The sequence below is a fragment of the Homo sapiens genome, chromosome 8, assembly GCF_000001405.40.
Source record: "Homo sapiens chromosome 8, GRCh38.p14 Primary Assembly".
Lineage (NCBI taxonomy): Eukaryota > Metazoa > Chordata > Mammalia > Primates > Hominidae > Homo > Homo sapiens.
Genome location: NC_000008.11, coordinates 63,477,836 through 64,571,384, shown reverse-complemented (window position 1 = coordinate 64,571,384; position 1,093,549 = coordinate 63,477,836). Strand labels below are relative to the sequence as shown.

Here is a 1,093,549-nt window from a genome sequence, read left to right as displayed (position 1 = left end):
TCATAATTGGTATTTTTTACAAAGAAGTGTGTGTCCCTTTCTGATGTTCAGGATGTTGAAAATAGGACATGGTGGGTCTTCTGGTGCAAAGTTCCTGATTTCCTGGGTCATTTGGTGGGAGGCGTGATCAACTGTGCAGACTGCATGGGATCCAGAAATCTGTATCTCATCACTGTGACGTGGGCATCGACAGGCGGCTGAGCCGACCTCCCGGCACTGCTGGCGGGGGAACCACGCCGATGGCCAGGGTCAGGGAAGGCAAACCAGAGCGCAGAGAGAAGGTGCCTCCAGCAGCCGAAATCCCACCGCGAAAGTATACCAGAGAAGAAATGGCACGTTTCTTATTTTGAAGATCACGTGGAGATCATAGCAAACAATAAAGGCCAGATGAATGGTTCTGCTATCCCAAGACCAGCCGTAACACAGATTAAAAAAAACCAAAACCGTTAAAATTATTTGCCACCGCTCCTCCCTATCTTATTTTTTGTGGGTGGATACATGCAGAAAAAAAAGTTACTGAACAATTATTTATAACTTTAATTACTGCTGGGAACTGAGATTTGAGGGTCAAGAGTGAGGTTTTTCATAAATTACTGTAAATACTTCCCCAAAGAAGTAGAGGGATTGTGGGCAACAGATATTTACTGTCTGTTTTGTATATATAGTTTTTTTTTTTTTTTTTAACAATTAAAGAAGCTTAAAGTAAAATATTAAATAAGTAAAAGTGTTAATATTTCGCCTGGGTCATTTGCTTCGTGATTCATTCTCTTCTCTATTTAAAAATATTGAAAGCAGTTTTCCTAATTTTAAATACTTGCACTCCGTAATTTTATCCCTCCTCCTCCAAATTCCATTGCCTATAACCATTTCCTTTCATGTTATTTGGGTTAAGAATTTGTTTTAAATTAATCATGACATTTATGAGCAATTTGTTTTGTTTTGACTTAACCACTGATATCAACCTTTCTTTACTAGTCATTTAAGTTTTGAAGAAAATTGATAACATTAAAAGGCAAGGTGATCATATTGCAAAATTAGTAACTTTATTGAATTCCAGTAGAGTAACTCAGTTTTACCTTGTAAATTAAGTCATTTTATGTTAATATTTTAGCATGATCACAGAACTGTTTTTTAAATAGCAGAGAAAATATAGATTTTTGTAGAGCAAGAATTCACACTTTGAGCTTTGAGAAAATGATTTTGGCATTTTATTTTACCCTTTTTATCTCTTTATGTGTGTATGTGTTTTAATTCGCTCAGTCTACGTCCTGGTTCAAAAGTGAAAGAACAATGGTTTTTGCTTTCGAGGTTACTAAAATTCACACTTTAATCTTTCAGGGACTGCTATTTTCCAGTCACACTCAGATGTCTGATTGTCAGCTTTATATCTCAGAAAGCATTCCCCGCAATTCAGGTACAGTAAAGTATCTAGCTCCAGCTAGCCTCTGTGTACTATATAACTTTTATAGTCATTATAAAAAATAATTTATTGAAAAAACTTAAACCTTTTCCAACTCAGGTGACTTTTGATTTAAATGTCTGTGATCTTGGTTATGGTAATCAGTTATGGTGGATTTTTTTTTTCTGAATTAAGTTTGCTGTTTATATTACAAAGTTTAGAAAATATGAAAGTAACAGCAACTCAAAGATAGCTGGTTAGAAAAAATGAAGACTCTGTAGCTCACATTTTACCATTACTTGCTTCAGATTCACATTTAATACAAGGCCTGGAGAAATTTCCTATTCTTTGTGTCATATTTTTCCTCTTCTATATATTTTTACTTTATTTGGACTGCTACATAGTAAAGTCTAAAATATAGTAAGCCTCACTCTGCTATGATTATTTATTAGAAACACTTTGTTAGGTGAAATTATGAGATGCAACTTAAGCTATTAACAGTAACATTAGACATTCAGAATAACAATTAATTATTAAAAGATTTTTAGAGGGTTACTTAAAAGTGATGGCATGGGTAACAAATCTCTGAATGCTTAACTGCTTAACCTCTGAAGACATAAACTCTCGATATATTGTGATCTGAATTTGAAGGAGCTGTGCTGACAATGTTATTTCCTATGCACACGAATGTAGCTGACAAGATCAATGTGTCCCCTGCAACCCTTAGATGCTCCAGCCAGGAATTGCATTTCTTGCTTGCAAGGTGTGTTTCACTACCTATGGGTTGCTTTGTTACCTAGACTTTGGGCATTAAAATGAAATCACTTCTTGCTCAAATGCAAATGCAAATAGCACCAAGCTATTTTTATATTTGCCAACTGAGCTATTCTGACTCGGACTGTGGTCAAAGCAATTAAGTCATCTTTCATCTGTGGGTAGTTTGATGTGCCAAGACCCAGAAATATCATTCGTGTTGATCATGCTACCATTTAAAAAAAAAGCAATTTGCATACTACTTAAGCTCAGAACAACTCTTCATTGTTTTTTGAGTTGTTCTTTGGTTTTTGTATTATCAAACAACCTATATTTTCTAGTTAAAAATGCTGATTCAGCTTTTTTCTTTTAAATGCATGGTCTTACTTTTTAATTTTTGAAAGATATAATGATACAGAATAAACTTGTTGAAAACAATCTCAGACTAAAGTGAAGAGGGAAGCTTTTCTCCCTTGTTTAGTGAATACAGGCACTTTTTGTGGAATCTGATGCTAATTAAGATATGATAACATGATTGTTATATATTGCAGTTTTAAAATCAATCTCTTCTGTCTGCTTCTAAGAATAATAAAAAACAAGAGAGCAAAACCTCTTCAAGGAGACACTGGAAGAGATCTGAAAGTTGCTAACTTGTTTAATAGGATATCTTAGATAACTGTGTGGAAAAAATGAATCCCTCACATTAAAAGAAGCCTCAAAAGAGGAAATGTATCACAGAGGCTAACAGATGACAATGTATCTTAGAAACTATTGATTATTAGTGAGTGTGACTCATAACAGAGGTGACAGTTTTGTACCATGGATAGGTTTGCAAAGGAAAAGAAAAAGCAGAGTGCTCCAGCAAGAATTCCTTCAGTTTATTTTTGAAGCATAACAGTCCTGCAAGGTGAAACTGCTTCAGGCCTCATTGTCAGGAGAAAATGTGATGCATGATTTTTATAAGAGTGAGCGCGAGTTGAAAACTCAGCTGAAGGAGAAGAATCAGGAAAAATCGTGCCCCTATGAAGCATGTCAGAGTAATTTTGTAACCTAAATTAAGGTAGGTAGTGACAAAATCTATTTAAATATTTCTACCATGCATCTATCTGTGCTAACTTGATTCTGTTCAGGGCAGTACAATTCAACTCAATTTGATGAAGAGCGATGCAGTAAATATTCAAGTCATCTATCTACAGGGCTATCTTCCTTTAAACCTTGAGTCTAATATTATTTCATTGGGAAACAGATATCTAATTAATGTTTTATTTGTGAATTCAGTTGTTTTTAAATAACAAAAAAATTTTTTTGAGGGTGATGTATTTATCACTGGAAAGCTCCAGATGCTACGGAGAGGAGCAATTGTGTTAATCCAGCTGAAGCTATTGAAGGTCCATACTACCCTAGGTAGTGCCACTGCCACCTAGTGGTAAATACCTGAATTTGTAGACGTGGTTCTAGCCATAGGCACACTGAGTATGTAGTTAATACCATATGATTTCACTAGCAACAGCCATTATATTAGATATAAAAAAATTTCTGCTAGTGATTGAATGCAGCAACATTTACTTTTTTCCGTACTTAAGGAAAGACACTTCCTTTTATCACAATCTCCCGTTCTTCTTCGCTCTATGTGCATTCCATTGCCCTTATAATTGCATATAGAGTTTACTTTAGAAAAGAGATAGAAAATAATCATAGACTGCTAAGCTTGTACATTTATTTGGAGGTTACAAAGACACTTATTGCAAAATGGGCTATTAAATAGACAAACAGGTATTCTTAAAATCTCATTTTATAATATAAAAATAGATTTTATGGATTTTCCATTTGCTCAAATGCATAACGTAATTTCAACACTTCACATCCTTGTAATTATTTAAGATTTTTATGGTTTTCTGGTGAATGCCTTTATATATCTTAGCTTTCTCTCTTTCACTGATTGTTATCTTTGTTTTTTAACACATCTGTAATCACATTTGAAATTTCATACTCATATTCAGATTTCATTTTATTTTCATTGAGATTTTATTTTAATTTGCGACTGTGAATAATTACACACTTTGTCTTATGCCTTAAAGACAGAAAACATACTTGCAGTCGTGTTCTGTGGACCCTACACAGGAACATGGATTGCTCCATTACTTGCCCATTCACATTCCAGAGCACTAGGTGAAATAAGGGAAACAGAATCAAATGTGATGTTCCTGGGAAAAATAGGAAATCAAGTGCATTGCTGGCTAAGCCTAGCATTTTCTTGCATTCCTATAGGAACTTTAAGAATTCATGGAACCTGCATTCTGGTTTTATTTTTCTCAATTAAATTGCATGAACCTTAGACAAGTCTTTTAACCTCTCTGAGCCTGTTTCTTTTTAATTTTTTAATTTTTATTTTATTTTACTTCAAATTCTGGGATACATGTGCAGAACATGCAGGTTTGTTACATAGGTATACATGTGCCATTGTGGTCTGCAACCTATCAACTCATCATTTAGTTGTTAAGCCCCACATGCGTTGGTTATTTGCCATAATGCTCTGCTTCCCCTTGCACACCCACCACAATTGGCACCAGAGTGTGTTGCTCCCCTCCCTGTGTCCATGTGTTCTCATTGTCCAACTCCCACTTATGAGTGAGAACATGCAGTGTTTGGTTTTCAGTTCCTGTGTTAGTTTGCTGAGAATGATGGTTTCCAGCTTCATCCATGTTCCTGCAAAGGGAATGAACTCATCCTTTTTTATGGCTGCATAGGATTCCATGGTGTATATGTGCCACATTTTTTTATCCGGTCTATCATTGATGGACATTTGGGTTGGTTCCAAGTCTTTGCTATTGTGAATAGTGCTGCAATAAACATATGTGTGCATGTGTCTTTATAGTAGAATAATTTATCTCCTTTGGGTATATACCCAGTAATGGGATTGCTGGGTCAAATGGTATTTCTAGTTCTAGATCCTTGAGGAATCCTCACACTGTCTTCCACAATGGTTGAACTAATTAACACTCCCATCAACAGTGTAAAAGCATGCCTATTTCTCCACATCCTCTCCAGCATCTGTTGTTTCCTGACTTTTTAATGATCACCATTCTAACTGGCATGAGATGGCATCGCATTGTGGTTTTGATTTGCATTTATCTAATGACCAGTGATGATGAGCTTTTTTTCATGTTTGTTGGTCACATAAATGTCTTTTTTGAGAAGTGTCTTTTTATATCCTTCACCCCACTTTTTGATGGGATTGTTTGTTTTTTTCTTGTAAATTTGTTTAAGTTCCTTGTAGATTCTGGATATTAACCCTTTGTCAGATGGATAGATTGCAAAAATTTTCTCCCATTCTGTAGGTTGCCTGTTCACTCTGATGATAGATTCTTTTGCTGTGCAGAAGCTCTTTAGTTTAATTTGATCACATTTGTCTATTTCATCTTTTGTTGCCATTGCTTTTGGTGTTTTAGTCATAGAAGTCTTTGCCCATGCCTATGTCCTGAATGGTATTGCCTAGGTTTTCTTCTAGGGTTTTTATGGTTTTAGGTCTCACATTTAAATCTTTACTCCATCTTGAGTTAATTTTTGTATAATGTGTAAGGAAGGGGTCAAGTTTCAGTTTTCTGCATATGGCTAGCCAGTTTTCCCAACACCATTTATTAAATAGGGAATCCTTTCCCCATTGCTTGTTTTTATAATGTTCATCAAAGATCAGATGGTTGTAGGTGTGTGGCATTATTTCTGAGGCCTCTGTTCTGTTCCATTGGTCTACATATCTATTTTGGTACCAGTACCATGCTGTTTTGGTTACTGTAGCCTTGTCGTATAGTTTGAAGTCAGGCAGTGTGATGCCTCCAGCTTTGTTCTTTTTGCTTAGTATTGTCTTGGAGAATTTCCCCAACCTTGCAAGACAGGTCAACATTCAAATTCAGGAAATACAGAGAACACCCCAAAGATACTCCTCAAGAAGAGCAACCCCAAGACATATAATCATCGGATTCACCAAGGTTGAAATGAAGGAAAAAATGTTGAGGGCAGCCAGAGAGAAAGGTCAGGTTACCCACAAAGGGAAGCCCATCAGACTCACAGTGGATCTCTCTGCAGAAACCCTACAAGCCAGGAGAAAGTGGGGGCCAATATTCAACATGCTTAAAGAAAAGAATTTTCAGCCCAGAATTTCATATCCAGCCAAACTAAGCTTCATAAGTGAAGGAGAAATAAAATCCTTTGCAGACAAGCAAATGCTGAGAGATTTTGTCACCACCAGGCCTGCCTTACAAGAGCTCCTGAAAGAAGCACTAGATATGGAAAGGAAAAATCAGTACCAGCCACTGCCAAAATATACCAAATTGTAAAGACCATAGATGCTATGAAGAAACTGCATCAACTAACGGGCAAAATAACCAGCTAGCATCATAATGACAGGATTAAATTCAAACATAACAATATTAACCTTAAATGTAAATGGGCTAAATGCCTCAATTAAAAGACACAGACTGGCAAATTGGATAAAGACTCAAGACCCATCAATGTGCTGTATTCAGGAGACCTATCTCACGTGCAAAGACACACATAGGCTCAAAATAAAGGGATGGAGGAAGATTTATCAAGCAAGTGGAAAGCAAAAAAAAGCAGGTGTCGCAATCCTAGTCTCTGATAAAACAGACTTTAAGCCAACAAAGATCAAAAGAGACAAAGAAGGGCATTACATAATGGTAAAGGGATCAATGCAACAAGAAGAGCTAACTATCCTAAATATATATGCACCCAATACAGGAGCACTCAGATTCATAAAGCAAGTTCTTAGTGACTTACAAAGAGACTTAGACTCTCACACAACAATAGTGGGAGACTTTAACACCCCACTGTCAATATTAGATCGATAAGACAGAAAATTAACAAAGATATCCAGGACTTGAACTCAGCTATGGACCAAGCAGACCTAATAGACATATACAGAACTCTCCATCCCAAATCTACAGAATATACTTTCTTCTCAGCACCACATCGCACTTATTCTAAAATTGACCACATAATTGGAAGTAAAACACTCATCAGCAAATGCAAAACAATGGAAGTCATAACAAACTGTCTCTCAGACCACAGTGCATTCAAATTAGAACTCAGGATTAAGAAACTCACTCAAAACAACACAACTACATGGAAACTGAAAAACTTGCTCCTGAATGACTACTGGGTAAATAATGAAATGAAGGCACAAATAAAGATGTTCTTTGAAACCAATGAGAACAAAGACACAATGTACCAGAATCTCTGGGGCACATTTAAAGCAGTGCTTAGAGGGAAATTTATAGCACTAAAGGCCCACAAGAGAAAGCAGGAAAGATCTAAAATTGACACTCTAACATCACAATTAAAACAACTAGAGAAGCAATAGCAAACAAATTCAAAAGTTAGCAGAAGACAAGAAATACCTAAAATCAGAGCAGAACTGAAGGAGATAAGAGACACAAAAAACACTTCAAAATATCAATAAATCCAGGAGCTGGTTTTTTGAAAAGACTAACAAAATGGATAGTTCGCTAGCCAGAATAATAAAGAAGACAAGAGAGAAGAATCAAATACACATGATAAAAAAATGATTAAGGGGCTATCACCCCCGATCCCACAGAAATACAAACTAACATCAGAGAATACTATACACATCACTATGCAAATAAACTAGAAAATCTAGAAGAAATGGATAAATTCCTGGATACATACACCCTCCCAACACTAAACCAGAAAGAAGTCGAATCGCTGAATAGACCAATAACAAGTTCTGAAATTGAGGCAATAATTAATAGCCTACCAACAAAAAAAGCCCAGGACCAGGCATATTCACAGCCAAATCCTACTAGAGGTACAAAGAGGAGCTGGTACCATTCCTTCTGAAACTATTCCAAACAATAGGAAAAGAGGGACTCATCCCTAACTCATTTTATGAGGCCAGCATCATCCTGATACCAAAACCTGGCAAAGACATAACAAAAAAAGAAAATTTCAGGCCAATATCCCTGATGAACATCTATGTGAAAATCCTCAATAAAATACTGGCAAACCAAATCCAGCAGCACATCAAAAAGCTTATCCACCATGATCAAGTCAGCTTCATCCCTGGGATTCAAGGCTGGTTCAACCTACACAAATCAATAAATGTAATCCATCACATAAACAGAACCAATGACAAAAACCACATGATTATCTCAACAGATGCAGAAAAGGTCTTCGATAAAATTCAACACCTCTTAATGCTAAAAAAACTGTCAATAAACTAGGTATTAATGGAACATGTCTCAAAATAATAAAAGCTATTTATGTCGAACCCAAATCCAATATCATATGGAATGGGCAAAAGCTGGAAGCATTCCCTTTGAAAGCCGGCACAAGACAAGTATGCCCTCTTTCACCACTCCTACTCAATGTAGTATTGGAAGTTATGGCCAGGGTAATCAGGCAAGAGAAAGGAATAAAGGGTATTCAAATAGAAAGAGAGGAAGTCAAATTGACTCTGCAGATGACATGATTGTATATTTAGAAAACCTCATCCTCTCAGCCGAAAATCTCCTTAAGCTGATAAGCAACTTCAGTAAAGTCTTAGTATACAAAATCAATAAGCAAAAATCACAAACATCCCTATACACCAATAATAGACAAACAGAGAGCCAAGTCATGAGTGACCCATTCACAATTGCCACAAAGAGAATAAAATACCTGGGAATACAACTTACAAGGGATGTGAAGGACCTCTTCAGGCAGAACTATAAATCACTGCTTGAGGAAATAAGAGAGGACACAAACAAATGGAAAAACATTCCATGTTCACGGATAGGAAGAATCAATATCGTGAAAACGGCCATACTGCCCAAAATAATTTATAGATTCAGTGCTGTCCTCATCAAACTACCATTGACTTTCTTCACAGAATTAGAAAAAAACTGCTTTAAATTTCATATGGAACTAAAAAAGAGCTCATATAGCCAAGACAATTCTAAGTAAAAAGAATAAAGATGGAGGCATCACGCTACCTGACTTCTATCTATGCTACAAGGCTACAGTAGTAACCAAAACAGTTTCTTAAACTATAAAATAAGCAGAGTGTTTTCTTACCTGTAAAATTAATATTATCAACCTGAGGGGAATAACAGAATCATTTTGAGTAGTGTTATTAATGGTTGTTATTTCTCCATAGGGTATATCAGAACTTCTGAATGAATGGGTATTGGAGCGTGTGTTTTATGAAAACTCCCCCCAAATATTTCACCTCTCCTCAAACTTCCACCTCCAGCCTAAACAGTGTTTAATATTTTTTTTAACATTCCATATTTCCAATTTTTTCCCCTATGGGCTAACATAATTTTGAATGGAACATGTTTTACTTAGAATAGTTTTCAAACACACGTTTTTGTAGAAGCTAACAAAAGACATTTCTCAGCCCAGCGGGCCCTCTTTGGAACCCATGGAAACATTCGAATACCCAGCTCTCAAATCTAAGAACAAACTCGGTACCAAAACGACTTATGATGTGAAAAGCTATGGGTCCTTTACCAAGAGAAATGATCATATGGAATATGGAAATAATAAGTCTGTGTGAGGTTTTTATCTTTCATAAACAGAATAGCCATTTTGATTCTTTAAGTCTCTAGGTGGGTTAAGGTGATATTGTTTTATGCCTTACAGCAATATTTGACTCTTAAATATCTTTTACTCCCATTGTGATATGATTTTTTCAATATCATTCTTTTTGTTGCTCTTTACTTCAAGATCCAACTCACCAATTTCAGTTTATTTTAGGCCACCTGCTTCTTTGAAAAAGAAAATAATCTTAAAATTATCTATAAATATCAGCTTTTCAGAAACTCCAAGATATCCTCATAATCCTAGGTGAGCTGTTTGCAAAATTGAAAAAAATAGTTTTTAAAAGTTATTTTTTCTTTAAGTGATATGAAACATGACAGTAATATCAGCATTTAAAAATCTTCATTTTGAATACTTTTTGTCTAGGCTGCTGGGAAGGAAAGCACTGGATATAGGACACACAAGATTTAAATACGTAATTAGTTAAAGTATTTATTAGTACCATTCAAACCATAATAAGAGTACATCAGATTAGATGCTTGGGAGAGTGGCGGTTTTTTGTTTTGTTTTTAATACTTCTGGGTTCATGGTACCTAATCATAATTTACTTAAAAAGGATATTTGAGGCAGGGATAGTTTCAAAAGCAGAAATTATTTTTGTTTAAAAATCACAGTATTTTTTTTGTGTGTGGTAACTGCTTTGTGTCCATTACTTGTATCCCGACTTCTCTTGCTGGAATGCCCAGAATGTCTTTCTTAAAGTCCCAAATGACACCACTGCAAAATTAAAAACATCAGAAGCACCAAGTAATGGAAACACGGCTGAAAATCAAATTAGTGATTAAAAGAAAAATTTAAATTCAAAGGAAAAAGGCATAAATGTTACACAGAAAAATTCATACAAGGAGAAAAGATATGGTCTAATATGAAAAATAAATGTGTTTCTGAATTTGAGAATGCAACAAATAAAACAGAGAAATAATTGAAAGATGCCCATTTTTTAAAAACCCAATTTCTTTTTTTTTTTTTAACATGTTAGTGGTAGATCTTCTTTTTTTTTAATTTTATTATTATTATACTTTAAGTTTTAGGGTACATGTGCACAATGTGCAGGTTAGTTACGTATGTATACATGTGCCATGCTGGTGTGCTGCACCCATTAACTCATCATTTAGCATTAGGTATATCTCCTAATGCTATCCCTCCCCCCTCCCCCCACCCCACAACAGTACCCAGAGTGTGATGTCCCCCTTCCTGTGTCCATGTGTTCTCATTGTTCAATTCCCACCTATGAGTGAGAACATGTGGTGTTTGGTTTTTTGTCCTTGCAATAGTTTACTGAGAATGATGATTTCCAATTTCATCCATGTCCCTACAAAGGACATGAACTCATCATTTTTCATGGCTGCATAGTATTCCATGGTGTATATGTGCCACATTTTCTTAATCCAGTCTATCGTTGTTGGACATTTGGGTTGGTTCCAAGTCTTTGCTATTGTGAATAGTGCCACAATAAACATACGTGTGCATGTGTTTTTATAGCAGCATGATTTATAGTCCTTTGGGTATATACCCAGTAATGGGATGGCTGGGTCAAATGGTATTTCAAGTTCTAGATCCCTGAGGAATCGCCACACTGACTTCCACAATGGTTGAACTAGTAAAAACCCAAGTTCTTGAAATAAACACAAAATTGAATCTGTGGAGTGAAAGAACCCACCATGTTCCAGAGACGGTTAATGTAGAGCAAGAAATCACAATTCACGCCTTTTAAGTTATCAAACTTTGCAGATAAAAAAATGAGTCAGGCTTTTAAGTTGAAATGGGATGTCATCTATAAGTTGGAAAATCATGCTGGCTTTCGATTTCTTCATAGCAATGTTCAATGCCCAAAGACAATACCGTAAAATAAGCTTAATACTGAGACCATGTGATCAAAGAATATTACACTCATCCAAACTGTCCATTAAGTGTGAAAGCAGGAGGCCATCATTCCCAAACATGAACAAAATTAGCATTGTTGAGTCCTTCCTGGAAAAACTAGTTCATGCTGACATTCAGCCAGCCATGTAATGAGTTAAAATAGAGAAACCAGGAATGGAGAAAATCTGGTAAAAGCAATTGAGGTATGTGCCACTTCATTTCAACATAAAGCGAAGATTAATTGTCTGTGGGAATTATTGCAATAGGACAGAAAATAAATGTGGTAAATGGTGACAGCCCCCAAATAATAGTTAATTAACACAAAATAAAATGAAAGGCAGAAGAAAGTGTATGATAATTTTCTTATCTTTAGATATTATTATCAGTAGTATTTAAAAGTGAAATACGGTTTTTAAGATGGCCATCATACTAGCAATCACTAAATGTTTTTCTTTGTGATTTTCTTTGTGATCATTTTATCAAAGCAATAAATTAATTTTTGAATAAATGAATAAAATCTAATATTTTAACTTCAGCTCACACCATTCCCTTTTCCTATAAGTTTTGGCTTTGGAGCTTTGTTGATTATAAATTTAAAGTGAAGCATCTTAAATGTTTTGTTATTTGGGGGTAGTGAAAAAGATGGTACTACTTGACATGCTGAGTGCATAATACAAAGATAGTATTCAAATGAAATATTATAGCAGATGTACCCATACTGTACATGTAGTTTGCAAATGTTGCTTGTTGTGCATTATGCATATTATGATTTCCTTTGATACCTAAAACTGTGAACTTTTGTTAGAATATGCTTTATTTTAGTTTCAAACTCTTAACTCTATGTTGTTAAAATTCTCTATGTTAATATCTGATTTTTGAAAGGAAGGCTCTTTGAGCTTCCCAACTGAAGTCTGAAAAGGGGTTAAAATCAATGTAAGTAAAAATCATTTGCAATATGAACATGGAAATGAAATTTTAAAATTAAATATAGGTTTTGAGGAAAAAGTATTTTTGGAATATTGGATAGTGATTAATTGACAATAATACATTGTTTTGACTTTTTGAGTGCACCCAAAAATAATTTAAAAATATTAGGGTCTAGTAGAGAGCAGGAATGTGCTATTCTTGTCCACCCATAGTGGCATAAATTCCATTGTTACCATCATGTTTAAATCACTCAAATTACCCTTGCAATTATTATAACACTTTAAGTAATCTATACTGCCTATTACTTTTCCATCTTAGTTATTTCTTGATTAAGTTTTACTTTAAATTTTTTTATCTTTCATTTGTCTTTCTTTGTAATATTTTAATTTTATCCTGCTGTGAATATTGAAATAGTCATAAAGAAATTAATTTTAATGCTACATTCACTTATTGGGCAGCTTCAATAATTTAAGCACTGCGCTGTGCATAAGTGATACAAAGGTGAACAAGACCTTGTTCCCAGAATGTTGACAATATAAGAAGTAAGATGTGGGAATCATATAGAAATTCTGATTTGTTTGTCTCCAAAATGAATGTTCTTTCATCGACTAAGGCAATGGTAATTTTGAAGTACAATGAGAATATGAGTTTTTAAGTCAGACAGATGTAAGTTTGAATCTTTTTTACTTAATAACTGTCAACTGAACTTCAGTTTACTCAAGTTAAAAAAAATGGAAATGATACCTCATGGAATTGTGATTAGAATAGATGGAGAAAATTTGTAAAACCAGCCCACTATCTGGCATGTTGTATTCCCTTGATAATAATTAGTTTTCTTCTTCTTCACTTAACTAAGAATATCTGCACAATGAGTCTCAAATATATTGCCAGTATCTATGAAAAAGCTATCTATTTTACCCTATGTATTTTATTTACTACATTTCACACATCTGTATTCTATATGAATCTATCTGTAGATCTATATTCTTATAGTTTTATCATTATCTTGTTTTTATATATTTTTAACTCATTTAATTGTATGCACATTATCTCAATATTACTGCCATTTCTTTTCCTTTTTGATTGAAGAATTCTTTCCTATGTTTTCCAAATTCTTTGCAATTCTCATAGTAGGACTCCCACAGTTCACAGCCCCACCTTTTCTGGCCTTGTGTTTGAGGGGAAGAAGTGCCTTTCTGCCTTTAAGGCAAGGCTCTCAACAAATACTTTGTACCAGCCTCTCTCATTTTCTCAGGGAACTCTTCTGCATCTCACATGATACCCATTCTGCTGTAGCTTTTCCACTAGCATTTAAGTATCCACCAGTCACTCCCAATCTTAAAATAAAATATAACAAAACAAGACTGTCCTTCATCCTTACAGCTTCCTCTAGCTACCCTCCTATATCTTTCTTCCCTTTTAATGCCAAGTTTCTTGAAAAAGTATTTTACATTTCATTTCTCTACTTCAGTTCCCTTTCAGTCCTCAATCCACTGCAGTGTGACTTATTCTACCAATACTTAATGAAAATTGCTTTCACTAAAGGAAATTATGACATGCTGGTTCCTAAATTCAAAGCACTGAAAGGAACCTTATCTGACCTTTCTGCTATATTTAAAAATAGACCATTGTCTATCTCTTCACTCCAGACATCCTGACCACCTGATCATATTTTCTCACTTCTCCACTTTACATATTTATTCTTCCAACTAGAACTTTTTCTTTTTCCCCCATCCCTTCATTCTTTTCTTTTCATAGTCTATAATACTTGTTCATTCTCATAACTGCATGTTTAGTTCAAAAATCTGACTTCCAAAATAAAAATATATTACTAGGAATGGTAGGTAATGAACAACCCTGAAATACCAGTGGTTTAGCAAATAAAACTTTATTTATCACTAATGCTTGGTCCAACGTGGATGTTGCTAGCTGGGCAGCTCTCATGGGTTTCTTTGTTCAAGTAGAGGTTCTGGGATTCAGGATCCTTCTTTTTCTTTATGCTATTATCTTCAGCATGTCTGTTCCAGGGTTACTGTGGGAAGGAAAATGATTATAGTAAATGCATAACTGCTAATTATCCACCTGAGTCTGGAAATAGCACACATTATATTTCATCAGCCAGACTAGCCACTGGCCCCTTTTGGATGCAAGGCTTCTGGAAAATGTAGTTCTTGGCTGGACAGGTGCGTCCCTGCAGCAACTTAGACTCTAGGAGGGGAGCACAGATCTTCATTGCTAGCAGCCACAACTTATTGCATTTTTCAACTTTTATATGACTTTAACAATTCTCAGTAATGATGGCATTTACTCTCCCAAAGGGTAATTAAGTGCTCTTTTGTGTCTCAGCAGTGATCGCCATTAACATTCATGTTATTTGAGATGCTGATGCATTTAATGTTTTAATTAGGTGCCAAGAGAATGTAGCAGATTGTCTAAGGAGAAACCTTGTCTATATCTTTTCTCAAGTAGAACAGCTTCCTAGTGTCTCTCTGCCTCATTGACTCACCATCTTTTTTCAAATCTCATCTGAAAATATGCCCTTCTCTTTGGACTATGCCTCTTAATTTATTTATTCCTCTGCTTTCTATTACTTAACTTTGTATTGTTTAAATAAATTAGGTTACATTATTGTGTATGGAAGATGCTAATCAAAGAAAGCTATTACACAATATTTAGAATTTGTATTTTACTTGATGTTTTAAAAGAACTTTACAGTATCAATTAGTAAATTATCACAGCATTCTAGACAGGTAAATTGATTATATCTTTGTTGTTGTTATTTTTGATAAATAGCCCATCTCAGAGAAGGACAAAAGGAGGCATGCTTTGCTTCACAGACACATGTGTGCTAAACTCCTTCCTCTTGGTCCAATACTAATAGAAGTTCATAATGATAGAAATACTAGCAATTATTCCGTGAGGTCCTACAATGACACCATGGTAAACGATTTACACAGGTTAAAACTTCAATCTCTCCAATATTCCAGTTGGGTGCTATGAGGGACTATGCCTTAGATCGCTCACTTTGCAACCTGAGTTGCTTCATTCACATTGTTCAAAGAGAGTCTAGTACAGCACTAGATCAGTAACTTGCAATTCGTTTATTCTTAGTAAGTGATGAATGAATACATGAAGAAGTATTCTTTTTCCTTCTTCTGCCTCTTGCCATCTGTTTTTAATCTTTTCACTACCAGCATGTCAAGTTAGCCAATTTGACCCTGATGAAGCACTTTCACAGGGACATGGCATGGTGGGGGTACTGAGAAAGCATAAGGAGGAGAAGAAAAAATTGTGATTGGAAATTAAACCATTATAAATGTTTAGTCTTTGCTGAGTTCTGGGCCTGTACTATCAACATTTGTTATAACTCATCATTAGTTACCAAAAACTTTCTTGTCAGGATGTTCTGTGGAAAAGACCTCTTTGATACTAACGGTGGCCTCAATAGAATTTAATCCAAACTTCATTTTCTATTTCCAAGAATAATTGAATAGGTTTAAAATTTGGCAAGCTGGCAGTTTAGATTAAAAATGGAATCATAGGATGCTTGCTCTGGGTCTGGAATTAAGGAATTTTTGGTGAGAATCTCTAACTAATGAAGCCAAACCCAAGCAAGATTTTGAAGTGTCTTTTTGATATCAGCTTTTTTTGCATATTATTCTCTTCTATGCTCTTTCCCTGATAATGGCCCCACCCTATTTAGAGAGTTCCCATTCTGATCTTGTTTACTGTTTCTTGTCTTGTTGGCTAGGTAGTGATGGTGTAAGCAACTTCAGGCCAGTACAATGCTTCACAATTGTACCAGTCTCCTCTGAGCTGCCTCAGGAGGCTTGCTACAGTCACAAACCCATTCAAAAAGGATTCTCCCTTGTACCTTTATTTACTTTGTCCCTTGTGACTCTGCCTTTTTAGCTAGTACTAGCTAACTTTAGTACTCCCCATATTAGAGAACCAAAAGACAGTGAATTACTATAGAGGTGACTAAAGATATTATATAGAGGTGTTGGTATAAATGTAAGGACTTCAATAAATATACACACTTTCCTAAACACTAAAGGAAAATAAATAGGAAGGAAAAGAGACCACATAGTATGTGGCAAATGTAACATACAACAATATGATAATACTGAAAGCAAACATATCAATAATATTCATAAAAGTAACAGCTTATCTTGATTACTAAAATAAATTTTCATATTGACCAACAAAGCTAACCCTACACTATGCTGTATTCAAGAGACACAATTGAAATAAGCAAATTCAAAAAGTTAAAATTTAGATACTATTTAGCGCAGGGCCTGGTGGCTAGGCTTTTTCTTTCCTTTTGAGTCAGAGGCCTCTGCCACAAACATGCTCCGCTAGATTCTCAGTCAGGCCAAGAAGCATCTGAGCTTGATCCCCCTCTTTGTATTTATTGGAGCTGGAGGTACTGGAGCAGCACAATTTGTCTTGCATCTGGCATCATTCAATCCAGATGTTAGCTGGGACAGAAAGAACCCAGAGCCCTGGAACAAATGGGGTCCCAATGATCAATACAAATTTTACTCAATGAATGTAGATTACAGCAAACTGAAGAAAGAAGGTCCAGATATTTAAATGAAATATTTCACTATAAAGCTGCTTTAGAATGAAAGTCTTCCAGAAGCCATCTGCACAATTTTCTACGTAACCAGGAAATAGTTCTCCTCTAGATGTATGAAATCATGTTGATGAATGTGTTGGAGATTACACTGATTAATACATAACTGAAACTTGAAACAAATAAAAGGTTAAAATTAAAAGGATGGGTGAATATACAACAGGTAAATGCAAATAAAAATGAAGCAGGAGTTACACTTTTGATATCTGAAAATGTAAAATTCAGGCCAGAAAACATTAACTAAGACAAAGAAGTACACTTCTTGAAGCTAAAGTCTGCAATTCATAACAAATGACACAATAGCAACGGTTACAGAGGAGATACTACAGGAAATGGAAGGGAAAATAGAGACACTCTAATATCAGGAGACTTTACCACATCTTTTTATGAAATAGGTAAATAAGTGGACAAAAAATGATAAAAATATAGAAAACACAAACAAAAAATTAATAAGCAACTGGATAGCAATATATTATTTTCCTCTAAATTAAAGAATATTCCTTGTTCAGTGCACTTGTATATTTATAAAAACTAACTGGACTAGACCACAAGTAAAGCCTCAACAAATTCCAGAAAGTAAAATAATTCAAGTAAGATTTTCCAATCAAAATTTAATAAAACTAGAAATCTGTAAGAAAATACAAATTTTTTAGAAGATAACAACCCTGTAAAAATTTTAAGTTTTCTGGCTGGACGCAGTGGCTCTAGCCTGTAATCCCAGCACTTTGGGAGGCCGAGGTGGGTGGATCACAAGGTCAGGAGATCAAGACCATCCTGGCTAACACGGTGAAAACCAATCTCTACTAAAAATACAAAAAAATTAGCCAGGCGTGGTGGCAGGCACTTGTAGTCCCAGCTACTGGTTAGGCTGAGGCAGAATGGCGTGAACCCGGGAGGCGGAGCTTGCAGTGAGCTGAGATCACGCCACTGCACTCCAGCCTGGGTGACAGAGCGAGACTCCGTCTCAAAAAAAAAAAAAAAAAAAAAAGTTTTTAAACTTTCTGTGAAACAACTCTTGGATCAAAGAGGAAACATAAAACAAAGCTGCAAAATTTATAGGAAGTAATAGCAAACACATAAAGTAAATCTATGGAAAACTGTTAAAGTAGTAAATTTTCTGAGGAAAATTTATATCCTTTAATAACTATATCAAAGATGATAAAATAAATAAATTAAAATTTTAACCCCAAAGCTAAAAGTGCTCAACAAAGTAAACCAAAAGACAAAAGGAAAAATTAACAAAGATAAAATTAGAAGTAAATTAGAAAAGAGAAAAACAATAGAAAGAGAATCAGAGAAATGAATAAATTGATTATTTGAAAAAATAAAACCTAGACAACTAAATTTAGTAAAGGAAAGGCACCAATTAAATAAGCATAATAAAGGAGAAATTATCCAATGAAACAGAGAAAAACTTTTAAAAATCACTATTGTGCAACTATATAATAATACTAAAAACTTAGATAAAATTAAAACTGTTTAGGAACATATAATGACCCAACCTAACCCCAGTGGTAAAGGAAGTCTAAACAAATCAGTTATTGCAGACAAAACAGAATCTTGAGGGTTTTCCTCAATGAAAAGACAGGGACTACTAGATGATTTCATAGGGAATTCTACCAAGCTTTTAAAGTTTAGATACCAACTTTTCTTAAAGTGCTCCAGATAGAAAAAGAAGGGAAACTTCCAGATTTCTAGTTCTATAAACATGATATTCATATCAACCTCTGATAATGATTGTAAAAAAATAAACCAATATATCATACTTACTAATGTTGATCAAAAAATCTCAAAAGCAATAATAAATAGAATCTATCAGCATATTAAAAAAGTACATAATATCCAAGTGTAGTTCACTGAAAAATATAAAGATGGTTAATATAATCATCTCCATGAATATGGTAAATACATTAGACAATATTAAACACCTATTTCTCATTTTAAAAAATTCAATAAAATAAGAATTAATAGTTTATCAGTCCATTCTTGCATTGCTATAAATACCTGAGACTGGATAATTTATAAATAAAATAGGTTTTATTGGCTCACTGTTCTGTAGGCTGTACAGGAAGCATGAAGCTGGCTTGGCTCCTGGGGAGGCTTCAGGAAATACATCATGGAGGAAGCAGGAGAGGGAGCAGGCACTACTTACATGGCAGGAGTAGGCGTAAGAGAGAGAGAGGGAGGAGGAAGGTGTTACACACTTTTAAACAAATCTCATGAGAACTCACTATCATAAGAACAGCACCGAGGGGGTGGTGTTAAACCATTCAGGAAAGATCTACCCCCATGATCCAATCACCTCCCACCAGGCCCCACCTCCAACATTGGGGATTACACTGTCACATGAGATTTGGGCAGGGACACAGATCCAAACCGTATCAAATTGGTTCTTTTAAAATATGAAATATGGCAGTGCATGGTGCTCATGCCTGTAATCCCTGCACTTTGGGAGGCCAAGGTGGGTGGATTGCTTGATGCCAGGAGTTCAAGACCAGCCTGGCCAATATGGCGAAACCCTGTTTCTACTGAAAATACAGAAATGTTAGCTGGGAGTAATGATTTGTGCCTGTAGTCCCAGCTGCTCAGGAGGCTGCTGTGGGACAATCACCTGAGCCCGAGGTGGTCAAGGCCGCAGTGAGCTGTGATCATGCCATCGCTCTCCAGCCTGGATGACAGCAGAGCAAGACCCTGTCTCAAAAAAAAAAAAAAAAGGAAAAGAAAAAAGAAAGAAATATGTATTTCTTAGCACGAAAGACAGTTTCTTACTAAATGAAGCACTAAGTCCTGCTAACATCAGGTATTGTTGTGGCATTAAAGAACAAGAAGGAAACATGGATGAATAGCTTTATAATCTTTAAGTAGAAAAAAAACTGTCTCAAAATTCAGAAGTCATGGAGAAAATATCAATATATAATATGATATGTTAAAAATTCTATGCATGGCAAAAACAAAAGGAAAACAGCACAAGGGAAATACATGTATGCATTTTTTACCAAAAAAAATCTAATATTTAAAAATTCCCAAGATGGAAAAAGAGATCGACAATCCTACAGCAAAATGGGCAAAATATATGAGCAAATATTTCACAGAAGACATGAAAATGACTCTTAAACACACAAAAATGTACTCAAATATACTTAATATAACAGCAATGCAAACTAAAATTCTCCAGGATATGCTTCTTACATTGCAGACTGACAAAATTCAAAGTTCACTGCCTTCTCAATTGATAAGACTGTGAGGAAACAGACACTCTGTTATATATTGTTATTGAGAATGCAAATAAAACAACTTCTATGGAGAGGAATTCGGTAACAGGTAGCAAAATTACATATACATTTATCCTTTACTTAGCAATTTCATTTCTAAGAATCTACCTTAACATACATTTAGGTATAATATGGTAAAAATATGAAATAATTTGTTCACATGAAATGAAATGATTTAAAGTTATTCACTCTGTTATTATTTGTAGTAGCAAAATATAAGAAATTAATGTCTGCCAAGAGAGGACTGGTTGAATAAATTATTATTCATCTGTACAGTTGAACACTATGCAGATGTCAAAGGCAAATTTATAGAGACAGAAAATCGATTAGTGGGACTGGGGATGGCAAAATGGATTAACTGTAAAAGGGAATTAGAGATCTTATTGGGTGATGAAAATGTCCTAAAACTGGATTAAGAATGTGCAACTTAGTAATTTACTAAAAATCATCCAATTGTATATTTAAAGTGGGTCAAGTTTATGGTTTATAAATTGTAACTCAATATAACATCCATAGGCTAAGATAGAATGATCTCTTGCATATATTAAGTGAAAAAAGCAAGAAGAAGAATGGGATGTAGAGCATATAGATTTCCATCGCTTTTAGATATTTTTAATGAACAGGGCAAGGAAATATGTACTTTTGAAAAATGAAAACTATCATGAATTCATATTGACACTTCCAGTGTAAATTTAACATTAAAGAATTTGTACTTTCACTTTACGGTTTTTAAATTAGAGCATGAGATCTACCCTCTTAGCAACTTTTAAAAGTGAACAGTACAGTATCGTTTAGTATAAGCCCATTATTGCACAGCAGATCTCTAGAACTTTTTTGTCTTCCATGAGTGAAACTTTATACTCATTGAACAGCAACTCACCACTTCCCCTTTCCCCCAGCCCCTGGCAACCACCATTCTACTTTCTGCTTCAACGAGTTTTACTACTTCAGATGCCTCATATAAATGTATTCATGTAATATTTGTCCTTCTTTGATCATCTTATTTCACCTTGATGGGCTAAATTTAGCATTTCTTATAAGGTAGGTCTAGTGATGATGACCTCCCTTGCTTTTGCTTTTCTGGGAAAGTCTTCTTCTCCTTCATTTTTGGAGGAAGGTTTTGCCAGATACAGTATTCATGGTTGGCAGCTTTTTTCTTTCAGCACTTTGAATATATCATCTCATTCTCTTCTGGCCTGGAGGTTTCTGCTTAAAAAAAATCCACTGACCATCTTATGAAGTTCCCTTGTATGTGATGAACCCTTTTTTTTTTTTTTTTTTTTTTTTTTTTTTTTTTTTTTTTTTGCTGCTTTCAAAATTCTGTCTTTAGACTTTTGACAATTTGATTATAATGTGTCTCATTGTAGATTTCTTAACATTTAACTCATTTTGTACTTGTTGGGCTTCTTGAATCTGGACGGCTATTTCCTTCCCCAGATTTGTGATGTTTCTGGTCGTTATTTTTTTAAATAAATTTTCTGCCACTTTCTCTGTCTTTTCTTCTAGGCATCCCATCATATGAATATTGATCCTCTTGAGAGTATCCCCTAAGTTCCTCAGGCTTTTTTCACTCTTTTTCAATGTAATATGCTTCCTCTTTAGGGTCAGCTTTTGGAGATTTATTTTGTTCCTTTTATTGGGCCATTTCCTCATTTCTTCATGTTTTTTGTAACTTTGTTTTGGCATCCACACATTTTCAGAGACTCTGTCTCTGAAAAAAAAAAAAAAATTAAAATTAATTTTATTTTATTTAATTAATTTATTTATTTATTTTTACTGGTAATTTGGAGGTTTTACTTATTGGAAAGAGTTCTTTCAAGAGAACTTTTTTTGCAAGACCAAGAAAATTATGTATTTTCCTTTGGTAAATTACAATTTACATTGGCACAATAAACACCTGGTAACTAATCTATTTTATTCTACGACTATTAGGAAAAACGTTTTTTATTCTCACAAATTCAATTGAGCCTTTGTTTTACTTCTAAAACTTTAAGGAAGGTTTAGTCTACCAGTTATAAAAATGAAAACCAGTTAAAATTGTAACATAAACATTATTTATATTAGTTTATAAAAATACATTTGAGTTTAGGAAAAGTTAATGTTGAACAACTAGTAATTTTTACTTCAGTTTATTAGGCATAATGATTCCTTGATTTTTCAAAGCTGACTCTGTCTCCTTGATTAACAATGTCAATTTAGGCCTTACAGGAAGAAATTTAAGGATCATTTCATTGATCTGTTTCCAACTAGGTAAGTTACTTTCTAAAATAAATTAATCTTTATATGTACCATTGATAGCTTTAAAAAGTACCGTTCTAACTTTTTTGAAGATTCTTTTGTGACAATTATATTACTATAGTACATTAATTTGCTCTATATGATATTTTGGTTCCTTTAAGAATTTGTATATTAAAACTGTCATTGGTCTGGAGACATACCTGCAGGTGGATCAGGCCATAACTGAAGTAGCAAATAAAGTTAGTTGATCTGACATATTTGGAACTAACTGATAAACTCATGTAAAAGCTAAAAATCCAACATAATCATCAAAGCCACTAAATGACATATATTAGGAAAATAATTTAAAACCTTTATTTCTAAAAAGGGCATTTTAAAAATAATTATACATATATATTTTGTAAATGGCTTTGGAAACATATGTGTTGCATAATCATAAAATTAACTTAATAAAAAAGCCATGAAAATGGAAATAAATAAACCTAAATTTATATCAGAGAGAGGAGTGTTCTTTCAATTGAGTTTAGAATAAAGTATTTTGATTATACATATTTATTGGAATATATTTCAAAAGAAAAAAATTGCCAAGAAACCCTAAACTCCATTTAGTAGTCTAATTATCAGTAATGATATTGGTATTGTTGTTTGGTTGGTTGTTTGTTTTTGAGACAGAGTCTCACTCTGTCACCCAGGCTGGAGTGCAGTGGTGCAATCTCAGCTCACTGCAACCTCTCCCTCCTGGATTCAAGCAATTCTCCTGCCTCAGCCTCCTGAGTAGCTGGGATTACAGGTGGGTGCGACCATGCCCATCTCTACTACTATTTTTAGTAGAGACGGGGTTTTACTATGTTGGTCAGGCTGGTCTCAAACTCCTGACCTTGTGATCCACCTGCCTTGGCCTCCCAAAGTGCTGGGATTACGGGCATGAGCCACCGCACCAGGCCATTGGTATTGTTTTGAGACTGTTTTTTATACATCATAAAATAATACTAATAAGTAATTATATCTATGATGTTAGGAGTTAGGATTTTTACTCTAAAATAAAAGTATAAAGTGAAATAATTTAAGTAAAAATTTTATAATGTTAACTTTGCTTTGGAAATATCAGTATAAATTTGCTTTTACCCCAAAATATGTATTTTTAGTTATGCTTGCTGAAAAAGCTTAAATGCAATGACAATGTCATAACAATGAGCACACTTCTCCAGTTTGTAGTCTTTAAATATGATTCTCTACTTAAAGAAATCAGGGTACTTTGATAAATGACTAATTACAAGTCTGGAGCAGGAGAAATACAAGATGGAATCTCAGATATTGAAAACTGTTAATAACCAAGAATGTTTGAGAAACTGTCACAGACAAAAGGAATCTAAGAAGACACAACAACTAATGCAATATGGTGTTTTGGATAGAATCTTGCAACATAAAATGGACATTAGGTAAAAACTAAGGAATTATGAATAAAGAAGGGACTTCAGTTAATAACAATCAACATTGGCTCATTGTGACAAACGTACCATACTAATGTAAGATGTTAATAACAGGAGAAAATGGGTGTGGGTTATACATGGGAATTCTGTATTATCTTTGAAACTTTTCTATAAATGTAAAACTATTCTGAAACTAACATTTACTTAAAAACTTATTAATTTTATGTCAAATGACATTGGAGCCAACATGAAAAGTCCAAATTGGCCAAAATGGCACCATTTGAGCATCAAAAAAAAAAAAAAAAGAACAAATGACTCACACATTGAATATATGAAAACCATAGTTTCATAATGCAAAAAATAAAAATAAAGTACAGTCATTGGACACACCTTGAAGTAACTAAGTGCCTCATTCTTACTCTGAAATTTGCCATTAAAAGAGGAAAATTCAGGGCAATCAATAGCTCTAGTTCATGAGAAAACTAAATCAATCCTTTGATCTGTCTTTCCATCATTAAGTGGGACAATCAGATGTTTGATTCAGATATGAGACTATATGGAGCCCACAGTAACACCTATGAGGTGTTCTTGTAAAACACACATGCACACACACGTGCGCGTGCACACGCACTAAACTCAAGTCTAATTTAGCTTCTAGAGCTAACTTCTATTTACGAGAATTATGGGATAGAGGAATAAGTTAAATGAAACCCTAAGGAAGTAGACAGCTACATCTGAAAAATGGAAACATTTTTTAAGGATCATTAATCTGGCCTCTGCCACAATTCAATAGCAAAAAGAAAAATAAAAGAAGAGGACTTTCTTATATTAAAAGAGATCTAAGACACATGAAATCCGAAGTAGTGTGTGGGACTTGCTTAGATACTGATTCAAACCAACAGCTATAAAAAGACACCTTTTAGTCAACTTGGTAAATTTGATTATAGTTGGGATAAATGATACCAAAAATTGTTAATTTTGTTAGCTGTGAAAATGTCATTGTGGATTTGTAAGAATTATTTTTAGAGATGAACCGTGAATGACATAGGGATGGTATAATGTCAGGAATTTGCTTCAAAATACCTCGGTAAAGAAAAACTGTTAAAATAGAAACAGGGATAAATAAAGCGAGAGTTGCCAATGTTTGGTTAAGTCTGGACCTTGGGATCGGTCTATGTGTTATTCTCTTCATTTTCATATATATCTGAAATTTTTCATAAAATATTTTTAAAAGTGAATATAATGAATATTTCTATTATTTATGCCAAGTGGGAAGGACTTTCTGGAAATTACATCAAGTATAGAAACCATAAAGGAAAAGTTTAAAGATATAACTATGTAGAAATTAAACATTTTTATACTGGGAAAAAAATCAATGTTAGCAAAGTTTAAAGGTAACTGTATTTGGAGAACCTATTTGCAATGTATAGGTAGAAAAAAATAATATTCTTGATATAACAAGATTGTTTTAAAATGGTTAACATAACAAATAGGAAAATGGGCAAATTCATTCTCTATTATGTACAAAAAAGAGTTACCAAATAAAGCTAGGAGATATTAATTTTTACCAATAAGAAAGATAATGCTGGAAAGGATTGTTAACATTCTCTGAAGGAAGAGTGTGAAAAATGGCACCTGTATAATGCTGGAGGGAATAAATTGTTACAGCTTTTTAACACCATACTTAAATTTAAATGGGCACACTTTGACTCAGTAATTCTACACCTAGGAATTAATCTTAAAAAACAAATTGGGGATGCATACAAAGATATATTTAGTAGGATGTTTTTGGAATATTTTTAAACAAAAGTAACATCTTGAAACATCCTCAATGTCTGTCAGAATGGCAATGAACACATAAATTATACATTCCCTCAATGCAGTATTATAAAGCCGTTAAAATTGGTTATGTAGGTCTATATTCATTGACAGATAGTTGCAATGGAGGTGAATGAGTCAGTCTGCTCTGTGATTCTCTGATATGTATTATTAAATTGCCATTCATGCCTAGTTCTTTAGGATAATTTCCAGGAGTGAGAGCACTGGGAAAAGGGTAAGAATAATTCTAAGTCTTTTCATTCATATTCCCAACAATTTATATTTCTCAGAGGGACCATTTTTCTGAATACTTGCCAATCTCCAGGATTTTAGCTTCAAAAAAATCTTTAGCCCAATTTGATGGATAAATAAGAGCATCTCATTATTGTTTTAATGTGCATTTCCTTGATTACTAGTGCTTTGTACATTTTTTATATGCTGTGGAGTAGCTGATTTTAGTTTTTGTGAAGTGCTTTTTCATTTCATTGGTAACTTTTTTTGCTAGCTGTTTTGTTTTTCTAATTTGTTTGTGAGAGGATTTTAGTACCTCAATTCTGTTTCTATCATAAGTTGGAAATATTTTTTCCTAAATTTTCCATATTGCTTTATTTTTTTTACAGTGGATCTTTAATATACATAAGTTCTAAATTTTATGTGATCAAGTTTAATAATATCTTTTTTAATGCTTTCTGCTTTTGGCAAAATCTTTACAAAGGCCTTCTACACACATGATTACATAAATCAACACTCCTATTTTCTGTTAATATTTTATGGTTTTATTTTTTATATTTAAATCTGTAATTCATATGAAATTTATTTTGGTGCTGTATAATATATGAACTCCTTTAATTTGTCATACAGATGATTGTAATTTGTTCCAATACCATTTAGTGAATAATGCATCATTTTCTCAGTGACTGGAAATTTCAACTTTATCAGAAAATATTAATTTTTAATGTAGTATTTATACTCAATGGTTAATAACTTGTAAACGTAATTTCTCCTTATCCCCTACCCCTACTTTTAGTCCCATCATTTTTCTTAATATCTAAGCAAATTACTTGAGATTAAAAAAAGAAATATGTATATATTTTTTGGATGTTGTGTCAAGTCTCTGGAGAAATGTGTTCTTAGTATTATTTTGTTACACATATACACACAGAACACTGTGAAAGACACACACCAAAGACATCATTTAACTCCAGGTAAATTAGAGAGTTGCTGAAAAAATTTGGACCCACTTAAACTGAATGCTACCTTGAGTTCTGGTAATGCTTTCCTTTTGGGGGGATGTAGGAGGATTATTTGTATTATATTCCTTTGGAGTAACTTATAGTACTCATGTTTTATCTTCTTTAGTTGTGAGACATGTACAGTTGAGCTCTAACTAGAAATATCTATCCTCGACAAAATAATATATTTGGATAATCTGAAAAAGGCAGATGAATAATATTTGCCAGGCACTAATGGAGCACTTTGAAGATGCCCCCAAGAAGAAATGGTGGATAAAAATTTGGAGGAACACAAAATTATATAACAATATAATTTCTCCCTGGCTTCATAATTTTGCCCATGAAAGAACTATGTCTCATCTTGGGAATTTCTGCTTTTGAGGTCTCAGAGGGCATTTTATTTTTCTGGTCTATGGGAGGCTGGTTTCTATCACCCAACTCTTTCACTTAAGCAAGAAAGTTAGCAAGGATGATTCATGCCATGATGCTGATGCCAGGGTTGGCTCTGGAAGACGCTCTCTCAGCTGAAATTAAATGATACTTTATGTATCTTCCCTAAATAGAGAGATTAGAAAGTTATAAAAAAAAGTGGTAGGAAAGCACATTAAATATGTGATAAAGTAAGTGGTTTTATAACTGATTTTATTACTTAAGTTCAAGCACTTTTTTGTTACTAGTCCTTGTCAACGATAAATTAAGATAGAAGGAGTTGGACAAGGGGCAACTGAAGCAGTGCAGAATGCTTCAGGGATCACGTTTTTAAGGGTTATTAAACACAATTTGTTTATGTCAGATTCCAATTTATCTGTATCTTAGCAAATCCAGGGAATGTGAGTTGTGACATCTTGTACATCCTTATTAATTATTCACGCTTGAGATTCTGTACTTGCTTGACCTTAAGGAATATGTGCTGTTTACCCCAGTGATAATCTGGTAGAATACGCTTCCCATTTGCAGCTGGCCCCTCCTCTTGTTGTCTGGTTTCGGAAACATTAAATCTCTAGTACCCACCTCTTTTTTGCCACTAATTGCTCCTTTGGAAAGAAATTGATAATATTGAGTGGAAGTGGCCTTAGAGAAGTAACAGTACTATACAGGGACTTTTTAAAGATATAAAGATTTTAAAATTCAATGTTACAAACCCCAAAGTGTTTTATTGTCAGAAATAAGCATTCTACACACCTGAGTTCTGCAATGAATGCTTTTTTTAAATCCACACCTATTTCTGAGAGTTCTTCCAATGTGCAATAAATAAATAAATAAATAAATAAAAGTAACTTCCTTTATCATCTATAGCTAGCACAAGAGCTCTCCTCTCTGATGGAGGAGACAGAAGAGAGTGGTCAGCTTCAATTTTCTACAAAAATCTGAGTGGAAAAAACACAAACTGTTTTTCCTCTGTGGTCACACCAAAACAATCAACACAGACTTCTGTGACCTTATATATGTATAGGCATTTCTTCCCATTATCAGGCAGTCAATCAATTCTGCCGTGGACACAGCTGGGTGTTCTCCAATTCAATTCTGACACTATCTACTTGGAAATAGCATCAGATCCCCCAAGTCAAGGGCTCAGCCCCACAGGTTACCCCACTTCTGATTGCAATCATAAACCCCAGATTGTTTTACCTGTGGTTCTGACTGACTCGGTGTAAATCAGTTTTCCCACAATCCCCTTCTTGGGTTTGATTAATTTGCTAGAGTGGCTCACAGAACTCAGGGAAACACTTACTTTTGTAAACTGGTTTATTATGAAGGATATTACAAAAGATACAGATGAAGAGATGCATAGGGTGAAGTATGAGGGACGGAGTGTGGAGCTTCCATGCCCTCCCTGTGCATGCCACCCTCCAGGAGCTCAGCTATCCCAGAAGCTCCTGGTACCCAGTCTTCTTGGGCTTTTATGGGGACTTTATTGGATAGGTGTGATTGACCATCATGTAGAAATGTGATTTGATAAAAAGGGTATGATCTAATACTAATGGAAACCCAGGAAGGCCAAGAAGATTCTGAGCAGACAGAAGACAGGGTACCAAGGTATGGAGCAGAACTTCTAAAATGTAGGTCTTATGACCTACAATAGACAGGGTAGGTCAGAGAATTTCTTTATGGCCAGCTCCACTACAGAAAGGTGGGGGAAGATTAGAGTCTTGTTTTCTGGGAGAAAAAAGTAATAGTTGAAAGGAAGGCAGGAGAAAGAGAGAGAATGAGAGAGAGAGAGAGAGAGAGATCCTGTTTCCTGAAGCTTGCTTCTGAGGCCTAAAGCACCCCAACGTTATAACAAGAGCCTGTCACAAGGGCTATAGGAGTTATGAGCCAGGAGTCGTGGACCAAAACATACATAATGTCACAGGAAATATAGTTCAGATTCCTCCAGTAATTTTTTTGGTAAATATTTAATCAATTCACAGATACACTCCATTAAATGAGTGGTTCTTCTTTCTTAAAAATTTCGTCCCTCCTCCACCCCACCCCGTCTTCCCAAGTTGCTCTCTGTGTGCAGAGAAAGGCACAGGTAACTTTGTTGTGGGATGGGGGCAGGTGGCTCTGGTTTCTGTGGTATTTTCCAAGCAATGGCCAGTGGTTGTTCACTGCTGGTGTTTGCTGAGATGCGGTCCTGTTCTGGTGGATTGAAGGCTATAGTCCCTGCCATAGCTCAGCTCTCAAGAATGGTTATAGTATAGTCCTGTACGATTTGATATGCTTTACTCCAAGGATCTTCTTGTCCCCCGCGTCTCTGAGAATTCTTCACACCACTACACCCACATTCCCTACGTAGCACATGCAGACAGCTCAGAGCCAGGTGCTACGTCTCGCTCTCCACCAATATTGTGCTCTTTCACTGGAGACACATTGCATGTGGAACTGAACTGAATGCTTCTTGGTGAAGCTTTTCACTTACTATGCTGTGCCCAAGGGAATGGGGGTGTTCTTAGGTCTCCCCAAACCCATCTGGTTCACTCCATCTTGAGATTATACCACCTACCCCACCTAGTCTCTTATTCCCTCATTCAGTGGGAGTCAGAATTAAGGACACTGACACCAACTTCGTGCTTTTCTTTCTTTCTTTTTCTTTCTTTCTCTTTCTTTCTTTCTTTTTCTTTCCCTTTCTTTCTTTTTCTTTCTTTCTTTCTTATTTCCTTCTTTTTCTTTACCTTTCTTTTCCTCCCTCCTTCCTTTCTTTCCTTCCTTCCTCCCTCCCTCCCTCTCTCTTTCCCTCCCTTCCGTCCTTCCTCCCTCTCTCCCTTCCTTCCTTCCTTTCTTCCCTCCTCCCTCCCTCCTTCCACTCCTTCCATCTCTCTCTTCCTTTCCTTTTTCCTTTCCTTTCCTTTCCTTTCCTTTCTTTTCCTTTCCTTTCCTTTCCTTTCCTTTCCTTTCCTTCCTTCCTTCCTTTCTCTCTCTCTTTCTCTCTGTCTCTGTCTCTCTTTCTTCGTTTTTTTGAGACAGAGTCTCATGCTCTCGCCCAGGCTGGAGTGCAATGGCGAGCTCTCAGCTCACTGCAACCTCTGTCTCCCGGGTTCAAGCAATTCCTCTGCCTCAGCCTCCCAAGTAGCTGGGATTACAGGCACACACCACCATGCCCAGCTAATTTTTTTTATTTTTTATTTTTAGTAGAGACAGGGTTTCACCATGTTGGCCAGTTTGGTCTCAAACTCCGGACCTCATGTGATCCACCCACCTCAGCCTCCCAAAGTGCTGGGAATACAGGTGTGAGCCACTGCACCCAGCTCCCTCCCTCCCTCCCTCCTTCCCTTCTTTCTTTCTTTCTTTCTTTCTTTCTTTCTTTCTTTCTTTCTTTCTTTCTTTCTTTCTTTCTTTCTTTCTTCCTTCCTTCCTTCCTTCCTTCTTTCCTTCCTTACTTCCTTCCCTCCTTCCATCTTTCTTTCTTTCTTTCCTCCTTCCTTCCTTCCTTCCTTCCTTCCTTCCTTCCTTCCTTACTTCTCTCTCTCTCTGTCTTTCTGTCTTCTTTTCTCTCTTTTAAATGATGGGGGTGCCTCACTTTGTTGCCCGGCTGGAGTACAGTGGTGTGATTATAGCTCACTGCAGCCTTGACCCCCTGGGCTCAAGTGACCCTCCTACCTCAGTCTCCCCACCCACCCCCAGTACCTAGGACTACAGGTGCACACCACCATGCCCAGATAATATTAAGACATTTTCTCTAGAGATGGGGGTCTCACCATCTTGCCCAGGCTGGTCTTGAACTTCTGGGCTCAAGCAATCCTCCCATCTTGACTCCCAGAGTACTGTGATTATAGGCATGAACCACTGTGCCTGGACCCCTGCTTTTCTTTTTATTCTTCCACCTCATTCTTCCAGCACCATTATGGCCTTATAATGATGATGATGATGATGATGATAGCTGTTCATGCTGATATAGATCTTACCATGTATATTAATTACCATGTTCTATTAATTCACTCCTTCAGACATCACAGTAGCCCTGTGAGGCAAGTTCTATTATTAGTTTGTTTTTACAGATTAGAAAAGTATGCATAAAAACTGAATTATTTGCCCTAGCTTACACAGCTAGTAAGTGGTGGAGACAGAATTTGAATCCAAGCAGTCTGGCTCCAGAGGCTATGTTTTTATCATATGATTTTATTTCTCACCACTCCTCCTTCTATCTGGCCAGATCTTGTATTTTGTCTTATCCTTCTTACTAGGATGGACTTTTGGGAATAAAAAGTCAGGAAACAATAGATGATGGAGAGGATGTGAAGAAATAGGAAAGCTTTTGCACTGTTGGTGGGAGTGCAAATTAGTTCAACCATTGTGGAAGACAGTGTGGCCATTCCTCAAGGATCTAGAACCAGAAATACCATTTGACCCAGCAATCCCATTACTGGGTATATACCCAAAGGATTATAAATCATTATACTATAAAGACACATGCACGCGTATGTTTATTGCATCAGTTAAGATCTCCTACAAAGCAGAGCCTGAGGCCAAACTAATGTGCCAATATTGGATTGGGGAAACGCAACGCCAAGAAAACAGGAGAGAGGGAGAGAAAATGTAAGGAAGTATATTATTGAGCTTAATGGCAAGCAAATTCTTTGGCCTTTGGGGATATCTTTAGGGAGAATAAATGAAGAAACTGTATATCCAGCATTCTGTCTAGGGGCAAGGAAGGAAGCAGCATCTGTCCACTCACTTCCATAACCTATAGGTCAAAATTGGATCTATGGAGCTTTCACTATAACATGAGTGCCAAGTAAGTCCTGGTGTCCCCCCAAACCTCAGCACAACAGGAATGTGGGGGGATTTGGCTGCATTGAGCCTCTAGGTCTGTAGCCACAGTGAAGGCAGGAGACAACTGGCTCCATGATCTATGGAAGAGGGTGAGTTCTATTGGGGGCTTCACAGGTCAGAAAGCAAAGCAAGTGCGTAAATCTGGAGTGATGCGTAAACAGAATCTAGTACCTGCTTCTTTCCCTTTCCTTGTAGTAATAAATGTCATAAAAGAAAGAGGGAAGAAAACAATGTCACCAAAAAGGAACCTTATATTAGGAGCTCTTGAAACTATTACATAAGGAAAATACAACACAGAAAAATTGCGCAGGCCAGGACTCACGCCAAGAGGGTACTTTGCCTTCACATGGGCAGTAGCAATTCAGTGTCCTGCCCACCTCCTCCAAATGTTCCAGTTGTCTCCAGACCACAGAGTTCCAGCCCAGCTAGCTCCTGGCCAATTTCCAAGCTCATACTTCTCCATAGAGTCTTTATTTCCTGCCCTAGAATTTATCACTTCCCAGGATTCTTGGCCGTGGAAATGTTCATTCTCTCTGGGGAAACCTCTTTCTTCATTCCAGGGAAAGACTGGCCCTAAAAATCCAGGAAAAAAGTCACATGATCATCTGCCTTTATCGGCTTTCTGAAGTCTGGGTTCTTTGGTCTTCAAAAGAACGTGTGAGCTCAATCCACATCTTATTAAAATGCAAATATGTTAATTGTATTATATAGTCCACTAAGCAGTAGCCACTGGTCAGAGAGGGTTTATTAACTCACTACTATTAGGTAAAGAAAGAGAGGGGCAATATGCAGATGTTCTGTTCTCCTGGTTTTGTTCCTTTGGACATAATGAAAATGATAGCCCTTGTCCCTGTAGTTGCCTGCCTGGGTACTCTTATATCCACAGTTGTCCTTAAAGACTGATTATTTCTCCCAAATGATTAGAAGTCATAAAAACTCTCTGATTTCTGTTTTTCTTGAGATAATTTTTAACCATCTTTAGTCTTGATATTATTTCACTGTTCTTTATGTTTTTGAGACCTCTATCCATTAACAAACTACCTGTTAATGGAGTTAATGACTTTCCCCTAAATAATGTATATAATGTTAAATAAAATAGGAGGGTACAGTAGTTCCAAAATAATTGAAGATGCCCAAAGTACCTAAAAAGCTTGCTAAACATGCCTGTGTTTCCTCATTACCACAATGCAGTGTTTCATTCAATCTAAGACACCACTGATTGCAGACTCTTCCGATATTTACATACCGCTAAAGAAAAATGGCTGCCAATGAAACTATGGCATCATGATTCCGCTCACTTGGAATATTCATTTTATCCCTGTTAAAAGAGTTATCTTAACCTTGATTAAACCCAGAAATATTTTTTCACATGTTACTCCATGTGAATACAAGAAAAGAGAATGGAAACAGAATAAATTGGTAAAGGTATTCCTAAAGCTTCATCACATTATAGAGTCCAGCTATTCTGAAACACTAATTAAGACAAAGTTGTCAAACGGGTGTTAATGATGCAGCAGTTTGAGAAGTCTGCTGTTGTCTCTGGAGGTTTCCTGAAGCCACGGAACCCTGTTATGCAAGTTTTAGGGAATGGAGGAAGTGGCAATCACGTCTTGAGTGCCAACTTGGTTTCAGAGCTCTGTGAGATTTACCTAAGTGCTCCTCTTAAAACCAATATGTCTTTTCAGTTAATTCATATTTTCATATTTCTGTGAGCAACTTAGCCATATTGCATAATGTTTTGAGGGCAGAAGAAAGGAAGAAAAGTGCCCCAAATCTAACAGGGCTGCTGGTATTTTTGTGTGCCTCTCAACATAAATATGAATGTAATTGTTATAAAAGCCCTAGAAGAAAAACCTAGGCAATACCATTCAGGACATAGGCATGGGCAAAGACCTCATGACTAAAACACCAAAAGCAATGGCAACAAAAGCCAAAATTGATAAATAGGATCTAATTAAACTAAAGAGCTTCTGCACAGCAAAAGAAACTATCATCAGAGTGAACAAGCAACCTACAGAATGGGAGAAAATTTTTGCAATCTGTCCATCTGACAAAGGGCTAATATACAGAATCTACAAGGAACTTAAACAAATTTACAAGAAAAAAACAACCCCATCAAAAGTTGTGCAAAGGATATGAAAAGACACTTCTCAAAAGAAGACATTTATGTGACCAACAAACATATGAAAAAAAGCTGATCATCACTGGTCATTAGAGAAATGCAAATCAAAATCACAATGAGATGCCATCTCACGCCAGTTAGAATGGCGATCATTAAAAAGTCAGGAAACAATAGACGATGGAGAGGATGAGAAGAAATAGGAAAGCTTTTCCATTGTTGGTGGGAGTGTAAATTAGTTCAGCCATTGTGGAAGACAGTGTGCTGATTCCTCAAGGATCTAGAACCAGAAATACCATTTGACCCAGCAATCCCATTACTGGGTATATACCTGAAGGATTATAAATCATTATACTATAAAGACACATGCATGCATATGTTTATTGCAGCACTATTCACAATAGCAAAGACTTGGAACCAACCTAAATGTCCATCAATGATAGATTGGATAAAGAAAATGTGGCACATATACACCATGAAATACTATGCAGCCATAAAAAAGGATGAGTTCATGTCCTTTGGAGGGACATGGATGAAGCTGGAAACCATCATTCTCAGCAAACTAACACAGGAACAGAAAACCAAACACCTCATGTTCTTACTCATAAGTGGGAGCCGAACAATGAGAACACATGGACATAGCGAGGGGAATATCACACACTGGGGCCTGTCAGGGGGTGGAGAGCTAGGGGAGGGATAGCATTAGGATAAATACCTAATATAGGTGATGGGTTGATGGGTGCAGCAAACCACCATGGCACATGTATACCTATGTAACAAACCTTCACGTTCTGCACATGTACCCCAGAGCTTAAAGTATAATTAAAAAATAATAATAAAAATAAAAAAACAGCCAAGAAAATGTTTGCATGCCTCGTGCCACCCTGCTCAAAACTCTCCAGAGTCACAGAGTCTCTGCTTCCTGCCTGCAGAATAGATTCCACGAAAAAAAAATGTAATTGTTGATTACATGAAATGTTGTACACTAATTTTCTCATATTTGTAATGTGATATGATAGTAGTTTTATTAGCTTCAGGTTACTATAATATGTTTGTAGCCATCATTTAAGATTTTACTGAAGAGACTGTGAAATGGGACTCATTTTTTTCAACCCCATGTATCTAAAAGTATTGATGCCTTTTCCTCATTCATGGGCTTTGTGTTTCTTCCTTTCCAGTTAAGTTAAGCAGCTTATTGCCACAGGCCCTTCGTTAGAATTATTTACGGAGTTTTTAGTCATTTTTTTCCAGATTGGTTGGAAAATGATCCTCTTTTCTTTTGTCAGCCTTCCTTTCCAAGTCATCTCTGGCATAAATTATTTTTTTAATCCAGTTGTCTCAGTCAGTAATTAAAATCTGAAATCTATTAGCCAGAAATAAAATACAATCAACCCAACTATTTGTCAATGTACAGCTGAAATAACTATTGGAGAGGTTACATGTTTTGATTTTCAATGATCTGTTTCAGTATCACATAGATTGTGCCAGGCAGTAAGTTGGGTGTGTGATAATTCTTTCTGTTATCCGTGAGGCCTCATAGCTGCTTCTTTTGCTGGCATAAAAATGGCTGTGTTGTCTTGCTCTAGTGACTAGGGTTTCAAATCCTGGGCCAATAAAGACATTTGTTAAAATAAAGACTATTTGATGTTTAAAAGATGATTAAACCATTCTGACTTTATTCATTGGAGTAGCAAAACAACATAAACAGGTTCTTTCTAAATATATGATATGAAGCAGTTGGTAACATTCAATTAAGGATTGCTGTGTCAATATGTTCCCTAAAATAGTTTCTTAAAGCTTTCTGTGAGTCTATAGCTGTTCAATATTCAGGCAAAGATGCACTAACTCTTAAGAGTTCAGATTTTTATTTTTATTTTTTAAGAGAATTTCTTATTGTGGCTTAAATAAATAAGACAAGCTGAAATAGCCATATTGTGAAAGATGTTTAGTTACTCAAAAGGCTCATCATTCTAATGGTCAGGGATTTATTTTTTCATGTAGAAATTTCAGGAGTTGTGACTTCCCTCACATCCAGTGAATCCTGTCTAACCCAGGATAATGGAGTCGAAGAGAGGGCTGCTGGTATTGTTCAGCTCCCACTTATGAGTAAGAACATGAGGTGTTTGGTTTTCTGTTCCTGTGTTAGTTTGCTGAGAATGATGCTTTCCAGCTTCATCCATGTCCCTCCAAAGGACATGTATCCAAAATAATACAGTCAAGTTTTTAGGGGCCCCTGCTTGACACTCAAAAAAGAATAGAAACAGACAAAAGATAATAGCAGCAGAAGTAACTTCTGGGAATCTTCATTCCCAAAATGTTGACCAGTGAGAACTAATGAGTTAAAAGGTACATAAACAATAAACAATAAACAAAAACTAAAAAAGTAATGGTGATACTGAGTAAAGTAGCTTAATATCTTGAAAGTATGACTTAATGTCACCTCCATCAATTTCTCCTCTTTCTCCCTCTTTGCTTTCATTGCCTCAGGGAAGAGATGTGGCACTGTCTCAAGCAGACGGCCTGTATCTATCCCTGTTCTTGTTCTGTTCCCTCCTCAATGCCTAGGGCCTTTTCATCAACTGAAAGACAGCAAGAAAATGTTGAAGAGCAGGTGGAGGAGTCAAGGACTCCATCACAATCCTCAACTAGAAAAAGGCACTGGGCTTGGGAAGAAGGGAAGACAAAGGGGAAGCGATAAGAATGTTAATGTTCATGGGTCCTGGTTAGAAGGGCACTGATGCAATAATGTGGGTCAAAAACCTTGAGACTGGGTTTCCCAGGAGCAGATCTTCCATTGAAGACTCCTGGGCATGTGCTTTATGAAGGAAGAGTTTCTGGGAGAGATCAGTGAGGAACTGAGCAAGGTAGGACAGGAACGGGCAGAAAGCCATGCCAGGGTATGATCTCAGGTGAACACCTGCAGAGTCCTGATCCACAGAGGAGGGCTGGAGAATAGGTTAGGCTTCAGAATTGTCCCGACTTGAGCCAGTGAACTGGCCTCTCTTCCCCTCATACCTCTCTGCCTTCGGACAACGGCTTTCCTCCACAGGAGTAAACCTCTGAGGACCCAGAAGCCTCAGTTGCCCAGTACAACTTTCAGAAGGGCCACAGGTGCTGGTTGTTGGAAACATAACACTGTGTTGTGTGGGTGTGAAGGGGTGAGATTTGTGCAAAAATGGTAAAAACAGGATCCAGTTTGTTCTGGATAGTGCACTGACATCATCTGCTACACCCAGGAAATAAGAAATAAAATACCATAGTCATAAATGTGTGATCTGTGTGTATGTAGCAATCTGCTATTTTTCAAGGCTCTTCTTGCTACATTATCTTTTCTGAGCTTCATTATAACCTTAAAAGATACAATGGCACATATTGTGATATCGGTCTCACATATGTGAAAGGTGCAACATTATCAAGCAAGTTACTCAAATGATGAAAGCCCATGTCTTTAACTTTAAACCCAACAGTCTTTCTCTAGCCTGCAGCCACAAACTAGAGAACATTTTCTGTAACCTTCTGATCCAGATCCAGAACCTGGGGATCATTATAGAATAGACCCTAAGCTGTTCTTCCCACCAAGATTCCTTGGCTCCCACATGAGACCCTCTAAATCAGCATCTGTAAGTGTGAAGCCAAGGGTTTCTATTTTTATGAGCTCTTAGGGGATGCCTGCATAACTAAGGAAGTGCTGTTATCCAGTCTGGATTTGAGGAACCACTGGTTCAGAGCACAGTTTTGGGTTTTAGATAGGATAGGGTTTAAGCCCTGGTTCTGCCATTTGCCATCTGTGTGTTTCGGTAAGTCAGTGAAATTCTCTCAGCCCCACTTTTATCATCTGCAAAACTGGGCAATGTTAGTACTTACCTCAAAGGGTTGTGCTGAGAATTCAATGAGATGATACTGGTAAAGTGCTAAGCCCAGGGCCCTGTATGGAGTAAATTCTAATCAGTGTTATATATTATAATTTTACTATTATTAATCCACATGCTTTTCTTCAAATCAATTGCACTCAGGTCATCCTTCCTCTTAAATGCAGTTTCCCCCTCTGTGAAACACTGAATGCCAGTGTGGACCACTTTCCAGGACTTGAAAATGATTCAGTAAAGTGAACCTTTTGGTTAATGTTGTTTACTGGAGTGGAATTTGAGCTGTGGCAATTCACACACGTAGCTGGCAGATGGTGGATGGCCTTGGGAGGCTATACCATTTGCTTAGAATACAGAGTTTGAAGTCTCTCTTCACCAGCTATTACAAAAATGAGTCTCACTTAGAATTTCACTGAAGCATATGAGTTTGTAGTTAAAATCCTGGTGAAATAACCACTAGTTTAGTATTTATTTATAGCCTAGACACCCACCCAGCAGGTACGATCCCAGGTGTACTTAATCTTAAAGCAAACTCTGTAGTTCTCTTAGAGTTCCTGTTTTTGGGGCATCTAGAAATATACACTTGAAAATAAGCTTTTGCCCAGGTCCCAGTACCATGACAAAAATAAAAAATGAAAAAAAAAGAGAGAATTTTTCTCTCTAGTTTGTAAAGCAAACAAGAGAAACACAAAGAGCAGAGGAAGCCAGCTGCTGAAACGGCACCCAAACAGAACCATTTTCGATAGCTGGGAGAGAAGTCACAGCATTAATAGAGCTAGAATAAGAGTATTTTCTGGGATCATTGATCTTTTACCCTATGCATAAGGGGAAGAAGCAGAAGTGATGACTGAGGGGCAGTGGTGACAAGACTGAGATGAAAAATAACAGTTCATCTTTATGCAGACAGAGCAAGAGTAAAGCCCTTTGAGAAGGCTCTTCTGTCAAGAGCTGTGGGGTTGGACTGTAGGAGGAACTCACTGCAGAAACACTAAGGCAGCCACCTTTGCCCAACCAGCAAGGTAAGTGTGCACAAGAAGGCATGTCTGCACATTACCACCAGCCCTGTTCTCAATGTGCCAGCCTGTGTGAAGCTTATCATGAAATATAAGCACCCAGTACAGATAGACAGAGGGAGGATGTAACTAATAAGAATAGATCACACCTTTATTGTGCCTTTCCTACATGCTGGGACCTTTACATACATTAGGTCACCCAATTCTATGAAGGGTATACATCTATTTTCCCATTTTACAGGGGAAGACACTAACTTTCCAAAGCTCTAAGTAGTAAGGATCAAAGTTCACCTTTTATCCTAATAATTGTTTCCAGGGCCTGTCATCTGAACCTCTAGCTATACTCTCTTATGGCAAAGAAACCCAGTTCACTGCAAAAAAATTGAGGCCCCCTAATGTTGTGGGTAGCAAAGAACAAAGGACAGTGTGCAAACTTACATGCTCCTCTGGTAGAAATTGCTTGGTTACTTTGAGGTGACACCACAAGACATTGAGAAGCAGGGACTTACCTTGTATAAACAAATTCAGAGGGTGGACTGCATTTACACTGTGGCAGTGGTAGGGGCAGAAATAGGGCCCCGCTGTTCAGACCTCTTCTGCTTATTGAGCCAAGGAACCCTTGTCGGGTCCCTACTGTGTGCCACATGCCGTGGTCAGAGATGGGAACACCTGAAGTTGAATAAAAAGTGGTTTCTTGTCATGTAAATCACACCATATCAGGAGAAAAGGCAAACAAATGGATAATCACAAAGCAGTATATTAGTGTTAAAATAGTGGTTTAAACCAAGTCCTTAAAGATCACAAAAAACAAATCAAAAAGGGAGCTAGAAAGCTCCTAACTCAGATAGCTGAATGGAGAGAACTTTGTACGTTAAAGACAATGACAGAGGGAAAAAAAACTTTGGACTTTCACTTGACAAATTTCACAGAAATTTAAGAGCTATTTTTTTTTCACAGAAAACTAGAAAAATAGGTAGACATTTGAGAGACATTGTCTAGTATGTATATATATATATATATTCCATATATTTATATATAAAGACTTAGACATAAAGGCTTTGTAAAGAATAATTCAAGATGGGAAAAACATACATAAGGATGTTCTTATAACATTGTTTATAATAGTAAAATATTAGAAGAAACAACTGACATGTCCTACAATAGGGCAATTGTTTAAATGAAATGTTTATGGTGAAATATTATGCATGTTTTAGGAGAGACTTCTCTTTTCATATTATTAAGCATTTATTAAGTGCACTGTGCTAGGGATACAGAACTCAGGCAGTGGTTTCAATCCTTAAACATCTTACTTAAATATGTACCTAACTCTCCTTGTATGATTGTTTAGGTTTTTTTTAAATCAGAAAATGTGTTTTATCAGACATGTTTCTCATGGATTATTTTTAGACCAATAAGTTGTTTTGTTTTTGCAAATACATACACAGTGATAATAATCAGTCTAATTCTGTTATTCCCTTTTGCAATCTCTTCCTCTGAATTCAAGCAACCACTGATCTGATTCCACCTCTTTAGTTTTGCTTTTTCCCAAATATCACATAAATGGAATCATGTGGAAAAAGTAAGTAGGTTTTGGTGTCTTGCTCCTTTCACATAGTATAATGTGTTTTAGATTTATCCACATTGTTCCACGTATTTTTGCTTTGTTCCTCTTTTATTGCAGAATAGTATTCTATATACAGATGTTCCACAATTTTTTAATCTATCCACGAAGCATTGAACATTTGAAGAGTTTGTAAATTATGGATGAAGTTGCCAAAAACATTTGCAGATATGTTTTTGTGTGGACATATATTTTCATTTCTCCATTAAATATCTAGGAGTGCTATTGCTGGCCACATAAATGTATTTAACTTTATAAGAAACTGCCAAGCTGTTGTGTAAAAGAGATGTATGTACAATTTTGCATTCCAACCAATGATATATGAAAGTTCCAGGTGCTTCAAATTCTGGCCAATCTTGGTGTGTCAATCTCTTTCATTTTATCCATTCAAGTTGGTGTGTAGTATTATGTCACTACATTAGCAATCTCTAATATCATCCTCAGGCTCAGTAATTTACTAGAAGGATTTGAAAAAACTATGATATTCATGATTATATTTTTTATAGTAAAGGGATAAAGACTAAAACCAGCAAAGGGAAAAGGCATATGGAATGAAGTCCAAGAACAACCAGATGCAAGCTTCCAAGTGTCCCTTCCCAGTAGAGTCACTTGGGGACATGCTTAATTCTTCCAGTAATGATGTGTGACAACATGTGTGAGGGTTTTCAACAAGGGAAGCTCACTTGAGTCTCTGTGTCGAGAGTTTTACTAGGGGTCAGTAACACAGGGAATGTGACTGGCAGCTCCTCTGACTGGATGCTGCACTTCATCCCTATTGCAGTAAAACCAGGTGTTCATCATAAATCACATTGCTGGAATAAACTTATCTGGTCAAACTGGTATGGAATCTCAGAATATTCTCTGAATATTCAGGAATATTCTGCCTGACCAGAAATAAGAATAAGAAATCATTATATCAAAGGAACAGCCCAAGGGCTAGTCCTGAAGACAGGTCTTTCTTTGGAATATGCAGGGTTTGAGCAACACAGGCCTCCTGAGTTAACCCTTTCCTGCCCATCCATAGTGGTCTTAATTTGCTTTCCTTTACATCTATTAATGTTGACCATCTTTGCATGTGATTATTTGTCATTCATATATTTTCTTTGGTGAGGTGTCCAAACCTTTGGTCAGTTTTAGAGATTTGGCTATTTGTATGCTGAAGAATGAAACTAGATCCATGCCTCTCACCACATATAAAAGTTAACACAAGATGGATTAAAGATCTAAACATAAGATCTGAAACTATAAAAATTCTAGAAGAAAACCTCAGAAAACTCTTCTGGATATTGGCCCAGGCAAATAATTTATGACCAAGTCCTCAAAAGCAAATGCAAAAAAAAGAAAAGAAAAAAGAAAATAGGACTTAAATTAAAAATCTTCTGCACAGCAAAAGTAACAATCAATGAGTAAACAGACAGCCTACAGAATGGGAAAAATATTTTCAAACCATGCATCTGACAAAGCTAATATTCAGAATATACAAGGAACTCAAACAACTCAACAAGAAAGAAAAATAAGTCCATTAAAAAGTGGGTGAAGTACACAGATATTTTTCAAAAGAAGACATACACACAGCCAACAAAAATATGAAAAATCCTCAAAATCACTAATAATCAGAGAAATGCAAATTAAAACCACAATGAGATACCATCTTACACAGAGTGTCTATTATTAAAAAGTCTAAAAACAATAGGTGTTGGTGAGGATGCAGAGAAAAGGGAAGAGTTATATACTGTTAGTGAGAATAGAAACTAGTACAACATTTATGGAAACAGTATGGAGATTTCTCAAAGAAAAATTCCATTAGATCCAGCAATCCCACTACTGGGTATATCCCCAAAGGGAAAGAAATCATTATATAAAAAAGATACACTATAGAACACTACTATAAAGTGTTCCTTATAGCAGTAAAAACGACATGAAGTCATGTCTTTTTCAGTAACGTGGATGGAACTGGAGGCCATTATCCTCAGTAAAATAACTCAGAAACAGAGAATCATATACAGCATATTCTCACTTATAAGTGGGAGCTAAACAATGGGTACCTGTGGACAAACAGAGTAGAATAATAGACATTGAATACTACAAAAGGTTGCAGGGTAAGAGGCGGTAAAGGTTGAAAAATGACCTATTGGGTACAGTGTTCACTGTTTGAGTGATGGGTGCACCAGAAGCCCAGACTTCACCATGGTACCATATATGCATGGATGATATCTGAACTTGTATCTAAATATATAAAAATAAGTTAATAAATACATGCAAAAAAGATTTGGCTATTTTTTAAAAAATTGAGTTGTAAGTTGTTTTTTTTTTTTATATAGATTCTGGATACCAATTATCAGATGTGTATTTTCCAAATAGTTTCTCCTTGTCTGTGATTTGTCTTTTTTTTTTTTAACTTACCAGTGCTTTCAAAGATCAGAAGTTTTTAATTTTGATAAAATCCAATTTATTATTTCTTATGTGTTCTCCTTTTTATGTCTTATCCAAAAAAATCTTTTGTAACCCAGAGTCACAAAGACTTTCTTTTATATGTTTATCTTATTTATCATATGCTTTGCTTTGTATTAGAACAGGATCCTGTGCCCAGATGCATTTTCTCCTCTTTTCACCAAGGCAGATGGTTTTTGCTTTTATTCTTCTCTCGGAAGCAAATTTACATTTGCCATGTGACATCAGCCTGCTAATGAACTTAAGAAAGTTTATGATTTTTTAGATCTGGATTTTTTTTTTCATTTTTAAAGTGGGAGTGACATTCTCTTGCATCTTTCTGTATTCTTCGTTGAAGTGGAACTCTCGAGAGAAATATTTTGAAATCTGGGAAAGGTTTTATGGTTTTATGATTAAGAGCCATTTCCCAAACTGGAAAATACTAAATATACAAAATTATATAAAGTATAATCTCAATATTCATTAACCTCTTAATACATGTTAGGGCTTTTGGTAGGTACTGATAAGCAAGATTTATGTTGTCCCTTCTTTGCAAAGAAATTATAATTAACATCCTTCTGCATCAACATTGAAAACATCTGCATATCAGAAAATAACATAACCAGAATTAAAAATCCAACAATGATCTTGGGAAAACATATTCACTAAGTATGACAAAAGTTAATATTGATAATGTATAAAAACACTTGTAGTATGGCAAATTATAGCAGAATTATAGTGAACACTGTCAGCACTTTACTCACATTTCCTTGGATCCTTTTCCATTTTTGTCACTGGCTTCTGGTGAGATTTCCCTTGTGAACACTACTAGTACCTGCATGTCTTCTTTGGAGACTGCTGTTAGCCAACCTGAACATGCTTTTACTAACACCTATGGAGAGTCAGAGCTGCCTGGGAATTGATGCCTGAACCCAATCTTTCCAACCCAGGAAGAGTCCTTAACCAAGGGCCAAGAGGTAGAGCTCCCTTGTCTTTGGATCAGGACAATTTAGAGATGTGATCTCTATCATCTCCAGACCTTACCTGGGAGTAGTACCAAAGTTATTTTCCATGGGACTTCAGTGGATGCCACAAACCTGTTCAGCCTCCTCCCCTTCCTGTCCAATTTCTCCACTCCCCTATTAGTTTTCCCTAGGAATAATTCTTAATAAATTGCTTTTGTTCAAATTCTTATCTCAGGGTCTTCTTCTAGGAAAACCAATCTCAAACATAAATCAAAACTAAAACATTAAAAGCACAAAGGAAAGAAAAATGAGCTAAGGACATAGACTAGGAATTCATTGAAGAAGAAAATACATCTTTTCCATAGGTTACTTTTATTATTGAGTGTATTTGAAGGAAAAGGAGATTTCTTCTTAATCTGCTCCCTGTTCCTTTCACGTTCGGTAATTTCTCCATAATGCTTCCAACTCCCCATTTCTCCCAACTCTATTTTGAGTGTCCTCCAGCTTTGTCACTACCTCCTGAAACTCTAGACATACTTTCCTCCTTCAATTCGGTGCTTTCGCTACAGTACTGGCCTTGGTAGGTGGCTAACACTGGAAAGACCACTTTTCCATTTCTTTCCCTTTGTATGCATGTAACATGGTATGCTGAATGTTCAGGGATTGAAAAAACTTAAAAGACTAAATATGACTTTCTCAAAAATCGAAGGGAATCACCATTGTTATATGCTTATTAGTCTTGAGGTGCACCCTACTCCAAGAGAGGGTCTGCCCTATAATTTTACTGTGAAATCCTTATCCAACTTTAGAAAAACTCCATTCTCTGCTCTGGGTTTGGTCATCTCGTGGTTCCATCTTCCTTTCCATATCAAGGTAATCCCTGGGATAAAATTTTCCAAAGTATAATTTATCAATCTAACTGTTAATAATAATATTTCATGGTGTATGAAGTTTGGTGGGGTGAGGTTGGAAGATTAAGCAGAATAATTCAGGTGGGAGGTGGTGCTTTCTGCTTGAGCCTTCTTTTTTGGTCCAGCCACAGTGGTGTGAGAGAGCCAATCATACGCATCTCTTCTTAATTCTTGCTTCAGCACTATCTTGTTGGTTGCTTGAAATCAATCATTGTGGTAGTGCTTACACTATGGAAATCAGCAATTGCTACAAATCAGATACTTTTTCTACTCCAGAGAGCCAACTGGGAATCATTTACCCACCTAATACTGCCCTAGGATATCTTTGGGGGATTGCACTTTTTCCATTTCTTAGCCCAGGTGGTTCATTTGGGGCTGATCCTAATCTCTGGTTCCAAGAGTAAGCAGAGTACCACATCTTTCCTGGCCTTGGTGATTGATACTAAAATGGGTATATATTCCAAGATGGACAAACCAAAGCCCTCTCTGGGATTTTTACTAAAATGATTGGGAAAGAAGTATCCTCTCCTTTTGAGATTTTGAACACTAAGTCCTGTGAATGATGGAGGTGGTGAGGGCCATGCAGACTGCTACATAGAGAAAGCCTGCTTGAGAGCAAAGCCAGCACAGAGGAAAATAAAGCCAAAACAAAGAGAGAGAAAATGATAGGAGTCATGATCATCATTTTAATAACTGAATAGAGCCCCTACGTTTCACTTACTTAAGCGAACGATGACTTATTGCTTCAGCTATTTTGAGTTCAGTTTCTGTTCACATGTGACCATGTAAATTTTGATTTATATAATTGTGAAGAGAACACACACACACATACACACACACACACATCTTTCAAAAGCAGACAATGCTTTTCAGAAAATAAGGAAAATGAGATTTTTTTTTTTACAGGCAATGTGGAGCATTATGTTATTATGCAGTGCAATGTTAATTATAATTTTCTCATCCTTCTGCTTCCAGATCATGCCCAGGAACTTATCAAACAACAGGCCCAGAAACCTTTAGTTACTCAAACATGAGGCAGAAATGTGGAAATTAAAGTTTCTCCTCCCTCTCCTCCATGCCCCACTTAGGCCAGATCAAAATGTTAGGCAGTACTCCTCTCTACTGCCTAGATTCTGGTAAGACAGAAACAATGTAGAAGGTGATATTCTCCAAGTCAGAGCCACCTTTTCAAAAGTGGAGGGATGTTGTTATATTCAATGCACAAAAGACTCTTTTACATTGCAAGAAAATGTTCAAAAAAGTAAACAAATTCCAATAATGTCACTCCAATGTACCTCAATCACATTAGCAAGCTTTGACAAAAGTTGGTACCCAAAGATGAAAATGCTTTGGTGAAACAAACACTGTCTCACAGAACCAGATGTAGGGTCAATCGAAACTCAAACCCCTGGGAAAAAATTCTGGAGAGCACTTTATCAATATAGAAGTTCATATAATTCCATTTCCTTTTACTCAGCAGTTCCACCTCTGGGAATATATGCTAAGTAAATAATCAGAAAATCAGATGGAAATGTATACGCAATGATATTCTTTGCAGCCATGCTTATAACACAGAGAGATTGGGGAAAATCCTAAAAATGCCTAACAATTAATGAATGGTTAATAAATTAGGGCCAGGTGTATAATAAAATACCATTTTCAAACATGACATTTTCAAGAATTTTGAAGTCTGATATAATATTTAAGAAAAAAATACACAAAACTGGCAGAGTATGATCTCATATAAAAATGCACATATGCCTCACAGCTCATCTTGATACAGGCTGAGAACATTCCAATACCTTTATGTTTTTGCATCTGTTAAGACTTCACCCACTTACCCACCTGGTGAGTTCTTATTTTTCCTTCAAAATCCAGCTCAAATACTATGCCCTCTGTGGAAACTTTTCTTGGAAAGATGATGACTAAGAAGAGTAAATCATTCCATCTTGAAGAATAGACCACATTTCACCCTAAGAGCTTACAAGTGCCTCCCTCCATCGGTGCATTGCTCTCTGTGGCCTCCCATCCATTGGCATTGGTACCTGAGGTGAGAGCATTGCTGTTCTGCATCTATCCTATCCTAAGAGGCCTCGATGAGACTGGCCAGCAGGGACAATGAGGGTACCCTGGTTCCCTTCAGCAAGGCTGACCATCAGTGTGATGATCTGAGCAGGACTGTCGTAGATGATATCATTTCTAAAAGATCTTTCTATCATAACTGTGAGATGTTGATACATGTTACAAAATATGGACTTATGCCACTTTTAATGTGTCAGCTATTGGGTGGATTCCATGAATAAAATCAGCCAAGCTTTAAAAATATATATTATTGTCTTTAGAAACCATAAGGGAACCATGGAAATAACTCTTCTGTTACTAACACAGACTGCAGTAGGGGCCCTGCTGCCTCAGGCAATATGAAACCACAGCATGGTGTGACAAGCAAAGAGAAGGTGAATTCTTACCCTATTCTTAGTTGTCTACTAAACAAATGAGCAATGCGATCAATCCAGTCCCTGCACTTGCTTTCAACAAGATGCCCTCTCCATCACAGACCTTTTTCTGCTCAAGCTGCCCCATTTTCAGTTACTATGCTGTTATTGTTGTTATTATTATTATCATTGTTTTTTCCATAATTAGTTGCTAAGGGCACCAAAGCTTACTTTCATTGCCATGCCCTTTTCCTAAAAGACTGGTAGCTTTGAAGTAAACCTACCTCTGCCTTTCTGGCTCAGTGTTCTTGGACAGGTTACTTAACATTTCTGAGGGCCAGTTGGGAAACTTTTGAAAAAACATTGGGGGCAATAGTAAGATCTGGTTTTTATTTTACTTAGTTTGGAGATGGGGTTTTGCTCTATCACCCAGACTGGAGTGCTGTGGGCTTATCATAGCTCACTGCAGCTTCAAACTTCTGGGCTCAAGTGATCCTCCCAGCTTAGCCTCTCGAGTGGCTGGGTATAGGTGAGAGCCACTGCATTTGATGAGACTTGATCTTTAATACAGAGTCTGTAAGGCTTATGTGAGAGATCACATGTGAAGTTTTATATACATATCACTTATATAGTAAATGCTTAATATATGCTAGTTATTATTAGTGTTGCTATGGTTATTGTTACTATTAGGTAACTATGATGAGGGAGTAGTTCTTCTCATCCCATAGTCAAAGTAGGTCCTCACTATTGGAAGTAGGAAGACAAGGAAATCTCTTTGGAGTGGCTTTTGTGTGGACAGACTTCTAGGGGTTTGATAAGATGGGGTCTGAGCTGATGGCTGGCAATAAACAGGGGATATGTCTCCACTACAACTCCGGGGAAGTCAATATTGTCTGGATAGCACTGGGATGTTTTGTAGGAGGTTCTGATCTTGGCTAGTAAGAACATTTTCTTAATATGTCTACCTCATAAAGGTGTAAGAATGGTGGTGGTTGGCAAAATGTTTTAGTGACGAGTCATTAGATTAAGTGACAAGATCCTGAAATACCATGAAATAAGCCAAAGGAATACTTTTATGGGTTTCGTATTCTTACAGTCCTTTATTCTTCCTTTCAATATTGCTTATCTGTGTCTTTCTCCTTCATTATTCTAGATGCTCTTGAGGGCAGGGAGAGTCTGTTATTCACTCATTCAGCATATACTTAGTAAGTGATTACAGTGGGACCACCATGTCTATTGACATAATATTTCCAGTTGCTTAGCAGAGTAGTTGGCACATAACTAGTTTTTAACAAATGTTTGAGGAATAAATGGAAAAATGTATGCAGTTTTATGCCATGTACAGAAGAGAATTGCTGTGACCATAGTGTGAGAGCCAAATTTGTAGTGAAGGGAGAGACTTCCTCTAGAATGCAGACAGATAGAAAATAGTTAAAATTGTCATTTAGCAGGTAAATATTGCTTCATTGAGCAAAGACAGTTATGACAACAGAAAAGGGAAAAGATAAGAGGAAGGGAAAGATAGAATATAAATAAACACTAAATTTAAGGTGGATGTAGTCTTTGAGCAAGAGGGAGGACTTGAGTTTTGGGAAGATCACATAGTGAGATTTATTTATATTTATAGCATTTTATTGTTTAAGTTGGGTGGTGGGTCAGTGGATTTTCCTTATATTTTCCTCTATATGTTCACATTTTATTAAAAAAATAAAAGGACCATTACTGATGCTTCATTTTGAAGAGTTTTGATAATATTATAGAAATTTTATAAAATTATAAAATGAGTCACTAAGTTCAGTCAAGTCAACCTCAGTGAAGCCCCTTCCACTTCGACCCCATCTGTCAGGCCTTCGGTCATCTCTTCTCAAGGGCTCAGTGATTGTCCTCTAGCTGCCCTGGTCTCTAGGTTTTGATCTCTCCAAGCCATCCCTCTCTCTGCCCAGAGCTTTTCTAAAACATAGATCATGTAATTTTTCTGCTTTAAAACAGCTTGTGAGAAAAAGTTTAAACTTGCCAATGTGACATTCAAAGAACCAAAAGTTTAGCTTTTTTTTTTTTTTTTTAACCTCGATCTGGTCTTTTTCCCATTGTAGGAATTGTGTTGCTGGGGCAATATCCCCCTTGCACCCTCCCCCTGAACCTACCTAGTTCATCAGAACCTCATCAGACTTTGCCCTAATTCTGTCCATTACGCTTGTACATATGAATGCAAAACCAGAGGACTTGACTTTACTTGTTCAGTTTGGGAAGATGCCTTAGAATTTTCCCAAACTGAAGTTATTGTTATCTGAGAGCCTCAGGTAGATTAAAGACAAAAGTTAAACATAATAAGTAAGCAATAATTCATCAGTAAATAAGTAATAAGTAAGCAAGTGTTGGCTATACTGGTATCCATAGTGCCAAGAATAGTGCTATTTTCTCTTGCAGTCATAGACTTTCAATACAATACTTGTCCAGTGAAAATGAAATGTAAGGCAAATATTTAGATTATAATAAGTGCAGAAAATTTTTAAAAAATCAAACATTGTGCAAAACCTGAGGATTTGATTTATTGTTTTGTTTTTCAACATTTCTTACATATAGATATGTACGATTTCTGTATTTACTTATGAATTATTACTTAGTTATTAATTATTATGTTTAATTTTTGTCTTTAACTTACCTGAGGCTCTCAGATAACAATAACTTTAGTTTGGGGAATATGACAAGTAGGTAGAGTGCCAACATAAAAGACACAACACCTATTTACAAATCTTGATTTTAATTATAATTTTGAAAATAACTTGTTTTTAATTCAGTGCTTAAACTCTCAGAGCTTCAATGAAGTTTTCTGTTGATTGGGAATACTGGACTGGCTTTAACTTCAAAATCTAATCTGCCTTTTGTTTGCAAGGCTTTTGTCCTATATACCTGAAACCAGGTAGGAAATCCCTATCCATTACCGATTGCAGAACAGCTTACCATGAGGGGTGATTTTGCTTCTTGTGTTCTGTGAATCCCTTGTAGTTATATGTGTGCAAGGAAACAGTCTTTGTTACAAAAGGTGTTAATTTAACAGTCATGGATTGAGCAAGTAAGATCACAGCATACTCTATAAGCTAAACTAAACTTATCCTTCACCATGCTGTCTTTAGTAATACCTGCTGCTTTAGTTGAGTCCAAAAGGTGGTAGATGTGTTAAGAGAAGTGACAGTTACCAGCTCTCTTGTTTAGTTTCAGAAAACCCCTAGACAACCCACCGGTTTCTTTTCATTCAACTCCAAACCTGAAGTGTCATTTTTATAATTCTCTCTTTATTTTTAATACTTTTATTAATTCTGTCTATATTAAAATATTTCGCTGGCATTAAAGATCTGAGAAAAAGCCTTTGATCAGAAAGGGGAAATGCAATAAGAAAATCTACAAAATAGGAATGAGAAATATATGTGTTTCTAAGCAATAGAAAAAGACTAACACAATGGAGGTTGGAGCCATTTAAATTTCTGTTTCTCAATTCTACGAAGACAGCACTTACAGATTATTATTTTTACAATAAAATCCATGTGTTGTAAATGAGAAGAAATGATAGATACTACTGGTAGATATTATGGTATATTAGGTTGTCATTCAGCAAATATTTACTTCTTACTTTTCCCACTCTCCCACCTCCACGGTAGAATTATACTTTCCTCACACCATTGATGTTGGGCTTTGCTATGTGATTTGTTTTACTTTTAATAATCAAAATTTATTAATAGTCTGATATTTTACTCTATTTGCAAGCTAACAAATTACTCTGCCACAGTGTCGTGGATACTTGAAGAAGACATGAGACTCCTATGTCAGAAACAAAAAACTTTATTACTCACAGCAATAACAGTAGCTAGAATATCAATATTTTCTTGTGTTGGTTCCCCAAGCTCCAGTTCCTACAGGACAATATGAAGAAGGCCACCTGATTACTGCACTCACAGTGAGTTGCATTACAAGAGAGAAACTCTGCACTTAGGGAGCCCAAATATTCTATAATGGAAACTCAACATGTCTGCCTTTGATTCTGGAAGGAGATCTTATTTCTGTATTCCAAGGCTGTTTGCCATACATCCTTGAAAAGATGGTCTGAAACAAAGACAGTCAGTGCCTCTGCTCTCAATATGTGCAGAGATGTGAGTGACCCATGGAGCTTTATCTCTCAACACAATCCTCTGCAGGAGAAGAACATTTCCTAGATATCTGCTGTCATGTGGAACCAAATCCAATCAAGTTACGGCCTGACATAGAGCCACCACAGCTAAATTGGTCCCTAGTTAGCTGAACAGTAGCCAGCATGAAGATACGTAAATGTGGGAATGAACGTTTATGACCATAAACCACTAAATTTTGGGTGTCTTTTTAATGAAATATTGTTGTAGTAATAACTGAATGATGTAGTATTTGGCTTTGGCTTTGAGACCAGGCAGTGAGTAATGAAATTGTCATAGGTGGTAGAAAAAGTGGTGACATATGTTATCAAATAACAAAATATTTGAAAAAAACTGTTGCCTGCAGTAACTCAGAAGACAGAAAAATCTACCTAATAAGCTTACAACATTTGAGGTGATATTTTAAAATCATGGACAGATATTTATTAATCACAATTAATAAAATGCTACAGGAAAAAGATGAGCTCAGTTTGCAAACAGGATTTATGGAGACTATAGAGAGTCCAGAAATCTCAGGTATGGAAAATAAAATAGTTTCTTATCAAAACAAGGATGGTAATTACAAAGACCAAGTTAATGATGGCTTTAACATTCTTTGTTAAGACATATGAGATATTAATAATTAAAGGAGGGCTTAGCAGATCCTCTCAGGTGGATGAAACGGCTTCTAGAAAAATTAAGGGCAAGGCCCCTCAGAAGACTAATGTACCCAAAGAGCCCATAACTAAGTCTAGATGGAGGCATGCCTTGGAGAGAATTTTGGGTGTGGCTTTTGGCACTTGTATTTAACTAGAATTTAAGTGTATACATAGAAAACAAAACAAGCTTTTGAGAGACATATATCTGCAAAACAGCCATCAGTCTAGGCTATGAGACAACGCAAGATGTTAGAAATGTAACCAAAACCTCTTGCTCTCTATATTGCCAGAAATTGAATTTAAAACTGCTGAGCCACCAAGAAGGGCTTATTTTCAAATGCCCACTTAGATATAGTCAAGGAAGATGAAGGCAGAGGAAATACCTTCAGGAGGGTCAACCCAAGACGTTTGGAGAACAGTAGGGCATAACTCCAAGAGGGCATAACCTGGGTCTTATCAAGAACCATGGCCATTATTCTTGTGTTTGTGGGTTCCATATTAGTGGAGGACAAAACGAATCACCTTGTCTCAACTCACATGATTGTATAGATACAGATTCCCATTGAGTATCCTTGTGCAGAAAGGCTCATTTACTCCTATGAGGAGTGCCCAAGTGGCACTCAGCATTGCTCCTGTTTCTACTAGCTACAATACAGGATAAATCTTATTATGGTCCATCTTTGGGGCAAGAGCAGTTAGCAAGCAGTGATTTCAGTTTCCTATTGTTTGGACACCTGATTTGCTCTGTGAGGCTCCAAAATTGTTATAAACTAGTAACTGTTAGGTGCTTTCCATTCCTCAGACTTTAACTATAGGATTATTAATTGTGGATACCCTACCCAAGTTGCACAATGGTTTATTGGGTGTGTGGGGGCGCCATAAATTGTGTTTAGCTCATAGGTCACTGGACCAAAAGGAGTTGTATCTAGACCAGATGTAGATCATGAGATTCTGGATTTTGAGTTTGATGCTGTGATTTTATGGATGCAATTAGGGTGAGTGTATTTTGCATATGAAAAGATAGAGAATATTTGAGAACAAAAAGGGTGGATTGTAGTACTTTTTAAAATTGTTAATTAAATATTCACTTTAATACTCTACCTCAATGTGAAGAGCGTATATCATTTCTCCTTGACATTGAGCTTGACTCTGTAACTTATGTTGGCCAACAAAATATTAACAAATGTGCTGTATGCAGAGGATTGAAATGTATTTGCTCAGTTGCGATTACTCTCTTGCACTTTGGTCATGGCCATGGGAAGACCTGATAGAGCAGCTGTGGGCACTCCAAACAGGGCTCCAGTGTTAGATGCATGAAGCAGAGCTGGCTCAACCCACAGACTTGCAGCCTAAAGCAGATCTGCCTCGGCCAGCTTGCAGATAGATGCATGAGAAAGTAATACAGTAAATGCTTTTTGTTATGCAAATGAGATTTTGTGATTGATTGCATTGCAGCAAAGCTGATTTATATTTAAAGATTTATGACACAGAAAATGTTTGCCTCAAGAAGACAATAATGGCAATATTATGGGTTTGGGGTGATGGAGCGAGGGCAGGAACTGAATCTCAGGCTAATTTAGAGTTTCACATAGACAATGAGTGTGCAACAAAGTCTGTGGCCTTCTGAAACCGACTGTTTCTCCGTTCTTTAAAGTTAAATGATTTTGGTGAATTTCTATCCTATCACATAAATCTTTGTTTTGGGGTTCTTAAAATTAAATACTAAGTGTTTGTTTGTTTGCAGTATATCCCTAGGAATAGTGAGCAAGAGCAGAATTTGAGCTCACTTGGATTGCATTGACTTAGCAGTTGATCACATTTTGCAGAATTCTATTTGCAAGCTTAGAAAATTACCACACACAGTTCACCATATGGCACAACTGACTTTGCTTAAGGGAACTATTGTATTTGAAAAATCAAAAACACTCACTAACTCCTCAAATCTCTCTTTTATCCCTACTGTCATGGTTTCCATGACTACATTTCACAGCCCTGTGTTACGTTTTAAATGTAAATTATTTCTACAGAAAAACAATATGAAGATTTTCAGACACAAGAAAGAAGGAGATGTTTAATGGGCAAATGGTATGTGCTGATTTCCACAACTCTGTCTGGGATTGGGTACAACACAAGTGAGAAATATATTTTTAAAGCATGATTTCTCAAGCTTTTAAGATGGGTCCTGTGATAAGCTATAGATATTGAAAGTACAAAACTTCAGTTAGAAGATAAGGGTTGGTGACAGCAAACCTGTACCTAGTGAATTAGACTTTCGTACCCCCCAACAGCCCTTAAATATTTTACTTCCTTCCCTGTACTATAAGTCTCCTTTATGTTTTGTTTTAAGGTGTGCTCTGAGCATTATCTTTTTGATCTTCCCAATGCTGATTGTACAACTTATAGACTTCACTGAAAACATGGAAAAATTTCCTTCAAAGGAAGGAAGAAGCCACATATATATTTCTCTCATGAATTTCTTAGGTTTAAAAAAAAGGCAGATAAAAATTTCCTTTTTTTTTTCCTATTAGGAAAAGGAATGTTGAATTTACTTCTGTGCTTACTACTCAAGAATATTCTTTACAGCTGGCCTTTCCTAGTGTACCTTTCATTTTATTAAAGGCAATATGTTGTTTTCAGTTGCATAAATACTGTTTAGTCCACAAAGTTATTATTTTTAAAGTGAATACTACTGAGATTCTGGCAGGTTGCCTTCAGAGCCAAGGATCTTTACTTGTGTGTTTTATAGGCTCCAGTGCAAGGGCCTTATAAAGTTGTTACTAGAAAACTCCAAATGTGCCTAATCTACATAGAAGCTTTCCACTCTTTGTTGTAGAATAACATCATTCTGCTTCAAGAAAAAAAAAAAATTTGGGCCAGGTGTGGTGGCTCACGCCTGTAATCCTAGCACTTTGGGTGGCCAAGGCGGGCGCATCACGAGGTCAGGAGATCGAGACCATCCTGGCTAATATGGTGAAAGCCCATCTCTACTAAAAATACAATAAAATTAGCTGGGTGTGGTGGCGTGTGCCTGTAGTCCCAGCTACTCAGGAGGCTGAGGCAGGAGAATGGTGTGAACCCAGGAGGTGGAGCTTGCAGTGAGCGGAGATCGTGCCACTGCACTCCAGCCTGGGTGACAGAGTGAGACTCCATCTAAAAACAAATGAACAAACAAACAAACAAAATAACATTTGACAGGTAGGTTTGATGCAACTTGTATATTTTAATGTTTAACACCTTTTCTCGTTAGCAATTAGCATAACTAAAATTGGCCCAACATTAGCAATGCAATTTCTACCTGTTCAAAGGAAACTTTTCCAGGTTTTCAGTGAAGTCTGTAAGTTGAGCAGTCAACATTGGGAAGATCAAAAGTTGGGTGACCTGAAAATGCATAGATCACATTAGAAGCTATTCCAGGTGACTTAAAGTCCTAGATCTTTGTCTTCTATTTCTTATCTAAGTGAAAAGGAAGGTGATATGAAGAGAGCCTTATTGCATTTCCAGTTTCTTTTCTCTTCAACTGTTCAAGGCAAAAGTTTCTGATAAAGGTTGAAGGTGGTGTGACCTGAGGGGGTAGGATCATTATTCTTGCAGAAATTGCTGCATCTGTCACACTGTAGCTCCTACTTGTTTCTCTCCTGCATAACTATAAGTAAGCCAGTTGGCATGCATGTAAGGACAGAATTAGTGAATGCTAGAGTTCAGTAGGAATTTTATTGGGTTGGTGACGGGGAGGGGGTGCATTTGTGTGTGTGTCCATGACTATCGGGATTTTGCAAATAATGTGTCTCCTTTTGTAGCTATTTGTACAAATCTGTATATATGCATAGGTATAAATAAAAATTGATTAATAATATTTAGTAATTAAATGAGACCCCAAGGAAAACTCAACATTCCAAACCTGAGCAAAAAGTTTGCTCAAACAGATTAATAAAAAGATTATGTATCAAATTGGAGAATGAAAAGAGGATTCAGTGAAAATGGCAAAGACCTCCAAAAATATTCTCCTTCATAAACACAATGAAAATACTCACAAAAAAGCCAAAATTAACTTTTTCAGCAATTTGAAAATTTTAAAAAGCTTGGAGAAATCTGCAGTTTAGTTAAGACAAATAGGCTAATCTCTGCAGAAACAGTGAAATATGTGACATTTTAACTTGCCCTGTTCCCATTTCCTTGCCCAGATCTGCAGAAGCCTTAAAAAAGAACAGCTTGCAGTCATAGCTCATTTAGTGTGGATAACCTTTTCTCCAGGGGCATTTGTCAAAACAATGAGAGGCAATTGTTTAACATTTTGCCTGCCTAAGGTGGTAGATAACAGCTGGGGGGCAAATAGGCTAACAAAAGAGCTCAAGAGAAAATTCTGGGGAATAAAATGTCTGTAAGGAACTTTGAAAAGCTCTAACATGTTTCTGGAAATCTTGACATTGATGCTGTTAAAAACAAAAACAAAAACAAACAAAAAACAACTTCATCCGAATTAAATTTAAAGGAGTTTAGTTGAGCAATGAATGATTCGTAAATCAGGCAGCCCCCAGAATCACAACAGATTCAGACAGTCTCCAGGGATGCCTCATGGTCAGAACAAATTTGTAGACCAAAAAAAGGGAAGTGACATACTGAAATTGGAGCTGAGGTACAGAAACAATTGGACTGGTTACAGCTCCACCTTTGCCTTATTTGAACACAGCAGTGTATGAGTAGTTGAAGTAGGGCTGCTGAGACTGGCCAAGACTCAGCTGTTGTTACAGGTGCATACTCTTAAGTTAGGTTTTCAATCCTGTCTACCTATTAACTTAGGTTGCAGTTCATCCACACGGTCTTAAATATAGAAGTACGGAGTCCTTCTCAGGCCATATTGAGTTGGCTTTAACAATGCACATGTGTAGGGCTGTGTGCATGTTCAGGACTGTGAGTATGCTCAGGAAAGACCTGAGTTTCAGCTCTGTATAACTTCTAGACCCTGCACAAGCAAGAAGTGAAGGCTAAGGCAGAGTTATAAACTGCCTGGCTGAGTGTTGAAAGCATGCCCAACACACACATAGAGTATCTTGACAAAGCCTCTACTGGTTCCTTTGCAAAGACTTACTGGTTCCAGACATTTAAAAGAATTCTCTATACAATCATTAGCTGACCACTAAGCTAAATGAGCAGAGGCTCCAGGTGTCAAAAGTGAGAAAAAATACAGGCTTTATAGAGTCAGTTCAGAAAAGTCACTAAAAAGACAATTGACAACAAACAGTAATAAAAACAAACCTTGGAGAGGGAGTAGAACCTGACTTTGCATTTCCGTTTTTAAAAAGTATCAGTTTTCGACAAAAATGTGAGACATGTGAATAAACACTAGAAAAAACAGTCAATTAAAACTGTTCCATGAGGAAGCCCAGATGTTGAATTTATTAGACAAAGACTTTAAATCAGTCATTTTAAATATGCTTAAAGAATTAAAGGAAACCACATCTAAAGAACTAATGGAAATTAAGAATGATGTCTCACCAAAAAGAGAATATCAATAGAGAGATAGAAAAGATAAAACTAGAAATGCTATAGATAAAGACAATAGCTGAAATTAAACATTTAGTAGAGGTGATCAACAGCAGGTTTGAGCAGGCTGAAATCAGAAATAGAGAACATGACAGGTCAATTGAGGTTTTCCAGTCTGAGGATCAGAAGAAAAAAAGAATAAGGAAAAATATACAGAACCTCAGAGACTTGTGGAACACCACCAAATGTACCAACATACATATGATGAGAATTCCAGAAGGAGAGGAGAGATAGAAATGGATAGAAATTAATATTTGAAGAAATAATGACTGAAAACTTCCACATTTGATGAGAAACATTAGTCTACAACAATCCATACTCCTGAGCTTGTCTATAAGGAACTTTGTAAAGCTGTAACATATATCTGGAAATCTTGACATTGATGCACATGTGTAGCATTGTGTGCATGTTCAGGACTGTGAGTCTTTGACACATCTGAACTCAACACACTCCAAGTAGAATAAATTCAACAAGATTCACATCTAGAACACATCATAATCAAACTGTTGAAAACCAAAGACAAAAAAGCATGAAAGTAGCAAGAGAGAAACGATTCCTTACGTATAAGAGATCTTCAATATGATTAACAGCTAGTTTCTCATCAGAAATCACTGAAGCCAGGAGGCAATAGGATAACATAATCAGAGTGCTTTCAACAGTGGTTTCTATACTCAGCAAAATTATACTGAAACAATGGAGATATAAAGACATCTGAGCTAAACAAAAAAGGAGAGAATCCATTGCTAGCAAACCTGTCCTACAAGAAATACTAAAGGTAGTCCTTTAGGCCAAAATGAAAGAGTTCTAGACAATAAATCAAACTGGTATTTAGAAATTCAGAGCACTGGTAAAGGTAATATGTAAGTATATATAAAAGACAATATAAGTGCATTTTCTGCTTGTAATAATTTTTTTCCTATTTCTGATTTAACAGATTACTGCATAAAGCAGTAATTATAAATCTATGTTGATGGGCATACAGTGTATCATGCTGTAATTTGTATGACAATAAAACTCAAAAACTAGGGAGGGAGTAGAGCCATATAGAGCAGGCCTTTGTATACTACTGAAATTAAATTAGTGTTGATCTGAATTACACTAGGTTGTTATAAATTAAGATGCTAATTTTAATTCCCAGCACCATCTCTAATAAAATAACAAAAAACATATAGTAAAATTGACAAAAGAATTAAAATAATACATTAAAAATATTGATTAACACAAAAGAAGGCAGTAATGGAGGAAAAGAAAAAGAAAAAGACATGACATGTAGAAAACAAAAAGGTAGAGGTAAATTTTACCTTATCAGTAAGAATATTGAAGAAAGTGTATTAAACTCTCTTAAAAGACAGAAATTGGGCAGGACATGGTGGCTCACGCCTGTAATCCCAGCACTTTGGGAGGCCGAGGCAGGCGGATCACCTGAGGTCAGGAGTTCAAGACCAGCCTGGCCAACATGGTGAAACTGCGTCTCTACTAAAAATATACAAATTAGCCGGGCATGGCGGTGGATGCCTGTAATCCCAGCTACTTAGGAGGCTGAGGCAGGAGAATTGCTTGAACCTGGGAGGTTGAAGTTGCAGTGAGCTGAGATTGTGCCATTGCACTCCAGCCTGGGCAACAGAGCAAGACTCCGTCTCATTAAAAAGAAAAAAAAAAAAGACAGAAATTGTCTGAATGAATTTAAGAAACATGATCTAATTATATGCTGTTATGAGAGACACAAATTGATTCAAATGCACAAATATATTGAAAATAAAAGGATAAAATATGTACCTTGCAAACTGTGACTAAAAGAAAGCTGGAATGGCTACATTAATATCAGACAAAAAAGTCTGTATGTTAATGTTTTATCCTGCAACTTTGCTGAAGTAGTTTACTAGCTCTGATAGTTTTTTGTGGATGCTTTAGAATTTTCTATATTTGTGTCACCTGAAAATAGAGATATGTTTACATCTTGCTTTCCAAACTAGGTACTTTTCATTTCATTTCCTTGCTAATCATGCCAGCTAGACCACCAAAGACAATCTTGAATAGAAGAGGCAGGGGCAAGCATCCTTGTTTTGTTTCTAATCTTCAATAGAAAGCTTTCAGTTTTTCATCGTTGTGATTTTAGCTGTGTGTTTTTCATAGATTTATTTTGTTAGGTTGAGAAAGTTTCCTTCTATTCCTAGTTTATTGAGTGTGTTTATCATGAAAGCATGTTGGATTTTGTCAATATATGTGCTACTGTACTTATTGAGTGAAATATATTGCTTTTGTATTTTCTACTTACTAGGCTACAGGGAAAACATTCAGTATGGCAAAAGTTGCATATGCAGGTGCCAGAGACTAATTGATTTTGCTTCAATAAAGAGATCACATCTTGAAGAGCAGTTGCAATTGAAATCACAATCTTATTAAATTTATAATTCACTGCTGTTCTCCAAGATTTGTCAATTTCCACATACGCCAAATAAGAAGATTAATTGGGCAAATGATAGGACTCAGCAGTTCTGCAGTCTACAAGTCTTTAGTGATGACACTAATAAATGAAATTCAACCATGTGGGATGTGGTATTGATTTTGATTTATAATTTGAAAGAATAGGATATTTAAAAAGATTTATATTAGCTATTTCTGTCACAATAGGCCATATCCATGAGTTAGAAAGCTAATATGTGGATTGTGTCTGTTGCTAGGGATATTTATTCTGGATTTGCATCCAGAATAAGTTTTCCACTTAGAAACTGGAAAAATAATCTCAAAATGGATTTGTATCCCACTGGGCCTACTATGAGATGGATTTAGGTCAAAAATTTATTATCTGACCTCCATTAACCTTCTACTCTGTCCTGGAGACTTCTATCCATGTCATGGGAATTCGTGTAGGGGTTTGATCTTCTAAGCAAAAATAAAATGGTCATATATGTAACTTAGGTTGGTAGAAAATCCTGGAAGGCAACCAAATATGGAATGTAAAAACTCATTCTAGACTATTGTGGTAGATTTAAATGCTAGAGTTTAAAAGTCTGCCCACTGAGAAGAGTTCTTTTCTTAAGTTGTTCTATAATCTTCCAGATTTCTAAGAATGTCTCTTCCTCAGTGTTAATGCAAAGTTCCAAACTGAGGAAAGCAAAATTCCCTGACACTGGAGATACCATTGCAGGATTATTTCTCAAAGTTACTGGTCTTCCCTGTCATTCAAGAAGGAATTGGAAGAAAAGCTATGATTCTGTACTTATGAACTCAATTGAGAACTCTACTAGACTTAAAAGTTTCAACTGCTATTATTGTATAAGATTGAGTAATACTTATGGGAATGACTAGCTTTTTCCATTCCTGGGCCTCCCACAATCAATTAGCCACCATCAGAGATTCATTTTGGCATTCTCATTAAAGGATGGTTATGCTATGTATTGAGTTAAACAGGTCTACCTTATTTCTAATATTAAGTGCTCCTACTTGTCATGTCCCCCTTGAATACTCCAGTTCTCATTAAGCATCCCATCTGCAAGGTATAGCCACATGATTCTGCTGCTCTCTGTATGCTGTATATTTTCATGTGGAAGGAATGTTTTCTTCCATCTTTTTGGGATACAGCTAGGGGTCACATGATAAACCTGAAAATCATTTTTTACAAAATCAACTTATTTGAGGTATAATTATATACAAATCAATTTCACTCATTTTAAGGTCAAGCACTCTTGATGAAACCAGAATACAAAACGTTTCCATCTTCCAAGAAAGTTTCTTTGTTCTCTACTGCAATCAATCTTACCACTCTATTCCCCAACCCCAGGAAACCACTGATTTCATATAAATAGGGGACTCATGCAATATGTACTCTTGTGCATGGCTTTCCTTTCCATCGTGTTTTTAAGATCTAGCTACTTTAGGGATATTAATAATTTGTTTTGTTTTGTTTTACAGAGTAGTAATCCATTATATAAATATACCATTATTCATTTATCTGTTTACCCATTGATGGCATTTGGAATATTTCCAGTTCGGGACTTTAATGAATAAAGTTGCTGTGAGTATTTGCATACATGTATTTTTATGGATATTTGTTTTTTGTGGTTGTCCTGTGGAGGGCTTTATCAACCCTATGTGGATAATTGGTTTGAATATTTGGAGTATGACGCCACATATATCAAGAAGGCATAAAAGTCTTTATTTCTCACACAGTGGGGCTTTCTTGGGAGAGAAAGGCAAGAAACCAAGCTGGTCCAGAATGGTTTGAGCAAAGGAGGGCCTAGGGGCTTTTGTGTGTGTGTGTGTGTGTGTGTGTGTGTGTGTGCGTGTCAGAGAGAGAGAGAGAGAGAGAGAGACTCTTGCTCTGTTGCCTAAGCTGGAGTGCAGCAGTGCAATCTCCGCTTACTGCAGCCTTAACCTCTCTGGCTCAAGCAATCCTTTCACCTCAGCCTCCCAAACAGCTGGGACTACAGACATGCCCACCACCATGCTTGGCTAATTTTTTAATTTTTTTGTAGAGTTGGGATCTCCCTATATTGCACAGGCTGGAGGACTTGGTTTTATTGTAGTTAATGAGTGGAGTCAAGGTGAGTGTTCCCATGAGCTGAGTTTGCATCGTTTGAATCTCTCTCCAGTACCAAAGGAAGGAAGGGATGCCCATGTTTTCTCACTGTCTTGCACAGATATGGGCAAAAGGGGAAGGGGCTGGGCTTTAACATTGTCGGTACTGAACAACAAAAACAGAATCAGACTCTTTATTACTTGTGCTTTCATTTCTTTTGGGTGAATACTTAGGAGTAGAAGTGTTCAGTTATACAGTAAGTATATATCTAGCATTTTAGGAAAAGGATAGAAATCCCAAGTGGCTGCATCATTTATAATTCTACCAGCCATAAATGAGAGATTGAATTTCTTCACACTCTCCCCAAAATGGACTGTCCTTAGCCCTTTTAATTTTAGCTATTCTAGTAGGTGTGAAATGGTGTCTTGTGATTTCTATTTTCATTTTCTTGATGACTAATAAAATTAAGAACTTTCAAGTGCTTACTGGCCATTTATATACCTCTTTGGCGAAGTGTCTGAATCTTTTTTAAAAATTGAGTTGTCTCTTTTATTATTGAGTTTTAAGACTTCTTTATATATCCTGAATACAAATTTTCTGTCATATATATTTTTAAATATTTATCTCTACAGATTGCCTTTCGATTTTCTTTATAATGTCTTTTAAGGAACAAAAGATTTTGGTTTTGACCAAGTTCAATTTCTCATTTTTTTTTCCTTTGAGGTTGGTATTTTCTTTCTTTCTTTCTTTTTTATTTTTTTTGAGATGGAGTTTCACACTTGTTACCCAGGCTGTTGTGCAATGGTGCAATCTCAGGTCACTGCAACCTCTGCCTCCTGGGTTCAAGCAATTCTCTTGCCTCAGCCTCCTGAGTAGCTGGGATTACAGCCACCATGCCCAGCTAAATTTTGTATTTTTAGTAGAGACAGGATTTCACCATGTTGGCCAGGCTGGTCTTGAACTTCTGACCTCAGGTGATCCACCCACCTCAGCCTCCCAAAGTGCTTGGATTACAGGCATGAGCCACCATGCCTGGCCAGTAATTTTTTTTTTTTTTTTTAAGATGGAGTTTTGCCCTGTCACCCAGGCTGGAGTGCAGTGGCACAATTTCGGCTCCCTGCAACTTCCACCTCCTGGGTTCAAGGGATTCTCCTGCTTCAGCCTCCTGAGTTGCTGGGATTACAAGCATGTGCCACCATGCCTGGCTAATTTTTGTATTTTTAGTAGAGACGGGGTTTCACTATGAGAGATGGGGTTTCACTATGTTGGTCAGGCTCGTCTTGAACTCCTGACCTCATTATCCGCCCACCCTGGCCTCCCAAAGTGCTGGGATTATAGGCGTGAGCCACCGCACCCTGCCCGTATTTTTTTAATACTAATGAATATTTGCTCCAAGGTACCAAATGTTTTCTTCCATGTTTTCTCCTAGATGTTTCATAGTTTAAAATTTTACATTTAGCCCTATGATCCATTTTGAATTAATTTTTGTTTTTGACATAAATTAAGCATTAAGGTTCTTTTCTTTCTTTTTTAAAAATAATAAACATGCAGTTGGTCCAATGCCATTTGTTGAAAAAAAAAATCCTTATGCCATTTAATAACATTAGTTAACATTAGTTAGCATTTGTGTTAGGTTGTTCTTGCATTGCTATAAAGAAATACCTGAGGCTGTGTAGTTTGTAAAGAAAAGAGGTTTAATTGGCTCACAATTCTGCAGACTATACAAGCATGGCACCAACATCTGCTCGCTTCTGGTGGGGGGTCTCAGAAAGCTTACAATCATGGCAGAGGGCAAAGTGGGAGCAGGCACATCACATGGCAAGAGTGGCAGCAAGAGGGAGAGAAGGAGGAGGTCCCAGAATTTTAAACAAACAGATCTCCTATGGAATACCTAAGCATAAACTCATTTATCATCAAGGGGATGGTGCTAAACCTTTCATGAGGGGTGTACCCCCATGATCCAATTACCTCCCGGAAGGCCCCACCTCCAACACTAAGAATCACATTTCAACATGAGATCTCGAGAGGACGGACATCCAAGTCATTTCAGCACTTTTGCCAAAAATTAATTGACCATGTATATATGAGTCTATTTTTGGTTTGTTTATTGTGTTTTAGTAATGTGTCTGCCTATCTTTACATCAAAACCATACTACCTTGAGTCATGTAGCTTTAGAGCAAGATTTGAAATTAGGTAGTGAAAATTCTCAAACTTTGTTCTTTTTATATATTTTGTTTTGTCTATTCCAGGTCCTTTACATGTTCATATAAATTTAGAATTGGCTTGTCAAATTCTATTTTTAAGAAGCTGCTATCATGTGCATACACATCACATTAAACTTATAGGTTTATTTGGTTATTATGTGTCTTTGTATAGTTTTCTTCAAGCTCTTTGTGCTTGGAATTTGTTGAGCTTCATAGATCTTCAAGATTATAGTTTTCATCAGATTTGGACAAGTTTTGTCATTTAAAAAAATATTTTTTAGCCTTTTCCCTCTCACTTCTTCAGGGACTCCAATAGCAGTATATTTGGCTGGTTGATGTTATCCTACAGTTTCCTGAGGCTCTGTTCCTTTTTATTTACTCTTTTTTTAGAGTCTTATTTTGCCTAGGATTTGCTTTGTTTTCAAGTTCACTAATTCTTTCGTCCATAATATCTTTAAAAAATATTTTGAAACATAAACACCAAATGTTTTATTTCATCCTACTATACTTGTGATTTTCAAACTTCAAAAAAATTCAATTGACATATAATAATTGTATACATTTATGGGGCACAAAAATATGTGCTGATATATGTATACACTGTAGGAAGATAAAATCAAGCTAATTAACATATCGATACCTTACAAATTTATCTTTTTATTTTGTGGTGTGAACATTAAAAATCTATTAGCAATTTTGAATATACAATACATTATTATTAACTGTGTGGTCACCATGCAGTGCAGTAGATTACTAAAATGTATTCCTCCAATTTAACTTAAATTTTGTACCCTTTGATTATCATCTCTTTCCTCAAACCTCTCCCTCACCCAGCCTCTGGTAATCACTTTTCTAGTCTCTGTTTCTATGAAATCAACTTTTTTAGATTCCACACATAAGACATAAGTGAGATCAAACAGTATTTGTTTTTCTGTGCCAGGCTTATTTGACCTGGTATTATGTCCTCCAGGTCATCCATATTGTCAAAAATGACAGTATTTCCTCCTTTTAAAGGCCGTATAGTATTCCATTGTGTGTATATACCACATTTTCTTTATTCATTCATTGGTTGACAGACACTTAGGTTGCTTTTCGTATCTTCAGTATTGTGAATAATTCTGCAATAAACATGGGAATGCAGCTATCTTTTTGAGATACTGATTTCATTTCTTTTGGATTTATATCCAGAAGTGGGAGTGCTGGGTCATATGGTATTTCTCTGTTTAATTTTTTGAGGAAATTTCATACTGTTTTTCATAATGACCATGCTAATTTACACTCCCATTGACAGTGTACAAGTGTTTCCTGTTTTCTACATCCTTGCCAATATTTGTTATCTTTTGTCTTTTTGATAATAGCCATCCTATCAGGTGCAAGGTGATAGCTATTTCATTGTGGTGCTAATTTATATTTCCCTGATGGTTAGTGATGTTGATCATTCTTCATATACATACTGGCCATTTGCGTGTCTTCTTTTGAGAAATGTCTATTTAAGTCTTTTGTCCATTTTTAATAGGGCTATTTATTTTCTTGCTATTGAGTTTAGTTTCTTATATATTTTTGATATTAACCCTTATTAGAGGTATGGTTTGCAAATATTTTCTCCCATTCTGTAGGTTCTCTCTTTACTTTGTTAAGTAAAGCTTCTGTGTAAGAGCTTCTAAGTTTGATACAATTTTATTTCTCTATTTTTGTTTTTGGTGCTTCAAAAAGGGGTCCTAGCCAAAAAGTCATTGTCCAGACCAACCTTATGGAGATTTTGTTCTATATTTTCTTCTAAGAGTTGTATAGTTTTAGGTCTTACATTTAAATCTTTAATCAATTTTGAGTTGATTTTTTGTTTATGATGTGAGATAAAGGTTCAATTTCATTCTGCTTGTAGATACCCAGTTTTCTCAACACCATTTATTTAAGAGAGTTTCCTTTCCCTATTGTGTGCTCTTGGCACCTTTGTAGAAAATCCGTCATTTTTATTTTATTGACAAATAATGACTGTATATGTTTATGAGGTACAATGTGATACCCCACAATGTGATACATCACAGTGTGATGTTTTGGCATATGTATGCACTGTAGAGTTATTAAATAAGCTAATTAACATATCCATCACCTCACCTACCTATTATTATTTGTGGTGAGAACATTTAAAAATCTACTCTTTTAACAACTTTGAAATATACAATACATTATTACAAAGTATGGTGACCAAACTGGTCTGTATGAAACCTTGCACCCTTTGACCAATATTTCTGCTTTCCCAACTGACCACCTCTCTTTCATAATATTTTATCTGCAATTAATCTCATCCAGTATATTTTTCATCTCAGAAATTTTAATCTTCATCTCCAAAAGTTCAATTTAGGTCTTTGAATTTGGGTCTTTGTTGTATCTGCCATATCTCTACTTAATCTATTTAATATTCTAGTTTTTTGAATATATGGAATTCAGCTATAACTGTTTTAACATCCTTATTTACTACTTCTATTATCTATGTCATATTGGATCAATTTTAATTAGTAGATTTTTGTCTTCATTATGGATTGTGTTTTTGTTCCTTTTGCATGCTTGGCAATTTTTGATTGCATGCAAGACATTGTGAATTTTATCTTGCTAGGTGTTAGTTATTTTGTATTCCTATAATTATTGTTAAGCTTTGTTCTGGTATGTGATTAGATTAGTTGGAAACAGTTTGAAATTTTCAGGTCTTTTATTTAAGATTTGTTGGGTGGTACAAGAACTGTATTTAATCTAAGGTTAATTTTTCCCATTAAGGAATTAAGACCCTTCTTAGTACTCTAACAGATGGGTCCCAAAATGAGGTACTCTATTCTGGCTGTTGAGAATAAGCACTATTCCAAGCTCTATATTTGATCTGAGCACTATTCTTTCTATTTCCTTAGAGCGGTTCTTTCTTGGCCCTTCCTCACATTTATTCTCTGACTTGTACTCAGCTCAAGACTTGAAGGGACCAGATGCAGATCTATAGTTTTTTTCCTTTATAGTACTCTGCCATGTGAACCCTAGTTTCCTTGGCTTCCCCAGTTATACGGTTTGGCTGTGTCCTTACCCAAATCTCATTTTGAATTGCAACTCCTGTAATTCCCATGCATTGTGGGAGGAACCTTGTGGGAGGTGATTGAATTTTGGAGGCGGGTCTTTCCTGTACTGTTCTTGTGATAGTGAAAGAGTCTTATAAGATCTGATGGTCTTAAAATGGGGATTTCCCTGCACGAACTCTCTCTTTGCCTGCTGCCATCCATGTAATACTTGACTTTCTCCTCCTTGCTTTCTGCCATGATTGTAAGGCTTTTTCAGCCACGTTGAACTGTAAATCCCTTAAACCTCTTTCTTTTGTAAATTGCACAGTCTCAGATATATCTTTATCAGCAGCATGAAAACAGACTAATACACCCTGACAGCCAACTTTTTCTCCTCAACTCAGGAAGACTTAGTTTTGCCTGGGCTCCCCGTCTCTGTGTTGCCATGAAGACACTTTCTCCAGTTAGCTGGATAAATAAGTGTTTGCCTCATTTATTTTTGAAGAATCTCTATTTTTGGCTGCCTGATGTCCAATATTTTGAGTGTTATTGTTTCATCTGCTTTGTCTGGTGTTTTATTTGTTTTAAATGGGAAGGTTAAATTCATACCTTGGATACTCCATCTTGAGAAGTGAGGAGACTTTTTAAATGATAGTATTCAAAGTTAATAAGGATCTAGTGAAATGAATACTTATGTATTTCTAGGGTTTTACAAATTGTTAAATTTAATGAAAAGAAGTTTTGCTATATACTTATACCAAATATTTTCTCTATGCTTCAAAATTTTACTTTACAGAATATGTTCTAAGGGAATAATTTGAGATTCAAAGATTTATGAAGTATAAGCTACACATTATAACATTTTCTATAATAGCTAAAAACAAAAACATCTAAATGTTTAATAATATGGTAATACTTAAGTAAACTATGCTTTATTCATTGATGGAATATTATGGAGCCATTAAAAAAAAGAGAATTTGAGAAACATTTGAATCACAGATTCTTACCATATGCTTGAGGTGAGAAAAGCAGTTTGTGAAATTGTAAAACAATAAGATCTTACAAAAGATCTTATTGCATGATCTTGTGGTATAATAAAAAATGTCTAGAGATCATACATATTGACATGAAGTTGCTTATTTTATTCAGCAATTTCTTTTAGATACATATTATTTTCATAGCAATCTTAAAGATTCTCTGGGGAAAAAAGCCAGGTTAAATGTCAGCAACATTCTTGAAGCAAGATGTGGTGCGTTTTGCAGCCTGTGTTTCAGAATTGAACTTTATTTTACTGCTGATCAGTTGGGAATTGGCGAAGGGGTGGGATAAAGAGCTTCCTAATTAAGCCTGGGTGCATCTTATAATTTGTCTTTTTTTTTTTTTCTGTTAGACGAGGTCTCACTCTGTTGCCTAGGCTGGAGTGCAGTGGCACTATCATAGCTCCTTGCAGCCTCGACTTCCTGGTCTAACGTGATCCTCCCACCTCAGCCTCCTGTGTAGCTGGGACTACACACCATCATGTCCTGCTATTTTTAATTTTTTTTGTAAATATGGGGTCCTGCTATGTTGCCCAGGCTAGTCTTGAACTCCTGCCCCAAGTAATCTTCCTGCCACAGCCACCCATAGCTCTGGGATTACAGGCATGAGCCACCATGACCAGCCTGTCTTTAATATTTTTAATATATTAATGTGGATGGTAGAAGATTAAGAATATAGTCAGTAACTTCAAACAACAAGAATTTTGTGTTCCATGTTGCAAAAGTGGGACTTGGAGCAGTCTGTTCCTTTGATCTGGGAAACCTCCCTACAGGGAATTGTTTAACTCTGCAATTGTACAGAATTGCCAGTAGGAAAGTTGTCTGAGATGACTTCTCTAAATGACTAAACTGCTACTCACTCATGATAATCTAACATTTTTCCATTCAATAAGAATTGTATTTCTTCTGCACTTGAGTCCCTTGAGGAAAATGTTTGGTTTCGTTTCTTCTCTAAAGATTTAGGGGAAACTTTTCTTTCCCCCTTGATGAGATTTCTGTTTTGTTGGAGTAGCTGCTGACGGCAGGCCAGGTGCTCAGAGCCAGAAGCTGAAGGTGCTGACTTCCTGAGAGGCTTGGTGAGACACTGTGCAGGACAATGTTCTTCAAGGGCCCCTGGAGTTACTTTGCTAAGGGGTCATTTCTTCAGATCAAGACATGGAACCCTGGGAGAGTCTGACATGGCTGGAAGCAGAAACTGGGCACTCTCAGTGGAGAGCACTTGTTAGAACTGCACAGGATGGATCTGTGTGCCTACAGAAAGTACTGGCAGCAGCTCAGAACACAAGTGGACTTGAGACAACACACACGTGTACGGTCAGAAGGGACCCAGGACTTTTTGAGTGTGGCTAAGCACCTGCACAAGAAGGTGGAGCTTATAATTTTAGCACTAACTGAAATGAGACCTCAATGGGATCCACAGGCTGGTGAAATCTAACCCATGCTAGTTTCTTCCACGTGGCACCACACTGTGAAGTGAGCAAGAGAAATCCTGGTCTGACTTTAAGTTCTGAAAAATAGGAAACAATATGACATCAAAGATAATGCAATGGCTTCATAAGTAGAGCAGTAAGAGCATCTTATGAGAATGACCTGTGCTATCTGGTCCCATTTACTGCAGTGCGATGATCAAATATTTCTCTTTTTGAAGGGGTCACCCTTTACCACATATTCATTGTCTGTTGTTGGCCTGGTTTTCTTTAAAAGAAGAACATTAGAGGTGCTAGTTAGTAATCCATTACTTTATGGCAGGAGCTCTGCATTTCAAAGCAGCAAGACCTCTTGGAATTAGTTGTGTTAAATTTTCTGCATCTACATTTTTTTCGATGCCTCTATTTTAAAATACAAAGATTTGTTATCATGAAGTTTACTACACACAGCAGAGTATTACAGTAAGATTAGTTTCTGTACATCTATTATCTAGTTGGAAAGATGACAAGCGAAGATAATGCTGCCTCTGGTATGGTGACAGTTATACTTTCAATAGTTTATAGTTCTTAAAATTAAGGGTGAGTCAGATCAGTAAATTAAGTCTATAAAAATATAAAGCAATATGAATAAAACATTTTGGAAATGAGTAGCTTTTAAACTATTGTTCCCTTCATTTTTATACTCACTGAATTCCCTTATTAATAAGAATTACGTTTTCACTAGCAATAGAAGAAACCAAAAAGCTATTACTCATCAGTAAACTGTGCTGTTACTGTCATGCATACAGTTTCAAGCATATATACAGGAAGTTCCTCTGAATGCAAGAAAATCAAAGCCAGAAATTGGACTTTTCTAAAAGGTATTTCAATAGCAAATTCAGGCAAACAGCCAAGGGGTTCCTCAAGCCTTTCCTGGCTTGAAGGGAAGTAAAAGAGAAATGAACTTACGTGATGATTTACAATGAATATCTTGAAGAAACTTTGTGTGTTCACTTAGTTTGTTGGCTGAACAAATTATTATTTTAATTTGGCCCAGAAATCTTTTTATCAAAAGGATCATTATATGTTAGAGATGCTTATTGCTTACAGCAGAACATTTTATGACAATCTTCAATATCATGAACAAGGTTTTGCTTGAAATTGTTACATACTGGGAAAACCTAGTAGGATCTGTGACAAAAGAGAAGTTGAGAAACTTCACACAAACAACCTGAAGATAAACGTGTGTCATTATTTCCCACTGTTTTACTTTCAATTTTTTTTGTCATTTATCACTCTTCTTTCTAACTACTTTTGGATATCTTTAGAGTGTCAGAGAATTAAGACTTCGGGTCATTTGGTTTGGGTCTGCCAAAAGCAGATCCTGAAACAAAGACTTGACTGCATAGTTTATTTGAGAGGAGATCACAGACAGCACACTGGGGTAAAAGGGGGAAAAGTGAGACAGGGAAAGGAGAAAAGAGAATAAACCATGTCTTAAAGAGAGCTGGGAGCAACTAGGTCTGGATGGGCCTAGGGGAGTCTGAAAAGCCAGAGGGAATTCTCCTCAGCATTCTCCAATGAAGGGCGGGAAGGCGAGGCATTTATCCTCCTCTCCCATTCCCCTTTGACTGAGAGCTGCCCCCAAGCACATCAATTTCTCTGCCCATCCCTTGATTTTTTTTTTTTTAATTTTTTTTTCTCGCTCTGTCACCTAGGCTGGAGTGCAGTGGCGCGATCTCGGCTTACTGCAAGCTCTGCCTCCCGGGTTCACACCATTCTCCTGCCTCAGCCTCCAGAGTAGCTGGGACTACAGGTGCCCGCCACCACGCCAGGCTAATTTTTTTTTTTTTTTGTATTTTCAGTAGATACATGGTTTCACCGTGTTAGCCACTATGGTCTCGATCTCCTGACATCGTGATCCGCCCACCTTGGCCTCCCAAAGTGCTGGGATTACAGGCGTGAGGGAGACAAGCAAACCCTTATGAGAAGAGAAAGCCCTCAGGTAGAGACAATGAGGGTTGCTGGTCTTGAACAGCCCTAGCACTCTGAGAAGGGTCTGCTGCTACTGCGGGTGAACTCATGTGGAGGCCACAGAGGCAATTCCGATATCACATTTATATTCAGAGGAAGGTTGTGGAATTCTTTATACCCTATCATACTCCTAACTCTGGCATGTTAGTCAATGCAAACTTAATGACATGGTGTTAGCACTTTTGCAAAAAAGAGAGATGATATCTTAACATGCGCTTGGTTTCTGTGACAGAGACTGAGAATGGTAGTAGCTTATTCAAGAAAGATTTTTTTTCCTACTCATGTAAGAAGTTCAGCCTCATTATAAACTGAATAGTTCAAGGTGCCTTGTTGTTGGTTGTTCTGCTATTCCTAGGGCACTATCTTTTTCACATGGACTAAGATGACCTACAACATCTACTCTACGTTCAGGCCCTCAGGAAGTGAGAAAAGGGAAGACAAAGAGAAAGAGAAAGAGAAAGACATATCTTTTCCCTTTAAGGGCACAGCTCAGAAATTGCATACAATCTTTTCCCTGTTAGACCATTGGCCAGGACTTAGTCCTGACTCCCAGAAGGGTTTGCAACAATTATCCCTATTTTGGGCAGGTATTTGCCTAGCCAAAAATTGTTTTACCAGGAGGGAAGGGGAAAATGGATGTTGGAGGCCAAATAGCAACTTCTGCTACAGACCCCATGCTGACTAATGTGCATCTTCCAGGGCAGATGTGCCTGTATTGTCTTAGTTTCAAAATGGAATCTTTGCATTATATACTATTACAATTTAAGACTCATTCATGCCATTGCGAAAGCTTTAAGACATTCTGAATGTGCATGTGTATGTTTCACTGTGTTGGTACTCATAAAGTTGTTGAGTTGTTTTCACTCTGTTAGGATAGTTTATGGTTGTGGCAATGATCTTATGTAATGGTGGCAACTTACACATGCACGTATTTTAGTATTTTATCTAACGTAGCCAGCTGCTTCAATTCTACCTTCTATTCTCTTTCTCAACTCCTTTGTGTCTCTCTCTTTCTTTCTCTCTCTCTCTCTCTCTCTTATATGCACACACACACTTGGATAACTTCTTGTTTAATGATACTTAACTAATTGCCATATATATATTTATATATTTATATATATATTTATATATATTTAAATATATATTTACATATAAATATATAAATATATATTTACATGTATTTATATATTTATGTATATTTATATTATATATATTTATATATTTATATATTTATATATTTATTTATATATTTATGTATTTATATATTTATATATATTTATATTTATTTATATATTTATGTATTTATAGATTTATATATATTTATATATTTATATGTATTGATATATTTATCTATATTTATATATTTATCTATATTTATCTATTTTTATCTATATTTATATATATTTATATATTTATCTATATTTATCTATATTTATCTATATTTTTATATATATATTTATATATATTTATATATTTTATATATGTTTATATATTTGGAGATGGAGTCTCGCTCTGTTGCCCAGGCTAGAGTGCAGTGGCATGATCTTGGCTCACTGCAACCTCTGCCTTCCGGGTTCAAGCAATTATCTGCCTCAGCCTACCAGGTAGCTGGGATTACAGGCTCCTGCCAGCATACCCGGCTAATTTTTGTATTTTTAGTAGAGATAGGGTTTCACCATGTTGACCAGGCTGGTCTTGAACTCCTGACCTTATGATCCACCTACCTTGGCCTCCCAAAGTGCTGGGATTACAGGCATGAGCCACTGTGCCCAGCGTGTTTTTTAAAAAACTGTTTTATTTTTAATTTTTGTGGGTACATATTAAGTATATATATTTATGAGTTACATGAGATATTTTGGTACAGCCATGCAATGCGTAATAATCACATCAATGAAATTGTGTATTCATTTCCCCAAGTATTTATCCCTTGTGTTACAATCCAAGTATACTCTTAATTTTTTAAAAATGCACAATTAAATTATTGATTATAGTCCCCCTGTTGTGCTATCAAATAGTTGGTCTTATTTACTCATCTATTTTTTTTTGTATCCATTAATCATCCCACAAATAAGTGAGAACATGTGAAGTTTGTCTTTCTGTGCCTAGCTTATTTCACTTAACATACTGATTTTCAGTTCCATCCATGTTGTTGCAAATGACAGACTCTCATTCTTTTTTATGGCTGACTAGTATTCCATTGTATATATGTACCACATGTTCTTTATCCATTCATCTGTTGATGGACACTTAGGTTACTTCCAAATCTTGGCTATTTTGATAGTGCTGCAACAAACATGAGAGGGTAGATATCTCTTTAATATACTGATTTCCTCTGTTTCGGGTATAAACCCAGCAGTGAGATTGCTGGATTGTATGGTAGCTCTACTTTTAGTTTTTGGAGGAACCTCCAAACTGTTCTCCATAGTGGTTGTACTAATTTACACTCCCATCAACACGAAGGTTCCCTTCTTTCCACATCCTCACCAGCATTTACTTGACTTTTGGATAAAAGCCTTTTTAACTGAGGTGAGATGACATTTCACACTTTTGATTTGCATTTCTCTGATGATCAATAATGTCAAGCATCTTTCCATATGCCTGTTTGCCTATTGTATGTCTTCTTTTGAAAAATGTCTATTCAAATAGTTTGCTTACTATTAAATTAGATTATTAGATTTTTTCCTATATAGTTGTTTAAAATTCTTATATATTCTGGTTACCAATATCTTGTTAGATGGGTAGTTTGCAAATATTTTCTCCCATCCTGTGGATTGTCTCTTCACTTCATTGTTTCTTTTGCTATGCAGAAGTTTTTTAACTTGATGTGATTCCATTTGTCCATTTTTGCTTTGGTTGTTTGTGCTTACGAGATATTATTCAAGAAATGTTTGCCCAGTCCAATGTCCTGGAGAGTGTCCTCAATGTTTTCTTGTAGTAGTTTCATAGTTTGAGGTCTTAGATTTAAGTCTATAATTCATTTTGACTTGGTTTTTGTATATGATGAGAGATAGGGGTCTTGTTTCATTCTTTTACATATGGATATCTAGTTTTTCCAGCATCACTTATTGAAGAGATTGTCTTTTCTCCAATGTGTGTTGTTGGCACCTTTGTCGAAAATGAGCTCACTATTGGTGTGTGAATTTTTTTCTGGGTTCCCTATTGTGTTCTGTTGGTCTATGGGTTTGTTTTTATGCTGGTACCATGCTATTTCGGTTACTATAACTCTGTAGTATAATTTGAAGTCTGGTAATGTGATTCCTCCCGTTTTGTTCTTTTTGTTTATGATAGCTTTGTCTATTCTGGGTCTTTTGTGATTCCATATAAACTTTAGGAATACCTTTTCTATTTCTGTGAAGAATGTCATTGGTATTTTATTAGATATTGCATTGAATCTGTAGATTGCTTTGGGTAGTATAACCATTTTAACAATATCTTTCCACTTTTTTGTGTGTATCCTCTTCAATTACTTTCATCACTATTTTATAGCTTTCACTGTAGAGACCTTTCACTTTCACTTTGATTAAGCTAATTCCTAGCTATTTTATTTGTGGCTATTGTAAATGGGATTACTCTTTTGATTTCTTTTTCAGATTGTTCACTGTTGGCATATAGAAATGCTACTGATTTTTCTATGTTAATTTTGTATCCTGCAACTTTACTGAATTTATCAGTTCTAATAGTTTTTTGATGAAGTCTTTAGGTTTTTTTCCAAATATGAGATCATATCATCTGCAAACAAAGATAATTTGACTTCTTCCTTTCCAAATTGCATGCTTTTTATTTCTTTCTCTTGCCTGATTGGTCCAGGTAGGACTTCCAGTACTATGTTGCATAACAGTGATGAAAGTGGACATTCTTGTCGTGTTCCAGATCTAAGAGGAAAAGCTTTCAGTTTTTCCCCATTTAATATGATTCTAACTGAGGGTCTGTTATATATGGTGTATTAGTCTGTTCTCATACGGCTAATAAAGACCAGGTAATTTATAAAGGAAAGAGGCTTAATTGACTCATAGTTTCACGTGGCTAAGAAGGCCTCAGGAAACTTACATTCATGGTGGAAGGGGAAGCAAACACGTCCTTCACATGCCAGCAGGAGAGAAAAGTGCCAAGCAAAGGGGGAAAATCCCTTATAAAACCATCAGCTCTCATAAGAACTCACTCCCTGTCATGAGAACAGCATGAGGGTAACCTCCTCCATGATTCAATTGCCTCCCACTGGGTCCCTCCCATGACACATGGGATTATGGGAACAACAATTTAAGGTGAGATTTGGGTGGAGACACAGACAAACCATATCATATGACTTTTATTATGTTGAAGTATGTTTCCTCTATACCCAGTTTTTTTGAGGGTTGTTATCACTAATGAATGTTGAACTTTTTCAAATGCTTTTACAGCATCAATTAAAATGATCATATCATTTTCTTCAATCCTTCATTCTGTTAATATGAAGTATCACATTGATCGAGTTGTGTATGTTAAACCATCTTTTCATCCCTGGGATAAATCCCACTTGGTCATGATGAGTGATCTTTTTAATGTATTGTTGAATTCAGTTTGCTGGTATTTTGTTACAGATTTTTCATCTATATTCATCAGCAATATCAGCCTGTAGTTTTCTTTTTTTGATATATCTTCGTATGGTTTTGGTATCAAGTTAATACTGGCCTCATATAATGATTTTGGAAGTATTCCCTCCTCCTCTATTTTTTGGAACAGTTTGAGTAGGATTGGTATTAGTTATTATAATGTTTGGTAGAATTCAGCAGTGAGGCCATAGGGTCCCAGGCTTTTCTGTACTGGAAGACTTTTTTTATTATGGCTTCAATCTTGTTACTTGTTATTGGTCTGTCCAGGTTTTGGATTTCTTCATAGTTCAATGTTGATAAGTTGTATGTGTCTAGGAATTTAGATTTTCTAATGTATTGGCAAATAGTTGCTTAGCGTAGCCACTAAAGATACCTTGAATTTCTGAAGTATCAGCTATAATGTCTCCTGTTTCACCTTTGATTTTATTTACTTTGGTCTTTTTTTTTTCTTAGTCTGGCTAAAGGTTTGTCAATTTTATCTTTTCAAAAACCACCTTTTTTTTTCATTGATCTTTTGTATTGCTTTCTTCATTTCACATTCACTTATTTCTTTTTTCAGTTCTTTTTTTTTTATTAAACTTTAAGTTCTGGGGTACATGTGCAGAATATGCAGTTTTGTTACATAGGTATACACGTGCCATGGTGGCTTGCTACACCCATCAATCCATCACCTACCTTAGGTGTTTCTCCTAATGCTATCCTTACCCTAGCCTCCCTACTCCCCAACCGGCCTCAGTGTGTGATGTTCCCCTCCTTGTGTCCATGTGTTCTCATTGTTCAACTCCCACTTATGAGTGAGAACATGCAGTGTTTGGTTTTCTGTTCCTGTGTTAGTTTGCTGAGAATGATGGTTTCCAGCTTCATCCATGTCCCTGCAAAGGACATGAACTCATCCTTTTAATGGCTGCATAGTATTCCCTGGTGTACATGTGCCACATTTTCTTTATCCAGTCTATCACTGATGGACATTTGGGTTGGTTCCAAGTCTTTGCTATTGTGAATACTGCCACAATAAACATACACATGTATGTGTCTTCATAGTAGAATGATTTACAATCCTTGGGGTATATACCCAGTAATGGGATTGCTGGGTCAAATGGTATTTCTAGTTCTAGATCCTTGAGGAATTGCCACATAGTCTTCCACATGGTTGAACTAATTTACACTCCCACCAACAGTGTAAAAGTGCGCCTATTTCTCCACATCCTCTCCAGCATCTGTTGTTGCCTGACTTTTTAATGATCGCCATTCTAACTGGTGTGAGATGGTATCTCATTGTAGTTTTGATTTGCATTTCTCTAATGACCAGTGATGATGAGCTTTTTTTCATGTGTTTGTTGGTCGCATAAATGTCTTCTTTTGAGAAGTGTCTGTTTATATACTTTGCCCAATTTTTGATGGGGTTGTTTTTTTCTTGTAAATTTGTTTAAGTTCCTTGTAGATTCTGGATATTAGCCCTCTGTCAGATGGATAGATTGCAAAAATTTTCTCCCATTCTGTAGGTTGCCTGTTCACTCTGATGATAGGTTCATTTGCTGTGCAGAAGCTCTTTAGTTTAATTAGATCCTATTTATCAATTTTGGCTTTTGTTGCCATTGCTTTTGGTGTTTTAGTCATGAAAGTCTTTGCCCGTGCCTATGTCCTGAATTGTATTCCCTGGGTTTTCTTCTTCTTTTATGGTTTTAGGTCTTATGTTTAAGTCTTTAATCCATCTTGAGTTAATTTTTGTATAAGGTGTAAGAAAGGGGTCCAGTTTCAGTTTTCTGCATATGGCTAGCTAGTTTTCCCAACACCACTTATTAAATAGGTAATCCTTTTCCCATTGCTTGTTTGTGTAAGATTTGTCAAAGATCAGATGGTTGTAGATGTGTGGTGTTATTTTTGAGGCCTCTGTTCTGTTCTATTGGTCTATGTATCTGTTTTGGTACCAATACCATGCTGTTTTTGTTACTGTAGCCTTGTAGTATAGTTTGAAGCCAGTTAGTGTGATGCCTCCAGCTTTATTCTTTTAGCTTAGGATTTACTTGGCTATGCAGGCTCTTTTTTGTTTCCATGTGAAGTTTAAAGTAGTTTTTTCCAATTCTGTGAAGAAAGTCAGTGGTAGCTTGATGGAGATAGCATTGAATCTATAAATTACTTTGGGCAACATGGCCATTTTCGTGATATTGATTCTTCCTATTCATAAGCATGGAACGTTTTCCCATTTGTATCCTCTCTTATTTCCTTGAGCAGTGGTTTGTAGTTCTCCTTGAACAGGTTCTTCACATGCCTTATAAGTTGTATTCCTAGGTATTTTATTTTCTTAGTAGCAATTGTAAATAGGAGTTCACTCGTGATTTGGCTCTCTGCTTGTCTGTTATTGGTCTATAGGAATGCTTGTGATTTTTGCACATTGATTTTGTATCCTGAGACTTTGCTGAAGTTGCTTATCAGCTTAAGGAGATTTTGGGCTGAGACAATGGAGTTTTCCAAATATACAATCATGTCATCTGCAAATAGAGACAATTTGACTTTCTCTTTTCCTATTTGAATACCCTTTATTTCTTTCTCTTGCCTGATTGCCCTGGCCAGAACTTCCAATACTATGTTGAATAAAAGTGGTGAGAGAGGGTATCCTTGTCTTGTGCTGGTTTTTATAGGGAGTGCTTCCAGTTTTTGCCCACTCGGTATGATATTGGCTGTGGGTTTGTCATAAATGTCTCATTATTTTGAGACACATTCCATTGCTACCTAGTTTATTGAGAGTTTTTAGCATGAAGGGGTGTTGAATTTTATGGAAGGCCTTTTCTGCATCTATTGAGATAATCATGTGGTTATTGTCATTGATTCTGTTTATATGATGGATTACGTTTATTGAATTGCGTATGTTGAACCAGCCTTGCATCCCAGGTATGAAGCTGACTTGACCGTGTTGGATAAGGTTTTTGATGTGCTGCTGGATTTGGTTTGCCAGTATTTTATTGAGGATTTTCACATTGATGGAAAAGATAGGAAAAGAGGAAGTCAAATTGTCTCCCCAGAGCACGTCAGCCCATGGTGGTAAGGCTTGCAGAGAAACCCAAGTTCTGACCACTGGGATAGGCAATTCCCCTTTCTCTGGGTTTGTTCAAGTGCTCCCTCTGTGCACAGGTACTGGCTGAGCCCCACATGGCTTTATTCTATGCTGTGACAGGGCAGCATTGAGTTCCATGTAAAGTCTCCCTGTCACTGTGCTCTCCTTCCCCAAAGTGGACAGATTCTCTCTCCAGACTGCTTAGCTGTTGCTGGGGGATGGAAAGCGGGTGTTGTTAGAGCTTCAGAACTGTGTCTCCTGACCTCTTTAATGCCTCTGTCAAGGATGACCTAAAACCAGGTGCTCTGATTGCTCCCTGATTTCTATTCTTGTGATGGTGCTTTTCTGTGAGCAGATAGTTGTTAAAGTTTGGTGTACCAGCAGGGGGAATGAATGGTGTAGGTTTCTGTTCCACCATTTTGTTCTGCACTCAAAATAAATAAAGTAGGTTTTGATAGTACTTTTTCCGCCTTTCCCTTAACTTTGACATTGTTTTCTTAAAAGTGTCACAGTTAGACTTTCTCATGTTAACCTCTTGCCTTCTCCTTCAGTTGGTACAACTAATATCAGTCAATTTCTCTTATGCCAGCTTTCCACTTTTCCTGCCTTGCTCATCCCCTGCAAAAAGACGGCATCTTCACTTTATCTCTTAGGAGTGGAATTAACTCCCATAGTATATTGAGGAGCTACATATGCTTCTTTACAAAACTTGAAAAAAATTTTCTCATTTGTAATTTTAAAACTCACACACAGTTAAATGGATCGCTAGGATGGTATTGATGATTGCTGGAAACAGGAGGAGAGTAGAATTGAGGACAAGTGCTGTGTTCCTAAAGGGTAGGAGATGCACTTATCTCTACCTATATCTGTACATGACTTAGGTATATATGTTATAAATTTACTATAATCCTTTATATTGTGATAGTGATTTTACCTGAAATTCTTCATATGCTGGGCAAACCGCTGACTTCTAGTAAGTGGCAGAGCTGAGATTTGAGTCCTGGGCTGCATCCTTAGGCATATGCTGCTGGGTTTAGGATGGTGGTCATCAAGGAAAGCCAGAAATGTGCCTAAAGTGGGTCACAGGCAAAACTTCCAAAAAAAAAAAAAAAGCTTCTGGAGACCCTGGTTTACCTTTCTGCATTGGTAGTGTTTCAAATCAGAATAAAAGGCTATAAATACTCAGACGTTTGGAGGCTTCTCACCCCTTCCCTTTTCTGAAGAAACGATCTGTGGATTTCCATGGAGGCACTGCAGTCTGCAGAGAGGGCCTGAAGCACCAGAGCAGTTGCAGAGACAAAGGGCCCCCTTTGAGGAGTGGGGAGGGAAGCGCCCACCTGCTCCACGTAAGGTGAGAGCTCTGTGCAGTATAGAACTATAAATGCCCTCATACATCTCAGTTGGCTTTGGTAAAGTAGCAGGTAGGCCTGTTGAGAAAGATTATTGTTTATTCCAAGATGGGAGACTTGACCTCATAACAAAACTGTGTGGGAGTCAGAGAATGGAATTTTAGGAAATGAAATTTCAATAGGGCTAAAAGCTTGAGAAGAATTACCCTCACATAAGATCTCTCTTTTATCCTACTAATATCTCTTTTTCTTATTACTTTTTTAGGATTATTATTCTTATTTTATGGATGAGGAAACCAAGAGCCAAGGAGTTTAAATATCTTACCAATCCCATCACTAAGTTTCAGAGGAAGTGCTTGGCTCTTTCCCTGGATGCACTTCATCTTTGAAATTCAGAACTGATGTGCGATGGGAGACTCCCGCGTAGGACAGATTATAATAACAAAAAATTAGAATGACTCAATTATTTACTCCAGCCCCTTTCCTTCTCTCTCTAATTTCTCTTTCTGATTCTTAATCACAAGCCATAACCGTGTTGCTCAGCACCTCATATGGTTTGGATGTTTTGTCCCCCTCCAAATCTCATGTTGAAATGTGATTCCCAATGTTGGAGGTGAGGCTTAGTGGGAAGTGTTAGAGTCATGGGGACAGATCCCTCATAATTGTAATACTATTGTATTGTATTGTACACACTATTGTAATAAGTCTAAAATAACTTAAAGTGTGTAACTGGATTGTTTGTAACTCAAAGGATAAATTATTGAGGGGATGGATACCCCATTCTCCTTGATGTGCTTATTTCACTTTGCATGCTTGTATCGAAACATTTTATGTATTCCATAAATACATACATCTACTATGTACCCATAAAAATGTTTTTTAAAAGTGAGTTCTTGCTGTTAGTTCACTAGAGAGCTGGTAGTTTACAGGAGCCTGACTCCTCCTCCTCTCTCTCTGGCTTCCTTCCTCACCACGTGACACGCTGGCCCCCCTTCACCTTCTGCCATGATTGAAAGCTTCCAGAGATCCTCACCAGAAGCAGGTGCTGGAGCCATGCATCTGTAGCCTGCAGAATTGTGAACCAAATAAACCTCTTTCCTTTATAAATTATCCAGCCCTAGGTATTTGTCTATGGCAATGCAAAAATGGACTAACATAGCACCCTTGAAGCTGAGGACCCAAAATACCTTCAGCAGGGTTCAAAAAGCATCACCCACTGCTTCAGGCTGAACTGGAATTTCATACATCCTCAGTAACTACTGGGGTGCACTTCCTGAGGAGCCCCAAACTCTACAAATCAGTCTACCTCCTCAGCTTCTCTAAGAGTGATGACAGCAGCCCACATCATGAGCCCACACAAGGGTCATGCATTTGGCTAAGCTCTTTTGATATTTCATTGTATTTAAGCCTGAGATTCACTTTAGGATCTTGGTTATATCATTGCCTCTTTTTATAGTTGAGAAACTTAGAGCTTAGAGAAGTCACTTGTCCAAGGTCACAGCATTGATCAGCAGCAGGGCCAGGATGAGGACCCAGAACTACCTGTCCCCAAGACCTCCACTTTTGGTCACGTTGATAGGTGTCAGCTCCACCACTGAGGAGGGCCTTGGGTCACTTGGATGTGCCTTCCACTTCTACCGAATGATCAGCATCAACCTCATATAAAAGAATACCATGAATATACTGGACAGGGGATACCCACACACCTTGTCTCTTACTTCTGCTGCCATTAGCCAAGAAGGGAGATTTCTCCTTCTATGATTGTGCTTTTGCTTATTATTCAGTGTTATTTCTCTACATAGATATTTACATTATCTTAATTTCTCAAGCTTTCCTCCCCACATTCCTAGTCATAATCCATTTTGTCCTTAACTTTTCCCTTGCTTCTGCCAAACCCTAGTTTTTCATTGAAATTCACAGATATAATGTCTCCCAAAGAGGATGGAATTCCTGGCTGATATTAACCCTTGTTGTCTATTTCATAAATTAATTTTTATAATGTCCTTAAGTTAATATAGGATCATGTGGAGATAATGCTCAAAAGAGTTGCAGAGAAGATGCAATTGAAGGCAGAATTGTTCTTCAAACAATTGAATGATAGTTACCAAAATTGTGTGCTAGGCACTAATCAAGATTCTTGATCACAGTGATATGATTACTCTAATTTTCATGATTTCTATTCTCTATTCAGCCTATGTACATTTCTTCTTGTCCGCCACTTATCATATATTAGGTACACAAAGATTACTAAATAATAAAGTCATAAGTGGGTAACGAGAATTTTTTATGAAAACATTTTTCCTCATATATAAAACCCAAACTTGTTGATTAACTGGTAGGGCCAGTGTGTGCATGCATGCGTGTGTGTGTGTGTGTGTGTGTGTGTGTGTGAGAGAGAGAGAGAGAGATAAAATTTATAAATGTGATTTTACATGCAAGCTATATAAAATGTAAAATATTTGAAACTACATATAAATGTATACTTGCATATAAAATGTATGTCAAATCACACATATATGATATATCATATGTAAAATGTCAAAATATATATAAATAGCATATATGATTATATATTTATCTCATATATATGATTTTTACATATATTTTAACATATATATGATTTAAAAATTTTTAACAAATCTGGGATATTCTTCTAGTCTGGAAGTCTTGGGGCCTCTTCTAAGGGCACTGCTCATCTCCAGAGAGATAATCTGTGTAATCTGTGATCTTCTTCCTGACATGCTCTGGGATATTCCTCCCACTGCTAAACCTAAAGTGGATCCAGGAGAGGTTCCATCAGGCTCAGGGTGGTGAGGTCTGAGAACAGCCAACAGGATTTAATAAATGTTCTAATTGGCAAGCCAGGGCCAAGTATAAGTAGTCTGGGATCACTTTTGCTCGGTGAGGGTGGTAATAGTGGTCCTCACTTGTACTGTGGTTCCTGAGCTTGAAAATGCACTCCCAGACCAACTGCATGTGATCTTTACAGGGAGCTGCTCAGGTAGCATCAGAGGCATTACTGGCTTTATTTTACAGAACGCGGAATCCGATTGTCTCCTTAGGTAAATCATAAAGTGACTTGGTCATGATGTAGCGAATAAACGGGAGATACAGAACTAGAGCTTAGTTTTTTTGTTTCCTAGTTTATTGCCTTTCCTATTACATTTTACTCTGCCTCTTCCTCCCTTCAATTGTTTAATGCATCTCCAGGAGAGAGGGGATACATTAAAAGGCAAGCCCATTGATATTGTACTAATTTTTTTAGATAATATGTGTGCTATCTTATTTTTCATACTCTAACTATGGAACACAAATGAATTATTTTTCCCTTAAGCGTCATGGTTTTAAAGTTCTATCCTGGTTGACAACCTGCTTTCAGCCTCATGTCATTTTACACAGTTGATGTATGAGCCCATCTCTCCTTCTTGTCCTCCCCTCTACCTTCAGTAATTGGGTTTATAATAGAAACACTAACTCAACGTTAACTAAAGTGATACTGTCAAGTGATATGATAAGACGCCTGGGTCATGTTTTATGATAATGGATTCTCTTTGGGCTTCCTTTCCAAGATCATGAGATGGTCCCTCACCCCTTAAAGGGCAAAGAGAAAGTGTGGGAGCCACAGCAGAAGGAAATTTGTGGCAAGTTATGTCTCCATTGTAACTTCATCCCCGGCATAGTAAAACAAACAAACACCCAAACAATCTTTTGTTAAAAAAAAAAAAAAAAAAAAAAAAAAACCATGAGCAGGATTTTTTAGAAAAAGAATCTCTAGGTAATGAGATGAGGCCTGTAAAATGAAATGTAATTTTGTTCCACCAATCAATTTACCTTCCTATGGGGTTGCTTATAGTAGTTAGTTGATCACACTCATGTGAACATTTTTATTTTAACTCTTTAGCACTACAGTGTAATAAATCCCTTCCTTGGTTTCTCTTACCTGATTTAGGACAGATAAAATTTTCAAAAGAAAACAAAAAGGAAATCATTGCACAGACAGTAGGAAGAAATACAAAGAGTATCAGAATAGTAAACCTTACAGAGATTTCTGCTCCTGTCTTAGTAACGTCTAGCAAGGGAAGACTGACAAAGTTTGGTAGGACTGATACAGTTTTGCAGGTGCCAAAGATGAAGCTTTGATCTTTCTAAATATGTTCCTTATGCCAGGCACCAACTTAAAACTTGACAGTAGCACTTATTATCTGTGTCACGTGTTGCAAGTTACAAAATCTCAGCTATTTAACCTAAAAAATGGAATCATATGTGCACCTACTCCATTGGATTTTTGGGAGAATCAAATGAGGGTGAAGCATTTAACATATTGCCTGAAATACAGTTACCCTTTGGTATCCATGGGGGATTGGTTCCAGGACACCACATGAATACCAAAATCCTCAGATGCTCCAGTCTCTTATATAAAATGGTATAGGATTTACATATAACCTATGCACATCCTCCTGTATACTTTAAATCATCACTAGATTACTTATAATACCTAGCATGGCTTAGGGAATAATGACAAGAAAAAAGTCTGTACATGTTCAATACAGATGTGACCATCCATTTATTTTCCTAATGTTTTTGATCTGTGGTTGGTTGAATCCATGGATGCACAATCTATGGATATGGAGGGTCAACTGTACTCATTAAACATCATCTATAATTATTACCATATATGTTGACTGACAAAACTGGGATCCTGAGAATATAATCATATCCTTAGAAAATGCCAGAAAAGAGAGGATTCTAGGTTCTCCACCTCCCTCAGGCTAGCACTCTTAGCTTTTGCTTTGGGTCAGAGGGATAAGTTCCTTTCTTAATACTTACTCTCATAATGCAATGATTTCATCCATCAGCTGAAGTCTCTCCCTTTTAGATACAGTGGAATGGGGGTTTGTCTTACACTTTATACATCTGCTGCATAATTCCCTAAGAAACCGAAGGACAAGAGCCTCCACCAGCCCACAAGCATTGTTTCTAACACATAAAGCAACCCTTTTATGTTTAAAATTATGTATTTCCAAATACATAATTGGAAATACATAATTCTATTTTGTATTTTTTTATTGTTTTCTACTAATCACTTAACATTTTTGTGCATGACATACAGAAACATTTAAAATTCTTGGGAAGATTTTAAGAATAATGTAGAAAGTCTATTGGGTTATTAACTGATGAAAGATTTTGAGGAAGAGAATAACTTTCACAAGCTTCACTTCTAAAGTTATATTTCTAGATTTGTTGGATATTTGCTTGAAGAGTCTTGCCTATTTTTACAAGCCCAAATGTTGAAGACCAAAAGACACTGGCCAGAAAATAAAGCTACATGTCTTTATAACTGTGCAGAATTTTAGAAAACCACAAGACTATGACTCACACTGCTGCTATGTAGACATCCAAGCTGTTGGGGTCACTCGCTGTGCTTACGGTGTGTATTTGCTGGATGAGAGTGCTTCAGAATTATTTTTCTGTCTTAAAGTTTTTGGACATATTGCTGGGTGAGAAGCAGGAAGTATTGCAAATTCCCTTGTTTTGGTTATTTTTGTGATGAGTGCAGAATAGATGTCCCTGGAGGAGACAGCTACGTTCTGAGCAGAGTGCCCTGAGATTTGTGTAAATGTACACGTAATGGTTATAGAGCCCTTCTTCCAGGGAGCATTCTGTTTGCTCATACTAAATGTAGGAAGTAAAAGTCAGGGGGCTCTGTTAGAAAGAGCAGGCGGATTTTTCCCAGTGAGCGGATTGCCCAACCTGCAGAAGGCTCACACCTGGTTGCCCCACTGCTGGGCTATCTAGATGCCTCCCAGGTGACCTGGTTACTCCTCCTCCACAGAGATCAGTGTGCATTTGCACACCATCTTTTCAATCTGAAAAAGGACATGGATGCTTCCAGTGGATTCACATCTAATTTGAGGAGAAACCTGATTCTTTAAGTAAAATGCTGTCTATCAGGAGTGTATCTCTTAACACAGTCTAAATGGTCAAGAATTATCTCCAGATTTTCAAAGGAAAATGTGAGCCCTAACCAGACCCATCTTTAAATGGATCACATAGTAGATCTGTTTCCTTCTTTTTTCCCACAGATTCTTTACAAAGTAAAACAATCTCTAAGGGATTTTGCCCACCTCCGGAAAGAAGGAATTCAATTCAGACAGAGGCACTGTGACCAATTCACCTCATGACCCGCTCTGGTCAGAACCTCGCCCCTGGGGCTTGAGTGTGGAATATTCTCTCCTTACTCAGCTGCTCCTGACAGCCTCTCAAAGGAGCAAGTAGTGCAGCAGGAATTAGTGATGGAGAAGGGAAGATGGATTTCAGAATCCAGGTTGTATAGCTTTGCAGTTATATGCCTTTCACCGAAAGCCTGGCAAGGAGATTTAAGGATGGGATACCAAAGTTTGAGGTTTGACTATAACAACTTGTCCCAATATAAAATGAGACTGTGAGACTGGGCATCACTCTATGATCTGTATGGGACTGCAGCTCAATGAGAATGTCATCGTGGGATGGCAACTTGGAGGTGACAGGATGCAACCCTGAATGAGCCACACACATCATAAACCCCTCAGTACTAGAGAAAGGAGTTTGAGGACGGGTGGCCTGGGCACCAGACCCAGGGATTCTGGTGCCCATTTCTGTCTTGATGGCACAGATTAAAAATGTTATTGTGGCTAAGGTTGTCCGGCAAGTAATTGCCAGGATGGAGTGTTAAGCAAGCAGCTGCCGTGTCAGAGAATCTGACCTTGGGAAGATAATGAGACAAGGAGAATTCAGAACAGATGAAAGCCAAGAGCACCTACTTTATCTACTGACAGCCAGAGAACACCTTCATGCTCAATCAGTTCCTGCTAATGAGACAAGATGGGGCAAGATGGTAAAACAGCAGTAACAGGCAAACTTTTTTTTTCAGCTTAATGATCTATAACTTAGGTAGATAAAATTGTCTTTCAGGTCAGGCAGCAACATAAGTCTGAACATTAAATAAATATATCTATCTATATTTATATATATGTGTATATATGTATATATATACACATATATATGCAACACCTGAATCATTTTGGTTTTGTTTACTTTGTAAAGGAAGTGATGAGGCTGAAGGAAATAATGAAGACTGAGGTTGAGGGAAGCCCCTGAATGCTTTGAACACACCATTTCCTGATGGAGTCTACTAGGCAGACAGTATTTTATATTAAAATGCTGTGCCATGACCAGTGAATTCCTTAAATCATTCTCTTTTACAAATCCTGTGACTAGCTGTTTTAACATCCAACAGGAATTTTAACATGCGCCTGACACTTTTAATTAATCAGTGCTTTAGTCTTTCTCTTCTGTGCTGCAAGTTATTACATGCATCCTGGAGATGACACTGCAATTTCAATGAAGATTGGAACACCTATCAACAGGGGAGTTTTTGGATACCTCCTTCTTGTTTTTACAGTTGCAGAAATGGAGTCCAGGTCAGGAGAGAAGGGCCTGTTTCTGGGTGCCACTGCTTTAGGTACTAAACATACAGTCTCGTTTAATTTTCCCTCACACCCTTTGTGGCACTGCTTACTTAGCTTCCTTTATAGATGAGAAATCTGAGAGCTCATAGAAATTACAAAAGTTCTCCAGAGTCCTATCCACTAGTGTGTCATCATTGATCTTTTTATTGCCAAAGTGTCTGGCCTTTTCACTGTATCCTGATAGCTGAGTTTTCAAGATAGTCACATAGGAAGAGGTGAAGGGTATGATTCATAAAAACAAAATCATTGTCTTTAAGATATGAGAAAGCTGTTTCTGAATGAAACTTTTTTTGTTAAAATATACAATGTTTTTTGAAAGAGTGTGATAAAAGTTAAGTGTAATATCATTGGCAAAATTGGTAGTACCCCATCTGGGTCAGAAATGGTTAGTGGGTTCTTGAGCAGCTGAAGATGATGTCTTGTTGATGCTGCTGAGGTCTGCAGGACTGTTTTCTTGCCTTCTGAAGAGGGGAAAGGCTACATCACAGCTTTATTTGCTCTACCTGCATGCACAGACGCACATACATGCACACACATACACACCAGAGGAATCACAATTGAGCAGAAAGCTGCTTTCAGGAGTAACAGATGAAGAAGGAACATCAACAAGTGCCTGGTTCAGCAGCAGGGTGTTGCAGAGGAGGTTATTTAATTCTGCTGCACATCTCCTTGATGGCTTTCACAAGTTTTTATTATGTTGCACTAGTGACATGACATGATACTGGATGGTACAGTGGGTTGTGCCCTGTGGCAGTTGCACTGCTTCACTCAGCCCCTAAAGATTTTGTACGTCCATTGTTTTCCTCTAAACATCTTAACTTATGTTTACCAAGCTGCTCCTTATGTGGCCACTTAGTTAGCCTTGTAAGTTTGGTTGAAGAAAACTTAGAAATTTTTATAATTGGAATGAAATCTGCTTCTTCTAGATTGTTCCTGAAAACGTTATTTCTGGAAACTCTGATGGTTACGTTGATTATCCTACTGCAGTATTCTCTCTAATACCACAGTAATTCAATTTGTATCATAGCTTTTGAGGTGGTGCTTTGTCAATACTTTTCTAATGGCCTTAAAGTGCTGCTCTGTTGGTCTTCTCCCTGCTCATATACTCATTGCCTTTTCTTTGCTCCTATCATCTCCCCAGAAAGATGAAGCTTTTCTAAATCAGCCCTCTCAAGATGTTGCAATGAAGGGCTTGATGGTCTTATCTATGTTAGTTTCCACTAAGTTGTCAAATTTGGAAAAGTCTCGTAGAGTGTTATTTTCTGGGGCTATTCTGAAACTCATAATTCCAGTTTTGCTCCCCTTGTACTTTACAATAGAGGAACTCCACAGGAATAAAGCCACGCAGCAAAACCTTCTTTCTGCTGTGTGAGTCACACACACACACACACACACACACACATGCGCCCTCATCCCACTTGTATAACTGTTTCAATTTTACATTCTGTGCTCCCTCCTCTACTACATCCCTCCAAGCTTTCCAATTTTCATCATCAGACTATAGAGGAAATAAAGCTAAGTATGTTTCCTGCTTCAATTACTAGGGAACACTTTTGCATTTGAAAACTGCTATGTGAATAATCAATGCCCTCATTCATGACAACAGTTTGAAATAACATGATTCCACATGTACCAGCACTGCAGTGTGTTTAAATTTTGTTCTCTGCCCTGGTCGCATTAGTCCTGGAATTGAAAGGGTCTTAGCATTTAGGTGTGGACTACTAATGATGAATTGAGAGAGTATAGAGAAATCTAAGCTTCCTGCAAACAATGCTAAGTCCTTTTTCACTTTGTGTCTCTTAAGAGACATTTTCCACTAATTTTGAAATAGTTAGAAATAGAAAATGTCTCTTAATCCAGCCCAAAGCTCATTTTATCCTCTCATCCTATTACCTGTGGTAGCATTTTTAAATTGTTACAGTTGTGAATCAGATTATATATTGCTGTCATTTCTTTAGACCATGGCTATTTTGAAGGCAAAGGCTGTATTATTCCAAACTCCTGACACATAACAGGCCCTTAATGAGAGTTCATTGAACCAATAATTGAATAATGTTTATCCAGTTGTGTCTGGGGCATGTAGCAGAAAGGACCCTAGGCTGGCAGGCAGTGGATCTAGGCTGAAGACCTGGTGCTGCCAGTAAATAGCCATATATTCCTCAAGAATTTACTCAACTTTTCTTGTCAGTTTCCTCACTGGTGTAACAAAGGAGATGGTGTAGCTGTTCTCTTCTAGATAAATTCTATGGCATGCTTTTCTTAGTGACATTTAAAGTCATCTCCCAATCACCTATGATAAATGGCTCTTTAGCAAAAGAAGAGGGCAGAAAAGAGGAAGCAGGGCTGAGAAGTGCTTCTGACAAATCTAAGGCCGTGGATAAGACTCCAGTCCCTATTCCTTGCTTTTACAATTAAGCGGATGGCTTTTCCTCCTCACCACAATTTCCTTTCCTAAATGATCAGACAAATATTAAAAATATCTTATTTTTTATTCTTTGAGTACCTGTCACTAATGTCAGTGAAAGGTGGCTCAAAGTCATGCTGGATGGCTAGCAGAAGGAAGCTAGGTGAGGATTACAATGTGACTACTACTCAGATATTGATGTCTAAGCTTTGATTTCAGTAAAGTGATTTTGGCCACCTGGATAAGAGCTATTTTTTAAAATCTCTCTTTTTAATTGCACCTTCTTATGGGCATGATGGATGGTCAGGGTGACAGGCAACATCTGCCCCTGACGGCATGTTATGTTGTCATGCAGAGAGGCAGTGCAGCCCAGTGGACCTCTTGGGGCGGGGCGAGTCAGGGAGCACACGTTCTAACCCCAGCTCTGTCCTTCAAACTTGTGGGATGACCTTATAGAAGACACTTAACTAATCTGTAGCTCTGTTTTTTATCATCCATAAACATGGAGGAAATCACAGCTTTTCAGCCTTTAGTAGAGGACTAGCTAATAAATCATTGGAACGTGCTTGGCAATAAAATGCTCTGCAGAAAAGCAGAGAACTAACAGCATGCAAATGGACTAGAAATTGCGTTTGTCCAGGAAAAGTAAATTTTGCTTAAACTCACATTAGAAGAAATGAATATATTCTTAACAGAATACCTTTAAAATGATGAACATAAGTTTTGATCTGATCTTCCCAGCCCCCTGAACAGAAGAGTCTAGTTGGGGTAAGGGGCGGGGCGGGACCTCAGTATAGCTTGAGTTGAGGAATGTGCTCCCTTACATAATACAGGTATCTTATTGGAGTTGTAATTCTGCTGGAAAGAAGGGCGTCTAACTGGGATACCAGTACTAGGAAGTCAATCTCAAGCCAGGTGTCAGGTAGTTTGGTAAGGAGTATGGGAAAGAAGACCTTTAAAGGAGACAGCCTCCAGTTATGGTGACAGTTTTAGTGTCACCATTCCTGTGCTGGTATGTTTATGATTCAATGGACGAAGCCTAGAGTTTCTCAGACTAAAAAGACTGCTATCTCAAAGGTTTAGTTTTTATTTTTAAATCCAGTTAATGATTCCACCTCGAACTTCAGTTTTTAAATTTTTCTGTGCCCCAGTGCTAGCTGGCTCCCTTTTCTGTGCACTTCTCCAATATAAATCCCATCTATCCTTCAAGCCTCCCTCCTCTAGTAGTTTCTCTCAACTGTGGGTCTTTTTACCTGTGATGACTTTGGGCTCCAAAGAGCCTTCATATTTGGTCTCAGCTCATCGTGCCAATCTCATTTATTTATTTATTCATTTATTTAGAGGCACTAATTTATTTATTTAGAGGCACTATTTATTTATTCACTGTGTTGCCCGGGATGGAGTGCTGTGGCTATTTACAGGCATGCAAACTCTTGGGCACAAGCAATCTTCCCACCTTAGCCTCCAAAGTTGTTAGGACCGCAGGGGTGCTTCACTGTACCCAGCTTCATCTTGCCAATCTTGAGTGCAGCTAGCACATACAGCACCTTTGCAGAAATGTCATAAAGGCTCTCCATCCAGGGGAAGAATAAATGACAAAAAGCATTGCCAGCTCTACCCCAGACTCCTTTCTTCCCTTCCATTTCCTCTTTTCATTCCCATTCAGTCCCTGTTTTCATTGCACAAACTGTTTGGTCATATGTAGGGTCTACGTGAAGTATTTCTATCTTTTCTGGTCCTGTCAATGTGTGGCTTTGCAGTGTTCTCTGGGTGAAGGTGCTGAAGGGCATCACTCTACAGATCCAGCTTCCTAAGGTGCCTGGGCCAAGTCTGATGGACTCACTCAAGAGTTCACAGCTGCAGGGCTAAGCTGGCAATCACACATGTTATTGCCATCAGCCCTGTCTGCCTGTGTCTCTAATCTCTGCTGGTCTTTCTAGGCCACATGATTGAACTGTGGTTTGGTTATCCTTAAATTCCTCCTAAACAGTTTTTTTTTTTTCATTACAGAAACAATGCCTGCTCTTGTAGAAATAATTGAAAAAATAAAGAAGGGCATAAAACAGAAAACATAAATCGTGCAGACTCCCAACTCCCAGCCTTACCGGTATTGGCCCATTTTGCATGACTTTCTGGTCTCTTTTTTAGTGTTGTACACCTATGCACAGACATACACACAGGCATACACATTTGTCAAAATTGGGATTATCTAAAATGCTCTTTTTTTTACATGACATTCTCAGTCAAGAATAAATGGTATATTTTATTATGCTTGTTATTAAATATGATTGGAAAAAGTGATTTTAAATAGCTACTTTGCGTTCTTTTTTTTTTTTTTTTTTTTTTTTTTTTTTTTTTTTGAGACGGAGTCTGGCTCTGTCGCCCAGGCTGGAGTGCAGTGGCGTGATCTCGGCTCACTGCAAGCTCCGCCTACCAGGTTCATGCCATTCTCCTGTCTCAGCCTCCGATAGCTGGGATTACAGGCGCCCGCCACCATGTCCGGCTAATTTTTTGTATTTTTAGTAGAGACGGGGTTTCACTGTGTTAGCCAGGATGATCTCAATCTCCTGACCTCGTGATCTGCCCGCCTCAGCCTCCCAAAGTGCTGGGATTACAGGCGTAAGCCACCACGCCCGGCCGGCAACTTTGCATTCTTTTATATAGATATACTAAAATTTATTACGTCAAATCCTTAATGTTGGACATTAACATTGTTTCCAACATTTTCACTCTGGTAGGTGAAATAAACATAAATATATCTCCAGTCTCTTTTCTGCTCTCCATCTCCGTTGCCACATCCTGGCCCAAGTGACTGCTGTCTCTCTACTGCACAACTATAAGACAGCACAGTGGTTCAGCCTGGGCTAGAGTCTGTCTCTTATGAATGTGGCCTAGAGGATGTTACTTGGTTTCTCTTTGCCTCAATTTCCTCATTTGCATAATGGAGTTATCACTGGTAATAGTACCAACTTAAAGAGGTGTTAAGAAAAACAATAATACACTGTATGCATAAAGCACTTACAATATTGACTGGCATGTGAGAAATTCTCAATAAATTCTGCCTTTTCAACAACTTGCTCATCACTCTAGCCTGAATGTGCTCCATTCTCCTTGTGGTAGCTCATGTTCCATCAATGGACTTATCTAGCCAAAGTTTACAAATACATGCATGTACACTGAATAAATGCAGTAGAGCTTCTACATAGTTTTAACAGGGGAGCTCAAGTGTAAATATGGTTGGAAAGGCGCTATTCATCTCTCTATTATTTCAGACAAAAGTAAAAAGTATGATTTGAAGCATTTTCTGACCTTCATGAGGTGTTTAAAATGAGGTAGTACAGACATGTTTTCTGTATTTTCCAGATATTAGGCTATATATTGTCATAATGTATCCCCAGACTCCCTCCTCCATCTCGAACAGAAGTTACTGATAAGGTCATTAAGAATCTGCAGTAATTCACTGTGAACTTTGTGAGAGAAAGCAATGCATAGTTTATTTTGCAAATTCTTCAGAACACTAACTTAACATCATTTTATCTAATATGTGCTCTCTTTGGTGGGGATAATTAGTGCAGATATGAGTGATGCTGAGTTTGAATCATTTAAAACCTCAGCATTCATAAATAATGCTCAGTGGAGCTTATTTCTAAGATTGATGTTTAAGCAGTAATTCAAATAATGAAGTCTTGTTGTGTTTTAAAGAAATTAACAGCCAAAAAACCAGCTTACTTATTACTGGTATGGTATGGAGATGATTCAGTATGGGTATTTTACAAAAATGAGCATTCTCCCACTGAGTTAAATGGAGTCATAACTGAAGCATTTTGTGGTTTATAAAGGTGTGATCCTTTGAAGAAGCATTTGTTTAAGATGGTGGGGTCTTGGGAGAAATTTGAGTCAAATTATAAAATGTGGCAATGATGAGAATTCTGTGAAATGAGTCAAACTCATATATAACTGCTAATATTAATAATTACTGAGAGATTGACCCAAATTTATGCTTTTAACAAAGCCTCTTCCATCAGGAGGGATTTTGTCTAACTTTTCAGCAAGTTTCTTTCAATAACTTTTCTTAATCTCTTGTAGAGTTATGATATCATTCCTTGGGTTTTGAAGAGTTGACAATTTTCTAAAAACAAATCAGACTGTTAAAAAAAGAGGGCAATTATGAAGACTAAACATAGCTTATATTTTACTTTTGTCAGGAGCTGTGTGTGTTTGTATGTGTCTTTGGGTGGGCATGAGGTGTACACTCCAGGAAATGGAGCACAGAGCTATTTGGATGCAGTGCAGATTAGATCATCTTAGAGCATAAGAGATATTTTTTAGATCAGTGGAGCCAAGTCTTTCATTTTACAAGTGGAAAAACAGCAACAGAGAATTTAAGAACCTACTCCAAAACCACACCAATTTGTGACTTTGGATAGATGGCAAAAAAGGGTAGTTTCCCAAAATTTAGGTATCATTAATAAGTTCTTGGGTTTTTTATTTTTAAAAATTTTTCCAAAAAAGAAAGGACCATGGCAAAACTCGTATTCAGATGAGCTGTTTAGACTAGTTTCAGACCCATCAGATTTTATGTTTTCCAAGGCAGCAGTAGCCTCTCTTCAAACCACTGCAGCAGGGACTATGTCTCTAACTTGCCTTGGCAAGGAATCAGAAGAAAAATGGAGAGGAGGTATTATATAAACAGGTAGCTGGATATGAATATTCAAGCTTATTTTCATATGAAAATTTTTTCCTCCTTTCTTTGCTAATTAGAGGGAATTGAAGTTTTAATTCCCCTGCCCTTGAGGAAAAAGAACTAGCATTAGGTCTATTTGGGAGCATTAAAGGGTCATGAAAGCCTACTGGGAAAGAGGAAAGGAGTGGTATGTGTTGGAGAGGAGAGGAATGACAGGAAAAGGGAATTAAGTGCTGTAGGCACACTGCCCTAGGGAAGCACTGAGGAAAGTAAGGTTTTACCTTCACCTCCCAGACTAAAGATAGCATTCCCTGGGCTTGGAAGAAGGGCCCTGTTAGAGATTAGCCTTCAAGTCCATGGTCCTGGGAGTGTCAAGACCTCACCTCTCAGCAGTGCCATTCCAGAGGTAGCAAGTTCCAAGAGTAGGAGGAGCTGCAAGTTACACGTGGGTTGACCAACCCAGAATCTTGACTAATATCCTTCATGACTCAAGAGTGATGCCACTGTGTAGAGGTGTGCAGAACTTTAAACAAAGTTCCCATTGTCTGAACCAAAGACTTTGCTAGTGCTCCCATATATCAGTGTCCAATGAGAAGTTCAGCTCACTGATATCCAGCATCTCACCAGGGGATGTTTTGTTACTGACTATGGACAGGCCCTCAACACTTAGGGAACCCAAACCTAAGGAGAGGTGGGATGCTGGATACCTAGAGAAACTGAGGTGGAACCTGTAGGGTAGGGAAATCTTTTCCTTTGGATTTGGATAGGCTGACCTGAACTAGCTTAGATAACCTAAGTTGGTAGAGTAGTTAGTTAGTGACATCCCACTAAACGCAGAGGAATCCCAACCATGTCTGAGTTTCAAAATGTCTAAGATAGACACTGAATGCCTCCTTAAGTCACCTTGGTATCTCATTTTCACCAACACTCAGCACCTGAAATAGTGGCATTTCTCAAACTATGAATAAAGACGAAAAATCTCAGTATTGTGTTGCAATGAGGCAGGCTTTTCTCCAAAACTCCAGCTATGACTCTGTCCTTGTGCACATCTCCTTTGAGAGTCTACACAAAAGGTGCTGAGCTATGGAATGGAGACACAATATAAACAAAATAGATCTTTGTCTTACTTGTAGCTCTATCTACTCCAGTTCTTACCTTTCTTTTTCCCATCCATCAGCTTGGGAATGCCTAAGGCTTGCCAAGTTGACAGCTTCTAATCCGTAGTCCTCTACAATAGCTATATTTTGGTGAGATAATTTGTAAGCTTTCTAGACATGATACTTCTTTTGTCTGCAGCAGAAACAGGGTGGTGAGGTTATAAAGAAACACCTGCAGAAACACCTGGCTGAATTTCCTGTGGCTATATCAAGTAACCAAAATGACCAGCCTAGGTTAGTGGATGTCCCTGTGAATAATACAAAGGTATAAATACATTGATAAAATACATTCAGAATTTGGAATATTCTTCATATTCTTCAGGGCAGCTGATCTTATCTCCTTAACAAGGGAATGGCATAAAAATGAAAGGGTGGCAGTTGTAAACTTTAAATGACTTAAGAGACATAATAAACAAAGGTTATCTGTGGACCTTTTCTGGAACTGACTCAAACAAACCAACCAGAAATAGTTGTAGAACTATTGGGGGAATTTGAATATGGTTGAGTATGAGATAATATTAAGAAATTATTGTTAGTTTTATTAGTTATAATGATGATATTATGTTTAGATAAGAAAATATTTTTATAGATGCTTATAGAAGTATATGGTGATGTCTGATATTTGCTTTGAACTACTTCACCAGATGTAAATATGGAAAAATATTAATCATTGTTTAGTGTAGATAATAGGTATATGGAGATTCACTCTACTATTCTATATTAGTCCATTTTCATACTGCTATGAAAAAATACTTGAGACAGGGTAGCTTATAAAGAAAAAGAGGTTTAATGGACTCACAGTTCCATAAGGGTGGGGAGGCCTCACAATCATGGCAGAAGGCAAATGAGGAGCAAAGGTACATCTTACATGGCGGCAGGCGAGAGAGCTTGTGGAGGAAAACTGCCCTTTATAAAACCATCAGCTCTCATGAGACTTATTCACTACCATGACAACAGCATGGGAAAACCTGCCCCCATAATTCAGTTACCTCTTACCAAGTTCCTCCCATGACACATGGGGATTATCGGAGCTACAATTCAGGATGAGATTTTGGGAGGACACAGCCAAACCATATCATATTCTCTATATTTTTACTTCTGTTTTGTAATTAATTTTAAAAAATTAATTTTTTAAAATGTGATCTCTTTGGTTGTTCCTGCTAAATGAATTAAATAATATAGAAATGTTATTTTATTGATTCCCTTTAGTGCTACTAGTATTTATCCAAACTTCAAGTAACCATTATTCATTCGTTGATTTATTCGAACAACCCACAGACTTAGTGCCAACTCCACTCAGGAACAGGAAGCACTTTCTTTTCTCCCTTTAGCTCCAGGGTATGATAATACTCTTCCCTCTGTGCTGCTGTCGCCATTTCCTCTCCTAGATTTCCTTTAGTCCAAGCCAGCAACAACATGCAAGTTATTCTCCCAGCATATTCCTTTTGAGTGGGGAAGGAGGTATGGCAAAATAAAAAACATAACGAACTTCAGAGGTAGATCTGAATTCAACTTTGGCTCTAGCAGTTACTTGCTAAGTGACTCTTGGGTTCATGTCTTTTTTTTTTTTTGAGACGGAGTCTCGCTGTCTCCCAGGCTGGAGTGCAGTGGCGCAATCTCGGCTCACTGCAAGCTCCGCCTCCCGGGTTCACGCCATTCTCCTACCTCAGCCTCCGGAGTAGCTGGGACTACAGGCGCCCGCCACCATGCCCGGCTAATTTTTTTTTTTGTATTTTTAGTAGAGACGGGGTTTCACCGTGTTTGCCGGGATGGTCTCCATCTCCTGACCTCATGATCTGCCCGCTCGGCCTCTCAAAGTGCTGGGATTACAGGCGTGAGCCACTGCGCCCGGCCGGGTTCATGTCTTATCCTCTCAGACCCTCATGATGAAATAGAGGCAATGCGTACTTAATGCCTGATGTAGTGGATGCTTCCTTCAGCCTACTTGTATCCCATTTATACTCATGTTTCTGCACATGACACATGCCAACAGCTTCCCACTGCAAATATTTGTGACTGTTCCTTTTCTGGACACACAAAGCAGGCCAGTAGTGCCATGGGCTGTGAGGTTAATACCCTTGGGGCAGCATTCAGCCAGTAGAGAACAGGATTTGGAGAATAAATATCTGACGTCCTTGGCTATAGGGATGGACAAACACTGAAATGTGCTCCATACCATCTCACAGAGGTCCCAGTGGGATCAAAGTCCAGTTTCACAACAGTAGCCTTCCCATTGGTTCCTGTATTGTTTCCCTTTCTTTCTCTGTCTCACTTCCTACTTACTTCCTGTTCACCTGGGATCACCTCCCAAACCAGTCATTTGTGCCCAAATCCTTGTCTTGGGTCTGCTTCTGGGGAACTCACCTAAGACACCTGCTGATATAGTTTAAATGTTTATCCCATCCAAATACCATGTTGAAATGTGATCCCCCATGTAGGAGGTGGGCCTGGAAGTAGGCGTTTGGGTCATGAGGTCATGGGGCAGACTCCTCATGAATGGCTTAGTGCCATCCTCATGGTGATGAGTGAGTTTTCACTCTATCACTTCACGCAAGAGCTGGTTGTTTAGAAGACCCTAACATCTCTCTCTTGCTTCCTCTCTCATCCTGTGACAAGCTTGCTCCCTCCTTGCCAACCACCATGAGTTTGTTTCTTAAGGCCTCACTAGAAGCTGAGCAGATGCTGGTGCCATGCTTGTGCAGCTTGAAGAACTGTGAGCCAATAATACTCTTTTCTTTATAAATCTCAGGCATAAATACCTGAGACTTTTTCTCAGTCTCAGGTATTCCTTAGCAGCAACACAAAATATGCTAACACATGTGCCATATAGCAGTAACTCAATAAGGGGCAGTTATGAGTACTGCCACCGAAGAAAAACACACCAACCTTTAATTTGATAATCTGGTGACTCAGCTGTAAGAAGTAACACTGCATTTCCAGTAACACCACAAGAGTGAAGATGGAGCTGAAGCAGGATTTGGCAGGAGATACACACACACACAAACACACACACACACACACACACACACACACACACACACACACAAACACCTGAAAGGAACAGATACTAAAAGAACAAGAAAATGACTGGCTCTAAAGAAGTAGCCAAGGGGTCAGGTGGAGGCTAAAGATATCGCATATCTATTTTTAAGCCAGACCATAGTCAGGACCTGCACTCTCCATGGGAGGGGATGAATGTGGTGGTGAGAAATCCAGCAGGCAGTTTGTACTCAGGAATTAGATGAGTGGGTGGCCTCTAGGCAGGAAATTTGTCCAAAAACAACAGGACCAGGTTCAAGGCTGCCAGGCTGGAGTATGGGAAAGACTCTCTGTTTAAGGATAATGACTGTTACCTCCTTCCAAATATCTGCAGAATATCAAAATGAATATCTACTTGTATTAGTCTGTTTTCACACTGCTGATAAAGACATACCTGAAACTGGGCAATTTACAAAGGAAGGAGGTTTAATGGACTTAGTTTTACATGGCTGGGGAGGCCTTACAATCATGGTGGAAAACAAGGAGGAGCAAGTCATGCCTTTCATGGATGGCAGCAAGCAAAGAGAGAGAGCTTGTGCTGGGAAACTCCCATTTTTAAAACCATCAGATCTCATGAGATTTATTCACTTATCATGAGAACAGCATGGGAAAGATCCACCCTCATGATTCAATTATCTCCCACTGGGTCCCTCCTACAACACATGAGAATTATAGGAGCTACGAGATGAGATTTAGGTGGGGACACAGAGTCAAACCATATCACTACTGTTTCATTTCCCTTGAACCCATCCCCTCCTTGCCTCTGCCTTTTTCTTCAGGGAAATGCTCCTTTCAACCAGGCAATTTGGGCAGGAACTCAAATCTCTTACAGATTCCTACTCTCTGAATGGGCAAGAATATTTTCCTTCATTTTTTTTCCATTTGAAACTAAGAGAACAATGGTAGTACCTCTTGGGTAGTGAAGATGGGTGAATCCGGAAAAAAATAAGCCTGGAAGGGAATAGTGACTGTGGTCACTGTTGTGTAAAAGAAAGCAGCTCTTTTATAGGAGGAGAGGGGCAGAGGTGACACACAGAAAAGCAGAGGTGTGCATGTGTGTGCACGTGCTTGTATGTAGTAGAGAAGGAGAATCTCCTTGGCACTGGAGTTCCTGTTTCCTGATACCTGAGGTCTGTTAGAGCTGTCTACTCTCTCTGCCAGGTTTATTTTTTCCAGTAAATTCTCCCATTCCAATGATACTTCAAACTGGGTTCCTGTTTCTTGCAATATAAAGAAATCCAAATAACATATTAATTTATCTAGGCATAAATACTTGCTACAGTTCATCTCCTTTAATCCATAACTATCATAAGTAGTACAAAAAGAGGGGTTGAATTTTTAGGAAGAGTAACATATTAAGAATGCAGGAGTGGGGGTCTGGACTAGAGAGGAAGAGCTGTGCTCAGGGAGCAATAGAGGCGCCTCAAGCATGGTGTTGAATTTACAGGAAGAATGTGTCAGGGCAATGCAGGAGGCCAGCAGCATAGGATCAAGCTTCTATCAGACAGGAGGCACAAGCTGCTGAAGCTCTTTTTGTCTCAGTCAAAATAGCTTAGCTTAGCCTGCAGTTTTTGGTGGTGGTGCGTGGGTGGGGAACTTGCGCTGTGAGTAATTAGAAAGCAGAGGAAGGAGAAAGGTAGAGGAGGCCAATGATGTTTTTAGAATTTTATTGCTCATTATGTTTTTAAAAGCCTCAAGAGATAGGCACTATTCTGAATTATTAAAAGACTGGGCTTGTGTTTGTTCTTCCCAAGTGATCATTTATTTTCAAGTTCTGATTCATAGTAGATGCCCAATAAATATTATTTTAGTATTACCTAAAATTCTAAGCAAACTTATTTAACTTCAGATTAACAGATATATTTACGTTACTTCTAGAACTGTAAAGAATTTTGAATACTTTAATTCCAATTTCCACTCCCCCAAATGCTATTTATGTGAAGGATTATAGACACAAGTTGATTTGATATTATCCTCACAATTTAGGTGTTGTTATTTTAAACAGTTCATATTTATTTAGATTTACCACATATTTTCCCTTTTATGCTCTCACTTTACTTTTTGCATCTCAGATATTCGTTTAGGATAGTTTACTTCTTGAAATATCTACTGAAGATGTTGTTTTAGTGAAGTAACATGCTCAGTTTTTATTCTCTGAGAACAACCCTCTTCTTATATTTCCGTGGATAGTTTCACTGGGTATAGAATTCTAGGTTGCTAGTTTCATTTTTTTTCTTGGAGCTTTAAAGAAATTATTCCACTATCTTCTGACCTTAATTCTGTTGTTACTGAAAAGTCATCAGGAAGGCTGATTATTGATCACTGACAAGTATTCTATTTTTTCTCTTAGGCTGCTTTTAAGATCTTCTTTCTTTCTCTTAGGCATTTTGCAGTATGACTACCATGTGTTTTTGTGTGAATTTCATACTATTTACTCTGCTTGAGGTTTGTTTGCTTTCTGAATCAGAGGAGTGGTGCCCTTTTTTAATTCTGGAAAAAATTTCAACCAATGTGTCTCTTTTGCCATATTATTATGATTAATCATAAATTGTACTTTTTCACTCTACCCTACCTGTTTCTCTACCATTATTTCATATTTTCTATATCTGTCTCTTGTTGTTACATGTAAGAGAAAATATTAAATAAATTATTATATATTATGAACATTAAAATGCCATATGATAATTTCAATATTTGCAATTTTTGCCAGTTTGACCCTATAATTTGCTGTTTGTACTAATTTTCACTCATGGGTACTTTCTTCATTCATATGCTTATTGATTTCTCTTTATGATATTATTCCTTGAAAATTTATCTTTGGGATTGTTTTTGAAGACAAAATTTATAATATATTCTTTAAACGAGATTTTTAAAAATTTGCTTTCATCAAGCTTCTGGAGGAAATCTTACAGTGGAACACTTTACATTAACTTTTTAACTTAGTGTTTTGGTGATTAAAAAGTATTTAATTCTTGCTTAAACCTTAGTGTGTAAGATCTGGCAGTTAGAAATTTTCAGGTAAAATTTTTTCCTGTTATGTCTTTCTTTTTTTTTTTTGAGACAGTGTCTCACTCCGTCACCCAGGATGGAGTACAGTGGTGTGATCTCAGCTCACTGCAACCACTGCCTCCTGGGTTCAAGCAATTCTCATGCCTCAGCTTCCTGACTAGCTGGGATTACAGGCATGCACCACCATGCCAGGCTAATTTTTAGTAGAGACGAGGTTTCCCCATGCTGGCCAGGCTTGTCTTGAACTCCTGACCTCAAGAGATCTGCCCACCTTGACCTCCCAAAGTGCTGGGATTATAGGCATGAGCCACCATGTCCACCCGCTGTTAAATATTAAACAAGAAATATGGACACAAATGTGCATTTCCACTGTCTTTCTGGATAGGTTTATTTCCCTAGTTCATGGGAAGGTCTTTAATATAACCATTTAGTTGTTAGGTGTATTAGTCTATTCTCACACTGCTAATAAAGACATACTCGAGACTGGGTAATTTATAAAGAAAAAGAAGTTTAATGGACTCACAGTTCCACATGGCTGGTAAGGCCTCACAATCATTGGCAGAAGGTGAATGAGGAGCAAAGTCACGTTTTACATGGTGGCAGGCAAGATAGCCTGTGCAGGGTAACTCCCCTTTATAAAACCATCAGATCTTGTGAGACTTATTCACTATCACAAGAACAGCATGAGAAAGGCCTTCCCCCATAATTCAATTACCTCCCACTAAGTCCCTCCCATGGCACATAGGGATTATGGGAGCTACTATTCAAGATGAGATTTGGGTGGGGACACAGTCAAACCATATAATTAGGCTTTATCTTCCATTTCCCACATGCTTGGTTAATGAAAAGTCAACCTTCAGCTGCCAGAAATCAGCAAACATCTCCAGAGCAAGCATCAGTTTCAACCTTTACCTATTCCTATGGATTTTGATTTTATCATCTTTTCCAATGTTGAAGCAAATCCCTAATTGTTTTGTATATGCACAATGTTATCCTGCATTTCCAGATGTACTGTACACACATGTAACTCTTCCTACCTAGTCCTTCATATTGCCCAAAATGAAACATAAGTGTCTCTTAAAAATCACAAAATTAGGCTGGCCATGGTGACTCATGCCTGAAATCCCAGAACTTTGGGAGGCCAAGGCAGGAAGATTGCTTGAAGCCAGGAGTTTCAACCAGCCTGGACAAGATAGCGAGACCCCGACTCTACAAAAAGTAAAATAAATTAGCCAGTGTAGTGGCACATGCCTGTAGTCCCAGGCAGTCAGGAAGCTGAGGTGGATCGCTTGAGCCCAAGAATTTTAGGCTGCAGTGATCTATGATTGCACTGCTGCACTCCAGCCTGGGCGACAGAGTCAGACCTTGTCTCTGAAAACACAAAAACAAAAAGCCCCACAAAATTAACAAAATAAAAAATATCCTTGGCCTGGCATATGCTTTGGAAGAAAGAAATGTATCCTTTACCCAGGTTCCCTACCTCCTATAAGAGGTAGTTGTAGGTGGAAAAACTTTTCCTCTTGCAGAGATCCTGGGGGAGGTAGAGGTGAAAAACAGTGAAATAATTTGCTCTGGAATCCTCATCCCTGAATAAATTAGCATGGGCTCATGGAGGGCTTTAATAAAACTATAGTTTCAACACTTGTGCCATTTCTCATTGTTGCAAAAGGTAGTATTCTTAATCCTTGTTGGATATAGACAGTGCTTTGCCTTGGGAAAAGTACAGCCATGAGCCATTTGGCTGTTACAAAGTAAAACAAAATTTTATTTTGAAATTTGGGACAGTTGGCAGATAAGATCCTCTATATAAATAGGATCTTAATTGTGGTGAGGAGAACTTTCATAAGAGATTATTTACTTGAGCTGATTTCTTTTGGCAAATCCTAGACATGGTCGGTCATGTCCTGGGATTCAGAGAAGAGAGGTCAAGAGAAGAGGTCTTACGATACGAGGAGAGGGGTCTCAACTGTATAGCAACTGGCTGAGTTTAAGGGCAGGAAAGGACCTCATCTGAAAGGGCATGAACAATAGACAATGGAGAAATGATATCTGACACTAAGCTTTAGACTTTCCTTTCTTATGTGTCCATTTCCCTTTTGTTGTCTTAAAATACTAACTAAAGTTGTATTAAATATTTAGGATCTGAATGTGTGGTTAAGTGAGAAAGTGAGAAGAAGACATCAGGAAAGAAAATATAGCAACAGTCCAGAGAACAGGGTGATAACTGACAATTAGTATTTGAAATGAGCAATCCTTAGGAATTCTTGGAAGTAGTTCACAGAGGAGTCTGAATTTCGTGCAGTTACATAAAACATAGTTAGGATTACTTTCCTTTGGATTTTGGGGGGTAGTATTATAATAGTATAATAAGTAATTTAGATAATATTTGTAATATAGTATAATATTTGGTGGATACTACTATAATAGGATAATAAGTAATATAGTATAATAATAGTATAAAGATAATAATAGTATTCATTGACAGCACAAGCATTTTTAGGGATATTGATTCAACTGTAGAAGGTGGCTTGTGATCAGAATCAGTGTCCAACAAAGTATGGTGCCTCATGGGTGGGGCAAAGTTATAAGCTTTTTTTTTATTTTTTTGAGATAGAGTCTTGCTCTGTCAGCCAAGCTGGAGTACAGTGGTGCGATCTCAGCTGACTGCAACATCTGCCTCCCAGGTTCAAGTGATTCTCCTGTCTCAGCCTCCCAAGTAGCTGGGATTACAGGCGTTCACCACCACGCCCAGCTAATTTTTGTATTTTTAGTAGAAATGAGGTTTCACCATGTTGGCCAGGATGGTCTCTATTTCTTGACCTTGTGATCCCCCCGCCTTGGGCTCCCAAAGTGCTGGGTTTACTGGCGTGAGCCACCACGCCCAGAGCAGTTATAAGCATTTCTTGGAAGTAGGCACATTCCTAGGGAAAATATTCATATGGCTCTAGGCAGTACATGCCATTTCTTTTCTCGAGTAAGCAATAATATTCTTCATGGTTTAAACTGGAGATAATAATAGTATTCATCTCATAAGGTGATTGTAAAGATTAAATGCATTTATACATGCAAAACAGATATAACAATGCCTGGCACACAGTATGTACAATATAAGTTTTGGCTAGTTACCATTATTATCATCCAGTTTGCTAGGAGAGGGGTGTGGGGAAAGGCTGGAAGTTTCTAAGCGTCAGATTCTAGTCCCAGGGCAGGGACTGATACATTTATCAGGAACAGAGGCAGAAATCCTAGGGGATCCACTAGACAAAGTGGGCAGGTGATATGATTGGGCTGTGTCCACACCCAGATCTCATCTTGAATAGTAGCTCCCATAATTCCCAAGTGTCATGGGAGGGACCCAGTGGGAGGTAATCAAATCATGGGGATGGGTGTTTCCTGTGCTGCTCTTGTGATAGTGAATAAGTCTCACGAAATCTCATGGTTTTATAAAAGCGAGTTTCCCTGCACATTGTCTTGCCTGCCACCATGGCCATGTAAGATGTGACTTTGCTCCTCATTTGCCTTCTGCCATGATTGTGAGGCCTCTCCAGCCACATGGAACTGTGAGCAAATCAAATCTCTTTCCTTTATAAATTACCCAGTCTCAGATATGTCTTTACCAGCAGCATGAGAACAGACTAATACACCAGGGTTGGGAAGAAAATCTGTAACACAGGGACCCTAGGACTTCCCAGCTATATGGCAAATTTTGTGAGAACAGGCACCATATCTTCATACTTCATCCTTAGCACCTACTGAAGAGTCTGGCATATAGTGGATTCTCAGTAACTGTTTGTTGACTGAATGACAGAATGAAATGAACATGTAGTTTATTAGTCCATTCTCACACTGCTATAAAGAAATACTCAAGACTGGGTGATTTATAAAGAAAAGAGGTTTAATTGACTAACAGTTCAGCATGGCTAGGGAGGCCTCAGGGAACTTACAGTCACGGCAGAAGGTAAAGCAGAAGCAAACACCTTCTTCACAAGGCGATAGGAGAGAGAGTGAGTGCCAGCAGGGGAAATGCCAGACACTTGTAAAACCATCAGATCTAGTGAGAACTCACTCACTATCATGAGAACAGAATGGGGGAAACCGCCACCATGATCCAATCACTTCCCACCAGGTGCATCCCACAACATGTGGGGATTATGGGGATTACAATTCAAGATGAGATTTGTGTGAGGATACAGCCAAATCATGTCACATAGGTTCCAAGTGTTTCCTCCATGCACGATGGATCCTATAGTAACATGGAAAAATACTTCCAAACCTCACTCCTAGTATGTCTACCTCAGTCTCTTAAGATTGCTGATGCTACCTTAAGGTTAAAGGCATCACTACCTCCAGGTGACAGGACTTGTGGAAGGTGGTGAAAGCAAGAGCTCCCTCCTTCCTGACTTTCTTACATATCACTGTCTTTTGGATTTTGGGAATCTCTGTTGTGAAGTTTTAATTATTTTATTTATTTATTTATTCATTTATTTGAGACAGGGTCTCACTCTGTCACCCAGGCTGGAGTGCAGGGGCACAGTCATGGTTCACTGCAACCTCCACCTCCCATGCTCAAGTGATCCTACCACCTCAGCCTCCCAAGTAGCTGAAACTACAGGAACGTGCCATTATGCCTGCCTCAATTTTTAAAATTTTCTGTTTTAGAGACAGGGTCTTGCTATGTTGCCTCAGCTGTTCTCAAACTCCTGGGCTCAAGCATTCTCCTGCCTCAGCCTCCCAAATTGCTGGGATTACAGTCATAAGCCACCACACCTGGCTGAATCTTACTTTAGGAATAAATTTTTAATTTCTTTTCTCAGAAATAAAGTAACTCAAACTTTTTTGGATTAGATGCCATACTGAATTGCTCAGAATAATCTTAGTTTGTTTGTTATTGATTTGGCATGGATTCTGGTACATCCCAAAAATCTCTTTACGTACATGGATATATCCCTCTTATTATAAGTCATCTTTTATAGTGAAGAGGGTGCATTCATTTGGACTCCCAAAACTTGACATATTTTATTCTTTTCCCTGCTTGGGCTTCTTCAGCATTCAAGTTCTTGGTCCGACTCTCTCACATCCTTTAAATAGTTCCAGGTTTTGGCTTAAAAGAGAGCTTTGTTTTTGTTCCTTGCAACTGCATAAGATTTGACTAAGGTACACTCTGCAGTGCTAACATTGAGAACACATTTCTTGTTCTTTTTGATGATACCCTGACTTCTTCCTGGCAAGCCTTTGTTAACCTTGATCCTTCTGCAGAAGGATGTAGTACACTTTCCACTCATCTCCTTTCCCATACCGTATCTCTTGCAAGTCGTTTTCTCTTTTTGATCTGGCTTGTTCTCTTTAAGGACATCTTCAATGTGTATATTAACAATCATTTTCCAATGTTTTGGCTTCACCTCTTATGCTGAGGTAATATCAGGATGCTCTGACACTGGTGGCTGTGGCTGCCACCTAAGAAGCCTCCTTGCCAGCTCGTAATTTGTTTCTTCCCTCTACCTCTTCAAGCCTCCCGGCAGACTTCCTTTTTTTGTTTTAATGTGACTCTGCTTCGGGACACTTGCTTCTAGCCATAACTGAGTGGCTATATTGGTCTAATCTTCCCACTGAAAATAATTATAAAGGCCTGAGAAGATAAATAAAGCAAGTATTTGAAGGCATCTGGGAGTAACCAACACAGAAAAGGACGTGGGGCTATGATTCCTGAGAGGAGGGAAGCAACTGAGGTAAGTGCTGCATACACTCCAAGGTTTATTTTTTCCTGAAAGCATTTTCCAGTTTCAGTGGAAAACAGCAGTTCCATTGGGCTGAGCAACAGAGGTCCAAATTTAGAATTTCTAAAGCAAATAGGACTGAAGGGGCAAAATCTTTCAGGGAAGAAAGCCATAGAGAATTGAGCTAAAAAAAAAAAAAAATCATGCTCACAGTTTCCCCCTTACACCGTGGAGGGAGAAATCCCAAGGAATTCAGCAAAAACAGCAACTGAAAACCTAAATTGCTTAGTAGATATTTTGGTAGCCCTGTAATGCTAGAGAGACAGAGATTGAAGTCCAATTCCTGCCATGGCAGGTTGGCTCTGGCAAACATACCAGGCTTTCAGTAGAGATCCCAAAGAGGCCATGCCATAGAAATAAGGACAAAATTGAAATAGACTAGACCCCAATAAAGCCTAAAACAACCCTTGACAGGATCAAGGTGAATTGCTGATACTTGATATACCTGCCAAAGAAAACTCAACCCTCTTTGGAGGAATAGGGCATCATTCTGTGCCCCTATAATCTTCCATATAAGATGAAGGCATTTAATAAAAAACTCTCTGTCGTGTTAATAAAAAAAAAAAGACCAACTGACTGTATATAAAAAGAAAAGACAAATAATAAAAACAATCCTGTGGGTGATTCAGATATTAGAGTTACCACATAGAAACTAAAATAACTATAATTAATATGTCCAAGAAAATAGAGGAGAAGATGGAGAATTAAAATCTATTTTAAAAAGACAGAAGAAACCTGGAACCTATTTTAAAAAGTCAAATGGGAATTCTAAAGTTCAAATATATAATAACTGAAATGAAGAACCCAATAATAAATCTAATTAGGCAATTAGATATAGAAGAACCAAGGATTAAAAAATGGAAAGTTGGGTCATTACTTAGAAAACAAGGATGGAAAATGCAGTAAAAAGCATAAGATACATATGTGATATGGTAAAAAGGTTAATATACATTATTGGATTTCCAGAAGTAATATTCAAAGAAATACAAAGAAAACCACACCTAATTACATCAGGGTCAAACTGCTAAAAACCCAGAGACAGAAAGTCTTAAAAGCAGCCAGAGAAGAGAAAAAATGTATTATTTTCAAAGTAGTAACAATAAACTTAAAGTTGACTTTTCTATAGAAATGGTAAAAATTAGGAGATAATGAAATATCTATACCAAGAAAAAATATCTTTAATAAATAAAACTGAAATAAAGATTTTTAGACAAATAAAAACAGAGAATTAGTTGCCAGCAGACTAATACTAGAAGAAATATTTAAACAAAATTTTCAAGTTGGAGAAATGTAATTACATATAGGAAAAATGAATGTGCACAAAGGAATAAAGAACACTGAAGAAAGTAAATGTGTAGATAAATATAAATGAATATTGGTTGCTTAACACAATAGTAATGTCTTGTGGAGTTCCAGATAGATAGATGATAGATAGATAGATAGATAGATAGATAGATAGATAGATAGATAGATAGACAGACAGACAGATAGATTAGATATTGAGATGTAATGTATGACAAAAATAATGAGAAAAGTGGAAAGATAAACTGTGGTAATGTTCTTGTATTTTTCGAAGGGACTAGTGAAAGTACTAACTGCAGGTAGACTCATAAGTCAGTAAGTCACATTGTAATTTCTAAGATAATGCCTAGAATAATAACATAAATGTCCAACTAATAAACCAATAAAGTTTCTGTTTGGTTGGAAGCACACCCAGTCCACTGCTGAGATTTACTTAAGGTAGAGGCAGTGTCAAGTCTCAATAATGCTCAGTGAGGAAGACATGCTATGATGTGGAGAGTCTATATCATTGGTTCATTCTAAAATCATTAACATTTGGATTCAGAAGTCATATATTTTCTCACACAGAGTTCTGCTCTTTGGGGAACAATTGTAATTTTCAATAACATACAGAACAAATAGCATGGGCCCAAAATGGAAAGAGAGATCAATGGGAAGCTTATTGCAAAAATCCACAGTAAAGATGCTGAGGCTCTTAATTTGAGGAAATTGGGTGCTCTCTGGTGGGGACAGTCTAGTAGCAATTCGGATGTGAGTCTGAAATTCAGGTGAGACCTGCCTTCCCTGATGCTTACCCTGATGCATGGGAAATACTTGGTGCTTTTCCCCTTTAAACTCTGAAGCTCCTCCCTCCTTGTTCTGCCATCAGGGATAGCTCCAGACAGCCTCTAAATGCAGACATTCCAGGTGAAAATCAGACACCTGCCTCCAGGGGATCTATAATATGCTCTCTGAAGCTTCTTTTGAAAGCTGCGTTTCCCGTCTTCCCCTACCCCCCAAATGTACACATGAACACACACTTGGTTTAACGTTGTGAGAAACAATTGCACTGCCATTACCCTTTACAAATAAGTTTACTTTCATCATTCTGCCAGTGAATCTTGGCTTTTCCTAGCCTGGAGGTCGCTGGGGGGCTAAAGGTTGCATAATTGACAAGCTCTGCACAGATGGCTTAGGACCTGTATCTAGATTGAGGAGCAAGTTGAGGCCTTCTCAGCCTCAACTGAAAAAAAAGAGGGAGAGAAATCTCATGCAATATTCTACTCCAGGGCTAGGCGCCGTGGTTCATGCCAGTAATCCCAGCACTTTGGGAGGACGAGGCAGGCGGATCACTTGAGGTCAGGAGTTCGAGAGCAGCCAGGCCAACATGGCGAAACCCCATCTCTACTAAAAATACAAAAAAAAATTAGCCTGGCGTGGTGGTGCGCTCCCGTAATCCCAGCTACTCGGAAGACTGAGGAAGGAGGGTCACTTGAACCTAGGAGTCGAATGTTGCAGTGAGCCAAGATTGCACTGCTGGGCAACAGATCGAGACTCTGTCTGAAAAAAAAAATACACACACACACACACACACATTTTGCTCCAGTGAGGTATTATTACTTAGTTCTCTCTCATTCAGACATGTCTGTGCAGTGTGCCAATAATACAAGCATGCCCCTGGATTTTCCTAATTTGATCATCTGCACTAAGGTGAGAGTGAAAATTAGAAGGCTGCATTATCGTTCTCCATTTGCAAAGTAATTTGAACTTTCTAACGCATTGTTCGTATTTACTAGCCTTTCTGATCTTCGTCATAACCCTATGCGGTAGAAAGAGAAATTATGATTGTTTTCTTTATTTCAGATTTGGTTAGCACATTTCAGAATACTTAAGAAACATGTGCCAGGTCACACAGAGATGGGACTCCCAAGCTAGCCTGCTACCTGTTGGGAGTCCCAGTTAAAGACAAAGTGGGAGAAGTGGCTTAAACAATCAGTCTGGCTGAATATAATGTGGCTTCATCACAAAGGTCCCATGATTTCTGTTTCCTCACTGGTCCTCCAAACCCATATTTATTGGGATTCAGCTGTATTGCCTCTTTTCATGTTTGCATTCAGGACCCCTATGCGTTTGTAGTTTCATATTCTAGTGATCACTTTCTCCTGTCCATCCACTGCCATGTCCCTTTGATAGTGGCTCTTCAATTTTAAAGTTCTGCTGTTTTAAGAAAATATAGTTTTATTGGGTATTTTTCTTCTTTAAAAACAATTGGTGTTCATTATGGCAATTCAACTCATATTGCCACTCCCCGAGATATAACCATTGTTAATATTTTAATGTATGTAGCTTCAGTCTTTTTTCTGCCTATATTACATTATATTTTACATGTATATATTTCTTACAAAATTTAGATCATTTTTGTAACCAAATTTTTGTTAAAAATATATGAACACTTTTCTGTCATTAAATATTCTTATTCAATATTATTTTAGTGTTTATAATGATAAAGAAAATACATCATCTTATCTATTGTTGGATGCTTTTCCCCTAATTTTTGCTAATAAATGATCAAGTAGTGAACGTCTTTCTATACAGATCCTTAAATTCTTAACTAGATGAATAATTATTTCATCAGGATACATTTATACAAATAACTTTCTGAAGACGGAGGCAATTAAAAAAAAAACATTTTCATGCAAGTGGCAAATAAGTCTCCAGAAAGGTAGTACCAATTAATAATCTTATCTGATTTATTTGTTAAGTTCTTGCTCTGATTTTTTTCTCATTGCAAAGCTCTACAGTGACTCTTATTATTTTTTCCATAAGACAATCAGATGAGAAAAGTGAAGCAACATTAAAAGAGCAAATAGGAAAACTTATTTTTCGGTCGCCTGCTTTTGCTTGTCTCTGTGAGACACTCTCCTGGCTTGATACCATAAGCCACCTTTCAAGCTTCTAAGGTCAGTTCTTGATGATTCATTCAGGTATTTTTTTTTAATGTGAAGGCTCATATGAATATGAAGAACGATAAACTCCAAAGATATATTTTTTCTTCATGTGGTTTTTCCACAGAACTCCCACAGGTCAAGAGCTGCAGTTCTCTGCAGTTACCACTGAGTGTCAGGCAGGGAATAGTCTATCGCACATGTTTTGATTTTTTTTCCAGATTTGTAGCCTCTTTTACATGGGAATGTTCAATAAGATAGCACATTAAATTAGCACATGATGAACTTTCTGTTACATTCCTCTTTAGTTCTTGAGCAGAAAACAGCAATCTAGTGCTTTTCTCTCAAAATTAAAAAAAATCTTCCTATTTACAAAAATGTCTTAAGTCTTATTTCTTCTTGTTAGGTTACTTGATATTTTAACTACTTTTCAATGATGTCTTCATTGTAGTATTTATATTTACAAGAAAGATACAACAAAAGATCTCTGGTTGAATGCAAATCAAAGCCCAAACACTACAAATTAGTAAAGTAAATTTTGTGAAAATAAAATGCTAATTCAACTCCAACTATAGATTGAAAGGACTAAACAAAAACGGCCCCTCCGACACACTCAAGGATTTCCTATTAGATCATGACAAAAATATAGCCTTGTCAAGCAGCCCATAAAACACACGATTTAACTTAAACAATTATGGCTCAACATAGCATTGTAGTCAACAATTTCATAAATAACACTTTCTGGGACACGTGAGAACCCCAGAGTTATTTCCTGCTGCTTAGAAACATTTTCTACCTAGATCAACTTCTAATTTCAGTTTGGAGAGGTTCACGATTATGGAAATTTTGGAAAATTTATTCTTTTAGAGACATTCAGAGAAAGTAAAACATTTTGACCAAAGAGCCAACCAGCCTGTAGAATTAAATGCATTCTAAGATTACTATTTGACTGCAACATACACAGATCTATTGTAAGGTTTAGTTTTGTTATTGGTTGAATTGTGTTTACCCAAAGCAGATACATTGAAGTCCTAACCCTCAGTATTTCAGTATGTGACCTTATTTGGAAATAGAATTATTGTTGGTATAATGAATTAAGATGAAGTCATACTTCAGTAGGGTGACCCCCTAATCTGGCATGTCTGTGTCCTTATAAGAAGATGGCTGGGTGAAAACAGACACACACAAGGAGAATACCATGTGAGGATGAAGGCAGAGATAGAACTTATGCAGCTGCAAGCTAAGAAACATCACAGATTGCCAGCAAACCACCAGAAGCTAGGAAGAGGCAAGGAGGGGTTTCCCCTACAGGTTCCAGAGGAAGCATGGCTCTGACGACACTTTGATTCCAGAATTCCAGCCCCTAGACCTGTAAGGCAATAAATCTGTATTGTTCTAAGCCACTTAATTTATGGTACTTTGTTATGGCAGCTCTAGGAAATCAATAAAAGTTTCTTCAGCACCATACAAATTCATTAAATCTGCTTAAAAATATACCCATTTGTGAGTTAGGAAACTAGTTCAAGAGCTTGCTGGGATTAATGACTTGCCATGTATAATTAATACAAATAAACATATATTCTGTATTTCACAAATAGCACTAAATGACATTCTTAATTTGTTTTGTAATGACATAACTTTGTTCTTCCACAGATTGCCATTGTATGGTGGTGGGAACCAACAGCCCTGGAGAATGCCCCAGATGGTGGGGCATCTATTTGGTGCATGTTTAGGTTTGCCTGTCTACATGCTAGCAAATCTCTGAAGACAGCCAAAGCCTTCGGAAGGTCTTGTGAGGCTCTGAGGACTGATATATGTGAGAAGAGCCTAGACTAAATGCAGTTCCAGGATCATGTCACATGCATGATCCAGTGTCTCCAGTGGAGACTTGGACTTAGAAGATGCCCCCTAAATACCTGTTGAATACAATTTAAAAAGATGTTAATTATAAAATATTTCATGGAGGTAGAACATTTTTATTAATTTATTCACTAAATATTTATTGAGTATTATAATTTTTTTGGCAAAAAAAAGCATGATACCATTTTAGAACAAAACAATTGGAGAGAGGGGAGGGATTGTACTCAAATAGCTAAACTTCATAACTCGACACCTGTGTCAGGAAAGGTCACCTTTGCTCAATAAATACTTGATAATTTGCTGTCTAGAATTAGTCATGATGTATAATTTAACAGTGGGATTTCACCATTATTTTAGATGAATAGAAATTACAGATATTATTATATCATTTCATAATGTCATTGTAGTCTATGCATTTTCAAAGTGTCAGTGTTCAAAAAGAATTTCAATCAAACTCCATTTCCTGAACTTTACATTGTAAAATCTTAGCCAGAAAAAATGAGTATATCTTCAACTCTATGTAGTAAAGGTAAAATTAAACTACTAATTTTTCCCCTAGTGGGAAGGCTGTAGGTGTGAAAGATGTGGACTTTTTTTTCAAACAAAGGACCCAGATAAACCCAAATTATTATCTTCATCACAAAAGCAACCATTTATGGAGGACTCACAATGTGCTACAAATGCACAAATGTGCATGATACCATTTTATTTTCACCACAGCCTTCCAAGGCAGTCATAATGTGAACAGCAAACCCTCAGAGCCTAGTAACTCACCAAGGTCTGACAGCTGATGCATGCTATAGCCGGGATTTAAGCAGGCATTTTAACTCTAGAGCCATCAGCATTTATTGTGCACCTACTGTGTGCTGAAAGTACCACCATGAACAAGACAGGACGTGTGGGAGGTTGAAGCTTATATTCTAGCTAGTCTTACCATTGCAGTATAGATTATTTCCTTCTCTTGAGATTTTTTTCTTTCTTTCACTTAGTAAGCTGTCTCTTGTTACCAATGCATCATCAGCAACTTTATAAATTTGGTGGTTTTTGCAGTTAAAATATCAGGTGTTTTGGGAGCATAATTGTTTGTGGGCCTCTGACTGAGGAGTTGATGGCACTAAACCTTGGATCTAATTTGTTCAGACTACATACAGTTCATTCACAAAGCAAGAAGCACCATCTGACTAATGTTTTGCACATATCATTTCACTTCCAAATGTCAAGTACTATTTTTTTAAAACTGTAAAGTAGTTAACAACACACTAAAAATCCTTCAAATGTGTTACAGTTGAGGTATTCACATGCACATAAGTTGTGGCAGCATCTTACTCACTTTTCACATGTTTGACAAACATGGTTTTACTAGCAAGTTACAGCTCACTAAAACTGACCTTAATTTTGAAAGGCTCACATGCACATTCCTTCATAATGGGTCTTTGTCCAATGTACACAGAGTTATATAATTGCTTTTTTCACAATTGGCAGGCAAGAATTCTGCTCTCTTTTAGGCCATTTTTAACCCTGAACTTGCCTTCCTATTTTCAATGCCAGTTCCTTTTTTCCATTACGAGTTCAAATCAAACTGAGCAGGTGGATCTTCAACTCTTAAAAAGCATTTCAAACCATGGCCGGGGGTGGTGGCTCATGCCTGTAGTCCCAGCACTTTGGGAGGCTGAGGTGGGTGGATTGATTGAGCCCAGGAGTTCCAGACCAGCCTGGGCAACATGGCAAAACCCCGTCTCTACAACAAATACCAAAATTAGCTCAGCGTGGTGGCACATGCTTGTAGTCCCAGCTACTTGGGAGGCTTAGGTGAGAGGATTGCTTGAGCCCAGGCGGCAGAGGTTGCAATGAGGTAAGATCATGCCACTGTACTCCAGCCTGGGTGACAGAGCAAGACCCTGTATAAAAAAAAAATTAAAAAAGAAAGCATTTAAAGCCAAATGATGATCACTTTGTTCATGGGAACAGTGTCACTCTCAAAAAAAGGTTTTTGTTCCAGCCAAGACATATCTATATTTTTATTGGAATACCAAATATTGAATTATTGTTGTCCTTGAAACTGGCTCTGGTACACAGTTTGTCTGCCAGACCCTTTCTGGGGCATTTACTTGACTTTGTCCAGTGTCATTTCTTTCCCTTGGTCTACTGTTTTTCCCCTCTCTAGGGTAGCTCTTTCCAGTTGGGGATCTCTGCATTAGTAATGTAATGATTTTTTATAGCCAGTAGGAAGAGACCCAGGTAATTACATTTAAATCTGTAGAAATATGCCAGAAAACTGGGTGAGTTTTCTGGAAAATCCCAGGTGTGAATGATACAATAATCCCTTTCCAGGATCTGTCCTATTCCCATTGGCATTCAAGCCTCCATCATACTTTATGTACCTGCATTTGGACCTAGCAACACCTGATTCTTGAAATTTTCTCCCGTTACAGTACAACTAGAGAAGGGAGTAATTTTTTCACTGAAAATCATAAAAAGGGGGAGGGGTTAGTGAAATCCTTTTGCTCTTAGCATCACTAAATTTAGGACTAAGAACAGCCAATTTTCTAATGATTTAGCACATTTATTTTTTCAAGTCAAAGAGCACATCTGATCTATCTTTAATATAAAGTTTTTAATGTAGGGCCGAGCACGCTCTGGCACTCGCTACCTGTGCCTGCCTGACTGACCACCCTACAGCTGTTTGACTGAAGTTGCCAAGAAGGTTTGGCATATTTGTCCTCAATTAACAGATTGGATAGTTGCTAATTATCTGGATGAGGGATTTGGCTCCCTGAGCTTGCCTTTTCCAGCAAACAGGAAGAAAAGATTCCACCATAGTGTTCTGAATTATTGGAATTTGTCCCCTAAGGCCTACCACGATGTCACACTGACATTTTCTCACAAGTAACTGTCAAGCTAAATTTGGAGTTTACAGAATTAATCTGGTGGATAAAAAAAAAAGGCTTAGTATTGAAGAACCATATATCTGAATGGTTTAATTGTGAAGCAGACTTTAGGAATGCATGCTTTGGTAAATGTTATTTTTAAGGTATTTATAATCTTTCTGGTGAACTACTGACAATCCATTGGTAGACTTTCGACCAGGTGGATTGCCCATGACAGATTATTTGTCTAAACTGGCTTCATTTGCAACCCACTGTACTTCCGGTGCCTCATTATGTGAGGGTCCGCCCTTGTCAGTAATACAAACTAATTTCACATTAATGCAACAAAATTGAAGCACAAAAGGGAAATTTTTAGCCAAAATATAAACTACAATGACCATAAATAAACATTATACAAAAGTTAACTTAAAATCCCATTTATTTAAAATTATTGTTGCTCATTATTTTTTAAAACATTCAATTTATGTTGTTAATAAGTAAAGTATAGTGATGAACACTGTCCTTTGTGACCAAGAATCTGGTTGAATTCCAGAGACTTCAATCTAAACATCAGTTTTCAACATAGCTTACCAAAGTTCTGTTAGAAGATAAATGATTAGACCAAATATGAAAGTTTTTATTACGTAAAACAGGCAAAAAGAAGATAACAAGAATACTGACAAAAACAAAACAAAACAACAAAAATCAGCTAGAATATTAATTATTTAGCTTGAGCATGTTCTACGTCCTCACCATGTGACCAAGGACAATTACACCTTTTATGTCTCAATATCCTTCTCTGTAAAATGGGGATGATGATAATTGTATCAATCTTATAGATTTGCCATGAGGATTAAATAAAGTGCTTAGCGTAGTGTATGCTAACATCAATAAATGTTAGCTGTTATTAATTAGAGATATTTCAATAATTTAATGTACTTATTTACTGAAGTTCTAAACATACATGTGTAGCAAGTTGCCCAATGTAAAGTAACTTTAATTTAAAAAACCTTTTTTAGAAGAGCTACCGTTTGGAAGGTTGCGGTCAATTTCTGTTTCTAGAGGTGAAAGTACTATATCTACTAATAATATTGACTAACATTATTATTATTTGTTAAACTGTCAAAGATGAATCTCTTAAACAAATAAGGCTTTTTGGAGACACCGAGAAGCTGTGCCCTGGTTAATACGTGTTCTTCTTATGGGGTAAATAGTGCACATCATTGTCTGTGGCTTTCAAGGAGGAAGAAAAATGATTGCCCTAAAATTTTTTAAGATTTAGATTGAAATTCTGGTGCCCCACATAAGCTAAAAATCCTAGGTCTGGAAAATGTATTTGGGACAATTATTTTTGCCTTCTTTAAGCTCTGCAGGCTGCCTGCAGCTGGTGGGTGGGGAGGAGTGATGGCTAAGGAGAGGACTGTATCAAGTTTTGGAGCAAATAACTCGGGGAGGTCTGGCCCTGAGGTAGGTGCTAAAGTCTCTCTTGACCTAACACCAGGAGAAATCAGTGCCCAGAACAGTTGTCGTGGCTTTGCATTGACATTTGTTCCAGATTTCTCTGAGTGTTCAGCTTTAAGGTAACAACTGGCAGCAGCAGCAGTGGAGAATGAGATCCTTTGGTGGCCAACTGAACAGGTGACAGCAGAAGTCCAGAGAGATTCAGTGGCTTGCTAAGTTCATCCAGGTAGCCTGTGATAAAGGTAGGATCAAAGCCCTGGTTTCGTGACTTCCCATTAAACGCTCTTTCAATTTCCTTCCAAATAATTTTAGAAATTTAGAAATGTAGAGAGAGCTCTAATGTTGCTTATAACTCCTGAGAATGATTTAGTTAGATGCTGATGTTGCAAACCTTTTCTGTTACTATGTCTCATTCTTCAATGCTGATGTACATGCCTTTGGGTAAAAGCTACCTGGTAGAGAGTAGCTTCAGATAAATAAATCAAGAACCATGCTTGACAACGTGTGGAATATGAAATATGCTTTTGTCCACTCCTACTCTCTAGTGATACCACTTCTATTTCTGCGTATTGACAAAGCAAAGGACACCAGAGAAATTTCCTACACAATAAGCCAGTCACCCGATATACAGAAGGACAGTTTGGAGCCTGTCTCTCTATAATTAGGGGAGGCAAAGGTGTTTCCAACCTTTTCTTTTCTTTTTAGTTATAAAAATGAATATCTTGAGCTTTCCCCTCCAGCAAAGACTGTCTGTTAATACCCGAAGTACTTTCAGATTTATTGTGACAAGTGATACAGTACCATGTTCAAGGAAGAATTTTGGGATGCGTGCCTTGAAAACTTTTTTTTTTGTTGCCCATCTGTTTTGCTTGTCGCAATTCCTGTTTGTTTAAGATGTACGTGTGCCAGAAATGTGGAAAGAATGTGTGTAGCGACAAGTGCTATCGAGCCATTTTCACACTGGACTTATGGGAAGCATGTGCTGCCCATCTGTGAAGTTCTCATTTTATGCAAATTTAGAAAATATATTCTTATGTCATGTTGCCTTAATGCCCAGGGGTAGATTGGAACATACACAAGGAAGAGAGAGACAGGGAGGAAATAACTTCACACCCAGTGATGGGATGGACTTGTTATGACAAAAGGAAGGTCTAAGATGCATGTTATTTGTCAAAAGGTGGAAGAGAATTTTTCTCTCCAAAAGTGTTGCCTACAGTAAAACAGAATGTCTTTCAGATCAATTTTTAATCTATGAATGAGATTGTAAGAGTTCCTATCTCTAGAAGCTTTGAATGGTAGAGAGAGAGTACATCCTTAGCTGTGGGTTGTTCTTATCTTCTGGAACATTCAGTCAATGGCCTCAAATATGCTCTGAGTTCCAAAGGAGAACATTTTTAAGGACATCAGTATGTTGCCAAGCCAGGAATTATTTCTGAGGGGTTATGCTCTGTGGATCTTTAAGACGATACCTAGGGTCCTATTTATCTCCATGTTCTACCTTCTCAACATGCATGTCAGACCAAAACTCACCAGAAGTAAATGGGGAAAGGAAATGCTCTTGGAAGAAAGCCTTGAGGAGGTGATCAGGTTAGAGAAGCTGCCTGCAATTCTGACTGCTTGGTGGGTTGTCCTGAGACTGAATCAGGTGAAGGGTCTGGTATGTTAAGAGGACTTGTTTCGATGGCTCACGCCTGTAATCCCAGCACTTTGGGAGGCCGAGGCGGGCGGATCACGAGGTCAGGAGATCGAGACCATCCCGGCTAAAACGGTGAAAACCCGTCTCTACTAAAAATACAAAAAAAAAAAAAAAAAAATTAGCCGGGCGTAGTGGCGGGCGCCTGTAGTCCCAGCTACTTGGGAGGCTGAGGCAGGAGAATGGCGTGAACCCAGGAGGCGGAGCTTGCAGTGAGCCGAGATCCCGCCACTGCACTCCAGCCTGGGCGACAGAGCGAGACTCCGTCTCAAAAAAAAAAAAAAAAAAAGAGGACTTGTTTCATCAGTGTCCCCACATTCTGGATGTTGGGTGGAAACAGCTCTCCCCATGCCATGTTAGCATGATTATAAGTACTTGAAATTTATCTAAATCTAGTCTCTGTTTTCAAGAAAATAACACAATATAAAGCTGAATATGAATGAAATTTTTATATGGCTGTAAGAATCAGGACCCTAAGAAACAGATGATGAATGGGGTCTCAGAGAAGGAGCTCAAATGATGGGGTAGGGTTGGTAGCGTTCTGGCTGCTTGGAGCTGGTGCCCTAAACTCAGAATTCTAAGCATAGACCAGGGCAGGCATCATGGGTGTGCGACCTGTGCAGTCACACAGCGCCCAAGCTTAGAATGGTCCTGAATTTGACTTAATGTTCTGCTGTCATCTTAAAGTTCTCAATATATTTTAAACAGGGCGCCCAGCATTTTTGTTTCACACTGGGCCCCGAAAATTATGTAGCTGGTCTTATTGATGACAAATACAAGAAAACACTTACAAACTCAAGTAGAGCTTGAGGAGAGTTAAGGCTGAAAGGTCAAACCTGAAGAACAGGGAGGAGGATCAGGTGTAAACAAGGGTCTGCTTCCCCCTGGCTCCCTCAGCAATACTCTGCCTCCTCTAATACATAGTGGAGGCCTGGAGGTTGCAGCCATGACTTTCCTATGCGGGCTTCCTGGGGCCCGTCCTCACAATTACAAACTCCTTCTAGTTGCTCCCTGCTGGACCACTGACCACTGCCTATTTAGCTGCTGGTGATTGCCTGGAGCTCCTCAACACAATACCCTCTGTTAAATGTTGCCTTCTGACATGAGCTGTAGCTGAGAACTCCACTTGTAGAAGACCCCATTTTTCCCTGCCTCCAAGGGATACCCCTTGTCACACTCCTGCTCCTAACTTGTTTCTCCCACTGTTAGGTTCCCAATCTCTACTTCTTTAGATTTGTCTTCAGAATCTCCTCCCAGTCATGGAAAACTCTATCCCCTCTTGTAAGTATTGTTCTCATTCAGGATTTATGCCTCATTCCTATTAGTACATTATTTAAGTCTGAGATGTTTAGTCTAAAGAAACTATCTGTGGGATTTCTGCCGGATCATCAATGATTTTGCCTCAAATGAAAGTAAAGTTGAAAGTCCAGGATGATCTGGGGCCCTCCAAAATCAGTCTGCTTAAGACCTGCTCATTGATTTTAATTTCTGGCCACTGTATTCTTCCAATAGCCCAGTGAGTAGTTGTTTAACCAAATGTATGCACCTATACACCAAGGACAAACACTAGTTCTCAAGACAGTATATTCTAAATTCTTTTGTTGTTGTTGTTGTTTGTTTTTTGTTTTTTTCTTTTTTGAGACAGAGTTTTGCTCTTGTTGCCCAGGCTGGAGTGCAATGGCAGAATCTTGGCTCACCGCAACCTCCACCTCCCAGTTTCAAGTGATTCTCCTGCCTCAGCCTCCCAAGTAGCTGAGATTACAGGCATGCGCCAATACACCCAGCTAATTTTGTATATTTTTTAGTAGAGGCGGGGTTTCTCCTTGTTGGTTAGTCTGGTCTCGAATTCCTGACCTCAGGTGATCTGCCCTCCTCAGCCTCCCAAAGTGCTGGGATTACAGGCGTGAGCCCCTGTGCCTGGCCTCTAAACTCCTAAGAGTTAAATATTCTGACCACTGTTCCATAATTTGCAAGGTGCTTCTCTTAAAATGGAGTTTTTTTTTTTTTTTTGCATTATTGTGTAGTACAAGGTTGCTTTCTTTCACCCATTCAAACGTTTCCTCTTTTAACCATTCAAACCATTCTCTTTCAGGCCTACCAGGAATAAAAAAGACTTAGTCTGTCTGTTACTCAGTCCGCCCACAAACAAATATTTATTTGTTTCTATAGATATTGGAGTTAAAAGTATGAACAAGTCAGACAGAGTCTTGCCCTCTAGAAACTTAAACTTCTGTGCTGGGAAGAGGTAATAAACATATTTACAGATAAATATGAAATAAAATGTGAGGTACATTTAAATATTTCAGAGATTATAAAATATGATAATGCTGTAGCAAGTGATTGGGTTGTGGCTTTAGTTCAGGCAATCTACAATGGCCACCCAGAGAAAGTGGCGTTCAAATTGAGACCTGAAGGCAAAAAGGACGCACCATGTGACAGTAAGGAGCCAAAACATTCTAAGTAGAAGGAATTGCAAGTGCAAAGGCCCTGAACTAGGAATAGGCTTGGCAAGGATGAAAGACAAAAAGGCATGTGTAAAGGCATCCCGGTCCATGAAATGAGGAGTTGAGGGGAAGCTGAAGAGGTCAGCAAGGCATATAGGAGTCACATTATACAGTGGGGAAAAGTTTGGTAGTTATTCCACATGCAATGGGAAATCTTCAGAGGTTTGATGTAAGTAGTTGGCATGATTTTTAAAATGTAACTGCTCTGGCAACACTGTGGAGGATAGATGATGGGGTCGGGAGGGCTAAACAGGAGGTTCAATGACCAGCCAGGAAACTGGAGAGAGATGGTGGGAACTGGAATCATGGTTGTAGCTGTGGAAATGATAAAAGGTGATCAGATTTGGGAATCCAGTGTGTTTTGGAACTAGATCCAACAGAACTTGTTGGTGGGGTCAAGGTGATATGGGAGGGAATGAGAAGAATCAAGGATCATTTCTAGTGCTGTACCTGAGTAACTACTGGTGCTCTTGAACCAGCTGTTGGGGTGACAGATTGTAAGGGTGGGATGGGATGAGGTACGGAAAATTCAAGAGTTTTCTGTTTAGGTTATAAAGCTTGAGGTGCCTATTCCTAAGTTCTTAAAGGTATAAAACAGGCAGTTGGATATAAGTACCTGGAACTCAGAACACATAGAATTTGATGAATACAAGGGTCCCAAAACTGAACTTCTTAATATCCATTTCTTTGCTACACAATCACCCAAATACGGCTTAATGATTACCCCTCATAAGAACTCAATTACATTCTTAGCCAAGGTCCTCTATTACTTGTTTAGGGAGGGAGAAGGAAAGGGTCGCTTTACTCTATCACCTTCACTTATTTCTCTTTTCCATGATAAAGAAGCCTCTAAGTGACAGCAGAAAGCTGAGGGATGGCTTGAGATGGAAGTGAATATGAGGACATAGCCACGCATGGCTGCCTGCCTTTAATTATCATGTCCTGACTCTTCTACCAGCCCACTGGGTTTGGCTGATGATGGAATCGCTGCCTGAGAGTGGGTCAACCAGCTCAGTGCCTGGCACAACTCAAGAACTCAGGAAACAGCTGCTAAATCAATGGTATGCCTTCAAAAACTCCCTCTATACAACTTTTGTTTGTTCTATACAACTATTTATGACCTCAAAATGTCCATTTAAGCCAATGTCCTTGGAATAATCCTTGATTTTTTCACTTTTCAACATTTAGTCCATCAACAAATCTCAGCATTTCTCAAATATGTTCATTGCTCTTTATTTTATTTCTCCTATCCTTTCTCTACACTATCATTATCTTTTGCCTGAACTTTAGAAAAATTCTCCTCTCTGACCTCCTTGCGTTAACTTGTGCCCACCATCTAATCCATTTTCCACACAACAGTCAGAGTGATCATAATAATCTGTGCCTTAGTTTCCTCATCTGTAAATGGGAATACTAATAGTGTCCACCTTGACACTTTCTTGAAAGGATTACCCAGGATGACAAAAGAAAAGCACTTAGAACAGTGCCTGAAATTAACACTTTTGGTTGTCCAGGTTAGCATAATTAAACCCTTAAACAGCCTTTCCTGTTCATCTTGCTATATCTAATTCCCCATTACAAAAAGACAGAAAAACTTTTCTAGAATTGAAATCTGATGCTGTCATTTCATTGTTTTTAAAAAATTATTTATTGAAAAATTTTCTGTAGAGACAGGGTCTCCCTATGTTGCTTAGTCTGGTCTCAAACTCCTGGGCTCAAAGGGATCCTCCCACCTCAGTCTCCCAAGTAGGTGGGATTGCACGTGTGGGCCAGCACACTTGGCTTGATCCTGTCACTTCAAAAAACTTCCTATTATCTTCAGGATAACTCAAACTTCTTAGCCTGACCTACATGGACCCTCATGATCTGCCCCTTGCCTACCTCTTTCACCTCACTTTTTGCCTGAGTTCCTCCCACCTGTCCCCATTCCATGAACACACACACACAGCTGCACCTCTCAAAACTCTAGCCATACCACACTTCAATGCCAGTTCCAAAAAGGCACAGTGTCTTCTCTCAGTCTAGGTCTTTGCAAATGTTTTTTCATTTGCCTTAAATGCCTTTCCTCCCTCTTTCTTCACTCCCCACCTTCCACACATACATCACTGTCCCCCTTCACATGGATAACTTCAACTCAGCATTTAGGACTCCACTTAGTAAGTTCCTGGCCATACCCAGCTTTCCCTGAACCCAGCAAGGCCAAGTTAGGTTTGCCTCTGGTGTGTTTCCATAACATCCTTTGTATGCAACTATGACAGAACTTATAACAGGATGTTAAAATCGAAATCTTAGCTGAGACCAAAGAAAACAGAAGTAGTATCTTAGAGGAGATCTAGAACAGAAACAAAATTTACAAAGAAGTTGTTAAAAAATGGTTACCTAACTTTTCAACTCTCTCACCTATATCAATGATATGAGAGTTAAGAATGAGAGATGAGAGAAGAATTGGGGTTTGTAGAGGGTTATACTGTAAATGCAACCTTTTCCACCTAAAGGAGAAAGGGAGGAGGATGGGAGGAAGAAGGAGAAAAGGAGGATGGAAGGAAGAATTTCCAAGAGAGTAGCCTGCAATGAAGAAGGCATGTGTGTAGATTGTAGAATTTGGATTCCAGCTCTCATCTTATTACTTGCTGTGTAACTTTGAAAAGGTCACTAGGGTTTAAAAGAAAAAAGTTGACTGAGATCATTTTAATGGTCTTTTCAAGCTCTAACATGCACAATTCTATAGTTTAGTAAAGGAGGAGAAACTTATGTCCTTGGTTGCCCTAAACCAGAGGATTAGATGAAACAGGATACATCATTGAGCTTTTGTAATTTGGGAGAGAGCGAGAGAGGGACTTGAGCTTCCTTGAATAGAGAGAGGCTTTGAGAACTGATTCTTCAATTCTGGATATACGATTGCCAGATACAAATGTATACCTTTCATTCCCCTTAGCAAATCTCTATTCCAGTTACCCTACATGGATTTTCTATCATGAGTGCCTTGTCCTCAAGCTGTTTTTTTTTTAACTGGTAGGAACTTCCCTGTAGTGGATTGAATGATGGCCCCAAAATGATATATCCACATCCTAACCTCCAGAAATTGTAAATATAACATTATTTATAGAAAGAGTCTTTGCAGATATAATTAAGGAACTCAAGATGAGATCATCTTGGATTATCCAGGGGGACCCTAAAGTGAGTGACAAGTATCCTCGTAAGAGGAGAAACATAGGGAAGAAGAGGCCACATGAAGACAGACGCAGAGGTTATGAAGCCACAAGCCAAGTGATGCCTGGAGCCACCAGAAGCTGGAAGAAGCAAGGAAGGATGCTCCCCCGGAGCACTTGGAGATAGCACGGCTCTGCCAACACCTTGATTTTGGACTTTTGGCCTCCAGAACTGTGGAAGAATAAATTTCCATGATTAAAGCCTCTAGTGTGGAACTTCTTGACAGCAGCCCTAGATAACTGGTATATTCTCTGTGATATGCTTCTGATCAGAGCTTGCATTCTAACTCATGCTTCACTTTACCTCATTGAAGCTCAGCTCTCTGGGTGATATTCCTTAAGGACTCAGCTATGCCATCTGATAAACCAAGGTTCATCTGCACGTCGTGATAACTGTGGATCACGTCTGCATTTCTCTAGAGACCTTCCTGCATGAAGAAAAATAATATAATATTGTTATAATACTCTGAATCTCAAAAGCATTTTTAAGAAGATTATCTTATTCCTCCAACATGAGCCATTAGGTAAGTTAGGAATATCATTCGCATTCTGCAAATGAGGAAATTGAGCAAAAATAGAATAAGCGATGTACCTCAGGACACCCAAACATAAATGGTCCAGAGAAGACTGAAACCTAAGTGCCTTAGTCTTTTCCAGCTGCTGTAAAAAAATACTATCGATTGAGTGGGCTATAAACAAAGGATATTCTTTTCCTCACAGTACTGGAGGCTGGGAAGTCCAAGATTAAGGCACCAGCAGGTTTGGTTTCTGGTGAGGACTCACTTCCTCCTCTACAGCTATTTCCCCACTCTAATCTCACAGGGTGGAAGAGTCATGGGTCTCTCTCGGGCTCCCTTAATAAGGGCACTAATCACCCTCCTGACCTAACTATCTCCAAAAGGCCACCTCCTAATATCATCTTGGGGGTTAGGATTTCAACAAATGAATTTGGGGGAGACACAAACATTCAGACCACAGTGCCACATCATTGCCTCAGAGGATACTAATCTTCTCTGTGACAAGATCAATGGAGAGATACCTTGAAAACAGTAACATAAGAGTACTTCCTAAATCACAACTAAAAGGTAACTATCTATTCTGGTCATGTGTAAAGCTACTAATTCCTAAATAACTAACCCCCTACCAATATTATGAAGGTAACTCCCATCCAATTTAGAGGGAAAGCCACATTCTTTAAGATGGCCTATGAGATCTGGCCCCACCTCTTATCACACCCTCTCCACTCTCACCTCCACTAATGCCTCCCCCACTCTCTCCCTCACTCTATGCCTACCCCTTCACCCCCACCCGGCCCCATGTGCTGCTGCTTCTGCTGACACCCGCCCGTCCTCTTCCTGTGATATTTGTCCTCCAGTTATCTTTGTTGCCGCTGCCCCACTTCCTTTTGGCTTTCGCTCACATAACACCTTCCCAGTGAGGGTCACCCAAACCACTCTAATTAAAATGGAATCCTGTCTCCCACCCCTTATTCTGTCTTGCTTTCCTGCTTTTTTTCCATACTATTTTGTTATTCTACTAGTCCCTGAAGGATGATGAGACCACGAAAGATAAAATTGAAAATTGGCAGGAAAGGACAATTTTATCTAAGAAAACATTATGAACAAAGGAATAGGGAAACAGAAGTCCAGGGCTGTCCTAGAGCCAACATAAAAGACCGGCTCTGCGCTTTCAAGTTTCTAAGTCACAGGACACGCGCTGTCCAGGGTCTGGGCTTTGTTTCCTGCATATGAGAGGGTCAGGCAGGTGGAGCCCCCTGGGATCTGCTCCGGTCATCTACAAACCATAGCCTCAGTGGCAGCCTGGAAATATCCTAATAGCATTTCTAGATGCAAAGAAAATAATGACTTGAGAAGGATTAATTTAGTTTTTATGTACAAGGGAAGAAAAAAAATGTTGCCAGCAGAGTAGACAATCACAGATTTTAAATGTCAATCTTTTCTTCCCAATGTCTGCTTTTATCAATAGGAACTTGGGCTCTGAAATTATTGATGTGACAGGGACAATTCCCACACCCACTTGTGACAACTCAGTGGAACTCAGGAACTGGTGTTGTGCCTTACCCACTCCACAAGACTCACAGCTTACCCCAAGAGAAGAAAATGGAAAAAAAATGTTAAGGCATAAAGTATAGATATTGTAAGCCAAAGTCAATTCATAGTCAAAGTAGTTATTTTTTTTTAGCACATTTGAATATAACATAAGTATACATATAGATGGGGGGTGGATATATATTATAGGTCTCAGAAATTCTAAATTTTGTTTTCAGGACTTTGACACAAAAGCTTAAGGCTGAAAGTTAAATTGAAGTAAAAATCGATGAGTTTCTGCCATCTCTAGTAAGGATCTGGAAAGACAGCACTAGCTGCTTCTTGATCATGTAATTGGAGAATAATGAATTGAGCTCTTCCTTCTGCCTCATTGCTCCATGTCACCCTGTAAGGAAGAGTACTCAGTCTGGTCCAGCAGAAGGGGTGTAAGGGCACTAGGCAGGAGTCCAGGAAATCAAATGCCTGGCTCAACATCCTGCACTGGAATCTGCAGGACAGGTGAGTTTGGACAAGCCTTTAGCTTCTTCCAGCCTCTGTTTCATTTCAAAATACTACCAACCTCACCCATCTCCAAAACTTACAGTAAGAATCTAATTTTATCATACATATGAAAAAGGCCTAGTATTGTATAACACATATGTCAGACTACCTGTATTCAAATTCCTGTTCCACCTCATGCTAAATGTGCAAACTTCTGGAAGTTTTTAAAAGTCCGTACAACTCAGTGATCTCATCTACAAAGTGAGAATAATAATAGTGCCACTTTCAAAGCATTGTCTTAAAGATTTTTAAAAATCTGCAAAGAGCACCTTAGAACATGAGGGAATAAAACCAACACATGTTATCATTTCTATAACAATATGTATAAATTTTGGTAATTAAATAATTGTTATAATTATTTAGAATGAGCCTTGGAATGCAGAGAGTGCTCAGGAAGTAATAGTGAATGATTTTACAGCTAACAATTTCCAGGCCAAAAAACTTCTTAATGAAGTCTCTACCCACATCAAGGTACAATCTAGACAGTGACAGGTCAGATGCAGCGTGCTGCTCCAGGAATTGTGTTGAGGGATAAATGTATAGGAGAGGCATGGCATTGATAAAGTTTGGCACTTCTAGAAATGAAAGTCCTAGAGAACCATATAAATTTCCTAAAGAATGGGGGCTTTAAAGGGAGTAACACATAACTTCCAATCTATAGGTAGTTATTTTGTTTGATCCTCTCAATAACTCTATAGGTTGGCATTGTTGGCTCCATTTACATATGAGGACACTACCTTAGCCTATAAAAGTCAACTGCTCTGGATTCAAATTCAGGCCTAACTCTAGGACATGTATAGCTAACCACTTAGCAGGATAAAACCATCAGCAAGAACAAAGTCCCTGCCTTTAATGAGATTATCAATGTAGCTGTGGAAGTTGATACATATCTAAATTGTGAAGTTAAGATAAATATGCAAATGTCCAATCTATTAACAGGAGTCTAATTATAAATGGAAGAAGTACCTGCACATATGGATGGGAATCAGAATCGGCTTTATTGAGAGGAAAACCTGTGAGCTGGTCCTAGTGGAGACCTTTAATTTTACTGGGTGGAGCTAAGGGCAGGGGATGGAGACAGAATGCAACACCAGAAGCCAGAGACACCTGCACTTTCCCAGCTCTGCCACTTAGTGGCTTGGTGAATGGTCAAGTTAACTGCCTCTCAGCCCTTCTGTCTCAGAGGCTGTGAAGGTTAAAGACGATGCATCTCCAGTGTCTCAGTAAATGGGGCTGTGATGGTTTCTCTAGGTCATGGAAAGAGTGATAGGCACAGAGAAGAAAAATATGTGCCCTAGTTAAGGACATACACAAGAATAGAAATAAAATAGAAAAAAAAAATTAAAATAGTTGAAACAAGAAAGAAAGTTTGTCCCTACAAATACACATATGTGAACATGGGAACATGAACTCAGACACATAACAAAACCAGAGACATATTTTATCTGTGTCTTGGGGGTGGGCGAGGCTGGAGACGACTTTCACTCTCAGGAATAAAAATGACAATTGCTTTGCTAACTGCCTCCTTGTTCCATATCTGGAGACCTTCCAGGACACAAAAAAGAAGTTCCTTCTTCTGTCTTGAAATTCTTTAGTCAGACACCAGCCAACTCCCATGAAACGTGGGGTCTGGTCAAGGAGGCTGATCCCAGAAATGTGGCATATTTCTCACGACCACAGGGCTAAAAAAAAGCACTCCAAAACAAGCGGCAACCCAAAAAAACAACATATTGGCATCCTGCAAAAAAATCTAAGTGTGCTGAAAAAACAACAACATATGGCTGGGTGGGGTGTGACCAAAAGGAATATAGTTATCACGTTTTGAACATTCCTTTTACAGACTTGAGTGAAAAGAAATTTTCTAGGACAGAACATGGAGTAGTCCCAAAGCCTGCCTTTTTTAAAAGCACAATTGGGGACAGGAAAAGCAAAGAAGGGTTTGTTCCAGGTGAGTTACAGCTGAGAACCAGGAATGGAATCTCACCCTTGACCCAAGAATACGCTGAAAAGCACCAAAGCAGACAAAAGCGTGAGATAAGGCCACGCTCACTGCTTTGTAACCAGAGTGCCGTTGAGATTAAAACAGAGAGAGGAATGGAATGTACTTGAGCACACTCATTATCAACACCAAAGCCACAATATACACTGATAATAGCTCCGGGGTGCCATCATTATGTACCTAGAATCTGGGTTTCCTTTGAACAAAACAGAATCAGCTTCAAGTGCAGTGCTCTGCTGGGGATCTCGGTTATATAACTGTTTCATAACTCAAGGTGAAGTCACACAGCAAGGCTAGAAGAGTGCTGGGAAATAAGTTTTCAAACTTTGGAACTTTTGCTGTTTGTTTAAACCTTGCCTATTTGTCCACTAATTACACCAGCCAAGAATAACCTGCAACTGAGCCCCTCTCTGTTGACTGGTGCCTATGAGGGCTGTTTATTTTTTTTAGTAGGAAATGATGGAGTGTTTCCTCTGTGTCAGGCCTGGAGTTAGAAGGATGCACGAGAAAGATCCCTACCCTCATTCAGCTTCCAGTCTAGGAGGGAAAGAGTTGTATGAACTGCAGATATTCAGAGAATGCCACCCCAGAATACGCTACTCTGGCATAAGGATTATTTTGAGCAAAAGACATTTGAGATTCAGCAAGATTAGAAAGAGGCTTTCTGTAAACTCCCCTTACTGCCTATAAGCAGAGCCTACCAAAAGAACCAAGACTGGCTCTTATCACAGGAGAGGACACCTAACAGACATTGTTACAAGACGGTCATATCTCCCATCTGTTCTCCTCAGGGCCCACATAGTTTTCCAAAAAGTTATTTGTGTTTCCTCAGTGCCTCCTTTCCCCCTCCTTTTCACTTACGAAGTTGTGAACCCCAAATTCTAACCACCCCTTTGAGTTACTCATCACTGAGCACTCCCAAGTGTGTGAGTGATAGACATGTTAATAAACTTCTGTTTGTTTTACTCCTAGTCTGCCTTTTCTCAGTCTAATTTGCAGGGCCTCAACCAATGAACCTAAAAGGGAGAGGAGAAAAGATTTCCCTCCCCTACAGAAGAGATTATTAAAATTTAGTGTTGTAATTGGGTAGCATGATCACAAGTATCCACTACGACTCCAAGGTACAAAGAAAAGAATGTTCTCTATTTTTAAATGGTTCTCATCCTGTTTTTACCTCCCTTCTCCTACCCCACCCTAGTTTCTGCTTTGTGGTGGAATAAGGAAATTAAATTTGTTCACTCAAGATATTTAGCTATCTTTTGGTATATTGGTCTCTTTAAGTTAAATTCAGCTTATGTTGGATAAATACTAATTCAAGAATAAGAGGCAGGGAATCCAGGACTAACTACACTTAATTAATTCAAGAAAATTAAGTGTAGTTAGTCCTGGATTCCCTGCCTCTACCCCACTCCTTCTTTTGCCTTTTCCAGGAGATTAATTATTTTGGAGTGGGGAAGGGACAGGTGTTTGCGAAAGGGTAGAAAGTCAAGTATCATCTTGTTCTATGTGGGGAGGACTATCTTATGCCTACCTGTGATGTTTCTGCAAATGAGTATCCATACAGGTTACCAACTGATCACTCCTTTGAACATCATAGGCACAGCTATGGCTGAAGCCTGTAATTCTTTTTATCTGTGGTTTTCATGTCACAGTTCCAATCTTTCCCTGGCCTGGGTCGCTTAGCATTTTAGCAGGCCCTGTAGGGGTTGTGAGTGCCCTGAGGCCTTACTCAGTAAGTAGATGCCTTCCTCATCATCCCGATCTACCTCCTTCTGCATGACACTGTCTTTCTCTGAACATAGGAACTCCTAAAAGGAATTCCTAATACAGATAAAAACCTTTTTTTTTTTTAATTTTATTATTATACTTTAAGTTTTAGGGTACATGTGCACAACATGCAGGTTAGTTACATATGTATACATGTGACATGCTGGTGCACTGCACCCACTAACTCGTCATCTAGCATTAGGTATATCTCCCAATGCTATCCCTCCCCCCTCCCCCACCCCACAACAGTCCCCAGAGTGTGATGTTCCCCTTCCTGTGTCCATGTGTTCTCATTGTTCAATTCCCACCTATAAGTGAGAATATGCGGTGTTTGGTTTTTTGTTCTTGCGACAGTTTACTGAGAATGATGATTTCCAATTTCATCCATGTCCCTACAAAGGACATGAACTCACATTTTTTATGGCTGCATAGTATTCCATGGTATATATGTGCCACATTTTCTTAATCCAGTCTATCATTGTTGGACATTTGGGTTGGCTCCAAGTCTTTGCTATTGTGAATGGTGTCACAATAAACATATGTGTGCATGTGTCTTTATAGCAGCATATTTTATATTCCTCTTGGTATATACCCAGTAATGGGACAGCTGGGTCAAATGGTATTTCTAGTTCTAGATCCCTGAGGAATCGCCACACTGACTTCCACAATGGTTGAACTAGTTGACAGTCCCACCAACAGTGTAAAAGTGTTCCTGTTTCTCCGCATCCTCTCCAGCACCTGTTGTTTCCTGACTTTTTAATGATTGCCATTCTAACTGGTGTGAGATGATATCTCATTGTGGTTTTGATTTGCATTTCTCTGATGGCCAGTGATGGTGAGCATTTTTTCGTGTATTTTTTGGCTGCATAAATGTCTTCTTTTGAGAAGTGTCTGTTCATGTCCTTTGCCCACTTTTTGATGGGGTTGTTTGTTTTTTTCTTGTAAATTTGTTGGAGTTCATTGCAGATTCTGGATATCAGCCCTTTGTCAGATGAGTAGGTTGCAAAAATTTTCTCCCATTTTGTGGGTTGCCTGTTCACTCTGATGGTAGTTTCTTTTGCTGTGCAGAAGCTCTTTAGTTTAATTAGATCCCATTTGTCAATTTTGGCTTCTGTTGCCATTGCTTTTTGTGTTTTAAACATCAAGTCCTTGCCTGTGCCTATGTCCTGAATGGTAATGCCTAGGTTTTCTTCTAGGGTTTTTATGGTTTTAGGTCTAACGTTTAAGTCTTTAATCCATCTTGAATTGATTTTTGTATAAGGTGTAAGGAAGGGAACCAGTTTCAGCTTTCTACATATGGCTAGCCAGTTTTCCCAGCACCATTTGTTAAATAGGGAATCCTTTCCCCATTGCTTGTTTTTCTCAGGTTTGTCAAAGATCAGATAGTTGTAGATATGTGGCGTTATTTCTGAGGTCTCTGTTCTGTTCCATTGATCTATATCTCTGTTTTGGTACCAGTACCATGCTGTTTTGGTTACTGTAGCTTTGTAGTATAGTTTGAAGTCAGGTAGTGTGATGCCTCCAGCTTTGTTCTTAGATAAAAACGTCTCTGCTCTGGATTTCTCCCAAACCTTCTGGTTCTTTCTCAGTACACACCCCGCAGATTCTGCACCAAGGCTAGGGACTGATTACACCTGACCAAATTCCCACTTCCTCTCTCTAGCTCCTCATTCTCACTGGAAAGGCTTTCACCTTTCCTGCTGGACAGCGACGGCTTCTCTGCTGTGTCCCTACTCAGGTGGCACTTGCACTCCGTTTCCTTTAGGCAACACGATGAGATGGCTACAAAGCGTACATAAAAACAAAAATATTAAGTTTAAAAAGCAGTAAAATAGATCAGGAGGTATTTAAAAAATAAGGTCTCTACAGCAGTGCTATGACAGGTCAACTTTTTGAGGCTGCAAATGTGATCTTTTTCATGCTTGATTTCTGCATCAAGCCAGCATTTGGAGATAGCTGGAACTGAAACCATTTACTATTACTATACAACTTTTTTTCAAGATAATTATAAAGCACACTGTCATCTCTAGAATCCCAATGCTTTCAGTTACATAAGACCTCTGAGAGCTTGAACATTGTGACTTGTAGTATTTAATATGAAAATATTTTTAAAACACAGAGATCGGGAAAGAAAATTTTATTCCAGTTATATTAAATTATAACTGTGCCAACTTGCAATTTTCAAAGATATCCTTTAGCATATACATTCTTCTTTAATGTGCCCTTGCCACTCCTCATGAAGATGTGAAGTCTAATTCCTTCCTTGAATCTGGGCAGGGATATAGTTGTTTCAATCAATAGAGTAAGGCTGAAGAAAAGTGACTTTCCAGGCAAGGTCATAAGAGGCCATGCATCTTGCGCCGTGTCTGTGGGATCACTCATATTTCCTGAGTTACATGTAGGATATCCAACTCTTCTGAGGCTGCTGTGCTGTGATAAAGTCAAATTACCTGCAGACACTAGGTGCAGGTGCTCTGGTCAGCAGTCTTAGTGTGGGAGTCATCCCAGGCCAGGAACCAGGCACTGAGTGCACAAGCTTTCAGATGACTCAAGCCCCCAGACATCAGGTCAACCCAGCCTTTGGGTCTTTCCATGTGAGGTCCAAACTATCTCCACTCTTCCCAATCCTAATTCCTGACCTACAGAATCTGGGAGCTTAAAAAACAGCTGTTCTAAGCAACTAAATGCCTAAACAAGGTTATGCAGCTTTATTGAATTGCAACAATGACTTAATGTGTGTTTGTATATTGCTATGTTTTCTAAATTGTCTCAGTCAAGCCCTTAAGGAATCAGACACTCTTTGTTGAATCCAATAGTCAAAAATGAGAATGAACCACTGATTAAGTGTCACCTCTTAAGCAAAGCAGGAAACACCTTATACTTCCCATAAAATGCAGCACAGACCAGAATTTGGTGCATGAATATTTTGTCAAATTTTGGACAATTTGGTTTTAGGATATCTCAGGTAAAATTATGATAGCTAAAACTAGATGATTCAGGGGAGGGGAGATGATAAATATCATGCAGTTTTTGTCTGAAATAAAAACCAGCAGAAATTAATAGATCTAAATACACATTATGAAACTTATAATGAGGAACACAACATTGTGCAGAACAAAATTTCACTCCATTGTTCTGTGTCTGGAGCAGGCTGAGAAAATTGCTTGAAGGTTTGACTAATGCTTCGGTTAAGTTGAGAAAGCTTACCATGTATTTCTAGGGGATGAGAGAAGAAAGAAGGTCTTTGCCTTGGGCTGGATGGAGCACTTCCTCTGACAAGAGTGTGGAGACTTTGCACTCTGAAACCACTGATGGTGATAGGCTATGTTCCTGTAATGCTTACTGTGTTTCACTGGGCACTTTTATAGACATGAACAGGTCAGGAATACATGCAGTCTTGGGGTTAGGATATAGTACTTGCTCTCTGATAAATACAAGCCCTATAAGATTCCTGGGAAACCAGTACTGAGCTTAACAAAACTGTTGCAAAGATCCAAGCCAGTTCAGTGCTTGATTAACCCCTGCTATATGAGAGACAATGGCCATAGCACTGAGACCCAGCAATGAATAAGAAACGCTGTAGGCAATGTAAATGGATAATTACACTAGAAAGTGATTCCTGTGCATATCTTTATGATAACATTTATTATATTGTGTTGAAATTGTCTACATATGTGTCTGTCTCCTTAACTAGGGAAAACATTCTGTCTAACTCATCTTTCTATCCACAGCATCTAGCATAGATTTTGGCTCAGAGAAGGCATTCAATAGATGCCCTATGAAAATAATTGTACCAGAAGTAAAATAATAGAAATGGATGCATCAAAATGGCATAGAAATTCTGCGCATCAGAAACCTGGGAGTTGTCCTGTGCTCCTTCTTCCTTTTCCTCAACTCTCACATCCCCCTGACCACTAAGCCCTGATGTTTCTTTCTCCTAAATCTCTCTGGAATCTGTGCCTTTCTCTCTTTCCTCACTGCTACTGCCTTAAGTAACATCCTGACCATCTTTCTCCTAGGCTGTTATAGCAGTGTCCTGACTCCTCTGATCTCTCACGCTCTGTCTTGCCTGCCTCCTATTCAGTCACCTACAGCCATGAGAGTGATATTTCTAAAAGGCAAATCTCCTTATGTTACTTCACTGTTTAAAAACCTTCAAGATTCAAGATTTTCCCTTTTGTCTACCGAATCAAGTCCAAACCAGTTTAAATAGCATTCAAGGTGTTCCATGACCTGACACAATTAGCCACTTCAGTTCATTTCCCACACACATTCAAATTCCTCCTTACGCTTGGTCAAAATGATCCCTTTCACCCTCAACAATGCCCTTGTAAATCACACGTCTTTGTACATCCTGTTCTTCAGGTTATCAATCCTCGTCCACCTCAGCCCCATCCTTAATATGGCTGTCAGAGTTCTGTATATCTTCCAGGCCCCACTCAAGTGGAGCTGATCAACATCTTCTTTGTACCATCACTAGACTTTTACTTTCTCTATCATAGCAAGAGCATAGCTTCAAGTGTAAGACTGGCCTCTGATCTTAGGCTAACTAGGTTTTCCTCCTCCCCTGCCACTGATCAGCTAGGTGATCTTGGCCAGCTGCTTGATGTCTTGGTGCCTTAGTTTCTTCATCTGTGAAACAATTCTTCTGGGTCTTGGGAGGCTGACTTTCATGGGCAGGGCCAGTGGCTTACCTTGCCTTTTCGAGGATGTGTCAAGTAGGAGGCTCTGTTGGACATTTGCAAATGTAGGGCTGGAGATTCAGTCCCCTGCTTGCTTCAGGCTTCCTTTCCCAAAGCCACAGCTCTGCAGGAGGCCTTCTGGGGATGTTGCAGTGGTTCTCTCTGGGTTCCATTCCCTTCTGCTGCCTTCCTCAGCCTCCCTATCTTGGGCCCTTTCTCATTCCCTGTTGGTTTCCCTTACACTTTGCCCACACCTTTGTAAATAGCCCCATCATCAGAATATCTTCAACTTTTCCATTGGAGTGGGCCACCTGTTTCTTACCAGGACCCCAACTAATACATCTCCCTAGTGAATTGTGAATCTTTCAAAGCTACAACTCAGACATTCAGCTGTGAATTCCTAGTTTCTAGCATAGTACCTGATACAACAAAAGTTACAACTCAGACATTCAGCTGTGAATTCCTAGTTTCTAGCATAGTACCTGATACAACACAATAGAAGCTAAATTTACATTTCTGAATGAATTAATGAGCAAACAAGTGATTAACACTATAAAGGGAGAGGAGACATTCAGCAATGGCTTCTAAGAGAAGGTGGATTATTATGGGGGGACATTTCTTGCCAAAAACTAGCATGCACAAAAGTCATGACAATGTTTAGGGAACTATAGATAGTAAGTTTTACTGGACCACAAATCACACTGGACTGTTATATAAGCTTTCTTTGATACAAATAATTCTGCTGCTAGTACAAACTTTGAAGCCACTGTTGTAGACAATCTCCTCACTTTATAGATAGGGAAAATGATATCTGGTAAAGAATAGTGTCCATGTTCGTATGTTTATTGTGGCACTATTCACAATAGCAAAGACTTGGAACCAACCCAAATGTCCAACAATGATAGACTCGATTAAGAAAATGTGGCACATATACGCCATGGAACACTATGCAGCCATAAAAAATGATGAGTTCATGTCCTTTGTAGGGACATGGATGAAGCTGGAAACTATCATTCTCAGCAAACTATCACAAGGACAAAAAACCAAACACCGCATGTTCTCACTCGTAGGTGGGAATTGAACAATGAGAACACATGAACACAGGAAGGGGAACATCACACACCGGGACCTGTTGTGGGGTAGGGGGAGGGAGAAGGGATAGCATTAGGAGATATACCTAATGCTAAATGACGAGTTAATGGGTGCAGCACACCAACATGGCACATGTATACATATGTAACAAACCTGCATGTTGTGCACATGTACCCTAAAACTTAAAGTATTAAAAAAAAAAAAAAAAGAATAGTGTCCATGTTTACTGCAAGCCCTTTGGAGCTGTGTGTTCATTTATGACAGGCGTGTTCAGGTCTCTTAACTCCCTCTGCTACCCCGAGTACTCTAAGCCCTGGAAAACCAAAGAATTTGAGGCATGTGGTGTGAAACACTATAGAATGTGAGGCAAGCACATTAATGGGGCCAAGCTTACTGCTTTGTCAGAGACATTGCTTGCCAAATGGAGTTGGCTTTATAGGCAAGGGTCTGGGACACAGCCCTTGGGAGGTTAAGGGCATTGCATTGCAACAAACAGACACAATTAGGCCAAAAATCCTTTCTACATGGTTCCCTTTGCCAGCAAGCAGGCTTTGGAGACCAGATTTTCAGGGGTGAGCCAGACGGCAGGCATGTAAGATGCAGTCACATAGTTTAGTTCTGTAGCTCGATGTTATTGCTGAAGTAGAGCCATAACAACTTTAGAATCCATTGACCAAATGGCCAGAGAGCTCCCTGTAAGAAATCACACACTGACCCTGGCTATTTGCAACTATTTTCCTCCATGGGCATGCAAGTAGTGACTTTAAGAAAAAAAAAAAAAGCAAACTGGATATCACCAGCAATAGGGTACAAGTGACCGTATCTGCCACTTTTACCTTGTATAGGTAGACCCCAGCTAGTGTGTGGACATAGTAGGTGCTGGATGGAAAGGTTCACTGAATAAACAATGGAATGGATGAATGAATAAATAACTATCATGTAGCTTTTCTTTGAGCTATTTGAATAACTGGCTGTAGTTGCATCATTTTTGTTGCTATTGCTGTTGTGAAAGAAATAAGATAACTTCCTGTTGCTAAGAAGGGACATTTAGAATCACTGTAAGACTGAGATTCAAAGAGAAAGTCCCACCGTGCTTATGATGTTCAAATATTGACTTTAACATTCTATAGGCATTACCATCCAGAGGCTCAAGCTATAATTAAAACTTTTTTTTTTTTTTTTTTGAGATGGAGTCTCTCGTTCTGTAGCCCAGGCTAGAGTGCAGTGGTGCGATCTCGGCTCACTGCAAACTCTGCCTCCTGGGTTCAAGTGATTCTCCTGCCTCAGCTTCCAGAGTAGCTGGGACTATGGGCACGTGCCACCATGCCTGGCTATTTTATTTTATTTTATTTTATTTTATTTTATTTATTTTATTTTTTGAGACAGAGTTTCGCTGTTGTTGCCCAGAGCGATGGCGTGATCTTGGCTCACTGCCACCTCCACCTCCCAGGTTCAGGCAATTCTCCTGCCTCAGCCTCCCAAGTAGTGGGGATTACAGGCATGTGCCACCACACTTGGCTAATTTTGTATTTTTAGTAGAGATGGAGTTTCACCACGCTGGTGAAACTGGTCTCGAACTCCTGACTTCAGGTGATCTGCCCACCTTGGGCTCCCAAAGTGCTGGAATTATAGGCATGAGACACTGTGCCTGGCCAATTTTTTCTTTTTTCTTTTTTTTGTATTTTAGTAGAGACGGGGTTTCACCATGTTGGCCAGGATGGTCTCAATCTCCCAACCTCATGATCCGCCCGCCTCGGCCTCCAAAAGTGCTGGGATTATAGGCATGAGCCACCACGCCCAGACTTTGTTGGGTTTTAATACATCCCTGTTTCCCTAACAAACTCTTAATTTTTGCTAAGTATTGCTTAAGACGGCTTCAAGGTGGCTCATATTACTCTCAAACAAATAGTCCCAACCACCACAATGTAGGGCAGATGTTACTTACATCATTTTTCTGCATAAGAGCATTGAGCCTCAGAAAAATTAGGTGACATTACAAAAAAAAAACAGGCAAAATCAAACAAAAACTCTCTATTGATCAGTAATCAAGCTAGTAACACACCAAGCTTTTCTGCATATGAGCTCTTTCTACTACATCATGCTGTCTTTTATAAGAACAAAAAATTTCCAGATGATTGCTGAATGTTTTCTTTGGTGAAGGTTTTGTGGCATGATATTATAAGCTTATAAAGAATGCTTTTAACATAGAACCAGTACACATAGAAGAATGGCACTTAGGAATATTGAAAAGTTTCGTTATGCATTGAACCGAAAAAAAAAAACCAAGATGAGTGGGTTGTAATTCTCAGGGTTTGTATGTGTTGGAGAGGGGTGGGGTGGGGGGTAAAGAGAACAGCAGGGGTGGAGCCCTTTATCAATGTGAACAATATCCTCTGGGTTGGCCATTATCTCAAGGCCATTTCCATAATGAATGGTGACAATATTGCCTATCGCTCCTGGGGTGACCGTAGATCTTCCATAGATGCTGTTGATCTTACCTCCTCTTTGACAGCATAGATATTTCTTTTATTTATTTAAGTCATCTTACACAACATACTACCTAATTCACTCTGTGAGAGCATAACATTTAATGGGCAGGTCACAAACACACACTTCATTACAACAGCTATCTTACAGCCAGAAGAGGTGAACTGCAATGCTAAACATATTCTGACACAGACAGGCTCTGGTTTTCATTATTCTTGGAGAGGGGTAAGGGGTTCATGGTCATCCTTAGGATGAAAACTTTTGTGAAGTGTAAACCCATGTTTAGCAGAAAATGTTTTACTAAAGACTTTGGTTCAAATCTACAGATAGTATCTTATTAAGTGAAGTTTGGTAAGGAAGTGTACTTGTAGTCCAATAGTATATGAGAAATAAGTCTATTTTGCTACAAGGACTCCTGGTCTAGGCAGGATTCAGAGTTCAAACCAGACTTGTCTACAAATCAACTGTGTGACCTTGAGCAAATTACTTACATTACCTAGGACTCTGTTTCCTCATCTGGAAAATGAACAGAATATATTAGATGATTTAAAGAGTGCCTCTTAATTTCCAAGCTTGGAAAATTTAGAGTGTCTGAAGATCTGTAACTATAAAGAATTTAGTAGGGTTAGTAGAAAAAGCAAGAACGTAGACAAAACAAATTATTAAACTCTGGGGATAGGGCAAGTCAGTGAACGTCTCTGAGAATCAATTTTCTCAGACGCAAACTTTTGGCATAATAATTTCAAGATCACAAAGCTACTGTGTGAAGTGAATCAGATAATAAATGTTAAAGTGCTGAAAACTTTAAGAAATTTTACTGTTGACTTATTTTTTAAATGATGCCTCACTTTTGGGATTGCCATCTAGTGGCCACTATAGTAATTACATGATTCTGATTCCTTTACCTGGGCTTCTTAAAGCCATCACAAATACTTAGAAAAAATGCGGTTTAAGAACGTGCTTTTGGCAGGGCGCGGTGGCTCACGCCTGTAATCCCAGCACTTTGGGAGGCCGAGGCGGGCGGATCACGAGGTCAGGAGATCGAGACCATCCTGGCTAACAGGTTGAAACCCCGTTTCTACTAAAAATACAAAAAATTAGTGGGGCGTGGTGGCGGGCGCCTGTAGTCCCAGCTTCTTGGGAGGCTCAGGCAGGAGAATCGCTTGAACCCGGGAGGAGGAGGTTGCAGTGAGCCGAGATCCCGCCACTGCACCCTAGCCTGGACGGCAAAAGAATGCCTTTAACTAGTTCCCCACAGAAGTAAGTGCCAATTATAAGATAAATTATTTTATTTAAATGTGAAGAGGAGAGTATCTTACAGAACATTAGAATTTCTATCTAGCCATCCTTCTTTAATGCTATCAGATTTCCTTTTGGGGAATTACTTTTCCCCGATGGCTGTACACTAGGAGTGCAATCCAAGTTGGAATTTTGATCTTAAACAGAGTCACCATGAGACTGAGAAGGGTGAAATTTTATGGACACGACTGCCAAAATGGCTCCTGCTTCTTCCACCAACAGAGTTGCTGGTTAGTTCTCATGTGTTGAGCCTGACTCCAGTTTTCCCATTAGGTTTTTAAGGGCTCCCACATATTTTAAATAAAATCTCTAATATATATATAGCAGATTTTTTTTTTTTTGCAACCTAAGTGCCCAAACTTGTATATTAAGAGCCAGAGTGTACAAGGCTGCCTTGAGCTGCCCCGACAAGATTGACAGCAAAACAGTGGTTTTAAGAGCTGCCGTTTATCGCTGTGACTACAGGCTATGAACTAGGCTAAATGTGTATCAGTTGCTTTTTATTTAATCATCATAATTATCCTTTGAGTTATTATCATAAGCCCCATTTTACAGATAATAAAGGTAAAGTTGAAAGAAGTAAAGTAACTTGTATAAGGACGTGCAGTTAATAAAAGGCAGAGCCAGGCTAAGCTCCCACCGTGTTTGGTGACCAGCAGGGAGAGTAGCAAGACTATTACTTTTTGTAATTTGTAATTGGGATCTTACATTTTTTTGGATGCAGCCTGAGAATATTAGTAGCTAGATCACATTGTGAGCTGAATTGAACTTGTTAACCCCAAACTCTAAGTTGTCTTTCACTAAAACGGCAATCAAACACTTTCCTGTCCTTTGGCCTTGCGTGTTTCTTTCTCCTTAAAAGAGGACATAGATCACCCATGTGGTAGAGAGTAGGAAGAAGAGCTTTCCCCTCTGTTTCTGATTTCTGGCTTGTCCTTGGAGTCATTCTCCATTCATACTGGCCATGCCAAACCTGGTCCCCAAAAGTGAATGAGACCAAACTTAACACTCTTAATTGAAGCACAACCAAGCCTCCCTTTCTTTAGTTTCTCTTATGGTATGTAAAACAGGGTGAAGTCTTTAAGGAGAATTTGATCATCTGATAGCGAAACCAAACAAAGACAAGAAACCCAGAAGAAGACACATAAGAAATCTAAGAATCAGATTGCTTATAAAATACAGTTTTTGGACTCTTTTATTGCTAACTCCTTTAAAATAGATCCTGTTTTACTCTCCGTCCTGCCTGAGCATCTGTGAAGAATATGATGCTTTTTTCATTTTGAGGCATTTCCCTCTTTTATTTTACCTGAAGCAGAGATCTTGGTCACAAAGATCTTTAGGAGAAAACAGAAAATTCATTCATTCACTTAATAAACATAAATTAAGCCATAATAAATTCCTGAATAATAAATAAAGACCTCAAGTCATTTTTGGAACCAGCTACTGCTGAAACCTGCTTTGCCTCCACAGCCATCCCCCTGCCTTCAGTTTGAGCAGCACCTGATACCCGGAAAAGACTGCCGTGGTGTGATCCTGCGGCAGTGGCTCTGATCATGGAAACATAAAATCAGTGGTGCAGACTTTTCTCCATGCAAAGCCAATTGATTCCTGCAAGTATTAAAACCTGACTCCAGGCTCATTAGCACAGGTCTGTGAGTAACTGAGCCAACTGGGCCTTCCAGCATTCATGCGGCAGTGAGTGAAACAATTCCCTCCTGGTCTGAAAAACCTGACGGTGACCTCCTCAGGGACCCTGTTCACCTGCCAGAGAAGATCTGTGAGCTACTATAGTCATCCAAGAGCTATGGTATTCACGGAGCAGCAAGCAATATTGTCACCATTCATTTAGAGCCAGCAATGAGTGGGTGACATACCTAGAGGCATTACTTTATAGTGACAAAGTCTCCACAACCTAAAACCCATTAGCTGACCCCACTTTGTTCTCAGCAGCAGCATGCACATGTCAGTAATGAACTGAGGGAGGGGCCCAGAGAGTTAGTGCCTCTCCTCTAGGTATCTAACTTGTCACAGAGCCTGATAAGAGGAGGCATGTTTTTCTTCTGTTCAGTTATTAGGACAATAACCATCAAAAAAAGAGACCTAGTAAAGAAGAAAAATACTTTTGCTTGTGACTTAATAATTTTTTTTCTTTCCCAAAGGCTTGCACACTTCAAACAACTTAACCAGCTCTTCCTGGGTACTTTCTACCTAGAGTAGTATAGTGGTTAAGAGCCTCAGCTTCATTCAGATGAATCTGAGTTCTATCCTTTTTTAATTGCATGACATTGAGCAAATAACTTAACTTCCCTGAGGCCAGTTCTCTCATCATTAAATGCAAACACTACCTGTAAGGTTGTTGGAAGTATTTTAGAAAGATTTTATATATATAAAGTGTTTAGCATGGAACTAATGCCTAGTAAATGCTCAATAAATTATTACTATCACTCAATGAACTAATAAGTATACATGTGCCTAGTATTGCTTAGGTGATTAACAAATGTTGGGGTAATATTTGTAAATTATGACGCTCTACTCAAATGTAAAATCCAAACATTATTAGCATTTGCCTTAGAGATGCAGCTCTCAGTTCAGTCATGGTCCAGTAAGAGATGAGTCAGAAGGGAAATCAGGGCACACAGCAGATGGCTTTCCCAAGCATATGACCTATTCACTTGTGAAAATCAACCCAGGCCCTGGTTAACTAAAATCCTTGAGTATTTTCCCCTCGAACTGCCAGCCAGTATTTTCCTCTCATGGTGTCCTTGGTAAAAGGTCTGATCTTTCTTCCTTAAAACATAGACCGCGCCAAGGAAAGCACTGGAAGGATAAAGTTCCACTCTGGCTTTTGACCTTTCCCTTTCTCTAGAGTCTTTCCCATTCCTGCTGCCTGCGTTTCTATCTGGCCCATAGGAATGGGTTAGAATTCAAATCTAAATGTGGCCAAAATCCCTTTTCCTTAGTTTCCCTTTGGACACCCAAAAGAGGCTGAACTATTGTTCAAGGAGAACCTGACTGCAATCCAATGACTCTTGAACCCATTACAATGAAGTTTCTTTACTTCAAAATGTCAAAAGTTCCTCTGTTTTTCCTTCTTGACTGTTTTCATTTGTTGTTTTGGTACCCTCTTGACCGACGCTGTATATGTCAGATAAAAAGCGGAGCTCCTAGCTTAAGGGTCTGGGGTGCAGCAAAGTGGGCCAGGGTTGATAAGGAAGCATTGCTAGGATGAGATAAGGAATTAGGTTGTGTCAGCTCATAATTTTTTGGATACAACTTAATAAACTCTTGAAATTCTTTTCAAAGATGCAAAAATTTATGGGACATCGGTCTTCTACTTGAGAAGTTCCAAAAGCATGGTTTATGGATTTGTGGGGGTTCTTAAGACTCTGGGTTCCCTGAGGCCAAAACAATTGTCATAATAATACCAAGTTGTTATGGGGTCTATTTCACTGGGTTGACATTTGCACTAATGGTGCAAAAGCAGTGGTGGGTAAAAGTACATGAATCAAGAGAGTAGTATCTGACTACTCTCTGATATCTGATACTACTCAAGAGAGTAGTATCTTTTTTGCCATTTTCTTCTTCAGTACCACACACTGGCAATGAAAAAGAAAATGCCAGTTTTACTGAAAGATGCCCTTAACGAAGATGTAAAAAGTATTAGTTTTATTAAATCTAGACCTTTGAGGACATGGGACAGCATTTTTACTTGAAAGAACAACAGACTGACTATGGATATTCAGACTTGGACATTTGGCAGAGAATTTTTTAAAAGCTGAACAAAATAAACCTCTTGCTATAAGGAAAACAACTCATAGTATTTGTTTCCACTGCTAAAATTTGAACTTTCCAATGAAAATTTAAAATTTTGAAAACTAGACTCTACCACTGTGAGCATGACAGCTTCCCACTACTTAGAGACTTTTCTGATGAGATAGGTGGTGATATTAATAAATATGACTTTTTGATGTTGTATAATTAAATCTTTGAACATTTGTAAAATTTACATAACTCAGTGAACCAATACTTTCCAAATGACCGAAGTGTAATGATGAAAAGGGTTTCAGATTTGCCATTGGGACCAACCTTTAAGAAACTACTTTACAATGAGTTTGGTATGGTTTCAAAGAATATTCAAATTACCTTAAAAAGCTATTAAAATATATCTTTCTTTTCTAATTACACATCTGTGTAAGGGTGGACTTTCAGCCACAACAACATATCACAACAGATAGATGTGGAAGCAGATGTGAGATGCCAGCTGACTCCTATTAGGTCAGACATGAAAGACATTTGCCAAAAATATAGAACAATGCCAAAATGGTCACTAAACATAGCTATTTTTTATTAAAAAGTTATTTGTGCTAACATGTAATGTTTTATGATGCATTTTTAATGTATCATCCCTTCAGTTTCTTCTATGTTAGATTTTGACAGATATAATTCACAGAAACAAAAGCTCTATGGAACCCACAATAATTTTTAAGAGGATATAAAGGTGCTGAGACCAAAACATTTGAGAGTTACAGCTCCACTTGTCTATCAAAACCTGAAATCTTAAAGTTATGAAATCCATTCAGCCCTTCTTTTAACATGTACTGAGTTCTTACTATCTTCTAAGTATTTTACTAGCCTAAGAGGAGAAACACATGAAAATAATTAGAAAGGAATAGAGTGAAGAGATGTTGATATGGTTTGGATCTGTGTGCCCACCCAAGACCCATGTTGAAATGTAATCCTCAGTGCTGGAGGTGGGGTCTGGTGGGAAGTGACTGGATCACGGGGGAGATTTCTTATGAATGGCTTAACACCTTTACCCTTGGTTGCTCTAGTGAGTGAGTTCTCGTGAGATCTGGTCATTTAAAAGTGAGTGGCTTTTAAACACTCCTCCCGAACTTTCTTCCTACTCCAGCCATGTGACGTGCTGCTCCCCCTTTGTCTTCTGCCATGACTGTAAATTTTCCTGAGGCCTCCCAGAAGCCAAGCAGATGCCAGCATCTTGCTTTCTGTACAGCCTGCAGAACCATGAGCCAATTATACCTCTTTTCTTTATAAATTACCCAGTCTCAGGTATTTATTTAAAACAGCCCAAGAATGAACTAATACAAATGTGTTCTGGTGCAAGGAAAGCCAAGAGAGAAGGTGTCATGGATAAGAAGACATTCAAACAGGGTTCTTTGTATGAGTATGAGTTCAACAGGAAGATGGAAAAAAATTCTGAAATAGAATCTTTTTTTTTTTTTAGATGGGGTCTCACTTTTTTAGAGGCTGGTTTCAAACTCCCAGGCTCAAAAGATTCTCCCCCCTCGGCCTCCCAAAATTCTAGGATTACAGGCATGAGCTATCATGGCCTTGAAATAGAATCTTTAAAAGCAGAGGTGTGGTGGTGGGGACAGAGCACTTTCAGTTTCAGGTAACTGCAAGTAGTTGTCTAATTGGAGCAAAATACATGTGTACAGGCAATGCGGGAATTGCATTCATTTAGAAAAAGTATATAGCAGAAGCCTCTGGTGTCCCATGGCACATCCCCTTGGGTGCACTTCTAATTTCTGCCACAGCAGCAGTGGGCAGCTCTGCTCAAGCTCAGACTCCTCCAGGGCTGGCAGCCCCCACCTCAAACGCGCGGTACATTTCCCTACTCTCCGCTTTCTGCTTCTAGGCCTTCTTTGGCCCCTAGGAGCCTGCTCTGACGACCCATAAGTTAAGGACCATGGAGTGCAGGAGCAGGTATGCTCCAGTCTCCTGTTGGTCCAATAGACCATTTTAGGAGGCATACCATTGCTCCTCAGAGGTGCTGGAGGGAACAAAGCCCCATCGCCTACAGTGGCAACCTTGATGATGCACTGTTCTACAGGCTTTTCCTCCTAACTTGCCTCTCCCTCACTCTCACTTCCTGGGATCACCGCCTGAATAAACTGCCTACTCCCAAGTCATTGTCTCAGTCTCAGAGACAATCTAAAACTGTAGGTCTCCCATGTGTAGGCACCGTGCAAGTAGCTGAGGATGTAACGGTAAACAAAGCCACGTCATACCCAACAGCGAAATCTCTACCATGTTAGTGATGTGAATCTATTGAGTAATTTTAGGCAGGATAGTCATATAATAAAATTATTTTTTATTTTGCAAAGTATCATCTATTTCAACAAATGTATATACTGTAATTTGTATACACAGAGAAAGTAACACTCATGTATCCTCAACCCACAGAAAGAAACAGGACATGAGCAGGGCCTTAGAAGATGCCTATGTGCCTCTCTGTAGCACGATCAGATTTTAATTGTTAAAAGATCACTGTGGTAGCAGCGTGTCTAATGGATTGGAGAAGGATCCCTGGAGACAATAAACACCCACTCATATTTCAAGCCTCAGCCTTAGCATCACTCTTCTGTAAAGTCTTTCCTGATGTCCGGGTTGAACTCCCTCCTTGCTGTCACCGATGAACTCTACTTTTTACCATGGCAATTCAAATCCTTTACAGCACTCATCTGGCTTTGCCTTTTTTGAAAAAACAGCTTTATTGAGATGTAATTCATACACCACACAAGTCATACTTTTAAAGTGTAAGATTCAGTGGTTTCTAGTATATTCACAGATAGGTGCAAACTTTACCAGTCAATTTTAGAACATTTTTGAGAGGGTGTAGGAATCCTGAGACCAAAAATTTCATCACCTCCAAAAAACCCCCATATCCTTTAGCTATCACCACTTTCTAACTCCCTCTTCACCTATACTCTCAGCCCTGGTAACCCCTAATGGACTTTCTGTCTCTGTTGATTTCCCTATTCTGGACCTTCATAGGAATGGAATTGTATAATATGTGAATTTTAATTGCTGGCTTCTTTCACTTAGTATAATATTTTCAAAGTTTATCCAAGTTGTAGCATGTATTAGTACTTCAGTCCTTTTAATGGCTGAATAATATTCCATTGGATAAATATGCTACATTTGTTTGGCCATTCATCCATTGATGGATATTCGGATTATTTCCACTTTTGGCTGTTATAAATACTCCTGTCATAAACATTTATATACAAGTTTTTGTGTGGACATGTGTGTTTAAGTCTCATGTGTATATACCTGGGAGAGAAATTATTGGGTCATATGGTAACTCTGTATTTAATTATGTGGGGAATTACTAGGCTGCTTTCCAAGGTGGTGATGCCATTTTACATTCCCACTAGCTGTGTATGAGGCTTCTATATTTCTCCACATCTTTACCAACACTTGTATATCCGACTTTTTGAGCCTAGACATCCCAGTGCATGTGAAGACTGCCCTTTTCAGATATGATGTAAACTCCAGGAAAATTGGAATCAAATTTTACTCAACTTCACATTTCCAGTGGTGAACATTGTGCTTTGGGTGTGGTAGGCACTCCATGTGTTTAGTGATTCAGTGAGAACTGCACAGAGGACAGAAGTTGGAGAGAAATATGATGGCAATTGTAAGGGAGAAGCGGAGAAGGATCCTGGGGAAAGCAAGAAGCAGTTGGCTTTGGCAACTGGCAATGTTAGGGGTTAGAGTGAATATGGATTCCAGTTTGCTCCCACTCTCTTCATTGCTGTGACTGGGTGAGACTCTTCTACATTACTCCAGCACAGATGTGTGGTTCTAACAGGGCATGAAGACTCCCCTCTAATCTGGGGGTGTAAGGCAATGTAAGGCACTCACTTCTTTGCCTTAGTTCACTCACCTGCACTATTACTTTCATACAGTTGTGGAAGACATGCAGGACATTTGTCATACATTGTTCTGTTTTGATTTTGACACTTACGTAGTCATGAGACATGAGGATATTTATCCCCATTTTAGAAAAAAAGAAACAGAAACTCAAAAAGCTCACACTTAAGTAGTGGTAGGGCTAAAGCTCCACCTGAAGTTTCTGACCTTGAGTAATGTTTCCTCTCATTAACAAGAGGATGCTCCTGGATGGCCTCTAAAGAGGGTTTTTTCTAACTGTATGTAAACTCAGAGACTTGCCATAGGAATTGGCTAAAAAATATTGCTATAAAGCTAAGGAAAGCCCCTCTTAAATTAAGTGTCGACCTCAAATTAAGTAGCATATTTTCATACCTATAGTTTTGGCCTTTCTTAAAGAAAAGGCTTCAATCCGTAATTGTATAATTAAGGAGGAGGTCTGTTGGTTGGTTAAGTATGTGGCTTTGCAGCAAGGAAGACACAAGATGTATCTTGATGATTTTCTCAATTGTAGATTCTATATTTTTGAGAGATATACATATTTTGGAGATCTTCCAGACAAAGGTCATCAGAATAGCAAGGCATGTGTAAATAACTTTGCATGACAAAAACGTAGGGGAACTGATAATTGTTACTATGGGGAATAAAACAGAAACATAACTTGTGAAATAATAGAAAAAGCCATCTTATAAAGGAGAGTGTTCTGTTATTCTCTACATAAGATGAAAATGAACAAGTGAGAAATGACAAGAACTAGGATTTAGTTAATTATAATAAAACCGTTTATAATAAATAGGATACTAAAATGGAATAATTGACTTGGTAGTATACAGAGCTCTTCATCCATGGACATATCATGTCACTATTAGGGATGCCATACCATGGGTTTCCCATGTATGTAATAGAGCTTCGTTACTCAGAGATCTCTCCAAGATCTCAGATTTGCTGACTTTAAGTACAACTTGCTCTTTTGATAATGTCAACTGGGTTTGTATTTTATGTTTTTCAGTCCAGTATTTCTCTTACAAGCTAGCTCTCTCTCCTACCTTTCATCTATTTGTTAATTTTTCACATATCCAGTCACCCAGGCTTAAAAAGTGAGTTGCCTTTAACTCCTTCGCCATCTTTTTCTTCTTTCCCCAAATCAAATTGGTTACTACATTCTATCAATTCCATCTCTGCCGTATCTGTTTGTTCCTCTTTTCCAATCCTAGTTCAGTCTTGAAGGAATACAATCTCCCTACTGGTCACCCCACTTCGAGGCTCTCTTGTTTGTTCTTCATCTTATTTGCCACATGGATATATGTCAGCCCTCTGCTAACTTTCCTAAAACACTACTCTAATAAATTCACCTTCTTATTTACAAATTTTCATTCAACCCATTGACTACCAAATAAAGTATTAGTACTTCCACCCTTCAAACAACTTTTTCAGCCCAATATCTCATGGTACCAACACTTACTCATGTTTCACATAACTGGTTACTTATCAGTCTACCATATTTACAATTTCATGATAAAATTGCACTTACCTGTCACTTCTCTTCACTGAAACATTATTTATTTTTCAATGCCTAGGTTACATGGCAGTGCTTTAAAATGTTTTTATACCTTTCCTGAGCTCCTAACTTGCTGGGATTCATTTTGCTTCTAAAATCTTAGAATTCTTATAAATATTTCTAGTACTTAGACTTCTATTGATAAATGTTGTTCTGTCACTAGGAAATGTCTTTCTCTCACTCACAGTTCCTTGAGAATGAAAACTATGACTTCCTCATCTTGTGCTTAATGGTCTCTGTTCAATAATTGTTTGATAGATGTTTAAGCAACTAATCACTGACTAAATAGGTGAACAAATACACAAGTGACTTTAACTACTAATGCCCTTTATAAAAAACAATGTAGGGGGGATGCAGTGTGATGGGGACTCCTTACTTTTCTTGGATGGCTCTGGTCATCATTTAATTGGACGTTTGGGAAATCCATGGCACATAAGAGGAACAGGACAAAAATGTTGATGATTGAGGACAAACTCCTCACTATACCCAGAGAAACAGTTCCATATTTTGTTTTACTGAAAACTTGTCCAGAGTATAATATTCTCATTTTAGAGGAAGGTCATCAAAACTTGACAGGGTTCTTTATTGGACTATGTTAATATACATCCTAATCACTCTCCTAACAATAACAACAGCAACAACATCAAAAACCAATCTAGTGCCTTAAAAATGAAGCATCAAGAACCTTGAGTTCCCTTGTAATGGGCTAGAGGTTAGTAAGCATCTTAAGCTGAGAGCCCTCAGCAGAAGCTAAACCCTCTAATGAAGCCTGAGGGTCTCCCAGAACCATTTTAAACTATCGCATTTGTTTCCTTGCAGAAACTTAAAGACGGTTTAAATTGAAACCGTTTTTATTTTACCTTCATTTTTTTGTAGCACTTACGGCTAACCAAGCAGACTGTGCTGATTTGGGGTCAACACTAATACAAGGTAGCAAACTATGGATGAAAAAACTTCTGCAGATAAATGTTTACGTAAATATAGACTTGTGTTTTCATTCTAAAGACTAGGAGGGGAAATGTCTCTGAAGAAGAAAGTCATGGGTTTTCAAATTTGGAAATTTAACCATTCTAGTTCCTGATGATGATGGTGAAATAATTTTGACTTCCAGATAATGCTTGGGTTCCACCTCACCCAACTTGTCAACTTAAAAAATACATTAATATTTTACTTTATATAATTTTCTCAGAGGAATGAGAACTTTTAACAAATTTTCATTATTGTTATGTGTAATCTTTAATATAAAAAGGATGATTCCAGAATTGTTGCTTACTATAAGTTTTATAAATTGTTATTTAATCTCTTTTACCTGTAAGCATATTTTAAAAAAGCGTACTTTTACCTTTAAGTGTGTTTAAAAAACCAGTTTGTCATCTTTAAAATTTCTGCCCTTTTATAACTTTTAAATTATAGCTTAAATATTACAGCTATCTGGTTACTTTTTTTGGGTATCATTCTTTGCAATATTAAATAAAAGACTATCAAATTCTTCTAAGTACATTTTCTGAACCCATCTTTGTTTATCAATTGAACTGGTCACTAGATGGCACCAGCAGCTAAGCTGGTGAACAAAAAAAAATCTTTGTTAAAATCTAAACTGCCAACATTTGGCAAGGGTTGTCATTATCATGACTTGGAAGCGTTTATTTTCATGAAAAGCCAATAAAGTTAGAAAGATAATTTTGCTCTCTGAATTTGTTGCAGTTATAGGCATATATATTTAAGCAAAATGTTGCCCAGTTTTAATATTCATTATATGTACATAGTCTCTATTTCTTTCAGGCAATTAGAAAAATGACTAACAATCTCCAGCTTTAAAAGGCCCAATAGTCATTGAGAAATTAGTAGATACAAATTGTCAAAATAATTCTAGCCAAAAAGCACACTTAATATACTGAATTTGTCAGATAACTCAGTCTTCTCCTTCCTCCTGAAGTGGCTTCTTAATCCTGGAGACTATTTGGATTTTACCTTCTCTCCAGTCCTCTGAGTGATGGTGGGATATGGCAGGCTATGTCGATGTGTACATTTAGACGGAAGTGCAATGTGTATACACTGCAACCCTTCTATTTCCATGCTACCTATGTTTGCTGTGGATGAAAAGGATCTGATTCATTTAAGAAACTAATGCAAGAGCCTTAGGCTGGAATTAATTATTTCTAGAAATCTATATAGGGCCAAACCTTTATGTATTCATAAGTTACTTTCCATTTCCCTGAGAGTTTCTGTAATTGATATCCAAGGTATTCTGCCTTATCTTAGGGAACTATGTCCACAGGTGAGTTTCATCACTTGCCCCATTCATACTCAGAAACTACATCTCACTCAACATTATTTCCCACTAGTGTCCATCTTGAATACTTTAATTCAGTTAGTTAGATATTCTAAAAATGCCATACCCAATCTTTCCTCTTTGCCTTTGCCTGGACTCCTTGTCTCTTCTCTCCACCAACACAAACACAGATATTGCTTTAAGATCCATCTCCTTGAAACCTGTCACATCTCCCTCATCTGGTATTTTATGTTGTCTTCATTTTCAAAGGACTTAGATTTTGTATTAAATTACACAACCTAGCACAATGGTTAAAAATTCAGCATGTATATTACAAGCACCTATTTATTATCTCTAGGTGCTGTGCTGAGTGATGAGGACAGAGCGGTGAACAAGAGAGCATAGTCCCTTCCTCACAGGGCTTAGGGTCTCACAGGAAAACAGATCCTAGAAGGGTAATTTACACAAAGGGTATAATGGGGGAAGTTGAGGCTGTTATGGCTAATCTAGCTGGAAGTTTATAAAATGCCTCTCTGGGAAAGGTATATACTAAGCAGAGATTTAAAGGAAGAGTAAAAGGTAGACAGATGTGAGTTGGGATAGCAAAGGAAAAAAGTTCCAGGAAGAGGAAACAATATGTGGAATGGCTTAGGGAAATACAGACCATGGCATACCAAGTAATTGAAAAGGTATCAGTATGGGTATAGCATATTGGGTTTCTCATGGGGGTTGGTTGGGAACAAAAAGAATAGGGCTAATTTAGAGTTCATCCCAAGCATGGTAGGATGCCTTGGGATTGGCATGGTTGCTGATTTGAAGGAAACCTCTGTCTTGAAGTACAATGAATGAATTGCAGGCAAATAAGTGATAAGAAGACCAATAGGCAGGTTATTGCAGTGGTCCATGCAGAAGGTGATGGTGGTCTGCATTAATACTTGGGCAGTGGAGATGCTAAGGAGTGAGGATACATAGATACACTGAAGAGGGGGAAGAAATAGGGTATGGTGACTGCTTGAGTATGATGGTGAGGGAAAAGGCCTCACAACTGACCTTAAAATTTTTGCTAGTCTAGGACTGGATGAATTGTGTTTTCATTTACTTAAATAGAAACATGGCTAGGGAAGTAGGTTTGAGGGTGAAAGATGATTAGTTTAGTTTTGCTCTTGATAATTTAGAAATGCCTAGGAAACATCCACATAGAGATAACCTAGTAACAAGTTGGATCTACTGAGATGAATCCCAGAGAAGTCTGGAATGAAGGTACATAATTGGGAATTATCAGCATATAAGATATAACACGGAGTATTTTAGGATGTCTATAGCCCCCCTGAAATTGCATGCAAATTGTTACGTGCCTGCGTGTGTCTGTGAATGTTTATTCTTGGAAAATGGTTCCCACTGTTCACTAGAAGCTCAAAAGAGGGAGAGAATCTGAAAGGTGAGGACAGAGCTTTGAGGAATACCAGAATTAAAAGATAAGGCTGGGCATGGTGGCTCACACCTGTAATCCCAGCACTTTGGGAGGCCAATGAGGGCAAATCACCTGAGGTCAGCAATTTGAGACCAGCCTGCCCAATATGGTGAAAATTTAGTTAGTTAGAATATCCAACTAACTAAAAATACAAAAATTAGCCAGGTGTTGTGGTGGGCACCTGTAAGCCCAGCTACTTGGGAGGCTGAGGCAGGAGAATTGCTTGAACCTGGGAGGCAGAGGTTGCAGTGAGCCAAGATTGTACCACTGCCCTCCAGCATGGGCAACAGAACGAGGTTCTGTCAAAAAAAAAAAAAAAAGATTAGTAGAAAAGGCTCATCTAATAGAGAACATTGAGACAGGGCCATCAGGGAGATGGGAAGGAAACACCAAGGTAATCAGGAAGGTGGGGGGCGGGGGGTGGCCCTCAATGGTGTCAAGTGCTGCAGGGAGGTTAGAAAAGAGATTAACACTACAAATTTCCAACAGGGTTTTGCAAATCATTCTCATATTTTGCTTTGGTCAAAGACATTACAGTGGAGCAGTTGTGACATGTGATGAGAGTAATACAGAGAGCAGGGGCAATTCTCTGAAGACATCTAGATGTGGAGGAGAGAAAGGGCAGGAGATGAAAGGAGAGTGGATCAAGATAGGGTTTATTTTATTTTGTTTTGTTTTCAATTTTGAGACAGGGTATATCCCTCTGTCACCCAGGCTGGAGGGCAGTGGTGCAATCATAGCTCACTGTAGCCTCAAACTCCTGGGCTCAAGCAATTCTTTCTCCTCAGCCTCCTTAGTAACTAGGGCTACAGGCACGCAACACCACACCTGGCTAATTTCATTTATTTATTTATTTTTGTAGAAATGGGTTTCTTGCTCTGTTGCCCGGGCTGATTTCAAACTCCTGGCCTCAAGTGATCCTCCCTCTTCGGTTTCCCAAAGCGCTAGGATTACAAGCATGAGCCACCATGCCTGGCCAGGATAAGGCTTTTTAACGAGGAGAGATACTTTATCAAATATAAACACTTGAGAAGAGGCCAAGAGAGAGAGAAAGATTGGGAGACAGAGGGAGAAGGGTAATTATTGATCAAGGGAGGTCCCTGGGGAGATGGCACCCAGAATACAGAAGGAAGATTGCTTTTACTAAAGAGCAAGGATCCCTCTTCCACTAAAAGAGAAAGAAAAAAGGAAGGATAGAAACAGATGAGTAGCTATAGCAGCACGAATTTCCACAGCTGATAATTAGGGAGCCGGGATTTGAATGCAGATAGTCTGGTTCCAGATGCTGCACTTGTAATCACTATCTCATGCACTCTTAGTTCTGAGTGTTGCCTGTCAACTCAGCAAACACTTGTTACCTAGGCCTGGAATGAAAACTACCACCGTTTCTGTAGAGTAAGTGTTTCTTCTACCCAGCAGCCCCTGAATTTAACTGTGAAATTTCACCCCAATTCTCAGACCAATTCACCATTTCATCTCATTCATTCAACAGGTACTCATTGAGAGCCTGCTCTGCTCTTATCTCTAGGGATCAGATGGTCATCCTGAACAAATAAAGCACTGCCTTCTTATCATCATATAATATAGTGAGAGAAGCCAACATCATCATAATAATCTCTCCAATAAATATAAGGGCACAATGTGGTTATTGGTATGAAAGAAAAGCACATTGTGCTCTCAAAGCCTCCAACAGGAGAACTGGATTCAGTTTGAGCTTTGGTAAAGGCTTCCCTGAAAAAGTGACTTTCAGTTGACTAGTCACTGATGGGCTAATCAGTATTAACTGATGAAAGGGAGGAGGAGAGAGAAAGAATCGTTGGCAGAGAGAACAATACTGAGAAGAGGCTATAGACATGGGAGGAAAAGAAAGCCACTGTAGACACATGAGGAAGGGGGTGTGGTCCGCGGTGAGACTGAACAGTGAGGAGGCAGCTAGGACATCCAGGGTTCTGGGAGTGGGATCAAAGAATTGAAAGGTTATAAGCAGGGAGAAGGGAGGGGCTGATGGTGCATCATTAGATGAACATTGGAAAAGATGATCCTGTCTAAAAAGATGATTGGAAGCAAGGCAGAGGCTAGCTAAGAGGCTCCAGCAACAGTCCATGTTAGATAATGCTAACCTGAGCTAAGGAGCTGGAGAGGGAGAGTACGGATTTGACAGATGTTTTAGAGTTAGTGGGAGATATGAAATGACATAAAGAGAAAGGTGTTTTGAACAACGTGAGGAGTTTTGAGGTAATGTTCAGCTTATAACATGTTAGTTTCCAGCTCAAAGCCAAGGAGATTTATATAAACGGTTCCATTCTGATGACAGAAGGCATTCATAGTGGGCATTTTATCCAACAGAGTTTACAGACACATTATAGAATGCTCTTCCATTGGAATAGAGCCATACCCCAGCATTTCCTATGTGGTATAGATTTGTATGATATAAAACAACAGCAATAACTGCAGCATTTTCAGTTAATGGATTCTTTATGGTTGAGGAAGAAAACTCAGTAAAGATCAAGTTATGAGAATATTGTCAATCGATCCAGAACTTTATGCAACTTGTAGGCTAATTTAGATATCAGGAATTGATTGGTCTTGTGTAACTAGAATGCAAAAAAGGACCAATGTGGGGTATAAAAGTGAATGACTTAAGAAGAAGAAAGTCTGACTATGAGGATGCTAGACTCAGTGTGGTCCAATAGAACTGTCTAGAAAGACAGAAATATTCCATATCGTGCTGTCCAACACAATTGGCACCAGCTACATGTCATTATGGAGTAATTTAAAGGTGGCTAGTGTGACCATGAAACTAAATTTAAATTTTTTATTTTAATAAATTTAGATTTAAATGTAAATAGTTTATATGGCTAATAGTGGTTTATTAGAGAACAAACATCTAGACCACAATAAGAAAAGTACACAAGGCTCCCTTGGCCAAAAGTTTCATTGGTAATCCAGTTAATACCAGAACTGCAATCTCATCATTTATTATTTGAAACATATAATTGTGTTTAATTTAACTGTTAATAATTTTACATGACTGCAAACTTTCATAACCCATTGCCATACCTAACACATTATAATTGTTTGGAAAGTGTTGGATGGAATGGATTCTAATAAATGAAAAAATGCTATAAAGCAGTTGGCATTGTGATTGCTAAATACCGAGAGTTCCATAAATATTAGCTATTATTATTATCATTATTTATAATGTCCAAGTAAACTTATAGTCTGTTTTGTGAAGTTGTGAGTTAAGTCATGCTTTAAAAAGAAGAAACGGAACTGGCCAGATCACCTCAATATGTTGTTTGCTGCAGTTCTGTGTCCTTTCCCTTAAAAAGCTCCAGGAAATCCCTCTTTCCCGGAGAGCACAGCCTGATTCCCGCTTAACTGAGAACAGCTTCACTGAGAGAGGTGTCTCCGTGCATGGTCTCTCTTGGTATTCTGTAATTTAAATTGAATGTTGCTCTAAGTGTATAAACAGTACCCTTATAATATTATGTACCAAAGGAAAATAAGAATACTAGCAAGATAAAATTAACTGCCAGCTTCTATCCAACATGTTTAGGATGACAACAGCACAAGGAATATGGTATCTGGCATATGAGGGAGCACCCTGAACAGTGTTCAGGAGGGACTGCCTCATGTAGCTTTTCTTTTCTGCTCTTCTAAGCTTGTTGATTATTTTTCAAGTCATAAAATAAATCCCCAAACTCTTCCCACAGGCTTCCTGTTATGGCAATGGAAAGGATTCTAAGAAAGGATGCCAACAGGCCAGATGTCATCTTTTTTGGTGGGCTGTACACATCAGACTGGACTTGCCTTAAATGAGGTCAGTTGGCAAAGGACTGACAAGAGATCATCATTTCCGGAGCATCTGCCCCTGAGCTGGGAGATGTACTAGGTGCTCAAAGTTTACTACAGCTAGAGAAACTGAAGACTTGCCATTCTGAGTTTGGGGAAGAAACAGGGAAATAGTGAGGAAAAGAGAATTCACCTGAAAAAGATGAGGGAAAGAAGCCAAATTGTCCTCTTCCCTTGGTTTGATTCCGAACTTCGCAAGAATGGCCCTGTTGACATTCTGGACTGGATAATGCTTTGCTGCTGGGGAAGACGGGGTTTGTCCCATGCACTGTAGGATATTTAGCAATATCTCTGGCCTCCATTTATTAAATTCAGAAGTAGTACCCCTCCCCCAATTCATGACAATCAAAAGTGTTTCCAGACATTACCAAATGTCTTCTGGAGGGTAAAATAGCTCCTGGTTCTGAACCACTGGTTTATTGAAGTAGCACTGGGAATGTACATGACTTGTGGGCCATGTGCTGAGTGACACAGACAAATAAAATGGGGACAGTGGTCAAAAGGAAGTTCTTCTTTGTCCTTATTTTTAATAAAAGAAAAAGTCTCAGAGGCATGGTGAGGACTAAGCAGCAAAGCACATCTTAGAGACTGTTTATGTAATTAGGAATTTGTTCTTACATAGAAAGTGGAGAGAGAGTGAGCAGCCTGCTCTTAGACCAAGGGCAGAACTGGAGCCTAAAAGACAAAAGCCTAACCATTGCTGAGCCCCAGGTATGTTTGTTGAGTCTACATAGTAGACTCTCCTTCAAGCTGTGTTCTAGCTAATTCTGTACAGTTTTCACAGAAGCAGTTCTTCCAATTTGTTCTTCTGGGGGCACTGGCGGCTGGCTGTACTACACTCTCCAGACTTGAGGTTATGCAGCAACACTTCCCTTTATTGCCCACCACCAATTCAGCTCACAGCTTCACCTCTACTTTAAAACTTTACCTTAACAAGAAAAATAGATTCCCTAGGGAACTTTTTATTACAGAGTGTCAGTTCCTACATAATATTATATCTCGTAACTGTAATGGATAATCATCCCAAAGATGGGGCTATTTAGCTCAAGATTGGAGAGACCGTAGTCTTTAAATAAAATATGCAATAAAAAGATTTAGAAAATCTTAGAAAGAAATCTGCTATATTTATTTTTAAATGCAGATATATATGTATATATAAAATATTTTATGTGCAGAAAATTTTAACTTAAAAAGTTAACAATAGATAAAATGATTACGCCTTTATTTTCCTTTTCTCCATTATAGATTCAGACAATCCTCTTTGCCAAATGTCCAACAAGAAAGGAGCAGTTATGCAGAACTTGTGGTAGAAGGAGGGAAACTGAGGACCTTAGACATCTCTGTCTGATGAGTAACTGCTACCAGTCACAGCTTGGAGAGCTGGACACTTCACCACTCAGGTATGGAAGGTGAAGGCCATGTTTTTATCCTATTAATTGCTTCTTTTTTAAAAGAATTGCTGTTTTTGGATAAATTGAAATCAAAGTTTCAATCTCAGGTCAACAGATGTCTGAAAATAACAGCAAGAAAGAAATGAAAAAGAATCTCCCACAGAGGTATGTTATATCATTTCCCCGCAAGTCTTTTAACACAGGGTGGATGAACAGCTCTCTAGCATTATGTGAATGGGAGGCTGCCTAAAGGAAGGGAAATGGGTTGGATAATTTGGGGACTCCCTCAGCTAATTTAGAAAATTCTCTGTTTTTTTCAATGGTGTGGGTTCTTGGAAGAAAATGAAGAGCATGGGGAAGAATCCTCAAGAGATTGCAAGCTCTGATCAAGTGTGCTCCTAAAGGGAAACATTGAAGACAGTCTTTAAAACAAACAAACAAAAAACAAATAAAAAGCCTATTCTGAAAGTCCATATTAAATTCTTATTTATAGATACTAATAGATGGTAGCTCATGGAGTTAGGGGCAAATAGAGGTGCTTAGGAAAGGTCTGCTCCTATCAGAAAAGGTATGATTTGAAATATTATAATTTAATTTTAACCTAATGCTCTTTTTGCAAATATCTTCCACCACCTTCTCTAAACTCAGAGCTCCCTAGTATAAACAGTTTTCTGTGCTTGTTATAGTAGAGTTACCTCAGGTCTCCAGGTCTCACTGGCCCAGGGAGGACAACAAAGCCATTGCCAAACAAAGGTACAGTAATGCCCAGAATGCTCATTGTATTAAATTCCTTCCATCTGATTAAGAAGACATTGGGGAGTCTCCTTTGTCCTCCTGAAAACCATGATGCTCTATGCCCATGCTGTATGGAATGTATTATTTTCTCTTTAATTCCTAATACGCTGTTCCCTGATCACTGCATTGGCAGCCTTGAGCTCTAAGTTTTCTTTCCTAGAGCTTTTAAAATGTTTATTTATTTGACTCAAACTTTACTAGAGATTCTAATTCCAGATTAAGGGCCTTGACTTCAGTAACCAGATTCAACAAATAAAATACTGGATCCCCCATTAAATTTGAATTTTAGGTAAACATTGATTTTTTTTTTTTTTGGTATAAGTATGTCCCAAATATTGAATGGGATGTACTTCACTAAAAAAAAAAAAGAAAAATGTTTCTAGTTGATCTGAAATTCAAATGTAACTGGGCAGCCTGCATTTTATATGGCAAGCCTACCCAACACCTCAGCTGGACTTGAAACGGCCTGTTTTTGTCCTGAGTGAATATTTTCAACCTGCCTTTCTGGAGGAGCACACACCCATTAGGTACAATGTTAATGAGTTAGGACATAGCCTTTACACTCAAATGGCCCACAGGATTTTTGTCCCTGGTGTTTAAAAAGCTTTCAGCCCAAGTATACAAGTCATTCTGCATAGAAGCAGAATCCGATATAACTCCCTTCTGTTGCGTTCTTAGATATCTGCATCCACGTTTTAATTTAATGAAACTAATGCTCTAAGTCTGAAATTATTACATTTATTACTATAACTAAATGTAAATTCTAAATAGAGTAGTGATATTTTATTTACAAGTAATAACATCAGAGGACTTAATTCATTATGTCAAAATCCTAAGTAGGAGGGCTTGCCTAATTCATTGCTTGATGTTGTTTTAAAATTCTCCCTTTGATTGTAATAGTGGATTAGCAGCATGTTGAATATAAAATTCCCAAAAATGGTGCCTAGTGAATGACTCTATAGTAAAAAGGTAGCATAGAAATAATGTAAAATATTATGAAAATGTTCTATTGGTGAAATTAACAATTGAAATAAAGGGCATCCTTTATTCCATAAACATTTATATATTTGATTAATTTACACACTAATTCTTCTATTGCATATGTTAAAGTAAGAAATGTCTAATAGTGGGAAGTTTGGGGGTCAAGATAATAGGTTGAGCACATGCATCTAATTCTACTCTCTCTAAACATCTTTAGCAATAAAGTTAGGGGTTTTTTAACACAGGCATAAACCCCCAAGGATGAGGAAAATAGGATAGAGAGCAAAAACAAAATACTGGGAGCTGGAAAACAGAAAGTCAAGTGGTAACTGACTCAGCAGAGCCTAGGAAACGGAGAGTGGAGAAAATTAAACACCAACCTAATTTATATCAGAGAATTCTCAAAAGCCTCAGTGATGGTTAATTGTATGTGTCAATTAGACTGAACTATGGGATGCCCAAATAGCTGGTACAATATTTTTTCTGGGTGTGTCTGGAAGAGATTAGCATTTGAATCGCGGGACTCAGTCAAGAAGATTCCTCTCACAAATGCAGGTGGACATTACCTCCCCTTGAGGTACTCAGGGGGACTCAGTCAAGAAGATTCCTCTTACAAATGCAGGTGGACATTACCTCCCCTTGAGGTACTCAGGGGGACTCAGTCAAGAAGATTCCTCTTACAAATGCAGGTGGACATTACCTCCCCTTGAGGGCCTAGATAGAACAAAAAGGTGGGGGAAAGGTTAATTTGCTCTCTCTTTTGGAGCTGGATATCCCTCTTCTGTCTTCAGACATTCAAGCTGCAGGTTCTCAGGCCTTTGTTCTCTGGGCTTGCACCGGCAGACTTTCCTCCTGGTTCTCAGGTCTTTGGGCTCAGACTGAATTTTATCACCAACTTCCCTGGGACTCCAGTTTGCAGATGGTGGATCATGGGGTTTCTGAGTTTTCATAATCACATGAGCAAAGTCCCATAATAAATTTATTTTTCTATATCTGTATATATCCTATTGGTTCTGTTTCTCTGGAGAACCTTGACTAATACAGTCTCTGATAACTGTCAGTTCTAGGTATCTAGAGATGATGAAAAGAGAGACTTAGGTATCTAGAAACGATGAAAAGAGATGATGAAAAGAAAGTCTTAAATAAGATTGGGTAAAAGAGCAGTTAGTGTCGTGCCTACTCCAAGCCACTGAGAAACTGCATGTGTATATCAGCATAAGTTTGCTAGTTGATTCTATGGAGATAGTAAAGTGTGGGTGTGGTGAGGTCTCTGTATGTGGGACTTTAGAGCTGGGTGCCCTATGAAAAATAAAGAAAATGACTATATGTAAGCTGAATAAAAATACTGAAGACCTCCCATCTCAACCTTTTGCTCTATTCAGTTCCCCAAACACTACCAGCCTTTTATTTATGTGAAATATCGAAAATTTCCTCTCTAGTGACCAGCACAAGGAAACTGTCTAAGGAGCTAACATCAGAAGGTTTTCCAAGAGCAGCCCACACTGATCATACTGTAGTTAATCTCAAAGTTAATATTCCCAGGTGCTCAGATCTTCCAGTCACCTTTTTAATTTCCTACTTTTGATAGTGAGTAGACCAGCAAGGATGTCCAGACATTTCTGGAACACCTCTACATGAAAGAGAACAAGGCATACTCACTGAAGAAAAAGAAAACAAACTAAAAACAGTTTGGAATAAATAAATTATTTTAGGGGAAAAATTAAAATTCTATCATTAACTACATAAATATAAATCTAACCTATACTGACAGAAAGCAAATCAGTCATTGCCTGAGACCAGGATATAGGTGGAGAAGTTGACTGGAAGATGATGGAAATGTTCTATATCTTGATTATGGAGGTGGTTACCCTATGGTATACATTTGTGAAAACTCATTTAATGATATATTTTAAATGGATGCATTTTATTGTTTGTAAATTATACTTCAATAAAGTTTATTTTTTAATCTTTTTGTTAATGACTAACATCCTAAAAAGATAAGAGAAGTTATTGAGTCCATGAAACAAGAATAAGATGCCACATAAAAGGGATGATTCAGAAAACAAAGAATGCTTTGAAATTAAAAAGTCAAAATGCAAAAATAAAAAGTTGATAAAATCTCCCAGAAAGTAAAGCAAGAAATAATGAAACAGAAAAATATAGACAATTAAAGAAACTTTTTAGAAATTCTAGTATCCCAATAACAGAAATTCCAGAAAAAGACAATATAGAAAATAAAGAGAAACAAATCATCAATAAAATAATTCACAAAAACATCCTAGACCTGAAAGACATAAATTGACAGTTTGAAAGTGTCTACCAAGTGCCCAACACAATAAAATTTGAAAACTTTGAATAAAAATTGACCTACAACAAAGGCCATCATTTTGAAATTTCAGAATTGTGAAGAGAAAGCAAGATCCTATAAGTTTCTAGAGAAAGAGAAAAAATATCAAAAACAAAGGATCTGGGGTAAAAACTATTTTGGATTTCTCAACAACAGTGGAAGCAAGAAAACAATGGAATAATACACTCAAAATTTTGTAAAGACGTTATTTCTAATCCAGATTCTATACCCATCTTAACAATCAGTATGAAAGTTGTGGGGTCCGTTCCAAGGTGGCCAAATAGGAACAGCTCCGGTCTGCAGCTCCCAGCGTGATCGATGCAGAAGACAGGTGATTTCTGCATTTCCAATTGAGGTACCTGGTTCCTCTAGTTGGGACTGGTCAGAAAGTGGGTGCAGCCCATGGAGGGTGCCAAAGCATGTTGGGGCATCGCCTCATCCAGGAAGCACAGGGGTCAGGGGATTTCCCTTTCCTAGACAAGGGAAGCCGTGACAGACTGTACTGGGAAAATTGGGTCACTGCCACCCAAATACTGTGCTTTTCCAAAGGTCTTAGCAAATGGCACACCAGGAGATTATATCCCACACCTAGCTCAGTGGGTCCCATGCCCACAGAGCCTTGCTCAGTGCTAGCGTGGCAGTCCAAGATCAAACTGCGAGGCAGCAGCCTGGCTGGGGAGGGGCGTCCTCTGTTGCTGAGGCTTGAGTAGGTAAACAAAGTAGCCAGGAAGCTCAAACTGGGTGGAGCTCATTGCAGGTCAACGAGGCCTGCCTGCCTCTGTAGACTCCACCTCTGGGGGCAGGGCATAGCTGAACAAAAGGCAGCAGAAACTTCTGCAGACTTAAACGTCCCTGTCTGACAGCTCTGAAGAGAGCAGTGGTTCTCCAAGCATGGTGTTTGAGCTCTGAGAACGGACAGACTGCCTCCTCAAGTGGGTCCCTGACCCCCGTTTGGCCTAACTGGGAGACACGTCCAAGTAGGGGCTGACTGACATTTCATACAGCTGGGTGCCCCTCTGAGACAAAGCTTCCAGAGGAAGGATCAGGCAGCAATATTTGCTGTTCTGCAATATTTTCTGTTCTGCAGCCTCTGCTGGTGATACCTAGGCAAACGGAGTCTGGAGTGGACCTCCAGCAAATTCCAACAGACCTGCACCTGAGGGACCTGACTGTTAGAAGGAAAACTAACAAACAGAAAGGAATAGCACCAACATCAACAAAAAAGACATCCACACCAAAACCCCATCTGTAGGTCACCAACATCAAAGACTAAAGGTAGATAAAACCACAAAAATGGGGAGAAACCAAAGCAAAAAAGCTGAAAATTCTAAAAACCAGAGCACCTCTTCTCCTCCAAAGGATCTCAGCTCCTCACCAGCAATGGAACAAAGCTGGATGGAGAATGACGTTGATGAGTTGACAGAAGTAGGCTTCAGAAGTTTGGTAATAACAAACTTCTCCAAGCTAACGGAGGATGTTTGAACCCATTGCAAGGAAGCTAAAAACCTTGAAAAAAATTAGACAAATGAGTAAATAGAATAAACATTGTAGAGAAGACCTTAAATGACCTGATGGAGCTGAAAATCATGGCATGAGAACTACATGATGCATGCGCAAGCCTCAGTGGCTGATTCGATCAAAGTGGAAGAAAGGGTATCAGTGATTGAAGATCAAATTAATGAAATTAGGCGAGAAGAGAAGTTTAGAGAAAAAAAAGAATTGAACAAAGCCTCCAAGAAATATGGGACTATGTGAAAAGACCAAATCTATGTTTGATTGGTGTACCTGAAAGTGACGGGGATAATGGAATCAAGCTGGAAAACACTCTGCAGGATATTATCCAGGAGAACTTCCCCAGCCTAGCAAGGCAGGCCAACATTCAAATTCAGGAAATACAGAGAACACCACAAAGATACTCCTCGAGAAGAGCAACACCAAGACACATAATTGTCAGATTCACCAAGGTTGAAATGAAGGAAAAAATGTTAAGGGCAGCCAGAGAGAAAGGTTGGGTTACCCACAAAGGGAAGCCCATCAGACTAACAGCGAATCCCTCAGCAGAAACTCTACAAGCCAGAAGAGAGTGGGGGCCAATATTCAACATTCTTAAAGAAAAGAATTTTCAATCCAGAATTTCATATCCAGCCAAACTAAGCTTCATAAGTGAAGGAGAAATAAAATACTTTACAGAGAAGCAAATGCTGAGAGATTTTGTCACCACCAGGCCTGCCTTCCAAAAGCTCCTAAAGGAAGCACTAAACATGGAAAGGAACAACTGGTACCAGCCACTGCAAAAACATGCCAAATTGTAAAGACCATCAAGGCTAGGAAGAAACTGCATCAGCTAACGGGCAAAATAACCAGCTAACATCATACTGACAGGATCAAATTCACACATAACAATATTAACCTTAAATGTAAATGGGCTAAATGCTCCAATTAAAAGACACAGACTGGCAAATTGGATAAAGAGTCAAAACCCATCAGTGTGCTGTCTTCAGGAGACCCATCTCATTTGCAGAGACACACATTGGCTCAAAATAAAGGGATGGAGGATGATCTACCAAGAAAATGGAAAGCAAAAAAAAAAAAAAAAAAAAAAAAGCCAGGGTTGCAATCCTAGTCTCTGATAAAACAGACTTTAAACCAACAAAGATCAAAAGAGACAAAGAAGGCCATTACATAATGGAAAAGGGATCAATTCAGTAAGAAGAGCTAACTATCCTAAATATATATGCACCCAATACAGGAGCACCCAGATTCATGAAGCAAGTCCTTAGAGACCTACAAAGAGACTTAGACTCCCACACAATAATAATGGGAGACTTTAACACCCCACTGTCAATATTAGACAGATCAACGAGACAGAAGGTTAACAAGGATATCCAGGACTTGAACTCAGCTCTGCACCAAGCAGACCTAATAGACATCTACAGAACTCTCCACCCCAAATCAAGAGAATGCACATTCTTCTCAGCACTACATCTCACTTACTCCAAAATTAACCACATAGTTGGAAGTAAAGCACTCCTCAGGAAATGTAAAAGGACAGAAGTCACAACAAACTGTCTCTCAGACCACAGTGCAATCAAATTAGAAATCAGGATTAAGAAACTCACTCAAAACTGCACAACTACATGGAAACTGAGCAATCTGCTCTTGAATGACTGCTGAGTAAATAACAAAATGAAGGCAGAAATAAAGTTGTTCTTTGAAACCAATGAGAACAAAGACACAACATACCAGAATCTCTGGGACACATTTAAAGCAGTGTGTAGAGGGAAATTTATAGCACTAAATGCCTACAAGAGAAAGGAGGAAAGATCTAAAATCCACACCCTATCATCACAATGAAAAGAACTAGAGAAGCCACAGCAAACACATTCAAAAGCTAGCGGAAGGCAAGAAATAACTAAGATCAGAGCAGACCTGAAGGAGATAGAGACAGAAAAATCCCTTCAAAAAATCAATGAATCCGGGAGCTGGTTTTTTGAAAAGATCAACAAAATTGATAGATTGCTAGCAAGACAAATAAAGAAGAAACGAGAGAAGAATCAGATAGATGCAAAAAAATGATAAAGGGCATATCACCATCAATCACACAGAAATACAAACTACCATCGGAGAATACTATAAACACCTCTATGCAAATAAACTAGAAAATCTAGAAGAAATGGATAAATTCCTGGACACATACACCCTCCCAAGACTAAACCAGGAAGGAGCTGAATCCCTGAATAGACCAATAACAGGCTCTGAAATTGAGGCAATTATTAATAGCCTACCAAACAAAAAAAGTCCAGGACCAGAAAGATTCATAGCTGAATTCTACCAGAGGTACAAAGAGGAGCTGGTACCATTCCTTCTGAAACTAGTCCAATCAATAGAAAAAGAGGGAATCCTCCCTAACTCATTTTATGAGGCCAGCATCATCCTGATACCAAAGCCTGGCAGAGACACAATAACAACAAAAATGAGAATTTTAGACCAATATCCCTGATGAACATCGATACTAAAATCATCAATAAAATACTGGCAAACCGAATCCAGCAGCACATCAGAAAGCTTATCCAACATGATCAAGTTGGCTTCATCCCTAGGATGCAAGCCTGGTTCAACATACGCAAATTGGTAAATGTAATCCATCACATAAACAGGACCAAAGACAAAAACCACATGATTATCTCAATAGATGCAGAAAAGGTCTTCGACGAAATTCAACAGCCCTTCATGCTAAAAACTCTCAAAAAACTAGGTATTAATGGGACGTATCTCAAAATAATAAGAGCTATTTATGACAAACCCACAGCCAATATCATACTGAATGAGTAAAAACTGGAAGTATTGCCTATGAAAACCGGCAAAAGGCAGGGTTGCCCTCTCTCACCACTCCTATTTAACATAGTGTTGGAAGTTCTGGCCAGGGCAATCAGGCAAGAGAAAGAAATAAAGGGTATTCAGTTAGGAAAAGAGGAAGTCAAATTGTCCCTGTTTGCAGATGACGTGATTATATATTTAGAAAACCCCATCATCTCAGCCCAAAATCTCCTTAAACTGATAAGCAACTTCAGCAAAGTCTCAAGATACAGAATCAATGTACAAAAATCACAAGCATTCCTATATACCAATAACAGACAGAGAGCCAAATCATGAGTGAACTCCCATTCACAATTGCTACAAAGAGAGTAAAATACCTAGGAATCCAAATTACAAGGTATTTAAAGGACCTCTTCAAGGAGAACTACAAACCACTGCTCAACGAAATAAAAGAGGACACGAACAAATGGAAGAACATTCCATGCTCATGGATAGGAAGAATCAATATCGTGAAAATGGCTATACTGCCCAAGGTAATTTACAGATTCAATGCCATCCCCATCAAGCTACCAATGACTTTCTCCACAGAATTGGAAAAAACTACTTTAAAGTTCATATGGAGCCAAAAAAAAAAAAAAAAAAGCCCACCTTGCCAAGACAATCCTAAGCAAAAAGAACAAAGCTGGAGGCATCATGCTACCTGACTTCAAACTATACTACAAGGCTACAGTAACCAAAACAGCATGGTACTGGTACCAAAACAGAGATATAGACGAATGGAACAGAATGGAGGCCTCAGAAATAACACCACACATCTACAACCATCTGATCTTTCACAAACCTGAGAAAAACAAGAAATGGGGAAAGGATTCCCTATGTAATAAATGGTGCTGGGAAAACTGGCTAGCCATATGTAGAAAGCTGAAACTGGATCCCTTCCTTACAATTTATACAAAAATTATTTCACGATGGATTAAAGACTTAAATGTTACACCTAAAACCATAAAAACCCTAGAAGAAAACCTAGGTAATACCATTCAGAACATAGGCATGGGCAAGGACTTCATGACTGAAACATCAAAAGCAATGGCAACAAAAGCCAACATAGGCAAATGGGATGTAATTAAACTAAAGAGCTTCTGCACAGCAAAAGAAACTACCATCAGAGTGAACAGGCAACCTACAGAATGGGAGAAAACTTTTGCAATTTACCCGTCTGACAAAGGGCTAATATCCAGCATCTACAAAGAACTTAAACAAATTTACAAGAAAAAAACAACCCCACCAAAAAGTGGGCAAAGGATATGAACAGACACTTCTCAAAAGAAGACACTTATGCAGCCAGCAGATACATGAAAAAATGCTCATCATCACTGGTCATCAGAGAAATGCAAGTCAAAACCACAATGAGATGCCATGTCACACCTGTTAGAATGGTGATCATTAAAAAGTCAGGAAACAACAGGTGCTGGAGAGGATGTGGAAAAATAGGAACACTTTTACACTGTTGGTGGGAGTGTAAACTAGTTCAACCATTGTGGAAGACAGTGTGGCAATTCCTCAAGGATCTAGAACTAGAAATACCATTTGTCCCAGAGATCCCATTACTGGGTGTATACCCGAAAGATTATAAATCATGCTATTATAAAGACACATGCAGACATATGTTTACTGCAGCACTATTCACAATACCAAAGACTTGGAACCATCTCAAATATCCATCAGTGATAGACAGGATTAAGAAAATGTGGCACATATACACCATGGAATACTATGCAGCCATAAAAAAGGATGAGTTCATGCCCTTTGTAGGGACATGGATGAAGCTGGAAAGTATAATTCTGAGCAAACTATCACAAGGACGGAAAAGCAAACACCACATGTTCTCATTCATAGGTGGGAATTGAACAATTAGAAGAGCACTTGGACACAGGGCAGGGAACATTACACACCAGGGTCTGTGTGTGAAAATGGTCATGGGGTGGGGGTATGGGGGAGGGATAGCATTAGGAGAAATACCTAATGTAAATGACAAGTTAATGGGTGCAGCAAATCAACATGGCACATGTATACATATGTAACAAACCCGCACATTGTGCACATGTAGCCTAGAACTTAAAGTATAATAATAATAAAAAAGAAGGTTGCCTTCGGAGTTTTCAGACATGCAAGATCTGATTAAAAGTTCCTATCAACAATTTCTCTAGAAACTAATGAAGGGTATGTGCCACTAAGAGAGAAACCAAGAAAAAGGAATATAAATGACACGGAAAACAGGATACCCAATACAAAACTTAGTGGAAAAATAATTCCCAGGGCTATGGGGAAGAGAGATCCCAGGATCCCAAGTGTACATGGGACATGGAGGACCAGAAGGGTCCCATATCACCAAGACAAAGCACCTCTGTGTTCTTTCTTCTTAACCTGAGGCAGAATGCCCGGTGAGACTAGCCAAGATTCCTCTATCCTGGGCTTCCTTTGACCGTGTCTTTATGAAGTTTCCACTCTTCCCTCCTTGTCTTGCTGCCCCACCTGCTGGGCATTCACATCACTGCACAGAAATGTGATTTAAACTTGTCCTAAGAGATAGGCCCTGGTGAGCTTAGAAACAGAAAATACAGAGCAGCTTGTTCTCCCCAAACAGATTCCTTCCTGATGTCTCAAACCTGGCCCATACTTGAGCCCTGCCGGATTCCCACTGAGGTGAGCCCTGAGTTTCTAGGATTCATTTGGGACCTTGCTCACTGCTCACTGACTTCCTCAAAATGGTTTTCTGTAAATTGTTGGAGAAACAGAAACCAGACTCACAATCTCAGGACAGTTTCCTTTTGTTCTTGAAGCTTCCTTCTGATATGACAGTGACCATATTATCTTTTTCTTACACAGTTAGATTTGAGCTTGCTACTCACTATTTCAAAAATAAACAGTTTAATGCTTATGGATACATATATAAGTGGTAGGATTATAAAGGAAAATAGGGGAATGATTAACACAAAGTCAGGATGGTGGCTAAGTGTGAAGGGAAGGAAGAACATATCAAGGAGGAATATGCAGGAGGCATTTTGTTACCAGTGATGTTCTATTAGTTAACCTGGATGGGAAGTATGCAGCAGTAGTTTATATATTATTTAAATTGTACTTATACACTCATATGTATGATACATTTCACAATTAACCATGTATCCCATGGCAAATGTGTTATGCTTTAAGAATGGAGATGAAAATATTAAACTCTGCTTCTCATTTTTCTGTATAGCCAGTGGGTTTCTATAGATGTTGAATCCTTGACTAGCAGGATCTCTACAAATCAGGTTTCAGACATTTTGTCCTCAAATATATTGACTTGTGACATTTCAAAGTTGCAAGGAATGTATAACTGATTTAAAATAATAAAAGCTCAAGAATACCTTTGCTTTTTTTCAGAGGCTGTCTGGCATTTTGTGACTATAAAGAAGCTACAGAGTAATTTTATATTAATTGATCAAGCTACATTTTTTTAAAGTTTCAGATGACAAAACCTCAATTTTTAACTCCCAATCACTTTTTTTCCCAAAAAATCTTTATTGGTTGGTTAGATTTAGAAATATATCTAATATTTCACTGTTCCCACTTCCCTACACAGTGGAAATTGAAAGAGAAGAGACTTTGATGTCATTGGAGAACCTCAATTAAACTGATAACAAGTGAAATAGCTGAAACATGTAAGATATTATTAAATGATTAGGTTGAATATTGAATGGTTAATATAGCCTGTAGAAGTGTGAGAAAATGTAGTTCCACATCCCTGATGAGAAAAATAAGGATTTATTTGCCTGGTTACTGGATTCATTCAAGTTCCATTCTTATTCAACTTTAAAAATATATTTATTATAGGATTTTAATAATATTCTAAGGCTAGGGACTATAAATATATTTGCAAATTTATATTTTGATTAAAATGCTTTACCACTCAACCTAAAGAGATAAGCCTTTCATGAAAAGTGTCTAACAACATGTTATCTCTACTTCCCAATCTGAGTTATAGAGAGCTAAAGACCATGTAATATGAGAACATTCTATTCTCATGTAACTGTTCATTGTGGATTTCTTGCTTAAAAATACATTGTTAAGACATTAAATAATATAATTATTTGAAATTTCATCTCAAGTCCTTCATAAAATTTCTATAATTACAACTCATCAGAAAGGTGACAAGTATTTAAATCAATGCTAAAATATAATAGGCCTTAAATTTCTAGCAGAGTGTGAGCTCTTACTCAATGCTGACTTTCACTTAGGAGTACCAACAGCTAAGCTCCTCCTTGCACCTAAATTAGAAAAATGCTTTTCCTATTAACCTGGGGCCAAAGACTTATTTTGAAAAGACAATAAAAACAAAACAAAAAGCAAAGTAAAACTATGGAGCTAATTTTCTTGCCACTGTACACACTGGCATTGAGCAGACCAAAATTAGCTCCAGCTAATTTTCAAGCAGAGGAGGAGTGCTTTTATGCTTCTCTAGACAATTTGGTTTCACACTTCTTTTTGTGAGCTCCTCTCAAATTTTAAGTTATTATGTCAGAACTTCTAGAGTCAAAGAAATGGCTATCTCAATTGCATGCATGTGTCCTACAATTTTTTCACAATACTGTCAAGGACATTTTCTGGACTCAAACGTAAAATTCAGCTTCTGGTTGAAAATATTTGAATGTAAAGGAAAATGGGTTTGTTGCAATATTTATTCTTTTATTTTCTTTTATTGAGTTTTTTTTCCCCTCTATGATATACTATGCCATTATGTTTGCTTTAAAAACTGAGACAGTATCTTTGGTTTCTAGTCTCAATACTGACAACTCTATTGGCAATTGTGTATTTTACTTTTAGAAATGTTTATTTAAAGCCGGGTGCAGCGACTCATGCCTGTAATCCCAGCACTTTGGAAGGCTGAGGTGGGCGGATCACGAGGTCAAGAGATCAAGACCTTCCTGGCCAATATGGTAAAACCCTGTCTCTGCTAAAAATACAAAAGTGAGCTGGGTGTGGTGACGCACGCCTCTGGTCCCAGCTACTCAGGAGACTGAGGCAGGAGAATCATTTGAACCCAGGAGTTGGAGGTTGCAGTGAACCGAGATCACACTACTGCACTCTAGTCTGGCGACAGAGTGAGACTCCACCTCAAAAAAAAAAAAAAAGAAAAGAAAAAAGAAAAAGAAAAAGAAAAGAAAAGAAATGTTTATTTAAAGCATCCGAAAGGATACAAAAATTAATACAATGGACACTGATGTACCTTTCATTTGGCTTAAATAAAAAGCATAATTAATACAGTGTGTTTGTGCTCTTTCTGGTTTATCTCCCTTTTCTCCTCTCCCCAAGACAACCACCCTCCAGAATTGCTTTCTGTCACACCCATGCATTCATTTATACTTTTCCTACATGGGAATGTATTCATAAACAATATAATATAGTTTCACAAGCCTTCAGCATTCATATAAACACTGCCAGTAGTCTTTTGCAACTTGCTTGTTAATGCATTATGTTTTTGAGATTAATGAGTATTGATATGTGTACCTATATTTTATTTATTTTCAATATTGTGTGAGTATTCCATAATTTATTTGCCCATATTCCTGTTGATAGACATTTTGTTTCCTACTTTTTTCTAGCACAATGTCATGTGAACATTCTTGTACATGTTTCCTCAAGCACATGAAAAACAGTTGGGTATACACCCAAATCTTTCCACCAATGTGTACGTCTTAATGAGCATTAGAAATTGACAAAGCATTCTCTATAGTAGTTGTAGCAATTTATATTCCTAAATTGTGAATTGAAAGTTCTTTCTCCATCAACATCCTTGACAACATTTTTATGTAAGTCTTTGTAATGTTCACCAATCTGATGGGTAAGCAATAGTTTCTCACTGTGCATATAGTGATTTTCAGAAGCATGGACTGTGTCGTGCGAGGATCTTCAAGTGATGATAATTTTGGAGTATTTGTAATTCACCACACACATTCTCTAACCTTATCAATATTTCTTTGACACAGCTTAAGATTGGTCCCTAGAGGAACCAAATTGTGTAACATAACATTTCTGTCATCTTTTCAACTCTGTCTCCATGCTCAAGTCCCTAACCCTCAAACTTTTGAAGAGTGGTAGGAGGTGGATGTATGTTCTCTCCAGAACACTGCCAATGATGTCAGACCCCCAGGCGATATATGTCAGGGACACTCTAAGTGTTGCTATTGCTTTCTTTCAACCTACACTACGCAAATCACCTGCCCATTCCTAGCAGGGATTAGAAAGATGCAGACGTGTGCTAGGGCTTCGACTTAGATCTTGTCTTTGAAAGACTGAGACTAGATATAAATAGGGTTTTTTAAAATAATTGCTGCAACTATGGCAACTTTAAATGTGAGTGTAACTTTCATTTTAAATAGGATTAGTCATGTAGAAATATCATCTAGTTAGTGTGATCATACATTCACTCAATAAGCATTTTAGAGCAAAATACATATAAGCTACCGATGGTGTTCCCAACCTCATGGTACAGACAGACACACAAATGAATAATACAATGCCACAGATCTTTACAAAGGAGATAAATAATATGTTTTTTAAAAAATCCCAGATAGACAAAGAAATAGAAAAGCAAAATATTGACTGATACATAACAGGATTTCAACCCATGCTCAAATGGAAGATGAAGAAGAGTCAAGAACAAAATAAAAGCTGAATTTGTTTATGAGTTCTAATATTTTGTATCCAATTACATGTCTGAGTTTAAATTTCAGCCTCACCATTTACTGCATGTGTGACCCTGGGAAAGTTAAGTATACTCTCTAAGCTTCAGTTTCCTAACCAATAAAATAAGAAAAAAATAAGAGTATATGCTTCTTAAGGCTATTGTTATGAATACATACATTAATAGATATAAAGTGCTTAAATAATTCACTTGAAATGCAGTGAATATTAAAAAATATATATTAATAATTCTAGGGTCACTCAGAAACATTAAATGGAGTAGTGTGAAGTTTCCCTTCATCCCTAATGTCAATTTCGTGATTTATTTCTGTATTTCTTAATGTCCCCCAAATAATCTAGAAACAAATGATTATATACAAAATCACGAGTTTCAGTCACTTTTAGATTTCTTGGATTTCTGTGTCTATTTAAGATTTTGACTTCAGCTGCATATCTGAATCAGATCTCAAGCCACATTAAACTTCTAATTTTGTTCCTTTTATAGAATGTCAGAACATTTGTCCACTGTGCATCATAGATGCTTTCATCTCTGCTCTACTTTCTGAGTCTTTTATATCTCATTCTGCCTCTGGGAAGGGTATTTTCTCTCTTTTCCTTTAGATATCATTGTTGAAGCTTTGTGTCTAACTGTTCTAAAAAGTTAATATCTTCACAATGGCTTCATTGCTTTTGAATTCCACTATTAGGAGGATGGAGGAGATAAATATAGATTATTTCTTTTTCATGTAGTAGTCTTGAGAGCCTCAACCTTGTGGCTGTTGCCAGCAGTAGGCTTTTTGCAAAGCATTCTTTGTGCTTTTACGAAACCTGGACCAGGCTGGCATGTGAGCAAAACAGCCACTGGCAGTGCTCCTATGCGAGCTTTCTCTAACCTTTCCTGTCCTCTCCCCTTCCTGGACATACCATACCTGAATGGGACATTGCATGACGGAAGAGAAAGCAAGAATAATCTAAATTGTATAAAAAGAAGAGAAAGCCCAGGAAAGAAGGTGTGAGAGGTAAAGGGAGAAGAAGTGAGAGTGGAACAAGATATCAACATTCTTTTAAAATTTGCTCTTTGCCTGATACTGGGCCAGATGCTTTACATACACAATCTCATTTCATTCTCAAAGACTATTAGAGGAGGTTCTGTTATCCCCAGTTAACAGGTGATGAAATCGAGAATCAGTTATCAAGTAAGCTGTTCAAGCTCATGTAGCTAGCAGGTGATGGGACTAGGAAGTAACCCCAGGTTTTCAATTAAAACATCCTTATTCTTTTACATTCTGCAAAGAGGAAGAGTCCATGGGTGTGTACTATGTGAGATGGGGAGGGGCTAAGTAGTGGCATGAGGACTCCCTTAGCAAGGACTTAGGGAGGTCTCTTTGAAAAGTAAACGGATATTTTCGAGGTGGGGAAAGTAACTTACACATAGATATTCTGTAATAATGTTTCCCTGTTGTTGGCAGAAATATTTTATAAAACTCTTGGGTCCCAAAGTATTTGTTTTCTCTTAGTCAAGCAATAATAACAAATAGTTATTATTACTTCAGATTTAACCACAAGCAAAAGAGACACTGAGAATTACACATGCTCATTAATTCTTTGTGAATCTGAAAGAATTCAATGAGTGTTCATTGAGTGCCTACGATATGCATAGAAGAGTGCTAGGCACTGTTCTAAGTACACAAGCTTACAATATACATAGGTGCCAGAATGCATTTCAGTAGCCTTAAATTATGTAATTTTGAAAATAAGGTTAAATATGTAGTCTTGGAAGTGTAGCATTGAAGAAATAAAATTTAATCAGGGTGTTGATGGAATGGTAGGATATAGATAGGCAGAGAGGTGAGAAGAAAGGCATTCCAGGTAGACAGTGAAAAAAAAAAAAAACAAACAAACAATACCAAAGTCAGTGGTGCAGACCTTCTTCATGCTTTGAGGAGGCTAGCTTGGAATCACATGGGAACGATGGCTATGTGTCATAACTTATGTTTAAAAATGTACCTACTCCCAGACATAGCAACTTTCACTATTTATTCTCTGAGTGTGTATGACTTTGTGATGGTGAATCTAGCAGATGCAATTTTAAAATTTGCTGCTTATGAAAAATGTACTTCTTTGAAGCAAAGGATAGTTAGTCATAGGTCAAGCTGTGAGTTTCCTGCAAGCAAGACTGATCTCTAGATTATCAATTATAAACCAAAGATTGTGACTATTGGAAAACAATGATGGAGGTGTTTATTTTGCTACTGTCTGATGACTGCACAATGAAATTAAATGAAAAGTCCAAGTACTTACTCCCTGCATGTCTGTGAATCTCCCTTTCACTCCATTTCAGTTCTTTTCAGCACTAAACTGATCCACAAAGGAGCAATGGAAAACTATGCCTATGGCTGAAAGACATTCTTATGCTACTCATTAATATTCCTTTGGGATAAATATTCAGAGAAGCTTCTACAATATAATTATGCTCCACGGGAACTCAATTATATTTTTGAGTTCTTATGGAGATTACTTTTCATAAGAAACATAGCATTCAGTACCTGATCAGAAGTAAGGGTGATACCTTGCTTCACAAACACAAAAGCCAAGATGCAAGGACAGTTACGAATATGCTACATGGTTTGTCTCTTGGCAAGAAGAGGTTGTTGTGAAGCCTGAACTCAAGCCAGTGAGAAGCTCTAAGTTGGCATGGGATGGGAAGAGGAAAGAGAAGTGGATTTTGCATTAGAACCATGAGCTCCAGTTCTGACTCTGCCATTGTTCTGTCCCAGAGATTCTGACCACTTCTCTGAGCCACTGTTTCTTACTTTGCATAATGAGAGAGTAATACTTCACAGCACAGTTGCGGGGCTTATAACTCTCATGTGTGGAAAGGCTGTGAAAGCTATGGAGTATGAAGTAAAACTATGAAGTACTAGACACTTGAAGTTTAATGCTATTGCAATTAAAAGGGACTCAAGTGAACTGTGCCTAAATTAACACTTAAGGCAATCCTGCATCTGTAGAATTTCTGGCACCTTTCACCTCTCTCTGATGGACAAATTGTTGAGGGCTGAATATCAAAAACAGCAGGGTTGAAACTGTTCGTGGATTTTACTACGTTATAGAGTTTTAGAACTATGCTTGTTAGAGGACACTGTGTATGGATAATTATATCATTATTAATTGACTTTGAAGTATATTTTATTTACTAGTATGAATTACTTTCAGTCTGAGAATTAATGTTATGCTCACATCTACATTGTTTAGATGTGGGGACTACTCCGAGATAACGGGTCATAAAAGCACCAGTGTGAGTTGTCAGGCAGAAATGCATAAAAATGTGCATTTATCAGCCACATAGAAGCTGGCTTCCTAGTTATTGAATTAATTAGCATGTATCATTGAGTTAAAAATGTAAATGAATTTGAATCACATTTCCCTTCAGTATTCTCATATCTTAATGAAAGTAGGAAGGTAAATAGCAGGAAAGATCATTTTAAGAAACAAAATATTATTTGGGTATGGGTTATTATTGTTGCTATTATATGTGACAGTATCATGACAAATTCACATGTGATAAACCTTAAACAACTTTAACTTTATTTGGAGGAATCCACAGCTTCTTTTCAGTCCAGATATTGCGTGCTGTTTTAACTAACTCTGGAAAATTGCTCAATATTTTAAATGAAATACACCTATTTCAATAAGAAGTCACTGCATACTAGCCCTCTATAACAAAGGCTAATACAATCTTCTCCTGAAGCTAGAACCATATTTTGAAACTTTGTTTCATGTAGAGATTTTACTATGCATTGAATTATATAGCATTTATACCTTGCTTTATAATCAGATGCTAAAGAAGGATATATACCATCTAACAAGATCCAATTAATTTTAAATCTGCTGATTATAGTCTGATTTGTTAAGAACATATTCACACTTCATTAAATAAATGCATTGTTAAAGAATGCCTCCCCAGATAGATCAAAAATCATTTATTAAATTTCATGCACATCTATCTAAATAGGGGCTAATGCATTTGGAGTCAGGGCCGGATTTCCTACACTTTCTCGGCCTTTTGCAGGTGATATGTCTCTTTGTGACCCACCTGAATGTTCATCAGTTTTCCTTACTGTTCTTCAGCATAGCTTGGATGCACTCAAGATAGAACAGTTAGGCTGTCCTGAAGTATTGGCCCAGCAGCAGCCGATAACCAGTATATGTCTCAGGACAATTGGTCAGAGAGAACAGGGAAGAAGAAAGTCAGAGCTTCTGTGTTTGACAGTGTCCTTGCTTGTTCAGGAAGCACTATGAAGTACATGTATGCTATACATTGGAGCTATTATTTATTTACATATTTACAAAAACCGTGTAGCATATATTTAGTATACATTTCTCTATTTACTAAATATAGAGGCATCTATATTTTAGGAATATCTTATTCTTTTCGTTCTTATTATTTTTCTGATGCACATTATTCTTTTTCTAATTAATGTACATTATTAGTTATCAAATTAGCACATGAAGAGTACAGAACTGCATTGCAGAATTGCAGTAATCTGGATCCCTTTTAGTACTTTTTTTCAACGTCCCTTCACCACAGCTAGAGAAAACTGGATCAGTTCAAAACTTTGGAGTTTCTCAGTTCTTAAGTGGAGACTCCCTGACTATGCTAAACTCTCCATATTCTCATGAAACCAGCTTCTTAGTTCAACATATGCAGTCACTATAGAAGGACCAGATATCCCTATAAAGAGTTCTTTCAAGAAGTAGAAACTGAATTGACAGAGAAACCATACACTGGATAATGGTTGTACCTAAAAACATTTAAGACCCTTGCCATCTTTGATGCTCTATTCTCTAATTCGACTGAGATTACTCTGCTGTCTTAGCCTGGGTTTCCCCTTTGGATGACTGACCAAGGCAAGGACTTTTGAAGGGAGGCAATTTATTTTGGGAGTGGTTCCAGGGAAACTGGAGTGAGGGCAGGGATGGGTAGAGAAAATCCAAGGGTGTTTTGTGAATTGGTGATGTTTTAAGCTTGATCCTGCTGGAACTCTGTGAGAAGCTGGGCAGAATGTGTCTCATTATTATCTATTCAAAGGACGAGGATCATGTGCATGTGTCTTAGGCATGCTGGGCATGCTCCCCTAGGCATCCCAAAGAGTCCTTTATTCACAAAATATCATGAATACCTTGAGAGAAATTGATGATCCCCAGAATTCAGTGTTAGAACCAATACTCTCCATGTGGAGTGGAAATGAAGAGCTTTCCTCAGCAGCTTACTCTACATATGCTAGACGATGTTGTATTTCTATTGCTATTAATGTTACTTTTATTATCAGAAATAACTGAATTTTGGAATATATTTTTGGATAGTCAATTCCATCCTTTCATTATTCAAATGAGAAAAGTTGGGCTCAGAAATAAAAGATATATTCTAAAATCACACAGCAATTCAGAGAGTCTATTTTTATTCTAAAAGATTTCTTGACTTTCTGTTTAAGCCCTGTCCTCCATGCTTCACTGCTTTCAAAACAATACAAAAAGCATTGGACCAAGGTTTTATTTTAGCCACATTTGATTTCTGAGTTCCAGGACTCTTAGGGATGATGTAGTCAGCCACTGTATACCAGTGATAGTGTTGGCAAGAAGCCATATTTTGGTAAGCATCACTATTCACCGGTGTCTATTCTCTTTAACTTCTAGATACATGAAGATTCCAATTTTCTGCATAACCGTGTAACTAATTCTAGGGAATAAAATGTGAATGGAAGCTATAGCTATAACTTCTGGGTCAAAAATTTATACTTGAATCTTTAGTCTTCTCTTTCTCTAACATATTATTGGATATTATATAATTATGGCATCTATAACTAGGTGAAGCCTCACTCCGCTGGACTTCTTCAAACACCAAAACAGAGCCTCCCTTCCAATCTGTACAGAGGATGTAGTATGATCAAGATACTGGCTTTGTTGTTTTAAACGAGTGAGATTTGGGGGCTGTTCATAGGATATTATAGGATAATAGCTGTTATCCTATCATATCAGTTGTTCATGTCATAGGATAACAGCCCATTACAACTAATACATTTTGGGAGCAAGGTAATTATTTTATTCTTGAATCACTCTCATCTTTTATTGATTGTTGATCTTGTGAAGATAAAATCTGGATTTTTTATGTGATAGTGTCTAAATATCTGTTAAATTTCCCAGCAACTGATGCTGATATTAAAAATGATTTGCCTCTCTGTGGAAGCTGTGAGAACACACCTCATAGATCTGTAAATAGAAGACATGTAATTAACCAAGGGCCTTAACCCCTGCTCCCTAAAAATCCATCTTTATATTTGTTCAAAGGAAATGTTTCTTATGAACTGCTTCTAACCTGTGACTAACTATGGTAGAGATACTAGAGCAGGAATGTTCTTGGAAGACCTAGGACTCCTCTGACAGCCAACTCAGGCTCAAGAACTTCCTGATGACCTTGACAAACCTTCCTGAGACTGCACCTTCCATGCCTGTCTCTTTCATTAGAGATCAGACTCTGCATTGCAGTCTGACAACTCTCCCAGATTATTCTGCTCCATCCCATCTTTTCTCACATAGGCATTTTTCCTAATAAACTGAATGTATGCTTAACCTTATCTTGGCACTGGCCTCTTTGAGAATATGGACTTACACATTCTGTATGTTATAACTAACACTTCTCCAAAATACCAGTTCTTTATGGGTCTGCCTATGGCAGATTCACTATCTTTGAATTATTAATTTTCTTTACTTTAAAGCCAAAATGTTTAGAGCTAGAAAATGCTTAGAGAGTTGGTCCAAGTTTCTCCAAATGTATATCAGTTGCATCCGAACCAGCTGGGGTGCTTGTTTAAATGTTTTGAGACCTGCTGAAACTGAATTTTCCAGGATAGGACCTGAAAACCTAAATTTATAAACTAGCCCCCTCAGGTGATGCTTAATGCACATTATGGAGAATCACTAATTGATCTCACATAGAACTAAAATCTAGTGAAAGGAATAAAGTAATCCAAATTACTCAGTCAAAGTTCAGTCTATACATCTCCAGCCTCTAATGTTAGTACATTATTTGTATATTACACCAATTACATTGCAAAGCTAGAGAAGTCCTCATCCTCAGAGCTTTTGATAAGTAAAGTAATCAAAACTTACAGGAAAGATATTTAACTTCTTTGTTATACACGACACTTGCCATTGCCTAAAAAAGCCTGACAGAGACATCTAGCCACTTTCAAAGACTTGGCTAAGATGGTGACCAACAGTCATGAGCAATAAATGAGGGCGATATTTAAAACTGTGTTTTTGGTAAAGACAGAAATCTCTAAAACCTTCACAGCTAATGAAATGAATTTAAAAAGTACTTGAAATTATATCTGTGGGCATATTTTGGGATAGGCTTTTGAGTGTTCAGTTGATTTGATGCTTATTTTAAACATTTGAAATAATGAGGTTATGAAGAAGTGAGTCTAGTTATTAGGACCAGTTTAATAACTAAATTAGATTTGTTGTGTACAACTAATCAATCCAATAAAACCAGTTGATGATTTCATTGATCTAAGTTAGTTAAATTTCAGGTCCTATAGAGAAATACAATGGTAAATTGAAAAGAAAATTTCAGGTCCTATAGAAAAATATGATGGTAAGTTGAAAAGAATCTTGATAATTGGAAAAAATCACTCATTAAAATAAAAGAAAGTAAACAAACAGAAAAAAAATCACAGGGACAAAGCTACGGCTTATTAGAATGTATAAATTAAGGATAAGGACCAAATTACAGAGTTTGAATGGGCATTTATGTTGCAAAAATTACATTTGAAATCAAAATCTATGACAAAATAAAAGTAAATATTTATAATCAATAAACACAAAATTCAAGCATGACTAATAAACCACAATTGAGACAGGAGCTAATACTTTACAGTCAACATTACATCAGCATATATTAATATTTTACTCAATTGATCTTTAAATTTGAAAGAGAATAGCAAAAAGCATTCATTGTTTCCAAATAGATAAGGATGTGCATCTGTAAGAAAAATGTAAATATATTGGTCTTGTTTATCCCAGAATAGCAAAATACAAATCTGTTCTTCTCATGAGGAAAACTCTCATTAGTGACATGGAAGCACTTAAAGATAAAAAGACATGAATTATAGAAAGTAAGTTCAGGAGAATAGAAAATTTAACACTGAGAAAGCATAAGCTCCATAAGAATAGAAATCGCATGAATTTCATTCACCTTTGAATATTTAACACAAAGAACAGAGCCTGGCACCTACTAAGCACTCAAACAGTGAATAAATGAATGAATGAATCTATGTTTTTATCTTTGGAAATCTGAGAGAAGTTGTTTACTACGAAAAGAAGTGGAGGTTAAAATAAAAATCAATTCAAGTCCATACACACACACACACACACACACACACACACACAATTCTGTGATATAAGTTTGGGTCCTACATTTAGGAATGATTGATTTGTTCAATGTTATTGGTCTAAATAATCACTTACCTTACTGGGTTTCATTATCAATTAAGATAAAAGCAGAGAGAGAGAGAGGTAGGAAGATAATGTAGAAAAATTATATTCATTGAAAGGGTATTCATGGATTTAGAAAATTTGGAAAGTTATTGCAATAACAACAGCAGGAGTATGGAGAATAGTCTGAATGAACTAGCCATTTTTAATGATTATTTATTAATAATCCTCTTGTACCATGCAATTTTACCAAGTAGATTATCTAATAATAGGAAGATAACTGCAAAAGAGGTAAGTCCAAGCCATAGCTACTGTTGGTTTTATTTTTTTTCACAACCATGTTTTAAATGTTAACTGTGATGTCTAATATAGATATTCCTTTCCATATACATGTATTTATATACACATACACCACACCCCTCATTCTCTCATCCAACTAACACAACTTCCTGATGCTTAGTGGGCATTTATAAGTATCTGTGCTTTCTGAGTTGAAAAGCTAGGTAAAAATAACCCTGTCATTGAATCAAAGCCCCTTTCTTTAAATATACCAGGTTGTAAAATCACATATTGAAGAATGCATCCTTGGAGTTCTTGTAACCAATCTACTTATCTGATATCATCAGGACAATGAAAACAACATAACTACTATACCCGAATTCTGGGAATCGAGAGAGTAGAGTCAGGTCAAGGATGTCCAGGGAAGAGAGAAGTTCCTCTGATTTGGAAAACTGGCACTACATAGCTCTCGGCAAGGGAACACCTTTCTCTATTTAATGTTTTCATAGCAACCCAAACTTTGTAACCTTTAAATTGACCTTGCCTGAGGTACATAGTCCTTATCGTTTTGGCCTGGAACTCCCACTCTTCACAGTTAACACGAGTATAGGGAATTCCTGAGAAGCATTGTGACTGAGTTCAAGTTAAGAATCCTGCCAATGTAAGTACATTGTCACTACTACTTAGAACATTCAAATCAGTAAGAAACACTCTCCTAAACCAAGTTTCTGTTTCATTTGTCACTGTTTTTTGTTCAAACAAATTAACAGAAGAAAGATATTTTGCCCAGCATAAGCTATGTTATATTCATTCTATTATTAAGACAGTAGTCCCCACTTCTCTGCAGAGGATGCATTCCATGAGCCCTAGTGGATGCCTGAAACTGCAGATAACACTGAATCTGATTGTCGTCAATCGGAACACGTTTCTGTTCATGTCTTCCAACAGCAAATTTAGTGCCTTTTGCATTTTAAGTAGCACTTATGCACCGTGGCTGTAACTTTTACAGTTTGAAGTGTGACAACAAAACTAGCCTAAATTTACCTTTCATTCTTTTCAAATTCATTAATAGATGATCCATTCTTACACTAGATCTTAGCAACCTCAGTATGCAATATTTTTTCTTTCCTTATTAATTTGAGAACTTTCGCCTTTTCTCTTAAAGGATGTACCTATGGCTTGTCTTTGGCATATCTGAATTCCCAACATCACTACTTTTGAACTCTGCAGTCATTTTAAGCAAAACAAGTGTTGCTTGAACATAAGTGATGCTGTGTGATATTACTGCAACAGTAGATGTGATCATCAAGATGGTTACTAAGTGACTAAGGGGTAGCTACATATAGCATGGAGATGCTGGACAAAGGATGATTCACATCCTGGGTGGGATGAAGTGGGGTGGTGCAAGATTTTATTATGCTGCTCAAAGCAGCACAAACTTTAAAACTTATGAATAGTCTATTTCTGGAATTTTCCATTTAATATTTTCAGACCACAGTTGACCGCGGGTAACTAAAACCACAGAAAGCGAGCCAAGGCTAAGGGGAGACAATTGTACCATGTATAAAATTATATTTTAAATATTTTCCTTCTTATGATTAAAAAGAACCTGACCAACAAGTAGGAAAGGAAAAACACAATTCTGCATTACAAACCCATAAGAGTTCAATAGTAAATTCACATTTTGCTTATTTGTTTTTCAACTTTTCCCTGTCTTTCTTAATTCAACAAGATCAAAATTGTGACATGACAATGAAGAATTCCTTAAGGTTTCTCTGCATAAACATCTTCTACTGGAATTTTAAAAACAAAATTGAAGTCAAGAGGCTTCTTTGTTCTTTCTACATGTGTCTCAAAGACTTAATTTCTTCCTATTTCACTCTATTTTGCCTTGGTAGTATCCAACATCTGAACTTTTTACTTCGTGGAGATTTGCTCATCAATGTATATATTTTCGCTGCAGTTTGTAACTACTAACCTTCTATCTTAAAGACAATCAACTTTGATTTCTTGACATCCCAATTTTATTCCTTCTTAAAGCATTTTATTTTCAATTCCTACTCAGTCATATTTCCATAGTATATTATTTACTTAACAGCAGCTGATGGAAATCGCAGTGGCAGCTGAGTCTGAATACTACAAAGATACACAGTGTGCTAAAGCCTGTTCTTTCTAATCTGCGGTCCACGATTAGGGCTTTTTTGTGGTCTACAAATATTAAATTCTATATTAATTTTATCTAAGACAGTGCACAATTATTGTTGCGGTTCCTCCTTAAAAGCATCAGTAATTAGTTGTTTGTGTTCTATTAGTGCTTTCCCTAAATATACTGTTTAGATACATATTACTCCTATGGAAGTGAATGTTTCCATAGGCTTTTCACAGCCAGAATAAATTAGGAGGAGTGTTTCAGTTACAATACGTTACCCTGTACAAGTATAAAATAAAGGGAGGTTAAAAACCCTTACATGCAAATTTGAATAACAAATATTAGAGTATGCGTTTTACTTCGGGCAGCATCTATTGGACATCTGGGAAGCTCTTTTAGTTGGTTCTCTTCTGTTTTTCTTTTCTTTTTCTTTTTTTAGAATACATCAAATGGTTTTTAAAATAGAAAAAAGTCATGTTCATGTCTTCCACCCACGAATTTGTTGCATTTTATTTACATTTTAATTTACATTTTATTATATATTTTATTTGCCTAGAAGTTGTTTTTTAACTGATTATAGTAACTATAAGAAGTATAGCAAATTTATGTCACTCTGTTTATTTTCTCCTGGGTAAAATATGCACTTATTTAGGAAGAAATTTAAATTAAGTAAAAGAAAAAAAATATTTTTAATTTTTAAAAGGATACTTAAAATAAAAACATAAAAGTTCTACCATTTTTTCACTTATTATGCCATACATTCGTAAGTGCATTCTTTGGAGAAATAGCTTTCAGAAGACAAATGTACCCATATTTATACGGAACTTGACACAATTGGTCAAATATTTAACCTGATTTAACATTTAATCAATACAAGATTTTTAAATTATAGCAAATTGTAAAATCATACAATTTTTAATTTTATCTTAGTATTCTCAACAATCTTAGAACTTAATATTCTTATAGGCATTTTGATTTAAAAGCTAAGACTAAAATAAGTGATTTTAAACAGCTATTTTGTTCTGACACCATAAAATAAACAGAACTTTATTTTTACAAGATTTATTAACAACCACATAGTTAATAGAAGCATTTTATTACATCAGCACTAATATATGCAACAACAGACTTCATGGCAAAGGTGTGCGTTTCAAAATAGGTGGCCATCTTGAAATTCATAATGTTGAATAACTACAAACGTACATTTATTTTAATCAATATAAACCCTATAACATAAAAATTTGAAAAGGTTTGAACCTTTAAAAAAAATCTCTATTTCATTTGGTAATTGATTTTCCATACTGAAAAACTCATTTTTAATGCAAATAACGTTTCTTATGGCTTTGCCCATGCTGCTACCATATCTCATTACTTCTACTCAGAGTGGGTTATTTTCTAAAGAAGGCTTTGCAAGCTGAGTGTGTGTGTATAAATGTATTGCAAAGGTTTTAAGGGCAAAAATATTGTACATATTAATAAGAAGCAAATTTTTCTTCTTCTTTAAAATAATTCACTTTCTTATTTCAAAACTTCAAGTCTGGTCAAAATTTGGGTTAATCACTGAAACAAAACAACAAAACAATGATTTACATCGAGACTTAATTTCTTTCTTTTTATTATCGTTTTAAACTAACACAACAACATGTGCTCGGTATCTTTATTTTAATTAAGATTTGTTTCTTTATTAGATCTTAGTTATTTGGAGAAACCAGGACGTCTTCTCCACTCACCTGTTTTACACAAAGGTTTTTCACTTAGATTTGCAATTTCGTATTTCCATATAAAATTCGAGAAAGAGTGGAGAAATATAACTACAGAAATAATCTGAAAACTTCAAAACACGGACTTTTCATTATCCTCCAGAATAGAAGATAACATCCAAGGAGTGCTCAAAATCAAAATCAGGTGGCCCTTTCAAAAGTAGAATATGATGAGAGCTTTTAAATTTCACAGATTAAACGTTTCTAAGAGCTTAATGTTTCCTCCGCTTATTGCCACTGTGCCATCTGGCTTTTGTAACTGGTGTCCTGCCTCTTTGAGGCAGCAGAGGGCGCTCTGGCATTGTTGACACCAGATACCTCCCGGTGCACCGCGCTAGCATCTTGTTCCCAGGAAGGAAACATACTATTTCCCTGGAGGGTTGTCCTTGAGTATCTCAACGGGTCAAGCTGTTCCTAAATTATTCCGAGAAGCTTTAATTTCAGACCTAGATGAAAGCTGAGATTGTCAAAGGACTCTCACGGCACGCCGCACCGAAGTTCTCCCATTGCGAAGCCCGGGTTGTTTTATTGCAAAACTGCCGCGCATAGAATTTCTTTCATAGCAGGAAAATTTGTAATGGGCATCAAACTGGATGATTATTTTCCAAAGAAATAGGAAGTACATAGTCTTAAAAATCTAGAAACATCACGGATCAATAGCCACTCGATTTCATCTAGGCAACCGAATTACTAAATTGAGTGTTTCCCTTTTTAAGCAGTATTTTAACCTCTCTCATATCACGTATTTCATTTCTATTTAGAAAGCAATTTTAAACTGATCAAGCTTTCTGAAGGACAAGTTTAGATGATCCTAAACAGGTAGGATTAGGCTGAGGGGATTAGGTTTGCTCCTCTGAGGTAGTATGAATTCTAAAGGAATCAGGCAGGACGATTTTGCAGCCCTGGACCATAGCTGCTTTGTGGATTACGCAAGATGTGGATGCAGGAGATCAGCGCAATTGGATGAATACTGGAAGGAAAAAGCAAGGCCGCCATGATAACGTGTAATGCTTTAAATTCATTTCTGCTTCCAACGACTGCTTTTAATTGGCACAAGAGGAATATTCCCAATCCTTAAATTTTGTAATTCGAGCAGCCCCTATTTTCCAGTGTGCTTTACCCACCCACTCCGAAATTGGATAAAATTAAATATAAACCAAAGTAATCGATGAATGTGAAAGACCCGACTTGCAGAGTTCTAAAATTCGAGGACAGATAAAATCCGCCCTGAGGCAGGGGGTGAGAAGGCAGCTCTCTGAGGATATTGCACCTGGCCGCTTTATTTCATGAATTTTATGATACATCTACATCCCGTGTAAAAAAAATAACTTAATGAACACATGTCTTTTAGGTCATTGTCAATGCATGGCCCATTGTTATACCTGGATCAAAATCGGTGTTGCTGTCTCTATTGTCCAACCTGAATTATTTTGTCTGTTACTAATTTTAACACCCTTTATGTTTGTGAATTTATAGACAAACTCAAGCAAATGCATAGAAATTTCTTTTGAGAAATAGCCAGCCAGGGTGGCTACGAATTGGTTGATTTTCCGTCTCTCTCTCTCTCTCTCTCCCTTGCCATTTTGATTCATTACTTAGGGAATTTAAATTTGTATTGTTTACATTTAATACTTTCAACATCTAAGAACGATGAAATATGCTAAGAAATTTAGATTTTTGAATATATCAATACTGACTCATCCAACCTTCGATTTCTAAGGCGAATTTTCACTGCATAAGATTTAGTAAACCGCCCTGCCTCTTTCCGTCGCGTGAGCTATGAGGATGTGGCTGAGGTCGGTTTTTCCGCAGTGCGGGTTTCAGGCCTCCTGGCCCTCCAGTGCCTCCCGCCGGCTGGGATGCGCCGAGCAGGCTCCTGCGCAGCAGAGCGGTCTGCAGAGCTCAGCCCTCTGTACCCGTCTACTAAGGCTGCCGGGCTGCAAGGCCTGGCCGAAGGTGGCAAGCTGCATGGGCTCCTGCCCTGTTTCACCTGGTGGGTCCCCGACCCACCCCTTCCTAGTTAAGCCTCGAGGCCCACACTTGAGTCCATTGCACGTCCCTTTGGTGACCAAGTAAGCACTAAAATCCGCGGCTGAGGACCTTATGTTTCTGTTTTAAGGAAGATGATTTAAGAAAGAAAAGGATAATAATAAAGCCTTCATTCTCCTCAATTTCCTTCTTGCAATCCTGCGATTTAGGTTTCAGCCTAAATAAAGTGGAAATGGTTTCCCCATACACTTACAATGTATGTATGTGTGCATTCCTACGTGAAGACCAAAAAGTGTCAGGCAAGGGTAGCAACCAGCTTGAGGGAACGATTTCAGTAAAATATTGTTTTGCTGTATGTGACCTTTTTCTCTTTTTAAATGTTATTTTTCAAATTACCTAATATCCTACTCTTCTTTTGAGTAGGGACGGGACGGTCCTATTGCTTTTCCAGTTTGATTACGGAGAGAGAAAAGGGCCACGGTCAGCACCGCGGACAGCGCCAGGCAGGGAGGGCGCGGCTACTTTGGTGCATCCTCTTAGCTCCTCTCCTTTGTTCCCAACCCCTGCAGGCCAAGGCAGAACAAAGACATCAAGGCTCGCTTTTTCGGCCTGGGTTTTTCTTTGGCTCCAAAGTCGTGGTGCGGAACTGCTACCTCAACATAGTCCACCTCACTGGCTTCCAAACAAATTAATTTACCGAGTCCTTCTAAAGTTTCTGACCTGGTCCTTTCACCTTATCCCACTCCTTTGACCGATTTGGACATTGCGACAATGCCAAAACAAGAGAGTTATCTTGGCGTCTTAAAGCCAGGCATGAACGCCTCGAGATTGGGAAGAAAAAGGGAGAAGTCAAGGGGAAATGCGGGCGGCAAGTGTTCTTCAGATCTTTCCAAAGTTTGGACGTTTCATTTGCTGTTTCTTGCGCAGTGTGGTCAGGACGCTATTTAATGTTACACCTCTCTCTGCTGTTTTGTTTTCCCAGCTTGGCCCAGGACTGCAGACAATCACACTACCTGTTCTTGAAAGAACTAGTGCTTTCTAAATGATTTAACTCTCTGGAATATTTGCACAGGCGGGAACTACTGCTCTCCAGACAGCTGTCAATGAAGCTTCCCTAAAATTCTCCTCGGAGATTTGCCTGCGGATTTCCGCGGCTGTAATGGAAAAGTAGGAGCCTTTCCCTTTCGAACACTAGGTTGCTTCCAGAATCAGTCCTGGGTGGGGGTGGGGGGCATTTATGCGGCAAGAGATGGGTTCCTTTTACTACCCCCTAAATTCCCTGCAATTGCTTTTTCCCCTTTCTGACCCTGAGATGCTTTGGTGTCCTTCAAGTGCAGCCGTAGGCTCCGCTCTTGGCATTCACCGCGTGCCTTAATTGTATGACATTAAATCAAGGTCCGCTGTGAACACGGAGAGCAGAGCCTCTAATCTTGATCCGGAAAGTATAAGACCCACTGCGATTACCACTCTTCTCTCCCTGCCCATCCCCCTCTCTCCGCTCTGAGTCTCTACCCCTAGAGTCATAACTCATAAGCCCAGCTCCTGTCTCTGCTCATCTCTGACACATCTGCCAGAGCCGCTGTTAATTAGTCTGTTCCGTGGAAGTGTAGACGGTGCGTGTGCCTGCGTATACATATGCATATATCTCCATGCCATTTACAGCACACGCCTAAAAACATACATAAGCCTATAAATCTAGTTTTCAAATGACGGCGTGGATCCAAGTTAATTACCCCTCTGGTACAGATCTAATTTTGTAATCGTGTTATTTTACTGAATGCAATTAACCCAGTTGGTTCGCCCTGAATCCTTTCTAAGGCACTTGTAAGGAATGGCAGGTTTTTAAGGACCACGCTATTGCATGTTCTCCGTCATAACCATTGCCAATCATTTTCTGCTGTCAGGGATGAAATCTAGCATATAAAAGAGAAAACCATGCGTGTGTGCCTGTAAGATAAACACACAGATATGCCTGGGCTCTGTGTCCTTTGATAACGTTACCGCGGGTTTGGTTGGGAGATTTTGGGAAAAGAGAGTCCAAGGGCGGGCTGGGTCATCTTTCTTTGTAATGCGGAAAAATTAACTCATCCGCACCTGCCTAGTCCCGAGAGAGCTGGGCGGCCCATCTGGTCTGGCTACAAGTTTGCTGCGGAGAGAAAAGCCTGCTCACTAAAGCTTCCCCACTGCCCAGGAGCGCGGACCTCGGGTCTGGGCCCGGAAGAGGGATTAGGCTCAGGGCAGCGCAGCCGACTCGCACTCCTCAGCCAGTGGCCACAGTCTGGGGCTGGAAGCGCCTGGGCCGGGCGGAGGGAGGGCAAGCAGGAGAGAGAAAAGGGTGAGGGAAGTTGACCTCTACGGGCGGAGCCCTCTGCGCAGCGGGCAGGAGGCAGCGGGCGCGACGGCTCTTTTCACGGCGTCCCCTACGGCGTGGTCGACCCGAGGGAAAGGCCCGCTCCCGCTCCAGAGTCCGAGGAAAGGAGAGAGAGCTGAGAGCTGGTCTTGCGCAGAGACCCCAGAATGCGCCCCTGAAAAACAGAATCAAAGCGCAGTGTTAGGGAGGCGGGAGAGAGGAGGGGGAGGGTGGGGAGAGGGACACGAGGCGGGAGGGAGCATGCGAGGGATACAAGGTGACAAGAGGACAGGACCCCAGTCGGCCGGTCGCGACCTCCGTCCCCAGGCTTCAGGGGGACGCGGAGGGGACCCTGAGCCCACGGAGCGCGGGGCCCGCAGCCCGGGGGGAGGGGGTGGCGCGATGACTGTAAGCGCAGGTCTGGGCTGCGGAAGTCCAGAGGAGGGTGCATGCGCTGCGGATACTGCCGCGTCCAGAGAAACGATTTCGGGAGCTGGAGCAGTGAAAACGAGTCCGCAGATGGTCCTTCTGTGCAGTCCCAGCCGTTCCCGCATTCTGCACCCCCTTTCCCAGCCTCACCCCCTCCCTTGGACCACACGCCAGACCCGCACTCTCGAATCTCCACCCCTCTTCGTTTAGGACCCTGCAAACTGCAAGACCGGCAAGAGAATCGAAACGATCGATGAGAGAAAGAATTACATATACCCATAGCCCTAGAAATCCGGAGAGAGACCTGCTAGCCCTGTTCAAACCTGCAGAGGACCAAAACGTTTTCAATCGCTGCTCAGCGCGTTCGCAGAGGAAAGAAGAGGCTGAGAGCCTTCCGTGGTATAAGGTGCTTTAAGGTGGGAGGTGGGGGTAGGGAGGGGGTGGGTCGGAGCGGTCCGGTCTTTCCCCCTCGCTTGCTGATCCAGAATTAGGGATTAATGGCTCGCTCCAGCCAAACAAATAAGGCATCTGCCTTCAGCACAAGAGGATTACACGGGCTGCTGACGTCACCAGTCAGACAGATGTTGGCTCCCAAAGTCCTGAGCAGCTCGCTGTGTCCTTGAAACCAAAGAGCCGCAGAAGGCTCGCAGCCCCCAGTTGCAGAGCCTAGGTACAGCAGAGGGCAAGAGCCCTGCCCTTGCCGACAACCTCTTGGCGTCAACCCAGTGCCCGCAGGCAGCTCCCTAAGACGTCGAGCTTCCAGCCTCTCCAAGCGCTCCCTTCGCCGTCCTGCTGTCAAAACCCAGGCTCTCTCAAAACAAGCCAAAGTCACCGTTCTCAGTTGCCTCTCCCTAACATGGAGACAAACGCCCACAACCCAGTCGACACCTTATCTAGATCCCACATTTAAGCTCTCGGGCTCCTGTTCACTCACACTCGGTTGGCCAAGTAACAGGAAAATAAGCACCTTAGGCCGGACACAGCCCACGCTCCAGCTGAGGGACCGCCTCTTAATTATGTGCGCAAGCAGCAAAAGCAGAGCTAATCTGCATCTCCTCTTCTCAACCCCGCAGCCTGCCTTCCCCCGAGGCCAAGGTTTAGGTTTATGTTTAATCTTATCACGAATGCCATTCCGGACGAATGTGCCTTTCAAAACAATGACGCTTTGCCAACCTAACTCAGCGTCCCAACCAGAGCCCTGGACCACCACTCGGTGAACCACGGGGACCTCACCATGGTCCTGATTAGGACACGGAAAAAATGTCATTGCATATTCTTCTCAAGTACTTTGAATACGTTGTCTAAAACTAAAATATTAAAATAAGTATGTGTGTTCAAAATATATGTAGCATCTAATTCCAGCAACCTGCACATTCAAAGAACTGCAGTTTCATTTTATAGCCAAATCTGATGAATAAAGATCAAAAATTAATTTATTTATAAACTCCAAGGTCCTTTTAAATGATGTAATTTTAACTTAATTTTAATTATGAACTATTTTAATTCTTCTAACCTGCATATTGTTTTTGCTTTATATGATTTTCCAGGCCTTTACAGGTCACACTAAAGTCAGGTTATGAAATAAGCTAAAAGACACATCAAACTGGAAATTTAAATGAGCAATTTTGAATAAGTTATGTAATCCACAAATGAAATGGTTTTAAATGAATTTTAATTCTGTAAAGGAGTAAAGACTATTCAAACAATGTATAAAACAAAATAAGCTGATCTCCAGCACAGACCCACACTGAACCAATCCTGTGTCCCAAATCTAATCAGTATATATGAAAAAATCTGTGACTTTCTTGGAAAAAAAATAAATGCTTGCTCACAACATTGCACTGTCAGTTATAGAGTACAATGCCTACACGGGAGTAGAAGGAATAGCCGGATTATATCTCCATTCATATTATTCCTGTCTATCAAAGTGGCATTTAATTTTCCCAATTTTATGCATTTAGAAATTCATTCACTGATAAAAATCAATTTAATTTTCTGTAGTGTCATTCAGCCAATGCCAGTCTAAAATAGTAAAATTTCTCCATCCCCATTCTGTTTCAAGGCCTTATAAAAAACGTTCTACATCTAAAACTGATAGTTTTAAATTTTATATTTACCAGTACCAAAAGGTGGGCTTTATCTTATTTTAATTGGATAAGTAATATATACTATTTGAGGCAGGGTAAAAACTGAACACATAATCATTGTTTCTTTGAAACTTGGTAGAATAAGTTTGAAATGCCACATTTTACCAGTCTAATTCCTTTTAAAGACCATAAAGATTATTTTTGACTTCTAACATGCTTTGAATGTAAACTTTCACTCAGGTCTCAAAATTTTATTAGAGTCCTTTTTTGCTCAGTGATTTAATATTAGTTCGCTGTCCATGGTCTTGATCCACATGAAAGGACATGCTAGTGTTACCTTTTGAAAAATGAAAGTCACAATGCTTCTGCACAAATTAGACTCCCTAGCATTTAAAATGATAGCAAAAGGGGGAAATGCTATAGGCTTTAGGTTCTCTTCCTCATCCCAGTTGTTCTCATTTTTCTATATTTGCCACCAAATTGAATGTACAGGAAGCAGATAGTTTGCATTTCATTATTTTTGAGCTCACAAAACCACCACTCCATTTAAAGATCCAAATAATTGTAGTAAACAGGAAATAATATCTTTCAACCTGCAATACTTTTTTGGCGGTTTTCAAAAGAGACATAGACATTGTTGTACAGGAATCCTTGTCCACTTTTACATATGGTTTAACAAGTGCAGAAAAATTACAAAAATGACAAATTCAGGGGCAAAAGCTAAACAACCTTTTCAATCATCTCTCTCTCCATATTTACATCACTATATAGAGGCATATAGATAGCACACACACACACACACACACACACGCTAAGAGCATTAAACTAAATCCATCTCTAACACCTTACACTTTTTTTGTAGCAAAGCATATGTTCCAGTGGCTAAGATGCGGAATAATTCTTCTAGCCAAAATAGCATTTCATCTTCAGTTTAAAAAATAAGAGACTGACCCGGCAGAGTAACATTTAACATCTCCTGGGGTTTCCTCGAGCGTGAGAAAGGAGAAAGGGAAAGAAATATTCCCTCTTTCAAAAACGTAATTGTCCTTCGTTTTTTATTTTCTCCTTCACATTGTCAGGAAAAATATGTTTTTTATATATATGTATATATGCATATATAAATAGACACTTATTTTTCCAAACCCCAAGAGCCGCTGTTGATCTTTGGAGGACACCGATCCGCACAAACCGGTCATATCTGTGCTTTGATACAAGTACCCCAACGGTAAGAAAACAGGCCCTTGGTTTTAAACTGAGGTCAGCACCCACGCCAGGCCATGGGGCCGAGCCTCAGCGATTCACACTTTCTTGGGCACGAGAAGGCTACTTTCTCAAGAAGTATTTCGAACTTGGGAAAATCCTAGTACCGGAAGAAAATGGCCTAAACACAATAGGACTCGCCATTTTCTCCTTGTGAAGCACAAAGCGCTTGGCGCTGCCCGCCACACAAAGAAAGCCTGGGCCCGCGGAATTCTTGCACATTTTCAAGAGGCCAAAAAATACCTTCTCAGAACCACAATTTCTCCCTCCTGGGCGCCGTGAGACACACCCTCTCTCCCACCCTCATTCAGTCCTCGTCCCAAGAAGATCCCATATTTGAGATGGAGATAAAAGACGCACCGAAGGCGCGATGCTGGCGTGCGAGCCAACCCCGGCAAGAATAAGTCCTGAAAACCAAGGGGCCCGGCCCGCGGCTGGCCGGGGCTCCATTCTAGGCCCGGGGTGGGGGAACACGGATCCCCTCCCTCCTCTTCAGATCCCTCCTTCCAATTCCATTCTGTCTCCCAAGCGTGTCTGAGAGCCTGGCAAGCTTAGGGATCTCTGTGACCTGATTTCCATCCATTGCCAGGAACCAACCTTACAGCCCGGAGCTGAGCCGGCGGCTCTCAAGCATGCTCGCGACGCGGGAACTCCTCGACTCCGCGCCTCCCGCCGCCCCCCGCCCGCCACCCCAAGTCACCGCATCAAAGTCAACCAGGATCGTGTTCTGCACGCCCACAACCGGCGAAACGCTTCTCCCGCTCACGTGCGAAAAGTGTAAGCTTCGAAGAAGCCCCTGTGAACCAAAACACCAAAACACAAGCAACAACCCGATTCACAAAGCGAACACTCCCAGCCCAGCCGGGGACGCAGAGCCCGGCTACCGCAGGAAAGGATGGTACTTACAGCCGGCGTGCGCTCGGGTAATCCGCGTCGCAGTCCGTGCGGTGGTTAGTTGGCTTTTAAAAAAATCACTACACACCTCTACATCTTTGATTTTACACATCTTCCACCGGTGAGAAGGAACGAAAACAAGAATCTTGTAGCCTAGTAGAATGGGGGAGGGGGATGAAGATTTTCATTGTCTACGCTCGGCACACGCAGCCCAAGGAAAGACGCTCACTGCCTTTGGAGCTCCTTCTACTTTCTGCTTGAAATTCAGAAGCTTTCAACGCAGTAAAGCGGGGGTTTGGTCTCCCTCCCTGCCTCCCTCCCTCTGCGTTCTCTCTCTCCTTTCTCTCTCTCTCTCTGTCATTTCCTTCTCCCTCCTCTCCTCTCCCCTCCCTCTCTCAAGCTCGAAGTCTCTCTCTCTCTTTCTCTCTCTCTCTCTCTCTCGCTTTTTTTCAAAAGAGGGCAGGTCGCTTCCTGCATCCCAATGAGTTAAATCAGTCACTTACTTCTCATGCATCAGCAGCCTCTTTAACAACCCGAGGGCTGCAGGCACAAAAGAGCATTTAGCTGCCTCCAATTTGTGTAGAAGGCCTGTCCTTAATTTGTTTTTGGAGTATAATTAAATCATGTATTTCACGTAATATAAAAATACCGAATTCTCAACTTTAGTGAATGAACTGCTAATGGTAACCTTTGAAAATAAATCCCTCTTGTTGATGTTCTTATCAAGGGCCTAGAACGCCCCAGAATTGCAGAGGCCTAAGGTCTGGGCCCCAAACTACCTGCCCCTCCCCCCTTTCACATGTCAAGGTCACAGTCATATGATTCCCCCATTGCTTTAAAATGGAGCCTTTTATCAACCCGTCGCCCTGGAAAGGAATTAAGTCTCTTTTATGGGGTGGGAAGATCTGAAGGATTAAATAAATAAATAAATAAATAAATACATCCTTAATCTGAAATACACACGTCAGCAGAATCAAGCCTGATCAGACATTGGGATGGTGGCGTGGGGGGACTGACAGGGCATGTGAGAGTGAGTGGTTTTCCTCTCCCCGCTTATCCCCCTGGCGAATTTTGAGGTCGCTGGGTTTTGCTTGGGTTTCTTCCAGCGACTGCGTGGGACTTCTGGGAGGACAGGGCGGCGCCTTTTTAGCTCCCAGAGTATCTGAGGGGTTCTGATCTCCCGGACACCGCCCAGTGGTCAGGGGGATCCTGTGTATGACTCCCCCTCCTCTAAAGGGGCTGGGGTACAAAGAGCAACTCTGCCTTCCTGCAGTTTCTCTTTCAGGAAGAACTCCAGGCCTGGCCATTGTTCCTCCTCAATGAAGGGGGCTGAGGGTGACAACAGAGAGAGACCTTCTCTTCTCTACACTCACCACCCACCTCCTCCCTCACTCCACCCAAGGCCACTGCTAGGGAGAAATTTGGGAATATTTTCTTGTTCCGGAGAGACGCTTGTCTGGAAGATCATGAGATGTAATATCATGAATATCTCGGTTATCTTTGTATTTTCTTCAGTAAGATTCCGTTAAGTCGTCAGTGGGCTCCCTCACCCCCTCCCATTTTCCAGTTCTAACAGAGCTTGTTCAGAAACATTGCACTCCGATGCGAGAGAGGTTAGGACCGCAGATAACCGCATTTAGTTCCATCGAAAGGGAATGTAACAATATAACTCACCACTTCCCGCCTCTGAATATTCGCTCTTCTACCCTAAATCACCCTGGGGTTTTGAGTAAGGCCACATTTCACCTTGAGCATTTATCAAACCGTACTTGGCTGCTGCTGCTACTGCAGGAGGACTCACAGGCCGCCAACACCCACCTGACATCTGCTTGAAATATCCAACAATATCTCCAACCGGGTCGTTTGCAAAAAGCAGCAAACCAAAAATGAAAGAAGAATTTTAAAAAATACAGAAAGAATATAAGTGTGTGTATAATATAATCCCAAGGTGCTGGATTTGGGGGCTCGAATTACCTAAGACAAAACATCTCTGCAGTTGAGACCAGACCAAAGGCCTCACCACAAGGGTGTTTTATTAGCGGCGAGAGACCACGGTTTTTTGGAGGCACTACAAGAAATGCGCATCACCCCGCTGCCCTTTATCTCTCATCCATGATTCTCATTCTATCCGTTTCCAGTTTATTGACCTGGGATGCGGGACTGCTAAAGATCGTCAACGACTTGCTGAGCCTGGGGGAGGCAAAGTCACGCTGTGCGCACTGGGGCCCGCCGCTGGGAAGGTGCGGCTCTCTGCTCTGGTTAGCAGCAGAATCTGCTCTGTGGGGTGACGACTTTAGACCACCCCGGGTGGGCACTTTACCCAGCATCCTCCCCTCTCCCCCGACTCTGGCAATGCTAGCTTTGCCTCATCTTCCAGGGCCTTGGAATTTCAGCCTTGTTGGTGGGGAGGCCTTAGGAAAGAACCCAAGCGGTGGGCGCGTTTCCCACGAATGGGCCGCTCCCTCGCCGGCGGCTTATTCCGAGTGGAGGCCTCAAAGGAAAACGTGAGAGAGATCACAGGCAAGCACCCCACCATTAGTCCAAGACTTTCACCCCACCCCCACCCCATACAGATGGCTGGGCCGGGACACCTGCACGGCAGCCACAGTCTCCGCCTCCGTGCAGCTCTCGGGATGGGGATCACAGAATCGGGTCCAATAAGGTCATCAGCCACCCTGGGCCCAAATCGATCAACTCCACCCCACCTCACCCCATCCCCAGCCTTAAGAACCTTTTTCCGGACACTTTTCGCTTTCGATCCCCGCCTGGCGCCCTATGCCTAGGAAAGTGAGCGGGTGATTCCTTTCTAGCGCCAGGTTTCGGGTTTGCCCTGCTCTCAAACCTCCTCCTGCCCTGCGCACCTCGTCGCTCAGGCCTGGAACTTATGAAAATGTAACCCAACTCGTTGCCAGAAGTTGTTGCTAATTAGTGGATAATAAACTTCTGTAGCCAGGGCACAAAAGTCTTTTAAAAGTGCAAAGGTGTTCTTTGTTGTGGCATCAGAAAAGAGATTAGCATATCAATTGGACTGGGGGGACCGGACAATGAGTCCTCCTCCCCCTGAGCTGCCCTCAGTTCGCCGCCCGCCGCCGCCTCCTCCTCTTTGTGTCCTTCCTCCTCTTCTTCTTCTCGCTGCTCCGAGAGCTGTCAAGGCTTGGTCGGGGAGCTCTGGGCGGCAGGCTGGGACCGGGCAGGCAGGCGCAGTGCACGCTTCACGCCGCCCACCAGGCTCCGCGGCCTGCGTGGCGCCCACGCCCTCGCCCCTCGCCCCTCGCCCCACGCCCCTCGCTGGGGGCTCAGCCTAGCTCCGCGCCCAGGCGTGCACCTGGAGAAGGTGGAGGCGCGTAGGGACGCCTAGCCAAAGCGCAGCGGGTCTGGGAGGCCACAAGGGCGTGGACGAGGCCTGCCGGGGAGGGCGGCCTCGCACGGCCTCACGAGGCGCCCCCTCCCAATACTCGCAGCCCGGGCCCCGCAAGCCCGCGCCCTTCGCCTCCCCCAGGCGCATAAAACACTAACCGACTTTTACTCGTCTGGCCATAGGGCACCGCCAGCTCCCCACCCTCCTCCGGCCTCCACGCCAGACATGCTGGGCTGGCGACCCACGCTTGCATGCGTTGGGGGAAAGCAAAGACCCTTAGGCCCGAGGCAGCTGTTTCCTCAGAAGCTGTGGGTCCGCTCGGGTGGTCCCGGGGCGAGGTCCCTGAAGAGGCGAGGCGGCTGGAGCGGCCCAGGCCCAAGCAGGCCTGGTCGTCTCCCTGCGACCTCGCCTCGCCCCGCTGCCCCCACCGGCACCCCCTGCCCCAAGCCCGTCCTGCGGAAGTCGGCTCCTCTGGCCGAGGCAGAAACTAGAAAGCCTGCCCCGGGCCAGGTGCAGGAAAGCAAAGCAGAAGTAAGTCTCGGGCCGCAGATGCGGCCCTGGCGGGCAGGGCCTCGGCGCCCATTCCCGCCGCGACCTCGCCCGGCTGCGTACGCCAAGGAGCGCAGGATAGAGGCGCTGGTGTCTGCGGGGCCGCCCCGGGCTCGGAGAGCGGAGGAGCAGGGAAAGGCTCGGGGAAGGAATGTTAAAGGGGGACACTGGCAGCGACGGCGCGCTCCGCCCGCCCGCGGACTAGCCGGACCCGCCACTTCCCAGCCGGCCGCGAGGAGCTGCGGGCCGGGCCGGCAGCCCCTCGGCCGCGAAGCCCGCGCCACCCCGGTAACCCCGGCGAGGAAACGCGCTCTTTCCTTTTTCTTCTCCCCTCCCCCCTCCCCTTTCTCCCTAGAGGCAGCTCCCGTCCTCTAAATGCATTACACACACACACACACACACACACACACACACACACACACACACACACGGGAAATCTCTGGGGCTCTCCTTTTTCCACCGGTCTCGCCTCCTCCTAACACTGGTGTTGGTCGAACAAGCGCGAAACTCACAGAAGTTTCCCCGAAAACGAACAGCTTTAAATGCCAGGAGGGAAAATGTCGGGGGAAAAAGTGGAGGTCGGTGTTTCCCTAAATGCAAAACATCAGAGAGGAATCTGAAAAGAGCTTTACTTTCCCTGCGAAATCTCCATTGTTGCTCAGCAAACAATGGGAGCCTGGGCGACTGGAGGGCTGTGCGAATGAATAGGCGATCCGCGGGATGTGTGCGGGTCAGTGCCTGGGGTCCCGGGCCTAAAGCCCCTTTCTCAGCTTGCCACAATAAACCAGCGCAAGGTTTAGTCCTTACTGGGTCACCGGCCATCCTCTATTATTCAACACTTCACAACAAAAAACACTTATTAATCAGCGCTGACCAGAGGCCCCTTTTGAAACAAGAGAAGAGGGGAGAGAGAGAGGGAGTGAGAGAGAGAGGGGTGAAAAGAAGATTGAGAAGCCCTGGACAGATCTTTCTAAAGCCAGAGCAACCATGGGGTACTTTCCTCCAGTGGCCAAAGTTTATTTGACACAACAAAGTTTCTAATCAGGCCACGGAGACCTGGATTTCTCCTCATTTGCCTCACTCCCGGTCTCTTCCTCTGAAGATGCTGGAGACTTTGTTGCAAGAAAGGATGGCTTTAGGTCATGTTGCTGAGGCCTGATCTTAAAGATCTAATTGCTATTGGAAGAGAATCCTGTTTCCCAACTGGGCCTCCCCTCTGGAGATGGAGCAAGGAAGACTGTCCAACTCTGCTCTGGGCACCCTGCTGATGGATGAGGTGTCAGGCCAGTCGTCATGTGAGGACTGGTTTCCAAATGGTATGAGCAGTAGTCAAATGCGGTACTTATTGGTGATACTGAATGCAATCTGTAGATTTTCTACTTCATGTTGTTTCAGGCCAGATATATGAAAAAACTAAACTTGCTTGCTAGAGTGAAGAGAAATTGATTATTCCTATGCTCAGACAAGGATTGAGGGGAAAGGATATGATGAGTTTACTTTGAGAGAAGAAATTGATTAAAAATGTTCCATACCACTAAAGTCAGTGGGTTCTTTGCTCAACTTTGATAATTTTTACAGAGCTTATTTGATGTTTGTAACCTAATTTTGTGTCTTTTATTTATCTGGTTACATGATAATTATGAACACATGCTCAGACATATATGGACCCTACTATACATCAAAGTGAAGTGCTACCTACGTCAGTTTTATGGATGAGTTTAATCCATTTAGAACTCAGCTAGACATTTTTGATGGCAAAATTTTGTTGCTTTTTGATTTGGGGTTGGAAGCCAATATTTCTTGGTTATTCTGTCTGTTTCACATTACTCAGGTTGTAATTTAGCCAAGTGAGCAAAGCTCTTTTGTAATGGCTGATGTTTACAAGTAACGGAGGCAGCAGTTATTGAATCTTGGTTGTCAAAAGATATAAAACAATGATTTTCCTAAAGAAATAGAAATGAATGTCAAAACAGTATTCTTTTAAGTTTAAATTTTCGTTTGTGTACACTTTTGAGTTTCTGAGTAACATAACTAACCATTTTACTTGTTATGATTCAAAGAAGCCTTTAAAACCAGAACAAGTATGGATGGGGGATTCTGAGTTGAGCAAATTAAGCTGTAGAACTAGAGGGCTTGGTAATGAAAGCAAGAATGCAGAATTACTTGGTAGCAAACTACACTGATATTTACCAGAGTTTATGTAGTAAATGCAAAAATGAGTTGCATACTTTGGTCTGATGCCTACTATTTAAGATTGGCCTTTTTTTAATGTGGAAAATATTGTGTTACTCAGATTTTGCAGAGCTCAAGGGTTCTTGCAATGGAGTAATCAAGTGTTATCTGAATTATTTAAAGCCTGGGATTAAAGGCCTTGGAGTTGACTGCTGACAAACTCTCAAATGTAGGCAGGGGAAAGTTTAGTATTCTTGTCTATCTGTTTATACTTTGAAAATAATTTGGCCAATTGTGGTAAATTATTTTTAAAGTTTATGCATAAGAACAATGAATATTTCTTCTATGAATTGTTTCCCAAATGAGCAAGTAAGATTATTCAGAAAACAAGTAGTTATCTGTTTACTACATACCAGTGTGTCACCTAACATGCACTGTTTTCACAAGATTATGCTTTAAAAAACATATTTGCTATGGAGAGCTCTACTGTTTCAGAAAAGCATTTAGAGTGTGGATACACACAATGTATTCATTCAACAAATTCATTTGGGGGACATGACAATTTTATGTCATGTTTTTCCTTTTGCTATTTTGGTTGACTTCCTAATTTGCTTAAAGGAGGCAATATTCCATTTGTATATACATGTTTATTTGTAAACTAAAGGTACCTACTAAATGGGACTTGTCTTTCACAGAATATCTCTGATTAAGTTTTATCAAATAAATAGATAAAAGCTTTAAAATAATATGTAATACATTGAATGTGTACATATATCATTGCACAGCACACCATTTCAGCACACTTAAAGACTCTAAATACTTTCTTTCTTTTTCTTCTTCCTCCTCCTCCTCTTCTGCTTCTCTCTCTCTCTCTTTTTCTTTTGCTAAGAAACTAAGTAAATAGCATTGCAATAACATTTCCTTAAATATTCCAGTGAATTTGTATGGAAATTGGAATACCTTCCACATTATTCAAAGGAGAAAGAATAATACATAAACATTATATTCAGCAAATGTTTAAAATAGAGAAATGTTATTTGTTGATATTATTTACCATGGAAGCAATATTTGTTAAATTTGGTTAAATTTGTTAAATCTTTATGAAATCATTGTTATTCCCAAGTACTTTTTTTCTGGGACAATACATACATACTTGTATTTTTAAAGAAAATATTTACATCTCTAACAGAAACCTAAAAATTTTACGACAGATTTAGCACATCACAAAAATTACTTCATAGGTATGCAAATCATGTATATTCTGGAATTTTTTTTTTACCTTAAAAAAGCCACCTGGACAGATTTATTCTTTTTTCAAAAAAAAGATACATTTTAATAAATCTCCACTACAGAAGGTAACAAATATCTTGCTAAAATTTGTGCATCTTTATCCAAATGAAGTTGAGATTACAAAACATATGATTACAAAATGAAAAGTATATACAGTCTGGGGAATTTATCTGGAAACATTTCAGTTTTTGCATTTATGTTTCTTCCTGGCAGATACATATAATTCAGACCTTTTTTCCCTCTTGACAGAATTTGTCAAATTCAGTTTGAATTTATATGAACACGATCTGACAAAATACAGTAGAAATAGGTTATTATGAAGTTTAAATGTAAACTCTGCTGAATGTTGCCTTAATACATACTACTTTCTGTCTTATCTAAAAGTAAACTAGTGTTGTTTTTCATGATGGAATGAAGGTAAAAAGAAACTGATAGAAATTTGACTTGCCCCCCATGATCTGCCTGTTGCCAGAGAATTCTGGTTACTTGTATAGATCTAAGACTTATGTGGAGCGACTCAGCCTAGCACTTATTTATTTATAAACTTTCAGCTCACTAGAGACTCAAAGTTATATTTAGAAAATTAGAACCTCACATGATATACGTTTATTTGATTCTTTCATTTAAATACTTCATGAGTATACCAAAAGTAATTTTTAATCAAAAATTTTCATTAGGTTTAACATATATTGCATTTAAATGCCCCTAATGTATTTCTATATATACCGTAATAAAACATCTCATTTTTTGGAAACAAAAGAAAATCAAACTTCTGAATGAAACTTTTCCCTTAAAATTATTTCCTGTAGTTCTTAGTTCAATATTTCCTTTAACTAATTGCATTTTGGTACATATGTTGTGAAATCCATTTTGGCTTAGACATCAATTTTTCACCCAGAAAGCCTATCTGCTTATATAACCACTTGTGACAAAGCAGAGTATTCTAGAGAATTTCACAAAAGCTCCAAAGATGAGTGTGTGTGTTAAACTATTTAAATCCCAGAGGTTCATGGATGTTTGTTATATGTTGAAAAGGAAGTATTCAGCACTGCCAGTGTGGTAGTTTTTTTTTTTAAATGAAGGTTAAGTTTTAGAAATGCCTAAAACATAACATATACACAATAAAACACATCTGTATTTGGATTTTTAATCTTGGTAATTAGTGATTGAGTGTTTTAGGTTGACACAAGCTTCTCTTTCACTTAAGGAAGCTGTTTAGAAATACTGCAAGGAACTAGCTGTGTTGAGATTATGGCAAAGAATTAAGGTATTTTTGTTTATTTTTTTCCTGTGTTTTTATGGATTAAAATGTAGCTCAATGTCCTTGAACTCTTCTAGTGCTCCTTATGTGTTTTATTGCTTTTTGGGAAATACCAATGGGAGCAGGGGTTTTGGAGAGGAGGGCGTTAGGCAATAGAGTCTATGGATCAAGTAGGGTTTGGGTGGAAATGCTCATAATATTGAACCAGTCTCCTTGTGCCGGGAAAGGGTTCATTTGCCAAGCTTTTCTTTCTCTATAATTCTTCTGCCTCTCCACTCAAGGTGCCTAAGAGATCCCATGAAAATTAAGCTCTGGTAAAAATCATTTGTTCTGTACCTGATGAAAAAGGTATTAAGAGGCAGGAGAATGACTCCGGTTTCACATCAGGACTGGCACTTTGGAGTTCATGCTAGTCTGCAGCAACATAATGTTATGTTTTATGGATGTGCACGATGTTTTATTTCCCAGTAGTTACACGTACATTGCAGATGCATGAAGACCATATTTAAAATTAAAACCCTAAAAACAGCAACGTTCACTTGAACATATTTTGTAAGAAAAAGACTTTAGAGGGGAAAAGGTCTTAGCTATGGGAAAAGAAAAAAAATACTTAGCCATGAAAATATATAATTACATTGCATTGCAGCTAGCTTTAATCAAATTCCAGTTTTCTGAAGACCACAGTTAACTGAAGTTTAAGTAACTTATTCATAACTATTTATAACTTAAGTTTATGAATATCCTAAGAGTTTTTCTGGATACTCCAGTTTCTTATGAAAGGCAGCTTTTGTAAAACCAACCATCTGAGACCCCATACTATCTCAACTACTTTTTATCCCAAGGTTATTTATTGGTCTTCTGAGACCTAAAGATAAACAGATTTGTTTGTACATGTACATCACCACAGAGCCCAGCCAGGGCAAGTCATTCCAGCGCCACCTGGGAAGAGTTGAGATTTGGGCTGTGGGGCCTGATCAGAAAGGCTGCTAAGCTTGACATGACAGGTTCCTGGGGCCTTTGTGAAAGCCCTTGCCCTTAGAAGCAGAACCACAGTTTCTCCAAAGTGGTAGAGTAATGCCAATTTCATGCTTTGGTGCAATCCTGGGTTTGCTAGCATCAACCCTAATAATTCCAGCTGTGAAGAATATAAGCTTCATGATCAAGCTTTCCCATTCCCTCCTGTACCTCCTCATCGTTCTCTCTTCTTCTTTCTTCTCTTTTTTCCTTCTCTTCTCCTTCTCTTCTCTTCCTTCTCTTCTCAGACTGCAGTGGCAATGAATCAGCCCCATGGGCAGATGCACTTTGCTATTGATTTGCTTGCTTTGTAAGTTATGCTTTAAAACTAGTCAGGTGAGGGCTTGAAGTTTTTTTTTTTTTTTAAGACTAGTGTACTTGTTGAGTATAAGACTCACTTTGTGGAGTTTGGCGATCTGGCCAGAGGCATGGAGAAGACCACATTGTAGGTGTGATTTTCTTCTAGGGTAGGCTTAGAGTAACCTAAGGGTTAGTGATCTGAGACATATCTCTGGGACTGCCCAGGAACAACAATCTCAAAGATTTAGGAAGAGCTCTCCTGATTTTAGAAGTTCTGGGTCTGGAAGATAGACAATGGGGTTGCTCTTTCTGGATAATTCTACGTTAGTTATGTCCTCATCCCCTTCTAGTGTGTGGTGTGTGTGTGTGTGTGTGTGTGTGTGTTTGTGTGTGTGAGTGTGTATGGAGAGAGAGAGAGAAAGGTAGAACAGATGATGGTGAGTATAGTTGTTGATATAACAGAATGGCCCTAATTTAGTGTTGGAGTGCAAACATAACTCTAAAAATGGTTATCAAGGACTTTTCAGAACATTAAAACAAGTCAAACTGATTAGGACAAATAATCATGCAGTTTTACAATGCCTTTTGTTTGAAAATTTACTTCTATGGATGGATCAAGGGTTTAGGGGGAAAAAAAAGTCTGAATTGCCTGGGAGATAGTAGAATTGCTGGGTTGCAAGGAAAGTTGTCTGGTGTGTTCACTGATCTTTAAATAAGACCAAGGGATGACGGGAAGAAAAAAGAACTGGCATTTGGTTGGGTGTACTCTATGTGAAATGCTCTACCAGGCTCTATCACAGACACATTATTTCATATATTCTCACCTCAGCCCTTTAACATAGGTATTAATTTTTCTTTATTTTACAAATGAGAATGCTGAAGCTTTGAAGGGTTATATAACCTGGCCAGGGTCACACAGCTAACACATTTTGGAATTAAGACTAGAATTTAAATAAGTTTTTCTCCAAAATCTGTATTTTTTCTTCAACCAGAAATATCTCACATGATTTATTTTTCTCATAATCACTCATGACAGAAGTAGGTATTTAATCACCACGTATCTTCCCAGACTCATTTTTCTCCATACTCTCCTCTCTACAGTTATTTTCTACTTCTGTCATTGGACAGATGCCTTATGCTTTTTCAAACACTCCTATCCAAAAACTCTCTCTCTTCTTTGGCTCAAACTGTTCAGTTTGCCTGCAGTGCCTTCACCAGGACATTGACTTGGGTTGCCTTTTATTGACATGGGTGTATGAGCTCATGGGCTTGAAGCCAAGCATATATATATACACATGAATTGGAATTTTATGTTACATTAAACTGTGAAACAGGGAAATTGGGCAAAGGCAGTAGCAATTTTACTTTTCAGAGATTTAATTTTGGGATGTAATGATTATTTTTTCTTCTTTTTCCAGTTTTTCAATATTTATTTTAAGAAAGCTTTTTTGCTACCCTATTTCACTTCCGAACACATAATCTAGCCAATTAAATCATGAGTCTGAAACTTCGAGGCCTTGAGCTAGTTCTTTACTGAGGTTAAGCATCATTTAGTAGCATAATTAACTCTTTAAAGCTCTTAACTCACTATATTCTACTTATTGAATGCTTGATACTTAGTGCTAATTCTCAAAGAAAGGAAAAATGAGAGCATGTTAATAACATCTAACATATTCTATGAAGTTTTCTAAATATGGGTATACATCTAGTATATTGAATATAATTATGTTTTAGTTTTCTTATGAGAGTAGTAATCCTCACTTAAAGGAAAATTGTGAAAGTTTATTAATACTGGCAGAACATCTTGAGAATGATAAATAATATAAAGTAGAAAAATCAAAATATAAATGCTAGATTAGAAAACATTTAAATTCAAAATTATATTTACTATTTAGTTCTAAACATTAAATGAATGTTTCTATTTTCCTTCTTATAATTTCCATTGAAATATTTATTTAAGATTCTTATACTAAAATCTTTAAATGACTGTTACTTATATATGTCTATTTCTAGAAAACTAATCACCGTACTGTAGGGAATCTAAATATTCCTTCTATTGAGCTAAAAACTCAGAGGTAATCTAGGGTTAAAAAATTGAAACTTAAAAGTACAGTATGTTGGTGATTAAAATAATTTTGTAAATAATGAAAGAGAATATTAAAATTTAATATAGCAATTTTTGGATGGGAATTAACATTGGAGAGCACACTAAGTATTTATTTCAAAAACACAAATAACCTTGGAACTTATGTTTTTGGGTATAAGTTACTGTTTGTAGCACTGTTCCAAATAAGGCACTGAGGGCTGATTTGGAGCAGTGTGATATAGTGTTAATATGGAGAACAAAAGAAAGGAAACAATAAGGGCATAGACTCATTTTAAATCTTTCAGAAAAGTACTGTAATATTAGTGACCAAAATATGAGACCAATAATCTGAGATTTATTAAAAGCCAAACCTCTGGTGAGCCATTATAGCTCTTCGTCTTTGACTTAGTTTCTTAATCCCAAAATGGAGATAAAATTGCTTACTTGCAAAAGGATAGTGAATACTGATTAATTAATGGGTCTGAGCCTGCTGATGCATTCCGTTTTCTTAATTCATGTTTTAAGGCTACAAACACAGACATGCTTACAATATGGAAGCTGTCTGTTAATACATAATGTATCCCAATGTTTGGGTTGTTCAAATGCATACCTAGCAGACTCAGATGAGTCACAGATACATTTCCTGGAGAGCTTAATAGTGGTTTTAAACTACTCAGCTCAGAATGTAACTTTTGATAGAAAACACTGAATTTTACTGGTTTCATCTCTGAGGCTTAAGATGTGTGTGTGTGTGTGTGTGTGTGTGTGTGTGTGTGTGTGTGAACATGCTTATATACACAGTTTCTTTTGCATTTTAGGTAGAAATGTAGAGAAATATATTTAGCAAAATAAACCTCTTAATCACCATAAATCCAAACTAGTGCTTGTCTTCAGTTTCTAGTTTGTATGCAGTGCCTCAAGGCATGGTAACATCTGCCTAGGCATTAGCGGCATGATCTGCTTAACCTAAATTTAAGGAATTGTTTCAGGTTTTTGGGAATTAATTTGTCATGATAGTGTCATCTGCACAAGAATGTAAGTTAGATCATGTGTGGCCTTCCAGAGCGGATGGGCCTCACATGTATGTGCTATCATGGAAAAGGTGCAGGGCCAGGAGTCAGGAGCCCCTGTTTCTAGGCCTGGCTTCACCTCTGATAAATTGAGTGAGGCAATGAAAAGTGACAGTTTCCTCAACTATAGGAAGAGTGCACTGGATTAACATTTTGTGTCCCTAGTACTATAACCCAAATCTCTAAATTTCCAGGCTCACGCTCTCCCTATTGTTTTACCCTGCCGTTTTCGAATGCTTCTGCAGGAGTCAACTCTGGGCGAACTACATGCCAGGGAGTATTGCCTGCAGAGAGCTGTGCACATATTCAATAAATGTTGCTTGAAATGCTTCATGATTAATTAGCCATCTAGAGAAATCCTGTGATCAATGTGGATGACTGAACCTTAATATTAAAATAGTTAAAATTTATTGAGTACCTCTAATGTGACAGGCACTCTATTTGCAGTTTACATATGATATCTCACTTAAGCAACCATCTAGGAAACACATCTAAATCCCCCTGGAGAGTTTTGACATTGTGGTATTATTGGCCATTCTTCTCAGGAAGTCTTTTCTGCTGGCCTTGTTTGGAGCCTCCCTTATGATGTAACTTGAAGAAACTCAATAAATGCAAATAGGTTTGCATTGGAAGAAAACAGGGTTAACTATCCACCCAAACCTCAAGCTAATGCACTGAATGTACAAATTGTATCTTAAAAAGCTATGGGCAAGATCATGTTCGTGGGAGAATCTTCTTCCTCATCATCCATGGTTCCTCCCCTTATCTGAATATTTAAATGGGCATGAAGTAGTTTTTCTTTTCTTTCTTTTTGTAATTCTGCCATGAAATACCTCAATAATGCATCTTGTCCTCCCTGTCCCTGGCATAATTGTCTTAGTTCAGACATTTATTATCTCTCTTGTGGAATGTTGTAATAGCCTCCTCAGTGGTCTTTCTTTTCATCCTTTTCTAATATTTTCTCTTTTCTTGCTGCCAGAGTGGATTTCCTAACCCTCAAGCTGATTGTGTTTAAAATTCCTCAATAGGTCCCCTTGACATCCTACAGGGAGTATTGCCTCTTTGCTACCTAGTTCCCACACAGAGGGAGCTGCCCCATTCTTTAGGTATCTGTGCACTTTGATATATACCTCTTTTAGCAAATATATTTTATGCATGTCGCTTCTATTGGTTTGTGAGCTTCACATAATATAACACCTTTGAATCATATCAGTGACGCCACATTGTTAAGGATTGCTGAAGGAATAAAGACTTTGGGAAGCCTGAGCTATTTCCTGGTTTCAAGAGAGGAAACATAAAGACTCCTTTTTCTTTCTGTAGTAGCCATCTTGGCCAACAAAAAAAGGCTAGATAGAATTTTTATTTCCAACCTTTCATTTCTTCTGGCCCAAGAATAATTCTCTGTGATGAAGGACCGATCCTATATTGTTAAATAAGTTCTGTAGCTCTGTCTTAGGAGAATTCTATTAGGTTGTTGCAAAAGTAATTGCAGTAATGGAATTCTGGGTAGTGGCATTACTTTTAATGGCAAAAACTGCAATTACTTTTGCACCAACCTAATGGCATCTCAGAGCATTGTGCCTTTGTTAACTTGTAAGCCAGTGCATACCTTTCTCTAGCTGGTATATTGAGAGCAGGATATAGCTAACCAGGTTGATAAAAACAGATTTAGAATTTCCAAGCATAGAGAATAGAGTCAAGAAAATCTAGCTTCTAAAGATGATTCCATTATCTACTAGTTGTGTGAGTTTGAGTGAACATCTTAGCCAGTGTAACCTTAATTTTCTTTTGTATACAATGGGGATAATTCCCAGGTTATAGAGCTGTTCTGAGCATTCAGTATTATGACACGTAAAGCACCTCATGTAGTGCCTGGCATTAAGTACTCTCATAATAGTAGCTATTACCATCATTATTATCATTATTAGTAGCATTTAATGCCCTGCTGCAATGAAGAGCATCACAGTTCATTACAATTGTTTTTCTAATCCATTTTCTTATTTAATTCTCATAAACCCCAACCCTATAATTATAATCTATGAAAAGGGCTTGATTTATTGTCTCAGAATTTCTGATAGGCAACTTACTTGGCTAGGTGACAGCAGGCTAGGACTCAGAGATAACTGTTTCAGGACTACTTCTCAAAGGTCTGATCCTTCTTTCTGATAGGAGGAACTAAAGTCTTAAGACCAAGGTTACCCTGAGAGTCACAGCTAACCCCCTACTCCAGAAAGAAAATGTTTCCAGGGCTGAACCTAAGCCTGGTACAAGAAGGCTGCAGTAAGTAAGGTAGAGAAAACATTCTTAGAATGACCCAGGAGAAGATAAGTGGAGGAGTGGGAAGAGAAGGAACCTCCTTGGAGGTCCTGCAGAACCTTCTCAGAACTGCAGAATAATGGCTTAGCATGAAAAACATCAAAAGATGCACTTGATTGCTTTTTCTCCTCACCCTCTATTCATCCTTCAGCAAACCCTATCAGCTTTACCTTCAAATAATTTCCTAAATCTGATCACCTTTTTCTATTTTCACCACTATTTGTCTTGGATGGAACCACCATCATTTCTCTCTTGATCTATTGCAACAGTCTTTAAATTGGTCTCCTTATTTCTACTCTTGACTCTCCTGCTCCTCCTCTACAGAGCTGACAGAGTGAGCTATTAAAATGTAAATCAAATCACATCACTCCACTGCTCAAAAATGTACAAAGGTTTCTGTCACACTCAGAATAAAATCCAGAGTCCTTGCAATGACACTCGAAGCCTTACATGATCTACCTACCACCTACCCCTTCCAGTTGCTTTCCTTCCTTTTCTTACCCACTCATCCTATTCAGCCACTCTGGCTTTCTTGTTCACAGACTTTGTATATTATGAAACTATTGCAGTTTCCCTTGTTAAATTGGTTTCTAGTAAGTTTAGAGCTAAATTTCTGGTCTATCTCTAGTAAGCTTATAATAATATATATTTTTAAAAATTACCATTGTTACTTCTGGCTCAGCTTTCCTTTTCTGCTATTACTTTCTCTCTCCTACTTTTCTTAATTAAAACTAAAATATAAACCTTATTGTCTTTTTATTGTAAGATCAATATACATGTTTATGACCATAAAATCAGAAAATATAGACAATTGAAAAGTAGAACAATATTCTTATCAAATCCCCCACCCCGCACTAAATCTTCCAGCTATTGTAAAGTTTAAACATCTTAACATGAGTTTAAAAAACTCTGGTTTCTGCTTATCTCTTGCTTAATCTCTTAACACTCCCTGTTTGCATGATTACCTTCTGTTCATTCTTCATATCCTCAGTGGAAACATTAGGAGGACTTCCCAGATATTTCATCTATGAGACCTCTAACCTCATAGCACAAGGTGAGTCCTCTAGTGCAAAGTGATGTTGTTGCCCCTATTGAAGAGCAGGGACATGTCTTTCTTATTCTTTACTATATCCATGTAATTAGTTTAGTATCTGGCCCAGAGAAACCGCTTAATGAATATTGATAAATGAGTGAATAAATGAATGGATGAAAAATTCTTGCTGGGGGAGGGTTTTTGAAAGTCTCTGTTCAAGGTTTATGTTCTATCATAAATGTTTTATGAGAGGTGTGCAGGCAGTAGGTGTAAAATATAAAACACTCTGGGCTAGGCATGGTGGCTCATGCCTGTAATCCCAGCACTTTGGGAGGCCAAGGTGGGCAGATCACCTGAGGTCAGGAGTTTGAGAACAGCCTGGCCAACATGGAAAAAACCTGTCTCTACTAAAAATACAAAAATTAGCTGGGCATGGTGGTGCGTGCCTGTAATCCCAGTTTCTCTGGAGGCTGAGGCAGGAGAATTGCTTGAACCTGGGAGGCGGAGGATGCAGTGAGCTGAGATTGCACCACTGCACTCCAGCCTGGGTAGCAGTGTGAGACTCTGTCTCCAATATATATATCACTTCAAATAGGTGCTCTTTATGGGGTAATATTATGGAAATCCTTTGTCTTGGAGTATACCCAATAAGATTTAAGATTGCCAAAGCCCTTCTTTCAGTAGGGGATCTCTTCAGTCATCTTCCCCTTAGTGCTACTGATGGGAACTATTGAGTGTGAGTTCTTGAACATAGTGGAATCAAACAAAAAGTTAGAGAACCAGAATATGACCTTTTTTCATCATTCTAATTTTATTGATTCACAGTGTTCATTTTATTGATTTATACAATCAATTGTGTTTTCTCTGTGCCCAGAGTTGGGGAGCAAGCACTTTGAGCTTACAGTAGATTTGTAGATATCTTTTCATGCTCAGTCTCTCATCAGGATGGTGGAGATGTGCTGAAATTAATCTATTATCTGAATTAATGAAATGCCTTTTATTTGGCTCTGCAATCTTTATAGAGTAGTTAAATCTTTGCTCTGGGCAGAAGTGATGGCAAGACCGCTATCTGCAGAGACACAGCAATGTGCAGGGATGGGAAAAGCAGATAGTTCCAGAAAATAGTTCATTCTAGACTTCCTAATATTTTATAAAATGTTCCTGCTCATCTCTTTATATGCGGATGGTTTTTATAAAAGCGAATAATAAAGCAGATCACATTTCATCTAATAATATACAAGGTGTTGGATTTAGAAGCCATAATGATGAAAATGACTGTCATTGTCTCTTCAGTTGGATTTGCTATGGCTACTACATACTGAATGAGCCTATCCAAGAGGTAGAGATTTGCTCTCTCTCTCTTTTTTTTTTTTTTTTACCAAAAATAGCTACCATTTATTGAGTGCTTATAATCATATAATCTTGAGCCTATAGAACAACTCAATAGTTGGATGTGTTTGCTCCCACTTTACTGAGGAGTAAATTAAGATGTAGCAATGTTAAATAACCCAAATCATAAAACTGGTGTTCCAGCTGGATTTCTTTGACTCCAAAGTCCCTGCTCCTACCACAAGAAGGCCTTAGGTAGAATGGTGGAAATGTCAATGTAGGATCTAAAGTGTTTTAAAACGTTTTCAAATAGCAGTGAGATATTTTTTCTCTAACATGCAAATTTACATTATAAATGTATGAGTGAGGCTATAATGAAGATAGAAAGTTTGCTTGGAGGTGAGGGAAGGTGCTCCAGTGAGAGGATAAAATGGGATAAAATTGTGAAAATGTTATTGACTCTTAAAGCTGTAAAAGCTTGTAAGATTAATAGAGATAGAAGTTGAAAGGAAAGAAATGAGGGTGTACTGAAGATCCCTTGAGTCCCATGGTTGACTAATAAAATAGGAGAAGACAGTAAACAAAACAGAGCATATTATAGGGGGCAGATCCTAAAACCAAGCTTGGAAACTGACCCTGGTGGAGCAGTCAAGGGAACAAGGAAACAAGACAGAGAGGCAACAAAATACACAGGTTGCTTTGATTGGTAGAGTGTGGCTCAAGTCAGAGAACATATGTCAATCAAGATTCTTAAGGAGATATGAAGGGTGATACTTACAAAGTGGTTATAGATTCTGCTCCATAAGGCATTTTTCTTCAAAGACCCTAGCAGAGAAATGGCAATAAATACTGAAGCTTGATCTAGGACTAGTTAGCGGAAGTCAGGTGCTATTGACAGGTTTTTCAACCTACTGGCAGTGACAACATTTAATCTCCAGGAAGCCTTGCTGGCCAAATAGCAGACTCCAAGACAAATTGGCTGCAATCCCTGTCCTTTTCTCAAAAAGACCACGTTGAGAAGGGAGATAGGGAAGGTAGGGAAAGAGACAGATGTGTAAGCAGATAAATTACAGATAGTATAGTGAATTATATATAATACATACATATACATAGGAGGCACTTTGGAAGTAAAATAGGAATCTTGACTAACTTTGAATAGAAATACACCAAAACCATATATGAAATTGTGTTTTGGTATAACAAGTAATGTGCTATGTAACATTAGCACAGAATAATTAATTCTTTCTGATGGCTTTAAGGAAAACTGCATTGAAGATGGAATATTTGAGAGACCTTGAAGGATGAGCTTTGTTTAAGGCAGAGTATTATTAAGTACCAAGAACAAGAATGAGAATTCTGTACCTTTGTTCCTTTGCAGAAAAGTTCTAGGAATAGAACTGTAATCTGTCCAACCAGGAAGAAGCACTCAAACTGTATACTCAATCATCTCCTTCAATTATCATTAAAATGATCTGATGTAAGCAATTGCCCAGCTCCTGTGACACTTAAGTTTATAACGATGGGTTTCCTTGTTGTAGAAGTGCATTTTGTTATGAGTATCTGTGTCTACAGACAAAGCATAGAGGAAACTCTTGGAGCTCTAACTTTTGCAGTGATTGTTGGAGAGAACTCTGTGTGTCTCTGGTAGATGAGAGGGTCAAATGTGGTGTGTGTGAATGTGTGTGTCTGCATAGGGGGAGGTATAGGAGGTAGACATGGAGCAATTCCAGGATCCTGGGAAGAGGCTGTGACTCCTTCTACCTGTCTTTGGACTTCTTTTATCAGTTTCTGTTCAGGTCTCTGTAGAAAGACTGTGCTGTCCTGGCTTTTAGCAGGGATCTGGCCTTTGCCAGATCCACCTCACCAAGAAAAGACAACATTGTATGGGAAGATAATCTGGGATATATATATATATATATATATATATATATATATATATATGAAATATAAATTTAATGTATATTAAATTTTATATATAATTATATATATCTATATAATTATAATTAGATATCTATATAATTATATATATAATTAAATATATATCTATATAATTATATATATATATAAAATTAAATGAGACAGTTGCTTCCAGAGATAAATCTTTAGCCTTCAAATTCTCTTCTGTGATCTAAGAGATAATACAGAACATTTCTAGGTGGTATACCATTGCTTTTTAACAGCTGCCCTATGGTGAAAAAGCCAGGCACAGTAAGTACCCGAAACTATAGAAATGTCAGCATGTGGTATGCTGATATATTAATTCCAATAGTATTGATTCAGAAACACATATTACATATATGCCATATGGGCCTTAAATATTTATGAAAGCTAAAAGTCATGAAAACAATTCATTAATGAAAAAGTTAAATATATATTACTGTAATTTTTTATGGACTAAATTTTAGGCATTTAATTTTTAACTTACAGATTCTTACTAAAGAGACACTTATGACTTAAAAAAGTCAATTCTTATTAGTTACTTACTCTTCAAAAAAACACTATATTAGACGCTATAAAGGAATGAAAAGGATGTCTGGAATTTGTCAGGTTCTTAACTTGTTCTTCCTAGCTTCTATTTTTACCACCCATTAAGTGGTAATTCATTATAGGATAATAATTGAAGGAAATAATAGGTAAATCTCAAGTCAGTTCACTCTTTGGCCTTTTCCAAGTGAAATGGCTTGTGGGGAAAAGCAGAGCTGGCAGGAGAGAGTAAAGCAATGATTGTAAAGAAGGTGTCTTAGAATTGGGAAAACAACACACATACTGTTTGTTTGTTTGTTTGTTTGTTTTGGCATGCCCTTTAAGCCTGGTGTGGTGCTAGAGTGATACGGCATAATTTAGTCTAAAAGTGCTGGACTAGTAACCCTGAAACCTGGCCTCTAGCTATGGCTCTGAGACTAATTGGTTGTATCTTAGTTTCCTAATTTGTAAATGAGAGACCGATTAGTTTATCCTTAAATGTGATGTTATGAAGATTATCTAGATTTTTACAGATTTCCACAGCAGACTTTATTCTATTGAGAACTGCATATCTGTATACAATCCTTGGTTTCTTCCCATATATTCCTGGCATATATGTTCAATTAATGAAGGAGCAAAATAATATGAAAGGGTTGTAGAAGCTGCCTCTATTGTGCCCTGAGAGCCTGGCACACCTATCTTGTGGATCTGGAAAGTTGTGGAATACCCTGTGCTTGAGTGCCTCTGTCCCTCTCTCCAGGCTTAATCACGATCTGTTTTTTTCCTGACACCATCAAGTTCTCTTTCTAAAAAAGACTACATCTGTTTTCCTTGCATATGTGTTGGAATAGAAAAAGATGCTGCCATGAGACTTGCCTTGTCATACGATTTATATATAAATCACCTTTTCCTATATTTTGAACACCTTCTTATCCATTTCATCATCTTCTTTCTATCCTGCATTATTCATTGACCCAGTTCTATGACACACTTTTGTCCATCTTGATAGTTTCAGCACTTAGCTTGTAGTTTGCCTTTCTTCTTTAACACCTACAAACATACATAAAAATTTTGACTTGATTTTTAGATACTGGATATTTTTTTAACCTCCCCATGTCTTCACCTTCACTTTGCTAATATATAATTATTCCTGTGGAATCTCATCCTTATCTAGAATGGTTTATCTTCTGTATCTTAAGATGTTATAATAACACCACCACCACCACCACCACCATCATCATCATCATCAAGTAGTATTATTTTCAGTGCTTTTTTCCTCATCCATTTTTATACATTGAACCTTTAACATTCTCTCACACCAAATAAACTGGTATTCTAGTTTTAATTTTAAAACTCTTTCTCCCCAGCACTATCTATTTACCTTTGAATTCTTTTGAATTCCTGCCTCCTCTGGGCCCCATGATCAGCAATTAAACTCTGACATTTTGAGAGTGCAATAATCTTGCATCTTCTTGATCTTGCAGTGGATCTGGTGTGCCAGTCCTGGCATCTAATGAAGCCTGATTGTCTGAGTTCCCAGCTCTTGTCCTGCCAGTTGTAGGAGGTCATAAAAGCATACTAATTGAGTCCTATAGAAATATATGCAATCTGTCCTTAGCTAGACCTTTCCCGTTCTCTGTGACTTTACATCACATTTGGATGCAGCAGTTCCAATTCATTTCCCTACTCCTTCTGTCCTCTGCCTTGTTCTTACTTCTTTTACACTTAACAGATAAGCTTTCCTGATTTACTGAGAACATCTGTGGCAATAATCCTGTCAACTTCTTTCTCTTCAATTCAGAAAATCTCTTGTACTTCCACCCATTATCCTCTTCACTGCTATCTCTTTTTTCCATGATTAATTCCAGCAGCTTGTGATTGATCTTATGGCCACCTGATTCCTTCTGGTATCTGTTTGTTTCTTGTGACTTTAAGTTCCCAGACCTACCACTTGTTGGTTGTGTGATTTTTGAGTAGGTTTTTGAACTTTCAGACTCTGTTTTCTCATCTGTAAAACAGGAAAATATTATCCATCTCATTTGATTTCTGAAGGATCAAATGAGATAGTGGATTCTCATATATCTTTCTAACTGCTTATTTGTGGTGACAGGTCTTAGCAATTTGAAGCAGAACTGTATTTTTCTTCCCAAATCATCAACCTTTGCCCTAACTAGGACCAGAATCACACCAAGCATCATATTCTAACTACAAAAGGTGTAAACATATTTATGACTAAAGCAATCAGGGTAGAACAGGAGATATGCTGCCATCCCAGGGAGATTTTTCCCCCAGACAACTGTGGAGCCTCATTTGCTAAGAAAGATGAGAGCAGTAAATTTTGAAAATAAAAGTGACTGGCAACTTGAGTATTAACATGACTTTTAAGAGCTCATCTGTTTGACCTACAAAATAACGGGGTTTGACTGGATGATCTCTTTTGCAGCTTCAGGAATCTGTGATTTTCTGGCCCTGAGTCTGAGCTCCTCTTATAGTACGAAATTCATAGACTGAGCTCCCATATCTCCTGAAATATAAGTGAGCGGCTCAGGGCTGGTACTATTTCATCAGACAAAGAAGAATTTCTTGTTGCAAATGATTGTACTATTAGTTTTGAGAGAAAACTCAATGATCTGCTCAATGTACAAGGAGCGGTATTGAGTGTTTCCTAGCGGATAGATAGCTGGCAGGCTTAAAATGAGTATTGATGTGTTTACGTGGAGATAAGGATACACGTTAGCTTTTCGCAGAATTCCGTTTTCAATTACTCTTGAACTAGTTTGAAAATTCATCATCTTCATGCCAAATACTTTTAGTGTGCCATGTATGCTGAGTAGCAGACCCTGACATCTCAACAGGGCTCACATAAGTATACTCAGGCAAAAATTAAATGAAATTGGGGGAGTGCAGGTCTCTGGTACTGCTCTGGTAGTCAGAATCAATAATTTTTGCCCATTAGGTGATACACCAATGTTTCTCTTTCCACTCATTCTCTTTTCTCCTCACTTTTCACTCCTTTCTGCCTACTTTTCTCTCTTCTTTTTGCCTTTTCTTCTTTCACGTGGAATGCATTGCCTTTTTGAAAAGAATGAGTAATGCCTGTATACGGTTTTCTCTAGGATTAGCTGCTTTTGCTTGTTAAAAATAGAGAATATCACAGAGCCCTAGGAGAGAGGATGGTCAGGGGAGGACGTTCAGGCCATTTCTGTAAGTTTAGGCCACATCATACTCTACGCAGATGACCTTTCTAGATGAGAAAATTCCATCACCTTTTCTGGTCTCTCTTCCAATATTGACCAACGTTCACTGTCACAAATGCTGCAGTATTGAACCTGCTGCTAAATTGTCTCAAAGCTGGCAGCAGTGAATGTGTTGACAAGTAAAGGGGAAAAATAAAGCAAAAGGAGCTATTGAGGCATGCCCCCAGAAAGGTTCAGTGTTTATAAATATGATGCTTTATAGGATAGTTGTACATGTATGCAACCTAGGATCAAATTGATCCTCTCAAAATATAATAAGCCTATAATTCACAGCTACTCCACATCCTGTGCTGGTCCCATATGTGGCCACAGCTGTGAGGTCCTCAGTGTAGTTATTTAAAATCAAAGAGTTAGTCTAAAGATAGACAATTTATTTAATAACGTTAGTAAAATTTTGGGAGACATATTTTTACCAGTTGAAATTATACTTATTTCATAGAATTTTATGGATTGTTAGATTGGAATGGGACCTCACTCCTCTATCAGATGCTTGATTATCCATTAGGATATCCAAGTGACCATCTACCCTCTATCTGGATATCTCTGGGGGATGGAGTGTACTTGTGAAGCCTCTTTCATTTGTAAAGCACTCAAGTTACTAAAAAGTTTGGTCTTGTATGAGGAGATTTAGGCATAATCTAAGTATCTATCTCTTCAGGCCTTCTTCATTCAGGATTTACAGTTTGCTTAAAATAAACCACCTCCCTCTACCCCAATAAAACAAAGCAAAGCAAAAGTCAACCTGAACATAATTTACAAATCTAAATAGATCAATGAGAAACTAATAAATTTATTTAATTATTTAGGTTTTTGTAAAAAGATGATTTGTTTAAGCAGGAACACATACAAAAAAAAGTGTACCTAATTACATTTTTTTTTCTTTGGGAAGTCCAACCTTTTATTGACTGAACTATTGATGAGCTAAGCTGTTACTCTTTTTCTCATAAGGCTTACGGTCAACCCTTAGATTTTTATTTTGTCAAAAACATGGTCTTAAATATGTATTAACTTATTTTCATTTTATAAAAGCATTTTTTTTCTATAAAATTGCCTCAAACCACAGTGCAAAAGTAAAACATTCTATTAGCTAAAAATCAAAAGTATTAGCTGAACTAAAAATGGAATCTATTAAGAATACCATATTTTAATACTATAAAATTATTCCTTTTAGTTTGTTTTTGATATGAATAACAAGCAAGTGGGAAGAAAGAAAGAGACATTCAAATAGATTGTGGAGGATTAGGGTTAAAGCTGTGGGCATGAAGTTGTGGTATGGTGAAATATATGACTTCTGACCCTTGGTTTTTCCACACACAAAAAATGGGTTGATAGTAACATCTAATATAGAGAATTGTTGAAGGGGTTAGAAACCATACATAAGAGTATTTGATAATCAATAAAGAACACTCATTTTTATGACTCATATACCTAATCACCAGGTTCATAATGAATCTATAATTGAGAAGCGTCTCAAGAAAGCTCCCAGAGGTAATGTCTAAATTGCTGCTTCATGAGTTTGGGAGAAAGCTATAGTAGAAAAATCAAAGAATCTGGAGTCTGAAAGGCTTGGTTTTGAATTCTGGGTATGCCTCTTACCAGAAGAGTGACTCTAGGCAAATTATTTATCTCTGTGCGCTTACATTTTCTTATTGTGGGTATCACATAAATAAGGTGTGTGGCAATGACCAGTGCTTAATAAGAATTAATTTTATTTTTTTCCAATAAGAGCAATCTGTTGCAGACACTCCTGCAGAGTTGAGAGTGGTTATAACCAGGAAGTCATTTTCCAGTTACTTTTAGAGACCCTGGATTCCATATTGCGAGGCAAGTTGTGAAGCTTTGGCATTATAATATGCTAACAAGGCCCCTATTGCTTTTCGAATGCATATTATTACTGTTTCATGTGGAAGAAATAAGGTATTTCTACAAACCACTGCTCAAGGAAATAGGAGAGGGCACAAGCAAATGGAAAAACATTCCATGCTCATGGGTAGGAAGAATCAATATCGTGAAAATGGCCATACTGCCCAAGGTAATTTATAGATTCAGTGCCATCTTCCCTTTTTCTTAGGGAGTTGTGGAAATTCCTAAAATATAGAAGCAGGGACCTGGAATCAGAATCTAGGTATGGTTATTAGCTCTCCTACTTAACAAGCTGTACAAATTCGGGCAAGTCACATATCTAATTTTAGTCTCAGTTTTTAAATGTATAAAGTGGGAATAATAATAATAGGTTGATTTCTTCACAGAATTGTTTTGAGATCCAAATGAGACGTTAAAGTTGCTGAAAACTGGTCTGTGCTACATATATGCGAAGTTTATCATCTTATCAAACCTGACTGAGCTGGGGTAACAACACCATTGGCATCTCCTGTTAGATTGGGATAGCCTGAAGCACTGTGCTTCTCAGTACCAGAAGGTCCTCGAGGTGTCAATGCCTGGGGATCATCTTGCTGAAGCTACTACTATGTAGATCTCCCTCTGGGCTATATGGCTTCCCAGGGAGACTGGTCCACACTGTTGATCACACCTCTAACTGTGGCCAGCCATAAGGGAGTCTAGACAATGTAAGTGACTCTGATGAAAACAATACTGTCACCAGATACTCATGGACATAAAGATGGCAGCAGTAGACACTGGAGACTACTAACTAGTGCAGGGAGAGAGAGGCAGGATTAAAAAACTAAGTATTGGATACTAAGCTCATTACCTGCTGATGAGATCATTCGTGCCCCAAATCTCAGCATCACACAATTAACCCATGTAACAAAACTGCAACATGTGCCCCTGAATCTGAAATAAAAGTTGAAATTATTTAACAAACAAAGCAAAACACTGCCACCAGGAAAAGATCTCAAAGTGTATGTTTTTCTTCAGGATCCTCATCATAGATAAGAGGTAATTCATTTATAATATCTAATAATTATAATAACAGCATGCATGTTACAGTGTGCTTTTATATACCACATTGTTTGCTCTGATCTTCATGTAAAACACCACAAGGTCCATAAGTCAACTATTATCTTTATCCCTATTTTATAGATGCTTCAAATTAGACAACTAAATTTCCCAATATCACCTAGCTAATTAGAGGTAAAGGTGGGGCTTAAATTGAGATATTCTGATTCCTGATTTATTTTTCTCCCCCACACTAACTTCTTAAGGTGTTATTGGTAATGAACCTAAGCACTGGGAAAACAAAGCTGCAGTGGGTTCAGATAATTTGAAAGTTAACCTGATATCGCTTTTGTTCAGCTATGCACACAGATAAGCAGCCAGTGACCCATGGAAACCTAGTTCTTTTTCATCGAGGTGGTCAACAGGATCTCACTCCTTTTAAAATGTTCTTTTGATTTTGAATGATTAGAGAAAAGAGAATATAAAAGTCTAAGAGGAAAAATATAAGCAAGTTCAAAAACCACTAAAGTGCTAAGAAGTTGTGAATTCAAAAAAGACATATCTGTCCATGTTTATGCATGGTCTCCTGAATGAGATAATTTAAGAGAATCAGCTATGCTTAAAACTATCTTAGGTGTGAGACGTTGACTTTTAACAGCTGTGGAGAGACACATGTGTCAACCTATTGCCGAAGCACTGGTTGTTTATAAACAGCAACAGGAAATTGTTTGCCTTCCTGTAAACTGACACAGGTTTGGGTGAGGATACAGTAAAATCTCCTTAGCATGGCAAACCTCAGGGCCCCAACATGCCTTTCCAGCCTCTTCTCCAAAGTGGCATCCACTATGAAGCCAACCACACAAAATGCCTACCAGTCCCTAGAGGAGTCAATTTAGGTGCTGGATTGATTTTCCCTTCCCCATCACCACCTTTTAATGTTAGGATATTACTTGTTGTTACCATTATTACTATTGAGATGTCAGGTTAAAGCATTTTATCAACTTTTCCCAAAGGCTAGGTCTTTTAAAAAATATGACACTGAGAGGAAAATTTCCTTTTCTCCTTTTTCTGTTCACCTGAGATCACATTTTTTTTCCTGCTATATGGACATGACATATCCACTCACTTTTTGGAATAATTTGAGACACTTCTGTTTAGAGTAGTATATTTCTGATTTTATTAGCCAAACATTATTCTTTCCCCATCTCTACATTCTTTTTTTCTCTCAAGAAAAGATTTTTCTTTTTCTTTCTTTTTTTTTAATTTTTTTTATTTGAGACAGAATCTCACTCTGTTGCCCGGGCTGGAGTGTAGTGGTGCAATATCAGTTCACTGCAACCTCTGCCTCCTGGGTTCAAGTGATTCTTCTGCCTCAGCCTCCCGAGTAGCTGGGATTACAGGCACGTGCCACCATGGCAGGCTACTTTTTGTATTTTTAGTAGAGATGGGGTTTCACCATATTGGTCAGGCTGGTCTCAAACTCCGGACCTTGTGATCTGCCTGCTTCGGCCTCCCAAATTGCTGGGATTACAAGTGTGAGCCACTGCACCCGGCCAAGAAAAGATTTTTGAAGCATACCAGTCTGATCATTTAAGTAAGATCCAATATCTGGAGTTTACTTTTATTTCTGTATTTGAGTTTGGGGAAGAAATAAACCAGTCTACAGTTTATAAATAAAACACATTGTTGAGCCTAATGTATAATGTCAATGCTACAACCACATTTATATTAGTACATTTATGAATAATCTATGTATCTGACTAATTTATTAGTTGAAGAAACATAAAATGAAGAAGACTACATTTTATCATATGCAGTAAAATATTTCATTGTACTAGACATAGTTTGGGGTTTTAAAACTGACAAATATTAAGGGCTAAATTTAGAAAGGGATATTAATATCGATTTTTTTTTTTCGATTCTTCTATTTGTTTCCAATAGATAGCAGAATCCCTCTGGACTAGACAGATGACTGGAGGGCAGAGGAGGGTAGGAGAAAGGCATGGAGATCTTCTCCTGGCACTCAACCTTCTCCTGCACTCTAGAGCCAGACCATCCCCTTCATTGCTCCCCTCCCATTTCAGGCATTACATGCCTTCCACTTTCCACTCCAATTATTCTGCATTTTTTATAATTATCGTATTTTTCCCTTTAATCTGTTAATACTATGAGCTATATTTACAGATTTTAAAAGATCTAATCATGTTTAGGTTCCTGGGATCTACTCATGGTCAAGGTATATTACCTTTTTATATATACTTTTGGTTTGCTTAAATTTTAGCTGGGATTTTTACATCTGTTCTTACGAATAAATGAGCCTATAATTCTGGAAGTTCTTTTCTGATGCTAGAATCAAGATTTACTTGCTTTGAAGAATGATTTGGGAAGCATTCCCTTTTCCCCTCCATTTTCTGGAAGTGTATATGCATTTGGGATAATTTTTTTTTCTCTGAAGTGTTGGCAAAACTTGCCTATATAATAACTGAGACCTGGAGCAGAGCTTCAAATTTCACAGTCAATCCTGTAGATCATAGTATTTTGTTTAGTTTTGTTTTGTTTCTTTACATTTGTAAAGTAAATGTAGTATCTCTTCTTTGTGGAAAATAAAGAAGGGGATTGAAACCTTAACAATCACCCATAAATTACCTATTTTTTTTTTTTTTTTTTTAAAGAATGACTACCTTTTAAGCTTTTCATTGAAGGGTGGGGGTGGAGGAGTTAGATCTACGGGCCTCCTCAATTGTTAACTTCTCAATAAGACCTACCCTAACCACACATTTATAATCACGACCCCCAAATTCAGTTCCTCCATACCCTGTGTGTGTGTGTGTTGTGTGTGTGTGTGTTTTCTTTTGAGACGGAGTCTTGTTCTGTCGCCCAGATCTCTTTACAGATCTGCAGTGCAGTGGCATGATCTCGGCTCACTGCAACCTCCGCCTCCCAAGTTCAAGCAATTCTCCTGCCTCAGCCTCCTGAGTAGCTGGGTTTACAGGCGCATGCCAGCATGCCTGACTAATTTTTGTATTTTTAGTACAGATGGGGTTTCACCATGTTGGTCAGGCTGGTCTCGAACTCCTGACCTTGTGACCCGCCTGCCTTGGCCTCCCAAAGTGCTGGGATAACAGGTGTGAGCCACCGTGCCCAGCCTGCCTTATTTTCATTTATAGTGTTTATCATATTCTAACATACTATGTAATTTATTTGTTCTGTTTCTTGTTTGCCTTCTCCCAATAGAATGTGAGCCCCTAGAAGTTAAAGATTCTTGTGTAATTTATCTGTTTTGTTCACTGTTACATTCCTAGCACCTAGAATAGTGTCTGGCACAAAGTGGACACTCATATAATATTTGTTTTATAAATAAGCTATTTTTTGGTACAGATTATCTCTTTATTTTTATGTAATGCCTTTTTTGTTTGTTTGGTTGGTTGGTTTAATTCTGTTTTATAAACTTTTTCCTGTTCTCATTAACATTTCTGTCCTAAGAGATTGTGCTCAAAGCACTGTACTCCAATTATATATCTTGAATTATATTTCTTTACACATCCGTATGTGTAAGGAAATATGTGTGTGTATGGCCTGTATCCCGCTTTTAAATATCTGCATAGTATTTCAATCTATGATTGTAATATGAAAAAGTATAACTTAGCTGGACTAAGAGGAGTTTTTGTCTTATGCCCACTACTGAATTTTCTGACTTGCTGAATACCTAAGGAGCCTAGAAACTGTTTTTTAATGATTCCCTTGTTTCAGCACTTTAGTTCTTTAGTAGTGAAGATTCTAAATTCTTAGTCCGTCCTTTACTTCTTGTCATTTGCTTCCTAAGAGATGTACTCCCTTCATGGATATAAGTGCAAAAGTGCTGATGATGATCAGGGAATGGGGCAGATACCACTCTGGCTGCTGCAAAGGCTGGCAGCCATGCAACAGAGATTGCTTGCACCGTTGTCCTGCTTTGTGAGCAGAAGCAGGCAGTGGGTTGTGAGGAAGTCATCCTCCTATGCTCTTTTATAGTGGTCCAGCGTGGTTTGGTGAGCACAGGGGCTTCTAAATATTGTTTTATTTGTTGCTGTGTTAATGGCCAGACCATTGGTCCTAGTTTTCAGGGTTGCTGTAATTTTTTTTTCTTAATAGCGACAGGGTCTTACTCTGCCACCCAGGCTGGAGTGCAGTGGCATGATTATAGCTCACTGCAACCTTGAACTCCTGGGCTCAAGTGATCCTCCCACCTTAGCCTCTCAAGTAGCTGAGACTACAGGCATGCTCCACCATGAGCAGCTGTTTTCTGAAATTTTTGTTAGAGATAGGGTCCTGCTATGTTGTCCAGGCTGGTCTTGAACTCCTGGCCTCAAATGATCCTCCCACCTTCACCTCCCAAAATGATGAGATTACGGACGTGAGGCACAGCGCCTGGCCAGATGTAATTTTTATCTCTTCACTGCATCCAAAGAATTTTTCTAACTGCAAAGCTGGTTATGTTTGTTCTCTGGCTTTAAACATTTTAAAGTCACTCCATTGCTCTTAGGATAAAAAAAAAATGCTATTTCTCCACAAGACCTAAGAAGCCTTGCTTTATTTGGTTCCTCTATGCCTAGCCAGTCTTATTTCCCTTCATGCACCACTGCACATTCTACAGTCCAGCCAGGCTGAACTTTTCCACTTAAAAAGTTACCTCCATTTCTTAGAATACGCTGACTCCTCCTTTTCTTACCACTTTTACTTACTCAATTTTTGATCTTTCCACTTAGATTAGATTGCTTACAGAAAGCCTCCCACACTGGCTTTAATTTGGGTGCCCTTTTGTAGGCCCCAGCATGCTGTTCTACCTGTGTTATGACACTTTATATGTATCTCAGTTGGCTTATATTTCCCCCTAGAATATGAGATTCCTAAAGGTAAAGACCTTATTTATCTTATTTTCCATGGTATGCCCAATGTCTAGTACAGTGCCTTTCATATTACAATCATGGAATAAATATTTGATGACGGACAAAAATGATGTTTATTCTTTTTCTGTGTCAGAAAAAAAAAAACCACACAGAAAAGACACTTGAAGTAAGAGACCGCAAGCATTCATCATTTTAAACCACAAGAAGCCTGCAGAATAGGGAAGGGCATGGTACAGCGGGAAGGAGCATGGACTGTGAGCCTGCAAGCCTGTATTTGAATGCCTGCTCCAACATTTGCCAGTTGTATGATCTTGAGCAAGTTATTTAACCTCTCTGTGCCTCAGTTTCTGCATCTGTTAATTGGAAATAATATTAAAGATAGTACATGCCTCACATGGTTGGCATAAGGATTAAATAAGTTAATCTTTGTAAACATTTAAAACCTGCATGGCACATAGTAAACATACATTGAGTGTTTGCTTAATAAACAAATAAATAAACCCCCCAGTACCCTTCTGAATTGAAAGAGTTGCAAAGGACCTAACGCATATTTTCAACTGATTTTTCAGGACTGTTTACACACCTCAAAGTGTGGCTGCCTACACTAACTTGAACTATTTGTTTTTATACTGTGGTGTTTTATTCCATTGGCAAGAAGAAACAAGACGCTCATAGGACTATTTTTATTCATCATAAGCAACTGTATTATTTATGGAGTATCCTTATGTTCTTCAAAAACTCACTTCTTGAACTAAACACTTTAATATCTGCCAGCCACCATATCATGATAAATTGTGGTTGTAGTTCTTATATTTTCTTAATATTTCTTTAACTGCAACCTATGGCTATTGCCTTAGATTATATTCTGATATAATTCTGGAGGATTCTCAATAGAAAGGAGCCAAGGTGTATTATGTGATGACATCGCAGAATGGTTACTTACAGAGGACTTTGGCAAGAAATTTGCCTATAATGTGAGTTGCAAAAATGGCTTCCTCTACTAGATGTACTCATACCCACTGGTTTCCACTGCAGCATGGACAAAAGCAGAGATCACATGCAATTGGGACCATCGGGATTATAGACATTTCTTACATTCCCAACATCTTTCAATACTGAAGTTTTTCTGTTTTTTTTTTTTTTCTTTTTTTTTTTGAGACAGAGTCTCACTCTGTCACCCAGGCTGGAGTGCAGTGGTCCCATCTCGGCTCACTGCAACCTTCGTCTCCCTGGTTCAAGCGATTCTACTGCCTCAGCCTCCTGAGTAGCTGGGATTGCAGGTGCGCGCCAGCACGACCGGCTAGTTTTTGTACTTTTAGTAGAGACGTGGTTCCACCGTGTCGGTTAGGCTGGTCTCGAACTCCTGACCTCGTGATCTGCCTGCCTCAGCCTCCCAAAGTGCTGGGATTACAGGCGTGAGCCACTGTGCCTGGCCAATACTGAAGTTTTTCTAGAGTATATGAGGCCCTAGCACTACTGTGGAACCATACATTTAAATGAAGATATGACAGGAGACCCAAGAAGAACAGAGAAAAACCTTCCATAGAAATCTGTAGGTTTGGGATAATAAATAAGATAAGTTGCAGAATCATGTTGAATTGTGATTGGAAGTATCTCAAATCTTATTTAAATTGATTAGAAACACTGGGGAAAGATAGCAATTGAACACTGTAAATGCACTTTAAAAACCCATTAAATTCATTCATTAATATTTGGTGAATGATACTACCAGGTTTAACTGTGAAGTGTTCTAGGGCCTTGCAACAAAGTGTCAATAGCATAGAGGAGGATCCTGGGATTTGGGTTGACACACACGTGAAACTGTGGCTTAAATTGGGTTTTGGATAAATCAAAGGCAGAATTTAGCTCTAGTGAGGGAAAATAAGAAATCCAAGACATAGGGGCAAAGGCATTAATAGATTCACATATGATTTAGGACCTCTCTTTACCAAATTAGCTTTTTTTTTTTTTAAATTTTTTTTTATGAAGTAGGAAATGGTGGTTAAGGTGGAGCTCATTCAGGAGCAAGACAGGGAAGATGTCCATATTATGAGACCTGTTCCAAGCTATGTCTAGTGTTCTGTGGGAACACATGGATTTTGGGAGGGAAAAACTTTTTGCCATGATGGATTTTTTGTTTTCCTGTGTTTGTATTAGATACTCAGGAAACCATGTCAAACATGCTCTTACCTTGGGAAGGGTAATACCTTTATAATCTTTCAACAGTAGTTATGTATTGTGGGTTCTGGAATCAGACAGCTTTGCTTCTAATACAGACTTTAAGCCAGTTACTTAACTATAACTGGAAACAAAAATAGTAACTGCCCATTGGGTCCCAGTGAAGATTAAATGAAATTTAGCAGTCTGTTACAGAATAAATCCTCAATAATCATTAATCCTTATCATTTTTATGAAGTATGAGAACAATGTTTCTGAAAATGTTTGGACTTTAGCATGCCCAAATATGACATGAGGTGGCTGCATTTGAATCCTCATGATGCCACTTATTGTCTTACGCAAGTAAAACTACCCAGTGACCTTCACATTTTCGTGTATAAAATGAGGATTAAAATATTCATGTTGTAGGGTTGTTGTGAGGATTAAATGGGATAATGCATGTAAAGAACCTGGTTTATAACAATGTTTTATAATGTTGTTGCTTTTAGTTCAGTTTTCCAAAGACAATAAAACTAACCGTGAGCATCCAGTATAAATACTAAGGACAAATTGCATCTATGTATTTCATCTTCTCTGGGATGAAAACTTACTGTGTGGTGCTGATGAGAATTACTCTGATTTACAGCTTTCTGCTTTGTGGGGCTTACAGCCAATGAGTTACTCTCTGTGAGTAATAAAAGTGGCAGAAGAATTCAAAGTGGGATTGAAGGAAATAGAGCATTTGTACATTTGTTGTTTTTTTAATATCAGTCTGTGGGCAGTAATCTCAGCTCCCAGTCTCTCCTCTAGGATCTGGTAGGCTAGTATACTTGTCTTGGAAAAATACTTAGGTACATTTGGAGTGGGAGACCTTACTTATACTATGACCAATTTCTATGTATATTAAATTTACTAGAGTAGGTAAAAGGCATTATCCTTGATTAGCCTCACTCATTGGTTCTAGAGACCTGAAACAGATTTTAAAGACTGTCACTAGGAGGGGTAAGGTCAAAACTGGATATGGGATTTTTAGTTCTAAGGTACTGGAGAATTTTTTTGGGAGTTATGCGTATTCTCTAGGATATCTTGAGAAATAATTGAAAGTCTCATTTCAATTTAGTTGACTCCTAGTATTTAAAAGCATGACCATCTTCAGGGTTCTCTACCTTTATCCATCTCCTCCTCTGTTTGGCAAGAGAATTTTCAGCCTGATTCCAGGCAGCTTCTAAATTAAGTTAATATATAATGCACAATAAATAATATATAATTTACAGTATGTAGTTAGCCTGACCATCTACTTATGGACTTTTTAAAAGATTCAGTATAGATGACCCTACAATGAAAGCTGAAATATGAAAAAATAAATTTTTGGCCAAAAGAAACTTGATTAAATGTATAGGCATAGCATAAAAAATACATAGCGTTGGAGAGCATGAAAATACAATAAAGGGGAGATGGCAAATGAAACAAGTCTCAAGGAAGGAAAGATAGATAAGGATAGAGGGTACTGGGGTGAAGAATTACCATATATTTCCCTGGTATGGGGGCTTTGGTGGAGTGGATGATGAGCATGTAGAGAACCTTTAATTGGAGAGTCTTCATCTTTTTATAAAGTGAAAATGTCACCAGCCCAGTGTGGTAGTTGTGGTTGGAGGCTTGAGACGATTGAAAAGAGTTTAATGCAGCTGGAATGTAATATGAAATAGGGAGACAAATAACAATTAAAATAATGCCTGTGCAGTGTGGAAGGTTTGGTTGATGTTAGATAGTCTATTAATAATTTGTAGTAGGTCCAATAGCATGGTTCTATGGCTTTTTCTAGTAGCATTAAGTATGTTGGGGTGGAAACAGAAAATGATAAAATTGAAAGCCTTGTCCACTAGAATTTCAATCTTTCAGGTTAGAACAACTTTCCTCCAAACAAAAGGGGCTTTCCTTTTTTTCCTTAATCTCACCTGAGTTTGTCATGTACCAACTCAGCAGCATTCTTTTTTGAGTGGGTACAAACCATGATGAGGTACAACAATTGATCATGTAATCCTTTCGTGCAAGAATTTTTGTTTCTTTTTTTCTTTCTTCTTTGAGATGGAGTCTTGCTCTGTCACCCAGGCTGGAGTGCAGTGGCACAATATCGGCTCAATGCAACCTCTGCCTCCCTGGTTCAAGGGATTCTCCTGTCTCAGCCTCCCTAGTAGCTGGGATTACAGGCGCATGACACCACACCCGGCTAATTTTTGTTTTTTTTTTTCAGTAGAGAGGGGTTTCACCATGTTGGCCAGACTGGTCTCAAACTCCTGACCTCAGATGATCCACCTGCCTCGGCCTCCCAAAATTCTGGGATTACAGGTGTGAGCCACCACACCCAGCCAAGAATTTCTTAATATAAATATTTTTATCAAAATAAATTCACTAATGAATCTTTAAGTGTTAATGGCTGCCTAGATATAGGGGACATTGCCTATTCACTTTTTATATCACTATTGTCTTCCCTGATGGCCTTTTCTTTATATATTGCTATAATGTTGCAATATGTCATTGAAAATTATTTGTCCTTCATAAGACTGTTATTGAACAATAAAGGTCACTTGGACAACATGATGTTATATATTGAGTGCTGCTAGCCAGGTTTTAAAACTTTGGAATCTATCAAATGAATATCTATTTGGTTCTTGGTGTCATGCTTAACTATAGTAGGCAAAACCTCTGTCTGATTCAAACAGTTAGATACTCAGAAATCTTAAATGCAGTCATCAAATTTTCCTTCTTGAATAGGCCAAATATGATATTAATATGTGCTTAGCAGTTTACCCAGCAAGAGTTGGTCCTAGGTATTGACCTTTCCAATATATGGAGCTCTATTGACTTTTCTCCATTACTTTGTAAAAGTTCAACATGTTATCTGCTTGGAAGCAACATCACCAGTCATGATAAGCCAACATCCAGCTAACAGACAGATTGCTCTATTAAGATATGTAGGCTTCAGGAATTTTTAGGAAAGTAAAACTATTCTGCATGATACTGTAATGGTGGATACATGTCATTATACATTTGTCAAAACTCATGAAATATATAACACAGAATGAATCTAATTTAAACTATGAATTTTAGTTAATAATAATGTAACAATATTGGCTTATCAATTGCAACAAATATGCCACACCAGTTAAAGATATTAACAGTGGAATTTTGTGTGTGTGTTACAGGCCAGGGGCTGAGGTGTGAGGGGATAGTGGGAACTCTCTGCACTTTCTGTTCAATCTTATGTAAATCTAAAACTAGTTTAAATATAAAGTTTATTAATTAGATCTGTATGTAGGCTTCCAAAGAGGAGATGAAGGTTTATGGCTTATAAACCTATAAATGTTTTGCTTATATAAATTTGCTTATAACCTATAAATGTTTAAATTAACATGTTATGTTTCTTTCTGTATTGCTTGATTTAGCATTCATCATAATGTCTACTGTTCCTTTAACCTGATATATAATTAACTACTATCTTATCAGAGATCTTCTTGAGCCTATTTATATTTGATACTTCTCCCAATACGTAATAAGTTTCAAATACTTAACACTTGCTGTAATAGCTTTATGACTTTAAACTATCTCCTTAAAATGTTCCCAGGGGTAACCCCTTTTCTGGTGTTCTGCAAAATTACCTTATTCTCACTTTGTTCAAATGCTCCCTAATTAAAAAAATAAAACAAAGTATCTGTATCTTAATTTATATTTTCTCCAGGATCACAGCATTCTAGTTATTTTCTCATCTCTTGAAAGAAAGACCTGATATCACACATAATTCTAGGGAAGAGTATGAAGCTATCTAAATTATGTGAGCTCAGGAATTCCAACAAGGTTTATTTCTCTCTAGCACCTTGCCAATTAACTAACTGCTATCTTAGATTTCACTGTTAAATACTTATTCCTTCAACTTTATTGTTTGACCACTGTTAAATTTGACTCCTCGGGGAGGAGCATACAGAATGAATGGATTGGGTGCAGAGGAAACAAACTTCCTCAAATTTTATATCTGTGCCTAGCTAGAAGAACTATAAATTTATGAAGTGTTTCCTTCAGTAGATGCTAAAGGACAGGAGACCATGATCTATTACTTCCAGACTGCAGAAATGTTGGCCTTAACAGCATGTTATCACAGTGCTCAGCAAATAGGCTACAGTGACTCCAGATACCTTTGTTGTGTTGCACTTGGTTACTTGATGCACTGAGTGACTTTAAAATCTTTCCTTTGAAGTTGGAATATTTCCCCTAAAATAATACCATTCTGAGAGGAAGCCTATTATGATGCAAAGAATATGAACAGGAGAGGAGGTAGATCTGACTTCCGATTTTGGACCTGCCAGTAAGATCTGTGTGACCTTAAGTACATTTCTCATTCTCTCTTGAGCATCAACTTACACATTTGGAAAATGAAAAGAAATAAACTCTTAGGAGATTGCTTTTTTTTTTGTAATGAAGCCATAAAAAAGGTCCAAGATACAAGTTTAGTGTTTGGTAAATTGAAAACACCCAACATATGGTAGGTATTTTTGTGAGCCCAAATAAAGTTTACCTACCACTTTACTGTGCTTTTGAGATCTTACAATTATCCTCAGAGATTAATTGAAGAATAGGAAAAACTGAGTTTCCTTAACTAATTCAGAGGCTTCTGAATATAATCTTTCCTTCAGATCATTTGGAATCATGGAGCAATAAAGTTAGAAAGAACTTGAAGGGAACCTGTCTTCAAAGCTTTATAATGCACACCAAAAAACCTGACACCAAAGAGTTTGATATGCCTAGCTTAAGCACCTACTCTGCACTGCTTCCTTCCACATAGTAAAACCAAGCATTACCTTGCTCTTACTTTAATGCAGAAATAGCATGGTAATGCAGCAAACACAAGGCGCATAGTTTCTTTTAATACCATTCCTGCAAGATGTCAAATTTTCTTTCTAGTTATTGTCCATATGGCAGGTTTTACAGAGTTGTAGCAATAATATAGGTATAGCTCTAAATCCTGCTTTTTACTCTTAATCACATGCCTATCATTTTTCTCCATATTGTTATATAATCTTTTAAAGTATAATTTTAAAGGCTACAGAATATTTAATTGGATAAAAATATTATGTAAAAGCATTTGGCTACAATTGGAAATATTAGTTGTTACTTATACTACAATGAACATAAATGCAAATAGCCTTTTCTTTCTTATTTCATTAGGATACATTCTGAAATTTATAATTCCTAGGTCAAAGAATGAGAGCATTTAATGAATCTTAATATGTACTGCCAAAAAGCAACCTAAAAATACTATGCTAATTTACAGTACCACCAACACTGTGCATCAGATTCACTGTAGCCACACCAGTACTGAGTATTGTTTGTTAAAAATATTGTTTGCCAATTTAATAGGTGTGAAATGGTATCTCATTGTTTTAACTTGCATTTAGTTGATTATTAGCGTAGTTGAACATTTTTCTGTGTTTGTTTACATGTCAGGTTTTTTCTTGTGTGAATTGACTGTTTTTAGCCTTTGTTCATTTATCTATTAAGATCTTAAAATAGTCAGTTTTTAGCAAATGTTTTCTACAATGGTATAAATGCTTTTTATGTTTCTATTTTAAAAGAAAACTTACATTTCTGGTAGGGAATTCACCATTAAGTTCCAAGACTATCATAATCTTCTGTGAATGTTGTCAAGTCAACTGTTACGTAAAAAGAGATGCTACAGAATTCCTTTACATGTCAAAGTATGCATAGGCACTGTATTTAAAGGTCCTCAGTATGCAATATATGAAAAGCCAAGTAAGGCAAAACTACTTTCTATTTGTTATTGGAGTCCTCAGCACCCTATTTACATGTTATAATAAACAACAATATAATAGAAGAAAACATGCTTCACAGATTTTATAAACCATTTAAGAAGTTATTTTTTGACATGGATATTCAAAAATTTGCTCTTCTATATATTTGTGTTATACGTATTTAAGGGATAAGATACTACTTATGCAACAGAATACAGTTAACCTTTTCTAAAATTAAAATCTATCTCTCCCCTCATAGTTGCACTCCAAACTTTTCTAATTTTGTTTTCTGGATAAATTATTTTTATTCTGATGTTGGGGAGTTGAGAGTTAGTAGATTTTAAAAATCAGGCTTGATTTTCTTAGCAGATTCAAATACTAATCAATAACAAGGTTATATTTAGTTGGGTTTCTAAAGTGCCTTTAGGAATGTAAACTTCAAAACAATCCCTGGCTTGAAGGTACTATTATTGACCATCTGGTCCACTTTATCTATTTTTTTCTACCACATCCCCTAAAAGTAGTGTTTTGAGCCTATGTTTGAATATTGCAATGACAAGAATGTAGTCCCTTCAGAAGCAGCCCAATATTTGGGCAATTCTGGATGTCAGAAAATTCTTTGCTGCATTGACCTAAAAGCTGTCTTTTGTATAGTTTAGTCATTAGTCTTGGTTCTACTCTGGAGATTTATGGAACAAGTTTAATCCTTGTTTCTCATGACAGGCTTTCAAATATTTGAAGCCAGCTCATGAACAACAACAAACTGTAATGTAAAGCACAAAAGAAATGCCATAATTGTAGCAAAGAGATAGTGCTTCTTGAGGAGCTTCAGTGGGTTTTCAAATCAGTTTAGGAAATCAAGAGAAAGTGACAATTAAGATAGATTCAGTGAATGGATAAAATTTTATCAGAGAGATTGAGAGAGGGGAGTGTTCCAAGTGATGTGGACTATGAAAGCAAAGACATGAAGGAAAGCATTAAGTCTGTTCTGGAAACAGTTCACTTTTGCTGGTGCATAGGAGAAATGTGAATACTTAGAAAGGAAGACAGAAAACATATTATAAAAACTTTTTTTTGCAATAAAAGATTTGAAGGTTTTAGAATTGGGAGGTGCCATGTTTGGATCAGAGCTTTAGGATAGTTAATTGACAGCAGAACTAATAGGGCTCTTTAAAAATGTAGAATAGTAGGAGGTAAGGAGATCAATTAGTATCCTCTTACAAAAGTTTAGTCAGTGGACAGTGAAGGCCTGAATATGTTACAGAGTTTGGAATGGAGAGGAAGAGATGGATGTAGGATAGCATGCCTATAACTTTGAAACTGATTTAGTGCAGGAGGGAGGGGAGAAAGGAATGGAAAGAAAGAAATAAAAGATGACTCTGAAGGTTTCCCTTTTTATAGCTCTGGGAGAATGGTGGTGAGAGAAACAGAAATAGGAAAAGGAATAACTCATTGTACAAGAAAGACAATTAATTGTTTTTGAACAAATAACAAGGAGTTTGTATGGGCTATTTCCTGTAAGCATTTTAAAATGCATCTATAGGCCTTGGCTTGGCCTTCCAAAAGGATCAGAATCAGATCTCTGGCTATACAGGAGTCCACCAGATACTGCCAATCAAGCAGACAGGTGTAGGAGCACAGAAGGAACCAACTGAGATGGGTGATTAGGAAAGGAGACCATAAGTATCATGCAGATTTATTTAGTGCAGAAGACTTCCGAGAGGTAAGAAACAATCAAACAATCAAACAAAACATCCACATGGTAAGGATTTAATTCCGAGCAGGTCTACAAAATCAGAGAGAAAGGAACAAATTTAGGCAGGCAAAAACAGTCTGGGTTCGTGACTTGTTTTCCTTACCTGTAATAGAAGGATAACTATATGCCTACTTTCATGTGTTGTGACAATCAAAGAAAAAACATATGCAGAAATTTAGCATAGTACTGGAAGATAGTAAGCATTTAATAAATACTTACTAAATATATAATATTATCAGTTGAGAGATAAACTCATTCTTTATACTACATAAACTTTAAAAAATTGTTAATTGTTTATTTATCAAGAGAAACTATTTCTTGGCCCACATATTCATGTTTCATAATTCAGGAACACAGGTCAGTGACAACCTTCTAGGTATTTCAACCTGAATAGATTCTTTATATTCTGAAATCACTTTGCACTCTGAAAGGTACCAGCCTCCTTCACCTCCTCAAAATCTTTCACAGAATCATAATTTCTGTAGAAATCTGTATATTTCTTCTTTCTTGGTTCAGCCACAGCAAACTTATAGAGAGCTGCAACTCTCAGGGATATAATGAATGTTCTAACAATATGAAATCACAGACCCTTGACCAGAAGGCCACACGTCTGAGGTTTTGTCAAAGTATGGGAAGCCATGGTAGTTACTGTTCTTGATAAGTATGTCAACCTCAAAACCAATGTCCTTCGTTAAACATTTTTAAATATTCAAAATATCTTCATCACTTTCATTGTTAAAATTGGAACCTTTTAAAATCATAATTGTATGGTTTTAAACAAAGAACATTTGACCAGAGATGAAGCCCTCAGAGTTCTAGTGTCAGCTGCCTTTAATCAACTTTTTGATCATATTAAAGTTCCTCTTCCCTCTTGGCATTGTCATTTTTCTAATAAGAGGTGGGCCTTCATGATCTCTAGAATACTTTTAAACTGTAAATATAGATTCTATGATATAAGATTTGGAAGACTGAACTTTCTCAAGGCACTCCTTATTTTTGTAACTCAGTGTCTTTCACCATCAATGTCCACAATCTTTTAATTGAGTGAAGTTGGACATAGAATTCCAGTGCTACTATTATGAGATTCTGTGGTTCCTAAAAGTTATGCCATTTTAAGCAAGTCTTCACAGACTGTGGAGACTTCAAGTCACTTAGCAAGAGTATACTACCACCTTAGCTGACCAAAGGCAGCATCCAAATAACTGGATTTTATTTAGTTTATCAAAATCTTTAAAAACTGGAGCATTATTTAGTTCATCAAAACCTTTAAAAATGGAAACAAAAGAGACAAAAAAAGAACTTTGAATTTGATAGATTTGTACTGATCTGTACTTTTATGAAAGACAATAAGGTGCTTAATTGGCTTGAGGACCAACATTTCTTTGAATTGTATGATACAGAAAGGAAATAGTATCAGCATAATGAGATTTTCCCCACACTAACCTACTTACTAACAAACAGGGGGTGACTTAGGAGGTGGAAGAATGTGACCATTTGTGGGTCATCATCATCATTGTCTACTTAAGTTACATTTACTAAGAAACCTCAGATTACAAGGCATCATGCCATTTCTTAGTAATAGACAGACTTCTTCCTCTTAAATTATAAATAAATATAATACTTTCACTTTATATCACCAATGCTCCATGACTGCTAAATATACCTTAAAAGATGAATACCTAAATGTAAGTCAAGTTTAACAAATGTTTTTTAAGGTAAGTAAAAGATAGATTCAATTATTTACAGGAAAATGAATTTAAAAGGGAGGTAATTAACATTTATGAAGGACCTATTATGTGTAAGATACTTTAAAAAATGTGCTAAATTACTTGGTAAAAAATAGATAATACATTTTATAAAATACAAAATTTAGAAGGCAATAAACAATATTCAATGCAAAATAAGCCTCCTTCTTATTTCTCTCTTCATCTCCAAATTTTTTCCTCAGGGGCAACTAATATTACTCATTTCTTGTGTAATAGAAATAATAATAGCTAACGTGTATAAATACCTTACTAATGCTTGTCAAGATTCTTAAGTGTTTTAAAATTTTTATCTCATTTAATGCTCACAACATCCATAGGTAATATTATCATGAATAATTAATAATAATTAATATTATTTTTACTCTTTTACAACTGAGGAAACTAAGGTACAGAGAGGCTAGATGACTTTTCCTATGTAACACGGCTAGGGAGTGGTGGGCTGAGATTTAAACCAAAGTAGTCTGGCTTCACTGTATCATATCACACTGAGAAAAATCTATGAATATACAAGCACAAATTTATATATCTGCAAATATACACATGTACATATAAACACATACACACATTTTTATGCCATTTGCTTTTTTCACTTAATATTTCTTGGAGGCTGTTCTAAATCAGTATATTAAAGAACTGTTGCATTTTTTGAACATTTACATAGTTTCCAATTGCTTGGATATATCACAATTTTTAGCTTAATTCCCAATGATAAGCATTTAGATTGCTGCTTATCTTTTATCATTATAAACATTACCACAATGGAACAAAATGGCCACATGTGTTAGGATTTATATTTGTTATTTAATGATGCTCTGTAGAAATGTGTGAGAATGACATTATTATTTAAAAAAAACTGAGACACAGAGGGATCAAATAATTTGCCCAAGTTTTCAGAGCTAGTAAATGGTAGCGCTAATGTTCAAAATTGGCTATTTCTAGCTGAAATAATTTTTCCATCAGGGTATACACATGGCACTCATCATAACACAATAATGAGAAGGGCAAGAGTTACTAGAGGCATAGAATCAAGAGTTGGCAATGTCTGGAACTCTTATCTTCCAACCTGGTCAAAATGGAAAATGGAGCCACTGTTAACAGAAAATACAGGCAAAAGAGCAGATATGAGATGTCGAATATTGATGAGCTTCAGGTGCTCCAAGACAACCCTTTTCTAGCTGTCACACATCCTCACTTTTATAGGTAGAGTGAACAGGAGTTCCTGAGCTCTCAAGCTCTGGAAGCAATAAGCAGTTAGAGCTTGAGTTCTATATTTATGTCTATAAGATAGCTCCTGCCCTGGCTTCCCAACCTCTATTGTCAAGACCAAATAGAATGTTGGATATATGCTTGGTCCTCTCAAGAGTCTTACCCTGCTGAAAAGCTCTATGACATTGGTCTGGACAGTGATTTCTTGGAGAAGATCCCAAATAAACAGGCAACAAAAGCAAAAATAGACAAATGGGACTGCATCAAACTAAAATCTTCTACACAGCAATGGAAACAAGAGAGTAAAGAGACAACCAAGAGATTGAGAAAACATATTTGCAAATCATATATCAGATAGGCTAATATCCAAAACATATAGGGAACTGGAACTACTCAATAACAAGAAAACAAATAAATCTATGAAAAATGGGCAAAGGACTTGAACAGACATTTCTGAAAAGAAGATATACAAATGGCCAACAGGTAGATGTAAAAATGCTCAGCATCTCTAATCATCAGAGAAATGCAAATTAAAACCATAGTGAGATTTTATCTCATACCTGTTAAATTTGCTATTATCAAAAAGATGAAAGATAAGTGTTGGCAAGGATGTGGAAAATAGGAAACCCTTGTACATTGTTGGTGATAATGTAAATTAGCACAACCACTCTGGAAAACAGTATGGAAGTTCCTCAAAAACTAAAAATATAATTACTATATGATACAGTACACTTCTGGGTATATATCTAAAATAGTTGAAATCAGTATGTGGAAGAGATGTCTGCACTCCCATGTTTATTGTAGCATTATTCACAATAGCCAAGATATGGAAACAACCTAAGTGTCTGTCAATGGACAAATGGGTTAAAAATGTGGTATATATACACAATGAAATACTATTCAGCCTTTAAAAAGCAGGAAATTTGGTCACTTGAGACAGCATAGTTGAACCTAAAGAACATTATGTTATGTGAAATAATCCAGGCACAGAGAGACAAATGCCATATGATCTCACTTATATGTGGAATCTAAAAAAGTTGAACTCACAGAAGTAGAGAGTAGAATCGTGGTTACCAGAGGATGGGGGTGTGGAGATGGTGAGAGTGGAAATGTTAATCAGAGTAAAAAGTTTTGGTTAGACAGGAGGAATAAGTTCTGGTGATCTATTGCACAGCATGATGACTATAGCTAATAATAATAATGTCTTGTACATTTCAAAATAGCTAAAAAAGAGGATTTTTGATGTTCTCACCACGAAGAAATTATAAATATTTGAGGTGATGTGATATGTTACTTAGCCTGATTTGATCTTTCCACAATGTGCACATGTAACAAAACATCACACTGAGCCCCATAACTATATACAATTATTTGTCAATTAAAAATAAAATAAAGCAAAAAATTACACAAGAAATAAACGAGAGTCTTCCCTTGTTGTTTTTCTCCTCTTTTTCCTGCCCCCACCATTCTGGTCCACCAAATTGCACCACCCTGAGAGGATCAGAACAAATTTCACTATGGAATTTAATTCTGCTTAGTCTCTCTAGGACAATCTGGACTCTGAAGTCATCTCTCCTTCCATAGACTCTCAGTTCCCCACGTCTCTCTGCAACCTCTTTTCTGACCTCATCTCTCACCCGCCTCATTTCTGAAACCCTTCCACTGGAACTCATAGTTATTAGGAACCTCTTTCTTTTACCTTCTTGCTTCGACTGAACCTGATTTTCCCTGGGGACATGTTTCTTTATGAACCCTCTCAAGCTTTAGTTATTTTTCTCCCACAACATTTCACCACCAGGGATGGAGGCAGGGAGAGCTTTCTCCTTGCTCCAACAGCCCATTCTCCCTTCCCCTTTCTCAAACTTTCCCAGTTTTGAATCTCGTGCCATCAAACCACCCGCATCTCCTTCTTGCTGCTATCTTCTGCAAACCCTCCAGGCACTCCTCATTCCCTGAAGAGTTTATTGGCTTATAAACTCCTGGCTTATTGTCACTGGTCCCAATTCTACTTCTTGCATAATTCTTGGTGATTTCATTATCCTTGTAATGTTCCTTCTAATGCCCTGGATTTTCAGTTCCTTCTTTTCACCAATGATTTTGTCCTGCTCTCCTTCTGGGCCAATTGTTCACAGGGCTATGCCCTATACCTTCCAATTATCAACATCTAGCACCTCTCCATAATCTCAGTGTCAAGAAGTCTACTCTTCAAGTCTCAGTTCTTATCTTTCTAGCTTACTTCCTCTCATACCCAGCTCCAACAATTTTTTGGTCACTGGGGACCTATAACCCATTGATCCTTCAATCACTTTTCCCCACAGCATCTCCCTCTTCTCAACTCTTCACTTTCTTTCTTGCCCATAGCAACTTCCGATATCAATTACTACAATCACTCCCTTGCAAATTCCCTAAACTCCCTTGCTCCGCTCCCATTTTGTATACTCACCTGACCAAACCCCAACCATGGTTAAAGCCTAATATTCATCTACCTCATGCCTGTATCTCCATAGTTAAATTAGCTGGATAAGAATACACAACCAGGATAATTGGCCTCATTTAAAATTCATGACCACTAGCATCAAATGTGATACTAGTCCTACTGCCTAACAATCCTGATACAATTTCTTTCTGCGTTTCTTAAAGACAATTTTTTCTTCCCTTTATCCCCATACCTCCAAGACATCCTTCATCATTCTCACTCTTAGCAGGAAGCTTTCTAATACACTGAGAAAACAGCAGCAAACCGAAGAGAGTATCCACAACAGAAGAGAGTATCCACAACAGAAGAGAGTGTCCACAAGCTCCCACCACCCATCTTGCCACCTACCTATGAGCTGTGCTCATATACTGAGCTTCTAGTTACTATAAATGAACAATCTGTTCCCACTCTTCCACTTGTATACTAGATTCCATCCCATCTTCTTGACTCAGATTTTTGCTCCAATATTACTTTCTCAGTGAGTCCTTCTTTAACAACCTCTTTAAAATTTCACTTTCCTTGGCATTCTTTATTCTCATCCAATTATTCATTGTTTTCTCCATATTGTTTGTCACCATCTCACAGAGTATGTATTGTGATTATTTATTGTCTGTATTACTTTCCTTTCCCTCTGTAATGGAAGCTCCATGAGCAGAGAATTTTATGTTTTATTCACTAGTGTCTAAAAGAGTTCTTGGAACAGAGTAACTGCTCAATAAATATTATGGAATGGAAGAATAAACAAATGGGTGACTTTGGTTTTGGACAGTGAGTTAGATATAGCCATGGCATAAATGTATGGGACTTTCCAACAGGATATTAGGAGGGGATTTTAGGGCAATTATATATATTTGGAGTTTATGTACAAAATAAAAATAGAAGTCACAAGAATAAATAAGAATGCAAATAAAGTTTAGAGAGAGGAGGCACATTTGGCAGGATGTTTTATGTGGAAGTATAAAAACATCTGTATCTAAAATGATAGTTCCCATTATGAAACTATACTTAACAGGGTATGGTTATTTTTATTAAATGCCATTTGTATGTGAATATGCACATGTATATGTATATGTAAATGGTTTACTAAGCCAAGAAGTATGCTGATTACTTTTGGATGTTGAATAACAGAAAATAAATAAAATTATAAAACAGAGAGGTATGGTCACTTCTGCTGGCAAAGGTAAGAAAAAGTTTATGTCTGGACTCTACAGAGCTAGTTAGCCTCAAATCCTGCAAGGTCATTTTTCGTGATGGTTTTTAAAGCAAAATGGTCATTTGAATCTTGACCTCCTTAATTTTAGAGTATTACTGCATTAAATTCTATAATATACAATACATATTTGATTATCAGACATTATGAAATATATTTGTGTAAGTATATATATGTAAGTGTATATATGTGAGTGTATATATATGTGTGTGTGCATCTTTATATCTACCTAAATATATACTCAGTTGGTAGTACGCCTCTGACATTTTTAGTGACATGCTGAAAAGTTTCCACCAACCAGTGTATTTATTTTGTTGCTTAATATATTACTTATTTTAAAAGGCCACTTGAAAATATACATTTTTACAGCTAACATGCCTATGACTTGACCCCTTGCATGTTGTCTGGGGATTGGTATGGTTATAGTAATGTTATATATCCATGTAAAGAATTCCATAATAACAATTTAGGTGACAATCCCAAGTGAAGCAGTCATGACTGCCCCTAATTCAGATAGTCTTTATCTGCCTATCTCCACATTTGTAAGTCAGGCAAGAATTTAGGGTAAGAAACACCATCATCTAGCTCCTCGGTTCCAGTCCCTTTCAAAATGAACTGTACTTATTTAAAGAACCCTTCATGACACAGCAAGGTTTGGCTGACTGCTCTTGCCTTGACTTGATTCAATTTAAGCCATCATCCCATTTTAGGATCAGAGAGAAAGGCAGCCTCCCATGAACATTCTAGAATATAACCATATTTTAAGGTTCTTAATATTTAGTTTTTGTGGCATAAGCAATAAAGCAAAAAACCCAGTATAGATATTTGCTTGTGTTATAAAGATAGGTCCCAAGTTTAGATTTTTAACTAAAAAACTTACTAATGATAAATGGGATATACTGTAAACTCTTTCTAATTTTGTTTATTATTGTTATATTTTTCCTTAACGAAACAGGAAATAGAAAATTCATAATGTAAAATGGAACAGATTGGAATCTAAAAATATAAGAAGTTTTCAAAACTACAGAAATTGTAGATTGCTGATGACTTAATCCAATAAATAAAGCATGAGTTTATTTGGTCTTAATCAAAACTTGATGTTTTTTGATATTAAGAAATTAAAATATTAGCAGATTAAAATAAAATTGTAACATTTTGTGAAACTTGGTCATATTTGTGTTCTGATAGTTTGAGTTGGTAAGATAATTACAACTTTGAATTTTCTTTTATATAATGTTTTTCTGCTTTAATATACATACGAATTACTTGGGGATCTTGTTAAACTGAAGATTGTGATTCTGTATGTTTGGATTGGGAACTTGAGGTTCTAATAAACTCCCCAGTGATACAGATATATGGACCATACTTTGAGTAGTAAGGATTTAGAGGACAATTAGAGTAATCTTACTTAGGTTATTCATTTTTACAATCATTTTATTAAATCAAGTAATTTTATTATTTAACAACTAATGTTACATTTCTTTGAGAAGAAAAATTCAAATAGTTTCTAGCAATAAAATTACTGTAATATATAATGCTTCATTATTAAGTATAATTTTTCAGTTATAAAACTTGCTTCTTTTTTTTTACATGAGTTGCAACACAAGGCAATAAATAATCTAAAGTTAGATTGTCATCTTTACAAGTTGATTTCATGAATGTTTCAGAGGAAAACAAGTTTAATTTCTTCAGTTGAAAACAAAAGTGGCATTATTTTTTCTGGTTGAGACTGTCAAAACTTTCTATAACACATGAGCAGGTAAATCTATTAAGTTTTCATATGTTAAATCTCTTTCTTGAGCTATCAGTGGGAAATGATTAAGGAAAAATTAAGAGGAGTCAAAATTGAAGATACAGGAACATTAAGTTGTATTTGGGAATGCTGCATGAGCAAAATTATGATTTCTTGACATTATTTGTCTAATGCAAAAATAAGTGTATTTATGAAAAATGTCACAGTATTTTTTTTTATCAGGTTAAGTACAGTCTCTAATCTTGGTGACATGCTTATTAGATTTTGTTTTCCCATGCACAATGCACTGAAGACCCAAATTAGGGTTCTCTTAGGGGATGTACTGATCAAGTATAAATTGCAAACCAGTGATTCAGGTGAACTTCAGAAAGGCCTGATGTTGTAAGCATTTGTGTATGAGAGGGGATAATTTGAGCCTATGCTATAGAAGAGTATATCCTATGAATGTACAGTAAAGCAATATAAATCTGCAAATTTATTAACTTCACATAACTTTTATAATCCCTTGGGATAGATTTTGGCCTGACGGAGATGTACTGTGCTACAAGACATTCACTGTAACTAGAGCAGAAAGCCAAAGAAATGATACTGAAGCAGACAACCCCTGCCAGGAGCAGGATTACAACTTACTGGATGGAATAAGTTTATATGTGGCCAGCAAGGGAAGAGATGTGGACAATGTCAGATTCAAAAGGATAAACACAAACAAGTTGTTTTTCACACACTGGGGAAGAGACCTTAGGATAAATACTAGTAATTACAGTATATTTATTTAGATTAGGTATACATTAAAACTCTAAATACATATGTAACTCCAAATACATATGTTTTTTTACTGCGAACATTCTTAGATCTCACAGTAATTTCTCAGTTATCACAGATGAAGAGATTGTGGGCTGGTTAGTCCTCCAAGACTAATATGAATTAAAGAAACATGGGGAGTGTGTAGTTTCATTTTAATATGGTCTCTACCCTAAAATTTTCTCTCCCAGAGTTTTTAAAAACAACCAGTCTATCATTTTTTCTCCTTTTGTTGTTATGTTTTTTCTCCTGTTTTTCTGACTTCTACTGCATCCCAAACTATTGCATTTGCATTGATTGATACTCTGTCCTGCAAACCTGGTTATCCTTTGAACATGATTTTGTTTACTGCATGCTCCTATTGTTTAGCATGTGGAGGTGGTCTGCTCACAGAGAACATTTTATCTGACTCTGACACTTCTTCCCATTCTGTTAGGTACCTTCAGCCCTTCAAGGTAACATTTATATTTCTCAGGTATATTTGTATTTGATTGGATGTATTGGGCTTAAGTTTAAGAAAAAAATATTTTTACATATTCGTATTATAATTATTTCATTATATGGGGGAAAGAGGAAATGATAATAGGGAGAAGGGCACTAATATTTATTGCCTATTCACATTATTTTTGTAACTCCAAATACATTATATTATTTTTTCCTTATAACAAAGCTTCAGATAATATATTTTTTTAAAGAGTGGGAATTCTTTCCTAGTCAAAGAAAGGGGTGACAGACGGCACCTGGAAAATCGGGTCACTCCCACCCTAATACTGCGCTTTTCCAACAGGCTTAGAAAATGGCACACCAGGAGATTATATCCCGCATATGGCTCAGAGGGTCCTATGCCCATGGAGTCTCACTCATTGCTAGCACAGCAGTCCGAGATCAAACTTTAAGGTGGCAGCGAGGCTGGGGGAGGGGCGCCCGCCGTTGCTGAGTTAGTTGTTTGATTAGGTAAACAAAGCGGCCAGGAAGCTCCAACTGGGTGGAGCCCACCACAGATCAAGGAGGCCTGCCTGCCTCTGTAGGCTCCACCTCTGGGGGCAGGGCACAGACAAACAAAAAGACAGCAGTAACCTCTGCAGACTTAAATGTCCCTGTCTGACAGCTTTGAAGAGAGTAGTGGTTCTCCCAGCACGCAGCTTGAGATCTGAGAATGGGCAGACTGCCTCATCAAATGGGTCCCTGACCCCCGAGTAGCCTAACTGGGAGTCACCCCCCAGTAGGGGCGGACTGCCACCTCACACGGCCAGGTACTCCTCTGAGACAAAACTTCCAGAGGAACCATCAGGCAGCAGCATTTGCGGTTCACCAATATCCACTGTTCTGCAGCCACCACTGCTGATACCCAGGCAAACAGGGTCTGGAGTGGACCTCTAGCAAACTCCAACAGACCTGCAGCTGAGGGTCCTGTCTGTTAGAAGGAAAACTAACAAACAGAAAGGACAGCCACACCAAAAACCCTTCTGTACGTCACCATCATCAAAGAGCAAAGGTAGGTAAAACCACAAAGATGGGAAATAAACAGAGCAGAAAAACTGGAAACTCTAAAAATCCGAGCGCCTTTCCTCCTCCAAAGGAACGCAGCTCCTCACCAGCAATGGAACAAAGCTGGACAGAGAATGACTTTGACGAGTTGAGAGAAGAAGGGTTCAGAAGATCAAACTACTCTGAGCTACAGGAGGAAATTCAAACCAATGGCAAAGAAGTTAAAAGCTTTGAAAAAAAATTAGACGAATGGATAACTAGAATAATCAATGCAGAGAAGTCCTTGAAGGACCTGATGGAGCTGAAAACCAAGGCACGAGAGGACATGACGAATGCAGAAGCCTCAGTAGCCGATGCGATCAACTGGAAGAAAGGGTACCAGTGATGGAAGACGAAATGAATGAACTGAAGTGAGAAGAGAAGTATAGAGAAAAAAGAATAAAAAGAAATGAACAAAGCCTCCAAGAAATATGGGACTATGTGAAAAGACCAAATCTACGTCTGATTGTTGTACCTGAAAGTGACGGGGAGAATGGAGCCAAGTTGGAAAACACTCTGCAGGATATTATCCAGGAGAACTTCCCCAATCTAGCAAGGCAGGCCAACATTCAGATTCAGGAAATACAGAGAACGCCACAAAGATACTCCTCGAGAAGAGCAACTCCAAGACACATAATTGTCAGATTCACCAAAGTTGAAATGAAGGAAAAAAATGTTAAGGGCAGCCAGAGAGAAAGGTCAGGTTACCCACAAAGGGAAGCCCATCAGACTAACAGTGGATCTCTCGGCAGAAACTCTACAAGCCAGAAGAGAGTGGGGACCAATATTCAACAATCTTAAAGAGAAGAATTTTCAACCCAGAATTTCATATGCAGCCAAACTAAGCTTCATAAGTTAAGGAGCAATAAAATCCTTTACAGACAAGCAAATGCTGAGAGATTTTGTCACCACCAGGCCTGCCCTAAAGGAGCTCCTGAAGGAAGCACTAAACATGGAAAGGAACAACTGGTACCAGCCACTGCAAAAATATGCCAAATTGTAAAGACCATCAAGGCTAGGAAGAAACTGCATCAACTAACGAGCAAAATAACCAGCTAACATCATAATGACAACATCAGATTCACACATAACAATATTAACTTTAAATGTAAGTGGGCTAAATGCTCCAATTAAAAGACACAGACTGGCAAATTGGATAAAGAGTCAAGACCCATCAGTGTGCTGTATTCAGGAAACCCATCTCACATGCAGAGACACATATAGGCTCAAAATAAAGGGATGGAGGAAGATCTACCAAGCAAATGGAAAACAAAAGAAGGCAGGGGTTGCAATCCTAGTCTCTGATAAAACAGACTTTAAACCAACAAAGATCAAAAGAGACAAAGAAGGCCATTACATAATGGTAAAGGGATTAATTCAGCAAGAAGAGCTAACTATCCTAAATGTATATGCACCCAATACAGGAGCACCCAGATTCATAAAGCAAGTCCTTAGTGACATACAAAGAGACTTAGACTCCCACACAATAGTAATGGGAGACTTTAACACCCCACTGTCAACATTAGACAGATCAACGAGACAGAAAGTTAACAAGGATACCCAGGAACTGAACTCAGCTCTGCACCAAGCGGACCTAATAGACATCTACAGAACTCTCCACCCCAAATTAACAGAATATACATTCTTTTCAGCACCTCTCCACACCTATCCAAAATTGACCACATAGTTGGAAGTAAAGCACTCCTCAGCAGATGTAAAAGAACAGAAATTACAACAAACTGCCTCTCAGACCACAGTGCAATCAAAATGGAACTCAGGATTAAGAAACTCACTCAAAACCGCTCAACTACATGGAAACTGAACAACCTGCTCCTGAATGACTACTGGGTAAGTAAAGAAATGAAGGCAGAAATAAAGATGTTCTTTGAAACCAACGAGAACAAAGACGCAACATACCAGAATCTCTGGGACACATTCAAAGCAGTATGTAGAGGGAAATTTATAGCACTAAATGCCCACAAGAGAAAGCAGGAAAGATCTAAAATTGACACCCTAACATCACAATTAAAAGAACTAGAAAAGCAAGAGCAAACACATTCAAAAGCTAGCAGAAGGCAAGAAATAACTAAAATCAGAGCAGAACTGAAGGAAATAGAGACACAAAAAACCCTTCAAAAAATTAATGAATCCAGGAGCTGATTTTCTGAAGAGATCAACAAAATCGATAGACCACTAGCAAGACTAATAAAGAAGAAAAGAGAGAAGAATCAAATAGACACAATAAAAAATGATAAAGGGGATATCACCACTGATCCCACAGAAATACAAACTACCATCAGAGAATACTATAAACATCTCTACACAAATAAACTAGAAAATCTAGAAGAAATGGATAAATTCCTCGACACATACATCCTCCCAAGACTAAAGCAGGAAGAAGTTGAATCTCAGAATAGACCAATAACAGGATCTGAAATTGAGGCAATAATCAATAGCTTACCAACCAAAAAAAGTCCAGGACCAGATGGATTCACAGCCGAATTCTACCAGAGGTGAAAGGAGAAGCTGGTACCATTCCTTCTGAAACTATTCCAATCAATAGAAAAAGAGGGAATCCTCCATAACTCATTTTATGAGGCCAGCATCATCCTGATACAAAAGCCTGGCAGAGATACAACCAAAAAAGAGAATTTTAGACCAATATCCTTGATGAACATTGATGCAAAAATCCTCAATAAAATACTGGCAAACCGAATACAGCAGCACATCAAAAAGCTTATCCACCATAATCAAGTGGGCTTCATCCCTGGGATGCAAGGCTGGTTCAACATATGCAAATCAATAAATGTAATCCAGCATATAAACAGAACCAAAGACAAAAACCACATGATTTTCTCAATAGATGCAGAGAAGGCCTTTGACAAAATTGAACAACCTTCATGCTAAAAACTCTCAATAAATTAGGTATTGATGGGATGTATCTCAAAATAATAAGAGCTATCTATGACAAACCCACAGCCAATATCATACTGAATGGGCAAAAACTGGAAGCATTCCCTTTGAAAACTGGCACAAGACAGGGATGCCCTCTCTCACCACTCCTATTCAACATAGTGTTGGAAGTTCTGGCCAGGGCAATCAGGCAGGAGAAGGAAATAAACGGTACTCAATTAGGAAAAGAGGAAGTCAAATTGTCCCTGCTTGCAGATGACATGATTGTATATCTAGAAAACCCCATTGTCTCAGCCCAAAATCTCCTCAAGCTGATAAGCAACTTCAGCAAAGTCTCAGGATACAAAATCAATGTACAAAAATCACAAGCATTCTTATACACCAATAACAAACAAACAGAGAGCCAAATCATGAGTGAACTCCCATTCACAATTGCTACAAAGAGAATAAAATACCTAGGAATCCAACTTACAAGGGATGTGAAGGACCTCTTCAAGGAGAACTATAAACCACTGTTCAGTGAAATAAAAGAGGATACAAAGAAATGGAAGAACATTCCATGCTCATGGGTAGGAAGAATCAATATCGTGAAAATGGCCATACTGCCCAAGGTAATTTATAAATTCAATGCCATCCCCATCAAGCTACCAATGACTTTCTTCAGAGAATTGGAAAAAACTACTTTAAAGTTCATATGGAACCAAAAAAGAACCTGCATTGCCAAGTCAATCCTAAGCCAAAAGAACAAAGCCGGAGGCATCACACTACCTGACTTCAAACTATACTTCAAGGCTACAGTAACCAAAATAGCATGGTACTGGTACCAAAACAGAGATATAGACCAATGGAATGGAACAGAGCCCTCAGAAATAATGCCACATATCTACAACTATCTGATCTTTGACAAACCTGACAAGAACAAGCAATGGGGAAAGGATTCCCTATTTAATAAATGGTGCTGGGAAAACTGCCTAGCCATATGTAGAAAGCTGAAACTGGATCCCTTCCTTACACCCTATACAAAAATTAATTCAAGATGGATTAAAGACTTAAATGTTAGACCTAAAACCATAAAAACGCTAGAAGAAAACCTAGGTAATACCATTCAGGACATAGGCATGGGCAAGGACTTCATGTCTAAAACACCAAAAGCAATGGCAACAAAAGCCAAAATTGACAAATGGGTTCTAATTAAACTAAAGAGCTTCTGCACAGCAAAAGAAACTACCATCAGAGTGAACAGGCAACCTACAGAATGGGAGAAAATTTTTGCAATCTACTCATCTGACAAAGGGCTAATATCCAGAATCTTCAATGAACTCAAACAAATTTAGAAGAAAAAAATCAAACAACCCCATCAAAAAGTGGGCGAAGGACATGAACAGACACTTCTCAAAAGAAGACATTTATGCAGCCAAAAAACACATGAAAAAATGCTCACTATCACTGGCCGTCAGAGAAATGCAAATCAAAAACACAATGAGATACCAGCTCACACCAGTTAGAATGGTGATCATTAAAAAGTCAGGAAACAACAGGTGCTGGAGAGGATGTGGAGAAACAGGAACACTTTTACACTGTTGGTGGGACTATAAACTACTTCAACCATTGTGGAAGTCAGTGAGGCAATCCCTCAGGGATCTAGAACTAGAAATACCATTTGACCCAGCCATCCCAGTACTGGGTATATACCCAAAGGATTATAAATCATGCTGCTGTAAAGACACATGCACACATAGGTTTATAGAAGCACTATTCACAATAGCAATGACTTGGAACCAATGTAAATGTCCAAAAACAATAGACTGAATTAAGAAAATGTGGCTCATATACACCATGGAATACTATGCAGCCATAAAAAATGATGAGTTCATGTCTTTTGTAGGGACATGGATGAATCTGGAAACCACCATTCTCAGCAAACTATCTCAAGGACAAAATACCAAACACTGCATGTTCTCACTCATAGGTAGGAATTGAACAGTGAGAACACATGGACACAGGAAGGGGAACATCACAGAGTGGGGACTGTTGTGGGGTGGGGGAAGGGGGGAGGGATAGCATTAGGAGATATACCCAATGCTAAATGACGAGTTAATGGGTGCAGCACACCAACATGGCACATGTATACATATGTAACAAACCTGCACGTTGTGCACATGTACCCTAAAACTTAAAGTATAATAATAATAAAATAAAAAGAAAAAAAAAGAGTTGGAATTAACAAACTTTCCCCACATTGTCCAGTTCATAGGAGGGTAACCTGAATGAGTCAGGTCTCTCTGGCTCCCAAAGTGGCAAAAACTTTAAATTATTCAGATGGGTGACAATATATCACAATTTAGTCTATCTTTATAACATAATAGCTTTATAATGCAATCAGCAAATTCACAGTGCCTTACAGTATGTCAGGGGAGTTAACCTAATGGTTATAGCGGGAACAGAGTCAATTCAAAACTAAAATGTATTCTGATTGTGTTTATAAACCCAGATGTAACATGTATGTCAATCTAAAGTGTGTGTATGTTCATTTTCAAAGGATTATGCATTTTCATTTGGCTAAACTAATACAAAAGTATCTAAATTTCTTTGGATGGTTATGCATAATAAAAATAGTAATTGAAATTATGTATCAGGTATGGCATTGCTCCTGGCAATAATTTACATGTAACAATTTATATGTTATTAAAACTTTCTTAAAATTATACAGTTTGAAAGTAAGTGGTAGAGCCAAAATTCAAACTCCGGATTTTCTTACTCCAAAATTCATTTGTTAACCATATATAAAAAATGCATACATTTTTACCATGCACAAAATAGAGATAAAAGATTTTATCACCTTCAGTTTGTGCATATTCATAGTAATTTGTGGAAGTTGAAATGCACCCTATTCCTAGTGGCTGGTTCAATTCCAGGTTGATTCTAGGCACTCTAAGTCTAAGAATATGCATGTTTGAGCTGGAAGAAGAGAAGAAAGAATATTAGGTTTGCAATGAACTGAGATATCAGATCTTATTTAAAACCAGGTTCTCAAACTTTCTAGAAGGTCATTTTTGCTTCTGGAGCCATTCTGAATGTTGAGGTTCATTGCCAGGTTTCCCAAAGCTTTACTTAAACCTTTTTATGACCCCACATATTATCCACCACAGTATTCTGTGTCTGATAAGAACTCAACCTATAAAGGTTGTTGATGTTGCAGTTCTTTAGGCTGCCTTCAGATATTCTTTTTTAAAAATAAATTTTATGGTGCATATTTAAGTCTTATGCATGATGTTATAGGATACACATACATAGCAAAATCCCAAATACAATATAATTTTATTAAATTTAGTCCTCATTTTTAACATCATATCTCTAGACCTGTTCTTCCTACATATCTGCTCTTTTGAATCCCATGACCTATATCTCCTCAGTTACTCTCTCCCAAGAAAGACTTTTAAAGTGGTTTTCTTATTTGTGTTAGGAGAAGGGTGGCCTTTCCTTGGCCATTCAGTGCTACAGAATGGGAAAGTAACAGCTGACTATTTCAGTCTTTATTTCTAGGTATCTCTCAATTCATCCAAGGATTCTAAACTAAACAACATAGGTATTTCTTCAGTAAAACCTCTTGTTATACAGAGGCCAAGATGTTCAAGGATGATACAGTTATAAAATGGCATGCAATTTGTGGCGTGCTGATTAAAAATAGTCAAGTGATAAAGCATTATGATTAATCACATCTTCAGTGGAAATTATGCCCCAGGCAGCTGAGAATTTCCTTAGGACTATTTTAGTATGATTTTGTAGCTCATTTTAGATGCAACAAAGCACTATTGTTAATGTTTTAGTAGTTTACTATTGTATTTTAGACTCTATTAACTCCAGTATTTTATAATATATGGCCAAAAACATTGTTCTAGTCTTTAAAAAATAACTCTAATATTTTATGCTTATGATTTTTAAGCATAATGTGAGAATGAACAAAATCAGCATTAAGACCATATCCCTGAGATAGTCACTATTAGTGTTTTTTTGTATTTCCAACTTTTTTCCAATGATAAAAATGCACATTTTAATAGCTTTACTTTTGATAGTAATTTTATTACATACATGGAAATAATTTTTCTCAGAGAAGAAACATCTCAAGAAATCAATGGGAAAATAAAATCTACTTCAATGTTTTTTTCCTGGAAAACAAGTATTATGTTGAAAAAGAAATATATGTCTGTGTGTATATACATATATATTAGTTCTGTGATAACTGAGCTAAGCTGGAGATATATCGATTCTGCCCACTTCTCTCCCTCTCTGCTGATGTTGCTTTAGTCTAAGCCACCATTATCTCTTGTCTGAAATAATTTCCTAACTTCCTTCTTTTCAATCTTCTGTCTTTCAATCTTGTGTCTCAAGAATTCGTTCTTTTCGCAGTAGCCAGTAATCTTTAAACTCTGAAATTAGACTGCACCGCTCTTTAAACTCTCTCAGTGGCTTCTTACACTGAGAATTAAATCCAAACTCCTCATCTTTTTCTATGAAACTCTACATAATCTGATTCTTATTTTCTTCTTGGACTAAATTTTGTACTATTCTCTCCTGTATTCACTACCTCCATCCATTCAGACTTCCTAGATTTTTTTGCCCATTGTATAATCTGTACCTTTCAAGGAATTTTCTCATTTTATCTATATTGTCGAATTAATTAGCATAAAATTATTCATAATGTTCTCTTACTCTTTTAATATTTTTAGAATTTGTAATGATAGATTCACTTTGGTTCCTGATATTGGTAATTTATGTTTTCTCTCCTTTTGGCCAGTTTAATTAGAGGTTTAACAGTTTTATTTATTTATTCATTTTCAAAGATTCAACTTTGATTTTTTGGATTTTCTGTATTGTTTCTGTTGCTTACTTCATTTATTCCCAGTCTTATTTTATTATTTTCTTCTTTCTACACACTATCGGTTTAATTTGCTCTTGCCTTTTAGCTTTCCTAAGTGGAAATTTAAACCTTCCTTCTTTCTTACTTACTGCATACCTTTTTTTTTTTTTTCAGTTACTGAGAGGGAAACATTGGAATCTTTACCTGAAACTGTGGCTATATGTCTCTTCAGTTTTCTCAGTTTTAGCTTTATGCATTTTAATGATTTGTCATTAGCCACATAGACAAACAGTCTTGTTATGTATTTGTGATGAATTGTTCCTTTTATCATTATGAAACATCCTTCTTTATCTATAGTAATATCATTTTTTGAAGTATGATATCAGTCTTTATCTAATAAAGTCATTCCTACTTTGTCACATTTAGAGTTTGCATGGCATATTTTTTTTCCAACCTTTGGCTTTTAGTCCATCTGTCTCTATAAAGTAGCTTTATTTTCATCAGCATATAGTTGCGTCTTGTTTTTTTATAGTCTGACAATCTACCTTTTAATTGGATATTTCCACTATTGAATAATGTAGTTATTGATATGTTAGTTTTAAGACTGCTATCTTGCTATTTATTTTCTATGTGTTTCATCTGTTCTTTCTTCTTTTCTTCTATGCTTTGTAATTAAGTGAATAAATTTTAGTATTCTATCTTATCTCTATTATTGGCTTACTGTATATCCTTTTTTTTTCTCTTTTGAGACTTGCTCTATTACCCAGGCTGGAGTGCAGCGGCACAATCTTGGCTCATTACAGTCTCCACCTCCCGTATTCAAGCGATTCTCCTGCCTCAGCCTCCCAAGTAGCTAAGATTTCAGGCATGTGCCACCACACCTGGCTAATTTTTGTATTTTTAGTAAAGATGGGGTTTCACCATGTTGCCTAGGCTGGTCTTAAACTTCTGGCCTCAAGTGATCTGTCTGTCTTGGCCTCCCTAATTGTTGGGATTACAGGCATGAGCCACCTTGACCGGCTTAATCCTTTATTCTTTCAGTGGTTGTTCTATGGTTTATAGTATGTGTCTTTAATTTGTCATATTCTACATTCATCTCTTATTATACTACATATATAACACAAGAACTTTACAACAAAATACTTCCATTTGCCCCATCTTGATTTTATATATTTTTTCATAAACTTTATCTCTACATATGTTATAAGCCTGAAAATACATTGTTGTGGCTTCAAATAGTCAAGTGTCTTAATTTTTTAAATACACAATACTAAATTTTTGTATATCCATATATTACCCTCCCTTGCACTCTACTCATTTGTGTAGATCCCAATTTCCATTTGTCATTATTTTCCTTCAACTCAGATAATTTTCTTTGTTATTATTTTTAGTGCAGGTTTGCTGGTTTCATTCTCTCAGCATTTTTTTTGGCTTAAAATGCCTTTATTTCTTTTGTGTGTGTGTGTGTGCAAGATGGTTTGGTTGAATATAAAACTATAGTTTTATATTTTTTTCTTTCAGTACATTAAGATTTATCTCCATTGTCTTCTTGCAATTTTTTTTGTTAGCAATTGGCAAGTACTTCATTCTTTTTTATGGCTGAATAGTATTGCATGGTGTGTATGTACTACATTTTCTATAACCAGTTTATTATTGATGGGCATTTACGTTAATTCCATGTCTTTGCTATTGTGATTAGGAACATGGATGGAGCTGGAGGCCATTATCCTTAGCAAACTAACACTGGAACGGAAAACAAAATACCACATGTTTTCACTTGTAAGTGGGAGTTAAATGATGAGAACACGTGGACACATAGAGGGAAAAACACACAGTGGGGCCTATCAGTGGGTGAAAGTTGGTAAGAGGGAGAGGATCAGAAAAAATAACTAATGAATACTAGGCTTAATTCCTGGGTGATGAAATAATCTGTTCAACAAACCCTCATGACACAAGTTTACCTATGTAACAAACATGAACTTGTACCTCTGAACTTAAAGTTTAAAACAGGAAGATGGCAGGTATTCTTATCTTTGTTTTCCTCTATGTAATGTTTGCTCTTTTTCTGCTTGGTTTTAAGATTTTGACTTTATCAGTAGATTTTCATAATTTATGACGCTGCTGCTCCTGGTTTACTCTGTATTTGTTTGGGATTTGGTGAGCTCATTGCATTTGCAGATTTAATTTTTCATCAAATTTGCAAAAATTTTAGCAAATTTCTTGGGATATTATTTCTGGTCCCTTCTTTCTGTGTCCCCAACTGAATGCATTTTAGACACGCTAACACATTAATATTGCCATACAGGTCACTGAGGCTCTTTTTTTTTCTTATTTCTTAGCCTTTTATTTCTGTGTGCTTCAGATTAGAAAATTCCTAAGGTTATGCTTTCAAATTCACTGATCTTTTTCTTCTGAAATGTCTAATCTACCAATCTACTGAATTTTTACTTCATATATTGTGTTTTTCAGCTGTACAAGTTTCATTTGTTTTTTCTTAATAGTTTTTATTCCTCTCTTCATTATACTCACACAGTTCTTGAAGATTTTAAGCATATTTATAATAGCTGTTTTGAAGATCATCATTGCTCAGTTCATCACTTCTGTCATTTATGGACATGGTTCTATTGACTGATATTACTTCTTTTTTAAAATTTTAGATCTGGGGCTACATGTGCAGATTTGTTACATGGATGTATTGTATAATGGTGAGGTTTGAGCTTCTAGTGAACCTGTCATCCAAATAGTGAACATTGTATCCAATAGGTAATTTTTCAACCCTCACTCCCCTTTCAGCCTCCTCTCCTTTTGAAGTTCCCAGTGTCTATTATTTCCATCTTTATGTCCATGTGTACCCATTACTTAGCTCCCAGTTATATGTGAGAACATCTGGTATTTGACTTTCTGTTTCTTAATTATTTCACTTAGAATAATGGCCTCCAGCTTCACGCATGTTACTGTAAAGGATATGGTTTCATTCTTGTTTAAGGCTGCATGTATTCTATGATTTACATATACTATATTTTCCTTATCTAATCATCTGTTGATGGATACTTAGCTTGATACCATAACTTTGCTATTGTAAATTGTGCTGCATAAACATACCAGTATATTTGTCTTCTTGATACAATTTATTTACCTTTGGGTAGATATCCAGTAGTGGGATTGCTGAGTCAAATGGTAGTTCTATGTTTTGTTCTTTGCAAAATCTCCATACTGTTTTCCATAGGGATTCAACAAATTTACATTCCCACCAAGAGTGTGTAAGTGTTTTCCTTTCACTGCATCCTTGCCAACATCTACAATTTTTGGTTTTTTAATAGTAGCCATTCTGCGGTTTCTCATTGTGGCTTTAATCTGCATTTCTCTGATGATTAGTGATGTTGAGCAATTTTTCATGTTTGTTGGCTTCTTTTGAGAAATGTCAGTTCATGTCCTTTGCCCTCTTTTTAATGGAATTTTTTTTTGTAGATTTGTTTGATATCCTTGCAGATTCTGGATATTTGTCTTCTGTGGGATACATAGTTTGCATGTAATTTCTCCCATCTGTAGGTTGCCTGTTTAACCTGTTGATTACTTCTTTTGCTGTGCAGAAACTCTTTAGTTAGTTTAATGAAATCCCATTTGCCTGTTTTTTGGTTTTGTGCTTGTGCTATTGAGGTCTTTTGCATAAATTCTTTGCCTAGGCCAATATCCAGAAGAGGCTTTCCTGTTTTCTTCAAGGATTTTCATAGTTTCAGGTCTCACATTTAAGTGTTTTTTTTTTTTTTTCTTTTTGCGTATGAGTAGCCAGTTGTCTCAGCACCATTTATTGAATAGGGTGTCCTTTCTTCATTGCTTGTTTTTGGGCAAGAGTGTCTGGAGTTTGTTATTTTTCTTTAACAATTATCTTGTATTGGCAGGCAGTTCACTTACTTGCAGAGCAACTTCATCCTTTTGTGGATCTAAAGAGTCTTTACTCTAGAACTAATTTAGCCTTATTTCTAATGTAGAATCCTTCCCTACTGAATAGTTCTGCAGAATGCCCTAGATATTGAACAAACTGTCTCTGCTTGGCTTATGGGAAAACAAATGTCTTCCTGCTCTATGTGAGCTCTGGAAGTTGTTCAGCCCTTGGAGTGTTACTCTTTGTTTGAAATTTTTAAGTTTTACCTTACACATATGCAGTTTTGTATTCAAAGAGGCAAGAGACTCTTATTCAGATCTGGAGCTTTTAAAATATATTTCTCTCTCCTCTCTAGTACTCTTTCATGCCAAGTGAAGCTATCTCAACCCCCTTGTGCTCAGTTCCTATTTCTCCTTCCTCCAAACATGGTCTGTAACTTCCAGAAGAGAGTAGAGGCAATGGAATCATCTCACTTATTTCCCTTCACTTAGGGATCACAGTTTTGCACTGCCTGTTTTCAAGTCTGAAAACAATTTTCTTCCTAGATTTTGACCAGTTTTTAGTTGTTTACCATGGGAAAGCAGGTAGCTTTGCTGAAAGCACAAATCAGGAGCAGACTTTTTCTTTAACTATTCTGGCCTTTGTGTTTTTTGGTTCTTAAAAAAAATCAAGTTGCTCTTTGCCTTAAAGGCTTTGTACTTGTTCTTTCTACTTAGGAGAGTCTTCTTGTGACCCTCTACAAACTGCCTCCTTCTCATTTTTTGTCTTTTTAAAGAGGCCTTTGTTGATTACACTATTTAACTGAACTATCATATTAGTTCTTTCTTCCTTTCTTTCATAGAGTTTATCACAATCTATGATTATCTTTAAAACATTTTTTCCATGTGTAATATTCCCCATTCCCTCAAGCCATGTAAGCTCTACAAGGAAAGGAAACCTGTGGATTGTACTCCTATATTTCTTAGCCTCTAGAGCAGTACCTGGCCTGAAAGAGGGAAGTAACAAACATTTCTTGAATGAAAGCATGAATATAGACAGTATCAAGACATGTGCTCTGAAATCATAACGTAGAGAGACACTAAGCATGGTAGTACCAAAGGCCCATACATTAGAGTAGGTTGTGTTTATGTGTTCCTGTAGAATCTTCTTCAAGCATAGTAAGGAGAATTGAATTCATTATGTTCACAAGAAAAAATGTGACATTAAATTCTAGATATTTAGCTATGTTTGCTATTGCTCTTCACTTCTGTACATGTAGGGTAAATACACTACACTCTTATTGGTGGCATTATATGGTCTGTGGCAGTTCATTTGAAATCAAAATGTTAAATATTTTTTCAAAATTAACCTGGTTTAGTAAAATATATCAGTAATGTGGCGAAAATAATATTTTGTATAATGGCATATATCAACATTATGTAACGGTTTTAAATTTGGTTGACAATAAAGGGACTGGTCTGCTTTAGTATGAAATAACTATGTTAATGTTACCTGATTTCAATTCTGAAGCAGATCAAAAAACAGCTGACCCAAATAGTCATGCTTTACCTTTTAGTTTTACATTATCTTAGGTGCGTGGTTTTTATTAATCATCCACTTCACTGGAATGTAGGTCTGCATTTTCTTAATTTTTTTTAAAAGGATATCTCTGCGCAAGATCTTGGGATTTGGTGTTCTCTTAGTATTAGTGGCCTACATGATGGAGAGCTAATTGTCTCCCCATTTGAGGATTGGCATTTGAGAACATAGAGTATTTAATGACAGCTTTAGGGTCTATACTTACTTATCAGTCCTCTTCTCTTGGAATATGTAGCATAGATTTTTTTAAATTGTCTTTAGAGCTTTGATAGTGGGGTTGTTTATAAGCTGTTCTTTTTTTTGTACATCAAATATTGGTAGCTTTCAGTATTTCATTTAAAATCATGCATGCATTTTGACACAAACCAGGACATTTATTTAATTTTTAAAAATTATACTTTATGACAATAATATCATCTTAACACATAAATATTCTTAAATTTATCTGTGCTATATTGTCATAATTGAGTATAAAAGTACAAACTTAAGCACCACTGTAATTTACACAGTCAGGCGAATCAATGAAATCATATTATAGCGTATACAATTTTTAAATATTTTTCAAAATATCTAGACAGCACGACTTCCCTGCTTAGACAAGAGCAGTTCAGTATAAATATTTAAAGGTTAAAAAAGTCTTTGTGATGTAGTTAGAGGCAGGCATTTATATACTTTGCTTATAATTTTTCAGATGTGAAAGGGAAGAATCCGTTTTATCCCTCACAATTTCCTAAACATTATGACTTTCAGGTTTTTAAATGAATATTGCCAAGGTGATAATGGATATGACTAGTAGCTTTTACATGGGAATAGGGTTGGCTTTCCAGTGCACATACATCAGTGGTCTAAGAATAACTTTTGTCTATGTCTCTAATTTACTTGGCCTCATTTAGCTGTCTTCACCATTGAGAAATTTTGCTCTTAAGCCCATTCTCTCCAGAGTCCTAAAGATCTCTGATGATAAATTAGAAGTCTTATCACCACAAGTAAGTGGGATCTGGAAATAATTTTGTTGCCCTAAGTGTGGTGGTTAGTGTTTCAGATTTTTTGCTTATCAAAGGCATCATGGGTTTCTGTCCATCTTGTCCCCCAGCTTCACTTTCCTAATTAATAGGTTTAATTCTATTGTTGCATTATATTTCCTTTTCATTTGTTTGATCTAGCTGCTTCTTTTTCTGCAAAAATAAATATAAAGAGATAGTACTTAACTTCCTTTTGGGTGAGAAAATAAAATTTGAAATATTACACAGAGAGAATATAATACAATAGGGATATAATACCCTTAAGCTGTTTTCAATGGAATGTTTCCAATCATCCTTTGTGGGTATCTCCTGCCCCTCCGCATAACTGCCTTCCATAAATATTTGTTAAACAAATGAGTGGATTAGTGAATAAATCAACCATATTAAGATATATTTAAAATTCTTATAGTAATAGGATTTTTTTCCCAGATAATCAAACCCCAAAACTCAGAATAATTAGATAGCGGTCTATTATTTCATTAGCATATTTACTAGTAAATATATTTAACAAATAATGGAAACTGCTTTTTATGAATAATGCAGTACATCCAGACTGAACGATCACTGATGGCTTCCTTTTCCATCGAATAGTCATTGTAAAGGGTGTAGGAATGCCTTTGGTGAGAAAGCCTTATGTGTTTATATATCTAAAGCTATATCATTTGTCACTTTGTTCTTTAATTTTTAACTAAAGGTCAACCTGTTTTTAACATATTGCAAATAGCTTATTTTTACAGAACCATTTTTATGTCCAAAAGATTTCAGTAAAAATTTGCTGAAAATAAGGCAATTGTTTATAAGCACCACCATATTGCCTGACCTTTTGCAAGATGTCCTACTTCAGACACCCACTGTCTTGCAAAGTTTCAAATTCTCTATTTGCTTTTTGTACTTTATTACTTTTTTCCCATGAGTTTAAGATGCTTTTCTAAGAGGGAAAAGTGTATCAATAAGTTCTTCAGCATTGCTAAAATTATCAGTGAACATCTTGTCAGACAGTGATGTGTGAATCTGTTTTGTATGCCTCTATCCAAGGCCAGGTTTGTTGATGGAAGAAACACTTTCTCGTTTTTAAACCCGAATTCCACCCTGTGTGGAACACATCAGTATAATGCAGAGACTGTGGGAGAGGGTAGCATATAATTTGTTTTTTGCTTCCTTATTTGTCCACATTTCCTTACACATTCAGTTTAAAACAAAGAACTCTACTATTTGCTCCTAATGTTTGTTGGATGCTTTCAGAGACCCTTTATTTGTTTTAGTTCAGACAGAATTACACCCTAATTCTAAGAATCTCTGAGTTAGGAGTGGAGCTTTCTTTGTTATGTTCCTTAATGTCCCTTTGATCCAGGTCCAGCATGTATTAGCTGCTGCAGCTATCCAAGAATAATTTACTTATCCACTAATGCCAGCTATGTAAGAAAAAATAAACCAGGTTTGTATAAAATGTAAGATTCGAATGTGACCACTAACATTAAGTCACTAATGTGATCCTTTCATTAGCTATTACTTTTAATTAGGAGTTCTCAAACAATTAGCTTTTGAGCTACATAATCTTATTTATAGCATATACATTCCCTGATGAGAGAAGAAATTACTTCTGGGAAAGCTGAGGCTCAAACTTTTAATTTAGCTACTAAATTCAGATACATTACCTCAGTTGGACTTTCTTCTTGTGGAATTACTAAACTCAATTATCTTGATCACGTGATCCTCTAGGCATCAACCGCCTCTTAAAAAGAGAACTGCGGTAATCCACGGGTGCTTAGAGCACACAGGGAGATAAGCACAGCAGAGACCTGCTCTTGCAAAAAGCATTCATATTTTTCAGATTTTTCAAAGCATTCTCAGACTCTCACCTCTTATTAATATTATTTAAGGCCATATATATGTAGATTCCTATTCATTCATATATATATATATATATATATATATATATATGTCAGAAGTTTGTGTTACTGCTTCTTTGGCTTGATATTCTACCATGAAAACTGAGATTGGAATCACTTTAAATGTTATCCCGATAGACTTTTCAAAATCTATGATAACATTTATTGTATCTGTCATCACATAGTACTTTTCAGGGTGCTGTATCAAATTCTTTCCAAATAAGACATGGTCTTTGCCTGCAAAGAGCTTACTATATAAATGTAAAGTTATACAATAAACATTAAATATGTATTCATCAGTTCTTTCAAGAAATTCATAGAGGGTGCCTAATATTTTATAGACCCTGGAGAGTCAGTGTGTAAGAAAAGACAAAGTTCTTCCCTGACAGTTCTTTCATTTTGTTGGGGACTTCATTTTGTTGAATTTCACAAGAAATCCAATAAACAAGATAATTACAGATTATGGTAAGTGCTATGGAGAAAATAAACAAGAGGATGTGATAGATAGGCAGAGAATATGTTAGAGGAGTGAGCAGGGAAGGGTTCTCAGTGGAAGTGACATTTCATCTGAGTTCTGAAGGATGGAAAGGAGCTCACAAGGAAACAGCCACCATGGCAGAGGGAAAAGCAAGCACAATGGCCCAGAGTAGGAACAAGCTTGATCTTGTCATTGTGATTGGTGCTTCGTCAAAGAATGAGAGAGAAGTAGGAGATGAAGTTGGTTTAGGAAGCAAAAGTCAGATCACGGAGGCCAGGTTGGATTTTATTTTAAAGGCAGTAGGAAGTTGTTGAAACTTTTTCAGAAGGGTAATGTGTCTTATTAGACTATAAAGAAGATAGCTCTGTCTGCTGTATGAAGATTAAATTATAAAGGCAGGAGGAGAAACCAGGAAATACATTAGGAGCCTATTTCAGTTATCCACCCAAGAAACGGTGGATGGGACTAAGACTAGCGATGAAGAACAATGAATAGATTTAAGATATATTTTTGAAGTAGAAACAATAGAATTTGATGATTGGCTGTAGAGGATATGAGAAATGGAGAAGTGAGGATGATTACTTGATTTTTGGCTTGAACAACTGGTTATCATTTGCTAAAAAAAGTGAGAAGATTGGAAATATGTAAACCGAAAGATCATAAACAAATGTAGAAAAGGCACACTTGGAACAAGTTGTTGGTTAATAGTGGTTATTTTTTCTTGTTTAAGTGTTTTATGCATGCTCTATTGAGCAAATGTATTAATAATTATGTGAAAATTTCTAAGTGCTGTATGTCAGGCTAGAATAGATAGAATGTCTTGAACCAGCAAGTCAACTGCATTTATTGAATGCTATTGTGTTCTAAGCACTCTACTTAATCTGTATAGTATTAATTTCTGCTCTCAGATAGAAAAATCAATATGCCAAAAACAATTAAAATATGTTATGATGAGTGGTGTAATGGAGGTATACTTAAAAACTGTGGGAACAGAGAGAAAGAGACAGTCATCCTAGAGGACAGAGCAAGGGTGCCTGGAAACAGTGATTATTCTAGTATTCATACATGTGAGGGGCTGAGGGCTTGCAGGCTGGCTGGAGATAGCGGAGGGTCCATGATCTTGAACTGATACTGTGTTTGAGAGGGAAGCTGATTCTACTTGTTGGAGCCTAAGTACTCATGGCATTGCCACTGCTCAAAAACAACATCTATGCTGGGTTTTCAAAGTGAGATGGGAACTTTGCCAAGTAGAAATGGGAAAAATGCTTTCTAGGGAGAAGAGAGAACATGATATTCAGGACAAAAGGGAGAAATGACAAGAAATGAAGTGGACACATAGACTAAAAACAGCTTGTGAAAGCCTTGCATGAAATGAAGTGGACACATAGACTAAAAACAGCTTGTGAAAGCCTTGCATGCTGAACTCAAGAGTTCTGCCCTTGCCCTCAGGGAGCTTCCCATGCGGAAACTTGCACATCAGTGGACATGCCAGGCTTGGATGTAATAGACTGAGAATAGGACACATTCTCAATGAGTACTTGATGATGCAGGGACTTGTGTCTTTGTTGAATTATCATATTTAGGTATTGTAATTTGTGTTTCACATCCTTAAAAAAAAAGGGAATTAGTGGTATCCCTATAGGAGCCACTAAGGAACAATGAGGGGCTTACCTACTGATATGATTTGGCTCTGTGTCCCCACCCAATTGTAATCCCCACATGTCAAAGAAGGCACCTGGTGGGAGTGATTAGATCATGGGGTTGGTTTTCCCCATACTGTTCTCATGATAGTGAGTGAGTTCTCACAAGATCTGATGGCTTAAAAGTGTTTGGCAGTTCACTCCTCTCTCATTCTCTCTCTCTCCTGCCACCATGTAAGACGTGCCTTGCTTTCCCTTCACCTTCTGCCATGATTGTAAGTTTCTTGAGGCTTCCCCAGCCATGCAAAACTGTGAGTCAATTAAACATTATTTTTCTTCATAAATTGCCCAGGCTCGGGTAGTTCTTTGTAGCAGTAGGGAAATGGACTAATAACTCCTGAGAAGTTTCGGGTTACATTTTTATGACTAGCTTTCCTTCTCATGCCCTATTTCTCTTTTCTGTTATAGGCTTCAAGAAGTGAACATACCTTTCTTTCCTCTGTAAAGCTGCTGTTTTCCATTCTGTGTCTTGGGTTTCTTCTAGTTCTGAAATGGATTCCAAGTACATGGCAATTCTGCCAGCTCTCAGCTCTCAGCTTCTAGAACCTAGCCAGGCAGTAAAGGGGTTGAAAGCTTGGACTCTGTGGCCAGTGACCAGATTTGAATTTTGGATCTGTCACATATTAACTGTGTAAACTTGGACATGTTTTTAAAACTCTCTGAGCCTCAATTTTTTTCTTTTTAATCCATGAAATCCAGATAGTATTAATATGTACCCTCTAGGTTTGTTGTAAAGGACATATAAGGTAATGCATATGGACTTAGTACAGTGTCCTAAGGGAATTCAATCAATGTTGGCTGCCATAATCATTAATCCTCATCAGGATTAAAAATATAAGAATAACAAACCTTAAGTAAATTATATAAACTATGGCCATGGCAATATCACCATAGAGGCAAAGACAGTGTCATGCTCAAAGATATTAGTTTCTCTGGATCTACTTTTGTTGACTCTGTGAAGACAGTGTATTTCCCCAATTCCTCCAACTCAGCACCGAGTTAGTTCTTGTGCTTGGAAGAACTGTCCCTCACGGTCACTGCTTTTTGCCTGTACCTCCTCTGAGTTGCTGTGGTGATAGCTCCCCTAGCTTCTTCTCCTGTGACTAATACCATCATTGCTCCTGATATCTTTAGGAGCTTGCTGAAGCCTGCTGCCCTTCCCAGTCTTGGGAGATCTGGGAGAGTCTTGCTCCTGGTTTATTCCATTCTTTCCATTTTGGGCTCAGTCTTGGATTCAAATAAAGAAACAGCCTGTTTTCCACTGATGAGGGCCTTTGTGAAGAGGCTGCTTCATACTTCCGCCTCATGCTCTCAGTGTGTGAAGTGGAGGGCTCACATAATAGCTTTTACCAGTCACTTTCTCTATAGCCAATTCTTCCTAAAATGCAGACATGATTTCTTGGGAACTAGTCTGGAAAGTATTCAGTGTGGAAGATATTGTGATGGTCTTATAAAGCATTCTCCCTGGTCTTTACTCTGTTGCTGAGATAGTTATTGGAAGCTACTCTAGACTTTTGACTTTTACTTTTGTTCTAATAAAAATCCTCTCTGACTTTCCTTAGGAGAAGCATAAGCTGACTGTTTCCCTGGGAAGGTTCTTTTAAATTTGTGTGGCGATCTGCAGTAGCACTGGCTTTGCAGATAACAACACTATAAGAAAAGAGGGCTCTCTAACAATACATGGAAGGAGAAAAAAAAAACTACAGGAAAGCTTCATGTGTACTGATATATTTAAAATACTAATATAAATTGTTTTGTGTATTTCCCCCAATTTAAATTTTCTCAATATATCAGTTAATCTTACTTTGAAGATTAGGAGAAAAATCAGAAGAGAGGAAGGATGCTAAGAGTGATTAAAGCATGATTTTAGGGGATGACTAAGGAAAAGCAAGGAGAGGAATGAAGGAAGATAATAAAGAAAAGATCAGATAAAAGAGCACATACATTTAAAGAAAATGCTGTGATGCTTCGTTTGGAGTATTTCACTAGCTACCTTGCACCTGAAAAAAAGAAGGCATACCCACTGGCTTCTGTTTTGCTTCTATTTAACAATATTTGTTGTTCTCAATGTAAATATTACCATTCTTCATATCAAACTCTAGGCAGTTACAGAATGCAAATAGCCCAGAAGTTTGGCAATCTCATTTTTAATGATTTAAAAGATAACTTCACAATAATATAAAAAGTAGTCTTTTTCAAACTAATGGCTACTAAACACATCATAATTTATTGAATTACAACTGGCAAATAACTATGTTTATCACCTTTCTATTGGCAAATAACTTGGCATCAGATGCTCTTCCCTAAATAAATATTCTAGACTAACATCTCAAAATAATTTTTCCAAAAACATTAATAAAGCATGTAGAAATAAAGTGAAAAGATAGGCAACAAGAATTCCTTATCTCATAAAAAAAGTTAAAAACATCCCAGTTTATTACCAAGTAATGGATTTTGGAAAGGAAATTTTGAGAAAGTGCTGTTTTAGGCTTTCATGGTGTCTCGGGAAGTGTAGGTGGGCCTGTTAGCAAAAATTTGAGAGCATTGGTAGGGCGATATGGTTGATTTATTTACTTTCTTTAATGGTTTAGGATATGAATTAGAAACAAAAATTTCAAAAAGCAGAGGAAAAGCCAGAGGGTAGCACCATGGTGGTCCTCTTAGCTGTGTGGATTCCTTCAATGGATACCTAGAACAAGTGGCCTTGCAAAGCCCACCCAATCCTCCACAGGCTCAGATGGATCTCCCCTTAAGAATAAGGGGGTGGATGGAGGCTGTAAAAGGGAGAAACAGTCTATGTACAAAAAATATATTGAGCTTTATAATAAATATTGCTGTTGCACTAAGTGGAGGCTGTTTCTTCTCCCATCCTCAAACAGGAGGTATGGTAGGTGTTAAATTCACTTACTTTTCCTTTTGCTGTTTTCATTTGTGCATACTCCTGTTAAAACCCATTAGATTTTGAGGATCATGCCATTTGATTATAGCAACCATTTCCTTTCTTTGATTATTGTCATCTCTAATTTTCCTGACTCACTACTTTCTTGACCTTCATGACTGGGTCAGTTGTTGTATGTACAATTACATGTACAATTATAACTGATTATAACACTTTTTACACTTTTTTCTGGAGTCAATAACCTATGCCCATCAGAGCCAGGCAGGCCACATAAATGTCTGAAGCAGCTGGGTATAAGAAAATAAAGATTAAACTGCTTGTATTGAAACAAAGCTAAATCTATGCCCTGGTCTTAGTGCCTTGAACTCTATAAAGATAGGAAGCTTTCCTATTTTGTTTACTGTTGTATCTCCATCAAGAAGCACAAGCCCTAGTGCTTAATAGACAGGCAATAAGACTTGTGAACTGATTGAATATGTAAATTACTGCACTGGATTTTCCTCCCATAGCCCCTGGAAAGTATTCCTTTTGTTGTCAGTGACTCTCAGAATTGCAAAACTCAACACTATATATTCAGACCTTGTTACTTGCCTCCTTTCAAGTGCAAAGAAAAAGTCTTTTGTGTTACTATGTGTTTCATATCAGAAAATTTTCTCCTTTGACTACCTAATGCCATATCCCCAGTTTTCTTCCTGTCTTTCAGGCCACTCCTGTTAGATCTCATTTCTCTACTTGGCCCTGTTATGCTTTTGTACCTAATGATCATGCTTTCCCGCTGCTTCTATTTCTCTTTGGCTGATTTCATAAATTCCCATACTTTTAAGTGCTATTTACCAATTTCTCTTAAATTTGTGCTTTGCCCAGAAGTCTCACCTAAATACTGAAAGGAAAATTCTAAAAAGATAAATTGCCTTATAAACATTTCTACATGGATGCTCCACAGATATCTTATACTCATGTTTACCCCAAAATTCGAATCCTACTGCCAAACTCCTTCTGTATTACTGTCACAACCCACCACTCCATATACTTAGAATGTCCTTATGAATTAATTCATCTTGGATTAAGCACTATAGATAAAAAGTGACCAAAACAGGCACATATTTTGACAGACAGGCATTGAGTATATACTAATCAAAATGATTTTTAAATTTCCACTGTGGTAAGAGCTATGAAGGTAAAGGTGAAGGTATTATGAGAAGATATCATGGGGGTAATCTGTCTGAATCTAGAGGCCAGAGAAAGCCTTCCTGAGTAGGTAACATTTAGGCTGAGAGGATGTGTGTGAAGGGGTGTAGAGAGATTGTTGCAAGAGGAAGGATCAGAAGGTGTGAAGACCCTGGGCTGGGAAAAAAGCAGGTGCTTTGTAAAGAGAGGGACAACACTGATGGGGAGGCTGGGAAAATGGCAGAAGTTTTATGGGGCACGTTCAGGAATTTAGGCTTTAGTCAAATAGCAACGTAAGTCATTAAAGAGTTTTCAGTGGAGGAATGACAAAATTTTGTGCCCCCAAAGATGGCACCATCATTAACTCAGTTATTCAAACCAACAGAATGGGAGTCTTCCTGCCCTTCTCCTTGATTTCTCATATCCATCTCTCATATCTACCTGATCTCTCATATCTCTCATATGAACAAACCTGCATTTTCCAAGTGGTCTGGTCCTTCTTTCCTCCCTGTCTTTGCACATGTGCCCCATCCCAAATGTCCTCGCAATTCTCCATTCGGAGGATTTCAATCTGTTCTTTGTGAGTCTGAACATCACCCAAATCTTCGAAAACTTTCTCTCTTTTTGTCTTCATGCCTGTCTCCAAGTCAGCTGTTGACTTCCCCATGGCAGTCTGTATGTGCCCCAACCCCAGTGCTTATCACACTGTATTGAAATTGTGGATTTGCTTTCCTTTCTGCCCTTCTTGACTGTAAATCTTTCGGAGGTGAAGGATTTCCTTCATTTTTGTATTTCCGGACACTAGCACAGCACAATAGTAACTGCTCGGTAAATAAGTGTTGAATAAAGAGATGTATCAATTAGCAAGACTCCTCTATTATTTTGGGTAGTGCTACACATCTATTTTCTAATAAAGAATATTCATTTATGTCTATTGGATATACATATATATGTATTGGATGTACCTTAGAATTATGTATGGACATGCACAAAACACTTTTGTGGAAAAGGCATAGACTTGATAATCACGGCGATCTGGGTTTCCTCTCTTGCTTCTGTTACTCACCTACCATGCCATTTGTGAGAAGGCAGTTTATTTCTCTAGTCATCAGTTTCCTTAACTACCAAATGGAGATTATAAGTGCTAAGATAGTTTTGTGGATTAAATAAAATATCTGTGAATCAATATAGTGCCTGACCTAAGGTAGGCTTTTAATAAAGGGAAATTCTTTCCCGTCTCTTTTCACTTTTCTTTCTTCTCCTTCATCCATATTCGCACACTCCCTTTATTTCTTCATTCCTGTAGTTAAGTGCTCCTAAAAAAATAAATAAAACAACAACAACTCAGCCTTAGAATTTATGGCTATTGATGAGTTCTTTTGAGAAAGATCATACAAAGTGAGAGAGAACTGTACATCTCTGATATTGGGGACTAAGAGGAAGCCCTAAATCTTTAAGGATAGGAAGTGCAGTCAAGAAGACTAGTATTTAGTCATTGTCTCATCATATCATAATTTACCTTGTTCACCATAAAGACATTTATTTTAAAGCAATTAATGTAATTTACTTTTTCTACTATGTTATTCTATGTTGTTTCCATAGATCAGGATATTTGTGTTTAGTAGAGTTCAACATATTATATTAATGCAAAATTCATTGTTAATTATATTTATTGTAATATATCATAATTATATATAATATAATGCTAATTATATATATATCCATATTACTGAAAGAGAAAACAGCGTGTCAAAGGTGTTAGATTAGTTTTAAGTATGTATACACATAATCACTTTATATGTATACATTCATTGAAATGAAATTGTTTTAAATATAATCTTTTACCATTACAGAATAACTATTTCTCATTTTAGGGCCTTTTCATTATTTTGTATTGATTGCACGTACAAAAAAAACCCACTAAGTAATTAGCACTCTATTATACAAATTATACAGGGAAAACTAAATAAGTTTAGAAATGGAAAAGGTCAAATTTTTGATTAGTTTTTGAATTGTGGACTGCACTCAGCAAACTATCATACCTTGTACTTTATTCTCAAGAACCAAATTGCACTGACATCTCTTAAATTTACTGAAGATATCCTCATTTTAAAAGTTCCGTATGGTATTTTGTTAAAATATGTTATGTAACTCTTGGGGATTGGGTAGTGACTGGTTCCCAAATTACACTTTATACTCATTATAGATCAGAGGGAACAGATACTGAGTTAGGTCTTAGCAGAATAGAAATAGGTATAGGCCTGGGAGAGTATCCATTCTGATGGACAGATCTCAGCATCTTAATATCAAAGGAGGAGGCGAATGATCTCTCAATAAGTGGTCTCGCTGGAAGTTGCATGAAGGGGAGCAGAGAAGCATAATAAGGGGGATATGGTAATGTCAGCAGTCATTTGGCATTAAAGAAGCCTGACTGTAGATGGCTAATGAAAATGGGAACAAGGTTCCAGTGTGAAAGGAAGGTATTGGCAAGAGCAAGTATGGTCCCAGTATGGAGTAGCAAAATGGTCTAAGTATGGAGTAGTAGCCACATGTATTTGTCAAGATAAGGACTCAGCTATGGAGAAACAGAACACACTCTTAGACTAGGCAAATGTATTAGTCAGGATTCTCCTTGGAAAGAGAGGCAATATGACAAACACACAAACACACACACGCGCCCACACACACATTTATTATAAGAAATGGGCTCATGTGAATATGGAGACTAAGTCCCTTCATCCTCAGCTGGTAAACTAGGGAACCAGGAAAGTTGGTGGCATAGGTCCAATCCTAATTCAAAAGCCTGAGACCAGGAGAGTTTATGGGTAAGCCCCAGTCTGAGGACAGTAAAAGATGAATGTCCTAGTTCAATCAGTCACTCAGAGAGAGAGAGAGAGTGAATTCTTCCTTCTTTTGTCTTTTTGTTCTGTTCAAGCCACAACAGATTGGATGAGGCCCACTCACATTAGGACAATCTGCTTTACTTTGTCTATCAATTCAAATGCTCATCTTTTCCAGAAACACCTGCACAGACACTCCCAGGAACAATGTTTAATCAAATATCTAGGCACCCTATGGCTCAGTCAAGCTGAAACATAAAATTAACTATCACAGCAAGGTGTGAGTCAGATAGAGTTCCAGTATCAAACCAGAAACTCAAACATCAGAGGTGGGGCCCAGGTTCTAGGTCAGAGAAGTAACAAAAGTAACTTTCTATTGAAGCTGAAGATCTGATTTGGTCTCACAGGAACAGTCTGAATAATAGAACTTGTCCTAGCTGCTTGGGCAACTGAAGGGCTGCAAGACTTGATAGACCACAGTTAACATAAGGCTCTAAGTAGTTTTGACTTGTCAAAATGGGACTGCAGCAGTAACAGCCCTCCCTGTGACTAGGGGAGGAGCTGAACATAAGTGATATCAGCACTGACTTTCATTATGATTCACACACTCAAAGCAGGGTGTATTGAAAATATTCCTCTGCAAAATTTGCATAGAGGAGATAGTTTCCCTGAGCAGGAATAGTCATGGTATTATTTAGGTTTCAGAATGCTAGTGTTCTGTTCTATGCAGGACTTCTGTGCCAGGCAGCCTGTGTGATAGTGATGATTTTACCTGGACTGGAGCAACCTTGCACTTAAAGTTGGAAGATAATGTGAAGAACAAGGGTAGTCTGAGGAAGGGATTAGAAATGAGTGAGGAGACTAAAGGCAAGAACAGCACAGATGGGTAGAGAAATGCTCATATTGGCTGTGAATATCTGGGAAGTTAGGGAGCAGGAGAAAAGAAGCTGTTGAGTCTGAAAAGCATTTGGGCAGCATTTTGGAAAGAAGAGTTGATTGATTTAAAAAAAGTGGTAGGAAAATATCACTGAGTTGGTATTGGATGACACTGTAATATTAATCTGAAGCTAAGATTCTAAGGAACCCTGAGGCCTTACAAAGAACAGTATTTCCTGAGGATTGGGAATCAAGTAATCAGCCAGCTGACTTGAAAATGAAACCTGGATGAACAGATTTTCAAATGCTTCACTATTATGACAAGCTGCCTCAAGTCAACATGAATGTCTTTGTATCTACTCTTGAATAGCTCTCTGACCTATACTTAAGACAAAAGCATAAGGAAATTTATTACATGAGAGTAAAGTCGTAAATACTGGTTGACTAAAACTTAAGTGGTATTGTTTCAGCAATACATTTTCTAATGTGGCTATTTTCCTAATATAGAAATATAAAATACAAGTTTCTTGTACAGCACATGACAATGTATTTTAGAGTTTTTGTGGTTATATCGAATGCATCTGTGAATCAACGGGATCAAGCACATCTCTCTATTAAGGCATTCCTTCAACAAACTTTTATTTATAATTGCTACTGTACTGGATGCTGGTTATAGATAAATGAGGAACAGACTTTATACACTTTACAGAAGGTTATGTCTATCAGAGGACAAGGCAGGCAAATGGTAAAAACCATTAGAGCTATCATAGAGGAAACAGAATGCCATAGAAGCCTGTAAGGAAGAACATACTCCAGACTGGGAAATACAAAGAAGTCCAGTTCAGTAGCTATCTATTGATGGTAATAACCTCTATGTTGAATTTTGAGGAAGAAAATAGTCTCTCTTAAATATTACTTGAAATAAAGTAACAAGGGCAAAGTCACAAAGATTTACTAGAGCAAGATGCATTTGATAAGTTACAAATAAGTCATTATAGAATATAAGGAATAGGTGTCGGAGAGCTGGGAGAAAAACAGGGAATGCAGAGAAAATTTCATGGGGCATGCAGTAACTAGGTTATTAAAGAGCCCTAGAGGTCACGACAGGGACTTTGATTGGTTTATCCTGAGGTTAAAGATAGTATTCAATCATTGAAGAATGCTAATTTGTAAATAATATTTTCAAATTTGTCTTTTAAAGGCATTATTATGACAGGAGAGTAGAACATGGTAAGAAGGAGATGAGCCTGGGGGCAAAATATATTGCAACTCAATCAGAATGTATGAACTTTTGAACTAAGGTGATAACAGTGGCAATAAAGAAGAAGAAACAGATTCAGAGGATATTAAGGAGATAGACTTGCTAAGAGTTGGTAAACAAATGTAGTGAGTGAGAGGAATGAGGATAAAAAGTGGCTCTCACATTTTCTGGCAGGTAGATTGTATGAAGGGTGGCACAATTAATAAGAAAGTGAATTCAGGATACTTGATGTGGAGGGAATAGATAATAAGGTTTAATTTCAAACATATTGAATAAAGCATAGGTATAATATCCACATGAAAATGTTCAGTAGGGATTTAGACATATTGGTTGGTGCTCAGGAGAAAGATTGGAGTAGATATTTGGATTTGGTACTAGTCAGCAATTGAAATAATGAGAGAGAATGAAGTAGATCAGTGTTAAGGACTTAACTGTGTCCCTGCAAAATCAATATACTCAACTTCTAACCCCAATATGACTATATGGGGAGATAGAACCTTTAAGGAGGTAATTAAGACTAACTGACATTAAAAAAATGTGGAACCCTACCTAATCCAATATGATTGGTGTACTTACAAGAAGAGAAAGACACCAGAGATTCATGTGCACAGTGAGAAGGCCATGTGAGGGCAAAGTAAGAAAGTAGTCATCTTCAAGCCAGGAAGAAAAGCCTCACCAGAAACCCATCCAGCCTGCACCTTGATCTTAGACACCCAGCCTCCAAACCTGCGAGGAAATAAATTTTTGTTATTTAAGCCACCCAGTTTTTGGTGTTCTGATATGGCAGTTCTAGCAGACTAACACAGTCACGAAGAATCTAGGGTTAGAAGAAAAGACAACCAAAGGCGGAAATCTGGAGGATAACATCATACAGAAGAAGAGCTATACTTGAGAAGGAGCAGCCAGCGAAAAGAACCAGGAAAGAGGGAGACACTGAAGATGCAAAGGAAAGAGTTGACTAGAAACTGAGGACACTGATGAATCTGAAAAGAGGATTTATGGGGAGAAAGGGAAGGAATTTGAAAAGTGTTACGACTTGATATAAATTGTAGAATGTAGAGACAAGAAGTTAATGAATTACACATAAAGTTTGAGTAAGGTTGTCATCTGAGAGGCAGTGGGAAGAAGGAGGTAGGGTAGGAAACTTTCTTTCTGATCCTTTTGAAGCTTGATTTTATAGGCAAGACTGTATCAGTCTTTAGTCTAGGGCAAATTTTGCCTCACCACTATACTAACACCCTTTTGAGTACTCTACCTGATTCCCCATTAATTACAAGTGAAGAAAATGTTGAAGATTTAATATAGCTATTGCAGATGTCTACTTCTGATTATGATGGGGTAATAGGGGCTGAATTCACTTTCTTGCTTTAAATAATTAAACACATGGGCAAAATATAATAAATATAATTGTCAGACATTGGACATCAGGTAAGGAAGTTCAGTAATGCCTTCCCTGAGATAGAGGAGGAAGTAAGGTGAGCCCTGTGACGGCTCCAGCTTGCTGTCTGGAGAGTTCCCAGACATAATTCAAATGGGAGAATCTACATGGAGCTTAGCAAAATCCCTGAGTTGAAGAAAGAAAATTAGAACTTTGAGGAAGCCGAAGTAACTAGAGTTTCTAGAGTCCTGGAGGAGGGAGGGAGAGAGGAAGGGAGACAGAGTGAGAGTGAGAGCGAGAGTGAGAGCAAGAGAGAAAGAGAGAGAGAGAGAGGAAGGGAAGGAAAGAGAGATATGAAGTGCTCTGGAGATCTTCAGAATTCCTTCCATTTTTCTGCATACGCATGAGGAAAGTAGCCAAGGCTGGGGAAAGAGCCACTTAAAAGGGGCTAAGGAAACAATCACTGTCACTCACCCAGGACCAGGAAAAGTACTTGTTTCTACTTGCCTTAGTGAGAAACTTGTAATTGATGGGGCATCAGGTAGAGTACCCAAAAGTGTATTAGTATAGTGGTGAGGCAAAATTTGCCCTGGTCTAGAGGCTGATACAGTCTTGCTTATAAAATCAAGCTTCAAAGGGATCAGGTTATTTCCAACTAACTTAACTGTGACTCATAAACAAGTTCAAGATTATTTATAGGAATCCAAAATATCCAGCACCCAAGAATGTCTATAGAATTAAAAAACATCCAGTACTCAACAAGATAAAATTCACATGGCATGTGATAAAAAATTACCAGGTATGCAAAAAGGCAGGAAAATATGACACATCATAAGGGAAAAGTCAATAAATAGAGACAGATCCCAAAATGACAGATAATAGATTCACCAGGTAACATTAAAACACTTATAACTATATTCCATATGTTAAATAAAGTAGAGGAAGGATTGAACATATTAAGTGGTGACATGGACAATGTAAAAAAAATGACTCAAATCAAATCTATAGAAATAAAAAATACATTGTTTGAGATGAGAAACATACTCGATGGTGTTAATAGCTGGATCAAAACTGTTAGAAAAAAAGACTAATGAACTTGAAGATAAAGCCAAATAAACTTTCCAAGGTGGTACCTGGAAAAACAAAATGACTTAAAGTTAAATAATCAATGAACAGTTGAACAATGAAAAGCTGAAATATATATATATATAATTGGAATTTCTGAAAGAAGGGTCAGAAAAATATTTGAAGAAATAATAGCTGAAATTTTTCAAAATTGAGGGAAAATACAAATCTAAGCACAAGATACTTGAGGAAAACTTCATTAAGACATGATAACAAAATTCTTTAAAATCAATGTTAAAGAAAAATATCTTTAAGAACTCATAGCAAAAGTAAATATGTGATACAGAAGAAAAAAGGTAAAAATGACATCAGACTTCTTGGTAGAAACAATGCAAACAAGGGGTCAGGAAAGCTGAAACTTTGAAATACTGAAAGAAAAACTGTTGCTGAAAATATCTTTTAGAATAAAAGTGAAATAAAGTCTTTTTCAGACAAATAAAAGCTGAAAAAAAAATTAATCAGCATACCTGCATGAAAGAAGTGTTAAAAGTCCTCAGTTTGAAGGCAAATGATATCAGATGGAAATCTGGATTTACACAAAGAAATTAAGAGCATTAGAAATGTTAAATATGTGAGTTAATATAAAACACTTTTCTTAACAATCTCTTTAAGAGATAACTGATTATTTAAAATAAAAGTAATGACAAATTAATAAGAGGTTTATAAAATATTTAGAAAAAATATGTGTGAAACAATAACACAGTGGTTGTGAGGGCAAAGTGCAAGTGAAGGTAGACTGTGATTAGTTAAAGATACATACTATAAACCAAAAGCAATTGTCAACGCAGACACACATACACATATACAAATGAGTTACAGCCAATAAGCCAACAAAGGGAACAAAGTGTAATGAGAAAATACTGTATTAGTCCAAAAGAATGCAAAAAAAGAGGAAAAAGTGAACAATAAACAGATGAGATTGATAGAAAACCTATAGCAGGATGATACATTTAAACACAACCATATCAATAATCACATTAAAGATTCAATGCCATCCTCATCAAGCTACCAATGACTTTCTTCAGAGAATTGGAAAAAACTACTTTAAAGTTCATATGGAACCAAAAAAGAGCCCACATTGCCAAGTCAATCCTAAGCCAAAAGAACAAAGTTGGAGGCATCACACTACCTAATTTCAAACTATACTACAAGGCTACAGTAACCAAAACAGCATGGTACTGGTACCAAAACAGAGATATAGACCAACAGAACAGAACAGAGCCCTCAGAAATAATGCCGCATATCTACAACCATCTGATCTTTGACAAACCTGACGAAAACAAGCAATGGGGAGAGGATTCCCTATTTAATAAATGATGCTGGGAAAACTGGCTAGCCATATGTAGAAAGCTGAAACTGGATCCCTTCCTTACACCCTATACAAAAATTAATTCAAGATGGATTAAAGACTTAAATGTTAGACCTAAAACCATAAAAACACTAGAAGAAAACCTAGGCAATACCATTCAGGACATAGGCATGGGCAAGCACTTCATGTCTAAAACACCAAAAGCAATGGCAACAAAAGCCAAAACTGACAAATGGGTTCTAATTAAACTAAAGAGCTTCTGCACAGCAAAAGAAACTACCATCAGAGTGAACAGGCAACCTACAGAATGGGAGAAAATTTTTGCAATCTACTCATCTGACAAAGGGCTAATATCCAGAATCTACAAAGAACTCAAACAAATTTACAAGAAAAAAACAAACAACCCCATCAAAAAGTGGGCGAAGGACATGAACAGACACTTCCCAAAAGAAGACATTTATGCAGCCAAAAAACACATGAAAAAATGTTCATCATCACTGGCCATCAGAGAAATGCAAATCAAAACCGCAAGGAGATACCATCTCACACCAGTTAGAATGGCCATCATTAAAAAGTCAGGAAGCAACAGGTGCTGGAGAGGATGTGGAGAAATAGGAACACTTTTACACTGTTAGTGGACTGTAAACTAATTCAACCATTGTGGAAGATAGTGTGGTGATTCCTCAGGGATCTAGAACTAGAAATACCATTTGACCCAGCCATCCCATTACTGGGTATATACCAAGAGGAATATAAAATATGCTGCTATAAAGACACATACACACGTACATTTATTGCAGCACTACTCACAACAGCAAAGACTTGGAACCAACCCAAATGTCCAACAATGATAGACTGGATTAAGAAAATGTGGCACATATACACCATGGAATACTATGCAGCCATAAAACAGGATAAGTTCATGTCCTTTGTAGGGACATGGATGAATCTGGAAACCATCATTCTCAGCAAACTATTGCAAGGACAAAAAACCAAACACTGCATGTTCTCACTCACAGGTGAGAATTGAACAATGAGAACACCTGGACTCAGGAAGGGGGAACATCACACACTGGGGCCTGTTGTGGGGTGGGGGAGGGGGGAGGGATAGCATTAGGAGATATACCTAATGCTAAATGATGAGTTAATGGGTGCAGCACACCAACATGTCACATGTATACATATGTAACAAACCTGCACATTGTGCACATGTACCCTAGAACTTAAGGCATAATAAAATATATATATATATAAAGAAAAAAAAAAGAAGATTCGCTTTGATTGCATAACAAAAAAATTAAATAGTTTGAACACCCCAACTAAAAGGCAGAGAGTCTCAGACTGGATAAAAAAAACAAAGACCCAACTATGTGCTGCCTACAAGAAACCCACTTTAAATACATAGACACAAATAGGTTAAAAGTAAAAAGATGGAAAGAAATTTACTATGCTAACACTAATCAAAGGAAAGCTGATGAGAATTTTAAATGATACAAGCACTTTGGAAAACATTTTGGCAGTTTCTTAAAAGCTAAATATACAGCTACCATATGATCCAGACATTCCACTACTGGATATTTTTGCAAGAGAATGAAAGCATATGTCTACACAAAGACTTATACATGAATATTCATAGCAGCTAGGTTTCCAATAGCCATAAAAGGATGAAAAAAATCAATCATCTATCAAGAGTTTAATAGATAAATAAATTGTTGGTTATTCACAAAATGCTACTCACCAGTAAAAAGGAATGAGCCATTGATGATAGTACAGCATAACTGAATCTCATAATAATTATGTAAAGTAAAAGAAGCCAGGCATAAGAGTGTACACACTGTATGAGTCTCTTAATATAAAATTTGAAAATGTAAAATAGTGTATAATGACAGATAAGCAGATCAGAATTTGCTTGGGAATGGAGGGAATAACAGGAAAGGAATAACAAGGGGTACAAGGAAACCTTTGGGGGTGCTGGGTATGTCCACTATTCTGATTGTAGTTGATGGTTTCACATATACTTCTACATGGCAAAAGTTATGAAATCATACACTTTAACTGTGTACAGTTCATTGTATGTCAATTGTAGATAATAAAGAATATTGTGACAATTGGTTAGGAAAGCTAATTAAACAGATAGAACTGTTATGAGGAAGTGTTCAGAACTCAACAGGTTGAAAACTATGAGTTTATTTTTGCACCAATTTGTACAACTGCATGATTTTTTCATCAGTGTTAGAAGTTGAGTTATAGGAATAGGGAATATAAGATTTTAAGAGACCAGATTATTTATTTTCAAGAAAGTACAACTGACTGTCAAAATAGTATTATCTACTAATGGGTAACAGAATTCAAATTTCTCTGGATGAAGGCAGTTTTATGAGGTGTATTTACTAATGCACGAGAACTGAAGAAATAACTCACTAAAAGTTACCATAAAAGAGTTAATATACTACATCTAGTATCAAATTTTCTACAATTGTGTAGGCACTTGAGAAAATCTGACTTAATGTATTTTCAACTATCATGATAACATGTTGTATTTAATAAATGTTTTCCAACATAATATTTGCTCTACCAGCTCATTTCATATCTCCCTTTTACTTTTTAATAAACTGGTTATAGATGAGCTTAAAAACACCAAATAACTATGGACAGAGAATTGTATATTTAGTACCTTCCTTGACCTACAACATTGGAACATAAGCTTTCAAATAAAGATTGCAAAAAAACATCCATTTAATTGTTCTTAGTTCTGCCGTTTGCATTGTTCATGTGTACAGCACCTTGCAGTTCTAGTATTTAGTGTTTGACAAGGGTAGATTTTCTATGGGTTCTGCTTCTCCCAGGAATGTTGCGATTGACTATAACTCAAAAATACCAGATGGCTGACTGTAATCAAACAATAATGTAACAGAGAAGGATTAATCCTGATTTTTAAATGTGATGTTAAGCTTTTGCAAACCTATTTTAGGTTAAGCTCAGGTGATTGATTTATGGTATCATAGACATAAAAATAGAATATTGTGATATATGAATTATGGATCTAGATTTGTCAGTATCTACTATTGTAAGACTCTCAGATTATGATTTCAACTCATCTTAGTAATGTGGCCATAACTATGTGCATAACTGAAAATAAGCCTAACTATAAATGAATTTAGAATTGCAGTGAAAATCTTCCTTGATCCCTTTAATGAAGTGGAGTCAGGCAACAAGGTACAATGCATTTGTTCAATAAATGAATAAATAAAATTGGAATTATGGGATCCAGTAAAAATAGCCATCTACAATGTTTTCAGTATTAACTGACATTATTAATGATAGGTTTAATAAATGCCTTTAAAGTGTACATTTGTTTGCATAACAGAGACTAGTTTTTTAGTTCCTTTCAGGTTGAACAGTGTTAAACAGGTGACACTCTTAAAGACCTATGGAAGTGCATTTGATTAACTGGTAACATGGCTAAGGGAAGATTGATAACTTGTTTTCTTTGTTGTCCATTTCCTAAATGAATATAATTAAAATTTACAGTCATAGAGATACCGTTTATTCAGATAATGTGTCCCAAGAGGTAATTGCATTTTTTTCCCTCAAAAATAAATAGCTTCACAATTTTAAATTTGTTTCCAAGTGGGTAGAGTGTATGGCATCAGGAATATCTTGGCACTGGTCCCTCCTACTCTCCTTGAAACCTCTTGAGGGCCAAGTGCTTGTGTATCTTGTCTCACGGACACATCATTGCTTATCACCTTATTTTCTTGGCAAAATCATGATTTTTTTGGCCCTGTTTTCCTTCTATTGCATTCTTAAGGCAAATAATCCCTCCACTCTGAATTAATTTAAGTATCTGCCTTTTTGATACCTACTTCTAAGCTGTTTAATGCTGCTGGAGAAAATGAATTAGGTACAGTAACACACAAATTTGTGGTCTCCACCCTCACCTGCACCTTTGACACTGTGGAGTACTCCCATCTTTCTTAGTCAGTGCTTACTCTCTCCACAAATGTTACTTCATGTCAGCATTCTTTAAAATTTTAACCCCACCAATCCCCATTGTATCCTCTTCTCTGCCATCCCTCACCTTAGCAGATGGTCACTGGTTCCTGTTCCACAGAAAAATTAGAGATCTTTGGGCAGGAATGTCCTCATTCTCTTCCCCCAACCCTCTGCTTTTGTTACTATATAAAGGCTTTTCCCGTTTCTGAGTTCCTCTTATCCCTGTTTTTGTGTTTTTCTTACCTAAGTAGGAGGATCTCTATATTATTAATGATCTCTCTTCTGTCTTCCTTCTCTACTAGCTTCTTCCTACTCTACTAGCTTCTTCCTATTAGCATTGATACAGGTTCAAATCTCTCATATATTAAAAATCTTCACATTCCTTCTAGCTTATGCTTTCCTTATCATAGCTAAGCATCCTTTAAATGTCACATACTCCTGTTATTTTCGCACCTTCATCTTCCTTTCACTCTTCAATATGCTGAATTGTTTTCCAGCCTAACTAACTCTGCCATTGAAACTCTTTCAGAAAAGCCAGTAACACCTCCTTTGTAGAAAAACCCTATGGATACCATTCAGGATTAATGTTATTGAACTCCGAGTGACGTTTGGAATTGTAGATCACTTCTTTATTCTTAAGAAACTTTTTTCTTTGCTCCCTGGACAATTCTCTCTCCTGATTTTCCTCTGACCCCTTTGGATTTTTAAATCAGACTGGTTTGCTAGCTCCTTTTTCTCTGCCTTTCCCTCAAGTGTTTTCCTCAGAGATGAGGCCAAGGCCCTGTCACATGTTCCCTTAATGACCTTATTCACTATTTGGCCTTGAAGCACTATTTACCTGCTTATAACTCTTTGCCTATAATATAATTTATATCCAGATCTATATCTGAATATAAATCTATATCCGGATCTCTCCTCTGAGCTTCCATTTGTATCCAACTGTTTTCTGGAGACCTCCATTTGCATTTCTCACATAAACATCAAATTTGATGTATCTTCAAACAAATGATGATTTTCCCCCACTGTCCAATATGCTTCTTTTCCTGAGATTTCTAGCAGTGAGGCACAGCATATAGTTTCCAGCCTTGTGCATCATTTTGGATGCATCTTTCACCATTCCCATGTACATATTCAGTCAGTCACCCAATGCTATGGATATTGCCTCTAAATATCCCTCAAATCATTCAAATTCTCTCAATGCACATCATTCCTTCCCTCCTTCACTCAGCACTCCCCCTCTCACTTGGATAACTAATTAATCCAACTGAATTATTCACCTCCAGTTTGCCTCCCTCCAATCCTATCTCTACACTCCAGAGTAATATTTCTCGGCCATCTAATAATGTACACTCGCACTTAAAACTTTTTAGTGACTCCACATTGCCTTTAAAATAAAGCTCATGCTCTTTAACACAGCTTATGAGTCCTTCACCACTTATCCCTTGCTTATCACTCCAATTTTATCTCTCACCAGTTTGAGCTCTCTCTCTAGGATCCAGCCCTGTAGCCCTACTTCTGAAGCCTCAATATGCCAGGTTCCTTCTCGTTTCTGGGACTTCACATATGCTGTTTCCTCTGCCTGAAATATTCTTACTAATCCCTTGACTTGAGCTTTTAGTTTTGAGCTTAGACGTCATTTACAAAAAAGTCTTTCCTAATAACTTGAGTCAGATTTAGGTGCTATTCTTATATGCTTCCATAACATCCTGTACTTTCATTTCAGCATCTAGCAGAGCTCATCTATATTTCCCCTATACTGCCAGCTTTTATGGAGTGAGCCATGTTTGTTTTGCAGCTATATTTCTATCTACTGGAATACACCGATGCTTATTGAAAGTGTAGGGGAGAAAAGATTTCTCATCCAGTGCAAGGTTCATGCCTGAGACACCGACAATAAAAGAAAGATTAACAAGAAAAAAACATACACATTTATTTAATATGTTTTACCTGACATTGGAGTCTTCAGAAATGAAGACCCAAAGAAACAGGGAAAACTGTGTACTTTTATGGACAGTCATGCAGAAGTATAATTAGAAGACAAACTGTTCCCAGTGGTAATAAACTGGGGGAGACTTGGCAAGGCCTACTTGTTCAGATGCTTCTGTGTGTCTCTGTTTCTTCAGAGATGAGGATGCTCCTTCCCTCCAGGTACAGGGTGGGCACCTCTGAAACGAAAGTTTTTTGACCAACTCTAGAGGAAGATCAGAGAATCGTGTCCTGCTTTAGGGGAGAAGGGCTTGGAAAAGGGCAGAGAGAACTTTCTGCTTCTGCTATGTTCTTAAATGCCAAGGAGTCACATTTTGGGGCAGTAGGTCCTGAACTTCATCAAAAGTTTACTGAATGAATGAATGTTTGTGTGAATAGTAAATTAAATTCCTCCCTTTCTATTTATATTGACTGACTTTGTTTATTCATTTATTATGAAATCTGTATATCAGCTAGGGTTTCTAATCTTAACATCTATCTAAGATTGACTTAAACCCATATGTGTGTTTTACTAGAAAATTAAAGCTGAGCTGGAATTTCTATTAAATTTCTGGTAGGCTTTTGCTCTCATGAGTACTTTATCCCCAGTTCTTGTGACTTTTAGTTCTTTTCTGCAACAAGTAAGCCCAGATAAGAAAGTCAGATCCTTTAGCAATTTCAAAGAGCCTTATATGTAATAATGGTGAGTGTGGGAAAGTTTACTGAAACAAGGGGTGGGAGGGTTCAGTGGGAGAGATGGAGGGTTTTAGGTTCTAGCAGTTCAAACAGCTTCCAATGGAACCTGCCACCGGCAGGGGTCTCTAGTAGGCCCATGTCAGTGGCAACGATCACTGACTTTTCTACGCTCCTTTCCTCTACTCATTCTTTCTCCGTTTCTCTTGTAAAAGCCAAGTTTCTCCTCATTTTGGGCCATTCTCTAACCTTGTTGCCTTGGCTTTTGCTGTGTAATCCACACATTCAGGTCTCACTTTTACCTTACTTTATTGAGCTATTTTACCAAGGCAGTTCCTTCCTTAAAATAATGTCGTTTTCAGCTTATTGCAATGATCGTACTCATTTCTTTATTCAACAAATATCTGTTAAGGTGTGTGATGGGCTAGGCACTGTGCTAAGTTAAGCTAGGCACTATGCAGAAGTTAAGAGGGTGGGATCTGTATCTTGAAGGGCTCAGTCTGGTGGGGGACACAGCAGATATGTCCCAAAAAGGTGTGCCGATGATGCTAAAAGAGCTCAGGGAGGAGAGTGGCTCCACCAGGCTAAGATTGCAGACGGATACCAGATTGACAGGCGTGAGCAGTGACTGTATTAGAGAAAGAAAGTAGTACCTTTAAAGTTTTTCAAAAACATTGGTTATAAAAGGCTGGAAGTACTTGTGGTGGTAATTGAATGGCAAGAGGACTCTGGATGATAGTGCGTTCATGCTACAGCCAGCTCAGAGATGTGCATAGAAAGCTGGTGGATAAACAAGGACATGGGGACTTAATAAGCTCATCTGTGGGGCTGGCCTCACAGAAACAGTCAGGAGTGTGGTACAATGGAAATTCTGACAGTCTGGATATGCTCATTGTAAATTGAGCTCCCCCACTAACTAGAAAATGACTTTGAACAAGCTGGGTAACTTCTGTGAATATATCTTTGCTTTTTAAATGAGGGGAAAAGCACTTACTCTTTTGCAAGTTATTGTGAAGATTAAGTCAGAGAATGAATGTTTATATTGTTTAAAAGAAATATAAATAAAATACATACATGTAAGCTATTCATCAATATTTACTGAATTTTGGTAGGATAAAAACTTAATGTTCAGAGACTAAAACTTGTAAGGTTTATGAACTCAAAGTTTCAAATCTTAAAAAGATTCCATTAATATGGGCACAGTGATTCACAACTAGATAAATAAATGCAAAATCTTTTATAGCCAATTTAATTTTATTTTATATTTGCATGTACTTGGCAATATTTCTAAATAGATGATGCAACAGAAAAATGAGCCACAGTAAACTTGACTCTGATTTTTTCCAACGTGAGCAGATTGAGGATGACGAGTCCAGGATTCTTAATAGTGATTGTGGTTCCAAGTTTTTGTCCATTCAATATGATGGTGCATTTTGCCTGGAAAGAGTCCCCACTTTGCATGTGTGTTTTAGTAACAAAAGAATGCTTTCAAACTGTGAATCAATTTACAAAACAGCAAACTGTAACATCTCTTAAAGGCCACACACACACAGAAATGCAAACCAAGATCTATAGAAACAATTCTAAGCCATTAGCTGGCTCTGCTCTGAAATTGTTTGAGGAAACATTGCCAAGGTACCTTTAAAACGGAAAAGGGTGTAGGATAAAAAAATTGAAAAAAGTACCATGACTGATGTAGATCAGTATATAATTCTCAAAAGAAACATTATCTAATAATACATTGAGTTTAGATATTATTTGCTAACAAACTTCTCAAATACAGAATGAATTATTTGCAACTTAAACTTTTTTATAATGTAGAAAAGAGCAAAGCTCAAAGAAGAAATCGATTACCTCCCATTCTTTGAAAATTAAATACTTCCCACAATGTTTTATTTTGACGAACAAAATTATAGTGAGTAGAATTTAAACACAACCCTTTCAAAATTAAATGTTTTGTATAGGTCTGTTATATTTACAAACATGATTTGGGAAACAAAGTTACTTAAAACTTTGACTTGTTTAGTATGTTTTGATGTGTTAATTAACATTCATTTACTTCATTTAAACAAAACATTTTAGGACAAAATTAAATGGCTAAATTCATCAATAAACTTGATCCAGTACTTTACTCAGTATTACACTTAAAAGTAGAGTATGAGGTTTACTCTGCTATTTTAATTCTACATTACCAAAGGAGTCCAAATGCAAACTGTTTGCTAGCTTCCATTTGAAAAGCAAACATTTAATAGAATTACAAAATTATTACAAAAATGATGCAGTAAGTAGCACTTAGCCTTATCTGTTCAGGATTTGATAAAGTGTTTGGTTGATTAATTTTATGTAATAATATGATTATTATGTAAAATTTTATTTGATCAAATGAAATTTTAGTTTCTGATTTTATGCAAATAGAAATTGACATGTGAGCTAATGTATTTTGATCATGTTGAACACTAACTAATCATATGTTAGGCCAACTTCATTTTAGTTCAATTCTGAAATTATTATGGTCTGTGAAAGTAACTAAGGTCTCTTGATCTACTATTGACTCAACTAAAAGTACACTGACCTATTTATAGACGTTTCTCTCTCTAAAATAATTTTATTTGAAAAATTGAATATTTCATAATTAAATGTCCTTTAACATTTAGAAAAGAAAGAATACATTCAACTAAAAATTATACAACAACTCTATAACAATAAGTATTCACATATAAACACAGTATTCTCAAGAGGGTATGAAAGGAAAGATGTCTTAAAAATTATGGTGATTTAATTTTATTTTGCCCTAGAATGACATTCTCTTGAGCATTTGTGAAAATGAAGATGAATATGCAGGGATACATTCGGTTGATTTTGTGCCAGATGGCCAGTTGCAGAGGCTGAACTAAGCTGAACTGATTGATTCGTTTTTGCCATATTGCACACCGGCGCTTACCAGAGTTCACATCATTCAATTACTAGCATATTTGGTAGGTTTGTGGGTTTCTTTTTTTTTTTTTTTTTTGTTACCCATCTTTAAAAACTTTCTTGGGATGATCTCTGCTTTGAAATACACTATTCTTGGTGTTGTTATATCAAATGGTCAGTTCTTCCAAAAAGTTTCATAAATTTAGAAAAAGCAATTTATACTTTCGTTATACTATTTCGTGCTCATCAGTTAAATTACTCATATTGAGCGATAATATTTAAAATTCACAAAATACTTACTTCTTCAAATTTTGAGGAGAAATCCATAGAGTATAATAACTATTATTCAAATCAATAAGTACACAATAACTTTCAAGAAAAAGAGAGGCCACAGTGTCTACCTTCAAGGTGCTGCTTACTAGCATGGAGAAGAAGACAAGTAGCATGTCTGTTTTAATATTGGTGTTATAAGTACTTATATACACATACTGGACATAGTTATCTAACAATCCGTACAAAAGCGAAGTGATTGAGTAGTGAAAACATAAGTGACCAGAGTCCAGAATGGACTATTCCATTCTAACAACAATAACTTAATACCTTCTTGGGGTATTTTTGACAAATCCCCATTCATTGTGGTTCTCTGTTTTGTTCATCAACACTCTTCCTAGTTGAAAGGAGATATGAAGAGAAGTGTGACATACACAAGAGCTGAAGTGCAGGAGTTGATAAAATCACAGGTGCACCTATTCTCTTGCCTTTACTTTTCAAGGTTATTTTAAAGGTTACTTTTCAAGGTTACTTTACCTTTCATATAGGTTACTCCCAAGGTCTAGTACTTTCAAGTTTCGAATATAAGCTGTTTTATACTAACTGATAATTTAAGATGGAAACAGTAGAAAAAGGAGTTACCAAAATGCTGAAGAAGAAAAAGAATCGTTAAAGACTAATGGCCTAGAGTGAGTATATTTCATTCATAGCTACATTCACATTAAAATCAAAGGAGTAACTGCATTTAAAAATTTTTAGTGTCTTTAAATTTTTAAATGTACATTATTACATGGATCACTGTGCAATGAGACAAGTATTTAAAGAACTGTAAATTTAGCATAAAGTCCTTTAATTTTTTTCAAGAGTAAGATGTTCTTGGTGCCAAACCCCCAATACCATTAAAAAATGAAAAAAGAAAACCCACAAAATGTCATAACCCTAACAAATCATAATTTTAAATACTTTATAACAAAGGATTTTGATTCCTTTATTGGCAGAAAATTTTTACAATTTCAGGAGAGAAATGTAACCTGAAAAACACTTGCAAAAGAAAAGCCTACCAAATCATTTCTAAGCATGCATGAGATATCAAGCTTTAAATTTTTGGTTATTCATCCTCCACAGAAATTTTAGAGAAAATTGTAGGAAAAAACCCAAAAGGATTATCTCAAGGTGCACAAGGCCAAATTCTAATCTGTTTTAGATCTCATTTATATGTTTATCAAGATTGTGTAATATCTTCTGTGAATAATGGGTGGATGAAAAATTTAATAAGGAAACAGGTTTTATTGTGAAAAAAAGACTAAAAATGGCGTTACCTGGAAATGACATTTGACCTTTATTATTTCAGTTGAAAGAGAAAAAAACTTGTCAAATTGTTCAGAGAAATTAGTTTTTCTCATCTTCTGAAACTTGTGACTGGCTGAATATATAAATTTCTGCTATGCCAAAAATTCCCATGACATCCATGTTACCTATAGTGATTTGGTGAGTCAAGCAGAGCAGTTAACACTGCAGACTATAGGACTGAAAGAGATTAAAGCGGTGAACCCACAGTACTTTATTGACCGAGGTCCCCACATTAACCTGATCTGATCCTGTAATTACTATGAATAGAATAGGGCTTACAGTTCTCCTTAATAACACCGCAGGCTTTTTTATTCTATAAAGAGATTTTCTATTCATGTTCTTTACTCCTTTCCAGATTTACAGATTTGTAGCAAGAAAGAATGTGTGTGGCTTTGCTGACACACCAGGAAAGAAAGATACCTAATGTTCATGGTCAATAAGTGACATGGTTCAAGACATCCAACACAACACAACACATTCTTTTTAACCTAACTTACTTTAAAGTTTTGTCTCATATTTTCAATTTTCCAGTTGCCTCCTGCTCCTTAGGAGTACTAAAAATTGATTTACAAACATTGATTAACTGTGAGGGAAGATTTAGCTTTAAACTTAGGGAATTGTTAAAATACCATAATTTTATAACTTTTTTACTGTAACTCTTAGAGTACATACATTTAAACATATTGAAAACCATTAGCTACTTTAACACAGAATGATAAGTAGTCAGAAAGTTCACATATGTGAGTGAGATACAATGCTATAATTAATAATCAGTATTTTCTTTCAATTTAGAAAAACAGCTGCAGCTAGCAGATAAGGTATATTATAAGAATAAAGTAAAACCTAGCTATTAATAATTATGATTTGGGATAATCCAAAATAGTGATGTAATCATTTCACTTTTAAAAATGGGTTAAAGCCTGTAAGTAGTTAAGAATTAAAAGGTAAATACTGGTTAATGTTAGGAGTTGTAAGTTTAGATTATCACAAAGTCTTTAAAAATATTATAAAGTAAGAATTTGACTTTTATATTAATAGCTTTTAATTTTTATTGCAAGTCTGCAAAAATTAGAAAGCACACCTTTGCCATTCAGAAATGATAAATACGTTTGTGAATGAAGTGAGTGAGTGAGCATGAGAGTAAAACCAAAATGGCTGTTACTCTTGCTAAAAGAAGGAATTCCCATATTAGAGAACTAACTTCACAATACTACAGTCAACATCTCAAGTAAAAATATATTTTGTAAGATTTCTATAATATTATATTTATCAAAAATTTTCTGAAGTGTCAATATGGGTCATTCTTTTCTAAAATAATAAAATAAGACCATTAATATATTTTGTTAGTTAACTGTTTTAAATAAGAATTTTTAAATATTCAAGAAAAAAGCCAAGCTACAAAATAGATTAATACTTTGACAGTTATGGAATAATGGATGGATGACATAACTTCATTTCTTTTTAAAGTTTCTGTTTAGAGCAATTAATACAAGTAGAAGATACCATTAAATATCAGAACCTTGTTTTAAGATCTTTTATCATAATTTTCCCATCTTCCCAAATAGAAGGATTATTATGAGTCAATTTGATTAGCCTGTCAAAAGCCTCTTTCTTTGTGGTATTTTATGAGTGTATGAATAATCTGTATCATGCTTTTAAGAAGTAAGAACTTGAAATTAGGCAGGTTAGTAGTTGGCCAAACAAACTCAGTTTGTTGGTGTTCATTATGAGAGCTATATTGCTTTAGAAATGTCATGTGCATAAATTCCAGTTTAATCATGGAATTCTTTGATGCTATTTTGGTACTTGATGTTTTACTATACTGAGGGAATATTGGTAATGTAACTAATGATACGAATATATTTTAGGTTTAAAATAACTAAGTTAGCAATTAGTTACTTTCAAAAAGTATATGGATGTATTTTATACTTTGCAATAATGTGTACTTGGTAAGAGATTCACAGTGAAACCCCATCTTTTTGGTGGCTATTTTTACCATTAAAATAAAACAGCATTTGGAAACAGTAGGATAGTTTTTATCTGTAGAATTAAAAAGAATCTGAACAGAAAATGGATTCATATCATCTTCTTTTTGGGTACTAAACATAGAAAAATATATAGCAGTTGATTTATTATAAGTGAGGTGAATTTTCTCTCCTGGTGGGCTTTTCAAACCTTTAGTTGCTGTTCTTATCCTTGCTGTGTGAATATCATTTTTATATCACTTTTTGTTAAAAGGAATTTCCATGAAAGCCCCACAAAAGTAGCCTGGAATCTGATTATCTGCTTTTCATGAAAATTTTGATGGGTTTGGGTCAGTATTCCACCTCTGTTCAGATGATTTAATTTGCACCAGGCTCTGTAATGAGGAAATTGTCCACGAATGAGTGTGGGCATTATAGACTTTAGGACCAGAGGGGATTTCTTCTGTAAAACACAAAAGCACAAAAAATGACAATCATAGGAAACCATGCTATTTCAAAAGGCTACAAGTTGGTGAATTTTTATGGTTATAGGAGATGATAATGTAAACATTTTTCCTCTCCATCTTGGAAAAATTAAGTGGAGAAAGAGGTTAGAGGAGAAAAAGTATTTTAAGAAAATTCTTTTATGTACTTACTTTAGGATGTTCAGTTTTTAAAATTTTTTAAATCACATGAATTATCTCTAGTTCAAACCTACTTGTCTTATTAAGAAAGAAGCTAGAATGTGATTAGGGCCTTTGAGTTGGGCATCAGAATAAATAAATGTATTTTAAAATGCAATTATTATTGCATTTTAATGCCATTAATGTAATTTTTAAACAATAAATTTGTATTTTGTATAATCACTCACAGAGTCCATTATAATAATGTTTGGTTGGAATATATACTGTGAGTCATAATAATTTTAACTTAGACTTTAGAGTGATATTGACTATAGGCAAAGATTTTACCATTTGTTTTAGAAAAAAATGGCAGCTTTTAAAGGCTTGCTTCTTCACAGCTATAAATATTTTGTTTTAGTAATCTAATATATAATACTCTGCATTATGCCACAAAATATAGAAACTTTGTTCTGTTGTTAACTTAGTGCTATTTTTAATTGGTTTATGTTTTCCTATCATGAAAAATTATATTAAAATTATTTAATTTATATAATTGCACTCAGTAGGAAGTTTAGCAGATTTGACATTAGAGATAATAAAAGAGGGCTATCAACTAAGCTATTTTCTTTCCAAATATAAACTAAAGTAGTGAGATTCATAAGTTTACAGTCAGAGAACAAAGTCTTATTCTTGCAGTGAATTAGCTTTTGATTTAAAAATTATGTAAAAAGACATAAATTTTTTAATTTTTCTATGTAAGAATACTCTGCATTTTTATTTTATTATAAATTTGTATTTCAGAGTTGGCTGTAGGGGATGTATGGAAATGGCAGTTAAACACTCATGGAGAGGTTCAATTTTATTTCAAAAATTGCTGTAATTTACCCTTCCTTCTTTCATTCCTTCCTTCCTTCCTTCCTTCCCTCCTTCCTTTCTTACTTCCCTTCTTCCTTCCTTCCTCTGAAATATATATTTACTATATAGGCTGCACGAAGTAAGATTTTTTTACTTTTATACTGCTACTATTTTTATTCATTATAACATTGATCTGTTGGAAAAGGAAAACATTTGAAAACATTTAAAAACATTTATTTCCTCTATGGTAAAAAAATCTTATGTCTTCCTTTTAAAAGAAAAATATTAAGCCAGATTAGAAGTAAAAAACTTAATACAACCTGACTATTTTGAATGGTGCAGGTAAAACTAAAAATTGAATTAAAAATGAGGATACACAACAGCGACAACAAAACACATTAACTGAATTCAAGAAGGGTCTTCTTACACATTAGTATTGATTGCTGCTTTGCATTACTTATGCAGAATTAATGGTGGCTTTTGCCATGTTCTAGATAATTCCTCTCTTTGGGTTTGATATGCATGATAAGAGGATAAATTGTACATGTGACCTTGGACAAAATTCAGGGCTGTAGGACATAAGCAGAGCTTCCATTTTCTAGCTTTTCATCCTGTATTTCTTTCATAGGTCATCAAATACAGGCATGTCAGAATTCTGAAAAACAAAGTAAATGTATGTTTTTTTTTTTCTCCCTGAGGTCAGTTGCATTCCTTATATTATTGGAGAACTTTAGTTAAAGCAAATTTTCCTATTGATACACAGTATGTATAATTCTGTGTGTACATATGTGTCTAAATTAGCCATAAGTTTCTAAGGAGGCCCTTTCAGAAAGGTTACAATATATGTATGTTACATACCTATTTGAACAAGTCTGTTATTAGTAGCTTAGTATATGAAATTAGGGCTGTGGTCATGATTTTTGAAAGATTACAAATAGTTGCATCTTACTGAGTACCTTCTCTGTGTTGTGTACTTTTCATACATTTACTCCTAAATTCTAAACATGTACATCTTTATTTTATAAGGGAAATTAAGGCTCAGAGAGGTTAAGTGATTTGCCAAAGGTAATGCAACCAATAAATGTAAGATGGAATTTTTAACCCATGTCCATTTGAATATACTCACCCTTTTTATCCCAGCATTTGGATAAAGATTTAAACTTTACAAAGCATCATGACATAAAAGATTCCAAGCTCATGAGTTGTAATAGAACAAAAAATTTCTAAAATGCTTAAAAAGCAAATGAATTTAATGGCATTTGGGGTAGCTCCACACTAGATGCGTTGACAAGGAATAAATGCATATTATTTTACATTCCATAGAAAGGCTTTAAACAGGATGCAAAATCCACATATTTTATTCAATGTAAGTGGCCTATTGGGCATAAGTGTTTCAAATGTAGTCTTCTATTTACAAATCAGAACCAAGCACTGGATAATGTATGACGAATGGGATTAGAAAGGAAATATTAAGGATCCTCTCTTGATTTTTTGTTCTAAAAAAATGGCAAAACTCCATTTGCACATATAAATTGCCAGGAGGGTTGAGAATACGTAGATTGTGTATGTTTTTGAGACTTTTTGGAGTTTATTTTCTATCAAATACGTATCCCCCTACTTTTTTCAATAATGAAATATATTTATACTAGTTTATTTAATACTATTATTAAATTATAGAATTATTTTTAAATTTTAATGCAAACAATTTTGTTTAGCTTCCACTCTCTGGAATGGACTGGGAGATCTTTTTTAAAAAAAGATAATTTTAATTTTCTGCTTTTTTTTTTTTTTTGCTGGATGTTCCAAAGATGCAATGTTGGTATTATAAATATACTATATATTTAATAATGTTTGGAGAAAAAAATCAGTGTTAGCTTTTGAAGACAAAGGTGCCATGAAGCTCCTTAGTTTTTGTCTGGTCATTCTATCAGCTGTCAGAAGGTGGGTGGGTTGGATGAAGGAAAGTTAATCACAAAGTATTCAGATACCCCAAATTTTCATTATAAGTAACACAAGTGAAATGGCTAAGGGATCCAGGTCCAAAGTCTAATAAACCAAATTATTTTAAATGAATTGTAAGATTTCATATTTTCAGTGACAGTAGCAAATGACTGTGCTTTCCCAGCAATTTATTCAAATTATTAATAGAAAAATGAACACTCCGGGGACAGAGTCTGGGTACAGTTCTTTATCAGAAGGTAATCTTTCATGGCCAGACATTACATTATCTTTTACCTTTGTAGTGCTCTTGACAAATATGTTTCACCTAAATTTAGTTGTTAAGAAAAACAATTGGAAGAAATTTAAATTGTGGGACATTTAAACAACTGACATGGGTTCTTCAAAAATTTCAGTGCATAGAAGACACATGCTGAGGAACTGTTCTAGATGAAAGGTGAATAAAAAGACATACAGCTAAATGCAAAGTGTGGTCCATAACCTTTGACTGAATTCAGATTATCTCCTCTCAAGTAAATTATAAAAGACATTATCAAGAGAACTGGAGAAATTTTACATATGGACTTTATAACAGAGAATGCTATTGCAACCATGTTAAATTTATTGTGAGTGATAATGGTATTGTAGTTTATGTAGAAGAATGCCCTGGCTCTTTGGAGGCACACGCTAAAGTATGTAGGGGTGAAATGTCATGATGTTTGCAGCTTAAGTTCAAATGGTTCAGTGTAAGAAAACGTGTTTTAGGTTAAAACATGATTTTGCCAATATTCATTATTTTGGACAGAGAGAGAAAAAAACAAATGTGGCAAAAATGTTAACAACTGTCAAATTAAGTGAAGGACGCATGAATGTTTGCTATGCTATTTCAAATTTTCTATAGCTTTGAAGTTTTTTGAATAAGTTTGAAAAAAGGTTACATTTATTCCTTACATTAGTGAGCTATAAAAATGATTTAGTTGAAATTGGCATACTGTACTCAATGTACACAGCTAATTCCTATTACCCAAGCCAAATAAAACCTCTTCATTCACAGTCACGGGGTTTAATGCTCAAATTATCCAAATAATTGCTCTATGGATTCACGTAACTTTTACAGAAAATAGCACTTATGGCTTATTCATCAGAAAACCATTTTGAAGTGTAGCTTGTAGTTCCAACTATAGGAGTATCCTTTGGTGTATTAATGGGGACATATTCTTATAGAACTCAAAAACTCTACTGGTTTGGTTAGTTTAGCAATGGCAAATTTAAATACTAATCTTACTTTAAAATTCTGCAGACGAAAATGTTTGTGGTTAAAGTATCTTCATTATACAAATTGAAATGTAGTATTTTCCAGATTAATATAAAATGTATTGAGAAATAATCAATATTTAAGTAATCCAGTAGGATTTTACATTTCATATTACCTAAAAGTCCTGATTTTAAATCCCTGTAAGTAAATTTGCATTTACTTGATTGTGAATTCTCTGCCCTATATTGCAGTGAAATACAAGCTGCAATGAATAGGCCCTAAGTACCAGTCTACAGGATTGCAGAAGATGCCCCTGGTGTATGTATCAGGTTGGGAATTTGTTTTGTGGTGATCACCCTTTCTGATTGGAAGATTGCATGACAAGGAACTATTAAAGTAAAGGGCAAAGAATTCAATTCCTTGATGTCGCTTTTCTTGGACAGGCTTTATAAATAGGTCATTTAATGTTATCTGGATTTGTGTATTACAGCAGCACCTGCTAACGCTGCTATGTTTAAGGGTCTATCAGAGTTTTCGTTTTCAGGGTTTCTAGACAGTATTTTGATACTCTAAACCTAAATATGCTTCCATTCAAATGGTAGCGAACAAGATCTGCAGGAGAATGCATATTTCTTTTATTATACTGCAATTAAAAAATGAATGTTTGCTTTAATATTCGCTAAGAGGTGAAAAACGAAAACATGAGATTAAAAAATCATCCTAACATTGGATAACTTAACATTTGGTTCTTTTAAGAAGGATCTATGAATTGTGCATTAGATATCTACTTAAAGATCCATTAAAATGGTAATTACAAGTTTCTGAAATTTTTGTGTTTTATTTTAATCATGAACATATTAATGTGCTACCTTTTAGCTATTGTTAAATTTCACTTCTTAAATGTGTCTAGCTAAGGCTTTTTAGAATGGGCAATTATGTTTTATTAACATGTGCTATTCTACTAATATAAAGATAATGCCACTAATACTGCGTGTATGCATCTACACATAGAGAGTTTTTATATACTAGGATTTCACTCAAGAAATATTTTGTCTGACATATCTGCACATAAGCCTATTAAGTGATATATCATAAAAATAGTAAGAATCAGTTTTGACGTAAATATTAAAACCAGATAACTGATTTAAACACTAGACACCACCTATGCCTTTCTTAAAATTTTACGAATTTCTGTGTTAACACAGCTGTATTTCAGCAATTTATATAAGTACAGAAATAAATTTGATACATGTTTCATTTTGTGGATTCATAATTATTTTAAAAACTCCAAAAGCTACAAATAAAAAGGTGACCATTCTATATGGTAGAGCAAAACTACTGTAATACCACTAGAATCTGATTAAATATAATAAAACCTGCTTTTTTGCTTGCCTGCTAGTGAGTTTTATATCATGTAAATTAGCAAGTGGTTACAGTGCCCTTAAATAAAGTACTAATTTTTAGTGATAATCTTAGCTTTCTATGAAGAAGTATCCTATCTCCAAATAAGAAACTGGAATATTAGAATAAGAAAAGTAAGTGATTATTATTTTGGGGATGTTAAGCCTATATTTGCAAAAACTGTGGGCACCTAATGCTATATTGCAAGCTATTCCTCAGTTAATAATATTGTATCTGTGCATTAAGAGTTCCTTTTATGTAATAAATTTATCAGATATTGTGATAGCAAGGATTCTTGAAATATTTCGGCTCACCAGGGTTGGAAAAAAATTAGTTTGAAAAAAGTGTCGGCAATAGTTTTCCTACCTCTCTTTGCTTGAGTTTTCTTCTTAAGGACTTTGATATTGGGATCGCATCCTGCAATATTTAAGCTTGATGGGATGAGTTAAGGATAGGGGCTTAAGATGGCTTAACTGTCATTTCTGCTTACATTTTAAAGACTTGGATCGGTGTCATCAGAGCCATCTTTGTAGTCTTGCCTGAAACAACGGAAAATATTAGAAATACAGATGGAACTTTGGGATGAGTCCATACTTTACATGTTAGGTTAATTTATATTTTGGCTAAGTTGCTTGTTTCATACAAAGGTTTCTATGGGCATTGATTTTTTTTCTTTTTATTGACATTAAATGAGAAAGCAAAAAAAAATTTTTCTCGAAAGCCAATGGTTTTCTAGGTAAATGAGTTCAGACTTAATTTTAATGGAAGTGAAACATAGTCAATAGAGGCAAATTAAAACCATATAATTTTGTAATCTTAGTTTAGCTATAATTGCAGCAATAAAACAGTGGAAAGAATAATTGTGGAACATATGTTTGTGAGTGACATTATCTAGGTGACTTCCCCTTTACGGCAATGTGCTGTCCTATTTGTTTCCCCTCTCTATGTATTGGAATGACAAACCTGCAAGCCCGGAGTTAATGCTGATTGCAGCAGCTGCTTACACATGGAGTCTCCATAGCAACTGTGAAGGTTGCCATGCAACCATATTCTTTTAGGGACAGTGAAAATGCCCAAAGGCTTACTAAAAATACACGGGGAAAAAATCTGAAATTTTCTTACTACTTTTAGTGGTTATAAAGAACTATGATACAAGTTGAAAGCACAGGTCAAGCAAATAAAAACCCAGCGCTGACCTTTCAAAAATTGCTTGCTGTTGCCTGAAATCTCAAGCTTTATTCACAGAGATGACTTTTGATCGATTGTAAAATTGGTAGCTTATGCTAGGCAGCCCTCAAAGAAGGGAAGATTCAGTATGGTGCTATTGGTATTCCTCGTGGGGTTAAAGGTCAGTAGAAAGTCATCAATGCAATATTGATTGGTGGGGCTGAAAAATGCCCATGTTTACACCTTCTCACTGCTTAGGGTTGCGTACCAAACCTTAAGAAGACTCATGCAGCCTCTGAGCGTGCTCTGGAACAAACCATTCCATCAGCAAATGTGACATCACTTCAGTCAGCTCAGCTGTTTCTTCAGCTTTCTATAAATAGCTAGATAAAAAATTGAAGACTACTTGCAGAGAATTTGGCCAACCAGTCTGCTTATTCGAATCATTTAAGATAGGCTAGGATTCTGGTTTTTAAACATCTTCAGTTGTTACTGATGTTTTTCAATATAAATTGTTATTTTAATAGCAGAATCCTTTTTAGTATACATATAAAATGTGCTGATGTATATGTAACTTTATTATAGTGCAACCCTTTTAAAAAATTGAACAGGCATTGGCCAGCATCTAATGGGGTAGGCTGTCATAACATCTGATCATACATGTTCACATACATATAGATTTCTTGAGATCATCTAATTTATTACTTTAGCAACACAAATTTAGTGAATAAATAATAATATGTCAGACAAGATGGCTATTATCAAATTATAATACTGTAAGGTTTTAAAAAATCAGCTAACGTAATAACAAAGGTATTAATATTTGAAAAGAATAAACAAAGAATGTACATGAATTTTCTTTAGTCATATTTCACATGTAATCAGTCATATTCTAACATTTACTATGAAATTTTCTCAGATGGTTGTGCATTTATATTTAAAATGAATCTATTCCCCTAAATATACTCTGAAATTGCAGACTCTATTAGACTAATAACAATACAATGTTCTGTTATTGAGGCATTTCTCAATTTTCCATAGATTTTGTGCCAGTAAAGATGATAGCAAGTTACCCAGGTCATTGTAATGAAGAAGTTTAGTACTTCAGATAGTCAAGACAGACTTCTTTGAAAGCTATTATAGGCTGTGTCTACAATTTAACAAAAATATGTGGTTAGCTCACTTAACGTAGTTAAAGGAGTACATGAATGCATTGTTTCCAAGGCTTCAAAAATCCAGACTAACCTAAGATGTGAATATAATATGTATGCCTGGAAAATAGGATAAACCTTCATCAGTTTGAAGCATCCTTAAGAACAGTAAAGAACACCCATCTAGTAGGAAAAGCTCGTGCTACAAACCAGCTAATTTCTTACTGTCATCTCGGGTATTTTTGTTATTGTTGCCAGTAGCTTGTGTTTTTAAAATACTTGCATCCCCTCCATTAGGAAAGATTATGGTGAGCAACCTAAATTTTATCTAAATCTACTCTCTTCTTAAAATCATGAACCAGGTATACTAGAGTATTAACATGCTTTTTCTGTTTAGTATTTCTCCTTAATTGATAATTCATAAAGATGATTGCAAGTGACGTTAAATTAGTGACTGAATTGAAATCTAGATTTGTTTTTAAATAAATATTTACCTTATTATTTCAGCAGACAATACCTAGAACCAGACCTGAAAGTAATCTATAGTACAGTGATCTGAAATGAAAGTTTTTTGAAAAATTATTATAAAATTTAATATGTAAAAAATTAATAACCATTAGATTTGATACCAAGTTGCATGAACACAACTAATACTTTTCAAAATTTAGAAGTACTTAAATTAACATTACTTAAGCAAACTGTAAACATGCAGATATAAACTATACAATAAGCAGTATGAATGATCTCTAGAGCAGAACTCTAGGCTTATATTCCACTATGCTGCTATTTCTTAAACTTCATATCTTATGATATAAATGGAAACATGATTTAGCATGCAAACAAAAAAAAATTAAATTAGTATTGTTACATCACTATCTCCCCCATTCTGGTATTCGGAAAGCATGAGAGAAAACTGTGCTAGTTTTATGATGACTTTCTTTTTCACAGCTGTTTGATATGTATTAAAACTACATATTTATATTTCATTTTAATTTGGCTTGGTTTGAAATTTGAATCTTTGTCAGGGAGCAGTTTTGAATTTGCATTCCATAGCCTGTTAATAAATTTAAGGATATAGGTAGACTATTTTCACTAGATTTGATAGGAGAGCCTCTTTCTGAGTATGTGCAGATTTCTAAAATGTTCTGAGTTTTTAAGATTATGATAATTAAAATTTTTTTGAGGAGCCATCCTAAAATAGTGGGAAGAATTTTGTGCAGATTTTATTTGAAAACTGAATAGAATAAGAGTATATAACTATGGCTATAGCTTTATTTAATTCATCTCAAAATACCCCTACATGTTCATCTTTGCTCAAATGTGATACCACGGCTAAAATTACACTTAATTTTTGAGCATCTGTTCAATGTGCTCTCAAGTTTTAAAAAATAAGCATTTAATAGCTTGGAAAGAGAAATTCCTAATAACAAGATACAATTGTTTATTAAAACATAACAAAATGCATTTTTTAAAAAATTGTGTAATCCTATTTTAGCATAGTATGTCTCAGGGCATTATCAACACTCTAAAAAAGCCAAACTTGAAAAAAATCTTTTTTTAGCTTTTTTTTTTTTCTTTAGGACAGCCAACCATTAAATCTCACGAGTAATGTTGGAAAGATCTGGTTGTGTGCATAGATTGCTCTTTACCCAGGATGCACTTCTGTCTACAAGATTCTGAATAGAGACACACCTGCTAGCTAGCTGATAACACTCTGGGGTCATTTCATTGAAGAAACTGTCAGCCAGGAGGTACTTAAAATAAAGCCACAGACAAAATCATGACCTACACTGTTGAGACTAAAAAGGTGTAAAAGCAGAAAGGAAATGTAGATAAATGCACATTCCTTTGTACCATAACAAAACTTTTACATGTAAATTCAACTGAATAGGAAAGAATGGGGAAGAATGTTTCCCTCTACAGTAGAAACAAATTAGATTGTTCAGCTGCACATTTGGCTCTCCTCCAAAGGAGTCGTGTGCCATGCTTGTTTGCCTACCAGTGCTGCTTAGATTGGCAAATGCCCATGCAGTTTGAAGAGGGCAGGCGGATGACTGGATGCCTGCCAGGAAGTGTGTGGGCCTGATGCCACTGCTGGACTCCATAGCCTGGTAGGAATGAGGAGTACAAAGGCATTCAATAATCTGAATGTCCCTTTGCTTCAAGAGAGTGGTGCCAGGCAGCTTTTAATGAGAGATTGCTTTGTTACAAAGTCCTCAACATCAAGTGGGCTGGTGAGCTCATTAACCTGACTGCAGCAAATAAAAAAGGCACACTCAGAAGACTCCCATGATAGCCTACTCAATGGTGTAAGAGCCCTTTTGCTTCCTTTATGGTGATCCATTAGCAAGCAGCAGTGTAAACACCATAAAGCAAGCCAGGTTTCTGATTGTTCAACTAAAGTCTGTTTCCCCTTGGGGATTATACCACCAGTTGATATAGGATTTTTCCTCTTAAGGTTTCCATCTACTATATAATGACCTTCTTTGCAATGAAGGATTTTGGGGGTTGCTCTTAATGGCATAGCTCCGGTTAAGGAAACATGAACTGTTCAGGTGTCTGAAAGAAGGTAATGATGTAGGACATACAGAGAAACAAACTACAAAGTGGAGTGATCCCAAGGGGAATCTTGCCAGTGCACTTCTGAAGCCCAAAATGGTGAACACATTACATTACTTTTCTATGTTCCCTTTATTTTTAGCTTTCATGGGGCTTTACATTTGTACAGGAGGTAGGCCACCCCTGCAGTCAGGAGATAGTTAGTTCACTGAGCATCTGTCTCTGAGTGCTGCTCTGACTCTCTAGGGATCACATTACTCTGCAAAGGCTCTCCAGCAAAGATTCATTTCTCCTCCATTTGAAACATATTTGATGGTTGATTGTGCAAAAATTCAACTTGCAGCATCTAAACAGGATGCTATAAAATAAGTGTTTTTTTTTTAATTGTCAAACTAGAAAGGCAAAGGAAGACCAAAAAGAAAAGACAAACTATTTCAACATTACGTCTTTAGAAATCTAGAGGCCATCTGTTGCTTTGTTACATGTCCAGTTACTAATCTGGGGATATCAGACTGGGGGAGTGTATGACTTTAGGGACTGGTTTGAAGACCAGAAAGTAAAAAGCCTGTTACTTTCAGGTCACCAGTTCAAATCCAGAACTAGTCACTGATGAGTGCTGGTCATTGTCTTTTGATTGATACTTGATGATCAAAATAAAATGTGTTAATTGTCTTGGATATATATTTAGTTGACATATGACTGTAGTCATCAAAATTACTATCCATACTTGCAATATAATATGGACATGGAAGTCATTGTTTTTGTTTTCTCAATAGTCATTTTGGAAAAAGTATCAAGTTTAGCTGTGATGGAACCATGTGTGAGACTGTTCTGGCACTTTGTTAATGTTTTAAAAAATAGAATATGTCAATTTGACTTATACATATTTCTGAGTGAAAGATGATGCTATGACTAGTGAATTGAATGAACAGGGAAGAAATAATAAAATTGCCATATATTTTAATAACATTGAGTCCATTCATTTGATCATACAAAGCAAAAGCAGCTCTCTACATTACTTTCCCATTTTGTATAAAGAATGAACTGTTTTAAAAAAAGATTATTGTCTTTATTTGTATATGAATGACTTAAAAATTAATTACCTTTTAATTAATTTAGGTCTAATACATATATCTATATGTAGAATGAATATTTATGCATATAGATACACATAAAGATATCTATATCTTTATATGTATATATACAGATAGAAAGGTCAAGTTAAAAATATCCATGACTTTATTTTGAACTGGTTTCCTGTTTAAGTTAAAATGGGAAGTATATAATGAGAAAAGTACCCTTCATTGGGATAAGGGAAATGGATTTTTAAAGGTATGGTTAGGCCACTAGAATGTCAGAAAGGCTTACTAAATATTTTAGAAGTCTTTTTCTGGTTGGGGAGTTTTTGGAGGGGAGCCACCGCAATTTATTTTTGTCTCATTCATCTTTGTTTTCCTCATGGTATTTCTTGTAGTGGTTTACAAAATACATTTAAAAGTTTATTTAATTTATTGTATAGAGATTTCTAAGCAGGAAGATAGAATCACATAGTAGAAAAAGCAAGAATTTTGAAGCAATGCAACCCTGGGTTATAATTCCATCTTCTATTCTCATGAGTTCTGTGTCCTTGGACGGGTTAGTTGATTTCTCTAAGCCTCAGATTCTTCACATATAAAATAGACAGGAATGCTTGCCTCATAGGAGATTAAAGGGCTCAGCATCTGAAAAGTAATGTGAACACTGCTGGTACAGAGTAGGTGGTATTGTTACTGTTATTTCAGTAACATTGCTATTTTGAGCTTTTGTTCATTCCTCCATCCTGTTTTTGTTGAATATCTATCATCCTAGGATCATTTTATTAAGCCATGCCCAGTGATTTCCATGTGATACCTTATATTAGAATTATAAAAAAAAGATGCTCTATTCCCCACAAAAAGTAACCATAGGATTTGATGCAGACAGCTTATTGATCTACCCTCTCTCACCAACAGTAGATAGCTGAAAATCTAAGAAGAAAGTAAATCCCTTTTTAAGCTCCACAGCATGCCCCGTACAGGAACTAGATATCAACATTCTTTTTATTTTAAAAGCAGTTAAAAATTATAACGACTTCTTTTGGTATTGTGCACTATAAAAGTAGGCCAAAGACAAACATTCCACTAGGAGGCAGCACAATGTTGTGAGAAGATCCAGGACTTTGAGGTCAGACAGACGTGGGTTCAAATCAGTCCGGTCATTGTATTTTGCTCCCTGTAAGGCTCCTTTTCTTGCATCCAGGGAGTGGGAACAAGGTTTTCTTTGAAGAATTATGGTTAGGATGCGTGAAATAGCAATGAACAATGCCAGGCACCTGCAAGGCAATTTTATCAGTAGTTGTTCCCTGGCACCTTACTGCTAAAGCTGCAGATGAAGTTGGAGCGTTGAGGACTGGAGAGGACTTGGAGAGCTGCCCAGCAGCTGTGAGAGTGTGTGGTGAAAGGGTAGTAGAGAATGTGACTCGGCAAACGGCTGGGAATATCAGAGGGCAACAGATTGGAATAGCGTGGAGTGGGGAAAGAAAAGCAAGCGCTTCTTCTTGAATGTAAGCTGAGTCAATAAGAGACGGTTCAGGCTTTGCTGTGCAGTGGAACTTCAATATGGCTGATCAGGGATAGAAAAATAAGCATAGAATTATTTATCATGACATGAAACGATCTAGTCCAAGAAACCATCCTTTCTTGGTTAGGCTGCTGCTGTAATGTCTGTGCTGGCCTCACTTAATCTGTTCTTGCGCCTTTTAAATCTCTTTTCCAAACTGAAACTGGATATTTTTCCCAAAAACACATATTCCTAATACTGTTATCTAGACTTCCTTATTCTAATTCTCCTGGCCTGACTCAGAGTTCTTTGGAGGTATCAAGGGGTAGGAGGAACATTCAAAAGGAGAAGTGACCACAATTGCTATAGTCTAAGTCAGTGAACAAAAGCCACCAGGTGAATAAATGCCATTTTCTTTTTGCCTAGACATTGTTCATTTACTGAAAATGAACAAGGTAATGCTCAGCATACAAAAAAAAATTAAAGTTCTCAAGATCCCATGCTTTCTGGATTCCTCTGTATTTATCACTCAAGTCATCCCCCTTTTTGTAATCTCGCTTTTTGTCCTCGCTTTATTTAAATCCTTTATATCACTACCCCCAACTCCTCTCCATGTGAATCTCACAAGACCACACATTACTTTAGCCCTGATTATTAGTTATGCATTTGCATATGTGTTTGCTCATTATAATGTTATTGGCTTGAAGAGCAGATCTTGTAACAGAAGTTATCAGGAGTGACCCTGTGCATTTCCTTTTAGTTGCAGTCTTTTCTCAACTTGGAGCTGTCATTTTTGTCATTGCAAAAAAATCTTCCTTTTTTGGCTCACCTCACTAATGCCTTCATATATTTGTGCACCGAGATACATTCTCCTAAATGCACCAAGTTAGCTTTATAGTTCTGCTAACATTACACAAAAATATTGCCAAGCGTTAAAAAAATGATTGTATCATTACAAACTATCCAAATAGATAAGCTCAATTTGGCGTCCCTATTTGTTATAAGACCCCCCTAACATACTATGATGCTATTTGTCTCCAAATCTTCTTTCCACGAATAACCTATATGCATACTTAAATATAATACAACCATAAACTGTCTAGATATAGCTCTCCATGCTTTGTGTGCTAGCAGAGCCTCTCAGCCAATACGAGCTAGGGTGACAGTTTGTGCTAGACTTACTCTCTCTGCCAATGAATGTCAGTGTACCATCCTGCAAATGCTTTCAATTTCAGTCTCTCTTTTGTCATTATTGTATGTTCCTGCGAATATTTTTTACTTAGGATGGCTGCCAGAAAATGTAATGAATCTGCCCACCCCCAAAAAACACAAACAAGGAATATCTTACCAAGCATAAAAATTAATTTTTGCAAATGGTTGAAGAAACTTAATGAAATGGTAAGAAAAGCCGGGTAAAGATCGCAGACAATTAAGGACTAGGGCTTTGGCATTATAAAGTTCATTAAAAACATCAGCGCAACATGGAAGTAATGACCAATTTTTTTTCATGCCCGGCTAATTTTTTTTTTTGTATTTCCACTGATTTTCTTTATTTTAAAATTTTAAATTAACATATAAACATTCTATATATTTTTGGTGTACAACATGTTTTGATAAATGCACACACTGTAGGATGGCTAAATCAAGTTAATTAACATATGCATGATCACAGATACAATTTTTAGTGGTGAGGATACTTAAAATCTCTCAGTAATTTTCAAGTATATAATATATTATTATTATTATTTTATATATATTTTTATTATACTTTAAGTTCTAGGGTACATGTGCACAATGTGCAGGTTTGTTACATATGTATACATGTGCCATGTTGGTGTGCTGCACCCATTAACTCGTCATTTACATTAGGTATATCTCCTAATGCTATCCGTCACCCAATTTTTTTTCTTTAATCTTCAAAAGGTACGACTGGGAGGATACTTGCACCTATTGAGAAAGCATGTGGTCCTCTCCCTGAGTGATTGCTGATGACATAGAAATGCATTGTAGCCTCTTTTCACTTAAAAATTACATATCAGGTACTGCTTACTCTAGATTAGGTTACAGAGCTGCCATCACTCCACATCATCAGCCCTGGGACCATTAAAGATGAGCAACTATTATACAAAATATAGTTGCAAACACAGAAGGATGTAGGTATGCCATGATTTCAGGGGATTGGAAGAGTATGAAAGAGTGACTTCATCCCTCTTTCCAGATGATGCTGAGAGCATTCATCTCTGTAGGGATGGTTCAGTTATTGCTGATTCAGCCTTCTTGCTTATAAAAATGCATTCTTTATGCTAAATGGAATATGCATGTATCTTTTGTATGCCAAGTTCTTAGACTGGTAGACTTTTTTGATCCAGGAAAAAGTTTCTTTTTTAGATCAATACTACACATCACCTTCAGTGATTCCTCAATCCTCTGATGACAGACTTTAGGCCACGCATAAATTGTTTCCTTTTTACATCTCCAGATTTAGGTCTCAATTTTTATCCTCATATTGTGCTGTTTTGAATGTGCTATTCCATCATGTTCTAGTCCTCTCACCTTTTTGCCTGGTGAAATATAATCCTTTGTATCTCCACTTTAATAACCCCCCTGAAGAAAGCCTCCCTTGAACTCCCAGAGCAGGGTAGGCCCTCATGCCAGGCCCCCATGGATTGTGCCCTCACTCTGTTAATCTCTTCTTCATGGCTTGTCACAAGTTAAATTCTTGTTTATTTATGGCATGTATTATGATATAATTAGATGACAGCAGGAATTATGTGTGCACCTTTACTCATCATATACCACAGCATCTAACACAGTATCCTTGGCACACTGTAGACATCCGAATATTATCTGTTAAAAAACTGAATGGATTCAAACTCACTTTCCAATTTCATCTCTCACCAACCTCCCATTTCCGTATACTCCTTATCCTCCAGTTATCTTAATGACAATGATACTCCCCAAACACATAATGTACTTTTAAATTTATCTGCCTATGTTTGTCATCTTCCTTCAGTATGAAATGCATTTTCTGCTTCTTGAAATTATACTCATAGCTTCAATGGCTCATTCTCTGATATTCATTTCCTAATCTCCCCACTTAAATTAGTTGTTTCTCTCATCTCCTCTCTACAACCTAGTTGTTTTTTTCTCAGCACTTCTACAATATACAACATTAAATTATATATTTCTTTAGTACTTCTCCTTTTTTTTTTTTTTTTTTTTTTTTTTTGCTTTCACCACATTGCATGCTCTCAGTGGGCCAAAACTGTGCAAATGTTCTTTGTTCCTCACCTGACTTTCATAGCACTTAGCCATGGGCCTTGAACACAGATTATACACTTTGTAATTCTTTTAAATTAAATTGAATTGTAGTTAAAAGTTTATTCCCCACATCTTCAGGAGACTGGGCCTTGCTGGAAAGAGTCAGAGTGTGCAACGTGGCTGCACTTTGCAGCGGGTAGTATTGGCGGAGAGACCATGTGTAGGGCTTATGGTGGAAGAAGAGGAGAGGCACAGCAGTGTGGAGGCTACATGGAGAGGGTGTGCGTAGGAGAGACAGAGTGGTTTCTGCACAGTCTATGTGGGGATCCCTGGGGGTTGAGACTGGTGAAGCGCTAAGCATGTTTTGCTCAGCACTGCTCAAAGCTTTCTGTGAACCGTTCTTTTCCCTTCTGGAAAATCTGCAGTAAAGGTCTACATTATTCTTCATGCATCTGGAATTGAATTTGTGGGGTTTGAGGTATGGTTGATGATGGGCAGGTCTAGGCCTCAAGACAGCTTTTTGTAGATTACATATAATGTTAAATGCTGAAAAGAAGAGGTAAAATAGAGGCTAGGAAGGCACATAAATCTACCTTTTTTATAGGCATCACAGACACAAGGAGAAAAATCCTTTTAACCCTTTTTACTAAATGATTCATATTTTCCTCCTGACTTTTTTTGTCATTTCATTTTTCTACAATGGTCTCCAAATTATTCAGTCATTAAAAAATTTATCATAACATTTGATGCAGTCACTGACGCATTAAAGGTCATTTATGGTTTATGGGAAATTACATTGTGTGAAGTGACATATTAAGTCCCAGTGGGCTAAAGAAAAAATATACTGATTTTGGGTTAAGGATGTACTTAGGACAGTGGATGTGATGTGAACACTGACAGCTCATGGAACCTTGTAGACTCTTAAAGAATAGGAATAAAGTTAATTGCCAATGTCAGTTGACTAGGGACATGGAAGCAAAGGAAACCAACTATTTACCTGTATGTTTTAAGCTGTTCATAGCTTAGTCTTGCTGAAATGCAGAATGACAGGATTCTAGGGCTGAAGGCTAGAGGAAATAATTTAACTCTTAGCAGCAAATTTAAACCTGTCAAACTCAGTCCTGTTCACAAAGATCCCGAGGAAAGAAAACATTACAACTTTTCACTGTGACCAGTTTGTAAAATAATCCTTATTAGTAAAAAATTAATTTTACATACAAAAGGGGTTTATCAGTGTTAACTATTTTGACCTTAACCTGAAAAATTAGTTGGCAAAAATTAGGAGACATTTAAAATTTTTTTCTCTCATTGAGTTAGGCCTCGGTGTCTCAGTATGTAGGCAGTTACCTGTTATTTTCCCAAGAAAGTACTTATTGGAGAGGAACAAAACTCTCCTTTCTCTTGACCTCAGAGGTAACCAGCTCCGCTCTATCTCCCAGTTACATTTGGGTAACTGAAAACAGGACAATCACACAATGTCATACTTTTAGCATGTTGTGGCTATATTGTTGTGTACATCTTTTGGTCTCTAAAACAAGTAGTGGTATTATGGATATGATAGTCTAAAAAGTTTGTCTAGTTTTCTCATATACTTTGTGAGAAGTAGTAAGAATAGAAAAAAAAGTCAAACGTGTCCTTCTCTGTTTAATAAATATATGTTAGAACTCAGTTATTAAAGTTATCCAAGGCTTTTCTTCTCCAAACTAAGTACTCTATTACTTCTAAACACTTTTTATAGGTTTTATATTGCAATGACGTTCTCAAATAATAATCAGTCATTCACTATAAGACATTCCATTCTCCCTGCCCCCTGCCAATATATACTATGTGGAAATAGAGCAGTGAACCAACAGCCGGGCTCCCTGCCTCCTGGAGCCTGCTTTACACTGACCTAAGTCACTGGTGAACCTGAAAAATGTATCAGACACAATTCCTCCATTCTAAGAAATTTCACTATAGGGAAGGTAAATATAAAATCAATGTTTATTAAACTTATGTACCAGGTACTATGAAACGTACTTTCACAAAACTAATGCCATTTAATCTTCAAATATCCCTTGAAGCTATGTATTATTTTCTCCATTTTCGTAGCAAAGAAAGCTGAAATTAAGTAAAATTAAGAGACTTCCAAAATATAACATAGGAAGGTGGAGGCAGTACTGGAACTAGGGTGTGTTTTTGGACTCTAACACCTTTTTACTGAAATTATGCACACAAAGTAATGCAAGGCACCATTGCCTCATAGCAGTTGTGCTATAGCAGTGCATTTCAAACTGTAGTGTGCATATAAATCACCTAAGTGCATACATATATACACATGCATATACACATATATACATATATATGTATACATATATACACATATAGGTACATACACATATATACACATATATACACACTTATACACACATATGTGTATATGTATACACACACACATATATATAAAGTATATATGTGTAAGCATATATATATATATATATATATTTTTTTTTTTTTAAATCTAGAATCTGATTCAGTAAATCTGGGGTGGAACCCAAGATCTTGCAATTCTATCAGGCTCCAAGGTGATGTTAACTAATGCTGCTGGTTTGAAAGCCATACTTTGAGCAGCAGGAGGCTATAGGAATATAGAAGTGAGGAAAGAGTTCAGGAGTTGAGAATGCCCTATAAAATAAGTGATATTTGGATAAGTCCTTGATTGACAGGAAGATCTTTCACAAGGCACAAGTGAGGAGGAGAAGGTGGAGCGAGCACTTCAGGTGGCAGAAAAGCTTGAGTAAGGGCTTGCAGGTCAGAGAAATAAATGTAGTGTGTTGTGGAATGGGTAAGAAGTCTATGACAACAAAAGTGTAGGTAATATGTAAGTGCATGATGTGTAATTAGAAACCAGAATGACAGTGTTGAGCAGATTACAGAGCTCCTCAAAGTGAGGCTAGGGATTATGAAATTAATTATAAATGCAGAAGGAATCTATTGGAGGCTTTTGAGTGTTATTTCTTATAGACTTATGATTTAGGTATTGTATTATGAAATATACTGTCAATGCTGTGTAGGAGGTGAGGAAAAATAGTAAATTGGGATATCTTGCGATGATTTCGGTATTTAGTAATGAAAACTTAAATTTCAATGATAACAGGGAAAACACAAAGGAATAGACCAAAGTAATTATTGACAATACTTTGCAAGTGTATTAATGTGATAGGCAAGAATATGAAAAAAGTCAACAATGAATTTGAAATTTACCCTCTATGTTATTAGCAGAATGGTGCTACCATTGACAAACTGAGGACACAGAAGGATTAGTTGGCTAAAGAGAAAATAAGATGCCCACTATATCATTTGTTCCCAGAATTCACTGCCTCCCTCCACTGGGTCCATTCTTACTAAGACTGTCTTTGGTCCCCATTCCTTGAAGGTAGACGTTTGGATTGATACCAGAGTGAGGGTTTGTAGTAGATGTGGCAAAATGACATTTGGTAATGAAGATATTATGATGGAGAGGGATGTCTGTGCTAGACTGGAAAAGACATGAAACTAGAGGTTTTGAGAGAGAGGAAACTGTGATCAAAACAGAGAATACAAGTTTATTTTATGTCTTAGTGAGTTTTGAGCAAGTGAAGTGAAAGTAAGGGACTGACAAAATGTGAAGATATAAGGCTGTGACCAGAGTGCAGGATATCAAAGTAAAATATTTCAGAAGCAAAACAATCCGAGTGATAACAAAGTCTAAATGTACTGTAGAAGTGCATGGCTGAACTGGGGTGGCTGAGGCAGGCCATCTGTATTAAGAGGTTCCCCAAATTTTGATAATAGATTATTGAATGCATGATTTGAAGGAGTAACATCTACTAGGTTAATGTTCAAAGATAGGATATAGAGAATGTGAGCCAGTACCAGATTTGAGGATGTGGCTCTATAATTGGCAGATTATGGGGAGAAAGAAAAGTAGAAAATAGTATAGCAGGATGGAATTAGACTTAAAGAGGAGAGACTTTGAATGGGAGTGTTAAAGTAGAAGCCTGAAAATGGCAACAAGATGTGGTAGATTGTAATACAATTTTCTGTGTCTTGTACATATTTATCTTATTTATTTTTTGGTGAGGGTGGAGGTAGGAGAAATGGCAAAAGAGGGGTTGAATGATTGCCCCATATCAGCAAGGAATTTGAAGACTAAGGGGACTGGGGTGGAGATGGAAAGGAACCCAGATTTCATTGAAGCAAAAAGGTCAAAAGTATGTATTGTAAACAGATATCAGATAAATGGAATCACACCTTTAAGTGAGGGTGCCAAGATAAGGTGGAATAGTAGTGGGAGGAGCCAGAGGAGATATTGTCCTACACACTAGCACCTTGGATCCTACCACAAATTTAAAGCTTTTAAATTACCATGTGACAAAAGTTGTCACTATATTTTATTTTATTGATTCTCACAACAATCTTAGGTGATAGATGCCATATTTCTATCTTGTAAATGAGCAAGAAACATCTCAAGGAAGGTGAGTAAGAATTTTGGAGATAGGTAGGTCATTTTGAGGCTACAGTGTGAAATATATCAGCTCCATCAATGCTGAAGTTGATGAGGATAATGACAAGAATTAGAGCAGAGAGAACCCAACTGGAGATCATTCAGCTAGTGAGTAGCAGAATTTACCACAATGTTAATACTCCTGGGCTCAATAAGACATATCACTTCTGTGATACGTGGAGGAAGAGAAAAATCTATAAATTTGAAGTAAAATAGAAGAGGTTTACTTCAAAGGATAGTAACAACGTGAACAATGAAGTGCCTCTGTAGAAGCCATCTTGTCATTAGAATGATTTGGAAGATTGACCAGTCCAGTTATTCCAAAAGTAATGTTGATGTGCACACATCATCTAGATTGTGGGTAGGCAGAATTTCTAGTCATAAATAAATGGCTTTGCAAGACACTCGGTTAGACACAATTGCTTAACTCTGCTCTTTTGACATGAAAGCAGCTGCAGACAATACCAAAATGAATGAGCATGGCCGCATTCCAATAAAATTTTATTTCTTTACAAAAGCAGGCAGCAAGCTGGATTTTGCCTGTACTATGCAGTTTGCCTATCCTTTATCTAGACCTTGTTCTCTTCTTCTAGAGGATGAACTTTCCAACACCACTTTGGCATGGACAAGGAGCATTAAGAGAACTAACTACTCAATGATTCCTGCCTTCATTATCTGAATCACTCAATTTTAAATTCTCCAATACCATAGATAAAGGTCTGCCAGAATCATTTTACCTACTTACCTTTCCCCATGTCCATCCCTGGTTCTGTGGTACTAGGTTTGCTTTTGAGGTTGACTCTGTTTTCACCCTTCTTCTGTTCCTGACCTCTGCAAGATGTTGAGATCATTTGAAATAATAATACTGTTTCTTAGAGTATTAAACATTATACCCAACTTGATGCCATGAATTTAATGAACATGTATTTTATTATCTGGGTCATTGGCCAGAGAACTGTGAAAATATAGGAAATTTAAACTTTCCTGAAAGGTAATAGAAAAATGTTTATTGATCCAAAAAGATTTATGAAACTCTTACTTAAAGTCTGAGTGAAGAATGGGTGTGGAGATTCCAAATACTTTCATAAAGAGCTCCTCTCCAATAGAATTAATGCATATTTCTTCACAATAAAGGATCGCATTGATGTGACACAACATCACGTATTTAAATGGTGCTATTCTCCAGAGACTGTGTAGCTTAATGGAATGTCTCAGATAAAAACAAAGATTTGTAATTTGAACTTTCTGGGTAATCTCATTATATTCCGTCTTAAGATATGTCACTACAGTAGTGTTAAATGTCAATCTAACATTAAATAAAATAGGCCACTAAGGCATGCTCACCAACTGAGAAATAGAGTTACAACAATTACGAATAACTTTTATCAATTGTTTTCAGTTACTTAAAGTGAGTTTTGAGCCTTTGTGATGCTCATAATTTTTTTGCTTTTTCTTCTGTAAACTAATATATTGCAATGTGTATTCAAATTCCCATTGCTACATAATATTCATTAGGTGTAACATTTCATTTTAATGTTCCTCTACAATTTTGAATTACATAAATCTAAAATTAGAGCTATCATTTATTTTTTCTTTTAGAAAAACTTTTTTTTTTGTTTTTTGAGACGGAGTCTCGTTCTGTCGCCCAGGCGGGAGTGCTGTGGCGCGATCTCCGCTCACTGCAAGCTCCGCCTTCCGGGTTCACGCCATTCTCCTGCCTCAGCCTCCCGAGTAGCTGGGACTACAGGTGCCCGCCACTGCGCCCGGCTAATTTTTTGTATTTTTAGTAGAGACGGGGTTTCACCGTGGTCTCGATCTCCTGACCTCGTGATCCGCCCGCCTCGGCCTCCCAAAGTGCTGGGATTACAGGCGTGAGCCACCGCGCCCGGCCTAGAAAAACTTTTTATTGTATTTTATGTCATAGTTCTGGCATCACCTCTAGTGTTCTTAATGTTATGTTACCACCTTGTTCTTTGTGTATTTCAGAATAAGACCTCATCAAGGTGAGAAAGGAAGGGTGAAAGCAAGTAGATAGGGGAACAGAAAATAATTATTTTTATTAGCAATTACACTAACATCTACCTAAGAGATATAGGCCAGGTCAGACGGAAGTTATGGCTGATGCCAGGGTGGTATAAATAAGTAGGGGTAGAGAATAAACTGCATTTATTTATCTTCTTATTTGTTGCTTCATGATATTTTGAAACCTGAGGTTTGCTAACTGTGAATAGTATATTTAATTTACTTTAGGTTGATTTGAATTATGCATATGTATGATGAAGTTCTTGTTCTTTGAAGCATGTAAAAGTTTAGGGTGAATTTTTAGTTTCTCTGTAGAACTTATTTACTTGGGGAAATAAAGCTACTTAGCTCAGGCTAATGAGATTAAAGTCCTGGGTCCAATATCCCTGCATGAGTCAGATAGCTTTGCTTTGTTCTGCAGACACCAAGTGCATCTGTCATCCGGCCAAATACATTTCAAGGGCCCATCACTAAGTAAATCAGGTGTTGAGATAGAGATGAGGCTGCACAAGTTCATTTCCACCGGAAAAACAGCAGAACATACATGTTTTACAGACAGTGGGTCATTAAATAGGCCTTGTATACAAAATACATGAAAGAGTAATATATAAAGACAAATTATTTGAGATATAGGTAAGTTTTCTATTCATTTTATTTGTGATCCTAACGAAACTATGACGGCAACAAAGAAGATGTTAAATAGGTGTTGAATCAAATCAAGCTTCTGACTAAATATTCCTGAATTAGGCCAAAATTTTCTAGGTAATACGCTGATAAGTGCACATCTGTTACCCACTTACCTTATGGTTATTATTATTCTGGTGATTATTATATTTTTGATTAAAGATAAATTATCTTCCTCATTTTGACCATCTTCACCCTCGGTTTGGCTTCTAGCCCTCATTTCATTGTTCTCCATTCCATTCGCAATGCAACAATACTCACACCATTTCTTCTTCTTATTTTGTTCGGATGTGTTCTCTTTGCTTTCCCAGTAAATTCAAACTTTGTATCTCATATTGTAGACTTGCATTTCTTCTTTCTTTCTGCCTCTCCCAGGTCTTGGAGTGTGCTCAGGAATATATACAGTTAGTCTAGTAAGATTCCATCAAGTGTTTTCTGTGAGACCCTTGTAGTGTGCTATAAAGGTAGAATTACATACATCTAGAATTAGAACTATCATTTATTTTTCTTTTAATAATTTTTCTTGTATTTAACATCATAGTTCTCATATCACCTCTAATGGCCTTGTGTCACTAGAAAGATGTTCCTAAATCGTCATTAGAATATATCCTAGAGATTACAAAAAAAATTCTGCATCATCACTATAACATGTATTAGACTCCTAACACTTATAAGGGGATGATCTAGGCTCCATGACTCAAACTGTTGTGGTGACTTGAAGACTGTATTAAAATGGAGCTTCTAATTTTGCTATAAATTATTTACAAGGACTTTCCCAGTGACTTAACTCTGTAAGTTTTAGTTTTCTCATCCGCAAATTTGGGAAAATGGGCCAAATTAGAGATTTTCATATGTTTTTGTAACAAAATCCAGTTTATAATTGAAGTCTTATTTGGTACTCCGATATGGAAAACAGATGAAAGCAAGGCATCCCCTACTGAAGAGTGAGGAAGCTCACTGGGCATAGCCTCCGTCCAGCCTCCCTGTCATCTCCCTCAAGGCTCTTCAGGTACTGCCTTGGAACACAGCTTGAAACAAAATGAGTAGATGCCTAAAGTCTTCTCTAAATCTGGATTTCTAAACATCAGCTGTGGTCTACCACGGTGGCCCCTATGAACAGGAACAGGAAGTGCTGAATATGTGTTGAATTGAACTAAATGGAATTAACTTGAATTAAGGAGCATCATTGAGATCTCCAGTGCTTTTCCAAACCAGCTTCTTGAACAACAAGAATGTTCTCTACTTGTTATGTTCACCTGGCTTGTAGCAGTTTGTAGGACTGAAAACGTAATTCTTTGTTTGATCTCATTTACATGCCATTAGAGGAGCACATATTTGAGTCCCAGATGATAAATGGTTTAGTGTTTATTTGGCCTTATTTAAACAGATATTATGTAATAAGTCCTTAAGAAAAGCAAACAAATGTAACTAATAATAAAATATAGGGTAAAGATGAACAGATGTAAGAAAAATTGGTCAAGAACTTACTTAGAACTTAAATGAGTATTTTCCGTTAATGAGTATTAATTAATGACATTTCCACAAAAATAAATTGATGTTTTAGGAATTATAAAATATTTCCAGAGATAAAATTAGTGCCTGATAAAATTTTTTTCATAAGCCAAATAGGAATTTAGTAGATTAAAATTTTAGCAGTTTAGAACAACTAAAAACCTTATTTACTAAATATGAATGAAAAATGATAAGTAGAACACTGGATATTGGGGGGAAGCATTTCTCTGGGAAATGCTTTTCCCACTTTATTTTGAAATTATAGGTGTTGGAATGCTACATTTTAAAAAGACACAGATAGCGGTTAAAAACGGTTATTAATTTTTTTGAAGTTTAAATGCAAATATGCCCTTCTCTCCCTCTCGTTCAATAGGAAGAAATGAATAATCAAAAAGAAATACAACAAACTTTTGTTTAGTCTGGGAATTGGGAATAGGAAAAGCACGGGCAATTAAATTTTACAACTAATTACCAAGACTCATTTTAAGGCAAGTAATTTTAACCTCATCCCCAATTGAAATCCAGAGCTGCTAACGAATTGAAAATCTGACTGGGTTTAATTTCATTTCCAATATTTTTCTTGCACACCCTCTGAAGCTGTGCCCAAATAAAAAGAGAATAATAGGAATGTCTCTGAAAAAAAAGTGGATAAGTGGAAGGATGCCTAATGAAGAAATGACTCTGTGGGCCAAAAGGAAGATGGCTGAGATTGATTATAGCCTCCTGCAGTTAATTTGACTGGATTGTCCGTAAATGAATTCTTGTGGATGTATTTCCCTGATCTCCCCAATGTATACAGTCCTTTTTAGGACCTATCTTTCAGAACAAATTGCCATGTATTAGGTCTGCAGTTAAAGTCCTGAAGCTTCCGGACCTTTCTGTTTGTGAAATCCATGTCAAAGCATCTATTTTCCTTGAGGATTGTTTATGACTTTATGTGTCATGGAGGAATTCAGCTGTCATTATAACTATTGGTGACAATAATGATTAGTGATTTTTATAGTGATTAGAACAGACGATATTGTAAGGACATTAGAAAGAGTTCAAATGCTGTACCACTCTCAATATGTAAATATTTATTTTTAATAAAAACATACATTTTAAATTAATGTCACAGTTCTCACATCCACTTGTTTGTTACTTTTACTTAGTCTTCATGGTCTAGCCATGTTAGAGACAAAACAATGGCTGGATTCATTTTACAGCCTTGAGTATGAAGTTGATTCAAATCCAAAAGGTCTTGCATTGGAAAATTTATTTTGTTTTGCTTGGTTTTAATATTAGTACATAATTTATTGCAATGAGGAAGTGTTTAAGACCTTGAACATGAGAAGACAATATTAATTAATCTTTGAAAGTGCCTTCCGAATCTTCCATGGTGCCCCCTATAGCCCCGCAAAAGGCTGACTTCTTAAAAAATTTATTTGAATTTCTACAGTGGCTCATACTGCGACTTCTACCATTTGGAAAGCAATGGGACACCTATGCAAGATGCTCCTCTAAACTCAAGTGCATTTTGGGACCAACAAGCCCAAAAGAACAAGCATACCCAAGTCATGGAATCACATTGGTCGCAGAAGCACTCCACTTTACAGAGTGAGGAGAGATTAATGTGGATGCATATTAGTGTTACTGCATCTCTTTCTTTTTCTACATTTCCTACTTTTCAGTACTGGGATAACTGCTCTTTGCTACCTCCTCTGAATCTATTAAGATAATGACACTGAATGGTAGAAGAATATCTGTTGATTTATCACTTCTTTAATAAAATAGACAATCACAAGTTAGGTACTGGTCAGATTGTAGAAGTTGTGTGAAAATATTTACAAGAGAGGAAATTAGCAAGATTTTGTTACAATTTAGGTGGCTGAAGATTCACGTGTTCAATGACTTCTAGGCTGATATGAGTGAAAGTATTATCCTGCAGTATAAGTAGGTAATGGAAGAATGGTTCCAGAAATATTCAAGCCCTAGGAAAAGAATTAAGTATGTGATGTAAACCCTAAATGTTGATTAAGTCTTCTTTTCCTGTTTTAATAAAAAATGTGTTCTTAACTCACTTTTGTTCCATGTTAAATTCCCAGGTGCTGAAATGTATCTGGCAGATAGTATATGCTTTATACATATTGGCTGAACTCTACTTATTTTATCTGTAGCCCTGTTCCAAGTACAAGTGACAAATTTAAATGTACTGATTTCTGGCATTTGGGTGGGGGCAGACTTTAACCATAAGGCCCTTCAGACCACTTGTTTCTTCGGCAGCAGAGTGAGGGAGGTTGGGCTCTGTGAGGCTTCCACAGACTCCATCACCAGGCTTTCCTGGAGTCTCTAATGCTATCTTTTCTTAGCTGGGTTTTCTGAGGAAACTTGCAAAATTTCAGCTTTACCATAGACTGAAAAAAAAAAAACACCAAAATCATGGTTTCTTCTAAATTAGAGCTTGCCTTACCTTCAATACCTTAAGCTTTGGCCTCAGAGTTGATAATCTATTTCTAGATATGAACAATCACCTATTACCAAGTTCTGTCATGCACTTTTGTTGAAACAATATGATGAAATATAAAATCTAACCATCTTAAACACATCTGAGGAAATCTTCATTCTTATTCACATCTAAAATATAGATAACTGGCACATTTAACTTTGAAATGTTTGAGATCACAGGTTCGTCTAATGAGGTAGAGATCTAACATTGATGTGGGTACCAATTAATTACCTTGGTGAATTCAGTGTACTCAGTGTTGATTCTCTTTAATGAACTTTATATCTGCACCTTAGGATAGTATAGTTACACTCACATCTTCATTTACTCAATAAACATCTGGTGAGTATTCTCTAGAAGGCAGGAAGAATGCTGGAAGCTGGAGTTGCCATGTCTAATGAAACATACTCTCTGCCCTGCCCTGAGAAGATTTCAACAGGAGTGGAGGAAGAACATTACAGTAGATAGACTGCCAGGATAAAATTATGCCCAAAGTGTTGTAGAAACATAGAAAGATTATAAAATACAGCAATGGAGGGACAGCAGGAGGTCTTCTAAAGTGAGTATGGGTTGGTTAGACAAACAACAGGACAAAGAGACAAGTGGAGATTTGAAAAAGTATGTCATCTTTGCAAAAATTTTCAGATTATGAGCTAGAAAAATCAGTGGCAGAGAGTCCATTTCGAATCTAAGGTGATTAGCTAAGGCATTACTATCCTGAGTGATGTTGGAAGCCCCTAATGGGTTTTAAGAAAGGAAGCATCATGATCAGATTTGTAATTCTTAAAAATCACTTTGGAAAATTATATTATTGAAAGAAAGACTATGGGAAGGAGGACATAGATGTCAGCCCGTGATAAAAAAAGAAGAGAACCTTTAGGAGATGAACAACTGAAGCCTGGAATCTGACAATAGAAGTTGGATTATTGGGAAAAGGCAACTGATAATAGAGATACACATTTTTCATTTCTTGGGCTTAAAAGATGTTTCAAATGGAGAGAAGTGGTGAGTTAAAGGGAAGAGCTTATGATAAATCTAAGATTTCTGGAATATAGGAGGGGAGACAACTATGAATTTGATATATTAAATTTAAGATGCCTGTAGGTGGGGCATAAAGATAGAGAGATCCAGTAGATTGTTAGGTTAAATGTCCATACGAGGTATTTAAGAGTGCTAAGTTGGAGATACAGAATTGGGAGTCTTGAATGGTCTTTAAACTAAGAATGTTCAAGTGAGTGAGTACACTGAGTGATAAAGGTAGAAGACTAAGAATGAGTTCCTTGGGAGCAGACACATTTCAGAGAAAAATGGAGAAGATTTTGTGAACGAATATAAAGGAGTAGCTATTGAAGTAGGAGGAAGCCAGGAGAGGCAGTTGGTATAGAAGTCAAGGGAGCAAAGAGTTTTACAAAGAAGGGTATAGTCAATAATGCACAATGCTTCAGAGAAGTCAGGTGTTCAAAAATGGTGTCCATAGGATTTGGTGAAATTGAATAATCACTGGTGACCTTAGAGAAACCATTTCAATAAGTTAGTGGTGCTGAATCAAAATTACAGTGGGTTGTTGGAAGACTGAGAGGGAAATAAGTAACAATTAGTATAAACTTACTGATAGTATGTTATTAGTGCCATTAACTTTTTATCCAGAAAGAGAAAGGAGAGTTCAGGGAAAAGACTAGTAAGCAGAATTAGTAATTAAAAGTTACAAGAAAAGCAAGGATGTTTTCAGAGAGACTACTTGATTTGAGCTTTGAAATAGACTATGATTTTTATAAAAAGGAGAAGTAGATGGTATATTATAAGTGGTAAGAATGACACTAACATGTGTGTGATGCTGAAAACATAATCACAAATGTTGGCATGCATTGAAATCACTTGGTGGGCTTGTTAAAACACATCCAGCATTTCTGAGTCAGAAGGTCTGGATGGGCTTCCAGAAATTTTATTTCTAACAAGTTTCCTAAGTGATGCTAATGTTGTTCTGGAAACCACACTTTGAGAACCACTGACTTAGGGTAGACTTTGAATGGAAATGAGTTATGTATAAAAGAGTATTAGGAGAGGAATCTGGAAAAAAATGTTCTAGTCCAGTGAAAAATATGCGACTAAGATCATATTTGTCCCTTAGAAAATGAAAATAACAATGTTTTTTAATGATATGATTGCAATTTTACTCTCAGATGTCTCATTTGTTAGTTCTAGTAAGGTATTAATGCATACATAAATTTATCATAAATATATTTGTTGAATACCGTGGAAATCATAATCCTAGATAGAGAGAACGTTTAAGAGGTTTATTCCAGTAGTTACTTTCCAGGTCAATGGTGACATTTAGAAATCATGGTAAAGACAATGACATTGAAAAAATAAGGACAGGTTCAAGAGGCATTTCAAAAGAAGAAGGAATGAATCAAATATGTACATAAAGTTTTATAACTGATAGAAGGTTCTACTATTAATAGAAATGTCAACATCAAAAGGACGAACTATCTTCAGGAGAGAATTCATTCTTTGAACTCCTATGTCACATAGAATTTCACTGCAGTCCTGCCAAATTTGAAGTACTTGTGGGGCATTCAGGTTAAAATGTCCCAAGGTAGCAGAACTGAAGGAAGAAATTAAGCCTATTTTATAGTTGAAACCAAAGGAATGGACAGGTTCACCAAGAGCTTGAAGAGCTGGAGGGATTGTGGATCATGTAGTTGTATACCAGAACTTAAGATTTCAGACAAAAGCAGTTCCAGGTGTTGATGTATACCAGGATAAAGCCATGGGAGTGAGTGGCTGAAACAGAGTAAGGCAAAAGACACTGAAATTGAGAAAGTCAAAAATCCAACTTAGGTTTTGGGATAATCTACGTAGACTCTTAAATTGCCCAGAGAGATAGCTGAAAAGAAAGACTGAGCTAATTGTTAAGTCTTCAATGAACTCTGAAAAGTGACTAGGACGACAGCATATGATAGTGATAAGGAGGAATAGAGTGTCATATGCACAGACATGTGATCAGCAAGCAGACTTTTTTTTTTTTTTTAAATGAAGGAGCCAATGTGGTACGGTTTGGCTCTGTGTCCCCACCCAAATCTCACCTCAAAATGTAACAATCCCCACAGTGTCAAGGGCGGGACCAGAGGGAGATAATTAAATCATGGAGGTGGTTTGCCCCATGCTGTTCTCGTGACAGTGAGTGAGTTCTCACGAGATCTGATGATTTTATAAGGGACTTCCCCTTTCGCTGGGCACTCATTCTCTCTCCTGCTGCCCTGTAAGGAGATTCCTTATCAAATGATTGTAAGTTTCCAAAGGCCTCCCCAGCCATGCGGAACTGTGAGTCAATTAAACCTCTTTTCTTTTTATTTATTTATTTATTTATTTCTTATTATTATAATTTAAGTTTTAGGGTAGATGTGCACATTGTGCAGGTTAGTTACATATGTATACATGTGACATGCTGGTGCGCTGCACCCACTAACTCGTCATCTCGCATTAGGTATATCTCCCAATGCTATCCCTTCCCCCTCCCCCCACCCCACAACAGTCCCCAGAGTGTGATATTCCCCTTCCTGTGTCCATGTGATCTCATTGTTCAATTCCCACCTATGAGTGAGAATATGCAGTGTTTGGTTTTTTGTCCTTGCGATAGTTTACTGAGAATGATGATTTCCAATTTCATCCATGTCCCTACAAAGGACATGAACTCATCATTTTTTATGGCTGCATAGTATTCCATGGTGTATATGTGCCACATTTTCTTAATCCAGTCTATCATTGTTGGACATTTGGGTTGGTTCCAAGTCTTTGCTATTGTGAATAATGCCGCAATAAACATACGTGTGCATGTGTCTTTATAGCAGCATGATTTATAGTCCTTTGGGTATATAGCCAGTAATGGGATGGCTGGCTCAAATGGTATTTCTAGTTCTGGATCCCTGAGGAAGCGCCACACTGACTTCCACAGTGGTTGAACTAGTTTACAGTCCCACCAACAGTGTAAAAGTGTTCCTATTTCTCCACATCCTCTCCAGCACCTGTTGTTTCCTGACTTTTTAATGATTGCCATTCTAACTGGTGTGAGATGGTATCTCATTGTGGTTTTGATCTGCATTTCTCTGATGGCCAGTGATGGTGAGCATTTTTTCATGTGTTTTTTGGCTGCATAAATGTCTTCTTTTGAGAAGTGTCTGTTCATGTCCTTCGCCCACTTTTTGATGGGGTTGTTTGTTTTTTTCTTGTAAATTTGTTTGAGTTCATTGTAGATTCTGGATATTAGCCCTTTGTCAGATGAGTAGGTTGCGAAAATTTTCTCCCATTTTGTAGGTTGCCTGTTCACCCTGATGGTAGTTTCTTTTGCTGTGCAGAAGCTCTTTAGTTTAATTAGATCCCATTTGTCAATTTTGTCTTCTGTTGCCATTGCTTTTGGTGTTTTAGACATGAAGTCTTTGCCCATGCCTATGTCCTGAATGGTAATGCCTAGGTTTTCTTCTAGGGTTTTTATGGTGTTAGGTCTAACGTTTAAGTCTTTAATCCATCTTGAATTGATTTTTGTGTAAGGTGTAAGGAAGGGATCCAGTTTCAGCTTTCTACATATGGCTAGCCAGTTTTCCCAGCACCATTTATTAAATAGGGAATCCTTTCCCCATTGCTTGTTTTTCTCAGGTTTGTCAAAGATCACATAGTTGTAGATATGCGGCGTTATTGCTGAGGGCTCTGTTCTGTTCCATTGATCTATATCTCTGTTTTGGTACCAGTACCATGCTGTTTTGGTTACTGTAGCCTTGTAGTATAGTTTGAAGTCAGGTAGCGTGATGCCTCCAGCTTTGTTCTTTTGGCTTAGGATTGACTTGGCGCTGCGGGCTCTTTTTTGGTTCCATATGAACTTTAAAGTAGTTTTTTCCAATTCTGTGAAGAAAGGCATTGGTAGCTTGATGGGAATGGCATTGAATCTGTAAATTACCTTGGGCAGTATGGCCATTTTCACGATATTGATTCTTCCTACCCATGAGCATGGAATGTTCTTCCATTTGTTTGTATCCTCTTTTATTTCCTTGAGCAGTGGTTTGGAGTTCTCCTTGAGGAGGTCCTTCACATCCCTTGTAAGTTGGATTCCTAGGTATTTTATTCTCTCTGAAGCAATTGTGAATGGGAGTTCACTCATGATTTGGCTCTGTGTTTGTCTGTTGTTGGTGTATAAGAATGCTTGTGATTTTTGTACATTGATTTTGTATCCTGAGACTTTGCTGAAGTTGCTTATCAGCTTGAGGAGATTTTGGGCTGAGACAGTGGGATTTTCTAGATATACAATCATGTCATCTGCAAACAGGGACAATTCGACTTCCTCTTTTCCTAATTGAATACCCTTTATTTCCTTCTCCCGCCTAATTGCCCTGGCCAGAACTTCCAAAACTATGTTGAATGGGAGTGGTGAGAGAGGGCATCCCTGTCTTGTGCCAGTTTTCAAAGGGAATGCTTCCAGTTTTTGCCCATTCAGTATGATATTGGCTGTGGGTTTGTCATAGATAGCTCTTATTATTTTGAGATATGTCCCATCAATACCTAATTTCTTGAGAGTTTTTAGCATGAAGGGTTGTTGAATTTTGTCAAAGGCTTCTTCTGCATCTATTGAGATAAGCATGTGGTTTTTATCTTTGGCTCTGTTTATATGCTGGATTACATTTATTGATTTGCGTATATTGAACCAGCCTTGCATCCCAGGGATGAAGCCCACTTGATCATGGTGGATAAGCTTTTTGATGTGCTGCTGGATTCGTTTTGCCAGTATTTTATTGAGGATTTTTGCATCGATGTTCATCAGAGACACTGGTCTAAAATTCTCTTTTTTTGTTATGACTCTGCCAGGCTTTGGTCTCAGGATGATGCTGGCCTCATAAAATGAGTTAGGGAGGATTCCCTCTTTTTCTATTGATTGGAATAGTTTCAGAAGGAATGGTACCAGCTCCTCTTTGTTCCTCTGTTAGAATTCGGCTGTGAATCCTTCTGGTCCTGGACTTTTTTTGGTTGGTAGGCTATTAATTATTGCCTCAATTTCAGGGCCTATTATTGTTCTATTCAGGGATTCAACTTCTTCCTGGTTTAGTCTTGGGAGGGTGTATGTGTCCAGGAATTTATCCATTTCTTCTAGATTTTCTAGTTTATTTGCATAGAGGTGTTTGTAGTATTCTCTGATGGTAGTTTGTATCTCTGTGGGATGGGTGGTGATATCCCCTTTATCATTTTTTATTGCGTCTATTTGATTCCTCTCTCTTTTTTTCTTTATTAGTCTTGCTAGCAGACTATCAAGTTTGTTGATCCTTTCAAAAAACCAGCTCCTGGATTCATTAATTTTTTGAAGGGTTTTTTGTGTCTCTATCTCCTTCAGTTCTGCTCTGATCTTAGTTATTTCTTGCCTTCTGCTAGCTTTTGAATGTGTGCTCTTGCTTCTCTAGTTCTTTTAATTGTGATGTTAAGGTGTCAATTTTAGATCTTTCCTGCTTTCTCTTGTGGGCATTTAGTGCTATAAATTTCCCTCTACACACTGCCTTAAATGTGTCCCAGAGATTCTGGTATGTTGTGCCTTTGTTCTCGTTGGTTTCAAAGAACATCTTTATTTCTGCCTTCATTTTGTTATGTACCCAGTAGTCATTCAGGAGCAGGTTGTTCAGTTTCCATGGAGTTGAGCGGTTTTGAGTGAGTTTCTTAATCCTGAGTTCTAGTTTGATTGCACTGTGGTCTGAGAGACAGTTTGTTATAATTTCTGTTCTTTTACCTTTGCTGAGGAGAGCTTTACTTCCAAGTATGTGGTCAATTTTGGAATAGGTGTGGTGTGGTGCTGAAAAAAATGTATATTCTGTTGACTTGGGGTGGAGAGTTCTGTAGATGTCTATTAGGTCTGCTTGGTGCAGAGCTGAGTTCAATTCCTGGGTATCCTTGTTGACTTTCTGTCTCATTGACCTGTCTAATGTTGACAGTGGGGTGTTAAAGTCTCCCATTATTAATGTGTGGGAGTCTAAGTCTCTTTGTAGGTCACTCTGGACTTGCTTTATGAATCTTGGTGCTCCTGTATTGGGTGCATATATATTTAGGATAGTTAGCTCTTCTTGTTGAATTGATCCCTTTACCATTATGTAATGGCCTTCTTTGTCTCTTTTGATCTTTGTTGGTTTAAAGTCTGTTTTATCAGAGACTAGGATTGCAACCCCTGCCTTCTTTTGTTTTCCATTTGCTTGGTAGATCTTCCTCCATCCTTTTATTTTGAGCCTATATGTGTCTCTGCACGTGAGATGGGTTTCCTGAATACAGCACACTGATGGGTCTTGACTCTTTATCCAATTTGCCAGTCTGTGTCTTTTAACTGGAGCATTTAGTCCATTTACATTTAAAGTTAATATTGTTATGTGTGAATCTGATCCTGTCATTATGATGTTAGCTGGTTATTTTGCTCGTTAGTTGATGCAGTTTCTTCCTAGCGTCGATGGTCTTTACATTTTGGCATGATTTTGCAGCAGCTGGTATCAGTTGTTCCTTTCCATATTTAGTGCTTCCTTCAGGAGCTCTTTTAGGGCAGGCCTGGTGGTGACAAAATCTCTCAGCATTTGCTTGTCTGTAAAGTATTTTATTTCCCCTTTGCTTATGAAGCTTAGTTTGGCTGGATATGAAATTCTGGGTTGAAAATTCTTTTCTTTAAGAATGTTGAATATTGGCCCCCACTCTCTTCTGGCTTGTAGGGTTTCTGATGAGAGATCCGCTGTTAGTCTGATGGGCTTCCCTTTGAGGGTAACCCGACCTTTCTCTCTGGCTGCCCTTAACATTTTTTCCTTCATTTCAACTTTGGTGAATCTAACAATTATGTGTCTTGGAGTTGCTCTTCTCGAGGAGTATCTTTGTGGCGTTCTCTGTATTTCCTGAATCTGAACATTGGCCTGCCTTGCTAGATTGGGGAAGTTCTCCTGGATAATATCCTGCAGAGTGTTTTCCAACTTGGTTCCATTCTCCCCATCACTTTCAGGTACACCAATCAGACGTAGATTTGGTCTTTTCACATAGTCCCATATTTCTTGGAGGCTTTGCTCATTTCTTTTTATTCTTTTTTCTCTAAACTTCCCTTCTCTCTTCATTTCATTCATTTCATCTTCCATTGCTGATACCCTTTCTTCCAGTTGATCGCATCGGCTCCTGAGGCTTCTGCATTCTTCACGTAGTTCTCGAGCCTTGGTTTTCAGCTCCATCAGCTCCTTTAATCACTTCTCTGTATTGGTTATTCTAGTTATACATTCTTCTAAATTTTTTTCAACGTTTTCAACTTCTTTGCCTTTGGTTTGAATGTCCTCCCATAGCTCAGAGTAATTTGATCGTCTGAAGCCTTCTTCTCTCAACTCGTCAAAGTCATTCTCCATCCAGCTTTGTTCCGTTGCTGGTGAGGAACGGCATTCCTTTGGAGGAGGAGAGGCGCTCTGCTTTTTAGAGTTTCCAGCTTTCTGTTCTGTTTTTTCCCGATCTTTGTGGTTTTATCTACTTTTGGTCTTTGATGATGGTGATGTACAGATGGGTTTTTGGTGTGGATGTCCTTTCTGTTTGCTAGTTTTCCTTCTAACAGACAGGACCCTCAGCTGCAGGTCTGTTGGAATACCCTGCCGTGTGAGGTGTCAGTGTGCCCCTGCTGGGGGGTGCCTCCCAGTTAGGTTGCTCAGGGGGTCAGGGGTCAGGGACCCACTTGAGGAGGCAGTCTGCCCGTTCTCAGATCTCAAGCTGCGTGCTGGGAGAACCACTGCTCTCTTCAAAGCTGTCAGACAGGGACATTTAAGTCTGCAGAGGTTACTGCTGTCTTTTTGTTTGTCTGTGCCCTGCCCCCAGAGGTGGAGCCTACAGAGGCAGGCAGGCCTCCTTGAGCTGTGGTGGGCTCCACCCAGTTCGAGCTTCCAGGCTGCTTTGTTTACCTAATCAAGCCTGGGCAGTGGCGGGCGCCCCTCCCCCAGCCTCGCTGCCGCCTTGTAGTTTGATCTCAGACTGCTGTGCTAGCAATCAGCGAGACTCCGTGGGCGTAGGACCCTCCTAGCCAGGTGCGGGATATAATCTTGTGGTGCACCGTGTTTTAAGCCCGTTGGAAAAGCGCAGTATTCGGGTGGGAGTGACCCGATTTTCCGGGTGCCGTCTGTCACCCCTTTCTTTGACTAGGAAAGGTAACTCCCTGACCCCTTGCGCTTCCCGAGTGAGGCAATGCCTCACCCTGCTTTGGCTCGCGCACGGTGCGCGCACCCACTGACCTGTGCCCACTGTCTGGCACTCCCTAGTGAGATGAACCCGGTACCTCAGATGGAAATGCAGAAATCACCCGTCTTCTGCGTCGCTCACGCTGGGAGCTGTAGACCGGAGCTGTTCCTATTCGGCCATCTTGGCTCCTCAGGCAACCTCTTTTCTTTATAAATTACTCAATCTCGGGTATTTCTTCATAGCAGCATGAGAATGGACTAATACAAAGTCCTTTGGCTGGAGGCAACAGGAAAAATTCTGACTATCATTTCCCATGCTACCCCTCACCTTTCAAATCCTTTACAATATGGGGAGCAGGAGAAAGGCAGATCTTACTTGAGAGGACCGTGAGGGGAGCAAGGTCGAGAGTCCACATGGAACCCCAAAAACTAGGAGAGCTAGAACAAGGACATTTGGTAAGAAGCTCGTGGTTGGAGGTGTACGGGAGATTTCTTGGGATGGGACCTCCAGTAAAAGAGTGGGCAACAAGAGCAGCAGGCTTGAATTAGAGACGATAAATATGGCATTTAAATGAATGATTAGTAGACAAGGAATGAGTAAAGGGGCATGCATTTTGAGAGGCGGCCTAATATAACTACTCCTGGTACTTCAGACATGGGAATTTGTTCAAACTGATCTGTCCATATAACTTTTCAGCTAGATCGACTGCAAAATTGGTATTGTGTTTTCCAAATGATACAAGCTTGCACTACTTTTTAAAAAAAGGTATGCATACTTAAATTCTCTTTAAGATTTTGATTTTGTGTAATCCATTCCAGAATCTATGATAGTATAGTGGATTCAGAGTGCTTATTTATAATTCCAGAAATTTAAAAGTAATTTTAGAGACATGAAATTCAACTACAATGCAGAGGTTTACATACTTATTTTTCCGTTACTTCTTAAAAATAAGCAACTAGAAAGGTGCAGTCAGTTGACTGCTGTTCTAAAAAGTTGATAAGAAAATACATAAACAGTCTTCTAAGGTTGTTTTACATAATTCATTGAGATGGTGTACACAGTTTTAATTTTGTTTTCCCTTAGTTTACCATCAATATTTCTTTATCAATCTTACCTTGTTTTTTAGTCCCCTCTCCCATGTCTGTTTTGTAAAATAGTTGGAGCCACAAGATGGGTTTACAAAACTTCACTGGTTTTAAAGGTCAACATGTAAATGAACTAATTAGGTCAATGCAAATTACTATAGCACTTTCAGTTACAAACCTCACACCTTTTAAATTCTTTCTGAATTAAATAATGAGCCATATTGTTAACAGAACTAGCATAACATGAAAAAAGATATTAAATACTTAAGCGTCCTAGATAAACAGAAAACTAATTTGCAGATATTTTACAATGATAAAATAATGCATAAAATTAGAAGTATAAGATTTACACAGTACAATATTTACAAAATGGAAATGTAACCTTAGCACTGAGGAGAACAGGAAATTATAAAATGAAATTGAAAGGAATCAAGGGAATGGAACCAACTCTTCATTTGTCTCAAAAGAAATTTCTCTTTTGGCTTTCTAAAAACCTGTTTATTAAAACAACACATGAACAGACAATAAACTAAACTAAAACAACCCCAAACGAAACAAAGATTTGTATTATCTGAAGTACTTCAATTAATTAGAAATTTTGGGATTTCATTGCATTTATATCTATTTATCTTAAATAGCTAAATAGATCTATATATTAGCCATATCTACATATATGCCAGCATATATCTGTATGTAGATGTACCTGAGCTATATATTAGTTTAAGGATAGCTAATAAAACAACAATTCTTCCTCTTTTGCACCTGCGGTTTGAATGACTGTTATATTGTTATCCTGCTATATCTAGTCAGGAATTCCTTAATTACTTACTTAGATTCTTAAAATATTTCCAGGGACGGATATCAAATGTAACTATTTGCAACTCAATGGGTGGATTAAAAACCATTTTTAACATTTCTTTTTGCAAAACATTTTTATGTTTACAAGGTAAATGGAGTAAATAGAATACTAATGCTAATTTCTATTTCTGGAATTATATATAAGTTATTGAACAAATCCATTCTCAGCCTTGTATCAAAACTTAAAATAGGAAACCCTTTTATTCTCTTTCACTGCTTTGAGCATTTCAAAGACACCAGATGCCTCAGTTCTGAAAATAATAAATACTTAAATTTTTTATTTTGATATGCAAATGAATTGTTCTGTAAAAAATATAATAAAACTGACGTAATTTACTTCATCATATCTAATCATAATATGAGTTCTCTGTAGAAGTTATTTCTTTTAAAATCTTAAGTATTTTTATTTTTAAAATAGTAAAATTTAAAAAAGAATAACAAATGAGAGACTAACTTATAATGTATTAATTCATGCAACAGCAGCTGCCTCTTTTGCTATTAGAGTGTGCTTATGTTCTCAGTTTGGGTGAGAGAGCTCATGTGAGCACACTTCTCTTGTAAAAGAGACAGCTGCTGCTGCATGTATTAATACATATCAAATGGCTCCAGAGTAAACACAATGCTATAAATTACTTGCCCTCTCTGCTGACGTCATAAACCCTGAGACTGCAGGAGAGTTGATGAGATTCTTTTCCTTTGATGTGACATCATTGCAATAGCAGAGATGGGGAGGGAATTTCATCATCTTGTTTTTGCTTATTGGCCTACACAGGTCATCCGTAATACTATTCATTCTTCTTAGTTGATTCACAGAAAGGGTACAGCTGTCTTATTTTAAAAAGTTCAGTTGGTGTATTTTAAGCTTTTCTTCTTTTCCTTTGCTGATAATTTCTCTGGTCCTAGGTAGGTGCTGATACTAACAGAATTTCCAGTGCCCAATCACAGCTGGCTTATCCTCTGAGAAACTGTGATGCAGACGGCAAGACAGATATATTTTTAAAAAGGAAGCAGTAGGTGAAGTAATTGATGACATTGGGTTAATAATTTAGCAAGACCTTCCTATGTAAGTCTAAGGAATGCAGGCAAACATGTCCTGTAGCTATGTTATTAACCATATTAATAACTTACATTTATGTTGTTTACTGTATGAAATATACTGTTTTTGACACCTATACAAAATTATGCAAGTTTATCATAGTATCTATATTCACAGATAATTTAAGAAACATTTAAAGCTCGCAAAAGAATATTTTTCATTTATTAAGAACAAACACGTCAAATCTTAGAATGAAGAAACTTTTTCAGACACTTTGCATTTTCATTCCTCTTTAATAAAAACCTCTTTTTGAAGTTCTTTTATCATAGGAATTTTAATACATATGCTTAACAAAATAAGTAATAATTACTTAATAAAATAAGTCATAAAATTTACTTAACAAAATAAGTAAATTCACCATTCTATAAAAGTGAATACATTTATTAGTTAATTTTTTTATATTATTATACTTTAAGTTCTAGGGTACATGTGCACAATGTGCAGGTTTGTTACATATGTATACATGTGCCATGTTGGTGTGCTGCACCCATGAACTTGTCATTTACATTAGGTATTTCTCCTAATGCTATCCCTCCCCCCTCCTCCCACCCCAAGACAGGCCCCAGTGTGTGATGTTCCCCTTACTGTGTCCAAGTATTCTCATTGTTCAATTCCCACCTATGAGTGAGAACATGCAGTGTTTGTTTTTTTGTCCTTGCAATACTTTGCTGAGAATGATGGTTTCCAGCTTCATCCATGTCCCTACAAAGGACATGAACTCATCCTTTTTTATGGCTGCATAGTATTCCATGGTGTATGTGTGCCACATTTTCTTAATCCAGTCTATCACTGATGGACATTTGGGTTGGTTCCAAGTCTTTGCTATTGTGAATAGTGCTGCAATAAATGTGTGTGTGCACGTGTCTTTATAGCAGCATGATTTATAATCCTTTGGGTATATACCCAGTAATGGGATGGCTGGGTCAAATGGTATTTCTAGTTCTAGATCCCTGAGGAATCACCACACTGACTTCCACAGTGGTTGAACTAGTTTACAGTCCCATCAACAGTGTAAAATGTTCCTATTTCTCCACATCCTCTCTAGCACCTGTTGTTTCCTGACTTTTTAATGATCGCCATTCTAACTGGTGTGAGATGGTATCTCATTGTGGTTTTGATTTGCATTTCTCTGATGGCCAGTGATGATGAACATTTTTTCATGTGTCTGTTGGCTGCATAAATGTCTTCTTTTGAGAAGTGTCTGTTCATATCCTTTGCCCACTTTTTGATGAGGTTGTTTGTTTTTTTCTTGTAAATTTGTTTGAGTTCTTTGTAGATTCTGGATATTAGCCCTTTGTCAGAAGATTGCAAAAATTTTCTCCCATTCTGTAGGTTGCCTGTTTACCCTGATGATAGTTTCTTTTGCTGCACAGAAGCTCTTTAGTTTAATTAGATCCCATTTGTCAATTTTGGCTTATTAGTTAATCTTAAGGTGTTTGTAGAACTAGATAAAGAAGGTTGTTAGTATCTGACTTCTTTCAGTTAATCAGGATTGGGAGTTCTAATTGGCTTAGGAGAAATTTTGTATCCTGGTAACCTCAGGACATCCTAGATACACCAAAGCTTATGGCTCAAGGAGAAACTATTATTAAAGATAAAAAGGATTATCTAATTTGAAATAATTTCTACACCTCTATAGCCTCCAGAAGTTTTTTCTTTCTTCCTTTTCTTCTCTTTTTTCTTTATTTTTTAAAGCAATGAATAAATGAGAAAACATATCTTTGTTCTAACAGCCTAATTCCAAAGACATCCATCCTAATAGAATGTGAAAGGTCCTGTGTAAGACATTGCAATGCAGACCTGTAAATCTATAACTCGCATAGGTGTGAGACTCCACTACTAGAGATGAATGTAGACTCATTTTCTTTCTTTTTTTTTTTTTTTTTGAGACGGAGTCTCACTCTGTCGCCCAGGCTGGAGTGCAGTGGCGCGATCTTGGCTCACTGAAAGCTCCGCCTCCTAGGTTCACGCAATTCTCCCGCCTCAGCCTCCCGATTAGCTGGGACTACAGGCGCTTGCCACCACGCCCAGCTAATTTTTTTGTATTTTTAGTAGAGACGTGTTTTAGTAGAGACTGTGTTAGCCAGGATGGTCTCGATCTCCTGACCTCGTGATCCACCCACCTCGGCCCCCCAAAGTGTTGGGATTACAGGCGTGAGCCACCGCGCCCGGCCCCCGTTTTCTTAATAGCCAGGAGAAACCAGTGAATCCCTCACCCTAATTTCCTCTTGGAAATATTATACAGAAGCTTCCTTAGAGCTACAAACTTACTAATATTTGAACTCACCTAAACTGCCAGTGTCTTTAAGATTTTAGTATATTATTATTCAAGTGTTATGAAACACCATTTCAGACGTTATTTTCATTACATTTAGAGACAAAATTCCTTATTCATATTGAGTCAAGGTCAAATAACAAAAGGAATAATTTCTGATGCTTAGGATGAGACCCATCTCCTAAGAACATCTCCTAATCAGAAATGGACTTTAGAAATTATTTCATTCGACCACCTGTTTCTCATATGAGTAAACTGAGGTCCAGCAGAGTGAAATAATTTGGTAAAAAGGTTGAGCTATTCTTACTGAATATTCTCTCTCATTGTAATTTTTCTTATACTCCCAAGATTATTTATTGATTGTATTTATAATATTTGTTTATTATTCAAAAATTTAAAACTATGATAAGCTTAGCCTAGTCTTGATTAAAGAAAGAACGGCCATCAATCTCTGTGCTGGTTGATTTTGTTTTTGTTTTTTCGTCATTACTATGCAAGACAAGGTTATGTCCCATCTGCACCGAGAGACCCTGCATAAATAAATAAGCAGCCCTAACCCTAAAGGAGAATGCCTTCTATTACAAAGATATATTTAACCGTGCCAATTTATTTTAAAAAGTTCAGTTAGTAAGTCATTCACTAGCAAACCGATAATGAAATATGACTGTAACTCATCAAAAATGAGAATGACTCACAAAATAATGTATTCAAAAAGTTTGTGTTAGAAAATGGAAAAAAATAATTATTTTCAACTGAATCTTCACAAATTGACTCCCTTTTTTAAATTGATTATTGAATTGAAAGTATTTTCCAAGAAAAGTGTCTGATCTCTTTTTAAAAAATAAGAGATCAAATTCTAAATTCCATATTTATCCATCTGGAAATGTTAAGGACAGGTGAAATGGAGAAAGGCACAGTTTGGGAACAACCCACAGGAGGTATAGGAAGGCTATCAGAATTGTCAGGATAGTCCATGGCAATTTGGGTGCACAAACCTCAAAGTGTTTAGGATTTTTTTTTTTTTTTTAAACAGGTGGAAGCAGAATCCCTGGCTCCTGTAGGTATTGATGGTAGGGTAGAAAAGTTCTGTCCCTCCAAAGAGGCAGGTATTGTAAGAGAGGATTAAAAAGATTTCTGAGGAAAGGAAGATGTGGGGGTGGGGAATGTCACCCTGCATGGAAAGAAAAAAAATAAGCAAAAGAGAAAAGAGAGCCTGCCAGCTGTCCCGGTCTGTTTCATGGCCGTAGTCTCCCCAGTTGTTCCCTGGAGGCTCCAGTGAGAATCCCCAAAGAGACTGCTTTGCTCTTTTTCAAGAACTCTGTTCACCAAATGCCTGCTTCCTCTCAAAAGAGATAACATTTGGAATAAGGAAACTTGGGCAAGAAGAAATATTATGTACTTTAAGTGGGATTTAGGTGGATTCACCAAGATGTTTGGGAGATTAAAATAAACTGATAGTTATGTGAATACCCAGTGTCCCTGGAAATCCTGCATGTCTGGAAAATTATCTGCATCTCAATAAATTCCCATTATTGTGCGTAATACTGTTTTACAAGAAATATACTGATACTGTACGAAAAAATTTTATTTGGGAGTGGAACGTTTCCCTTGGCAATCCATTTATCTTGTCACCTAGTAGCAATGTGAATTTGTTAGTAGCTAGTCCCAAGTACAACTAAAATTACTAGATCTAGCAATTTCTAGACAAAAGGAATTGGCGAATATATACGTGAGAAAAACAAGATGGAACAAAAGCTCTCCTCTTCCCATAAAAGGGCTTGGAAGGATAATAAAGTTAATTTACTAAATTTACTTTACTAAATTTAGTTAATTTACTAAAGGTGTATATATATATATACACACAGTATATATATATATATATACACACACAGTATATATATATACACACACAGTATATATATATATACACACAGTATATATATACACACACAGCATATATACTATATATACTATATATATAGTATATATATACTATATATACTATATATACTATATATATACTATATATAGTATATATAATATATATACTATATATATACTATATATACTATATATATACATATATATACTATATATACTGTATATATACTATATATACTGTATATACTGTATATATACTATATATATACTGTATATACTGTATATATAGTATATATACTGTATATACTATATATAGTATATATACAGTATATACTGTATATATAGTATATATACTATATACAGTATATATAGTATATATATACTATATATACTATATAGTATATATATGTATAGATATAGTATATATATACAGTATATATATACACAGTATATATATATATACAGTATATATATACACACACACAGTATATATATATATACAGTATATATATACACACACACAGTATATATATATATACAGTATATATATATATACAGTATATATATACACACACACAGTATATATATATATATATATATATATATATATATATACACTGCTCTATACTAAGGGTAGCTGCATACTGCTCTTCTGGGACTACCTACACATTAGCAGCCCTTTTGTTAGCTCTGAGATTATTTATTATTGATTTGATTTCTACAGAAACCAATATTATAAAGTGCTGTGTCCATCAGGAATTGAATACTACTTACCATTACTCGTTGTACCTATGTTTAAAGTTGCTTCTATTATAGATTTTAAACTTCAAAATTTATATCACTACATGTGATATGAATATTTTCAGAAACAATGATTTTATTGGTCAAAGAGAGATAAGCATATACTCTTGTTGGTTAAAATGTTTACTTTCTTCTTGGTAATTGAACTATATAAAATATGTCTTTATTTAAATTTGGATTATAGGAACAAAGCAGCTTAGTGTAAATGAGAAATTAATTATAACACCCTAAAACAGAAAGTCCTTAACTTTAAGTTAAATTTTAAAATGCTCCTCTTACAAGATATTTAGGTCATATTAATGTGTTTTTTGGTGTCTTATATTTATCTTTACAGTTCTTATAGAAATTCTTGGGATTTCATATGGCAAAGCTTTCTTGTATTACCTAGTGAAGGTTTGAAGGTCCAAAATTTTCATTTGGCAATTCTCATTTCATAGCTGGGAAAACTGCAGTACCCAAAAGTTAAGTGAGTTCATCCAAGACATTCAATTACTGAACTCAGTACAGGAGGCCAAATCTTTAACTCTCAGTCACGTTCCGTAATCTAGCCTTGACAATCCTTGGGGAATTTTTTTCCTTGCTCTAGGAAGAATTAGTTACATACCTTTATTGAAGTTATCCAACTGTAATTTCGAGTTGGCTTCGATTTTGGAGATCTGTGGGTGGGCTTTGAAAGTTACTTTGTGTGTTCCCTTATAAATGGATTTGTTCAAGAGTAGCATGGGATAGCAGAAAGATCATGGGATTTAGATCTTTCTGTAGCTGGATTGGTTAGAATCCTGGTTTTGCATTTTATGAATTGTGTCATTGAGGGAAAGCTACTGAAATCCACCAAGGCTGTTTCCTCAACTGTAAAAACAGAGTAGCCATGCCAAACTCATATCATAGAAGGTATATGATTCACCTGCTATGCTGAATGCTTAATTGTTGTTTCTTTCCTTCTCTATTGAACTTTTCATAGTCAAGTCTTAGGTATCCTCTAGGCTGGGAGTCATCTGGGGGCCACAAGTAAAGGTAGTTAACCCAAATCCCAGGGCATACGCTATACAATGGCTTCATTTTGGACATATCCCAACTAGCTTAGCTGGCCCTATGAACTCTTTTTTTTTTTTTTTTTTCAAATTTAGGATTTTTTTGTTACTGGTTGACTGGATTAACACTGCTTTATCAGGACACACACATATCTGACTATTTGTGCCATTAGTGGTAGTTGATGAACATTGCCTAGATTCCTTAATTCATTAAGGGCTGAAAAGTGAGGATATTCTAATTCTCTTGTTTCTTCTTCATTTTTTAGCCTATTAACTCTTAAATCACCTACTGGTGCATTAAGATTTCATATTTTGTGGTTAAAAACAGTATCCCAAGTTACCTTTCTGCTTGGCCTATTTTAAGTGTATCTGCTTACAGTCTTTGAAATAAAGCCGATCAAAACTCAAACAGTGACTTGAATATCAGTTCTTTGATATGGAAGATAGATGGTGAAAATCACCAGAGAATTATGAAGAGAGTTTTGAATGGGCTACAGCCATAGTAGCCTACTCTGTACAATTAATTGCACATGTTATTATTAATATATTTTTCAAATATATGTAGAAGTGGATGTAATTAATAAAATATAATTTAATAGTGCTACGAAACTTATACAGCATTTTGTCTTTGTTTTATCTCAGCAGATACAAAAAGAAAAATTACTGTCATGTGATGTGTGATCCATGATACCGTCATAGTTTTGTTGTAAGTAGTTTCTTTTGTTGAAAAAGTGTGGGATCCTTGGTGCAACAGAGAGATATTGGGTCTGCGATTTAACAGAGGACGGTTTTGAGTCCTGACCTAGCCACTTATAAGCGATGTGACCTTCATCAACCTTTCTTCTTCCCTTCCTACACATTTTTTCCTTATTAGGGGGCATAGCAAAATAAGTGTTTTATTCTGATTTATATCATTAGTATGTATAGTATATGAGAATATCTCGTTGTTTATAAGTAAATTATCAAAATGGTCTTGCCCAAATACCGAGACAAGCTTTATTTGGGACTGAAAAATTAAACCAAACAAGTTAAATGATTTTGAAAAATTACTTGTGCATTATTTTTTAACATTTAGGAGACTTTTTAATCAAACACCCACAATGAGCTAGGCTGTTAGCATCGAAGGGTAAATTGCTACTTTAAGGAAATTCTAGCATTTTAAACACATAATTACAAAATAATTGTTTCAATTCAAATTAATTTTTCATGCCTGAATCAAACTTTCTCCTATCCTTGCACAGGGGCCCCCTCACTATATTCCATATGAGCATGCCATCCACAGATAGGCCAGACTTTGTCAATGACTTATATCAACATAAATATCACTTGTTTACATTTCTATATTGCAGTAAATATGACTTTCTAATGTCTCTACTTAAAAATCTTCATGGCTGAGTCTAAACATTGTGATCTAATAGTTATTATTTCAAATTTATAGTGCTGGGACAATTGAAGAATTTTGAGAAACTATTACCCCTTTGACATTCAGATACTGAAGCCTTAAACATCTCAAGTGCTCCCAGCACTTTACTTATATTAACTCCATTAGAACTCATGACAACTCCCATGAGGCAGATACTTCTTATTACCTCCATCTTACAGATGAGAACACTTTAGCACAGAATGATTAATAACCTGGCCAAGGACAGACAGCTTCTAGGTGCTTCAGTCAGGGTTTCATTCAGTTTAGTTGCTGAGTCCATACTTTTAACTGCAGTGTTCCTGTATCTTGAACACTTATAATTGGCCAGATCGTAGGGGCTCTAGGTTCATTAGTAATAAAAGACCCCATCCCCAGAATGAACCAGTTGATGAATGGAAAAGCTGAGCATCTAAGCAAATTCTGAATTAAGAAATAACTTGAATTTAGCCCCTCCCCCACCTCCTCTGTGTGTGTATGTGTGTGTGTGTGTGTGTGTGTGTGTGTGTGTGTTTAATCATAGCTTTATTGGATATCATTCACATGCCATAAAATTTACCCTTTGCAAATCTACAATTTGGTGGTTTTCATAATATTCACAGAGTTGCTCAACCCTTACAGTGATCTAACTTTAGAATATTTTCATCACCCCCAAAAGAAACTCAATACCCATTAGAGTCATTCCTGTTTCCCTTTCCATCTTGCCCCTGTAAACCACTGATCTACTTTCTGTTTGTATGGATTTGCCTATTCTGGATGTTTCATATAAATGGAATCATACAATATGTGTTTTTTTCTGTGTGTGTGTGTGTGTTTCTGGATTTATTTACTTTAGTATAATGTATTCAGGGTTCATCTATGTTGTAGCATGTATCAGTACTTCACTTCTTTTTATTGTTGAATAATATTTTATAATATAAATATACTACATTTTGTTTACACATTCATCAATTGATAGACATTTGGGTTGTTTCCACTTTTTAGCTATTCTGAATAATGCTGCTATGAACATTTGTGCACAAATTTTTGTGTGGAAATATGTTTGCATTTATCTTGGGTGTATACCTAGGAGTAGAATTTCTGGGTCATACGATAACTCCATGTTGAACTTTTTGAGGAATTGTCAAAAATTCCACAGCATCTACATTCCCACCAGCAGTTTCTGAGGGTTCCAGTTTCTCTACATTCTTACCAACACTTGTTATTACTCTTATGTTTGATTGGACTCAAACTAGTGATGTGAAGGGGTATTGCATTGTGATTTTTGTTGTGGATTTTTCTGATGACAAATGATGTTGAGGATCCTTTTATGTGCTTATTGGCCATTTGTGTATCTTCTCTCCATTCAAAAGTCCACTTAAATCTTTTACCCATGTTTTAACTGTTTTTTTTCTTTTTTTTTCTGTTGAGTTGTGTTCTTTACTTATTGTGATTTGTAATATTTTCTTCTATTTTATAGTTTATATTTTAATTTCCTTGATGATAGGTCTTCGACATGCAAAAGTTTTTAATTTGATAAGGTCAAACTTATTTTTTTCTTTTTTGGCTTGTGCTTTTGTTGTTTTATCTAAGAAACCATTGTCTTACTCAAGTTCACTAAGATTTGCTTCAATGTTTCCTCCTAAGAGTTTTAGAGTTTTAGCTCTAACATTTAAAATGTGTGGGTTTTTAAAAATAATATTGAGTTTCTAAATTTTTAATAGAAGCACACATCTTTTAGGTCATTTTCATTCTCAATAGTCAAGGACCAGGGTATTTCTAATAACTACTTTGTCCCTTAAGGTTACAGTACTTTTCTAAGTTATTTTAATGTAGTCTTGAATGGAGCTTCAAATTTTTGTGATGTGGTAAGTATTGTTCCATCCATTTTTCTTTTCTAGAAGATAAGAAGGGCACAGCTAATTGGAATAAGTCCCATACTTTTGACTGGCTTATAACCATTTCCCATTGTAAGGTTTTCTGGGTTCTGCATCTTCATTTACTTTTAAACGTTGAGAGAGGTAAACGTTAGCAGATGTTTCTGTGATGCCTGTTGCTTGCAATAGGCATGCCTCGTGATGCTTGACATATCGAACGCCACTGGAGTCTCTGCAGGTACATTGGAATACCTGTCACTATTAGTTGAGGCTGATAGAAAGGTTAACAAATTATAACACTAACCATTTTCTCATGTTTAAATTAAATCCTTTTGAACATATCATTTAGAGTTGTCCTTACCAATAATTAGCTGTATGAAAGTGTGAATGTTTCGAAAGCTGTTTTGTATGGGGTCAAAAAGACCATGCTGACTCAGTTTTGCATTCTCAGCCTTAATTTCTCTTTGTCAGCCTATTTTGGTCATTTGTTCAAACGTTTACTTGTTATGAGAACTGGGGAAATGGCATAGGACCTTATTGTTTACTTTGAAGACTAGTGCTTGGGTGTAACCCTGACTGATTGGTTGTCCTTTGACACTCAGATTTTCCATCTGTAATATGATAATTCCCTTTTCTTTTTTACTCTGATGACATTATATAAAGAATATATAAATTTAGAATGTCATTGTTTCTAATGATATTTCCAAATAACAGTTTCCTTCTTCAAGCAAATACTTATGTTATATATAGTATTATTCCATTTTGTTCCCACGCTAATTGCTTTGGAATTTTTCTAAAATAGAAGGCATTTTATTTATTTTCATAGTTTTAAAATGATGTTAATTTTGATTGTGAGTGTTCTAGTCTGGACCTCTAAAATATAATTCATTTAGGATATAGAAAATAATATCAAATTTTTTTTTAGTATTACCGAATACCTGAAAATATGACAAGAAATGGATGTAACTTTATGTTCTGTCTCCCACAGTATAGCTCAAACATATGTCTTAGCACTGTTCAGTTCTGTTTAAAGCACTTTTTAAGTAATAGTCATTCTCTTAAGTGAGCATTCTGTAGAATAATAGAAGAGAGTGTCAATGAATTATACTTATTAAGCCTGACATAACATTCATAATCTATATTAAAATATACATTATTAGAAAGGATTTTTATAAATTTAAAATATTAGGTCTGAAAGCCAATGATTATTCTTAATTTCTATAATTATTTCAGAATTTCTTAGCAATAATGACTTTCTTCAGTGAAATATAAAAATAATCATATACGCGATATCAAATCAAGAGTAGTTTTCCTCTTCCTCATCATTTCAGAATAAAGATTTCTACATTTTTTTCTTCTAAAGTCAGAAAATTCAAATGAGGTACATACAACTTGGTTGCCTCATAATTTGCAATGGAAAGCAGGATTATCTCAATATATTTTTAACCAGGGTGGTAGCAGACATATGAATTCCAGTCTAGAAACCTGCTGTATGTTCCACTATATTCCGTCCGGGATGTATAAAAGTAAGCCTTTTTTTAGTATCTCCCAACCCCCCACAGGATGGTAATTGCAATGTACATAAAACCTGTCAAAGCTCCAATTTCCAATATTCTAATGAATATCAAAAGAGTCCAATATTTCTGACTTTGACAAATTGCAGATGAGGTTTTATTCATTAAGAGGGGCTGCTAATGTTTATTTAAATGCAATTTACTGTTGCATTATTGATTAGCTACTGCAAAATTATCTTACAAGGAGCACGTGTGGCAAGAAGATTTCAGGTTGAGAGCGGATTTATCTAGGGAAGGCCTGTAGGCTTGATTTAGGCCCCAGGACATGAGAGTTTTAATTTATCTGGAAAGAAAGGCCTGGTGGAAGGTTTGCTTTGTTTGCGTTTAGACAGCAGATGAAAGGGGTTTTGATGTTGAGCTGGGAGAAAATGGCTGCCACTCTTGTTATTCACGCAGAGAATTCAGCAAAAGAAAAAAATCTATTACTCAGGCAAGATAAAACAAGCCTTTTCTTACCCTCAAATCATTTTTTGAATGAAATATGTGGCTCTTGTTATCTTCCAAAGAAGAAATAAAATTTTCAAAATGCTGTTATCTAAAATCTTTAAAAATTTTTTTCATGATGCATTTGTTACTAAATATTCACTTTCGATTGTGGTTCTACATCTTTTGGTGGGGTCATTGTGTCTGAAGTATCTTAAGACGGGAATGTAACTTAATAAAAGAACCAATACGAGACAAATATTTTAGTGAAAAGTGAACAAACAGACCTTTTATATGCTCTTTTTGAAAAGTGGTAACAGAACCAGTATTTAGGTAGAAAGTCTGTTAGACACACTAATAATACATTATTGATTCTGTGAGGTAGACATATTTGCCCTAAAAGGTAAGGCTTTTTCGTGCTGATTTATTTTAGCTTAATCACTATGAATATATTAATGGGTAAGACAAAGCCATTAGGATTGCAGTAGTAATCTTCATGTAACTAATAGCAGCGTATTTCTATGCATATAGACAGAAGGATCACAATCATATCAAAATGTTATTTAAAATGAAGAAAATGAGTACCAAGAAAATTCATGAAGTTTGTAGAGGAAAATACTCATTTTATAGTTTTTGTGTATATTAAGAAAACAACAGAAGTGTCTTATAATTTTTTGCCCAGACAACTGATGGGTTTATTCTAAGTAAGTAAAGAGATTTTGTTTATTCAACTCTCTCTATATCAAGGGTGGAGAACAAGTTTATATAGATAATTTGAGGACTTATGATTTTTTTTATTGTGTGAAACTGAGAAATGCATATGGTGAGAAATGATGTTTAAAAACTCATAACTTCAATATACTGGAGGGCAACTATCAGTTTGGTATTCCTAAGAATCCCACAATAGTTACTTTGAATGTGTGTCAACCAGCCACAGGAATTTGGACAGTGTCTCAATTGATCAGTAACATGTATGAATTGAATTTCAATATGTGATAATGTGATACCTAAATCTGGACTCTGAAATGATATCATTCAGAAGACATTTCAGCTAGTTTATTATTCTGCACAAATAAAATTCATAGGCAGCATTCTGTGTTGAAAAAGAAGCAGAAAAGAACTTTTTCTCTGTGATTTCGGGCCACAAATGAGAGTGACAGCAACAAGAATTACGTTTTCCTTTGGGGTTAATACCACTAGAGACACAGTGATGATGACTGAGTATCAGTTCTGACAATCTGAAGGTTAATTACTTACCTCATATTTTGGATCTGCAAGGATAGGATACTGCTTTGCATTTGTTTACAGAAGTCTGAAGTATTCACTGTTTTTTAAACTTCAACTCATAGTAATGGAACACTATTAACTTCACACGTCTTTTTCTTTTTATCTGCAATTCTTAGTTTTGATTTCCCTTTTAGATAGCTTTCTCCTCTGTTCTTTCTCAAGGAGGCTCTTGCTATTTTCCTCTTCATTCTCAGTTCTTGGCAAACAGCACAGCACTCCAACTCAGAAGAAGAGCAATTAAAAAGTAAAGCTAGATGTTACACAGTCCCCTTCTAGATACATGAATATGTTGTTCTGTTAGAAGCATTTGAAAATTGTGATTTGCTCTTCCAACATGAAACTTGGGGCAGATTTGGCCTACTAAGTAAAACAAGAGGTTTATCTTTGTGATAAAAGGGTTACAGAGGTACCCAGAGGGGTGAAAACATTTGAATTTCTTGAGATGGTATCATTGTGAGTTATTTATTTTTTCAATTGTTGTTTTATATTAATTTATTTAATTAATGTGATCACGATCTAGTTTGTATCATATAGAACAATGAAAAGAAAGTAAAATAAAGATTTCTTGGAGGTAAGGGTTAAAAAGTTACATATGCATACAGTGGTCATTACTTGGATGATAGACTATTGGACTAGAAGCTCAAAACCCACCATTATGCAATACATCCATGTAACAAACTTGCATATATACCACTGAATCTAAAATAAAATAAAATTTAAAAAGAAAAAAATTATTTAAGATAGTATTAATAAAATATGGTATATTGAATTATACTAGCTTTATTTAAAAAGGATAAATGTGGTGGTGGCTGTAACTATGTTATCTGGATTGACATTTCACTTTTTTAAGCTCTCTGAAATTTTATATATGAAAGTGCTTTACGTGGGAAAAAATGGAAAGGAAACACCAAAACAAGAATTAAAGGAGAAAATTTGGCAGCTGTAAGAAGCATTAATTAATGTGCTCATAGCCTAAAATAAATAAAAATATGATAAGTGAGAACTAGCAAGTGAATTTAAGAAATAAAATCTATTTGCTCATTGATTAACTGATATATTGATTCATTTATTTATTTAACATATGTCTACCACTGAGCTCCTACCAAGTGTCAAGACTATTCTACGTGTAGGCATCTGCAATAATAAAACATTTATTCTAGGTGAGGAGATAGATGGTGAGTGAATGTCAAGGACTGGGTTGCAAATAGGTGATTTTTAAAAATTCCTCTCAGTGCAATGCTGAAACATCTATTATTTCCCTTTTGTTTTCTCCTGAGCATATTTTGGCAAAAGCTCAGCCATATTGCCATCTTTTGCCATTTATTTACTTGAATTTCATATATTTAGATTGATTGATGACTTTTATCTGCCTAGAACTTGGAGAAACATTTTGCAGTATTTTTTTTTGTGTGTGATGTAACCCAAAATTTAGGATGAACAGCGGTGATTATTAAACAAATTCACCTTTAAATGCAGTTACCCTTTACTCCCTTTTTAAAAGGCTTCTGAGTCAAAAATCTCTAGTAGGAGGTGGTTACCAGAGGCTTGGTGGTTAGGGAAAAGGGGGAGAGGGGGATGTGTTGGTCAAAGGATACATAATTACAGTTAGGAGGAATAAATTCAAGAGCTCTATTGTACAGCAAGGTGACTATAGTCGATGACTGTATTCTTCAAAAACTGAAAAGAAAGGATAAGTGTTCTCATCACAAAATAATAAATATTTGAGGTAATACATTTGTTAATTAGCTATATTTAACTATTCCATAATGTATATATACATTGAAACATCATGTTGTACATGATAAAAACATACATGGTATATGTCAATTAAAAAAATTAAAAAGTCTGTAGTGGCAAAGTTACTTTTTCCGTAAAGGATAATGGAGATGTTGAACTGAAAGAAATAGTCACCTTTTCTGAATGAAATAGAATTTTTAGAATCCATATGATTTTGAAAATTAAAAATGGGTGAAATGGAGACTGGATATTCTACATTTCTTGGCTTGAGCTAATGACCCATATTTTTACTTCTGAAATTGAATATGAAGAGATTTCAACACAGTATCTAATGCACAATAAAAGCCGTATAGCCAAATTCACAGCACTTATTTTCATGTATATTTTCAGCACTTATTTTCAGCTATGTCTAATTTCTTAATGTTTTTGATAAAAAGGTTTGGAGAGATGCTCAGAGAGGTGAAAACCTTTGGATTTCTTGAGTTTATATCTCTGTGAGTGATTTATACTTTCTATTATTTCTATATTTCTATTTATTCAATTAATGTGATCACTATGTAGTTTGTATCAAACTGAATGATCATAATGAACTTTTTCATAATTCTCCATTGAAGTGTCTCTTTTTAGTTTTCACAATCAGGTCTGTTGCTATCTTTTCAGAGCTTAGGGCAGGAATACAAATGGAGACCTCCATACCATCTAACCTAATATTTGAAATTTGTAAGTCAAGCTAACAAGTCATAAAACTTTCTATCATACTTTCTTGGCAAATATACCTTCATAGAAACTGAAGAGTGGGTTTAAATTTAGAATCTCAGACTCCTTCACCAAAAGCATAGAGAAGTAGGAGGACTGCCACCTGGCCCTTGGTCTCCACAGCCTGCTTCCTTTGTGTTCTCTCAGCATCTCATAGGCACATCCATGTCCACCACAATGTGACCTTCCAAGCTCTGTCTAAATCCACCCTCCTGGCTTTCACCCAAGAGCCACTCCTTGATCATTCCTCAGGTTAGTAAGTAGCATTATTCACCTTGGTTCAGACATAGACAAATACCAGCACAGGCCATGGAAGCAGTCTTGGGATTTTGCAAAATGCCAATTTCCCTGAGCATGATATGAGGGTGGAGCATATTCTCTAGCTTTAACTGCATGGACTTATCACTCTGTAAAGGAAGGTCAGAGTGAGGTCTTTCAAAGCCTTGCCCAGAAGGCTGGCACTACGTAGAATCATTTTCAGACTTCTCATTTTTCTACTGCTCAGTGGCATTATCTTCCCATTTTTAGTTATTTGGTATTATAATTTGGATTACAATGAGCATTCTTGAACATTGTACTGGTGCTCCTGGGCAAGGGTTTATATCTCAAAATAGAATTGCTGAATCTTAAAGTATGAACTTTTTTTTTACTTTAATACAAAATTATTTTCCAAAGTGAATGTACCAATTTACATTCCTACCATTGGCACTCCCATTATGCCATAGCCTTGCAAAAATTTGGTAGGCTTTAATTTTGCCAAATCAGTGGGTGTGAACTAGAATCGTGATATGGTGTTAATGTGCATTTCCCTAGTTACTAATGAGATTAAGCATATTCTCATATGTTCATTTGGCATTTTCCTTTTTGTAAGGTGCCTGCTCATGTCTTTTGCCCATTTTCTATTAGGTTGTTTTTCTTGATTTATAAGAAGTTTACAGGGGCAGCATACACATACTGTGGACATACAGGATTGGTTATATATTACACAAGATGGCACATCTGAAGACACACCATTCATGTTTGATCAATTATATCAATGTGCAGGCAAGGCCTAGTCCTGAAATAGTGAGGGAGAGCCAATTCCTTCAAAATCCCACAGGAGTACACACAGCTACTACAAATAACCATATACACATTTGGGAAAGCAAACACTATGAAAGCATTTACTGAGCTCTGGCTTCACCTGAAGTCATTTCTATTGCTTCTCTCTCCTGCCTCCAATTTTTTTGAGGAAAGGGTGCAGGGAATTTATTTGAAAATGATCTCAGGAAGTACTAGTGATGGAGTGGGGAAATGAAACAGAGAAGGGAGAAATATCAATACATTGTACATTAATGGATGAATTAATACCGTGAACACCTCGGTCTCAATTCCACTGAGGATGATCTCAGAAATCATTTAGAATTTGCCTCAGAATTTTCCCTCAATAGGTAGGGAAGTGGAGTATTTATCCACAGTTTTCTGTCTCTTATTTTGTTGAAGTTTGCCCCGTGGCATTAAATCTTTCACATCTAGGCAGCCCTGAGCATGGACTGCATAAGTTCTTGTAGCACTAGAGGAAGTTCTCAGACAGAGAAGCACAGAGACACGGGCTCTTAAAGTCAGCATGTGTGTGAAATGGGACAGACATCAATAGTGTCTGCAGGTCTTAAAATTTCCACATTCTGCTTTTCTTCCAAAAAAAAAAATATGCAAATCCTGTTCGTACATTTTTTGCCTACAGTTGTGCCTACGGTTGTACTAGGCTCTGTAGGCATTTGTTTAAAACTGTTGTCCACATCTTTACCTCAGGATCAATATGTCTCCTTTGGCTCTAAATTTTTTCACTCAGACACTTAATCATCTGGCTATAAATCACCTTCCCAGCACCCCTATCAACTAGTCTTCTACCCCCTGTACACAACATCATGCTCAACTACTCATAATTTTTCTAATATTCTCAGAACCATGTCTAATATTCTCAGAACCTCTATTTAGGCCTACTTATACTCTATTATAACCAGTTTTCATTATTGTTTAAACAATTTTTAATGGACAAATAAACATTATATATATTTATTGTATACAAAATGATGTTTTGAAAATATGTATTTAGACATTGAGGAATGGCTAAATCAAGCTAACCAGCATATGCATTACCTCTCACCCTTATTTTGTTATGGTGAGAACACATAAAATTGATTCTCAGCAACTTTCAAGTGTACAATACATTATTATTAACTATAGTCAACAAGTTGTACAATAAATTCTTGAGTTTATTTCTTCTGTGTAACTGAAATTTTGTGTCCTTTGACCAACACTTCCTCAGTTCACCCCATTCCACCACACTACATTCTACTCTACTGGTAACCAACATTCTACTCTCTGCTTCTAATTCAACTCTTTTAGATTACACATATAGGTAAGATCAAGCAATATTTGTATTTTTGTGCGTGGCACATTACATTTAACATAACATCCTTCAGGTTTATCCATGTTGTTGTAAATGATAGGAAAGGCTAAATGTAATTATTGTGTATACATACCACATTTTAAAAATCTATCTGTTGATGGACATTTAGGTTGATTCCATATCTTGGTTATTGTGAATAATGCTGCCATGGACAGGGGCATGCAGATATCACTTTGACATACTGATCTAATTTCCCTTGGATATATAAGTAGCGAGATTGCTATATCATATGGTCATTCTATTTTTAATTTTTTGAGAAACCTCCATACTGTTTCCCATAAATCCAGTTTACATTCCTGCCAGCTGTGTGCAAAGGTTCCCGTTTCTTCACATCCTTGCCAGTATTTGTTATTTTTTTTTTACCTTTTTGATAATAGCCAATCTAACAGGTGTGAGGTGATACTTCATTGTGGTTTTAATTTGCATTCCCCTAATGATTAGTAATGTTGGACATTTTTTCATATACCTGTTGGCCCTGTGTATGTCTTCTTTTGAAAAACGTTTATTCAGGTCCTTTGCCATCTTTTAACTGGATTTTTGTTTCACTGTTATTGAATTGTTTGAGTTCCTTATGTATTTTACATATTAACCCTTCATCAGATGTATAGTTGACAAATATTTTATCTCATTTCATAGATCGTCCCTTCACACTGTTGACTGTTTCCTTTGCTGTGCAGAAGTTTTCTGTCTATTTTTGCTTTTGTTGCCTGTTGCCTGTGCTTTTGGGGTCGTAGTCAAAAAAAACCATGGTCTAGATTAATAACATGGAGTTTTTTTTCTTATTTTATTCTAGCAGTTTTACAGTTTTGGATTTTCCAGTTAAGTTTTTAGTCCATTTGAGTTGATTTTTATATGCTGTCTCCAATTTTGGAGGCTTGATTTCTACCTCTACCTAAAATGATGGCCTCATCTGGAGGTCAAAAGAGGGCATGAAGTGTGTGTATTGCTGGTATGTGTGCCCCAGAATCTGGTTGAAGGCAAGTGTGTGTATACATGACAGTATGGGATGTAGGGATGTGAAGCCAGAGATTATGTCTACTGAGGCATTGGAAGGCTTCCCAATTAGAACTGTTCAAGTTCTACAAAATGATACTAACAAAAAAAATTAAGGAATGATGCCTTTCCTAATTTGTCCAAAGGTGCTATATGGGCACCTTTTGTAATCATTGTTAGTGGTTGGCTAAGGTCATTTATGTATTCTCCAAAAGTTGGATACATAAATGACCTTAGCCGGCCACTAGAGCCCATTATAGCACTTTTGGACATCACTTTTTGGAGTACATCACTTTCTTTATGTTGTTTTAAAGACAGAAATTCTTATTTTAAAGGAAGTCATATTAATCAATCATTCCCTTTGTGGCTTGTGTTTTTTTTCCCCTTGTTTAAGAAATTATCCTTTACTGTGATGCCATAAAGTTATTTTCCTATATTGTTTCTATAAGTTTTATTGCCTTGTTTGTTACATTTACATCTTTAATGTACCTGTAATTGAATGTAGCTTGCAGTTTTGTGTGAGATATAAGTTAATAGTCCATTTTAATAAAAACATCAACCAAATATTGGAAATACAATTGAATTTATAAATCAATTTGGAATCTTTTGACTAGTCTTCCAATAAATGAACACAATGGTTATCTCTCTAATTATTTGTCTTCTTTAGTGACCAAAAATATTTTCAAATATTCTCCAAGAATTTATTATGCAAACTTTGTTAAATTTATTTCTTGATATTTTATACTTTTTGATCGTAATTAAAAATTACATTTCCTAGCTGTAAGTTTCTGACATATAGAAATGCAATTGACCTTTTATGTTGATTTTTTTTAATTTAGAAATCTGCTAATCTTTCCCATTAATTCTAAATAGTTATCTAGGCACTCACATCTTCTGTATGTAACAAAAACCAGTTCTTGTTCTTCTAATTCTTACATATTTCATTTATTTTCTTACCTACTGCACTGTTTATGATTGTCAGTATGATGTTGAATAGATGTGGTAGAAGAAGTCATCTTTTACCTGTTTCTTATTTTTACCACTAAACTTTTCCTGCATAGATTTACTATAAAGCTTTACTATACTATAGGTTACTATACTATACCATAAAGCTTACTATATAGGTATAGGTTTTGGGAGCTAGTATTTATCAAGCTAAGGAAGTGTTATTCTATTCCCAATTTTGCAAGTGTTTCCAAGCTTTTTAAATCATGAAATGAATGTTGGATTTTATCAAATGATTTTTCTGCATCTACTAAGATGATCATATGAAATCTCTCTAATAATATATTAATATGATTAATTATATCAATTTATATTTTTAGTATTAAACAACTTTGCATTTCTGGGATAAATCCAGCATAGTAATGGTATATTATCTTTTTATATTGCTTGATTTATGTTTTTTGGTATTTTGTTTTAGACTTTTACATTTATGTTCATGAGTGAGATTTGTCTTTACTTTCCTCTTTCATGCTGATCAGGCTTAGGTACGAAGAATATCCTATTCTTACAGGGAGGAGAAAAGTGTTCTTTCTTTTTCTTATCAGTATAAGCATTCATGTATTTTTTTCTTATGCAGAGATGTTAAACTACTAATCTAGTTTCTTAACTGATTTGGGGCTATTTGTTTTCTATTCTTTCTTGAGCAGGTTTAGTAGGCTAACAATTTGTTCATGTTATCTAAATTTTAAATTAATTAACTTGTTATTTACAATATTCTTTATTTTTAAAATTCAATTTATTAACTTACTTTTAAAGTATGTAATGTAGTCAATTGCTGGATGTCCATTCCCATGATTATTTCCTTTTCATACAGTTCCCAAGTTTTGTAATCATTGCTATTACTTCTTATTATCCTGTAGGCTAGTGCTGATCAATATGTTAAGCCACTAGGGACAAGTGCCAAAGTAGTTCATTAATAATTTTCATATTGACTATATGTTGAAATAGATATACTGGGTTAAAAATATACTATTAAACTTTAGAAAGCTTAAAATTATACATGAAATTTGCATTTGTGGCTCACATACTATTTCTATTTGACTACAGTGCTTTAGACATGTATAAGCAAAAAAAAAAATTTTTTTTACACTAGGTGTTGCCTAGGGTGGTGTGCAGTGGTGCAATCATGGCTCACTGCAGCCTTAAACTTCTAGGAACGAGTAATCTTCCTGCCTGAGCCTCCCAAGTAGCTGGGACTACAGGTGCACATCACCATGTCTAGTTAATTTTTTATTTACTTTTTATGTTTTTGTAGAGACAACGTTTTCTTTGTTGCCTAGGCTGGTCTGAAACCCCTGGGTTCCAGTGACCCTCATGTCTTGGCTTCCCAAAGTGCCCAGGTTACAGGTATAAGCCACTGTTCCCAGCCCAATTTCCTTTTTTATATTAAAATATACCTGATAGATTGTTTCACATATATGCAGAGATATAAATTTATTTATTTTTACAGCTGCATAAATATGTATTGTGTGAATGAACATGCAGGTTGTTTCTAATTTAGTGGTATTGTAAAAATGCTGCCTTTTATGTAAGTTATAAAAATGAACTGCCTTTTATATAAGTTATATTTTATATGTGCAAGTGTATCCAAAGATAGATTCTTAAGAGGGAATTTCTTGGTCACAAGGTATTGATAGATATTGACCCATTGTCTATCATGCGGATTTCATAGACAGTGGCAATGTGAGAGTGCCTGTTGCTCAGTACCTTCACAATTTTCAGCATTTTATCTGAGAGAAAGAAACATGGTTTCTCATTGTACATTTATTATGAATCTCCCATGATGAAGAGAGGTTGTACATATTTTTATATGTTTTACAAAATGTTTTTTCTTCCTCTTTTATTAACTCATTATTATATATATTTGTGGAGTACAGGTGATATTTTGATACATGCATACAATGTGTAATGATCAAATCTGAGTAATTGGGATATACATTACCTCAAACATCTTTGTTTGGGGATGATTCCAAATCTTCTAGGTATTTTGAAATATACAATAAATTAATAATCATTGTTACCCTACTATTCTGTTGAACACTGTAACTTATTCCAGTATTCCTGTTGAATACTGTAACTGTATTTTTGGACCCATTCAGCAATTTCTGTTCCTCTCCCCTTTCCATTACCCTTCTCAGTCTCTAGTAACCACCAATGTGCCTTCTACCTCCATGAGACAAACTGTTTTAGCTCCCACATGTGAAAACATGCGATAAATTTCTTTCTGTGCCTGACTTATTTCACTTAATATAATGTCCTCCATTTCCATCCATGTTGTTGTGACAGGATTTCCTTTTTTATGGCTGAATAATATTCTATTGTTCATTTTACATATATATATATATACCACATTATAAAAATCTGTTCATCTGTTGATGGGCACTCAGGTTGATTCCATATTTTGGCTTTTGTGAATGCAGTGAACATGGGAGCAGATATTTATTTGATATTACTGATTTCCTTTCTTCTGGATACATACCAGCAGTGGGATTGTTGGATCATGTGGTAGTTCTATGTTTAGTTTTTGAGGAAACTTCATACTGTTTTTCATAATGTCTGTACTAATTTACATTTCCACCAACAGTGTATGAGAGTTCTCTTTTCTCTACATCCTCACCGGTATTTATCCTTTGTGTTTTTGATTATAGTCATTTTAACTGGGGTGAAATGATATTTCATTGTGGTTTTGATTTGCATTTTCCTGATTAGTGATGTTGAACATTTTTTTGTATATTTCTTGGCCGAGTTTATGTCTTCTTTTGAGAAATGTATGTTCACATCATTTGCCCACTTTGTAATCAGATTATTTGTTTTCTTGCTGTTGAATTGAATTTGTCATATATCCTGGTTATTAATCCCTTGTTTGACGGAAAGTTTGCAAATATTTCCTCCCATTCTGTGGGTTGTCTCTTCATTCTGTTAATGGTTTATTTTGCTGTTTAGCATCTTTTCAGCTTGATATAATCCAATTTATCTCCATTTATTTTTGTTGCCTGTGTTTTTTGAGATCTTTGCTAAATATCACGTGTTTGCTAAATATCATGTTCTGAAGGGTTTCTCCATGTCCTTTTTTATTGCATCTTTTCTTTGCACATATATTCTGTTGGATCATAGGTCTTTTTCTTAGCAATATTGATAAATTCAATATATCACCAAAATTAACTTTGGTAGGGGCTGAAAACATATTTTCCAGGTTTAATTTTTATTTTTATGTGTTTTATAATTTTTCTTGCTAACAAATATTTTGTTTTTCATGTAGTAGCATCTACCCATATTTTCTTTGATAGATTCTGGATTTTGAATCTTAGTTAAAATGACCTCTTTCACTCTCACTTTATAAAAATTTTTTTCCCATGTTTTGCTGTTTTAAAAAATTATAGAAACTTAATCCATTCAAAATTTATCTTTAGTGTATGATAAGAGGTATGAATCTAACTTAATTGTATCCAGATGACCACTCAACACAATTAATTATGTAATTCGTCTTTTCTTCATAAGTTTGAGATGTCATTTTAATCTTTTTCTAAGTTCCAAAATGCACAGGAGATCTGGATTTCCTTATCTGTTGTTTTGATCTGTCTATTCATAGTTGAGGCCACATAGTTATTAAAATATTATAACTAGTTCTCTCTCATTGTTTTAGGTTTTTCAGATTTAATTTTTATTTTTTAATATGAAGTTTATAATCAGCTTGTCTATTAATAAAACTTGGTATTTTTGAAGGATCATATGAAATTATGAAAATGAGAGCATTGGTCTGTTGAATCTTTGTATCGATAATTTAAATGTTTTTCCATTTTTTCAAGTTTTTGTTTGTGTTTTTTAGTTTGGTTCATTTGTGTCATATACTTTCCTTAAATTCATTCATAGGTATTATATTTATTTTCTTTTATATAGTTTTTATCTCTTCAGAATCTATATTTATTTTTCTTCCTCATTTCCTATTACTATTTGTTTGTACCATTCCCCCCTCATTTGATTAATCTTCCCAGAGTGTTGTCTATCTTATTTTCCCAGATAACTTTGTTGATCTTCTCTATTGCACGCTTGCTTTCCATTTTTTTATTTTTGCACTTATCTTTATTGGTTGCTTTCTTCTGCATTATTTGGTTTGATTTTTTTTTTTTTTTTTTTTTATACGGAGTTTCGTTCTGTCGCCCAGGCTGGAGTGCAGTGGCACAATCTCGGCTCACTGTAAGCTCCGCCTCCCGGGTCCACGCCATTCTCCTGCCTCAGCCTCCTGAGTAGCTGGGACCACAGGTGCCCGCCACCACGCCCGGCTAATTTTTTATATTTTTAGCAGAGATGGGGTTTCACCGTGTTAGCCAGTATGATCTCGATCTGTTGACCTCGTGATCCGCCCGCCTCGGCCTCCCAAAGTGCTGGGATTACAGGTGTGAGCCACAACACCTGGCCTGATTTGGTTTTTCTTTTTCTAGTCTAACAGATATTCTTAGCTTATTAATTTTTAGTTTTTTTCTATAAACACTCATGGCTATAGATAGACCTTAAAGTACCACTTTGGCAGTATTTCATAGGTTCATGATAATTTAATTTAAAATACTTTACATTTATTTATTTGATGTATTCACTACTTATAAGGTGTTTCATAATTTCAAAGCTTGTTTTTATTTTCAACTTTTTCTAATTATCTTTTGCTTATTGATTTCTTACTTATTTGCATTGTGGTCAGAAAATTTGATTTGTATACTAATTTCCTGAAATATATAAAGATTTAGTTTATGGCCCAGCCTGTGAAGAGCTTTCATAAATGTAATATTATGTGCTTAAATCTGTACATTATCTAGTTTTAGAGTAAAACTATATGGTCATTAGATGAAACATACCAATTATTTCATTCAGATATTTTGTTTTCTTTTTACTTTAGCTCCTTGATCTATTAGTTACTTAAAAAGTTGTATTAAAATATTCCAGTGTGATGATGATTTTATCTGTTTCTCCTTAAAATTTTGATCATTTTTACTTTATTATTTTGAGGTTATTTTAGTAGGTACTTATACGTTCAGGATCATATCTTCTTACAAAATAAAACTTTTCTCCTCTTTCTGATTTTTGATCTCTTTATCTTCTTTATTTCTTGGTAATATTTTCTGATTTTCACACTATTTTATTGTTGCTAAAATACCCTTACCAGTTTTCTTTTGATAAACAATTATTTTAGCAACGATTTATTTTTAACCCTTATGTATCTTCATGTTTTAGATATGTGTCTTGAAAATGACATGTGGCTGGATTTTCAATAACAGTCTTAGTGTATTTGTTCATTAGCCATGGTATTTAGTCAATCGTTTTGAATTAATATTATTTGACTTTATTTGTACAATTTTTTGCTTTCTATTTGATCTTTCTCTATATTCCCATTTCTCTTATTTTGCCTTATTTTCCTTTTCTTTTCTTTCTTTCTTTTTTCTTTCTTTTTTTAAGATGGAGTCTTCCTCTGTCACCCAGGCTGGAATGCAGTGATGCAAACTTGGCTCACTACAACCTTTGCCTCTCTGGTTCAAGTGATTCTCCTGCCTCAGCCTCCCGAGTAGCTGGTATTACAGGTGACTGTCACCACACCTGGCTAAGTTTTGTATTTTTGGTAGAGACAGGGGCTCACCATGTTGGCCAGGCTGGTCTTGAACTCCTGACCTCAAGTGATCCGCCCACCTTGGTCTCCTAAAGAGCTAGGATTATAGGCATGAGCCACTACACCTGGCCTATTTTTCTTCTCACTCAAAATTTTCCCTTTAGTAACATTCTAAGTTATTCACTCTATCTTTATGATTTGTGGATGAATTTGGAGATTACTCTAGAAATTTTAGATACATTAAAAAAAATCAAACTATAAAGCTAATACTGGACCCTTTAACAGTTATCACCCCTTTTCTGACATATACTAATGTTATTATATGTTTTAATGTTATCATTTAAAAAATCTATTTAAAAATGTTCTGTAGTTAATGTCAGTTTAAATATATTCACAAATGCATCACTTACTTTTTTTCCATCCCTTTGTGCATCTCACAGCACTGTCTGGGCCCCACTCCATCTACTCAAAGTATATCTTTTATAATTTCTATTAGCAATGATTTTTTCATTGGAAAGTTCTTTTCAGGGATAACTTTTATCGTTTGTTTGTCTATTGTACCCTAAGTTTTGAAATACGCTTTTGATGAGTAGACATTTCTAGGCTTATAATCATTTTTTCATAGCACACTGAAATTATCTGTGTTAGTTTTCTCTCTCTGTGCAACAAATTACCACAAATAGAGAAGTTTAAACAGCTGCCATTTACTAGGTAAAGGTTCTACCTAGTCTGGCATGGTGTAGTTGGTTTCTTTGATAATGGTATATAAAGGCTAAAATCAGAGTGTTGACTAGTTTGAGTTTTATTCTGCATGCTCTGGAAAAAAATCTGCTTTCAAGCTCATTCTTGTTGACAAAATTCAGTTCCTTGAGGTTCTATCTGTTTCCTTGCAAGCTGTCAGTTAGGGGCTGCTCTCGGTGCTTAGAGGCTGCCCACATTGCCTGCTGTGTAATGTCCCTCACATTTAAACCAGCTTCTGCATGTCAAATCTCATGGTTCACGTTTCTGACTTCCTCTGTCTCTGACTTCTAGACCCAGATTTAAAGAGTTTATATGATTAGGTCAGGCATACCTAGTCTTCCTATTTTAAGGCTAACTGATTTGGGGTCTTAATTACATCTGAAAAATCTCTTCACAGCAATGTTGGATTGACTACACACCTAGAATTCTACCTACCACATCATTCAAAAGACTTAGAGCTTTCATTTCCGGTAAATAAGCCAACTTTGAGTCCAATTCTTGTCCCTTCCATTTTTCTTTATTTTCTGACTATTGTTAAGAACTTGTTTTTGCTTTGGCATTCTTTTTCTCTAGATAGAAGTTTCCTTTTATATGTACTGTTTGGAATTTGTTACTTTTCCAGGGTCTGTAACTCAGTGTATTTTTAGCTTTGGAAAATGGTTTGCCATTATCTTGTCAAATATTACCTCTCTCTCATTCTCTTTCCTATCTCTTTCTGAATGTCTGTCTATATGTTTTTAAACCCTGCTCTCTTTACGCTCCCCATCTCTTAACCTCTCTTTTGTATTCTCCATCTCAAATCACAGATGAAAGCCTGAAAATCAAAGTTGAAATTCACCGAATTTTGTAAATTCTTGCTTTTGCCTGGTGTTCATTTCTAATTATTTGTTATTTTCTTTCTATCCATCATTGCATTTAGCAGGTTTTAAAAATATATTTTATTCAGAAAATTTTTGTTGTTTCTATTGGTAGGATTAATAAAAAAAGTAACCTATTTTACTGTCAGAAATAAAAGTTCTTCAAAGGGAGAGAGAGAGAAAGAGAGTGTGAGAGAAGAAGTGTTTACTGGTTAAAAAAGCTGAGAGAATGGAAAAATTTATTAAGTGTTTACTGTGTTCTAAGCACTAGAGATACAATGATTCCTAAGCAAAATATATATGGTTCTTATCCTTACATGCTCACTAACATAAACGTCAATCCAGTGAGAAAACCAGACCAATCAAATAATAAAACAAATAGCCTTCTATTTCCTTTCGCCACTTCCATTGATTAATCGAATGAAGCTTCCCTTACTTTTGTGTTATATTTACTTTTTATTCTCTTGTCATATACATAGTTCTATACGTTTTCAGAACTTGGGACAGATAAAATACAAAGTTCCGCCTACCATGTGTCATCTGCCCTACTTTCTTTTCTAAAAGAGGCCAAAATGAACCTCAGGAGGACTCTGGAAAAGTAAAAGAAATCCAGGAAATAGCTGGCCTTTTGGCTGTGGGAGACTGAGTCAAGGAAATTGAGGTCCTTTTCATCCTAAGAGCTGTGTTCATGGGCTGATTGCAGGACTCATGCACTGCACCTTGGTACTGGTCATTCATTCATAATCGCTCTAATATTTGGAGTGTCTGCTCTGATTGGTAGGTACTTGTGGTGTCCTCGCTGTTCAGAATTTTAAGTATTATTCATCACTGATTGTGTGAGCCAGAAATCCTTTTTAGTGCTGCTTTACACCACACCTGCTACCTACCCCCAAAGCCCATATTAGTAAAAGAGAACCGCTATGGTTTGGATGTGGTTTGTGCCCATCAAAACTCCCATCAAAACTTAATCCCCAAAGTGGCAGTGTTGGGAAGTGCCTAGAGGGTGGGGTTTGGATCATGGGGATGGATTTGTCATGAATAGATTAACACTACTTCTAGGGGGTGAGTGAGTTATTGCTCTCTTGGGAATAGAGTAGTTTCCCAAGAGAGTAGGTTGTTATCAAGGAAGGATACGTGTCTGGCCCTTTGCACTCTCCTGTGACTTTCTGCCATGATATAAGACAGCAGGAAAGCCCTCACCAGAAGCCAGCATCATGCCCTTGAAACTCCCCAGACTGCAGAATGATGAGCCAAATAAACCTCTTTTCTTTCTAAATTACTCAGCCTCAGGTATTCTGTCATAACAACACTAAATGAACTAAGACAAAAAAATACCTACTTTTATCTGTCTGAGAGTGGAGCCTGTAGCATATGTCAGAATTTGAGTTGATCCTACCAACTTTCCTCCCCTTTGGTAAAGAACAGGATTAAACAGGTTATACCCCACAGTCATTTATCTTGCTGCAGGAAACGGGGCAGAAAGCTTTATTTATGGATGTGTGCATATGTAAAGTGAGCTTACTTTTGGGTTTCCGGATCCGACTTAGCCTTCGTGTCAGCTTAGTCCTCCCTGTTTCAATTCTCTTCCTGAGACTGACCCCTGTTTTCTGGGACACACATTTGCAAACCCTTCTGCTTCACTGCTCTTCTGTTCTGGTTCCTCATGGTGACAACCCCTTAACCATCACTTTCTGCATCTCAGAGAGTCAAACTAAATGTTTTTAAGGCCCTCTGCTCTCAGTTTCTGGACTCTCTCTTTTGAACCAAACTGTTTGCCTTGCTCTCCAACTTTGTTTTAAGCTCCATGCTTTTATTCTGGCCTTCCATTTTCACTTTGTTTCAGATTTAACTGCTGTATTTATTTCTCTCCTTGTTTATATACCAAATATTGAAGTGGAAAGATCATGCTAAGTTAAGAGTGTGTCCAGTTAAGAGTTCAAGTGGACAGAATATGTTTTATGAGGAAATTTACCTTTTAGCTTCTAGTCCAATGGACATACAACATTAAAGGAAAGACTCAATTATCTAACCTTTGGGAAGCTTCTAATTATTTAATGAGTGTTATAAACAAGGGGAATATTTTTAAAAATCCTTTTCTAGAAGGCAAAGTCCTGACAAAGTCAAGTTTGCAGGCTTTACATTTATATTTGCTTAATTTTTTAAATTGTTATCAAGCATAAATTAAGTTGCTTGGATAATCAAAAAATCAAATTTGGGCATTGCAGATAAAAGTTTTTCAAAATTATATATTTAACAATGTTCCTGTCTCATAGTTGGGTATGTACCTGCATTTCTATGATATTTCATTGTTAAGTAATTCATGAATACTTTACCCCCCCCTTTTTTGAGATATTGAAGGTCAATTTGTAGAAGGAAAATTAATTTTAGAAGATTTAAAGAACAGTGTATGGAAAACACTTAGAATATGTCCATTTGGGTAGTGAGGAGGGAGATGTAATGCATGGATATTATACAATATTTTAGAAAATGATAGAACTTCAGAGTTGTACCTTCTAATAAAATCTTCTCATATAACCCTATACCTAAACCAGAATTTTCTATCTCCTGCATTTTGGTTGTGTAGCTACTGACCAATACTCGCTTAACTTGTACTTTTATAATGCAGTGAATTTTTAGACTACTCTCTCTTATGTTAAGCAGAATCCACCTCTTTGTAACTAATCTTCTAATTAATTAACTTTCTTATTTCTATTATAAAATTTACTGCATACAAACTGTGTACTAGGTTGTATGTTTAGATGTATGGGTACAAAAATGCATAAAACATAGTCCCTATTCTGGGAAGTCTCACAGGCTAGGTGGGAAGATAGATGTGTAAACAAATAATTACGGTAGAGAAAGAAGTGCTAATAGAGGTACTCACAATAGCATTATGTGAGTAGAGTTCTTTGAGCTATTCATCATATAATGTAGATTCCAGGCCCTTTATCATCATAATAAAAGACTCTTCAAGTAAAGGTTGAAGAGATCTTACAAATTGCCTACTTATGTGAGGTGACTGTTCTGAGGCGTTCAGTTATAGTAAGTATGACAATAATTAGGACTCCTCTACAAGGTGGTTTTAGATAGAAATAAGTAGTGCAAGTTCAATCAATTCTGGATTGTCCATGCACAGACAAGAATATGTATTTGAATGTATAAGTGTAATTTATAAACAGTAATGCAATTCATTAGCTCTCAGAAATAAGTTAGTAATGATGTTTGTCTATTCAACAGAGGAAATTTCCAAATTCTAACCTCTATTAATATTAATACATTACTCATGTTCTGTGTTTTAGGATTTTAAAAATGTTTCCAATTTACATTCCTTTTAATTCTAGTTTTTTCATGCTTTGATGTATGATTTCTAGTTCAGAAGTTTACAGGGATTTATATTGTCTGCTTTATTAAATGGATTGGAATAATAGTACACATTCCATTATTTCTTTCATTTTAAGTAGGTGGCGGTGACAATATTTGGGACCTGAATTCAGTGTGGCTTTTAGAATTTTACTTGATTTATGGATTGGAGTGCTTTATCTTATGAACAAAAGAAACAAAGAAAGGGGTTCCAAATTGTGCAGATGATTCTGTTTTCACAGAGACTTTTGCTTTGTATAATGTCCTTAACATGAGCTTTTTTGAAAGCACTTGTAATTTTATGTGAAATCTTGTGTTTATGTGCATAGGATGTGCATTTTTCTATGAAGAACATTCCAGAGGATTGATCAAACACTGCAGAGAGGCTGGGTTCCTGTAAAAGTTTGTCGATCCCTGCAGTATATCCTTCATGTCAGAAATTCATGCAACTATACCAAATGGCAAGGCTCCCAAAGCCACAAGCATGCTTTATGCTTTATATAATTCATTATGCCATTATATACTTCATTTATGTCATTCTTGACATAAATACTAGTATATATTGTTTTTAAAATGGATTTATAAAGATCATGTTATTAGTTCCTGACTTTATAGTTTCAAAACACTTTCAAATATCATCTAATCCTTAAAACTTATGAAAAAAATTATCCCCATTTTAGAGAAGAACAAACTGAGGTTCAAATATATACAGCTCATAACTCATAGAACATAAACACAAGTCAGCTCTTCAGAGCTAAATATTCTTTTCCACATCAAATAGTTATAATAAAAATTTTCCTTTGATTAATTATGTTTCTTATTTAAAGAAAGGGTGCTGGACTTGCTCTATAATAAGGGAAGCATCAGCACAATAAACTATGAAATGAAGGAAGCCGTGCAACCTCTTGAGGCCTTGGTGTTCTCACATGTAAAATGAGGTAATAAACCTAACCCACACTCAGGTACCTTCCAGCTCCCACATTCCATGTGTCTCTGTCAAAGTTTGGCCCAAAACTTCGTCTCAGGAGAGCAGATCCATTTATTACCTCTGCATGCTACATGAGTTGGCCTGTTCCCCATCCACCACAGTTATTATGCCCAAGGCTGCAAGCTGTGTGTCTATGATCTTTAAAGGGTTTCTTCCTGTTTTAGGGAACCCATCTTGGTTAATCTTACAGAAACAGTTTGCCGTAGCTGACTTTCATTTGTTTTCTCTTCACTCACGTCTTGTCTAGAGAATTATGTTAATCATGGCTTCAGTGCCGTGAGGCCGTTTATGTTCTAAGATATTGTTGTGGTTTTCTTGCATTATCATGTGCTGTAGAGTATGTAAATCTAGTTTGTCCAACCCTCAGCCTGTGGGCCACATGCAGCTCAGGATGGCTTTGAATGCAGCCCAACACAAATTCGTAAACAGTCTTAAAATACTATAAGATTTTTTTGCAGTTTTTTTTTAGTTCATCAGCTATAGTTAGTGTGTTTTATGTGTGGCCCAAGACAATTCTTCATCTTCCAGTGTGACCCACGGAAGCCAAAAGATTGGACACTCCTGATGTAAATCAATGTGAGGAGTGTGGTGCTTGGGGAACTTAAGCTTCAGAGCAAAAAAATATTGTGTAACAAACAATATCAGGAATTAGCTTGATTAAAGTTCCAGGCCTTTAGAAGGCTTGAGTTTGAGTGCTATTATTCCTAGATCTGTTTCAGAAGTTGCATATCTTGGTGGAAGGATGATTGAACTGGGGATCTGCGGACTTGGTTTTCAGTATAGGCTTGTCACTGGACAAGTCACTCAGTATAGTCTTATCTTTGTCACTTATTAACAGGAAGTTGAATTAGGTAATCTCCAAGAGCCATGGCAGTCAGAAATCATCTGCCTTTTGAACAGTTTTATTAATAATCTTTAATATACTATTTTCTTCTTACTCTCCTTATATATTGCAGGATGACTTAGCTTTCTAATGTTGTCCTTTTAACACTTTAATAAGATCTAGACTTTTCTCTGATACATAGTTTGAAATCTGCAATAGGCATTTTCCTCCACTTTGCCCAAACCTAACCTTCCAAAATTTTTCCCTGGAATTGTTTGACTTTTTAATCCTTCTATTCCTTTTATTTTAAATTAGTTGCATAAATGGAAATTAAAGCCACAGTTAAAGCCCGAAATACAGTAGGTCAATATCAGCCCTCTTGACCAAAGGAGGACTGTGTATGCAGGCTGGTAGTTCTCAAGCTCAGGATTAAGTGGTTTCTTCATGGAGATCCCTTCATAGATTATGCTCAGCACTCTGCACCACCTGGTGCAGTATCCACTCCAGAGCTGAAATCACAGCCTGGATTTTTATAATGATGGGATAACTTGCTATTGAAATACGATTTTGCTGTCCTATTTGCAGCCTGCCACCTGATAAAAGCTAGATTATGAGTCAGAATAATAAACACGAAGGTGTTGTGGTAGGCCAAAATGCTTCCCATTGTCTACTGTTACATCTGTCTTTTTAGGCGTATTCTCCAAGGACAACAAAATTTGAATGTTTGCCTGTACACTAACAGTTTCTGGAAATGGCAGCGCCTATCCATTTTCTTTTTAAATAAAGGCTTTCTGTAAACGGCTCACATAACCAGTTATTTGGCTTGAAATGACCTCCTCATGAAAATGCCTGCTTTAATGTCAAGGCAGGGAATAGTGAAGCTTTGCTGGAGTCCCACTGTCTAGCAGATATACTATAAATTTAATTTCATGGCAAAGTGAAGTCTATTACACAAAATCAGAAAGAACTACCTTCTCAGCAAGGCCATCTCTCTTTCTTTATTGAGTCCTTTTTGTGTGGCTTTTCCCAGCTTTGTCTGCACCTGCCAATAAAAAAGGGGCTCTTTGTTTGAGGACAATACTAACAAATTAACCAGCAAACATATTTCCAGTGGTGGGTTGGGGCAGAGGTTCAAGAGAGGGTCATGGCTACTACCTGTTTTATTATACCTGCAACAGAGGATCTCGGTCTTGTTAACAGTTTTGATTCTACTAAATTTGAATAGTCTTGGTTCTCTCGCTGTCTTAATACATTTGTCAGTGAAGCTGGGACATTTTTGTACATTTTGCTGCTGTAAAGGCATAAGCCAAGAAAGGAGGAAGATGAGGTGGATATGAGAACCATGGTGCCTTGAGGGAATCCCAAAGGTTCTCAGAGACAAGTAAAAAAATCTTCCAAGTCATACAGAAAGTATTTCTTAATTGGTGTTTACTGGTTTGTTGCCATGTGATATAACACATTAATTAAAGACCTACTTGATACTTTGAATAAAACAGCTGATGGCTTTGTAAGTGTTTGATTTAGCCAGGAATCATTATTTTCTATAGTCAACATAAAATTTTTCTTGGGCATTTAGAGAAGAACTACACTGACATATACTATGAAAGGGATGAGCTGGAACTGTCATTATTAGAACCCCTGGAACTAAGGTTTTTGAGAGATTTCCTCCAGCTTTCTTTCGAAAATTACCATGGAATACAAGCACTAAGCTTTTCTGGTATATGCAGGAGTGAACTAGACAGTACATTAAATATGAACATAAAGCAACAACTCCATCACCACACTTTTCCTGTAATTAGCTGAATGATTAGGAGTTTCACTAGGTGTTCCTTCATTGACGTCTGGTGGTTCAGTTTTAACCCAGATCAATTTCTTATGAATTTCTTTTTATGAATCAATTCTCTATCAGTACCTATGAGGCTGCTGGTGCTTTTCTGTGTTTTGTGACATACAGAAATAATAAATATGACTCCTATCCTTAAGGAACTAATTAAACATTCAGCAGACCTCCATCAATATTTTTTAAAGCAGTATAAGTAATAATCATAATTGCAAAAAGCAATATTTATTGAATGTTTGTCAAGTGTCAGGCACACACTATGGGATGTGCTTTTCCTTAGGTGTCACATATAATTCTTATAGCTATATTTATGGAAGACTTAATGATGTCCATTTTATGAATACACATCTGGTGCTTGGAATGGTTATGTCACATGCCCTATATTGTATAATTAATATTGGTTCCCAGGTCTTTCTGACTCTAATGTCCATGCAATTAATTACTACTCTCTTCTACTTCCCCAACACTATTTGAATGTAATCAATGTATTTATTGTCAAAATTATATTAGCATGGCTAAGTTTCACATCTACAACTAGAATGTAGAGTTAAAAATATTGATTGGTACCATTTGCCAAACTATTGTGTGGGGAAAGAACCTGGATGACTGAAAGTGTTAGATAGTCCTTTATGAAATAGTTTACTCACTGCTGGAGCCCAATTCATCTATGATTTGCTATCACCTTATTTACAAATATAATGAGAGCTTTAGGAGGCCATTATCCTGGGTAAAATGTGTCTGTGCGTGTGTGTACGTGTATGTTTTGGGAGCAAACATTATGGGCGTCTACTTATCTAAAATCTTCTCTCAAAAACTTTCTCATAGAGCAGAGGTGTATCCATGCACATTGTATTCTACTAACAATGGTATGTGAGAGAACTGCTGACACAGGTAGAAACTGCCTTTAATTGTAGAACTTTGGAGCTAAGAGGGACTTTGATAATCATCTAAATACATTCCATCAGCCATGTTATGGGGATGTTAATAGGTGTTTCCTGAAAAATTGGGGAAAATTATGTGATAAATAAAGTTCGTTCATTTGTTTTTAGCTTCAGGGCTTCTCAGTTTCCTTAATGTTGCTATGGAATAGAAACTTTACGACAGATTATAATAAGTAACATTTCCTAAACTTACATGGCCATGAAGCCAGCTTTCTTTGGGAGCATCTTTAGGAATTAGTGCTCTAAGAAACACTTTGGGAAACCTTAATCTATTCCAATAGTTATATCCTAACAGGCACCATGGTAAAATTATTTATCACACCTTCTATTACTTAGTTTTATATCTATAAGTACTTTAAACACATACAATCTTTGATCTAAAATAGGTATAAATCATTGTTTATCCTGAAATAAAAATGAATGTATTAAATGAATGATTAGATAAAAGAGTGCTTACATATTAGAATTTGACAGTTGGAAATTTGGCTTTAGTGCATAGTTCAATTATTAGCGAGTCTACTCTTGGCTGGTCATTTAACAAAATATCCAAATTTAAAGGGACTTAAACTGTAAGGATGCGTTATTCTCCACATATTAAGAAGTGGGCTGTGGGGTGGCTTAGTTGCTACATGAAGTCAGTGAGGACTGAGGCTCTGCCCATGGTTCAGGTTTGTTATCCTCAATGTGACAGTGATGTTGCCATTCATGGTGGTCCAGGTGGCTGCAGCAACTTCCAGACAGGCATCCTTAAATGCATAGTCATGTCCAAAAGTATGGAGGTAAACCTCTCTCAGAGCTCTGTACTCCAGCCTCCAGCCCCCTTACCTAGTGAACTTCCCTGAAGGTCCATTGGGCCAAAGTGAGTCATATACCCAGGCCCTAGACCCAGGATGCTGAGAAAGTGACTGTCTTGCCTTTCAGCCTCTATCCTGGGTACCAGCTCTGCCAGGAAGGAGAATGGTTGTGTTCTTCATGTGTTTTTAGTATTTATATTTAACTACTATTTTGCTATGGCAATGTGCTAGCTTGCTATTGCCCAAAATGTCTTTGTTAGTAATTTAAAATGAGATTAAATGCTGAAATACTGTAGAGTGACTGTAAATATGGACTTACTGCAGAAAATGACAGTATTATAAAAGAAAAGATTCTCTGGATATGCTTGACTCCTTAATTATGGTTAGAGGTGTTTTTTTTTAATCCACTTGGTTTTAAATCAAAGGTTTCCCATCATGACCATAAACCTTAATTTCAAAGAAAGCTATCGTTTATAGAAAAGAAGTAGGAATCTGTCAAGTACTGGCTTTTAAATGCTCTTTCTTACCTTGCCCAATTCCAGTTTGTGCTCCTCATGTCTTTCGTGTTTTATATTCCTAGTCAGGCTCTTGGATTCTATTTTACTCGTGATATTCCAGAAGGCTATTGCCTTCTTCCATTTTTCCCAATCATGAGAGATAAGTGGAGACAGGGAGCACTGATGATAGGTTCCAACACAGATATAACTGGTTTTGCTGTTGTCGTTTGATTGCTTGTTTTTCTTTAGCTCAGCTTGGAAAATGACATAGATAATTTATAGATGTAAAATTTCGACACTGCAGGATAGAAGACAGCTCCCTGGTTTCCCCTGTTCTCAACTTCATATACTCTTTTTCAGCTACTTGGCAGTTGAGCCAGAATAGAAAAGGCAGTGTAGCAAGAAGAGCAGTTAAGTATAATCTGAATATGATCAGGGTAGTTTGTGAATCTGATAAGAAGTACACACCATGAGTGGGGCATGTGTGAAATTGCCATAGACTGACTGCCAGGGGAACCTAAGCTATTTGAGGTGTCATTTGAAAGAGTGTTGATGATCCCTGAAGGCCTGTGATTCATTTCAAGTATCTTAATGAGGAGATTTGGAAAAGGAGAGGAAGCACATTTGACAGCAAGTGTATGTAGAATAATGTGATACTTTAATGTATGAATGAAATGAAACTTTATTATAAAAAAAACCATTTTTTTCAGGCAACATTTATTGAGTGTATACTTGTGCCAGGCACTGGGCTGCTTAAATTTGAAATAAGTCATAGTCTCTACCCTCTGGATGCACGTGGTCTAGTGGAGGATCAAGTTTGTAAGCACAGAAATTATAATAGCATATGACAAAAGTTATTCATTGAACTACAAGTTATTGAATACCTTCTGTATGTCAGGGTTAGAACTGAATATTGGCCATTAGACGTAGCATCAGGGAGATTACGGTGACCGTGATAATAAGAACTATTTCAGTGGAATGTAGAAAAGTACATGAGAGTCATTTGTTCAAGAGAAACTAGAAGGTGGTGATAGAATTGGTGATTATAAATGACATTTTTAGGACATTTATTGTAAAGAGGAGCAGATACATGGTGTGGCAGCTGGAAGATCAAGGGTGAGGTTTTTGTTATTTGCTTTTAAAAGACTGGGAATATTCATCATCTAATATCCGGAGTCTAGATAAAATAGTATAGGAAGATTCAAGAGTCATTTGGAAGATAGATTTCAGTAAGAATGACCTCTATATGTGGAAATGAATGAAAAAGGAATTGAAAAATGTGTTCATATTTCTAGTTTGGGGAACATATAAATAGTATCAATTTAAAACTTTTTAATTTGAGAGAAGAATTTTTCTGACTTGTCCTAAATTTTAACTTATGACAGAAATCTCTGATGATGAGATTTGATGGGTGTTAAAGATGGTAATAATAACAGGCATTATGGTGATAGTAATGTAGTTAACATTTATTAATTTCAATGTAGCTTCAATCCACTATTCAACAGTAGAGTATGTACTATTCTTAACCCTATTTTAGTGATGAGGAGACTAAAGCCCAGTAAGAAACAGCAGCTTACCAAAGGTATCGGAGTTTGTTGTTAGATCCAAGTGTACTAATAAGAAAGTCCAGTTTATTCAAGAAATCCTATTGACTCCAGTAAACATTTGAAGTAGATAGATTTTTACTGAATGCAGAACCAAGCCTGGAACTTGGGTTTTAACATTCACTCCAGTTTTCTCCTATCATTTTTACATCTTCATCAGACAAATGATAATTGCTTAATCAACTGCAACTGATGTTATCAAAATCCATTCTTTTTCTGGTCCTAGTTTTCTTGTTTCATTTCAGCTCTTACCAGGCCTTAACTAGAGATTCATGGAATACCTTCCAGTCAGTTCAGTCTCTCTCCTGCTAGTGAGGTTATCTATGTTTCTAACAAGAACAGAAAGATAAGGTATTAATTTGAGCCTGCATTCTAAAGTATACTTGAACATGCACACACATGCACTGACACACACACTACTTGAATCCATTACGAAACACTACCAAAAATATCTTCCAGAGTACTTAGACTCCTAATTCTTTCCAACTTCTCTGAGCATTTAGGTTTCCCAGAGTCCCATGTCTCATTTGCCCCCAATTCTCTCACATAATAATCTCATTCCAGAAGGAGGTAAACCCAGGTACCTTGTGGACATTTTTACTACATATTTCCCACCTTGCATGTACCCCTTGGCTCTATTGCTGTCTTCAGGTACTGCACACATAATTCGACAGGCAGATGGCAGAATTGGATAATGAGGTGATTCTTATACTTTTCAAGTGTGTTTTACCTGTGGATTCCTTTCTTTAACTGGGCCTTTTAACATTACGGATATGAGCACAAATAGCTTGTGTAAGAACTGACAGTAGTGGTTAATGCCATGGCTATGGGTTTTAATTTTAACTCTACCACTATAGAGTTATGTGCATGGAGTACATATGTTTATGTGACCTTGCCCAAGTTATTTAACATTTCATGAGGAGTGGCATATACTTGTATTATTATTTTCTTATGCCTGCTGAAATCTTTTGAATTAAAGTTTAAGGATAATATAGTATACTTAATCAATTTGTTATTTTCCCTAATTATTTTTAAGGAGTTAACAATATATAAATACACTATAAACAGATGTGAAAATTTCTACTCATGTTCAGCTGTCATTAAATGATAAGTCATCTGGAATGACATCCTCACTGGCAGGATTTTTTGAAGGAGGGTAACAGATCTCACTGCAGTTCTAGGAGTATTAGTCTCTTCTCCTGCATGCATTTCATGTTTTGTTAAAATTTAACTCTTGAGACTAATTATATTCTTAATGGACATGTGTTTTCCAACTGCATATAAATATTGGTAAAGAAAAAAATGGAAGAAAAGAAGAGAGCCAAGCAGGTAGACACATTTCATATATCAGATCTATCATTCAATTTTGAGGGAATGCAATTTTATGGAAGGCAAATGAGAAGGAAAGTGTCAGGAGATGCTAAAACGTGATGTTCACATATATGTATACTCATACACAGACTTAATTTTCTCGTATATATGAAACAAAATCCCACCCCTGCAACCTCATCCTTTAAGATACATTTTTCTGTTTGCAATTCTGTCTACTACCAAGATTTATCTTGATGTTCATTTTGACAAGGTTCCATTGGTATAAAAAAGTTGAGCCTTTGGGGAAGGGAGAAAAGGAGAAGGGCACAGAGCATGATTTGCTTCGTGTGTTACATACCTCTAAGGATATCTAGGTCCATAGAAAATAATTACCTTTACCTCAGCTGATCCAGTAGTAAAGAGGCCGCATGCCAAAACGTCCAATCTTCTTAGAGGCCACAGTGACATAAAACAATGGTCATGGAGCCGTTTTGGTTTTAATTTTGATCCTTTGCAGCATTCAGCACTGTTCATTATGCTTCCTTTTGATGTTTCTTCCCCTCAGTCATTTCTAGACCACTCCCTCTCTGAGGACCTCTTCTTCCACTTAACTGTGAATTACCAATTTCTCCCAAAGGGCTGTGTTCCACGACCCTCTGACCATTTCATTTATTCTGTTCATTTCATTCGCTCTGCTGCCCAGGCTGGAGTGCCTAGCCTGGAGTGCAGCGGTGCAGTTATAGCTCACTCTAGCCTTGAACTCCTGGGCTCAAGAGATCCTCCCACCTCAGCCACCCAACTAGCTAGGACCAGAAGTGCATGTCACCATGTTGGCTAATTTCTTTCAGTTTTTGTAGATACTGGGGTCTTGCTATGTTTCTCAGGCTGGTCTGAAACTCTTGGCCTCAAATGATCCTCCAGCCTTGACCTCCCAAATTGCTGGGATTACAGGTGTAAGCCACTGCACCTGGCCTCCTTTTCATTCTTTATGCTCTCTCTAAGTGACCTTTTCCAGCCTCTAGGAAGGTAGGCTACCTATATAGTCTGCATCATTCTGTTATGCTGAGTTCTATTTATCTAGTATCCAAATATTAAAATTTATTATTCTGCTCCAGAAACCCACTCTTCCTATATACTTTTTTTTTCAGTGAATGTCCTCCAGCAAACACCCATTCACTCAAGCCTGAAACATAGAAGTCATCTTTGACTCTTCCCTCTTCCTCATACATAACAAGTCATGGCATTCTTCAGATCCACCTTCTCAATATCTGCCTTTTTCTCTTCCATACCCATTGTCGCTGTCTTAGTTTCAGTTCTGTAGTTTATTTCTTACCTAGGTCATGCCAACATCGTTCTCTGATCTCTTCATATTAATACAGAAGTGATCTTCTAATATGCAAAACATGACTGTGTTACTCTACTTAAATCCTTTATTTATTTCCTTGAACATTCAGAAAAGAAATTAAGACTTCTGGCTTAGCATACTAGCTAGTGAATGATCTGTCTCTTGTTCACAGTTCTGATCATATTTCCCTTCACTTACCCATACCCTCTCTTTGTTCTAACCAACCTATTTAGAGGCTGTTCTCTGAATGTATCATGCCACATTGTCTCTGCTAGAAATGCTGACCCTGCATTTTTCTCTCCCTTATTCCAGGTCATTTTTTAAATCTCAGCTTGTGTTATATCCTCCTGAAAGCTCATAATGCGCAAGAGTTTTTCGAGATTAGATAGTAAATCTGGTGAGAAAAGTAAGCTTGAAGCAGGTTACTGGTAATTCAACAGACACGTATTGAACCTCTTATAAAGTTTTAAAATTGAATGATATACGCTTTATGACTTCAATCAATTTATAGGTCAGTGAAGCAGTCAGAGAAGGAAATCAGCAAAAGGCAGTGTAGCCCTATGGGTATGAACACATCTTTGGAGACAGGAATACTTAAGATCAGTAACTGTCTATACCTGTTCTCACTGTGTGTACTTGAGAAAGTCACTTAAACTAAATTCTTTTAATCTGTTTATGTCAAAATAAAAATATCTACCTGAAAGGGCTATTGGGATTATTAAAGTAAATGAGATTGTGCATATGACTCATCATAAGTGCTCACCTTGTGGTGGTGAAAAGGGGGATGTTTATGATGACAATGACAACTGCAGTGCCCTGGGATAAGTACTGGAACAGTACATGCAGTGGGTACTAATGCCAGTGCAAGCACAGATAATGGTAACTCTACTTCAGAGGGTCAAGGAAGGTTTTCACTTACTTAAATTCTTCATTGATTAAAAAAATAATAGAAATAGCATAGAGTTGTGAGGATTGAATGAAACAATGACTGTGAAAGTTCCTTTTAAGAACATGGCACATTTAATAATCTTAATCTTAATTAATATGAATTAACTTGGGTTTACATTGACCTTCTCCCCTCTCTATGTCATTATGTCAGACAACTTGTTGAGATTCTTAATGACAGTCAGCTATTTATTACTCACGATTTAGGTAGTATCCAGAAACCCTTGACTTGTATAAAATCAGAACATTTCTACATTCACAATAATTCAATATATACATATCTTATTCATACCACAACAAAACTTGTAAATTCCACCATGCAGCCAACATTTACTAACAGCTAAGGTGCCCAGCAGAGTGCTAAATATTTGTTGGATGATTCAGGTATCATTATAGAGGCATCATAGAGAAGGATGTCTACCAACGCCTGAAAGAATAACATGTCCATCTTCGAATCTATAACTTAAATGTGTCACTAAGAGGAACCCTGTTTAATGTCTTTACAACAACTTTAACAGAAGTCTCAAGTACTGTTACAGTGATGAAGTATGGATGAGACTTTGAACTAAACGTTACTCTAGAGATTCTGGGAAATACTGCATAGCATCTGTCATTCCACGGTGCACTGAAGAAATATGGCCATTGCAAAGAAAGGACTGATGCTGCCATCTTAAGTACCACGTTAGAGAGGTGTAATAAATGTATGCTGACTTAAGAAAGGAAACCAGTTCTCTTTAGGGCAATCATTGTAGTACCTTCCACATTTCTATTGCACTTAAACATAAGTTCTTGATGTGCTCTACAGCTCTGGATCACAATTTAAACATAATATTTACTCTATCTCAGATACGGCCTCTTTAAAACCACAACTTTTGTTGCATATTATTTAAACCAAACTGTCATTAATTAATGTATTAGCTAAATAGACATGAACCCATGATTATATGCCATGTATTATTTTAGACCCTAGAAATATGCTGATATAAATACTCTCCACTTCATGCACTCAGGTAGCTCATAGACTACTGAAGTAGTCATGCTAATAGACATATAGTAAAATTATGTTGTAATGGCAATAATAAAGGGATAGAAAAGTACTATGGAATCCCAAAGATTGAAGTTACTAATTTTGTCTAGGGAAAATTCTTGGATGCTTTCTCATATTTTTAAGCATAAATTGAAGCATCAATAAAAATATGCCCTGAGAATACATGATAGGGCATTCCAAGCATTGGAAACAAGATATGCCAAACTTTGAAGTCATACAACAGCCTGCTATGCTTGGGGAAATTTAATGGTGGTGGAGAGCAGGCTCTACGCAGGAGGATGGTTAAAGGTGAGTCTAGGCCGGGCGCGGTGGCTCACGCCTGTAATCCCAGCACTTTGGGAGGCCGAGGCGGGCAGATCACGGGGTCAGGAGATCGAGACCATCCTGGCTAACATGGTGAAAACCCGTCTCTACTAAAAAAATACAAAAAAAAAAAAAAAAAATTAGCAGGGCATGGTGGCCGGCGCCTGTAGTCCCAGCTACTCAGGAGGCTGAGGCAAGAGAATGGCGTGAACCCGGGAGGAGGAGTTTGCAGTGAATCCAGATCGCGCCACTGCACTCCAGCCTGGGCGACAGAGTGAGACTCCATCTCAAAAAAAAAGAAGGACTTTGTCTCAAAAAAAAGAAAAAAAAAAGGTGAGTCTAGAGAAGCAAGCATGGGCCAGGTTATGAGCAGCTGTGAATATCATTTGGGGTTTGAATTGTATTCATTTTGTACATGGTAGGAAGAATAAACTAGAAAACGCAGACATCAGTGTTTAAGAGACCTCGTTGTCATGATCTAGACAATATTTGGTAGAGTCTGAACTGGAAAGAATGGAGGTGGTAAGAGATGTATAACCCAGGTATTATCTGGAGGCCTTCTTGCCTTAGAGTTTAACTGAAATGACCTTGCTCCAAAATCCATCTCCATTTTTACCACTGGTGAAGTCAAATTTTGCCCCAAGACTATGGCTAAATTTTTGATGTGGGTGGATGGAAAAGAGTCTTGGACTTTCCTACCTATTTAGTTTCCATAACCAATTTTTTTTATCATACCAAGTGTTCATGAATTTAATGAGCTAAATTCAGGTTTCTTTTAAAGGGCATCATCACTTAGCACCCAGGTCTTAATCACTTTACCCACTCTTCATACCTCTCTGTTCTTCCCGTTACTGCTGTTTAGTCCTTCCATTGCCCAATAGGTGATGCAAAAAGTTATCACTCTCTTATGCAGAGGAAATCAACGCCCTCAACTTATGCAAAATCCTTTCATTAAATGTTTATCAGATGGCTCTCAGTGCCATGCCTTGTGACTTGTGGGGCCAAGAATGTTTAGTAAAAACAAACTCCAACTCTTCCAATCTGTGAATATGAGATTTTGATCAAATAATCATATATGTGAATTACTATAAATGCAAATAACTGCCAAGAAAAGAGGCAATGTGATATAAGAAGGGTCAGAGAAGTTCTCCTGGGGACATGTGAGCTGAAATCTGTGGTGGGATGAGGGGTTAAGTAGGGAATTGTGTAAAGGGTGGGAGACATAGGGCAGAAGGGCTTTCCTAGCAAATGGAATAGCATGCACACAGCCCTGTGGTGAGAGGTGCTTGCTGAAATTAAACAAGTGAAGACCGAACTAGAATCCACTTGCAAATTGCTAAACCCCAAATCAAGTTGTTTAGTAAAAAAGGGCTTTGGTATGCTCAATTTGCAGCTCTTATTAAAAGAGAATCAGTCTCATTTTCAAAAAGGTCCTAGGCATCTTTAAAGAAATGGCTTATTCTTTACCTAAGGAAGGGCCAACAGGGATAAGATATATCAAGTTAAAAAAATTAACAACAAATATTTACTAAGCTCCCATTATGTGGTTAGTAATGTTTACTAAGATACCATTCCAGGTGCTTAGGATATAAGGGTGAAAAAAAAAAAACAGGGAAAAATCTCTGCCTTCATGAAACTTACTTTTTCTAGGAAAGAAAAAAGAAGTAAACAAGACAAATAAATAAAATGTACAGTTTGCTAGATAATAAGTTGTAAGGAAAACAATACAGGGAAAATTATATGAAGTTTCATGATCAGGGATTAAATATTACATAGGGTAGCCAGAAGAGGCTAACTCTTTTGCAAAGCTACCTTTTGAATAAGGACTTGAAAGAAATGTTGGAGCAAGCTAGTCACATCACAATCTGAGGAGAAAGCATTAGAGGCAGAGAAAAGGGAGCAGGGGCACAGGCCTGGAGGCAGGAAGGTACCTGGACTATTGGGGAAGAGAAAAGAGCAGAGAGAACTGAGAGTGGTTGTGGACACAGGTGAGGCACTGGCAGCTGCCCATCCACTGTGCCTCCTTGGTTGTAGGAAGAAAGTGGCTGTCCTCTGAGAGATGGAGAGCTGCTGGAAGGTTCTGAGTTGAGGGGGGACCTAAACTGAGTCACATTTCAAAAGGATCCCTTTTTCTATCTCTTTCTCAAGGGCCACAGTTATATAGTGTATAATTAGAAGGGGTTTCTTAAAGTATGCTCTAATGAGATTTTTGTCTCCATCCAAACTGAGAACAACTAGATGCCCTTTTACTAAATATGAAGAAAACAAATTCTGGAGAGAAGTTGGCTAAATCATACATTTAGCAACAGTAAGAAAGCCTTTCAGAACTTCTAGTGGCAGGAGGTGCTGGGGAGTGAAAAAGGGAATTTTTTTTTATAGTAAACTCCTTTCTTGGAGATTAATTTCACTGACACTCAAAAAAGCAGCTGGTGAATAATGAATGAAGACAAAAGAATGAATGAGGGGAAGCATGTGCATTGAGCAGGTGTGTTCAAAGCTAAATGATTTGCCCAAACCTGTAGTGAGGAAGGTGAACCCCAAGAAATGAAGTTCTGGTTCTCTCTCAATGATCGGTCATTCCACATTTTTGGTTTTTGGACCTGGGGGCATCTTTTGGTCTGGGTACAATTGCGTGATTGTGCTCCAGCAGTGAACAGTAGACGCTGATTCCAGAATCATTAACAAAATTTACCACTTAACCACCATTTTCACTTAAAATAACTTTCTTTGCTCCTAAAATGGTGAATGGGGGAGTTACTTTCTGATGAGATATTTATATGAAAAATGAGCAGAAGGCAGTTTAATAGAAGGAAAGGTCTGGTTCAGAGATCAGTGTCCCTCTGAAGTGCTATTCTGGAAGGCTAGAGGACAGTATGCTATGGATTCTTTGTGGGGCCAAAGTAAAAGACAACCTTGCAATTGTATCGGGTGATCTTAAACCATTTTAGCAAAACCCAATGCAGGAGGCTTCCCTATGGTACTTTGACTCTGACAAGTATAAAGACTCCAAATATTTTGTCTTGGTTTTATTATGTATTTTAAAAATAAATCTTAATATGTATATTCGAGGTTCACAACATGATGCTACGGCATACATATAGATAGTAAAATGGTTCATATACTGAAGCAAATTAACATATCTTTTTCAGTTATGATTTTGTGATGAGAGCAGCTAAAATCTGTTCATTTAACAAAAATCATTAATACAATTTTAGTAACTATAGTCCTCATGTTATTCATTAGATCTCTGGACTTGTTCATCACACATATCTGCTACTTTGTATTTGCTGGCCTACATCTCCCCATTTCTTGTCTCTCACCCTGACCTTGCTAATCACTTAACCACTGTTTTATCCTCTGTTTCTGTGTATTTGACCTTTCTTTCTTTATATCTTTCTCTTTTTTTTTTTAGGTTCCACATATAAGTGGGATCATGCAATAGTTTTCTTTTTGGGTCTGGCTTATTTAACTTTGTATAATGTCCTCCAGGTCCATCCATGTTGTGGTAAATAGCAGAATCTCCTTCTTTAAGGCTGAATAATATTTCATTGTGTATATATAAAACACATTTTTAAATCAATTTGTCCAATAGGCTCTTAGATTGTTTCCATGTCTTGACTATTGTGAACAATACTGCAATTAATATGGTACTTCAGATATATTTGTGAGGTAATGATTTAATTTCCATACCCAGAAGAGAGATTCCTAGGTCGTATTGTAGTTCTATTTTTAATTTATTTAGGAACCTCCATACTGTTTTCTATAATGGCTCTACCAATCTACATTCCTACCAACAGTGTACAAGGGTTCCCTTTTCTCTATACCCTCACCAACGTTTGTTATCTCTTGTCTTTTTGGTAATAGCAATCCTAATGGGTGTGAGGTGATATAGTGGTTTTAATTTGCATTTCCCTCATGATTAGTGACATTGAACACCTTTGCATGTACCTGTTGAACATTTTTCTGTCTTCTTTGAAAAAATATCTGTTCAGATCTTTTGCCAATTTTTTAATTGGGTTATTTGTTTTTCTGCTATAGAGTTGTAAAGAATTATTTATAAATTTTAGGTATTAATCTCTTATCAAATATATAATTTGCAAATATTTTTCCCAATTAAATGTTGCCTTTTCATTTTGTTGAATGTTTCCTTTGCTGTGCAGAAACTTTTTAGTTTGATGTAATTAGAGCTGTTTATTTCTGTTTTTATGGCCTGAGCTTTTGGTGTGATTTACAAAAAATCATTGCAAGATCCATGTCCAGGAAATTTTCCCTTGTTCTTTTCTAGGAATGTTATGATTTCAGGTCTTACATTTTGGTATTTTATCCATTTTAAGTTGATTTTTGTGTATGGTATAGATAAAGGTTCAATTTTATTCCTTTGCATGTAAAAATCCAGTTTTCCCAGTACCATTTACGGAAGAGACTATCCTTTCCTCACTGTGTCCCCTTGGTGATCTTGTTGAATACAGTTGACTATATATGTTTGACCTTTTTTCTGGGCTCACTATTTTATTCTATTGGCCTATGTTTCTTTTTTTGTGCAAGTACCATGCTGTTTCAATTACTATAGCCTAGTAACATAATCTTAAATCAGGAAATGTGATGCCTTTAAATTTTCTTTCAGTGTTGCTTTGTCTATTCAGTTTTTTTATGTTCCTTGCAAATTTTAGGATTTTTTTTTCTATTTCTGTGAAGAATGCCATTGGAAATTAGATAAGGATTGCATCTAATAGGGATTAAATTTTATGTGACATAGTCGCTATCATCTGAGAGGGATTGTGTATTACTTTGACCAATATAGACATTTTAATAATATTAATTCTTTTGATCCATGAGCATGGGACAGCTTTCCATTTATTTGTCTTCAATTTTTTCATCATTGTTTTATTATTTTCAGTATACAAGTCTCACCTTCTTGGTTAAATTTATTCCTAATATTTTATTTTTTTGATGCTATTGTAAATAAATTATTTTCTTAATTTCTTTTTTAGGTAGACTGTAATGTGTATGTTGAAATAATGCTGATTTTGTATGTTGATTATGTATTCTGCAACTTTGTTGAATTCATTTATTAATTCTAATAAGTTTTATTTTTACTTATAAAATCATTGGGTTTTCTCTATATAGGATTATGTCATCTGCAAATAGATGTAATTTTATGTCTTTCTTTCCATTTTGGATGCTTCCTTCTTCCTTCCTTCCTTCCTTCCTTCCTTCCTTCCTTCCTTCCTTCTTTCCTTCCTTCCTTCCTTTCTCTTTTCTCTCTCCCTCCTTCCCCTCCCTCCCTCCCTTCCTTCTTTTTCCTTTGTCTGATTTCTCTTGCTAGTACTTCCAGTACTATGTTAAATAGAAGTGTTAAGAGTCGACATCCCTGCCTTGTACCTGATCTTAATTGAAAAGCTTTCAGTTGTTACTAATTCATTATGATGTTAGATATGGGCTGTTCATAAATAAACTTTATTATGTCAAATAACTTTTCTTCTATACCTTAACTGTTAAGAGTTTTTATCAAGAAAAGTTGCCGAACTTTGTTAAATGTTTTTTCTGCATTGAGATGATTGTGTGGTTTTTCACATTCTATTAATGTATTATATCACATTGATTGTCTTGCATGCCAGAAATAAATCCCAGTTGGTAGTGATGTATAATTTTTTGTTTGCAAATATTTTATTGATAATTTTTTGCATCTATGTTCATTAGAGATATTGGCCCATAGCTTTCTTTCCTTGTGGTGTCATTGTCTGGCTTAGGTTTCAAGACAATACTTGCTTTGTAAAACTTGTTTGAAAGTATTCTCTCTAGCTGTATTTTTCTGAAGAATTTAAGAAGCATTAGTAATAATTCCTTTTCGAATGTTTGGTAGGACTAATCTGTGAAGCCATTTGGGCCCTGGCTTTTCTCTGTTGGAAAGTTTTTGGTCTGTTTGAGCTTTCTATTTTTCCTGATTCAACCTTGATAGTTTACATTTTTCTAGAAATCAATCATAGAAAATTTATCCTACAAATTTTTCTCTTTGTGGGGGAATAGCTTTACTAGGATATAATTCAAATACCAAACAATTCTCACATTTAAAATGCACAATTTGATAATTTTTAGTATATTCACAGACTTGTGCAACTATCACCACAATCAATTTTAGAACATTTTCATTATCTCAAAAAAGAAATTATACCACTTAGGTATCACCCATCAATTTCCGCATCTCCTCCAACCCTCAGCAACCACTAATCCACTTTTTGTCTCTGTAGATTTGTCTATATTGGGCATTTGATATAAAAAGAATCATATAATATTAGGTCTTTTGTGATTGGCTTCTTTCATTTATTAGTATAATGTTAATAATGTTAATAAAACATTAACAGCATAATGTTTTTGGGTTCATCCATGTTTGTAGCATGTATAAGTACTGAATTCCTTTTTATGGCTGAATAATATTCAATGGTATGGGCTATCATATTTTGTTTAATCATTTATCAGCTGATGGACTTTTGGATTGTTTACCCCTTTTATGTTTATGTTGCCATACATATTTGTATGCCAGTTTTTGGGTGAACATATGTTTTTATTTTTCTTGGGTACATACCTAGGAGTGGAATTGCCAGATTAAGTGGTAACCAATGTTTAACTTTTTGAGACACTTCACACTGTTTTCCAAAATGGCTGTACCATTTTACTTTCTTACTATCAATATGTGACAATTCCAGTTTCTCCAAATCTTAACACCTGTCATTTTCTCATTTAAAAAAAATATATAGCCATCTTAGTGTGTGTGAAGTAGTATCTCATTGTGGTTTTGCATCACATTTCCAGATGACTAATATCATATCTATAAATCTTAAAAAAATATTTTTTCACCTATGGTGTTGTTGCAGTCACTCTGGGATTATATAATACTCAATTTTTACCCCTTGAGTTTTTTGGTTTTCTTTTTCTTTTATTTATTTTTTTAACTTCTATATTAAGTTCCAGCGTACGTATGCAGGTTTGTTATATAGGTAAACTTGTGTCAGGGGGGTTTCTTGTACAGACAATTTTGTCACCCAGGTATTAATCCTAGTATCCATTAGTTCTTTTTCCTGATCCTCTCCTTCCTCCTATCTCTCACAACCAGGTAGTCCCCAGTGTCTGTTGTTCCCTTCTATGTGTCCATGTGTTCTCATCATTTAGCTCCCACTTACAAGTGGGAACATGTGGTATTTGGTTTTCTGTTCCTGCATTAATTCACTAAAGATAATGGCCTCCAGCTCCATCCATGCTCCTACAAATGACATGATCTCATTCCTTTTTATGGCTGCATAGTATTCCATAGTGTATTTGTACCACATTTCTTTATCCATTCTACCATTGGTGGGCATTTAGGTTGATTCCATGTCTTTGCATTTGTGAATAGTGTTGCAATGAATATGCACATGTGTCTTTATGACAGAATGGTTTATATTCTTTTGAGTATATACCCAGTATTGGTAGTTCTGTTTTTAGGCCTTTGAGGAATCACCACACTGCTTTTCTCAATGGTTGAACTAGTTTACACTCCCACCAACAGTGTATAGGCATTCCCTTTTCTCTGCAATCTCACCAGCAACTGTTATTTTCTGACTTTTTAGTAATATCCATTCTGACTGGTGAGAGAAGGTATCTCATTGTGGTTTTAATTTGCATTTTTTAATAATCAGTGATGTTGAGCTTTTTTATTATATGCATGTTGGCCACATGTATGTTCTCTTTTGAAAAGTGTCTATTCCTGTCATTTGCCCACTTTTTAATGGGATTATTTTTCTTGTAGATTTGTTTAAGATCCTTATAGATGCTGGATGCATCTTGTCAGATGCATAGTTTGCAAAAACTTTTTCCCATTTTGTAGACTGTATGTTTATTCTTTTTATACTATCTTTTGCTGTGCAGAAGCTCTTTAGTTTAATTAGACGCCATTTGTCAATTTTTGCTTTTGTTGCAATTGCTTTTGGCATCTTTGTCATGAAATTTTTGCCTGTTCTTATGTCCAGAATGTTATTGCCTAGGTTGTCTTCCAGAGTTTTCATAGTTTTGGATTTTATAGTTAAGTCTTAAATCTACCTTGAGTTGATTTTTGTATATTGCATAAGGAAAAGCTCCAGTTTCAATCTTCTGCATATGGCTAACCAGTTATCCCAGCAACATTTATTGAGCAGGAAATCTTTTCCCTCTTGCTTGTTTTTGTCAGCTTTGTCAAAGATCAGATGGTTGTAAGTGAACGGCCTTATTTCTGTACTCTCTAGTTTGTTCCATTGGTCTATGTGACCGTTTTGTACCAGTACCATGCTGTTTTGGTTATTGTAGCCCTGTAGTATAGTTTGAAGTCAGGTAGCATGATGCCTCCAGGTTTATTCTTTTTGCTTAGGATTGCCTTGGCTATTCAGGCTTTTTGTTTTTTGGTTTTATATGAATTTTAAAGCTTTTTCTAGTTCTGTGAAGAATTTCATTTGTAGTTTGATGGGAACAAGTGTTGAATCTATAAATTTCTTTGGGCAGTATGTACATTTTAAATATATTCATTCTTCCTATCCGTGAACATGGAATGTTTTTCCATTTGTTTGTGTCACCTCTGATTTCTTTGAAGAGCATTTTGTAGTTCTTATTGTAGAGATCTTTCACCTCCCTGGTTAGTTGTATTCCTAGGTATTTTATTCTTTTTGTGGCAATTGTGAATGGAATCGTGTTCCTGATTTGGCTCTCAGCTTGACTGTTGTTGGTGTGTAGAAATACTGGTGACTTTTGCACATGGAATTTGTATCGTGAGACTTCACTGAAGTTGTTTAGCAACTTGAGAAACTTTTGGGCCAAGACTTTGGGGTTTTCTCGATATAGAATTATATTATCTGGAAACAGAGATAGTTTGACTCCCTCTCTTCCTATTTGGATGCCCTTTATTTCTTTCTCTTGCCTGATTGCTCTGGCCAGGACTTCCAATACTATATTGAACAGGAGTGGTGAGACAGGGCATCCTTGTCGTATGCTGATTTTTGAGGAGAATGCTTCCAGCTTTTGCCCATTCAGTATGATGTCAGCTGCAGGTTTGCGATAGATGACTCATTATTTTGGGTATGTTCCTTCAATACCTGGTTTATTGAGAGGTTTTTTTTTACATGAAGTGGTGTTGAATTTTATCGAAAGCCTTTTCTGCATTTATTGATAATCATGTGATTTTTTTCTTTAGTTCTGTTTATGTGATGATTCATATTTATTGATTTGCATATGTTGAACCAACCTTGCATCCCAGAGATAAAGGCTACTTGATTATGGTGGATAAGCTTTTCGATTTGCTGCTGGATTCAGTTTTCCAGTATTTTGTTGAAGATTTTTGCATTGATGTTTATTGAGGATATTGGCCTGAAGTTTTCTTTTTTTATTGTGTCTCTGCCAGGTTTTGGTATCAAGATGATGCTACCCTCATAGAATTAATTAGGGAGGAGTCCCTTATCCTTATGTCTTTGGGATAGTTTCAGCAGAAATGGTACCAAATCCTTTTGGTACATCTGGTAGAATTCAGCTCTGAGTCTGTGTGGTCCTGGGCTTTTGTTGGTTGGTAGGCTATTTATTACTGATTCAATTTGGGAGCTTGTTATTGGTCTGTTTAGGGATTCCATTTCTTCCTGGTTCAGTCTTTGGAGGGTGTATGTGTCCAGGAATTTCTAGATTTTTCAGTTTGTGTGCATAGAATAATTAACAATATTCTCTGATATTTATTTTTATTTCTGTGGGGTCAGGTGTAATATTCCCTTTGTCATTTCTATGTGGAATTGTTTGTGTGGATGCTTTATAGTGTCATTGGTCTGTGTACTTAGGTTCGTTTGTGTCATGGCTGTTAACGGTCTTTTCTTCCCAAATCTAGTGATTTCTTTAGGAGCTCTTATAAGGCAGGTCTGGTGGTAACAAATCCCCTCAGTATTTATTTGCTTGTATGAAAAGAATCTAATTTATCCTTCACTTATGAAGCTTAGTTTGGCTGGACATGAAATTATTAGTTGAAATTTCTTTTCCTTAAGAATGTTGAATATTGAGCCACAATCTTGTAGAGTTTCTGCTGACAGGTCCACTGTTAGTCTGATGGGCTTACCTTTGTAGGTGTCCTGACCTTTCTCTCTAGCTGCCTTTAACATTTTTTCTTTCATTTCAACTTTAGAGAATCTGATGATTATGTGTCCTGGGGATGAACTTTTTGTGAAGTATCTTTCTGGAGTTCTCTGCATTTCCTGAATTTGAATGCTGGCCTCTCCAGCTAGATTGGGGAAGTACTCATGGATGATATCCTGAAATATGTTTTGCAGGCTGGGCATGGTGTAATCCTAGCACTTTGGGAGGCTGAGGTGGGTGGATCCCCTGAGATCAGGAGTTTGGTGGTCAACATAGCGAAACCCCGTCTCTACTAAAAATATGAAAATTAGCTGGATGTGGTGGTGCATGCCTGTAATCCCAGCTACTTGGGAGGCTGAGGCAGGAGAATCGCTTGAACCCAGGAGGCAGGGGTAGCAGTGAGCTGAGATAGCTGAGATAGCGCCACTGTACTCCAGCCTGGGTGAACAAGACTCTGTTTCCAAAAAAAAAAAAAAAAAAAACAAGAAAAGAAGAAAAAAAGAAATATGTTTTGCGAGTTGCTTCCATTCTCCCCATATATTTCAGGGACACCAGTGAGTTATAGATTTGGTCTCCTTACATAAGCTTATATGTTTCAGAGGGTCTGCTTGTTCCTTTTCATTCCTTTTTCTCTATTCTTGTCTGACTGTCTTATTTCAGAAAGCCAGTCTTCAAGCTCTAACATTCTTTCCTCAGCTTGGTCTATTCTGCTATTAATACTTGTGATTGCATTATGAAATTCTTGGAGTGTATTTTTTTTCATGTCAGTTATATTCCTCTCTATACTGGCTATTTTGTCTGTCAGTTCCTGTATTGTTTTATTTTGATTCTTAGCTTCCTTGGATTGGGTTTCAGCATATTCCTGCATCTTGATGATCTTCATTCCTATTCATATTCTGAATTTTATTTCTGTTATTTCAGGCATCTCAGCCTGGTTCAGAAACCTTGCTGGAGAGCTAGCGCAATCATTTGGAGGAAAGAAGGCACTCTGGTTTTTGAGTTGTCAGAATTCTTGCTCTGTTTTTTTCTCATCTTTGTGGGCTGATTGTTCCTTCAATCTTTGAAGTTGCCATGGTTTGGACATTTTTTAAAAAAAATCCTATTTGATGACCCTGAGGGTTTGATTGTGGTATAAGGTAGGTTCAGTCTACTGGCTTCATTTTTGGAAGATTTTAGGGGGTCAAGGCTCAGTTTCTAATACCTTGACTGTGCTCTCTAACTGGGGGAGTGGTATTCAGCCCTTTGTTCTCTGGTTCCTCGAGGCTAGCAACCTCCTGTGCTGGGGAGGCCAAGGTGTTCCTGGATGCTGGTCACAACACTCTGATGGGTTGTGCCAGCCAAAGTGTTTTGTAGGGCAGTGGCAGTGGGATTCATCCTTGTTTGCACTTGCCAGCAGAAGTGGCAGTGGCAGTGCAGTGGGGTGAATGCTTGTTGGCAGCGGCAGGGTGCTAGCAGGTGCCAGGGTTCTGGCCTCTGTGTAGGCATTCACAGGAGCAGCGGAGGAAGCCCAGCTGGGAAGTGGTGACTGGGTGTGCAGTTGCACTGGTAGTGGTGTTAGCACATGGGCGAGCGCTGGGAGGTACAGGACAGTGTGCACCCTCCGTGCGTATCACGCAGGTATAGCTGGCCACTCAGGCTGGTGGAGGGTCTACTGTTCTCCATACATAGTTTTACTTCAACAGCAATGTTGGCTCAGGGGCTGGGCACTGATGTGGGTGGCACTGAGAGGCTCTGTGCCTGCTAAGGCTCCCACTGCAATGGCTTTACAGTGAGAGGGTGGATTGCACTCATGCCAGCAGCAGAGCAGGGCATGGTGCACAAACACACACACACACACACACACACACACACACACACACACACACACTAGCGGGGCAGGGAAGGCAAAATCCACCTGTACATACACATGCCAGCCAAGAGATGTGGGTGGTGGCTGTGGGCCTGGAGGAAGCCACAGTGGGAGGAGGAAGCGGGTGGGCTGGTGCATGTCCCTGGAGCTCACTCTGTTGGAGCTCTGTACTGGTCAAGCACAGTCCACCAGTGCAGGAGGTGTCATGCAGGCCTCTAGAGAACCCAAGACTGCACTGCATGCAGGTGTGGCCAGGGTGGGGCCCCAGGAGAGGCCAGGAGACCAAGCAGAGCTCAGATCACACTGATCCCATCTGATAGGCAAGACTGCACTGCAGAGTTTAACTCTAACTCTTCCTCTCGGGCTAAAGTTTTCTGGAAGCAAGTTGAACCTTGGGGGATGGCCATCCCTGGCTCTGCTCCACTACAGACGCTTCTGCAGCAAATCCTCTGGGCTTCACTTCAACTTGATTGCTGTCTCTACTACTTTTCTAAGTAGCTTTCCCTGCCAACTCAAGTGTCTGTGGTGGTTGAAGGCTCTCCTCCTATTAGAATTCCAGAGGACCATAGCAAGAGCAAGTTGTTCCTTGCCAGTGCAATGCACCCATTCCTTCACAGTCACTAGGCACCAGGAATGAACCCCAATGCATGTTAGCCCCATGCAAGTTTTCCAGCTTTCTCCCCCTTCAGCCTAGTTTCTGTGTCTTCCCTCTGTCTGCTCTCAGGGCCTTCCCCCTGAAGATCAGTTAGGAGTGTGCCAGTTGTTCCAGACCCTCAATCACTGCTGCTCCACCTGGCTGCATTCAGTCAGCCATCTTTTGAAATTTTTCTTTAGATTACCCAATTTATTGGCACAAGGGACTACATTTATTATTTTTGAAGTGTCTGTTTCAATGTCTCCATTTTATTTTATTTGTGCCTTTTCTCTTTTTTTTTCTCAGTCTCAGTGTTTGTTGATTTTATTTTTTCAAAGAACCAATAATATCAATATTATTGATATTCTCTATGACTTTTCTATGCTCAATGTGATTTATTTCTATTCCAATATTTGTTATTTCCCTCTGACTGCTAACTTTGGGTTTAGTTTGTTCTTATTTTCTAACTCCTTGAGGCATAATATTAGGCTATTTATTTGGGATCATTCTTCTTTTGTAACATAGGCATTTATTGCTATCAACTTCCATCTTAGTAGTGCTTTTGCTGTAAGTCAAAGGTTTTGATCTGCTGTATTTCCATTGTCATTTGTCTCAAAACTTTTATAATTACCCTTTTGATTTCCTCTGTGACCCATTGGTTGTTCAGGAGCATGTTGTTTAATTTCCACATATTTGTGAGTTTTCCAAAATTCTTCTTGTTATTGATTTCTACTTTCATACCATTATGGTTGGAAACAATACTAGATATAATTTTATTATTCTTGAATTTGTTAAGACTTGTTTTGTGGTCTAACACATGGTCTCTCCTGGATAATGTTCCATGTGCATTGGAGAATTATGTGTAGTCTGCTGCTGTTGAAATGAATGTCCTACATGTTAGGTCTATTTGAGCAAAAGTGCAGTTTAATTCCAGTATTTCCTCACTAATATCATGTCTGGTTGATCTCTCCACTGTTAAAAGTGAGGAATTAAAATCCTCTACTATTATTGTATAGCTGTCTATTTCTTCCTTCACGTCCATTAATATTTGCTTCATATATTTAGGTGTTCCATTTATGAGGTACATATATATTTATAATTGTTATGTCCTTTTTCTGATTTGACCTCTTTGTAACTAAGTAATGACTGTCTTTGTTTTTCCAAACAGATTTTGTCTTGAAATCTATTTTATCTGATACAAGTATAGTCACTCCTGCTCTTATTTGATTACTGTTTGCATGGAATATCTTTTTCATTCATTTACTTTCAGCCTATGTGTGTACATAAAGCTAAAATGGGACTCTTGTAAACAGTATATAATTGGATCTTGTTTTTAATTCATTCAGACACTATTTTTTATTGGAGAGTTTAATCCATTTCATTCAAAGTTATTACTGGTAAATAATTATTTACTCCTTCCATTTTTGTTAATTGTTTTCTGCTTGTTTTGTAAATCTTTATTCCTTTCTTCCTCTCTTGTTGCCTATCTCTGTGGCTTGGTAATTTTCTGTAGTGCTAAGCTTTGGTTCCTTTCTCTTTCTTTTACTTTTTTTTTTTTGTTTGTTTTTTGAGATGGAGTCTCACTCTGTTGCCCAGGCTGGAGTGCAGTGGCACAATCTTGGCTCACTGCAACCTCCGCCTCCCATGTTCAAGCGATTCTCCTGCCTCAGCCTCCTGAGTAGCTGGGATTACAAGCACGTGCCACCACATCTGGCTATTTTTTTATATTTTTAGTAGAGATGAGATTTCACTGTGTTAGCCAGGATAGTCTCGATCTCCTGACCTCATGATCCACCTGCCTTGACCTCCCAAAGTGCTGGGATTACAGGCGTGAGCCACTGTGCCTGGCCTCTTTCTCTTTCTTGCTTGTGTATCTGCTGTAGTTTTTTTGCTTTGTGGTTACCATGAGACTTACATAAAAAATCTTATAATAGACTATTTTAAGCTGACAACTGCAGTCTCTTATGAATACTCTAGCCTTTAACCCTCCCCCACAATTTATATTTTGCTCTGTCAATTTAGATATTTTTGCATTATGTATTCCCTAACAACTTATTGTTGTTTTAGTTATTTTTGACCATTTGAAATTTTAGCCTTCAGAGTAGAGATTTGAAAGATGTATATACCACCATTACAGTTATAAAGTATTCTGAAATTGACTGTGATTTACCTTTACTACTGAGTTTTTACCTTCACATTTCTTCATGATAGTTATCATTGTCCATTCACTTATGGTTGAAGAATTTTCTTAAGCATTTCTTGTAAGGCACGCCCTATGGTGAATTTCCTCAGCTTTTACTTGTCTGGGAAAGTCTTGATTTCTCCTTCATTTCTGAAGCACAGCTTTGTTGGGTATCATATTCTTGAACGACAGGTTTTGGCGCTTTGACTATATTATCCTATTCTTTCCCGTCCTGCAAGATTTCTGCTGAGAAATCTCCTGCTAGTATAATAGTGGTTTATTTCTTTGTCAATTGACATGTTTTTCTTATTGCTTTTAAAATTCTCTGTGTCTTTCACTTTTGACATTTTAATTATAGTATGCCTAGGTGAGGATCCTTCTGGGCTGAATCTGTTTGGGTACCTTTGATCTTTATGGATCTGAATATCCATAACTCTCCTAAGAGTTGGAAAGTTTTCAGCAATTACTTTGTTAAATAGCTTTTTAAAAAAATTTTTTGAGACAGGGTCTTGCTCTGTAGCCCAGGATGGAGTGCAGTGGCATGATCTCGGCTCACTGCAACCTCTCCCATACAGGTTCGAGCAATCCTCCTGCTTCAGCCTCCTGAGTGGCTGGGATTACAGGCATGCATTACCATGCCTGGCTAATTTTTGTATTTTTAGTAGAGACAGGGTTACATCATGTTGGCCGGGCTAGTCTTGAACTCCTGACCTCAAGTGACCTGCATGCTTTGGCTCCAAAAGTGCTGAGATTACAAGCCTGAGCCACTGTGCCTGGCCTACTTTTTTAAATAAACTTTCTGTGATGTTCTCCAATCATCTTCATCTGAATTCCCATAATGCAAAACTTATTTACTTAGTGATGTCCCGTAAGTCATATAGGTTTTGTTCACTCTTTTATATTATTTTGTTATTTTCCCGCTATGAATGGGTTATTTTAAAAAACCTTTCTTCAAATGCAGAGATTATTTCTTCTGCTTGATCTAATCTGCTGTTGAATTTCTCAATTGCGTTTTTAAAAAATGTTATTCATTGAATTCTTCAACCCCAAGATTTCTATTTGGTTCTTATTTTATGATATATCTCTTTGTTCAAATTTATCTTTCAGATCATGGATTTTTTCCTGATTTCATTGAATTATCTATCTGTATTCTCTTGTATCTCACTGAGTTTCGTTAAGATCATTATTATGAATTCGTTTTCAGGTAATTCATAAATTTTCATTTTAGGAGGGTCAATTACTAAATATTTATTGTGGGCTATTTTTGTGGTATAATGTACTCTAGCTTTTTCATGTTTCTTGTGTTTTTGTTTTGGTGTCTGTACATCTGGTGGAACTGTTATCCCTTTCAATTTTATAGTGCAGGTTTTGTAGGGAAATATTTTCACCTATAGATGGGTCATAGGGACTAAGCTGGGCAAGTTCTGTTGGCTCTGATTCTGAATGGGTGCAGTAGTATAGTCTCTGTTCAGCTTGGGCCCAGGAGACAGGGATGTACCTATGACTCTGATCCTGTGCTTCTGGGTGCAGTACTGACATGACTCCAAGGAAGAAGATTTCTTTCAAAGACTCAGGCCTCCAGGAGCAGTCACAGCTGCAATTTGTGTCCCAAAAACAACAGGGTACAATGAAAACTCAGGCACCCAGGATACACGAACTACATGGTGGTGACTCTTGATTTTGGAATGGTGGGACATAGCAGCGGCCCAGGCTTTATGATGTTGGGGCATTGGCATCAAGGATTCAGTAATGATGGGCAAAGTTGTGTCTTGGGCCTCAGGGGGTGGAAGCATTGTAAAGATGGCTCCATTCCTTAGGGAGGCAGGGTGCATCAGCAGGTCAGACTCCAGAGGACTTCAAGATCCAGGGAAGTTGAGCACTGCTGCTGTTTGGCCCAAAGGATAGGGTGATACAGATCAGTGAAAACTCTATTTCCCTAGAGGGCAGTGCACTATGTCAGCTCAGGTGCATAGAGGTTTGCCTGCTCTGCTGGATCAGATTCTGGGTCCCTTCAGGGCAGAGTGCCATGTGGGCTTGGGTGCAGGGTTGTGGCTGTTCCCCTGGGCTGAGGCTCTTATTCCTGATGGACAGGTCACCATGTTGTTTCAGGCACTAAGGGACACAGCTGCTCTGCCAAGTTGGGTGCAGCTTCTCTGTTCGGCCAGTGTAACCAGTACCCAGGGATCAGGATGCCATGTGGGCTCTGATGCTATGATTGTAGCTGTTCACCTAGGCCAAACCTTTAGTTCCCTAGGGGCAGGACACTTGGTTAGTTTAGGCACTGAGGGGACATGGCTGCTTCTCTGGGCCTAGGCTCTGAGTAGCTGGGGGAAGATAAGGGATATGGATTTTTTCCTAGGCAACTTTTCCCCAGAAGGAAGAGAGCTGCAGCAGCTCAGCTGAGAAATATGTCCATTCAGGGATGAAAGGATGCATTGGCTACTGGCTCCTGAAATCTGATACACTCTAGCAGTGGCTCTGGTTTCACAATGACACAGTGCAGTAACAGCGTAAGCCATGGGGGCACGGTACAAATGTGGTCTTCTTCTCTGGAGTAGTACAGCCATGTGAACTCGAGGCAGCTCTATAAGCTGGGCTCAGAGCCTGAGAGAACTGCAGGATTTCCCAATAATGAAGACTTCAGGGATCCATGGTAGTGGCGGGGGCCACTGGGGGCTTCCTGGTTACCTTTTCCCTTCAGGAAGAAGTCCCTTCTGTTTCTGAGCTGATCTTCACTTGGGGGATGAGGAGGTGGAGGCAAGTTGTTTTCTTTCCTCCTCTTTGTGCCCATCCTAAGTTTCTGGGTTCCACAGGGTTTTTATCATTCTCTTGCCATACTCTAGCCCTCTTCTTTAGTCACCCTTATCAAAATGTGGTTATTTATTCATAGCTTTGGTTCCTTTTTGTCAGAGGAATGAGTGTTAGGCACGCACCTTTAGACTGCCATCTTGCTCTGCTGCAGCCTCCTAAGCTATAATATTTTGAATACGACTGAAATTGGGGGATAAATTTGAATGCCAAAGTTGGATTGAATTTTCAACATAAGGAATCATCTCTTGAATTATGTATTATATAATGAAGTGCACTCTTGGTGTAGTTAAAGTTTCTTAATTCACAGATATATGTCACTTTTCACGTCATTGAACACTCAAGGGCCTCTAAATGAACTAAAACTAGAAGGTTGTGATTTTTCCTTACAACTGTATTTTTACTTAGCTTTTATGGGAAAGCTAATTTGACAAGGTATTTGAAGGACTGCTGTAAATATTAAAATCTGCCTATTGTTGATAAAGGAATTTCAGAAATTATACTAAGCATATCATGGGGCTGGAAAAAAAACAGTACTAAATCATCACTTAATAAAAATTGCCTGCTAATTCAGTTTATAAAACTCACAACCTTTGTATTATAATATATCATTTTTAATCATGAAAAAGTAAATTAGATAACTAAAGTTTTAATTATTCATCAATCACGTAAAACAATGACATATTAATTTCACTATCAAAATGTATAATTTATCACAATTTAATGTTCGTTTTTAGTTATATAGTCTATAAATCAGTTTTGTTTATTCTTTTAATTACAGATTGATTTTTCTTATATCAGCATGATCTATTTTAAAACCACTGTGAATAATAAGGTGGTTTCATGATAAAAATGAAGGTGAAGCATGGAGATAAGAAAAAGTAATTTCTCCCAAACAGATATTTAGACTTTGAAGCACAGTAATCCTAAAACAGTGACCACTGTGGGGTCTGATAAAGATTTGGATCACTAAAGTTTCGATAGATTCTTATTTAACTCTACACTTTGCCATAATATTGGAAAACCTTCTTGGCAAAATTTCTCAATTGTCAAAAAAATAGCCTCGTTCATCATTATCACCTTCTACTGAGTTCTTTTTGTGTAGAAAATTATAGAGAAGATTATAAGAGTACACCTTTACCTAACGAAAGCTTTTTTGAGTTTTCTTCAAAGCATGCATTGAATTTATTTATTTTTATTTGAATTTATTTTTATATTTACGCAAGATTCAATGAACACTTGCTATATGCTAGACATTGAGAGGTGCTAAGGGCATGAAGGTACATATGACTCAGTCATTGCCCTCAGTGAGCTTACCGTCTAGCGAGGGAGTCAGACAAAAACAACTTCAAAGCAACAGAGAAGACACTAGGGGAGGAGAGACCAGCTCTCCGTGAAGTAGTGGAAGAACTCAAAAAGAGCTTCAAGAAGTAGCTTTAAGATGCCTTCAACTGAGTCCTTAAGGACAAGTAGAAATTAACTAAATTTAATTTAGGCAGTCTGGGCAAAGAAGAATCAAGGAGGGAAGAGCATGTTTCATATGGGGAAGGGCCTATTAAAATAGGACATTGTGCTTTATTAACTAGAAAGGGCTTGAAAGACCATCAAGCTTATATTCTCCAATTCGTAGATGATGAAATTGAGGGTGAGAAAGAGGCAAAATGATCTACTAAATTTCCTTTCTCTCCTTTCCCCTGGATAACTCCTAGTCATTCTTCTGGCCTCAAATGACATCTCATTTTGCTACTGGAAACATTCTGAACTACCTTTAGGCTAAGTAGCTGTCCCTGCTCTGAGCTCTATAACACCTGCGTCCTTTCTTCTTTCATAGCACACATGTTCTTCAGTGTAAGTGATTCTTGGTATGTTTGTCTTCCTGTTACTTTGAAACTTCTGTGAGGGCAGAAGTTTAGCACACCATGTTACTCTATGCTTAATTTGTGAATCAGTCAATTAATGAAAATCACACTGTTATCAAACCTTACTTGAATGGTTGGAATAATATGCATCATTTCCATATGATTCTATGTAAGATAACTTTTCTTTACTGAATGCTAAACTTAACAACAAAGTCAAAATTATAATGGTTAAAACAGGGCCGGGCGCGGTGGCTCACGCCTGTAATCCCAGCACTTTGGGAGGCCGAGGCGGGTGGATCATGAGGTCAGGAGATCGAGACCATCCTGGCTAACAAGGTGAAACCCCGTCTCTACTCAAAATACAAAAAATTAGCCGGGCGCGGTGGCGGGCGCCTGTAGTCCCAGCTACTCGGGAGGCTGAGGCAGGAGAATGGCGTGAACCCAGGAAGTGGAGCTTGCAGTGAGCCGAGATTGCGCCACTGCAGTCCGCAGTCTGGCCTGGGCGACAGAGCGAGACTCCGTCTCAAAAAAAAAAAAAAAAAAAAAAAAACAGGATCTGTTTTCATAGTAGATTATGCCAGTGGCTTTCTATCTCTGATGTCTAGAATTCTATTGCAAACCAAAATTCAATCACTGTGAATCATTCCTTTTACAATAACCCATGTGGATGGCAAAAAGAAGGAGCACAAAGAAAATAAACATAGGATTTTTGGAGTTATGTAAACTGGAAAACTTATCTAGGGCTATTTTGGGACTCTTTCCTATATGCATAAAGGCTTTCTGAAAGATAATTTTTAGATAACTAATAAAATGTTTTATGAAAATAAAAGTAATTGGTGTTTTTTAAAATATCTTTTGTAGTAGAATGCAATGCCAGAAATAGGCTTTTAAATAAAATCTAAGGCCTATTCTTAATAAAGGTACTGGAAAAATTTTATTTTAGCAAAATACACAAGTTTACCTTCTCTTCTTGTCCCTGGAAGATGAATATTCCTTGATACTCTAGCCTTAATCTTTCCAGGTGAACTCTGTCTTTATTTCTGTAGGAATGATTAACAAATAGTATCTTTGGCTCCAGTCTCTGAATTTTTTCATTTTTTCATGATACCCCAGAGGCAGCAAATTTAAAACTGAATTAAAACATTTAACATTTTTTTGTTAAACAAATATTTGTCCTTTTTAAAAGTTTCTCGTATTTACACTTCTTCTTTTGTAAATGGAATAATCATTCTCACAGTTAAACTAATTCCACAACACTCTGCTCTCCTTTCCTTACCTCACCTTATTATCAGGATTTGTTGCTTCTTCTATGGAAATGGAAGAAGCCTCCTAAAGGTTCTTCTATTTCAGAGTATTATCGAATATTAAATAATGTTATTGAATAATATTAAATATTATTCAAACCTTTCACTCGGTTTCTTTCCAACCTGTACACAAATCCCAAATCATTTCTTCAAAAGTGAAGTTCTGATGATATCACTCTTCCTTTTGCTCTGAAACCTTCATTTGTTTCTCTTTACATGGTGGACATAATAAAATCTCCTAAATAGCATCTTCAAGGACTTTCATGAACTAACCATGATTAACTTGCAGCAGCATCTACCACTTCCAGCTCTTATGAAGCTTAAACACCAGCCAAACTAGTTTATCTATCATTCCCAAATATACTGTGACTCTGCTACCAAGCACTTGCTAATTTAGCTCTTTCTACATCTATCAGAGTCCTACTCTGTTCATATTGTTTCCTCTGTGATGTTTTGTTTTTTCATTGCCCTCAGCCCTTGATAATTGCTATTAAACATCAGATGCCTGCAATGCCAAGAAGGCATTCTACAGAATTTTTTAAAATCCGCACAATAATACTAGCACATAGATGCTATTTTGTAAATTTCACAATTTATTTCATCAATTGGGAAATATTTGCTGGGCGCCTAATATGGGCAGTCACAGTGCTTGTTATTGAGAATAGAAAACCTTTGCAATCATGGTATTTGCCCTGAATTAAAACTTAAGAAAGATTTAATAACTTGGCCACATTGAGTAAGTGGCAGAACTGAAACTGCCAAGGTTTGTCTGGATCCAAATTTTGTGCCCATTTCATTATGAATGGAGAAGTTTTGTGCTGTACCTGGAAGAGCTTTTCTAATTACTCAGCATTTCCCTGTCTGCATGACCTACTCTCCATGATTCTGATACATTTTTAAAATTGTGAGTGTCACTGGGATCTGTAGGGTTGTGGGGAGGGAGAGCATCAGGAAGAATAGCTAACGAATGCTGGGCTTAGTACCTAGGTGATGGCTTAATATGTGCAGCAAATCAGCATGGCACACGTTTACCTATGTGACAAACCTGGACATCCTGCATATGTACCCCAGAATTTAAAATAAAAGTTGAAGAAAAAAATAAAATAAAATTGTGTGTGCATTGGGCAGGGAGGTGCAGAGAGTGGTTGGGGTAGAGGTTGAGAAATAATTGGAGTGATCGGGAGTGATGATGAAAAATCCAAATATATTTAAAGAGGTTTCTTCTGAGCCCATATGGGTGGCTGCAGCCCAGGTTACACAATCTCAAGAAGTCCTGAGAAAATGTGCCCAAGGCTGGCAAGTTACAGATTGGTTTTATACATTTCAGGGAGACAGCAATTGCAGATAAAATCATTAATCAATACATGGAAAGTATACATTGGTTTGGCCCCAAAAGGCAGGACAACTCAAAGGGGGTGGGGGTTACAAGTCATAGATAGGTTTTAAGGATCTTTAGTTGACAATTGGTTGAGACAGTTAAGCTATTGTCTGGAGGCTTGAAGTCAGCAGAAAGGGATTCCTAAGTTACAAAGGGGTTGTGGAGTCCAAGGTTTTTTTTTTTTAATGTAGATGAATTCTCATAGGTGACAGCCCTCAGAGAGAATAGATAATAAATGTCTCTTTTCAGACTTTAAATGTGTCAGACTCTCAGTTATTCTCTCCTAGATCTGGGAACAGCCTATAAGGGGAAAATTCTGGCTACTTTAATGGAGATTCTCTAGGGATGCAAATTTTTTCCACAAAAGACAATCTGCAGGGACGTTTCAATCTGTTGGCCCAGTGGCAGCCATTTCAAAATAGGTAGAAAAATATATATTTTGGGGTAACATTATATAGAGTCAATAAAGAGCCATCTGATGGAATTTTGTGGTTTGTAGGGCATGACTCCCCAAGCCTTTTAGACAGAAGTTTGGGCAAGAGAAAAATAAAATAGTCAGAGTTTAGTCCTCAGGAGAGTTATAAAACCTTCCCAGATGTTTTTAACATCATATCCCCCTAGACGACACCCACTATATTAAATATATATATATATATATATATATATATATATATATATATATAGCAAAGCTCCTGCATTATTCTCTATGTAATTGGTTTACATATGCAGTGCATATTACCCTGATTATAGTTTTTCCTGCTTCTCTAAAGAGGAAGGAAAGTCACACTGATTGACTGAATACTGATATTTTGCTAGGTACTGTATGAACATTATCTCCCCATTCTCATAACATGCCCATGAGAAAGACATTTTTATCCCAATTTTACATATAGAGAACCAGAGACCCAGCTGGCAGCAGGCAGAGATGGAATTTGAACCCAATCTGTGTGTTTCCAGAGTCCTCTCCTTTCTACCATGTGGCCTCCTTGTCTGTATGAAAATGGAGACTCCTTGAAGGCAGAGACCATATTTTCCCTTTTACCCCCTAAAGCACTTAACACAATGCCTTACACATAATATGCTCTCGACATATATTTGTCTAAGGAATGAAGAACCAGAGCAGACCAGGAAACATTTTTTTGTTCAGAGAAATCAAATAAGCATCAATGTACAAAGTCCTTGAAGAATAAATAAGCCATCTGAAATTATAATGTCAGACACATTATTACATTTCACAGTTTTTCACAATTTGCACATTCCTATTGATCCATGAAATAATTTAATTACATAGATTATTGCATTGTGATAGTTTGGTATTGCCATTTTCTCCAGCATGTTGTTGGATGGAGATAAATTCTTTTCTCAGAAAGGAAATATATTACAGAAGAGTCTAAATAAAGATGAAAGAACTTACATACAGCTCCTCCATCCCCAGGATAGTACTGGCTAGTTCCCTCCAGCATCTTTTAATGATTTTGTCCAGAGCAGTTTTAAATATTCCAAGTGGAGCTCCAATCAGTTCTCAGGGAATGCAATGGAGAAACTGAGAAATTTAGTGGAAAACTGTTCTAGTTAAATTCTTTCTTTCTTTCTTTCACATACTCTAACAGTTGTTCTCATTAGAATCCTGAAGGAAATCAGAACCTCAAAAATGCCTTTCTAATGCTTTCATATTTACCTTTTTATAAATATAAATTATGGAATAAAATTAATTTTTTCTGTTTATTCTAATTCTTTGTCATTATTGAACTTTGGTCTCTTTTGACAAATACAGTTGCTATATATCCTGTTTTGTGTAGTTTCTAATATTTTAAAAAAACATTTTCATATTTAATTTTAATCGTCTTTTGAGACACATAGGGCTGCCTGTTGAGCTTTCTGGTTTCAATTCACAGAAATATGATCAGGTTGCTTCAACTAATGGGGGTTGTAAGGACCAATAGGGAAATAATGACAAGGAAACCATCTTAACCTTGCAGGCAGAAGTCACAGAGAACTTAGATATCAAAATTTACATAGTTGATTTAATGTACTTTTGACAGTACATTTAAAGCAGTTTTTTTTTCTCCTTGATAGTTGTGATGAGAGGAGGATAGACATCTATGAATGCTTGTCCCAGAGTCTCTCTGCCTCTGGCTTTACTCTTTTCTCCTCTGAACCTCATGGTTCCCTCTGATTCATGATTCCTACAATTTTATGGCTTTTTTTTTTCTTCAGCCTGTCTTATTGCCTGTGTGTTTCTGTGCACATAAGTGTCAGTTCAGCCTATTTGTATTGATTTCACGTCAGGCATGAATCCATGACACAGATGTTATGGGATCCTTGGGGTGTCACTTTTCTGGGCAGAAACCTCTGTGGCTGGTGGCTTCTTTGCCCAAATTTTGCTCGGACTTGCTGGGCTTGTTCTGCCTACTCAGCATGGCAGACTGTGCTTGGTTCATGCTATAAGCCTGGATCCCACACTTGCCAAGGGTGAGTCAGGCGTGGAACAGCGAGGGGTGTGTGAGTGAGCATGGGGTCCATCCACTGCACACAGTCAGACATGCCTGCTGCTGCAGCGGGGCAGGCAGCTTCAGGTGCCGGCACAGGTTCTGGGTCTCTGTGAAGCTGTGGCCAGACCAGGCACACCACAAACAGCTTCCATGGTTGGCAGTGGGGAACGTGGTGGCACCAGGAAGCTTGGAGATGCCAGGAACCACAGAGCCCCAAAGAGGGAGTAACAGCTCTGGCTCAGGGAGCTCCCAGGTCTGGGCTCCCTGACCGGTGGCAGATCTTCCCTCCTCTTTGGCTGCAACATGGGGCATGTTTCAGCCCTTTTTGTCTTAAGGCTCTTTTAGCCTCGCCATTTGGTGGGTCCCAAGTTCTTGTCCTGTGACCAGGAAGAATGAAATACTCAGACAAGTAAAGGGTGAGCAAGACAAAGAGGAGCTTTACTGAGCAATAGAACAGCTCAGAGGAGACCTGCAGGGGATAGCTCCTTTCTCTAGTCAGGGTGTCCTGTCAAGAGTTCAGCTCCTAGCAGAGAGAGTACCTCCTCTCTGCAGCTGGTCGTCTTGTCATCTATCCCGGTCTGGCTGAGCCCAGGTCTTTTACGGGCCTCAGAGGGGAGGAAGTATGTGACAGTTGGTTCATGGGTGACCATCAGTGGGCCTGGAAAAGGCACCACAAGTTCCCACTCCAGTCCACAGGACTGGCAGCCCAGCCCTGCTCTGTGGCTTGACGGTGGGGCTTCACCGGTGACCTGCCCCCTTCTGCCCAGGAAACTGCCTCCTGCCACTGTCCATGGCACCCAGGATCCTCTCACCAAAGGTCACCTGCAGGTCAGCATCTAACTGCCCTCAGTTCCCCATTGGCTTCCCTGCAATGCTTACCAGTGCCCAGAGTCCAGAAGGGGCCGAGGCAGCATGGGGGTGGCATATCAGCACTGTCCCAAGCATGTGCACACTCAGCTGGGTGGTGACAGTGCTTGGGCTCAGCCCCAACCCCATTCTGAGGTCAGAGCAGGTGCGGGAGCAGGGAGAGGCCAGCAGCAGGCACAGACACCCCCAAGCCTGTGAGGGCAGCAAGAGCCTACCCAAGTCACCATGAGTGCAGAGTGCTGCAGAGACACCTGAGTCCTGTGCCTGGGATGGCACGGCTCCCACCCAGTCCATGGAGCATGTAGGCAGCCCCAGCCACACCTGTTCATAGCTGGGGTTGGGGGCTCTGGGTCCTTGCTGGGCCCCTCTGTCCAACCCTCAGTGCTAAACCATGCTGCTCCCCTGTCCATGGGTAGCTTGGCCCAACCCCATTGCCGTGGCTCCCAGGGCAGTGGGCTCCAGGGGGGGCTCCCACTTGTCCCTGCCTCCTGCCAGCTCCATGGAGCATGGCGCCACCCTGGGCTCAGCTCCACCTCCTCCCTGTGCCCTCCCTACAGCAGCAGTGGGCAAGAGTGGTGACACAGGACAAGGTTCTGGAGCAGCAGAGGCTCCAGACCTGGAAGCAGGTCTTGCCTGGCCACATGAGGGTAGGGGTGGTGCAGTCGGCTGCCTCAGGGATGTGGGGTGCAGGGGACCCACCACTGCCATTGCTGCTCCTGCAGCTGCACCTGCCGCCACTTCTCGCACCTCCCTGCTGCAGCCTGCATGGTGGCAGTGGCCATTCCAGATGGCCCGCCGCTGCCATCACAGAGACCCAAGGGTAAAGAGGTGTTTTTTTCCCACTTCTTGTGCCATATGAGGCTATCAAGTACTCAAAGTATTGCACACCTCCTGGCAAGTAGAGTTTCATATTATTTCAATGTGACAAGTATGGACATGAGATCTCAGTAAAGTTGCCTGATTTGTTCATGTCCTCTCAGTAGCTGGAGGTTGATTTAGATTTAGTGCACAGTTTTCCTGAAACTTACATATTCAATGATCATACAAGGACCTCACTTAGCAAAGCTATACTACTGAAACAGTCATTGCAAAATTATAGCTGAGACAGTGAAAGATATCTGACCTAACCAACTCCATCTTGCTTCTAGCCTCCAAGCTGTCCCTGTTCATTCCTGGGTGTAGGCTGAACTAGCTTTGAGAGGAACTTAGTTTATAGTTTATGGTTTAGTCCTTTCTCAAAACAAAGCTCCTTCTTACCTGGGGACTAGACTGCCTTTGTAAATCTAACATTAGCCACAAGAATAGAAATTATGGTTTAGGAGTCATGCAGCTTGAGGCTACAAGATTCTGATTCTCCCTAAACTGCTTCTAGGATCAGCGCTTGAGACATTTTGCAGACCCTGCACTTGATGAATCAGCTGACAACACCCAGATCGATAAGGTGGCTCATCTGATCTTGTGGCCACCACCCAGGAACTGACTCAGTGCAAGAAGGCAGCTTCAACTCCCTAAGATTTCATCTCTGACCTGACCTATCAGCACTCTTGGCTCACTGGCTTCCCCCAACCCACCAAGTAGTCCTTAAAAACTCTGATTCCCCAAATGCTCAGGGAGGCTGATTTGAGTAATAATATAACTCTGGTCTCCTGCACAGCTGGCTTTGTGTGAATTACTCTTTTTCTATTGCAATTCTCCTGTCTTGATAAATCGACTCTGTCTAGGCAGCGGGCAAGGTGAACCCAATGGGCAGTTACACAACTATGCATATTTAGCTGGGTTTAACTTAGTATCCTTAGTGTCCCTAATAAGTTATTCATCTTTCTGATCTTCAGTTTCTTTATAAAATCAGAGCCTTATAGGGTTGTTTGGAGATTAAATGATATGATGCACATAAAGCCATCACCATAGTGCCAAGGGGCTAATGATTTATAGCTATTGTGATTTGTCTCTAGTATCTGAAGTATTTGAACATTTGTATCTTATAATGTCCTTTTTGGGCAAAATTATCCACCAAAATAATTGAGAAGATAAAAATTATTCTTTTATCTTCTCAGTTATTTTTCCTTTAAAAATGCTCTTCCATTTCCAAAACTTCTTTGAGATTATTAACAGTGATGATAAGGAGGTTGAAATTGAGGATAATGATGACAACTAAGATTTACTGAACAATAGTCTGCTAAGCACTTTACTTATATTATGTCACTGAATTTTTTTTAAACATCACCTTAAAGTGTTTATTATTTTATCCTTATTTACAGATGAGAAAACTGAGGCTCTGAGAGATGACATCATAAAGCCTTGTAAGACCCAGGTCTGTCTCACTTTAGTTCCAAGTGTCTTTTAACCAAGACACTTGCTGAGATATTATTTATTATTTTTCTTTACCATTTTTAATTATACTTTAAGTTCTAGGGTACATGTGCACAATGTGCAGGTTTTTGTTACATATGTATACATGTGCCATGTTGGTGTGCTGCACTCTTTAACTCGTTGTTTACATTAGGTATATCTCCTAATGCTATCCGTCCCCCGTCCCCCGATCCCATAACAGGCCTCAGTGTGTGATGTTCCTCACCCTGTGTCCAAGTGTTCTCATTGTTCAATTCCCACCTATGACTGAGAACATACCATTTTTGATAATAGAATCTATTCCTCAGTAGTCATGGGGCCCATAATCACCTAATCACTGTTTTTAATCACTTAGCTACAGTGATTGTTCTAAGATGTGTCTACCTAACCAATTAATTGTCCTCTTGTGTTTTTTGCTTTGTTTTAGTTTGCATATGTATTTATTTTTATACAGATCTAGAAGGCAAATTCCTTATCTCTCTGACTGCTAGGCTTTGAGGATACTGAACTCCAAATTTCTAAATGTCCATGTCTCTAGTTTTGTGTATAAGTCAGTCTGACAACAATTGACAGCAGAGGAAGTAAAGCAGGGTAAGATAAGATGAAACCACCTTTGCAAAAATCATAACAGTGAGAAAATTATGACAGTAAAAGAGATCTGATCTAAACCTCCAAACTATGCTTGGTCATTCCTGGATGTGGGTCAAGCTAACTTTGGGAGAAATTTATAGTTTAAGTGATAATATCCTTTCCCAAAACTAAACTGCCTTTGTAAAACTAAAGAAAGGCCAGGAGGTTAGGATGGATTCCACTAAAATGTAGGTGTAGTTAAGTGATTAGCATCCATTATTCTGGAGGTCATGAGATGTGCAACTTCCCCAATTATTCCTGCAAATAACATTGAAGCAAGAAATTTTCCCTGATCCCTCTGTGGGTGGGAACTGGAGTGCATGGGTGCTGGCAGGGACAAACTCCACTAACTTGAACCTGCTTTGCTCAACCCCTTGAGGGAGGGAGTACACAGGTGAGGGGGTGCAGGAGCTAGAGCAAGCACTTTTGGGTGCCAGCAGGAATGAACTTTGTAAAGGCTCCATGGCAGCATCTAGGGGGAGTGCCCATGATCCCTGAAGCCCCAGAAGGAGCGTTACAGTAAGCACTCTTTTAGTTTTGCCATCCGCGGATGGCTTAAGTGTTAACAGCTCAGTGAAAGGTCAGTGTGACAGCTTTTTGCTCCCACACCCAAGTTCTCGTCCAGTGTCCAGGAGGAATGAGGTCGCATGAACAAATTTGAAGGATGGTGAATGTGGGGGATTTTATTTCCAATGAAAGTGGCTGTCAGTGGGAAGGGGAGCTGAAAAGGGGATGGAGCAGGAAGGTAATCTTCCCCTGGAGTCCAGCCACAGCTGATCTCTTCTGCGAAGCTCTGCCATCAAGCCGTCTCTCTGAAGTTAAGTTGCTTCTTTCCAGTGTTCAACTGTAGTCCCTAACATCCAAATGTTTCTCTTCTTCTCTGCTGGCAGAGCCTGGGGTTTTTATGGGCACAGGATCAGGGATGGGGTAGGACATGGGTGGTTTTGGAAAAGGCAACGTTTGAGCAAGAAAACAGGAATGTATGTTCTCACTTTGGGCTGTGGTTCCAGGCTTGAGGTTGGGGCCCCTGCTGAGGACCCACCCTCTTCTGCCCAGAATTTTCCTGCCTTGTGTCTCTATCAACATCACTATTGTAGAACCTAAAATAGGCCTTTTGAGATATCTTTTCAGGCTTTTGCATTTCTGACTACTGAATGGCCCCACCCAGACCAGCAACTCCTCTGTGGTCCCCATCCAGAAGCTGACTCAGTGTATGAGGGCTGCTTTTGATACCCCTATGATTGTATCCCCAACCAGTCAGCATTCACCCTTTCCCAGTCCCCAGCTCACCAAACTATCCTTGAAAAATCCTAGTCCCTGAATTGTGGGGGAGGCTGATTTGAGTAATAACAAAACTCCAGTCTCTCATTTAGCCAGCTCTACTACTGGCTATTTTTCTCTACCGCAATTCTCCTGTCTTGATAAATTGGCCTTGCCTAGCAGCAGGCAAGATAAGCCCATTGGGTGGTTACAAGTACAGTCTTGATTGTTTTGTATACTTGGATCTTGTTGTTCCTAAAACAGCAGTGCCCCTACTTTTAAAGGTTTTGTGTAGAATTAGATTTATTAAGATACAGCATTCACAGTTCTTTCAAAGCTAGTTCAAGTTCTGTAATTTGCCAGCAAAGCATTTTGACTAATAAAATACTATTACCTCCTAAAATGAAAAGAAGCAGAGTATAAGATTACACAATTTATAAAATAAAAAAATTACAATAAAAAACAAAAAATAAAATTAGAGACATAGAAAATATTTCATAGGGAATTTAAAAAATTACAGTGTAGAAAATGATTAATAATGGTGTTAAATTAAGTGTAGCCTAAAGCGACCTCATTACATATTTATTTTCAGTTTAGACTAAAGGTTTCTCCATTCATAGTGAACTGTAACTTAAGAGAATGTTCAAATAGACTGTCATCTATTGGTATAAGAAGTAGCCAAGTCTGCCAGTCCCAGGTGGACAACTGTTCAAATTGTGTTTAAATAAGGCCAACACCAAACAGTAACCAATCCAATTGTTTCTGACCTCACTTTCTTTTCTGTATGTCACTTTCCTTCTTGTTTATTCATAAATGTTTTCTGACTCTGTGGCAGCCCTGAAGTCACTCTGAACCTACTCTGATACTGGGAGCTGCCTGATTCATGAATCCTTCTTTGCTCAATTTAGCTCTGTTAAATTTAATTTATCTAAAGTTATTTTTTTAATAATGGTGATTTCAGAAATTGAAAATTTGTGATTTTGTAAATAAATATGCTTAATTTCCTAACAAGGGTATTGGTTCATTTCATGGTGATTATGATTGGTAATAAACTTAAAATCTTGTTCATTCATTTACGTTCATTTACTTATTCATTTACCAGCTACTATTTATATGCCGTAGTATTTTGGCTTTCCTGTTAACTAGAATATAAAAATGAATAAGACATATTTCCTGCCCTCTTGGAACTCACAAGCCAGTTATGGAAACAGATAATTATGGTACTATCTCCTAGTCCTACAGAAAACATACTATGGGAGCAACAAGGACTAAATGATTCTAATGAAAATTAAAGCACTGTGTCAAAGAAGACTTTGTAAGCATGACCTGAAAAATAAAAATCATAAATACAAAGAGGGTTAATAAATTTTACTCTATACAAATAACATATAAAAAATCAAAAGCAAACAATATTCCATAAAAATGTTTACCTCACAAATGGCAGTGTACGTAATATAAAATAAACTCTCACACATGATTAAAAAAACTCACAATAAAGTGGGCCAAAGGTGTACATAAGGCTGTTCAATGACCCATGTAACTGTATTGGCTGTACAAATGCCAATAAACACAAAAGAAAACATAATGCCGTCTCAGGGAAAAATACAAATTAAGACAAGAATAAATAATTTTCAAATATTAGATTGGCAAAGATTAAAAAGATTATTAATATTGATTCTCTGTTGGTGAAGATATAAATGTAAAACAAAGTTTCACATACTTTGAGGCATTGATTCAAGCTTTCTGGAAGCCAATTTGGAAAAAGACATCAAAAGTAGAACTCTAACTCAGCAAACGTTTTGTATTTAACCCAGCCTACTTTTAAATTAAAAGATGACAATTACAATGCTACATCAATGTATTATAATGTAATTATAATATTGGGGCCAACTTAATTATATTCTGAGAACTAATTAATGCTATGTAAAAAGGAATATGCACACACTTAAGTGTACACGGGAATGTTTGTGTACACATAGACTACATACCAAAATATTGTCCACAGCCACCTGAGAAGTGGTAGAATAGAAAATCTCAATTTTTTCCTTAGACACAGCTGCCTGTTTTTGTCCATTTAAACAAATGAGTTTGATTTAATTATATACTGAAAATACTAAAAAATTTACATAAAATTATGAAAAAGAGGATGCACAATGTGACTTTACTATGAAGATGGTGTCACTTTAGCTTTTTACTCAGCAAAAAATAGCCATTAAATGAAAAGTGGAGGGTATTCCGTAAAGTGGAGAAAATTCATAGAGATATGAGAGAGTGGATGATAGGGCACAAAAATGGCCCAGGAAACACAGGAGAAGTAGCAAAACCAAACACCTTAGATCTCAGTGCTCTGAAATTTTGCATAATGCTATTGGAGGTTTATGCTTTCATCACTTGCAAAACTCTATTTGTTTTGCTACATATATATTTTTTCTAGGATCTTTACCTTTGAGAGGTAAAGGTATGCTTTATTATATATACCAATAATAATAATAGCAATAACAAGATTTGTTATCACATAGAAATTCTACTTCAGTTTTCTGCACTATGAAGCAGAAGCTTTTGGATGATAGAAAGAACCAGCTAATCGGGTTATCTAATCATTCCCTTCTTTCTTCTTTTATACCACAGTCCCTATCTATTTCTAAATGACTTAAACAATGGAGATCCTCTTTCTCTTGTGGGGCCAAACTACCAGATGATAGATTTAATTTCCTGAAAGTGTTCATGATATCCAGCTGAAACACCAGTCTCTAATTATAACACTGACTCCTTTATACCTTTATGATGTTTGTAGCTCTCTGACAATGTATTTTTGGCATTATTTAGATATTTTTGAATGCATATTTCATTTTTCTTCTGCTTATGTCATAATTTCTTGATTTAACTTACGAAATTTTCCTTGCTAGTAAATTGAGACTGTAACATTATGTAACCCATAATAAATTTTTCTAGAAAAATTAAATGCTGAATAAATTAATGTTATTATGCATAACACCATCAGATTAAAAAAAAAAGTGATTATAAATCCAGATTTCCTACACCTAGCATTTTCCCTAGTAATACCTTACTTTTAAAATGGGGTAGTCATTGAAAGGAAAGGGTTCTCCACATTATGACACATGCTTTAAAATTCACAGCCATTTCTCATACCTTAAAAAGCATTTTGTGGGCTGTGTGAGGGAAAAGTGGGGGATGGGACACAGTCTCAATAGGTTCTGCATTAGCTCATTAAATACTAAAATACCATTTCTATTTTACATAATTTAACATGGCAAACTATAAAAAAGGTGAAACTGGCAACCCCTAGGCATGCGTTTTAAAACATCCTCATTTAGATGCTAATTTTGATTCTAAGTGTATGACTGGCTTAAAAAAAAGCCATTAACAACAGGCCAGATTACTTAAAAGGGATTATTAGGCAAATATGTGAGGGTGTTCTGATACCAAGTGGCCTCTTTTATGACCAAATACAACCACCTCAAGTAAAAAGGGATGAAGGTATTTGTTTTAAAAGGAAACTGAAATCACACAATAGGTTTTAAAAAAGAAAAAAGTAGATAATAATCACCCTAAACATAAAACGTGCAGCTAATAAGTAAAGTTACCTTCTCCCTAGTGCTAGAGGAATATGAGTTACTGTAACATCTATAGCTTTTGAAAATATGAGGCACAGTTGGTCAGACACAGCCTTGTGTAATGGTAAAGTGAGCTAGAAAACAAAAATCTGTTTAATAATTTCTTACACTGCCTTTTGGGTTAATAAAGTCCCTGCCATGACAGAAAAAGTGAAACAAGAAAAATAACAGACAAGAAAGGAAAGTATGTTATCTTCAGTTGAGATTGAACTGATGAGTGGCAAAAATGATGCTATAATAATATTAAAATGAGACCTGTCAGACAAAAGAGATATATGTAAATGTACGGTACTGTATAAATAAATGAGTGGTAGAGGATGGGCAGATGATTGTGTAAGTACATCACAGCCAAGCAGTGCTGAATTGGCCTTGAATATGGTTCCCTGCCAAACACATGCACATTTCTCAGTATGAGGAGGACAAAGGAAGTTTGACCAGTGAAAACATGCAAACCTATAGAAACAGTCATATTTTCTCTTTGAAATTATTAGACAATTCATCTTTCCCTTCTCATCATTGGCTTCTCTGTGTACAGTTTCTTATAGCTTGAAGTTCTCCAAGAAGCTGCTAGACTACAGTAATTCTCCCTTATCTGTGGTTTTGCTTTCTACAGATTCAGGTTACTTGTGGTGAACCGAGCTCTGAAAATATTAACATATTTTAAGAGAGAGAGGAAGACCACATTTACATAAGTTTTATTATAGTATATTGTTATAATTTGTCTATTGTATTATTACTCTTGTTTATCTCTTACTGTGCTTAATTTATCAATTAAACTTTATTATAGGTGTGTATGTATGGAAGCAAACATAGTAGATAAAATGTTCAGCTCTATCCATGGTTTCAGGCATCCTCCAAGGGGTCTGGAAGGTATCTCTTGTGGATAAGGGGTGCTACTATAATTTACTTCAATGGCTTTTTCATTGTGTGATTGCTAATTGTTTAATTGTTTTACAGCTCTTACAACAATATAAACAATTGTGGGATAGGAAAAAATAATTTTTTCACTACCTTCATAGTCCTTAGTTGGGACAAATCCCTGTATCAAAAGACAGATTAACAAGAGAAAAACAAACAGAAGTTTATTAACATGTGTACCTCACGTACCCACACATGCAAAATGAGTAAATCTCAAAGAGGTGACTTCTAATTTAAGCTTAAATACCATCATCTACTGAAATAAAGAAGGGTGAGGGCAAAACTAGGTTATTAGGAGGTGGCCAGGAAAATCACCTTAAACAAGGATAAGGTTTTTATGCAGATTTAAGTCAGTGCCTTCTCCATTGATAAGAGTCAGTAGATTTAGAGTCGTTCTCTTCCAGGTACAGAGAGGGAGATACACTTACAAATGGAGGTTTCCTTTATAAATATACATTTATCTTACCAAAGGGTAACTTCTATTTTCAGAGCTTCTCCTGTGTCTGCAGTTTCTCAAAATAATCAGCTCAAAATAAGCCTTAGGCCAAAGAGGCATATTTTGGGGTGGCATAATTTTAGTTTTCTACACTCATATTGGGTTTAGCGTATTTTTGTTTCCTACAAAGTAAAGGGTGAGGGGTTATTTCCTGCTCATTTTCTTTTGTAGCTTGCAGAGTGCATTGCCTATTGCTACTTAATAAGTTCTCATTGAATGCATGGGTGGATGGATGGTTGGATGGATGAATGAGCAATTTCAGATTTTTTCTCATCGCCAATTAAATTCTAAAATAATATTCACCCATTCACCCAAGGTACCTTTTATCTTTGCAGATTCTTTTTTATTCCTTCAGATTACCCAATATTCTGTAGCCAAAATGGCTGGCTCACTGATTCCTGAATCCACCCCTCCACTGCCTATTCATCTGTGTGCCTTGGCCCATGCTGTGAACTCTATCTGGAGTATCATTTCTACCCTTTTGTATATCTGCCTCTCATAATCTTATCTGCTTTCAAGTTCCATCATAAACATCAGCTTGTCCATTAAACCTTCCTCTTGACTGAGTATTATGTATCTTTTCTTTCAACTTTCTACTTCCTATCACTTCTTTCAACAATGATGTCTGCAATATTCTGTTTTATGGCAGTATCTCCCTCATTTTAAACTCTCAAGTTGCTTAGTTTTCTTTCTTATTATTGTTATTATCCCTCTTTATTTTTTTGTCTCATTTTGGCTGTTTGATAATTGTAACTGTAATAGGTTCACTGCCTGAGGCACACAGCAAGTCAATACACCAAGATATTGGTGTATTCTCTGCTGTAGCAGAGAAAGAGGATTAACACTAGGGTCACCAAATGAGGAGCGGGGAAGGAACCTCAAATCTGTCTCCCCAAGGAGTTTGGTGCTAGAGTTTTTAAGGGTTGTGGAGTGTGCCAAAGTGTGGAGATTGCTGATTGGTCAAAGAGTACAAGGTGAAGTCATGGGACAGAGAGGTGAAGAAGCTGTATTCTCATGCAGCTCTCATTACTCTGTGGGGGTCTTCAAACTGGTTGCTAGAATTTGGGATCTGAAAAACATCTTAAACAATCCTTAAACAAAAGACTTATGATTCTAATGTCAGGGATCCTGTCTATAGGTACAATAGGGATGCAAATCAATTTTTATAGTCTTACAACCCTAATGTCAGAAATCCTACCTATAGGAATAATGGAGATGCAAATGATCAGGATCTATTGCTGTGTGACTTTTGGCAACAAGGAAATGGGCTAAAGTGCAACTTGATTAATGCTTAATTATAACTATATTTCTGTCCAGAATCTGGCATGTATTATAATTCTTGTCAACCCTGTAGGGACAGTTTCATCATAAACTTTTTAAGGGTAGAAAATGGAGTATGATTTATGTTGCTCTCTCTAATATTGTTTTTCAAACTGCAGATTTCAACCCATTGATGGGTTCTAAAATTGATATAGTGAGTTGATCACTTTGTATGAAGTAGATTATAATAATAAGTTATTAATTAGAGTAGGATAGAAAATATCAGAATGCCTCACACTTATTAAGGTTAAATATTGTTTCATGAAATCTTCTTTGAGTCCTGTAAATATATTTCTGAGCATACACTGTGTCACAATGTAAAATACATTTTTACTGTTTCTTGGAGTGAAAATTTTCAAAATTATTGCCTGAGCTTTTAGCTCAGTTACTTGTACATAATAGGCAGATCAATAATAATTTTTAATAACAGAATGAATTTCTATGAATGTCTTTATTTATTTTAAAATACCTTATGCATACTCAGTAATGCATATCTCTGCAGATAGATTTTACTGTCAAAATAACATTGATAACCATTACTTCACTTCAGGAATGATAGAAGAGTTAACATTGACAATTCAGAGAAAAATGCTGTTAAAGTGTAAAGTATCTTTACTTTTTAGGGGCACTTTAATGCTTAGCTTTTGAGGTTTTTCTATTCGAATAGTGTGGTCCATTTCTATTCATTCCTAATGCTTTTTGTTTCTTAATTCTAGTCTCATGAAAAGGCTCTAAATAAATGTAGATTTCAATTAAAAGAGGCTAGACTGTTATTTATAATTAACCATCCTAATAGTATGAGATTGTTTACTAGCCAAATGAAATAGAAATGGTGGCTTTTACAATAAATTCAGGGTTGGAGCTTGTTGCAGCATATTTGACTTTCTGTTATGCCAACACAGCTGGAGGCAGATGGTGGAAGTGGTTCCGAGCCGCCTGCCCATGAATAATGGTAGGCAAGGGGAGCTCAGCCCTGCGGGAGGGTTCTGGCTCTGCCACTTTTAGGAGAGACTCAGAAATACCTCTTTGTGTTTAGAGTATTGTTACCTCTGAACAGGATAGAGACCCCCTGCTAAAGAGCAGGAAATAGGGAGCAATGCAGTTTGAAATTAAAATGATTACTTCACACACAAACACCCACACCCCATAACAGACAGCACATGGGCTGTGGAGTCTGCCTTCCCTTTCTGATTGGGAAGCCCTATGCTCCTTTTTTTTTTTTTTTTCACTTGTACCTTCGTGGGCACCATAATCTTCTATCCCTGTTGTTAGTTTTGACCCACTTCCAACACTTGCAGAATAATGTTAAGAGAATTGCAGTCTTAGGGCTTGATGTTAACAAACTTCCGTAAGTTGATACGATGGAGTGGACAACACTGCACACACGTTTATGGGGGTGTGACTACTATGATCACAGGCATCTCTGTTTTGTATACCTTCACCTCTCTCATTTTCATTTATCATTGTATTTTCTCACTTCTTTTCAACATTTCCTGCTCATTAATACATTCATGGATTTGGCAGAATATAGCGTTCTGTAGCAATGCTTTGGTCATCAACCACTTTGGCTATCACTGCCATACCATTGTCATAGGCAACGTCTTTCCTCTCCTGTGTGCCTTCAACAAGGCTAGCACGACAACCAGACAGGACTGCGCTGACCTTTAAAAAATTTTAAAGATGTTTAAATTATTTAGTTTGGAGGTTATTGTTTATCTTCGTTAAAGACTTCAAGTCAATAAGAATTATTTTTCAGAAGATAGTATGCTATCCTCCAGTTAAAGGGGAATAAAAATAATTTTGTCAAAATGTTAGTTAGCATCATTTTTACCTTAGTCCTACTTCAAAGTATTTGGTTTGGATGATTACAGATTGTTCTTTGGCACCAAACACATCCCTAAATATCAGCAATGTGACCTAAAACTGTGCTATCCAATATAGTAGTCATTAGTCATGTTTTAGTTCTAATTTAAATGAACTGAAATAAAATAAATTCTATTGCTTAATTAAACTAGTCATATGTCAACAAATCAATGTCCTCATGTTGCCAGTGTCTATCTACCCTTTTGGAGAGTGCAGATATAGAACATTTCCATTGCTGCAGAAACTTCTTTGGGTAGCACTATTCTAGGGCCTTCTATCCTTAGTCCTATACTGCAGGATTCCAGGATAGTATGCAGCACCCCTAAGACTACTTTAAAGAGTTGTATACTAGCTTCAAATTGTTCAGTTGACATTTTTTGTGTTTCTTTCTTTCTTCTTTTGTTCTTTTTTAATTTGTGTTATTTAGGAATCAGAAATCTCCAAGGGCACTTTGTTGAAATCATAAGTAGTGGAGTAGAAAATGGTACACTTATTCAGTAAATATTTTTGGAGTATATAGTTGAGGCTATACAATGTGCTAGGTATTGCAGATAACATAGCTAGGGAGAAAGATATAATCTCTGCCTGTATGGTGATAACATTGCAATAAAGGGCACACACAAAAACCAAATTTGTATATCTCTGAGATGTGTATAGAATCCCAGATTCCCTCCCCTTTTTTTTAATGGAGAATGGAATAGAAGTCCAGAAGTGCTGAAGATGAAACAAACCATTTGAATTGAGCTACCAATTGTCTGGTGATTCATTTAGATTTAGAGGTATCTAATATTTTTACATCAAACTACAGAATATCCTTACAACCTAAACACATTGCAACTTCTGGTAAGAAAAAGAAAAAATAGGAAGAATAGATGAAGCCGAAGGCAGGTAAAGTGAGAGAGTAAGGGACATGCCTGTTTTAGAGTAGACCTTTGGAATGGGTCTTACAAGAGGCTTTCAGAATTCTGGCCTGTCACAGGGAAGTGTGAGCCATGCATTCATTCATCTACTTGGTCATGCATTCATTCATTTACTTGTTCATTTTTTTCTATTCAGCATTTTCTGTGTTTGGTAATGTGCCCTAAGAGTAAAAGAACTTCAGGATCTATTTAATTTTAATCTGTAGTCATAAGACAGCTGGAATACACTAGAATTGGATCCAAAATTTAAATGTCCCATTCACATAGTGAAATCAAAGAGGTGGGCGATCCCTGTTCCAGTATATTGTTATGATACCCACTTGAAAGTTCAAAACCTTAGAAGAGGCCGGGGCGGTGGCTCATGTCTGTAATCCCAGCACTTTGGGAGGCCGAGACAGGCGGATCACTTGAGGTCAGAAGTTCGAGACCAGTCTGGCCAAAATAGTGAAACCCTGTCTCTACTAAAAATACAAAAATTAGCCAGGTGTGCTGGTGCATTCCTGTAATCCCAGCTACTCGGGAGGCTGAGGCAGGAGAATGTCTTGAACCCGGAATGTGGAGTTTGCAGTGAGGTGAGATCACGCCACTGCACTCCAGGCTAAGCAACAGAGTGAGTGACACTCCATCTCAAAAAGAAAAAACAAAACAAAAAACCTTGGAAGAAGGCATGTATGCCCCAAAATGCATTTGTTTTTATCCAGTCTTTGTCTGTTGCAAGCAAGTTTTATTAAACATGGATATTGCCTGACCCATAGGTGGGGGTTAGGGATTGATTTGGGAGAACATGTTGAATGTCTTCAAGGTTTTGTCTAAATGGGCATTGAGATTGCTAGTGATGGGGTTCAGAACATGCTACCCCAAAATATGGCACTTTGACATACTGAATATTTTAAAGTGAAAGAATTTGAGAAAGAGGGCGGAAACAGAAAGTTCACTCTCACTTTCCCCTATCTTTCTCCCCTGAAGCAGATCAGAAGAACCTCATGTGAGAAGTGTTCTCTCTTATCTAAAGAAAAGAAGCATCTTTGTCTCCAAAGATGAAGAAACACAGAGAAGAATCTGAACGAACAAGCTTGCTAAGTTTCCCCCCGTTTATTACCATTAGATCACACCCTTTTGCCCTATCATATTTCTCCATAATGGCCTACTCTTCATCAAACCTACTATAAAATACTCAGATTTACCCATTTTGGGGGGTCTTCCTTTCCTTATGAAGGCTCTCATGTCAGGTAAAACTCATATTAAGTATTTGCATACTTTTATTTTGTAAATCTTTGGTTATTGGGGCCTCAGCCATGAATCTAAGATAGGTAAAGGAAAAGATATTTTTCTTCCCCTATATTAGATTGCTACATTTTTTTCCCTGATGACTGAGAGATAAATTGATCATCTGTAGTCAGATAAAGTCTGGTGTTAATGGCACCTCTTTCTAGACAACTCCTCAAACAACTTCTAAATAACTTCTCGAGTGATGATGTTTCTGTCCTTCTTACTAAAAAAATACCTCGTCCTGCTTAACATATGCTTTGCTAATTTTGTGTTTCTAACCCCATCACATTGTGTGGCATCCTTAACAAAATCAGTATATTTCACTTACTTTTGTGACTGATACATGAAGCACAGGGATCATACTTGAAGTAACAAAGCTCTGAAGCCTCATTTCAATACTACTTAGTTGGTTACCTGTGTAGTCAGTTGAACATCCAACCCATATGTCCTGTGAGAGAAGGAATCATATTTGTCTGGTCCAGAGATGGTTCCCCATTACCAAGCATATGACTCAAACGTAATTTGCCATCACTACACATGCAAATACACACACATGTAAGCTCACGCACACACACACACACACACACATTGTTGGAGGGGTGAAAATGGATAAGTCAATCAGCATGTAATGTTGATCTTTTCTCCTACAGATAGCTTACTGAAATTTAAGTAGACATAATTGGAGGGTACTCTCGTGTTTATTGAATATTGTATAGACTCCATTCTTCCTTGATGTATTTTCAAACAAGGTTCTCTGTAGTTATTTTCTCTTCTGTCAAAAGATAGGGATAGTGCTGGTGCCAGGTTCTCGACACTGAAAAGGGCCTAATGGTTTGGGTTACAGCTTGGAGTTCTTTTAGGTGGGTATTCAATTGGCAGTATAATTCTTGCTGGAAGAGCAGATTTTCTGAGTTTGAATCCTGGCTCCACTGCTTTCTAGATTTTTGGACTTCAGCAAAGTTACTTAACTTCTCTGTGCTTCAGTTTTTATTTGTAGAATAAAGATGATAATTGTGCCTATCTTACATATATTGTGAAATACTTTAAATTGTTCCTGGCACACCGAGTGCTCAATTAATTTTAGTAATTGTTATTATTATTTTATTTTCCCAAGATTCTTAGCTTATTGCCAAATATAATACGTGCTTAAAATTGAAATGAACAAATGAATGAGTGTGTGGTGAATATTTTCTTCTGCTTAGAAAAGATATCCGTGAGATTTTTTTTTTTACTGCTGCTAGAATAGAAGTGTATGGAGAAATGATATATGTCCATCCAGCTTTCATGACCCTTACTCAATGGAAGACGGAAATGAGAGCGACATAAGCAGCCTTTTGCTTTCTAAAATTGGTTATTTTACTACAATTCATTAATTGCTTTCATGCTGCCACATTTATCTATCATTAAATTGCAGAAAATATATTATTTTTACACTTATTGAATGAAGAAAGTGAGAATTTGCCTGCAAGGAGTAGATGGGAGTGGATGCAAATGTTTATTTTATTAAAATAATTAAAACATGTAGAAGAAATAATACTAACAATATCAAGGATAATAACAATAGGCATTTATTGAGTGTTGTGTGTTCAATTAATTTATAATTAATTCATATATACCATCTCATTTAATATTTACAAGACCTCTATGAAGTAGGAGTTAATATTACCACATTATGATGAAACTAATATTTGAGAAAGTTAGGTACCTCCATCAGTGTCACACATTAAAAGAGGTGTTTGGAACTGGCTAATCTAATTTCATAACATGAAAGTGTAAAATACTGTCTTAGTTTGGAAAAAACAATGGTCAATTAGCAGTGTGCTGTTAAACCAGCTCTCTGAAAACAAAAGCAAAAGTTTTGATTTGTAGCATATGCTGATTTCCAAGTTGGAAATGCTCCCACCATAGCCATGGTCAACTTCGAGACGACAGTGTGATATCTGCTGGCTCCCAGAATTCATGAACCTTAACAATCAGCTCTGGCCGCTTCAGCCCAGCACTGGTGGAGATAACTAGCCCATCAGTGTGGCTCAGGGGCTTGCCAACGATGTGCAGCAGTGGCGGTGGCATGGATCGGCAAAAAGTTATGATGATGCACAATAGGGACAACATTTCACTGCGGGCACATGAAAGAAAAGAAAAAGTACCTGGACAACTCAAAAGAATGATTATGGTTTGGGCGGAAAAAAATTGAATTTAAGCTCATTTGGCAGAGAAGACCAGGAGCCAGATGCTGAAAGTGATTTGAACTTGGTCTAGGGATTTATGACATTTAAAAACAAACCCAAAACCTTCCTTATTAAGATAGGAATTTGGTGGCAGAAACACTTATTTACCTTAACTGAGAGAGGAAATAGGCAAAACTATAGCCACATTTTCTGTTTCTGTGAATTCATAGGAACTTCCCCACAGAAAGATGTCTGAGCTTTGCTGGAAGGTGAATTCAACTTTGAAAATAAAAAGAGAAATTCATTGCTCATTTAGCTGCCTTAAATCATCTCTAGGATAAGATATTATATATGTATATGCATGCATAAAACATACATATGTATATGTAGAGAGACATATATATGCAATACATGTACATACATAATTCATTCATCTATGAGATATTAGACGAAGCACCATTTGGTACCCTGAAGTATCCAGCTTTACATTTTCCAAATCTCTACTAGCCCACTCTTTCTAATGTTCACCTTCTGGAACCATGCAGGTTGCAAAGTGAATGGAAATTAGCTGTCTATGGGTGTTCATCAGACACTGAAGAATACAGTTGGGTTGCAGCAGCTGTTATTTTCTGGCAGAAACCAAATCATTTGGAATGCTGCAGAATGAGAAGCTTCCTGTCAACTGGTGGCACTTACCACAAGGGAGCAGAGGCCTTTTTACGCCTGCTCTTAATCTGCAATTCTAGAAATTCACTCATTTTTCTTACTCAGCAATGTCTACTTTTCTCATTAACAAGAAAAATCTATGAACAGATTGACTGTGTTGTTCCTGCAGTGTCTGGAGAGACACATGTTTGCATATGGGGGTGAGATGGGTAGAATTGGCTCCTTTTTAAGATTTTCCTGTAGTCTTCTGTTTAACCTGAAATAAGCACATGGTAGTAGAAATGTACAGAAAAGATTATTAGTCTATGCTACACGAACAAGATTCCATTATTTCAGAGTAAATTAAAGGTAGCCAGAAACGCTGTCAGACTTTGGCATGATGAAAGGCAAGTGAAAGTTAAAGGAAAGACACAATAGTTTCAATTACTTTGAATCTCATAATGTCAAAGTTATGATACCCTTTGTTGCTTAACAAGTAGAATTGGTTTTAAGCCCTTTATACTCAAGTTCTTCTTGATGAAACAAAAATATGAGAAATTGCTTCTTCATGGGACATAGAAGGCTTTGTAAAATACAGTGTAGTTTTCTGTAGTTTTATATGAGGTTCTGCTTTCTACTATTTTACAGTTGCTGTGCTCCACCTTCATACCTTCGCCTATGTTAGAACTTCTGAGAAGCTGAAGCATCACATATAAAAAGGTCTGAAGAATAATATCACTTGGGTTAACATGGGTCAGTTGTCTTTGGATTGCTTTGTATATCTATCTATCTATCTATCTATCTATCTATCTATCTATCTATCTATCTATCTATCTATCTATCTATCTGTCTATCCATCCATCCATCCATCCATCCAATCTATCTATCTATCTGTCTGTCTGTCTGTCTGTCTGTCTGTCTGTCTGCCTGTCTGTCTGTCTGTCTGTCTATCTATCTATCTATCTATCTATCTATCTATCTATCTATCTATCTGAATGTCTTTTTTCTTCAATCAGGTGATAGTTGTATTCTACTTTTGGTTTAGTCATTAGAGTTAACAAGCTTCCAGAAAAATCAGCATCTCATGATGTCTCTTCAAGAGTGTCAGTGAAGCTGGCTTCTGAATGTATTCTGTTAACTTTATTGCACAAACCAAGGAGCTCATAGTCTCATACTCCTATTGGATAGCCTGAAGGATGCTTGTATTTGATCAAAGTATTGCTGTGTGTTTATTCATTCATTTATTTATTTATTCTCTACGCAGTGACCAAAATGGAGGAAGCAGCAAAATATCTATCCTGTTTAGAGCCTAGCATTTCGTGTCTAAAACCAGTGATTTTCCAAGAAAAATCTATCCAATTCCACTCAATTACTTTTTACTGAGCACCTACAAAGTAATAAACCCGATGCTAGATACCATCAAATCCTTGAAGTCTAGGGAGTGTGACTGTCTTAGTCTGTTGGTGCTGCCATAAGAAAATACCTGAAACTGGATAGCTTTTAAGCAACATAAATGTATTTCTCAACATTCTGGAAAGTCCAAGATCAAGGTGCTGGCAGATTCATCCCTTGTGAGGGCCCAGGCTCTACTTCCAAGGTGGCAGCTGGAATATTGTTTCCTCACATGGCAGATGGGCAAAAAAGGGACAAATATTATGGTCTCACATGGCAGAAGATAGGGAAGGAGTCCAACTCACCTCTTAAGTCCTTTTATAAATCACCAGTTGACTCTATGAGGGTGGAGCCCTTATGGTGTAATAATTTCCTAAGTGCTCCATCTCTTAATACTCTTGCATTGGGGTTTAGGTTTCAATATGAATTTTAGAGAGGACACAAACACTCAAACTATAGCATTGACAAACTATTTTTTTGTTGTTATCAGATTGTACACCTTGTTACTACTTAAAAGTATAAACAGGGACTTCAAAATAAATTTATCCTCCTTTTACAAAATGGTATAATTTTTCTAGCTACATAAAATATTTCAAACCTCTCTTCATCTGGTTTATTGACGGATCCTTTAACAAATACTGTTTTAGCTGCTATTAATAATTTGTAATTTTAAAGTATTTGAGGATAATAACTTTTTCTGCATTATCTTCTCATTTCGTTTATTAAAATGGCTAATGACTTTCACAAAAAAATTTTTAAAGAGTCAATGGCCTCATGTACTGTTATGTGTAAAAAAAAAAAGAAAAAATGGATCCAATGTCTGCATACTATATAAATAAAAACAGTGTTGAAAATTTTTATTTGAAGGTTCTTTGTTTTCAATTACAAAACTTTATACTTTGGTTAAAGATCTTAACATTTTCCATTTTCCCACATAAATAATAAAGAGTTCTTTAGAAAGACATTACTAGTGTATAAAATGCTGTTGCAAATTAAAAAGAATCGGCAAGATAAATTTTAATATAGTCACTTGAGCTATTCAAATCTTCTCACTAAAGTTATTTCTTGTTATAACATGAAAGCTAGAGAAGAAAAATGTGTTCACTTGAGTTGATATTCAGACAAACTCAAAAGATTTCATCCTTTGACCTAAATAAGACAAAAGTGAAAAAGGGGCTCAAGATGGTCTCATTTTGTCGCAATCAATCAGAAGTCCTCCACTTCACAGTATGAAGTCTGAAAATAACGGCCAGATTCACCTCCTATGGGATTGAGTGTACATATTCTGTATATTCCCATATATATGATTTAGGGCATAAATATGATACTTTTTAAATAAGGTAGAGCTATGAAAAATTTAGATGTTTTAGTTCAAAACTTCATGAACTTATTTTGTTGTGAATTGGCAATGTGTGTTGGCTTTATGTTTAGTTTGAAGTTTGGTTAATTTAAAAAATTACCAATTTACTAAAACTTAATTTTGGTGCGTAAAACACCCTATGTCACTTATTGCTTTCATAGTTTTAGGTTTTCAGTTTTCCAGAATATTTTCAAAAGATAAATAGGATTTCATCAATAAAGACTTTAGATTCCAAATTGTGTGGTTTGGAATGACAATGTATATACATTTAGTCATTATTTTTAACACACATTGCTGTTCTAAGTCACTCAACAGAAAAGTTTTTCTATTGAAAATTACATTTCCTTATATTTATATTGGGCTTTCCACATTTGCAAAATACTTTCACAGCAATACTTTGATCAATGCTTGTTGCACTTGAATGAAAATATGAATGAATTTATTGTCTCATTTTACTCTGATAACTGCACTTTGACATCCAGTTTTATTACTCCTGTATTTCAAAAGAGGAAAGTGAAGCTCCAAGGCCACAGGGCTTCTACTGGTTTTCCTGCAAGAACTGAAACTAAAAACCAGAATAATCTTATTCCCAACCCTGTCCTATTCGCTCACATTTTTAATTAATAAAATTGCAGCACCATTGTTCTTGTTGTTTTCTATTCTAGACACTATTGCAACATGGATCTCACTGTCAAACAGGTTTCAAACTTTTAGAAATGCCCATTTAACAAAAGTTTTAGTAAATAAAACTTTTGCTAATCAGCAAATGTCTATTGGGTGTCTGCTATGTGCAAGGTACTGAACAAAATGGGCACAGATCTGCCCTCTTGAAGCTTACACTGGAGAAGGGGCAGAGAATCAAACATTGTAAGTAAATCAATGATATAATACATTAGCAAGTGCTCAATAATGTGCAGGAATAGGTAGCATGGATGTTAAAAGTTACCCTAGGGTAGACTGAAAAATTAAAGAAGGTAGCCAAAGAAGGTCTCTCTTACAACATGGTGTTTGAATAGAGATTTGAAAAAAGTGAGGAAGCAGGCTAAGTTGATGTGTGAGTAACAGATGTTCTAGACAGAGAGAAGGCATGTGAAGCTTTGGTGGAGGGTGCCCTGGCCAGTAGGAGAAGCTGGAAGAGATCAGACAACTGAAGCAGAAGTGGGGATTGCAGGTAATCAGGTCAGAGGAGAAGGCTTGGGGGAGGACAGCGCTGGGTGGTGGTGGTGACTTGAAGGCCATGGTAAGAACTGTGGCTTTTACTTAGTGAGATAAGTTGTGTTGAGCATAATTTATGTTCCAGCAGGATTGGTTCACTGCTGTGTTGAGAATAGACTTTGAAGGCCATGGTGGAAACAGGAAGACCAATTTCAAACATATTGGAATAATCCAGGGAGAAATGATGATAGTATGGATAAGGGTGATAGAAGTATTGATGGTAAGAAGTCGATATACATATATATATATATATTTTTCTTTTTTTTTTGAGACAGAGTCTTGCTCTGTCGCCCAGGCTGGAGGGCAGTGGCGCGATCTCTGCTCACTGCAAGCTCCGCCCCCCGGGTTCACGCCATTCTCCTGCGTCAGCCTCCTGAGTAGCTGGGACTACAGGCGCCCGCAACCACGCTTGGCTGCTTTTTTGTATTATTGGTAGAGACAGGGTTTCACCGTGTTAGCCAGGATGGTCTCAATCTCCTGACCTCGTGATCTACCCGCCTCGGCCTCCCAAAGTGCCAGGATTACAGGCGTGAGCCACTGCTAAAGACGTCGATATATTTTTAATGTCCCATGAGATTCGCTCAAGGAATAGATGTGTGGTGTAGGAGAAAACAACACATCAAAGATAAAGTGTTTGGCCTTAGCAATTAATATTATTGGAGTATCAACAATTGATATAGAAAAGACTGTGGGAAAAGCAGGTTTGGGAGTAAAGGGAGTTTGCTTTCACTGTGTTTGGTTTAAGAAGCCAGTTAGCCATCAAAAGGAAATATATAAATGGTTTGGATATAACAGTCTGGAGTTCAGGGGACTCTGGATTGAATATACAAATTTGGCAGTTCTCAGGATATATACATGGTACGTAGTCTTGACACTGGATGGGAACACCTATGGTGTGAGTTTATATAGGGAAGAAGAGACATCCAAGAATACGATTAAGTAGGTTTGTTTTGTGATGGTTGTTGTTGTTTCGAAGAGGGAAGAAATATATTTACATGCCGATGGGAATAATCTAGTACAGAGGGAATGGTTGTTAACATATGAGAGAGAGGAAGAATTTCTAGAACAATGTTCTTGAATAGGCAAGAGAAATAGGATTTAATCCAAAGTGAGGTGGGTTGTTTGTAGGTACAGACAGTTTATAACAACAAGAAAGAAGACAGAATTACCGATGAATATAGTGATGAGAATTTGGAATGCTTATATTTTCTTAGTGAAATAGCAAGTAAGGACAGATGCTGAACAGGAAAAGGGGTGGAGAGGAAAGCTGCTGAATATTTCCAAGGAAAGTGTAGAAAATCATTATCTGGAGTGAATAGACTTGGGAAAGTGAGTATGTTTATTGGCCAGCAATAAGAACCTCTTTAGATTCTCATGGGCATTAATTTAAAATTATGCTGGTCAGTAGAAATCTTGTGCTCTTTTTTTTTCTTGTGTGGATGTAGACACGCAGGGGTAGAAAATTGTATTTAAACCAGGACTGATATGGAACCAAAAAAAAAGTTTGCCCATCGATGCTGCCTCTGACAAATCTTGTCCAAAAAGGGGAAAATGGGAACTAGAAATAAAATTATAAGCCTCCCAACTGACTGAACAGATTATCTCTTGACCAAAGAGACCCCAGATTAATCTTGAAAACTAAGTTCTCAGCCTCAACAGAATGAGGGGTCAGACAAATCTCATTATACCTCTTCCCTTGCTAACCACAATTAGGCTGTCTTCCCTAAGAGCCTATTGGGAACAAGCTTTTTCAAAAGACACCACTACTGGTATCAACCAACCACTTCACGCTGCCCCCTTTTTTTTTTTTTTTTTTTTTTTGCCTGGTAAGAGACCACTGACCATAGAATGGTTCTGGCCAGATTACAGAGGATGCACAGTGAGAGTTTTTGCATTCTCTGCTTCACCTTTTGATGTCAGAGGGCCAAAACCTCCATCCTCATATCATGCTGACTCCACCATTTTTTGATCATGGGTGCCGTGGAAAGGCAAAAAGCTCGACTGCATACATGCAGGTCTCCTTTTTTCATAAATGTTAATGACTCTTCTTATAGGTTATTGAATATGTATATTTGTCCATGCTGCTCAGCATAAACTCCTGTTCCATTTGCCCCTCCTTCAAAGTGTCTGCTTTTGGCTTCCAGCCAGAGGCTGTGCTTCCCAGCCTGTCAGAATGGTCACCCTACAGGCTGCAACCCTTTATGAGAAATGAAGCTCTCCTTTCCAAATTTAAAAATGAAAATAAACGAGGTCTGGAACTTTCTTAAGCTAGTGTAATAATGTAAGGGAGGTGCAAAGGAGTAAAGTGTTTGTGAAGAAATAATTTAAAAGATTAACCATAGAGTGCAAGTGTACTAAAAAGGAAGATGAGGCAATAAGAGAATTGAAGAGTTGGGTATAGGTGTTCTGATTCATGAGATGGAAGTACCTGTGGGACCGAAGGATTGTTGGAGTCAGTGAGGTAGACAGAATGGACTGAGGATATAGGAAGCAGTGGTCATAAAGCAGAAAACTTGGAATTAAGGTTATGGAAAGGGTGAAATCATTGAAAAAATAATTTCAAAGTTTAGTGAATGACCAAGAAGTGAGTGACTGAAGTAAGGTGAAGAAGAAGATCGTTGGAGGGGAGGAGTCCAAGGAAACAAGAGGCCAGAATATTGGAAGGATCATCTTCATAGATACTGAAGTTACCAAGAAGTAAGATGGAAATAGTGCTGAAGAGAAGGACCTGATCCAGCAGGCAAAATCTTTACATAAAAGAGGGAGAGTTGGTAGATGATTGGTATAGTTTGATCACATGAGATTCAAAGCTGATTATTTTAGGGGAGGAAGAATGGCCAGAATGCATGAAAAAGGAGCAAGGATACCCAGACAACTTCAAGTTCATTATTGTGATGATGTAGGAGGCAAAACTGCTGCTAGTAGGAGCAGGGAGGTAAAAGGAAACTCAGAAAACAGAAAGAAGCTATGCAGGATTTACTATGGATGAATATGAGCAAGAAGAGCTACAGTGGAAGGGTAGTTGAAGGAGGTAGGATGAAGGATAAAGAATGGATTACAAAGCCTTCTGATGGCAGAGTTTAGGAGATACTTATGGTTTAGGATAATTTTCAAAAGAATATTTGGATAGTATAGCGTTTATGATAAAATTTTCTTGTTACATTTCTGTGTTTATAGTACCAGAATTTATTCGCTTTTTCTCCCCTTTTAAAAAAATTGGGCCAGCACTTTAGGAGCCTGAGGCAGGCAGATTGCTTGAGTCCAGGAGTTCAAGACCACCTTGGGCAACATGGCAAAACCCCATCTCTACAAAAAAATACAAAAATTAGCCAGGTATGGTGGTGTGCACCTGTAGTCCCAGCTACCTGGGGAGCTGAGGGGAGAAGATTGCTTGAGCCCAGGAGGTTGAGACTTTGGTGAGCCGAGACTGTGCCACTGCACTCCTGCCTGGATGACAAAGCAAGACTCTGTTAAAAACAAAACAAAACAAAACAAAAAAACAGATACATAGTAGATGTACATAGTTTAGGGATACATGGGATAATTTAATACATTCATATAATTGATGAATATCAAATCAGTGCACTTAAGATATCCATCATCTTAAATATTTGCCTTTTCTTATGCTAGAAACATCTGAATTATTCATCTCTACCTATTTTGAAATGTACAATTGATTATTGTAAGCTATAGTCACTCTACTGATCTATCAAACACTAGCTCCTATTTCTTCCATCAAACCATATATTTGACTCCATCAATCAACTGCTCCTCATCACCTCTCCCCCTTTCCCTATAATTCCCAATCTCTGGTAACCACTGATTTACTCTTTATATTCATGAGATCCAATTTTTTAGTTCTCATGTGCAAATGAGAATATATGATATTTGTCTTTTTGTGCTTGGCTTATTTCACTTAACATAATGACCCTAAGTTCCATCTATGTTGCTGAAAATGACAAAATTTTATTTACTTTTATGGCTTAATAATATTTCAGTGAGTATAGATACCACATTTTCTCTATCTGTTCATAGGCACTTAGGTTGATTCCATAATGTGGCTATTGTGAATAGTGCTGCAATCACCTTAGAGGTGCTATATCTCTTCTATATATTAATTTTCTTTCTTTCGGATATATAACCAGCAATAGAATTACTGATCATATGGTATTTCTATTTTCAGTTTTTTGAGGAATCTCCATCCTTTTCTCCATCGTGGGTATACTAATTCACATTCCCACTAACAGTGTGTGAGAGTTTCCCTGTCTCCATATCCTGGCCATCAACTGTTGTTACCTGTCTTTTTGATAAAAATCATTTTAACTTAGGTGATATGATATCTCATTATAGTTTTGATTTGCATTTTTCTGATGATTAGTGATTTTAGCATTTTTTTCTTATAGCTGTTGGCCATTTATATTTCTTCTTTTAAGAAATATCTATTCAGATCTTTTGCCCAGTTTTTAATTGACTTACTTATTTATAGGCTATTGAGTTGTTTGAGCTCTGTATACATTGTGGTTCTTAATCTCTTATCAGATGGATGGTTTGCCAGTGTTGTCTCCCATTATGCAGGTTTTCTCTTCACTGTGTTGATTGTTTATGTTGCTGAGTAGAAGCTTTTAGCTTGACGAGCAACCATTTGTTTATTTTTGTTTTGGTTGCCTGTGATTTTAAAGTCTTACACAATGATCTTTGCCCGGACCAATGTCTTGAAGCATTTCTTCAGTGTTTCCTTACAGTAGTTTTATAGTTTCAGGTCTTACATTTAAGTCTTTAATCAATTTTGGGTTGATTTTTTGTGCATATTAAGAGATGGGGGTCTAGTTTCTCTTCTGTATATAGTTATCCAGTTTTCTCAGTACCATTTATTGAAAAGACTGTCTTTTCCATATTGTATGTTCTTGGCACCATTGCCAAAGTTAAGTTCACTGTAGATGGATGAATTTATCTTGTGGTTCTGTAGTCTATTTCATTGGTCTATGTGTCTGTTTTTATGCCAATACCATGTTGATTTGGTTAATATAGCTTTGTAGTAAATTTTGATGTGAAGTAATGTGATGCTTGCAGCTTTGTCCTTTTTGCTCAGCACTGCTTTAGCTATTTGGGGTCTTTTGTAGATCCATATAAATTATAGATTTTTTTCCTAATTCTGTGAAGAATGTCAATGGAATTTGATAGGGATTGCATTGAATTTGTAGATTGTTTTAGATAGCATTGCCATTTTAATAATATTAATTCTAATTCCTAAGCATGGAATATCTCCCCTTTGTGTGTCCTCTTTAATTTCTTTCCTCAGCATTTTATAGTCTTCCTTTTATAGATCTTTCACTTCTTTGGTTAAAATGATTCCTAGGTAGTTTCTATTTATTGTAGCTATTGTAAATAAGATTATCTTCTAGATTTCTTTTTCAGAATGTTCACTGTTGGCATATATAAATGCTACTGACTTTTGTATATTGATTTTATATCCTGAAACCTTACTGAATTTATTCATTCTAACAGTTTTCTGGTGGAGTCTTTAGGTTTTCATAAGTATAAAATCATGTCATATTGGAACAAGGCTAATTTGACTTCTTCGTTTCCAATTTGGATAGCATTTATTTCTTTATCTTGCCTAATTGCTCTAACCAGGACTTCCAGTACTATGTTGAATATGTTGGTATTAGTTCTTTAAATGTTTGGTAGAAATCTTCAGTGAAACCATCAGGTCTTGGGATTTTCTTTGATGGGACACTTTATATTACACCTTCAATGTCATTACTTGTTATTGCTTTGTTGAGGTTTTCTATTTCTTCATAGTTCAATCTTGGAAGGTTATATGTGTGTATTAGGCTGTGCTTGCACTGTTATAAAAAATCAGAGACTGGGTAATATATAAGAAAAGAGGCTTAATTGACTCATAGTTCTCTAGGCCATACAGGAAGCATAGTGGCATCTGCTTGGCTTCTAGGGAGGCTTCAAAAAGCTTCCAATAGCAGTAGAAGGCAAAGGGGGAGCAGGCACATCACATGGTGAGAATGGGAGCAAGAGAGCGAGAGGGAGGAGAGGTGCCACACACTTTTAAGCAACTAGATCTCATGGAACTCACTATTGCAAGAACAGCATCAAGAGGATGGTGTTAAACTATAAGAAATCTGCCCCCATGATACAATCACCTCCCACCACGCCCCACCTTCAGCACTGGGGATTAGAATTCAACATGAGATTTGGGCAGGGACTAATATCCAAACTAAATCAATGTGTCCATTAATTTATCTGTTTTATCTATGCTTGATTCCTTGTATTTCTGTGCTCTCAGTTGTTATGTCTCTTTTTTCATTTTTGATTTTATTAATTTGGGCCTTCTTTTTTTCTTAGTCTAGCTAAAGTTTTGTTGATTTTGTTTATCTTTTCAAAAAAGTGATTTCTCATTTTATTGATTGCATTTTTTAATCTCAAATTCATTTATTTCTGCTTGGTTTTTATTATTTCTTTTCTTCTACTAATTTTGCCTTAGGTTTGTTCTTGCTTTTCTAGTTCCTTGAGCTGCATTATTAGGTTGATTATTTAAAGCTTCTACTTTTTTGATATAGTCATTTGATGCTATAAATTTCCCTCTTAGTACTGCTTTTGTGTATCCCATACATTTTGGTATGTTGTATTTTCATTTTTATTTGTTTAAAGACATTTCAAATTTTTAAAAATTTTCTTCATTGACCCTCTGGTTCTTTAGGAACATAATGTTTAATTGCCATGTGTTTGGGTAGTTTCTGAGGCTTTATTTGTTATAGATTACTAGTTTTATTCCATTGTGGTCAGAGAAAGTACATCATGTGATTTTTATATTTATGAATTTGTTCAGACTTCTTTTGTGGCCAGAGATATGGTCTATTCTGGAAAATGTTTTATGTGCTGATGAAAAAAATGTGTTTTCTGCAGCAGTTGGGTAAAATGTTCTGTAAGTGTCAGTTGGGCCTACTGAGTCTAGTGGGTAGTTTAATTCTGATGTTTCTTTGTTGATTTTCTGTCTGGCTGATCTGTCCATTACTGAGAATGGGCTGTTATTGTCCCCTAATATTATTGAATTGCAATCTATCTCTTTATTTAAATCTATTAATTTCTGTTTTGTATACTTGAGAATGCCTCTATTTGATTCATAGATATTTATAATTGTTATATTCTCTTATTGAATTGACCACTTTATAGTAACCTTCTTTGTCTCATTTTATAGTCTTTGATTTGTAGTCTATTTTATTTAATATACATATAGTGACTCCTGCTCTTTTTTGTTTCTATTTGCATGAAATAGCTTTTTCCATTCCTTTACTTTCAGTCTGTGTCTTTATAGGTGAAGTGAACTTCTTATAGGCAGCATATAGTCAAATCTTTATTCTTTCAGCCACTCTATGCCTTTTAATTGGAGAATTGAGTCCATTTACTTTTTTGCTTTATTTCTTGTTGCTTTATAACCTCTGTCTTCATTTCTTACTTCTTTACTGTCTTTCTTTGTGGTTAAGTTACTTTTTCTTGGTATCATTTTTAAAATTATTCCTTTCTATTAGAGTTTTTGCATTGTGGTTACCATGAGGCTTGCAAAAAATATCTTATAGATAATAGCATGTTATTTTAAAGAGACGACAACTTACCTTAGATCACAATGAAAAGAATAAAAACAAAAACAAAACAAAATTCTATGTTTTAACTCCGTCTTCCCCACACTTTGCCTTTTAGTTTTCTCAATTTACATATTTTTATATTGCCTATTTATTAACAGATTGTTGTAGATAATATAACTTTTGATAGTTTTGTTTTGGGCTTCATACTAGAGTTATGAATGGGTTTCATACCACAATTCCAGTATCAGAGTATTCTGGTTTTGTCCACGTACTTAATTTGACCAGTGGGTGTTATACCTTTAATTTTTTGTGTGTGCACATTAGTGTGTTTTTCTTTCAGACTGAATAACTCTCTTTAGCATTTGTTATAAGACGGGTCTGGTGGTACTAAATTCTCTCAGCTTTTGTTTGCCTGGAAAAGACCTTAATCTTCTTTGTAGTTGAAGGATAACTTTTTTGGATACAATATTCTTGGATGGCGGTTTTTATTTTTAAGCACTTTGAAAATGTTATTCCTCTCATCCTGTCCAGTATGGTTTCTACTGAGAAGTCAGTTGCCAGGCAAATTGGAACTCCTTTATATGTTATTTATTTCTTTTCTGTTATTGCTCATAGGATTCTCTCTTTGTCCTTGACCTTTGAGAGTTGATTTATTTGGCTTGAATTTATTTGGTGTTATCTGACCTTCCTGTACCTAGATATTTATATTTTTTCTCAAGTTTTGGAAAGTTTTCTATTATTACTTCTTTAAATAAGATTTCTAGCCTTTGCTTTTGTTCAGTTCTCTCTTAGACACCAATAATTCTCAGATTTTTTTCTTTTGAGGTAATTTTTATTATCTTGTCAGTGGTATACAACATTTTTATTTATTTTTTTTTCATTTTTATTCTTCATGTATTTTTCAAATAGTCTGTCTTTGAGCTCACCAATTCCATCCTCTGCTTGATCTATTATGGTATTGAGAACCTCTAATAAATTTTTCAGTTAAGCAAATGTGTTTCTCAGTTCTAAGATTCCTGTTTGAATTTTTAAAATTATATCAATCTTGTAGTTAAATTTCTCTGATAAACTTTCAAGTTGCCTTTGTGTCTTTTGGAGATCACTGAATTTCTTTAAAATAGCTCTTGAATTTTTGGTCACAGAGCTCACATATCACCAACTCATTAGGGTCAGTTACTGGTTTCTTGCTATGTCTATTTAGGGAGGTCATAGTTCTCTATTTACTATTGTGTTTTTTTGGATGTATGTCTGTATCTTTGCACTGGAGGGTGAATTATTTATTTCAGTCTTTCCTATTTGGCTTGTTTTGTTTTTTACTGGATATATTTTCTTAAAGAGTCTTTACCCCTAGCTTGCTGCCTCCTTTTAAGCTCTAAGTGTTGATTTAATCCCAGGTTCTCCTCACCTCTAGTAAACAATGAAAGCACTGTCTGTTCCAAATGGGGAAGTTCCAAAAGCGGGGTATCCCAGTGGCTTGAAAAGACTGGCTAGGCGTTTGTGCACCAGGAACCTGCGGGAATTTACCTCCTACAGTACAGTGCTGCTGAATGGCCACTGTAATTTGACATCTCCTTTGGCTAAGTTATAGGGCAGAATTTTAAACTCTCGGGATGGTAGTTTTACCACTCCTTTTTGTCTCTGACCATCCTCAAAGATATATCTCCCTTTGGGTACTTGTGATGCTTCCTATGGGTTCGGACAAGGATGAGTTTTTGCCAGGGTAGCCGAGGTGTTGAGGAAGCTGGTTGTCCACCTCAATCTCACTTTGTCTACAGTGGAAACCATGAGTCAGGGAAAAATTTTTGCACACTTGGTGCCAAGCAGATTGGGAGACAGATGTCATGAATATGGAAGTCTGGTTCTCTTATTGTATACTTGAAGTTTTTTCACTTCTCTGTGATCTGAACTGTCTCTTCCTCATATTTGAGTTCTGGGATATTGCTGGTGACAATCTTGGCACTCTATATTAGTTTTTTATTTTCCAGGGGGTGGGAGGAGTGAAGTCAGCTTATTTCTACATGGCCATTTTGGAACCAGAAGTCTATTCACTTTTATAACAATGAACTATAACCATTGTATTCTGACTACATATATATATGTACATGTGTATAAACACATTTTATGAGTCACAGTGCCTCCAGTTCCAGAAACTTAACTCAGTTAGGTTGGGTTTGTTTTGTTTTTAATGGACCTTAGAAAACATTTACAAAATAAAATTTATTTTATAACATAAAAGAAAAGCCATATGTAAAAGATAAGTAAAGTAGGCATTAAAAGGCAAGATACAGTAGTATTTAAATGTCAGTAATTTTTAATTAAGAAATGTATTTATTCTGCAAATATTTAATAATTCTTTGGTGTAATTAATCATGCAACTTTGTGCAAAATGTTTTATGACTTACAGCCAGAATGTATACTTTAAATTTCATATGAAATCTGGCCGGCCATGGTGGCTCATGCCTATAATCCCAGCACTTTGGGAGGCCGAGGTGGGTGGATAACTTGAGATCAGGAGTTCAAAACCAGCCTGGCCAACATGGTAAAACCCCATCTCTACTAAAAATACAAAAAATAAATTAGCCAAGTGTGTTGGTGGGCACCTGTAATCCTGGCTACTCAGGAGGCTGAGGCAGGAGAATCACCTGAAGCCGGCAGGTGGAGGTTGTAGTGAGCTGAGATTGCACCACTGCACTCCAGCCTGGGTGACAGAGCAAGGCTCCCTCTCCAAAAACAAAATAAAATAAAATAAAATAAAATAGTAAATAAATACATAAATTTCATATGAAAACAAACATACAAAAGTAAATATGATTTTTCAAAATATACAAAAGTAACATAAATTATCTATTTATTATGACATATTTTGATAGTAAAAAGAGAAAAACTCTTCTATGCTATATCAGGTAGTTTAACATTTTATTTTGAAAACACAATGTCACGAATAAAGACTTCTAACATTTTTAAATGCATTGCATCATGCCTCTCAATATAGAACTTGTAGAGAGCACTAAGTGACTTAGAAATTCTCATGGGTAATGCAATTGTAGTGTTCATTCTATCAGTTCCAGCATCTTTTTATGATCCATAATGTAATAATATGAAAAAGCTAGGTTACTGTCTCCCAAAGTGTGTTCCTGGGAGTATACATCAGAAGTGTTATCAGAAAAGGGAGTTCTATAAACAATGTTAATAACTGGGAACTTCCAATATATAAAAATTGTGCATTGTAAGTTTTCTGCCATATGACACAGTTTCTAGCTTACTAAAATTATTTTGCAGTGGAATCTTTATTTTTTAGAAAACATATTTAACAATGCATACTTTAGGAAGGCTGACCTAGAGAGCAAGTTAAATCCACTTCTGAAATATTAACATAATTTGTCTTTAACTTTTTTTGGAGTGTTCACTAGTAGCAATGCTTTTACTAAGCATAGCATAGCTAAAGCCATCTTTTCTGCCTCCTTGGGTCACATTGTTACTTCATTTACTGCTAATAACACTAGCCAGCACTGAGGCATTGCTGATTCAAAATTGAAGAAATCAACTGACGATTCACTCTTTAGGTAATAGAACCTACCTGTACAAATAGCTTTACTGGATGGTGTGATGGTTCCATGAAATAATATCCTGCAGGTGAGTGAGAAAGAGCAAGCAAGCCTGTAGCTGATGGATGACTAAACCAAGAGTGTAATCGAGAGAAAGAAATTAGGTCTGCTTTTGCTCCTGGGGAGAGAGAGACGACTAAATCTGTCATGGGGTTTCAAAAACCACAAGGCAAGCATTATCAAGCAAAAAGCAAAGCAGGTTATGAAATTTCAGCTTTTGACTTTGGATGCTGAATTGCTAATAATATGTAGGACTGAATATATGTTATGCATATTTAAAATTTTTTTTAAAAACCATGTGATTATAGCCATTGAGTTTCATAAGAAATATTTCTTTCATATTTTTAAAAAAATTCTTCAGGTACTTCAGTAAGCTGATTGATTATCCTCATCCCTTGGAAACATTTCTTCAAAGTTACCCCATGTATTGTAAAACATTACAGCTTTATAAGAGACTGAGTTAAACATTGTTCTTTGGTACAGAATGATTAGGCAAGTCAGACTTCATAGTGATGATTTCCCGAAACAAATCATTTAGCGTCCACTGACCCAATTTTCTTCATTTGTGAATGAGGATGCTGGGGAGGAAAAAGGAGAGGAATAAAACACAAACAAGGAGAGATTGTTAGGTAATTATTAGCCAGACTCTGCTGTGGCAGAGTCAAAGATAAAAATCACGTGGTTCCTGCCTTCAAGGAGCTTTCAATAAAATAGGTGGAATTAAAAATAACACAAAAGTAAGAATAGCATGCTATGAAAATCCAGAGAGAGGAATGATTGTGTACATGGGGGCTACTTGGCAGGGCTTTCTATAGGTACGATATCAAGGGCACGAAATTTGAATGATTAAAGGAGAAAAAGTTTAGACTAAACAAAATGTCTTAGTTTGGGTTGCTGTACCAAAACGCCATAGACTGAGTGGCTTATAAAGAGCAGAAATTTATTTCTTACAGTTATGGGGACTGAGAAGTCTAAGATAAAGGTATCTGATCAGGGCTGCTTCCTGGTTCATAGAGAGCTGTCTTCTTGCTGTGTCCTCCATAACAGAGAGGGCAAAGGACCTCTGCTGTGCTTCCTTTATAATGGCACTAATACCATTCATGAGGGCTGTCCTCATGACCTATCAACCTCCCACTAGCCCCACCCTCTGATTCCATTGCCTTGGGGCTCAGGATTTCAACGTATGAGTTTTTGAGGGATACAAACCATATCACAACCCATAGAACAAGACACTAGCAATGTTGTCTTTCTCCTCATTTAGCTTGAGACCCAAGTAGCCCATGGTTTGACAGCAAATTTCTCCAACTTTTGCCTTCTACCCTACACTGAAGATATTTATTATTTTCTAGCCTAGACTGTTATCCCATCTGTTTCTACAAGGATTTTCTATTTCTGCTTAACCTATTCAGATTGACAATATTCCTACTAAGCTTTTGGTGGCCTTACGTCTCATGATGTTGCTTCTTGTCCTTCTACTCTGCTCTGCCTCTGCTTCTAAACATCTGGGACACTACTGCTTGCCTGGGAGGTGTAATTAGACAAGTGGGCATGGACTTGAGCAATAAAAAAGATAACCAGGAAAAGAGAGCTGTCTTCAAGGGAGAACTACTGTTGCATTTGGCCAAAAATCATGGTAGAGAAAAGGGACTAGTGGTGTGAAATAAGGCCTGGAAGACAAATGGGAGCCCTCCCATGAAATTCTTGAATGTTCATTTAGCTAAAAAGTCAGACTATTTTCTTTTGTAAGAAATGGGAACATATTTAATATATTTTATCAATAAAGTAATGTGCTATAGATTTTTTTATTATGAAGGTTAATTTGGTGGCCACAAATAAAGTGGATTGGTAACAGAACAGGCTCATGAAATAGTTAATAGAAGTTGATCTAGACATAAAATTAGAAATAAGACAATTTTGGAAGTAAATCCATAGGATATTATGGTAAATCAAAAATGAGTCTGAGGAAGAGACAGCACTCATGTAATTCCCAACAACTGCTGTATAATAACAGGAGTATTTGAGACCCAGAGGATAAAACTGTTAACGAAAAACAGGAAAGTTCACGTGAAGAACATGGTTTTATGCCCATAAGAGGTGGTATGAAATGGTAAGAAATAGGCTAAATTTGGAAAGAGAAGCTAAGGTTTGTGTCTCATCTTGGACAAATTTTAACTTTTGTGAATCTAATTTGTCTCAGATAATACCTCTCTTGCAGAATGGTTAAATGAATAATATGAAACAGTTACGGAAGTTCCTGCACATAGTTGGTGCTTTACAAAATTTTGCCTGGAGTTGAATCTCCGGGTGGGAATGGGCCTTTTAATTCTGATGCAGCTAGATCAGGCACCCTTCCTATACTTAAATATGTTCCCCAGCTTCTGTACCGTGGCCATTCTGCTCACACATGGACTCCTCCAGAGACAGAGAGCTTCACACCTTGCCGTATAACTCATTTTGCCCTCAGACGGTCTTGTATGCCAACAATTTTGTATATGATGTGAAGTGTCTTCATAAATACAGTTTAGGAAGTGTCGATTCTCAAGCCTTACTGTGCATGAGCACTGCTCCAGCAGCTTAAGGTCCCAGTGAGATTTGTGCTGTGTTCATCTGTGGAACAGCACAGGAATTTGTGTTTTAAGGAGTTTTCTGAGTGATTCTGATGATGAAGTTCTTTGATAAACATTATCCCAGAACTTCCCCCACATGTCCTATTTTGGCCTCTAAATGTTATATAGAATAAACTTATAATGATTCAAGAAAATTGCTAGTCAGTCTCCAGTGACTTTCTTTTCCAAGTATAGTGTGAAATTATATGTAAAAGTACTTTGGAAAAACAAAAGAAGCACATAAAATTACTTTAAACATTATTATGAGGTGGAAGAACATTTTAGTGAATCTTTAAATAGCAATTCTTATCATCACAGTTAATATTTATTAATGGTTTCTATATGCCACCTCTACTTCATACCTTATTCTGTTTAATGTTCATATTTCATTATTTTACCATTATACAGTTGAGACTTAGAAAAGTTATCTTTCCCAGGGTCACAAAATGGCATGGCCAAATTTTAAACACTATGTTTCATTGCCTTATTTAAAAACTAATGAGATTTTTTTTTCTTTTGTAGCCAAGACCATCCTCAAGGAGTTTAATGAATGTGGCATCACAAGAAAAATATGCATCAACATTGAAAAGTAAGATGAATTATTTTATCTAGTATTTTTTTTTTGTTAATTATACTTTTATTTGTTTACATTATTATCCTCATGTTGTCAGGGGTGCATTAAGACAATAACAGTTTTGCTCCAAAGAAAAAGTCATTTGTGCTTTCTCCTGGAATATTTTCCTACGACCTTAGTTCTCTGGAGAAGGCTTGTGTGGTAAGCCTATAGTAATGAGACTTGAGAGGTAATCGGAATGGAATGTGAAGAAAGGGAAGAGTAGGGCACCGAAGATTCACTATCTGTTCGAAAATTTTGCTAAGAACTAGCTGGGATCAGAGTATGTACACATAAGATCACACCAATTGATTCTGAATTTACCAAGAGTTGTTTTACATACTGTGAAGTTTAGAATAATATATATAAATAATTCTCTTTTTACAATGGTATGCTTCTTTTTAAGTGTCTGCTTTTTAGTGACTTGAGTCAATAACAAATTAGAAAAAGTGACCTGACTTCTAATTTTTGAATTCTGAAATATTCTATTTGATTATTATTTTTATGGGGTAAAAGGGAACTGAGATCTAGCCTTCTCAATCCTAGATGCAATTTAAAATCATTGGAAGAAATTCAATAATTATTCATGCTCAGATTTTACTGAAAACCAGTTATAATCAGAATTTCCAGGTGACTTTAGTGTGTAGCAGGGTTGAGAACTACAACATAACTCCATGTTTGGAGTCAAGCACAAAATTGGATCCAAAACTGGATCCTCCACACTTATTTATGAAAAACAAGAACAATGACAAAACAAAACTAAGCTATCAATAGCTGTAATCATTAATAGAAGTACTGGCTATTGAGGTACTTTATTTGGGTCCACATAAAAAATTCATAAGATTTATGTGATGAGGAAGCTAGTTTTAGGTATAAATATGAATGTTTCTCAGAGAAAGAAATGGTGCTCAGATAACTCTTGAGAATCTGAGGACAAAATTATCATTGAAACTTCACCTGGTAAAATCTAACTTTTTAATATCTTCATAATAATGAATTTGAGTTTATTTTAAACCAGATTCTAAAAAGTTACAATTTTATTTATTGTTATAATGTTATGGAAGCTCTGTTTCTAAATAGAATAATTTCTCATTATATAAACTGTGTAAATTTTCTTGAAGAACTAGATTGTGGATATTTTTATCAAAGTAAGTTAGCATGGTTATTGCCCTGAGTCGCTTTCATGACCAAAGAAAGCTGGAAAATTGAAGGAAAAATAGAAAAGCTACATTATGTATTTGATTGATTCCTTCAGTTCACGTTTGTAGGGGTTCTTGTTTGTTTTTGTTTTTTTGGCTTGTGAAGTTCTGGTCACAACATATTACTTACTTAGCTTTACTTAAAATGAGAGTATTTTTGATATGTCAAAATCAAAATTGATTCTTCTACACATGATAGACTTCTTGTAGAAGTTGTTTTAGAGTCTTAGTTGAATGTTGAAACTTTAAAAAATATCTTACCAAGGTTTGCTTGAATTGAACTTAAGTGTACTAGCTCTTAGGCAACTGTTCATGTTGTGAACACATCCTAACTATCTCAGCATGCCAGTGGTATATCATAATGGCCACTGTAAAGACCCTCAGCCTGGAATTATTTTGATAATGGAGGGGTTCCCAAGGAGTACCTGTGATTGACTCCCACAAAGCTAAGAACCATCTCCACTGCTGAAAGCATTTCTTATGATGCACTCTTTAAGTGGTCACAACAGGACGCTATGGGACTGAAATGGTGTTTAGATACTCTCTTGCTAAGAGCCATTTCTTGTTTCAGTGTCATTATGAAGACCCTTGATGTTCCCAGTCTTTTCCTCACACACATCCTTACTTTTGTGATCTACTTTTACCTCATTTATTTTCAAGGAAAATTGGTTTGGTACCATTTGCTTTCCTAATTGTTAAACTTTGTTCCCATTTTTGTCGTAGATTACCTCCTCTTCCTCCCTTTCTCCTTTGGTTTTCCTTTTCTCCTTCTTTCCTTTCTCCCTTCTTTCTTTTTTCTCTTCCTCCTTCCAATTGCTGGTCATAATTAGAATATGACTTAGTCTAGGAGTATCTATTGAATGCTTTAAGTCTACAGTACTGACACTTCCCAGTTGTTAGGGGTTGTTTTGAAGGGCATAAATTGAGCTATTAGTTCAGAGTGTTTGAGCTTCTTTCCTTTTTTTCTGGTGCTTTTATCTAGCTTCTGACTTTTAGATCCTTTCGCATCATTTTGCAAGGTTTTTATAAAGTCATCCCTTTGTGAAAATGTACTGCTTTGTTGAGTGTCATGGAATTTTTATTGATTTGTGGTTCCTTCATCTTGGGACAAATCCTCAGTTACCCCGGAAGATATATGTTTTGTGTTAGCATTGCTTTTATTATTTGCTATGTATGTTCTCTTTGACATTTTGATTTTTCATTTTTCAAGCAACGGTTTTATCTTGAGTTCTCTGTGTAGTTTCCAACACTTTATGTTTGAATACTTTTCACTGAGTTTAAATTTTTTTTAAATAAAATTATTAATAGCCCTATGGCTCTCTCCTTAATTGGTACTATTGGGTAGAGTTTACAAAGCTTGTGACAGCTGGCTGTGTTTCTCTTTATATGGCTAATGATCTGGATTTGTCCCTTTTGTGTGTGTGTGTGTGTGTGTGTGTGTGTGTGTGTTGAGATGGAGTCTCACTCTGTCACCCAGGCTGGAGTGCAGTGGCACGATCTTGGCTCACTGCAACCTCTGCTTCCTGGGTTCAAGCGATTCTTGTGCCTCAGCCTCCCGAGTAGCTGGGATTACATGCGCCCACCACCATGCCTGGCTAATTTTCATGTTTTTAGTAGAGACAGGGTTTCACCATGTTGGCCAGGCTGGTCTCTTAACTCCTGACCTTAAGTGATCCTCCTGCCTCGACCTCCCAAAGTGCTGGGATTACAGGCGTGAGCCACTGCACCCAGCCTGGATTTGTCCCTTTCTCTGATACTGCATCTTGGCTTCTGAGTTGTTATTGAAGTCAAATGCCTTTTCTACCTATTTCACAAGTTTGTTTTGAATCTTAAATAGTACATTGTATGATAACTCTTTGTTGGCTCTAAAGTGCTTTGCAAAAGTAAAAGATTGCTATTTCCTGAAGAAAATACACAAAGATGTATTTTATAAATCTTAAGTTTAAGCTTTTAAAAATATCAAAAAGTACACTGAAACTATAGTATTTTGTGCAACAAAAAGGAAAAGATATATAAAAACTCAGAAAAATGAAAAAAAGGTGAATAGTACTTTCTGAGATAATGTCTAAGACAGAAACGAGTTTGGATGTGATTCAGTTGTCGTCTACGATGACAAAATTCATAAGAAACAGAGAAGAAATTTTATGTGTTATTTTAATGAATATTTCTTAACTAGAGAGAGATTATAGAAGAGATAAAGATAGCTGGAGCAGATATAGAGGAATTAGTAACAAATTGATGACACATCTAAATGCACACATCCAGGAAAGTAAACAAGCTTTAGTGTAAGATGAAAGCTTTCTTTTGAATTCTAATTTCATCTGGTTGAAAACATACATCTAGCACATAGGTAGACACTATTTAGAACTAAATGGTAATTTATTATGAATAGGAATTTCCTATTACTTAGGCATTACCTTCTTCTGCAAAACTGTGTTTGAGCAAGCTGGTGAATGAGGAAAAGGCATCTGGGTAGGCTGTCTCATGTTAGCCTGTAAAGAGAGCATATTAGATGTAATAGAAAAATACTAACATTAAAATTAAAAAGTTGGGTTTAAAGCCTAGCTTTTTCACTTTAACAATGGGGAACATTGACACAGAGCAGTAGTGTTCCTCAAAGTTTTATGTGCAGGTGAATTGCCTGGAGATCTTGTTAAAATGAGGATTTAGATTCAGTAGGCCCAAGAGTCTCCCAGGGGGTGCTTGATGCTCCTGCTTTCCCATGGACCACACTCGGACTAGCAAAAGGCCAGAGTCTTTCATTTATTTGTGTTCTGCCACACTGTTGACAAGAACTAGGATTGAAATTCAGTATTCTTCATATTACAGTCCATGAAATAGGCATTGACCCATCATAAACTTCTTTCTTTTCCCTTGAAGTATGGATTCTCATCGATAAGCAAAAACAAATTCACAAAACATTGCCCCTTATCATTTATGTTCCATGTGTATGTTGAAACTTGATTTATATAGGGTACATTTATGATATAATCTAACTGTAACACAAAATATATTCTAAGCACAAGAAAACTATACTTTCACCTTTTTTACACCTGCAGTTCATTTACATAAAACAGTTAATTTGGTAGATATTTTTCTAGTAGTTTCTCCCTTTTTAAACATTTTTTTGGAGTAAAATTTATATACATAAAATATACAATTTTAACTCTTTTAAAGTGTACAATTCAGTGGCTTTTAAGACATTCACAATGTTATGCAACTATCACTATTATCTAATTCTAGAATAGTTTTGTCATTCCAAAAAGAATTTCTGTACTCACTAAGCCATCGCTCCTGTTCCCTCTTCCTCCAGCCTCTGGAAAACACGCATATTATTTCTGTTTTTGTGGATTTGTCTATTTGGGGCATTTTATAAATATGAGATTACAAAATGTGTGGCCTTTTGTATCTGATTTCTTTCACTTAAGAAACTTTCAAGGTTGATACACATTTTGGCTTGTATCATTACTTCATTTTTGTCGTTGAATAATATTCCATTTTATCAATAATCATATTTTGTTTATTCCTTAATCAGTTGATAAACATTTGTGTTGTTTTGTTTGTCAACTATAATGAATAATGTTGCTAGAATAGTTCTGTGCAAGTTTTTGTGGGGACATATATTTTTATTTATCTTGGGTATATACCTAGAGGTAAAATTTCCGAGTCATATTGTAATTCCATGTTTAACTTTATGAGGAATCGCTAAACTGTTTTCCAAAGTAAGTGTCACATTTCAAATTCCCACTAACAGTGTTTGAGGGTTCCCTTTTCTTCACATTCTCATCAATACTTATTATTTTCTGTTTTTTCATGTTGATTGATTTTTTTTTAAACAGCCATCCTAATGCAATGGTATCACATTGTGGTTTTGATATGAATTTCCCTAATGACAATGATGTTAAATATCCTTTCCTATGCTTATTTTCCATTTGTGTATCTTCTTTGGAGAAATACCTGTTCAAGTCTTTTTCTCATTTAAAAAAATATTTATTTTTGTTATTTTAATAGCTTTGGCGGTACAAGTGGTTTTCAGTTACATGGATGAATTCTATAGTGGTGAATTCTGAGATTTTAGTGCACCTGCCATGCAAGTAGTGTACATTTGACATGGTTTGACTGTGTCTCCACCCAAATCTCACCTTGAATTGTAATAATCCCCACATGTCAAGGGTGGAGCCAGGTGGAGATAATTGAATCATGGTAGTGGTTTCCCCATACTGTTCTTGTGGTAGTAAATAAGTCTCATGAGATCTGATGGTTTTATAAATGGGAGTTCCCCTGCACAGGCTCTCTTGCCTGCCACTGTGTAAGACATGACTTTACTCGTCATTTGCTTTCCACCGTGATTGTGAGGCCTCCCCAGCCACGCAGAACTGTGAATCAATTAAACCTCTTTCCTTTATAAATTACCCAGTCTTGGGTTGTGATGGTTAATACTGAGCGTCAACTTGATTGGATTGAAAGATGCAAAAGTATTGATCCTGGGTGTGCCTGTGAGGGTGTTGCCAAAGGAGATTAACATTTGAGTCAGTGGGCTGGGGAAGGCAATTCCACCTTTAACCCAGGTAGGCACCATCTTATCATCTGCCAGCAAATATAAAGCAGGCAGGAAAACATGAATTGGCCTACACTCACAGCCTACATCTTTCTCTCATGCTGGATGCTTCCCGCCCTCCATCATCAGACTCCAAGTTCTTCAGTTTTGGAATTTGGACTGGCTCTCTTTGCTCCTCAGCCTGCAGAAGGCCTATTGTGGGACCTTGTGATTGTGTGAGTTAATACCATATGTGTGTGTGTGTGTGTGTGTGTGTGTATATATATATGTGTGTGTGTGTGTGTGTATATATGTGTGTGTGTATATATATCTGTATGTATATGTATATATGAGTTTATTAAGTGTTAAGTAAAAAAATATATCCCATAGGTTTTTTCCCTCTAGAGAACCCTGACTAACACAGACTTTGGTACCAGGAGTGGTTCTAGAGGAACAGAATATTAAGAATTGAGTTCTTTAATTGGTTTTGGGGTTTCTGGAGTTGGCTGCTTAATATGATTAGACCCCAAAATACTAAAGACTGTACTTCTACTAGTATGGAGAACACTGATAATCCTTGGCATGAATTATTTAGAGAGTTATACAAAATAAATGCATTTGACACTCCTGATTCTTTGCTCATGAGAGGCAAGGAGTTTAGTGACTTTATACATAATACCTTTGGCCATATTTGGAGAACCAAGAAACATAATGAAGCTGATTGATTGCTCCTAAGTTCAGTGGAAAGAGGGATGAAATAAAATGATAAACTCAGGGATTCTATTTCCCAGCTTCAGAAGCAGATACCAAGCCTGAAATCTGCTAAGATTGCCCTGAGTGAGTCTTAACTCCTGTAGAAAAAGAGCTGAAATTGTGAAAAAACAGACACAAGCTCTTATCATGCAAGTGACTGACCTGCAATGAAATGTGCATCACAGTTCTGCCAGGTGTCTACTGTTGAAGTGAGGGCATTGGTTCGAAAAGAATGGACCCTGCAACTTAGAATGGGGATATGTGGGAGCACCCTGACAAAGCTGGGGGCATTGAGTTTGTAAACTGATGAACCTTGTTTGCCAAAAAAAACAGCTTTCCTATCCCCAGTAGTGGCAACATTCCCTTCCAGATCCATGCTGCCATCAGCCTTTCCACCTTTGTCTGAGGAGATAAACCCTGCGCTGCCTGAGGCAACAGTGATGGCCTCCTCTGAGGCAGTGGCCAGGCAAGATAATGTTGATTCTCCTCAGGAGCCACCCCCAACAGCCCTGTTTGCTTCTAGACCTATAGCTAGACTAAAGTCCCTGTGGACCCCTAGAGGTGAGGTTGAGAGTGTGACCCATGAAAAGGTGTGCTATACTCAAAAAGAACTGCTTGAGTTTTCTAGTTTATAGAAACAGAAATCTGGAGAACAAGCATGTGAATAAATATTAAGGGTGTGTGATAATGGTGGAAGGAACATAGATTTGGAAAAGGCTGATTTTTTTTTATTTGGGCCCACTAAGTAGGGACTCTGCATTTAATGTTGCAGCTCAGGGAGTTAAAGAAGTTTCTAATAGTTTATTTGCTTGGTTAGCTGAAATATGGATTAAAAGCTGGCCCACTGTGAGAGAGCTAGCAATGCCTGATCTCCCTTGGTTTGGTGGAGAGGAAGGGATCCAAAGGCTTAGGGAGATTGGGAAGGTGGAGTGGATTAGTCACTTTAGACCTACTTATCCCAGCTGGGAGGGTCCAGAAAATATACACTTGACCAATGCCATGCAAAATAGATTTGTGAGGGCAGCACCGACATCTTTGAAGAGCCCTGTAATTGCTCTTCCCTTCATGTCAGATCTAACAGTGGGCACCACAGTCACTCAACTATAAAATTTAAATACAATGGGAATAATTGGATCCTGAGGTGGCAGGGGCCAAGTTATGGCACTCAACCATCAAAGGCAAGGTGGGCATAGCTACCATAATGGACAGCAGAGTCAAAGTGGTAATCAGAATAGTCTGACTCATGTAGAGCTCTGGCATTGGCTAATTAATCATGGTGTTCCTAGAAGTGGAATTGATAAGAAACCTACTGCATTCCCACTTAATTTATATAAGCAGAAAACTTCTAGGTTGAATGGACAAAACACGAATTTGGATTATCCCACAATCAATTTCCAGACTTGAGCCGATTTACAGACTCAGAACCCCTTGAATGAAGGGGAAGCCAGGTCCCCTTGAGGAAGGACCCCACTACATTACTGACAATTTATGCAATGAATCTTTCTCCCATCCTTCTTCAAGAAGACCTCCAGCCTTTTACCAGGGTGACTGTGCATTGAGGAAAAGGAAATGATCAGACATTTCGAGGACTACTGGACATTGGTTCTGAGCTGATGTTGATTCTAGGGGACCCAAAATGTCATTGTGGTCCTCCAGTTAAAGTAGGGGCTATGGAGGTCAGGTAATTAATGGAGCTTTACCTCAGGTCTGACTTACAGTAGACCCAGTGGGTCCCTGGACTAATCCTGTGGTCATTTTTCTAGTGTCAAAATGCATAATTGGCATAGACATATTTAATAGCTGGCAGAATCCCCACATTGGCTCACTGACTGGTAGGATGAGGGATATTATGGTGGGAAAGGCCAAATGGAAGCCATCAGAGCTGGCTCTATCTAGAAAAATAGTAAATCAAAACTAGCATTGCATCCCTGGAGGGATTGTGGAGATTAGTGCCACCATCAAGGACTTGAAAGATGTGGGGGTGGTGATTCCCACCACATCCCCCTTCCAACTCTCCCATTTGGCTTGTGCAGAAGACAGATGGATCTTGGAGAATGACAGTGGATTACTGTAAGCTTAACCAAGTGGTGGCTCCAATTGCAGCTGCTGTACCAGATGTGGTTTCATTGCTTGAGCAAATTAATAAATCTCCTGGTACCTGGTATGTAGCCATGGATTTGACAAATGCCTTTTTCTCCATTTCTGTCCATAATGCCCACCAGAAGCAATTCGCCTTCAGCTGGCAAGGCCAGGAATATACCTTTACTGTCCTACCTCAAGGGTTTATCAACTCTACAGCTTTGTGTCATAATCTTATTCAGAGAGACCTTGATTGCTTTTGACTTCCACAAGATATTACACTGGTCCATTACATTTATGACTTTATGCTGATTGGATCCAGTGAGCAAGAAGTAGCAAACACACTGGACTTACTGGTGAGACATTAGCATGCCAACTAAACTTCAGGGACCTTCTACCTCAGTAAAATTTCTAGTGGTCCAGTGGCATGGAGCCTGTAGAGATATTCCTTCTGAGATGGAGGGTAAGTTGCTGCACTTGGCCCTTCCTACAACCAAGAAAGAGGCACAATGCCTAGTGGGCCTATTTGGATTTTGGAGGCAACACATTCCTCATTTGGGTGTGTTACTGCAGCCCATTTATTGAGTGACCCAAAAAGGCTGCCAGTTTTGAGTGGAGTCCAGAGCAGAAGAAGGGTCTGCAACAGGTCCACAGTGCTGTGCAAGCTGCTCTGCCACTTTGGCCATATGATGCAGCAGATCCAATGGTGCTTGAGGTGTCAGTGGCAGATAGGTATACTGTTTGGAGCCTTTGGCAGGCCTCCATAGGAGAATCACAGTGGAGGTCTCTAGGATTTTGGAGCAAGCCCCTGCCATCTTCTGCAGATAACTACTCTCCTTTTGGGAGACAGCTCTTGGCTTGTTACGGGGCTTGGTGGAAACTGAACTTTTGACTATGGGTCATCAAGTCACCATGTGACCTGAACTGCGTATCATGAACTGGCTGCTTTCTAACCGATCTAGCCATAAAGTGGGTCATGCACAGCAGCATTCCATCATCAAATGGAAGTGGTGTATTCATTAACCAGGATCGAATGGGTCCTGATGGCACAAGTAAGTTACATGAGGAAGTGGCTCAAATGGCCATGGTCTCCACTCCTGCTACCCTGCCTTCTCTTCCCCAGCCTGCACCAATGGCCTTATAGGACATTCCTTATGATAAGTTGACAGAGGAAGAGAAGACTAGGGGCTGGTTTACACACGGTTCTGCACGATATGCAGGCACCACCTGAAAGTGAACAGGTGTAGCACTGCAGCCTTTTTCTAGGACATCCCTGAAGGACAGTGGTGAAGGGAAATCTTCCCAGTGGGCAGAAATTCGAGCAGTGTACCTGGTTGTGCACTTTGCATGGAAGGAGAGATGACTAGATGTGCAATTATACACTGATTCATGGGCTGTAGCCAGTGGTTTGGCTGGATGGTCAGGGACTTGCAAGAAGCATGATTGGAAAATTAGTGACAAAGAAATTCGGGGAAGAGGTATGTGGATGGACCTCTCTGAATGATCAAAAACTGTGAAGATATTGGTATCCCATGTGAGTGCTCACCAACAGGTGACCTCAGCAGAGGAGGATTTTAATAATCAAGTGGGTAGGATGACCCGTTCTGTGGACACCACTCAGCCTCTTTCCCCAGCCTCCCCTGTCACTGCCCAATGGGCCCATGAAGAAAGTGGCCATGGTGACAGGGATGGAGGTTATGCGTGGACTCAGCAACTTGGACTTCCACTCACTAAGGCTGACCTGGCTATGGCCAGTGCTGAGTGCCCAATTTGGCAGCAGCAGAGACCAACACTGAGCCCTCAATATGGCACCATTCCTCGGGGTGATCAGCCAGCTATGTGGTGGCAGGTTGATTATATTGGACCTTTTCCATCATGGAAAGGGCAGAGGTTTGTCCTCACTGGAATAGATGCTTACTCCAGATATGAGTTTGCCTGTCCTGCATGCAATGCTTCTGTCAAGACTACCATCCGTGGACTCATGGAATGCCTTTCCACCATCATGGTGTTCCACACAGCATTGCCTTTGACCAAGGCTCTCACTTTATGGTTAAACTAGTGCAGCAGTAGGATCATGCTCATGGAAACTGCTGATCTTACCATGTTCCCTGTTATCCTGAAGCAGCTGGATTGATAGAACAGTGGAATGGCCTTTTGAAGTCACAATTACTGCACCAACTAGGTGACAATACTTTGCATGCCTGGGGCAAAGTCCTCCAGAAGGCCATGTGTTCTGTGAATCAGTGTTCAACATATGGTACTGTTTCTCCCATAGCCAGGATTCATGGATCCAGGAATCAAGGGGTGGCAGTGGAAGAGGCACCACTCTTCATCACTCCTAGTTATCCACTAGCAAAATTTTTGTTTCCTGTTCCCGCAACATTACGTTCTGCTGGTCTAGGGGTCTTAGTTCCAGAGGGAGGAATGCTACCACCAGGAGACACAACAATTTCATTAAACTGGAAGTTAAGATTGCCACCTGGACACTTTGGGCACCTTCTAATTTTAAGTCAACAGGCTAAGAAGAGAGTTAGTGTTGGTGGGGGTGATTGGCCTGAACTGTTAAGATGAAATCAGTCTACTACTCCACAATGGAGGGAAGGAAGAGTATGCATTCAATACGGGAGATCCATTAGGGCTTCTCTTAGTATTACCATGCCCTGTTATTAAGGTCAATGGGAAACTACAACAGCCCAATCCAGACAAGACTATAAATGACCAAGACCCTTCAGGTATGAAGGTTTGGGTCACTCCACCAGGAAAAAAACCATGACCTGCTTAGTTGCTCACTGAAGGCAAACGGAACACAAAATGGGTGGTAGAAGAAGGTAGTTATTATTACCAGTTATGACCAAGTGACCAACTGCAGAAATGAGGACTGTAATTGTTCGTATTTCCTCCTTTTTTTTTGTTACAAACATGTTTGTGCGTGTATACCCTTGTACTAAGTAAATATCTTCATTTTATTTTCTTTTTCTTTTATCATGTGACATAAGATTTATTGACTTCACATCAACACTTAAGTATTGTTAACTTTATGTAATAGTATTTGCTTTGGGGATTGGTGCATTTCTGGTTGTACGAAGGATAGTTGTGTTATGTTAGGCATAATTATGACTTTATCATTGTCTTTATTTGAAGATCATGTGTGATCTCAGGAGATATGTATGGGTTCGAGTTGACAAAGGGTGGACTTGTGATGGTTAATACTGAGTATCTACTTGATTGGATTGAAGGATGCAAAACTATTGATCCTGAGTGTGTCTGTGAGGGTGTTGCCAAAGGAGATTAACATTTGAGTCAGTGGGTTAAGGAGGGCAGACCCACCCTTAATCTTGGTGGGCACCATCTAATCATCTGCCAGCAAATATAAAGCAGGCAGAAAAACATGAAGAGGTGAGACTGTCCTAGCCTCCCAGCCTACTTCTTTCTCCCGTGGTGGATACTTCCTGTCCTTGAACGCTGGATTCCAAGTTCTTCAGTTTTGGAACATGGACTGGCTCTCCTTGTTCCTCAGCCTGCAGATGGCCTATTGTGGGACCTTGTGATTATGTGAGTTAATACTTAAACAACTCCCTTTTATATAAATATCTATTCCGTTAGTTCTGTTCCTCTAGAGAACCCTGACTAATACATGGGTATATCTTTATTAGCAACATGAGAACATACCAATACAACATTGTACCAAATATGGAGTTTTTTTTATCCCTTACCCTTCTCCCACTTTCCTTCTTCTGAGTTTCCAAAGTTCATCATATCACTCTGTATGTCTTTGTGTCCTCATATCTTAGCTCTCACTTGTAAGTGAGAACATATGGTATTTGGTTTTCCATTGCTGAGTTATTTCACTATCCAAGTTGCTGCAAAATACATTATTTCATTCATTTTTATGGCTGAGTAGTATTCCACAGTGTATATATACTACATTTTTTATCCACTCATGGGTTGATAGACCCTTAGATTGGTTCTATATCTTTGCAATTGGGAATTTTGCTGCTATAAACATGTGTGTGTGTGTGTGTGTGTGTGTGTGTGTGTGTGTGTGTGTGTGTGTGTGTGTGTCTTTTTCATATAATGACTTATTTTTCTTTAGGCAAATACCCAGTAGTGGGATTGCTAGATAGGTAGCTATGCCTTTAATTCTTTAAGACATTTCCATACTGTTTCCCATAAAAGTGGTACTAATTTACATTCCCACCAGCAATGTAAAAGTGTTCACTTTCCATGACATCCATGCCAACATCTATTGTTTTTTGACTTTTTAATAATGGCCATTCTTGTAGGAGTAAGGTGATATCTCAGTGTGGTTTTGATTTTCATTTCCCTGATGATTAGTGATGTTGAGCATTTTATCATATGTTTGTTGGTTGTTTGCATATATTCAATTAAAAAATGTCTATTCATGTCTTTGCCCACTTTTTTGATAAGATTATTTGTTTTTTTCTTGCTGATTTGTTTGAGTTCCTTGTAGATTCTGGATACTATTTCTTTGTCAGATGCATAGCTTTCAAATATTTTCTTCCATTCTGTGGGTTGTCTGTTTTTTCTGCTGATTATTTCTGCTGTGCAGAAGCTTTTTAGTTTAATTAGGTCCCATTTATTTATTTTTGTTTTTGTTGCATTGTCTTTTGGGGTCTTAGTCATGAATTATTTACCTAGGCCAATGTACAGAAGAGTTTTTCCAATGTTATCTGCTAGAATTTTTATGGTTTCAGTCTTTAGATTTAAGTCTTTAATCCATCTTGAGTTCGTTTTTGTTAAAGTAAGAGATGGGCATACAGTTTTATTCTTCTACACGTGGCTTGCCAGGGTTCCACTTTTGCTCATTTTTAATCAAGTTCTTTGCCTTTTCGTTTCTAAGTTGCAATTGTTCTATCTTCTGGATACTAGACTCTTATCAGATATATGAGTCACAAATACGTTTCTTCATTCTGTGGGCTATCTTTTCCCTTTCTTCATTGTGTTATTTGATGCAAAATTTTTTTAATTTTAATAAAATCATAGTATCAATTTTTTTCTCTTTTGTTGCTTATGCTTTTGGTGTAATACCTAAGAATACAATGCCAAAATCCAAGATCGTGAAGACTTATTTATGTGTCTTCTTCTAAGAGTTTTATAGTTATAGCTCTTACATTTAGGCTTTTTATTCATTAGTGCTAATTTGCATGGTGTGTGGTAAGGATCTAACTTCAATCTTTTGCATGTATTTATTCAGTTGTCTCAGCAATATTTGTTGAAATGACTCTTACTTCCTCATGGAATGATCTTGACACACTTTGATAATCGATTAACAGTAGGTATATGAACTTATTTCTAGACTCATAATTCTATTACATTGGTTCATATTTCTGTCCTCACGCCAGTACCACATTGTTGTACTTGGAGAGCACTACAAGCACTTATGATTACTGTAGTTTTGTAGCGCTTTGAAATTGAGAATGTGAGTTCTCCAACTATGTTCTTCTTTGCCAAGATTGCTTTGGCTCTTTGGGGTCCCTTATATCTTCTTTTTAAAAAGTTGATACATAATATTTTACATATTTATGAGGTGCATGTGATTTATTTTTGCATGCATTGAAGGTAAAATTATCAAGTCAGGATATTTGGGGTATCCATTGCCTTGATTATTTATCATTTCTCTGTGTTGGGAACATTTCAAGTCATCTCTTCTAGCTACTTTGAAATATACAATACCTTGGCTGGGCACGGTGGCTCACGCCTGTAATCCCAGCACTTTGGGAGGCCGAGGCGGGTGGATCACGAGGTCGGGAGATCGAGACCATACTGGCTAACATGGTGAAACCCCGTCTCTACTAAAAATACAAACAAACAAACAAAAAAAATTAGCCGGGCGTGGTGGTGGGCGCCTATAGTCCCAGCTACTCAAGAGGCTGAGGCAGGAGAATGGCATGAACCCGGGAAGCAGAGGTTGCAGTGAGCCGAGATCACGCCACTGCACTGCGCTCTAGCCTGGGCAACAGAGCGAGACTCTGTCTCAAAAACAAACAAACAACAACAACAACAACAAAAAAAATATATATATATATATATACACAATAGCTTGTTGCTAACTGTAGCCACCACACCCTGCAATCAAACATTAGAATTTATACCTTCTATCTAACTATATGTTTGTACTCATTGACCAACCTTGTCATCCTTCCCTTCCCAGCCTCTAGTATCAATCTTTTTTTTTTTTTTTTTTTTTTTTTTTGAGATGGAGTCTCACTCTGTCACCCAGGCTTAAGTGCAGTGCAGTGGCACGATCTTGGCTCACTGCAACCTCCATTTCCTGGGTTCAAGCGTCTCCTGTCTCAGCCTCCCGAGTAGCTGGGATTACAGGCATGTGCCACCACGCCCATCTAATTTTTTGTATCTTTAGTAGAGATGGAGTTTCACCATGTTTATCAGGCTGGTCTCAAACTCCTGACCTCAAGTGATCTGCCAGCCTTGGCCTCCTAAAGTTCTGGGATTACAGGCATGAGCCATCGCGCCCATCCTTAGTATCTATCATTCTATTCTCTACCTCCATGAAACCAAATTTTTTAGCTCCCACATATGAGTGAGGACATGCAAAAGTTGTTGCTCTGTGCCTGGCTTATTTCACTTAACATAATAATCCCCCATTATATCTATAATGTAATTTTATTCTTTTTTATGGCTGAATAGTATCCCATATATACCACATTTTCTTTATCTATTCATCTGGAGATAGATACTTAGGTTGATTCCATATCTTTGCTATTGTGAATAGTGTTGAAATAAACATATGAGTGCAGGTATCCCTTTAATAAGTTGATTTCCTTTCCTTTAGATGAATACCCAGTAGGGGACTTGCTAGATTTTATGGTAGTTCTATTTAGATTTTTAAGAATCTCCATACTGTTTTCCATAGTGGCTGTCCTAATTTGCATTCCCACCAACAGAGCTCCCTTTTATCTGTGTTCTCACCACATCAGTTATTTTATTTGCCTTTTTAGTAATAGTAATTGTAACTGGGATGACAATTCATTGTGGTTTTGATTTGCATTTCCCTGATGATAATTAATATTGACGATTTTTTCATATACCTGTTGGCTATTTGTATATCTTCCTATGAGAAATATCTATTCAAGTCCTTTGTCCCCTTTTTATTGGATTATTGTTATTTTTTTACTGTTGAGTGGTGTTCCTTCTGGATATTAGTCTTTTGTTGGATGAATGGTTTGCAAATATTTTATCCCATTGCTATTTTTTCTTTTCACTTAGTTGATTATTTCCTTCACTGTGCAGAAGCATTTTATATTGTCCCATTTGCCTGTTTTTGTTGTCTATGTTTTAAAGTCTCAGCCATGAAATATTTGCCTAGACCAACATTCGGAAGTCTTTCCCCTATGTTTTCTTCTAGTAATTTCATAGTTCCAAGTCTTATGTTTAAGTTTTTAATCCATCTTGACATGATTTTTGTGTGGTGAGAGATAGCAGTCCAAATTCATTCTTCTGCTATGGACATCTAACATTCTTAGTTTCATTTATTGAAGAGAGAGTGCTTTCCCCAATATATGCTCTTGGCATTTTTGTCAAAAATCAGTTGGCTGTAAATATGTATATTTATTTCTGTATTCTTTATTCTGTTTTATTGGTCTATGTGTCTGTGTTTATACCAATAGAGTGCTGTTTTTGCTACCGTAGCCTTGTAATGTATTTTGAGTTCAGATAGTGTGACGCTTCCAGTTTTGCTCAGAATTGCTTTGGCTACTCAGGCTCTTTTTTGGTTCCATACAAATGTTGATATTGTTTTTATCTATTTCTGTGAAAAACAATGTTTGTATTTTGATACTGACTGCATTGAATTTGTAAATCGCTATGGGCCTTTTAATATTATTACTTTTTCTGATCTGTGAATATGGAATGTCTTTCCATTTGTTTGTGTGTTCTTTAATTACTTTCACCAGCGTTTTGTATTTTTTGTTGTAGTTACCTTTCACTTCTTTGGTTGCATTTATTCCTAGGTATCTTTATAGCTATTGTAAATGGGATCACTTTCTTGATTTCTTCCTCAGTTAGTTTATTATTTGTATATAGAAACATTACTAATTTCCCTATGCTGATTTTGTATCCTGTAACTTTTCTGAATTTATTTATCAGATCTAAGATTTTTTTTTTTGGTGGAGTCTTTAGGTTTTTCTAGATCTAAGATAATATCATCAGCAAAGATGGATAGACAGTGTTTGACTTGTTCTTTTCTAATTTGCATTGCTCTCTTGACTGATTGCTCTGTGTAGGACTTCCAGTACTACATTGAATAAGAGTGGTAAAAGTGGTCATCTTTGTCTTGTTCCAGTTCTTAGAGGAAAGGCTTTCATGTTTTCTCCATTAAGTATTATGTTAGCTGTAGGTTTGTCATATATGGTCTTCATAATATTGAGGTATGTTTCCTCTATGCCTAGATTGTTGAGAGTTTTCATCATGACATGATTTTGAATTCTATCAAATGCTTTTTCTGCACCTATTGAGATGATGATATAGTTTTTGTCCTTCATTTCATTAATGTATTACATTTATTGATTTGCATGCATTAAACCATCCTTGGATTCCTAGGATAGATCTCACTTGATATGGCATATTATTTTCTTTATGTGCTATTTGATTCAGTTTGCTAAGTTTGTTGAAAATTTTTGTATCTATGTTCAACAGATTTACTGACCTGTAGTTTTCTTTCTTGTTGTTGTTGTTGCTTCCTTGTCTGGTTTTGGGATCAGGGTAATTCTTGATTTGTTGAATCAATTAGGGAGAATTCCCTCCTTTTCTATTTGTTGAAATAGGTTGAGAAAATTGATGTTAGGATTTTTTTTCTTGAAATTTGGTAGAATTTGGCAGTGAAATCATCTGTTCCTGGGCTTTCCTTTGTTGGTAGATTTTTGTTATTGATTCAATATTATTACTCATTATTGGTCTGTTCACATTTTCTATTTCTCCCTGACTTAATTATAGTAGGTTGTATGTGACCAGAAATTTATCCATTTCCTTTAGGTTTTTTAGTTTGTTCATGTGTAATTGTTCATAATAGTGCCTAATGATCTTTCTGTGCTATCAGGTGCAGTGTCTCCATTTTTATTTTGCTTATTTGGGTCTCCTCTCTTTTTTTTCTTGATCTACCAAATGGTTTGCCAGCTTTGTAGATCTCTACCAAAAGCCAGCTTTTCATTTTGTTGATCCTTTGTATTTTTTAGTCTCTATTTCATTTAGTTCTGCTCTAATCTTTATTATTTATTTTCTTCTACTAATTTGGGGTTTGGTTTGTTCTTGCTTTTCTAGTTCCTTAAGGTACATTATTAGATTCTTTATTTAAAATCTTTCTATTTATTGATATAGGCATTCATTGCTATAGACTTTCTTATTAACACTGCTTTTCTTATATTACATAGGTTTTGGTACATTGTGTTTTTCCTTTTTTTTAAAGAATTTTTTCATTTTTTTATTTTTAATTTTTTTTAACTGCCACCTCAACCTAAAACTCATTCAGGAACATGTTGTTTAATTTTCATGTATTTGTATAGTTTCCAAAGTTCTTCTTGGTGTTGATTTCTGCTTTTATTTCATTGTGGTCTGAGAAAATACTTGACATGATTTTCATAGTTTTTAATTTGTCAGGATATATTTTGTGTCCTAACATATGGTATATCTTGAAGAATGTTCTGTGGGCTGGTGGAAAGAATGTGTATTCTGTAGCTGTTGGATGAAATGTTCTGTAAATATGTTAGGTCTACTTGGTTTAATATACAGTATAAATCCAATGTTTCTCTGTTAATTTTCTGTTTAGGTGATCTGTCTAATGCTGAGGGTCAGGTGTTGAAGTTCCTAGCTATTATTGTATTAGAGTCTATCACTCTGTTTAGATCTACTAATATTTGCTTTATAAATTTGGTGTTTCACTGTTGGGTTCATACATGTCTAGAATTGTTATATCCTCTTGCTGAATTAATTCCTTTTTTATTAGGAATTAACTTTCGTTGTCTTTTTTTTTTACTGTGTTTGACCAAAATCTATTTCATCTGACGTAAGTATAGCTACTCGTGCTTTAACATTTCAACCTATTTAAAAAACAATTAATTACTTTCACTCTCATCTCTACCTCCAGCATTTATGTTCTTTTTTTGTTTTCTTTCTTTCTTTCTTTTTATTTTATTATTATTATACTTTAAGTTTTAGGGTACATGTGCACAATGTGCAGGTTAGTTACATATGTATACATGTGCCATGCTGGTGTGCTGCACCCATTAACTCATCATCTAGCATTAGGTATATCTCCTAAAGCTATCCCCCCCTCCCCCCACCCCACAACAGTCCCCAGAGTGTGATGTTCCCCTTCCTGTGTGCATGTGTTCTCATTGTTCAATTCCCACCTATGAGTGAGTTCATGTCCTTTGTAGGGACATGGATGAAACTGGAAATCTTTCTTTCTTTTCTTTCTTTCTTTCTTTCTTTCTTTCTTTCTTTCTTTCTTTCTTTCTTTCTCTCTCTCTTTCTCTTACCTTCCTTCCTTCCTTCTTTCTCTCTCTTTCTTTCTTTCTTTCTTTCTTTCTTTCTTTCTTTCTTTCTTTCTTTCTTTCTCTATTTCACTTGGTGGCATTATCCAACATACCATCACTCAAAGTAAAAACCTAGCAATTAGTCACTTAGTGCTTCTAATTTTATGTTTTATGAGAAATATTTTTTCATTGTTTTCTTCCTGTCTCTACCACCTATATTCCATGCTCTTATTTAGTTCCTCCTTGTTTATGTCTCCTGCACAACACTGCTGGGACACTTTCATTGGTTTCCATGCTGCCAATATTTTCAATTTCCATACATTCCTCCACAGGCCTCAGAAAAGTTCATCTAAAATATGAATCTGACCCTGTCACTACCCTGATAGGATCCTCATGTGCCCTGTAATTTAAAGGATTACTATTCCTTCATTGTGCTTATAACCACTTTCCTTCGAATTAAAAATTATTCAAAAATTCAAAAGAAAATTGAAGAGAGATGCTGCTAGTAAAAGAAGTGTGTGAGCACCATCATCTAGTTTTTAAAAATGGAACATCTTTATATTATGCTTTAACAGAATTAATTTTAAAAGCTTGATGGTTCCTCAAATGGTGAATTTGCATCAAGTATTATTAAGCCTACTACATTCTATAGAAAGGGATCACTGTATATTTAATTTTTCCATATACAATTATAACTCATATATGTGGTACATTTATCTAAACAAACCTAGTTTCCATTTCTGGAAGTTTATTTTGAACAGCGCGATCCAAAACTGACTTTCCACAAGAACAAAGTTACATATGGGAATTATACTTCTGGAGAACAACCAGAAGACTGTGCACATCATGAAATAAAATAAGAGAAGAAACATTAAAAGGAATTTGGACCTGAGCAACATTTATCAAAGATAGTCATTAGTAATAAGTCCCATAGTTCAAATCTAGATGTTTACTAAAGACAAAACAACAACAACAAAACCATGTGATTTGGTCAGCTGACTCACTAAGGAAGATTTACAATATTATTCTTAACAAGTTGAACTGGTTTGTCTTCCACCCTTTCCATCAAGTTTGTTCCTCCTCTGTCTTCTTCAATAAAATACCCCTACTATCTACTCAATTGCTCAAGCCAAAAACCTGTAAATCATCTGTTAACACACTTTCCTTCATCCCTAATATCTAATCCATCAGCAACTATTCAGGGCTCTTCTATCAAAAAATATCTTAAATCTATCTACTTATTTTTGTCTCTATCATCTCCTTCTAGTCCTTTCTAGATCTAGTTCTTTCTAGATCTCCTTCTAGATTCATCAATCCCTTCCTAACTGTGCTTGGCTCTTTTATTTTAGTCCATTTGCAACTTAGCCTATATATCAAGAAAAAGATGATATTTTAAAATGAATGAAACCATATTATTTAACTCTTCTATGGAAGATTATCCAAGGGTGTCACCACTTCAGTGAGATTCAAACTCCCTGCCTTGTCCTGCACAGTCCTACGTGACCTGACCTTGCCTCCCATTTTTGACCTTGTCACTTACCACTCTTCCGCTCACTTATTTTGTTCTAGGTACACTGGACTTCTGAATGAACCACCTTGCATTTGAGGGAGTTCTTTCCTGTCTTGAGGGTGTTTCCATACTATTTGGTACACTTGTAATTAGTTACAGGACTGGCTTTGCCTCTTCATTAGCCTTGGCTCATAGGTAGCCATCTGTTACAGGCTAAATTGTGTTCCCCGCAAATTCATATGTTGAAGTCCTAAACTCTAGTAAGTCAGAATGTGACTGTGTTAGTCTGCTAGAGCTACTGTAATAAAATATTACAGACTGGATAGCTTTAACAACAGAAATTTATTCTCTTATGATTCTGGAGGATTGAAGTCCAAGATCAAGGTGTGAGAAGTGTTAGTTTTTCCTAAGACTTTTCTCCTTGACTTACAGGTGGCCACCTTATTGCTGCATTCTAACATAGACTTTCTTCTGTGTGGATATACCTCTGGTGTCTCTTTCTCTTCTTACAAGGACACAGGTCATATTGGTTTAGGGCCCCATCCTTAGGTTCTCATTTAACCTGAATTGCTTCTCTGAGGGCTTTTTCTCCAAATACAATTACATTGGGGATTAGGGCTTCAACATATGACTTTTCTTGGTGAGGGGAGCACAATTCAGTTTGTAATAGTGACTGTATTTGGAGATAAGGTGTTTACAGAAGTAATTAAGCTAAAAGGAATTAATTAGGGTGAACTTTAACTGAGTATAACTGGTGTCCTTATAAGAAGAGGGGATTAGGACATAGACACTCATAAAAAGATGATGATGTGAAAACCCAGGGAGAAGATAGCCATCTACAAGTGAAGGAGAGAAACCTAAGAATAAACCAACCCTGCTGACACTTCGATCTTGGATTTCTAGCCTTCAGAATTGTGAGAAAACACATTTCTGTTGTTTAAGCCACTCTGGCTGTGGTACTATAGTATGGCAGCCCTAACAAATTAATGTAGCATCACAGTGAAGACTTCTCTGACCACCCAAACCAAGCAGAGACCCTTTTCTCTCTCTATTGTCCCATTGTTGGAATGTCACTCCATGACAGCAGGGTTCTTGTTATGCTGCTCTCTGCCTCCAGTGCTCATAGTATTATGCTCTGTTGAATAATCAAGTGAGGGATGGGCTGACTGATTGAATACCTGGGTGGAGAAATCATCTTACAGACAACAAATTCAGAAGAAACGGCACACGGGCTAGGTACATTTTGAAGAAAGGAACCTTATAAAGATCTGTGTAAGAAAGAATAATGAGATCATAGAGATGTTAAGGTTTTATTTCAAAGGGTTAGTAGGGCTTCAAGATTCCAGTAGAATGTGCATGAGAAGAAAAGTGGTAACAGAACAACTACAATGACTATGACTACATAGTTGAACAACACAACTGTAGAGTTGTAAATACAGTGTTGTTGTCCTTCCATGAGATTGCAGCAAATAAGAGGTTATTAGTTAAGAGACTTGATGGGAAAGAGAAGCAAGACTCTCACAAAACTTTCTAAAATTTTACTCATTCATTCTGGCTGTAAGGAGACCACATCTCCCTTTTGAATGCAGCCCATCTATCTGTCACATTCCGGATGCTCAGGGCCTTCTTTTTTGTGCATGAAGCAAGATGACCCCAAACCTTGTTTAAATCTGACAACTCTCAGCTCCATTTGCCACACAAACTTTCTCCATATATCCCATATACCTGGCAGTGTTTGCTATAACTGTGTTTACCTTCCCCTACTTTGACGGCTTGCTGTCTAATTCTTGCCCAAGATGACTCACATGCTGCTTTTCACAGATCTAATAGCAAGAACTGACATTTTATTAAATTTATAGAGAGCTTGATCTTTTCCCAAGTCTTAGGGATAGGCTAGATAATTATAAAATTATGGAGCTACTGACTAGCAAAATATCTAAAGAAGAATTGCCCCAGAAATTGAAAAACAATTTTAATCAGAGCAGTAAAAGCAGTTTGAAAAACACATATTTGATATTGCACAGCTATTAAACACATAAACTCTATTTAAGCGTATGAATTTATGTTAGGTAAAATTTCTAATCCAGTGTAATTCATTGTCCACATGAGCAAAATGAGCAAAAAGAGTGTTAATATGAGCTAAAGATGAAAACAGATGTTATAATGGCATTATTAAAACCTGATTGGACCTGTATAAATATACTCATAGCTTTGAAGACCAACGTTGTAAATTTTAAATATATATATATTATTTAGAGATTAGAATAAATCAGAAGAACCACATTCAGTTTCAGTGACTATCATGATATATTCATTAATGGAATTAAAGCTTTCTTAGCCAACTTTTATTTCTAAAAATCTTCAATAAATTCTATTTTCTGAATAGTGATAGTGAATTTATCAGTTTTAAGCATTACTTTATTAAATTTTTGTAACTCTGTGAGCTGGGCACTATTATTATTATTATTGACAGAAACTCTTAGTCTGTGGCCCAGGCCGAGGGCAATCTCTTCTCACTGCAATGGTGGGATCTCTGCTCACTACAACCTCCACCTCCTGGGTTCAAGTGATTCTTCTGCCTCAGCCTCCCAAGTAGCTGGGATTACAGGTGTGTACCACCACCCCAGCTAATTTTTGCATACTTAGCAGAGATGGGTTTTCACCATGTGGTCAGACTGGTCTCAAACTCCTGACCTCAGGTGATCTGCCCGCCTCAGCCTCCCAAAGTGCTGGGATTACAGGTGTAAACCACCATGCCCGGCAATAGGCACTATTATTATCTTAATTTTGCCCATGAGAAAAATATTTAAATTTTATCCTAAATTCAATCCATAAGTTGTAGAGTCAAAAATTAGACCCTAGAAGTATGATTTCAGATAAGGTTTCTTTACTCAGTACATTTATAGAAGGAAAACTTTTGGTGTCCACGAATTACTTATACAATTCTAAATCAAAGTTTATTTTCTTTACATTTATAATTATAAATTTTGAATGCTGTCTTACATATATGCATGTATAATCTATATGCGTTGGACAAAATATTATGTACATAATATCTGCAGCATAGGCAAAAAACACATATTATAGTAACATATGTGTATAAAACTTTATTGCTCAATTGATTTTTGCCCTGTACCTGCTTTGGTTTTATAATTCAAACTTTTCCCTGTTCAGGAGCTTGACAAAGGTAAATCGAGAATGGGTTTAAGTTCCTGCCTTTAATTGCTGCATGTGTAACGAGATGTTATTTGTTTTGTAGAGTTGATATTCAGACACAGTTCCATTTCTCTTTTGTTCACATTATTCTGCTTTTCAGAGACAGTCCATGTCTCTGAAGCTTCATAGTCATGTTTTGATTAAGAGAGTAATGCTTTATTAAATTTTGAATAGAGTCTGTTATCAGTGTGGTGTTATTCTTATTGAAATAGCACCATAATATTCTTCAGCTGCTTTGTGAAAGGAGAGCAAAATGTGATTTCTATCCTTACTTTGATTCCTAGTTGTTTACAGTGGTTTAAATAATTCTTATTGTAAAAGGCTCCCATTTTAGTTGGAGATGATACTGGGCTGTCTCACTGATTCTATTATCTTCAAATACATTGGAGGTGTGGTCCACCTATTCCAACTTTATTAGTTCTTGAGAGACAGGATATATTAACATGAAATACTGATTTCTACTCTGAATTCTGCTTAGTGGGTCCAAGATATTCAATGTATTTCTGAGAGTCAAATGATTATTTCAAAGTTTTCCTTTTATCTTCTAATTCTTGCCGTATTACTTGGTCAGTAAGACACAAGATCTGTGAGGACTTTTTACAAAAGATGCATGGAAAAGCTAGAGTTTGAAATTTATGGCACTCTCCAATATGCAAACCACTCTGAAATGATTTATGTTCATGTGCATAGGCCTCAGTTACAGAGTTTGTGAAAGGAAGGGGTGGGACTAGATAATTTTTAATCCTTCTAACACATAATTTTATGCTGAATAATTTTATAAATTTAGTCTTCTATGTTGTAGTGGCATCTCTATATATATTGACAACACGTTCATATATTACATTTACATCTAATATGCTAGTAATTGCTAATTTGAGCCTTTTAACCACTTTCTGATGGCAAATGCTTTACATGCATGAAAAATGTTGATTCATTCAACTAATATATATTTACTGGATATTATGTGCAAAGAACTGTGCTAGAAGAATACATATAGGAAGAATAATAGACAGTAAATACTCAAGTTGCTTCATGATTGATGAGAATTTGGAGAGCAGCCTATGTCCATAGAACCTAGCAAAAACAAAAGGGCAAAAATAATGTTTAAACTTATGGTCTTAACTTCATTATCAGTGGGCTATATTTAGCTGAGCTAAACATTTGACATCTTGGTTTTATTGATAATTAATATTGTAGAAAGGATTTTCTTGACATTGTAGAAGGGATTTTTCTTTTTTTCTTTTTTTTTAAGTTTTATCATTATTATACTTTAAGTTTTAGGGTACATGCGCACAATGTGCAGGTTAGTTACATATGTATACATGTGCCATGTTGGTGTGCTGCACCCATTAACTCATCATTTAGCATTAGGTATATCTCCTAATGCTATCCCTCCCCACTATCCCCACCCCACAACAGGCCCCGGAGTGTGACGTTCCCCTTCCTATGTCCATGTGTTCTCATTGTTCAGTTCCCACCTATGAGTGAGAACATGCGGTGTTTGTTTTTTTTGTCCTTGCGATAGTTTGCTGAGAATGATGGTTTCCAGTTTCATCTATGTCCCTACAAAGGACATGAACTCATCATTTTTTATGGCTGCATAGTATTCCATGATGTATATGTGCCACATTTTCTTAGTCCAGTCTATCGTTTTCAGACATTTTGGTTGGTTCCAAGTCTTTGCTATTGTGAATAGTGCCGCAATAAACATATGTGTGCATGTGTCTTTATAGCAGCATGATTTATAATCCTTTGGGTATATACCCAGTAATGGGATGGCTGGGTCAAATGGTATTTCTAGTTCTAGATCCCTGAGGAATTGCCACACTGACTTCCACAATGGTTGAACTAGTTTACAGTCCCACCAACAGTGTAAGTGTTCCTATTTCTCCACATCCTCTCCAGCACTTGTTGTTTCCTGACTTTTTAATGATTGCCATTCTAACTGGTGTGAGATGGTATCTCATTGTGCTTTTGATTTGCATTTCTCTGATGGACAGTGATGATGAGCATTTTTTCATGTGTTTTTTGGCTACATAAATGTCTTGTTTTGAGAAGTGTCTGTTCATATCCTTCACCCACTTTTTGATGGGGTTGTTTGTTTTTTTCTTGTAAATTTGTTTGAGTTCATTGTAGATTCTTGATATTAGCCCTTTGTCAGATGAGTAGGTTGCGAAAATTTTCTCCCATTTTGTAGGTTGCCTGTTCACTCTGATGGTAGTTTCTTTTGCTGTGCAGAAGCTCTTTAGTTTAATTAGATCCTATTTGTCAATTTTGGCTTTTGTTGCCATTGCTTTTGGTGTTTTAGAAATGAAGTCTTTGCCCATGCCTATGTCCTGAAAGGTATTGCCTAGTTTTCTTCTAGGGTTTTTATGGTTTTAGGTCTAACATTTAAGTCTTTAATCCATCTTGAATTAATTTTTGTATAAGGTGTAAGGAAGGGATCCAGTTTCAGCTTTCTACATATGGCTAGCCAGTTTTCCAAGCACCATTTATTAAATAGGGAATCCTTTCCCCATTGCTTGTTTTTGTCAGGTTTGTCAAAGATCAGATGGTTGTAGATATGTGGCATTATTTCTGAGGGCTTTGTTCTGTTCCATTGATCTATATCTCTGTTTTGGTACCAGTACTATGCTGTTTTGCTTACTGTAGCCTTGTAGTGTAGTTTGAAGTCAGGTAGCGTGATGCATCCAGCTTTGTTCTTTTGGCTTAGGATTGACTTGGCAATGTGGGCTCTTTTTTGGTTCCATATGAACTTTAAAGTAGTTTTTTCCAATTCTGTGAAGAAAGTCATTGGTAGCTTGATGGGGATGGCATTGAATCTATAAATTACCTTTGGCAGTATGGCCATTTTCATGATATTGATTCTTCCTACCCATGAGCATGGAATGTTCTTCCATTTGTTTGTATCCTCTTTTATTTCCTTGAGCAGTGGTTTGTAGTTCTCCTTGAAGAGGTCCTTCACATCCCTTGTAAGTTGGATTCCTAGGTATTTTATTCTCTTTGAAGCAATTGTGAATGGGAATTCACTCATGATTTGGCTCTCTGTTTGTCTGTTATTGGTGTATAAGAATGCTTGTGATTTTTGTACATTGATTTTGTATCCTGAGACTTTGCTGAAGTTGCTTATCAGCTTAAGGAGATTTTGGGCTGAGACAATGGGGTTTTCTAGATATACAATGATGTCATCTGCAAACAGGGACAATTTGACTTCCTCTTTTCCTAATTGAATACCCTTTATTTCCTTCTCCTGCCTAATTGCCCTGGCCAGAACTTCCAACACTATGTTGAATAGGAGTGGTGAGAGAGGGCATCCCTGTCTTGTGCCAGTTTTCAAAGGGAATGCTTCCAGTTTTTGCCCATTCAGTACGATATTGGCTGTGGGTTTGTCATAGATAGCTCTTATTATTTTGAGATATGTCCCATCAATACCTAATTTATTGAGAGTTTTTAGAATGAAGGGTTGTTGAATTTTGTCAAAGGCGTTTTCTGCATCTATTGAGGTAATCATGTGGTTTTTGTCTTTGGTTCTGTTTACATGCTGGATTACATTTATTGATTTGTGTATGTTGAACCTTGCATCCCAGGGATGAAGCCCACTTGATCATGGTGGATAAGCTTTTTGATGTGCTGCTGGATTCGTTTTGCCAGTATTTTATTGAGGATTTGTGCATCAATGTTCATCAAGGATATTGGTCTAAAATTCTCTTTTTTGATTGTGTCTCTGCCAGGCTTTGGTATCAGGACGATGCTGGCCTCATAAAATGAGTTAGGGAGGATTCCCTCCTTTTCTATTGATTGGAATAGTTTCAGAAGGAATGGTACCAGCTCTTCCTTGTACCTCTGGTAGAATTCAGCTGTGAATCCATCCGGTCCTGGACTTTTTTTGGTTGGTAAGCTATTGATTATTGCCACAATTTCAGAGCCTGTTTTTGGTCTATTCAGAGATTCAGCTTCTTCCTGGTTTAGTCTTGGGAGGATGTATGTGTCGAGGAATTTATCCATTTCTTCTAGATTTTCTAGTTTATTTGTTTAGAGGTGTTTGTAGTATTCTCTGATGGTAGTTTGTATTTCTGTGGGATGGGTGGTGATATCCCCTTTATCATTTTTTATTGCATCTATTTGATTCTTCTCTCTTTTCTTCTTTATTAGTCTTGCTAGCAGTCTATCAATTTTGTTGATCTTTTCAAAAAACCAGCTCCTGGATTCATTAATTTTTTGAAGGGTTTTTTATGTCTCTATTTCCTTCAGTTCTGTTCCGATTTTAGTTATTTCTTGCCTTCTGCTAGCTTTTGAATGTGTTAGCTCTTGCTTTTCTAGTTCTTTTAATTGTGATGGTAGGGTGTCAATTTTGGATCTTTCCTGCTTTCTCTTGTGGGCATTTAGTGCTATAAATTTCCCTCTACACACTGCTTTGAATGTGTCCCAGAGATTCTGGTATGTTGTGTCTTTGTTCTCATTGGTTTCAAAGAACATCTTTATTTCTGACTTCATTTTGTTATGTACCAGTAGTCATTCAGGAGCAGGTTGTTTAGTTTCCATGTAGTTGAGCGGTTTTGAGTGAGTTTCTTAATCCTGAGTTCTAGTTTGATTGCACTGTGGTCTGAGAGACAGTTTGTTATAATTTCTGCTCTTTTACATTTGCTGAGGATTGCTTTACTTCCAACTATGTGGTCAATTTTGGAATAGGTGTGGTGTGGTGCTGAAAAAAATGTATATTCTGTTGATTTGGGGTGGAGAGTTCTGTAAATGTCTATTAGGTCCCCTTGATGCAGAGCTAAGTTCAATTCCTGGGTATCCTTGTTAACTTTCTGTCTCATTGATCTGTCTAATGTTGACTGTGGGGTGTTAAAGTCTCCCCTTATTATTGTGTGGGAGTCTAAGTCTCTTTGTAGGTCACTACGGACTTGCTTTATGAATCTGGGTGCTCCTGTATTGGGTGCATATATATTTAGGATAGTTAGCTGTTCTTGTTGAACTGATCCCTTTGCCATTATGTAATGGCCTTCTTTGTCTCTTTTGATCTTTGTTGGTTTAAAGTCTGTTTTATCAGAGATTAGTATTGCAACCCCTGCTTTTTTTTTGTTTTCCATTTGCTTGGTAGATCTTCCGTTATCCCTTTATTTTGAGCCTATGTGTGTCTCTGCACATGAGATGCGTTTCCTGAATACGGCACACTGATGGGTCTTGACTCTTTATCCAATTTGTCAGTCTGTGTCTTTTAACTGGAGCATTTAGCCCATTTACATTTAAAGTTAATATTGTTATGTGTGAATTTGATCCTGTCATTATGATGTTAGCTGGTTATTTTGCTCATTAGTTGATGCAATTTCTTCCTAGCCTTGATGGTCTTTACATGTTGGCGTGTTTTTGCAGTGGCTGGTACCGGTTGTTCCTTTCCTTCAGGAGCTCTTTTAGGGCAGGCCTGGTGGTGACAAAATCTCTCAGCATTTGCTTGTCTGTAAAGTATATTATTTCTCCTTCACTTATGAAGCTTAGTTTGGCTGGATATGAAATTCTGGGTTGAAAATTCTTTTCTTTAAGAATATTGAATATTGGCCCCCTCTCTCTTCTGGCTTGTAGAGTTTCTGCCGAGAGATCCACAGTTAGTCTGATGGGCTTCCCTTTGTAGGTAACCCGACCTTTCTCTCTGGCTGCCCTTAACATTTTTTCCTCATTTCAACTTTGGTGAATCTGACAATTATGTGTCTTGGAGTTGCTCTTTTCGAGGAGTGTCTTTGTGGCGTTCTCTGTATTTCCTGAATCTGAATGTTGGCCTGCCTTGCTAGATTGGGGAAGTTCTCCTGGATAATATCCTGCAGAGTGTTTTCCAACTTGGTTCCATTCTCCCCGTCGCTTTCAGGTACACCAATCAGACGTAGATTTGGTCTTTTCACATAGTCCCATATTTCTTGGAGGCTTTGTTCGTTTCTTTTTATTCTTTTTTCTCTAAACTTCCCTTCTCTCTTCATTTCATTCATTTCGTCTTCCATCACTGATACCTTCTTCCAGTTGATCACATTGGCTCCTGAGACTTTTGCATTCTTCACATAATTCTCGAGCCTTGGCTTTCAGCTCCATCAGCTCCTTTAAGGACTTTTCTGCATTGGTTATTCTAGTTATCCATTCATCTAATCTTTTTTCACAGTTTTTAACTTCTTTGCCATTGGTTTGCATTTCCTCCTGTAGCTCATAGTTTGATCGTCTGAAGCCTTCTCTCAACTCATCAAAATTATTCTCCGTCCAGCTTTGTTCTGTTGCTGGTGAGGAGCTGCATTCCTTTGGAGGAGGAGAGGTGCTCTGCTTTTTAGAGTTTCCAGTTTTTCTGCTCTGTTTTTTCCCATCATTGTGGTTTTATCTACTTTCGGTCTTTCATGATGGTGGTGTACAGAAGGGTTTTTGGTGTGGATGTCCTTTCTGTTTGTTAGTTTTCCTTCTAACAGACAGGACCCTCAGCTGTAGGTCTGTTGGAGTTTGCTAGAGGTCCACTCCAGACCCTGTTTCCCTGGATATCAGTAGTAGTGGCTGCAGAAAAGCGGTGGCTGTAGGACAGCAGATCTTGGTGAACTGCAAATGCTGCTGCCTGATCATTCCTCTGGAAGTTTTGTCTCAGAGGAGTACCCGGCCGTGTGAGGTGTCAGTCCGCCCCTACTGGGTGGTGCCTCCCAGTTAGGCTACTCAGGGGTCAGGGACCCACTTGAGGAGGCAGTCTCCCCTTTCTCAGATCTCCAGCTGCATGTTGGGAGAACCACTACTCTCTTCAAAGCTGTCAGAGAGGGACATTTAAGTCTGCAGAGGTTACTGCTGTCTTTTTGTTTGTCTGTGCCCTGCCCCCAGAGGTGGAGCTTACAAAGGCAGGCAGGCCTCCTTGAGCTGTGGTGGGCTCCACCCAGTTCGAGCTTCCCAGCTGCTTTGTTTACCTAATCAAGCCTGGGCAATGGCAGGCACCCCTCCCCCAGCCTCGCTGCCGCCTTGCAGTTTGATCTCAGACTGCTTTGCTAGCAATCAGTGAGACTGCGTGGGCATAGGACCCTCCAAGCCAGGTGCAGGATATAATCTCCTGGTGTGCCGTTTTTTAAGCCCTTTGGAAAAGTGCAGTATTAGGGTGGGAGTGACCCAATTTTCCAGGTGCCATCTGTCACCCCTTTCTTTGACTAGGAAAGGGAACTCCCTGACCCCTTGCACTTCCCGAGTGAGGCAATGCCTCGCCCTGCTTCAGCTCGCGCACGGTGCGCTGCACCCACTGTCCTGCACCCACTGTCTGGCACTCCCTAGTGAGATGAACCCGGTACCTCAGATGGAAATGCAGAAATCACGTGTCTTTTGCCTCGCTCACGCTGGGAGCTGTAGACCAGAGCTGTTCCTATTCGGCCATCTTGGCTCCACCCCCAAATGCCCAATAGAAGGGATTTTTCTAAAAACTTCCTTGCAAATATACATATAAGAAATGCTGATATAAAATTTTGTGGAACATTATAAATTAGTTTCCTATTGCTGGTTGCAATAAATTGTCTCAAATTTAGTGGCTTAATACAATAGAAAATTATCTTCCAGATCTGAAAGTCATAGGTCCATATTATTATTTTTAAACAAATCATACTGATTCATGTAACAGTTATAACAATGTGGCCATGAGGGTCAAACTATTCCTATGATGTTTACTTGGTAACTCTTGGTCAAATGCAGAATATATTCTTAACAGGTCTTCATCTTCCAAATGTCAAATGTATTTTTGTATACACCTATGATATTTGGAGTTCAAAACCAATCAACAAAAGGTTGCTTCTAAAATATACTTTGAATTTTAACAAAGGAAAACTACTGCCAAAGAAATTAGGCTAATTTTATTGTATAATAAGTATTATTGTTATTGAGTACTTACTAAGTGTCAGGACATATTGTAAGTGTTTGTACATGTATTAATTCATGTAGTCCTCAAAACAACGCAATAAGTTATATCCTATCATTATTTCCACTTAAATGTGAACACACTGAGGCTCAGAGTTTAAATACTTGTCCCAAATTACAGCTAGCAAAAGGCAGAGGTGGCATTTGAGCCCAGGCTCTGTGCCTCCAGAGTCTGTATGCACTCTCTAGGAAGTTCCAAAATCATTTTTAGAGCCCATGTCCTTCGGGAGGATTCAGTGTATTTATTCTTAATTTATAGTTGGGGAGCTAAAGTGGCAGAGAACTCAAAACAACTTCCCCTGCTTTCGTTCTGAGATGCTCATTTTGAATTTTAAATGATTTTTCTCTGTTATTAAGCTTTGTTGTGGGATCATTCCTCACTTTAATCTTTTGGTATATGTTGACTTCTAATATTCTAAAAGACCACTAAGAAAATGAAAACAAGTATTGTGATTTTAACAATTTTGAACTTTCTAGGTCATACTTCTTGTAATCAGACGTGGTGCAAAATGTTTCTACAAGGTTATATGACTGACTTATAGCAAACATATGTAGCCAACCTGTTAAAATGAGTTGCCTTCCCATTGTAGCCTCACAGTTTATTTATTAGGATTGGTTCACAATGCCAGTTAGCTGTACTTTTTCAAATTCAATTTACTCTCAAAACAAATGCCATCTACTTACAAAGCTGAAACACACACACCAGAGGCTCTGAACATAATTCCAGAAGTTATTTTTCTGCAATGGTTTGGGCAAAGCCATACTTCCCCAAAACTGTATCTCCTCTCAAGATGACCATTCTGAAGTCATTTCACATAGTAGCTGGTATAATGGATAGCATGTTATCCCAGTTGGTTTCTCTGTCAGGAATGCTCTTACTTGATCTATTCATGATGGGTATAAAAATTTTGACTGTAGTGGTTTATTTACGGTCTTACCTGGAGGAATTTTTGTCTCTGAACATTATGGACTAATTAGGTTTGACTGAGTAAAACACAGTTTGAAATGACTAGATATAGTTGATTTAAATATAATATAGAATAAGCCATAAATGATATAGGAGAGTTATGAGGTCAATTTCAATTTTCCCTCATTAGAAACTGGTGAAAAATACTCCTTAGCCAAGCGAGTTAAGAGAAAGTTTCCTGTTTTGGTTCGGACTTCTTCAATTGTTCACATCCTCTTAAACGTGTTCTGGGTGACTGTTCCTAGCCATTCTGTTTTGGTCTGGTTCCTTCCTTTCACCATCATTGAGCTTGTCCTTATTTTCTAATTATGGATTTCTTCAAAACTCATTTCAAGTGCACAATATTATCATATACTGTACTTCTATTGTACTCTTCAAATTGCTTGCTCCTGTATGCTTTTTATTGGGAGATGGCTTCTGTTTTTGCTTTTGTTTGTTTGTGGGGTTTTGTGTGTGTGTGTGTGTGTGTGTGTGTGTGTGTCCTACAGCTTTAATCTCTGCATCTGTCTTCATTCCTATGTGCTGTGGTCAGCATCTATGATGGTTGTAAAGGAAGTGTTTTTAATTCATTTACTTCAGCAGGAAGAGTAAGTTACTAATGACATGCAAGGGGACACCTAAGCACACACTTACACGCACATGCATGCATACACACACGTATGAGAGCTTTAATGCCACCAAATTTCTTGTGTAATACAAATAAGCATCCCTCCTGGTTTCCAGTGCTCAGAAATGTTGTTCTTTATCCATTTAAGGTCCAGCGTCATCCAGAGGGTGCCTTTTAGAGGGTGTCTTCTCTCTAATTCATTGCTGGTGGACATTGCTTCAGTTTCCTGTAACCTTTAAATCCATCTTAAATTGCTTGGCTTAGCTTTTTTGTAAGCTAGTGACTTAGGCAGCGACATTTCTCTGGGTATTACAATCTGGAAGCCCCTTAACTAAAGCTGTAGTACAGAAACCCTTGTAAATCCAGCATTAACTAGGAAAGTTTGTAAGGAGGCTGAGGTCTGGTTATGCCACTAGCTGGAAGATTACGGTTTCTTAGATGGAAGATTCTGCCATGGAGGTATCTTCCTCAGGAAAAATGGCTCATTAGCTTTCAAAAGTGAAAATAAACTTATATAATATTGTACCTTTAAAGGATATTAAGCAAGTTCTTCCTGTTTCCTTTTTTACATGCAGATAATACCAAATGTGATCATAAACCCTAAGAAATTTGGATTAAAAACAATAAATTACAAAGTCAAAAATATTAAAAATTTGTAGGGATGTATATATGGAAAATGTATAATGTAATGTATATGATCAAAATATGAATAATTCATTAAACTAGCAAGTATTTAAGTTTCTAAAATGCTAAAGTCTATTAAAATGTAAAAACAAATTTCTAAAAAAATCTTGATTTTCCAAATATTGAACACAAATTTCTAAATTATTTAATATAATTTCTTCTTATGAGCATGCAGCTTATTTTGTGTTATACTCAGCCTTTGAGTCCTTAAGTGAGAAATCTAAAATAAAATTGCCTGGACAATGTTCATTAGAATGGGCCGCAAATGCTCATCTGCTAACATTTTAAAATATGGCAGCTCATTTATTTTAGATTAAATTTTTGCCCTTCTAAAAATGGTAGGCATTTTATACATGTCTAAAATATTTTTAAAATTTAGTTTGAAGCGATTTCAGCATCCACTCTTTACCATCGTATTAATTATTTTAATCATATAAAGTAATTACTAATGTTAGAAATATGCTTATATTAAGCAAGAATAAAAAACAGGCATGAGGAGTATTATTCTTAGACTTATTTAATGAACCTGGAAAAGAACACAAGGTGTGCTGTTAATGCTCTTAGAACAAGGGTTGGTCAAGCGTTATTAAATAATGTTGAAAATATAACAAAATTGCCTTAGTGATGCACTCAGCTTACATTTTAATTCTCAAAGAAATAGAAATAGTTTCTTCCTACATTTTAAATAAACTTAATAAATTCTTGTTGGGCAAACTAAACATGTGTTGACTAGACATTAGCCATTTTAAAGAGATCTAACATGCTGTAATAAAATACTTTATAACACCTATAGCAGCAGTTTTCCTAAAGATCAAGACAATTACTTTGACATTATGTAAAGAAAATGACCAAATCGGTATAGCTGCTTCAGCAGTAAGCTTCCAGATGAAACAGCTGTTTACAAAGGCATCACAAAACTTCATCAGATGTTTTATTTATATTAGAGGTTAAATGAAACATCTGGCCATACCTGATAGCAAAGTTACAAATGAGCATCACCATTGACCTGATTTTGTAATCAAGACAAGGGCTGGGACTGGAGAAGAGACCTTGAAAGGTAGCATCAGGTAGCCCTAACTATGGTTAAAGAGTTATTTCTTTTCAAAAATCTGTTTTATAATTTTGCTTATGCTTATGTCAGACTTAGCCTGTTGCAGATATATCTCCAATATATCATAACATGTTCAAAGGTTCTTAAACAAATTCATTAATGTGAGTCACTATTAGTAATATTTTGTATTTGTTTATATGTTTTCCTCCATCACATTCACATGTTTAAAATGCTACTTGAAAAATTTATTGTCTGATTTAAGAGAATGCCATGAAGAATGCAAAATCTATAATTTAGTAAGGCTTAAAAGTTACTAAGCATATAGGAAGTTTAAATTTTCAAAAAAATAATAAACACTAAATCTTGAAGAGCAAAGATGGCGTTTTAAGGTCTGTTAAGGTTCAATTTTAGGATGGTTAATATATTTAAGTGTAACCCTATCAGAGAAGGGCAGAGTCAATAACAAGTTTTTAGGCTGATTGATCTAACCTGTGATTTTTGTTTTCTTGTTGCCTTTCACATTATGGAAAACTAGATGTTCACTGGTGATCGCAGGAGAAGATGGGAGGAAAACAAATGGAAGGCATTTGTCTGATGTCTGTTTAGACAAACACCCAGAGGAATTTCTGAAGAATTTGCAATCTTCCTTAGACCCTCTCTTCTCCATATTCCCATGGCACTTTTAACCTCTTCCTGATTGTGACCCTCTCTTCTCCATATTCCCATGGCACTTTTAACCTCTTCCTGATTGTGACCCATTCTAGGCTCCAGCTAGTTGTAATTCTGGACTAAAAGGGAAAAGGAGCTGAAAGTCCTGAGGTAGAAGGTGCAGGAAGATAGTGGGGTATAGTAGTGAGGGGTGGGGGTTGAGAAGAAAAAAATTATTCCATTATGAAAACCATACATTAAAAAAACACTATTCAAATAATCTTGTCAATTTAGATTTTTGAAAAAAAAAACACTGTCAGTTCTGAGTTGCCAAGTATTTGCATGAAAAACTTTTGTTACCAGAAAGTGCATTGAAATGTAATTTTTGGCATGATTTGGATCTCACTGGATAAATACACTGATCCCTTTCTTCCCAGTAATGCGTATCAATAAGCAGTACTATAAATGCATTTTGATAAACTCAACAGCATTTCCTCATCAGGAGTTGTAAGTATAGTTTTATTCCCAATCAAGTACTCAGAACAAAACAAATAATAGATTTTACACATAATATGTCATAAAAGCAACTCTAAAACAACTATAAACATCTATAATAAAGCAATATAAAAATATGATGCTACTTCTAAAAAAAGCATAAATATCCAGTGGACATTACTTATAAAATGGACCCTTATGTCCAGTAAAGTATACATATAAAAATTTAAAACCTCTAATACTTGATAATTTGACCCATAACTAATAATCTGGATAAGACAGTATACATATTTTTTTAAAACCTGTATAAATATAATAGTCATTTTGCTTGTTCTTTTAAAATTTAGAAGATATTTTAGAAAGCAATTTTGTTAATCCAAATTTATCTGGATTAAGACAGGATGTTTGAGCAGATTCTTTTTTTTTTCTCTCAAATGTCTTGGAAGATAAGATAAACATTTCAAATTATTTTAATTTTATAACTGAAAGAAATATAGTGAGCTATAATTGATTATCTAAGAATTTTTTTCTACTTAGAATATTGTAATTAGCCAATAATAACATCAACAATAATACTGGATATCTTTTATTTTAGCACTTGTGTTGTGCCAGACACAGAGCTGAATGTTTTCTTTTTTACTTCAATTTACTCTTCCATTGTCTTCTATCTCAGCAAACTGCTTGTGTCTCTGAGTAAATCATTTTAAATAACATCCAAGAACACAAGTGATAGCTCAAGGATGCCTTATTTTAAAGAATAAAAAATATTCTTGGTCATCAGGAAACTCAAAAAAAGTTTTCAAACCTCTCATCTAATTTCAAAAGTAGGCATTAGATAAGCACCCCAACTCCACACGTGGCATTCGAAGAGTAGTTAAAGCCATCTACCGAGAAGTGTTAGTTCAGTTGGAAGTGAGCCATGGCATGTTTTAAAGTGCTTCTGTTCCCATACTCTCCATATGTAATAAATAATCTATCAAAACATTTAAATAACATAAGTTTCTTATTTATCTATGATATACAGTGAGTTTTTGTTTGTTTGCTTTTGCTTTTTTTTTTTTTTGGCAGGATCTCACTCTGTCACCCAGGCTGGAGTGCAGTGGCACCATCTCGGCTCACTGCAACCTCTGCCTCCCAGGTTCAAGTGATTCTCCAGCTTCAACCTACCTAGTAGCTGGAATTACAGGCGTGCGCAAACACGCCTGGCTAATTTTTGTATATTTAGTAGAGACGGAGTTTCCCCATGTTGCCCAGGCCGGTCTCAAACTCCTGGACTCAAGGGATCTGCCGGCGTTGGCCTCCCAACTTGTTGGGATTACAGGTGTGAGCCACCGCTCCCGGCCCACAGTGAATTATTTATTTAAGCAGAGTCAGGCATCCTTACAGAGAAAAGCAATCACCTACCCCTTTCACCATCTCTACTAATATTATACTAATTGATATTGCTGAATTGAAAAAATTGATTTCCACTGGATTTTTATAATTACAATATTAGAACATGTTTGTATTAATATTGACTATTGTTAACACTTTCTATCTGCTATTAAATAAATGGAAATCCTGAAATAGTCTTACCAGTGTCTAGCAGGAGTAACAATGTTGAAGGCAGAGTTTTCATACAAATTCCTTCTGCTTGGAGACAAGCTCCTTTTCTTTTGGGGGTCTCAAGAACATCTTGACTCTAAGAAGATTTGTTTTTGTATTTCCTCAGATGGAGGCCAGTTGTGAGTTCTAAATATTCAGGTTTACAAATTGGTAGGAAATAGAGATGGAAAATTAAGGCTGATATATCTAGTGAGCAAACCATTCTCTGAAAATAAGTTATTTCAGAAAACATGTATTAGTCACCTCCATTATGCTATATAAATAGCATTTTAAAACCATAGAATGAAGTAGATGTTTTATTCTCATCATGTTTAGCATTAGGCTTGTGTAGCTGTAGATTTTCTAAAGTCACAAAGCTTGAAAATAAATTTGGACATAATTTTCTTTGTTTTTCACCCTGAATTCTTCCTCCCTCCTTGTTTCAGAAATATAAGCACACAGAAATATATATATATCTGAACTATAGGCCATATATAGTATATATATTTAGAGATAGTCTTCACAAATATGGTTCATATTTAGAAATTGATATTGCAAATAAAGCTTTAGCAGAAATAGTTTTGTGTGTGTGTGTGTGTGTGTGTGTGTGTGTGTGTATGTGTGTGTGTGTATTTAAGTATAAGGGCAATGCTTAACCGTTTTGTAAATGGCACCAAAATATGATATGCAGAACAACTAACACACAGAGTAGGGAGTCAATAAAGCTTGATAATTTGGCTAGAAAACAAAGATAAAAGACCATTGTACTCCAGAGGACATCACACACAATCACTAGATATTACAGATGTAATATTAAACAAAATTTTATTATAAGATTTGTATCTATCTTTTTAATGACTAATTCTACTTTGTTTACACAGCTATCATCCCTTGAAATGAAACCAATTGAGGTATTAGTAAGTCAATAAAAACATTTATGCCATATCCAAAGAGTCATAAGTCATGTAAAACTTTGCAGACTCAGTTCTCAAGGGACACCTGTATTAGCAGTAATATAATAATGGTATGTACTAGAAACATTAATTTAATTATTATTATTTAAAATGCTAAGCACACATGTGTTATGTTAAATACTTTACACACATTGTCTTATTCAACCCCTCAACAAACTTATTATATTTTTATTTTATACATGAAGAAAGTGTCACAAATAGTTACATCATTTACCCAAGATCACACAATTAGATTATATAATTATTTTAAATTACATAACATGATATAGAATACAAAACACTTTGATTTTTATTTTTGCCTTGAAAAAATCTTGTGATATTATTATCCCACTTTTAGATTTATGAAAATTGAGGTTTGGAAAATTTAAATGACCTGCTCAATGTCAGTCAGCTGGAAAGGCCAGAGCGAGCTAGGGCCAATGCCAAGCACTGTTGGTGAAATGCAGAAACATTGCCCTTTCACTAGGAAGACACCGTTATTAAATGACAACCTACAAACCATTTATACATCATTCCATTTGATCTTCAAAACCACTCTGTGTGATGAGCTGGTTAGATACAGAAATTCCATTTTGTAGGTGAGAAAACTGACATGCAAGAGACTGTGACTTGCAAGTCACAGAGACAAGGACCCATGCATTCTGCTTTCTAATTCACTGCTTCTTCATTACACAACATGTCCTCTTTTTAGGAATCAGCAATATGGTTGATATGATAATGAATAAATAAATGAAAGATATAATAAAGTGAGCTTTAGTATGAATGTGTTGTGATTATAGTAATTAATACAGAAATTGAGAGTCTAGGGAGATCCATATGGAATTATAATAACCTATAATTTGCTCCTTGCTTACTTGGCTTCCCAAACATGCTAATCTCAGCAGTCTTTCATTTTTAAAAAAGTATTTTTTCCCAATGTGGTCTCTAATGGATTAGGGATAATCTGGAGCCGGTTATGGACAAATGGATATTTCACATATCTATTTATTTCTATGAATCATTGAGCAATCTATGTGCAAGCACTGAGAATATACAAAAGTATCCATCTTCAAAGAGACTACAATTTCAAAAGGGAGTAGTTGTAAACACATTGTTAAAATCAAATGTACTGGAAGTATAAATAAGGTCTATACAGCAATAGTATTAAAAATCATATGGTTAGCGTGGTCCTAGAAGGTCAAATGTTTCATTGAGAAGACCTTTGTGTGCGTTATCTGAATATGAGTAGCAGTTTGTTAGGTGGTCTGGGGAAGGGGTTAGTCTATGAAGAGGCAACCATATGTTTTATGAAACAGCATGGCAGATTAGAAGAACTGCAAGTGAGTGTCTGTCTAGATTACTGACTGTGTGCCTATGTTTGGCAAGAAATGACACTGGAAAGACAAGCAGGAACCATAGAGCTCTCTGTGCCATGCCAGGTACTTTGAAAGTTATCCAGTAGACAGAGATAGGCATGAAATGTTTTGAGCTCAGGAGAGAATTTACCCAAATTACCTTTTGGGAAGATCAGCCTAAAAGCACTGTGGATAAGTAATCCAAGAGTGGTGAAATAAAAGGGAGATTTTTGGTAGTTGTATTACTCTGTTAGAGCTGATTTAACAGAATACTACAGACTGGGTGCCTTAACAAAAGTTTATTTTTTCAGCATTTTGGAGGCTGAATCTAAGATCAAGGTGTTGGCAGGTTTGAGCTTCTCCTGAGGCCTCTCTCCTTGTCTTCTCACTTGTCCTTACATGATCTTTTTCTCTGTGTATGCATACCCCTGTGTCTTATTATCTTCTTACAAGGACACCAATCCTATTGGATTAAAACTCCACTCTTGTGACCTCACTTAAACTTCATTACCTCCTTAGTGACCCTACTTCAAAATATATTCCATTTGATGTTAGGATTCCACTTATGAATTTGGGAAAAACACAATTAATTTAATAATATTTGTCCTGCTAGACCTCCAAAATTCACGTCCTCTTCACATGCAAGATGCACTCACTTCACCTTGAAACAGCGCCACAGTCTTACTCGGTTCAGCATCAGCTCTAAGTCCAAAGTCTCATCTAAGTATTAACCTAAATCAGGTGTAAGACTCAAAGCTATGGTTTATCCTGAGGCAAAATTCCTCTCCAACTGTGAATCCGTGAAACCAGACAAGTTATGTCCTTTTAAAATACAATGATAGAACAAGCATAGGATCGACATTCCCATTCCAGAAGGGGCAGACTGGAAATAAGTGAGGTGTGATGGGTCCTAAGCAAATGGAAAACCTAACAAGAAAAATTCCATTCGATTTTAAGGCTTGAGAATAATCCTCTGACAACATGCTCTGTCCTTCAGACTTACTTGTGCAGCAAGCAGTGTTGCTCCTATAGCCATGGGCATTGCCCCACCCCCTCCAATGGCTGTGACTGGTTGCATGACCCCTGGGGCACTGATGGGCTGCAGCCTTGTGCACTGAAAGGAGGAGGAGACAGCCTTGTTCCACAGATTTGTGCATTCTGGACCTGTGGTAGCAGGGGCAGCCGTGCTGATTTCTGTATTGTCTTCTTTATTGTTCTTGAATGACAAGGCATTTTCACAGCCTGATGGCTCTATTGTTCCATCCTATAAAATCCTCCTTTATTTAATCCCATCTCTGCCCCCTTTAGTTCAAACTGGCAGTGTTTCAACTGGTATAATCCCATCTCTATTCTTGCGTTCTGCCAAGATGTTTGATTCAATCCATGAGTAATCTCTTCATGGAGTGATTGTTCAGCCACACCCTTGATGGTCTCTCCAGAGCACACTTTATCTTTTCTTGCAATATGGATAGGCTAACGTTTTCAAATATTCACATTTTGGTTCCTTTTTGTGTAACAATTCCTTTAATTTATCTGTCTGTTTTCTTGCATTTTACTGTAAGCAGTTAAGAGAAACCAGGCTGCACCTTTAACACTTTGCTTAGAAACCTCTTCAGCTAAATATTTAAGTTCCTCCACAATTAACTTCAACTTTTCAGAAAATACTGATATTTACTACGATAAAATACTATGATAAAATTTACTAAGATAAAATACCAAGAACTCAGCAAGGTTCTTTGCCACTTTTGAACAGGATCACTTTTCCTCCAGTTTCCAACAACATGTTCCTCATTTCCATCTGAGACCTCACCAGAATTATTTTTAATGACCACATGCTTACCAACTGTCCCATCAAGGCAATCTAGCCTTTTTCTCACATGTGCCTTAAAACTCCACTAGCCTCTACCAATTACCTAATTCCAAATTCATTTCCACATTTTTAGGCATATGTTATAGCAGGACCCTGCTTCTTGCTACCAAAATCTGTAATGGTCAGAGATGTCCAGAGAAACAAAATGAACAGAATGTGTATTTGTTTCACATGATTGTGTAAACTGGCAAGTCTAAATGTGCAGCATAGGCTGGTGGGTTTGTGATCCAGGATAGTTGGTGGTACAGATAAAGTCTGAAGGCAGACTACTTAAGAATTCCTTGTAGCTCAGGGAGGCCAGTCTTTTTTGTGCTATTCAGACCTTCATCTGGTTGGAAGAGGCTCACCCACATTATGGATGGCAATCTTCTTTACCCAAAGTTTACTGATTAAAATGTTAATTTCTTTGAAAATACCCTCCAAGTTGGCACAAACTTAACTATCACAGAAATGTATTGATGAATGTATGTGAGAGAAGGTTAGAGTTTGAACTACAACAGTTATGTTAATATGAAGTCAAGGATGACTCTTCATTTTCAAACAATTGTGACTGGGTAAATGGTGCCATTAAAACTGAAATTGAAATGTTTGAAGAGAAATAAGTTTTGTGAGATGATAAAAAATTCAGTTTTGAACAGATTGATTAGGAAGTGACTATGGAACACAAAATAGTAGATTTACCCTAGGGAGAAAAAACTTTGACAGAAATTTGGGGAATATTAACTGTGGAAAGCAGTAGAAGCTATTTGGGCATGGACAAAATTTCACTGAAAATAGAAAGTTACATAAAAACAAAAGATGGCCGGGTGCGGTGGCTCATGCCTATAATCCCAGCACTTTGGGAGGCTGAGGTGAGCAGATCACTTGAGGTCAGGAGTTCAAGACCCACCTGGCCAACATGGTGAAACCCCGTCTCTACTAAAAATACAAAAATTAGCCAGGCCTGGTGACGGGCGCCTGTAATCCCAGTTACTCGGGAGGCTGAGGCAGGAGAATTGCTTGAACCTGCGGGGCAGAGTTTGCAGTGAGCTGAGATTGTGCCACTGCACTCCACCCTGGGCAACAGAGCGAGACACCATCTCAAAATAAATAAATAAATTAATTAATTAATTAAAAAAATAGGCCTTTCATGAGTTTGGATTCTAAGGTTTCTGGCAACAGAAACCTATTAGAATAAGCTTAAGCAGAAAGAGAGGATTTGGTTTAAGGATACATGAGTTTCTCATGGAAGCCAAGGGTTCTAGGTCAAGATTACATTGAAATCAGTTTTGTTTATTGTTTGTTTGTTAATTTATTTTATGTTTAAGATGAGAGAAATTTAAGCTTGTTTATATACAGTTTAGAAGGAGCTAGTGAAAAATATTGAATATATTTGTTTTAGAAAATAGTGACAATAGATTATGAAGAGAATGGCATCTAGACGAGTGTTTCTCAAACTTTTATGTGCATAGGAATCACCTGGGAACCTTTTATAAAATTCATCAATTGAAGGGTCGGATCTGAGATTCTGCACTTCTAGCAGGTGCTATGGTATTGGCAAGTCTGCTGGTCCACAGGCTATACCTTAAGTCATGAAGATCTGGGCACAGTTGGGAGACTTTTCAATAAAGTGTGTATACCTTTTTATCTAAAACATAAAGAAATTGCCCAAGAAGAATCTTGCTTAAAATCTGCTCGGCGTCATTCTTTTTTTTTATTATTATTATTATACTTTAAGTTCTAGGGTACATGTGCACAATGTGCAGGTTTGTTACATATGTATACATGGGCCATGTTGGTGTGCTGCACCCATTAACTCGTCATTTACATTAGGTATTTCTCCTAATGCTATCCGTCCCCCTCCCTCCCCACCCCATGACAGGCCTCAGTGTGTTATGTTCCCCACCCTGTGTCCAACTGTTCTCATTGTTCAATTCCCACCTATGAGTGAGAACATACAGTGTTTGGTTTTCTGTCCTTGAGATAGTTTGCTCAGAATCATGGCTTCCAGCTTCATCCATGTTCCTACAAAGGACATGGCTTTGCAGGCTGCATGGTATTCCATGGGGTATATGTGCCACATTTTCTTAATCCAGTCTATCATTGATGGACATTTGGGTTGGTTCCAAGTCTTTGCTATTGTGAATAATGCCGCAATAAACATACGTGTGCATGTGCCTTTATAGCAGCACGATTTATAATCCTTTGGTTATATACCCAGTAATGGGATGGCTGGGTCAAATGGTATTTCTAGTTCTAGATCCTTGAGGAATCACCACACTGTCTTCCACAATGGTTGAACTAGTTTACAGTCCCACCAACAGTGTAAAAGTGTTCCTATTTCTCCACATCCTCTCCAGCACCTGTTGTTTCCTGACTTTTTAATGATGGCCATTCTAACTGGTGTGAGATGGTATCTCATTGTGGTTTTGATTTGCATTTCTCTGATGACCAGTGATGATGAGCATTTTTTCATGTGTCTGTTGGCTGCATAAATGTGTTCTTTTGAGAAATGCTTGTTCATATCCTTTGTCCACTTTTTGATGGGGTTGTTTGATTTTTTTCTTGTAAATTTGTTTAAGTTGTGTGTAGATTCTGGGTATTAGCCCTTTGTCAGATGGGTAGATTGTAAAAATTTTCTCCTGTTCTGTAAGTTTCCTGTTCACTCTGATGGTAGTTTCTTTTGCTGTGCAGAAGCTTTTTAGTTTAATTAGATCCCATTTGTCAATTTTGGCTTCTGTTGCCATTGCTTTTGGTATTTTAGTCATGAAGTCCTTGCCCATGCCTATGTCCTGAATGGAACTGCCTAGGTTTTCTTCTAGGGTTTTTATGGTTTTAGGTCTAACATTTAAGTCTTTAATCCATCTTGAATTAATTTTTGTATAAGGTGTAAGGAAGGGATCCAGTTTCAGCTTTCTACATATGGCTAGCCAGTTTTCCCAGCACCATTCATTAAATAGGGAATCTTTTCCCCATTTCTTGTTTTTGTCAGGTTTGTCACAGATGAGATGGTTGTAGATGTGTGGTATTATTTCTGAGGGCTCTATTCTGTTCCATTGGTCTTTATCTCTGTTTTGGTACCAGTACCATGCTGTGTTGGTTACTGTGGGCTTGTAGTATAGTTTGAGGTCAGGTAGCATGATGCCTCCAGCTTTGTTCTTTTGGCTTAGGATTGTCTTGGAATTGCGGGCTCTTTTTTGGTTCCATATGAACTTTAAAGTAGTTTTTTCCAATTCTGTGAAGAAAGTCATTGGTAGCTTGATGGGGATGGCATTGAATCTATAAATTACCTTGGGCAGTATGGCCACCTTCACAATATTGATTCTTCCTATCCATGAGCATGGAATGTTCTTCCATTTGTTTGTGTCCTCTTTTATTCCATTGAGCAGTGGTTTGTAGTTCTCCTTGAAGAGGTCCTTCACATCCCTTGTAAGTTGGATTCCTAGGTATTTTATTCCTTTGAAGCAATTGTGAATGGGAGTTCACTCATGATTTGGCTCTCTGTCTGTTATTGGTGTTTAGGAATGCTTGTGATTTTTGCACATTGATTTTGTATCCTGAGACTTTGCTGAAGTTGCTTATCAGCTTAAGGAGATTTTGGGCGGAGATGATGGGGTTTCCTGAATATACAATCCTGTCATCTGCAAACAGGGACAATTCGACTTCCTCTTTTCCTAATTGAATGTCCTTTATTTCTTTCTCCCTCCTGATTGCCCTGGCCAGAACTTCCAACACTATGTTGAATAGGAGTGGTGAGAGAGGGCACCTCTGTCTTGTGCCAGTTTTCAAAGGGAATGCTTCCAGTTTTTGCCCATTCAGTATGATATTGGCTGTGGGCTTGTCATAAATAGGTATATCATTTTGAGATATGTCCCATCAATACCTAGTTTATTGAGAGTTTTTAGCATGAAGGGCTGTTGAATTTTGTTGAAGGCCTTTTCTGCATCTATTGAAATAATCATGTGGTTTTTGTCTTTGGTTCTGTTTATATGATGCATTACTTTTATCGATTTGTGTATGTTGAACCAGCTTTGCATCCCAGGGATGAAGCCCACTTGATCGTGGTGGATAAGCTTTTTGATGTGCTGCTGGATTCAGTTTGCCAGTATTTTATTGAGGATTTTTGCATCGATGTTCATCAGAGACACTGGTCTAAAATTCTCTTTTTTTGTTATGACTCTGCCAGGCTTTGGTCTCAGGATGATGCTGGCCTCATAAAATGAGTTAGGGAGGATTCCCTCTTTTTCTATTGATTGGAATAATTTCAGAAGGAATGGTACCAGCTCCTCTTTGTTCCTCTGTTAGAATTCGGCTGTGAATCCGTCTGGTCCTGGACTTTTTTTGGTTGGTAGGCTATTAATTATTGCCTCAATTTCAGGGCCTATTATTGTTCTATTCAGGGATTCAACTTCTTCCTGGTTTAGTGTTGGGAGGGTGTATGTGTCCAGGAATTTATCCATTTCTTCTAGATTTTCTAGTTTATTTGCATAGAGGTGTTTATAGTATTCTCTGATGGTAGTTTGTATCTCTATGGGATCGGTGGTGATATCCCCTTTATCATTTTTTATTGCATCTATTTGTTTCTTCTCACTTTTCTTCTTTATTAGTCTTGCTAGCAGACTATCAAGTTTGTTGATCTTTTCAAAAAACCATCTTCTGGATTCATTGATTTTTTGAAGGGTTTTTTTGTGTCTCTATCTCCTTCAGTTCTGCTCTGATCTTAGTTATTTCTTGCCTTCTGCTAGCTTTTGAATGTGTGCTCTTGCTTCTCTAGTTCTTTTAATTGTGATGTTAAGGTGTCAATTTTAGATCTTTCCTGCTTTCTCTTGTGGGCATTTAGTGCTATAAATTTCCCTCTACACACTGCCTTAAATGTGTCCCAGAGATTCTGGTATGTTGTGTCTTTGTTCTCATTGGTTTCAAAGAACATCTTTATTTCTGCCTTCATTTTGTTATGTACCCAGTAGTCATTCAGGAGCAGGTTGTTCAGTTTCCATGTAGTTGAGTGGTTTTGAGTGAGTTTCTTAATCCTGAGTTCTGGTTTAATTGCACTGTTGTCTGAGAGACAGTTTGTTATAATTTCTGTTCTTTTACATTTGCTGAGGAGAGCTTTACTTCCAAGTATGTGGTCAATTTTGGAATAGGTGTGGTGTGGTGCTGAAAAGAATGTATATTCTGTTGATTTGTGGTGGAGAGTTCTGTAGATGTCTATTAGGTCCGCTTGGTGCAGAGCTGAGTTCAAGTCCTGGATATCCTTGTTAATCTTCTCTCTCGTGGATCTTTCTAATGTTGACAGTGGGGTGTTAAAGTCTCCCATTAATATTGTGTGGGAGTCTAAGTCTCTTTGTAGGTCTCTAAGGACTTGCTTTATGAATCTGGGTGCTCCTGTATTGGGTGCATATATATTTAGGATAGTTAGCTCTTCTTGCTGAAGTGATGCCTTTACCATTATATAATGGACTTCTTTGTCTATTTTGATCTTTGTTGGTTTAAAGTCTGTTTTATCAGAGACTAGGATTGCAACCCCTGCTTTTTTTTGTTTCCCATTTGCTTGGTAGATCTTCCTCCATCCCTTTATTTTGAGCCTATGTGTGTCTCTGCATGTGAGATGGGTCTCCTGAATATAGCCCACTGATGGGTCTTGACTCTTTATCCAATTTGTCAGTCTGTGTCTTTTAACTGGAGCATTTAGCCCATTTACATTTAAAGTTAATATTCTTATATGTGAATTTGATCCTGTCATTATGATGTTAACTGGTTATTTTGCTCGTTATTTGATGCAGTTTCTTCCTAGCATCAATGGTTTTTTACAATTTGGCATGTTTTTGCAGTGGCTGGTACTGGTTGTTCCTTTCCATGTTTAGTGCTTCCTTCAGGAGCTCTTGTAAGGCAGGCCTGGTGGTGACAAAATCTCTCAGCATTTGCTTGTCTGTAAAGGATTTTATTTCTCCTTCACTTGTGAAGCTTAGTTTGGCTGGATATGAAATTCTGGGTTGAAAATTCTTTTCTTTAAGAATGTTGAATATTGGCCCCTATCTCTTCTGGCTTTTAGAGTTTCTGCTGAGAGATCTGCTGTTAGTCTGATGGGATTCCCTTTGTGGCTAACCCGACCTTTCTCTCTGGCTGCCCTTAACATTTTTCCTTTGTTTCAACTTTGGTGAATCTAACAATTATGTGTCTTGGTGTTACTCTTCTCGCGGAGTATCTTTGTGGAGTTTTCTGTATTTCCTCAATGTGAATGTTGGCCTGCCTTGCTAGATTGGGGAAGTTCTCCTCTATAATATCCTGAAGAGTGTTTTCCAACTTGGTTCCATTCTCCCTGTCACTTTCAGGTACACCAATCAGACGTAGATTTGGTATTTTTACATAGTCCCATATTTCTTGGAGGCTTTGTTCATTTCTTTTTACTCTTTTTTCTCTAAACTTCTCTTCTCACTTCATTTCATTCATTTGATCTTCAATCACTGATATCCTTTCTTCCACTTGATCGAATCAGCTAATGAAGCTTGTGCATGTGTCATGTAGTTCTCGTGCCATGGTTTTCAGCTCCTTGAGGTCATTTAAGGTCTTCTCTATGCTGTTTATTCTAGTTAGCCATTCGTCTAATCTTTTTTCGAGGTTTTTAGCTTCTTTGTGATGGGTTCGAACATCCTCCTTTAGCTCGGAGAAGTTTGTTATTACCGATCGTCTGAAGCCTTCTTCTCTCAACTCGTCAAAGTCATTCTCCATCAAGCTTGTTCCATTGCTGGCAAGGAGCTGCGTTCCTGTGGAGGAGAAGAGGTGCACTGATTTTTAGAATTTTCAGCTTTTCTTCTCTGGTTTCTCCCCACCTTTGTGGTTTTATCTACCTTTGATCTTTGATGATGGTGACGTACAGATGGTGTTTTGGTGTGGGTGTCCTTTCTGTTTGTTAGTTTTCCTTTTAACAGTCAGGTCCCTCAGCTGCAGATCTGTTGGAGTTTGCTGGAGGTCCACTCCAGACCCTGTTTGCCTGGGTATCACCAGCGGAGGCTGCAGAATAGCAAATATTGTAGAACGGCAAATGTTGCTGCCTGATCCTTCCTCTGGAAGCTTCGTCTCAGAGGGGCACCCAGCTTTATGAAGTGTCAATGTGCCCCTACTGGGAGGTGTCTCCCAGTTAGGCTACCTGGGGGTCAGAGACCCACTTGAGGAGGCAGTCTGTCCATTCTCAGATCTCAAACTCCATGCTGGGAGAACCACTACTCTCTTCAAAGCTGTCAGACAAGGACGTTTAAGTCTGCAGAAGTTAGTTTCTGCTGCCTTTATTCAGCTATGCCCTGCCCCCAGAGGTGGAGTCTGCAGAGGCAGGCAGGCCTCCTTGAGCTGCGGTGGGCTCCACCCAGTTCGAACTTTCAGGCTGCTTTGTTTACCTTCTCAAGCCTCAGCAATTGCGGGTGCCCCTCCCCCAACCTCACTGCTGCCTTGCAGTTCGATCTCAGACTGCTGTGCTAGCAGTGAGCCAGGCTCTGTGGGCGTGGGACCCTCTGAGCCAAATGCGGGATATAATCTCCTGGTGTGCCATTTGCTAAGACCATTGGAAAAGCGCAGTATTAGGGTGGGAGTTTCCCGATTTCCCAGGTACCGTCTGTCACGGTTTCCCATGGCTAGAAAAGGGAATTCCCTGACCCCTTGCACTTCCCCGGTGAGACAACGCCCCGCCCTGCTTCAGCTCACACTCCGTGGACTGCACCCACTGTCCAACAAGCCCCAGTGAGATGAACCCAGTACCTCAATTGGAAATGCAGAAATCACCTGTCTTATGCATCACTCACGCTGGGAGCTGTTGACTGTAGCTGTTCCTATTTGGCCATCTTGGAACCGGACCTAGACAGCAACTTTTATTGAAGCGACAGTGTATAGCAGCAGCAGAGGTACTGTTCTTTATGGAGCAGGGCTAGCCTATAGGCAGTGTGCCTGGAGCAACAGCTCAGGAACAGTTCTGCAGTCATATTTATACCCACTTTTAATTTCACCTTCATTCTTAATCTCATGGTAGGTAAGTAATCAAAGATAACTCCAGCTGGAAAATGAATGATTACCCTTTTGATATAAACTTTAATATAAAAATGCTCAAACATGCAGATGAAACCCAATATATCCATCAACCAATTTTGATAATTATCAACATTTTGCATTCTTGTTTCATCTTTCACTGTAGCTTGCCTCATTTCACCCGACTGCTATAGTATTTTTTTTTTCTTGAGATGGAATCTCACTCTGTCACCAGGCTGGAGTGCAGTGGCACGATCTTGGCTCACTGCAACCTGACTCCCTGGTTCAAGCAATTCTCCTGCCTCAGCCTTCCAAGTAGGTGGGATTACAGGCACGCACCACCACGCCCAGGTAATTTTTGTATTTTTAGTAGAGATGGGGTTTCACCACATTGGCCAGGATGGTCTTGATCTCCTGACCTTGTGATCCACCCATCTTGGCCTACCTTACTATAGCCTTTTTAAGGGTACCCACCTATCTATTATTTTTCTCATAAATACCTAAATGTATATTTCTAACAAAAACAAATTTAAAAAATAAACACAGTGCCAAGATTGCAAGGTCAGAATTGCTACTTGTCTCAAAAGTGTATTTTTACTTTTTCATCTTGATTCAATAAATGTTAATTCACTTGAATCAATATCTCTGAATATTCTTACATTGTTTTTTGTTGACTCACCTCTTAAGTATGTTTTAATATGTAGCAGTTATTCCTCCCCTGCTATGTTTCAAAGCATTCATTTCTTTGAAAACTGGATTATTTTATTTTTTATAACATTCTCCATATTCTGGACATGCTTATGGCATCTTTATGATGACATTTAACATGCTGTACTATCCCTCATGTTTCCTATAAAATGGTAGTCGATGTAGAGACTGGATTCAATATGGTAAATTGTTTATTGACCACAGTAGCTCATGGATAATGCTCTGTGATTCCTTGCATCAGATCACAAGGCATGGAGTTTCTTACCATCCCAGTTCGGTCATGTTACTATTAATCAGTGAGTTCAGATGTTGTCAGCCTCATCCAACCATTAACTTATCACATAATGAGTTTAACAGCCATTGATGATTGCAACTTGGATACATCATTTGAATAGAGGTTTCAAAATGGTGATTTTTTTCTAATTCTTCCATTTATTCGACATTTATCAGGTATAATTCTTTTATAGAGACAAATTTTCTGTAATCAAATATTCCAGGCTAGAAAGGCAAGATAGATAGATAGATAGATAGATAGATAGATAGATAGATAGATAGATAAAATTGTTTCATTTATTTAATACTTTTTCATAATAATTATTGTTACCCTAGTAATTTCCAAAAATGACCACAAAGATGCAATTAGCAAAATTGAGTCTTTTGGAAAATCTATAGAATAAAATTATCCAGTTTCTTCAAGTAATAAATTGAGAGCAGTAAAAAAGAAGGTAGAGAAGAAGAGAGAACCTATGGATTAAAAGTAGGTCAGTCTTACTTTATCCTTATTTTTAAACACTTAGTATGATATTTGAAAATCAATTTAATTTGTGTCCTTATCAGATATTTTATAATATTCATGAATTGTTATTAATTTTAAGGTGATAACATTGTGGTTCTTTTTCACAGATATATACTGAGATATTTATAGATGGAATTATAGGGTGTCTGGGATTTTCTTTAAAACAACATGAAAGAAGATAGAGATAAACAAGATTGCCATTAGTTGATAATTGATGAAACTGGTGATACATATGTGTGAATCCATTATGCTTTTCTGTCTTTTTTGTGTATGTATGAAATTTGTCATAGTGATGATTTTGAAAGACTATCGGGAACAGGAAAATTAAAGTAGCAGTCAAATTAAAGTTATAAGATACATTTTTCTTTTCATTTGAGATCCTTAAACATTTGCATATATTACTCTGATATTTAGAAATAGCTTTTGTCATATGCTCGACTTTATATCTATTTAGTTGTTTCCTGCTTTAACCATTTAGCAACAACAGGATAACAACTGTTTTTTGGTTTTTATGTTTACAGCAACTAACACAATTTATGGTACATAGAGGCTTCTCACCAAATGTTTGTTTAATAAATGGCTGACATTTCAATACTATTCTCATAGGTAATCAGAAAATTTCCAATAGGGAATTTGCCCTTTGAAAGACCACAAGATCAAAACCCTAAAGGCTTTAACCCAACGGGGTTAAAGCAAGTCAGGCAATATCAAAAATTCTAAATTCTAAATTTACTTGAAATTTCTGGAGCTATTGTAACTGTCTCATATCCTAACATATGAAGACATGACAGATTTATATGTTTTAACTATTATCTTTTTCCTTGGAAATTGTTCATTAGGAATTTTTCCATTTATAAATTGTGATGGAACATGAGTATATATTACTGCTAAGAAATCACCGGATTCTTGCAATAATCAGAAGTTGAGAATGAGGACTGATTATTAGTTTCCCTAATGCTCAGCTTATTTCATATTTGTTCTCTCTGCAAAGCAACTCTCAGGGCAGATTGGAACTCTAATTAGGGGTCTAGCTTCCCTTTGATGTTGACGGCAACTCTTATTAGTATTAATGTATATGGAAGAGAGAATAGATCTTTAAATAATTTAAAAACAGCTTTGTGTATTATGAATACAGACAAATAAAAGATTTAATGATGTGACTTTTACATATTTATACTATGTGCACATAAACACACACTCCATGTATTGTATATAACTATGTCTTGGGGACTAAATGAAGCTCATAAAATCTTGCCATTAATTATGTTGACAGAGAGAATATCCTTTTGTGTTTATTCATTCATTCCTAGAAATGGCTGCAGCTTCTTTTAACAATGATCTGCCTAATTTTCAAGTCTCATTCTGTTATAAGAACCCTAACTTAGATTTCCATAAGTTGAAGAACACATATTTTGCAGCCATGCAAATTGAAAGAGAGGTAGCTTCAGCTTATGTCTTTATATGTCAGGTGTATGAGAGTAGACATTTCTTAGTAAAAATGTTTTACAATAGTTGACATTTTATCTTTGTGAGTGGTTGTGTTTCTTTCATAAATATTGTGAGCTACAGCTGTAATCCTTCTTTGGGCAGAAGTGACCTACAGTGTGATTGTACTGTATTGTATTTGTAAGTCGTAAGTGGTGCTTGACATGGCAGTAAGAATAGCTTGTCTGTGACTTCCACAGGGAGAGGCACTGGGGTTTTGTTGGTCAGAAGGTGTATTTTTCAGTTATTATGGCACAGCTTCTGTATTTCAATGGTCCAGTTACATTTAACACTCTGATCTTTATGTATGGCTTGCTTAACACCTAAATTATATCTTAAATAAACTTTCAAAAGCAAAAAGGATAAAAATAATGCTAAGTAAGTGTTCATTCAGGAATCAAAGAAACAAATGTAAGAACAAAATTCTTCTGGGGTTTATTCTATTTGTTTAGTTTTAAGGCGAGAGCATTTCAAACTTTCTATATGCATAAATAATTTTTCTCTTTAGAAAATTCTGCCCCTGGAAAGCAACCCTGAAATAGTTTCAGTAAAGCCTCTTTTGAAGGACTCTCTGCACAGGTCAAGGAATAAACAATGCCAAGGGGCAAGGTCTTTGTTATGCGTGAAGCCGCTGGCCATTTCAGAGCAGCTCTGGGTGTCAGGGAACCCAGTTGATGACAGATGGTGTGACTGTCCTTGCGAATTTTTCACCTTAAAATGACAGCCTATGTGGAAATACCCTGTAATCACTGGGGAAAGATACTCTAAAAGCCCCTTGATAATTACATAAAGGAAAACGGTTTTTATTTCAGGTATACTTCTGGGCTCTTTTGATATTTAGGAAAACTTAGATGCTTGTAGTAAGAAAGGGGAAAGAAGAAAAATGTCTCAGTTCAAAGGGTAGTGTTCCCCTACACACAAAGCAATAAATGGCACCCACACACACACAAGGATAATCGATATACTTTTGGTTTCTGCCTTTTAAGTGCATATATTGTTTGGTTTCCTGCAAATACCAGCAGAAATGGCCAAAGAGATTTCCCAGGTATGTGCCAGGCCAAATGCATAATATAAAATTAAGCAATAAATTGAATTGAGCAGCTTGCTTCAAAAATTGTCAATGTATGAGTAAAAGATTAAAAAATATACATTTCCCCTTTATTCATTTGTTCTCACTGAATCCACAAAAGAACACAAAGATGAGAGAAAATTCTATAACTTTGGCAACAATTTTGTATTTTCCTCTGTATATTTTTAATTTTTAATTATGTCTGTTTGTTTAAAATCTTGCAAAAATTCTGAGTGACAGTGAGGGGTTTCTAGCTTATATACTCTATAGATTTCCAGTGGCAGTCAGTATTAGAAAATTAAGACATATTGAAAATGCTTGGTTAATTCTGAATGCAAACATTGTTTTAGGCTGATTTTAATGAGAAAATCATAGCTGTCATTTCTTCTTCAAATTCAGCTTCATGTACTATAATTTGCTCATATAGTGCACTGTGGCCTCAAAGTATATGTCAAGGAGTAGAATGAATTCACAACAAAAGAATCAATAGTTCATTATTTTTTGATTCAATTATTTGTATGTCCCTTTAGTAACTTAATTAAAATTAGAGGATTGAAAAATTTAAAAAAAATTGGGATTAATCCAGTAAATTGTTAAAATTTGTTCCTAAATGGGATTTTGCTTTAAGCTTTGTGTAGGAAGAATATTATTTTTTTCTTTATAAAATATGAGACAGTAGCAGTTACTAAGAGAGGTGTATTGGTGATGGGGATGAGTGGCTTCCTCCCTTATTCCAGGTTGGCCAATTTTATAAATTATGCTCTGCCTTTGTTCATTAGTTACTTTCATCATAAATCCCTGTAATAACTAAAGTCTCCTGTGGTTCACTATTATAATTACATTTTTTGAGATATGGATGGAGTTCAGTTGTAATTTGCAGGTTACCGTGATTTTTAGGGAATGTACAAATGGTTGGATCAATAAACTAAATTTGGAGGATTTGCCTTTTATATTGACAATTATATTACAAAAATGTAAGGAAGAGCAAGAAAGAAAGGAATGAAAGAAGGAAGAAGGGAGGGAGAGGGGAAGAGTTAAGAGTGAAGGAAAGGAAGAAAAATAAGAGGCTTCCTTACAGATATGGCCAATTGTACTTCAGTATATTAACATTCTAAATTAGCTGTTCTATCATATGATTTTTTAAGTGTGTGTGGCCACTTGTAATATTGTTTAACACAAAACAAAATAGTATACTATTCCATAACTGCTCTCATAAAGTCCAAACATTATTTTCAGAAATGGTTACCTCACCTTTTTATTCCTATGTGCAGAACTGTGCTAAGGTGACAAAAAAGCACTGGGAACTCAAATCTCTGCTACAGTGAACCTTTTCTGTCTGTAGCTCATTACTTATTTCATTTGCAATGGTCTTGTTTTCATTCCTATCACTCTTCAGCCTTCTATATCTGTAATGTAGTGCATTGTTGCATATGTTACTAATCAGGTTCAACATGTTAAAAAGCTGTTCTGAAAGTTGTTTAGATTTAAGTGTGCTATTTAGGTGAATATACACAGGTTTCTTGTACACAGTGCTTCTCAGAACCTTTAATATGTGGAAGTAAATTGTAGTATCAAAACTGGAGCTATAGTGTGAAGAATTTTTCAAACGTTAACTGACCATTGAGCTTTTCTCCCCCATTCTGGAAACAGCTTACAGCACTCCTGGTTGAGAGGATACTGTAGAGGGGAAATCAGACATGTGTCAGAGTGTGCTGAAGTCACACAACTGAGTTTAGTGGAGAAAGGGACCTAGAAGATGGTGGAGACAAGCTTCATCTCAGGCCAGGTCTAAAAACGTAGTATGATTGCACTGTCTAAAAGAACATTTTGCGCACAAAAGGGACACGTTTGTTAGGTATGACAAAGCTCCAAAATAGTCATGCAGGTGGTTAATCTCTTTGGGCCTAAATATTCTCAGGTATATAAGTAGCTAAAGCTGTCAGGCTTACTTTATAAGGTTATAATGATCAAATTATGTTTGTAAAAGCACCTTGAAAATGGCAAAGCGTAGTTCTCATATAAGAGATTATTATTGCTTGAGGTAGTCATATAGTGAACAAAGCACAGCATCTAACTCCACAGGCTTATGACTCACTTGCAATTATCAAGATGTGTAAAGTTGGGTAAATTTTGTGACCTCCTTGAGCCTCAATTTCATCATCTATAGAATGGGGATAATAATGACTACTTCATAAGTTGTTGAGAAAACCAGATAGAATTACATGTTTTAATGCTCAAATTAAGCAGATATGATATGCAAAATTATCATATTAGGGTTTCTCTTGTACTGACAATTCCTGGGACACATTAAGAAGATGATAAGGGCCTTTCTCAGAAGGCTTCCAACTTTAGTCCTACTGCATTTGCCAAAGAAATCTCAAATAATAGTCCTGGGATGAGGAACTAAGATATTAGAATTAAAGAAATAAAGAAATACTATAACTGTTGGTCTTCAAAATAACCTTGACTCTATTAATCCACATTGGGAAATGCTCTAAAAATAGCCAAATACTCCTATCTGGAATGATTTTAGTCTTGTGCTATTGTTTGGAGAGAAACTGTATTTCATTTTTTAAAAGTTGCCTGCATTTCTTACATAACTTTTCCAAAAGACTAAAGAAGAAGAAATGTTATTCAAATTAATCACTTAGATGCCATAATGCAATATTATATATTTTATGCTTTTGTATTTAAGTTGATAGTATTTCTTTTCCATAAGCCTGTGGGAAAGAACAGAATGGCACCCTTCATTACAATATTTGTTGCAAATGGGGAGAAGCCTCTTTTACTGTACCAGATTCACATCTTCCTCTCCACTTCCATAGACAAGAACCTGGCCCCAAGCCACAGAAATTGCACAAAGGAGAGAGAATATTCGATTTGTTAAACATCCCATAGAAGTGCAGATTTTCAGTCGATTTTTCTCTAAGGCAGTGTTTTATATTTTAAGTTAAAAACATATACATCCACAAAATTTGATTAAACATTTTCCAGTACAACTAAAAAGGGACAACTCATCAGATTTTTCCACTTCAGGGCCCATTCCCTCTTCCCCTCTACCTAAAAGAGATCTTCCCCTGAGGCTTTCCCCTTCTCATTATTGAGTTCTGGCTTAAATGTCACTGCTTCAAAGGGGCTTTCTTTGGCCACTTTCCCTAATCAGCTCCCGCCTCCTGTCCTCCTTTGGGCTTTACTTACTGATTACATGTTCACTTGTTTGATTACATGTTTATTGTTGGTTTCCCCACTAAGACACCTTTCTGTTCCCATATGAAGCTTGGCAAGTGTTATAAAAATTGTCAAATAGGCCGGGTGCAGTGGCTCATGCCTGTAATCTCAGCACTTTGGGAGAGTGACGTGGGTGGATCACGAGTTCAGGAGTTCAAGACCACCCTGGCCAACATGGTGAAACCCCATCTCTACTAAAAAATACAAAAATTAGACAGGTGTGGTGGCGGGTGCCTGTAATCTCAGGTACTCAGGAGGCTGAGGCAGAGAATTGCTTGAACCCGGGAGGCAGAGGTTGCAGTGAGCCGAGATTGTGCCACTGCACTCCAGCCTGGGCGACAGAACAAGACTCTATCTCAAAAAAAAAAAAAAGAAAAAAATAATCAAATAAACATACGCACAAATTTGGATGAATAAACATTTTTGTTTTATAATGTGATTATTAATAAATAACTATTGAATATGTAGTGTGTATCAGACACTGTTTTGAGCCTTTGTATGTAATATTTATTTAAGCCTAACAATGACACTATGAAGTAGATACCACTGTTATCCCCATCTAAAGCTTAAAAAACAACAACAAAAAAAGAACAGAGGGATGGAGATGTTAAGTTTGCCTTGGTAGTTAGTAGTTGAGCTAGGATTTCTATAAGGAGGGTTGGCTCCAAAGCCCAAGATTTTTACCATTATGGTCTACATTCCTTCTGTTATGGCATTTTGGATTACATATTATTTTAACATATGAAGAATACATTCCATTTCAATGTTTCCCATCTACTGTAAATCTTGGGATAAAATAGTAGGCTGCCAACCTCTGTTAAAATAGTTTAATAGTGTTTTTCAACTTTTGAGGAGTTCTGTTTTCATTAGTCACTTTAATTTAGTAATAGAAATATCTTCGTTGTCATCCTCCATATTTCATCATTTTTATCTATCACGTCATTTGTGAACATCCTTTCTTATTTAATTTAACATTTTTGAATGTTTGTGGGCATTTGTTAAGAGTCCATCCAAAAGGCTAACTGAATTGCCCATGTGGAACGTGATGATTTAGAATTTATGGACTCCTGCTACAGAGAATGCTTTGGGCGGAGTAGATGCAAGTCAAGGCTTTTAGACATATGATAAAGGATTCAGTGTGTGTTGTCAATTAATACTTAAAAAATGCCTGGAGCCAATGTTGTAAGAGCTAAGTTCCCTGTGTTGAAAACTAAAGCTTTCTCTAAGAATATGTTTTCCCAGAGCCCAGACTTGAATGGCCTGGCATTTTAGCCAGAACTTGCATACCCACATCTCATCACTCAGCCATCTGCTTGCTATCACTAGAAATAATCTTGTCTAAATGACTTCACACAAAAAACTAAAGAGCACTACTTGAAGAAATTTGTTCCTGTCACTCAGGGATCTATTTCCTAATAAGCGACAAGGCTTCATCTAATAAACTTAACCTATAGCTATATTAGTGGTTCAATTAAATTGAACTTTGTGAAAAAATATTCCTTTTATAAGAGCTTTATTATTTATAATGCCTGTTCCAAAATAGCAACTTTAATTATATAAATCTTAGACATGAAAACACTCCAGATGTGGGAGACAGGTAGGAATTTTAATGCTACTCATATCACTTATTTTAAAGTTACTTAGGAATAAAAATGATAATAAAAATGGATTTGTATTTGTGATTTGAAAAAACACTTCTAAATACATTTTCTTGTTTAATCTTTATAAAAATACTATTGAGTAAAGATTTTCTTTATTCCCAACTTACAATTGAAAAATCTGAATCTCCTAGTAGTTAAAAACTACACAAGTTTATACAGTTGTACACTTATACAACTGGTAAGTGATCAAGTTGGGAATTGAACCTAGAGATCCATGCTAACACAGGATTAAGTTTCCCCCTGCCTTAGCTATCTATCATAGGGCTTAGTGCTGGTCTCGAAAAAGATCACTGGCAACAAAAGGAGTTAAATTCTAGATGTTCTAATGCTCAAGTCTATGAATTGGTCATATAGATTCTGGGGTTAGACATGGTGCCGTTGAAATCTATTTTCACTTTATTCTACTTTGTTCATTTAAAGACAGGCTATCCAACAGCTGCATTCAATAAGAATAAAAAATTCTAGAAGGTCGAAATCATTGAGTAATGATTTTCCAACTCAATAGCAGTGTTTTCTTGGACAGGTTACTTTACTGAGTCTCAGTTTCCTTATCTATAAAACTGAGATAATAATAACTCCCACATGGGCTTTGCTGAAGACTGAACATAAAAAGGCATAGGACTGCATTAGCAGAGATAAATTGCTCTACACATAAATGAGTTTGCTCTCCGTATATTTTCATCCTCTACTTTTCAGCCAGTCCTCCTTATGATGTCATGGGAATTTGCCCAGTCTCTAGGGTAGAAACAGCCCAAGCCTGGTTACAATCCTATTTTTATAAAATATCACTACATGTTATAGAATATTAAATTGTATATAAAATCTCACTAAATTTTATAGAACAATAGGATAATAGGCAAGATTCAGTTAAGTCAGATATTTTAAAATATAAAGAACTCCATGCTGTATGTAAGTCCTGAGTTGCAGTTGATCATTTATGTAAAACTGGAGTGCTAAGGAAGGCCCCAAAAAGGTGAGAATTTCCTGAGAATACAACCTCCAAGCTCTGTGCATGATAGGTAGCCATGAACTACTGGTAGACAGCACACATGGAAGGTTCAGCAAGAGCCAGGCATCAGTGGATAAAAATGAAGCCTTAAAGCCTCTTGCCTCTGGCTTAGAATCCTTAAAATAAGCCTTATACAAGACCATATATTGAAATTGTGGCTCCAAATTTAGCAGCTGAACCATTTTGTTGAATTCAGATATAAAGTTAGAATTGTAATTCATTAGACCTAAACTAGTGATAAAATTGTGTATAGCTAAATATATTTATATATTTGAATAGGTGTATATGCATTATGCATATGCATGTATGTATATATATGCATACACATATATATTTAGAAAAAGTATATTAAATATATATATTTTAAAAAATACTTGCCCAGGATCATAGTAGTTATGATCCTGGTTTATGACAGATGTGGGATCCTGTCTGTCTACTTCTAATGCTTGTTCTATGATATCTTAACTATATTTTGGAGGTTATAACTGTACATACACATAGAGAAATAATTACTCTGTTTTATAAGCATTTACTAGTTGCCTTGGACTATGCTGAACATCTCCTATGAGCCTTCTAATTAGTCTATAATGTAGGTGTTTTAGGTTCACTTTACCAAAGAAAAAGTGATTTCAAAGGCTTAGGTAATTTATTCAATATTATACAGTTAGTAAAATTACAGTCCCAAAGCCAAACTTTGATCTCTTTCACCCCAGGTCTTACCAGCATTTCTCTTTTCATTATTTCATTTTCACTACATCAATGCACCTAGTTTACCAAATATATAGTAAATCTGAGTTGAAAACATGCCTTTGTTTCATGAAGTCCCTTGCAACATTATGGAGGTTACATACTAATACTAATCACTCATGTTGTTTTCTTTCTAACCACATAAAAGTGTTTGATTAATGATATGGTAGGAAAATGACAGAAAAAAAAACAGGTCAACAGTTTCTATGTAAACTCTACTGTCTCTTCACTATATGCTACTTTATAGTAAATCAAATCCATTTTATATAATGAAGCTTGTCTTTATTATCCCATTATGGCTGTCTTAGAAAAGAAATAGTGTGTATGCTTCAGTTTTAGGACATTTGTAATTACAAAAAGATAGGCAGGAAAACCACGTACTTCTTGTATGCTTTAAAATCTTCTTCCTTGATTGTTCTGCACATTTTTTACTGTTTTATAAAGAAAGTATTAGAAGCTGTGTTTTTATTGCCTTGCTGCCTTTAATAGTACACACTGTGAAACTAAGCTGGAGACCTGATTGATGCCATTCCTACCTGTCTAGGAAGATAATGATCAAACATCCAGGGGGCTGTTCTCCAGGTGATATGTGCATGGAACTCCCATTAATGTTAATGGGAATCCTGCAGCTAAGCACAGTGACTGGAGACAAGAGGCTGAAGGTGTGGTAGGTCCATTAATACTTATTTTTTTCATAGCAGCTGGTTGAAATTTAAGTGATTGGCAGTCCTTTCGAAGCTAATAATCAGCCATATTTGAAAAGTGCTGCTTGTGCAAGATATGTAGATATATTGACAATAAACTCTTTGTGTAACATATATGTATGCTAAATTTTACTATACGAAAATATTTCTTATAAAATGTTCGCATTCTTGGAAGAATATTTCCATAATTAAGCTTCCAAAAGAGTTTGATTAGTAGTCTATAAAGAAATTTTTAAATTTATGGTTAATTGAAAACTATAGATATTAATTTAAGAACCAAAAAATGTAGTTAAAAAGGATGATGACACAAACTGACTTAAGTGCAGACAAGAGAAGACCAGCATACATACACAGAAAAGATGAAATTTTGTGCCTACACAAAGTGATATATTTAAATAGTACAGAGATAAGATGCATGTATGCAATCTATATACATGATTATAGAAATTAATCCATTAACAAAACACTGCATATAAATATATACTCCTTGATTTCTCCTGTAATATTTACTGAAGTGTGAACATTATTTTAGACACTTAGGATGTTGCATTGACAAACTTGAGCCTGGGCTTCATGAATGTTATAATCTAGGAGGGATTATAAAAGAGAAAAAAAAGCTTAGAAATAGTCTTATCCAACCCTGATTTTCTGTGAACAGAAACTCATACTCAAAGAGCTACATTAACTTGCCCATTGTAACAAAGCTGGCTGATGGCAGCAGAACCCAAATAGTGACCCACATGTTTAACAATGTATTATGTATATGTACCCTGCTCCTGTGAATTCTGCACTTAATACAGTGTTGGATTTACAGTAGACACCTACTGGTGAATGTAATTTAGACTGGGACAGACATGAATTTTTAAGAGTCATTGGGCAGACTGTGACAAGTAAAATAATTCCTCTCCCATGCCTCGCCCCTCCTTCCCCAGTGAAATATACATGTCCTAATCCCCAGAGACAGCAAATATGCTATTTTACATGGCAAAGAAACTTTGCAAATGTAATTAAGTTAAGTATTTTGAGATGAGAGATTATTCTGGATTATGAAGGTGGGTACAATGTAATGTCAGAGGTTCATACAGGAGGGACACAGGATGGACAAAGTGAGAGATGTTGTGATGACAGAAGCATAGGCCAAAGTGATTCTATTGCTGGAAGGAGGGCACAAGTCAAGGCATGCAGGTAGCACCTTTACAAGCTGAAAAAAGCAAGGAAATTAATTATTCTTTAGAGCCTTCAGAAGGAACACAGCCTTGCCAACACCTTGAGTTTAGCCTAGTAGGACCTATTTCAGACTCTGGTCTCCAGAACTGTAAAAAAGTAAATTTGTGGTAGTAGTTTGTGATAATTTGTTATAGCACAATAGAAAACTGTTACATATCAAAATTGAAAAAAATGTAGCATTATCATAAAGACAATTATAGGTCAGTAGAAGACTGTAGAGTCCAGAAAAACATGAAATATTGAACAGGCCATTGATTTTTGACAAAAGTTCAAGACTAATTCAATAAGGGAAAGGAGTTTTTCTAACAAATGTCACTTTAAAAACTGGAAGTCAGTATAAAAAAATAGACTTCAACCTCTATCTCACAACACATATAAAATTAAATTGAGATAAATTGTAGATCTAAATATAATACTTAGAACTACTCTTGAAAAAGCATAGGAGAATATCTTTGCAACCTTAGACTAGGCAAAGTTTTCACAGATAGGATACAAAAAGCGTTAATATAAAAATGATAAATTAGAATTAATTAAAATTTAAAATTGTCAGGAAAATGAATAGTAAGCAGAAAACCAGGAAAAACGTTCCATATACATGTTGTATCCAGAATATATAGAGAACTAAAACTTAATAATAGGGCCCGGCATGGTTGCTCATGCCTGTAATCCCAGCACTTTGAGAGGCAGAGGCAGGAGGATGGCTTGCACCCAGGAGTTCAAAACCAGCTTGGGCAACATGATGAAACCCCGTCTCTACGAAAATTACAAATATTAGCTGGAAGTGGTGATGTGTGTGTGTAGTCTCAGCTATCTGGGAGGCTGAGGTGGGAGGACCCTTTCAGGCCAGGAGGTCGAGGCTGCACTGAGCTGTAGTCATGCCACTGCATTCCAACCTGAGTGACAGAGTGAGGCCCTGTCTAAAAACAACAACAAAAACAAAAACCTAATAATAGAATGACAACAGAAGTTTCTAAATGGGCAAAAGATTGAGCAGACACAACAAAGGAAGATGTACTAATGACCAGTGAACACAGAAAAAAATTAAGAAGGTTTAGTCATCAGGGAAGTGTAAATTATAATAACAATGAGATATCCCTTGTAAACCCATTAGCATAAATAAATTAAAACCACTGACAACACCAAATGTTAGCAGGGATGTGAGGCAACTAGAACTTATACAGTGCTGACTGGAGCGTAAAATAGATCAACAAATTTGGAAAACAGTGTGAAAATAATTTCACTCTTAGGTATTACACAAAAGAAATAGTAACATATGTGCACAAAAATACTTAAACAGGAATATTCATAGTCGCTTTTTTCATAATAGCAAAAAACAATATGAAACAACCCAAATGTCCAGCAACAGATGAATGGATGAGCAAATTGTGTTATTTTCATCCAGTTAAATACTATTAGCAATTAAAGAAGAAACTATTGTTACGCAACAATATAGATGAATCTCAAAACCATTATATTCAAAGAGTAAAGACAGGTACGTATGGTATGATCCTATTTAAATAAAAGCCTATAAAAAGAAAAACTAGTCTATGGTGAACAATAATCAGAACAGTGGTTGCCTCTTTGTGATGGTAATTAATTGGAAGTAGCACAATGAAAATATTTTATATTTTGATAGAAGTTGTGGATTACTCAGGTGTATGCATCAAACTGTACCTATATGATTTGTGAATTATAGATGTGAATTATACTCAAATTAATATAAAATAGTTTAAAAATCACAAAAAAAGATTCTATTTAATCATTCTAACTGAAAGAGAAAGTATCAAAATTGTAACATTTGTCCTGGGTCTTGAGGAAAGAAGAATTTTCCAGGTGAGGAAATAATTAGAAAAAATTAAACAGCAGACTGTAATCCAAGAAGACAGTTGGTTGTCCTTTTCCCCTCCAAGGCCTTTTAGACATTCAATAAACATTGATTGTCTAAGTGTACTAAAGGGTATCCAAAAAATTACTATTTTCATTATATAAGTACAAATAAAATTTGAAAAATACAAAAATGTTTGAAGATAATAAAAAAGTCATCCATAGTTGAATGCCCTTTTCCTTGCATAAACTTTACTTTTACATAAATGCAATCACAGTATATACTCAGTTTATAAAGTTGTTTTTCTCAGCATAATATTGTAAACATTTAAAAAATTTTTACGTGCTTATGGTAAACATCATTTTAATGGTTGTATAATGTTCTATTTTTAATTCTAGTTTTTATATTGTATATTGACAATTTTTAATTATACATATTTATGGGATACAAAGTAATGTTATGATCCATGAATACAATGTGGAATAATTAAATCAACCTAGTGGAATAATCAAATCAAACTAGTTAACTTATTCTTCGCTTCAAATACTTAACTTTTTTTGTGAGAACAGTTGAACTTTACTCGCTAAGTGATTTTGAAATGTACAATACTCTATGCACCACACATTACAATAGATCTCAAAAACAAAAAATATTTCGCCCATCTAAGTGAGATTTTGCTCTATTGAATAAATCTTTCAAAGTGTATACTTTCTTTTAGATTTCTACATATTCATCACTTTTATGTCTTTCAGTTGGATTATTTCTTAGTAGTGATCCTCTTTCTTCCTGATAATTTCTTTTGCATTTAAGTCTATTTTGCTTGATATGTGTATGTGTATATCTTTGAGCTATTTTTTGGTGTGTAATTGCCACGGATATTGTTTTCATCTTTACTTCCAACTCTCTTATAACAAAATATTGTAGGTTCATCTCTTTGTAAATAACATAAAGGAGATGATATGAGTTGAATTGGAAAATATTCCTTTGTAATAATTTTATTATATAATGTTTGACAAATTTGAAAGAGTACATATGTGCATTTAAAAGTTTCTATAGATTTGTTTTACATATATATTTGTATGTATATCTTATTTTCCAAGCATAATAATAAAACAAATTATTTTTATGAACTCATGAACTCATCACCAACCTAAGAGTTTAAATATTACTGATTCCAAAAGTAAAAATAAAAAAGAGCAAGTGGAAAGTCTATAGCCATGGAGGGAATGAGAGAACAAATGTGTTAAGTATTGAAAGATGGCTTGACATTTAATTATGAAAGATATTGGTATAACGTTCAGAAATATGGTTCAGTCTCCCGGGAGGCAGAGCTTGCAGTGAGCATAGATGCGCCACTGGACTCCAGAGAGAGAGACTCCATCTCAAAGAAAAAAAAAAAAAAAAAGAAAAGAAATATGGTTCAATCTTAAAGGCATGAGGAGGAAGTATCCCAGGTTCCAAATAGAGTCAAACATGATGAGGTTAACATATTTGTAGTAATATTTTGATGATTGCATGAGATGGACTGGAGTAGAAAGAGAGTTGGCAAAATCATCAGTTAGAAAGCATATGTAATATTTGATGTGGGAGATGTTAAGTGGGTAGAAGTGTGAATGAAGACAAAAGAATTGTAATTGAGAAATATTTGAAGGCCAATTTATAGGCCTTGGTGACCACTTAAATTGGAGAGTGAAGGACATTTGCAAAACAGTTTTAAGAGAGATTGGCATCTAGTGAGTTGTCAAAACCCAAAGAATGGGAGAAATATCTCAAGGAAAGTAAAGAGACACAGTGCTAATAGCAGTTTTTATCAGGCCTACGTAGAAAGGAGAAAGAGAATGTTGAAATAGATTAGGATGAATCAATAGTTGTGTTTTTTAATAATTTATTTCATATGATGAAAATATTTAACTCATGAAACTGAAATATTACACTTTATTGTTGTAGGTAAACTGTTGTGTTTATGGAAACTTTGAACTTCAAAATACTTGAATTTAATTTAATCTACAGTAAAGATTGTTGATAGCCACAATCTGAGATTGATATGTATCAGATTGAACTTGAAAGTACTTTTAAGAAGCACCTGTGGGAATGCAAATTGATTTTATTATCAACCCAGTTTTATTTTCCTCAAAAGAAATCATGCAATATACTTCTTTCATGTTAGCCACTGAGCCTAGATTGGCACAAGAATTAGTAAACATAATGCAAGTTGATTTTATTATCAACCCAGTTTTATTTTCCTCAAAAGAGATCATGCAATATACTTCTTTCATGTTAGCCACTGAGCCTAGATTGGCACAAGAATTAGTAAACATAATATATACTCTTTCATTGATTGATTGATTTTTTATTTATACATAAGATATGTTTTACTATTTATACATAGTTTCAGGATACATGTGATCATTTAATACATTCACATAATTTTTAAAGATCGAATCAGCATACTTGGGATATCCAACACCTTAAATATTTGTCTTTTCTCTGTGATAGAAACATTCAAATTATCCTCTTCAGCTATTTTGAAATGCACAATACATTATTGTAAACTATAGTCACCTACTCATCTATCTAATTCTAGGTCTTATTTCTTCTATCAAACCTTATATCTGTACCCACTAATCAACTTCTCTTCATCCTTCCCACTTTCCTCTTCTTCCCTGCCTCTGATAGCCACCAATCTACTGTCTTTCTCTCTCTCTCATAAGATAAACTTTTTTGCTTCCACTATGAGTGAGAACATGTAATATTTATCTATCTGTGCTTGGCTTATTTTGCTTAACATAATGGCTTCAAGTTCCATCCAGATTGCCAGAAATGCCAAGATTTCATTCTTTTCTATGACAATAAGATTCTATTGTGTATAGAAACCATATTTTCTTTATCCATTCATCCATTGATGGGCAGTTAGGTTGATTCCATATTTTGGCTATTGTGAATAGTGCTGCAATAAGCATGGGAGTGAATATGTCTTTTCAATCTATTGAGTTCCTTTCTTTTGGAGACATACCCAGTTGTGTAATTGCTGAATCATATGGCATTTCTATTTTTAGCATTTTGAGGAACCTCCATACTGTTCTCTATAGTGGCTGTACTAATTTATATTCCCATGAACAGTGTACAAGTGTTCCCCTTTCTCCACATGCTCACCAGCTGTTGCTATTGTTTGTCTTTTTGTTAAAAGCCATTATAACTGGGGTGAGATGATATCTCATTGTGATTTTGATTTGCACATCTCTGATGATTAGTAATGTTGAACATTTATTCATATACCTGTTAGCCATTTCTATTTCTTCTTTTCAGAAATGTCTATTGAGATATTTTGCCCATTTTTAATTTGTATTATTTGGCTTTGCTGTTTTTGGTATTATTGGGTTGTCTGAGTTTCTTATATGTCTTGGTTACTAATCTCTTGTCAGATGGGTAGTTTGCAAATATTTTCTCCATTCTGTAGGTTGTATTTTCATTTTATTGATTATTTGCTTTGCTTTGTAGAAGCTTTTTAGTTTAATGTAAACACACTTGTCTATTTTTATTTTGGCTGCCTGTGTTATTGAAGTTTTATGCAGAAAGTATTTGCTCAGATCAATGTCCTGGAGTGTTTCCCCAATGTTCCCTTGTAGTGGTTTCAGAGTTTCAAGTATTACATTTTAAGTCTTTAATCCATTTTTATTTTATTTTTGTATATGGTGAGAGATAGGAGTCTAGTGTCATTCTGCATGTAGATATCCAGTTCCCTAGGACCATTTATTGAAGAAACTGTCTTTTCCCCCAATGTATATTCTTTGTCAAAGATTAAGTGGCTATAAATGTGTGGATTTATATCCAGGTTCTTTATTATGTTCCACTACTTTATGTATCCGTTTTTCTACCGGTACCATGTTGATTTGGTTATTGTAGCTTTGTAGTAAATTTTGAAGTCAGCTAGTGTAATGACTCCAGTTTTGTTCTTTTTGCTCAGGATTGCTTTAGCTATTTAAGGTCTTTTGTGGCTCCACATAAATGTTATTATTTTTTCTATTTTTGTGAAGAATTTATTCAGGATTGTGATAGAAATTGCACTGGATCTGTAAATTACTTTGGGTAGTATTGTCATTTTAACAATATTCTTCAAATTCATGAACGTGAAATATTTCCTCATTTTTTTGTTTCCTCTTCAATTTCTTTCCTCAGTGTCTTATAGTTTTCCTTGTATAGATCTTTCACTTCTTTGGTTAAATTGATTCCTTGGTATTTTCTACTTTTGTAGCTATTGTAAATGGGATTGCCTTTTTGATTTCTTGTTCAGATTGTTTGCTGTTGACCTATATAAATGTTACTTATTTTTAATGTTGATTTTGTATTCTGGAATTTTACTGAATTTGTTTATCTAACAGTTTTTTGGTGGAGTCTTTAGGTTTATTTATGTATAAGATCATATTATCTGTGAACAAGGCTAATTTGATTTCTTCTTTGATAATTTTGATTCCCTTTGTTTGTCTTGCCTAATTGCTCTGGACAAGACTTCCAGTACTATGTTGAATAAAAGTACTGAAAGTAGGCATTGTTGTCTTATTCACATCTTAGAGGAAAAGCTGTAAATTTTTCCCAGTTCAGTGTGATGTTAGCTGTGAGTTTGTCATAAATGGTCTCTTTTGAGATATACTCTTCCTATATATAGTTTGATGAGGGTTTTCTAATCACAAAGATATATTTAATTATATTGAATACCTTTTCTGTATCTATTGAGCTGATCATATGGTTTTTGTTCTTTGTTCCATTAATGTGATGTAGCACATTTACTGACATGCTTATGTTGAACCATCCTTGCATCCCTGGGATGAAGCCCACTTGATCATGGTGAATGTTCTTTTAAATGTGTTGTTGGATTTGGTTTGCTAGTATTTTGTTGAGGATTTTGGCATCCCTATTAATCGACGATATTGGCCTGTAGTTTACTTTTTTGTTGCTTCCTTGTCTGGTTTTGGTATCAGGGCAATGTTGACCTCAGGAATTGAGTTTGGAAATATTCTCTCCAACTTTTTTGAAGAGTTTGAGTAGAATTAGTACGTCTTTATAACTTTGGTAAAATTCATCAGTAAAGTCATTAGGTTCTAGGCTTTTCTTTGAGGGAGAATTTGTATTACAGCTTCAACCTTCTTACCTGTTATCGATTTATTGTGTTTTTCTATTTATTCATGGTTCAATCTTGGTTGATTATGTGTGTCCAGAAATTTGTCTATTTCTTCTATGTTTTCCAAATTATTGACATATAGTTTTTCATAATAGTCTTTAATGATTCTTTGCATGTCTGTTATCTCACCTGTTGTATCTCTTTTTTCATTTCTGATTTTTATTTGTTTGGGGCTCTCTCTTTTTTATCTTAGTCTAACTAAAGGCTAGTCGACTTTGTTTATCTTTTCAAAATCCAGCCTTTAGTTTCATTGATCTTCTGTATTGCTTTTATCTCAGTTTCATTTATTTTAGCTCTTGTATTTATTATTTCTTTCTTTCTATTAACTTTGGGTTTGGTTTGTTCTTGCTTTTCTAGTTCCTTTAGGTGCATCATTAGGTTGTTTATTTGAAGTCTTTCTACTTTGCTGATGTAGACATTTATTGCTATAAACTTCCTTCTTATTACTTCTTTTGCTGTATCCTATAAATTTTGATATGCTATATTTCCATTTCCATTTGTTTAAATAAATTTTCAAATTTTTCCTTAGTTTCTTCATTGGTCCTCTTATTTCTCAGGAGCATGTTATTTAATTTCTATGTGTTTGTGAAGTTTCTGAGGTTCATCTTGTCATTGATTTCTAGTTTTATTCCACTGTAGTCAGAAAAGACAGTTGATATGATTTTTACAATTATGAATCTGTTCAGACTTGTTTTGTGATATAAGATGGTCTATTCTGGAGAACATTTTATGTGTTGATAAAAAACTTGTGTATTCTGCAGCAGTTGGGTGAAATGTTCTGTAACTGTTAATTACGCCTATGAGGTCTAGTGTGTTGTTTAACACCAATGTTTCTTTGTTGATTTTCTGTCTAGATGATCTGTCCATTACTGAGAATGGAGTGATAAAGTCTGCTACTATTATTGAATTGCAGTCTATTTCTTTCTTTATATCTATTTATGTTTGCCACATATACTTTGGATCTCCTATGTTGGGTGCATAGATATTATATTCTCTTGCTGAATTAACCACTGTATCATTATATGGTAACTTTCTTTGTCTCTTTTTATAGTTTTTTATTTGTAGTCTTTTGTCTAAGTATAGCTTCTCTTGTTCATTTTCTTTTTGTTTCCAGTTGCATGAAATATCTTTCTCTATTTCTTCACATTCAGTCCGTGTATGTCTTTATAGGTGAAGTGGGTTTCTTGTATGTACCGTACAGTTGGGTCTTGTTCCTTTTTCCATTCAGTCACTCTATGCTTTTTATTTGGATAATTGAGTTTATATTTGGTGTTTTTATTGATAAGTAAGGACTTACGACTGCCATTTTGTTCTTTGTTTTCTGATTGTTTTGGAACTCCTGTCTTCCTTTTTTACCGTCTTCCTTTGTGGTTAGGTGAGTTTCTCTGGTAGTATGTTTTAAGTCATTGCTTTTTTTGTGTGAGTCTATTATAGATTTTTGCATTGTGGTTACCATGAGGCTTACAAAAACACTTTATAGATATAGCAAGTTATTTTAAAGAGATGACAACTCATCTTAGATCACAAAGCAAAGAGTAGGAACAAAGAAAAAAATTAAAAAAATCCATACTTTACCTCTATCTCTCCTACATTTTGACTTTTAGTTATTTCAGTTTACTTAATTTTATTTTACCTATCTATTTACAGGTTGCTGTATCTATTATTGTTTTTGACAGATTTGTCTTTGGGCCGTCTATGCAAAAAATTAATTGATAGCACCCCACAATTACAGTATTACAGTATTCTGGATTTTCCCATGTCTTTAATTTTGTCAGTGGGTTTTATACCATTTTTTGTACTTCATTTTTTTTTTTCAGGTTAAATAACTCCCTTTAGCATTTCTTGTAAGACAGATCTAGTGGTGATGAATTCTTTCAGCTTTTGTTTGTCTGGGAAAGACTATCTCTCCTTTATATTTGGAAGGATAACTTTATTGAATACAGTATTCTTGAATGGCAGCTGTTTTTTTCTTTTGGCAATTTGAACATATTATTTTACTCCTTGCTGGCCTGTACAGTTTCTGTTGAGAAGACAAATTGGAGCTCTTATATGTCATATGCTTCTTTTCTTTTGCTGCTTTTAGGATCGTTTCCTGTCCTTCACCTTTGAGATTTTGATTATTATATGCCTTGGAGTAGCTTTATTTGAGTCAAATCTGTTTGGTGTTCTCTGATCATCCTGTACCTAGATATTTATATGATTCTCAAGCTTTGGAAAAAATTTGTTTTTGTTATTATTTCTTTGAATAAGCTTTCTAATTCTTGCTCTTGCTCAACTCTCTTTTGAACACCAATAACTCTTAGATTTGGTCTCTTGAGGTCATTTCTATATCTCATAGGCAATCTTTGTTTCTTTTTATTCTTTTTACTTTTTTCTCTTATGACTACATATTTTCAAATAGCTTGTCTTTGAGATCACTGATTTTTCCCTCTGTTTGATCCATTCTGCTGTTGAGAGCTTCTAATAATTTTTTAGTTCACGAAATATATTTCTCAATTCCAAGGTTTCTGTTTGATTTTTAAAATTATTATCTTAATCTCTTTGTTAACTTTCTTTGATTAATTTCTGAATTGCTTTCTCTGTTATCTTGAAGATCTCTGAGTTTTCTTAAAACTGTAGTTTTGAATTTTTGACCAGAATAGCTCACATATCACCATCTCATTAGGGTCAGGCACTGGTTCTTTGCTGTTTGTGGAGATCATGGTTTTCTGCTTGCTCTTGTTTCTTTTTTGCTTTTTTTTTTTTTTTTTTTTTGAGATGGAGTCTCACTCTGTCGCCCAGGCTGGCATGCAGTGGCGCGATCTCGGCTCACTGCAAGCTCCGTATCTAGGGTTCACGCCATTCTCCTGCCTCAGCCTCCCGAGTAGCTGGGACTACAGGCGCCCGCCACCGCGCCCGGCTAATTTTTTGTATTTTTAGTAGAGACAGGGTGTCACCATTGTCTTGATCTCCTGACCTCGTGATCCACCCGCCTCGGCCTCCCAAAGTGCTGAGATTACAGGCGTGAGCCACTGCGCCCGGCCTCTGCTTGCTCTTGCTTCTTGTGGATGCATGTCTATGTCTTTGCACTGAAAGATTATTTATTCCAGTCTTCTTTGTCAGTTTTTTTTTAATTTAATTTTTACTGAATATATTTGCTTAGAGGTTCTTTATCGCTAGGTCAGTGCCTTTTTTTTCATGCTAGGTGGTGTCTTAAGCTCAGGTTTGCCATGGATGTAGTGAACAATCACTGTGCCATCCTTTCCTAATGGAGGAGGTCCTAAACGGTGTTTTCTGGCAGTGTGGAAAGCCTGGCTGGGATTTTGTCCCCAGGCAACCGGTACAACATACCTCCTACAGAACGGTGCTCCTGAACAGCCACTCTGATTCGACATCTCTTTTGACCAACTTATAAAGCAGTGTTTCCAGAGCTTGGGATGGGTATCCTGACTCCTCCCTTTGTCTCTGCCTGTCCTTTAAGATATTTTTACCTTGAGGAACTTGTGTTGCTTCCTCTGGGTTAAGGCAGGAACAGGTCTCCTGCTAGGGAACCCAAGATGGTGGGGAAGCTGGTTGTTCACTTCCGTTTCACTTTTTCCAGACTAGGAACTCTAAATTGTGGGAAAATTTTCTATGCACTTGGGGTTGGGCAGAATGGGCTCAGGGGAAGTTGTGGATGTCGAGGTTTGATTTTCTTACCAGCTGCTAAGAGAATTTTTAATTTCTCTGTGGTGCTGGGAACTATTTCATCTAAATATTTAAAATTTGGAATATTGCTGCTGACAATCTCAGTGTTGTGTGTTTGTTTCTTTTTTGTTTGTTTCTGTTAGGGGGAGTGAAGTCTGCTTGCTTCTATGCCTCCATTTTGAAATCAGAACCTATATTCTAAATCAAATTAGATATTTGGGGTACATCAGGCTAATATATAAGCTACATATTAACCCAATGGTATGAAAACTTCAATTCAATTTTACTTATTTTTATTCAGACATCATGCTATGGAATAATTTTTTAATTGGCTTACTCATTTTAAAATACATCAGTCAGAAAGTCTTGCCTCATCACAAGCTATGGAGACAGAGTGATTTTTTTACTGTCCTGATGAAGAAATAAATTACTAATTCAATCCTTTTCTGGTGATGCAGTTAACTGCCTGGGGTCTCAGTAGCTTCACTTCATTTAACATGAAGAAGTGTAAAACTGAAATACAAATGTTTTCTGGAGGAATCACTCATAATTATTATTTTTTTCAAAATTTAGTAAAAGGTTTTAAACTAAATATAAGGCTGTTAAAAAAACAATGTTATTTTCTAAATAAACTACCTTATGTATTATTACAAAGGCTATAAATTAAAATTACATTTTCTTCTTTATAAACTTTTTTTGCAACTTTGAATTAATCAGGATATACACTTATCGTGTCATTATCAAATGTTTTACATGATTAAAATATTAATAAATTATGGGATTATTTAAATAAATTTTATTGTGCTATAATTCATATACAATAAACCGAATGCTCCCACTGAAAGTGAATAGTTTGGTGAGCCTTAACGAATGTTTATGCCCATATAACCACCATACCAGTTAAGATATGAAATATTGGTTTATGTCCCTCGTGTTCCTTTTTGGGCAGTTACTCCATCCTACCCCAGGTACAAGAGATCTGATTTCTATCCTTATAGATTAGTATTGCCTGTTGTGGAATTTCATATAAATGAACTCATATGGGGTATACACAGTTCTACATCAAAATCTGAAGGTTATTGGTTCCAAGACCCCTGTGGAAATCCCTTATATAAAATGGCATAACAGTTACATGTAACCTATATACATCTTCCCATATATTTAAGTGACCTCTAGATTACTTATGATACCTAATACAGTGTAAATGCTATATAAATTGTTATCCTGTATTTTTATTTGTATTAATCTATTGTTGTGTTTTTTTTTTGTTTTGTTTTCCCTGAATATTCTATTCATGGTTACTTGAACCCTCAAATGCAAAACTTGTGAATACAGAAGGTCAACTATATCCCCTTTATCTGTGGCTTTGCTTTCTGTGGTTTTACTTACCTGCAGCAAACTGTGGTCTGAAACATTTCTGAGGGAGAGGTTCCACATTCACATAATATTTATTAAAATATATTATTATAATTCTTCTATATTATCATTTATTATTGTTAATATCTTACTGTGCCAAATTTATAAATTAAACTTTATTATAGATATGTATGGATAGGATAAACAGTATATGTAGTCATGTGTAGCTTAACAATGGGGATACATTCTGAGAAATGTTGTCCGTGTGTGAACCTCATAGAATGTACGTACACAAACCTAGATGGGATGGCCTACCACACACCTGGGGTACAAGGTATAGTCTATTGCTCCTAGGCTAGAACCCTGTACAACATGTTACTCTACCGAATATTGTAGGCAGTTGTTACACAATGGTATCTGTGTATCTAAACATATCCGAACATAGAAAAGGTACTGTAAAAATAGTGTGTAACAGACAAAAAAGGATACCCTAGTATACAGCACATACCATGAATGGAGCTTACAGGGCTGGAAGATTCTCTGGGAAGTCAAGGAGTGAATGGTGAGTGAACGCGAAAGCCTAGGACATTACTTCACACTATTGTAGGCTTTATAAACACTGTATAGTTGGGATACAACAAATTGATGAAAATTTTCATTCTTTAATAATAAATTGATCTTAGCTTATTGTAACCTTTTTCCATTATGCACTTTAAAATTTTTTAACAGTTTGACTCTTGATGTAACACAGCTAAAAAACACACTGTACAGCTGTACAAAAATATTTTTTATATCCTTGTTCTATAAGCTTTTCTCAATTTAAAGTTTTTTAATTTTTAAACATTTTTGTTAAAAACTAATACACAAACACACAATCAGCTAGGCCTACACTTGCACAGGATCATCATTATCACTGTCTTTCACTTCCATATCTTATCCCACTGGAAGGTCTTCAGGGACAGTAACACACGTGTTGCTGTCATCTCTTATGATAACAAAGCCTTCTTCAGGATACCTCCTGAAAGATGTGCCTGAGGCTTTTTTACAGTTTACTTTTTTTAGTAAGTAGAAGGAGTACACTCTAAAATAACATTAAAAAGTAAAGCATAGTAAACACATAAACCAGTCACCTATTTATTATCATTATCAAGAATTATGTATTGTACATAATTGCATGTGCCGAACTTTTATAAGACTGGCAGTAGGTTTGTTTACACCAACATCACAACAAGTCAGTGAGTAATGCATTGCACTACAATTTTATGTTGGTTGCATCATTAGGCAACAGAAATTTTTTCACTCTGTTATAAGCTTATGGGACCACCATCCCAGGGATACCCAATCTTTTGGCTTCCCTGAGCCATATTGGAAGAAGAAGGATTGTCTTGGGCCACACATAAAATACACTAACACTAACGATAGCTGATGAGCTAAAAAAAATTGCAAAAAAAAACTCATAGTGTTTTAAGAAAGTTTATGAATTTGTATTGAGCTGCGTTCAAAGCCCTCATGGGCCACATGCTGGCTAAGTGCCATGGATTGGACAAGCTTGAATATACAGTTTGTTCTTTATTGAAATGTCGTTACATGGTGTAGGACTGTACTGCAGGGTCAGTAGTATCCATGGTTTCGGGCATTCACTAGGGATTAGATGGAGAGTGAGGACAGGTACTGTACTTTTGTGCCCGCAACTTCTTTCACTTGGGTTACTTTTGAGATTCATTCATGTTATTTGTGTATCGCAGCTTGTTATTTCATATTGCTGACTAGCATCCTTTTTTATAACTATGCCACAATTTAGACATTTGGGCTTCCACTTTGTGGCTATTACTAATAAAGCTACTGTGAACATTCTTGTCTTAGTCATTTTGTTGTTATGGTTTTCTTTCTCTTGGGGAAATGCATACAGGTGTAATTTTGTTGAATCATACCATACATGCATGTTTAACATTAGAAACCATCAAACTGTTTTCTAAAGATGCGATAACATTGTAAACTACCATGAGCAAATTTTTTCATCAGAGAGTTCCAGCTGTTTCACACCATCACCACTTCTTGGTATTGTTAACTTTTAAAAGTTTTAGGCATTCTTATGGTAATGTAGTGGTAATCCCACTGTACTTTTTCCCCAATAATTGTAACTTTTTCCCCTGATGATTAATGATGTTGAACTCCTTTTCATGGACTTATTAACCATTTGTGTCTCTGGTGAAGTGTCTGTTTAATACTGTTACACATTTTAATTGGATTTTATCTTTGTATTATTCAGTTGTGTTCTGTATACATTCTGGCTGCAAGGTATTGGTTAGATTCCAGCCCCAGTTGGGTTCCCAAACAAATGCAGCCATACAAATGACCACAGCTATTTTAAAATAAAGTAGAATAACTGGCCCTTTGAGTCCACCGAACTCATAACATCATGAGATATAATAAATTGTTGCTTAAAAAGGCTTTTGTTGGGTATATGTTACAAGTAAATTACATATGTAATATATACTGTTAATATTTTATCCCAGTCCGCGTTTTGCCTTTATGTCTTCTTAAAAGTGTCCTTTGAAGAGCAGAAGTTTTCATTTTACTATTTTTTACTCCTTTATGGTTAGTGTTTTGTGTGTCTGTGTGCTTGTGTCTAGATATTTGTGTTTCTCTCTGTGTGTATTTTCTGTTGAAGAAATCTTTGTCCTAAGGTTGCAAAGATTTTCTCCTCTTTTTTTACTAGAAGATTTAATACTTCAGTTCTATATTTAGTTCTATTATTCATTTTGAGTTTAACTGTGTGTATGATGTGAGATAAGGTTTGATTTTATCAGACTTTTCAAGACAGTTGTTCCAGTACTATTTGTTGAAAAGATTAATTCTTTCTCCACTGTATTGCCTTGAAACTTCTGTTGAAAATCAGTAGCTATCATATATGTAGGTCTATTTCTGGATTTTCTATTCTAATCCATTTATCTATATGTCTGTACTTATGTGAACTTTACATTGTCTTGATAATTTTAGCTTCATGTTAAGTATTAAATATCCCCCAAATTATTTATTTTTTCTTTTTCAAAATTGTTTTAATGATTCTAGGACTTTTGTATTTCCATATTAAAACATTAGAGTCAACATTTCAGCTTTTACAGAGAACCTGCTGGATTTTTTACTGAAATTACTGATGTTTATAAATTATTTTGAAGGTGAATTGACATATTATTAATATTGAGTCTTCCAATCCATACACAAGGTATATGTCTCTATTTTATAGGCTTTCACTAAAAAGAAATTCCTCTTCATTTATTTATACTTTCAATACTTAATACTTTCTTTAATTTTACTCAACACTGTTTTGCAGTTTTCAGTGCATTTTTTGGATCAAATTTGTGATTAAGTATTTTATGCTCTTAATGTGATTATAAGAAGTATTTTAATTTTAAAAATATATTTCTATTGTCCATTTCCATTGGAGTTCTAAAACTGATCAGAATTTGTCACTGTTTTTCTAAAAAAATTTGAATTGTTTTCTTCATTTACTAAAACTCTAAGGTACTTTAATGAACTAAGACATTTTGCCCTATGCAATCTGGCTCCTGCTGTCCTACTGACCTCCTTGCTCCTCATTTACTCTGCACCAGACACGCTGGCCTCCTTTCTCTTATTTAAGCATGCCAAGGACTCTTCCACCCCAGGGACTTGCTCTTATTTCTTCCTTGAAATGTACCCCTTCCTCTATTCACACAGGATGCTCACTTTCTGTAAGACCTTTCCCAATTACAGTATATAAAAAGGTAGCACTCACACTTGCATGCTCCAGGAGCTGCCTGTCCCCTTACTCTGGCTTGATTTTGTTTTGCAATATTTTATACCATCTCACACTCTCTGCATTTACTTGATTATTTTTACATTTTCTGCCACTCCCACTATAAGCTCATGAGGGAAGGAACTTTGTTTTGTTCACTGCTATATTTATAATAGTACCTGGTGTGTTGTAGTTGGCTGTCAATAAGTACTAGAATGAATGGGCTTCATGGACCAACAAAGAGAATGATTTTAGAGATAGAAGCAAAAATCAGACTGCTTTAGGTTGCAGAATGGCAAGGCAGTAGAGGAAATGATGGTTAGTGAGGAGTTCTCTTTGGAGGGGCTTGTTTGATGAGAGTATCTGGATAAAGTGGCAGCCGCTTGGCGAGATAATAGATTAGAAAGTTTGTTGCTGCTTAATGCTTAATGCTTTAACTATAGAAGAGACTAAACATATTTATTTAAGAAGCCCAGCAGTTTCTCTCAATAAAACTAAATTGAGTTATCCTAAGTGTCCAAATAAATGGGGAATTTTCACGCAAGTTGGACCAGTGGTCCATAGAGTTATGGACTCCATAACTCTAATATCCAATTCTTGTCATTCTTCTTTCCATTAAAGCTTACTCATCTCTGCTGTCCTGGTGTGGGGGATGGGAGGGTCAGTGCTTCCACTTTTACCCTGGCCCACAATCATTCATTCATTATCACCAGCTGAGACCAGGATAGTCAGCATAGTAGAGCCATGGTTCTCAAACGTATTTAGGGACAGGGCAAGCTCAAAAGCTTAGAATGAGGACAATCCATGATGGTGTCTCTATTCTTTCTTTGACTAGTCATGCTCCTTAATTCTCTGAGCCCATGTCCCACATCTATAAATGGGGGTATAATAAGGCCTTCTCCATAGAGCTATTAAGAAAATTGTTAGAAAATAGAGTTAAAGCATAAAATTTCTAGTGCCTAATAGAAGTTCTTTAATTGGTCTCCACGTTTATAACATTTTTAAGGTGAACATTAAATTCTGATACGTCAAGTTCTATCATTCAAATTTCGACAACACAAATTATCTGTTTAATTATCTAAGTTACTTAAATACTTTATTTCTTTGAAATGTTTAATATGACTAACTTTGCAAACTGAAGCATAATATAAAATTGAAACCAATGTTTCCATAAAGAAAGCAACCTTCTGAATTCAGCGGAAGCTGAAGTTTGGGATTAATATTCTTTTTTCAAAAAATATTTTATTTACTTTGTTGCCTGTTAATAGCACTAACATATAAGCAGGAAGAGGTACCAAAAGTTTTAAGATAAGCGTTAAGGTCAAGAGAACTTAAACTATAGAAAACCCTATTAATCACGTAATTTAATTGTCACTTTAGAATAGATGTTATTTATTTTTCAGTAGTCCAGCATGAAGCACAAAAGGGCATTGCAGCAGCATGGCTCAGTCATTTTCTTTTTGGTTTTTTAACTTTTTTTAAATTATTTTTTATTGAGACAAGGCCTCATTCTGTTGCCCGGGCTACACTCACTGCAACCTCTGCTGCCCTGGTTCAAGCGATTTTCCTGCCTTAGCCTCCCTAGTAGCTGGGATTACAGGCTCCTGCCACCCTGCCTGGCTAATTTTTGTATTTTTAGTAGAGATGGGGTTTCATCATCTTGGCCAGGCTGGTCTTGAACTCCTGACTTTGTGATCCACCCACCTTGGCCTCCCAAAGTGCTGGGATTGCAGGCGTAAGCCACCTTGCCCAGCCAGTCATTCTTACGTTCATGTGCGCATCAGCATCAGCTGGAGGGTTTTTTAAAACAGAATCATCATCCTGACTCCCACAGTTTCTGATTCCATAGGTCTGAAGTGGGAAGCACAGATTTTCATCTCTAGCAAGTTTTCAAGCAATGTTGCTGATCTAGACCCAAGGAAATGGTTCTCAGTCTTAGAGGCACACTAAACTCACCTGCAGAAGTTTCGTTGTTTAAGTACAGATTCCTTCCCTATCTAAAACATAATCCTGGGGGTGGTGCATTGGGATCTATATATAATTTTTTAAAAACTGCCTAGATAGTACCAATGATCACTAAAGTTTTACTGTTATTGTTCTAAGATAGTGGATCACAAACTCTGCTACCTATAAAAACTGGGAAGGTTTTAGAGCTAGTGATGCCAGAGTCCTACACTCACAGTTTCTGATTAAAATTTTCTAGGGTATATCATGAGCAATAGAATTTTTAAAAGTAACCATTTGATTTTTAATTTTAAGAACTATTGCTCTCAATTTTTAACTTGTTCTTTCATATTAGGCTGTTTTCTTGCCATATGCCTATTTTTGATGGCCTATACATATTTGTTTAAAAATCTATTGTGTGCAAGATGTTATGGGAAGTATAATATAAAATATAAAAGGATACAGGTAAGAGGTTTTCCCCAAGTAGACCATAACCTAATTGAGGAAGTTAAGGGATACTGACATGAAGGTAACTAGAAATGTAGAGGTATCTGGAATTAACTCTGAATGAAAAGATTAGAAAATGCTTATAAGTAAATTTAATATCTCTATCCTGGCTAACTGAAGCTTTGAGGTTACCTGTTTTCTAGACTTCAAGTATATAAAATTGAAAGTGTGAGATACCAATAGCATAAAAATTATTGATTAGACGTTGAAATCTATTAAAAGATACAGAATTAGTTTTAATAATAGTAATTTTGATAACATAGTTTTTCTTCCAATGACATCCACAGTTGAAAGAGAGTTTCTTTTTATTAGTACATAATAATTGTACATACTTATGGGGGTACATGTGATAGATACTTTGATATAAGAATATAATGTGTAATGATCAAATATGGGTAATTGGGATATACGTCACCTCAAACATTTATCATTTCTGGTTTTTGGGACCATTCCAAATCTCATTTAGGTGTTTTTAATTATACAATAAATTATTGCTAATTATAGTACCCCTATTGTGATATCAAACAGTAGCATATAGTCCTTCTATCTAATGTATTTTTGTACCCATTAACCAACCAGATTTTATCCTTCCCTTCTCTAATACACTTCCCAGCCTCTAATAACCACCATTCTATTCATTCTATTCACTACCTCTCTGAGATCACTGATCATTTTTTTTTTTAGCTTCAGCAAATGAGTGAGAACATGTGCTATTTGTCTTTCTGGGCCTGGCCTATTTTATTTAATATAATGCCCTCTAGTTCCTTCCATGTTGCTGTAAATGACAGGAACTCATTCTGTTTCTATGGCTGAATAATATTCCATTGCATGTGGTTATATATGTGTGTGTACACACACACACGCATATATATATCCATTGATCTATTAATGGAACTTGGATTGATTCAATACCTTGGCTATTACGAAAAGTGCTGCAATGAACATGAGATAAAATGCAGATATCTTTTTGATTACTGATTTCCCTTCTTTTGGATATACACCCAGCAGTGGGATTGCTGGATCATATGGTATTCTATTTTTAGTGTTTTGAGAAAAGTTCATACTGTTTTCCATAGTGGCTGCACTAATTTACATTTCCACTAACCATGTATAAGACTCGCCATTTTTCTGCTTCCTTGCTAGGATGTGTTATTTTCTGTCTTTTTGATAATAGCCATTTTAACTGGGATGAGATGATATTTCACTGTAGTTTTGATTTGCATTTCCCTAATAATTAGTGATGTTGAGCATTTTTTCATGTACCTGTTGGCCATTTGTATGTCTTCTTTTGAGAAATGTTTATTCAGATTTTTTACCCACTGTGTAATCAGATTATTTGTTTGTTGTTGAGTTGTTTGAGTTCCTTGTATATCCTGGTTACTAATCCCTTGTCAGATGGGTAGTTTTCAAATATTCTGTAGGCTGTATCTTCATTTTGTTGATTGTTTTCTTTGCTGTGCAGAAGCTTTTTAGCTTGATGTAATTACATTTCAAAATGTTTGTTTTGATTGACTGTGCTTTTGAGGTCTTACACAGAAAATCTTTGCTCAGACCAATGTCCTGGAGTATTTCCCTAATGCTTCCTTATAGCAGTTTCATGGTTTCAAGTATTACATTTAGGTCTTCAATTCATTTTGATTTTATTTTTGTATATAATGAGAGATCAGGGTCCAGTTTTATTCTTCTGCACATGCATATTCAATTTTCCTGTACAATTTATTGAACAGATTGTCCTTTCCCCAAATGTATGTTATTGGCACCTGTGTCAAAAATGAGTTGCCTGTAAATTTGTGGATTTATTTCTGGGTTCTGTATTATGTTCCATCAGTTTATACATCTGACTTTATGCCAGTACCATGCTGTTTTGGTTACTCTAATTTTGTAATATACTTTCAAGTCAGGTCATACGATGGCTCCAGCTTTGTTCTACTTGCTCAGGATGCTTTGAAAAGACTATTTTTGAAAAGTGTGCAAAGCAGTACTTATCTTCATTGTATTGAGATAGAGATAAAGTTTTTTTCTTTTGCACACTGAGTAGTAAAGCTTGCCTTGCATTTTAGTCCTCTTTAAAGAGTTTTATGTTTCAAGCAAAATTCTTTAATTTTCAGAATAGTAATTTGTATTTTGTCCTACAGCATGGTCAACATGACTCCCCATTTTCTTATATAATTTGGAGCTAAATTATCTCAGTCAGAGTTTGTGCTAATAAATTGATCTAATTAGTTTTTTCCCTATATAAACTAGCTAGGTTTGCTTTGTTTACTGTCCCAAATTGTACTCCAGTGGCCATTTTGAAGTTGTATTACATTTTTACACAAGGATGTCTTAACAAGGAAATGTGGATGTATTAGTGAAATTTACAAACTTTATTCCGAATAACAAATGTGCTTATGCTTTACTGTTGATGAAACAGTTATGTCATCTTCAAGTGTTAATTTTATGTAGTTTACCATCAGCCTTGTCTGCCTCTTCCTGTGGTGCCTTTTTGTAGGCACATGATGATGTGAAGCTCATCTAGGTGATTTACAGGCCAGCTGATGACACCTCTGTGTTCTATGTTCTATTTAAGGCTGCAGTAAAAAAAACTGTTGTGAGAGCTTTGTCTCTTGAGAAATGCCATGACCTATTTACTTTAGAAAGCACAGGTCCTACGATTTCTAGTAGGTCGGTGGATTTAAAACTTAGAAAAACTCTTTGTCCTGTTATAAATTCCTTAAATTGTGCATCTAAATACTATTTTACAACGTAGCAGAATCCCCATGGAGTCTCCGTTCTGCCCCTTCCCTAGTCATGCAGTTGCTCTCCCTTAGGACACCTGCTATTCTTCTATTTTGTATTCACCTAGAGACACATGGGCATATACAAGTATTTATAATAAAATATAAATCTATATATTTTTGCATTTCTATAACACAAAAGGTGGCATATTATACACAGTTTTGTGTCTTACTTTTTCCCTCTAATAATATATTTTTCATTTATTTCTATATTAATATGCAAAGAACTTCCTCATTTTTGTTGATAGCTGAATTGTATTGCATTCTCTGGGTATAATTTCAGCAATCACTGAGGTTGGTGAGTACTTAGGTTGCTTCCGCTTTGCTATTAGAAAATATTCTCTGTCATAAATATACTTGTATGTTATTTGAATGTGATAAAATTTATATCTGTAGGTTAAATCCTAATAGCTAGGAAATGCTAGTTCAAAAGGATGATGAGCTTTACATTTTGATACATACTGCCAAATTGCATTTCATCTAGGTTTCAACAATTTTCACTACTATCATTTAAGTAAAAGAAGATTTGTTTGTTTTCTGTCCATTTACCAATGCAGTATGTTACCAAATTCTTAATCTTTGTCAAATTGATAAAGTAAAAAATATAATCTCAGTATAGTTTTACTTTGCATTTCTCTCGTTATGAGCAAAACAACATGTTTTCTACTCTTGAACCATTTGCCCATTTTTCTGTTAGTTGGTTGGTTTTTCTTATTACTTTGAAAGATCAATTTATATATTAGGAAAGTTTGTTATTTTTTATAACACGAATTTTATATTTTCTCAAGTTGTCATTTGGCTTTGTTTTTTTTTTTTTCCATGCACAGATTGTTGATTTTTACATGGTTAACTTTATCAATATTTTCCTTTATGTTTAAGTCCTGGCTTTTCTCCATTGGACACAGCATGCCTTACAGTTTAAACTGGTCTTGCCTCAATCCCACGTCATGTTACAGCTATTTATAATCGGAAGATTAGATGCTTGTAAATTGATACCACAGAATTTCTTAGAAATCCGCTTTACTTTTTAAATCCTTTAAGATTTTTCTCTAACCTTATTTCAGCCTTAAAAATTGTTTTCAAAAAGGAAAGAAAGAAAAACTTTAACCTAATTCTGGTAGTATTTAAGTAAACTTGAATTTAATGAGGATTAAATAATCTTAAAACATATTTGTCAATCATAACTAGCATTCAAAATGTTGACTTTTTCTTTCCCTCTGGGTTGTATTTAACTACATGCAGCCAACCAATTTCTTTTTGGTGGTATTATAAGAAGATATATCTGTCAGGTAAAATTTTGAAAAGACTCCATGAAGGAGTCAACAAATATCACTTAAATTTGTGAATTTTCTTACAGCATCAAAGTAGATTTTTTTGTTTATTTGTTTCTGATATTTTATTTAAGATGTTATATCAAAATAAGTAATGTTAACCCCCCAAACAGAAAGAATTGATTAACTATTCACTTCAGGCTATTTATATAAAGATAAGAACTTTGTTGTAATTTTTATTCTTTGTGAAAGTAAAACAATATCATGAAGCTCATTTTTATGACCAGAAGTGAAAGAAGATAGACTATAGAAGCAGAGTCACTGTCCTGTGACTGAATATGAGACAAGAATTGATATTTGAAGTGTCCATGAGAAAACATGTACAGTATCTTGACACTTAAAGGAAGAGTTTTGACAATACCTGATATTATGATTTTGTTATCTGGATTGAAGTAAAGAATTCTTTATTGTCTATCTGACTTTATTTTTCCTTGCCAACAATTAAAAGCAGAGGAATTTTGCTCAATTTACCCAGGTGGATAAAATTGAAAAAGATAAATGAATAGAATTTTTACTATCCAAAGTTTGTGGGCTCCTGTCTATAGGCATGTATAGAAAAGTTATTAAATAAAAAAGTGTCTTTTATCAAATAAAAATAAAAGATACTATATTAAATACAAATTCTAAATAAACAAGTTCAGTGGGTCTTTGTGGGCCTCGCTGACAAAAATTTGACCAGATCAAGCTTCTGAATTAACTGTTCTTACAAAAAACACTTGCATTTGAAACTCTTTGCAGTCTTCGAAGCCAGGCCTTACTCCTAACTTAAGACAATGTAGGCAAAGGCGGGTGACTTACTGCCTGACCTTGAACAAGTCATGCCACTGATTGTAACTCTGGCCACTTGGCAGACTTGAAACAAAGAGACACTATATTCATTCTATTTGGAGGAGGATGTTACGTAGCCAGCTCTTAAAACTACTGAAATATTGATTTAACTTTCTTAGCACAAATTTCTGGCCCTATGGCATGTACCTGCTGACAGAGTACACTTATATTTGTCAATTTTGTGTGAGTGTGTGTGTCTTCTGTTTATGGAGACAACATACTTCACTGTATTTAAATTTGTTAAGTTTTCCTGGTATGTTGGTATTTAGGATGCTGTGAATAAAAAACGGTAATTCTCCTCTGCCTTAACAAAATCTGAATGTCAATTTTTTTAAAAAATCCCCTTTGTTAAAATTATTTCGTTTAAACATCATTCATTAACTCTGTGTAATTGATATACCTTAACACTTTATTTGCTACTCCAGCAGCATTTTTTTCCCCAAGGAAGGGTAAAAATGAATGAATATTCACACTTAACTTTTAGCTTCAGGCTAAAATGTATTATGCACTGTATTTTGGTTTTTAAAAATAATCACCTTGTCATAGTTCAATGGCAAAGTGAAGTCAACTCTGTCAACAGAGACAATTTCAGGGGGAAAAAACACTCCTCACCCCCTTGAGTATCATTTCATTTGAATGCTCCTGATTTTTTACCTGCTACTTTTTTTGGAACGCTCCATGGGACAATATAATGAAGTCTAAAATACCATGCACTGAAATCTCGTCTTTGCTGACAGCACGTAGCTGACAAGTACTGATGTTCTCATACATTGTCCCTATTTGAACACTATATCTTATGTACGTAGAATGCATGTCTAGAAGTTTCCTTTTAAATTCCACAAGCACAGAAAAAACCTGGATCCCCATATGTCTAACAATGTATTGCATGAATATATTAACACCATCACAACACCAACTGCTTTCATTGTTTTGCTGTAAATGGAATCACAGTCAGTATATACATCACTCAAAATTTATTTTTCAACATACCCTAGAGGAAAGCAAAAGCATTGATGAAAAAATATTAAGATAAAAATTAAAACAAAACTAGTGGACATCATCTATCATAGATCTTGGCAGTTGGATACAACTGACATGATTTTGTGTAAAGGTAACAGGGTTGCAGAGCAAATTTGGGTTCTATTCTTTAAAATTTGCTCTCAAAGAAAGATAAAAAAAGGTTGCCATAATTTAGTATTGATATTTTAGAGGCTAAGCACATTTTAATTTCCCTCTGTCTGAAACAGATTGAATAAATTAAGATTATCCTTCATCATGTGAATATAATTAACCTAGGTTTTTCCTTTAATGTTTTATTTTTGCCCTGGTCCTTGTGCCCTGTGTGAAGCACGTGAGCTCTCAGGGCTTGGGATGGCCATGGCCACTGTCCACTAAGCATGCCCAGCCTCCTCCTACCCACAGCATGTTCTGAGGTCATGTGAGATTTGTAGAGACTTTGAGGCTTTCAGAAGAAAAGCTCAATGTGAATTCAAGTGGCAGTCACTGCCAAGACTTAAATATACTGCATCTAAGAAAATCTTTGGTTTGATACTCTTTTCTTAAGTTTTAGGAGAAAAAGTTGAGAAAATTCATATTATGACAGGAGGCCAAAAGCCAACAGTAGTTCAAAATAGTTGATCCAAGAAAGAAATTGTATTGAGCTATGGTAAATGAGCAAAGTAAGAATAACTTCAGTGAATTTTGTAAAGGTCAAAGACAACTTTGTAGACAAAAGTCCCAAACTGCCTGTGTTCTGCAGCTCCTGGTGTAGTTTTTTCTTGTAGAATTCTGTATATGTGAACCTACTTTTTTAGGAGATTGTAATAAAAGCCACCAAAGCAATTTTGGACCACTGCACAAATTAGTAAGTATATGTATTTTATATATTATATATATATACACATACACACACACTATATATATGCACACTATACACTATATAGATACACACTATATATATATGCACTATATTTTATGAAGCAAAATTACATTATGTATAATTTTTTCCATATATAATATATGTATACAATTTTTCTAAATATATATTATATATATATTTAAAGAGAGAGAGAGCTTTGTAAATGCCAAATAAATACACAACTTGAGGGGCATTATGTTGGTGCTGATTACTTTTAAATTTCATTTACAAACTCATAAACTTTCTAGACAGAGTGAGGAAGATATGTAGATAGTATGATATTGTCAACGTGAGAGAGATGAATGAATTAAGAATATTTTTGTCCTGGTTTAAAACGGCCATCAGTTATATATTACTTAACAACATCCAGTTAGGTGGTCAATTATAGATTGCTCATTTCTTCACATCATGTATTCTTTTTCTTCCAATATAGTTTATTATCATAAGAAACTCTTTGTGCTATTTGAGAACAAAGGGGGTGAAAATTATATTTCAGAATATTCTTTGAGTACCCATTCCCTCCTACCTCCTCAACTCTCCTTATGAAGCTCTTTGGGTATATCTCTGTCACGACACTAATAACACTGATTGGAATTGTGTGTTTAGAAATCTTTCTCCTAGAGGACAAAGACTACTTCTAATGCAGTGTGTGGTAATTAAGTAAGTTCTATTGAATTGAACTGAGTGTTGTCCTTATGCTCAAGAAATATCACTAAGAAGTCATTCTCAACAGGAAGATTATGAAACTTAAGTAGACGTTTAGGAGAGCAGGCATTGACATTCCTTAAACTATTAGGTAAGCATGGTCTGCATTAATAAATGTGTATCATGAAAACATAATAATGTAACTACTGTTGAGGCCACATTTGGAGTAATACCTCTATTTCTAAGCAATACATTTTGGAAAATTGTTAGTGTACAGTGTAACTGGAGAAAGAATCCAAGAAGCTCGAAAAGCTCAACCTGGAGAAGGCTTTGTGGAACAGTATCTTTATTTCTCTTTGGTCAGTGTTTTTCTTTCTTTCCTTTCTTTCTTTCTTTCTTTCTTTCTTTCTTTCTTTCTTTCTTTTTTTCTTTCTTTCTTTCTTTTTCTTTCCTTCCTTCCTTCCTCCCTCCCTCCCTCCCTACCTCCCTCTCTTTCTTTCTTTCTTTCTTTCCTTTTCTTCCTTTTCCTTTCTTTCTCTTTCTTCTTTCTCTCTTTCTCTCCCTTTCTTTACTTTCTTTCTCTTTCTTTTTCTTTCTTTCTTTCTTCTTTCTCTCTCTCACTCCCTTTTTCTTTCTCTCTCTTTCTTTCCTTCTTTCTTCTTTCTTTGTTTCTCTTTCCCCTTCCCTTCCCTTCCCTTTCTTTCTTTCTTTTCCTTTTTCTTTTTCCTTTTTTTTTTTTTTTTTTGGCAAAGTTTTGCTCTGTCCCCCGGGCTGGAATGTAGTGGCACAATCTCAGCTCACTGTAGCCTCAAACTCCTGGGCTCAAGCAATCCTTCCATACCACCCTCTTGACTACAGGCATGTGCCACCACATCCAGTTAATTTTTATATTTTTTTGTAGACATAAGTTTTCACCATGTTGCCCAGGCTGATCTCAAACTCCTGGCCTCAAGCATTCTTCCCACCTAACCTCCCATAGTGCTGGGATTATAGGTGTGAGCCACTGTGCCTGGCTTGGTCAGTTTTTTATGGAGCAAAATTACATTTTTTATGACCCTAGAGAAAAGAGTTAAGAGTGGTATAGTTAAATAGAAGCACATTGGGCTGTACATAAGAAATAAGTTTTTATTTTTTAGTGCTCTCAGTGTTTTAAATAAAAATAAATATAAAATTCCATCTACCATTATCATTTATTAATGTAACAATGTCTTCACAGAAGACAATAAAATAGACATAATCTCATTTTAAAGGTGTTTCCTTTCATATTAGTAAATTTAACTGTAAGAAAATCTCAGGACATCATCCTTATTTTTTTTCAATTTGATCTAGGGACTACATTTGGGAGCTGTTTGCCCTAATTACATTACTTTCTTCTCTCTCTGAGTCTTTAATTCCATGAATTCAACACAAGGGCAAAAGATAACTGATACTAGTGGTTTTAAATTTAAGAAATATTTAAGTTATTTGTAGTTTGAAATTGTCTTTAGTCCCATATTAATGGCTAAGCAAAACATTATTCTCCTAGAACTGAAAGAGAAATGTAGGGTCTTTAGTCCCTTATTAATGGCTAAGCAAAACATTATTCTCCTAGAACTGAAAGAGAAATGTAGGGTCTTTAGTCCATTATTAATGGCTAAGCAAAACATTATTCTCCTAGAACTGAAAGAGAAAAACAGTTGTCACTTGCTTAAAGCTCTGGAGCATGCATCAGGATGTTTCTTCTCTTTGTATTAGGCTCTATTTAGGTGTCAATGCAAATAATTTGGTAAAATGGACTTTTCTGCATTCTCATTTTCTCTTCAGTCTTTCAATGGGCATGAACTGGAATGGTAGGCCATCATTTATATAGGAGAATTAGTAAACTCTAGATAAATGCTTTAAAGTCTTAAGAATTGAAGAATGTAGTCAGTATTTTTCAAATATCCAAAAGCCATTTTCAGCTTCAGAAAGAAGTGCAAAGCTACACAGAGAGTTAATGTCTTCTTCCACTGGAGAGAAGCTACTGTTATATACAACAGTAACTAAAAGAAAATTTATTTAATTTATTATTTCAATTTACAGAAGTGCATCCACAGACCAGACCTCAGTGTAACACAGAGTATATATTTCATTTCAGTAAAGAAAGATTAAACTGAATCAATATTTGAAGGACCCAGGCACAGTATGAAGGTCAACAGACTCCGGATCATTCGATCTACCCTGCATATTTGTATATTTGTGTGAATGTGTGAGTATGTGTGCAGTACTCATTGACTTGTGTATTTTAAAGGGACACTTTTAGGGGTGTTATAATCTGACTACCCAAGCCTGTCTCTGAAATGCCATGCGTAATCAATCCCTAGCTCCCTCCTCTGTCATCCACGTGTAGCCTGATTGTTGCTTAAAGCAAATGCATTAATTTTAGGGCCTTGTTCTTTATTTTATGGACCAAATAATTTTTACATTCAAAACAAGTCATTTAATTCTGGGTTGCAGTTTAATGTGGTTTATTGGAATATTGTGAATAAGGTTTGATGTTTCTTTAAAATCTTCCTTTAAGAGAGTGCATGCCACTTTCTTTTTTCGCATTTCCATGAAGTTCCCGGAATTTAAATAGCAGCTATATCAATCAATAATCTTGTTTAACCATCCCAAACTCTTGGTTTCTATTATGTACTCGGTCTAATCCTGTTTTTATGTGCACAGTAATATATAATTTCTCACTGAGTCATCACAAAAGCAACACAATAAATCCAGCAGAGAAAGATAATCAGTGTTAATAGAGGATCATCCCAAAGCTATCATGATTTGAACTCCTTGCCAAGTTAAGTAGAAGGATATCATACAAAATGAGTCTTCTTTAAGGAGAGATGTTCTGAGATCCAACTTAGGTTTATTAAATTCAAGATCAGTCCTAGATCATGGTACTCTTTTTTCAGGTCTTTATTTTTGTGTTTGTTTTTCCCTCCTGTTTTTTTTTTTTTTTCCTCAAAACCTACCATATTTTCGGCATTTTGTTTTGTTTTTGTTTTTTTTTCCTTAGATTCAGAATCAGAGTTATACCATAGCACTCAGAAGAGCAGTGCAAAATATCTAATTGCAGTTCCAGGACAAGATCAAAGCTGTCTATGTAAAAGTTAGTGAAAACCATGAGGTAGTTTGAAGGCAGCTTTCCAGGACTCTTTCATGGTATGGCACTGGGGTTCTGAGATAGTCATTCAGAATGGGATTAGAAAAATGAAATTGTCTCCAACTGAAGAGTGTGTGTACTTACTGTCATCTTTATCTTAAAACTCCCTTTTTCTGAGGTGTAGCCAAGCTGTTGTTTGAAAACCAACCAAAGTAATGTGTTAGACTCTTACTAACTAAAAAGCTCCTAAATACAATCATGTCTAGAACATAGTTTTATTTCAAGGTCATTTATGTGCGTTGTTTGGAATAAAAAAGAAATATTCTAATAAAATTGTTTAAAATTTCATTTTAAATTGATATTTCTCTGTTGAGAAGATTTGGGTATTCTGGACTTTTTAGCAGATCTATGTCATTTTCTCTTGAGTGTAGGAAATTTTCCAAAATTTAAGGCATGATTTTTTATAGCAGATGCTAATCCATGTTTTCAAATAAGTATTTCAGAGAGTTTTTCTTTTTCATCCTTAATAATTTTCTTACTCTTTTGACTCTAGACTCTAAATAGACTCTACCTCAATCAAAGAACCTGAGGCCATATAGACAAAGGGACTGTTAGGTCTGCAAAGGTAGAGGAGAATGGAAAATTGATTAAAAATATACAAGGGATTCACTTAGCAGATAAGGTGAAAAGTGAATTTAAGGCATTATCTGGAGAAGGTGCAAGAAAACTACGCTTAAGGGTTGAGTGGGAGCATTCTTACAGTATTCTAGAAGAACTTTTGTTCTAATAAACCAAACAAGAATCTATATGGAAGAGTCACTTCTGTGGCCTTAACTTGTACATAAAAATTAAAATCCCAAAGGCACTTATCTTATTTCCATTATTTATAGATTATAATTTGATATGCTGGAAAGTACATTAAAATACAACTATTTTATTAGATTTTAACAATTTTAACTGGTTCAGCAAATGCCTAACGTCTTCTCTCTTCCTAGGATAATCTTTTCTCAGATGGAAATATTTAAGTGGATTATAATCTTTTATTTTACCTATAAAATCATTACCTTTTCTTTTACCTATAAAATTATTACCAGTGGCTGTTCATTTCTTTGGAGTTATGAATTCATTTAGAAGCCCAATCAATGGTTCAGTTCCTGCCCCAGATGCTCACATACAGACACAATTTTGGAAACAATTCAATGGGCTTTGTTAAATCCTCAAAGTTTATCTGTGAATACAATAGAAGACTGTAGGTTAGGTGCCAGTTTACCATGACTAAAGGAGGCTTTCTTTGTGCTTTGGAAGTAAAAAATAGCCAACAAGGCACTCAATCCTGGCTGTAGTCTTTAGAAATTATGTCACTTATGGGTCTGTAATGAATGTTCAGAGTTTTTGGGGTTACACCAACTTTGATTTTAATGCAAAACTTCTTTATTGCTACCCTTTGCTGCATTTATCTGAGAAGTAAGAATAATTATCAACGTACATTCCAAATGAAATTCAAGTTAATTTCTATTAGTGACAGGATGAACAATATCATATGTAAACAAAAAAAGACTACCTAATTAAAAGATTTCTGAAAGAGATTTCAATTTTCTAAATGTTAGTGCTCGTACAAAATAATATGTCTCAATTGAGGCAGCTTACATCATTGCCAAGTTTCTGTCATTTGGCAGGTTGCTCCAACATTTAAATTCAAATATTCAACAAAAAGAACTCTACAGAAAAGGACATCTTTTTGAATAAATACAGTCTTACCTGACATTCACATATGAAGTAAACTATTGCCCCACCCCAGTTATCATTGGATGGCCAGTTAATCAGTCAATAAATATTGATTACTTACTATGTCCTAGGCATTAAGGTATGGTGTATAATCTTTGTCTTAAATGGCTGTTTTCTACTGGAATGACAAGTAAGATTTAATGTGATAATGTAATATCGGGGCAATATGAGACCAAATCTAGTCCCTCACCTAGGCTCAGGTTTTAGGGAAGATTTAATGACATGGTCATATCTAAATATAGATAAAAGGATGAACAGGACATAGGATGAAAAAGGCAAAGGTATTTGGGGAAATGAGAATGGGATTGGAAAAGCTGGTCTGGACTTTAAGAGAAACATATAACAGATATGGAGTCCAGAAAGCTAAGCATTTTGATTTCAAGAAAAAATATGAAACTACTACAGAGTTTTAGACAGAAGAATGATGTGAACTATTCTGAAGTTTAGCAACCTCATTCTGGCTGCCATAGAAAATAGAAAGTCAGATGCCATTACAGAATTGCAGGTGAAAAATACTGATGTCCTGAGTAAAGGGTAGCTAATGGGCAAGAGTGGAATCAAAGTTAGTAGCTGAATGGTTTTGGATGGAGATCAAAGAGTAAAACATGATTCTCTGATTTCTGTTTTATGTGACTTGATAAATGGTGCAACAATTTACAATGAGAGACATCAAAGAAGAGATGTTTTATGGAAAGATGAGATTATATTGAAATATGTTGATTTGGAGTTGAACGTGGAAAGTGCACACAGAGATGCCTAGTTAATCATGAAATATGTGAGTTTGCTGTTGTGGGTAAGGCCTGTACTCTCTCTATATAGGTATAGTGTTATTATTAATATATACATAGATAGGCTGGGCATGGTGGTTCATGCCTGTAATCCCAGCACTTTGGGAAGCTGAGGCGGGCAGATCACCTGAGGTCAGGAATTCAAGACCAGCCTGGCCAACATGGAAAAAACCCATCTCTATTAAAAATACAAAAAAATTAGCCAGGCATAGTGGCACACACCTGGAATCCCAGCCACTTAGGAGGCTGAGGCAAGAGAATCGCTTGAACCCAGGAAGCAGAGGTTGCAGTGAGCCGAGATCGCACCACTGCACTCTAGCCTGGGTGACAGAGTGGGACTCTGTCTCTCTCTCTCTCTCTCATATATATATATATATATATATATATATATATATATATATATATATATATATATGTTTGTGTGTGTGTGTGTGTGTATGTATACATATACATAGATAACTGAAGTGATAGAAAGGGATGAGATCCACCAGAAACAGTGGAGGGAAAGATGGACAGAGAACGGAGGAAGGAGAAGGGAGACAGAGGACAAGGAGGAGAAGGGAAGATGTAGATAAGATCAGATTCAAGGGCATAAATCTGCAAGTATCAGCCTTTTAAAAAATAAGTAAAAGAAAATAAGTTCAAAAGAGAAGGTTTGGGAGAAACAACCAGAAAGGTAAGAAAGAGCCTACTCGGTTGCCCTGATGCTAAGAAAAATTAAGGTTTTAGGAAGTTAAGAGTAACAGTGTTAATTGTCTTAGTCTGTTCAGACTGCTATAACAAAATACCATAAACAGGTAGCTTATAACAACAGAAATTGATTTCTCACAGATTTGGAGGCCGGGAAGTCCAAGTTGAAGGCACCAGCAGATACACTGTTTGGTGTGGATCCACTTTCTGATTCATAGAGTGGTGCCTTTTCACAGTGCCCTCAATGGTAGAAAAAGCAAGGCAACTCTCTGGAGCCTCTTTTATAAGTGCATTAATCCCATTTATGAAGAGTCTTCCCTCATGACCTAATCACCTCTTAAAAGGCCCTCCTAATACCATCACCTGAGGGCTAGGATTACAACATATACATTTTGGCTGTGGAGATGTTGGGGAACGGTGTATATTTTGACCACAGCAGTTATATCCTACAGAGATGTCATATTCCAGTTCAGGTAAGAATGAACAGGAATCATCAGATTAATTGAAAAAAAATTATAAATATCCCTGATAGATAAAGGCCTCTAATGAAAGTGGAAGCCAAAATATCATAGGTTGAGGAATGGAAAGTGAGGAATTGAAGGCAGTGAATGGAAACTACTCTCTCAAGCAGGCTGGTTGCTAAGTAGAGGACAATCACCAGAGGAAAGTGTTCGTTTAAAAAAAGATATCTTCTAACTGTTGCTCAAAAGAGCTGAACTTTTTCATATACACAAAGCAAAATGCTACCAATTGTGTGTTATTACCGAACTTAAACCATTTAATATAGCTCTGAGACTTGTTAGGTTTCCCATATTTTGTTTTCCCACCCTTGTTATGAAAACCAGGAAGTCTACAGTCATTGTGCATACTATTTGGCTCTTATTTTCATGTATAATATCAAGTTTGGATACAAGAATCAGAAGTAGATAAAAAGAAGAGAAACAAAAGCACATATTTTTTTGAATCAGCTGAGGTTCTCCCCAAATAATGAAATAAAGCATATAAAGAAATGAGAGTGCCTGTTCTCTTTTATTTATTATTTCAAACTGGCTTGAAAGCCTGATCAATTGAGCATTAGCCTTCAAACCAGCGAAAGGCTCAGAATAATAAAGTGAGTTCAGATAGGACAAAATCTCCCAGTTTGTTGAGTTCCAGTAAGCAGCACCATGATTGGTTAAGGTGGCTCTCCATTCTAAAGGTCAGCAAAGTCTTGCTGTCAGTGCCGTGCTGCAACTACAAAGCACAAAGATTCTGATAATCAATGTTTTAATCTTTGTTAGTAAAATCATGGGCTGAATTCTGCACCCAGTGTTGACCTGTGTTTGTAATTGTGTAAGCTGATGAGCTAAAAGATTTGTCAAGGTATTATTTCTCACCTTTTAGAAATTTTAATTCATTGGTCACCTTGTTGAGTGTGCCATACCCTGATCCTACAGCAAAAAGCTAATTAATATAATTAGTCAAACATTCTTTGATCATTTGAGTTAAAATAAGGGAAGTGATCTAACAGGTTTTAAACACTATTTTCAGTAAAATTAATCAAATTAGCATCTAAATTATGTTTTCTTTTGATTTTCATTAGTTAAATCATTTAACATACATTATTATAATGGCCTTTGATAGCTCTATTTTATTTTATTTATCATTATTATTTTTTGTGACAGGGTTTCACTCTGTCACCCAGGCTGGAGTACAGTGGCACCATCATGGCTCACTGCAGCTTTAACCTTTTGAGCTCAGGTGATCCTCACACCTCAGCCTCCTGAGGAGTTAGAACTATAGGCACATGCCATCACACCTGTCTAATTCTTTTTTTTTTTTTTTTAGAGATGGGGTTTTGCCATGTTGCCCAGGGTGCTTTTGAATTTCTAGGCTCAAGCAATCCTCCTAGCTAAGCCTCCCAAAGTGCTGGGATTACAGAGATATCTGTATTTTCATGGCTTGCATTTTTTTTTTGTTAATAATATGGAATGAAGCTATAGCATACAAATTCTCTACATTTTTACCTGTCTCTCTCCCAACCCCTATTTATATTATTAGTGTCACAATTTACATATACTTAATATGGTATAAAAATCAACCAAATAGTGTAGCTGTAGTTATTATTTTTTAAAAATTTTATATTCAGGGGTGCTATAGTTTTCAGTGCTTTTGTCTTTCTATTGTCCTTAAAAGTGATTTATATTCTACCATTTCAGTATTAGAGTATTCTGAATTTGACTATATATTTACCTCCACCAGCACATTTTATAGTTTCATATGTTTTCATATTACTAAATAGTATCCTTTAATTTCAGCTTGAAGAACTCCCTTTACTATTTCTTGTAAAACAGGTTCTGTGATGTCAAACTCCTTCAACTTTTGTTTTCCTGGGAAGGTCTTTTATCTCTCCTTCATTGCTGAAGGACAACTTTGCGGATAAAGTATTCTTGATTGAAAGTTTCGTTTGTTTGCTTGTTGTTTGTTTGTTTTTTTGCTTTCAGATCTTGGAATATATCATCTCACTCTCTCCTAGGATTCAAGGTTTCTTTGGAGAAATCTACTGATAAATTTACGGATGTTTCCTTGTATGTGGCATGTTGTTTTTTATTTGCTGCTTTCAAAATTCTCTGTCTTTGACTTTTGACAATTTGATTAAGTGCCTCATTGAAGTTCCCTTTGGATTAAATCTGTTTGAGAACACTTGAGCTTCATGGATCTGAATATTCATGTCATTACCAAGATTTAGGAAATTTTTAGCAATTATTTCTTTAAATACATTTTCTGACTCTCACTCTTTTCTCTTTCTTGGTTACTTCTAAGGCACATGCTGGTTTACTTGATGATATCATGTAAGTCCTGTAGGCTTTCTTTACTCTTTTTTATTCTTATATTATTTTCTCCTCTGAATAATTTCAAAAGATCTGTCTTTGAGGTCGCAATTTCTTTCTTCTGCTTAACTATAGATGCTCTTTATTGCATTTTTTTTTGTTTCAGTCATTGTGTTACTCAGTTTCAGAATTTCTGTTTGATTCATTTTTATGATTTCTATCTCTGTTGAGCTTCTCAGTCTGTTGCTATTTTGCCTTATTGATTTCATTTAGCCATCTATCTGTGTTCTTTTGCATCTTGCTAAGACTTCTTATAATAATTATTTTGAATTCTTTCTCAGGTAACTCATAAATTTCCATTATTACTTCAAGGACACTTACTGGAAAATTATTTTTTTGGGTAGCATAATGTTTCCTTCCTTTTTTTTGTTTGTCACTAATTGCCTTTCATTTATTTCCATGCGTTTGAGAGAACAATCACCTCTTGCAGCCTTTTTGAACTAGATTCAGTTGTCAAAATATTTCCCCAGTGGGTGGCTATGAGATTATCAGCTGGTGGGGTGCAGCATCTCTGCCTTGAGGTAAGGTGCAGCAACGTGATCTCCATGCAGCTCCATCAGCTGAGGTCAATGTCTGTGAAGACTGCAGGGATCCTTGGCAGGAAAGGCTGTAGGTGCCTGCAATGGCATTAATGGGTAGGGATGTTGGGGTCCTCAGTGGTGAGGGCTACTGGGATCCTTTTCTCTTTTCACCCTATGCGGGGAAGTTCTAGCCAAGGGGATTCTTTGTGGCATCAGATCTGGTGTGCATATGGAGATCACCTACAAAGGTAGGGTCTGAGGCCATGAGGGGATAGCATACAGCGGTGGCATGGGCCTGGGGATGACAGACTGAGCAGAGAGACCTGGTTACTGGGGGACAGGCTCAGTGGCAGTGTGGTCCTGGTGATGATGGGTTGTAACCATAACTCAGCCTCAGGGGGTAAGGTAGATGGCCTCAGTGGCAGCATAGTCACAGCTGGGACTTAGACCCTAGGGCACAGGGGACAGAGAAGCCCTAGATGTAACATCTGTATATAAAATAGTTACTTGGGACTTTTATTGATTATTATATACTCAAAGTGTTCTTATAAAATACCATTTTCAATGGTTCCTATAGCAGTTGCCTTTAAAGTGTTTAAATATTGTTATGTCATATGAAATTTTGATGATTTGATTTTGATTTTTAGCCTCATTATATTTAATATCACCTTTAAAATATGAAGTGAAATACATGTGTGTGTGTGTATACAGTCATATGTTGCTTAACAATGGGGATATATTATTAGAAATGTGTTCTTAAGTGATTTTGTCACAGTGTGAACACAACAGAATGTATTTACACAAACCTAGATGATATAGCTTACCATACACCTGGGATGTATGATATAGCCTGTTGTTTCTAGGTTACCAACCTGGATAGCATGTTACTGTACTAAATACTGTAGGCAGTGGTAACACAAAGGTAAGTAGTTGTGTATCTAAACATAGAAAAAGTACAGTAAAAATATAGTGTAAAAGATAAAAAAAGATACACCTGCATAGGGAACTTACCATGAATAGAGCTTGCAGGACTGGAAATTGCTCTGGGTAAATTAGAGAATGAGTGGTGAGCAAATGTGAAGTCTAGGACATTACTGTACACTACTCTAGCTTTTATAAAAACTGTACACTTAGCTTACATTAAATTTATTAAAAAACTTTCTTCTATAATAAACTAACCTTCACTTACTCTAACTTTTTAACTTTTATACTTTTCACTTTGTTAAAACTTTTTGAGTCTTTTATAATAATAAATTATGCTTAGCTAAAAACAAACACAACTGTACAAAAATATTTCCTTCTTTATATCCTTACTCTAAAAGCTTTTTAATTTCTAAATTAATATTTTTTAACTTTCTAAACTGTTTTGCTCAAAACTAAGACCCAAACACACATATCAGCTAGGCCTACACAGAGCCAGGATTATCAATATCACTTTCTTCACCCTCCGTATTACATCTTGTCCCACTGGCAGGTCTTCAGGTAGGATAACAAGCATGGAGCTGCCATCTCCTAGGATAACAATGCCTTCTTCTGGATACCTCCTGAAGGACCTGCCTGAGGCTGTTTTTCAGTTATCTTTTGTTGTTTCATAAATAAAAGGGGAATATTCTAAAATAATGATGAAAAGTATTGTATAGTAAGTATAAAAATCAGTAACATAGTCACTTATCATTATCAAGTATTATGCATTGTACATGATTGTATGTGCTGAACTTTTTTATACATCTGGAATGGCAGTAGGTATGTTTACACCAGCATCACCACAAACATTGAGTAACGTGTTGTACTGGCTATCCATGGCTCTGAGTAATATGTTATGATGGCTATGATGTCACCAGGTGACAGGAATTTTTCAGCTCTATTATAATCTTATGAGACCACTGTCCTGTATGCAGTCTGTCATTGACTGAAATATTGTTATGTGGCACATGGCTGTGTGTATATAAGTGTGTGCATATACACACATAATTAAACATATGTGCACTGGATGTAAATACGTATGCGAATGTGAACACATGCACTTACATACCTACACATATATGTATGTATGTATACATGTGTACACATACACATTATACACATATATGCTATTATAAAATTCATGTGTGGGTATTCCCTTATATTTTAACAATGGAAGTGTAAAAATTTTAAAATAATAAAATGTAAAGAGAAATAAAATGACTGACAGGTAATTATTAATTTGGACAATAATTTTTTCTTTTTAATGACATCTAACATTAAAATACCTCAAATCCATCTTGAGATGGCACATAGTTTATGTATGAGACTAACATATTATCTGTTCCTCCTGAAAGAAGGATAAAGGAATATCTACATAAACTGATATTAATGTCATAATGGACTCCATTGAAGAGAAGGGATAATTGGCAATTCTGAATTTTATTGTTATGAAGATGTTACTCTTCTAAGCCCCTTATGATTATATTTTAGTGTTGAATTTTGTAACAATTTTGATCAAAATAGTGGTAATGACTACATCTATAAAACTATTGTCCAAATGTTTTGATCAGTTTCAACAAAAATTGTTTGTTCAGAGATATAAATATGGACAATCATCAATGAGATTTCATTAGATACATGATTTACTCTCTCTCTCTCTCTCTCTCTCTCTCGTGTGTGTGTGTGTGTGTGTGTGTGTGTGTGTGTGTTTTAATCCATTAGAAGATTTAGTCTGGTCGGCCTGACATAAGGGTGATAGGTTTCTATCTCTTAGTCTAATTAACACCTTTAATCTTTTTTAATGGTTGGGCAGTCTCTCTTTGGTTTTGAGGCATGCTAGAGATAAAAGCATAGGAGGATGGAGGTTAATCCTTCCTGTATATTATTTCTTAATTTCTGCCACAGAGATTCTCTTTCCATGGTGGCTATTTATTCAGAAGCCCTGACAATATGATTTGAGTAAAAGACAACAGACAGTTGGCTTAGAACTATCATTCAATACTACTCAGATGTTAAATTATAGAGGCTGTTATTCATTTAACAACTGTTAAATGAACACATCTCCAGTATCTTACATGTCTTTTTTATCATTATGCTTAAGAAATGAATCAAATTAATGCTTTTAGAATTTATGTTGGACTGAAGTAGCACCATTCCTAGAAATATTCTAACAAAATGACAATAAAATAATGGAAAACAGCCCCAGACCTAATCAAGTATTTACAAGGAAATACTAGCTTATTGATTATGACTCATTTTTATCACTAATATGAAGACAATTAAATATCCTATGGTACATAATAAAAAACACAGTAACTAAAATTTGACATTCACTAAGAGATTTGACTTTAGAATTAGGATTTTAAATGTGTTAATATGTCTTCTGTGAGATAAAACGTTTCAATCATTTCCTCCCTTGAAATACTTTACGATTTTCTTTTTAGAATTTTGAAAAAAACTCACAAACACTTTGTTTGTGGAAATGGGCTGTCCTTTAGAAGCTTCAATTAGAGTTTTAAGCAAACAATAGATTTGTAAGTATTTTGAGACTAAATTGAGCCCCTTCAATAGATTTTTATGACTTAGGATTGTAGCTCAGACAAATATATAAGACCATCTTTAACCAATTTTGCTTTAATTGAACCAATATGCTATCTCTCCAGAATTGTAGTTAAGGAGAAACTTTTCAAAATAAACTTTTTTTAAAAAAATGGAATTAAAATATTAATATTGTCAATTTGAAAATCACTATTAAAATAAATATTCCTGCATTATACACACATGCACATTCTACAGATCTTTAAATAACTTTAGGTAGAAAAATTCAGAGGTCAAAAAAGTGCTAATCAAACATTTTTAAATGAGACAAATTCCTTGGGGAAAATACAAATATAGGTAAATTATAAAATAAAACATTTTTGGAATTGTTTATTTTCAGAATCCATGTGAAAATATATGTGTGGAACACACTTGCAAAGAAAATATCATAATCAGCTATGCCTTTACTTCCTGTTATAGGCAAGGCTATCATTCTGCATATAAAGTTGTATAAGGTAAAAGTATATTAGTCTAAAAGAGATTTATTTTCTTCTCAAAATATTCCTTTTAGAGATCTGTGAGGAAAACAAAGAATAAAGAATAATGAAAGTCTAATGAATGAGACTGAATATTATTTCTTTGATTTTTCATAAACCTAACTTTTCCAGTAGAAATCAATGATTATTATTCATTTTCCCTTTCTTTATATGTTGTTCTGACTATGCAAGTTTTATGTGCTCATTGTAGAAAATCTGTTACATACAAAATGCATTTGTTCACCCTTCATCTTCTTCTACCATTCTTCTTATTAGCTACTTGCCTTGACCTGCTAGAAGAACAGCTCAAGTCAGTTTCTTTATCCAAGGAATGAAGATGAAACTGCCTGAAATCATGTGTGTGAAAACAAAATGTAATATTTGTAAAGTTCCCAGGACACAGATTGAACTCAGCAAATGTTAAGATCTCCCTATTTTAGAGGTTTCCTATGCTATATGTAGCTTTATATGACATTTATCTACTTGTGTTAGTTATAATGACCTGAATACCATAGGATTGCTTTTGGAAATCAGAAAACTATGATACTAATAAGTACTGTATTACCTTTCTCAATGAAGACTCTGTCTTTGCTCTTCTCTCTTCTTTCATTTTCTTATTGTTATTTTAAATCTCTGAATTAAATGCTTTATTATCTTTCCAACTACTTTTGCTTTTCTTTTATAACCACTGGCTTATAGAAACTACAGTAAATTCATCTGCAATAAAAAAAAGTCACATTGTTATAGTTCTACACAGAGATTAGACAGCACCAGTTGGATGCATTTAGTGATGTGGTCCAACTCCATCACTAGAACAAACTCCTGCCCCCATTCCTTGTTGTCCTGTCAGGAGCCACAGGACTGGGCCCCAGCTTGATTTTCTTTTAGATGTGTTCTTTTGGGCTGGTTTCATGGGCCTCAGACCAGTACAGTGACACAAAAAAGGGTCCCACTCTTGGAGTTTAGTGCTCTGCCCTCCAATCTTGAAATTCTTCAGGATTTTGTCTTTGAATTTATACTTTGTGACATTTGATGTCAATGTCATTGACAATGGAGCATGGGTTAAGGGCTTCGAACCTGGCTCACATGCATCTTTGGGATGGCTTCCCTGGCCAGCCCCCAGTTCCCTGCTTTCTGCTCCCTGGTACCCCAAGCCCCAGCCAGCATCCCCACTTTTGCCCCTGCCCCAAGACTGATGATGCCCTCTGTGTGGGGTGGCCATGGGGTTGAGATTCTTATTTCTCCATTCCCCATTTGACTTCCTCCAGGGGCCAGGCTAGGACACCCACTGGGTTGGTTGGGTCAGTAGTGTTTGCTCAGCTGTGTCCCAGGGCAAGGATCAGCCTGGGCATTGCTGCTGCCATTTCCCTGGGTCCGAGAACACCCCCACGGGCCAGGAACTTACTGTGTCCAGGCATGGAGGTTTCCATCTTTGAGAGGGACACCTGCCCACTCTGTGTTGGGTGGTGAGCATGGCAAAGGGAGATTCCCTTCCCAGCTTCAGTCAGGTCCAGTGCATCTGTCAGGTGGCAGCCAGGAAGGGTTCCTAGCAGTGGTTGGCCACTTGTGTGCCGAGTTGCAGGTGGAGTCCTCAGGTGCCTGTGAACATCTGCACTATTTTGGCAAGTATTGCCATGTCAAGAGAGTGCCACGTTAAACAGCGAGTAAAATGCACCACGATAGATCAAGTGAAAGACTGCACAAAAAGGAATGTTTTATATTTTAGTACCTTTAATGGCACTTTAATCCTGCTTTTTGAACAAGGAGTCCTCTGTTTTTATTTGTTACTCAGCCCCCCAAATGATATATTAGGTCCTTCCTGCTCCCTTGTTCTCTGAATCTCCTGCATTGACTACCTAAGACTGTTCTCACTTTCTCTTGTTTTCCTCTCTTTCAACTCAGCTGATTACTTTGAACCCCATCCAGATGGAGTTGGCCTGATAAACATAATGGCCAGCCACATTATCCTGGGATTTCTGGAGTGAGTCCCAGACTTGTGTCTTCACATGCCTTTATGATGCTTGCGTGTTTGTTTCCTAAGAAGCAGTGTTTTGAGTCAAATGGTAAATGCCAAATTTTACAGTAATAGTGCTAAGAGGTTTCTAAAATGATATTCAAAATATTCCTACATATTTCTAATATTGGCCCTACTATGCTGTTGCTAAAAGTTTGAAATTTATTATTTTACTCATTTAACCAATATTTATTGATTTTGCACTAAACACCATGCACTTTTGCTAAGTACTTGGAATACATTCATTCATTAAACAGGTATTTATTTAATATTTACTAGATGCTGGATTCTATTTTAGAAGCTAAGGTTATAGTGGTAAAGGAGAGAATCAATTTCTCTACTCTTGTGAATACTTCTATTTTATTTGGAAGAGGAGTGATAGACAATAAACAAATAATCTCCAATTTTTATAAAGTTTAGCAATATTTAGAAGTGTTTGAAATTAAAGTTTTAAATTGACTTTATAAAATTAAAATAATTTTTAATTAATATTAATATAAAATTAATTCTAGTAATTAACTAATAATATAGAATTAAAATAAATATGCTTTATAGAATGATGTACACACACATACACACAAAGCACTTTGTCCTTTTAGTTACTAGAAAATATGGACTGATTCTTCCAGCACAAGGAATTATTTTCCCTATGGATTGATTTTTCCACCATATGGAAATATGGATTGATTTTTCCAGCATATGGAAATATGGATTGATTTTTCCAGCATATGGAAATATGGATTGATTTTTCCAGCATTGAGAATTTATTCTTCCAGAATAGGGAATTATTTTCTTCTGTATATCCCATTTTCTTCTGTGTATCCTATTATCAATAGCCAATGGGAATTAAATGACAAATATAATCAGGAATTCCCAAGTGCCTAATGTACATAGCTTAGGAAAAAGTAAAGACCTTGCCATGAAATAGTTCAAATGTAATTAATAACCCAAGGAAATATATACAAGGACCAAATTGGGGGTACAGAAACAGGACTGCCATTGGGTTTCAAATGAACTGACATGGCCAGTGGAAGACAGAGTGAGGAGCGGTCTTGGAAATTTGCCCTGTGATGGCTGAGAGTTGACAGTTACAATGAAGGCAGGGAACATTCTGGTTAAAGGAATGACATGAAGAGAATGGGAGAGACTAGCCTGGGTAAAAGGAATGTCAATAACTGTAAGGGAAACCAACACACTTAGGAAGTTAATGAAAAAAGCATAACTACTAGGCAAAGAATTCTAGACATTAGGTTTAGGTCATGTAAGACACTAAAAGTTTTCAGGATACATGATTAGAAATTAGGCTTTCTAAAGTTTAACACAGTAGTAGTCTATTTGGCGGCTTTGCTTACATAGTAATAAAGGTGAGGAAATCAATTACAGTACTACTGAAACTACGCAGTTGTAAAATGGCAAAAGTTTGAATTAGGATAAGGGCATTGGGTTAGATATGAAACGTGGATGGACACAATTTGGGATAGGTGATGTGGGAGAGAGAAGGATGAAAATTGACTTAGATTTCTCCCGTAAGTGATGAGGAGAACAATGAAAACTTTCACAGGATTGAAAATAGGTGATGAATTGAAAATAAAAAATAAACTAAAAAGCAGTAAGTCCCTCTTACCCAATACTGTTAAAAGTTGGGGACCAACATTCCCCTCTTCACTAGCTTCATGACTATGTCAATTTGATACTTGACAATAAGGCTGACAGTCCATTTGCCCTAAGAAGCTGAATAGCATCCACTGTCATTGCAAATAACACCGTTTCCTCAGTGAAGGTTGAACTAAATTACTTTAACAAGGCTAAATTAAAAATCAAACATGTTGATGCATTTAATGTGAGGCACAGAGGACATAAAAGATCATTAAAAATGAGTGGCAATATTGATTGTCATAAACAGCCCTTCATGTAGTAAAACAGGTTCAGTGCTGACCCTTGAAATGCAGTTAGCCTATTCCCAGTATATTTACACATAGTTTATGTAATTTAGAAGAATTATTTCTTTCTTGCTATATTTTATTTTTTATATGTTATCTCAACCTTTCCTTTCTCATCACAATCTACTTTTCTCTAAAATAATGATAATGGCAATAATAATTCCATCCTAAAGTTTGGAATTTTATGAAAGCCTTTCATTCTAATATATTAAATGTATGAAGCAGACAAAACATATCTAACGATACTTAACAGACAAAAATCTTGTGGATTTTAAACATGTGCAGACAGATAACTTGGACATTGTGAGGCAGCAAAATTTTTATTGACTCTGCTCAACTTTTACTGTATTTCTATCCATTTTCTAAGGAAGCGTGTACCATTCCTGTGTCCTTACTATTTCAGAAGTTTGAATACTGTAAAATAGCCTAGGGTGGCCTTTTAATTTGGTTATAAGATGTTGGAAAAATTCCTGGTAGTATCTGAGATTTGTTAAAGTAGACTTTTGTAGACTAACTTTTTTCAATTTATATCTAAGGCAGCTTGAGATGAGGTTGAAAAAATTCTGGCAGACATTGGGCATAAATAACACATTATTGAAAATTTGTTGATTCTTTATTAAATTAAAGAAAAGGTATTTTTAATATTTATGATCTATCTTCATAGATAATTTCAGCAATTCCCAGAATATTACATGAGCCTATTACAAGTAGCTTTCTGCCTAAAGGCATGTGGTCTTTATCAACCCTAAGAAGAAATATTAAAGGGTTTTAAGATGTGTAAGAGATTACCTGCAGGAAAATAACCCAGGGAGAATATACAGAAAAAAATGAGACCAGCGCAGAGGAGGGTCAAGAAGTTGAGTAGTGGCCAAGAGGGTATGAAAGCAGGACAGAGTGGGGAGATATAATAAAAGTAGAGTTGTTGTAATTTCATGACAGGTTGCATAGAGGAATAAGGGAAAGGAGGAATGTAAGATGACTTCTATGTTTCTGGGTTGGGCAAATGGGTCAATGCTGGTGTAACACTCCAAGAAGAAAAAGATGAAGAAAGGGGAGAAAATCTGGATGAAAGTATGGTTATAAAGCAATAGAATACTAATGCAGTGGGGGTAGGAAGTGGGAGTGGAACAGGAGTGTAGAATGCCCAGGTGTATTTATAACCAGATGATCATCCTTAGGTCAGGCATATGCTGGCAATTTGTAGATGACATAAGTACATTCTGAAGAAATATTTGGTCAGAAATAAAACCTCACAAACGTGTGATTACTGGGAGAACACTTCTTGAGGATGTAACTATTTAGGTAGATCTTGTGTTGGCAGTGAGGGGAGGCATGCCATTTTCAAGTGAGTGGAGAAGGATTTTTCAAGACAGGGATGTGGAAGGAGACAAAATTGACTGGAGCAGAGGAATCTTAGTAAGAAGGATGCATGGATGCATGTTTCCCATCATAGCTATAACAAACTGCCACAAACTTAGTAGCTTAAAACCATACATTTATTATTTTATAGTTCTGGGTGTCAGAAGTCAAAATTGGATCACCAGGGCTACATTTCTTCTGAAACTTATGGGGGAGAACCTGTTTCTTTGCCTCTTCCAGCTTGTACAGGCTGCCCACATTCCTTAGATCATGGCTCCATATCACTTTGATCTTGGCTTCTTCCCTCACCTCCCTTCTCTGACTCCAACCCTCCTGCATCCCTCTTTCTCTTAGCAGAACCCCTGTGATTATATTAGGCCCAGCTGGATAATCCAGGATAATCTCTCCATCTGAGGAATTTAATTTATTCACATCTGCAGTCTCTTCTGCCATGTAAAGTAATATATTTGAAGGGCTGGAGAATTACCATGTGAGCATCCTTGAAAAGCTGTTATTCTGCCTAACACAATGGGTGAAATGGGCCGGTTGATTACAGGTTTTAAATGGTCAACTGAAGAGATTAGAGACATTGATTCTAGGCAATGGAGTGATTTAATAAAAATGGCATTTTAATAAAATTAATATTGCACCAGATGGATCTTTGAAACTGGAAACAGTTTCTGTGGTAGATTACTTGTAGTAATCTATATAGGAGGTATCAAGGGCATGAACTAGAAGACAGCATTAAAATACATGCTAGTACTAGATATCGTCACACTTTGACATAAATAAATAAGAAAATGTGATTTTTATAATATATAAAAATAGTGTTTTGGCTGGGCATGGTGGCTCACGCCTGTAATCCTAGCACTTTGGGTGGCCGAGGCGGGCGGATCTCCTGAGGTCAGGAGTTTGAGACCAGCCTGGCCAACATGGTGAAACCCCATCTCTACTAAAAATACAAAAATTAGCCGGGCGTGGTGATGGGCACCTGTAATCCCAGCTACTCGGGAGATTGAGACAGGAGAATCACTTGAACCTGGAGGTGGAGGTTGCAGTGAGCTGAGATCATGCCACTGTACTCCAGCTTGGGTGACAGAGTGAGACTCTGTCTCAAAAAACAAACAACAACAACAAAAAGCAGTTTTCTTGAGACATACTTTACACTTCATGTACTTAACTCATTTAATGTGTACAATTCATTGGTTTTTAGTGTATTTGCAGAGTTTTGCAGTTATCACCAAAATTAGTTTTAGAAAATTTTCATAACCCCTAAAATAAACCCTTGTACCTGTTAGCAGTAACTCCTCACTTCTCTCTTAACACTCTAGCCCTAGGCAATCACAGATCTCTCTGTCTGTATAGATTTGTATACCCTGGACATTTAACAGAAATGAAATTATATAACATGGAGGTCTTCTGTGACTCACTTCCTTTACTTGCATAATGTTTTCAATGTTCATATATCTTGTGGCCCAGTCAATACATTCTTTTTTTTATTTTTAAGTAATATTCCATTGTATGGATATACCATATGTTATTTACCCACTCATCAGTTGATAGACGTTTGGATCATTTTCATTTTTTGGGTATCATCAATAATGCTGCTATAAATATTTGTGTATAGTTTTTGTATGAATATAGGTTTTCATTTCCCTTGGTATACACCTTGGAGTTTAATTGTTCCTTGATACCATAACTGTATATTTAAAATTTTAAATGACTGCCAGCCTGTTTTCCAAAGTTGGATGTATCTTTATACATTCCAGTCAGCAGTGTGTGAGGGTTCTAATTTTTCCAAACCCTTGCTGACCTTTGTTATAATCTATTTGGTTTTAGCCACTTTCGTGTGTCTGAATTGGTATCTCATTGTGGTTTTGATCTGTATTTCCTTAATGACTGTTATTGGACATCTTTTAATATGCTTATTGGCCATTTGTATGTCTTCTTTTGAAAAATATCAATTCAAATATTTGGCCTATTTTAAAATTGTGTTATTTATTGCTTTAATATTGAGTTTTAAAAGATATATATATGTATACATATATATGGATACAAATTCCTTATCATATATATGTGTGCAAATATTTTTCCCATTCAATGGGCTATCTTTTTATTTTTCTGATAATATCCTTTGAAACACAAGTGTGTTTAATTTTGATGAAACCAAGTTATCTACTTTTTCTTTTCTTGCTTTTGCTTTTGGTGTCATATCTAAGAGAGTTTTGTCTAACCCTGATTAACAAAGATTACTCATATTTTCTTCCTATAATTGTATAGTTTCATCTCTTACATTGAGGCTTATGACCCATTTTGAGTTAAAAGTTGTATATAATGTGAAAAAGTGGTCTAACTTCATTATTATGCATATTGATATCCAATTGTCCCAATAGCATTTTCCAAAAAGACTACTCTTTCACAATTGAATTGCTTTCATACTTTTGTCCAAAATTGTTAATGTGAGAGATTATTTTTAGACTCACAATTTTATTTCATCGATCCTTATGTCTATCCTCATTCCAGTACTACACTGTTATGATAACTACAACTTTCTAGTAAGTGTTGAAATTGGGTCGTATGAGTATTTCAATAATTTTTAATCCATTTCAACATTTTTTTTTACCTATTTTGGGTACCTTGAATGTTTATATAAGTTATAAAATCAGCTTGCCAATTTATGGAAAAAATATTGCTTAGATTTTTAGGTGCTTGTATTGAATCAATCTTTAGATCAATTTAAAGTGTATTGCCATTTTACCAATATTAAGTCTTTCAATCCATCAACTAAGGATGTCACTGAATTTATTTCAGTCTTTTTTAATTTTTTCAACATGTTTGTAGTTTTCAGAGTACAAGTTTTGTCCTTATTTATTTGTTTTTATTTTTCATTGGTACAAATACCTGTGCATTCTTATGGGTCCATGTGATATTTTATTACATACGTAGACTTTGTAATGGTCAAGTCAGAGTACTTGGGGTAACCATCACCTTAAGTTTTTATCATTTGTATGTGTTGGGAACATTTCAACTCTTCTAGCTATTCTGAAATACACAATAAATTGTTATTAACTATAGTCACCCTACTCTGCTACTGAACATTACAACTTATTTTTCTATCCAACTTTGTTAATTCTATTTCTAAATGTTTTATTCCTTGTGATGCTATTAGAAGTAGAACTGTTTATCTTAATTTTCATTTTTAGATTGTTCATTGCCAGTGTATAGAAATACAATTGACTTTTATATATTGATTTGAACTCTTAAAATATGCTGAACTCATTTATTCATTAAAGTATTTTTAGTTGATTTCATAGAACTTTCTATATATAAGATTGTGTCATCTGTAAAAATAGTTAATCTTACTTCTTCCTGTTCAATTTGGATGCCATTTATTTTATTTTCTTGCTTAATTGTCCTGAATTGGAAATTCCAGTACAATGTTGAATGAATGTGGTGAGAGAAGACACACTTCACCTATTGCTGACCTTAGGTGAAATGATTCAAACATTCACCATTAGCTATCATGTTAGTTTTTCCTAAATGCCTTTGATTAGTTGAGAAAGTTTCCTTCTATTTCTACAGTGTTGAATGTCTTTATTATGAATGGATATTGGATTTTGTCAGATTTTTTTCTGAACTATTAAGATTATCTGTTTTTTTCATTTTTATGTTGATATGGTGTATTATTTAATTGATTTTTGGATGTGAAACCAAATCGAGTTTTTGAGATAAATCCCACTTGGTAATATTGTATAATCTTTTCTATATGTTGTGAAAATCTGCTTGCTAGCACAGCCAATTTTCATTATTCAGTTTTTGTATTTGTAAATTCACCTACTTGCCAAAATATGCTTATAATCCCCAAATCAATACTTGGACCACTCTTGTGGTCATTCGTGGCCACACACGGTAAGAAATTTGAGTTGCCCAATGTGCACATTCCCAGCTGAAATCTGAAAATGCACTGCTCTGCCTTCTTGTTTCAGCACTCATACTGCAAACAAATTTCTTTTTGAGTTCTATTTACTGCCTCATTTTTTTGTGTGTTTTGTGCCTTGTTTGGTGATTTTGCTATTAAAAATGACCCCCCAAGATTACTTCTGAAGGGCTCTCTAGGCTGTGATGTGCCTTATGTAGAAAATACCAAGTTAATAAACTTTGTTCAAGAATGTGTTTTGGTGCTGTGAGCCATGAGTTCAATGTTAATGCATCAATAATATATTTGAATTAGGTGCCCTTAAACAGAAACACATATAAAACAAAGGCTATGTATTGATCAGTTGATATAAATGTTGTAATCCAGAGCTCATGGGAATTGACTCCTGTATTTCCTCTAGGGGCAATGGTTCGGTACTCACTAATTCAATGTACTCAGAGACTTTATAAAGCATAACTTCTGTGAATAACAAGAATAAGTTGATTTTTTCATGTATATTTATTTGATAATTAGTTGGTAGTTTTCAGTTCTTGTGATGTTTGGAATCAGGGTAATACTAGCCTCATATAATGAGTTGTGACTTGTTTCCTCTTCTTTATTTTTTTGGAAGAGTTTGGAAAAATTCGACAGCAACGCTTTTGTAAATGTTTGCTAGACTTCAGAAAAAAAAAAAAAATCCTGGGCCTTGGCATTGCTCTGTTGAAAGTTTTAAAATTTATAATTGTGCAGAAAAAAGTTAATATAGCTGGCCTGACTAAGATTCTTAGGAAACCTGGCTCACAGTTGGCTGGTGTCTGAGAACTAGGATTTTGGAAGGATTCCCACCATTTCAGAATTGATAGGAGTGGCTCACTGTGCTTTAACGTTTGTACAAACAATGTGATTTATGCCGAACACCTGTTTTTCTTCTAGTAGTCTGGAATTTTGGTACATGCTCGGCAGAGGCTGCCTACATGACTAACGCCTAGATGCTGAGTCTTTCATGAGCCTTCATAGCTGGCAACATTTCACACATACTGTCACAACTTATTGCTGGGGAAATAAGCATGTCCTGTGTGACTTCAGTGAGAAATGATCCTTAGAAGTTTGTACTTTTTTTCCTTGGACTTAGCCCCATGCACCTTTTTCTTTGTTGACTGTGCTTACTATTCTTTCACTGTAAAAGTCATAGCCATGAATATAATTACATGCTGAGTATTGTGAATCCTCCTAGCAAATTACCCATCCTCAGCGTGGTCTCGGGGATTCCCAACACATTAATCTTTTTACTTATTAAAGATTTATTTAGATTTCTTATTTCTTCTTGAGTCAGTTTCAGTACTTGTGTCTTTCCAGGAACTTGTTCATTTAATCAAAATTAACCAATTTGTTGGCATGTAACTATTAATAGTATTCCCTTCTAATTCTTGTATTTCTGTAATGTCAGTAATGATGTCCCCTCTCTCATACCTGTTTTTAGTAATCTGAGTCTTTTATATTTTTTTCTTGGTAATTCCAAATAAGATTTGTCAATTTTGTTGATTTTTTTTTCAAAGAATCAACTTATGGTTTCACTTATTTTCTTTATTGTTTTTCTATTCTGTAGTTTATTAATTTACACTCTAATCTTCATAATGTCTTCTCTTCTGCTTGTTTTCAGCTTGCTTTTTCAGTGTTTTAAGGTGAAAAGTTATGTTATCAATTCGAGATCTTTCTTCTTTTTAATATGGGAACTTAGCTATAAATATTTTCCCTCAGCACTGCTTTCACTGAATCCCATAAGTTTTGGTATATTGTGTCTTTACTTTAATTAATATCAAATTATTTTAAAAATTTCGTTTGTGATTTATTCTTTGACTAATTGGTTGCTGAATAGATTATTACTTAATTTCTACAACTTTATTTTTTAAATTTATTTTTGATATTGATTTATGATTGTATTTCCTTGTGGTCAGAACACATATTTTGCTTGATTTCAATTATTTTGAATTTACTTAGGCTTGTTTCATGACTAGTGTATGTTTTGTTTTGGAAATTCTTCTTGTGCTATTGAGAGGAATGTGTATTCTGCCTAGTTTTTCTATTCATAATTAAAAGTAGGGTATTGATGCCCTCAGCTATTATTGGTAAAGTGTCTATTTCTCCTTTCAGTTATGTTAGCTTTTGTTTCATGTGTTTGGGGCGCAGTTATTAGGTACACATATATTTATAATTGTTATATCTTCTTGGATTGATACTTTATAAAATACCATGCTTCTCAGTAATATTTTTGTTTTAAAGTCTATTTTGTCGCATATTAGCATAGCCACTTCAGCTTTCTTATAGTTGCTGTTTGCATAATACATGTTTTGCCTTTTTTTATTCAACCTATTTTTACCTTAGAATCTAAAATATGTCTCCTGTAGATAGCATATAGTTGGATGTTCTTTTTTGGTTTATGCAGTCTAACAACTTCTGCTTTTGATTGTATTGTTTAATCCATTCACTTTTAATGTTACTATTAATATATTCAGTTTTATGTCTTCTTTTCTGGTTTCCTTTTGTACCCTATATGTTGTTTCATTTTTATTTTTCTATTTCTTCCTTACTGCTTTCTTTTGGTTTAATATTTTTAGTGCAATATTTCAATTATGATAATGACTTTTTAAACATTTTTTGGGAGGGGTTATTGTCTTAATGGTTGCTCTAGGACTTACCATGTACATCGTAACATATAAAATTTACTTCAGATTTGTACTAACTTAATTTCAGTGAGCTATGAAGATGTTACTTCTACATGGCTCTGTTCACTCTTCTCACTTTTTGCTTTTATTGTTATATATATAAAACATGCATATTTGTTATAAATCCAGCAAAACATTTTTATAATAATTATTTTAAATAATTTTATGAAGGTGCTGAATAATGAAGAAAGAGTATATGTAAACACATATCTATTTATCTCTCCATCTATCTATAGAGAGAAGTTTGTCATATTGGCCTTCTTATTTAATGTTTCTGTTACCTCCATTTGTTCCTATGGATTAAAATTATTTTCTGGTATCATTTTCTTATTTCAGTGCAGCTTTTCTTCCATTTACCTCCTCTGTGTTATATGGCCAAATATACTACATTACTATATGTTATAGGACCAGTGATGCAATTACTTACATATTATTTCATGAAATTGCTTTTAGAATCAACTAGGGGAAGAAGGAAGAAGAAATATTCATTTATATATCTTTAATCATTAAATAATTAGCTTTCTCATTGCTCTTGGTTTGTTTTGGTATGGATTTGAGTTACTACCTGGTATTACTTGCTTTTAGTCTGAAGCATTTCCTTTAACATTTCTTGTAATGAGTAGACTAGCAATGAATGATCTCAGTTTTTGTTTATGTGGGCAAGTCTTTATTTCAACTTCATTTTAGAAAATAGATTATTGGTTGATCCTTCCAGCACTTTGAATATGTCATCCCACTGCTGCCTTCTGGATTTCATTGTTTCTGTTCATTGTACAGGGTTCCTTTGTATGTGATACTTTTTCTTTTGTTGCTTTCAAATGTTTCTTTTTGTCTTTTAATGCTTTTACTATGATATTTCTGGGTGTAGATATCTTTATGTTTATTCTAATTCTAAGTTCATTGAGATTATTGAATGTAGATAAAATTTTTCTTCCTATTTGGGGCTTTCAAAAATTACTTTTGAAAATATCTTTGTGCTCCTTTCTGTCTCTCTCCTCCCCATATTACATTCCCATGACTCATACGTTGGTGTTCATTTTTTAAATCCTTTTTTCTCTTTTTTTCAAATTGCAGAATTTGTACAACTTTATCTTCAAGTTAGTTGATTTTTTTTTTTTTGCCAGTTTAAATCTACTGGTGAATCCCTCTAAGGAATTTTTAAATTTTAGTCATGTTACTTATCAACTCCATAATGTCTTTTTGGTTCTTTCTATATTTCTTCCTCTTTATTGGTATTCCTTATTTCCTGAGACACTGTCATCATACTTTACTTCTTTAAGCATGTTTTCTTTTAGTTCTTTGAACATATTGATAATAACTTATTTGAAGACTTTGTGAAGTCTCATCTGGACCCTCTCCCAGGCAATTTTTGTGGTCTTTTGTGTCTGTGTACGAGTCACACTTTTCTATTTCTTTGGCTGTCTTATAATTTTTGGTACTATACCATAACAACTCTATGTACTGTTACTCCCACATTTCCAGGGCTTTTTATTGTTTTTTCTTGTTTATTTGTTTGTTTACTATCCTGGACTATTTTAGTAAGTCTATTTTCCCCACAGTGGGAAGCCACTGATGTCACACTTCAGGGAGTGCAGTGGTGGGCATGTGCAAAGTAACCCTAAAATGACAGTTGTTTTACCAGGGCTCTCCTAAACTTCCCATTCCTTGTTCACCTCCAGATACTAGGTTGCACTAATTGCCAGCTAATTGCGCTATTATTTTTGACAATGACCTGGAGAATAAGCACCCCCACAATTCAATTTAATTTGAGTGCCTTTGCAGGAATACTTTTGAAGCCAATCTTTGAGGTTTATTCTGACCTTAGAAGAGCTCCTCATAGCTTTCTTTTTTTTGTAGTTCTCTCTGGTAAACTAGATGACTTTTAGCTTGTTGCTTTCATCGGGCTACTAGCCCCCTTTAATCGCTTACCACCAAAATCTCCATTATTTTTAAGGTGACTTTGACTTGAACTTTAATTCCCTTATGGGAAATCTTTGGAGCTCTCTGTATTATGGCCTACCTCTCTTCCTGGGAAAAATCTCTGAGTGACTACTCCAGAACTGAGGGTGGAGGCAGCGGTCTGTTCTCTCAGAATGACATCTTTGCTTTATTAGTGGGGCACTGATCAAGGAAAGTAGCCTCTTGTCTTTCCCATTTGCTTCTCCCCATGTGGACTCTTCTCCCTACAAGCAAACTGGAGTGAATGTAATAAGGACTCCCCTATGGTCAGCCTGCTATATTTGGGATAGATCTTCTGCCCCACCAGTGGGGGCTACATAAAGATTCATTGACCTCTCAGATGCAGTCATCTAAAATTTAACCTCTGCAACATGGAGATGGGGAGAATGAGAAATGCCAGTGTCTTGTTCCTCCTAGGGAGATACCATAGCCCTTGACTAGGAGCATGGAAGTGCTCCCTCCTTGGCCATATCTTCTCAGAGTAAAGCTTCTGTCATCGGGAGCCTGATATGCAGAAGGAGACAAAAAGGGTCAGATCAGGGCTTAAGTGCCACAGACTCACTGTGTTTTACCAATCTACAAATCTACTCTTCTTAGAAGATTTTTATGATTAAACATTTCTTAATTTGTAGCATGTCCCAGGAAAACTTCTAGATATTAAAATGTTTTGTGTATAATTTTTACCAATTATTATTGTTTCACTAGAGAATGGGGCTGCAGAGCTTTTTTCAACAAAATTCCAGAAACAGTCATTGCTCAGTGTTACAAAACTTGAATTGGCATATTTTTAATTGAAGAAGTATAATATAAGAGAGATTAAAAATACCTGAATAACCTTGGACAGATTATTTAACCTCAGTTTGACCAAGTGTAAAATGCAGATAATAATTTCTATATTATAATGTATTTTATGAATCAAAAATAAGATTATGCATTTAAACCTTTAGTCTAGTACCTTTCATACTGCAAATACTTTAAAATGTTATTGAGCAACTGAACAAATTTGGAATACAGTAGGTGCCTTTCCCGTTAATCATTGCTGCTCCTAAATCATTTTCTCGTCTTCTCTCACCATCAGTATTTTGTATTTTATATCATTAGATTATACAATATCACTTTTTATAGTGGTCGTCTTTTTACCACAACATCTTTATTATTTAATCCTTTAAGATTTTAGATCCTGGATCACTGTCACTCTCTCTAACATTACTTTTTAAATAATTCTTAGTGACTCCAATATCCATACAGATACACTTTCCAACACTTTGACTCCTCAATTTCTTGACCTCTTCTCTTCAATGATATTGTTCCCTTCCCTACCTCACCCCTCTTCTATACTTAGTCCCTTGACCTTTTAGTTTTCAATAACAACACTATCATAATCTCATCTTCAAAGAAGCATCTTTCTCACTCTGGCCTCCTACCTTCTGGGTCACAACCTTTATTATTCTAACTTGAACATTCCTCAACCCCACCTAGACATAATTAGCATCAACCTTGCCAGCTTCATACAGTCCCTCATCTCCTTATACCTTTTATTTCCTTTTTATTTACCATGAATTCCATATTTAATTATTATAAATATAAGCTTTCCCTTGCATATATCATCAGCTCCCATGCTTCTCTCTTGCTTTACCATCTTTTTCTAATGAAACTATAACTTTAGATAAGTAAATATTTCTGCTATATGACTGCACCTGTACAGTTCAGGATATTTGGGGAAACTAAGAAAAACACACAGCCATGGAAATTGGTCTCACTTTAAATTTATTATCAATAGCTTCAAGTAGGTCTATTAATACAGTTATACTATATCTTCTTAATCTGTTTTCTCTTTCACTCTCTTGGTTCTTTTCATAATTTCTTTTTGAAGAAGTTTTGTGACCATTGTCACTAATTTATCTTACCATTCTCTCTTACTGCAATCAGGTTTTTCCCCCACATTCCACTGGAATTACTTTTCTCTAGATCCCAAAGACATCCATATCACTAATTTCAATGGCCATTTCTCATATTATTGGCTGTATCTGTAACATTGAAAATAGTCAATCCCTTACCCCTTCTAGAATCAAATTTTCCTCTTGATGTCTATTATTTCTCTGATGTTTCTGGCTACTTCTTCTCAGTCACTTTATCAGTTCCTCCTCATTCATCTGAACTCTAATTTTTACATCTTTTTCCTTTTTACTTGCAATGGGAAGAAAGGTCCCATCCCAAATAAAGAAGGACAAGTTTTACTCCCAAGGTGATACCATTCCCCTGTCATGGTTTTAAATATCATTTCTATGTTTATGACATCAAACTTTATATTCTGTAACTAGGATCTTCCTCTTATCTTCAAAGTGTAATATATCTAACTGTCATGTATCCAACTGTCTATTCAATGTGCATTTGCCTATCTCCTGTGTAAAGGGTTAGTGTGTCTTAACTCTAACTTTAAAACGTTTCAAACTCAGCTATTGATGTGCGCTTCTCCTGCTCACTTACATATATTTCTTAAGTTTGACCACATTCTTCCAGTTACTTAGGTAAAAAACTTTGGTGTCAATCTTGATTTCTTTTTCTCATTCTGGTCCATCAACAAATTTTGTCTAGTCTACCTTAATAGATCCAAAATTCAATCCTATGTGTCTTCACTGAAGCTGCTATGATTCTCCTGGCTACCATCATCTTTCTCCTGGATTATTACAATACTACTTTAATTGGTCTCATAACTTCTACACTTGCCCCCTGTAGTCTGTACTCAATAATCTATTTAAAATTTTAAGACCACCTCCAAATTTTGACATACATCTTCTTTGCTTTGTTTTTTCTTTAGCGCTCATTTTCCATCATATTAAATATTTTACTTTTTAAATCATGTTTATTGTCTTTCTCCTTTGATAGCATTCATACTCTACAGGGAGAGGAATTTTTGGCTTTTTGATCACTACTCTGTCTTCAGTGCTTATAAGATTGCCTGGTATATGGCTAGGAGCTTGGCCAGTTCTTTTTTTTTTTTTTTTTTTTTTTGAATGAATGATTCATGGACTCTGGAATAAATTTGGGGGAGTGAAACAAGAGACAAAGTAAGAGGTAAAATTTCAGGAAATGAGAGTTTTTGAGTCATCAGTATAGAGAAGATAATTAAAACATGTAAAGGTATACATTTCACAAGAGGATAAGTGTAGAGGAATAAGTGTAAACAATAAAGAGAACCACTAAGTTGGTGGGTAGAGAGAAAAAGCAACCCAGTTAGTGAGAGATACAGATAAAAATTGACAGACAATATTTTAGAGACTAAAAATGAGTAGACAAGCTATGTTAAGTGGAGCAGAGAATTTGATGGGGGTCAGAATAAAGAAACTCAATTCCATTAGGGAAATGATTCAATTGAAAAGTTTCAGAGCATTGATGGGTCCATAAATTAGATTATAGGGGTTTACGAAAGTAAGGGATGGGTGATGGGAGCAATGGAGTCTAGAAGTTGGTAGCTTGTTTGAGGAGCATAGCTGTAAAATAATGTCAAATGATAGGAGCAGGATTATAATGGAGTAGTAATTTCAAAGTGGAAGACTTCTCAAGATTTGGAAATTCAAACATATTTAAAAGATAAATAAAAAGCTTTTTAAAAAGTGAAGTATAAAGAATGAGCACGGCTAGGCGCGGTGGCTCACGCCTGTAATCCCGGCCTTTTGGGAGGCCGAGGCGGGTGGATCGCGAGGTCAGAAGATCGAGACCATCCTGGCTAACACGGTGAAACCCCGTCTCTACTAAAAATACAAAAAATTAGCCGGGCGTGGTGGCGGGCGCCTCGGGAGACTGAGGCAGGAGAATGGCGTGAAGCCGGGAGGCGGAGCTTGCAGTGCGCCGAGATGGCTCCAGTGCACTCCAGCCTGGGCGACAGAGCGAGACTCCGTCTCAAAAAAGAGAGAGAGAGAGAGAGAGAGAGAGAGAGAGAGAGAGAGGGAGGGAGGGAGGGAGGGAGGGAGGGGGGGAGGGAGGGAGGGAGGGACGGAGGGAAAAGAGGAAAGAAAGAAAGAAAGAAGATAGAAAGAGGACAAGTTTGACTCTGCAAGCAGATGTCTTGTGTGCATGTGATTTAAAGGGAATGATGAGAAGAGAGTGGACACAGTGAACAAATGACCAGCGCTCTTAAGAAATTGTTTCAAAATTCACTATGGGAAGAACATAGGTTAGGTTTTATATAACTAATATGAAACTAATATTTGTGAATTGCCTTTCAACTTTTCTGAAGGCCTCTCTTAGAAATTCCTTAACTCTGCCTCCAAATATCCAACACATATGCTTGACTCTGCAAGTGTAGCATGATTTTACAGCCAGTGCACACCTAATCTAAACACTCCAAAATTTCTCAGACTATGAGTAGATGTTAGTCTCAGGCAACTACAGTGGAAGCTTCATTAATAAAGTGGTGATGCTCTCCTTTTAGGCGAGCCGCTTCAGGCAAACCCGGCCTCCGACTGTGCCCGAGGCAGGCCTCCAGTCTGAACATAACAGGGGGAAGAGGAACTGCTTGAAAAACCTCCGTTTTGCCACTTGTCTTTCTCTGATCTTGTCCCCTTAACCTCTTGATGCCCCAGGTTTTATAACTTGTACCTTAATTTCCTCCTGGCCTATACTAAGAGCTTAATATGTGGGCAATTTTTATGACATTTAAAATACATAAAATTTGAGTACTGCTCATATTGTGGGTTAACAGGGAGGATTCCTTAGTTTATGAAAAATAAAATTTAATATTGATGATGGTGATATTAAATGCCCTGATTTACCTCCAAAAATATATTAATTCATTTGTGAGATCCATTTCATTAGTAATTTTTATATAAAATTGAATACTATTTCTGGCTACTAGAAAAAAGGCTGCTCATTGAAGAGGTCAAGAGTAATATTTTGTGTTAAGACTGATGTTGGTTTGGTGCTATTCATTCATTGTTATTGCTATTGCTCTGTTATGTAAATAAAACTGGCCTTTTCCCTTCAGTGTGGTTGTATTATAGATTTAATTAACTTTTAACTTAGGGAAGGGCAGGGAAGCTTATCAGTTTTGAAGAAATTAAAAATGAAATCTAAAAATTTAGAGTTATAAAGCATTGTAGCCTGTTTAAAATTAAGATATTAAAATAGGCTTTTTAATCAACCATTGGTGTACTAACAGATTCAAACTATTAAAAGCATTAAATAGAACTGTACTTCCTGTATAAAATTGTCATATGTCAGCATTGCTGCATAGTATGAAACAGACCAGTGAAATGATTTTTACTTAATTGAAGAGAAAAAATTCAGATTTCTGAGTAGGATATAGAAATAGTTTTTGGTCAGCTATATTATCTGGAATGATCTCAAATAACATAATATGTTAATGCCCATTTTTCCATTTAAAGATCATTCTATTAAAGGCATTTTGGGCCAGGCGCAGTGGCTCACACCTGTAATCCCAGCACTTTGGGAGGCCGAGACAGGTGGATCACCTGAGGTCAAGAGTTTGAGACTAGCCTGAACAACATGGTGAAACCCTGTCTCTACTAAAAATACAAAAATTAGCCAGGCGTGGTGGCAGGTGCCTGTAATCCCAGCTACCTGGGAGCTGAGGAAGGAGAATCACTGGAACCTGCGAGGTGGAGGTTGAAGTGAGCCACTGCACTCCAGCCTGGGCAGCACAGTGAGACTCCGTCTCAAAAAATTAAAAATGAAAATAAATAAGTAAATAAATAAAGGCATTTTGGTTTTAACTAATAAAAACTCTGTCTGTATGTGTGTGTGTGGTACTTTTCCTGAGTCTTTTAGCTTATTTATCTGTAGCCACACTGTGGGATTCCCACCCAGAAAATGATATAAATGTAGGGGTTTTTTTTTCACTTAAGCATCTATATTCAATATTTGGTTCTTATATATTAAGTACAGTTTGTTCATTACTAACTATTTGCCTCCCTTTCTAATTACAGAATATTTGTGCAGAGTGAAAAGTCATTTATAATCTTTGGACAATTTAGTTAGGGCATTATAAATCTTAATTCTTTCATAATATGGGAAAGTAATTATGATAGAAGAAAGAAATGTTTATTTTAAACTAGAGGTATTCTTTTTTGTCGTGTTTTTTATCTAAACAAAATAGTTTTAAAAATAATTTTAGTTTGGATTAATTTGTATTGTAGTGTACAGCTGATAAAGGAGTTTATGTTTGGGATCAAAAAGTGAGGAATCTATATGCATTAACAGAAATAATGATGCCCAGTTGATTATTCAAATATGCCCTAATCTGTACTTTTGTCTGTTTCCATAAAACTGAAAAGACAGTTGCACTATCAGTTATGATACAAATAATGATCAGTATCAAGAGAATACAGCCATTAAATTATATTATTTTCAGTTAAAATAAGCTAGAAAGTTTTAATCCAAGTAATTAGTACTACTTTTCTTTCATAAATAGTTCAATGTCTACAACTGATTTTTCTTTTAAAAATAAGCCTGTTATTTTTTCACAAATTAAAAAATAACTCATTTAATGTAAAGAAATAAAATCTAGAATTTAAAAAAATGAAACAGCTGTCCATCTGTCCCATCCCCACAAAATTGTTCAAATTGACAAGCTGGATTCTGCAAGACCTTATTCCAGCAAATGTGGGACTCTGTGCATTTGAAAATGACCACAAAGTCATACTGACATTTTAGTACTATTTTTATATTGCCTTCCTCATAGATGAAATATGGTATTCTCTTTAAAAAAAGAGACCTCACTGAGTCACATGATTGGTTGCTATAGGGCTTTTCTTTTAAAGACTTATCTGACAATGCACGATAGGAGATTGCATAGATGATAATCATATTTTTCTCCTTTATAATATAAAACTTGTTTAGTAAAGTACATTTTTAAAATGGGGATAGTGGGTCATGAGCAGTACGGTTTTTCAAAAATAGCTAGAGCATAGGTAATTGTGATTCTCTTTTGAAAAAGCAATAATATGGCTGCCAGAAGGTTTCTGAAAATGTCTGGTATAAATTCCAGCCTCTGACCACATGACTGGGTCTAAAATGAGCAAGGGGAAAATTTCTTCCATGTTAACATTTTTTTCTGCTTCAAACAAACTCACCTTGCTGGGGTATCTCATGTATGCGATTTTATAAACAGGGAAGAATTTCAGAGTCCATGCCACAACTCAGAGATAAAATGTTCAGACTATGATTTCAATATCTTGCAGGCACATACACATGCTTTACTTTTCAACATGCATATGAAATGGCTACATGTAGAAAGCTGTATAACCATGCTGATTGCTGGGATAAATGAATACTGAATGTAAGAATTGTCACTGTGACATGTTTTACACTATCTACATGGTAAAAATCCTTTTATGCCAATAATTTGCATAACATGCTTAGACAAGCATATGTTGTCCCTCAATTTCTTAAAAGAAATGACCCAAGTTAACAGTGCAGCAAGAAATCTATTCATATTTCATTATATAGAGATAGGGTGAGCTATCGATGATCCCACAATAAATAAAAGAAAAAAGATAGAAATAAGGAACATAGGGACATTTAATCTGACAGTTCAGCAAAAACAATTAGATATATATGTGTATGTGTGTGTATATTATAGCATTTTTCAGAATTTATTATTATGAATGTCTTTCACATTCTGTTTTTTAAGGAAAACATCCTAGATGTTTGAAACATTGTTTGAATATTTAATATAACAGTACTCATCTGATATTTACAGGTATATGATTTAAGTACTAATATTAATTCAAGTATTGATAACTTATCCAGCACAGTTGTTTTTTAATATGCACAAACCAATTGTCAAATCTGAAGAAAAAACAGGCTTTGGAGATCCTTGCATACATTTTTAACAACTGATAATTTATTAAAATAGGTGATGCAATGGTGACTTCAACCTTGACCCTTGGCTATATATATTTTATACTTCACCTATTAGCTAGCTGCTTTTATTCCAAATAACATCCTCTAAAAAGTAAGCATGTTATTTTAATGGCCTACTCCAGTATAAAATGCACTGTGGAAAGAAATGACTTCTGCATAGCAGCCCTAGTGTGCTGCACTGAAACCAAAACACAGTTTATAAAATAACACAGCAGATTTCATATGCTTGCAGAATTCATATGCAATAGAACTGCTGCATTTACCTTTTTCTTATATTCATTGTTTAGCCAAATTACACTATAAAAGCCCCATTTATCAACATTAGTTTGAAATTATACACTACTTTATTTGAAGAAGCGTAGAAAACACAAATAAAAGCTTTGATCAGATATAGGAGAATCAGTGTCATTACTTAACAGAATGAAATATCATGGGGATAAGAAGGTTGACCTAGATATCTTGCTTTTGCTAGGGGATTTCTATGTAACTCACTTAAGAAGTAAGTCATGAAATAACAGTGCGGTAATTTTGTGTTTTATAATTTTTTGTTATCTGATATTTCAAGCTGGCTTCTTACCTGCAAAGGTTTTGGGTCAGGTAGACTGTTGTGAGGATTAAAATGCCAGAAAACGTTTGTAAAGCACCCAGTTGCTTAAAACACAGTGAGTTTAAATAAATGTTAAGCCCTTTTCCCCTTCACCATTGCAGATTTATTTTGACTCTTGTAATTGCAAAGCCTGTAATATTTGGATTTAATTCAACTGTTCTACATTTGGTGTGAATTCTCCACTTATTTGAATGAAGCTTCTGACTGTGAACTGAAGCTCCTCAGTGGACTTTCTGTTTCCTGAATAAGAGGAGTCACCTGAGTAAAGACAAATGAGTGATCTTGCTTTTCCCCTCCACTTTGGAAGTGAGCAGCAGCGCCCCCAGTCTCCCCACCATGTCTCTCCTTGCTCTATCCAGATCCTTTGTATGAATCACACTTATCTCTGGGGGAAGGGGGCTAAGAAAAGATTCATGAAATTGAATCACAGGTTGTGGGGAAGAAAAGATCTTTCTTAATAGCTGTTCTCAAAGAGCTGAGGTAGGTATTACCTGGTTTCCAATGTCCGAGGCTGTGCTCAGTCCATCTTATGCACCCACGTTAAACTAACAGATGTCATCCTTGGGAACCATGACATGGTGGTAGTTCTTTGGCAAGGCTGCAGGTAAATCAGTGGAAAGTGTACTTCCTTTAGTACCTATCATAGTATCTCACTAACAGTTTTTTCTTTATTGTAAGAAGGAAAAAAAGAGAAGGAAAGATACTTTATAAGATCTATACTAGTAAATTAATCTTAATTATTTTCCTTCTTTGCCTTAGTAGAGATAGAAAATAACTGGTTGGATTGAAATGGTGATCTGCTTAGGATCAGCTGTAGCGTGGCAGCACAAACTGGGCTAAGAGTGAGGCTCCTGGGTTCTGGCTTAATCACTGCCCAATTTACTTCATGTAAAGCATGTTGCTCGCACTTTCTGAAACTGTTTTTGGCCTAGAAAATGGGAGGGAAAGGCATTTTTAATTGCCCAGAATAGTGCCTGTCACATAAAATATGTTAAAGTGGAGGATGAGATATTATATTAACTCAAAACAACAATCTAGTTTCTTTTAACACTCCTATTACAGAAACTCACATACACTGTATATACTCTCTATACATACATACATATACACACACTCATACACTGGTTGAATATTATAATACTGCATTGCACCCTCCTTTTGTTGCAATGACAATGGTATGTATGGCTATCTTCCCATGCCATTAAATATTATAGATTTTGTTTGAATTTCAATATAGTATTTTATAATACCATATACTGTAATTTAATTAATTAGTGACATATAGATGAACATGTAAACTGTTTTTAAATTTTCATTTTTATGAACAATGCTGTAATAACGTTATTGTGTCTTTTTTCATTTTGATTGTTTATTGTTTTCTGATTTTGTCATTCAGAATTTGGATGCATTCAAATTTATCCACTTTTTTGTTTCCAGTTTTTATGACATGGTTAGAAAAGCTTCCCCTAGACTCAGTTTATAAATATTGTAGGCATTGTTACCTATGAGTAAGTTCATGATTTCACTTATTCAAAAGGAATTACTACTATTATGCTCTTGTTGTTATTGTTGTTAAGTGCAACTAATCAGGTATAAATTGTTTTTCCTGAATGGCTAGCCAATTTTTCTGATATAGGGATCAGATAACCTATTTTCCCACTAACTGGAGTGCTTTTATTTATTATTTAGTTTATTTTTAGATTGTCTATTATATTAATTTGATTGGCAATGTTTGCAGGTATTGTGAATAAAAATCATTACTCATCAATCGCTAACACAGGGATTTGAAGTTTGACAAATAAAATCCCCAGCTAAAAGTATGATAGGAGATAGGAATGTCTGGAAAAGGTAGGTGGGAGAAATAAGAGAGGGGAAAAGATGAAGGATGAAGAAAAACACATACAGATGAATGGCATTGTAATCTCAAAGGGGGTTGGAAGCCGTGTGTGGGTGTGTGTGTTGATTTCTACTTCTTCATTCAGTATTGTGTTGGATTGTTCCAGCACTTGGATTTAAATCAAGAAGTTACAAAAGTACAAACGGGTCTGGGCTTGATGGCACCAGGAAGAGGCTAGTTAGAATGATGACCTATGAGGTTGAGGCTGGTTGCAGAAGGCCTTAAAGCCAGGAGAATACTGATAGATCAAGAAATGAATTAAGGGTGTCAAGAAAATGTGGACGGTGATGAAATTTAAGAGGACATTAAATGTATCTTACAGAGTAAAAGAACTGAGTAGGTAGAGTTGTGGTCAGAGATGAGGATATTGAAGCTTATGTGACTGTGATGAGTATAATAAATCCAATGTTCTTTTATCTGTGCTGCCTATTTTTATACAAGAAAATTATCAAAGGGGTGAGATACAAGTTGGATAAAATGAGGTAATGGAAAACTTTATGGACAGAGAAAGTATAAAATTCTACTATAATGAGGGAGGAAAAATTAAAAAGAAAGGAGGGAAATTTTTTTTTAAAATACAGTCTTATTAGGATTGGGCATGTGAGGCAATATATTTAGTAGAAAAAGAAAAAGGGCAAGTGTTTTGGAAAACAGGCAAGTGAATCTGATCTAAAATGTGGAGCAGAATCATTGATGATGTGGCAGGAGGAGAAAGGGAAAATGGTATAAATATTTGAAGGGAGTTCTCCAAGTTCAATTAAATGCTTAGGCAGGTCCCCAAATTAAATTAGATGCCAAGAAACCATTGGCAAGCAAAGTGTAGTAATTAAGTGCCACAGGGCTAGGAATGAGGCCGAGCCTTGCCCCATTCTGCCACCTCTTAGTGGCCCTGTTCATCATTCTGTAATGGAAAACTTAGTAAATGAAACAAACAGATCACAGTCCAAAATGGCACAAAAAAGATAACTGAAACCAGATACTAAGGATAAACACAACTGTGGCTAGAGACATAGATTCCAAGGGCAGCTCCGCATTGGCCAAATGGGAATTTACACTCTTGTATAAACAACGTGCCAGGCTCCTGGGGTCCAGCATGAATGAGGGAAGATGCACTGTTCATGGAGAAAGAAAAGCTGGCTGTAAGTTAATAAGCTCTGAGTGCCCTTCAAATAAAGATATGCATGGATTTGTAGCCTGGGTAATAGCCAGAGTTTCAAGCTTCTAATACAATTTCTAGCATACAGACACTGGGCTCACATTGCAGCCATGGCCGTAGCACTAAGATACTAAGGGTATGGGCTGATTGGAATCTCAGATTAAAATGGAAAGACCACAATTTTGAAATATCTAAGAGCTCCCCCACCAAGGTTCCAACATTAATTCAGTGTCTGTAAACTACGTATTTGTGTGTGTGTGTCTGTGTGTGTAGAGAGAGAGACTCATTTTATAATTTGTGTGTATTTTGACTTGGTTGTTCTAATGGTGCTTAAATTAGTGGAGATAATCCCACTTCCAAATAATTCATTTCGATGTTTTGTATGGGTGGTTTTCAATAGTAGAGTGGCTTTTCTGGTGGAAAGTTGAGGAGGCCTTCTAAAACACTGCATTTGGCAGAGGGAAGTAACTTGGAGTTTATTTGTTTTTTTGATCGGAGTATCTGAAAGACACATTTCATTACTTCACTTCTAATGGATAATATTAGCTTTTTCTATGTACTGGGGGGGAAAAGCAAGGGGAACATAGTTGCTACCTAAAACATTTCAGGAATCAGAAACCAGTTGGTCTAAGGAAGTACATTTGTGAAATATTGTGCTATTATTCACCCTTAATAAAGAAGGAAGTTCTGTCATTTGGGGCAATGTGGATGAACCTGGAGGACATTAAGGTAAGTGAAGTAAACCAAGCACAGAAAGACAAATGTTGCATAATTTCACTTATATGTGAAATCTAAAAAATCAAACTCATAGAAGTAGAGAGTAGAATGATGGTTGCTAGAGGCTGAGGGGTGGGAGAGAAAATGGAGGAATCGTTGGTCAAAGGTTATAAAGTTTCAAATAGATGGGGAAAATTACATTTTGAGATCTATTGCATAACAGAGTAGCCATAGTGAATAATAAATAATGCATATTTCAAAATAACTAAATTTCAAATGTCTTACCACAAAAATTGATAGGTAAGCAAGGTGATAAATATGTTAATCATTTTGAATTAATTATTTCACATTGTTTACACATATCAGGACATCACATTATATCCCATAAAAGTATACAATTATGATTTGTCCATTAAACATAATATTAACTTTTAAAAAGTAGAGATTCAGAAATTATTTTTATATTAAAAAATAAAATTATTTTTATATTTTATTATTAAAAACCTGTAAAGGAGCTAAAGGAAGCCCTTTGCGTCATGATTATAAAATAGAAAGTATTTTTATTGAATTCATCTTTTTAGACAAATTTTTACATTCATTGACATAGCGTCCATTACATTAAGTAGATCCAGGGGTGTGATCCCCAATTTAGAGATATGCAAGTGAATCCAGAAAGCTCTCGAATGAACTATCCAAAGAAGGACAACTACTGACAGAACTGGGACCAGAGACCTGCTACTGGTTTAAACATCTTTCTAACTTGTCTCCATTTTATGCTCTTTAGACTCCTAAAGCCAAAATGGTCACCGGAATATAATCCTTCAATTAAGCAGATTGGACTAATACAAAATTATGAAAATTATAATACGAGATTGCTCAATGCTTCACAAATCTTCTTGCTAAATCACCAGTAACATACTAAATTTCAGGTTGTAGCCTTAAGTGTCATTAACTGGATTGCAGAGAAGCAAAGAAAGCAGAAAAGTTTTCCATTTTTATAACTGACAGCAAATAATACAAGTAATAAATTTTGTATAAAAATTACTTTTGAATGCATTATGTGTTAGAGAATTTTGCCTAAAGAAATTATCTGTGAAATGGGGATAAAGCCTATAACTGCTTTGCTTCACATGAAGTGAGGATTAATGAATAACCCTGACAGACTGCTCTAAACTGATTGAGAAAGACATGAAAGAGGAATACAGGGTATTGTCAATACACCAGGATTAATAGAGAAAGAGATTTTTGTCCAGGAGGAAATGTTAATTCATTTATAAATTAAGTGGTGAATCCATAAGGTACTTACATGTGTTCTCCATTCGAACCACATCCTAAATTATCAGGGTAAAGCAGTTTTATTTTATCTCCAGAGAAACAAATAATAGAGAAATTTAAATTTCAGCATTAGAGATTAAGTCTAAATATTTTAAAAACTCATTACTTCACAATCTGCTAATTTATAATTTGTAATAGTTCAACCATTAACGGAGTGAGCTTTAATATAAACTTGTCTTTTAAAAAAAGACTTCTGAATTAGATTAATAAAGTATACAAAATTGCTCTGTTACTCTAGAAGGAAATATTTATCTTGCTTAAACATTCAGGCTGGTTTTAAGTAGCTTAATAGTACCTACTGGCTACAAATAATATCTTCCAAATGATTTTCCTAATAATCTATGCGCATTTGCAGAATGCCTTCTTTACAACATTGTATTTACTAATATTTTTGTTACTGTTTATAATTGAAAGTCATTCAATAGCTTTTTAATTTTTTAATGATAAATTTCAAATGTTATAGTATTCAAACTTGTTTTTCTCCCATGAACTAAGTTTTCCCATAACATGTCTCATAACTGCTCCCTTTTCTTCCAGCCTTTCTTTGTGGCCTGATTCTAGGCCTTCATGATTTGCCACCTGGAGTATTGCAACTCTTCTATGTCATTATATTTCTAAGGCAAAGAGAAATGCTCTCTCTCTATCTGAATGTCCATCAGCACCCATTGTTGCTATAATGGTCTTTGGAAATGGCATCTGGTATTGCTACCTTATTGTTTAAAATCCTTTAATGATGCCCTATTGCCTATAGAATAGAGTCTGATACCCTAATTACATCTGTTAAAAGAAAAACTTTAGACCAATTAAATTTAATAAAATTCATTTGGGTGAAGAACTATTCATGAACTAAATGGCACTCAGAACCAGGAGAGGTTCAGAGAGCTCCACCCAGCAATGTGGGCAGGCAGTATTTATAGACAGAAAAAGAAAGTACCCTAGAAAAACAGCTCGACTGGTTACAGCTGGGTGTTTACCTTGTAGGGATGTGGTCTGATCAGTGGGCAACCTGTGATTGAATGAATCTCAGCTGCTGTGATTGGCTGAGACTCAGCTATTTATTACGACAATATACTCTTTAGTAGGGTGCAGTCTGTTTACATACTAAGTTGGGTTGCAGCTCGCTACATAGGGATTCAAAGTACAAAGGCATCTTTGGGCCAAATTTTAACTTAATTTAACACATTATATGTGATTCTTTATGCCTCAACTTAATGTCCTTGCACATCTTCTCCTCCTAGCCCTAGATTCCACTCATAAAGCCTGCACTCAGGTTTGTACGCTTTTCCTGGATCCCTCCACCTTCATTTTTCATGCCTCTGTATCTTTTTTGTGTGTGCTGGTCATTCTCCCAGAAAATCCTTTTACTAGTTTCTCAGTCCTTCCTATAACAGATGAACATCTATTCAAGCTCTACTATTTATATATTAACTTTCTCAACCATTGCTCTGTATGCACACCTACTAAAATCTATAAACATATTAATCAATAATAATAAAGATGTCAAATGTTTATCGAATACTTTTACTTAACACGTTATGGAATATCTATTTTGGAGTCACTGTAATCATATAAGAATGATACCTATTGGCTCCTTTACCCATTGCATATCCTCAAGGCTTAGAGAGATCAGGTACCATGTTCAAGGTAATTGAGCTAGTAAGAGAAGGAGCTAAATTCAGATTATACTCTGCTATTGAGTCTTCCAATGGCACTCATTTGTTTTAGGTCTATTTTCACCCTTTACAAAGGAAACTCTGAGAACAGAAACAATGCCTCTTTATTATCCTTGGGACCCAGTGCAGGTTGTTGGAAGAAATATAAGAATAATCAAATAGTGATATGAGCTACGCAGAGATGTAGCAATATTATTAGTAATGCAATTGTAAGATTTGACATTACATTCATCCTTTCTATGTTGAAACATGAAATCGTTTCCTACTGCACCTGTAAATTTTCATTGTAATAAATGCCAAATACGTGTACTCCCTGTTTGTTTTTTGTTTTTTGTTTTTTGTTTTTTTCCAACTGCCTATTCTTCTTTGGTAAAATAACTCTTGTTTTGGCAAAGATATGAAGGATCACTTCAGAGGAGGCCTCAAACGTCAGTATTAGTTAGAATAAGCTAACGACAATTATTTTTTCTTTGCTGGTGATTAGTTTGTGAATGAGATGTGGTGCAATTCTAGCAGGAAGGACCAGTCTTTCAGGTTGTGGGAAGGGTTTCTCATGTGGGGTGGGGGGAGGGGGGAGGGATAGCATTAGGAGATATACCTAATGTTAAATGACGAGTTAGTGGGTGCAGCACACCAACATGGCACATGTATACATATGTAACTAACCTGCACGTTGTGCACATGTACCCTAAAACTTAAAGTATAAAAAAAAAGAGGTACAAAAAGGAGAACCTCTCTCTCTTCTGGTCTTTGGATGTGTGCAATGATGTATTTCTTGGTGTCAGGTTCAAGTCCACGTTAGGGTCCAGCCCCAGCTGAGGTCCGAAGGGAGTGAGTGGACAGCTGAAAAAACACTCGGGGGTGCGTAGGTAGGTGAAATATAGCTTTATTCAGCAGCTCTCTTATCAACAACTCACACTAGTCCGCCTTGTCTCGGCTGCTTGAGCTGGTGGCTCCCATGCACAGATACACGGCCTGTTCTCTTTTACCTTCAGGGTCGGCACCTTAACTCTTTCTCTCTTTGGGCACAAGCTGGTTCCTGGCTCCCTGCTGTCCCTCTGATAGATGGTCATTCTTCCTTAGAGGGGCCAGTAGCTTTACTCTCTCTCTCTGGGTGCCAGTGCCTGCACAAGAGCACCTATACAATGTCAAGTCATGTCAAGCCGAGCCCTGTGCACGGTGTCAGCAGGGCAATTATACATTTTACAGACAACAGTGTCTCAGAGCCAAGCAAGAACTTACACAAACAAGTTCTATAACAAGTAGAGGTGTGCTGCCTGAGTCACACAGGCCTGATGTCTGCCTCGGCCTATCCTTGACCAAAGCACATCCATGTACCTTACACCTGGTGCTACTATAAGCATCTTTGACCACAAAGGGAGCAGGCTGTTTGCTAAGTATGGCAAAGAAGGGAGAAGAAAAGAATCTGAGCTCTTGTCATGGATGAGGTGCTGAACTAGTTAATTCTGGAATTGTTCCATCTCCAGACCTGTTATGATATGAGATAATAACTGTTATTTTCTGTATATATTACTTAATATTTTGTTATTGTTGACTTTCAGAAGTTTTGTTATGATATGCCTTGGTTGATGCAGTTTTCTTGATATTTAACCTACGTGGTGTTCACAGGCGGATATATTTGTTGTTGATATCTTGGTTATGCTTGATGTATTTCATCAACTTTGGCAAATTCTTGGCTATTGTCTCTTCAAGTATTCTTTTTAGCACACTTTCTATCTTCTCTCCTTCTGTAACTCCAATTATTTATGTTACACTGTTTACTATTGTCTCAAAGATCTCAGATAATCTGTTCTATTTCTATTTCTCTTTGAGTTTTAGTTTAGATAATGTCTATTGACTTGTCTTCAAGTTCACTGATTTTTTTATTTCTGTGTCTGGTGTACTGATAAATCCATCAAATGAATCATTCATGTTTTGATATTGTTACTTTCTATTCTACTTTTTCATTTGGCTTTTTTTTATTACTATTATTTTCATGATGTTGATGAAATTACCTCTCTGTTTACTTTTGTTGTCCATTTTTTTTACTTTCCTTTAACACTTTCATTATGATATTTTTTAAGTCTCTGCCTGATAATTTCAATCTTTATTTTATTTCTAGGTCTGCTTCTATTGATGATAAGTCATGTTTTCTTTCTTTTTTATATGCATCATAATATTTTTATTGCATTCAAGATATTATGTCTAGAAGAACAGCAGAGACTGGGGTAAACAATAGTAAAACTCAGAAGAGGGTGGGCTCATTTGTCTCTCAGGCCATTAGGGTGGAAGGCTGAGCCAATGTAATCTAGAAATGAGTTAAGTCTGCTGTCTCTTTAGTTTGATTCAATTCACCAATGCCTTCACGTGATGTGAGGTCAAAATTAGGACCTTCTTTTCTGCCAGGCTGGAGATCTGAGCACTCAGAGACTGTAGATATCCTTTTGTGCTTTACAGTCCACTACCAGCTTTCAATCCATGGGAGATCTAATCATGCTTCTAGGGGGCTCCTGCCTGGTAGATAGGCTGGGTATTTCCTGCTTGCCAGTACTGCCCTTAGCTTCCTGTGCCTTGGGGACTTACTTCCACCTGCTGCTACATGCCCAGCTCAGCAGGGCTGAAGTGGTAGACTTGGTGAAGGCCTGGAGAGTTCGTGAAGGGTTTCTCTCATTTCTGTGGCCCTGCCTCCAGGTTTGGTAGGCCCTGCATGCTTGGGCATCAGGAGGTGATTTCTCCCAGATCTCTTGCCCCTCCAGCAGCCTTGACAGCCGCTGCTTCCTATTTTGTGGGGGATGGAATTGCCTACCCTGCCCTCAGCCCTCACCAGGCCCCCAGCCCTATTCAGTTTTCTAATGGCACTTAATGAATGCCTATAGGACAGAGTTGGAAGGTGGGTGCAATTTCTGTATGTGGCTACTGTCCACTGGATCCTGTCATGTCTCTCCATAGTGGCCTTACCAATTTCTAAAAATTCCAGTGATCTTATTTTACTCCTGTCCTTCACTTCTCATTGTTCATCCAAAAAATGAAAGTGATTGTGAATTTTTGTATTCATTTATACTCTCCTAGGAAGAGCTTGTCATTTTTCTACATTCTTGTTATTTACGTTTCTTTGCTTCCTCAGCTCTGTGATGGTTTAAAACAACACCACCACAGCTATGCTTAAATAGGTTATCTGGCTTATTCTCAATGTCAAGATGGAAGCAACACTATCCTGACACTGTCTTTATCCTAAGTGGAAGCAGAAGTCTCTTTAATACATTTTTAATGGAGGTTTCTGGTACTTGCAGCTGAATATATCCTAATCTGATATATACTGTATTTGAAATTCTTGTTGGGGATGAGCAAACCACAGATTATATATTTTTTGCTGATATATAATGTACCTATATTTTGTTGTAGAAAATATAATAAATACAAAAAAGTCGCCAGGAGGAAAATAACAATTACCCATAATCACTTTTCATGAAGATAAACAAACAATATCATTTTTAATATATCTTTTCAAATTTTTCTATAGTATATATCTATTTGTATAGTTAAAATATGCAGCTTTATAAACTGCTTTCTATTTATGTAAGATATCATGCACATTTTCTGTTATTAAATATTCCAAAAGCATGAAATTTAATGCTGTATATTAGAAGGAGACTTCAAAAAGTTAGTGGAAAAATGAAATTAAAAGATAAAAATACCATCCTGGGCAACATAGTGATACCTCATCTGTGAAAAAAAATCACAAAGTTAGCTGGGCATGATGGTGTGCACCTGTGGTCCCAGCTGTTTGGGAAGCTGAGGCAGGAGGGTCACTTGAGCCTGGGAGGGTCAGGGCTGCCGTGAGCTGTGATTGCACCACTGCTCTTCAGCCTAGGTGGCAGAATGATCCCCTGTCTCAAATATATATATATTTTAATATGTATATAAAATATAAACATATTTATATATGTATATAAAATATAAACATATTTATATATGTATATAAAATATAAACATATTTATATATGTATATAAAATATAAACATATTTATATATGTATATAAAATATAAACATATTTATATATGTATATAAAATATAAACATATTTATATATGTATATAAAATATAAACATATTTATATATGTATATAAAATATAAACATATTTATATATGTATATAAAATATAAACATATTTATATATGTATATAAAATATAAACATATTTATATATGTATATAAAATATAAACATATTTATATATGTATATAAAATATAAACATATTTATATATGTATATAAAATATAAACATATTTATATATGTATATAAAATATAAACATATTTATATATGTATATAAAATATAAACATATTTATATATGTATATAAAATATAAACATATTTATATATGTATATAAAATATAAACATATTTATATATGTATATAAAATATAAACATATTTATATATGTATATAAAATATAAACATATTTATATATGTATATAAAATACACACTTTATTTCTCAATATAAGCTCCATCAAGGTCAAGACACTTTTGTAAGTGATAATACCAGCCATTTAGTCCACACTTAAATAACTGAGCATTCCGGAAATTAAACCATGTCAATGTAGTCTTTTTTACATTATTAACTGAAGAAAATTGGGTGCCCTTTAAAGACTTTTTAAGACAAGGAAACAAAAAGAAGCCACAAGAAGCCAAATCAGGACTTTAAGTTGGAGGTCTAAGAATTTCCCATCAAAGCTCTCACAAAATTGCCCTTGTTTGATGAGAGGATTGAGCAGGAGCACTGATGTGGTGAAGAAGGACCCTCTAGTAGAGCTTTCCTGGGGCTTTGTCTGCTAAAGCTTTGGTAACTTTCTCAAAACACTCTCATAATAAGATGTTATTGTTCTTTGGCCCTCCAGAAATGTCTTGAGCATCAAAACAAAACAAAACAAAACAAAACAAAACAAAACAAAACACAAAATGTTGCCATGGCCTTTGCTCTTGACTGGTCCACTTTGGCTTTCACTGGACCACTGCCACCTCTTGGTTGCTATTGCTTTGATATTGCTTTGTCTTCAGGTTCATGTTGGTAAAGATATGTTTCACATACTGTGATAATTCATCGAAGTAATGCTCCAGGATCTTGATTCCACTTCTTAAAAATTTCCATTGAAAGCCATGCTCTTGTCTGCAGCTGATCTGTGTGCAATGGTTTTGGCACCCATCGAGTGGAAAGTTTGCTCAACTTTAATTTTTCAGTAAGAATTGTGTAAGCTGACCCAATTGAAATGTCTATGGTATTGGCTATTGGTTCTGCTGTTTACTGCTGGCCCTCTTCAGTTAGGGCACAAACAAGATTAATTTTTTTCTCCTGACATATTGATGCGGATGGTCTGCTGCTGCAGGCTTCATCTAAACATCATCTTGTCTTTTCTTAAAATGAGTTATCTATTTGTAAACTACTGATTACTTTGGGGCATTGTCCCTATAAACTTTTTATAAAGCATCAATTATTTCACCATTTTCAACCCAAGCTTCATCAAAAATTTGATGTTTATTCTTACTTTAATTTTAGCAGAATTCATAATGCTCTGATAGGGGCTTTTTTCAAACTGGTGTCTTATTCTTCTAAGTGCCTCAAACTAGATTCTGTTCAGACATAACAGTGAATGCAAGTTTATTTTGGTGCAAAAAATGTTGAAATTTAGGTATACTTTTTTACAAAATACACATTTTCTATGAACTTTTTGGAAATTCCTTGTATTTTATGATATTCAAAATCATTTAACTAATTATATATTATTGGGCATTCTTACTTTTTCTAATTTCTCACCATGACACATAATCTTATGATTACATTCAGGAAAAATGAAATTTGCTGTAGGTCAAACCGCTGGTTAGAGAGTAATCCTGCACTATGTGTAAGGTCAATACCATTGTCCTTCACTCAACCACGTGCTACTTGCAGTGGAGCAATAGGAAGATTACAGGTCAAAGGAAAAAGGAAGGTCAGGGAGTTTATTATGACAGAAATCAGGACCCAGCGTGTAAATTGTCCAGGACTCAGGAAGAGCCTAAATTAGAGAACTGGAGTCATGCAAGGGATCTGACTAGGTGTTATGATTAGATCTCTAAATATTTCCTGACCAAGCATAAAGTGGATCTAAAGGGTCATCTGCTTACACTCTTAGTGCACTTTCACTGACATCATCTTCCTCTCTCGTCCAGTGCTCATCTTACAACGCTTACTTCCTTAATAGAGTGAAAACATAATCTCCTTTTTTCATCCCTGCTCTCAATGCCTTAATTTAGGATCTCAACATATCTATTTTTGATTCCTACAAAAGCATCCTTACTGTATTTTCTGCCTTTGGCCTGGTCCCCATCCAGTTTATCTTATCATATCATTTCCCCTGATTTTAATCCTGTAACGTCTTTATAGATTTTAGTAAAAACTCAAACCCCTTAGCTCAATAAACAAGGCTCTATATGATCTTGTCCCTGCCTACCATTTTAGCTACATAATTTGCCAATATCCAACATAGACCTGATTACAGTGAACTAGGTTTCCAACACACGTGCTTTATTTCTTTATGCTCTTGCCCATTCTGTTTTTTACACCTGGAGTGTTCTCCATTTCCTCCACAAGCTGTTATTCTTGTTAATCTCAACCTATCTTTTGAAACACAGCTTCCGTTTCACTTTGATTGGAAATACTTGATTGCCCATTAAATTAATAAAGGTTCTTTACTCTGCCTTCCAGTATATTCTCTTTGTATACTTATTATAGCACAAATTACAGCATGCCGTAATTTCTAGTTTTGTTTTTGTTTGTGTAAAACTGTTTTTATTTTGACTTTATAGTCCCAGGATTTTGCACAGAGTCTGGCTCTTAGTAATTCCTTAATCAATGTTCATTGGAATGCTATAATAATGGTAAAATATTAATCAGAGAAAAAAGGGGAAAAGGCTAATTAACCAATCACCCAGCCCACTTTTCTCCTCCCAAAACTGTCCACATATCAGCAAGAGGCTCCACTGTCATTCACAAGATTATTAGGACCAAAAGTCAAAAAGTCATCATCGATATGTTTCTTACCTTCATACTTATTCATCTTCAATCATCAAGTCCTATTGGTCAAACTGTATCCTGACTGTAACCACTTCTCACTCGTCCACCATTGCCATCCTACACCAAGGTATTATTATCTTATTTTTCCTGTATTTCATTTGGTTTTATAACTAGTCTGGTTTTTTCATTACTCTAACATTCTCACAATAGTGTGTTCTCCATGCAGCAACCAGAGAGCACTTTAAGAGATGGAATGCCAAAGCTCTCCCTGCAGCTTCACCATCCCACTTTAGATAAAATCTAGAGTCCTTGGCATGGCTGACAAAGTCCCATATCATTGGCAGTTGACCCTCTCCCTGGGTGTCATGGTACCCATTCCCCCAACGGGTACCCCACTCCACTCCTAATGGCCTTCATGCAGCTCCTCTATACATGCTAATCATGTTCCTACCTCAGGAACTTTGCATTAGTTGTGCCCATGGCTGAAATGCTCCTTTTCACACTATTCAGGGTGAACAAATAGTACCTCTTCAGTGAGCCCTCTTTAACAGTTGTATTACAGCAGCCCCATGCTACCCTTAGTGTCTGTCTCCAATCCTCTAATCTTCCTTTACGTTCTTTTATGTCACCATCACTAGAGATCATATCACATATATGTTTTGTTCACTTGTTTATTTTCTGATTTTTCACTATAACATACATTCCATAAGACCACACACTGTCTTGTTCGCTCTTGTACCCTCATGATAATTTTTTATTGAATATATGAATTAAGAAATAATAGTCCAGACTCTAGTTTTTTCTATATTCTACTTTATAGAGGATCTTATGAACTTTTATGAACATGACTAGAAATACATGTTTCATCACAATGTATACACTCAGGCACTTATAACTGATAGAGGTGTCTCAAAACAGTACTTATATTTACTATATAAATTATGTCCTTTTATGTTCTGTTCTATTGTATTTTTCATAAAATTAATTTTATTAATTTTGTGTTATAATCAGGGCCAACTACCTATGGTTGTACAGGCCATCTTCTGTCAAGGGGGATATATCTGGATATATGTATTAGATATGTATGTAACAGTAAGAATGTATGCATACATATTTGAAAGTAGTTACTACATTAAATGTATTTTTAAGAGTAATAATAAAATAAAAATTGAATAAAATAAAGTTCCTGGTAATTAGGAGTTTGCTTTTCTATTAAACTAACAATTTCACTTGAAATACTGACTTGGCCTTAGGAAATTTTTAGTTTTAAAAATTCAGGTTAATCATAAAAATTAGTTAAAACTAAGAATAATTAAACACAATATTTTGTATGCAAGGAAAATATTAAAAAATGGAAACAATGTTTATGTTTTTGTTAAGAAATGTACGTGAGAAAATCTTAAAAGTAAATGTAAAAATAAAAGAGAGTCGTTCTCTTGAGTTGTAAACTGAGCTATTTTATTTAGGAGTTCAAGTCCTGGAGGAAAGAACTGGTTGTACTCTTCCTGGGAAATTTTCCTTAGAATTGAAGTGTGGTGGAACAAGGAGCATACATTTAGGAGCTCTTGGCAGAGCTGCACTGATGAAGCAGGGACAGAAAAGTTGGAATAAGGTCAAGGGATTATTTCTGTATCCTTTATTTTAAGCCTGTAAATTTCACTTTGATTTGTCATGTTCATTCATCTTGTTGCATTTCTCAGGCAGAACACTGGGGAACAGCAAAGAGAATTTTATTTATATAAATTAATGTGCTAATTAGCTGCAGTCTCACGGCTCTTGGAAAATTGCCATTTCATTTTATTGCACATTAAAGATTGGATGTCCCAACCCTTGCATGCCTTTGGAAATGAAGAAAAAAACCCTACTAAAAATTTCTGCCACCCCAAAGGGAAACGTTAAACTCTGTGTGCCTCATGCTCAGTGTGTAAGTGCTTCTTAGTGGCCTATATTTTACTATTTGTGCTTTTAGCCCAGAATGTCCGGTTTTTAGAAAAATAGAGTTCTATTAAGTTTTGTCTTTTGAATCTTATTACATCAATTACTAACCATGTTTATATATACATTCTGATGTACCTAGAAAGATTAGTATGCCAATAAACAAATGAATCATATAAAAATTCATAAAATGTGAATCCCAAAGGCTGGAATATTTTAAATTTGGGGACATCAGTCCATAGGGGATATGTTCCAGAAGGTTGTATTCTCATCTGGGATCTACAAGTGGTGAGCTGAAAAACTTCTTCTAGATTTTTCTTTATTTTGATGATTACACAATGAATGAAATTTACCTCCTTCTTGTTTCAGAATTATGTATATATATATATATATATATATATATATATATATATATATATATATATATATATATATATATTTTGTTGTTTTTTTTTTTTTTTTTTTTTTTGAGACAGAGTCTTTCTGTGTCGCCCAGGCTGAAATGCAGTAGTGCGATCACAGCTCACTGCAGCCTCAACCTCCTGGGCTCAAGTGATTCTCCTACCACAGCTACCTGAGTAACAGAGACTACACGCATGTGCCACTATGCCTGGCTAACTTTTCAGTTGTTTTGTGGAGGCAGGTCTTGCTTTGTTGCCCAGTGTCGAACTCCTGGGCTCAAGTGATCTTTCTGCCTTGGCCTCCCAAAGTGCTAGGCTTACAGGCATGATTCACTGCACCTAACTAGAATAATATTTTGGAAATAAATAAAAAGCATCCTAGCTCTCTTGGAAGACATCTGAACTTTTGTACATTCAACCATATACAAATGTGAGATATTCACTACATGAAGAAAACAAATAAACTAACAAATGTGTGTGTGTTAGATACTAATCAATGCCACATTGAATACTAAATTGATAAAAACATAGTTTTTGTTTCTGTCTGTCCTTCTTACTTTTTTGTTTGTCTTGTGTATTAGTCCATTTTCATGCTGCTGATAAAGACATACTCAAGACTGGGCAATTTACAAAAAAAGAGGTTTAATGGACTTACAGTTCTACATGGCTGGGGAGGCCTCACAATCATGGCAGAAGGCAAGGAGGAACAAGCCACATTTTATGTGGATGGCAGCAGGCAAAAAGAGAGCTTGTGCAGGGAAACTCCCATTTTTAAAACCGTCAGATCTTGTGAACTCATTCACTATCATGAGAACAGCACAGGAAAGACCTGCCCCCATAATTCAATCACCTCCCACTGGGTTCCTCCCATGACATGTTCCCACATGTCATGGAAGTGGGAATGGTGGGAGTTACAGTTCAAGATGAGATTTGGGTGTCAACACAGCCAAACCATATCATTTTGTGTTTTTGTGGTGTTTTTTTTTCCTATAGTTTCTGAGATAAGGTCTCACTCTGTCACCCAGGCTGGAGTGCAGTGGCATGAACATGGTTCACTGCAGCCTTGACTTCCCGGGCTCAGGCAATCCTCCCATCTCACCCTCCTTCTTACTTTTAAGATGGAGGAGGGTTTGTTTTAATCTACATGTCCTATGACTAGTTTCCACCAAAAAGGGGAAAAAACTATTTTTTTTAATTTACTTTAAGTTCTAGGGTACATGTGCACAGCGTGCAGGTTTGTTACATATGTATACATGTGCCATATTGGTGTGCTGCACCCATTAACTCATCAGATAAAGAGTTAGCCCATTGAAGCGTAATCAGAAAGCAGCCCAGCCCTTCTGGAAATCGCTCTACTCCTGATCTCCTACCCATAGGTATATCCCAGTGACTGCTGAGAAGGATGTCCTCTCTCTCCATTCCATCTCTTAAAACTTGAAGAAATGCTCCTGTTTTAAAATATCTTGCTCCCTTCTCATGTTTTTCCAGAACATCATAAAAGAACTACAAATTTTAACAATCTTTCTATCTTCTCTAAAATGGAAAGAATAAGAAAAAAACTTATGAAAATAATAGAAAATGAAAGAAATGACTATGGAAAATAGAATAGATGAGCATTTCTGTAGGGATAGAGAGTTCTGAGTGAACCCGTAGAATGCAAAAGGGGTAGGTAGACCTCCTAGATAGCCTTCTCCCACCTTTCTCCCACAACAATAACAAAGTTTTGGAAAGAAGAGGCAAAAATATGAGGTAGTGTAAACAGCGCTACACCAGACAATGTATTATGTGGCCTCAGCTTTGGTCTTGGCTGTTCTGCAAAAGATTAACTTAAATTCAGGTCAGATTGTTTTATTTCACTGGCATATCTTCTTTGACCTGTACAGTAAGATGGTTCAAAAATTCCTCAAACCAGTTCTAGTTCCATGATTCTGTAACTATATTTTTATTTTTCAGAGAAGCTATAACTTATTAATAAATCTCAATTTTACGTATCAGCAGTTACAAAACATCATGAAGAACAATAGTGGAAAAAGTTGCCTGCAATACTGAATGAAGCAGAGTCCTCTAAAAACATTGTATAATAAAAGTAGTAAGATAAACCAGTAGCTTTGTAACTCTTGTAATTTTTGTATTTAAAATATTGTAGAATTGAATTAGGGAGTTCTCAGTTGCTAATAGGTATGTACAGTATATAGCATTATTTCCTAGAATACTGTCCAGAGATGAAAAAATAAAGGAGACCTTACAGAAGTGATAAGCAATAAGCTAACAGCTTTTTAAAAGGTAGTGCATACCATATTCTGTTTTAAGTCTTTTTACTTAGAAGCCAATCAGATGAAGACTATTTGCGAACATCAGCATTAGCTTACTAAACAATGGCATTTGCATCTTGAATTATTCTATTAGATTCTAACCTTGGCACAGTATAACCCTCTTGCTGAAATATTTATAATTGCCTAGTAACATGGGAAATAAACAATTTATTCCTATTATCTGTGTGCATGTTTTGATACAGAAAAAGCAAACTGTGAATGACTGGGTACTAATAAGATCATGGAATGTCCCCAGCTTGTCATAATGGCTAGTAACAAATATTTGCATCAAGCCTTGGTTATCCAAATATTCCTTATGAAAAGTGGCTGAGTGGGTTTGATTTCTCCAACCTTGCAGAATCATTTTATTCTATTGTTCCTGTGATGGATATGTAGGGTAATGCAGTCCAAAGCCTTCAGGCAATGCATGAATTGAATATTTGCTATTTGTGTAGCATGTTGTTTCTGAAGTGTCTAATTTGGAAGTGATTTAGTAAATACAATCACCACGAATGTGGTGATGGTTTCTCTTTGGCTTTTGCATAGGGAGATTTGAAACAGCGTCTCCATCCTCCCAATCATTTAAAATAAAATAGGAAAAATATTATAACACTTGTACTTTTTTAATGGGATAAGAAGCAAAATGTATACAGTTTTGGCAGTAAGGTCACCAAGCTTGCAGGGAAAAATATGGTTTTAAATAAATGCATGGATTCAAATTGTGAAATAATAAAACCTAAATATTTACATTAATTTTGGTATCACCAGACAGAAAACCTTTCAAATTATTAAAATATACTGTGAACCCTAAATGACATTGATTAAAAAGATCTCCCAGGTGCAGTGACTCACACCTGTAATCCCAGCACTTTGGGAGGCCAAGACAAGCTCAGGAGTTGGAGACCAGCCTAGGCATCATACTAATAAGAAACCCCGTGCCCTCAAAAAATACAAAAATTAGCTCAGCGTGGTGGCATGTACCTGTAGACCCAGCTACTTGAGAGTCTGAGGCAGGAGAATTGCTTGAGCAGGGAGGTGGAGGCTGCAGTGAGCCAAGATGGCACCACTGCACTCCAGCCTGGGTGACAGGTGTGAAACTCTGTCTCAAAAAATATATATAAAATAAAAAAAGATCATCTTTGCAGAGTACATGTGTATTGTCATGGACATTATCTGAAACCTAAGTATAACATCAAAAGGCAAAGGCCTCATTGCAAGACAGAGCTATTTTAATTTAGTGAAGTAATGTTCAAAAGATTCACACAATATATCTTTCAGCTGGAAAACATTCATTAAGGAAAATCTGTGTTAATGTTAACAGCATAAACAGAATTCCAAATAAAGAAGAACACAATGAACATCCTTAAATGACCTCTGGTTCCCTTAAAGAATTTGCTGCTCAGCTCGCCCCTGTGGCCACCTGCCACCCCCATGACCACCCCCTGTCCCTCCTCGGCAGTGCCACTGTCTTGAGAGGGCTGGAGACAAGCCTGCTCTGACTACCACCTCTATGATCAAGAGGAAACACGGCCTCAAAAAAGTTTTGAATCAACTCTAGCTAGAAGGTTTCAAAGCTTGACCTATTTTAGTCTTGATTTCTTTTTTATTCTCTTGAGAAAAATATATCTTTACGTGATCAGAAAAATAAAAATAAAAAGCGTAAATGAGTTACAAATCTGTTCAGACCGGCATTGGATTAGCTAACTACAAATAGATCAAGAAAAAGCAATTATATCTGTATCTATCTATCTATCCATCTATCTATCTATCTATCTATCTATCTATCTGTCTGTCTGTCTGTCTGTCTGTCTGTCTATCTATCTATCTATCTATCTATCTATCTATCTATCTATCTATCTATCTAATCTGTCTAGTTCCAACTGTCCATGGAGCAGGGTGGTGTGTCCTAAGACATACTGGTCTGAATAATTCTTCACATTCTACTAGTATCAAAGGCTATGACCTGAACAAGGAACTTCACACTTTCACGTCTTGGTTTTCTCATATACAATATATAGGGTTAAACTAAATTATTGCCAAATTCCTTCTTGTTCTGAAAATAACGTATTGGTAAATCACATAACCTGATAATGTTTGGTGTATAGAAAATCTAAAGGTGTCAAGCTTTGACTGAAATGTTCAGAAAATTCCCGAGCCCCAGATGTAGTAGAAGTGGTTGAAGACATTTTCTTGATGTTCACTTTGAAGCCTTTAGGGGTAGGAGATGAAACAACATCTGGCAAGGTATGAATTTTTACAGAAACTTTATAAAGCTTATCTCCAAGTGATATTTGTAGACTCCTCCATTTAAGTAAAATAAAGCCAGAGGGAATTAAAAATAGGTGTTAAAATGCTCCATGTATTTATCTTTCAAAATACCCAAATCTGCACATAAGAAATTGGTCCAGGTGAATATATTAGTGAATATGATGGTTCCCTAGCCAGTCAGTGACTTACATAATCTACAGACATCTAACTAATTTAAGTAAATCAGTAGATAAAATGCTCACAATTATGTATTGATAAAACTGTTATGTCTAAGTTTTTAAAAAACTCTTCTCCTGCAATGTGTTGAGATATACTAGTTCCTTCATGCTTCAAATAGTTTCAAAAAAAAACAATTTATCTCAACAAGGCATAATTTTTTAACAACCCATTTTCCTATAATTGAAGGTAGATGGAAATGAAATACTATATCTTAGAAAGATTTTATGTAACAATTAAAATTAGTTTAACTTTACCCTTCAATATTTATTCTGATTTGATGTTAACCCCTGAGGCCATTCATAAAAGGAAAGTGATCAAGTTGGCTTATAGTCATTACATTTACAATTTTATAATCATATGTTCTACGAAAGTAGATATGTAAAAATAAAACTCCATTAAAACTTTCTAGGTACACACATCAAAAATTGGACACTCAGAGTGCTGTCCCCTTCAAATGGTCATGTTAAGCCAATGAGTGAGCATTGATGAAATATTACTGTAAGAAACTTTTTGGAATTATTTTCACAATATGTGACATATTCTTCAAACTACAGACTACCATCAAAGGTTGAAGACATTTTCTTTTGAGGATTATTTTGGTTTTAGAAATAATGGGAATGCATTCACAACCAAGTCTAATATATAAATTGAGTAATCCAAACTGGATAATGCAATTTTGGGGGTCTAAAATTGTGATGCTAAGGTAATAAAACTGACTTTCTTGCATGACTAATACAAGAAACAACCAATAAAGCACTTTATAGGCAAAATTCAATGAATTGGAACTAAGTGTGAAAGCTCCTTATCTAACGAATGGCAAAATATGGGAGCAAATAGGCAGCTGACTAGGCGTCAGCTACACAATGTTCTGTTGCTCCAGTTTCTTACTGCGCAGCTCATCTTTTTTTCCTTCCTCTTTCAAGATATAAATATGGTAAAAGGCATATAAAGTATTCCCATAGAATATGAGTACACACACACACAATAGTAGTCCCTACTATCCATCGTTTTGCTTTTTCTGTTTTCAGTTACCTGAGGCACAGTACAATACTTTGAGACAGAGAAAGACCACACTCAAATAACTCTTATTACAGCATATTGTTATAATTGTTCTATTTTATTATTATTTTTAATCCCTTACTATGCCTAATTTATAAATTAAAATGTATTATAAGTATGTATGTAAAGAAAAAAAATCCATAGTATATAGGGTTTGGTATCATCCACAGTTTCAGGCATCTGTGGGGGTCTTGGATAAGGGAAGAATACTGTATTTAAAATTAGCAAATTAGTATGCATATATGCAAATGAGCACCATCCTTCAAATAAGCTTAGAGCCCACACATAGAGTTCATCAATACTACTGTCTTTGTTCAAAACTTTGTTTGAAACTGTTGTTTTAGAACCATCTTCTGAATCTGTTCATGAATCACACAGGAAGACTAGTCACATTATTTTATCCAACTTCTCATAATCTTTCTTTTCTTCTTTTCCTTCTTTTCCATACCCCTACCAAGCCATATCACCTACTTTTTCAATATATTGACACTGAATGATGTCAGTACATCATAACGTAACCTCATGGGAGGTTTGTGAACAGGATGCCCATGAAGAAGGTCACTTTAAAGAGAAGAATGGTCACATAAATGGAACGACTACAGACTCTCAAGGAGATGCCTTTGGATGAAAATGACTTGTTTGAAAATGTAAATTTAAGTCTGTTTGTTAGAGATCTCATTACTTTATACTCAAACCGCTTATGCTTTATATAATTCTTAAACCCCAAATCAGGAAACAATTATATGGTGCATGAATGAGATCTGCCAGTCAAATTGCTTGTAGTGTCTTAGAAGGAAGTGGCTAAGTTAAAAGGGGGTGTTTTAAAGGGATTGAGTATACTAAAAGGGAGTGTTTTAAGGGGATTGAGTATATTTTAATAGATTAAGATATGAATTTTAAATTCATATGTAAGTTCCCTTAAAAACACAAAGATTGTAATTTTTTCAAAGAATCAGTCTCATGTGACAACATGAGCATTTCAAAGATTTCTATCATTCTGTGAGTAGTGGTTATGTGAGATATGAGGGAAAAAGGGAAAATGGAAGTGTGCCTTACAATGTTCTGAATCTACGATGTATGAAAGGTAATTAAATTATCCACAAAATAAAATTTAACTTCCTGGTATGAAATACGTTGGAAAAGAACAATCTCCCTTTACACCCCCAAGGAAAACATGAAAGAACATCTTTAGTTTTCACTTTCCTTCAAATCTAGTAGTGCTCATTCTTCAATCCGATGATTCACAGGGAAAGTGGAAACAATTACTTTTTTTATTAAATGAAGAATGAACATTCTTGTTACTTTACAAAATGAGAGTTGCAATAAAACAGATACTCAAGCTTAGACTTTTTGGGCTCGCCATTCTTTCTTAGCTTTGTGTGTCTGGAACTAATATGATATCAAGTATATCCTAATTTTAAATAAATAAATACATGCATAATCTTTTTAGCAAGTAGAGATTAGATTATCTTTTTCATATTAAAATAAAGCAGCAAGACAACTGAGAGAGCACATCTTAGGACGTGTTCCTTTCAAAAGTGTCATTTAAATCAACCCTACTCTGTTTTGCAAGCCGGGGTGTAGAGTACTATATTTCTAAATATGTACTATGCACTTTATTTAAAAATAAATTCCACTAAAAAACAGTACAATTAATACTACATTTAGATCTTTAACATGCAAATATCATTATATTTTGTCTTTCTAAAGTAATGGTACCTGGATTATTTTATAGTTGAAACATGTGAAAAACATTTGACACTTGTAATCAGAGCATCAGCGATGACTGTGTGTGTAATTTTAAATACTTCCTGTGGTTGTAATCATTTCTATGTCTCCTTAGGCATAAAACTTTCCTACCCATAATTCTCCTCCCTCAACACACACGCACACACACACACACACTCTAAAATATATCCCCCAACCTAAGTAAGGTGATCAATTTAGCAAAAATAACTGTTCAATTAAATTTAAAAATTAGTCAAAATGCAAAACCTATTATTACATTTATCTCAAGATATTCCATCCTATTTTTAGCACCAGGTTATTTCTGTCAATTAGAATGATCAGTAAAAGAGCAGAAAAAAATTTTTGGTCACGTGTCAGAAATATCTATCTAATTAAAATGGGGAATTTTGTCTTTTTTTTTCAGTAAAATGTCTCTAAAGACCTGCAAAACCCTATTGATATAAATAGGACCATTGCTTCTTCAGGGAAAATTTTTGATAGTGAGAAATTCGGCAAAGAAAGGAAATCTTTATGTCACCTGCAACATTGTTAAGTATCTACCCTATTTACATGCCTTCTTGCACATTTTCCTCATTATTTCATTCAGCAGTTCATGTGACTTTGGTTCTCGATACATTTTAAGGTGAGTGTACATATATCACACACACAAACATCATCTCTACATACAAAACAACAAGGTTATCTGCAATGAATATGAATTCATATGTATGTGTTCTTTTTAAATGATATTTGCAAATGGTCACACTGCACATCTATGGTTTGCTCCGGAATAAATGTAAGATTACAGCATTACCTTTTTAAACCTGCAGATTCTTCTTTCCGTAAGATTTTGCTCCAGCAAATCTCAGCTATTCTTATTACAGCCCTTTCTCACATGCCCCCAAGTGAGGAACGATTTGCAAGCTTTTGGCAAGACATGTTGTGAAAGCTAAGCTATTTATCTGATAACCATTTTCACTAAACTCAGAGTTCATCTTTATCTTTTGTTCTAAATAACCCACAAAATTCTAAAGTATTAAAGGAAAGAAGGAAAAATAATTCAGTGGCAATTATTGTCTTAAAAAGAAGTATTCATCATAGTATCTTTCAAATAACAAATATCCTGTTTTGTTTCCTGAAAAGTGATGTAGCTAATATTTTCATAAGATGGAAGATCATATAATATTTATAGTTTTGTTTGTAAAGAGCATGCAGTGAAATTCTAACACACTTTGTAACAAAAGTGCAGAATACCAAATTATGTATAATTTATTTTATCAATTTTTATAAAATATAAAATCCTAAGAAAAAAAGACTGGAAGGAAATATTCTAAAGTGTTTTTGCCTGTGATTGTGGGGATTGTAGATAATTTATTTTCTTATCACACTTTTTTTTCCTACTTTTTGGTTATTTTACACAATGGATTAAAAAAGAAAAATATAATTATAAAGATGTTTTTATTTTAAAAAATTCAGTGGAAACTTTTAAAGTGTATTTATCTGGTATAAAGCAGGGCAGGCATGAATACTTTTTAAAAATAGATACACATAAACCTTTAAGAACATTTATTCTTAACAGATTCAGACAATGGTTTGAATAGAGGTTTAATAATTTGTGTGATTTAGTCTCTTAAACTTTAACTTATAAGGGAAACTTTATTAACCAAATACTACCTAGAGGTAAATATGTTGATATTTAAGAATAATTCTTGCTACACAACACTATTATTGTCCTATCATAGTTTTGTTTTCTTCATTTGGATTTTTAGAGTAGCATTTAACCAAAAAAATTATTTATGTTAAAAATAAATAGCTACTCTAAAAGGTAATTTTAAAATACCAAAGTCCTTTTTAGATATTTTAAATCGAAGTCTTTAGTTTGCCAGCAGAATTCTCTCTTCTTCAAAGTATATTCTACAGTCATAATTCTGAGGTATCATCCAACTATTTGGTAAACAATTTCAGAGATTTGTTTTTTCAAGCAGAGATAACAATATTTCTGTAGCTACAAAACATTGATATAATTAGCAACCCTTTGATATTATTTTCATTAGCAGGAAGCCAGATTTCACACTGATTTAATTTTTGACAGGAAAAAATTCTGTTTCATAAATCGTTGTCATACTTGTTTTCTGATTCTTTTCCATAGACTCACATGGAATTTTAAAAGCTTATTAAGTATTGATTGTGCTGTTTCTAGGTATATACAGTAATTTTAAACCTTCTTCCCATATTCTATGCAGAAAGTAGGTAAAATATTGGTGGAGCAAAGGCAAGTAAAAATGGTTGGGAGTCCAGTTGTGCATGTCTACTCAGCAATTTTAAAATATAAATTTTTTTCCATTTGCTGGTGAGAAAATATTTTCTTTCTTTGCCTAAATGTCATCTATAATTGAGGACAAGTTAGCCAGATTCCCAAGGCTGAGTGTGGCTTTGATCTAGGTGTCCAGCCTTTCTTGGTGCAAATCATTCTGGGGAGAATGGTAGGAGTCACATCGATGAATTGGTTGTCTTACTAAAGGTTATTAAGGCTTCCTCTTTCCTCTTCCCCGGCCTGCTCCCTGCCCCACTCTTTGTGAGCACCTCTGCATGTGTGTAGCACTTTGAATTCGTTCTACAGAAATTGTATTCAGGTGTAACACTAAGCTTTAAACCTGCTCTTCTTTATGTATACTTGGTTACCCTGATTTTACTCCGAGATACGTGGCATATGTTTTCATTCCCGAACATCTTTATCAAATCATTTTAAAATATGTAGCACCTGTTATTTTATTTTGGATAAGCAGAATATTCTTTCTCAAAAACAGATTTGAATATCATGTTCTATAAATCACTTCATACAAAGCTTTTATTCAAGCATTAGGGCAATAACATTGATCCTATGGATTTCCTTGGAAATAATAAGAATAGCATTAAATGCTTCAAATTAGAATTAACCCTGGCAATGCTAAACAAATACATATAGAATCCGGGTACATTTATGAAATTCTGTAGAAATATTTTTATTGTGTTTTTACTTGTATACAAATTATTAATAAAACAGGAAAGAAGATTAAAATCATTCTAAATAGCCTTTTACAAATTATTTACACTGCTTTGTACAATTTGAAAACTTGGCAGTAATTTTATCAAATGTCTTATATATCAACGTCAGAGAACTGTTAAGCAGTCATTTTTAAATTACACTACAACCAATTATTTTTATAATCAAATATTTCCTCAATTATAAAATACATTCATCTTTAATTGCTTTTGGATAAAAATAAGTCACCTATTTCCAAAAGCAGTGTTTCTTATGAATACTTATGGCCAATTTTTGTTCACATAATTCTGCACTTTTTTCTGTCAAAGTATTTTTCAATGGAGCAATAATATAGTTATAACTTCAATCCCCATCCTATTTAATCAAATCAATACGTCTACAAAAACATTAAAAATATTGTTCTAAACTTAAAGACGGTGATGATAGCTATATATTTGTTTCCAAGTAATGTTTTGAAGTTATAAGGTAAATTTTTTGGAGAAGAATAAATTCTTGTGACAAATGATAACAGATACTTCCATTTCTTTCTTTTGTGATTCAATCTTCTTGAGAACTTTTGTGTAGATACACCAAATATTGCATGTAAAATTATGACCATAGAATTTTTGTGTTATAAAATGAGTATTTATTATTGCATACTAAAATGAACATGTATTTTTTCTATTACATACCATTTTTGTAAAATAATTCCATTTCATTTAACATACCAATTCTGTAGTGTATTTTAGTAATGATAAACCTCTAATTGCCCATATGTTTATACTGTGTATATGGTTAAGATAAAATATAATTTATGTATATGTAAAATGGATTATATATATATGTACATAATTGTTGCACTATTTATGGACAATCTCAATATTTTTCTATTTTCTCATATGCTATGAATTCATTTGTAGTAGCATCATGAAACATTAAAGTAAATTTATTACTTTCAATCAGTTATGTAAAAGCAGATCTCAGGTACATAGGAAATGGTTCCATTTATAAATGGCTATTTGTGCATTATTATATTATCACATATATAATTTTTGTTCATACCATTTTGAGTAACAAATCTTTTAACTTTTAAAAATATATCGATATTAAAACAGCTATTTAATTTTTAATTATGGAAGGACTGTTTTCTAAAACATTCTATCTTAGAATTAAACAGAATAGTGCTACTGAATAATATTATGGTAATGAAAATAAACTTTCATTTTGAAAATTCCCTTAGTTTTAGATTCTCTAATACACTATTATTTCATTGGCACGGCACAATTATTAATCACCTTTGTCCATATGTCCTGATCACGTATTATATCATATAGTATTAACACTAACTTTCCTGAAAGTATCTAATTCTAAAGCTAACAAACAGAAAAAGCTAATTTGCATGTGGTACTTTATCCCCAAGAAAAATAACTCTTGGTTTTGTTTGAATATCATTTACAAAGCTAAAGATAGTTGTTTTTCCAAACATGTGATCAGTGTGTCCATTTTCATATCATCATTAGTAATAGAGTGATCTCATTTAGGAGCAGGCCATTTTGATGTTAAGTGTATCATCATATAAAAAGAAGCTTGTCACACTCCTCCTTAATAGTGAAGGATTTCCGTTTCCCTTTATGCAGACATTTGCACCTAGTATTTTCCAATTCTGTAATGCAAACACTGAGGGAGAGGTTAAATACAATGTTGGCTCTGCAATATGTATGCAGAAAAGCTGCACGCATTTTGCCTTGCCTTCGTTGATTTTAACCCTGGGTCAATAGACATGTTTTAATGTGAACTGGAATACAAATGGTGCCTACCAAAAGAAAGTAAAGGAGTGTGAAGTTTTTATAAAATGTCACAATTGATAAATGTGCAAGATCTCAAAGAAGGGAAAAAAGATGGGGGATGGATGTTCCGAAAGCACTTGGTTAAACATATATTTCATCATTTTAATTTGGTGACTACACCAAATCACAAGTAGCCAAATTGGAGTTACAACTGTCCACTAACATTTTCTTTTCTACATTCCTGATATGTTCTCTCACTTTCCAACTCTTCTATTTCCAGGCAGTTGTACCATATGAAACTGACAGCAATTGTTCTGATTCATGGTTTAGGAGGAGTAGCTGATTAATCCCATGTCAGCAGTCTTGACCCTACGTGGAAAATAGAACCTTAGAAGGCCCACTCAACAATATATCAGGGAGCAGAACTGTGTGGCTTGTCTTGCTCTTAAATGTAATGAAAGTTTAGGACAATGCTAAACAGTGATTTGATGCCCCCCTCCCTTTTTAACCTGTCTCAAGAGAACATTCTGGGTGAGGGGAGAGGGAATATATTGGGGAGAGGAGGTGAATGATTATGATTATTTTCTGGAACAAAATCTTATGTTCACAAATATTTTATTTTTGTCCTCCATTAAATGCTTGAAAACATTATTTTTTTCTTGAGCATAGTTACTGATTTTTTAACAAATGGTTGTATGTACTTATTTTGAACCTTTAAATTCTCAATATTCCCTCTTTAATGACTATAGAATGCCCTTCTACGTTTAATGCAGAGCTCTAACTTGTACTTATTATAAAATAATTCCAAATAACTCCAAATTCCAGAATCATGTTTCATACAACATGCTCAATTTTAAAGAGAAATGTACATGCTGTAATTTAAATGCACAAAAGACAGGCTTTGAGGAAACCATTTTAGCCCTGGAGATCACATTTTTCACCAAAGCCCTAAACCGAGCATGTATTTCTACAAAGAATTTGAAGAAAACCTTAGTACTCTGTATTATGTTCTCAGAACTTATGATTAAATAAAGGGATAAAGTGGAATCATATCTTTTTCAAAGAGGACCATGTGCATGAAGGCACTAATGTGCAAATTTTATTTACAACTATAAAGCAGATTGAAATGCCAAGGCAACTTGAAAATCTCTCTCATAATGCTGAATCTTAAAGCAAAGAATGCTATAAATGGTGGTCACTGAGTACAAGTTGAATTCCAGTATTGAGAGCTATGCACAACTAGTAAATGAAAAAAAAAACTACCTAGTATAACTAGATAAAGCTGAAATGTGCTGAAATCTTCCCCTGCAAACTGCATAACAGCACTTCCAATGGTCCCTTTCTGTCACCCTCTGTAACCATCAAGCCCTGATTCTGCTGCAGTCAGGTGAATGGTCACAGAGCTCTTATGGTTGGCTGCATAGAATTCCAAGGAAAGACGCATCTGTACAATTTTTCCTTGGACAATAATAAATAATAATTTTGGTATATTTCGATTTTTCTTAAATATATTTGAAGAAAATTATGCAAGATTTTCTTACGCATCCTCCTAAAGGTTTTATTTTGACCGACTCCTTCACTGTGAAACTGCAGCCCTTTGATCAAGTAACATTTGCATTTCTGTATGGGGTAGGGTTTTATGTTCTTTTCATACATGCTGTCTATAACTACGTGTATCATGTTGGTTTGTGCTACTCACCATTTAAAACACTAGGTACCAAGTGTTGCTTTGTGAACAGAATCCATGTGTATTAAGCAGAAGACAATAGAATAGTACAGTTTAAAATGCAAAATTAATAGGTCTTTTGAATGGTACATATTTTTAAGACGGCTATTTTAAATATCATATGCTCAGACACACAATGGAATATTTTGGTTTTTAAATGCAGCATCTTCAGATTAGCCTTATCTTACTTAAAAAAAAAAGTGGAATGCTTTTCTAGGTTTTTCTTCAGAGGCAAGCACTCTGCACATACTGTGGAGGTAACATTAACAAATAATAATAAGACAAACTGTAGGTTAAATTCTGTTGCTCCAAGAACTCTTAAATATGAAGCGATGGTTTTATAAAAAAAAATGTGTTTTTGAAGGATCAGCAAAAATGCAGAATTGTCTATAAAAATGGAAATAATTTGTAAGGTATGTGTGTGTGTGTGAGAGAGAGAGAGAGAAAGAGAGAGAGAAATGATCTTTATAAGGTTTGAGGCTTTTTTTCAAGGTAACAATTTTTTTTTCTTTGCTGCATGAAGGAATTTTTTTTTTAACCTTCACTCAGAAAGCTGGTAGACAACAATTTCCCTCTGTTCTCTGGTTTTGATGACATGTTTTCATAAAGAAATCTCTAAACCCTTTTTGCTTCATTTATCCATGTGTTGATATTAAAACTGCCTGGATCTCAAAGGCATACAAACTCTTTGTCAATAAAGTAGTAAATTAAACAATTGGCATTTTAAAAAAGTCTTCCAGTGAATTTTCTCATTAGCAGCAAACTATTTTGGGTGCTTTCACTCTTAGAGCTTTAACATTTGGTAAAACTTATATAAGACAAGATTTGAGTTTATTGAGAAGTATCTTATAAATAGACATTGCATGAAATCATTCATTTTATCATTTTTAAGGAAAAATATTTCAGTTTAGTATAGTTTTTCTTAAAAGAACAACAGCTTTATTTACTAGGTTTCACATTACATATTCTTTTCAAAAATGTGATATGTTTACATTTTGAAGCATTCTGATAGCCTTCATCAAAAATAAAAGCTAAGCAGAATGCAAATTACATATCTCTCAATCAGAGAGAGTTTAGTTTCTAATGTCAAGAATATATTACTGGAGAAGAGCCTTTTTGTGTCTTCACCGGTTTTCTGCTTTTCCTCACCTACTGAGCAAGGCAGCATGTAGTATCTAGGATGAAGCTTGATATTTCTTAGATAATATGGTTTGGAAAATGCTGTTTGCAAGCTTATTTGCTTCTGTGTTGTGTTCATAAGCAGGAGAATATAATTCATTTCTGCATATCTGCTAGACTGGACAAATCAAGGTGACAATCCGTGGTTAGCTCTGGCGGGCCCTTTGTCCTACTGCTGCTGTGAATGGAAGCACAATGGAAGCAAAGTGAATATATAACAGTCCAGCTGCCTTGTTGTGACAGCCCAGTCCCACCATTGCAGTGTGTCAGCTCATGTTTGTGTACCGGTAGCCAATCCATAAGATGACAATGCAAATTGTGTGAAAAGTCTTCTATAAGATAACAAATCATGTTGGGGGTTGAGGTATGGGGAGGAGAGGAGAAGGGGAGGTTGGACACATGTCTTAAGAAAAATAATGACCCGTAAAAGGTTATATTTTTGGTACAGTGATTACATTCAAATGCAGGACCATCATCCCAATTCTGGCATGTGTCTCAAAGACGCAGGTAGGCGCTTACACTTAAATCGATCTTACCATTTCTGTGTGCAAGGTTCTGCATTAATGTTACTTTTAGGGCTGTTTATATTTCATTTACGCTTGCAATTAATCATCTTTACTGTGTTGATGCTACTGGCGTCAGCAGTGTGACTTAATTAAATTTGAAATTATAGTACAGTAAATATAGGCTTCCAACTAGCTGGTCCAAATTAAATGCTGTGGTCTATTTCTTACCCATGGTGTTTTCCAATTTAAGTGTTCATTTGAAAGGTTACATTTCTGACTGAAATCAGGTTTCCTTTTTTAAAACTTAACTGTTGCTAAACTAGAGTAGCTCTCTTTTCAATCCATACTTTATTCCTATCTATTATCTCTATTCTCAGTACATAAATCCAAATAATCCATATTTATTACATAACCTTTAATATTTATCTGATTAGATGCCTATGGTTCTTTAAGGAATGTTTTTATCCCCTTAAAACATTTCCTATTTCCCTCTGATATATCAGCCCTGGGCTGCTTTAAAAAGGTCTCACCTCCATTTTGTTTCAGGCTGGTAATCAAGCAATTAGCCCACAAAATGGAGGTCCTGGCTCTGCTCTATATACTGGCTCTTAGATGGGTGGTTTTACCTGTTTGAAAGCTCAGGCAGAACAGTTTACTGCTGATCTTGTGAAATTGGCCCCTTAAGACTGTTCTTATGATGTCAAATAAATGACTCTTGCTTAGGAAAAACCTTAGGAGTTTGAGACCTTTGTGGTGTTGTCACTAGAGCATTATCCTATATGCAAAACTTGCACATCTCTAATCTTCTAACTCGATAGAGTGAACATTTAAACTATTTAGTCAAAAATTCCAAATATAAAGTGCCTAGCTTTAAAACATTGCTAACTTCATTTCCTTAAATGTATATTATTTTGTGTATTACAGTCTTCTTCAAACAATTCATAACATGTCTAGCAAGGTATATGAGCAGAAATGCAGTCACACTCCTATCATATACACAACACAGGGTTTGAATACTAGAAAATTTGTCATCCGTAAAGTGCAGCATAGGACTTGTGTGTAAAAAGCACAAGCTCTTTTCTTTTCTTTTTTTTATTTAATGCAGTGCTGCCTTGTCTGCACTTTTTGAAATTGCATATTTATCAGTTCATGCATTATTTATGAGATTGGAAAAGTGGAGGGGGGGTGCAGAGAGGATGAGGAAGAAGAGCACACAAAAAATGTATGCTGAAAATACTTGGGATAGGAGATGCTTTTGATATGAATGTTAGCAGTTCTGCTCAAGGATAGCTGTATTTTGATTTTTTTTCTGAATGTTGTGTTTAGATCTGTTATTATACAATTTGGTATTTAAAGAATTGTTTTGCTGTCTTCTCTATTTGATTGCTCAGGAAATTAGGAAGGTTACAGTTTGTTTAGAATTAGGTGAAATGGGGACTAAAATGAACTGAGTATTTCAAAAAATTGTAAAGCATATTTAATAAATATTAATCTTTGTCAGCCTCTATTGTTGTCAAAAAAGAGCTGACAGATTGAGGATTAATGAAATGTTTCATAAATTAGAAATGAAACTATCAGCAGATTGTCCAAAGTAGGAATCAAAGATTGCTCAAGCCAGAGCTTTGGGCCGGTGGAATAGCCCATTCTTAAATCCAATCTTTTTTCAGCCCATGGGGAAAAAATAAACTTCCCATATCCACTGGCTGAGAGCATATATTTAGCTTCTTTCATTAAAGAAGTCAATGTTTTCTACATGTACAAAGCATGTTGATATTTTTCACTTATATTTCTCAAAGACAAAACAAAAGCAAAAGAAATAAGAAAAAAATCAGAAATAGTTATAAAACAAGCAACTGAATGTTCAACTTCATTAATGCATATACACATTTTAAAAAGTAAAATAAATATATAGTCTGGGATTGTAAGCCTTCTATTACCAGGGCACTCTATCAGGGTATGTGAGGGGAGGAGTTCCGGGGGCGGGTGGATGTGGGACAAGAGGAGGCGGCTACATTTGGAATCATGCTGTAACTTCCTACTATATTCCACAATGTAACGCAAAGATGAGCCACTAAATCCCCAAAACTAACTGTTAAAGAAAGATGAATGGGATGGCCTCTAATGATCGATTATAAAAATGATATTTTCTTTTCCTTAATCTCCATGGAATTTCCTACTTAAAGTATGTGACACAGGAAGCATGTTAGCCTAAAATAAGTAATAGGGACATGTGATGTACTAAACCTTAAAAAAAAAGTTATGCTAAAAAGAAAAATATGCTGAAAAGAAAAATATTTTGGGTATGTGTATTATATGACCAAACGCTCCATTTTTGATTCCTGAAATCCTGATTCAGGTATTAGCAAGTTAAAAATAAAACAAGAGCTCTTTTAATTCTTCCTCTTACTGTTCTGTTCATTTGGATTTATTAACTTTTCCGCATGGCTGTTCCGAACACTCACCTGAAGTACCTTTCTTCCTATCTGCCAGAGATATATAATTTGAAAGTGGGCTAGTAGAGTGTATAAAAATGTTTAGCCTAATCACTCCCTAATGACAGCGACTTATGTCCTTAGTGCAGTCGATTTGTTTCCTGGGTTTTAAAAGTAGATTATTTCCATGGTGCAGGCTTAGTGTAAGCTGTTGAGAAACCACAAGCACTGCACTTCAGCCTGAGTTTGGGACGTTCGCCAAGGGTAATCTGATTAAAAGGGCATTTTTTACAACATGGTGCTGCTTTGAAAATTCTGTGCAGCCTGATAGAGTGGGGGCCAAAAAGAATTGCTTTTTGAAGATGAACTAGTTTTCTTAAGCAAAATTATAAGCCTGATGATTCTCTTCAACCTAACTGCAATGGATAAACAAAACGTCCTCAGTAACACATCTGTTACCTACCACAAGTAATTTCATAATCTATTTAATGCAGCTTTTTTGCTTGTTTGTGTTGCTTTTAGTCACATGAACTTACATCATAGGTACACCACTCTTGTTCCATGGAGAAGTATAAAAACAGTAAGTTTCTAGTTCTACTTTTGTTATTCTGTGACCTACATGTATACGCATTTTGCTCCGTTCTGAGAGATAGTCACTTCTGGTCTGCACTAACTAGTAGCAGTTATGGTTGCTTGAGAAGTTTAGCAGCTGTCCGTTATTAAGAGGTAATTTCATATCTCAAATCCTGGGTGTCTTTTTAAAGATGGAATATAATACTAATTAAATATGTCATGTTTGCACACAGAATGCACTCAGAAGAACCTTTCTTGTATCTCTTATTTTATTGAAGTATTTTTATATTCTTCCGTGGGAGCTAACTAGGCAAGTAAAGATGAATAACTAAATCTGCTCCCATTTTTCTAACATCCTCAGAGTAGGATGAATAGCAAATGTATGTGAGAATTCATCCATTTAAATAGCATGGGGCTCTTTGCACCCAAGTGTTTGTATACACAGCCCACAGAAGAATATTCGGTTTCTGTCATTTCTTCAAACTCACTATCCTAATGGATCTTATTGGCATTTTGTCTTCGTTGGAGAGAACTGTAACAGTTTTCTGCCTCTCCCCCACCCCCAACAAATCAAGGCTTTTCAAAATAGCTGAAACATTGTAACGTGATGCCATGACGGTTCTGCAAAGAAAAACAAAATGCATTTTAATTCCATGAACTATTGGTTCAACAAATGGGCCAAATACTGTGCAAAATGCTATCTATGAATCAGTCTCTGCCCACAGCTCTTCACACTCTATCGAGAGAGAGAGAGAGTAGGATGCAGAAGAGCAGGCCTTATATTCAAGCCAGAAACCAATTGCTGAGAGACTCGAGAAGAAAGAGCAGTTTTCCTTCTTGAAAGAGGATTGGTATTAGCGAACTCGAGTTTTTAAAAAAGGCGCTTTTCCCAATATTGGAATGTGTGTAATCCTCAAGTTTACCTTGCTACAATAAGAACTAATTTCAATGAAAAGACATAGACAGTTTCATGTGTGTACTGCACACATTAAGATACCATTATTGCTTGGCAAAAGCTTAGTGGTATCCTAAAGCATGGTGAATTCTTTTACATTGTGTGTTTCTAAATTCTGTGGTCTACATTTCCACAGAAATAAGTCTCTGAGTATGTCGTTCTTAGTAAATGTAAAAAATGGTGGCATTTCTTAAAATACACTTTCTAACTTTTGGGAATGTGGAGAGAATGTGCTGAAAACACTCAAGACAAAATAGAAACTCAGAGATACCACACAGTAAATTGGGCCTTTCCCCATGACAAACGTCTATTGCGTTTCTTTATTAAAGATGACAGTTTTTCTTCAGAGCCATCTTTAACTCTCAGGGAACATTGGTATAGAATGGTTTGGGAACATGTGATGTGGTAAAGACAGTTTAATGACAAAATATGGTGTTTCCAAAGAAACCCTTTATAGTCATTAGGTCATGTTTCAGAAGAGGAGTGCTGTCACTTCAGAGCAAAATTCCTATCTGTGCCAATGGTGTTGTCTTTATGGATTCGGAGAACATTTTATGGTGTTTCTTCTTCCTGAAGAATAGAAAGGGTAATTTGACGCAGGCACATTAATATGAATGGCTTGGAGTTATATGATTGAAGATTTTTTAATACTTGCACCAACGTCAGCTTGTAGGGTAGTATCAGTGCTCCAGGGGGCCAATGAACCAAAGTACTTATTTCTGTGACCAGAGAGACAAAGAGAAATTATTTTATTCTGGAGAAGTGTAGGTAAAAGAGGTGTTTTTCTGCTCTCTCTGTATTAAGCATGCAATATTAGAAGCAGCCCTTTGAAAACCTTCTAGAAAAAAATTGGTTATGAGAGGCCGTAACTCTACATATCGGCCTGTATAACCCTTTTGTAACACCAGAAATGTTTATGAACCAATTTTATCATTTAAATTTCAATGTTAGCTTCTTTTTTAATTTAGGTTTTGGATATCTCTTTAAGATTTTTGGATTTTGTGCCACTTAAAATGAGATATTCATGTCAGGAGGATGTCCTGCTGTTCTAGGAGAGGGAGGGGACACCATTAAAAAAAATCTTGATAATCAAGGCCACCTGTGATCCTGGGCGGCTTTCTGGAGCACAAAGGCACTGAGGAAAGCTGTTCTCCGAACCAAAGCAAATTTCTGTGATCCACAAGACACTTCAGCCTCTTCCCACTAAGAAAAAAAGAAAATCATGCTACAGGAGGATCAGCTGCTCTCTGTTCCTTCCTTAAAAAAAGTCGAGGTGGTTGCTATTTAACACAAAGCCCCATGACCTTAGTGCTGTGGCTGCTTTGAAACACCGAGCTATTTAATGATGCAAATTACAAACAGAGGGAAAACATCAGAAGAATCTGTCTGGAAATTAGCTTGTTTGACTGAAAATTAGCTAGCTTAATCGAACTTGCAGGACTCAGATTTTCTCTGCAGAAGCCTGGCTTGGCGCTTTGGTCCATTTGCATTATCTCGCCACTCAGTAGAAATGTTGAAAATTAGAGACAGGAAAATCTATCTTCTATTTACATAGTTGAAATAACCAAATGACCTCTTGGATTTTTAGTGAGGGCCTTAACAGTTTCCAAAGAAACATTATATTAAATACTTGTGAAAATTCAACCCAGAAAAATTAAATTAAATTATTACTGTATTTACCAGTTCCCAAAATGCTGAATTCAATTATTCTTTGATCCTAAAGAGCTAGGATGAATCATATACGTGTTGATATATAATTTTATTGTGCTTTAGTTTGAGGACATTTTATGGTAGCAACATAACCCAATTCATGCAGAGAGAATCCTTGTAAACATTGAATCTAGTCGAAGACTTCAAAGACATACTTAAAACATAGGACTTCATTTGAGGCTTATGAATAATTCAGAAGGTCAAAAACTTGTGCCATGTAGAGAGAATGGAGTCAGATCAAGATCTATATTAAAACGTTAGTTTTTAAATTAAGGGAGGGACTTAATAACTTTAAAGACATATTTTTACTTTCTGAAAGGTATAAACAGGGTTGTGGATAATTCCTCTGTGTAGTTTTAGAAATATTTTTGCTTTCATATTTTTTAGGTGGATGGAATGATTGTATTTGTTTGTATTTATAATACCAAAGTAGCAAAAGTACTAAACCATTGGCCAAGCAAATGTTCTGTATTCAGTCTAGCAATCAAACAGCTCTGATAGAGAAAAATAACATATATAAAGAAATGATGACACCTAGTAGAGTACATTCCTTAAGTTAAAAATTAATCTGTAAGTGGTAAGAGTATAATTATGAAATAGCCTCATCTTCTAAAAATATAATAATACAAATTTTAACTTGAGAAATGTGGTGGTTCAAAATATAGTTGGAAGCAGTATGACAGAACAGATTCAGTGGAGAGAAATTTAATGCTATACTTTGAGTATCAGAATAAAATAATATTTATGGCTTTAGGCAGAATTCATCAAAAGGAAATGATAAATACTTTTTATTATCTTTCTATTTTAAAAAGTAAAATATGTCATTATTTGTTATTTATATATTTTAAATTTTAATGAAAAACACTGGTAATTGTTTCTGAACTTCTTTTGAGAAAGCTCAGAGTTCATAAATATGTCTAATTTAGTTATTGGGGACACATGGTAATTTCTAACTTTTACAAGAAGGGTAACATATCTTTGCAACTATTTTACAACAACTGAAAGGTTGATATGAAAAGTTGGTCTTTGTTAATTTTTTTACATAGAATGTTTTTTAGTATGAAATTGCCAATAGTCTTTTACAGAATACCAGTATCAATAGACCAAGTGGCCCAATTATTTAATTGTGCTATTCTAGTCCTTCATAGCTAGAGCAATGACAGTTCTATTTTTAAGCAATTTTTGGAAACTAAACGATAGATAGCATTGGTTAGTATTCTGACAAGTGTTGAATGTAATTCATTGGCTATCACTGAATGCTTATGAAATAATATTTTACAAATTAATGTACAAATCTCATTTGCAAAAAAAAAATGATGCTATCAATATCAGCAGTCTCTATTTAAACAGCACTTAGTATGTTGAGTTATTGTTTACCTTTGGTGTCTTGTGATGGAGAGGCAAGACAGCAATGGTCCTCAAAGAAAATAGACTGAAACTGTATTAAGTTTCTGGATTTCTTTGATGTTCACAATCTGATGTTTGTTGATAGCATATATCAGTGGTTTCTGGTTTCATTCTGTTATGACTATGATAAACATCCAATACCAAAAATCATTTAAATAAGATAATTCATTATGTCACTGTGAAAAATGTGTTCTAGAGATAAAAAAAATGTTTTCTCTATCATTCGAGGTCAATTTTCATAGTGCTACTCAAATTCGATGCTTGGTTCTAAACAGCTTTAATTTTATAACCTGAACAATTTTCTGAAATGTTTCACCTCTAGAAGGAAACTACCCAAAATTCTCTCTCTTCACCTCCTCCATTGCCTATCCATGACTCTGCCTCCCCAGTTTTCTGCATAGGTGAATACATTAGCACCTGGCTCATTGTTTAAATGTGTTGCTCTTATCTAACTATTCTAATATATCCGTCTTACATTTTCTCATCCCTGGGGAATCCTTAGGCTGATAATACAGTGGTTATGCCAACAGAGAAACTCTAAAGCACAAAATCGTTGTCTTTATTCTGTGAGGTATGATCAGCACTGTGAAATTCACATTGATTGTTATACTTTTGTTATTATTTTATTTACTCGGCCTTGATTCGTTTTCCACATTTAGTGAGGCAAGCACCTTCACCCATTACTTAAAAGCATTTAATATGCAAGGTTTGCTTAGTGACTAAGCTAATTCTGAAGCCCAGCATGTTTACACAAAGAACTGGTTGTAATAGGGTATATAAAAATATATATTACAATATATAAATATATATGTTATATATGACTATATGTTATATATATGACTTATAAAATACAGTAAATATATATGATATATTTAGGAGGTATTAATATATATATGCATGGATACATTTATACCATTCTAGGTGGCAAATAAACATATTAGGTCATATCATTTGAAAAAATGTCTTCTGTGAATTAAAACTGCAGACGGTTTATGGGCAGAGTATACATTTAACAACGGGGAAAAAAATCTTTTCTTAAGAGACCATAATGGTGGCTAGCTTTTAACTTTCACTTTGATAGATTCTGAGTGAATCATCCCCAGAAGGTGGGAAGGGAGACGGGGGTCAGGATGCCCTGCAGGCCTCACTGCTCTGTGTGAGGCAGCTGTCTTGTCTTCCCTTTGCAGGGACGTGGTGCGGTTGAAGGGAAGCGGCTTCTCTGCAGCAGAAGCACATCCATCCTGATCCCAGACTGTGGACAGCTCCTCTGTGGAGGAATAGCTGATGACCGCATAGTTCCTCTTTCCCACCCCTAACCCCCATTGCCTTGCTCCATTCATAGCAATCTGAGCTCTGAATGTGGGCTGAGATGTCTGACATTCTGCAGCAGGAGTCTGTGGGAAGAAACAACATTGGGTGCATGTGCAGGGTGGGAGGGCATGGGCAGATGGGAGAGAGCTGAGTGGCAGGGGGCAGATGAGGCTTATCTCTTCCCACTCCATCTCCCTGGATCTCAAGGCCGAGAATAGGACCACCTGTTAAAAAAAGCAAATTCTATTTGAACATATTGCCTTCCTAGACCAGGTAGAGCTGTGGACTTGTATCATCGGACTTCATTCCTCCTCACCTTAGGAGGGTTTCGTAGGCCGGGAACCTTTAGCAGGGAGAAAAAAGCCACTTACCTCTTTTTCTTTTTCCTTTATAAAATTGCTCTTTCTAGAAAGCTTCCACACATTTACTTATTCTACACCACCAACAGATCTTTCTTGCTTCTGGACTACTGTGGTCAGTTCACAAAAGTAAATATTATTAGCAACAAGAATTGGAATTTGGAATTACTTTACCCACATTTAAAATGAAAGCTTTCCTTTCTGCAGGAACAATGCGAGTTTGAGAGGCTTATATAAAATGTGCTACAGAATTAGAAAACTAAAGCGTTACTCTGACCGGCATCCTCTTTATTTTAAAAACTAAGCATTTAAGTAGTAATTGGCAAAGAAAAGACTGCATATTGGACATGTTAGTCAAATAAATTGGGCATGTTAGTTAAATAAATTCTGTATATTCTAAACTTCTAACTTTTTTATCATGTGATTTCCTGAGTAATAAGTCTCACTTAGCATTTTCTCATTTTCTCAGTGTAGGCATCACTCAGACTTATTCAGTGGCAGTGAATACATGGAATGTACACTTACACCCTTCATAAAAAGATCTGATGCAAGGCACACAGCCAGAGAGAACTTCAAGGATTTGGCAAAGGCAAGGATATATCTTAACCTATCCCAAATTCTCATTTTGAACATGTAAAATTTCAGTCACTTAAAAAAATAAATTTAATTATGTGTAGTTCAGTACTTTCTTCACAGAACTGGTACTAGAAATAGTTTAAGAACAAACTGTTCTAGGTTTTATTTTTACTGGATCTGTAGGTAAGACTGCCAAAACTGTCACTTAAAAATGTTGTTTGCAACCAGATTTTGGAGTCCTCATTTCTGGTTCAGAACTTTGAAATTAGCAGCCAAATGTTTGGATACTTGTTCAGTTGTGCAGATTAAAAAAAAATCCAGGTTGGGCCAAACCATTCCTATTTCTAAATGGAAGCAAAAAAAAATGAAAATAAAAATTAATAAGAGAGAGGATGGGAGGGAGGGAGAAAGGCAGGAAGGAGCGGGGGAAAGCAACCTAATGGGAAAAGTTATAAACACTGTGTTTTGACCTACTTTGGAAACTTTTCCTTTCTACCAAATTATATTTGCAAAGACAAAGTCAGCTTCCTCTCAGAGTAACATGATTATTCTCTCATGACACCTTAGCAATCCAGAAAGAAAAGATCTCTGGGGTCACCTTGACATTTCCTTCCACTGCAGGCTGAGTCCAGGCCCTCCTGGCTTGTGCCATGTGATGCATTACGGCAGGCTCAGATGTTAATGTAGCATCTGTGATTAGAAGGGGAAAACATTGCTTTTATAAACTAGGTTTTGTTGCTGCCATTTCTGCATTACTCAGGCACAGGCACTAGGTCTACCTTCCCCCTGTTCTCAGTGCCCTCCCTCTCCAAACAAAAGAAACAGTACTCTAAACATTTTTTGTTCTTCTCTGGGTTGGTCTGGTTGAGCAACGATCATCATGCTCTGATTTAGTGTTTTCAAATAAGTATGCCCTCTGCTGCAGCACTCTATTGAGAGACAACACAGCCCAAGCGCGAGAGTTCAGCATGGCCACTAATAAAACACAAGTGAGGCTTTGTCAGGCCACGAGTGATTACTTGAACAAGTGCCAATGAAGAAACCAAACATTAGAGCTCAGCGCTTCAGACCCTCAAGACAAAGGGCCAATTGACTTTCCTCATTAGTTTTTGTGCCAAACATGTAAACACAGTTTCCTCTCTATCTTTGATGCTCAAAACATGCCAGCTTGTTAACATCTTGGGTGGTACTGTGGTTTATGAGGCTATAAAGACTTTTATGTTGGGTTGGGTATTTTCTTTCTCTTCTTATTGCAAAAGATAGGCTTATCCTTTTTTTATGAAAGGAGAGTCCTCAGGACATTTTTCACTTACTAGTATTCCCATTGATTCAAAGAAAAAATTCAAAAGTGTAAAAGAGTGACAGAGAGGGAAGAAAGAAGAAAGAAGGAAAGAAAAAGAAGGAAAGAGAAAGAATGAAAGAAAGAAAGAGAAAAGAAAGAAAGAAAGAAAAGAAAGAAAGAAAGAAAGAAAGAAAGAAAGAAAGAAAGAAAGAAAGAAAGAAAGAAAGAAAGGGAGGGAGGGAGGAAGGAAGGAAGAAAGGGAAGGAAGGAAGGAGGGAGAAGGAAAGAGAGAAGGAATATAAATGAAAAGGAAAAAACATAACAGCTGTGGTCCTCACTCATTTCCGATGAATATGTAACGTAAAATGTCTGTTACAAACGTTTCTAAAGGAAGACCTGTAAATAAGTAATTGTGAGAATAACCCTAGTGTATAAAGGACTGATGCAAGAGAACCGGTATTGGTAGTAGAGTCACACTGGAGTTCCTTCTTGGGGTGACTGATATTGTGTCTCCTACCACTCTCTATTGCAGTTAGAGTCTTAGATCAGTTTCTCAGTGGATTTCAGCTACTCCCTTTATTTCCTCTCTCTTCCTGTTCTCTTTCCATTTTCGTTATTCTTTTACACTTATCCTTACCAATACTTAATGCCCTCTTCCCTTCACTCCTGAGTTCTCAGTCCTGATGAGGTAGGTGTCTAAAAATGAGTTGTCATTTTCTTGGTTGCATGGAAACACTTGGCCCAAATTTGTTTCCATAACTAGGCTAAGAGGAGAAAAAGAGCATTGGCTCAGTGGTTATATAGCCATAATTGTGAGTCCTGGAGCCATGAATCAGCTGTATTGACCTCATTCTGAATTATTTTCACCTATGGAATCAGCAACATGAAATGTAATCATGTATAAAAATGTGGAGGGAATATTAGTTATTATAGACTCTATGGTTGGCTATTTAATCATATCTACCAATATTAAAATGCATATATCTTGTGTTTCAGCAATTCCATTTTTAAGGATTTTTATACAAATATACTCACATATACATATAAAGGCTGGTTTTAAAAAAATACGGTAGCATTGTTTGTAATAACAAATATTAAAGGAAAGAAACCCTAAATGACCTTCAGGAGGGGCTGGTTATATAAGTCATGGTACATCCATACAATGGAAAATGATACATTTGTCAAAAACAACATTGCTGTTTTGTATGCATTGAAATAAAATCATCCTCAATTTATTTTTCTATGTGAAAAAGGAAGGTGTAGAAAAATGTATCTAATAAGCTAACATTTGTATAAAAATATAAAATCTATCTCTATATAAATATATATAAACACACATCTGCATCAATATGTGAATATATTTGAAGAGTATCCCTGGAAAAATACAGATAATTGGTAAGAGAGGTTGCCCCAGGGTAGGGGAACTGGACATTCAGGATCAGATCAGAGATGGAGACTTATATCTCACTGTATCATTTTTTGTACTTCTCAATGTCTTATGACAATGTATTCCTTAGTCTAATAAAATAAAATGCTTATTGTTAAAGCATGCCATAGAAGTAACACATACATTCACTATTAGCTATTAATGGCGTAATACGAGTTATTTTGCCCCTTAATAAAAACTGGCTAGTATAAATCCCTATGAGCCTGGGTCTGAATATTTATACATTTTATCATGGAAGAAGGAGGGCTTTGGGGCCAAAGAAAGCAAAATTCTAACAAGAGAGAACAAGTCTTGAGGGCACATCAAAGGGCATACCTGAAGGCAGTATGAGGACTCTGGGGCTCTGATGAATTAGATACTAAGACAATGACCAAGGGATGGAGGGGGAATCCCTGAAGGCAGAGATGAAATCTCTGAAGCCAAAATAAATTCAAAGACAATTTAATATGGTGCTATTCTGGGCCAGGAAACCTTTAAAAATGTTTAAATGTTCTATGAGGTAAAAGGGGTGATAGGAGCATCTCTAAGCTTTACAGTAAGTTTAGCGTCATGGAAGGTGCATTAGCTCTTTTGGCCACTAGGGTATCATTTAGAATAGTGTTCTATCATTGCGGCCAATGGCCTAGAAACAAATTATTTCAAAGTAATGACATCCCAGTGGCCTGGAAGAGTTAATGTGCCTCCTAAGTAACTAACTTACCATTAGGGAGTTATTTAGCCTCTGGGGAAGATAGAATTTGTTTTCACAAAAGCAGAGTAGTTTCGTGGATAACATTGAGAAGTAGACACAGTAGAGCCTTGTTCTATTTTGAGTCATTTGCAGATTTGTTTTGCTGTCTTGGTCAACCACATAATATCTCTTTGTTCTAGCATATCTGTGAATTAGGGCCACTGTCCTTTAGTTAACTCAAGTCTCAGGTATGATATATGGATTTCTAAAATAGTACTACCAAAGGACTTGGAGGATATCACACTTTAATATAGGGATGGCAACCTATTATAGAGCCCAAAGCCATGTACTGTGTACTGAAAGACACATGATCAGATTTTAGTCCTCAGAGTGTTATTAACTAGTTGACCCCAGGTAAGTTTCTTAATTTCTCTAGGCCTAGGTGTACTTATTTGTGAAATAAGAAGATAAGACTTGATGACCTCTAACACATGTTCCAACTCTAACATTCATAAATTATAGTCAAATACCTAAGAAACAGTCAAATGAGAAAGTTTAAAACATTTACAATGAAATTTTACTATTTTTATTTTATCCCAAGCTCCACTATGATTACTTGAGCAATAACATAAACTAAGAATGTAATATTTAGAGAATGTGTCTTGGAGTAAGGAGACAAATATAAAATAAAAAAAAAGATGGTTCGACTTTCTTTCTCTCTTTTGAAAAATGGAGCATATACTTAACGAAAAAAGCAAAAGAAAAGTTAGAGGGAAAACATATTCAACAGCACAAATGCTATAAATAATCTGTAGCCATATTAAAAAGCATACAAAAATCACATGCAGTTAAACCAGGAAGACTTCTAGAAGATGTAAAAGAGGGGAAAATTTAAGTTAGCAGAGTAAAAAAAAGAAGATATTATAGTGGAGGAATAATTAAGGTGCAATGGCAAGAATTAAAGAAAAATACATAATATTAACTGAATAGTAAGCAAATTGACAATATTATAGTAAAAATTTCACATACAAATTAAGATATTAGAATGAGGAAGTTAAAATGTTATATAGGCAAAAAGTGATTCATAAAAAAGCTTACCCATGATTATTGAGAGAAAACTTGTATGAAAATATGAACAATTTAAGCTTCATAAATGTTTAGAACAGAATCATGACATCATGAAAACACAGTTTGAGGAAAATTACTCCAAAATAAAATGTCAAGGCTGAAAATAAATATAGGGAGATCGTTAAACATAAGTACATATTGATTACTATGATTAATAGTAATCTAAGACATCACATTGCTTTTTCTTCTGCCTATCTGGAATATATTTAAAAATAAGAACCCACAAAGTATTTTCAAAGAAATTAAAAGAGGGGAAATCTTATGGCTCCAAATACTCTACAACTTTATAGATTTTAGAATCTAGCCAATCACTAAGTAAGTTGATGATTAGCATTAAAATATTTAGGAATAGAGTTTAGAGGAATTCATTCACCATTTTCTCCTCTAATTAAGGATTAGATTGGATTGTTCAGAAAAACATAACATTTTATTGGGTGTGTTACATTTTACGTATTGGGATGAGCACCTTTGAAGACATTATTCTCAGACAAGTGATTGATTGAAACATTTGTTTCAGCTTCTTAATAAGCCTATTGCAGATGGAAAAAATACAAGTAAATTTGAAAATGTATCTAAATAACAAAACTTCTTATTCAATATCTTGTTAGTACTTGACTTTGCAGAACACCACAGTGCAGACAGCTCAGGCACAATGCTGTAATTCGTAATAGTCCTCTTGTTTTAAAATAATTATTTTATATAAATCTGAATCTTGGGATTTAAATATTGCAAGTCAAGTTGGTTGTATAGTTGAATGGCTTAAATATATACTAATGCATACACTAACACTCAGAGTAGTACGAGTTAGTGAACAAGTGATCTCTGGGGAACCAAAATAGATGTTATAACATTTACACATAAAGCGTATGGATTTTACTCATATTTTGCCCTCCAGGCCTTTGCTCAGATTCTGCTTATTTTGATGACGTACATTATTATAATTAGTCTGTCTATATTGATATATTTCTGTCAACTCCCCAGAACGATTAGAGTAAAAGTTATCAGGAGAAAGTGGCTGCTATTGGCAGACACACTCCTGACAGATTCTTGAAGGCTGTCACACAGAACAGAGGAAAAGACTATAAAACTACAGAAGTACAGACACAAGAACTTGAATGAACGCACACTAGAACTAAAGAGTGAACGAGTAAACATCTCTGTAGAATTCACTAGCTCTTCGGGGCATGATAACATGAACCATGATGGTTGTGTACAACAATCGATAGAAATAACAATAAGCCTGAATCACAAAGAGCAAAATAAATTATGTAAAGTATATGTTAATGACTAACAAATAGTTGAAACCAAAAGAATGCTGCACTTATAGGGGTTAAAATTCAGCTATCCAGAAAATTCAGCTGTATGGAAAAGCTTATTCTGTTAGGTTACCAAGGCTTTTTTCCTTTCCTTTCAGAAAGAGTGTTCTTTGAAAGCATCATTTGTGATATATGAGCAAAAGCTCTGCGGCTTGAGCTTGGATCTTAGTTTTACTATGTAATACATGACAAGTTTATGTATTTAGTTTCAGATTTTCTCAGATATAAATGGTGAGAGTAATAATCACCTCAAAGGGATAACAGTTAACTAATGACGATTTTTAAAAATCACATTTATGTTGCGGTCTCTGGGCTAAGGCTTTTATATATCAATACTCACAACCACTCTATGAAGTAGGAATCTATTAATATCACTCACAGATTACGCGTGATGAAACTGAAGAAAGGAAGAGAGAGATCCTGTAGCTTGTCTAAAGTCACACAGGTATACAGTTGTAGAGCCAGGACTCAAATTCAGGGATTTTGGCACCAATGTTTTTGCTTTTAATCACTAATCTAATATGTAAATAAGAAATACTTATAAAAATCCAAAATCCTGAGCATAAATTAGATTCCGATTAGCTTCTCCAGAACTTCCATTCCCTTTCCACAGAAACTTAATACCAAAACAGAGAAAAATAATTTTCTTTTTCTAATAACTGATCATATATTGATGTTAGTGGCTGTCCCTCTGCTGTATCACACAAATCTATGCTATGGCTCTGTGCTGATTACTTGTACCACTCAACATGGATTCATTGTGTGATTCCCATGTGCAAGGCACCCAAGATGTAGAGATGTCTTATATGCTCTGGCCTTTCAATTGCATGTAGACTGGGGATTGTGCAGCACTATTCAGAACTATTCAGTTTCCCAGTCAACACTCTGCCTTCATAGATAGAAAAGGAATTTTGTCCATGGGCTTTTGTGTTTTTTTTCTGATAGAGTGAATACCCAATTAATATGAACATACAGTTTCAGATCTCATTTTGACCATGACTTTCAAATATGTTCCAGACTTTTTGCTCTATAGATGAACCACATATGAGCTGTGAGGGTGCATTATTGTAGAATAAGGAACTTCTCTGAAGAAAATCTTAGGGAAAAACTCATGGAAAGAAAGTTAAAATTAAAAAAGACAAATACACACAATTAGCTTTGGGTAGTGCCTCGGAGGGTTAGGGGGTAGAACAGAATACAGAGAGAAGAGTTATCAATAATCTGATTCTGGAAATTGGTATAATTCACTTAGTGTAGTTTTACTAGAGTCCTTGACCATTTCTCACATTTTCTTTATGAGAAAGCATCTCTTAGGATCACATACCCAAGTGATTGTGAAAGAAAGAAACAAACAAAAACAGAGATACACCATTGAGAATCATATGTAAAAATCTGTCTCCTAAAATAAAAGCTATCTCTTTTAAATATATTTATATCTCATATACATAAATATATATGTGCATATATATTCAAAAATAAATATATACATATATGATTATAAAATAAATTTGAACATTTGACATAACATTTGGAAAGGAAAGGAGAGAGAAAAGAAGAATGAGTCACTTCTAATTTTAACATCCCAATGAACAAATCTTAGCAATTTGTATATATTTTCTTGTAGGCTTTATTCTAAATACATATGTTTTACAAAGTTATAGGCATGCTATACATACAATTTTGTGTCCTGCCCTATTAATACTTTTTATACACTTTAACTATTTCATGCTAAAAAATATATTTTAACCTTTGTATAATATAGTTTATTTATTCATTTATTCCTTTTTAAAAATTGAGTGACAAAAACATGGTACTATACTAAGAATGTGAAAATTAATAAAACATGGTTCTTGACCTCAAATACTTCATCGCTTTTTGGGGGAAGAAAAGAGGCATATACCAAGAAAGTACAATAGAATTTTATAGATACTGTCCTGGTCTGGCCTGCTAAAACAAAAATGTCATAGACTGTGTGGCTTATAAACAACAGAAAATTATTTTTCCCAGTCCAAGAGGCTGAAAGTCCAAAATCATGGTGCCAGCATGATCCAATTCTGGTGAAGGCCCTCTTCAGGGATGAGGACTGCTATCTTCTTGTTGTGTGCTCACATGGTGGAAAGAAAGTTACCTATGTCTCTTGGGTACCTATAATAAGGACTCTAAATCCATTAATGAGGGCTCTACTTTTATGATCCAATTACCTTCTAGAGGCCCCACATTCTAGTACCATCACATCGGGGCTAGGATTTTAACATAGGTCTTTGCAGGGCACCCAAACCTTTGGTCCATAGCAGGTGCGTGGTAGATTTATGTAGGGAGTAGTTTGGAAGCCAAAAAAGGAAATGGTCAATCCCCTTTTAGGGAAAGGGTCCTAAAATGCTTCATTAAGAAAAAATTATTTTGAAGGATGGCTACAAGTTGTTGAGGTTGAAATGCTGGGGGAAGCAAGAGAAGTTGAAATTTCAGGCAAAAGGAAAGCAGAGACAAGGAAACTGGGCACATGGGATGTGCAAGACATTGCAAACAGCTCCTTCTCACAGAAGCTCCTGGCATGAGAGAGATAGGCTATATATCATCAGGAGCATAAAAAAGAGGTCTTAAAAAATCATGGGAAGAATCAAAGCTAGCACAATTTTCTTTGTATTTGAGTTACGTCACCCTGGTACAATAGTGACACGTGGTCAAAAAGAGGCACAACTAATGTTACATATGTTTTCTAAATATTTGTGACAAAATTGGGTCCATATTGTATAATGATCTTTAATCCTATTGATTTAACTACTTACTATATTTTCTGACACCATTTCATGGTTTTGAGGATATTAATACATAACAGGGGAAGTCAATCCTGAAAATACCTTGTTTACTTTATCTCTCTGGAAATGTGTAAACTATATGTCCCATTTAAAAGTCTCTGAGTGGCCAATTTATCTTTTAATAAGAAATTATTTTTTTACATAAAAATAAAGCATGTATACCATAAAACAATGAAAATCCACAGGGTATAAGTGGAAAGTAAAGCTCCAATTCCTACACCTCCAAAGTTCCTGCTATAGTGCCCATCCTCACTCTGTCATTTTAGTGTATTTAGTTCCTCTGGTGACCACCAGCAACATTCTAAATAATATTATTTCAACTCTGTGTCTTACTTTTTCCATTTTAAAGCATATCTACTCTTTCAATACACTGAAACCATCCTCACAATTCATTAGTTATCTAGTTTTTTTCTAAATCATTTTATTTATGATGCTAAATAATATATTTAAATCTTTCTATTTCTGAAGCCAAAGTTATTATATAAATATTACTCTTCATAGAACAAAGCAGCTGCTGGACCTATACAGAAGAAATTTAATTCCATGTTTTATCTTTGTTGCTTGGAAAATAATGTGTTTCAAGCATTAAATTCAAGTGTAAGCATTTTCTTACTGGCCACCAATTGCTCATTATTCCTCCACATGTTCACACACTTCTTATTTTGATTATGATTTTATTGAACAACTTTTTTCCCCCTTGCATTTCTAAATTCCTTTTTTTCTTTTTAGTCAACAAAGTATATTTGTACCTTCTTCAACATCTTATGGAGATCTTCCAGTTTTTTCTTCATGCAATATTATAAATGAAATTAATTTTTTGTTTGAAAATACTATTTGTATGAAGACTTTGACTTCCTACTCTAATTCAGATCAATTGATTTTCGATTCTGTTTTATAGACTGATAATCTGGAAATTGTTTTCATACTAAAATAGTTCCCTTTTTTCATGAAGACCTCATTTTTGGCTTTTTAATAATTTTTATTTATGTATTTTATTTTTATTTTTTTATACATGAGGTTTCACTATGCTGCCCAGGCTGGCCTCAAACTCCTAGGCTCAAGTAATCCTCCTGCCTCAGCCTCCTGAGTCTTTCTCTTTTTTGGATTTATTTGTATTTTTTCTTTGCACTCTAACTTGTTTTGCTGGAGTACATCATCAAGAAGTTTTTTGTTTTTTCTTTGCTTTTTCAGAATGAGTAGATGAAAGACTTTGGATGGTTGGTAGATGATATAAACTAAAATTTTATATTCACAATCATTTTATTTTTCAACTTTGAAGACATTGCTTCATGGTCTTCCAGCATGCACTGGTTTCTATTTTCTTGTATATTTTAACGAGAGTGTGATACTAACCCAATGATTACTACTTTACTTTTGCTTTCCAAAAACTCAAAATCTTCTGTCTTTGGTGTTCTGACATTTCACAAGGGCATGTCTAGATTCATCTCTTTTTAAAGTCATCTTATTTAATAACTGATAGATCATTTGATATTAAAGTTCAAGTCTTTCTTTGGCTCTGTGAAATATTGTCCATGTAGTATTTTTCCCTATTATTTTTCCCTATTATTTCTTAGTGGAGAAGGTAGAAGTACACATTGTAGATACAGATTAAGTTCAAATCCCATATCCATTACTTTTATGATATAAGAATTTAGGCAGGTGACTTAACATTTCTTTAGAATAGTTTTTCTTATTTGTAAAATAAGAAATGGGTAAAATTTGTAAAATGGGTATGTCATAGCACTTAAGTCATAGGGTTTTTATGATGATTAAATAAGGGAAAATATATACAATACTTAGAACAGTGACTTACATTTAAGCCCAGCATAGTATATAGACTGCATAGCAAATGCATAGCCTTTTATATAATTGTAACCTATAGATTCTTTCTGAAATTTCTCTTATTACATATCGCCACTCCAGATTCATAGTTTATCTTACATTTCTACTATATTTTCCAGATTTCATCTTTTTTAATACTCCAGCAGTGATAAAATTAGACCAGAATGCTGGATCCAATCTAAAGATTTGGGGGGCTGAACAGATTTTAAAATTGTATTTAATTGCAAACATTTAAACAGACAATTTCCCATTAAAACATGTATTTCTGACTCCTCTTGAAAAATAACAGGCTCTTTTAACCCTGAATGACTCGCAGAGCCACACAGAATGGCGAAGCTGAGTTTGAGGTCTTGTGTACTCTCCTGGGGCATGTCCACTTGCAGGTTTCGTGTGTTTGTGTCCAGCACAAGCAGAATGTCTCTTGACCATGCAAATGTGGGCTTTATTTTAAAATATCAAAACTCACATTCAGTTTAGCTCTTCCTAGGCAGGCTTTTCCGTTTATTTTAAAATGTAGTTCTTAAATGCAAATTCTGCTACAGCCAGTCTGAATTTCAGAAGATGGGAAGAGAGATATGCTCCACTGTTTGCCTTTGGTCCTTTCCGTCACCTGGATTGCTGTCTCCTACTAGAGGTCTGTTAGTCCAGAGGCTTTTAAAATAACCTGCCCTTTCCCTTGTTTTGAAGATTTTGTTTTAAGAGTTTCTATTATTTTTGTTTGTTGTTTGATGCTCATTCTTTTTTAAGTGGGAAGCTATCCATCCCAATGTCGTGCTTATCCTGTGCCCATTGTCTGTTCATTTGAGTGCTTACTAAATCTCCTTTTCATAATGCTAGCTGGAGGGTAGGTTGATATATTCTGCTCCTAGACCAATTTCCAGCATCAGTAAGCATGTGACCTGTGGCTTCTATAGCGCCAAGGTATAATATTCTCCTATTCTTATTGCCTGGATCTCTTACTCTGATACAATGGAATTTATGAAAAACCACCATTCCTAGAATGCCCTAGCACCTGGACTCCTCCTGTTGCCACTCCACAGCCAGTGACTAACTGATCTGGGATGAGGCCTCTCAACATGCAACCTTCTTCTGCCCAACGCTCTCTGCCCTATTATTCTGTAGGAATTACAGTCTCCAAATTGATGTGGCAAGAAAATTGCTAAAAGGGAAAGAGAACCACCAATACAATGATCTCCTCAAAAAGCAGTAGAGGGATGGTTGCTCAGGTTTCATTACTACAAAAGTGGGTGTGGAGATGTGGGGAGTAAGGGCACGTCAGAAAAAGATAGACAGGAGATTTTATTATCTTCCTTTAAGCTGGCAGGTTTATTTGGGGTGGGTGGATAGAATATTTTAAATGAGTATCAACTTCTATTCAAAAATTACATAGATATATAACTCATGGTTAATAAAAATCTCTGATTTTGTCCAGCAGTTGACTTTCAGTAGTTTTGGTCTCTATTTGCCCTTTTTTTGGTTTTGTTTGTTGCCCATATTCTAGTAAGAAGAAGGAAGAGACTGAGGTAAGTGTCCATTTTTAACACGTATCTGTTGAAATCTGTTGTAAACACAGTAAGGAGTTTTGTATATAACCAAGTAGCTTTCCTAAGGTAATTTATGAAGTATCTGTTTCACAATGCCTACCAAGAAATAATGAATAGATTTAATTATATTAATTTAATAGATCAAATTATTTTACTTTTTGTGGAATTTTCTTCATGTTTCCAGTTATCTTTATTTTTTGGTGCATTGACTAGTCATGTCCTTTGAGCTAAAGCTTTTGTGTATTTTTTATCAATTTAAATAACCTTTTACAAAATAAAAATATCAACTTTTTCCCATCCCTCTTGCTGTATGTGTTTTTTTTTTAAGTCTGTTTCATAACCTTTGCTGTAGTGGAAGTTGTTCATATTTATATATGAATTTTTCTGTACAATGTAGTGGTTGAGTACAGTTTGGAATCAGCAGGGATGAATATGAACTCAAATCAATTAGGTAACCTTGGACTAATCACTTAACCTTTCTTAATATTTTTATCTTGTTTGTAAAATAGAAATAATAATATTATTTTCATCATGAGGGATGTGGATATTAAATGAGGTAATGTTATGGACAGGAGGCAGAGGCAGAAAAGGGCACGGTCCCTGGTGAAGCCCCACCCTGAAGCCTAGACCCAAGGCCCAAAGTAAGAGCATGCATTCCTAATTTCTTGCCCCAATGTTGCCTTTTCCAAAACCACCTTGGCCGGCCACACCCCCCATCCTGTACCCATAAAAACCCCAGACTCCATTGGCAACGGAGCAGCAGAGGAGAGAAGAGAAGCATCTGAACGTTGAGAGGAGAAGCAGCAGCTGGACATTGGAGACTACAGTCGGAGAGGAGTTCAACCAGAGATAGTTGGAGAGAAGTTTGGTCAGACAGCCGAACTCCAGGGAAATACCACCTTCTCGCTCCATCCCCTTCCCAGTCCCCCCTCCCACTGGAAGCCACTTTTATCAGCAATAAAATCCTCCGCGTTCAACACCCTCCAATTTGCTTGTGTGACCTCATTCTTCCTGGACGCTGGGCAAGGACCCAGGTGTGGGCACAAAAGGCTGTTATACTGACCCTCCACTGAGTTGTTTAGCACTTTACGCTGTCCAGAGATAGCAAAGCTAAAAGACCTCACTGTAACACACACCTTCTGGGGCTCCAGGGTGTCGTGGGCAACCCTAGACGCTGCCACCACAGGCCCGCACAAAATTCTGCTTCTGCCAGTTGCCCAGAAGTGCTCATCCTGATCTCTTCACCTGCTCTCCTTCATGCTCCCGCTTCCACAAGGGGTTGAGAGCTGTGAGATGAGTAAGCAAGCCACCACTTTACAAGTCCCTCGAAGGGGTCAAGGGAACTACTCCATTTCATTAAGACATGGAAGTTCATAGAACTAAACCTGCCACACAGTAAACATCAATACATGTCAATCTTTGTCAATTTTTTTAACTTCCTAATTTTTTGAGTTTTAGTTGTGACTAAACTTTGCAGCATTTTTTTTGTTTCTTTGTTTTTGTTTGTTTGTTTTTTGGGACAGAGTTTTGCTCTTGTTGCCCAGGCTGGAGTGCAGTGGCTCAATCTCGGCTCACTGCAACCTCTCCCTCCCGAGTTCAAGCGATTCTCCTGCCTCAGCCTCCACAGTAGCTGGGATTACAAGCGCCGGCCTCCACGCCTGGCTAATTTTTTGTATTTTTATTAGAGATGGGGTTTTGCTATGTTGGCCAGGCTGGTCTCAAACTCCTGACCTCAGGTGATCCACCCACTTCGGCCTCCCAAAGTGTTGGGATTACAGGCGTGAGCCATCGTGCCAGCCTGCAGCAGTTTTATGAGTATCCTAGTGCATCCTTTAATTATTTCTGTGACACGATTTTTTTAATGTAACTATTTAATACATATGGTATATATTTTGGTATACCGATGAATTCAGGATCTTAGATATCATCCCCCAGTATTCTAAGTACTTTTAAAACACTTTATTGAATATTATTTCTTCCATATTAATATGTTAATTTCATTAGATACCCAATTCTTAAAAAACATAGTGACACCTGTGACATTAATTATTCTGAGCTGTTAAAATGTCTATTCATACCTCAGGGTGAAAATATTTTAATTATGGTAGCTTTATAATTTGTTTGATTATTTAATGGTACCAATTCCATTCAAATCCACTCACAAAGACAAAGGCCTGGATTCTAGGTCTAATCTAGGTTGTCTTTTAGCTGAATGGAATGGAATAAAGAATGATTAATTCAAGAAGCCTCATTTTCAAGAATTCAAAAAGCCTCATAATTCAAGAAGAAAGGAAAAGCAGAGACTAGAAAAGAAAGGAAAAGAAAAGAAAAAAAGATAGGCTATTCAACTTTTTCATCAACCCATATGGTTAGATGGAGGAAAGGAGGAACATAGGTAAGAAAGAGAGAGAAGCCATGAGGCTAAGAATTAGAGATTTATCCAGGATGAATTACAAGAGCAAAGAGAATAGCATAGGCTGCTTTTTGTAGCTCTTAAAAATAGGAGAATGGAAAGTAGTTAAAAATGCCAACAAGACCTGACATTGACTTTCGACCATGTTGCCTTTTTTTAAGTTTATTTTTACTTATACTTGTTCATTTTTCCAATTGAATATAATCATCCCAGCTTTGCCACTTATTAGCTTAATTGATTTCTCAGTCACTTAACCTCTGTAACTCTGTTCTCATTTGCAAAATAGGGGTAGTAAAGTCTGCCTGTAGGGAACCTTAGGTATAAAAACACAAAACCTGGCCTGTGGTTATTAAAAGGAAAACAACCAACTTCCAACATGGTAGTTCACCTTTTCACTTTTATTATTTATTTTTTGTAACTATACAGATAAATGAGCCTGGATCTCAAATCAAATTATATGAATAACACGATTAGTGGAAAGTGGATAAATAGGAATGCTTTTTCTCTCTAAATCCTTTATTCCTGAGGTTGTAATTTCCTGTTCTCTCCTATGCCCATTGTTATTGCCAATCTACATTGCAGGTAGCAGTGGCCAAGTTCAGGCCCATTCTGCTGCTAGTCCTTGGTAGCTCCTCATTGCTTGCTAGCACTTGGAATACTCTTCCAAGCCCTCTTGCAAGGGCTAACAAGAAATGTTACACATGCTTGGATTTGCTAATGAATAATTGACTTGGAGCCTTTTTGGTTAAAGATCTTTCAGGAATGCCAAAACAGTAAAACTGAGCCTAAGAAACAATTGAAGTTGCCTGAGTCAGAAATCCTAGCTCCTAGTCACTCCATCCTCAGGGAATCCACTTTTGAGTTCCCTCTCTTGGTTTTTTTCTATGAGTCAGAGGCCAGGCTACCCACTTCCCCTCAGCATGGCAAGAAGAGGCACACTCTTGAGAACCTAGCTAGTCTAATGGTTATAGCATCTTACTTTTAACAGCATCATTTTATTTTAAAATAACCAAAGAGTAATTTTAATCTTGCTTTCCACAAAGCTATAAGAAGAAAAACCTGCCTACATAATTTACAGGGGAAGGAATAGATCAACGGGGCTGTGAACAGCTGCATGACACCACAATGTTAGTGTGATGAGACACTGTATGTGCAGTGCTGGTTAGTCTTGTTGATGATGATGGCATTGTTGTTACTGAATATAACTTGGAAGGCAAAATTTTATTGAAATCTACTATATTGGTCACAATGAATGAACACTAAACTTTTGGTGAGTTCTGGCCAGTGGGAAAATTGATCTGCAAAGCACAGGTTTGGCTACAGAGTTCATTATTATAACTTCTGAGTCTACTTCTGATCATGTTCTTTTCAGTGAAAGTACAAGTGCTCTGATAGAGGATACATGCCAAAGCTCCACTCTTCTCTGTTTAGAAAACAATGCTGCAAAGCATATTTTATAAATAGATTAAAATGATTACCAATATGCAACAAATGCTGCTCTTCATGTGTTCACAATTTTTTCTAATACGGGCTTAGAACTGTGCCAGATCAACACACCAAATGCTTTCCCAACTGCTGACAGGAATAATGCTGTTCCATTCTGGATCACTTAGTGTGGAGTTCTAGGCCTAACTTTACCTTTTAAAGTAATATTTCAGGGGCCCTGTGATTATATTTTCCAATCCAAGAGCCATTGATCATGAGCTGGTGAAAACTTATATAAATTAGAAAATAAAATGATAATTTTTCATTGATGTGGACTGACCAAAACTTTATTGACATTTTTACTTTTGTCTAAGCTTTTCCATGTGTAATGTGAAGAATATAATGCTATTCATAAGCTCAATGAAGTGTTTAACAGATTAGCTAGTTTATTACTGGTGATAAATGAGGAATAATTGTATAAAGATAATCTTGAAAAAAATGACCAACAGTAAACAAACATGGGGAATATATAATCAAAATGCCCTAAATGGCTTACAAAAGCATACTGAAAACCTATTGATGTGACTGTTGATTAAACTGATCACGTTGTTGAAATATATTAGCATGTTCATGCACACTGAAGACTGAATCATTGAGCCATGGCGTGAGATGTATGCATTTTTTTGGCAGTAAGTTTTATATCCTCAAGCACTGGCATTTTGTTGAAAGCCTACTTTTGTTCTATGAAGGGTACGCTGTAAACTGATGTCCTTATACAGCAAGGGTTGTTTTTCAATCTATTGAGCTCTAATAGAAAAAGCATCCAGGTAAAATAATACTGTATATGAAATTTTTTTAAGATTTTATAGTTTTTAAAATACGTATGAACTTTTGGCTACCAGATACTTCCTTATAACCCCTTTATGGAAAATTATTTGAAATCAAACACTGTAATATTTATTGAGTACCTACTATGTGACACTCAGTGTGCTACATGCTTTAACTTATCTGATTGATCTGAATGAACAATAGGAAATGTTTGTAAGTAAAAAGATATGGACAAATGTGTCTAATTGTGCCTTTTCAAGATGCAGTGGGGCAGTAATATATGTGAGTTCTGAACCAATCAATCACCTTAGAACACAAGGCGAATTTTGATTAGTCCCATGCTCAGAAACCTCTTTCAAATTTTGCAAGCTTTACTATATCCTGGAATTCCAAATATCATGCTGTTTTTCCTACCTTTGTTCTTCTGCACTGATAGTTTTTAAAATGAAAGCCTTAATCTGTATTATATAGGATCATTAATTTCTGCATTTTACACTTGAGCAAAAGCACTCTGATTATCTGCTGCAATGAAAAGTAAGCAGCCCTGCTTTTGCAGACTTAATTACCTACTGCAGGGCCTTTCTTCTCCCGTTACCACAAACAGTCTGAAAATGGGGTCAAAAGCATGATTAGAAACCAAATTAGCCACTGAATCCAGAAAACAAACATGGAAACAGATCCAATAAGTCATTCCGATACTGAAATCAGTCTCTATCACACCTGGGTTTATCCAGAGTGTCTCTTAATTCGATGTTCCCTACAAGAACAAAGCCACACAGCGAAGACAAGCCAATGATTTGTATATCTGAGAAAATAAAATCAACTTAATAATAGAAGTAAGGGATCACTGTTATGGGGGGGTCAGAATCAGTCTAGATAACAGGGTCTTTTAAATAATTGACTTGTAGATTACATACATGCGAGAAAAATGCTCTCATAGTTTTTAAAAATAAATCTTCAGATTTTAGCTTAAAATGGCAGAAAATAGGTAAGTTGCTGGTTTATATACAATGTTTATAATAATTAAAATATTAATATTAGTCTTGTTTTTTCACAAAGCTGTCCTTTATTTGAGAATTTCATTATATACCATTTTATGGATGCTTTCTAAATCCCTGTCAGTTAATATGACAAATTTCATCCATTTAGTATTTTTTCTTAATCACACACAGATTCTGAGCACAACACTAAAGTGTCAAGAGAATTTGAAGGCATTTTCTAGCTACATGTAAAAGAAGATATCACATAGATTTAGTCTTCCTTTTCAGGAACTTCAGTGAACGGTAATAGAATTTTATACCAGAAATGAAATGCTGATCAATTTATATTAACCGGAATAATAGTGTTTACTTATAATACTGATAAGAACAGTAACATGATGATCTAATTTAAAAGATTGTGGGGCAAGACAACTACTGTTTAAAAATAGGTATAAAAAGCAATAGGGAAATAAAATGATAAAACATTTAAGGAACATACAGGGAAATGAGTCAATAAAAACCAGTTATAAGAGATCATTCAGTTCCATTTGGAATTTGCTTATTTGAATATATTGCACACAATTAAATGCAACTAGTCGCAGTAGCTAAAGCTTAAAATATCAAATTCAATTCCACTTTATTTATAGGATGAATGTTCAGAAAAGAGATTGTTTAACAAGATTTACCTTCAGTAAACCATCTTGACTAAATCATCTGCCTATATTTAAAAATCATTGTTATGTATTTTAGGTGGCTACATTTCCGTAAGGTATAATCCCCACAGTCACTTTGGCTCTAGAGTAATTATCTGTAAATCACCATGCCCATTACAAAAATTAAGGAAGTACATAGGTTTCTTTAGGACAGCTATTCCTTTTCTAGATTTCTTTCCATTTTATTTGTGTATTATCTAAACTCTTTAATCCAGTCATAACCAGAGAAGAAAAACCTAAACTCCCTAATGAACATAGCTAGGTCTCCATAACTACAGTAAGGAAGGGTTGGAACAGTTACATAGTGAATATATGTGAAGCATATGGAAGAGACAGGATTAGCTAGATCACAAATCTTTTCCTTTAATCAAAATTCATTTTCTTCGGAGGGGGCAATAGGGTGTATAGGGTTAGAGGAAGATTCTTTTTGTTTGAATTGTCTATTAATTTGATGAATGCTTCTATTTTGTGACTGCAGACTTAACTAAAGTGAAGACTGAAAGCTCACTGAATTAGTTTTGAAACAACCTTAGAGATGGACTACTATTTTCTGATTTCTGATTCTGCAGAGGATATCAGGAAAATGTAATGTCCATGTATTATTGAACTGAGGATATTTTCAAGGAGAAAATGATCTCATTGTTACTAGCTCATTTTTCTAGAGCTATTTTCTCTCATCAAGGGACCATTGTCCAGTGAGTATAATTTTGGAGCAGAAAAGCCTTGCTGCCTATTCACATTGAGCACACCTCTGTTACCTGCCTATTCGTATCTTGAGGAATTGTGACACAAAATTCAACCAGTTGATCAATATTTATTTTTTGCTGAGGCAATTTGTGTGTGGAGTATATAAAAGATCTCAAAGACCTCAAAAACTTTAAAAACTGGCAACCCTCATAACATAAAATACATCCAGTAAAAGTGAGTTGTGGGACCTTAGAATATATGCTTTAGAATCTTGTCCTTTCCTCATATGGGGCATGAGGCCTTACACAAATGAGACAATTTTGAGACTCAGTCTTTTTCCCTATAAAGATAGAATTATCCAATTCAAAGAGATTTTGTGGAGATTAGAAATACTGCATTTTTTGCACCTAGCATATAATATGTGCCAAAAACATGGTTGCCAATTATGATTATAATTAATTCCTCACAGCAATACTATGTATAAGCACATGATATATAATACACATGCATGTGTTCCAGCAACTATCTATAAGGTGGTTTGGAAGACAAAGATATGGGCAGAAAACAAATAGAAATTGTAGAAACCTAAACAAGTAGTGCTAAGGAAGTGAGATGATTATTTGGAAACAGGATGGAAAAGCAGGATTTAGTAGAAAATATAAAGAAAGAACTGAAGAGACTCAGTGGTAGTTTGGACATAGGTACAAAGAAAATTGAAATACTTAACATTCAGTATATAACTACATAAAATTTACAATGTTTGACCATCAACCAAAGATTACCAGACATACAAAGAAAGGAGAAAACATAACCCATAATGCAGAAAATAAATGCTCAATATAAATCTCCCTGGAACTGACACACTTGTTATAATTAGCAACTTCTACATATTATCCAGACTAAAAAATAAATTGCACTTCTAAATACAGCTAGAAAAAAGAAGTAAAATTTAAAAAACAATGTTATGTAAAGTATTATCAATATTTTAAATACATAGGAATAGGAATAAATGTACTAAAAGATTGCCACATAGAAAACTCAAAACATTAAGGAACACCTAAATTAGCAGAGGAGTATACTATGTATTACACACATAAATTGAAGGAAATAATATTGTAAAGATGAACATTTCTCCCAAATTGATTCATAGATTGAATGCATTCTCAACCAAAAATGTATTTTTCTGGAATCTGACTAATTCTAAAATTAATAGAGAATATCAAAGGCCAAGCCCAGCTGACTTATTTGTGATGAAGATGAACAAAGTGGGATAACTTGCTTTACCATTGATATGGTTTGACTCTGTATCCCCACCTAAATCGCATCTTGAATTGTACTCCCATAATTCCCACATGTTGTGGGAGGGAAACGGTTGGAGATAATTTGAATCATGGGGGCAGTTGCCCCCATACTGTTCTCATAGTAGTGAATAAGTCTCACAAGACAGGTGGTTTTATCAGGGGTTTCCATTTTTGCACCCTCCTCATTTTCTCTTGCTGCTGCCATGTAAGAAGTGCCTTTCACAAGCTGGGCACAGTGGCTCACGTCTGTAATCCCAGTACTTTGGGAGGTCGAGGTGGGTGGATCACCTGAGGTCAGGAGTTTGGGACCAGCCTGACCAACATAGTGAAACCCCGTCTCAACTAAAAATACAAAAAAATTAGCTGGGCATGGTGGCAGGCATCTGTAATCCCAGCTACTCGGGAGGCTGATGCAGGAGAATTGCTTGAACCCAGGAGGCAGAGGTTGCAGTGAGCTGAGGTTGAGCCATTGTACTCCAGCTTGGGCAAAAGAGTGAGATTCTGAGAAAAAAAAAAAAAAAAAAAGTGCCTTTCTCCTCCTGCCATGATTCTGAGGCCTCCCTAACCATGTGGAACTGTAAGTCCAATTAAACCTCTTTTTCTTCCCAGTCTTGGATATGTCTTTATCAGCAGTGTAAAAACAGACTAATAAGCCATATATCAAGAGTTACTCAAGAGTACAGTTATTAAATTATTGGATTGTGCAAAGGTACCATATACAGCATTGAGAGATACTGCAAAGATGAAACTAAGAGACCGGGCATGGTAGCTCATGCCTGTATTCCCAGCACTTTGGGAGGCTGAGGCAGGTGGATTGTCTAAGCTCAGGAGTTCATGACCAGCCTGGGCAACATGATGAAACCCCATCTCTACTAAAATACAAAAAATTAGCTGGGCGTGGTGGCGTATGCCTGTAGTCCCAGCTACTCGGGAGGCTAAGGCAGGAGAATTGCTTAAATCCAGGAGGCGGAGGTTGCAGTGAGCCTAGATCACACCACTGTACTCCAGCCTGGGCGACAGAGTGAGACTCCATATCAAAAAAAGAAAAGATGAAAATAAGAGACAAAAATAAATGAAAGTTTATGTCAAAGGTAGCATTACAATATAGTGGGAATAGGAGGATCATTTCAATGATTCTGGGCTAATTAGATATCCATATGGATCAAGCATGAATTCTGATCCCAATCTCACACCATATACAAAAGTTAATTTCAGTTGGACTGTAGATTTGTACGTGAAAGTCAAAACTAAAATCTTCTTAAATAAAACATGTATCATTATAATCTATAGTATAGAAATATTTCTTTTCTAGAATTAGAATATTATTCATAAAAGACAAACTTGGTAAGTTGAAGTATATTAGAATAAAAAATTTATGTTCTCTGAAAGTGAAAAGTAAATCACAAATTAGCAATTTTCACACACATATAACTAATAAGAGGCTTATATCCAATATATGTAAAGAATCTCTTTCAGATTGTTAATAAAAAGGTCACACAATAGAATAGTAGGCTGAAGATTTAAACTGGCATTTCATAAAAAAGATATCCAAATGATCTATTAGCATATGAAAAGTTTTCAACTAAATTCCTCATCAGAAAAATACAAATTAAAATCACAATAAAATGTCACTGCACACCTACCAAAATACCTAAAATTGGAAAGATGTCACTAGAAAAAGTTGGTGAAGATGTGGAGTGACTGTTACTATTATACAGTGGTAGTGGGAACATCAATTGATACTATACCTTTGGGAGACCTTTTGAAATTATCTATTAAAGTTTAACATATGCGTACATTAGAACTTGGCAACTCTAGCCTTTGTTATATATGACAACAGAAATGTATGAGAATATTTACCAAGAGACATGTACAGAAATATATTATACATAGCAGTATAGTTGGTAATAGAAGCAACCTCAACAGTAGAATAGATCAAATAAATTACAGTATATTTGTACTGTGGAATAAGATGAGGTAATAAAATGAATGAGCTGCAGCCATGTGCAACAATATGGCTGAATCTCAAGAACATAATATTGAATGAAAGAAGCAAGGCAAAAACAAAGATGCAATATAACTTCAATTACATAAAGTCTAAAAGAAGGAAAAGCAAACTACAGTGTTCTAAGTATGAGAAGAAGAAAAAAACTATTATTCAGGGCCAGGGAAAGAACTACCTGAAAGCATCAGAAGGAACAGTACTCAGAGCTCACATAGGGCCAGTAATAGTGCCCATTCAGACCAGTGAGACTGGAAAAACTCATAATTCACAAGGAATTGGACAGAATACTCAGAATGAGCTTTCCTTAATAGTGGGGAATAATTTGCCATAGAATGAACACTGTTCTAGATTTGCCTACTGAGTCATAAAAGCAAGACCCACATAAAAGCAAGACCTGCAAGAGTAAAACTATTTCTAAATAACTGCATCCTAGAACAAAACTCAAGAAAATGTATAGATATTCTAAAAATTCTGACACCCAACAAAGTAAAATTCATAATGTCTGGTATCCAACTAAAGATGATCAGACATGCAGAAAAGTAAAACATAGCTAATAATAAGGAGAATTATTAATGAATTGAAGCTGCCCCACAACTAACACAGATGTTCAAATTCACAGACAACTGCATTAAAACTGTCTTCCAGTTATTATATATTACAACTGTATTCTATATGGCCAAAGTTATGTAGAAAGATACATAAGAAATATAAAAATATATTTTCCAGAAATGTAAAATACAATGTCTGAGACAAAAATGACACTGGAAGGATTTAATGGCAGATTAGACATTGCTAAAGAAATGATTAGTAAACTTGAATACATAGCAATGAGTAACTATCCAAATGAAGCAGACTGATAAAAAATATTTTTTTTAAAAAAAGAAAGAACATCAGTGACCTGTGAGACAACTTCAAGGAGACTAACATAGATGTCGTTGGGGTTCTTGAAGAAGGAAGGAGGACAGAAAAAATACTTGAAGGAAAAATAGCTGAAAACGTTTCCTCCAAATTTGAAGAAAACTATGAACCCCAAATTTTCAATGACCCTAAAACACAAGAAGCATAAAGGAAACTACATCAAGACACATAATAATCAAGTTGCTCAGAACTAATGATAAACAAAAAATCTGAAAAGCAGCCTGAGGCAAATTAAATGTTACATGAAGATAAACAAAGATAAGGATAATAGTAAATTTCTCTTTGAAATTAATACAAATGGGAAGATACTGGAGAAAACTCTTTAAAGTAGTGAAAGAATAAAACTACTTATGTATACATATATGTGTGTATATGTGTATATGATTTTTATTTAGATAAAATCTGCATAACAAATATTAATATTTTAACCATTTTAAAGTACACAATTTAGATTTTAGTATATTCACAATATATGCAATTATAACCACTGTCTAATTCTAAAACTTTTCAGTCACACAAAAAGAAGCCCCATATTTCTCAATTTCCCTCTCCCTCTTCCCCGAGAAACAACAAATCTACTTCCTGTTCCTATAGATTTGCGAACATTTTATATAAATGGAGTCATGAAGTGCATGTTTCTTTTTTTTTGTCTGACTTCATTCACTTAGCATAATGTTTTCAAGGTTCATCTATGTTGTAGCATGAATCAGTAGTCCATTCTTTTTTAAGGCTGAATGATATTCCATTGTATGGGTATACCACATTTTGTTTGTGCATTTATCAGCTGATGGACATTTGCATGGATTTCATATTTTGACTATCATGAATAATATTGCTATGAATATGTGTGTACAAGGTTTTTGTGTGACAAATGCTTTCAATTCTCTTGGACATAAATTCTTTAGGACGTATACCTAAGAATGGAACTGCTAGATAATAGGCTAACTTTTATTTATGTTTACCTGCCCAACTATTTTCCACAGCAGCTTCACCATTTACAACTTTATCAACAATGTATGAGGGTTCCAATTTTTCCATATATCCTTGCAAACACTTGCTATTTTCCATTTTGTTGATAATGGCCAACTTAATGTGTAAGAATTGGTATCTCATTGTAGTTTTGATTTGTGTTTCTCTAATGACTAATAATGTTTGGCATCTTTTCATGGGCTTATTGTCCATTTGTATACATTCTTTGGAGAAATGTTTATTCATGTATTTCATCCATTTCTAAGTTGGGTTGTTTGCCTTTTCATTGCATAGTTGTAAGTGTTCTTTACATATTTTGGCCACTAGACCTTTCTCAGATATGTGATTTATAAATATGTTATTTCATTCTGTGAGTTGTCTGCTTACTTATCTGATAGTACTTTGAAGCACAAAAGTTTTTATTTTTATGAAGTCAAATTTATCTATTCTTTTTTTGTTGCTTGTACTTAAAATTCTCTACCCAGTGAAAACAGCCTTTGAAAGCAAAGACAACATGAAGATATTTTCAGACACAGAAAAGTTGTAAAAATTCATTACCAGTAGACCAGCCTTCTAACAATATTAAAGTCCTTCAGGCAGAAGGAAAATGACATTAGATGGAAACATGGATCTACAAAAAGAAATCTCCATTGCATGTAAGGACCAGAAATTGTCCTTGCATGTATAAACACACAAGAGTTTCTTTCTGATAATTTAAGTTTTGTAAAATTAATTGACTGTATAAATAATAGTAACAACACTGTATTGTGAGGTTAATGACATATGTAGAAGTCAATATATGACAACAATAACATAAAAACCAATAGGAAAAATAGAAGTATAATATTTATATATGAAGTGATATAAAACATCACTTGAAAGTAGACTCTGCTAAGTTAATGATATATTGTGTAACTCCAAAGCAACCACTATAATAACAAAACAGAGTTTTGGTTGATAAGCAGTCAAAGTTAATAAAATATAATAAGAAGAAATGTGCAATTAAGAAGACATGAAAGGAAGAAAAGGGAATTAAGAATAGACAAAACAAATAAAAAACCAAATATGAAGATGATATAATTGATCTAGCCACATGAATAATCACATTAAATGTAAATGGTCTAAACATTACAAATAAGTCAGAGATAGCTTGGGTAAAGAAACAAGGCCAACATATGTACTGCTGCCTAAAAGAAACAAACTTTAAATATAAAGAAATTTATAAGTGAAAAGTGTAAGTATATAAAACTATATGCTATGCTAATGGTATTCAAAAGAAGGCTGTAGTGACTATATTAATATCTCAGAAAATAGACTTCAGTGCAAAAGACATTTTCTGGCAGAAAGAAGGTCACAAGATAATGACAAATGGGTCAAATAATCAAAAGTACATAAAAATCCTAAATGTGCATGCTACTAATAACATAGCCTCAAAATATGTGAAGTAAAAACAGAGAATTAGAAATAGAAACAGACAAACTCACAATTATTGTCAGAGATTTCAATATTTTCCTCTCAATAATGCATAGAACAAGTAACAGAAAATCAGTTAGAATACAGAAGATTTGAATGACACTATTAACCAATGTGCAGTTATAGAATAATTCATGAAATAGGAGAAAACATATTCTTTTCAAGAGTACATAGAATATTTGTAAGATAAGCCATTTTTAAGTCATAAAACAAGTCTCAGTAAATTTAGAAGGACTGAAATAATAAAAATTATGTCCTTCAACCACAATAAAATGAAACTGGAAATGAATAGCTGAAGAAAAGTTGGGACATTTATAATTATTTACAAATTAAATACCATCCTCTTAAATAACACATGTCATGAGAAGAAATCAAAATGGTAACGAGAAACTTTTTTGAAAGGGAAAACACAACATGTTTGAGTTTTGGAAATTCCACTAAAGTAGTAATTTGGGAAAAATTTATACCACTAAATGCCTATATTATGAAAAAAAGGATGATGAAATTAATCACCAACAGTCTGACCTTTAAAAACTAGAAAACAAACATATTAACTCTAAAATAAAGAGTTAAAAAAGCTTTAAGGTCAGAGTAGAAAATGATGAATTAGAAAACAGAGAAACACTAGAGAAAATAAATGAAGCCAAAAGTAGTTCTTTGAGAAGTTCAATAACATTGATAATTTTTTAACCAGACCAATCAGGAGAGCAGAAAGAAAGAGAGAGAAGAAAGTACAAATTACCAATATCAAGAATGAGAGGCAAGACATCAATTGAGATTCTACAGTTATTAGAAGACTAAAATGAGCTTAATACTATAAATTCAATAACTTAGATAAAATGGACCAATCTCTTTAGAAACAAAAACTACCATAGTTCACTAAAAAAGTAATAGATAATTCAAATAGCCCTATATCTATTAAAGAACTCAAGTTTTTTTTTTTTTTTGCTTAAAACATTTCCATAGAGAAAACACTAGGCTAAGAGAGCTAAATAAAAATATTCCTTTTATCTAATTGCTTTAAAACTTCATCCTATATTATGCCCAAAAATACCTCAATAAACTCAAAATATAGACATAAGATAAACCATATTTACAATGACAACTTAACAAAGCCAAAAAAAATTTTTAACAAGTTGGGAAGAAACAAGCCACTCAACAATTTCAAATTTTGATTTGTTCTTTCTAAAAACTCATAGTTCAAAAAGGAAATAATAATTACAATCATATATTTTATTATTTATATACTCCATGAGGTTTAAATTAATGGTCATTTGATTTTAATAAAGATGCCTAGAAAATTCATTGAGAAAGGGATAGTCAAAAATTACTACAGAGACAATTGAATATGCATATGCAAAAATTAATTTAGACCTTTACTTCATGCAGTACACAAAAATTAACTCAAAACAAACTGAGTATATAAATGTACATGCTTAAACTATGATATTTCTAGAGAACACATAAAAGAACATTTTGTGACCTTGGGTTAAGCAGTTTTTAGGTAAAACACCAAAAGCATGATCTATTTAAAAGGAGTTTGATAAAATGAACTTAATCAAAATTTAAAACTTTTATGCTTAAAAAGACATCATTAAGAAAATGAAAAGACAACACAAACTAGGAGAAAGTATATTTAAAGTCGTACATCTAGTAAAGAACTACTAAGAATTTACCAATAACTATAAAAACTCAATAACAGGAAAACTAACAATCCTTTTAAAATATGGGCCAAAGATATGAATACACATTTTACTAAAGATGATATCCAAATGTCCAATAAGCACATGAAAAGGTGCCAATATTGTTAGTCATTAGGGAAATGTACATTGAAACCATAATGAGATACCATTACACACCTACTGGAAAGGCTATAATAAAGAAAAGAGACAATAAAAAATATTGGGAAGAATGTGTGGAAACTGAAACCCTTTTATTGCCAGCAAGAATTTAAAATTGTACAGTCTACTTGAAAAATAGTTTTACTATTTCTTAAATTGTTAGACATATACTTACAGTAAGACTCAGCATTCCATCCAAGAGAAATAAAAACGTATTTCCATGAAATTACTTATACAAATACAATCATAAAAATATAATAGTAAAAATTGGAGAGAATCAAAATTGTCATCTTCTAAAAGATTTCTGCCACTTTGTTTAAAAAATTAATATAATCTACTCATGTGATTGAAAGCAATGATAAGAGAAAATTCACAAATAATTTTTAAATGTTATTGTTTTGAAGTTGTATGGGTCATGTATGACTATATTGACAACTTAACAATGTATACAAAATATGTAAACATCACTTCTGCTTAATAAGAGTTATGAAAATACATAAATCCAGTTTTGTCCCCTCTTTAACTTCCCTGCTAACCACCTTTCAGCACACCACTGACTCCCTACCTGATTACTCTAAAGTAAAACTAATCATCTGATAAGCCACACACATACACACAAATTTTAGTGTCTCACTGTTAAATATGAATATGTATCCAAGAAACCCCAGTGACCTGAAGAAAGTCTCCAATAGAAAAACAAAGACTTCAAGAAATAAACAAATAAAGGAATGTAATGGAAATAGGGATGATACTGGGAGAAAAACAGAACTTCTACACTTTCACTGTTCCAATTTTCAAAAAGAAAGTGAAGCTATATTCAGAAAATCATGAGTGTGAAAAAAACAAAAGAACACTCAGAAAACAAGAAAAACAAGAAAGAGCTTTTGGAAATGTGAGGACTGAGATGAACAATCAATAGAAGGATTGTTAGATGCAAGAATATTCCAGGAAGTACAACTAGATGTCAAAGGTAATTAAAGTATCACTTCAGGGGGATGTACCATCTGACAGAAAAGCATGAACAGAGCAAATGTAAGGCTGAAAAATATCAGAAGTAACAAAAGAATTGTTCCCAGAACTCTAGAATATGACTTCTTATTGAAAAGGTACACCAAATGTTCAAAACAATAAATGAAGTACGTATACATATATACACACACACACCAAGACATAGCACCATACGCTTTTGGTACAATTAAAATAAAAAAAATAAGATCTTTTGAGCTTGAGGAGTGAAGGGATTTGGTCTTATAAGGAATGAAGAAACAAAATGAGAATGCATTTCATAACTGCAACACTGGAAGTTAGAAGACAGTGGAGTGAAGTCATCACAATTCTAAAGGAAATTTGTGTTTGATATAATTTTGGACCCAATCAAACTACTAAATGTGAGCAGAGATTAGCCATTTTAGACAGATAATACCCCAAAAACTATTTCCCACAATCCCTCAGGGAACTATGAGAGCATTAGCTAAAACATGAAAGCAAACAAAGAAAAAGAGAGGTAGCAGGTCCGGGAAAGAAGAATTCCCACACAAGAGAGAATGGAAGGGGAATTCTGGAATGCAAGTTGTGAAGAAAAAGCAGCTAACCCCAAAATAAAAAAGAGGACAAAGAGCTCCAGCAGGGATGGGGTCACAATTGATCAATCAATTTATATTATTATAAATAATTATGTTATTTACAAATAATGTCATATCATTTAAAATTATAGAGGTAAATACCAGAAGGCACAGCTAAAAGGATTGTGAATGATTGCCTCTAGGGTTTGAGAGTAGGAACAAGTGGGAGAAAGGACTGCTGTTTTGCATTGTAAAACAAAGTATTTTATGATGTTTAAAAATAGATACATGTATCTCTCTCACCAAAACAAAACACAGTACCTGGGTGACAAAGTAATCTGTAAAACAAACCTCTGTAAAACAAATCCCAGTGACATGACTTTACCTATACAACAAACCTGCATATGCACCTTTGAACCTAAAATAAACGTTTTTAAAAATAAAATAAAGTAAATAAAAATAAAACAAAAATATTAAGGTAAGAGCCCCCAAATTAATGTAAGAACCAATGGACATAGGTTCCATTGATTAGAAATGGAATTTCTAATTAATTATAAATTAATTAATGGAACCTATGTTAATTCATAGAATACATGTTGATAGGGAAATATAAAAGTTACAGTACTGCGTTCACAAAAATTGTGCATATCTGAACCAAGTCTGCTCTGCACTTCAGTTACTATGGATCTGTGCAAATGAGAGTACACAGGTCTGGTATACATGTGTTCCCATTAACATAGTGGCAGGCAAATCAGACTGCCTGTACTAATTTGAATAAATCTTATTTGGAAACCGATCCTTTATTATTATTTTAACTAGTATACTAGAAAGAAAATCAATTTCTTTAAGAATATATAGGTCTGAGAAAAGATATCATTTTATATGTATTTTGGAAGATAGTTTTATATGATTCCTGCCTTGTCACAAGTACCAAAAATCTTTCCTTGAGGAAAGTTCTGCTTATAGTCCTCGGTGAAAATAGAGTACTTAGGAGTGCACTGGTGTGTGAAAATCAATTAAAAACACAACTAAAGTTTTAAGATTTCCCTTAATTTTGTTCTACTTTTAGATGAGGGTTCAGGTCAATTCTTACTTTATTCCTATCAGTTCATCCATCAGAAATTATAATTACCTTTACTCTAGTCCTTAATTACTTTTACCAATAATCTGCGTAATATTCAAGATTATTTCAATTGTGTTATCAAAAGAAAATGTTTAATTCAGTGATTAGTCCGTAGAATTGATAACTACATTGTTTTCCCTACAGAGAAGGGGTGCATGTTCAGGATAATGGGTTTTAACACAAGCAAGGAAATAAATTTATCCCATATAATATTAAAGTGCTAAAAAACTCAAATTTCATTAAATAAAATATATATATATATATATCGAGAGAGAGAATGTGAAATTTTGATATGCTAAGTTGTTTGAATATGTTTAAAATTACATATTGTTACTTTTTAAATCAACTTTAATGAAATATAATTCAAATATATACACCTCTGCTAACACCACCACAATTGGGATATAGAACATTTTTTACCCTCCAAGCTTATATTATGATGATTGACAGACACAACATTCTCGCCCACCCCAAGCAACTACTATTCTGCTTTCTGCCACTGTATTTTTGTTTGTCTGACCTAGAGTTTCAAACAAATGGAATAATAGAGAAGGTACTCTTTCCATTTCTGACTCCTTTGTTCAACATAATGCTTTTGAGATTTACCTATGTTGCTGCATATGTTGATAGTTTACCACTTTTTATTGCTGAGAAGTATTGCCTTGTTGATGAACATTTGAGTTCTTCTAAATTTTGGAAATTATAAATAAAATTGCAGTGGACATCTGTATATAAATTTTCTGGGGATATGTGTTTTTAATTTTTGTAAATACCTAGGAGTAATATCACCAGATCATACAGCAATTTTCTAAGAAACTGCCAATCTGTTTCCAAAGTGGGTGTGTCATTTTATACTCCCACCAATAACATATGAATATTCCAGTGGTTCCTCTTCCTTGCCTATATTCGCTATTGTCAGTGTTTAATTTTAGCCTTTCTAGTGTGTTTAGCGGTAAGTCATTAAGGTTTTAATGTACATTTCTCTAAGGACTACAGACGGCTAATGATATTGAGCATCTTTTTATGTGCTTATTGGTCATTTATATATCCTTTACTTGTGAAGTGTCTGTTCAAATATTTACCACATTTTAAAAATTGGGTTGTGTATATTCTTATCATGGAGTCATAAGACATTCATAGATACTTTGGATACATGTCTTTTGTCAGGTATGTGTTGTGAACAGTTTCTCTCTTTCCATACATGCTATTTTATTTTCTTAATGGTGTCTTTTTTGTGATGAATTTTTAATCTTAAGAAGCCTGACATATCAATCTCTTTTCTTTTATAGTTAGTATTTTCTATGTTTTATCTGACAAAGGGCTAATATCCAGAATCTACAAAGAACTTAAACAAATTTACAACAAAAAAAGCAAATAACCCCATCAAAAAGTTGGCAAAGGATGTGAACAGACATTTCTCAAAAGAAGACATTTATGCAGCCAACAAACATATGAAAAAAAGCTCATCATCACTGGTCATTAGAGAAATGCAAATCAAAATAACAATGAGATACCATCTCATGCCAGTTAGAATGGCAATAATTAAAAAGTAAGCAAGCAACAGATGCTGGAGAGGAAGTGGACAAATAGGAACACTTTTACACTCTTGGTGGGAGTGTAAATTAGTTCAACCATTGTGGAAGACAGTGTGGAAATTCCTCAAGGGTCTAGAACCAGAAATACCATTTGACCCAGCAATCCCATTAGTGGGTATATACCCAAAGGATTATAAATCTTTCTACTATGAAGACAAATGCACATGTATGTTTACTGCGCACTGTTCACAATAGCAAAGACTTGGAACCAACCTAAATGCCTATCAATGATAGACTGGATAAAGAAAATGTGGCACATAAACATCATAGATTATTACGCAGCCATAAAAAAGGATGAGTTCATGTCCTTTGCAGGGACATGGATGAAGCTGGAAACCAGCATTCTCAGCAAACTAACACAGGAACAGAAGACCAAACACCACATGTTCTCACTCATAAGTGGGAGTTGAACAATGAGAACACATGGACACAGGGAGGGGATCATCACACAGTGGGGCCTGTTGGGGGCTAGGGGGCTAGGGGAGGGATAGCATTAGGATAAATACCTAATGTAGGTGACGGGTTGATAGGTGCAGCAAACCACCATGGCACGTGTATACCTATGTAACAAACCTGCAAGTTCTGCACCTGTATCCAGAACTTTAAGTATAAATAATAATAATAATAAAGAAATTGGGCCAACCCTGAGGTAAGAAGATTTTATCCTATTTTTAAAATGTAAAGTCCTGTAATTTTAGTTTTTAAATTATTTTTCCCAGTAATGTTTCTTTTCTTGGCATCTTGGAGTATCATTTTATGAATAGGTAGCTTATTATTCAGCTGAAGATGCGAGAGGGCCCCAATGCAGATGTCTGGAGCCCTTTCTCTGTGTTACTCCATTTTCTCAGTAGGCTGCTTAACAATGTCCAGCCATTGCTGGCCCCTTGAGCTTCAGCCTTTGTCTTTTCAACTTGGCTCTGCTTGAGTTGAGTTTGCGCTCCCTATGCCGTAGTCATTAAAGTTCCTAGGTAGAAGGCTCATATTCTGACCTTTGTAATCCTCTTCAGGATCACATCTGAAAACTTTTCCTTTGTATGTTTTCCCAGTTTTTTACATGTTCACAGTGGGAAGTGAGGTCTAGTTTTATTAACTCCATCGTAGCCACAAGTAGAAATCCTGTTATGATTTTTGGCCACTCAGGCAAGTGAGATCATAAACAAAATACATAAAATATATGCTAGGAAAAGCAATAGATACTCAAAATCAGTTGATTTTCCCCAATTTTTGCATTTCTAAATGAAAATCAGCAGTTTTATTTGATACAAATAATCTGGAGACTTCAGGATGTTTCCAGTAAATTATTTAAAATATTAAAAGATAAGACATTTATATTTAAAACTATATTGAGCCTTTATGTTAAAAGAAATAAAGCTGTGTGAATTCTAGCATGTGCAATAGTACCAGAGAGCAATTTACTTATTCTTCAAATAGTATTAATTTTCACATAAACTTTTCCATAGTCAACATTATGATAAAAAAAATATTAGGGCTGGCATTGGTTATTAGCTTTCCTTCACATGATGTAAGAAGGCATCCTGTGGTTAGCATAAGATTTGAGGCAAGATTGTTGCTTCTGGTTAAAAAAATAAAATGGGAGAAAACAGTTGCAAACTATAAATCTGATAAGTAGTTAATATACAAATAAATAAGGTCTCAAACAACTCAATAGCAAGAACACAAATAATTGAAAAATGGGCAAAGAACTTGAACAGTAATTTTTCAACAGAAGACATGCAAATGGCCAGTAGGTACATGAAAAATGTTCAACATCACCAATCATCAGGAAAAGGTAAATTAAAACTACAATGAGAAATCACTTCACATCTGTTAGAATAGCTTTTATAAAAAAGATGAAAGAGAAGTGTTGGCAAGGATTTGGAGAAAAAGTAACTCTTGTACATTGTGGTGGGAATATAAATTAGTACAACCATTACGTAAAATTGTACATAGTTTCCTCAAGAAACTAAAAATAAAACTGACATTTGATCCAGCAATCTCACTTCTGCATGTATATTTAAAGGAATTGAAATCAGTATGTCAAACAGATATCTACATTCTCGTGTTCATTGCAGTATTACTCACAGTAGCCAAGATATGGAATTAAACTAAATGTTCATCAGTGGATGAATGGATAAAGAAAAAGTGGTATATACGTACACACACAGTGAAATACTATTCAGCCTTTAAAAAGAAGAAAATTCTGTCATTTTTGACAACATGGGTGAACCTGAAGGACATTGGGCTAAGTGAAATAAGCAGACACAGAAAGACAAATGCCACATGATCTCACTTATCTTTATAATCTAAGAGTTGAAGTCACAGAAGCAGAGAGCCTAGAGTGGTGGTCACAGGGGCTGGAGGGGGGAAGGGGAAGAAGGGGAAGGGAATGGGGAATTGCTGGGCAAAGGGTACAAAGATTCAGATAGGCAGGAAGAGTAAGTTTTGCCATATCTTGTACAGCCAGGTGACTATAATCAATAGTAAGTATTGTATATTTCAAAATAACTAAGAGATTTTAGATAACTAATTTCAGATGTCTCACCATAAAAATGATAGGTAATGAGGTGATGGATATGTTAATTAGCTTGGTTTAATTATTTCCCATTATATATATATAAAACAAAACATCACAATGTACTCCATAAATGTATACAATTATGACTTGTGAATGGAAAATAATACAGATAAATAAAAAAGTCTGACATGTAGAAGAGAATGGATGTTAGTGGGGAAAAAAGAGAATAGTGTAAGAAGGTTTTCCACATATGTATTTATGACTGCCTGCTCACTCAAAGGATTCTGATGAATTTATTAATTTTAAAAATTAACCACCTAATTGAATCTCACACCGGTTTTTATGACTTTTTCTCACCACAATTTGACTGTAAGCATCTGAGTATAATTTTTATATTATGCAGAAATGGTTGAATTTTTAAGCATCTATTTCTTTTTATCATTTGCTTTCCTCTGTCCACTCAGTTAATTTAGCCTCTTTGCAAGCATGTGAATTTTTCAGGCCATAATGGTAGCATAGATTATGTGAATGATGAAGTGTTTACCAAAGTCTCTTCCAAACATCCATGGTTCCATTCTGCCTAGATTTATGACACACAAAAAATAATACTTATTAATTATGGTGACTAGGATCAGCTAAGGACTTACACAGTGAGCCAGTAGTAATAACTACTTTGTATTGAACATATGTGTATGGTGGGTGCTTTGCCTCCATTATCTGTGTTGTGAAGTAAGCATTGTTATGTCACATTTGCAGGTGAGTACTTGGAGAGTGGCTGAAACTAGGACTCAAACTCAGATTTATCTTACTCCAATACCCATGGTCTTTGATTGCACCACATTGCCACCTGTTTTACCTAAGTTCTGGTGGATATACCTCAATGCTAGTGGATTATCTTAAAGGGTATAAGAGACTCACATGAAGAAAGCTATTAAACACTGATATATTTCCAAGAAATTTTTTTCAAGCCTTGAAGAGGGAGGTCTTGAGATACAGAGGGGCTTCTTCGTCATACACAATGCATGGAAGGAGAAAAAGTGGCACAACTCCACTTCAAGCATTCCACTGTATCTGGGACTGTCCCCTCGTTCCTCTAACACCATTAGCTTCTGCCTTCCAATTGCATTTATAGTCAGTATTATATGCTCCTAGATACAGATTGAAATTGCCAGGCAATGAATCATGAATACATCACTAAGAGCTTATACTGCTTCGCTAAAATATGCTTTGCTCTTTTCTGTTACTAGTACCTGAGATCAAGTGTTGCTTTAATGCCATTTCACTATCTTAAAATAGAAGAAATATATTAGAACATTGACAAAAATATGTTCCATTTCCAGATGAGCTACTATGATTTTGGACTAGTCACTAAAAATTCTCCTTCCATCTCTACATTTCAAATATGAAAATAGTAATAATTCTCCTGCTCCAGCTGAATGATGTGTCTAGGTAAATAGTAACTTGAAGAACTAGGAACGCCTTTGATAGAATTTTAAAGAAACAAGTTAATATAGACTATTCTGCCCCGGAAAGTGTAGGATCTGAGTTCTTACCTCTACAAACAATTTGGATTAAAAAATACAAAATTATTGGACCCATGAGACGTAATGGGAGGATAATAACAAGACGAGAGGAGAGATTGAGGTATTTTATAGTCCAAATAGGGCATGTGAAGATTCCTTGAGGTATCCAGGCCTCACTGTTCCATGTTCTCTACTGTCATAGACACTATTCCTTGCTAATGTTATATTTCCCACTTGGAGACAAAGGTAAAAACATTGTTGTTTAAAAAATCACATTATTCAGAGCATGTTTTCATTGAATCTGTATAGACCTCCTTGCCTCTACAGTTCCCTAATAACATATGTAACGATGCTTTGCTCCAATGGGGGCTTCCAATGACCCTAAAGTTGTTACTACCCTGACTTGACAATGACCACATGCAGAAAAACATGAATGGCAATTTATTTTATGGTCAATTTAAATTTACCCATCAGAATTTTATCATAAAAAGTTAGAAAACTTCATCTTCCAACCATGCATTCCCTTGAACTTTTTAGGCTGTAATCACCAAATTCTGAAAAGCGATCTCTTTCAGTGTCCAGGAACCCTTTCTTACTTACCACCAGTGAGGAGACTAGGCTTGATCACTTGCCCGTGGTCAAGCAAGAAGGGAGGTCTTTTCTCGAGGAATGCCCATTCCTGTCCAGCTAGAGGGAGAGCACAATGGCAACACATAAGTGGCTTTGAGAGGATACTAATTAGGATCGCTTGATATGTGGTGCAGAGCCCATGGAGTTGTGGATATCTGCCCTGGATGCCAGCAGCATGGGTATGGGGTAAGGCTCACCCCAGCAACTCTTGGGTGCTGTGTCTAGGAGCCAGCATCTGGCCACAACATGGGCATATGAGAGACCCTGCATGAGCCACAGTAACTCACCTCTGCTCAACTCAAATCCAAGGGTTGGCTATGGACCCTCAGTAGGCTAGAGCCCTGAACTGCTCTGGTCCATGTACCACGTGGGTATGAGTCACTCAATGCCACCGTGTCAGCACCGGTTTTGAGGGTTAAGTAAATGCCAGGAAAATAAAGCAAGACTCGCAAAAAGATGATCCTATGGGCATGGGTCCGGGGGACCCTTGCGCCATCAGTTTGACCTTACATGCCAGGTAGAGGGGTCACAGCATGCAGGAAAGGAAGAAATGTGGCCATGCCCTAGGTGGGTCTCAGGCAGGGTGTGGAGCACAACAGCAAAATGGGGCACCACTAGCTTTGCTGAGAACCACCCACAGAAGGGGGACTTGGAAAATTTCAAGGTAGGCACTTATGGAGACCAGGATCCACATAGGACGAGGTCCAGGCTCCATTCACATTGCTGGCCAGGCTATCCTGGTCACTGGAGGAGGAGGTAGAAATTTCAGAAGAAGGTAACTCTCAGTGATGGGGGAACCCAATGCCTAGGCCTAAGGTGGATACTGCAGACAAAGTCCAAAAGTCCTATAGAGCCAGAACCAAATTACATACACCAAGTAGGCAGGCAAATCCCCTCTATGACAGGCCACTAGGTAGCATTTTCAACAGTGACTGAGTGTCACTGATTTTTACTCTGTCTTCCCCTTCTAATCTTCCCACCACCTTGAGAGAGAGAGCATGGGGAATTCATATAACAGTTCATATAAATAAGAGATATAGTTCTTATATGACAAGTTCTTTTGTTGATCACCATGAGGACCTCTAGGAGAACCTTAAAAATGCTAGTCACAACCACACTAATGGAATAGTTTTCAAGAATGAGAGGGTATTGGAAATGTTCATATATTTGATCTAGTTTCATCAATGCAGTTTGACCTGACCTTTACTTTTTTCCTTTGTCTTATACCAAATTTAGTCTGAATCAGGCTTTGTAAATTATACTGGCAACATAATAAAGGGAGAAATGAGGTGAAATGGCACTGGCAAGCTGATCTTCAGGATTTCTTTTGTGTTCTTAGCATTATAACATAGGGCCCCATATAATGTCCTTAATGTAACTATACTAGAATGAAATTATTTCCTGGAAGGCACCCCTAAATTGCCGCTTTAAAATCAAAGCTTTAAATGTACTAACACAGTTACCTTTAATCCTAGATTTGTAAAAATGAAATTAGAATTTTTATTATTTTGTGGAATATTAATTTTCTATGAGCTTATATAAACTATAAAGATGTGCTTCAGAAATAAACGATGAAGGTAGAAATTAAGGACTTTTCTCAACATGATTTCACTTTTATTGTCACGACAGTATAAAATGAAGTTCTTCAACAGTTATATGTGTTGCAGTTTTCTCCCAGTTTGTGGCTTTTCCTTTCTCTCTCTTTATGGTGTCTTTGATGAACAAAAAATGTATACATTTTAATTTTTAATGTAATCAAAATATATCAATCTTTTCTTTTATATACTGAACTTCTGTATACTAAGAAATCATTCTTACCCAGAGACCATAAAGAAATTTTCCTACATCTCCTATATATACGTAAGTATATATCTCATATATATACATAACATATACTTACATATATAGGGGATGTAGGATTATATATATATATTCATATATTATATATTTTATATAATATATATTATATATAATATCTAATATATATTACTTATATAATATATATTTTATTATATAAATAAATTATCCTAGATCCTCCTCTCCCCTCTCTCTCTCTCTCTCTATAGGACATAAATTAGAATATTAATAAATTAACATAATTATTGTATTAATACTTATATGTAATATATAATAATTATATATAGTAATTATTAATATCCTTTCTAGACAGAATATTTAAAATTAATGTTATAAACATATGTATGTTTAATTATGACATTTAATATTATATTGTTACATTAGCATTATATATTTATATAATTAAACATTTATATGTTTAATTATAATGTTACATGTTTATATAATTAAACATATATGTTTGATTATAGCATTATATATAATATGTAACATTATATATGTGTTTAATTATAACATTATATATTATATATAACATTTTTTATATATAGATGAGGAAAAAGACATAAATAAATTATCCTATCTCCTCCTATACATATGTTTCAAAGATTTGCCTTCTACAGTGGAAGTCCTTATTCTTTCTGAAATTAAGTTTGTGACTGGTATGAGGGAGGAAATTATTTCAGTTTTTTAAAAAATACCATTTATGTAACCAATTTTCTAATTGCAATTTTGTTGACTCATCCATTGTTTCCCCCATTGACATACGGCATAAACTTCCATGTTTAGTCTTTTGTTTGAAATACTGGTCTGTTGCTGGGTTCTCTTTTCTATCATGCTGATCTTTTGATCTATCCTGTACCAACATCACAAGGTCGCAATTGCTATAACTTTGTAATAAGTCTCAATTCTGGCAGAGATGGTTCTCCCTATATCCTCTTATTCTAGAAATGTGTTGTGGAGGTGTGCTCCAGTGCTATGTATTAGGGTTTCCCTCTGTCACAGTGTCACTTCAGCAAGTTACCTACCTTCTCTGGGTTCCAGTTTGGTATCTGCAAGACAGGATGAGAAAATAATAGAACTTATTGTGTATGCTTTCTCTGATTGAATAAATTAATAACTGTATAACACTTAGAATGGTTCCTGACAGTAAGTACCACATACTTATTTGTTACTATATCATTATTATTATTATTATTTACAAGTATCTTCACTGTTAATTTTCAGTTTGCTCACCCACATAAATTTTAGAATCAGCTTGACAAGTTCTGTGAAAACATCTTGTTCTGATTCTTTGTCATTGTACTGAGACTATAAAATAAATAGAACTGAAATCATTATGCTATTTATTCTCTCCCTATATGAACACTGTATGTTTCTCCAATTATTTAGGTAATATCTTCAAAAAATTATTTAATTTCCTAAATAAAGTATTAACTTCTCTTATGAATTCTTTAAGGTTTTCTATGGAGAATATTTTGCATGTTAAATGTTAAAGTTTTGTATCTTCCTGTACAAACCTTGAATCTTATATCCATTTGTATTTGTGATTATTGTTATACTCTTGTTATTATTAATGCTGAGAGCAATGTGGAATAGTAATGGGGAGAGTGAGCATGTCTCCTTGTATTCATTGGAACTAAAACCTTCTATTATTTCAGTGTTGAGTCTGATATATACTATCACTTTTCTGTTTTGTTCATTTTTTATAGATACCCCTTTTTTTTACAATAAGGAACTTCCATTACATGCTGAGTTCTCTTTTTATTATAAATTATGTAAAATTTATCAAATTTTTTCTACATAGTAGATCTTATATTGAGAAGATCATATGATTTTCCTTTTTTAAATCTGCAATGCAATAAATTTTATTAGTAAATGAATCTTTAAAAGAGATTTTCTGATATTGAAACAATCTTGCATTCCTAGAATAAATATATCTTGGCCATGATGTGTCATGTCATGTATACATTGTTAATTCTTTCATACATTGTTAATATTACTAGGATTTTACATCATTGTTTGCTAGTGAAATTGGCTCATGAGACTCCTTTCTTATGTTTTGTTCTTCTTAGCTTTGGGTGAGAACTTTATACTAGTCTTAATAAAGAGTTGGGCAGTTTTATTTATTTGCCTTTGCACTTAAAATATTTTATTGAGGCTTTTAATTGTTTAATTTATGTTCTTTAAATATATGGTAAAAGTCACATGTAAACCCATCTGGAATTGATATTTTCTTTGTGTAAAGACTTCTAATTACTGATTGAATGTATCATTTGGATTTCAATTTCTTCCTGAGAAGGTTTAATTTATTTTTATCTTTCTAGGAAATTTCTCATTTTATCCCAATTTCTAAATCAATGGGAATATGTTATTTCAGATATCCTCTTATTCTTTTTAATCTCTTTTCAATCTGTTTCTATACTCCCTTTTTATCCTTAATATTATTTGCTGTTTATTGTTGCCTTTTGCATTTTTTCTTGATTAATCTTTATAGAGGTTTTGTTTCAAACAACAAACTTTTAGCTTTATCCCCTTGATTATATCTTTCTTTTCCATTGTATTAACTTCTGCCATGATTTAATTAATGTTTCTTTCCCTCTAGTTTCCTTAGGCTTATTCTGTTCTCTCTCCATCTACTTCAGATAAATACTATTGTCATTTAATTTCAGTTGTGTTTCATTTCCAATATAAATATTTAAGTTTACAACTTTTTCTCTAAGTACTGTTTCAGCTATGTCTCAAATTCTGATACGCAATAATTTATCATTCCGTTATTTGTGTTTTAATGTGTTTATATTCACAGATTATGTAGAAGTGTCTATAGATATAATAATTAAGTGGGTCACTCAGACAGGACTACCAATGAACCAGACCCTTCAGGATTGGGCTGTTGTAGTTTGCCATTGACCTTAATAATAGGGCATGGTAATACTAAGAGACTAAGAGATACCCTAATGGATCTTCCATATTCCATGCATGCTTTTTCTTACCTCCGTTGTGGAGTAGTAGATGGATTTCATCTTGATAGTCCGAGTCAGTCACCCCAGCCAACATTGTAACTCCCTTCTCAGCCTGCTGATTTAAAGGTAGAAGGAGCCAAAAGTGTCCAGGTGGCAATCTTAACTTCCAGTTTAAAGGGATTGTTGTTGTGTCTCCTGGTGGCAGTGTTCCTCCCTCTGCAACTAAGACCCCTAGGACAGCAGAACGTAATGTCGCAGGAACAGGAAGCAAAAATTTTTCTTGTGGATCACGAGAAGTGATGGTGAGTGGTGCCACTTCCACTTCCACCCCTTGATTCCTGGACCCGTGAATCCTAGCTATGGGAGAAACAGTACCATATATTGGATGCTGATCCAGAGCATACATGGCCTTCTGAAGAACTTTGCCCCAGCCCTCCACAGTATTGTTGCCTAGTTGGCATTGCAATTGTGATTTCAACTGGCCTGTCCACCATTCTATCAATCTAACTACTTCAGAATGATGGGGAACATGGTAAGACCAGTAAATTCCATGAGCATGAGCCCACTGCCACACTTCTTTAGCAGTAAAGTGAGTGCCTTGGTCAGAGGCAATGCTGTGTGGAATACAATGATGATGGATAATGCATTCAGTGAGTCCACGGATGGTAGTCTTGGCAGAAGTATTGCATGCAGAACAGGCAAATCCATATCCAGAGTTAGTGTCTATTCCAGTGAGGACAAACCTCTACCCTTTCCATTACAGAAGAGGTCCAATATAATCAATCTGCCACCAGAGAGCTGGCTGATCACCCCAAGGAATGGTGCCATATCGAGGGCTCAGTGTTGGTCTTTGCTGCTGGCAAATTGGGCACTCAGCCGTGGCCATACCCAGATCAGCCTTGGTGAGTGGAATTCCATGTTGCTGAGACCATGTGTAACCACCATCCTTGCCACTACGGCCACTTTGTTCATGGGTACATTGGGCAATGACAAGGGAGACTGGGGAAAGAGGCTGAGTGGTGTCCACAGAACAGGTCATCCTATCCACTTGATTATTAAAATCCTCCTCTGCTGAGGTTACCCACTGGCAAGCACTCACATGGGATACAAGTACCTTCACAGTTTTGGACCACTCAGAGAGGTCCATCCACATACCTCTTCCCCAAATTTCTTTGTCACCAATTTTCCAATCATGCTTCTTCCAAGTCCCTGACCATCCAGCCAAACCACTGGCTACAGCCCATGAATCAGTATATAGTCACACATATGGTCATTTCTCCTTCCATGCAAAGTGCACAACCAGGTGGACAGCTTAAAGTTCTGTCCACTGGGAAGATTTCCTTTCACCACTGTCCTTAAGGGATGTCCTAGAAAGGGGCTGTGGTGCTGCAGCTGTCCACTTTCAGGTGGTGCCTGCATATCATGCAGAACCATCTGTGAACCAGGCCAGAGTCTTCTCTTCCTTTGTCAACTGATCATAGGGAACATTCCATAAGGCCATTGGTGCAGGCTGGGGGAGAGAAGGCAGGGCAGCAAGAGTAGCAACCATGGGCATTTGAGCCACTTCCTCATGTAACTTGTGCCTTCAGGACCTGCTCAAGCCCAATCACAAATATACCACTTCCATTTGATGATGGAATGCTGCTATGCATGACCCACTTTATGGCTAGATGGGTCAGAAAGCACCCACTTCATGATAGGCAGTTCAGGTCACATGGTGACTTGATGACTCATAGTCAAAATTCAGTTTCCACCAAAGCCCAGTGACAGGCCAAGAGCTATCTCTCAAAAAGAGAGTAGTTATCTTCAGAAGATGGCATGACCTTGCTCCAATATCCTAGAGACCTCCACCGTGATTCACCTATGGGGGCCTACCAAAGGCTCCAGTCAGCATTCCTGTCTGCCACTGACACCTCAAGTACCATTGGATCTGCTAGTTTATGTGGCCCAAGTGGCAGACCAGCTTGCACGGCAGCCTGGACCTGTTGCAGAGCCTTCTCCTGTTCTGGACCCCACTCAAAACTGGCAGTCTTTTGAGTCACTTGATAAGTGGACTGGAGTAACACACCCAAATGGGAAATGTGTTGCATCCAAAATGTAAATAGGCCCACTAGACGTCATGGCTCTTTCTTGGTTGTAGGAGGGGCCAAATGCAACAACTTATCCTTCACGTTAGAAGGAATGTTTCAACAGGCACCACACCATTGGACCCCTAGAAATTTTACTGAGGTAGAAGGTCCTTGAATTTTAGTTGGATTTATTTCCCATCCTCTGGCACTCAAATGTCTCACCAGTAAGTCCAGTGTGTTTGCTACTTCCTGCTCACTGAATCCAATCAGCAAAATGTCATCAATGTAATGGACAAGTGTGATATCTTGCAAAAGTGAAAAGCCATCCAGGTCTCTCCAAATAAGATTATGACATAAAGCTAGAGAGTTGATATACCCCTGAGGTAGGACAGTAAAGGCATATTGCTGGCCTTGCCTGCTGAAGGCAAATTGCTTCTCGTGGGCCTTATGGACAGGAAGGGAGAAAAAGGCATTTGCCAAGTCCATGGCTGCATACTAGGTGCCAGGAGATGTGTTAATTTGCTCAAGCAATGAAACCACATCTGGTACAGCAGCTGCAATTGGAGTCACCACTTGGTTAAGCTTCTAATAATCCACTGTCATTCTCCAAGATCCATCTGTCTTTTGCACAGGCCAAATGGGAGAGTTGAAAGGGGATGTGGTGGCAATCACCACCCCTGTGTCTTTCAAGTCCTTGATGGTATCACTAATCTCCACAATCCCTCCAGGGATGTGATATTGGTTTTGATTTACTATTTTCCTAGGTAGAGACAGCTCTACTGCCTTCTGTTCAGCCTTTCCCACCATCATAGTCCTCAGCCTACCAGTCAGGGAGCCAGCATGGGGGCTGTGCCAGCTGTTAAGTATGTCTATGCCAATTATGCATTCTGGCACTGGGGAAATGACTACAGGATGAGTCTGGGAGCCACTGGAATACGTGTATGTCAGACCTGAGCTAAAACTCCCCATAAGCCTCTATTTTAACAGGAAAACCACGATGACATTTTGGGTCCCCTAGAATTAACATCAACTCAGAGCCGGTGTCCAGTAGTCCCTGAAATGACTGATAATTTCCATTTCCCTAGTGCACAGTTACCCTGGTAAAAGGCCAGAGGTCTGCTTGGGGAAGGGTGGGAGAAAGATTAATAGCATAAATGGTCGGTAGTGTAGTGGGGTCCTTCCTCAATGGGACTGGCCTGCCCTTCATTCAAGGGGTTCTGGGTCTGTAAAATGGCTCAACTCTGGAAATTAATTGAAGGGCTGTGATTCTCTGTTTTTATAATTTGAATTAGTCTTTTGTCCATTCAACCTAGAAGTTTTCTGCTTATATAAATTAAGTAGGAATGCAGTAGTCTCCCTATCAATTTCACTTCTAGGAACACCATGATTAATTAGCCAATGCCAGAGCTCTACATGAGTCAGACTATTCTGATTGCTGCTTTGTCTCTGCTGTCCATTAAAGTTGCTATACCCATCTTGCCTTTGACCGTTGAGTACCTCCACTTGGCCCCTGCCACCTTGGGATCTATATATTCCCATTATATTTAAATTTTGTAGTTGAGTGACTGTAATTCCCACTGTTCGATCTGTCATACAGAGAAGAGTGATTACAAGGCTCTTCAAAGATGCAGGTCCTGCCCTCACAAATCTATTTCACAAGGCATTGGTCAAGGGTATATCTTCTGAACCCTTCCTGTGGGAATGAGTAAGTCTAAAGTGACTAATCCACTACAGCATCTCAATCTCCCTAAGCCTTTGGATCCCTTCCTCTCCATTAAACTGAGAAAGACCAGGCATTTCTAGCTTACTCACAGCGGGCCATCTTTCAATCCATATTTCAGCCAACCAAGCAAATAAACTGTTAGAAACTTTTTTTTAACTCCCCAAGCTGCAGCATTAAATGCAGAGTCCCTACTTAGTGGGCTCAAATCAATAAATTCAGCCTGATCCAACACTATGTTTCTTCCACCATTATCCCACACCCTTAAAATCCATTCCCATACCTGTTCTCCATATTTCTGTATATATAAATTACAAAACTCAAGCAGTACTTTTCAAGTGTAGCACATGTCCTCATGGGTCACACTCAACCTCACCTCTAGGTTCCTGCTGGGACTTTAGTTATAAGTTTAGAAGCAAATAGGGGTGTTGGGGGTTGTTCTTGCAGAGAATCAACATTATCTTGCCTGGCAAATGCCTCAGGGGAGGTCATCACTGTTGCTTCAGGTAGCACAGAGTTTATCTCCTCAGACAAAGGTGGAAATGCTGATGGCAGCATGTGTTGGGGAGGGGATGTAGCCACTACTGGGGATGGGGCAGCTGTTTCTTCTGGCAAAAAAAGTTTGATCAGCATTTACAAACTCAGTGTCCCCAGCCTCATCAGGGTCCTCCCATATGTCCCTATTCCAAAATCCAGGTTTTCATTCTTTTCCAATCAATGGCCTCATTTTAACAGTAGACACCTGACAAGGCCGTGCATGCACTTTGTGTTCCAGGTCAGCCACTCACATAATAGGAGCTTGTGCCTGTCTTTCCACAACTTCAGCTCTTTCTCTACAGGAGATAGGACTCTTACTCAGGGCAGTCCTAGCAGATTTGAGGCTCAGTATTTGCTTCTGAAGCTGAAAAATAGAATCCCTGAGTTCATAATTTTCTTTCATCAATTTGTCCGCTGAACTTAGGAGCAACCAACCAGCTTCATTGTGTTTCTTGGTTCTCCGCATATGGTCAAATGTATTATGTATAGAGTCACTAAACTTTCTTGCCTCTCACAAGTGGCGTATCAGGATCGTCAAATGCATTTATTTTTCATAACTCTCTGAACAGTTCATGCCAAGGACTATCAGTGTTCTCTATATTATTAGAAGTAGAGTCCTTAGCATTTTTGGGTTTAATCATATTAAGCAGCCAACTCCAGAAACCCCCAAGCCAATGAAAGAACACCATTCTTAATATTCTGTTCCTCTAGAGCCAGTCCTGGTATGAAAATCAGTATTGGTTAGGGTTCTCTAGAGGGACAGAACTCATATATATATATATGGATACAATTATAGAATATGAAAATAATCAGTTTAAAATATTTAAGAAATAAAGATGGCATTAAAATATGACAAAGAAAAACTCGATTGACAAAATTGACAAGACATTTGAAAATGAAACCTAAGAGACACTCAGAAAAAAATCCCAAATATTGTAGTAAAAACTAATTGGATATACTAATCTGGAATTTAGAAAGAGATGAAAAGAGAAAAGAGAAAATATATATATATATATATATATATATATATATATATATATATATATGAGTTTATTAAGTATTAACTTACATAATACAAGGTCCCAGAATAGGCCATCTGGAAACTGAGGAGCATGGAGAGGCAGTCTAAGTCCCCAAACTGAAGAACTTGCAGTCCGATGTTAAGGGGAGGAAGCATCCAGCATGAGAGAGATATAGGCTGGGAGGCTAGGCCAGTCTGGTCTTTTCACATTTTTCTGCCTGCTTTATATTCTATCCATGCTGGCAGCTGATCAGATGGTGCCCACCCAGATTAAGGGTGGGTCAGCCTTTCCCAGCCCACTGATTCAAATGTTAATCTCCTTTGGCAACACCCTCACAGACACACCCAGGATCAATACTTTGCATCCTGCAATCCAATCAATTTGGCACTCAGTTTTAACCATCACACATCATTATTGACACATTTGGACACATTTCTTTTTTTTTCTTTTTCTTTCTTTTTTTGGGGGGGCGGATAGCTTCTCACTCCATCACCCAGGTTAGAGTGCAGTGGCATTATCCTGGCTCACTGTAGCCTCAACCTTCTGGACTCAGGTGATCCTTTCACCTCAGCCTCCTGAGTAGCTGGGACTATAGGACAGACAAGCCTTTTTTTTTTTTTCTTCGTAGAGACAGGGTTTCACTATATTGCCCAGGCTGGTCTTGACCTCCTGGGCTCAAGAAATCCACCTGCCACGGGATTCTCAAAGTGCTGGGATTACAAGTGCGAGCCACTGTGCCTGGCCTGGACACATTTCTGTCTTCTAATTAGCATTTCTTTTTAATTACTTTTTCTCATTTTCTTTATATTTATTCTCTTCTTTCTTAATTATTTGGATTGAGTTTGTTGGTTTGTTCATTTATTTTTCTTCTAATGCTATTTCCTTCCTCTCTACTAAATTGGAAGCTACATATTTGGTTTGTATTTTTATATGGCCATCTTCAAACTTTCTACATGCACATTTACCTCAACAATATCTAATGTTATTAATATAGTTTCTCTTCTTTCAAATGATACTAGGATTTTCAATACTAGTACTTAAAATCTGATTATTTCTCTCCTGACTCATATGCCAATAATGTCTATGATTTCGGTTACATATTGTTGTTCTTTTGTATATACTCAGTGCTTCTTTCTTACCCCTCAATTCTTCCTGCATCTTAGATATTCTATCCTTATTTTCTTATATCATTTAGAAGAAGTTTAGTAGTTGTTATGGTTGGAATTGTATCTCACAAAAAGATATGTGAAAGATGTAACCAGTATTATCTCAGATGTAATTAGTTAATATAAGGCCATAATGTAGTCAGATAAGTCCTTAATCCAATATGACTGGTTCCTCATAAGAAGAGGAGACACGACACACACACACACACACAGACACACACACACACACACGGGGAGATACCATGTGTTGATGGAGATACAGATGCACATTATGCAGCTACAAGCCAAGAAATGGGAAAGACTGCTGGCAAACCATCAGGAGCAAGGAAGAGGCAAGGTTCTCCCTAGGTTCTCCCCTCCAGGTTTCAGATAGAGCATAGCCCTGTGAACACCTTGAATTTTGAATTCTATCCTCCAAAACCCTGAGACAATGAGTTTTTGTTGTTTTAAGCCACCTGGTCTGTGGTACTTCATTACAGCAGCCCCAGGAAAATAATACAGTAGTCAACTATCTCAATTATTACATGTCTGAAAGTTCCTTTATTATGCCCTTATTCTCAAAAGATAGTTTTACTGGGTATAGAATTCTATTCACTGCTATTTTATTCATATTAAATATTGATTAGTCTCCTCTTAGTCTAGTTATCATTACCTTTAAGCAAATCTACATTTTTCTTCTGTATCTATTTAAATTTTTTATTCTTGTCATTCTTAAGTGTCACTCTGATGTGGCTAGGTTTGAATCCCTTTTTATTTATTCAGCTTAGAATCCACTGAGCTTTCTATATATTAGGGCTAATATCTACATCAGTGCTGAAAATTCTCATCATGTATCTCTGCTCTCCTTCTTTATGCTGTATCTTCTTCTGGAATTTCCATGAGGCCTATCCCAGACGTATTCCTCCAGCTTCTGCATCACCTGAGCTCTCTCACATAGTTCCTCCTTCCTTGTCATTTTTGATGCCACTTAAGTAATTTTCTCACCTCTGCTTCCTGCCCAATTTTCTCTTTTCATCTCTTTCTAAATTCTAGATTAGTATATCCAATTAGTTTTTACTACAATATTTGGGATTTTTTTCTGAGTGTCTCTTAGGTTTCATTTTCAAATGTCTTGTCAATTTTGTCAATCGAGTTTTTCTTTGTCATATTTTAATGCCATCTTCTATTTCTTATTTTAAACTGATTATTTTCATATTCTATAATTGTATCCTTTTAATAATTTTCATTCAGTAAATTATTAAATAATAATTTAATAAATCCAAGCACCTTCCTTGTACCAGGCTCTTGTCTAGGCACTTGGAAAACATTAGCAAAGAATAAAATATGAAAGTTCATGCCTTCATGGAGCTAACAAGCCAGTAAAGGGAGGAAAACAATACATAATTTTATATTAGCAGACAATAAGTTCTGTAACAGAAAGCAAATAGCAGAGAAAGCAGGACTGAGAGTGCTGGTAGGGTTTGAGCTGGGCTGCAATTTTAGATAAGGTTCTGAGAGAAGAAGTCTTACCGGAAGGACATTAGGGGATCTCACAATTGATATCTGGAAGAAGAGAGTTCAAGATAAAGGAATAGATAGTGAAAAAATCCTAAGCCACGTTTGAGGAACAGAAGACCAGCATGACTAAAGTATAGGAAGCAAGCAGGGAGAGTTGTATGAGATAAAGTCAGAAAAGGACCAGGATTCAGGTAAAATTTTGTTTTTCATTGTGAGTCAAATAGGAAGCCACTGGAAGATTTTGAACATTGGAAGACATGATCTGATTCATGTTTTAAAAAGTCTTTATAGCTGATATTCAGATAGTCACCCAAAAAGGGGCAGTGATAGAACTAGATACTTTAGGAGCCTTATAATAATTCAAATAACAAATATTGATACCTTAGTATTGGAAGTGGTAAGAAGTATTTGGATCCTGGTATTTTGGGCTAATAGAAGTGAACTCTGACATACCAAGAGGCATAAAAGATTATTCCAAGATTTGGGGCCTAAGTAACTGAAAGTATGGAGGTTCTGTAAACAAAGATGGAGCGAGTACTGTGGGTAGAGCATGTACAGTGTGTAGGGAGGTAGATTATTAAGAAGTAATGCACAATGGACTTTGGGGACACAGGGGGAAAGGATGAGAAAGGGGTGAGGGATGAAAGACTACAAATTTGGTGCAGTGTATACTGCTTGGATGATGGGTGCACCAAAATCTCACAAATCACCACTAAAGAACTTACTCATGTAACCAAACACCACCTGTTCCTCAATAACCTAGGGAAATAAAAAAAATTAAAAATAAAATTCCTGGAAGGAAAAAAAAATGTCAATTTGGAGACTGTTATGATTGCAATTTCTGCTAGACATACAAGTGGAAACGTTGAGTAGGATTGGATATCTGGATCCAATTGGATGTTTCTGGAGTTCAGGAGAAAAACATAGGTTGTGGATATAAACTTGGAAGTCCTTGACATATAAAAGGCATTAAAGTCATAAGCCTGAATGAGATTACCAAGGAAGTGGATGGGAATCAAAAAGAGAAGGGCAAGAAGGCTCATTTGTGCAACATGAAGAAACTGAAGGGCAGAGAAAGAACTGACAGAGCAGCCTAGGAAGGAGAAGTCACTGAGGCAGGAAGGACTGCAGGAGAATGTGTTGTCCTCAAGGGCAAGTACAGAGAGCTTTTCAAAAGAGAAGGAGTGAGAAATTGTGTCAAATGTCATTGTTAAGAATGAAATTCATTCTTTATTGTATTTTATAATGCAGAAGCAGGGATAAAACAGAATTGGATGTATGTATGCTTCTCTCTGTGTGTGTGAGAGAGAAAGAGATATTGGGAGAAAAGACGAGAATTGACAACTTGTTAGAGGAGTTTTGACTCTAAATGGACAGAGAAATAGGGCAGTATCCAGCAAAAAAAAAAAAAATGGAATAAAAAGATTTGTATTTTGTCTTGTGTTTGAGATGAAATAAATGAGAGCATGTTTGTTTGGCTAAATAGAAAGAGAGAAAAAAGAAAGATGTAGGAGTAGGACAGAGAGAAGGAAGTTTACTGGAGCTCCCTGTAAAGGCAGTAAGGGAAGAGACTTAGCACTTTACTGCAACAGGAATGATCGATCAGCTTTAGGTTGGAGCAGGATTAGTTCACTTAAAGCAAAAGATGGGCCTATAGGTGAAACTGTGATTGTGGGCATCTGGAGAAGTTCTCTTTTGGTGGTGACATTAAAAAAAATTTATAAAGTCTGATAGCAGGGAATTTAGAGCTGAGAGGATTTCAAGAGGAAGGGAAACATGATTTGGAAGCAGCAGTGAGGAGCAAGGAGAACATCCTTACAATCTTAAGGTACAAAGGTTTTCAAGGAAAACAACAGCAACAACCACCTCAAGAGATGACAGTGGGGAAGGAGTATCCTCAAGGCTCCTGTTGGAGCGAAATTTTGAAGAGAAAGATCAAGGAAAGTTAATGATGGAGTAGATTTTGTTAAAGGCAGATTATGCCTTCCAAAAAAGCACAGAATTGAGGCAGGATGGGAGAGGGAGGCCTGGCAAGAGATATACAGAGAATTATAGAGTTTACAGTGGAGACAGGGAACTTGAGAGTCTAGGGATCCTTGAGATGAATGACAGGGGAAGGCTAATGGAAGAATAAGATTAGTTCTGACGCCATCAAGTCATGCTGTGGTGGTATGCCTCTGATTACCACAGGGATGACTGGCGCGTTTGGGACCCTCCTTATTGTCACGTGTTAATGTGGTCTGGGAAAGCCAGGTATTTGTTATTTGAGAGTGCGGCTGCTGGAGGTGCAGTTTACTCCCACTGAATAGAAGCTGAGGGCCCCAGAAACCCTTACTTAGCCCTTGGCTAAGGGCAGAATAACATTGCTCATGGTGTTTTTATTTCCACATCTGTCTTAGTGATTTTTTAATATGAACTCATGATACTTGGAGTTTTCTTTGTAGGAATTTGTTTGAGGTCTTTACTTAAAATGCTTTTCTCTAGAGAGGAATTTCTTTTACTTCTACCAGTTACCTGGTTGCACTAACAATCTGAAAGCAGCATTAAAAATTGTATTATGGTAACTGGAATACACAGTTAGTTATATTCCCAACCATAAACCTTTATGAGTACAGATTTGTGGTTAGAAAACCTCAGAGAATGTTTTGCTTTTCTTCTGCTCTACTTGGCCAAGCCTGGAAGAGGCAGTGATGCACACTTCCACTCTTTTTGTGTTAGTTTTCTCTAGATTACCCCTTGAGTCTAACCCTTCAGGAGTTTTCATTTTATGCTGTGATGGGCAATTCACCCTCTCATCCTGCTCAGGCTGCAGGTTCTGTCTCCTGCCTCTGTCGGAGGCTTTCTAAATGCAGGGATCTGCAGGCAAAACCTGGACAAACAATGACTCCAGTGCTCCCTTGCCCTTCTGGGTTCTCATGTTCTATGTTTCTGACCTCCAGGAAATTTCTTTCTTCTATACCAGCTCAGCTATAAACTTAATATTTAACGCACAATATTATTTCTTCATTGATTTTACATGTGCTACACCTAAAGACATTGCTCTGAATGTCTAGTTTGGCCTGTTGCCAGAAATTAAAATCCCATCTTCTTGGTTACAGTAAATATTCTAGACATTAACAAATGGTATATTCAAACAGCAAACACTCATACACTGACCACACAGCTTAAGATAAGACTATATTGCAAACATAGATATTCTCTGATTCCATCTTTCTCCATTTCTTTTTCAGAGTTCACTCCTATCCTGAATGCTGTGTGCTTAATTTCTGTATGTTTGTCTACTTTTACACTATATGTATTGTCCATAAACAATATATTACCCTAATTAATTCTTCTAAAAGTTTATACAAAATTTATATACATGCCATAGTACGATGCCTTCGACAACTTTGTTTCACTGTTACAATTTTACAATTTAGTGGTTTCATTTCAGAGGTATAAAGTATTTCATTGTAGGTTTTTATCTACAATTTATTTATCTACTCTCCTGTTAATACGTATTTAGGCTGCTTTCATGTTTTTCACTGTTACAAACAGTATCACTACAAAGTTTCTTGTATTCACCGTTTGTTGAATTTGTTCCTTTTTCTAGTGTATACATAAAGATAGAATTGTAGGTGCATACCCAATGTCACTAGATAACTTCAGATTGCTCTCTAAACTGATTTTCACAATTTATACTCCCAGTACTTTTTCACAAGTTTTTTGCTATTCAGGTTTCTTCTGTTGTGAACTGTTGTTTAAAATTTTTTAAATTTTGTATTTGGTTGGATTTGTGATTTTACATTTTAATGTGCATTGTCTAAATTCTTGGGAAAGGTGTAGCAATTTACATTCTCGTCAGCAGTGCATGATGAGATTGCTTCTATGCATCCACATGAGTAATTGATATCATTTTGCTTTTTAATTTTTCCTAACCTAATGAGTAAAAAGTGATTTCTCATTGTTGCATTATTTTTGTGTTTTTATTACTAGAGAGGGTTATCTTTCTCTAATTTGTTTCTTTTGTGAATAACCTGTTTATATATAATAAATATTTATCTAATTTGTCTAAACACTCCTACTCAACTAATACATATCATGTTGTTAGAAAGAGACAGAAAACACTGTAGGAAAATACACTACAGATATAAATAGGCTAAATACAAAAATGCAATGAACCACACTTAAACTTCCATTTGATCACGATACGTTAATTTTTTGATGCATCATTGGATTGGTTGTTTGGAAGGAATATATATATTATATATATTCAAACATATATATGACTTCACTTTTTGGATTTCCATCTGAAATCCACTGAGCCTGGTAGTTCAGTGTTGGCTATATTATAGGAAGATTTTTATCAAACATGGAACTCTATATTTATTGGAATTTTTCAGTGCAGATAAGAATTACAAATATTAATTTGAACTGAAATTAATCTGATCTGAATGAACATAATTTTTCCATGATATTTGGAATCTCTGGTTCATTTATGATATCTTCTTCTGAATTTTGTAACTTCCAAATGCTTTTTTGAAGAATTGTACAAAGGGATTTTCATTTTAGTGCCTGAATGGGTGAAAAGAATGGATTTGCAGATTTAAGCTAAAAGTGAAAACTATTTTCTGTCATTATTGACTCTTACACATTTGCAGCCCCAAGTAATTAGCCCTTGCATATTGCTTAAATCCCTCTTGATTTAAATATCAAATTAAAAAAGAATAAATGTATTGGTATATAAAGCTATGCCATAGTCAGTATTGCACAGTGTATTTCACTGTCACTGATCAGAGATTAAAGCTTATTTCTAGAGGTTAATTATAAATTTTACACCTACAGTTAAAATTTCAAAATCTGCCTTTTTCAGTCTTGAAGAAAACGAGTCTTTTCCCTACGGGTACATTGGTCAGCTTTGTCACTACAAAGACTGCTTTTCTTTCCACATCCTGTAACAGTGGAAGAAAAAACAAAAATAAAGGATTAAAAATGAACTTGAAGTGTCTGAATTTCTGTCTCTTATTATTTTAAGACTGCTTTGTTATGATACAGAAAATGTCATAATCTCTATTGAAGAATGTGTGGGTTCATAGAGAAAATATGTAAGAAACAAAAATCGATAAAGATATCTAAATCTCTTATTTCCAATTTATGCAGTTCTGCCACTTATAGTAAACTGACAGGCAATAATGAGAACAATAAGCATGCTTAATTTCCTGATGTAACATAAAAGCTGTAGAGAAAGACAATTCCTGGACAAAGTATGAAACACATTCAAGAAAACAAAAAGTTTAAATGCTAATACCAGACATGGAAGGACAAATATTGCACGATCTCACTTATATATAGAATCTAAGTAAGTCGAACTCATAGAAGTAGAGATTAGAACAGTGGTTACCAAGGGCTGGAGTTGGGGTGGGTGGGCAGACTGGGGAGATGGTTACAAAATTTCAATTAAATCATGTTATGCATTATAAATATATATATAGATACTTTTTATTTGTCAGTTTTTAAAATAAATAATTTTAAAAGGTAATACCAACAAAGGAGAAGATTTTAAATGTCAGTAAAGTGAAATGTAAACAGATTGTGAGAAAAAATAACTTACTGTTAATGCAGGGACAAAATAGTCGCATCACTTAATACACTTTCAAAGAATCTCTCTTGGGAAACATATCTTTAAAATTATATAGAAAATTTATTTTGAATACATCTCAATATATACAAGTTTTTGAAGGTAAAAATTTATTTCTACTTAATGTGCTAATCTTCAGAAAAAAATAATGCTAAAGCCGGGCGCGTTGGCTCACGCCTGTAATCCCAGCACTTTGGGATGGCAGAGGCGGGTGGATCACGAGGTCAGGAGATCCACGCCATCCTGGCTAATACGGTGAAACCCCGTCTCTACTAAAAATGCAAAAAAAAAAAAAAAAACATTAGCCGGGCATGGTGGCGGGCGCCTGTAGTCCCAGCTACTCAGGAGGCTGAGGCAGGAGAATGGCATGAACCCAGGAGGCGGAGCTTGCAGTGAGCTGAGATCGCGCCACTGCACTCCAGCCTGGGCACCAGCTCGAGATTCCATCTCAAAACTAATAATAATAATAATAATGCTAGAAGAACGTATTTTTTTTCTATTCTTGGTGTCTATTCTTACAATTTATTCTTGAAAATATGCATTTACTCAGGAAAATATAAGTTGATATTTTTCCAAAGTAACACTACAGTCATGCGTTGGTTGACAGTGGAGAAATGTGCCATTAGACAATTCCATCATTGTGCAAACATCATAGAGTGCACTTATGCAAAACTAGATGATATTTAGTCTATATGGCATATCCTATATCTCCTAGGCTAGAAATCTGTACAGCATGTCACTGTATTGAATACTGTAGGCATTTGTGCCAAAATAGTAAGTATTAGTATATCTAAATATAGAAAAGGTACGGTAAAAATATAGTATTATAATCTTATGGGACCACCATTGTATATGCAGTCCATCATTGACTGAATCATCATTATGGAGCACATGACTATATTAATTTATATAATTTTTATTAAGAACATTGCAAATATTTGTTTTTATATTTTTTAAAAAAGTTACTAAGTTACATCTCTATAAGTGACATTGCTGAATATTGGATTCTATAATATTTCAGTTAGAATTTTAATTAACTGAATGCATTTTTAATATAAACAGCTGAATATGTATATGAAAAAGTGTGAAAATATTTAAAGTAAAAATGTAATGTTATAAAAGCATCAATTATTAACATTTAGTATTTATTAAAATAATTATATATAGTGTTTATTAAGCAACCTGAATCATATTTCATACCTTTTTTGAAAAGTGTTGTTATAATGTGGTTAAAAACTTTGAAAATTTTCTCGTTAAGAGTATTTAAAAATTAAAACAACGTACCAGCTATAATTGTTAAAATTTTATGAGTTGAAAATATTTCAATTAATATCTGCTCCCTCCCAAAAAGGAAAGACTATCTCAATGTCAAACTAAAAATATCTTGAAATGTATAGACTTTGCTTTATGAAAAACTTGCTCTCTTGGCATTTTTCACATTTTCAGGAGGCAAGTAAGAACTTTATAAAGAACTAATTCATGGCCGTGGTGTGACATTTGGGTTCAAATTTTAGGCAGCATCTGTGGTTTCCGTTGTCTACTTATCCAGCTCTCCACTAATGGACCGTATTGAGCAATATGTGCTTGAGAATCTCTGGGAAATCTCTCCACCACTGCCTTTACTACTGGTGTTTTCCATCAAGAGCTTGCTCTCCAGTTGTGTCAAAACTGTAATAATTGTTTTATATAGCAGAGAATACCCTGGGAAACCACTAAAGGCACAGAGCTATTAAGCTTCCAGAGTGTACAGAGAGGGTTGCTGCAAGTGTCCGTGAAGCTTGGTTGTCACTGCAGAGAGCCCTGAAGTTCAGCCATATGGCAGGCTCTGCAGCAGTCATTGGTTCTGTGCCTTACTATGCCCTTTCAGAGAGTAGAGGATCTCCTTCCCTAGCCTTGGATTGTAACCTAGGACATTGGTCCCAGAATAGTTCTCTGAATACTAATGCTTAATGTGTGTGTGTGTGTGTGTGTGTGTGATATGGTTTGGCTGTGTCCTCACCCAAATTTCATCTTGAATTCCTGCGTGTTGTGGGAGGGACCTGGGGGGAGGTAATTGAATCATGGGGGCAGGTTTTTCCCATGTTGTTCTCATGATTGTTAGTCAGTCTCACGAGATTTGATGGTTTTAAAAAGGGGAGTTTCCCTGCACAATCTCTCTTCTCTTGTCTGCTGCCATGTGAGATGTGCCTTTCAACTTCTGCCATGATTGTGAGGCCTCCCCAGCCATGTAGAACCATAAGTCCAATAAACCCTTCTTTTGTAAATTGCCCAGTCTCGAGTATGTCTTTATTAGTAGCGTGCAAATGGATTACTACAGTAAACTGGTACCAGTAGAATAGGGCACTGCTGAAAAGATACATGAGAATCTTTTCTGAAAAGATTTTCTGAAAATCTGAAAATATACCTGGAAGCAGCTGTGCAACTGGGTAACAGGCAAAGGTTGGAACAGTCTGGAGGGCTCAGAAGAAGACAGGATAATGTGGGAACATTTGAAACTTCCTAGAGACTTGAATGACTTTGACCAAAATGCTGATAATGATATGGACAATGAAATCCAGGCTGAGGTACTTTCAGATGGAAATGAGGAACTTGATGGGAGCTGGAGCAAAGGTGACTCTTGTTATGTTTTAGCAAAGAGACTGGCAGCATTTTGCCCCTGCCCTAGAGATTTGTGGAACTTTGAACTTGAGAGAGGTTATTTAGGGTATCTGACAGAAGAAATTTCTAAGTAGGAAAGCATTCAAGAAGTAATTTGGGTGATGTTAAAGGCAGTCAGTTTTATAAGGGAAATAGAATATAAAAGTTTGGAAAATGTGCAGCCTGACAATGCAATAGAAAAGAAAATCCCATTTTATGAGGAAAAGTTCAAGCCTGCTGCAGAAACTTGCATAAGTAATGAGGAGCTAAATGTTAATCACCAGGACAATGGGAAAAATGTCTCCAGGGCATGTCAGAGACCTTTGCAGCAACCCCTTCCACCATAGGCCTGGAGGTTTAGAAAAAATAATAATAATAATTGTTTCGTGGGTCTGCTCCAGGGTCCCCACGCTGTGTGCAGCCCAGGGACTTGCCCTGCATCCCAGCTGCTCTAGCTGTGGCTGAAAGGGGCCAACGTAGAGCTTGGGCCATGGCTTTGGAGGGTGCAAGCCCCAATCCTTGGCAGCTTCCATGTGGTATTGAGCCTATGAGTGCACAGAAGTCCAGAATTGGGGTTTGGGCACCTCCAGCTAGATGTCAGAAGATATATGTAAATGCCTGGATGCCCTGGCAGAAGTTTGCTGCAGGGGTGGGGCCCTCATGGAGAACCTCTACTAGGGCAGTGCAAAAGGGAAATTTTGGATCACAGCCCCCACACAGAATCCCTACTGGGGCACTGCCTAGTGGAGCTGTGAGAAGAGGGCCACAGTCCTCCAGACCCCAGAATGGTAGATCCACTGACAGTTTAAATTTTGTGACTGGAAAAGCCATAGACACTCATGCCCACCTGTGAAAGCAGCTGGGAGGTGGGCTGTACCTGGCAAAGCCACAGGGATGGAGCTACCCAAGGCCATGGAAGCTCACCTTATGCATCAGTGTGACCTGGATATGAGACATGGAGTCAAAGGAGATCATTTTGGAGCTCTAAGATTTGACTGCCCCACTGGATTTTGGACTTGCACGGGGCCCATAGCCCGTTTGTTTTGGCCAATTTCTCCCATTTGGAAGGGGTGTATTTACCCAATCCCTGTACCCCCACTGTATTTAGGAAGTAACTAACTTGGTTTTGATTTTACAGGCTCATAGGCGGAAGGGACTTGTCTTGCCTTGGATGAGACTTTGGACTGTGAACTTTTGAGTTAATGCTTAAATGAGTTAAGACTTTGGGGGACTGTTGGAAAGGCATGATTGATTTTGAAATGTGAGGATATGGGATTTGGGAGGAGCCAGGGGCAGAATAATATGGTTTGGTTGTGTCCCCACCCAAATCTCATGTTGAATTCCCACATGTTGTATGAGGGACCTGGTGGTAGATAATTGAATCATGGGGTATGTCTTTCCCATGCTGTTCTCATGATTGTGAGTAAGTCTCACAAGATCTGATGGTTTTAAGAAAGGGTGTTTCCCTGTGCAAGGTCTCTTCCCTTGTCTGCCACAATGTGAGACATGCTTTTCACCTTCTACCATGATTGTGAAGCCTCCCCAGCCATGTGGAATTGTAAGTCAAATAAACCTCTTTCTTTTGTAAGTTGCCCAGTCTTGAGAATGTCTTTATCGGCAGCATGAAAAGGGACTAATAAAGTGTGTGATTCCTTTTAGTATTTTCATTTGCAGAATTTCATTCTCTAGGACTTGGGTATGAATTCTTACACTCTAGTCCAGAAGACAAATCTTAATAGCAAAGACAATGTCCACTCTGACAACTGGAGCACTGTAATTATATTGAGCAATGGTTGTGTGCTCTCCATTATGTGTTCTATTAAAACAAGTTTTTTCTCCAAGTTTCCCTTCAATTAATTCATTGGCACAATCACTTCATCATTTCTCCAGACATGCATATATGTGTTGATGAATGCTAAAAGCTCTGATTCATTATGTATTTTGAGGCAGTTCTAATGAAGGACAGTTTGTGAATCTTCTCTATGTATCATTGCCAATCAATCACAAAACTGCTTCACAGCAGAAATGTATTATTGTGAATCTTATCATTTTCCATTGAAAACACTGTGTGTATGTGAATAATTCTCAATACTAATACAACATCAGTGATTACTGTGTGGATCATAAATCCACCAAGGTGTAATGAGGTGCTTATGGGAGATAAGTTATCATGAGTCCTCTTCATAACAAATACCAAAATCTAAAAGTGTTTTGTTTAAGCAGGGGGCTATTGGAAGAATAAGATGGTTTATCTATCTGAAGGAAACATTTTATATACTGATTTAAGAGGAGAGATTCTATTGTCAGACAACCTAGTGCAGGATTGAAATCCCAGCTCTATCATTTGCTGAGTTAAAATTCCGGCTCTATCATTTACTTGTTCTATAAACCTTTAGCAAGTTATGTAGCCTTTTATTTCTTACCTGCAAAATGGGTATGGTGTTACTTCCTCCTCTATACATCTGTTATGAGACTTAAATGCCTTAGTTTGGAGAAGATGCCAGGGCAAAAGAAAAAAAGGAAAAGAAAAAAGAAAACAACAACAAAGACAAACCAAAAAACAAATAAACAAAAACACATACCACCTGCTCGGTATGGGACACAGACATTTTGATGCCAAGTTTTTCTGGAAGTATCCAGGAGAGCTGCTGCTGAAATTAGAGATGGGGACCTACTACTATCATATTTATATTCCCCTCCAGGGGAAGAAATAAAAAGTATGCCAGTTTCAACAAATAAATGCCCTTTGGAGTTTGGTTTAGTTTTTATAAATATTCCTAATATTTTCTGACTCCCTTTTCTTTCAAACTTTTTTCTTGTCAAGTAAACACTTCTTTTACATATAGATAGTGAAATGTTTCAAGATATTACAGGATATGAAAACAAATCAATATTAATCAGAGATTTTTATATTTATAAGATAAATTGAGCAAATAAAAATATAAATTCATTTTTGGCAATAAGTAGGGTAATTTCAGTTTTCACTGATCATTGAGATTTTTAATAGAAAACTGTGGTTGAACAAAATGTGGGCAATAGTTAAATCTCTACAAAGGTGTCTATTTGTTTCTGAATCAAGTTTACTCTATAAAGCGGTAAGGTTTGTTGGTCACGGTAGCATCCCTATTTCCATCCATTTGATACTTTCAAACATAATGTACTATAATCAGCATTATCTTCTTGAAGGCCATTAGGAACTGCTAAGAGAGAAACTTCCAAGTTTGTTTAGGATACTCACATACATTAGAATTCTACTCCTTCAGTCCATCAATGTATCCGCAGCCAAGGCCACAGTGTGGTGATTTCCTATTAATATGTCCTCCATTACAGACCTCACACATTCAATTTTATGACCCAATGCATTTGAACTCTGTGTCTTTTCTGACTCCACCAGGTCAAACCACAAGCCACCAGAAGGCATAGGTCTACTAAGACCTGATGTACTCTGAAACCTCAGCTTGAGTTCTTATAAACACTCATCTATTCTTTTATCTGCTCTTACATTTATATTTTAAAAGATATAATTAATTCTGAATGTTAATATTTTGAATCTTAAAATATGCTATTTGTCTACATGTTAAATCTACTGCATTTTTGTTAGTCTATTATCTGTAAAGAAAATCTTTCTTAAAAATATTCTATTTCTCTTATGTAATGGCTCTCCCATAAATTGAGAAAGTTAACTACGCTTTCTAGTTGCCTAAAAATCTTTATTCTAACATTTTGATGAGTTGCATCCTAGGGGATAAAGAAAGAAATATTTTCACAAAAAGCCCAGCTAGAAATTTTATACTCTGCATTGCAAACCTCATGGGAAAATACTTGATTACATTTCTCACATTAAAGCTACAACTTTCTTATGCATAAAATATCATGATATTGTATCAATTCAAGCCTTAGATTTCAGATAATTGGGAATTGATAGTAACAGGGAATTGAAAATTTCCTGTTAGATTCTTTGTTTCTCCTACTAAAGAATGGACAAACTAAAATTTTAAAAAGTTTTATCCTTTGTACTTCAACAATTTTACTGCTTATAGTGGTCTGTGGGAGAACATACAGGAAGACTATTTTGAAATGCAAAGTGATGACTACCACAGAGCAATGATTTTCATTTCACATTGTCAGCCCTGGCCACCCTCCCATTGACATACAGTCATGTCGACCTTTTAACTGACAACATTTTACAGTGGAAGGACCGGTGAATTTGTTCTTTCCTTCCACTGATTCTACAGATGACCTTCAGGAGAACCTGTCTACCTATTGAGTCTTGAACAGTTTAGTGCCTCTTTTTTCAAAATAAGGAAAGTAGAACTTCCTTAGAAGCCAAGTAGGAATTACTGAGACCTCACTAGTAAAGCGCTTCAAGCCTAAAGATGAAAGACCTCTTATGAGGGTAAACAATTACCTTTTCCAAACTAAACCACCCATCCTATGAAAGCCTCCACATATCAACTGATTCAGATGTATCTAATTTGATGGGGCCATCTCAGGATGAAGAGTTTTCGTTTTTTACTTCCTTGATGCTAAGGAAAGAAACAAAAAGTTTCAGTCCTTTAAATACGTAGCCATTTATCTCAATATAATTTAAACGGTTCCCATAGGAAATAAATGAAAGAGGAAGATTTTAAAAATCTCAACTGTTTTAAAACAAGATGATATTTTTGTCAGGAAAAGTAGCAAAGAAGTCTTAAATCCCTAGCCTTCGTGAAGAAATATAAAGTTGCTTTTATTTCTACTGGCATTTTAGTGAGCAAACTCTCTCCACTTTAAACTGGAGATGACGATTTGTCTTGAATTTGAGCTGGAAATGAGATAACAAATATTGCCTAAGGCTTTATGGGATGCCTTTTATATCTGAATTAGAATAGACAGTCAGAAACTATTGCAAATTCTTTATTATTTTGTTTTTAAGCCCCCAAAATCAAAAGCAATGCGTATAGGCAAAGTACATTTAAAAGGTTAGCATTATACCACAAAGGTTTAATCTATATCTTTCTCTATATTTATAAATTTATATAGGAAATAAACAAGAATCTCCCTTGTCTATTAAACCATTACTTAAAAAAAAATCATAGGTTTGTGCTGTCATAGATTGGCATTTTTAGGACAAATTGGATTGTGGATATAAACCTTAGTGTTATTAGAGAAAAAAGTTTTTTTTTTTTCCTTTTCATAGGAAAAATTCATGTTAATTATTCCTCTGCACCTGCCTAATGGGGCTGAAGTAATTCAATTGTCATATTGTTGTAGATTGTTGCTTTGTGTAATGTATCACCCCTGCTGTTCCATTAAAAAAATTCTATACTGTTCCATTATTCAGCAAGGCCTAATGATCATTCCAGCATTTGTACATGCTGCACTGTTATTTTGATTTTAATTGACTTCACTTTTTTAATTAAGCACATTGGTTTTAACACTGTTGTTGACAAGCTTGGTTTTGTCATTATCAATATTTGCTTCCCTGAACATTCCATACCTGTTGACATTTTATTTAGATTCATTGTAAATGATAAGAGCAATGTACACTGAAGATTATCATCAACTCTAACATAAATTCATGTCACATATTATTTATATATAACGGTCTGCAGAATATTTTAAAGGGCCACTTATTCTGCTTAAAATATCTTCTAGTGTTCAATTATCAAATTTGTACTTTGAAAATTAAAAATAGAAGTTTGACTTCTTTTTAATGTGTAAGAATCTTTTAATGGAAAGGACACATGTTTTACACCATCAGCAAATATAGTCACATGTAACAAATTCACATGGTGATTTAATGTTGTCTGTGATTAGTGAGACATATATAATTATGGTTTGTCTATATTTTAAAATTGGTCATTTCTGGTAGCCTTTTACTTTGTAGGAGAATTATTTGTTTTCTTGTAAAAATATATTTAAAAATATGTAAATGATTTATAAAAAATAAATCATTTAAAAATATTGATTTATCATAGACACTATGTGCCTTTAAGAATAGCTTAGCACTCTGAAAGAAAATAATAATATCCTTGTAAAACCCATTGAAATATCTCTTTTTGAAGGCTATCTTGGTCATTTATCACAAAACAACATAATGAAGAATGGGGCATAGACAGAAAAATTCGAGCTTTATTTAGCTGAGATGCTAGACATTGCTGAACTGAAAAGAAGAACTGGAGCGATAACAAAATAATGGTAAACTTTAAGATGAGTAAATGTCTTTTTAAAAACTATATGAAAATGTTTTATGCTTTTCACAACCCTCTGAACACAAAATCTGGTCCAAATATGGTTTGTAAAACTCCATAGATGGTACAGACATATCTTATTGAGAAGGTTGACATGAGAAATTTTATTTCCCCTATGCCATTTGTGTCTTGTTAATGGACATGAATGAATGAATGAATGAATGGGAGGGTGAATGAATAGGTCCCATGGGATTCGACTGCCATTTGGTCATCTGAGGGACAGAGGACAAAGATTTAAAAGTGGGCCCTTCTGCCCTTGTTTGGTACAGCCTCATTGCCACTGAGGTGATTGTTGATGAGCCTGCTGCCTGGGATTTATGTTTAACCTCTCCTTATGCCTGGGTGTGCCTGACCCAGCCCTATTAGCATAACTTCCATTCCCAGTGACAACATGAATAAAAGATGCCTGGTGTGACCTCAGAAAGTGCCAAGATAGTATTGATGTAATGAGCCCAATATCCACTGTTTTATGTATTGCCATAGAATAGCAATCTTAATAAAAGGTTAAACAGCATTATAATGTGTGTTTCTTTGATGTCTCTCTGACTCCCTGACTTCACTTTTTCATTCACTGTTGCTCCTTTGTGAATCACCAATAATCAAAGTTTTTATTTGTTTTGTTTCTGCCATATTGTCAGTCTTTTATTTTGATGAGCTTAAAACAAAATAAGACAAGCCAAAGAAAAAAGTTTTGCTTTCAGCGTTTTCTCAATTTCAGTAAATGATTTTCTCTTTTACTTGGTATTGGTTTCTCTTTGACAGCAATCAACATTGCTTATAAACAGTAGAAATTACTGCATATCGTCTGTTTTGAACAGTCCATTTTAATATTTAGAAGTCTCCAACTACAAGCTCATCTCCTTGGCTTGCCACATTTTTCTGATTGTGAAAATCTAAAATATAATCTTACTATTGAAAGCCACTTAATACTAACCTTGTATTACATTTTCCCTTTTTAGCTTTATATATTTTAAAGACCTATTATACATGAAATTCTTAAATGCAGATGCCTTGATTATCTTGCTCCAAAAAGCCCAGTGAAAAGAGCTGCAAGTGCATATAGAAAAAGATCAAGGAATCTTCTTTTTCTGGAAGTTTTTGACGAGAAAAAACATCAGTCAGTTAAAGTTTTCATCACCCTTCTGTGTAAATAGGCTGTGTAATAGGCAGGAAGAAAAAGGCAGATGAGAACATAGCAAGCACATGTCTTAAGTAATATCACACCTTGCCAACAGCATCGTTTATTATATTTTTCTTTAAAAACAAAAGCACAACTAGACTAATATTCACCCTTTTAACAACAAAGAGAAAATGGTGTGCATTTTATACTTCTTTTAGATAGCAAATCACAGGGGCTCTTGTAATATTATTCTTTGCTTTCTTGAAAGGCTTGTTACTTAGATGGTCTGGAAATATGACAATATGTTAACAACTAACATTTTATGTATCTTTGGACTTTATAGGTAGATTAAAAAAATCATTGAAAAACAAGCAATTGCTAAAGCATCCCACTACTTCAAACCTCAGATTTACTGCTTGACACATTGGTTGTGTCATTCTGCATTGTGAAAGGCTGATGGTGAAGCAGCAAACAGGATACAATTTTTTCAAATATCTACCATGTTGCCTTGATAATATCATGTCTTGTTGGGGCATTGCATATCTAACATAACAAAGTGATCTGATATGAATTGACATGACATTATGCTGGTAGACACTACTGTCAAAGATGTGAAATGATAGTTTGGATAATATATCAAGCTGCAAAGTTAATTAGGCCACATTCATTGGGACTTTGCCTTGGAAGAAAACAATCTATCCCTTATACCTATACAGCCTCTCTGACAGGATACTTGAAGAATGGTAAAAGTGCAATACTTATATCTACTGAAGACTCATGGGAGATTTATTTTTTTAAAGAAAATTCTAACAACACTACTTTATTTTCCTCCCTTCAATTTGATCATGACTTCAACCGATGATAGTGAAGTTTCTTGTAGGGGGAAAAGTTGTAGAAAATGGAGATTCTCCTAATAAAAATTAAGGTGAAATTTGATGTTAATAAATAGAGGAGTAGAGAAGAGCCAGGATTCTAGGACACAGTGTGATGTGGAGTATTACACTACTTAAAGAGGGATACTTGATGAGGATTACATAGATTTGAACACAACCTGACAAAATTCATCCTTGAGGTTGCCAGAAAAAAAGTCACTGGCTGCTCAAAAAATTGAAGCAGATGTCAGATGCAAGCAGCTGTGGCCTAGGAAATTCAACAAAATTCCAATATTCAAATTGCTTCTCTGGATAAAAACTGCTTGATAGCACAATTTCAGATTTGATCTGGACTGCCAGTGAACCATCTGTGTAAAATGAAAGTAATCTGCTGACACTGTCCATACAGGTAGGCATCAGTGTCATTTGGTTGAAAAAAGAACACTGCTAAGATGTTTTCTGGAGTCAGGAAAGTTTTACAGTATAGCAATTAGCCCCAGTTGCTAGAATATTGAACACCAGAATAAAGAGTAATAAAAAGCTTTGCTTCATTGTTTAAGGATGATTTGAAGAAAGGAAAACAAGAAAGAGGAAAAAAAACCTTTCACTCTAATTTTAGATTCATAATGAAATATTCGGTATAAGAATTGAGACTGGGTGAAAATATTGGAAAAATTACATTCTCAGCACCATAAAAAAAGGATGATAAATTTGTTAAATCAGACCTTGTGGGAATGATAGAAGCGAACAGTAGGTTAACAAGCAAATGGTTAGGCAAATTGTGAGCTTTAAAAATTCAGTATCACAGGCAAAGAAATAATTCCCTGAAGGGTCAGAGAAAACACTTTTTATTTTATCCAGCTATGTGTTGGATAAAATAAATATATGTAGATGCTGAAAGGTTGCTCACAAATAGGTCAGCTTGTGGCGGAAGTCTTTCATAATTCAAGATATATCAGCCTTGGCAGTAGCTGAGAATAAGAGCGAGTAATCAAAAGTGACCCAAACAATGACACCAGAGTTTCCAGATGGTATAGAAAAAAGTCTATAATTTATGATTGCCGGTGCAGTAAATAAATCTAAAACAATAGGTGTGGATGGGGAAGCAGTCACAGCTGACCAAAAGAGCAGTTGTAATGCAACCCACAGAAAGCTTGGTGCCAGAAGTAATTGACATAGTCGTCAAATCAATTTCCTAGGGTGCAGACACTCAAGCACTCAATCTGATTCTGTATGCTGCACAACATTTGGATTATACAGCTGCCTCTAATTCAGATAGCCTTAGCTCAATGTGAATCCAATTCAAGGAACTGTCTGGAAGTGAATGGTAATTATTTAGGCTTCCTTTCTGCAGGTTTACTGTTTTCTAGTTAAATTACCCTCTTTTGGAATTACATACATTTCACATTAATTTTTTAACATTTAGCTTATTTTTTTTTCTCTCCTTGTGTCATCTACCTCAACAACATCCACAGAACCCATCATCTTTCTTCACAAGGCACCAGTGAGGTAATATTTCAGGACAAGAAAGGCACCATGTGATGTTCTTCACATTGACTGTAGAATCAGCCACTTGATTGCAAATGTATCATACCCATGTGGAGGAGGATCAATTAATTAATTAATTATTTTTCTGTGTTTTAATTCAATGCAAGTATTCAAAGATAAATTAAATAATCTTCTGCTGCAAATAATTTTATTGGCATTCATTCATTCATTTATTTATCCCATGTTAACAGAGTGTCTGCAGCCTACCAGATACTTGATTAGATTTTGATACATGGAGAGAAGGGACAAAACTTCTGCCTTTAAAGACCTCACAGCTTAGTGAGCTGAGAAGGCAGGTAAAGAATCGTGTGAGAAGTAGAGAGAAGGTACAAAGGTCAGGGGAAGGCACAGAGAAAGTCCCTAACCCAACTGGGGTTGAGGTGTGATTGGGAGAGCAGGAAGGCACAGATTTTATAGATGCCAATATCACTGTTGAGAATTAAAAGATGAGGCAAACTTTGCCAGATTGAGAGAGGATTGTTGATATTCCAGGAAGGCCTAACACTAAAAAGAACATGGAATTTTCAAATAATCACATACCCTTCAGCACAGGTGGAACATAAGGTTTAGCAGAGAAGAAAGTAGAAAGTGTTGAGGAGGGTAAAAGGAATAGTTAGGGATTAGACACAAAGGACAAGGACTGGGACGTACTTTTGAGTTTACAGGGCATTTTCCCTCACTATATTTGGCTTGATGTTCACAGAAGCTTATAAAAACATGATTGTCCCTATTCAAAAATAAACAAGGATCAAGGCTGAGAGAGGTTGAGTCATTTACCCAATGTCACAAAGCTGGGAATTAGGCCTGGGTCTGTCTGCTTTAAAGACCACAGTAGGAATATAGCATTTACTGGCTTCTCAGTCAAGGAGTTTCTATGGTACTGGGCTCAGTCACTCATGACAAGTTTCAAACTTTTAGAAGGCAGAAAGGTGAGATGATGGGTCTGATAGCAGTATACAAAAGGGAGAAGATGAAGGAGGAAGAGTAAGTGAAATAGAAAGTAGAAGAGGAAGAAGGGGAAAATAATGTATATTAATTTCAAAACACTACAAAGCCAGTACCTTCTCAGGCATTTGTAAAGAAAGGAATTCCACCGGGGCTGCAGTCAACAAAATTTCTATTGCTGCAAAAGATGTTTATGCGAGTAGATTCAAAGATGATAAATCCCATCATTAATGAACTATTCATCTGCTATTAACTTAACATTCTATCTTTTGAAATAGGGAAGGCTGAAGGGTCAGGAAAATGAGACAGCAAGTTGATTATGAGTGTAAACTGGCTCTGCCATCATCAAGTGCAGAAATAGAAACCAAAAATGAGGATATCCGCCAAAGCTAGCGTTATTAAGGGAGCAGTGAAAACACAAAACTGATAGAAGTTAGAACTAAAAAAAAAAAAAACACTCTGAGAAGCTAGAGAAAAAAATTAAAGAAACAGGATAACTCACAGAGCAAAAGGATCTAAATAGATGGAAGGAAACAGTTAAACTGAGAAGAAATTTAAAATGAAAATAAAATAACTAAAGGAATACATACAAATCACTTTTAATAAAATGTGTTTTGTATATATTTATAAAATTATACTGCCAATTGTAGAAAACAGAGAATAAAAAATAGTAGAAAAAAAGAGAAAAATACTGCTATTTCCCTAAACAACCACGATTTGTATTTCGATGTACTTCCTTCCAGTCATTTTTCTTTAGACATTTTTACGTAATTGTGATCATAATGTGGAAAATTCTGTTCCATTTTTTCTTCTAGTATTTTAGAATAAATATTTGCAATGCTACATAATCAGTACTTATAAATAATTCCTTTCAAGCGTAGTTTAATGTCATTGGAAAATAGCTTACTGTTACTTATCTTTGAAAATAAATAGTTAGTGTATATTTTCCAAATGTATAAGATTGTCTCTTTGTTGTATTTAAAGATTTTTATAACCAAAGAAACAACTTTCCTCTTAAAGTTAAGGGATATTTAAACATGAATATATTAGAAAGTTTAATTGATAAATGACATAAACACAAATTGTGTGCATAGGTATTTTCTGCTTTGTCCAGTAATTTTAAAAAAATCTATTTTTTTACTTTCCTTGAATTTTATGAAGCCAGTTTAGATGTAGGTTGGAATCCATGGTCCATGTCATCCACGTACATGATTTATGCTTGACATCAAGCCACCTATGAGGAAAAAAAGATGTGCTGTGGGAGAAGGCAAGGATTTCACTTTATTAATACAGAAATGTAAGATCACACAAGTGGATAGAGTTAAAAACACTTCACTCTTCTTTCTAGTTAAACATCTGGGGTCACCATAGCCCTTTGGTATATCTCACTAGCTATCAGATTCATGTATTCTGACAGCCTTGTTGCATACAAATTTGTTACTTTATGGTAGATACACTTATCAAATTAATTATGTCTAGTTCCAAAACAAGTTGAATTTATTACAATCACTGTTTAATAAATGTTGCCAAAATTAACTAAATATTACCTTTCACTCTCTATATTAGTTAAATTATTATTTTGAATTATGTTTTAATACAATATATCAGTCTTCTTATCTAGCATAAATAAAGTAATATATCAGGGGAAAAGAATGGCAACACCAACATTTTTACACAGTGAAGATGAGATGATCTTCTGAATTCCCCAAAAGAGAAAAGTTATTGGTGAAACAGTAATTCTTTCACGGTGTTTTCATGAAAATATGTTATAAAGAGTAAGCCTATTCAAATTACAGTAATATGCATTTGGAGAAACAATTAGTAGAAAGAAATATGGAACTGTTTGATCTGTTGGTATTACTAGATTCAAGGTTTCAGATGAAAATATTTACTTGAAAAAAAAAAGATGCCTTTAAAATGTGCCTACTTCTAAATGGAAAGCTATTGACACAAAATAGACACTACATTAATTCAAGTAACAAAGTTTGTTCCTGTTACATGTCATCTGAGTAAACAGAAGTGAACAAAATAAACATAGCTTTTGCCCTTTGATTAGAACATGTTTCAAACTTTTTTTTCAAATTTTTTGCAAAAATGACAAAAATACAATTAATTTTAGTAAAATTCATTATTTCATATATTACTAAGAAAGCTCATAAGCTACACTTTTTGGACACAGGTATATGTGTAACAACTTGCCTGCGTTGGTTATAAAAAGCGGAGAACTACTGATATTTAGAGTTTCATGTGAGGATAAGATAATAATGACTAGCAAGAACCCTATACGTGATAACATTCTGGCCTCTCATATTATATGTTTAACTGCCTTAGCTGTATTTTTTGATATTTTAAAGTACTGGGAAATCTTTGAAGAAAATATTTCTCTTTGATCCATAGCATTTCCTGCAATATTTGGTAGTTACATTTAGGATTCATCTTTCTGAATTTCAGTGTATTTATTCAATCCAAAGAACACATTTTTAAACTAATGTGCTACATAAAATAGATGTTTGAAAACATCGTTTTATTAATTTCAATTCATATTACCTATTTCTTTCAAATGAATATCTTAAATTCTAAAGCCATAGGAGCCATGAAACATCTTTGATGTAAATAAGATTAAGCTAATAATCAACCTCAGAATTTTCAGCACTAAACATGAAAGCAAAATGAATCAGTGTTAATGATGGAGATTCTAGACCTAATGGCCCTAAGGTATCAAGACTTTTTTCTTTTAGTCAAGAAATGTATCAATTATATGTATTTTTTCGTGTGTGTGTGTGTGTGTGTGTGTGTGTGTGTGTGTATTTTTAAGGAAACCACTCTAAGTAACTTTTCGTGAGTGATGATCATGGTAGTGTTTTTCTCAAAGCTCATGCTGAGGAACAATTTCTTGTAACTTTTTTTCTGTCCAATTGACATTACACATTTATTTATGTGAGGTAGATGACTAGCCTCTAACCCCCACTGTCAGTTTCTGGTTTCAGAGAGCATTGCTCACCATGGAGTAGTTACTAAACACTTTTATTGATGCACCTACCAGTTCTAATTGCTGAACCAGTTCATTATCCTCCTGTTGCTAATAGAGTGTGCTACAAAATAAGGATGTGAGAAACTTGTTGACTCATCTATCTCACTCCCTATGCTTAGGGTGGGCTGCCTCAGGATGTTACCACCATTCGGTAATTTGATTTCATTAAAAGTAGCATTGATTTCAATTTTACCATTGTTCAAATGTACAATTCAAGAAAAGAATAACATTTGTCTTTTTTACGAGATAACATAGATGTGTCAGTCAGTACTTTAAAAACAAATACATTTGTCTACCATGATCATGAAATTAACACATTGCCTAGGGGAAAATGTATTTCATATAATAACCCAAGTGATTTATTAGCAAACATGTTATATAATGTGTGTAAAACTTAATTTATTTGAAATGAGAAGCCTAAAATATATTTCCTTACCGTTTGGGGAATAGGAGGTGACACAATGAGTCTAGAAGAAACCAAGTGTTCAGCTAAAATGTCAATTACAGCAGAAAGAATGAAAACTGTCAAAGATTTATGGCTTTATATTGCATATTTTTGCTGAGTATCTGCCCACAAAGAAGACGTTGCAGGAACTATGCAAGCTGTTAAGGTAACTGTGGAGAAGACAGCAGTGACAAAAGTGAAATGAGGAAAACTGCTTATTTAGAAGGAGAGTTCACCTTATTTGTTTTTCCATAGATATGGTGCCTCCCTCTGGAACAGAGCGCAGTTATATTTCCTGCATAGTATGGTAAGAATAATGTGTTCCTCTGGGGCCAGTGTTGGGAAAGTCTGTTTGATGAAAGATTTGGGTTTCCTAGTTCAGGATTCCTTAGCTGTGATGTAAACCCACTGTATGTGCAATATCTGTCTGTCACCCTGAAGGGGGACAAGAGGGGTCAAACATGAAGCTCATGCTGCTGCTGTGTGTTGAGTAACAACGTCCTAGTGATAGTGACAGGAGGCAGCCAAATGCCTAGGCAGATAGGAGAGGGTCCTGGTGAAACTCTACCTCCAAGCCAAAGATAGTTTAAAGCCTAAAAGCCAAGCTACGAGTTAAATCCTCAGACTGGATTGAGAACTTGTCTTCCTGATTGACGCACTTTCCTCTGATTCATCCCCACCCTTCACATATTTTACCTATACCTACCCTTTCCTAATTGGTTTTCTACACTGTCGTGCCCACCTCTGACTGGTGTCTTCGCTTTAACCCTCTTTGTACACTCACAAACCAGTCAGCACACTCTCCCCATTTTGAGTCCATAAAGGGCCCTGGACCCAGCCACCTGAGAGCCTTTCCCGTCTTCAGGTGGGGGACCACCCCATTGCGTTCCCTCTCTGCTGAGAGCTGTTCCATCGCTCAGTAAAATCTTCGCCCTCCTCACCCTTCAATGTCCAGCATATCCTCATTCTTCTTGGGCACAGTACAAGAGCTCAGGAACCACTGAATGTGGGTACAAGCTATAACACAGGCGAGCTAGGGGATGCCAGTGTGCCTGAGTGAGGCCTAAGCCGGGGGGTCACCAGCTGGGGGTCCCTGGCTTTCAAAATGACTGAGAAGAAAAATCCTGCCTCACTAGGATGCATAAAAGCAGCAGACTAACTGGTTAGGTGTAGCTAGGATAAAAATCTCAGACCCCTCACTGTCTTGACACTTCATGTGGAATTTTTTGGGGCAGGGGTTGGTATAACTGTCCATTATCCAAACTGAAACAGTTTGGATATAAGTATAACTGTCCATTATCCAAACTGAAACAGTTTACTTATATTTTCCTAGTATTATGCATTTGTCTCCTCACCCCACCTTTTCATTCTCTTTCTCTTGTGTACTTTACTGTTTTCACATCTAATGGATAGCACGTTCTGTCCCATCACTCTCTAAACTCATTGAGGTCTTTGCTGAGAGCTTTTACTTGATGCATCTATGTTCCCACCATGTGTTTTCTGCCTGTGCTCTCACGACACCAGTTGTAAAGAACTCCATTGGGTTACCATAGTTTCCTCTCATGATTCAGCAGAAGATGGCTCCATGCTCTCTAAACAGGCTCTGCTGGGCTTCCATCAAGGGCCCAAGTGGTCCAGACAGGAGGAAGAACTGTCTTTGGGTTGGATTTCAAGTATTCAAACAGGGCATATAAGCAGGGCCATTTGCCTTTCACAGTGTTAGAGCTATTTTGTTTTCTTTATATGCAATGACTAAAAAGAACTAAATGTTGCATAGAACATGAATATGTAGGACCAAATATTTGAAGGAAAGGTACTTATGATAAAAAATACCTGCGTCAGTTGCACAGCAGACTGTAGAAGCCACACTTTAGGACTTTGTCTAAAGGACATCAAAATGTCACCCAAAGGTGATTCACATAAAGTGATTCATATAAAAATGTAATTATATGATGTCCTAAAACTGACTATAAAAGCACAAAACCTAAACTAAATTTCAGCTCAGAAAAAAATACTGGCCTCTTGTTCTTTAGTACTCTGTACAGAGATCATGGAGGAGTTTCAAACATCATGCATTTCAGTGTGGCATGATATTAAATTTAGTCAATGTGTGAAATCTCTGCAGAAAATAGGTGGGAGGAAGGATGAAATTTTTTTCTGCCAAGTAATTCCTCTGAGCCATGAAAATAAGCACTAGCCATGAGTTCTGAATAAAACCAAGGTCGTACTAATCACAACATTCCATAAGTATTTTTTTTTAAATGAAGTCTCACTCTGTTGCCCAGACTGGAGTGCAATGGTGTGATCTTGGCTCACTGCAACCTCCGCCTCCTGTGTTCAAGCGATTCTCTTGCCTCAGTCTCCCCAGTAGCCGGGACTAAAGGCGCCTGTATTTGTATTTTTAGTAGAAATGGGGTTTCACCATGTAGGTCAGGCTGGTCTCAAACTCCTGACCTCAAGTGGATCCATCCACCAGCCTCAGCCTCACAGAATACTGGGATTACAGGCATAAGCCACTGTGTCCAGCCCCATAAGTAATTTTATATGCTTAGGTAGTTCTTTTAGTTTTTTTTCTGGCTTTATTTTCCAGGGGCTGTGCTAGATTTCCCACAGGCAGGCATTGTACATCAGAGCCTTGTGGAGTTTATTGTCTCAGGAAGACAAAACAGAAGGTGGAGAACATAGAAGCTCATAATGTTGCCCTTGAAGTCTAAGCTCTGAGACTAAAGAGGCCTTAATATGAGGTTATTTGGGTAGCTTCTAAATTGACTTCCTGTAGGTGAGTGTTTGTTTGTCGTTGTTGCATTCCATGCTGGAGCAAAACATCATTACATTGGTAACTTCTAAGATGTTTACAAATGGGTGCAGAGTTAGTTTAAAAAAAAAAATCGGGACAAATAAAAACCTTTACAAATCCAATACTTTTCTTAACTTTTCTTCAAAGTCAGATTAATCTAGGTCCTTTTATGAATACATCTTCCCTTCATTCAATACAAGGAGCCCCCAGGATTCTCCTAGCATAGGTACAAAGAGACCACAGTACAGAGAATGACTGAAGGGTTCCTTTTTGGTTGAGCCTTGATGACTCTGAGAACTTACCCACAGAAGAGAACGCCCTTTTGAATTAGATGTACTATGTGTTGGATTTGATGTTGACAAATTTCACATCTATAATTTCTCCTTCAAAAGCAACAGTTATAATCAGGGTCATGACATTTCCTCCCAACAACACACAATTGATTCCTCACTTCTGCTTTGTTTTGAAAATGCAGAACAGGCATTCAGGGGCTAAATATCAATACCGTGAAAAATGGAAAGATGTCAAGAAGAACCATTTGCAGCCGACCATGTGCCTGCTCTGAGAGCCAGTTACACAGCTCAGCAAATACACAGCATGCACTTGTCTAGAGGAAGATGAACTGCAAATAAATTATTAAGCTTTTCCTACTGGCAGATAGGACATTTTCACATAGACTGCAATGCGTGTCATCACATACAGCAAAAGGATAAACAGGCATGGACCAGCTTGAGAAAAATTGATAGTGACTGGTGCATCCTTATTCATAGCCACTTCTTTCCAGATTAAGAAAGCTTCAAACAGCAATTTCTATAATAATCCAATAGAACTCTTTACAGATCCCCAAAATCACCAAAAAAATAAAAATAAAAAACCAAACCACATAAGTTCCACCACTGATTAGAAACTAAGAATTTTAATTTGCTGGTTCAAATAGTTGCTGAATAGCCAAACCAGATTGTATATTAAGGGAGGTGAATGTGTTGAAGCATACAGTTGGAAAGAAGGTAAAAGATGAAAACTTATTTTCTTGTTATTCTATGCTAAGAATATCTGCTCTTTTCAATCTTATGAACAATTCTCTTTCTCCTGAGTCACAGATGTCTATCTGTCTCTGCCTATGTTAATAAAAAGAGACAATTTGAGGCAATAGGTGTGGTAACTTTGATTTAGGAAGAGAAAAAAAGAGAGGCTAGTGTAGAAATGAGACCTAAATGAACATATTATTGTTCTATTAAAAAAACAGTGTAATAACTATTAACTAATAACAAAGTGGTGAAGAAAATAGCCAAAAAAATAAGAAAGGAAAAAAAGACATTCACTGTATTTGTGTGAAAAAGGTGTCAAGGATTGGAAATGCTTGAGTAAAAAGAAAGTATTGAGAGTCTATCCTTTTGATCAATAGCAGGGAAAGCAATTAAGAGCAATTTTGTGGTCAATCCAAGCTTCAACTCAGAGCAAGATCACTGAGTCGAATTCGTGCTCCATCCTCTACGTTCCCTTTTCTGTAAGGGAGCATGTGGTGAGAAAATACTTTTGCAGAGTATCTAGCTCACAACAAATCTTACCCAGCAAATCTTTCATGAATCTATATATGCACAGGACATTCAGATGGGTTAATTTTATTTTATTTTTTAAATGCTTGCCTGTGGATGGAGACGTGCTTCTGATTTAATAGTGTAACTATAAAAAGTGGCAGCTTCTGTTGAATTTAACATCACAAAGGATCAGAAGAGTTGTGCAGGTATCTCTGGAAAAATCAAGATGAAATCTAAACTCTAGCTAAATATCTCAATGCGACTTCACTATGGCCACTCACCAATTCGACAAATGTATCAAAGTAAGTGACACGAGATTGTACATAAAGAACTTTCCACCCTCACTAGCATCTGGTTCTGTACTTCCTTTCCAGCAGATGCAAAAGGGATCTGAAATTGTAACACAATATCACAGACAGACAAATCTTGATGGCCTGAGAGGCCTATTTACATCCTACTCAGTAACTCAGCCAAAAGATGGCTCAGTGGATGTGACTTAGCTCAATGGGAGAATTGCTGATACTAAAGGCTGAGTCACAGAAGCTCTGTGGACCGGGACTTTCACTCTGCGTATTCTGCTGCTCTGAAAGCTGGGTCTCTCTCCCGGAACCCTGTTTGTGGTACAGTCTGCCCAGCGTACCTGGCTTGACTATGCTGTGACCATCAGAGCTAGGTGATCTTGGATGCTTTTCTGCTTCTCAGTTAGTACAGTTTTCTCCTTAAATCCTAAGTATTTCCGCACCTTGTGGTGTTGATGTTATGTGTGCCTGTTTGGCCTCCTTTGGAACAGCAACTATACGACAAAATTAGCAAAAACTAAGCTGACAACTAACTTTGTTCCTTCAGAAGTTCTCTGGCTGCTGTCCTAGACACTCAATCCTGGCCTTAGATTCCACTTGACTTCTCTTTTTTTCTAAAGAACTCTCCTAGGACTCTAAATCCAGTCGACCTTGCTTTACTGCAGACACAGGCTGTGCCTGTGTCTGTGTGTGTGTTTTATTCTATTATTTTAATAAATAATAATAATAAAACACTTTTCTATGTCAGGCACTCTTCTAGCTGCCTTATGAGTATTAATTACTTTTGTTCTCATAACAGCTTTATAGGGTAGACAGTATTATTATTCCCATTTTAAAAATAAGGAAAATCAGCCACAGAGTCAAGTAGTTTGCCCAAGCTCACCTGGCCAGGAACTGGCAGAGTCCAGCTTGGATCCAGGTTTTCTGGCTTCTAGCTTCCTGTCTGTGTTGTCTCCCACTATGCAATGCTGCTCTCTACACAATCCTTTTCTTTTTAAAATAAAAAAATAAAACTCAAAATGTACAAAATATTTTGTGAAAGAAAGTCCTTTCATCCCCCAGTTACCCAGCATTCAGGTTCCTCTCTCTCTGGAAATCACCATTACTGCTGCATCCTTGAGTAGGCTTTCAGACTTATTCTATGTAAATAAGGGTAATAACAATATCTATTTTTTTTTCATTTTGTTCATGGAAGTTTCAGCTTACTAAATGGATTATTTAACATCTTGTTTTGTTTTTTCGTCACTTCATTTTGTACCTCTTTTATATCAGTTTATAAAACATGGCTTCATTCTTTTTAAATGGCTGATAGCTTTTCCCATATATGAGTGTAACAAATTTATCTGACCATTCTTCAATTAAATTATATAATTAAGTTGTTGCAAGTCATTTGCCATGCATAATGTCTTACATGTCATGTTACATATCAGTGAATGTTTCAGTTACATGAATTTCTGAAAATGGAATCCTGAGTTTTAAAATATCTTGATTTTTAATTTTTACTGCCAAATTGTCCTTTACAGGGGGCTGTGTTCATTTATGTCCCCACCAACAATGTGTGAGTGTTTCCCCCACCCTTGTCCACAAAGAACATTTTTGGACTCTGCCAATGCACATTTGGGTCTTTGCCAATCTGAGTTGAAGATAATATCTCATTGTACTTTTAATATCAATTTTTATATAATTAAGCTAAGAAATGTTTCTTTTCCCTGAATGCTTGTTATATTTTCTACTTCTTTCCATTGTTTCATCAGACTTCTTATAGATTTGTAGGAGCATTTTCCATGTTAAGGGGCTAGCCCTTTGGTATTATGTAAATTGTAATTTTTATTTCTCTGATTGGCATGTGTCTTTTGACTTTATTTATTTTGAGTCATAAAAGAATTATTTGTATATAGTCAATTTAATCAATCATTTGTTTTATTGACTTCAGAGATTTATTTCTTACTTAGAAAAGCCTTTGCATTCCTGGAGTTAAAACATTTTTCCAATTTTTTTCTTGTAATTTATGGTTGCATTTTTGTTTTTACATTTATATGTTTTATATATCTTATGAATAAAAAGTGGAGCTAAAATCCAGTTTCTTTTTTGTTTATTTTCCCAAACAGCTATTCTGTCCTATTGCTTTTCTACTATTTTAAAAATACTATTGCTTTCCTGTTTTGAAATATTAATTGTATCATAAATTGTTTTATGTATGAGTCCACTGATACGTTTTCTATTCTGGTCCTTTGATTTGTATATTCGTGTGCCAGTGCAAAACTCTTTTAATTGTTACCGTTTTATACTACGTTTTGATACCTAGTAGGGCAAACCATGTCTCACGGCTCTTCAGAGTGTTTTGGTTGTTATTGCTTGTTCAAGGTTTCTATATGAATTTAAGAATCATCTTGTCTAATTAAAAAAATGCCAGGTTTTTTTAGTGGTCATATTAACTTTATATATTAACTTAGGCAGGACCCACGTCTGTATGTCAATGTGAATACAATGTATGATAGGGAATACTCCAAGAAAGAAAGATACTTTCCATTGGCTTAAGTTTCCTTCTGGATCCCGTAGTAAAATTTTAGATTTTTTTTTTTTTTTTTTTTTTTTTTTTAATGTGAGAAATAAAGCTTTTAATCACCTGGGTGCAGGCCGGCTGAGTCTGAAAAGAGAGTCAGTGAAGGGAGATAAGGGTGGGGCCGTTTTATAGGACTTGGGTAGATAAAGGAAAATTACAGTCAAAGGGGGGTTGTTCTCTGGCAGGCAGAGTGGGGGTCACAAGGTGCTCGGTAGGGGAGCTTTTGAGCCAGGATGAGCCAGGAGAAGGAATTTCACAAGACAATGTCATCAGTTAAGGCAGGAACAGGCCATTTTCACTTCTTTTGTGGTGAAATGTCATCAGTTAAGGCAGGAACCGGCCATCTGGATGTGTATGTGCAGGTCACAAGGGATATGATGGCTTACCTTGGGCTCAGAGGCCTGACATTTTCTACTTTTGTTTTTTCCCTTTGATTTATATTTAGCAATTTTTAAAGAATATCATAAATATTTCTTTTTACAATCTGTCCTATTTCATACACATTGCCACCACTGGTACTGTAGACTTTTCATCCACCACATATCCAAAGTGGCTGTTGTTTTTGTTTATGAAGGCTATTGGTGTCTATATTAATTTATTTTTGTTTTACTTATTTCTTGTCCTCTACTGATGTCCTCTAATTTATATTCTGCTGATTGCCATTTCTTCCCTGAGAATTTATACCTCTCTTTTGTGCTTTTCGGTTATAAACTATTTACTTTATTAGGTTTTTAAACTTCTGGGAAAATGTTTGATCACAACTTTCGTATGTACTATGGCAAGACTTTTAAAAAAATGTTCTTTTTTCTGTAATCCCAGCACTTTAGGAGGCTGAGGCCGGCGGATCACAAGGTCAGGAGATCGAGACCATCCTGGCTAACACACTGAAATCCCGTCTCTACTAAAAATACAAAAAATTAGCTGGGCATGGTGGCGGGCACTTGTAGTCCCAGCTACTAGGGAGGCTAAGGCAGGAGAATGGCGTGAACCCGGGAGGCAGAGCTTGCAGTGAGCCGAGATGGTGCCATTGCACTGCAGCCTGGGCGACAGAGCAAGAAAACTTGCACAGATCAAGGAAATGTAATAATTGAAGAACACAATAAATCAACTAGACTTAGCACACATATAGAAAACTCTACCCAACAACAGGATAATATATATTCTTCTGAAAAGTACATGAAATAGTATCCAGGATCTATTGGGACAAAAAACAAATCTCAATTTATAAAGATTGAAATCATGTATTGTAACTTTTTTGACCACATGAAATTAGAAATCAATAAGAAAAAAAAATCTAGAAAATTCACAAATACGTAGAAATTAAACAGTATACTCTTAAATACTCAGTGGGCCAAAGAAGAAATTGTGATGAATATTAGTAAATGCTTTGAAAGGAATAAAAAGCATAGATAACATACCAAAACCTATAGGATATAGTAAAGCAGTTCTCAGAGGAAAATCTAAACCTGTAAATGCCTAAATTAAAAGAAAATAAAGATTCTCAAGTTAATAACCTAAGGTTCCACCTTAAGAAAATAAAAGAAAAAGAGCAAAAAACACAAAGCAAGCTGATGGAAAAAATAATAAATATTAGAGCAGAGATAAATGAAATTGAGAATAGAAAAACAATAAAGATACTCAATAAAACCAAAAGTTGTTTCTCTGAAAGGTTAAAAAATGACAAATATTTGATAAGACTTATCAAGAAAAACAGGGAAACTTGATTTACTAAAATTAGAAATAAATTGAGGATGTTACTACCCACCTTACAGAAATGAAATGATTATAAAACAATACATGAACCAGTGTATTCCACCAAATTAGGTAACCTAAATGAAATGAAAAAATTTCCAGAAACATACAAAATACCAACACTGACTCAAGAATAAGTAGGAAATCTGAATGGACCTATAAAAAGTAAATTTATTGAGTCAATAATAAAAAAACCACCATCAACAACATCAAAAGACTCAAGACTCAGTGGCTTCACTGGTGAATTATACCAAACATTTAAAGAATTCAAAGAAATACTTCTCAAACTTTAACAAAAAATAAAGAAGAGGTAAAAATTTCTGAACTCATTCTATTAGGACAGCATTACCCTAATGTCAAAGCCAGACAAAAAGGTCACAAAGATCACTTGTAAATGTATTAAAAATTATTCTAAAAATACTAGTAAACTGAGTCTGGCAGCATGCGACAAAGGTTATACCCCATGACCAAATGGGATTTACCCAAGGAATTTATCCTAAGTTAAACATAAGAAAACCAATCAATATAATATTCCATATTGGCAGAAAAAGGAAAAACTAACATGATGATCTCAGTTGATAGAGAAAATGACAAGATCTAATGTCCTTTCGTTATAAAAAGACTCAGAAAACTCAGAGTAGAAGGAAACTTCCTCAGGCTTGAGACAGGGCATTTGTTAAAAAATATAAAGCTAATATCCTTCTTAACTGTGAAATACTGAAAGCTATCCCCCTAAGATCAAGAATAAGACAGATATCTACTCTCAACATATGTATTCAATATTATACAGAAGTTCCAGCAAGGGCAATTAGACAAGAAAAAATATAAGTGTCAGCCAGATTGGATAGGAAGAAATAGAACTATCTTTATTCACAGGTGCCATGACAATATGTATAAAACTAAAAAAAAAAAAACCCTGCAAAAAAACTATTAGACTGATAAGTACATTAGGCAAAGTTGCCTGATACAACATCCACACACAAAAGTAAGTTCTATTTCTATGTAGTGTCAATGATTTATTTGAAAACAAAGTTAAGAAAACAGTTCTCTTTATAACAGCATAAAAATCACTTACAAATGAATTAAAATAAGGAAATGCAAGACACATAAACTGAAAACTAAAAAATATTTTTGAAAGATATTAAGGAAACCTAAATAAATGGAAAGACATCCTGTGTTCATTATTGATATACTTAATATTATTTAGATAGCAATACACTGCAAATTGATCTATGAATTCAGTCCAATGCCTATCAAAATTCCAAATGCCATTTTGCAAAAAATGGACAAGTTAATTCTGTAATTTATACTGAATTGCAAGTTTTCCCAAATAGTCAACATTTTTGAAAAAGAAAAACAACGTGGAAAGACTCATAGTGCCTGATTTCAAAACTTAAAATAAAGCTACAATAATTAAAACAGTGTGGTACTGGTCTGAGGATAAATAAAGAGATCAGTGGAATGGAATTGACAATCCATGAATAAATCCATATATCTATGGTCAATTGATTTTTGACAAGGGTGCCAAGATTATCAAATGAAAATGTTGGAAAGAATAGTCTTTCCTACCAATAGTACGAGAACAACTGTATGTCCATATTTAAAAGAATGAATTTGGACACTTACCTTACACTATATACCAAAGTTAACTCAAAATGTATCAAAGATTTTGAATTAAAAGCTAAAAATGTAAAACTCTCAGAAGAAAGTATAAATGAAAATTCTCATGACCCTAGATTAGGAAACAGTGTTTTATGTATGATGCTAAAAGCAGCCAAAAAAAAAAAAAAAAAAAAAAGAGACAGAGAGATAAATTGTGCTTCATTAAAATTAAGAAGTCTGTGCATCAAACAATACTATGAAGAAAGTGAAATGGGAGAAAATATTTGCTTGTCATATATTTGATAAGGGTCTAGTGTACAGAATACATAAAGAATCCTTAATTACAAAAATACAAACAACGCTATTTTAAAATGGGCAAATAATTTGAATAAATAATTTCAAAAAATATAAAAATGGCTAATTATATACATGGTAAGATGTTTAAAACCATTAATTATTAGGGAAACAAACCACAATGAGATAGAACTTCATATCCACTAATATGGCTATATTTCTCAAAAATCTGAGAAATAGCAAGTGTTGATGGGGATGTAAAGAAATTGGAAACCTCATGCATTGCTGGTGGCAATGTAAAATGGTACAGCCACTATGAAAAACAGGTTAGTGATTCCTCATAATGTTGGGACACAGAATTACCTTATGACCCAGCAATTCTATTTCTACATATATACCCAAGAGAAATGAAAGCAGTTGTCCAAACAAAAACTTGTACTTGAATGTTCATGCAGCACTATTTATAATAGCCAAACAGTGGAAAGAGCCCAAATGTCCTTTAACTGAGGAATGAATAAACAAAATGATCTATCCATACAGTGGTCTACTATTCAGCTATAAAAAGCAATGAAGTACTGATGTATGCTACAATATAACTGAGCCTCAAAGAAGCCAGCACAGAAGATTACATATTGTATGGTTCCATTTATATAAAATGTCCAGAATAGGCAAATTAATAGAAACAAAAAAATTGATTAGTAGTTGCCAAAGAATATAAGGAAGGATATCTTAGGGTTTCTCAGAGAAACAGGACCAATAGGAGATATATACTTATATAAGTACATATAAATACTTATATAAGTATATATAAATACGTATATGTGTATATAAATACGTATATATAAATACGTATATATGTATATAAATACATATATGTATATAAAATATATATGTTATAAATATATAAATATATATTATATAAAGTAATATATATTAGTTTATATAAGTATATTTATTTATATACTTATTTATATACCTATATACTTATATAAGTATATATTTTATATATTTATACATATGTATATATTCTGTAGTATATTAGATAGGTAGATAGACATAAGATAGATAGATATCTTGTAAAATACATAACATACACACAGGTTGAGCATTCCAAATATGAAAATGTAAAATATGCTCTGAAATAGAAAAATTCTTCAGTGCCACCAAGATGCTCAAAGGAAATGTTCATCAGAGCATTTTGGATTTCAGATTTGCGGATTTGAGATGCTCTGATTCCAAGCATTTTGGGGGATACTCAACCCGTATTGTGTGTGTACACATACATACAATATGTCTAACTGTATCTTATATAATGTATATATATGGGATCTATACATGTTTTTCTCCCTCTGTCTCTCTACATATATACATGGAGAGAGATTATGAGGAATTGGCCATGCAATTATGGAGGCTGAGAACTCCCACGATCTGCCATCTGTGAGCTGAGGACCCAGAAAAGTTGGTGGAGTAGTTCAATTCAAATCTGAAGACCTCGGAATTAGAAGAGACAATGGTGTGAATTTTAGACTGAGGCCTGGAGAAGGCCAATGTTCCAGCTCAAGCAGTCAAGCAGAAAGGGAAGAATTATTTCTTCCTCAGTGTTTTGTTCCATTAAGACCCTCAATAGATCAGCAGATACCTGCTCACATTAGGGAAGCTAATCTGATTTAGTGAGTGCCCTGATTCAAATGCTCATCTCATCCAGAAACACCTTAACAGACACAATCGAAAATAATGGTTAGCCAAATACATGGATGTCCATGGCCCAGTTAAGTTGACACATACAATTAACTATCACAAAGATAGAATGGAGGACAAACTGTTTAATCAATACAGAGTTTCTGTGGGGTAAAAGTGTTATGAAATTACTGGTGATGGTTGCATTTTGAGTACAATTAAAACTATCAATATGTACACTTGAAAATGGTTAAACTGATAAATCTTATGTTAATTTTATCTCAAATTGAAATACTATCAGCCTGTTGCAGTGGCTCACACCTGTAATTCCAGCACTTTGGGAAGCCGAGGTGAGCGGATCACTTGAGGTCAGGAGTTTGAGACCAGCCTGGCGAACGTGGCAAAACCCCGCCTCTACTAAAAATATAGAGATTGGGCTGGACACGGTGGTGCGTGCCTGTAATCCCAGCTCCTTGGGAGGCTGAGGGAGGAGAATTGCTTGAACCCGGGAGGTGGAGGCTGCAGTGAGCCAAGATTGCGCCACTGCACTCCACCCTGAGCAACAGAATGAGACTCTGTCTCAAAAAAAAAAAAAAATTATCTGGGCATGGTGGCACGCACCTGTAATCCCAGCTACTCAGGAGGCTTGAGGCAGGAGAATTCCTTGAACCTGAGAGATGGAGGTTGCAGTGAGCCGAGATCGTGCCACTGCACTCCAGGAAGAAATATATTTTGAAGTGTATTCATCGGTATCACCTTGGTGCTAAAGAATTTACAGTTAGCTCCCCTAGTGAAATTCATATTACTCTACATAATTAGCAACATAGAGAGTTCTGAGAAATAATTAAGCAAAGTCTTGAAGAAATTATGTAGAGTAATATAATTATAATAGTGGAAATGATGTTTTTCTATATAGAGGTAAAACTTACTATCTATGGTAGGATTTGTCGGGGGCGGGGGGTTCAGATTTAGAAAAATTTAGAATCCCATGGAAATAGAGAAAAGTCAAATACCCTGGCAATGTTTGTTCTTAATGCAACTTGAGTGGAATAAGAACGGGACCAAGACACCGGAACTTGGAGAATGCACTGCCAATTGCGTTGTTTTTTACACCAAAAATTACTGGTACCAGGTTGTCTGCCTGGCAAAGTTTTTTTGTGTCCTTGCCCTTCCTTTCTACCTTTCCCTATCATCTTTCCTCATTGATCAGGTGAAAAATTCTTTTTCAATTTACCAACAATAAAAACATCCTGAATTTCACTAGGGGAGCTAACTGTAAATTCTTTAGCACCAAGGTGATACCGATGAATACATTTCAAATATATTTCTACATGGAGGACTTTGCATTTTATCAGGTAGCAGAAGACCTGCAAAGGGTTGGATCTCTGTCAGGGGTATTTTAAACATTTTCTATATGTTTCTTTTAGACTTAGGAATATTTATAAGACCTCTAAGATTTTACCATGTGGGTGTACACCTGCTCTGACCACCTGCAAGGTTAACCCTGTGTCTATTTGGTGCTCAAATCTCCCCTTACCACCTGGAATCTTCCTTCCAACAAAGCTCTGTGATTGAAAATATTCCATCCTGTGCTTCTGTTCTGTTTCTCAATGTAATAGGAAGTTGAGAAGGGCACTGGTGGTGGTTGGGGTTGGTATGGAATCTATCCTGCTCTCCTGGATTTGTCTTTCCACTCCACAAGGACATATTGCTGCCTGGGTTCTTATAGCTCTGTGGCAGATGCCGCGGGCTCCGTCCACTTGGTGCCCAGAACTTGGCAGTGCTGACAGAAACACACAGCAAGGATAAGCTGATGGGCAAAAGTAGCATCTGCCCTTGTCACAGGTAGGAAGGGCTTGCTCTTCATATAGAGGAAAATAGGGCAAACAGGGTGGTGAGGTTATGTGTGAAAGCTAAAATCTGCTCTTTGAGCAACAACCTCCAGAGATAGTTTGTCCTTCCTACAGGGGCTAACATGGACACGTTTCTATGATCTCTAGCATAACACTCAAAAGAGAACGTTTTCTTAGCCAGCATTAGCTAGGGTTGCTCTAGGTGGATCACCATAAAGGAAAGACAGAAATAATTATGTACTTGAGAATAGAATTATTAAGTGAGGGGGGAGGCATGTCTCATTTTTACATTGGCAGTAATAGGAACAAAGTAGATAAAAGTGTAGAAAGAATGAAAGGCAACAGGAGTGGTTCAGTGGAGGGCAGTAGAGAAACTGGTAGCATTAGCATCAAAGGAGAAAACATAGTTCGAGGGGTCAACTATTTGGGAAGCTGAAGACAGGGAGGACACTTACCTTAAAATTAGAAAACCAAAAGGAGCTCAGAGGAAAGGATATTCCAAAACCAAACCAGATATAGCTGCTTGGAATTTTTATTTAATTTAAATAGTGAATTCAGTGAAAAGGTTTTCAAAGTACAAATGAAAAGCCAGAGAATTTAGAAGGCCAGGTGGAGATAAAAGCAGAGAGGCAGCAGGACTTGAAAGGAAAGTTGAATTTTACATCTTCTCCTAAGTTATTTGTGATTTCATTATTTCTAGTTGGGAAATGACTAGAGAATTGTTCTTGCTTATAGTTGTAACCAAGTAGTAATTTATTTCATTTTTAGTACCTCCACTTTCAAAATGACAGGTCCACCCAGACAGGACTTTCCATCAGTATTTGAAGAGGGTGCATTTCTTCTTGTGCAAGAAAATAGAGCTTATCTAATTTTCTTCTGTCCTAGGGGTATGATCTAACATCTAATATTTACTCTGTAGGAAACAAAGTTTCCTTTTTTTTTTTTTAGGTTCACTACTCCCAGGGTAGTGGAAAGATAGTCATTCAGGCAAGTTGGCGCTGGCTAAATAATACCTGATATTTATCTGCATATCAGCAAATCAACCAGTTATTTCTGTTCTGAATAATTTAGAAAAACAAAGCTGGCCTATTGCTTTGAATAGCAGCATTTCTTTCAAAAACAGTCTCTCTAGATAAGCCCATATCTCAGTGCTGTGTTAAAGACTGTCTATACTATAAAGAATCAAATTAGTATCTAATCTTGCACTTGAACCTGCACAAAAAGGTTTTTGTAGAAAAGAAAAACAATGCTGGAGAAAACTATACTTCCTGAGCTTTTCAAAGTCTTTTAATCATAACACAGCTGAGATGCTGCTTCCTGAGTAATGATCCTTTGTTTCAAACAATTACTAAAGTTGTTTTAGTATAAGTTTGATAATAAAATAAATAGGAACCAAAACCAATGTTGAAGCAGATTGCTTGCTAATTCTTCTCTTGGCTGCTCCAATTCTTTAAACCTTGCCTTTGTAAACATACAGAACAGCAAAATAGATTAGACACTGAGAATTGCTAAAGAGCCTTGAGGTCACGGACTCCCACCCTCTCTTTTTACCTATGAGTAAATTGAAGCTTAAAGTGTTAGGTGAATAGCTGTGGGTGGAGAGCTGCTGTGACTAGGTCTCAAGATTATTTTTCTCTGGCTCTCATGTCCTTTTACTCCTGTTTTTGATATCCTTTCAGTGTACATTTCCCCAATCAAAGCACTTGGTGCATGGTTTTATGAGTTCATGTTTAATTGTCATTCACTCTTACTGGGCTAAAATCTCCATGAAGGTAGGAAATAAGATCGCAGGTTCTGCAATACACTATATAGTTAATTTTATAAAGGTTTTCTCTCTCCTCCTTAACTGCAAGCTCTCTGGAGGTAGTCTATCACTTTTATTCCTCTTATATATCCATGCTTACATCCCCCAACTCCTAGTATAACATCTTATACGTGGCAGACATGAAGACTTGTAAATGAAGAAAAATCATGCTCTACAGCTCTTAGGGAATGCATATTTGTGTCCACCTAAAATTCATACATTGCAACCCTAATCCCCAGTGAAATGATATTTGGAAATAGGGCTTTTGGAAGGTGAGGGTGGAGGCCTTGAGGGTAGAGGCCTCATGATGGGATTAGTGCCCTTATTGAGTGGACTCTGGGCTGCCTCATGCTTATGGAATTTTGGGGGAGCAGTTTCTCAAGAAGTGTTTGGTTAAACACTAGTTTCTTGGGATGTTCCCACAAATAAAAGGATTCTGAGATCAAACCATTATGAATATCCTGCTTTTTTAGGCCTTCATTTGGAGATCTCCAAATGTAAAATAGCATTTATTAAAGTCTCCAAATTCACAAGAAACCTATTTATAACAATTCAGTATTTCAAGACCTTCTTAAACAAGAAGACTTTTAAAAACATAACACTTCTTAATATCCTGCAATACCACTTTTGGATAGGCAATACAGAAACACAAACATGAGCCATGAACTGTTCTAGTTAAAGTTCTGAAAAAGAAAGATAGAACATTAGAGAGTAGAACTTAAGGATCCCATTACAATGAACAAATATATATTTTTAAATAATAATTTTGAAAACTCTCATTTCAAAAATTCAAGATTGTTGCCCTCAGACTTGAGTTTAATAAATACATCTACAAAACAATGTTGTAATATACCTCCATTTAACAAGAAGGTCTTATAACTCTTTTAATTTATCTGGATTTTAAAAGCATTTGCTTGACAGATTTTAGATGAGCAGCTAATCTGTCATTTACAGAAGGGATAGTGATGAGTGGGGGCACTGCTTAATTCATTCATATGCTCTTTTATCTGTTGATTTAATTTATTTAGCTCATTCTTTACTAAAAGTATTGACAGCTGGGTAAAATATTCAATCACAATCTTGCAGGTTAAAAAAAAGAGATGTTGATATCAGGCTCAGGACAGCGGGAGAAAGCTGGGATGTTTCTGATCCCAGGAGGAAAGGAAAATGTGATTGACTGATGGTTATCTGACCTATTTTATTCTGAATTGTCATGGATGCCACAATAGTGGTGAAGAGCTTCATGCATGTGACAGGTATTCACCAAAGGTTTTTTCCGCATTGTGTGTAATCATGAACACAATTTCTCATCCACATTGTTTCTGGGTTGAATTTTTGTGAAGGTTGAGATTATTTTAGAATCCTTTGTTAGGGTTGTGATTAAAGCAAATCAGAAGCGAGAACCGTGTTGATATTTTGTATATGGAGAGAAGGCCATTTCATGTTCCCTGGACTTTAAAGGTTTTTTTTAATGTGTTTATTCTATTTTCAATTTTAATTTTAATTTTTTTAAATTTAGTTCTCAGAATTCTTGCTCATTGGCCATGAAGCTATCCAGAGAGTTAACAAGACACTATTTAAACTGTAAAAACTGCTTTTGTTTTTTATTTTGTTGCTTTCGATGGTCATAAAGCTAGGGGTGAAAATATTTGGAATAGCAGTAAGAGGATTCAATTTGTATTCTTATAAAACAATAGTTTGCTTTTTAGTAAAATTGAGAAAAATCACCCATACTAATAATTTTTTTTGGTGTGTGGTCTGATTAATCTTTGCTCTAATGGACACTGTAGAAGAAGAAATGTAGGCTTGCATGGAAATAATATAAAAATAGAGAGATCAATCTAGAGATTTCATAAGTTGAGGTAATCCAAGATTCTATAGCTTTTGTGAAGACTGGTCTTGGATTTTGACTTTTTTCTGAATGAAATTCTTGAAATGTTATCCTCCAGTGGGGATTCCTCCCTCTGAGATATCTATTTGCATGATCTCATGGTCACAAGGTCCCAGGTTAGAACAGCTTTTGCACAAGTGCCAAGTGTCTCAGAGAAGTTGACCCAAAGATCAAATTTAACAGGTGTATATTCATTTAATAAGTACATAATGAGCACCTACTATTAAATTCTGGGTGTTGAGCAGTGAACAAGTGAGACTTGATTTCTGCTCTCATGGAGCTTGTAGAGTAGGGATAGAGATAAGATATAAGCCAATTCAACAAAAAGTACATATGTAATGTCTAATTGTGATAATACCAATAAGTGAAAAGGACAGTATTTTTTGAAGACTAACATAAGAAATCCAAATCAGATGGAGATGAAGTCAGAGATATTGCTTGAGGAAGTGGTATTTAAGCTGAAATCAAAAAGATGAATAGAAGATCATTAAGACAGAAGGTGGTTTAGGGGGTGAGGGTAGAGCCAGAGGAGGGATAAATGTATTTTACACAAAAGAAACAGCACCTGTAAAAGGCCTTGCAGAAAGTGTGTGGAATTTCTGAGGAACTAAGAGAAAGCCAGTGTGACTCAATTTAATGTACAAGGGAGAGGGTAAGTCAAAATGAAGTTGGAGAGAAGAGCAGTGTCAAAATCATCAGGTCTTATGCACCAAGTTATTATGTTGGATTTTAGCCCTAATTGAGTGTTCTTAAATAAGGTGGGGGTTAAAGTTGCATCATTTATGTTTAAAAAAAATAGTGTGGCTATTATATGAAGAATAGATGGTAGAGTGTTAGCAATAGATATGGCAAGATTGGAAGCAAAGAGAATACTGAAAAATTATTGTACTACCCTATGTGAAAAATAGCTGTCACTTGGATTAGAGTGGTGTTAGTGGGGACAAAAATAATTTGCATTTGCCATAATTGTAGAAAAATAATTGAAAGAACTTGATGATTCATTGGTTTGAGAACATAAGGAGCAGAGATTTGCCTAGAATAATTCTGTATTTGTGGCTTATGCAAAGAATGGATAGAGCTGCCATTTACTAAGATGAGGATGATCAAGGGTCAACTTGGGGAGGTAGTAAGTTTGAGATGTCCACGACACTTGAGCAGATATCCAAATGGCTATTTGCAACATAGAAAAGAAATCCGTGCTGAAGATAAAAATTTCAGAGGTAGCATACAAATGCTACTTAAAACCATGGGGAAGATGAGATTACTAAGAAAAAAAGCATAATATATAAGAAAAGAAGGTCCAGGACTTGGACAAGGGGCATCCAACGTTTGGAGGTTAACGAAAGGAGACACCAGTTCTCTGGGTACTATTGCTGTGTAACAAACTACCCCCAAATTAGTGGCATAAAATAATAACAGTCGTTCACTAGTATTATGGCACATTGTTCTGGGAGTTGACTGGACTCAGTGGATGTTTGTTGCTCAGGGTCTCTTTTGTGAATGCCATCAGTCACTGATGAGGCTGGAATAATCTCAGAATCTCATTTTTGCAGATGGTGCTCAAATAGCTGGGGGCTTGACTTGGTGAGGCTCCTCTGGCTTGTCTTCATCTCGAGGTGCTTATTCTTGTTCAGCAATTTCAACATAGGCAGACTTCTCACTCGGCAGCTCAGGGCTCCAAAAATATATTTCTCAAAAAAAGAGAGAGCCAAACTTTAATGACAGAACTTGGAAGCTCTATAGGTGGTTTCACTTATGATCCTATTTGTTAGAAATGAGTTACTAAGGCCAGTCCATATTTAAAGGGTGGGGGTTTAAGTTTCATGTGTTGAAGAGAGGACTGTCAAAGAAGTTATAAACAATGTATAAAATCCTACAATAACCTCAAAAGCACAAGCAACCCAAGGAAAAATGGACAAATGGGACCACATCAAGCTAAAAAGCTTCTGCACAGAAAAGAAAATAATCAACAAGGTGAAGGGACAGCCTACAGAATGGGAGAAAATATTTGCAAATGACCCATCTGACAAGAGATTAGTAACCAGAATATATAAGGAGCTCAAACAACTTAATAGTGAAAAGCCAAGTAATCTGATTTAAAAATAGTCAAAGGATTTGAATAAACATGTCTCAAAAGAAATCATACAATGGCCAACAGGTATATGAAAAAATGCTTATATCACTAATCATCACAGAAATGCAAATCAAAACCACAATGAGATATTATCTCATTCTAGTTAAAATTTCTTTTATCAAAAAGGCAAAAAGTAACAAATTCTGGGGAGAATGTGGAAAAAAGGGAACTCTTGTATACTGTTGATGGGAATGTAAGTTAGTACAGCTACTAAGGAAAATAGTATGAAGGTTCCTAAAAAAAACTAAAAATAGAACTACCATATGATCCAGCAATCCCACTACTGGATACATATCCAAAAAACTAGGCAATCAGTGTATCAAAGAGATATCGGCACTCCTATGTTTATTGTAGAGCTATTCACAGCAGTCAGTAGTCAAGGTATGGAACCAAACTGTGTCCATCAACAGATGAATAGACAAAGCAAATATGGCACATAGACACAATAAAATATTATTCAGTCATAAGAAATAATAAAATCTTGTCACTTGCAACAACATGGATGAAACTGGAGGAAATTATGATATGTGAAATAAGCTGGACACAGAAAGACAAATATCACATGTTCTCACTCATATATGCGGGCTAAAAAAATTGATCTCATGGAGATAGAGAGTAGAATCATGGTTACCAGAGGCTTGGAAGGGTACTGGGGAAGGGGAGATAAAAATGGGTTGGTTAATGAGTACAAAAATACAGTTAGATAGTAAGATAGGATGTGGCATTTTATAGCACAATGGGGTGACTATAGTTAATAATTTATTATATATTTCAAAATAGCTAGAGGAATGAATTTAGAATGTTACCAACATGAAAAAATGATAAATGTTTGAGATGACAATGATAAATGTTTGTAATGATCCTGATTTGATCATTACATACTTTATGCTTGTATCAAAATATCACATGTACCCCATATATTATGTACAACTATTATGTATGCATCAAATTTAAAAATAAAAAAGTTAAAATGAAAATAAACAACCCCTCCACCACAATAACTTAGAAAGAGAAGAGAATATGATTTCCTGGGAGCCAAAGGAATAAGTAGTTTAAGATTTTCTTTACAAAGCTTTTATTTTAGCAATCTACAGTCTTCACCCTCTTCTTTCTGATCTTCCCTTTTGTAGTTTTATAGAGAAATTGACCTGTAGCAAACAATCTGTGTTACCTACTTTAATTCATGATTGAGTATGTAAAAAGAAAGAGAAGAATATGTGCTTTCAAGAAAAGTCAGTCTGAAGCAGAAGTAATTTAATTTATGAAGTTAATATTGTAAACTATTGAGCTAGATCAGGAAGAGATAACTCTGCTTTGAAGATTGTTTGTCCACAACTGAATCAACTTGGTGGTGTCAGTCATTTTTTTTCAAAATGTGTTGATGAAAAGATAATGGAACTGCAGTAAAACATTTGATTACATGTCAGTGTGTGAGTGAGTGAGCACCGCAGAGTCAATCTTCAAGAGGTACTTCACGCACTTGCTAAACCGAACAAACCAGAAAGAATGTTAGCTTCCAGTGGTTGAGAGTTGGAGGCAGCCAACAAACACTTATGGGGCCCCCCGCGTGCAGCCTTTGGACAAAGGTGATAGGGAAATCATCAACCACTGTCCTAGCCTAATCCCTGACTTGGTCCCTTCTCTAAGTTTTGCTTCGTCTAACACTCTACCATGCCCTCTTCTCTTCACCTTCCTCTCCTCCCACAACCAATTTTTTTATTTCTCTAGTTTAAAAAACATGCTGGAACATTATGTGGAGGTTATTGATATTAAATAATTAGTCGAGAGTCAAGAAAATGTCCATTATTGAGCCTTCTTTCTTCTGTTCGTCCATCAGGTTCACTCTTCACCATTTTCCACCCTGCCCTGGGTCCTGGGAGGCTCACTGTCTAGGTTTACATCAGTGGTGGGTTTTGCTTTGCTTTGTCTTCCTCTATGGCTTCAGGAACAGTGCAGGAGCTCTGAGGTGGGGAGGAGAGTGACTGTGGGGTATTGTTTTCTCCTGCACCCCCACGCTGTGCTGAGGGCTGGCCACCTTCATTGACAAAGAAACACAGATCCTCCCAAATCTTCACACAGCCTTCCCTGCCTGTATCAGGGTCCATCAACCACTCCCTCCTGCTGCCCCTTCAGGCCTAGGATTGGGCTCCGGATTCTCACTGTCATTATTTCAGAAGTACTGCAATATTACTTGGTGGTTTCTTTGAATGCCACCCTCACCTTTGTAAATAGTTCTTTGTTAAATTCTCTGTATATTACATAACCTGAGTATGTCTGAAATGACTTCTGAGTTTATGGCTTAAAAAACTAGAAAGACAAAGATTCCATTTACTATGATGAGGAAGATGAAAGGTTGGCTTTGGAATAGACAATGTTGAGTTTAAGATGTCCATGACACCTGAGTAGATATGCAACTCCCGGTTTCAACTTCTCTTCCGTTTCAACTTCTAAATGGGAAGTTGAAACCAGAAAAGAAATCTGTGCTGAAGATAAACATTTCAGAGACATCACACAGATGCACTATGCCAGAATCCTGACTCATACAGGAGGAGGCCAGTGGCTCACCTAGGTGGCAGGCACAGATGGAAGGACAGCTGATGAGGTGCTGAATGTAGTCAAGGCAAACTCTTTGCCAGGCAGCAGAAGGGCCACATTTTTTGTCACTAAACACAGGAGAGGAGAGATGCCAGCTCCAGTGAAGGCTTGAGTGAGGGGTGGCTGCGAGCTGTGATTCAACTCTGGTGTCTTCTAACATTACTAGGTCCAGTTTTTCGGCTGTGTCTGAGCTTTTCCGCAGTTAGATCTCTGCCCTCCCACCTGCGCCTTATCTCCCAAACTCCCCTTCTGTAAACCAGATCATTCCCTGGTCCATTTTTCTAGATCCCCCCTGAAGTCTCATTGTGGTTTATCCCCTTCTACTTTCCTTTGGAATCTTCTTTTTCTCTTGCTATTGCTTAATAGACTTTGATGGACCATTAAACTCAAAGCACAAATCATTAGCCACTGAAAACTCACTCTCTTCCCAAAGCCTCCCTGGGGAGAAAATATTTACATTTCATCCTTTTAGTGCAGCAAAGAAAGAGAAAAAAACGAGGGACCCTACTCCACTAAACACCCTAGACGAAAATGGAGGATATGATCAGGACCCTTGAGGTTTTACAATCTGATGAAGCTGGAAGAGATTTGTTGGTGACATAAAAATATAAAGCTCCCAGTGAAATTGTAGCATGAGTAAGTTCATGTATAAAAATCTACCTGAGAAAGAAAATTATAGATATTGAATCAGTTAAACTAGGAAGCTTTTAAGGAGCAAGAAAATTCTGGATGACAATTGAAGAACAAGAAAAATGTGAATCATAAGAAAAGAGGTTATCCCTGGTAGTGGAGAAAATAAGGAGTGTTTGAATGCACAAATAGAAACAAGAAAGCTGTGTTTTGAATACCCAAGCAGATTTTTTTTGCATAAATGGTGATGAGGAGCAGCAGAACCAAGAAATGAAGAAAATTTAAAGCTAAGAATTTATATCTCAGGCCCAGGATTTCTTGGTAATTATCATCAGTAACTCCTGTAAAAATTTAACAGGGCTTTCAACTTTCCTGTCATGACCTGTAGATGTAGATAACTTTGACTCATCTGACTCCTCATCTTGAATCTGCAGGAAATCCTATGTTGATAAAAGAGCAAAGATGAGAAAACACGGCAGCCCCTGGTCAAATCTTCTGGCCTAAGACATTCAATCAGCTTCACAGCTAGACCATGAAGAAAGAGTTCATTCTCATCAGAAAAGTACCAAGCCAAGAATAGCTTATGGAGCATTGGAGAATACCTACAGAGGACACACTTATTACAAAAAGATAAAGATTTGGCTTGGTGAGATTTAATCAATGGTGCTCCGGACAAGAGAGGTACCCCTCTAGATTGGGAGGATTCTTGGATTGGGAACTGAATAAAAAGGATTCTTTTTTACATGAAGCCATCAATATCACATCACAATACTTATTATTTTATAAATTATCATAACCAAATTTTAATCTTGGAATTCTGTCATGTCTTCATAAAACATAAGTATCTGACAAGTCAACAAGAAATTAAGTAAGAAAGTGCAATTGGACCATCTCTCTGGTTGAGTGAATTAATCTGTGTGTGAATGATGTGCATAAAGACTGCAGTCCAAGAGAGGGATGACATGTGGCCTTGTGCTGACCTAGGCTCCGATGATAGCAGAAAAGCACCATCATCATTTTAAACTTGGAACCCTGTTTATTTTTTCCCCTGTAAAACAGGCACTCATTATGTAATAGCATTGTGTTTTCTTTTAGCTCAGAAACAAAATGCAGCTTGAAGAAAACATTTTCCCTTGCAAATGTGATACAAGCTAATTTCTGATTTTTCTGATTATTGAATTGCAGATATTAACAATGAAAACACATAAAGGGGAAGTAAGCCCATCTGTTGGTCAGAGAAGAATGGGAAAATAAGTAGAGGGTTTAATAAAAATATAAAGGGAAAATTATAAATAAATTAAATTTAAACTGCACTGCACTGCAAACACACTGAGCAAAGAGGGCACTGATACTTCACTATCAAATTCAAATGTCTAAGGGTTACATGGACTAGAGTGTCTTCCCAGTTGTTCTAGCTATAAATGAAAAACACATTAATAACTACTACACAAAGAAAAATTAGTAATAAAAATTGACTACAACCTCCATAACACCCAAATGAATTGCAATTAATTACTTCATTAAAAAGTAAATAAATAAATAAAAAGCTTGCAGGAAGGTATGCCAAGTCTCAAGAAAATGAGTTGTAATATTCTTGGTTAATTACTGCACTTTCCAGTATCTTTCCAGCATCATATATTTCCTTGGTGCCACTTGTGTAAAAAGTATTCTTTAAGAATTTTGAGGATCAATTAAAATGATGTCCCATGTCATTGGAAGTTAGAGGACAAATTGAGAAAAAAGAACCTAAAAAAAAAACCCTCAATAAAACAAGGACCTATTCATCAGATGATTAGGTGATTGTCTTCTATGTATATTCTGGCAGTTGCCAGCCTGTTTCAGTTGTGGCTTTGGTGAAGAAATGATGTGAACTAAAGACCGCAAGTGCCATGAGACCCAGCATCTGAGAATCCATGGTCAAAGAATTTAAGTCAAATCTAGATTAAACATGCAATGTCAACAATTTTGCTTGTTTGTTGTACTACAGATCTTCATGGATCTGATCTTCTCCTATGCAACAGTACGTTGTGATGTCTAAGAAGGGACAATGTCATAGAGCATTTTCTGATCATATTTAAAGATAGGACCCTTTTTTAAAAATGAACCTATCACTAGTCTTGTCAGATACTATTTTTGTTTCACAAGATATCTCATAATCTTTCATGGGAAATACTTTGGGAAGTTAATAATGTGAAAACACTATGATCATGAGCAAAAAAATCATTAAATACATCTTGGACTAACCATGCAGACCTGGAGTTTACTCTGCTATACACTAGTCAAGGATCTGGCTCAAATATTAAAAAAATGAAGACAAAATTTCTTTCTGCCTGTGTGTGCAGTAACCTTATCACTTTTAGTGAGCAAGTAGAGAAGTAAGGACCCAGAAATAAAGGTGTGGTTAGAGAAACTGTGGTCAGGGGTCATTCTAGCTTCAACTCCTAGCCCAGCAAATAGTATATATTTTTAAATGACTGATAATCTCCTATGGAAGATGGAATTTCTGCCCCAAGGAGCTAATAATAAACTTGGGGAGACCTATAAGAAATTCAGCAAATACATCCACTGGGATAATGTGGCTAAACACAAGGTTCTGAGAAAGGGATTGAGAGAAGATATAAACTTGTTTTGGAACAGGTGGGGACTGAAAGTTTGCTCAAGGAAGCTTTCCAAATAAGTAGTCATAGAGAAAGCTGAATCCTGAGGGGTGAGTGTGAAACAACCAAAACCATTTTGGGAAGAAGGATACTTTATACAGAAGGATTTAAATACTCATGAAAGTATGGGCAATTGAAGAAGACCCCAAACCTACTGAGAACCTAGTACTCAGATAGGTTGAAAATCATTAATTATCAACCTATGCTGAGTAAATGAAAAAGATCTTATCTAAGAATGAGGTGATATATTTCAGTTCTAATGGACCTATTGACTGACTGAATCTAAGTTCATGAAAATACTTGAAACTAGTTTCCTTGTCTCTCTACTGATGGTTAATTATAAGACTAGATGACCTTGGAAGCTGACTTCAGCTATAACAATAATATAAAATAAAGCAATATTAGTTTGTGTAACTAACTTTGTTAGTTACATAAACTAACAGAGGAAACTGAGACCCACTGAATTTAAATGACTTTCTCAAAGCCTCACAATAGTAAAGACAGAAGTGGGACTCAAAAACAGGCAGCCTGGCTTCAGAGTTTGCACTCTTAACCACAGCATAAACTGTCTCCCAATATAGAAAATAAAGATAATAAAAATTATCAGATTTCTATTATTTTCTTTAAATCATAAGAGAGGGAAACAATAACAAGAAAGAGAAACAACATAAGTAAACTCCTTAAAATATAGCATATTTAGTTCAAAACTTTTTTTAATAGTGAAGAATTATGAGGCTACACAGTACTAAATAAATAGGTAAATATATTCTATTTACACTGAAATATACTCTAATCACTTAAGAAAATGATACTGTGTGGTAATCCACGTCTATTATTTCTAGAGATTCAAGTTAACATTCCAGCTAAGTTCCACATAGAAGTTGTAGAATTGGGCCATGCGCGGTGGCTCAAGCCTGTTATCCCAGCACTTTGGGAGGCAAAGGCTGGTGGATCAGCTGAGGTCAGGAGTTTGAGACCAGCCTGGCCAACATGGTAAAACCCCGTCTCTACTAATAATACAAAAATTAGCTGGGCGTGGTGGTACATGCCTGTAATCCCAGCTACTCTGGAGGCTGAGGCAGGAGAATCGCTTGAATCCATGAGGATGAGGTTGCAGTGAGCGGAGATCGCGCCATTGCACTCCAGCCTGGGCGACAAGAGCAAAACGCCATCTAAAAAAAAAAAAAAAAAAAAAAAAAAAAAATGAGGTTGCAGAATTAGTCACAGTTGACAGAAACAGTGGAACAAAGACAGAAAGATAAGCTAATTCCAAATTAACTTTGTGATGCAAATGTTAAATTAACCTACCCTGCAGCCTTATTGCTATGCTGTCTTTGAGGTTTGTAACAAAAGATGTCTTTGAGAATCCAGTTATCATAATCTTTTTTGTTCTTTAGTAACCAAGTCTTCATGCCTGAGTTTCAAGATATATGCGTCTGTTTATCAAGAGTGTTATAGTCAAATTTCATTATTCTTAAGCCAATTCTTCAAATATTCCTTTAAATTAACTTTATTCTTGATATGAGGTGTTTTTATATATTTTAATGGCTAAATATATAATCAAAAGCATCACAAAACAACACAATGAATAATGAGCCTTGGATTACCCAGTCATCTATGAGAAGCATCTATCTGTAAGAAATAGTATTTTAAAATTTTTAAAATAGAAATATTTCTTTCTTTGCAAAGAAAGGGCATTTCTGGGGAGACCATATAGAGTGGAAAAAACCTGGGTCTTAAAAGAAACTGCATATCTCTCACTTGCATAGGACAAATTATTTAGCTCTGCTGTGCCTCCATTTTCTCATCTGTAAAATGGAAACAAGAGTACTTACTTTGTGGGTAGGGATTGGGAGGAAGGAGAGAATCAGAAAGAATAGCTAGAAGATGCTGGTCTTAATACCTGGGTGACGGGTTGATCTGTGCAGCAAACCACCATGGCACACATTCACCTATGTAACAAACCTGCACATCCCGCATACGTAGCTCTGAACTTAAAATAAAAGTTGGAAAAATCTAAACAAAACTATGGGGTTGGAAGGAAGGGAACAGAACATAAAACATACATTAAAAGTCTAATAAATATATGCAGCTTTATAAAGGAAGCAAATTCTGACACATGCTACCACATGAATGAACCTTGAGGACACTATGCTAAGTAAAAACCAAAAAAGAAAAAAAAAAGTACTAACTTTGCAATATTGAAAGACTAAATGTAAACAGTAATGTGGTAAGGACATATAAATCCTATAACATACTTTCTGGCACATAAACATGGTTCAATTAAAGTTATTATATTACCATTGATATTATTAAAAGGATTATTAGAATTTATGACCAAATCTCAATCTCCTATAAAATGTATATTTTGACTTTTAGTGATTTATCTCATCATTTGAAAAATATATTTTTTACATGAAAATTAGAGATATTTGATGCCAATCCAAGTTATCTAATTCTGTTATCCATTTGTTTAGAGGGACATACTGATTCAATTCACAAAATTAATGTTGAGTTCCACTGTTGGTTAAAAAAAGAGACCTACTTAAAAAACAAAATGAGAAAAAATGAATAAAGATGTTGATGAGAACCATTTGAGAATTTTCAGTTCACCGTTGACAGTAAATATGCTGTAGCTTCTTTGTTGTAGATGAAATAAAATAGTCCCTATTGAGTAATGGAACTTAGTTTCTGTCTTGAAGGAATAATTACAGAATAATAATGGGACCACTGAGAAATTTATGAGAACAAAATACGTGTCTTTACTGTAATACCAAGATATGATGAAGTAAAGAAAGCCAATGGACCCATCTCAAAGCCACTTGAAAGTGTTAATGTCTCCCAAATGTCAAAACAACACAATTTAGTTAAAAAATAGTCAAATTCCTTGACTGTGTGTTAACAAAACACATAAAATATATGCTTAAAAGACCAAAGTGTTTATTTTTAACCAGTTTCTTTGAAGTCTTACAAAGAATTCCAAGGTATTACCTTATTGTGTCCCTAGTGCCAGGGCCAGCAATATGGCATGAAAACAGCACAGTCACATAAGGCCCTGTCCTAAGAAGGGTCCCATGGTTGAGGTTTAATGCTTTGTGACTGTCATCTTAAAATTTCTTAACAATTTTATCTTTGAAATCATTTGTGTTTGTAATTAAGTCTTATGGGACAATGAAGCATGTGTCACAGGGTTGGAGCCTAGCTCACACATAATTTTGCCTCCTTCCTGCCTCCCTGATGTGCATTCTAGACTGCCCACTCCACCATCCCTGGCACTCTGGGAACTATCTAACCTCCTCCTTGATGCCCCTGCCCATGGTAGGTGCCTGTGTGCAGGAAGAGTTGGAATTAGATGTATGGGCTCCTGTGTCTTAGAGAAGCATGGTGGCAGCTATCTCAGTTTAAGGCTGGGAGCACCGTAGCACACTCGCAGATGACTACCAAACCCCTCATCCACACTTGAAGCAGGTACCAAGCATACCCTGAAACAGAAGCTATAGTTTATTGGGGTGAACTGTCCACTGTGAGCTGTAGCAGTTGTCCTGTGGGAAGGGGAGATGACTACGAAGTGGAGTATCCCATTGCCTGAGGGAGCATGACACTAAATAGCAAATGAAATAAACGAGGACTGGCCAAGTAAGTAAAAGAAAAGGATTGTATGTGTCAGTACCTTGAATGAGATTTCCCCCTGCTTTTTGAATAAGCAGTTTGACATTTTCATTTTTCACTGTGATTTACACATCGTATAACCAGCCCTTCCTACTGCCCACTATGCCGTGCATGCAGTAGGTACTTAGTACATATTTACTTAAAGGATGAGAAATATACTCTTCACTAAAGAGACTGCCATTGTTAATCTTGACAATTTTCACTTATCAAGTAATAAAAAATTACCTTATATTTCATGACGAAGGAGGATGCATCCTGTTAGTAACAAAGGAGAGGAGAGTGATAGTGGCTACTGTCATATTTTTGGCTCATTAGAGAACCTCAACAGAGTTATTGTTCTTCTCTTTGCATAAGTCATAGAAAAAAAGTCAAAATTCAGGATTATGTAATGTCCAAATTCAGCACCTTTGACTCTTGCTTCATTGCAAGAGCATTAAGGAGCCCAAGGTATGGAGCTCAAAACATCTTTTTTTTCAAATAATTTAGCTTTATCCCCATTTTAAGACTGATTTTTGTACGAGATTTCCTTTGAAAAAAAAGTTTAAAAATTACTACCAGAAGAGGAAGCCTGGAGACTTCTAATTATGGGAAGATGAAGTGGACATGATTTAATTCATTTCTTCTTAGTAAGTCTAAAAATCCCTGAACATTATATATATATATATATTATATATTTTATACATATAATATATATAATATATAATATATATAATATATAATATATATAATATATAATATATATAATATATAATATATATACTATATTATATTATATTTATAATATATAATATATATACTATATTATATTATATTTATAATATATAATATATATAAAATATATAATATATATATACACACACATATATTTAAAAAATAATGAGGACCTTGAAAGGTGGAGACAAGAAGGGACCACCCAGTGACCATGAGACCTAGAAATGACACTATAGCAAGTTCTCTGCATTTTCCTTTGGCCTCATATGTTCCAGACTTGATGCTGAAAAAGTTGTCAACTCAGAAATGCTAACACTTATACACCAAAAATAAAAGAAAACAAAATAAGAAAGCCCCAAGAAAAGCATGTTATATATAGCCAAACACCAGGAAAGGGGCAACCTACCAAAACAGGACCCTATTAAACAGTAATCATTCTGCTGTAGCCAAACACAACAGAAAAAAACTGTGGTCCCACCCCCAACTATACCACCTAGATCTGAGTGGGAAGCCTAAAATTCCACACTCATGAGGCTGTAACAACGTGCCCCAGTTGCTACCAGGCTGGTATCAGAAAAAGCCAAGAAGGTAGCTAGGACTTTCATCCATCTGCTAATAACCAGTCCCCCCGACCAATCCCTTACCCAATGCCATACAAAACAAAATGAGGATCTTGAACTTCCATCTCCAGTCAGAAATAATGAGATACCCATCCTCTTCATTGCTGGGGTGCTGTCAGAGGAAGCTCAGTGAGGGGTCAGGACCTTCAATATCAGCAAGCAGTAATGAGGCTACCCCATTGTGGTGTCTGTGGAAGCCATGTGGGGAGCTGGAAATCTCACCCTTGCCCAGCAGCAATAACCCCCTCTATATTTTTTGTTTATTTTCTCAAACGTTGTCCAGATTAGGAAATTTGTATCATTCCATCTTCTGTTTCATTAATTTCTTCTTTCTTCTGTTGATTTCATAAGTCAACAGAAGCTGAGTGCCACTAATGAGATAGCCCTTCCCTTCCCCTAACAAAGCAAGATCGTGGAAGACCAGTTAAACAAAGTTTTAAATAGGATCCAAAGTCTCATATAATACAAAAATGTATAATAAAAAATCAATAGAAAATCACTTCCATACTTAGATATAAGAAGATCTCAAACTGTTTAAAAAAAGGCAATCAATAGATGTCAACACTGAGATGGTAGACGTTAGAATGATTTGACAAAGAATTTTAAGGCAGCCATGATACAAATGTTTTAATCAGCAATTACAAACATGCTTCAAACACATGAAAAAAATAAGAAGCCTCAGCAAAGTTATAGAAAGCCTCAGCAAAGACATAGAAAATATAAAGCAGAACCAAATGGAAATTTGAGAACTGAAAAATACAATAACTGGCATAAAATGCTCAATAAATGTGCCAATAGCAGAATGTGGGAGACAGAAAAGAATCAATGAAATCAACGAAACAGAAGATGGAGTGATACAAATTACCTAATCTGGACAATAGTTGAGAAAATAAACAAAAGAATAAATAAATAAACAGAACCTCAGTAACTTGTGGAGTATAACAAAATATATAACATTCCTATCATCAGAGTCACATAAGAAGTGAAGAACAAAATAGGGTAAAACCCTAAATATTTATTCCAAGACACTGAGTATTTACATTTCTGAAAACTAAAAACAAGGAAAAATTTGAAAACAGCTGGAGAAAAAAATACCATATAAATATAGGTGGAAAACAATTTGAATGACACAGAGGATAACTCATCAGAAAGCATTGAGGCCAGAATAAAATGCGTAATATATTTTAAGTGTTGACAAAGCAGAACTATCAAGCTAGAATTACATACCCAGTAAAAATATTCTTCAGCAATAAATGAAAAATTAACACATTCTTGGATGACGGAAAACTAAGAGAATCTATTATCTGTAGATCTACCTTAAAAGAATGACTAAAAGAAGTTCTATGAACATAAGGAAAATGATTTTTTAACAAAGTAACCTTAGAATATCTGAGGAAAGAAAGAACATGATAAACAAAAATATGGGTAAACTGAATGTGTTTTCTTCTCTGGAGGTTTCAAAATAATGTTTTAAAGTTGAAGCAAAAATTATAACGTTGTCTAGTGTGTTTCTAAGGACACATACAGAAAATATTTAAGACAATAATATTGTATACGGGTCAAGGTAAAGGGATGTAAAGGGAGTTAAGGTTTCTATCCTCTATTCAAATCTCTATAATGATAACAATAACCTGTGTATTTAGTGGTTGCTATAAAAAAAAGACATTCAAAAACATTATCAGTAAATCAAAATGGAATTTTAATAAATGTACGAGCAACTCACAGGAATGAATAAAAGAAAAATAATAAAATAAATAGAACAAGAAAAGCAAAAGAAAAAGAAAATTGTTGGCTTTAAACCTTAACTTAAATATTAAATGTGAATGACCTAAATAAACCAATTAAAAGACAGAGATTGGAAGAATGGCTAAGAAAACATTACCAAATACATGCTATTTATCATAATCTCACCTCAAATATGATTATATAGGCAGGTCAGATGGAAAAAATATCATGCAAATATTAATCCAAGAAAAGCAGGGGTGGCTTTATTACTATCAGATGAAGTAGAGTTCAGAAAAAGAAAATTACCAGAGACAGAGAGAGGTGCAATGTAGTAATAAAATGGTGAATTTACCAAGACAACATAGCAATTCTAAACATGTATATACCAACAATAGAGTAGCAAAATATGCAAAGCAAAAGTTGATAGAATTGAAAGGGGAAATAGACAAATCCACAACTATGTAGAAAGATTTTAATACCTCTCTGTCAACAATTAAGAGAACAGCTAGACAGGAAATCAGCAAGGATATAGAAGAACTCATCAGCACTACCATCCTGTAGGATCTATTCAATATTTATAGTACACTCCACCCAACAGAAACAGAATGCACATTCTTTTCAAGTTTTCTCAGAACTTATATGAAAATAAACTATATCCCGGGCCATCAAGTGAATCTTTACAAATTTCCACCCCAAGGGCATCAAATTAGAAATCAATAAGAAAAATAACAGGAAAATCTCCAAGCACATGCAAACTAAACTATACATTTTAAATAATGTATTGGTCAAAGAGGAACTCTCAAGGAAAACAAAATACATAGAACTGAATAAAAATAACAATACAATATATCAAAATTTGTAAAACACAACCAAAACAGTGCTGACAGAGAAATTTATCACACATAATGAATACATTAGAAAATAGGAAAGCTCTCAAAGCAATAATCTTAACATTCAGATCAAGAACCTGGGAAATGAAGAGTGAAATAAACCCAAAGCAAGTAGAAGAAATGCAATAATAAATTATAGAAATCAATACAATTTAAAACTGATAATATAGATTAAATAAATGAAACTGAAATCTAGTTCTTTTAAAAATCAATAAAACGACTCTTGGAAAACTGACAAGGAAAAGAAATAAGACACAAATTACCAATAACATAAATAAAATAGAAGGTATTGCTATAAGCGCTGTAGAGCTTAAAAGAAAAATATGAGATTACAAAGAACGTCTCCACACACATAAATTTAACAACTTAGATGAAATAGACCAATTTCACAATAAACACAATCTATCACAACTGACTCCATATGAAATCAATAATTTGAATAGCACTGGAACTTTTTAAAAAAGAAAACTATAGACTAATATAAGTGTAAAAATTCTTAACAAATATTATAAAATAGTATACAGCAATATATTAAGAAATTATACAACACGACTAAGTGCAGTTTTTAATTTTTCCTACCCTAGGGGTGTAAAGTTAGTTGGAAGTTCAAAACCTATCAATGTAATCCCACCATATCTACAGGCTAAAGTTGAAAAATTAAATGACCATATTAATTAATGGAGAAAAACATTTGAAAAGTTCAACATTCACTTATGATTAAAGATTCTGAGAAAAATTGGAATAGAAAGGAATTTCCTCAAATTAATAAAGCTTATCTACAAACTTACAGATAACTTTACATATAATGGAGAAAAATAATGTTTTCTCAAAAATGGGGGGAAAGCAAGGATATCTGCTCTTACCATTTTTATTCCACAGAGTGTTGGAAATTTTAGCCTGTGCAATAAGGTAAGAAAAGCAAAGAAAATGCATGCAGACAAGAAGGGAAGAAATAAAGCTGTTCTTATTTTTAGATGACATAATTGTCTATATGAAAAATCCTCAGGAATTTTCAAAAAAAATTCCTAGAACTCAGAAGCAAGCTCAGCAAGGTGGCAGGACCCAAGATAAGCAAAAATTAATTTTATTTTTAAATGCTAGCAATAAACACAAATAAAATTTTAAAATATAGTACAAGTTAAAACTGCTCAAAGTAAATGCAATACTTAGGTATAAATCTGGCAAAGCTCATATGGACTTATATCTAGAACACCTGGACCAGGTGATTAAAGAAATCGAAACTTAAATGGAGAGATATACTGTGTTTATGGCTTGGAAGACTTAGCATATAAAGATGTCAATTTTCCCTTAAATTAACATACAGTTTTAACACTAACATTACCAAAATCCCAGAACGATTTTTTTGTAGATATAGATGGGCAAAGAAACTAAATAGCTAAACAGTTTCATGAAGAAGGAGGAGGAGAGAATAAGTCTCTTTGATTTCTTTACAATAATCAAGATTGTGTGGTTTGGTAAAGGGAAAGACACATAGATTAATGAAAAAGAAGAGATAAAGCAAAAATACACCATCCAGATTTGACCAACTGAGTGTTTTTGTTTTTGTTTTTGTTTGAGACAGAGTCTTGCTCTGTCACTCAGGCTGGAGTGCAGTGGTGCGATCACGGTTCACTGCAAGCTCTGCCTCCTGAGTTCATGCCATTCTCCTGCCTCAGCCTCCTCATTAGCCGGGACTATGGGGGCCCACGACCACGCCTGGCTAATTTTTTTTTATTTTTTTTATTTTTAGTAGAGATGGGGTTTCACCGTGTTAGCCAGGATGGTCTCGATCTCCTGACCTCATGATCCGCCTGCTTCGGCCTCCCAAAGTGCTGGGATTACAGGCATGAGCCACCGCGCCCGGCCCCAAATGAGTTTTGACAAAGGAACTAAAAGTTCACCATTTTGACAAGGTGCAAGTTTTGAGTTTGACAAAGGTTCAAAAGCAATTTAATGCAGGAAGGATATCCTTTTTAGCAAATGGTGCTGAAGCAATTGCCCATTCATCAAAATAAGAGAAAAAAAGAAAGAGAAAAACAAAAAGAGAAATTAAAAGAAAAAGAATCTCAACCAAATTCTCTCAGCTTATACGAAAATGTCACTCAAAAATAACTTAATGTAAGTGCCCACCAACAGATGAATGGATAAAGAAAGATGTGGTACATATATACAATGGAGTACTACTCAGCCATAAGAAGAATGAGATTCAGTCATTTGCAAAAACATGAATGGAACTGGAGATCATTAAGTTAAGTGAAATAAGCCAGGCACAGAAAGACAAACATTGTATGTTCTCGCTTATTTGTGGGATCTAAAAATCAAAACAATTAAACTCATGGAAATAGAGAGTAGAAGGATGACTACCAAAGGCTGGGAAGTGTAGTCAGGGGTTGCAGGGAGTGGTGAAGGGGATGCGGGGATGGTTAATGGGTACAAAAAAATAGCACAAATGAATAGGGCCTAGTATTTGATAGCACAACAGGGTAACTACAGTCAATAATAATTTATACATTAAAAGTAGCTAAAAGAGTATAACTGTTTGCAATACAAAGGATAAATGCTTCAGGAGAAGGACACCCCATATGCCATTATATGATTGTTATGTACTTCATACCTATATCAAAACATCTCATGTACCCCATAAATATATATACCTACTATGTACCCAAAATAACTAAAAATTAAAAATAAAAAACTCAATGTGCATCACAAATTTACATGTAAAATATATAACTGTAAAACTTTTAGAAAAAAAAAAGGAAAAGTGTTGGGATCTAGGCCTAGACAAAAAAATTGTCAGATTTGACACACATGGCACACAATACATAAAAGGAAAAAAATGATAAAGTAGACTTAATCAAAATTCAAAACTTTTGCTCTGCAAAATACCCTGTTAAAACGATGAAGAAATAAGCTACATGATGGGAGAAAAATATCTGTGACCCATATATCTGACAAAGGATAATATATAGAATATATAAAGAATGCTCAATTTCTTCAATAAGAAAGCAAACAATCCATTGAAAACATGGACAAAAGATATAAAAAGACATTTCACTGAAGAAAGTATACAGATACAAAATACATAATTAGTAGGTATTATTAGAAATTATGGAGATGCAAATTAAAACTACAAATAGATACCATTACACTATCAGAATGACTAAAATAAAAAAATAGTCACAGCACCAAATGATGGTCAGGATGCAGAGGAACTGGATTACTCATATTTTATTGGTGGGTACTGATGGGAATATAAAACAGTAGAGTCACATCGGAAAATAGTTTGGCAGTTTCTTAAAAAAGTAAACATGCACATAACATATGACCAAACAATTACACTCTTGAACTTTTATACCCAATAAATGAAGACTTGTGTGCACACAAACAGCTGTTCACAAATGTTTATTTTGTAATGTTTATTCATAATAGCCCTAAACTGGAAACAACCCAGTTGTCCTTCTGTGGGCAAGTAGTAAACAAACTGTGCTACATCTACACCAAGAAATACTATTTACCTATAAAAAGGACTGAACTATTGAAGTAGGCATCTGCTTAGAGGAATCTTTACAGAGTGTGCTTAATGAAAAAGAAATGCAGTCCCCAGTGGTAAAATAGCCTATGATTCGAGTTATCTAACATTCATGAAAGGCAAAGTGACACAAACGGAGGAGACGTTTCCAGGGGCTAAGGAGGGGTAAGAGGGAAGGGACTGTGGCTGTAAAAGGGCAACAAGAGGGATCCCTGTAGTGAGGAAATGTTCTGTATCTGTATTGTGTCAGTGTCAATCTTCTGGGTATAATATGCTATAGCTTTGCAGAATGTAGTCATTGGGGGAAATGGGATAATGCGTATATGGGATGTGTCTGTATAATTTCTTACAACTGCATGTGAATCTACAATTCTCTACATAAATTCTTTAATTAAAAAAGCTTTTAAAAATCATAAATTTGTGAACATTTAAGAAGGACTCATAGCAACTGCATAAAATAGATTACGCTTTTTAAATAATTAGGTTCATGAATAGCTCAAGAACTTAGCAAAGGTAAAAGCTTACCACCTATATTTTTTAGAAGTCCTTTCTGTCTTGAATAGCATCTAGCAGACTAAAGTGAAAAATGGAGTAACATAATTAGAAAAACTTTAATAGAAAATTGTAAAGGATTTATATTTAGTATTTCCCAACAAAACAATGAAACTGGGAAGCTTTGTTTCAGTTGAAATCATTACAAAATTGCCACAAATAGGAATGTACCAAAAATTGGAGTGATGGAAAACCTGAAGAGGAATTCATTGAGCAATCTGCTATAGTCATGAAAGTGTTAATGCACATTTCTAAAAATCCCAGTCCACATGCTTATGTACTTCCCAGGAACCTTTGCATTCTAGCTTTTTAATATATGCCTTGGGTGTTTATTAATAGGCACTTTGGAAAATCATTTAGGCCACTGGCTTCCTTCCTCTTAGTGTGGGGAAATAGTAATTTACTAAATAGCAACTCATTAATGTGAAAGAGTTAATGGAAAGACTATGTTATGCATTTTGATAATCTACTTCAGTAAATATAACTACATAATGATGATTATTTAGAAATATAAGTAGTAAAAGTAAATCTAAATAAAGGCATTATTTATAAAGTTAGGGCCAGTCATATTTTCCCCTGTATTGGTAGGATAAAAGTGATTTTTTTAGTTGTTTTAATTCTAAACTGTTGGTAATTTCGAATGAAGAAGAAAAATAAATCATTTCTGGGGAAGTCCAGAGAAAGAAGCTTGGAATAAGGATGATTATGGCAAGTTCTTTATCCTTGAAATTTTTCTGTGTTATCTAAACTGTTGGTAATTTCGAATGAAGAAGAAAAATAAATCATTTCTGGGGAAGTCCAGAGAAAGAAGCTTGGAATAAGGATGATTATGGCAAGTTCTTTATCCTTGAAATTTTTCTGTGTTATCAAGTGATCTACTTTCCCTCTCCTTTTACTTTTTTCACAAGGCAAAGCCTTCCAGCCAGTTCAATGGTGGGAGTCTCCCCCTGCTCTTCCTGCACAATCATTTCCCATTGAGGAAGAATGTGAAAATGACGCACAGGTGAGGGAGGCATACTATAAGACCGCTTCTTACCTTTCGTTTCCTGGAGCCAATATGAATGAAGACCCAGAGAGAGGAGAAGGGAAAGAGAAGCTGCCAAAAACAGACAATGGGAGAAAAGAAGTGAGCACCAAGAGCATCCTGGGATGAAAATGAGGAAGGCTGGAGATTTGTCATTGTCAGTGTTGTCATTTTCTGTCGTATTTTAAATCTGAGAGCTTTTATGGTAGGAGTATATGTGCTGTTTTATAATAGCTTAGAGAAAATTTTTCATTGGATGTTTTAGTCCATTCATTCCTTAGCACTTACAAAAGTCACAGGCAAAAATCAAACGTGCAAGCAAATCCCAAACTCTCTACATGTAAAGTGGTGAATTCTAATTATTTTTCAAATTTGTTCAGTTGTTATAGTTATGCCATTGCTGTGTATTTGTATTTATCTTTTTTATTAAATACATATTCACTAATCTGCCTGATTTGTGATTGTTTTATTTAGTTTTCTTTACTCCTTGTTTGTACTTTGGGCCTGAGGTTTTAGAAGATGATCTGACAAAAGTGTATTTCAATCTGGGAGAAGTGATCATTGCTCAATAACCATGATTGATCATTGATCATTAACCATGGATTAGCCATGGGATGATTTGTCCTAGAGGATGAGGTTTTAGCCCCTGTCATTGTCACTCTATCTTATGTGGGGCTTAGAATCTCATCAAATTTTTCTTTGATGCTTCTTGGCTACCATTATCCATTTGCTCAGAATGTGTCAGTCCCAGCCCAGTGATGCCTAACCAGGAGCATTATTGGGTCACTGCACATAGTTTTGTGATTAATTCATTTAAAAATAAACTGTCCTTGAATTATGCTGAGTCGTGTCATCCGTTTCCTGAAGAAATCCTGGTTGATACACCTAGTCAATAATTAGGTGTGAGACCAGCCTCTAAAAAGGCATTCTAGTTGGATACTTTACAGATACTGGATTTCCAGTGCCTGTGCTCCACTGGTCCCTTGGATTAAGGAAAACTGGTAGAGATACTTTTCAAAGAAAACAAAAGGAACATATTTGCTTCCCTGAAGGGTCCCTGGGGAAGGCAGATAGGTCTGGTGGGGATTTGCAACATTCTGCATAATGCTGTCTGCCTCTGTCTCTAAGAGGGCCTAGCACGTAGTCCATGCCAGATGTATTCTGTATTCTCCAGATCCATTTTTCTTCCTTTTGCACCTTGCTTTCTGCCTGTGAAGGCTGAATTTCGTGGACTGCATCAACTGGCTCTGCACAGGCTAATAGTTAGGTTCAGCCAATGGGGAGGCTTGGCAAGAGAAAAAGGAAAAACAAATGAGGTCAGGGCAAATATTGCCCTGGTTTCCTACATAAGGGGTCATCTCAGGCTGACCGTGTCCCTTCACGGAAAGTCACTTCTCTCCGGATTCCTTTTCTATGTAACTATTCTGTATTTCAGTAATTTCTCCCATCTGTCATCCCTCAAGACTACGGGCAATAACAGCCCACCTACTGTTAGCCCTCGGTTCCTCAACCATACGTTGAGGAATTCCGTGTACCCTGCACACACCTTTGTGATTAATTCAGATGAAAATAAACTCTCCTTGAATTATGCTAATGTGTGAGTGTCATCTGTTTCTTGTTGAAATCCTCATTGATATAGCTAGTCAATAATTAATAGTTAATATTTATTGAATGTTTACTATTCTAAAAGATGCATGGGAACTGACACATTAAATCATCTCAATAGGAAATATCAAGAGATACTATTATTATCCCTATTTCACAGCTTAGAAGAGATTAAGCCATATCCCTGGGGTGCACAAAATAAAGTGGTGGGATGTGATTTGCACCAGAGCATTCTTCTGTCTCCAGAGTCTGGGCTCTGCACAAATGCCCATTCAATGAATGAATGCAGACAGAAATACCTGAGAGTTTCAGTTTTACTGTTCTTTCAAAAGTACTGGGTATGATCATTTATATTTTTAGCTGCTTAAATCTATAAAAGTTGCCTCATTTTAATTTGCATTTTGTTCATTAAAGATGAATATTTATTTCCGTATGTTATCCCTATTTATTTGTCCTCAAAAGGGATTGTGTTTGTGGTATTTGACTGTTTATCTGTTGAGATCTTTGAATGCTTTTTATATTTAATGAGCTCTTTATGTAATAAAACTTTCCTAGTTTTATGCATTTTAATTTTTATATTTTTAGAATGACAAAAATTTATATTTTTTATAATTTTATTCATTTAGAGAAAGGTTGTTTTAAATATGCAGTCATTGAAGTATGTTTATTAAACACATGGAAAGAAATAAAAAAATAAAATTCCTTTAGAATCATGCCAGTCAGAGATAACCATTGTCCCTAATTTGAGCTACTTTCATATAAGCTTTGCTTGATATCTGTGAATGATGTTTTGCAGTATAAACTGTTTTGAAACTTTTGAATTTAAAGTATTGTGAATATCTTTGCATTTCTTTACATTTTTGTGTATGTTATCTGATTTTATTTTCATTTATAAAATTTGTAATTAAAAAGTGCATGTTCATTGTAAAATATTCATCTAATAAAGAAATGCCCTGCTGTTGTGACAGCCCACACTATACATGGGAAGATGTTCCTAATGGCTTGTTGTATGGGCACTGGATCTCTTTCTTTGTACGTACAAACATGTTTACATGTATGTATGCTACGGGCATATTATTGGCTTAACCAGCCCTCTATTTTTTATATTTATGCTGTTTCCAGTGTTTCACTATGATAGTAAAGCCCAAGGCTCTTGGTAGCTCATACTTAAGGCCAGTGTCTTTGAGAAAAAAAAATCGAACAAAATGCTCAAATTACAACTTTTTGTGGGCTACTAAAGTAAGAATATATTTTCTTCTAGGAGTGCTCAAAGAGAAAATAGTGAAATAATGAGCCACATCTTTCACAACATGCTAATAATAAAGTAAGAAAATAAAGTAAACTAATAAAGTAAATAAACTAAGAAAACCAATGAGTAAGAAGAGTGAAGTCCTAATAAGAAGTCTCCCATCAAAGAAAGGCTCAGGGCCTGATGGTTTCACTGCTGAATTCTACAAAATATTTTAAGAAGAAGTAATATCAATTCTAATAATAAACTTGGGAATTTGCTTCATAGGAAAATTTTCTTTTATAATTTATATTTCATTATATAAATGATGTTTATAATAGAAAGCTTAAACATTAAATATAAGAAATCTAAAGAAAATAAAATTTCTCCATAATTCTTATTAACCAGAGATAGTCACAAGTCTCATTTTAAAGTAAATTCATTTGTAATTTTCTCTCCTTGTGAAAAGATCATGCCTTACTTATTACTATGGAATATTCAAGGTCAGGAATAAACGGTTGGAGTGATTGGGTGTTGTGCTCAGTGAACTTGTGTTTCTCTGCCTCCTACTGCATGGCAGAGTTTCTCAGAAGGCCCTGACCCCTTCCCATTCACTTATTGCTATCATTGCTTCCTATTGATTATGATCACCAATATCCTTCCATTAAACCACAGAGTGGTTTCCATTACTTGATGCCAAGAATGGCAAATGACCCACTGTGAAGTGTCAGTTTCAATACTGTTTTTCCAAATTACTTTGTAGTTCTCTCAACACCATTTATCGAATAGTCCTTACCTTTGTACTTTCTCACTCCTAGCATTCTGTCAAACAACTGGACTCTTTCTAGACCACATTCTTCCTTTAATCAATCTGAATAATTTTCAATTTTGGCATTTTTTTTAGCAGCACCTTCATTTATTCAACAAATATTTATTGAGCAGCTACTATGTGTCAGTCATGATAGTGATTAAAACTGATAAGGATATAAAGACAGAGAGTGTGGTGGGATATGCTATTTTATTTAGAGTGGTCAGAGATTTCTCTGATAAAGTGAGAGTTGAGCCAAAAACTGAATAAAAGGAGGGAAGGAGCTATGTGACTATTTCAGGGAAGATCACTTCAATCGGAAGAAAAGACAAATACAAAAAACATGAGGTTTCAACAGGTCTGGTGCATCTATGAAAGGGTTTTAAGCAAGAGAATGAAAATCACTGACTTTTCTGCTATTATTTTGAAAATAGACTGTGGGGGGCATGGCGCAGTGGAAACTGGGATGGTAATTAGGAGGTCTTTGCAATAATCAGGTGAGAGCTTTATAATATGTGTCAAACATGGAGGGTACTAACTCTTGGATGGGGATGAGTATTAGTTGTGAACCTCTAAAGGACTAGCATCACAGCTTATTAGTCATTATTTTCTTGGAATCCTCAAGTATGGACTTGGTACTATGTTCAGTAAGTGCTCCTTGGATGAAGTCCATTATTGGAATTTGGAGAATAATATGGCCAAGATTCCATCCTGCTCGACTTTCAGGCCACAGGTCTCAACTCTCTGCTAGTATCTCTCTAAATTTGGACTCTTCCCCTGGGAGAAAATGCCCCACAGAGTTGTCTTATTTTCTGTTCTCCCGGGCTTTTCTTATACATTTCTTCTGGTATGCCTTTTCTATGGACAACATTCTACCCTTTTAAAACATGGAGAATACAGTTCTGGGTACCATCTACTTGTTATTCAGCAGATATTTACTGAGCACTTCATATGTACTGGGCATTCTTTCAGGCTCTTGTAATGTATCAGCAAGTAAAATAGACAAAGATGTCTCCTCTAATAGAGATTACATTCTAGTAGGCGAAAGGAGAAGGTAAACAATAAAACATAAAAAATAAGTAAATGTTATGGTATGCTAGAAGTCAAGAAGTAAATTTTCACCCCCAATTTTTGTTTAATCCTTATAACCAGTCTTGTGTGTTTCTTCTCACTGTTTCTTTTCAACTTATTTTGCTAAGGTTATGTCTGATACTAACTTTTTAGCACAATGGGGATTTTTACTAATTTGGGGAATTATAATAGTATTTTTTATAGTATTTCAGATATTTATATAGTATTTTATAGTTTACAAATTGCATTCATTCTTTAAAAAGATACTCGTTTGACTTCATATTATTGCTGTGGGTTAGATATAATTTTCCCATTCTAAAAATAGAGATACTGAGAGAAATTTATAAGATTTTATACAGAAATGTAAATGACAGATGCAGAAATATAGTTTGACTTCCTGAGGAAAAAAATATTCTTGAAAATTATATCTTATGGTGATTTTTAATATAATTTTTTTAGCTTTGGGTCATCATCCCATAGATGCAATCAGCATACACATGATGTCAGCAAATTGTGTCGTTAAGTACATATTAACATGAATTAAAATCAAGGAAAGCAATGCTCACAAGGAGTGTACGATTTGTCACCAACTATAAATATAGGATCAGAAATCTCAGAGTTCACAAGGTCCAATCTGTGAACTGAGAATTGCTATTTTGTAGTACATGTGCATATAATTTTTCATAATAAGACTTCCTATTTATTTATTGATTCTATGGGTGTTTTTTTAAGACACAGGTCTCAAGATGTTGCTCAGGCTGGCCTCAAACTCCTGGGCTCAAGCCATCCTCCCACTTCAGCCTCCCGAGTAGCTGGGATCACACATGTTTGTGCTACCATACCTGGCTGGGGTCATTTTAATCTCATAATAATGAGAAAAAAATGTGAAAAAAAAAGCAAGAGGGAGTAATATCGCACAGATGGAGGATGGGAAGAAAATAGACTCCATTCTCATGATTTTTCAAACAATTGCTGGAGTAGATCTTGAGAGTGCCCTCCTTACTGCAGGTCACCTGCACAGCTGCAACTTAGACACCCCTAGAAAGTCAGATGGGTTCATCCTAGGGTAGAAGTCATCACTCCAAGCTCTTGAATCAATCACTGTTAGGAAATTCAATGTTAATCTAAAGGCTACCTTCCCTTTGCAACATTCTTCCTATTTTAAATCTGGTTCTTGGTAAGTCATTTTTGTCTCTAATACAAAACCGTGTGTCCTAAGCATGCTCAATGTGATGGTGTAAGTGGGCTTTTACTTATAAATTAATATGATGGGGGGTGATTTTTCACTGGTTTGAACAGCAAAGACTAAATCCATAACCTCTCATTTCCATTTTTCACAGAAAGATTCTATAATGCTTTTGGGAGAAAATGCTAAATTATTGTAGTCTTATCACACAGTGGGTGACACAGGGCCCTTCCAGTAGGGCATCAAGAACTGACAGTCACAGTGAGACCAATCCAAGAGAAAACAAAGACGGGGCTCCTTCTGACACCTCTATGGTCTCCTGCGCATTCCATGGCAGTTTTAATGCCAGTAACTCTCTTTCTTCACATTGCGATACTGTCCTAATGGGTCATTTATTGGAGTAATTACCCCATCTCCTTCTACTGTGATACTATAGGGAAATACTTAGCTTTCCAACAGTTACATTTTCTATGCTTTATCATATCATAATATAAGTTAATACTCCTTTTGGTTACTGATTTTATTTAAAAAGCAACATTACTACTTTACAAAGCATTATAGAGAATTGTTTTTTTAAAAAAAATCTAAACATTCTGTACCAATGCCATTACAAACAGTGTAAAATAGCCGAAATTCTCTGATTCATATATGACTGTTAGCTCTGCTGATTATCCAAAAAAAATGTACATATCTGATGTTTTCTATTGAATTGTGTTACATGGTTTCACACGACAGCAGAGAGAGACAACTTGGAAATTACCGAAAGTATAAAACTTTAGAACAACAGCTTAAAATGTTTAATGTACTATAAACAGCTTCTACTGTTTAAATGTCTATGAGCAGTGCAATGACAAAGAACAGCAAGGAATAGAAAACTGTGTAGTTTATAATTAGAGCTATTAGGGGTGCTAAAGTGAATATAGAAAGCAGCTACTAAAAGCGAGCTGCTCACCAAACCTTATACAAAGCCTATACTGGAGGATGCGTCTACACTAGCCCTTTCAAAGGAAACACATTAAAGCACATTTATATCTGCTTGGTGTCAGCATGTAGGCAACAAAAGTGCATCACACTCAAAGAATGCTTTCTATTATGTGCAATAACGTCTGTATTATACATCACAATGATGGGCATTATTGTGGTGTCACTGCCACAGCTTTCAACATTAGCACGAGGGGGAAAATGGACTCTTTCTGTATACCTTAAGCTAAAGAATGCTCCATGAAAAAATAATGTTCATTGGTGAATTCATGTCACTCCCAAATAAATTTTGTTTGTCAATAATGCATAAACATGCCTAATGTATGTCCAAGATTTATCCCTTTTACTTTTATATTTAAAAGATGTTGAACAACTTCATTTATTCCAAGTGCGTTTTTTTCATGTTTATAGTGAGTGACTTGGTGTTGTTAATTATACCGTGCCTTGGAATCTAAGGAGATCCATGTGTGAAAAGGGAGAGAGATGCTTTGCCAGAAACCTGTCACACTCTTCATAGTGTCCATAATTCATAGTGTCCATAATCAAGCAAAACAAAACAAAACAAACAAACAGAAACCACTGCTCTACAAGGATTGGTGCAGTCTTTGTTCATACCACAGTTATCTCAACTGCTTTGAAATTACTTCTTCATTCTACTGTATTATAGCATAGAGTGTCTGCAAATGGCAGTGGCAAAATTTATCAATATGGACAAGTCCAAGGGAAGTATGGTGACAATTCATTTTGATATTACAGATCCTTAATGGAATACAGCTGAGTTTCCTAAGTAAGGCCTTTGTATTTGAAAGGGACGGGCTTGAGAGTCTATGAATCTTGGCTTAAATCTTATTTCATTACTAAGAAGCTGGATATCTTTGAATGTTGACTCAATATCTCTGAATCTTGATTCCTCTTTTGCATCCTACTGCAGATCATGCTACTAAACTCAAGGTTTTTATTGTATTAAGTAGTAGAATGTACATACACATATACACACATTAGTATTTGGGTCAATAGATTATAGTTCATCTCCTCAGCCATGTGTTCTAAGGGATAATGTTAGTTATTGTCTTTATATTAACCTAAGTCACAAAATCGGAAATTTTCCTCTCTCTTCTCAGGAAAAGAAATAAAATTCCATTAACAGAGCTTGAGGAAGTGGACTTGACTAAGCTGGAGTAAGGAGTGCAGAGAGTGAGGAGACAGGATGCGAAACAAGAGTATGTATTTTGTTATTGGGTTTACTTTTCTGCTTTGATTTTTCTTCCACTGGTTGGGTTCTTCCACTGCGTGAAAGAACCTGTAGTCCTGTTATTGTAGTTTATTGTAAAGTTATCCACAGACTCTCTAACTACTCTGGAACTGATGGCTAAGAGCAGAACTTGGATCTTATAATCCTGTAGGCTTCAGAAGAAGCTTAATGCCACCTTGACCAAGTCCCCTTCGACTACCAGGCCTTTCTCTTGTTAACACTACTCTCCCCCAGCCTCTACTGTCCTAGCATCTACCTCCTCTCTTGTAGGTAAATTTCCTTAGGTGTTGTAAATAACCAGTTCCCTTGGGTATTTACCTACAAGACAGGAGGTAGAAGCTAGGACAGTGGAGGCTGGGGAAGATTAATATTACAAATTCTTATCCAAGCTGGGACAATTTTGAAAGTGAAAAAGTGCTATTAATAATTACATTAATACTAGACACATAAACCAGAACTATCCCTAGCAAACAGACATGTGGACAGTCTACATCGGGCACTGATACATTAACTAAATCATTGCTTCAGCACTATTTGTGAGCCACTAGAGGAATAAAAATGGGTATAAGACAAGATTCTAATCTTTGGAACAAATTAACAAATATGAAAGAAATAAAACTTGTAAACTGAAATATGATATACAGTCTAATGTGTAGACATGCATAGTTTGGAAGCAGAGAATCTAGTTCTATAAGAGAAGGCAATAAGAGAGAAGCAGTTCTTGAGTCAGATCTTGAATTGAGATGAATTGACAGAGAGATGGTTTATAGATGAGAAAACTTCAACAAAGGCGAAGAGAAATTGACTTAGTCTTTGCTTGGCTTCCTTCGTGACAATTCTAAATCTTTATCCCTTTTCTCAAGGGTATTGTTACTGCTCCCAATCACTGCTCCCATCCCAACATAAGCATTTGTTTGTACTTTAGAAAGAGAAAAGTGGGCTCTAAGGAGGCAAGTGCCTTTCTTTTCCTCTCCTTGCTTACATAGATATAATCTGTACCCAGTCTTATTTCCTCTTCATTTCCATAGAAAAGTGTGTCCCTCTAATTGATATAACTCCTCTCTGGGCTTTTAAATCCATTTTCTTCTCATATCTCTCCAGATCTATCATATCATTTATTTCACTTCTCCCCTCTGTATTTATCTTCTCTCTCTTTACTGGATCCTCCTGGGTCCTTCTCTGCTGTGTACAAACATTCTCAAATATCTCCCCTCTTACATACATATATATATAACATCCCTCCACTGCCATGCATTTTCTTTAATTAATGTCCTATTTATCTTCATGATTATGCCCCTTAAACAATATTCTGTAGATCTTCATATTTCCTTCCACAAATTACCTCCATGCAACCTGGCCCCATTGCCTACCACACCATAAAAACTGCTCTAGAAAATATCTCTAGTATCACTCTAATGTACACCTAATGGCTAAATCCAAGCCACTCTTCATTTGTTCTTAATTTCTGTGCAGTACTCAACACCACCAACCAACCCCTCTTCTCTTGACATCCATCTCAATTATTTCTCCATGACTCTCAGTCTCTCTTGCTTACTTCTTTTCCATCTTCATTACACACTCCTATGCCTGCTCAAGTCTTAATGCTCTCTAGAGTTTTGTCTTTACTCTCTATCTTGTATTATACATTTTCTCAGAACAATTTTATTTTATCCCTAAGCTTCATCTACCACCTATACTCTGGTAAGTCAAAGACAAGCATCACATCTGGTAAGTCCCAAACAACACCAACAACATCTACAAAACATGCTAGATCTTTACTGAGTGCAAAACCTTTATCTCCAGTTGTCTGTCACTCTCTCCACCTGGATGTCCAGGGGCAATTCAGAGGCAGGATGCTGATTCCTCCTGAGCCCCTCTCCCAGTGAATGGCATAAACTTCCAGTGAGGCAGGTTAGCTAGATGTAGGTAATCATTTTTTAACATTTTTTTCTTTATTTTCCCAAGTGATTTAATACATCCAATAGCTTCTATACCTCAGGCATCTCAAGTGTCTGCCAGCCCCTACCCCGGCACCCTCAGGTCCATAGCAAAGGTTACTCTGTTTAATATCCCATAATTTATAGTCTGGAGTCATTAAATAAATGCTCTTCCAGACCTGTTACTCTTGGATCCATTTCTCACATATCTTCAGAGATCTCCTTAGAATTTCCCTGCTTACAGATCCAGTTGACAGAAAAGGGTCCTCAATTTCTGCTGTATGTGTTTCCTGAGACAGTGCGACAAATTAGCACAAACTTGGTGGCTTAAAAGAACAGTAATGTATTCCCTCAGTATTCTGGAGGTCAGCAGGCTAAAGCCAAGGTGACATCAGGACCAAGGTCCCTGCAGTCTTTAGAGGAAGACCTGTTTGGCCTCCTCCAGTGGTTGGTGGCTGCAGATGTTCGTTGCATCACTCCAGTCTCTGTTTCCGTGCCCACATAGCCTTCTCCTCTTCTGCCTGTCAAATCTCTTATGTCTGTCTTTTATAAGGACCCTTGTTATTGGATTTAGGGCCCACCTGGATAATCCAGGATGATCTCTTCATATAAATATCCTTGATTTAATTACATCTGCAATGATCCTTTTCTCAAATAATCACGTGTCCTTGGAGTTAGGACATGGTCAAACCACTTTGGGGGCTGCGATTCACCCTCTATACCTGCTTAAGAGAAGAAATTTAAACCTACTTTATATAGCGTTGAAAGCCCTTCATCTAAATCTGGACTTTACTGTTCCACAAAATCCCTTGGATATTATGCTCAGCCATGCCAAACTGCTTGTCGTTTCCTAGATGTCACTTCCTATTTACTCCTAGGAGACTTTGCTTACTGATTTATCTGCCCCACACTCTCTTCACTATTTTCTGCCTGCTAAATGCAATGCATCCTTTAGGGTTCATTCAAGGATTATTTCCTTAATGAAATGTGTGCTGAGCCCATCGTAACCCCCGTTATCACTGGACTTTCCCTGCATTGTGACATTATTGTAATAATATGTCCTCATAGTACATTAACATTTTGAGCTCACATGTAATTATGTTTGCATCCTCTCACTTTCTATCTCCTCCCCTTACTAACCTACCTTTTTTTCTTTTTTAATTTTACATCTCATGGAGTTCATATCTCCAGAGTCTAGTATGACACCTGTCATAAAGTGGCTTTTAATAAAAGATTGATGAATAACATTGGCGACCAAGTACCTAATATATGGTAGTCATCATACAGGGAATTTATGTGAGATATTTGTTGTAATCCTCAAAATAAGACTGAAAGACAAGTATTCCCGGCCCTACTTTAAAAAGGAAAAACTAAGATTTAGAGGAGTAAATAGCTTGTCCAAGGCCACAGAGAAAATAATTGCCAAACTTATTCTTTCAGCTGAGATCTATCCAACTTTAACTGACGCTATTTTCAGTTAAAAACATTGATTACCTAAAAATTACTATTAGAAATGTGTGTGAGTTATTGAAGTTGGTCAGCTACTGATACTGTAGAAACCTGAATTGCAGACAGAAATTTTTTTTATTCAAAAATATTTTGTGGGTTACTTACAATGTGCTAGGTATTATTCTAACACCAGGGACATAACTGTGAACAAATAAGTCTGAGTCCCTGATCTTGAAGAGTTTACATTTTAGTGGGGAGATGAGAGCAAATATATAAATCTTAGGTAGTGATAAGTACTGAAGAGAAGAAAATGAACCACATTAAGGAAACATAAAGTGATGCAGTGGTCCTTTGTTAGAGATCATCAGCAAAAGCCTCTCTGATCAGTTGCCATTTGAGCCAAGATCTGAATAAAACAGTGGAAAAGAACATCCATGGGGCAAGCTGAGGAAAGACTATTCTGGGCCAGGAACAGCATGTGCAAAGGTCCTGCATTGGGGGGGTTCTGGACAAATTCAAGGAAATCAATGAAGCGAGAGTGAATAGAGTGGAATGGTCAGTGCAAAGGGTGGATGGAGATCCATCTCAAAGGGAGTGAGTGAGTCTTGTCAGCTACAGTAAAAACAGTGGCTTTTATTCTAAGGGAGATAGGAAGCTGATGAAGATTTATTATTATTATTTAAATTTATAAACAACAGAAATTTATTTCTCACAGTTCTGGAGGCTGGGAAGTCCAAGATCACGTCATTGGCACATTTGGTGTCTGGTAAGGGCCTGCTTCCTGGTTCATAGATGGTGCCTTCTAGTGCAGCCTCACATGGTGGAAGAAGCTAGATAGCTCTCTATGATCTCTTTATTAGGACACTAATTCTATGCATGAGGGCAGAGGCCTCATGACCTAATCACCTCCTGTATTAGGCAGGGTTCTCCAGAGAGACAGAACCAATAGAATCGAGATTTTTGAACAGAGGTGTGATTATGATCTGACTTAAGTTTTAAAAGATCATTTAGACTGCTGTGTTTTAGGGTGTGAGAGGATGTAGGAGGCATTCAGATAGTTGGGACCAATGGTGATGGCAGCTTACAGCAGTGGGAGGTAGAGGAAGTGGGAGTAGTTAATGAGATTCTGGATATACACCAAAGCTAGAGCCAAGAGAATATCCTGTGGACTTGGGATATTGAAGAATCACCCTAAAGTTTGGGAGTGTTTAATCTATACATGTAATCTAAAGCCATGAGAATGAGTGAGGCTGTCTGTTGTCAACACCCAGTCCTGTGAAACTTCTTGATGTCTTACAGCACTATCCAATAGAAATACAATAAGAGCCAATGTGAACCACAAATATATTCATGAATTTTCTAGTGGCTACATTAAATATAGTCAACAGAAAAAGAAGAAATTTATTTTGAAATATATTTTGCTTATCTTAGCACACCCAAAATACTATCATTTCCATTTGCAATCAATATACAACTTTGTAATGAGGTATTTAACTCTATATCTCCAATATATTATCATTTCAACATGTAATCAAAGTAAATTACAGCCAATCTTTCTTGCTTATAGATTTCATATTTGTGAATTCACCTACTAGCTAACATTTGTTTGTAACCCCCAAATCAATACTTACAGTGTTTTGTAGTCATTCTCAGACATGCACAGAACAGCAAAAATTTAAGCCACTTGATGTGCGTATTCCCAGCTGACATCAAACAAAAAGGTGTTCTGCCTTCCTGTTTCAGTTCTCCTATGGTAAACAAATATCCTTTTCATGGTCTGTTTAGTGTCATATTTTTTGCATTTTTGGTGCTTTTTCTTGATAATTTTATGGTTTTAAATGTCCCCCAAGCGTAGTGCTTGAAATTCTGACTATGGTTCCTAAAAGTAAGATGCTATGATGTATCTTCCAAAGAAAATGTGTGTAAGATAAGCTTCATTTAAGCCTGAGTTACAGTAGAGTGGGCTGTGAGTTCAATATTAAGGAATCAATAATTTGCATTTAAACAGAAACCTACATGACAAAGTTATTTATTGATCCATTGATGACCAGAGGCTTGCAGGAACATAGCCCTTTATTTCCCTTGAGAACAATAGTTCAGTATTTGCTAATTCAGTGTTTCCGATACTTTATAGAACTTTTATACTCTGAGTAATGAAAATCAACTGCATATTATTAAGATAGCTTACATTATTTTTCATACTAAGTGTTAAAAATCTGGTGTATAGTTTACACTTACAACACATATTAATTCAAACTAGCCATGTTTCAAGTGCTCAATTGTCACAAGACTAGTGAGTTTCAGAACTCAGGTAGAGGAGAAAAAAAAATGGCAAAGAAGATTCAAATGGCATAGCCAGAGAGTAAGAAAAATAAAGCCAGAAAAGTCAGATGGTGTAGAAGAAGGCATGAAATGAGAAGTTGCACAAAGAGAAAATTTCATTCATGTGAAAAGGTACAAAGACATCAAGTAAGGTGTGTGCTTTATTACTGGCTGCATGGACTTCATTGTTTATCTTAGCAAATGATGTGTGGTTCAAAACTGGTGCCTGGGACCGTGTGGAGTCATGATTGGGAGTGAGATAGGGAGAAAGTGAGTAGAAAACCTTTTTGAGAAGCTTGGCTGTTAAAAAAATGTTTAGGTGCTGGTTGTATACTTGAAAGGATAATGCCTACACCTCAAAGTGTAGGCAGTTATTGTTGTATTTGAGAAACCAACTAAGGTGAACCTGCTAGAGCTTTTTTTTTTTTTCTTACAACAAAAAAGTACCAAATGCCCATTTTCTTCCCCTGGGGATGAATGCAGTCATAATGCAAAGCAACCCAAACTTGATAGTTGTGCAACTTGCAACATGGAAAATGAAATTCAGATAAAGTCAGCTGTGCTGTGGCAGGGCTTCATTGGTAAGAAAAGAACTCCCTTTTCTCCTCACTGGGATTACAAAGTAACTCCTCTATGTAATAGAATTGAACTGATTCGCAACTTGCCAACTTAGAATTCTGTGCAGAGTGATGGGGAGCAAGCAGTTTCTTGAAAATGCTGCCTTTTGGTATTGCTGATTTTTCAGTTTGTGTCATGTTTCATGTTAATGCTTATTATGCTCACTTTATGGCATTGTGGACCCAAGCAGGAAAAATATAAGAGTGCACATGGAACATCTTATAAACTCCATGTTGGTCAATGTTGGTGTCTCTTGGTGACTGATGCTTAGCTTTGATAGCATGAGGCCTGCCAAAGCTACTGGCTGCTGGAGGATCCCTGGAGCCTAGGAGGGCCCAGGTACACAATTTCCTTACCTTATAAACTACTCTGTAAAGTTCTTTCCCCAATTTGTTTCCAAATGGGAAAACAAAGTGTTGTAGTTATCATACGATCAACTCAAATAGCTACTTTCTCCATTTTGAGTGTGGATAGAAAGGCATTCCAGGAAAGGACCTACTTTCTGCTTGATAAATAAGACTGCTACACGTTCATTATCTGAAGAAAGAATATAAACAGAAGTTTTCATTATGTCTCAGAAGTGGTCACTGCAAAATAAGCCATGAGAAATAGTATAATTTCCTTAATAGATAATAGTACCCCAAGCGTTCTCCTAAAATATCTACGTTGGTGTGTTTATTTGTTTAGCAATAACAACACTCTTCTTTTATGGTGGTTAGGAGAATCCTTCTGTGAGAGGTCTCACCCCTGTCCCCAGTCTTTTTTGGGAGAAGTTTTAAGAAATCTACTCTGAGGCAGAAGACAAGGCTCCTGTGCCTGTGTGAACAGGTGTTTGTCGCCTAACAAAATGGAAATGATTTTGAACCTGTGAGAAGGAGGAAAGGGGGAGAGAGAATGACTTTTCTGGGTACAATGTAATACCCTCCTGGAGGAACCCCAAATCACTAGTGAAAAATATGAAATTGTTAATTGTTATTAAATGCTATGTATGAACTTGAAAATGACCTATCTAGCTTGGAATACTGGTTCACAGGGGGCCTATGTGGAGTCAACCTACAGTGGACAGGGTAACGGCTGACACCAGGTTCACCCAAATACATTCATTCACTTATACTGCACACCTCTTTTTATGAAAAAATTGGAGATACCTTATATTAAGGGTCACAAGTAAAATAAAGTGTAAAATAAACAAGGAAGTTCAGCTATAAAAGGAGAAAATTCAGTGATTTTATTATGCTCACAATGAGAAGTTTTTAAAATTTCATTCATGCTTCAAGAAAGACAAATGTATTCCTAGTTCGAAGAACAGTACTAGAGGATGCATATCTTTGTCTCTTACCTACTTCCAGGTCTTCTCAATGTTTTGGTTTTGTTTTTCCTTATTTTATTGCATTTAATATACTCAGTAATTGTCTTGGAGTCTTCTATTCCAAAGAAAACACAATGAGAAGATTGCATAATACAGTAGAAAGAACCAGATTCTAGGTGTCATTTTAGGTCCAAATTTAGCACTTAATGAATGCATGGTCTTGCCAGAGCATTTAGCCCCTCCAAGCTTAAGTTATACTGATTTTCAGTTAGGAACAATACAAGTGCCTGGTTTACTTCCTTATTCCATAAATGTTCAATACGTAACTGTTAAGAAATAAACATAAGTTAAAAGGTTCCCCTTTCTATCGACTTCACTTTGTATGGTTAAAGACACTATCAGGATGAGTTTGAGTACATAAGGGGCTAAAGTGAGATTCATAAATGTCTTAAAGAAAAACCGAATTTGATGAATATCCTGGAAATTCCATTGTGGAATTAAGAATCCCATAGACTCTACATTAAACCAGTCTGAGGAGAAGAAGGAGATAAAGAGAAAGAGAATAAACTTTAGACATTAATACCTTAGGAGAAAAAAAGTGGGAGAGATGAAGAGAAGTTAAATGGTAGTTGTGGTGGGAAAATAAGAATTCCTGTATATAGAGGAATATTTGAGTTTGCTGCCCATTTGTTCATTCTTTCAAACAACACATATTCATTGGGCTTCTGTGTTACAGATTAGTCTTGGATGTGTCATATCCATACAGGTAATGATTGAGGTCAGAAAATGTTGTTATGACAATTCATATACATCACTTAGATGTCTCTAAATGTACACACAGCATATAGCATGGTGTCGTATTCAAATAAACATAAAGGGATCAGTTCATTCCCCTTGGAGAATCACTGACACAAGTATTGACCTCTCCTCACCCCAAATTCTTCTGTGATTATTTCCTTTTGTCATATTCGTGACATTGAAATTAGACCATAACAAGAATTTTTAGCCTTATATAAACTAGTGCATTACCTTAATCTTTTTTTATGCCCGAGTTCTCTCTTTATTCTGAGTTTATCCAAAATGGTAGTTTATAGTGCCAGCACTAGTTTTTCAGCAAACTTACTTTTTCAACTATAGAAAAACTATCTGTGACTTCTGATGGACACGATTCCCTAAGCTTGAAATATTTGCCAATGACACCTTTCTGCATATGCAGTGTGCCTACACAAAGCAGATGGAATCAAATGCAATTCTGCTTTACTTCTTTTGTGACAGACAAAAAAGTAGGATAGGACACCAAGAAGTTCCACAAAACTGGCTATATCATTTTAGAATAAAAATCTGAAGCAATTATTGAAGCATTCAGTAGAGCAAGCCCATTTTAGTGCATGCCAGAGCAAAGCCTACCAGTATTTTGAGGCTGAAAGAAAATAAATAAATTGAAAATCCATAATGGGTTATTCATAGCAGATGGGATGAGGAAGTCAAAGGATGAGAGCATTAGCAACATTTGAAGGCTAATGCGACGTAGCTGGAAGTTGATTGCATCATACCATATACCTATTCAAATATATGTAGTTTATACAATTTCATCCAGATTCTTAGTATATATTTGAATTTGTGACAGTGTATTTTCCCTTTTCATAAGTTCTTAAACTCTTTCAGATCATTGAAGTATAATTTTGTGCACAGAAGACAAATTTATTAAACTGCTAAATGTTTTCAACATCACCTGCATACTTAAAAACAGTTTACATTCTTTCTCAGTGTTTAATGGATCTAAAATAGCTCTATACCGAATGCCATATACGTTTATTTTATTTGGTTGCATTAATTTTTGATAAAAACTAGGCTTTCAATTTCAGGTGCAGCCATACGTGAATTAAATGAGTATTATGTATGTCACACCACTTTGAAATTTAATGTTCATGCTTTAGTCACAAGTTTACTATCTCCCTTTGACTCAGAATCAGGTCTTTGTGTGTTCCACATGAGCAGCTAACAGTGCATTGATGCATTTCAGCAGCAACAAGAAAAACAACAGAATCAAGAAAAAAAAATACACCAGTTGATTTTTACCCACGGTAGTTATAAGATCTTTCTTACTTTGTGCAATTTCTGTGCAAAGTTTATCATCTTTCAACAATAGCTAAAATATTAATCTTAACACATTAATGATGTTTGGGCCATATTCTAAGAAAGTTAATAAAGTGTTATGAAACTGGTTCAGCATTTCTTTAGAAGCCTACAGTTTCCTCTTTAATGCTTCTTCATTTTGGAGGGGCTTCCTGTCTCATCATTGAATTTCCACCTTTTTTGCCTTTGCTGGAATTAGTCAGTACCAGTCAGACCTCTAATGATATTTTAATGTTGGGGGGAGTGTTGGCTTAATTCAAATATATTTTCATTTTAAAGTTATAATGACTAAGTACACCTGCTCACTTAAAAATTAGCACCTAGTTAGGCAGTTTTCAATAGCCTAATCATCTTTTGATTGTCTCTACTTGTATCATAGGCAGTTCACCTGCTCTTCATCTAAACTTAAATGTTTCCTGTTTACACATCTGAAAACACTGAAAGATGATAATATTTAGAAAACAAAGAAAACTGAAACCTACATTTAAATACATTATTTATATAATTATCCTGTAATTAAAGTAATTATAGTTTGTAAAAAAACCCATTTCTTTAGAATTTTCATTTAGAGATTTCTCATGGGATAATCTGTGAACATGTAGAAAGCACACACACACACGCACACACAAGTTATCAATGTTATCTGCACAATAAACAAATGTCACCTCCAGATTTAGGAATTTGAAATCTGTTTTATCTTTTCTGAAACAAATATACCCAGAAAGCCATACAGTGAGATAATCCTATAGAAGGGATTACCTAGATTGAACTTTGGGAAATCTTTAATCCTCTATAGTTTCAACAGCAACAATAAGAAAAATTCATAGTTATACCTTGCTGAGCTATACGCTGGTGCTACGGATAGGTGGTCATGTCATATAAATAGTGAGTCTCCAGCATTTCCTATAAGACTAAGACAGTGTCAGATAAGGCCATGAGACATGACTGTGCTTGAGGGTGTGCAGAGGCAATGCAGAATTTTCAAAGAGGTCCTGACAAGCACTCACAGTTGGATTTTCATTATCTTCAATGAGAAGGCATATCAGTCAGCTTTTTGCTATATAGTGCTATCCACATTACTGCTTTTTATATGATTTCAAAGTGGACAGCACAGTTTGTGTCCAGTTTTTCATTCTAAATATCCTATTCAATAGTTATTCTTCTTTTCTATACCTTTAAACAGATTTTTTTTAACCACAGTGAGATCACATCACACTTTGGGAGCATTAGCTTGAAAGTGAGTTAATAGATCTGGCTTGTAGACCATCTTCAGAGGCTCTTTTAAAGAAATACTTGGAATTGAACCACAAAAGTTTTATTTTCTCTATGTTTTTGATCAAGTTTTGTGGGAAGAAGTGAAAAGTACTCAGAATATCTTCATGCAGTTTTCACAGAGAGATTCTATATTCTTGTCTGCACCTCCATAACGCTCTTTAAATACCTGACTTCAGCTCTGCATGTAAGGACTCAGGTTGTCACATTTGTTGGTTTTAAGACTAGGCCATCGGCATAGAAATTAAAGGAAATATAGATGATGAAGGAAGCGCCACATAAATAATGATGAAGAAGGCTCTTTGAATCTTTCAGGAAGCACTAGTGAAAGATCCCAGTGACCCCCAGCTCCTAGAAAAGAATGTCCATGGGTCGTCCAGAACCTGAAGCCACACCTGCTGCTGTCATCCGTTCTTTGATGTATCAACTTCAACAGCTTAGAAATACCAAGAACAGGAGAAAAGGAGAGGGGATGTAATTAGCAATGCTGTATCCCCAAACTTCAACATTTTCTCAGGTCATGACCCTAAGACCTGAAATCTCTCCCCAGGGATGAACATTCTTTGGCAGAGTGTCAAACAAGTGATTAATAAAAAAGCTGGAGCTTGAAGCATCATGGTCTTTCCCGCTCACACCAGTCTCTGTCTTGGACCTCTGGAATCCTGCACCCTGGAAGTTATCCCCTACATAGACCCTTCAAACCACTCAGACTTCTTTGACTTCTTTTCAGGTTAAAGTGCTGAACTCACATTATCCGACAGTGGCCTTCAATAAAATTAGAAATACAAAGAGTTCCACTGATTGGATGGTGTTCATGACAATAAAGTCTTAGAACTAACAAATGTGGAGTTATATTTAGTCAATCCAGTGCTGACCCAAGACTAATACTGAAAGGAGAAAAGGCCATAAATTTGGGCAAATATGTGGCAGCTTCTGTAACTTTGTAGAGGGGAAGACATGTACTTCCATCTTAGAGTAGCAATGGTTCCATTTTGGTGAGCCTTGTAAGACTGGAGAGATCCTAGAAGGAATAAGTTCAGGGAGAAGGCTGAATTAAAAAGAAAGGCAACACTGCTTGTCAAATTTAATGTGTGAATCAGTTCCAGATCTTGTGGATACGCTCTGCAGTGGACCAGAAGGGAAGAGTAAATATTGGGCATTCATCTGGGCTTAGCTTCCTCTTGATACTTCTCTCACCCAAGAGTATTCTTTTCACTTAACCTTCCCTAAGGTCTTCTTTGCATGAAATGTGTTTATCTCAGTCTCTGATAGTTGTGGGCTGTTGGTTTCTCTGAAGATTGGGAACAAGCAACTATCAAAAAGGCTTTTTTTTATTTTCAAATTGCCGTTTTTTGGGCACTTAATATATATCACACACTATGTTGAGTGCTTTTTTAAACTTTACCTCCCTTATTCATTACAATGAGATTATCATCTGATAGTTGTGGGCTGTTGGTTTCTCTGAAGATTGGGAGCAAGCAACCATCAAAAAGGCTTTTTTTATTTTCAAATTGCCATTTTTGGGGCACTTAATATGTATCACACAGTATGTTGAGTGCTTTTTTAAACTTTACCTCCCTTATTCATTACAGTGAGATTATCGTTAGGGATTATTCCCATTTAACAGGTGAAAAAACTGAGTCTCAGCGAAGTTAGCTAAATTGCTGAAAGTCACACAACTAGAAAATACAAAAAAACAAGGTTCAACCCCAATTCCACCTAACTCTATAGCCTGGTAAGGCTATAGTTCATCCACATGTCTCATCTCCTGTCTTCTATGGTAAACTCAGTTTTGCCTTCTAGTTGTTCCAGCAGGGCACACAGGTACCCACTGATTCTACTCTAAAGAGTTTTCTCCAGATGTATGATGGGATCAATGTTCAGCAAGAAGCAAAAATAAAATACTGGCAAATGACAGAGCAATTTATTCCCTTAAAAATTTCAGATTTAGCTTTTAACAAGGGCCAGAGGAGAAAAGGGAGATTTTTTTTTTTTTTCTTCCCTAGGCTATCAGAAACTCCATCTTCCCTGGCCACAATGAGTCTGGAACACTCTCTCTTTCCATGCTTTATTCAATTGAAAAGACTCGATTTTATATTAGACTGAGCCTGGCAGCCCCACATGACAAAAAGAAAAAAAAAAAAAAAGAACACCTAAATAAATGTCTAAATTTAAAAGTCTGCTTACTCATCCCTGATTGCTTCTGCCTAACAGAAGACACTGCTGGTAAATTCCTCTTGCTACCTGAAAGTGATATCTTCATCTCAAGTCACACATATGTGTGCATATTAATTTACCCATTTTTAGCATTTTGGGATTGCATCTAGCACACAGAGTCTTGAATCTTTCCTCCTTAGGGGTTTGGATGTGATGACAATCCTAGGTGTGAGCCCATTCATCACAGAGCACACAGCAGTATCATATCCATGCAGTGTGTAGGTATTTTTTAATTAGCTTTTCTAGCTCAGAAAGAACTAATTAGAGGTGTGCACTAGAACAATGTTGATCTTGAAGACAATAAATATTTCACCATTTTCTTGCAGGGCATCTTTGGGTAGAAAATTTGCACTTGGTTTTCTTTCTTGATTTTAGACAGCCCAGAATCCCAATTCTACTTCTCCATTCACATGTCCACCAAATGCATGTATATACCCAGGCTCTTCTTTGTCTATTTGTTCTTTGTCTATGACAGCTAAATGCTTCTTATTTCTCCATATTTGGCTGAGCCACTTAAAAGTCTGTCCCACAGTCTATTTAATCAATCTGACAACAATTCGTCACCAAGTATTCATCAAACACATACTAAACTGTCAATAGCACTAGGCTCAGCTGTGGGGAAAATAAATAGAACCAAAATAAAAGTAAAACACAAAGCTTCTGTCCAAGTTATTGTCAGTAATTTGTGTGCTTGTGTGTTCCAATTACAAAAAATTATGTATGTAATTGGCAATATTTCTCTGCTTTTTATCTAACAAATGGCAATTTTACGTGGTTCAAATTAATATGTCCACATATATAATAATTGTAAGTTTTTTTCAATTTACATAATATGAGGATACAATAAAATGAAGCATTAATTTTAGGTACAAAAAATAAGTTTAAAATAGGAACTAAAGATTACTTTTGAAATTAGAAATCATATATTTTAAATAAGTCAACTTCTATGGTGGGCAAATATTTTGAGTGTCAAGTTTTCAGCTGTTACACTATTTTATTCCATGCCATCAAATGACTCAAACAGAAAAACAATGAGCTACAAGTCCTGTGCTTCAGAAATGGAACAATAGGGACAAACTGATGAGTCCCTATATCACCACATATCCATGAATATTAAAACACAGTTTTCTTCATCTAAGTTCATGTTAAGCTCAGTAAATGGAAATTTTAATTTGACTGAATTCCACCAAACATTTATCTAAATGTCCAAATGGTTGATTTTTACTATAAATTAGGTAATACTAAATATTCGAGGATAATGAAGAGGCCCAGAATATGCTACTGTGGCATAAAAAATATTTTTTAATAGAAGACATTTGAGTTCCTGAAATCTCTTTTCTGCTTATAAGCAGTGTCCCAAAAGAACTCCATCATCCTAAGCACTCTCCCTGAAAGCTATTCAACTATCTTCACTGAAGAGGAGAAGTCTCCACACCACACCTAAACAGACATTGTCAAGAAACGATCATATCTCCCATCTACTCCCCTAAGGGCTCATTCATATTTTCTAAAAGTCATTTGTTTTTGATAAATGTCCTTCACTCCCAACGCTTTCCCTATTAAAATGGTATATAAACCCCAATTTCTAATCACCTCTTTAAGCCACATTTTTTTTTCTGTGATCTCTTGTATGCGCCTGTGTGAATAAAAATCCATCTCTTCTCTTGCTAGTCTGCCTTTTGTCAGTTTAATTTACAGGCCTCCAAGTACTGAACATAAGAGGGTAGAATAAGTAACAGTAACATCTATTTCAGTTTATGGAAAACCTTCATGACATTATACTAATAAACAACTTCCTAAATATTTCTCCCTGTTATTTTCTGTTGCCATTGGGTCACAGTTGCCTGGCCTAAGGCAAACAGATGATTCTACTGGGCTTCCACATTTAAAAATTGATGGCCCCTGTTTTCCTGTCCTCTGGAACTATTTGTCTGATTAAACTCATTGTTAAACAAAACAACTCAGTATGGCACCTCAGAATGGCAGTTGTGTCAGATTGCAATTTACACCTTTAGAAAAGGGTTTAGGAGAACAATATTGTTTTGACACATTCCTTTCACTTTCGAGCCTTCATTCTGATTTATGACTCTGCTCCTTTGTTTTAATCTTGACAATCTGGAGGAGTTTTAAACTGAAAATAAATTTACTGTTCATTTTGTTGTTACAAAACATATAATTTCAAGAGTTGGAGAGGCCTTGAGACACTGCCATTTTATAGTAACTGAGGGACTGAGTTGTCAGGGCCTTGTCCAAAATTACATAGCCAGAGGGTGGCAAAGCCAAGCCTAGAACTAAGATCCACAATCCTTGGGCCCAAAATCTTCCTATCCATGACTCCATACTGAAGACCTTATCCTAGTATGAGCTAACATTTTAAGAAACAAATTACAAGGCTCACAGAATCTGCTACTTTACATTTATAAACTCTTATTTGATCAAAGCATTTTATTATTGGCATGTGGATGTCCCACAAAAGAATGCAACACTTTATGGTTTTCTCAGCAAATGCTAGTAAAATATTTAAAATTATGACAAAATTAATTCTATAGATTGTGTCTTTAATTGTTCCATGCTGAATTACAAGAATATTTGAATGGCATATGTGGAAAGACTTTCCACCACTTTTGTTCCAGCAAAATATGTTAAAGTTTTTCTCCACAAGAAAGTTGTGGAAAGTTCTTCCTCCATATGTCATTTAAACAGAGCAAACCTTAGGTACTTTCTGGCCCAAGGGCAGGAAGCTGGAATGGTTGATTTCTGGAAGAGCTAAACACCTTTTATTTATACCACTGTACTTGTCTCAGTATAAATCTTGTATTGATAACTATTTCTTGGCTCATGGATGATGAATTTCAACTCACTTCGATTTAGTCTGATAAGCAGCTACTCTAAGAACAGAGCAGTGTTCAGTGCCAAAAAAACAGGCTCTTCATTAACTTCAAATGTCTGCAGTTCTTTAATGTGCCTATGCTTTTTCAGTTCTGCACCATTGCTCCCTAAACTCGTTCTACCAGGGAGCCTTCCTCCAGGCAGCTGTATGCCTACATTGTACCCAGTTTTCAAGGTAGATCTTGAAAGTAACTATTTTCATTGTTTAGCCTAATCTTGTCTCTTCCTGAAGTAAACTCATCTTTGTCTAAATTCACATTTTTATTGTGCTTCCATTATAACATATTACATATTCTTCCATACTAAAATTATTCGTGTACATAAATCTCCACAACTAGATTTGAAGGGCCTTGAGGACAAAATATATATATATATATATATCTTTTGGTTTTGGTTTCCTACAATACCTAATACAATACATGCTGGTTACATAAAAAAAATGTTTATAATTACTCAGTTGAGTGGCTGAGCTCAGAAAATTCTAATGTTTTCTACTGAAAATATCCCCCCAGATATTATTTGTTCTCTGTGTAGATATTGACACGAGATTTTCTTCTTGGTCACTTTGCAAACCGGGGACCTCCAGCCAGTGACACCCCACCTGGCCCTCCCTTGGCAATGCTGCCTGCTGCAGGAAATGGCCCACCTACTCATCCTACCAGGGCCAAGTCTGGCTTGCACACCAATTCCTGAGTTCTTGTCCCACACCCAAGAAGAATGAGGAGGTGCTGACAATTGAAGAATGAATAAGGCAGGGAGTTTTATTGAGTGATAAAATAGCTTTCAGCAGAGAGGGGACATGGGGGTGGTCCCCCTACCCAAAGGCAGAAAAGTCCCTCTAATATGGTTGAGTCTGGGGCTTTTATGGGCTCAGAATCGGGGAGGGGCAGGCCATAGGTAGTATTGGAAAAGGCAACAATTGATTGGTTAAAAGGCATTATTCAGAAAGAATCAGTCAGATAAAGGAGGGGAAACAGGAACAGAAGTTCTTACTCTGGGTCACAGGTTTCACTGGGACCAGCAGTCGGGTTTTTCAGCCTTCAGGCTGTTTTTGGCTTGAAGGTGGGGTTTCACAGGTACCTGTCCCTATCTGCCTAGGCATTTGGCTGCCTGCTATCATTGTCAATGTCTGTAGAGATAGATAAAAATCCTTGCCATTTTTAATATTTATTTATGCCACAATATCTTCATTAAAATCAGTACATATTACACTATTAAAGTACAAAAATAATCAAACATCAGAAGAAAACAATTTATTCTGGAATAAATCCATTGATCCTCTATAAGTAAGAAATAAATATATATGTTTGAACACTCCAGAAAAAATGAAGTCCCTAGTTAAAAGATATTATTCTGTGAGTGCCTTCAGCTTCAGCAGATGCCATGTCTTAAAAGTGGAAATATTTGATTCACCAATACTCGCTGAATTGATTGCAGTTGTCAAGTATCACCTTTATACAGCAGGGTTACAGCCATTGTAAAATGATCCAGGGAGTAAATTGAAACTCAGAAATTACTTTCCAGAAAAAGTCACAAAATTCTTTTGCAGCATTACAACATCTTTTTTTCTTCCTATATTTAGCCTTTAATGTTAAATCTCACCTTAATAGTTCAAAGCTACCTTCCATAAATTCACACGTATCTGCCAACTGTATGTATTTATAAACACTTTAACTTTGTAATGAACACTGAAAAAAATTCTTTTATTTTCTCATTTAAAAAAGAACAATGGGAAATGCAGTTTCAATTCTCAAATTTAGACATATTCATAAAACAAAATACTCAATAATTTTAATTGGCTTTGGAATTTGCAATGTATTTAACCTGCCACCTTTATGAGCTCTGGTGATGTTCCCAATCTATTAGGTGCTTATTTTGAATCAGGCTACTCATTTCATAAATGTTACTCATGAACCAATATAATACTGATTCTTTTACCTTGAAAATGCTTACCTTTTGCAGGTTGTGCTGAGAACTGCATGCTTTCTGTTTTGAGATTATCAAAGCTTTTAAAATCTTTACTACCTTGGTATTACTAGCAGATAGGGTATGTTGGTTTCTCAGATGTATTTAGATGTCCTGCAGTAGCGTGAGTCCTGTTCGACTTTCTGGATTAACCTAAATCAAAGTTACATTGAAGTCTTTCCGTCTTCTCAAAGGAAAGTTTCTTCATCTGTCTTATTCTCGATGTGTTTGCTGGGCCTAGCAGACACCAAAATATATTTGAGAGAGGAATGATGGAATGCCTTCTAGAAGCATGCATTCAGCAGGATGCCACCAGACTGTGATGACATTTTTTTAAAAAGTTATAAAGGAGCACATGATTTACCTTCTCACTAAATAGCTTTCATCCTCTGTGAATTTTTTTTTTGGTATCCCTTGAAGGTTACTAAAACCTGAAGAGTATATATTTGCCCCTAGAATTGAACAAATGAAGAGACATCCCGTGGATAACCCTCCTATGGGGTAGCACAGAGAAAACTTTACAACCTATTGAATCTAAAATTACTTTTTGCACAGCCTGATAAAAAGAGATATTTTAGTCTTTATCATTACTGCTTGGGACAGGCATATTACATGGAAATTAAATAATAATATTAACACATTTGTTGAATTCCTCTTATATGTTCCATTCACTGTTAATAAATGAAGTATTCTGCACAATAATTCTATAAGTTAGATACTATTATTAGCCACATTTAACAGATGAGGAAACTGTAACATAAGTTATATTGTAGAGAAAAACATTGTAAAAATCAAATATATATATACACACATATATATACACACAGAAACTATATAAATGTATATACAGAAATAATATACATTTATATTAAAATTGTGATAAGTACTATCAAGGACAGTATAGAATATAGTGAAAAGGTATAGCAAGGATCTGAAGATTAAAAAAATTCTTCAAGGAATGCCAATTAAGAGTTAATTAGGAAAACAATGGGTATGAAAAGGCAAAGGCAAATATGATACTGTCTCTGCATTCAAGGATCATACAGGTTAGTCAGGGAGATTAAAAAGTACATAATTAATGTATATGACTTAAGTATTCTGTTAGAGTACGCAGACAGCCAGACATGAGCAAGAGAGGTGAGCCCCTGAGAAAAGGGAGGTCTGGAAAATATCATACCCCAGGGACCACCCAAAACATGCATGCTGGATATGAGCAAAGAGGAGGGAAAATACCTATGCCGGAAGGAATTCCCACTAGGATGCCCAGTAATCATTCACTCTGCAGCTAACCTGTCAGAATGTAGCTAGATGCATGCTGGTAAGGAGAAGAGGGGACTTAAGGCAGAATTGGGAAAACTAGGCAAAGAAAAAAGGCAGAGGCTTGAGACAGAGGCATGAACTTCAAGAAAGTCCAACACCATAAAAACCCAATGCAGAACTCTCAGGGTACAGCTGGCTTACTCCCTTCAGCAGTCTGCCAGGCTTTATCTTTTCAGAGTGGTACTGCCTCTCTACATAAACCCTATGCTCTGTATTTTCCTTCCACAAATTCTCTTTTTTGCCTAAATCAGTTACTTGTCAGAATTCTTACTCCAAGTAAGACTAAGAACCGAGGATTCCCGCACTTCTCGGTGACAATTCTAGGAGAAGCATTAAGAGCAAGCTGTATATATGGAGAGAAAAGGAAACAGTTATTACTTAACGCCTCTGGGCTTCAGTTATCTTACTGGCAAAATAAATGATCTTAGGATGATCATTAAGATTCCTTCCATTTGTAACATTTTTTTCTGTTATCTCTTGTGATTATTTCAACCCTCCTACAAAGTAGATAGCATATGAAAATTCCTGTTTTTCGTAGGAAGGCAGAGGTATAATGAACACCAATGACTTGCTGCAGACACACAGCAAAGTTCATGGTGGAATTATGTCAAAAACCGAACCTGTATGCCTTCTCATTCTTTTCTCTTTCTAAACATTAAAAAATTGCCTATTTTAATTAACAATTGATTATTTGAAAATTAGATGAGTCAATGTTGGCTTACACACATTAACATTCTTACAATAAAAGTCAGATTGTTAAAATAATCTAATAAAACAAGATTTACTTTATTCAGACACCTCAAAATATTTACCAGTAATAGGAATTAGGCACATTTTCAGTTTTAGATACATTTATTTTCCCAGGATCAGAAATTTGCAAAAAGCATACTTGCAAGAGGGGAATAAGGTAATCCTCTTAAAATAGTGACAAAACCCATAGGTTGGTAGATTGTGCCCTCTTCATGGCAAACCCAAACGTTTTCTTTTCTTTTCTTGCTAGGTCTAGTGAGTACATGAGCTGTAGTTGCTACCCACGTGCAGCTCTTGCTCCAAGCAGGGGTGTCCAGGGAAGAGAATACAGTCATGGGTTCTTAGTTTCTGTTTCTGGTTGGGCCAGTTAAGCCCCTTCTTCATCTCCCTTTTCTGCTTATCACTAAAGACAGAAACTAAAAACCATGGCATCAGGCTGCTTTTAAAAGCCTAAAACAGAACAACAACAACAAAATAAGGCAGGTTGGACAAGCTTGAATGGCATCCCCTCTCCTTCATTGTATGTTTGATGACGTTTCCCACAGCAACCCAAAACATCTGTGGATTACCTGAAAAAGAAAACTTAATTCTACTCCTCTCAAAAACAAACAAACAAACAAAGCAAGGAAAGATGATGTCACCAACTAGAATGAAACAGAAGACCAACAATCTGATAACAAGTATCCAGAAGTATTCATAAAACCAAGTTGAATTTACATGCGATCCATTTAATAGAGATCCTAAAAAAAAAGAATCCATTTTTAAAATTACTGTATAATATATCATTCTTCAAGAATGCTTCCTAGTGTAATCCTTGGTAAAACACTGGAATAGTCTATTTAAAAAAAAAAAACTTTAGAAGTTAACAGGTTTGTATACACTACATACCACAGTAATATGTACCATTGAATTAGTTAAGCACAAGACTACATGAGACTTGCAGGAATAAAACTTCAAACACTAGCAAATAGCTGAAAATATGTTAACAAGGGAAAGATATTATAAGCAGGAAATATGGACAATAATAAAAAAGCTAAAGCCTGCAAATATCATAAAATATTTCCCATTGAAGATTGTATCTTTTTAAATAGAAAACATAATCATTGCTACTATATAATGTTTTATTTGATAAAATGGGTTTGCTAAACAAATTATGTTGCTTCTTTATATATGCAATGGCTTGTTTGGAAGGTCTTTTAAAAATTCTCTCAGCAATTTTATTTTTAAAACATGTATAGTTTATTTTTATGTTATTCTTTGCCAAACATACACTTTTAGCTATTACTTTATTTTCTTCTTTATTTCCATAAAAATTACAAGTTTTAATTCAGAGAGAATAATAATCTGAATATTAAAAATTTAGGATTACAAAAAGCTTTAACAGTCACATAGAACCTTCATCATCTAAGTGTCTTGTAAAAACTAACTACATCATAAGCATTTTCACCTTGAGAGTCATTTTTTTCTACTTTACATAAATAGTATGGTGGAAAACAGATGATTATAATTTATCCTAGTCAAAGAGAAACAGACCAATTTCAAATTAGTTCCAGAAAATGGTGACAATATATGTTTGTGTGTATGGGTGTTGGAGTGACAGGGGTGAGAGATGGGAAGAGGCTGTCAAAGACTCAGAGTCTGCACAGCCACCATGAATGGTAAATGCAGCACAAGTAAATGCACATGGGAAAGGTGTCAGAAACCCAGGCCATACTCTCTTTTACTTAATGGCTATGTGATCCCTTGGTTTTGCTTCTATGCTATGTTATTCATGATTTTTCTCTGTATTTCTCTATTTTCCAATCCTGCCACCAAACACCTTCCTCTACTTCTTCATTAGTTTACACATGGTCCCAAATCATGCACTCCGTTTTCCAAGACCAGCTGGCCTTCTGTTTCTAGAATACACCACCAACTGACTTGAAGTAAAATTTTGTTTCAATTTCAAAATCCCAAGGAAGACCTTCAAGTGCCTTTATTTCTTTGTTTAAGCTAAGTCTTAGATTTGAATGACATGCCTACCTCTGGTCCAATTAGACATGCTAAAGAAATCATTTCATAGGGCTCTGGCGGGAATGGCTATGTCTGTACTCTTCGACCCAACTCCTATAAATAAAGCCATTAAAAATGAAACTTGGGACCCATATAAGGGCTTCAGGAAAACACAGTGTTTATTTAACAAGTCGTAAGAAATCTGTGAACCCTCTTAGAGAAAGCTCATAGCACTCATCAGATTATCTAAGTGTCCTATTTCTCTGCCTCCCCGCCCCCTCCACTGACAAATTAAGATTCATTTCTTCAAATAAATCTTCAGGTTTTTCCCCACAGTCTTTCCCCCCAGTTGCACGTTAAGTTATTGGTATCAATTATCAAGGGTCACACAACAAATTACCAAAACAGATAATTATCAAGGAACACACAGAAATTGTAGAGTTATTTTTGTTGTTTTGTTTCTATTTTCTTTTTATCTATTAAATTTCTGAATAGCTGCTTGATGTATCCACATCTACACTAACAATATTGTTGGTAGTAATGATATGAAATGAAAATCCGCCCAAAAGGACTTCAGTAAACGAATCAATGAACATTTATTGAATATCTATAATATACTTAGAACTGTGCTAGGAGCTATAGGGTACAACAGAAAAAATAGTCCCAGTGAATGCTCCTGGAAACCTTATCATCTAATTAGAGATACAGAGCATCCATACGTGAAATTGCTGCTGAGACAGACAACATTATGAAAATGTTAAGCTATTTGTACAGAAGGGATTGTACAAGGTTCAGAGCTTGAAGGTCCCCTCAAGTTCCTCCTCATTTTACATATCAGGGACCTGAGGCCCAGAGATATTAAGAGGTTTATGTTAGTAACGTTAGTAACTGACAAATAAAAAAGTCTAAACAAGGGCTCTTTCTACTATACCAAGATAGGTATTAATCATTACACAAGGAGTTAAAGAATCAGGGTATTAATATGGGCAGAAAATGAAGAAATAAAGGAAATAGACCTTTAGAAAAAGACACCCCATACAGATGAGCAAAGAGGTGGGAAAAGGAAGTCCAAGGGCAATCATTTTTAGCAATGGCTGGAAATAAGAGTGAGGACGGGATGCAATGACAAGATACATTGCAGAAGAAAGAAGAGAGGGAAGACTCAGCACAGAAGCCTGCTCAAATGGACATGAGATTCAGGTTGGGGAAGAGGCAGGGTATAAAATAATTTATGAATCAAATATCTGCTTGGAGATTTATGGCCAAAAGCTGTCCACTATCATCATGCATGTTTTTTTGTTTGGCTCTGGTTTTAGTCTGTCTGTGCTCACACATGTGTACATGCACTGACATGGATGTAGTGATATTGTTCAATGTTGTGAAGGGAAAGAAGTGTAACTTCCCCCTATTTCAACATGTCCGTGTGTGAATTTTGTACAACTAATTCAAATGATGCCACCTCATATTAAATTACTAAGTCCCCTTACTCCATTCAGTTGTATTGTTTTCCAATTTTATTTCATGCTAACACTGAAATTTTCTATCACACATTTGGATTTAATTTACTTCTTTGTTTTTAAGCACTAAATTAATATTTCATAAAAGAATAGTTAATTCAAAATCATTAAAGTTTTTTTAAAATGTCCTTCTCTTGGAACCGAAGCTATACATAAAATGTTTTCAACAAAGATTGTGACAGTCCCCTTGCCTAGGGGTAAATATTACAATAAAACCAACCAAAAATATTGTAGTTATAAAATCTCCATTAAAAATACCTATTTCAAATGTCATAGAAAAAAAGAAAATAAATTTTAAATCTTTTTAAAAATAGACATTTTGAATTATGTTTATATTCTTGTATAGATACTGCTCTTTTTTTTTCTTTCTTGAAAACTATTGGCCCACAGAAAATAAACACGATGGGGAATATATTGGGTGTTTAAAATAAGACCACTCTCCTATTCCACTGAAATTAGAGGCTGTGAATAATAAACTTACCTTCTATATTTTACTGACTACTTTGTGGAAAAGGAAGAAAGAGAGTTACAATATCTAAAATATTTGATTATCCCTTCACATGTACACTTTCTACTGTCTCAGAGGTAATTGGCTGAAATATAATTATTATTCATCATCTATGCTGAAAAATTTAAACAAAAGGGGCAAGAGGGTTTGCCCCCATCACCACCCAAAACCCTCCCAGCACAAATTACTGCCTGATTCTAATTACAGTTTTAACCACTGGCTGCTGATTCTTTCATGGGTGGTGAGGTAATCCAATCAGGTGGATTGGGAGCTCACGTTAAACACACCACACACAGAAATTAAAGTATGACTGATGGGTTTAAAAGCTGTTAATCAATATGTAGGGAGAGGTAATTCAATTCTCTTATGTTCCCACCCTTCTAAATCACTGCCAAAGCTTATTGGAAGTTCTCACTCTTGATTAGAAGGAAATATAGGTGTCAGACTCACTTTTACCTCTTTTCTAACTTTTCAGACTGCTAGTCAGTTGAATTAGGTCTACCTAACTTTTTTTTTTAATGAGAGGCTTTCAGGTAATAGTATATTCACTAGGCATATTCACAGGTCAAGGCATTCCAGGTTTCATTAATGTGCAGGTCTACATGACAGTTAATCTGCATCCATAATATATTCACTGGAAGATACAGTGGGTTTATTTCTTCAAGTACCTTTTTAACTGATACATTTAGAAGCATGCAAATAGCCAATTATCTTTACCTGAAGACCATTAAAAGTCTACCTGCATCAGGGACAGGCAGCAGTGGCTAAACCACAAGTATAAACTGGCAGCTTACCCAGAGTATAAGTGTGAAGGCTGGGATGAGGCACACGGTAATTAAAAACATTCTCAAAGTCTCCCTTTGAGAAATGTTCTTGGTTTTGGATGGTGCTGTATATGGGCTTTCAGCCACACATTCTCTTGTGGTGTGTGTGAGCAAGCCATAATTTGGAGACATCTTAAAAGAATTCCAGCAGAAACAAATGTGCTTTTATTTTTTGATCAGCATACTCTCATTTTTCTTAGAACCCAAAATTAATGAGGGTTGGGGGAGTGCCACTGGCTTTGTGATATATACTATGTAAGAATATTTTTGGTTTAGAAAGTTATTTACTTTGCAATGGATTGCTGATGTTTTTAGAGATTTGGAGTGAGAAGGAAAGCCTGGAATGAATGAAAAATTAGCCATTTTGAGCAATGTTTTTTCCTTTTAAGATAGGTTTAGAAACAAGTTTCAACCAAATAGGTTTTGGTTTTAGTAAAGAATCTGTTATATTACAACATTGTCTGATTTAAGAGAACTCTTGAGATTCCTTATTATCGCTTCCAAAAAATGAACATTTTTACAGATTGACTTATACAGAGCAAATACAAGTTTGCTCTAATTAGTGATTAGTAATTTGCAATAAAAATGTATGGTGTCATAGGGTGTTTTTTATGTAATCATTAGCTTACACTCTTAAGCCAAAATTTCAGTCTCCTGGTTTAGTCTCTATCTCTTAATTATTTCCAAATTCTTGGACTGAAGCACAAACTTTTATCATTGCCTGGATGCTTAGACTCTTCCTTGTTCCACTTTCCTGCCCTGCATGGACCTCCAGGCCCTACTCCTAACCTCATCCTTGACCTTGAATATTTCATGTGTTGATCTGTTTGGCTCTAACCTTCAGCTGTGACCTCAACTCCTTTATTGAATGTTATAAAAATCACATAACTTTGTGTTTGTGATTGAGTGCTACACCCACATTCTACCATAGACCAAGCTAGTCTGTGGTTCTCACAACCTGACATGGGCAAACTTGAAGAATTATTTTACTCCTTTCAAAACAATCAGAGAGGTTACGGTTGCTGTATCTATGTTCTTGTGAGATATTGAGAAATTATTGCTCATAGCTGTGATATAAGAGAAGATACATGGCAGAAGATTTTTAAATTGATAGCTAGTGATGACGGTAAAAGAAGCACCGGTCTAAGACCTAGGTTTGACATTGACTGCTACCAAGGTCCTCAAATTCTTATAAAATGAGGGTTTTCCAAGCTTATAATGGCTACTATTGTTCAATGCTTACTGTGAGCCATGTTTTTCTCATTTTTTATTCAAGACAATTCTGCAAGGTATATGTCATTTTACAGATAAGGAAACTGGAGCTTAGCAAGTAACAGAGCCTAGATCCAAACCTAGGCATCACCTGCATTCTTAGGCAATATATTAGACTCCCTCTTAATTACTTTCTATCAGAAGGGATTCTATGATAATCTACCTTCCAGTATATATTCTAGCAGAAAAAAAGAAAGCATTTAAGAAAAAGGAAGAAAAGAAGGCAAGAACTATCTGTATATGTGTTTTTCCTGTCCTCTTATTCTAAAGCAGGTACTTTTAGAAAGCAAGAACCACATTATATGTATAATTCTAATTTCTCCAAGGTATCTAAGGATCAGGCCTTGCACATTGTTGACACTATGATAGATCATTGTTGGCTGAGTAAGAATTAGGTTGAACAAATAATATCTAAGTTTAATTGAGGATGGGAGAATATTGTAGACACACACTAAACTATTAAATGGGCCTTTGATTACTTATAGAATAAAACCCTGGGAGGAAAGAAAGACTTTATATAAATACACAAATTTAGGAATATTTAAGAATAGCCATCAGTTACGATGTTCTGATGGTAAATAAGAGGAATTCTGACTCAAATTGAAGAAAACAATGTAGAAATTTGTTTTTATTTTGTTTTGTTTTTTGGCTCATGTACACAAAAGTCCAGAAATCAGGCTGACTTCAAGAATGGATTAATCAAAAAACTTTTCAAGGCCTAAGTTTCTTCCCATCTCTCCATTGTGCTTATTGTATGGGCTTCTTTCTATCTGGTTCTCTTCATCTCATTAGGATGCGTGCCTCTTTATTCATTTTCAGCAAGGACATGACTTTGTTTTAAGATACCCAACGAAGTGCTGAGGTTCTCTCAAATGCATGTGCCTGAAACCTCATGCCCACCACTAAAGCAATCACTTCCTCCAGAATATTCTGTTTGGTTTAGCATAGATCACATGCTCCACCTAAAGCAGGAATAGAGACAACTTTTCTAGAACCACATTGATTACCAAAAAATAAAAAATAAAAAAGAGAAGGGGTGGTTGTTGGGACTGGTAAATGGGGATGCAAACTGGTACTGAGAATGCAGCCAGACAATGTCAATTAAAAAATCTTCCTGACCAGCTGAAGGCCAAGTGTCATGTTCAGGAATTTGGGTGGTCTTTATTAACCAAATTCCCTAGGGGTGACATTTCACCTTGTCTGATTTGCTTCAAACATGAGTCTTGGGCTCCGTCTGATGCTCAAGCAGTGTTCTAGTAGTGCTCTTACAAGATGGTAGTGGAGCAGGCCAGTGCCATGGACCAGACACAGTTGGAGAGACAGATAACCAGCCGATTGGGAGCTCTCCATCCAGAGATCGTTTTCAGAATTTGAGGGATCCTTCCCCCTTTCTTACAACTGTATTCAGTCTGAGTCAGTTATAAGGTATTTCTTTTGTAAAGGGAGTTAAATGCTTTTGTAAAGGTATGCTTTATTTAAGGTTTATGAAAGTTGTTGCAACTGTGCTGAGGTGGCTTTGTCTCCTGGAACTCCCTGGACCAGAGTTGGAAATCCCCGGACCAGTTTGCATCATGTAGCTAAGTGACACAGTGTCACCTGGGTGAGACAGGAGTAGGCCTAATGGCTATCATTAATCTTATAACTGCAATATGTCTCTTAAAGCAGACTATACTGAAGGGTTGTTTGTGATGACTGTTCAGGACACCAAAGAACCTTGCACAGGTGTCATTGTTGCTATCATGGTAAGTTGATAATTGGCTTATATGAAAATGTGCTGGTTGGTTGTAGTCTTTCTCACATACCTGGAACCACTTCATTTACTAACCCCACATTTTTCTGTATGAAATACTCCAGGATTTGTAATTCCTCCAAAACACAAAATGTAACCATTGTGATTTAATTATTCCCAAGCATTAACTTTATTCTTTAAACACCTTTTCATAGCATACACAATTTCAAATTTAAATAACCTAAAGAGGAAGAAAATTTCTAATTTATTCTGAGAAAGATATTTTCCATAGGTCTTTATGTTTATATATATATTTCATATATATGTTTCTCATATATAGGTTTCATATATATGTTTCTCATATATAGGTTTCATATATATGTTTCACATATATAGGTTTCATATATATGTTTCTCATACATAGGTTTCATATATATGTTTCTCATATATAGGTTTCATATATATGTTTCTCATATATAGGTTTCATATATATTTCTATATATCACATATGTATTTCATATATATATGTTTCATATATATATACACACACATATATATAAAGAGACAAAACTAGCTTAAACGTCTCTAGGCACATTTCTAAACAATGTTTTGTATATTTCTTGTGTACTCAACTTTTGATGGTCCATTTTCTTTTGAGCCGTCTTGCTTAAAACAAATACACCTTTTTAATGATCTTAACCGACTCACTATATTTTCAAAGAACATATGTGAAATAAGAAGTCAAATATTTCCAGCTACTATTCATATAGTCAGTACTTTTTAGAAAAAAAAAATGTATCCTTTTTTTAGAAGATGTATAATCTTGAAGGTCCTGACCTTTAAGGGTGGATTTCATGAAGTCCATGAGCAACCAAAAATTGCTTGCAAATATTCTTTTCTATGTGTTTTGTATTACTCAGCTAGAGCTTCCATAACAAAATTCCACATACTGGGGGATGTAAACAACAGAAATTTATTTTCTCACAGTTCTGGGGGCTGGAAGTCTAAGATCAAATTCCTGTAGAGTTGGTGTCTTCTGAGGCTGCTCATCTTGGCTTGCAGATGGCCACCTTCTCACTGTGTTCACACATGGACTTTTCTCTGTGTATACCCCTAGTGTCTCTTCTTCTTCTTCTAAGGACCCCTGCCCTATTGGATTGGGAACCCACCTTTAGGAGCCCATTCATCCTTAATTACCTCTTTAAAAGCCCTATTTCCAAATACAGTAACATTGGGCTGAGGGCTTCAACATATACATTTTTGGTGGAACACTGTTTAGTCCATGATATGATTAGGCTTTGTGTCCCCACCCAAATCTCATCTTGAATTATAATCCCCATGTGTCAAGGGAGAGACCAGGTGGAGGTAAATGACTCATGAGGGTGGTTTTGCCCATGAGGTTCTCATGATAGTGGGTGAGTTCTCACGAGATCTGATGGTTTTATAAGGGGCTCTGAAACTGGCTTTGCAAAATTATAGCTGAGGAAATTATGACAGTGAATGTAACCAGACCTAATTGACTCCATCTTGCTTCTAACTTTTAAGCTATCCTTATTCATTCCTGGGCATAGGCCAAACTAACTTTAGGAAAGAATCCAGTTTATGGTTTGATTCTGAAACAAAATTGATAACAGCTCTTTCCCAAAACGACGCCCTTCTTGCCTGGGGACCAGTCTGGCTTTGCAGGACTAACAAACTAGCTACAAGATTAGAAATTACAGTTTAGGTGTCATGCAGCCTCTGGCTCCAAGAGTCTGAACCTTCGCAAATTGCTCCTGGGGATAACATCACTACTGTAAAACTGAAGATCAGCGCTTGAGATATTTTGCAGACCTTGCACTTGATGGATCAGCTGACACCACCCAGACTGGTAATCTGGCTCAACCAGTTTTGCCATCCCACCCAGGAACAGAAGACAGCAAGAAAAATTCACTTCGACCCTGTATAATTTCATCTCCAACCTGACCAATCAGCACTCCACACCTTCCAAGCCCCCACCCTACAAATTAGCTTTAAAAACTCTGATCCCCAAATGCTCGGGAAGACTGACTTTAGTAATAATAAAACTTTGGTCTCCTGCACAGGTGGATCTGCGTGAATTACTCTTTCCCCATTGCAATTCCTTTGGAGGGCAAGGCGAACCCATTGGGAGGTTACAGCTCTTCCCTCTTCACTCAGCACTTCTCCTTCCTGCCATCCTGTGAAGAAGGTGTCTTGCTTCACCTTTGCTTTCCTCTATGGTTGTAAGTTTTCTGAGACCTCCCCAGCCATGCTGAACTATCAGTCAATTAAACCTTCTTCCTTTTTAAATTACCCAGTCTCAGGCAGTTCTCTATAGCAGTGTGAAAACAGAGTAATACAGTAAATTGGTAGCACAGATAGTGGGGTGCTGCTGTAAAGATACCCAAAAATGTGGAAGTGACTTTGGAACTGGGTAACAGGCAGAGGTTTGGAGGGCTCAGATGAAGACAGAAAGATGTGGGAAAGTTTGGAACTTCCTAGAGACTTGTTGAATGGCTTAGACCAAAATGCTGATAGTGATATGGTCAATAAAGTCCAGACTGAAGTGGTTTCAGATGGAGATGAGGAACTTGTTGGGAACTGGAATAGAGGTTACTCTTGCTATACTTCAGCAAAGAGACTTGTGGCATTTTGTCCCTGCCCTAGAGGTCTGTGGAATTTGAACTTGAGAGAGATGATTTAGAGTATCTGGTGGAAGAAATTTCTAAGCAACAAAACATTCAAAACATGACTTGGGTGCTCTTAAAAGCTTTCAGCTTTATGCATTCACAAAGAGATGGTTTGGAATTGGAACCTATGTTTAAAAGGGAAGCAGAGCATTAAAGTTCGGGAAATTCACAGTATGATGATATGCTAGAAAAGAAAAACCCATTTTCTGAGAAGAAATTCAAGCCTGCTGCAGAAATTTACATAAGTAATGAGAAGCCAAATGTTCATCTCCAAGACAATGAAGAAAATGTCTCCAGGGTATGTCAGAGGATTTCACAGCAGCCTCTCCTATCACAGGTCCAGAGGCCTAGGAAGAAAAAATGGTTTCCTGGGCCAGGCCTAGGGCCTTGCTGCTTTGTCCAGTCTTGGGACTTGATATCCTGCATCCCAGCTGTGGCTAAAGGGGCCAACATACAGCTCAGGCCATTGCTTCAGAGGGTGCAAGCCCCAAGCCTTAGTGGCTTACATGTAGTGTTGGGCCTGTGGGTGCACAGAAGTCAATTGAGGTTTGGGAACCTCCACTTAAATCTCAGTGGAGGTACAGAAATGACTGGATGTCCAGGCAGAAGTTTGCTGCAGGGGTGGAGCCCTCATGGAGAACCTCTGCTGGGACAGTGCAGAAGGGGAAATATGGGGTTAGATCCCCCATACAGAGTCCACACTGGGTCACAGCCTACTGGAGCTGTGAGAAGAGAACCACCATCCTCCAGACACCATAATGGTCGATCCACCAACAGCTTGCACCATGTGCCGGGAAAAGCCACAGACACTCAATGCCAGCCCATGAAAGCAGCCAGGAGGGGGGATTCTTCCCTACAAAACCACAGGGGTGGAGCTGCTCAAGACCATGGGAACCCACCTCTTGCATCAGTATGACCTGAATATGAGACATGAAGTCAAAGAAGATAATTTCAGAGCTTTAAGATTTGATTTCCCCACTGGATTTCAGACTTGCATGGGGCCTATAGCCCCTTTGTTTTGGACAATTTCTCCCATTTGAATGGGTGTATTTATGCAATGCCTATATCCCCATTTTATCTAGGAAGTAATTAATTTGCTTTTGATTTTACTGGCTTATAGGCAGAAGAAACTAGCCTTGTCTCAGATAAGACATTGGACTTGGACTTTTGGGTGAATGCTGGAATAAATTAAGATTTTGGAAGACTGTTGGGAAGGCATGATTGGTTTTGAAATGTGAAAGGGACATGAGATTTGGGAGGGGCTAGGGGTGGAATGATGCGGTTAGACTTTGTGTTCCCACCCAAATCTCATCTTGAATTATAATTCCCATAATTCCCATAATGCCCATGTGTCAAGGAAAAGATCAGGTGGAGGTAATTGGCTCATAAGGGAGGTTTCCCCAGTGTTGTTCTCAAGATAGTGAATGAGTTCTTACAAGATCTGATGGTTTTATAAAGGGATCTTTCCCCTTCAGTTGGCCCTTCTCCTTCCTGCCACCCTGTGAAGAACGTGCCTTGATTCCGCTTCACCTTCTGCCATGATTGTAAGTTTCTTGAGGCCTCCCCAACCATGCTGAACTGTAAGTCAATTAAAACCCTTTATGAATTACTCAGTCTCAGACAGTTCCTCATAGAAGCATGAAAACGGACTAATACAGTTCATAGCATGTATATTTGGATTTTTCAGAATGAGATTCAGTATCATCATTGGATTCTGAAAATGATCTCTGATCACCAAATAGTTTAAAAACCATAGATTGAGACCAAATCTTTCATTTTATACATAAGGAAACTGAAGCCCAGAGAGATAAAATAGTCAGTCTTTGATCATACAGCAACTTTCTAATTAGGTGAAGTGAAAACCCGTATTCTCCTGATAACTTGTTCAGTGAATTTCCTGTGGGACTCTGCAGTTCGTATTCACAACACCTGAAAGCTAATTTAATGTGAATCCTCAAGGAATAGGTGTGAATGTAGTGAGGTAGCTAAGCTGAGCCTAAACCAAGATTGCCTGAGTTATAATAGGTGAGGGATAATCTGAAAGGAAACTGTTAGTACCTAATACCTGGGGCAGATTTAGGAAGATTTTAAAAAGTAGACACACTTTTATTTGGGAAAATGGTTTCCATCCAGCCAGTAAAATTATTTCTAAGTCACTATATAAAGCAAAAAGAGCTATCTGAAAACAGAAGATAAAAGAGCTGTTTGAATAAGGAATCTTGTGATTTAGGACACAACAAAGCAGTTTTAGAGCCCCAGTGATTAGTGAAGTCCTAGAAGTGGGAATGAGGATTCTCTCCATCTCTCCCTAGAATTCAATAGCATCAAGTGGAGAATCTACAAGGAGCCCTCCCAGGACAGCAGCAGGCTGGGGAGACCAGGGACCACAGAGCCAGCATGGTTGTACTTCCCAAATGACTTCCAGTCAGTGGACTTCACTAAGAACATCAAAATGAAAGGAGGCAATTCATGTAATGTATCCTGGCTACTCCCAGAAATAACTAGTGTGAATTTAATAGGAGTGTTGATGTTCTATAGTCACATAGACATGGGCCACAAGCAAGCCAGATTTGGTAATTAAGTTAATATGCACTTGCTGATACTCAAACTGGGAATGGGAAGTCCAGGGATATTCTCTCTCTCTCTCTCACTATAGATAGCTAGATAGATAGATAGATAGACAGACAGACAGACAGATAGATAGATAGATAGATAGATAGATAGATAGATAGATGTACACACATATACACACACACTTTTCTACTGATGATACTTTTCAGATATGGATGAAAATTCTAATGCAATGCAAATTCCAATTAAAATGAATCCCACTTCCATTTGCATATACTGAGAAATGTTGTAAACACTAACACTTTATTAATTTCTATTGAATGGTGATAATATATGCCTGTTAAGTGGCTCTTTTTTAGGATTAAATCATTTCCTTCAAGTGACCTGATTTTCTTCTCGTATCACAAATGAAGAATTCACAAGGAAAATTAAAGATGCTAAATAAGTTTTCTTATTTTGTCTAGTTCCTATGATAACATGAGCTTCTGTGATGATGTTAACATAACATGTGAAGGATTCAGTCCTCCTGGTGCCTCGAGTAACCACTTCTTGAATTATTAAGTGGTGAGAAATGTAGTTCAATTTCCCAAATAATCTGCTATGTTTGAGAAGTGGTGAATGCTAACACATCTGTATCAATGCAAGGGCCTCCTCATAATTCTATTCCCTCTATTTCTGCTCTTCCAAAATCAGAGTGGCCCTCTGGCCACCCTCTCTTCAAACTCCACCACTGACCTGTGGGAGGATCATGCAAAAGAGATGATCAAATCTGGCAAGAGATAAACAACCCCTGCCATAAGATCAGAGATCCCTTCCATATTACCTTTTGGTTTTCCTGAAGCCTCAAACCCCATAGTCCCCTGTACTTGAGTCTTGTTCGCCTCTGAGCTCAGCATGGGGCTCAAGGCTTGTTTGACTCTTAAGGGTGGAATAGCTATCAAATCGTCATTTTCTTATTTTTCCCCGTTGATGAATGAACAAGAGTTTTCCTTTGCCTGTTTTGTCTATGAAGATTTACCTGATTTCTCAACCCTAGGATCCCATCTCATCCTTGTTGAATGCCCTCTTTTTATTTCTGCCCAAACAAGTCACCCAGAAAGAAGCTGTCTATAAATAAATAGCTATTCATAATTTTAATATAAATTTAAAACTTAAAAATATCTGAACACTAAATAACAACCCTAAGGAAGAGTCAACTACACCTCCTGGTTCTAGCTGTCTTTTACTAACTAATAGGAGTTCCCCAAAACAGCTATTACATTTTGAGTATATACAATATACCAGCAGGGTCTGAAATTTTCCATACATAATCTCATGTAATACTGTCTTTCATCATGCTAGGTAGTTATATGTAATCTTATTTTATAGTTGGCAAAAGTTGTTCATATTTCTTTCCTCCTACAAACAATAAGGAAATCAATGTGATTCAATGAATTCACATAAAAGGTATGTCTTTTTAATTATTATTATAATTTCTATTTGTTAATTCAAATAAATCCTTAATACAGGAATTTCAGGTTTGGGGGAGAAAATGGGAGATGCAAGAACTTTCTCCTTAAGCTGCAACAGGTATTGCTGGTATGGTCAATTGCTAAGGTCAGCCAAAATACATAGAAAGAAACAAAGACATGCGTATGGGCCTTGTTCTTTATATTTTATCATAGTTAGAGGGAAGATGAAACCCTGAAAGATAACTGGATGGTTGTGACTATCCTAGACTAACACAAGCTCTGGCCTGTTTTGGAATATGTATTTGAAAGAGGTGGCAAAAGGAGAGTTGATATTGTTCAACCTCCTCCATTGCCTCAGAAAGTTTGGGTTCCTCTTTTTCTTGCACCTTATCACTTGAGGGCTTAGCAGATCCTCTTTGAGTTTCTTTTTGTCCTGCCATATGGCCAAAGAATCTTTCAAAGCATAGGAAAGGGATCACATTTTACCTTAAGCCCAGCCAGTCATGCGCTTGAGGTTGAATCACTTACAACATACAATATGCTCAGGTGGCTACTGTCAGTCTCAGCAGTTGGGTTCTGCCAAAGACAGGGTGTCTGGGAATTCAGAGAACTCCATATGGAATTCAGAAGACTCAGTACAGGCAGGCTTCTGCGAAACAAAACATCTTTCCAGCGTTCCCTTCTCCTCCTAGAAAACTAAAATAAATGGTTTAACTTGTTGGAATTACAGCAACTCGGTAATTTATACAAATCTTACACACCTTCAGTATAATAACTAACAAGTTTAAGAGCAAGCATTTGTCAGACTTTACTGCAAATGTATTAAATTACATCCTTTCAGGATATTTTGGCTTCAGAGCTTGTTGTTTACCTGGCATAGTCACCTTCTGAAAGGCTTTATTATTTATTTTAATGGAAAGAAATGATGGTGATAATGCCATGCTTAGAAATCAAGGGAAGGAAATCAGGCCAACATTCTGAGATTATTGCAGATGGAAAAGGATTTAAACTGCTGGCTCCAAGAAGAAAGCTCACAGCATTAGTTTACTCCAGAAATGACTATTAGATTTTTCCCTTCATAGAAAGCCCTAGAGGGCAAAACTTATCTAGACTTTCTTATTATTATCTTCCAGGTCTCTTTAGGCAACACAGTTTCCAATCAATGAGTCCTGAGACCTAAATCCCCATAGACAGATTTGGTAGAATGAGTGAGGAGGGTTGGTGCTCAATGCCTCCACTGTGAATCCACTTTCTACCCAGAATATGGCTTCCACCTACAGACATTGTGGACCCACAATCAGTGTTATCTCTGACTGCTCTAACCAGTGATGAAAAACCATATCAAATCATGATTACAAAGCAAAACCAGTCTTTGAGATTTTGGTTTATGGATGTCTTAATATGAATTCCCCTTGAAATGACCATTGTTTTCCATTCGAGTTGAAATGATTTCCAACCAACCTAAAAACCTACAACATAAAACACCCTCATTGCATATTTCCTTTCTGGAGTTTAGTTTTCTGATTTTGAGAAAGGTTTGAGGGGCTAAGAAATTGAGGTCATATTAGTTGAAACAGTAATGGATAACACTGTCAGCTTTTTTGAAAATCAAGAAACAGTACTTAACTGGCTCATGACTTTTAACTTGTGAAAGAAAACCATTCTATCACGTAAGACTGAATCCCTGAAGATGGGCTGTGCCATGTTATAAAATGGGAACAATTATGGGAGATGCACACGTCCAGATGACTAGCAATGACAATGATGAATTTGTAATTGGGCAGAAAAACAGCCACTGAATGGCTTTAAGCCAAATGTAATAAATATCATTACAGACATGACAATGCTACACACAGAAAGAAAAGTTATGGCTACAACCTCTAAGATTTACTACTGTGAAACTTTGCCCTCATCACAATAAACTTTAGAGAATGATAGCTACTAATCCAGTAACCAAAGTTTCAAAGATATAATGCTTCAAACTATTCTGGTAATGACTTTTTTTCAGTATAAGTACAGTCTTTGCCACAGAGGTACTCAATATTTATTGAATGAATAAACAAATATCTCCTTTATTATCCTTTAATAAGTTGGGAAATGTAATGCTTCAAAGGGTTGCTTAGAAAAGTTTCCTGAAAGTAGCCTTCACTCTGTATGAAATTTAAATGAAGAAAAGCAAAATGTAATGAATTTTTGAAAGTTATCTGTAGTAGAAAACTTCCAACATGGGCTAAAATCCTTTCAGGCCAGTGTAGAGGCCTTGTGACAAGATTATCCAGCATCCCAAGACCTTGTGACTCTGGTAGATCTATGAACATTTTTCAAAGTCAAATAAATCTGGATGGTGTTCAAGGGAGGCATTTAATAATTCTAAATACTTCATAAAATATTTGGCTTCTTTTTTATTTTACTCTCATTTTGATAACTTTTAATATAGAGTCTGATCTCATTTTTGCTTTCTGAGAGGTTACTTCTTTTAAAAAATTGAAATCGTAGAGATTTTCTTCATTTACACTTAAAGACTAGTGGAATAATTTATAAATAATTTAAAATTTGAAAGGAGGATGTTTATGTTTCTGAAGAGCCATATTCTTATCTATATACACAGTTATATAATTTGAACTCTCATAAAATATGTGACATCCATAACAATTACAAAGTTTACTGATTATCTGAACTGGAACATCAACTTCAAGATTTCAGTGGACAGCTGTGTATACATTCTGGTTAAGTCTCAAAGAATAGAATACTGATGCTCAAGCAGCCTAGTATGATGGTTAATTGTAAGTGTCAACTTGGCTGGGTTAACAGACACTGAGATAGCTGATAAAACATTATTTCTGAATGTGCCTATGAAGGTGTTTTCAGAAGAGATTAGCATTTGAATCGCTGGACTGAGTAAGGAAGATTTGACCTCACCGGTGTGGGCAGGCATCATCTAATCCATTGAGAGCTAGAATAGAACAAAAAAGCAGAGGAAGGATGAAGTCACTCTGTCTCCATCGTTTTTGGCACTGGGACATTCATCTCCTTCTGTCTTCAGGTGTCAGAACTCTAGGTTCTCTGGCCTTTGAACTGTAGCACTCATACCAACAGCCCACAGTTCCTCAGGCCGTTAGCTTCAGACTGAAAATTATACTATCAACTCCACTGCTTCTCAGGCCTTTAGACTCAGACTGAAATATACCACCAGCTTCCCTGTTCTTCACCTTGTTGACAGCATGTTGTATATTGTAGAACTTCTCTGCCTTCATAATTGCATGAGCCAATTCCCACTATAAATCTCCTCTTACATATCTATATCTAATATGGTTAGGCTTTGTGTCTCCACCAAAATCTCATCTTGAATTGTAATCACCATAATCCCCATAATCCTCATGTGTCAGGGGAGAGACCAGGTGGAGATAATTGAATCATGGGTGCAGTTTCCCCCATGCTGTTCTCATGATAGTGAATGAGTTCTCATGAGAGCTGATGGCTTTAAAAGGGGCCCTTTCCCCCTCACATGACACTTCTTTTTCTTGCTGCCTTGTGAAGAAGGTGCCTTGCTTCCAATTCACCTTCTGTCTTAATTGTAAGTTTCTTGAGGCCTCCCCAGCCATGCTGAACTGTAAGCCAATTAAACCTCTTTCCTTTATAAATTACAGAGTCTTGGGCAATTCTTTATAGTAGTATGAAAATGGACTAATATAATATCTATATCTATATCTCTCCAATATGTTGATTTTGTTTTTCTGGAGAGCCCTGACAAATATAGCCAATTTGTGGGTTGGAAGGCATGGCATTTAAGAAAAATCTTTTGTCTCTCTTTCAGTTTTTCAAATAATAAATTTTGAAAATACTTCAAGAACATAGAAGAAAACTAAGATTACCCATAATTTTGCTAGCAAGATATAAGCAATAATATTAAAGATTACTTGTCTTGGATGTCTTTCATTCTGTGTATAGGATTACTTGTTTTCCTGTAATGTTGCCAGCACCAGGTTTTATAATTTTCAAAGCTTCATTTATCTGCTAAAGGACAAATGTCATCTAATTTTAATGTATATTTATTGGAGTACCAGTGAGGAAGAACACCTTCCATGTCCACTATTCGTAAGTTTTTTTCCTTCCCTTGTATAACAGCCTGAATAATGGCCCCATAAATATGTTCATGACCTAATCTCTGGAACTTGCAAGTGTTACAGCAAAAGGGATTCTATGGATGTGACCAAATTAAAGGGTCTGAGATCTTGTTGGGACTAACATAATCACAGTGGTCTGAAAAGAGGGGCATAGATGGTGTGAGAGTTAGAGGAAGAGGTGATGTGATGATGGAAGCTGAGAGGAGAGGGATGCACTTCGAAGATGGAGAAGGGAGGTACAAACCAAGGAGACAGGTGGCCACAAGAAGCTGAAAAAGATAAGAAATCCCCTCAGAGCCTCAGAAAGAAACCAGCCCTGTCAGCACTTCTACTTTAGCTCACTGAGACTGATTTTGGACATTGACCTCCATTACTGTAAGAAATACATATGCATTGTCTTAAGCCACTATGCTTGTGTTAATTTGCAACAATCTTGTGAAATCTTTTGTTATTGAGATATTTTGCTTATTGACTTGCAAAATATCTGGGTATATGAGGCCAATAACTTTTTTTTGTAAACAACTTCAGTAAGGTATTATTGAAACACCATAAAGAGCACATACTTAAAGTGTACCATGTGACAAGTTTTGACATATGCATATATCCACGAAATCATCACTATAATCAAGACAGTGAAACTAACCATCACACCCAAAATGTCTGAGTACCACTTTATATTTCATCCCTACCCCACTTACCTGCCCACCCTCTTCAGGTAACCACTGGTCTTCCTGTCACTACAGATTAGTTTGCATGTTGAAGAGTTGTATGTAGGGAACCATACGTAACATAATTTATTTTTCACATTTCCAGTGCCTTCAAATAGTTGTTTTTAAAATATTTTGTCTAGAGTTTAATAATTGTTATCTCCTGGCAAATAGTTGATAATTTGTTATTATTGAAAGCTGAACTTTAGCAGAATTATTACAATAACAAATCCCTGCAGGGTAGGTTCTTCAGAGTGACAGTGTGTGATTTCATCCTGAAAACTATGCATAGAAATCGACAAATTTTAGATGTTATTTAAATTTGTGTTTTAGAACTGTATCATGTTAGCAGCATTATGAATAGGCAGATTTGAAGGCCTGTTATCAGTGCAGTCCTCAGGATAGATTTTCTTCTTAGCTGCATCTCTGTATATCTAAGAATTTACTGAACAACTCCGATGAGTATCCCAACAGCACTTTGAATTTATCATGTCCAAATTTGACTCATTAGCTTTTCCTCCAAATATTCTCTATCTCAGTTGGTTTCCATGACCATTTATTCAGTCACCCATGCTACAGACTAAGAGGTCATTCTTGCCTCAATCTCCTTCTTTATTACCGTATCAAATGCAGTTAGGGACGGGAGAAGCCTTATAATTGCAAGGAAAGCCTCTGAATGTGTTATAGGGCTCAGAAGGGGTTATGGAAATGAATGCTTTGTGGCTGGCTCCATACTCAGCCAAGGGAAGGAGCCAAGGAAGAAGACTGGATTTATCATATGGAATGAATTGTGTGATGCAAGTTTTAGAGAAGAAAAAAAAAAAGCCTGAATTCCCAGGACGAGGAATGATTGCAAGTAAAAATAGAGCATTTGGGAACATACCAGCACTGTAGTATGGCCATGGGCCTGAACAAGGGAAGTTCCCCAGGTGGGGAGGATATGACAGTTAGACAAACGAGTATATATAGAACATCAAGATGAAAATGTATAAGGGTAGGAGCATGGGAGAAATGTGACAAAAAAAAAGGAAAGAAAAACAGTGTTGCTGTATTGGAAGGAATTCAATACATTGTATGTATGATAAGGCAACAAGTTACCAACAGAGATTTAAATAAAAATATTAATTGGACCATATTTGTTGTTGTTTGGTTTTCATTGTTTTATTAATGAAAATTATCGTATCCTGTTGGCAGTTTGTAGGATTGGATGTGGTGGGTGGAGAAATTAAAGTGTTAAAAATACTGTCAGAGGACTCTTGTAATAGTCTATGAGAGAGGATGCTGCTCTCTAAATAGACTCAGTGGTTATGAAGTAGAATGAAGAATCCAAGCAAATTTTAGACATCCTTCTGAAGTAAAATTAAAAGGGGGATAAACTTAGGTATTGGTGAAGAGGGAAAGAGAAGGATAAAAATGACTTCAAGTTTTCTGGTTTACATAGTTATTTGATTTAGAGCATAGGGTTAAAGATTGCTTTAAACATATTGTAAAGCCTGGTGATCATTTTCAATTAGTAGCTGAATCTGAAGCCAAGATGAAAACATAGACTTTTATGTCCTCAGTAGCTGTCATCAATAAGAAACTAAATGCTCATCTTGTGTATTAATTCAAGCAAATTGGTAGTGCCTACCTGAAAGCCGTGCTGGGTTTGAATTTACTTCCAGGTTCAGTGAAAAACAATACATGTTTGGCAGCTTCCATAATGGGTAGAAAGTGGGTGGTAGCAGCATGTATCTCAATTCTAATCATCGTTACAGCATTAAGAGTACAAGAAGAAAAGGGCGTCTAGGACAGAATTGCTTTAATTAAATTTTTATTGACAAATTGTAATTGTACATATTTATGGGGTACAAAGTGATGTTATTATATAGAGAGATATATGTATAGTGTGCAAAGACTGAATCAAGTACCATATCCAGCACCTTAAATACTTATTTATTCCATATGTCTAACTGCAACTTTGTACTTTTTAGCCATCATTCCCTCATTTTCCCTCCCCCCAGCCTCTGCTAACCATCATTCTACTCTTCTTCTGTGAGTTTGCTTTTTAAAAATTTTATACATATAAGTGAGGTCATACAGTATTTGTCTTTCTGTGACTGGTTTGTTTCACTTAGAGTAATTTTCTCCTGGCTTATCCATGTTGACCCAAATGACAGAATTCCCTTCATTTTGAAGGCTGAATATTATTGTGTTGTGTAGACATACCACATTTTCTTTATCCATTCACCCATTAGTTGACACTTAAGTTGATCATATAACTTGGCTATTGTAAATAATGCTGCAATAAATATGGAAGCAGAGATATGTCTTCAACTTAGTGATTTCATGTCCTTTGAATATATACCCAGAAGTGAGATTGCTAGATCCTGGGGCAGAATTTTTTGTACAGCAATATTTAAAGTGATGGATAGAGAAGAAATGCAAAATAAAAGGGCAGTAGGAATTAAGGTAAAGAGAATAAGAGCAAAGTCAAGGGAAAAAATTTCTTTTCTAGAAAAGGGAATAGGAAAAATCTCAACAGTGAGTAGGATGAACTCTACACTGGATCTTATAGAGACCATAGGCCCTAATAATAGTTTCAGTTCCAACTCTAAAATCTATAACTATTCCATTCTTTCAAAGCTTAAGGAAATTTTTTCCTGTAGGATTTTCTATACAACCTGTCACTGGATCCCTCCAAGACTTCTAAAATCAGCACAGGAAGCTGTAGGAAAATAAATTCTAAGTGCTAAGTAACTGTATTTCAGTTAAACTTTGGTGATAAAATCTATTTCTCAGTTGATCTTATCAATTGAGAGCAGCCTGATATTATTAATATTGTATCTTCATATTGGGGGATAATTTTAATGATGCAAATATGGTGGTTGATATTTATAAATAGCAATAATCAATAGCTATTGTGCAATCAATATTGTGCTACAGTAATATGACACTAGAAGACATGGTAAAGCAGTCAGATGCTTGTAGCTAGAGGTAGAAGCACCTTGTAAAGACTGATATGGATTATTGCATTAGTGGTCAAATTTCACAAGTGGCACTCTTACAAGGGACACGATGTTCTGAAATGTCAAACAAGTCTTAGTAAAGCTCCATTTAAAACAAAGAAGTTTTTCCTTCTATTTATAGAATAGTCACATTCTAGAAATGTAATGGTTTTAAATGGTTCCAATACATTCTGTTTATATGTTAAATGGTTTAGGTTCTTGAATTAGATATATGTCTATATATTTATATAAGCATAATAGATAATATTAATGTAATAAATAATTATATAAATTTCTGTATTGGTTGGTCCTATTTGAATGTCCAGTGAGACTTCTGAAAATTATGAGGCTGAGAACAATTCTTTTTACAGGACTATCCTGGCTCCTTCCTACTAAACACCCACAGCACACTCCAATGCTATGAATAATAGTCCCCCATAAATTTAAAAAATACTCCCTAGTGAACCGTACTGTCCCCATTGAGAACCACTACTGGAGAGGATGGCTTACCTACATGCCAGCTGAGGTTTTTCTGCCTCTTAAGATAGAAACATCGGATTCACAGTTCATAGAGGTCCTTTGTACTCAAAGTGTTGATGAGAATTTCCAGGTGTAGGGTGGAGGGTTGGTGCTTACTTTCTCAGGTCACCCGTGTCTCTAAAGGACTGCTTCTGCTGAATTAGTCCACTTTGCAGGTGATCATTCCATCCTTTGGCACCATCTCTGTTCCATACCTTTTCAACCTGTAAATGAAATGTCACCATGTTCTTCAGTTTATAGAAGAGATTCTCACCCCACCCTTCCCAGAATGTATTTTTTTTAAGATAGATTTGACCGAAGTTTTGGTGAACAACATGGCCAAGACATAAACAACTTTTATTCAATATTCACATTAGAAATCTGTTTTAATGGCCTTCTTTGTCTCTTTTCATCTTTGTTGGTTTAAAGTCTGTTTTATCAGAGACTAGGATTGCAACCCCTGCCTTTTTTTGTTTTCCATTTGCTTGGTAGATCTTCCTCCATCCCTTTACTTTGAGCCTATGTGTGTCTCTGCACTTGAGATGAGTTTCCTGAATACAGCACACTGATGGGTAGAACACATGGACACAGGAAGGGGACTGTTGTGGGGTGGGGGGAGGGAGAGGGATAGCACTAGGAGATACACCTAATGCTAAATGACGAGTTAATGGGTGCAGCACACCAACATGGCACATGTATACATATGCAACAAACCTGCATGTTGTGCACATGTACCCTAAAACTTAAAGTATAATAATAATAAAATAAAATAAAATAAAGAAATACTGTTTTAAGAAATTCAACATCTACCCCTCAATGCTTTCTCTTCTCTCTGCTTTTACTAATCTCTAATTTACTAATAATTTCTAATAAAGAGCCATAAGATGAGTGTAATTGTGTGTGTGTGTGTGTATGTGTGTGTCTGCATACTCATAGCCTCACCTTCTATCACATTTATTCAGACTGGTATTTTCTGATGCTCACTAGTAGGAATATCTACCTTCCTGATATTCCCATTAACAGGAGGATTATGTTCAAATCTGCATTTTTATTTGACTCACTGAACAAAACTGCCAGTTTCTAGAAAGGTGTCCTTTGATTTGAATGCCTTAAGGTCAGGCAGGCCATGTAAGTGTGTTCAGCTGCGTGTCCATAACTCAATAGGGTACGACAGTTACTGTGGGGAACAAAAGGGGAGCTCTCTGCATTAACAACCAGAGGTACCAAAACAAAACTGATTTAAAAGTCTTCATTCATCACCAATTTATGTCCCCTGTGCTGTCACTTTTGTTTCTTACACATATAAATATAACACTGAATATAGTTGCCATTAATAGTAAAAGTTCATGACACTGGAGAGAACTCTGACCAGAAGATAAGGAGTCTAGGCCCAACTTAAAAGGGCCTTGAAGCCCAGGGTGCACCCAGGAACACCTTCTGGTACTTGTGCCTCCTGGAATCACTGGGTTAATGGAATAAGGGCAAAGTCCTTTCTGGCTTGCAGAGACTTAGGAGAATTTATGGAATGTAGGAGTAGTAGTCTGCGAGTAGGTCATGTTATTTTCCAATTCCACCCTGAGAAATAAGTTATAATAACAGTTTATATAGGCTACATCTGTCATCTTAAATGTATTATAGCATCTTTTCAGCTGAAATGTCTCCTGAAATAATAAGAAGTAATTTCAATGTGATACAGGAAAAATGAACCTGAAAAATTGACCTTCAATTTCTAATTTAGAGATGGCTCTCAAGAGCCTTCTTGAAGTGATCTTATCATCTGTAGGTGGACTCTAGGTAGCTATGGGCATTTATCATCCAACTATTGGGAAAAGAAAGGTCTTTAGTTGTATTTGGTACCATTCAGTATGGTGACACCATGGTTATCAGGCTTAGATCCACAGAGATCATGTATAGATCCCTCTACCAGCTAGCATCAGAATCAAGATAAATACCCACTTACGAGTATCCTTAGTGTCCTTACCTCTGTGTTTAGGTTTAAATCTTGCATAATAGAAGACCAGAAAACAAAAGAATAAAGCCTCTACAAGTCGTTTTTATCGTGTATCCAGGGTTAGGCAACCTGAAAGCACCGTGAGATCAAACAGGTCAGAGGAACACTTTTGCTCTTTGTGGAAACCAGTACCGAGGGACCCCAGAAATGCACTTTGTCTGGACGGTGGGAGGCCAGGAGGCAGTGCAGGAGTAGAACTGTGAGAACTGAGGCTGGAGAAATAGGTCAAGATCAGAAACTGGAGCACCAAGAATGCCAGGCTAAGTACATGGTGAGCCACTGGGAGTTTTTGAACTTGGAGTATTTATAACTAAAATTGTGCTTTAGAAAAAATTAATGGAGGGAGGAGCCAAGATGGCCGAATAGGAACAGCTCCAGTCTACAGTTCCCAGCATGAGCAACGCAGAAGACGGGTGATTTCTGCATTTCCATCTGAGGTACTGGGTTCATCTCACTAGGGAGTGCCAGACAGTGGGCGCAAGCCAGTGGGTGCACGCACCGTGTGCGAGCCGAAGCAGGGCGAGGCATTGCCTCACCTGGGAAGCGCAAGGGGTCAGGGAGTTCCCTTTCCGAGTCAAAGAAAGGGGTGACGGACGCACCTGGAAAATCGGGTCACTCCCACCCGAATACTGCGCTTTTCTGACTGACTTAAAAAACGGCGCACCACGAGATTATATCCCACACCTGGCTCGGAGGGTCCTACGCCCACGGAATCTCGCTGATTGCTAGCACAGCAGTCTGAGATCAAACTGCAAGGCGGCAGTGAGGCTGGGGGAGGGGCGCCCGCCATTGCCCAGGCTTGATTAGGTAAACAAAGCAGCCTGGAAGCTCGAACTGGGTGGAGCCCACCACAGCTCAAGGAGGCCTGCCTGCCTCTGTAGGCTCCACCTCTGGGGGCAGGGCACAGACAAACAAAAAGACAGCAGTAACCTCTGCAGACTTAAATGTCCCTGTCTGACAGCTTTGAAGAGAGCAGTGGCTCTCCCAGCACGCAGCTGGAGATCTGAGAACCGGCAGACTGCCTCCTCAAGTGGGTCCCTGACCCCTGACCCCTGAGCAGCCTAACTGGGAGGCACCCCCCAGCAGGGGCACACTGACACCTCACACGGCAGGGTATTCCAACAGACCTGCAGCTGAGGGTCCTGTCTGTTAGAAGGAAAACTAACAAACAGAAAGGACATCCACACCGAAAACCCATCTGTACATCACCATCATCAAAGACCAAAAGTAGATAAAACCACAAAGATGGGGAAAAAACAGAACAGAAAAACTGGAAACTCTAAAACGCAGAGCGTCTCTCCTCCTCCAAAGGAACGCAGTTCCTCACCAGCAACAGAACAAAGCTGGATGGAGAATGACTTTGACGAGCTGAGAGAAGAAGGCTTCAGACGATCAAATTACTCTGAGCTACGGGAGGACATTCAAACCAAAGGCAAAGAAGTTGAAAACTTTGAAAAAAATTTAGAAGAATGTATAACTAGAATAACCAATACAGAGAAGTGCTTAAAGGAGCTGATGGAGCTGAAAACCAAGGCTCGAGAACTACGTGAAGAATGCAGAAGCCTCAGGAGCTGATGCGATCAACTGGAAGAAAGGGTATCAGCAATGGAAGATGAAATGAATGAAATGAAGAGAGAAGGGAAGTTTAGAGAAAAACGAATAAAAAGAAATGAGCAAAGCCTCCAAGAAATATGGGACTATGTGAAAAGACCAAATCTACGTCTGATTGGTGTACCTGAAAGTGATGGGGAGAATGGAACCAAGTTGGAAAACACTCTGCAGGATATTATCCAGGAGAACTTCCCCAATCTAGCAAGGCAGGCCAACGTTCAGATTCAGGAAATACAGAGAACGCCACAAAGATACTCCTCGAGAAGAGCAACTCCAAGACACATAATGTCAGATTCACCAAAGTTGAAATGAAGGAAAAAATGTTAAAGGCAGCCAGAGAGAAAGGTCGGGTTACCCTCAAAGGGAAGCCCATCAGACTAACAGCGGATCTCTCATCAGAAACCCTACAAGCCAGAAGAGAGTGGGGGCCAATATTTAACATTCTTAAAGAAAAGAATTTTCAACCCAGAATTTCATATCCAGCCAAACTAAGCTTCATAAGTGAAGGAGAAATAAAATACTTTACAGACAAGCAAATGTTGAGAGATTTTGTCACCACCAGGCCTGCCCTAAAAGAGCTCCTGAAGGAAGCACTAAACATGGAAAGGAACAACCGGTACCAGCCGCTGCAAAATCATGCCAAAATGTAAAGACCATCGAGACTAGGAAGAAACTGCATCAACTAACGAGCAAAATCACCAGCTAACATCATAATGACAGGATCAAATTCACACATAACAATATTAACTTTAAATGTAAATGGACTAAATGCTCCAATGAAAAGACACAGACTGGCAAATTGGATAAAGAGTCAAGACCCATCAGTGTGCTGTATTCAGGAAACCCATCTCACGTGCAGAGACACACATAGGCTCAAAATAAAAGGATGGAGGAAGATCTACCAAGCAAATGGAAAACAAAAAAAGGCAGGGGTTGCAATCCTAGTCTCTGATAAAACAGACTTTAAACCCACAAAGATCAAAAGAGACAAAGAAGGCCATTACATAATGCTAAAGGGATCAATTCAACAAGAAGAGCTAACTATCCTAAATATATATGCACCCAATACAGGAGCACCCAGATTCATAAAGCAAGTCCTGAGTGACCTACAAAGAGACTTAGACTCCCACACATTAATAATGGGAGACTTTAACACCCCACTGTCAACATTAGACAGATCAACGAGACAGAAAGTCAACAAGGATACCCAGGAATTGAACTCAGCTCTGCACCAAGCGGACCTAATAGACATCTACAGAACTCTCCAACCCAAATCAACAGAATATACATTTTTTTCAGCACCACACCACAGCTATTCCAAAATTGACCACATAGTTGGAAATAAAGCTCTCCTCAGCAAATGTAAAAGAACAGAAATTATAACAAACTATCTCTCAGACCACAGTGCAATCAAACTAGAGCTCAGGATTAAGAATCTCACTCAAAGCCGCTCAACTACATGGAAACTGAACAACCTGCTCCTGAATGACTACTGGGTACATAATGAAATGAAGGCAGAAATAAAGATGTTCTTTGAAACCAACGAGAACAAAGACACAACATACCAGAATCTCTGGGACGCATTCAAAGCAGTGTGTAGAGGGAAATTTATAGCACTAAATGCCCACAAGAGAAAGCAGGAAAGATCCAAAATTGACACCCTAACATCACAATTAAAAGAACTAGAAAAGCAAGAGCAAACACATTCAAAAGCTAGCAGAAGGCAAGAAATAACTAAAATCAGAGCAGAACTGAAGGAAATAGAGACACAAAAAACCCTTCAAAAAATCAATGAATCCAGGAGCTGGTTTTTTGAAAGGATCAACAAAATTGATAGACCACTAGCAAGACTAATAAAGAAAAAAAGAGAGAAGAATCAAATAGACACAATAAAAAATGATAAAGGGGATATCACCACCGATCCCACAGAAATACAAACTACCATCAGAGAATACTACAAACACCTCTACGCAAATAAACTAGAAAATCTAGAAGAAATGCATAAATTCCTCAACACATACACTCTCCCAAGACTAAACCAGGAAGAAGTTGAATCTCTGAATAGACCAATAACAGGAGCTGAAATTGTGGCAATAATCGATAGTTTACCAACCAAAAAGAGTCCAGGACCAGATGGATTCACAGCTGAATTCTACCAGAGGTACAAGGAGGAACTGGTACCATTCCTTCTGAAACTATTCCAATCAATAGAAAAAGAGGGAATCCTCCCTAACTCATTTTATGAGGCCAGCATCATTCTGATACCAAAGCCGGGCAGAGACACAACCAAAAAAGAGAATTTTAGACCAATATCCTTGATGAACATTGATGCAAAAATCCTCAATAAAATACTGGCAAAACGAATCCAGCAGCACATCAAAAAGCTTATCCACCATGATCAAGTGGGCTTCATCCCTGGGATGCAAGGCTGGTTCAATATACGCAAATCAATAAATGTAATCCAGCATATAAACAGAGGCAAAGACAAAAACCACATGATTATCTCAATAGATGCAGAAAAAGCCTTTGACAAAATTCAACAACCCTTCATGCTAAAAACTCTCAAGAAATTAGGTATTGATGGGACGTATTTCAAAATAATAAGAGCTATCTATGACAAACCCACAGCCAATATCATACTGAATGGGCAAAAACTGGAAGCATTCCCTTTGAAAACTGGCACAAGACAGGGATGCCCTCTCTCACCACTCCTATTCAACATAGTGTTGGAAGTTCTGGCCAGGGCAATTAGGCAGGAGAAGCAAATAAAGGGTATTCAATTAGGAAAAGAGGAAGTCAAATTGTCCCTGTTTGCAGACGACATGATTGTATATCTGGAAAACCCCATTGTTTCAGCCCAAAATCTCCTTAAGCTGATAAGCAACTTCAGCAAAGTCTCAGGATACAAAATCAATGTACAAAAATCACAAGCATTCTTATACACCAACAACAGACAAACAGAGAGCCAAATCATGAGTGAACTCCCATTCACTATTGCTTCAAAGAGAATAAAATACCTAGGAATCCAACTTACAAGGGATGTGAAGGACCTCTTCAAGGAGAACTCCAAACCACTGCTCAAGGAAATAAAAGAGGATACAAACAAATGGAAGAACATTCCATGCTCATGGGTAGGAAGAATCAATATCGTGAAAATGGCCATACTGCCCAAGGTAATTTACAGATTCAATGCCATCCCCATCAAGCTACCAATGACTTTCTTCACAGAATTGGAAAAAACTACTTTCAAGTTCATATGGAACCAAAAAAGAGCCCGCATCACCAAGTCAATCCTAAGCCAAAAGAACAAAGCTGGAGGCATCACACTACCTGACTTCAAACTATACTACAAGGCTACAGTAACCAAAACAGCATGGTACTGGTACCAAAACAGAGATATAGATCAATGGAACAGAACAGAGCCCTCAGAAATAATGCCGCATACCTACAACTATCTGATCTTTGACAAACCTGAGAAAAACAAGCAATGGGGAAAGGATTCCCTATTTAATAAATGGTGCTGGGAAAACTGGCTAGCCATATGTAGGAAGCTGAAACTGGATCCCTTCCTTACACCTTATACAAAAATCAATTCAAGATGGATTAAAGATTTAAACGTTAGACCTAAAACCATAAAAACCCTAGAAGAAAACCTAGGCATGACCATTCAGGACATAGGCATGGGCAAGGACTTCATGTCCAAAACACCAAAAGCAATGGCAACAAAAGACAAAATTGACAAATGGGATCTAATTAAACTAAAGAGCTTCTGCACAGCAAAAGAAACTACCATCAGAGTGAACAGGCAACCTACAAAATGGGAGAAAATTTTCGCAACCTACTCATCTGACAAAGGGCTAATATCCAGAATCTACAATGAACTCCAACAAATTTACAAGAAAAAAACAAACAACCCCATCAAAAAGTGGGCGAAGGACATGAACAGACACTTCTCAAAAGAAGACATTTATGCAGCCAAAAAACACATGAAGAAATGCTCATCATCACTGGCCATCAGAGAAATGCAAATCAAAACCACAATGAGATACCATCTCACACCAGTTAGAATGGCAATCATTAAAAAGTCAGGAAACAACAGGTGCTGGAGAGGATGTGGAGAAATAGGAACACTTTTACACTGTTGGTGGGACTGTAAACTAGTTCATCCATTGTGGAAGTCAGTGTGGCGATTCCTCAGGGATCTAGAACTAGAAATACCATTTGACCCAGCCATCCCATTACTGGGTATATACCCAAATGACTATAAATCATGCTGCTATAAAGACACATGCACACGTATGTTTATTGCGGCATTATTCACAATAGCAAAGACTTGGAACCAACCCAAATGTCCAACAATGATAGACTGGATTAAGAAAATGTGGCACATATACACCATGGAATACTATGCAGCCATAAAAAATGATGAGTTCATGTCCTTTGTAGGGACATGGCTGAAATTGGAAATCATCATTCTCAGTAAACTATCGCAAGAACAAAAAACCAAACACCGCATATTCTCACTCATAGGTGGGAACTGAACAATGAGATCACATGGACACAGGAAGGGGAATATCACACTCTGGGGACTGTTGTGGGGTGGGGGCAGGGGGGAGGGATAGCATTGGGAGATATACCTAATGCTAGATGACAAGTTAGTGGGTGCAGTGCACCAGCATGGCACATGTATACATATGTAACTAACCTGCACAATGTGCACATGTACCCTAAAACTTAAAGTATAATAAAAAAAAAAAAGAAAAGAAAAAAAAAAAAGAAAAAATTAATCTGGAATGGATGTTAGAAATAGATGAGCATTTCACATTGATAATATTCTCAGAACAATTGGTTAACTCTGCATTTTGACCGTGTAGCTACTATTTAATTATGCTGAATGGTATAGGGTTATATTTTAACTTATAAAGTTATTCCATAAAGAACTGGAGGAAAAATGTGGTTGAAAGGCTACCATAGTAATCGAAACTCTATCATCAACATGCCACTAATGACTTTTTTTTTTAGCTTGTCTGCTAAAATCTGTAAAATTTTAAACTAACTACTTACCAGTTTAATTATACTCAAAATCTATTTTCAAAAAGGATGCAAGTTAGCTTAAATTGGAATATAGTTTTAGTAAAATAACAACAAAACTACGATTTTTTTTCTAAGCATTACTTACATGAAATCTCCCTGAACTACGGACTCAAGGGACATATCCACGATGTTCAAATACTAGAGCCACAGGGGGAAAAAAATCAATCTTTTATTTGCTAGATAAGAATTAGGTCAAAGAAAACATGCTTTATATTTTAGTTTCAGTTTAGATTTCTTTTTTAAAAAACTGGGAATCAAAACCATGTGTGACATATCGGGGACAAGCACACATACGCAAACAATGATTTTATTATCCTGCATCATTTCCCCAGGAATAGTCACAGAACATATTACATATCTTGAAAAGGATGAAGCTAATCAGAATTGATCTCTTTAGGCTAATATGAATTAGCACAGTATGTCAGCACAAATCCTATCATTTTGGGAAATCTCAAGATAATAAAATAAATTTTAACTATATGTTCTATAACATTTATAATGCCATTTCCCCAATCTTTGAGCATTGCCATGCTCCTTTTGAGCTTTTGTCTCCACATCTTTCCTTCTTCAGCTCTCACTTTCTCTTCCTTTCAATCCATCCCTTTCTCCTTCCCTCTTTGCAATCTTTTTAGTCTTTTCATCTTTGAAATGAGATTGGAGGAGCAGCCAGAAGAAAATACATGGTTCATTTTCTTCTAAATATACTCAAATTTCTATTTAAAATAATAGCTTCCTTCTATAATTGTTTTAGAAGCAGTAAGCTGACTCACAAACCACAGCTAATAACAAAAGCAACTCAATTTAGTTCTTTCTAGTAATTGCCTGAGGCACTGGCTAATGGTGAGAGAAAGCTACAAAGAATGTTCCAAAGAGGGGGAAACAGCTACCATTAAATAGCTTTTGTTAAACCAATGTTTTAAATGGCATATGCTACAATTATAAGTGTGTCAAAGTTGGCAAGACTTTATAAGAGAAGAAACGGGGAAGGAAGGTCATTCCTTGTTAGCATCTTCACATCCCACACCGGAAGGAGTGCTGATCTGAATTAACCAAAGCTAAGAACACTGGGCTCTAGTCACTGGGGCAGAGCTTTCTACTGAGTTAAGTCTTTCTCAATGTTTGTAATTTCATAGACTCTCTCTAGAACACATAAAATACTGGTAACACCAAGAAATGGAACCAGGATTCCTTGGTAGAACTGGGGCTCCTTCCATTCCAAGGTATTCAGGATGGCTGACATCTTTTCAATGGTGTAACATGTAAATGTATGACCAGTATTGTTCTAAAATATTTCTACAAACTCTTTGCTACTACTTTCCTTAAGAGATAATCCTTAATTCAGCTCTCCTTAATTGTGGACTGGCCTTAGTGATTCGCTTTTATCAATTAAGATATGACAGAAGAAGGGATGTCATTTCCAGTGTATGGTTGTGAACAGCCTATAGCTTCTGTCTTGGGCACTCTTTCTTTCTTGAATCATTTACTGTGGAGGAAGCCAGATGTTATATTGTGTAAGACAAATAGAGATGCCCACGTGGAGTCAATGGAAGCTGCCAGAAAGAGCGTGGAAGCAGCTTCTCCAATCCTTTCAAATAATTGTAGCCCTGGTCAATAACTGGACTGCAACCTAGTAAGGAACCCTGAGTGGACCAGATAATCCCTCCTGGTTTCCTGACCTTGAGAAACCTTGAGAAAATAAATGTTTGCTGTTTAAGCTGCTACATTTTGGAGCAATTTGTTATACAGCAATAGATGACTAACATAATCACCAGTTTGAAAATATAAATAAGCTAATTACTTAATAAGTTAAGTGGAGGTGAGAAATTGTAGTACTTGTGTCTATATGCACTCTTTTTGTTGTAACTTGCTTCTCCTGTGCTTGAGTGGTGGCACAGCTTAGAACTACTCCTAAAGGAAAGACGATCTGACCATTTCTTCTTTCTCAGTCCCCAGCATTTACTCTCTATATAACATCTACTCTCTCCCAGCATTTGAACAATACAGGAGGAATGCTCTGAGTCTGATCTCCCTGGCCCAGCCAAGTCATTTCTTGAGTGGGCTCCCCTTTGGCTAGGCTTATTTGCACAGGGGGTTACTTGGTAAAAGGATGTCTTTTCTGCATCTGAAAAAGACCTGATGGTATTTTACTTTCTTTTTTCGTTCTATGAATTTGAAAATAAGGTTGTTTTTACTACTGTTCTTTATCTCTCACTCTTCCCCATGCTCTTCCCACTAATATCTGATCTCAACTAGAGAAGGGAGTAGGTTAAACATGCTTTTAAGTCAAAGTAGAAGCTGTGGCCATCAACATGTGCCACTCAGATCTCCTGCTGCAGGGAGTGTGGGAACAGACAGCACCAGTTGCTGTGTTCTGCATCCATCACTAAACCCACCCTTCTTAAGGCTGCTGTCAGTGGGAGGCTGGGAGAGCAGGGTGATGATGCTAAGGAAGGCCTGTTTCTGTAAAATGGGGGATCTCTTCCACAGGGGACTCCTCTGACAGGTAACTATGTCGCAAGAACCTCCCATTGGCTTATCCAAAATATTCTTCCGACTATGCCTGAATCAGACACTCTGCCTTTCCAATTCTCCTTCCTGAAGAGATTCCTTCTTCACAGGGGTAACATACCTGCAGATCTCTGCAACTTATCCAGTTCCCTCCACCTTTTCCCCCTTACACAGGCTTTTCCCAGTAAATATCTTGCACATAATAATCTTGGAATCTGCTTCTAAGAAGACCCAACTAATGCATCCCCCTTTCATCCTGACACACTCAGGGGGCTGTTTAGGTAAAGGAGCTTTCCACCATGCCCAATGCTATGTCACTCAAATTAGATGTCATGATTTGGGGGCCAATAACCTACACCTGATCTCAGCCAAAATGCTGAGAAGTGATAGGGGGGCCAACAACCTAAATAGTTATTAAGTGTTAATTTGCCTTATTTTGTTCTCTGAGCATATATCTCGAGCACGATTTTCCCAGCAAAAAATATTTGACCAAGAACAGAATGCAGGTAAATGGCTGGATTCCTACTCGTTCTCCTTTTATTCTTAGTGACAGACTCCTTACACACTAGGGCAAGGACACACTCAGCCAAAAGTACAATTACATTTTTCTTGTCTGCCTTGTAAGTATATTAGCCAGTGTGGCTGTAGGGGAGGAGAAATACTTTTTCCTCTATCCTTTCTATATTCATGGCTGAGGCCCCTATAACAAAAGACAGAGTAATAAGAGAAAGGCACACAAATGTACTTAGTATAAGTTTGACATGACATGGAAGCCTTAATAAGGCAATGAAGACCTAAGAAATGGGAAAATTTGTGTATGTTTGTGCTAGGTTTGATGAAGAAGTGAATAGTTGTGGAAAAGTTGTAGATTTTAGAAAGTATGATCTAATGGTAATAAACTGGGGAGAACTCAGCAAGGCCCATTTATTCAGGTTCTTCCCTGGGACCCTGTGTCTTCCGGGATGAGGATGTTCCTTTACTCTGCCTATCAGGAAGTCACTTCTGGAATGAGGGTCTTTTGACCTGCTTCAGGGAAAGGTCGGAAAATCTTTCCTAGGTTTTATTACATGCTTCAGGGGAAAAGGCTAGAGGAAAGATGAGAGTGAGCTTCTTGCTTCTGCTGTTTTCTCAAATGTCACATTATGGGGTGGCTTGTCCTGAACCCTATCATTGTGCAAGGAGAAATCATGACTTCAAGGAAACTTTCACTGGGAGTGTTGAGGCAGCTGGGATACAAGGGATACTTTGGCCATTTATCCCTTCTCTTTCCCTCTGTCTCTAATGACAATATGATAGCTGGAGTTTGAGAGGCTTTCTTCCCAATGTGATTTGATTTTAAGAATAGAATTAACCCTTGAAATATGGTGAAGTCTTCCTTTGCGTGAAAATAAGTAAATTTCTATCTTGTTAAAGATACAATTATTTGAGGTCACTGTTACTATCAGTAAAATTTAATCCTGACTGGTAGACAGACCCATTCATTAATCTCTGATCAATGAACTTCTCTCCATGCTAACTTATTAATAGCACCCTATTGACCCCAGTGGTAGATATAGTTAAAGGCACCCCATTTCAAAATAACTTACAGTTTACAAGCAAAACCAATACGGAAAAATTTGACATTTTGAAAAGCTATATTAGAATGGTTAGTCATATAAAAGATTTTATGTCCCAAAGGCATTTGCTTTAGCACTTTATTAAGTAAATTCTACTGTATCTCAAAATTCATTCATATATCATTTAATTCATGATAGATACTGTTGTTGGGGAAAGAGGTAGAAAGCCTATTAGAAAAACTTAACACTAAATTGTGTAAAGTTTTTTGCACTGAAGAAGAATGAGAAAGGGAGACATAAGCTCTGCTAATAATAGGCCTAGTGCAAGGCTGTTATCTCCACAATGTGAGCTCTATTCATTTCTCATCTTAGTCTGTAGTAATTTAAGTTCTGCTGACTATATTATTTACATGCCTGTAATAGAGTCTGCTAGTTGCCTACCAAGATCTTTTCTCCCTTTTCCTATTTGTTCATGGTTAGAATTAAAACTTATTTATGGCAACCCAGATAAAGACAATACTTTCCACCATTCTTGCAGCTAGGTTTGGACCTGGAATTAATTTATTAGCTTCATTTGTTTAGAAGAAAACAGCTTTTGCTAAACTTCGCTCATTTTTTCTGGAAGTTGAAAGAGGAAGATGCCTACCACATCTGGCATCAACCATGAAGAAGAGGGCAAAGTGGAAGGGATTTGGAAGCCTCTTTAACAACTTCGCAGGCATGGTATATCTTCGCATTTAAGTTTTTATAATTTCCTTCAATAATGTTTTGTAGCTTTCAGTGGAGAGAATATTTTTCTTAGTTTTTTTCCTAAAAATCATGTTTAAATTTAACATTTTTATTGCTTATTGCTAGTATATAGAAATACTTTTGATTTTTATATGTTAAACTTGCATCTAGCAGCTTTGCTAAATTCACTTACTAATTTTAATAACTTATCTGTAGTGTCTTCAGATTTTTTAAATACATTATCAGTTTGCCCTGAGTCATGATATCTTATTTGCTTCTTTCCAGCCTTTGTACATGCTATTTTTCGATCTTGTCTTATCACAATTATTAAGACTTTTTGTATGATAATAAATAGAAGTGGTGTAAGGAAGTTTTTCTCATATGGCAATGTAAAACACTTCGAAGTTTTCTTAAAATCCAAATTCTGATTAAATAAGTCTATAGTGGGACCTGAAATTCTTCATTTCTTTCTTCTTAAAATTTGTATGTATTTTTATTTTATTATTTATTGATTATTATTATTATTTTTTGAGGTAGAGTCTCACTCTGTCACCCAAGCTGGAGTGCAGTGGTGAGATCTTGGCTCACTGCAACCTCCACCTCCTGGGTTCAAGCAATTCTCCTGCCTCAGCCTCCCAGGTAGCTGGATTAAGGTGTGTGCCACCACTCCCGGCTAATTTTTTTATATTTTTAGTAGAGATGGGGTTTTGCCCCATTGGCCAGACTAGCCTTGAACTCCTGGCCTCAAGTGATATACCCACTTCAGCCTCCCAAAGTGATGGGATTACTGGCGTGAGCCACCATGCCCAGTAAAAATTCTGTATTTCTAACAAGCTTCCAGGTTATGGCATTTTGTCAATCTACAAACCTTATTTTAAGTAGCAGAGATGTAGTGAATATCCTTGTCTGACTCTCAGTATCAGGGATGGAGCATTCAACTTTTTGGCCATAAGCATGGTGTGTGCTAGAGGTTTTTTGCTTGTTTGATTTTGTGGATATCATGTATCAGAATAAGACATTTCTTTTTTTGTAGTTGATTTGTCAAAATTATTGAATGTTGAATTTTATCAAGTTATTTGGCTACTTTTAATGAAATTCTTACATAATTTTTTGTAGTAATTTGTTAGTGTGGTGAATTACATTGATTGATTTTTCAAACTTGAATCAACCTTGTATTCCTGAGATCAGTTCAACTAGGGTATGATATAGTACTCTGTTTATGTGTTGTTAGCTTCCACTTGCTAATATGCTATTTAGGACTTTTATGTCTATGTTCATCAGTGAAATTGAAAGGTAATTTTCATTTCTTTTAATATCCCTTTCAGGTTATGGTATTATGATTACATTGACCTCATAATTTAATTTGGGAAATGGTCCCTTTATTTTTATGCACTGAAAGAATTTGTGTAATGGTTTATTTCTTCCTTAACTGTTTGAAAGAATTCACTGTTAAAGCATGTAGGCCTGGAATTTTATTTTTGTACATGTTTTTAGTGAGGAATTTAATTAGATAAAGTATTTTTAGTTTGTTTTATTACTTCTTGTGTCAATTTTGGTAAACTTTGTTTTCCTAGGAAATTTATCTTTTATTTAAATTTCCAAATTTGGCACAAAGTTGTTCATAACATTTTCTCATGTTCTGAAGAATCTGTGGTGACATCTCTTTTCATTTCTGTGATTGCGAATCTGTATTTTATCTTTTTCTTGGTAAGGCTTGCCAGATATTTATCAATTTCACTGTTTCTTAAAGTAACTGATTTGTTGTGTGGTTCATTTTCTCCATTTCTTTGTTTTCTACTGTATTAATTTATGGATTGTCTTTATTTTCTTTCTTTTATTTTCTTTGGGTTTCTTTTGCTGTACTTTTCTGACTTTTTGAGACAGTATGTAGATTATCAAATTTCAAGTCTTTCAGCTCTTCAGGTATAATGCATTTAAAGCTACAGTTTTCCTTCTACCAGTTTAGCTACATCGTATGAATTTTGATGTCTATTTTTATTATTATACTTAAAAATATTTTCTATTATCTACTGAGAATGCTTCTTTGACACTTTAGCCAATTGCTATTTCTAATTTTCCTAATCCTCAACATTTGGGGATTTTTAGATTAACTTTTTGCTATCACTTTCAAGATTAATTCTACTATGATCAGAAATATTCTGAATGGCTTTTTATTCTTTGAAAGATTTGGGGATTGGTTTTATGCCTAGCATACTGTCAGTTTTCATAAATGACTCATATGCATATTTACTTCCCTTCTATCCCCACATTTCATGTTATTGGCATCATGATTTTAAGTCTATATGTATTTTAAGTCTCATAAAAACACTATTGTGTTTTTGTTCAGTCAATATTTACTTATTTTTATCCATAATTTTTTCTTTTTCCTTATTAATTCCTGTAGTTTCGTGTTTTTGTCTAGAGTAACTTTTCATCTTCCTGAACCCCTATTTATTTATTTATTTATTTAAATTCAGGTCTTCTGGCAATGAATTTGTCAGTGTTTGTCTGAAGATATCTTTTTGTTTGTTTGTTTGTTTTGGTTTTGGTTTTGTTTTTCTTTTAGAAGGAGTCTCGCTCTGTCGCCCAGGCTGGTGTGCAGTGGCGCGATCTCGGCTCACTGCAAGCTCTGCCTCCTGGGTTCTGGCCATTCTCCTGCCTCAGCCTCCCTAGTAGCTGGGACTACAGGTGCCCGCCACCACGCCCTGCTAATTTTTTGTATTTTTAGTAGAGACGGGGTTTCACCGTGTTAGCCAGGATGATCTTGATCTCCTGACCTTGTGATCTGCCTGCCTCGGCCTCCCAAAGTGCTGGGATTACAGGCATGAGCCACCCCGCCCGGCCTATATGTCTATATTTAACTGGAACTGTTGAAAGATCATTTTCAAGGTATGATATTTTATATTGTCACCTGTTTTTGAACTCTTTAAAATTGTCATTCTATTGTGAACTGGCTTCCACCACTTTTATGAGAAATTAGCTGTATTTCTTGTTGCTGCTTTGAAGATAATACATTTTATTCTCCTGTGACTTCATTTAACGTTTTGCTTTATCTTTCTTTTTCAGAAATTATATGATAATGTATCCAGAGGTGGTTTGTTCATGTTTATCCTATTTGGTGTTCATGTTTTCTCTTGAATTTTTGAGTTAATATCTTTTGTCAGTTTTAGAACTAATTTTTGTCATTATCTTTTAAATATCATTTCTTCACATTTTCTCTTTCCTGCCCTCCTGAGACTTTAGTTGCACATATGTTAGATTATTTCACAGTACCAATATGTCTCATGCTTTTTATAAATTTTCCATCCTTTTTCATCTTTGTTTAAGCCTGAATATTTTCTACTATCACATTTTCAAATATACAAAACCATTCTTCTGCTATGTCCAGTCTGTGATCAAACCCATCTACTAGTTTTTAATCTTTATTATGCTATTTTGTGATTCTCTAATTTTCATTTGATTCTTTTATGGATTTCAGTTCTCCACTGGAATATTTCATTTTTTCATTTATTGTTTTTAACATGATAATCTGTTATGGTAAAGTGTATGTAAAATAACTCCTGGGAATTTTGGATAGGCTTTTTTTTCTCTTAACTCTGACATATCTGTAATTTTTTTCTGAATGACAGATATCATACAAAAAAATTGAGGTGGCTCTGGGCGATACATTTACCTTATATTCTGGTAGACTGCCTGAGTCGGAGAAGATCATCTTAATCTAATCAAGAAATGAACCAACTGAATCACAATTTTTTATAGATCTCTTCCACCTCTGATTCTACCCTGTTTTCAGGCCTGACCTGATTTCTAGGATTCTTCTTTGATAAGTCCTGAACTCTAGTTAACATATCCTCAGCACTGGAAGATTGGAACAAACTCAGCTCCTTCACTGACTTTTGCTTGATTTCGTTGCCTATCACCTTATGCAACATAAAATTTGTCAACTGCACATGTGGGAGCTAAAACCTTTATCTTATGGATATGGAGAATAAAATGATAGATACCAGAGATTGGGAGGGGTGGATGGAGATGACAGGAGGGCAGAGGAGCAGTTGGTTATGGATACAAACATACAGTTAGATAGAAGAAATAAGTACTAATGTTTGACAGCAGGCTAGGGTGACTGTGCTTAGCAACAATAGTGTGTACATTTCAGAGTAACTAGGAGAGAGGACTTGAAATGATACCAACACATAAAAATAATAAACATTCAAAGTGATGAATACCCCAATGACCCTGACTTGATCATTACATATCCTTTGCATGTAACACTCAAATATACCCCACAAACATGTAAATTATTATGTATCAATAAAAGGAAAAAAAACCCTGAAGAATTGGGAACAAAATACTGTCAAATGCCTAGGGGGAGAGTAAAAGTATCTTGTACTCCTTTCTCTATGCATTCTTTCTCTCAAGGATCTCTTCCTTTATACTCCAGTCTCAGCATTTTAAAAAATCAATTGTCAAATTTTGATAATATTTAGAAATCCAGACTTTATGTTGGAAAATAAAAAAGCAAGAGCTTTAATTGTATAGTGAACCAGAAAGATGTGAAAGAACTTTAGTTGATATTTATTCTCTCTATAGAGACCTATTTAATGTTATCAAAAATTTATAATTTCATTAAACAACAAATAGGTAGAGTCTAAGTGATACCCAACACTAAACTTAATCAAATCTAACATGCTTAGTTGATCCTACTTCTTAAGCTGACATAACTAGTAACCAACTGGTCAGGCAGTAGCAAAAGTCAAAATGGAAAAGAAATACACTAGGAGCCACCTTACTCTTTGGCATATGCAATAGCCGGTGCTGAGATTTTCAAAATGGCTGATTTTTGAGTCATTGACAGATAGCATTTTTAAAGTTGGTTGTTTTTATTATGCGAAGAGTAAAGTTGGCATTCTGTTGAGATGAATTTCAGTGAGGTTTATGGTTGTTCTTTCCATTTCTGGGCTCTTGTCCTATGAGATATTATCCATTTCAAAAAGTTGTGCTATTTCAGCAATTTCTTGTTCAACATTGACAGTTGCCATTTCACAAATATTAGATAGATTGAAAAGACCTATAAGATCATTAAATCTATCCCCCTGGCACTGTAGGCGAAGCAAGTGAAGCAAAACTATTATTTTTTTGTGGGTTATATTTGGTAGGGTCGTTTCTAGTAAAAATAATATTGAGTGAAATGGGTGAGGGTGCCTAGATAAGTAAAAAGTTTCTGGTAGGAAGTTTTATTGTTGCTTTTCTTTCTTATCAATTTGAATATTATTAATCATTAGGTGCCTATTTTATTCCCAAATGCATATTTTAAAACAAATTCTGAGTTTCAATTTATACTCTTCATTTAAAGCCCACATTCTGGTTAATTTTAGCATTGATTTGATAAGCTGATTCTGAATGGGATCCCACAACTGATAGTCATGGAAATCATTACATCAGTGTGTAAAGCAATAAAAATTATAGACTGCATTATCTTTAATATAATAAAAATAATTTCATAGATGTTTGTATTTTTCTAAAGTTTAATAGTGGCAAAAGGGTTCTGGTTTGTATTAAATAGCTGAATATTATTGAATATTGTGAAATTCGTTCTTTCCCATTGATGTTCCAAGGGAAAATACAGTAAGGAAACATCTATGTACAATTATTCAAATATTAGGGATGTATATTCATTACATTTAATTAAAATTAAATTTTATAAATTTAAGCATTTTATAAGTATCTAATTTTTCATAAAGTATCCATGAATCCATTCTTTGGGTACAGAAAAATATCCAAAATATTAAATACCATATTTAAATACAAGAAAGATTTCTTTACAAGCATACATCCAAAATACTTTTGATCTTTCTTGTTGTTAAATACTATTTGATTAAATCCACCAAAAGTATTTTTCTAGCATAAGTTTTGCAATACAAATCAAGCCACACATAAATGAGGAACAATCCCTCAGGAAACATCAAAACATCACCTCTTACAAATAAATTACAAGAAAAAAATAGCAAGAAAGTAAAGGACACTACATACCAGCAATTATACTGTCATTAATAGAAGCTAGTCCTGAAAGATCTGTCTTCCAAGAACTCCTGAAATGAGGTGGGGATGTGTGCAATTAAAGCTGTTTCTTTGGGTCCCTACTACATTATTTATTTAATTTTTGCTTACCGTGTTTGCAAAGCACAAAAAATCAAACATTTTATAAAAATCCTTTATCTGCCTTCCAAAATGTTATAGAAAAATTATGGATCCCACTGTCACCATGCCTGGTGGTAGACATATCCTAAAATGTCTATAAATTTCTGGTACAAAATAATTCAATATTATATTATCATGCTCTCAAAGCACACTCAGAAAACAGATACTGCAGGCAGTCTCAACTCCAAAGACTACCTTACAATACAGTGTGAAGTTCTAAGTTAAGCATAGGCTGTGGCTGCTCATACTCCAGTACAAAACAGTGAAATGCCATTTGCAAAATTCCGTTCCTCTTATCCTGCTTTAACTGTGTAACCCAGTGTTATCTGAATAATGGAACAGATATTCATTAGTAAGTGCTAAGTTCTCCTGGCATATATAACACTTGAATAATATGTAGGAAGATTTCTACAGGTACAGAGTCCTTCTGTTGGGAGAGTAATGATGTAAATTCACATATGATATATTGATATTAATACTTTATCTCTAACGATAGAGACTTTTTGGCAGGAAATTGACAGTTAATAGGTAAGCAATAGGGTAAACACATTAGGTCAAAGGAAGAAACACTTGAGAAATAATTTTTTAAAAATCTGTTCTAATTAGGAGTTTTACAAATATTTCACTCTATGCAAGGTGGATTCACTTGCTGTAGTAACATTAGATTCCATACTTCCACTCCCCAGGTCTTGTGAGAGATGCCCCTTCAGTTGATGTCAGGAGCATGGATTTTTTTCTCATAATGTAAACATCTTTCAACAATGAGTGTGATTGTATTTTAATGCTATAGTACTTATTTTGTATATATCATTGCTCCTAAAATGCAAAATATCTCTTTTATATAATGCTCACCCTCCTGCCTCACCAAATGCAGTCTGTTTCAGAATGAAAAAAACTGGCAGTGCTGGATTTATTGAGGATTTGCAGGCTGATTTTCAACGGGTGCCCCCGCTAAAGAAGGTCCAAGTGTAAATCTGGCCACACACCAATGTCATGTTCACTCTCTGCCTCATCACCTTCTACTTAATCCATACTGTAACTATATGCCAGAATCTTAGCTAAGTTCTTTGGGAACTTTGTAGCCCATCTACTCTTATTCTCTCGTTTAAAGAGAAACAAAATCCAGGAAGAAGACTTAACTTGCCCAAGTTATAGTAGGTCCCAGTAAAGCTACTACTAGACAAAAAGTGGTCTGGACTCCTGCCAATGTTGTGTGACCTGTGGCATGTGGCTGTGCATGAGGGACGGTGCCTTCTTGAGCACCGGCACATCTTCTCCCAGCATCATTGTCAGGCAGGGATCACTCTTGCTGTCCTGGAGATGAGGTGTACTTCTTGACTTTCACATTGCTACCCCATTGGCTCCTATGCTGCCAAGCTGCAAGAAATTCTAGATTTCCATCTCTGAAAAATGAAAACATAAATTTAAAAATGAAAATATTTAAAAAGAGGTATAAATAAAATATAATTGCAGGAATAAGAGCATAATACTGGTGAACTGGTTTTATAAATTTAGGATACCACAACTTTGAATGTTAAAATGCTAAATTAGAAATAAAGAATCTAGTTTTGGGCTTCCTTCTAAATACCATTTAAAGTTTTGGTAAATTTCTTAAGCCCTCTGTTTCTCATTTGCCTTATCTGTAATTTAAGAGGATTGTACTAGGTGATCCTTAAGGTCTCTTCTAGGAAGAAATTTTTGTGATTCTTTATCATGCAAAGCAAAGTGGTGAATGGAGACAACCACATAACAGTATCAAAGAGTAAACAAGGCTCAATATTTTGCTGTACTTTTCTGCACATTTTAGATAAAAATTATTTTTAAATCCTAAATGACCAATGAAATCACCTCTGCTTTAACTTTACTCTGTGTGCCAATGGCTGCAGCCAGAACTCCATGTTTGCCTCATACCCACTGAATCCAGTAGACCATGTTAAGTAGAATGTTAGCTTGAGCCACGTGAAATTGGTATACACTGCACTTATATTAAAATGGACCCACATTTCCTGTGGCAGAATAAGATCAGCAATGCACACAAATATAAATAAATTGAAAACTTCAAGGCTTGTTTACATAACTGCGTTCTAGCTTATATGTGAAGGTTTTATAATTAGGAAAACTTTGCTTGTCAAAACTTGTCATTTAAAATTGGTTCTCACTTGCTCTTCCCTGTGATTTTTTTTAACAATGATTTTTAATCACCTTCTTCACCAAAAATAAGTTTAAGTGTCTCTTCAATTCATTTGCACTTCTACTTCTCCAACTTTTCCTGGCGGTTTTTTTTCTTGTATGTAGCATTAAATAGTTCTGCTCTGGTTCCCCTGTATTAACCCTGGGGCTGAATTTTGCCTTTATATGCACATACCAACACATTGATAGTAAACTTTTAGTTGAGTCCTTCAAAGAATATTTGAGCCTATTGTTAGAACAATGCATGCATCTAAAGAATAATTTGTTCACCATTTTTCACATTTCAAAAATTTTCCTGAGAACACCCAATTTTTAAAACCTCTGCTGTGAAATCTTCTATATCCCATTGAGACTAAAATGGAAATAGTTTCCCAATTAAACATTTCCCTTTACTGTATCCCCCATCCCCAAGCCGAGGCTCCTTTTTCTGTTTTTAGTCTGGCAGTGGACACTATATTCAAAATAGGAATCAAGTTAATGCCTTACAAAGGTATAGCTTCACTCTCTCTTCTCATCTTCTTCCCCTTTGATGAGATAACCAAGTAAATCCAGGTTGCTTTTTCTAATGCAGTTGTGCTCTATGCTGATGGTTTGGCAGATTTTCCCACAATATCCTTCAAATACTTTTCTGGGTATATGTTCTGCATAATTGGCTCCTTGATCCTGTGCTTATTGTTTTGTATCTGTATACCTGAACTGCATTTGGCATCCTCTGCCTTAATCACCTGCAATTCAAATCCTTTTCAATCTGATCATATTGCATCTTATTATTTGCTAAGACTTCAATTTCAGCAACACCAGCAAATTCAATGATCTTTTCTTCTCTGCACACGTCCCAAAATATGTAGGTCTTATTCCCAGAGCTCTGGAAAGCATTTGATTTCTCACCCCCTTGGAAGATGAGCTTGCCATCTATGACTGCTTTTTGTCTACTACTCTTAAATTAGTTTTCTGCTACAATATGCTATTTTACCTCCCATTCCCTTAGTCTGCTTTAGATATAAATCTTCAATGTGAAACCTTGTCAAATGCTCTTTGAAAACATTTTTTCTTATCTATTGAGGCAGCGATGCCATCCAAGAGCTCTGGAAGATTAGCTAAATATGGTCCCCCATGTGTGAGTCCTTCTTGACTATCTCCATGCAGTCTTGCTAGAATTCTCTACTGACATTCAGAGCAAGCCAAGCAGTCTCTTAAGGTAGACATTGGACAGACAAAGCAAGAAATAAGCATTTCTAGTTTTATTCCCCTACATGATTAGGGACAGAGGAATAGAGCCCAAATTTTCCGGGACTTATCTGGAGAGGACTACATGTTGGTGGAATGGGGTTTGTCACACAAGGGTCAGATGTGGGCAAAGTACAGTTGTGTGCAGCCTAGGAATTCATGCAGGCACTTGGTGTGGCCTGTCCAGGCAGTCTGGGCAGATGAGAGACTTTATTAAGCATTTACAGCATGGCAGACCCTGTTCTTTTTTTTTTTTTTTTTAGACGGAGTTTCACTCTGTCGCCCAGGCTAGAGTGCAGAGTGCAATGGCGCAATCTCGGCTCACTGCAACCTCTGCCTCCCAGGTTCAAGCAGTTCTTCTGCTTCAGCCTCCTAAGTAGCTGGGATCACAAGCACATGCCACCATGCATGGCTAATTTTTTGAATTTTTTTAGTGGAGACAGGGTTTCACCATGTTGGCCAGGCTGGTCTTGAACTCCTGACCTCAAGTGATCCACTTGCCTTGGCCTACCAAAGTGCTGGGATTACAGGCGTAAGCCACTGCGCCTGGCCAAGCAGACCCTGTACTAATCCATTTACAGTCTTTTAACCTAAGGACATTATTTTGAAATAAATATAGGCTTACAGAAAAGTTGTAGAAATAATACAGAGAATTACCAACTCTCTTTTATCTTGCTTCTCCTAATGATAGCATCTTGCATAATCATGGTATGATTATCAAAACTTAGAAATTAAATGGGTATAATATTATTAATGAAACTATAGACTATTACATTTTTTACAAGTTTTTCCCTTAATGTTCTTTTTCTGCACTAGGTTGTGCTTCATTAATCTTCTCCAATCTCTGACAACTTCTTGCCTTTCTTTGTCTGGCCTGCCACAGTCTTGTTGTTTCTCATGATCTGACACACTTTTGAAGAGTATCACTTAGGTATTTTGTAGACTGACATCCAATGGTTTTCTTTTTCCTTCTGGTGTTATCTCACAATTACCTTAAGACATTATGCAGTTTTTGGCAGTAATAGCACAGAAATAATGTGTCCATCCCAGTGAAGGGTGCATCAAGGAATAATGTTAACCTTAATCATTTGGCAAGATAGTGTCTGCCAGCTTTCTCCATGATAAAGTGACTATTTTTCCTTTTGTAAATAATAATGATCTTGAGGGAGATACTTGGAAGTTATGCAAATGCTGTGTTTCTCCCCAAACTTCACCACATTAATTTTAGCATCCATCCGTGTAGCTTGCCTACAGTTATTATTGCAATGGTTGCCTATTGGTGATTTTCAACTTCCCTCATTTCTTCTACATTTATTAATTGCAATTCTTCTGTTAAAAAAAGCATTTCTCTCTTTGTTCTCTTTTAAAGGAAAATGATTTCACATTAATATAATGCAATTATCCTTTTTATAAAATCAGAGCTTTCCTTTCTCTCCTATTCATTTAGTTATTTATTTATTTAATTATTTACATCAGTGTGAACTCATGGATATTTATTTCATTTTAAGGATGATGTATAAGACAGCCTCCAAAATTTTAACAATATGAAAGGATTAATAATTATGTGTGAGAATATCAGCAATATCTATGTAAAAAATGTATCTAGGAAAATATGTTTATAAAGTACTCAGCATGCATAGTTTATCTGATGGATAAAATGGCTTATTAGGATTACCCCAATGACAACCAGATTTGCATCAATGAATTAAAACTTTAAAAAGCACCATCATTCCTGTATCTTACCTGAAGAAATGTAGGGTTGGAGGGAGGTGAAAACAGAGATATACAGATTCAGCATCAGAAATTATCGTGTAGTTGATAATCCTAATAATCAGGAACAGGGCAGGTAGCAGAGTGTGACATTTGAGGGGCACAAAATGATGCCCACAAGCTGTCTATGGAGGAAGTCAAGTCTGGGTGGGAAGTACTGGCATATAGCAGAGAAAATTGAAACTGATAGGAGGGATGATGAAATAACTCTGCCAAACGTGCCTTGCTCACCCAAGGCTGTTATTAATAAGTTGCTGACACATAGTCACAGAACTTATTGCTGATGCACCAGGCCTTCGTAATCGACAAAACTGAATCCCAGAAGGATAGGACTGAGGGTGCTGATATAACTCCTGTCCCTGTCATACCTAGCTCGGAACTAGCACAGGCCTGGGCCTACAGGTCTGTCTGTCACCAGACCCAGTTGGAGGGAGTAGAAGACAAAATCTGGAGAAACAAAGCAGGTGGTGAGAATGCCTTTATCAAGCAGAGAATAAAGTTTTATAGCAATATTTTGTTGACCACATCTATTCATCCATTATTCCATCTATCCCTTTGCTTCTTCAACAAATATTTATGGAGTACATATTGTATTTCAAAGACAGTGATAAGCTCTGAGAGCTCACTGGTAAACAAGGCATGATCCTTGCTCTCCAGAGGTATTTATAATCTTCAACTTTCCTCTAAGCCCCTGTTTGAAAATTCCTGCCTCCAAATTATACACTCATCAATTCAAAATATTTGTAATTGAGATCTATAATGACTTCTAAACCAAGATATGTTATAGAGATATAGAGATAAAAGTCTGTGGATTTGTTCTAAAGAACCAGTCTCTTGTTATGTAGAGATAAGATAAAGTCTCTGGATCTAATACGTAAACAAAGTTGTGATGCAACGTGGTAAGTTCTATGAAGGAGATGTACACAAGATCAGTGGCAAAAGATGGAAGAGGCACCTACCTTAGACCAGAAACATCTAAGGATTTTTAATAACAAAGACATTGCCCCAAGTCCTGAAAGGAGAGTGAAGGTTTTCAAGTTCAGCAAGTATTGAAAGGATTGCAAAAGATTAGCCAGTTCTGGATGCAAGAGACAGCAAACTGCACTTATTATAGCAAGTCATAGAATGAGGCGGGATTATAGTGATAGAGCACCTGGGCAGGAGAGAGCTAACATAGGAGAGTAGAGAAGTAGACAAGGAGCAGATAATGATGCACCTTGGAAAATCCTCTACAGAGATTAAATTTTATCCTGAAAGGCACCAGAAGCTATTTAGGAAAAAAAAAAAAAAAGAAAAAGAAAAAAGAGAAGAAAAGGTGGCTTGATCAGGTTTAGATTTGGGGTAACCACCTTGGAGGCAGTGTAAAGAATAGATACATGAGATGTAACACAATAGACAAGGTAGCAAGAAAGAACACCATGAAGATAAATCAGTCAAGAAATAATCAAACAATACAGGGGGCAGCCATGATGGTATAAATAATGTGATGGATTCTGTATGCATGTATGTGGAATGTAAGAATGTAGTCACTGCATGACTGTGAAAATGGGGTACCATCCTCACAAAGAAGGAAAACTAGAGATGAAGCAGATATAAGTGAGAAATCAATTTGCACATGATGAATTAGTGGTGTCTATAAAAAAATCAGGAAATGCCCAAATCAAAGTAATAATTCTGGGGCTCAGAGAAATCTGAACCTGATATAGTGATTTGGGCAGCATGTAGTCAACAAATAGTCATTTCTCATTTACTAGATGTCACGCAGTATTGGAAATGCCATTGAATGATGTGAATCGAGTTCCTGCCATCAAGGAACTTACAAACTGAAATACAGAAGACATCAAGGTTAGAAAAATAGAAACAATCTTTGTGGGGTGGTATAAGAGATTGTTCTCAGTTCTTTATTTTCTCGTCATTTCCCGTTGTTCTCAAACTTGCATGTGCATATGAATTGCCGAATTGCCTGGGGGTCATCTTTTTGTTGTTGCTGTTGTTTTGAGACAAGATCTCACTCTGTCACCCAGGCTGTAGTCTGGAGTGCGATGGCATGATCTCAGCTCACTGCAACCTCTGCTTCTTAGATTCAAGCAATTCTCCTGCCTCAGCCTCCTGAGTACCTGAGATTACAGGTGTGCACCACCACGCCCAGGTAATTTTTGTATTTTTAGTAGAGATGGGGTTTCACCATGTTGGCCAGGCTCATCTCGAACTCCTGACCTGAAGTGATCCACTTGCCTTGGCTTCCCAAAGTGCTGGGATTACAGGTATGAGCCACTGCACCCAGTCCCCTGGGGATCTTAATAAGGCGAAGATTCTGATTCCATAGTAGGTCTGAGGTGGAGCCTGAGGTTCTGCATTTCTGACACATCCTCACATGACAATGATGAAGCTGCTGGTCTGTGGACCTCACTGTGAACAGTATGGCTGTTATCTTCGAGTCAAAGTAGCTAAGAGGCATAATTAGAAAAAAGAGTGTTAGACAGACCAAGCAAGGGAGGTGCTGACCGCTGGGACAGGAGGAGGGAATGATGGCAGGAAAAGGAGAACCAATTCTCCATGAAAGAAGGCTTGTGAGTACCAGCGACACTATTCACCACATACTATTTCACGTAAACTCCATGAATCTGCTCAAATCCAAATTCTGTTAATGAGTAAGATAAATATAACATCATAATGACAGGATCAAATTCACACATAACAATATTAACTTTAAATGTAAATGGACTAAATGCTCTAATTAAAAGACACAGACTGGCAAATTGGATAAAGAGTCAAGACCCCATCAGTGTGCTGTATTCAGGAAACCCATCTCACGTGCAGAGACACACATAGGCTCAAAATAAAAGGATGGAAGAAGATCTACCAAGCAAATGGAAAACAAAAGAAGGCAGGGGTTGCAATCCTACTCTCTGATAAAACAGACTTTAAACCCACAAAGATCAAAAGAGACAAAGAAGGCCATTACATAATGCTAAAGAGATCAATTCAACAAGAAGAGCTAACTATCCTAAATATATATGCACCCAATACAGGAGCACCCAGATTCATAAAGCAAGTCCTGAGTGACCTACAAAGAGACTTAGACTCCCACACAATAATAATGGGAGACTTTAACACCCCACTGTCAACATTAGACAGATCAACGAGACAGAAAGTTAACAAGGATACCCAGGAATTGAACTCAGCTTTGCACCAAGCGGACCTAATAGACATCTACAGAACTCTCCACCCCAGATCAACAGAATATAAATTTTTTTCAGCACCACACCACACCTATTCCAAAATTGACCACATAGTTGGAAGTAAAGCACTCCTCAGCAAATGTAAAAGATCAGAAATTATAACAAACTGTCTCTCAGACCACAGTGCAATCAAACTAGAACTCAGGATTAAGAAACTCAGAACCACTCAACTAAGTGGAAACTGAACAACTTGCTCCTGAATGACTACTGGGTACATAACGAAATCAAGGCAGAAATAAAGATGTTCTTTGAAACCAATGAGAGCAAAGACACAACATACCAGAATCTCTGGGACACATTCAAAGCAGTGTGTAGAGGGAAATTTATAGCACTAAATGCCCACAAGAGAAAGCAGGAAAGATCCAAAATTGACACCCTAACATCACAATTAAAAGAACTAGAAAAGCAAGAGCAAACACATTCGAAAGCTAGCAGAAAGCAAGAAATAACTAAAATCAGAGCAGAACTGAAGGAAATAGAGACACAAAAAACCCTTCAAAAAATTAATGAATCCAGGAGCTGGTTTTTTGAAAGGATCAACAAAATTGATAGACTGTTAGCAAGACTAATAAAGAAGAAAAGAGAGAAGAATCAAATAGACGCAATAAAAAATAATAAAGGGGATATCACCACCGATCCCACAGAAATACAAACTACCATCAGAGAATACTACGAACACCTCTACGCAAATAAACTAGAAAATCTAGAAGAAATGGATAAATTCTTCGACACATACACCCTCCCAAGACTACACCAGGAAGAAGTTGAATCTCTGAATAGACCAATAACAGGCTCTGAAATTATGGCAATAATCAATAGCTTACCAACCAAAAAGAGTCCAGGACCAGATGGATTCACAGCTGAATTCTACCAGAGGTACAAGGAGGAACTGGTACCATTCCTTCTGAAACTATTCCAATCAATAGAAAAAGAGGGAATCCTCCCTAACTCATTTTATGAGGCCAGCATCATCCTGATACCAAAGCCAGGCAGAGATACAACCAAAAAAAAGAAATTTAGACCAATATCCTTGATGAACATTGATGCAAAAATCCTCAATAAAATACTGGCAAACCAAATCCAGCAGCACATCAAAAAGCTTATCCACCATGATCAAGTGGGCTTCATCCCTGGGATGCAAGGCTGGTTCAATATACACAAATCAATAAATGTAATCCAGCATATAAACAGAATCAAAGACAAAAACCATATGATTATCTCAATAGATGCAGAAAAGGCCTTTAACAAAATTCAACAATGCTTCATGCTAAAAACTCTCAATAAATTAGGTATTGATGGGACATATCTCAAAATAATAAGAGCTGTCTATGACAAACCCACAGCCAATATCATACTGAATGGGCAAAAACTGGAAGCATTCCCTTTGAAAACTGGCACAAGACAGGGATGCCCTCTCTCACCACTCCTATTCAACATAGTGTGGGAAGTTCTGGCCAGGGCAATTAGGCAGAAGAAGGAAATAAAGGGTGTTCAATTAGGAAAAAAGGAAGTCAAATTGTCCCTGTTTGCAGAGGACATGATTGTATATCTAGAAAACCCCATTGTCTCAGCCCCAAATCTCCTTAAGGTGATAAGCAACTTCAGCAAAGTCTCAGGATACAAAATCAATGTACAAAAATCACAAGCATTCTTATACACCAATAACAGACAAACACAGAGCCAAATCATGAGTGAACTCCCATTCACAATTGCTGCAAAGAGAATAAAATACCTAGGAATCCAACTTACAAGGGATGTGAAGGACCTCTTCAAGGAGAACTACAAACCACTGCTCAATGAAATAAAAGAGGATACAAACAAATGGAAGAACATTCCATGCTCATAGGTAGGAAGAATCAATGTCATGAAAATGGCCATACTGCCCAAGGTAATTTATAGATTCAATGCCATCCCCATCAAGCTACCAATGACTTTCTTCACAGAATTGGAAAAAACTACTTTCAAGTTCATATGGAACCAAAAAAGAGCCCGCATCACCAAGTCAATCCTAAGCCAAAAGAACAAAGCTGGAGGCATCACGCTACCTGACTTCAAACTATACTACAAGGCTACAGTAACCAAAACAGCATGGTACTGGTACCAAAACAGAGATATAGATCATTGGAACAGAACACAACCCTCAGAAATAACACCACATATCTACAACTATCTGATCTTTGACAAATCTGAGAAAAACAAGCAATGGGGAAAGGATTCCCTATTTAATAAATGGTGCTGGGAAAACTGCCTAGCCATATGTAGAAAGCTGAAACTGGATTCCTTCCTTACACCTTATACAAAAATTAATTCAAGATGGATTACAGACTTAAATGTTAGAGCTAAAACCATAAAAACCCTAGAAGAAAACCTAGGCATTACCATTCAGGACATAGGCATGGACAAGGACTTCATGTCTAAAACACCAAAAGCAATGGCAACAAAAGCCAAAATTGACAAATGGGATCTGATTAAACTCAAGAGCTTCTGCACAGCAAAAGAAACTACCATCAGAGTGAACAGGCAACCTACAAAATGGGAGAAAATTTTCGCAATCTACTCATCTGACAAAGGACTAATATCCAGAATCTACAATGAACTCAAACAAATTTACAAGAAAAAAACAACCCCATCAAAAAGTGGGTGAAGGACATGAACAGACACTTCTCAAAAGAAGACATTTATGCAGCCAAAAAACACATGAAAAGATGCTCACCATCACTGGCCATCAGAGAAATGCAGATCAAAACCACAATGAGATACCATCTCACACCAGTCAGAATGGCAATCATTAAAAAGTCAGGAAACAACAGGTGCTGGAGAGAATGTGGAGAAATAGGAACACTTTTACACTGTTGGTGGGACTGTAAACTAGTTCAACCATTGTGGAAGTCAGTGTGGTGATTCCTCAGGGATCTAGAACTAGAAATACCATTTGACCCCGCCATCCCATTACTGGGTATATACCCAAAGGACTATAAATCATGCTGCTATAAAGACACATGCACATGTATGTTTATTGCGGCACTATTCACAATAGCAAAGACTTGGAACCAACCCAAATGTCCAACAATGATAGACTGGATTAAGAAAATGTGGCACATATACACCATGGAATACTATGCAGCCATGAAAAATGATGAGTTCATGTCCTTTGTAGGGACATGGATGAAATTGGAAATCATCATTCTCAGTAAACTATTGCAAGAACAAAAAACCAAACACCGCATATTCTCACTCATAGGTAGGAGTTGAACAATGAGAACACATGGACACAGGAAGGGGAACATCACACTCTGGGGACTGTTGTTGGGTGGGGGGAGAGGGTAGGGATAGCTTTAGGAGATATACCTAATGCTAAATGACGAGTTAATGGGTGCAGCACACCAGCATGGCACATGTATACATATGTAACTAACCTGCACATTGTGCACATGTACCCTAAAACTTAAAGTATAATAATAATAATAAAAAGATAAATATTATTAAGACCCTTTTTTTTACTGATTTTTTCTTTTAATGTAATATGAGGATCCTAGAAAAGGAGTGTGAAATGGAGTCAGAGTTTCAGTTTGAACCCCAGGTCTGTTTTATTGACCTGTTACATGGATGGTGTTTATTTTCTCTCTCCACGGCTCAGTTTCCTGTTCTTCTGATACCAAGATAGTACTTGCTATGGTCTATGTCCCCCCAAAATTCTCATGTTGAAATCCAGTCACCTTTGTGATGGTGTTAGGAGGTGGGGCCTTCGGGCGGGGATTAGGTCATGGAGGCAAAGCACTCAAAGATGGGATTGGTGTCTTTATAACAGAGTCCAAGGGAGCTCCATCACCCCTTCTGCCATGTGAGGACACAATGAGAAGGCTCTGTTCTGTGAAATAGAAAGTGGGCCCTCACCAGCCACCCAATCTCTCAGCACGCTGATCTTGAACTTCCAGGCTTCGGAACAGTGAGAAACAAATTTGTGTTGTTTATCAATTTATGGTATTTTTGTCACAGCAGCCTGAATGAACGAAGACAGCACTTGCTTCCTCACAGGGCGCTGTGAAGATCACAGAACTAAGGGACACTAAGATGCCTACTGCAGGACCAGGAAAAGAATCCTTGCTGCTTTTCTTATTTTGTTCATTATTTCCTTTCTTTAGGGAAAAAGCTTTTCTCCATGTGAGAAAGATGATTCACCAAGACTCTGGGCACAAAGAAGTCATGTGCTCACTATCTCTGGGATGGGGAGTCTCTCCAAGTGTGATTCTCAGGCCAGTAGCACTAGCATCACTATGAGTGTGGAAGAAATGAGATTTCATGGGCCCTAAACTTACCACTGAATCTCTGGGAATGGGGCTTAGGAAAATATATTATAGCAAGGTCTCCAGAAGATTCTGATGGATGACAAAGTCCAAGAACCACTGTTCCACATGATCCCAGCCTAAATGAGATGCCCTTATTCCAGGATTTGTGGGTTATGGGTGCCCCAGGTTCATGTGTTTCTCCTCAGCCAGGTGAGGATCTGAGATCCCAAATGGGCCTAGGAAAGAAACACAGCTTCCTCCTCAGCCCTCAGGCCAGGACTAAGGGCTGGCCAGAACTTCTTCCAAATTCCCTCACCCACATTAATGTTGTTAAATAAAACCACTTTCAGGTGATCTGATCATCACAGTTTTACACACTTATATATAACAAAGGTTTCCCTTTATATTTGTAAAAATTAATCAGAGCGGTCTCAGAGTGAAAAAGGAACACAGCTAAGTGGCTGGCCTGGGCTCCACACCAAATCTTTGACACCAATTCTTTTTCTTACTACTTAAAAGAGATTCATAACAATAGCTTCCAGATTTGATTCCTTCCTCTTTTTTCCTAAAAAGATCCCTTATCAAATCAATATATTCCATGAACCAGACCACATCTGGTGTTTATTTTGAAAGCCTGTACAATTTGGGCTCTATCTTCAGAAAATTCTCTTAGCTTTTAAAAATTACCCTGAGCACATTGTCTTTCTTCTCTCAATTAGCAAAAGGCCTGCTCGTGGCTCAGTCACCAAAAAGAAATAAAAATATACATCAGAAAAATGGAAAGCTATTCTTCTCCCTTAGCCGTTGCAGTAGAGCATAATGACATATGGGACAATGGAGAAATCTGCAGAAAGTTGTTCTGAATTTTAGCCTAAGGACAGGCCCAAATCACTAGTCAGTATTAAAACTATAATCCTAGACTACCTTTAAAATATACTTTGCCCCCATAACTGTGATGATCAAAATCCCATTTTAATCAACCCACCAAAATTTCGAATGCATAATAGAGAAAATATATAAAGAAGAAAGTTATACGACTTTTTAAATCAATGATTCTTTCTCTCTCTCTTTCTCTCTGACCCACACACAAACACACAAATGTGCACGCACAGTCACATAGATACACAACATTAAAAGAAAAAATTACCAATAGTTTTCTCCACACAAGACTAAACTCCGTTCCAAACAGTTTTAAGGCAATGGAAAGGGGTGAGAAAACTTCCTCAGAGATCTGTGAAAGCCTGCAAGATTCCTTGTGATCGAAGGACTGCTTGTTTTGAAGACTAATGAGACTAATGAGTTCTCACTTCTGCAAAGCTCTGGGAACAGGGAATGTCTGGCTCAGTTAGGATATCTGGTAAAACTTACTTTTTATGAAAACAGAGCATTGGTACCTTTTAAGACTTTATATAATAGATATTAAATATTGTGTGCATGAAATCATATTTCACATTATTATTAGGTTTCTAGAAGATAAATGACAATCTTTACATAAGAAAAGAACTTCAGTGCTTCAAATTAAAAAAGTTAACCATGTGTTTTATTAATCAACTTATATATATACTTGAAAATTAAAACAGGTATAAATGTTTCCCCCTTTAAACTATTTTTATATAAATATTTCATTTTAGAACCTCACAACTAAATTACTTCAGATAGTCGTAATATCCACAGTTTACAAATGAGTAAAATAAAACAAAAAGAAATTAAGTGAATTTCCCAAGTTTAGAAAACAAGCTAGTGTCAGAACTACGACCATAACCCAGGTTGCCTGACTCCAATTTTCAATATGATTATTCATATTGAAACTGATGAATGAAATGAAGATATTTGCCAAATATACCAGCCAGAATTGTTTCCAATCATCCCCAAATGTAACTTTGATAGTTCTAGGTAATCCTTAATTTTTGATGTCAATTACATCCTCTACTTGTGGTCTAAAATCAAATTCAGAAATTCAGACAAAAAATACACATGCAAAAAAGTAGAATAATCCTAAGGATGAATATGATACTTGAACTGAAGGGTAAGAACTAAAACTGAGAAATCACCATCTCTGGCACCATGTGTTCATTCAATTCAACCCAAATGACAAATATAATAAGTCAACTACTGCTAGGTGCAGAAAATGAAGTAGTTCCAGACTGCAAGAAACACATAATATTCTATGAATATTAGATTAAAATGAAAGTATGGAATTATATATTTTAAGCAAGCTGTAATCACTATTATATGGTGACAAATTGTTTTTGCAGTAATTAGTTTATGTTGGTAGTTACTAGATTATTGTTACGTGCTTCTAATATGTTGTTGATGTTTTCTAATGATTCAGTTGAAATAGACAAGTTATTACTATAGATTGACAATGTCAAGTAGAAAAAGTTTATAGCTATACCAAATAGATATATTTAATTTGAAATATTTAAATAATAGAAAACGTATATTTGAGCAAACTAATTATTTTGAGAATCAAAAGATTAAATAACTGACACCTTTGGAAAAAAATAATAGGCTTCGAGTGGCATTCTCTCATGCCCAATACTCTGCTGTGCTTTTTAAGGGAAATTACAGCTGCCAGAGTTAATTTAATTTAACATAATTTAATTGTTGAATTTGTATTTTGTACACATCACTGAAGGCCCTAAAGCAACAGTATGCTTTTCTTTAAATGAATCATGTTTTTTACACAGTTTAAAGAAATGATTGGTTTTGAGGACAGTAGTGAACTGCAAAGAACTACCTAAGTATGCAAAATACCATCCAGCAACGTTTCCCTGACACCAATCCACCAATGAATGCGCTAAAAAATTAAGAAGTAGATTTCACTTCTTTTACAAAACATAATTTAGTCTTAATTCCCACTAAATACAAACACCACAGTCACAGAGCTTGGATTAGACCTTATATCTCCCTCACAACTTACCTTCCCTGGCCCCGCTTTCTCCAGCATTCACCCCTGTCCACCTGCATGCTTTAACTCTCTGTGTACAAGAGCATCACATTGTCTACATATATGAGTCTCACATACAATGTATCATTTTATAAGTTGTTGTTAATATCAACAAAAGCACAATAGTCTCTAATCCCAAACAAGCTAATGGATTTACTTAAGGACACTACAATGTAATGAAAAGAAGAATGAAATACTATAAAAAATTATCTTATATCCAGCTTAGGTGATGAACAGTTGTGTGTGTGACTTCTGGATTCATCTGTTTTCAAGTCACAGCTTCTCTCTTCCTGCCTCCTTAAAAGCCCTCATCCTAACAGGTTTCCTGGTCTGAATCTCTAGGGTTCCAGAATAAAAAAGCAGTGCCTGCCCTTGAAAATACTTGCTCCTCTTCCTTTTTGAAGGCAGAATGATATACCTAAAAGCAAATGATTCTGTAATAAGATAGAGTTGCAAGACATACTTAAGTCCTTTTAAATACACGTATAATGTATTTTTCAAATCTTACTGTCTTTTAGGAACTATGTACTTAAGCATTCCTTCACACTAGTAAAAGCAGCTACCATTATTACCTGCATTTTACTGATGTGTTACTTTCTGAAAGTTACAGTCACACTGTAAGTAAAGACAAGAATTTTTTTGATGGTTGTGATCAACACTTAGCTGGTTTTCAGTGGGACGTTCAGCTGTTATATCTTGTTCTTTGTGCTGCCTGACTTCTACGTGGACATTCATTTAGATAGCCATGAATATACTTGATTGCCATATACAAAACTCATGCTGAATTCTGCTCTCATGTTTCCTCTTGTGACAGGGAAGTTACTTTGATCTCCTGGCTTTCGCTTTCAGACAAATGCTTTGCCTTTCTCAGGAACATAAGGAAATCATAGCCTCTCTTCTCTGTTCTGTAGGAGACTTGGTGAAAGTTCCTTAGGCCTCTCTGACACTGACACATACAGTCATTTTTACTTTCCATGCCATGATCGTCATAGGATAGAATTCCCAGAAGTTCTAGAAACAAGTTTGATTGTCCATTGTCCAGTAGTAGAACAGGCTTGGTCTATCTTACCCCCAGGTATCCAAATTTAGTAGAAGTTCTACTGACAATTCCTCTAGAAGCTGAACAGTGGAATGCGGTGGGCAGGAAGCCTCTTTCTCAAAGAATTTTATCAGTTGCTGTCACTTGTGGTGGTGCAGGGGAGCTGGCACAGCCTGACTTGTGAAAGCCAATTGTTAGCATCTCTTCCCAACTTCACAATGAGTGCTGGCACATTGGTGGCTTGAAATCAGCCATGATAAGAGTATTTATACTACAGAATTGAAAACATTACAAATTGCAGCTTTCCACCCACCCCCGACCCCCCTCCCCCAAATGCTGATTTTTAAACATTTGCCAGCATTGCTCAAGCTTCTCTTCAAGTTCCTTTTGCTTCCCCCCAACCAGGAAGAGTTGTATTTTTTTTAAAATACTTTTCTGTGGTTACGGGTGAACATATCAAGATCCATATGTATTCTCAAATCTTCTAGTCTTATAGGTGCTGCAATCCTTCTTGGACTATTAGAGACCTTATATTTAGTGTTCTTAATGAGGATGAGTAAACAGTTTTAAAGAAAGTAGGGGAAAACTGGTTTATACTTCACAAACTATATTCACGAAAATAAGATCATGCACTTGCATGTGAAAAATGTCCTAGTGTGTCCCAAAGGGCATGGTGTTGCCAGAAGGGAGTAGCAGTCTCCTGGGTTTAGAAACTCATTAGAGTGGTCTTCTTTACGGCCTCCAGGAACTGACACCAGTGCTTCCTGCTTCAGGATGCAGACCCTAATTAAAATCCTGGTGATAAAATATCATTGAAAAGTCCACTCCCAGAAACATGAAATAGGTGTACATTTCCTATTCATCCTGCTAAATGCAACGACAAACCATGGACATTATATGTTAAGTAAAACAAGACTCTGGAAGGTGGGGACAAAAGGACAGGCTAGCTAGGGATCTCAGGACATGGGACTGACACAATAATGAGTTCCCTGGGATTTCTCAGACACGGAGCTGAAATAGTCAGCAATCCAGAAACCTAAGACCCAGACAAAAGAAGCCCCAGCAGGATCCCACTCTGTCTAGTCAAAGGACAAAGAAAGGTGTGGCCTCTAGAAGGAAAACTTTTAGATAATCATTATTCTACTCCAGCCAAACATCATGGAAAAGCAAACAACAAATAAACAAAACCAAATAAACAAAAACTGAGGCCTCAGCACCACCCGTGATAGTAAAGGCTAAATGAGAAGCTCAGACTTCCACCCTCCTGTGGCTGTGACAAATGGTCCAAAACCCCCACTGCGTTGGTGTCAGAGAAGGCAAAGGAAGTAGCTGGAACTTTCATGCTCACTAGCTGATGAAGGACTCCTTTCTTCCTTCATGGTATTAGTGGCAAATGTACAGACAATAGGGGATCCCGAACTTCTACACCCTGCATTGCAATTGCTCCCAACATGGTGTCAGTGGAGAACAGTTGGAAAGTCAAACCTTCTGCTCCTGTTCAGCAGCCCAGCAGGACCAGAAATCATCTCCCCACCACACACACACACTCAGGGGTAAATGGAGGCCAGTGAAGAACCTGGGCTTCTACCTCCACCTGGTAGTAACAAGGTAGCCTTCTCCTTCCCCTGCTGGAGTGTATTAAGAAGCTAAAAATGAATAAAATAAGATCCAGAGTCTCATAAGATAAATACAAAAACATTCAGTTTTCCAAAAAATTACTCATAATACTAATAACCAAAGGGTTCTCAAAATGAATGAAAAGCATTTGAATAATCTGACAAAATTTTAAAGCAGCCAGGGTAATAACGATTCAATGAGAAACTACAAACACACTTAAAACAAAGCCTGGCAGAGACACAACAAAAAAAGAGAATTTTAGACCAATATCCCTGATGAACATCGATGCAAAAATCCTCAATAAAATACTGGCAAACTGAATCCATCAGCACAAATAGCTTATCTACCACGATCAAGTTGGCTTCATCCCTGGGATGCAAGGCTGGTTCAACATACACAAATCAATAAATGTAATCCATCATATAAACAGAACCAAAGACAAAAACCATATGATTATCTCAAAAGATGCAAAAAAAGGCCTTTGACAAAATTCAACAGCCCTGCATGCTAAAAACTCTCAATAAACTAGGTATTGATGGGATGTATCTCAAAATAATAAGATCTATTTATGACAAACCCACAGCCAATATCATACTGAATGGGCAAAAATTGGAAGCATTCCCTTTGAAAACTGGCACAAGATAGGGATACCCTCTCTCACCACTCCTATTCAACACAGTGTTGGAAGTTCTGGCCACGGCAATCAGGAAGGAGAAAGAAATAAAAAATATTCAATTAGGAAGAGAGGGAGTCAAATTGTCCCCCTTTGCAGATGACATGACTGTATATTTAGAAAACCCCATCATCTCAGCCCCAAATCTCCTTAAGCTGATAAGCAACTTCAGCAAAGTCTCAGGATACAAAATCAATGTGCAAAAATCACAAGCATTCTTATACACCAATAACAGACAAACACAGAGCCAAATCATGAGTGAACTCCCATTCACAATTGCTGCAAAGAGAATAAAATACCTAGGAATCCAACCTACAAGGGATGTGAAGGACCTCTTCAAGGAGAACTACAAACCACTGCTCAACAAAATCAAAAAGGGCACAAACAAATGGAAGAACATTCTGTGCTCATGGATAGGAGGAATCAATATCATGAAAATGGCCATACTGCCCGAGGTAATTTATAGATTCAATGCCATCCCCATCAAGCTACCAGTGACTTTCTTCACAGAATTGGAAAAAACTACTTTAAAGTTCATATGGAACCAAAAAAGAGCCCGAATTGCCAAGACAATCCTAAGCCAAAAGAACAAAACTGGAGGCATCATGCTACCTGACTTCCAACTATACTACAAAGCTATAGAAACCAAAACAGCATTGTACTGGTACCAAAACAAAGATATAGACCAATGCAACAGAACGGAGCCCTCAGAAATAACACCACACATCTACAACCATCTCATCTTTGACAAACCTGACAAAAACAAGCAATGGGGAAAGGATTCCCTATTTAATAAATGGTGCTGGGAAAACTGCCTAGCTATATGTAGAAAGCTGAAACTGGACCCCTTCCTTACACCTTATACAAAAATTAATTCAAGATGGATTAAAGACTTAAATTGTAGACCTAAAACCATAAAAACCCTAGAAGAAAACCTAGGCAATACCATTCAGGACATAGGCACGGGCAAGGACTTCATGACTAAAACACCAAAAGCAATGGCAACAAAAGCCAAAATTGACAAATGGGATCTGATTAAACTAAAGAGCTTCTGCACAGCAAAAGAAACTACCATCAGAGTGAACAGGCAACCTACAGAATGGGAGAAAATTTTTGCAATCTACCCATCTGACAAAGGGCTAATATCAAGAATCTACAATGAACTCAAACAAATTTAGAAGAAAAAATCAAACAACTGCATAAAAAATTGGGCGAAGTATATGAACAGACACTTTTCAAGAGAAGACATTTATGCAGCCAACAGACACATGAAAAAACACACATCATCACTGGCCATCAGAGAAATGCAAATCAAAACCACAATGAGATACCATCTCATGCCAGTTAGAATGGCAATCATTAAAAAGTCAGGAAACAACAGGTGCTGGAGAGGACGTTGAGAAATAGGAACACTTTTACACTGTTGGTGGGACTGTAAACTAGTTCAACCATTGTGGAGGACAGTGTGGCAATTCCTCAAGGATCTAGAACTAGAAGTACCATTTGACTCAGTGATCCCATTACTGGGTATATACCCAAAGGATTATAAATCATGCTGCTATAAAGACACATGCACACATATGTTTATTGCAGCACTATTCACAATAGCAAAGACTTGGAACCAACCCAAATGTCCATCGATAATAGACTGGATTAAGAAAATGGTGCACATATACACTATGGAATACTATGCAGCCATAAAAAAGGATGAGTTCATGTCCTTTGTAAGGACATGGAAGAAGCTGGAAACCATCATTCTGAGCAAACTATCTCAAGGACAGAAAACCAAACACCGCATTTTCTTACTCATAGGTAGAAACTGAACAATGAGAACACTTGGACACAGGGTGGGGAACATCACACACCAGGACCTGTCGTGGGGTGGGGGGAGTGGGGAGGGATAACATTAGGAGAAATACCTAATATAAATGACAAGTTAATGGGTGCAGCACAGCAACATGGCACATGTATACATATGTAACAAACCTGCATGTTGTGCACATGTGCCCTAGAACTTAAAGTATAATTTAGAAAAAAGAGAGAGAAATACATCCACAGTTATAGTTGGAGACTTCAACATTCCTCTCTCAACAACTGATAGAACAAATAGGCAGAAAATCAGCAAGGAAACAAACGAAGTCAAAAATACCATTAACCAATAAGACCTAATTAACGTTCATGAAACAGTCCACTCAACAACATAAGAATACACATTATTTTCAAGTGCCCATAAAGCATATACAAAGATAGAACACATACTGGATTATAAAACAAGCCTCAACAGATTTAAAAGTATTGAAATCATAGAGAGTGTGTTCTGTGACCCAGTGGAATCAAACTAGAAACTAGTCATAGACAGATAACAGGAAACACTCAAAATATCTGGAAACTAAACGACCCAAAATATCCTGTGGTCAAAAAAAAAATAGTCTCCACAGAAATTGAAAAAATAATACATTGAACTGAATAAAACTAAAAACATAATTTGTCAAAATTGCTGCAATACAACCATGGCAGTCTGAGGGGAAAATTTATCACACTACATTTATAAATTAAAAACAGAGGAAAATGCTGAAAACATCTGAGTATCCAACTCAAGTGCCTAGGAAAATAAGAGTATAATAAACCCAAACCAACAGATGGAAGAAATAATGAATATAAAATCATAAATTAATGAGATTGAAAGCCAAAAAAAAATAGAAAAGATAAATAAAACAAAAAGCTAGTTACTTGAAAAGATCAATAAAATTAACAATCTTCTAGCAAGTGTTACCAAAAATAGAGAAGATACAAATTACTAATATCAAAAATGAAACAGGAGTATTACTACAGACCTACAGACAGCAAAAAAAGAAGTAAATTCTACAACAATTCTATACACATAAATTTGACAACTTAGATAAAATGGACCAGTTCTCAATAAAAAAAAATCTATCACAACTTAACCAACATGAAATATGTAATCTGAATAGCCACATAACTATTGAATTTGTAATTTAAAAACTCCCCCAAATGATAACTGTAGGCCTATGTAGTTTCAATGGAGAATTATATTAATTGTTTAAAGAAAAATTAACACCATTTCTATATAAAGTTTTCCAGAAACTGGAAGAGAATGGAACACCTTCCAATTCATTTTATGAAGCTAATATTACCCTGATAACAAATTCACCCAAAGACAGTACAAAAATAGAAAGCCACAGACCAAGATACCTCATGACACAGAAAGCTTTAAAAAAAATAGCAAATATAATTTATCAATACATAAAACCAACCATACACCATGATCACATGGTAGTTATTCAAAGATACAAGGCTGGTTCAATATTTGAAAGTCAATCAATATAATCTACCACATTAATAGACTAAAGAAGAAAAATAACATGACCATATCAGTCAATGCAGAAAAAGCATTTGACAGAATTCAGTGCAGATTCATAATAAAAACAAAACAAGCAAACAAAAAATCACTCCCAGGAAAATAGTAATAGAGGGAAACTTCCTCAATTTGATAAAGACCATCCATAAGAAAACCTACAGCTAACACTATACTTAATGGCAAAATAGTCAATGCTTTCCCCATAAGATTAGGTACAAGGCAAAGATGTCCTCTCCTATCACCCTTTTCAACATAGTGCTGTAAGTTCTGACCAGAACAATAAGACAAGAAAAGGAAGTAAAATTCTTACAGATTAAAAAGGATGAAAGAAAATTGTCCCTATTTGTATGACATGATTGTCTATGTAGAAAGTTCAAAAGAATTTTTTAAAATGCCTAGAACTAAGAAATAAGTTTAGCATATTCAAAGGGTATATACATATAAAACGATTGTATTGAAATTGAAAATTAAAAAAACTAAGAAACAAGTTTAGCATATTCAAAGGGTCTATAAATATAAAATAATTGTATTGAAATTGAAAATAAAAAAACTCGTATTTCTATATACTAGCAATGAAGGTGTAGATAGAAAAATTAAAATATATTATTTACAATTGTTTAAAAAATAAAAAAGGAAATACTTAAGTGTAAATCTACCAAAATATGTATAAGATTTGTATGCTGAAAACTATGCAACACTGATGAAAGAAATTTTTAAAAAATCTAAGTAAATGGAGAGGCACGGGGCTTTATGGATTGGAAGACTCAACATAGTATGTCAATACTCCCTAAATTGACAGATAGGTTTAATACAATTTCTATCAAAACCCAGCAATATATTGTATAGATACAAAAATTTTCTAAAATTTATATGAAAAGGTAAAGAAACTAGAATAGCAAAAACAATTTTATAAAAGATGAAAGGTATCAGCCTACTTGACTTTAAGACTTACTATGTAGCTATGGTAATCAAAACTGTATGGTTCTGGCAGTGGGATACAGGCATAAATCAATGAAATAGAACAAGAAATTCAGAAATAGACCCACCCACACAAATATGCTCAACTGAGTTTGACAAAGGTGCAAAAGCAATTCATTGCAGGAAAGACAGCCTTTCCAACAAGTGGTGCAGGAACAATTAGACATCCACAGGCAAAAAAAAAAAAAAAAAAAAGAAAAGAAAAGGAAAACCTCAATTTATGCTTCACATCTCATTAAAAATGCAAAATGTAAAACTATAAAACTTTTTTAATAAGAAACATGAGAACACTCATTAGGATACAGGACTAAGCATGAATTTCACAATGAAAGCATGATCTATAAAATAAAATATTGACAAGTTGAAAACTTTTTCAGTGAAAGACTGAAAAGATGATGAAGACAAGCTATGCAGTGGGAGAAAATATTTGCAAACAATTCATCTAAATACTAATGTCTAGAATATATAAGGAATTTCCAAAACTCAACAGTAAAAACAATCCAACTGGACAAAGTACAAAAGACATGAAGAGACATTTACCTAAAACAATCACATGAAAAGATGATAAGGAGGGGTCCAAGATGGCCAATTAGAAGCAACTGCAGTCTGCGGCACTCATGGAGAGGAACGAAAGGGGCGAGTGCATATGGCACCTTCAACTGAAATATCCAGGTACTCACATTGAGACTGATCAGAGAAACAACTTGACCCACTGAGACAATGAGGAAAAGCAGTGTGGGGTGATGGCCCGCCTGGGAGTGACATGGAGCCAAGGGAATCACCACCCCCAGCAAAGGGAAGCAATGAATGATTGTACAACCCTGGAAAACCATGCTTCTCCCATTGATCTTTGCAACCCGCAGATCAGGAGGTCCACCTGTGGGCCCACACCACCAGTGCCTTGGGTCTGACATACACAGCTGTGTGGAATCTCAGCAGAGCAGCTTCTCAGGCATGCACAGAGACTCAGGAGTTTTACATTCCAGCCCCAGGACCCCCGGAAAAGATGTCTGCAGCTCAGACAAGGTGGGAGGTCCATATATACCCCTAAGAAGGGAGCTGAACCCAGGGGCCTAAGCAGTGTTGGTCCGCGGGCCCCACTTCCACAGCACCTCACAAGATAGAACTCACTGGCTTGGAATTCTAGCCAGCCACTGGCAACAAGATGCGGTCTGCCTGACACAGGACAGAACCCCAGCAGGGAGGGGTGGGCCACCATCCCCTTTTCAGTCAACTCAAGACATTCCAGCCAGAGGGCTTTGAAGAGTCCAAATGGTCGCAGTGAGGTAGGTTCCCCCCAGCACAGCATGGCTGCTTTACCAAAACGTGGCCAGACTGCTTCTTTAAGCAGGACCCCGATCTATTCTGCCTCACTGGGCGGGATCTCCCAGCCAAGGCCTCCGGCCATCCCCACCCGCATTCTACAAACAGAGCTCTGATCTCTCCCTGGAAGAAAGTGCCAGCGGGGAGAGGCAGGTCGCCACCTTGGTTGTGTGGACCACTCAGCCATTCTAGCCTGTGGGCTTTGGAGAGTTCAAGCGGCTGGGGGCAGAAGTGGCTCCCCAGCATGAAAGGGCTGTTTTGTCAAGGTATGCTTAGACTGCTTCTTTAAGCAGACCGCTATCTCACCGGATGATATCTCCCTGCTGAGGCCTTCAGCCACCCTCACCTGCACATACTCTATGGACAGAGCTCTGATCTCTCCCTGGGATGGAGTGCTGTGGTGGAGGGGCGAGGATTGGCGGGGAGAAGGTGTGGGCTACCATCTTTGTTGTTTGGATGACTCAGCTGTTCCAGCCTGTGGGCCATAGAGAGTCCAAGCAGACAGGGGCAGAGGTGATTCTCCAGCACAACAGGGCTGTTTTGTTGAGGCATGGCCAGACTGCTGCTTTAAGCAGGATCCTATCCACTCCTCCTTGTGGGCGAGTCCTCCTAGCCAGGGCCTCCAGCCACCCCTGCCCATGTTCTATAGCAGACAGAGTTAAAATTTCTCCCTGGGTTGGAGTGCCTAAGGGGCAGGGTAGGCTGCCACCTTGGCTGTTCAGGCATCTCAGCCAGTCCAGACTGTGGGCCTTGGAGAGCCCAAACTGATCAGGAGCTGAAGGGATTCCCAACACAGCACAACTGCTCTACCAAACAGCAGCCAGACTGTTTCTTTAAGTGGATTTCTAATCCTGTTCCTCCTGACTGGGTGACACCTTCCAACTGAGGTCTCCAGCCACCTCCTACAGGCACATTTGGACCAGTTACAGGTCAGTACCCCCTTGGGACAAGGGGACAGAGCTTCCAGAGGAAGGGGCAGGCTGCCATCTTTGCTGTTTTGCAGACTTTACTGGTGATACCTCCAGGTATGGGAAAAACTGAGGCAACTAGGGTCTGGAACAGACCCCCAGCAAACCCCAGCAGCCCTATGGGACAGTGGCCAGACTGTTAAAAGAAAAACAAACAAACAGAAAACAACAACAACAAATTACAAAAACCCTATCCAAAGGTCACCAACCTTAAAGATCTGAGGTAGATAAGCCCAGGAAGATGAGAAAGAATCAAGGGAAAAATGCTGAGTACTCAAAAATCCAGAGTGCCCCTTTTCCTCCAAATGACTGCAACACCTCCCCAGCAAGGGCTCAGAACTGGGCTGAGGATGAGATGTCTGACATGACAGAAGCAGGCTTCGGAACGTGGATAAAAACAAACTTTGCTGAGCTAAAAGAGAATGTTGTAACCCAATGGAAAAAAGCTAAGAATCATGATAAAACAATGCAGGAGCTGACAGCCAAAATAGCCAGTTTAGAGAGGAATATAACTGATTTGATAGAGCTGAAAAGCACACTACAAGAACTTCACAGTGCAATAACAAGTATTAATAGCGGAATAGATAAAGTGGAGGAAAAAGTCTTAGAGCTTAAAGATGATCTTTCTGAAATAAGACAGGCAGACAAGAATAGAGAAAAAAAGAATGAAAAGGAATGAAAAAACCCTCTAAGAAATAGAGGATTATGTAAAGAGACTGAATCTGCAACTGATTGAGGTACCTAAAAGAGATGGGCAGAATGGAACCAATTTGGAAAACATATTTCAGGATATCATCCAGGAGAATTTCCTGAACCTAGCAAGGCAGGCCAACAATCAAATTCAGGAAATGTGGAGAATCCCAGTAAGATACTCTATGACAAGATCATCCCCAAGACACACAATCATCAGATTCTCCAAGGTTGAAATGAAAGAAAAAATTTTAAGAGTAGCCAGAAAGAAAGCCCAGGTCACCTACAAAAGGAAGTCCATTACTAATAGCAGAACTTTCAGCTGAAACCCTGCAAGCCAGAAGAGATTGGGGGTCAATATTCAACATACTTAAAGAAAGGAATTTCCAACCCAGAATTTCATTTTCAGTCAAACTAAGCTTTATAAGTGAAGGAGAAATAAGATTCTTTTCAGACAGGCAAATGCTGAGGGAATTTGTTACTACCAGACCTCCCTTACAGGAGCTCCTGAAGGAAGCACTAAATATAGAAAGGAAAATCCATTACCAGCCACTACAAAAACACACTTAAGTACATAGACTAGTGACACTATGAAGCAACCACATAAACAAGTCTGCAAAATAACCAGCTGGAATCATAACAGGATCAAATCCACACATAACGATACTAACCTTAAATGTAAATGGGATAAATGCCCCAGTTAAAAGACACAGAATGGCAAGCTAGATAAAGAACCAAGACCCATCAGTATGCTCTCTTCAAGAGACCCATCTCACTTGCAAAGACATACATGAGCTTGAAATATAGGGATGGAGGGAAATTTACCAATTTTTCTAAAAGGATGGAGGAAAATTTGCCAAACAGGAATCACAATCCTAGTTTCTGACAAAACAGAGGTTAAATCAGCAAAGGTCAAAAAAGACAGAGAAGGACATTACATAATGGTAAAGGGTTCAATTAAACAAGAAGAGCTAACTATCCTAAATATATATGCATCCAATACAGGGGCACCTAGATTCATAAAGCAAGTTCTTAGAGACCTTCAAAGAGACTTAGACTCGCACACAATAATAGTGGAAGACTTTAACACCCCAGTGACAATATTGGAGAGATCACTGAGACAGAAAATCCGCCAAGATATTCAGGACCTGAACTCAGCTCTGGAACAAGTGGGCCCGATAGACATCTACAGACTTCTCCACCCGAAACCAACATAATATACATTCTTCTCATTGCCACAAGGCACTTACTCTAAAATTGATCACATAATAGGAAGTAAAACACTCCTCAGTAAATACAAAAGAACTGAAAAAATAGCAAACAGAAACAGTCTCTCAGACCACAGCACAAGCAAATTAGAACTCAAGATTAAGAAATTACTCAAAACCATACAGCTACACGGAAATTGAACAACCTGCTCCTGAATAACTTTTGGGTAAATAATTAAATTAAGGCGGAAATCAAGAAGTTCTTTGAAACTAATGAGACCAAAGAGATAATGTAGCTGAATCTCTGGGACAAAGCTAAAGCAGTGTTAAGAGGGAAATTTATAGGACTAAATGCCCACATCAAAAAGCTAGAAAGATCTCAAGTTAACAATCTAACATCACAACTAAAAAATCTAGAAAACCCAGAGCAAACAAACCCCAAAGGTAGCAAAATACAAGAAATAACCAAGATCAGAGCTGAACTGAGGAAGATAGAGACACGAAAAACCTTTCAAAAAAATCAATGAATTCAGGAGCTATTTTTTTGAAAAAATTAATAAAATATATAGACTGCTAGCTAGACTAATAAAGAAGAGAGAAGTTTCAAATAAGCACAGTTAGAAATAATGAAGAGAATGTTACCACTGACCCCACAAGAAATAAAAATAACAATCAGAAACTACTAGGAACACCTCTATCCTCACAAATCAGAAAAGCTAGAGGAAATGGATAAATTCCTGGACACATACATTCTACCAAGACTCAACCTGGAAGAAGTTAAATCCCTGAATAGACCAATAACAGGTTTTGAGATTGAGGTAATAAATAGCCTACCAACCAAAAATAAGCCCAGGACCAGATAGATTTACAGCTGAATTCTACCAGAGGTACAAGGAAGAGCTGGTACCATTTCTACTGAAACTATTGCAAAAAATTGAGGAGAAGGGACTCCTCCCTAAATCACTCTATGAGGCCAGCATCATACTGATACCAAAACCTGGCAGAGGTACAACAAAAAAGAAAACTTCAGGTCAATATCTTTGATGAACATCAATGCAAAAATCCTCAACAAAATATTGGCAAACCAAATCCAGCAGCACATCAAAAAGTTTATCCACCACAATCAAGTAGGCTTCATTCCTGGGATGCAAGGCTGCTTCAACATATGCAAATAAATAAATGCGATTCATCACATCACATAAACAAAACTAAAGATAAAAACCACATGATTATCTCACTAGATGCAGTAAAGGCCTTCAATAAAATTTAACATCCTTTCATATTAAAAACTCTCAAAAAACTAGGGATTGAAGGAACATACCTCAAAATAATAAGAGCCATATATGACAAACCCTCAGCCAACATCATACTGAATGGACAAAAACTAGACATATTCCCTGTGAAAAACCAGCACAAGACAAAGTTTTTCTCTCTCACCACTCCTATTCAACATAGTATTGGAAGTTCTGGCTGGGCAATCAGGCAAAAGAAAGAAATAAAGGTATTCAAATAGGAAGAGAGGTAGTCAAACTATTTTTGTTTGCAGATGACATGATCCTACATCTAGAAAACCCCATCGTCTCAGCCCAAAAGCTTCTTAAGCTGGTAAGCAACTTCAAAAAAGTCTTAGGATCAATATGCAAATATTTCTAGCATTCCTATACACCACCAACAAGCAAGCCAAGAGCAAAATCACAAATGAACTCCCATTCACAATTCCCACAAAAAAGAATAAAATACCTCAAATACAGCTAACAAGGAAAGTTAAGGATCTCTTCAGGGAGAACTACAAACCACTGCCCAAAGAAATCAGAAATAACACAAACAAATAGAAAAACATTCCATGCTCATGGATAGAAAGAATCAAATTGTGAAAATGGCCATACTACCCAAAACGATTGATAGATTCCCATAAAACTACCATTGACATTCTTCACAGAATTAGAAAAAAATATTTTAGAACTCATGTGGAACCAAAATGAGCCCAAATAGCCAAGACAACCCTAAGAAAAATGATTAAAGCTGGAGGCATCATGCTACCCAACTTTCTATTCTACAGGGCTGCAGTAACCAGAACAACATGGACTTGTACAAGAACAAACACATAGATCAATGGAACCAAATAAAGAACCCAGAAATAAGACAGAACAACTACAACCATTTGATCTTTGACAAACCTGACACAAAGAAGCAATGGGAAATGATTCCCTAATTAATAAATCATGCTGGAAGATCTGGTTTGCTACATGCAGAAAATTGAAACTAGACACCTTCCTTACACCTTATACAAAAATCAACTCAAGATGGATTAAATACTTAAATGTAAAACCCCAAACTTTAAAACTCTAGAAGAAAACCTAGTAAATACCATCAGGACAGAGGCACGGGCAAAGATTTTGTGACAAAGACACCAAAAGCAATTGCAACAAAAGCCAAAATTGACAAATGGGATCTAATTAAACTAAAGAGCTTCTGCACAGCAAAAGAAACTATCATCAGAGTAAACAGGCAACCTACAGAATGGGAGAACATTTTTGAAATCTATCCATCTGACAAAGGGCTAATATCCAGAATCTACAAGGAACTTAAGCAAATTTACAAGAAATAAAACAACCTCATCAAAAAGTAGGCAAAGGATATGAACAGTCACTTCTCAAAAGAAGACATTTATGCGGGCAACAAACATATGAAAAAAAGCTCATCATCACTGGTCATTAGAGAAATGCAAATCAAAACCACAGTGAAATACCATCTCACACCAGTTAGAAGGGCAACCATTAAAAAGTCAGGAAACCACAGATACTGGTAAGGTTATGAAGAAAAATGAACGCTTTTACACTGTTGGTGGGAGTGTAAATTAGTTAAACTATTGTGGAAGAAAGGGTGATGATTCCTCAAAGATCTAGAGGCAGAAATACCATTTGATGCAGCAATCCCATTACAGTGTATATCGCCAAAGGAATATAAATCATTATATTATAAAGATACATGTATGCATATGTTCATTGCAGCACTATTCACAATAGTAAAGACATGGAACCAACCTAAATGCTGATCAATGATAGACTGGATGAAGAAAATTTGGTACATGTACACCATGGAATACTATACAACCATAAAAAGGAATGCGATCATGTCCTTTGCAAGAACATGGATGGAGCTGGGAGCCATTATCCTTAGCAAACTAACACAGGAACAGAAAACCAGATTCCACATACTCTTACTTATAAGTGGGAGCTGAATTATGAGAACACATGGACACTTGGTAGGAAGAGCAACACACACTCTCAGAGGGTGAGGGGTGGGAGGAGGGAGAGCATCAGGAAGAATAGCTAATGGGTGCTGCGCTTAATGCCTGGGTGATGGGGATGATCTGTGCGGTAAATCACCATGGCATATGTTTACCTATGTACCAAACCTGCACATCCTGCATATGTACCACTGAACTTAAAATAAAAGTTGGAAATAAAAAAAAGAAAAGATGATCAATAGCATTAGCCAATGGGGAAATGCAAATTAAAAACCACAACAAGTTATTACTCCATACCAAACAGAATCGCTAGTATAAAAAATAGTTACTACACCAAAACCTGGTAAGGATGCATAGAAACTGAGTCACTCATGCACTCATGGTGGGAATGTGAAATAATACAGCCATTTTGGAAACAGTTTTGTTATTTCTTAAAAATTTCAACATGCAACTACTACACAACCTAGCAATTGTACTCCTGGATACTTACCCTAGACAAACAATGACTTACATTTACATGAAACCTGTATGTAAAGTTTATAGAAGCTTATTTATAAACTATGAATTATTTTGGCTAGTAATTTATAGCAGACCAAAACTGGAAAAAACTCAGATGTCTTTAGGTGGGTGAACGATTAAAGAGTCAGTACATTCACACCATGAAATACTATTTAGCAATAAAAAGGCACAGATTATTGATACATAAAACAACCTGAATGAATCTCCAGAGAATGATGCTGAGAAAAAATACTCAATACCCAAAGGTTACATACTATATGATACTATTATGTAACATAATAGAAATGACAAAATTATAGAAATAAAGAATAGTGGTTACCAAGGGTAAGGAAAGGATGGGGAGGAATGAAAACAGATGTGAGTAGACAATGGCCACCTGAAGGATCTGATGGTGATGAAAATATTCTGCATATTAACTATTTCAATAACGATGTCTTGATTGGGATACTGTACTACAGTTCTGTGTGATGTTATCACTAGGAGAACCTGGATAAAGAATATATGAACTCTCTGTATTCTTTCATGTAATTGTATGTGAATTTAAAATTACCTTAATATAAAAGAGTTTAATTAGAAAGAAAATCAGACCTAACCGAATTATAAGAACTCAGATGCTGCTTGGTCTTCTTAGCTTGCCAATTCCATCCTGGGCTTGCCCCTGCATCATGCAGCAAACACCCATCTGGAGCATCTCTGGACACCCTGGCAGTGTTCATGGCATGACGCTCACACATCTACTCATAAGGCCTCTCATCCTGTGCATCCCAGACTTGCCTGTTTCTGTCTTTATGATGTCTTCCTTTTTGTAATTCCAACTCATTTATTTATACCTACCACTTTAATCCCTTCTCTGTCTTCATCCTTTCACTGATTTCCTGGGCATCAGAATGCCCTTTCTCTTACTACCTAAATCTGTCCACTATGTCTCTCTTGCCACGAGGAGAAGAAAGGGTCTCCATTGCTCCAACTCATAAGTGGAGCTGGATGTTCTGAGGTAAATTGCAGATCTTTATTTTTTTAAATTTCCTTCAATATAATCCATAGGTTCAGAAGAAATTGCAAATCTTTTAAATAGGAGGCATAGAAATGAAGCTAACATGAATTAGGTGCAGATCACCAAGGCACCGTAACCAAAAATTAGAAAGTGAGGTATCTCCTTCTGGCTTGCTGTGCATGAATCTACCCATGTTTGTGGTCAGAAGCATTTTTGAAGAAGACAATGAACTATGCTCTGCACCATATTCAAGCTCCTGAATATTTCCTTTTTCTCAAATCATTCATGATCCATATCTATTTAAAACCAAAGCCAAACAAACAATTGACAAACACAGAGAGAGAATTTTGGACTCTTTCTAATTTTACTTATTAAATGCTGTATTGTTAAAAAGTGCAAGTTTCTCATTTTAAAAAGGGGGAAAAAAAGCAAAACCAATATTCTCTCTTTCATTAACCTTGAGTCATGAATTCAGATATTCCCTAAATTAACATCCTTATCTCCTGCCTGATGGGTATCGCCTACGCTATGGTGCTGAGACAATGGTAAATATCCTGATTTCATTGGCCTTGTTTAAAACAGTAAAAATACACTGAGCAATAGCATCTGTTCTCTGATATATGCCGATACCAAAATTGGCTCTCACTGGAGAGATCCAAATGAATATCATTGCTGGCCTATGTTCTATCAGAGAAAAGAGCCAAGGAAGACACACCTCTTCCTGCCATGATTTACCTCCAGAGTAGATGAATGGCCCAGCCACAGCTTTGCCTCATTTCAGGCACAGTTCCAGGCTTATAGATAATTAAAAATGAGAATAAAAAGCATGTGTGTGAAAAAAAAAAATCCACTGGATTTATCCAATAGTGAAGATGGGCACACAGTGAAGCTGGCAGATGTAGCAAATAAGTTCTTTATTTTTATACTATGTGTTGTAAAATCTATCAAAGACAAGGCTGGACATCATCTGTCTGCTCTGGGAAAATGATCACTCTGAACATCTCGGCTGTGCCGAAACATGTTTCTCTGGAAGGAGAATTGGATTATCAAGCCCTTCTTGCATAATAACTGATCTCAGAAGCAAAGACTATTCTCCCAACTCAGCCTGGCTAGTGTGCCTCATGCTCTGTGCACCAGCCTCAGGCCTTCTCTGGGTGGGGGCTCACTTCTCCAACCTGTACAGGATGCAGGCACTGTTCTGAACCTGCTCTTTGGGTGTGTCAGATTCCATAACATTGCAACAAACATATCACTGAATTTACTCTTTAGAGGCAATTGGAAAACCAACTTTTATGATATAAACAAAGCAAGGAAGAAATGGTGGTTCCTCTTTAAACAGCATTTCTTGGGGCAGGAGAAAGAAGAAATACCATGATATTGAGAGTTGTGACTCCTAATTTCTCCTGAAATCAGAGGCACTTTTTAAAATAAGTCAAACAATCACCCTGGACTTTCTTCCATCCCCTCCCTCCAGTCTTCCCCTTCTTGTCTTTAAATGCATAGAATTTCATTTTCTAGTTCTTAAAATTATATTTGTAAAAATTTCAAACCATATTTGAGAAGGTTTACTTTAAATTTTTTTTCCCCAGCTACCCTTTTCAAACTAAAGAATCTTTATCTTAAAAGATACTAAAATATTAAGTACTTACCCAAATCCAAAAAGAGAATGAGATTACACAACATTTCAAAGATGCAGCCAGCCTCTGACCATGTTCCACAGCAGGGAAACATGTGAGTACAGTACCAAACAGAAATATTTTAAGAAGAATGCTTGCTGCTAAAATGTCAGCTAAAGCCATAATTTCTATGTTTATTGACGTTAATGTAGGGTGCTCTTTCAGGAAAAAAAAAAATCAAACTATCCCACTCTCCCTGGTTGTTCTACATCTGCATTTGGAGCCAGTTAAACTTTGCAAGATACTTCCGATTTCTCTGTTACTGTTCCCTTACACCTGCATTCCTTGTTCCCATTTTATTCCTAGCTTTCTCTTCACACCCAAGAGGTGACTCATTTCAGTGGTAAATGAACAAGAATATGCCCAAGGTTTGAAAATTTTCAAATGAGAGTGTTAAGTGAATGCAGAAGATTATACTTAAAATACCTGTCACAACTCAGGTGGCATCTGTTTCAAGAGCACAAATAATCCAATATTTTGTCGTCTCATCATTCACGGCTCTTTCAGAGAAAACAGAAAGCAGAAAAAGCTACAAGCGAAACCAAATAAACAAATTTTGGTTAGACAAGGGGGACAAACCAGGCTATTTTAAAACCTGAAAATGTAATCACCTTACTTGCTTATGTGAAATGCTCATGTTTTGACAAAGTTTTAAAGCCTGCATTTTCTGAATTAACATGGTTATCCAAATACCAGTTGATTTAAAGTGAGAATGATAGTGGTGAGAGTGAAGATGGCATAGCTACTATGCTATATATAAGCTACATGTAAAAAATTACACATTTACACACACATACAAACTTTTTAAGTGATTAGACAGGACTTCTTTAATTCGTATAATTAAAACAACCATATACATTTTGTTAGGGGCCAATGGATGCCTTTGGAGAATTTAAAATATATTAAAAATATAAATAATACAATTTATCTATTTTCTATATTTTATTTATATAAGCAAGACAAAATAGACATGTACATCTTCAAGGTTGCTATGCAAGTTGCTGAGATGCATGATTCTATATAATTCCATCACTCCCATACTTATATCAATATTTAGAAATTTGCTCTAGGGAGAGATTGATTTACCATATGTGGTGATAACAACCATTACAAACTCCCAATATTTCACAAACCACGATATAAATTGACTTTACTTCACACTCCTGGATGCCATTAGGCTCCTCCCCTACCAGGGAAATTGTTTCCATGGTAACTGAAAGAGAAAAAGCACAGGGAGGGAAAAAAGACACAAAAAGCTAACGAAATGAGATATCTATGGAATAAACCAAATATGGGAAAGTGTTGGATGTCATAACACTTTTATTGCTTCTAGACCCATATACACCTAAAGATGCTACTAAGGCCACACTGTCTGACAGACGAGTTGTAAAGGAAATTCTTTGCCTGAGGTTGGACTTGTTAAAATGGCCAACAATCAGCAGGGCTGCCTGCTATTTCCCATCGTAGAGGACGCTTTATAAATCAAGCCTGCTAAATCTTTCTATCCACCAACTCTGCAGAACCAGTGTGGACATGGTCATAATAATTCAGTGTATGGCAGATAGTTGGGTTGGAAGCAGAGCTGTTCACAGGGACAACGAATCACCCTTCGTAAGGTAGCTGCAGTCCTTGTTTCCACCTCACACAGAATTCTCTGGTGGGTGTCAAGTATTAAAATCCATTCAGATCTGTTGGGGCACTGAGGAAGCTCTCTTGAACGAAACATTAGGTTGCACCTGCTTGTATCTTTTTCCTCATGTTGCTGAAGTAAAATATGCAGCTAACGTAATTTAATTTTTATTAGATTCCGCATATATGTGGCTTTTAGAATGAACTCAGGGGAATGCACATTACTTATAAACATATACTTTTTAATTAATTTTTCTTTGTAATTCAAAGTAGATGTCTAGTGCATTCATGGAACGATATGGGCTCCCTCTGGGGGGCAATTTTAATACCTGCAATTCCCTAGCTTGTTAATCAAAGACTTTTTAGCCTTGTAGATAATTTATATCTGCTTAATGTTCAAAAGGTTGAAATTGCAGCAATATGAAAAAAAAATCCTTACCTCTGACAAAATCAGAAAAGATAAAAACCTCATGGACATTCTATAGAAATGAGAAATGTTAGAAATATTCTTTCTTTCTGAGCTGCATTCTGTGAAAATATTTTACAGCTTTATGAAGAAAATAAAAAGTATTTGTTTTTCCAGAAGACACAGTGAAATTGCTTGGCTTAAAATGCAGCAATGTCCAGGATTCCCCATCTCAGAACATGCCTATTTCCAGCAGTTTTGTATTTTGAAAAAATGCCTTTTTTGGTTCTTATAAAAATGTTATTGACCAAAAAGTTTCATAGAAGAAATTTAGATGCGAGGGTTTAGCTTAGGTTTTAGTTCATTTTTGCCAGCTCTAAAGCTCTCCTGTTGTGTTTATGTGTCCCCTGTTCATTAAGCTCAGTTTCAGCTGAGCATAGACCAGGTGATAAGAATGGATCCCACTGCACCCAAGGGAGTGACTTTAGACACAAAACTATAGAGAGGAGGTGCTGTGCATCACAGAAGTAAAGGGGATGGAATGTCATGTTCTCTCCATCTGTGTTCCATCTCCATGGTGTGGCACTGGCTCCAGCAGGTATGTGCATGGCTGTGTGGGTATTTGCACACATACAAGCACATTCACACTTGGACACATACTTGCATACATACATACATACATATACACACACTTTTTAAAATAGGAACACAGCTACATTTTAACTAAAAGTGGCAGCTCTACAATGGGGATAAGAAATAGAATTATGGACTCTCAGAGATGGAGGGAAGATTTGAGAATTTCCAGTCTAATCTTTCACAAGGTGGAATTTCCTATAGCAGCACTGGATGGGGGTAATTCAACCTAAACTTAGAACTCCGGGCATGGGAATCTCACTAGCATATGAGCCAGCCTAGAGCATCATGGGACAGCTGAAATTATTAGAAAGCTCTCCTTTTAACCAACGTTACATTTGCCTTTAAAAAAATTCTACTGTATTATGCTCTGAAGCCAAAGAGAATAGATTGATTTTCTTTTCCATGAAGCCTGAAAGTCCTCAAATATGTTTGAACACAATTGTTCTCTTACTTTTGAGCAAAACATTCTCCTTTGCCTCATTTGTTCCTCTCATGATAAGACTTCTAGAACCTTATTATCTTGGTTGACATAGTTAAACCTATTTGGCACCCAAACTCAATACTGTACTCCAGATACGTTTATAATTTACACGGACGAGAGTACACTGGACTCTGTTTTCATTTCTTACCACATGATGCTTTTATTGGTGCAATCTAAGATCAGGTGTTCTTATTTTCACAACCAGGTCATGCTGTCAGCTCACATTGAACTTGTAGTTACCCTAACCCTCCTAGATCTTTTTACTGCTTGACTTCTGGCCTTCCCATTCTGCACTAAGCCAGCTGACTTTCTGAAGCTAACTGCAGACCATTATGTTTATCATTGCTACAATTTATCTCAGAGGTTTTAAGCCTTTCTTTTAGCCTGTTCATATCATTTTCAATCTTAGTTCTATTATTTTAGTATTTGCAGTTAATTTTGGATTTTGAGTCAGTCACAGAGTTGGATGGGATATGATTTATGACTCAATATAACTCCTCAGTAAAATTTTACAGAGGCCCTGATGAAGAAATGATCTCTGGGCTGCTTCCAGAGACTTCTTTTGGAGGAACAGAAATATACACTCTCTGGTGTGAATCCACCTAGCTACGCTATCAGATCTTATTTGTACACTTTATCCATAAAGGGAAACTATGAAAGAGTTGTATAAATTCCTCTTGCAACTAAGGAATACTCTGATTCTCATTTACTGTTTGATGTGTATGTACAAGGAAAGAAAATGTGATTAGTTTGGTGTGACTGATATAGCTTGTGCTGTTTCCAATATTCTTTCTTTTTGTTTACTCCTTAGATTTAATGGGCATTTCTTCTTACTAGTATTTTTCTATGTTACAATTATCTCCCTCCATAGAAATTATTGTAAGAATCTTATCTGGGCTTTTTTCTCCCTCGTTTGAGACTTCTGCTAATGTAAGAAAATCTCCTGCCAAATGCATTCTTCCTGATCATCATTAAACACTGCCAGTTCCTTACTGAGAACCCAGGTTTCAGGCTCACCACCTATAGTCCAAAAAGCTAAATTCTATTTTTTAATACCATCTCTTTGGCCTGCTTGGAAGTCACTACATTCATAGGAATGAACTGATATTACCCATAACTTCAAGTCCTTTAAAATACTTTACTTTTAAATAACTATATTACCTCTTCGTGTAAATCTACAGAATTTGGAAAAATACCGATAGATTTGATGACTCTGGATAAGTCCTCTGTCCTTGAGGCTGTGGTTTCCGTGATGAAATTTAGTACTTCCAAGAGCTAGGTCGGGACATTGTGTTCTTGGCTGCCTTTCTTTCTGTGGTAGGAACTCTCTTCCAGTTGGTCAGGAGCTCAAATGGGATGAAAAGACAAGAGAAGGGATAAAGCAGCATGAGGTAAGAAAACCAGAGTGATTCTGGGTCCTGACTGAGCTGAGGGCTTACCAGTTACTCCACAGCCATGCAAGGCCATGGGTGCTAGGCAAAAGATAGCACGACCCTTCCCTGAGGCTCAGATAATCCCTCCAACTCCATATCACACCCAGCACCTCCTAATTCAGAACACTTGTCTCTGCTCTGGTGCTCCAGTTTCCAACCTGATTCCATGTGCCTTGTCTTGGACCGTCTAATTCACTCTCTCACATTGGGGCTTTCCCTGTGCTATCAGGTTTAATGCTAATTCCACTCTTGAAGTTATCTCTTAGATCTGTTATGTAATATTTTCAGGGGATCTTTTGATGCTATGGACATTTTGTGGCTCTGCATGTGAGGAATGAAGTGACAATTAGGGGATGAAGTAATTATTGCTTGGTAAATATTTGTTTAGATGACCTTTTTTTTCAGGACCACAATATACCAACGGTACCAAAGAGGCTATATCAAAATGGTTATTTCAAAACCTTTCTCCTGGCTCTCTGTTCAGCTTCTGACCTCAACTCCATTGAAGTGGGACTACCCTATATCACTTGACACACCTTGCTCCCAGGCCTAGCCCCAGGAACCCAGCTCTGAGTCCTGACTCCTGCTTGCTGAGGACAGGATATTCAATAATTACATGAAGCCATTGAGCTAGTTTTACACTATCTGACCACTCCCAGTTTCTTTGTTCTTATTATAGAGGGAAGAAAACCAAACTCTTTTTTATGCTGCTCACTATTCCTTTGCCAGCCCACATAAGGACAGAATCTGGGACAACCAACGCATGTTGGAAAGATTTGAGGGAGCATAAAAGCTCAAAAATGAAGACTGATGATACAAATGTAACAGTGGCTTGAGTTTGGGGCATCACAATATTCCATAGATTTATATAATTATTTTTGTATAAGAGTGCAGTAGCATTCAGGTGGCTAGGAAAGGTGTGGGACACTGCCAGGCATCAAGGATGGGCCACTGCAAGGGAAGAGGCTGTTTCTGTTGAGGATTACAGTGAGACTAAGCAATAGGAAATGGGGCAGTAGGAGGATATTTGATTCTGTTCCTGAGGGAGGTTAGAATTTTCTCATGCCCCAATCTTTTAAAGTTTTTTTTTGGTTTGGGTGTTTGTTTGTTTGTTTGTTTGTTTGTTTGTTTGTTTTAGATAGAGTCTCACTCTGTCACCCAGGCTGGAATGTCGTGGCTCAATCTTGACTCACTGCAACCTCCACCTCCCGGATTCAAGCAATTCTCCTGCCTCAGCCACCTGAGTAGCTAGGATTACAGGCGTGCACCACCACATCCCGCTAATTTTTGTATTTTTAATAGAGACGGGGTTTCATCATGTTGGTCAGGCTGGTCTTAAAGTCTTAATGTTGGGATTCCCTCAAACTGCTCAAGACAGTAAGGTGACTATACCTCCCAGGCAGATATTTCTGCGCTTTCATCTACTGCCCCTTGACTCACAAATGTGGATGTCCAGCCAAGACCCTCCCCTGAGTGACAAGGTGATCAATCTAACTCCCATGGATAACCTCAAAGGTGTCTAAAATTCAACGGCCCAGACTAGGATACTTGATTTACCTTCTTTTCTGAGCCTGCTCCCTAAGTCAGTAAATAGGGATTCCCTATATGAGTGAATAGCATCACCATCCATCTACAAGCAAAGTCAAAAACAGTAGTTCTTCATTCCTGCCACACCCACACCCAATTCAGCAGCAAGTGTTATTAGCACTTCCTCATAAATATTTCCTATTGCTCTGTAGGATTTCAACACACATGCCGCCTGAAGTTGTCCTACTTATTAATCTGCTCGCTTCTTTACTCAGTTATTATCTATCTCTTCCACATGTAAGTTCTATGAGAACAGAAGCTTGTATGTCTATTTCACCACCATGTCTCTTTTGTTTGAAACAGGGTGCTCAGTAAATACCTGATGAATGCGTGTAACACTGTGAAAATCACCTCTTCTTTAATTTCTAAATTCTCCTTATTTAAACAAGTTTAACAGTGCTTTCTGAATATCAACAAAATACAGTTTCTGAATATTAACAAAATACATGCAATCTTAGCTCACAATAACAGTAAAGAGAATTAGTGATTCAAATAAAAATTATTTAGTTACTGAAATTTGTGCGCTGACAATCATTGATTTGTAATAGGAAAATGTTTCTAGTCAATATTTTCATGAGAAACCGTTAATTTTTAATCTTCTGTAAGACATTATATGAGAGTTCAACTTGATGCAAAGTAAAGTGAGTGGCAAGAGAAATCGAATTCTCCCTCGATAGTCTTACCTCAGTACTTAGTTATAGATGTCCCTTGAAGGGATATAAAAAGTTATATGAAAAATCAATAGGAAACATTAATAAAGTATGATTTATAATCTGGAAGACATGATTTAACGAGATGATCTCAAAATCCATATTTGAACAGTTGTGTGCACAGTTCAAATAAAAATCTATGCATAAATCTATAAGCATGTAGATGAAAAACACTCAGTTTGAATGTATACCAAATTTGTACATATAAATATCAGTCAACAAAAGCTCATTCAGGTAGAATAAGCAGTAGGTAAAAAGCCAAAAGGCCTGGTAGCTAGCCAGTTGCTCATCAACCATTAATTAACTTGCCAGGCCTATAAAAACCAGTATAATTAAAGATATAATCACTAGAGTTTACTGAACAATTACTACACATCAGGCACTCCATTCAAAGCCCTTTACAAAGTATTAGTTCACTTAATTATCGAAATAATCTTATGAGAGTGCTGTAATAAAAATCCCTTTAACTAAAACCTCAAACCAAAAGACTTAAAGCAACAATTATTTATTATTAATTGCGATTTTGGGCTTGCTTGGTAGTTTCTCTCTGGTTTCTCCTAGGATCACTAGTGTAATTGCATTCCTCTGGAGGATTCACTGAGCTGGGAGGTTTAAGATGCTTAACTCATATATCTGATATCTGGCTTCTCTTTCAATAATCTTGGGCTTCTTCACAATATGGTGCTTTTAAAGCAAAAGCAGAATCTTCCAGGTCATTCACATAACATCATTTACTGTGCATTTTATTTGTCAAAACAAGTCACAGGGTTAACCCAGATTCGAAGAGATTACCCCCTTGGTCAAGAGGATTAGCAAAGTCACATTACACAGATGAGTATATAGTGGCATGGCAGACTTTGTGCTCATTAGACAATCAACCACAAATAAGTATTATTGTTATTTGTATTTTACAGATGAGAAACCTAACACATAGAGAGATATGGTAGCTTGCCCAAGGTCACAGCAAGTAAGTAGTGGTGCTGATATTTGAACCCAGGCTCTCTAGCTGTAAAACCAGCTAGAGATACCTTCAAAACAGCATTGGATGAGGTCATGAGACCTGACTCCTGGGACTCCCAAGGATAAGCCACTCTCCTACCCTACCTCTGTGTTTCATATTAACACAATAAAGAGGTTAGAGTTGAAGACCCTTAGGTATTGTCCAACTTGAAGATGGCATAGTCTTTCATTTTCATGAAGAAATTTTACACACACACACACACATGAGCTCACGTTTTTGTTTTCAGATTGAATCAATTCCTGTGTCTGTGCAAGTTTAAATCAATAACCTTGTTCACATACGCTTGCTTCTGCAGAACGAGGTCCGTGACACCCAACCCAGAGTTTCAGTGTGAGGATACATAATTGGAAATGAAAGTAATCACTTGATTTAAGGCATTTTTACTTTTTATATTTATTTCTCGTTTCCCACAATGGTGAAATTCATTATTAAGAATTATAATCTGCATAGATTTTTGGTATTATACAAATAAACAGTAAGATACTACCACAATGTATATGCTGAGATAACATTTTTGGGTGTGTCTGTTGTTCATAGAACAAACACTAAACTTAAACGTTGTTGTCTTTACATGTGTTCCCTCAGTGGCTTCTCTTTCTCTCCTTCAGGTCACCCTATCCCTCATTTATCTCCTGAACAATACCATGGATCTCCTTCAGCCTGCCAGATCCCTCTGCAGAGCCCCTCTCCCACAGAACACATCAGCCTAAGAGTGTTGATTTATAACCCCATTGTGCACCCTTCCTTAAGCAATGGTCCCGTGTCTCGAACTCTTTTTCTTTCTTTTTTTAAAAAACATTTTTAAAGTAATATATGGAAGTGTTTTTTTATTTTACTTTACATACAGAATGTGCAGGTTTGTTACCTAGATATATGTGTGGATGGTGGTTTGCTGCACCTATTGACCCGTCCTCTAAGTTCCCTCCCCTCGCCCCCCAACCCTGCAACAGGTCCCAGTGTGTGTTGTTCCCCTCGCTGTGTCCATATGTTCTCATTTCAAACCCTTTTCCAATATGACCTTGGCTCAGTTAACCATCATTTTGAGGATATATCTGATGAAGAAACTTATGTCATATTAATTTTCCCAATTTAGGAAAGCCAAAGATTAGGTAGTTGAGGGAGAAGATGATGTTAGTAAAAAGCAAACAAACAAAAACTTCAGAATCAAGAGTAGAATCTGAGTGTAGTGATATGTGGAATATTATTCAAGTATCTTTTACCCTATGATAAAAAGAGAAAATTAGACCAGATCAGTAGCTGGTTTTCAGAAACTAGGAATTTGTAGAACAAACAGAAGGAACAGATTTTGAGAAAGGAGAACGTGCAAGGCAGAAAAGTCCTTGCAACATCCGAGGTATTTACTCGGTCTACAAGGCCCCATGCAGGCTGGCCTGTATCTTGCCTCAGACTCCTTTCTACCATTCTTATGGTGAATGCCAGCTATCTTGGCTTCCTGCTGTGCCTCCAACCCTCAGGTTCCACCTCAGAGCCTTTATACTTTTCCTGTCTCTACCTGTCGTGCTGTCCCCCAGATGACCTCATAACCAGCTGCCTCCTCTCTTCTGAGTACACAGTTGGTACCTTCTCAATGATGCCTCCCTGCTCTTCCTGTCTGGTACCAAAACCTGTAACCCTCTGTCCCCAGCACTGCTGATCTCCTAGTTCAATATAACCTTCGAGTTTCTTCCACAGCATTTATTACCTTCTCATATATTGTATAATTTGCTGTCTTCATTACATGTAGTATTTATTTCCCTACTCTGAAACTTAGGGTGTAAGAGGGCATGAATTTTCATCTGTTGTAATAGGCTCCAAAAAAAAAATGTTCTTCATTTTTCATCCTTCTCTGTATTAGTCTGCTAGGTTTGCCATAACAAAATACCACGGACTGGGTGGCTTAAACAACAAACATTTATTTTCTCACAGCTCTGGAAACTAAAAGTCCAAGATCAAGGTGCCGGCAGGTTTATTTTCTCCCGAGGCTTCTCTCCTTGAATTGCAGATGGCCACCTTCGTGCTGTGTCCTCAGATGGTCTATTCCTGCAGAGCAGACTGAGACTGCAGCAATGATCTAGCAAAACATGACAGAGCTCGTGAGAGAGAGCCTGGCCTCAGCTATCTGCTATTCCTTTTTTCACAGGCACACATAGGAAGGTGTTTTGAAATTTGCAAAAGCTTATTTTAAAGGGAATAATAGATTAGACTGGTGAAGACTTTTGCTTAAGGCTCCAAATCCCTAGCAATAAATCCTTACCAATGAACTATAATCTCCATTAAAAGAGGTCATGGATATAAGCAAAACTCTACTGCCTACCATGACATCTGGCAAAAGCAGACTATTAATAAATATTTGCAGAATGAATGATTAAATGAATCAAGGGTTACAAAGAAAGGTAACAAACACTGAGAGACTCTCAAAAATATGCTGGAAATATCAGAGAAAGGCAGATTCCTTTCTAAATCTCCAGTCTCATTACTTGAAAGCAACCAATAATTTCTTTCATTTTTAAAGCACCCGTACAGATGCCCAACCAATATGCTGAACCATCAATTAAAATAAACTGTACAAAATGCCCACTCTGCAAAGTGTGCCTGCCTCTGGCACATGTTCCATTTCAACACTGGCATCACCAAAATAACTAATGTGGCTGTTCAGTTCTAGGGTCAGCAACTTGTTCTCTCAATTTCTAAATCCCAAGGCAAACAGCTTTGAGATGCTAGAATGAAGAAAGCTGAAAAGAAATTGCCAGTTCTTTTGTTGCCTTATTAAGTCTGGGGCATTCTATTTAATCACATCTTCCTCTAGGAGAAAGCAACTATTTGAAGAAAAATACATTCCTGGTATCTGAATGCTGTCTTTCAATAAGTAGCAAAGATCAAAGAGGATGTATTTTCTAATCTTTGAATATTAACAATGTCCCTTGTACTGCAAAATGGAATTACTTAGGGCTGTTACAGAGACCCCTGTAGTTTTGAGCATATAAATGAAATGTCTTAATACAGAATATGAAATTAATTGTAACATATTTAATATCCCTCAAATAAATTGGAAAGAACAAGATATTTGGCACTTGGATATTTATTTTAAACATTTTACCAAGTGCACAGGACCTTGTAATGTGTCTGTAATATTTAACAGAGATAAGATATCCTACCCAAGCTCAGCATTTTCTTCTCATGTTTGTAGTTTTTGTTATAAGAAAATTGGACAGTTTTATCACTAGGTGATATTTATTAACCAGGGTCTGGGAAAGGGGAAGAGACAGTTTACTGCTGGATCAGCATGTGGCCTGCCAAAAAAATAAAAGGACACTCATAGTCAGTGATTTTAATCTGTTGGTCAGTTCTTTTAGGAAAATGCAGAGAAAAGGTTCAGAGTACACAGTACTAAAGTGTATAACTTCTGTTTTATGATTTGCAAAGAGTAGGACACTCGTTGACTGGTGAATTTATTCTCTATGTTTGAAAGATAGCACTTTGATTTATTACCCAATGAAGATCTTCTCATTTTTGTAATCACCTTATCATTCCAAGAGGATTCCAGTGCATAGCTCATTTTTCCCTTCTTTCTGATGTCCCTTATACTTGTGCCTTTTAATCATAGGACACTTTGCCCAAGAATGTATTTTCAGAAAATTGAGATACACGTTCTGTATGGGTGAAGGCAACTGTGTCATCTACATTTTCCACGATTCATCCGTGCCCTTTGTTCTTGGACATGATAGAAAATCTGTTTTCACTCTCAATTGGAAAGCCAGCATGGGTTAGACCAGATGGCTGTTGACCTTCAGGCAATAGAGAATGGGAGAGATTCCCAACTGTTCTCATTACTCTGGGCAATGACCTCCTTTGGAGCAACAGCTTCAAGAAGCTGACACCTAGAAAACTTTCTCCTTGAACACTAGACTCTCTGCTAGTTGTTTGTTGAGAAGCTCTAGGTTGCCTAATTGTCCTAGTGTCAATGCCTTGTGCCATTGTTATATGCATTACCCTTTATCCGTTGAAGGCAAGCTGCTGACATTATAAAAGTCTTGATAAGTAAGTGAAGACATTTAAGTCTAGATGTCTGAGAATGTGAGAATTTTTTTCCAATTTTTATTTTCCTGTGCATGGGTCATAGCAGACACTCAATATGTGTGTGGGGGGGCGGGGAAGGGTGTTGAGGCTGTGATTGGTTGATTGAATGCTTAAAAGATAAATGTTCTAATTGTATTATTTGTAAGATAGTTGCAGAAAATGTATTCATACAGAAACATAACACATTGCAAGTATTGTCTCACTTTCTTTTCCAATAGTGCTAGTGACTTTTGCTAGACCAAGAATTTAGAACTACGTAACTAGTGAGTAGAGGAGATAGGACTTGATTAAGTCTCTCTGTCCAATTCTGATGCTCAAACGTTTAACTTACAATGTTCCTACTACTTCCTTTTTTGTTACCATGGGGAAATGACTAACTAGGATTAAATTTACATCCCCAAATCGTGGAATAATGTCTCTGTAAAATTTTGTCAAAAGCCCAACCCTACTCATTCTTTCTTTCTTTATATACTTTAAAGAAATAAATGGCTACATGTGACTTTTATCAGTGTACTGGCTACAAAGAATTGAAAGAGCTGATGAGTGCTTGACAGAGATTGGAATAAGAATATTTTTCTCTTCTATTTCTATCAGGTTGCCTTTTCGATCTGATCTGATCTGACATCTCCCCCCAGGACGTCTGAGTGTGCAGGGTTATCAGTCCTCTGTCTTGCTCCTATCATCTAGTCCAAGAAAAACTGGCATCTTGCTGGGCTGGGTCTATAGCTCTCTGGACTGCATATATTAAATGAATAAAACTGAAAGAATTAGGTCACTGGAGCAAGTGTATCCACTTATTGGGCCACAGATGAAGAGAAATCTCAAATTTGCCCTTCATTATAGAATGTATCTGAATCCAGTGTTATATCATATATTGGTTGAAATTGCAGACAGAACAGCCCTTTTCACCCACACAGTCACACAAATATAGCTTCTTGGCAAACTTACATTCACACACAAGGTGGCAGTAAGTAGAATTTTTTTATGTTGATCTTAAAACAATCCACTTCCTTACACCTTAGTGCCATAATTCTGTCACCTGGATCAGCAAAAGTAACGATTCTTCAGGAGGCAGAGCAGAATGAGATGAACCTTCCTGATGAAGAGAGAAAAAAAATCCCACAATCCCAGGTCTCAGTGGACAGAGGGACTGACGGAGTATCTTGTGGCTCGCTGGCACATTTGTGCTGGTCCACTGGAGGGTAAGCCCCAAGTTAGAACGAGTAAAAATATCCATTTAAGTCTTATCCTTATTGTTGGTTCCTCCATAGCAAAACTTTTGCAGGAAGCAAAGACCTTTCTTCCTTGTGCTGTGTCTTATTTCCCTGGCACCGCTCATCCTTCTGAGTATATCAGTTAACAAGTACTTACCAGTTTAAAGAAGGATTTTTGTTTATATAGCTACACACTCAAAACACAACCACTATATGTCTTAAAGGCCTCAGTTTTTTATCTTAAAAAAGTGAAATTGGGCACAATGTTATTTACTGGGTACTTTTGAAAAGACCAAATAATAGCTTTTCAATATATCCTGCATTAAGCAGCATCAAAATGATGCATGAAAATAGTATCTGACAATGACTCGGTAAGTGTGTGTGTGTGTGTGTGTGTATGTGTTTGTGTGTGTGTGTGTACATGGTTATAGCATGTTAATGTATCTGCCTATAGTTTAGACTTCATTCACAAAATTGTTCTGATCTGCTTAGGGATATTTTTACTAGAATTTATCTTTATTATTTGACACAAACCTATTCATTTCATAGTCATCACTTTAAAACTAACACAATTGTTATGAAACCATGTTGGATTTTGAAGGAAATTAACCAATCAATAATCAGATTTTTAAAAACCCATTTTTGAAAAAGTGTATATCTTGTTGCATTGCTAAGAAAACACCTCACAATACTTTTTTTCCTTTACTGAATAAAAGAGTTGTTTACAATGATGGCTTGCAGGGAAGACAAATACCCTCTTCCCTCTTCTGGCTATAATCCCATCAAAATTTCATTTGGCTAAGGGAAATAATAATAGATTTCAAGAGCCAACTCTTCCCTATTGGTTTTGGCTGCTTAGGATTTTGAGAAGAATTTTGAGGCTCCGTCCAGACAAGGAGGAAAAGTGTTGTTATCAATTAGTGATGTTGTCTTTGAGAGCACAAGTGGGTAATTAAGTCACATATGCCATATAGTTGGCATATTTGCTTTAAGGCTTTTCTTAAAGATAATCACTTCTATTGAGTTGAATCGTATGAAAAACAGTTGTATACAGTGAGTGATATAAATGGTTTACATTTATTGAATATCATGTTTTAAAGATTTAAATTTTTATATGGCACAAAATATAAGAAATGGCAGAAATTTCATCAGTTTAATAAGTAACTTTTGTATTGCCTTTTCCAGGTTACAGAGCACACTTTACAGACGTAATCTCATATGTGCACCAACAAGCCTATGAATAAAGTATCGTATTTTCCCTATTTATATATATTTGGTCTAAGACAGAAAAAAAAGCAATATTTTATCCAAAATTACACCAAGGATGAAAATGCATGCCTCACGAAAGTGGCAGAGTAAGGTTGTTGAAAACTCAAGGATCTTAAGAGAGGTATATTCTCTAATCATAAAGGCTCTAAAACAAGTCCGAGAGGATGCCTTTTGGACAATCCAGTGAACAGTTGATACTTAATTGTTCTACTATATGATCCAACCAAATCAAACAGCTTATAGTTCCACAGTAAAATAAAACGACACAAAACTATAATTTTTGACAATCTGTCCCTTTGTTCTGAAATGTCCCCTCCCCACTTTTACTATCTGGCTAGCTGCTACATATCATTCAAGACAATTCAGGATTTTTGACAGCCTTACTTCTTCCTTCCCACAACTGGAATCCATTTCCATCTTCTATACATTGATCAACCAGGAATCTTCTACCACAACCTCACACCAGGAAGCTTTGATTTCTGCCCATCTTCTTAGTGTTCTCCTGGGAGGAAAATATGGAGTTTTATATTTTATTAGATTACCAGAACATCAATGGGCCATATGGAATCACCATGCTTTAAAATACCCAAAGATATGCTTGATGCATTTTTCTTTATCTCTCTTGAAAATTCCCATTTTCTTATCTCCATGGGGTAAGTGGTACTTAGAAGGACCTAGCTGCTGGGGGCCAACCAGGGAAGCTTTCTCATCTACTCCATGGAGGTGGATGGGTTATTAGTTACAAAGATTTTGCTTTTCTCTTTCTTTTTTTCCCCTCACTCTTTCTCTGCTTCCAGAGATTGGCTATAAAATTCAGAATATGGAGTCAAGAGAATGTCTTTACTTGGAGTCCCCACTTAAATCTTTAGGCACAAGAAACACTCTCTAATCCAAGTTCAATGGAAACTCTTTATTAAAATATTAGAGAGCTGAAAAAGTCACCATGACACTTATTCCACTAGTGTGGGTTGTGGTAGTAATTCATCTAGGAAAGATTATTGACATGGAAGGCGGTGGTCATTCTGGATTCCCTGGCTATAATAGCATCCAATAACTACAAATCCCCAAGATCGTAATACTCCTTAGATAGATTTCTATAAATGTATTTACCAATTAATCAGAATAAAGTAAAACTTGCAACTAAAAACTCACTAACTTACCATAACCTTTTTCTTCAATTTTTCTTAACTTTTCAAGATGTTATTCAATTTGATTCATTTGGTTATTTGATGTAGTAATCTCCTTCATGATACCCTATTAACACAATTTAAAGTCGTATCGAAGTTTTTGAGCCAATTCACCAAAATGTATAAATATATTTCCCCTGTAGTTTTGAGACAATGAGGGGATCGTCACATGTTTAGTGGGAAGGTCACTATACACAACTGTTAGTTCCTCTCATACGTTCTGTTTCACTGCTGTTATTATCCTGATGTGTAGTAAAACAGTGGTGCTGTGGAAAAGCCAAAGAGCTAAGATATCGATTCAGCCCCATCATTATTTCTTTTCCTTCTATTACATTTCTTCAGAATTCATCTTTCTTTGCAAAACATATAAACTAGACCAGATAGGATTCACCTCACCTTTACCCTGCTTGTTTGTAGATAATTTTTAAATGACTACAAAAGCAAAGAAAAATATTATAAGCGAAATATCAAGATTGAGAACATTTAAGTGTCTGTGCTAATACGTGGCAAATATAGTTAATTATAGGTAAATGCAAAATAATGAGCTTTCCAGTAAAGAATATAACATTGGAAACATCTGCCTAATGGAAAAGTGCTGCAGCATTCTGATTAGAAACACATTTGAGAAGTTGCTACAAAATTGTATCCATTTAGCCTTTAGACGATGCAGAATTGCAGAGAAAGGGGGAGTTAAATTACTAAAACAAAGTATTGTAAATCAAAGGTAGAATTATGCAAACAAAGTATGCATTTGTTCTTAGAAAATACAGAGTGTGGGTCACTTTGTTTTTAAATCAAGATATCAAAATTATTCGAAATGGGCCACCTGCTGGGTCCAAAATGACTAGAAATTTCAAAACAAGTTATATGAAATTGGAAGATACACTAATTTATAGAAATAGTAAAGTAATTCCATTGGAAATAAATGAAAAGTAAAGAGACTCAATGTTACAGTATTGGAAAAAGGGGAAAAAAGTGTAAAACTTCCCAAAGTTACATAAATTTAAATGTGTTTTAAAAATCCCTTGAAGCAAGATAATCAGTAAAATAAGAATACAGTTAAATACTTTCCAAGCCAGGATTACAGAATCCTGAATGGAACAAATCAGACTGTAGTAGGAAATTCAATGGATCCAAATTAACTATTAGTTTTTCAGCTTTTGAAATGACACTGATATATTTTCAGTTAATCCATAAATAAGGTGAGCTGCTTTGCTAACCCCAAGACTACCAGTTGTATGAATAAGGATTTATTGAGAAAATCCTTAGCCATAGTACAAATGTACTACCCCAAGTATAGGACTGAAATATTGCAAAATTTACTTAATTTGCATCTAAATAATTAAAATATGAGATTTGTAAGACTTGTGTCTCAAAGGGAAAATGTTAGATAACCTAATATATGATCAGAAATATTGAACAAAATGGTTTTTTTTGTTCACAAAAAAGTGAAAACTTCCCTAGCTAAAATGTAAGTCATAAGAGTCCCATTGTTGTGTCAGACCTATCTTTTCTATTTTCAGAAAAAGTATGAGTAAATTAACAAATTTATTTAAAGGAAAAAACACAAATCTTCATCAAAAAATTAAACTTTCTTATTTCATGAATTATGTTTATAATTTCCTGAGATCTCATCTGAATTCTTGTTCTATCCATTAGTTTTCACATACAGATAAAAGTATTTCATATTTATCATAGCTACAGAACATTTCTAACTACTTAGCAGATGGTTAAACTTCAGCTTTCCCAAAACACTTTTTACAATTTCAATACATATTTTCTATGCCGTCATTGCTGATTTTTAGATAAATGTCCATTCTGTTTGCTGTCATTGATTACCACAATACAATAGTATGGACATTAACAAGCAGCCGCCAAACATATACCTACCCACATTGTTTGAAAAAAAAAAAAGAGCCACAAAGTCTGGATATTTGAAGGAAAAGACAGGACTTCTATTCAATTTTATTTAAATTGATTTAGTGGTTATTTTTCCAGTGTCTATTTTGTACAAGGCAGTTTGATTTCTAAAACATGCCCCTAAAAGTCCACAAAATGGATAATCCCAACTCAGATCATCAAATGTTGGGCAGCTTTCACGTCCTTTGCTATGGGGGTTATCATGGCTTCCCCAGTCTAATCAACATTTCTTCAGAGGTGCATCGGGGGCTTTTTATCTGACTCACATGTCTGTGGGGTTAGTGCTGTTGGTGCTGAGAAAAGGCCAGCAACATGGGTAACCTACAAAAATTGATCTTGATATCATAGTATAGGCCTGAAAAAAGCTCCCAGTACTTGCATCCCACTTTTTCCATTTGCCCTTTAGAATCTGCGTGTCCAGAGTGTGGGCTGGAGATGAAGGCTGGGCGAATGAGAGGAGCATTTACAGAGCATCTCCCTCTGCTTTTCAGACTGAATCCTGAAACAGCTGCTCAATGCTCTTTTATGTTTATTATCTCTCCGAGCTCCTTAATCCTCCCAACATCTCTATGAGGCAGGCTGTACTATTATCCTCAACGTACAAATGGGTGAAGTTTGAGAAAATGAATCATCTGTCCCTGCAAAGCTGTGCTTATCTCCTCATGGGTTTCATCAGGGCCACCTGGTATGTGGTTCAGTCTCAGGGGTGGGCCAGCCAGCGCCCTGGGGAAGAAGAAGAAATAGGAAAACTTGATCTATGTCTTTTGCTGAAAGGAAATACTGGTAGACAACTTCACTACAGAGTTATCTTTTTCTCCTACAAAAACGTAACCTTGACTAACTCATAGCCCCTCTCTAACCTTGGACATAGAGGCAGTGTGAGAACTCTCGCTGATTTTTCTCCTGATATTTTTCCATGTCCTCTCTACAAAGGGAATACGGTGTTCACTATCTAAATCTCCAAACAACTAGCTAGGGGTTGGTAAATTTAATCTGGTCAAGTATTTGTCTTTTCTAAGAAATTATCCCAATTTCTGTGTTTGGTGCTGCCTGTTTTTTTTGTTTTTGTTTTTGCTTTTGTTTTTCCATTCATTTGACAAATGTTTACCCAGCACCTACTGTGCTTCCTATATTGTTTCTCACATCAAGGATCTAAAAAAAGAAAAGCTTCCTGCAGTTATGACATTGATTTTCTATGAAATGAAATAACTAATAAATATGGTGCAATAAGGTAAACTACATGATCAAGATAAGTACAAGATATCATGAGAATGTGAAGAAATGAAACTAAAACAGAAAAAGATCAGAGAAATACTTTCAGGAATTTTGAAGGGTAAGAAGGAGAATTGGTAAAAGAACAAAGCTGTGGGTAAGTTCCTGGGATGTTATTATGACTAGTGAACATTTATAGAATCCCAAGAGAAGATGAAAGTAGAGAGGAAGACAGAAACCCTGATATGAAATATGAATTTTATCCTGAGGGCAGTGGAGAGCCATTGAAGGATTTAAAAAGGGAGATACATTTGATACAGATCATTCTGACAGCAATGTGAAGAATGGGTTTGAAGAAGGAGACCTCATGTATTAAGTAGTAACTGACACAATTATGATAGAAACGTAAAGTCACTACCATTGAACATGAAAATTATTTGTAAGCTAGAAAAAGTGATTCTTCTGCCCTTTCAATAACTATGCAAACCAGTGTTGATAAATGAGTTATCTATTTCAGTCATAACTGATCATACTTAATGTCATATGTTTTCTGCAGGTTAAATGTTGCTTCAAAGTTTGAATACACTCTGGCTTCTCAACCTCCTTGTATCTAACTCTTAATGGTATTTATATGTTTACCAAGAAGTATATGTTGCCTTTGAAAAAACACCTGACTTGTAAGTAGAGGCAAAACCCAGCAACTCATATAAAGGGGGAAATCTGATAAGAATGTCATTATATACCCTGTACATATTCAGCCAGATATTGGACATTATTTGCATATTGTTGTACATATTTTTAAAAAATCTAAGCCAAGCATGATGGCTCACATCTGTAGTCCCAGCTACGTAGGAGACTGAAGCAGAAGGATCACTTCAGCCCAGTAGTTCAAGGCTGAAGTGAACTATGATCCTGCCACTGCACTCCAGCCTGAGTGACAAAGCGAGACTCCTTCTCTCAAAAAAGAAAATCTAGTGGTCATAGAATTCGGGCAAAATTTTATATGAAGGAAAATGTGTTCCAGACTGTAACGAAGTCCAGACACTGTGTAAAGTATTTGTTCTCTAGGTTAAAATTTGTCATTTATAAATGGAAATATAGATTCTATACACGGCCTGATTTTTGAACTCAAGTTAATTAGGGCAATGTCTGACATAATATGTTATCTACATTTTGCAGAAGAAGAGCAATTAAGATTCAGAGAGAGTAATTTTCCAAGGGTAACACAGCAAGGAAATGATAAAACTGACTCTAAGTCCATATACTTGCTTCCACATCAAACATATTATTTGTAAAGTGCTTTGTGTTCTACAAAATGCTTCCATATACATTTTCTTATTTGGTCCATTCTGTAGGTGAGAAAGTTGAATACAGTAGCTATAAAAATATTACATCACTTGGATATAACTACAGGTATAAGGGCAAGAAGAACTGAGCAAAGCAGTGAAATCCCATTTTCAGAATAGAGATTTTGCCTCCTTCCCCCTATATTCTATTCCTCTGGAATATATTTATAGAAAATAAAGATAAGAAATTACATGAAAGTATACTGAGAGAAAGGGAAAGACAGTGGTCTCAGGTATTGTGACTTTTCTGCCATTGTGATTTATTCTTGAGATGTGCAACCCTACATAAAAGCTTCCTTCTACGAACAGTCAATGAAGAGCCCTCTTGTATTGAACTACAGAAAAACAAAGGTAGAACCATTGAATACAGGCAAACGATTTTAAAAGTGGCTCTCAGTATTTGCATTTTATATAAAAATTAGAGCTCCATACACCTATGTGAATTCACACACACACACACACACCCCATGTGTACCTTCTGTTATTTCTTCTAAAAATCCAAAAAGATGTGAAGAATGAAGATTTCTATAAATTTTGTTAAATAATCATACCCCGTAAACATAAGCTATGCAATACTAAGAAATAAAAGTCTTAGGTTTTCTGGGTTTTTTTCCTCTGATGACTAAACAAATTTAGTCAATTATTTGATGACTTTGAATGACTTTATTTTCTAGCAAGCATTAATAGGAAAATGGATTTTAAGTTGAAATAACAATTGGAAAACAACAACAACAAAAATCCCTGTAACAATATTAAAGGTATCAACTAGTGCTTCCACAATAACTTCATCAGTTTATAAGATATCTACAATATTAAAATAAAATGGACATGCGTGAGTTCTAGTTCTGTTTCTGTCACTTCTTAATTTGTTACTTTAGGCTAGTCTTCTCGATATTACTTGTCTATTAAAAAGAAATGATAATTTCTTCCAAGTGTATCCCGTGAGTTTTTTTTTAACAAACAATATGATGTATCTAAAAAAGCCTTGCAATCTATGAAATGCCACCATATAATATGTTGTTATTATTGCTGTTGTTTACTTATTTAGATTGAACTATTTTTTGCTCAATATGGTCTTCTCAAGGGTTAAACATTTGACAATGCAGAGTATTTTCATTACATTGATAAAGACCTCATGGGTATAAGTGCATTAATTCAAAAGCAGAGATAAGCAATTAAAAAAATTAGGACCAAAAACTTCTTGTTTCTGACAATTATATATGAAAATATGTTCATTTCCCATACTTTTTGTGTGTGTGTGTGTGAGAGAGTCTCACTCTGTCACCCAGGCTGTGGTGCAGTGGCGCGATCTCGGCTCACTGCAAGCTCCGCCTCCCGGGTTCACGCCATTCTCCTGCCTCAGCTTCCCGAGTAGCTGGGACTACAGGTGCCCACCACCATGCCCGGATAATTATTTTGTATTTTTAGTAGAGACGGGTTTTCACCGTGTTACCCAGGAAGGTCTCGATCTCCTGAGCTCATGATCCGCACGCCTCGACCTCCCAAAGTGCTGGGATTACAGGCATGAGCCACTGCGCCCAGCCATGTTCTTTGCTTTTATAGTTTCTTAGTCGTCTTAATTCTAACTACTTTCAACTATACACAAGTTCAACAACATACGCTCATGGACAGATTTGAAATACTTTTGGACTGGCCTTTGAGGTCTCAATCTTCCAAAGCTGCCTGTTTTACCATAACCTCCCTTCTTCTAGTCCTCAGTTTCTCTCATCTCTACCAACCTATTCTTCAAGGCCAGCAGTTCCTTGACCTTTTCGTTGCTACTTGATCAGAGTCTTCTTGCTCCACTATTGAGCAATTAAACCATGGTCTATCTTTAGAATCACTCATCATTAACTCTTACTTTTCTTACTCCCTTTTCTTTTTACTCTACTGATCCAGACCATTCCTAGAGTTGAATCCCAATAGTTATGCAGGGATAGGCCTCAGGCAAACGTCTCTATACCCATACATCACTATACCTATACAGCTGCTGGACAACATTGTCACACAGATTGATGACACAAACAAATTACAGTTTTCAACCTAAGTGGTACACTGAATTAAGTAAGACTGTTTTCGGACTCTGAAGCTAATTGAACCTCATTTTATGTTCATCATGTATCACTCTATTATAACATGTGTCATATTATGATCCACACAGAGATAGCACTTTTACTTACTCCCTCTTTGCTAATGCCAAAAGCTTCATTTCAAAGGCAGCTACCTCCGTGTACCTCAAAGAGCTACCACACATCCCTGTCCTCATACTTCTCTTCCAAAACTTCCCACTGTCCTTGGTTTCTTCAGTCTCTGTCCCTTTGGCTTGGTACCACTCTCTCTGTCTATTGAACATCTTTTTCTGTCAACAAGACAGTTCCTTGACCCTACATCCAAAAGGCTGATAGGCTGATATCCCTCCCCAGTTGAGACTTTCACAGAGATCAGGACACCAGGCCTCAGCCTGCCTGGGAGTGGTGATTGGACATATTTATTACAATTACCTGTTTATGTATCTGTATCTCCTACAAGACATTGAGACACTTGAGATCAACAACTGCAGTTGAAGTTTAAAACATAGGCGTTAAACTCCATAAAATAAGGTTGTATTATTCAGGGTTCCCTAGAAGAACAGAACTAATAGGATATATATATACACACACATATATATATATACATATATATACACACATATATATACATATATACACATATATATACATATATACACATATATACATATATACACACATATATACATATATACACATATATACACATATACACATATATATACACATATATACATATATACACATATATATACATACATATACATATATATACACATATATATACATATATACACATATATATACACATATATATCTAATAGGAGATATATATATATCTAATAGGAGAGATATATATATATAGGAGTTTAATAAGTATTAATTTACATGATCACAGGGTCCCACAATAGGCTGTCTGCAAGTTTGAGGAGCAAGGAGAGCCATCCCATGTCTCAAAACTGAAGAACTTGGAGTCCGATGTTGGAGGGCCGGAAGTATCCAGCACAGGAGAAAGATGTAGGCTGGGAGGCTAGGCCAATCTTGCCTTTCAAGTTTTTCTGCCGGTTTTATATTCACTTACAGCTGATTACATTGTGTCCACCAGATTAAGGGTGAGTTGGTCGTCCCCAGCCCACTGACTCAAATGTTAATCTCCTTTGGCAACACCCTCGAAGACACACCCAGGATCAATGCTTTGCATCCTTCAATACAATCAAGTTGACACTCAGTATTAACTATCACAAATGTCTTCTGTGGACAACCTGCTTCAAATTCACCTTGGATTTTTTAAAATGCCCTTTCCTGGACCCTACCCAATTTCCATCATATTGCTGTCATGGGGCTGAGACGGAAACATGTGGACAAGTTCCCTAGGTGGTTCTTATGCACTGTTTGGGAAGCTCTGCTCTCAAGACACATGTATAACAGTGGTGAGAAAGTAAGTGCTTTAGGAGATCCAAGCAGGCTATAAAAATGTAGAAGTAAGGGTGGCTTCTGGGTTGATGAAAAAGCTCCTAGTATTTGGGTCTGGAAGATTGTTGGGTCCTCAATAAGATGGATTCAGAATTGCTAAACCTTTTAATTTCCTGATGCCAGAAACCTGAATTTCTGTGTGAAATCTGATTATTTCCATTCAATGGCATATTATTCACAATTTGCTTAAAAAACTCTTTGAAGTAAACATGTCTCCAGCCAGATTGTAATTCTGATTTTAGAGCAGTATAATCGAGTGTAACCAGAAAACAAAAGTATTTGAGGACCAAGCAAGGAAGGAGGGACACTTAATTGAAAGAGTCCAAAAGGAAGGAGAACTATGAGGAAGAGGTCAAGAGAAGAGAAGATTACAAATGAGGGATGGTCAGCAGTGGCAGGTGGCAGGAAGAGGTCAAGCAGGATGAAGACTGAAAATAGACAATTGGCAATTAGGAGGTCACTGGTGACTTTGGGGACAGCACTTTCAGAGTTATAGGGCAGAAGCCAGAGTGTAATGGGCTGACGATGGGTGGGATTAAAATAGAGAGAGAAACATCAAGTCTAGATTATTCTTTCCAAACATATTGCAGTGACATTAAGGAGGGAGATAATGTAGTGCATTGGGAGAGTGGAGCAGTACAAACAAAGCTGCTTTTGTAACTATTGAAATATAACATAGAAATCTGAGCAAATCCCCAGGTGTATACCTCAGTGAATTCTCCCAAAGCAGACAACTCTTTAACAAAGTTTAAGACACAGAACATCAGAATGTCACCAGCATCACAGAATCCCTCCTCACACATCTCTGTCATGATTCTGTTCTTCATCACCATCAGAAATTGCTCTCCTGATCTTTAATGTCATAGATAATATTGCCTTTTGTAAACTTTGTGCAAATGAAATCATAGAGTATGTAATCTTTTGTGTCCATTTATGTAACTCACAATAATGTTCTTAAGATTCATCCACATTATTGCATATATCTAGTGTTCATTTATTTCCATTGCTATATAATATGGACAAATTACAATGTGGCATTTGGGATTGATTTCTCCTTTTCCCAATTGTGAATAGTGCTGCTATATATACTTAGTATGGCTTTATGCACATATGCATGCCCTCTCCTGATTATATGCCTACAAGTGGAATTGCTGGGTCATAAGTTAAGCATATGTTCAAATGCATAAATAATTTTCCATTTTTCAAGTAATTATACAATTTATATTTATATCTGCATTCTCATCATCAGCATATAGGAGATCCTATTGCTCCTTACTTTGTAGTATTTAGTATTATCTTTCTTAATATTAGTTACGTGGTGTTTTATAATGTTGTTTCATTGTGAATTTTTGCATTTTCTTGATGATCTGTCAAGTCAGGCCACCTTGCATATGTTTGCTGGCCATTTGGTTATCTTCTCTTCATTAAAGTGCCTACTCATCTCAAGTCTTTGCCCATTTTTTTTCTATTGAGTGATCTGAATTGTTTATTATTGAATTAAAGAGGATTTCTTTATATATTCTTCAAATGTATTAAAAGGTACAAGTTTCCCTTTTTTGTTACATATACTACAAATATTTTCTCCCACTCTGAACATTTATTTTCACTCTTATTGGTGCCTTGTGATGAACAAAAGATCTTAATTTAACACAGTCAAATTTGTCAATCTTTTCTTTACGTTTAGTGCCATAAATCCTGTAGCTCTTATAGTAAGTCTTGATGTCTAGTAGAGTATCATTTTTTTACCCTGCTTTTCTTTTCTAAATGTGTCTTTACTATTCTTGGCCATTGCATTCCAATATAAACTTTAGAACTAAATTATCAACTTAGACACTGACATACATGAGCATGCGTGAGCGCACACACACACACAAATAAAACCAGCTGTCATTTTTATCAAATTTTATAGAATTTACGGACCTATTTGAGAATTTACCTATTTTTAACATTAAGTCTTCTAGTCTATAAACATACACCTTCATCTATTTAGGTCTCTTTTACTTTCTCCAAATATATTTTATAGCTATCTATGCAGAGCTCTTTCAAAATTTTTGTTAAATTTATTCTAAAAATTTTTGGTGTACTTTGATGCTCCTGTAAATTGTATAAGTTTTTAAATGTTACTTTCTAGTTGTTAATTGAAACCTTGGTAAAGTCACCTATTAATCTTAATAATCTATTTGTAAATTTTAATATTTTTTGCATAAACATTCAGGTCATTTAAAAATGATGAGAGTTTTCTTTCTTTGCTTCTAATCTTTACCCTATAGTGTCGTTCCTCGCTTTTCAAACTCTCTGAAACTTCCCTACAATGTTGAAAAGATGGATGGTAACTGTCATACTTCCCTTGGTCCTGACCTCGGGTGGAAAAACCTTAAATGTTTCCCCATTAGTTCTGCTTAGATTATGGATTTTTAACCTTTCCTCTTTCTAATTAATAAATTTAAGGTTTTAGCTACTTCTCATTGGTTTTTATATGAAATAATTCAAAATCCGTTTAAAATTTTCATTCTATTTTCTCTTTTAACCAATTATCAATATAGAAGTGTTTAAATTTTCAAAACGTAGGGATTTTCTAGTTATCTTATTATTTATTTTTAAATTTCACCATGATCAGAGATCATATTAAGTATAATTTAAACTGTTAGATATATGTAAAGATTTACTGTTTAGTGCAGGATATGGTTAATATTTGTAAAAGCTTTATGTACATTTGGAAAAAATATGGGTTCTTCAGTTTTTTAATGCAATATTCTATCTATGTCATTTAGGTCAACTTTGTTAATTATGTTATTTAAATCTATAGTCATATTAACATTTTTCAGATTATTCTATCTATTCGAGAGAGAAAGGTATTAAAACATCTTTCTATAATTGCCAATATGCCTATTTCATCTGTAGTTCTGTTCATTTTTTGTACATATGAGTCCACATTATTAGTTGAATGCTATTTTAATATTATTGTATATTTCCAGTGAATCAAATTTTTTGTTATTAGAAAAGTTGACAAGACATTATGATTATTTTATGCCATTATATTTATTTTTATTGCTCAAATACTTCTTATTTTTGGCTTTTATTTCTTCCTGTATCTTAGATTATTTGCCTTGTGCCTGAAGAGTTCTCTTTTGATTGCATCTTTGTGGCAATTTTGCCCAGGTTTTCTTCATCTGAAAAGGTTTTAATATCACCTTTATTTTTTAAGGACATATGCATTGCATATAGAATTTAATGCTGGCAATTATTATCTTCTAGCACATTAAAGACAGCATTTCTTTGTATTTTAGTTTCCTTTTTATATGTTGGCAAATGGACTGTTTCCTGATTGTGGCTCCTTTCAAACTAATGTGTCTTTTCATCTCTGCATGTTTTTATCACATTTGTCTTCACATTTTTTCAATAGTTTTTCTATGTGTGCCTACTTGTGATTTTCCTTGCGTTGATCCAGCTTAGATCAGTAGGGTTCACAGTGCTTCTTGAATTTGTGTTTTATTTCTTTCCTCAGCTTTAGAAAATCCCCAGTTATTATTTCGAAAACATTTCCTCTATTTTTAGACTTCAATTGCATGTATTTTTACTGTATATCCTGTCTTTTATGCTTTCTTGTCTTTTTTTAATCTTTCCATCCTTTTGTATGTCTCTGTTTCCTTGTGACTGTTTTCTTCTGCTCTGTCTTCTAGTTCTCCAGTCCCCTTTTCAACTATCTCTTCTGCTCTTATTCCCAACTACTGAATTAATTTTGATTAAGGAAATTTTCAGTTTGAGAGTTTTAATTTGTTTGTTACTTATCATTTTCAGTTCTATGTAAAATTCTCAAACTTTTTTCATTTCCATGATCATACTAGGCATAATTAGTTTAAAATCTTTGTCAGATAATCTCATTATCAGGATCTCCTGTGAATCATTTTCTATTATGTTCCTTTTTCTTATAATTTTTATCAAGTTGTTTTGTTTCTTCATTTGCCTGAACATTTTTGATTAGGTGCTGATCATCATCTATGAAAAACAGTAGAAACAATTTAAAACCTGAAATTATTTTCCTATGCACCAGAGCAGATTTATCTTTATTTCTAGCAGGTGGCTAAGGACCTTCACAATCTTAGGTCATCTTAATATAAACCGAGTCTGAGATAACTTAAAGCTGACTTTAGGTCCCTGTAAAGGAAGGTTTATTTCTGCCTTAATCTTACTCTTGAATACTGACCTTTGGTTTTCAATGTAAAGGCTGAACAGTATATCAAGAGATCAAGTTAAAAAAAAAAGATCTTGGACAAGGATGTTGGTAGCAGTAGAACTAGTAGGTAGTGGTTATGTTGAAAATATATTTCACAGATTGAAACAAGAAGATTTGCTGGCGAATTCAATCTCGAAAGAAGTAAAAACAATTTTTCCTAAGTTTCTCACTTAGGAATTGAATACCATGTACTCAGATAAATAGGAATAACGGAAGAATGCACTTGGTGAATGAGTATCAAGAATGTTATTGTAAACGTGTTAAGTGTTGAGAGGTTTATGATACATCTGTTATTTACCATATAAATACACAGTAGCAATAACATGACTTTACCATCCTATCTACTAGAAAATATATCTACTTACAGTGCAATCATGGGTAAACCATCTTTATCTGAAACTTGTAAGAGTTCTTATTCTAACAATTACCACAACTGAGATTATGGCACCATTGACATGATCTATCTAATAAATATATTCCTGCCTGAGAGGACATCTCTCATGTCTTCTCAAAGTAACTTCTGCTGTATTAGTTGCTACTCCATGTATGATATAGAAGGGAGAGAAATACACTCTAAGACTGGGAATAAAGAGGGGAAGAATTGTGAGTCAGACTTTAGCTGACAGGTACTCAAAACATGCAATAGAGAGTGAGGAAGTGCCAAGCTGAAGATCCTAAGCAGCATCTACCATGGACTCCTTAAGCCCTGGAAATGTATCTGACCTATAGGTACCATCTCAAGAAGCATCAAAGGATAATGAATGGCTGCAAATTTGAGTTGACAACACTGTGAAGTTATTTGTTTGTTTTTATTTTTGCAAACACAAATCCACAGGATCTTGTATAACATTTTCTCTAACAGTAACCTTCTAAAAGATTATATTATCCTATTGTGGAGGGTCATCTGAATGGAATTTTCCCTCTCTTTAGGGATCGAGAGGAATATTTTGTCTAAGTTACATCAGTAGTACAAGTGTATTACATCTTGAAATGTATTTCTTACCCACAATTAGCTCAGACGGCATAGGCATCAAAAGACTGAAGGTTTAATTTTCCAAAGCTGTTTCCAGCATTGCCATGAAACTATACTGCTGATCCTTCCACTGATTCAACATCTGAGAGTAGAAGTACCTCTTATCACTTTAGTTTATATACACAAATTTAAGAAACTAAAGGATATAAAAGACTCCAGAAAAATAATACTCTATCTCTTCATTACTATTATGCTCCCTGTTTCAAAGTGCAGAATAGATAAGAGGGTAACTGAAACCTAGAGGAGAATATGGTAAAACAAAAGACTTAGAAAGTAGTTAGAAGAGAGAAATTGAAATGTTCCTGACACATAGAAATGATAAATACTCAAGGTGATGGATATTCCAGATATTCTGACTTGATCATTACGCATTCTATGCATATAACAAAATATGACTTATACCCTATAAATATTTAAATATTATGTATCTATAATTATTGCTTGTTAGTATTTTTAATATGGGATTCCGTAGGTACTTGTCTGTGTCATAGAACAACCATAAATATTTCTTATTTTCCCAAAAAATAAACACTGTATTTTCCTCCCACTTTTCCAACTTCTGTAATTTAGGAAACAGGCCAAAAAAGGGTGATATGCGATGACAAATCTGTTCATAGCCAATTTCTCTCATTTAAATTTAAAAAATAAACAAAAATCAATAGATGATATCTCCCTGGAAAACAAATTCACTGAAACTGAAAGTAAATGAACAAGTATTTGTTCTTTTTACAACAATCTATAATGTTAATTTTAGATGCATAACTAATATTTAAAGGGATAACCACATCAGCGATCGGGTTTGGGAATTCTTTGCTAACATGACCAGCTCAATACTAAAATCCTAGAGGGCAAAAATTTTAATGAATTTGGTTTGCGTTGGGTTTTGTTTAAATCTATCACAATCAAACCTATTATTGAAAATGTTGGGTCACCATTTGATATCTCTTGCTAGTTGTATATTTTACAATTGTCCCTTCATTTTGTCAACAATACAGAAAATCTACATGTTGCATAAAAAGAACAATTATTTTTCTTTTTAAACAAAGAAATTAGATCAGAATGATTCCTGTCCCAAAGATCATATTATAGGAAGCTTATACGTAGCTTTCCAATCTTTCTTCCATGAGATTCTATATGCTAGTGAGAACATATTAGAACAAGAAATAATTTGACATAAGGCAGTTTTGGCAATAGAGTGAAACAATGGCTTTTGCCAAGGACACCTGGAGTGAAATTGTAAAGAAGTTATATGAGATGAAATGAATTTTATCCATGCTGTAACATTCAATCTACATCTTTTCTGATAAGAAAGAGAAAAAATATTGGAATACTTTATCATGTATTTAACATTAAAGGAGATAGTTAAACCAATAGACTAAGTAATAATTACACTTCTGTCATTTGCTATAGATGCTATATAATTTAACTCTTACATTTTTAAATGATCAATTTTCCCCTGTAATATACTTTGAACAATCACTTCCTCATTCTATTGGTTAAAAGCTAGAAGAAAAATTTGCTGTAGTAACTTGGGTTCATTTTTCTTAAAAAGAATACATGCAAACTTGGGGTATCAAAAATCAATATTTTACATAGAAAGTATGAGAAGAGGGTAGCAGATTTCATGTCTATGTGCACACAAACACATACATGCAAGGACATGTATACATGCACACACACTCACACATCCTCCACTTGCTGTATTTACAGCATGGAGCCTTATCTTTTCACTGTTGGAACATCCAGGGCAGCACAGAACTTATATCTCCCTTACAAAGTTACAAAACACACAATTATTACTCTATAAAGTGAATTGTGTATCGTGTTTTTGTGGTTATTCAGTTAACTAAAATGTACTTTCAGGTTTTTAAAAATAATATCTAGAATATTTGAAATAACTAAAAAAGGAAAAATCCAATAGAATTGAAAAAGGATACATTATTGTTTCTGCCAATGTATTAGCCCAGCACTTTTCAATAAAAATGTAATGTGAACCACGTATGTAATTTAAAATTTTCTAGTAACCACATTAAAAAACAAATATGAAAAATAAAAAAGTGAAACATATTAATAATACATTTTATTTAGCTCAAGATAGACAAAATATATTCATTTCAATGTATAGTCAATATAAAAATTATTGAGCCATCTTGTGTGTTCTTTCAGATTAGCCTTCAAAATCCAGCGTGTAAATTACCCTTACAGCACATCTTACTTTGAACTAGCTTTATTTCAAGTGCTCAGGAGCCACATGAGGTGTAGTCCTATGAAGACTAGTGTTGATTCCCAAATCAACACCGTTTCTTAATCTCTCTCCTAATTTCCTCACTCATATTCCCAACTGCTACCATTCATCTCCAACTACACAGAATATACCATGGCTGATAGTAATATTTTTGTCCTCCTTCTCCAAATTAATTGCTTCACCTCTTAGATTCCCTGATTTTGGTTACTAACCATTCTGGCATTACTAACCACACTCTCATAGTTGTACAAATTAAAAATATGAAGGATGTTCTCCACTTTTCCTTCTCCCTCATGCATCTTCAATTTAATGTAGGTCAAAGACATACTGAATTTGCACCCTCTTGTGTTTTCCCACTGTCTTTACCTTGCTAAAACCTTAAACATAGATATCTAAATTCTTGAAGACTTCCCAATTCTTCTCGCTATCATTCATCCATCCCAAATTCTTCAGATCACGATCTACACTGAAGGGAAACTGGTCCCTTGAACAAATGTGCTATTAACTTTAAAAAATTAAAATTGAGGCCGGGTGCACTGGCTCACACTTGTAATCCCAGCACTTCGGGAGGCCAAGGCAGGCAGATCACCTGAGGTCAGGAGTTCAAGACCACCCTGGCCAACATGGTGAAACCCCGTCTCTACTAAAAATACAAAAATTAGCCGGGTGTGGTTGTGCATGCCTGTGTAAACTCAGCTACTCAGGGGGCTGAGGCAGGAGAATTGCTTGAACCTGGGAGGCGGAGGTTGCAGTGAGCCTTGCACCATTATACTCCAGCCTGGGCGACAGCAAGACACCATCTCAAAAAAAAAAAAAATTAAAATTGAATTATACTACTCTCTTAAATAAGTCCTACAGATTCTTTTAGCTATATATTTTATTTTAAAAAGTTGCATTTTCTCTATGTATTAATTGTTAGAGATACAGCAGCAAACAGTACAATTTTCTTCCTGTTTTCAAGGAGCTCAAAGTATAGTGTCTATGGCATGCCCACTCAAAAAAAATTTTTTAAATATGCACCCAGACTATATTTCCAGTTGCCCTGTTCAAGTAGACACTTTTACTAGGTTGAGCAACCAAGCCCCAAATCATCATCTTTAGTGATCTAAGACTTTCAACACATATTTTCATCAAAATCACTAGACACGAAGTCACTGATTTCAAGGCACATCAAACTTTTTTCTTAGGTAGGTAATGAATATTCTAGTTTATTACTGTACGAAGCTAAGATTTTGTACATAAATCATTAAAGGGAAAAGAAATGGTTCTAATTTTAAACAAGAGTGTTAAATGCTATTTTCTGATTACGTTTTATGTATCAACCACAATAATATTGGACTGTGGTCTCTTATACTTATTATACTCTTAAATTTATCTTTTACCTTATTTATTTGTTTCAATTTCCTCATTTCTGCCCAGTTCTAATCCACCTTTATTGTATTGTTTTCTCGCTTGTTTTTACTCCTATAGAAATTCTACAAAATAATAACCTTTGGGTTATGAGAAATAATATATCTTTTGGGGTACATATTCCACTCAATAAAATCCATGAGAATCACACTACAAAGTTGGATAACTCTTAAGGCACTTTGTTACAGAGTAAAATGTACTATTACCTTATGTATGGGCTTATTCAAAGAACATAAATGAGAAGCATTTCAGAAAATCTGAATATATTGGAATAAGATGAATAAATTGCATATAATGGCATTTAAATTTATCTTTACCTCAAAAAACATGATTGCCAGCCAGGCGCGGTGGCTCATGCCTGTAAACCCAACACTTTGGGAAGCCGAGGAGGGCGGATCATGAGGTCAAGAGATCGAGACCATCCTGGCCAACTTGGTGAAACCCCATCTCTATTAAAAATACAAAAAAAAAAGGAAGTAGCTGGATGTGGTGGCATGTGCCTGTAATCCCAGCTACTCGGGAGGCTGAGGCAGGAGAATCGCTTGAACCCAGGAGGCAGAGATTGCAGTGAGCCAAGATTACGCCACTGCACTCCATCCTGGCAGCAGAGAGAGACTCTGTCTCAAAAAGAAAAAAAGAAAAAGAAAGGATTGTCTAGTTTTATATTAAAACTAGTTATAGCTAACAATTCGTTTTGCTTAACAGAATCCTGGTTGAAACAATACTGAGATGCTGTGTTCTTGCTGTTACTGTTATTTCTTTTTCTTATTTTGTCATTGCCTACATAATCATTATTTAATCAAGCAAACAACCAAAATATTATGATAAAATCTCTTTGTTTTTCTGACCCTATTTATGTTATGTTTGGCCTTTTATTATGATTGATGCTAATCTGAAAAAGTAGCTGATAGCAGAAAGTTAGAAAGAAGAGATGAAACTCTCATAGAGCCCTTCTGAGGGGCAAGTATCACTCTGCCCAGTATTTTCTGAATTTTTTTTCCAATTTATCTCCATGAATACTCCTGGGGTACTAGTCAGGATACATTAATATCTGTAAGAAGCAATCCCAAAATCTCACTGGCTTTAATGTAATAAGTAATTATTTCTCACTCACGTTGTTATTTAACATGTATCAAAAAAGTGAGAATAGAAGAACTAAAATTCCATTGAAGCATTCAGGAACCCATGTTCTTTCTACCTAATAGTTCTGCCATCCCTTGGGGCTTCTTTTTTCTTCGGTAGATCTTTTGGATGTTGCTGGAGCACAAAGAAATTAAGAGTGGGGAGCAAAGTGGAGGAAGTTTTATGAGCCAGGCTTGGAAATGGTGAACTTCACTTCCGATACTTCATTGGCCAGAATGCAATTACAGGATCTTGGAAGTATAGCATTCTTGGATGCCAAGGAGGAAAAAGAAAAGGTTTTTGCATACAAAGCTGTATTTATGGCATGTGAGGAAGTCAATATTTTTATTTTCATTTTGTAAAAGAGAATAAGAGATATTAAGTACCTTGTCCAAAATCACACAGCTAATAGAGACAACGATAGAATTCAAACTTCAGTTGTCTGACCTTAAAGCCATTTCTCTTTCTACAGTTTGTTTCAGGCTGATTATTCCTTTCTTAGACCTTCCAAAATAATGGGGAGACAGTGGCTGCTCTATTCTCACTCCATTACTCTTTTTAGTAACTTATTTGATTGATGTCTTTGAAACAAGCACTCAAGCATGCTTGACACAGTCCTTCTAACCCGTTTAGAGCAGCCAGGCTTCAGAATATTCTTGTTCATCTCCCTGCTATATGAGAAGTGCCTGCCTAGTCAGGGACACCTCACAGCTCTGCCTGAGATTAGGGTTGGGAATGAAGAGGAAGTTTTAGGTCATGAATCCAAACCACTTCCCCCAATAAAAATTTTCAGTAATATAATTTATATCTTAATCTTTTCATCTTGATTTTATCTCCCTAATGATTCCAAACTCCTGAGGGGGCAGAATAGGGTATTTTTAGCCTTATAGTCATCTACTCTTGTATTTATTTTTCTCTAGAGTAACAATTTATTAAAGTGCAAAATGAAAGTGAATGTATGTCTAAGGTGACTAACTCTTTCCCAGAAGGAAATGTAGTTATTGGTAAGTCCAGGATAACTAAAACAATAGAGGATTTTTATATATTACACCATACTTAATGGTTTTATTTTTAGTTGTGCTATTTGACCTTGAATATAGCCAGTAATAAAGCAGTACCTTGAAATGGGTGGCAGGTAACAGAAATAAAACCAAGAAGAGATTAGTCTTAGTTTGGAATGCATACAAGCATGAACTCAGCATGAACAGGTGATTAATTCAGATCCCTGACATGAGAGGGGAAGAAACTGAAGCTTGGAGAGACCAGACTAGGCAAAAAGTTTGTGGCAAAAGAGGAATGAGGACAAGAACCCTCTGAGACTTGGTCCAGTTTTCATTACTTAATTGTTGAAAGCAAACCTATTCGTTAGCAGTACTTAAATCACTTGTACCGAAAGAACATATCCAACATACGCTCAATGGCAGAGGGTTAATATTTCACTTTAGTAAACCCATGAAGTGAATCTAAATGCAATTAATTAGGGCTGGACTTCAGATTATATTTTTAATGAGATTATTATTTTTACAGTGGAAAACAAATTTAAGTAACACTCTCTAGGCCATATTATAAGTGCAAAGCTGAGCTAGGAAATAAGCTAAAAGTCCCTGTCTATCCCTTATAAGTACAACATAATAAAATTCATTATAATAGCATTCTAGTTTGGCCATAAAACCATAACAAACCATACTTACATGAAAAATAAAGTAACTAATATTTTGCCTAGTTAAACTATAGTAAATTGGTTCTAGTAATAACAACACCATAATAATCATACTGAAAAACAGCTACATGTTACAATACATATATTTACTACACTATTATAATAATTGTAGTTCCACCATAGATTTCTTTCATACAAAAGCTAAATTTACTCCAGTAATTGCATTTTCTTTTTCTTCTGCATAATTATAAATATAAAAGTGTAACTTTTGATGTGATGTATGAAAGGTTCAAATTTATTTTTTTACCATTATTAAAATATTTAGAATTAAGTATCATTATTTGAAAAAAAAAAAACAAAATTTTTCCCAGAACAAATATGTTGGTCCCTGTGTAAGAATAGAAATTTTTTGTAGGATGTCAAAATAAAAAATAAAAGTTAATGATGAAATTTAAGCATAAAAAATAGTTTCATATAAAGGGGAACAACACACACTGGGGCCTATGAGAGGGTGGAGGGTGGGAGGAGGAAGAGAATCAGGAAAAATCACTAAGGGGTACTAAGCTTAATTCCTGGGTGATTAAATAATCTGCATAACATGCCCCCTTGACACATGTCTACCTGTGTAACTTAAAATACACAGGTACTCCTGAACTTAAAATAAAAGTTAAAAAAAAGTCAGTTATATATAGAATACAGAATAACCTGAAATAACTGCACTTAACAGAAAATAAGTTATTTAATCTATTTTATATCATCTCCACAAGAAGACCAGCTTTTCCCCAAGTGTTAACATGGACCCATGAACCTGGACTCTGCCTGCTTCTCCAGCCCTCAGAGAACAATGAGGGCTTCCCAGGAATTTGTAAGAAAAAAAGTTGACCTAAAGGAGCTCATCAACATGCTCTGGGGAATGTCATACACTGCTGAACAGCAATGAGCCTAGGAAGAAACCCAAACAACTTCTTGGCCGTGGCTAATCTTAGCTCATTAAGTATAGACATCTATTATGAGAATTCAGTTCTGCAAAGTTTTAATTAAAGAAACTTCAGCTTCTACAGAAAGCAAAGTTCCTCTTCCTCTGTCCTTCAACTAGAGTGTTCATACTGTGCCACAGACTAGCCTGATGCTCATCAAATCTGTTTCCATTTCCTGAACATAAACTCTACTGTCCAGCCTGTTGATGATTAGGAGGGGTTCACAGGACTAGGCCAAAAGAACATGGGTGGAGCTGGATTTTGCCACTTCCAGGATGATGTGCTTGTGATCCTCACTGTGCTGCTTCCTTTTTATAGTAAGTAAACATGTAGCTCTAAGAGATGAAAAGTGCCCAAGTCTCTAAGTCTCCTGCTCACAAGAGTGCTTCCCAACCCACATGGGCTGTTACTTGAGCATGCAATTAATCCTTACTGCATTATGCCACTGAGAATCTGGGGATGTTTGTTACAGCACTTAACCTTTTTTGACATAAGAAGCCAAATGCCAGTGACCTCTCTACATTCTGCTTTAACACTATTGGTAGAAGCAGTCACAGAAAACAATTTATTATATTATTTTTTCTCTCTTTCTTTCCTCCCTTCCTTTTTTAATCTCTCTCTCTCCCTCCATCTTTTCCCCTTTCCTTTCTTTCTTGCTTCTTCCCATTTCTTTTCTTCCTTGTGAATGGAGCTGGGTAGGTAGAGGGCTGCAATTCTCCCTCATCCCTTATCTCCATGTTTTTCCTTTCTTTCACTTCTCAGTACTATCTCATTACTTGTGTTTTGAATTATATTTAGAATAATACTGTAAACTCAAACATATAATGTTTTGATTGTAACCTACAAAGAACCTCTGTCAAATATCTATACAAATCTAGCACAGAGATTTAAGCAATAAAAGGTTTACGTATAAACTGTCTAAATAGCTTAAGGATGTATTGCAACTGAGAATTTCTCATTATTTAACACTACTTAAAGTAAGGGAGAAAAACACCAGTGATTTTAATTTCGAGATCTATAATTCCTAAGGCAGAAAAAAAGAATTATGTTTCATTCTGTTTACAGGGTCTTTTTTTCCCTGTGATTTCCTGCCTACTGCTTGTTTTCAGAACTTGCATTGCATTGTCTTCAATTCAGCTTCATGTGCACACCCCCGGCTCTGCAGTTCAAGATGATCTTTTTTCTTTTTGCAAGAGAATTCACATATCCAGCTGCCCATCCCCATATAGCTGCTGTATTTTATATGAGTTGTTTCAGAATATTCCCACAATTGAAATGGGTTATCTCACTGTCTTCCCATTGCTTTTGTTTTCTTAAACAGAATTCATCTTACCATACCTCTTACAGCCTATTACTAAGTATTATCCAGAACATACAAATATCTATCAGGGACATTCTTTCTTTAGTAAATTTCCTCTGAAGAAAAACCTTGATAGAAGAAAAAGCAGTAAAGCCTCAGGTGCAATATAGGTATATGTATCAAGCTAGGTTATTATTTTTCAAAATTATCTAGAAGAAGTACATTTTCTACAGAAACTGTTAAAAGCCAGCTTTGCTCTAAATGAAGTTTAGATTTTTTTTATACATAGCTAACATAAAATATAACAATTAACATCTGGTTAATTGGTTTGTAAGTCAGAAGCATGGGAAGCCCAGCCCACTGCTTCATGTCTCTCCTCCCCAACCTGAAGCAAACACTGTAGGTTATCCTGTAGGTGGTCCCTGAGAGCGACGCTTTATAATCCTTACCACAGTATTAAATGCAGTTGTGATCAACTGATCAGAATTAAGCCTCAAATTAAATCCTACTTGCTATATCTTGATTACAGAATTACTGAATATGAGCTTTAAGATCAGAAAGGCCTATGTTCAAATCTCTGCCACTAACTTGTTGCTAAACAAGAGGACATTTGGGGCATTACTACTAACTGGTGGCAGCTTGACAACTGGCCTCTAGAAGTGAGCCTAGAACATGGTGTGAGGCTGACACCCATCTTTCTCTTTGTTTTGCTCAGCCCCCTTTGGGGCAAGAAGGTAGCCTCAGAAGGTAAAGTCAAGTCTAGCTCAGGCACATGCCATCTCATGGATCCAGAGCCCTGACTATTTTCCTTTATCAAACACATTTCAGATTTGCTGGCATTTTTTAAAACCCCTAATGCAAAAAGTCTTATTTTCATCCACCCTTAGATGGAGGAACTGCCAGCACATCTACTGAAGGGTGGCTATACTTATGTCCAGGGAATTTATATCTGTCCTTCTTATGATATCAATCAAAATGTGACCTACTTGGGGGACTTCTTTTGCTATAGCAAAATACTCATACATGTGCAAATGTGCATGCACACATGAAACTTCAGCTCCTGCTACCTATGTCAATTACCTAAAGCAAAGTCCTGCAAATGATCAAGTGTAACATACATGTTACTTCACTTGTCTTTATGAGGGTATCTATTGTTTACTGCTCTTCAAACTACTTCATACTTTATCACAGGGGCTTGTGGCACGATGTCTCAACCAAACAATTCTACTCCACTTAAGATAGATAGTTGAGATTCTAGGTAATTGGATTTAGAAATGGAGATCTCTGATCACTAGGAATAGGCTTATGAGGGAGTTTCCTTTAAATGATTTTTTTCTTAATTATGTAAATGCAAGGGACAAATAACTACCTCTAGTATTCAGAGAACAATGGAATAAGAAGGTTCATAAATTTGGTTTTTTAGAATGCCATGAACAATTTACATAAGATACTCAGGAGCTTTCAGACATAAGGAAATCCATTAGGGAGGATATAGATGTTCCACTGAAGGCCCAATGTCAAGGAAGAGCAATAATGCTCCTAAAATAAAAACTACCTTAGAAGCGAAATAATTTAGATTAACGTCCTGCTTTCTCTACAAGTCTAAATTAAGTGTTTTTTGAAGAGAGTTTTTGTATGTTTTTTGTTACCGTAAATGCCAGGTTCTGGAAGCTTCTACTCACCCAGCCACTCTGTACAATTGTGGGAGCTTAGAAAACAATGGCCAAGCTTGGGAGTGTGTATTAGTCTGATCTCATGCTGCTAATAAAGACATACTTGAGACTGGGTAATTTATAAAGGAAAGAGGTTTAATGGACTCACAATTCCACATGGTGGGGGAGGCCTCGCAATCATGGTGGAAGACGAAGGAAGAGCAAAGGGACTTCTTACATGGCAGCAGGCAAAAGAGCATGTGCATGGGAACTCTCATTTATAAAACAATCAGGTCTCTTGAGACTTATTCACTATCACATGAACAGCATGGGAGGGACCCGTCTGCAGGATTCAATTACCTCTTGCCGGTCTCTCCCACAACACTTGGGAATTCAAGATAAGATTTGGGGGGAGACACAGCCAAACCATATCATTCTGCCCCTGGCCCCTCCCAAATCCCATGCCCTCACATTACAAAACCAATCATGCCTTCTCAACAGTCCCCCAAAGTTTTAACTCATTTCAGCATTAACTCAAAAGTTCACAGTCCAAAGTCTCATCTGAGACAAGGCAAGTCCCTTCCGCCTATAAGCTTGTAAAATCAAAAGCAAGTTCGTTACTTCCTGTATAGAATGGGGGTACAAGCATTGGGTAAATGTTTCTGTTCTAGATGGGAGAAATCGGCCAACGCAAAGAGTCTACAGGCCTCGTGCAAATCCAAAACACAGTAGGGCAGTCATTAAATCTTAAAGCTCTAAAATGATCTCCTTTGACTCGATGTCTCACATCCAGGTCATGCTGCAAAAGGTGGGCTCCCATGCAGCTCTGCCCCCATGGCTTTGCAGGTACAGCACCACTCTTACTGTTTTCATGGGCTGGCTTGAGTGTCTGCGGCTTTTCTAGGTACATAGTGCAAGCTGTCTGTGGATCTACAATTCTGGGGTCTAGAGGACGGTGGCCCTCTTCTCACAACTCCACTAGGCAGTGCCCCAGTAGGGACTCTGTAAAAGGGTTCTGACCCCACATGTCCCTTTCATACTGCCCTAGCAGAGGTTATCCATGAAAGAAATAATAATAGGACCTATATTATAGGCTTGATGTGAGGACTGAATGACTGTATCTATCTATCTATCTATCTATCTATCTATTTATTTATTTTTGGAGACAGGGTCTCACTCTGTCGCCCAAGCTGAGTTGCAGTGGCTGTATCATAGCTCACTGCAGCCTTAAACTCCTGGGCTCATAATCCTCCCACCTCAGCCTACCAAAGTGCTAGGATTACAAACATGCCTGGCCACTAACTGTATTTGTTTAAGCTCTTAGATTGATGCCTGGCACATTATAATCATTATTATTATTATTATTGTTGTCATGGTTATTAACAGTAGCAGCGGTAGTGGCAGTAGCTTTGTGTTACTTGTCTTTATTAAAGAAGTGACACTAGACCTTACTTCCCAGATAAAAGGGATTGTAGACTGAGAGAAATCTGAAGAATGGAAAGGAGAAAACAATTGTTCAAATTGGGACAAGTAATTGAAAGTACAAATATGTTAATTTGGGATAACTAATTTAGAGAAATAAATTTTTTCAAGCAGTTTATACATTTAGTCAATATGCAAAACAAATTTTTAAATAAATACATAAAGAACTTTGTAAAACAGAAGTCTATGTTTCATTATGTCTCTATTGGATACCCCTCCTCAGGTTAATAATGCCTTTGGGTTAAAATATGAGCTGTCCACCAAATAACATACTCTCCACACCTCTGCAGTCACAGAGTAGGAGGATACAGAAAGTTAGCTTACAGCCACCAATTGTTAATTATTGAACAAGACAATAGTAATAATTACCATACCTCAAAGAAAGTAAATATAGTATAGTTTGCTATCTTGATTCTGTTAAGTGAGCATGGGCTCTGGTCTGACTGTAAGAACTATAGTCACAAAAATAAGTTGAAAAGCTGAGAGAAGTGATGGTTTTTCTATGGCTTTTGGCATTAACTTCCTCTTTGGACTCATTTTCTTCTATATAATGACTTTAGTCGGAAGTTACAGTGAAAAAAGGGAAATGCAAAAATACTAGTTTTTGTGTCCTGCAAGGTGTAAACAGGGAAAAAATGAAGTTTTTTTTAGAAAGATAGACATGCACATAGATTTTAGAAGAAATTTTTTTGTGTGTGTTTACACTAATAGTCTACAAGGGTGCTCATTTAGTTGTTTTCTGTAACTACTATCAAATTTGGCAGTTCTTTTCTCTCAAGTGATCTATTCTTCTTTTTGTTGTTGTTGTTGTTTGTTTGTTTTTTTCAGTGATTGAGAAAAGGGGTCCAAATACCAAAACAATTGCTGGTTCAAAAACTAATTAATTACCTGATTTTTTAAAAAAACAATTATTTTGAGACCACATTAAAAAATTACACAAAGAGTATGTCCCAACTCAGAAGAAAGCGAAAAATGACTAATGATCTTACCGCATTCAGAATACAAGGATTTGTCAATGAATCATTATTCTTTGGCTTGCTCAAACTCTTTAAAATTGGGCCCATTTTTCTTTCTCCATTTTTCCATTGGCACTGTCTGCTAATTTTAAATTTTCACTTTTTTTGTGTTGAAGGGGAGTGATTTTCATATAACCTTTCAATGACACAAAAGAGAAACTAGAGTTTTCAGTTTGGATAAGGTAGTGCTTCAAATTAGTAACTGTATCTCATATCAGCAGCTATGCTTAGAAACAAACTCCTGCCAAGTCCAAGTGACCAATGGTAATGACAAAGGGGAAAGAGAAATAAAGGCACATGCAAAAAAAAAAAAAGAGCCAGAGCCTCCCACAGAAGGGAAAAAGAGAGGACTGACAGTGTTAAAGAAAATGAAGTTACTATGCCACTGTTTTTTTAATGAGGAATAATATGTATTCATACAAACACAACTGCTAAAAGGATGAGGACACTGTACAGAGTTGTCTTATTGTAATGCATGTTTTAATGCATGAGTATCATAGGCTCTTCTATTAGGATATTTTAGGCCAGTCATCATATCCTGATCTTATTGGAACAAACTGTTTACACTGACTATTAGAATATATAGTATTTTCTTTCTACTTTTGTAAGCATTGTTTTTTTCTAATTACAAAAGTCATATTTTCACATTGGAGAAAATTAAGACCTTACAGAAAAGGATGAAGCAAAAAGAAATCAATAATAATCTCACAGTCCAGAGATGACTTTGTTGGCATTTCACCTTTTTTTCTTACACATGTATGTATATGTATGTGCACACTTAATATAAAAACTTAGAAAACATTTTGATTGTTTTTAAAACTCAATTTTATCACAGAATGGGTAGGTAGTTATTGTAGGAAAACTAGAAAATGTGAGAAAAGCTTTTAAAAAGAAAAATTACTAATAATTCTACTATCCATATATTTGGGTATTTTGGTCCAGACTTTTTTTTTTTTTTTTTTTTTTTTTGAGATGGAGTCTCGCTCTGTCACCAGGCTGGAGTGCAGTGGTGCAATCTCAGCTCACTGCAACTTCTGACTCCCTGGTTCAAGCGAATCTCCTGCCTCAGCCTCCCGAGTAGCTGGGATTACAGGCATGTGCCACCATGCCTGGCTAATTTTTGTATTTTTAGTAGAGACGGGATTTCACCATGTTGGCCAGGATGGCCTCAATTTCCTGACCTCATGATCCACCTGCCTCAGTCTCCCAAAGTGCTGGGATTACAGGCGTGAGCCACTATACCCAGCCTTAACCTACTCTTAATTTAACAATACGTAATGTATATTTGACCAAGTCATCAATTATGTTCCTATAACATGTCTGTTAATGGCTAAATAACATTCTACTGAATAGCTATACAATCATTTAGCCAATATACTGTAGGATATTTGAGTTATGTAAATGATCATTTTCTAACACTTTTTTAATAATAGGTTGTTGTACATTGAGGGTTGTGTGTATGTGATTGGGAGCAGTATGTGATAGGCATATCTAGTCTTCAATCAGAGAACCAAGAGATTCAATTGGTGCTTGGATCTAACTCAATGCCAACAATGCTACACCGGCCTGGCTGCCATTGACTGAGTTTTTAACAGTAGGACTTGCTAAACAACAACTAAAAAAATAGCAACTTTGGTGCAGAGCAGCCACCCTTGGCCCAAAAAGAAAGGTCTGTATTAGCCCCTTTCTCCTGTACAACAGCACTCACTAAATTCACATCTAGAATAGGAGGGGCACTTGGCATTTCATAATCTAACATCATTTCATAAATGCCCATACGCAAGCTCACACTGATCACTGGAATTAATTACTACTCACAGCAACTGTCTGAAGTCACTTTCTCTTTCCAAGTTCTGTAAATGGAAAAAATAAATAGACACAAGACAAGTGGGCTTTCATAAAACAATAGAGGAAATCAAAAGCAAAATGCCCTTACTATTTCTTTTGCTTCCTCATTTAGAAAGGAATTAAAACTAAAATGAGAAACTTAAATGAGAAAGCATGTTAAGAATGTTTTTCTGAGAGGAAAACAGAGAGAGAGGCTTACTATTACAGAGAGGTTTACTCTTTTCAAAAGCATCTGGGAGATCAGGACACAAACCTAAACAATTTATTTAATCAAATCTATCAAAATATTAGTTAATTTTAACTGTATCATCAAACTGGTCATTAGTGTTCATTAGATAAAAACCCCAAGGAAGGGAATGTGCTTGTGTTCCTGTAAATGTGTAGTATACAATTTCTACCTTTTATTGCACTTTGTGATTAAGCCAATGAATAATTTTTAATCAAGTAAACAAAAAAATACTAGTTAAATTGAACAATATGATCAAATGGTCTTCAGTATTGATTTAAGCCCCAGTGATGAGGATTACTGTGTGCAAATATAGGTATGTGCAGAATGTATATAGTATAATTGCTTTTTCCATTTTAAATTCACATATATCTTCCCATTTGAAAGAAAAATGCTGCTCTATCTATAATGCTGCCTAAGACTATCGCCTCTTCTTTCCAAATACCTGAAGAACAGACAAAGTCTGGGGTCTTCCCTGTAGAAATCCTACTGGACAATATTTCTAATACCGACCATTCAACCAAATCAAACTCCTTTTCTTCCGTCAGAATCATTTAAAAATTCAGTCAAAATAATTAAACTAGAATCTTCAAAGGACAACATTCTAAAGTCTTTGTAGGTTTTATAGAACAGAAACAATTTCATTTTAAAGGCAAAAGATTCAGTGAAAGAGAAAGTATAGAAGAATCCTCACAGCAACAGTACTCAACTAAAAATAAGCAGCAGAGATTCAGCCATGTGGAAGAGTTTCTACCTTACAAATCCTTAAGGGTTTGAATAAGAGAGCTTAGAATAATAGCTGTGTGTGGCGCAGTGGAGGAAGTAACACAGCGTATGGTTGGGTTAGGATGTGTCCAGTCAAGTTGTTGTTCCTTTCCTCTGTCAGAGAAACAGGATTCTTGAGCTGTAGAAGGAAAAAAAAAAGCTGGTTATATTTCTGTGCAGTACTGACGATGCTTATTATTCTTTGTTCCTAATATATAGAGGCGCAATGCTGCTAAGAGCCATGGGCTTTAGAACTAGGAGAGCTGGGTTTAAATCCAAGCATAGCAACTGTGTGGTCTTGCTGGGGCTTACAGCTCTGAATTTCAGCTTCTTTCCTTGTGAAATAAAAATGGTAATGCCTGTCCACCTTTCAGGGCAGATATAAGTAGTAAATGATACACTAAGCGTGGGGAAAAGCATAGCACACCACCAGGTATCTGCTAGATATTCAACACATGTTAGCTTTTTTCTTTCCTTTTTTAAAACACACTTTATGACTTGGGCATTTCTTAATTTTCTGCATTATCAAGTTCAAAGCATTCCCTTTGTTTATCCATGTTTTTCCCGTACTTCACCCTGTTTATCATCACTTGATACATATTTACTTGTTTGTTCTCTACTTTCTGCCATTAGAACACTAGCTACAAGAGGTCAGGAACTTTGTTCAATGCCGAATCTTCACCACTGAAAAATATGTCTATCACGTTGTGAGCGTTCAAGAGATATTTGTTGAAATAAAGAATAAATGGCTTATAAATTTGTTTCATTTAAAGCTGTTTCAAGCATTTCTTACTAAAATAGTCGACAACAACACACCCATTTGTAAATAATATGTACATGAATAGTTATCCTGATATATGCGTTTACAGTTCCATACAAAATTAATAGTGCCTTGAACATAATCAACATTTAATCAATATTTGTGAAACATTTAGTAATAAGCTTCTTATTCAACCAATATATATGCATGAGCATGTCTTGAGATGGCAGAAAAGCATCATTCCTCATTTTTGTCCAGAGAAATTAGTGCTCTTTGTGGAGATAAAATACTACAACCATGTATTGCCTAATTACATATATTCATAATTTACCATAACAAGTACTGCAGGAGTCTTGTGAAATACAATAACCTGAAATTGAGTTGTCATGCATGCATGTACATACCTGCAAATATAATGTTATAAATGTATAGGTGTGTTATGTGCAAATATGTGTATGTGCTTGTTAAATGGATCCTTGCCGTCTATTTGTTGAATAATTCATTAACATAGTCACATATGTGTATATAAAACAAGCTATAAAAATGTTTAGACATTGTGGAATAATATCATAAATGCTGGGGTAAATGCTATATGCCAAATGTCACTGGAATGAATTATGAGGGAAAAAGAATGCTGAAGTTTGATCAAAATATTAGATAAACCATGTGAAATAAGCTTAAAAGAAGAAATGCTGTCTATCATGTTTTTATTTACCATCCTATTAATGTAATTTTTTGCCATAGGTAAGAGAAAGAGAGACAGAGGCAGAGAAACAGGGAGGAATGAAAAACATTTCCTGAAAAAAATTCTCAATAGATTTGTGTTGTCATTCAAAATGAAAACCTATGAGCGTGCTCCCCTTAGCTATGGGTCTTTGGAAAACGGGAGACTAGAAACAGGGAGTGAGAAGTTCTGCTTGTAGAGAGAACATGGCCAACCTCCCTCCCCCACACCCCCAGCACTTCAACTCCTGCCAGGCAGGAACCAGAATCTTTTGTAGAACACCATTATAGTATTAGAAAGTAACACAATCATGAAGGAGAGAAGAAAGGCTTGATGTACATCGCCTTGTGACTCTAAAAGGCCCCCTGTGCCGAATATCCGAATATCGCGGCAGCGCGGAGTCGAAGGAAAGGCCTGCCCAGCTCAACTGTCAGGCCTAAGAGCAGCTCTGAAGCTGGTGAGGAAAAACATTCCTCCCCCAAAAGCTTTTATTTATTTTACTTTTTAAAGATAGTACAAGAGATAATGCAGCACATTTGTGTAATTTCATCCTGAAGCTTGACATTCTCGATCGCTAAGGGCTCTCAGATCTCACACGTGCATGTCTCAGTTCTCATCCCACCCGCTTCAGGGGAGACTCACGCTTCTCTTGTGAAATGTGCTTGAGAGGTTATCATGGGCATTGGCAGAGGAGGGTAGTATTGATAGATAATTCAGACCTATAAGTGTGCGTGTGCGCGCACACATACACAAACACACACACACACACACTCCATACACAAGCTTAGAAGCTTCTCCTCCCATTGCTCTATCTCTTATCTCATGTAACTCCAACCCCACATCACCTTATCCTGGCCCCCTAATCTTCCTCCCGCCCCCACCCGCGCCCCGGAGAACAGACTGACATCTTCCAACTTGATATGTTACCTCCTCAGTAAGGAAACAGGAAAAATCCAATAAAATAATATCTAACATCCTGTAACACTGACACTGCCTCCCCGACAATATCTCCTTCCCCCCATACACACATATACATGCAGACACCCAATTTTTTGCCCCACCTTACAATGAAATTCTGGCTGTTTCCTAGGCCTTTGCAGATGCTCAGGCCCAGTACATCTGAAATCTACGAGCTGAGGGTAAAATAAATACTAGATGTGCAAAGGAGCCAGAAGGAACCATTGCCTTTTCCCAGACGAGAGTCAGGGAGAACAAGAACGTGATTCCTTCCCCATAACAGGTCTGTGAAAATTATGCCTAAAATGGGGAGGTAGAAGAGGGGCAAGAAAAGGTTAAAGAAAAATGGACAACCATAAAAAGATTTATAATTTACTTTTAAAATAAATCAGCAAAGGGAGACCCAATCTGCCATTTACTCCGAGGGCTCTGGGATTCCACGCTGAATAATGTGCCATGGCCCATTTTGATCTGTACTGAAATTAACAATCAGTCCTCCACTTTATGAATTATTATCTTTGTTAGCTTTACCACTAACAGAAATACACTTCCAATGTTTCACATCCACACACTACATCTATTAAAGCAATCTGGGAAATTAGTTTGAGATAAACTGTACAGCAATTTTATTCATAGCTTCCCTGTATCTCACACTGTTAATCTGCATCACAGCTCACTAAATAGTGCCTAATGTTTATTGCATTTAACTGAATGTATACGATTCTGAGGGTACGCCAGGGACCGATTATCATAATTATACATGTTTCTATGGAAACCCACAAGTCTATCAGTTTTGATTCATTATATTGTTATACCTTCTAGCACTTTCTAATTATTAGGTGCCCATAAAAAGTCTCAGTCTTGCTGTTACTATAGAAATGAGCTATAGACAGGCCTCCAATTGTTAACCCTTAAAGAACCAAAATATATAGAATCAGACAGTTGGTAAGCTAGTCATGAAACTGAAATAGCTAATAATTTTACCTATTACTTAAATTTATAATTGATTTGCTGTTATTAATTTCTGAAACTCTTTCACTTAGACAACTCATGAATGATTGCCTCAGATTTTATAAAATTGCTCTGACTTTGAGGTTCCCTATCCCTGATATACACCCTCAGGTATGATAAAAGATACACAAAAACTAATGCAACACTGAATTAGTGAGCACAAAGTGCAAAATGAAAAGTCTTTCAGGACCGATTCCTTATTTCATAGATAAAGACACATTTGCTGGTGTAAACATAGAATTATATGTTAACTGATAAAACAGATAAATCAGAATATAATAGTGAGAACTCAAATGCACTGAGAGTCTTTAAATCAAGCATCTAAAATTGCTTCAGAGCAATATGGCTATTTAAGTATAATTTAATATTGCTGCTTAAATTGCAATTTGTAATTTAATATTTTCATTTTACTTTTTCTTCTACATTCACTAACAGAATCCCGTGAAAATTGAAAGGGACCAAGCAGTTTCATTGTCTCTCTAACCCTCCTGCTATTATAGTTTTCAATTAGAAGTGCCTTTTAATTTAGATCAGGAAAGCTCTCCTAAAGTGACAGCTCGCCCTTCACACTGCATATCTATTTATTTCGGAAGTCAACACACTATTCAATAACCTGAGAACAGCCCTGATTGCTATGCTAATAGTATTCAGAAATATGTCGACACCGATCGAAACAAGTAAACTAAGGCTAATTCATAAAGTGAATAATAAAAGGCAGAGGAAAGCCTTTCATACTTACTACTTCAGCTGGAATCTTAAGCTTACAAATTTAATTTTTTCTCCTCCCTTAGGGAAATGAACGCTATGTGATAACCAAACTGAAATTAGATTTTACCTAATATTACAGCCTAGCCTATTTGACGCGGCTTGTTTTATTATATAAAGCTGCAGTGGGAAGCAGCAGAGACAATGACCGTATATGTTAATGCCTGTGTGAGCTGGGAGATGCTTGCTCCAGCCGCAGCTTTCTTTAGCTCAAAGCTAAATGCATTTTGCTTTTTGAGGTTGGGGGAGGAGAGGGAAAGCCACAGAATTTTAAATGTATGCCCACATTAAAAAACAACAGCACATGTTAGGTAACCATTTTTTTCATATTACAGCCCAAACCACCAACATCCATAGTAACTCCCCACCAATTAGGAATAAATCAAATTGTATAAGCAACAAAAGATACAGACATTTGCATGTTTAAGTTCAAACTCTTTAAAAAAAAAAAAACAGAGAACGGATCAAAGCCTTTTGTTCACAGCTCTTATGTAGCTGTTAGCATTAGAGAAAAGTAGATTTACTACTAAATAGGAAATTTAAAGTAGATTAAGAGTAAATTGAGTTAGATACTTTTAAAAACCCATTCATCAGTACATGCATGTATTATTGCATATATGTGTACAGCCTGGAAATCAATTATATTTATTTCACATTAAAATTAGTCTCCTCCCCATATTCAGACATTGGTTATTCAAAATAATTCAACTACATCTACATTTTTTTACTTAACCATAAAAATTAAACTAAACTTCAACAATAAACATTATATTTTTCACCTTGTTTATGCTTTCACTCCCATAATTATCAATTAGTTTTTCAACCCAATTCACCAACCTTTTTTAAAAATCTCTAGAGCCTATTCCTACTTTTACAACTAGGCAGATATATACATAGGTTGATAAACTCTAACAAAATATATAAGTAAGCAGAAAATACACTAACATTTCTAGACGAGTGAAAGAACTGTATGAGGAGAATAATGCTACTAGGGCCAAAATTTCATACACTCGATAAATAAGCCTTAAAAGTGACAATAAAAGATTCTGAAAGCAAGTGGAACCTGGCGTGTGCTTTTAGAGAATACCTAAAGATCACTGTTAGGTTAGTGAATCCTCGGGGGCTTATATGGGGGTCATATGTTAGGGTCACAAGGGTGATTAGGCAAAGAAAGCAGAGAAAGTAAAGCGTTCAAGCAGCAGGCATATTACCACCTGGGATTTCATTTATTTCCTAGAGATAGAGTCAAGGTAGGTCCCTGCATGGCAAAACTATGAATTAATTATATTCTGCCCCCACCCAGTGAGCATTAAGTGCTCAGATTTTCTTTTTGGGTGGTGGGGGAAAGATGACTTATCATTCACGGTTGGATGTTAAAATCCCAGAGGAGAGAACCAGTAAAAGCAGCTCCTAGTGACAAAAATCCAGTAGCTGTACCATGACTATCCATCAAACTGAAATGTTTTAGGATTCATATTTATTTGCACCACTTTGCCACTGAGGAAAATGTCTAGTCAACTAGAGAACGTCTAAATTCTTGCTTTTTGATTCTTATAGGAAAGGTGAAAAGACATCAGTGAGTTGTGATTTCCTTCAGCAGCGAACGGATTCCTTTGAGAAGGCTGGTCAGTGGCACAGGCGGCTCACAGACCCACACGGCAGGCCTTGGGCATTGTACTAACCCCATGGGTCATTTCTGCAGACCAGTGCTGGCCAGGCCCTGGACAGAGGGGCCAGGCCTGGCTTCCCCTCCTTGAGTGTCAAGGGTGAAGTGAGAAGATAACGTTGTCTCTGAGGTTTGTTATTCAGGGACCCTTGGGCAATGGGTCTTTTTCCAGTTTAATTACTGGAAATCAGGAAAGGATATAGATGGCTTTCTCCCCTGTTAGGAAATAGCCTAATGGTTACAGAGTAGAGTCAGATAAAAGAAAATGGATTCTGCACCAACTGAAGGAGGGCGTTCTGAGGAGAAAAGTACAAGAAGAGAAAGAAGAGAAGACTCAGCTTAGCAGCAGCCACAAACAACAACAACAAAAAATCTCAACCTACTTGATTCCTTCTAATCCCCTTCTTTGCTGATTTTCTTCCTTGTACATTTAACATAGGCAAATGTGTGCCTTTTAACTGTCAATTCCCATGTCTATATAAGCACTATGATTCGGGGCAGAACTGGGCTGCAAAAATTAAGACAATGAAAGAGCTTCTCCCATAGTAGATAAAATATGATTACCATACAAGAAGAGATCAAAGCATTTTAATGTGTTTATTTTTCACAGGCCCTATGTGTCATTTCATTAAAATACTGTAATGCTTATGCTTGAGTAACACAAAAATTCAGGCACCTTAGTTTTTCCTATTTACACATATAAAGAAAGAATATAGTTGTCTCTCTCTCTCTGTCTGTCTCTCTTACCGTATCAGTGTATCAGCAAAACACTCATTATTACTCACTCTGAAAAATAGTCATTTAAAGAAGCTATTTGGCAATACTTATAATTTATATTAGTTTTTATGCTACTTGGATTTTAAAAACAAGAAATAGCCAGTATCCACAAATGTTTGTTTACGTCTTGCTGATAGGAAGAATTCCTTGGATAGTCCACCTACAGCATACATGGCACACATGTGTTCCCTGCTGGCAAGGGGCTTATCTTCTCTTCCAAGGACAGTGCATGGGTACCCAACCGTTAAATAGACAAGGTGTATTGATCAATAGATTAAGGAGTTTGAATATTATTCCATTATTCCATTGTTAATAGAAAGTCATTAACAATATTTTTATTGGGAGATGTAGATTACACTTTGAGGAAAAACAACTTGGAAGTCATGTGCCAGAGCCTAAAATGAGGAAAGCCTTTGGCTAAGAAACTAGTTAGAGACTATTACACTACTACAGGCAGGAGGTTTATACCACATTGTTCACAGTGACAGGAAAAAAGAAATGAGCATAATGAAAAAGAAATAAATTGAACACAGTTTGTGAGGAGAAATGAAGAGTCTAAATAAACAAGGAAAAGTCATAAATGGAATAATGAGGCATTGTGGAAATGTGTTTTGGGGGTAAGAGAACTAGCTTGACTTTCAACACATTGTTTGAGATGATAGTAAAATCCAGTAGGTAGTAAGACTGAAGATCCAAAAATTATCTTGAGAGAAGTCATTAATTTTTATTTTCATGGTCATGCATGTAGTTATTGTTGTTTTTCAGTGAGCAAATAGGTGAATGGATATGAATGGATGAAAAGAACTGAACTGTAGATGTGCTAAGGTATTTGACACCACGAGAATGAATAAATGCTGCAAGAAAATGTGAAAAGAGAAAAATGTATAAATAAGAATTGAATCTTACGATTTTTGTCCATCTATGGGCAAGGGAAGGAGTAAAATAAGGGAAAAAAGGAAATGGGAGGAGTCACAAAAATGAAAGGAGAACAAAGACAATAGGATGTCAAAGAAAGATAAAAATTGAATATAGCCTAAGATGGGTATTAAAGCTGAAAGAAGTTCTGGTGGCATTAAGAGAGAGAGAGAGAGAGAGTGTGTGTGTGTGTGTGTGTGTGTGTGTGTGTGTGTAAAATAAAAGAAAAATGATGCAAGTTTAAAAAAATAAGGGACAACGCTGTCAAAAGACAGATTAAATGTTCTGCTGTGAGAAGCATTAGTTGTTGCAGCAAACCCCAGAAGAGAGGGATAAGGAGAGGAAGTCGGGAGTGTCCCAGAAGGACTTTAGACCTGGAAATGGGGAACCTCTACTTCTGAAAAGGAAAGAAGAGAAAATAGATGATGATCCAGATATATTTTGAGGTTTGAAGAGGGTATATACCCAAATATATAAGTAGGGAAGAAGAAATGCACGCCAGATGGTTTCAAACTAGGGGAAAAAATGGGTGGGTGAAGCAGACTTTAAAGAACTAACTAAATGAGGCCAAAAGGGGAAATTAGGATTGAAAAGTGAAGTGGCAGGGACCTAATATTGCTCATGTGAACAATAATCGCCAGAATTTTTACTCCTTAGTAAAGCTTTCGTCTACAAGCCATAGAAGACTGTCAAACAGGAATAGTGAAGCAAACAGAACTGTCAGCCAAAAAAAAAAAAAGGAATATCTTAAAACTCAATTCAATTAAAAATATATTTCTTGAGTGTTGATTGCATGCCAGGCACTATATGAGCTATTAGCAAGGAAATTTTAATGGACTTCTAGAACCTGGAAGCATGCAAAAAATACAATTTTAAAACATTTGTGCTAATTTTTTAAAACTATAAAAATGAACACCATCTAAAAAGGATGACTCAAGGTGGCATGCACCTGACCTCAGATGATCCCTCTATTTTTTCTTTAATAGCTTTTTGAAAGAATTCTACATTTCCAGCAAAGAAAAAAGGAGAAAAAGAAAATTTGAAAGTGGAGGATCAGATAAATTAAGATTCTACTACTAATAATGCTACTGTGTCACCAAAAGCCAGAGAGATATTGTGTAGGCCTATTACTGCCTTATTTCCCTCTTTCACTAACCCCAGTGACCGTAGGTTTTCTTATGACCTGCAACAAAGCTTCGACAGGGAACACACTGAAATGCTATTCTACAATAGTTAACATATAAAAATGCCCACTGCATTATGAACAGTTCCACATCATCTCATTTATTCTATTATATCAGTAATACTCAAGACAGATATTACTATCATCTCCATTTTTTACATTTATTTTATTTTATCATTTTTTGATAGAGTCTGGCTCTGTTGCCCAGGCTGCAGTACGGTGGCATGATCTTTGCTCACTGCAACCTCCACCTCCCAAGTTCAAGAGATTCTCATGCCTCAGCCTCCCAAATAGCTGGGATTACAGATGTGTGCCACTATGCTTGGCTATTTTTATTTTTATTTTTATTTTTGTATTTTTAGTAGAGATGGGGTTTCTCCATGTAGTCCATGCTGGTCTTGAACTCCTGGCATCAAGTGATCCACCTGCCTCAGCCTCCCAAAGTGCTGAGATTACAGTCATGAGCCACCATGCCCAGCCTCATCTCCATTTTACAGGTGAAAAACTGATGTAAGAAAGGCTGTATAACTGACTAAGATGACTAAACCAGTAAGTGCTCAAGCACAGATTCAAACATAGCTTCATCTTTTTCCAAAGCCTGGAATTTTTCTCCCTAAACTAGTGACACCCAATCTTGGTTGCATATTAGAATAATGTAGAGAAGTTTCAAAACGTATCAATGCCTGGGTCTCATCACAGACCAATTAAGCCAGAATGTGTGTACATGTGGAGCTGGCATCTGTATGTTTAATAGTCTTCCTAAGTGATCCTAATATGTAGTTATGACTGAGTTTCACTTTTTTTACACCAAGCTCCTATATTTCAGTCCTCTTTTCTTCCCTCTGTTTTCATCTGACTTCCTCAAAGTCAGTCCGTTTCTTTTTTTTTTTTAACCAATGTTTTCTCTGGACAAGAAGAGCAAAAACTATATCTTAGGGATCTTACATTTTTAAATTCCTGATTTCTCATCCATAATTATCCATTTTAGCTGAGAGTTTATGATTCTGTGATTGGTATTTATAAAATGTCTTTTATTTTAAATCTAAGTTGAGTTATATATATGTTTATTATAAACATAATATTCATTATTCTTAGAAAACACTGATAATATACCTACTATTTTTTAAGCACTGTTCTAGGAGCTAAAGACATGGTGGGGGAAAGGTAACACAGGCTATTAAAAAGTCAGGATTTCAATTCACCCTTTTAAGCCTAGATTCAGTCCTCTTTCTACTCCCCTACACTGATACAAAGTATATTTATAAACCTGTAGTAAATAAAAAATTACTACAAGAAGGTTTCTATCATCCTGGGGTGGCCTAGGCAAACATGAAGTACATACAGTAAGTATTCTGTGATTTCAAGGGCACAATAAGACACCATTTAATCCAAAACATTTTCTTACTTATCTGTCTATTCTAATTTTCTTCCAATATAAAGCCTGAAATTCCCACTGCTGTTTTAAAATAGACATCAAACATAAAATGATGATGCTTTGGCAGAAATTACTATCACCAGTTACAGAATACCTATTAAGAGGAGCTTAAGTAAATTAGCTTTTTCCTACCAAGAAGTCTAAAGACAGGTGGCCATTGACATTGGTTCAGAGGCTCACAGATGTCAGAGCCAGTATCTCTGTAATTCTCATGAGCAGTGACAAGATGGCTGCTGCAGCATCATCCCTTACATCTGCATCCAAGGCAAGATAAAAGAAAAATGAGTGTCCAGCTATGTTAAGAAAGAAAAACCTGCCCTGAAACTCCAGTTTATTTCTGCTTGTATCAAATGTAAACTGTGCTACATGGTCATTCCTAGCTGCAAGAGAGACTTAGAAATGGTGTTCTTAGCTTTTGTTCCATCTTTAGAATTAGGCATAGGAGAATAAGTTCATAATGGTTATTTGGTTAGACAACTTATAGGCTCTAAGTCACACCATCTTTAGAACCCATGTTCAAAATGTACTGTACTTGTGAGGTGAATCCTAAGGGTTTATAGCCTTACCCTGTCTGCTTGGATTAGTTTATTAAACAAGCTGAATGTTTTTTTGGAAAGCACAGAGCTTCCCAATGAAGGAAACCAGGAGTTTTTAGACAAAATGTCAAAGGTCAATTGTAGCTCTATGTACTGGAAGCACCAAAAAAGTATGAGGATTTCAGTTCTTATGATGGGGAGTAAGGGAGGTAGCTGCTCAAAAATAAAGGAGCTCCAAAGAAAAGAGCTGCCACTAGATTGTGGAAACATGAAGACACAGTTTGGATGGAAGTTTTACCTCTCTCCATGGAAAACCACTTCTAATATGGTAAAAATCACTTTATCTTGTAATGGTTTTATTGAGATATAATTTAAATACCATACAATTCACATATTTAAAGTGTACATTTCAATGATTTTTTAGCATATTCATGGACATATGCAAACATTTCCACAGCCAATTTAGGAACATTGTCATCATCTCAAAAGGGAACCCTGTACCCTTGAGATATCACCTTTATATCCCCACCAACCCCTCCTAAGGTGGGGGGATATAAAGTCCTAAGTAACCACAAATCTACTTTCTATCTCTATAAATTTGCCTATTCTGGATATTTCATGTAAATGAAGTCATACAATATGTGGCCTTTTGGGTCTAACTTCTTTCATTTGGTACAATGTTTTCAAGGTTCATCCATGTGGTAACACACATCATTACTTCATTTCTTTATATGGTTGAATAATATTCCATTATATGAATACCCTACACTTTGTTTATCTGTTCATTAGTTGATGGACATTTGGGTTGTTTCTGCCTTTTGGCTATTGTGAATAATGCTGCCATAAACATTTGCATACAAGTTTTTTTGTGGACATATGCTTTTATTTCTCTTGAGAATATATCTAGGAATGGAAATTATAAGTCATATGGTAATCTTATGTTAACCATTTAAAAAATTGTCAGAGTGTTTTCTATAGTGGCTGTACCATTTTACACTTTCATAGCCATATATAAGTGTTCTGATTTCTCTGCATTCTTGACAACACTTGTTATCTGACTTTTTTATTCTACCCAACCTACTGGGTGTAAAATGATATCTCATTGTGGCTTTCATTTGCATTTTTCTGTTTACTAATGCTGTCAAGGGTCTGTTCATGTGTTTATTGGTCATTATTACATATTCTTTGAATAAATGTCTATTCAGATCCTTTGTTATTATTTGGGTTATTTGTCTTTTTATTAGTAAGTTGTAAATTTTCTTTGTGTATTATAATTACAAGTCTCTTATTAGATATATGATTTTAAAATATTTTACCCATTCTGTGGGTTCTCTTTTCACTTTATTTCTAGCTTCCTTTGAAGTACAAACATTTTTCAATTTTATTGATGTCCACTTTATCTATTGTTTTTATTTTGTTCACACTTTTGGTGTCATATCCAAAAAAAGCATTGCCAAATCTAAATAAACCACTATAAATAAACCATTATATTTTATTCTGCGAGAGTTTTATGATTTAGCTCTTACATTTAGGTTTTATATTTATTTTGAATTAACTTTTGTATATGGTGTGAGGTAAGGGTCTTTTATTTTCATGTGTCTATCCATTTGTTGACAACACTGTTTTTTGCCCATTGAATGGCCTTGCTACCCTTCTTGAAAATCAGTTGAGTACAAATATGTCAGTTTATTTCTGAACTCACAATTCTATTTCATCACTCTATATGTCTATCATTGTGCCAGTTCCACGTTGTCTTGATTACTATTGCTTTGTAATTAAGTCTTGAAATCAGAAAGTATGAGTTCTCCAACTTTTTCAGACAATTTTTTTTCAAGATTGTGTCACCATTTTGAGTTCCTTGCAATTCCATATGAGTTTTAGAATTGGTCTGACGATTTCTATGAGGAAGACAGCTGGGATTCCGATAACCATTGCCTTGTATCTGTAGGTCAATTTGGAGAGCACTGCTATCTTAAAAATATTAAGTCTTCTGATCCATAAACTGCTTCTAATATTGTAAAATACACTTTTACTTTGCTTTATTTAATCTATTTTCACTTTATCAGTCGTGTGAAAGAGGAGTATAATAGGGAAATAGAGAATTTAAGTACAGTGGTATGGAGAACAGAACCCTAGTTAAAAAAACAGAACATGGTGCCTGTAAGTAAATTCAAGTAGAGCAGTTCCCTGTAAGATCAATCTTTTTTGTTTTGGGGGAAATCCTTAAGGCCCCATTCCAGTGCCTCATTTGGGGTCATCTCTTTTTTCCACATGCTGCAGCCCCTGGGCTCCATTCCTTTTTACTGCTGTGGCTGCCATGGCAACGGTTCACATAGGCTGGAAGAGAGAAGATGAGGCCTCTCTGGAGCCATCATTAGTGGTACTCTGGCCAGCAAGGGGTGCCAAGAAGGGCAGTCACTCCCACCTTCTATTTGTAACTATTCACCCCACACACACACAACCACACCCCCCATTTCCAGGTGAAAGACCTGAAACTGACTGAGAGGTGGCATGTGTGCTGTTGCAAGAAGGAGACCATGAGCTCTCTGGAGAGGTTTGTAGGAATTTGTGAGGATTTTGCTAGGAATTCATGTCAGAACACAATTTATAAGTGATTACCTTGTAGATAGCAAAACTTCTTATTTTCACTATACAATAATTAATTTTTACATTTTCTGCACTAAAAAGATCCACACGTTAGCTTCTCCTCTCCTGCTGCACAGTGCATTGAACATCCTAGGGATGTAATAAATGTTTATAAAGATGAGTTTTAATGCCTTGTCTCTAGATGCTGCAGCAAGTTCTGTTTCCATTCAGGGTACATCAGTGGATCACTGCCCCCCCATTCCTTTCCTAGTACAATAGTATGAATTTCAAGAGGACATGAGGTGCATATTTCACCATTCTATTTCATGCATGCACCAGAATATTTTTCTTTATACATATGGGCAGACAAGCAGCTATTAATTAAAATGTGATACCAAATACACTATAGAAGAACTTTGGAGGACAAGGTAGTGGCCTCCTGTCACTCTCCTAGAATAACATTGGGTGGCTAGTCATGGATTTATAGTTCTGGATTTATGTTATATGGAATAATTTGCACATCTCTGGCTTGTGATCAAGAAACCTCCTAATCTTTGATGCCTATGACTGGCAGTTTTTACCTTTGCAAATTCTTTGGTATGCAACCAATGCTGCCTGATACACATGGTGACTAAATATTTATCAAACATTCAGACACTTACTCAGCGGATTAATTATTAAACAAGCTTTCACTGAACTATCTTTCTTTTTGCTACAGTGAATTCTCTGTTGCTCAGTTGACATATGTTCTGAGGAAGCAGGGAAATAGCCAACTCAGCAAATTTTATTACTTTCAAGGTTATGCATTTAAGTGTGTGAAGGCAAGATACACATGAAAGCCCATGTCACTAATTTGGCATGCTTAAAAGAGTGTTTCAAAATATAGGTGAACCTCATCATGGCTTTGACTTATTTACTTTTTTAGCATATTTAATTTTTTAAAAGTAAATCATTAGTAATGCATTAACTGACAAGAAAAAAATCTTCTAACAGATAAAATAATTATTTTTTCTATAAAACATTATTACATGATATTCTCCTGTACATTATTTTATTTTCCCTATTAAACCCAACACAGTTTTTGTATTTCCATTTTATAGATAAAGAAGATGAGGTTCTAAGTGGCCAAACGAGCACTGGAACCTGTATTCTGCTTTATGCAGCATAAAATAGTTACGTTATTAAAGAAAAAGTTAAATAGAGTTGATACTTAGATAAATCAGATTTTATTTTAGCAATAATTTTTATTATTCTCTGTACTCAAACTAAAATTATACTATAGACAATTCCTCTCATTTTTGATAGACTCTGCCAAAAATAAGTTACTGTTTTCTTAAACCAGATAAGAAGAAATTGGAGAAAGGAGTGAGTACTTCGGATTCATCTAAAGCAGCTCTACTATGACATCACGATAGTCAGAAGCAGGATGGGCAGGTCTCCATTGATCAAGTGATCATATAGTAAACACCAGAATCAGTCATCCCAAAACTGGTAACTGTAGAGAAAATTGTAGAAATAAGACAGTAGGGGTAGGGGGCAAAAAGGAAACCAATTTCTGTCACTATTGAACTGTGGGAGATTATTAAGCAATAAGAATCTGTTTTGTGTCTTTGACATAGAATTTGCACTCCTCTGAAGAATATCAGTTCTTTTACAGAGTTTGACAGCTGCCTTCAGTTAAATCTCGGTAATTTTATATCTCTCTGATAAGAAGAATAGATCTCAGGCTGCCACATATAATGCATCCAGCATTTTTATATTCAAATCCAATAATGGGGTCATCAGGTATTTTCCCTTAGATAACCTCAACAAATCACTACAATTAACTTCTAAATGCCAACTCTCTTGCCTTTTCTTTAGTATTCATAATCTACCTTTTTTGACAGTCTGCTTAGTCTTGTAAAATAAAACTTTAAACAATATTCTCCAAATCACGTAAATAAATAATATGGAAATAAGGCACTTTAACATGCTTCCAAATTATTTTTTGTGAAAAAAAATTTAAAATCACACTATTTTCTATACATGTGATAATTAATGTCTATTCTAAATAGGTCAAGATATTAGTATTATATTACTGACCAGTCATTAATTATTAATGTATTGTTTCAAACAAATAATAATAATACAAGTTACAACATTATCAGCAAATGTGTTCATGTTGTAAAACAGGAATGGTATATTTAATTAGTTGTAAGTAATACAAATGCTTGACATAAACTCTTGAGACTTCAGATGTGGAGATGTTTTGTGAGAAGCTTTGAAATCCACTGGCATACACCATTCTTTTATTCAAGACAAATATGCGAGAGAATCAGCAGGAGTCCATTCTGACTTCTAGAGAGTGCCCTGGAGCAGTCCACAGGAAGGTGCTGGAAAAGGCAGCCGCAGATAGTCCAGGTACACGATTATTTCAGCCTGAAATGCAGCAGAATAATCAGACTAGTGTTAAAGTATTGCTACAGTGTACATGACCTGGAAACTGTTTTATGAAGGTTGCAGAGACATCCTAGACCTCCTTTGATAATTATAAAGAAAAGATGCTTTCTCTAGAAAATAAGGAGAAGATTCAAATACAAGGCATAATTTATTTAGTCTTAGAGATATAAATGACATTCCTAATAAGTACTTGGATGAATTGTTAAGTAACTGACATTTTACCCCAGAACATTTAAGTTCTTTATAGAAAAATAAAAGTTCAAATTCTATGGATTTTTCTAGTATTTCCAACTCTGTATTGGAAAATCAAATGCCATTTAAAAAATCAGCAGTTTACCCCCAATAGAATTGCCCTCCAAGTAAACTGAAAGAAGGGGGGACAAAAGGATTTGTAGTATTAGCAATATACAAGGACTGACTTTCAGATCCATGCTAAAGGTCAGGTGTAATATTCAAAAACAAATTAAAAGGCAGCCATTCTATTGGACTCAGAAGATTCCAGCAGACGTTGGGCACCCATGGGCATTGGCTCCAAACATGTTTATTGTGATCACACCCCAGATGATGCTGCAAGCACTATTAAGGACCCTATTCACCACCATCCTTCTTGCATTATGTATGCAGTTATTGTTTTGCATTATGCACTATCTAGAATGATACAAAAACATTTTGCTAAAAAATAAACCACTGGTTTTATGCTTAGCACCAGGATTACAAAATGTGATGTCATGAATTATTCATATCATTCGATTTAATGTAATCATTTTCTCCCCAGTGCTAAGCCTCTGTGAATGGTGTCCTATGCAGCCACTGTTTTGAAGAACTTAATACTAGGGGGAGAAACACCTGGCTTTAACTGACAGTGAATTAGGCTCATTGTCACTTTAGAAAAAAATTGCAATTTCATCTTTGATCTTCTGTACATCTTAATTCCAAGATACATTTATCAGCACTACAGAATAAACCAACCTTAGGAATTTATAGAATTATTGACCTCGACATTTAGACATAGACATATATAAAAGTACACACTTACATTTGAAATTTGAACTATAGAATGGAATTCATCTTTGTCACATTCAAAGCAATAGTGGGACATATTTCTAATGTGTTTACTCTAATAGCAAATAGATTTTGATACACATTTATAATTTATTTAGATCAAATCTTTCAAAGTACTGACCTTAGGACAAAGCATGTTGAGAAAGATAAATATATCAATGCAACTTAGCCTACAGATTAAAGTAATTTATCTTCAAGGCAGCCCCAAAACATCAAAACCAAGAGAATAGAGAGCTTCCAAAAGTTTTTAACTCTACAGAGAAAGGACAAACATCAGTTCCAAATTAGTAGAAGCAACTTTTAAAAATCAGAATCTCCTTATGATAGCTTATGCTTGATTTTTAATCTATGTTTTAAAGTGGTGAAGCTATACTAAAATGTTTTCATTACTCTTAAATTAGAAGCTATACTAAAATGTTTTCATTACTCTTAAATTAGAAAATTGTTCATTTGGGGGCTGAATATACGATCTTATTACTATGACAAGAACAAAGAGTCAGCGAACCTGATTCCTAAGCCAAGTCCCTTTCACTGTCTTGAGCCTTTAAAAAGATAATGATATCACCCCCCCAGTCACCCTTAGGATGTTGTAGGAAGACGTAGATGACATACTGGGAGGTAAAACTTCAAAAACTCTAATGTGATCCCCAAATATGGGGAATTATCATTTAAAACCACAATCATCTATAGTCCATACATATCTATAATGGACAGAAATATGAGAATGAATAAGCAAAGATACTTATGTACACCAATAATAAAGTAAGAAAGGTAAAAAAATTCATGTAATAAGAAAAAATAACAACCCAGAAATTTAAGAATTAAGTAGTAGTCAAATCTAATTGGAATAACTCACCTATATAAAAAACAAGAGGAAGGAAACTTTATACATAGGTCTGGAAAATATCACAACTATGTTCCCAGAAGAATGTTTATCTCCACAGCATCCAACCTAGTGTCATGCACACAGTTGGGACTCAGCCACTGTTGCCTGATTGATAATGAAGACAGTCACTGTGATCAACCCAACAGTAATTGAACGTTCATTTTTAATAAGGTCAGTGTAAAATCTGTCTACTGCACCCCTGTGATAACAAATGCATAGAAAGCTTAAAACTCCATCTTTAACAAATAATAACAAATTGATGATGTCCACCAATTTCCAAAACAGCAATGAGGTATTTTAATGGGAGGGGGTATGGAGAAAGGAAGGCAGGGTGGTAGATGGAAAATACTACTTAAGCTAATGGTTTGTTCAATTTACTTCTAAAATGCACCCTTTTCTACTTAATAGCCTTAGGTAAAGAAAGTTCCTCTTTCCCCTAAATAAAAATTATTAGGCATTTTGTCTATTAATCTTAGTAGCATGCTTCAACCAGAGTCTCATTAACATTGTGAACTGGGCCAGAAGACACTGTGTCGTGTTATGAGAGCTGATGTCCTTTCATTTCAAGAGCACCTTGACCTTCTCCAGCAGTGGCATCATGTTCTCCTATCACGGTTCTTACTACTTCCCAATGCGGCTGCCTGGTCTCCCTAGAGCCCAAGAGCCATCAGCACAGGGTGGTCCCTGAGGTGGCCTGCACAGGAAGCCCCTGGGTTGGGTTTTAATGTGCTCACTCACACACTCACTCACTCACTCATGATAATTTTAAAAAATTATCATGTATTCAAATCCAAATTAAAAAAAATGTTTGTGCTCAAAAAAAAAATCTGGAGAACTGAGAACCAGAGCCAGTGCTTTAAGTCTCTTGGTGAAGCTACAGCCTAATTACTGCCTGCTGTGTGGCGCAGTTAAACACAATCAGTCAGAAAGCCTTAAAGATACAATATCCCTTTTCACAAACTGTCTGCTTGTCAATTCCAAGTCACCCCCCTGCTTTAAATCAACCAACCACAGAGCTGTTATGAACAGCAACTGATTTTCCATGCAGTGCTGCAAAACAAAATCACACCGTATCCTATTTTTAATGGCCAGTTTTTCAACTGCATAACAAGAGTTAGCTGGCACTGCTGAGCTGAACGGTATCAAAAAAATGGGTTCAAGTAGAAAGAGCTTGGAACCCTTGAAGTGAACAAGTACAGACCCAATTACAAGTGCATTGTGGTGCTCAGTACCAATTACATCCAAATAACAGTGGAGCAAATTTCCCCTTAATAGTTATATTGTAGACATCAACTTCTTTTATTTTCATTCCTGCAGGATACAGCTTGATATTGAAAAGAAAAAAAAAACTGAATCATAAATATTATTTTATTAACACACAGTCTATTTATGCAGAAAGGCTCTTCTTTGATGTCAATGTAGGAACTTGGTAGCCTGGTCACCAGAGAGGGGTGTTCTGCTTCTTTAGAAAGAATCCGTGGTTTGTCAGAAATTTCACTTGGGAAAATCAGATTTTCTTGCTTGTGTATTGCTCGATAGAAGCGATCTTTTCTCAAACAATATGCTTTTTAATTATTTGAGGCTTAGGGACATAAACAGGCAGTTTGATGTTTGTTTGTTTGTTTGTTTGTTTGTTTTAAAGAAATCTTAGCCCTATCTCCAAAGTAATGAGTAAAATTAGTCAGTCAGTGAATTGAGGAAGCTGCCACTTGGGACTCCAGGGGTTGACATTTGACAGGTTTCTTAAGAGCTAGAAGAAGAAAGAAAGAAACAGGTAAACAAATGAGACTGAATGGGAGTGGAGGTGACAGGAAAGAAGGCATGCACAGCAAAGTAATCCTCAAAACCTTGTAGCTACGACATGGGTAAAGAACAGGCCAGGAGGCCAGACTAAACAAAACAGAACCAAGAAAATGCAGCCAATGAATACGGATTGTGTTTTGCTGACTAACATAGAGTCAGAGAAACAAGGGCCTGGCAAAGTCAGCCTGTGTAATCCTGGACCACGCATTATCCCAGTGGCTGCCCTCACTCTGCTGGAATGATCTGCCTCCAATGGCCAGCTTTCATTTCTTCCTTGGGTATTGGCTTCATTTTTAATTTCTTCTAAACCCATACGAGAAAACTAGTAGTTACAAAATGCCACATCTTCCGGAGGCTGACCAATCAGACTGGAGAAATGTTGCAAGAAAAACAAGTTATTTCCAGGGCATTGTCAACATGTTGCCAAGGATGAGAGCACAATCCGAGCAAATAGATCTTTATCTGTCCCTATCTTCTCCCCATTTTCTCTTTATTTGGCACCATGAGGTGAAGCACATGGTCCAGTATTTTCCCCCAGCTTTGATCCTTTGCTTTTTCCTTTTTTCCAACTCAGTGTGAGCTTCATCTTGAAACATAAAACAAAATATGTTATTTAGGTAGAAGATAAAATTCAAAAGTTTTATTTCAAATGAAAAATAAATGGGAGATGCCACTGATTAAAAGTAAAAATTAGAAACTACTAACTTATCCAATCCTCTCATTTTAGAGATGAGGAAACTGAAGCCTGAGAACAACATGAATTCTACAATACATTTACCGTCAGAAGGCAGCGGTGTCAACGGCCACGACGACACCTGGAACTGATTCCAAGACTTGTGGTCACCGTGGGAATGCTATTTATTGTACATAGTGACTCACAAATCTAGGTTATGTGAACTATAAAAAGCCTGACTCAGAACTCCAGAGAGTAAGGAGCTAATACTTTTTGAAATATAGGCCATAGACTGTGATATAACGATGTTTGTAGAGTTATTTCTCAAGGCAGCATTATTCAAAGCAGCATTCGACATAGTCATACATCCATTAATGAATATGTGTCATGACATTAACCAAAATAGCTTCAGATAACAATTAGCATACGTACTTCTGGGCATATTTGGTGAGAGAGAAGGAAGTAGAGGTAGGACTGAGGTTGGAAGTGTGGGAAGGGGGAGGGACTCTAGCAAAGAAAGAAGGGTGGGCGCTGTGGAGGGCCAGTGAGGGAGGGGAACTGAGGCCAGGATCCCCCAGCAGCCCAGGTCTGAGTCATGGGGAGAGGACTGGAGGATCTGGGAGAAGGACCATGAAGCTTTCTTCTGCCCCAGCTCAACTTCGATGTCACCCAAAAATGTTAAGTTTCCCTTCAGGTCCTGCATTTGAATGATTTTAGTTCTTCCTCCCTTACTCCAAATTTCCCCAACATTTATCAATAGCTGACATTCCGTCAGATACTGAGAATTAAGATGACCTAAAACGCAAAGGCTTGGAAAAGACAATGGTCCCTTAGTGGAAATAAAAAATAGAACAAATCCATCAAATGGAAAAGACTGAGGTGTGATCATTTCCTGTTTTGACTAAGGAGAGAATCTGAAAACAGGATACCAGCTACCTCATCTAGGGGAGAAGAAGGAATAAGGTTTTAAAAAGAGGGACATGAAGACACAGAATGAAACCTTCAATAGCATCACCACTCACAGTGGGGCCGTGGAAGGAGCTAAGCACCAAGTGTATCATACTCTGCAGCCAGGAAAGGGAGTTTTACCCTTAAATGATTTATGAAGATTCTGTGGGGGTGTTTTGTAGATGTTATTGGGAGTTTTATTGTTTGCTATTTCTGTTGTTTTTAACATCGCTAGCTTCCTATAAAGAATTTTTCCCCCCAGGGGATTCTATCCCTGTAACTATATTGACTTAATTCTGGAGCACCAGTGCAATTAAAAGACAGTTCTAATTAATAGGCAATAGAATGGTTGTATGTAAAAGATTTCAGCAGTTTATGCTTGGTGCACTAAACGAATCTGAAAAAAGTCACAAAAGGCATCAGAGCTCCATTAGAATTTATCAGCTGAGATGCTTGGAATATTTTTCACACTGGGTAGTCACATCACTCCCTGCAGTTGAGATTGGACTGAAAGAAAAAAAGGTCGACATATTTTTCTGTACCGGTGGCAGTAAAATGGCTTCTCATTTCAACTGAGAAGTACCAACCACCAGAGCAAAAGCACCTTTACAGCAGGAATTCTACTTCTGACCCACCAAGGAAAAACACGATATAATCACTGTCTCTAATTTTCCAGCCAGCAGCCAGACTAACTGGGTCTGACTGTAGGATTTGGGGTCAGACTGCCTGGGTTCCCACCCTGCCTCTGGCCACGAAGAATAAGTAGAATCCTGGACAGATAAACTGAATCTCTCCGCTTTCATGTCCTCATCTGCAAAATGGGATAGTAACAGTGCCTTCCTCCTAGGACTTGGTAAAGATTGCATGAATAACTCACATAATGCATTCAGAATGCTGTTTAGCAGCACAGACAGCACTCGATGAATTTTGTGCTACGATTATTATCCAGGTCCATCATTAGACACTGTGATGGGGTGTAAAGAAACTGTATGATTAAGCACATTCCATACTTCATATCATGATCCAATCTAATAATGCACAGTAGGGGGTGGAGAGGAAGAGGTTCTGAACTCTGAACTTTCAAATAAATGAAGTTCTGCCATGAAACGCTGCACAAACCATGACAATTCCAAGTACTCTTCTATTAATGCCAATGATTTCCAAGCACTTGAACAAAAGAGGATCGTTGGTTATCCACATAGGCTAAACAGTGTAAATCTTTCACATTGTATTGTATTATCACTTATGTACTTCTTGAAAACCATTTTATTGAGGTATGATTGACATACAAAAAGCTGTTCATATTTAACCTATACAACTCAGGGATTTTGGAGATGAGTATATACCCATGAAACTATCACTACTATCTATGCCATAAACCTATCATCTCCAAAACTTCCTTTATTATAATTATTTTTATGATAACAGTACTTAACATAAGATCTACCCTCTTAGAAAATTTTTCAGTATACTATCCAGTATTGTTAAGTACAGGCACTATGCTGTAGATCTCCAGGACTTATTCATCTTGTATAACTTTAAAAAATAACATCCTTGATAGTCTTACTCCTACATGCAGTCTTTCTATAAACTTGCAATAAAAATATTATTAAGAAATTTAAACATTTATTTCCCTACCTATCCCAGGACATCTAGAAAAGCAACACATTTATTGAGAATTTTTGGTCTTTGCATGAGTCTAAGAGTAAGAAAGTATGAATTAAGGTGGTCAAGACATGCTGAGGGTCATTTTGCTAATCTTGTCGGCTTCCCAGGTTCTGAAATCCCTGCCTGTGTTTGGAGAATCCTCCCCTTATTTGGCACAGTGTGCCATTCTCGCAGTCACAGCATTGGCATGAGTCCTAGCCATACCCAGATCTTGAATAGGAAAAATTGGATAGCTGCTCTGCAGCGTCCAGGCAGCAGCAGCTATGACTCTAGGCAAAGCTACAAGTTCCAAGTTCCAAGTTCTGTGGTGTAGGAAGTAAAGCTATGGGACCCAGTGTCCAGTGGCGGTGGTCGCTCCACCAGAATCCCTCTTGAAACTCCATTTGGGGCTCCTTTCCTGATCAAGTAAGCTCTGAGCCTAGTTCTCTGGCCCTGGAGGAGAGGCTGTAACCTACCCAGTATCTTTTTAACAACTTTTTTTTCTCCATGTATCAGTCCCAGTGAGTTTCTGCTACTTACAGCTAAGGACTCTGATTGATACAGTGGCCAAATGGGATCTATTTCAAGCCAGACATTCATTCTCAAAGCCTCGGCAACATTCCCTGGTCATTTCCTGATCAGGGCACATCTTGAAATTGCATTAATCTCTGAGTGCCAGGTTTTGGACAAAATATTGTCAAGCTAGAACTTGATTCCAATGGGGCAAAGCTAGAATAACAGTACTGGAAACAGTACTGATAAGGGAGGTACTGAGAATATTTCTCTAGAGCACTGTTTCCAGGCTGAAATAAAAGAGTAACTGCAAACCTCACTTTCTTCTGATCATACAACATAATCTTCAAAAGATCATCTCCCTGGAGTAAATGTCCTCAGGGATTTCAGCATGGAGTAGCAAGTTAAGTTAGATTACATCTAAGAACCTTCTCATTCTGAAAGGCTATGTGTGCTTTGGAAGACCTAAGTTGCAAAACACCACCTACTCCCCAGTAGAAATTACATTTAATCATCAGTATTACTATCTGCTATAAAGAAGGAAGAATATTTGACAATACAGGTAAATTTTCATGTCCATTTACCTATTTTTCTTAGTTTTTCAAAGTTATGGGTGGACTATAATACATTGAACATCCAGTAGGAACTCAGTCAATACTGTGCTGAACTGAACTGAATCGTGGCCACAGCTCCATTCAGGCAAGGCCATCTTTTCCAATTTCTCAGTTTATCACCCTCACTGGTTCCCTGACTCTCTGTTCACTCTCTTCCTGACCCTAAGTTCACTGGCACCGCTTTAATCACTCAGTCTTCTTGGTCTATCCCCTGCAGACAAGCTCGTTTCAGCTTCCTCCTGACCCTGGATCACCAGCTTTCTTTGCCAACTTTGTTTTCTTCCCTTTCAATTCATCTAGTCCAGTGACCCAGCAGTCTCCTACAGCTGCCCAAGTACCTTTCTTAGGGTAAAGGCTCAGGGACTATTTGTTGAATAAATTAATAATTAACTATCTTATAATGATTTTAACACCCATTAGCTTAAAGCAATTATCATCTTTTGGATATTTTCTATATTTTAATGAATGTAATTTTAAACTCTTCTTGATAAGGGAAAATTTATTAGTTTAAGAGCTTTCAAACATTACATTTGTACTGTTTAATTCTGAGTCAAAGAACGTGCTTAGAAGTCAGGCTTAAAAGGCTGTCTGGGGTAAACATTCTATAAACTTTCAAAATGATAGCTCATTTTTCAATGCCATTGCCTATAAATTTATCATATTCCTAAAATTATGTGATATAATGGTGATAATTAGTATTGCTGCAGACAAAGCTTCTTTTTATAATATAAAATAAATGTAGAGCTCTGCCCCCTTCATTTAATCAAACCAAGGCCACTTTGACCTCTTAAAAAGGTATTGATATTAAATGATCAAATATGGGGCTTTCCCAACTTCATCTGAAGACTGGAAGTACTAGTAAGGTGACGTTAAGTCTTTCACTTTAAACATTCCATCACAACATTTGGGAAAATAATCGTAGTTTCATTTTACTCACAACTGCCCAACTGTTTGATAAGATACAAAGAGCTGGATTCATCAAAGTGATGATAGCAGGTGGTCTTTCAAAATTTTAACCACTAAAAATGCATTTCTATTAATTTTTATCTTCCTCCAAATATTAATGAATAGTTCCAGTGATAATTAGCAATTTTCCCTAATTACATAAAATTGGCACTTCACAAATAACAAACTCTGATATTATCTAGTATTGTGCCAGTTTTCCTATTAATTCGGAAATTCAGCAATTATCACCAGAACCATGTAGGTTAAAGTATGTCAGATTCTGGATAAACAACCTAAAATACCCAGCCATATGAGTTTTGATGTCAGGTAAATTTCAATATTGACATTTGAAGAAAAAAATATATTAGTGACCAACCCTTGCTATTGAAGCACTGTGGGAAAGCTTTCCAAGTTTATTTCAGCCTAGCCCCTGGAGATGACATCAGGTGCAAAACCTGGATAGTTTGTCTCATTGTCAATTTGAAGAAAACAATAAAAAAGTTTAGAAAATTTCTCAAATTCAAAAGCAGCATATATAAAAGTGCTATATGATATCTTAAGTGTACATTGATTTAATTTTCTTCTAAATCCAACAAAATTTAGGAAGACAAAAATCCTTCAGTATCTTTGTCAGTTGAGAAATAATGAACACTTCATGTACTTATCAATTCCTGACATGCAAACATTTTTGCTGAATGTAAACCCATCTATATATAAACTCTGTGTTCTTGAGGTGCAGCTCGATGTTAAGAAGTCAGGAGGTGGAGAAATGCACTATTTCTTTGTTAATTTTGGAGTAGTTTAATGCTGACCAATCAGAATCCTATAATTAACTCTGGACAACACTAGGAATCTTAAGATCAATATTATTTTTTCATTTCAATTGTCATGTAACTCTCAGCACAATGTCACATAGTTTTATTTGGAATGAATCTTCACAAGTTCAACAGTTGAAGGCAAATTCATGATTAGGCCTCTCAGCTTTCAGAAGGCTTTGCTGAACTCAACAGTTCTGAGACCAAAATTTGGACTGATTTTGCGTGCCACTAGAGTAACTGGCTTTTAAAAATGTATACAATTCAGTACAATAAATCAATTTACCAGAAATTGGATCAATTTGACAGATTTCTTAATTAAATTGACATGTAGTATGTGTGTCACCCCTCATCCCAAAAGGAAAGATGAGTTCAGGTGACAAGGGAGCTAAAATTTCTATTAAAATGATAAATAAAACTAGTTTCCAATAAGACCATTCAGAAACTAAGAACAGATTAAAAGTCAAACTATGACTACATTGAAAAATATCACAATTTATTGCCTATTTTCGTGGAGAAAAGACAAGAGAAGAAATGGACTTACATTCTAATAAAATAAATTTAAATCACACCAAAACCAAATCTTCCAATTCTTGAGAGTTAGGTAATAATGAAATGCATTAGACAGAGTGAGATAGTAGAAAATGTTTTTTTTCTCCTGATATTATTTCCTATCCATCAGAATTTAGAAATGAGGGCAATTAGTTTTTGTATCATTCCCCTATGAAAAAAGAAACATTATAATGGTTCTCAATTTTCCTCTGAAACAAGTCCAATCCTATAGCATTGATGCCACCTAACCCATTCGAACATCCCTCCCTATACCCCCTCCACTCTTTCTCTGCCACAGACACTGCATCTATTCCTATCCACTGCAGCTTTAGCTTAGATGGCCCTTTCTTCTTTTCTCTATTTATGCAAATCTCATCATGTTTTAGTAACTCTACCTACTAACATTATATAGAATATATCATATAAACCAATGCTTCTTCCTCCAGTTAGACAGTGCAGTTGAACATATTTCCTCTATCTGAATCCTATCAGTATTTATATTTCCATTTAAAATCCCACCTCTTTCTTGAAACTTTTTCTAAAAACTTAAGCAACAATGACCTCTCCTCCCTGACAGTCTCATAATACCATGCATACTGTAGCATATACTCGACATACAAATTTCATGTTAGAATTTTATTATTTCACTAACTAGTACCATCTTCTAGTTATTTTGAGTACATGAGACTTGTCACCCTAATAGGAGTACAGTGTCATCAAGGGCAAGAACAAATCACACTTTTCTTTTGTGTCATGCAAAAACCCCAGTAAGTACTTGGCAGAAGAGTGTAATGATTTAGAGTAAAGCACAGAGATTTGATCAGATACTATTCTAATCATTTATCACTTACCAGATAGTTTACGTGGTATAAGTTGTTAAATCTCATCTGTAAAAGAGACAGAGTACTTTCTAACCTCATTTATTTGTTGAGGGAATTGAATAAAATAATTCCTGGAAATTTCTAAGTTTAATGTAGTATGGTAAATAGTAGAAAGCTATTATTATTTTGTCATAGCCTGTCTTACATTATAACTTACATTTATATTATAAATATTTGTATTCTAATTTGAAAACCGAGGACTCAACCTGAAGGCTATTTTATTTTTTAAATAAAATACTATAAGCCCTTTTATTCCATGTTTTTAAAAAAATACCACTTGAGTGGTTATTGCCTATAAGCCACCTCATTTCTTCATGTAACTGCTGTTTTTCCTTTTATCTAAGGGGTCTAATCACCCTGGTTTGTCTAGAGTAGTGGGAGATGTCAACATAATAAACAAGTTTGATCTAACTGTATATAACAACTAGAGAATACATACATATTTTCTCAAGAAAATCTGAAGCATTTACAATACTTGATTATTAATAAGATTATAAAGCAACACTCAAAAAAATTTGCAGAATTATTATCAGACTAATCAATATTCTGACCACAATTTTATTAAGTCAATAAATTTTAAAACACTATATATTTGGAAATTAAAAGACAAACAGGCACTTCATTAAATAACTCAGGAGTCAAAGAAGAAATAATGGTGGAAACATAAATTATAATAAATTATAATTAAATTTTATTACTAAAAGGTAATAATAAGAATATGAAAAGTTGTGCCAGATAGTAAAAACAGTATTTACAGGAAAATTTAGAGTTTTAAAATTCTTACTTTGGAAAAGAGAAAAAACTAAAAATTGCTAGGTATCCAATTTTAAAAGTTATAAGGTATAACAACATAAATTCAGACAAATTAAAAAGAGGTACAAATAAAATTAAGGGTGCTAATCTATGAATATTTAAAAAATCCTAGAAAAAATCAATCAAAACAAAAATTTTAAATGCTAATAAAGTAGAAAAAAATGTTAGCTAGATTGTTCAAGGGGAGAAAAGATTTTTATAAATGAATAAAGTAGGCCGGGCACGGTGGCTCATGCCTGTAATCCCAGCACTTTGGGAGGTCAAGGAGGGAAGATCACGAGGTCAGGAGTTTGAGACCAGCCTGTTCAATATGGTGAAACCCTGTCTCTATTAAAAATACAAAAATTAGCCGGGTGTGGTGGTGTGTGCCAGTAGTCCCAGCTACTCGGGAGGCTGAGGCAGAAGAATCACTTGAACTCGGGAGGTGGAGGTTGCAGTGAGTGAGCCGAGATTGCACCAGTGCACTCCAGCCTGGGCGATAGAGTGAGACTCCATCCCAAAAAAAAAAAAAAAAAAAAGAATAAACTATATTAGAACTGAATTGGTGCCAATAAGACAGGAATTGCAAAGATAATAATCCATAAGAAAAAATTGTGATATGCTTTTGCCAGCAAATTTGAACCTTGGATGAAATGGACAAAGACTTAAACGTATATAATGTAAAAAAGACTTAGAAAGAATGAGAAAGCCTCAAAAGTCCTGTAACTATTAAAGAAGTCAAAACAGATGTTTAAAAGCCTCACACAATAAAAATACAGACAGTTGTATAAATTAATTCTACCACATTTTAAGGTAGATACTGTCTTTCATAATGTTATGTTGCTCTTTCAGAAAATAGAAAAAGGGGGAATGCTTCCCAATCCATAAATGATATTCGTATAACCTAACTATCAAGTACACTGCATGAGAAATGCAATTTACCCCCAACCCTACTTACGATGTAGATAGTTTATATGAGTGAAATCTTTATCTCATAGTGGGTCATCACTGGACACTGTAGTACTTTAAAATCAAGAAAGAGAAGAATAACCATGTTATTTAAAATTATGGATATAACCAATAAAACTAACAACAGACACAAAAATGTACCCTCTGGGGAGTAAGAAGAGAGTTGGTGCGCGGGAGAACTTCCTGAGCACATTTGAACTGTTTGACCTACAACCGAATGCTAAAATGCGTATTTTATCAAAAACAAAAGAGAATGTGTGGTTAAGAAATAAAGATTGCAATGGGAATATCATATTTTCAAGAAGAGAAACAAGTCAAGGAGTGTCTGAAAGTTTAGATCTTGTGTTCTTCCTCCATTATGAAGCTTCCTGTTTCATGGTTGTCTGGGACAGGCCTGAACATGGAGCTAGAACTCATATACAAGCATTACGTCAGTCAGGGTTCAGATTTTTAGATCTTTCATCCATTTTTAAAAATAGAGATCCAAGGCATTGCCATAAAATAAGTTGTCTCTCCACTTTGTTTTGCGTTTCTTGAATCACTCCAATTATTTGGATAAAGGTACACTTTTCTTTCATTCGCTATTATCAATAGCCTAATAACATGGTAGACACCCAGTAAATATAACTTTTTGTCTCTCTGTTTGTGCTCTCTAACGCACTTGTTGCTTTTCAGTGGAAGAATTGAGTAGGTAGATAGGATCAAACTGAATTTTGTAGACTATAATTGAGCACTGTCATTTCCTTAAAATACATATTTTTTTATTACTACAGCCCATGACTGGTATTTGCATTCCAGAGTTTTCCTTAATATATAATAAATACTCCATTCTGTTTATATATTCTTAATGAACTAGTATGTTGGAATTATTTCATTGTATAAGATATAATAAAGCATATTAAATCATTTTTGTGGATGCCAGGGTTAAGGAGCACACAAATAGTTATAACCTACCAAGGATCAAAATTACTCAAATTAGTACAATTAGAGAAAACAACATATAGGAGCTCTGAGTTCTTGAATACCTTTGTTCTGTTGCTATTATTGTATGCAATGACAAAAAGAAATCCCTCTTGTGATTCTCACGTTAATAAAACATTACAGACAGCGCTCAATGTCTTTAATTATGTCTATTTCTGAAAATATTGTTATTATTGCTATTTTCCTAGCTATAGACAGCTTTTTCCCAGCTCTTACAGCTAACACAGTTTCTATTTTGCAGGGAATGAGGTAAGTTCAGATGAGTTCTGGGGAAGAAATGATCCCCAAAAATATTTTGTAACATTAGAAAGGTAACTTCCTTGCCCATTAATCTTTAAGGTGCAAAGTCGTGTTAATTTCCTTTAGTTGCCTGAAACAAATTAAAAATAAATGCACCCAAGTAGGCTCAGCCAATGAAGAAAAAAAGCATCATATATTCAAGTATAATACTGCAGTTCAAAATGAAGCAGTGAATTTTGGAGCCAATATCCTTTGGGTCAGATGAATGAGACCTGAAGATCAAGTGATACTCTCCTTTTTTGCTAAACTTTTGTTACTGCAGAATGTTGAGGTGGGATCTTAAACTATTTTCTGTATTTTGTGACTGCTGTATAGCATTCTAGAGCCTCTTATGTAAAGAAAATTCATGAAAATAAAATATGGAGTAAGAAGTGGAGACACTGAACTGCCCCATCTAAGATTATTTGGACCGGCAGCCAGAGAAGAGGCTATACAATGTCTACAGTTCATTACAGGTTTATGAGTCAAAGGATCAAGATGTAAGGACAAAATTCATATGCCTTCAATTACTGAGGTGGTAGCTAATATGCGAACAAGAAATCCAGACACTTGGCTGAATATTTCTCATTTTATCAGGGTTTCCGAAATCATTCAGATGTTGAAATTTTATTCCACTTTCCAAAAATGATAAGTGTGTGCACCTGCTTAAAAAGTTCACTTAAAAGAAATTTGATGAAAGATTTGATGGTTTGATCATATCATATTTCCTCCAGCCTGTGGACATTTGGCAATGCACAGTAAAGTAGGGTCTTCACAGAGCACGAGTCAAGCATCTATACCATTTTTTCATCACCATCTAAAGTCTGAGCCTATTGAACAATAGATATTTATACTAAACTTGTGAGAAAAAGATGAACTCAGTAGTCCATAACCTATAAGTTATTGTGGGGTAGGGAAATAATGACTCTGAGAAATAAAAAAGAAAAGGAAACATACTCCCCAGAGGCATTAGCTCTATTCTTGGTTACCTTCTGTGTCATATGTCATAATTTATAACATGGGATATCTCTGCTTACACAGAGCTATTTCAATAAAGTTGTTGAAATTCAGATAGTAAACCTCACTACACTACCTTATGGAATTTTTATATTTATGCATTCCTCCACACAGGAGCTTTCTCTGTGGATGGGATGAATGCTGCCCATTTGCGAAGTCCCAAATTGGTCTTCTTGTGACAAAGCCTATTATGCTATCACTACATTTCCATGTCTTTGAGTCCTGAAAACTTTCTGTATTCAGAAGTTCCCTATTATATTTGCACCCACAACTCCTCAAGTCTGTGTTTCTAAAATTGCAGTAGATGTACCACCTGGCACATGCAGAATTATGTCAAGGGAATGAGAAACTATATAGTAAATATGACATCTCCTCCTGGAAAATAAATTTTACTTGAAAATTTTGAGGCAGACAGTTAAGTAATTTGAATGATAATTTAAACATGTTTTATATTTAAAAATATATAGTTATATTGTGGAATTGAATGCTAAATGTGTATGAATTGTTAGACTAAAACCAAAAACTTCAAAGAATTTCAAGGACACAGGTTTTGCATTAGTGAATCAATAAGGATTTTGTGTATGTTCATTACAAATGGCAATGTGTGTCCAACGTGGTTTAAACACAAAACGAACAAATTTGCTTATATAAATGAAAAGCCCGTGGGCGGGACTGGCTTTAAGGTATAGCTTGTCTGGACGTTTTTCTTAATCTCATTTTACAATCTTCTCTCCTCCATATTGACTTCATTATTATAAACAAAAGATAGGCGCCAGAGAGCTCTGCTTCAAAATTCAGAGAAAAAAGCAAGAATCATTTTTCCTACAAGTCCCGGGGTAAAAAAAAATGCTTTAAGTCTCACTGGATCCAGTTGTGTCACTGAATTAGTCACTGCGGCTAGCCAAATAATATTCTGATTGGCCAACCTCATGCCCACAGTAGAACTTCAACAAAAGTTTACAAATTGAGAGTGGAAGAATATTCCTCGACCCACAGATAAATTATTGCGTATTTTCCAGAATAAAGGTGAACAGTGCCAGGTGGCATGCTTCACACATGCATGTGCACACATGTACACACACACATGAACACTCATACATGCACACACATGCACACACAGAGCTGTCCACCTGAGACCACTTACTGCATCCCATAAACACCCAGCCCTTCCCAGATTGAGTTCTGTTTATCAGCGTTACATAGATGGAAAAATCTAAGAAGCACGTTTTTAACTTTTCCACTAAAACTTAAAAGCTGGTAGAACCTAGCCAGGCTCCCTGGCAATAGGATAGAAGTAGCTACATGAGAGGCTTCAGGAATGGGCACTGATAACAAGCATAGAAGAGATGCTGATCTATATTCCCTCCCAATTCTTGATTTTGTTTCATGCCTTTCCCACCTGATGAGTTCCTGATTGGAGGAAACCTAGCTGACTTAGTCAGAATAGGCAAAACTGGAGAAATGTTCACAGGACAAGAGGCTTTTCGAACCCATCTTCAAGGTTGGCCAAGACAGTTGCAAACAGTATAATGAACCATAGTAATGACACTGCAGAGACCAATAAAATCCAAGATGATCAATGCTGAGCTCAGAAAGCATCTGATCCTCTGGGTAAACCACACAACTGGGAAATTCCTTGACAATGGGATGAACTTTGTGTCTCTTAAAACTTCAAAAGCATTAAATGCTGTTCCACATGCTATAGCGCTGCACTGTATATTCCCGAGTTTGTTTTTCCCAAAGAGCAGAAATCCTGCTTGGCCTCAAGGGATTATATTGAGAATATATTTTTTGCAATTCATTTGCTAATTTATACTTGTTAAAATTGATTAAGAAATACTCTAGGCTATTGGCATCATTTGGTCAGCAGCTAATTGAGCACAATAGATGTTAGAGAAAAGGCTAACTGCTGGGGTTCCTGGAAAGGGAAAGGAACCCCTGAAAAATTCTGGCCACTAAAAATCTTTGCCACTTTCTCTGCCACTTTCTTTGCCCTGCACAATTAAAGGAAATTTTTTCACTTGATAATTCATTGAAGAGACATTGAGTATCACTTTTGTTTCTTTCCATCTTCTGTAGGCTGAGTGGTATTTCCAGCAATATATTCATTTTATGACAAACATTTTTTTTCTATGTATATGACTTGCCATGTATCTAATTATTGGTGTGAGCATCAATTTTAAAGGTTAGCTGAACTCTTAAATGTTATTTTTTCTTGTAGTTTAATTTTCTTATTTAAACCACTTTAGCTTCAGCTTGTGAAGAAAAAGTCCATAATACTTTAGATCATGATGGCATTCTAAAAACACTTGTACACCTCAACTTCATCCCAAATACTGTATAACCAAAATTATATATTTGTAAGTATAAATTTATAGCAGAGCTGGGTCTCTATTTAAGAGGCTGAGAATGTTAGAATAAGGGGAAAATGCAATGATGCTATATAAATACAAACACATGTGCACATGCACATACAAAGACACACACAAATTTTAATTATAAGCTATTTGCAAAAGGCACACCCAAGAACATAACACCAAAAATTGGAAAATAAAGATGTATTAAATAAGGAAGGCAAGTCTAACATAGTATTTTCTGACAGATAAAATTTGAAGCGACAAGCATCAAACAGGATTAAGATGAATATTTCATATCGCCAAATTGTATCACTGATTATAAAGACATAACAGTTGTAAACCTTTATGTACCTTACAGCAGAGCTTAGAAATACATAAAAGTAAAGCAAAATTACATAAAAGAGTAATAGAAAAACCTACAATAATAGTTAAATATTTTATTACACCTCTTCCAAAACTCAACAAATCAAATAAGGATGTCAATAACTTGAATTATATAATTAATAATGTTATCCATTTTGATATAGGAGAATACAACAAGTATGCAATTATGTTGATGTTCTAAGTTAAAAATTTTAGTGTGTGAAAACAAAGTATAAAGATAAACTCATAGAAAATAGTAAAAAACTATAATGGTAACTTTGAATTGAAAGTAGTATGAAATTGTGACTATTTTCTTTAAACATATGCATTTTCTAGTACTGTCCACTGATGAGGTCTAAAAGCAACAGTAACTCAGTAGCAATGACAGCTCCTATATGAAGACGGTACTCCATAAATACCAAAGTTCTTTAGAGAAGTAGCTGGATACATGCCTGAAGCATAAAATCTAGATTTTCCTGAGACATCTTGTTCCAGAAAACAAGAACACTATCCCACACTAATGGAGTTGTGTCCAAATGACACAAGAACCAACATGGAGGAAGACAGGATACATATTACCAAGAAGATGAAGTCTAATTACTGAAATCTATTGACTGGAAAACTCATGCATTTGAAAGAAAGCACTAATTTATAATTATACTTAATAAGATAAAGTTAAAATCATACAAACACAAATATTGAACATCATTGGAAATAACTATCACAACAGAAGAAATCTAGCAAATAAATGTGGAAGAAAAGATTAAATTTTTAAAACTATCATATTTCAACCCCTAAACACATAATTGACTTAGATAGTGGTCCTCAATAGATAAAACATGAAATAAAACTCGATGGAAAACTTAGCAATGGAAGGATCAGTCTTTCACCACCTAAAACCATTGATCAATTTTAACATCTATAAAGTGGAACAACCACACATTACATACCTTCTGAAGTTATCCAATATAAAATATATGGATCTATCTATGAAATATTCTTGCCCCAAAAAAGTTAAACATGAATCAAATCAAGCTTTTAAGAGTGAATTTCCAATTTATAGAAAATATAGAATATAAAAGAAGATGTTATATGGCATTATGTGGAAGAAATAAGCAAATCCAGAATATTGGACATTTTATATAACAGCTGAGCTTGTTTCTTGAACAAGTTCAATGGCATATTAAAGCAGGGGGTAGGAGAAGATAGACTAGGTTAGAGTAAATAAACTTAGAATACACAACAACTCAATGCAATATGTGGACTTGGAGATCCTAATTAAAATATGTTAATTATAAAAAGGAATTTCTTGAGACAATTGAAGAATTTGACTTGTACCAGGTATTGGGTAAAACAAAAGATTATTGTTGATTTTGTTAAGTGAGAACATGTCATTGTGGTTGTATAAAAAAATCTTTAGAGATATCCCTGAAGTATGTGGGAGTTAAATGAAATGATATATATTATTTGCTTTTAAAAATTCAGCAAAAATAAAATAAAATAAAATAGAAAGAATTAAGGAAATTAAAAAGAAAGAAACAAAACAAGCTTGTTAAAATCTTTATCCAGACTCTTGACTCTAGGTGATGAGTATACATAGTTCATTTTACTAATCTTTTTTGTGTATGACTGAACATGTTCATAATAACATATTGAAAAGAGTGAAGCTTCTCAGATCTAGCAATCATCTTGTGAAAGGTGGCAGTAATAGTCATATGGCTGTATTAGGAAGTCTAGTGTCCAAGAAAATTGGTTGGGACTTGATGCATCTGCTTTTTCTCTATGTAGCCACTTTCCTTCTAATTAGTTAATTCATGATTGGCTAAATATTTTGGAAATGTAATACAATATATGTGGGGAAGGGATCATGTCTTTAATACAATGTATAGTTCATCTAAAATACTGCATAAGAGTAACAAAAGCATTCTACCTGCCATAACTGATTAAATCTGGATGAAATTAAGGTTTTAGATTCTTGACATCAAGAAAGAGCAAAAATAAAGTACTCAATTATGAAACTCAATAATCTAATTTTTAATCAATAAATTAACTCAGAAAAGAAAATATAAATTTTTGCTGGCTTGATCCAAAAATAAATGAAGAGAGAATATAACAGGCAGCATTAAAAAAAAAATGGGACCTAGAGGACACAAAAGAAATGTTCAATTATAAGAAATACTATAAATAGGTAGAAAATTTGAAAGGTTAAAAAAAGTCAGCAATCAAATATTACAAAATTGACATTAGAAGAAATAGAAAGCTAGATTTGCAAAAATATTAAAAAAAGCTACATTTTTTTCAGTCTTTTCAAAAATAAGTTATTATTTTTCATAAATGTATATGTGTTAAAATATAATGCTGTTTTTCTTATTTTTAAATGTAACAATAAACTTTTTCATGTTTTTTAAATTTCTAATAGAGTATCAACAAATAAATATCTATCAATAAATATCTAACTCACATAAATAAAATCATGTTGAGTGTAAAGGGATCGTATGACCAGAAAGTTTGAGAACCACTGGTCTAAACATTCAAATTAAAAGGAAGAGATTGTCAGACTGGATAAAAAAGCAAAACTCAACTCTACCCTGCCTATATGAGATACTTTTAAATACAATGACCTAAATAAGTTAATAATAAAACTATTTTTAAAAGCTATACGTTAAGCATAAATTTAAAAAAAGCTAGAATAGCTATGTCTGTATCAGAAAAAAATAGATTTTAGAACAAGGATTAGTATCACATTTAAAGAGAACATTTTATAATGATAAAAGAGTTGTTTCATCAAGAAGACATTTACAATAATACTAAATGTGTTCATGATGGCAGCAGCAGTCCATCTGGAGTGGCCGTTTGCATGATGCTGGCTGTAGTGGGGGAGGAGCTGTTGGGGCTGTGTGCTCCAGGGAGACGGTGGGAGCTGGGAACAGGCAGAAGTCCCACCCACTTCCAAGTTGGAGGGGCGGGAGCCCCACTGTTCTGGGCACAGCTGCACATGCCCACCCACAGCTCCGGACCTGGAATTTCTGCACTCTCCCAGGCCTGGGAAGTCCCTCTTCCCCCACAGGCTTGGAAATGCATGCTCCCACTGCCTGGCCTCTCCCACTCCTGGCACCTGCTCCAATTTCAGAGCGAAGCTGTGGCTGAGCCTGGGCACTGTCACTACCTGGCCTGCTGTGTGAGTGATTGGGGCAGTGCTGACATGCCAGCTCCCTGCTGCCTTAGTCCCCTGCATACCCACAAGCATGAGACAGAGGCTGAAGAGGGGCTAAGGGTGGCTCACCACGGACCTGCAGACACCCTTCGGCATCAGCAGCCTGGGTGCCATGGGCACCACGGATAGCAGCTTAATGGCAGCAGGAGGCAAATACACTCTGGGTGGAAAGGGGCAGATCCCCAGTGAAACCCCACCTTCAGGCCAGGAACAGCCTGAGGCCAGTGGGATGGGCTGCCAGTTGCCCAGACCAGAGTGATAACTTATGGTGCTTTTTCCAGCCCGCCCATGGCTGTCCATGGAACAATCAGCATGCACTTCCTCCCCTCTGAAACCAGTAACACCCCCCAACTCAGCCAGACTCAGGCAGACAATGGGATAACCTTCCTGCAGAGAGGAGCTTCCCACTGTGGGTCTCCTCTGAGCTGTTCTGTTGCTCAATAAATCACCTCTTCACCTTGCTCACCCTTCACTTGTCTGTGTACCTCATTCTTCCTGGACATGAGACAAGAACACAAGAACCCACCTAATGGTGGGGCTGAAAGAGCTGTAACACAAACAGGTCTGAAACATGCCTCCTGCTTGCCATGTTGCAGGTGACAAGAAGGACAGAAGAGCTGTAGCCCTTCAGGGAGCACAGATTTAGGAGGTCACTGAGCCAGAGCTGTGACACCCTCTTTGAGGCTCTGTGGTTTCTGGCTTCTCCAGGTTTCTGGGTGCCACTGCATTCCCAGTGCCAACCCTGGAAGCTGCTTGCAGTATGCCTTGTCCAGCCACAGCCTCGCAGGGAGCCGGTGCCTGTGCTAGCACCTGGAGCTGCCTTCTCCACAGCTGGCATGACTGGGTTTCTCAGTGGTCAGATCTCGTGCTCACTCACTCATACACCCCTCACCACTCCACACCTGGCTTGCACTTGGCAGTTGTGGGATACAGGCCAGTAGCATGAGCCAAACACAGTCTGCCAGGCTGAGTGGGCAGAACAAGCCCAGTGTGCCCAAGCAAAACTTGGGCAAAGGTGCCACCGGCCACAGAGGTTTCCAGCTGGGAAAATGACACCCTAAGGATCCTGTGACATTTGTATCTAATAATAAGCATCAAAATGTAAGAAGCAAAAACTGGTAGAATTGAAAAATAAAATAGACAAATCCAAACTATCCTTGGAGATTTCCACAGAAAATGCCCAGCAATTGCTAGAATTGTGAAGATCAGAAAAAAATCTAGACACTTGAAAACCTCATCAAACAATGTTGTCTAATGATATTTATAGAGCACTCTACCCAACAATAGAAAACCCACACCTTTCAAATGCACATAAAATATTCTGGGCCATAAAACGAGATTCAATAAATGTAAGGGGGTTACACTCATACAAAGGATGTTCTCTAAATGTAACAGAATTAACCTAGAAATGAGTAACAGCAAAATATATGAAAATTTCTTAAATATTTGAAATTATACAACAGGCTCCAAATAACCTATGCATTACAGAAGAAATCACAAGAGAAATAAAAAAAAATTGAACTAGGTTAAAATCATAATATCACATATCAAAACCTGGTAGATGTAACTGAATAGTTGTATTAGAAAAGAAAAAAAGGCTTTGTATTAATGATTTGAGGTTGTACCTTAAAAGAGCTAGTGAAACAAGAATAAATTAAACCCTAAGTAAGCAGAGGGAGTGAAATAATAAAGACAAGAACATAAATCCATGCAATAGAATAAATGCAACAAAGAAAAAGAGAAAAATCAGAAGACGGCTTATTGAAAAGATGAACAACACTGATACAACTCTAGTGAAACTATCAAGAAAAAAATTGGCAATTTCAGGAATTAAGGAGTGCATAAGTTCTTTTTCACACTGCTGATAAAGACATACCGAAGATAGGGAAGAAAAAGGTTTAATTGGACTTACAGTTCCACATGTCCGGGGAGGCCTCAGAATCATGGCAGGAGGTGAAAGACACTTCTTACATGGTGGCAAGAGAAAATAAGGGAGATACAAAAGTGGAAACCCCTGATAAAACCATCAGATCTCATGAGACTTATTCACCACTATGAGAATAGGAGGGGGGAACCCCCCATGATTCAAATTGTCTCCTACTAGGTCCCTCCCACAGCATGTGGGAATTATGGGAGTATAATTCAAGTTGAGATTTGGGTGGGGACAGAGAGCCAAACCATATCATTCCACCACTGGCCCCTCCAAATCTCATGTACTCATATTTCAAAACCAATCATGCCTTCCCAACAGTCCCCCAAAGTTTTAACTTCTTTCAGCATTAACCCAAAAGTCCATAGTCCAAAGTCTCATCTGAGACAAGGCAAGTCCCTTTTGCCTATGAGCCCGTAAAATCAAAAGAAACCTAGTTACTTGCTAGATACAGTGGGGGTACAGGTATTGAGTAAATACAGCCATTCCAAATGGGAGAAATGGGCCAAAACAAAGGGGTTACAGGCCCCATGCAAGTCCAAAATCCAGTGATGTAGTCAAATTTTAAATCTCCAAAATGATCTCCTTTGACTCCAGGTCTCACATCCGGGTCACACTAATGCAAGAGGTGGGTTCCTGTGGTCTTGGGCAGCTCTGTCCCTGTGGCTTTTCAGGGCACAGCCCCCCTCCTGGTTGCTTTCCTGGCCTGGCGTTGAGTGTCAGTGGCTTTTCCAGGCACACAGTGCAAGCTGCAGGTGGATCTTTCATTCTGAATGTTGGAGGACAGTGGCCCTCTTCTCACAGCTCCACTAGGCAGTGCCCCATTTGGGACTCTGTGTGGGGACTCCAACCTCACATTTCCCTTCTGCACTGCCCTAGCAGAGGTTCTCCATGAGAGCCCTGTCACTGCAGAAAACTTCTGCCTGGGCATCCAGGCATTTCCATACATCTTCTAAAATCTAGGTGGAGGTTCCCAAACCCCAATTCCTGACTTCTGTGAATTGTTAGGTGCAACACCACATGGAAGCTGCCAAGGCTTGAGACTTGCACCCTCTGAAGCCATGGTCCGAGCTCTACATTGCCCCTTTTCAACCACAGCTGGAGTGGCTGCAACACAGGGCACCAAGTCCCTAGGCTGCATGCAGCAAGGGACTCTGGGCCCAGCTCACAAAACCACTTTATTCTCCTAGGCCTCTGGGCCTGTGATGGGAGGAGCTGCTGTAAAGGTCTCTGTCATGCTCTGGAGACATTTTTGCCAGTGTTGTGAGGATTAACATTCGGCTCCTCATTACTTATGCAAATTTCTACAGCCAGCTTGAATTTCTCTTCAGTAAATGTGATTTTCTTTTCTATTGCATTGTCTGGTTGCAAATTTTCCAAACTTTTATGCTCTGCTATCCTTATAAAACTGAATGCCTTTAATAGCACCCAAATCATCTCTTGAATGCTTTGCTGCTTAGAAATTTCTTCTGCCAGTTACCCTAAATCATCTCTCTCAAGTTCAAAATTCCACAAATCTCTAGGGCAGGGGCAAAATGCCGCCAGTCTCTTTGCTAAAACATAACAAGAGCCACCTTTATTCCAGTACACAACAAGTTTTTCATTTACATCTGAAACCACCCAGGCCTGTACTTTATTGTCCATATTACTATCAGAATTTTGGGCAAAGCTATTCAACAAATCTCTCTGGGAAGTTCCAAACCTTCCCACATTTTCCTATCTTCTTCTGAGCCCTCCAAACTGTTCCAACACCTGCTTGTTACCTAGTTCCAGAGTTGCTTCCACATTTTCGGGTATCTGTTCAGCAGTACCCCACTTCTGGTATCAATTTACTGTATTAGTTCATTTTCACACGCTGATAAAGACATCCTAAGGCTGGGAAGAAAAAGAGGTTTAATTGGACTTACAGTTCTACATGGCTGGGGAGGCCTTAAAATCATGACGGGATGTGAAAGGCACTAGTTACATGGCAGTGGCAAGAGAAATGAGGGAGATGCAAAAGTGGAAACCCCTGATAAAATCATCAAATCTCGTGAGGCTTGTTCACTACCACGAGAATAGTGTGTAGGAAACCACCCCCATGATTCAAATTATCTCCCACCAGGTCCCTCCCACAACACATGGGATTTATAGGAGTACAATTCAAGATGAGATTTGGGTGGGGACACAGAGCCAAACCATATGAAGGAGGCAATAATATCACAGATTAATCATATATTAAACAGATAATAAGGAAATATTAAAAATAACTATATAGCAATAAATTTGGCCACTTGAATGAAGTGGACAATTTTTTATAGAAATAAGTTAAAGAAGCTGACTTGAGCAGTAATACATAATTAGTATAGCCTTCTATCTTTTAAAGACATCGAATTTGCAGCTAAAATCTTTTCTACAGTGAAAATGTCACACTCAGAAGACTTCAGTACTGAAGTCTACTAAATATTCAGGGATGGAATAATATCAATTCTAAACCAATACCTCTAAAAAATAGAAAAGGAGCCATATTCTAACATTATACAAAACCAGACAAAAGACTTTTAAAAAAGAAACAACTATAGATTCTTACATTCATAACATATATGCAAATACCTTTAACAAAAATTTTTAAACTTCCATTCAGCTAAATAAATATATAAAGGAGACATATTATAAAATGATACAAAACCAGACAAAAGATTTTTTTGTAGGCAACAATTAGTCTAGTGGTGATTTAATTTTTTTTTATTTCTATACATTTTGGGGGAACAGGTGATATTTGCATACATAAGTTCTTTAGAGGTGATTTCTGAGATTTTGGTGCACCCATCACCCTAGCAGTATACACTGTACCTAATTTGTAATCTTTTATCCTTCATCCCCTCCCACCCTTTCCCCCTAAGTCCTCAAAGTCCATTTTATCATTCCTATGCCTTTGCATCCTCATATATTAGATCCCACTTATGAGTGAGAACATACAATGTTTGGTTTTCCATTCCTGAGTTACTTCACTTAGAATAATGGTCTCCAATTCCATCCATGTCACTGCTAATGCCATTATTTTGATCCTTTTTATGGCTAAGTAGTATTCCATGGTGTGTATATATATATATATATATATACATACAAGATATATATATATCTCACAATTTCATTATCCACTCATTGATTGAAGGGCATTTCAGCTGGTTCCATATTTTTGCAATTGCTGCTATAAACATGCATGTGCAAGTATCTTTTTCGTATAACAACTCTTTTCTTCTGGGTATATACCCAGTAGTAGGATTCCTGGATCAAATGGTAGTTCTATTTGTATTTCCTTAAGGAATCTCCATACTGTTTTTCATGGCAGTTTTACTAGTTTACATTCCCACCAGCAGTGTAAAAGTTTTCCTTTTTCACCACATCCCCATCAACATCTATTTTTTTTAATTTTTTGATTATGGCCATTCTTGCAAGAGCAAGGTTGTATCATACTGTGGTTTTGATTTGCATTTCCCTGATGATTAGTAATGTTGAGCATTTTTTCATATGTTTGTTGGCCATTTGTATATCTTCTTTTGAGAATTGTGTATTCATGTCCTTAGCCCACTTTTTGATGGAACTGTATCGTTTCTTCTTGCTAATTTGTTTGAGTTCCTTGTAGATTCCGGATGTTAGTCCTTTGTCAGATGCACAAAATGTGAAGATTTTCTCCCACTCTGTGGGTTATCTGTTTTCTCTGCTGATTGTTTCTTTTGTTGTGCAGAAGCTTTTTAGTTTAACTAAGTCTCATTTATTTTTATATTTGTCTTTGTTGCATTTGCTTTCGGGTTATTGGTCATGAAGTCTTTGCGTAAGTCAGTGTCTAGAAGTGTTTTTCTGATGTTATCTTCTAGTATGTTTATGGTTCAGGTCTCAGATTTAAGTCCTGGATTCATCTTGAGTTGATTTTTGTATAACGTGAGAGATGAGTATCCAGTTTCCTTCCTCTACATGTGACTTGCCAATTATCCCAGCACCATTTGTTGAATAGAGTGTAATTTTCCTACTTTATGTTTTTGTTTGCTTTGTGGAAGATTAGTTGGCTGTAAGTATTTGCCTTTATTTGTGGGTTCTCTATTCTGTTCCATCGGTCTATGTGCCTATTTTTATACGAGTACCATGCTGTCTTGGTGATTATGGTCTTATAGTATAGTTTGAAGTCAGGTAATGTGATGCCTCTAGATTTTTTCTTTTTGCATGGTCTTGCTTTCACTATGTGGGCTCCTTTTTGGTTCCATATGAATCTTAGGATTTTTTTTTTTTAGTTCTGTGATGAATGATGGTGGTATTTTGATGGGAACTGCATTAAATTTGTAGATTGCTTTTGGCAGTATGGTCATTTTCACAATATTTATTCTACCCATCAATGAGCATAGGATGTGTTTCAGTTTGTTTGTGTCATCTATGATTTCATTCAGCAGTAATAGATTGCAGTTTTCCTTGTAGAGGTCTTTCACCTCCTTGGTTAGGTATATTCCTAAATATTTTATTTTTTTCACCTATTATAAAAGAGTTTGAGTTCTTTATTTGATTATCAGCTTGGTTGCTGTTGATGTATAGCAGAGCTGCTAATTTATGCACATTGATTTTCTATCTTGAAACTTTGCTGCATTTATCAGTTCTAGGAACTTTTTGGAGGAGTCTTTAGGGTTTCTAGGTATACAATCATATCAGCAAACAGCTACAGTTAGACTTCTCTTTACTGGTTTGGATGTCCTTTATTTCTTTATCTTGTCTGATTGCTCTGGCTAGAACTTCCAGTACTATGTTGAATAGAACTGGTGAAAGTGGACATCCTTGTCTTGTTCTAGTTCTCAGGGGGAGTGCTTTCAATTTTTCCCCATTCAGTATTATGTTGGGTTTGTCATAGGTGGCTTTTACTACATTAAGGTAAGTCCCTTCTATGCTGATTTTACTGAGGGCAAAACCAGACAAAAGACTTTTAAATAAGAAACAACTATAGGCTCCTGTACTCATAATATATATGCAAATATTGTCAACAAAAAATTTAAAAATTCCACCTAGTTAAATAAATATATAAAGTATAAAATATCATGATCTTTTTTGGTTTATCCAATTAATGCAAAGTTGGTTTCACATCTAAAAATTAATGTAATTCACTATATGAATATATTAAAACAAAATAAAACAAATCATACAATCCTCTCAATTAGTGCATAAAAAGCATTTAACAAAATTTGATACCCGCTCATGGTAGAAATTCTCAGCAAACCAGGAATAGAAAGGAATTTCCTCAAGCTGACAAAGAATATTTACAAAAATCCTACTACCAACAACAAATTTAATGGTGAAAAATTTAAGGCTTTCCCACTAAGACTAAGATCAAGGCAAGAATATCTCTCACCACCACTGATTTTAAACCAGGTGAAAATATTTTCTAATTTCTCTTGTGGTTTCTTCTTCTTTTTTTTTTTTTTTTGAGACAGAGTCTCTCTCTGTCACCCAGGCTGGAGCGCAATGGCACAATCTTGGCTCACTGCATCCTCCGCCTCCTGGGTTCAAACGATACTTGTGCCTCAGCCTCCCAATTAGCTGAGATTACAGGCTTCTGCCACCACACCCAGCTAATTTTTGTATTTTTAGTAGAGACGGTGTATCACCATGTTGGTCAGGCTGCTCTTGAACTCCTGACCTCAGGTGATCCACCTGTCTTGGCCTCCCAAAGTTCTGGGATTACAGGCATGAGCCACCGTGCCCAATCTTGTGGTTTCTTCCTTAACCATTATACTGGAGGCCCTAAAAAGTATGACAAGGCAAGATAAATAAATAAAATAAATAAAAGACATAGAGATTGGACTGTTTTTATTTTCATACGACATAGTCCTCTATCTAGAAAAATCCTAAGTAACCCTCGAAAAAGCTAGTAGCATGAATTAATTGAAAAGGTGGATGGATAAAGGATCACTATTACAAAAATCATCTCTATTTGCATGGGCTGGTATCAGACAACTGGAAATCAAAATTAAAATACCATTCAAAACAGCATTTAAAGACATGAAATACTTGGGGCAAATTTAACAACAGATACTCAAGAGTTGTACTGAAAACTACATATGATTGCTTCAAAAAATTAAAGAGCTAGCTCAATGGGGAGAAATGGTATATGCATAGATTAGAAGACTCAATATTGTCAAAACCCCCAAATTCATATTGAGATACAACAAAACCTTAACCAAAATCCCAGCAGACGTTTGGAATAAAATTTATAAATTAATTTTAAAATTTATGGAATTGCAAGAGAAGTAGAATATCAAGAAGGATTCTAAAGCAAAACAAAGTTGGATGATTTATACTACCTGATTTCAGGATTTAGAATAAAGCTACTGTTTTAAAGCAGTGTGGAGTTGGCAAAAGAATAAACATTGAATCAATGAAATAGAAACCAGAATTAGACACCCACAAAATCAATCGATTTTCTACAGTGTGCCAAGATAATTCAGGTAATCCAATGGGTATAAAATAATCATCTACATAAATTGTGCTAGAGAAGTTAGATTATACATGTGGAAAAAAAACCTCAACTCTTGCTCAACATCAAATCCATAAATTTTCTCAAAATAGATTATAAAACAAATTATAAGAGGCAAACTGTAAAATGTCTGAAAGCAAACATAGAGGCACTCTTTGTGACTTTGCGACACAAACTGTAAAAAATCAAAATGCTGTTAAATACTGATGAATTAAATTTTATCAAAATTAAAAATGTTCCTCAAAATAAATGTAAAATAAATTAAAAGGCAGCCACAGAATGGGAGAAAATGTTTGAAAACCATATATCTCATGAAGAACTTATAACCAGAACATATAAAATATTTGAAAATATATAGTGAATATTTATGAAGACAACCAATTGTTTAAAATGGGCTTAATAGTTAACAAATATTTCAACAAAGAAGATATATGAATAGCAAATAGGCACATGTCAAAAATGTTGAACCTTATGAATTAGAGAATTGTAAGTTAATACCACAATGAGATACCACTGCATTCCTACTGCAATAGCTAAAAATTTAATATACTGACGATATCAAGTGTTGGAAGGGATGCAGAACAACAGGAACTCTCATACGTTGCCAGTAGGAATGAGAAATGCTGCAGCCATTTTAGAAATCTATTTGGTAATTATTATAAAATTAAACCTACACTTATCATTCAATCTAGAAATTCCACTGCTAAGCATTTAAAGAATAAAAATAAAAACATATGTCCACAAACACTTGCCAAATGTCCATCAACTAATGAAGGAATATATAATTGTCATACTGTATATCCATACAAGGGAATACTCTCTAGCTATAACAAAATGAATTATGGATACATGCAATTATATGAATGAACATCAAAAGCATTATTCTAAGTGAAAAAAACAGATAAAAAAGACTACATATATTACACTATCATTTATATGACATTCTATGACAGTTACACTTGCTCCTCAAGCACATTTTCCTGTCTTGAGATGAAATGCACTTTTCCTCTTTACCTGGAAAATTCAACTTATTATTCAAAGTACATCCCTCCTCCAAAATATATCAATCATTTGTTTCTCATGAAACTTGTTGGAAGCTTCAGTTATAGAAATTACATTGTTTTTGAGGGTTTTTTTCCCCTCTGCATTCACTAGTTAATATGAATTTTTCAAAGACAGGGACCCTGTCTCCTTTGTATCTCTAGTGTTTGACAATGACTGATACATGATGGTAAAACCTCAATACATGTTGAACTGAATGTGTTTAGTTTTCTGTGTTTGAGATCCCCTCTGGCCAGCATTTCTACAATGAAAAACAATTGAACTACAATTAAGGCGTTTCTGTTTTAATTTATTAGTATTGTCTAAGTAAATAGAATATTACAGAGAACCAGAGAATGTCTTATCTTAAGGATGCTTACTAGAGTTTTGATATAAACAAATTTTATTTTTCCTATACAGGATGTGAAAATTGATCATACAAAGTGGGTCATTCTAATCATACCCAAGTAAAACAGAGTGGAAAAGCCAGGGATTGAAAGCAGTCAGGCAAATAACATTGCTCCAAGAATGTAATTCTCTGCCAGCCTGGCTGCTGAAACTGCCTGCTATAACTTGAAACTAGTTTTATTTCATGGCTTCTGAAACAACGTGCTACAATTCTAAGACTAGTTTTACCTACCATTCTCATTTACCAGTCAGAGCTTTCTAGCTCCCCAAAACTTTGCTAGTGATAATGAACTTTCTTGAAAAACAGTACGTAACATTTCTCCTTTTTATAAAACCTCCAACCTTCTCTTTGTTCTTTGGATGTACCAATCAGTCTGCATGTATGCCCCAAATTACAATTATTGTATCCTAAATAAGACGTTAAATTTAGAGATTTGTCTACATATTTTATTTGGCTTTGTCAAATAATATAGTTTTTAGTAAATTTTCCTCTTGGTCATTCGATAGAAAAAATCAACAGACTTTTCTTATTTCCCTTCCTTCCTTCCTTCCTTCCTTCCTTCCTTCTTTCCTTCTTTCTTTCCTTCCTTCCTTGCCAGTATCTGCAGCTGAAGGAAATGAGATCATATTTAAATAGGTACAGGAAAGATACAGAAATCTATTTAATGAACACCAAGATTCTGAGAGTTACTATGTGATGAGGTTTGTGATAGTTATATTTACACAAACACGTTTACCATTGATATTTAAGCAAAATACACTGAAAGGAAATGCTTATAGAAACATGGCATTTCATTTCCATTTTCAAGCAAATTCCAAATTCCAAACACTTCTTCAGAAAAAACCAACATGAATTCCCATTCATTTGTTAGATTTGATTGCTTTTGAGAAAATGGCTAAAGGTTTTTGTTTTGTTTTAGTTTGTTAAGATGTAAACATGTGTCTACTTATACAGGTATAATTAAGAGAAGTATGCATAATTAAAATGACTTTTATAGCTTAATAAAAGATACTTTAATTTAAGTGCCTTAAGATAGAAGTACGATAGAATATAAAGCTAATGACAACTTTTGAAATGACCAAGACCAAGAAAAAGAAAACAAAAAGAAATCATAGAAATATTTTACACACACACACACACAATCATCATCATCATCCTTTCAGAAGAAATTTATTTTAAAGGAAAACTTTTTAATATTGTGCACATTTAACGAAATTAAGTTTTCAGGATAAGAATAAGCAAGAAAATTTTAAAATATGGGCTCTCCACAAACTTTACTTTGCTAAAACTACTCTTCACACAACCCCTGTGTAGTATAGTCTTGGACCAGTCTCATGGGGAGAGTGGTGAGACCATTTTGAAAGGAAAAAGAGAGTAACACACCCCAATACTCACGGTCCAAAGCAATCAAAAATTCCTTTCACTGCTCCTACCTGCCCCAATTCCTCTCATGGGATGCCTCCTCTTGCCTCCTATGACCTCAGGAACCTCTCCAGGGAGTGCTCCAGAAGCCCCCAGCTCCAGCTTGTCAGTTCAGCATCGCTATCCTTTTGCCTGGCTTCTCCTTGCTCTCAAGGACCCACAGCTTCACATCGTTCTTCTCCCCCTGTCCCCACTCACATCTAGAATACCACTGAATTTTCTCTCTATGCTCCATAATGGGCCAGCTTTACCCATTCTACACAACTCAGTTCAAATTCCTGGAACCCAGTGTGGGAAAGTCTTGAAGGGCAGGAAGACCCGATCTGCAGCCTGTTTTATGTTACAAGAGCAAGTCTTTGCATTTCTCTAGCAAGTAGGAAGGGCCCTTCACCTACCTGATTTGCCTCAGCTTCCTCAGGAAAGAACGCAAAGGTACTAAGAATCAGCACATTGGAGTTCTAGATGTAGGCTGAGGAAGGTAAAACAAATGTCAAACATAACTGCAAGGAAAAGATCCAAAAGAGGAATAAATACTGGCAGAGAAGGTCACAGACATCCATGTAACTCCTAGAACATTCTCTTTCTCCACCTGAGCTTTCTGCAAAATAAAATATTCCTAGGTGTGAAAAAATGTCAAGGTAGCCAGAAGGGCCCTTGAGATGTTTTGGTTTTTAAGAGGTGTTAACTCCAAAAGCTTGAAGAAGCTTCAATTCCTGATGCTTCTGCATTTCCTGAGACCATTGGGTTAAAGGGAGGGGGAGGCTTTTCTATGGCACTGAGCTCAAGAAATATACTACATCCCAGAAAAGCAGCAGCTGGGACAAATGGTTAGAATTGACTCCAGTAAAAGTATAGTTAATGTTTGAATTCCTTTTTGTGCTGCCCCTGCTTATCAGGAGGCAGGATTTCAAGGCAAAAGTCGTATCTATAAATTAAGAAGATGAATTTTTCAGGAACATTTACTGTGCTGCATCTCTTGGGGCCTCACCTTGTGACATGGACAGTGCTCAGAGCAGTGAGGCCCTTTAATAGTCTCCATGCAAAACGTTTGCAGGAGGAAATTATCTCCACCACAAATTATGAAAATGCATAACCTGAGTCCTTCTATGGCCCAGGGGAGAGATAGAGTGACAAACTTACAATTCATCAAGTCCCCCCAAAATGTCATAAAGTGTGGGAATAAATAAGTTTATAGTACAAACAAAGTCACCCCAATACAATACAGAATATTAATTAGTGGCCATTAATCTGGTACCTCTTTGAACTCTTGGACAACCAGCCTCCCAAATGTACAGCTCTCTCTGCAAAATACAGCACTTAGAGTTAGAATCCTCATAAACGAGCATGAGAGTGACCCAAAAACTTCTTCTAAAATTTAGATGAGATAATACAGTGCCTGGCACATAGGAAATGCTAAATAAATTGTTTTTTTCTGTTAATACCTATTTCCCATCATCCTGACGTTTTCTTTTCACACATGCTGCCGTAAAGGTCCCCAAACTCAAATTTACACGACCTCAATCCCCCAAATTCCTGATTCCATCACATACCGTGTCAGAAAGACCCATCACTGGTTTATTAAAGATAATGACTTCTACACCACCCTTGACACTGTGGATATGGGAGATATGAATCAGCTACAGTTATATTTTAATAGAAATGGAGATGCAAAACACAGATGTAACAGATGTAATAGCAAGTCAAGGAATGTCTACCTCAGCAGCCATTAAATTACATATACCAAAAACTATAATAGTATAGCACCTATCCATCTAGGAAACATTCCTTTACTTGCTGTTTGAAAGTAATGATTTCTATAGTTGACTTGTGTACAATTACTTCTTCAGTGACTGCAGGTCTGCTTAAAGTCATTTAAGAGCTCAGAAATGTCCCATTGAAGTGACCATAAGGCAGAGATTGCAGTTAGAATATTGTAAAATTGCCTCTAGAATTCAAGTTAGCAACATTTAACAAATTTCTTTTATTTAACAAATTTCCTAGCACCCTGTGCTAGGACAATAAAGACCAATAAGACAGGACAGAGCTTGCATCCAAGGAGCTGTGAAAGACAAACAAGCCAATAACTTCAACACAATGTTAAATCGAGTGTTAGGACAGAGACGGAACACTAGATCCAGCCATCACTGGAGTGAGGATCTGGAGATGTGACTGCTTGTAAGAAGCAGTGTATGAGAAGGGTCCTAGACAGTGAGTGACACTAACCAAGCAAGAATGTGGAGCAGAGTCAAGTGCCTGAGGTGGGATGGGAGGAAGAGAGGAGCAATCAGCAGGAGGCAGAAAGAGCTGGTCCCAGGGCATGGAGAACCTTGCTTTCTATATCCTATGAAAGAGCTTAGAGTGCATGCTATTATGGTGGGTAGAGAGCTGCTGGGAAGCTTAGGCAAAGGAATCACAGTTAAAGTTGTCACCTGGGTAGATGATTCTAGTAATCCATTTAAACAGATGTGCTCCTATAGTTAGGAAGTCATTAGAGCAGCACCAAAAGAGGGTAATAAAGGTCCAATTTAGGATAGAAGCTGTAGGTTTGGAGGAGAGAAGATACGCTGAAAATATATTGGAAGTAGAAAACACGGTACTGGGCTATTCATTGTATATAGAAGGTAAGGGAGAGAATGAATCCAGGGTGCTCTGCTGGAGTGAAGAGCAATGCCAACAAACATGACAGGAATACAGAGTCATTGTCTTAACTGATTTGCTGCCACAGAACATCAGGGAAATTACAGAATATTGATGAAAAGCATGAGATTTTGAGTCAAACTGGCTGAGCTCAAGTTCCACCTCCATAGCCTATTTAGAACATAAGTTAACTTGGGCATGTTCCTCAATCCTTGTATGCCAATTTGCTCATCTATAAAAAGGAGGCGATAATGGTAGTGCCCATTTTGTGTATTTGCTATGATGATTAAGTAAGTAAATATGTTTGATATACTTAGAATAGTTTCTGGGAAACAGCAAGCAATAAATAACAACATATATATTTTCAACAATGTAAATGAGAAGCACTCAAAGTGAGAAGATATAAGTGGTACAAAACCCAATCCCCAGGGAACACCGACATTCAAGGACACAGAGAGGAAGTGGGGCACGAGGCAGATCAAGGAGAGAAGGAAGACAAGCTGAGAGGTATCAGAAAGTCCAAAGGAGAAAGGAGGAGAGCGTTCCAGGGAGGAGGAGTGAGCAAGTGTCACGTGCAGTTGCAAGATTAAGTAAAATACAAATAGTAAAGGATTTTAAAGGTAGGAGGTAGGTATACAGTAAAATATAACTTCTCACACTCTTTTTTCAGATGAGGCACTGTTGTATTTTAAAATTAAAAATTATGACTACTACTCTCTAAATTATTATCAGTTCCATTTCTCCAAACCAGTAAAAGGCAAGAGAGCAAATGTGAGTTGGGACAATTGGCTAACTCTTTATGGAAAATAAAACAACTAAACTGAATCCTAATCACTCTTCATATCAAATTAAACCTCAGATGTATAAAAGATTGATATATAAATATGAGGCAAAAATATATAACAATAAGTGCAGGAACATTTTTGCAATCTAGGAGTAAAAAGGCACTTTCTCTAAACATGACAAAATGTTCAGACACTGTAAAGACAATGATTTCAACTTCTCTATACAAAAAATCTTCATAAAGAAACTTAAAAAATACGCTAGAACTGGAAATAAATTCGTGCTAAGACTTGCGATCATATGCCTAAGATCTCTAATATGGGAAAAAATTAACAAATTCATAAGAAAAATCCAAATGTCAGTAGAAAAAATGGACAAAGAACATGAGTGAGCAATTCACAAAAATGAAAGACAAATAAATAATAAATCTGAAAATATTTCCAATGTAAATTGAATTAATAAAGCAATTCTATCCATTACCATCTAGATAGGCAAAGATTAGCAAGAGAAAACTATCTTCTAAAGTCAAGGCTATTAGAAAAAATAGTCACTAACATTCACTAGTATTAGATGTATATATTATTTAAACATTTTAGGGATCATTTATCAATGACAATTAAATTTAATTGCAAATATCAGTTAACCCATCTCACAAAATACCTGACCACTATGCTTTAGAAATGCCAAGGTAATGGGAAATTAGTAAGGAGTGAAAACTAGCTGCAGACCAGAAAATCAAAGGAATTGTGACAACTAAATACAATTTAGTAACCTGGATTGGATTCTGGAACAACAGCAACAAAATGCATTAATAGAAGAAACATTCTACTGAAATCCAGAGCTTCATTAATAGTAATGTACCAATACTGGTTTCTTAGTTTGGCAACTATGCATAGTTTATTATATTATCTTGCTAATATAAGATGTTGATATTAGAAGAAACTGGGTGAAGGGTGTATTATCTTTGCAACTTTTCTGTATATCTAAAATAGTCTCCAAATTAAACCTTTGTTTAAAAAATAAATTAACCACTAATTCCCTTTCTGAAAAATGTATCCAATAGAAATATTTTAACAAGTATGAAAATATATATACAAAAATACATACTATACAGTAATTGTAATTTGAAGAAATCCAAATATTGTAGAAAAGGGTATTAAATAATTAAGTGAGGCTGCAGCTATAAAATGGAACATTATGCATCCATTAGAAAAGATGTATACTAGAATTATAAATACTAGCAAGAAAGTTATCTATGGTGTTTTGTTAAAAGAAAAAAGCAAGTTAGTATACAGAGAGATTGGAAGATTGATAGATAGATAGATACTTATTAATAGATTAGATAATGACATAGTTTGGGTCTGTGTCCCGCCCAATTCTGTAGTGGAATTGCAATCCCCAGTGTTGAAGGTGGGGCCTAGTAGGAGGTGACTGGATCATGGGAGTGGAGTTCTCGCGAATGGGTTGGCTCCATCCCCTGTGTGCTAATAGTGAGTGCGTTATCATGAGATCTGGTCATTTAAATGTCTGTAGCCCCTCCTCGCTCTGTCTCTTGCTCTTGCTCTTGCTCCTGCTCCTGTCATGTAAGATGCCTGCTCCCGCTCTGCCTTCTGCCATGAGCAAAAGCTCCCTGAGGCCTCCCCAGAAGCAGATGCTGCTATGCTTCCTGTACAGCCTGTGGAACTGTGGGCAAATTAAACCTTTTTTTTAAATAAATTACTAGTCTCAGGTATTTCTTTATAACAGTGCAAGAGCTGACTAATACAGATAGATAGATAGATAGATAGATAGGTAGATAGATAGATATAAACTTATTTATCACTAAAACATATGCGCATATATGTATTACATATATGTATTATATGAAAAATCTGGAAACATACATAAAATTTTTTTAAGAGGTAGGAAAATGGATGACTTTCATTTTCCAAGGTTTTCAGTATCTATTATTTGAATTTTTTCCATTGAACAGTATCCTTTAGTTATCAGATTGTACAACCGTACATGTTTCTTTTTAAAATTGGTTTTGTAATGAAAAAAATAATGAACAATTAAAAATTGAAGCATGTTTGAGAATCCCAGTTTGGGCATTGGCTAGCTATATATGTTTGTGCATGTGGCTTAATTTTTCTGGCCCCAATAACAGGAGGAAGTGGGATTTGATTACTTCTTAAGATGTTTCCCATATGTAAAATTCTATTAGTCTATGGTTTTGAAGATTAGGTGATTCTTCCACTCTAACTGCAGAAATTTATGTATTTGCTCTCACAGTATCTTTGTGAGGGGGTTATAAATGTTATCTTTTAGCAGACAGAGCAGGAGGTATGGAATATAAACAGGATCTATTAACTCATCTACTCAAGGAAGTTCATGAAAGCAACTTGAGACTCTTATATTCAATTCATAATGTACATAGCAGGTTTGCTGGAAACACCTTAGGTTACTTGAAACATTTATCTTTTAAAAAATAATTTAACCAAATGACTGGACAACATCAGCCTGAGAGACTCCATATACTCTCAGTGGTTAATGGACATTTCCAAGGCATCATGATTCAAACTTTCTTTAAACTCTTTTATGCACTTTAATGAGTTGTTCCTAGTCAACATTGAGCACACTCATTACCAAGGAGAATTCAAACACGTTCTTTCCATTCCTAACAATTATATATTTTTCTAAAATCTATTCAGTTATTGTAGGCAGTGTAGGTTTATCAATTACCTCTCCAAGCTGTCCATTATCTATTTTGAGAGTATAATTTGTTTCCCGCATAGAATATGTGTTAGCAGCATGATGCGTTTTACATTTGTAATTAATTTTGAACTGACAAAGAAGGTAGGAAAAATTCTCCCATAAATAAAAGTAATGAATGCAAGTGTTTAAACAAAAGGTCCTAGTAATTTCCAGCGACTTAAAAAGAAAGAAAAAAACTCAATCTGCTCTATCTTTTAAACTAAAAATACCAAGATATCTTTTGTTCCTTCTTCATGACACATTGGAGATTTTGAAATTCTAATACTAAAAAGGATAGTAAATGACAGGTAGGCATACTACATTGATTCTGTGAATAAGAAACTCTTTACTTCTCAATAAAATTAATAATACCAGTTTAACTATACATGACTAATTGGCTAGTTTGCACAAAGTTTTATCAGAAAATCATTTTTGTAGACATAAATTCCTACCCATGATGAAACTAAATATTTTGCTACTCGTAGCACTTTAAAATGATAGAGAGCTTGAAATTAAATTACACTAAATGCCTTTATATTTATTCAGCATTAAACCTTATTTTCCTTACTGTCATTCTGCCAGCGTGATATCATCGGAGTTGAAGAGGGATGCTAATGCTATTTATATTACACTGCACTGTCCTCTAATTGACCTTGTTTGTGCAATGGAATGGCTGCTTTTCTCAAGCTGCCAGCCCTTTATTGCAGCATTTTGACCATGCACTAGTGGCTCTTTGTGCTGCTGCTGAGTTCAAGAATCAATACTGGATTCCCCACAGCCAATAAAGGCAGCTGACAGCATGAATTAACTGAGTGTGGCCAGTTGCATGGAGGGCCATTGTCTTTAAGGAAAATCTGGACGTGATTACCAGCCTCCATCTCTGAGTGAAGGTTTTAATGCAAAGTGCGAGGTTGCTGTAATTTAATTTTGGCCTGCTGCTCTGACACACTCCCCTTTGCCACTGCTTCATGGTATCCAAGCTATTAATGGCTGCAAACCAAAACACATATGGAGACAAAGGCAAATACTCACAGTCATACAATAGCAGCGGTTTCACCTGACTTGACCATTCTTTCCTGATAGTATTCTTATAGCAGATTCTGTTTCTTCAAGGCAGTCTTCCTGCTATAGGAATAAGTCATACCAATGTTAAAAATTAAATGTGCTATGACCTATACATAACTGAAGCTTTCTATGTGGCAGAGTTGAAAAATCTGCACAAAGAACTCATTGCCTTTGATTAGACTGTCAAAATTATGGAAAAATGCATTTACACTTCCTTATCTCCCACACTTTGCAAGATGATTTCCACCCCCTCTACTCCACGGAACATATTTTCCCCTGAAACAAAATCCAATTGATTCTATTCAGTCTTTATCTTCTCAATAGCATTTGATACTGAACACTTTCTTCTTCACAAAACATTCACATTTCTTGGGTTCTGGTTCCTGTGATCCTGTCTCCTCAGTGTTGGTGTTCCTTGCATTTTATCCTAGGCCTTCTTTTTGTCTCACTTTAATTTGCCCTCCTCCATGTAAAACCTCATTCTTTTTCTTACCTGCAATTATTATTATTATTATTTTTTTTTTTTTTGAGATGGAGTCTCGCTCTGTTACCCAGGCTGGAGTGCAGTGGCATGATCTCTGCTCACTGCAAACTCTGCCTCCTGGGTTCACGCCATTCTCCTGCCTCAGCCTCCCTGGTAGCTGGGATTACAGGAGCCCGCTACCACGCCTGGCTAATTTTTTTGTGTATTTTTAGTAGAGATGGGGTTTCACCGTGTTAGCCAGGATGGTCTCGATCTCCTGACCTCGTGATCCGCCCACCTCGGCCTCCCAAAGTGCTGGGATTACAGGTGTGAGCCACCGCGCCCGGCCCATACCTGCAATTATTTTTAATTGCCATATATTGACTCCCAAATCTTTATCTCCAGCTCAGATCCACTAATAAGTTTGGCTGTCCCATCAGTGTTTTGAGCTCCACATACCTCAAACTGAATGCATCATCTCCTGTTGTGTTTTCCACTTCAGTAAATTGCCATCTGTTGCATATGCAGGAACATGGACCTTACCTTTGAATCATCTCTTTTCTTTACTCTCCATACCCATCACTTATCAAGTCTTGTTAATCTAACTCCTTAGTCTCTCCGTTTATCCATCCACTAATCTCCATCATTTCTCCTGCCCTAACACTAGTCAGGAACTCCATGTCTTCTTGCCTTCAAGGCCTTCATAACCAGATCCCAGCTTTGGCCCTGCCTCCACCACTGAAATCTCCACCCTGAAACTAACCTTGTCTTTCTAAAAATAAAATCTATTCACTTTCCTTTTCTGCTTACAACATTTCAACTACTTCACACTATGACTTTACCTCTTCAGCTTTACATTTTACAGTGTTTTCTCTTTTCCTCCTTCCCGATGACATACATATTTGTTCTGCTGCCACTAACTGAGTGATAGTGATTTTAATACAAGGACATGGACCACAGCAGAGACTTAGTTTGTAACTGGAACAAAGGAAAGCACCTATCAGACACTTGACTGCAATCATGACGCTCTGTGAGGTGCAGCTACTGCCTAAGCTTCCACAAGTATGTTAGACAAAAGAAAAATCCACAGAATAACAAAGTGGGATTTATGTAAGCCTTTAAAAGGGGAAATGACATGTCATTTCTTTCTTTATCAAAAGACCTATATTTCTGAGAGAATTTTGGTATTGAAAACATCAGTTCTGTTTATAACAAGCAATGTTCTTCGTCGAAATTAATTCAAGCAGAGTTATTCAAGGGACAGTGTATTATATACAAACCATTTAACTTGAGCTTTAAAACGATTTTTCATGTCTGAGAATTATCAAGAAGATACCAGTTTGGATCAACACTTTCCATAAACTGGAACAAAACCTGTGGTTTTAAAGGCTCTTATCTTAAATGCAAGCAATCTGGGAGACTCTTAAAGGCACATTGTCTGATCTATTCCTATTCTCACATTTTGTTGCTACCATTAATTTTTTAGAAATATTTTATTATATTTTCATTGTTCCCAAAATGAACATCAGGGCCATAAAAACAAGAATTAAAATATATAATTATTACATTCCCACTTCTGGAAAGGCTGAAATGATGATAGTCATGCTACAGCTACCTCAGCTGATTCCTTGATGTGTAGACATAAGCCAAGACATAGGTGTGTTCAGCTTCAAATCATCATGTGGTGGTCCTCCTTGGATCCCTGAAGCAAAGATGTGTGTTGCTCTCCTATCTTTTCTCCCTACCAGTTCTCTCCTTTTTCATAGCTTCCCTGGCCAGAGAATCTTCAACGATTTATAGCTTGGCAGCTCATCATCATTTGAGTGGTCTGCTGAGAGTAAAAGAGAGAGGTAAAAAGGAAGCACACACAATTCCCTGTCCTTCTGCCTGCATCGCAAAGTCATAGCTTGGAGGAAGATTCTGAGGCTACCCCCATAGAGCTGAGGTTGCTGCTCATTATAATGTATGACGAGACGTTGAGCAGGGGTGGGAGGGCCACTTGGCAATGCACAGATACATTCACTTTGCCATCAGTAGACGAGGAAACCAGCCCAAGGAGGAATCACCAAGTACATATGCAACAAGCCACATCCTAAGCCCACCCTCGCCTATGCTGTTTGGAGCCTGGGGGTATTGAAGTGTGGCAACTAGCTCCTGACAACAGCACTGAGAAAAGAACATGGACATGAAGGAGACAAGGTCTTTCCCTCTCCATACTCAGAAAGACAGATTTGTGTGGCCATCCTCAAGACTTCAAAGTGATTAAACCAATTAAGTATCTTTGCCATTGATCTATCTTACCTAAAACAATTCTTCTGAGTAGCAAGATAATTTTTACCTAGTTTCCTTCATCAAAAGCGACATTCTCCAGATAAGATCTGCCTAAAAATATATTTCGTATGGTCAGCATATGTTCTACCTTCCTGAAATAACCCTACATTTTTAATAATTGTGGTGGCCTGGTGTCCCAGCCTACTAAAAGAGCAATAGCACCTCACTTCCTTAACACTACAGGTTTGGATGGGTCGTGGGAGAAGTGGTGAGCCATTCATCAAAGTCCTCACTATGGGCATGCCTTCAAGACTTGCTGTATACCCAAACCTGAAACTATGTCTCCCCGTTCTCTTTTTGGCAATATGCAAAAGTCCTGTTTCATTATTTGTTTATCTGTTCCCCACCCTTGTCCCCACCCTAAAAGTGATGTTTCTATTAGTACACCAATTTCACTGCTTTTTATCTTTCAGTCCAAGCCTCCGAGTCAATCATCTGGCCACAGCAAAAGACCAGGGAGCCTTCTGGATGTTCTTGATATATGAGAAGCCTACATGGCATCAGCTGGGAAAACTGCAGTCAACATTGGAATAATCAAAAGTGACCACATGCAATAATAGTCTGTGTGACAGTGAAGGGGGGACACCAGGAAGCAGGTGTTCTATATGACAGAGGATCAATACTCCTGTTGAGGAGATAAGATAGATTCCAAATGGAAAATAAACTCATGGAGAATACGAACAGGAAGACAAGAGAAGGGGAGGGAAAGTGAGACAAGCCTGCAGGAAACAACACAACAAAGGGAGTGTGGGGGAGTGTGCAAGGCCCACAGCTGACTGGCTGATGAAAACTGACTGCATGAGAGTGTGGGATAGGACAGTCAATACGAATTTGCTTCCATGACAAGGAAAGGGGACAATGCACACATTTAGAAGCTTGAGCTATACAAATTAGCTAGGATCTTCTACATTCTAATTTAACAGGCTTGCAGAAAAATTTCATCATTTGTAACGTGTTGACGGCCTCAAAAACTTGATTTTGTTTAGCAAGGCCTAGTTTTTAGTAAGAAAACAAGGACAACCCATATTTCATTTCTTTTGAAAATATATTTCAATGAAAAGGGAGATGGATAGAGGTAAACCTAATTTGCATTATTTAGTTCAAAAGAAAGGTTGCTTTGATGCCACTGTGTATATTTGCAGCGCTTCCTTTCTCCCTTGGGAGCTGGTGTGTATTAACATTCCATTCCTCTTTTTCATTATTGCTATCACATAAATTAAAACACACACACACACACACAGGATTATCTGATAAAGCCATAACAGCAACCTTCAATATGAGAACTTCCTCCAAAAATTCAATGCTACACATAAATAAAACTACACAGGCAAATGTTAAATAAAATTTCATTCCATTAAAAAAAGAGAAAACATTGGAATTTCCTTATTCTCTGTTTCTATTGTGGGTTGCGTGAATCTGTGTTTTCAAGGTGTCACACTATTCTGTAGTCAGGCCTGGGGATATTTCAGACCTCATGCAAACGATGAAACACTGTGTTATCTACAGCATCATCTTGACTCTGTCCTTTTATTCTTTATAAGTGAACGTCTCAATGCTTTGTTGTTCCTATGCCAGGGGAGTAGTGGAGCATTTCATTTTCCAACGGCTTGTGAAAACACAGGGGGAGGATTTTTCTCCCAACCCCTGAAAGCCTAGGTGGATATTAGAAGTCAAGGGCTGTGATCTTCCTAAAGAAACAGCTTTATAAACCTCTAGCTATTCCTGCAATGCAGCAGATGTGTGGGCTGCTGCCAAGCTCCAGCTCACTCTGGAAAATGCTGACATGAGGGCTGCAACTCTGCAAGGAACGAAGGAATGTTTACACAGAGCCCTCAGGGTCGATCAGATGTTCTCCTTGGAGCGCCCTTCCAGCGTATATCTTCCTCCCTGCACCTCCACGTTGCTTACATGCTCTCGCTTTCCTGATCTTGCTTTCTCTGCCTTGATTATGAACTCCATGAGGGCAGGTCTGTGTGTGCCTCTCACAGTGATCACAGAGCTGGGCACAAAGACGGAACTCTACAACTATTTGCTGGGTGAATAAATGGAATAAATAACCTTGAAGAAGCCTCTTAAAGGAAAATCACTTCCTGAATGTGCCAGGTAGCCCTGTGTCCCTAAAGGAGGACATAAAATTGAGAACGGCCACTTTCCCATCTGCCTAGAATGGAAGAAAAGTCAGTGTGCTCATGTTCCCCTGATGCCGGGCTCCTTCATGGCTTCCTGCGAACCATTTGGAGCACTCAGCCTGTGTTTCTCAACATAGATCTCAGTTGCATGCTGCCCTGTGCTGGTCTTTGTTTCCTGACCAGAATTCCTTTGCTGCTAAGGATAAATCTTAGCAGTCGTGTGAGCAGCTTGTACATCTCTCATCCTAACCAGTGAGTGCAATGCTGCTTACCAAGCTGAAATCACAGTTGAGCTTTTTCCTCTTGACCCTGTTATTTTAATATTTGGTGTGTAATCAAAAGTACAGACGATACCTGGATTATTACAGCTCCCCTCACTCCAGGCCTGATATAAATGGCTTGGGGAGACTGTGTGCCCCTCCTACTATTCCCTTCCTCCTGCTTCCCCAGTGACCGCCTGCCCAGCTGAAAATGTGACAATGCTTGATTCATGGCTGAGTCGTTCTAACGAATAGGGCTTTTGCTGTGGTCTGCACATCTGCTGTATCCTAAGAAGAGCCCATGTTTTATCAAGTCTTTCCCTTAGGAAGATCACAAACCACTTTATGCACAATCATCTCTTCATTCAGCCCTGTCACTTGGGAAGTGAAGACCACAGGGAGCCTTAGATGAAGAGGCTGTAATAACTAACTAAAAATCTGGCTGGTACATTGAGGGTTACTCCGTCCTCCAACAGAACATGCCATATGCTCCTCTGTAAGCACAAGCGACTGAATCCTTGAATTTATTCTTTATCTGAAAGATAGTTAAAATGAGTTGTCAAACACTTTTGGTTCAGTATCATAGTCAAGACTCCTTTTCTTTTTTTCAAATGCCGTTTGGGTAATTAGGACATTCTTAAGTATCTTTAATCTACTTATCTATTGAATAATTTTCAAATTTAACTGTCAGAGCCAATCAAGGAAGATATCCAATATAGAAATGCCTTCAATCATTAAACTATGCATTTAATCCCCAGAGCATTTTAGATAAACGTTTTTGTGTGGGGCAGGTGAACAATGATGACAGTTCTCCCTACGTGAACAAACATGTGAACATGTACGCACATACACTGATGTGCACACATGTGCATGCACACAAAAATACTTCTAACTTTCTGAAAATTGCTGCAAACTGTTATTTTATGTCACAGGCTACAGTGTATGTAAACTGAGAATAACATTCTTTGTGGTTTAATAATGAATTAAATGAAAAGAATCAGTTTTCTTTTTGCCCAAACTCCAGCCTCTGTTTGTTCATCCAGTGTGGGTTTGCAGTGACCCCTGCTTCCCAAAGTCTTAATTATGTAATCTCATTCTCTGTGAACCACCTGTGAGGACCTCACCATGGGGACGCTAAGACTTTGTGGGAAGTGTCAAGCGTGTTTAAAAAGGAAAATTATTTTTCACTCCTTTAAGGCTATCAAAGATAGAAAAGGAGTGCTTTCCTGTGTTTTAATGTATGATCCTGGAGATAATTCACTTAGCCAAATAAGGAAGCTTTTCTGATTTGACTTCTGTGTGTGCTTGTTGTTCACTTGAACCCAACCACCTGCTGTCATATACAAATTAGTTACATGGGATTTTTTGTTCTGTTCCTTAATTCATCAAATCCCATCATGATTCCTGAAAAAATAAATATTCTAAGAAAAAATTTGGAAAATGTCTGCTTACCTCTCTTTTATTGAATAGAGAACAACAAAAGACTTGGCATGAACAAGGGACTTGCAAATGAAAATGTGGCTTTATAATAAGTTATTCACAATCTGGGTAACAAAGTGCACCCCAGATGAAATTTATTGTTTAGAAAAGTGGATATTTTAATTGATGCTTTGAACTCAAATTACATAAGCATTTCCAGGCACTTTATCTAGACACCTGGAAAGGCTTTTGGAGTCCATAAAATTTATTTTCCTTCACTTCTAAACATCATTTATTTTTCTCATCTATACCTTTAAAGAGAAAAGGAAACAAATAAACAAAAATAAAAATTACTAAAGGACGAACGTAACAAATGAGTCCCTGAACAGGAATGACTATGGAAAGCAAACTTTCACAGTTACTTACTTTCTTTTCTTGTGTGAAAAACAAAAACAAGTTGAAGACATTTTCACTTGAATGCTACAAAATGACTTGTATTCTCAAAATTATCAGAATGATTTTGTGTTCTCAGAAGTATCAAACAATTCATAGAAAAATTAGAACTACTAACCTGCTGGTAATGATTATCTTAAAGAGTGAAAAAGAGACAACTGAGGAGAAAACTGTTCTGATTAAAAATGTCAGCGTCGAAGAACCAGGAGACCAAAATGGCCCGTATGTCTTACAGCCAGATTTTTTAAATAATAATTTAGCAACCTTGATCTCTAGAGTTTTGCCTTTTTATTCTAAATGCATTGTATGTATTTTCATTGAATCTTCCTTTTTCGTAAGGTTTAAATTAAATTTTCTTATATAAAGCTACCGAACTGTACAAATGACATTTGTTTGGTTAACGTCTCTCACAGGCAGGGACTCTGTGACCTCTGCATATTTCTGTCAGGTATCATTTAGGTTACAGTTAAATTTGGATTAGGATCAAGGAGAGACTCGATTTCACTGTGACGATGAGTCCCATTTGCAGATAATTAGTGTGAACTAATTTTTTTATAGGTATGGGATGCCATGATAAGAAGGGGAGAAAGAACCACAGAAGTGACTACACAGAGCAGATTTTATTTCTAAAATAAAATAAAGTACATTTTCAATAATTCTCTGTCATACTCACCTATTTGACATTTATTTATTTCATTATTTACCATATTGTATGTTTTCAGTTACCCATATTAAACCAATTTAGATTATTGTTGGAGAAAACTGGGTTGATAATTTAGATTACCACAATTATTATTTCCCAAATATAATATATTCAATTAGTAGCTAATATAGACAGTTATAGTAAGATTATAGTTATAATCTCTACTTATTAGGAATGTATTTAGCTGCAAGTAACAAAGCATTCAACTACATTCAACTATAATATTTTAACGAAATAGTTTTGTTCCACACAAAAATACAGAAGTCAAAAGATAGGCCTTTTTTGTGTGTGTCTTCAGCAGCTCCGTGGTGCCAGGCCCAACATCTCTGTTCATCAACTTACAGTCACAAAACAGCTGCACAGCTCCAGGTACTACATCTGCATTTAAAACAGGAAAAGAGGTGGAAAGTGATAGCCAGACATACCTGGGTGTTTTAATCAGAAAGAGAAAAGCTTTTCTGGAAACAATGTTAGCAGACTCCTTAAATTCCATTGGCAGTCCTTATGCCATAAAGACTGAGAAGGCAAAGAAAACAATTATCACCACTGGCTTTGACAATTGTGATCCAAATCAGATCCAGGGTGGCAAAGTACATTATCACTTTGAACAAATGTGAGGCTCTGTTAGAAAAGAAGAAGGGAGAAAGGATGTTGAGCAAGCAATAAAATTGCCTGTCCTACATTCATAAATAGAAATCAATGATTCACTCACTCATTGCCAAAATCTGCAACCTGGCATGCAGGCTCCAATCTTCAAATTCAAAGTACTTATCACACTGACAAGTCAAGCACATCATCTTGGCATGGAAAGAAGAGTGCTTCCTACCGATTTCCATGGGGTCCTTAATATTTATCATAAGAACTGAGACTACATGACAGCAAAACTTAACCGATGTAAAGTTTTCTTATTGTTCTGCCATCATTTGTAAAGAGCAATAAGGTGTAAAACAACAAGGTGCAGATTATTTGCTTTGCCGTATAGTGCCCAGGTCATTGTCAATGGCTGTTAATCGAGTTGACAGTACTTAATGGGAAATTCATAGACACTGCATAAGACAAATCTGGGCTTGCATCTAATTTCTTCTCTTCCTTTCTACCTGATTGTTGGTAGGTTACTCATCCTCTTTCTTCCTCATTTTTCTTGCCTGTGCATGAGCATAATCATCCCTAACTTGTACCAAAGCCTTGAGGATGGAATGGATAAGGTAGATGAGCATTCAGGATGCATCCTGGTGTACGCTTCTGTTTCTCTCCCTCAAAATGGAACTTACCATGTGAGCCAACCAAGAACTAAGGAGAACTCCTGTCTCTCATGGGATTTCAGTGCTGGTTTTCAATCTTTTCTGTAAGCATACAGATAAATCCCTTCATTTCCAATGTTACAAAAACACTTTTCTTTTACTGAGATAAAGAATTGATTGAGACCCTTCCAAGTTTAAATCCATAGTCCTCAAAAGTAGAAAACAGCCTTGACAATTCTTATAATTTAGAGTTTGGAAGTTTATAAAAACATATATCTCAGTCGCCAGAGATGAAGGAGGGGAAGTGAGTTACTGTAAAGGAGAAGGTGAGCAGGTTCTTAAATTGCAGTCATCTTTCCAGGCTGTGTAAGATCCTTCTGTTCTGACATTTTCAGCCCTCATTAAAGCCGCCAATCTCTCCCTTCTCTCATCTCTTTCTTTCTCTGAGCTTATTTTATATCCAATCTAACTTATCAGTTTTTAAATGCTTTTATATATGTTATTTGCTTTCTCCGCTTCAAAAATGGGTACTAACAACACCTTTTTCAGTGGAATTCTGTGGAGCAGAGAGGGGAATAAATGAGATAATGCTGGTAAAAGTGCCTAGCACAGTGCTGGACTCATTTTCAGTCCTTCATAAGTATGTGTGTGTGCGTGCGTGTGTGTGTGTGTGTGTGTGTTTGCTGACTACTTACTCATCAGAACTTTTCAGAGTAATTTTCATCATTCTTTGAATAGTTTTTGGGTTGCTATAAATTTCCAACTTTTTCCATTTTATTCATTATAGTCTTTCAGAAATCTTCCCGAGGGATATAAGGTACCAACAGATGCTCTGCCTACACTGAATAAACATTTCTAAACCATTACATTTATTTTTAAAATCTTTTTTTATCTATCTGTAAAATTTTGTCTACAACAAAGACTGCTAAAGTTAAATCAATGGGGAATAGACTTGATGTGACTTTTGTCTGGAAATACCTCCTAAAAACAGCAAAATCCACTTCTCTACAGGAAAGTTGTGATGAAAAGACTTGCAGGGCAGAACTGATTCTCATATTAAAAAACTAACACCCTGCATGCACCAGTAATTCCTTCCCAAACATTCATTTTATGATGGGTAGACACAGTCTTAATGGCAAGTTAAAACTGTATTTGAGGGATTGTTTTTGAAAATTGGAGGCACATTAGGCATGAATCTCATTTATGTAGAACTAGAAAGAAGAGCTATGCTACTTACAAAGCATTAGAACAAAATGCGTATCATAAATAAAATAAAAAGTCAGACTTAGGGTTTTATGGCTAAATTGATTATGCTGATTTGGGTACCTTTTCTTTCCTGTTCTGAAAAATATTTAAGTAATAAAGTTTTAATTGCTATGTGTACCAATTAAGAGTTCTAGGCAAAATCTTTCCAAGCAAATAATAAATGATTCAAAGCTATAAATAAAATGAAAATAGGCTAAAATAGCAATGATAGACTGTACATACAAATGAGCACACTGGGGGCTTCCCTGAAGAAGAAAAGAAAAACCCCCCTTTTTTTTACCATCATCACTTTTTAATGCAGCGAGGGAAAAGGCAGCGTTAGCAAACAAAAATTGCTTTTCACTTTGCCAACAAGATAAATAGAATGAAATTTCAATGAAAATGACTGGAAAAATGCATGATTGATGCTAAATTTGCAAAAATTCCAAAGATATGGGTACAGTTTGTCATAAAAATGATGTCAAAATCTTTTTGTTTTGTCAGAAAAATTATGCAAAGAAAAAAAATTGCCAATTTTCCTCCTCCAGCTCTAGTCCTTGCCTATTCTAGAATCTGTTTGCTTTTTGAAGAAAAGAGACAGGAATATTTTTACTTTCAAATCTTTTATTTTACTAATCACTAAGAACATGTAGCAGATATGTTTCTGTGGGAGCTTTCATGAAGATAATGGGCCTGCAGCTGTCCCTCACCGCATCAGGGGTACACCAAGGGGAAAACTGCACATGAAAGCCCTTTGCAAACTTCAAAATGGCCCCAGAATGTTCGTTATCCTTATTAGCTCAGCGTTGAGTTAGATACATTCAAATACTGTTTGTGGGATGGAAAATTGGATTCTAAACTCTGAATCAAAGGGAAATTAGATATCCTCAGAAGTGAGGATGAAAGATAAGAAAAACAAACATGATTTGACTAAGATTTGTAGATTAGGTCTATACTCAGTCCTTATCTGTTATAACAACAGTAACTAACTATTTTTTTAATAAATCAAAAGACCATAGACTGTAGTATGCCTGAAACTTCTCTAAATGCCCAGCCCTTAAAATGTAGAAAATCTAGCATAGGAAGTCTATAAATACATTTTCAATAAATGAATGACTGTCTACTAACGAAACAGGCGTAAGACTGGATTCTTTACTTGCAGTATCTTATTTAATCCTTACTTTAAGATATAAAATAAGCTTGATGCTCAATTTTTTATTTAAAAAAACCTGAAACTTGAAAAGGTGCTGGATAATGTGCCAGGCACTGTTCTAATTATTTCACATAATTGTATCATTTAACTTTCACTGCAATTCCATGGGGTAAACTCTAATATTCTCATTAAATGACAAGAAAACTGACACAGAAAGAAGTAAAACTACTTGCCCAACAAAGAGGCTCACTAAACAAGATTTTAATCCCAGCAGTCTGCCCTTAGAGACCTTACCCCTAACATTAATACTATGCTGCTTGCCCTGTTGCACACACAGCAAGAATGTGGTAGAAACAGGATGCTGTGTTATATACAACCTTGCTTGACTCCAAAGCATGATTTCTTTCCATCCCATCTCCAGAAGAGCACTTCAAAAAATTCCTCAAAAAGAATGTTGGAGCAAAAGAAAGTTGCAGGATTGGGAGATCTCTGTAGAAAAAAAACTGAAGTTCATAAGCTCAGGGGTCAGTTTTATTAAAGGTGCCAGGGAGCCAAACAGGCAAACAGGGTTGACATGAAGGAAGTTTACCAGGCCCAGAAGAGGGTCTTCATTCCATTATTTAGGAGCAGATGACATTGAACTCATTAATGCAATTGGTCCTTAAGAGAAAATCAAGTATAAGGGCAAAACAAATGTTTTACAACCCAATTTCTATACCAATGTAAGCTAGATATATGAAGCTAGAAAGATGTCACTGTTAGAGAAGGCAGTGTGGTTTAATTCTGGTATAGGAACTATTAGCTATATTTGAAAATCATATATAGCATGTCTTGTTTGGCAGGAAAGAGCATGTGATGTTCAGTTTTGTTTAACTTAAAGGCCCTTCTGGAAATCAACTATAATCTTCAGTTGGGCCATAGTGTTGCCTTCTGTTAAAAAATTAAATAAATACAGCTTGCACTAGAGCAAAGGTCATTAAAAATTCAATCATTTTGTTTTCAAATTAGACATAAAGTTCTTCTTTGAAGAATCAAAAAATCATAACAATGATTTTTTCATAACAATGAAAGGGACTTCAGAGACACAATTAACTCAACCCAGTGTCTTTAAACCCTATTTCCTCTAAACTTCTTTGAACTAGTTCCACTGAAAACTCCTTCAGTCAACTAGTCCATTGCATATTCATTGTAACAATAATATTTGTGAATAATACTATGTGCCAGGTACAGCATTACTTGAAATGAAAATAAGAGGAGTACAAAACCACATGTATACTTTTTACATGATTCACATATCCTTAAAATTTTACCCAAATGCTTCATTTTCTGTGTGACAGATAGATGGATATAGATAGATAGATAGATAGACAGATAGATAGATAGATAGATAGATAGATAGATAGATAGATAGATGATAGATAGATAGATGACAGTAGGTAAGTAGGTAGATAGGTAGGTAGGTAGGTAGGTAGGTAGGTAGGTAGCTGGATTTCCACCACCTTTCTTTGTCTGTTATGACATTGACAAACTTGAAGAAAATCATCTCTTTTTTTCCCCATTGAGACATTCTTCATTTTGGGTTTGCCTGATGTTTCCTCACGAATAACTTCAGTTACATAATGATACATAAGTGATGTTGTGTCCTTCTCAAGTGTTCATACCTGGAGGCCCATGAAGTCACATTACCTTCATTGGTGATATAATTTTGTATCACACAGTCAAGATTTGTACTATTTCACCACTATATAATTACTATTAGGTAAAAACTATGTTGAATAGAATTACAAAGAAGTATGTAATTTATATGGCTATATTATAAAAACTATGTGCAAAGTCTATAATTATATATAACTATCATATTCTATATATACCAACCACATAGTTACTATTATATCAGTACTACTTTTTATCTTACAACTATAAGAAATCTGTGGGGACACACTTTAATGCCATGCAAATATCTTGCTCTTCATCAAAATTTCTCTCTGGATTGATGTTTCTTTTTGAATCTAATCCTTAGTATGAGGTTGCAAAATGTTGATTTTCTAATTGCAGTACTTTCTCCATATTTACCAGCAGGCACTTGGGATTCTACTGTAGGCAAGAGATCTCCCTTTTTTCCCACTTATTTATTTATCTCTATTTTTGGCAAGGATTCACAAATTTTTATTTTTTCAATAATTTATTACTCTATCTAATTGTCTTGGTGCTCAGATTGTCTTAGATGTGGCCAGTGGGAACCCCTTCAAGCTGTTTCTGTGTCTGTGTCTGTGTAATATGTCTCATGTCTCATTCTTTTTTTTTTTTTTTTTAGCATTTTCTCACTTTCTGGAACAACAAGGTATTCCCAGCTCACCTTGTGTCTACACTGCTTCAGCCACGGAATCAGCATTTTGTTGAGGAGTCCTAATTCCTTTCTGTAGGGAATAGTATTAGAGAACAGGATCTAGTTGCGAGTATGATAAACTTTATTTTCAGTCGTTTATCATTCCTTAATGTAGAATTAAAAAAAAAATAGAGCTGTCAGGAGTCTTCCACCAATTAGACCATGAACTCTTTCCCATGTGTGTGGGATTTTAGTGAGACCTTGAAGAAGCTATAGGAGGGTAAAGGAAGAGGAAGTAATGGAGATGAGAAAATAATAAAGAGCTCTCTGAATCCCATTCCTGACTTTTTCAGGAAAAATCTCACCTCTAAACATCAAGAAGTCACTTTATAAGTCCTAAGCTAAATGTTTTATGAAGAAATTTCATCCCAGTTTGCTTTCATTCTATAATTTTTATTATCATTTCTTAATGTTTACTCAGTGAAAACTAGTTCTATAAGATCCACTTTATAAAAATAAAAAAAAGCATTATGGTCAAATAAGTTTTGGCAATGATGCTTACCAAAATCCCCTACATAAATTCACAGTACACATTAGCGAGTTTTAAAGGCACTGATAAATCCTGCATTAGAGACACAAGTGGTTAACTTTAATCCAATATTTCCACTCTTACTTGAATCTCCCTAATAACATCTGTCATCATCCTTCAGAGCATTATTTGGAAATGCTAATTTGGATATTTGAAGGTAGTAGTAAGTTGCCTTTAAGGTAATTCTTTTCCATCATTTAATCTTACACAACCCTCAGAGCATCTCTCTATTATAGCTTTTAGTAAATTGTTTTGTAACCAGTTATTTGCTTATCAAACAGTTGTATTTGGCAGAAACATCCTAAAAAACAGAAATTTGTTATTTGCCTTTTTGTTTTTTTTAGAAGAGTCTCACTCCGTCACCCAGGCAGGAGTGCAGTGGTGCAATCTTGGCTCACCACAGTCTCAACCTCCCAGGCTCAGGTGATCCTCCCTCCTCAGCCTCTAAGTAGCTGGAACTACAGGTGTGCACCACTATGCCTGGCTACATTTTTTGTATTTTTTTGTTGAGGCAGGGTTTTGCCATCTTTCCCAGGCTTGTCTCAAACCCTGAGCTCAAACAATCCATCCTCCTTGGCCTCCCAAAGTGCTGGGATTACAGGAGTGAGCCACCACGCCCAGCCTTATTTGCCATTTCTGCTACAGTATTTGGTATTTAGCAGGCATTCAAAAAATGTGGTTAAATTAAAATATTACATGTCCTAAAAGATAACAAATTCTTTTGAAATTTTACCCTAGTTCAGGGGTTGCTCTTCCCCTACCTCTATCCTCCTGGAACAACCACAGTTACTCTCCTTCATCCTTAAAGAATAGATGCCCATTTTGGAAAGCAAAGCAAAATAAAAAATTTAGTATTGAGAGTTGATCTGGCCACTTGGAACAATGACATTTTAAGTGATAGGCATGGCCTCCACCTCCATGTGGCCCATGACTACATCGAACCCAATGTACAGAGCAATTTGTTCATCACTCCCTGTGTCCTTCCATGCCCTTCTAGATGCTGCAGTTTCAGTGGTAAATAAGAGAGACAGGATTCCTTCTCTCATGGAGCTAACATTCTAGTGGGTGAAAACAAAAAGGAAATGAGTAAAGAAACAAACCAGAAAAACCTACAGAGCCCTAAGCACTTTGAAGACAATAAAACAACCTAATAAGCTAATGAGTAGAGTAAGTGGGGCTAAAGCTTCGAGGATGAGAAGAAGCCAACATTTTGAAAATCTGGGAGCTGAGAATCTCAAGAAAAGAGGCCGGTAAGTTCAAAGGCCCTGAGGCAGGAAGTGAGTGGAGAGAAGAGCGCCATAAGTGGCCAATGAATCACAGGCATCATATGATATTCCATCACTGTGCTGCGGGGAGAGGCTATTCTTAGCAGCAACCTGTGAGAGAGGCATGGGATGAGAGAGTAAATGATAAAGATCTAAGAGCTATGAACAGCCGTAAATAAATTCGGCAAGGTTTTAAAGGCACGTGATGGGTGATAATGTAGAGGACCTAAGCGAGCGATGCAGTGGGAAAACTGCCACTGCCTCAGCTGCTCGAGGCTCTAAATCTCCTTGCGCCTCTCCTTTCACTTTTCTCTTTGTGTCTGTGTCTCCTATGAATGCCCTTCCTTCTGGGTTTGCCTCCTCCAACCCACCAGCTGGCCGGGTCTCTCTTTTCTATTTTTGTTCTCTCTTCTCTCTTTGCCTTTGCTTATTTTTTCTGTGGGTCTCAGCTTCCCTGATAACTTGGCTTTTTCACTCATGTTAATTTATTTGACAAATCTTCACTAAATCACTTCTATAGACAGTCACTCTTCTGAGTACCTGAAGAAGATGCTAAGATGAATTAGCTTTAGTGGGCCCTGCCTTCAAGGAACTTGTTGGTTTCTATGAGAGACAGATTAGCACGATTGCAATGCAGTCTGTGCTATATAGAGGCATATATTCACTGTTGGCTTCTTACCACCATAGCTCTCTCTCTCTTTGCCTTAAGCAATCGTAATATAGCAAGAGTCACTTGATAGTCCTGCTTTTAGCTCTCTGCCCTGAAATCTATTTTACATACTGTCTTAAAATCAATCTCCCTGAAACACTGCTGTTGTAATTTTCTAAGTCAAAGTATGCCTCCAAAAATAAAAAGTAAAGGCAATGTGGGATCCTGGATAAGATCCTGGAACAGAAAAAGAGTATATCAGTAAAAAGAAAGGAAAAGAAAAGAAAAGAAAGAAAGAAAGAAAGGAAAGAGAGAGAGAAAGGAAAGAAAAGAAAGAAAAAAGAAAGAAAGAAAGAGAAAGAAAGAAAGAAGAAAGAAAGAAAGAAAGAAAGAAAGAAGGAAAGAAAGAAAAGAAAGAAAGAGAGAGAAAGAAAATGTGAAAATCAAAGTGGTCTGAAGATTAGTGAATGATATTGAACCAATGTTCACTTCCTAGCCTTCATTGATTGTCCTATGATTTCATAACATGTTAACATAAGGAGAAGCAAGGTCAGAAGTATGCAAGAACAGTCTGCATAATTTTTGCAACTTTTCCATATATCTAATATTTATTGAAAATATTAAATATTAGTTAACATTGGATTTTAAAATAAGAAAGAACACCTATCATTTTAAAATGTTCAGGGACAGAAGAAAACATATTGTTTCTAGGGGCATTATTCTTATAGCAGAAAACATAAAAGAACTCAAAGGTCAAACAAAAATGTCAACCAAAAAAGTATTCATACAATAGAATTCAGTGCAGCAGTGAAAATGAGTGGCCTGCACTTTCACCCATCAACGCAGATGGATCTCATCGATGAGCTTAGAGCCAAAGAAGCAAACCAGGGAAATGCATATGGTGTGAGCTCCTTTATCTTAAGTCCAAGACCAGGCAAAACTACATAAAATACCATGTAGAGACATGTCCATGAGTGGTAGAAATATGAGGAAAAGCCCAGGGTAATGACCACAGAAGTCAGTCTGGGCTACCTCTGGTGAAGAAAAGTGGACACACAAAACAGAAGGAGCTCTAAGATTCAGGCCATCCTCTTGACCTGGTGGTGCACATATGTGTATCTGTTCATTATCATTCTTCCTTGTATATATGTATTTTATTATCCTTCTGAATTCGTATTGTGCCTAATGGTATAAAGTAAATACATAAATCATGTATCATTCAAATATAAACGCATGCTCCAATACTAGCAAGCTGTGTGACTCTGAGCAAGTTACTTTTCTTGCTTATTTCTCACTGATTGTCATGAAGATTAAATAAAATAATGTGTAAAAACACTTAGTAATGCTTGGTCCATAGTGAACACTCAATAAATGCTAGTGTTAAATTTTTTTTCTTTTGATAATAATAATAATAATAAAGAAATAAGAAAGGGTCTTCTCAAGCCATAGTAAACCATTTTTTAAAACTTATTCTTACTATTATTGTTATTATGGTGTTGAAGTAATAATGGCTAACATTTATTGAGCCAACACTATGTTTCAGCAGCTGTGCTAATTCTAAAGGGGCCCAGGAATTTGGATATTTAATTATTTAGGTGATTCCACTACAGGTGGTCAGTGGATCACATTTAGAGAAACAGGTCTCTAAAACAGCATTGTCCCCCAGATACAGGATACAAGTGTTTTTAAATGTAGGGTTTTTTATTATTCAAGTATGGTAAAGCCAACAGATCAGAAGACAACTGCCATTGAAAAGACAACTTGTCATACTCACAGATCCCACGAGGAGAGGCCACACAGGGAAGAGTGAGGCACTCAGGAGGCAGAGGGAGCGACGGGAAAGTGTGAGCAAGAACCTTTACTGTGGTTTCTGCAGGAAGGAACAGTGAGGCAGAGTAAGAGGCTTTGGACTGGCTACTCTGAATAATTATAGCAGGTTCTGGGGCACAGGGACTGTCACCAGCTTCCTAGTACCTGCCCCTGGGATGATTAGGACAGAAGGATAGAGGCCCAGAGTGTAAGAGCCCAATAAAGAGATGGCTGTGGCTATAGTAGATTGATTGCTATGCACATGAAAGGTGTCTTGGAAGTGAGTCCTTTACTATCTCTAGGAATTTGCTAGTCCCAGGAGGGGCAGGCCCCTCAAGGTCAGTGTGGCCCCAGGATGAAAAAGCATCAAACACAGAAACTAGAAAATATGGTTATTAAAGCCAGTCATTGATGTAATTTTTAATTTTCTAGGAGCCATTGTATTAAAGTGAAAAATAATTTTAATGAACTGTTTTAAGACCATATATGCAAGATATTATCCTTTCAACATGTAATTGATATTAAAATTATTGAGATATTTTCTGTTTAAAAAATACTTTTTAACACTACACCTTTGAAATCCAGTGTGTATTTTACCCTTAAAGCACATGTCAATTTGGACTAGATGTGTGTGGCTAGTGCTACTGTTTTGGGACAGTGTAGAACTAGAGAGCCATGGAAAAATTCATTGGGGTTGATGGAGACTTAAGAGAAATCTGAGCATCTGTTTGGTGGTGGCAGCCATGTGGCTCATTAAAGTAATCTCTGTCCTCTCACCTTCTGACCTCTCCCCAGCATATCATCAGCACTGCTCTTGTCTTTTCCTAGGCCCCTCCCCCTTCCCCTCCCCTCATTACCATGTCCCCATTTCCCTGTCATCTCCTCAGTCCCTGTGTCTCCCTGTTGTCGTCTTTCCTGGGTTAGACAAAGGAAAGATGTTACTATGGCTTTTCTCCAGTTGCTATCATAGAAATCACTATTGCTTGGGAAGGGGCTGCAGACTGACCTTGGTTGAGAGAGGGGTGCTGCAGGAACTTCCTGGACTGGCTTAAGGTGACAAAAAACAAAAGTAAAAATATGTAATCATGAGTCCTTGTATCTAGTGATGTAAGCACAGGCAATACCCACCCAACAATAGAGCTTCTTGGTGATGTGGATATAAAGAAGGAAAACAGATTTGTTTTTGTTGTTGGTATTGCAATATATACATCAGATAAATAAAGGATCACAATGTCAATTTATATTATATTAAAGGGAAAAACAAAAAAAATAAGTAGCTCGCTAGTCTGAAGAAATAATAACTTCAAATAATGGGATCATGTCTGCTCTTTGTTTTAATGTGATACGTTTTTGCCTCCAAACATTTGCAAGTTTTACCAGCTCTCTTGGTGAGATTTAAGACAATTCAAGCAGTTTTAATGCCCAAATCAACAATGCCCAAGCCAGATGCCACATGACAAGCTAAGTTCCCCATATAGTGTTCCCTTGGTTCCAAGCTCGCTCGTCCTTGATCTCTATTTTTAAGGTGTAAATCTGGCACACAGAAAAGTGAGAAATATGTAGCTTTGTCCTGAGCCAGGAATCCTGTGAATATATCCCAGGCCAGAGAATCCACAGAGCTCAGCACAGACCCTGTGACCTGAGAGATGCTCCTGTCTTCACTGTGTTTCCTATAAATAGTTGTTGACTACTGAACTTCACAGAAAATGCTAGCAACAGCAACATTTTCCAGGACTAAGAATTTAGGCCTACCTCTTAAAGTCTTATAAAAGATTAATAAAAATCTGGCAACGTATGGTAATTGACAATGTAACTTGGGTAGCAGGTGGAAAAAAAAAATCTGGTTTCCATTCTTATTTTCAGTCAAGTTACCCCTCATGAATACCTCTTGTAAAATTCCCTGAAAGGACAGGATGAACTTGAACTTTAAATGATCTTGAGAATAATGCATTGCTTTTCTTGTAAAGTTTGGCTTAAACACACACATTGGCTGTGTTAAAATGGAAAGCAAAAAATATGGCTGAGTTCTCTTTCTCAATTACTCAAGTGACAGAGAACAGGATTCTTCAAAAGATTTCTCAGAAATGGTCCACCTTCATAATTTCAAGTGAAATTGCTAGCCTATCTTCAGAACACAAGTTTGCACTAGCAGAATATCTCCCTGATAAAAGGACACAACCCAGTACTAGGTAATCATTAGGGAGACATTATTATTATTTTGCTAATTAGTAAAAAATCATTGGATTTCCCGTGGCTTCTTCCTGCTGAGCAATCATTTGATCTTTCTTATGTTGACAAACATGCACGTCACGAATTCTGCCTCATTTATCATTTGACAGGGACAGTGTTTGCTTCTTCGTGTGTGAAGAAAGGAAAATTTAGGGAGAGCAAACAGGCAACAGGAATCAAGCAATAACTCAAACTCATTTTCCTTCTTAAAAATAAATAAATAGAGAGCTAGGTAAATGAATGAAATTGGTGCAATACCTTATTTTTTTAAACAAACTGACTTTTATGTGCTTTGGCCAATGCTAACATAGATGTCACATTGTTTAAGAAAAAAATAAATCAGAAAGTGAGGAATTTTTGTGTCTTTAATATCGAAACAGAAAGCATTTGATAACCTAACAAAAGCCTAAAAAATCTGATTAAATAGTCAAAATTTTTGGATGTTCTTCTTTCTGTTTGAATTAATAATATTGAACATGCATTTGGCTAGAAAAAAGATAAAAAGGACCTTCTCCTTGCTTCTCCTTGGTTAAAATATAAGAAAAATGTTACATTCTGTGTAAAACAGACTTTCAAATTCAGTGTGACGATCATTTGAAATTCCAATCAGGCTGCTTAGATTCTGTTGCTAAAAAAAAAAAAAAAAAAAAAAATCAGTAACTAAAATAAGGTGTCTAATAACTACTTTGGGAAAGATACATTAGCTTCCATTGCTTCTGTAGAAGAATACATCAGATGGATTTGGCAAAGTTTTGTGGTTTGGGCAGCCCTGGCTAGTTAAGAGGAGCAAATGCTTGGTTGACTGGTTATGGAGAAATCATCATTATGATAAGATAAAAAAGTCAGTTGAAGGGTTTCAAGTAAGAGGGCATTTGTATGTGAACAAAGTGGCAAGTTGAGACAAGAGTGGGGAGAGTGGGGAGCCATGTATGTTCCAGCTTAGAATAAACTGGGGAGATTAGCCAAATATTTAAAGTGAAGAGCTGGATTGAGAGCCTAATGTTCCCAAATAGCCTATTGGTTCTATGTTCTCTGTAATCTAGGGTGGATTAAAACTTTACTTTCTTTATCTGCAAAATAAAATCGCCTTGCCATTTCACCCAGATATGGAGATTTAGCTTTAGATGGACCCAAAATTCTTAACAATGCCAGTGTAGTGGCTCCTCCATGAATAGTGAAAACAATCTTAGATGAAAGATGGAATAGCTCCTGAGGTGTGAGAAACACAAGTCAAGGGAAATTCCCTGTGTCTTTAAGTTCATTGTATTGGTTCAGTGATATCAATACAATAAATCTCCCTTTATGTAAATGCCTTCTAATTTTACTAATTTTACTAAAGTTTGTTCATGAATTTCACTTGTGAGTATACTTTAGTATTGAGGAAACAGGACCAAACTGCATTTTAAAACAACTTCCCGCCTGCTCTAATATTAATATTTTACAGCTTATTTATGCTATGAGATTAAGTATGAAGCATTCAGCATTCAATAATTTCAACTTTCTTGAATGGCATCCCAACAAATATTAGATTTTTCATGAAACAAGAATAAACAATAAAAGAAAAAAATAACAGTTCACAGATAATTTGCATGGCAGTTTTCTAAAGGTTGAATGCGCTACTGCCCTTTTACATAGGAATTCTAAAAGGTGAGATATTTTTCTAATTCATGTGATATTGATATCTGTGGAATCCAGGTGGCCTGGATGTCATGCTTTAAGTTAGAAAATAGCTATTAGCTAAAAAGAAAAAAAAGTTAAATTATGGTGCTATGTAAACTTCATTTAAAGTGCTTTTTAAGCCATTTTAATAAACGAAAGCAAATTTACCATAATGAAAGATTAAGCACAAACAAAAAAAATCCTTTCTTTTATTTACATAATTATATCTCCAGAAGATGCTGAGTATACATCGTTTAGGTACCACTTAAGTGCCATCTCAAATGCTTTTAATTTTTGTTAAATGATCGGGATGAGCTTACCACAGTATTTGTACATGACTTTATTTCTACCCCAAAATTTTGCAAGAAAAACAAAGTGCCAGAGTCCTTATCCCCCTAGGTGCCTCTGTGGGACACGTTTTTTAGCTCATGTTTTTACAGATAAGATCAACTCCTTAAGAATAAGATGCTTTCTTCAGAATGTTTGACAGGTTTACAGAGAAAAATCCCTATTTTATTCACTATTTGCCAAAACCAAAAAATACTTGTTCTCATTTTAAATGGATGCATGATATTAGCAAACAGAACATTCAAGGCTTAACTCAAATGATTAAAAACTGTAGCTGTCTCATTAATATAGGATTTTAAGGTAATGGCACAACGGCTCATTGGTTCTTTGTGTGAATAATGTGATCAAATGAAAGGGGGAGGGGAGGAAGGCTAAAAGACTATGGAATCATGAGAGCTTATTTCCATTGCCCAAGAGGAAAATATATAGAATAGATTCCCCCCACCCCCCGCTTTCTGTTCTCCATGACAATGATTTTGAAATGTTGAAATATACCTTTCCAGGCTAGTGTTTGTCAATATCGATGGCTAAAATGTACCTGGAGGAAAAAGCAAACAAACAATATGCCTCTTAACTTGGATTATTAACAAGAGACCACCTAATTCTTTTCCACTTGAAATTATAATGGTTATTTTGATTTTGATTACAACTGGTGTATGAGTCTCCAGGTATGATGAGAAAAGGAACACACATACACACACACACACACACACACACACTTCTGACCTACTGCCTTTATTTGTTATCTATCAACACATAATTTCATGTTTCCCCATTTGAATAGTATCTTTGCTCCAAACCTAGGAAATTATTTCACAAACAATACCAATTAGTTCCCATCACAATCATTCTCCTACTAGGAAATATCCCATTTTCCAGATCCAAAAGTGAAATCACAGGGAAAAATTATTTTCCAAACAAGAACTAAAAGTGATTTTTAAAATATAACTCCTTACTCATTTTTTCTCAAGTTTTTACATCATTTCTTATCGCTCTCAAAAATCTACACGCATGCAATTGAGCCTTTAAATCATGTTATATGACCATTGAGTTTGCTACGTAAGAAGAAAGAAACACACCACTTTTAAATTATTACTTTAAATAAACAAAATTATTTAAAGTAATAATGTCATGCTTTGTCAGCATGTCATGTACTATCAAAATTATGGACAAATACCCAGATTAATTTGTTCAACAGTAGGGTATCACTGCTTACAATATAAGGTTATGGAGGGTTTTTTTTTCCTTTTTTTATTCCAAATCCTATAAAATAGAGCAAAAATAAACAAAAGAAATACATGAGATATATACACATAGTGTGTAATCTGTGTTTTTAAAGAGGCAGTTTATCACATAAACATAACAAGTGTTTTCTAGAAATATTAACTCAAAGAAAACCCAAGTCAGTTTTAAGTAGACAATGGAAAAATTAAAAGGCATCATGGCTGACTATATCTCTCACACTGCAGATGTATTTTTAGGGTTAAGTGGGCAGCTAGTGAGCCTCCTGCAATCTCAGCAATCTGGAAGGCAGTGTACTCCAGGCCTTGGGTGCTTCTCCCCACGCTTGGTCTCTGCCATTGCTTTGCCCTGCCTCCCTGTGTCCAATGTCAAAATCACATGCAGGCAGCAAGAAGAAAGCCCTCTGCTTCAGCAGTCTTTGTGAGTGATGGTAACACACCAGGACCATGGCAAAAGTGCCGGGGAAAGGGTACTACCTCCCATCACTGGCACTTATCAGAGAGGCACCCTGAATTCTGTGCTCAATCCCAGGCTCTTGGAGGGAGCTGCTCTGGAGAACAGGGAACAATTTCATCTTGAGATCTCTATACTATGCATTTTTAGCCTTCTTTTCATGAGGACTAGAAAAATACCATCTCATATTTATTTCTAGTGAATGTCACAAATGTGTTCTCAGACTAAAAAATATTCTTTTCAAGAAAGGATGCAAAAATCCCAAAGCTGACAGCTAATATTTCTGTTCCATTTTAATTAAATGCCTGAAACCCTAAAGGCATCCACAGTATTCATTCCAAGAGTTATTTATCTAGATAAACTGTGTATTAGTGTAGGTGAGAGATTATCATTTTATCACATTTTATAAATTATATGTGGCTACATCCCTGCATATCAGAATCTCCATTACCAGCAGACATGGTAGTTGTTAAAGAACAAAGGACAGCACTTTATTTTTTATAAAACTGTTTTTAGAAATATGCAGTGCCACACTTTATTTACAATACAGGTCAGGTACATAATTCTGCTGTGTAGAGGTATAGCTGGATAATGATGCTATATCTAACATACCTAAATAGGTTTACCATTGCAAAAAGAGGGCTTATGCTTAAATTTCATGATAAGGAATTAGATATATTTTCACACCCTGCATACGTTTCTAAAGGCAGATAGTGCTGTGGCCTCCCCCATAAGCAATGCAGCAGGTGTCTGCATATCTGCATAAGATGCTGCAGTGTGGTGAAGTGCTTGAATCATTTCCAGAACGAGGGAGCATTCATGATTGGTCCAGTTGAACACTGCCATTGCTTGATATTACATAAAAGGCTGGTGTTGAAGCATATGGATTGGATAATAATCAGAGTTGTTCTGACATGGTCTATTTAATAATTCAAAAAGGAAAATTTGAAAATGATTCTGCACAAATCTGCAGCACCCAGTCGACACTTTATTTATATCAATGCTCTTTGTGTAGTTTTTGAGCTGTGCAGATTGCCTGTTTGATGTAGCTATTTTTCTAAAACATCAATATTCCAAATCACCATCAGCAAGCAAGCATCACCTGTCACTATGGAAAAGTTAAAATGTTCAGCTTCTTTATACACTAATGTAGCGAAAACCAACCTATAGGGAAACCACCATTTATGAATATATCCAAAATGCAACATAGGATAGAGATAAAAGCTGTGTGAACTTGCTTAGTTAACTTAAAAAAAGTGCTTATTAGTAACATTCAGATGTGTTCAGAATGTTTCTATTTAATAGATCCTTCATACTGACTCACTTGAAAAATACAGGGAAAAACAACAGCAACAACAAAACAACAACAACTGTAGTTGGATTAGCGATGCTAACCTCCGCTCAGGTGAGCACCAAGTAAGGCTGTTTCAATTACTTTGAAATAAGAGCCAGATGTTCATGGTTCCCTAAGATAAGTCCAAACCCTTAAATAGACTCCGAGTACAATGAGACTGGAGCAGGCAGGTGTCCTCGTTTCCAACTGGTAGCTCTCTCAACCATGCTTAGGACTTTTATTGGATAGGGTGCTCGATGGTCACCCTTTTGACTCCCATAATGCCACTGTTCTCTCACCGTCTGTGGACCCCATTTCCCACACCTATGACATGGAAACACTGCTGCAATATAGCATAAACTTCCTGTCTGACTACTCTAACCAAAGAGATGATTCAGATGCCCCTGGGGAATTTTTAAAATATGCTTTGTAAATACTAAATAGTATCAATAATTTATCAAAAGCAAAGCCTATCATTATTGAAGGGCAGAAAAAATATTATTCTCTTATATTAAACTTGCATACTTATGTTTTTAGTCCTAAAAATTAATCACAACCTACAGCACATTCACACACAAGCAAGTTCACAACACATAAAAGCAAATAAGGTTTTGATACAGTAAACTAGTGGAGACCACATCCTGCAATAACCACATGTCATTTTATATGCTGAATTCACTTCCTAATGTTTTTTCTCATTAAAAAATTATCTGAAAGATTTTAAATCTTGGAGAAAAGCTGCAATCTTTAGTATGTCTTGTATTCCTTTTTACTTCATCCTGTAAGAATTGATGCATGAAATGCTGATATATAGCTAGTCCCAGAATGAACTTGTTTCAATAGACACAGCCCTTACCTCTTGGCTGCAACATCAAAATGTACTCATCAAACATCTGGCTATCAAAGGTAATGTTTTTCAAAATACAAAATAATTTTAAGATCATTTTCTCTTTTCTGTAAATGAATGTAAGCAAGATAGATGACAATCAGCATACAAGGGACTTCTAAACTCAAAATAAAACAAGTGAGTTGATACAAAGACAGTAAAGCTAGGCTCACACACACTCTAACAGTCTACTTTTCCGGGCCTAAAAGTTCTTGATTCCAATACCCAAACTACTCATAACTCATAGCTAACGTTATCTGCTACAAGCAATATTTGAGATGAGTCAGTATGAGGTGGAATGCCATTTAACATTTTCCAAAGTTATCCTCATTGGAAACAATGAATAAATGTATCTAGTTTACATACAGCATGAGTAAGTGTCAAAGCACCCAAAGAGCTCTCAGGGAAAAGAAGTTAAATCCTGACTTCTGAATAAAAACCAACACTTTTTCTTACAAGTTCTTCCCACTGTGATAAAGCAGTTCCAGGAGGCTCCATTATTTCAATGCAAAGTTGGACTTCGATTTTCCGAAGAACACTCTGGGTGGATTTAATGAATAAGAAAGTTAGGGACACACAGCATTAAGATCAATTAAGGAGGCCTGGGACCTAAAATCATATGTTCTACCTTTCCTTTCTGATCAAAACGTTTAACTTCTGCAAAAGAGAATGTAATCAAGTGGCAACATGACAGTTCCTAAGCCAGGAAAAGACCGCGACACCCATATGCAGGAGACCTTTATTCTAGGATCTCGGTCCAAGTATCTGGATGCTGACAGGAGTGACTGATAACATTCTTCACCCTAATCCGTACTATTCCCTGGCCACATTGAGATCACCTTTAATTTGATCTGTTCATCTCCCAAATGAATAAAACAAAGGCATAAAGGCCTGCACTGGCTTTTTTCATATATGCAATCTAATTTCATCCCAACAAGTACTTTATGAGTTAAGTGTCATTAATCCCATTTTATCGATGATGAGCCTGAACCCTAGAAAAGTTAAATAACCTACCCAGGGTCAGGTGTCTGCTAAAGTGGCGAAGCTGAGTTTTAAACCTTAGGCTTTAGAATTCAAATTTGTTGACTTGTACCCGAACTAAACCATAGATAATAAAGGAGCAATGCACATGTCATAAACCTGGCTAACCAGCACCCTCTGGTTATATACAGGATAGTCCACTCAGTTATCTATAATTATTGATTTTAATAATGATTAATAAGGACAATCATACTGTCAATTGTGATTCATAGAATTGAGCCCATGACATAAAATATTAATCACAGGAATATGATGGAAGAGGTGGGGAGTTGGTCAAAGGCTTTTTAACCAACCTCCCCCAAGACAAAAGTCAAAAACATGGAGATTATTTAATGACAACCCAGTATTTTTCTGTTGGAGCCTATTTCAGGGGTGGGGCTATTTTTCCTTTTCCCTAGAATACTTGTACTATTTTTAGCCTGGCTTCTAAAGGGAGAAATTCAGATTTTTTTTTCCTCCTATAAAGATTTATCTCATCTCTTACTACTTCCAGGCCAAGGAGAAGCTTATGCGCAGCCTGTGTGAAATACTTTTCAATCCTCTAGCAACAATGGCACACAGCCTCTCAAAGTAAACCTCAATGTATTCAATACATACATCCTGGAAATTTCAATAAAATATGCTTTTTTTAAAAACTAAGCAATTTTATGTTTATTGGAATATATGACTAAAGAAAAATCATTGGTGAATGCTTTCACAACTTCAAGCACTATTTTACAAAAGTTAGTGGAAAGGACACAGTTTAGAGTGAGAAGGCCTGGATTCAGGGTCTGCTTTTGCCACTTACTACGTATTAGCCTTTGGCAAGCCATTGTCAATGGTCTCATCTTTACTATGAGAATGACACCTTTTTCACAGGATTGCTTTGAGGATTTATTAAGACAATTCACGTGAAAGTACATTGTAAACTAAAACTATACTATGCAATGTACATTATTATCAGTATTTCCTAACTTAACATTTTGTAAACTCAGACATTTTTGTAACTATTTCCCCACAGAAAGATCCAATACCTTTTAAAAATGAAATCAAGTACCCTCAAGATCACAAATAAAATAAAATGAAGTGGTGTTGTCTGACATCACTTTCCACCTCAATCTAAATTAGAACCCTGTTATACTTCCTGCAGTTTATCTCTACAGTACTTATTGAAGACTCTTTAAAAAAAAAATGTATGAACTACTGGCTTGAGCCTCCAAATTCCCAGCCTGTGAGAATCCAGAGTATTCCCCATACTTTCTACTAATCCCAGATCAAACAAACATCACAGCCTGCCAGTTCCTCTGTGCCATCTTGCTTTAATCTCCCACTGACCTGGGCACAAAAGACAACTCTGTTCTAGTTTCTCCATAGAAGATTCACTCTACCAAGGTTTTCCTAATTTTGAAGGATCACAGAGCCCCTTTTTTTGGTTCTGCCACCAAGTCCCTTCTCCCTCTTTCCATATGAGACAATTGGTGAAACCCTTTTTTAGTTTTCAATGAATGGATCCACACATACTCAGCACCTTCAGTAGCTCCATCCCCACACCTCCCCAAAGTTCTTTTCAGTATTTTTCCAAATAAGTATGATTCCATTCATAGAATAATTCATATTGTCAGTTATTAATATGACCTTTTCTCTTCTTGTTACATTGATATTTATTTGTGTAATTATTTGTTGACTGTCTCTCCATCCAGACTCCAGTTCCATGAAGGATCATGTCTGTTTTGCTCATCACCAAATTTCTAGCACCTATATCTAAATGTTCAGTAAACACATGTTGTTTGAAATTAATAAGTAAGAATGAATAGTATCTACAGGGGAAATAGGAAAGCAGAACATAATGCAGATAATTGTATATTTACACAGATTTTCAATGACATTTTCTTTAGGTGCCTAGGCTTTAAAAGTTGTTTTCTGCCCATTTTCCACCCTACTTGAAAAAGAAGAAGAAAGAAAAGGAGGAAGAAGAGGGAGAGGAGAAACAAACAAAATAATGGTCAATATTTTCATCAGATTAAATCTGTTAATGACATATCTACTATTTTCTATTACTAAATAGCATTTCTAGTTAGTGTATTTCACTAGAGAGTCAATGAATAGACATCTTGTTTGATATACATTAGTAACAAAAAACGGTAAAAAAAAATAAAACAATTTTTAATGTGCTGGAAATTCTGAAAATATATTCAGATACTTTTATCATTTTGTGTTAAGCTTTAACAAATAGGAATGCTATTTATTGCACTGAATGTGGAATTCAATAAAATCCCTTCTGATCCCTGTTATGTTTTAAAGAACTTCTCAATTCCTGTTTGGAATTAAATCAAAATCCAGATCGGATGGTATATGTCCTTTTTCTATATACAATAAAGAAACATACCAAATGGCACAATAGACTTTAATATTAAGGGGAAACGCATCTGCCATTTGGTCTACTTTCATTCTGATGAAATGGTTTGGGGTCAGCGCACAGTTGCAGCTCCTAAATGCAAATCACTACATGATCCCAGCACATGGAATTACATCAGCGCTTTTGATGAGAGAACAGAATCAATACAGAGGTCAAAAGTGCACAATTGGGAGGAGAGCGGCAATCAGGCACAGGGATTCCCCAAGATTACAATTCCCCTGACGAGACGGCACAGTTGCAAGAGCTTTCTTAATGTAGAAGGGCTACCTACCCACCACGCAAAGGACTCGCCCGCGGAGGGTTTATCTCTACCCACACTCATCTCTGCGCTGATTTGACTGGATTATGTTGCAAAGTTTGCCAACAAAATGCTGACATGTAAGACAAAACTTTCCGAAAATCAATACCAAATAATTGCCCAGGCCATGCTAAGAGATAAACTTATCCTGCATATTATGTACCTTCAGTTCTAGAGTGGGTTAGCCACGGAGTCCGGAGAACTAAGCTGTTCTTACTGTGCATAATATACCTTTAAATATCAGCAGGCAGCACAAATCATTTCCTTCCCTGCTGCTCAATACCCAGTGATTCCATCTCTTCTATATTCATTTTTTTTGTACCAGACTGATGCCTTTAAATGCTATGCTGCTGTCAGTTCTTGGATATTCCTTACCTGGCAGCCAAAGGGAGTGCTTACGAATGACTCTCTTGTCCCCACAGTAAATGTCTCTTAGTGTTGGTGTAGTTAGATAAGTTTAAGAAATAGACCACAATATCTACCATACTGTATTTTACATAAAGTTTTGTCCTACAGAATGCACTCTTCAATTTATTTTTATACTGAATGGAACAGTGATGAGGAGAAACAGATACCAGAGGCCCTTTGTTATTGCAATGTTTCAGTAAAATGATTTCTGTATCAAGCAATAATAAAAAGCAAGATATCAAACCAATTATAAATATAACATGTATGTTTTCTTATATTTCATATTTCAGTGGCCAGACTTGTTCTATTACATTAATTCAAGTAAAAACTATAAAATCCCTCACACTCCTAAATATAATTTTCCCATCCCCCATTAAGAAGGAAAAAAAATTATCTTTTGGATCATAGCTGTGTGTCTTCTGTATTATTGGTTCCAAGAAGTGATTTCAAGCTTAGACAACAAAGCAATGACCTAGGAAAAAGCGATTCAGTTGCCAAATGTATGAACTCGTAATTCTTACTCCACGCACAGTCTTTGTTATTATTGTGTTAAGAAAAATAGATAGCTGAGAATATTTCAAGAAAAATAACAGACATGCCTGTTCAAAACTATTCTGATGCTAAATTCTTGCCGACCTTGTTAATCTCAAAGATATCATATTCCCATTTATAGAAAAATTTACCATATAATATAATTTGAAGATGCAGGTATAGAATGGGGGCTGGGGGGAAGCCAGGAATAAAGAAAATATGTCAGAGTGTTTTAGCATGAAATTGGCTTGAACAAGAAAAAAGGTTGGGGGTTATAATAACTGATAGTGAAATGCATATTCTCCTCCTTAAGAATATATTAATTTTACATAATTGTTTCTTTTGCACTTTATGACAGAAACAAAGACCCTGTTAACAGTAGTCCAGCTTCATCTTTAATCACATTAATTCGGTAACGTGTTGTAATTGGAAGATGAAAGCCTACTGCTTTACTTACATAAATATAAGCAATAAATGAATGAGCAATTCTTGAATTGGACCAAATCAATACACACTGTATTGTCACGTTGACCTCACTAGTATTGAGGTCAATAAATGTGAGAATCCACAGAATAATATTCCATCAAAACCAGAGTCAAATCTCCAAGACTCCAGGGATGTTTCCACCACTTTTTTATCTACTAGTCTGAGGCTAGCTGATGAATGACTGACAATGTGGGATAGATGGAATGCAGTATTTGGAATGGAGAAAGAAAGATCAGCCTTGGTGATACTTTTGGCTGATATCTAGCATATATTGTTGGATACAGCTGATTAGGGTTAGTTAAGATGCTCTTATTCACCAAGTAAGTGAACCACAAATGGAAACACTCACTGACTTTTCAGCTTAGCATATTGATGTGAAGACCAAGAATATAATTTATTAACAGCTAGAAAACTGGCACAGTTAAAGACACAGTATCTAAAGCAACTAATTGGAATTTTCCTTTTGCCACCAAATTGTGCTTTTCTGCCACGATATAGCAAACTTGTGAAGAATACGTGTGTTTCTTGTCCTTGTTAATAACTCACGATGCAATCAATTACTTAACATTATCTTGAACTGCGTTGAGAAATTGGACCAGCCTAAGGTTATAGAGAGACAAAAACTACAACAAATCTAGCAGCTTATTGAAAAAGAAAGGCAAGATTACTCTTATATAACCAAATCAGGATTACTTTTATATAGCAAATCATAAACTGCTATCAAAACTATGCTAACCACAATAACCAAATTAAAATAAAATAAAATAAACAAATACATATAGACTATCTACAAATTCAGACTATTCATTAGAATAGAGTTTCAGGATCATTTACTCTTTGAAGGCAATTTATCATCTGATGGCAGATTAACAAAATGAGAATACTGGGCGGGTTGAAAAGATTCATGGGAAAACAACCCCCCCAAAAAAGAAAATGCATTAGACAGGACTGTTTTGCTATCTTATCCCTGAGGCAACTTGAAAAGAGTTCACCTTTGAAAGATAAAAAATTATCCAAGTTAAGGGAAAAAAATGGTCTCCATTTCTAACTACATGGAAGCTAAGAATTAAAGTTTAGTTTCAAAACAAGATGGCATGTGGAAGAGTGTTCAAGGAAAAGTGTTTTACATGAAGAATTTTTTAAAATATACATTCTGAATATACACTTTTAAATGTACAATGGATATGTAAAATATTTAAAAATTACAGTTAATTTTTAGATGGGATACAGAATTATGATTGCTTTTATTTTTTAGAGTATACATTACAATTATAGAGAAAAGCATGATGTCTGGAATTTGCTTTGAAAGAATCCAGACAGAGAGAAAAATGAGAAGCTGTGTTTATGAAACAAGATTAACCATGAGATGACTGTTAAGGCTGGTTGATGGAGCCTTGGGGGGAATTCATCATACTCTTCTCTCTACTTTTGTACATACTTGAAATTTTGTATAATATCATTTGTATATGTACATGCATGTATGTTTTAAATATGTATAAATCATAGGTACATATGTATATATGTTAGTCTGTGATTTTTATACATGTGTGTATACATTTGTTTATATGTATATAATACATATTCATATTGGTAAGACGTTGAGGTAAGTTTCTCTCTACCCAACACTGGACTTCAACTTTTTCTGATGAAAGTCTTAATGTCTGTCATCCTTGCTGAGATGTTTTCATGAGTGATTCATTCTATACCCACCATATGTCAGACCCCATGTTAGGGGATCACTGATGAGGTTGCTGCCTTCATGGAGCTTACATTCTAGAGGAGGAGCCAGACATTTATCAAGCACACGAATGAATAAGCAAGATAAGCCCAGAATGTGATCAATGCTTTGAGGAAAATAAACAGAGAAATCAGATAGAGATAAATTGCAGAAAGCACTCGAAGGAAGGTAGCCAGAGTTTCTCTTTATGAAGGTGACACTGGAGCCAAGCCCTGAAGAATGAAAATGAGACACCATGAAGATGTTGGGAAATACGTAAGGCAGCTGGATGAGCTTAAGCCAGGATCCCAAGATGGGAATAAACATATGTTCTGAACCAAAGAAAGTCAGTTTTGTTAGAACATAGGACTGGACTGACCACAACTGGTGATAGATTACATATAAAGCATGAGGGAAATAGCATGAAGTTTCATCTTTATTTGACAAATATATCTTTATATTAGTGCTTCATAGGTAGATATAGATATATTAATATATTACTTAATACAAATATATCTTTCACATACTAAACATGAAATAGATATTATTTTATTTTTAAAATACATTTTTAATGCTCAACATCACCAATCATTAGAAAATGTAATTCAAAACCACAATGAGATACCACCTCACACCACTCAGAATGTCTATTTTTAAAAAGTCAAAAAATAATAGAATTCAGCAAGGCTGCAGAGAAAAGGGAAGGCTTATAATACACTGTTGTTAGGAATGTAAATTAGTTCAGCCAGTGTGGAAAGCAGGTTGGAGATTTCTCAAAGGACTTAAAACAGAACACCATTCAACCCAAGAATCCCATTCCTAGTTACATAACCAAAGGAAAATAAATAATACTACCAGAAAGATACATGCACTTGTATGTTTATTGCAGTACTATTCATAATAGCAAAGACATGCAATCAACCTAGGTGCTTGTTCATGGTGGATTGGATGAAGAAATTACAGTACATATACACCATGGAATACTATGCAGTCATAAAAAAGAATAGTCCTGTTCTTTGCAGCAACACGGATACAGCCAGAGATCATTATTCTAAACAAATTAACTAGAGAAAACCAAATACTGCATACTTCTACTCATAAGTGGGAGCTAAACCTTGAGTACACATGGACACAAAGATAAGAACAATAGACAATGGGGACTACTAGACTGGGGAGGAAGGGATGGGGGCAGGAGCTGAAAGTCTACATATTAGGTACTATGCTCAGTACCTGGTGATGAGATCACTGATACCCCAAACTTCAGAATCATGCAAAATACCAGCGTAACAAACCAGCACATGTAAAACTTGAACCTAAAAGTTAAATAAAATAAAACATATTTTTATTTTTACAAAGGCAATACAAGTTCATGGAAGAAAAGTTAGAAAGTAAGCAAAGAAAATTAACGTGAAACATCCCTCTTTGCAGATGACATGATTGTATGTTTAGAAAACCCCATCGTCTCAGCCCAAAATCTCCTTAAGCTGATAAGCAAACTCAGCAAAGTCTCGGGATACAAAATCAATGTGCAAAAATCACAAGCATTCCTATACACCAATAACAGACTGAGAGCCAAATCATGAGTGAACTCCCATTCACAATTGCTTCAAAGAGAATGAAACACTTAGGAATCCAACTTACAAGGGATGTGAAGGACCTCTTCAAGGAGAACTACAAACCACTGCTCAATGAAACAAAAGAGGATACAAACAAATGGAAGAACATTCCATGCTCATGGGTAGGAAGAATCAATATCGTGAAAATGGCCATACTGCCCAAGGTAATTTATAGAATCAATGCCATCCCCATCAAGCTACCAGTGACTTTCTTCACAGAATTGGAAAACACTACTTTAAAGTTCATATGCAACCAAAAAAGAGCCCACATCGCCAAGTCAATCCTAAGCCAAAAGAACAAAGCTGGAGGCATCACGCTACCTGACTTCAAACTATACTACAAGGCTATAGTAACCAAAACAGCATGGTACTGGTACCAAAACAGAGATATAGATCAATGGAACAGAACAGAGCCCTTGGAAATAACGCCGCATACCTACAACTATCTGATCTTTGACAAACCTGACAAAAACAAGCAATGGGGAAAGGATTCCCTATTTAATAAATGGTGCTGGGAAAACTGGCTAGCCATATGTAGAAAGCTGAAACTGGATCCCTCCCTTACACCTTATACAAAAATTAATTCAAGATGGATTAAAGACTTAAATGTTAGACCTAAAACCATAAAAACCCTAGAAGAAAACCTAAGCATTACCATTCAGGACACAGGCATGGGCAAGGACTTCATGTCTAAAACACCAAAAGCAATGGCAACAAAAGCCAAAATTGACAAATGGGATCTAATTAAACTAAAGAGCTTCTGTACAGCAAAAGAAACTACCATCAGAGTGAACAGGCAACCTACAAAATGGGAGAAAATTTTCACAACCTACTCATCTGACAAAGGGCTAATATCCAGAATCTACAATGAACTCAAACAAATTTGCAAGAAAAAAACAAACAACCCCATCAAAAAGTGGGCGAATGACATGAACAGACACTTCTCAAAAGAAGACATTTATGCAGCCAAAAAACACATAAAAAAATGCTCACCATCACTGGCCATCAGAGAAATGCAAATCAAAACCACAATGAGATACCATCTCACACCAGTTAGAATGGCAATCATTAAAAAGTCAGGAAACAACAGGTGCTGGAGAGGATGTGGAGAAATAGGAACACTTTTACACTGTTGGTGGGACTGTAAACTAGTTCAACCATTGTGGAACTTGGTGTGGCGATTCCTCAGGGATCTAGAACTAGAAATACCATTTGACCCAGCCATCCCAGTCCTGGGTATATACCCAAAGGATGATAAATCATGCTGCTATAAAGATACATGCACACGTATGTTTATTGCGGCACTATTCACAATAGCAAAGACTTGGAACCAATCCAAATGTCCAACAACGATAGACTGGATTAAGAAAATGTGGCACATATACACCATGGAATACTATGCAGCCATAAAAAATGATGAGTTCATGTCCTTTGTAGGGACGTGGGTGAAACTGGAAATCATCATTCTCAGTAAACTATCACAAAGACAAAAAACCAAACACCGCATGTTCTCACTCATAGGTGGGAATCGAACGATGAAAACACATGGACACAGGAAGGGGAACATCACACTCTGGGGACTGTTGTGGGGTGGGGGGAGGGGGGAGGGATAGCATTAGGAGATATACCTAATGCTAAATGACGAGTTAATGGGTGCAGCACAGCAGCATGGCACCTGTATACATATGTAACTAATCTGCACATTGTGCACATGTACCCTAAAACTTAAAGTATAATAATAATCAATAAAAAAGAAAAATATTGGTTAAATAAGAAAAAAAAAAGAAAATTTGGCACATACATATCATGGAATACTATGCAGCCATAAAAAGGATGAGTTCATGTCCTTTGTAGGGACACAGATGAAGCTGGAAACCATCATTCTCAGCAAGCTATTGCAAGGACAAAAAACCAAACACTGCTTGTTCTCACTCATAGGTGGGAATTGAACAATGAGAATACTTGGACACAGGAAGGGGAACATCTCACACACTGGGGCCTGTCGTGGGGTGGGAGGAGGGGGGAGGGATAGCATTAGGAGATATACCTAATGTAAATGACGAGTTAATGGGTGCAGCACACCAACATGGCACATGTATGCATATGTAACAAACCTGCATGTTGTGCACATGTACCCTAGAACTTAAAGTATAATAATAAAAAAAGAAACATCCCTAATCTCATTACCTAAAGAAAGTCATAATTACCATATTATTCTTTCAATACTTTTCTCCCATAGTTATGCTTAGCCTGCATGTATATATATATGCATTCTAATTTGATTTATTTCACTTAACAATATGGTGTGAATAGCTTTCCATTTAAACTATTCATTACACATTCCATTGTTTAGATAATTTATTTAACACATTCTCCAACATTTGGCTTGTAGATTATTTACATTTTCACTATTATAAATAACACTGAGATGAACACTTACAGAAAACTCTGCATATCCTTAACCACTTCTTTGGTATACAATCCTTAAAGCGAAATGGCTGAACCAAAACACATATGTATTGTTCAAGGCAAGTGCTTACTTTTGCTGGAGGAAATATGCTTTGCTAGAAAGGTAATTGTCTCCAGATTCCTCCAAACTCCTTCCTATTATATTTCATTCTAGATCTTTCAACTTCTACTGTCTGCTGGCTTGTCTTCATATAAAATTAATTTCCCCAAAATGGTATTTAAGTACAAATTCACAGAAACGGACCTTGATATTTCTTTTAATAAGATGTACTGAACTCATCCTTCACCTAAAGTAAAAAAGGGGGAGAGGCAGAAGGTATTTGTTTTTGTTTCTTTCACTTAGGGGCTATATTTAACCTAAGTGATAAACCCTAAGTTAACTTAGTCTCTAACAATTAGAATTGGAAGATACTTAGAAATTTCTTCATCTTATCTTTCTCTGTTCAATGGAATTTGTCAATGTTCCAGTTAAAATATAGTACTCAGAAATGGACATGATGTTATTTCCCATTATCTGAATATTATATTTCTGAATACTAATACTGCAGGAAGTTGGAATTGTATTTCATCTTTCCTTCATAAGATGAAAAATAGATTTTCTTTGCTAGTTTTCATTCATTTTTCTCCTAATAACTTCAAGATTATCTGGTCATGATTTCTGTATCTGGGTCTACAGTACACACACCCTGAGCTCGTTGCCTCAACTATTTTTGAGACGTTTCTGAATTTTTCTACGTTTAAGCCATTGCTCCTCTTCTTTTTTCTTGCTGTTTCCGTTTCTGCAGCTACTCTCTTTCTTCTGTTAAATGGATGTATTCAGGGCCATGCTTTTCCGGAAAGGTGAAATAGATATGAAACTGTGCAAGAAAATAGTGGGCTATCCACTCCCAAGTTTTGACCCAGGACAAGCCCAGAGGAACTTGCCCTTGTCCACCTTAGATGAAGCAGCCTTAGTATCTACTTAAAAGCAGGGTACACAATGACTTTTAAAAGAAAATGGAACATTTAACCAGGACTAAACCATCTTAATGTTTGTCACTGGGAACAAAGCTAATGGAACTCCTCAGGCATGGGTGAAAGATTGTAAGTATTTATTTACATATCCCACACTCGCAATAGACTATGAGTTCCTCAAAATCAGGGGCTTTGTTTTATTGATCCTTTTTTCCCCAGAACTCTTAAAACTGCCTGGCACAAAGGATTACTAGAAATATTTGTTGAATGGGTGATTAATAAGTAAATGGATGACTAGATTTTGTGGTACAAATCCTTTTTGTATTTGTAGAGTATAAGGATTGATTTTTAAATATGGGATTTCAGTTAAATTAATATATGTAAAAACCATTTGTCTCTACTTCTATCACAGTGAGCACAAGATTCAGCAACATATATAAACCCTCCACAATTATTTTTCTTTTTAACTCTTTAAATGTACTAACCTATGCTTCTTCTTTTGTGCTTATCTAAGTGTTCGCTATAAAAATATTAATCATTGTTATACAAAGTTAACATGTCCACAATTGCTGTTCTATTGCTTCAACAATTTATTTTGAAATTGAAAAACACTTTCTCAAATGTCATTTGCTATAAACCATTTGACCTGTTAAGCAGAAAGTAATTCTTTCTTAATTTCAAGTTGAAGTTTTTTAAATAAGTAAGGTTGAAAGAATTCTCTAATATTACTTTTTCTCAAAACTTCAGGTCATGTTCACAATGAGAATGAAAGCAAATAGTCCAGATTACTTTTGGAATTATTGATACAGACTGTTTTTTTAAGACTTTTAATTATTTGTGTAGACTTTTCCTCATTATTTGATGGTTTCTTAAGTAAAATTGGTATCTTGTTCAAAGGAAGATCATCCGGACTTCAGAGCAGTGGTTTTGGTTTGTTTTGCTTTGGTAGTTTCTTCATCTGCTTTCTGATCTTAAGTCCATATGAATAAACTTCATTTCTTATCAATTTATACTAACCTATTAATCTCCTCCACCCTTCTCAGTTTATGAAAAGTGCCCCCCAAAATGTCTTCACTTAGAATGGAGTGCAATATTACCTTCTTTTGGGAATCTTTGTTCTCAACCCAGAACTACCCTATTTTCCAACTGTGAAAGCTACTTTGGTTTGCGATTTCAAAGTCAATGCATTTCTCTGTCCCCCATTTTTAAATTATGAATGCCATCTCCTTTGTAATTCATGTCTCCAAAGTTTCTCGGCCCAAAGCTGAAGGATGCAAAAGGGCATACCATATCACTCCACTCTTTGTAGTTGAAGGTACAATTTTATTATTATGTTTATAAATGTGGCTAACCTTTGAAGTTTGGCCTTCTGTCTTTTCCATAGTTAGCTCCAGATGGTAGATTTAGAGTTCAGTCCCACCACCATCACCAAGAATGTTCATGGCTGTAAATATTGCCGTATGACCTTAGGGAAAACCTGTCCAGCCTCTCCTTTCCAGCTCACCAGGAAGGCTTCTTTGACTCCTGAAAGAAATGGCAGTAACCCGTTGTTTGTGCTGTAGGGGCAGCCATCTCTGAGGCTTGCTGATCTTGATAGCACTGCTGCTTTTCCATGATGACATCGCCTTTGGAGGAGCATCCCCTTCACCCGCTTCCACTCCACATGCTCCTCCAAAGGGGACGTCTTCATAGAATTTATATCGCTGGAACTTACACCACTCCTTCAGCAGCTCCCGATACAGGCCTGAGGAATTGGCATATTCCATTCCCGTGGCCTTGGTTATTGGTTCAGGAAAGGTATAAGATCTACAACAAGGCCAACATAAATTATTTCAGGGACTTTTACTGGAACTGATGAGAAAAATATGTTTTCTTTTACTGAGGTTGCTAAATGGAAAATGATAACATCCTGGAACTTCTGGAGGATTTGCTATAATGAGTGGTCACTTGATCAAGAAGCCAAGGCAGAGGAAAGATGAACTGAAAGGGAGAAACAGAGATGAAGAGCTGGAGTAGGAGACACAGGAAGACAGAGAGGCAGAGAGAGACCAGAAGCTGACTTGCTTCACTGCCTGAATCCTGTTACACTTCTCTACTCACACTGCCAGTGTTATCTGTAAGCAGGTCCATATCGTACACGGTACTATGAGCTCCTCAAGGGTATCACTCATGCTCAATGAGGTTTTGGATTTTTTTTCACACATCTCTCAACAGGGTCCCCTCTATGAACCACAAAATACATACGCAGTGATTTTATAGCTATTTTTAAAATTCGTCCAGGATGGTATATAGCTAATATCATTCTAGATATATAGGAATAAAATTAATTCACTACACATAATGGATGCCAAAGGACATTCAGCCTTCATTTGCTCACAGAACTTCCTCCTTTGAAAAAGTTTTAATTCTTTGCTATGGTTTCTAATGAGTTTTGTACTTTCACACATAAAATATTTTCATTTTCCCCATATTACCCAGATCTCATTTCTATACTCTAGACGCTGGTAGATATATCCAATTGGTTCATCAAATCCTATGTGTACAAACATGAACTCAACATACTTTTACCTGAAAGTGTTCCTCTCTGGATTTCCCAGCCCAGGCAATGTTATCAGAAAGTAGGCAGTCATTCTAAACTACTTCCTTATCCTAAACACCTTAATGGTACTTATTCTTTCAAACTTCCCTAATGTTTCTTAAATATATACTTCCAATTCAATGTCTATTGCCCTTGCCTAAGTTGAGCTAATTATTTCATGTATAAACTATTTCAAACATCTTCTAAATGTAAATGTTTTTCCTGCTTCCCACCTCTATTCCTCCACACCCATTCTTCATAGCACTACAAAGACCATCTCTCTAAAATACAACTCTTAACTTGCATTCTTTTCTCCTCCAACTCTGTCTGAGCCACAGTTAAAATTCAAACCAGGTTTGCCTGTTCCAAAACCTACCTACCTCTATGTACCATGCTACAACTCTTGAGTATATTTAGAGCAAAAATTTTCAAACTTTTTTTTCAGCTGTGGAGTCTTGCTTTAAAAAAAAAAAAGAAAAGAAAAATCATGGGCAAGTCAAAATGGAAAACGCAAATTAGAGTCAATATAGCTAAAGCCTGGGGAGAAAAGCCTAGAAACCATGACTGTCAGCCTCTTTATGACATCCCTACACCTGCACAAGCTGTTGTTTGCAAATCACTGACCCATGTTACAGATGAGAAAACTGAGGCCTGTCAAGATTCAGTGCCCTGCCCTGTCATCATTGCTCTCCTCTTGTGGTTCAGTTAGCTCGCCGCTCTATCAATCTGCCTCCCTGAAAGATCATACATAAACTATGATTTTGAAAAACTTATATGAAGTGTTCATAAACAAGGGGAACTATTTTTTAATTGGAACTGCTGAAAATCTTTTAATAAAGCAGATCTAATTTCATATATTCACCCCTTTGATTCATGTGTTTCAGAAGTTTCATTGGCACTTACCAAATTTTTCTATAGCCTATATTTCACTATCACTTGATCTATCTAGAACCTGCTGCTACATCACACCTCTCTGTGACAGCCTGCCTATTTGTGATGAGCTTATTTGGCCTCTATTTTATTTCTTATGGGTAAGTATCATTGAAAAAGCAGAATTTGTTGGTAGCCCTTACCTCTGTCTCCTTTGAATAAGTGTGATTATTTTTATGACTTTCCAGAGCTTTACCCAAACTCAACTAATTCTACTAAGCAGGCTGTATTTCATTGCATAAACCTAAAATGACCAAAAGTTTGAGTAAACTACAGTTCCCCATAAGATTTGAAATAAATTATCTGTGTGTATATAGATTTCCCTCTCTGTCTCCTCGCCATTTGAAATTCATTCTATATGCAGAGCTGTTCCATGTTGAAAATGATTTCTGTGCAGTAAATGGTGATGATGGTGCATGAGATATATAATGCAAATGCTGGGCAATTGTGTTTCATGTGGAGTAGAAATGAGTGGAGGAGAACCTACCAGAAACACAGGACCTGGAACAAAAAAAAGTAAGTGAGGACTGATAAGCCAGGAATATTAGGAACAGGCTGCTTAGGAGGCAGGAATAATGTCCAGGAACCTCAGACCTAGAGAGGGCATGAGTGAGGAAGAAGTTCAAGGTGTGAGGCTGGGTTAGGTTAATAATGTGAGAGAAATACCTTGGCAATGAAGATGTGACTGAGACCTGTCTTTGATATGTAGCACCCCATGGGTTGCCAGTGCAGGTTTTGGTCAACATGGATGGCTAGGCATGTTTCCTCACCTTCCTTACTCCTCCAGGGCCATGCCCCTGAAGCTGTGGCCTGGGTCAGATGGGACCATTCACTCAGACTTGGCTATGACTGCAAAGTCACAACATTCTTAGGTGAAATTACATTTCTAAATGATATTTTTTTTCATTAAAATAATGTTTCATTCCAACCTTGGGTTCTGAAGAAATTTTCCAAAGTTCTTTTCCTTACCCCACCACACTCAAAAGCAATTTGGTATACATTCTGTATTCATTTAAAATGTTATATATCCCAGTATCATTTTTCCCTAAAATTGCCTCTAGTGAAAGATATCTATCTTCTTTCTTATACTGTTAGTTGGAAGATAATTGTAACATATTTTTCCCCATTACCAATGTTAGCATAATACCCCTGAAGTTAAGCACATAGAACGTGCTGGAATAAACAATTCAAGACCATCTGCAGTTCAGTGTCTTTGGTGTCAGTAACTCCCAAGCAGGAAGCTGCAAGCTGAGAGTCTGATTTTGTGGCAGCTTTTTCACAACCCTCAGAAATGGGTGGTCACTGAAGCTATTTCAAAACTCAATGGGTCGGTGAGGTTTAATTTAGTCTGTGTATTCAGGATAGCCCTTGATAATACACTGCTCCATATTTCTTATACAAAATGCTCTCATGCCCAGAATTAAACTAAAAACCTACTGAAGGAAAGAAATCCCTTCCCAGTGTTAGCAAGACACAGGAAATCAATATATATTCCTCGAATCAAGATTTAAATTAATTCATCTTGTTTTTTAAGATCTACCAAAATTAAATGAGAGAGAAATCCAAGCTATAATTTAATCCAAGAGGAAATCTTCAACTTTTTTTAACCAACAAAAAGAGCATTTCAGAGAGAGGCTTGTTACTAATTATATTTTGCTGACATATGCCAATTATATTCAGCAATATTGTTCCCCCAGCCTGTTGGGTCACGTAACAGCCTGAGAGAACAATGATGCTGAATTAACGATTGCAATGAAAGCTTTCAAGAATCTCTTACTCAATTAGATGCCGACAAATCTACCTGTAAGTCATAAAAAGTTTATGAAATTTAAATAGTTTTATAAAGTATGTACTTCACACAGTTAACACAGCCCTGAGAGATGAAGGCCATGTTTTTACATTTATAATGTTCCTTTCTTTATTTCAGTGACTTAGTAATTGACTTTTAGTCATTTCATCACATAATGTATATACTCAGTCATCTCTGCAAGTTATTTTAAACTGATGTAGAAAATATAATTTAACAATTAAATGGCCTTCCAGTGGTGTCCAGTTATTTTATGATGGTAGGCAAATTGTTTAACCTTCAGATGTCTTGTGGTGATAGATGCTGAATTAACCACAAATATTGCAATTAAGCCAAAAGGTAAATGTTTTTAAGCATTCATGACATTTATGATGGAAAAATAGGAGAATGTCTTCATAACCATTGAGCATACAGAAAAGTAGAGATACAGGGCTGGGATTCATGATAAAGGTATCACATAGAAAGCCTTACATACACAAAAAAGGGCTGCAAGAATTTCTCTGGATTTGATGTTGAACTTCCTCTTCCAGTAATAAGTTCAAAGAGCACTCAAACCTTGAGAACACCAAGTGACAAAAATCTTAAAGAATATAAGATCACGATCTTAAATCCCTATGTTGTACTCCTTTGGTTGATTGAATAAATATTATATATGTATGTCTTTATATGCAAATATAAATGGTAAACTCCTTGAAAACAAGAATTGGATTTAGTATGCTTAAGTTACCAACAGCAAAACCTATTATCTTGATTTAAAGTGTGCTTTAGTAATTCCATGTGAAAAAAATTAAGGTAGATTTCTGTTCCTTGGTCTATGTGGTCTAACTTTACATACCATAAAAATCATGTTTGATCAAGCCAGATTCTTATCTCCCTTAAAATTTTACCTTTTAATTATTTTTATTTTAATGTTATCAAAATTAACCACCTTTCAAATAATATTTTATGTAACAAGATATATGTCTTAGACAAGAATTATTAGAGTCATATTTTATTTAAAGTATTCAAAATAGTGTGGGATTCCTTTCTAATGCACTCTTGGGTGGCACCAGGAGGAAATGATACTTTAATATGAAGTTTGGGAAAGTCCAAGATAGTGAGATTGTTTTCCTTTAAAATAAGAATTTCTACATACTTCCCAGTTTGACAAGCTCTTGTAAGTTGTCCTTTATACTTCGTATTTTAAAAAATGTATCAAAACTCAAGACCAACTGAGATTTTCTTTCTATAACCGTTTCCTAAAACAGAGATTCCGGTTACCAGTTCAGAAGTTAATTAGAACGTTTATGTGGGTTTTGGGTACCCTACACTTGGTGTCATTTACATGATCTGTATTTGACACCGGTAGATAGGAATAACTTATGGAACTTCACTTGATTTTGCATTGTGACCTTGACCTCTAAGGTTTTAGAAAAGCGCTTCTCGCTTGTGCAAAGCAGCCATTGTTCCAGCAGCTCTTTCTTTTGGCTTGAGAAGACATAAGGTCCTGAGATATGGTTCCTTCTCTGATCCAGTATCTTTGGCTTTTTCTCCTGAAATTAGCTTGTGCTGACTTCCATATTTGCAATATCATTCACTCTTTTTTGCTCTTTCCTCTCTCGTTCCCTCCCTCTTCCTCTTACATGCACATACACACACACGCACAAACACACACACAGAGAAAAATCTATATGTGTCAGACATTCAGCAAGGGAAAGACAAAGGCACTGAGTTAATTACCCATCATTTACTGCTGCTGAGAAGAGCAGATGGCAGCAGACGATATGTAAATGGCAAGGGGCAGTGAATTATTCGATTTTTTTAGATTAATCGTCGATGACAAAGGAAGTGATTACAGGCTGTGACATTTATACAAATGTATAAAGTACATCACACAAAAAAATAGAGCTTAATATTATTATGAGGATGTCAGGCATATGAACACTATTGTCACAATACAAAGCAATAAATTTTACAATAACCCAAAAATCTGCTATCTCTTTACCTTAAAACTTTAGTGAGCCCCAGAATCTGAAAAAAGGATGAACCTAGGTCTATATATCATGGAATAGTCTCCCCAAACCTAACCAAGTCTATTAAGGTACAAAATACAGGAGATACACCATACAGTAGAATAGTGTTTATTGGAACATGAAACAAAACCGTATTGTTTGCTTACAACAGATCTGGTGCCATATCAGTGAGTAGACTGTAAAACAGAAAAGGTGCTAATAAAATACAGGCCAGAAATAGAAGTTAAAATTAAAAGTGATGTTTGGCTGTGGCTCATTTAGTGTGGAGGAAGGAAAAATTAAAAGGGAAAAGAGAAAGGATTGTGCTCCTACTACATCGAAATATTACTCTACCAGACACACACAGAAAATCTCCCAGCGACTTCAAGGTCAAAATGAAGAAATTTCTGACCAAGCTTCCCTTCTAAGTAATATACAGATATGTATAAACATGAGCCCAAGAGCACAGACATGTGACACACACACACTCACACACACACACCCATCACCCTTTTGCAGGAGGGAAGCACAGTAGCTTGTATTTTCAGTTGCTTTAATAATTAATTGGTACATGAGCAAATCAGATGCTTTCCCTGGCAGATCACAGAAACTGCCCCATCATCAAAATGTTTTCAACCACCCCGTTATTAAATCTATATGGTGCTAATATTACTAAAAAGAGAGGGAGCCATTGAGCCACGCATTTATTCCCTGAAAGCATTCCAGCCACTGCAGTTCTGAGGCGCCCTTCTAATGAGAGCTTAGCTCCAAATATCAGCCTAGAGAAAGGGGGAGAGTTTAGGGCACATTTATTTATACTCTTCAGAAATACTTTCAAAACAGGCAAGGGAAAACATCACCAAAATTACTGCTGAGTACTTCACCATTATGAATTCTTTGTTGACAATAGGGCCACTGGTGCCTGAGAGAGAGAGAGAAAGAGAGAGAGGAGAAATCACCGGAGTATGATGGGGTGGGAGCTGGAGTGGGGGAGGGGCATTATTAGTCAGCAGCAGCAGCGGCAGCAGCAGCACTAGATAGAGCATTTAAGTATGGCAATCCATTTTGAATGAACGTGGGTTCAGGAATAAAGTGCAGGCAGAACCAATCTGCCCTGAAGAAAGGAAAAGCATAAAATATTGCACAAAGACAGGAGAATTTCCAGGGTGGCTTTAATAGCAACCCAAACTGGCAGGTGCACAAAGCAAACCATTACCTTTGTGTGCTGATTTTAAGAAATATTATTGGTTTTTTTCTCTTTTTTTTCATATAACCATAAAAGCAATACTCAAAGATGTAAATAATGCTGATTTGTGCCTTGGTGTAAATTTGATGGGGTGTAGTACTGATGACTATTTTTTTAAAAAAATTACCTATAGATACATGTTATTGACATTATATAATAGTGGGCTTTGATATAGATAATTGTTACTTTTAATCAAAATTGAGTCCCAAATGTGTCTACATTATCCTTACTCAGCATTTAACATGGCGTTAAATGTAATCATCTCTTAAATTAAAAAATTAAAATATTGATGAAGGTTAACCTCCACCTGGATAAAGTTATGAAAATATCTGGAGCCCATGACAAAAAAAGGGACAATCATTTTAGCAAAAGATACTGTCTATATGTGTTTCATATGCATTCTGTCCTCTGCACTTTCAGTTCCTGGCCAAAAGGCGCAGTGCTATGTCTTTAAGTTCATTGTTGATGAGTTAAAAACAAATCAAATAAAATAATTCTCTGTACTTGTAAAGAGGAAAATATTCTGGAAGAATTTACAAGTAAGAATTCCAGAAATACATGTAAAATCTTACAATATGAAAATAGCAGCCCTATGAAGCCAAAGTTGTTTGCTGCTACTGCATCTTTATTAGGAAATCCATCAAAAGTCATAATTCATGCTCCAGATAGTTTAAACAAAATGAAACGAAAATTAGAAAAGATATTTTTCCTCAGTAAAACTATGTCAAAAAACAACCTTTATGTATGTTTAAAAATAACTGGTAGAACTGTAAATGTTTGGGTTTGAATCTTCTTTGGATCTTATTAGAGATCTCTCTTTCATAATTCATTTAAAAAGAAAACAAAAGACAAATGGAAATATATAAGAACTGCTAATCACACTCCATATGAATACTCAGGCTGCAATTGTGTTTAAAGTATCCTGTCTGTGTTAAATGTTTTCCAAATTTAAAAAAATCATTGAAAATGATTTTATAGAATATCAAACCAAATTTTATCTGCTTGATAACAAATCATAGTAGATCTTGTTTATATGTTATAAACATACTATTCAAAATGAACAAGAAATTTGTTGATTAACATTGTCATATTGAAGAATCATATTTGATAAAAGCAAAATTTTAGGAGGTGAAAGCCACTATATCAAAAATAACTATATATTTATTGGAAAATATGGATTATAAATACCAAATGAACTAATATAGTATTAGATAAATACATACAAAAATAATGTACTTGAATATAAATATATACACAAAGTACATTTACTAGTATTATGTATTATCAATATATACATTACATGTTTATATACTAATGGTTTATCCAGAATAATAAATTATAATCTTCATTTGTATTCAAGAATATCTATAAGCAAACATTCTGGTTGTAAACACAGGCATTTATTAAGATGCCAGTGTTTCTAAATGACACTTAGAGAGTATTTTAAAGGGATAATTCTGGAATTTTAGATAAGTATATTTTAGAAAATATGTCCAGACTTCAAAAACATTTATTTAAATAATAGAATATTAGTTGTGCCATTAAAGCATCTCTACACCAAATGAAATAAACATTTTCAAGTAGACATAATAAGATGGGTTAAAAATTTAAAAAGCTGTCTGTTTATCGAATGCTTTGAGCCCATGCATTTCAAAGAACACTGAAAAAGATCAGATATAATAAAGCATTTCTTAAAATCAGAAGACAAAGCTCCAGAGTCCAAAAGTAATTTATTGCTTTTGTTTATTATTTATTTTGCTTGAATGTATATATTGTAAACCTTTACAATCTGAAAATAGAATTAAAAAGCTAGGCCTAACATTTTGAAAAAGTCAGCTTCGTGGCAGGCATAGGTAACAAAATATATTGCACTTTAGCTTTTCTTATGCTTTTGTTCTTTACCTTTTAAGTAGTATCACTTCTTTTTGTAAAATATTTTAGTAACATTTTGCATTGTGCATGTATGCAAACATATATTTTGTGTATTCAATATTTACAATGCATTTTATGTACATAATACATCTGCTTATACCAACACTAAATTATTTGCCAACAGCAAAGATAAAATGTCTCCAAGAAGAGAATGAATGCAGTAGCTCCTTTTTTCCTTTTAAATGTAACTGAATGAGGTAATATTAATAGTACTTTAAAGCATGGATTATCTCTCATTTGCCTACTTTCTTATTTATAGATGGTAAAATATATTTTGTCTTTCGAAAAGAACATCAATTCAAAGAATTATGAAATTCTGTCTTGTGAGAGTAGATCTTACATTTCATCTTTGGATGATTCTTCCAGTTCAACTCAACTGACTCCATTTTTATCAGTTCTATTTTTAAGTATAATACAGAATTTACTATAGCAACCTAAACCCAAGCAGTTTTCTCTCACTTTCTTTCTTGTTCTAAATCAAACCCATAGAGCCCTCTGTTGGAAGGATTTCAGATTGCATTGTATTGTTATTATGTGCTGCACAAAAAACGTTTGAATGCTAACTTTTCTTTATTTTAGAAGGCAAAGGACACCAGGTTACATGTGGCTTCCCAACACAGCAGAAAAAATTTCATGCCAAAATAATAAAATATATAAGCACATGATACCATGGATCCAGAAACTCCAATCCATGCATTAGTTCAGAGAATGATATTAAACTGGCAAATTTTATTGCACTGCATCCTTCAATCAGTAAAACACTGGATGCTGTTTTCACAGAATGGAATTCATACAGTCATCTTTTGCTTTAACCTGTAAGAGTGATCTAGAGACAAGAAATATACTCATTTGACAAGTAATCATTTAAATGGGTTCTAGGAGCTTTTAAAGTGTTAAAATATTTATATATTCATTTGCACCAACAATATTTTCTTGTATTTAAAAGCTAAGTCATCTAAAAAAGAAAGATTTCTGAACTTTTAAGAGTTATTTGCAAAAATTATGAAGCTGTTTTAACACATTTTTAATATCAAATTGAGAAGGAAGACTGTTGGCATACCAGGGAGCCACCTTTCTTGGACAGCTCCTTCTTCCCTTATGTTGCAAACATCCTTCTAGGTCTCCTGCAGTTTTCTTCAAAGTATCCAGACTCCTATTTGGTCTCACCAGTGGCAGGATTCTTAACACTTCCCACCATCCTTATGGCTGCCTACCCTAAGCTTCGGCTTCATCTCCTCAGAGAACCATCTTCACTGACCCCAACATAGCACTGCTTCCACAAACAAAAACATGATGTGTTTAACTTCATCTTTGATAAAAATCAGTGTTGTTCTACATGCTAATGGCCATTACTTGTATGCATAATATAGCTGAGTTCTTGGCTGGGTAAAGAAGCATCTTCGTTCACATTGAGTAAGTAGTGAAGAATACATTTTCTTCATGAATGTTCTCTCTCGGTTCATGTAGCAGATTGCCAGATTTGGAAAACTCTAAAAGATTACCCAACAATTTATAGACTTCTCCATCAGATGAAAATGCATATTTCAATCATATTTTTGGCAAGTTTTGATGGGTCATCCATCCAAAAAACAGGAAAAGAAAAAAGTATGTGCATGCCAGCTTCTCTTCTCCCAAAGATTCTTAGCTTATATGATATAGATTTTAAAAGTCAAACTAATTCACCTCCAAAAAGGCTTTTTGCTAGCCCCAGGCAAAGGGCATCAGGTCTATTTTTAAAAAGATACAGTTATCCCATATTATGTAAGAAGATATCAGAAAGTAGGCCTTAGAAACCTTCTCTACATGAAAGGAAATGCTGATCTTCTTCTAAGCCAAACTAAAGCTTTTCTTTAGTACTTATCCCAGCATACCTAGTCTTCAATAAACCTAGCTGAAAATTTATATAATGCATATTTTGAGGGACCGAAAGAGGAAACGTAAGCCGGGGAAACAAAACTTAGGCAGTGATGAAATAAGCAACAGCCCACAAGTCAAAATGAGAACAGAATTTGGGAATAAGTTCAAAAAACCAAAATCTTGCTACTTCTGCTTCTGTGCTTTCTTTTTGCCTTAGCTTTATGGAAATCTATACTGGAGTAAGTCTTGTGTTTATTTGCTACAGGGATTTATGTATATTATCTCATTCTGAAAAGGGAAGGAGAAAAGGTCACTGGATAACTGTCGAAGGAGGATTTGACTGGTGAATATGGGCAAAGCTAATCCAACGTGTTTGAGACAATGAACTAGGGGTAAAGAAGGTCAAAACAGTGAAAGACATTTTAACAGTAATTCCAAGATGAAACTATTGAATTTGGCACAACATTTGGAAAGAAAGTAATTTCCCTAAATTTGAATTCATTTTCATGATCCTTAAGTATTTTCTTCAGTAGCTGCAAGCTAAGGATTCTGGCTATACAGAGAATGGTACAATTCCAACCGAAGATCAATAGCTTCAACCCAAATGAACTCAAGTGGTTAGTACATAAACATATCTATCAGCTGATTCTGACCACTTAATCTCAAGTTCCTGGGCTCAGAGCACAAAGACTGCAAAAGGTGCATGACCTGGATGAGCAGATTTACCCCTGCTGTCCCCTTGGTGATGAGAGCAGCATAGCCCTGACCAGTATTCAGCATACGCAGGTTACTGGAGCAGTTCAACTTCCATCAGAATCTTGACAGACTTGGATGTCATTGGCGATCTAGGCCTTGCATTCTGAACTGGTGGACCTTCTAGATTAGTCCTCTAGAATGAGTCTCTGGATGTTCTGCATAGGGTGTTTTACTGATTGGGTTTCTTTGGTTGACTTTTAGCATAAGAATCAAATGGAGATAACTTTCTATAATCTTTGCACCTGAATGTCCTCATTTCATAAAACAATATCACCTTTAGGAGATTGAATGGTAAAAGAATGTCTCTTTGGTGTTACATATTTACGTTTATGTGTAAGAAAGCATCGCATGCTAGAAATAATTTGCCTCCCACCACTCCACACTCCTGATTCTAAAAAGTAAAGCATGCTTATCAACTAAAATGAGTCACCTGTGCTTCTAAAGAAGGTTGTTGCCAGGTATATGCACCTAGTGTTCTCATTAAAATGTTTTGAGAATAAGAGCTCAGCTGTCTGTAGTGTCAGAGCATCTGATATTAATTTCTACCTGTCTTTGCACCAAACGACAAATGTGAACACTTGGACCAGCTATATTATTAATAGAATTCTGCAAATATTCATTTTAACTTATTTTATTAATGGAAAAAGAAAAATATTTTCATACATTCCAGTATTTTCTAAAATTAATTTCAGAATTGTAATAATTGCCTAGTTCTCTTTCAGTGAAAATATTTAATAAAATCACTTGAGGAAATAATCAAAAGCATCAACAAGATGTATAATACTGTGAGTTTTCAACAGGCTGAATTTCAGCCAATTAGATGCAATTTGATAAATTTGATAAAATTAGATAAAAAGAGAGAAAAAACTCTTCTGAAAATTGTGTTAAAAACATAACCTTAGAGATTCCTTTATCTAGAAAAAAAGATTTTTTTATGCTGTTGAGAGAGTAAAAAGGCATTCAATATGAAAACCTAACTTTAATTGGCAACCAGATAAATCTCTAAAAATGAATAAAAGGCATGTCCCAGTGTTATCTAAGTTTGTTTAAGAACATTACTATTTAAACTTCTTCCTTATCTTTGTGAGCTCTAAATTAAAACAAAGCAACAATATTTCAGGAACCATGCCCCTCACTAAGATTCACTGATGGAAGAACTCTGCAAAGAGCTATAGGTGTTCCCCCTCCACTGGTGATAGATGATGGGTTCCTGATGCCAGCTCTTCATGGGTTATATTAATAGTCCTTGGTGCCTGGATTAATGTTCATTTGAAGCACAACCATGTAGGCACTAAGCTTTTATCCAGCATCCTTACATTCCATAATTCTCTAAGTCATGGAAAGAACAAATATATCTTTGTCTAGTAAGCTATCAGGAGAATTCTCTCTCTATATATGTGAGGCCAGGGGTTTAAATGAGGGTAGAATACACCAGAGCCAATCTTCCTGCCTCTAAACTCTCTCTCCCAGCCATTCTGGTATTTTGTCAAGTTGACTCAAGTTTATTCTTCAGTTTACTCCTCTCTTTAAAATTCTCGGTGACTCAAGGTCAAGGACATAATCCTTGACTTGGTATATAAGATCAGACAAAATGCCAGGTAAAGTGCAAGATGGCCAGATAAATTTGAATTTCAGATAAAAGACAATTTTATTTAGTGTAAGTGTGACCCATGCAGCATTTGGGAACATAGACTAAAATATTATTTGTTGTTCATCTGAAATTTACGTTTAACTGAGCATCTGAATTTTTAGTTGATAACTCTGACACAGACTCCCAGTCCCAACATCTCTTGTCAGCTTCCTCTCCCACTGTTGCAGAACAAACCCTCTGCTCTAGCCACAACTGCGGCCTCCAAGTTCCTCACACTCCTGCACTTTCGTGACTCCACAGTGTTATTTCAGTGTTCTTCTGTCCAGGAGGTCCTCCTTTCTTCGTTCTATTAAAACTCTACTCGGGAGGCCAAGGCGGGCAGATCACGAGATCAGGAGATCGAGACCATCCTGGCTAACATGGTGAAACCCCGTCTCTACTAAAAATACAAAAAATTAGCCGGGCATGGTGGCGGGCGCCTGTAGTCCCAGCTACTCGGGAGGCTGAGGCAGGAGAATGGCGTGAACCCAGGGGGCGGAGCTTGCAGTGAGCCGAGATCGTGCCACTGCACTCCAGCCTGGGCGACAGAGCGAGATTCTGTCTCAAAAAAAAAAAAAAAACAACAGCTCTGCTCATCTTGAAGATTGAATTCAAACTGCATCATTTCTATTTTTTTTTTAATCATTCCATAGTCAATTCCTATAACACATTGTTTTTCACATAAATACAATTGTTTCCTGCCTTCTGGCTTATCACCCATAGTTAGTCTTCAAATTTTGTTTAAATCCTGGAGTAGGTTTTACCTTTTCTCATACTTAGGTCTCACATCCCCATATAGTCTATAAGCCCCATGTGGTAGGGTTGCTATTTATCTTGTACGCTTGCAAACTGACCACAGAAAGCAGAGTATAGTTTCAGAAAGAGAAGCAGAGGCGAAAACTGATGTTAGGAAAGGCCTACAATATGCTGGAAGTTTTACATGGTATTTTTTTCATCCTTATAGCAAACTAACAATATCTTCACTTTACAGCTGAAGAAAACATAGCTCAGAAAAGTTAAGCAACTCACCTAAGATAACGGTAACAGAGGCAGAATTTGAACCCAGGTCTGACTTGAGTAAACACCATGCCACCCTCTCCATTAATGCCATTGTCAGCTATTGCTGCAGCAGTCACCATTAAGTTTTTAATGTTGGTGTGAAGTCTCAGGAAATGAAAAATCTAGGCCAGGCAGCTGAGGTCAAGTAGGCAACTAAGGAAGTTTGTAGGAAGCACGATTGCAGCTGGGGCATACTCTGCCACCTTGGGAAAAGCAAGAACAGCTGGGGCAGCAGAAGAGACAAACCCACTGCATGGGGTGAAGAAAATTAACTGGAGTAGGAATGGAGCTGACTCCACATTTCCTGATAACTGAATGTTTGCAAGCAAACAGCAGTATAGAGCCAGCCCAGGCAGAGAGGCTGGCCCCACGCTTTCCCTGTGGTCTGAGGCAATCAGGGTCTTGCTGCAGAACATGGTTGCTTGGAGAAAGGAGGAAAGGAGAAAAGCAGCAAGCAAAAGCTGAAAGTTGAATTCCCAGCAGAAGCTAGGCATTTATGTGCAGTAATTGCCGGTAGGTCAGCAGATTCTTAAACAGCATGAAGGCTCCCAAAAGGTCAGTGAACATTTTAAAAATTTCAGTGCACATTTGTGCACCACTGCATGCTTTGCTGTTTTCCAGCTCCAAGCTCCACAAGGAATAAATGTGGTTATTTTAAGGTCTGGAAGCCTCATCCTACCCTATGGAAAATACCATCTACTAGAGAAACACACTTTCTTTCACCTTTCTAGTCTTTTGGAAGACTTCTCTAGTGATAAATTTTATTTATGCCTCCCTACTGTTCAGAGACCTCTGCAGTCAGCAGGGGTGAGATAGCATAGAGGAGCTGGATTTTCTCCCTCTCACATTTGTGGGTTTATGGCATGAAGGCCTATTATTTTAACATATTCTGTGTAAAGTGTGAAACACTTGGAAGAGAAAACATTCCAGAGAACATTTCACCTGCCCATTTAATAGCATCAGTAGCTAAGACTAAAAGCAAACTGTGGTCGTCAGGATAAGCAATGATCCCCCCCAGTGCCAAAGATATTATAAACTCAGGATCAATAGAAATTACAAAGCAGTGTTGCTTTTATTTTTAGCTTTAACCTTCGAGAAAATCAAGGCTTCAGAATATTGAATTGGATCAGCACATCAGTGATTGCAGACACAGATACAATTAGGGAATCTGGATGCAGCCAAACAATTATAAATCTTCTTAGTAAAGTGCCTTGGTTTCCTCTCCACTGTGGATATTCCCACAAATAAAGCATCCCATTGTACAGAGCTTCTTTTGTTTTAATGTATATCAAAGTGCATTTCCAGCTCACGGTTACAGAATACTCTATTTTACATATAAAAAAATTAAAATCAAGCAGTTTATAAACCCTAGATGCTGATTGACATATTAGTTGTTTAGCCAAGGTGAGTGGCTAAAATGGAATTAAATGCATGAGATATTACTCATGTCACAAGATGTAAAATGTGTAAAATTTCAGCTAACTAAAATACCCTCTACAATCAACAAATGCTTGGTGCATTAGGGACCCCTGTTCAGCCATAAGGCTGCAATATCCCTTCTAAGGACCATTTGCTTTCTGAAGCACCTGCCATCTGTACTCTATGATCTTGAATCCTTTCCTTCTGAGGTTGCTTTTCTGCTTACTTGTCATTATTTCCAATAGCCCAAAAATTAAAACTTGAAGGATGGATATAGGATATTTTGGAGGCAGGACAAAAGTGAATAGCGTGATAGGAAGCCAAGCTCCTTGGATAAAGACCCAGCTTATTATCTATTTTAGAAGCAAGACAAATGCTTCAGACATTTCAAGGGCACACAGATATACTGAAATATGGAATCTTGCTAATAAATGAAAGCAGCTGAATGACCATGCTGGCTGGCAAGCAACCACCAGAGGTAAAGTGATTTTCTTTGAGCTAAATTGTGAGTCAGGTGCTCTTGCTCTCTGTCAGCTTACACACAGACACAGACACACACACACAGAGATGCACAATACACAGACACACACAAACACACAGACCACACAAATGTGCACTCTTGGAGTACGCACACTAAGATCAGATCAAATAATCTAAGTTAGAAGAAATTCATTCTTTTGCTTCTTATAAGTAAATATATGGTTGTGAATTATAAATATTATAAAACGTTACATCTGTGGGACTCAGGGGAAAGAAGGCCCACAGAAGACCATACTTACTTAATATGCCATCTTCATACGCATGAAGAGGTAAAAGTAGGGCCTTTAAGTGAAGATGAAAGGCAGCAGTATTGTTTATCCTACAGAAGAGCAGGTTAAGAGGTGATCTGATTACCAGTTTCAAGTACACAGAGGGCATTTTTATGAAGGTGATGGTGATTGGTTGCTCTCCATATTGGCAGAGGACCTGACAGGAAGAAATGAGCCTAAAGATAGAGTTCAGTTAAACATAAAGATAAATGTATTCAACTTCAAGTTGATAAAACACAAAAATGGCTGGCAGAGAGTGTGAAGAGTTCATTCCTGGAGCTCTTTAGAAGAAAATAAGTAGTTATTTTCCTGGTGTCTAAAATGAGATGCCTGCTTAAAAGAACCTGCCCAATGACCACTTACTTGTTTTAGGTTGATGGATAGAAAATGAGAATGGAATGTGGAAATGAAATGCTATGCAAATTATATTATAATGCCTCCAGTATTTATGATGTAGTTGGTACTCATTTACAAAACAATTCCTAGGAGTGTCAACACTGAACTCAATTTTGTTCCTTGCCCTATCAGCTGCATTTGACGCAGCTTATCACCCCTCCTACTTGAAATTTACCCTTCACTGGACTGCTGGGATGCCACTTCTGTGGTTCTCATTTTACTGCATAGGCACTCCTTTTCTATCACCTCAGCGTCTAAATGTTGACATACTCAGGCTCAGGCTCAGTCCTTAGACCTCTCCTCTTCTCTGGCTTTAATCACTTAATAGATGATTTCATCTAGTCTTGTAATTTCCAATTTCACATTTCACTTACATTTTGAAGATTCTGAAGTTTATATCTCCATCCCGGACTTCTTCCCTGAACAACAAACTCCTTTATCCAACTATCTATTCTATATGTCCTATTGGATCTCTAATAGAAAGAGGGATAATAAAATTAAGCTCCCAATTTTCTTCCACCCACATCACCAAAGTTGTCCCTGTCATCATCTTTGCCATATCTCTAAATGGCAACTCCCTTTTTCCAGTTGCTCAGGCCCAAGATTTTGGAGTCATTCTTAAAAACACTCTTGCTTCCCACTCCACATTCAATCCATAGCAAATTCTGTCAGTTTTACTCTCAAAATATATGCATAATTTAACCCTGTCCACTGCTACCACCCTGACTCCATCATTTCTTTCTTCCATTATTACAGTCTTCAATCATCTCTCCGCTTCCACCCTTGCCATCCTATGTAGTACAAGGTGATATTTTTAAAATATAATAGTTCAAGGTTGACATCAGAAAATGGTGGAATCATTTTCTACCATCATCTCCCCACAGTGCACTTACATTGATAGGCAGAAGTCCAGTGGAGAAGTACAAGCACACCATTGGAGCAAAAAATAACAAAACACACATATTGAAGTGGATAAGAAAAACAGTTTCATTTTACTCATTACCCCACCCCAAGGGGACATAGTTCAATGCCAAGAAAGACCCTCAAGTCCTTGGCCCACGAGTCCTTCCACAGAGGAAAGTGAGTGCAGTGAGTCCTGCCTTCCCCAGCCATGCAAGATGCTGCCAAAGAAGCCTACCTCTTTCTGGTCCTACCAATAGGACTAAGGGTGTTAACACAGCTGAATGGCTAGGAGAAGCTGAGAGCAGAAAACAGAGGCAAGGACTCACAGCAATTAGGTCTCAAAACTCAACAAAAGTCTGTGTATCCTACTAAATGCTTGACAGACTCAAGCAAGAGGACTCTCTGCAAGGGGCTTGAAATTCCTCACCTACAGACTCTCCTATCAACTGACACACAGGTGACTCCAATGCTTCATATATCTCCCCTTCCATCTCTCCTATATGACTAGCTCCCTTCATGTGCCCCCCAGATATCAAGTGTGAGCATTTGCAGGTGGCTCACAAGCACCTGTGGTCCTCAAGCTCAACTCCACAGAATTAGAAGGCACACAAACTTGAGCATGTCAGGTCACCCCCAACTCCATCCCACCAGGGAAAACAAACAGGAGACTGATCATCCAGCTAGGCCTTGTAGGATTGAGAGAATCTAAAGAGTTCTCCTCCAAGAGGAAACAAGAAGTGTGGAGTGGGTATATCCATAGAAAAGGTCTGAGAGGGCCTCGGAATCTCTAGTCTGGCTGACAGGTGAAGGTAGTTCTTTCCCCAAATCAGTCAGTGAAAATTGAAGGTTATTGCTTCTCCAAATCTAAAGACAGCAATGTAAGACTTCAAAAAACATTAAAAATCAAGGAAACATGTTTCCATGACACCACCAAAGGAAAACAATAATTTTCCAGTAACTGACCCAACAGAAATGGAGATCTATGAATTGCTTGACAGTGAATTCAAATTAATTGTTTTAAGGAAGTTCAGTGAGCTACAAGAGAACAAAAATAGACAATTCAACAAAATCAGAAAAATAATACATGAACAAAATTAGAAGTTAAACAAAGATAGAAATCATTTAAATAAAACAGAAATTCTGGAGCTGAAAAAAACGTAATGAAATGAAAAATGCAATAAGAAGTTTCAGATTTCATCAAGGAGAATGCAATCTATGAACTCAAAGATAGATTACTTGAAACTATTCAGTCAGAGGAGAAAAAATAATGATAAGGAATAAAGAAAGCTTACAGAATTTATAGGACATCATGGAGGTAAATACAATAAGCAGTATGGAGGTTCCAGGGAAGAATACAAAAAGAGAGGGACAGAAAGTTTAATTAAATAAAAAATGGCTTCAAACTTCCTAACCTTGGGAGATATATGGATATCCAAATATATGAGGCTGTAAGACTCCCAGACAGATTCAATGCAAAAAAAATTTTATTTAGACATAAAGTAATCAAATTGTTGAAAATCAAAGACAGATAATTTTGAAAGAAGCAGGAGAAAGACTTTTCACATAGAAAAGAAGCTTCATTAGACTATTAGCAGATTTGTCAGCAAAAACCTTGCAGGCCAAGAGAAGGTAGGATGGCATATTCAAACTGCTGAAAGAAAAATTTTCCAACTAAGAATAGTTTATTCAGCATAGCTGTTCTTCAGAAATGAAGGAAAGATAAAAATTTTCCAAGACAAACAAAAGCTGAGGAAGTTTGTCACCACTAGACTTGCCTTACAAGAAATTCAAGTTCTTCAAGCTAAAATGAAAAGATGCAAATTAGTAACATGAAAATACATGAAAGTATAAAATTCAGTGATATGGTATTTAGTCAAATTCAGAACATTTTAATACTGTAATAGTGGTATTTAAATCACTTTTAACTCATAAAGTTTAAAAGTATTGAAAATAACCATAACTAAATAAATTGTTAATGGATGCACATTTTAAAATGAATTATGACAGTAAAAACTAAAATGTGGAGTAGAGAAGAAGTAAAAACGTAATTTTTGTATGCAGTTGAAGTTAAGTTGCTATCAGTTTAAATTTGACTGCTATATATACAAGATGTTTTATGTAAGCCCCACAGTAACAACAAAGCAAAATCCTACAGTAGATACACCAAAGATAAAGAGAAAGGAATCAAAGCATTCCACTATAGAAAATAATCAAATCACAAAGGAAAATAGCAACAGGGGAAGAAGGGAACTATAAAACAGAAAACAATTAACAAAATGTAATAGTAAGTCATTATCTATCAATAATTACTTTAAATATAAATGAACTAAATTTTCCAATCAAGAGACAGAGAGTAGCTGAATGGATAGAAAACCAAGACCCAACTCTGTGCTTCCTATGAGAGACTTACTTTAGCTTTAAGGACACACACAGGCTGAAAGTGAAGGGATTGGAAAAGATATTCCATGCAAGTAGAAACCAGTTGAGAGCAGGGATAGTTATATTTCTATCAGAAAAAAATAGCCTTTAATTCCAAAGCTGTTAAGAGATAAAGAAGGTCATTATAAAGGGGTCAACTTATGAAGAGGATCTAACATTTGTAAATATATATGCCATCAACATTGAAACACCTAGTTATATAAAGGAGGTATTAAGATATCTGAAGGAAGAAATTAACAGCAAAACAATAATAGTAGGGGATTTCAACACCCTGCCTTCAACAATGGATAGGTAATTCCAAATAGAAAATCAATAGGAAAACATTGGGCTTAAACTACACTTTAGAGAAAATGGACCAAAAGACCTATACAGAATATTCCATCCATCAGCAGAAGAATACACATTTTTCTAAAGCACATAAGAAACATTCTCCAGAATACAATATGTTAGGCCACAAAATAAGTCTTAATAAACTTAAGAAGATTGAAATCATATCAAATATATTTTCTTACCACAATGATATGAAATTAGAAATCAGTAACAGGAAAAAAAATGAAAAACTAACATATATGTAGGAAGGAACATGTTCCTCTGCAACCAATGGGTCAAATAGTAAATCAAAGGCAAATTTAAAAATATCTTAAGACAAATGAAAATGGAAGCACAACATATCAAAACTCATGGCCAGGCACAGTGGCTCACACCTGTAATCCCAGCATTTTGGGAGGCCAAGGTGGGCGGATCACGAGGTCAGGAGATCAAGTCCATCCTGGCTAACACAGTGAAACCCCGTCTCTACTAAAAATACAAAAAAATTAGCCGTGAGTGGTGGCGGGCACCTATAGTCCCGGCTACTCGGGAGGCTGAGGCAGGAGAGTGGCGTGAACCTGGGAGGCTGAGCTTGCAGTGAGCCTATATCGCGCCACCGCACTCCAGCCTGGGCGACAGAGTGAGACTCCACCTCAGAAAAACAAACAAACAAACAAATAAACCAAAAACCTCGAAAGCATTTCTAAAAGGAAAGCTTATAGCAATAAATGAATACATGAAGAAAAAAAGACAAATATCAAATAAGCAATTTAAATTTATACCTCAAAGAAGTAGATAAAAAGAACAAGCTAGACCCAAAGTGAACAGACAGGAAATAACAAAGAACAGTGTAGAAATAAATAAAATAGCGATGAGAAAAACAATAGAAAAGCTCAATGAATCCAAGAGTTTGTGTCTTTGAAAAGGTAAGGAAAACTGACAAATCTCTAGCTAAAACTGAGTAAAAAGAGAGAAGACTCAAAAGATCAGACATGAAGGAAGAGGCATTACAACTGATGCCCAGAAATACAGAGAATCATAAGATACTAAGGACAATTATGTGCAAACAAATTGGACAACCTAGAAAAAAATGGATAAATTTCTAGAAACATATAACCTACCAGGACTGAATTATGAAGAAATAGGAAATCTGAGCAAATTAATAATAAGTAAGGAAATTGAATCAGTAATTAAATATCTGTCAATGAAGAAAAGCCCAGGGACAGATTGCTTTACTGTTGAATTCTACCAAATATTTAAAGAAGAATGAATATCAGTGATTTTCAAACTCTTCCCATGAATTTAAGAGGAGGGAATCTTTTCAAAATTACTTTAGGAAGTCACCAATACCTTGATACTAAAGCCAGAAAATCACACTAAAAGAAGATAAATTTATTGGCTAATATCCCTGTTGAACATAGATGCAAAAATCCTCAAAAACATACTAGCAAACCAAATTCAAGAGCACATTAAAAAAATCATATCCTATGAGCATGTTGGATATATTCCTGGGATGAAAGGATGGTTTAACATATGCAAATCCATAAATGTGATACACAATACTAATAGAATGAAAGACAAAAAACATATGCTCATCTCAATAGATACAGAAAAAGCATTTGACAAATTCATTATCTTTGATGATAAAAAAACTCTTAACATATTAGGTATAAAATAAGCATACTTCAACATAATAAAGGCCATATGTGACAAGCTCACAGCTAATATCATACTCAATGGTGAAAGATTGAAAGCTTTTCCTCTATGATCAGAAACAAAACAGGATGCCCACTCACCACTTCTATTCAACATAATACTGGATGTCCTGGTCAAAGCAAATAGGCAAGAAAAAAGAATAAAAGCCATCCACATAGAAAAGGAGGAAGCAACATTTTCTCTGTATGCAGACAGCACTATCTTACATACTGAAAACCCTAAAAACCCATCAAAAAACTATTTTTTTTTTTTGAGACGGAGTCTTGCTCTGTCACCCAGGCTAGAGTGCAGTGGCACAATCTCGGCTCACTGCAAGCTCTGCCTCCCGGGTTCATGCCATTCTCCTGCCTCAGCCTCCCGAGTTGCTGAGACTACAGGCACCCACCACCACGCCCGGCTAATTTTTTGTATTTTTAGTAGAGGCGGGGTTTCACCATGTTAGCCACGATGGTCTCCATCTCCTGACCTCGTGATCCGCCCACCTTGGCCTCCCAAAGTGCTGGGATTACAGGCATGAGCCACCACACCAGGCCCAAAGAACTATCATAACTACTAAACACATTCAGTAAAGTTGCAGGATTCAAAATCAACACACGAAAATCAGCTGTGTTTCTATATTTAATAAACACCCGAAACATATTATTCTTTATAAAGTTCCATTTACAACAGTGTCAGAAAGAATAAAGTAACAAAGAATAAATTTAACAAAGGAGGTGAAAAATCTGTACACTGAAAACTGTAAAACGTGGATGAAAGAATTTGAAGTAGACACAAATAAATGGAAAGATGTCCTATGTTTATGGACTGGAACAATTAATATTGTTAAAATGTCCATGCTACCCAAAGCAATTTACAGACTGAATGCAATCTCTGTTAAAATTTCAATGACATTTATTTACAGAAACAAAAAAAGTAATATTAAAAATTGTATGAAACCATAAAATTTACATGGAACCACAAGATCAAGAAGACAGCTAAAGCAATCTTGAGAAAGAACAATGCTACACTCACTCACTGCCAACAACCTGTCTCGTCGCAGGCATGCCTTGCAACCACTCCGCAGAAATGCTTTGATTACCCACAGTCTTTCACCAGATGAGATCAGTGTCCAGGTGTATTAGTCCGTTCTTGCATTGCTATAAAGAACTACCAGAGACTTAAACATGAGGCCTGAAACCATGTATTCCTAGAAGAAAACACAGGGAAAAAGCTCCTTAACATTGATCAGGGCAATGAGTTTTTGGTTGTGACACCAAAAGCACAGGAACAAAATCAAAAATAAACAAGTGGAACTACATTAAATTTAAATGTTTCTGCACAGCAAAGGAAATAATCAACAAAATGAAAAGACAACCTCCATAATGAGAGATTATTTGTAAACTATATATATATGTATGTAAACATATATATGTATGTAAACATATATATATGTATGTAAACATATATATATGTATGTAAACATATATATGTATGTAAACATATATATGTATGTAAACATATATATGTATGTAAACATATATATATGTATGTAAACATATATATATATGGTATAAAGGGCTTGATATCCAAAATATAGAAGAAACTCAATAACAGAAAAAAAACCACAAGCAAAGGACCTGAACATTTTCCCAATAAAGACATACAAATATACAGCAAGTATATGAAAAGGTGCTCAACATCAATAATCATCAGAGAAATGCAAATCCAAACCATAGTAAAATATCATTTTACACCTGTTAGGATGGATACCATCAAAAAAGTGAAAAGATAACAGTGTTGCAGAGGATGTGGAAAATGGGAACCCTTGTACACTGCTTGTAGAAATATAAATTGGTACAGCTATTATAAAAAGCAGTATGTAGCTTCCTCAAAAAATTAAAAACAGAATTATCATACGATCCAGCAATCCCACTTCTGGGTATATATCCAAAGGAAATGAAATCACTAGTTCATTAACTATGTGTGGTGATGGGTATATTAATTAATGTGTTTGTGATAATCGTTTCACAATGTGTGTATATACATAGAAGTATACATATATTATCATATTGTATACCTTGAATATATATAATATTTGTCAATTATAACTCAATAAAGCTGGAAAAAATTCAAAAAAAATTATGTCAAAGAGATAAATTCATTGCAGCATTATTCACAATAGCTAAGATATGGAAACAACCTAGGTGTCCATTGATGAATGAATGGATAAGAAAATGTAGTGTGTGTATATGTATACACACATATGCAATGTGATATTATTCAGCCTTAAAAAAGAAGGAAGTCCTGCCATTTTCTATAACATGGAAGAACCTGGAGGACCTTATGCTAAGTGAAATAAGCCAGACACAGAAAGACAAATACTGTATGACATCACTTATGTGGAATCTAAAAACGTTAAAATCAGTAACAGAATAGAATGTTGGTTACCAAAGGTTATGGGGCGGGGGGGTGGCGGGAATGAGGAGATGTTAGTCAAAGTATACAAACTTTCAGTTAAAAATAAGTTCTGGGGATCTAATGTACACCTTGGTAACAGTGTGGATTTCAAATATTATTAAAAGTATACAGTTAATTAGCATGATTGAGGTAATCTGTTCACAATGAATACTTACATAGCATTGTACACCTTAGATCTACACAATTTTCCTTTTTCAATCATACGTCAATAAAGCTGGAAAAAAAATTAATGCATTGGCTCATATTACCCTTCTGCTGAAATTTTTCACTGCCTTCCAACTCATTCAGAGAAAAGTCCAAGTCCTTATTTACTGTTATTTCTGGCAGCCCACAAAGACAGAAGTGATTGGGCCTCTCTAATCTTATATCCTGTTATTCTTCACCTCATTCACTGTCTACAGGCATGACAGCTTTGTTACTAATCCTTGTTTATGCCAAACATGCTCTTACCTCAGAGCCTTTGCATTTGCCTGGAAATTTCTTTTCTCAGATACATGCGTGGTTCGCTTCCTTCCTTCAAATCATTGCTCAGAAGACACTTTAGTAGTGAAACCCCTAACAAACCATAATAAAATGGTAATCCCCACCCATAATAAAATGGTAACCCCCATCCTAGACCTGTGCCAGGATTCTCCCTCTTTTTTGCCCTGCTCATTTATTCTCTATATCTGGGGTGACCATATAATTTATTATCCAAAGAGACATTTATGCAGTGAAAGGAGGCACTATTAATAATTACTATAGGTGACATAGAAACTGAGACTTTTCCAGGCAAACCAGGAATATGGTACATTGTACCTATCCATAGTACTTTTCACCTATCTCGCTATTTATTTACACATTGGTCTGTTTGTTCTTTGTCTCTCTTCAGTAGAACATAAACTCCAGGAAGTCAGGAACTTTTTGTTCATAATTTTATCTCCAATACCTAAAAGGCAACTGGCCAAAGTAGATGCTGAGTAATTTGTTGAGTGAATAGAAGGCTGAATGAATAAATATGTCCTGTACTTAACTGAGTCTATCTAAAATTATAGACAATAATAATAATACTATTAGCTAAAATTTGGGAATGCTTACTAAGTATGTGCCAGGCACTGTGGTGCCTACTTTATACATATTGTCATTTTAAACTGACAACTAGTCTCTTAGCCCCACATTACAGACTGAAAGATGACACTCGAAGAGATGAATGATCTGCCACGTTTACACAGTTAGAAAGTGCTAGAGTTGGTGTTCAAACTCAAGTCCCTTGGACTCTGGGACATTTTCAAAGGTCACACCCATGACTTATCTCAGTCTCTTTACTTGGAATCTGTCTCCAGCGAAGTTCCCCTCTGTCCTCAGAGGCATCTTTCTAAGACACACATACCTCCTTAACCTTTCATGCCTTCCCACTGCTTTCCAAAGAAAGCTCAGACTCTTCAGCCTGGCCATCAAAGGCCCTTGTGGTAGAGGGGCCTGACTCACCTTTCATACCTCTTCGGCTGCTACTCCACCTACAGTGCCCCACACTTGCCTCATCTCACCCAGGAGTCCTCGCAGCTGCAGTTCTTGATGTTCTCATTGTTCCTTGAACAGGGTTTGTTTTCAGCTTCATTCCTTTCTGGAAGCCCCTCCTTACGGCAGTTTCCTCCCTTCTTTCTTGTATCCATCAAAATCTGACCCTACTGGCACCATAATATTTCTCAAATCCCCCTAATGAAAGTCAGGTTCTCTCTCTCCCTAATCCTAGAATACTTAGCTTAACTCAGCGGTTGATTATATCATGCTTTATTAAAGCTATTTACATGTGATTACTAGAGAGTCAGGGAAGATAAAAGCCAAGCCTATTTCCTCACTGTATCCTTGCAGGACCTCACAGAGCACTTGGACCATAGGAGGAGCTAAAATAGTATTGATTTTGCTGCATGTGTTGTGCGTGGATTGTTTAAGAAGCAGTTGGAGATGCAGAACTGAAGCTCAAGATAGAAACTGTAAAACATTCATGTGCAAATGAAAAATACATGTATAAGTGAAGCAGAATTTTAAGAAAACAAGTAAGAAAAGCCTTAAGAAATGCCTCATTTAGAGGCTAAAAGGGTAAAAGTGTGAGTAATTCTGAAAAATAATTTGGTATTCATAATCCTATATAATATGTAAATATATACAAGATTACATAGAATTGAATGAATAAATTACACAATGATAGAAATTCCCTCCTTTTTTTCTAACATACCTGGGTCTGATTTCTTGGCCCTCATCATTTAATCTTCCCATAGAGTTAGATCTCAGAGCAGACCCCATGCAGCATCTGAATTCACATATAAGAAACATATACACTATTATATATAGCTTTATACCAGCTTAAGGGGAAAACTATGTGCTTGTTCAGTGAAATCATTCCTTTAAGCTATTATACAAATTTGCTTGGTTCACAAGCCTATTTTTGTGGACAAGGAGGCTAAATCTACAACAACTTAAAAATGAAAATTTAAATAAAATTTTTAAACTCAATTCCACACAAATTGTTTATAAATATTTATAAACATACAAATAAAATAATAGTGGTCACTGACACATATGTAGCATTATATATAGGTATGGGATAAGTTGCAAAAATTTTGCAAATGAATAGATTTTTATTTGCAACTTATCTGCAGATAAAACATGAGAATAATTTTTAAATTGCAAAAACCAGACTGCACAAATCTTCATTATACCAGGTCACTAGACAAAGTTTCCAAGGACAATAAACCACTTTCAGCCTGACTTACACCAATACCTAAACTATAAATTGCTGCACAGGCTATTATATCACTGAGTTAGTCTGTCCTCTTGCAAGGTTACTGTTTAAAAGTATTGTCCCACTGATCAAGCAAGGTTTAAAGTGGGAAATGTGTGTGTTAGAGCAGGTTGTTAAAAGGTATGTTCAGGTATGAGCAGCCTTCACGGCATTATCATCACAAGCGCAGCCCGTGCTTTTCTGGTGTTTCTGTGAAGACCTCATCGCCTGCCTTTTGTTCTATGCCTTGCTTTCATTAGGAAGCCTACAGCAGCATCTCCCAGGTGTGTTGCCTGTACAAAGGGCATTCATTCTACTAGTGCCCAGGCATTAAAGATAAAGGACACAAATTACAGTTGGAGCTGTGTTCATGGATAAATGAGGCAGGGCGACGGTGATTCTACTGTGCTTTCTGGGTAATCCTACCATTAATTCCTGAGTTGCTTGTACAGAAGTTCTAGCCAAGAGAAAAATAGATCATTGCATTTCTTTGCTTTGAGAGACAATGAGCAGCCCCGTGAATGTATGGCCTCATTCTGTATAGAGGAGAGCCTTTTACAATGCTGATTTCCCAAGTCAGTGCAGCAGTGATGCTATTTAAAAATATACCTATATGGTGGATATTATGCAGCAGGACAATCTACACTTTCCCCTACCCAGGAACATTCAACATAGTTTCCACCAAATAAAAGAGAGAGATCGATTAATAGCAAAAGCCAGCCTGTAGTGAATGCTTACAATGGCCCATCCCCTGTTCTGAGCACTTTGTGTTTATTAACCCATTTAACCCTAATTCTGCTATTATTATCTCCCATTTTACAGAAAAGGAAAACTGAGACAGCATGATTATGAAAATGACCCTGGGTTCCATAGTGAATGGCGGAGCTGAGATTCAGAATGCAGATAATCTAACACTACAGCCTACCTCCTTAGCAATTTTCCTCCCAAGATATTATGTCTCTTACTTAATATCATTTTCATTAAAAGTCTGTATGTTAATCTATAATCCTAGCTATTATTTTCTTTTTAATAAACCATTTACCACCCCCCTCCTTCTTAAAAGGCTATTTGAATTCTTACCTAGATCTGCAGTGAGGCAGACTGATACTTTTAAAATTTATTTAACTTGTAAAAAGGCTGAAGGACACAAAACTTATCAGCAGCCTTCCAGACTTCAGGACAAATGGGTAAAAGATGTAGAGGAAGAGGAGGAAAATTTGTAAAAGGTGCTAATATTTATGAAGTGGCTCAACAAAATTAGGTAAAGATGGTCAAGACCGTACTTGCTTTGTAAATCTGCCATTACCAGATTTACAAAGTGTCACAGACTGGGTGGCTTAAGCAACAAAAATGTGTTGTCTCTGGAGGTCCAAAGTCCACATTCACAGTGCCAGCAGGTCTGGCTCCTTCTGAAGGCTGTGAGGGAAGAATCCATTCCTGGCCTCTCTGCCTGGCTTGAAGGTAGCATCTTCTCCCCTGTCTTTGTTCCCATCATCTTCCCTCTGTGCACATCTCTGTGCCCACCTTTACTCTTTGTAAAAGAGCATCGGCCATATTGGATTAGGGCATATGCTAATGACTTCTTTTCTTCTTCTTCTTCTTCTTCATTTTACTACCCCTGTAAAGATTCTATCTCAAAATAAAGTCACTTTCCTAGGTACTGAAAGTTAGCCATCAACATATGAATTTGGGGGACACATTTAATAAAAAAGATCACAGAGCTACTAAGAGGTAAGCTGGGATTCTAATTCAAGTGTATGTGATGCCAGGAGATGTTCTGTGCATTATCATACTGTCTTGCACTTAAAGATCTATAAGAAATTTCCAACACCAATTACTGAGACTGATAATAATCCACATGAGGCTCCAAACTGGTAAAAACTTCCAAAAGATTTTCTTTCTAAATGTAGACATCTATTATTTCTGTCTCTCCATCATCCCTTTCCTCCCATTAGAAATAGGGGCTTGTTCCCTTCCACTGGGACACTGCCCTTCCCCCACTATGCATTCTGGAGGGCTGCAAGCCTCAGTGCCTCCCCCAAACCCCAGACACATCATCTTTTAATGAACGCCTCTTTCCTTTGGGTCTGAGGGTTGTAAAAATGTTGACTCCTGATTCCCCAAAAGTAGTTTCCTCAGCACATGGAGAAACCTGAAATAAGCACCACACATAAAAACCGAGTAGAGGCCGGGTGCAGTGGCTCACGCCTGTAATCTCAGCACTTTGGGAGGCCAAGGCGGGCGGATCACGAGGTCAGGAGATCAAGACCATCCTGGCTAACACAGTGAAACCCCATCTCAACTAAAAATACAAAAAAATTAGCCGGGTGTGGTGGTGGGCGCCTGTAGTCTCAGCTACTCGGGAGGCAGGAGAATGGCATGAGCCCGGGAGGTGGAGCTGGCAGTGAGCCCAGATCACGCCTCTGCACTCCAGCCTGGGCAACAGAGCAAGACTCTGTCTCAAAATAAACAAGAAAACAAACAAACAAAAAAACAAACAAACAACAACAAAAAAAAACGAGTAGAGAGACGGAGATGGGCAAACAGGCAGAACAGAACAACAGACAGAGAGACTAAAGGGCTCTGGTTTTATCTACTCTGAGGCTAAAGCTACCCTGACTTTGCAAGAATTGGTTATATGAGTCAATAAATGATTCCTTTCTCTCTCTTTTTTTTTTTTCTCAAATGAGTTCGAGGAATGCTTTACTCACTTGCTATCAATATTGGTTGGAAATGAATAAATCCTGTATCTTACTTTTAAATATGTAATTGCACCACATAATTTATAATGTATGAGGTACCATGATATGAAGAATCATTTCAGAAGTAGAATTCATACAGTCCGATTTCAGAAACTAGTTTAAGTGTTTAGAAAGGCCATAAACTCTGTTTTCCATTTGCACCATAATCATTTTGACTCATAATTTCACACAGTAACCCCTGGGGCAAACCATCAAGATGGTTAATTCATCTCAAGATGAAAAAGCGAAAATTAATAAAAGTAAATATGTGGCTTACTATCAAACTGCTGTTACTAATGGAGACTTTTTTTCATCTCATCATTACAAATCATTTTTTAGACCAGAGATGCAAACTGTTCTAGATAACATTTTAAATAAAACTATATTGCTTTCTCTGAAATAAAAAATTCAGACCACGTTGCCAAATACAATAAAACAACTGTTCATTAAATAAACATCTTTATTACCTAGTCATATTTTTCTGCATTAATCTTAAGCTTATTTACCAGACTCATGCTTTAAAAATTAGTCTTATAATCCATATCTTAGCAAATAAAATTAGTAATATTTTCTACAGGAATAGCATCCTCCTCAAAAATGAAAAGAAAACCAATGGCTAGGAAACACCAACTTTAAAAAGTTCAGATTTCTGAGAATAAATTTTGTATCTCCAATATAGGAATACTTTACAGTATTTGATGTGTCACAGATCTTCTCTCAGGTGTATTCCTCTTGCCTATGTCATATAAATAAAAATTTAATACATTTAATTAATAATACATGCATACTATCTGCAAAATGTTGTTAGAATGTTTCACCTGTTTTGAAGCAGTTTATGTTCTAATGATTGCGAGAATACCATATATAGGCCAAAGATCATTTGAACTTGATTTTTTGTATTTCTAGAATGGTGTATACTGTCAGTGTTCAATAAATATTTATTCAGTGGCTACATTCATACAATAGATCATCTTTAATAGAAACATATACTGAAGTTCTACAGAATAAATAATTCTAGTATATTATATATACAGACGCTCCTTGACTTACTATCAGGTTATATCCTGAAAAACCCATCCTAAATTGAAAATATTATAATTCAAAACTTTATTTAATATAGTGAATGTACAAAACATCATAGTTTAGCCTAGCCTACATTAAGCATGATCAGAGCACCTACAGTAGCCTACAGTTGGGCAAAATCATCTGGCAATACAGTACAGACTGTGGAGTACTGGCCATTTACCCTCATGGTTGCATGGCTGGCTGGGAGCTGCCCAGTATCATGAGATAGTATCATACCATATATTGCTACCCAGGAAAGTATCAAAACTCAAAATTCGAAGTATAGTTTCTACTGAACGCATATAATCTTGCACCATTGTAAAGACCAAAAAAATTGTAATTTGAACCATTATAAGTCGAGGGTTATCTGTACATAAATGAAGATATAGATACAGACAAATGCTGTAGACATGAACATGGACACAAACATGCATGTAGACATAAGCATGGGTATAGAGATGCATGTAAAATGTAGATGCGGATACAGAGACAGAGAAACATTGATATATATGTTAAATGTACTAGGTATTTCTAGTTTTCTGCCTGAAATAAACATCTGTTATTTGTCTCTTCAGTGTCTCTTTCCACCCACTGGAAATAGCACTTCATACACATTCCAATGGGCTGCAAATCACAGCACCTCTTTCCACAGCAGAGGAATAGTAGACTTATAACTTCTCAGCCATGGTCTTTCTCTTGTGTCTGAGGGTTGAAAAGATGTATCCCTAGATGTCACAAAGGTAATGTCATTACCACATGGAGAATTCAGGGGTTTTGCACAATACACAGAAGCCAAGTCGAAAGACTAAAAGATAGATGGACACGCATAAATATGATGGTAACCCCAGCTCCATTACATTTATTGGTTACATCTCCCAGACTGTAGCCAAAAAATAGGGAAGACAAGAGAGAGGTGGCATTTGCAATTACCAAAAAAGGCACTTGAGTCTTATATGAGAGAAGAGATGTTTTTCCCAAAACCTAAATTCAAGAGTCTTTTGTGAAGAATAAAGGGTGTTAAACATTGAAATGGGAGACCATCGAATTTTTTTCCCAGAAAGTCTTTAAATAAAAATAGGCCAGGCGTGGTGGCTCAAGCCTGTAATCCCAGCACTTTGGGAGGCCAAAGTGGGTGGATCACCTGAGGTCAGGATTTCAAGACCAGCCAGGCCAACATGGTAAAACCCTGTCTCTACTAAAAATACAAAAATTATCTGGGCATAGTGGCAGGTGCCTGAAATCCCAGCTACTCAGGAGACTGAGGCAGGAGAATTGCTTGAACCCAAGAGTCAGAGGTTGCAGTGAGCCGAGATCACGCCATTGCACTCCAGTGTGGATGACAAGAGTGAAATTCTGTCTCAAAAAAAAAAAAAAAAAACAAAAAAAAAAATGAAAACAAAAAATAAAAAAGAAAAGAAAGATAGTCTTTAAAAAAAAATAAGTTCTCTTCTGCACAGGTGATTTATGTCTCAATTTTTTCAAGATCTATTTTTCTCTATTAGACATTAGATAAAATAGGGAACAAGGTGTAAAAATAGGACTTAAAACTGTAAGGATAGGATAGCTGGGGCAAGGCCAGATATGCAGAGGACCTACACACATTTTTTCCTTCGGTGTTCTCTCTATGAGATTCCACATTCACACCTATCACACATTTTTGCTATTTCTCCTGAAGAACAATGAGATACAGGTGCAACTAATTTAAAAATAAATGAATGACCATGTGAATATTCTACCTTGCAAAACATGGAAGCACAATTGATTTTTTAACAAAAAAAAATTAGCAATTGATATCAGCTAGATCTAGACAGAAAGGAGAAAAGAACTTAGATAATTCACATAGACCCTCTGGAATAACCCAAATATTCAAGTAATTTAGAAAGAACTCTCATCTGTGGAAAACCCCCAGATATTCTCTGAAAATAACACACTTATTGAGAGTGTGAGCCTTCATTGTATGATTTCAAGGAAATTCAATAAAATGCTGGTGCTTGTGTCAAATGGAGCCAAATAGAGAAATAATTGCTCAGAGCTCAATTATTTTATGCAAGCTCATTCTCATCCCCAACTCTTTAATGCTCAGTAAATTGTCCAAGTGTGCAATCAGAAGACAATTTAATTTTACCAATAATTGCTGTGGTTTGCTATAACTTTAAAAAGTTAAGACACATTAAAGGAACCTAGGGATATATATCTTTAAAATGTTTAAGTACAATATGAGTTATAATTTTCAGTGCTTAGTGTTAGTATTTTAAAAAATAATGTCTCTAGTGGCTGCACAGTTCTTCAAGGGAGCCACTTACTAAGTCCCTCTTCTGCCACTCTATTGATTCATTTCCAACACACTAGAGAAGAGGTCTTCAATCTGATTCAGTTGACTTTCAGGGGCAATCATCCCTAAACAAACTCCCAACTTCAAACACAAAAATTACCAGAAAGAATAGACTTAGTCTCACAAAGACACCAAAAGTATAGCATGTGTAAAATATTCACTTATTCCAAGAACCAATAACATTATTTTCACATCACAAAGAAGTGCACTATCGAAAATAAAGAAATTCTTAGAATCAAGAATATTATTTAGGACACAATTTTAAGAACCTTCCCTATATATGAGAAACACACAAATACCCTTCAAATTATAAAGACCATATAAAAATACCATTTTTAATGTTACCATATATTTTATAGGCTGATTTAAGAACAATGGTCATACTACTGTTGTTCAAATAAATATTCATCTGAAATATTTCAGATGAATGGTTCCAGTCACACTACTATTTTTCAGATAAATATATTTTGCTTATTTTTTATCTCACTATATTTTAAGATGAAAATACGTAGAAGCAGTAAATAAAACTAACTCATTAGATTTTAAAAGGTAGTACAAAATATTCCCACTGAAGAATCAAAGGCAGAACTAAAATCCCTAAGGTAATTGTCATAAAAATTATTTCACTATGTTAATAAGCTTTCTTCCTAAACAATTTTTAAATCGCCTTCTAAAACAGATGGCATCAGAATCATTTTCAAATGTCCACTAAATTTTAACAATTCTATTAAGAATTTAAGAAAGCTGAATGTTCTTAGGTAACTATTAGGATTTGAAGGAAGGTTTATCTTTACTTTCAGGTGAAACAGAGACATATTGCAGCTGAAAATATGGACATCAAATGTTGATGCCAGGAATAAACAGGTAACTCCTCCCTTGAAACTCCCTCACTGTCCCTCTGTGGCAGGGGTCAGAAGTGACGCTACCATTCATGTGGACAGCAGGGCTGGATCTGATCAGAAACAGTCCTTTCTGACCATTAGGTGAAGTCCATGCTGAAAATAAAATAGCAGAGCAATGAGATAGACGGCGAATCCACCTACTGGCCTCGAACCTCCCAGAACATACATATTTAGCCAGCCCACCTCTCCCAGGAGAGCAACCGACAGCACCTACCACTTCTGAAATCACCACACCAGATCCCCAGACTTCACAAAAATAAGCCCCAGGGTGAGTTCCCAGCCACCCATGAATCTATCTCCAAAACTTCCACAAGGACAAATCGATTCACGACACAACTCTGAACACCCACCTATGAAAGTCTCATTCAGTCAAGTCTATCTCCTTATATTAAGTTCAAATAATGGTATAAAATATAGCATAACAGGGCTCAAACAAAAGTCTTTTACTATCTCAGACAAACAAAGTCCAGTGATGGGCAGTTCGAGGCCAGTAGGTGGATTTGCCTTTTATCGTATTATTCTGCTATTTATTTTCAGCATTGACTTCACCTAATGGTCAGAAAGGGCTGGTTCAGATCCGACCCAGCCCTGATGTCCACATCCTAGTCAGAAAGAAAGAAGAAAAGTTTTAAAAAGTTTTGGCCCTTAATAACAAAAACACTTTATGCAAGTCATGTGACATTTCTGCTTACATCTTACCGGCCAAACTACAGTCATTTGGTCGCACCTACAAAAGAGTTTTGGAAATGTAGTTTGTTTTTTTGTTTGGTTGGTTGGTTGTTTTTTTTTTTTGTTTTTTTTGTTTTTTTGTTTTTTTTGAGACAGAGTCTCACTGTCTCCCAGGCTGGAGTGCAGTGGCGCAATCTCGGCTCACTGCAAGCTCCGCCTCCCGGGTTCATGCCATTCTCCTGCCTCAGCCTCCCGAGTAGCTGGGACTACAGGCGCCTGCCACCACCCCCGGCTAATTTTTTGTATTTTTAGTAGAGACGGGGCTTCACCGTGTTAGCCAGGATAGTGTCGATCTGACCTCGTGATCCGCCTGCCTCAGCCTCCCAAAGTGTGGATATGTAGTTTTTATTGAAGGTAGCCAATTAAAAATCGGGAATTGAATGGATAAATTTTTTAAAATAACTAATATTGAGGGAAATTTAGCAGTTTCTCACACTGTCGTCTCCTAAAACCCTTTGGAATTTAAAAAGTTAGATGGTGTTATCACACAATCAAATAACAAAAGCCAACTGAGAAAACATAAAGATAGAGAAAGATAATAAATACAACAACTTTAGGTTTCTCAATTGGACATCACACTACAGTATAACATTGTCTTTAAATCAGACCAGGGGCAGTGGCTCCCGCCTGTAATCCTAGCACTTTGGGAGGCTGAGGCATGAGGACTGCTTGAGCCCAGGAGTTTAAGACCAGCCTGGGCAACATAGGGAGACTCTGTCACTAAAAATAATAAAAACTAACTGAGCATGGCGGTGCATGCCTGTAGTCCCAGAAACTTGGGAGGCTGAGGTGGAAGGATCACTTGACCATGGGAGGTCAAGGGTACAATAAGCCATAATCATGCCACCACACTCCGGCCTGGGTGACAGAGCAAGACCACGTTCCCCCACTAAAAAATTGTCTTCAAATAAACACAAAACCTGTAAAAATCTATTATGATACTTTATAAAACAAAGAATTCTTCATGAGTAAAACTCCACTAGGTTTTTGTGAGTAGAATGGATTTCTAAAAATTGTATATCTAAAAAATTGTAGATTATACACTGTTAGAAAAGACCCAACCAGAATTAGTCTTATAATTGAAAATAAGAAATGGTTATAGTTTGTTTTTTGAATAAGTAAATTTGATTTTATTGATTTGGAGATCAACTTAAGATCTGAGACAGTTAATGACATTGTGTTTAAGGAGCCATTTTTTTTTTTTCATTCCAACCTTACAGTTTGGCTTTCATTAAAAAAAAAAAAAAAGACTGTTTAGAAGTCAATCACTTGAGCAAAAATTTGTATAGCATATGATGCGAGACAGAACACAATGTTGATGGCTTATCAGAAAATTATTATAATTTTGCCTACTCAGGTATGTTCTCAGATTCACAGTGGAAAAGACTGAGACCAAAATAACCAAAATAAACATAAGCTAAAATAAATACATATTAAAATATCAATCTGGTTGAGATGTTAATACCATCTAAAGTCAGAAGCTTTCAAGATAAAATTTTCACTGAACATATTCTAACTTTACTTACTTCTGGTAGATATCTTCCTAAGATATAACTTCTACTATCCTCCCATCTGTGCCTCTAATCCTCAGTCTAACAAACAAATACTCTTAGAAATAATAGTAAAAGAACTCATGGAGGGATATATCTGGAAACTTTGATCAAACAAATGACTTTCTATGTGTGCATGACCATTTTCAATTTCTACACTTTACAGAATTCAAAGAAGCATTAGGAATCCAAACTCAAGTCAGACTGGAGTCACAGTAGGTCAAGATACTGCAAAACAACACACTCAAAATAGATAACAGGCAAGAATCAGGAGCCACAATGACCACTCTTCGAGCCCTTGAGAGTAAAAGAAGGAGTGGAGGGATTTTAGTGTTGATATCAGTCCTTCAAGCACTAGGATAACTGTGTTGAGAGGACTTTAATTTTTGAGCAATTTATTTTGTTTCAACATTCCTATTAATCAAAGAACACTTCTGGGTGACTGCTGCTAAAGTTAACTCAGTCACTCATTTATTCCTCCAACCAATACCTAAAAAGCATCCATAATTCTAGCCCCCATGAAAACAACGTGAAGGAAACACACCATCCTTGTCCCTGTGGAAATCATAGTTTATGTGTGTGTGTGTCTGTGTGTGTATGCACATGTATGCACAATCATGCAAATTAGAGAGTAAATTGATATGCATATTGCATATAATATATAAAGAAAATTATAGGAGCTATATCTCCATTAAAAGGGCACTTACTCCAGATTTGGTAATGGTGGTAGTGGGATGGGAGAAAAGGAGCAGCAAAGACTTCACAAAACAAGTGATATCTCATCTGAGACCAGAAAGGCAAATAGGAATAACTGATAAAAAAGAGAAGGAAATAGTGTTTCAGCTTGAGTGAAGAGACAGAATTTGGAATAAATGTATGGTCTAGTTTTTCAACTGATCAATAGGACGATTTTCCTCAGCTACCGATAGCTGAACAACGAAGGCATCATCTTCATTCACTCAATGGATATTTTCTGAACCGCTCCCCCCACCCTGCCACCCACTATGCTGGGATCTGTTCTGGGCAGTGGAGGAGCAGAGGAAGGAAGAGGAGTTGGGATCCAAGAGGTTGAAGGGTCAAATTATACCTGGAAACAAGGTAAGGACTTGCAGCCTCAAAACATATTCTGTCTCTAAAATGTTTTTGTTGACCTTGAAAGTCCTTAGACTTTAAGTCTTAAACATTAAACATTTATTTAAGGATGAAAGTATTTTGTACTATTCATTAGAGTCACCAGGTCATATCAACATCCCATGCCTCAAGAAGCAGGCTACTGTATTTGTTGAATATGGACTTGGGAGCCAGATTGCCTTGGTCCAAACCTTCACTCTGCTATTGATCAGTTTTGTAAGAGAAACCAAGGTACTTAACCTCTCTGGAATTCAGCTTTCCCATCTATAAAATGAGAGGAATAATAATCATTTCTACCTCATGCAGTGGTTTGGGAATTAAATGAGTTAATATGTGTAAAGCACTTTAGAACAGTGTCTGCTACATTGTCAGCAGTCAGTAAGGGTTGCATATTATTACAGCAAAAATCTCAGGATAATCATACTGGAGTTCAATTCACTCTATGTTACTCTGAATAATAGCATTCTGTCAGTCTTGGTGCTTTTATATAACCTTAGACAAGTCACTTAAACATCATTAGCCCAAGTTTCCTCCTCTGCAAAGTGGGGGCAATAATACCAGCCTCATAAGATTGTCTTGAAGGTTAAATGAAATAGCAGATTGAAGGGCTCGTAGGCTGCAAATTGCTATGCAATTGTTGCTTGTTGTTATTATCTTGCTCTTTTTAACCCTCGTACCCAAATTGGTAAGTGCTTCTCTCCTTAGGAGGAAGACAAAAACGAACACATGCACATGACTTTGACATCATGTTTCCTGCTCTCCAGATAGTATTTAATGGATAAAAATGAATGCATCCTAATTGAGACTGGAAACTAACTTGACATCAAGCTGTACATTCAAAAGAATATAGATCTTCAATGAGGAAGAATACCTGAAGTAACATCTCTTCAGCTTCTGCTTTTGGCAAATACTGCATTCTGTCCTATATGTATTGACATCTGTGTTGTTTTTTTCTTCAAGCAGCATTTGGACAACTGAGAAATCTATATACCAGTAGCTCCTTTGCTAGGGGCTTCCTGTGAGCCCCACTTTGGACCCCGTCTGAGTGCCTTCCATATGCTGTTGTGCCACAAAGCAACTCCTCTTGCCTTTTCTTTTATAACTCATTCCAAAGAGGTACAATTGAAGAAGAGAGGGTTGGCCTGATGGGCCTGGGAATTGACTAAGATTCATTTCACTGCCTCTTATATTCTTTGAACATCAACTTCGTGTCTGGCATCATATTAGGCTCTACTAGATTACAAAAATGAAACTGATAAGACCCCAAGCCCCAAAGGACTTACAGACTCTGGTGGGAAAAATGGACAAAAACACAAATTATACAAGTCATGATGTGAAATCAGTGCTAAAAATAAAAGTGTAAATGAGGAAGTATGGAGGCTCAGAGATAGTAGTAATTTAATGTGACTGGATGGGTGAGGACAAGGCATTAAAACATGTTTCTGGCTTCACAGAAGAGATGACATCTCAGGGGAGACTTGAAGAATGAGTAGATTTCTCAAGTGTAGAAGGCAACAGGGAAGAATGCCAGGTCTAGGAACAAGATAAATAGTGGCACAGAAACGTGGAGGGGCAGCTTGGTGTTCCTAAAACAGGGAGGAGAACAAGGGGATTGAGACATGGGATCTGTGATGGGGGACATGAAGAAGGAAGAAAATTACAGCTAGGAAATAAGTCAGGCCCAAAACATCAAAACCTGTATAGAAAGTCATAATAAGAAGGTGGGATATTAATTTCTGGGTAAATTTTGGACCAGTTGAGTGGATGACACAAACACAGTTCTGCATTTTAAAAGGAGAATTCTTCTATTCTGGACAAGAAGGACCATGGATTCATTCTCTTCTAGAGAAGAGTCAGCAACAGCAAATAGGATGCTGTGAGCTTAGTAGATTGTCAGATACCTGCAAGCAGGGTGTGCCCAGATGCTGCAGCACAGACACTGCAGGATGAAGGATCTGGTGCAAAACACAAAAATCATAATGCTCACTTTCAAGGGACAGTGCTATTACCCAGAAAACTGCTGGCATAAAGACACTTGATCATTTGATTACACACTACTGTTATTTGCTTTCTCTGGTATACGTGTATATGTGTGTGCTCATAGTCATATTTATAAAGGAGGGCTGTGGTTGCATTTAAGTATTTCATTCCTTTCATTTGGGTGAAGTATTTGTATAAAATGAAAACAATTAATTTCAAATGCCTCATTCCCCAAGGAGGAGGCCAGCTTCCTCCAATCAGACCCAAGGGAGTAGCTGGCTTCATCACTGCATTTAATAGTTTATATTGTGCTTTCCCCGCCCATCGCCACCCCCAAGAAGCTCTGAATTTGCCTGTGATTTCCTGCTATCTATTCCCCAGGATTTCTTCCCAAAGGAACACACAGAAAGTGGGGCAGGATGATAGGCAAGAAGCAGACTGCTGAACTGGCTCATTCCACAGCTGTCTATTTTTTTTTTTTTTTTTTTTTGAGTAGTTTAGACAAGGGAAAAAAGAAGGCAGCTACAAACTAAATACAGTTTTTTGTAATCCTCTGTCAGACTCTCTTCAAAAGCAGGCAAAAACTAAGGTCCCAGTATTTCAATTGAGCCCCAGTTAGAAAGGCAGATGCTGCATGATCAATGGTGTTTTAAGGATTCTGTTTCGAATTTAGAGCATCAGTATGAAGGTTATTTCTCCCAATAATCAATGTCCTTTTCAAGTTTATCCTATTCATTTTTAAGATTTGGAGAGTAGTAATTACTGTAATGCCTGCTTTCCATACTAGGAAACCATGTCCCTAGAAGATGGAGCCAGTTGGTGGAAGAACGATAATTGGTAATGGGTATTTCTTACATGATTCCTTTCCATTTTGTCTTAAATAATGCACAGATCCAGAGAAATAAGAAATCTGCCTGGTCTTAATCCACTACAAGATGAACAAATATTTATTGAGCAGCTACTATTAGGAATTCAGGAAGAAACAAGCCAGTATTTTTAAAAGCCGCTGTATTTCAGGAACTTGTATTCTAGATCAAGAAAGAAAACATAAATTTAGGAAAACACAAGAGCTACGTAACAATGTGTGCAGATAAAAACGCCTCTAGGGCCTTCTTTCAGGTTTTCCTAATCACTCACGTGGATTATTTTAGAAGCCTCCCTAGTGGTCTCTGGGCTATCAATATGCCTGCACACTGATACAGAGAGATCTTCCCATAAAGCAAAGCTGGCTATGTTTCTTCCATGTTTTACAATACCTACTGTTTCTCCACTTACTGAAGTTCCGAGGCCAGACTGCTAAGCTTTCTGAGAATGTGCTTCATGGTCTGACTTGAGTTTATGTCCATAGCTTCATTCCTATATTAGTTTCTGTTGTTGCTGCAACTTGTTACCACAAACTTAGTGTCTTAAAACAACACAAATTTATCATCTTGTCATTTGTTCTGGAGGTCAGAGTCTGAAATGGGTCTCACCGGGATGAAATCAAGGTGTCAGAAGGGCTGAGTTCTTTTCTGCAGGCTCTTGTTTCTTTGAGAATTTGTTTCTTTGCCTTTTTCAGCTTCCAAAAGCTGCTGCATTCCTTGGCACATGGCCCCCTTCTCCATCTTCAAAGTCAGTAACTAAAGTAGAATCTTTCTCGCACCAAATTATTCTGATGTTGATGCTTCTGCCTCTCTCTTCCACAGTCAAGGCCCCTGGGTATTACATCGGATTCATCTGGCAAGTCCAGAGTGCTCTCTGCATCTCAAGGCTAGCTGATTAGCAGCCTTCCTTACATCTGCTATCTTCATTCTCCCTCATCACGTAACATAAGCATACTCACAGTTGTGAGGGATTAGAACATAGACATATTTGGTGGCCCTTATCCGGCCTACCACCACCTCCCACTGTTTTCCCTGGTGCCTGCACATTTTTGCCAGTGAATAGACCTTTCTGTTGACACAGCAGATTTTTACATCTCTGTGATTTTTTAGGATACTCCCTCTATCCGAAATGCATTTCCTTCTTTCCTTGCCAAACAACCTCATAGTTCCCCTTCAGCAATAATTCTACAGTGAAAATTCCTCCACAATTTTCCCAGACAAAGCCCTCTTTGAACTATAATTCAAATAATTCGGTTCTCTTGTGGCACAAGTACTGAGTGCCATAAGAGAAGCTAAGAAGGAGACAGTCTGGAATGGAGGGTTGAGGGAATGCCCTTCTGATGAAGTGACATCTGTCCTGAGACCTAAAGGAGTTAGCCAGGCAAAGGAAACGCAGCAAGTGTAGCAGCCAGAGGCACAGAGGCTAATGCAATTGACAAACCATGAGGAGGCCAAGAGGAGAGGTGGACCTGGCCAGAGAGTGGCTGAGAGATGAGAAACACAGTTAGACATGCAGGTTGGGGCTGGACCACTTCAAGGACTTTGCACTTTGTTCCATCATTGATGAGATGTCATTTTCATGGGACAAATTTAATCCTATTGGGGTTCCTAAAAATTCACTCTGGATAGCGTATGAACAATGAATCAGAAGCATTCAAAAAAGGGAGAAGAAATACTAAGCAAGAATTATCTGGAGGAAGGGAATGGGCACAGGATTGAAGCAAGAGACAGAGATATATGAGTGTTTTTTTCTGGGCCATGTTAAGTACTTGTTTGAAATGGTATTGATACAATTGAAGGAAAAGCTGTCTGTCCAGCTGATAATTTTCACCAGCAACAATCAACTGCTCAGATGTAGCCACAGGGGAGACAGATCATTGAATTTATCCTGGTTTGGGGTTTTGCCAAGAAATATTGTGGAAGAAAAACATGGTGGATAAAAACAGGGGCAAAGCAATTGAGGGCCCTTGCAAGGAAGTGATTCTAATTCCACTGAATCTCTACTGGAAAAGAGGCAAGTGGAGTCAGGAGAAAATGGAAAGAAAAATAGATGGTAGAAAGCTATGGATTGATGCTGCTAGGATATGTTTCAACCAGTGAAGCAAAAGGAAACTGGTGGAAGAAAATGGGCCATTTTGTTTTGTTATTTTAAAGGTAGTGTAGTTCTGATTATGGCAAGATCCAGAAGGTGACCATGAAGAAAGATGGCTGAGATTGAATGTAGAGAAGAATCACTAAGGATAAGCAGTCAAGGAACTGAGAGGTCAGTGTGTGGGAGAGTTCATCTCTGTGGCTGTTTGTGTAACCCAGAACTCATAATAAATGGAGATTTGGTTACCAGGAGATTAACCGACCCTACAATGAGGAGAGACAGATGGTCTTACCAGAGAGTATAAAGTTAAAAAGAGTAGGATGGAGTCATATGTTTTTATAAGATGGATGTCCTAGTCCATTTTGTGCTGCTACAACAAAAATTTAAGAAGAACAAGTATTTATTTATTATCACTCTGGAGGCTGGGAAGTCCAAGGCTGAGAGGCCAGCATCTGGTGAAGGCCTTCCTAATGCATCATCCCATGGTGAAAGGCAAAAAGTCAAGAGAGGGCAAGAAGGAGAGGGGAAAAAAAGGTTCCCGTATGAATTTGTCCTTTTAAAGCGAATCCACTCTCAAGATAATGGTACTCATCCATTTGTGAGGGCAGAGCCCTCATGGTGCAGCCACCTCTTATTCGGCCTTACCTCTCTGTTGCATCAGAGATTATATTTCCAACACATGAGGTTTGGGGATACCTTCAAACCATAGCAGTGGAGCATAAATAATGAGCTCATTTTGGCAGTGGGAATAGAGGAGGACACTGACTTCAAATCCTGACCTTGAGTTATTATTTTATGAGAAAATAAGAAGTGAACCCCTAAGAAGAAAGCCATGTACTTTTGAAACAGCTGGTTGCCAACTAAGGATTTAGGAGGAAGAGACAACATTCGGAGAAGAGTTTGAGAATATAGCAAATGCTGCATAGTATGGAGCAGGAATTTCTGAAGGAAGATGGTAATATTTAGGGATAAGAAGAGAGAGAGGATTGGATCAGAAGTATGGAGTAAGAAGAGGCTAAGTTTGAATAATAAGGCTTATCTATTTATATACTTGTCTTTACCACTAGATAGTGAGTGTCATTGACCAAGAATTTTGTCTTATTTCTTTCTAAATTTTAGAATAATACTTGACATATTAAGTTCTCCATAGATGTATGATTTTCAAATGACAATTACAGAGTACAGATGCTCTTCAACTTATGGTGGGGTTACATCTGGATAAATCCATCATAAGTTGAGATAGTCAAGACACAACCTTGTTGTAAGGCAAGAAACATACAGACTATCACTTTCCCACCATCATAAAGTCAAAAAATTTTAGGATGAGCCATCATAAATCAGGAAATATCTGTATTAATTGTATAGTATTCAGAGGAAGTAATCCCTATGGCTTAGAAAGGCTATGGAAGTAGTGGAGATGTGCTGCATGGTTTTGAGCAATATTACAACTAAATTAAACAATATGAGAAAAGCTTTTGAGTGAAGAGTATCTGGAACCAAATTAAAAAAAAACAGTTATATGGTCATTTAGATCTGATTTAAGAAGCGAAGTTATTCAAGGCTTAAGCTGAAATTTCCACATATTTGATGAAAGGGGAGAAAAACACTTAGCAAATGCAAAATCTAAAATCATTTGAAATAGTATCTTCTTCCTTGGAGACTGGGTTAGAAAGACCTGTGGATTTATTACCTTTCCTAACCTGGAAAGGCTGGATACAGTCCCCTCAGTTTATTTCATCATCACTCCTAAGAACATCAGAAGGTTTGCCTAGAAGTGGGTTTTCTTCACCACCAATGAAGTTTAGGATAGCCTCTGTGGGGCTATAGACTTCTCTGCTCCCTAAGATCCTAACATGACATTTTGCTCATGACAATTCATAGTGACTCACTGGTTTCAGGGGTAGGTCACATAAAAGATAAAAAAGAAAATGTCACTTGTTAGAATAATACCAAGAGAGGAGTGCCAACAGATAATTTGGCAAAGTGTTAAATGTCACAGGGATATTACAAAGGGAACTGGCATCAATACTGTGACCTGCAGTTATATAGACTCTGTGAAATGACTCCTCCCTGTGCCCACACAACCCTATGGGTCAGTCAGAGCCTACAAAGGCAGACATCAATGTGTCTGCCCTCAAGGTGTTTTCGATCTATTGTGGGAGAGAACATGAACACAAATAATAATGACAAGCTCTTAAATAGCGAAGTATAGGAAATGGGTGATTTACTATTGTGGAAAAAAAAAGACTAAACCCACAATCAAAGGACCTAGGTGATGGCCTTGCTCTTTGAACTTGGTCTTAACCAATACACACTTGGCATTTCATCTTCAAAATTAAGTGGCTGCATGGAATGATTTCTAAGTTCCCAAGTTCTATTACTTTGAATGTATATTAATAAAGAAAACAATATTTCTTAGGAATATTTAGAGAAGCAGAGGTATCAGAGCTACATTGAGCTAGTGGAAGACATATATTCAGGAAAGTCCTTAAGAAATGTATTTGAAGAGTAGGAGCTGATCAGAGGGAGCATCAGAGGGGTTCATACGAGAGGTTATGCATAAACAAAGACTATAAGCCCCAGAAAACTTGTGCGCAGAAAAAGTAGATAGATTTGTATCTAAACAATCTGTGCAACCTGAAAAAGAGTGGAAGAGGATTCATATGGAAAAAAGAATAGACTGCATTGTAACTAATTCTGGAGATGTTTATTTAGAGTTTAAGTTGATTTCAGAAGCAATTGGGAGCCACTGTTCATTTTTGAGAAAGGAAGTGACTTAATGTGAAAAACTACCGAGGATGAGAGACGCAGGAACCAGTTGGAGAATCCCTGAAGCAGGACAGAGGCTCTTTCTTGCATCTGGCCTTGAGTGTCTCTCTCACCTCCTTCACTAAGGCAAACTTCCTGAGGGAGTAAACCACAATGGGAGAAAGTGACTGTGCCCAAGGTCACAGACTGGGATTCTAGCTTCCTGCCACCTGGACTGCTGCTCTTTTCCAGTAAACCCTGCCCCCTGCCACTTTCCTCACTGAGCCTTCCCCCCCGCCCCTTTGTTTCCACATCTCCAAGAATAGAATGTGTCTAAATTTCATGGGTGCTGCATCCTAAGTGATCCAAATAAAGGGTTTGAAAACGCATGCATATCACAGCTGAAAAGTGTGGTGTATCTCCGGAAATAATAGAAGGAGAAAGGCAAGAAAGGTCCTATCTTCTCTCTTTCCCCCTGGAGCCTAACAGAAAACTAACAGGAAGTTGGGGGAGGAGGGAGGGTGAAGCCTGCAGTTGTCTTGCCGTGCTCAATTAGTATTCTAGCCACACACTGTCCCATCAGGGGAAAATGCTTCTCGCACACACGTGTTCAGGATATCAGTGTGATGGATCTGAGCGAGAGCCTCTCCAAACACAGTGACCATCTGCTAGGCAAAACATAGGGATCTGACAAGCAGAAGCCATTCAGGCCCGTTGTTGGGCCACATTATTACATATTTGACAAGGGTAATGAGGGGCTGTCATTAACCTTACATGACAGTTGCTACAATGACACACTAAAGCAAGGACAAAGAGCCGAACTCAGTAAAAAGGCACCTACTTCCCATTTAACCCTGGAATTATGTGACGCCATTATTCCTGACGGAGGCTGGCAGGCCTGGGGTTAATTTCCATTTCTGTGTCTGCTTGTTCTCTTTTTAAAATGTACCCCTCATATGGCTAAGGAAACTGTTGGGAAGGCACTGCATTATTTATCACAACACACTGCGATAGATGCAAGAACAGAAAGGGTCTCCCGGAGAAATGAACAAACACAGATTTCACAAGCTCTAGCGATGGCCTGAAATGAGGCATCTGAACTCTGTCTATGATATTTAAGGCAACCATTACCCAAGTAGAATGTTTCTTGGAATTTTCCACTGGATTTTTATCAGATTTCAAGGAATAGGGATGTTTTGGAATGAGTGTATAGTTACTATGACTTTTTCAGGCCCTGGGCAAACCTAGGGAAGAAAAAGTTAATAGTTTTGACAATGAAACCTTTAGTTTTGGAATCTAATTTTGTGTATCAAATTATTAGAAAGATCCTAAAGAGCATCTCGTGCTTTCACTTTATTTTACAGAAGGGACATCCACATCACGAGAGGGTCAGACACTCGCACACCCACCAGCCCATAGAGCTACATAGGTGATGGCCGACGGCCCTCAGGACTGTTTAATGTCCCATAACCCTGTGTTCTCCCAGCTTCCTCTGATCATGCAACTTTTGTATCAAAAGAAAATGGTCTTTTATTTCCCATCTAATCATTTAAATCTGGCGCTCCTCTGAAAAATATGCCTATACAAGTGTAGTCTGTAATGCTATTGTTCATGGTAGTTTTGCTTCCTAATTTTGAAAGCTGGTTTTGCATAATCTGGCCACTCAAAGTGTTTGTCCTCAGTACATTCTGCCTATCTGACATCATAGAGCAACAAAAAATGATGACAGCCAATCAAGATGCTTTGTTTTACATGAAGACACTGTAATCAAGATGGCCCAAGCCATTAAGAAGAAAACACTTTAGTAGAAAATAAAAAGATCTGTTTTGGGTAAAAGCTCTTGCAGCCCACACTGATTTGTACTTGGGTACCACCTGTCTAAATAACACCAGGCTATGACAGTGTCACAATATCAGAGTCTTTCATTATCAAGAGAGTCCAGATATCTAGTCATTTTGATCTAGAGTTTGATCTCTCGCTTCTGTCATATGTTCAAAGTAGAAAGATTGATGACTTAGTTTTTATGCAAGGTGCCTTTTATCTGGCTCACACCTGAGGCAATGCAATTGGGTCTGTAGCTGTGACTGGGGGTCTAGAGCCTTGTTCTGTCACTCAGATGGCATGAGATGAATGCCAAATTTCTCTTGGTTTCCTCAACTGGAGTGATAGGATTGGAGCTAATACTGCCAAAGGTCACGAGCTTGGTTTTGGCCAATGACTTCCAAGTTCACAGCAGAGAAAAGGGTTTTGCTGATTTTCCAGAAGGTACCATCACCTCTTTCTGAATATAATTAGCTCAGCATATAAATGAGTATAGATGATCTGGGACCTAGGAACAAAAGAAAATGGGGAAGCCAAAAAGTAAGGGTGCCCCACACCCCTGAGATTCATGTGCCTCTCACATAAGAAGATACATGAACCAGGGAGTTAATAAGCAGGTGGAGTCAGTCAAACAAATGGAGAGTGGGAGTGGGCAGTTGCAGAAGTGGAACATTCTGGCAGCGATAGGCCTGGGGCAGAGGCCAGAAGAGGAAATCACTGTAGAGGGCATTTCTGTGTAGAGTAATGTCATACTCCTCTTATCTGCTGTGTAGGGCCCAATAAACCCGCTAGTGAATGTATGGAAATTTTAATATAAAAAAATACAAAGATCTTAGAAAACCCAAACTTTCTGTTTTTCTATATACCAAAGTTAGTAACAGCAGAGCATCATATCTTCATCAAAAATTACCAGTTAAAAGTAGAAAAATGTTTGTGAAAAAAGGCAAGAAAAGGGAAAAATCCATAATAAGCCTGTCTACATCAAGGGAAGAAAATACTCAGATTTGACCTTGAAAGTTTGTTGCTATGCTAATACCTCCTTCAGCTAAATTGGTGGCTGCATTCCTGGTAAGAACTTTAGCTCAGTTAATTATTATGGTTACTGATTTATCATAATTTCCTTTTGTGGAATTGTGACAGAAGGCTTGCACACAACTGCAATTTAAAAATCAAAAGGCAATCATTTTAAAACACTATGAATTTAAAATCAGAACACGATTTAAAATCTAAGATGTACTGGTTACAGTTAAAAGTGTTAATTTTTACTACAGAGAACAATTGCTTTCACTCTCAATTAGTAATTCCGTACAGTCAAAACAAAAAAGTGGCAGGTTTAGAATGGGCTAGGATAAAATCTCATCTAGAAAACCAATCCAGCTGAGCCTAACTTTTAATCTCCTATACAGGTGTTTAAGAGTCTTCAATTTAATGTTTTCCTGAACTAAACTGCCAATTTAAAATTATTACCCGACAGCCCATAAAACAGAGTAACAGTTTTCTATGTAAAATATTTATAAAGAAAAATTATACCTTAGGACAATATTATAATGAAGTTTAGCTAGTACACTTAAATATGTATACATATATACTACACAATTAGACTCACATATTCCAATTATATGTGTTGCCTACTGTATATAAACAATTCATGCATTAAATATATCTTCACTATATTCCATATGTTAAATGGGACAAACGTTATTCTCATACTTTGCAAGTGTCAAATAAAAACAAATCTGGACTTAGGTAAGGAAAGAATTTATTCCAAAGTCTGTTGCGATAGGGAGAATGCTTCAACCACAGTATCTGTAAGTTTCTCCAAAGTCAATCAGTAAGAGAGGAACAAACAAGGGTAGCAAGAATTGAGTGTAGGGAAGTGGGTGAACAGGTAGAATGATTAGAGTGTTGACCATGAAACATCCTTCTCTGTGGTCAATTGTCAGGAGGGTCCTGAAAGAGGGGCCATTCCACATTCCAATGTTCATTTAGATTCAAGGGTAGGTCAAGGGCCAGGGGCCTGTGCAGAGAGAAACCTGACTAAAGTTTGGTCAAATAAAGTTGTTGTTTATCTTGTCCAGATTGGTCAATGGAGATAAACACTTCAGCTAATTACTTTTAAGACAAAGAATGGGAATTTGGACAGGCTGTGTCTAGCCTTGTCATAGGTAAACAAGGGTGTTTTTTTTATCTTATCCAAGTCATATGGAGAAGGGTGGGCCTCTGCAGTAACCCTAGGAACACAAAAGGATGGAGCGATTTTCTTTTTTCTTTTTCATTTTTATCTGTGGTAAAATACACACAAAATTTATCACTTTAACCCCTTGTATGTGCACAGTTCAGTAATATTAAGTATATTTGGTGGGAGATTATTATGCAACCAATCCCTAGAACTCTTTTCCCTTTGCAAATCTGAAACTCTGTACCGATTAGCCAATAACTCCCCATTCTCCCTCCCCACAGACCTTGGTAAGCACTATTCTATTCTATTTTCTTTCTTTATGAATTTGACTACTTTAGGTACCTCAATTAAGTGAAATCATACAGTTTTGGCATTTCATAAATAACTTATTTCACTTCACATAATATCTTCAAGGTTCATGCATCTTGTAGTGTCACAGAATCCTTGGGGCATCACTTCAACAGCTGGAAACCTCTGTGGCCAGTGGCACCTTCTGTGTGAGTATTGCTTGCACCCACTGGGCTTGTTTCACCCACTCAGCCCGGCAGGATGAGCTCAGCTCATGCTACCAGCCTGGATCCCACACCTGCCAAAGGTGAGCCAGGTGCAGAGCAGCAAGAGGTGTGTGGGTGAGTGAGTGCAGGGTCCAGCCACTGCACACATCCAAGCATACTGGTTGCTGTGGTGGGGCAGGCAGCTCCAGGCGCTGGAACAGGTGCCAGCTCTGTGCAAGGTTGCAGCTGAACCAGATGTACTGAATGTGGTTCCTGCTGCAGGCACCCACATCTGGACAAGAAGAACGCAGTGGCATCTGGAACTGCAGAGCATCAAGGAGGGTATCACAGCCCTGGCTTGAGGGGCCCCTAGGTCTGGGCTCCCCAAAGGGCCACAGCTCTTCTTTCCTTCTCATCACCCACAATGTGGCAAGTGAGGGAGCATGTTTTAGCCCTGTTTGTGTTACAGCTCTTTTAGTCCCGCCATTCTGAAGGTCCCAAGTTCTTGTCCCCCATCCAGGAAGAATGAGGTAAATGGATGACTGGAGGGTGAGCAAAAATGACTTATGGTAACCTGGAATTCTATTTTATATCAAATGTGTTAAACCTTTAACATATTTGATAGGCTTCCCAAAATCAAGTTGCAGCTTCAAAATTATCTTTTCTGACCCATAACTTTGAGATGAGACAGAAGGCCCTTGGAGCATCCAAAAGAGAGATAAACAGGATTATTTGACATGTTCAGTTACATGGAATTGTCAAAATAAAAATAAGATTTAATCTTCTTCAGGTTATATTTTAGTGAATAATATCAACATATGTTCCAAAATTGTATGGGATTTCTAAAATTCAAATGTCTAAATACATACTATCAATCATAATTAGGATTATTATGTTAAGTTATTGTAAACCACAGAAATAACCAAATTTCCCTGTCAGTCATGTTTTTGACTGTGACTACCCTATGACATTTTGTCATTAACAGACAATCATTGTCTTGTTTTGATCCTATTCAAAAGATAGTGTACAATCAGCTATAAGACTTTGACAGGTGCTCATTAGTTGTTTTTAAGGATTTGTCTGCATTTTAGACAAACTCTGCTTATTCCTGTGAACCAACCAGTGACCTCTGACTTCAGCTCAGAAGAAACAAAAGGGATAGGTAATATAAAAATTTGGAAAATTATCCTGCAAATCCTGCCAGGCAATGAGGGTAAATAGGGTGGCCATAACCCGGAGGTTCCTTTCTTTGGGAGAATAAGGCCAAGGAATTATGTGCCCCCCTGAACAGTTATTTCTTTTTTAAAATTTAACTACCCTCATACAAGATTTAATTTATTTCACCATTGTGAAATAATTTAGTCACAACATTGTTTTCAGAATGATTAGTTTATTTTAATTCTTATCTCTGTTGTATTTGGAACTAGATTTTTTTCCTTCACATACTTAACCTTCTTGTAAAATATGTTTCTTGTCACCAAGAGGCCATCAAACTCCAAGCAGTCATGCAACTGGAGCCTCGGATGATGGTTCCCTTTGTACAAGGGACCCTTAGATAAGCCTCTGAGAGAGAGAGCTAACAGTCATTTTCCCCAAAACAATGTACCCTGTGTGCATGAAGAGGTTAAGAGTGGTCATCGTCCCTGTACTAATGGTAGTTAGATATACCTCTTTAGAGCGGGGATTGATGGCAGTGGTGGCCTGTCTAGAGTGGCCACTGCCAAGACAGACCACCACTGCCATCTATGGAACATGCAGCCAGCCGGAGCTGGGAACAGTCAGGAGCCCTGTCCCCTTCTGAGCTGGTTGGATGGGAACCCCACCCTCCTGGATGCAGCTGCAGCTGCCCAGCCGCAGCTGCAAACCCAGGCATCCCTGTGCTCTTGAGGGCCCAGGAATACCCCTGCCCCCACAGGCTCAGAAATGCCTGCTCCCTCTGCCTGGCCTCTCCCCACTCCTGGAATCTGCTCCGATTTCGGAGCAAAGTTGAAGCTAAGCCTGGGTGCTATTGTTACCCGGCCAGGTGTGCACACACTCAGGGCCACACTGACGTGCCAGCCTCACACCACCTTGGCTCTCTCAGGACCTTGGGCACCAAGAGCATGAATGGGAGGCCAAGGGGGTGCTGACGGCAGCTCAGCAGGGGCCTGCAAGGACCCCTTGGCACAAACATCCTGGGCATTATGGGCACCATGGACTGCAGGCTGATGATGGCAGGAGGCAGACAGGCTCCTGGGTGAGAACAGACAGGTCCTCAGCGAAGCCCCATCTTCAAGCCAGAGACAGCCTGAAGCCTGGAGGCTGTGCTGTCAGTTCCATGGACAGGAGTGAGAACTTATGGTGCTTTTTCTGTGCCTGCCCATGGCCACCCATGGACCAATCAGCAGGCACTTCCTCCCCTCTGAAGCCCATAAAAACCCTGGACTCAGCCACATTCCAGCAGATGACAGGCAACCTGCCTGTGGATAGGAATTATCCACTCCAGATCTCTTTGCTGCTGAGAGCTACACAGACATGGGATGACCTGCCTGTAGAAATGAGTTACTCATATTGGGTCTCCTGAGAGCTGTTCTGTCACTCAGTGAAGCCCCTCTTTGCCTTGCTCACCCTCCAGTTGTCTATGTACCTCATTCTTCCTGGATGTGGGACAAGAACTTGGGACCTGCCAAATGATGGGACTGAAACAGCTATAACACAAACAGAGCTGAAACATGCCACCACCCCTCCCTGCTCACCACATTGCAGCAACAAGAAGGAGAGAAGAGCTGCGGCCCTTTGGGGAGTCCATACCTGGGGGCTCTCTGAGCCAGGGCTGTAGGCTATGACACCCTCTTTAGGGGCTCTGCAGTTCCTGGGATCTCCAAACTTCTGCTGCTACCACATTCCCCTCATCCAGATGTGGGTGCCCACAGCAGAAGCCACATGCAGTACATCTGGTCCAGTTGCAGTCTTGCACGGAGCCAGCACCTGGAGCCACCCACCCTGCCACAGTAGACAGCATGCCTGCCTGTGCATAGTGCCCAGACTCCATGCTAGCTCACCCACACACTCCTTACCACTCCATGCCTGGCTTGCCCTTGGCAGAGATGTGTGATCTGGGCCAGTAGCACAAGCTGAGCACAGCCTGTGGGTAGAGTGTGTGGAACGAGCCCAGAGGGAGTGAGCAATACTCAGGGAGAAGGCACCACCAGCCACAGAGTTTCTAGCTGGTGAAGCAACACCTCAAGGATCCCATGTCACCTGATTTGAAGGTGGGGCTTCACCGGGGACCTGCCCCTTTCTGCCCAGTAGCCTGTCTGCCTCCTGCCACCATCTATCATGTCATCCATGGCACCCAGGCTGTTCCTGCTGAGGAATAGGCCTGTGCTGAGCCACCCTTAACTCACCCTTACCCTATCTCCTGTGCTTATCAGTGTCCGAAGTCCAGAGGGGGCTGAGGCAGCAGGGGGCTAGCATGTCAGCACTGCCCCAAGTGTGCGCACACCTGGCTGGGTTGTGACAGTACCCAGGCTCTGCCTCAACTTTCCTCCGAAGTCAGAGTGGGTGCTGGGAGCAGGGAGAAGCCAGGCAGTGGGAGCAGGCACTTCCAAGTCCATGGGGGCAGAAGGGCTTTCTAGTCCTCTGAGACTGCAAGGATGCCTGGGTCCACAGACATGGCTGGACGGCTGCATCTGTGGCTGAGAAGGTGGGGTTCCCGCCCTGCCAACTTGGAAGGGGGTGGGGATCCCACCTGTTCCCAGCTCCCACTGGCTCCATGGAGCACGCAGCCCTGGCCGCACCTCCCCCACTGCAGCCAGTGTCTTGACAGTGGCCTCTACAGATAGGCTGTTGATGCCATCAGTAGCATGTGTCAGAATTTCTTTTTAAGGCTACATAGTGTTTCATTGTATGTATATACCACATTTTATTTATCGCATCCATGAACACATCAATGAACACATCAGTTGCTTCCACATTTTGCCTATTGTGAATAATGCTGCTATGAACATGGATGCACAAATATTTCTTGGAAACCCTGCCTTCAATTCTTCTGGGTATATACTCAATTCTTTCGGAATTGCTGGATCATATGGTAATTCTATGTTTAATTTTTTGAGGAACCTCCAAAATCTTTTCCACAGTGGCTAGACCACCAGCAGTGCACAATGATTCTGTTAAAGGAAACCAGAGCCTGAAGGTAGTTAAAACCTTTTAAGGAACTATTACAATAGGGAAAAAGAGATCTCAGTATAGAGATAGGCTTGATTCAGAATATGGCATGGACAAGTAGGAGTTTCCAGCCAAGGAGCAGCATGAGGCTAAGTGGATGGAAAATTACTAAGAGGAAACATCAAGGGTAAAGGAGATTCCAGATAAACCAATTTGTCAGGATTCTTGCTAAAAGTAGGGCAGGGTATGTTTAGATATAATGTGAGGGATGGTGGGAAATGAAGAATTTAATCATGTATCAAAGGCGATCACATATTGAGGGTGATCAGGTACCAAGGAAGGGATTCTTGCTCAACCGACAGCAAGATTCTTGCTAAAACTGGATGATACAAAGATGAACACAGAAATCCAAAGTCTAGACCTATTTGAGAAGAAGATTCAGGGGAACCTGCTTAAAGTCTGGTCAAGGAAAGTTTCTTTATCAGTTTCACATTGTCGGCATGCTCACCAACACTGTATTACTTTCTGGATTTTTGATAGCAACCATACTAACAGATGTGAGGTGGCATCTCACTGTCATTTTGATTTTTATTTCCCAGGTGATTAATGATGTTGAGTCGTTTTTCAGGGGCTTGTTCCCATTTGTATATATTCTTAGGAGAAATGTCTACTCAAGTCTTTTGTCACTTTTTAATAAGGGTGTTTGTTTTTTTATTGTTGGGTTGTAGGAGTTCTTTACACATTCCAGTTATCAATCCCTTATTAGATATATTATTTGCAAATATTTTCTTTCATTCCATAGCTTGCCTCTTTACTCTGTTGATTGTGTCCTTTGATGTTTTTAATTTTCATATAGTCATATTTATCTATTTCTACTTTTGCTGCTTATGCTTTTAGTATCATAAGGGATAGGGGGATTTTTTAGCTGTCACTGTTTTCCAGGAGCACACGGCTCAAGCAAAGTTCAGCAATGTCAAGAAGAATGTGCATTCTTAACTGCTATTATCAATTATTATGAAAAAAGATGTATCAGAATATCTGCAACCCCTTACCATAATCCTAATATTCAAAGAGTAGGGTGACATGGTCCACTGCAGTCCAATGTGAAGAATCCAGGTGAGCATTTAGAATGGCTCTCCTGTTATCCAGGACAAGTCCCTACTGCAATCCAGGCAGAGGATGGCCTCTGGGAGGGGAAGGAGGAAATGAACTAATAGGGCTGGATCTTCTCCCTGCTGGGTCCTCCTGAGGGGAAGCGGCCTTTCTTTCTCAAATCTGTACTGTCCATGGGTGAATCATAGCTAAATCCTTCTTAAGGAAGCCTGTGCTTCCCAAGAGTCTTTGTCTTGCCCTCTGCTCCCCACCTCCCACCCCCAGACCCCACCCTCTTCTCTCCTACTTCCTAGGCTTGCAATTATTCCCTTCCACATGCCCCTGTCCTACCCACATGCATGGAGCTATGGGGTACTTTCTGTCCTTTCTACAAAGTGCAGGATTAACAAAGTAAAGCCACCCTAACGAACGGCCCAGGGGACAAGAAAGATAATCGACTCTTACACCCCAAAAATGACTCCCTCTGCCTCCATGTTCACTATTCCCTTCTATTACATGCTAAAAGTCTTTTGTTCCTTTCTGCTTTGGCTTTCATTACACAAAGCTTCCTTTAATTATTCAAGTTAGATCTGTGCTCAACCCTAGGAGAAAAAGAAATGCACGTGCCCAAGAAAAAGGTGATGAGGGAGGTGTGAGAATGAGATAGCCAAAGAGAGCTAGAAAGAAGGATGAACAAACATTCCATTAAAAATCCACTCAGGAGAAAGAAAACATGTGCTCAAGAACCAGGCAAATAGGAATCTAAGAGAGCACAGGATTTATAAGGCTTATCAACAAATCAGAAAAGTACTACGCACACTAGGAAGCCATGGAGCACCTGAAAACAGGAAGTCATGGGAGAGGCAAAGTGCAGGCAGAAAGCCAGGAGGTCACAGAAATTGGAAAGCAAAACAGATGATGCAGGGCATTGCCTACAGGCAAGAACAAAATGAGTAAACCAAAACAGAGGGTGCCAAATCATGGCCAGTTCATGTTTGAAGCAGAGACCCAAAGCAGCTCAGGGAAGTATTTCAGCCATTAAGTTGTTAGGGAACCCCACTGTCAAACAGATGCAAGAATCTAAGAACCTATAAAACTAAGAACAGTTTTAGGCTGGGCATGGTGGTTCATGTCTGTAATCCCAGCACTTTGGGAGGCCGAGGCAGGCGGATCATGAGGTCAGGAGATCGAGACCATCCTGGCTAACACAGTGAAAACCCCGTCTCTACTAAAAATACAAAAAAAAAAAAAATATTAGCCAGGCATGGTGGCAGGCACCTGTAGTCCCAGCTACTCAGGAGGCCAAGGCAGGAAAATGGCACAAACCCGGGAGGCGTAGCTTGCAGTGAGCCAAGATCGCACCACTGCACTCCATCCAGCCAGGGCTACAGAGCGAGACTCTGTCTCAAAAAAAAAAAAAAAAAAAAAAAAACTAAAACAAGTTTTATATAATACTGATCAAAATATTTAATTTTTATCTAAAAATTATAATAATACATAAATATGACTTTTCTGAAAAGCTAAGAAGTGCTGAAAATGCTATAGAAAGTAAATTATGTCCCCATCTCTAATCTACTTTCTCCTTCTGTAGATGCAGTTAGTGGTACTGGATTTGTAGGCATCTTTTCAGAAAAGCTTGAATGCACATATCAGTATTTAGATGAGGCATATGCTATGTATTATTTTGCATCTTATTTTGCTCACTTAATAATATTTCTTGGAGTTTTTTTCTTCATCAGCACATTTGAATCTACCTCATTCTGTTAACAGCCTTTGCTTTTCCTTCACTTTCCACCATGATTGTGAGGCTTCCCCAGCCATGTGGAACTGTGAGTCCATTAAACCTCTTTCTTTTATAAATTACCCAGCCTTGGGTATTTCTTCATAGCAGTGTGAAAATGGACTAATACCGTAAATTGGTAGCAGTAGAGTGGGGTAATGCTATAAGGATACCTGAAAATGTGGAAGCAACTTTGGAAGGGTAACAGGGAGAAGTTGGAACAGCTTGGAGGGCTCAGAAAAAGACAGGAAAGTGTGGAAAAGTTTGAAAATTGAAACTTCCTAGATACTTGTTGAATGGCTTTGACCAAAATACTAATAGTGATGTGAATAACGAAGTCCAGTCTGAGGTGGTCTCAGATGGAGACAAGGAACATTTTGGAAAGTGGAATAAAGGTGAGTCATGCTATGTTTTAGAAAAGAGACTAACAGCATTTTGCCCCTGCCCTAGAGATCTGTGGAACTTTGAACTTGAGAGAGATGATTTAGGATATCTCATAGAAGAAATTTCTAAGCAGCAAAGTGTTCAAGATGTGAATAGGGTGCTCTTAAAAGCATTCAGTTTTATGTATTCACAAATATATGGTATGGATTGGAACTTCTATGTAAAAGGGAAGCAGAGCATAAAAGTTTGGAAAATTTGCAGTCTGATGATGCAATACAAAACAAAAACCCATTTTATGAGGAGAAATTCAAGCTGGCTGCAGAAACTTGCATAAGTAATGAGGAGCCAAATGTTAATCACCAAGACAATGGGAAAATATCTCCAGGGCATGTGAGAGGTCTTCATGGCAGCCCCTCCCATCACAAATTAGGAGGCCTAGGAGGCAAAAAGGTATAATGGGCCAGGCCCAGGGCCTTGCTGCTTTGTGCAGTCTCAGGACTTGGTGCCCTGCATCCCAGCCATGACTAGAAAGGGCCAATGTACAGCTTGGGCCATTGCTTCAGAGGGTGCAAGCCCCAAGTCTTGGTAACTTACATGTGGTTTTAGGCCTGTGGTGCACAGAAGTCAAGAATTGAAGTTTGGGAACCTCCACCTAGATTTCAGAGGATATGTAGAAATGCCTAGATGCCCAGGAAGAAGTGCACTGCAGAGGCAGAGTCCTTATGGAGAACCTCTACTAAGATAGGGTAGAAGGGAAATGTGGGGTGGGAGCTCCACACAGAGTCCCCACTGGGGCACTGCCTAGTGGAGCTGTGAGAAGAGGGCCACTGTCCTCAAGGCCCCAGAATGGTAGACCCCCATACAGCTTGCACTGTATTCATGGAAAAACTGCAGACACTCAATACCTGCCCATGAAAGCAGCTGAAAGGGGGACTGTACCATGCAGAGCCACAGGGGCGGAGCTGCCCAAGACCATAGGAACCCACCTCTTGTATCAGCATGACCTGGATATGAGACATGGAGTCAAAAGAGATAATTTTGGAGCTTTAAGACTTGACTGCCCTGCTGGATTTCAGACTTGCATGGGTCCCTTAGCTCCTTCATTTTGGCCAATTTTTCCCATTTGGAATGGATGTATTTACCCAGTGTTTGTACTCCCATTGTATCTGCGAAGCAACTAAGTTTTTTTTTTTTTTTTTTAATTGTACAGGCTCATAGGCAGAAAGGATTTGCCTTGTCTCGGATGAGACTTTGTACTGTGGACTTTTGAGTTAATGCTAAAATGAATTAAGATTTTGGGGGACTGTTGAGAAGGCATGATGGGTTTTGAAATGTGAGGACATGAGATTTGGGAGGGGCCAGGGATGGAATTATATGATTTGGCAGTGTTCCCACCCAAATCTCATCTTGAATTGTAGCTCCCATAATACCCATGTGTCATGGGAGAGACCTGGTGGGAGGTAATTGAATCATGGGGGCAAGTTTTTCTCTTGCTGTTCTCATGATAGTGAATAATTCTCAAGAGGTCTCATGGTTTCATAAAGGGCAGTTTCCCTGCACACATTCTCTTGGCTTTTGCCATGTAAGGTGTGCCTTTATTCTTCTTTTACCTTCTACCATGATTGTGAGGCCTCCCCTGTCATGTGGAACTGTGAATTCATTAAACCTCTTTCCTTTATAAATTACCCAGTCTCAGGTATTTCTTCAAAGCAGTATAAAAATGGACTAATACACAGCTCCACAGTATTCCATTGTGACTATCTGATTTGGTTAACCAGACACATACTGATCAACATTTGCAGTATTTTCACTTCTTTGTTATTGTGAGGCTATTGCTAACTTCAGACACACTTTCTTAGGAACACATGAAAATATGTCTGTAGGGTAAATTATTAAAAATAAAATGTTCTTGTCAAAAATAGATGCATTTAAAATTCGGATAATACTAAATTGCCCTTGAAAACTATCATACCAATTTATTAATTTGCAGTTCTACCCAGTGTATGAGTGTGAATATTGCCCCACCCTTTGTCAACACAGTGTACATTTGTGATCCTCACAGATCTGATGTAAAAGGCATCTCCCAGATTTATTTTTATTCTAAGTGAGACAGAGCCAATGTATTTATCAAATATTCATACTACTCTCCATTAACTGTTTTTTGCACATTTTAAAATTAGGTTCCTTATTATCAATTTGAAGGAGTTGTTTACATTATTTTTAAAGTTAGGCTTAAAAGTACTGTGTCACAGATATCACAAGTATACTTCCCAGTCTGATTTGTTACAGTCTGTTCAAGAACTTTGTTTTTAACTTAGGAAATCATTATTCTATTATTTAAACTCATGGCTTTTGTGTTTTTAATATCAATTTTAGAAAGAAAAATCTCTTTCATTCCATTACTATAACAAATAGATTCCTCTATTTTCTTCTTTTATTTATTATTTATATCTTTAGAGACAGTATCTAGCTCTATCACCCAGGCTGGAGTGCACTGGTGCAATCAAAGCTCACTGCAGCCTCAAACTCCTCAGCTCAAGTGATCCTACCACCTCATCTTCCCAATAGCTGGAACTAGAATCATAAGCCACCATGTCCAGCTAATTTTTTTTAATGTAGAGACAGAGTCTTGCTATGTTGCCCAGGCTGGTCTTGAACTCCTGCCCTCAAACAATCCTCCCACCTCAGCATCCCAAAGTGCTGCGATTACAGGTGTAAACCACTGCACACAGCCCCATTTTCTTCTAATATTTTTACAGAATTGTATTCAGGAAAGCAGGGTGAAAAACAGTTTTAATTTTAACATTTAAATTGTTGACAAGTCTGGAATTCGTTTTAAGAAAATGAATGAAGTAAAAATCCAGATTTTTTTTCTGCCTCAATGGCAACTGATTGAAATCTCAGTTGCATTAGATTCTAAATTATCTTGTGCATCTATTCTGGATCTCAGTGTGGTTCCATGAGTCTGACTATTTTACATGACAGTATAAAAACTATTGTATTAACATAGTCTTATATTTGACAGATTTAGCATAACCTTATAACTTTCAACTTTCCACTTAAAAAATCCTGTTTCCCTATGGGGGAAGGTAAGGGTGAACAGGCAGACAGCAGAAGATTTTTAGGGCTGTTAAACTGTTCTGTATGATGCTATAATGGCGAATACATGTCATTATACATTTGTCCAAACCCATAGAACATGCACACCAAGAGTGAACCCTAATATAAATTATAGACTCTGAATGATAATTATATGTCTGTCCAGGTTTACCAATGGTAACAAATGTACCACTCTGGTGGGAGATGTTGATAACTGGGGAGGCTGTGCATGTGTGAGGGTAGGGAGTACAGGGGAAACCTCTGTACCTTCCCTTCAATTTTGTTGTAAACCTGCAACTGCCCTAAAAAATAATGCCTATTTGTTTAAAGCAGCAAAATATTAGGTACTCAATTTTAATAACTTTAGAATTTGTTTTAGGAGAAGGCTTATTTGGGATTGAAAGTGAACATTAAAAATCATTAAGAATACCTTATTTCCACTTTTTTTTTTTTTTTTTTTTTGAGACAGAGTCTCACTCTGTCACCCAGACTGGAGTACAGTGGTGCGATCTCGGCTCACTGCAACCTCCGCCTCCTGGGTTCAAACGATTCTCCTGCCTCAGACTCCTGAGTAGCTGAGACTTCAGGCCCACGCCACCACGTCCAGCAAATTTTTTGTATTTTAAATAGAGGTGGGGTTTCACCATATTGACCACCCTGGTCTCAAACTCCTGACCTCATGATCTGCCGCCTCGGCCGCCCAAAGTGTTGGGATTACAGGCGTGAGCCACCATGCCCTACTCACTTCTGTTATTCCTTAATGGATTTTAGACCTAACTTGACTAGTTCCAAAAATAATCCAAAATTAATGTCTTATTATCGTGATTCTACTAAATTTATAAGTTAATTTAGGAAACATATACATCTTTACCATATTGAGTTTTCTTATTCAAGAGCAAATTATAACTTACCATTTATTCAAGTTTTAATTTATATGCCTAAATAGAGGGTTTTTTTAATTATATAGGGCTGCATATTTCCTGTTAAGTTTATGACTATGTATTTTATCTTTGTGCATGGTAGTACAAGAGGAATATTTTCTTTATATTGTCTCACTTGGTGTCTGGGTTCTGGAAAGCTATTGATTTTTATGTTAAAGAGGTATCTATCCACATTAATAATTTCCTTCATTGTTTCTAATTGAATTGAGATTATTAACTCAAGCTGTCCAGAACTACAATAACATCATCTATAAGTAATTATAATTTCTACTCTTCATTTGCAATTTTTGTCCCTCTGATTCTTTTACCTCTTCATATTGTGTTGGCTGATACTTAAAAAATCTTAAAAGCATCAGTAGAGGACATTTGTCTTTTAATAGGCTGCTGGATTCTATTTTCTAATATTTTACATCAGATTTTTCAATCAATATTTAAAAGTGACATTGGTGTATTTTCTTTTATTTCTCGATTTATTCTAGATCTTTTTGTCAAGTTAGATCTTTCTTTACAGTGTGTTTTAATGAATCTAGTCTTATATTTTAATGTAATTAATGTATCTTTTTTTTGAGATTAGTACTATTTGTGTTTGCTTCTTAAATATTTCTTTACTACAAAGCCATAAAGATAGCCACTGATAGTTTTTCTTAAAAGTTTTAAAATTTCAACTTTCAGATTAAATGTTTTAATCCATCAAGGGTTGATTTTAATGTACAGTATGAGGTAGGAATCCAAGTTCTTTTTTCCTCAAATGGATAACTGATAATCTCACACCACTTATTAAATGTTCTAACTTTTCCCTGTTTATGTATGTCACATGTCCAAGATCCATATATGTAACTAACACAGGCCAGTTCTTCCAATACAGTGTTGAACAGAATTGGTGACAGTAAGCATCCTTGCCTTGTCCCTGATTTTTAAAAGGAAATGCTTTTAATATAAGTCTATCAAAATGATATTTGCTAACAAAATAATTTATCAGATAATCAGAATAAATATCTCTCCAGTGAAAATATATGAATGACAAATAGGCACATGAAAAGATAATCAGCATCACAAATCATCCAGGAGATACAAATTAACGCAAAATGAGATACCACTATTTACCCACTAGAATGGCAAATAACTATTTTACAGATTTGTTAAATGATAGGTGGATCACTTAGCTCTTGTTATTATTTATATTATTCTAGAAGTTTGGGCTTCTAAGAAGACAATAAGAAGAATCCAATAGAGATTTTGGCTGAGGTGCAATATGACCACAAGTGACTTTTTAGAAAGATGCAATATAGACCACAAGTGACTTTTATGACAGCAACAATGTAAAGGAGGGACTGGGGTGGACTAATCCTAGGGATGCCGAAGCTGGAGAGAAGGAGTTATTAGAAACATGCCAAGGGAGAGGAAGGAAAGCTTGAACCATGGCAGTGAGAAGAGGAAGAACAGATTTAAAAGTTGTCCCTAGAGAAAATTGATAGGGTCCAGGATATAATTAGATATAGGGTGTCTAGATTCCAGAATCAACCTATTGATAGCAATGACCTAAATATTGGATATTGAAATACACATCTCAAAATAGCAAAATTACACAAATCACATAATTCTCATATTTGGGAAAAAATACTATTGAGATAAAGTTCCAATCAAATTAGAAAATTCTTTTAAAAAGTCTCAAAGGTTTTTGTTTTGTTTTATCAAATGATAAACATAATTAAATCTATTAATTTTTTTATTTGTACCATGTACCACATGTGGCATGTGCATTATACATTTACAATACAAAATTGACATGTTGGCTCAGAATAAAATACATGAAGAGAAAAAAGTTACAGGAATTAATTTTTCAGTTCAAACAGAAATGTCATTTGTGTGCAGATACCCTAAAAACGGAATAGAAATTTCATACATTTTGAGCAGAAGGACTAGGTTTGTTTAGTGCATTTAACATCCCTTGGCAAGTTGAAAAAAAAATAAATAAAATATCCTCCTTTAAATTTAATCCAAAGGACTACACATGTGTTTTCATGACCAGTAGCAAAAAAAACATTTTCTTTACCTTGGAATTTACCTCTAGTTCAAAATATTTGTTTCTGCCATATTGAGGAGGATCTTCTAAACTAAAGCAAATTTCCCTGACTCATTGGTCTTTGCCTCTTTTTAATATCTTCTTTGGTTCTGTTTAAACAAATATCACAGTAAGGGAAAAGTTAGAGTTAATAACATTCAGTAGATTTTATAAACATTTGCTTACACAGTCCCATTTGAAATATCTTTGCCCTGATTTATATTCAAAGGCAAAAGCATATTGAATTACAACCAGGGCTGCTTATCTAACTGTGCATCAGATAAGTTTACTTGAACTATAGCTGCCCCAAGGCTATTACCTAGGGATCATCAGCAAACTTATCCCCAGATAGTTTGCATTTCTATTACTCGATAACACCTGAATCTTCCACCAGGTTTAAGCAAGACTCATGAAACACAAAAGATCCTAGGTCAGTCTTCTGGAAACCACAGACTCCCATCTTCCTGGAGGAGAGTCCAACTGAGATTCAAATTCCCATGAAAATAATGTGTGAGGATGTCTCTCCAAGACCAAAAGTGAGCTATTGCAGTGAGTGGTGCATCATGTATGAATGCCTTTGGCTCTCTCATTGACCCATTTTTTACTATTTGATGCATAATTAATGTTGAGGTCAGAGTTGTCACATTCTCTTACTTACTTCTTTGCAGCTATTGGCTTTCCTGGTAGCAATTTAAACCACTACATCAGCTTGAAGTGGTAGCACCTAATTTGGAAGAAGGGGAAGATTTCTGTATCCATAGGAAATAAGGCCTAGGGGCATACAAGCTAAATTTGCAACAAAAAGACCTGAATTTGACCAGATTTTTGACTTTGAGTTTTATATTTATCTTTTCTGTGTTTAAGTCGCTTCTTATAAATAAGAATTATTATGTCCTCCCACCATACACACAGAATTTTTGTGAAAAACAAGTTAAAAATTATGAAAGCATTTTGAAAATAGTAAAGGCTTTGTAAAAGCAAGAGATGGCATAGAAAGTACTTCCCCAAAAGCAATGGCACCTCTGCACGCATTTTCAGACTTCTGACGGGTAACTAGACCAACTCTATTGGCATTTGCTTTAAAAGGATCTCTGCATTTAAAAAAAAAAAAAAGAACCATCAAGGGTGGCTGAACCTTATTTCCTGAGGATAATTTTTCAAAACCTCATACTGTAAAATAATGTGATAGGTAGAATAACTTCACAAATAACCATATTGCACATGTACTCTATAGACACTTCTTCAAACATGTACTAAATTCACACACAGGATTCTGGATGATCATATTAGAATGAGGGAAGTAATTGTTGAGAAAATTCAGTTTAGATCCTTACTTTGAAGTGTTCTCAGAAATTCAAAGGTGTGTGTGTGTATGTGTGTGTATGTGTGTGTGAGAGAGAGAGAGAAAGAGAGAGAGAGAGAGAGAAATTTTAGGACCACTGAACTTCTTCTACTAGTTTTAAGTAACATGCTATTGTCCATCCCTAATTTCTTCTGCCAAACTTTCTGGTGGACTTTTGTGTATTAATAGCATTGCTCCATATGTACTGTCCTATATAGGGACCATCCAAGTGAATGAAGTTATCCATCCAAGTGTTTTGAGATCCAAAGAAATAACTGTCCAAGTATTGATTTTATTTTCTAAGGAATTAATTTTGTCCATTTGAAAATTGCCATTATATGATTGCCCACTTTGGAATTTGTCCAGAATGACAGCTGTCACAATTCATCGTCCTGCTCTTATGAAATCTGCCATCTATTTTGTTAATGAATAAAATAGGTCAAAATCCAGGCATTAGTTCAAATCCACATGTCAGGACTTCCAGTAATTCAGCATATTCTTTATATCCTCACTCAGGACCTTGCTTCTAGAATTCTCAGCATCAGGACATGAGAATATCAATCATATTAGCACACATTACTTTGACTATGATAATTTTAGAAAATAAAATTTCCAGGGATCACAGTCTAGTGCTAAACCAGCAAACCCTAGAAAAAGAGTGATATTGAGGCACACATGGAATCAAGACACATTAATTTCTGTAGGATTTGATTGAGTCCTTGTCTTAGTTGCACAATTCACTGTGTGACCTTTGAAAATCCAGTCTCCATATTTGTAAAATGGAGATAACATCTTTCCTAACTGCTTCAGAGAATGAAGAATATGTCTGAAAGCCCATCATAAACTGTAGAAACCTATCTATCCACAAGTAACATGTCCTTATTAAAGGAAGATCATGGTAAAAGGTGTTTGGGTGCCTGTTGGTATCTATTTGTAATTGTTGCTGTTTTGTTGCTTTTTAAAAGGCACATTAAGAAGTGCTTTTTGTCTGCAAGTCTCTAGATGTGATAATTTACCCACGTCTCCATTCTTCACACTCTGTATGAACATTGTTTCTCAATGTTTCTTTGCATGTTTTGCAAGAAAAACTTTCTGCTATAAATGTGAAACAGTAGTGTAGACTTGGGAGATGGAATGCTGTCCTGATTGGGCTCCCTTGGATGGAGAAGTATTCATCCTGGGCTAGTCAAGCAACCAAATGCATAACCACTAGACTGCAGATCCCGTGTTTTATTTGCAACTATGTCTCCAGCATCTAGAATAGTAACTAGCACAGAGAAGGCTACATTTTTCTGAATCATATTAACACTCTTTTAACTAATGCCATTGGTACATCCAACTAGAAAGGTCAAATATGTTTTGCAAGCACATTTATAAGGCTCATCTCAAGGCTGCTGGCTGTGTACCATCTCAAGCTTGCTGAAACTTGGGGGTTCCTAAACAAGCACACCAGCCACTAATCCATTTGATAAATGTCATATAACATACCTATTTTTATATTTTCATATATGTATGTATCTGTACATTATGATTTGATACTTAATGGTCCTTAGGAATAAGAAAGCCTCTATGAATTGTTCATAACAGAATGTCACAATAACTGGAAAATCTTCTTAACAACTATTAAATAGGAAGAACTGTTAATTTCAAGCTTTATTGAGATCTTCCTCATTTGAATTTGAGTTTATTTTTCCCATCTCTTTATGGAACTTGTGCCATAAATATAATGAAGTCTTTTGTGTTTGAAAATCTTACAATGCTTGAATGTTGTTATCCTGAATATTGCCTTTTATTGTATAGCCAAATAAACAAGAGTTTGGGTTGATTTTGTTTGGATCATAGAATGTACACTAAACTTGCTTTTCAGAATAAATCCCTGTTACTAGCTTGTTTTATGGTATTTTATCTTTTGTTTTAATACTGAAACTGTAGACTAGAGAAAAACAAAATCTTCATTATGGGAGATTCACTGAAATGATTTTAACAAGTACACTGTTTACTCAGCACACTTTTCTATCTCCATGACAATTTTTGTTTTCTCTGTACTGTTTCCTGAAACTACAAACTGAGGAAACAAACTATAGGAAAAAAAGATCAGCCTCACCTCTCCCATCTCTGTGTCACCACCTGTTCCTTTAGAAACTTCAGGGCTCTCATCAAGTTAGTATTAATGTAGTATCTTCACTGCTCTGGAAGGATCAGGATTCTTTATGAACATCCAAAAGAGACAACACAGCTTAGCCACAGAATCTTTAGAATCTTACTTGAGGTATTGCTGCTTTTGAAATACCCCATGGTACCAATGGCAGGAACTGTCTGTGTCAACTCTGCCAAATCAGAACATACACTTACTTTATTTGTTTGTTTTTAAGACAGACATCTGGCTAGGGATATGGTCATTTTTACTTTCAAACTCAGATTTAAGTGTTATATTATCTCTGTGATTAACTCCAGTGATATCCTTGTTCAAAGATGTATAGCCCAGTGATTCCAAAATAACTTTTTTAATTGTCCCTTAGGTTACCTGGAAACTTAGCCCCATATCTAATTTGTGACAGCTTCTTGAACAATGGTGTTGAGTCTGGGTAACTAGGGAATTGGCAGTCTGCCTTTGTAGACAAATGGGTTATTCCTTCTCACGTTCTGAGTCAAATCTGAACCAAAATTCACATTTGGTCTCGTGACCATGATAGATAGAAGAAATTTTCATTAAGCAAAAGTGACACAGTTTCTTCCTTCTCATTGTGAACACTCTGGTCCAAGCCTTTATTATGCAGTGTTCAGGTGCTCCAAAGCATCCTACCTGGCTGGTGTCCTCGCCTGGGTCTCAGACCTCTGGTGTCCATGCTGTAGATCATTTATTCTGGTAGCACTTGTTGAATCCTTAATGAATGGGAGGGAGCTTAGGGATGCAAAGATTCTAAGACACAGTCATTGCTTCATGCTGATCATAGACCAGAGGGGAAGGAGGAATGTGCTCATATTTTTCTAACTGGATTTTGAAGACAAAGGAGGTGAAAAGAGAATTCCAGGTGAAAAACAAAGTGAGCTAAAGTATTAAGGCAGGAAAGATAGGCCACATTTGTAAACAATGTAGTCAAAGGCCTCCAGCAGCCTACTGGCAGCAGAGGAACCTTGCTCCCACCTGAGAGCACTGAGCAATGTCACCGTGCTGGTGCACAGCTACACAGTGACAAGAAGACAGCGCATTAAACAAACCCAGAGCAACAGGTCAGGGCTGAGGCACAGTTATCTAACTGCTTGGAACCACTTGCCATAATGTGTAATACTGGCTATTTAGTAAAATACAGTTGGGATGGCACAGCTGCTGGCATGTGGGAAACGCCCGCCACCTGCCCTGTGAAACTGTAACCAGGCAGTTTAACTTCAAAATGCATTTCAAAACTTCTTTTCTCTTGAGTTTCAAGATATAACCTTGAAGCAAACTGCAGAAGCCTTTTCCCTTAGCCTTAAAATAGACTCCACATCCCTCTCTTTGTCACTGTATATACTCTCTTCACATTTATCTAACTGTATGCAAGTATCCAATTATGTGCCTTCTTAGAAGTTCCACAGACTAATCTTGAGGTATACAGACCAACCCTTGAGTCCCAGCTGCAAAGTACCAGCAGTTACTTCAAGGTGGCTCATTAACAATCCAGCTTTGTTGAGATGATGCCAGCCCAAGATCCAGGTGGACAGGGACCCACGATAGTCACCAGAATAAGACACACAGACATTGTACTCAGCACAATTCTTGTATGTCTTCCTTGTCAAGTTTTCATTTTTTAAACTCCTTTTTCTCCCCCCCAAAAAATCAAAGTGGTTGCTTTGGATGAGAATCTGGCCACTTCTCCTTTACTAGTTTTGGTTAATAAAGTCACTTTCTTTCTGCCAGATGTCACTCTGTTAATTGAGCTCTGCAAGTAGTGCAGGATTAAACTTGCCTTCAACTGAAACTTCATTCGGTTACAAAATCTCAACTTGGAACACTTAGGGAAATTGATTCCCTGGGAAAGAAGAGGAGCCGCTCTGAGAGGTCCCCAAGTTGGCCATGATTCTTGTTCTCTTTTGTCTTCCTACATCCTTTTCTGTAGAACATATCCCATTTGCAGAGATTTTTGGAATTGTGTTAATGACCTTGTGGCAAACAGCAAATTGTCCTGGTTGGCCGTGCTTTTTCCCTGCCCCCACACCTTCTATACCAGCAAAATAAATAGCTATCTCCCTTCCCTTTTCTTAACAGTTTAACCACTGCTTAATAACCATGATTGCCAATTTGTTTATGAGCCTCTTAGTCCCTAATAAAATGTGAGTGCCTGCAGGCCAGGAACCTTGTCTCTTCATTTCTTTATCCCCAGAGAATAGCACAGGGCCAGACACAGAGCCGCTGCACAGCACATGTTATTAAATATATTGGCAATGGCACAGGTGGGTAGGAGACTGGACTCCATCAGGAATCCCATGGAAGACCCCACAGTCCCTGCTGAGGCACTTCTGGACCCAAGAAAAGTGATCTCAACTGTTCTTTACATATATTACCTCATTTGATGTTTCAGTAATGCTTTAAAGGAAGTATCAGTATTATCTCCTGGGTACAGAGGAAGAATCTGAGCCTCATAAAAATTAAATAACTTGCCCAAGGTTTCTCATCAAGTAAATGGAGAGTCAGGACTGGAATGCAGCTCTGTGAGACGTCAAATCCATGCCTTTAACCATTACTTTATATTTCAACTTCAAAAATTTTAATTCACGTCATGATGATGGCAAGCAAAGTGAATTAACTATCACTACGTGTCAATGGGGATATCGTCTATGTAGATCTCACCAAGTATCAGAATTAATGTCTCCAGTTATAAATCGGTAAGTCTTAGTTGCATACTTGTTTCCAATTGAAGTCTGAGAGCAAGATCATTAGATGGACTCTAAATATCTCTTCATACAAATTGGTCCCAGGGCAGCAAAGGAAGATCAATTTGTTCCTGCCTCCTTGCACATTTCCCATTGAATATGGCACCTCTGACAAAGCCCGTAGGTTGCATTATGTATCCATATGGAACCATAGCTTCTTATGTAACAGGAACAAAGATATTAAAATATAAACTTCCAAAGCCTTTGTCTTCACCCACCCATAAAAAGGATTCTGTGTTTGTACTCCTGTGCTAATAAATGTAATAGGCTGGGAGAAGGGGGAAAAAAAACTGAGCTGATTGCCTAAACAAGGGAGGACAAAATGAGACAGAAGAGGAAGGCAGGAGGAAGGGGTGTGTAGAAAGTGAGCAAAGGTTCTGAGAGAGAGATGGAGAAGAGAGATTTGGGGAGAAAGACTAGCTCATTGGGTGAGATTTTGGTGGAGGAATTGTCTGAAGAGGATATTGAAGAAGCTTTGGTATTGCATTGAGAAGTGTGACCCTTTCACAGCTTCCACAAGGATAAATTTATCACATTCTTCAAAATTTTGGGGGTGGAATATGTCCTTTGTATGAGTCACCATATCAAGATGGGACTTAAGACAGGTGCAAGAGTCCACTTTTTCCCTGGGTTTCACTTGTTTCTGGCAGGAACCTTAGGAATCTCTCTCTCATATTTTTATTTAGAGATGCAAGTACTGATAGGTGGAAAATACTAGTCCAAGTCACACATATGGTCTGCTCTATTACTTAGATGTGAATGTGCATAAAGAACCTTGTTTCTAAAGGAAAGTAAGGTACATAACTCACAAAATAATATACAAGTCCCAATATACAAAAAAGTAAATTTCCATTAAATCTTGCTGGATTAAGTACACTCCACAATTTCCCACAAAACTTTAAAACTGGTGGAAAATATATTTCAAAACATATTTAAATATAGAAATATATTATATTTATATTCATATATAATTTTAATTATGTAAAATAAATTCTAACTGTATAGTCTTTTATATATTTAAATTACATATAAACTAAGTGTGTGTGAAACAAGAATGGAAGCTCATAATGACTCAGAAACTGAAAAATAGAAAGAAGATAGAAAGCTTCAAAGAAAAGACATGGCCACATAGGAAAGCTGCCTCCCAAGACATGCCAAAAAACAATTCTGCTGCAAAAATACAGGAGCAACCCTGAGGGTGTTCTGTACTCAGAAGAGGTTGAAGCTCAAAGCAAGAAGGGTACATGATGGGCGAAGAGTTGGATTATTCTAGAGAAATCAGTCATGTGAGTCAACTTCAGAACAGTTGTCAGCAACAGGCATAGCTGCCTCCAAGCAGAAACTGTGAGTGTCATAGGTTGCGGTCAAGAGGCAGGACAGAGTCTGAGTGGCCTGGCCACACATGGGAGGAACAAAGGGAAGACATTGCTAGAAGATCCTCACAGGCCTGGAAGCACAGCCCCTGCCACTTACCAGGCTCCCAGAAGAGTACAAGAGATCCAGCTCATCCTCATAAGCCAAATGTACCACAGAGGTAGTAGGCAGCCCAAGGAAAAATGCCAAGTACCATATGGTACCCAACAAGGATGTCAGCATGAGAAATTTTAAAGAATAAATTTTTAAAAATAGGTAAAGAGCAAAGAAGAAAAGGAAAAGATTGATGAAGTCAGAAATAAGATTAACATATAAAAGTCATGATAAGAGTTTCTCTACTTTTGTTAGATGTGCTTCATGTAACTTTGCAACAACCAATATAAAATGTGTTAGTTGCTAGGGCTACCCTGGTGGTTAATTTTATGTGTCAACTTGACTGTGTTATGGAATGCCCAGATAGCTGGCAAAGCATTATTTTGGAGGATGGAGGCTTATCTGTGAGGGTGTTTCCAGAAGAGGTTAGCATTTGGTTGAGCAGACTAAGTAAAGAAGATCCACCCTCACCAATGTGGGTGAACATGATGCAATTTATATATATATATAAAATATATAAATTGAGGGTCTTAACAGAACAAAAAGGCAGAGGAAAGGTGAATTTGCTCTCTCTTCTTGAACTGGGGCATCTATCTTCTCCTCCCCTCAAACATCTGACCTCCTGGTTCTCTGGCCTTCCAACTCAGAATGAATTATACCATCAGTTTTCTGGTTCTCCAGCATGCATACGGCATAACATGGGGCTTCTAGAGCTCCATAATGGCATAAGCAAACTCTCACAATCTCTTCTTATATGTCCATATATAGCCTGTTGGCTTTGTTTCTCTGGAGAACTCTAATATAGCTACCACAAAAAAGTACCACCGACTGAGTAACTTAAACAACAGAAATTTAATTTTCTCATAATCCTGGAGGCCAGAAGTCCAAGATCAATGTGTTGGCCAGGTTGGTTTCTTCTGAGGTTTCTCTCATTAGCTTGTAAATGGCTCTCTTCTCCCTATGTCTTCATGTGTTCTTCCCTCTGTGTATGTCTGTGTCCTAATTTCCTCTTCTTATAAAGATTATTATTTTGGATTAGGGCCCACCTTAATGACCAAATTTTAACTTAATTAAATATCTAAAAATCTTATCTCCAAATACAGCCACATTCTGAGGTACCTGGAGTTAAGACTTCAACATAAAAATGTGAGGAGACACAATTCAGGCCTAACATAAAAGCAGAAGCGTGATTAATTATATGGTTCTCTATGTCCGAAATTCTCAAATAAATAGATGCCCAGGAAAAACAAGCTTATTTGTGCTATGAAGTACTAAAAAAATACCCCACTTAGATTATCTGAAGGAGGTTACTGAGTAGCAAGATGAGAAATTTCTTTAACAATATTCTTACAGCAAGCGCAATGTATTTCATAGCACTGTTTCTTACAATACTCTTAAATGTAAGTGGATGGCTGTCTTAGTCTTCTGTGTGCTGCTATAACAGAATATTACAGATTAGGCAATTTAAAAAGAACAGAAATTTATTTCCTCACAGTTCTAGATGCTAGGAAGTCCAAGATTAAATCTCTAGCACCTGGTGAGGGCCTTCCTGTCAAGTCATCTCATCTCATGGAAGGCAAAAAGGCAAAAGAAGACAAGAGGTGCCAAACTCATTCTTTTCTAAGGAACCCACTCCCATGATAACAGCATGAATTTATTCATGAGGCTGGTATCCCCATAACACAAACATCTTCCCATGAGGCCTCACCTCCCAACACCACTGTACTGGGGATCAAGTTTCCAACACGTGAATTTTGTGAAACACATTCAAACCATACCAATGGCATAATGCCAAGATACAGTTTAATACAAGCATGTCCACTTACATGATTATTTAATTTCATCCCAGAATAAATTTTCGAGTATCTAAAAAAATAAACAAATGGTTTTCTCGAGAAAAAACCTCCATAAATATTTTTCTCATCCAACATTTCAGAAGTCTTGAGAGAGAATAGGTTTGAAGTTTTACTTCCAAGAAAGAACCCAAAGCCCAATTAGTTTATGTTACCATTTCAGAGTAGAGCCAAGTACAGTCTGGTCATTAGAGCTGGGTTGATGTATCCTTCTAACTTAGCTTTGCTTCATGGTAAGAGAAGGTGCTCTTCACCTGATCTGCTCTCAATAATAGACAGCTGCCCAAAAAACAGGCTTGAGACAACTTATGTATTTATCAGTATACAGTAGTTCTCCCTTATCCATGGTTTCACTTTCCATAGTTTCAGCTACCCATGGTAAACAACAGTCTGAAAATACTAAATGGAAAATTCCAGAAATAAACAATTCATAAATTTTAAATTCAGTGCCACTCTGAGTAGCATGATGAAATGTTGCACCATCTTCTTTAGTCACACCCAAGATGCAAATCATTACTTTCTCCAGCTTCTGCATGCTCTGTAAGCTACCCACCCATTAGTCACTTAGTAGCATCTCAGTTATCAGATTGACTATCATCATATAACAGTGCTTGTGTTTAAATCTCCTTTATTTTATCCTTAATGGCCCTAGCTAGAGTGCAAAAGTAGTGAAGCTAGCAATTCAGATATGCCAAAGAGAAGGCATGAAGTGTCTCCCTCAAGTGGAAAGTTGAAAGTTCTCAACTTATTTTTAAAAAATGTATAGTGAAGTTGTTGAGATCTGTGGTAAGAGCAAATCTATTTATGAAATTGTGAAGGAAAAAGAAATTTATGCTAGTTTCCCTGCTGCATCCCATACTGCAAAAATTACAGCCACAGTACATTATAAGTACTTAATTAAGATGGAAAAGGAATTAAATTTGAGGGTAGAAGACATGAACAAGAGCATGTTTCAACCGAGAGCAGTTGAGTTCAGTACTATCCAAGGTTTCAGGCATCCACTTGGGGGTCTTGGGATGTATCCCTTGCAGATAAAGGAGGTCTGCTGTATAATCAATGCCAAAGCAAAAATTAGAATTGTTTTCCCTGGCTATCCTGTACTCCTTTGGTTATCAAACTTGAGCATTGTGCATCAGGGCTTGTTAAAGATTTCAGGCCTCTCCCCAGAGTTTCTGGGTCAATAGGCCTGGGGTGGGACCCAAGATCTTTTATTTCTCAAATATTTTATATTTTCCCACCTTTTATTTCTCAAATATTTTATATTTTCCCACTCAACACTGCTACAGTGGTTCCTAATCCACCCCTATTAACTAGCTGTTGGACCATGAGAAGTTTATGTCCCTTCTTTCAGCCTTGTTTCCTTGTCTGTATGGTAGAGATGAAGGAAGGAAGTACTTAACAGTGTACCTGGGAGGATTAAAGAGCACAGAGGCAGGCAGAGCCCTGCTATGATGCTCATGTCAGTGTTCTCTCCAGTGCACCAGGCTGCTTAGCTTATTATTTTTTTTTGTATATAGCAGAATATTAAAATAATACTTTTTCTCTCAGTTTTGGCTCAAAAGATTGGGCACAGAATGGTAGATGCTAAGGACCCCCTTCATGACAAAGTGGGATCTAGAATAACTATTCTGAACTGGTAAAGGCATGCCTTCTGGAGTGATTCTGCACATAATCCCCTTAAGGGTTTTAAAGTCTTGAATTAAAAGACCAAGAAGTACCTGTGCAGTTGGAGTATTTCTGAGGATCCCACAAAGCGATCTGTATGAGAAAGTGTGTGTCCCCATACTTTGCCCATTTAAGCATTCACCAAGATGAGAAAACATAAACTCTAGATCACAACAGTGCAGGCCAAGTAAGGCCTCCCAGGGTCTGTCTTGACTCTCTCCTCTGGCTCCAACCCTAGAAGAAACAGAATCAATCCTGAAAGGAGTTCATAGTAGGGTGAAAAGGAGTGCCAGGCAGAGAATCTGAGAAGACCCCAGCTGCCCAAGAACATGGGAACCCACCTCTTGCATCAGCATGACCTGGGTATGAGACACAGAGTCAGGGGAGATCATTTTGAAGCTTTAAGATTTGACTGACCTGATGAATTTCAGACTCGCATGGGGCCTCTAGCCCCTTTGTTTTGGCCAATTTCTCCCATTTGGAGTGGCTGCATTTACCCAATGCCTGTACCCCCATTTTATCTAGGAAATAACTAACTTGCTTCTGATTTTACAGGCTCATAGGTGGAAGGGACTTGCCTTGTCTCTGACGAGACTTTGGACTCTGGATTTTTGAGTTAATGCTGAAATCAGTTGAGATTTTAGGGGACTGTTGGGAATGCATGATCAGTTTTGAAATGTGAAGATATGAGATTTCAGAGGGGCCAGGGATGGAATGATATGGTTTGGCTCTGTGTCCCCACGCAAGTCTCATCTTGTAGCTCCCATAATTCTGTGTCGCGGGAGGGACCTGGTGGGAGATTATTGAATTATGGGGGCGGTGTTTCCCGTGCTGTTCTCGTGATAGTGAATGGGGTGTTTCCCGTGCTGTTCTCGTGATAGTGAATGGGTCTCAGGAGATCTGATGGTTTTAAAAACAGGAGTTGCCCTGTACAAGCTCTCTTTGCCTGCTGCTGTCCACGTAAGATGTGACTTGCTCCTCCTAGCCTTCTGCCATGATTGTGAGGCTTCCTCAGCCAAGTGGAACTGTGAATTCTCCATTTAACCTCTTTCCTTTGTAAATTGCCCAGTCTTGGGTATTTCTTTATCAGCAGCATGAAAACAGACTAATATACGAGCCCAAGCCCATTCCCCACTGCAGCTTCCCGAGTCTGCAGCACCTCAATCTGGAGGAGGAAAATAGCTTTAACCTCCAGTAAAGTTCTGAGTTGTCACTATAACAATAGACTAGGTAATTTTGCTACTAAAATAAGACTTCTTTTGAAATTAGAATTACCAGAAGATTTGTTATTACCCTAAAGAATCCAGAAAAGCTAACAGGATTTCATCCAAGGACAAGAAAAAAACAAACTTGCTAGTTCAATTGAACAATGAAGACAAAAGGTTTTTACCCTTAATGTATTGGTCTTCTAAAAGAAGTGGTATTTACGCATATACAATTTACATGCATAAGCCTATAAATCCGACATTGCTGAAGGATATTTCTTTATTCTGAGGTTTTCTTTTCTCTCAACATATACCAGGTAAAAAAGTATATATCACCCGATGTCACTCTCAAACAAAAGAGACATGGTCAGTTGAAGCAGTTCTAAGCAGCTTAAATACAGTGTCTTAAAAATGCATATTCTTCCAGAAACTATCTTGGAATATTATGCAGACAGGAAATAAGCAAAATATGTTCTGCTGATAGTCGGTAAATATAAATGGCACATTTTTTAAAGCTCTAAGAAAGTTAGCATAGTCTAGATCAGTCAACTACAGTTGTTCAGAAAAATGCTTTGCTGATATTGGCCTATCTCGCAAGCCACAGCATTACTTGTTTCGATTAGCCATCAGTTGTTACTAAGAGACGTGCATCTGCAAGAAAGCATCTAAACTTTTCAAATATACGAGGCAAGATTTACATTCCTCTTCATCTTTTAAACCACTTTTTTGCCATGTGTGCAATAGTGTAGGTAACACCATGAAGAAGCTATGAAAAGCTAGAATCTGGGCACACTCTGAATATTTTACAGAAGGATGCTCTTGGAACCTGATCATCACTACATTACTTTTTGCTTGAGAATATTCTGAACTGCATTTTTTTGCTTTTTTTTTTTTAATTACACTTTAAGTTCTAGGGTACATGTGCAGAACGTGCAGGTTTGTTACATAGGTACACATGTGCCATGTTGGTTTGCTGCAATCATCAACTGGTCATTTATGTTAGGTATTTCTCCTAATGCTATCCCTCCCCCAGCCTCCCACCCCCCCAAAAGGGCCCAGTGTGTGATGTTCCCTGCCCTGTGTCCATGTGTTCTCATTGTTCAACTCCCACCTATGAGTGAGAACATGCAGTGTTTGGTTTTCTGTCCTTGTGATAGTTTGCTGAGAATGATGATTTCCAGCTTCATCCATGTCCCTGCAAAGGACATGAACTCATCCTTTTTTATAGCTGCATAGTATTCCATGGTGTATATGTGCCACAATTTCTTAATCCAGTCTATCATTGATGGACATTTGGGTTGGTTCCAAGACTTTGCTATTGTGAATAGTGCTGCAATAAACATACGTGTGCATGTGTCTTTATAGTAGCATGATTTATAATCCTTTGGGTATATAGCCAGTAATGGGATCGCTGGGTCAAATGGTATTTCTAGTTCTAGATCCTTGAGGAATCGCCAAACTGCCTTCCACAATGGTTGAACTAATTTACAGTCCCACCAACAGTGTAAAAGCATTCATATTTCTCTACATCCTCTCCAGCATTTGTTGTTTCCTGACTTTTTAGTGATTGCCATTCTAACCGGCATGAGATGGTATCTCATTGTGGTTTTGATTTGCATTTCTCTGATGACCAGTGATGATGAGCATTTTTTCCTATGTCTGTTGGCTGCATAAATGTCTTCTTTTGAGAAGTGTCTGTTCATATCCTTTGCCCACTTTTTGATGGGGTTTGATTTTTTCTTGTAAATTTGTTTAAGTTCTTTGCAGATTCTGGGTCTTAGCCCTTTGTCAGATGGGTAGATTGCAAAGATTTTCTCCCATTCTGTAGGTTGCCTGTTCACTCTGATGATAGTTTCTTTTGCTGTGCAGAAGCTCTTTAGTTTAATTAGATCCCATTTGTCTATTTTGGCTTTTCTTGCCATTGCTTTTGGTGCTTTAGTCATGAAGTCTTTGCCCATGTCTATGTCCTGAATGGTATTGCCTAGGTTTTCTTTTAGGGTTTTTATGGTTTTAGGTCTTACTGCATTTTTTCTTTTGTTTTTCAGACAATTTTGATTAAAAAAATCAAATGCTATTTGTTGATTTTAACAAAAAGCATTTGTTGTAGTTCTAGTTCACCTTCAAACTAAGACACATTTGTGCAAAACATAACATATGCTTGTCTAGCTTTACGTAATTGAAATCATTGCTTTTCCAGCAAAGAACCATTCAGTGGACTTCCAAAGTCAGTTTACTGGACTTCTAAAGCAGTCCAACAAAATTCACACACATCCAACCAAACAAAATAAAACAAAACAAAAAACAGGGATTCCTAAGCTGAATGTGTGATTTTGGTATAGATTTAATAAATGCAAACTCTATCACCTTGTAGAGCTCACCTCAACTTTACATCAAGAGTTTTCTGGTCATGAAAAACAATTCAAGGAATTCTTACTGCCACAAAATAAGTAAAAAGTATATCTGTAAAAGGGCTTTCCATACTTTCTCCATGTAACTTGGGCCTAATGCAATGTTCTATCTCTACTCGTTGTTGTAGCTCAATAAATATCACAGCCTCTTACATTACAAAGAATTATGGTAAGGGCTATAGCAATAAAAATAATAGAATTAAAAGCAGAATTCAGGTTACTGGTAATGAATTTTACCTAAAAATTTACTGTCATCAGTGCTGAATAACATACAAAGATATATAAACATGCCACAGCTCTATTTAAGTTTTGATTGTGACATTGCATTAAAAGGTGATAGTACGGCAGGCAACTTGGGTTCTAATCCTAATTCTGGCATTATCCACTGTGATACCTAGGATTGATTGTTTATCTCAACCGAGCTTTAGTGTTAATAGTAACACCTTACCCATTGATCAAAGCTATTGAGAGAATCCAGCCAGTTAAGACATTGTGGAGGGAGGAAGGAAGGAAGGAAGAAAGGAAGGAAGGAAGGAAGGAAGGAAGGAAGGAAGGAAGGAACTAGGTAGGTAGGTAGGTAGGAGAGAGAGAGGGAAGGGAGAAAGGAAGGGAGGGAGGGAAGAGGGGAGGGAGGGAAAAGAGGGAAGGAGGAGGGGGAGGAGAAAAGGAAGGAAGGTGGAAAGGAGGGAAGGAAAAAAGGAGGGAGACAGAAGGGAGGAAGGGAGGGAAGGAGGGAGGAAGAGAAGAGGCCTTTAGATGCAATCAGACTTGAGTTTGAAAACAGGATGTACCAATTCCAGGTCAAGACTTCGGCCAAGTCATGTGTCTTCTCTGTGTCTTTACTGTTTTACCTAAAAAGTGGAGATGGTGGTAAGGCAAAGTTTACAGCGTTGTTAAAGAGATTAAATGCCATAATGTGTGTCAAATTTTAGTACATTATAGGTGTTCCATAAATGGCAGTTGAATTTGTTAATCATCTATGTAAAAATGATTTGAGAATATGAACTGTTTCACAAATGCGAGCCATTAACACCATGTAATATATTCATGGAATTAGGCAAAGAACTTCACTCAGGATAAAGGCACTGTTACATGGACTCTGACCAGACTACTTCTCTATTCTTATCCTTTCCCATAAACTCTTTCTAGAAGGTTCACTTCTTACATCTTTTCTAAATCCATGATTCCACTTAGTATTGACCACTAAAGCAATAATGTCTGGCACTTATTTAACACCTCCTTTTACAGACAAAGGTAACTATTAATTTAATAACAATCTGTCATTATAAGCAAATATTTCCTTTCTGCAGCTGCTTTCCTCACAGGTTTCCAGTTCAGGGAAACCTCATTTCTAAGCCACAGTATTGCTCATACTACATTTGTTTTGCGGTTAACATAGACATTCACAATCAAATGTTTATTTTTAAAATGAATTAAATAGACTTAACCTTTATCTCAACCTGAAGCAAGAGCATAAATGATAATAACTCATGAACACTTTTAAGAATTACATCCTGCAGATTATGTTTAGCAGGGTCTGGAAAACACAATCTGATGCCCTTCTCTGGACTGCCTGTTACAGTACAGAGCATCTGCAGGTTTCCCTGTGCCGGTAAAACACTGGAAGGGGGCAGCTTTTGTAACAGGATCATTGGCTCAAATGAAGTGAGTCAATCTGATCGATAGAAATTGCACATGCAGCAAAGAGCCCTTAATGGATCTTAATCTCCATTAGGCTGAGTTGGAGGAAGTTGTAGGGGAAGCTGCATCACATTTCAGCCATTTATAGTAGCATCATGGTCCATGAGCAGCTTTCGGGGAACAGGCGTATTCATCCCAGGGTGCTCTGGGACAACCATCAGTGGGATGGTAAATTCTTGCATCATTGGTGTCCAGGAAATGCTCTGGGGGATACTCTAGAGAATTGCCTCCAAGGCTTATGAAAATTTTAGCAGGAATTCATGGTGGTTCAACCAGAAGAACATTAGCACATGAAGCTTTTCTGTCATGTGTAATTAAATGTGGTTTAGAATCCCTTAGATATGACTTACAAAACCAAAAGGAACAGTTTCAAGTTTTGTTTTTTTTTCTACTGGAGACCAAGAAAATGTGTGCTATGAAGAGAATGACAAGGATCAAGTTTTCCATAAATAGGCATACTTTGCACATAACACATGAAAATATAAAAATCTAATGTTTGGATCCCTAGAATGTGAAACTAACTGCCTCTCAATTTAATGTATAATAGGGAAAGCTCCATGTGGAAATTCAAAAGAAAAGGAAAATTGCACACAATTTAGAAGACTGCCCATTGTACATTCACTCCGAAATTACAACACAATATCTCGTAATTAATGCTGATTGAGTACTTTGATTTCAAAAATTGTAAAGCATAGTACATGGACATTGCATTATACATTCACACACACCCTCACAAAGTTCTTGATGTCAGAGACCAAAATAGAGTAGCCAATAGCTGACGCTTTCATTGCTTTTTTTCTTACTCTAAGTAGAACTTTATGATATAGATTCAAAAGTCCAAAATTAATCAAAATAAAACTGAATTGAGCTATGACACAAACAATTTATCCCCAATGTTTGGGCTACTTAATTGGAAATGTGAGCATTTTCTTCTTTGTCACATTGATAATTTCAAATGTAGACGCTTTCTTTCTCTATGATTTTGCAATACATCAACATTACTTATTTCTGTTATTACAGCACTTCATCATTACATACCAAGAGACTTCATTTTCATGTCTGACTTTCAACTCGATTGTACCTAGAAAGGTATCTGGCACATAGTTAATAAACAAATGAATTGTGAGCCCACTGAAAACCAAAATAGACCTTTTCATTGCTTTACACTTTTTGCCTAAGATAACACTGACATAAAATGAAGCACAATATATTTTTGTTAAATAAATGCAAAAACAGTAAGTTCTTTTACATACAATAATCTTTCTGTGAGGCACTTTTAAATACTACCTATTTTGTAAAGGTCTGAGAGGCTTTTTGACACATGTCAAAAGATCACCATGACATGAAAAACTAAAGTAGGAAAAAAAAAGCCAGATTTGCACTTTTATCTGGGTCCTTCCACAAGAGAGACTAGAATGACATCTATGAACTTTTCAGGTATGCTACTTTATTGTCTTCAGTTATGAATTTTAAAAACTAAGTTATTAATACTTGGAATTTTTTCCTACTAGCAAATATGCTGGGGATGATGAAAAGAAAAAAAAAAACTAAATAGCCAAATATGTTTTATTCTTTTTGCAATTGAACACAGAGAAGAAATTGCTTTATGTCAGAAGAACTATCTAATAATTTACATTTTTAATTATCTTATTATTATCTACTAATTTCTTCTACATCTGTGACATTTCGAAACACAAAATCTTAGGTCAAGTGCCCAGCACATCGTAGGAACTCACTATATATTGTTGAATGAATTAATTAATAAATCTTGTTCCAATAAAATAATGGAAGGAAATATGCAGCTTCCTTGCAGTACCACAGCACAGTCTCTGATTCCCAGCATGTGAAACAGCCTTTCTTTCTGCTTCATAAATATCACTCTGGACTCTTAGACTATCAGAATGCCTTAACCTGACTCTCAAAACTTACATCCATATATAATCATCTGGGAGTTGAGCATAGACAAGACAGAAAGTGCCTCTGGTAATGAAATTTTTGATGGCATAAAACATTTCTAATAATTTTTATTTTAAATTATCTTGTTTATTACAAAAATATGAAGTTTGAATCAAGTGAGAATTTTCCAACTCTTAAATTAATCTACTCTACTTGATTTGATAGTACTTAACTCATCTGTCTTTTGGGATCATTTTTTTCTTTATATCATAGATTGACTTAGATCAACTTTATTACATCATTACTTGAGAGAGGGGAATAAAAGAATTTGCCAGTGTATATTTTGGTATAATACTAACTGTCTAAAGCCTAGGAAATGTATATTTTATTTGATATTGCCACAATAGCCTTTTACCAACAATTTATTTTAGTAAAAATTTCCTAGAGTGCAAATAATTATAATTGACCCCATTGGGAGTTTGGAGGCTCAGCTGTGAGGAGAAACTAAGTGCAGGTTCTGAGATATTGCATGACTTTTGTGAAAGGAATCTGGAAGTGTTTGTCTCTATCTTCTTATCAATGACTGGACAAGTCACTTTCCTCAGCCATCATGGTCTCTGCATTTTGTAAGTTCCAGAAATTGGCCCACCTGGGAGCCTGGAACTCCATCTACCCTAAAATGTCTGATTAATCTCTAATATTGGAAAATATGGGCCGGGCATGGTGGCTCATGCCTCTAACCCAGCATTTTGGGAGGCTGAGGCCAATGGATCGCTTGAGCCCAGGAGTTCAAGACCAGCCTGGGCAACATGGCGAAACCCCATCTCTACTAAAATTTTAAAAAATAATAATAATACAAAAAATTGGCCAGGCGTGGTAGTGTGCACCTGGGTCCCAGCTACTCAAGAGGCTGAGGTGGAAGGATTGCTTGAGCATGGGAAGTCGAGGTTGCAGAGTGAAACAAGATTGCACCACTGCACTCCAGCCAGGGTGACAGAAGTGAGACCCCGTCTCAAGAAAAAAAAAAAAAATTAGAAAATATGGCCCCAGGAGAAGGTCTCTTATTGTGAAATCTCTTAAGAGTTTATTTTAAGGGAACTCTAATTTTTCAAAATTATGGATTCTAATTAGCTGTAGAGGCCTAATTCTCTTGGGAAAAGTATAAAAGTTGTCCTGTCTTCCAAAAGAAAAATATTTTATTTATGTAAAACAATAGGCCCACTAGACTACTAGACTTTCTTTTCTAAATAACATAGCAGACTAATTTTAAACAAATTTTAGGACCACAATTTTTCCCAAAAGCAATAATTTTATTAGGAGTAAGAGCATTTTAGGCATAATTTTCTCACTGTGATCAGTTTTATGGAGTACTTTATCTCCATGAAATAGCAAATCAAAGCAATTTAAGACCATTTATGAAATTCACCAATCTATCACTGCAGCAATACTTTATATCGGTTATGAACAGAGAGACTCCAGAGTCAGGCTGCCCTGGTTTGAATCCAGTATTCTCTGTGTACTAGCTGTGTTAATTTCTCTGCTCTTCAGTTTCTCCTCCCATAAAGCGAGGATAATAATAAAAAGATGTACCTTCCCCATTTAGGGAACATAAGATCAAATGAGTTTATGTGCTTTAATGCAATGCCCAGCAAATAGTAAGTATTATTTGGAGATTTTATTGTTACTGTGTACAATAATGCCAATGGATACAAAACCTTGGATAGTCATGATATTAGAGGCTATTGTACCTTGATATTAAAGTTAAAATCACAATCAACAAGAGTATTCTCATATACATCTAAATGCCCATATAAATAATGTTAACCATGGTTGTGTCTTAATTCGCTGTCTTATTAATTTTACGTCAAGCAACTTGGTATATCTAATAAATACAGTGAATACCTGACTTAGCCCTCTCCCCCATGCACATACGTTACAGGAGAATATACTTCTTTTTTAAAAAAATTCTGGTGACGTGCATTAATTATCATATAAAATCAACCCACTTCGTAGTTACTTTCAGGAAATGCAAATAGGTATCAAACATTAAGTCTAAAAGCAAATTCATTGAACTGAAAGGCATTTCCCAAATTAATTATATTTCAATTAACATCATCAATTTTAAGTTACTCCACACACAATGCATCAGTTCTTTCGAATAGATAAGGAAATGCTTTTTATAGTTAATTTTATTCTGTCCAGCTAGTCAGGATATACTTCTTTCTTGGACAAAATGGTCTGTTGGTAACAAATGCCTTTAAGATTGTTTCACGCTAAGATGAATTCCTTCAGGCTGTATGGTACAGTATTCTAGGATCTGTGCCAAGTACTTGTGCAAGTGTGTGGGAAGCTTTTCTTTGGGAAAACCACTACTGTTCCTACATGTATTCCCACTGTCCCTGCCCTTGTTGCACATAGGACCTCTGCCTAGGAGAAAATAAGAACTGGCTTCTTAAGCAACCAAACAAAAATATCTCTTTGCTTTCTACACATTTGTAACATCAAATATATGGTACTAGGTTAACCACAGAAGCAAGAACACCTGCCTGAAGAAATTGATCTTGATGTAACTGTGACCTGGAACCTCACAATGGTTGACTTAAGTCCTGGTGTTGAAGAGAGTATCTAAATGGGCATGCTAACTCTCTACTCGACATTCACTCAATTCCTTCCTTATTTTAATGCAGATTATCTAAAAGAAAATTATTCAGCCTTTGACGATAAATTCAATATTCTGCTAAATTACAATTTTATGGTACGGCCTAAGCTTTTATAGGTCAAAAACTCTTTTCAATACTGTTGTCAGCTTTTGCAAACTCATAATTGAAAAAACAGGTTTTCACATGTTATCTAATGTGCTTTAACAAAGTATATGCGTAATGAAAGTGTCTCTTTAATTTAATTCTGGAAAAAGTTGTTCTCTAATAATCTAATAATGTATATGTTTTCATTGATCAGACATGAGAGTGTTTCCTTTGCGCGCTGTTATGAAACAATGATATAGTTCATGTGAAGTAGCAGTGCTGGGCACAGTAAGCACTCATCTGCTGTTGGTTCCTTTTATTAGCTGTTATTAAACATTATAATCATATTTGAAGAGTCAAGTGATTTTTCTTCATCTATTGCTATAGACAGCCTCTGTTCTAATTTTATACTTGATTATCCTGTTTTACATTATTTAATTGTATAAGCTACCTCAAAATATGCAAAGTATCAGTTGAAATTAAATATTTTAAATCAAGTAAGAATCCAACATGGTATTTGTGATACGAATGATGGCGATGAGTTTGTTTTAAACTTACAAATTACAGCTGATAACAGAAGTATAAATAAGACTGTGGCTAAGAAGTGCAGTAATTTTTCTATCACAATGAGAAGATTTGTGCTAATTTAATGTGTAGCCACATGTCTTATTATAGTTAGACATAGTAAAGCCTCAGTAGGTCAGATTAATTGGGAATTGTAGAGAAAAACTAATCTAATGAATGAAAAGTTTTAACTGTAGAATATATAATTAAGGTAGCGCATTACTATTAAAAACATGAAAACAGAAGTGAAGTCAGTCCAAATGGGAGGTGACGACAGGCTAAACTCAGGTGACTCAGGGTATGGCAGGCCCAGCTCACAGGAAATTTCCATAGAGCAGGGCACAGAGGGGCACAGGAGGCTGAGGTCCCTTGCTCTGAACTCTCAGAGGTGACTGCAGGATGATGCAGTAGCACAGGGCTGCTTGGAACAGAGATAGAGGCATTGCCAGTTTGCTAGTGTGGGCAGAGTCTCTATCCAAGCTGGAAACACCCTTTTTAAGACATTATATGAACTATTTATAATTTTGCTCTCTTTGCAGTCACTGTAAATAGTCTTGAAATCATGGACTATTGAAGCAGGAAGGAACCCCATGGACCACAGGGCAGAACTTTCATTTTGCAGCTGAGGAAATTGAAGTTCTGAAAGGTTACCCAAGGCCACACAGCTGGCTGGATAAACAGCCAATACTTAATTCCAGGGCTTCTCATGCTCAGTTCAATGCTCTATGCCCTGCCATCCTAAGATAGAGTGACCAATTGCCCCTGTTTGTCTGGGACTACCCTGGTTATAAAATTGAACATCCCATGTCTCAGGAAACCCTTCAGTTTTGGCCAGACCAGGGTGGTTAGTCACCTTAAAAGATAAATGCGTTTCTATTTATATCCCTACAACTTTTGAAACAGCAGTTTTCATGGCTCACCATGGCAAAAATTCACCAGGCAATAGGCTGGCCAAAAGAACTTTGGAATAAAGAGCAGCCTTAACATTAAGAAGTGGTGTCTTTCTGGCATTGTAGTAAGAGAGAAGAGTAAGAACCTCTTCATTTTCCAACCTCACCTGTGACTATTATACCTGACATAGGTCCCACATTATGTGATCAGCCCCTGCCTACCCCACCACCACAATATTAGGGCAGCCAGATCAGTGGCAAAATCTACAATGGGTCTCCATTTCCCAAGACCAATTATAATCTGGAAAAATGTTCCAAAAGAGAAAGTCGGAGTGGGGTTTAACTCCAGCCAATTTAGCTTCCCACCATTACCCCCACACACAAAAAGAGTGTGGCTTGGCCTAGAGCATACCAAGATAACAAATATACAAATTTTAGAAAAATTAAAATATCTGCTTCCCTCCAAAAAATCATCAGAAAGCAAAAAGGAAGCTCTTCTGGCAAGGCATAGTGGTTCACACCTGTAATGCCAGCATTTTGGGAGGCTGAGATGAGCCCAGGAGTTTGAGGCTGCAGTGAGTTATTATTTTACCACTGTACTCCAGCCTGACTGACTGAGTGAGACCCTGCCTAGAAAAAAAAAAAAAATTGAGAGAGAGAGAAGTAAGCCCTTTTGAGCATCTTAGTTGGAACAAAACAGAAAAGAAAATGAATACAAATTCATTTTGCTTTCCTTGGAGAGGTGGGGGTAGGCTGAGAAAACATCTAGGAGACAAAAGGCCCATAGTACCCAGCAGCAAGAGGCCCTTGTGCAAAGGACTATGATTCCAATCTGGGGTGTGGAGGGGGTTCTTTTGGGGCCTTCCTCCAGCTCAGCTTTGGCCTGGCTGCTAGACACTGTCCCTGACAGCCCAGCCTCCTCTTCCTCACAGTTACTGTCTTCATCATGCAGCCCTGGCAGCCATATTCCAGGCAGCCCAGAGGTGTCTGAGCCTCAGCTTCCAAACATCATGTGGATGGTATCAGGGAACTCAATTCCAAAGTAAGCTGCCCTGGTCTTGTTTCAAAAAAAACTTTTAAATGCCTTCTGAGAAGAGAGGCAATGAGACAAATATCATGTTGTTCTTGTTCCGGGACTCAACATTTCATATAAAAATATTCCTCTTTCTGGGAAGTAAATAGTTTGTTTATTCTTTGCTGTTTTTTCCCCATTGATTTTATTTTGAAGGAACTTGTGAAAAAACCATTTTTTTCACCAATTTCATTCACACTAGAGAAATAACAATACCTTACTTTATTACTTTGTACTTTATTCCTTCGCTTTTTTGAAGACTCTCTTAGTCTGCATGGAGCTAAAAGACATGGAATAAAGTCTTTTATATAAAAAATTGCTTTTCTTAAAAAGTTTATAGTTCTTAGCAATATGTTAATAAATGTGTTCCACATGTGATGTAGCTTCCTGTAAATTTTCTTTTCTGAAAGCTAATGGAACCCTGCAAAACATCAAAGGTGTCAATGAGCCTGGCTAAGAATAACATAAATTAGAGCTAATGCACTTTCTGTGGATTGGAAAGATGAAATTATAATTTCAATTGGAAGCATTCTCTGGCTCCATACCTCCAGATCCTAGTAAATCTCCCGTTTGAATATTTGTACCTCTGAGGCTTCTTGATTAAATCAGAGCCCCAGAGGCTACCTGCCTTCCACTGGTTTTGCAGACTGACTTTTCCACTGAGTGCATAATATGATACAATGATACACTAATATATCCTCAACCCTATTGGTTTAGTTTTATCTTGTTGTTACGGTTGTTTTATTTTGTTTCATTTTAGGAAGTTTCTCTGGAAAGAATACTAGACTTAAAATGTGAAGACTGGGTTTGAACCCCCGTTCTACCACTAATTGACTTGAACTTGAGCAATTTCTCTGCGTGTCAGTTTCCTATCTGGTGAAACTGCAATAATGACACAATTATACAGGTTTATTGGAAAATTACCATAGGACAGTAAAGTGCTGACATGCAGTAGGTGCTTGGATATTTATGGGACGCTTCAGAGGAACAATTATCTGAATATCAAATATTTTTTGTGCCTATCACTGTAAAAAGAACCTCGAGCAGGACACAAAAATAAGACCTTGACCTCAAATAGATTGCAATCTCATAATAGCTAGCCTCCATTGAGCACCTATTATGTAGCATGTAGTACACTAAGTACTTTAACATGCATTGTCTTAATTCTCATAACAACCCTGTGAGGTCAACATCATTACAGTCATTTTACAGGTGAGAAAAGTGAAGCTTAGAAATGTTAAATAGAACTCCCAATGTCACACAACTAACAAGTGGCAGACCTGGAACTGGAGCACAGGTTTGTCTGTCTTCCTACAGCACTGCATACAATGGAAGCTGAGAAAGCTTTAAACACACATGCATGCATGCACATACCCACACACACACACACCCACACCCCCCCTCCCACACACACACACACACAAACACAATTATATTCCAGATTGTTCCCCACTCTTATTCAGGACACAGAGGGTTAAAGAGATGATGACAAAATAGCATAAACAGCTGGTTCCAAGGTGCTAGTTGCTCTTCTCTGATACCATTTTGTTTTTGCTCTGCAGCTGTACCAGAAAGTTTTTGTTCTCCCAAGAAAATACTGAACTGAAAAGATAATTGGTATTCAAGACACACATGTTTTCTACCAGCAAATAAGAAGAAAGCACAACAGTATTCTTGAAGGATGCTGATTTTTTTGTGTTTTGCAATTCTGCATTTTCAAAAACGACATCTGTTTTGTGAGTGACTAAAAACTCTGGGGGAAGAATTTGTAAAAGGAAATAAAATTGTGTTTCTGAGCATTTTGCTCCTTACTGCCTTCAAATGATATTTGTTTAGTTGGCCCATTTTTCCAAAAACATTGTCAAGGCAGAAGTTTCCTGTTTCCTGCGCTCATTTCTGACAGGTTTGAAATGATGTTCCAGTGGCAAATGTTTTAAGTTTCTTCTAGCACTCTTTTCCTATGTATCAAATCATCTTTTCTTTCAAGCACTCAAAAAAATTGTGCCTTCTAGGAGCATAAATGAATATAATGCATTACATTTATGTTGTGTGTTTCGAGAAAGAACTCAGCAGTATTTTACTGTCTTCGCTTTTCTAGGCTGTTCATTTTTTGCCAGTGCATCAACAAATAAAAAAATTTGAGAGAGCCATTTCTTATTCAGCCCCATGTCTTTGATTTATCACTTCCTATTCCATAAATTTCCTGTCTCTGCTTCACACAAATAAAAAGATGTAGTAATTCATGTAGTTTGTCAGCCAAATCCCAGTTTTAGAGAAGAATAAATGTTAGGGAAGGTCATTAGAGGGAGTTCCCTCTGCAAATGGTGCAGCGTGAGGTTGAACCACACCCCCTCCAACTCTCAAATCTGTACATGGCCATTCTGAAAGAATCCCCTTCCGAATCCAAAAAAAAAAACACACTCATGACAGCTTCCAAGGTATAACTGGCAGAATCAACAGTCTTCAAGGTAGGCACAAAACTCATAGACTATAGGTGTGGGTCTTTATCCCCAATCCTGCTTTTGCCCAAAATTTATGGAGCCAGCCATCACAGAGAAATAAAATCTAATGAATCTCTGAGAACTTTCATGAGACAGAAATCTTGTAAGTTGTCCTGGCGATTTAGTTCTCATTTATCTAGTCCTATAATTCACAAACCTTAAACCATGTTTGCTCAATACTTCTTTCTCTAAATTTATGTGTGTCATTTTTGTTTGATATCTTAGTGATACACAGTTCAACTTTCTTTGGGTTTTAGGCATTGGCCAGCCAAGTGCACCTGCCTTAGCATTTGCTTCTCTGCACAACTCTTCTGCCCTTTGGTATCCATTGACTTCGTGTCTCCTCTTCGGAAACACATAAGCAGAAGGTCCCAGACTGCTTCACGTACCAGATGGTACTACCATTACAAGCCTGGAGAGACCAAAGTCACAGATGAGGCTACCCAGGAAAAAATAATAGACCTCATTGTTGACTCACTCTTGGGGTCAAAGTTCTCACTGGCAAAGGCCAACAGAAGGCTATCACCAAACGCTGTTCACAGATAAAGAAATTTAAATGCACTTAATAAAAGTACCATACTTTCCAAAAACTCATAAGGAGAATAGGAGTTTGGCCATGTCTGAAGATCTGTGACTGGGACCTAGACTAGGCATCACTCTACCTTTTAAACAGCTCCTGAGGTGGCCAGTGAGTGACTCTGCATTACAAGATAGACTGTGCCAGCTCCCCACAGAGCTGCCCTGCTGAGGAATCCCAGGACTACAAGCTCTGATGTAACCTGAAGGACAGGCCTCACTTGTTCCAGTGGGCCAGGGCTGAGGGTTTCAGATTCATTTTGAAGTCACAATTTATCACAAGAAAAATCGAAAATAGGCACAGTGACCTCATCCATTGTGCCCATGTCATGTCATGTCATGTACAGCTTCATTCTTTAGAGAAGATGCCCTGAAGCCATTTAGACAAATCCATGGCTTTAAATATTTTCATTTGCTTTTTTTTTGCTTCCCACTGTTTACATCCCATTTGTTCCATTTTGTAAAATAGAATGATTTTCTTAGATGTTGTCAGGAATTCCAATTATTTTCCTTTAAGAATTGTCTGTTTATTCTTCATACTTACGTATTATCACTGTTTTCAATTTACTAATCTTTTTTCACCCTCCATTTTTATTGTGAATTTGTACTCTTTCCATATACATTCCTACTTGAACATTGACTGTGAATGTCATGGTCTCTCCTCACCTTTTCAAATCTTACTGGACCCTCAAGGTCCATTTATAAATCCCAAATCCTGCACCTAACCATCTGAGCTATCATGAGCTCATGTTGATCTCTTCACCTGGAAATTGTCCACAGCATGATGGCATACAACAACAGCATATTAGTTTCAACTGGATGTGCTACATTGAACCAAGTGAAAACCATCTTCCATTAGCAGTAAGCACAGAATTAGGCACAGAATAAACATTCCATAAACACTTGTCAAATTAAACACAATTAGCCAGAGGAAGATTAGAGGTGTAGGTAAGACCAAGAAGGCTTCATTTATTCATATATTCATTCAACTGTGTTTATGAAGCATCTAAGCTTAGGAGAAACAAAGACATATGTCATCAACACTGTTCCCTAAAATATCTAGTGGGAAGAATACAACATGAACAAACAGATGCATTAATGTGGCACTACAGATTAATTAAAAGGGGCAGTAGGAGCACAATGGAGAAAGTGGTCAATTCTACCCAGATTCAAGACTGACTCCCTGAAGAAAGCAAGACTGTAGCTAGGTTTAAAACAAAAAAAAATGGGTGTGTATTCAACCTAATGGATGGAGAAGAAGGATGAGAGAATGTTCTGGACAAGAGAGCAGTTTGAACAAAGTCAGAATGAAATATTAACAATCTGCCAAGATACTAATTCAGTAGGTCTAAGATAGAAACCAGAAATTAGCCTCTTCAGCAAGCATCCCCTGGGTAATTCTGATGCAGGTAGACCCAGAATCACACTTTCAGAAACACTGCTCCACATTCTAGTTTTTAAAGGACTTGCTCAGAAATATTTGATTGTGGATAAAATGTCTCATTTGGCTTGGTGAGAAAGAGCAGCTACTTTCATTCAGACAGTTCTTTCCTCCACAGTCTTGCCTGAGTAAACCTTCCAAAATATTGAATTCAGTCATCTTATCTCTTAGCTAATAATCCATCAATGACCAGCCTACTGCCCAGAGAATAACATCCAAGACTTTAGTAAAGCATTCCTGGCTTCACATGAACTGACCTTCCCCCCACCCTCTCCTATGGTCTCACTGCTCAAACTCTACCTTCTAATTATGTTAAAATCCATCCTTCTGCTTCTTCTTATTGTTGTTATAAGGATATGAAAATTTAAGATATACAGAAAAGGCTTTATTAAATAAGGTTATTGTTCTTATAGAAACATAGGATCAATTTAAGTATTAACTGTGAAGTCCCAGAGCATTTTCCTTCTGTCTGTGGAATGTTGAATTGTTTCATAAATATCATTCAGCCAAAAGAGTTCAAATCTGAGAGAATGTTTACAAATATAGCATGAAATGATGAGAATGCAAAAGCAAAAATCATCCTAATACCCTATTCCTAATAAATATATGTACACACACGTGTATGCCCACACACGCACAAAAGCATTCATAGACATACACAGCACACACACACACGCACGCACACTCACACACACACACACACAGATGTCTCATACCACTGGAAGGCATCCTGGAATCTGTGCATCACCAAAATATTCAGTGATGAAGACATTTTCTTCCTGGCACATTAGAGAGAGAAACTGAGACCAGACAGCTAGTAAGATAAGACACACTCTCCCTTTAGGAGCACATGCTGCTTTGGCAAACACAAATATCACTCACTCACACACACATGTACTCAAGCCTGTGCATAATTCTCTTGACAACTCCAACTTATAACATTAGCATATGAATGCTGAGGCTTACAGTGATATTCACCCACCAAATGGAGTTTATAATATAAATGCAATGAAAAGTATCTGAAAGCTTACTCTTCACTCTGAATTGAGTCTGTCAGAGCCTGTATATGAAATATATATAATATCTGTATAGAACCCAGTGTAAATATATTCTTCTTGCATGCATCCATGGAGGAAAACTGAGATGGTCAGGACAGTACTAAATTCATACTTCCTTCCTAAATAATGCATGAAATAAATGGCTCAAATTTCTTGGCTTTATGTATGTATATCTCCCCCTGTTTCCAATATTTCATGTGTATTAGTCCAAATGCAATTTTTTTCAAGGTCTTTCTGTCTTCATTTTATTTTGTTAGATGTCCTTTTCCTAGCTGCCAAGAATTATTCACAACTCCAGGAAAAAGATTTTACAAATGTATCCATAATCTACTCAAACAAAACCCGGGAATTATTAGTGTATGTGATATGTCTTTCCCAATAGATTATATGTTCCTTAAAGGGAAAGATATTGATTTATTAATCTTTAAAGTCACGTCATCTTTTAAGTCATGTGCCTAAAGAAACAACAATTTATTATGTCACTTGATTCCATGGGTTGGTTGGGTGGCCTCTCTCGAGCCTTCACTTGGGATCATCTTGTGGCTCCATTCATCTAGAATGGTTGGCAGGCTACAAGATTCTAGCTTCACTCAGGTGCTGGCTGTCAGCTGAGTTTGCTTGGTCCTCTTCCACGTGGCCTCTCTTCCTCCAGTCAGCTAGACAACCTTCCTACAGCTATCCTAGGGTGAAATTGCAAGTCCTCTGACAGCCTTCCCTCACACTACATCATTTCCACCAAGTTTTGATAGTCAAAGAAAGTCAGAGGCCTAGCCCAGGCACAGATGAAGGGAAGACAGATGCCACTGTACCATGGGAGGACTGGCAAAGTCACCCGGCAAGGGGGCACGCACACAGAGATAGCAAGAAGTGTTGTAGTCATCCTTGCAAACAATTGACCACACTAACCCAGAGCTAAAATGCAACTATATGGCAGGCAAAAGTCATTTCTGGAAATCTCATTCATTCATCCATTTATTCATTCACTCTTTTAACAAACACTCATCAAGTTCATACAATGTAATGAGTACTTTGTCAGGCTCTGGAAATAAAGTCAACAAGAGGGAGAGTGAATTCTTGACCTCATGCAATTTATAAAGAATAAATAAATGAGTGAGTGAAAGAAAAGTGATAGGCAGTTGGTTGGAACTTGCAGAGATAAGGCTTTAAATTCTAGACAACTTTTTTAGTTAAAAGTTTGCATATTTTAAAATGCCTTAATTACTTATTGGGGTTAAAGAACCTAAACCAGGATACTCTAAAGGGACTAAAGTCAGAGTTGAATCCCAAGGAGTTGGGGCTGAAGCAGAGATTTTCTGTTGAAGGCAACATGAGCTACAGGAACCAGAGGGGTTGGCTCAGTTTTGAATATGGGAGACACCAAGACAACTGTAAGAGTCAAGGTTTGCAGGAAACAGAAAGCATGCTAGGCAGGGAATTTGAGGAGAATTTAATGAAGAGATTATATGTAGCATTAGGGGCAAAATTGAAGAAAATAAGAGGAGATACTTAGATACCCAGAAATAAGCAACAGCAGGAAGTCATTACTTAGGCCTGAAACAACAAACAGAAGAAATATTTTTACCAAAGCTGGATGAGAGCTGAAGCTGTGGGAAAGGTCACCCTTAGCAAGAGATACAGTTGTGGAGGTAGCCACTGCCAGAAGAGCAATTCCAAAACACAGAAGTGGCAGGGCAACACAACTGTCTCTCTCCCCCTGCCCTCTCACCTCCTACCTGCCTTTCATTGGTCAAACCTAACTAGAAGCCACGGGTGCACTGCACCCAATGTATCATGGGTTGGCTATGTTACTATTAAACAAAATATAAAGCACTATATATGGAAAAAGTTGAAATTTGAGAGTTAAGGAAAACAATGGAAACACTAGTGAATTTGTGAGCTTGATATGCCTGCAGTTTGTCTGATTATGGATCTCCTATACAGTTGAAAATATGAATCAAGTTCATGGAGGAAAAAATGCAGCTGAAGATAAAGATGTAGAAATCATCAGCTTAAAAGAGTGAAGAGAGAAAAGAAATGGGAGGAAAATAGGAAACGTCACATAAATGTGAGACATGTCAGATGGAGCCCCTTGCCCCTTGGAGACCAGTGCTTACTTGGCATGAGCCCCAGCCCACTCCTCAGCCGCTGGATGTCTGATAATTGCCTCAAGATTCCTTGCAAAACTCTGGGGGTTGATGGAAATTTCACTTGTATCATTCTTATAGTCTGTCTTGTTTTCTTCCATGCATCTCTCTGGGCATGCAGCTCAACCCTTCTCTCAGTTTCCACAAAAACCTACTCATTTCAAATACTTCACCAGTTTTAAAAGAATTTACTCAAGATATATATGCTTGCTGGATGAGAAACATCAGTCTCCTGCCATAATTTTTTTCCTTCCATTCCTGTTTCTTGTCTCCTCTCTCCAGAGCATATACTCCAACCCGACTCTCATCCTCCAAGTTCCTCCAGGCAGACTAGCTTCTCCTTTCTTCTGAAATATTAACACTAACTAAGGGATGGTACTCATCTTCTACCAAACTCACCAAGGCCCTTAGCAGAACCAAAGCCTGAGCACTAACATGACCATTCTCTCCAGAAAGGAGACAAGGAGGTATCACATGCTGCCTTCACTATTATAATCCATCAGAGTTCTGTGGCTACACAGCTCACTCTGGTCAAATTGTGTCCTCTAAGATGTAACAAACCCCCAAAGTGAAAATCTAGCAAACCAGTAGTCTTGAGAAAAAGCATTAGGCATATTCTCCAAGCGTATCTTATATAAATAGTCTACTGCAGTTTCTTTAAAAAAGTGTACCTAAGCTACCAGAAAATGTTGGAAATTTGGAAAGGGAAATTAAAAGGCCATGTGCTTCTTAAATTTATTTCCTGAACCTTCAAGTATGTAAATGAGGAAAGAAGTGAAAAACAGCAGGTCAGGTTCCCACTTCTTCTATTGAAATGTTATCACAATTTAACATACTAGAAAAGGGGCATGCCTGTGATATGCTAATGACTTCAAACCGGAAAATGTGTGAGTTTTGGGAAAAGCTTGGGAAAAGCTCATTAAAGACTTTAACCTAAGAAAAAAATTCACTTGGTCTGTCCTGTAAACTAGAGCTTTCCTTATCCTTGCCCATTTCCTGTTTTTATATGCTCCAGGAATTTTCCCTGTAGTTTGGTCTTATTTTCTCCTTTAAGCCAAGATTTATAATAGTTTTCCTCCTACATATTTTGTTTGTTTGTTTCCTTGCTAGTTTCTTTGATTTTTGCTTTTGTCCTTTGAAAGAGAGAGAGGTGATCTCTATAGTCACTGTTTGTTCATTCCCTACACTTTTAACACACTGCCAATTCAGATTTTAATGGTTTGGAGAACTATGATGTAAGATATGATTTCAAAAAGGCTTCCATCAGGGTAGGAAGGCTGCCTCAGCCACAGAATTTTTTAAAATATCTTATTATTATGGGAAAGAGTGATATTTTAACCACTTAATACATATCTATTGGGGCAAAGGGCTGTGCTCTTTTCTGAAGCTCTCATCTCTTAGCTTTTTTGGAAGTGACAAGTGCTTTCTCCCAACTGATGTTTAATTTTCTCCTTATAAAACCACTTTTGCAAAAATTATGACAGTGAATGAAATCTAGCATAGCTGACTCCATCTTGCTTCTAACCTCACAAGCTAACCGTCCTTGCTCATTCCTGGGTGAGGCCAAGCTAACCATGGAAGGGATTTAGTTAATAATTTAACTTTGAACCAAGCATGATAAGAATCCCTCCCCAAACTGACTACGCTCCAAGGACTGAATTTGCCTTTGGAAGACTAATGAAAGACCACAGTTTAGGATGATGGGCAGGGCCTGAATTCTGCTAAGATGTAGGTATCATTCAACAATAACCAGACATTGTTCTGGAAGTCACAAGATTTTTAACCTCTCCAGTGGCTCCCATAAATAACATCACTATTGTCACAACCTAAGATTGGTTTTTGAGGCATTTTCCAGACATTTGCATTTGGGCAGACCACCTGATGCCGCTCAGACTTGTGACACATAGCAGGAAACTGGCTCAACCAGTCCCATAACTCCCACCCAGAAATGGACTCAGCACATGCTCAAAGACCATTTTGGACACTCCTATGATTTTATCCCCAATCAGTCATCAGCACCCATTCCCTTGCCCCCTGCTCATCAAATTATCCTTAAAAACACTAGTCTACAAGGTTCTGGGGAGGTGGATTTTAGAATTGACTCCCATCCTTCTGCTTGGCTGGCCTTGCAATAGTTAAACCCTTTTTTGCTGCAAAACCTGCTGGTCTCAGTGCACTGACTTTTCTGGGCAGTGAGCAAGAAGAACCCATCAGGCTGTTACAGTTAGTTGTGTCCTCTTTCTCCTCATAAACATTAATGTTCCTAAGATTGCAATGATGGATAAGTAGGCCTCTCTATGATTTATCTCTCTATAATACTATCTAAAAGAGTGTATGTGTGTGTTAATGTCTGAAACTAAGTGAAAATGGAGAGTTTGAGAAATAAATTTAAGACGCATCAATGTAAAGAACTGAAGTTAAATAGTGTATGTTCTCTAATAACAGAAGAATTAAGCTAAAAACCAATAATAATATATAACTTTAAAATTTGAAAAAATTAAAACACTTTTAAATAGCCATGAGTCAAAAAAAATAGAGACAAATTCCTTGAAAACACAATTTACTAAAATTGTCAACTAAAACAGGGGTTTGCAAATCTGAATAGTACTGTCCTTACTTTAAAAAAAAAAAAAAATATATATATATATATATATAAACACACATATATATATATAGAATTTGAAAACTTTTTACCAAAAAAAATCAGGCTTCAATGGCTTAATTGGTACATTTTCCAAAATCTAAGAAAGGAAAAAAAATACCAATTTTCCAATAATTCAGAAAATTAAAAATGAGGAAACACTATTGAAAGGAATCAAACAATTTCACCCCAAAATATGGTTGTCTTGTATAATAAGTATTCTGAATTAAAACCTTAGAGATCCACAAGCCCTAGAAGAAATTTTTATTCTATCTACATAAAGATAGTACTGACCCACCAAGGAGAACAATTGTTCCTGTTCCCCTCCTTGTTATCTCATTATCCATTACAGAAAAGAAGACCAAAAATGTAATCAGAGCTGAACAGACCCTTTTTTAAGATAAAGACTTTCTCCAAGGGCCATTTAAATTCCAAAGAGAACTATTTATAAGTTAATTTCTGTTCCCCTTCCAATTTTTCTCTCTAGTAATCATTTATTGCCCCTCAACAGAATTCCCTTTCTGCCCCCTCTCATAACCTACTTTACCAAGTTCCAAGCCCCCACTTTTTCTGTAGTCTTAAAATGATATATAAGGTTTTATACTTGATTGGAGGCTTGGATTTTCATTCTGAAAGCTCCCATGTATATATATTAACTAAATTTGTATGCCTTTTCTCCTATTAATCAATCTTCTGCATGCCACTGATTTTTCTGTGAACAATTACAGGGGTCAAGAGCCTTGTTCCCCATACTATTTACTATGTTTTATGAGGACAGCATAACTTTGATACCATAATCTGTCAAAAACATGAAAAAACAGGAATAGCATAAGCCAAACTTCCTTATAAAGACATGTATACAAAACATTTATGTTACCAAATAAATTAGACCAATATAAGAGAAACATAATGTATCATGAAAAAATGAGGTTTATACCAAAAATGCAAGGTTGGTTAACATCATAAAATAAGTCAGTAAAAAACACCATTTCAATAGAATAAACAAAAATCTATATGGTAACCTCAAAGTATACATTAAAAACATTTGACAAAATTAAATGCAAAATAATTACATCGAATTTTAAACTTAAATTAAAAAAAAAAGTTTTAGAAACTGAAAATATAATGTGAAAAATGCATTTGCAAAAACCCAAAGATCATAACAATGACAAAATTTGAAAACTTTCTCTATGCAATCAAAAATGAGACAATAAAATCTTCTATCACTGCAGTTTAATAATTGTCTGGAGGAATTAATTCATAAAATATAGCAAGCAAAAGAAACAAAAACATAACAAGTAAAAAGAGAATAATAAAACTCTATTCAATGACAAATTACTGTATATGTAGAAAACCCAAAATAATATACAGATAAACTATAAGAATAAGTAAATTTAATTTAAAAAGTCACTGTATAATAGTTCAATAAATAAAAATCAACTGTATTTCTGAATATTAGTAATAAAAATGAAATTTTAAAAGTGATCATTACTTACATCAGCATCAAAATGATCAAACATCTAACAATAAATTTTTTTTTTTTTTTTTTTTTTTTTTTTGAGACGGAGTCTCGCTCTGTCGCCCAGGCCGGACTGCGGACTGCAGTGGCGCAATCTCGGCTCACTGCAAGCTCCGCTTCCCGGGTTCACGCCATTCTCCTGCCTCAGCCTCCCGAGTAGCTGGGACTACAGGCGCCCGCCACCGCGCCCGGCTAATTTTTTGTATTTTTAGTAGAGACGGGGTTTCACCTTGTTAGCCAGGATGGTCTCGATCTCGACCTCATGATCCACCCGCCTCGGCCTCCCAAAGTGCTGGGATTACAGGCGTGAGCCACCATGCCCGGCCTAACAATAAATTTAATGAAATGTAAGTAAAACATCTACATAGAAAACTATAAAACTTCACTGAGATAAATTAAATAAGACCTCATTAGTCATGGGATAGACACAGATTGGAAGACTGCTATAACAGAAATGTCAATTTCCTCAAATTAATTCATAGATCTCATGAAACCCCAGTGAAAAACCCAGAGGAATCTTTATTTGGAAATTGACAAGCTGCTTCAAAATCTTCATGGAAATGCAAAAGCCTAACTATAGCAAAAATATTCTTGAATCAGAAAAAAGTTGGAAGACTTTTATATTACCATAAAGCTAGACTCATTATAAAGCTACAGTAACTAAACCATTTGTGGTAATGGCACAAAGATAGACAAATAGAACAACAGAAAAAAATAGAGAATATATAATTACATCTACCAATATACTACATACAAAAATAACTAAATAAACAGAGATGTTCTATGTTCATAAATAGGAAGACAATTTATGATAAAATATCTCAACAATGCAATGAGGAAAGAATAGTCTTTTCAATAAATGATGCTGTGTCAATTTTATATCTATATGGGAAGAAATTAAGATTGGCCCTATCTCATATTTTACCAAATAAAAAAATCAATTCCAGATTAGTAATTCTAAATGAGAAAGGTAATAAGAAAAATATTCTAGATAAAAACACAAGATATTATCTTGATAACATTAAGGTAAGCAAAGATTTCTGAAAGAGGATCCAAAAAAATACTAAGACCCATATTTATAAATTTCTTTTTTATTTAAAATCTTTATGCATCAAAGATACCACAAAGAGTGTAAAAAGATGAAGTACATTGTGAGAGAACATATTTGCAATACAAATACCAAACAAGGGACTCATAACCAGAATATATTAAGTACTCCTACAAATCAATAACTAAGAAAAAAAAAGAGGTAATGCAATTTCTTTAATGCAAAAAACTACAACAGCCATTTTATTTAAAAAGGAGATACAAATGGTTCATAATGTCATGCACGTCCATGTGAAGAGACCACCAACAGGCTTTGTGTGAGCAGCAAGGCTATTTCACCTGGGTGTAGGTGGGCTGAGTCCAAAAAAGGAGTCAGCAAAGGATGGTGGAATTATCATTAGTTCCTATAGGTTTGGGATAGGTGGTGGAGTTAGGAGCAATTTTTTGTGGGCAGGGGTAGATCTTCTTACAAAGTACATTCTCAAGGGTGGGGAGAATATTACAAAGTATCTTCTTAAGGGTGGGGGAGAATATTACAAAGTACCTTTTAAGGGTGGGGAGGGTGTATTGTCAGAAAGTCAATTGATCAATTAGGGTGGGGCAGGAACAAATCAAAATGGTGGAATGTCATCAGTTAAGGCAGGACCTGGCTATTTTCACTTCTTTTGTGGATCTTCAGTTGCTTCAGGCCATCTGGGTGTATACAAGCAGGTCACGGGGATACGATAGCTTAGCTTGGGCTCAGAGGCCTGACACATTATTAGCAATAAGAAAAATATTAATTTTTTTTTTGAGACAGAGTTTCACTCTGTTGCTCAGGCTAGAGTGTAGCAGTGCAATCTTGGCTCACTGCAAACTCTGCCTCCTAGGTTCAAGCAATTCTCATGTTTCAGCTTCTCAAGTAGCTGGGATTACCATGGTGTGCTCCACGATGCCTGGCTAGTTTTTATATTTTTAGTAGAGATGGGGTTTTGTCATGTTGGCCAGGCTGGTCTCAAACACCTGGCCTCAAGTGATCCACTCACCTCAGCTTCTCAATTGCTGGGATTACAGGCATGAGCCACCACATGCGGCCCTGCCATAGGAAAAATGTTAATTAAAACCACATGATGGGAGTGCTTCCAAGATGGCTGAATAGGAACAGCTCCAGTCTGCAGCTCCCAGCGAGATCAATGAAGAAGACGGGTGACGTCTGCATTTCCAACTGAGGTATCTGCTTCATCTCAATGGGACTGGTTGGACAGTGGGTGCAGCCCACAGAGGGCGAGCTGAAGCATGGTGAGGTGTTGCCTCACTCGGGAAGAGCAAGGGGTCAGGGGATTTCCCTTTCCTAGCCAAGGGAAGACCTGACAGACTGTACCTGGAGAAACAGTACAATCCTGACCAAATGCTGCACTTTTCCCATGGTCTTAGCATCCGGCAGACCAGGAGTTACTCTCCTGTGCCTGGCTCGGTGGATCCCACGCCTACAGAGCCTTGCTCACTGCTAGTACAGCAGTCTGAGATCAACCTGCAAAGCTGCAGCTTGACGGGGGAGGGGCATCCGCCATTGCTGAGGCTTGAGTAGCTCACAGTGTAAACAAAGTGGCCAGGAAGCATGAACTATGGGGAGCCCACTGCCACTCAGCAAGGCCTACTGCCTCTGTAGATTCCACTTCTGGGGACAGGGAATATCTGAACAAAAGGCAGCAGACAGCTTCTGCAGACTTAAACGTCCCTGTCTGACAGCTCTGAAGAAAGTGGTTCTCTCAGCACAGTATTGGAGCTCCAAGAATGGACAAACTGCCTCCTCAAGCGGGTCCCTGATCCCTGTGTAGCCTGACTAGGAAACATCTCCCAGTAGGGGCCGGCAGATATCTCAAACAGGTGGGTGCCCCTCTGGGACAAAGCTTCCAGAGGAAGAATCAGGCAGCAATATTTGCTGTTCTGCAGCCTCCACTGGTGATACCCAGGTAAACAGGGTCTAGAGTGGACTTCCAGCAAACTCCAACAGACCTGCAGCTGAGGGGTCTGACTGTTAGAAGGAAAACTAACAAACAGAAAGGAATAGCATCAACATCAACAAAAGGAACATCCACACCAAAACCCCACCTGTAGGTCACCAACATCAAAGACCAAAGGTAGATAAAACCACAAAGATGGGGAGAAGCCAGAACAGAAAAACTGAAAATTCCAAAAAACAGAGTGCCTCTTCTCCTCCAAAGGATAGCAGCTCCTTGCCAGCAAGGGAACAAAACTGGTTGGAGAACAAGTTTGATAGGTTGACAGAAGTAGGCTTCAGAAGGTCGGTAATAACAAACTTTTCCGAGCTAAAGGAGCAGGTTCCAACCCATCGCAAGGAAGCTAAAAACCTTGAAAAAAGATTAGATGAATGGCTAACTAGAATAAGCAGTGTAGAGAAGACTTTAAATGACCTGACGGAGCTGAAAAACATGGCAGGAGAACTTCGTGACGCATGCACAAGCTTCAATAGCCAATTCGATCAAGTGGAAGAAAGGATATCAGTGATTGAAGATCAAATTAATGAAATAAAGCGAGAAGACAAGATTAGAGAAAAAAGAGTGAAAAGAAATGAACAAAGCCTCCAAGAAATATGGGACTATGTGAGAAAAACAAATCTATGTTTGATTGGTGTACCAGAAAGTGATGGGGAGAATAGAACCAAATTAGAAAACACTCTTCAGGATATTATCCAGGGGAACTTCCCTAACCTAGCAAGTCAGGCCAACATTCAAATTCAAGAAATACAGAGAACACCACAAAGATACTCCTTGAGAAGAGCAACCCCAAGATACATAATTATCAGATTCACCAAAGTTGAAATGAAGGAAAAAATATTAAGGGCAGCCAGAGAGAAAGGTTGGGTTACCCACAAAGGGAAGCCCATCAGACTAACAGTGGATCTCTTTGCAGAAACCTACAAGCCAGAAGAGAGTGGAGGCCATTATTTAACAGTCTTAAAGACAAGAATTTTCAACTCAGAATTTCATATCCAGCCAAATTAAGCTTCATAAATGAAGGAGAAATAAAATCCTTTATAGACAAGCAAATGCTGAGAGATTTTGTCACCACCAGGAATGCCTTACAAGAGCTCCTGAAAAAAGCACTAAACATGGAAAGGAACAACCGGTACCAGCCACTGCAAAAACATGCCAAATTGTAAAGACCATTGATGCTATGAGGAAACTGCATCAATTAACAGGCAAAATAACCAGCTAACGTCATAATGACAGGGTCAAATTCAAACATAACCATATTAACCTTAAAAGTAAATGGGCTAAATGTCCCAATTAAAAGACTGGCAAATTGGATAAAGAGTCAAGACCCAGTGTGCTGTATTCAGGAGACCCATCTCACGTTCAAAGATGCACACAGGCTCAAAATAAAGGGATGGAGGAAGATCTACCAAGCATATGGAAAGCAAAAAAAAAAGCAGGGGTTGCAATCCTAGTCTCTGATAAAACAGATTTTAAACCAACAAAGATCAAAAGAGACAAAGAAGGCCACTACATAATGGTAAATGGACCGATTCAACAAGAAAGGCTAACTATCCTAAACATATGTGCACCCAATACGGGAGCACCCAGATTCATAACGCAAGTCCTTAGAGACCTACAAAGAGACTTAGACTCCCACACAATAATAATGGGAGACTTTCACACATCAGTATCAGTATGGACAGATCAATGAGACAGAAGGTTAACAAGGATATTGAGGACTCAAACTCAGCTCTGTGCCAAGCAGACCTAATAGACATCTGCAGAACTCTCCACTCCAAATCAAAAGAATATACATTCTTCTCAGCACCACATTGCACTTATTCTAAAATTGATCACATAATTGAAAGTAAAACACTCCTCAGCAAATGTAAAAGAACAGAAATCAAAACAAACTGTCTCTCAGACCACAGTGCAATCAAATTAGAACTCAGGATTAAGAAACTCACTCAAAACCACACAACTCCATGAAAACTGAACAACCTGGTTCTGAATGACTACTGGGTAAGTAACAAAATGAAAGCAGAAATATAGATGTTCTTTGAAACCAATGAGAACAAAGACACAAGGTACCAGAATTTCTGGGACACATTTATAGCAGTGTATAGAGGGAAATTTATAGCACTAAAAAATGTCTGCAAGAGAAAGCAGGAAAGATCTCAAATCGACACTTTAACATCACAATTAAAAGAAATAGAGAAGCAAGAGCAAACACATTCAAAAGCTAGCAGAAGACAAGAAATAACGAAGATCAGAGCAGAACTGAAGGAGATAGAGACATAAAAAAACGCTTCAAAAAATCAATGAATCCAAGAGCTAGTTTTTTGAAAAGATCAACAAAATTGATAGACTGCTAGCAAGACTAATAAAGAAGAAAAGAGAGAAGAATCAAATAGATGCAATAAAAAATGATAAAGGGGATATCACCACCGATCCCACAGAAATACAAACTACCATGAGAGAATACTATAAACACTTCTACACAAATAAATTAGAAAATCTAGAAGAAATGGACAAATTCCTGGACACATACACCCTCCAAGACTAAACCAGGAAAAAGTTGAATCTCTGAATAGACCAATAACAGGTTCTGAAATTCAGGCAATAATTAATAGCCTACCAACCAAAAAAAGCCCAGGACCAGAAGGATTCACAGCCGAATTCTACCAGAGGTACAAAGAGGAGCTGGTACCATTCCTTCTGAAACTATTTCAATCAATCAAAAAAGAGGGAATCCTCCCTAACTCATTTTATGAGGCCAGCATCATCCTGATACCAAAGCCTGGTAGAGACACAACAAAAAAAGAATTTTAGGCCAATATCCCTGATGAACATAGATGTGAAAATCCTCAATAAAATACTGGCAAACCGAATTCAGCAGCATATCAAAAAGCTTATCCATCACAATCAAGTCAGCTTCATCCCTGGGATGCAAGGCTGGTTCAACATATGCAAATCAATAAATATAATCCATGACATAAACAAAACCAATGACAAAAACCAGATGATGTCAATAGATGCAGAAAAGGCCTTTGACAAAATTCAACAGCACTTCATGCTAAAAAATCTCAATAAACTAGGTATTGATGGAATGTATCTCAAAATAATAAGAGCTATTTATGACAAACCCACAGCCAGTATCATACTGAATGGGCAAAAACTGGAAGCATCCCTTTGAAAACTGACACAAGACAAGGATGCCTTCTCTCGCCACTCCTATTCAACATAGTGTTGGAAGTTCTGGCTAGGGCAATCAGGCAAGAAAAAGAAATACAGGATATTCAATTAGGAAAAGAGGAAGTCAAATTGTCTCTGTTTTCAGATGACATGATTGTATATTTGGAAAACCCCATCACCTCAGTCCAAAATCTCCTTACGCTGATAAGCAAATTCAGCAAAGTCTCAGGATACAAAGTCAATGTGCAAAAATCACAAGCATTCCTATACACCAATAATAGACAAATAAAGAGCCAAATCATGAGTGAACTCCCATTCGCAGTTACTACAAAGAGAATAAAATACTTAGGAATCCAACTTACGAACGATGTGAAGGACTCTTTAAGGAGAACTACAAACCACTGCTCAACGAAATAAAAGATGACACAAACAAATGGAAGAACATTCCATGCTCATGGATAGGGAGAATCAATATTGTGAAAATGGCCATACTGCCCAAGGTAACTTATAGATTAAATGCGATCCCCATCAAGCTACCAATAACTTTCTTCACAGAATTGGAAAAAACTACTTTAAAGTTCATATGGAACCAAAAAAGAGCCCACATTGCCACGACAATCCTAAGCCAAAAGAACAAAGCTGGAGGCATCACGCTACCTGACTTCAAACTATACTACGAGGCTACAGTAATGAAAAAAGCATGGTACTGGTACCAAAACAGATATATAGACCAACAGAAGAGAACAGAGACCTCAGAAATAACGCCACACATCTACAAACATCTGATCTTTGACCAACCTGACAAAAACAAGCAATGGGGAAATTATTCCCTATTTAATAAATGGTGCTGGGAAAACTGGCAAGCCATATGTAGAAAGCTGAAACTGGATCCCTTCCTTACACCATATACAAAAATTAACTCAAAATGGATTAAATACTTAAATGTCAGACCTAACGCCATAAAAACCCTAGAAGAAAACCTGGGTAATACCATTCAGGACATAGGCATGGGCAAAGACTTCATGACAAAAACACCAAAAGCAGTGGCAACAAAAAACAAAATTGATAAATGGGATCTAATTAAACTAAAGAGCTTCTGCACAGCAAAAGAAACTATCATCATCAAAGTGAACAGTCAACCTACAGAATGAGAGAAAATCTTTGCAATCTACCCATTTGACAAAGGGCTAATATCAAAAATCTACAAACAACTTAAACAAATTTACAAGAAAAAACAAACAACCCCATCAAAAAGTGGGCAAAAAATATGAACAGACACTTCTCAAAAGAAGACATTTATGCAGCCAACAGACACATGAAAAAATAGTCATCATCACTGGTCATCAGAGTAATGCAAATCAAAACCACAATGAGATACCATCTCAGGCCAGTTAGAATGGCGATCATTAAAAAGTCAGGAAACAACAGATGCTAGTGAGGATGTGGTGAAATAGGCATGATTTTACATTGCTGTTGGGAGTGTAAATTAGTTCAATCATTGTGGAAGACAGTGTGGTGATTCCTCAAGGATCTAGAACTAGAAATACCATTTGACCCAGCTATCCCATTACTGGGTATATACCCAAAGGATTATAAATCATGCTACTATAAAGACACATGCACATGTATGTTTATTGTGACACTATTCAGAATAGCAAAGACTTGGAACCAATGCAAATGTCCATCAGTGATAGACTGGATTAAGAAAGTGTGGCACATATACACCATGGAATAATATGCAGCCATAAAAAAGGATGAGTTCATGTCCTTTGCAAGGACGTGGATGAAGCTGGAAACCATCATTCTAAGCAAGCTATCACAAGGACAGAAAACCAAACACCGCACGTTCTCACTCATAGGTGGGAGTTGAACAATGAGAACACATGGACACAGGGCAAGGAACATCACACACCAAGGCCTGTCGGGGGGTGGGAGACTGGGGGAGAGATAGCATCAGGAGACATATCTAATGTAAATGACGAGTTGATGGGTGCAGCAAACCAATGTGGTACATGTATACCTATGTAACAAACCTGCACATTGTGCACATGTACCCTAGAACTTAAAGTATAAAAAATAAATAAAATAAAATAAAAATAAATAAATAAATAAATAAATAATGCCTCCTGGAACTAATGAACAATGATAGCAGTGTTGCAGGGTACAAGGTTGGTATACAAAGTCAATTGCTTTCCTAAATATTAGCAAAAAACACGTGGGATTTGAAATTAAAAACACATTTACCATTTATATTACCACCCCCCAAAAATGAAATACTTAGCTTTAAATCTAACAAAATATGTATGAGATCTATATATGGAAAACTACAAAACTCTGATAAAAGATATATAAAAAGAATGAAATAAATGGATGTTCTATGTTCATGAATAGGAAGACTCAATATTATCAAAATGTTGGTTCTTTCTAACTCAAACTATAGATGTAATGAAATTCCAATCAAAATCTCAGCAGGTTATTTTGTACATATAAGCAAACTGACTTTAAAGTTTATATGAAGAAGTAAAAGACCCAGAATAGCCAACTAATAATGAATGAGAAGAAAAATGCTGGATGTTACTTGAATTCAAGACTTACCCCAAAGCTACAATAATCAACAGTGTGCTATGGCAAAGGGATAGACAAATAAATTAATGGAATAGAACAGAGGGCCCAGAATTAGAACCACATAAATATTATCAACCAATGTTTGACAAAGGAGCAAAGGCAATACAATGGAGAGAAGATAGTCTTTTCAAAACAATGATGCTGACATCCACATGCAAAAAAAAAAAAAAAAAAAAAAAAAAAAAGAATCTAGACCCAGATCTTGCATCCTTTACAAAAATTAACTCAAAATACATTATAGACCCAGATATAAAATTTTAAAACTATTAAATTTCTAGAAAATAACAGAAAAAAACTTAGATGACCTTCGGTATGGTGATGACTTTTTAGGTAAAACATCAAAGACACAATACATGAAAAAAAATTGATATATTGAACTTCATTCAGATTGAAAACTTTGACTCTGTTAAAGAAATGTCAAGAGAATGAGAAGGCAAGAAACAGACTGGGAGAAAATATTTACAAAAGAAACATCTAATAGAAGATTTTTAACCAAAATATACAAAGTACTCTTAAAACTCAACAATAAGAAATGTTACAACCCAATTAAAACAGGGGTAAAAAACCTGAATTGACACTTTACCAAAGAAGATATAAAGATGGAACGTAAGCATATAAAAAGATGTTCAACATATGTCACTAGGTAATTGCAGATTAAAACGACGAGCTACAACTGCATACCTACTCGGATGGTTAAAATCCAAAATATGGACAACACCAAATGCTGGCAAGGATGTGGAACAGGAACTCTCTTTCATTGCTGGTGGAAATGCAAAATGCTATAGCCACTTTGGAAAACAGTTTCCCAGTTTTTTACAAAACTAAACATAGCATTCATTACCATATGATCCAGAAATCACGCTCCATGGTATTTATGCAAATGAATCCAAAATATATGTTCACACCAAAAATTGAGCATAGCTGTTTATAGCAGCTTTATTCATAATTGCCAAAATATTGAAGTAACCAAGATGTCCTTTAGTAGATGAATGAAATGAACTGTGGTACAGCTGGACAATGGAATATTATTCAGCACTAAAAAGAAATGAGCTATCAAGCTATAAAAAGACTCAGGGGAAACTTAAATGCATATTTCTAGGTTTAAAAAGCCAGTTTTGAAAGACTACATACTGTATGATTCCAGCTATACATCATTCTGGAAAAGGGAAAACCATGGAGACACTTAAAAAATCAGTGGTTGCCAGAGGTTAAGAGGAGTTGACAGATGAATGGACGGTGCACAGTTGATTTTTAGGGAGTAAAATTATTCTGTATTATACTGCAATGATGAATACATGTTATTATAAATTTCAAAAAATTCATAAAATTTCCAACAACAAGTGAATCCTAATGTACTTTGTAATAATGTGTCAATGTAAGTTCATCTCTTGCAATAAATGTAAAACTATGATGTAAGATGTTGATAGTAGAGCAGGTTGTATACATGTGGAAGCAGGAGTTACATGGGAACTCTATGCTTGCAGCTCAATGGCACTATGAACCTAAAACTATTCTAAAAAATAAAATTTATTATTTTTAAAAAATGAGATGCCAGCAAAAAAAAAATGACAGTAAGAACACGTAAAATTCCTCTTCTGTATAAAAGCAATAAGAACTATAGAAAAAAATGGTTGAAATCAACTTTTCAGCACTCTGGAAATTAATCAAAGACTTGCAGCAAAAACAGGGAATATTTATGCAAGGAAAAAAACAATATCTTGATAAGGAAAGTGAGTTTTGTTGTAGTTTAACTTATCTATCTTCATACCTTTTTTCAGTCCTGCTGTAACTTTGAACATCAATAGATCACAATCATGGTAAAAACCAGTAGTCTGACAGTCCATGGAGGAAGAAGAAAAAGATTGGAGGTAGTACAAGGTTGCATTCCCAAAGAACGGTTATAATTTGTCATCTCTGGTGGTTCCGTAAAAGAACCCACTCACGAAGTTGTCTTAATTTGACCTGACTTGAACAGCCTTCTTGCCAGGAGAATTTTCTAAAAACAATTAGACAATTGAATGTTGTGGCATCTTAGGTGGTGAATAAGATGGCACAAACCATAGACTAACAAAAAGGTTAAAAGAAAAATCTTGGAAATGAGATGTCCAAAAGGGACTTTGATAAACTTTAACACATACTTGGGAATCTAGAAGGCTATGTGAAAATATAGAGTTGTGAACAGGCTCAGAACCGTATATATACTTGGGAAAGACCTCAGAAGGTCCTAGGCTGTCACTGCTGTCTAAGCACAAGTTTCTCTGTAAGCAAAAAGTGAGGGCTAAGAAAGAGTTTTAAACTATCTGGCTGAGTGTTCAAGAAACTCTTCAACCCAAGAAAAGAACCCCTCAGCAAAGACTGGAAGATGTATTGGTTCCAGGCAATTAATGAAATCTCTATCCAGCTGCTAGCTGACTACTAAGGTAAGCAGAGCAGAGAATTCAGTGTCCATACACAAGGAATATAAACTTTACAGAATTAGTTCAGATAAGTCACTAAACAACAAACAGTAACAACAACAAGAACAGCAAACAACCACAGCAACAAGTTCTGAAGAGGGGGAAGAATCTATTTCCAGAGTTACCACACTACAGTTTTAAATGTCTAGTATTAACAAATAGTTACAAGACATGCAAAGAAAGAAGAAAATATGGCCCATATGCAGGGGGGGAAAAGGTCAATAGAAACCTTCCCAGAGAATACCATATATTGGATTTACTAGAAAAGACTTTAAGTCAGCTATTTTAAATATTAACAAAGAACTAAACAACTAAAGGAAAGTATGAGAATAATATATGACCAAATGTGGAGTATTAATAGATAGAAATAAGAGAAGAAAGAACCAAATAGAAGTTCTGAAGGGGTATAATAAATAAAATTTATAAATCAGTAGAGGATCTCAACAGCAGATTTGAGCAGGGAGAAGAAGGAATCAGTGAACTTGAAGATAGGTCAATTAAGATGGTCCAATCTGAGAAACAGAAAAAAAAAAGAAGAAATAAAAATAAACAGAGTCTCAGATACCTGTTGGCCATTACCAAGCATAACAACATATCCATAATGGGAGTCACAGAAGGAGACAAACGAGAGAAAGGGTAAAAAAAAAAAAAAAATATATATATATATATATATATATATATATATATATATTTAAAGAAATAATGACCACACAAGCTTCCCAAATTTCTAAGATTGAAGATATTCCCTACATATCTAAGAACCTCAATAAACTCCAAGTAGAATAAACACAAGCAAATTTACAACTAGACACATCATAATCAAACTATTGGAAGGCAAAAAAAATCATCTTGAAAGTGGCAAAAAAAAAAAAAAAAAAGAAGTGATTGATTACATACAAGGAATTCTTAATAAGGTCAATAGCTGTTATCTAACCAGAAACCATGGAGGCCATAGCACAGTGGGAACTGTATGTTAAAAGTGTGAAAAAGACTGTCAACCAAGCAAAACTTAGTTAACAGGATAGCAAAACTATCTTTCAAAAATGAAAAAGAAATTTAGACATTCCTAGATAAACAAAAACTGAAAGAAGCAATTGCTAGCTGACCTACCCTATAATAAATACTAAAGGCAGTTTCTTAGGCTGCTATGAAAAGAGACTAAAGAGTAACAGAAATCCACATGAAGAAATAGAGAGTACCAATAAATGTTTTTTAATAGGTAAATATGAGTTAGTATAAATTTACTGTTTGTAATATTTTTCTCCTATCTGATTTAGAAGACAACTGCATATACCAAAAATCATAAATCTGTGTCTATAGGCATATAGTGTGTAAAGATGAAACTTATTACAATAATAATACAAAGATAGAGGAACAGAACTATATAAGAGCAAATTTTTGTATACTACTGAAACTAGGCCAGACACAGTAAATCAAACCTGTAACCCCAGCACTTTGGGAGGGCAAGGCAGAGGATCAGTTGAGTCTGGGAGTCCAAGACAAGCCTAGGCAACATAACAAAACCCTGTCTCTACAAAAAATAAAAATTAGCTGGGTGCAGTGGTACATGTGTGTAGTCCCAGCTACTCAAGAAGCTGAGGTGGGAGGATTGCTTGAGCCCAGGAGTTTGAGGCTGCAGTGAGCTATAATTGTGCCGCTGCAGTGAGCTATAATTGTGCCACTGCACTCCAGCCCGGGTGAGAGAAGAAGACTCCAACTCTTAAAAAATAAATAAATAAATAAGAGAGAGAGAAAAAAAAAACTAGGCTGACATGAATCTGACCTGGGTTGATATAAATTAAGATGTTAATTGTAATCCCTAGGAAAATAACTCAAAACTATATAGTAAAAGAAATGACAAAAGAATTAAAATGTTATTACAATAATAGACTGGAAAATATCTATTAACACGAAAGAAGGTAGTAATGGAGGAATTAAACACACACAGAAAAAGACATAATATGTATAGAATATAAACAGCAAAGTGGTACAAGTTGGGTTCTTTCTCATCAGCAATTACTGTAATGAAATTAGGTTAAAGTCTCCATTCAAAAAGCAGAATGGATTCTAAAAATGATGTAAATATGATGTCTGTACCTCACTTTAGATTTAAAGAACCAAATAGATTGAAAGTGAAAGGATAGAAAAAAACATTCCCTGTGAACAGTAAATCAAAACAGAGTTGGAGTAGCTATATTATAATCAGATAAAATAGATTTTAAGGCAAAAATTGTTGCAAGAGATAGAAAAAGGATATTCTATGGGCCGGGTGCGGTGGCTCACGCCTGTAATCCCAGCACTTTGGGAGGCCAAGACAGGCGGATCACGAGGTCAAGAGATCAAGACCATCCTGGCCAACATGGCGAATCCCTGTCTCTACTAAAAATACAAAAATTAGCCTGGCCTAGTGGCGCATGCCTGTAATCCCAGCTACTCAGGAGGCTGAGGCAAGAGAATTGCTTGAACCCAGGAGGCAGAGGTTGCAGTGAGCTGAGATCGTGCCACTGCACTCCAGCCTGGGTGACAGAGCGAGACTCCATCTCAAAAAAAAAAAAAAAAGAAAAAAGAAAAAGAAAAAGGGTATTACATAATGATAAAAGGGTCAATCAATCAAGAAAACACAACAATTATAAATGTATATGCACCTTACAGCAGATCACAAAATACATGAAGTAACAAATAACATAATTGAAGGGGGAGAAATAAACATTTCAGCAACAGTAGCAGAAGACTTTAACACCACATTTTCAATAATGGATAAAATAACTAGACAGAAGGTCAATAATGAAATATAGAACTTTAATAATGCTGTAATCCAATTACACATACTGAAATTCAAAACAGAAATAGAAAGCCTGAATAGATCTAAAACAGGTAAAGAGATTAAAGCAATAATGTAAAAAATAAATCAAAAGTCTACCACAAAGGAAAGTTGAATTTACTGATGAATTCTACCAAATATTTAAAGAATAATTAATACTATCTCATAACAAACTCTTCCAAAATATAGAAGGGAGAAAATACTTCATAACTCATTTCATGAGGTTAGTATGTCCCTGACACCTAAAGCAGACTAACACACTACAAGAAAAGAAAACTACAGAACAACATCCCTATGAATTTAGATGTAAAAAAATCCCCAATAACATGTAAATCTTGCAATATATAAATAGAAGTATATACCACAATCGAGTGAGATTTATCCCAGAAATGTGAGATTGGTTAAACATATGAAAATAAATCAATGTAATACATAGTATTAATAGAATAAAGAACAAAAACCGCATGATCATCTCAATAGACACAGACAAAGCATTTTACAAAATCCAACACATTTTCATGATAAAAAACCCTAAACAAGTTAGGAATGGAACAAAACTTCCTTAATTTGTTAAAAGGCATTGATGTGGTTTGGCTCTGTGTCCCCAAGCAAATCTCACCTCGAATTGTAATAAGCCCCATGTGTCATGGGAGGAACCAGGTGGGAGGTAATTGAATCATGGGGGCAGACTTTTTCCATGCTGTTTTTGTGATAGTGAATAAGTCTCATGAGATCTGATGGTTTTATAAAGGGGAGGTCTGCACATGCCCTCTTTCCTGCTGCCATGTAAGCTGTGACTTTGTTCCTCCTTCAGCCATGATTGTGAGGCCTCTCCAGCCATGTGAAACTGTGATTCCATTAAACCTGTTTCCTTTATAAATTACCCAGTCTCAGGTATGTCTTTATTAGCAGCATGAGAACAGACTAATACAGGCATCTACAGAAAACCTACAACTAATGCCACAATTAATGGTTGAAGACTGAAATCTTTCCGACTAAGATAAGGAACAAGACGTGGCTAGTTTGCCACTTCCACATATCATTGTACTAGAAATGCTAGCCAAAGCAAATATACAAGTAAAATAAATAAATAAATAAAGCATCCAGATCAGAAAGGAAAAAGTAAAACTATCTAGTATAAGTATGAAATTATACTGTATATAGAAAATCTAAGAAATCTACCAATAAAAACAAAGACTAGAAGTAATAAATGAGTCTATTGAGGTTTCAGGATACAAGATTAATACACAAAAACGTATTGTACTTCTATACACGAGCACTAAATAATTGAAAATAATATTTAGAAAACAGTTCTATTTACAATAGTATCAAAAAATGACATAGAAATAAATTTAGCAGAGAAGTACAAATTTGTACGATGAAAAGTAAAAAACATTGTCAACAGAAATCCTGAACATTTTGAGTAAAGTAATAACAGAGTACATAAGGGCAGCTTTGAGGTTGTGTGTAAATGTTTATTTTCATGCGCATCCATGTGAAGAGACCACCAAACAGGCTTTGTGTGAGCAATAAAGCTGTTTATTTCACCTGGATGCAGGTGGGCTGAGTCCGAAAAGAGAGTCAGCGAAGAGAGATGGGGTGGGGCCGTTTTATAGGATTTGGGTAGGTAAAGGAAAAAGGGGGGTTGTTCTCTGGCAGGCAGGAGTGGGGATCACAAGGTACTCAGTGGGGGAGCTTTTGAGCCAGGATGAGCCAGGAGAAGGAATTTCACAAGACAATGTCATCAGTTAAGGCAGGAACAGGCCATTTTCACTTCTTTTGTGGTGGAATGTCATCAGTTAAGGCAGGAACCGGCCATCTAGATGTGTACATGCAGGCCACAGGGGATATGATGGCTTAGCTTGGGCTCAGAGGCCTGATATTTATATGTTGATATAAATTGTTGTTGCACAGGTATATATAATTTGTAAAATTTCATTCAGTTATATACTTTGGGCATTTTACTGTATGTGTGTTATGTTTCAATATTAAAAGGATGCCCAAAATAAAAAACTAATCGAATCATGTGGCATGATTGTTAATATTGAGTGTCAACTTGATTGGATTGAAAGATACAAAGTATTGTTGCTGGGTGTGTCTGTGAAGGTGTTGCCAAAGGAGATTAACATTGAGTCAGTAGACTAGGAGAGGCAAACCCACCCTCAATCTGAGTGGATATCATCTAACCAGCTGCCAGCGTGGCTAGAATAAAACAGGTAGAAGAAAGTGGAATGAGGAGACTTGCTGAGTCCTCGCCTTCATCTTTTTCCCGTGCTGTATGCTTCCTGATCTCAAACATCAGACTCCAAGTTCTTCAGCTTTTGGACTCGAACTTACACCAGTGATTTGCCAGGCACTCTTGGGCCTTCAGTCACAGACTGAAGGCTGCACTGTTGGCATCCTTACTTTTGAGGTTTTGGCACTTGGACTGGCTTCCTTGCTTCTCAGGTTGTAGACAGCCTATTGTGGGACTTTACCTTGTGATCGTGTGAGTCAATTCTCCTAATAAACTCCCCTTCATACTAATATATACATGTATCCTATCAGTTCTATCCCTTTCAAGAACCCTAATACATATGGTATTTTGTTTGCATTCCCATTATGAAACATAATGCATTTAAGACAAAAAAGACAAGTATACTATAATGAAGATATTGAAATTTAAAATATATAATCTAATAAAGAGTATCCAACAATAGAAAATAAATTCAAATCACTGGGTCTAAGTAAAACACACACTAAAATAATAAAGGGTCCTGTTAATATAATCTCAAAGCTACTGACAGTAATTCTGAAATTGCCACAGACTTATATTAGGGAGATATTCTGGTTCTCATAAGGAAAAAAAAAAGGTTACAGAAATAATTCATTTAGAAAGGTGAAATTGATCTATATCAAAAATTGATAACATCTTGGTCTCTACTACCATTCCCCACCAAATAGAAAGACAGCTCTTCAGACATATGGCTGACTCCAGGTCTGTGGTAGGGTAGTATGTAGGGAAAACTCTAACTGTGTTTCTCCTCTGCTCTCACACCATAACTGTCATCAACAGGAAGAAGATTTCTGTTACCATATGTGTGAGATTGTTTTTCACAAACACCAAGCAGTGGACACCAGCTAGGTATCCTCAAATTCAGTTCCAATACTGTCTACCAAGAGATAGCTTCAGATCCCACAGGTTGAGGGCTAGTCCCCAAGACTGATCCCCACACATGCCAGTCACAAGTGTAGGCCTCCAGAACTTCTGACCACCTGGCTTCAAGTTGGGGTTCCCATGACCCCCTCTTTGGGTTCGATTAATTTGCAGGAGGGGCTCATAAAACTCAGGGAAACACTTACATTTACTGGTTCATTATGGAGGCTATTGCAAACGGTACAGATGAAGAGATGCATAGGGCGAGGTATGGGGGAAGTGGCAGGGAGCTTCCATGACTTCCCTGAGTGAGCCACCTTCCAGGAATCCCCATGTGTTGAGCTATCCAGAAGCTCTCTCAACCCAGTTTTCTTGTTCCCTGCCACCCCGTGGAGACCTCATGACATCAACGTTCCTCCCGCTAGGGTATAGGGTGGGACTCTCTCATGGGAGGTTCTTAAGACCTCGAGTCCTACCTTGGAGCAGATAAAAGGAGGGCAGGAGAAAGGTGGAGGCCTGCCTCTGAGGCTTAACACACCCAACATGATGGTAACAAAAGACTGTAACAAGGACTATGGGAGTTATGAGCCAGGAACCATGGACAAAAACCAATGTATATCATAACAACACAAGTAGGAGCAAAATGAACCTAGAACTTGCTGTTATTCCTCAGATAAGTAAATACTAAAACAACCAACAACTACAAAACCAATGGATGTCTGTTACAAGTGGAAAGGAGCTCCCACTGGCTAAATCTAGGCCAATTTAAACACCAAAATAAATACGGACGGCAGTTAATCACAGATCGCTGAAAACACAGGAATCCATGAGTCTGTACTAATAACAAATAGATAACTAACCAACTGTTCGAATAAATACATAAATAGTGGAGAAGGGAGGGCTCTCACCTACAGTAGAATCCCTAGAGCCTATAGGAAAATATAATGGGAAAGGTGGAGGCAGAAAATCACCATTTAGTGCCATCAGGATAAATATTTCAAACAAGCATTACCAATGAGGGCAAAATGTAGGGAGGAAATTTGATGAGGGCCAACCGAAATATCTGCATAATCTTAAAGTTTCTCCCTCAGACTCTGCAGTTGCAAGAGAAAATAATCACAACCATACAATAATAAACTGGACAAGATAATCAATGATGCTTGTTTTGATCCAAATTAATATCACCATTGAGGAGCAGATGGGCATCCAACATGTACCTCCAGAAGTGATGTCCTCAGAGGAATACTGCATTTCTTCTGTTCCAACCTGGAATGTGTATATTGATTTTAATCATCAGGAAGCGTCAACCATCCTGAAATGAGGAACATTGTATTAAAAGGAAGGAAGTGATACTGAATTCTTGAAAAATGCCAATGTTATAAAAATATAATAAAAGCTGTGAAAATTCTTCCCAATTGAAGTAGGTTAAAGAAATAACAATTAGATGCAATACCTAATCCTAAATGAGATCCTTAAACAGAAAAAATGAGTAAAAAACATTATTGAAGCATGTAACAAAATTGAAATATGGGCATTAGATTAGATAAAATTATTGTGTCAATGTTAATTTTATTAAAACTGATAACAGTATCAAAGAGAGAGGATGATGATAAATATTGAAGCAAATGGCATAACACATTAACAGGTAAATCTGGTTAAGGGATATATTGGCATTATATATACACTATTTATTTCTATTGTTGTAATTTTTTTCCAAATAAAATGTTTTGAAAATTAAAAATCAAAATTAAATCTGTAACAGTTGTCCTTACAACTTAATTAAAATTAATGAAGGGCCTCCATATTCCAAAAATTTGTTAAATATTCTTTTCTTTAATCCTAAGAATGGCATTTTCCAAATAACTGAGTAGGCTTAGGAAAATCTGTTCTTGGTTCTATTTTTCTAAAAATTTTATTAAATCGGCCTGGTGCAGTGGTTCATGCCTGTAATCCCAGCACTTTGGGAGGCTGAGGCGGGCAGATCACCTGAGGTCAGGAGTTTGAGACCAGTCTGGCCAACATGGCAAAACCCCGTCTCTACTAAAAATAGAAAAACTAGCTGGGTGTGGTAGCGTGCACCTGTAATCCCAGCTACTCAGGGTACTGAGGTAGGAGAATCACGTGAACCTGGGAGGCGGAAGTTGCAGTGAGCCATGCCACTGCACTCGAGCCTGGACAGAGCAAGACTCCATCTCACAAAAAAAAATATATTAAATCTCTTGTTTAAGTAAATATAAAGAACACTGATCAAAATTCTTTGCATAAAAAATGTACCAAAAACACATACTCACACACACAAGGGCTTGCATGTATAGAAAAACTTATATAAGTTTATTCAAGTAATAAGTAGTTAAAAACAAATAAAATTTAGTGACTTTTTCATGGCATAATTCTAGAAGGGATGTATAACTCATTTTATAATTATCCTGATATTCTATAATGCTCAAACTAAAGCCTTTAAGATACAATTTAACTTATATATACATAAAATCCTATATTTTGGTTGAATAACCAGTTTCATGTTTAGGATAGGGGAACCAAATTTGAAATTAGGCCTTATAAAAAATCTTAAAAGTCAAGTTGGCTACAAGCTTATTAGGTACTAATGTTTATTAAACGAACATATCTGTCACAAAATGCTATGAGAAAGTCTTAGGTGGCATTTATAAAGTGTAGCCACTAGATCAAGAAAAGTAAAAATTTCCACTGTCATACACCAGAGTTGTTGATTTAGGGGAGCCACATATTAGAAAAGATAATGACAAGCTCTGGAGTAAGTACAGAATTAAAGGTCTAGGATCTAGAGCAACCTTTTTCTTTTTTTCTTTTTTTTCTTTTTTTTTTTTTTTTTTTTTTTGCAATTATCAAACATCTACAATGTGCATTGTCTAAGAATATTTACAGTGAGGTGAACCCGTAGCCCATGCCTTCAAGGAATACTGCAGTTTTCTGGCATACTCCTCAACCACAGTGCCCTCGTTCAGGCTCTGCCCCCTCAACTCCTAACAGCAGGCTCCATCTCACTCCAGGTTCTGCTCTTACCCTCTTTCTACTTAGGCAAAGCTCAAAGAGTCTAGATGAGGATCAAGTCAACCCACCTGGTGCTGTGGCTATAACTACTCCCCAGGAATTAGGCTACCTCTAGGTACAGTGATTAAGGCCCTAGAGTTCTTGCCTGTATGCAATTTCTCTAAGGCTTATGTCTGGCTGTGAATATTTCTGTATTTTGAGAGAATGATTGCTATTCCTAAATTCTAACTCTGCCACTGGGCTGTTGTTACAAATCCCCTTGATAATGACCATCTGCTTGGCTCACTGTTATTACCAGCACAGATTTAGTGTCCTGGAAATCCACCTACCTATCAGGATACCTCTTAGACTTCCTTGGCACTGGCAGTTTCTCTAGACCATTGCCTACCTAAAACTACACTTTTGAGTTTGTCCCTGGAAGCCCAGTTACATGTATAAGCCTCTAAGTCTCAGTGCCTTCTGTATCAGATCTTTTCTTTGATTTAAAAAAAAATGCATCATTATACTAATAATTGCAGGACACTAAGAGAGAAGGAGAAACGGCAAATTTTGATAATGGTTCTAAGGGGTAAAAACTAAGTACTGCACAATTCTAAAGTGGCTTTCAACTGATTAAGGATTCAAAAAGTCATTTTAAAAGGAAGTGATACTTGATCTTGGTTTTCCATAGCCCACAAACACAATAAAGTGACTACACAATTGAGTCTACAAAACAACCAGCTAACAACATGATGACAGGATCAAAAACTCACATATCAATACTAAACCTGAATGTAAATCCTTTACTTAAAAGAAATAGAGGGGAAAGCTGAATAAAAAGACAAGATCCAACTGTCTGCTATCATTAAGAGACCTATCCCACATGTAATGATACTCACAGGCTCAAAGTAGAAAGATGAAGAAAGATCTACCATGCAAGCAGGCAACAAAAGAGAGCAGGAGTCACAATTCTTATAATAGATAAAACAGACTTTAAACCAATAACAATTAAGTAGGACACAGAAAGACATTACATAATGATAAAGATTTCAATTCAACATGAAGACTTAACTATCCTAAATATATACATATCGAACACTGGAGCACCCTGATTCATAAAAACAAGTTTGTCTTGACCTATGAAAACACTTAGACAGTCACACAATAATAATGAGAGACTTCAACACCCCACTGACAGTGTTAGACAGATTATTGAGGCAGAAAATTAACAAAGAAATTCTGGACTAAAATTCAACACTAGACCAACTGGACCTAATAGACATCTACACCCAACAACCACAGGATATACATTCTTCTCATCTGCACACAGAATATATCCTAAGGTTGACCACATTCTCAATTATAAAGCAAGTCTCAATAAATTCAAAACAACTGAAATCACCCAAAGCACATTCTTGGACCACAATGAATAAAAGTAGAAGTCAATGCCAAGAAGATCTCTCAAAACTACACAAATACTTGGAAATTAAACAACTTGCTTCTGAGGAACTCTTTGATGAACAATGAAATTGAGGCAGAAATTAAAAAAAAAACTTTGCAATTAATAAAAATAGAGACACAACTTACCAAAATCTTTGGGATGCAGCTAAAACAGTGTTAAGAGGAAAGTTTATAGTACTAAACACATTCATCAAGAAATTAGAAAGATCTCAAATCAACAATCTCACATCATACCTAGAGGAACTAGAGAAAAAGAACAAATCAACTCCAAAGCTAACAGAACAAAAGGAATAACTAAAATTAGGAAAGACTGAATGAAACTGAGATGCAAAAATCCATTCACAAGATCCATAAGCCAAGCACAGTGGCTCACACCTATAATCCCATCACTTTGGGAGGCCAAGGTGGGTGGATCAGTTGAGGTCAGGGGTTCAAGACCAGCCTTGCCAACATGGCAAAACCCTGTCTCTACTAAAAAGACAAATAAAATTAGCTAGGCACAGTAGTGTGTGCCTGTAATCTCAGCTACTCAGAAGGCTGAGGCAGGAGAATTGCTTGAACCTGGGAGGCAGAGGTTGCAGTGAGCCGAGATTACACCACTGCAGTTTAGCCTGGGCAAGAGAGTGAGACCCCATCTCAAAAAAAAAAAGAAAGAAAAGAAAAAATATTCATGAAACCAAGAGCCAAGAGTTGGTTTCTTGAAAGAATAAACGAGATTGATAGACTGCTAGCTAGATTAACAAAAAAAAAAAAGATCCAAATGAACACAATCAGAAATGACAAAGATGACATTGCAACTGATCCCACAGAAATACAGAAGATCCTCAGAGACTGTTATGAACACCTCTATGCATAAAAATTAGGATATATAGAGGAAATGGATAAATTCCTGTCAACACACACCCTCCCAGTATTGAACCAAGAAGAAAGTGAAAACCTGAACAGACCAATAATAAGTTCCAAAATTTAAGCAGTAATAAAAAACCTACCAACGGGGGAGGAGCCAAGATGGCCGAATAGGAACAGCTCCAGTCTACAGCTCCCAGCGTGAGCGACGCAGAAGACGGTGATTTCTGCATTTCCATCTGAGGTACCGGGTTCATCTCACTAGGGAGTGCCAGACAGTGGGCGCAGGTCAGTGGGTGCGCACACCGTGCACGAGCCGAAGCAGGGCGAGGCATTGCCTCACTCGGGAAGCGCAAGGGGTCAGGGAGTTCCCTTTCCGAGTCAAAGAAAGGGGTGACTGACGGCACCTGGAAAATCAGGTCACTCCCACCCGAATACTGCGCTTTTCCGACGGGCTTAAAAAACGGCGCACCACGAGATTATACCCCGCACCTGGCTTGGAGGGTCCTACGCCCACGGAGTCTCGCTGATTGCTAACACAGCAGTCTGAGATCAAACTGCAAGGCGGCAGTGAGGCTGGGGGAGGGGCGCCCGCCATTGCCCAGGCTTGCTTAGGTAAACAAAGCAGCGGGGAAGCTCGAACTGGGCGGAGCCCACCACAGCTCAAGGAGGCCTGCCTGCCTCTGTAGGCTCCACCTCTGGGGGCAGGGCACAGACAAACAAAAAGACAGCAGAAACCTCTGCAGACTTAAATGACCCTGTCTGACAGCTTTGAAGAGAGCAGTGGTTCTCCCAGCACGCAGATGGAGATCTGAGAACGGGCAGACTGCCTCCTCAAGGGGGTCCCTGACTCCTGACCCCTGAGCAGCCTAACTGGGAGGCACCCCCCAGCAGGGGAACACTGACACCTCACACGGCAGGGTACCCAACAGACCTGCAGCTGAGGGTCCTGTCTGTTAGAAGGAAAACTAACAAACAGAAAGGACATCCACACCAAAAACCCATCTATACATCACCATCATCAAAGACCAAAAGTAGATAAAACCACAAAGATGGGGAAAAAACAGAACAGAAAAACTGGAAACTCTAAAACGCAGAGCGCCTCTCCTCCTCCAAAGGAACGCAGTTCCTCACCAGCAACGGAACAAAGCTGGATGGAGAATGACTTTGACGAGCTGAGAGAAGAAGGCTTCAGACGATCAAATTACTCTGAGCTACGGGAGGACATTCAAACCAAAGGCAAAGAAGTTGAAAACTTTGAAAAAAATTTAGAAGAATGTATAACTAGAATAACCAATACAGAGAAGTGCTTAAAGGAGCTGATGGAGCTGAAAACCAAGGCTCGAGAACTACGTGAAGAATGCAGAAGCCTCAGGAGCCGATGCGATCAACTGGAAGAAAGGGTATCAGTGATGGAAGATTAAATGAATGAAATGAAGTGAGAAGGGAAGTTTAGAGAAAAAAGAATAAAAAGAAATGAGCAAAGCCTCCAAGAAATATGGGACTATGTGAAAAGACCAAATCTATGTCCGATTGGTGTACCTGAAAGTGATAGGGAGAATGGAACCAAGTTGGAAAGCACTCTGCAGGATATTATCCAGGAGAACTTCCCCAATCTAGCAAGGCAGGCCAACGTTCAGATTCAGGAAATACAGAGAACGCCACAAAGATACTCCTCGAGAAGAGCAACTCCAAGACATATAATTGTCAGATTCACCAAAGTTGAAATGAAGGAAAAAATGTTAAGGTCAGCCAGAGAGAAAGGTCGGGTTACCCTCAAAGGGAAGCCCATCAGACTAACTGCGGATCTCTCGGCAGAAACCCTACAAGCCAGAAGAGAGTGGGGGCCAATATTCAACATTCTTAAAGACAAGAATTTTCAACCCAGAATTTCATATGCAGCCAAACTAAGCTTCATAAGTGAAGGAGAAATAAAATACTTTACAGACAAGCAAATGCTGAGAGATTTTGTCACCACCAGGCCTGCCCTAAAAGAGCTCCTGAAGGAAGCGCTAAACATGGAAAGGAACAACCGGTACCAGCCGCTGCAAAATCATGCCAAAATGTAAAGACCATCGAGACTAGGAAGAAACTGCATCAACTAACGAGCAAAATAACCAGCTAACATCATAATGACAGGATCAAATTCACACATAACAATATTAACTTTAAATGTAAATGGACTAAATGCTCTAATTAAAAGACACAGACTGGCAAATTGGATAAAGAGTCAAGACCCATCAGTGTGCTGTATTCAGGAAACCCATCTCACGTGCAGAGACACACATAGGCTCAAAATAAAAGGATGGAGGAAGATCTACCAAGCAAATGGAAAACAAAAAAAGGAAGGGGTTGCAATCCTAGTCTCTGATAAAACAGACTTTAAACCAACAAAGATCAAAAGAGACAAAGAAGGCCATTACATAATGCTAAAGGGATCAATTCAACAAGAAGAGCTAACTATCCTAAATATATATGCACCCAATACAGGAGCACCAAGATTCATAAAGCAAGTCCTGAGTGATCTACAAACAGACTTAGACTCCCACACATTAATAATGGGAGACTTTAATACCCCACTGTCAACATTAGATAGATCAACGAGATAGAAAGTCAACAAGGATACTCAGGAATTGAACTCAGCTCTGCACCAAGTGGACCTAATAGACATCTACAGAACTCTCCACCCCAAATCAACAGAATATACATTTTTTTCAGCACCACACCACACCTATTCCAAAATTGACCACATACTTGGAAGTAAAGCTCTCCTCAGCAAATGTAAAAGAACAGAAATTATAACAAACTATCTCTCAGACCACAGTGCAATCAAACTAGAACTCAGGATTAAGAATCTCACTCAAAACCGCTCAACTACATGGAAACTGAACAACCTGCTCCTGAATGACTACTGGGTACATAACAAAATGAAGGCAGAAATAAAGATGTTCTTTGAAACCAATGAGAACAAAGACACAACATACCAGAATCTCTGGGACGCATTCAAAGCAGCGTGTAGAGGGAAATTTATAGCACTAAATGCCCACAAGAGAAAGAAGGAAAGATCCAAAATTGACACCCTAACATCACAATTAAAAGAACTAGAAAAGCAAGAGCAAACACATTCAAAAGCTAGCAGAAGGCAAGAAATAACTAAGATCAGAGCAGAACCGAAGGAAATAGAGACACAAAAAACCCTTCAAAAAATTAATGTATCCAGGAGCTGGTTTTTTGAAAGGATCAACAAAATTGATAGACCGCTAGCAAGACTAATAAAGAAAAAAAGAGAGAAGAATCTAATAGACGCAATAAAAAATGATAAAGGGGATATCACCACCGATCCCACAGAAATACAAACTACCATCAGAGAATACTACAAACACCTCTTTGCAAATAAACTAGAAAATCTAGAAGAAATGGATAAATTCCTCGACACATACACTCTCCCAACACTAAACCAGGAAGAAGTTGAATCTCTGAATAGACCAATAACAGGATCTGAAATTGTGGCAATAATCAATAGCTTACCAACCAAAAAGAGTCCAGGACCAGATGGATTCACAGCTGAATTCTGCCAGAGGTACAAGGAGGAACTGGTACCTTTCCTTCTGAAACTATTCCAATCAATAGAAAAAGAGGGAATCCTCCCTAACTCATTTTATGAGGCCAGCATCATTCTGATACCAAAGCCAGGCAGAGACACAACCAAAAAAGAGAATTTTAGACCAATATCCTTGATGAACATTGATGCACAAATCCTCAATAAAATACTGGCAAAACGAATCCAGCAGCACATCAAAAAGCTTATCCACCATGATCAAGTGGGCTTCATCCCTGGGATGCAAGGCTGGTTCAATATATGCAAATCAATAAATGTAATACAGCATATAAACAGAGCCAAAGACGAAAACCACATGATTATCTCAATAGATGCAGAAAAAGCCTTTGACAAAATTCAACAACCCTTCATGCTAAAAACTCTCAATAAATTAGGTATTGATGGGACGTGTCTCAAAATAATAAGAGCTATCTATGACAAACCCACAGCCAATATCATACTGAATGGGCAAAAACTGGAAGCATTCCCTTTGAAAGCTGGCACAAGACAGGGATGCCCTCTCTCACCACTCCTATTCAACATAGTGTTGGAAGTTCTGGCCAGGGCAATTAGGCAGGAGAAGGAAATAAAGGGTATTCAATTAGGAAAAGAGGAAGTCAAATTGTCCCTGTTTGCAGATGACATGATTGTATATCTAGAAAACCCCATTGTCTCAGCCCAAAATCTCCTTAAGGTGATAAGCAACTTCAGCAAAGTCTCAGGATACAAAGTCAATGTACAAAAATCACAAGCATTCTTATACACCAACAACAAACAAACAGAGAGCCAAATCATGAGTGAACTCCCATTCACAATTGCTTCAAAGAGAATAAAATACCTAGGAATCCAACTTACAAGGGATGTGAAGGACCTCTTCAAGGAGAACTACAAACCACTGCTCAAGGAAATAAAAGAGGATACAAACAAATGGAAGAACATTCCATGCTCATGGGTAGGAAGAATCAATATCGTGAAAATGGCCATACTGCCCAAGGTAATTTATAGATTCAATGCCATCCCCATCAAGCTACCAATGCCTTTCTTCACAGAATTGGAAAAAACTACTTTAAAGTTCATATGCAACCAAAAAAGAGCCCACATCGCCAAGTCAATCCTAAGCCAAAAGAACAAAGCTGGAGGCATCACCCTACCTGACTTCAAACTATACTACAAAGCTACAGTAACCAAAACAGCATGGTACTGGTACCAAAACAGAGATATAGATCAATGGAACAGAACAGAGCCCTCAGAAATAACGCCTCATATCTACAACTATCTGATCTTTGACAAACCTGAGAAAAACAAGCAATGGGGAAAGGATTCCCTATTTAATAAAGGGTGCTGGGAAAACTGGCTAGCCATATGTAGAAAGCCGAAACTGGATCCCTTCCTTACACCTTATACAAAAATCAATTCAAGATGGATTAAAGACTTAAACGTTAGACCTAAAACCATAAAAACCCTAGAAGAAAACCTAGGCATTACCATTCAGGACATAGGCATGGGCAAGGACTTCATGTCTAAAACACCAAAAGCAATGGCAACAAAAGACAAAATTGACAAATGGGATCTAATTAAACGAAAGAGCTTCTGCACAGCAAAAGAAACTACCATCAGGGTGAACAGGCAACCTACAAAATGGGAGAAAATATTTGCAACCTACTCATCTGACAAAGGGCTAATATCCAGAATCTACAATGAACTCCAACAAATTTACAAGAAAAAAACAAACAACCCCATCAAAAAGTGGGCGAAGGATATGAACAGACACTTCTCAAAAGAAGTCATTTATGCAACCAAAAAACACATGAAAAAATGCTCACCATCACTGGCCATCAGAGAAATGCAAATCAAAACCACAATGAGATACCATCTCACACCAGTTAGAATGGCAATCATTAAAAAGTCAGGAAACAACAGGTGCTGGAGAGGATGTGGAGAAATAGGAACACTTTTACACTGTTGGTGGGACTGTAAACTAGTTCAACCATTGTGGAAGTCAGTGTGGCGATTCCTCAGGGATCTAGAACTGGAAATACCATTTGACCCAGCCATCCCATTACTGGGTATATACCCAAAGGACTATAAATCATGCTGCTATAAAGACACATGCACATGTATGTTTATTGCGGCATTATTCACAATAGCAAAGACTTGGAACCAACCCAAATGTCCAACAATGATAGACTGGATTAAGAAAATGTGGCACATATACACCATGGAATACTATGCAGCCATAAAAAATGATGAGTTCATGTCCTTTGTAGGGACATGGATGAAATTGGAAAACATCATTCTCAGTAAACTATCGCAAGAACAAAAAACCAAACACCGCATATTCTCACTCATAGGTGGGAATTGAACAATGAGATCACATGGACACAGGAAGGGAAATATCACACTCTGGGGACTGTTATGTGGTGGGGGGAGAGGGTAGGGATAGCATTGGGAGATATACCTCATGCTAGATGACGAGTTAGTGAGTGCAGTGCACCAGCATGGCACATGTATACATATGTAACTAACCTGCACAATGTGCACATGTACCCTAAAACTTAAAGTATAATAAAAAAAAAAAAGAAAGAAACCTAGCAACCAAAAAAAGGAGCCCTGTACCAGATGAATTCACAGCTGAATTCTGCCAGACATATAATTCTTTTTGGAAACTATTTCAAAATATCAAGGAAGGGGCTCCTCCTCCCTGACTCGTCCTACAGAGCTAGCATTAGCCTGATACCAAAATCTGCCAGGGACACACAGAAAAGAAGAAAAATTCAGGCCAATATGCCTGATGAACACAGACAAAAATATCAACAAAATACAAGTGAACCGAATCTAGCAGCACATCAAAAAGTTAATTTGCCACAATTAAGTAGGCTTTATTCTTGAGATTCAAGGTTGGTTCAACACACACAAATCAATAAGCATGATTCACTCCATAAACAGAGTTAAAAACAAAAACCATATGATCATCTCAATAGATGCAGAAAAAGTTTTCAATAAATCCAACATCCTGTCATGAATAAAAAAAAAAAAATACCATCAACACTCTAGGCATCAAAGGAACATATCTCAAAATAATAAGAGCAATCTATGACAAACCCACAGCCAACATCATACTAAACGAGCAAAAGCTGGAACCATTCCCCTTGAGAACTGGATCAAGGCAAGGATGCCCACTTTCACCACTTCTATTCAACATAGTATTGGAAGTGCTTGCCAGAGCAATCAGGCAAGAGAAAGATATAAAAGGCATCCAAATAGAAAAAGAAGTCAAACTCTCTTTGTGGATGATAGGATTCTATACATAAAAAACCCTAACGGCTCTGCCAAAAGTCTCCTAGAACTGATAAGCAACTTCAGTAAAGTTTCAGGATACAATATCAAATACAAAAATGAGTCACATTTCTATACACCAATAATATGCTAGCTGAGAGCCAAATCAAGAACATCAATCCCATCTACAATAGCCACAAAAAAAGAAGTACCTAGGACTACAACTAACCAAGGGGATAAAAGATCTCTATAAGGAGAGCTACAAAACACTTCTCAAAGAAATCATAGGCAACACAAATAAATGGAAAAACATTCCATGCTCATGGATTAGAAGAACCAATATCATTAAATTGGACAGTATTTTTAATTCTGTGAAAAATGACATTAGAAGTTTGATAGACATAGAAATGTGGAAAAGCAACACTATTATGGAATAGAAACTTACAAACAGAAAAATATTCACTATTCATCAAGTAATGATTATTTATGAAATAATTATTAAATATTAAATATGATTACTTAATGAGAATGAAAAAGTCACAAATGCACTTTACAAAGCTGAGAAGTACCACAAATACCACAAAATCCAGAAAAATAACATAATATTTATATTAATTTATTATCTGACATACCTGTAAAATACAGTTTTCCGGCTATAAACTCTTTAATTACTTATTTATATAATTGATTTTGTAATATTTTTCTAGAGAGAATAGAAAGATATTTTAATCTTGACATATGGTTGATCAAAACATGTTTTTCATTATTTTTAGTATAAAACGTTTCCTTTGATTTCACAACTCATTACACTTAATATCACATAAATTTTTAGGACAGTTGTAAAATTGGAGAAATACCTGTCCAAGTTACTTTCTCATAAAAGATCTATTCACTGCCTGTAGCACTGGCAGTGCTATGTTTGTCCTAAAAACACAGAAAATCTTATAAATTCTATGTTGTGTAAGTCCATCAAAAAAGGAAAACCGTATATGTTGTAACAATTTTACATACCATATTATGAAGTATATATCTGATAACAGAGAGCTTCTGTTTTAACCAAGTGTCATTAAAAACAAAATCATTTACTACAACTGAATAGGAACGATTGAAAGAACTTTCCACAGACCAACTTCTGGCTCTGGGATCCATAGGATATTGTTATATCAAAGTACAGCCTCAGACCCTGCCATTATGTTTTAATGCTGGTAAGTAGGCCCAGAGAAAAGCAGAAAGATTTCTGGAACTTATTCCTGCACTGAGCGAGCTTGAAATAACTATACATAAATGACTACAAACCACATAATTATCCCACTGAATTCAAACTAAATATATTCCCAACTCAGCTCCATCCTTAGCTCAATTCCAAAAATGTCTACAGCTATTCCCAACATGGGGAAGAAAGCAAAGGTTAAGACAGAGTAGTAAAGTACAATAAAGTATCTTGTTTTTGTAAAATTGTTTTACAAAATCTCATTTTTTTAAAACAATCATATAACCATGTAAACACATTATTAAAGCCCACCCAGGGCCTTAAAGGGGCCCATGCCAGAGAGGACCTTGAAGCTAGAGCTTCATTAGCTTCACAGTAAATATACCCTGGCATCATGGCATCTCCAGGCAGAGGAAATTGGCAGTTTCATCCTGAACTTTTGGAGTCTACTGCCCCGTCTAGTAAACTATCAGCTTTATCTAATAGCTTGTCACACTAATAGAAGTGTAAATGTAAAACAAGGAGGACTCATAGTCCCATTATATTCTTAAGACCAATTCTGAGAATCAAACTTTAGAAAGCCATTTGTTAAAACAGGAGGATGTCCAGGGCACAGTAACTAGGAAGGTGTGAAGAGGCAAAACAAGAATAGTTATTAGAACTTGGATATTTAACATGTCAAAGAGAGGACTTAGTGAGCAAATAAGACCTTTTGCAAAATGTGAAAGAGACTGCCATGCAAATGAAAAATTAGATTTGTTCTGGATTCATTGGGGCAGGAGAAGAAGCAGGATGTGGTTTGAAAGCTTAATACAAAATATATATATATTATATCATTAATAATGTGTATTTGATTATATGTTGAAATGGTCATATTTTGCATAGTTTGGGTTAAATAGCATATGAATTTCATGGTTTTTTACGGTTTTAATTTGGCTTCTAGAAATTTTAAAAATACATATATAGTTTGCATTTATGGCTTGCATTACATTGCTATTGGACAGCACTAGTGTAAGGTTTCAGCCTCACTAAGATAACTCCTAAGTCCTCAAAGCCATTGCAATTTTACCAAAAGCTGAGGCAGCAAAGCTATTTTATATTTAGGCAGCTTTTACTTGAAATTCTCTTCTCTTAATTTTAATGCTTTTACTGTACCTGTTTCATTGGTGTCGCTTGGTTTTTTCTTCAATAAGGAAAATGAGCTTCTATAGTGTTCAAAGAATAGCCCCATAAAGATCCATTACTGTCTCTTTACTCAATAGCAGTAGATGGGTCATAATAGTATGTCTGACATTAGCAGGTTTATACAGTGATTTTTTTTTCTTATCAGCTACTTAATAAAATGAATTTCTATCACATCATCTTTAAAATGTTAATACTCTTACAGCTGTCTTCAAAGACCTATTTTGAACTAAATATGTTATCAATCAAAATACTCATTAATATTCGATGCAAGCTTACATGAAGAGAGAGATTAAATCATTGAGGCATCTGGGCCTCTTATTCCACTAATGTGACCTCATTATATCGTAATTTGTTATTATAGAAATTTAATTTTCTGATGCCATAGAATTACAAAGGGTCTTCACATTTCCTAGGTTTTCATCCACCCTAATTGCAAACTTTTTGATCATTTACTGGTTGGGTTCTTTGATATTTTCTGGTCTTGGCTTTATATTTCTGGCAGACTACAATGTGTAACCTAAGAAAGAAGTACTCCCTGATGCTGGAGATGATTTTAATCTCTAAAGGAGCTTGGAGACGGAGTTCTTTAATAAGATGAGGAAATATTTTGAATTGGCATTTCCCTTAGCCACCATTAATATATATGTGGATCTTGACTTTGACATCTTCACACTCTCTATCACTTAATGGAATTCCCTTCCATAGATCTGTGAGGAAGTCAGAAACACAGAGAAGATTGCTTAGATTTCTCTGCCTACCTCACAGACAGTTGTGAGGATCAAAGAAAGTAACATGTCTGGCCAAAGTAGTATCAAATAAATCTTCATTCCCTCCCTTTCTTCCCTCCCCACTGCCTTAATCTAGTCATTTAACCCAACATGGTACTTTACTTTTTTCTGCCATTTCAGTAGAGACCAAGAAAAGCCAAAAGGAGAGACAGGCCATTCTGAGTGCTAGGAATCAGAAACCTGGTATGTAATAACATTAGTCTATTTTTCAAATGAAGACAATTACCAAAATATCTCAATTTAGAAGAAAACTCAGAATTGCATCTGAAAAACTTGCCACATTTAACTTATATACCTCTATCCAACGCTGCTCTCAATTACAGCTAAATGGTCAGTCTTCTCATCTGTGGTATTTTTCCTCCTGGTTAATTTCTCTTTCAAAAATAATTGCCAATCCAGTTGACATGGCAAGGCCAAATTCCAAACAAATCCTGGAATCACAGAGGCAGGAGCACTCCTATTGACAGTGTGGTGGACCATTAATCAAGTGGTTTATTTAGTAGTGATCACACAGGGAAAAACTCGGAAAGAACATGAGCTGCCTGTGAGGTCAACAGCCCCCTAGCCTCCAGTTACTGTAACATTTCTCTTTTATAACAGATGTTGGCTGTTATAAAAGAGAAGGAACCAGTGATTCCATTTTCTGACTCCCTGGTTAGATCTGCCATCTCTTCTCTTTCTCTCCTCCTTGTGCCACCCACATTGGCCTTCTTGTTCAGCTTCTGCAGTCAGCTACCCACCCCAGCAGGGTCTTTGCACATTCTGTTCCCCAAGGTTGGAATGCTCTTCCTCCAGATTCCCACAGGGCTTACTCCCTCACACTCTTCAAGCTGTTGCTCAATGATGACCTTTTCAGTAAGCTTTTCCCGTGACCCAAATGGAAACTAAAACTCCCTGCGCAGTCCTCCCCATCCATTTCCCTGCTTCTCTTCCTGGATGATACCATTCGTCATCTGACAAGCTCCGTACTTCACTTGTTTGTTTGTTACTGTCAGTCTCTCTGGCTTGAATGTGAGGTTTCCGAAATAGGGACTTTGAGCAGCACTTTTGCTGTCATGTCTCAAGCACCCTCTAAAGTGTGCAGGGTAATGATTAAGTGAATGAAGACAGCATATATTAATGAGGTTTTAGCATTTCGTTGAAGTAATTCAAATAAGAGTTAGCCACACAAAGAACATTTTAAAGTCCATGAAGTACATAGTTTGGGTGATTTGATTTATATGTACATGCCTATTTGTAAATATGAACACACTGCGGTCTAAATTTGTTGGAGTGGTTGTTGTGCACATTCCTTAGTCCCAGAAAAAACAAATGGCTCTGAATTCACATTGCCTTCAGCACCACTCTGTGAGTAACAGATGACAGACTACTTTCCTGTTGTTTTATGTGAAAGAAAGAAAAAGAAATACATAGAAACAAAAGCCATCTTAGAGTGAAAAGAAATTCCTGAGCTGGCTTGGCATAGCCACCATCCACGGCAGCAGGACCACAGGAAAGGGGAGGAATTTCAGACTGCGGTGTGATGAACAGCTGCCAGTCCCACCCCAGTGACAACACCCAGCTCCGGCCCCGCAAAACTTCAGTTTTTGAAGATTCTATAACCAGCAGAGGAGGGTACTATATAAAGAAAATTAAATCCCTCAAAGCAAAATCATGACACTTTTTCTCAGTACCCTCTGGTTTGTCTTTTATTATTATTTGAGATCAAGCCTCAGTGCAAAAAGCAAAAAAGTAGACAATTCTTTGCAGATAACTTGCTGTTCAATAATCTGATAATTATTCATTTCAGCTTAAAGCATGCTTGTAAATATCATTTCAAATGAAGCACTGACTTGATTTTTAATCAATGAAACTGACATTTGTTGAAAAGCCTTTTTGAATAATTACCTTGCATTCTTTATTACTAAAGCGGATTTAACAGAAAATCAAAACAAACGATATTAATTACATCGTATCCTCATTATATATTAATAGGTTCAGAAACCAAACATTGAGTGTCTTATAGAGCCGGTGTAATATTTATATGAAGCTTTGTGATGGAAGCCAGCTTAATTCTAATGCATTCATTTTAGTGCTTTGACCTTCTGCTCTCTGAAACCATGAGTTTGTCTCAGGTAGGAGCGCAGGTATCTGGCATTAATGTTTTGGGATCACATCTGAGAACCCTGAATATCACAAGAAGTTGACTTTCTTATCTCAAGGGACATGCATTGGCTAACTGATTAGTCACCACCTACCTTTAATTCACAGTTGTAACAAAAACCATTCCCTTTCTCTTGATGAATTTACGGCATTAAGCAAAGGAATTCCACCATGTGACTGTGAATTGAGATTTGCTATTGTCTATATGTCTGCTAATAATTGGGCAGGTATAATCAGGAGCATGAAAATTATGACAGCATCATAGGAAAAGGGACCTCTTTGGGTCTTCATCTCCTGGTCTGACCATCCCTTTTTGTTTTTTTTTGTTGTTGTTGTTTTGAGATGGTGTCTCGCTCTGTCGCCCAGCTGGAGTGCAATGGTACCATCTCGGCTCACTGCAACCTCTGCCTCCCAGGTGCAAGCAATTCTCCTGCCTCAGCCTTCCTAGT

General features: G+C 36.7%; 6 long non-coding RNA genes, 1 other non-coding gene and 3 pseudogenes across 10 annotated transcripts, besides 17 other annotated features; 4 read left to right on the top strand and 6 right to left on the bottom strand.

Annotated features, from left to right (window-relative positions):
* Window positions 1-16,909: 16,909 nt before the first annotated feature.
* Window positions 16,910-17,155, top strand: COXFA4P4 (COXFA4 pseudogene 4; annotated as a pseudogene).
* Window positions 160,200-161,399: an enhancer, noted in NCBI's record as "MED14-independent group 3 enhancer chr8:65322543-65323742 (GRCh37/hg19 assembly coordinates)". NCBI's record gives its function as "activates an origin of replication core promoter dependent on BRD2, BRD4, P300/CBP and CDK7 cofactors, and independent of MED14, by STARR-seq in HCT116 cells {active_cell/tissue: HCT116}" and the evidence as "EXISTENCE:reporter gene assay evidence [ECO:0000049][PMID:35650434]".
* On the bottom strand, window positions 183,881-198,167 carry MIR124-2HG (MIR124-2 host gene). Of its 4 annotated transcripts, NR_109792.1 has the most exons (3): window positions 197,834-198,057; window positions 192,896-193,326; window positions 183,881-189,782 (listed from the first exon to the last, which is right to left on the bottom strand). It is a non-coding gene; the product is annotated as an MIR124-2 host gene (long non-coding RNA). The 4 variants fall into 4 exon arrangements; NR_034102.2 differs by lacking the exon at window positions 183,881-189,782 and having other exon boundaries at window positions 192,551-193,326; window positions 197,834-198,167; NR_034103.2 differs by lacking the exons at window positions 183,881-189,782; window positions 197,834-198,057 and adding an exon at window positions 193,904-194,058 and having other exon boundaries at window positions 192,551-193,326.
* Window positions 192,128-192,236, bottom strand: MIR124-2 (microRNA 124-2). Its single transcript, NR_029669.1, has one exon. It is a non-coding gene; the product is annotated as a microRNA 124-2 (primary transcript).
* Window positions 194,242-194,819: an enhancer, noted in NCBI's record as "H3K4me1 hESC enhancer chr8:65289123-65289700 (GRCh37/hg19 assembly coordinates)". NCBI's record gives its function as "activates a minimal SCP1, AML or CMV promoter by ChIP-STARR-seq in naive H9 embryonic stem cells {active_cell/tissue: H9 hESC(naive)}" and the evidence as "EXISTENCE:reporter gene assay evidence [ECO:0000049][PMID:30033119]".
* Window positions 198,039-198,579: an enhancer, noted in NCBI's record as "NANOG hESC enhancer chr8:65285363-65285903 (GRCh37/hg19 assembly coordinates)". NCBI's record gives its function as "activates a minimal SCP1, AML or CMV promoter by ChIP-STARR-seq in primed H9 embryonic stem cells {active_cell/tissue: H9 hESC(primed)}" and the evidence as "EXISTENCE:reporter gene assay evidence [ECO:0000049][PMID:30033119]".
* Window positions 199,729-200,253: an enhancer, noted in NCBI's record as "H3K4me1 hESC enhancer chr8:65283689-65284213 (GRCh37/hg19 assembly coordinates)". NCBI's record gives its function as "activates a minimal SCP1, AML or CMV promoter by ChIP-STARR-seq in primed H9 embryonic stem cells {active_cell/tissue: H9 hESC(primed)}" and the evidence as "EXISTENCE:reporter gene assay evidence [ECO:0000049][PMID:30033119]".
* Window positions 200,254-200,780: an enhancer, noted in NCBI's record as "OCT4-NANOG-H3K27ac-H3K4me1 hESC enhancer chr8:65283162-65283688 (GRCh37/hg19 assembly coordinates)". NCBI's record gives its function as "activates a minimal SCP1, AML or CMV promoter by ChIP-STARR-seq in naive and primed H9 embryonic stem cells {active_cell/tissue: H9 hESC(naive and primed)}" and the evidence as "EXISTENCE:reporter gene assay evidence [ECO:0000049][PMID:30033119]".
* Window positions 200,781-201,306: an enhancer, noted in NCBI's record as "OCT4-NANOG-H3K27ac-H3K4me1 hESC enhancer chr8:65282636-65283161 (GRCh37/hg19 assembly coordinates)". NCBI's record gives its function as "activates a minimal SCP1, AML or CMV promoter by ChIP-STARR-seq in primed H9 embryonic stem cells {active_cell/tissue: H9 hESC(primed)}" and the evidence as "EXISTENCE:reporter gene assay evidence [ECO:0000049][PMID:30033119]".
* Window positions 202,123-202,624: an enhancer, noted in NCBI's record as "NANOG hESC enhancer chr8:65281318-65281819 (GRCh37/hg19 assembly coordinates)". NCBI's record gives its function as "activates a minimal SCP1, AML or CMV promoter by ChIP-STARR-seq in primed H9 embryonic stem cells {active_cell/tissue: H9 hESC(primed)}" and the evidence as "EXISTENCE:reporter gene assay evidence [ECO:0000049][PMID:30033119]".
* Window positions 202,827-714,442, top strand: LINC01414 (long intergenic non-protein coding RNA 1414). Its single transcript, NR_125826.1, has 5 exons — window positions 202,827-203,044; window positions 404,358-404,410; window positions 420,221-420,292; window positions 437,871-437,937; window positions 714,274-714,442. It is a non-coding gene; the product is annotated as a long intergenic non-protein coding RNA 1414 (long non-coding RNA).
* LOC105375877 (uncharacterized) lies at window positions 215,203-216,868 on the bottom strand. The gene is made up of 3 exons (XR_928989.2): window positions 216,703-216,868; window positions 216,378-216,424; window positions 215,203-215,339 (listed from the first exon to the last, which is right to left on the bottom strand). It is a non-coding gene; the product is annotated as an uncharacterized LOC105375877 (long non-coding RNA).
* Window positions 239,233-239,458, bottom strand: COX6CP8 (cytochrome c oxidase subunit 6C pseudogene 8; annotated as a pseudogene).
* Window positions 300,839-301,133: a silencer, noted in NCBI's record as "tiled region #1423; HepG2 Repressive non-DNase unmatched - State 24:Quies". NCBI's record gives its function as "represses a minimal TATA promoter and a strong SV40 promoter by Sharpr-MPRA in HepG2 cells {active_cell/tissue: HepG2}" and the evidence as "EXISTENCE:reporter gene assay evidence [ECO:0000049][PMID:27701403]".
* Window positions 316,923-317,433: an enhancer, noted in NCBI's record as "H3K4me1 hESC enhancer chr8:65166509-65167019 (GRCh37/hg19 assembly coordinates)". NCBI's record gives its function as "activates a minimal SCP1, AML or CMV promoter by ChIP-STARR-seq in naive and primed H9 embryonic stem cells {active_cell/tissue: H9 hESC(naive and primed)}" and the evidence as "EXISTENCE:reporter gene assay evidence [ECO:0000049][PMID:30033119]".
* Window positions 446,409-446,601: a silencer, noted in NCBI's record as "fragment chr8:65037341-65037533 (GRCh37/hg19 assembly coordinates)". NCBI's record gives its function as "represses an EF-1alpha promoter that drives an FKBP-Casp9 reporter gene in an ReSE screen in HepG2 liver carcinoma cells {active_cell/tissue: HepG2}" and the evidence as "EXISTENCE:reporter gene assay evidence [ECO:0000049][PMID:32094911]".
* Window positions 682,784-683,528: an enhancer, noted in NCBI's record as "OCT4-NANOG-H3K27ac hESC enhancer chr8:64800414-64801158 (GRCh37/hg19 assembly coordinates)". NCBI's record gives its function as "activates a minimal SCP1, AML or CMV promoter by ChIP-STARR-seq in naive H9 embryonic stem cells {active_cell/tissue: H9 hESC(naive)}" and the evidence as "EXISTENCE:reporter gene assay evidence [ECO:0000049][PMID:30033119]".
* Window positions 767,660-768,254: an enhancer, noted in NCBI's record as "NANOG-H3K27ac-H3K4me1 hESC enhancer chr8:64715688-64716282 (GRCh37/hg19 assembly coordinates)". NCBI's record gives its function as "activates a minimal SCP1, AML or CMV promoter by ChIP-STARR-seq in naive H9 embryonic stem cells {active_cell/tissue: H9 hESC(naive)}" and the evidence as "EXISTENCE:reporter gene assay evidence [ECO:0000049][PMID:30033119]".
* Window positions 768,255-768,850: an enhancer, noted in NCBI's record as "NANOG-H3K27ac-H3K4me1 hESC enhancer chr8:64715092-64715687 (GRCh37/hg19 assembly coordinates)". NCBI's record gives its function as "activates a minimal SCP1, AML or CMV promoter by ChIP-STARR-seq in naive H9 embryonic stem cells {active_cell/tissue: H9 hESC(naive)}" and the evidence as "EXISTENCE:reporter gene assay evidence [ECO:0000049][PMID:30033119]".
* LINC01289 (long intergenic non-protein coding RNA 1289) lies at window positions 785,884-801,955 on the bottom strand. Its single transcript, NR_038875.2, has 3 exons — window positions 801,540-801,955; window positions 790,463-792,936; window positions 785,884-786,705 (listed from the first exon to the last, which is right to left on the bottom strand). It is a non-coding gene; the product is annotated as a long intergenic non-protein coding RNA 1289 (long non-coding RNA).
* Window positions 819,831-819,960: a silencer, noted in NCBI's record as "silent region_19242". NCBI's record gives its function as "represses an Ori minimal core promoter by ATAC-STARR-seq in GM12878 lymphoblastoid cells {active_cell/tissue: GM12878}" and the evidence as "EXISTENCE:reporter gene assay evidence [ECO:0000049][PMID:35858748]".
* On the bottom strand, window positions 878,444-919,737 carry LOC124902063 (uncharacterized). The gene is made up of 2 exons (XR_007061177.1): window positions 919,467-919,737; window positions 878,444-879,654 (listed from the first exon to the last, which is right to left on the bottom strand). It is a non-coding gene; the product is annotated as an uncharacterized LOC124902063 (long non-coding RNA).
* Window positions 879,555-884,345, top strand: LOC105375876 (uncharacterized). Its single transcript, XR_928987.2, has 3 exons — window positions 879,555-879,636; window positions 881,682-881,794; window positions 884,154-884,345. It is a non-coding gene; the product is annotated as an uncharacterized LOC105375876 (long non-coding RNA).
* Window positions 883,610-884,809: an enhancer, noted in NCBI's record as "CDK7 strongly-dependent group 2 enhancer chr8:64599134-64600333 (GRCh37/hg19 assembly coordinates)". NCBI's record gives its function as "activates an origin of replication core promoter dependent on BRD2, BRD4, P300/CBP, MED14 and CDK7 cofactors, with strong dependence on CDK7, by STARR-seq in HCT116 cells {active_cell/tissue: HCT116}" and the evidence as "EXISTENCE:reporter gene assay evidence [ECO:0000049][PMID:35650434]".
* Window positions 917,970-919,671: an enhancer, noted in NCBI's record as "VISTA enhancer hs1239". NCBI's record gives its function as "enhancer in: neural tube[5/7]" and the evidence as "EXISTENCE:transgenic organism evidence [ECO:0001131][PMID:17130149]".
* Window positions 961,785-962,031, top strand: RN7SKP135 (RN7SK pseudogene 135; annotated as a pseudogene).
* Window positions 1,081,307-1,081,875: an enhancer, noted in NCBI's record as "NANOG-H3K27ac-H3K4me1 hESC enhancer chr8:64402068-64402636 (GRCh37/hg19 assembly coordinates)". NCBI's record gives its function as "activates a minimal SCP1, AML or CMV promoter by ChIP-STARR-seq in naive H9 embryonic stem cells {active_cell/tissue: H9 hESC(naive)}" and the evidence as "EXISTENCE:reporter gene assay evidence [ECO:0000049][PMID:30033119]".